This window comes from Phocoena sinus, chromosome 5 (genome assembly GCF_008692025.1).
Source record: "Phocoena sinus isolate mPhoSin1 chromosome 5, mPhoSin1.pri, whole genome shotgun sequence".
NCBI lineage: Eukaryota > Metazoa > Chordata > Mammalia > Artiodactyla > Phocoenidae > Phocoena > Phocoena sinus.
In genome coordinates, this window is record NC_045767.1 from 96,520,311 (window position 1) to 97,673,743 (window position 1,153,433).

Sequence of the window (1,153,433 nt, forward strand, 5' to 3'; positions counted from 1 at the left end):
TTGCGTATTTAACTTTTCATTTACATAATCTTTGACATACAACCAGATTTGCAAGCTCTCTGAGGATAGAAACCTGCCACTTTAACAAAGATTTATTAAGTACCTACTATGTGCTAGGCACTGTTCTAGGACCTAGAGTTAAGGCTCCGAACAAGATGACAAGCCCCAGTTTCCATGAAGCTTGCAGTCTGGTTGAGGAGGAAAAACAGACAAAAATACGTAAGTAAATGTCTGTATTAGAAGGTAGTTTGCAGAGATTTAATATATGGTAATATGATAGAGAATGACCAGCTAGATGACTAACACAAAGAAGGTAGCCATTCCAAGAACTAGAGGGGGAAACATTCCCAGCTGCTCCAACTTTCCATAAGTATTAGCTTAGAACATTCAAGAAACAGAAAGAAAAACAGTGTGGCTAGAGTTCTGTGTGAAAGAGGAAGTAAGAGAACTAGGCAGGGACTAGTCTATGTGCTTTGTAAACTGTGGTAAAGAATTCAGATATTTTATATTGTGCTACTGGAGCCCATTAAAGGCGTTCCAGGGGTGGAGAATAGGATAAAGTGATATGATCTATGTTTTTCAAAGATCATTCTAGCTGATATGACACACTGAATTTGGAGACAGCAAGAATGAAAGCGGGAAAACCGGTCAGGAGGCTACTGCGGGATCAGGACACAATAAAATGGTACCTTGGACCATCACCCCTATAGTGGCTGAACTGAGAGATATGAATGGATGAGAGCTTCAATAAATAGAGGTAGATCCCCAGTTTGGAAATGTCTGCCACTTAGGGATGGAAATTCCACTATCACCCATTGGATCCACCACTTTTTACCTGATAGGGGGTAGGGAGGGTTCTGATGGGGCAAGTGGCTGATTGAGTGGAAGATAACTTACACTTTTGTTAAAAAGAAATGCAAATCCTCCATTGTTCTCAAGTAACTGAGCTCCAGAAATAAAGTCCAGTGAGAGGGATGGCTCCATTATAAGGATCCTAATTCTGTGCTCCTTGGTCTCATATCTTCTTAAGGTTCTGAAACTCTGATTCTTCTGCAGCCATCAGGCCTCCAGGGATATGGTGCCACCTCTCATTTCAAATTTAGGGCCAACTGTAGATACATTAATTTCTTTGACTTCCCACAGCAAAACTGAAACAGGCTGACATTTTCAGGAAACTTGTGTTAACGGCTGTTAAAGTTTTTTTTTTTTTTTCAAGGTTTTTATTATTTATTGTTGGTTAAAACTGGTCTTCATTTTCAGCTTTAGTTTTAATGAAGACAGAATCCAAGATAGCATATACTTTTACCAATTAATATCATATCAGTACCTGACCGAATAAAATCTAGGGGGAAAAAATCTGCCAAAAAGTAATGACAAATGGTTTCAAGTTAAGAGGGGATAGAAGGTAAAGAAATATGAGACACAATGCTAACCATGTACTCTATCCTCAGGAGGAAGTATTGTAAACTCACGTTGGCTTCCTTTTCCCCCAGCTTCCTGACTCCTTTTCTGCTCAGCTTCTGGGACTCCACACACTAGTCTAAGGATCTGTCTTGTGCTAGGCCCAAACTAAAGCAAAATACTTTGGACTTAAAACTTGTTCTTCCTCATAATCCCTAGGCCCTCCTAGACTCCTCTCATTCAGTTTTTCTTTCCTGACCCAGGCCAGCAGAGGTGATTGGCATACCAAAGTGTATTACCTTTGTTTTGTTTGTTTGTTTGGGTAATTAATTCTGCCCAGTTCTGGAACTTCTATCATTTCACTCATTTGCTCATATAAGATCTACAGCAAAGCAGGGATGTGGCCTCACCTAGCACGGACCAATAATTAATCAAATCACTTTCATCTAATATAAATTAGTGGGAAGGTCATTAATTACTTGGGCAACAAAACTGTCCCAATTTGTTCCAGACTGAGGGGTGTCCAGTGACATGGGACTTTCAGCGCTAAAACTGGGGCAGTCCCTGGGATGGTCCCTAAAGCAGCAGTCCTCAACCTTCTTTGGCACCAGGGATCAGTTTCCTGGAAGACGATTTTTCCACGGGTGGCGGGACGGGGTTGGGGGGACAGGGGGAGAGGTTCAGGCGGTAATGAAAGTGATGGAGAGCGACAGGGAGCGGCAGATGAAGCTTCCCTCATATGTCCGCCGCTCACCTCCTGCTGTCCGGCCCGGTTCCTAACAGGCCACAGACCGGTACCAGTCCACGGCCCCAGAGTTGGGGACCCCTGTCCTGAAGGACGCTTTTGGCCACACTATTTCTAAGCAATAATGAGGGAAGGTGAAAGCAAGGGCAGACTTAGGAATCTCCACAAGCCATAAAGAAGGAACAGTCACAACAACAACATTTTCTCTTCCCCTGTCTCAGGTGAGAGGACTCAGGGCATTGTGTCAGCTGGACACCGGCCAGGTAAGCCTTCCAACTGACTTTTGTACCATTACAGACATGCTGGAACACTGTTTAACTTTCTATTTTAAATCAAGATAGGATGGGATAGGGAATGCCGCTTTTGAAGCAGAGGGGGATGGTTACACTGAATTATTTAGATAAATAAACCTAAAATATTTGTATTTTATCAAATGATTTGCATTTCTGCTGAAGTATTTTGCTTCATAATCCGTGCAAGCCCCTACTCTTTGAAAGTTATTCTTTGTATCAAACCAAACTTCTAGTTCAACAGTAGAATTTATCACCTTACTACATAAAATATGCTAATAAATCCAAAAACACTTTAAACTTGGTTTAATGCAGTTAGAATAGCTTGACATTGATTAATCATTAATCATCATTAACCTGATGATTAAAAGTGTCCACTAGGCCCTCTATCATTGCCCACCTCTTGTACCCACAAAGCTCCTATGGATTTCATGTTAAATTTTATTTAATTATTTATTTACTGATTTTTATTTAACAAGTATTTATTGATATCTACTATGTATCTGGTAATATTCTAAGAATAAAATTTATACCCCTGTTCTCAGGAGTTCATCTTTCCAATAACCTGTCATTAATTTATTTCTATCTCCCCTGACCCCAACAATGAACAAACAGAAGAGACAAATAAGCAACAATAATAGACACAGGAAAATAAAAATAAACGTATACTTTATGTGTAAAAAATCATATAATCTATATTATTTACAAGTAGATAACTTCGTATGACATCCACAGTGACAAACGTGGCTCTCCTGGAAGTACAGTACCACACTGGAAGTGATTCATAGCCACGTTATCATTATGTGATAACTACCGTGATTCACAGGAAGATAATAAATCTACCTATAGATGACAAAGCTTATTTAAACTCTGTCAGTATAGTCATTAAAGAATTAGATTTCCCCAATGTCTGAACTAGTTCCTGAGAGTCAACAAAATGCTCTAGGAAGGCGCAATTACTTCTAAGTTAATATCTCTATGTATGACCAACAGGGAATGTAGCCAACGACAGAGAATGGTTACTAACATCTGCATTTGGGATTGGGTGTATTTTTTTTTTTTTCAGTATGTGGGCCTCTCACTGTTGTGGCCTCTCCCTTTGCGGAGCACAGGCTCCAGACGCGCAGGCTCAGCGGCCATGGCTCATGGGCCCAGCCGCTCCGCGGCATGCGGGATCCTCCCGGACCGGGGCACGAACCCGTGTCCCCTGCATCGGCAGGCGGACTCTCAACCACTGCTCCAACAGGGAAGCCCAGATTGGGTGTATTTTAAATCCAGTTTCCCAGAAACAGACCTGAGACTCTGGGATTTGCCTGCAGGAGGTATATTGGGTCATGCTCTCAGGAGAAAACCCATGAGGGGTGAGGGAAGCAGAAATCGTCAGAGAGAAAGTTGAAACATGAAACAGTTGCAAAGGAAGCCTCAGCCAACCCTCGTAATGGCCTTTCACAGTTGTCCTGAATCGAATGAGGCAATGGGGCCAGAGTTTTGTATCTCCTCGTGGACCAGTCATTAAATGGGGCTGCCCTTTAGAGAGTATAACGTTGGGCAAGGCAGCTTCCTCTGGCTTAGGACAATTATAAGGAGGGACTCAGCAGTGAGCTGCCAGCAGTCAAATTCCAGCAACCAGAACATCCACAAAAAGCCAAACACCTGGCAGCTTGTTTGCTGAACGTCTTATCTCATGTGCAACCTCAGACCTTCACAAACCAGTGCAGGCTCAGACTGGCATCCTGGAATGATAAAGTCCTGTGAGGGCATCTCTTCCTCTCATGCCCTCTAGAGTAGACCTGGTCCAGGTCAGTTTCTCAATTCTTAGTGAAATTATTCTAATAATATTCTGTCGTCCCACGCCTCCTACACACTTTGCTGTGATTTATTTTTCTGAAGTGCAAAACCAATCATACTCATCGCCTAACTAATAGTCACCAATGAGATACCATCTCCTAACCATTTAAGGCCCTCCGCGACAGCATTACAAATTAGCTCTGTATCTTCACCTATAACAAGTTAAGCCCCCTAATGTACTCTATGCTCCAGAGAAACCATGATAGTCACCGGGGCCCCCATATACACAATTATACCTTTCGGACTTGCCTCATTTTGTACCACATTTCCCTGACACCATGTTCCAGGTGCCAGATTCTATCTCCTCTTTCTCTTCCCTTGCATTCTGTTACTGAACAGTTCAGGTCAAAAGCCATTATGTGGTGCCAAGCAAATGGCCGCCTAGCGGAGAGAAGCTATAGTAGTTGAGGTCAGGGTGTCAGAGGCCAACCGGAGTGAGGAGTGTTCCCCTGTTGCAGGGAAGGGCAGCCTGGCATGGAATATTGTGCCAAAAAAGGGTGAGGGGGATATCCACGTGGGAGAGCAGTGGCCCAGTATGAGGAGTCAAAGAACCAGCCAGGTGAGGAGGTTACCTGTGCGTGCGTGTGTGTGTGTGTGTGTGTGTGTGTGTGTGTGTGTGTGTAGAGCAAGTGTTGCTCAGTGTGAGGTTTCTGAGCCTAAATGAGGGGAGGAAGACTTCTGTACAGGGGAGGAAGTCCACTGTGGAGTAGTTGGAGCCTGAGCACAGACTTCCACGTAGGGAGGTCACCCCAGTGCAGGGTGTCAGAGCATGAACAGAGCAAGAAGAGAGTCTACACTGGAAGACAAGCTGTCCAGAATATTGGAGCAAGGGTGGGACAGCACAGTGCCGGGTATAAGAGCCTGAGCAGTGTGAAAAGACATTTTGCACGAGGGAACAAGCCTGGGATCGGACTGGACCCAAGCAGGGCAAGGAAAGTTTCAGAATGGGGAACACGTGGCAGGGGATATTGAAACCCATGTAACACATGGAGGGCTTTTTATCAGGGGTCAGCTGCATAGGGTATCAGAGACCAGATGGGTTATAGAAAGTGCCACCCCAGGGCAAGGTGGCAACCAGTACAGAGTGTCAGTGTCTGAGTGGGGGTGGCAGGTGGTGACAGTGTCAGAACTCCTAAAGCATGAGGGTATCAGGATTGGGGGAGGGTAACAGTGGTGATGAGAAGGTGATTACATACAGAGGGATAGATAAATTAAGTAAACATAAATAACACACTCTTCACCACTAGAAAAGGAAGTTACAAATAAGGAAATGAGAAAATAGTTATTCTTCTCGTAGGTCTATGATGCATCTTGACACAACTTGAGTCATAAGCCAGTTTTCAAATTCTAGTCATTTTGCTGTTTATCAGCATCCCAGCTGGGGAAGTGGTGGGAATCAAAGAAAAGAGAAAAGTTCCCTGAAACGGTGGACACTGAATAAACTCACTCAACACTGATCCAGCTCCCCTCTAGCACGTCTTTCTGCCTGTTAGAAAGAGTTTAAAAAATGGGCATTTCCTAAACTCCCTTACAGGTTTTCCTCACGGTTTAGAATCCACCCATATATGCTCATGCCAGACTTTGGGTCAGAACCAAGTTCCCTGAGGAGACGGGCAGCAGCGCATGCAGGTCATGACAGAGGCTGTGTGCAGAAGGGAGCATGTGAGGCTCATTCAGTGGCTTCGGGGTTCACCTCCCTAATCTCAGCAGGGTGAGCAGCTCCTTTGCAGCCCAGTGCTGGCGTGTATTTGGGGAATTGTTCATGAATGCCCAGGCTTCCCTCTCCTTCTTCAGCTAGATATCATTTCATTTAGATTAGCTAGACCAAATTCTGTTTTCAAGTACTTTAAGTCCTAATATTCTACAATCCCTGTGAACTTTACATTAGTCATTTTGCTGACATTTATAATTATGATAAAAGGTTATAAATGGAAAAAAAGAGAAGAAATTGTGAATCTTTAAATTATCCATTGCACCCATTTGATATTATTCTTCTCCTTGGTAAACTCAGATATTCTGAAGGAAAAAGGGAAATTAGACTTGAAAAAAAAAGTTTTCAAAAGTGCTTTACAGTTTTCAAAAGTTTCACACACATGATTTCATATAATCCCACAATAATCCTTTTTTTAAAATCCCCTACCCCTATATTGCCCCTCCCACCTTCCTTCTCCCCAATGGTAGCCACTAGTTTGTTCTCTATATCTGTGAGTCTGCTTCTTTTCTGTTTTATTCACTAGCTTGTTGTATTTTTTAGATTCCACATATAAACGATATCATACAGTGTTTGTCTTTCTCTGTCTGACTTATTTCACTTAGCATAAAATTGAAAATTGTAAAGCACAACAGAATTTAAAGAATCATTCAACTAAAATGTGACCTTCACAGTAAGCAAATCAATAGATTTTTACATTATGGATTTTTTTTTTAAATAAGATCCTATTGACTTCTTGGAGGATATCGTAAGACAAATACAAATCTTTTTAGTTTTCCTAAGAACACAGAAGTAAGAATTTTAAATAACAAAGTTCAAAGAATGGAAGTGGCTATAGATAGAAACAGACAACTCGGAAGGGAGACAAAACAAGTTATAGCTAAGAATGACACCTTCCTCAAAAGAAACAAACGAATAAAAAAGACAATTATCCTGGGGATGATACCTAAATGAAGATGTTCTTAGCCCATCCATTCAGCTGAGGCAATTCAATTTTGGCTATCCTTGTTCCCTTGCCTGCAATTCGTTGTGTGAGAAGGGCTCCCCATACCTATGTCTCCACCATTTTCAAAAAGTGAAAAAAAAAATCTCTCTTTTAAGTTAAGCACTATATTTAAAGACTTTGTAGGCAACATGAAAAAGAAACTTTTTTTTTTTTTGCTTCTTCCAAACTTGTTTATATAACATTTTAAACAGCCACATTGTTTCTGCTCCAAGATATTTAAGCTGTGGTATAAACTATTTTTTAAGATAAAAAAAGTTTGAAATGTAATTTTTCTATTTGGAGTGCCTACCATAAGTACTACAATTTAAAAGATTTTTCATATTTTGGAGTCCTTGCGTTTCTCATGGAAACCGCTTGATTAGTGCATATCCAACTTTATTTTAACAGCACATATGGCACCTAGATTATCTATCCCAGTTTTCTTGGGAGGTTCTTTGAAAGGAGCAGTAGGAAAGTTGTCAATCCCCAAATGGCCAATGGGTTTCATATGTAGCAAATCTGGCTAGCAAAAATACCAGCTTAAGTTCACCAACACTGGACCACAAGTGCCTGAGGATATTTTTTAAAGTTTAGTGAACCAGAGGTTTGCTTTTGACCCTGATCTTTTTACAGAGTTAACACTTGTTCATCAGATAAAGGGAGTCTCAATTTGAAGAAATTCATTTTTACAAATTTTTAAAATTTATTAATCAAACAAATATGTAATGCCCACTCTTTGCAAAACACTGATCTGTGCTCTTTGGAAGACAGAGTCTATTAAGAGATACTCTAGTGAGATATTCTAGTTATTGAACTAAGATAATTCAATAACTATAATACCAAGATTAAAATGATGTGATGGAGTATAACAGGAATTCCGAAGAGTGAGAAATTACTCACAGCTGGAAAGATCTGGATCAATGGAGGGCAGAGCGTTTAGTCTGCATTTTGAAAGATGGGTAGTGCTTTTAAGATTAGCCCAGATGAAGGGAAGAAAAGTCTGCAGAAAGAAAAGGCATAAACAGCTTCTGTCTGAAGATGGGGGATGGTGAAAAGATGGCATCATCGATTAAGATGTGTAGAAGAGCAAGCATATGTTTTTTAAGGCACAACCCTGTGATTACATTCTTTACCTGTTTCATAGGACTAGTATTGTGTTTTAATCATGTATTTTATTATGCTTTCTCTAGAGTATTGTCATCATACTCTTAACAAGTAGTATGACTACATGATACCTTAAAGTTAATGTTAAGTCACCTCTTACGGAAAATGTGCTTGGAGAAACAACAGTCTCCCTGAGGCCCACTCCAGCCTCCATCCAAGGGAACCGAAGCACAGAGCAGTGAATGTACAGAGTACCTAATAGGTACAGTAAAAACTTAATGTCACTGGAGCCCTGAGTGTGTGAAGGGAGAGAGTAGAAAGTAAAACTAATCCAGCTGGATAAGGTCCAATATGTAGAAGGCTTTAGGTCAATACTGCCCACCACCTGTTTTGGTAAATAAAGTTTTACTGGACACAGTCATGCCCATTGGCTTACACATTATCTGTGGCTACTTTTGTGCTACAACAGCAGCAGAGCTGAGTAGCTGAGACAGAAACCATATGTCCCACAAGCCTAAAATATTTACTATCTGAACTTTAATGAAAAAGTTTGCCAAACTAGGCCTTCAATAAAAACCTTTTCGTGTTATGGACATTTTTGTGGAGACAATAATAAATTTTAAACACCAGAGGAGTTCAAACAGAGCTTTGCTTTAAGAAGGATAACCAGGTTGCTTTAGTGAGACAAATTAGAGAAGAAAGACACTGGGGAGATGAGAACACTTAAAACTATTTTCACAATAGATAAAATTTGGTATTCTTTTCTTGCTTTTTATCTTGTGTTTAATGAAATACTAAAGCCTAGGTTGATTCAAAACTGCAAAGTTAACAGTAATATTAGAAGAATGACACTTTTAGGAATGGGAAGGGAAAGGAATTTCTTTGCCTCAGAGAAATAGTCAACACATGTAGTCGGGAACTAAGTTCTGCCTGGGAAAAAAGCTGGAGACTGGCAGCTGTGCAGAAGACTGGATGAGAAGGCTTGCAGGAAACAGCACATGGGAAATCTCATTGTTGGAATAGGGTCCCAGAAGGTCTCGAAAGTAGGTAATAAGCCTGCCATTTCTTTCTCCTTTTTTTTAAGATTTATTTTTTTTAATTTATTTATTTAATTTATTTTTGGCTGCGTTGGGTCTTCGTTGCAGCATGCGGGATCTTTCATTGAGGCACGCAGTCTTCTCCCTAGTTGTGGCGTGCGGGTTTTCTCTCTCTAGTTGTAGCACAGGCTCCAGAGCATGTGGGCTCTGTAGTTCGGCACGTGGGCTCTAGTTGTGGTGCGCAAGCTCAGCAGTTGTGGTGTGCGGGCTTAGTGGCCCCGCTGCATGTGGGATCTTACTTCCCTGATCAGGGATTGAACCTGCGTTCCCTGCATTGTAAGGTGGATTCTTTACCACTGGCACACCAGGGTACACCAAGCCTGACATTTCTAAACCAAAGTCTTCAATTCCATTCATAGGGTTCACCCCAAGGAAGGAGTAAATTTGGTTATAGTAACAGATTCCAAGGTGAACTAAAGAAAGACAAAAGGAAATAGCATTAAGCTACAAAGTGTCCCATAGAAACTCCAGAGCAGAGTGTAATGGCACTTATAGATGGGATTAGAGTCTAATCTGGAAGATGCAGGCTCCAATTTCTAACTTCCAAAAAAGAAGGTTTTGTTGTATTGGTCTAGTTTGGATCAGATGTCCATCCTTGACTGAAACTCAAGTTCAGAGGCAGGAACATGTAACCGACACACGACAGACAGGGCCTCACCCTGGTGGTGAGAGGACATTTCCTAGAGATGGCATACCAGGAAGATACCTTAGAAGGTGTCCCCCACAAGAAGAGTAGTCCCTCTTTTATAAGGAGAGTCATGGAGGGAGCAAGATTCACTTTACAAAAATTTTGCTCACAGCAAAATTCTTTGGGAGACGTCAGTTCCACAGAGTACAATATGTGTATTGTTTATACCGATCATCTCTTTTCTGTCTAAAAGATTTTTCTCTCACATGAAGCTCAATTAGACAAAGAAAAGGCTGAAAATGACTTTTATAAATTAATTTTTAAACAATTACAGTCAACATTTTGATTGATATTCTAACCAACTACTAAAAAGAAATAAAATTCAGTGTATGGTTCAACCAACAAGCTTCTGTTTTTGAAACTCTGACCTTGACAAATTTGCATTTTAAAGACACTCATTAATGATTTCCCTTCTGTGGCACAAATACTGAATATAAACCAAGGGAGCCCGAGTAGGCACAAACATCAATATGTAAAGGATATCGCAGATAAATTCATTGCACCTTGAGGTGATTAGTTTAAAACTCATTGAATTTCTAGTCTTTGCATTAATGCTCTTTTGTTCATACATGATATAGTACAAGAAGGATCACGTGGCAGTCCAAAAAATATGCTAACAAAGTTGATATCTTCACCATTCATCATATCCTTGACACTTCTAACAAAATGGTTTTCCACCCTGAATTGACAGTCAAAACGGAGAGAGACAGTCAAAGCTTCACATAGAATTTTAAACTGCGCTCGTGTTATATGGTAACACAACACAATACCAAACTCATGAGATCAAACAAAAAATTTCTCTTTTCCCTGATGCTGACTTAAGAAGTGTATCATCCCTTTTAACTAGTCATTTTTCTTACAAGAGTATCTTGTAAGAGGTACAGTGCATTGACATTCTTCGTATATTACTTTATGCCGGGATTTAAAACTGAAAGCTAGTTCCACAGGGAAACAAGAAAAAAAAAACATTTCTAAGTCTCCTTGCTGTGGCTTACTAAGAGAGTTAACAGGGCAGGCTAAAAGTGTGTATCTGAGTGTAAAATAAATTTCTGAAGAAGTATGACAAAATGTTTGCAATCACCCTTTTGCTAAAAGCTATGGGTTATTCCGTTTCCAGTGCACGTGGGGATGAACCTTGTGATTGTGTCTGCATTATTGGCTCTCTCTTTAGTAAGACCTCTACTAGCAAAATACGTATTTAATATTCTTGATCCTAATGATTCAGGAAAATGTTCTGGACTTCTTTTGATATTTTCCCTTTCCCTATTTGTCCACCCACCTCTTTCTAATTTATTTCTAACTACTTCTAACTTGCTGACTTATTGATCCATATTTATACAAAGAAATCTCTGAAACATTTGTCTGTGAGCACATATATATAAATTAATCACCTTCCATATATTAACCTTAAAACCTGCCTCAGTTAAAGAAGGTCTTCCTTTCCTTTTACCTGTGCCTTTTATGTCTACATCTTTGAGATTAAACATTCATTTCTTCCAACCTTCCTTCTCTGTAGGGCTCTGTATTTGGAGCTTTTATATAAATGATACCATCTGACAATGAATTTCTGGAAAAGGTACTATATCTTCTGGATGAGAATACCGATGCATAGAGAGTCAAGACTTAGCTGGTACACTGAAGAACAGAGACTTAAGGGCAAGTCTTTTGATGGATGCCCTGTGTAGTTTTCTTTCCATGATGCTTTGCCCTTGTTCTGCAGGGTCTCCGCATCAAAGGGCACAGCTTCTGTGAGGCAAATTTCTCTGCACAGCTCAAGATTTTACTCCTTCCTGACTTATTCCTACCTCATCCTTTATAAATCACCTCTCCATTGGATTACCCAGTTTGAATGTTTTTCATCTGTTTCTTGCTGGGAACGTGATTAGTATGGCTCACCCCTAAGCAGCACTCTCCAACCCTCTCCTAACTTCCATCCCCCCTCCCATTTCTACCAGGTCCATCTCAACTACTCTCTCACTTGCTCCCATTAAACTACCCATTCCTGCAATTCTTGTTCAAAACAAACAAGTTCTTCAAGCGTTCCTCATAAAGACAAAACAATCTGATAAAAAAATTCACACTAATATATGCAACACTAATAAATATTTAATGCGTTAACTTTCCTTCTACCCATCTCCAAGCTGACCAACGATATTTGCATATTTACATTAGTCTCAAAGAATAAATATCTAATGGCAGAATGCCAGCCATCTGTTGCAGGTGGCTTAGGGTCAGATCTTTTTAACTATGTAGGCTCAAAGGTCTATGGTTAAGGGAAGGGATTACTGGCTAGGGCTGAGTTTCAAAGCTACTTTTGTAGCATCTAACTCACTCTCTCCCTATGTTGAATCTGGTTGGTGATAAAAGCATCTAATAGATAAAAATTAATTAGTAATACATTAATATTAAACAAGAGTAAAAGACTGTGCTTTAGATGGAAAGTTCCAGGAGGGCTTTCTGTATAGGACGATTATGTATGGTCTCCAATTCTAATCATATGGGCAGTTTGCTTAATCAAAAAAATTTTTTCAATGAGATAGTGCTGTCAAATAGTTTTCAGTGAACGTATTCTTTGTTATTTTGTGTAATTACTTATTCTTTTCCTATTTAATATTTAAATAGGAAATATTTAAAGTGTTAAAAGACTTTAAGAAGTCTTGTGCATTTCAACTAAATAAAATATAAATTAAAAATATATAACAAAATTTCCTATGGACTTGGAAAAAATAGACACATCAGAGAGGATTGAAGACTGGGTTGTCTGTACCTTATCAAATAATAACCCAAATAAAAATATGCTTCCAGACATGTACAGATGGCTGTTTTATAATCACTGAAACTTTAAAAATGATGAAATATGGCTGGCCTTTAGGTTTCCTGGATAAAGTCTATTATAGGATGATTTAGCATCTGAGGATCCAGAGGATGTATAACAAGTGTTATCACCAAAATAATGTTGGATAAAGTCGTCAGTGGAGCAGAAGTAAGAAAGCAGCCTGGGGCCTTGGGAACCTTCTGTCTGGCCTGTAGCACCGTTATCTGCCAGAGTATCTAGCCTGTACAGAAACCTTATTTTAATTTCACTTGGGATCCATATGTTTCTGCCGACCTTTCCTTACAAAGATGACTTTTTTCCCACATTTTGCTATTTTCTGCTTTCCAAGCATGTGGGTATTTTTTTTAATTCTTTTGGTTTTGTTGAAGTGACATTTCACTAGCTAAGACAAACAAAGCTTCTAACATTGGATAGTGATTAAAAGAGTTTGATAGCATCTTAAATGTACACATAATATAAAGAACAGCACAGATTGTGCATTCTATATTCTGACACTAGCACCTATGATTCTAACACTATATTTGTTTAATCCAGTAATCATCTTTAGCTTCATCTTATCAAAATGAACTCAAGTTCATTCTCATTAATTGTTGGGTTTTCTTGTAATGCACTTATAAGTATCTCAGAAAACCTTCTGGATACATTACTCATTCTAAATCTCTGCACAAGCTGAGTTTTCCAATTATTTAAAATATGTGATACTCATTAAAGGGCATGACTGGAATGTGGCTTGATATAAGGGAAGGCTTTAACCTAAACAACTGTACTGAAAGATCACTGAAGAATAAGTGTCACCAGATGGTCTGCATGAAGTCAAATATCACAGTTCTGTCAGTGTAGTTTCAGCACCACCCAGAGATGAAGGTGACTTGGCCATCTGACATGGACTTTCCAGTTGCTTGGCAAATATCGCCTGACCATGTGTTGAGGGACATCACATGTCAAAATTTGATGATATCAGCCATGAAAATCATCCCATAGCTATGCTCTGATTGCATTTCTACCAACCAATTTGAATTTCCATGGAAACATTTTTTTACAGGGGAGAGGATGTGCATACCAGGTGATATCAGTATTTTAAAACTCATTTGGTAGTTGTACTTTTCACTGAAAATTAATAAATGGTCACACTGAGGTACCTATAACAAAATTATTGTCCCTTTTTTTTTTTTTCTGTGGTAAGTGGGCCTCTCACTGTTGTGGCCTCTCCCATTGCGGAGCACAGGCTCCAGACGCGCAGGCTCAGCGGCCATGGCTCACGGGCCCAGTCGCTCCACGGCATGTGGGATCTTCCCAGACCGGGGCACGAACCCGTGTCTCCTGCCTCGGCAGGCAGACTCTCAACCACTGTGCTACCAGGGAAGCCCTATCATCTCTATCTTGCTTCCATAGCTATGCTAGTGTTTAAGCAACTCCCTTAGTTTCCTTTTTTTTTTTTACCACCCTCCCTATTTCTTACCTCCTAACAAAACCAGCTGTAAAGTGTTGTCCTACCTATTCTACAGGGTAATTGTGAAAATAAAGTGAAAGAATATAAGTTAAAGTACTTTTATTAAATATAACAACTATGTAATTTTATAATTGAAATTAGTATCTTGCACCTTGTAGGTACTTAGCGAATACTTTGGAATTATTTATATGCCACCTTGTTCCACAAAGGAGTTAAGTCAACAAAAGATTAGTTAGGAAAGATATCTCTCTTCTTCCTAACTAGAATTAGCACTGTTTCTTTCTCATTTTCTTACCCCACTCCTAATCCTTGATAAGAAGAGGAAAATAGTTAAATCCACTTTCAAATACTTTAGCAGCACCTTCTGGTGTTATCTTTATATTTCCAATACTATGTAATAACAAATAACATGCTTATTGTGATATACCCTGATTTTTCACTAATGAAAACATGCTAATAAGAGAGAGATTTAACTCCCTTATATCACTGCCTTGCATGTAGATATTTCTCTCCCCTTATTTTTCCAGAAGAGCTGTAATATCTATAGGGTTTTTTTTTTTTTCTTTTTTCCCCATGGGCTGTGTTTTCCCAGAGAAGAATCCTACAGTCTCCTGCCTAAAGAATATAAATTTGGCCTCCAGTATTCCGTATGTTAAGAACCCCATAGAAAAGGGTTCTGAGAGTCTCATTTTTCATAATGCAGACTTTCACATTTTCCCGATCTTTATTACAGTATCTCCTCTCCACTCTTAACTGTATCTGGAATCTCTATGAGCAAAACATCTTTGGTTCAACCAGTTAACCTGCAGGCTTCTGCCTGGGGAGGAGATAGAATAGGGGAAATGGAAGCTCCTCCTTATAACACAACACTGTCAACCTATTCCCTTGCTTTCAGCCCCACCCTGCATTCTCACCTTCAGAAGCACCTGTGGTTTCAATTCAGGAGCAATTCCAGGGTTCAGCAGTTTTAATTAGCCTATTGGTAAGCTTAGGTTTCAGCTTTCCTAGATCTGCTAAGTCAGTTACCATTTGTCCATCTGCTTGGCAGCCTCCAAAATTATCCGTTGTTCCAAAAATGTACTGGAATGTTAAGTGAGTAATTGAGAGGTGAGGTCTTATACTTTGAATTAGCAAGCCAGATGAACCAATGAGAACACACTTGCCCACAGTGTTCTCAGTATCCTGGCTTTCTCCAAATCTATTTAGGGAATGAGAATGTTGATTAAGAGAGGAAATTATAGATTACCCAATTTCCACTTAAGTCTATGATTAAATAACCTTATGTGAAAATTACTTGTAAGAACATACTCCCGTCACGATTTCACGTAGACTCTTAGCTTCTCTGTAAATCTGTGCTTGTCAGTAAATCCCCAGTGCCAAGCATGTGCCTGATCGAAAACTGGTGCTCAGTAAATGTTTGTTGAAAGAATGAACACAAAGACCTATCCCTCAGACAGAGGTTTAGTTCAGTTCAGCAAGAAAGTTTCAGGTCTTATTGTCGTTGTTATTTTTAAATGGAATTATATTGCATCAATATTGGCTTCGTGATTATACAGAACAGCAGCGAGGGCTTCCCTGGTGGCGCAGTGGTTGAGAATCTGCCTGCTAATGCAGGGGACACGGGATCGAGCCCGGGTCTGGGAGGATCCCACATGCCGCGGAGCAACTAGGCCCGTGAGCCACAACTACTGAGCCTGCGCGTCTGGAGCCTGTGCTCCGCAACAAGAGAGGCCGCGATAGTGAGAGGCCCGCGCACTGCGATGAAGAGTGGCCCCCACTTGCCACAACTACAGAAAGCCCTCGCACAGAAACGAAGACCCAACACAGTAAAAATAAATAAATAAATTACTAAAAACTCCTACCCCCAACATCTTCTTAAAAAAAAAAAGAACAGCAGTGAAATCCTCGTGAGAAACTTCCTTGTACTTCCTTATTCACAAGTATCGCAAAAATTTCAGTCAATCCTTGTGACTACCCACTCCCTTTTTCAAGATGCATCTACAATCAGAGGGATTTCTTCAGTACCAAGGTATTCATATATGCAGAAAGAGTGGAGGATGGGCAGATAGAATCTGGTCCTCAGTGTCATGTCAACAGGGCATGTGCCAGCCAGCTTCAGTCTTCAAAGAGGAAGAGGGTGGAAGATGAGCTTAAGAGGAAGGACAGTGGGAATGGGAAATGCCAACAAAAACTTGATTAATATCTCAAAAATATTATTCTACCTTTCCCACTTGGAATCCCATGGGGTTGATCTACTTTAGTTTTTACTTTATCACAACCTTGCCCAAACCTCTTCCTTGTTCTTGTCCTTCCACAAGCTCTCTGCATCCCCTTCCCACATTCCCCAGTGGCTTATTTCGCCTGGCCCGGGCTGTTTGTGTCTCACAGTTGTCCTGCTGTCAATAGGGTGGGATGACCAGGTCGAGCCAAGCTATCTGGATAATGTCACTCCTGGCAGCTGTAACACACTATGCCTTCTTCACGTTAGGGACACTCCCAGGAGTCATGTGGGGCCCACTTATACAAAATTGGCTCTCTGCTTCATTCATCTGGCAGCCAAGACCCATAAACTAAATCTGGTTTCCAGCAACAGCAGTGGTAACATCAATATCAAAATTAGTTTGATCCATTCCACAAATGTAAAACTTTGTTTTTTATATGCTTTGTCAAGTACTTCTGTAAGCAGTGTTTCTGGAGACCACCTCCAACCGTGATTTATACTGAGACCTTGACTTTTATGAAACACAGCAATAATAGCAACCGACATAACAGTTCTAAGCTTAGGCTAAATGTTTTACAAAAACTATCTCACTAAATCCTCATCACAATCTCATCTCCATTTTACAGATAAAGAAATAGAATCATAGAGAATAGTTACACTACTTGCCTAAAGTCATCTAATATAAATACTCAGTCCAGAATTAATCAATAATTTTATCAGAACCCAAACTCTTAACCACTGTCGTATTTGACCAACCAAATTGATGTAAGAATGTATAAGTAATCTGTAACTACAGATACAGATAGTACCAGAAAATCAGGCATCATTATGAAAAGAGAAATTTAGACTTATATTAACTGTTCTAGGTTAAAATATTTATTACTCAGTTAAAATACTAGCACAGATATATAGATATATAATTAACAATAAAATGTGTCCTGAAGAAAACAAGAGTGGATAGGTCCATTTTTTAAACTTTAGAGACACATTTGTAACTATCACAATGGTGAAACCACTAACCAGAGAACCAAAACAAAACCAAACAAACAGAAAATGTATCATTCCATTTCCACCTCTTTTCCTTTTTATAATTTTCTTCTACTGTTACCTGAATATAAAATACTATGGAAATGTCCATTTATTTATCATCATGTTATGAAAAGACAGCCTGAGATAGGAGAACCACCACTAAACCAGGAAAGAGACTACATTTAATCCAAACTCAACCACTAATCAGCTATGAAAATTTAGTAGATGTGTTGCTTAATCTCTCTGCCTTAAAGACACATTCTGCAGAGTAAGGGAGCTGGACTGATTAAACTTGCAGATTATTTCCAGATTGAACATTCTATTATATCAGTTATGTAGCTCATGTTACAAATATTCCTCTTCTGAACTAGCAGGCCCAGAGGGAGCTCTTGAAGAAGAAAAATATAACAGGAAATTAAAAATAATTAAGAATCTCTCATTACAGATCAAGCCCGAAGTTCCATATTTCTAAAAGGTAAGTAATTCTGTCCTCTCAACTATTATATGAATGCAGTTGAAATTACCCCAAAATAGCATTTTTACCACTGGGGACTTCTATCTTAAATACTTCTCTTTGTCTTACTGCTACTTATTATTCTCTGTTCTCATCTTTTTTATTTTTTAAAAATTTTTATTGGAGTATAGTTGATTTACAATGTTGTGTTAGTTTCAGGTGTACAGCCAAGTGAATCAGTTATACATAAATATATCTCCACTCTTTTTTAGATTCTTTTCCCATATAGGCCTTTACAGAGTATTAAGTAGAGTTCCTTGTGTACACAGTAGTTCCTTATTAGTTATCTATTTCATACATAGTAGTGTGTATATGTCAGTCCCAATCTCCCAATTTATCCCTCCCCTCTGTTCTCATCTTAAACAGAATTTACACCAAGAAGTTCTCCCTGACTCCCTCTGGAGGAAGATAAATGCACCCTCTGTGTTCCTTAGTACTCTATGCATTTCCTAATAGACACTTTTTATGATATTTTGAATTGATTCTTCTCCAAACAGTATCATAAGCTTGAACTGATAATCTCTTTTTCTCACCAGCACCTACAACAGTTGCTGGCACATGATAGGTGCTCAATAAATGCCGACTAAAATTTTCTCTAGTCCAATTTCCTCACTTTACAGATAAGAAACTGGAGCTCCTGGACATGAACACTAGACTCCCAGGAAAGAGCTCTTTTTACCACACAACACTTGCTCAGACTTTGAAGTATGTATTATATATTTTCAGAGTAACTTTAAGTAGAGATAGGAATGATAATAATTATATTATAAAACACAAATATTATAAGACATACGTGGAGTTTAAAAAAGTCTTGCCATAGGTAAATGCAATCAGAAATAAATTTTAAATTGCTAGCTGATAGTGAGATTAGATATGATCAAAGAAGTTGTTGACAATTCCTCAGCTGTTAAAGCAGATCACAACCATGACTAACTAAATATATAACATAGGTTTTTAATCCCAGGACTAAACAAGGAAAAATCCAGAGTTATCAGATTTAGAAGGAAAGAGAAAGTTTAAAACTCTTAACATCTTGTTAATAGATGGACAAGAATGATTTGTCCACACACACCACCGCCACCACCATTCATATGTCAGGTTTTTTATGGTTTTAAAATATCCAGAGGTGTATATGTGCATCACAGAAAAACATTCTACTTAAATTATAAAGTAATAAAAAAGTTAATGAGTTATTAGCACAAGACAACTATGAATCAAATGGTAGACACTTGATTTTATTCCTAAATCTGACTTTGACTCATTGGCTCATTTCGAGTACTTAAATTTCTAGAATCCTCCACAGGCAAAATGAAAGCAACCAGTGGTCCCATTTATTGACATGGATTTGTCAGCTCATCTGGAAAACTGAAGGGAGACAAAGTATGGGGTGAGGAGTGACAAGATAAGGGTAAGACGATACTAGGAGAAAAGAGAGTAAAAGAGCAGAAATGGGTTCTCAGGGGCAGAGGAGGGAGGATATCCAACAGCCCAGGTCTCACCCTTTGTCTTCCTTGTGGTTTTAGATGCTGCAGCAGTTACCTAGGGTCCATGGGGAAACAAGCATGGGAATAAAAAACAATGCTCTAAGAATGACAGAGGGAAAAGAGGAAAATACCTTTTTTTTTTTTTTTTTTTGCGGTACGCAGGCCTCTCACTGTTGTGGCCTCTCCCGTTGCGGAGCACAGGCTCCGGACGCGCAGGCTCAGCGGCCATGGCTCACGGGCCCAGCCGCTCCGTGGCATGTGGGATCTTCCCGGACCGGGGCACGAACCTGTGTCCCCTGCGTCGGCAGGCGGACTCTCAACCACTGCGCCACCAGGGAAGCCCTAAAATGCTTTTTAATATTACTTGTAAAGGTTTTTATGATTCAATATGGTTTAATGTAACAGAATGATTCATTGAAAATAAGTGATTTATACTCTGTAATTAAGCTATGTAAAGCTCAGTAAAAAGTTTAAAATAAGCACCTAACACAAGCACCCCATTCACAATCTAGCATTCATATATACACATAACTAACCACACAACTGATAATTACCAATATCTCATAATTTATATATCAATGTAAGTTGTAGTTGGGGATATGATTGAGGGAATTTTCTTACCTATTCCTACTTAGGATTTTTTTTCTTTTCCTATTTGCAAATTGTTGAAAAGTAGCCTCTGTCTAATGATTTCATAAGGAAAAGTGAACATATCTTTCCCTGTGTAAACCTCCCAATTATTTTGTTATATATCCTACACCACCCTCCAATGTACAAATCCCACACTCACTGGGATATGTCAGCAAAAGTCTGCATCAAAAGAAAAGGGTTCATATTAAAATAGAAAAAACAGGCCTTACACATTGGAGGAATATTTTTTTTTTTTTTGCGGTTCACGGGCCTCTCACTGCTATGGCCTCTCCCGCTGCGGAGCACAGGCTCCGGACGCACAGGCTCAGCGGCCATGGCTCACGGGCCCAACCACTCTGCGGCATGTGGGATCTTCCCGGACTGGGGCATGAACCCATGTCCCCTGCATCTGCAGGCGGGCTCTCAACCACTGCGCCACCAGGGAAGCCCTGGAGGAATATTTTTATAAATATTTAGAACATTTAAAGTATTTTAATTGCTGCAATTTAGATGTTATTAATAAAAATAGGACACTTGTTCATATCAGTAAGCAAAACAATGCTTGGAAAATAAAGAAGATGGTAGATTTTTTTAAACTGGATTTTTTAAAAGGATTAAAGATGTTTTGTTTTAAAATACATTGTAGTTTCAAAAATGCGGAATAGAAAATCAAAACTGGAGGAGACGAGAGATCTTTTAGCTCTTTTGAAGGAAAAGGAAACTATCAAAATTATTAACTAAAAGTTAAAGAGCTCAACCAATGCTTCTGTAGGAGACGTTTTTAACCTTTAATAACTGAAGGAAATAGAGGGTGGGGTGGAGACATGACTTCTTTAAGGCCATGCTATTCCACTTCACCTCATCTGACTTTCTGTTTTTGATCAATCTCAAACCCTGAGCGGATTCTTTCCCCAACTTCTCTCTCTGCCTCTCTGCTTTGTGCTCCCACAGCTGGGTGAAGTGTAGTTTTTCTTTTTGTGTTCTTATAAAAATATACCAAGTAAAAGGTACTGCTCCATCTCACGGTTATTTTATAAAATTCTCAGGTTTCAAGGTTTTTCTCTAAAATTCCCCTGAAGAAAGAGAAATCTTCAGAATAACAAGTGATCACTCTTTCATCAGGAGTAGGGATGGGAAGAAATAATAACCCAAGGGAGAAAAAGTGATAAAAAAACAACTGCTTATAGTGGTGTTTGGAGAAAATTATGTAAATATTTATGCAAAGACAGCTTTGCAGAACACATCGAGCTGCATCAGAACCACTTGTGCCAGTGCGCACAGGCAGCCTCACAGTTGGATCAACAGCCTGAAAAGCAGATGTGCCAATTTCCTATATTTGATTATGATGATTCCTAATTATGCCAAAGCTGTGGCAGTGTCCTTCCCTAGAATGACTGTTAATTTTGTTTTGCTAAACCACACACACAACCTGCTTTGGACGTGTAATTCATTGTCACGTTAAGTCTATGAAATACTCATTCGTTTGCCTAATAGTTCTGAGGACAATGGCTCACAAGGATGTGGTTTTCTTTTTTAACTTGGCATTCTCAAGCACGCAGGGGAGAAAAGAAAGAAAATGATAGAGCCATGCTGTTTGACATCAATGAGACTTTTCCGCCACAGTCTACAAATGAAAAGAATACCCTTATATCGTTTTTTCTTGTAAGGGCAATTTTCTTGCTTTGTGTTTACATTTCCAGTCAACAAAAACCTCAGCACCACTTATGATTAGGCTTGGATTATAAGTCATAGCAAGCTGATAACACCTGATAGTACCAAATGTCAAAATTAACAAAGAGCTTGACCCATTGAGGTGCTTAGTTGCATTGATAGTTGCAGGGGAAAAAGCAAGATATGACCAATTCCATAGTCACAGAGCCTTCCATATGAGGCCTTGAACTTCTCCAGCACACCTAAAGGAGTATTTGCTAGCCTGGACTTTAGTAGGTACACTCTTTTACACTTTGACCCCACAACTGATTTTCATATTCGCTTTACAGTTTAAAATGTGCTTTTCACTTATAATCCTTTATTTACACTGCACAACAATCCTATGAGGTCAATGTTATTATCCTTATTTATAGATGTAGAAATAAGTACAGAGATGTTAAATTATATGTTCAAAGTCAGTTGTAGAACAAGGACTTAAATGCCAACTTGTATGTAAATCAAAAATTATTTATTAAGTACCTATTTACTAACTAGACTTAATCCTTATGAAAAATAGTGACAGAGGCAAAGCTTGAGTTTGGCCCCTGCCCACCTCAAAGTTTTAACAAATTGTAACTGTCTCTCTCTCCCTCCAGGAATCTAGTGGCTTCCTGTCTCTCTCTGTATGAAGAACAGACTTAGGCTCCACTACCCTAGATTCTGGATCTTTCTGTCCAATCTTTTCTCAAATCCCACCCAATCTGCCTCTTTACAATCCTAATTTAAATTCACTCACTATGGAAAAACTTTGAGCCTTAACTGATTTGCCCTACAGTGTAATCTTCCAAAAAATGGAGGATTCTTAGTCTGTTTTCTTCATTCTGCGTTTCCAGCAGAATATTGAGTGGTGCCTGAAACACTGTAGGCCTCAGTAAGTATCTGTTAAATGAATATAGTTGTAGTCCATCCTTAAACTCATAAAGGAACAATCTGTCTTAATTTGGGTTCCCCAAAAGCAGACATCAGACAAGGACTTAATTTGAGGTCATTTATATGGAAGATGATCTCTGGAACAGGCATGAAGGAGTAGGAGGAATAAATTAGGGGAGGAGAAGAACCAATATAAGGTTTAATAATCAAGTTTGCTTTCTAGGTGATAGGAGCTCAACTTCCCTAGAACATTCACAGAACTGTCCACCTGAGAAACAGGATAAGTACTGGAGCATTTATCTGTGGGCTCTGTTGATAGAGGGCCACCCTGGGAGTGTTAATATCCCTACACTTCCAAAAAGCACAAGTAGGTTCACACAGCTTTGGAGTAGGCATTGAGCAAGAAAGTAGAAAGATACAAGATAGTGGATGCTATCAGCATGAGGTGAGTCTGAGTTTACAGGAAACTGAACATGATAGCAGCAGCTAAAATTAGACGTGGGCAGAGAGGATGTGAAACAGCCAAAGCATCTGCTCCACCAACACAAAAGAAAGAAAAGAGACGCTCGTGATATTTGTTCTTCTAATTTCTAAAACTAGAAGAAATTTTGGAATTTTGGAAATTTAGGAAGGAGATCATCTTCTGTTGACTGAAAGAATCAAACGTCTCAAGCACTGCAACTTCTTTCAGTTATGCAACAAAGTCTAAAGACACCTGAACATGAGTTCAAATACAGAGATGCCACAAGCTGAATGATAAGATTCTTGAACCATATGCTCAAATAGAAAAGAGAAACCCACAATATATTGTTAAATTAACTTCCACCTGAAGGCTTGAAATAGAAATTTAGGAATAATTAAGTTTTTGAATCTAAAATAGTAATTTGTGGGAATGCAATCAGGTATAGCTTTTTATAAAGGATTGAGAATATTTGACATTTTGATACAAAAGGAACAAGCAAGTGTTTCTTGAGCTGAATCTGTAGACTTAGATTAAGTAAGTTTTAGTTGAATCAGACAAAGTCTGATGACATGATTTGGGGTGATTCACGGGTTGAAGAGTATATATACACACATGTATATATATGTGTGTGTATATATATATATATACACACACATATATATATATATGTACATGTACTATATATATAATACACACATATATGATTTGGGGGATTCACAGGTTGAAGAATATATATATATTATATACATACATATATAATATACATATATATGTTATATATATAGTAAATGCATTCTGGATCATCTTGATGACCACCTTATGATAGAGATGCCCAAAACATAGAATTGTCTTTCATATTTAAAATTTAAAATTTAAAAATTCAAATTCTATTTGAATGACAAGTATTAAGCTAACGAGTAAAAAGAATTGAGAGCCTTAATATTTCTGACAAATGAAAGTCATGTTATGGCATACTCTAAAAAGTGTTTGTGGCATTTGAGCAGAAAAAAGTGATAGAAAATTGAGTCATCACAAATATAGTGTAGTATAAGCATTCTCAACTACAAAAAACCTGCTCCACAGAAATCTGTACCAAAGAGTGATTCAGTCTTAGCAAAACAATGTCACTTGTTATATTAAATTAATGTTATTCGGGCTTCCCTGGTGGCGCAGTGGTTGAGAGTCCGCCTGCCGATGCAGGGGACACGGGTTCGTGCCCCGGCCGGGAAGATCCCACGTGCCGCGGAGCGGCTGGGCCCGTGAGCCATGGCCGCTGAGCCTGCGCGTCCGAAGCACAGGCTCCGTAACGGGAGAGGCCACAACAGTGAGAGGCCCGTGTACCATAAAAAAAAAAAAAAAAAAAAAAAATTAATGTTATTGGCTTTCTAATTTTGTTATTTGATTGGTACATTTGCTTTTATTAATATAAGGACAATAAGCATAGAGAATTTATTCCCCAAACTTTTGTTTTAATTAGTTAAGAACCACTATAAGAAATTTTTTTTTTTTACTGAAAACATGATGTTTAATATATCTTTTCTCCACCCTTTCCTCTTTAATTCATCTCTCAGAGCCCATCAGGGCCCTTTTAGAAGGAAGCCCCACATTACTTAAATCTGAGAAAGGTTGACTCGGGCTGTAATGTGTACCCAGGACCAATGGCTTGATAAGATTTTATAAAAATCTCAGTGGGTTAAAATAGATTTGTATTGTTCAAGCAACTACTGTATACTAAACTATTATATATAAAATTTTGCGTGCTGCAGAAATAATGAAGAGAGGGAGTCAAAGCACTGCTATAAAGAAACTAGTGCCTAGCTGGAAAAATAAATCATTGTTGTCTTAATTAGCATGGCAGTAAGTACATTATACTTGCTAAATAAAAGGTGAGGACAAAACCTATAAAAGGCAGACAGTGACATAAGCTTGGGTGTGAAAAGGGGCTTCATAAACAAGATGAAATTTGGAGAAGGCCTAGAAGGTGAAAAGGATGAGGATTTGGAAAACAGAGAAAAGCTTTCCAGACAGAATGCTGGCACAAAAATGAGAAAGTAGAAGAGTATATCGCTGGAGTGCTAGATAAATTATTCCACAAAATGGAACTACATTTTGAAGAATAATGGAAGGTAAGATTGGAAAGGAAAATAGGGGTCATAGTTAAGAGAACTGCGAATACCAACACTGCAGTTTGAAATTTTAAGCTCTAGACAATAGATAGCCAGAAAATTTGGGGCAGGGGATGGGACAAGGATTGAAGTATTATTTTCAGAATACTAGAACAATGTCAGTGATGGCTGAAGAAGAAACAGGTCTTTTTGTAGTTCAGCTTCAAATTATCCTAACCCCTGAATGAACTAAAGCTATAGAAGAGTGGCCTTAAATCAAAGAAGCCAATATAAAATCTCTTGGAGAAAGGTACCATCTCTTAGGCCTCAAATTATCTCAATGATGTTTCATATACAAGGTCAGACATGCAATCCAAATTAAAGAAGAATAAGAGAAGAAGAAATAAGAACCTGATTAAAAAAAAAAAAGAAAAACATGAGAAAATAAAAAGAGAGCCACAGAGATATCAGCAATAACTTTAAAATAACTATGCTTGATATGTTAAAGGAAATAAAAGAATTTTGACAGAGAACTAAAATTTACTTTTAAACAAAACACATTTTAGAAAAGAAAAATGCAATAACCAAAATTAGGAACTTAATATCGGGGTTTATGAGCATCTTAGATAAGGTAAAGAGAGGATTAATGAACTTGAAGATAAGTCAAAGTAAGATATTCTGGATGAATATTACCTATTACCTGTTTATTTCTTAGAGTTTCTTTTTGTATCTTAAAATAGGGAAGATAATTACTTATAAAAAAACACTTCAGACATGAACAAGAGAGCAATTATTCAAACCTCCCAGGTATTCTGTCTGTTAAAGATCTTATTTAACAACTTTCCCAAAGGACACCTAGCTTTCAAGTAATTTTTTGCTTTCTCTCATGGGAGATTTTCCCTGGGTTGCTTCTCACTGAGTCATTTACCACTCCCAGTCTTGTTCATATGTTAAACCACCCTACGGTTAATGAATCACCTCTATATCCTGCCTTATTGTTTGCTTTTTTTCCCCCTCATAATTCTCCAGAGGAAAAAAAAACAGGGAAGAAAAAAGCCATTTGGGACCATAAAATTGGACAGCCATGGAAATTCAATGCCTTAAATGAATGGAGTCTCAACCCAAATGGTAAAATAGCTCCTTCCCTACTTCTCCCAATGTTAGATCTCACAGTTCTAACCTATTCTCTTCTTTAAAGTCTCTAATTAAAACCTGTACAAACACTTATGTTTGTTTAGTGATACACTGCCTACATTGAGAATAGTTTGGAAGAGTAACCTTAAACAGAAGAAGTGGGGTGAAGAAAATAAAGGAAGGGAAACAAGGGGAGGATGAGAAGAAAGGGAAGCCAGTAAAAAGGAGGAAACGGGATGATGAGGATATAGTAAAAGAGAGAAGTAGAATAAGAAAGAAAATTAGGGAAGATTAGTGGAAAATGGAAAACAAAAAATGAAGACTAGACTTCTGGTGTCTGTTTCCATGTATAAGGAGCTTGGAAGTCACCACTCTGTTCTAACAACAAGTAAAATGTTAAAGACTGAAAAATCAACAACTCTTCTTGGATCCCTAAGAGAGGGGAGGATACAGGGAAAACCACTTCCCCCAAGACTGGAGAGACAGATGAACACAAGGACTCATGGCTTAACCGGAGCAGAGACTCACAAGTAGAAACCACCATGGGAACCAGTGCTGGAGTAGGAAAGCTTGAGCTGTAATTGATGAGTTGCTGGAGTCTCAGTGAGGGCAGCTAAAACTCCAGAGGGACCCAGTCACAGGGAGAGGCCCCAAAATATTGTGAGAGTTATCTACAGAAGGTGACCAGGTTCCCATAGTAAATATCAGAGAAAAATTTTCTTGTGCTTCTGACAAAGGGAGGGAAAAAGGAACCATTTTGAAATATGCCAGAGCACTCTGTTCCTTCAGGAGAAACTAGTTAACTAGAGCGTAACCTGCTGGGGTATAATCAGAGCCTAATTGGCCTGGTGGAAGGGAAATACCCAAATCCACCCCACTCTGGCCACCTTGTCCCAACTAAGGAGGGGAGAAAAACTGAGAAACACTTGTGAAGTTCACGGTCCAGAGGTGTAGGCTCACTAAAAGACTGAGACCTAATCATAAAACTATAGAACACTTCCCCTCACCCAACTCCTCACTCATTACTCAAGTCTTACTTACAGCAGTTATTTTACCCAGTACAAAACGTCTAGTTATCAAGAAAAAATGACAAGGCATATAAAAAGGAAAGAAACACAATCTGAGAAGACAGACCAACCATCAGAACCAGACATGACAAGGATATTGGAATTATCAGATCAAGAGTTTAAAACAACTATGATTATCATGCTAAGGACTCTAATATATAAAGTAGACAGCATGCAAGAACAGATGAGCAATGTAAACAGAGAGATGAAATCCTAAAAAAAAATTCTAGAGATAAAAAACACTGTAGCCTTTGAAGAAGGCTTTGATGAAGAATGCCTTTGATTAGCTTATTAGTAGATTTGACATGGCTGAGTAAAGAATCTCTGGTCTAGAGGATATATCACTAGAATCACCAGAAATAAAAAGCAAAGGGGGAGGCACCAAGATAGCTGAATAGGAAGACTTTGAGCTAACCTCATCCCACAGGGACACCATAATTAAAACTATTTACTATTTATCAATGAGAACAACTGAAGACTAGCAGAGAAGGTTTTCCACAACTAAAGATATAAAGAAGGAACCACAACAAGATAGGTAGGAGGGAGGATATGGGATATATTCAAGACCTACAGCCCCAGAAGGTGAACCACAAATGAGAGGACAATCAAGTGCAGAGGTTCTCCCCAAGGAGTTAGGGGTCAAAGCCCCATGTCAGATTCCCCAGCCCAGGGGTCCTACACCAGGAAGATGAGGCCCCAGAATGAATGCCATTGAAAGTCAGCAGGGCTTGCTTATGGGAGAGCTGGAGAGCCACAGGAAAAGGGCACACACAAAATCTTACATGCTCTGAGACCCAACACAGAGGTGGTAATTTGAAAGGGCCCTGGATCAAACCCACTTGTTGATCTTAGAGAGCCTTCCAGAGAGGTAGGAAGCAATGGGAACTCCTCCTAGGGGCACAGAAGCTGGCAGCAGCTATTCTGGGGAGTCAGTGCTACCATGAGGACACTGGTGCCAGCAAAACACAATTTTGGAGTCCTCCCTTTAGCCTATTAGCACCATGGTCTTGCACACCCACCAACTGGTTGGTACCACTTCCAGAGCCCCCAAAGCCAAGCAGCCAGGCATGTGGGGATTCAGCCCCACCCATCAGTGGGCTGGAAACCTCTGCATGAGGCAAGACCTGGTGACAAACAGGCCATAGGCAAGCCACACCTACCAGGGTACCCACAATACTCAGCCTTGCCACAACAGAAGGGGTCAAACAGCCCACATAAGAGGCACCCCCAAGAGCATACAGTTCTGGTGGCCAGAGTGGGATGTGCTGCTGGGCCCCACTGAAAATCACATACATAAGGCTCCTTCTCCGAGATTAGGAAATGTAAGAGACCTAACTAATAGATAGAAATAAAAGCAGAGAATTAAGCAAAATTAGGTGAAGGAGAAATATGCTAAAACCCCAGAAGAAGAACTAAGTGAAAAGGTGATAGGCAACCTACCTGATAAAGAGTTCAAGGTGGGCTTCCCTGGTGGCGCAGTGGTTGGGAATCTGCCTGCCGATGCAGGGGACGCGGGTTTGTGCCCCAGTCCGGGAGGATCCCACATGCCACGGAGTGGCTGGGCCCGTGGGCTGTGGCCGCTGGACCTGCATGTCTGGAGCCTGTGCTCCACAGCTGGAGGGACCGTGGCAGTGAGAGGCCCGCGTACCACAGAAAAAAAAAAAAAAAAAAAAACAGTTAAAGGTAAAGATAATAAAGATGCTCAATAACCTTGGGAGAAGAATTTTAACAAAGAGTTAGAAAATATAAAGAAAAAACAAAGAGAGTTAAAGAATACAATAATTGAAATTTAAAAACTATACACCAGAGTGAATCAAAAGTGGATTAGACGATACAGAGGAACAGATCAGTAAACTGGAAGACAGAGTAGTAGAAATCACCCCAGCTAACAGAAAAAAGAAAAAAGAATTTTAAAAACTGAGGAAAATTTAACAGACCTCTGGAATAACATCAAGCATACTAGCATTCCCATTATAGGAGACCCAGAAGGAAAAGAAAGAGAGAAAGGAACAAAGAACTTATTTGAATAAATAATAACTGAAAACTTCCTAATGTGGGAAAGGAACAGGTATCCAGGTCCAGGAGCACACAGAGTCCCAAACAAGATGAACCCAAAAAGATCCACACTAGGATACATGATAATTAAAATGGCAAAAATTAAAGATAAAAAGAACATCTTAAAAACAGCAAGGGAAAAGAAACTAGTTATGTACAAGAGAGCTATTTTAGATGACCAGGTGACTTTTCATCAGAAACACTGCAGGCCAGGAGGGAGTGGCATGTTATATTTAAAGTGATGAAAGGAAAAAGCCTACAACCAAGAATATTCTACCTGGTAAGGTTATCATTCAGATTTGAAGGACACAGAGTTTTACAGACAAGCAAAAGCTAAAAAGATTTCAGCACTACTAAGCCAGCTTCATAAGAAATATTAAAGAGACTTTTCTAAGTGGTAAAGAAAACAACACAACAAAAATTTGAAATTTACAAAAGGAAAAATCTCATTGGTAAAAATAAACAGTAAAGGTAGTAGATGAACCACTTACTTATAAAGTAGGAAGGTTAAAATATAAAAGTAGTAAAATCAGGGCTTCCCTGGTGGCGCAGTGGTTGAGAGTTCGCCTGCCGATGCAGGGGACATGGGTTTGTGCCCCGGTCTGGGAAGATCCCACATGCCATGGAGTGGCTGGGCCCGTGAGCCATGGTTGCTGAGCCTGTGCGTCCGGAGCCTGTGCTCCACAACGGGAGGGGAGAGTCCACAACAGTGAGAGGCCTGTGTACCGAAAAAAAAAAAAAAAAAAGTAGTAAAATCATCAATATCCACAATAAGCAGCTAAGGAATACACAAAACAGAAAGATGTAAAATATGATTTTAAAAACAATAAACTTTGGGTGGGGGAGTTAAAACAAACAGTTGTTAAATTGCGTTTGAATTCAAGAAATCATCAACTTAAAAAGACCTTGTATATATATAGATTGCTGTATATAAATATCATGGTAACCACAAACCAAAAATCTATAATAGGTACACAAAGAATAAAGAAAAAGAAATCCAAATATAACACTAAAGATAGTCATCAAATCACCAGAAGCAAAAGAAGAAAAAAGGGGAAAAAAGAAGTATAAAAACAAGAACCAATTAACAAAATGGCAATAAGTACACACCTATCAATAATTACTTTAAATGTAAATGGACTAAATGCTCCAGTCAAAAGACACAGAGTAGCTGATTGGATACAAAACACAGATTCATATATATGTGGCCTACAAGAAACTCACTTCAGTGATAAGACATACATAGACTGAAAGAGAGGAGATGGAAAAAGGTGTTCCATGTAAATGGAAATGAAAAGAAATCTGGGGTAGCAGTACTTATATCAGACAAACTAGATTTAAAACAAAGAGTGGGACAAGAGACAAAGAAAGACAATACATAATGATAAAGGGATCAGGCCAATAAGAACATACAACAATTGTAAATATATATGCACCCAACATAGGAACACCTAGATACACAAAGCAAATATTAAAAGACATAAAAGGAGAAATTCACAGTATCACAGTAATACAAGGGCGCTTTAACACCTCACTTAGATCAATGGACAGATCATCCAGACAGAAAATCTATAAGGAAAGATTGGCCTTAAGTGACACATGAGATCAGAGGGACTATATATTTATATAACATTCCATCCAAAAGCAGCAGAATACATTTTCTTTTCAAGTGCACATGGAACATTCTACAGGATTGATCACATGCCACAAAACAGGTTTCAATAAATTTAGGAAGACTGAAATCATATCAAATGTCTTTTCAAATCACAATGCCATGAGCCTAGAAATCAACTACAAGAAAAAAAAAACAACAGGCTTCCCTGGTGGTGCAGTGGTTGAGAGTCTGCCTGCCGATGCAGGGGACACAGGTTCGTGTCCCAGTCTGGGAGGATCCCACATGCCGTGGAGCAGCTGGGTCCGTAAGCCATGGCCACTGAGCCTGCGCGTCTGGAGCCTGTGCTCCACAGTGGGAGAGGCCCACGTACCACAAAAAACAACAACAACAACAACAACTACTAAAAATGTAAACACGTAGAAGCTAAACAGTATGTTACTAAACAACCAATGAGTCCATGAAGAAATTAAAGAGAAAATCAAAAAATACCTAGAGATAAATGAAGATGGAAACACAACAATCCAAAACCTGTGGGAGGCAACAAAGCAGTTCTAACAGGGAAGTATATAGCTATACAAGATTACCTCAGGAAACAAGAAAAATCCCAGATAAACAACCTAACCTTACACCTAAAGTAAGTAGAAAAAGAAGAACAAACAAAACCCAGAGTTAGTAGAAGGAAAGTAAAAACAAAGATCAGAGCAGAAATAAATGAATAGAGACTAAAAATAAACAGAAAAGTTCAATGAAACAAAGAGCTGGTTCTTTGAAAAGATGAACTAAATTGATAAGCATTTTGCCAGACTCAGCAAGAAAAAGTGAGAGAGATCCCAAATAAATAAAATGAGAAATGAAAAAGGGGAAGTTACAATGGACTCCACAAAAATACAAAAGATCATAAGAGATTACTACAAACAATTATATGCCAGTAAAATGGACAATCTAGAAAAAAAATGGATACATTCCCAGAAACATGAAATCTCCCAAGACTGAAACAAGAGGAACTAGGAAATATGAACAGACTGATTACCAGGAATAAACTTGAATAAGTAATAATAATAATAAACTTCCAATAAGCAAAAGCCCAGGACCAGAGAGCTTCACAGGTAAATTCTACCAAACATTTAAGTAAGAGTTAATACCTGTCCTTCTCAAACTACTCCAAAAATTTGAAGAGGAAGGAGCACTTCTGAATTCATTCTAGAAGGCATCATGTTGAAACCAAATCCATACAAGCACATCAGAAAAAAAGAAAATTACAAGTTAATGTCATTGATGACCATAGATGCAAAAATCCTCAGTGAAAAATTAGCAACCCAAATTCAATGATACATTAAAAGGATAATACACCATGAACAAGTAGGATTATCCAGGGATGAAAGGGTGATTCAATATTCACAAATCGGTCAATGTGATAAACCACATTAACAAATTTATGAATAAAAATTATATCATTATCTCAATAGATGTAGAAAACCTTTTTCCAAAATTCAAAATGCATTTATGATAGTAAGAAAAAACTCTCAACAAAGTGGGTATAGAGGTAAACTTACATCAACATAACAAAGGTCATATATGACAAACTTGCTAATATCACACTCAGTGGTGAAAAGCTGAAAGCATTTCTTCTAAAATCAGGAATAAGACAAGCAAGCCCACTCTCACTACTTTTATTCAACATAGTATTGGAAGACTTAGCCTATCAATCAGACAAGAAAAAGAAAAAAAAGAAACCCAAATTGAAAAGGAAGAAATAAAACTGTCACTGTTTGCAGATGACATGACACTATATACAGAAAATCCTAAAGACACTACCAAAAAACTATTAGAAGTAATAACCGAATTCAGTAAAGTTACAAGACATAAAATTAATGTATACAAATCTGTTGAATTTCTATACACTAATAATGTATTATCAGAAGGAGAAATTTAGAAACCAATCCAATTTACAGTTGCATCAAAGAGAATAAAATACCTAGGAATAAATCTAACTAAGGAGGTTAAAGAACTGCACTCAGAAAACTCTAAGACACTGATGAAAGAAATTGAAAATGACACAAACAATGGAAAGATATACCATGCTCATGGATTTGAAACAGTAAAATATCCATACCACCCAAGGGAATCTATAGTTTCAATGCAATCCCTATCAAAATACCCATGGCATTTTTCACAGAACTAGAACAAATAATCCCAAAATTTGTATGGAACCACAAAAGACCCCAAATGGCCAAAACAATCTTGAGAAAAAAGGACAAAGCTGGAGGTATCACAATCCTTGATTTCAAACTATACTACAATATACACACAATGGAATATTACTCAGACATAAAAAGAATGAAATATTGCCATTTGCAGCAATATTGATGGACCTGGAGAGTACCATACTAAGTGAAGTTAAGTCAAAGACAAATATTATATGATATCACTTATATGTGATATCTAAAAAGATAATACAAATGAATCTATATACAAAACAGAAATAGACTCATAGACATAGAAAACAAATTTATGGTTACCAAAGGGGAAAGGCAGGGGAGGGGGACAAATTAAGAGTATGAGATTAACAGATACAAACAACTATACATAAAATAGATAGGCAAAAAGGATTTACTGTATAGCACAGGGAATGATATTCAATGTCTTATAATAACCTATAATGGAAAAGAATCTGAAATTATATATATATAAATATATATGTGAATCATTTTGCTGTACACCTGAAACTAACACAATATTGTAAATCAACTATACCTCATTTTTTTAAAAATGTCCATGCTACCCAAAGCAATCTATAAATTCAATGCAATCCCTATCAAAATACCCATGAAATTTTTCACAAAAGTAGAGTAATCCTAAAATTTGTATGGAACCACAAAATACCCTGAATAGGCAAAGCAATTTTGATTAAAAAAGTACAAATCTAGAGGTATCATTCTCTCTGACTTAAGACTATATTGTGAAACTACAGTATCAACACAGTATGGTACTGGCACAAAAACAGACTCATAGATCAATGGAAAAGAATTACTAACCCACAAATAAAACCATGCACTCATGGTCAATTAATCTACTACAAAGTAGGCAAAAATATACAATGGGGAAAAGACAGTCTCTTCAATAAGTGGTGCTTGGAAAACTGGACAGCTACATGTAAGAGAATGAAATTATAACATTTTCTCACACCATATACAAAATAAAGTAAAGATGGATTAAGTACCTAAATATTTTGAGTTAAAGGACAATAAAAATAGAACTTATAAAAATTTGTGGGATGCAAAAAACGCATTGCTTAGATGGAAATTTATAGCATTGAATTGATATATTAGAACAGAAGTGAAATATAAAATCAATATTCTAAGTTTCCACCAAGGAAACTAGAAAAAGAAGAACAAATTAAATCTAAAGTAAGCAGAAGAAAAGAAAGAAGAAGTAGAAGATAAATCAATGAAATTTTTAATGGGAAATCAATAGAGAGAATCAACAAAACCAAAAGCTGGTTCTGTTTAAATAAAAATAAAATTGATAAGCCTCTAGCTGGGCTAAGGAAAAAAGAGAGTGGACATAAATTACTAATATCAGGAATAAAAGAAGGGAAATCACTACAGACCCTATAGACATTAGAAAGATAATAAATGAATAATATAAACAACTCTGTGCACACAAATTTGACAACCTAGGTGAAACAGACTAATTCTTTGAAAGACACAATTTGCTAAAACTCACAGAAGAAGAAATAGACAATATGAATAATCCTATATCAATTAAAGAAATTGAATCAATAATTAATAATCTTCCAAAACATAAATCACCAGGCCCAGGGGGGCTCATGTGTAAATTCTATCAAACATTTAAATTATACCACTTCTCTATAATCACTTCCAAACAATAGAAACAGAGGGAATACTTCTTAATTCATTCTATGAGGCCGGCATTACTCTAATACCAAAACTAGACAAAAACATAACAAGGAAAGAAAACTACAGACCATATCTCTCATGAACACATATACAAAAGTTCTCAATAAAATATTAGCCAATTGAATACAACAATGTATAAAAAGAATTATACACCACAACCAAGTATGATTTACCCCAGGTAGGCAAGGCTGGTTCAATATTCTAAAATCAATTAATGTACATAATATCAACAGTATAAAAAATAAAAATCACATGATCATATCAATAGATGCAGAAAATGTATTTGACAAAACTCAGCATCAATTCATGATAGAACTTCTCAGTAAAATAGGAATAGAGGGAAACTTCCTCAAATTAATTTAAAACATCTATGAAAACCTATAACTAACATCATACTTACTGGTGAGGAACTTTAAGATTTCTCACTAAGAACATATACAAGACAGGGATGTTCCTTCTCACCGTTTTTTCTCAACATCATACTGGAAGTTTTAGTTAATGCGACAAGACAAGAAATGAAAATTAAAGGAATACAGATTGGAAAGGAAGACAAAAAACTGTCTTCATCCACAAATGACATAATCGTCTATGTAGAAAATCTGAAAGGATCAACAAAAAATACCTCTATTGGAACTAATACGTGATTATAGCAAGGTTTCAGGATACAAGGTGAAAGTCAATTGCTTTCTTATATACCAGCAAGGTACAAGTGGAATTTGAAGTTAAAAACATAATACCATTCACATTAGCACCCCAAAACATGAAATACTTAGGTACAATCTTATAAAATATAAGATTTTTTATGAAGAAACCTACAAAACTCTGATGAATGAAATCAAAGAACTAAAGAAATGGAGAGATAGTCCATGTTCATCGATAGGAAGACTCAACACAGTCAATATTCAGCTCTTCCCAGTCTAGATTCAATACAGTCTTAAAATCTCCACAAGTTATTTTGGGGATATCAGGAAACAATTTCTAAAATTTATTTGGAGAAGATAAAGATCCAGAACAGCCAATGCAATACTGAAAGAGGAGAATAAAGCTGGAGGACTAACACTACCTGACTTCAATTGGGCCCAATCAGAACTAAAAAACTGCATTTGCTGTATCAAGGGCCTCCATCGAAAGAAGTCCTGTCTAAGCATGAAGCCAAATACAGCAGAGAGGAAAGTAAAAAATGGAAAAAAACAAGTTCCTGATAACATTACTTGAGGCTTGGACTTTGCAGTTACATGAACTAATAATGTGATGAGTTTTTTGGGTTTGTTTTTTCTTAAACTTGTTTGAGTTGGGTTTTCAACTGAAGGAATCTTACTTGATATAAGCCTTCATTTTAGGCAATGCATACCACTAGGTACTAGATATACAATAGTAAAGAAGACACTATTTCTAACCACAAAGAGTTTATAATCTAGATGAAGAGATAAGCAAGAAAACAGTACGTTAAGTGCTGAGACAGGAAAAATTCAGGAATTTTTTTCTATTTGAGTACATGTAAGTTCTAGATAGCATCAGTTCTCAGCATCAGGTGAAGACTAGATTATCACCAAGATGTTCATTTGATATGAGGTGGTGAAAACCAGATGGAGTTTAACCCCATGTTTAACCCTGTTAAAACTTCGCAGAAAGGGCTTTTGTAACTCTGGGAGCATCAATGGCCCAGCCACTGACTGGGATTCAGAACCTAAGTACCCCACTGATTGGAAGATATTGGTGAAAAAGCTACTTTCAAAGGGCTGGGAACAATTTGGCAGGGTAGTTTGTAAAAACTGTAAGTTTTAGGTAGGAAAACCTCAGGACAGTTTTCTCATTAGACATCCACAGTGTTCTAAAGTCCATTCAAGCAGAAGACTTAGAAATATTGCAGGAATAAAAGGGAGGGTCATATTAGCTTCACATTCTAACCTTTATCAGGTTCAAATTTCCCCCTTTCACATAGCACTGAGAAAAAAAGACTTAGCACAAGGCTACACTAATCAAGACAGTGGTATTTGTGAAACAACAAACAGATCAATGGAACAGATTAGAGAGCCCAGAAATAGACCCATATTAATAGAGTCAACTGATCTTTGACACAAGAGAAAGGGCAGTATAATGGAGCAAAGATAGTCTCTTCAACAAATGGTGCTGAAATAATTGGCCATCCACATGGAAAAAAAAAGGAATCTAGACACAGCTTACACCCTTCACAAAGTCAAAGGGGATCACAGACCTAAATGTAAAAAGCAAAACTATAAAAATCCTAGAAGATAACATAGGAGAAAACCTAGATGACCCTAGGTAGGGTTATGACTTTTTAAATTCAACACCAAAGGCATGATACATAAAAGAAATAATTGATAAGCTGGACTACATTATAATTAAAAACTTCTGCTCTGCAAAAGACAGTGTCAAGGGAAAGAGAAGACAAGCCACACAGTGAGACTGTCATCCAAAAATATACAAAGAACTCTTAAAATTCAACAATAAGAAAACAAACAACCCAATTTTTAAAAATGGGCCAAAGATCTTAACAGACACCTCACCAAAGAAGATATACAAATGGCAAATAAGCATATAAAAACATGCTCCACATATATGTTATCAAGGAAATACAAATGAAAATGAGATAACAGTATGCACTTATTAGAATGGCCAAAATCTGGAAAACAGACAACACCAAATGCTGACAACGATGTGGAGCAAAAGGAACTCATCACTGATGGAAATGCAAAATGGTAGAGACACTTTAGAAGACAGTTTTGTGATTTCTCACAAAGCTAATAGTGCCTCTTGGTATTTACCCAAGAGATGAAACTGTGTTCACACAAAACCTGAACATGTATGTTTACAGAAACTCTATTCATAACTGCTAAAACTTGGAAGCAACTAAGTTGTCTTTCAGTAGATAAATGGGTAAATAAACTGTCGTACATCCAGACAATGGACTGTTATTCAGTGCTGAAAAGGAAATGAGCCATCAAGCCATGAAAAGACACGGGGAAACTTTAAATGCATATTACCAAGTGAAAGAAGACAATCTGGAAAGGCTACATACTGTATAATTCCAACTATATGACAACTATATGACATTCTGGAAAAGGCAACACTATGAAGACAATAAAAGTAATCAGTGGCTAGGAGTTGGGGGTAAAGGGATGAATAGGTGGAGTACAGAGGATTTTTAGCACAGTGAAGATAACTCTGAATGATACGATTATGATGGATGCATGTTATTATACATTTATCCAAACCCATAAAATGTAAAACAGCAAGAGTGAACCCTAATGTAAACTATGGACTTTGGGTGATTATGATGTATCAAATAGGCTCATCAATTATAACAAATGTACCATCTGGTGAAGAATATTGATAAAGGGGAAGGCTGTGCACATGTGGGGGCAGAGGTATATGGAAAATCTCTGCACTTGCCTGTCAGTTTTGCTGTGAACCTAAAACTGCTCTAAAAAATAAAGTCTTAATAAAAAATAAAATTAAGAAATAAAGACTAAAGAAAGTGGGATACAATTAACATGGAGATTAAGAATATTAGCTATAGGGCTTCCCTGGTGGCGCAGTGGTTGCGAGTCCGCCTGCCGATGCAGGGGACACGGGTTCGTGCCCCGGTCCGGGAAGATCCCACATGCCACGGAGCGGCTGGGCCCGTGAGCCATGGCCGCTAAGCCTGCGCGTCCAGAGCCTGTGCTCCGTAATGGGAGAGGCCACAGCAGTGAGAGGCCCTTGTACCGCAAAAAAAAAAAAAAAAAAAAAAGAATATTAGCTATAGAGCTTGACTGACTCCATTCACATTCCTGCTTTACCACTCACCAGCTATGTAACATAGAGAAAAGTAGTTAACCTCTCAGTTTCCTCATCTTTTAAATGGGGATAATAGTAGTACCTATCTCATAGGGTTGTTGTGATTAATAAGGTAACATATGGAAAGCACTGTGGACAATTCCTGGAACATAAGAAGTGCTAAAAAAGTGTAGCTTTAGTTATTATTAGTTGGAATATTAGGGTCACCACAGTAATAGAGTCTTTAAATTTTCAGTATTTAGAACGTCTGCCAACATCTGAATATCTACAAATCCGATAATTAGAAAAACTCTTACTAGAGATGCCCAATACATTTGTCAGTGATATTGAATGTTACTATCTCACCAAGAATGTGCTAATGAAAATTCAGCAAAACAAGTCTTTTCACAACTTGTACAAATGTGCTGCAAACACCCAGAAAAAAAAAAAAAACTAACCACATTTTGTACTGGATTTAGTGTATCTATTTTAGAAAATCTAGGCGCCATCCTAAAGGCAGGACCTCCCATTTAAAAATACTAGGAGGGGTGGGGGAGACTCAAAAGCCCATGCGTTAAATGTGTTTCCATTCATTTCACAGAGAGCTGACCCCAAATCCCAGCATGTGTGTATAACTGTCTCAGATACCTGAAAGTAAACAAATCAGATAACTAGTCCTGCCTATTGAACCAACATAAAAGTTCCGATCAAAAAGTTCTCCTCATCAGATGTTCACATATTCAAAAGTTTACCATATCCCATAATGTGTTGACATGTTTACCATGATTTGCTAAGAGGCAGGGAAGACTTTTCTCCACTAACAGGAGGCTTCTACAATCAGGCTCCTGAAGGGTTTTAGCAGTTCAAGCAGGTGAGTGACAATCATGTTTACAACCAGCAGGAAACACAGTTAGATCAGCTTTTTCTCCTACTCAACCCTCTCCTATAAAATATCTCACATTAAGTTGCCAAAATGATGAACTTTAGAAAATATTCACAGCCCAGTGACACATTTTCAAGCTTTAATTAGCAACAGACAGCTAATATTGCCTCGCTTTGTGTGACTTGAAGATTGACTAACCTGAGTGCCTGCCTTTTCACCATCATCTGATACCGTCATCTTAGAGTAGTTGGGGCAGGAAAGAATTCATGAAATGGAAGACGATGTATATGATATTATAGAAAAGGAAATGAACTGCAGTTAAGAGACCTCGGTTTTGCCACAGACCATGGTTCTGTCGTTTAAAAAATGAAAACTATGTTCTTTCACATGTTAGTAGGACTTTCCCTTAACTTTTCACACACCTCTTATAATCTTCTCAATGATTGTAAGCAAAGTTAACCTCTAAGATTAATCTGTAAGAAAATTTCTAGGGCTGATACTCCTGATAAGCCTAAGAACAAAAATTCTGAAATCTTGAGGAACAAATATTTATGGCCAAGTAGTCTTCAGCAAGCCTACTTGCATGACCTTTGTTATAGCATTTTTATATACCTTCTTCTATATAGGGAGCGTGAAGCTCTCAGGTGACAACAGTCAGGTTTGCTGAAGTATACTTTTTAATTTTTCTATAGATGATTTTTACTTAGCTCTCAAGTTCACTCTAATGTAAAACTAATTTTCCTAATTCAAGTTGGCTCAGTCACTTCCAGATATGTCTCAATCTCTTTGGGTTTAAAATCTATTATTTCATGCTTTTTCTTTTTCCCTCTCCCCCCAGATAATCTAAGTTCTATGAAGCTCATATTATGTTTCCAGTATCAGGCCAGGAATGCCTACAAAGTATGCTATCCTCCATCCTCACTAGCCAATGCTGAGTGTTTTGTTCATTCTGTCTTTGAGTACTGCTTTGTCACTTGATGCCTGTCTTAACTTGGAAGCCAAGTCATCAGTGAATAAACCCCTATTTCCTTTAGGGATTCCTGGTCTACACATAGCTCTTGCCTCTCCCACTAGGGTGCATGGGTCTCTGAGAGGCTGTCCTTGGACTCACCAATCAGACGTCTTCAGCCATGGTGAATCTACCACTCAGGCACGATGTTGGACTGTGGGCTTCTCCATACTTTGCAGTTTGGTGGCTATACCCTGTGGAGCAACACAATGGTCCCATCTGCTCTGAGATCCCCACACACTTGACTGAACTTTCTTTTGCCTTTTTTTGTCCTTTAAGTGACAAAAAAAGACCATAATCCTACATCATGCTACATATTTGCCAACTCAATGCTGCAGTATTTGGCAAATGGTAACCACCAATTACTAGTGGTTACTGAGTCTGGGGAAGGTATGCAAAAAAATGTGCGTGCACCTTAAAGTTTTGGGTAACTGAGTAATTTTATTTGAAATTACTTGATTAGAAGGTTAGAGGATGTGGTAGACTGAATAACGGCCCACCAAGATGTCTAGGTCCTAATTCCCAGAGTCTGTACCTTACATGTCGAAAGCGACTTTACACAGGTTGATTAAATTAAGAATCTGGAGATGAGACAGTATCATGGATTATCTAGGTAAATCTGGTATAATCATAGGAGTCCTTATAAGAAGGAGGCAGGAGATCAAAGAGACAGTAGGAGGTGTAAAGGCAGAAGCAAGACAATGATCGTGAGTCAAGGCATGCAGGCAACCATGTGAAGCTGAAAAAGGCAAGGAAATGGATTCTCCTCTCAGAGCCTCCATAAGAAATCAGCCCCACCAACACTTTCACTTTACCCTGAAGACTCATTTTTGTACTTCTGACCTCCAAGACTGTAAGATCATAAATATGTGTTGTTTTAAATCACTAAATTTATGGTAATTTGTTACAGCAGGGACAAGAAAATTAACACAAAGGCTATGAAACAAAAATCAAGGTATTACCACTTTGAAAAACAACTTGGCAATTTCTTATAAAATTAAACATATATTTACTCTATGGCCCAGCAATTCCATTCTTAGGTACTTGTCCAAAAGAAATGAAAATGTAGAGTCTTATACACTAGTATGCATCTTTATTCATAGTAGCCAAAAACTGATAATGGCCATATGTCCATCAACAGGTGAATGGATAGGCAAAATTACGATATAGTCATATAATAGAATTCCACAACCCAGCAATAAATGGAAATGAATACCAATACTCACAGCAACATGCATGAATCTCTAAAACATTATGCAGGCTGAAGCCAGGAACAAAATGTACATACTATACAGTTCTTCTTTTATAAGTTCTATAAAAGGAAAATTAATCTATAGTGATAGAAATCAGATCATTGGTCATTTAGGGATATGGGGGCATTGCCTGTATAGGAGCATAATGTGAGGTGAAGAAAATGTTTTACATTTTGATTGTTGTGGTGGATACACGGGTGTGGAAATGTACCATAATTCATCAAATTGGTGCTGACAAACCAATGGCTATTACTCAAGACTTTAAAAATGTGAGGAACATTAGTCTACAGTAAAGCCCCAAATTAATGTGGCTTCTAAATGTTTCCACCTGATTTCCAGAAAATAACACTGGGAAACTGTATGAACAAATATTTACCTGATAAATTACAAGTAGTATAATTACAAAACTTAGGATGTTATTCAAAGTATAACAAAGAGTTGCTGTTTTAAAAAGTATCCCTCTTTTGGAAAAGATATTTTCTTTGAGGAGGCTCTATATTTTATTTTAGCCCTATATTTTAGGTTGAACCATGTGAAATTACCCTCTGCGTCGGTTAAAAATTTTTGAATATCAGCAATTTCATATGATTCAACCTAATGAAAAGCTAATTTTTCAACCCATTCCATTTCATAGCCAAGTATTAAAAAATAACTAAGATATTGTCTGTTTTCTTCCAAAGTAAAAATTATACCCTGAGTGAATATCCTCTTCCAATGCACACTTTAAAAATTAGAATACAATGATTGTTTTATTCTCTGACAATTGTTTCAAATATAGTATATATTTTTTAAAGTATTTTTACATACGAAATGCTGTTGGTTTAAAACACCCTGCGTATATTTACATTCCAAATCAGTGTCACTTTCATCATGTTACCATAGTGGAGCGTTTCTTCTGTAATGCATTAAAAAAAAAGAGCAAAAACAGGATATTCTTAAGCAAACAGACTTTGACAAGCTGCTCTGCAGCTTACTTAAGTGCATGCTTTTGATTACTTCAGGTATCTATAACTACCTAAAAGCAATCTAGAAATAAGTTTCAACCCAATTCAGGTCCTTCCTTCAAGTCTTCATGGCTTTAGTTACTGACTAAAATAATGGTTTTGTTATGTTTGGAAACTACTGTCCTAGGAGTGAGTTGGGGTGATAGAGATAAGATGAGAACATATTTAAAAAATAGAATTTAAAACTCAGAGCATATACATGTGCTATCTACTTCTACTTGGTGGTAGCAGCCATAACTGACCTGGAGTGAGGAGAGTTCTGGGGGAAACCTGTAATGCTTATGTCTCCTGGCTTTCTCTGTCAACTGGGTTAAAAATAAAAGAATTTAGATGGACTATTTCAATCCTTTTGGAAGAACATATACTGAAAGCATAGTCCTAGGAATCCTTTTCCTTTGGCTGAAAGGGGACTAAGGAAGTTTGCAATCAGGAAAAGAAAGAAGGTCTGTAAACGAAGAATATAGAATGATTTATCTTATTAAGATGGGGGGTTTGGGGCCTGGAGGAAAGCCCTATTAAATTCTGCTTTTCATTATAGAATGCTACCTACATCGCGGAAAAGGAAACAGAGAGAGATGGTCCTACTGCCAGAACTTGTATTTTCCCCCTGGATATTTAGAAAGTATCCAAAATACATTCTTCTTCGCTCTTAAACTCAGAAAAAAATATGAAAATATCATTAATATTTTGACCTTACATTTTTTTTCTAAGAGGATTTTCATCTTTGGGAACCCTCGATAATGTTTCACAGAATTTTCAAAGTGTTTCTCCTCAAAGCAATGAATTCCTTTCTCCTGCATATCAAACCACTCCCATTCTCCTTGTTCCCAACATTTAATTGTTCCCCCTTTGCCATTAAGCCCCAAATTCCAAATCTTCACAACTCCAAGATAACAAAAGATACAATGCTTCAGAGTTTTTACATCTTTTTGCTGGTATAGCCAAGACTACATATAATCCAATGACTGAAATAACTATGTTTGGGAATGAGGAGACATATTTCAAATACTTCTTTACTGAGATGAAAATAAAACCCTCTTGAATTGTGTGTTTCTCTTTAAACAGTCTTACTTTTAACCTTCTGTTTGCCAGATGGTGGAACTGAATATCCACTTAATATGAACGCAGTACCTAGATAGGTTGGATTAAGCCATAACATGAAGAAAAACAGGAATGTCATTTCCCTATGCTTTCAAAAAGAAGTATGCTTTTTATTTTCTCCTCATTTGTCTGACTCTGACACAGTGAATACTGATTATAAAAGACACATTGGTGCACCCAACTTCAGTCCATTTTATCCATCTGGGTAGAGAAAGTATGACAGGCGTGCGTGGGTGTGGATGTGTGTTGTGAGAATGTATAAGCAGGAGTACAGGCTTGAGAGCGCGAGAAAGTGAAAGCGAGAAAATGGACTGTGAAAATTTAAGTCTACCCCAAATTCTGATTAACAAGTCTGTTATTTAATCTTCATTTATCTTAACTCATTTTGTAGTCAGGGCACATGGGCGTCATTTTTCTCAAGGAAGCTTTCTCTGATTAGAAATGCAGAACCAATAGAACTGTGGTCTATTATTTGAAATGCTTCCCTGGTCTTTGTTTTTGGATGCCTGCAGGAAACACAGATACACATGGGAAGGTCTCAAGTGTAGAAACTAAAACAAAGTAAAGAAGGCAAAATGGTAACACTGGTCATAGGGACAGAACCCAGAGCTGCAAACTCCCTATTCAGTGCTTTGCCAGCACACTCTGATACTTACCTTGAACTAGACCTACTTTTATTAACTTTGCCTTTTTAATGCTTTTCCCCCCCAAACTACCATTGTTGGTCCTATTTTGGTTTGCCCCTTGGTTTATGTTCCATCTCCTACTTATTTTATTTTCTCTAATTTCTTGCCCCCTTACATTTTTTCTTCTTAAATTCGTATTATCATTTATATCAGCTACTACAACTTTTATTAATTTTTCTTTTTACAAGCTCTAAGGTTTCTTTTTCTCTATAAATGTACATTTCTTAAAATCTAACGATTAATGGGTAATTTAATTATTTTAGTGAAGTAAATTATATTGCCAGATTCTCCTTGGATTAACCTCCTTCTCATTTAGGGGAAGTAAATGAAGCTAATTAGCCTGTAAAACTACTCACAGAGAGGAAAATGGCTCTTGTTAACCAACAGCCCAGGGTAAGTGATGCTTATAAATTTAAGTATTGGTAGGTGATATTTTACAAAATTCTTCTCATTATCTCATTTAATTCTCACAACTAAATATTGTTATAGGGCTTCCCTGGTTGGCGCAGTGGTTGAGAGTCCGCCTGCCAATGCAGGGTGTCCCGGTCTGGGAAGATCCCACACGCCGCAGAGCGGCCAGGCCCGTGAGCCATGACCGCTGAGCCTGCGCGTCTGGAGCCTGTGCTCTGCAATGGGAGAGGCCACATCAGTGAGAGGCCCGCGTACCACAAAAAAAAAAGAGAGCCAGAATAAATATTGTTATAAAGAAATTTTCATTTTATAAAGAAAGAACCACGACTTAAAGCCCCTTGCTCAAGGTCACACAGGTAGAAAGTGGAAGAGCAGGACCTGAGCCCAGGCCCTCTGTCTGCAAATCCCATACTCTTTTTCAACAGAAAACCTTGGGAAGAGCAGCACAGATCTTAAAAGTAAAGGCCTACTCTATACACAAGTTAAACTTTATAGAGGATTTCTATAAAATATATGCTTTAATTTAATGCCTCTACTTGCATGAATTATGTTTCATTAACTTCAGCTCACCTTTATTTTAGACGTTAGCTGACCTACAAGTCAAATCAGGCCTGGTTTCTGTCTTTGGAAACGAAGTTTTATTGGAAGAAATAGCCTCACCTATTTGTATATTGTCTAGGGCTGTCTTTGTGCTACAATGGCAGAGTTGAATAATTGCAGCAGGGACCATGTGGTCCAGAAAGCCTAAAATGTTTATTATCTGGACCTTTTCAAAAAATGTTTGTTGACCTCTGTCTTAGCTTTCTTACTACTGTTCAATCCTTTAAAATCTTTAGATAAATGAGAATAGATTGTAGCCAACAAAGTATAATTTCCTTAGAAGTAGACTGTGTCTATGCACAGCTATCAAATTAACCATTCTAAAGTCGTTTTTGAATAACATCAAGGGCGAGTCACACTACAGTTGACTGATTCTACCCCAGGCTACTCTTAGTTATTGAAAATCAACAGTACTGAAATAATTAAGGTTGTGGTCCAGTTATTTTAGACACGTAAACTCAAATCATAAAATATTCTTGTGTTTCCAGGTTGTTTCAGCAGGGATTTTTCTAATATTGGCTAATCTTCCCCAGATGAGAATTCATTGATTTGTTTAAGAAAGAAAAATGTTGAGAAATGTTTCTGTTTTACAAAGATGAAATCTGTTAGATGCTCACTGCCTTGTCCCAATAGTAACTAAACAATATGATGTGACAGATGTTTGCGAAACTTATGTATTATACATCTCCATTTTTAACTTCTGAACTCATGAAACTATTGGTCCTGAGAAGCTGCTTTTTTTGGTCTCTGATGGACACCAAAGGATAAGTAATAAGAATATTCAGTTTAAAAAGCTAGAAATAAATCCACAATCATTATTTCTCCCTTAAATAATAACTTAAATGTATACCACAAGAGTTTATTAAATTCTTTTTGGAAATTCTACTTTCATCAAGAACTTCTCTCCAGGAAATGAGTTTCATAAATACACTTTCTTTTGAATCTATCAATTTAAAATTCCTTTTCTTTTTAAAATTTTTATTGGCGTATAGTTGATTTACAATGTTGTGTTAGTTTCAGGTATACAGCAAAGTGAATCAGCTGTACATACACATATAACCACTCTTTTTTTAGATTCTTTTCTGATACAGGCCATTACAGAGTATTGAGTAGAGTTCCCTGTGCTATACAGTAGGTCCTTATTAGTTATCTATTTTATATACAGTAGTGTGTATATGTCCTTTGGTTTTTGTCTTTGTTTTGCCTCCTTTAAGAGAGTTACCTAGTTTTCATATACAAAATAGAATCCTTCAGGATTTTGAAAATTTTGGCTCCACTTTCTATCAAACTTTGCCATTCTATGTTGGAGTTTATATCTTTTTTAGTCTGCATTTATGTGGCAGCATTGCCATTCTTCTTCGTTGTTTCAGAAGTCTTACCCTTTAGTGCTTCCTTTTTCATTATATTCTTGAATATAGTGATCAGACCTTTAAGTGACAGGCACATCTGCAACATGATTTTCTGTAAGAGGAGGATACTATGTTTTATTTTGTTTCGCTTCTCTTCCTGGTGATTGTCAGAACTTTATCTGCCTCTAATGGACTTGTCACTGTCCTCCGAGAAGAGTCTACTATGATCCCTGAGTTGTAGTGGATAGATACAAGCCCATCACTCTGCAGGCATAGTTTGGATTATTTTCTTCCTAAACGCATTGGCTCATTATCTCATCCTCGTCCTCTCTAAGATTCATATGTCAATTTTCTGTCCACTAAGACAGCTTCATGAGGTCCTCCTGCAGTTTATCCCCATCAGCTTGGAATTTTATTAATGAGAAGAGCTTAGGGTTATTGGCAAGCTTGGTAATTTCATTGTGAACACTTCCTTTTCCACATCGTTTATAAAGATGTTACTAAGACTGGCCTCTGAGCTAATCCCTAACTTTAAGTGGTTGAATAGATCACAAAACTAAAACTAAATGTATGGAGAAGAATTAAACCCTATGATTGTTATTTCAGTGCAAGAGATGGTTTTGAATCTATGTGATTCAGAAGACAAATGAATAAAATCAACTCTATAGAAGGTGAAGCAATTGTTAAGGACACCCTTAACTATTCATAGTCAGACCCTGTGGGAAACCACTACCTTCTTTAACAAAAGACAAAGAAGAGAAAGTCTGCCCAGTGTGAACTGGATAATTCCTTACTCCTAAACCATCACCAGGACATAAGATATGGATGCTATTATCCCTTAACATTAAGAGCCAGTTGTGAACACCAAATCTTTTACTTAGTATCCATGAGAATGACAGAAAATGGACTAAAACATTTCTACAAGATTTTATTTAACGCTGGAGGGCAAGAGCAACAACAAAAATACACAGAAAGAAATTGAATCTAGAGAACCTGGACTATGAATTTTGAATTTTTCTTCTGGCGCTTAAGTTGCTCATCCTATCCATATTCTGGCTGGCTTCCTGAGAGATGTTCTCTTCAGCACCCACCACTCAATAACCTAAGCTTTCAAATTCAATTCCCTTTCAAATTCAGTTCACTTAGCACCGTTCAAGAGGGAATATACTTTGCGACCTATGAAGCCCTGACTTCACTCTTGTAAAGTAAATCAACAGGATAATCATCATCTTGAAATCACAAGACAATCCCAACTTTTGTACCAGAGATACACACATACAGGAGTAAAGAGAAGCAGTTTCCTTACAAGGACCAATTTGATGAACTGTCAATTATGTTATTTAAGAATTAATATCAATACACAATTATTACTTCAGTAACACATGTCATTAACTCAAAATCAGTGCAATATAAAGAAAATCTTGACTCGATCACTGGAGAGATAGATATAGATAAAGATATAGATATATCTGACTGGAATTTGGAAGGACTGGAGTTTGGAAGGACTCAAAGCAACTTAATTCCAACTGCTCTGGAATTTGGAAGGACTCAAAGCAAACAGTTATTTAGCCATACCAGGTGAACAGTTAAGGTACTGATTGATGGGATGAATTTAGCAAATGGCTGCTCTCTTTTGGATATTTTCTGGGTAATACTTGAAGCAGAACCCTGTGTTACATCCCTTCAGTTCATCCTGGGTGTCAGATGACACTGTGCTGGACAGATCCTGTGCAGGCTGCAAGTTTCCCCAGCCCCCTCAAGTCCCTGCTGTATCACTCCACCTTTCTTCATTCTGCCTGCACAAGGGGCAGCCCAGAAGTTGGGGGGAGTTAATTCTCCCAAGGACAACCCTCAATCAGCTGAGAAGGAGAGTTACTAGACAGATGACCTGGCCTCTTGATCTCCCATTCTCTGGAGAAACAATTCTGAGTGCATTCTACTTGGTTCCTCAGAGGATCCCCAATAAAACTGAGTTCTAGTTACACAAAGCAGAAAGCAACTTGGGAATACTGACACCCTTTGTAGACTCTCCCCACTTCCCTGCTTCATTCTCCTAACTTCTAACCAGATCCCCTCCTTACCCGCAGTCAAATAAAGTAGCGGCACCCTTGTCTCGGTCTCTGCTTTAAGGGAACCCAAATTAGCGTAGTATCTGTATATCAGATTTATCAAACACTTGTCATTGAGCAGTCCAGTTTAATACCTGGAAAAAAAAGGCAATTTATTATGGTGACAATTAGCAATGTTAACCACGGGCAGCATGAATGTTACTAACAAAAGAAAAATAACTTTTGTCCATTAAGAATGTCCAAAAGAATGGATTTTGTAAGGAAATGAAATCATAGAATGACTAAAAGTATACCACAGTTCTAACAAAGTTGTGAAATATATGCCTTATTTCGTAAAAAAAAAAATGCAAATCTAACTGTAGACGTAGGATTTGTGGAAGAGGAGCTACATTCACCACAAGCAGTTACGGAACATTACATCTGTTGTCGTAGGTAAGCTGCTCCGTACAAAAAGGAAAGTCTGTCAGGAAATTTCAAACTGTCTCTGATTTGAAGGTAGGACAATATTGGGGTGGGAATAATAGATAATACCCTTGTTTCCATAACCATATTTTGGGCTAGTTAAGAGGAAAGCCAATAGGAATCAAGCAGCCAGAAGTCAAAATAGCACCGTTTACAGGCCAGGGGCTTTCCTTATGTTCACCCATTCAACCACAGGGGAAATTACCAGCACAGGTATCCCTGAGTGGAGAGGCCTGCCCTGTACAACTTACCCCAGGAGGAGTCAAACTGCTTGTGTGTGTGTGTGTGTGTGTGTGTGTTGTGTGTGTGTGTGTGTGTGTTTCTGTACAGCAGGATCCCAAGAGAAAAGAGGGTTGAGAGGTAAACTATGCTTGCCTAGCTTCTCCTCCCAAACTCAACTATCAGATAAGTCACTCTTTCCTCTCTAAGAGAAGAGTAAGGGCACGGGCAGAAAGCATGAATGCCACACTAATTAAATACCTTCCACGTAGAATGAGACTTCAAGAATGGGGAGAAGGCAAAATATCCACGCCCAACAGATTGGGAAGCTGTTTCTCTGGATTTGTCACTATCTGAAATATCATACAATCTCCTACAGCCCTTGCCATTGTCTACTTCTTGTTTCTGTCAGAAAAAGAAACTATTTGATAAAGTGAATTTGAGTATAACATGGGGGATTACAATGTAATTACAGGCCACTATTAGCTCAAGAATGAGTTATTCTGAGTTCTTTCATTTGAATTAGACCTCCTGGGCAGCCAGAAGTGCAAGGATCCCCAAGAATTAACCCTCAACCAAATGCAGACAGTCATTGGATAAAAGTCTTGGCTTCCTGTATTTTGGAGAGAAAAGTTTATGTATATTTTACATGATTCTGCAGAGGATCTCCAGTAGGATTGGGCCTTAGGCACCCAGCAATAACCAGTTCAATAATATACTCAATATCCAAGAAACTCATATTTGATTTTTGACCAACAGTTAATATTATCTAGTTTCAATAATGACCATTAAAAGATAATTCAGAAATTACCTTAGATATGAATCTGGGTTACAAAGAAATGAAAGTGTAACATTAAAAGTCATTAGAGGGCTTCCCTGGTGGCACAGTGGTTGAGAGTCTGCCTGCCGATGCAAGGGACACGGGTTCGTGCCCCGGTCCGGGAAGGTCCCACATGCCGTGGAGCGGCTGGGCCCGTGAGCCATGGCCACTGAGACTGCGCGTCCGGAGCCTGTGCTCCGCAACGGGAGAAGACACAGCAGCAAGAGGCCCGCGTACCACAAAAAAAAAAAAAAAAAAGTCATTAGAGGGCTTCCCTGGTGGCACTGTGGTTGAGAGTCCGCCTGCCGATGCAGGGGACACGGGTTCATGCCCTGGTCCAGGAGGATCCCACATGCCGCGGAGCGGCTGGGCCCGTGAGCCATGGCCGCTGAGCCTGCGCGTCCAGAGCCTGTGCTCTGCAACGGGAGAAGTCATTCTCATTTATAGTGGGGGAAGAAAGCTAGATTAGTCATAAACAGTTCGTAGGTATTTAAAATTTTATAAGTCCCTCAAAATTAATAGCCAATATTTATAGATCCTTTAATGTCCAAGAAGCTTTATTGTATCAAGAAGAGTATTCCTAATGTCCAATTTATTTACCCAGTAAAATCATTAAACATGTAATAATCTTTCAGAAATAAAAATTAACATTTTTGTAAATTTCTATACTACTTACATAACTAATAAATCAACATTTTCCCAAACATCTGAACACTGACTATATTTATTCAAACTATTCTAAAACTCGATTTAAATCTACTATTATTAGAATTTCTTAATATTGCTATATTGCAATCTACTATATTAGAATCTCTTAATGCCTTATAAGCTATGTTAGAATCTATTAATGTCTTAGACAAAACACATGTACAAAGTAACAGTGATTTGAATTTATTGTACTTACACTAAAACCAGCTAAATTTTTCTGGTATTTAAAATTCTTCCATTTTTTATTATTCTATTCTTATCCTAATGCATATTCTTCTTCCTCTTGTATATGGTTTACAGTGAGTTTAGCAAACATATCTCAGAAATCTCAAGAGAAGGAAAGAGTTGTCTCTAGTCCAGGTAGTAAACTCTGGGTTATCCACCAATAGATTCCTGATTGAGACATGGGACAAGGATGCACCTAAACTTCATTTCTCTGACATTATCATTTTTGGTGTATTAATTATCTGTTGCCACATAACAAATTATTCTAAAACTTAGTGGCTTCCAACACCAGCATTTATTATCACCGTTCCTGAGGGTCAGGAATCTGGGCATGGCTTGGTTGGTTCTGTGGCTCAGAGTTTCTCCTAAGGCTGCAATCAAGGCATCATCCAGGGATACTGTTATCACAGAGCTCAACTGAATGAGGTCCCATGCCCATTCATTTGGCTGTTGGTAGAATTCAGTTTCTCCTGGCTGTAAGACTGAGGATCTCACAGTTCTTCACTGACTGTTAGCTAGAAGTTACCCTCAGTCTCCTGCTACATGGGCTTCTCCATAGGGAAACTCACAACTGAGGCAGCTGGCCTCATCAGAGACAGCAAGCCAATAAAGCCAGAAAGAGACAGTGATGATGTAGGTCAGTCTTTTCAAAACCTAATCCAGGAAGTGATATCCCGTCGCGTTTGCTTTTTCTCTTCATCAGATGTGAGTGACTCGGCAAGGCCCTCACTCAAAGGAAGGGGATCACACAAGGATATAAATACTAGGAGGCAAGGATCATACTAGAAGGCTACCTACAACAACTGGAAAGGTATTTATATCTTAGCTGTATCACTGTAATTAGTAGAGCCATCTAAAAGTCTCATCACCCAGCTAAAGAGTAAATTATGTGAAGGTAAATCTCCTTTGTAGAACATTTGGCTTATCTGTCATCTCAGTATATACAGGTGAAGCCTCTTTCTACTTGGTTATTTTATATGACTTCTGGTTATACATCAGTATTACGGTTAAACACCAGGACCGATCATTTGTTTTACTTACTGTTCTCTGTATTCACTCTATTTACTCAGAGAGAAAGAAACAACTATAATTTGTAACATTCATATGCATAATAAAAGGAACAAAGGTTTTCTCTACTTATTAAAATAATTTTTTAAAAACCCTATTCTGCTATATTCTCATCCTTTTTATGTTTTCAAGATTTTCACAGTTATAACTTTTTGGCATGTCATTATGAATTCATAGGCTTTCACACATTCAATTTATGTCAATTAATGATAATTATTACTGTGTTTGAAGCTCAAATTTTCATAACTTGAACTTCATTAGTTTCTTTATCCTTTTACTCTTCATCCCATGACATTGTTAAAAATACTTTTACTCTCTAACAAAAACTATGCTTTAGACCTGCTGTTTCTAATCCTTTTTTCTGCTTTAAGACATTGAAACGGCCACTGTCAAAGGAGTTATGATTCTGTCAGTGGCAAAGAGTGTCAGAAACAAAATTCTAAGCATGAGAAGTACATACATTTGTGCTGTTGTAGGAAAGAGTGCTAATACTGTTATTAAATTTTAAAGAAAGATATGGAAAGAAGTTTTCCTTTTCAGAGTCAAGTTTCAAATTGATTTTTCTAACTTAACATCATTTTTACCATTACTTTGTGTTATTTCACTTTTTTTAAATGAGGTTTTGCAAACCACTAAGAACTCTCACTACATGAAAGGCAACCAGGTAGGTAAACCTCACCTGTTTCCTAAAAAAGGACATGAATACGTTCCTGATTTAGCCTAAGCAACCAAGTCTGCAGAATTGTAGAAATTCAAACTCATTTCTGGTCATTAAACACTGCTGAGCAATCTTTATGTGTACCTTCTCTGTTTCTCATAGTTCTGAGCATTCCATTTTTTTCTCTGTGATTTAGCAGCTTCTCGGTGATCTATTGTGCAAAGACTTTGCACTCTAAACCTTTTCCTGTTTAAAAATTCTTTTAAGTGAAGAAAGAAGTCTATATGGAACTTCTCCAACCCTACAAATCATTGTTGGTATCGCAGAGCACATCCACCGTCTCCAGCCCTTCTCCTAAATATAGATGGATATACCACTTTCTGTAATTTCTACCATCTCCTTTACCATCATCCTGCTCCTCATTCTACGCTTTAAAAGATGTACATTGTTGGGCTTCCCTGGTGGCGCAGTGGTTGAGAGTCCACCTGCCGATACAGGGGACACGGGTTCGTACCCCAGTCCGGGAAGATCCCACATGCCGCGGAGCAGCTGGGCCCGTGAGCCATGGCCGCTGAGCCTGCGCGTCCAGAGCCTGTGCTCCGCAACGGGAGAGGCCGCAACAGTGAGAGGTCCGTGTTAAAAAAAAAAAAGAAAAGATGTACATTGTTATATGAACAGAAGCTAGAACAAAATACATATGCATTTTCAGACATGTATGAGTGTGCATGTTTGTATGTAATGTTTTTTATATACTTTCTGGAGCAAACATTGCTGTTTGGCTGAGTCAATATCCACTTCTATTCCCTTTCTCTCTTACTGTTTCCCATTATAGTGGGTAGGAAAACAAACACTCAATGAATAGTCATCAGTACAATTAGGCCATGTGCCACAATTCTGGGCAGTGAGATGGGAGTTGTTAAAACTGCATGAAATTGAATCTTTGTCTTAGAATTCTCTTCTGGAGGAACTCAAACTAAGACTAAGCAATGAGATGGCGGTAACTCCAAGAGTACTGTAACAACACAATTAGAGTCATAGCGATGGTGAACTGGGATGGGATTCATGTGGAAGAGGAGCACTGGCTTATGCAACATCTCTGGGTTTTGAGAGGTAAAGGGACAGGGGTAATGATAGTACCTGTGGACTTGTGTGTTGCTGTGTCATCCAAGTGATGGAGGAAGAAAATCACAGTCATACCAGGGTGCTCTCAACTCAAAACAGTATGAAAGCCACTGGTCTGTTATGGCAGTATTTAAAGAGACTCTCCTCAGACTTCCCTGGTGGTCCAGTAGCTAAGACTCCGTGCTCCCAATGCAGGCAGCCCGGATTCGATCCCTGGTCAGGGAACTAGGTCCCGCATGCCGCAACTAAAAGTCAACATGCTTCAACTAAAGATCCCCCATGCTACAACTAAAAGATCCCGTGGGCCACAACTAAGACCCAATGCAGCCAAATAAATAAATAAATATTAAAAAACGAGAGAGAGAGAGAGAGAGAGAGAGAGAGAGAGAGAGAGACTCCTCTTAAGCAGCCAGAAGGCAGACTGTGCTGAAAATCAGGCTATGGATCTTATTAGGACAGTAGCCATTACAAATAAAAGCTGAATTGACAATCCGCTGGCAAGTCCCTGTGCTAAATGTATTGCTCTGATGGGGGAGAAGGGGACTTAAAATCTGGAAAAAGAACACCTGGGTTTATACACATAAGAATTTTGAATCACTAAATTCTCTAAAACTTGGTAGCAAAAGCAACTCTCTCCTCCTTGTTAGAGGATCACTGTCTCTCCTTGCCTGGAGACTATGAAGAGTCCTTACCTAAGGCAGATGACTCACAAGATGATGTCTACATTCCTCAAGATCTGCCCCCACTACTGCTCACTGCTTTTAGATGAGTGGTTCTCAAATTTCAACATGCATCAGTATCACCTGGAGTACATGTTAAATCACAGATTATTGAGTTACCACCCCCCAGAGTTTCTGATTTAGTAGGTGTGGAATGGGACTTGGGAGTTTGTATTGCTATCAAATTCCTAGGTGATGCTAATGCTGCTGGTCTGGACACCACACTCTCAGAACCACTATTTTAGAACAATAATCAGGAACAACTTTCAGTCCAGCTTAAATTAGGGAAGTACTGTCTCTGCTGGAAAGAAAGAGGTTATTTACCAAAAAAGCCACAGAACCTGAATAATTCATTACCATAGGAACCAAGAAAACATGCCCAAGAATGGATCTGAGAGTATAGGATATAAAGCAGATATAAAGCAGCTTTGAGTCTTGAGTTTTGATCTACAGTCACTCTCTCATGACTCAGGACACTGGGAACAAAGATGCTTTGAGCCAATCCTAGCATGTTGCTGGGATAGCTCTTTGAAATGCGGAGATGATGGTGGCTTGTAGTAAATGAAACAGAATTGCCTTGGCAAAGTATTTATGATGGAGGCAAAAGGCTCAGAGAAATTAACATGTTACAATGGATTTTTTAGGTATGACCAGAGATCATCAGCTCTGTTCCTCAGGAGGACCCAAAGGATACTTCCGTTGTTAATGCAGTGAGGAAGTCACCAGCGTCATAGAGTAGAACGGCTATCCTCTTTTAGTCACTGGGTTCTCTACTTTCAATGGGGAAGACAGAATTCCAAAATAGGAGAGGCTGGGTGGTAGCACTTAGCTTCCTGAAGTAAGATGGACATAGGCAGCAAAGATGGGATGACAGTGAGGGGACCTTTCCCACGGAGACCATATGGCAACAGCTAGTAGACCTTGGAATTCCAAGAGACAAACTTGACAGGGTATTGTTTCACCTGTAAAACCGAAAAAGGTCAAGAGCAAGAAAGCAGAAGATTGGTGTCAGTTACTACAATTAAATGTCAAGATTCTTCATCCAGTTCCAAGATCTCGGTCAGTTCTCAGACCCAGAGGCCATTGATCAAAAGGGAATTCAATCTCCTTGAGGAAGGACGTTCACACTACAAGTATGTACAATAGTGATCCCCTTTACACTTCCCCAGAGTGACCTATAACAACTTATGAGAAATTTTATACATAAAAAGTAGAATACCCAAATATTTGCGTGGCTGTTGGATACAAAGACTGAGATAATACTAGTACAATGTAAACATTTTATAATGAAAGAAGTAAATACGTGATCACTGGATCCCCTATCCTACCCTATACAGCATCAGCCAGAAAGCTGCAAGCCTGACAGACCGTCGGAATGACCTCTTAAAGGTAAAGCCAATTTCTAACTAGGGTTGACACCCTGAAACATTAGGTGCTGTCCTTCAGGATGGGCTATATACTTTGAAACAATGGCCATTATATGGTGCTGAATTCACTACCAAAAAGTGAAGTAGGAATGGCCTCTCACACCATTCTTCCTAGTGACTCATTTGAGGGAAGTTGTGCTGCCCAATCCACACTTTTAAACTCTATAGAACTAGACGTCTTATATCCTGGGTGGGGGAGTGGAGGGCGAATCCTTCTACAGGAGACATGGTTAAGTTTTCCTATAAACTTAAAGCTGCAGCTGCCACCTATGTTGTTTCGGACAGAGAAAAGTTACTATACTACCTGATTATCATTATCAATCACTATACTGGTTGATATCAACTAGAGAGAAGAATACCTGGAATTCAGGGAATTCTCTGAAGCACCTCTTCATGCCTGACGGCAACCACAAATGGAAACAGTAGAAAATTACAGCAACTACAGCAGACAAAGGCATAGGAACTAGGGGCTCAGGCTGCTTGGGGTTGAAGGTTTGGGATACCTGAGTGAGCAACGAGCAGAAGAGCTGTCCGTGGGTGAGGGGAATCTACAGTGTATAACAGAGGAAGAAAACATAACAGGATTAGTGGGACAAATTACAGACCCCGCTCTGTAGTGAACACTGTGATTGTAACTGGAATTCATTTATTTTCTTCCTCTATTAAGAAGAGGTGCTTCAGAGAATTCCCTGAATTCCAGGTGTTCTTCTCTCTATTTGATATCAACCAGTATAGTGATTGATAATGATAACCAGGTAGTATAGCAACTTTTACTATTGGGGGTTTTAGTATTGTTTTGTGGGTTTTTTTTAAGCTGTGACCAGCCACAAATTTGAAGAATCAGTGAGAGAAGCAAGTAAACTCATCATGGGTCATGAGTGTATCTAAGTGGTGTCAGGAGTAGACTGAAGCAGATGCTGTTGATGCCCCAGCCATATCCCCTCAGCCCTTACCATCTGTGCACGCCAGCCTGACTTCCAACTACAGCACCTTTATCTCTTTGTCTGATGGCTTTCTCTGGCCATCAAAGCCTGCTCTGCCTCCACACACAGCAGACAGAGATCTTGAAAACGAATACCCCATAAGATCAACCCTCAATTAATGACTGGTGGACGTGGTATATAAGTATTCCAACTCCCTGCTACCTTGGAACAGATAACTCTGAGGCTTATGTTCTACTCTGTCTCAAATCACATCTTAAGTTGCTTAATAATGCACTCTTTATTGGTTTTGTTCCCTTCCTGGTCTCACTTCCTTAATCCCCTACCAGCGTCTCCATAGATCCTCTCCCAAATATGTGCACTCAAATATTTGTTTCTAGTGCTGCTTCTGGGGAGGAATGCATATTAAGATATACTAGTAAACGGAGCGGGAAGTAAAAAGTTTCTTCCCTGGTGGTCCAGCGGGTAAGACTCTGCACTCCCAATGCAGGGGGCCCGAGTTCGATCCTTGGTCGGGAAACTAGATCCCGCATGCATGCCGCAAATAAGAGTTCACATGTTGCAACTAAGAAGCCCCCATGCCTCCTCGAAGATACTGCATGACGCAACTAAGACCTGGCACAGCCTAAATAAATAAATAAAATTTAAAAAAAATTATTAAAAAAAAGTTTCTTCCCTTTTTCATTTGGAATTCTGGTGCATCATCACCTAAGTTGCCCATCATCAACACAGGATGTCTGGTAGAGATTAGAAACTGATGTGACACTTAGGAACAAAAAAGGGGCAAGAAATAGTACCTTTGGAGTCTTCCTCTGTGAAGCTTGTCAGACATTTAGAAATTCTGATGTGATATAAGTGAGTTGAGACCCAGAAGACCTACTAGGGTGAGATGAGAAATGAGGTGACATCATTGTTGAGGCTGCTGAGGACCAGCAACGCCACCAAGAGTTCAGGTGGAGGCATTTCTATAAGTGGAAGATCACAGTGCCTTGGCCACACCAAGAGTCTAGACAACAAGTTTCACTAGCCTCAGACTTCTGCAAGTGTTTCCATAAGAGTCCCTACGATGAAGAGGGACAAGGGGTGTTGCCCAGAACCCAGGGAGAACACAACCATAAGGACACATAAGTCCTCTTGAATCCAGATATCTTTCAAGTAGGATAGGAGAGGGGGAGTCATAGAAAGCTGAACTTTGGACTGTCTGGAGAGTTATATAACATGGGGCTGTTTAAAACCAAGAGACTGAGATCGTTTTAACTGACAAGTTTAAATGCTGCCATGGCACAATCCACACTATCCAGCTAAGGTGGGCTCAAGAGGACGATGTTTACGCTAATGGCACCCCCGGTATATAGATTTAATGTCTTCAAAGAATAACTGAATTCACACTTTCCTTCGTTTATTAAGGAGAAAATGCTTTTGATATATATGTTTTAAATATATTATAATAATATAATACCCTGGAGCACATCAAGAAGTATATGAATACACTTAACACTTTCCAGAGATGTAAAAAGACAGAAAGGCAAGTGCATCAGCACAGCAGGCTGCACAAAGAGGAGAGTCCTTGTATGCAGCCAGTCACATCCACCTGAGACCAAGAAAGAGGTGAGGCTGTGTATTAAAGGATGCTGGGCCTTGGGGCATCTGAAAGAGCCAACGGGCCAAAAGGCAATTAACAACTGTTCCCATCCGTTCTTCCCTCTGGAAATTTCTCCCCTCACTTCTCATGTCCCTGTCCTATGTCTTCTGTTAACAATTTGCAATTCAACCACTCTGAACCAAAATGCCATTAAGAAAGATAACCTCACACAAAGGGAAGCTTTAGACACCTTAGACCTGAAGAAGTTCATTCAGATGAAGAAATATTGTGCTGGTTTTTTAAACTCTGTGAAATGGATCCTAACACAGAAATTGAAAAAAAGAGAACTGTAGGGATTTCCGAGGTTAACCTGTCCACACAAGTGATAGCCTGAGCTTCAAATCCACATCAGGATTAATCAAGATGCCTTAAATCATGACTTTATAGTGCACTTTGTAAATTGCCATATAAACAAGAGTACTATCATTGGAAATCTAAAACAGAAAAGGCAATACAACATATAAAATTTCTTTTACAGACTCGGTCTAATAATTAATATGGGAAAAAGAAAAAGTGAGGATTAGGCCTTCCATATGGCTGGGAAGTAGGAGAGATGTTGATGATGAGGGAATCAGGGGCATCACTAACGCCTCTAATCAAGGAAAGCAGCAAAATGAAGTAATTAAAGCCCAGTTTTGATAGCAGATGGGCTTGGATTTTAATCCCAGATCTGCCACCTGCTACCTGTGCAATCTTGAGCAATTTATTTAACCTTTCTGAGAATTAACTGAATGTTGTACAGATTAACTGAGATCATATAAAGTTTCAAGAACATCATAGATGCCCAATAACTATTACTCTTCCCACCCATTTACACCCACTCCCCACATCTAGGACAGGGAAGGAGTGGAGTCTTGGGTAAATGAGACTGAATATACAGAGGAAGAAAGCAAAGTTCCAGAGAAAACTGCAGAAATAAGAGGGAAAAACATAATACTTTATGGAAGGCTCTTTGATTTTCTAGCACAGGCGTTATAATAAATTAAAATTTTTATGTCTAGTGTGAGCAGCCAAGTTTTCACGTCATTATGACACCTACTAGATCATCTCCAGTCTCCTCGAAATGCTCTGGAATCCATCTGAGTTCAGTGTCCTAACTGGGGAACCTGTTAAAATGATGATTCCAAGGCCCCAGGCCCAGAGGTTTTGATTCAAAATATTCTTCTGCATTTTCACAAAAGAGGCTAATATTTTGAGAGAACAGCTGAGGTTTCTCTCCCCATTTTTCACCCCATTACTAAATTTTCTTGTTGCTCTTCTCCTATTCAGTCAGAAGCAGCATTACCTCAGGACAAAAAAATAATAAAAACAAGAATCTAACTACTATTTTTCAAAAGAAATTTTAATTCCACAGAGCCTAAGACTTTGAAAGGGGGAAAAAAGGCTTATGGTGAACGGCAAAATTCAAGGATCATACCATAGACAATGGATATGGGGAAGAGTCAGATAATACCCCATTTTCCCACCCACCCTGAGCCCAAGAAAAGATGGAGCTTACCCAACTAGAGGAAAAGGAACCCTGAAGACAGAGAATAGCATTAGGTGTGAACATGAAATTCCTGGTCAGCAGAGATCAGGGAGCTTGAAGGACAATTTAGACCAAACCTCTGATGCCACGAAACCATTAAAAACTAACTATGGAACTTAGATACAATCTCAGGAAAAGGGGGTAGAGCCGAACTCTGAATTTGAATAAATTTAAACTTACAGTGACAGAATAATCAATGAATTCCTGGGTTTAACTGAAGGTCAGCAGATTAATGTTTCTGTCATCATTGGAAACATTGGCTCTAGGCAGAAATTAGATTCAGTTATATGAAAATCTTATAAAAGTTAAACTTTCCCACATATTTTGAAAATTGTACTCCTGCAGTTTAAAAAGCTACCTAAGTGCTTCTGATTCAGGTGGCCTGCAAATCACAGAAATACTGTGAACTCTACTGAGTAAGTCTAGGTCCTCCTCCATACAGATCTTCAGCCTCTCTTGTAAGATGGTACCTACTTTGTAGGGTTAAGGTAAGGATTTAATGAGACAATACATGTTACTTGGTGTATAGTAAGTTACTGATAACTACTAACTTATTAGCAGAGAAACATGCCTTACTACCTCCTGATATTTTCTTCTATACTGAGAGACCTTAATTAGTGTAACTGCTGGTGTTTTTTACACAACTTTAATTGCCCCAGGAAGTGGAATGACTTATCGGTTTGATAGATTTGGGAAGAATGAACTGGAACATCATTAGTTCAGCTTCTTCCTGGGAACCTGTTGCCAATGGTCCTCTACTGGGAACATGCCACCTATTACTCATTCAGAGACAGACTCTGTCCTATAGTGAAGCCTCCCCACCCCCGCCCCCAGGTCCAGCATTATCTGTACCTGTGCAATTCTACTAACCCTGGGCTCAGTTAGCAGGCTCATTTAGCTTTCACATGATTTAATTTACTTTCTCTGGGCAACAAGGATCTATTGTGGCCTACTGCCTTCTTTATATTATATATCAGTTTATTTGAAAATGGAATATTGAAGAAGACTGCTATTTAGTAAGTTCCTAAAGAATCCCAGCACTTATTTTAAATGGGATAAGTGAGAGCCATACAATTTATCCCAAAAGTCTTGGTTTTTATATTCTTTGACCCAGAAATTTCATCTAAACTAAATTAAACAAATGTAGAAATATATATGCATAATAATTTTCATAATATTTATGCATAAGATTTTTATGATTGGAAAAATGTAAATAGCCAACAACAGGCAACTAGTTAAATTATGGTATCCATAAAATGGAATACTAGGCATACATTAAATATAATATTGTAGACTTCAAATTCTTACAAGATGAAATAACAGAGACCAGATCTACTTTCCCAATTTTAACAACTAAAAACATGGATAAATATATGAAGAAACAATTTTCAGACATGGGACAACAAGAAGCATAGGACTGTGCTCCCTGAGAGATCAGAAACAAACAAGTTGAGCCCTACAGTTTCACCAGCTTACTGCTTGGAGACAGTTTCCAGTCCACGGAACAGGAAGGAAGGACTCAAACAAAGATCATCAGTATTGCCTAGTTGAGAAGACAGAGATAGCATTCAAAGTAGTGAAAAAGAGGGAGCTCTATATAGAAAGAGCTCTGTAGCTCTGCAGAGGGATCCCACTGAGCCTTTAGCTGAGTATTGGTCTGCACATAGTCAAGAAAAAAATATGCAAGGTCGGGGGAAAATACCAAAGAGGAATAGACAACAATTCTGGAGCTCACACAAGGCTTGAAATAGTTTCTCTTCCCATCAGATTGGGAAGATATCATAATACATGGTCATCAGATGGAATTCTTAGAAGGGCATTGTCTTAGTAATGGAGCTAAATTAGTCTCAGACTAAAGTGTTCTCTATACTGATAAACAAAGATTAACCCTTGAAAAAGTACAATTGATTAACTATAGACCTGAACAAAATCTAGCATTACTTAAAAGAATAATCAAAATCTATCAACCAACAACATAAATTCACAATGCCAGGTACCTGATGACAAATTGCAAGACATGCACATAAACAAGAAAATATGACTCATAACGAGAATAAAATTCAAAGTATAGAGAAACAGAAACATCATTACATAAATGATGAAACTAGCAGACAGGAATATTAAAACAATTAATATAAATAAGCTCTCTATATTTAAGAAGGTAACAGAAAACATGATTATGATGAGGAAATAAATGGGAGTTATATAAAAAATTGTACATATACTATATCTGAAAAGAAAAAAAAGACATGGAATGGGGTCAACAGCAAATTAGACATTAGAGAAGAAAATATCAGTGAATTTGAAGACATAAAAATATTAACTTTCCAAAGTGAAAGACAAAAGGGAAAAAATATGGAAAAATAAGTGGGCAGAGCATCAGTAATCTAGTCAAACTTACATGATTAGAACCCCAAAAGGCGAGAATGAAGTAGTGACAGAACACAATATTTGAAAAAATAATGGATGAAAATTTTCCAAATGTGATTAAAGTACTAAACTCGCAAATCTAACTCAATGAATCCCAAGCAGGAGAAACTTGAAGAAAAACATGCAAAAGCACATAATAATCAAACTGCTGAAATGATCAATTCAATAAATGCCAAAAAAGAATGGTTTATTAAATTCAACATTCACTTGTGATAGAACTCTCCATAAACTGTAGATAGAAATGAATTTCTTCAACCTAAAAGATAATCTATAAAAAAATCTATCACCAGGCTTCCCTGGTGGTGCAGTGGTTGAGAGTCTGCCTGCCGATGCAGGGGACACAGGGTCGTGCCCCGGTCTGGGAAGATCCCATATGCCACGGAGCGGCTGGGCCCGTGAGCCATGGCCACTGAGCCTGCGTGTCCGCAGTCTGTGCTCTGCAACGGGAGAGGCCACAACAGTGAGAGGCCCGCGTAACGACCCCCCCCCCAAAAAAAAAATTCTATCACCAGTAGAATACTCAGTGATGAATGACTGGCTACTTTACCTGTAATTCTGGAATAAGGCAAGGATGATCACTCTCAGCACTTTTATTTAACATTTCCCTGAAAATCCTAGCCAGTGAAACACGGCAAAATAATAATAATAATAATTTTAAAAGTCACTCATGTTGGGAAAAAAAGAAATTAAAAAAAATTCTTTTTTTCATAAAGTGTACATGGTCTATGTAGAAAATCCTAAGGAATCTACAAAATCTACTAGATTCTACTAGTTCTAGTAGAAGGAATCTACTAGTTCTAGTAGAAGGAATCTACTAGTTCTAGTAAGTGAGCTAAGCAAAATCACAAGATAAAGGGTTAATCTACAAATATCAATTTTATTTCTATATTTTAGCAATACCCATTTGGAAATTAGGCATTTGTCCATTTTTAAAAGTTGTGCAACTTCTTTTTTCCTTCTAAATAAATATTCACTACTGCACTTAATTTTCTATTCATCATTTTGTATTCTTGTTCCTTTTTTAAAATAAATTTTCTTTCTTTTTTTTTTTTTTTTTTAATTTATGGCTGCGTTGGGTCTTTGTTGCTGCGTGGGGACTTTAGTTACGTCGAGCAGTGGCTACTCTTCCTTGCGGTGCGTGGGCTTCTCACTGAGGTGGCTTCTCTTGTTGCAGAGCACGGGCTGTAGGTGCACAGGCTTCAGTAGTTGTGGCACGCAGGCTCAGTAGTTGTGGCTCGTGGGCTCTAGCGTGCAGACTCAGTAATTGTGGTGCACGGGTTTAGCTGCTCCAAGGCAGGTGGGATCTTCCCGGACCAGGGCTCGAACCCGCATCCCCTGCATTGGCAGGTGGATTATTAACCACTGTGCCACCAGGGAAGTCCCTGTATTCTCGTTCTTAATGAAATTCTCCCTAATTCTACATACTTCAGGCCCCATAAAACCTGGGTCCTTCCCTAACACAAATATTAGGGTCTACTTAAATAATGTCTTTATTGTGTACCTCTGTAATGTGGAACAAGCTTAAGAAATAATTAAACTAACTAATGCAACATTCTGTTTGCTTCGTTCCAAAAGAATAGTTCTGAATTATCAATGAGATCATTGATGGAAAGCATTCTGAAAGGTAGTAAGTACCATATCCATGCAAATTATTATCTTTATTATCCTTCTAAATACAAGCATCTCACATTTGTTTGATAACTATTTTGTGATCTTCCAGTAAGTGTATGACACTGCTGGGGCTTTGGAGGGTATAAGATAAAATACATCCAATACTTGCTTTCAGGGAGTTCACAGTCTCCAGTATAAGAATACTGTAAACTGAAGACAAAATTAAGATATAAACCGTATGTTAATGCTATGAACTGAATTATGTCCCTCCAAAATTTGTTTGTTGAAGCCCTAATTCCCTAATATGATGGTTTTGGAGAAGCGGCCTTTGGGAGGTAATAAGGTTTAGATGAGGTCATGAGGATAGAACCTTCATGGTAGGATTAGTGCTCTTATAAAAAGAGACACCAGAGAGCTTGCTCTCTCTCCCCACTGTGTGAAGAAGGCAGCTGTCTGTAAGCCAAGGAGAGAGTTCTCACCAGAATCTAACCATGCTGGCAACCTGATCTCTGACTTCCAGCCTCCAGAACTGCAAGAAAATTCATGTTGTTTAAACCACCCAGTTGATGGTATTTAGTTATGTCAACCAAGGCCAACTAATACAGTCAGCAAATTTCAACATTTTAAAAATTATAGAACCATTTTAAAGTGGAAATTATGATCCAATACACACATATACACACACTCAGACAAAGGTTTTACAAAATAATACTTACTATATGCTATATACACTTTCCCATAGTTTTCTATTCTAGTCTACTTCATTTTGTAAAATGCTGGTTACAACTCTCAATTTATTTCATAATCTCCTAATAAATCACATCCTATCATTTGAAAAATGTGACTATTTTATCCTATGGGGTGTACTAAAAGTCTATTAATATAACCTATACAGAAATCTTTATTTGCTCTAATAAAAATTGTTTAGAGCTCTATTGAGTGAAAAACAAGACACTGAAATCCTAACTGAACCTTTCTCCCAATTATTCATATATATTTTATTAGAGCAAAGACCTTAACTCTTCCTCTATATACATACATATTCAAGAGAGCACACACATATGCACACACGTATACTCACATGCCTTCACCTCCTGTATCTATATATTAAAATTGATTGCTTTTTCACAGTGACAACTGCATTGAAAGCTCCCTGCAGGGAATCACAGGAGTCTGAGTGAAGGGGTTATTTTAGTGGTTCTTCACCATCCGACAATTGTATTGAGCTACAAGAGCTTTCTGACAAGACTTGGCAAGCTTTGCATCATACTCAAGATTGTTTATTCTGTTGGAAAATTTGTCATAAAGGGGTTTGGCTCTTTTCTAAAGTATGTTCTGTGTGTGTGTGCGTGTGCATGTGGGCATGTGTGCATGTGCACATATGTGCATATATATGTATATATAGATATTCTATAAAATATTCAATATATAGATATAGATGGATATAGCGAGATGTTTTCTTAATTCTTTAATGGCAACATTTGTACCTGAGTTATTATAATAATAATTATTGTTATAATGATAAATATTTACTTAGAAAATACAAGTGTATGGAATAAAGCTGAGATCCTACCCCCTCACTATAGCACTTAGCTCTATTTAGAATGCATTTTTCAGCATCAACTCTGTATGTCTTAGATCGTCCACAAGAATAGGTACAGTCATTGTGTAAACAGAAGATGTTTTAAAATACAAGAATATTAATAAGCTTCTATTGTTCCAGTAGACGAGCAAACGTTTCACTCAATTCGTTTCTCTCTCTGCATCTGCAGAAGGTCACTTCAAGAATGGGCAAAATCAGGCTGGAGTAGGGGCATGACCAGCAGCTTTGAAGCATCCAAGAAATGTCTTTGGCGTAACTCCTGAAGTCATGTACAACAGTCTGTGATAAAATCAGTTGCTCTCAAACCCCCAGCTGTTTAACCATGACACAGTGCCATGCAGATTAGCTACAGAGATATCTAGTGAAGTGAGGGTTGGGTGATGAAGGGAATAAAGGGATGGGAAGATGTGAAAATCCAGAAATACAGATATATTAACTACCTCTTGTCATTTGGAAGTGTGCTCAACTTATACCAATTTTAAGCCACCTACTAGCTGACTGATCACAAAAACTGAACCCAATAATTTCCTTATTTTTCAAATTACTAATAAAATCTAGTTACTGCATTTCCAAGTTTCCAATCTCTATTTTTTCTTCATCTCCCTAGTTTATCTTCTCTGCAACCCATATTTCCCATAAATCCCAATCTTTATTTCCTGCTTTCTCCAATATGATTGGGCCTTCTAAATTCCACTATATGCTGTTCACTCTGACTATGATGTCTTCCCTCCCTTTATAGTAGGCCCCTATTCATCTCTCAATATCAATCTCAGATAATCCTCCTTCTGTGAAGCCTTCTCTGACCAACCCAAACAGAATGTATCATGCTACCTCATACCATGGCTGCAAGGCCTTCATGGTCTTTTGGCTTTTCTCTTCTTTCTCTCCTATTAGTGTATAACCTCCTTGATGGTTGAGACTGTGTCATATTTATGTTCTATCCCCAGAGTCTCTTACAGAATCTGTTTCTAGGGTATTGAGTTAATTGATTGATTGATTAATGTCTGTCCTGGGTTAATATGTCTACTGTTCTTGGGAGTCCTACTTTGTTATGAAGTACTTTTCTCTGTCCTTCCTGAATTGTTCAAAATGTATTTATTAGAAGTTCATGAGGGTAGTTCGAACTTCTTTATCCAAAAATCTAAGCAAGCATCGTGACCCAGTCTCACTTGAGAATTTTGACTGATGGTGGTTGATACTATCCTCTGGAGTAGGTCTGCATTACATTGGTTCCTTCGAATGATCAGAGGGAAGTTATTTTGAGCTTTCATTGCCACTATTACTTTTTTCTTATTGAAGGACTTCTCTAGTAGAGCAGATATATCTAATAAGTCCTAGGTCCATAATAAAACTAGGGTAACAATATGTCACAGTTTCTGATGAATTTGAGGATGCTTTCCTCTCTAAATTAGACATCTTTGTCTGAAGATAAAAACATTTTACTTGTGAATGGTCCCAGAATTGGCATTATTTCCTCAGTAATTGGAGCCCAGTGATAGAGGGATTACTTGCTCTTAATTGCTGATTCTCTGCATGTTTGTCCAATATGCCATAGCTGGAAGGAGAAATAGTGTTCTTACACTTAGTATTTTTTATGATTTTTTTCCATTATTATTTTTTTCCAGGTAGAAATTTGGAACTATTTCACCTGTGGTGAAACTCAATTGTAATACCCTTTTATCTTCCTTGGATTTCAGAGACAAGGTTTTCCCTATTTTATATATGGATATATGTATATCAAAATACTAATCAAGTATAATTCCTAAACAAAAGGAGCTTTTAAAAAGAGATTAATTTTTCTTTCAATTCAGTGATGGGACTGTTCAAAAAGGAGCCCAGCAACCTTGAGCCACCTTGTTTAAGAAAAGTAGTTGGACTATACCAGTCTTATCTGTACCCACAGGAAGGAAAAGTTATTATTACATGGTAGCATACCAGGGACCTCAGGCCCACTTGGGGGATTTTTCTATAGGGTCCCTATAACATAACTCCATTGACTTTTCCTATAGAAAGTCTAAGTTCTCAAGTTTCCCAGAGAAACAATCCTTCCAGACTATTTTCACCCTTAGGTAAGAAGAGGTTTATCTCCCAGTCCCAATGTCTGACAGTGAGACTACAAGATGGGCAATTCCAGTAACTGCTCTAATGGGAGTTCTGTTACCTTATCCTAGAGCTCCCTGATTCTTGATTTTATCTTCCTCTTTGGAATGGCTCTTAGCACCCATTTCCTAGGCATTCAGTTTCTCCTTCCAACCTTCTGTTAATGTCCTTAACATCTCTTCATGATTGTACATTGGGTCTCAGACTAAACCTGGAGGCAGTTTCCTGACCGCCCCCACCCCGCCCCGCCGCAGACTCTGTTGTCACTGCCCTTCCCAATGCCTTCAAACTACTATTGCTGCCACCACAGAATTATTAGGTTGACTACTAGGTAGAAGAATAATTCAATAATCTAAACAAGACATGAAGACCTGAACTGAGGCATAGCAGTGAACATGAGAGGTCCACATTTGAGAGGCACTTAACTTACAAACAAAATAATCTGGTGATTTATTGCTGGTGATAGAAAGGGAAGAAGCTGTTAAACAGAAATGAAAATCAGACTGCTCTTCTGGTTACTAGTTACTGCTTGAAAGGAAAGGGTATGAGTGTGTGTGTGTGTGTGTGTGTGTGTGTGTGTGTGTGTGATCATGGGGAATCACGGGGAAGAGCTAAGGAGAAACAAGTGAAATTTCTTATATTAGACCACTTTTGACCTATAAAATGTCAATTTCACTTGATTTCAACTTAAAAGGATTAAACCCAGAAGGAGCCATTTCCATTGCTGACAATCTTATTGGCATGTTTCACAACTTTCCATTTCCAATATTCTTTCTAGGTTTTTGTGTGTACAGAAAAATACTCACTGGTAAGTAGTACAAGCCTCCTTAGGTCTCTAAACTACCAGCAAATCTACAGATGCTTTCTTTTTAATAATAATAATGCTAGATAAGTGCACTTCCACAAAGATTATATCATATTATCCTCACAGTAATATCCCCAGGGAAGATATTATCCTCATTGTACATATGGAAACAGGCTCAAAGAGGTTAAACGGCTTGTCTGATGACAAGTGGAAAGTAATGACCTCTAAGTATTCTAGCTGCTGGTCTGCTGTTCTTTCCACTTTGTGTGGATTTCCTATCTATGAAACAGAAAAGAACCAGCAGGAAAAAAACCCAGCAAAACAAACAAGGTCAACTTTTATTCTCTAAACTGTAATATTTTATATGGGCTTAAAAGTTATTAAAACTATCATTATTTCCCTTTTTCAAAGTAATTATATCTGCAGACCTCCTCTCACATTACATCCTATGGAACTTTACTGTTGGGAAGACCACTGAATAGCCTTCCAATAAAGTAACTTTTCCTGTTCTCCTGCCCAAATTTGCCTTTCCTGGTGTTAGCTGCTTTCCCCTAATGACTGCTGTCTAGAGAACATGACCAGTGTGTTTTCTTTGTTTCATAGAATAGGCCTGCAGAAGATTTTGGATTTTAATTTGAAAAATAAATAAATGCCCTTGAAAAAGGATAAATGTATTCCCCTAGGCCTCTTTCATTAATATGAGCTTCATGAAATGCAGAGTTCAGTAGTGAGATTCAAGGTTAGAGGCAGAAGACCACACAAACTTGGAGATGCCTTAAAAAATGAGAGGAAAACGTGGTTTATTAGTTATACTAGTTACAGAATGAACAGCATATTGTATGTGCTGTGTTAGAGGTATGTTATGAATAACAAAAGCCCTGGAGCATTTACATATTTGTTTTCAGCAATCCTGGCAGTTGGATTTCACCATTCTATGCCTCTTTGCCAGAATCACTAAACACTGGTACATATGGCATCTGAAGTACCATATGCCATAGAAAATGTTAGCTGATGCCTATACTTCTATATTATATTTTTATTTCAGATTTTTGCAGTTTGAACAAAGAATAGTAGAAAAAACAAAATATTGGACAAGCAGTAAACAGTAAAGTGAAAAAAAATGCCTTCAGAGAAAGCAAATAAAGGAAACGAATCTACCATGAGTTAACACGGCTATACGGTAATGAATTAGATATGGGAAGTAACTGTTTGGCATGAATAAATTTAGAGAGCCTTTCAACTATTATTTTGGAGTTAAAGGCTGCAACATGAATAGTGAGAGTTGACATATTTTTCTTATCTTATTCTTTCTGATATTTCTTGCTAAAATCAGTCTCCATTTGATTTAAATTAATTAACATGAAGGCTACAGTCAGTGACATCTAAAATCCAGGTTAAACAGAAAAATTCAAATACCAGGAATTATTTTGCAATATTTATTTAGATTTTTGACTGAGATTTTCAGCTAATATCTAGGCAGTTTTTTTATTTTGTTCTTAGACACAAGAAGACTCTGAAGTTAAAATCAGTATAATTGAATACTTGGCTCTCTCAAAACAGAGAAATAAACAAAAATCCCATGGCCAACTGTAATGTTGAGATTTATAAGAAATACATATAATTGGTCATTCATATGACCAAAATATATTTCTCATACATATTTGGTCTTCATTCACATTTCCTGGCTCACAGCTCCCAAATCCCTTGAAATTTCCTGAACGATAACAGTAATAGGAGCATCTTTTGTTATAATATTTGGTCTCTTGTCCTTAGTTCCTGAAAACACTTCAGAGCCATAAAAGTCAAACAGGTGTCTTGTTATTCATAACAAACCCCTTTGCACCACAACTGGGGTTATGTTAATCAAGCTGACTTTTGGCCAGGGTAACCAACCATAAATAGAGGGCTGGAACTTTCAGTGCCACCCCCTGATTTCCAAGGAGAGGAAAGGGGGTAGAGATTGAATCAATCACCAATGGCCAATGAGTTAATCAATCATGCTTATGTAATGAAGCTTCTCTAAAAACCTGAAGGAGGCTTGGAGAGCTTCCAGGTTGGGGAACCAGAACGCTTCCACATGTCACCTGTCCAAGCCCCAGGCTCCAGGAGGACAGAAGCTCCTTTCTTTGGGACCCTGCCCTATGTATCTCTTCATCTGGTTGTTGATTTGTATTCTCTAATATCCTTTGTAATAAAATGGTAATCTAGCAAGTAAAATGTTTCTCTGATTTTTGTAAGCTGTTCTAGCAAATTAACTGAACCCAAAAAAGGGGTTGTGGGAACCTCTGATTTATAGCCAGTTGGTAAGAACTACAGGTAAAAACCTGGACTTGCCATTGGCATCCGGAGTTGGAAGGAGTCATTGGAATCTCCAATTTGTTGCCAGTTAGTCAGAATCACAGGGACTTGTGATTGCCATCTGAAGTGTAGGGTGGTCTTGTTGCACTGAGTCCTTTATCTGCTGAATCTGATGCTATCTCCTGCTGGTACCTGAGAATTGGATCCAGGAAGTCAAAAGACCAACCTTTACCACTAAGAAAAACAGCAAAATAGCTGAATAGCTGTAGTATGTAATAGGTAAGTGATAGCCCAATGGGAATGACTTGGTGAATATATTAATCCTAGGAGAGAACTGCTTATTCACAATTTTCCAAAGGCAGTTTACTCTTTTTAATAGTCTCAAAAATTGGAAGTAAAATTCTTAGTCTGAAAATGGTCTGGAATAGGGAAGTCATCCAAAATTGTGCAAACTGATAAAATATTAGGATACCTCACCCTGCTTGAATGAGTGAACTTAAGGGAGTAAGAAGTGAGAGAAAAAAGAAAAAAAAAAAAAAAAAATCAATGTAAAGCATAAAAGTTGTAATAGTTTGGCTTAAAATCATCCAATAATATTAATAGTTTTAAAGTAGATCTGTGTAGTATTTTGTCAGTGTCCTCCAGAGAAACAGAACTAGAACGTAGAAAGACAGATAGACAGACAGATAGACAGATAGATTATGAGAAATTGGCTCACACAATTAATTATAAGGCTGAGAAGTCCCCCAATCTGTCATCTGCAAACTGAAGACCCAGGAAAGCCAGTGGTAATTCCAATCCTAGTCTGGAGGCCTAAGAACCAGAGGAGCCAATGATATAAAGCCTAGTCCAAGAGCAGGAAAAAACCAATGTCCCAGCTGAAGCAGGCAGGCAACAAGGGAATGAATCCTCCCTTCCTGTTTTTTGTTCTGTTCAGGACCTCAGCAGATCAGACGTTACCCACCCCCATCCGGAAAGACAATCTACTTTACTGAGTCCACCAATTCAAATGCTAATCTCATCCAGAAACACCTTCAGATACACTCAGAAATAGTATTTAGCCTAAGCACCCCATGGCCCAGTCAAATTGACACACAAAATTAACCATCACAAGTAGTACTTTACACTTTTAAAGGCACATTCATGTTCTTTCCCATTAAAAAAACAAACAATTCTGCACATTGGATATTAGTGCTTTCTCATTTCAGAGATGAGAAACCCAGCTCAGAAAGGTTGTCCTCGTGTCCTTATGTTTTAACTGTATGTTGGAATTACATGCTATTTTAGAAGTAATACCACCACAAATTAAAAACAAGGTATTTTTTCCAGAGGAACTGTATATTTCCCAATTAGATGCAAAAATACAGGTGATATGAATCTTAAGCTTTTCCTAAAAGTTTGCTCTGTATAGGGCCTATGCTTAGGCCATATTTCCCATGTCCCAATCGTTCCAGAACCAAAAATCTCAGGCTCCCAAACTTATACAAAGAAACCAAAACTATTTGAGGGCTCTTTATAATGCTAATGTGATCCATTCGAACACAGCTCTAAATCTAAAAACATAACAATGTAGGTATATTTGTTTCCTTAGAGCTTTCATAACAAATTAATGACAAACTCTGTGGCTTAAAACAACAGAAAAGAGTTCTCTCATAGTTCAGGAGGCCAGTAGTCCAAAATCAAGGTGTTACTCTATCTGAAGACAATAAGAAAGAAAAATGTCTTGCCTCTTCCAGCTTCCAGTGGTTCCAGCCATTCCTTAGCTTATGGCTGTATAACTCCAGCCTCTGCCTCCATCTTCCCATGGCTTTCTCATCTTCCTATGTGTCATTCTTCTGTCTTCCTTATAAGGACACTTGTCATTGGGTTTAGAGCCCCTTCAGGTAATCTCATCTTAAAATCCTAACAATTATATCTGCAAAGACCATTTTTCCAAATAAGATCAGATTCTAGGGATTAGAATGTGGCCATATCTTATACCATTCAACCTACTAAAGTCCACTCTCTAGTTCCCCAAAATTCATATCTGTCTCCTGTGTAAAGTATATTCACACTATCCCAACATCCTCCAAAATCTCAACACATTACAGCATCAGTTCTTAAGTCCAAAATTTCATTGAAATATCATCAGCTCAAAAGTCCTGAATTTCATCATCTATATCAGGTAATAAGTTAGCCTCTGAGTATGATCCATCCTGGGACAAAAGTTTTCTTTTTGTGGATATCTAAACCAAGAAAACAAGTTACTTGCTTCCAGAATACAATGGTGGGCTAGACACAGATATAGACAGGACAGATATTCCCATTCCAAAAGGGAGAAATTGGAAGGAATGTAGGGGTCACCAGTTCCAGGTAAGTTAGAAATACATAAGGGAAAATTTCATTAGGCTTCAAACCCTATGAATAATACTCTGTGTTTTAATGCTCTGCCCTCTGAAACTCCATAGGTCTCTGTACAACTTGCAGTGGCTGCACCTTTGGAATCATCATTAGTTTTTTTTGAAGGGTAGCATATGTTTGCAGTTGCAGTTTACTGCTTGAGTAATTTTGGAAGCCTAACAGTTTTTTCATTTTGTTCTGTTTCTGTCCCTTTCAGTCCAAACTAGCAGTGCTCCTACTGATGTAACATTCTCAAAAACCTTGTGGGTCTCCCTTATACGTCACAAGGGTCCATAGCATTAGACAAGAGAGTCCTCCAGAGATATTTCCAGAATAACCCTATCTCTATTCCTGCTTCTCCTAAGATAATTGAGTGGATCCATGAGTCACATGACTAATTGCTTCAGCAAAAGTTTATCCAGCCATAACCTTGGCCTTCTCTGCAGAACACACTTCCTTAGTCAGTCTCCTAATATTAGCATCCTTTGAAATCTGGATAGGCCAAGAACCTCCCAAATCATCAAATGCTGGTTCCTTTTTGCTTAACAGTTCCTTCCTCAATTTACCTCTTTCCTCCTGTATTTTGCTAAGCAGAATAAAAAACAAACAAACAAACAGAAAACAGACTGCATCTTAAATACTTTGCTTGCAAATCTCTTCAGCAACATATCCAATTTCATCACTTACGTCTGCTCTCTCCACAACTGTAGAACACGATGAAGCCAAGTTTTCTGCCACTATAACAATTCTTCCAGTTATATTTAAAATTCCTTCAGTTTCCAATAATGTGTTCCTCTTTTTCTTCTGCATCCTTACCAGAATTGCCTGTAACATTCATGTTTCTCCCAACAGTCTTCTCAAGGCAATCTAGATTTTTTCTATTATGTGCTGAAATTTCTTCCAGCCTCTACCCATTACCCAATTGTTATATAAATGAGCCAGAGATAGCCTCTGTATATTGGCCTCTAGGCTGTTTACTTCTTCACAGAAGGCTCCACCATCAACTCCACCAGTGTCAAATTCAAATTCAATTTATGCCTGCTTTGCATAGCCCATAAAATTGCACATAATATCTGCTAGCCATAGATAAGACAAACTCTAGAACAGTAAAGATCCTAAACTGCTGCTGCCCTTTGAAACTCAGAGATTCCCTGTTGGGCTGCTGGGCAACATCACCTCTCCTGACACCTTTCTCTCAGGAATTCCCTTGCCCTGCTCCATTTCAGCATGGTAGCCCCTCTGGACAGTCTCATGCATCTCAAACCTGTCAAAGTGCCCAAATAAAGCCTGTTTGTGCAACTACCACCTCATGGTCATAATTTTCCTGAGATCAGCCTCTAAATAACTCAAGATCCCTAAAGTAGTGATAAGGATGAAATACCCACTTTCACATTTCTCAGCTATATGTCCCCAGCACTCCACTTCCCAGTACTATAGTTCTGTCTTCTTGAGAATGTCCAATAAATAAAAACAACAGTATATAACCTTCTCAGATTAGCTTCTTTCACCCAGTCTAATGCCTTTGAGAAGCATCCAAGTTCTTTTTTATGGCTGAGTAATATTCCATTATATATACACACATCTTCTTAAACCAATCGTCTGTTAATGGGCACTTAGGTTGTTTCCATGTCTTAGCTATTGTAAACAGTGCTTTTATGAACATTGGGGTGCATGTACCTTTTCAAATTAGAGTTTTCATCTTTTCTGGGTATTTGCCCAGGAGTGGCATTGCTGGATCATATAGTAGCTCTATTTTTATTTTTTTAAGGAACTCCATACTGTTTTCCATAGTGGCTGAACCAATTTACATTCCCACCAACAGTGTAAGCAGGTTCCCTTTTCTCCACACCTTCTCCAGCATTTATTATTTGTAGACTCTGATGATAGCCATTCTCACCAGTGTGAGGTGATATCTCATTGTGGTTTTGACTTGCACTTCTCTAATAACTAGTGATGTTGAGCATTTTTTCATGTGCCTGTTGGCCATCTGTATGTCTTCTTTGGGGAAGTGTCTATTTAGGACTTCTGTCCATTTTTTGATTTGGTTGTTTGATTTTTGATATTGAATTGTATGAGCTGTTTGTATATTTTGGATGTGAACCCCTTATTGGTCGCATAATTTGCAAGTATTTCCTCCACTCCATAGGTTGTCTTTTCGTTTTGTTGATGGCTTCCTTTGCTGTGCAAAAGATTTTAAGTCTCATTAAGTGCCATTGGCTTACTTTTGCTTTTATTTCTTTTGCCTTGGTAGACTGATCTGAGGAAATACTGCTACGATTATGTCAGAGAATGTTTTGCACATGTTCTCTTCTAGGAATTTTATGGTGTCATCTCTTACATTTAGGTCTTTAAACCATTTTGAGTTTATTTTTGTATATGGTGTGAAGGAGTGTTCTAATTTCATTGATTTACATATAGCTGTCTGATTTTCCCAACACCTCTTGCTAAAGAGAATGTTTTTTCTCCATTGTATATTCTCCTTTGTCTTAGATTAATTGACCATAGGTGTGTAGGTTTATCTCTGGGCTCTCTATTCTGTTCCATTGATCTATATGTCTGTATTTAAACATTTTTGAGTACTCTTTCAGTTTATTCATTGGTTTTTTTTTACTATATATTTTTATATAGTTTTTTAGCAACAGCTCTAAGGATTGTAAGATAGCTAGTTATCTTTTCACAGTCTACTTTAGAACGAGTATTTCACCAGTTTAAGTAGAAGATAGATATATTACCACCATATGTGTCTCTTTACTCTCCCCCACAAAGAAAACCCCATCACTAAATGTTCCCTCACTTGCAATGTGTTCAGTTGTGGTAAAATATATGTAACATAAAATTTACCATTCAAACCCTTTTTAAGTGTACAGTTCAGTGGCATTAAGTTCATTCACCCCATTGTGCAATCTTTATCCATCATCAGAACTTTTCCATCATTCCAAACCATATACCCATTAAACCATAACTGCCCTACCCCTACCCCCACTATTCTACCTTCTGTCTCTATGAATCTGCTGCTCTAGTTACCTCATACAAGTGGAATGGTATAATATTTGTTTTTTTATAATATGTCTTGCTTATTTCCCATAACATCAGTTTTCAAGATTCATTCATATTGCAGCTTGCATCAGTACATCAATAGTTTTTATAGCTAAATATTACTTAATTGTGTGAATATAGGATAATTTGCCTACCCATTCATCAGCTGATGGACATTTGTGTTGTTTCCACTTTTTAGCAATGATGAATAATGCTGCTTTGAACATGTGTGCACAGGTTTTTGTGTGGACATATGTTTTCAATTTTCTTGACTGTATATCTAAGAGTAGAACTGCTGGATCATATGTTAACTCCATGTTTAACCTTTTGAGGAACTGTCACATACTTGCTAACACTTGTTATTGTCTGTCTTTCTTACTATGGCCATACTAGTATGTGTGAAGTGGTATCTCATTGTGGTTTTGATTTGCATTTCCCTAATGACTAATAATGCTAAGCATCATTTTATGTGCCCACTGGCCATTTTTCCACCTTTTTTAGAGAAATGTCTAGTCAATTCCTTTGCTCATTCTTTAACTGGGTTATTTATCTTTCTACTCTGGGATGACTGGCACCAGCAGGATTCTCTTCACTCTTTCCTTGACCACACCTAGCTATTAAACTCTACTAACTCCTGGCCTATTACTCTAATGTTCTCAACATTGCCTTTGCATTTTTCAGAGAAATATAAAAAACAATCCTAAACTTTGTATGGAACCACAAAAGACCCTGAATAGCCAAAGCAATCTTTAGAAAAACTAATAAAGCTGGAGGCATCACACTTCCTGATTTCAGACAATATTACAAAGCTATAATAATCAAAACGTCATGGTAATGGCATAAAAAGAGGCACATAGACCAATGGAACAGAATAGAGAGTGCAGAGATAAACCTATGCATACACTCTCGACTAACCTTTGACAAGAGTGCAAAGAACACACAATGGAGGAAGGATAGACTCTTCAATAAATGATGTTAGGAACACTGGATATCCACATGCAAAAGAATGAAATTGGAACCCTATCTTACACCACTCACAAAAATTAACTTGAAACGAATTAAGCTTTAATTAAAAATTAACTTGAAATGAATTAAGACCTGAAACCCTAAAACTCCTGGAAGAAAACATAGGGGAAAAGCCTCTTGACAATGGTCTTGGCAATGATTTTTTGGATATGACACCAAAAGTACAGGCAAGAAAAGCAAGAGTAGACAAGTGGGACTACATTAAACCAAAAATCTTCTGCACAGCAAAGGAAACCATCAACCGAGTGAAAAGGTAACTTATGGAATGAGAGAAAATATTTGCAAACCATCTATCTGATAAGTGGTTAGTACCCAAAATGTATAAGAAACTCTTACAACTCAATAGCAAAAGAACAAATAATCTGATTTTAAAATGAAGAAAGGATCTGAATAGACAGGTACACAAAAAGATGCTCAATAGACAGACACATGAAAAGATGGTTAACATCACTAATCATCAGGAAAATACAAATCTAAACCACAGTGAGATATTTTCTCATACCTGTTAGGATGGTTATTATTCAAAAGACAATAGATAACAAGTGTTGGTGAGGATGTGGAGAAAAGGGAACCCTTGTACACTGTTGGTGATAATGTAAATTTAGGTAAAGCTATTATAGAAAACAGCATGCTGGTTCCTCAAAAAATTAAAATACAACTACTATATGATGCAGCAATCCCACTTCTGGGTAAATATCCAAAGGAAACAAAGCCAGCATCTCAGAGAGATATCTGTATTCCCAATGTGCATTGCAGTATTACAATAACCAAGGTGTGAAATCAACTTAAGTGTCTGTTGACGGATGATGAATGGATCAAGAAAATGGGGTATATATTATATAGGCAATGGAATATTATTCAGCCATAAAAATGAAGGAAATCCTGCCGTTTTTGCAATGGATAACATTATGCTAAGTGAAATAAACCAGACAGAGAAAGATAAATACCGTACAATCTCACTCATATGTGGAATCTAAAAATGAAGTTGTACATTCATATGAGACAGAAAATAGAACAGTGGTCTCCAGGGGCTGTGGGGTCGGGGGTGGGGGGAATGGGGAGATATTGGTCAAAGGATACAAACTTTCAGTTATAAAATGAGTAAGTTTTGAGGATCTAATGTATAGCACGGTGACTATGGTTAATAATACTGTACTGTGTACTTGAAACTTGCAAAGAGAGTAGAATTTAAGCATTCTCAGCAAATAAAGGTAACTATGAGGTGATGAATACTTTAATTAACTTGACTGTGGTTATCATTTCACAAAGTATACGTATATTAAATCACCACCTTGTACACTTTATATACAATTTTATTTGTCAATGATGCCTCGATAAAGCTGGGGGAAATTTTTTTAAAAAACAAACAAACTAACAGTTCCCAGGAGCAGAGTTCCTCTTAAAACTAACCCCATCACACTGTGGCTCTTTAGATGGAACAGTTTCTGAGGTCAGTGTTCGATATTTGTACTAACCCCAGAAGGATTACTTATAGCTCTTATTTCCAAGTTCGCTCACACAAACGAGTTGGCTTACAATCCAGGCTTCATCTTCAGTAGATTCACAAATCTCCCAACTGCCTTTTACCACAACCTCTACTGTTCCTGAAAGTTGGCCTTAGGTTTAAACTTCACCACTCTGCTGCAAATGAAGTCAATTCTTTCAGGAAAGGATTAGGAGCTATCTGCTTCAGGACCTAATTCCCTTCCCCCACCCCCACCCCAAGGCAAAATTTCTGAGCCAGGGCTCTGGAGCTGGGGGTGGGAACAGTGACAAGCTTCTCTCTGAGTGACACCCCTGTTCTAGGAGCTGAGCACTTAGTGGAGGAGTGGGGGTGTGGTGGGGATGGCAGCAGCCGGCAGTCCTCTCAGCTCACTTCTCCTGGCATGGAATCTCTGCCTCAAAGACTGGGGAAGGGGATGGCTGTGCCCCAGGATTCTCAAGGCACCACACACCCAAAGGAGAACCTTCATTCCACAAGTAAGGGTTGGGCAGAAGAAGGAAGCGCCATCTCCTGACCACACTCACCTGAGATTTAGCCTCAGCAACGGGCAGCTAGAGGCAGAAGCAGGGATCCTACCCCTACTGCAAAGAAAATCCTCCAGTTGGGACCTGGGGGAAAGAGGGAGTCCTGTGTTCTTGGCTGCAGCAGTCCAGAGTTGAGTCTATGCCTCAGTGAGTCGGGAGGGGGGTTTGGAAGGGAGTGGTCTTAGTTCAAATACGGCAGACTCTCATCTTTCTTACCAAATTGTCATAGATCTTCTTGAATAGGTATTTCTTCATTTGCTGTTTGCCTTTAGGACCATTTTCAGAGGTTTTAAATGAATCAGTCAACAGAGTTCCCCATGCTGTCATGCCAGAAGTTGGTCTGTTTCAGTTATATTCATTGTTTAGTTGTATATGGTACTTCCAAAATTATTCATCTTTGCTGCTCACTCTTAATTTTCAATTTTTCTATAGTTAATTTGTTTCTCTCCATTAAAACAGTGATTGCTGGGCTTCCCTGGTGACGCAGTGGTTGAGAGTCCGCCTGCCGATGCAGGGGACACGGGTTTGTGCCCCAGTCCGGGAAGATCCCACGTGCCGCAGAACAGCTGGGGCCGTGAGCCATGGCTGCTGAGCCTGCGCGTCCAGAGCCTGTGCTCCACAATGGGAGAGGCCACAACAGTGAAAGGCCCACGTACCAGAATAAAAAAAAAAAATAGTGATTGCTAATTTTATATCAGGCCTCTCAATTTTTTAAACTCTTAGTGTCTAGGAAATTCATAAGTGAGGTTTCTGATTGTGCTAATTAATATTTAGAGTGAACACTCAAGACTGTTATTAGTTATAATTTTTATCTAAAATTAGAAAAGAGAATCTGTTTTTTTACCACTGTTTTTCATCATTTTGACTATGGGTTAGTTCAAGTATAGGAGGAAAGGATAGGGATGGCAAAACTGGAAAGAGGAAAAATTACTTCAGTCTGAAGTCCACATAGACTTTGAACTCAAGAAAAGGCATTAATAGAATTTCCTATTGCTGTGGGGTTGATTTGTTATGAAGTAGTCGCTCTTTGCTGAATCTTGGCTGACTTCCTTGAAAGCAACAGTCAGCAAGTGACTAACCAGGCCCAGCAAGATTGATCCCAACACAGGAAGCCACAAAATGATGAGAGACCTGGGGATGCCCAAAGGAAGTGAATAGGGTGTACTTTGAAATTCTTCCAGGTCCTGGCTTGCAAAGACTGCCAAGAGCTCTGGAAATCTTTCATGAGTGCTAGTAGGAACTTTCAGCCAAACTGCTCTGAGAGATGATTCTTAAAAACTTGGATGGTTAGGTTTACAAAGCCTAAGTTTTTACCTCCAGTTGGAATTGTGCTTCGAAAAGATGTTTGCAGGGAGGGTTCTCAGACAATCTTTTTGATGAATAATAATAGTTTTGTTTTGACTATTCTCCATTTGTCTCCCGAAGATCCATTCTCCAGCCTTCTATGCCTGACTCGGGGTCCTTGAAAGCTGACCCATGTAGATTCATGATCATGCTCCAGTACATTACTAGCTAGTTTCCAGTTGAGTTTGGCCGATGAAAGACATCAACATGAAATTGGAAGATGTGAAAAGAGAAAGATAGGGTGTTCCATCCCTGCTCCCTCCTTGCTATGACACTGCCTCTCTGGCAGAAGCTATATCCCTATGACTCTCACTGAGCCCTTCCTCCAAGGTTCCAGTCCTTACCAGGCTCTAGAAACACTAATTCCTCTCCTAAGAGCTTCTTGTGGTGCTGTTTCTGTGTGCTTCATCAGGTCATTTGTTCCCATAACTGTGCCCACATCTTTTTAATTAGTCTCTTCATACGATCCATTTGGACGAAATTCTGATTCCTGCTGGGTCCCTAACAATTACCACATTTAAAAACCTTTCATTATTTCTAAGTCTCACTGTAACCCTGCAAGGCATTATTAACATTATTAACCCATTTACAGATAAGGACATAGACTTAAACAGGTAAAATACCCAAAGTCACACATCTAGTGACGCAGTGTTGGGAACAAAACTCTAGTCCTTCTAACAAGAGCCATTTTCCTTGTTTCATTTAGATTTGTAAAAAAGTTCTATTTATACTTTTCTTCCAAAAAACTAATTTTATTTAGATATGTCAGATTTTATGTCTGCTGTCTCATATTGATTAAGCTTGAGCCCTTATTTTGAAATAGAATTTGATGAAATTTACAAAGAAATTGCAAAATTCAAGTACAGTATCCCTGACTGATAAGTTTTAATGACTATAGTGAAAAAGACTTTTATTTAAAACAATATGATAAAACTTGATAATCTACTCTTGTCTGCTGCTAGCATTGTCTTCTTTGCCTTGAGTTTTTTTTGCCAGACACCCTTGGTTGCAACTCGACAACTATTTCCAACAACCGTATCCCTATCTTTTTACATTTTAAAGGTCAGTTCTCCCAGACTTCTCTGCAGTTATCTGTGGCCAGGTGACCCAAATCTGGCTAATAAAAAGTGAACGTATTTCCTTCACATAAATGGAAAGAACTACTCTTCTTTGCCCTGTTCCTTTCTTCATGCTTAAAACAATGGTGTGATGCCTGGAATTATAGCAGTCATCTTGTGACCATGAGCCAGTATAAGAATACCCAAATTTTTTCATAGTTTATTTATACTAAAAAGAATATTATAATTTTATACATTATATATATACATGTATGTATTCAATAAAGAATATACTCAAGTTAAACACTGAGTTCCACAGGCCCTCAAACCTCTGAGTTTTGTTGTTGTTTTATTAAATATTGCATGGACAAAAAAGAATATTTATAAAATATGTCCATGACATAAAGAAAAACAATACACTGACTACCTAGGTAACCACAACCCAGCCTAAGGAAAAGAACAACCTCAGAGGAAACTTCTATCCTAGATTTTATCTTTATCCATCCTTCGCTGTTTTAAAAATTCCCTTGCTTTCCCTTGGTCGTCTCTAACTCCTTTGAAAGGCTAGGAATTGAAATAAGACTTTTACTTTTTCTTTCATTCATGTTGTTAACATATGCAACACTTTAGTCCCCCAAACACACTTTACCGTTTCAAATACAGTAAAGATAGCCTGACAGCCTCCCACCCTCCTCAAATTACAAGGCAAAGAGGACTGTGCAACATTAAAAACGGAAAGGTGCTCTTTATATCAGTTATCAGAAAGCCTTGAGGAGAACAGAGAAGTTCATATTTTCAGAGCTGGCTAGATAAACAGAGGTACACATGGGGTGGGGCAGGGGTGGAGAGAGAGAGAGAGGGTGGAAGGGAGAAAGAGGTCTTACAGTTAAGGTGGTAGGCAGTTGATCTTTGTGTGTTTTTAGAGGAGCAACTTCAACTTTGAGGTTTTGAAGAGGTTCCCCTGCCCCTGCCTGAGCTCATCCCTGGGCAGGCAGACCCCTGCCCATGCCTCCCTCCTGAGATCCTGCATATGCTTTCTTGCTAAATGACTCTTCGCACCGTTATCTCCTCACGGGATACATCTGTTGGGTGCCGCGCATCCTCAGCTCCGCTTTCATCTCTTCGTATCTCAACACATTGTTTGCTCCAGTCCTGGTGCCAGGGTGGAAGGGAGCCATCCCGCCCGTCCCCGCTCTGGGATTGGCAGCGAATGAATGATTGGCAGCGGGCATCTCTGTCAGGGCTTTGGCATGCTGCAGAGTAGAAGCCCTGTGCTAATGAATGTCATCTACACCTACCAGATGTGCCACTGGGTGACATGCCAGATCTTTTACATAATGCCATTCTGCCGGACACGAGACAGCTGGGGCGGGGGGGGGGGTCTTTTAATGCCTTGAGGTGGGAGTGGGAATGCCTTGAGGTGGGAGTGGGTATACCTTTTTTTTTTTTTTTAATCCAGACTTCCCGCCACCACCCATACACCCAATCAGTCCCCCCTACATTGAGCTAAAGCCTATGGCTGAGGGCATCTCCCTCAGCGATAGCCCCGAAGCTGGAGAGCTTGAGTCCGTTTGACCGGCTCCCCTTGGCTCTCTCCCACACTCATCACCTTTCCCCTTCCATGAGTTTGCTCCCCGCCACCATCTAAATTTAGGAAAGGGGAATTTTTTTTTAAGTTAAAGATATAAAAACAGTGGAGGGTCTGAAATGAAAAAAAGAGAGGGGAGAAAGGACACACCCTATCCTCTCCTTCCCTACGCTAAAAGTACAAGGATGAGCTCCCCTCCCCCCTCCCCCTTCCTTTTCTACCGTCCACCGGAAAATAGATGGTATTTATCCCCAGCGGTGATATCCTGTCAGTGTCTGTCCCACTTTCTGGCTTAAGTAGTTGTCTGAAGTAACGTGGAGGTGTCCAAAAATCCATGCCGTGTGGAGAGGACTGTTTCCTGGAGTGGGATGGACAAGGTGGGAGGAAAGGGAAATGAGAAAAGCACTTCTGACGGGCAGCGGGTATGTGCGCGTCTAGGAGTGTTTTCGTTCCCCCCCCCCGCCCACACACACACACACACAGCTCTCCACCCGCCAAGGCGAAATAGCTGGTAGGAGGATGGACTGCCACGCGGGACCCGCCGCTCTTTCTGTTAGACCTGCCGGTCAGTACTGCCCCGGAATTCCGGGCGCTTAAAGGGGGCAGACGCCTGTTCCTCCTCCCCGGGGGCCATAGCTCCTCACACACACCTTCCCCCCACACCCCCAGGCATCCGCTCCCACGCTCGGACCCGGGACCCTTGCGCGCCTCTGGCCGAGCCGCTAGGCCCCTTCCCTTGTACCCGCACCTCCGCCCGCTGCCGAGGCTCCAGATGGCGGCTCCTCGCGCTCGGCTCGCGGCCCCTAGACGCCGCCCGGCAGCAGCCGGCGGTCGCTCCCTCCCTCCCAGCTGCTGCGGCTGAGACCTCGACCGCTCGGCGAGGAGGGCGGGATGCTCCGCCGGCTCGGAATGGTGCGGGAACCGGGCCGCTGAGGGGCGCGCAGAAGCCGCGTCCGCAGGGAAAGAGTCCTGCAGGCCCCAGGTGAGGAGACCGCGGGGGAGGGTGCGGGGAGGGGAGCCTGCCCGCCGCCTCAGCACCCTCCCACCCCCCACCGTCTCCCGACCTTCCTCCCGGCACCACCTCCACGTCCCCGGCGCCGGGGGCCGAGCAGGCGCGGGACCCGAGCACCCGCTGGACCGCCGGGAGCGCCGCCCAGCCGCCAGGAGGGGGCGCCCAGCACCCCGGAGATCGGGCCCGAGGGCGGGCTCCGCCTGGGCATCCCGCCCCAGCCCAGTGGAAGGCTGTTCGGGCCGGAAAGGTGCCCCCTTCTGCCGGAGAGCGGTAATGCCCACCAGCTGCGACCACCCCCTTCCCCATTTTCTCCGCTCTCCTCCCTCTGCTCTTCTCTCTCGCTTCCTATTTGCCTCTCTTTTTCTCTTTCTTGCCAGGTTCCCTTCTTTCTCCCCGCCTGCCCCCTTGCATCCTGGACCTTTCCTCTCCTTCCCTGGTCCCTCCAACCGCGCGGTCAGGGTTTGTGCACCCCCTGGGGCGGTGGGAAGGGGGATGTATTTCGTGCCTAGGCTCTGGCTCGTCTCCACGGGTGCCTCCCGGCTTTCCCCGAAAGCAGTTCTGAGAGTGGTGGCTCGTGGGGTTGAGGTTACTCTCTTCCTGGCCTGGGCCTGGCGACTCTTTGACTGGGGGAGGTGGGGGCTGCGTCTGGGAGCAGCGCTTCACCTGAACGCGGAGCTCGTAATTCCCTTTACTGGAGGGATGTATGAAGTTCAGCGGCCTGGTACTGAGCACCCTTCTCCCACGCCAGAGTCAGGACACTTCGAGGGCATTTTCCCTTACACAGACCCCTATAAGACCTAAAGTCCGTCTTCCCGGACAGTCCTCACTGCGGTCCTCCGTAGCAGTTGTGCTGGGATGGGGTGGAGGAAGGAAGGCGCTAAAAGGCCGCGGCGCCTGGCGTCGCGCGCCCATCTGACGTCCCCTCTAATCCCCCAGTGATCTGGCGCGTGCCCACAGACCCTCCGCTCGTCCCTGCTCTCGGTCGTCGGGCATTAGACCCCCGAGAGCACGTTCCGTAAGCTCCCAGTACAAATCCCCTCGGAAACATTAATCACAACCACCAGAGAATGCAAAATGTGTGCCGTGCCGTGTCTGCCTTTTAATCCCGAATGTAATTCTGGAAAGCAGCATCAGACAGGGGCTCTATTAATCCCTTACACGAGCAAATGCAACCTCTGACCTACTAGACTTGTTTTCCTGCAATTTCACGAAGAGTTAGCCTCGCTAGAGGAATATTCAAAGAGAAGGAAAACCGTGAGAGACTTGAGACGCGGCGCAGTGTCGCAATAATGGGGTGCATTTCCGTCAAAAGGCGCTGCTGCTGTGGAATGGGATCGCCGGCCAGGAGTCCTGAAATTCCTCAGGGGTGGCTGCGGAGTGTGTGTGTGTGTATGTGTGTGTGTGTGTGTGTGTGTGTGTGTTGGATGGTGGGAGGGGTGGGGTAGAGTTAGCTAGGCGTTAGGCGCCTAGTGAGGTTGGACCCCCGAGACGAAACCCAGTTCTCTTTCCTCCGAAGGCTTCGGACACAAGTGACCTCATTTGGGGCTGTCCTGTTGCGACGGTGTTAGGGCAGGCGGAGGGGTCAGCTAGCAAGACGGAGGGGTCAGAGTTTCACCCTCTGAGGCCTGTTCCTCGCACTTGAGATTTCACTATCCACTCTCCTGCCGTTCAATCAATCATGTTCCCCTTCTCCATTTTATTCAAAACGGTCTTCCAGTTCCCTCATAATCGTAATTTGCACCATTGCCTTTTATCTTTGATTAATTAGGAAATCGAAAAAGATAATGGAGGGTCGGGCCAATAAATTAGCCTTAGGAGCCGACTGACGGACGTCTGGGGCTGCTGTGTGGGTGGGCGCTGTCCGCAGAGGCTGATGGGGGCTGCCGCCGGCCGGGCAGAAAGGGGTTAAGTAAAAGTGCGCGGTGCCTGCAGAGTGGAGAGATCCGCTCTGAGACAAACCCAGTGGCCTCAAGCAAAGACTTCTCCCTTATTAAGTGGAGAGTCTCCAGTGATTTTTAGCTTTGCCTGTTTGGGTCTAGAAAAGGAGGAGAGGGCTGGGGTAGGGTGAGGGCGGGACTCCTGTTTCTTCCAAAGAGGCCTCCCTACTAGCGCATGAACAGGTTTAAAGTTTGGTGTCTTTACGCTGGGGTCTATTTCTTCCAGGAATATAAAGTTATATTTACTTTTGCACCCTTTCCTTCCCTCTCCACTTGCCTACTAGTCTGAAGGAGGGTGGGAGGAAGGGAAAAAGAGAGGGAGACAGAGAGAAAGAGAGAGCGATTGAGAGATTCTGCTATTATGATCAAATCAGTAACTCCCTGGCCCAAGAGCAAAGCTCATGGAGTTGTTCCCTGCCCTCGCCGAGGCACCGGGCGGGTTCCAGATTCTTCTTTTCGCCCTCCGCGAAATCGATCACGCCTCCCAGACGGCTGAAGGAGAGCACTCTGCCACTCTTCACGGCTTCGCCCCAGCCTCTTTAGCTTCCAATTGAAAACCAATTAAAGGTTTCTATAAATCTGTTAGTTCCCCTTTTATCTGGAGACCCCTGATGCATGCGATATTGCCCTTTAGATGCCTCTTCCGTGTTTTGTTTTACAATTGTTGTATCAATATAATGCGGCCTTTCTTCTCCTGTCTCTATAGATACAGATACACAAGGAAAACCAAAGCTATTCAGTCTCCTCATTTGTCCAGCAGCCTAACAGTGGTGCCCTTTCTCTGCTCTGCTTTCCCTGCTTCAGGAGCAGCAGTTATGGTAGAAGCAGATGGCTACTGATTGGGGGAGCTTTGTGGCTCTAATACTGAATACTTTATGGAAAAGGACTTTATCATGCTTCGTTGGGCAGAGGAACAAGGGGATGAGATTTATGGCCAGGAAAAATAAATCTTTTCCAAGTTGCAGCTCCTTCTCACCAGTTGTTGCCTTTGCCCTGGGTGGGGGGCGGGGGGGCAGGTGTTGAAACACTGAGGAACTGGTTTTATTTCATTTCATTCTCCTTTCTGCTAACACGGCTTTAGTCAGGGTCTGAGAGGAGAGCAGAAGAAGAGCCAGAAGTTTATAAAATACCTTAGGTTGCTGTTGCTGCATCAGTATTCCCTGCCCTCAGGAATAAAGCAGAACGGTATGGTCTTGAATGCTGTTTGGGGCCATGTTTCCCCCAATGTCCTGTTAGTTCCTGGTAAAACATCATCCTCCATTATCCTATTATCTATAGAAAACAAAAAAGCATGTAAGTGCTTCCATCTGAAAAATCAGAAGACACTGGTATTGAAGGAGTGGGGCAGTGATGAGGCATATGGTGATGTACGTATGCTCCCCTTCTTTGCAAGGGTCTGAGCTCTAAGGATGATTAAGGGATGTCTGTGAATGTGAGCTCCTGGACTCTTAATTGAATTTTCAAGCTTTGGGGAATATACAGATCCCAACCCTCCACTAAAGGCCTAATTCACCCCAAGATAAGTCACCCCTGTGTCTTCCCCTCCCAGAAGCCAAGACATAATGTCACACAGAAATGCTCGTAACATGGCTACGGGCAGCCAGGGGCAGAGAGATGGAAGACAACCCCAATTCTGGGTCCTCCATTCCATTTCAGACAGACTCCTTGCCTCATTAATATCTGAAATGCCATTTTTTTACTCAAGAAACATTTGTTGAGCATCTTCCGTGTTCTAAGTTCCTCTTCCCTGCCTTTCCTATTCTATTACCTTGACCCTAGAAACTGAAGAGGAAAGGCCAAGAAGGAAAGGCATGCAGCTTCCAGAAGTGTCACCTACCTTACTGCCACAAGCTGCTTCTTCCCAATTCTGTGTGCACCACAACCCACACAGCAACATGCACCTTTGCATTCTGCTTCTCTCTGAAGAGGATACAAAGATTAGGAGAGCTAAGATTTAAAAATTATGTTTACTCAGCATTTCAAAGTAGCAGACACTGAGGTGCTTTAATTAACTGTTTAGGCTCTTACTATGTGCTAGACTGAATGCTCCCATAGGCTTATTGCATTTAATTCTTATGACCCTTTGAGTTAAGTATTATTAACGCTAGTTCACACGTCCCCTTCCTTCACAGGAAATAGAAGAACAGAGAAGTTAACCCAAGCTAGTGGTCCAGCTGGGTTCTGAACCCAGGCTTGCTTTTACAATATTCATAGCCACCCTATGAGACAAATGGTGTTTATGCTATTCTCCAAATAAGGAAACTAAAGCTCAGAGAGATTAGGTGATTTGCTCAAAGACACACAGCTAGTAGACTGCAGACCTGGGGTTCAAACAGAAGTGTTCAGGATCCCAAATTTTGACCTCTTAACCACTGGTTCCAGGACCCTTCAGAAGAAAGAGCCCACACTGACCTCTGTTACCTGTCCCTGCCCGGGCAAGAGGTTTCGCAGAGTGTGAGACTGTAGGCCTGCGGCAAACGAACCGCGCCTGCCCAGGGCTGCGGCTGCGCGAAGCCGGCGGGGCCCAGGGAGAAGGCTCTTCCCGGCAGCGCCGCCCCAGAGACTGGGCTCCGTCGGCCGTGCGGCCCACAAGGCCCCGCGCAGAACGCGTGCGGGCGTCTGGGGCGAGGCGGGGCCGGGGCGGGACCGCGAGGCTGAGGCTCCGGCGGCAACGCCCCGTCCCGCAGAGCTACCCAGGCTACGGTGTGGAGGGGAGGTCCAGGGATGCCCACCCTGCCTCCGGGCCCGCCTGCTCCCGAGGGCCGCAGCTGATCCCCGGCCTTTGGAGGGAGAAGAAGGGCCGCGCCGCTCCGAGGCCCTGAGCCCTGGTGGGAGCGGGCGACCCAGGCTTCAGGTTTCTCTGGCCGGCCAGGCTTTAGGTTTCTCTGGCCGGCCAGGCTTTGGCTTTGTGGCCGCGGCACTTGAGCCAATCAGCGATGCGTTCACAGGCTTCTTACCCTATCAGGTGGTAGTGCCCGGACTTCCCTGCGTTTCTAACTTGCGCCGCTGCCAGGTCAAAAGAAAGGACTCACGGCCGGGATGAGGGATAGAAGAAGTCCAATCTCCCAGCCTACCAGCCAAAAAACAGCTCGCTCTTCCGTAAAGTCTGTTTGGGCCCTTCCTTTGGCCGTAGAAGGGATTCCTGAACACCTGGACGCATTCCTCCCGCCTGCTTATTTTATCCTCCAGTACCTCCTTCCGGTGTTCCTAGAAACATCGAGAAATCCTCAGCCTTCACTGAGTGGCTTTGAAGGCGGGCGCACAATACAATTCTTAAATTTTCTGAAAAGGAAGAAGCTAAGGCAGTGTTACTAACGGTAACAGTAGCCAGCACTGAAATAGGTATTTACTGTGCGTCAGGCAGTGTTCTCTGCGCTTTCTAAATACCAACTCGGCCCTCAGGGTAACTTCATGAAAGGAGTTGCCTTTATTACCCTCGGTTCACAGAGGAAGGCCTGAAGCACGGACAGGTTAAGTTATCCGCCAAGCGTCACGGGCCGGGATTCGAACACAGGTAGTTGCCCTGATGGAGTTGCGGCCCAAACCTGAGTTATTGGTCATGCTTGGGTCAGTTCCCTAGACGTCTGAGAATGTTCCTTAATGAAGGCATTGAGACCTCTCTGGGATGGCCAAGGCTGAAATGAAACTAACCCCGGCTCTTGGAAGTAATCCCTTACCATCTGCTCAGCAACTGGCTTTCAAAAGCGCGCTCGCCCTTGTTCCCTCACCGAGTCCTTACCGCGACCCGGGAGGCAGCTCTTGCCAGCCTTAGCCTGCCTGAGGAGGAAATCCAAGGCTGGGAGAGGTCACTGGCAGCCCAGCTAGTGAGACATCAGAACACAGACCCCGTGCCCTGGGAAAGGGGGGCGGGGGAGGGGGGCGGCGGCCGAGGACCGCGCAGGGGGCTGGGGGATGGGAGGGAGGGAGCTGGTGTATGCGAAAGCCCAGCGCTCGGGAAGCCTTTCCACACGGAAAGCAGTCGCTTGCAGGAGGCCAGAGTTGGCACTAATTCCGTGGAGGCGGTAGGAGGTTGGAGACTACGGAAAACTTGGAGGAGAGGAAGCTTAACTCCACTTGCTCCCAGCTTAGTCCAGGGGGTGTCTGCCGCGCGCTGAGAGCGCTGCATGGCTTCTTCTTGCCCCACGTTCCTGGTTTGCTAGCGCTGTTTCTAAAAGAGTAACCCTCCGCTGAAGGCTTGTTTGGTTCCTCCCAGGTCCTGTCCAGTGTCACTCCTTGATGACTCATCTCAAATGTAGTGGGAGTGTTGTCTGCCCTTTGTGATACTGTCCGGGTAATGCCCTCCCTGGATCTCTCGCAGGGAGACCTCCTTAGCCCACATCTAAGCCCGTCTCTGTCATTTGGCCTTCTCTGTACCCTTAGCTCTACTGAGACATAGACACAGGAGATCCAGACATCAGGAATGGTCTGCGGCTAGCAAGCACTTCCCTGCCTTGCTTTGAGGCCCAAACGTTGGGCCCAAACTCAGCTGTCAGTGACTTTAGGGATAGAAGAACTAATTCAGTCCCCCAGGTAAGAAATGGAACCGACCCCACTCTCAGAGCATTGACTTTCCCCAGGACATTTTCCCAAGTTCAGAGGATCCCTGGAAACGTTGACTTCCTAGTGCCTCAGGTAAACTGACTCTAGCGTGTAGATAATGCTATGAGGCATCTGATCACATACACAAGGTACTTGTTACTAAAATCATATGTATAAAATATATTCTTTAGAACTCTATTGTTTTGCTTCTCCAAGACCAATTGCTCTCCTATATGACTTCACACATTTTCTCAAAACCATCTTACATGAAAACATGCAACAAGGAGAAGTGACTGCTTTGTAGATATGCAGCCAAGAAAAATCTCTCTCTGTAATACACACACACACACACACACACACACACACACACACACACACACACGTCTGATCAGGTATAAAATTGTTCAGACCTAAATTGAATTCTAGGTCTTCAGGAAAGTGAACATTCAGGTCTTTAAAGTCAATATGTTTATTCTTCTTAGGATTTTGTGAATGATTTGTTTGACAATTCTGGATATTATTTATTTTAAAAATATGGATTTTCCTTAAAACTTTAGAGGACATTATTAATTATATCTTGCTTACCTTTATATTACATCACCAGAAGACTAGCAAGTCAATGTGGGAATTGGCTTTTCAATAACTAGGTACAAGAGAACAAATATAAGTTTCAATCCCCCTGCCTATTATTTTTGCCACTTTGTAATGTGTATACAATATTGTTTATAGTAGTGTTGTTATTACGGTTGTTTGTGACAAGCTGATCTTTGAATTCCTTAAGAGACCACTTCTCCAAGTATTAGAATTGAAGAAAGCCTACTCTGGTAGTTTTTTAGAGCTTATGCAAATCTGTTAAAAGCTATAGGCCTTCCATATAATATTTGGGGAGACATTCCCCCATTGATGCTAGATTAATACCCCTGGATTAAATCATGGAATACCTGCAATTAATTTGAACTGAAATCATAAAAGATAATTTTCACTCAATCCAATTTGCAAGATGACCAGGTAGCAGTTTGGGTATGAGAACATAGTTTGTGGAAAAAACGAAACTATTTCCAAGGCTCTAACAAAGAAATGTGAATCATCAGTGTTGTGGTCACTGATTGATATCTACTCCTCCAAGCCTTTTCATTCCTTTTCTTTTTTGCCTCTCTTTTCCTTAGAGAAAATCAGATGTCTCTCTCCTCAGGCTTCAGGAAAGTATGCCATGGACAGATTCTGAGCTCGAAAGTCCCGGGCATGTGTGCATTCTGACTAGGCCCCCTTCCCAGGAGAGAATGTTGCTCATCCCCCAGCAGCCCAATTTACAATCTAAGTCCATATTTTAGAGGGCTAGCTTCGACCAGGTTCCAGGGAGTCGAATCTGCCTAGTATGAACCCACTCTTTCAATAAGCACCTCTCCTTTAACTCAGGAATTGCACTCACCCTAAAATAAAGAGGAAAAGAGGTGGAACTCAGGTTCTACTGGGTATTGTGATCATGCCCCTTCTCCTGGCTGTGGAAAGAAAATTTGATGTAGAGCCTCTCAACTTGGTGACATTACTAAAGCCTAGAGTCAGTCTTCTCAAAATCTGATGTTCCCTCCAATTTGAGACTGCTAGACACCCCTTGGTCCCCTGTCTGCCTGGAAAGCCTGGCCCAGAGAGAGAGAGGCTCAGAGGGGCTGACTATGCTCTGTCTACATTTCCTTCCTCCTACCCTACTCCTCCTACTAAGATACATTCAAGGGCTGTGTGTATGATTCTGGGAAGGACTTTGTAACCTGAGGATTTGACAGAAAATTCCTTGCTAGATCTCTAGATATTCATCTGGGGAGGGGTATAAAATCTGGGAGAATCCAGGGGGTCAGGATGCTGCATATTAGATCTGGTTCACAGGTTACATTCACATAGGTGAACATGAGGCATTGGTCTCAGATCTGTAGTAGTTGCCTTCAATATTACCACAGTTTGCTTGCCCTGCTGGAAGTCATTCACAGAAGCCATTAAGCCAGCTGACTACAACTTAGATCCAGGAGAGAAAATGAATTACACAAAGCTTTCAAAGGCTATTCAGCTTGAAGCTGAACTCCAACAAAAGGAAGGGCAAGTGGAATTTGAGATCCCTCAGAGAGAAGGTTTTAAACTTGAGAAATGTAGGTTATAACTATAATGATGATAGCTTTAGTAGCAGCAGGATTAAGAACAGTTACCATTTATTGAGAAAGAGGAAAAGCTGAAAAGAGAAAAATGTGAGTCAGGAATAATGATCCCTGCAGTTGGAAACCTGGAGTCCCTCCTCACAGGCTACAAAATTATCCATCCTTTGAGTTTCTGGCTGTCCAAGAATGAGCCTGGGAAACCATTTATGACCTATTGAACCAACTGTAACTCTTGGTGAGGAACAGACCCATACTGAAATTGCCATGAATACTTATAAAAAACAAAGTGCCCCCTCCCCATCCCTGTAAACCATTATCCAGCTCAGCAAGTCTGCCTCTTCTTGCCTCTAAGTCATCCTTTAGGAAGTTCCTTACCCTCCTTGGTGAGGCTAGGGCAATGCAACACCCCTCCATGAAGCTCCTTTCTCTGCCTTCCCCAATCTCCTCATAGCCCCTTCCAGAGACCTCCCTGTAGGAAATTCATAAGTTTAGGAAAATGTCTCCACCATCTCTCTGCTTCTTTGGCATCCTCTTGTCTTCCAGTGTGTAAATATATATAATATTATATATATGTGTGTGTGTGTGTGTGTGTGTGTATATATATATATATATAAACTGAGCCTTTGCTGCTGTAGTGCTTTGGTGATACGGTTAGAGGGGGATGAGCCAGGACCTAGAAAGTGATAGAGAAAGAAAAATAACGTGTTTTCATTCTTATAAAGTAATAATCCTTCTGAGTGAGTTATTCGTAGAGACTTTACCTGCTTCCTATTACAGAAGTTGAGATATTTGGGGCCCTTTTCTCTCCCCTGGGAGGAGAAATGACATTTCCATTCTAATGCTCTCAAGAATCAGATTTCCTTTCTTACCCTTTCTCCATCCTCTCACTTAGGTCGTAAAAGGCACCACCTCGGGAATCATTCATCAACCTCTCTCCAGCCTTCTCTTCTAAAACAATACTGCAGTTGTCTACACATGTATTTTTTGCCATAACTGCAAGAGTGGGGCAAGGCAAAAATACCTTCACTCTTCATAGTCATCTCTCTAATCATTTAATTGGAAATAAAATCCCAGGGAAAAGAGCGCCAAATATATGCATAAACCCATTGTTCCATGTGAATTATATAAAACTATTGACCGAGATGCATCTTTATAGTATTGTTTTAGGCTGAATAAATGCCTCAACTCTTCATTTAGTACCAGTGAATTCCAGTAAGAAATAATGCAGAATGATTTCAAAGTGGCTTATGCACCATTTTAGCCCGTAAATTTCTAAAAAAAATAAAAGTAATCTGTAGATTTTATTTACCTCCAATTAGCAATTTTCATTTAGACCATTTATATTACCTAACGAAATGTGTATCCCTTAAAGTACTGGGATACCCTCAAAGTAGGAATTTCAAACTTGCTCTTACCTATATTTGTGGGTTTGTGGTTGTTGTGTGAATCATTTAATACATAAGACAAAGAGTTGGTTGGATTCATAAAATGTAGGAAATTTTTTATCTGGGGATTTATATCTAAAATCAGCAGCGGAAGGAAGTCTAATTAGGGGGCAGGTAAGTGAAACTGAGAGGAAATATCATCTGATGGCCAGATTCTCAATACATCTCTCCCCTCTTTGATATATAGAATCTTAGTTATTTTCTAGCTTGAGATTTGAAAAGTCAAGCTCCCTCACCCCCAATTTCAGTACCAGAAACATCTGTTATTTTATACAAATTGGAGTCTAGGTTTCAGTACCTCAAAGGAGACATAGTCTAAGTGCCCTTTATATTTAAGAAAGGAAAGGCCAGGGAAAAGAAAAATGCCTGCCATTTAGATTTTAAGGTTTTCCAGAACGCTTATATTCTGGGGGTGGATGCTTTTAAATTTACAATATGTAAGAGGATTTTTTAAAAGTGTCTATGCATGGACTGATGACTTTTCCTGGGAAAGGCAAACTTCCTGTTCTCTTTTAAAAACAAAAACAATCAAACAAACAAAAAGCAAAAGAAGGCCCTAAGGAGTGTTTCGTTCTAAGTTTAGGAATTAGGTTCGAAGACACAGCACTCCTCCCCCCTGTCCACACACACACCTTTGCTGTAGTTTCTAAGGGACCACAACCCTCTTATGGCTACTTCTGTATCTTAATTTGCTGTTGTTTATACCTGTGTGTCACCTGCCCTTACTTTTTCCTTCTCTGAACTCACTTAATTGAATTCTTCAACACTGCAAGTTATTTTTCAGATGTTTGAGGCAATTCTTATGACATTTCTAACCCCATCACCCTTTCTTTAAACAAGTGATGGGGGAATGCATGTGTGTGAGTGAGATGGGGGGAGTAATGAATGGAGCATCCAGGTATAAGCCAACTGGTGGCTAAATACCTTGCAGATTCTTATATAGAGACATGTGAGAGCCCTCAGCATTAAGCTTTGGTCCTTACATGAGTTGACCTTGAGCAAACTATTTTAAAGTGTGCACGTGTGCATAAGAGAAATGATATGTTAAGATAAAAGACAACTGTAGTTTGAGAAGGTTTCTTTGAAAACTCAATAGCTATCCTGAACATTTAAGGGAGAATTCTTCCTTTACTTCCTAGTATATGGGGATTTTGCAACCCTTCTTTCTCCAAGTCCCAGCTTAATCCTAGACAACAGCTCTGTCTGGTCAGAAGGACTCAGAACTTATGGGGGGGCCAGATGAAAAGAGAAGGGGAGGGAGAGAGAGAGACAGAAGGTGGGAGGGAGGCAGATAGGAGAATTTGGTGGGAAATTCCTCGCACTTTTTTTTTTTTTTTCTCCTCTGCAAAATCCTTTCCAGGCTTCCTTGTATGGTAGGCGCCAGCGAAGAAAGGCGCTCCGTGCCTGGTTGCCTCACTGGGTTCCGGAGGGAGGTCTCTGAGCTACAGGAGCATCAGAGTAACATTGCACACACCTTTTCCTTTTAGGCTGCTCTTTGCCAACCCCCAATCCACTTACCTTATTTAAACACTGGCTAAAAACTAGGCTGTCTTCTCAAGTCGTGGTTCTGCTTTGTCCACTGTAGCGGCTACACGTCCGATTTATCCTAAAGCTAACTGATTGCCCTCTTCAACGTAGTGGTGTTGTGGATGAGGCTGAAGGAGTGGGACTCTCTATACCACTCAAAGGTCTTTCTTCCCTTAGGAGCAGAGAGTTAAATGTCGAAAATGAACCCCGAGATCCCCCAGCGAAAATGTGTTGCGGGCCCCTGTTGAAGGAGTCAACTTTCAGGCTGTTAAAGACCTCAAGTCATTAGCATCAACTGCTGCGCTAAAGGGGCCAGCCAGCGCCTCTAAGTGGCTTAGCGCACAAACGAGGCTCCCGAGACGGCGTCGGCCACTCCATTCACTCTTCCACCACCTGCTGGACGTGAAAAGCTCTCCGGAGCCCATCTCGGTAATAATTTTTACTTTAACTCACACTTCCCACCCCTGGGGGGTCTTAGACTACCTGCCTCCCCGGCAAGGGACCCCCTTGGGGATTATGCAGAACGCGCCAGGCTGAAGGCGGAAGAGCCTGAAAAGCTTGAGTCCCGTAACCTGGGTTTTTCCCACCAGTCCCCTTCTCACCCCTTCCCCCGCCCAGGTAAGTGTGTGCTGGGACCAAAAGACCCTTGTAAATCCCTTTCGGAGGTCTGGCGGCGTCCCTACCCCATCCCTCTTACCCATCTCCGTGTTCAAGGAAAGACTGAGCCAAGTTCTCACCAAAGCGCACCCTTTCTGAATCTTGCTCGTGAGGGCTTGGTAGTGTGAGCGCTCCTGGAGAGAGCTGACGCCGGTTTATCACCCCCAGGCAACTAACTGCTCGTGTCAGCCGCGGCTGGAGGGCCAGAGAATCCCTCGGGGCTAAACCGCAGCCCCCTTTCCCTTCACAGAACTCAGACTCAGGCAATGCGCGCGGGATCCGTGCGCGCGCTGAGTGGCCAGCTGTCTGCCAGAGGTTCTCAAGGTGCCAAGCGAAACGGGAAAAGGCCCTCTCCAGGTCTTTTGGTACTTCCCTTTCCGACCCCAAAACTGATTCCCACCACCACCACCACCACTCTCAAAGGGCCGAGGCTTTAGGAGGAGGCGGGCCGGGCCGCACTAGGAGAGGCGTTGCCACTTGGCGAAAGCGCTCGGGGCTGCGGGGCGAGGGCAGGCCGGAGAGGTTTCCAGGCAGGCGGCGCCGCCGTAGGGAGCGCCCAGACCAGCAAAGAGTTAAAGGGAGGGGACGTGGGCTGTCACGCGTCATTGGGCAGATTATGTGCAGCAAACAAAAAGTGTGTGTCTGCGTGCCAGTCAGTCACTGCATCGGGTCCATCTGTACAACTCTCTCTCTCTCTCTCTCTCTCTCTCTCTCTCTCTCTCACTCTCCCCTCATTTCTCTCTCCACGTCTCTCCATCTCTCTCTCCTCTCTTTAGGCAGAGCCTACAAGACAGCAACACCAACACCTCTTGACATGGAAATACATTGATACAGTAGGCAAAAGAAACACTCGATTGCATCTCCCGGTTCCAGGTGGCCTTATTTGGGCGATTTGATCCTGACCTTATTCCTGGTAAGTCTATTTGCATTGATGGGAGAGGAGGATGGGAGGAAGGCAGGTTTGGTGGGGAGAGTGGAACATTTTGTCCTCCGTCTTCTCATTATCCAGAAAGGGGGGGGGGGGTAATTATTGACGGGATCTCTACTGCCAATAGGGTTATACAAAGGGAGGAGGGGTGGAGAGCCCTTTGGCGAAGAAGCCAGCGACTGGGGAGCGCGCGGCCGCCAGACAATGCCTGCCTACGGGGGAGGGCGAGCGGCCGGCGGCAGCGACGGCTTTCGGCGAGCCCAGCGGGCTCTGGGAGGATCCCCCGGGCGTCTGAGAACCCGGGCTTAGAGGAGGATGCAGAACTGTGAAAGGTTAGGTGGCAAAGGCGACCGCGCGCGGGCGGCAGAGCCCAGGCTCTCGCCCAGCTGTATTGTGACCGACTCGAGGCTCGTGGCGGCCGCCGTGGCGACGCGAACCCCTATTAGCGCGGCGTAGCGAGGATCTTTTCACCGTATTGTTAGGTAGAACTGCATTTTAATGATTGGTCCCTGCTGTTGCCCGAAGTGACGGGGCGACCTCTCGGCACAATGAAACGCTTGTGTGAAAGAGACTTAAAAGGAAGAGAAAAATTGGAGCATAAAACGCTGAATTGAGGAAATTGAAAAGGAGAGAATAGGATTCCGTTGAAAAGGAGGTTCTGAGAGATTCTGAGGGATTTTTTTAAAATGTATTTAAATTTGCAGTTGGAATCAGAAGGGCTACCTTGTGTTGGGTAAAATGCCCAGGGATAGATGCTGTAGCATAATAAAGTAAGTTTCTACTGTATGGATAATTTCTCTTATTCCTGCCTGGCATATACAGCCCATACTTGACATTTGGGGGATGCAGCAGAGTGAATGGAAAAGAGGCTGACCAAAGTTTCATGCTCTGTTAGCTGGAAAGAAAAATAAATAAATAAAAGCACTACCTTGTAATCACATTTGCAAGATTAATTGGTTAATAGCCATTAAGATAAAAATGAACATGACTAATATTATTCCATGAAGAACAGCTTCTGAGGAAAAAAATTAGGTTTCCCTTTCCTGCTACTTAAATTGTACAAAACATACTTAAATAACTGCCTATGGAGACGTTATTAGGGAAAAAAACAACTTGGAGGAATCTCTTAATCAGTCAGAAAGAGTAAACAATGCAGTTAGTTTAAAGCCACTTTAAAATTTAAATATGTTTTGTTTGTTTGTTTGTTTAATGATAAGTCTTGTGTGTGTGTGGGGGGGTGTCCAGTGGCAAAGAAAGGAAAATGTCTCCTTATGACAGCTTAATAATAGAGAGCTCTCCATCGGGGCATCACTTTCTGAATTACTGCGGATTAAACAGCTGGAGAGCCCACCGAGGTCTACTCAAGCGGGGCTGCCCCCTCTTGCCCAGACAAGGTCCTATCTGGGGGAGTGAGCATTTACCAATCATGACACACGCGGTATTTCAGACTGGGGACCCTTCAGTCCTGCCTTATACCTGCACACTTCATGAGGCACATGCGACTCTATCCACCCCCTTGTCTAACAAGGTAACTGGGATTCACCCTCATCCATAAATAAGCGTGTCGAGAAAAAAATAATTACCTCTGCTTGCTGCTTTTAATGAAAGCCCTCGGAGGGACAGTGTTGGATTATGGAAATGAGCAGACACACGTCCCCTCTTGTAGGCTGCAGAGAAAGGTTAGCTGACATGGAATCAGTGGCCCTGACACTCTACTTGAAATCCATTCGCCATGCTCTGCTGTCTCCGCCTGCTCGCAAATGCTGCTCCCCTCTTTGGAAGAAAAAATAGAATAAAATCAGCTCCCCGGCGCCCAGTTCAATACATAAGAGTAGAAGAGAGGAGCTTTCTCCCAAGGGTTAGAAGTTTCTCTCAGTCTGGAAAGTCTATAGGCTAGTAAAAAATCCTATTGTTCTTCCCTTCTTTCTCCCTCCCCCCATCCTCCCCCAAGGTAATGAAAAAAGCGATCTTCTCTTTCCTAGCCCAGTTTTTCTTTCTCTCTAGCAGTCAGTCCGCTCTGAGCTCCCCCATCACAATTTTTTTTAATAATTTTTAAAGGAAAAGAAAGTACTCTTCATTGGCATCTTTGTAATATGCCAGATTTAATCTGCCATTGGCTTTATTTTTGAAATAAGAGCGATGCAAAAACCAGGCGAATTCAAGAAAAATCTGTCTAGTAGTCAAAACGTTCTGCCTGGATTCAGAGAGGCAAAAGGAGTAATGTAACTCGTTTCAATTGTCCTGTGTATCTGTCTTCAGTGATGGAGGATTCGGGCATCCAGAGAGGCATCTGGGATGGAGATGCCAAAGCTGTCCAACAATGTCTGACAGATATTTTTACCAGCGTTTACACCACCTGCGACATCCCTGAGAATGCTATATTCGGTCCCTGCGTCCTGAGCCATACTTCCCTGTACGACAGCATAGCTTTCATAGCTCTCAAGTCCACCGACAAGAGAACGGTCCCTTATATCTTCCGGGTAAGTCTTGGCCGATGCTGTGTAGGGTTATGAAGGTAATATCCTTTTGAAAATGGACTAAGAATCATTCTAATGGCAAGCTGAGACAGGTTCTGAATGTAGAAAATGCAATGATACGTGCCATTCTATTTTACACACCAAAAATTAGAAAAGGAAAATTAAACTCAGAAGTATTGTCAACTGGTTTTCCAAAATAAGTGACAAAAATTGATTTTGAATGCCAGATATGTCTAAATCAGTGCCTCAATTCTGGGCTTTCCTGGAGATGAACACCACTTCCTTAACATTTTGGGAGGTTTCACTAGGGTTGAGGCTATTTGCATACTAAGTACTTGCTATAAGTACTTTTATTATAAATATTGGGTGCATTTGCCTTCCAATCCCAGAGGCCTCTTGTTCCCTGGAATATTACTCTTTCTGGTTAAGCTAGCTAGTGCCTAGAGTTTGTATTTAAATAAAAATGTTAATGTTTTGACAATGAAACATCATTAAAGTCATATGTTTGAGTGTGAAAAGTCCTCTCACTTCCTATTCTTTCTTTACAAAGAACTATTAATTGTTTAAGCCAAAATTAGGAAGATGAGTGAATGCCACAGAATAATTTTTAAAACCTAAGCCTGCTTTTTACTTCTAAAACAAAGAAAATTCCCCATACTTTTGCAACGTGATATAATTTAGCAATCAATTCTCAAGAGGTTAACACTAATTTGAATTGTAAGAAGAAATTTGCTAATTTGGTGTTCAACCAATATACGATGACTTAAATAATCTACATAATTGATGCAGCTTTCTAGGAACATTATCTTGCCTGCCGGCCACAAACATGAGGATGGCTGTTAACTCGGGTCAAGTTTTTGGAAGCTTGACCTCAGATAATTCTTTGGGAAAGAATAACAGAGGAAACGGCCCTGGCTCCTGTGGCTTCATTCTCTCACAAGAGTTTCCCTCCCTCATCCCCTTCCTTCTTGTATTCTTTCTTTTTTCTAAACTGTAGGTAGACACCTCAGCGGCGAATGGTTCCTCAGAAGGTCTGATGTGGCTGCGTTTGGTCCAATCAGCCAGAGATAAAGAAGAGCAGAACCTTGAAGCCTACATAAAAAACGGACAGCTGTTTTACCGCTCTCTCCGCAGGATTGCCAAAGATGAGGAGTTATTAGTTTGGTACGGGAAAGAACTGACTGAGTTACTCTTGCTCTGCCCCTCTAGATCCCACAGCAAAATGAATGGTAGGTTGGCTCTCGACCTGCGTCTGGGCCCTTAGCTAGCGGGGGAACGACGCAGGGAGCGGCGGGGCTCACTCTGGCGCCTCGGCGCGCCTTTCCTCCCTTGGAGTGCCTCATAGGGAGCTTCTGAGATATAGTCCGGAATGAAGCTGGGACAGCTAGGTGAGGATAACTCGGGGCACGCTTGGCTTAATGACTGCACTCCCCTCAAATCATGAGGGAAAGTTAGATCGGGTCTTTCACGATGTTCTGTACTCAGGCACTCAGGCCCTGAGAAGCGAAGGTGGCTTTGTGAAGGGGGTGATGGCAAACTGGCCTAGAAACGATGCTGAGTAATCATGTGGTGTGTGTGTGTGTGTGTGTGTGTGTGTGTGCGCGCGCGCGCGCAATTGTGTGTATGTGGTGTTTGCTCACTAAGCAGGGTCGTCCCCTTACACATGCCTGGAATGCAGCCAACGTTTCCAGTTTGAGTTTCCCTATGTGGCGCATCTGCGCTTCCGCTGCCCCAAGAGACTTCACAGCGTTGATGTGAGCCCCCGAGAGGAGCAAGGCAGCGGCGTGGGCACCAAGGATCACGGGGGCGGCGGCGGCGGCAAGGACCAGCAGCCGCCGCAGCCGCAGGAGGCACCCTTGGGTCCCAGCCCCAAGTTCTGCAAAGCCGGCCCGGTCCACCACTACCCGGCCCCCTCCCCCGAGGGCGGTAACCCGCCTGCGGCGGGCGGCGGCGGCAGCAGCGCGAAGCCGTCCACGGACTTTCACAACTTGGCGCGGGAGCTGGAGAACTCCGGGGGAGCCAGCAGCTGCTCCCCAGTGAGGAGCCTCAGCGGCTGCAGCGACCACCAGGGGGCGGAGCTGAGTCCCGACGGCAACGCCGCGGGCGTGGGCAAAGGGAAGAGGAAATTCCCGGAGGAGGCGGCGGAGGGCAGCGGCGGCGGCGCGGGGCTGGTGGCGGGCAGGGGCCGCTTCGCCGAGCGGCCCCCGCCCGCCTCCAAGGAGGACCTGGTGTGCACGCCCCAACAGTACCGCGCCTCGGGCAGCTACTTCGGCCTGGAAGAGAACAGCCGCCTGTTCGCGCCGCCCAGCCCGGAGACAGGCGAGGCGAAGCGCAGCGCCTTCGTGGAGGTGAAGAAGGCGGCCCGAGCGGCCGGTGTGCAGGAGGAGGCGGGCGCCGACGGCGGGAGCATGGCCGCCGAGGAGCAGGACGCGGGCGGCGGCGGCTCCTCCACGCCCGTGGCCGCGTCGCCGGCTGGCTCCGAGAAGCTGCTGGCCCCGCGGCCCGGGGGAGCGCTGCCCGGCCGGCTGGAGGGCGGCAGCCCGGCGCGGGGCAGCGCCTTCACCTCAGTGCAGCAGCTGGGCGGTGCGGGCGGCAACGGCGCAGGGGGCGGTGCAGGCGCTGGGGCCGCGGGCGGGGCGGGCGGCGGCCAGGGCGCAGCGTCGGACGAGCGCAAAAGCGCCTTCTCGCAGCCGGCGCGCTCCTTCTCGCAGCTGTCCCCGCTGGTGCTGGGCCAGAAGCTGAGCGCGCTCGAGCCCTGCCACCCCGGAGACGGTGTGGGCCCCACCAGACTGTACCCCGCCGCCTCCGATCCTCTGGCCGTGAAGCTCCAAGGAGCTGCGGACCTGAACGGAGGTTGCGGGTCTCTGCCGAGCGGCGGTGGTGGTGGCGGCGGCGGGCTGCCCAAACAGAGCCCCTTCCTCTACGCCACCGCCTTCTGGCCCAAGAGCTCCGCCGCCGCGGCGGCCGCGGCGGCTGCGGCCGCGGGGCCCCTGCAGTTGCAGCTGCCCTCGGCGCTCACGCTGCTGCCGCCCTCCTTCACCTCTCTGTGTCTGCCCGCGCAGAACTGGTGCGCCAAGTGCAATGCCTCCTTCCGCATGACCTCCGACCTGGTGTACCACATGAGGTCGCATCACAAAAAGGAGTACGCCATGGAGCCCTTGGTGAAACGAAGACGGGAGGAGAAACTCAAGTGCCCCATTTGCAATGAGTCCTTCAGGGAGCGCCACCACCTCTCCAGGCACATGACTTCGCATAATTGACACGGAAAGGACTCCAGCTTTCCACGCGCGCACACGCACAGTCGAGCCTTGCAGGAGCAAACACACGAGGACATCCACCACCTCCTTGTGACCTGAAACATCGCACCCAGACACACACACTCACACACGTGCTCTGCCCCCCCAACCTTTACATCCAAGTGTTTACCCGTGACCTACACTACACACACACACACACACACACACACACACACACACACACACGAGACAAGATGGTGGATTTTTGGGTGGGGTGTTTAAGAGGTTTTCTTTTGAATGCACGTATTTTCACTTTCCCCAAAACAAAGTACATTTTTAAAAATGTCATATATTGCAACATATTGATGCATTTGTCATACGTTTCTACTTAAATTATTAAGCACTTACGATTTAGATGGAATAATATGTAAGGGCAAAATTTATTTTAGATATAAAGTAAAGGAGGAGGGTGAGATGCTTTCTGCATCTCTTGATTACAGTTTGTGTTCCTACAAAAATAAGCAAAACAAATAAAAAGAGGGTCACCATTCAATTTAAGTTTCCAGGGGGAAGTGCATGTGTCATGAAATGATTATGGACTTCAATGAAGAATGTCATCATTATGTAAATATGTATTTCCTTTTAATACAAAGTGTAATTTTGTGCCAGTGAAATGGAGTCTGAATAGTTATGTGTTTCTTTTATCCCTGGAAAGATTTATTAAACTTTATATAGATTATCTGGATATGTTGGATGCTTTGACAATAAATGACTATTTTCTTCAAAGCAATTATTGGGAAGGTGTTTTAAAATGTTTTTTGTAGCTAAGGGCTACGCTCTGAGTATATACCATATATATTTCATTGAGTGCCCGAAAAGGAGGGGAAGAAACTGCAGAACAGAGGAACGATAAACCCTACCCTACTTGTATTATTTACTCTAAGCCAGTTTTGAGCCTAAAAGTGAGAAGACAAAGTCTGATTATTATTTGGAAAATCTTTATCTGGAGAGTGTTGAGCTTCTTGATCAAAGGACAAATCATCTAAACAAAGATGCCTGCCATGAAGCTAACCTGTCCCTGGGATGTCATCATTCTTTTCAGCAGCAGGATAACTAGCATTTTCACAAGTGGCCAAAGACAAATAATTTTCAGACCTGGATCAGGGAGACCAGGTGAAAAGCCCACTTTAGGTTCTACTAGTGATGCCTACATGGAAGAGTATCTTGTGCTCTAGAACCCTTCAGCTTTCTGTCATTACCCATTAAGAGACTCTATGGAGAGCTTCTTTAGAAACCAAGGTGAAATGACCATGGTAGTGTATGTATTGGCCCAGTTTTCCCTGCACAGACTTGAACAGCTGCACAGCCTCTGGAAAAAAACTAGCCCTGGAGCATTACAATACAGAAGACCTTGAGAACTTTCCTCCTCTCCCTGCCCTTTGTCTTATGAAATGTCCCTCTGTACTCTTCATATAGTGACAACAGTTCTGAAACAGAGTGTATGTATGTAGGTGTATGTGGTATGTCCAGAAACCATTAGATGCAAAACCAAATGAATGATGATCCTTTAGGTCTTAGGGTAGCTTGTACTTAATCCATGGACATCTTCAGAGTCACTCCATAGGTGCTCTAGAAACCAATATTACACTGTTTTATCTATCACAAGAGGTGTTCTTTCCCATTTGTAGTTCCTTCCTTCACATCTTGCCAACCCTCCCCTATGTCAGAAGATGGATATTTGTGAAAAGTTCTGCGATGTGAAACTTGCACAAGGTCTCATTGCAGGCCTTCGATGGTTTTCCCTAAAAGGATTTTGAAACCTTCATTATCTTAAGAGGACTACATAACAAGTTACCATTAGGCAGGTAGAGACCAGGGGTAAGGCAAAGAGATGTATCCATAGTGTGATTGGTGGAAAAAGCAGGTTGACTTTCTTAAGATTATCCAAGTACTTTTTGTGCTACATTTCTTTGAGGCCTGATCTCACTTTTCCTAGGCAACAGTTAGGTGATCTGAAACACTAATCCCCAGCAAAGTGTGATGAGAAGAAAGAACAGTCCAAAATTCCCGTTCTAACTCTTCTCTGCATGACGAGTATGACCTTGCATCATTATTGGTATCATTAATTTACCTGCATTTTTGTTTTCTTATCTGTACAATGAGTGAGACAGGTTCTGCTATCTTTAAAGCACTTCTGGCACTGGAGAATTGTTTTTTCTAATGGTCTAATAGGCTCCAATTAAATCTAAAGGAGGCTTTCTAGAGAAAAGGCCAAGATTGCTTTGGAGTAAATTTGATGGCAAGAAGTGAGAAAGATATTTGGAGGTAAATGGAAGGTGGGCCGCAAGAGATCCTTAAACCACTATGCCTGAGAGGCTGACTAAATTGTCCATGCCTGGAACACTAGTGGATCTCTAGAGCAAAAGTTTCTTAAAAACCAACCAACCAACCCAGGTTGCCTAGGGCCTAACTTAAAAACAAAAACCAAATAACAAACAAAAACCCTGGAATGCCTCTCTGTTTCTGTCCCATCCTTCCAGAATCTTTCTTTCACTAGTTTTATTACATGTTGGGGATTCAAAGATGAACTTAGGTCTACAGAAACAGTAAGTAAATACTGCTTTTTGAAAAAGACTTCCCCATAGTGTAGAATCTTATTTTTTGAAGAATGCATGTAGACAATTTTGAGCTCCCCGTGTTTTCCTTTATATGGTCATTAATTTAATCACACAATCAGGAAGAAAGCCGAGCCTTGGCTGAGCTAATGCCCAGGCAATCCAGGTAGGTGTGTTAATGGCAGACACTTTAGGGCTGGGCAGTTTTGCTGACCTGTCTGCTTACAAGACTTTCTTTGGCTGGAAGCAGTAGGGGAAGGGTGCCCAAAGCTAGTTTTGCCTTCAGCCAAGACAAACTGAGAAATGTTTTATTTTAATGTTGCATTTTCAAGCTTTTGGATGTATCTTAACTTTGTCAAATGAGAGTTTCTAAAATCCCATAACCCCACTCATCTGCCAAGCTAGCTGAGGTTGCTGGCTGAAGCCGTAGGCGTAAATGTCTGCACCCAGCTGCGGAGCAAACAAGGTCACAGGGTCATGCAGGCTTGGAGCAGGCTGGTGCCGTGAAGTCCAGGCTGGGGGCCTGAGCTCCGAGTGCCTGCCGAAATCGCACGTCCCTAAGACTGGGGAAAAGGCCGCTCAAGCGGCTGCCGCACCAGCATTTGCTGTGTCCCAGTCAGGGGCAGAATGCTTGAGATTGACCCGGCGCCTAGCGTCTGCGATCTCCAAGCGTGCTCTCTGCGCGGATTGCGAACCCCTCTCCTCTTTGGGCGTTTGCGAGTGGGAGGGGGGACGCCTTTATTTTCCCAAGATGAGCTTACAGAGTGTAGCTGACGCGTACAGGTGTGCGGAAACCGGAGGGTTGGGGAAAGAATGCACGCACATCTCTGCACCTGTTCGCAGGCGCTGGAGAGCCGAGACCGAAACCGGACCCCCCTGGGAAAGTTCCCAAGGTCCTGGGCCCACTCCTAGGCTCTGTGGCTCTCCGAGGCCCAGAGGACCTTGTGTAGCCTTAGCGCCCGCGGGCCAGCCCGTTTCGAGCACGTGCTGCCGCAGCCGCCGCAGTCGGGCGCCTCGGTGGAGGTGAAGGGACAGGGGTCCAGCGGCATGGCGCATTTCTCCCTCCCACTCCCGTCTCTGAACCGCTGTGCACCGCCCGCTTTCCGTCCTCTATTAAGTTTGCCCTCCCCGCAGCTTATCTCTTTAGGCGCCCTGTCCAGTGAGCGTGACCCCCAGCGCGGAAACCTGGGTCACCCGGGACAAGTCATACCCAGAAAACGACCAGGAAGTGCACGCCCTACTCCCCCGACTCCGAGGGCCCCAAAGCGGCCTCGCCTCGTGAGTCAGGGGCTTCTCCTCTCTTTCTCCATCCTTGTCCATGATCGGCCCAGACTCCCTTCCGCCCGCTAGGACCGTGCAGCCGGCTCGGGTGGAGGAGTCCACGACTGGTCTGCAGGGCCCCGGGCAGATGCCCTTAGGGAGGCGCACAAGCCCAGGTCTGTGGCAGCCCTCAGCCCTCGGCGGCGCGGAGACTCGGCGCGTAAGCGAATCATCGCCGACCGACCGACCTAGCGCGGGCAAGCGCGGCGACCGAGGATCCATGAGCAAATCTAAAAAAGGCTTTAGATTTCTTTTTTCTCCCCTTGCCCAATCCCATATTCTGCAATCGGTTAGCTTATTCTGTGGTATCTCCCGTTTCCCCTTCCCTCGATCCCTCCTGACTTCCACGCTCTTTTCCGTCTCTTAAGTACTTCTGGAGATTTGAGATCTTTCCTGGAGTTTTATTAGGAAACCCCTCTTTGCTGATTCTCAATCATTCAGGCAACTAACTCCTATGGTAGTCTCACCAGACCGACGGGAGACTGCACTGTCAATTTACTGGGCATTGAGGACTACTGCACACCCTACCCGGGTTTTCAAAGAGACGGGCAAATGCCAGTACCCACCCAGACAGCCCCCCCTAACACCCACCCCCCCACCCACACACGTGTGTGTCCCTTCTTGAACAGTTCCTCCAAGGAGAGGAAGCAGCCGTCCTTACCTTTGAACTGATGTGCTTTTGGCCTTGCTTGGAAATATTGTCGTCCCTTGAAGGTGCAAAAATACCTCCAGGGGGTGTAGAAATACCTCACACCATTCCCAGTTCAGCCCAGAAACTGAACTGGGGATGGGTGAGAAGCTGGGCCACCTCCTTTTCCTCTTCCAAATGCGTTTTGGTTGACAGGTGGGCCATGAAGCCTAGAATGATGAGACAGAAACATAAGTGTTAGGCCGGTGGACCTGAGTGCCTGCTGGCTCCGTAATCTGGCTGGGCGGGCAGAAGGGGCACTCTCTGGCTCTCTGCTTCACAGATCCTATTCCTAAGACAAATTTTGCTTTTCTTATTTTAAATTGGACTTAAAACTTTTTAGAAACATGTCTATTCTCCAGGACTAGAGGATGAAGAACCTGAAGTAAAAGTTCTTATAAAAAGTTCTTTTTAAAAACTCTCTAGGTTTAGGGCTTCCCTGGTGGCGCAGTGGTTGAGAGTCCGCCTGCCGATGCAGGGGACACGGGTTCGTGCCCCGGTCCGGGAGGATCCCACATGCCGCGGAGCGGCTGGGTCCGTGAGCCATGGCCGCTGGGCCTGCGCGTCCGGAGCCTGTGCTCCGCAACGGGAGGGGCCGCAGCAGTGAGAGGCCCGCGTACCAGAAAAAAAAAAAAAAAAAAACTCTCTAGGTTTAGAGGTCTGGTAAGGTGTTCTACTTGAATAGCTAACCTGGTTATGATAACTGTTATTTACTTATCCCTTTTCAAGTTATGTGTGTGTGTACTGGAATATATATGTATGCATGTTTGCACACATAGTATATATTTACACATATATGTATATATTATGTGCACATATATGTATTCACATATACAAATGTACATATCCATTTTAGTACACACATAGACACAGAACTGGTAGACACTATTCTAAGTACTTTTCGTATGTTGACCTGGTTTAATTCTCACAACCTACCCAGGAGGAAACCTCCTAAGGGTCCCACTCCGTCAAGTTTTAGGATTGTGTTGTTGGTATGGCTGTCATCTTGGAACAGAAAGCTGAGATGCAATACCAGAATGTAATGGAAAGAATAGTGGCTCCTAAGTCAGAAAGCCTGTCCGAATTTTGTGACCCTTCCATCTATGTGTCTCAGTTTACTTTACTTGAACTTGTGAATAATACTACCTGTGGGTTTATCACACAGATGTGTCTTGAAAAGCAAATAAAATCATTCATGTAGAAGCTTTGATGCTATTATACACGATTGACTTCGCAGTTGGTGAAAGAGATATACTTTTAGCCTCAACTTATCTTCCTCAGGTGGTCAGAAACCTCTATAAGAAATCCTCAGGAACCACTATAAGAAATCTTCTGTGGTCTTGACTTTCTTTAATGACCTTTGCTCATTTTTAAGCACAGGTGGGAGTAACAACTGGTTTGATTTTGTGGATGCGTATTTAACTACTCAATGCTTCTTCCTTATGTCCCAAACTTACAGAAGCGTCACTGAAAAAAATATTTGAGAAATAAAATCAAGCAAGCCATCCAGGGATATGTAGTTTTAATTGCCTTAGTTAGAATAATCTTAAACTATGAGTACCATGTGTTCCCGGCACTTAAAACTTATATGCAATCAAAACACTAAGAATGAAATGGGCTATAAGAGGAGTCCTAGCTATAATTTGCCTTGCTGTAGAAAAGATGATCAAAATGTAGAAGAGTAGCCCATTTCTCTTCCTGAGTACCATGTAACAAAGGACATCTTGCTTAGAAAGATGTCTCAGTGCTTAATGAAGACAACTCTGGGTCTGCAGATCATGGGGATCCATGAATGATACTAAAAAATGAGTCAATGTCATTAGAAGGGGGCCCTGACTCCAGCTCACGTTTTTTTTTTTTTTTTTTTTTTGCAGTATGCGGGCCAGACGTGCAGGCTCAGCGGCCAAGGCTCACGGGCCCAGCCGCTCCGTGGCATGTGGGATCTTCCCGGACCGGGGCACGAACCTGTGTCCCCTGCATCGGCAGGCGGACTCTCAACCACTGCGCCACCAGGGAAGCCCCAGCTCACGTTTTTTAGTGTCTTTAAGTGGACCTTGAGCTAGAATGCATTATTTTATTGTACATTTCCCCTCCTTTATAATGGAGATTTGAAGAGTACCTACACTATCTTCTTCTCTTTCCCAAATCTTCCAGGGAGTAAATTCTTCAGGGAAATATTAAGAGCCTTTGTAAACCAAGAACAGGAATGAGATTTGGAAGAAAAAATCATAGGAGAAAAGTAACTAACTCTATCAGTTCTTTGTCCCTTCACTTCTTTTCAGATGTCTAGCCACCAATTCCAAATTTCTTTCATCCCAGCCCCCCCCCCCTTTTTTTTTTCTGGAGAAAAGCTGGACTGTGGGTATCAGAGGAGAAATCCAGAAAACAGGCACACCCTTGACCAGCAACCCAGAGCACATCTTCTTTGGGGGAATCTTCTTTGGAATCTGGGAAAATGTAGCATGATTACACTTTTCTCTGGGGATTCATCTCAGCTGGGTGTGCTGGTGTTACACTATTGCTTGTAGAACTCAAAGTAGACTTTTCAGTATTTAGTAACTTTTTTGGTGAAGCATGCAACTTAAAAAAAAAAAAAACGCATTTGATGACTTTTTTCCTCCCAGACAAACAAACGAAGTAAGATCTGTTTTCCCCTCTGGCAAGATTTCACTGGGTCTTTGAAAAAGAAAAACAGCCAAACAGCGACACCCAGCCCCCAAAATGATGCAAATCATGCAGTTAGAAAAATCTTAGTATCCATAGGATTCTCTAGGTTCAGGGGGTCCAAAATGGAGGCGCAGGAAAAAAAAAAAGGAGGAAATATTACTGCAGGATCCCTCCTAGAAAGAGGGGTAAATCAGACTTCTCCATTAAAATCCTTTTGGAGAGAGTGTAAGTTAAACTATTGCTTTAGCAGGGCTGGATAGAGGTAAATAGTGAATGCCATGAAGTTTATCTTCATGGACATTTAATGTGCTCTCTGAATTCCATCTCAGAACCTCTCATCCTCAGTTGCTTCTGCCTTATGGCTTTATTAGATCTCCCTTAGTCCTTTCCCCTCCAGCAAAGAGATGGTAGAGAAAATTCCCACCAGTGTGAATAAATAGGAAGAAAAAAATTTGAATTGACTTGAAGGTGTTTTTTTCCTCCGTTTGCCTTTTGGGGCTTAATTTCTAATTTTGGAACAATCTAAGGAAAGATGAGACATTGGTATGCAGAGGTACTTCTCTTTGGGGGTGATAATGCCTAAAACTGCTTTCAAATCAGAGATCTTTGATTTTGAGACTGCACTTGAAAGTGTTTATTAAGCTTGCAAACATGTCTAAACTTAAAACCAGGGAGATATTTAGAAAACCTACCTTTCAAAAATCTAATTCCACGCATAGTAAAGATAATAGCATGGTAAGACAAGTTTCATCAAGTTACAAGATTGCCAGCAGCTCACATCTGAATTTCTTAAATCCTTTAAATATTCAAAATACATCTATTTTGGTATTAAGGCAATTTTATAGCAGCTCAAAAACAGGAACCTGGGATTTCAGATAACACAAATTTCTCTTTTCTGGGATGGTGGCTTTCCTTTGAACACATTTCAGGGGAAGAAACTTAAAGTTTAATATGTACAGTTTCTGAGTCCGTGTCATATCAGTTCTTTACAACGGCCTTTTCAGGGACCCAGGAGCATAGTCAACTGGAAAATCAGGTAAAGATACTGAAAAAAAGAGGACTTCTGTAACAAGTTCACAATTTCATTGACTCAGTGAGAGAACAGCTCCAAAAGAAAGTAATTCCCAGAAACTCACATTCTCAGAAATTTTCATCAGAAATGATAGAAAGAGCTATCATTTCTATCATTACTGTTCTATTAAAGAGTTATTAAGGGCTCCCAGAGCAGAGCACAAGTAATATCTTTGGAATTAAAGAGGCCCTAGAGAGAGAGAGGGAAATCTCTTCATCACCTATGTAGCTGTTAAAAATGCAGATTCTCAAACTCACCTCCAAAAATTGAGTAGATCTCATGAGGGGCCCAGAATCTTGCATTTTAAATAGTCATTAGGTGATTCTAGAGCAGGTGGTTCTCGATGCACACTTTGAGAAATACAGTGCAGGGGTTAGAACGGCAACCAGCCCTATAGAAACAAGGTAAAATGTGTGTGTCCTCAGTCTAGAAAATTGCTCTGTTTCTGAAATACTGAGGCTAAATTGAATTATAGTGCTATAAATATACATTAAATTAAAAAAAAACTCTTCAGTGATGCTCTATCTTTGTTTCAGATCGATTTTTTTCCATTTCCGGTGTTTCATAACATGTCTACATTTTGCTCTTCTTTTCTCACTCAAGTCTTGGTCACTTTGAACAACAAAACAATATAAATGCATAAGAAAGCCTCTGTTAAAGAAAACCTTTAAGCTAAATCTTTATGGAAAATTTTTTAACTGTTCTTGGATCATCACCCGCTGAGGGGTTTAATTTTTATTTTTTGGATTTCGATACATTAGGTTTTCTAAAATCATGTCACAACTTACTTGTATATGTGTGTTCACAGCCTGCACCAACTCATACTCTGACCCCAAGCTTCTAAAAGCCCTCTTTACCCATGGATTTTGGATAGGTAATAGCAGCAGAATTGAAAATCTCTTGAGCTACCTGTTTGCTCCCTGTTCCAGATGACCGATCAACCACTGCTGCTTCTCTGCTGACGCCTGCACAGAGGCTGCCGTTTCTAATGGTGAGTGATTCTAAGCCAACGACTCCTGCTGCAGAAGCTACTGGTGCCAGGGAAACAGTCTCCACCATTGGCTTCATCTCCCTGAATTTGCTAACTCGTTACTACAGCTTCTACCTAGGACTCAGGCCTAAATCTGAGGAGGTGGCCAGCAAAGCCTGGCAGCACGGTGGAGGAGGAATGCAGTATTCACAATAACCCATCAGTTCTGATGTTGCCCATTGTCACTGAACACAATACAGGCTCTTTTTTTTTTTTTTTTGCGGTACGCGGGCCTCTCACTGCCGCGGCCTCTCCCATTTCTCCCATTTCGGAGCACAGGCTCTGGACGCGCAGGCTCAGCGGCCATGGCTCATGGGCCCAGCCGCTCCGCGGCATGTGGGATCTTCCCGGCCCGGGGCACGAACCCATGTCCCCTGCATCGGCAGGCGGACTCTCAACCACTGTGCCCTCAGGGAAGCCCTGGAATGCATTTTTAATGGAAATATAACTGTAATAAGCCTGCCCTATTGGGCTTCTAAGTTTGTCAGGACACGCCTGAATTCAAGGGTAGATGCAGTCTAATACTGGGACCAGAGCTACAAGATCGTTTTAATGTCCACACAGTGCTATATTAGAACAGAGAATCCTGCTAAAAATTAGATTAGATTTCAGATCTAACATCTAATCTCCTTCTTGTTCTGCCGTTCTCTAGCTGTGTGACCTTGGATGAACTAACTTTACCAAGCCTCAAGCTTTTCACCTGTAAAATGAGAGGGTTAGACTAGATCAGAGCTTCTCAGACTTTTGGGTTCATAATAATTACTAGGACACCTGATAAAAAAGACATGGCTCCATTTCTGGAGATTCAGAATGAAGACAGCAATGGCCCATGTGTAGGAATTTGCATTTTAATAAACCCTCTGGGTGATTCTCTAACCGCCTTTGGGAAATATTTGTCTAAAATCAGTGATTCTCTACTCAGGTCTCAGAAATGATTGGGAAGTTTTTTCAAAATACTCATGACTGGTCCCACTGCAAATTAATTCATCAGAATATCTGGGTCTGGGAACAGGCATTGGTGTGCTTTAAAAGTTCTTCTGTGTGGCAAGGGTCAATAATCAGTGGATTAGGTAATCTCTAAGGTCTTTCCTTAGCTCTAGAACTTGGACTTTCAATCTAGGATTTTTGGTTCTACCACAATACCTCAGTTTAGAAAATGGGGCATTCTGTGTATACAGACTTACTCGTTGTTATGGTCTGAATTGTGTTCCCCCCCTTAAATTCATATGTTGAAGTCCTAACCCTTAGTACTTCAGAATGTGACTATATTTGCAGATAGAGCCTTTAAAGAGGTAATTAAAGTAAAATAGGGTCATATGGGTGGATTCTAATCCCATATGACCGGTGGCCTTGTAAGAAGAGGAGATTAGAACACACACAACACAGACGTTCAACCATGAGAGGACACAGGAGAAGGCTGCCATCTGCGAGTCGTGGAAAGAAGCCTCTGAAGAAACCAACCCTGCCAACACCTTGATCTTAGACTTCTAGCCTCCAGAATTGAGAGAAAAGAAATTTCTGCTGTATAAGCCCCCCAGTTTGCGCTGTTTTGTTATGGTAGCCCTTGAAAGCTAATATATTAGTCAAAGTTTTCTGAAACTTATCTGACTTTAAAGAAAATAGGATTTGTCTTATTATTCATTCAGAACCAACTTATATCTAGTATGGACACAAACTAAACACACACACACACACACACACACACAAGTGATTTAATGAGTTTTTTTTTCAAAATCTTGATGGAAGATAGGCTATGGAAATAAGTGAAAGCTATGACCTAATCTTGAGGATGATGTTTTAAACAGGACTAAGAAAATTTTCAATGCTTTTTGCTACTAACAATAAATAACAAACCTGATTTCAATTAAAAAATAAATCACTACCAAATTTTTAATGTGATCATGTAAATTTAATGTAAATTTTAATTATGAGCATATGTGAAGTGAAATTTATTAATTTTAATTCTGGGTTTTATAAGACAACCCTGTTCCCTATCTTAATACATCTTTAATTCCTTATGCCTCTTTCTTAAGGTTTCTTTAGTCTTAATTTCAGTTGGGTCAACTAAAAAGGAAAACTACTCAAAAGAAGTAATTTTCATCATACCCTGGAAGAACAAATTTAGACTGTAAAGAAAAAGATATATTGCCACCTAGTGGAAAATAGGCAGAATCACCTGGTTGTAATTTAGGTTTAAACTACAAAATGGTTAGTACAAGAAATGTTTTAAAATGTTTTTTGATCATGAATAATTACGCTTTGTTAATGAAAGGATGTCTTCCATGTTTAGCTGCAATACCACCTTTGACTTTTATATATTCTTTACTTTTATTTAGCAACTGCTCATACACATGTAGTATATGCTGCTTGACAAAGTTGAACTTAATCTTTATCAAAGATATTTAGCTAAAGTGACAAAAGAATTTACAACTAAATATTAAATATTTACCACCCACAAAAGGTCAGTAATATAGTAAACAACCAATGTAAATATAGCTGACTGAGCTTGGGCAAGTCACAGCTCTGGACTGTTTCCTCATCTAAAAAAATGGGGTTGAACTACATGACTTATTAGACATTTTCAATTCTAATATGTTCAGATTATATATCTATAATACATGCTTATAGTTATTAAGTTCACGGTCTTTTTAATAATTAGGAGAGTACCCAAACTTGGTTTAGGAACCAGTGTTGGTGAGTTAATAGGTGTATGTCTTTGGAGTAATGTTTCAGCACAAAACTGAAAGAAGCTTATTAATGGGAATGAAGTTCCTATCTATTTATTTGGTTGCCAGGTTCCCAGGGTTTTTTTTTTTTCCATAAGAGTAAGATGACCTGGCTAATTTTAACTTCAGCAATTACATTCTATGCAGCTAAGTTATCCTTGCAGCTTCTGTTTTGATATAGCATCCTTTATTGGTTCCTGTCCTAAACTTTTAGGAAGTTGCTAGTAACTGATTTACTGTTGCTGACCTTTAATAAGCATGAAGGATAATATTAATTACTTGGTAATTCTGTAGGTCTTTCTTACCATAGGCCAGGGAAGGAAAGGAGAGTTTAAAGATGCTTCCCTTTTAATAGCCCTTGGTATGTAACAAGAGTGTCACAATCCTTAATTAGTTAACCGTACCATGTGTATGCCCTCGGAAAAGGTCCTATTTCAGGTGATGTAATTCAGGGAGCTTAAGTTATCAAATTGTTTTGGCTCAAATTGTTGGATACAATTTCTTGCTGTACAGCATTAAGGTAGAAGTCTTTCCCTTTCAAATAGGATGGATTTAATGTGCAAATGTCATTATGTCTATAGGAAATAAGAAAGCATGCTAAGTTAGTAGGTGTCGTGAAATACTACAGATAGGTAGTTTGCTATAATCACTCAACCTTTAAATAATTAATTGTGAGAAACTGCATTTATATGAGCATTAAGAAAATAGTTAGAAGACATAGGAAAGATTGATATCAAACTTCTGTTCGATGCTTTATCCAGAGATAAGGCCCTAGGGAATGCTAATTGTATTCTTTCTAGTAACTTCCCTTACTTGTCCCTCTTTCTGTCCCACCCTCACCCCCAACAGAGGCAAGAAAGGAAAAGGAACAAAAGAGAGAGAAATGGCTAATTTTCCAGAATACATTTATTCTAATAAAGTCACAGAAAGTTGCTTCTGACAGCTGAGAACAGAGAAGACATCTAGGGTCTCAGTTTTTCTTCCTAGAAACTCTTTTTGTGTGTTCTCTTTAGTAATAATTGATTCTTAGGTGCATATCGTGATCCTTTTTGCCCATTTTACCTATTCTATTTTCAAACAAGCAAAACTGAAGAAAAATAATGTTCTAAGTCTCAAATATGTAGCTAGAAACTACCTGTCTTCTTAGAATGCATAACTGTTTCTCCTCTATTGCTTTTTCTATATGAATAACAAGATCCACCTAGTTTCAGAGGTAAAAATTTCAGTTAATAGTGTGAAATACTCTTCATTCTATCAGATTACATGGCTGCTTCACATCACTGTCATTATCAATGTCACCAGCCTGTTATATATCGTCAAATTTCTCAGTTACGTAGGTAGTTTCAGCAATAAAATATGAGAGAGGGGTATACTGCATGCTTGAAACAATGGTTGGATGTGACAAGGACAAATTAAAGATCATGACACATGTCATTAGGGAAGCAGTCTCTATAGGTTTGAAAAAAACTAGCAGATTGATCTATGACTTAAATTTCAACATAATTTAATATATCTGTTCTTTGAACAGATACATCTGTCAACTGATTACCATTATTATTCTCTTTAAGATAGCATTTTCCCCTGCATTGTAGTGGAAGAGTACTAAAGAACATATGAAATAATGAGATGATTCCCGCTCTAGGAATCTATTATTAAAATATTCCATTTCAACTAAAGAAGGCATCCTAAGTACAGACTCATGGAATGGGTACTTTGTAAGGTAACTTTGCTTTGACTGCATTGATTTTTTCCTTTTTATTATCCAAATGTACTTTCATTTGATACACATTCCAGGGAAGGGGAGTTTAAAAAGTCAAAGGTTTTTTTTCATAATAAACGAAAAGAAATTTTTGAAGTCGTACATGTTAAATTCCAGGCATTTTCTATGGCTCCTGATAGAAAGAAGTTGTAGTATAATGAAATAGTTTGGAAATACTGCTCGTACTTAGAATTCAGAGAGTTAAGATGGAAAAATGTCCCAGAAATACAGGCAAAACTGACAATAGTTCTTTCTGATAAAATATTGGTCTGCTTAACAGAAAAATGTTTTATTAACCCTCAGTTCTATTGAGCACATTTATACATATGCATGATAATAAGCTTATTTATATTCAACCAAACATTCATTTGGCAAGCAGCCTAGAATATTCCACTATTCTAAGAGTCAAACAAATGCCTGAGAGATTCAAAGTCTTTGTTTCTTTTTCAGTATCTCAAATCATAACAATTCTTTGCCTTCTTGTTGCTGCACTCTGTAAAGCATATTAATTGACAGACTACACAAGCTGCCTAAACGGCTTTCTCTATCTACCTTAGAGGTAGAGCCTTCATTTGGGGCTTATATATGATATTTTTAACACCTCTGGTATTTGAGTGGATGAATTTGGCTTCTAGGCGGACTGAAAAAAGTCACAAGTTTTTATTTTATTTCATCTTCTTAGAGATTTTTTTCTTTTGGTTCATTGGTGGGAAAAAACTTAAGTCAGGGTTCAGAATTTTTGGCTAGGCAGCTAGTAAGAATGATTATTCAGATATTGAGACTACTGATTACCTAAGGAATGACCACTGCCCTTTCTTGCTTTTCTAGGTTTTCTGACTCCAAAAACAGGTATCAGAGTCAGAGAGACCATAGCATTTCTTCTCGGTAGTTGTCTGTGCAGTATGTACTGTTGGCAAGTCACCTTACTTTTCCGAACCTCAGCTTTCTCCCCTGTAAAATGGAATACTGAAGACCACATAAGGTTGTTGTAAAGACTGGAGATAAAGTTTGGAAGTCCAAGTCACCTAGTAGGCACTAGATGCATAAAAATTATTTTCATAACCCCACTTTCTAGGTCTTTGTGAATTTTCCATTTCCTTGGGGTTACTCAACTTTATAAATTGTTTTCTCCCTTTTGTGAATGAAGGGAGGCATCTTCGGTACTCTATGTGTACAAAGAAGAGGATGTTGTTGGGAAACTATGAAAGGAGATTTCCTAGGATGCAGGCTGTTTCTTTTCCTGAGAATTGCAGTTGGGAAGCTAAGACACATACAGCTGGAGCCTGAATCACGGACTCCTCCACTTGACAGAATAGATTCCTTACCTCCCCACAACATCTTGCGTAAAAATCCACTCCCCCAGACTCTTCTGGAAGTTGACTACTCCAGAGAGCTCCCTTCCCTGGTGGTCTGGTGGAGCCCAGGAATGCTGGCCTTTAGGGCACACAGACCAGACCTGTTTGCTCACTCAGACTCAGAGTGAGCAGCATGGGAGGTCTTGATAAGCTGGCTTCTTAAGCACGTAAGGCACGTTCCAAGCACTTGTATAGGCTGGTGAGACAAATTGTCAAGTGGTCGCAAAGAAGTCTGTATTCAAAGAAAAAAAAAAGAATAAAAGCAAGGTTTTTATTAGCATATTATCCTATTAGAGCCCTAAAAGATGATTCTATATAGAATATTTTCAGATCTCTATGTTTAACTTTGGAAAAGAATTATCCTATCTCTTTAAATAGCCTTCCAGTTCTCCTTTTTTCCTAAATTACCTGGATGCTAGAAGAATTTAAACCAGGAAGGATGAAAAATTCGTGGCTCTGTAGTTTTCATTCTAAAGGAATTGAGTAAAAAGGAAAAACAAAACATGAAAAATAGATGAAAGTAATACTAAGCTTACACACCCCATTCCATTTTAATATTTCTCTGAATGGGTGTGGGGTTGAGCTACAAGAGGTTTTCAACGGTTACTGAAATCTTATTAGTCCCATAAAACTATATTATATTAGTTAAAGAAGCCCTATAAAGTTCTCCTTCTAAAAATCTCACCTCAAGATGATTACGAATTTACAAATTTTCAGAAATTAATTTTTAATTAATTTTTAACTCTAATCAAAAGTTACAGTTTCTCTGGGTTAGAAAGAGTAAAATGATCATTCCAGGAATTTTCTATGCTCCTTGGAACTTGCACAGAATTTCTATGTTTACTTGAAAATACAGTTTCTGAATATATTTGCTTTTATATTCAAGAAATTTCATCTTAACTTTTTTTCGCTCTTTGGGAAAAAACCGTTCTTCTTTTTTTTTATTAGAATATATCGTGATTTTTTGGGGGGGCCTCTCACTGCCGTGGCCTCTCCCGTCGTGGAGCACAGGCTCTGGACGCGCAGGCTCAGCGGCCACGGCTCACGGGCCAAGCCGCTCCGCGGCACGTGGGATCCTCCCGGACCGGGCACGAACCCGCACTCCCTGCATCAGCAGGCGGACTCCCAACCACTGCGCCACCAGGGAAGCCCCCTATATCGTGATTTTTGAAGAGAAATATCATCTTTAACTTGGTAAGAACCTCTTCTACTTTTACTATTTTATCACCCTACTGTAAATCAACATCTTGTCTCCAACGTGTACTTTTTAATGAACTTCCTTCAAGATCCTGAAGTCAGGAAACAACTGGTGCTGGTTTGTGGCACTTATTCATCAGAGGATTTGAGCCCCTGCAGAGGATCGGCCTCACTTTTTTAACTGGAGTATAGTTGATTTACAATGTTGTGTTAATTTCTGCTGTATGGCAAAGTGATTCAATTGTAAATATATAATTTTTTTTCATATTCTTTTCCATTATAGTTTATCACAGGATACTGAATATAGTTCCCTGTGCTATACAGTAGGTAGGTCCTGGCTGTTTATCAATTCTATATATACTAGTTTGCGTCTACTAGTCCCAAACTCCCACTCCATCCCTCCCCCATCCCCCATCCCCCTTGGCAACCACAGGTCTGTTCTCTACGTCTGTGAGTCTGTTTCTGTTTAATAGATAAGTTCATTTGTGTCATATTTTGGATTCCACATGTAAGTGATGTCATATGGTATTTGTCTTTTTCTGACTTACGTCACAGTATGATAATCTCTAGGTCCATCCATGTTGCTGCAAATGACATTATTTCATTCTTTTGTGTGGATCAGCCTTATTTTATTTATTTATTTTTTAAATAAATTTATTTATTTTTGGCTGCGTTGGGTCTTTGTTGCTGCGTACAGGCTTTCTCTAGCTGACATGAGCGGGGGCTAATTTCTGTTGCACTGCACGGGCTTCTCATTGCGGTGGCTTCTCTTGCTGCGGAGCACAGGCTCTAGGCGCGCGGACTTCAGTAGTTGTGGCGTGCGCGCTCAATAGTTGTGGCTCACAGGCTCTAGAGCGCAGGCTCAGTAGTTGTGGTGCACGGGCTTAGTTGCTCTGCAGCATGTGGGATCTTACCGGACCAGGGCTTGAACCCGTGTCCCCTGCATTGGCAGGTGGATTCTTAACCACTGCACAAACAGGGAAGCCCCAGCCTTATTTTAGAATGTGAGGAACCAGCACGTGGTGTGGGTCAGTCTTGCAGGTGCGCTGTTGACTGGCAAAGTGGGAGGTGAAAGAAATGAAGCACTGGGCCCACAGAGGCAAGTGCTGGTGAGATCCTATCACTCATTCCTTATAGATCTAAACAGTGTCTGTCCTGGTCCGACTGGAAATGCATTTTTGGCCGAAAAACGCTATTCCATGTGTGAAAAGTACTTTTTAAACTTTATTTATTTATATTTTTAAATAAATTTATTTATTTATTTTATATTTATTTTTGGCTGCATTGGGTCATCGTTGCTGTGGGCGGGCTTTCTCTAGTTGCCTCGAGCGGGGGCTACTCTTTGTTGCAGTGCACGGGCTTCTCATTGCAGTGGCTCCTCTTGTCGTGGAGCACGGGCTTCAGTAGTTGCAGCACACGGGCTCAGTAGCTGTGGCTCATGGGCTCTAGAGCGCAGGCTCAATAGTTGTGGCGCACAAGCTTAGTTGCTCTGCAGCATGTGGGATCTTCCCAGACCAGGGCTTGAACCCGTGTCTCCTGCATTGGCAGGCAGATTCTTTTTTTTTTTTTTTTAATGTAGAGCTTTATTAAGTATAATTTACATATGATAAAGTACAATTGGATTAGTTTTGAGAGATTTATATAGTCTTGGAGCCATCATCACAATGTAGATAAAATATTTTCATCACTCCAGAAATTTCCATCAGGCCCCTTTGCAGCCAATATCCTTCTCCAACCCCAGGCGCACAGAAAGGTAATGAATAGTTACCTACTGGATACAGTGAGTTCTACCGTCACTGCAAGTATGACAGAAATCTGTCACTTAATCCACCAAACACAAAATACACTGGAAAAAAGGACTACAATAAAGGAATTCTCAATATGCAGCATGCCAATTTGTGACCTTGTAGCACAATTACTGCTTGGCCTCTTTCACTTTCTTGGTTGAATCCAACATCCATGGAACTAAGCCACCTTCATCCTTTAAGGGAATAAGTCCCCACAAAAGGCTACTTATGCTAGAGAAATTATTTTTGCACAAACATACTCCTTGGGACCTATCAGATCTACTAAAACTTCCAAGACTCCTGTACAAGACTCCCTAGGCTAATGAAACACTGCCCTGTAACAATGCTAGTCTTATAAAGCTGACAGAACTTTGGGTACATTAAGCTTCTGTAAAGTGTTAGTTTCTGCTAGCAAAACTGACAAAATATTATGTATTTGTTCTACTCTCCCCTTTTCATTTCTTGAGCTTAAGTCAGAATACCAAAATAAGTTTGGCAAATGAATCCCTCAAAATACTTTGTCACCTGCTGTATCTGGAATACTTTTTATCACTGTCTCTAATGTCATATCAACCTGCTCTAGACTGAAAAAATAAGCTCATTTACATGAGCTGCTTGAATTGTGAATTCTCTAGGATACTTGGACCATCGTGGTCCAAATGAAGGCACTGTCCTGTGATGCTTGAAATTCAAATGACTTTTATTTAAATTGAAAACAATACTTAAAACTGCATTTAGAGTCAAAACCCTTTTGTTTATAAAAATTATAAGGAGTATTCCTAGGTAAGACAAAGTTATTACTCGGTTAAGACCAGATTTGACTTTGGACTTTACTCTTTGAACAAACTGTAGAGAATGGAGAAAAAAAAAGTTATTTACAGAAAACAATATCTACATACCTACTCAGAGGTACAAAGACAAAACAGACTTAAGTATGTGCTAGCATCTCAGAAAGAGTTCTCAAAGAGCTTAGTTTTATTTCCTTGAATTTTAAGAATGTCTAAGATCCTTCTTCATCCTCGATCTTGGGAGCCAAATATACTTTAAATGTCTCATATCAGCAATTTTATACTCTACAACAAGGGGTACATCTGCAGACATACTGAGTGTTACTGTAGGAGAGAGTGGAGTGGCTTTTGTAAAGAAGTTCAGGTACCTCAGTGCAAAAGTTAGCTGAACTGGTTCATTCGTGTCTATGGTAACAGCCTCCTCTTCTTTATCAACATTACTCGTTTGTGACAACTTAATATTTCCATTTCCAAGTTCTCCACTTGCAGAAAATTTCACTCCATCTTTTGCACAGGAAATTACAAGAGCATCTCCAATATGACTGAGATCTCGGCATATACGTGCAAATTCACCAGAAGGCATCTTTACTACACGGCTGTACTCTTGTTCTGGAATTCCAAGTTGTTCAACATCTAAATCCATTAACTTCATTTCATAGTCTGAAACCTTTTCTTGATTTGGAGCTTCAAATACAAGTGCCATGGTGTCCGCGTTATCTTCAGCCCTTAGTGTAATGATGTCTTCATTGCCAGCACATTTCAGTATTTTGGACATGCTGGTAAGGTTCACGCCCATGGCCAAGTTGCTGTCGCAGCGGTACGTGTCGAAGCCCTCGGAGCGCAGGGTGAGCTGCGCCAAAGAGTCATGGGACGAGTCCATGCTCTGCAGGTTCACGCCGCTCGAGCTGATGTCCCAGCAGGCCTCGTTGATGAGGTCCTTAAGCGCCTCAAGCACCTTCTTCAAGATGGAGCCCTGGACCAGGCGCGCCTCGAACATGGTGGGGGAGTCGCAATGACACGGCTGCTGGCGGAAGGAAGGAGGAAGGTGTAGCCGGCTTAGGCTTCAGAAGATGAGAATGAGCGGCGGAACTAACTCACGAACGCTTGAGACGGAGAAAGCCCACAACCAGCCCGCAGCGCCTGCAGCAATTTAATCGGCAGGCAGATTCTTAACCACTGCGCCACCAGGGAAGTCCTCTAAAGTTTATTTTACATATATTAGATATCAGGAGAATTTATGAACTCTTTTTGAAATTATGATTTTTAAATTTTGGAAACAATCAAAATAAATACATTATGTTACTAAATCTGTTTTTAAGATACATTATCAAGATTCTGTGTCTTCAGCAACTTATATTCATAATAAAAACTTTAATTTTTTTCAAAATTCAAAACTTGTTTTTAAACATCTTTATTGGAGTATAATTGCTTTACAATGGTGTGTTAGTTTCTGCTTTATAACAAAGTGAATCAGTTATACATATACATATATCCCTGTATCTCTTCCCTCTTGCATCTCCCTCCCTCCCACCCTCCCTATCCCACCCCTCTAGGTGGTCACAAAGCACCGAGTTGATCTCCCTGTGCTATGCGGCTGCTTCCCACTAGCTATCTATTTTACGTTTGGTAGTGTATATACGTCCATGCCACTCTCTCACTTTGTCACAGCTTACCCTTCCCCCTCCCCGTATCTTCAAGTCCATTCTCTGGTAGGTCTGTGTCTTTATTCCTGTCTCGCCCCTAGGTTCTTCATGACCATATTTTTGTCGTTTTTTTTAGATTCCATATATATGTGTTAGCATATGGTATTTGTTTTTCTCTTTCTGACGTACTTCACTCTGTATGAGAGACTCTAGATCCATCCACCTCACTACAAATAACTCAATTTCGTTTCTTTTTATAACTGAGTAGTATTCCATTGTATATATGTGCCACATCTTCTTTATCCATTCATCTGTTGATGGACACTTAGGTTGCTTCCGTGTCCTGTCTATTGTAAATAGAGCTGCAATGAACATTGTGGTACATGAATCTTTTTGAATTATGGTTTTTTCAGGGTATATGCCCAGTAGTGGGATTGCTGGGTCAAAATGCAAAACTTTATACATGAATCTAAGAGTCCACTAGAGGTCACTTTTTCAACTTATTTCCCGTAAAAACAGAAAAATTTTGCTTTGATTCCTGTCATTGAATCTTTTATACATGACTTTGTTTTCCACGTTGGAACTTTTGATTCCTCCCAGAAAATTTTCTTCTATTTCTCAATCTCTTTTTCCTGAAATCTTTCTAATACTGGGGTCATACATCCTTATGTTTCAAGTACATTTTCTATTGTGACATTTTTAATGACCTTCTTAGATATCTAATTAAGTCTATATTATTTTTGATTATTTAAATATCTCTATTTGAACACTAGCATCTAGAACACGTGTCTATTTCCTGAAGTTTTCATGGACTTTTAAAATGCTGTATTAGTGTGAAAGAACCAGAGTACAGTCTTCCTAAGACTTAGAAACAGCTGCTCAATTTCTGCTTTTTGTCACAAACACTAATGCTGATGAAAAACATCCAGTATCAACACCTGTTGAATCGAATCTCTGAATTTCATCCATCATTCTTGATTTAATTTCCCTAGTGATCCATTAGATTCATGTTCTGAATCACTTTTTTAAAAGCAATGACTCTAAAATGTGAATGCCTAATGTATTTTTGTTTATCTAACACATTTTTTTGCTTGAGGCTTGACTAGCATGAAAATGTTCACAAGCTGCTATTACATTGTTAGTACCACTACTTGTACATAAAAAGTCACTTTGCAAGCATATCTTTGTGTATATATAGTCTTGTGTACTTTTCACTAAGCTGTCTGACATAAAGTTACAATTTTCTGGCTTCCCAGTTGAATAAATGCCCTCTTCATAACTATATTGATTTTCAGTTATTCTTAAAAAAAAATTATCCCAAGTCAGCAGTTTTTAAACTCAGAAATACTGCAATATCTCATTTCTCTATGAAATGGAGGCATTCGTAGGGAAATAACATAGATTTATTCTTACCTTCCAAAAGACTATCTCTTTATATCATTCACTCAACACTCATCTAAGTACACTATAACAGAGGCCCTTTTAACATTTCTACCGGTTTTGAAAAGATCTTACTGAAGAAAACATTTGATATCTGAAAACAAAAGTTAAAACAGCAGGCATGATTTAAATCATTTTACATATAATACCTAATTTGAACAGTATTACTTGTTGAATTTATTTTCATGCACGAATATAATACAAGAATAACTTCTTCATGTAAAATACTGAAATATTACAGAGACGAGGCCACTTCCATTGTTTACAAGGTCTAACCTCCAAAGTGGCCCAAAGATAGCTTCTTTTGTGTATTCTTCCAGATCCTGTGACACATATTTACATTCAAATGTTTCAAACAGCTAGAATATACACCATACTATTATTATACATATGTACTACATGTTTTATGTACCATACTACTATTATATACATGTACTACATGTTTTGTTTTATGTACATGTGTTTTTAAAGTAAATGTTATATAACATCGAACAAATTGTTCTGTCATTTATGTGCTTGATTTTTATTCAATAATAGATGTTGGGGGCTTCCCTGGTGGCGCAGTGGTTGAGAGTCTGCCTGCCGATGCAGGGGACACGGGTTCATGCCCCTGTCCGGGAAGATCCCACATGCCGTGGAGCGGCTGGGCCCGTGAGCCATGGCCGCTGAGCCTGCGCGTCCGGAGCCTGTGCTCTGTAACGGGAGGGGCCACAGCAGTGAGAGGCCCGCGTACCGCAAAAAAAAAAAAATAATAATAATAGATGTTGGAGTTATGTACATGTTGGTTCCTATAAATCCCTCTCATTCTTTTGATCTACAGCATAAAGTCTTTGAGAATGAACATGTCTATAGCTGAATTACCCATTTTCCTAGATAAGCACAGTCGTTTCTTTTTCCTCTTAGAAACAATGTGTATATGTGTGTATATTCTCCTATACATGGTCAAACCTTCCTCTACACTGAATATTGTGAAGAGAATTGCTAGATCATAGGGAAGAGGCACTGAACATGTAAACATATACTGCCAAATGGCTCTCCCAATGTCTCTCAGTGTTTCACCAGTGTCCTCTCAACTAGCAGCAATTGCAGAAGAGCGGACTCCTCACACCCAGGTCCACAGTCACTACCTACCTTTACATTTTCGATCATTTCTATGGTATCTCATGTTTGAAATTGTACTTGCCTAGTTATTAATACTAATTATGTTCACCATATTTCTATACATTTATTGGGTATTTGTATTTCCTCCTCTGTGAATTTCTTATTCATATTTTTTGCCCCTTTTCTACTGCATCATGTGCTTTCTCTTACTAATCTCTAGGAGATTTTACATATTTTGACTGTCAAGTCATTTTTGGTTATATTTATGCAAATATTCTTCAGGTCTCTCTCTTGACTTTTAACTTTATGATTTCACTGTCATAATTTTTTAAATATTTTTATGTGGTCAATTTTTCAATTCTTTCTCTTATTACTTTAATTTTGGTATCTTGCTTAAAAAGACCACTCCCACTCTCACAACAAATATATGTTTTATATATTTATCTTATATACGATTTTTTCATTTAATTCTTATATCATTTTATTGTTATAATTATTATTTAAGTCTTCAGCTTTTCTAATTTTTTTTTTAATATCCTTATTGGAGTATAATTGCTTTACAATGGTGTGTTAGTTTCTGTTCTATAACAAAGTGAATCAGCTATACATATACATATATTCCCATATCTCTTCCCTCTTTCATCTCTCTCCCACCCTCCCAATCCCACCCCTGTAGGTGGTCACAAAGCCCTGAGCTGATCTCCCTGTGCTATGTGGCTGCTTCCCACTAGCTATCTATTTTACGTTTGGAAGTGTATATATGTCCATGCCACTCTCTCACTTTGTCACAGCTTACCCTTTCCCCTCCCCGTATCCTCAAGTCCATTCTCTGGTAGGTCTGTGTCTTTATTCCCGCCTTGCCCCTAGGTTCTTCATGCCCATTTTTTTTGTTTGTTTTTTAGATTCCATATATATGTGTTAGCATACGGTATTTGTTTTTCTCTTTCTGATTTACTTCACTCTGTATGACAGACTCTAGGTCCATCCAACTCATTACAAATAACTCAATTTTGTTTCCTTTTATGGCTGAGTAATATTCCATTGCATATATGTGCCACATATTCTTTATCCATTCATCTGTCAATGGACAATTATGTTGCTTCCATGCCCTGGCTATTGTAAATAGAGCTGCAATGAACATTGTGGTGCATGACTGTTTTTGAATTATGGTTTCCTCAGGGTATATGCCCAGTAGTGGGATTGCTGGGTCATATGGAAGTTCTATTTTTAGTTTTTTTAAGGAAACTCCATACTATTCTCCATAGTGGCTATATCAATTTACATTCCCACCAACAGTGAAAGAGGGTTCCCTTCTCTCCACACCCTCTCCAGCATTTATTGTTTCTAGATTTTTTGATGATGACCATTCTGACTGGTGTGAGGTCATACCTCATTGTAGTTTTGATTTGCATTTCTCTAATGATTAGTGATGTTGAGCATCCTTTCATGTGTTTGCTGGCAATCTGAATATCTTCTTTGGAGAAATGTCTGTTTAGGTCTTCTGCCCATTTTTGGATTGGGTTGTTTGTTTTTTTTAATGTTGAGCTGTATGAGCTACTTGTAAATTTTGGAGATTAATCCTTTGTCAGTTGCTTCATTAGCAAATATTTTCTCCCATTCTGAGGGTTATCTTTTGGTCTTGTTTATGGTTTTGCTTGCTGTGGAAAAGCTTTTATGTTTCATTAGGTCCCATTTGTTTATTTTTGTTTTTATTTCCATTTCTCTAAGAGGTGGGTCAAAAAGGATCTTGCTGTGATTTATATCATAAGGGTGTTCTGCCTATGTTTTTCTCTAAGAGTTTTATAGTGTCTGGCCTTACATTTAGGTTTCTGATCCATTTTGAGTTTATTTTTGTGTATGGTGTTAGGGAGTGTTCTAATTTCATTCTTTTGCGTGTAGCTGTCCAGTTTTCCCAGCACCACTTATTGAAGAGGCTGTCTTTTCTCCATTGCATATTCTTGGCTCCTTTATCAAAAATAAGTTGAGGGCTTCCGTGGTGGCGCAGTGGTTGGGAGTCTGCCTGCTGGTGCAGGGGACGTGGGTTCGTGCCCCAGTCCGGGAGGATCTCACATGCCATGGAGCGGCTGGGCCTGTGAGCCGTGGCTGCTGGGCCGGCGTGTCTGGAGCCTGTGCTCCGCAACAGGAGAGGCCACAGTGCTGGGAGGCCTGCATACCGCAAAAAAAAAATAAAATTAAATTTAAAAATAAGGTGACCGTATGTGTGTGGGTTTATCTCTGGGCTTTCTATCCTTTTCCATTGATCTATATTTCTGTTGTTGTGCCAGTACCATACCATCTTGTTTACTGTAGCTTTGTAGTATAGTCAGAAGTCCAGGAGCCTGATTCCTCCAGCTCCGTTTTTCTTTTTCAAGATTGCTTTGGCTACTTGGGATCTTTTGTGTTTCCATACAAATTTTGAAATATTTTGTTCTAGTTCTGTGGCAAATGCCATTGGTAGCTGGGTAAAGATTGCAAGTGTACAACCTTGTCTTGTTCCTGATCTTGGAGGAAATAGTTTCAGTTTTTCACCATTGAGAGCAATGTTGGCTGTGGGTTTGTCATATATGGCGTTTATTATGTTGAGGTGAGTTCCCTCTATGCCTACTTTCTGGAGAGTTTTTATCATAAATGGGTTTTGAATTTTGTCAAAAGCTTTTTCTGCATCTATTGAGATAATCATATGGTTTTTATCCTTCAGTTTGTTAACATGGTGCATCACATGGATTGATTTGTGTATATTGAAGTATCCTTGCATTCCTGGGATAAACCCCACTTGATCACGGTGTATGATCCTTTTAATATGCTGTTGGATTCTGTTTGCTAGTATTTTGTTGAGGATTTTTGCATCTATGTTCATCAGTGATATTGGCCTGTAGTTTTCTTTCTTTGTGACATCTTTGTCTGGTTTTGGTATCAGTGTGATGGTGGCCTTGTAGAATGAGTTTGGGAGTGTTCCTTCCTCTGCTCTAGTTTGGAAGAGTTTGAGGTTAGGTGTTAGCTCTTCTCTAAATGTTTTATAGAATTCTCCTGTGAAGCCACCTGGTCCTGGTCGTTTGTTTTTTGGAAGATTTTTAATCACAGTCTCAATTTCAGTGCTTGTGATTGGTCTGTTTTTATTTTCTATTTTTTCCTGGTTCAGTCTTGGAAGGTTGTGCCTTTCTAAGAATTTGTCCATTTCTTCCAGGTTGTCCATTTTATTAGCATATGGTTGCTTGTAGTAATCTCTCGTGATCCTTTATTTCTGCAGTGTCAGTTTTTACTCTCCTTTTTCATTTCTAATCCTATTGATTTGAGTCTTCTCCCTTTTTTTCTTGATGAGTCTGGCTAATGGTTTATCAATTTTGTTTATCTCTCAAAGGACCAGCTTTTAGTTTTATTGATCTTTGCTATTGTTTCCTTCATTTCTTTTTCATTTATTTCTGATTTGATCTTTATGATTTTTTTCCTTTTGCTAACTTTGGGGTTTATTGTTCTTCTTTCTCTAATTGCTTTAAGTGTAAGGTTAGCTTGTTTATTTGAGATTTTTCTTGTTTCTTGAGGTAGGATTGTATTGCTATAAACTTCCCTCTTAGAATTGCTTTTGCTGTATCCCATAAGTTTTAGGTCCTTGTGTTTTCATTGTCATTTGTTTCTAGGTATTTTTTGATTTCCTCTGATTTCTTCAGTGATCTCTTGGTTATTTAGTAACATATTGTTTAGCCTCCATGTGTTTGTATTTTTTACAGATTTTTTTCTGTAATTGATATATAGTCTCATAGCCTTGTATTCAGAAAACATGTTTGATATGATTTCAATTTTCTTAAATTTACCAAGGCTTGATTTGTGACCCAAGTATGATCTATCCTGGAGGATGTTCCATGAACAGTTGAGAAGAAAATGTATTCTGTTGTTTTTGGATGGAATGTCAAATAAATATCAATTAAGTCCACCTTGTTTAATGTATCATTTAAAGCTTGTGTTTCCTTATTTATTTTCATTTTGGATGATCTGTCCATTGGTGAAAGTGAGTTGTTAAAGTCCCCTACTATGATTGTGTTACTGTCAATTTCCCCTTTTATGGTTGCTAGTGTTCGCCTTATGTATTGAGATGCTACTATGTTGGGTGCATAAATATTTACCATTGTTATATCTACTTCTTGGGTTGATACTTTGATCATTATGAAGTGTCCTTCTTTGTCTCTTGTAATAATCTATATTTTAAAATCTATTTTGTCTGATAGGAGAATTGCTACTACTTTTGATTTGGAATATCTTTTTCCATCCCCTCACTTTCAGTATGTATGTGTCCCTAGTTCTGAAGGGGGTCTCTTGTAGACAGCATATATATGGGTCTTGTTTCTGTACCCATTCAGCCAGTCTATGTCTTTTGGTTGGAGCATTTAATCCATTTACATTTAAGGTAGCTATCAATATGTATGTTCCTATTACCATTTTCTTAATTGTTTTGGCTTTGTTATTGTAGGTCTTTTCCTTCTTTGTGTTTCCTGCCTAGAGAAGTTCCCTTAGCATTTGTTGTAAAGCTGGCTTGGTGGTGCTGAATTCTCTTAGCTTTTGCTTGTCTGTAAAGGTTTTAATTTCTCCATCAAATCTGAATGAGATCCTTGCTGGGTAGAGTAATCTTGGTTGTAGGTTTTTCCCTTTCATCACTTTAAATATGTCCTGCTACTCCCTTCTGTCTTGCAGTTTTGGCTGAAAGATCAGCTGCTAACCTTATGGGGATTCCCTTGTATTTTATTTGTTGTTTTATCTTGCTGCTTTTTATATTTTTCTTTGTATTTAATTTTTGGTAGTTTGCTTAATATGTGTCTTGGCATGTTTCTCCTTGGATTTATCCTGTATGGGACTCTCTGCACTTCCTTGAGTTGACTGAATATTTCCTTTCCAATATTAGGGAAGTTTTCAACTATAATCTCTTCAAATATTTTCTAAGTCCCTTTCTCTTTCACTTTTTCTTCTGTGACCCCTATAATTCAAATGTTCGTGCATTTAATGTTGTCCCAGAGGTCTCTTAACCTGTCCTCTATTCTTTCCAATCTTTTTTCTTTATTCTGTTCTGCAGTAGTTATTTCCACCATTTTATCTCCCAGTTACTTCCACTATTTTATCTCCCAGGTCACTTATCCAATATCCTCAGTAATTCTGCTATTGAATCCTTCCAGAGAAATCTAAATTTCATCTATTGCTGTGTTCATCATTGTTTGTTTGCTGTTTAGTTCTTCTGAGTCGTTGTTTAATGTTTCTTGTATTTTCTCCATTCTATTTCTAAGATTTTGGATCATCTTTACTATTATTACTCTGAATTCTTTTTCAGGTAGACTGCCTATTTCCTCTTCATTTGCTTTGTCTGGTGGGTTTTTGCCTTGATCCTTCATCTGCTGTATGTTTCTCTGTCTTCTCATTGTGCTTAACTTACTGTGTTTGGGGTCTCCTATTCGCAGGCTGCAGGTTCATTGTTCCCATTGTTTTTGGTGTCTGCCTGCAGTGGCTAAGGTTGGTTCAGTAAGTTGTGTAGGCTTCCTGGTGGAGGAGACTTGCGCCTGTGTTCTGGTGGATGAGGATGGATCTTTTCTTTCTGGTGGGAAGGACTGCATCCGGTGGTGTGTTTCAGGGTGTCTGTGACCTTATTATGATTTTAGGCAGCCTCTCTGCTAATGGGTGGGGCTGTGTTCCTGTCTTGCTAGTTGTTTGGCATAAGGTGTCCAGAACTGTATCTTGCTGGTCATTGAGTGGAGCTGGGACTTAACGTTGAGATGGAGGTCTCTGGGAGAGCTTTTGTAATTTGATATTATGTGGAGCCAGGAAGTCTCTGGTGGACCAATATCCTGAATTTGGGTCTCCCACCTCAGAGGCACAGGCCTGACACCTGACTGGAGCACCAAGACCCTGTCAGCCACAGGGCTCAGAAGAAAAGGGAGAAAAAAGGAAAGAATGAATGGAAAAAAAGTTAAGTTATTATAGTAAAAAATAAACATTTATTAAAAATTAAACAGTAATAAAAAAAGAAAAAAAAAGAAAGAAAGAAGAGAGCAACCAAATACACCAGTGATAAGAAGCACTGAAGAAGCACTGAAAACTATACTAAAAAAAAAAAAGCAACTAAGGACAGAAAGAACCCTAGGACAAATGGTAAAAGCAAAGCTATACAGACAAATTCACACAAAGAAGCATACACATACATACTCACAAAAAGAGAAAAAGGAAAAATAGATATATATCTATATATATAAAAAAAAAGTAAGAGAGCAACCAAATCAATAAACAAATCTGCCAATGATCATAAACTCTAAATACTAAGCTGAGATAAACATAAAACCAGAAACAAATTAGATGCAAAAGGCAAACCCCAAGTCTACAGTTGCTCCCAAAGTCCACCGCCTCAATTTTGGGATGATTTGTTGTCTACTCAGGTATTCTTCAGATGCAGGGTATCTCAAGTTGATTGTGTAGATTTAATCTACTGCTCCTGAGGCTGCTGGGAGAGATTTCCCTTTCTCTTCTTTGTTCACACAGCTCCTGAGGTTCAGCTTTGGATTTGGTCCCGCCTCTGCATGTAGGTCACCTAAGGGCGTCTGTTCTTTGCTCAGACAGGACGGGGTTAAAGGAGCAGCTGATTAGGGAGCTCTGGCTCACTCAGGCCAGGGGGAGGGTGGGGTACGGAATGCGGGGAGAACCTGCGACGGCAGAGGTCGAGGTGATGTTGCACTAGCCTGAGGCTCACCATGTGTTCTCCCGGGGAAATTGTCCCTGGATCACAGGACCTTGGCAGTAGCGGGCTGCCCAGGCTTCTGGAGGGGCTGTGTGGATAGTGACCTGTGCTTGCACCCAGGCTTCTTGGTGGCTGCAGCAGCAGCCTTAGCATTTCATGTCCGTCTCGGGTCCACGCTGATAGCCGTGGCTCGCGCCCGTCTCTGGAGCTCGTTCAGGTGGTGCTGTGAATCCCCTCTCCTCACGCAGCCCGAAACAATGGTCTCTTGCCTCTTAGGCAGGTCCAGACTTTTTCCCAGACTCCCTCCTGGCTAGCTGTGGTGCACTAGCCCCCTGCAGGCTGTGTTCACGCCACCAACCCCAGTCCTCTCACTGGGATCTGACCTCCGAAGCCCGAGCCTCAGCTCCGAGCCCCTGCCCGCCCCGGCGGGTGAGCAGACACGCCTCTCAGGCTGGTGAGTGCCGGTCGGCACCGATCCTCTGTGCGGGAATCTCTCCACTTTGCCCTCCGCACCCCTGTTGCTGTGCTCTCCTCCGTGTGGCTCTGAAGCTTGCCCCTTGCCACCCCCAGTCTCCACCAGTGAAGGATCTTCCTAGTGTGTGGAAGCTTTTCCTCCTTCACTGGTGCAGGTCCCATCCCTATTCTTTTGTCTCTGTTTTTTCTTTTTTCTTTTGTTCTACCCAGGTACGTGGGGAGTTTCTTGCCTTTTGGAAAGTCTAAGGTCTTCTGCCAGCATTCAGTAGGTGTTCTGTAGGAGTTGTTCCACATGTAGGTGTATTTCTAATGTATTTGTGGGGAGGAAGGTGATCTCCATGTCTTCTTACTCCTCCACCATCTTGAAGGTCTCTCCCCAAGTCTTCAGATTTTCTGAGGATTATTTTTTGTGTGTGAGGTAAAAATCTCATTTCATTCTTTTCCCCAAATGGATGATAAATATTCCTTATACCCTTTGATGAATAGTTGATATCTTCTTACTTTTATGATAATGTAAGTTTCCTTAATTTCACAGAATCACTCCTGGGCACTTTATTATTAATTTATTATTATTTATTATTCATGCATACCTGTGTAACACACATTTTAAAAAGTAGCCCATGTTTCGCTAACAGGCATATCAAAACCTTTTTTTCTTTCTTCAAATAGCAAGCTTAATAGCAAAATTATCTTTGCTATTTTTGCTCATTTACTCTTTCATATTAATTTTAGAATTAGCTTATGAAGGTTACTGAAAAATTCTACTGAAAGTCAATAATTGCATTGAATTCACATATCAGTATGGGGTGAAATGGCATGTTGAGTCCTCTCATCAATGAATATGCATCTCTGAAATTTTTATGTCACTTTATGTCCTTCAGTTAATGTATTTTTCTAATACACTGGTCTTGCCAGCTTTATTCACAGTCATGCTATAGTTATTGATATTGTGAATGAAACCTTTTATTCTTTTGCCATTTCTCATGATTGCTTGTGTAAAAGAAAGCTACTGACTTTTAAAGATTGATCTTGTGTCTGTCTACCTAAATGGATTAATTCTAAATATTAATTTTAAATCTTAATTCTAATAGTTTGTCAGGTGACCCTCTTAGATGATTTTTACATCAGTGATCATATCATCATCAGACAATGACAGTTTTATTTCTCCCTTCTGAAGATATATACCTCTTATTATTTTTCTGGTTTATTGCATTTAACTAGGATCTTTAAAATGCTGAATTGAAGGAATATTGGGCATCTATGTCTTCTATTGACTTTAATGGGAAAATTTTTATTATGTTATTATGACTCTGCTGGGTTTTTGACAGTCACTTTTTATTAAGTTAGGGAACATGATATTAGTTTTTAATCTGCATATAATGTAATAAAATATTATTCTTATTAAACAGGGTAATCACTATTTTGAAAGTGTTGAGTTGTAATGGATTATTGTGTTGCTCAGTACTCCAAATAAATTGCATACAACATGAATTAGTCTATTCAATGTGAGTGAAGCTGAGGGTAATCCTAGAAAAATAATCAGAGGCAGCTAAAACCTCTGACCTAATCTTTAGGTTTCCTCTTAATTGAAATTCTTTTTTCTAAGGCTGTTTGTCAGAGAAATCTGAAGCCAAAGGTATAAAGAATATACCATTGGTGTGTACTAAAATATCAGATACAACACAATTTTAAGCTACATATTAAACACTTGGTCCAGTTTTTCCTAAGAACACTGCTGCTTAAAATTTACTGACTAATAGGTAGTCCATTATTGGTCTTGGCACTGTTATAATGAATACTTCTAACCAATGACAGTATAAGGAGTCTGTGATTTATTCAACCAACATTAAAAGAATGCTTATTTTGTGCCAGACATAGAAGGTGAATATTGAAAACTGGAGAAAAGTTGTGCCTCTGAAAATCTGAGTTGATTTAATTGTTATTGCCATATTCTAGAAGTAAAAACAGACATTCAAACTTATATATTTACCAGTGGTATATTACAACAGTTCTGAAAGTTCAGAGCTCCCTGAGATACTTTTGGGGAGTCCATAATGTCAATACTAACTCATATAATCTCAGTCTCTCACACTGGATTGGGGTGTTTCAGAGGCAATAGGAGGTGTGCTATCACAACAGACTGAAGGCAGATAGGAGAATCCAGCTCTCTTTTAATCCAGATAGTAAAGAGATTTACAGAAATGTAAAACAAAGCTTCCCTTCCTACTAAATTATTTTTGGTTTTGGAAAATATGATTATTCTTCATAAAAGATATACAATTCCATGCTCACAATATCTCATGTTAAAAACCTTGGAGTTATCCTTGATTCCTCTATTTTTCTCCTATTCCTCATGCAAACGATCAATAAATCCTGTTGGCTCTATATCAAAATGTATCAGAATATGACACACATTTCATTATTTTTGCCACTACCAACTGCCTGATCCAAGTAAAGATGATCTCAAGCCTGGATTATTATCAAAAGCTTCTAATGCTTTTCCTTATTGAAGCCCTTTTCCACCTTCAGTGACTTGATTTGACTTAAATTTTATTTTATCCACCTTCTTTTCTTTGCTTTTCTTTTAAAAAAATTTATTGAAGTATAGTTGATTTACAGTTGTGTCCGTTTCAGGTGTACAGCACAGTGATTCATATATATATATATATATATATATAAAGAATCGTTTTCAGATTCTTTTCCCTTACAGGCTATTACAAACTATTGAATATAGTTCCCTGTGCTATACAGTAGGTCCGTGTTGGTTGGTTATCTATTTTATATACAGTAGTGTGTATGTATTAATCCCAACCTCCTAACTTACCCTTCCCCCTTCCTTTCCCCCTTGATAAGCATAAGTTTGTTTTCTATGTCTATGGGTCTATTTCTGTTTTGTAAGTAAGTTCATTTGTTTTTTGTTGTTTGTTTGTTTTGGTTTTAAAAGTCCTGGCTATAACAATCAGAGAAGAAAAAGAAATAAAAGAATCCAAATTGGAAAAGAAGTAAAACTGTCACTGTTTGCAGATGACATGATACTATACATAGAAAATCCTAAAGATGTTTCAAGGAAACTACTAGAGTTCATTAATGAATTCGTTAAAGTTGCAGGATACAAAATTAATACATAGAAATATGCTGCATTTCTGCGTTAAATTTTAAACTAATTACTCCAGGAGCTGTGCTGAGGATAGAGTGTAGAGGGAGACAAGCGTGGGATCAATGTGTTTAATTAGGAGACATTGCAATAATTCAAGTGAGAGTGATTGCAGCTCTACCTAGGCTAGTGGTGATAGAGATAGTGGCAGTAAATGATTAAATTCTGGATGGTTTTCATTATGGGAAATTTCAAACAGATACAAATGTAGAAATAATAGAATAATGAACCCATATGTAACTATCTCCCAAACTCAACAACAATTGAGTCATGACCAATTCGTGTTCATCTCTAATTTCCCACTCTCTGCTTTAATAGATTATTTTGAAGCATGTTCCAGACAGCAAATCATATGTAATCCTAAAAGATAAATTTTCAAAAAAAACCATGATCACATTTTAAAACTTAAGACTAATTTCTTAACATCATAAAGTATCAAATCAAATCAGTGTTTAAATTTCCTTGGTTGTCCCATACTAATGTTACAAACTGTTTGAACTAAGATCTAAATTGCAACTGATCTATGTGTTTCCTAAACCTTTTAAAATCTACAATTCTTTTCTTTACTTTTTTCTTGTAATTTATTTCATGAAAAAATTGGCCATTTGTCTTATAAAATTTCCTACATTCTAGGTTTTTTGGATTGCATGGTAGTGTCATTAAATCATGTTTCTCTGTCACCTTTATTTCATGTAAACTGGCAGTTAGATCTCTAGAGACTTGATCAGAATTCTTCATAGGTGGTACTGTGAACATGCATCAGGAGCCATCTGTCTGTTGTTTCACTTAGGAATGATAATGACCATTGATGGTCATTGCCTTGATTCATTATTTCATCAAATGTTGAAAAATGGTGACATTCTAACATTTCTTCTTTATTATTAGCTGGAATTTTTCTGTCTGTAATTTCTTATAATTACAGATTCCTTGGAGCTTGAAGTGGCCTCACAGATAGGAGATTTAGCCCATTTTACAATTGAGGAAATTAGGGGCAAAAATATGTAAGTAACTTCCCCAAATACACATGGTAACAGTTTTGGGACTCGATTCCTCTCTTTTAGTCAAATCTCTGCTCTCTGTATTACACCTCTTTGAACATTGTAAGCTTCTTTGCAATTGTTGAATGACAACTTTGTGTTATTTTAACAGAATTTGAGGCCCCAGTAAGTAGGTGGAGAGGGATTTTGGGTGATGGTTGGGAGGTGGTGGAGATGTCCCAGACTAGTCTGGTTACAGGATTTGCAGGGCCCAGTGCACAACGAGTGCAGCAGGAGAAGAGCGCCGTTAGAGGTATTAAAATAAAAAAGATTTTCCTTTTCTTCTGCTTCTCTCTCTCAACTTGTTTTTTTTTTCATTAGCTATTTAATATGGTTCTAAGTAAAGAAAAATTTAAAATGCAAATTATTGCATAAAGTTTACTGTTTATCTTCATATTGTGTGATGCTAGTTTTAAATGTAAATATAAGAATATTGAACAAGTTTGCAGAATCAATCACTGAAATTACGCAATTCTATTTTGTACCTCATACATGTGGCTTTGTAGTTTGTTCTTACCAGAACACTGACAATCTGCACAAAACTAACTCAACTGTTTTTATTTCTTTTCTTAATAGACACACGTTCTACCAATAGTCTTTGCCTTTGGCTTCCTGATAAGTAAGGAAGGCCTGAAAGGAAAGGAAATTGTGCATTGTCCTATCTTTCCCTTTTCTTCTATGTCTTTATTTTCAGCATAAGTTGTTGGCTAGTACAAGAAAGCAGCACACCACCATTGCCTTCTTTCTGCTCTCAAAGCAAGTTCTGGTTCAGACTGAAAGTGTGGCACTTGGGCACCGTAAGCCGTGCTCCCTCACCCCCCTTTCTTGGTCTTAGATGTATCAAACTTACCTGGTACTGGCTTTGTGCCTCAATGAACTCCCACACATCATGGGTCCACTGGTATTCTATGCTCATGGGGATCACAAGCACGAAATGTGAGTGGGGCAGCGAGGAGCAGAGGTGGACACTCATGTTGGGCATATCTTCTCTGCTCTCCCACATGCTTCCTTGTCCCACTAGACTTCATATCTGAAACATAATTTCAAGGATAAAATTCTTAAGAATTTCAAGGTAGCAAGAGCAGAGTGTTAAACCAAGCAGGGTCTTTCTGAGCCTAGGACCCTGAGCACCTGCACAGGTCACGTGACCATGAAGCTGACCCTACTTCACATTTTCCTGAAATCAGTCAGGAGATCCCTTGCTTGCCTGTGCATTGGCACCAAGCTGGTCTGCTTTGCATCACCTCTTCCCTTCCTCCCTCACTCTTTCAAGCAGCTTTTATCCAGAAACTCTCCCTTCATTCCTGACACTCATCTTCTACAGGGTTTCCATCGCTTACTGACATTTGATTTTATTTTATATCACTTTAATTTAATTTAATTTATCTTTGTGCCAGTTATCTAAATGATCTGAGGCACTATTTCTCTTTACTAAACTTCCCCATCTTTACAAAATCATTTATTATTAACATTGTACATTATAACAAAACTATTGCTTGTCTATTTTCTTATTCCTTCTGAAATGTGTCCTAAAAATACAAGGTATTTCTACCAGAAATTTTCCCCTTGAGTAAATTTCATAAGTTTCCATGTTGCAAGGGTGGTCGTCTCTTTATAAGACTAACAGTAGTAAATATTTTGCCTCTTTAAACTTTAGTCCACATTACTTGGTTTTCTCTTTTAAATATTTGTATCTTCCAAACTTTATTTTCCTCTAAATGTGTAGGAATTGAATTATCTTTCTTCACATGTATTTTATCATTTAATGTTTTCATTTAGTTGAGCCATCAGAAATGCACATTTTCAATGAGTTTTATTTCAGAAGAAATATGAATAATAGAGCTTGAATTTCTTTAGCATTTTATACTTACCAAAGCATTTCATTTACACATTCTCATCTGATCTTCATGGCAACCCTGGAAATGATTCACAAATGTATTTTTAGTTTTAAAATTAATAAATAACATTTTGTGTTATATCATTTTAAGCATTTTTATTTTTATTTATTTATTTATTTTTTTGGCGGTACGTGGGCCTCTCACTGTTGTGGCCTCTCCCATTGCGGAGCACAGGCTCTGGACATGCAGGCTCAGCAGCCATGGCTCACGGGCCCAGCCGCTCCGCGGCATGTGGGATCTTCCCAGACCGGGGCACGAACCCGTGTCCCCTGCATCGGCAGGTGGACTCTCAACCACTGCGCCACCAGGGAAGCCCAAGCATTATTATTTTTTCTTCCAATTTTATTAAGATATAATTCACATACAGCACTGTATAAATTTAAGGTGTACAGCATGATTTGACTTACATATATTGTGCAAAGATGACCACAATAGGCTTAGTTAACATCCATCATCTCATATAGATTTAAAAAAAATTTTTTTTTTTCCTTGTGATGAGAACTCTTAACAACTTTCAAATATACCATGCAGCAGTTTTAACTATATTCATCATGTTGTACCTTACATCCCCAATACTTCTTTATCTTATAACTGAAAGTTTGTACCTTTTGACCACCGTCATCCAATTCCCCCACCCAGAAATAATGTTTTAAATAGCATATTAACATACTTATTCCTCTCATTCTGAGGTTTACATTTTTACAAGCACTTCTTTGGAAATGATACATTAGCCTCCTCCCCGACTTCATGGCAAACAAATAAACGTAGCCATTTTGAGGTCAAGTCAGTTGGGTTGGTTGCTTACTACAGTTAGTCAGTCTAAAAGCACAATAGAATAACTTTAAAATAAATATTTCTTTATTCTAATACTTTTTAAATTTGCCCTGTGCTTATTTTCTAAGTCAAATGTACAGTATGGTAAAAGAGGAGGTCAAGTAATCAGGCCTGGTTTTTTTGCAGTGACCTCTTGTGTTAAGCAGAACTTAGTATTTCATTGTTACAAAACATGGGTACAAACATATCATAAAACTAGACCCAAGCCCCCAGTTTCCTTGAAAATGTTTCATACATTTTCTCCTTCCAAAATTTAAATTACATAGGTTCATTCTTTTTTTTTTTTTTTTTTTTTTTTGCGGTACGCAGGCCTCTCACTGTTCTGGCCTCTCCCGTTGCGGAGCACAGGCTCCGGATGCACAGGCTCAGCGGCCATGGCTCACGGGCCCAGCCGCTCCGCAGCATGTGGGATCCTCCCGGACCGGGGCACGAACCCGTGTCCCCTGCATCGGCAGGTGGACTCTCAACAACTGCGCCACCAGTGAAGCCCACATAGGTTCATTCTTGAAATCACAATTGCTGTAAAATATTCTTTCTTACCACGGCAGCATATAAGGAGAATTTGGAAAACCATTCAACTTTCCCTGCTGGTCAAATGAACCAACATTCCCTGTTACACAGCATCATAGTTAGCAGACTCCTAAATGCCTTCTCATTTTGACTATATCACCTAGTTAACTCTCTTGGAAATTATGTATATATATAATATAATATATAATATAATATATAAATATAATATTTATAATTGTATGATATAGAACATATAATGTATAAATATGTCTCTATAATTTATAATATATCTGAGAGAAGCTCTAAGCTATCTATTCTTAGGCGAGTTTTAACAAAGGTCTCATTGCTTGTTGCCTTCTTTACATTTTATTCTGATTACCTATTTCTATTTTAAATTCAGATTTCTCTTCCTTCTGCTCACTTTCCATTCCTTCATCTGGGATACACCAATTCTTGGAATACCTTTGAATATTCACACTTCCTCTCTCTGTAGTTTCACTTTCCTTCCTTTTCCTTTCTCAGGTGTTCAGTCTATCCTCAGGTCCTTCCATACCTTCCCCTCACTTCTCCCTCCTTCCAGTTGCTATAGCTGACTAGGAGTTGTCAGTTCCTAAAAAGGAGAAGGAGAAAGCATGTATTCGCACCCTATACTTTTTGGCTATTTTCCTACTATTGTTCTTCCTCTACCCCTCCCCCTCCCCCCACACCTTCCTTTCTGTGGCTATTAACTTCTTTTCTAGCATATTCTCCCCATTCTTTCTTCCTTTGGTAATTTCTTGTAACTGCTACTGGATTCTTTCAATCATTACTTCTTACCCTTTTAGGCAGTAGTTATCATGTTACAGCTTCAGGATACAGGTAAAAAGATACAATTATTGTTAAAAAGAAGAAATATCAGTTATTTAAGTCACCGAGTAAGGGTCACACTGACCATTAATCTTGGAGCTTAGACGAGAGGCTGGTGTCTCCAGTCCTAGGAGTTCCAGGGTTCTCCCATACTTCTTGAGTATTATGAGTCATTATAGTAGACCCCGGCTTGCCACTAGCAAAACAGAAGTGAGTACCCTCACTTTTGTAAGATGCCAATAAGGGATATTATAATTATGCATTCATGAAAGAAACAGAATTGTGGATATTGTCAGTGACTTAAGAGGAATATCTGTTGAGTGTGTAAAGAAGCCCTGAGGATGTATCCTCTTGCTTAAGTTCACACAGAGACAAAGACACCTTATGCTTTATCCTCCAGGGCCCCCATGAAAATGATTCACAGCAAAAATTTACCAACATGCAAAATTGGTTGATGGAATTGGGAAAGATTAACTCAAAAAGAGGAAGAACTAGATTGGACATGACAACTGTCCTCAAATAGCTGAAATGCTATTAAATAGAAGAGCAATTAAATAAATAATCAAATTGATTTCTAGAGGATGATAATTGGACCGAAAGTGGAAGCATATTTTTACTGCTTTAAAGAAAGTGAGGGGGTCTTTTGCCTAATTGTACATTTTCCCCTCTTTTCAGATTATATCTTTTTTCTATGGCTTAGCTACTCTAGGTGAAAGGGATATTTTCTCCATCCTTTGGAAGATTCTATCATGTAAATCCTTCAGGACTGGCTTGATATATTAAATGGAACTGAAAGGAATTCATTAAATCTTCTACCACAGCGGTTCTCAACTAAGGATGTTTTTTTTTTTTCCTCCAGGAGATATTTTGCAGCATCTGTAGATATTTTTGGTTGCCACACTTGGGGTGCTGCTAGGTAGAAGCAAGGGATGCTGCTAAACAGCCTGCAATGCACAGGACAGTCCCCCCAAAACAGAGGAACTTTTCTGAGGTTGATAAACCCTGGTCTATCAAGACAGTAGTCCATTTGACAAAGCTATTCCTAACTAGCCCTGCTGCCTAATCCTGTTTTCCATGTCAGAAGTAAAATATTACTTTATCCTTTCTCTTCGTGTTTTCTAGCAAATTCTTACCATTATTTTCCCTTTCCAGGCAGTTGTATATTTTGGGTGAGCTTGGTAAAGATCTTACACTCAGAAAGATTAAGGAGAGAAGCACATTTACAATTTTCAAAATATGACCCTTGTTAGAGGTGTCTATTAGGAGTAGCCACGAATAGCTTCTTAATGTGATTAGGTAATACCTTGATTTGCTAATTTAAATTCCTTTTTCTCTGTATTTCCCATTCCCCTGATCTCCATCAGAGCAAGTGGCTGACTATACACTTTATTGTGCTAGAGGAACTACATGGCTGGGTAGAAGCCGAAGCACCATGTAAGTATTTCAGGGTACTGAAAATCCAAACAACACTTAGGAGAACTGAGAGGGTTTGTGGATGAAGACACAGGGACAAGGGAATTCTCAGGTATCAACAGAGTGCCTCAGAACTCAAGGGCATAGGTAGTGCTCTCCTACCCACAGAATAAAAGCACAACCTCCAATATTGTGGGTAAGGGTAGCCTGGAGGCAGACATATGAGGAGAGAGATATTTGGGGGCTTTGAGGCTCAGGTAGCATTGTCAGAGAGGAAGAAAACCTTTGAGAAAAGTGTCTGGTGAATTCATACCACAAATACAGCATACACCAGCACAAGTTTAATAATTCTGAAGGGATAGTTCAAGGTGGATGAATGGTCATTTCAGTGGCAACCTATATTCACAAACAGTTAATAGCCAAGACTCCCTACTTCTCCCCCACCTTGACCCCAACATGGAGAGAGGGATGAAGATCCCAGGAATCACTAGTATTTTGCCAATCTGACGTAATAAGCACCCAGAGAAATAAACTCATTTGTTACATAAGATTAATTATATTCCTCGCACCTAAGAATTTGGAAATTCATATCCATTATAGGCGAGTTGTGCTTAGTTCCCCATGACTGAAAAGTATTTAAGTATTTAATGGCTTCTTTCTTCAGCCATTCACAATCTTCCCTCCACACAACCTGATTAAGATAGTGTTTTTCAACCTGCTAAGCATAGTCTATTAGTGGGTTATAAATCTTATTGGTGGGCTACAACATTGTAGAGAGAATAGCATAGATAGGAAAAGAAAAGAGAGTCCATAAAAAGTCTCACCCACGGCTAACTTAAGTGTTAGTTTGTGAAAGTGTATATTGGAAGCCACATAAAATGCACTTCTTCAAACAAAATGTTTTAAGAGCTTGGCCCAGGAGACTACTAGGACTAATGCCACCATGTCCTACATTCTGGCTGACTGCATCCAGAAGGCTTTCATCTCCATACAATTTTGCACGTTTCATCTAACCCTTTTCCACCTTCTTCCCTAACCCCCATCCTTTTTCCACTGTGACATCTGAAGCTCCTGTTTTGTCATGAGAAAAATCCACGATGTCTTCAACTGCATTTCTAAATGCTCCTTCATCTTTTTGCTCTAATTTAATCTCTGTTCCCCTCTAAACAAGGGGCTGTGCTTCCCTGACAGCTTTCTCAAGTCACAGCTATGTCTTTCAGTCCCTTCGTGCCATTGAGCCAGAATTGAGGTATGTGTTCTTGCCCCTCACTTCTCTGAATCCCAGCTTTCGAGTCATATCATTGGATTATACCACTTGCTACCCTCCTTGTTGCTCCTTGCTGGAGATGTCTACAGATGCCCAGATCTTATTTCCTGAAGATGTTATCTCCTCTCCCCTCTCATGTATATAATTTATTATATCTGAACTATCTCTTAATGGTTTCCATACCCATATTATACATCCTTCAATACCCTTGCAGTTCTTTGATCTGCCTTCCTCTAAGGATATTGTCCTTCACCCACAACCATAGTCACAATGCCTTAACCATGCTGATTGGCTTTACTTTAAATTCATTACCATTAGCTTTAGGGCTCTCTGGTAATCCAACTACATTTCCCTACTCCATTCACTCTCCCACTCTCTGAGATACTGCTCTTCTCTTCTCCAGTTTCCAGTACATTCTTTCTCCTTTACATTCTCAGATGAAACAGAATCAATCCTTGTATTCCCGTTATCACATCTTCAAGATTATCTGAATCCATGACTCTGCCTTTCCCCTTGCTACTGTGGGTGAACTATCTGTACTCTTGCCTAAGACCAAGTCCTACACCACTGGTTCTCAGTGATTTTATCCCTCAGGGGGCACTTGGCAAAGTCTAGACATGTTTGATTATCACAACTTGACTATAGGGGAGGGGGTGCTTCAGGCATCTAATGCATAGTAGGGTCATGGTTTCTGCTAAGCAGTCCTGCAATTTACAAGAGAATCCCCACAATAAATAATTGTCTGGTCCAATGTGTCAGTAGTGCTGAGGTAGAGAGATCCTGACCTACTCTAGAGCCCTGAATCCCATCCCAGCATTTCTCTCCTCCCTTCTTTGTATCATCAAGTTTTTCCTCTTACCTTGTCATTTTGTCTTGATACCAATATATGATTAATACCCTCTATCTTAAAAAACTTTTTTTTCTCATTCTTGCATTCCTTTCTAGCCACCTTTCCATTTCTTAGATCCCCTGAACAACAAAATTCATGAATGAATGAATAAATTTTCCAAATCCTCTTTTCTTGTTCTCTCTTGAATCCACTGCAATTAGGCTTTCTTTCTCACCATTTAGAAAAATAGCGTTTGTCAAGGTCACTGATGAGGATCTTGTTGCCAAATTTAATGGTCAAATTCTTCGTTCTCATCTAGCCTAACTGTCAACATTTAATGTGAATGCTCATTTCCTCCTCCTTGAAATAATTTCTCCTCTTGGTTTCTGGCCACTTTTCTCTCAGTTTTTCTCTTACCTCACTGGCCAGGGGTTTTCAGTCTGTTTTGTTTTCATTTTATTTGTAGCTTAACTTTAAAGTCTTTAGACCTCATTTGGATTGCTTGAAAATATAATTAAAGAATAATTTTACTTTGTGTTTAAAAAAAAAGCCTTTAGACCTCATTTGTATCTACACAAGTTTCCCAGGTGACCTCGTCTGGCCTCAGGGCTTTTGCTTCATGTATACACCCATGGCTTTGGAATTTGTATCTCTAGAGCCAATTTCTCCCAAACTGCAGACTTTTACAATCAATACCCTGTCAATGTCTTCATGTGGTTACCCAATAGATAGCCAAAATAGAACTCCCAATTGATTTTCTTCTCCAGATCGACCCTTCCAGGAGTCTTCCCTATCTCACTCAATGGCATATCCCTTCTACCAAGTTGCTTAGTTCAAGAATCTTTGTGTCCTTTCTGGTTTCTCTGTTTCTCTTGTACTCCATACATTCTATCCATGAGTAGCTCCTGCTGGTCTCTCTTCAAAATGTATCCAGCATCCAACCACTTCAGTTTCTTTCAGTGCAAATGCCTTAGTCCAACCATATCATCTCAGCACTAGATTATTTCAATAGTCTTATAACAGAACTTCTAGCTTTGACTTTTGTGCCCCTTACAGTATATTGTCTACCCAACGGCCAGAGTGACCCTTTGGAAAATTAAGTCAGATCATATAATTTTGCTCAGAAACCTTCAACAGTTTCCCTTACCTCTCAGAATAAAATTCACAATCCTTGCCATCATTTGTAAAGTCGCACATGATAAGCATCCACCTGTCCTCCTATAACTCTCATTCTCTCTCATTATGTTTCAATCACATTGGCCTCCTTGCTCTTCCTGAATTGCACCAGACATGTCTTTTTCAGAATATGTTTTTGTCCATATCTGCACAGCTTGCTTCCTCACATTTTAATCTCTTTGCAATGGCAATTTGTTAAAAAAAATAAAAATAAAAAGCTGTCCTTGATCACTCTATATAAAATAGCAGCATTCTATCCTCCAACCAAATATCTCCATCCTGCTTACTATGATTAATTTTTTAGTGGTTTATTTATCATTTGCCGCCCTTCACTGCAATGAAAGTTCAACAAAATTCTTGCTTGTTTTTTGTTGCTGTTGTTTATTATGACATCTCTAGTACCTAGGACAGCACCTGGTACAAAGTAAGAACTAAGAAAAAATTTTTGAATGTATAAACCAATCTAGTCATACCTATAGGTTGACATTTTAAGAACCTCCATTTAAAGAATTATTAATGGGCTTCCCTGGTGGCGCAGTGGTTAAGAATCTGCCTGCCAATGCAGGAGACATGGGTTCGAGCCCTGGTCTGGGAGGATCTCACATGCCGCGGAGCAGCTAATCCCGTGCGCCACAACTACTGAGCCTGAGCTCTAGAGCCTGCAAGCCACAACTACTGAGCCCACGTGCCACAACTACTGAAGCCCGCGCGCCTAGAGCCCGTGCTCTGCAACAAGAGAAGCCACTGCTATGAGAAGCCCGCGCACCACAACGAAGAGTAACCCCCGCTCAGCACAACTAGAGAAAGCCTGCGTGCAGCAACAAAGACCCAACGCAGCCAAAAATAAAAATAAATATATTTATTTTAAAAAATTATTAAGTGTATTAGAAAACATAATATACAGTAAGGTACTGAAATTAAACTCTGCTTTGCAACTCAACTCTCCCCTCAGCAAGACTGACACTTTGGAATCCTGGAGGAATATCTTCTAATGTGAGACAACTTGTTAAAACAAACATAATAAAATATTGATGCAATTCTATCACAGTGAATTATGTATGTAATCATATAGTTACATAGTGACAAGGCAGTATCAAAATGCAGCACAGTAGCAATCCTCAGTGACTCCTTATTTTATAGGACTTTTAATGCAGTAGTCTGGCATCAGTAAATATTTACTCAATTGAATTGTATGAGAGAAGTGTTTTACAATCATCGGTAATTAGCCATCTTGATATGTGGTCTCAACACAGCTATCAAGCAGATAGAATTGGGGCTATAACAAGATATTTAATCTCAGTCTAAGAACTCTGGGTTCTTAGAGTATTTGGGGACACCCAGATGTTCCTCTCAGATCATGGTTCTTTGAGTAGAAAAAAAGCAAATCATCAACAATAGATGAAAAAAAAGAAATAACACTAAGGCTCTTTTCTCTTTGTTTTCCTCTCTCCATGTGGCTGCAGTGTGTGGACTGCCTTCTGGCATGGGAGCTCTGGGTGACTCGCATGTCTGCTGGGGTACTGCAGGCTTCACTGTCATCATGGTGTGATCCTCCCAAGCCAATTTGGGGCTGCAGGCCACCACTTCCACTCTTATCACATTTCCTGTTTGTTCAGGGGGTACCTGTCACCCTGCTATGACAGTCTGTTCTGCCCTGCTCCTCTATCCCCGTGCCATCATCTCTGCTTTTTCTCTGCTATCAGTAGTTCCTGAACTCTGGTTACCGACAGCTTGCCAACAGCACACTCTGTGCCCTTGTCATCTCTCGCCTACCACACCTGCTGCTGCCACCTGTTCCGGTACCTTGCCAACATCTCCCCTGCTGCCTTCAGTGCTGGTTATGCTCCTTCAGGGGAAAAGGTTTTTTTTTTTTTTTTTAATTGGTGGCTGCTGCTGGACAGTGACACAACTAAACAGTGACATCTGGGAAATATCATGTCATCTGTCCTTGAGCTGGTGTACTCACTCTCTTTGTTACCTAGATATTTAACCACCAAGTTCTGAGGTCTGTCATCTGTCCTTGAGCTGGTGTACTCACTCTCTTTGTTGCCTAGATATTTAACCACCAAGTTCTGAGGTCTGTGGTGTTTACTGTTCTAAGAACACTCCCCACTCCTCCACTCCCCAGCTTTCTAAGAACTGCAACTTCTACCAAAATAAAATCTAACTGTTAATTAAAACTACTCTATTAAGCTTGTTTTTAAAGTCTTCTCCTTTGATTGTCATATCAAAATTTACTTAGGGGGAGACGAAGGAAGGGATATTTTGCAAAAGTTTGGTTTCAGCAACACTCATGTTAGCTAAGGTGATAGAGATAAGTCGAAATCAAAGAGCCCTATTACATTTACAGGTAAGTCTGAATTAAACTTAGATTTTAAGGTGAATATTAACTTGGTATACGATCTGTAAAAGATACATAATTAGGGGCTTCCCTGGTGGCGCAGTGGTTGAGAGTCCGCCTGCCGATGCAGGGGACGTGAGTTCGTGACCCGGTCCGGGAAGATCCCACATGCTGCGGAGCAGCTGGGTCCGTGAGCCATGGCCGCTGCGCCTCCGAGTCCGGAGCCTGTGCTCCGCAACGGGAGAGGCCACAACAGTGAGAGGCCAGCGTACCGCAAAAAAAAAAAAAAAAAAAAAAACAAGAAAGATACATAATTAGGATATTGATGACTATGCCACATACATCTGGGTGAATGATGTGCCCCATAATATTCTGGGTTTTTTTCCAAAATGCCAAAGAGAAAACTCGGTGGTGGGAGAGGGAGAGCGAGGGAAAATGAGAGAGTATGTTAGAGGTTAATATACATTTTCAGAAAACAAGATTTCTTAAAAACTTACATTTCTATAGAATAATAGATTAATGCAGATCCAAAGATCAATAGAAATCAAATGATATGAATGTGCTATGTAAGCAATTAACTATTATGCAAATATAAGGATTATTATTATTACATTATTATTATTATTTTCTTTTTTTTTTTGAGGTACGCGGGCCTCTCACTGTTGTGGCCTCTCCCGTTGCGGAGCACAGGCTCCAGACGCGCAGGCTCAGCGGCCATGGCTCACGGGCCCAGCCGCTCCGCGGCACGTGAGATCTTCCCAGATCGGGTCACGAACCCGCGTCCCCTGCATCGGCAGGCGGACTCTCAACCACTGCGCCACCAGGGAAGCCCCTAAGGATTATTTTTAAGGAGGTTATTTCTGAAGCACAGCTAGAAACAGTAAAGTGATCTCTTAAAAAGGCAGTCTATTTCATTTATGAACAGCTCTCACTCCTAGAAAAATTACACCAAGCCAAAAGCTAATTTCACTTATGCTAGTTCTATGTTCTAGAATGATACAAAATAGCCCAATCTCATTAGCAAATCTTCTAAAACAATTGAAGATGTAAGTGTAAATTCCAGAATATCTATGTTTCTGTAAAAGTGAAAAATCAAGAGTTTTATGCATTGTGGAGGGGGTCTGTGGAGAGATATATAGCTTTTTGACAAGTAATCTGGCAATATTTACTCAAATAAAGATTGCTCATAACCTTTGACCCAGCTATCCCAGTTTTGGCAATCTATCCCACAGAAATAAAATCAAAGGTACATTTGAAAGTTTTGCATTCCAAGTAACTATGGTTAAAAAATACTGGAAACAAGTAACAGTGAAAGAATATATATTTATTGTATATGATTCTATGGAACATAGAGCAATTATTTAAGAGAATGAACTAGATTCATATGTACTGATCTAGTCTAAGAGGGCCACATTTGACATATTTTTATATGAGGGAAGCACAATCATGTGTATTATATGGTCTCATTTCTTAAAACAAACAAAAAAAACAACCCAAATATATATATTTGGGGATATGTGTTTGAAATAGCACAGAAAAAGGCATGGAGGAACATACTACTAACCAACATTGATTATATTTTTAAAAAACACTCTTTGATATAAATCAAATGGCAAGATCTTTTTTGATCCACTTCCTAGAGTAATGAAAATAAAAATAAACAAATGGGACCTAATGAAACTTAAAATCTTTTGCACAGCAAAGAAAACCATAAATGAGATGAAAAGACAACCCTCAGAACGGGAGAAAATATTTGCAAACGAACCAACTGACAAGGAATTAATCTCCAAAATATACAAACAGCTCATGCAACTCAACATCAGAAAAACAGAAAATCCAATCAAAAAATGGGCAGAAGACCTAAATAGACATTTCTCCAAAGAAGACATACAGATGGCCAAGGAGCACATGAAAAGATGCTCAACATCACTATTAGAGAAATACAAATCAAAACTACAATGAGGTATCACCTCACACCGTTCAGAAAGGCCATCATCAAGAAAATCTAGAAACAATAAATGATGGAGAGGGTGTGGAGAAAAGGGAACCCTCTTGCACTGTTGGTGGGAATGTAACTTGATATAGCCAGTATAAAAAAACAGTATGGTGGTTCCTTAAAAGACTAAAAATAGAGCTACCACATGGCCCAGCAATTCCACTATTGGGCGTATACCTTGAGAAAATATAATTCAAAAAGATACATGCACCCCAGTGTTCATCGCAGCACTATTTACAATAGCCAGGACATGGAAGCAACCTAAATGTCCATGGACAGATGAATGGATAAAGAAGATGTGGTACATATATACAATGGAATATTACTCAGCCATAAACAGAATGAAATTGGGTCATTTATAGAGATGTGGATGTACCTAGAGTCTGTCATACAGAGTGTAGTAAATCAGAAAAAGAAAAACAAATATTGTATATTATTAACACATATTTGTGAAATCTAGAAAAGTGGTACAGATGAACCTATTGGCGGGCAGGAATTGAGATGCAATGTAGAGAGAGGATGTGTGGACATGGGTTGGGGGAAGGGGGAGTGGGATAGAATTGGGAGATTGGGATTGAGATATATACACTACCATATGTAAAATAGATAGCTAGTGGGAACATGCTGTATAGCACAGGGAGCTCAGCTCCATGTTCTGTGGTGACCTAGATGGGTGGGATGGAGGGATGGGAGGAAGATCCAAGAGGATCTGTATATATGTATACATATAGCTGATTCGCTTCATTGTACAGCAGAAACTAGCACAACACTGTAAAGTAACTATACCCTAATTTAAAAAAATATGTAGGTCCCTTTTATTTGAATGTTTGCATTCTTTTTAAAATTTAAACTAATATCTAAATATACAAAACATATTTTTAAAAGTAAATCTCAATCTATGCTATAGCTATACATGAAATATACATGAAATTGAAGTTGCTTTTAGAATTTCTTCTGGTGTGGAAATTATACAGTGACAAATTTATCCCTAAGAGATGCTTGGTTTTCATGCATGAATCATTAAGATCCTGTTAATCATTGTTCAACTCTAATAGTTATGGCAATAAGGCCTCTGTTTTGTTCAAGTCCTCACTTTTATATTTCGATTGAAATTGGGAACACAACCAAGTAAATGCAGAAAAGTTATAACTCCAAAAAGAGGTATAGTCCTTCCAATTCTATTTTCTATGATAAACATTCTCTGATCATTCAATCAAATACTCATATTATCACATCTTTTATACTGTATTTTCTGTAACTTTCTGGTCCCGTTGTAAAATATGTCACACTGTTTTGGAAACAGTTTTCCATCTTTTTTTTTTTTTTTTTGTCCCTGACGCACGGCATGTGCAGATCTTAGTTCCCTGACCAGTGATGGAACATGTGCTCCCTGCAGTGGAAGCATGGAGTCTTCACCACTGGACCACCAGGGAAGTCCCATCCATATCTTTTCTAAAGTATCCCAATACTGCAATTGATTTTGAGAAGCCTTGTCTCAATAGAGATTTACATTGAGATTGCGGCAAACTAACAGTCCCAAGGTCTTTTACCTGTGTTGTACTTGTGAATGTTTTAACACAAACAATGTTAGATTCTCTGCCCCATCTATCTTGTACCTGAGATATTGATTTTTTTTAAGCCTACATGTAGGGCTTTATCATTATCCATTTTCACATTGACTGTGTTCACCATGTTAAAATTTTAAAAGGAACTAAATCGTACATACAGTGTGACTAAAACTATGTGAAAAATACACTACTTGTTAAAAGAAGTGAAAAAGAAAATAAACAGATCAGAATTATTGACTGCGAGTATGGTTAGGGGTTAGAATCATAAGTGATTTGTCCTCCCACCCCCTTCTGATAGCTTTCTAATTCTCTTTAATGATATTTCAATGAAAAGTTTTATTCTTTTAAATACTAAAATTAAAATAACCTTCATCTTGTTTGTTTGAACAAACTGCTATATATCTGACGATGACATAAGAAAAAGACCTTGGTAACATTTAATAGTGGAGAAGAAAGAGTGCCCAGTTGATAAGATCTTGGGTGCTGACGTGGTCTGTTTCCTGACTTAAAAGGACAAAAGGGAAAAGGGGAACTGTTGTTTAATGGGTATAAATTTTTAGTTTTGCAGGATGAAAAAGTTCTGGAAGTCTGTTTCACAACGATGTGACGGTACTTAACACTGCTGAACTAACACTACTTAAAAATGGTTAAGATGGTAAGTTTTATGTTATGTGTGTGTTTACAACAATTATAAAAAAGGGTGAAAAGAGCAAACTTCAATATTAGATATGATGGATGGGGAAGAATATGATCACTCAAAGCATTCTGGCTTGGAGAAACTTGGTAGAGGGTTATTGCATTAATGGAAGAAGTGAATATGTATGAAGAGGAGCAGTTTGGAGTGAAGATAATAATAGATGTGGTACTTTGCACCATCTCTCTTTTGCCCAAATATTTCATCCTTGCTGTAGTAAGCAGCTCCTTGTGTATCGCCAGGGTCCCATCTCAAACAGGAAATGTACCTCTCTACTTTTCTACCACAGGGCTTTATTCTAAGGTGACAGTACCCTCATCTAGCATGTAGATGCAGCCTGGAAGTGGGAGGAAGAGGAATCAATGGATAATTGCTCCAACTTCCCCATCCTTCTATGAGACAATTTTGAGCCAGTTTCTACAAGGTGCCCAGCATGTCCCCTGTGGGTCTGTGCCCCAGTTACTGATGCTGGAAACCAGTTCAATAATCTATCCTTTTTTTTGGCTCTCTCCTCATTTCTGCTTTCATTCTCTCATTTCTCTTGTCTGCTTCCTAGGATTATCTTCCAAATAAACTATCTACACCCAATCCTTGTCTCAGGCTCTGATCAAATCTAAGTTAAAGATAATGAATGATATTTAGGACATGATAAAGTTTTAGGAGTCTTTGGGAGACACATTGAAGATGTCCATTAGAAAGTTAAAAATTAATTACTGGCATCGCAAAAATAGTCTTTCCATTGTCTTGATCCATTTTGCTCTTCACCCTTTCAAAATTTTTCTTTCTGCCCCTTATGTGCATTTATCATTGTTCTGTGCCCCTTCTCCTATTTTACTGTTGTTATTTATAAAGTCTGAGATCTTAAGAAAGTTTACTAAACAGAAAATTTGTTTAAAATGCCTCAACTTTTTCTTCCTCAAATGGATCATATGTGACTATATACAGGTCTAGCTTCTTTTCAGAGAATCTTTGGTCTCTCTTGAGTTTCTGGCCCTGGGACCACACTTAATTTATTCCTAAATCTAATTGCTCTAAATAAGGGCATGTTCCCTACCGTGTGCCTTTATTTCATCAAATGCAAAGCAGTGTCATTAAAAACAATGGGAAAGAACATAATAAAATATATTTTGATCATGCTTGGTCTTGTCAGTCTAAGAGAGGCTTAGTATTATAATAAAGTGAGTTTTATTTTCTTAAAAAAATATTTCTAGGAACTTGTTATGTCCATGTGTCATATCTTATTGGATGCACAGTGTCAGAAATGTGGTTAAAATCTGGAGAAATCCTGGATCTTTGGCACTTTTCCAAACGCTAAAAGAAATCCTTGCAATAATGAAAGCTGTTTGTGTCTGGGAAAAATAAAAGTGTTCTGCTTGAATCAAAACTGTTGTTTCAAAGAGAACAAAAAGTGAAGAGTTTGGAAGATGAAATTATGTTAATCCACTCTTGTAAGTACTCCTCGTGGCAAGGATGCTGTGATCATGTTTCCTTACCTTAATCCTTCTGCAAGCACAGTGATCCCCATCTCCTGGGATATCAACTTTCCCTCTATGCTTTGTTTCTCCTAGTTTTGTATATACTCTCTATTGTCTTTTTCAGAAGTAACTGTTTTCTACAATATTTATTGTCTTTATAAGGTTTAGAGAACTTGTTAGTTTGACAAGCTTAAAGAAAATTATTGGAAATTAGTATTTAAAAGACACTAATTCAAGAATTTTCATAAGAAAGAGTAACTTTAAACAAAAAAATATTTAAAAATCTAGAATAATCAAATATTGGTGATAAAAATGGTCAGAAATATCCTGATTCTTCTCCTAAGTTTGTATATAAGAAAATGAAGGTCCATGCAGTTTATATAATATGCAAAACCACACACCAATAATCAACCTTGCCAGGACTAAGCTATACTCTTTCCAACATTTAATGTAATTTAATTGGAATAAGCTGTAATGTGGTCTATAAAACCTGAAACAAGGTAGAGATAAGTGACTTTTTCTGTTGATCCTGTGTTTATAACATCTGTCTTTTTTTTTTTAAGACTCTTAGTGATTATCTAATCGAATTGCTTTTCAGATTTTACATGTTACTGTTGAGGAAAACCTGATGTATGGAGAAAATAAAGAAGTTGACAACCATATCATTAATCGATGGCAGAGACAGAACCAGAACCCATTGATGCATTCACTCATTCATTTTTCCACTCAGGCAACAAATATTTCCTGAGTGCATTCTCAGTTGCTGGCATCATGTGGATTCAACTGGTGACCAAAATAAACACAGTTCCCGCTGTAATAGAGTTCATGACCATGGAGACCATGGCTGGGCTGCTATAGATCCAATGATCACATGAGAAAGAGAACATGGGAATATTTAATTGTGGAGTAGCAAGAATTCCTCATTGATAGGATCTTGGCTGCTGGTGTGGCCTATTCCCCCCAGCCTAAAAGTATAAAAGGTGACAGAAAGATCGACAAGATGAAAAGACAGAGGGCTATGTACCAGATGAAGGGACAAGATAAAACCCCAGAAAAACAACTAAACGAAGTAGAGATAGGCAACTTTCCAGAAAAAGAATTCAGAATAATGATAGTGAAGATGATCCAGGACCTCGGAAAAAGAATGGAAACAAAGATCGAGAAGATGCAAGAAATGTGTAACAAAGACCTTGAAAAATTAAAGAACAAACACCTAGAAGAATTAAGGAACAAACAAACAGAGATGACAAAACAATAACTGAAATGAAAAATACACTAGAAGGAATCAATAGCAGAATAACTGAGGCAGAAGAACGGATAAGTGACCTGGAAGACAGAAGGGTGGAATTCACTGCCATGGAACAGAATAAAGGGAAAAGAATGAAAATAAGTGAAGACTGTCTAAGAGACCTGTGGGACAACATTAAACACAACAATATTCACATTATAGGGGTCCCAGAAGGAGAAGAGAGAGAGAAAGGAGCCGAGAAAATATTTGAAGAGGTTATAGACGAAAACTTCCCTAACATGGGAAGGGAAATAGCCACCCAAGTCTAGGAAGTGCAGAGTCCCAGGAGAATAAACCCAAGGAGAAACACACTGAGACACATAGTAATCAAATTGACAAAAATTAAAGACAAAGAAAAATTATTGAAGGCAACAAGGGAAAAATGACAAATAACATACAAGGGAACTTCCATAAGGTTAACAGCTGATTTTTCAGCAGAAACTCTACAAGCCAGAAGGGAGTGGCATGATATACTTAAGGAGAAGAAAGGGGAGAACCTACAACCAAGATTACTCTACCTGGCAGGGATCTCATTCAGATTAGATGGATAAATCAAAAGCTTTACAGAGAAGCAAAAGCTAAGAGAACTCAGCACCACCAAACCAGCTCTACAACTAATGCTAAAGGAACTTCTCTAAGTGGGAAACACAAGAGAAGAAAAGGACCTACAAAAACAAACCCAAAACAATTAAGAAAATGGTCATAGGAACATACATATCAATAATTACCTTAAACGTGAATTGATTAAATGCTCCAAGCAAAAGACACAGGCTTACTGAATGGATACAAAACCAGGACCCATATATATGCTGCCTACAAGAGACCCACTTCAGACCTAGGGATACATACAGACTGAAATTGAGGGGATAGAAAAAGATATTCTATGCAAATGGAAATCAAAAGGAAGGGGGAGTAGCAATTCTCATATCAGATAAAATAGACTTTAAAATAAAGAATGTTACAAGTAACAAGGAAGGACACTACATAATGATCAATGGATCAATCCAAGAAGAAGATATAGCAATTGTAAATCTATATGCACCCAACATAGGAGCACCTCAATACATAAGGCAACTGCTAACAGCTATAAAAGAGGAAATCAACAGTAACACAATAATAGTGGGGGACATTAACACCTCACTTACACCAATGGACAGATCATCTAAACAGAAAATTAATAAGGAAACACAAGCTTTAAATAACACAATAGACCAGATAGATTTAATTGATATTTATAGGATATTCCATCCAAAAACAAAAGATTACACTTTCTTCTCAAGTGTGCACAGAACATTCTCCAGGATAGATCACATCTTGGGTCACAAATCAAGCCTCAGTAAATTTAAGAAAACTGAGATCATATCAAGCACCTTTTCTGACCACAACAGTATTAGATTAGAAATCAATTACAGGGAAAAAAACGTAAAAAACACAAACACATGGAGGCTAAACAATATGTTACTAAATAACCAAGAGACCACTGAAGAAATCAAAAAATACCTAGAAACAAATTACAATGAAAACACGACGATCCAAAACCTATGGGACACAGCAAAAGCAGTTCTAAGAGGGAAGTTTATAGCAATACAAGCCTACCTCAAGAAACAAGAAAAATCTCAAATAGACAATCTAACCTTACACCTAAATGAACTAGAGAAAGAAGAACAAACAAAATCGAAAGTTAGTAGAAGGAAAGAAATCATAAAGATCAGAGAAGAAATCAATGAAGTAGAAACAAAGAAAACAATAGCAAAGATCAATAAAACTAAAATCTGGTTCTTCGAGAAGATATACAAAATTGATAAACCATTAGCCAGACTCATCAAGAAAAAGAGGGAGAGGACTCAAACCAATAAAATTAGAAATGAAAAAAGAGAAGTTACAACAGACACCGCAGAAATACAAAGCATCCTAAGAGACTACTACAAGCAACTCTATGCCAATAAAATGTACAACCTGGAAGAAATGGACAAATTCTTAGAAAGATATAACCTTCAAGACTGAACCAGGAAGAAACAGAAAATATGAACAGACTAATCACAAGTAATGAAATTTAAACTGTGATTTAAAATCTTCCAACAAACAAAAGTCCAGGACCAGATGGCTTCACAGGTGAATTCTATCAAATATTTAGAGACGAGAGAATACCCATCCTTCTCAAACTTTTCCAAAAAATTGCAGAGGAAGGAACACTCCCAAACTCATTTTATGAGGCCACCATCCCCCTGATACCAAAACCAGACAAACATACTACAAAAAAAGAAAATTACAGACCAATATCACTGATGAATATAGATGCAAAAATCCTCAACACAATACTAGCAAACAGAATCCAACAACACATTAAAAAGATCATACACCACGATCAAGTGGGATTTATCTCAGGGATGCAAAGATTCTTCAATACATGCAAATCAATCAGTGTGATACAGCATATTAACAAATTGAAGAGTAAAAACTATATGATCATCTCAATAGATGCAGAAAAACCTTTTGACAAAATTCAACACCTGTTTATGATAAAAACTCTCCAGAAAGTGGGCACAGAGTGAACATACCTCAACATAATAAAGGCCATATATGACAAACCCACAGCAAACATCATTCTCAATGGTGAAAAACTGAGAGCATTTCCTCTAAGATCAGGAACAAAACAAAGATGTCCACTCTCGCCACTATTATTCAACATAGTTTTGGAAGTCCTAGCCATGGCAATCAGAGAAGAAAAATAAATAAAAGGAATACAAATTGGAAAAGAAGAAGTAAAATTCTCACTGTTTGAAGATCACATGGTATTATATGTAGAGAGTCCTAAAGATGCCACCAGAAAACTACTAGAGCTAATCAATGAATTTGGTAAAGTTCCAGGATACAAAATTAAGGCACAGACATCTCTTGCATTCCAGTACACTGATGATAAAAAATCTGAAAGAGAAATTAAGGAAACACTCCCATTTACCACTGCAACAAAAATAATAAAATACCTAGGAATAAACCTACCTAGGGAGACAAAATACCTGTATGCAGAAAACTATAAGACACTGATGAAATAAATTAAAGATGATACCAACAGATGGAGAGATATACCATGTTCTTGGATTGGAAGAATCAATATTGTGAAAATGACTATACTACCCAAAGCAATCTACAGATTCAATGCAATCCCTATCAAATTACTAATGGCATTTTTTATAGAACTAGAACAAACAATCTTAAAATTTGTATGGAGACACAGAAGACCCTGAAATGCCAAAGTAGTCTTGAGTGAAAAATAAACAGAGCTGGAGGAATCAGACTCCCTAACTTCAGACTATACTACAAAGCTACAGTAATCAAGACAATATGGTACTGGCACAAAAACAGAAAGATAGATCAATGGAACAGGATAGAAAGCCCAGAGATAAACCCACGCACCTATGGTCAACTAATCTATGACAAAGGAAGCAAGGATATACAATGGAGAAAAGACAGTCTCTTCAAGAAGCGGTGCTGGGAAAACTGGACAGCTACATGTAAAAGAATGAAATTAGAACATTCCCTAATACCATACACAAAAATAAACACAAAATGGATTAGAGACCTAAATGTAAGACTGGACACTATAAAACTCTTAGCAGAAAACATAGGAAGAACGCTCTTTGACATAAATCACAGCAAGATCTTTTTTGACCCACCTCCTAGAATAATGGAAAAAAAAATAGTATAAAAGGCAGTAGGCTTATGGTTTTTTGTCTCCTTATACCTGGTCAGTTATTTAAAGGACTGAATAAACCAATGTGACACTTTGCACTGTAGCGTGAAGAACTAAGGAGAGATGATCAGTCACAAGCACTCCCTTCTAAGATCTTTCTGTGTGTAAGCCATACTCTATATGGCTGCTTGTTCTGTAGTAAGACGAAGTGAAAGAAACCTTTGTTAGCATTTTGGTTGCCTTTCTTGCCAGTATTTGAACCTAGATCAACCTTTGTGGGCCAGCTTGGCTTAGAGCTGATTGTCCATTGAAAGTTACTGAAAAGTGTAGCTGACTATAGAGTCTAACCCTAGGAGGAGAGAGACTGGTGGTAGGTCTCATGCAATTTGTTGGTTGGAAACAAGTTCATACAAGGAAGCCCCCACATTTAACTTCATTTATGTACTTTATAAACCCTAATGCTGATTTTCAGCTGTACACATTGATCTTTACTTTCATACAGTTTTTACCCAACCATTAGAGAAAGGTTGGTATGGTATGGTCCCACTCCTGAGCATATATCTGGAGAAAACTATAATTCAAAAAGATGCATGCTCATTGCAGCACTGTTTACAATAACCAAGACATAGAAGCAACCTAAATGTCCATCGACAAATGAATGGATAAAGAAGATGTGGTATATATATAAATAAATAAATATCTATATCTATATCTATCTATATATATATACACACACACACAAACACACACACAATGGAATATTACTCAGCCATTAAAAAGAATGAAATATTGCTATTTGCAGCAAAATGGATGGACCTAGACATTATCACACTAAGTAAAGTAAGCTAGACAGAGAAAGACAAATATCATATAATGTCACTTACATGCAGAATCTAAAAACATGATACAAATGAATTTATTTACAAAACAGAAATAGACTCACAGATATAGAGAACACACTTATGGTTACCAAAGTGGAAGAGGGGGAAGGGATAAATTAGGAGTTTGGGATTAACATGTACATACTACTATATATAAAATAGATAACTAATAAGAACCTGTTGTATAGCACAGGGAACTCTACTCAATGCTCTGTAATGGCCTATATGGGAAAATAATCTAAAAATTTAAAAAAAGAGTGGATATATGTATACATATAACTGATTCACTTCACTGTACACCTGAAATGAACACAACATTGTAAATCAACTATGCTCCAAGAAAAATTTAAAAATAAAAAAAATAAAATAGATAACCAACAAGGACCTACTATATAGCATAGGGAACTATACTCAATATCTTGCAATTACCTATGATGGAAAAGAATCTGAAAAATAATATATGCATACATATACATATGTATATATAATTGAATCATTTTGCTATACACCTGAAGCTAACACAACATTGTAAACTATACTTCAATTTTAAAAAATAAATGAAACAGATAAAAAAAGAATTTGATAGTATTAGGCTTGTTTTACCCTTGAGCCTGAAAAAATCGTTGAAGAAAATACCATTTTTGGAGAGACTAGCAGGACCAATTGTATTCTCAACTCCTTTTTCAGCTTACTTACGTGATGTGGGAGATGGACTTTGGTTAGTTATCCCATAAAAAGCTATGTAGAATAAAGCTGCATAGATACAACTGTGGCAAGTAAGAATACTTTATAAAGAATGGGATGCATTGAAAAGACATCAAGGGAGGACCTAATCTAGATTTGGGGTGGGAGATGAGTCAGGGAAGGCACTTGAGAGGAAATAGCTTTTAAGCTGAGATCGTTTTTTTTCTTTAAAAAAGGAACAAAAGAGAAGAAATTAGTTAAGAAAAATTGTGGGAAGTGGAGGGCTTATTTCAGAAGACAGAAGCCCATGTATCTTTCTTCTAACATTTTCCCCCATTCTTTGTGTTTTCCATTTAAAGGACTGAATCTCTTACACTTTGTATTTATATTTTGTTACGTATATCTTAGGGCAAATTACAACCAAATGAAGGTCTTGATTGTGACGATGGTTACATGTCTATGCATTTGTAAAACTGAGATCAGTACGCCAAAAAAGAATGAATTTTACTATATGTAAATTTTTAAAAGAAAGAAAAACAAAATAAACAAAATGGAAATAAAGTAGAGCATTGACTACTGTTGTCCAGTTGCTCCTTGGGCTTCATGTAAAGAAGCAGCAAGTAACACAGAAATATATGTGTGCTTCCTGGAAATTCTAATCTTACCCTGGACTGTTTGCACTTGTTTTTATTTGAGTGTTTTATTTTTCTAATACAGGAAGGACTCTTTAATATGCCTCTAATATGTGGACTGGCTAGGAAAATCCCTGCAAGAAGAATACTTTTTGTGACATATGGATGTGACAAATGGAGTGTCATTTGAAGGCTTTATTCTGGCATTACGTGGCAGGTGTCTTTGGTATCTAGAAAAGATATGCTACCTGCACTGGGAGAACACATGATATAGGTGCCTGAATATCATCACTCCAGAAATGGGAAGACATGAGTGATTATTATTCTATAGCCTGCAAAACTTTACTATTGTTGATAAATTGGAGGCCTATCACTTCGCTACATGTCACCTGATGACATTGTTTCTGATATTTATGACAAAGGAAATCCCTTGTGATTTTTACCCATCAGGATAAAGAGCATTTACTTTTCCTTTCATAGAACTGAAGAAATCTGACTTAGAAAAGGAAGGCTCATTTAGATGCATTTGTTAACTTGCATCAAAATGTGAAGCCCTCTCTCTTCCAACATTATTTCCCCCAAAATAAGTGAGTGGAAAAGAGGGATTGCATTTTGATGGTTAACAGTACTGAGGCACCCAACATGCCAGGAAAGGATAGTACTGCTTCTTTTATGTGCATTAGTTCCTTAGCTTTTACAACAATACTCAAAACAACACTTGGAGACAGAGGTTATCACCAGTTCCATTTTACCAGTGAGGAGAGTGAGGTTCAGAGAGGTTAAGAAAGTTGGTCCAGGTTGCAGAGCTAGGAGTATTATGTCTGTGCAGATGATTGAGTGTGTGTTTCATGTGCCAAGGTCAGGTGTGTTTGTGGAGAGGAGTAACGCTGCATAATTCATCCAATCAGCCTCTAATGCTCATGTTTAGGTGCTGATTTCCTCTTGTTGGGCCTGCATCTTGTTTCAATTCATATTAAGATCTCAGTACCGTACTTCCTGGTTCCCAGAATTTACATAGAAGTTAGTTTCCTGTGATTCCCTTTAAGAAGCTGTAACCAAAGTGTTCCCCAGATTTTGCTTTGTTAACAGTCCTGCTTTCAATGTCAATAGATTAGGCGTGAAACAACTGCAATGGAGAGTGCAAGAGTTTCCTACCTCTTTATTAATCAATGCAAAGGTAATTTTGTGTGTGTGTGTGTGTGTGTGTGTGTGTGTGTGGTACACGGGCCTCTCACTGTTGTGGCCTCTCCTGTTGCAGAGCACAGGCTCCGGACTCGCAGGCTGATCGGCCATGGCTCACGGGCCCAGCCGCTCCACGGCATGTGGGATCTTCCCGGACCGGGGCACGAATCCGTGTCCCCTGCATCGACAGGTGGACTCTCAACCACTGCGCCACCAGGGAAGCCCACAAACGTAATATTTTTCATAACAATTTCAAATGTTTCAAAACGCTTTACCTTGGTAACAAACCAACAGTGGTCTTTGCCGCTCAAATAGTTTATTTTTTATTCTTTTGTTTTCTTAAAACACATTGACCTTTAAAATTTTTAATCTTAGACATGCCCCCCTATTTTCCCTATGAGGCCTTGTTATAGTAAACCTACAGCCCTGTTGATCATCTTTCTCCGAACAAATCAAAACACATTACAGATAAAGCTTAATGAAGTAAGAAGTCCTAAAATGCTTTTTAAAAAAAACTTTGAAAATTAATCATGTATAAAGAAAACTCTTAAAACTGACACGTTTGTGTCTCAGTTTTACTCATGGAGAAAATGCGGTGAAAACAGGTTAAAGTTTGTTCAAAGTGCTCTCCTCGGGCACCTCAGACACTGTGAGGTTATTCAAGGCAGTCTGTGGAAATTTTTTGTTTGATTTTAAGACAAGTAGCTTTCACTACCATGGCGTCAATGTGTCTGCTACCAAGGTATTCCCATATGGAAATCTGACCAGAACTCCTTTTCTTTCAAAGGACAAGTTATATGGATAAATTCTCCTACTCTGCAAACTGCTGTACCTGCTAAAGGCCTTAGAGTCAGAAAAGACGACACACCAGTGACTCTTGCTGCTTTTAGAAGTACTAGCGGTATTAGGATCACTATTTGAAAAAGACAGTTGCAAATGCAGATTGGGCTTCTTTACTTTGATTATTTTCCTTTCCTTTAATTTTCCTCAAAATAAGGCCGATAAATCTCATTCATCTTATAATTCACAAATGTTCATTGTGATTGTCTTTCAGCTGCTGAAGTACCTATAGGGAATCACAATCTAACCTTGTAAGAAGTTGCTGGACCGAGCTCTTCTGTCACAAATTATGACACACCAGCGCATTAAATTTATCTATTTTACCGTCTACATTTCTCCAAAGGCAAGGTGAACCGATTAAAATATTTTTATACTCATACATTGTTAGATTTTTTGTATATTAAGGAAGTGCATTATTCTGACAAATTTAACATGAACAACTATAATTTTTATAATTATATAATTTTAATTATAAATTAAATTTGTGTGATAATTTCACATTTATAGTCACACCTGTGCTCCTATTTACTTCTCTAAACAAAGAACACCAAAACAGAAATTATTACCCCTATTTTTACAGAGAATGAAAATGAGACTCTAAGGTGTGAGTCACCACACAGTGACTGTGTGTGTGTTTATGTGTGGAGGTGAGCTGTGGAATTAGAATTCAGGTACATTGGTCCTCGTTAGGGATCTTTTCCACCATTGCCCCTGTTGTCTTTACAAAATGAACTGAGTTGTGAAGCACTCACTGCAGGCTTCCACTCTGGAATTTTAAAAAATCTGGATGCAGGAGGTTTGCTTTGTTTTGTTTGTCAAGTGTGGGTACCACAAAGAACCAGCTCCATTGCTATCACATAGTCCATCTCCATTTTCTGGCTCCAGATCTGTCTCTCTTCGTGTTGTCGTCATTACAGAATTCTTAGAGGAAGTAAGGTTTAAAGGATAACTGGTGTTTAGTATGTGTGTGTGACCCTCACTCCTTTCCTTACTTCTCTCTTCTCATATCTACCCACTCCAAATATAGGGTGGAGAGGAGTGGGTGGAGTTGTAAAGGAAACTTACAGTGAAAAAAAATTAGAAATAACAGCAGCATCTCTGAGGCAGTTTCTCTCATTCAAAAATTATAGGGTGGGTTTCCCTGGTGGTGCAGTGGTTGAGCGTCCGCCTGCCGATGCAGGGGGCGCGGGTTCGTGCCCCGGTCCGGGAGGATCTCGCGTGCCGCGGAGCAGCTGGGCCTGTGGGCCGTGGCCGCTGAGCCTGCGCGTCCGGGGCCTGTGCTCCGCGGCGGGAGGGGCCGCAACGGTGAGGGGCCCACGTGCCGCAAAATAAATAAATAAATAAATAAAAATTGTAGGGTGAAATAAAATATCTGAACTAGAATGCTGTTTCTCCTTGTTCTTATTCTACCTGAAGTCCCTGGAGGATAAACTGAGAAGTGGATGTTTTGGTAATGAACCCAAAATAATGTATCTCAAGCTGGGGAGCCGACTCTCAGTCATCCAGTTTATTTATTCATTCAACAAATAATTATTGGCACCCACAATATATGTCAAGCATCATTCTAGGTGAATGATAAATATTTGCGAACAGAAGAAAGATCCTTACCATCGTGGAGCTTACATGCTAGCAGGGTGAAACAGACAATAAACAATAAATATAATAAGAAGTATATCCGGGGCTTCCCTGGTGGCGCAGTGGTTGAGAGTCCACCTGCCGATGCAGGGGACACGGGTTCGTTCCCCGGTCAGGGAAGATCCCACATGCCGCGGAGCAGCTGGGCCCGTGAGCCATGGCTGCTGAGCCTAAGCGTCCGGAGGCTATGCTCTCCAACGGGAGAGGCCCGCATACCGCAAAAAAAAAAAAAAAAAAAAAGAAGTATATCCTATAGTATACTAGAAAGTGATAAGTACTTTGAGCACATTTGTAAGGGTATGGCTCCTAGAATCAGACTGAGTCTGAACCTTAGCTCTACCACTCCCTAGCTGTGTGACTTGGGTAAGTTACTTACCCTCTCTGTGCCCCAGTTTTCTTATGACTATAAAATAGACAAGACAATAGGGTCTACTCCATAGGTTGCTATGTGCATTTGATGAAATAATACCTGGCAAGCATGCCTGATTGATAGTAAGAGCCACATAACTGTTTATTAAACAAATAGCTGCTGTGGGAAAAAAATTAAAAAGAAGAGCAGCATGAAAGTTAGGGAGTGTGGAGCCTGTAGTTTTTTATAGGGTGGGCAGGTAATGTTTGGGAAGAAAACATACGAGCAGAACTTGAAAGAGGTGAAAGAGACAAACATATTGAGAAGAGTAGTCCGAACAGAGGAAGTGACCTTGGTGAATGTCGTAAGATGAACGTGGGGCTGCTAAGTTTTGAGAACTGCCAGGGAACCAGTCTGGCTTGAACAGAGTGAGTCTGGGGTTCAGTTAGGGGCTGGAAGGCCGCAGGGAGGAGTTTAGCTTTTATTTTAGGTGTGAAATGAGAAGTGATTGGTAGTTTTAAGGAGAGGAGCGGCATACACTGACTTTTCTTTTGAAAACGATTACTATGTTGCATTGAAAATAAACTGAAAGGGTGGAAAGGCCAAAAGCAAGGTCTTTTGGGAGGTGATGATGGCTTATACCTGGGTGGTTACAATGGAGATGGTATGAAGTGTGTGGATTCTGCATATATTTGGAAGATAAAGCCAAAAGGAGCTCCTGATAGATTGCATATATAGTGGGTGCAGGAAAGAAAAATCAAGAGTGAATCCAAGATTAAAAGTTCTCGTAATGATTTCTCCTCTCTGCTCTCCTTACCTACAATTTTATTCATACACCCCCGTTTCCTCTTTTTATCTAATGCCAAGAGAGCTCTGAGCCTAGGAAAAGTCATAACGTAGGGAAAGGAGACAGTGGGACAGAAGAGAGAAGCAAAATCCATCTGGAGGAGGAATTTCAAGCTGACAGTTCCTCCCACACAATATAGTGGAAAACAGTTCCAAATGGAAAGAGATACAAATGGAAAGCCTCGATGGTCCTGTTCTTACACTCCCTAGTTTTGTGGGTTATCTTTCACCAGATGAGGCAGGATCAAGACGTTTCTCTGAGCTGGCGTGGATTTCTATATATCTTGATTATGGGAAACAAAAGGTTAGGAAATCTAAAAATAAATATTGGTGCTAAAATCTATCTTTGAAAAATGTAGGCTTTTAATCTCCTCTCTCTCCTTCCCAAAACTTTGTATCATTTCATTTCCTTCCTTCTCCATGTGTGGACATAAACTGTATCTAAATAGCTAAACTGTCAAAGAATAATCGATAAGTTCAGGAACTGACACTGACTTTTTCCAGATAAGTCCATTAAGCTGGTTATACCTGTCTCTACATAGGACCAGCCCAGTACCACGAATGCACTCCAAACGGTGATTTTCTGAAGGAGGTTGTCATATGGAAAAAATCTTCTTTGTCCCATTTTTCTTGCTCCCCCAACATTTCTTCCCATCCTCTCTCTTTTCTTCTTGCTTCCCTTCATCCACTCTTAGTAACTGGGTATTCATACATAAAAGCCATTTATAGTTTGATGCCTCAAAGCCCTCATATCTATTAAACTACAGTCTCCTTTAGAAAGGAATTTCCTCAAACCTGACCACATTCATTCACTCATTAACAGATGTTGTGGCCCCAGGCTGCATTTCTGGGGAGTAGGTAGAGGGAAGGGATTCATCGACATCTTCTGTCAGAAGTCAGTAAGCTATTATTCAGCCCTCCCGGGCCCTAAGCAGGTGTTCTTTCCTTTCTTCTGACAATAGCAAAGGTTCCCAAGACCCCAGATGACAGTCTCTACATTAGTACTTACTGGCTCCACTGACAGGTGTTTCTCTGTATAACCAGACAACAGGTGTTTGCCTGGTGCAGCCTGCCAAAAGCCAAGGAGCCAGAGTAGAAAACAAAGCCCACTTGTGAAAATGATTACTGTAATTAAGAGCTATGGTAATGCAAACGTTGAAAACTCATACACATTCGCAGTTACACTCTCCCAAATTCTCTTTTCCCCTGGATAGAGGAAATGACAGACTACAGATCACCCAGCATTACGATATACTTTTAAATGCTAAAGTTCTCACTTCTTTGGGGGAGAGATTGAAATGATTATTAAGGCATCTTTTGAAACCATTCCTCTTAAGGATCCTCATTTAGAATTTATGTCATTGTGCATTTGGGGGATTACAAGGCAGTGTATGCTGAAGGAGACTGCCTTTGAGGGGCTTATGATTTACTTGAGCGCCCCATATATATCCATGAGAAAAGTGAAACAGCTAATCAATACTCAAATCACAATACGTTTGGTGGTGACCCTCATTACGGCAACTACCACTGTGTGCCCCACGGCCTCCCGGCAGGAAATTGCCTCATTTACAACCAGGAAAAGTCTTGATAGTAATATGCTGTGTGCTTCTCAACTCCTCCCCTAGGAAGCATACATGAGCTTCAGAGCTAGGGCAGATAGCAGAATGGTGTGCATAAGGTAAATATTTCTTTTTTAAAAATCTGAGAACATACATCAGTCACTCATTTGTGTTTCAGGAGCTAAGGATCCTCTCACTGCTCCGATCTGAGTGGAATGAAAAACAAAGGGTGGAATGCACCAAGGGTTAGGACAGAGGTCAGAAGACGTCATGGACTTTATCAATATGATTTTCATATTATGCATATATGATCACAATATGCAAAATAAATTATAACTGTTAAGTCCCTCTGCTCCATTTTCAATCCCATGTTTACATGGGAGCTGAAGGGAGGCATGTGGGTAGTTCAATTCTAGCTGTTGCATACTGTGATTACTATTACTATTAATTTTGCCATCAGGAGCTTCTTTATTTTAACAAATTTACAGAAGTGGAAAACTTACAGATATTCTTTTTGTCCAGTAAACAATATAATTATTATTCATCATATATGGTTTAAAAATGCTTATACAATTTTCAATTTTGTAGGCCTTTATATTCTCCTCTCCCAACTCTCTAGCCAAGTTTAAAATTTTTATGCCTTTTATTTTGATTTCCTTAGTGTATTATATACTAAGATCCTATTTTATTTCAGTTTTCTATAGTTATTATTATTATTTTTTTTTTTTTGCGGTACACAGACCTCTCACTGTTGTGACCTCTCCCGTTGCGGAGCACAGGCTCCGGATGCGCAGGCTCAGCGGCCATGGCTCACGGGCCCAGCAGCTCCGCGGCACGTGGGATCCTCCCGGACCAGGGCACGAACCCGTGTCCCCTGCATCGGCAGGCGGACTCTCAACCACTGAGCCACCAGGGAAGCCCTCTATAATTATTAAAGGGATAAGTAATGTATTATGATTCACTAAAATAAAGTAATAAATAATTTACATACTGTGATTATTAAATACTTTTATACTGTGATTGCCAAAAGAACGGTCCTGGATTTTTCAGCTAGGTATTTTTCAATGTAAAAAAAAAAAAACATTGAAAGAAATAAAAAAGGCAGTTCACAAATAATTCTTCTAGAGGACACAGGAATGGGACGCTTTTTTTTTTTTTTTAACAGCTTTTGGTTAAGCTGAAAAAGATTTTTGGGCTTCTCAGAAAGTTCTTGATTATAAAAAAAGTATTTCTCTAGAATGTGATGTCTAAAGTTTTATTGGGAAAAAAACTAAACCGAAGCAAAACATCCACTTGATATTGTTGGAGATATCTTTCAAATTCTGTGTACTTCCCTGCCAACAGTTGCATCTTCAATTTTGGTCCCCATACTGCTTTAACAACTGAAGAAAAATAAGCATCTTATTATGGGAAAAAAAAACTGTCTGTGTGGACTGGTTCTCAGACTTAGTCTGAGAAATCAGCTTTGATCAAATTACTTTCTGAACAAATGACCTTTGACTGGGTCGGTGAAAAGATAGCCCATGTGTCCCAGGTTTCAGCAGCTTCCTATCTGTTTATCACTGGTACCAGGCTTGGTGTCACTTCTGTTCTCTTCCTCCTGTCTCATTTGGCACAGAAGGGATGTCCTAGAAGAGGACACTGTGCTTCCTTTCTCTTCATCCCCCCACCCTCATTTTTCCTGAATGAGTGCCCATTTGCTTATGGCCTGTCTCTCTGGATGCAAACCAACAATAGCAGCAACTCTAATTCACCCTCTTTATCTCTCATGATAAAGATGAGAGATGAGAAAAGTCTCTGATTCCTCACTCTTTTTGCTACCTAACCCACTTCTTACTGAGAATTGAGACTGGAAGTACCACACATCTCCTCTTATGCTCAGAACGACCTCTCTAGACATTATTAGATACAGATTGTGCCAGGAACAAAACCCATCATAAAGGCAAAGTGGGCTCTGTTTGGGTCAGGGGATGGTGGCATGATCTCAGATCACGACTTTTGTACTCATATGTAGCCAGCACAAGGAAATACATCCTCCATCTTCAATGGCTGGCCCTGGACAGGATAAGGGGCTTCTAGTACTTTAAGAGCAGTTATTTCCTGCAATTGGATATTGTGTGCTGAGATAACTGGGGGCCTGTAGTGCTTTGGGACTCAGTGCATGGATGTACCAGAAACTAAAGCAAAACTAGTCACCAGGTTAGTTGGAAAGCACTAGAAATGAGCTTTATGAGAAAAAGTAACGGATTTCATTGAGTCAATTCACAAAAGATCTCTTTCTACTAGCAAGGGCTGCTTTGCTTTCTGACTCCACAGATATGGAGGAGACCAGCTGCCTGTGGCCATTTCAAAACAGTTGCCTCTTCAGCAAGAAGTAATAGACCCTGGAGAAAGATGAAGAGATCTAACCTCCGGACCTGCAGAGTGCCTAATGACTCTGTCAGCATCCTGCCTGTGCACCCTCACTCTCTTGTTTCTTTCCCGCACAGCCAGCCCTTCCCACCCTGCTCAGCCTGCTCAGGGCTCCTTTAGCCACAGACTGTTTGTTCCTGTAATTGCTGCCAACTTGGCTGGTGAGAAGCCAGGCCTGGAGGAAATAGAGGGTCCTGGCAAGAACACGGACTGACGGCCCCAACAGGGTCAGCGCCTGAGTCCTCCCACAATGCAATTGTGCCTCCGACAAAAATCCTATGGAACTAGAAGTGATTGTGGGGTCACCAGGGACCTGGTTAGCAAAAAGCAGTGCTGCTGTCTGGATTCAGCCTCTGAGTGTGTGGAAGGGTGGCAGGGATGGAGAGGGAGGGCGGGATTCAAGCCCTTCACTTAGGAAAAATTTCCGAAATCCTCTAGGCTTTTGTCTGCTTGAATCAAGCAAAGAAAACCAGTCCTTGCCTTGAATTGCAACAAACCAGACTAGGCAAACCTCATAGATTGTGGGCACCTCCAGCAGAAGAAATGAGGAGAGACTGACTTGCTCTGAACAGAAGCCTGTGCGAGGTCCACGGGGACCCTGGCAGCCTCGTTCGTGGGTTGGAGAGCCTTCCGGGCACTGTGGTTTGCACTGCCCAGGGTTGCTCATCCTATCCCACCATCTATCTCTGGTCCTTCCCTCCATCACAGTGTGATGCACTGTAGGACGGACCAGGCTTTGGCCTCTCCGCTGGAGCTCTGGTCTCAGAGACCTCCAACATCTGTTTACAACCAGAGGAGGGTTATACTTAGTAAGCTTGTCCCTCGGGTGAAGGGAAGCTTGTCTTTGCCCTGATCTCTTTCTTCCTAGACTGTTAAGTGGCAGCCTGAGGATACAAGTCATTGTATCTTGCTTTGAATTGACTCCTGTTGCTAGTAACTGGATCACAGCTATAGCTACAAAAGACCTACAAGAAATTCATCCTTTGGTTCCCACACAGAACTAGGGGAGGCCTGGAAAGAAAGTTCAGGTGCTGGGGCTAGGAAAGGTGAACCTGAGGTGGTGAGGCTACAGAACGTGAGGCCGAGGGATTGAAGAGATGAGGAAGGTAAACCCGAAGAGATGGGGACCAGAGCTATGTCTAGATGACTGGTGGGACCCGTTCACCTGTTAGTTTTTCGGTGCCCCGTCCAGTGGAGATGAGTGGAAACTAGGCTTTATCTCTGCAGGTAGCCAGGAGCCTGCACCTTCTCCCCGACCTTGCTTCCGCGGCAGGGGGAGCGCATGAATCAAGAACAGCACGGCACAGCGGCCGCGGGCGCGTCTCCGCCTATGCCCTGGCGACCTTCACCAGGCTCACTGGCCTGTGAATGGACTGAGGGATCGTCTCCAGCCAGGGGGCTTTTGATGATCCAGAAAATAACCAGAAAAAAGAAAAAAAAAAAAACAAGTGGCACAGGCTTGCACTCTCTTTTGAGTGGAATTTATGGGAGTAGAGCCCGGGTAGCCAAGACCGTGAAATGAGAATTTTTCCGACCGCAGATTTGCGGTGGACCCAGGCTCCGCGGATCTGCTGCGCCAAGCGTGAGGCAGCGCGCTGGCCAGGGAGGGCGCAGCCGGGAGCGCAGGGCGACTGGCTCCTCTCTCGGCGGAGCTGCGGAGAGAGGGAGTTTGGCTGTTCAGTGCATGGGACAGGCGCAGTGCTGTCTTCTTTCACTGCTCAGTTTTTGCAGGTCTTTACATTAAAAAAAAAAAAAAAGACCCAAATATATGTTCAACCCTCTTGTAGATTTTTAAAAGGTTACTGGCACCCACCCTACTTGCTCACGCACACCATACCGATACAGTTTTAAGGGCGCACTTAAAAAAATAAAAAGCCTCCTAGCATCCAGGAGAGTTGAGAAGGAACCTGAGGTCTAGTTTGCCAAACTCAGTCACAAGAGCTGGTCAGTGCTCTCCACTTAGTGAATGCTCTGCTTTTCTGAAAGTTTCAACCTCAGACCCCAGAGGAGGTCGGAGTGCACCTTGCCACCCTCCAGGCTGAGCTGGGCTAAAACCTGAGCAGGTGTCTTGACCTTCCTGGGCCATCCCTAGACAAGAGTTTGATCCCCAGCTGGAATCTTGCAGGACGTGAGAGGGATACGGGAATGGTTGTTTCACTGGGGGTGGGGCTTGAGGAGCTGAAAGAAAGAAGAAAAGAAAAGGCGTAATCTCAGTTCCAGAGGCTCAGCCCCAGAGTGGTTTTGACCTCCTGGGTTTGGGAAGGAGGCTGATAATGCCTGATAGTGTTTCCAGTGAGACACAAGCAACTGGATTCACTTTGGAAAATCTTTGTCACTTGAGGAATGGGTGACACACAGGGAAACTTAGTGATGGCATCCAGCACCACCAATGGGTCTTAAACCCCGACAGCTTTTTTAGAGACCCAAGGACATCACTTGCAGAAAGCACAGTGCCCAGGCCCAGCATTCCACAATCATTCACCCTGGAAAGAGGAAATGCCAGTCAAGTGGATAGTCCTGAGGGACCACCCATCCTCAATGTCCACTTTCAGGATTGCCTTGCAAGGGTCTGCTTACCTGTGGTGGTTAAACCAGAAGCAAAAAGCTTGAGCCTAGCACAGCGGAAAAAGAAGGGGTGTTCAGCCCAGGACAGCATCTTATATAGTGCCAAGGCCATGCACATCTATGTGTGATGTGCCCTTTCTTCCCCACCCCCCCACCCCGTGGCTTCACTAAGTTGTCCAGTTGATTTTCTGTTTACAGCTGCCTTGATGTTAAGTATTCTAACCATGGGAGATTTCCAATCCTGAAAAATAAACATATGTTTTATATGCTTTTCATTATTGAGATAGGAATCCTTAAGTGGGTACTCAAAAATGGAGAAAGCCACCTCTTAGCATCAACCTTGGCTTATATGAATTGACGTTATCGGTCCAAATCACAGCCTTTTCATTAAAATGAGCAATGAATAATGTGCCAGAGTGTAGTTTAAAGCTTCAAATATGTTTTCAGATGGAAATATTTCAAGAATGCAAGCCAGGTATATTTCTCAGATAAATGACAGTAGGGGCATTGCATACACGGGAATTCTCCGTTCTCAGGTTTCCTGAAATCCAGCGCGCGCATCATTAATCATTCATTGGAGTCGGCCTTCAGTCAATGGCAGCTCTGAGTAAGCTGAAGCGAGCCGTTAGCTAATCCTTCCTGCCACGGGGATCCTGGGGCGAGAGAGGACAACTGGACAGTTAGTCACATGTGCTAGTGCCCAGACCCTACCCCTCTTGCCCGGCTCCGAGCACGGTGTGCGTGTGCGCTCACTCTCCCGGGCGCAGACCTAGAGCTTCCCAGAAGGAAAAACAAATTCGGTGGCATTATGCTTAGCGCGCGACCAAGAGTTTCCCAACAGGAAAGCAGCTCGAGCCCTGGCGTAAAGGCTTAGGGCTGCTCTCTAAATGCTGAGTAAATCCATTCATTAGCTCTTTAGTAAATCAGTAGCACCAACAAAAGCCTTCTCCCCACCGCGCCACACCAAAGCCTTCCAAGTTGCGCTGCGAACAGTTGCAGCGGTGGGATCCTGGCCGCAAACACTAGCAGCGGTGGGATCCCTCGGCGGGACGCAGTTCCCGAGAGATCCCTGGGGCAGGGGTTGTAACAGTCGGGTCTGCTGGGCAAAGGGAAGGGAACCTGGAAACTGTGTCCTGGGTAGGCGAGAGCGCATTGCTGGGACGCAAGCCTGCGGCAGAGGTGCGAGAGACGAGAACTCACTCCCACGTTTCACCCTCCCATTCCCGTGACTGCCCCAGGAGGACTCCAGGGCTCGCGGGGAGCTGAGTTCCGCGCAGCGTTGGCTCGAGTGGAGGGTGGCCGTGTGGCGCGTGAGAAGTGCTGGGGTGCGTGGCCTCGGTGTGCGCGCGCCCAGCGTCGGGGCGCAGCTTCTCTCCGCCTGGCTTCTCCTCCCACTCACCCTCTCCCGTCTCCTCCCTCCTCCACACCCCCGCCCCCGGGACGGCGAGGCTCCCTCCCCGCACCGGCCGGAGAGTACACAAAGCGGCGGGTGAGGGGAAGCCTCGCAGGCGTGCACCGAGCAGTGAGATCACTGGCGTTATAAATATCCCAGTGCCAGCGCCGAGATCCGTTCGGGTGGCCTCTCTCTCTCTCCCCCTCTCCCTCTCTCTTCCCCGAGGCTATGTCCACCCGGTGCGGCGAGGGGGGCAGCGCCAGAGGCACACAGCCGCGCGCGGGCTACAGAGCCCAGAACCAGCCCTGCAAAATGCACTTAGGACCCCCGCGGCTGGAAGAATGAGCTTGTCCTTCCTCCTCCTGCTCTTCCTCAGTCACCTGATCCTCAGCGCCTGGGCTCAAGGGGAGGAGCGCCTCGCACCCAAAGGGCAACCCGGACAGGCTGCCACCGGTAGGAACCCCGGAGGAGCCAGCAGCAGCCGGAGCAGCAGTAGCACGAAGTCTTCCTCTTCTTCCTCTGTCTCCTCCTCCCCCGGGGCTCCTCTGGGCAGTCAAGGAAATGGCTTGGAGCAGAGCAGTTTCCAGTGGACCCCCTCGGGGCGCCGGACCGGCAGCCTCTACTGCAGAGTGGGCATCGGTTTCCATCTGCAGATCTACCCGGATGGCAAAGTCAATGGCTCCCACGAAGCCAATATGTTAAGTAAGTTGCCTGCTCTCCTACAAACCCTGTCCTAAGCGGGCGGCGGGAGTCTCGGGAGGGGACAGCTGGTGATTCCCTGGTCTGCAAGCCCACCTTCCGGAGCCCCGGCCACTGGGATCCAGCCGGCCCTCGAAACAGCCGGGCGGGTTGGGTGGAGATGCGTCTACGTGGCGGGCACACACTTTCCCCTCTCGTGGGTACGAGGAATGGCGATTACTGAGGTATAGGCTACCCGGAGGCTGGCGCAGACAGGCACCTTGTTTCCAGTTTGCCCTGGTCCCAAAGAGGAGCTCCAGCCAGTGCCTGGAGAAAAAACAAAAATCTCCTTTCTCCTCGTTTAGCTTCTGTTTACCAGACTCGCATTTTTCACTGGGCATCAAAGCGCACCCCTTTTCCCTGCCCATAACTGAACAGTTTTATTTAGAATAATCAAATCTCACATACTGCCCCTCACAACGGCTACCACAACGCCAAATTAATATTATATATAATGTATATATACATATGTGTATACGGATATGTCTATTGTAGATACGTACATATTTACACATTATATACATATAGAATATATATGTATATTATACGGGAGACCAGACATTCCCTGTTTGGAAGAAGACAGTGATCTAGAAAACTGGACACGTTTAGAGAGGGAGACGTGATGGACATTAGAATTAATAATTGCGGAGTTGGGTTTAGCACCTTTTAGTATCTTGAAACCATGACCAGACCTTGTGAGGAAGAGTGGCCTGCCTTTGGTCCCTCCCCAAGGACAATTAGGGGAAAGTTCTTTATTTTAGAAGAAATTCAGAGGCGATTCAATTTGGTACAGGTGAAAATTTTGTAGGTTTTTTTTTTTTAAGCCAAGTTTTAAATTTTCTTTCGGAGTTTAGCTCTCTCTCTTTCCCTCCTTTCTCATCTTCTCCTTCCTTCCACCCCGTCTGAGTTTTCAGACCATCACTGCCATTCCTCTGATTCCTCTCACTGCCCCTCTAGGCAGCAGAGGGGAGAGATGATTTGCGGTTGTATGCGGGACTGGGGAGATCTCTGCGGGCCTTTTTCTCCGTAGGGCCAGATGGTCTTCCAGCCGGGGTTAGTCCAACAGATAGAAGCACAGCCCGGGCCTTAGAGGGACCCAGGGAGAGCGGAAACATGGCCAGGAGATACCGATGCGCACACGGTCACCGGCTCCGGAGTGTCAGCCTGGTGGCTCCCAGGTGTACTTAACTTTCTCCGTCTCAAACCAACTACCCGATGGGTTTCTTCTTACCCAAGCTCCGGAGGAGCGCGGGCTCCACAGAGGGGCTGGCATCTGGCAAGTGTTGGAGTTGTGCACGTCTGTGGGATGACTGGCCGGCAAGCTTCCTCCGGGGGTTTCAGGAGGCTGGAAGTGGAAGAGCTGGCGGTTCGCGCCGGAAGGGGAGCGGGTCCACGCCAGCCTCCTGCCCCTGACTGGTCTTTCGGGCTCTGCCGCTCCAGCTGTCTGTGTTGCACGTGGCGAGGTGGCCTGGAGCAGCAAACACGAGAGGGACCTTACCTGTCTGCCCCAGCGAGTCTCAGGCCCTCCCACACACTCCTTAGAGGTGTCTGCTTTTATGTTTTAAGGTTCATTACACTCACTAAGCAACTGACCATCTTCGGTGATAAAAGGCAAGGTCAGTTAGGGCGAAGGGGAATTTCCTGAGATTTAAGGGTAAGCAAGAGTTGTGTCTAGTTCAGTATTTCCATTTGTCCTCATTTTGTCCCACCAAACTCTTTTCCTCCACCAGCCATCAGAGCTCTATTCCCCACTTCTAGTAGTATTTTCCCCTTTCACTTACATGAACACTGTTTCTATTCTGTTCTTCTTGCAGTTTATCCAAAAAATCAGCCTCAACAGAGGATAACTTCTGTGTTCCCAAGGGAACATCCAAAGTTAGCCTGCAAGGAGGGCAGATTGGACCCCATGGGGTAAAAGGATGTGTGGGAGGTGGGTTTCGGTGTGCTAGGGATCTCTGAAAACCAGACTTATTCCCAAGATATTCACCCTCTTCTCTTGGAAGAAACCATAAGAGACAAAGATTTTTGCAGCTTAGGCCTTGTGGAGGGGAAATTGTAGAAAAGGATAGAAAGGAAAATGAGAACAGATCAACAAAGAACACATTCAGCTAAAGAAGACATTGGCCAGTATTTATTTCCAAGGTACATTTTATTTTAACATCCACTTTGAAAGATATCTAACAAAGAACAGACACAAAACACTGCTTTGTTTCTTAAACAAAACTGAAGTGCCTAAATAAAACTTTCTTAATTTAACGAACACTTTCCTAATTCATTTCAGTTTATAACAGCCTTTCAGAGTTTAGTCTGTGTCTTTCACTTGGCTTGCAATCATTCACTTATTCATTCATCCATTTATTCATGTACCCAACATAGGATACCTAGCTCACCAAGCTTGTTATTTCGATTACTTTTGGGTTAGTTGGGATTTTTTTTTTTCCTTTGCCTTCCATAGGTTTTTCTCACAGAGGAAAGTATAATTTAAGTGTTTAAATCATGGTGATTTTCAGCTTTGTGATGTCTGGAATGTTCAACAATATATCATAAGATTCCGCTACCATAGATCCATGAAGAATTTATGAAATACGTCATGTTTAGAAGGATAGCAAGTAATTTGGAAGTTTAAAATGAATCTCTGTCTTTAAGTAGCTGTGAAAGAGAAACAGGACCTGCTAATTGCAGTTGGTCATATACCTCTTTGTAGATAGCACTTGATGGTTTCCTGATTCATAATGTAAACTCAGGAGTTGTTTATGGAATGTTGGTTAGAGTAGATGAGGAACCATTTGTCCAAGTCTCTCAAGAGAAACTGAGCGAGCTCGGACCATGAGGATCATGGAGAATACATCAGTTTTACCTCATCATCTAATTCTACGGTCTGTGAGTTAGCAGTGATAGAAAACTTACATTATTTTGTCACAGCTTGCTACTTCTGTAAAGAGTCAAAACTTTGCCGTGCCAAACATTCTAACAGGTTCTTTTAAACTCAATAATTTTCTGTAATATTTGTCAGAAGAAATAAATATATGTTGGAATATATGTTTCACAACTATCTTTTGACATTAAAATTTTTGCAAACTGTGAATATTTTCTAGTTTGGCTATCAGAAGTACACTGACCATAGATTTGAAACATGATTTGTTTAGTTAAGGAATACCACTTAATATATTCCTAGCTTCTCTTATACAGTAGTTATCTCAGGTTTTGAAGACAGGTAAAAGAATCAAGCTCATTGCACATAAACTCTTATTATAAGGAAATACTAGGGAAGGGTGAAGAAAGATGGGCAAGACAAGATAGGTGATAAAATCCCACTACTGAATAGAAACAAAGACTTTGTGTTAATTTCTATGCTTTCAAATTTAGTTCTAAAACAATGCTTCTATTGGCTTATCTTGGGCCATTGAAGAATAGGCAATCAAGTAATTGTCAATTTAGGGAGTGAAAGCTTAAGGCTATAGCTACACAAAGCCAAACTGTTCACATAAAATATAGAAATTCCAATTATGTATTTTGGCTAAACCAAACCCTCAGTTTTACTAACTTAAAAAAATCTGAATTCACTATCAATTTTGATGTTAATGTACAGTCAACCTTTGTATAGTCCCCAAAGCCTAAATAAACCAGAACCTCTATCTTCTGTATGGAAAAACTCAAGTAGGAAATTTCTATGTTGCTAACTTAATCAATGAAGACTACTAAACTGGATATTTCAAGACTCAGATTTGATAAAGGCATGGCATATTTGTTGCTGTGTGAGCACAAGTAGAGAAACTTCAGTTTTAAATGGTTTTTCTTGGGGCTTCCCTGGTGGCGCAGTGGTTGAGAATCTGCCTGCTAATGCAGAGGACACGGGTTCGAGCCCTGGTCTGGGAGGATCCCACATGCCGCGGAGCAACTAGGCCTGTGAGCCACAACTACTGAGCCTGCGCGTCTGGAGTTTGTGCTCCGCAACAAGAGAGGCCGCGATAGTGAGAGGTCCGCGCACCGTGATGAAGAGTGGCCCCCGCTTGCTACAACTAGAGAAAGCCCTCGCATAGAAACGAAGACCTGACACAGCAAAAATAAATTAATTAATTAATAAATTCCTACCCCCAACATCTAAAAAAAAAAAAGATTTTTCTTTGAGGATTTTTCAGATGGGCTGTTGATAGCTTCTGAATACATGGAATATCTGTATTTCTTTCTCATTCACTGAGAAAAGAGAGAAAAAGGAGAATTCTACATAATTGTATCAACCATCATTGATAGAGTCCTAATGTATTAAAAACTCTAGAGGGGACTAAGTAAGAAAATCTATATCCAGAATAATTTTACTTTGTAACGCATACTTATGCTTGTAAGTAAGTGGATTAAACAGTGTATAATCTGAGAGACACTGAGTTCTTGCATCCTTCAACCTAGATGTCAATCACAAAATTCCGCCAAGAGAGAATAACTCCTTCAGTTAAGCACTGTTTTTTTCTTTTGATCCTCTTAAATGTGAACACCCTAGGAAAGATAACACATTGTCACTTGCACTTTAACTCTCTCCCTGCCCCACTCCCCCAGCAGTAGAGGGCCAAAATAGCAGGAGAGTACTAAGACATGTGTCCATACATGTGTACACATGGGGTGTCCTGAAAAGGAAGAGAGGTAGTGAGAAGGTCAAAGAAACAATCCAATTTAGCAAACATTCATTGACTATCTATGATCTGTGAGACATAGTTGGCCTTCCACAGTTTTGCTTAGGGATACCATCTGGGCTTCCACGTGAATTGTAAATTCCCATCAAATTTATTATTACTGAGGAAATTACTGAAATTGAAAAAATAAATCAGTTTTAGAGAAATATTTTCTGGAATTTATATACGTGTGATTTAATGCACATGGGTTTAAAATACTTAGAATTCTTTAATGAGTTACTGAGATTTGGCATGAAAAATCAATAAGCCTGTGATCTTTTTGGGGAGTGGGGGCAGGAGGTTAAATTGTGGAGCTTGTAGAATCTGCTCCTGTATTCTAGGAAAAAAGACATCATGAAATTGCTGTTGAAATTACTTTGGAAACTATGATCTTAACAAGGTTCCTAATATTACACCATAATTACATTATTTAGAACATCATACCAAAGTTGCCTATTTGAAAAAAACAATTATTTTATCTAATCTCATCTTTTTTCTTTCCTGCATTCTTCATAATTTTAAATAGAATGATGTATGTAAAAGTATGTTTTTAAGCTTTCAATTAAATATAATTTTCTTAATATTATAAAATCTTTTCATTCTCAGGCATTATATCATTTTTATACTGGAACTTACAAGAAAAGAAACCATGTAGTATGTAATAAAATAACACTTTCACATATATTATTTCATCTTCCCCATATTTAAAATTTATTGCAATGCAAATTTATATAACACATACATGCAGAATGTACAGTGTATTGGGAAACAAGTTGAGTCAAAATGGGTCTTTCTTAAAAATAGAATATGTTGTCAGAAACCAATAGTTTACATAAGCAAAGCAGTGCTCCCATTAAAGAAGTATGTACAGAGTCCTTTTGTCTTGACCTCTTAAATAATAGCCTGCAAACATATATGCTTAATAAGAATTTTATCTTTTATGCTACCATGTATTTTTTTCCCACTAATACACAATAGATTTGCATTTACAAAACCAGGTAATTTTCCAGACAATGGTATAAAAAACCTTTAACAAAGCAGTACCAGGAGTAAATTGGGGGAAACATATGGTCAAGTCTCCTTTTCTACCAACTCCACATTGTCTCTTTTGTGGCTGTCATTCTACACATAGATGATTTCTCATGTTCTCCCTGTCTCATTTTTTAACAGACATTTACACAGTATTCACAATCACATCCCCCATCTCTGAAATATCCAAAATCATTAATGCTGTTTTTCAATATCATTCTGTAATTTTGATAGAAATATAACTTTGTATCAGATGTTCTATTCATGTTTTATTAATAATATTATTACAGCACTACATTGTGTAGTAAATTTGTCTTTACAAAGGATTCTGTGTGCTTTGTTACTATTTCATAAAATGATAATGCTTTTAAATCTTTTTCGGGTATGCATCACAATCAAATAATTTGCATAGCAAAATCTATTGTAAATAGCATTTTGAAAACATTTTGAAGGAAAGAAATTTTTGAGACAGTTTTTTTTTAGGAGTTTCTTCCTAGAAGCAGAAGTAGTTCCTTTCCAAGTTTTTAGATTTTTTTTGGTTTGTTTTAAAGAAATATCCACTAATAAAGTGGCTGCAGTTTTCTTGAGATGTGTTTTATTTACTCTAGGCTAAGAATGCTTATCACAAGATCAATAGTTCCTTCACGAACTTTCTGATCAAATATTTTTAAGAAATCAGGTTAAATAAATAAGCGACAGTGTTTGCTACAATTATAGGTACTAGGTTGCATTATTCAACGTAAGTGCTCTATAATGATATTCATATATGTGTTTACATGTATTATATATATGTGTATCCACAATACACTGCATTTGGTAAGTTGAACAATTTTATATGTACTTCATATACTGCAGGGGGAGACTGCTATTTTATGAAAATCTGGTGATTTTCTCTATTTGTCATTCATAGTCCTACTGACATATTCTAATTAGAATATGTACTCAAAATATTACAGATTGAAATGTTGAGATGTTTTTTCCCTCCTCCCTCCCATCTTGCTTGCTTCCTTCCTTTCTTCCAGGACAAGTCCTTTTTTAGCTTTAGTGAACCATATTATTTTGTCCTTTTTTTTTTTTTTTTTTTTTGCATTTTGTTGTAGGCAATTAACAAAAAGCTCTATGCTTTTCTTCTGTTCATATAACATTACATACAAGTTTATGGTAAACAGGCAGGAATCCCAATTATATACAAACTATGAGTTTCATCTTCTTAAAATACTCTAAACTGTGGTATGTGACTCTCTTGACCCAGTGGATGTGGACTTTCAAATTATTAAAGGAGACAGAGGGACATCGACTTGATAATTCTGACTACTAAATGCCAAATAGAAGCAATAACGTAATAAATACCTCATTAAATTTTTTCCAGAAAAGTCACTCAAAATGCAAGATGTCTCAAACCATAATCCATCAAACACTTCACTGAGCCAATAGTCTCAGATTACTTATATTGCTTTCAGTATCTTATATATACTCTTTAAATGAGCAACTCACTAAATGATAGAGTGTGATATATATTGATTTATCGATTTGTATTATGATCATTTGAGAAGAGGGATTTCTTTTATGTAAATAAGTATTATTTTCAAGGCTTCCAATGATTTATACTAATCTTGAGTACCATCTTCTGTGCTTTAATATTAAAAGTACTGTATTATCTCTGACAGAAAAACAATGCATGAGAACTGTTTTGTAAAACATTTTAAAAAGTCTTTGCCATTCCTTTAGAACTTGAAAAGATTCTACTGTCAAACATTGATTACTAAAAGTGACTTATCATTTGTAAGGAGAAAAAGAATTACTAATGAAGCACAAATTTTTGAACCTTGAAATTTATCATTTTAAATGAATACTTGAGTGCTAGACCTTTTTATTCCTTTTACATAATAAATGTCGCAAAAAATAAAGATGTTAAATACTTTTTAAAAAATCACAGTGATAAAGAATGGAGACAATCTACGTAGAAATTGAATTCTTCACAATGGTATATAGAAGAGTCTGTGTTTTATTTTGGGATTTCTGTCATCCTAGGTATTTTGGAAATATTTGCTGTGTCTCAGGGGATTGTAGGAATACGAGGAGTTTTCAGCAACAAATTTTTAGCGATGTCAAAAAAAGGAAAACTCCATGCAAGTGTAAGTAGAACCACTTCATATTTGTTAAAGGTGTTATAGAGATTTTACATTTGTAAAGTGGAATGAAGTGATTTTCCAAATTGATAGGACAATTTGTCCAGAGAACTTAATGTTTTTTTGTTTTTGTAAAATTATATGTACATTAAAACAAGAGAAATGTATGTGTTTTTGTAAGTAATCGTTTAAATATTTTATTTACTTGAGAAGATAATATAGAATCCACAAAAAGTTTTAAGGGTAAGTGTATTTGAAAAGAGCATTTTCTAAGTGATTGCCATTATTTATTTCTTAAAAGTGGTCCAAGTGAGGAGAAATATTATGGAAATACTATGTTTTTAATTTACATGTTTATGGTGATTGTGTGTGTGTGTTCAGTAGATCATGTTCTTAATTTTAAAAGCTACTCATGATGTCAAAAATGGAGTCTAAGTAATGTAACATATATTCATATTAATAAGTATGGAGGGAAGAAACCAATAGTGAGAAGACTTTGACCTTTAATAGAGAAATTTAATTTGACTCATTTGAGAAATTTTCATCTTGTTTTTTTATTGCATCAAAAACACTTCTTAAAACTATGAAGACTACTTTTGCACTCTTAAACATTTCTTCAGCCCACTTAACACAGTTTGTAATCAATTCACAAATTATAGATTTCTATGCTTTGTTCTGAAAATGTTCATTACTTGGGAAGCATTAAAATGTTTTAAAGATAATAAAATATATGTAGCTTAGTTTTCCCGCTCACAGGTTCTGTTTATTAATATTAGTAGTATGCACAGCCCTTAAAAGTGATTTATGCTTTTTTTATAGTGTACTGAGTTTTGTCATATTAAGTTATTTTAAAAAGCAATGCTTCTTTAAAGCTACTCCTTTAATCCTTATTCACTTTAATTCTTATTAAACAAATTGGAGAAATATCACTTTTCCAGTTTTCAAAGTACATAGGAAGTTTTAACTGAGTGCAATCAATTGGAACTTGCTAATTATGATTTCTTCTTTACAGACCTTTAAAAAATTGAATGAGAATTTCACTTGGTTTAATGTTTAAGACTTTCAATTTTCCTTTCTCTAGCATCTAAATGTGGTTTGTTAATATCTCTTGGAGGAGACAGTAGAATTCAAGCTATTTCTACAGCTATTTGAGGATTAAATGAGATAATGTATATAAAGCTTGTTAGAACAATGTTACTACTTAATAAATATTACCTATTATTGAATGATAATTTAAATATAGTCTAAATATAATAAACTACTAAAATCTCAGTTTATTAAGATAGATGGGAAATCTTTGGTAACCTCTCTGAGCATGCATTACAAGCATTATAACCAGATTTACTTATTTCATCTTCTGAGCTGGTTACTATATTCTAGTAAACCACAATACAGTGTTCATAAAATAATTGCTCTTTGATTTATTACATATCTTAAGGGAAAACGTTCTTCATTGCTGTGGAAAAGTAGGACATACCATTTTATTTTTTAAAAAATATTTGATTTTTAAAAATCCACATACAAAATATAAAACAATGATCAAATGCATCTACACTGAATAACTTTTCCTCGATCTACTTTAAGGTGGTAAAAGATTGAAACACCTTCAAAATCTAAGCATCATAATAATATGTAATGCCTAAAAAGAAATTCTCTTTTATTGGTTTGCTTGTTTTGGGTGAAAATCTTAATTTTTTAAATATTCTGATCCATGCTTTAGTACATGCAAAAAAATAGACTACTTTGGGGCAGCTTAAGGATAATTGCAACAGAAAGTGAAGTACTACAAATGGATGCCAATTAGAAAGGTCAAACTGAAAGGTTAGGTTACATGATTCCTCTGTCAAATGCAAGTAACAAATTTCCAGAAACTTGACCCAAATGTCTAAGGATGGCTGGCCGAAATAATGCAGATAATGCAAAAACAGCATCTGTTATTCTTTCTCATCTTGGCAGGCTAAAGTTATTTCATGGAATAATGACTTTTAAACAGTACAAAGCAAGCCTTGCTCTTGTCACTCACTGAAGCCCTTTGATATAAAAGTCATTCTGATGACTTTGAGCTGAATTGTAGACAAAAAATTAAGCCCTACGATTATGTGGATTCTTTCTAAACCATTTGTCCAAGCCCACTTTCTCTTAGCATTTATTAGCACTTTTTCTCTAGATGGAAACCTAATTAAATTATAAAGTGATTTATTTTTAAGGAAGTTGAATTTTGAAACAGTATTAATTCTAACCATTATTAGTTTTATGCCAGATGGTTTCTTTCCCCTTTTCAGTTTCTAGTTTAACATGTTGAAAGATTGTTCTTATAGCTAGCTTTAAATATAATTATTTGATTTAGTTTTGGTTTTTACAAAATTTCATCACCACTAAAAATGCTAAAACCCCTTATACTTTTAGGATTAAATGTTGCTTAGGATTAGTGAGTTGCTTTAAATTAATAATTGTGCAGAGGCATTTAAAGAATACCTTTATAATCATTTCAAAAATATACGTATATAAAACCACGTTGTGCATCTTAAACTTAAACAATGTCGTATGTCAATTATATCTCAATAAAACTGGAAAAAAATTTAAATAAATAAAGAGTAACTTTAGGGTTTTATTTACAAAGTAAATGTGAACTATGAATCTAAAGTATTCATATAATTCTGGGGAAAGTAAACCTATAGCGTATTGAGAAATACTCATGGAGAATAGGAGATTTTCAACTTCGTTTTTATAGTAACAATCAGACTATTAAAAATTAGCTACTTGGCAGAGGTAAAAGATTTGCGTATTTCTTTAAAATCTCTTTCATTCACATTATCTCATTACATAGTTAGGTGAGGAAATAGTCTCAGAGATGTTAAATATTTTCCTAAGTTACCACAGGTAACAATTGATTGAACCAGAATTACATAATTCAAAAATTCTCTCTCCTTTTAAATGCTATAATACTTGGTAGGGAAAAGTTAGCTTGAAAGAAGGTATTTTGTTTCATTTGGAACTATTTACACTGTTTTCAGCTATTATTTTATAGGAATTATTAATTGCCTGTTTTAATAATATTTTTGTATTACGTTTTAAAGAATGAATACTGTGGTTCATCCTTAGAATATTTTTGGTTGCTTCTCTCTCTCTCTCTCACTCTCTCTCATTCCAAACCCTTTTGGAGGATCTTTTTTCCCCATCTACTTCTGTGTCTCCTACTTGATTTTAAAGTCTAGAAAGGAGGGGATGTGTGCACCACAAAACTTGTCACAACATTTCATAAATGTTGGTTATTCAGTGTGAAGATGAGTTGCATAGGGAACCCCTTTTAGGATGTACTTTCAGAACAGAAAAGAGATCTGTTTTGTTCACAGAAACTCTTCATTTAGAAAATGCTTCATTGTCAGTGGACAGGAAGATGGTAAACACTATTATCAGGCCAGAAAGTTTAAACTTAGGCAACATATATGCTGATTTCCTTTGTGTGCTAAGTTTGTTAATTTGGTAAGAGAAGTTTTCATTGAACTTCAGCCATCTCGGTGTGCTCTGCTCACGCACTAAGTCAACCTGTATACCCATAGTAATCTCCATGCAGCTCTCCTTAAGACCTTGACTGATAGACCCTAAGTAGACAATGCATTTAAATTCCTAGTGTGCAGGGTTTTTTCAGCATTCTTTACAAGGATGAAGGTGTCTGGTCTTCTTCTCAAGATGCCTTGGGAATCACTGAGACTAAGAGCAGGTAATTGCTTCCCCAAGAGCCATGAGGGTTAGTCAGAGCCTTCACTGTGGCCTGTATCCTCTTTCTCAACTTATTCCCAGACTGAGGTGCTTTGTGGGGCTGAGCACCCTTCTCTTTTGGTCTCTACCTCTGCCTGCCTGTCTGTTCGTGCTCTCTCCTCAGGTTTATTGTCTTTATCCAAAGTTGCATAGGCAGCCTTTCTGGATTTATCTGAGGTGGGTCCAGATGTAAGTGTAGAAGGTCTTGAGTGTGGTGGTGAAGAGCACAGTTCAAGTGTGTCATTCTACTTGAGATACACTGTGTCATTTTACTTAATCTTTCTATTCCTTGGTTTTATCAGCTATAAGTGGAAGAAAATTAAAGTAAAAATACATGGTGATAGTTGAGCATTTTAAATGAGATAATATGTATAAAACACTTAGAATAGTTCCTGGAAAGTATTCAGCATTTAGTGTTAGAACAGATCTTCCTGAATTTGCTCTCAGGCAGCTGTTTGATGATCCTCTATCTCCTCTCAGAATACTTTCTGATTTTGGGGTCAGGCAGCTGTGACCCCCTCAGATATTTAGACCAGCCACAAATCCCATTTATTATTGGCCCCTTTTTTCTTTAGGTCCAAACTCGTCTTGCATACAGTAGCCCCTTTTCTCCTGGGTTTTCCTTTTTTCCAAGGAACCTAATTTGAAAGCAAAATTCCCAGGTTCAAGATCTTAAAGAGGCAAGGATTTCCAATGGTCATAATCTCATAATTTTTTAAGATCCTTCTTGTACATTGTGGTTTTCCCCTTAAAAAATCTCAATCTTGAAAAAGGTGGTTATCATGAATTCTTCAGTCTTTTCATTAAGTATGCATGTTCACTTATTGCCTGTTGGGGAAAAACATTTTAGCTCATTTTAAAGATACAGAAAGAAGCACGTAGTGGAATTATTTTTGTTTCTCAGGGTTTTAGGGAATCATGTTTGGAAGGAAAGCTAATTGCAGAGTTTACGAAATAGGCATGGAATGTGTGCTTGATCAGCCCTAAGCAAGGACTAGAACAGCCTCCTTTCCTGGTTTCAGAGGGCACCAGCTGGCTTGCCCGGGATGAGAGTCTGGACTAGACTTCCTGAGCTGGGGGCAGAGTGAGGATGAGTCCGCAGCCCGTAAAGCTGGGCATGTTTATTGAAAGGGGAAACAGAATCTTGAGTAATGGTTATCATCATCATTAAAAAAATAAGTTATTAAGCACTCCACTCTTGCAGTCAAGACCCTGAGCTATATAATGGCATTGAATAGAAACTCGCCTTGCCCTCTAAGAGCTTTCAATTTACACAGTAAAACTGAATAGCTGGTAATTCAGGTTAAAAAATGGGTTCAGTTTTCTACCTTTGCAGTAAATGTCAGTTTTCTCTTAATTTCACACTACGTAAATCTGGTTAGAGGGCTCATTTTATTGAGGAAATCTGCCTGTGATGAATCGACTTGTAATTTCAGAGATCCATTTCAGCCTAAAGTGAGAGATGGTGTTCTACGTCTTAGATGGTTGGGGAAATGGCACTTGTTTTTCATCAGTATTTTAATATGGAGCAACTTCAGGGCAGGTAGGACGATATAGAAACCTAGGAGATGCCTTGGGTTTGTACAGTGTTACTGAAAGAGTTTGAATCTAGGAATCAGTAGATGAGATTTAAGTCACAGGCCTACCCTGGCACGTGATAAATGTGGGGCTTTAGACGAATTCTTTTCTTTACTCTTCTGTCTGGAAAATCAGGTAATAGCATCCTAATAGTCATGGAATTATATCAAGAATGAAATAATATATGTAAAACACCTGGCACATGGTAGCCCTCAATAGCCCAGCTTTTTTTGAGCTATTAAGAGCATCAGACGGTAAACTATCTTATACCATGTTTCTACAACTGTGGTTCTCACCTCACCTGCATCAAGATCACACAGAATGCTGGTTAATGATGTGATTCCAGGGTCTCAGCTCCGACTTACTAAAACAATCTCTGGAGATAGGGCCTTGGGAATCTGCATTTTGACCTGGCTCCCTGAGTAATTTGAAGTCAAATTCAAGAGGTTCAGAGGAGGAGAAATCGTGTGGCTAGCATTCTTCACTACCTTACCTCAGGTTGATTTAAATCCAACTTGTGTATTCCCTTGGTTGCATGAAGAACTGAGACACAGAATGGCCAGATACCTAGTGCCAAGCAGGAAGTATGACCATGCTGTGGAGATGGTCATGCATCAACTGACCCATATGAGGCTTGTGAAGTAAAGAGAAAGAGGCAGCTCCTGTACATGCATGCTGCCCTGTTCTGGGGTTCTCTGCTTGGGAGCAGTTGGAGCAGGGTCTAGCTTTCAGCCTTCACTCACCACCAAAGGTGGGTGCTTTTGTGCTGGGCACGTCCTACACAGCCATACAAAACAGCCTGGGCTTAGGGGACCTGACCTGGGCAGTCCCATTGGTGGGACTAGGGGTGGGAACCAAAATGCATTGAAAGGAGGCAGGGGAACAAGAAGTGTAGGGATGCAGGCAGCAAGAAAACTTTGCTTAGAGCACAATCTGGTCTTTAATTGTTTTCATTACAGTCTATAATAATAGTTTAATTATTTAATAATATTATATAGTCTATAATAGCATTTTAGTTACTTATATTTAATTATTTCTTAACTTCATAAAGTTTTTCAAGAGAAAGAGGCAAATCAAAGAAAACAAAGTGAAATAAAGAAGTAAAATTGATTAAATGATTAAATAGCCTGCAGACTCCAGGGTTTGTACTGCTGTTAGTCCAAATTCAATCCTCTTTATATACCTCTTTCATACAATGCATATTTACTTCTTCAGTCACACGTAATGAGAATCGGGACTTGTAGGCATAGCCTCAACTCATTTGCTACAATATTCTCAATCATCATAGAGCATGTTTATGAAGGAACAAATCTATGTTAAGAGGTTTTAGAAAGTTTTTAAAAATATTGTTTCAGAAAGAATTCTCTGTTTGGTTTAATTGACCTTCAGATTTTAATTAAGCAGAATTAGTCTTTTCTGGAATATCACAGTCAAAGTTTTACTTTCTTTGAACTGAATTTGACCTTTCTTTTAAATATTCACTGTGTGCCCTCATCACGTGAGGAGATGAGTAGAATCAAGGTAAAGTATCCTCCTAAGCCAAAAATTCTTGTTTTATTTAATAGCACTATATTGCCCCACCTCTGAATAATTTGCATATTCAAGCAAAAGTAGTTTAATTTAATTTTCATCTGTTTTTTTTCAGTTAAGACTCTTAAATTACATAGAAATCAGCCAATTTAAACTTGTTAGTTTTGCAATTATGGCTTGTTGACTATAACTTGTTTTTACACTTGCAAGATCAAGGAGAAATTTTAGAGAAAAACATAGATAATTTAAGTCAACAAAGAACATGGGCAGGACCATGGCTATATTGTTTTTCATTGTAAAAGTGACAACCAGCACAGTGTCTGGCATGTGATATACAGTCGATAAATATCTGTGGAATGAATCCACAAAAAAACTGAGTTTGAGACAAAGATAGGGGCTCTTTACGAACATTTTAATGAATGCGTTTGTTGTAGTGGCTGATGGTGGTAGAGTGGAGGTTATGGGGGTCCTGATTTCAATAGCTTATTTGAAATTAGATTTACCTCTCTACTTCACAGCTGAACTGTAGATAAAGTCTTTACGTCCACTTCCCATTTTCTAGGGAAATAATCCAGTTCTATTGTTTTAAAAGTACATATCTTGCTAAAGCACTTTTTATAATTCAAAAGAGATTTCAAAAATTAAAAGTAACCTGGAAAGTTTATTATCTAAAATTGTGTAATGGTAAATGGTAAATATATTTAAATGGCTCTCCTGCTTGGTGACTGTTGTGAAGATGCCTCACGCGTAACATTAGGGACAGAGATGAGCTGCTTAATGTCGCCGTGTTGTCTGAACAGGGCCGGGAATACTGACGGGAACAGTCCATCCCTCCAGAAGAAACCAGATCTCCTGATGAAAAACTCACTATTTTTGTTTCAAATGGCTTTGTTCCATCATAGCTGGAAGAATTTTTCAGACAAAATATTAAATTAGAAGTCAATTAAGAAATCCAAAACAGTCTGACTGCCTTCACTCCTGTTTTAATGTGGGGTTTGGAATGGCTGAGGGCCAGCAAGTAGTGTGGGTCCTCAGAATTCTGAACATCTCTACCCCATGTGACAGTTAGGTGACCCTCGAAAAATCTAGAGCCTGAACAGCCATCCTCTTTAAGTCTTCTCTTAAGAAAGAACTTAGAACATGAACCTTGAGGGGGAAAAGAGAAAGCTTTCAGATGGAATAACTTTCGGGGGTGGCATCAGTAGGTTTTCACCCCATGAAAGACAGTAAGATGGAATTGCTATAGGTTAATATACCGTGTGTGTGTGTGTGTGTGTGTGTGTATGTGTTCATGCACACGCATGTGTGTCTGTTGGCCACATCAATAAAAAAAGACATGTTCCTTCTTTATTTTTTTTTGACACCATTAAGGAAAAAATAAGGTTAAATTATGCAGTACACTTAAAAAAATCTAACTGTCAAAATTGAATAAAGCAATCACTGCTATCTTTATTTCAGGAAAATGATTTTTGTGTGTGTGAAACAAGGGTAGAAGTCAGGTCTATAATGTATTATACATTAAAAATGTTATTCAAATAAATTTTAAGAAAAAAATCTGAGGCAGGGTAAATATACCTGCTACCCTTTTTAGTGAAATCTCCCACACCTTTCTAAAATGCTTGGTCTTTTCTGTAGCAGAAAATATTCCAGATGGTTATAGCTTTTATTTTAAAATAAAACTTTGGGATTATCTAATTGAATGGGAGAGCATTGAAGTCCTTTCAAGAGCTAAGCAGACAAATCTATGTTTGACTTGTAAGAAAGACTTTTTAATTTAAAAAAAAAGGAACAGTAAATGTGTGCTCTTCTAAAGGAATGGCAACGTAGTACCCTTGTTCTGGTCATGGGCTTGTAGGTTATGATGGGATGAGAGAAAGCCATTGGCAGTGGTTCTTTAAAAGAGCGGTTTACAGCCTGCAAGAGACCCAGTAGATAAGTGCTTATATATAGCTTCATAGCCTCCAAATAAAGAGCTTTATTGATTGAACTACACTCGAATGTAAATAACGTGGATAGACTGTCATACATAAGATAAATGTGCTGCTGGAAATACTCTGAAACTGGTTGTCTTCTGATATTGTCAGTACCTTGCACAAGTCAAAAATTCCATGTGGCCATCAACAGTAGTTCCGTGTAAACTGCCTTGCAATGTTCAGACTTCTAGATTACAGTGTTGGGATCTGTATTGCAGAAGAAAATTTGGCATTATTAGAAAAGCAAGGGAATTAAAGGACTTTTAATTCCATGTTAGAACCTCTCGGTTTGATATAGAAAGAATCATATCTGTGTGTGTGTGTGTGTGTGTGTGTGTGTGTGTGTGTGTGTGTGTGTGTGTGTGTAGTGTATACGGGTCAAGATATTTGGTATTTCTAAGCCCAGGACGTTTATACAAATGGTGCTCCCTGAAATTGTGAAACATGTTGGTCTAGTCCAGGTTAGGGATTTGAATTCTTTGGGGGCTATGGACTCTTGTATTTGATAAAAGCTCCAGATCCTTTCCTTAGAAAAATATTTTGATTCTCACAATAGCCCTACAGTTGCAAGGATTGTGGATAAAGAGCCTAAAGCTAAGAACTCAATTGGCAGGATTGGCGTTTGATTGCATGTCTGTCTGACACATTCTCACTTGCTTCCCCTATACTGCGGTCATTCAATTTCCTCAATACGGCAAACTCAGCCTTTTCAGAGCTTGTTGTGGCCTGCTTTGTCGTCCTCATCTCTTCTTCCTTTCTCCATGCATCCTAAGCGGAAATCACGCTGAACTACTTACAGTGCTGTCCTGCTGACCTGTGAACACACCAGTTCTGCTCCCTGAAATCCTTTCTCATGTCACCTGCCTTGCTCACACCTTGTTGGACTTGAAGACTCAGCTCAAAAGTCAGCTTTTCTAGGAAGACTTCCTGCCCTCTTCCCTGCTACCTCCATCCTCTCAGATGCCCTTCCTCTATGCTATCATTGTATCCTCTGCATACCGCTGTCATAATTCCATTTATCAAGCTGCATCATGATGGATGTCTACTTCTTTGCTTGATCCACTGTTCTGTGAGCATTTCAAGGGCAGAGTTTTGTGTGTGTGTGTGTGTGTGTGTGTGTGGAGAGAGAGAGAGAGATCTGGCTGAAGTATCGCTAGTGACTCCAAAGGTAATTTTTTTCTTCCTGCCATCAAATATACTCTCCTGTATCACTGTGTGAAGATACATTCTTTCCTAAAGAACTCTAACATATGCAATATTAATAGGGCCATATGCTACCCCTTTCTCAGCACCATGAAGCATGCTGATAAGATTGAAAAATGTATTCTTGTTTCAAAGGATAATATGACCCCATTCCTCTGAATAATATAGTACTATTTATTTTCTTGATGGCTTAAGAGGGGGAAAAATCTTATAAGTTAACTTTTTAACTAAAAATTTCAAAGTAATTAGAAAGAGTAATAGAATTTAAAGATACGAGTTCCCGTTATCACTTTTATATACATTGATATTATTTCACGATTGTACATAATAAACAGAAATCAGCATTACAAAGATGAATAAAGTAGGAAAATAGAAACGAAAATAGTAATTTTTTTTTTTTTTTTTTTTTTTTTTTTTTTTAAACATCTTTATTGGGGTATAATTGCTTTACAATGGTGTGTTAGTTTCTGCTTTACAACAAAGTGAATCAGCTATACATATACATATGTTCCCATATGTCTTCCCTCTTGCGTCTCCCTCCCTCCCACTCTCCCCATCCCACCCTTCCAGGCTGTGAAAATAGTAATTTTAAAGCAACTCTAAAAGAAGCAAATGTGTCTTTATAAAAGAGAATGGAGTAGGAGGACAGAGGTCAACGGAATTCTTGTTTTTTCTTTACAGTAAAAGACCTCATTTTATTACATGCTGAAAATGTTATCACTACTTGAATTTCCTCTTCTTCTTTTATTCCCTAGGCCAAATTTACAGATGACTGCAAGTTCAGGGAGCGATTTCAAGAAAACAGCTATAATACCTATGCCTCAGCAATACACCGAACTGAAAAAACGGGACGGGAGTGGTACGTGGCTCTGAACAAGAGAGGGAAAGCTAAACGGGGCTGCAGTCCCCGTGTTAAACCTCAGCACATCTCTACCCACTTTCTGCCAAGATTCAAGCAATCAGAGCAGCCAGAACTTTCTTTCACAGTTACTGTTCCTGAAAAGAAAAAGCCACCTAATCCCATCAAGCCAAAGGTTCCCCTCTCCGCACCTCGAAGAAGTCCCAACACAGTGAAATACAGACTCAAGTTTCGCTTTGGATAATATTCATCTTGGCCTTGTGAGAAACCATGCCTTCCCTTCAGGAGTTTCTGTAGGTGTCTTTGTGCTCCGAAGACAACTTTTTGGACACAGCTTCAGTTACACTACACTGTACTGAAGTCAGGACATTTGTTTCAGTTTGGCTGAAACAAAAATGTCTCCTGATAGGAACTAAACTGGAATTCTTTGTACCAATACAGGGAGCTCACTGCTTTAGTTCAGTATGACATGAAGCCTTTTGCTTTATGCTTGGTGCATACTGGGACTCTGTTTCCAGAAAGTTAAATGGTGGGGATTATGTATTTTTCTGACTTTTACAGATCAACCTGAAAAAGCATACGATACATTTTTATTTTTGGTTTCCAAAGACTATTTTGATGCAGATAAAAATATTTTATTAATGTTTGTTTTTTGGGTTTTGGTTTTTTTTAAAGTACCTTGCATCGAGCATATTTTCTTACTTTTGTTATTTTTAATTAATAAGACATAAAACAGCCATTTTAATGCAATTTATCAATTATAAATGTGTTTATAGCCTGTTTATAACATGTGGATTTATTTTTCATTTTTCTTATTCATTGCACTTTTAATTTTTATTGTGATTATTTTTTTTTACCATACCTCAGATAATGTAAGTTAGTCTTGCATCTTAAAATGCTTAAATTCTCTTCAACAGCACCAAATGTTGAGCTTGGGTTTGTATGTGTATGTGTGTGTGTATTTGTGTGTGTGTGTGTGTGTGTGTGTGTGTGTGTGTGTGTGTGTGTGTGTAAATTCATGCTATTATATGGAATCCTGTCTTTTTGGTGGCTGGGCTACAATGAATTGGAAGTAAGGAGAAAATATAAGGACTTTTTTGGTGGAATTAAAAGTTGGAGATAAGGAAGAGGATTAGAGGTACAAGTACACTGAGTTTGCAGCATTTACTGATATCTAATTCTGCCTTGCCTTCACCTCTCCTTTTATCTACCCTGCCCTCATTCTTTAACAGCTGGAGGAATACATTTTATTCTGTCCATCAAGCATACACTATGAAACCAGAGTGCTTAAAATACCTCTTTTATGACCCTCTGCTATCTCCACTGTATAGATCCACAGGGAGCAGCCCACTTAGTTGAAAAACACAGAGAACCGAAGGAGATGAATCATGTAACAGTTACCCATGTCAAATCCCATTGTCAAAAATATTCTTATTACTCAGTTAAACACACTTTGAGTTTCCTATCCTAAAGGTAACCATCCCAGTGAATAGAGCTGCCCTTTTACAAGGAAAATTTCTGATTGTATGTTTTTAAAAAGTTGGCTGTGCGATATGGGAAACTTAATTTGGGAATTTGATGAGTTGAAAATGGCACTTAATTGTCAACCCAAATACTGGATGTTGGGCATAAATCACAGAAAATTTAACTTAAAAGAATTTATATAATTTATTTTCTTGGGTAATCATTTTTATGGAGTTCTATGAAACATAAGTGTTTATCTTCAGAAATGTGGCAATAAAAATGGTAAAGCTAATGTTTAAAAGTATGTCTCGGGCTTCCCTGGTGGCGCAGTGGTTGAGAGTCCGCCTGCCGATGCAGGGGACGCGGGTTCGTGCCCCGGTCCGGGAAGATCCCACATGCCGCAGAGTGGCTCAGCCTGTGAGCCATGGCCGCTGAGCCTGTGCGTCTGGAGCCTGTGCTCCGCAACGGGAGAGGCCACAGCAGTGAGAGGCCCGCGTACCGCAAAAAAAAAAAAAAAAAAAAAAAAAAAAAAAAAAAAAAAAAGTATGTCTCATAGGAAGAACAAAAGCATTCACAGAAAGTTTATGGTTTGTATTTAAGCATGTTTCTTTTCTTTTAGAGAATATTGCTAAACTTCTTTTAAAAACAAAGTATGTTTTATTTTGATGCACAAATGCAAAATAGAAACTCAGCAAAATTGAACTTACTACCATTTAAGCAGACTGCTTTGTTTTAATGGAAACTATACACATATATATTATATACAATATATATAAAATCCACCCATCAACTAAAACATCACACGTATACCCTAGTATGGTGTTTTATTATAAAACTAATAATATGATTAAACATTGTTTGCATTTAATGCGTAATTTTTTATTTTTAAAATCTATTATTATTTTTATTATTATTTTTGTCACACCACGAGGCATACGGGATCCTAGTTCCCCGACCAGGGATGGAACCCATGCCCCCTGCAGTGGAAGCATGGAGTCTTAACCACTGGGCCACCAGGGACATCCCTTAATACATGATTTTTTAAAAACAAAATACAATGCTACAATAGTTTTAACTAATTTATACATTAAAAATCTCCTGGATTAAATGAAATGAAATTTTGCCAACACAGATATGTCTTACTCTTATCTAATTGGCATATCACATATATACATGGTATAAAGCTAAAAATAATCCTCTAGTTTATTTTAATATATCGTTAAAAATTGTACACTGTATATCAAGTTCTTACTACACATGAGAAATAAAATTGCAGAACAGGAGAACAGTAGACATATGTCCCTAAATGGGCAAGGAAAAGATGACTTTAATGATGATTAACAACAAACTATAAGTTAATGTATATATTGTATTGGACAAATGTTGCTGGTAATTTATGTTAAACTAAAAAAATTACCTTATCTTGTACTCCTAGTTTGATTTGATTAGCATTTGGAAGTTCAAGTAGAATAGATACCAAATATATATTATGCAAGTCAGGACTCATTAATTTCAAAATTTAAAGCCAAGCTAAAATTAAAAAGAAATAACTTTAAATTACACTTCTTTTTAGTTTACTGGCCATACACAATTATATTTAATTAAAGCTCACTGAAGCAAAAAGTTACCTAAATTAATTAATTGAAAGAACTCATGTAGAGAAAATATGTATAAATATAATTCCTTACCAATACCTAGCACTTTTTTTTTTTTTTTTTGCGGTACGCAGACCTCCCACTGTTGTGGCCTCTCCCGCTGCGGAGCACAGGCTCCGGATGCGCAGGCTCAGCAGCCATGGCTCACGGGCCCAGCCGCTCCGCGGGCATGTGGGATCTTCCCGGACCGGGGCATGAACCCGTGTCCCCTGCATCGGCAGGCGGACTCTCAACCACTGCGCCACCAGGGAAGCCCCCTAGCCCTTTTAAAAGGGGTCTTTGCTTATGTAGTTTTGGTAATTTTGAAGTAACTAGACCTATCTAATATTAAATAAAATTGTTTAATTGAGATTGTGTTCACCTAAAAATGTCAATGAATTTTACATTACAATTTTGGAACCTCATTTGTCTAGAAAAGAGATGACAAACACCTTCAGAATGACATTTCAGCTTTATTAATTACATTATTTTAATTTAAGATAATCTTTATTTGGAGCATCAGTAGAGGTAAATAGAGGTTTTCAATAAGATGTAATAATATCATGGTTTTTATTTCGCAAAATATACTGTCACTTCTTTCTCAAGAAACTAATTTGAGAGTGTGGGTATATATAAATTATCTTAGTTCTTTTAGCTGAGTTATAGTGACTCAGCTGTATAAAACTGTGTGATGGTGATAAAGGACGCTGACAAAAGTTATTTCTAAATTTAACAGTTATGTCATCTTAGATGCTTTTATTTCTTGTACCTGAAAATAAAATACCATAAATCTAGTAGGTAAATTTTCTATAAAGTTGATCTTGAAATAGAAAACTGAACAATTGTCTTACATTAACATTTTTACCCTTCCAAAGGACAGCGGAATTAAGCTATAACTTCCCACATTTTCAATCACGAAATGAAAATACTGCACTAACCAAAAACTTGAATTCTGGCACGATTTTTACAGCTGCAGAAAATTTCTTGTACAGTTAATTTTAAAAATAAAAACAGTATTGTAGACAATGCTGCAATGGGAAGAAAACAAAAATATCTTGTCCAAGGAATTCTACACCTTCTTCAAGATTTATTTCATTGCTACAACTAAATTTTGATAACTTAAAATCATTTTTTAAGCCAATCATCTTTTTGCACATTTTGAAAGAAACTTTTCTTTATTTATTTAAAATTTATTTATTTTTGGCTGTGTTGGGTCTTCGTTGCTGCACACGGGCTTTCTCTAGTTGCAGGAGCGGGGGCCACTCTTCGTTGCGGTGCATGGGCTTCTCATTTCAGTGGCTTCTCTTGTTGTGAAGCATGGGCTCTAGGCACGCGGTCTTCAGTAGTTGTGGCACATGGGCTCAGTAGTGGTTTGTGGGCTCTAGAGCACAGGCTCAGTAGTTGTGGCACACGGGCTTAGCTGCTCCGCGTCATGTGGGATCTTCCCGGACCAGGGCTCGAACCCATGTTCCCTGCATTGGCAGGTGGATTCTTAACCACTGTGCCACCAGGGAAGCCCAAAAGAGACTTTTAGGTAAGTGAACATGACTCCTCTATTTTTCTTTTGTAAGTCATCTAATTGTACTAGTTGGTTTTTGAAATAAGATTATCATATAGATTAGGCATTAGTCCAAGAAAAGCGTTACCTCTTCTATGTCATTCCACAGGAGAGAAGGGAGGAGAACCCAGCCTGAGTCAGTGGAGGCATTTTCTACATCCAAGAATCACATACAAAGCAGAAACTAACACACCATTGTAAAGCAATTATACTCCAATAAAGATGTAAAGAAAAAAAAAAAAAGAATCACATACAACATTCAGAGATACCATCAGACAACTGAGCTACAAATCATCCATCAGTATTTAAACAATTTTATGTAATAAAAATACTAGATTAGGAAGCAATAGCTCTTACATACCTTTAATTTTATTAAGTTGTCTTTTTCCTGACTCTGCTGTGTGATTATCAGAGGTCAATCTCTAGGCCTTGTTTCAACCATGCTATCTCAAGCGCCATTTTCAGCTTCGTCATCAGTGATTGTTTGAGTCTTAAAATGTTGATGTACCAAAAAGAGGACATGGTTCCTCTTCAGGCAAAACTAAAAGTCTATGTCCAGTTGAAATTGCACAACCACATGAAAAGAATTGTGAAAGAAATAATAAACAGATATTTTAAAAAGGCCTTGTCTTAGATTAAGAAGAAAAATAAACTGAGTGTGAGATTGGATCAAGACATTTAAAAAATGGGAATCAATTCTGGGCTTACTTTTCTTTTCTTTTTTTTTTTTTTCTTTTGCACTGCCAAGAAACTTGTGGGATCTTAGTTCCCCGACCAGGGATTGAACCCGGGCCCTTGACAGTGAGTCCTAACCAACCGACCACCAGGGAATTCCCCCGGGGTTACCTTTTCATAAGGCACTTTGCAAATTTGCAGTAATTTCCTATTAATTAAATCAAATTTCCTATTAATCCAGATAGGAACGGTCAGAGTAGCATCACTGTTGATGATACATAGTTCATGACCTTAACTAAACATGTAATTATTGAACATCTCTGTTTTGACCAAAATCACACTTTCTCCATGAAGCCTTCTAGAAATTCATGAAGAAATATGAATAATCTCATCTTGACACCACTCCTTCAAATATGTATAACTCATGACATTCCACCACCATTGCCTTACTATCCCAATAATTCAGTATTTTCTGAGATCCTGCTTCGCCAAGACACTCAGCTACTGAAACAGTTCTTCATTTGCTCAATACTTGTTCAGTATGTTCCTTGTAGAGGCTGACATCAACACAGTCTTAGATTTTTAACTCCTGCAGGGAATATAGCTGCTCTCTCCTTGCACGTTGCCCAACCCAAATTCAGGCTAATAAAAGGAACTTAAGAAATGTTCTTAGCTGATATAGCAATTTTGAATGATGTGTTCCTCTGACTTAAACACTTCGTGGAGGCTATTGGACATTCTATTTATTCAAAGTACTGGCTATATAATTATATCTATAGGTCCCTATATGGAATATGTTAGGTGTTCAAAAAAAAAGCTTGTAGGGTGGATATTAGCACTGAATAAGATTTACTTGATGAAGAGGTTGATGATGGTTAAGAGAATTCCTGTGAGATACAAAATGGCTCCAACATCAAGAGTAAGAACACCGGCTGCTTCCCTCACTCTACTTGGATTTCCCACACACAAATCCCAGACTAGAAATATCAGGCACTTGCAAGCTGCATTTAAATATCAATAAATCAGTCATCGTATGAAACTTCAGTTTCATTGACAATCAGAAAAACAGGTGACTGTGCAAATCCCGATGATTTTGCTGTTTGCAGGCCAAATAAGCAGTCCAGTGGGGTGTCAGTAGGTATCAGTGGGAGGGTGAAGACATTACTTTTTGGTAATTTGTTTCTAGACATGTTTTTTTCCCTTTTGTCAGATAAACCCTCTCAGAGAAGACTGCCTTCTTCTGTACCCTACAGAGAGATTAGTGAATGCATAATCACACAGTGACAGGTCCCGTTCCAATGTGTTTCTCATTAAATTCTCTGTCATTCCCTCTGTGGGAAACTGGAAAATTTAACAGATTTTCATACAGGGAGGTGAATTTCTGCTGAGGAGGCAGGACAATGTCTTTTAGTCTCCGGAGTGCAATTATCTTTCTGCTGCCACAGCCCTGCTTCGTCTTCCATAGGGCTCTCTTTGTGGGATGCGTGCATTCCGTAACCTGTTTCCATACTTTGACACAGGTTATATATTTACATTTTTAAAAGTTTGCTAGCTGTTCTACATTCTTCTCTGTAAAAGGCTCCTGAGAGCAAGTGGAAATATACTAGAATATTAAATGCACCAGAAGAAGATACAAAGACCTTCCTAATAGTCAACATCCTAATGGAGAATGGGACAGGACGAGTTTAAAGTCTAGAAGCGAAAAGCAGTCAAAAGTTGTATGTTCTCTGTCTATTGTCTCTCTCTCTCTCTCTTCGCATATAAGATGCATTACAAAGGGGTGAAAACATGTTTTCTGTTTAGGTAATGAAAAAATAACAGTCATGGCAATGACTACTATAAATATCCTCTGAGACCTGCAATTCCTGTAAATGTTATGTTGCCACATTTATATATCACTGGGTTATAAAACTGAGTCAGCTCTGAGTGAGAGTTTGCTTTCACCTTGGAAATCATGCTACCTGAGATTCTCAGCCTTTACTGTCTGGAGAGCAAGAGAGCAAATGAGAAAAAGACAGAGCCCGATGTACTGGTACAGAGCACAAACCACAAGATCTCTCTACTAGTTAAGAGAGTTTAACATTTAATGATGAGAAATCAACTCTGCCCAGCAAACCCCAAGGTCCAAAGGAACCCACTCAAACTAAAAGGGGTAATGATTTCTTGGTTGCTAATAATTTATGGCAGAAATCTCTAATAAATTTCTAATAAAAATATTCAATGTTCATTTAACCCCTTACAAGACACTGGCATAGCGCTGGGGTTCTAGGGATAGAACTAAACATAGCACCTGTTTGGGAGGAAACTTACATTCTTGCTTCTATTGTCAGGGTAGTGGATTATTTCTTTAGAGTGTTTTATCCAGTTCTCAGTTAGTTAAAAATGACACTTATTCTTGCCAAAAGAATGTAATATGTTAGGATACTATTTACCACAATAGACCCCAAAGCTTAAGCTGTAGGTTACATTATAACTTTGGAAGTACTTCACAAAATTCTTTGGTGCTCCCTTTGGAAAGCATGATTTCTAATGGTTATTGAAAAAGATGGAAGATTATTCTACACTCATTGAAAGACAATTAGGAAGACAATAGAACATAGGAAAATGGGACGTACATTTTTCTATGGAGACCTCTAATTCTGTCTGTTGTAACACTGACCTGATCGCTGGGATTGGAAGATCAATGGCCAACTGATTTTAGTATTGCTTAGAAATGGGAAAAAACTGACTTGTGCTTCCCAGAGTCTAATATTTTTCCCATGACAAAGATGTCCATGGGATAGGAACAAGTGTGTGGGTAAAAAATCAAAATGTGAACGTGGCCCTGAGTCTTGCCTAACTTTTCAGCTCTATTCTACCTGTTTGCAGGAAGCTGGAAAAATTGTTAACAATTTAGAACTTAAAAACAAAACAGAACAAAACTACCTCCCACTGTTGGTCTTAAACAAAGGATTATATCAGACTCCCTTTGAGAACAGCTGTTGCTTCGGGGGCTACTAAGATTACTGCAAACCAACCTCCCCCAGGACACGTGAGGGGGTTGGCAAATGTTGCGGTGTCTACCTTGAGTGTTACAGAGGCACCCTTGCAGTGCTTTCAGGCAGCGTTCCTGTAACGTTGGCCCGCAGTCTATAAGTATTCCGTGTCTCTGTGGTCATGGTCATGCTGTGGGAGGAAAGGTGGGTGTCGAGCCAGAGGCAGGATGTGCAGGCAGGATCCAATGTGGTTAAAATTTGGGATCACTGGTCTGGCTGTAGGGAATCTGGAGACTTCTTCATGTCAACACTCATTCTGGGAGGAGAAGTATGTCCACCAGAGGATTATCATCAAGCATCAGTGTGACTCACTCAAGGGGTAATGGAAGGAAGCATTCATAAGAGGTGAGGTTGCAGGTTAAAAGAGAAATAGAGGCCTCTCGGACTTCTCACCAGGGCTTTCGCTGTTGAGGTAATGTACAATGTCACCTTCCATTTAGGAAGGAAACTCTCAAAATTTCCCAAAGACAGACACACAAATGGGAAAGGGTTCTTGTCTCCTTAACTCTTTAAGACCTGTCATGAATGGTGCATTGAAACAGTAATGCACTAAGTGAATATCTAATAAACCAAATGGTTTAAGATATGGTCAAGGTTCTGATTGCCTAATAAAGAAACTCACAGGCCAGAGAGGGTATTACCAGTTTTGTATCGCTGAAGAAAATATAAGGAAAAATGAAAATGAAGTCTCACATTGATTTGGGGTCCTAATATTACCTTCCTTGCACCCTAATGCAGGGTGGGTCTAGTTGTTGTAAACCATCATTTGGATGGCTTACTTATTCATCTTCTGCCTCTTTATTTTCCATTGACACTGGTTGAGTACCTACTGTATACCTAATACAGTACCAAGTGTTGGGTACAAAGAGATAAATAAGACTTGGCTTCTTCTGTCAAGAAGCTTCTAGTCTAGATGGGAAGGTGGACAATTCAGCAAATAAGCCCTATACATGCTATAGTGGAGGGGCTGGGACAGGTAGGCAATAACATTAGTATCAGAACTTGACTACTGTAATTACTACTACTACCTTATACTGTAACAGTGCTTTTTGGTTTTAACTTAGCACTTTTGGTTTTCAGAATATATTTAGCTACCTTACGTAATTAGATGTATAGTTAAAACGCCTCGAAGGAAATGAATAGTTTCTAAAGTGTTGGCATTTGAACCTTGAACCCTGTGGTGCTCCGTGCAGATTCCCTCTTCAGTGCTGTGACACTCATTCCCCAGCTGCCAGAAATGTACCTACTCAAGGCTGTGGCCCTTGGCCCTTAGAGAACAGTCCTGTCCAAGATTATACCCACTCCCAGGGGCACCATGAGGCCAGTGATTGGCTGATTCAGAGATTCAATGGCCTAGCCCACTTGCCACAATTTGCAATAAATAAGGAGGACCATGCTAGCTTCAAAGAGCCCCCAGGATCATCTGAGTCCTTCGTTGTAATCATATACAAAGGATCACCTCCTTCTAACCTGCCTTCTTCACCTCCTTACAGGTAAGGATGCAGATAAAATACAACATTTTCAGTTTAATTAAAATTCCAGGTATAAACCAGATAATGTTTTAGTATTGGTGTATTCAGATGTTGCATAGGCTCCCTGTATTTTTATTTGCTAAGTTTGGCAACCATACTTAGGGAAGTTGCTCTCGAGCGTACTCCCCAATAAACCTTCTGTGTGCTACTGTCAGCCACAGATTGTTTCCAGGGAATCCATTCTCCAGGAAAATGTACTGTGGGCACTAAACACCAAGGGTTACCTTGGATTGCCAATGAAAACTCAGAGAGGTACAAGAATAGGCTCTAGAAGTTTCACCTTCCACATTTGGGGGGACGTATTTCAACATTTTCATGGGCATAAAGACCATTATACTCATAAGCAATGCCAAATTCAGAAGTTTCAGTGGCTATACAACCCCTAAATTATTTTTTTATCCAAAGTGTGATCTTAAGGCATCAACCCTTCACTCCACCAAGATATTGGCCGTCAGTCTATGTGTTTGTATGTGTTATACCAAAGCATTCGGACTGTATTTTCCTAAAATTATGCAAGGAATGTAATCATTTTGTGACTTACCACCACCATTTCTGAAAGTCTCTTAAAAAGTTGGTCACTCCCGCCTTTGTGAACCGCATGTTTTAGTTATTCTCCAAAGTGCCACATGCCCTTAGTCTCCCTGCCAGTTCAGTGGCTAGCTCCATGCAGATTCCCTCTTCACTGCTGTGACACTCATGAGCCGTTCCTTCCTCGTCTCTTGGGCTACCCCTCTTGCAGCTGACCTCTAAATCTTGCAGGACCCCAGGGCTCAGTTTTCTGCGCTTTTCAACTCTCTCTCTCAAAACTCACTCTCTGTGTGACTTGTATGCTGATGACTCTCCAATTTAAATATCCAGCCTCAACCTCTCTCAGAGCTCCAGGCTCACATAATCAGCTGCCTACTCGACATTGTTCCTTGGATTTCTAACAGGAATTTGAGCTCTAGACTGTCCAAAACTCAACCCTTGTTCCCAAACAGCTGAAGCGTCCAGACTGCCACAGTTTAATAAACAGCATGATGATATATTTAGTGACATGAGCCAAAAATCTAATAGGAATCATTCTTGTGCCTCCTCTTTCTTTCATAACCCTCATCCAACCTACCAGAAACTCCTTTTGCCCAAACCTTTGAAATAAATCCTGAATCCTCTCTCTCTACTCCATACCTCAGTCCAAGCCACCCTCACTTCTCGCTCCATTTATTGCTACAGCCTCCCAACTGGTCTCTCTTCTCGCAAGAGTGGATTTTACAAGAGAAATCAGAGTAAAATTTTCAAAACTTAAATCGTGTCAAAGTCCTGCTCAGAACACTTTATTTCCTTCTCTGCCCACTAGAATGGACCTGGTCCCTTCTTCACTCTCCCATCACATCTCCCACTCTCCAGCAGCCTCACTCCCTCTGCTCCAAACACAATGGCCTGGAATGCCTTCCCTCCAGTTCTCCACCAACTGCACTCTCTCTTTCCTCAGAGATGCCTTCTCTGATAGCTCTGTTTAAAGCCTCTTCCCCAAGTTCATATCATCCTCTCTTTATTTTCTTTAGCGCATCTTACACACTCTTTAATTATCTTACATCCTTCTGTGTTTATTTGTTTCCCCAGGGGAATGTAAGTAGTCTGTCTCTTCCCAGTAGAATGTAAGCTCCTTGAGGGAAGCCACCTTGTTTGGTTTATTCATTGCAGTATCTCAGGCACCAAGCAATGTGCCTGGCATGTAGGAGGCACCCAATATTTATTGATTGAATGAATGAATATGGTCAGTTTCGTTGCGATGCTTCTTTTGAGAACACTAATTTGTTCCAACTTGATTGATATGTAAAGGAACAACTTGAACAAAATGAGAATTTGTGTTTGCTTATATGAAATTTCATCCATGAGAAATATTATGCATTTCAGATAACCAAACTGCATAGACATACACAACATATACTGCACACTTCTCATGAAGTCAGTGAGTCACACCTGTCCACATCTGGTTTTACAACTTTCCACTTGATTTAGACAACCCTCCTTCAACCATTTTATGGACTGAATTGTGTCTCCCACAAATTCATATGATCAAGTTCTATCCCCCATGTATTTGAGGATAGGACCTTTAAGGAGATAATTAAGGTTAGCCAAGTGTATAAGAGTGGGGCCCTAATTTGATGGATTGGTTGGGATTGGTGTCCTTATAAGAAGAGTAAGAGGCAGCAGAGAGCTCCCTCTACCCTCTCTGTTGTTCAAGCCATCCGTTCTGTAGGTTTTGGTGACGGTAGCTGCAGCAGACTGGTACAAACCACTTGGCAATAACTCACAAGCCATACCCCTCCCTACAGCCACCCTGGTCATACAGTCTGGCACCCTCCCTCCTTTTAATTTCCCCCTTTCTCCTCTTAGCCTTTTTGGTATTTTTTTCAGCTCTGTTCTTTTCCTCTCTTTAGTGCTCTTTTATTATAAAAGTATTGTCTCACTTTTTTTCTATCGCTTTCTTTCTCTGTTACTTATACTGGAAACTTAAGTATAAGCAAACTTAAGACTTTTGAAAAGGCAAAATGGCATATTTATATTTATATCTATACATATGTATATATTTCTTAACCATTTAACATGTATAATCTGTGCTGTCATTTTTATTAAGTTTCTATCCCTTTTTTAATGGGTCACCTGAGGAAGTTTTGAGTGTTGTATTCCTAACACCACCCCCAATTTTCTCCTGTGGTTTTTATTGCATAATTTTGTGTATTGCAGTGATTTTTTAGAAATGCATATGTTGGGTTATAGAAACAAATATATCCATATATTTGTGTAAATATAAATATATACAACTATACAGATATGTTATATATATAACAAATATATAGCAAAAAATGTATCCTTACCTTATAGATGAAGCAAAGAACTGAAGCTTTAGGCATAAGTCATAACGTATTCTTTAGTGTGCCAGGCGAGCTTCTGTCTTGTATTTTCTGACATTAACCTTCATTTTTAAACATTAGCAACCATCTTTAATCTGATCATCTTTGAAATGCGTTGTCTTTTTATGATGATACTTGACTTGGCAAAAGACATGAGGATACGGCTTAGATAACTTAAGTCCAAAGTGTTTCGTTGACAATGCTGGACAGGTTGAAATTTTACATGGTATACCCTTATTATTGGATTCAATCGAGTTGACAATTGTTTGATTCATGTTTTATTTCATTTTGTAGGTTAAATATACATTTATTATTAAATAATATCAGTTTCAGAGCTTCCCTGTGGCACAGTGGTTGAGAGCCCACCTGCTGATGCACGGGACATGGGTTCGTGCCCCGGTCCGGGAAGATCCCACATGCCGCAGAGTGGCTGGGCCCGTGAGCCATGGCCGCTGAGCCTGTGCGTCCGGAGCCTGTGCTCCGCAATGGGAGAGGCCACAACAGTGACAGGCCCGTGCACCGCAATAAATAAATAAATAAAATAATAATAATAATAATATCAGTTTCAAATCACACAGGTCAGCAGCAAATAAAAATATAAAGCAGATTAATATATAAACAATCATTTTATTACAGTTTTAAGAAGATATGCATTTTATTATCAGATAATATTTATCAAACACAAACTATGTACAAATCTGTAAAAATGACTAAAGAAGACTTCTTCTGTTAGTTGTTCCATTTACTGGGTGCATTCTCCAAGGTGGGGAGCCATTGGGTGAACTGCTTGTAATAGAAAGAGCTGCAATTGGCAGATGTGAGTCAGTGTCCTGACCTTGGCCCTGCCATGAATTAACTGGAAGGGGTTGGACATCTTAATGGGGATAAAGTTGATGATTTGTAAAGTTCCCCAGCAGCATGAGCTCGTGAATTAGTCAGGGTTCTCTAGAGAAAAAGAACCAATAGGATCAATCTATCTATCTGTCTATGTAACTATCATCTATCTATCTATCTAAAGAGGCAATTTATATAGGAATTGATTTGTATGATTATGGAGTCTGAGAGTCCCCCCATCTGTCATCTACAAGCTGGAGAACGAGGAAAGCCAATGGTATAATTCAGTCTGAGTCCAAAGGCCTAGAAGCAGGAACACTGATGTCTGAGGGCAGGAAAAGATGGATGCCCCAGCTCAAACAGAGAAAATAAATTTACCCTCCCTCCATCTTTTATTCTATATAAGCCCTCAGTGGATTGAAGGATGCCCAAGCACATTGGGGAGGGTGATCTTCTTTACTCAGTCTACCCATTCAAATGGTAATCTCGCCTGGAAACACTCTCCCAAACACATTTAGAAATAATGTTTTGCCAGTTATCTGGGCATCCCTTAGTCCAGTCAAGTTGACACATAAAATTCACCATCACAGCTGGGTTTTCTGCTGTTTTCCCTCCAGTACAGCTTCCAAATTGGCTACATTTAGGATTGAACCTCTGTTTAGGCTGTAAATGGTATTGTGGAGAACTCTTTGTTCTTCCATCAAAACTCCACAGACCTCTGTAAGCTTCCTTTAGGAAGACCTTAGTGGATGAATAGGAATAAGACAAAGTCTTCTGTAAGAACACAGAGTCCTTCTAACTTTGGAACATGGTGCACTCAGAAATGATCTACTTAATAATTACAGACTACAGGGTGAGAACGGGGAGAGGATATCAATAAGACATGGTTAGTTTAATCAGTACAGTTAATTGAATGAATGAAAGAATTAACAAAGATTACTTTCTTTTCTGATGTAGGTCAACTCTCGAAAGTCTTTTAATAACATTGCACTCTGGGGTAGAAGGAGTTGATGAGATTATTTCAATTTAGAGGTAACCAAAACTTTTAAACTCTCCTACTAGATTTAAATCTTGTTTTCAACTTGACTTTCCCCAAATAAATCACACTTCCTAATGTAGCTCCCGTTAACCTATTGATATAGAAACTCAATTCTCTTTTAAGACTTGTTTTCCTTTTTTACAGTGAATATTTTCCAAATTAAAGAGAGAGAGAGAGAAAATCTTACAGTTATAAACACAAATGTGACAAAAAACAAGACAAAGATAGAAATGTTTATAGTAAGGTGTAGGAAGTTGCATCTTAAATTGCTTCTAAGGCACTTTCCAAATTTAAGCTTTTAAAATTACGTAAAACTCACTAGTTTTAGATATGTTGATTGACCAGCTGCTACATTAATTACAATTTAAGCCATTTTTTGAAAATCTCACTGAAGTAGAAAACCATGGTAATAGCCCTCATAGGAACTGACCTTAAGATGTGCTTGAATATTTCAGTGATAAGCCACACATTCCGGTAGTGAGGTACTCATTTTACAAGAAAGGAACAATACCATGTAAATAATATAAAAACAATAAATCATTTAGAGTGGCTTTAAACCAAGCTTCTGATCTTGTCTCTGAGAGAGTTAAGATTCATTTTCCACATATCTTGAGTGGGAGAAATGAGAACACTCTTGCTCTCAACAACAAGAAAATGAACGGACGGCTGAGTTCTACAAAAGATAGTCTGTTTTGTCTTCAGAATACAGTAGGGGGCAAAGGAAAGGGCACTTTAAGGAAAATGACACACATATTTTTAGCAGAAGTTATGACCACGCATATGATCCAATAAAAAATATGTCCCATCTACATAATAGCATCATGCTTACTATTGTGTTAATTGAACTCTGTACTTTTGATGCATTCTCTATTCATGTAAAAGTGTGGGTAGCAAGTGATAGAAGTCAAGAGTCATAGCAATTGGACACTCCGAAAATCTTTCTTCTGTGACTGAGTCAGTCTCCTCAGTGGATTACTAAACACATTCCAGAAATCTCATAAGTTACTACTGGTCTAAAAATGGATATAATTAAAGATGAGTAAACCTACCTCAGAGCTTGATGTAATCTTTAACGGTAATTAACACAAACTATTTACAATGGGCTTTTATTCCACTTTTCTAAAGATTGCATGTATGTTACTACAAGTTCATATACCTTACCATTACAAAAGCAACCCCTCCCCCAACATATTCACACAAAGCAAAGAGATATCTGCATTGTAACAGACCTAGAGTCTGTCATACAGAGTGAAGTAAGTCAGAAAGAGAAAGACAAATACCGTATGCTAACACATATATATGGAATTTAAGGGAAAAAAATGTCATGAAGAACCTAGGGGTAAGACAGGAATAAAGACACAGACCTACTAGAGAATGGACTTGAGGCTATGGGGAGGGGGAAGGGTAAGCTGTGACAAAGTGAGAGAGAGGCATGAACATATACATACTACCAAACGTAAAATAGATAGCTAGTGGGAAGCAGCCGCATAGCACAGGGAGATCAGCTCGGTGCTTTGTGACCACCTGGAGGGGTGGGATAGGGAGGGTGGGAGGGAGGGAGACGCAAGAGGGAAGAGATATGGGAACATATGTATATGTATAACTGATTCACTTTGTTATAAAGCAGAAACTAACACACCATTGTAAAGCAATTATACTCCAATAAAGATGTAAAAAAAATAAAATAAAAAAACAGTTCTAGAGGAGGTAAATCCAGTAACTATGGTTGTCACTTTGACCAGAGCCCGGCTAAGATCTGGGGATTCTTCATGAATTTCACTACTTCAGAGATTTACCAGTACATACCTCTGTGTTTGGGAGTACTGTGATTTGGGGTGATAACTTCCTAAGATATGATTGTCTCAACGTTAAATTGCTTTTATTGCTATGCCACAAGCTGCTTTCCATGGTGGGGGGAGAGAGGACTCATTTATAAAATTCTCCGTTTTTGTTCAGGTCTGGTGGAGTGTTATTGAATTCTAGAAAGTAAGGCTCCTTTTCTTGCTGTCTCATAGTTTTCTCTTAAGTCAGACACTAACTTTCCATAGTAAAGCTTTCCATTCTATGTGGACTTGCTAAAAGACTTATGAAATAAGGCCGTTTCCAGATAATTAGCTCTATTTTTTCATTCATAATCGACCATTACTTCTAATAGGCCAGGTACAGTGCTCAGTGCTTTCATCCTATATCTTTAGCCCTCACAGCCACTGTAGATGAATGAGTAATTTCTCCCTTCTCAGGCTGATGAAACTGAGGTTGAGGGATTAAGTCTTCTAGGATCACAGGGCAAAACTGAGAATCAAATCAGGTTTGTTTTTTGCCCCTGTGTTCCCCAAGATTTAGCTTAAAAGCAGTGTGTTCATCCTTGAAACTCTGTTATATATTACACCGTTCAAAACCTAAATGTTACCTTCTCTATTGAGACAGCTATGGGGGGTAGGGTGCAGGGGGCATATAGGGTTTAGAAAAGAAGAGCAAATGGTCAGATGTAAATTCGGTTTTCTGAGCCTGCACATGGAGAGTTTATGAATCTGTGTGTTGGTGTACAGGAGAGCTGCACCAAGCTCTGAGAAATAACAAAATGACTGGTTGGATAAGGATTATGGGTATTGAATGACATGTATGTCACCCTCTACATCTGGAGATGCCCACTGATCTTTTAAGGTATTGAATCCTTTTTACTTGTCCATTCTGATTTTTGATGAATAACATACAATTTTTCTTTCCGTTGTTACACCTACATATCAGGGATTAATATCACCTTCAATTTAAAATATTTTTACATCAAAGAACCAGAAAACAAATGGTAGGAATCAATCATCACAAAACTCAGGACCCAAATCCTGTCTTTGTGATACGTTTGTCTTGTTAAAATTTGACCTGATTGTAGCTGAGGAGTAGTTGAGAAAATTTCCCTTTTTCTTAGCTGTCAAAATTCAGTTGATATATCACAGATCCCTAAAACTATGTAGGGAACTCTTCCCTTAATTCCACCTGCTTCATTTCTAAGCATCTGTAATAGTCACGGCTGGGTTCAGTGAAAGTTCTCCTTGCCATGAGCATGAGATCATGACCTAAGTAATTACAATGAGCATGCAATGAAAATATGTGGTGAGTATAATGTCAGGAAATCATGCAAATTTTATTATTGTCAGTGAAGTGGTGGCTGGCTGGTGGAGAACTTGTATGTATTTGCAACTGGTAGCTTCTAATTACCTTGATTTACTTGTAGTTCCATTCATAACCTTGCCGCTGTGCTGTTCCTGACAGCACTATTGCATTTTACAAGAAAGGAACAATACCATGTAAATAATTTAAAAACAATAAATCATTTAGAGTGGCTTTAAACCAAAACCTAATGCAGTAGCTGGCTGAGGACTTGCTACACTTGACAGGTAGCTGGCATGCAGAATTCATCTATGAATCATAAGTATTTACTTAAAAAATTCCCCAATCCAAACCAGGCACATTGAAGAAAAAATAAGACCTAAGTCTCCTCCATTCTGCCTCTCCTTCTCCATTCTCCTCCTCCTTTTTGAGGCAAACTGGGAAATAGACAAATTAAGTTTTATATAGGATAGTTCTACTGAGAACACAGATTTGCTGAGTTATGCTAGGTAAATGACTAATTAAGGCTGAGTCTCTGAGCAGAGCTGGCTGTGTTGGAAGAGTACATAGACACGCCTGTGGTGGCATCCCCACCCACCCCAACCCCGGAGGGAATGACTTGGAAAACGTTTGAGAGCCGGATGAGAGAACAAGCTGCTACTAACCAGTTCCCACCTACTCGCAGGGGAAGACGGAGCTCTTTCTCTTTGGTCATTTCTATTCATACAAGACAAAGCAGATAATGAAAAACAAAAACCCACCTAGAAAAGCTTCAGCTTAAGAAAAAAGGTAGGACTACTTCAATTATGCTGGAGGGAGAGTGGGTCTGCCAGCTGCCTTTGGACAATTGAGTTCCTACTGGGTACCAAGCATGTCATTATCTCTTGTAATCCTCTCAACAATTCTCTGAGGTAGGTATGATTATCCCCTTTTACAGATAAGGACAAAACCTGAGTTAGATTAAGTAATTTGCCTGAGATCACCAGCTAGGAAGTGACTTTTGGAATTAAGTCTGAATCTGTCTGATTCTGGCAGCATTTTCCCTCCTTCCCTGCTTTGTATCACCCATCCCTCCCCACAAGTCCGATTTCTTTCCGAACTCCATCTCTATTTTTGACATACTTGTGAGGCTGTCCTATGAATATTCAGAATGGTGGAATCCCTGAAAGTCACTGAGTCAGGTTATGTCTAAAACATCACTCTTGGAACAGACTTGTGGTTGCCAAGGGGGAGAGAAGGATTGGGAGTTTGGGGTTAGCAGATGTAGACTATTATATATAGAATGGATAAACAACAAGAACCTACTGTATAGCACAGGAACTATACGCACTACCTTGTAATAACCTATGATGGAAAAGAATCTGAAAAAAACATATATATGTGTGTATATATATATCTTGGAATCACTTTGCTGTACAGCAGTAATTAACACAACATTGTAAATCAACTATAGTTTAAAATAAAATAAAATAAAAGCTCCTTCTTTCACCTCTCCAAAAGGGGTCGCCTAGCATATTCTGCGAGTACCTCATAGTAAGGCAGTAGGGCACACACATGGATTGCTTGAAACAGATGACAGCTCTGTTTCTTCTCTATACATTGTTCCTGTCTGCCCCCAGTAATCTCCCCAAGTTCCCAGCTATCTTGTTTTCTCATTAAATATTTCTCTTTCAGGGGAGACCTTACCAGACCCGTTAAAAATGCCAAAGTGTTTTTTTTTTTTTCTAAAATACCAACATTCAAATATTTATTTCTTTAGATTAATGGTTCTCCAACGTTAGTCTGCATAAGAATTACCTGGAGCACTTGCTAAAACACAGATGGCCATCTTGTGAATTAAAAATGTGTAATGCTCTGGCTCCTGGTAGGCACTCAATAAATGTTAGTTCCTTTTTTAGTCTACATTTTAAATGATCCTCATATCTTCCTGATTTATGTTTACCTTGGTGTCCCCCAGACTTTGAATATCAGTTTCCTATTAACCAACAGCAGGTTTTTTGAATTAATGCATTTAGAAGGAAAATCAGGGGCATTTTTATCCACTTATTTGTACTGCACAAAGAAGCGAAATCTACCTGGCACGGACAAGAGACAGTGTAGTGTAATCACAGTTGTGCTGCATTTGTGGAAAAAGATCATGTCTTTAGAAGGTTACTCTTCAAATGTATTAGAAATATTTTGAGGGAAAGAGAGTTGTTCTTTAAGAACTAAAAGTAAATGGCAGAGTCTAGCTGATAAAATCTGCTAGACGCTTACTAAAGCTACTCAGTGGGAAGTACATTTGCGAGAGGTTAGGTACTGATCAGAAGGGGACTTGGCAGTTAGTTGTCAAAGAATCTTGCCTTCTGTGGGGAAAGATCATTAAGGAAGAAGAAACCTGGTGGGCTTTTATCAACTGCTCAGAGTAGTGGTTCTTAAACTGTGGTCCGTAGACCAGCAGCAACAGCATCCCCTGTGAAATACAAATTCTCTGGTCTCATCCTAGACCTACTGAAGTAGAAACCTTGGGCGAGGGCATGGAAATCTGTGTTCTAGCAAGCTCTCCAGAGGATCCTCATGAATAGGAAAGTTTGAGAACACAGTCTTAGAACAATTTTCCTAAAGAAAGGCTCAAAGACCTAGGATATTAGCTATGACTTTGGTCTATCACTCGCAGTAGAGTCTTTCATAAGGACAGCTTAACAGTGGAGCAGTATAAAGGTGATTCTCAACTCGTGGCTCCATATTAGCATCACTTGGGGGTACTTTAAAAAAATACTACCAACCACCAAAAACAACCAACCAAATGAAAAAACTCCACTCTGGGCTACATCCTAGCAATTGCATTTTCCTTGAGGTGGGGTCCCAGGCTTCCGTAAGTTTCAAGGCTCACTCAGATGACTAATGTGGTGGCCTGGGTTGAGAATCACTGTTGTAGAAGACCTGAAGTTTGGAACTTAAGATACCATAAGAAAAAGTTAGTGATATTTCCTTAAAGACACAATTTAAGTACTGGATGATAACAGCCATCAGTTAGCTGAGTTATCAGAGCTCCTGTCACAATTAGGAGACTGTCTAGATTGCAAGGCCACTGCCATTGTTCCTAGTCTGACCTGTCAGCAGCCTTTGCAGTCTGCTGGACACATGCACAAGTAGAGTTGTATACCCTTGAACAGAGCCCACTGCCCCTTTTGCAACTGTGCTCTGTGTGAGGGGAAAGTAGGGAGGCTCATGGAAAGACTTGGTCTCAGAGGGAGAAAATCTACACTGGAGCACCTGCCTCACCACTAACAAGCTCTACAATGAGGTCAAATAACTTAAGTACTCTGCACCTGTTTCCTTGTCTGTGCTATTCAATACCCTTCCTCCACCTTCTTTAGTTTCATGCGAAGCAGATATTTGTACATTTACTTATTAAGAGACAACATGGTCTGCTGCATCACAGATCTCAATCCTTGAATCTTATTCCTTTGGCTCTTTCATTTGTTAGGAGTTAACCTTTCCCCTTTTGATAAATAAGATTGATGCTCTAAGGGAAACACAGAAATTGCTGAATTAAGTTCACACTATGAACTGAGAGTGTCCACTTTACCTCTTTCAACTGTAAAATCAGTTGAAAGCAATCCATTCAGGTACCTGTAAAATCAAGTTTTCATGAGAGGAATGGAATTGGCTTATAGAAAATAAGAAGTTTCTCTGGCTGCCTTTTTAGCAAGCTGTGATTAGATGTGCTTAATTTGATTTCATGATTCTTTTTTATTATCAAGTCAACTTATAAGCTGAGAAGCACATTCCTGTCCTCTCATAAATGATGCTCCATATAGTATGTGATTCTGACAGGTACCATATGAAGCGTATCATATAATTATTACGGTCCATTCATCATGGTTGGTTTCAACCACTGGATTTGGAAACCGTGCAAAGATCAGATTCTAAATGGAGTACTTAGGAAGGAGACAGATATGGCCTCTGGCTTTATTGCTCCTGTACTCTATCCTTCTTACATATTAATATTGTAAATATTCATTCTGCTGTAGCATAAAAGGACTCTTTTCCCATCTCTCTCTCTCTCCCTACCTTCCCTTTCGCCCTCTTACTCTAACATATCTCCAAGTATTATTAAGTCAGAAAAGTTCACTTAAGAGGTTCATACAAACTTTCATTTTTGTTGAAGCATAGGTCAATTGATAATGCCAGTTTTCATTTACATGCTTTTAACAAATCTCAAATACATATGTGCCTATGGATACACGTGTGTACATGTGTGAGTGCGTGCACATCAGCACGCGTGCACGTGCGCACGCACACACACACACACACACACACACATGTTTGCAGCCTTAATAGCAAACTATTCCCTTCTCTTTAACCAAAACATGGTCTTGGAGGCAGTCACATGGGCCAGGACTAGAGGTTGAACCAGGAAGTACTGAACTGGAGGAAATGAGACCTCTTCTAGTTAAAGATGCACAGTACTTTCTAACTAGCATGAAAGATTGTTATCAGGGAAGGACAGAGATATATTTGCTGGATTTCAACAAAACTCTTTACCTAATTGGCAGATGAGATTGAAAAATGCTATTGTGATTCAACAAGCAGCGCCTATGTTGCACCTCTCCCATATGGGTCTATGAAGCTTAGGAAGAATATTTTTTCAGTACAACAGCTATTTAAAATCGTGTATCGAAACATGCTGAATTTAGACCCATAGCTTTGAATTGCTGTACCACAAAGGGTTAAATCAAGTTAAAAACATTACAAGACACTCAATCATTTTGCTCTTAATTAAAATATTAATATTAGTGAGACAAAAATTATTTGAACTATTGTAAATAACAAAATTATTTAAAACTTTATGAATTACATTTTATCTCATCCTTTTCAATTTCATATATATTTATAACACAAACATGATATAAAATATGTATTACATATTCATTTTTTATGTTTATAAGGGAAGGTCACCTATATAGGGGACAATCTATAACAGAAAATTGTAACAAAAAAAGACCACTAAGTGGGTGAATTAGAGTAATTGGGTTCATCCACAAACAAAGGCAATTATAGTCCTTTTATGAAAACAAACAGACAAAACCAAAAATAACAATCCAAAACTCCTACAAATCTTATTGAGGACTTATAAGAAGGTGATTGTTTTAATTCAGCAAGAGAGATGCAAGCTGTATATCAAGACAAGTTCTCCAACTATGAGTTGTGAAATATTTCTAATACATATTAGAGTTTGACAAGTACAGTTTCTTGATGCTATGATGTGTGTGGTACCTATGAGGCTGGGGGATTAGATGTTAAGAGACTTTTCACAACCCATTTTATAACCACTGGTGATCAATTGTACCTCCTGTTTTCTCTTCCATCATATCTGGATTTAAACAACAATTCAGGTGAGAGAAATTTCAAGCTGAAAAAAAAAAGATGGATGGATCAATAGGTAGATAGATGTATAGGTAGATGAGTGAAAGCTATTTCAGCACCCCCCGCCAAAGTCTCCATACCTTTTAAAATTAACCCTATTAATAAAAGATTATTTGAACCCAAACCCCAAATTTTATATCTTTATTTATAAATTGCATAAAGTTCTATTGTACCAATATATAATTATCAGTAATATGTATCAAAACAGAGTAAATATTTTTATATTGCTTTATAGCTTATCCAAGGGGACTTTTTTTGTATTATTGAGTTTTTAATCTACCTTATCATCTCCCCCCATCTTTCATCAGGTACAGGATGTAGTTTTTGTTCATCGAACGCTTTTTGAACTCCTACTATTTCCTAGGTACAATACTAAGACCTCTAGGTGATACACAGAGGAAATAGGGTTGTCGTATCTCATCTATTGTGTGCCTAGTGCCTCTGAAAAATATACACCCTAGACATCATAGCAGCTGTTGAATTAATGAGGGCATATGGTTCAATGCAGGCTGTGGTTTGTTATCTGCTAGTCCTCCATCCAGGTAGTACTGCCTTCCTGGAAGTAAAGGAGATAATAAAGTGAATGCTAAGGTACAAAAGTTGGAAAATTATATATATAGCATATATATACTTTATACATAAATATATATGCTTTATATACAGCAATATATGGTATATATATGATATGTTATATATTTATCTTTTAAATTTAAAGTGTTTTCAGTAATACTAATAGTAGGACAGTATCAATATATATGTTATAAGAGGAAATTATAATGTATTCTTATTAGCTCTCAATTATAATTAAAATAAACGTGAGTGTAAGACAAATTATTAGTTAAGATTTTCAGATTAGTAGGCAAAGAAAGGAATAGAATTCAAAGTCTATATGAGAACTTACCATGTGCCAAGCATTGTGCTAAATTTTTCAATGTACATATTCCCATTTCATCTTTTTTTTTTTTTTTTTTTTTCTTTGCAGTACGCGGGCCTCTCACTGTTGTGGCCTCTCGCATTGCGGAGCACAGCTCCGGACGCGCAGGCTCAGCGGCCATGGCTCACAGGCCTAGCCGCTCCGCGGCATGTGGGATCCTCCCCGACCGGGGCACGAACCCACGTCCCCTGCATCAGCAGGCAGACTCTCAACCACTGCGCCACCCGGGAAGCCCCCATTTCATCTTTTAAGATAACTCTTAAGCTAAGTAGTTCCATTACTTTCAGTTTACAAAGAAGAGAGCAGGCTTAGGAGAGATTTTGTGATTTACCCAATATGACACAGCCACAAAAGGGTAGATCCAAGACTCCAATTCAGATTATTCTGGTTAATAGCTAAGGCTCTGGAGTCAATTCTAGACTGACTTTCCTACCTCTTTACTAATAGGGATGCTCCAGTGTTTTCACTGAGATTGAAATCAACAGCATTTAAGAACAGTTTGTGGAGGCATGTTCGGATAAGTCACTTGTAAGCTAAGCATTCTCGCGGTTTGTTTTGTTATGAATTAATGATAATTCTGCCAAATTTTAATATATGTTCAATAACTGTTTTTATAACAGTTTAAGCTTGGTCTTAAAAAATGTATGAGTGGGCACATGGTTAAAATATGAAATAAAACCAGCCAGACTAGAAGACTAATTACTTAAAACCTTTCCTGTGATTATATATATTTCACTTCTAGAAGCATGTAATACAAAATATCCCAGAACAGAGCTGAAGTTCTATCACAGATTAATCTATTTCCTTCTGATTAAGGATTTTAACCTCATTCTAAATGCAGCATCTTTTTCTGTGTGTCACTCTCCTAGTTAAAACTCCTTAAAAGAGATATTTTCTCAGAAATTTCATGGACATATTCCTTATAATATACATTGGTTCTGGGATCACCCCACATCCTGGGGTCAGGAGGTTGCTCCTGAACTCAGTACCCTCTTTGGTAACACAGTAACCCATCAGCTGAGCTTCTTAATGAGTGCCTCAGAAACATAATTCTAATGAAGACAGCCATATACGGCTGATAGATGGAGTTTGGACAGAGACAGAGAGACATGTTGAAAGCTTCACAGTGTTCCCAGAATCAATTATATAATTCTTGACTAATTCTTATTGCTTTGCTATTAGTCTTGTGCCAAATGCTGGTAGATTTGTTTTTTAATTCAATATGTTACAAAGTGACTACAGGGGCGTTTTTCTTCTGTAGAGGAGAAATTAGCCATAAGTGGCAGGTATTTATGTTTTGTGATGTGGGGGACACATACATCAAAATTTTTGTGGGCAGATGTTCTACTGTCTTATTTATATTACTACAAATTTACTGCCATAGTGATGTGACATTGCTCTTCTGTACTTTTGATTGCTCTGTAAAACTCTATTCTAAAGAAATTTGTCTTATTTTGTTGAATCAGATACTACTGACCCTGCAATTGGTTAGATAACATAATCCTTTCAAAATAAATGGTAATAACATCTTTATTTTTTGGCAGAAAGGTAACAGTTTTACTCTGGGGAAGTAAAGTGGTCAGAGGAAACAACGGTCCAAGCATATATTTAAGAAAAGAAAAAAAAGGGAAGAAAAGGAATATTTATCAGAGAATCATATATTAGTGAAAAGTAGATTTGACAAAAATGAAAAATCCATGTATAAATTCTTACATTTGGACTTAATATACTCAGTGATTTCATTTAAGGCTAAAATGTGGTAAATTATTATTTTAAAGGCATTACTAAGAAGTAAAACTATCTCTATTTGAGATGACATGAACTTGTATATAGAAAAAACTAAGGAATCAACTAAAAAACCATTAGAAGTAATGGACAAATTCAGCCAGGTTGCAGCATGTAAGATAAATATATAAAATCTATATTGTAGGGGCTTCCCTGGTGGCACAGTGGTTGAGAGTCCGCCTGCCAATGCAGGGGACACGGGTTCACGCCCTGGTCCAGGAAGATCCCACATGCCACGGAGTGGCTGGGCCCATGAGCCATGGCCGCTGAGCCTGCATATCTGGAGCCTGTGCTCCTCAACGGGAGAGGCCACAACAGTGAGAGGCCTGCGTACCGCAAAAAACAAATAAATAAATAAAATTAAATTTAAAAAAATTTTAAAAATCTATATTGTGTATATATATATATATATATATAATATAAGAGTATATATTGTGTACTCTTGCAGTGAACAATCCAAAAATGAAACCTAAAACAATTTAATTCATATAATAGCTTCAAAAAGAATAAAACGATTAGGAGTAAATTTAACAAAAGAGTGTGAAATGAATACTCTGAAAACTACAAAATATTGTTGAAAGAAACCAATCATCTAAGTAAATAGAAAGACATCCTGTGCTCATGGATTAGAAATCCCTATCAGAATCTCAACTGGCTTCTTTGTAGAAACTGACATGCTGATTCTAAAATGTGTATAGAAATTCAGAACACCCAAAATAACCAAAGCAATTCTGAAAAAGAACAAAGTTGGAGAAATCGAATTTCCCAATTTCAAAGCTCACTCCTACAAAGCAACAGTAATTAAGACAGCATAGTATTGGCATAAGGATAGACATATAGATCTATAGAAGAGAATCAACATCTCTATCATCAGTTGATTTTCAATAAGGGTGCCAAGACCATTCAATGAGGAAAGTAGAGTCTTTTCAACAAATGTCAATAGGACAACTGAATATCCACCTTGAAAAAAAAAAAGTTGGACTACTACTGCATACTCCATGTGAAAACTAACTTGAAATTTGTTAAATGGAAACTCTAAAACCATAAAATTCTTAAAAGAAAACATAGGGATAAATCCTCATGACCTTGGATTTAGCAATGATTTCTTAGACACAATACCAAAGACATGAGCAACAAAAGAAAAATATTAAATGGACTTTATAAAAATTTACAACTTTTGCGCTTCCAAGGACACTACCAAAAAAGTGAAAAGACAACTGTTATCTCGAATAGCCAAAGCAATCTTGAGAATAAAAAATGGAGCTGGAGGAATCAGGCTTTGTGACTTTAGACTATACTACAAAGCTACAGTAATCAAGACAGTATGGTACTGGCACAAAAACAGAAATATAGATCAATGGAAAAGGATACAAAGCCCAGAGATAAACCCACTCACATATGGTCACCTTATCTTTGATAAAGGAAGCAAGAATATACAGTGGAGAAGAGACAGCCTCTTCAATAAGTGGTGCTGGGAAAACTGGACAGGTACACGTAAAAGAATGAAATTAGAACACTCCCTAACACCATACACAAAAATAAACTAAAAATGGATCAGATACCTAAATGTAAGGCCAGACACTATCAAACTCTTAGAGGAAAACATAGCAGAACACTCTATGACATAAATCACAGCAAGATCCTTTTTGACCCACCTCCTAGAGAAATGGAAATAAGAACAAAAATAAACAAATGGGACCTAATGAAACTTAAAATCTTTTGCACAGCAAAGGAAACCATAAAAAAAGATGAAAAGACAACCCTCAGAATGGGAGAAAATATTTGCAAATGAAGCAACTGACAAAGGATTAATCTCCAAAATGTACAAGCAGCTCATGCAGCTCAATAACAAAAATACAAACAACCCAATCCAAAAATGGGCAGAAGACCTAAATAAACATTTCTCCAAAGAAGTTATAGATTGCCTACAAACACATGAAAGGATGCTCAACATCACTAATCATTAGAGAAATGCAAATCAAAACTACAATGAGATATCATCTCACATCAGTCAGAATGGCCATCATGAAAAATTCTAGAAACAATAAGTGCTGGAGAGGGTGTGGAGAAAAGGGAACACTCTTGCACTGTTGGTGGGAATGTAAATCTATACAGCCACTATGGAGAACAGTATGGATGTTCCTTAAAAAACTAAAACTAGAACTACCATATGACCCAGCAATCCCACTACTGGGCATATACCCTGAGAAAACCATAATTCAAAAAGAGTTATGTACCAAAATGTTCATTGCAGCTCAATTTACAATAGCCAGGACACAGAAGCAACCTAAGTGTCCATCAACAGATGAATGGATAAAGAAGATGTGGCACATATATACAATGGAATATTACTCAGCCATAAAAAGAAATGAAATTGAGTTATTTGTAGTGAGGTGGATAGAACTAGGGTCTGTCATACAGAGTGAAGTAAGTCAGAAAGAGAAAAACAAATACCGTATGCTAACACATATATATGGAATTTAAGAAAGAATAAAAAAAAAAGGTCATGAAGAACCTAGGGGCAAGACGGGAATAAAGACACAGCCCTACTAGAGAATGGACTTGAGGATATGGGGAGGGGGAAGGGTAAGCTATGACAAAGTGAGAGAGTGGCGTGGACATATATACACTACCAAATGTAAAATAGATACCTAGTGGGAAGCAGCCGCATAGCACAGGGAGATCAGCTAGGTGCTTTGTGACCACCTAGAGGGGTGGGATAGGGAGGGTGGGAGGGAGGGAGACACAAGAGGGAAGAGATATGGGAACATATGTATATGTATAACTGATTCATTTTGTTATAAAGCAGAAACTAACACACCATTGTAAAGTAATTATACTCGAATAAAGATGTTAAAAAAAAAAGACAACTGTCAGAATGAGAGAAATTACTTGCAAATCATATATCTGATAAGGGGCTTGTATCTAGAATATAGAAAGGATTCCTATGATTCAAATACTGAAAGGACAAGTAACCCAGTTAAAAAATGGGCAAAGGGTATGAACAGACATTTCTCTCAAGAAGATATACAAATGGTCAATAGGTTCATGAAAAGATGTTCAATATCATTTTTAATCAGAGAAGTGCAAATCAAAGCCACAATGAGATACCATATTTCCATCCACTAGGGTGGCTATGATCAAAAAGTCAGATAACAAGGGTTGATGAGAATGTGAAGAAATTGGAATCCTTATACACTGCTGGTGGGAATGTAAAACGGTACAGCCACTTTGCAAAGCAGTGTGGCAGTTCCTCAAAAAGTCACACATGGAGTTACTACATGGTCCAAGAATTCAAATTCCAGGTATATAGTCAAAAGATATGAAAACATATACATACAAAGACATGTACATTAATTTTCATAGCAGCATTATTCATAATAGCCAAAGGGTAGAAACAACCCAAATGTCCATTAACTAATGAATGGATAAACAAAATGTGGTATATCCATGAAATGGAATATTATTTGGCTAAAAATAGGTATGAAGTGTGTATACATGCTATAACATAGATGAACCAGATGCTAAGAGAAAGAAGTCAAACACAGAATACCATGTATTTTGAGATTCCATTTACATAAATTATTCAGGATAGGCAAATCTACAGAGACAGAAAGTAAACTAGTGGTTGCCTAGGACTGGGGGTGGGAGTCTGGCTGGCTGGGAATAACTAAAGGGTACAGGGTTTCTTTGGGGAGTGATAGAATGTTGTAAAACTAATTGTGCACAACTAATGGTTGCACAACTCTTGAATAGACTAAAAACCATTGAGTTATACACTCTAAATTTGTGAATTATATGGTATGTGAATTATATTTAAATACAGCTGTGGTCAAGGAAAGCATTATTTCTGAGGCAACAATCACACACTTTTAAGTATCCAGCCCTTTCAACATGGGTTTTCCAGTTATACCTGTGCAAAATAAGGAAACATTTCTGAAGAGAACTTTATTTGTTCTGGATGAAGAAACATCCAATATACTTCGAAAATACAGATTCATTTAAGCTTTGGTATGTCACAATGCTTACTAGCATTGTGAAGTTATAGTTGAAAAGGTCAAGGGATGTGAAATAGGAGAACAAATTCTTTAGACTTTTTTCTTTTTTAACAGGTGCACCATATCCAGAGAAACAGTTGGTGTAACCCCTATATCCATCTTTTTTGTTGATATCTCAGTAGAAAAGACTATTTTCAGAAAGTATTGTCTTGCCAACGAGTTATACGTTTACAACCTGTCATTCTTGCCCAGCTACAAAAATAATCTTAGGGCATCGCACCAGAATCCTGAAGAGCTGGCGCAAGAGCCAATTCTGTTTGCTTCTTGTCTCTCTTTTGCCTCTGAGCCTTTCTACTTAATAAATCTGAAAAATGTATTAGTCACAGTGGTTTTGGATTCTGCTTTCCTAAAGCTCTCTTCTAACTGAGTTGTTGTGCTTCTGAATTAAAATTTCCCCGCTCTTTGCCATCTTTCACCCTGTGCTTTTCCTTTCCTAAAATGTCAAAGTATCAAGCAGATGGAATTACATTTGGAACATGGGTTTAGTAGGGAATGACTCCATGCTTTCAGCAGATCTGTAATTGTAGTATTTTTACTTATTTATTTTTTAGCCTCGCTGTGGCATGTGGGGATTTTAGTTCCCTGACCAGGGATCGAACCCATGCCCCCTGCAGTGGAAGCATGGAGTCTTAACCACTGGATCGCCAGGAAAGTCCCCTGTAGTAGTAGTATTTTAAAAAACAATAGACTATTAATAAAGGACTCACTGAATCCGGTTCTCTGTCTCAAGTAACTACTGTGTTCAAATATTCAATACTGTAAAATAAAATCAGCACTGGCCCTTTGCTAAGGTACCTAGGAAGTTATCGTAGGCCAGATTTTTGTCTAGTAATTCTTCAGAAGAAAGAGTTTTAGGTACATTTGGATATACTTCAAAACTTTTTTTTTTTTTTTTTTTTGGTGCATCTGGGCTAAAGAAGTTAAAACACTTCTTCAAACCTCATTTGAGCAGAAGGTTAGAATAGCTTCCTTTTTGCCAGGGTCTTGTGCCCATGGAGCATCAGGCAAAGACATTTTGTTCTGCCCTTTAAAAGGATAGGCATTATGTTTCATTTAACTAGAAGTGTACAAAGATGCATTTCTGTGATTGGGAGTACATTCTTTGCCTTACTGGATTTCAGACCTACATGACTACAATTATGTCTTACTGCATTGCTGACTATGGCTAGGGAAAATGTGAGGATGAATAGTGCCAGAACAACTGACCAGGAACTAGGAATCCTTCTGGCTTCTAACACTGGCTCTGTCACTAACTCTGCCTTTGGGTAATATTTCCATCATCCAACAAATATTTATAAGCACATAGTGTGAATGCGCAAAGTACGGTCTAGATGTCTAAACTCATAGGATTTCAGTGTCCTCATCTGTAAAATGAAACATGATTTTTAAGCTGTAAAGTAGATTATTCTCCTATGACCCAGAGAGCAGAGGTTAACACATTTGACCTTTGTTCTAGAGAAATCTGAAATTTTACCCATATTTGTACACCATGATTCCTCACTCATAGGGAAGCACCCTCTATTCTAAGTGATGTTAATAAAGTCTTGTACATGCCTTAAACTAAATTTTGAAAGTCACTTTAAATAAAAATTGTGTGTGTGCATACAACCTGACAGGAAAGTCAGCAGTGGAAATGTGACATTGGGCAACTTACGGTATGGTGTCACAATTTTAAATGACTTGAGATTCCCTCCAGTCTGAACAGGGAGGAATGACAAGATATTTTGTTAGTCTTAAAAAACTGCTGGATTCTAGTCCACTTGCTCCTTTATTTTTCTCCCCCTTTTCAAGAAAAAAAAAATGACCAAATGCAATGAGGACCAGTGTAGCTGTAGCCCAGTAGGGGCTAGCAAGTGTTCTTAGTCGCAGTCACATTATGGGATACGGGCCACTTTATAAACTGCCCTTTGGTCCTTCAGCCCTGCTCACAATCAATCTGCTTCCTCATGATGGGGGTTGGGGAGGAGGACACTGAAGCCTGGGCTCTGTATTTGTTTTTTATTTTTTTATTTTTTATTTGCGGTACACAGGCCTCTTACTATTGTGGCCTCTCCCGCTGCGGAACACAGGCTCCAGACGCGCAGGCTCAGCGACCATGGCTCACGGGACCAGCCGCTCTGCGGCATGTGGGATCTTCCCGGACCGGGGCACGAACCCGCGTCCCCTGCATCGGCAGGCGGACTCTCAACCACTGAGCCACCAGGGAAGACCTGGGCTCTGTATTTTTAAGTGTACCCTCATTTTCCTGCCATGCCCCTCCCAATTTGAAGAGTTAAGTGGTGAAAAGAACAACTCCACTCAGATCTGGATCCTTTCCTTTTAGACTGGGCTTTTGGTACTGGGATTCCAGAATTCTCTGTTAACAGGGCCTCCACACTGCAGGTGTACGGACCCTGCCTGAAGGGTGGTCAGGCTAGGCATGGACCCAGAATAAACCTTTGCATGTGCATCAGGGATGAGAGGAGAGGGGAGAATTGGGCTCCAGGCCATGTAAATATTGGGGCTGGGCCTGAGAGTAGATATTAACTACTCTTTCTAAGACATCCTCCTATGTGTACGTTTCCATGGTCACTCCCTCTTTTCTGCAAGGAGCACACATTTTCAGAACAATTTAACTCTAAACCCTGGGCAGAATGGTAAACTTGGTTAAGATCTCCCATTGAGGGAGGAGAGATTGGTGCAAAAATCAGTATAACTGTAACATTTTGGTAGGGGAGAGAGAAAATAGCAAGTAGAAGGAGAAAAAAGGATTTGGGAGGGTACTGGAAATACTTCTTGTCCTTGGGGGAATTAATATGGGTATTCACTTTGATATAAATCATTCTGGGTATTTTTCTCTTGGTGTGTTACAATTTTCAATAAAGAAATATTTTTTAAAGCTTTAGATTAAAAAGATCCTTCGGTTTCCTCTGCCCCTCCTTTATGCATCTCTCAGTCATGTTGGTGATTCCTTCCCAACACCCCATCACCCTGTATTCCCACACGTTTATCACTGGCTTCTCTTAAATCTCTACCAAACAGGTTACCTCACCTGGACCAAGCTCACTCCTTTGATTCCTCATCCCTCCCTACCCCAAATCAACATGGCTAGGTCTCCATTTGTTCCAGGAAGTACTGTGCTGTTGTAAGCAGCTTAATTTAATGTATCTTTAATGATCCATTTAATAATTAACGTGTTCTTTTTTTTTTTTGTGGTACGCAGGCCTCTCACTGTTGTGGCCTCTCCCGTTGCGGAGCACAGGCTCCGGACGTGCAGGCTCAGCGGCCATAGCTCAAGGGCCCAGCCCCTCTGTGGCATGTGGGATCTTCCCGGACCGGGCACGAACCCACGTCCCCTGCATCGGCAGGCGGACTCTCAACCACTGCGCCACCAGGGAAGCCCTCAGAAGGCATTTATAAGGAAAATAACCTCCACAGGGAAAGGAAAACTCAGAACTTCTTGTGTTTTAGGAAGTAGAATCATCTGGTGAGGAATGTTCCCTGAGTTACCTGTGTTTGCTTGGATTTTTCTCATTCTGGTTACAGTTTCCATTACTTCTGTTAGCATCACCCCTGGGCCACTCTCTTCTTATGTGCATACAATCTCTTGTCTTTAGGCAAACTTATTTTTAACACTTTTTTTTTCCTTTCTAAATACTAAAGTAGCATAAAAGGATTACAAGAAACGTAAAAATCTCGCTTACCAAGCACCATCCGTTCTGCTAAAGCACAATTGTTGAAATCTTAGGAAACCTTGAGTTCTCAATAATCATGTAGGGAAACAATTATTTCAAAGAGGAAAAGGTAGGAGGGGTGCAAGAAGGATTCAGAGTCAAAACAACAAAGTTATTTTAAGGAGCAACACTAATGATCCTCGGCTGGAATTTCACATAGGCCTTTCGCGGAGTTTTTGGCTGACAGGCCCGATGCCCTTCAAACCACCCCGTATTACAGCTTTCACCTGTAGGTAAAGCTGTTCCTGAAGGGCACCATTGGCAGACACAGAAGTAACCATTGGATCATGCTTTCAGATTGGGGAGACTCAGGTAGGAGCGCCACCCACTGGAAGTTGGAATAAATGCATTACTCAGGGAAAGAGGAAGCAACGTGGAAGAAAAATCCATCTCCAGGCCAGAAGCAATGGCCAAGGTCATAACTGGGGAAGTAGGGTAAAATATGGGGTGGAAAGGCAAAGTCAGATTGTAAATGGAAGAGTAACAAACTTAATCAGTAATAGAGAGGTCAGAAACTAGTTGGAACACAGTGTATAAATTAGGGCAATTTGTTCTGGACCAAAAACCTTGAATAGTGATTAGAAGCCAGCTGTCATCTAATGTCTTGAGTGCAGAGTTTATGGATTGAAGAGCTCATGACTTCAAAAAAAAATGAAGAAAACATGGTCTCTGTTTTATGTAGCTCATTTCTCTTAATTAACTTCACTCTTTAACTATGACTTGAAGCTGTAATTATCACTGTCTCTCAATAAAGTAAGATATAAAGGATTCATAGGATTTGACTATGGTTCCCAGCTAAATAAACATAATTGGGCCTTGATTTTTTCGAACCTAAACCAACACGATATGTTAAATGCTGACTTCTCAGGAAAACTGTCTTAAATAGTTTTTTCTTGACCCAACAAAAGGTTTAATTACTTTTTTTCTGTTAGTATCCAAAGACCTACATAAAAATTACATTAGCCTAAGAAAGCTATTGATTAAGATTGATTAGCATGTGGAGGAACAAATTCGTTATGTAATCATGTATATTGGTCAATAAATTATATAGGCCTATAATAGAAAGTGTGTAAGTATTTCATAAAAATAATATCATTCTTTACTCTTGAATAGTTATGCAGGCCAAACTTTCAGAAATCAGTAGAAGCGTTAATTCTATTTTAAAATTACTTAGCATATTTTTAGTTTGTTTTAACTTAAAAATTAGATTTCCTCCTTTGTATTAATAATTATTTGGAAACATTGAGTGACTTAGTTTAATCAGAATGATTGGCAAAAGACATCTTTTTTCTTTTTTAAAATTAATTTTTATTGGAGTATAGTTGCTTTACAATGTTGTGTTAGTTTCTACTGTACAGCAAAATGAATCAGCTATATGTATACATATATCCCCCCCTTTTTGGATTTCCTTCCCATTTAGGTCACCACAGTGCATTAAACAGAGTTCCCTGTGCTATACAGTATGCTCTCATTTGTTGTCTGTTTTATACATAGCATCAATAGTGTATATGTGTCAATCCCAATCTCCCAGTTCCTCCTGCCCACTTCCCCCCTTGGTATCCATACCTTTGTTCTCTACGTCTGTGTCTCTATTTCTGCTTTGCAAATAAGATCATCGATACCATTTTTCTAGATTCCACATATATGCATTAATATATGATATTTTGTTTTTCTCTTTCTTACTTCACTCTGTATGACACTCTCTATGTCTATCCATGTCTCTACAAGTAACCCAACTTTGGTAGTTTTTATGGCTGAGTAATATTCCATTGTATATATGTGCCACATCTTCTTTATCCATTCCTCTGTTGACGGACATTTAGGTTGCTTCCATGTCCTGGCTATTGAAAATTGTGTGGCAATGAACATTGGGGTACATGTGTCTTTTTGAATTATGGTTTTCTCTGGGTACATGCCCAGTAGTGGGATTGCTGGGTCATATGGTGGTTCTATTTTTAGCTTTCTAAGGAACCTCCATACTGTTCTCCATAGTGGCTGTATAGATTTACATTCTCACCAACAGTGCATGAGGGTTCCCTTTTCTCCACACCCTCTCCAGCATTTATTGTTTCTAGGTTTTTTGAAGATGGCCATTCTGACTGGCGTGAGGTGATACCTCATTGTAGTTTTGATTTGCATTTCTCTAATGATTAGTGATGTTGAGCATCTTTTCCTGTGTTTGCTGGCAATCTGTATGTCTTCTTTGGAGAAATGTCTGTTTAGGTCTTTTGACCATTTTTGGATTGGGTTGTTTGCTTTTTTGCTATTGAGCTGCATGAGCTGCTTGTATATTTTGGAGATTAATCCTTTGTCAGTTGCTTTGTTTGCAAATACTTTCTCCCATTCTGAGGGTTGTCTTTTCATCTTTTTTTTATGGTTTCCTTTGTTGTGCAAAAGTTTTTAAGTTTCATTAGGTCCCATTTGTTTGTTTTTGTTTTTACTTTCATTACTCTAGGAGGTGGGTCAAAAAAGATCTTGCTGTGGTTTATGTCATAGAGTGTTCTTCCTATGTTTTCCTCTAAGAGTTTTATAGTGTCTGGCCTTACATTTAGGTCTTTAATCCATTTTGAATCTATTTTTGTGTATGGTGTTAGGGAGGGTTCTAATTTTATTCTTTTACATGTAGCTGTCCAGTTTTCCCAGCACAACTTATTCAAGAGGCTGTCTTTTCTTCATTTTGTATTTTTTTAGCCTCCTTTGTCAGAGATTAGGTGACCATAGGTGCGTGGGTTTATCTCTGGGCTTTCTATCCTGTTCCACTGGTCTATATTTCTGTTTTTCTGCCAGTACCATACTATCTTGATTACTATAGCTTTGTAGAGTCACATGTTCTTGACAGCTGCCATTGCAGTAATACTTTAAGGCAAATAACTAGACTTTTAATTAAAGTAAGGGACAATATTCTCAAACTACATTTTTTAAAAATTCAGGAATTTATACTACATGTACACTCTTTCTGGAATATGTAATCTACTGGGAAACATTATGAAAGAACACAAAGTTAAAACAGTGTTCTGCTCCCTGGAGTGGTTACCATGAAAGGCTCTCAGAGTACTTTGCAATCAATTTTTATTATCAGCCCCTTTACAAAATCCCTCAAAATCCAGTAACTGACTCATAAACTAAATAGTAAATGGAAAGGGAAAAAATTAGAAGCATAGTACATTACACATGGTATCGTAAACAGATGTCTAAGTTATCATTATTAATGCATTTGGTTATTGATAGGTATGCATATAGAGCCACACTTTATGTGATAAAACTTTTATCACAGACTCACTAACAGCCATTTCAGTTGTGTTGTGGCCATCACCTCATCTGTCTCAATGTTCTATAATGCAAATCAGAGATACTAACACTAACGTGTCCTGGAAGAAAACAAGTTTTAAAGAAATTTGAAATTCTGAGAATGGCAACAATTTTGAAAAAGAAAATGTGGGCATTATATATGACAGTAAATATTCTGAATGGACATGGAAAAGGAGAAGTCTGAGGAGAAAGGTAAAAGGACTGAGAAATAAAAGTGTTAATGAGGTCCAGATAGAAAAGGTGGCAGCTGGGGATCTTTTAACATGGTCACACAATAACACATTCGTGTTATGTTCATTAAAATAACTTCACATTTAATGTGCGTATTGCTGAAACACCGTAGTTGCTAGAAATATTCACTCTTGGTTATTGAAATTAATATTTTTGTGTGCCTTTAGCTAAAGTTAACCACATCATTTTGGCAAGTGGTAACAGTGTCTATATAAGCTTTTCATTTTTTTCATAAATACATTCTAAGATATTAATATATTTTGTGTTCAGATTATTTGGCTAGGGTTAGCTTTATCTGTCTGAATTTTCCTAAAAATAATATTCATCTGATCTGTTTTCACATTCAAAAATTAAATTGCTGTGTAGATGTCAGTATTGGGTGGGTAGTAGTGGTGGAGGGAGGGAGAAGGAAAGAGACAATTTTGAATAAGAGAGAAGATTGTAAATTCACATTTTTTGGACACACTAAGACAATATGACAGTCTTGCCAAGCGTGCTGAGATTTTTGGTCATAAAATAATTTAATACAATATATGTTTTTCTTAAGGCAAAACCCATTATAGGGGAGAAATTCTATTTCCCCCTCTTTTCAGAGACTTTCTTTAGGTTAAATCCAAACACTTAATAAACATGTTATGTTAGAGTATCACAGAATTTTGAAGCTAGATGTGATCTCACAGATCATCTAGTTCTCTTAGAGAAGACAAAATTATTTTGACTTCTTAAAATACAACATTATTGCATTCTTTCTATTAAGTATGTCCTTCACACATAGAACCAATTTTTCTCACCTATATCCCACTCTGTACACTGTAAATATTTTTATCATAACTCCTATAAATTTATCGTTTCCTCATTTATTTAAAAATGTGTTTCCCAATTCTGCTTAGTTCATCTCCTTCTTTTCCTTTACTCAACCAACTACCAGTTCAGGCTATCTCTCATGCCTAAATTATAACATCCTTGAAGCTATAAAGGACCAGGTTTTATTTTTTGTTGTACTTTCAGGGCCTAGCACAGTGCCTGATCTGGTTATGTTAAATTATTGCTGAGTGATTAAGTTTATTGCTTTGATAAGTAAGCATCAGTGGGAAAGATGGGACAAAACATCTTTTATTATAATTACTGTGATTAATTTATTTGTAGTCAGAGAATGTTTGATATCCTGGAGAATTAGAGCCAAGTTCAATGAGTGAATTTCCTCTTAATGGAATTGGCGTCCCTTCCTTTAATGCTTCTTCTAGAGTGATTAAAGAAGTCTAGTGATCTTTCTCCCTGTTTTGTATTGGCTTAGTTGTGACTGGAGTTGTATTATTACCATGGCTGCAAAAACACTTTAGTACCTGATGAGCCCTGACACTACTCAGAGGCTAGAAAGAAGATGTTGGTTTAAAATAGATTAAGCTTCTCCTCTGATGAATTCTATAGAGGTCAGTGCGTATTTTAGAGGTGCTAAATATACTCCTCAGGGAAGCAGGTTGTTACCACCTTGTCTCTGGAGTTTTAAAAGTGTCACTTTCTTTTTCCTCCAGAAATTTCATCAGAATTTTTTTTTACCTTCACATCAGTGCCTCATGATTTGAGTTTATTAAGTAGTTGCAAGCTTTCATTAAAAACCAACCACATCACTGTATTTCTTATTTTGAGCAGGCAAAAGTTTGAGCTGAAATGAAAATTTTCTGAATATTATTTGAGGGTAAAAGTATGTGTTGAACTTGAAATCAGTTGTTCCTCTATACAGTTTCTTCCGCAAAGGTTTCTAGAATCCATCTCTCCTAGGTGTAATGTGTGAGACGGAGGATAGAGATTGTCAGATGAAAGAATGTGGATGGCCTTGTCAGCCATGTTAAAAAAAAAAAAAAAGAAAGAAAATTTACTCTTGAGGACAATGGGAAACCCGTGGAGGTTTTCAGGGAGTGTGCTGAAATCAGATCAGTGTTTTTAAATAAACACTTTGACTCCGTTGTGAAGAGTGGAATGGAAAGGGTGCCTATGGGATCTAAGGAAACCAGAAAAGGGGCTATCTTTGGAGTCTAGATGTCAGTCTCTGGCTTAGGCAAGAAAGCAAAGGCAATGAGATTGGACAGAAATTGAAGCCTTCAAGTGATGTATTTGGGAGACTGAAATAACAGGTCATATATTTCAAGGGTAGAGGAGAGGCAAGGATCACAACTGTCTTCCAGGTTTCTTCCATGAACCACAGAGAGAAGAAAGAAAGATGTATACTGAAGGAGGGAACACATGGGGAGCAGCAAGTTTAGGAAGCATGGGAAGAGAAAAAAATTCAATTTTATACACTTTATCATCTGGTGATGTATTGTAGGCAGTTGGTTATTTGGGCTGGAGCTCAGGAGAGTGACCGGGCTAGTTGTATAAACCTCGGAACTGTACGCATGTAGGATATAAGTTATGGATGTGGATTTAGTCTCAAAGTCAGAGAGTGTAGAAGCAGAAACAGGCCTATGAGAGAACCCTGAGACTCTCCAGTTTTTAAAAGCTAGTTAAGGGGAAGAGGAGCCAACAAAGGAGACAGAAAAAAACCCAGCTAATGAAAAACCAACCAACCAGTCAACCAACCAACTAGGCTTAGGGCAAAGTAATGTGATGGAATCTATGGGAGAGTTTTGAAGAGAAGGGAGTGGTCACAGACGCAAATGCCCCTGAGAGTCAAGTACTATGAGGACAGAAAAAATGCGTAGGAGATCATATTGATGAAGATAGTTTCATGGAACAGTGTGTAACACTAGATTGGAATGTGCTGGGCCGAAAGTGGAAGGTAAGAAAATGGGGATAGGGATTGTTGCTAACTCTTTCAAGAAGCCTTGTTGTGAAAGATGAGAGAGCCTATAGCTGAAGCAGGCTGTGGGGTTGATGGGGGGTTGTTTTGGGGTTCATTTGCTTGTTTTAAAAATGGGAAAGGAAGTACGAGAGAGAGAGAGAGAGAGAGAGAGAGAGAGAGAGAGAGAGAGGAAGGGAAAGAGAGAGGAAGAGAGATAGTGATACAGTAGTGAGAAGGGATAATGAAAGTAAGAAATCCCGAGAAGGCAGAAGGAGAGAACCAGTGTAGAATGAAGGTCTAAGAGCACATGAATATCTTCCTTTGAAACAAAAGGGAAGAAGTAAAGGATTGATATGTGAGTTAGCTTGTATATTTGACTACAGGATATCTAATCTGAAGACCTTTACTTCCCTTGTGATGTAGGAGTTAAGATTGTCTGCTTTGAGACCGGAGGATATAGGAGTAAAGAGAGAAGAGAGAGTAGGGAAAGTCATTGTAGGAAATAAGAGAGAACTGAAGGGAAAAAACATAGTAAAGATTGGGGGCAGTGCCGAGCAGCCATTTGAAACTGGCAGCTCTGCATTCATCGTGGTGACCGTTTATTCACGGGTGATGTCTTTTGAGAGTGTTTGGCCACTCAAGGGAAGTGATGTTTCAGGGTAGAGCCTGATTTCCATGTAGGCAAGGAGGGTGAGGGAATTTTCAGTGAAATTGTTAGGAAAATCTTATAGAGTCACTGAGAGCCCAAGTTTTTTTCTGTTCCAAGGAGATGGTTGAGGCTACCATATCCATCATCTATCCCACAGCACCGTAACTTTCAAAACTTTATTAGCTTCTGACACCTGTCATCTCCACTCCTGGGAGCAGTTTCCTCTTATACTTGTCTTTCTCTCTTCTGGATCCTTCCTTTTACACTGTCAGATATAGGCAAGGAGAAAACTCTGGAGTTATGACACACGAACCCATCGTGTCTCCATGACCGAGAAGCTGTGGAACCAGAACTCCAGCACCTTTAATAAATAAGACGGTGTGGAAGTCCAGTGATCTCATCACAACAAATATCTTAAATTCAGTATCTTCATTATTATAAAGCACAAAAGAGCTCTCTTCAGCTGATGATTAAGCAATAGTCCTCATCTGTAATCCACAGAAACTTTACAAGCAATTGGGTAACATCAGACACAAATCTCTTATCTTTTTAGTGTGAGCATGTTTTTCTTTCTTACAATATGGTAATGTATTAAGTCCATTTTAATAGGGCTTCAAGTTCGTAGAGTGTTTACCATCTTATCAACATAATAAGCAGGGCATTCCCCTTCTTAGCACGTCAAAATATCAAAAGTATGTTTTCTATTCACTTTCCCAGATTTCATGGTATATTGCTAGATATTTGGACATAGAAAAGCATAGACTTTAATTTGAAATTCTTTCATATACTTTCACCAGGTAAGTATAATACCAAAGCCTTTTTATTTCAAAGAGATAATGATGCTTAGGTTTTGCTTACAGTCCTATGATTTTTATTTTGATATTGTGTCAGTTTTTTAAACTCAGTAAACTAAGCTAAATATGGTATATATTTTGTTACTCTTACATAGCACGTGTTTCTTTTCTCTTATCTTTTGGAGTTTTGTTGTGAATATACATAATCCTTGCTGGTCCTCTTGCAAAAAAATGGAATATCTGGGATTGGGTGCTAAATTCAGATTTCAATCTTTAAAAATCCTCAACTTTATGTAAGAATTCATGTTATCTAAAATAAAGTATTTCCCAATCATAACAAAGAATTTGCAATAGGAAATAGAGACCTGCTGAAGCTTGTTAATTTCTTTCACGCAATTTTTTTAAAAACATGTTTATTAGAGTATAATTGCTTTACAATGGTGTGTCAGTTTCTGCTTTATAACAAAGTGAATCAGTTATATATATACATATGTCTTCATATCTCTTCCTCTTGCATCTCCCTCCCTCCCACCCTCCCTATCCTACCCCTCTAGGTGGTCACAAAGCACCGATTTGATCTCTCTGTGCTATGTCATGCAATTTCTTTCATGCGATTTCTCAGGCACAGGTTTGAAACTGCTTTTGAACTTAAATTGAAAGTTAAGCAAAATACAAGTGAATTAGGCCTACTATCATGCAAGCCTTTCTGTGGGAACCAAGCCTATGTTTACACATTTTCATTTTTTCTTTCAGTATTCATAGAAAAACTAATTTGTTGAAAATCATCCTCAGTGTTTTGATTTGGAACACATTACTAGATTCATTGACTGAAAATACTTTCATGATTGTTTAAATTTAGATGCTTCAGAGATTACTTCATCAAAGAGCTGTTGATTTAATGAGGTTTCCATTGAAAATGCATAGTCACAATGGATAATAGATAATAGAATGATATACAGGCAAACAATAACCTCACATTTTACTAACACATAGGTCCTTGTAATCAAACTGCCATAGTTTAATGAACCCAAAGATTCCCTAGATGCTTTACAGTTTCTCGAAAGCGATGAGATTGTGATGGAGGAGGACTTCAAAGCTAATATAATAAATATAAGCACTCTGGAGGCTTTAAGATTAAGACACGTTTTGTTCAGTAGTACGTGATCATCACTCACAGTCATTTTCATTTTACCCTCTCTTCTTCCACGATTACTATCTCTGCAAGCGATTCATCCAAGCACTCAAAACCTTCCTACCAGTTTTCCTCCTTAGTCAGCTTCCTTTCCTCTGCTCTCCATACTGGATCCCTCACAGCTGTCGGATCAATGTGCAGCTCTTCCCTACATAATCTTCCTTGCCTCCATGTCTCGGAATATGCCATCACCTTTTGCTCCTTTATTTGCACTGACCTGTATTCCCTCTCACAATTGGACTTATTTTTCTAATAAACACACAAAAAAACAACTTTTATAGTTAATTCCATGTGGCCCTTCAAACCTCTATTCACCTCTGCTTTCTCTTTCTGGGAAATCAGGAGTAATTTGTTGTGTGGCTATTTTTATCTTTAGGACTTTGGCCAATCCACTAAAATTCATTCTGTCTCTATATTATGGATAACGCTAGTGCTACTTTCCTGGTGGATTTGAGGTCATGATTAAACAAGATAATGAATGTAAAGTATGTATTTAGAACAGGGCTGGCACATGGTAACGTTTTAATAAATATTATCATACTGAAACAAATATATATTTTCCGTACATAGTAAGTGGCTAGAACTTTTCTAAGCCTTTCCTTATGCTCAGTTCATCCAGAATAATGCCTCTTTCAGGAGGCATTTATAGAACTCTCTGGATAATTGAGAATACTGAGACCTGTGTCCCTTATCAATTAGAATGTCTTAAGTCACATGGATTTCTTCTCATCCTTGGGCTGTTTGAATTTTCAAGTCTTTTTAGACATGAAAATCTTTTTAGATTAGATGATATCAAAGTGTTGGTGGTTGTTAATTTTAGCATAAATACTAGTTAAAGATGTAATTCATTGTTGACACTTAGGACAGTGCCTGGTATGCAGGGTGCACTCAATAAATGGTATTATTATTATTAATGTTGTTGTTATTATGTGTCCAGGGTTTCTCTCTCCTTTCTTTCTGTTCTCCTAAATTAAATGATTACATTGCATTTAAAAATAATGTCCAAAGTGCCTTTTAAAACATTTCAGAATATATTAATTAAAAGACAAGTCAGTAATATCCTAGAGATTATTGTTTACATCACTTAAACTTTGTACATTCATGACATCCTAATTTTGAGATGACTTTTTAAACTAAGAAAGCTAACTCAAGGTGAAGTATCTTACCAGATGTTTTCATTAAAAAATGTTTTTGCACTTCTGTGAAAATCTTCAAAATCAATTCAATAAGTACTTAGAGAGCAACTACCTCAGGCTCAAGTGTTGTATTATGTGTTAATTCCTAAGGAGCACTTGTAGAACGTTAAAATCCAAAAATGGATTCTGAAAAGTTTTGCCAGCTGCCAGGTTGGATTACTTTAAATCCATGTTTTAAAAATGCAAAACTGTTCTAAAGGAAAAGTCTTTAGTAAAAACCTTTACTGTCTAAGTTTCCACAGATATTGTACCCTTTGAAAAAGACAGCTTCAACAAGCCAAGGTCTTTCATTGTGTGCTTACTGAAACTTAAAAAGTAAAAAGAAAAAAAAAATTAAAAACAAGCACTTGGGGCCAAAAAAGGTCTTCAAAGACATTTCGTTGAGTTTCTTTCCTTTAGGAAATTCACAATTTCTTCCTTGTATCCAAAATTTTTGAAATAACACAATCATTAATGTATTTTGTTATCGGATTTGTTCACAAGACCATTTCCAGAAACTTGTTTTGAGATACTCTCCCTGCAAAAGTGGATCTTCAGTTACTTGAGAACTAACCCTGAAATTTTTGTCCTTCACAGCACTGTTTTAGAACAAGATTAGGAGCGTTGATCTATAGTATTTTGTCTACATATTCTTTTAAATTTTGGATAGCAATTTGCATCTCTCCCGTGGCTGCATGTTTCGCCGAAGTCCGGTCCGTTGACGGTGTCAGACCTGAACTTGGAGTGGGTAATTTGAGACGGCGTTCCTAGGAGTTAGAAGGAAGCCTGAAAAGCTAGCAAGACACGGGGGTGGGATTAACGTCCACAGCTCCGCACCGGTTCCCAACTGATTGGAAGGGACGAAGTGGGTGGAACCTTCTGACCCTGCCGCCCCCCCCCCCCCCCCCCCCCCCCCGCCTCCGTTGCTGCAGACGCTCCGACCAAGGCAACCGCAATGGATCAGGAAGAGGGGTCGACCACCTTGGACAATATAGTCACTCAGTTCAACACCTATGAAGATTTCCTGGACTCGCAGATTACTACACTGGACTTGTACTACCTGGAGGTAAGGGCGGCAGCCCCTTAGGGTGGCCACAGCTTCGCGTTCCTCGGTGCCTCCCGAAACCCCGCGTCGTGGGGTGTTCGCCCCCTGGCGGTGGACCGCGGGAACGGCCGACTCCGCAGTTTCCCGACTGCTGTACGGCGGGGCCTGGGTCCGTACAGAATTCGGGGCCCTGGCATCCGTGACCCGGCCCAGAACCGCGCACGCGCGCGCACGTACACTCGCTGCGGGGCCTGGAGTGTCTGTACGGCGGCCTCCGTCGCCCGGCTCCTGGCCCGTGCCCTTTCCAAAGTCCTGCTCCTTTGAGGACCGGGGCTGGATTCCGAGGCCCACTGAGACCCTTCCGGGGGCTGCAATTCAGGTCTGACACTGTTTCTCTCTCCTTTGCCAGTTTATACTAAAGAACAGAAGACAGTATCCTTCCAGGTGTACCTAGTATATAGTAGGCATTTGGTTCCATGAACTTCCACCCCAAGCTAGTTGACTCAGAAAGCCCTTTAATTATGGGTACACGTTACAGCTCCCTGGCATTGCAGGCATGAGCTGATTCATTTTTATCGAGTTGATTGTTCACAACTATAGTTGATAGTTAAAAAAAAAAATCCTGCAACACAGCAAAATCGGACGTAATTGGGATTGGCTACTGTCTTCCTCTCAGCAGCCATTCTCCAACCTGCCTCTTAAAGGTGTGGGGATGGGCAGGAAGCTGATAGGGGGCGGGGCGGGGGGGATGCTGCGCGGAGGGATGGAGTTCTTGTGCTCTTTGGGGAGAACCAAGTTGAGCGGGGGGAAATAATAGACTACGAGTCCTGGGAAGCAGGAGGTGGACGGTGGTCCCTAGAGCCCTGGCGTATTCCCAGACTAGGCCGACTAAATGGGCACTGACTTGGATTCTCCTGCCCTGGAGCCATGCCACAGAGCCGCCAATTGCCCCTCTCTATTTAGGCCAGAAAGAGCAAGGGTCTCTGTTTGGGTTCACACCATACCTGAGTCTGAGAAGGATTTGTATCCTGCAGCCAATCCCCAAACTCCTTATGCGCAACAACGTGATTCAGCCGTTTAGGGGACTGAAATTTTTGGACTTCAGTGATCGTGTTCAAAGTGAGATTTTACTTCAGTGTAGATTCCAAGGTCTGAAAAGTGCTTATCCTCCAAAACACATTCATGTTCTAGATAGGAACATAATTTTAAGGAGCTAGAATCATCTAATTTTAGTCCTATCTCTGCTAAGAACAAGTTGTGTGACCTTGGACAGATAATTTGATCTTTCTGGAATTAACTGTTAAAAAAAGCCAGGTGGTATTTCCAACATATCTTCTGATTTCAAAAACAAGCTTTTGAATATTTTATACAGATAACATGTTTAAAATCATGAAGGTTCCGTTTTATGCCTTGCATGGAAGTCACTGCAATGAAGGGGAAATAGTAGTGGTGCCAAACAATGTTTGCATCTGAGGTTTTGAATATCTAAATAAACAAGAATGAAATATAGACAATAAATATCCCAATAGGCTATAATCATCTTTGTAGCACTTGTGGAAAATTGCCAAGCTTAAGCTTGATATCCTTAAGAAGGGTTTCAACTTTTTTAAAGGCAGAGTTTTTTTTTTTTCACGTGAATTAGAAACTAAGAGCATTAACGTTGATTAGGAGTGAGAAATTAATACTTTGTTTCATCAATCAGAATTTTAAAGTTCTGCAAAATGGGAAATGGTGACCATGTTTAGGCGAAAGGTAAAGAAATTTACTTTTAAATTTGGCATTGGTTAAGACAGTTGCTGTCAACCAGCCTCTTTCATTGGCCACCTTAGCGCTGGCATGATGGGCACAGGGAGGAAGATGGAGGCTACACATGGGCCCAGTAGGGTGGGCTTCCACTTGCCAAGGCTGATGTAGCTACCGGCTACCTCAGAATGTCCAACTTGGATGACAGGCATTCGACTGTCAGCAAGCAAGTCGAATGCCTCCGATATAGCACCATTTTTCAAGGGAACCAACTAGCCACTTGGTGGCAATTAAAAGCATTGGGCCCCTTCAATTTTGGAAGGGTCAGCAATTCAGTGTGATAGGAGCAGCCACATTTGGTAGTAATGGGTTTGCTCTTCTGGCTGTGGTCATAACACTGCTCTGCTACCTAATGGAATATTTTTTTCTCTTGGCTTTATTGAGATCTCATTGACATATAGCACTGCCTAAGTTTAAGGTATAGAGCATAATGACTTAACTTACATATTTTGCAAAATGATTACCACAATAAGTTTAGTTAACATCTGTCATCTCATGTAGATGAAAGAGAAAAAAAGAAAAAATGGTGTTTTCCTTGTGATGAGAACTTTTAGGATTTACTACTCTCTTGGCAACGTTCAGCTCTACCACCCAGCAATGGTAGCCATAGTCATCAGGTTGTGCATTACATCTCCAGTCCTAATTTATACCTGGAAGTTTGTACCTTTTGACCACGGGCATCCAATCCCTTCATCTGGTAACCACATATCTGATCTCTTTGAGTTTGTTTTTTGTGTGTTTGTTTGTTTGTTTTTAGATTCCACATATAAGTGAGATACAGTATTTGTCTTTCTTAGTCTGACTTATTTCACTTAGCATAATGTCCTCAAGGTCCATCCGTGTCGTTGATGATGGCAGAATTTCCTTCTTTTTCATGGCTGAATAGTATTCAGTATGGCTGAATGGTACCCCACTTTTCTTTATCCATTGATCTGTTGATGGACTCTTATGTTGTTGTTTCCATGTCTTGGCAGTTGTAAATAATGCTATAATGAGCATGCAGGTGCAGATATCTCTTCAACATAGTGTTTCTGTTTCCTATGGATGTATTCCCGGGAGTGGAATTGCTGGCTTGTGTGGTAGTTCTCTTTGTAATTTTTTGAGGAACTTCATATTGTTTTCCATAGTGGCTGCAAGCATTTCCTTTTCTCCATATCCTCACTAGCATTTGTTATCACTTGTCTTTTTGATGATAGCCATTCTAACAGGCTGTGGTAGTATCTCATTGTGATTTTGATTTTCACCCTACTGATTAGTGATGTTGAGCACCTTGTCATGTACCTGTTGGCCATTTGAATATCTTCTTGGGACAATATGTCTATTCAGGTTCTTTGTCCATTTTTAAATTAGATTGTTTATTTTTCTGCTATTGAGTTATATGAGTTTTTCTTTTTTTTATATTTTGGATTTTAACTCCTTATCAGATATATGATTTCCATTCCATAGGTGGCCTTTTCATTTTGTTGATCATTTTGCTGTGCAGAAACTTTTTAGTTTGATGTAGTCCCACTTATTTACTTTTGATTTTGTTGCTTATGCTTTTGGCGTCAAATCCAAAAAATCATTGCTAGGCCCTTCAATGAGCTTTTTTCCTGTTTTCTTCTATGAGTTTTACGGTTTCAGGTTTTACATTTAAGTCTTTAATCCATTTCAAGTTAATTTTTGTGAATCATGTAAGATTTGGGTCTAGTTTCATTATTTTACATGTGACTATCAAATTTTCCTGGCACCACTTATGGAGAAGACTGTCTTTTCTCTATTGAATATTCTTGGTTCACTTGTCAAATGTTAGTTGACCATATGCGTGGGTTTAGGGCTCTCAGTTATGTTCCATTGGTCTATGTGTCTGTTTTATGCCATTGCCATACTATTTTGATTACTATAATTTCCTAATATAGCTTGAAATCAGGAATTGTGATGCCTCCCAGTTTGTTGTTCTTTTCCAAGATTACTTTGACTGTTTGGGGTCTTTTGTAGTTCCATATAAATTTTAGGATTTTTTTTCTACTTCTGTAAAAAGCTGTCATTAAAATCTTGATGGGAATTGCATAGCATCTATAGATGGGGTCTTACGGGATGACTATTTCATCCACAGGCACAGGGTCCCATTTACCACTGTGTCAGGCTAGGGACCTAGGCTACAACAGAGGAGCTGTGGGAGTAAGGACCTAAGAATGTGGTTCACTTTTAATAATATATTCAGAAACATTCAGAGCTACCAGCAGATAGATCATTGGAATGGGTTGCTAAAAGCATAAATGAAGTGCCAATCTGGAGATGACAGTTTCAGAGAATGGGTGCCATCCACCATGATACAGCATATACTTAGCATCCAAGATCTTTGCACTGAGCTTTGTTCCCTTTTTCTGGGAACTAAGAGGTTAAAGCACCTAACCTAAAGAATTTGGACTTTCTTTCCTCACTGGGGGCTCTGCGGGTTAATTGTCCTGGTACTAAATGGGGGAACATGCCATCAGGTGACTTGGTGAGAGTCGGTTGAATTAGAAGTTAGAACTCTTGCCTGGAATCTTCAGGCTCCTTGTCTAGGAATCAGGAGGCAAGAAGAGGGTCACCATCTCGGCAAGCATAATTGAGCTTTACTGTCAGGAAAAGTCAGGACTTATAAAATCGGTCATGAAGGAATGTGTTTGGAATTCTGGTGACTCACTTGAATGCCTCTTGGTAATCTCTTTCTCAGTTGTGGTGGTAAATGTACAAGGGCAGCAACCCAGACTTGAAAAGGGCATGGTGACCAGGGGTTCAGAGCCCTCAGGAATGAGGGTCTGGCTCACACCACTTGATATGCTACCAAGACCAGTAGAGGTGTTAGTTGTGGGTGAGGGGAATCTAGACTAGGTGGCAGAGGTAGGAGATGGTATTTGTGTGGTTCTGAGTCAAGCTGCAGCAACAAGGGCTGAAGTTTACCCCAGTATCTTTCTTCTTCTTGCATACATCTGAGTAGTCTTCAAAAATATATATAATTTTTCATAAATTTTATTTATTTATGGCTGCGTTGGGTCTTCGTTGCTGCACACGGGCTTCCTCTAGTTGCGGAGGGCGGGGGCTTCTCATTGCCGTGGCTTCTCCTGTTGCAGAGCACGGGCTCCAGGGCACATGGGCTTCAGTATTATACTACATAAATATTTTCATCATATGTAAATATAAATATTATTCTTCATTTATATTTTCTACACGAAAGGTAATATTTATATCTTTCTGTAACAAAAAAAATCGACATTAAATCTTGGAGGCCATTTAATGTCACTCTATATAGATCTTCCTATTCTTTATAAGTTGCTACATTGAATCCATTGTTTACTTAGGTTGGTCCTTTGGAAGTTCATTTTCCTTATTGCAATATCTCAAACAACAGTGAAATGAGCGTCTTTTTTACATCCTCTTTGTGTGCAGTTGTAAATGAATCAAAAAGTAGAATTGATGGGTTATAATAAACATGGTCAAAGTGCCCTCCAGAGTAGTCATTTACTCTCCCACCAGCATGTATGAGACACCTTTTCTCTTAGACAGTCACCAGCACTTGATATTGTCGACCCTTTTATTTTTTGTCAAATCATATGTGAAAAAAACCTCATTGTTTTAATTTTAATTTCTCTGATTATTAGTGAGGTTGACCATCTTTTAAATTTTTCCTGGCCATTTGCATTTCTTTTGCGAATTGCCTATTGCTCTTCCTTGATTCCCCCCCACCCCCCAGCTTGTTTTTCAAACTTTCTTTCCTCTCTTCAGGCTCTTAGTGGATGACTTCATCTTCCAAATCAACAAAAAGAATCAATCAGGCTGGAACCCTCTTGAGTTTTCTACCATGAAACTTATAAAACCACCTTAATTTCTGCCCATCTCCTCTTCCTTCCCACCTGTGTTAATGGTGTCTACCATGCATGGTGCCTATCTGAATATACTGAATCTGGCATTTGAACACCCATTATCATTATAATGTTTTGGGAATTTTCCCAACTCTGAGTCCCACCTCCCTAAGGTAGAGGCAGAAATTCATCTTCTCAGTTTTCCTTGCTGCTAGTGTATCCTTGTGTGACTTAGGCACTGCTAATCATATACACCTACATGAGACTGCTGGATAGGAAAAGAGTGACACGAGGAAGAAAGCACCATGTAGAATCCATTTTGTATTGAATGAGGTGGTTGAGGCTCTTGACTTTCAGTGGATGCAGTGGCAGAAATTGAGGCGTGTAATGTCCCAGGTCAACATGGTGAGTTGCAGTATATGTTTTCAGTGGTGGCAGTGAGGGATATTTGCTGAAATAGTTTGTATGGCTTAGAGTATTGTTTCTGGCTGTGTAGGCTTCAAATTTCACTTTCCCAGGGATCTTTTGAGCTATTGTGTTTTAATAATTCCTTTTTATGCTTGGACTGGTTACAGTAAACCCTGCTGTTTACAACTAATAGGCTTGATCGATGATGGTCACTTGCATTCTCTACCCTTTTCCTTCATGTATTTAGGGAACTACCTCTATTGATTAGCTCCTCTCACCTTTAATTCCAACAGTCCCTTCTGTGCTCAATGAGGTATCTCCCATTCTCCCCTCCATATCTGTCTTTTCTTCCTTTTTTACAGTTATCCTTTTTGAATGAATTGTAAAATCCTTAATCTTCATTTCCTCCATCTTCCGTTTTTCAACCCACTGCTAGCTGGCTCCCATCTTCACATTCAATAGAAATTGTTCTTGCCATGGTGACAAGTGAGGGATGTGTCACTAAATCCAATGGACACTTTCTGGTTTAATCATTCAGTCTTCCATTGGAAGGATGAATTGGATTGTTTTACAACAAGAGGCAAGAGATTTTTTCTGAAGCTTTTTAGGTATATTAAAAAAAGAAGAAGTTGTGGCTGAAGTAGACACTGTGGATTGTAGAGCCCTGGATATAATCAAGTTTGCTTCCTCGCTTGCTTGCTTGCTTGCTTCCTTCCTTCCTTCCCTCCCTCTCACCCTCCCCCCTTCCTCCCTCCTTCCTTTCCTTCCTACCCGTCATCTGTCTATCTATTTTCCTTGTAAATATGAAATAGAATACATCTATAATAGCACTAGGAGGCATGAAAGGATGCTACTCTACAGGATCAGAAATTGTGCTTATTTCTGATAAGTTAGAGATTGACAAGATAGAGAAAACCATAGCCCCAAATGAATAAATAAGAACAGTGTTGGGAAGGTAAAGCAGATTTAGAGAAAAGTCAGAGGTAACAATAATACAAAGGGCAAGAGATAACCTATAAGTGATTAAAGAAGTTAATTCTGCATTAGCTAAGCCAGAGGTGTATCCTATCTCCAGCATAAGCATGTACCTACAATGTTTAACCCAAGGATAAATGAGAGAACTGCTCTCTAAAAAAAGTGCCTAGCAAGGAGTCCTGGAGCAGGTAAAGGGGCCTGAGAGATAATCAAAACTAAGTGTGAAGTAGCTAGATAGTGCTAGAAGTCCAGAATAGATGTTGGAGAGGAGAAGAAAATCTGGAGAGAATTACACTTATTACCAAGTCCTTCTTATTTTGGTAATTAGGTTGGAGAGGGTGGGATTTACCCCAGACCGCCTTCCTTCTTCATGTCCGCATCCTCAAGTGGAGTCTATACATTGCTATACTCTGCTCTTTTACACATAACTTCCTCAGTTCATCTATTCAGAGGAGAAACCAGTTAGGGAATGAGATCTGTACGACTATAGAGGGAATCCATGCTAATGACTTTGCTAATTACCCAGTTCTCTATTCATAACTATGTATTCCGAGATGTTTGAGGGAACACAGGAGCATGAAAGAGAGGGCCTAAGATGAATAGAGGAGAACAAGTAATGTCAGACAAAACAAAACACTCAAAACCCTGAGGCAACTTTAAATAAATTCCAATTTTCTACCTTACAGGCATTTTAATATGTATAATATGAAGTCTGTAAGCAAAATAATAGACTGGTATGAAAAGGGAGCAATCAGAGAGCAAGGAAGAATTCATAGAAATTAAAAACTTGATGACATTTTTAAAAGAGGTAACTAATGGAAGGACAATGTCACTTTTAAAGGGCAATTTAATGATCTGGAAGTTAAAGTTGATGTAATTACCCAGAATGCAGTAAGAAAAAAATAAGGAAAATAAGAATTATATGAAGGAAAGTATGAACAAATAATTCCAGGAGGCTCAATATTTATCTAATAGACATTCCAGAAAGAAATTTTATAGAAAATGAGGGGGATAAAATAATCAATGAAATAACAACAACAACAAAAATTCTCTGTGTTGGAGATAAGTGCAAGATTGTAAGTGCCCATCTTACAATCACTTGCTTAGTAGGATGAATGAAAAAGATCCACACCTTGGCAGATAGTGGTAGAATTACAGAACTCTGAGAATAAAATGATAGTTCAAAAATAATTCAAATTACATGACATCCAAATTAAAAACTTATGTGTATTGAAAGACACCATCAATAGAGTGAAAAGGCAACCCATAGAATGGGAGGAAATATTTGCAAATTATATATCTGATAGGGGTTAATTTCCAGAATATGGATAAAACTACAGTTGAACAACACAAAAGCAAATAATCCAATTAAAAATTGGGCAAAGAACTTGAAAAGATGTTTCTCCAAAGAACGTACGCAAATGACCAATAAGCACATAAAAAGGTGTCAACATCATTAATCATTAGGGAAATGCAAGTCAAAACCACAATGGCATATCACTTCACACCCATTAGGATAGCTATTATCAAAAAAAAGTAGAAAATGACAAGTGTTGGTGAGGATGTGGAGAGACTGGAACACTGTACACTGCTGGTGGGAATGTAAAAAGGTACAGCCATTGCGGAAATAGTATGGCAGCTCCTCAAAAAATTAGAAAGAAAATTACCATATGATCTAGAGATTCCATTTCTGGATACTATGTAGCCAAAAGAATTGAAAGCAGGAACTTGAACAGATATTTGTATACTCACGTTGATAGTAGCATTATTTATAATTGCCAAAGGTAGAAGCAACTCAAGTGTCTACTGATGGATGAATGCATAAACAGAATGTGGTATATATCTACAATGGAATATTTGTTAAGCCTTTAAAATGAAGGAAATTCTGAAACATGCTACAACATGGAAGTCTTGAGGACATTATTCTAAGCAAAATAAGTAGCCACAAAAAGACAAACACTGTGTAATTCCACTTATATGAGGTGCCTAGTGTAGTCACATTCATGGAGACAGAGAGTAGAATGGTCATTGCCAGGGTCTTGGGGGAAGGGAAGATGGGGAGCTATTGTTTAACTGGCACATAGTTTCAGTTTTGTAAGATAAAAAGAGTTGTGGTGACAGATGGTAGTGATGATAATGTCACGATAACATGAATGTACTTAATACCACTGTACCGTACACTTAAAATGGTTAGTTTTATGTCATGTATATTTTACCACAATTTTAAAAATAATTCAGAGTGTCAACAAATAACCTGTAAATGGGAATCAGCTTGATCCTACACTTTGCATTCCTAATAGTGATTCCTAGAAGAAAATGGAGTAATATCTTTAAACTTCTTAGGAAACTTTACTTTGAGCCTAGAATTCTGTCCCTGGCTATATTCTGTCCCTGTTTGGCCCCTGAGATTCTGTCTTACCTTGAGTTCTATCCTACCCCAACATGCTCTGTGCTGTGTGCCCCAAGAGGTTGATTTCTGTTGACTACTTCAACTGGACTCCCTTTACATTTGGCCAGTTGGGTTCAGCTAATAAGAGGCACCAGTAAGAAATTAGAAGCCAGGAGGCTGGGCATTGTTTTTCAGACTCTTTCCATACTATGCTGCAGGTTAGCAGTTGATATTTTCTTCCACCAAGCCAAAACTCAGGGTCTGATAACACTGTCCTACAGCCATCTCCCTGTGTCCTATTAGTTGCTCCCTCCCCTTACCTCATTTGCATAGGTTAATGGCTACTAATACAGTAGCTTACTGCTGTTGCTAGCTGCAGGGTATTTCATTGTCCCACTTGGATTTCTCTTAACCTGGTGAATACCTTTGTAAATTAACTCAGCCATTCAGTTTCCTTCAGTTACTCCATTTAAATACATCATCTATTTCCTGCCTGGACTCTGACTAAATAAACTAATATTCAAATGGGAATGCAAAATGAAGACTTTTTTTTTTTTTTTTTTTGCGATACGCGGGCCTCTCACTGCTGTGGCCTCTCCCGCTGCGGAGCACAGGCCCCGGACGCGCAGGCTCAGCGGCCATGGTTCACGGGCCCAGCCGCTGCCGCGGCATGTGGGATCCTCCCGGACCGGGGCACGAACCCATGTCCCCTGCATCGGCAGGCGGACTCTCAACCACCGCGCCACCAGGGAAGCCCTAAAATGAAGACATTTTTTTGGGAAAAATCAAGGACTCATAAAACCACCTACAGATCTCTTCTGAATTCATAACTTGAGCAAATGCTTCATATATTTTTACACAGATTTTCAAATTATTACTATAAACTTGTATGTAGTTTTCTTTTATCTGTTGTTATGGCTCTTTTCTGATTTCTAAAATTGTTTGTGTATTCCTTCTTTTCCACCATAAATCTTGCCAAATGTTATCTATTTTATTGGTCTTTTAAAAGAATAAGCTCTTGAGGGACTTCCCTGGTGGTCCAGTGGCTAAGACTTTGCGCTCCCAGTGCGGGGGGCCCGGGTTTGATCCCTGGTCAAGGAACTAGATCGACATGCCACAACTAAAGATCCCACATGCCACACCTAAAGGTCCCACATGCCGCAACTAAAGATCCCATGTACTGCACTGAAGATCCTGTGTGCCGCAGCTAAGGCCCAGTGCAGCCAAATAAATAAATAAGTAAATATTAAAAAAAACAAAAACAAAGAGGAAGCTCTTGAAATCAACTATACTTCAATTAAAAAAAACAGAATAAACTCTTGGCTTTCATTAGACAAAGCTGACTGGATTTGTATATTTTAATTTCTATTTTATTCAGTTTCATAATGAAATGAACAGTTCATTCAGTTGTTTTTATTCTTTCCTTCTATATCATTTTGGTGTATTTTGTTATTCTTTCTCTAGTTAAATGGTTAACTGTTTATTTTCAAGCTTTCTTTTCTCTATTAAATGCACTATGCAGTTTTTCTGTGTATTTTATTAAGGTTTCATATACAATTTCCTTGCCAAAATTTTTAAACTCTGTATGACAAAATATAAATCAAAAGATAAGCAACTAGCTGAGAATAAGTATTTGTAAAATGTATACTCAACAAGGACTTGCTGTATAGAATATAGCTTTATAAATCAATAGTAAATAAAATCCTATAGAAAAATGAGCAAATTTAACAAACAGGTAATTCTTATATGGATACTAAAAAATAATAATTATTTGAAAAGTTGTGTATATATGGCATAATATCTTTATGGAAAAAAGCTTTTAAAAATCATGAAACTATGTCAAATATTTTCCCCTTTCATAATGTGGGTAATCCTGTGTAACTAACCTGCCACCAAATGGCTGGCTAATCCCCAAACCGTGAGCTTCTCATTTTCTTTTCCCAAGGCCTTCAACACACTTGGAAGCAACCAATACCATTATGTTTCTTTTTGGCACTAAATTGTCCTCTGGCAGCAAACGCTTGGTTACCTAAAGCTCTGTTTTCATTGCGTGTCTTTAAAGGTGAGAAGTAACTTGGCCTCTGCATTTCACTGACTACAGTATAATCTTTTCTACTGTAAACAGGGCTTGTAATACTTTTAATAAGATCAGAGAACCAATTCTAGGTAACCCAGAACCAACTCAGAGAACCCACCCTTAAATTTCTATTCCTCTAGAACCATTGCCAATAGCTAATTGTGACTCATTCAGGGCTCAGTCAGAGAAGCAGAACACACACACATACATATATATGTAGATGTAGATATATGTGTGTCACATGTATTTACTTTTTTATAGAGATTTGCCCCTACACAATTATGAGAACTGTTTAAATGGTCAATGAAAGGCTGTTTCTTTGGTGTCTGGTGCTGGAACCTGAAGTCATTAGGACAGACAGCCAAGAAGGAAACGTACATGAGAATTATGGGAAACAAGGGCAAACAGACCTGCAAGGATGAGCTAGAATTCATAAGGACAAACTGGAACTTGGATCAGGCCCTCACCTCTTTCACACCTCCAACTTTGATGGTAGAAGAGATCTGCAGAAGAAGCTGGCACCTTTAGTCACAGAGCTTAACATACTCATGCACTTGGCCCAGGAGATGGAGGAGGTACAGGAGAAGCTTCTATAAGAGCTAGAACAATATGGCTTCTCCTTTTCTGTCTTCCAAATCTATTGCAAATGTCTCTTGTGGCCCAATCTAACCTGTAACTATCTAAGGAAGAAAAATTATGGAAACAAAGCTCCAGCTTAGCTAAGTTGACAGAGTACAAATTCACTACATCTGCCACATGTTAATTTTTTCACAAGGAGAATGTATTTATGTCTGACTTATATAATTAAAAATTAATGAAAAGAAAAGCATGTAATTTTCTTAAACCATTTTATAGGACTTGTGTAACCCTGACATCAATCTAGAGAAGAATAGCACAAAATGGAAAGCTAAAGACTAATTTTACTTATGAACTGGAGGAAAAGAAGTGAAAAATGAATCTAGGACTATATTAAGAAATAATAGATCAGAGACTACTAAATACTACTCCTAAGTAGTGTGATTTATCATAGGAATGCAACGATGAGTCCAGACATGAAAGATTGAACTTCTCATCAGAAATAATACAAGTCATGGGACAATAGGATGACATCTCTAAAGTGCTGAAAGGTAAAAAGTCAGCCTGGAACACTAATCCAGCAAAAATGTCTTTCAAAAATTAAGGTGAAATCACTGAAGAAATCAAAGAGAAAATTTAAAAAAATTCCTGGAGGAAAATGAAAAAGAAAACCCAACAATCCAAAATCTAGGGGATGAAGCAAAATCAGGTCTAAGAGGGAAGTGTATAATGAAAGAAGGTTTTCAAGAGACAAGAAAAATCTCAAATAAACAACCTAACCTTACACCTAAAGGAACTAGAAAAAGAAGAACAAACATAACCCAAAGTGAGTAAATAGAAAGAAATCATAAAGATCAGAGCAGAAATAAATGATGTAGAGACTAGAAAAACAATAGAAAAGATCATTGAAGCTAGGAGCTGTTTCTTTGAAAAGATAAACATAGTTGATAAACCTTTAGCCAGCCTCATCAAAGAAAAAAGAGAGAGGGCCCAAACAAATAAAATCAGAAATGAAAAAGGAGAAGTTACAACTGACAGCACAAAAATACAAAGGATCATAAGAGACTACTATGAACACCTATATGCCAATAAAATGGACAACCTAAAAGAAGTGGACAAATTCCTAGAAATGTACAATGTCCTAAAACTGAACCAGGAAGAAATAGAAAATATGAACAGACCAATTACCAGTAGTGAAATTGAATCAGTAATAAACAAACTCCCAACAAACAAAAGCCCAGGACCAGAAGGCTTCTCAGGTGAATTCTACTAAATATTTAGAGAAGAGTTAGCACCTATACCTTTCAAACACTTCAAAAAATTAAGGCAGAAGTAATGCTTCCAAACCCATTCTACAAAGCCAGCATCATCCAGATACCAAAACCAGACAAAATCAGACCAAAAAAGAAAATTACAGCCCAATAGCCTCAAAAATTCTCAACAAAATATTAGCAAACTGAATTCAACACTACATGGAAAGGATCATACAGCATGATCACGTGAGATTTATCCCAGAGATGCAAGGATGGCTCAATATCCACAAATCAATCAAAGTGATACACCATATTAACAAACTGATGAAGGAAAATCATATGATCATTTCAATAGATGCAGTAAAAGCTTTTGACAAAATTCAATATCCATTTATGATAAAAACTCTCAACAAAGTGGGTATAAAGGAAACATACCTCAATATAATAAAGGCCATATATGACAAGCCCACAGCTAACATCATACTCAACAGTGGAAGGCCGAAAGTGTTTCCTCTAAGATCAGGAGTAAGACAAGGATGCCCACACATGGCACTTTTGTTCAACATAGTATTGTAAATCCTAACCACAGCAGTCAGAGAAAAAGAAGAAATAAAAGGAATCCAAACTGGAAAGGAAAAAGTAAAAGTGTCCCTGTTTGTAGATGACATGATACTATACATAATAAAGTCTAAAGATGTCATCAAAAAACTACTAGGACCCATCAAGGGATTTGGTAAAGTTGCAGCATACAAAATTAATATACAGAAACCTGTTGCTTTTCTATATGCTAACAATGAACTATCAGAAAGGGAAACTAAAAAAACAATCCTGTTTGCAATTGCATCAAAAAGAATAAAATAGGAATAAATCTAACTAAGGAGGTAGAAGACCTGTACTTGGAAAAACTTAAGACACTGATGAAGAAAAGTGAAGGTGATGAAGGTGACACAAACAGATGGAAAGATACACAGTACTCATGGATTGGAGGAATTAATATTGTTAAAATGACCATACTACCCAAGGCAATCTACAGATTCAATGCAATCCCTATAAAAATACCAATGGGATTTTTTTGTAGAACTAGAACAAATTCTAAGATTTGTATGGAAACACAGAAGACTTCAAATCTCCAAAACAATCTTGATAAAGAAACAAAGCTGGATTTCAAACTATAATACAAAGCTATGGTAATCAAAAAAACATGGTACTGGCACAAAAACAGACACATAGATCAATGGAACAGAATAGAGAGCCCAGAAATGAACCCACACTTTAATGGGAAATTAATCTTTGATAAAGCAGACAAGAATATATAAGGGGAAAAAGACAACCTCTTTAATAAATGCTGTTGGGAAAACTGGATAGGTGTATGCAAAAGGGTCAAACTGGACTACCTTCTCACACCATGCACCAAAAGACTTCAATGTAAGACCTGTAACCATGAAACTTCTAGAAGAAAGCATAGGCAGTGTGCTCTTTGACATTGGTCTGGATAATATATTTTTGAATATTTCTCCGCAGGCAAGGAAAACAAAAGGAAAAATAAACAAATGGGATTACATCAAGCTAAAAAGCTTTTGCACAACAAAGGAAACTATCAACAAAACAAAAAGGCCACGTACTGAATGGGAGAATATATTTACAAATGATATATCTGAGAAGGGGTTAATATCCAAAATATACAAAGAACTCATACAGCTCAACATCAAAAAACCCCCAAGCAACCTGATATCTTCCACAGAAGATATACCGATGGCCAAGAGGTATATGAAAAGATGCTCAATATCACTAGTCATCAGGAAAATGCAAATCAAACCCACAAAGAGATATCACCTCACAACTTTCAGAATGACTATTAACAAATAACAAATAACAAGTATTGGTGAGGGTGTGGAGAAAAGGGAACCTTCATGTACTGTTGTTGGGAATGTAAATTGCTGCAGCCACTGTGGAAAAGAGTATGGAGATTCCTCAAAAATTAAAACCAGAACTACCATACAATCCAGCAGTTCTACTCTTGGGTATTTATCCAAAGAAAATGAAAAACACTAATTTGAAAAGACATGCACCCCTGTTTTCATCATAGCATTATTTACAGTAGGCAAGATATAGAAGGAACCTAAGCACCCATCCACAGATGAATGGATAAAGAAGTTGTGGTTGCAATAGCATATTACTCAGCCATAAAAAAGAATGAAATCGTACCATTTCTGAAAACATGGATGGACCTAAAGGGCATTATGCTTAGTAAAATAAGTCAGACAGAGAAAGACAGATACTGTATGATCTCACTTAAATGTAGAATCAAAAAAATCAAAACAAATGAACAAATATAACAAAGCAGAAATAGAGTCAGAGATACAGAGAACAAACCGGTGGTTGCCAAAGGGGAGGGAATTGGAGAGAGGAGAGAAATAGGTGAGGGAGATTAAGAAGTACAATCTTCCAGTTGCACAGAAGTAAATGAGTCACAGGTATGAAATGTACAGTGTGGGGAATATAGTCAATAACTATGTAATACCTTTGTATGGTGACATATTTGTTAACTAGATACCACAGTGATCATCTTGCAATGTATAGAGATATCGAATCACTATGTTGTGTGATAGGACCTAACTTAGTGTTGTAGGTCAATTATACTTCAAAAACAAACAAACAAACATAGAAAAACGTCAGATTTGTGGTTACCAGAGGTTGGGGTGTGGAGGGAGGGGGAATTGAATGAAGGCAGTGAAAAGGTATTGAACTGCCAATTATAAGAGAAATAAGTACTAGGGATCTAATATACAGCATGATAAATATAATTAACACTGCTTTATGTTATATATGAAAGTAAATCCTAAGAGTTCTCATCCCAAGGGAAAAAAATATATTTTTCTATTTCTTTAATTTTGTATCTATATGAGATGATAGACGTTCACTAAACTTACTAAGGTAATCATTTCGTGATGTCTATAAGTCAATTATATCTCAATAAAACTGGAAGAAAAAAATTAAGGTAAAATCAATATTTTTTTCAGTAAAACAAAAGCCACGATACTTTTGTTGTTAGCAGACCTTTACTATAAGAATTGTTAAAGTTTTTTAGGTAGAAGGAAAATCATATATTAGTAGGAAACTTAGGTCTACACAAAGGAATGAAAATCACCAGAAATGCTAAATACGTGAATAAATAAAAGCATTTTATTTCTCAGTTTCTTTAAAGATAATTCTTTAAAGATTATTGACCATTTACAGTAGAGAGATGGCTTGTAATTCCACCAGTTAAAACATGGTAATGGGGCTTCCCTGGTGGCGCTAGTGGTTGAGAGTCCGCCTGCCGATGCAGGGGACATGGGTTCGTGCCCCGGTCCGGGAGGATCCCACATGCCGCGGCAGCGGCTGGGCCCGTGAACCATGGCCGCTGAGCCTGCGCGTCCGGAGCCTGTGCTCCACAATGGAGAGGCCACAACAGTGAGGCCCGTGTACCGCAAGAAAAAAAAAAAAAACAAAAAAAAACATGGTAATGGTTAAGTGGCGCAACAGCTTCAACTTTGTACTTGATCTTGTCATTTGTTGCAATATACATGAGTGTCAGTGAGTGCAGAACTACCCAAATGATTCTGTGTGGCTCAGGTAAGGCACACAGGAATGCATAATTCATTCCATATACAAAGTTAGTACAGGAAATTTTTAATGTCCTTTATTATGTAAAATACTCTGTTGACCACAAGCAACTTATATTCCACTAGAAGAACCCCACAGTCTCAGCAGAGCTCACTGCCAGTTCTTCCCGTAAGCTCACTTTAAGTAATGTATTTAAGAAAATCATTCCACTTTTGTAAATCAAACCCGAAATCTGCATCGCTTTTTCATTTAAATATTAACTCCACTAGGTGGAGGCATTTGCTCAGTTTTGTTGTTCGCACTAAAGCAACCTGGAATAGCAAGTATAGTGAGCAGGGGAACAAGTCAGAAAGAAGGCAAAGTGCCTTTGTGCAAAGCCTGGTGCTTTGCCTTAACTTGGCAAATGTATCCATGTTGCTACACAGAGTTCAGCAATTTGCTTTTAGTGTTTAGCAAAGCAAAGTAGCAAAGTTTTCTAGGTTGATGGTGTCTATTTTTTTTTTTTTGTTAGAATAATTGGAACTTTAAAATAGCCACCATGGGTTGTATAGATTATTAACCACGAATCTTAAGTTATCTTATTTAATTCTGTTAGACAGTTCTTGCATTCAGCAGTGGTGTAGTAAGTAAGGGTCTGTAACAATAAAATATATGCTGTTTTCTCTATATTTCAGACATTTCATGTTTAATGTAAGGATAATGTAATATGTTAATATACATATTTTTATGTAATACATAAGCCTTTATATTAGTAACTTCAAGTAAAATGTCACCTATTCAAGTTTTGGGGAAATGCTGTTCTTTTTTGAATATGCTATGCAAGTGACAAAAATGTGTGTGACAGTTCTTAAAGTAACTGAAATATAAAAGGTCTAAAGGACTGTGGGGAAATTTTTTTTTTTTTCAGTTTGAAGCTTCTTGTCATCTTCTTGAGTTTCTACTTCTCTGCTTTTATTGGTACCAACATTATATGGAAACAATATCTTTCTACTCAAATAGGAAATTCATCTGCCCTTTGTTTTGTATTTGAAGTTATAATGCTCTGTGTCATCAGTTAATTGACTTCAAGGAAGTAAGTCTCTGAAATGTTGAACTTGCTGAAAGCAACCCAATTTTCTTTTTGTGCAGTTGGTTTTTAAAAAGTCTTTCTTGTATAAATACTATTGTCTGTAGTTTTATTGTTTTAAAGATACTTTATTACCTACAGCTGTTCTCATAAATTGATTAAAAACATTACAGACTTTTGTCCTGCAATCCCTTAGAGAAAATTTAGTGCTTGATGTTATTATTATTATTTTTTCATCTTACATCTTTGGGAAAGGGATGACAAATCAGATGTTTATAAAACTATTGTTAGAAAGAATTCTAACTTTTCAATCTAATAGATCTTGTCTCATATTTAAATATTCCATTTGATTTTTCATTTAAAACAATTATTCAATATACATTGGATAAAATAAGATGTCTCATTAATCCACAAATGTAACAATTGATTTTCTTTTTAGGATGAAGGCCTGGCCCGCCAGTTGGTGGAGCTAGGCTACCGCGGGACTGGAGAGGTGGTGAAAAGGGAAGATTTTGAAGCAAGGAAGGCAGCTATAGAGATTGCAAGGTTGGCTGAAAGAAATCAGAAAAAGTAAGTGTCCATGTTCCAAATGGATTTTATATTATATCGTAGAGTCTCTGGAAAAATCCAATTTTGTTGGCATTGTTGTAATTTAGAAACATTGGTTGGAGCAGGTAGAACTTGGAATATTCCAAGCATTTGTTCTGCAGATCAGGAACTGGAGGAACTGTGATATTGCGATAAAGCCACATGAAACTGTGAGCTACAAATTTAAAAATATAAATACCAAAATATGGCCATCATACCAATAAAGTCCTGTTTACACATAGCTCAGTATTATTGGCTTTACACATTTATATACTAAAAGTATGAGTGACCTTTGCCTTCGAGTTCTTTGTACTTTTGAGGCCTGTAAATCTTTGGCTTCATTTATGTTCTCACATTTTTGTAGACATTGATTCATTGAACTCTATTTAAACGATCACTGGCTTTTGTTACTATGACTCATATGTGGTTATATAAAATATGAATCTAATAAAGTATGTTAGGAAAGAGATGTACACGTAAAGTGAACCGTATCAAACTAAGACAATCTGAAAAAGACTTGACAAAGTAATTATCTATTTACTTTTTAAAAACGAATGCTAAAGTTTTAAATGTTGGTGAGAAAAACTACTTAGAAATTGGTATATTATTCTTAGATAACATTTTAAAAAATACCCAGTAATTATGAGTAGGAGTCTCCCATGTATTTATTATAAAAATAACATTTGGTAGTGGAATGTGAATTGGTTCTGGGAATGTGCGATTTTAATTGATTGTTCTAGTGGTTCTTGTATTTCAGAACCCTAGAATATTGTCATTTAATACAGTAACATTCAGTAATGTACTAGTTTTCTCTTGCTGTCATAACACCTTACCACAAATGTAGTCGCTGAACACGACACAAACGTATTTGTTCGTAGTTCTGTAGGTCAGAAATCAGAGCACAGTGGCTCAGCTGGATTCTCTGCTACATATATCACAAAGTTAAAGTCCTGGTGCTGGCTGGACTGAGTTCTTGACGCTCTGTGGATGAGTCTGCTTCCACCCTCATTCAGGCCAAATTCATTTCCTTGTGATTATAGGACAGAGGTCTCATTTCCCTGTCACCCGTCAATCTGGGGACTCCTCTTTGCTCCTGTAGGCTGCCCACATTCCTTCTCATGCTTTCCATGTGGCTGCCCGCCAGCAAGAATGGGTCAAGATCCTGCCAACCTTTAAATCTCTCTGACTTCTCCTTATGCAAGTCTTCCCCGACTCCAGCCACAGAAAAATCTCTCCTTCTGAGGACTCATGTGATCACACTGGGTCCATCTAGATAATCTAGGATAATCTCCCTATTTTAAGGTCTATAACCTTCATTACATCTGCAAAGTCCCTTCTGTCATGTACTGTAACGTACTAATAGGATTAGGCATGGGGATCTTTGAAGGGGCCATTCTTCTTACCAAAGGTAAATTTATATAAAACTTCACTCGTTTACGCAACACAAGTATACTTGGCTTCTATTTGTAGAAAATTGAAATGATGCAAAATATATGTGTACATGTGATGTGTCATATAAAACATCAGGGGAGTCTTCTCTTTCTGTTTTTAATCAATAAATGTTTATCAGTCAGGAGCAGAAGTATAGAGATTTTTGTGAGATTTTGTAAGGAATTAATGTATATTCATATTTTATTAGAGATACATCCTATTTTACATCAAGAGGACTTGGTCATGTTTACAGTATAAATTCTATCCATGTACATGTTCATTTTGTGTTTGGCTCAAAATGAGTATTTATTCTATCGATAGTCTCTTTAACTGGCCAGAGCTGGAAGTCATCAGACTACTTAAGTGCCAGTCTTGGGAGACTAATCCCCACACAGAGCTGCTAGAATCGGAAAGCCTTTTCATCTGCGCATCTTCTCATCTGCCTTTGTAGTGGGATGGGCCCCATATGTTTCCTCTTTCCTTCCCTGCCAGGTCCATTGTAGTGTTATTGGCAGTAAGGCTAGCAGAGTGTGGACACCAAATATGTCCTGTGCCTATATTTGCTTGAGGATCACTTTGAAAATATGCATGAACATGTGACTGCCCGCCAACTGGTACCAACTTGGAAACACGTGATTCTACTATCAGATTATCTTAAATTCTCTAATGTGTGGGTGAGCAGCCCAAGTAGATCACAATCCTCTTCACTAGCAATCATAGAGCACCCATTTCAAGAAGTGCTGGCACCTAAGAGTATGTCACTTACTTAGAATAGCTTCATAGATAAAAAGGGTCTGGTTAAAGATATTGGGAGGGGGTATTTTGATAAGTATTTTGCCAGAAGAAGGCATAAAGTTAAAAAAAATATTTTGACCCTTTATTTAGTCATTCACTTCACAAATACTCATAGACAACCATACTCCATTAGGCACTATGCTAGGTGCTGGGGATACAATAGAACATAAGACTTAGTCCCTGACCTCAAGAAATTTGAGGGTTAGATAAATGAAAGACAGTTACATTGCTGGTGGGAGTATACAATGGAAAGTAGTTTGGCAATTCTTCAAATAGTTAAACATAGAGTTACCATATGACCCAATAATTCCACTCTTAGATGTATATCCAAGGGAATTGAAAACAGAAGTCCACTTAAAAACCAGTGTTCCTAGCAACGTTATTCATAGTAGCCATAAAGAAGCAACAACCCAAATGTCCACCAACTGATGAATGGATTAAAAAATGTGGTACATAGATAAAATGGAATATTATTTAGTCATAAAAAGGAGTGAAGTACTCTTACCTGCTACAACATGGGTAAACCTTGAAAACATTAGGCTTAGCAAAAGAAGGCAGACAAAAATATTGTAAATTGTATAGTCCCATTTATCTAAAATGTTCGGAATAGGTAAATCCATAGGGACAGAAAGTAGATTTGTGGTGGCCAAGGGCTGGAAGGAAGAGTGAAAGAAGAATGATTGCTGATGGGTGTGGAGTTTCTTTCTGAGGTGATAGAATGTTCTGGAATTAGATATTGGTGATGACTACCCAACTTTGTGACTATACTAAGAGCCATTGAATTGTATACCTTAAAATTTGAATTTTATGGTATGTGAATTATATCTCAATTAAAAAAGGCAGTTACAACGGAAGATAACATATGCTATCATAGGTGTTGTGGCAACACCCTAAAGTAATACTAAGTCAAGATTTGAAGGATGTGGAGAACAGGGAAGGCTCTTCTTAAGGCATGACTGCTAAATTTACCTTTAAAGGGTAAGTAGGAGCCAAGCAGGCAAACAAGGGTATGAAGATGGACACATTTACTTTGCCTCAATTCTATGATAAATTTTTCTTCTTCACAAATCATTCTCTCTACCTCTTTGTTTTAACTTGTGCCTATTCCCTTGCTAAGACTTTTTTCCCCCCTAGAGTTGTGCCAGCTAGAGGCCGCTCATTTCCACATGTACTGGATTGGTGGTGGTGGCAATGGTGGTGGTAGGTGGGCTCTGCATTCTCCTAGCTTCTTCAAGCTTTGCTTCAAAGCCGTCTCTGCTTCACTATCATGTAAACAGCATCTCTCATCTCTCTTACCCTGAGATTCATGCCAGCTGGGTTTAGTAGCCACAAGGCAGAGACTATAAAGTTTGGAAAGAAGGGATGGGATAAGTTTAGCTGGTGGTTACTGAGGTAGCTCCTATCATAAGTCCTGGAGAATTTCTATTTGTAGTGAGAAGTTCATTTGATTTCTATGGGTGATGGAGAGATAGACTTTGACTGCACAGAAGTTGAATATTGGGTTCTTGGGATCTAGTTAGTAGTTATAACTGAGTCATCTCTCAGGTGGAACACTTTCCTGGATGAGCTTGTAAGACCATTGGCCTCTTCACTTTGGGTCAGCTTATCTTTGTAGGAGATGAATTAGCATGTATTAAAACTGCTTCTGAGATAATGACCTTATTTTACTGAAACACAGAATCTGAAACATAGATGGAATAAATGGCAGCCCTGGTGGAACTGATAATTATACTGCTTGGTTGTTGCTATCTTCTCAAGAGACTTTGTGATGAGCCTTTGGGAATTCTTGTAAAGTGAGCTTGACAGGAGTCTCAGATGCTGAATATATAGGGATCCCTGTGATCCTTTTTGCTGAAATGAAGAGGGTATCTGTGGTGATTAAGGAGAAGGCTCTTGTGTCCTTTTATCCTCTGGTACATCTGGGACTAAATTTTAAAAGTTGGACAAGTCCCCAGCCTTTTTTATTCTAGCCAATCTAGTCAGTTTATCAACTGTCAACTATTTCTGGTGTGATTGGAGTATTCTTCTTCAATTTGTTTTTAAAAATAGGAGTTGGAAGTATCTATTAATTGATAACATGCTCTTTTAATTTTATGAAGATGAAGTTGGATAAAAGGCCAAAATTTGTTTCATGTAAAATGACTTTACTCCATTCACTTTATGATCAAAAGTGAATACCATATGCTAGTGAATTAAATGAATTTCTGTAAGTTTTAAATGTTCTGCTAGATAAAATCTGGCTTCTGTGAAATGGTTTCAACTTTTTGCTTTGTTTCAAATATTTTATGTTTTAAAAGTTATTCTGATACATTTTATAGCTCTTAAACAAAAAATATGGAGTTGTGTCTTGTCACACACTAGCTGCTCCAGGAAACAGACAGTGAGGGTTAAGAGTGCAGAAGGTTTGATGGGGACGTAACACCTGTGAAAGGAAAAGTGAGGAAACAGGACTAAGCAGGGTCAGAATCTTGATGCCAAAGTTACAGAGACTCTCCCAGCACAGTGGAAAGCTCCAGGGTAAAGGTTATCCATTAAAGAAGTCCCACACTGGATGAAATGTTCAGGCCCTGGTACCTCTTCTGTGCCCAGTCATTGCCTGAGGGCTGCCCCCAAAAGTGTGATCTCAGCTTGAAACTGAGGCAGACCCTGGAAATGTTCACAGCTGGAGGCTGTCAGCTCAGCAACTCCTCACAGCCAGGCAGAGAGGCCTTTCTCCAAGGGGTATCTGTGTGATGTGTCCATATGCCTGCCACAGTTCGCCCCTTGTGACATACAGATCCATTTTGTGCATGCAGGGAGCAGTTCTTCCAGAGCACCAAGGGCCTTTCTCCTGGGCAGGATACTCAGAAGAGGAAAGTTAGTCCTCAACACTGCTGTTGGTCTGGAGGCCAGAGGTGGTTCTCATCATCTCCTTCTTCCATTATCCATCCTAAATCCTCTGCCTTCAGCTGTCATCTCTCTGAGTCTCAATCATAAGATGGTGGAGGCGCTGGTAATCCTACTGTCCTTAGGCTGGGGTTGTTGCATTTCTCATTCTCATTTAAAACTCTATAAGGGAGACCAAGGGGTAGCCAGGTGGGCCGCTTGAGTTTGTCACTTGTCACTCTCTACCCCCATTCTGTAACAACAGTCCTATCTCTCTTGCTGATCAGCAGCAATTACTCTTCACAAGATAGTGTCTCTCTGTCTTGCCTGCTGTTCCCTGGGCACAAGACACTCAAAGTGCTCACGTGGCAGCCATAGTTTGTAGTTCAGTGAGACACTTGCTGTTTTCCCTGGTGAGAGTGTTCTAAAAGATGGCGCCCTATCCTTGAACAATATTGCCTCTAAGCTGGTGATTCAGCTGTGCCTTAAGTGGACCATTCCAACACTTTCAGGCTGACAGCTTCTGATGGGGCACTGTGTGATATGGCCAGAAGATCCCATGGTCATGAGCTCTCTCCCACACCTTTTTTGTTGTATAGCGGGTTCCCTGGTTGGGGTGCTATGCTCTGTTGGATTCCATGCCTGTGGATCAGGCATTTTGTAAGCACCCAGACAGTGGGGCCAACTAAGACCAAGGAGGCAGAAAAGGCACACTCATATCTTGAATAGGTAGGTATTCCTGTGGGAATGAACTGTTGTCCCTTCTTGGTTTATAAAAGGGACCCAGTGTAGTCAAATTGAGTCCATTGTTCTCCTTGAGGAATAATGACTTACCAGGTCTCTGTTGCTGGAAAATTGGACGTGGAGAAGTAGAAGTAGCTAGATTGGCCTTGGTAAGTGGGAGTCTATCCCGTTGGGTCCTTGGATAACCTTCATCTGTTCTACTTTATTCATGTGTCCATCATGCCAGTATTGAGAAGACTGCTGACAAGGCTGGCTGACATCGACTGGCTGAGCCCTTTTGTCTGTTTGGGTTGTTTAGTGCATCATTATTGGTGGGTGTTATAAAAATCTTCACACTTGTACTCATTCCCCTATGTCCATCCACATGACTCAGACATTCCTAGTCTCCACCTTTTTTCTTCACAGTTTCCTGCCCAGCCAGCCAGTCCATTCACCATTGCTTATGAGTCTTTTCTAATCTTTGGGACATTTCTTTTTCCTTATCCTTCTACACAAAGTGGATGATCAGATGTGTCACCTGAAGTTCTGCCCATTTGGGAAAGTTTTTCTTCCCTACTGTAATTTAAGGCCATCTTGAATTTTATGGGTTGAAATGTGTTCTCCAGCAAAGGTATGTTGAAATCCTAATCGCCAGAACCCTAGCATGTGACCTGATTTGGGAATAAGATCATTGCAGATATTCGGATCAATGATCCCTGGGTGGATCCATGGACACAGTGGACCTATTATAAACCAACCCTTGGCCAGGATTCCATGTGTTATCTTACCCTCCTATGCCTTCACTCTAATAGTGGGACCGTGGTGTTGTTTTGGATCTCCAGATACCAATCTCAGCTATGACCCTGCACCCAATACTCTATCAACTATCTGGCTGTTCTCCTTTCCTTAGTGTCTACTCATTTAAGTAAATGGCTAAAGATCCCTTGGGGGAAGAACAGAGGGAATCATTGCAGTGGATAATTGATATAGTGTTACAGGTCTATTCCTCTAGCACAGGGTAACTTCTTTAGTCAGCAGGTTCCTAGTCTGAGAACTGGATCAGGTAGAGATACTGGGCAACACATCCTGACTTTCTATTGTGATGGCTGCCTTCAACCTCAGATAATTAACTTTGATTTCTTGTTGTGATACAGATTGAGTAGTACCTTTGTTGACCGCCTAGTTATTTTGCCTCAAGGGATATGGTGTTCAATAAACCAGCTTCATGACTTTCAAGGTTAGGGTCCTTGACTCTGAGCTTGTTGGTCTTTATAATAATTACAAGTCCCTGGATTCTTGAGGTTTAGCTCCACTTCTGAGTCTGCAATATATGGTACTGGTAAATGCTCACTCTCAACTAGTTGGATATTGTGACATTACTGAGATTACACACTGAATTTTTCCTCCTTTCCTCCCTCCTTCCCTCTGCCTCTCTTTCACCCTTTTTTTCCTTCTCTTTCTCTCTCCCTCCCTCCCTTTCTCTCCAAAAAGCAAGCAATTACAGATGGTGTTGATATTTCCAAGGAACATCATATTATCTGTATCTATCTATCTATCTGTCTGTCTGTCTGTCTGTCTGTCTACAGGTGTATCCATATTATTCTTTAGTTGAGTACTTATATGAATGTGCTCATAAGTGCAATTAATTCTGCCTCAGAGAGTGAATGGACGCATTGCTTAGATGAATTGATTATTTTTGTATTTGGCAAGTTGTTAACATTGCCACATTTATAGATCTTAGCCTATTTGAGCTTAAAACAAATCTAAAAATAGTCACAGAGAAAACTATGTAGACAAAATCCAATATTGATAACAGTTCAGCTAATGATTAATCAAAAGCAAATAAAATTCACATGTTTAAAAACGTTATGGTCCTTTTCTTCAGAATATTATTTAGATTTGTTTCTTTTGCGCTCTTAATTTAGCTCTTGGTTTAAATTGTGTTGATTCATTCAATACTCATTCATAGTCCCTTTGTAGGCAAATTCAAGGATTTCTTCTCAGATTCACTTTGCTTGGTTGATGTCTACTGATCCCTTTAACAGCAATTTGGAATTATCTATTTCTTGAAATGTTCCCTTTGAATTTTATTACCTTTAACCTCCCATTTTCTTCTGTTTGCTGTTGTCCACTATCTTTGCTGTATCTTCTTCCTTCTCACTAATTTGGATCTCTCCCAAAGGACAGTTCTTTGTTTTTTTTTCACCCTTTTTAATACTCCACTATTTTCATATATCAACCACTTTTATGTTTCCAGTTTTCCTGTGTCAGATCTCCAATCCTGGCTTCTTTCTTGGGTTTTTAACTCCATGTTTGTTTTAATACTGTGTTGTCAAACCAATAACAAAATAGTAAAAAATTCTCATTATTGTTCCCTTACAGATCCACTCCCCATAAAAAAATTCCATTTTTTAATGCCGGTAATACCATTTTTTAAAAAAACTCTACAGGCGTTATATTTTACAATATCTTCAAAGTCTACTTGTGAGCAATTCTAAAAGGCAATTAACAATGGATTTCTGTTGACTCCTTTGTTCAGATTTGCTCCTACGTTCATACATTTTTCACTCTACTTACACGTTGCTAATCCAATTTTTTTTCAGATTGGCTTTTATTGCGATGTCTTACCTGATTGCTCAGTCTCAACTTTATTCATTCTCTAATACCATGCTGCCTGATCATACATCTGTGAAACAGCTTTCAAAACATCTCTTTCCTCCTGTCGCTTCCTCATTCCATTCCCTCCTCTTTCTATCAGCATCTAAATATGCATCTCTATAAAAGAATATGAGGTATGAATATGAGTTTACAAGGGAAATAGGAATATCTCATAGCAACAAGACTTTAAAAGGTAGAGAAGAAAAAGTAAAGGTGGAAGAAATGCAGTGAAGCTGAGGTTGAGCTTAGTGCCCAAAATGTATGCCAGATTTGGGAAGATAATGCAAAGAGGTAAATATTTACATTACGTAATTCATTATGTCGACCTGGAGCAACAAAACCATTGACAAAAAGTGTAGATATTCCTGGTTCTGAGAGCTGCAGGGAAGGGAAAAATTTCTTCGACCCACTTAGGGTCCCTGGATGCATCTGAAAATTGAATTCACAAACACATTAGCAGGAGAAAAGGATAAGAATTTATTTAATATAAGTTTTACATGATACAGGATCCTTCAAGAGGAAATAAAGACCTAAAGAAACAGACCTGAGTATTTTATACTAGGTTTGATGAAAAGTGGGCAGTTATCAAGGAATATGACAGGTTAAGGAGTATGAGGTAATTATAGTAAACTGGGGGAAACTTAGCAAGGCCTGTTTTTTAGGATTCTTCTTGGCATTTCTTCGTTCTCAGAGAAGTCATGATTGTTCAATATCTGCAAATCAATCAGTGTGATACACCACATTAACAAACTGAAGAATGAAAGCCATATGATCATCTCAATAGATGCAGAAAAAGCTTCTGATAAAATTCAACATCCATTTATGATAAAAACTCTCCAGAAAGTGGGCATAGAGGGAACCTACCTCAACATGGTAAAGGCCATATATGACAAGCTCACAGCTAACTTCATACTTAATAGTGAAAAGCTGAAAGCATTTCCTCTAAGATTATGAACAAGACATGGATGTCTACTCTCTCTCCACTTTTATTCAGCATAGTTTTGGGAGTCTTAGCCACAGCAATCAGAGAAGAAAAAGAAATAAAAGGAGTCCAAATTGGAAAAGAAGAGGAAGTAAAACTGTCACTGTTTGCGGATGACGTGATACTATACATAGAAAATCCTAAAGACTACCAGAAAACTACTAGAGCTCATCAATGAATTCAGTAAAATTGCAGGATGCAAAATTAATATACAGAAATCTGTTGTATTTCTATACACTAACAATAAAAGTAAGTTCAGAAAGAGAAATTAAGGAAACAATCCTATTTACCATTGCATCAAAAAGAATAAAATACCTAGGAATAAACCTACCTCAGGAGGCAAAAGACCTGTCCTCTGAAACTATAAGATGCTAATGAAAGACATCAAAGATGACACAAAAAAATAGAAAGATACATGATGTTCTTGGATTGGAAGAATCAGTATTGTCAAAGTGATTATACTACCCAAGGCAATCTAGAGATTCAGCACAATCCCTATCAAACAGTCAATAGCATTTTTCACAAAACTATAACCAAAAATTTTAAAATTTGTGTAGAAACACAAAAGACCCCCAATAGCCAAAGCAATCTTGAGAAAAAAAAAACAAAAAAAACAGAGCTGGAGGAATCAGGCTCCCTGACTTCAGACAATACTACATTGCTACAGTAATAAAAATAGTATGGTACTGGCACAAAAACAGAAATATACATCAATGGAACAGGGTCGAAAGCCCAGAGATAAACCCACGCACCTATGGTCAATTAATCTATGACAAAGGAGGCAATGAAGAAAAAACAGTGTCTTCAATAAGTATGCTGGGAAAACTGGACAGCTACATGTAAAATAATGAAATTAGAACATTTTCTAATACCATACACACAAAAAAACTCAAAATGGATTAAAGACCTAACTGTAAGACTGAATACTATAAAATTCTTAGAGGAAAACATAGGCAGAACACCCTTTGACATAAATCACAGCAATATCTTTTTGGATTTGTCTCCTAGAGTAATGGAAAGAAAAACAAAAATAAACAAACTGGCCCTAACTAAACTTAAAAGCTTTTGCACAGCAAAGGAAATCATAAACAAACAAAAAAAGCCAGCCTACAGAGTGGGAGAAAATATTTGCAAACACTGTGACTGACAAGGGATTAATCTCCAAAATATACAAACAGCTCATACAGCTCAATATCAAAACCAAACAACCCAATCAAAACATGGGAAGAAGATCTAAAAAGACATTTATCCAAAGAAGACATACAGATGACCAGGAGGCACATGAAAAGATCACTAATTATTAGAGAAATGCAAATCAGAACTACAATGAGGTATCACCTCACACTGGTCAGAATGGCCAACATCAAAAAGTCTACAAATAATAAATGCTGAAGAGGGTGTGGGGAAAAAGAAACCCTCCTACATTGTTGGTGGGAATGTAAATTGGTACAGCCACTATGGAGAAAAGTATGGAGGTTCCTTAAAAAACTGAAAATAGAGCTACCGTATAATCTTGCAGTTCCACTCCTGGGCATATATCCAGAGAAAAACATCATTCGAAAAGATACATATACCCCAATGTTTGTAGCAGCACTATTTACAACAGCCAAGACATTGAAGCAACCTAAATATCTGTTGACAGATGAATGGATAAAGAAGATGTGGTATATATATATATATATATATATATATATATATATATATATATATATATATACACATACACACACACACACACACACAGTGGAATATTACTCAGCCATAAAAAAAACAATGGAATAAAGCCATTTGTAGCAACATGGATGGACCTAGAGACTGTCATACTGAGTGACGTAAGTCAGACAGAGAAAGAGAAATATCATATGATATCACTTATATTTTTGTGAAATCTAAAAAAAAGATGCAAATGAACTTATTTACAAAACAGAAATAGACTCACAGACATAGATAACAAACTGATGGTTGCCAAAGGTGGGGGAGAGATAAATTAGGAGTTTGGGATTAACATATACACACTACTATATATAAAATAGATAACCAACAAGGACCTACGATATAGCACAGGAAACTATACTCAATATCTTGTAATGACCTATAATGGAAGAGAATGTAAAAAAAAATTATATATTCATATATATATATATATATATATATGAATCACTTTGCTGTACACCTGAAACTTACACAACATTGTAAATCAACTATATTTCAATAAAAATTTAAAAAAATACCAAGAACATTGAAGGTATTTGTCTCAGAAAGCAAAGCTGATGTCGTGCTTCCCAGTCCCTTTTTAATTTAAGGACCTCAGAACACAGAGTTTATCTGATTGTGCTCTTCTTTCCATTGCATGCTATTTCCATGAGTCCTTACTAGGCTCCTTTTTAATGAAAAAATTTTAATGTTTTCCTTCTTTATCCCCCATTTTTCATTGCACTTCTCTTCCTCCTAATATACCTACCCTAGAATATTTAATTTATTTCCCTCGCTTTCCTCCTTTTATACATTTAAATGTATGCTTTCTAGAAAAATCATGTTTAAATTTTTGCAGAAATATGGATTGTACTATATATACTATATTTCTTATAATTTGTTAGTAGTTTATTTGGGGCAGTGGGATTTCAATGTAGGTAATCCTATCATTTGCAAATAATGATATCATATTGTTTCTTCCAATTATTTTGCTTAATTTGTTTTTCTTTTTTTAATTGTCCTTGTGAGGCACTCAGATACATGGGTCAATGGGAATGTTGATAGTGGGCTTTCTTATATTGCTCCTGATTTTAAAGGGATGGTGTCTACTATTTCCCTGTTTATAGTGGTGTATGTGTGTGTGTGTGTGTGTGTGTGTGTGTGTGTCCGTGCACATGTGTGTGTGTGCACATGCGTGTGTTTGACCTGGAAATTTCCCTTCTATATTCAGTTTACTGAGATAGACGATCATATGTTTTTTTTTTCCCCTTTATTAAAGTGGAGAAAGATACTTAAGGTTTTTCTAATACTGAACTATCCTTGCATTCCTGGTATAAACTTAAGTTGGTCAGGTTTATTATTCATTTTTGGACTCAGATAATAGCAACTTATCTGGATTGTCTCTTGGATTTTTCTACCAATATTACCTGTTAATCACTTTATTTGGTATCACCATAACAAACTAACGCTTCTCTTCAGGGCTTTACCTTCTAACCATCTCCCTGTTTCATTCCCCTACCTCTCCCCTCTGGGGTTAAATCAATCTTTTATAAGCCCCATTTTAAGAGTCTAAGGATTTTTTAAAAACACACTTAATTAACATAGGTCTGGTCCTCATGGAACTAAGAAACAAGGCAGTCCCCAGCTGTTTCTAAATCCGTAGTCCAGGCAAGGGACCTGTCCTTGGAATGGACAAAAAACCAGAGCAGAAAATCAATGGTATCTGAGGGATGAAGGATAAATAGAATACTTTTTAACTGTACCAGGGGAAGAGGGATGAGTAGAATGATAAGACTTTGGCAGAAAATGTTTATTTGAAGACAGGGGCTTGATTCTGTCATTAAGAAATCAAGATCTACTACCTGGGTAACTCATTGGCTAACTGAGCTAGTTAGAGGCATTTTTACTTTTTGCCTCCATTGTTTAATTGATAATGAAAATAGCTAACATTATTGAACACATAATAACATTCAGATATTTAGTACTAAAATGCTTTTTTTAGTATTTACTTATTAAAACCATTTCATGGATGATGAAATTGGGCACAGAGAAATCAAGAAACATGGCCAAAGTCCTTCAGTTGGTATGTAGCTGAAGATTTAAATCTAGGCCAGAACCCACAGTGGTTTTCTAGTTTAAGAATTGATTACTAGAGATTTTTAAACATTTTCTAAATATCACGCCTTAAGTGAGAAGTTTAATGAGTCTTAACCTGATTATGACAAGTTATTAGGTAAAAAATTTGAAAAAAGAAATGGAATGATTTAACTATGGCATGTAGCTTTTTGCTATCTTTATTAATTTGAATGAAGTTTTAAAACTAAATTCAAGCCCATGAAAGTATTCATTTTTTATCAAGTCATTGAATAATTTACTATGTTAACGATCTATTAATTCCTTTAACCCCTGGTTACTGTATTTATTATAATAGGTTAACATTGAAATGGTATTAAGATTGAGCCTGGAGAACCTAAAAAATGCTTATGTTCTACACACACACACAGAACACACACACACATATTCTCTCTTTCCCTTTTCTTCCTCTCCCTTTCTCTTTTAATGTTTAGAGTCACTACTGAGTGAAAATCAGTAAATGGAACAATAGATATTTTCCACATTGCTATATGTTGCTCTCAAGTTTTTTAGCATATTCGATTAACTAGTTTGCTTAGTTGACAAATTATTTTTCTTGTTTGTTTTAGTTTTTATTTGATGAGAAAATTCTTTATAACCATCAAACCATATATTTGATCTGAGAGAAGGATAGCAAAACCTCACTACAATGGTCCTTTCATCTACTTAGAGTTAGAGATGTTCATTTCCAGTAATCAATGTATAATAAGGAGAGGTGTCAGGAGCAGGATAAACAGAGTTTCTTCCAGTTTCTCATGAGTCAGTTCAGTACATCGTAAACACCCTTGTTTTCCTCAAACATATTTTCAAGAAATATGTTTGAGAAAATATGTTTATTTGAGAAAATAAAATATATATTATATCTATATATATATAACATTTCATATATATGAATTCAGATAATGATTTCTAAAACTTTATACTATGAATTTTATTAGCATCAGTATTAATTTTAGAGACAGGTAGTAAGCATTAAGTTCTTTCCAGTGTACAGAATCCTACTAGTAGAATTATCCCAATCAAGATGATTGTAAATGATCTTTTTCAATTAAAATGTTGAAATAATTTCCAGATGTGAGTTAATTTCTTTACTTGACACAACGTATACATTTTAGAAAACATAGATTTTCTTTTAAACCAGAGGGGTTTTTTGTTTGTTTGTTTTTGCCATAACATTAAATGATTGTATGGCACATCTTTGAAACAAATTATCATCATAAAGCTACTAGATTTTTAACATTAAAATTTAATTTCCCTATTTGTTGGGCTAATGTTATGACTTTTTTTTTTTTTTTTTTTGCGGTACACGGGTGTCTCACTGTTGAGGCCTCTCCCGTTGGGGAGCACAGGCTCCGGACGCGCAGGCTCAGCGGCCATGGCTTACGGGCCCAGCCGCTCTGCAGCATGTGGGATCTTCCCGGACAGGGGCACGAACCCATGTCCCCTGCATCGGCAGGCGGACTCTCAACCACTGCGCCACAAGGGAAGCCCTGTTATGACTTTTTAATTTTGGACTTTAGTTTATATATTATCTTTTTCTTTGTATCTGTATGTTGAATGATATATCCATATATCATAGAACAAGAATATATACATATATATGTATTTAGAAACAAACTTTCATGGCAGTGAATAGTTTGACAGTATAGTGATCTGAGTGTATTTTGTGTATAATATAGTAATAATAGTTAGTAGTATTGTAGCTATCATTTGCTGATATGTGCCAGGCACCATAGATCATTTTATGTGTTTTAACTTATTTAATGTTCACAACCACCTTCGTGGATATAAGTATAATTATCTCCATTTTACAGTGGAAAAACTCAGTACATAGAGTTTATATACAAGTTTAAACAACCATTAAGAGGCAGATGTAGGATGAAGCGCAAGCAGTCTGGTGTTAGAGCCTGGATTCTTAACTACTACACTCCTTGCCTCATGTAATGAAATATGTCATTAAATGCCATATCCTCAGTACATAGCCTCTTCCTTATATTCAGTACATTACTCTGTGTATTCTTAATCATGTATGTCTTATGACCAAAGTGAAATTATAAGCACCAAGTACCACCTGATAATATTGGATTTGAAACAGAATTCACGAAATGCGAAGTTTTATCTGTCTCAGAATCCAAGTAGCTTGTTTAATTCACTTTAAGTAGCAGATTGGGCAGTAGAGCTTTTTGATGACTAAACTTCATGTCCTTAATATGTTTACTTTAACACAATATTAAATCAGTTCTGAAAAGGTGCAGGTGTGTTTGGGTAGCTTTTCTCTCTTAGTAGTGAATTTGTGACATTAGCAAAAATGTTTTTGCACCTGGATTTGGACAGTGATAACAGACTTTCTCAGCCTAAGAATAAATTTGGACTCCTTAAAATTTTTTTTCTATGATTGAAAAATAGTCTAAATCTAAATAATTTTGGAAAACCCTGCAGCAATAAATAAATAAAATTTGTTTACATAGGTGCAACAAACCATTTCCTTTTAATAGGGATTGTTTCTACTTGTAATAAGTTAATAATCTTCAAGCAAAAGGGACTAGAGGCAGTAACTTGTTTGTGGAGTCAAAGGCTGTTACGCATAGGTTTAAAAGGATCCTGCTCTTTTGAATCCTTTTCCTCTTTTATTTCAATATTAACTGACAGTTTTGATTTGTTTCTTTTGTGAACATGAAGCTTGTTCCTGATATAGACTCTGCACTAGCTGTTCTTTTTGTTTGGAAAACTCTTCTGCCTGATTGATCATTATGTGGCCGGCTTCTTTATGTTATTCAGATCACAGTCCGTATCTCAATATCTCAATAGAGGTATCCCCAGACTGTCAATCTAATCTGGCCACAGTCATTTGCTTCAACATTGCTCTATTTTATTCTTCTCTGAGGTCAAAAACTTCATAGGTTGGACTTCTCTTGTGGCCCAGTGGGTAAGAATCCGCCTGCCAATGCAGGGGACATGGGTTCGAACGCTAGTCCAGGAAGATCCCACATGCCACGGAGCAACTCAGCCTGTGCGCCAAAACTACTGAGCCTGCGCTCTAGAGCCCACGAGCCACAACTACTGAGCCCGTGTGCCACAACTACTGAAGCCTGCGTGCCTAGAGCCTATGCCCTGCAGCAAGGCAAGCCACCGCAATGAGAAGCCTGCGCACTGCAATGAAGAGTAGCCCCCTCTCGCTGCAACTAGGGAAAGCCTGAGTACAGCAACGAAGACCCAATGCAGTCAAAAATAAATAAATAAAAATAAATTAAAAAAAACAAACTTCATAGGTTTTTGTTTGTATTGATTGATTGATATATGCAGTCTTTCTCCTCAGCTACATGTAAGCTCTGTATGAACAGGTGTTTTTCTTTTGCTCACCACTGGCTCACCAAAGTCAGCCTTAGTGCCTGATAGATAGTAGGTTCTCAACTACTTGAATAAATGACTTTTTGATTCAGGACTTGAGAGTGCCAGGTGCTGGATGTATTATGGACAAGGTAGCAGTAAAATGGTTTGTCATTCAATTTGCAACACTAATGTTTATCCAGCATTGACAATGGAGTCCCAGAAATGGCACCCAAGAGCTTCACCCGAGTTCAGAAACTTAACACACGCACTTTGAACCTACATTATCAAAATAAATCACACTGCAAAAACCTATACCTCCATATATCTTTTAAAAACTTACATCTGGGCTTCCCTGGTGGTGTGGTGGTTGGGAGTCCACCTACCGATGCAGGGGACACGGATTTGTGCCACGGTCTGGAAAGATTCTGCATGCCGCGGAGCGGCTGGGCCCGTGAGCCATGGCCGCTGAGCCTGCCTGTCCGGAGCCTGTACTCCGCAACAGGAGAGGCCACAACAGTGAGAGGCCCGCGTACCGCAAAAAAAAAAAAAAAAAAAAAAAACCCAAACTTACGTCTATGTGCAATTAGGTACTTAGGCAAATTGCTCCCAATTTAGATTGTGAATCAATGGCAATGATTAACAAGTCAATGGTTAAGTAACAGTTATATGTAATATATAATACATATAATATATATAATATAAATTCTATATTTGTGGTATAAATACACATTACATAAGATTTACCATCCTAACCATTTTAAAGTGTACAATTCAGAAATGTATATTGACATTATTGTGCAGCCAGTCTCCAGAACTTTTTGGTCTTGCAAAACTGAAACTCTATACCTGTTAAACAAAACTCCCTATGTTTCCCCTTCCCCCCAGCTCCTGGCAACCTATTTTCCGTCTCTAAATTTGACTACTCTAAGATACCTCATGTAAGTGGAATCATGCTGTAGTCTCTGTTTTATGACTTGTTTATTTCACTTAACATGATGTCCTGCAAGGTTCATCCATGTTGTAGCATGTGTCAGAATTTCCTCTGTCATTTTCTGAAGAGCATATTATTTTTTTTTCATTTTTGTCTTTTTTCAGCTTCTGAAAAAGTATTAACTATATCCTGGATATAGTTATTATATTTAGCCTTGACAATAATTATTATCAGCCTACATGCTTTTTTTTAAATTGGCTGATCAAAAACTGCAGAATTATTTCTGGTATTTTTTATTATACCTACCCATCAGGATATGCCATGTCTTAACTGAAAAATAAAAAAGGTAAATCACACACAGGAAAAACCCAAGAGGAATAATTTTAAAGAGGCATAGGGATGTCGATATATTCAGCACACATTATTTAATGATCTTGTATATTTGCTTCCAGAATGTTAGTAGCACGGGTCCTGGACATGTTCTCCTGGCAGAGGCAGGGATCTAAGGGAGAGAGACCCAGACTTGGAACCAGCACACTATCATTTCTGTACCATCTTATTCACCAAAGCGAGTCCCAGGGCCAGTCCAGACTCACGGGATGGAAAAACAGACTCTGCCTCTTGATGGAAGAAGGTGCAAAATGATATTGCAAAGGGGGTAGTTGTAGGGAGAGGTATGAAAGATTGAGCCCATTTTTTAAAATAATTTGATTCATTTCTATTATCACAAATTAACCAACATTCTGAATTCTGCATTCACTATCTTCTTGCTTTCCTTTTAATATAATTTTATATCTATATGTGTTCCTAAAAAGTAAATTTTTAATTTTAATTGTTTTGACTTTACAAAGGATGGTATTGCTAAATATCCTCTTTTGGGATTTACTTTTTCACATAATATTTTATTACTAAGAATAATTCATGTTGTTGTGTGTTGCTATATTTTATTTATTTTTTGCCTTCTGTATAACATTCTGTTGATGGTATCAGCACTGAGTCTTAAACATCCTTGTTGATAGGAATTTGGGTTGCTTATAGGTCTTGCTATTGTGAACATATCTCCTAATGCATGTTTCTCCTGGGCATATCCCACACACTGGGATATATCAGTTGTAGAGTATGTGAATGTTTAATTTTACTTCCAAAGTAGTTGAGCCAATTTGCCTTCCTACTACCAATTAATAAAATATCTTTTGGCTCTCCATCCCACCCAATACTTGTATGGTCAGAATTTTGTTTTATTTTTGTCACTAGAATTTTTTTTTTTTTGCGGTATGCGGGCCTCTCACTGCTGTGGCCTCTCCCGTTGCGGAGCACAGGCTCCGGACGCGCAGGCTCGGCGGCCATGGCTCACAGGCCCAGCCGCTCCGCGGCATGTGGGATCTTCCCGGACCGGGGCACGAACCCGTGTCCCCTGCATCGGCAGGCGGACTCCCAACCACTGCGCCACCAGGGAAGCCCACTAGAATGTTTTTAAAGTGACTTCTCAATGTAGTTTTGTGTTCCCTAATCACGAAAGAAATTGAATTGAAAATACCAATATGTTTATCGGCCATATAGGTTTCTCTTTTGAGCTTTTCTTATTTTCTTGCAGGAATATTTTATTTATACTTGTTTCAGGATTGTATACTTCAAGTAGTTCCTTCTAGTCTGTAATTTGTCTTCTCCCTTAGTTTAAGGTGTCTTTTGATAGAATGTGAAATTAGTTTGGGTGTGAGGTTATGAAGAGTCATGGAGTGAGTTATACATTTGCATTGTCACACACAAAACAGAGATGCATATTGTCCTCTCTTCCATACATTACTTAGATTGTGTGCTGCTGTTTAAGAGAATAGTTAAGAATGGCAGGCACCCAGAAGAGGCTCTGAAAATATGGAACAAGTTGGGAAGAAAATTCCCTATTAAAAAATTAATTTCTAAAATGAAAACATTGCCTTTACTGTTTTTCTTCAAATCATTGTAATGCTTTTCTTTTTACGTCTTTAAGTTTTAGCATTCCTAAACAATAAAGTGGTCAAGTGATATCTTAAAAATATAAACAACTGATAAATATATGTGTTAGGGAACTGTATAATTCTGGCTTAACATGTTTGTGAAGTGAGAATTTGTACATAGTTCGGTAGCTTCATGAAGGTAAACAGAAAAAACATGAGAACTATTAGCTGGTTTCAAATATAGTTATTTATAATAGTTCAAGATAAAAAATTAGAGTTACTGGCAATTCTTAACACCCTCTGAAATGTATCCCTTGATAAATACATTCAAACATTTAAAGCAATATGTGTCTGAAAATGCTTAATGTATATCATTAAAAGATAGAGTCTAGATTAAAATTATGAAACTCAAATCAGATTTAAAATGTGCTGGCCTCACCATTTTTACAAATTTATTGACAAATTCATTTGTAAATTTTAACCTTTTAGTTTCTGGTGTTGTTATTACTTGTTTACATGTTACTCCTATAAAATCTGTCAGAATATGTCATCTTAACTTAGAAGAAAATGGATTTCTACATACATGTGAAGAAAACATATTTCTTAATTGTCATCAAGATGTAAATGTTGATGGTTATTTCATGGATTGTGTGAATTTTGATTTTGTTTTCACAGCTTTTCTATTTTAGCTTTGATAGAAGGTAGAAAAATGTTCTGAAGCTGTGCGCTTCTAAATTTGGTCCTTACTGACAGGGAGGAATTATTTGAAGCACCCGAAATCTGATCTGAGCCTTGGAGGAAGGTACCACAAGATGATAGCATACATGATTACAAAGCAAGGAGGATTAGAAAGAGCAATATGTTTTTGGAAAAAAGAGCAAGCACACCACTTGGAATGTTTTATCAAGAGAGGGATACAGAAGTGAAAAGTAATCCTTTTGCTTTATTTGGCATTATTGCTGTGTTCGATTTTGGTCTTTGCATTTGGCAAAGTACATGGAGACTCTGGAGAAGGTCCAGCGAAGATCAGCAAAAGTGATGTAAGGAACGGGGACTAGCTCCTAAGAGAGGGCTCAGTGAGATCAGGACTGTTTAACTTGGAGAAGGGAAGACTAAGGGGTGATTTAACTGTCTTCAAGTATTTGAAAGGTTATTATATGGAAGATGCAGAACAGATGTTCTTTACTTCCACAGGAGACCAAATAAAAGGAAATAGTTTTAAATTGTAGCCAGAGAAAAAGTTCAGTTGGTCATAAGGATGGACATAACTATGAAGAAGGGATTAAACATTGAAACAGGTAACCAAGGAATATAGGGAAATTCAATCCTTAGAGATCTTTAAAACTAGGAATAGACAGCCATCTGCCTAGGACGGTTTAAGTGTCTTCCACCTCAGTGCAGAGAGCTACCCAGTTTCTCTGTTTGAAACTCTTCCCACTTTGAGATTCTATGCATGTTGTTTCTACTCTTTCAGAGTTACCTGGAAGATAGTCAGTTAGTAGTATCTATCCCAGGATAGAAGCTAGAATTCAGCAAAGGCAGAGATCAAAGGGCTACCCGGTGTTCCCCTGAGTATCTCTGATCTCCTTCTAACTACATAGGTATTAGTGACTGGACCAGAGAGGAGAAAGTATTTCTTACCTGTTCATTTGTAGAACTATAGTATATATGTTCTTTCTTCCTGGAGCTTTCTGATAATGCAATGGTAATTCAGGGATTATGCTAGCTACTGTGATATGGAAGGGCAGGCATTGCACTAAATTATCTCAATCACAGGCAGGTGGTGTGTTTCTCCTTTCACAGGTAAGGAAACCAAGACTTCGAGAATTTAGTCATTAGCTTAAGGTCCTTCAATGAGTTAGTGACAAAGGCAGAATTCTTGTTCGGACTTCTTGTTTGTCTCTGTTCTAATAAGAGGTTATACACATTTAGATGTGTTCTTCATTAATAATGGCAGCTTCTCTTATTATTAAGAATAGAATGTGGGTACAAAAGTAATAATCATCATTAGAATATAAGGAAATATGTGTTGAAAGAATGATGACCCAGACTTTGATTTGAAGCAAAATTTGTGATGTTTTGTGATATACGTCATAAATAAATTGCTCCCCTTCACTAAAGCAGCACTTTATGTAACCAAAGATGATTATTTACTTTGGCTATTTGATCTATAGTTAGGACAATTGAATAGTGGCCTCATGAATCATAAAAACTTTACAATTCAAATAAGCTTTGAAGTTTGAGCATCTGTACTTCCTAAAGGCATGAGTGACATGGGATGTTGCAAACTTCCACAATTAAGTTAAACACAAAATGATAATATAACTATTTTAGAGGAAATTTAAATGGATCAAATGGTATATGTTTAATTTGATGTTTGATTCACTGATTCTTCTTTTTTTTTTAACATCTTTATTGGGGTATAATTGCTTTACAATGGTGTGTTAGTTTCTGCTTTATAACAAAGTGAATCAGCTATACATATACATATGTTCCCATATGTCTTCCCTCTTGCGTCTCCCTCCCTCCCACTCTCCCCATCCCACCCCTCCAGGCTGTCCAAAAGCCCCGAGCTAATATCCCTGTGTCTTGCGGCTGCTTCCCCCTAGCTATCTACCTTACTACGTTTGTTAGTGTGTATATGTCCATGACTCTCTCTCGCCCTGTCAAAACTCAACCTTCCCCCTCCCCATATCCTCAAGTCCGTTCTCCAGTAGGTCTGCGTCTTTATTCCTGTCTTACCCCTAGGTTCTTCATGACATATTTTTCCCTTAAATTCCATATATATGTGTTAGCATACGGTATTTGTCTTTTTCTTTCTGACTTACTTCACTCTGTATGACAGACTCTAGGTCTATCCATCTCATTACAAATAACTCAATTTCATTTCTTTTTAAGGCTGAGTAATATTCCACTGTGTATATGTGCCACATCTTCTTTATCCATTCGTCCGATGATGGGCGCTTAGGTTCTTTCCATCTCCGGGCTATTGTAAATAGAACTGCAATGAACATTTTGGTACATGACTCTTTTTGAATTTTGGTTTTCTCAGGGTATATGCCCAGTAGTGGGATTGCTGGGTCATATGGTAATTCTATTTGTAGTTTTTTAAGGAACCTCCATACTGTTCTCCATAGTGGCTGAACCAATTCACATTCCCACCAGCAGTGCAAGAGTGTCCCCTTTTCTCCACACCCTCTCCAGCATTTATTTATTTATTTATTTATTTATTTATTTTTTTTTTGCGGTACGCGGGCTTCTCACTGCAGTGGCCTCTCCTGTTGCGGAGCACAGGCTCCGGACGCGCAGGCTCAGCGGCCATGGCTCACGGGCCCAGCCGCTCCGCGGCATGTGGGATCTTCCCGGACCGGGGCACGAACCCACGTCCCCTGCATCGGCAGGCGGACTCTCAACCACTGCGCCACCAGGGAAGCCCTCCAGCATTTATTGTTTCTAGATTTTTTGATGATGGCCATTCTGACTGATGTGAGATGATATCTCATTGTAGTTTTGATTTGCATTTCTCTAATGATTAATGATGTTGAGCATTCTTTCATGTGTTTGTTGGCATTCTGTATATCTTCTTTGGAGAAATGTCTGTTTAGGTCTTCTGCCCATTTTTGGATGGGGTTGTTTGTTTTTTTGTTATTGAGCTGCATGAGCTGCTTGTAAATTTTGGAGATTAATCCTTTGTCAGTTGCTTCATTTGCAAATGTTTTCTCCCATTCTGAGGGTTGTCTTTTGGTCTTGATTATGGTTTCCTTTGCTGTGCAAAAGCTTTGAAGTTTCATTAGGTCCCATTTGTTTATTTTTGTTTTTATTTCCATTACTCTAGGAGGTGGGTCAGAAAGGATCTTGCTGTGATTTATGTCATAGAGTGTTCTGCTATGTTTTCCTCTAAGAGTTTGATAGTTTCTGGCCTTGCATTTAGGTTTTTAATCCATTTTGAGCTTATTTTTGTGTATGGTGTTAGGGAGTGATCTAATCTCATACTTTTACATGTACCTGTCCAGTTTTCCCAGCACCATTTACTGAAGAGGCTGTCCTTTCTCCACTGTACATTCCTGCCTCCTTTATCAAAGATAAGGTGTCCATATGTGCGTGGGTTTATCTCTGGGCTTTCTATCCTGTTCCACTGATCTATCTTTCTGTTTTTGTGCCAGTACCATACTGTCTTGATTACTGTTGCTTTGTAGTATAGTCTGAAGTCAGGGAGCTTGATTCCTCCAGCTCCTTTTTTCGTTCTCAAGATTGCTTTGGCTATTCGGGGTCTTTTGTGTTTCCATACAAATTGCGAAATTTTTTGTTCTAGTTCTGTGAAAAATGCCAGCGGTAGTTTGATAGGGATTGCATTGAATCTGTAGATTGCTTTGGGTAGTAGAGTCATTTTCACAATGTTGATTCTTCCCATCCAAGAACATGGTATATCTCTCCATCTATTTGTATCATCTTTAATTTCTTTCATCAGTGTCTTATAATTTTCTGCATACAGGTCTTTCGTATCCTTAGGTAGGTTTATTCCTAGATATTTTATTCTTTTTGTTGCAATGGTAAATGGGAGTGCTTTCTTGATTTCACTTTCAGATTTTTCATCATTAGTATATAGGAATGCCAGAGATTTCTGTGCTTTAATTTTGTATCCTGCTACTTTACCAAATTCATTGATTAGCTCTAGTAGTTTTCTGGTAGCATCTTTAGGATTCTCTATGTATAGTATCATGTCATCTGCAAACAGTGACAGCTTTACTTCTTCTTTTCTGATTTGGATTCCTTTTATTTCCTTTTCTTCTCTGATTGCTGTGGCTAAAACTTCCAAAACTATGTTGAATAAGAGTGGTGAGAGTGGGCAACCTTGTCTTGTTCCTGATCTTAGTGGAAATGCTTTCAGTTTTTCACCATTGAGGATGATGATTGCTGTGGGCTTCTCATATATGGCCCTTATTATGTTGAGGAAAGTTCCCTCTATGCCTACTTTCTGGAGGGTTTTTATCATAAATGGGTGTTGAATTTTGTCGAAAGCTTTGTCTGCATCTATTGAGATGATCATATGGTTTTTCTCCTTCAATTTGTTAATATGGTTTATCACATTGATAGATTTGCGTATATTGAAGAATCCTTGCATTCCTGGAATAAACCCCACTTGATCATGGTGTATGATCCTTTTAATGTGCTGTTGGATTCTGTTTGCCAGTATTTTGTTGAGGATTTTTGCATCTATGTTCATCAGTGATATTGGCCTGTAGTTTTCTTTCTTTGTGACATCCTTGTCTGGTTTTGGTATCAAGGTGATGGTGGCCTCGTAGAAGGGATTTGGGAGTGTTCCTCCCTCTGCTATATTTTGGAAGAGTTTGAGAAGGATAGGTGTTAGCGCTTCTCTAAACGTTTGATAGAATTCACCTGTGAAGCCATCTGGTCCTGGGCTTTTGTTTGTTGGAAGATTTTTATTCACAGTTTCAATTTCAGTGCTTGTGATTGGTCTGTTCATATTTTCTATTTCTTCCTGATTCAGTCTTGGCAGGTTGTGCATTTCTAAGAATTTGTCCATTTCCTCCAGATTGTCCATTTTATTGGCATAGAGTTGCTTGTAGTAATCTCTCATGATTTTTTTTATTTCTGCAGTGTCAGTTGTTACTTCTTCTTTTTCATTTCTAATTCTATTGATTTGAGTCTTCTCCCTTTTTTTCTTGATGAGTGTGGCTAGTGGTTTATCTATTTTGTTTATCTTCTCAAAGAACCAGCTTTTAGTTTTATTGATCTTTGCTATCGTTTCCTTCATTTCTTTTTCATTTATTTCTGATCTGATTTTTATGATTTCTTTCCTTCTGCTAGCTTTGGGGTTTTTTTTGTTCTTCTTTCTCTAATCGCTTGAGGTGCAAGGTTAGTTTGTTTATTCGAGATGTTTCCGGCTTCTTAAGGTGGGCTTGTATTGCTATAAACTTCCCCCTTAGAACTGCTTTTGTTGCGTCCCATAGGTTTTCGGTCGTCGTGTCTCCACTGTCATTTGTTTCTAGGTATTTTTTTATTTCCTCTTTGATTTCTTCAGTGATCACTTCATTATTGAGTAGTGTATTGTTTAGCCTCCATTTGTTTGTATTTTTTACAGATCTTTTCCTGTAATTGATATCTAGTCTCATGGCGTTGTGGTCAGAAAAGATACTTGATACAATTTCAATTTTCTTAAATTTACCAAGGCTTGATTTGTGACCCAAGATATGATCTATCCTGGAGAATGTTCCATGAGCACTTGAGAAAAATGTGTATTCTGTTGTTTTGGATGGAGTGTCCTATAAATATCAATTAAGTCCATCTTGTTTAATGTATCATTTAAAGCTTGTGTTTCCTTATTTATTTTCATTTTGGATGATCTGTCCATGGGTGAAAGTGGGGTGTTAAAGTTCCCTACTATGAATGTGTTACTGTTGATCTCCCCTTTTATGGCTGTTAGTATTTGCCTTATGTATTGAGGTGCTCCTATGTTGGGTGTGTAAATATTTACAATTGTTATATCTTCTTCTTGGATCGATCCCTTGATCATTATGTAGTGTCCTTCTTTGTCTCTTAATAGTCCTTATTTTAAAGTCTATTTTGTCTGATATGAGAATTGCTACTCCAGCTTTCTTTTGGTTTCCATTTGCATGGAATATCTTTTTCCATCCCCTTACTTTCAGTCTGTATGTGTCTCTAGGTCTGAAGTGGGTCTCTTGTAAACAGAATATATAAGGGTCTTGTTTTTGTATCCATTCAGCCAATCTGTGTCTTTTGGTGGGAGCATTTAGTCCATTTACATTTAAGGTAATTATCGATATGTATGTTCCTATTCCCATTTTCTAAATTGTTTTGGGTTCATTATTATAGGTCTTTTCCTTCTCTTGTGTTTCTTGTCTAGAGAAGTTCCTTTAGCATTTGTTGTAAAGCTGGTTTGGTGGTGCTGAACTCTCTCAGCTTTTGCTTGTCTGTAAAGGTTTTAATTTCTCCATCAAATCTAAATGAGATCCTTGCTGGGTAGAGTAGTCTTGGTTGCAGGTTTTTCTCCTTCATCACTTTCAGTATGTCCTGCCACTTCCTTCTGGCTTGTAGGGTTTCTGCTGAGAGATCAGCTGTTAACCTTATGGGGATTTCCTTATGTGTTATTTGTTGTTTTTCCCTTGCTGCTTTTAATATGCTTTCTTTGTATTTAATTTTTGACAGTTTGATTAATATGTGTCTTGGCGTATTTCTCCTTGTATTTATCCTGTATGGGACTCTCTGTGCTTCCTGGACTTGATTAACTATTTCCTTTCCCATATTAGGGAAGTTTTCAACTATAATCTCTTCAAATATTTTCTCAGTCCCTTTCTTTTTCTCTTCTTCTTCTGGAACCCCTATAATTTGAATGTTGGTGCGTTTAATGTTGTCCCAGAGGTCTCTGAGATTGTCCTCAGTTCTTTTCATTCTTTTTTCTTTATTTTGCTCTACAGTAGTTATTTCCACTATTTTATCTTCCAGGTCACTTATCCATTCTTCTGCCTCAGTTATTCTGCTATTGATCCCATCTAGAGTACTTTTGATTTCATTTATTGCATTGTTCATCATTGCTTGTTTCTTCTTTATTTCTTCTAGGTCCTTGTTAACTGTTTCTTGCATTTTGTCCATTCTATTTCCAAGATTTTGGATCATCCTTACTATCATTATTCTGAATTCTTTTTCAGGTAGACTGCCTATTTCCTTTTCATTTGTTAGGTCTGGTGCATTTTTATCTTGTTCCTTCATCTGCTGTGTGTTTTTCTGTCTTCTCATTTTGCTTACCTTACTGTGTTTTGGGTCTCCTTTTTGCCGGCTGCAGGTTTGTAGTTCCTATTGTTTTTGATGTCTGTCTCCAGTGGCTAAGGTTGTTTCAGTGGGTTGTGTAGGCTTCCTGGTGGAGGGGACTAGTCCCTGTGTTGTGGTGGATGAGGCTGGATCTTGTCTCTCTAGTGGGCAGGTTCACGTCTGGTGGTGTGTTTTGGGGTGTCTGTGGCCTTATTATGATTTTAGGCAGCCTCTCTGCTAATGGGTGGGGTTGTTTTGCTAGTTGTTTGGCATAGGTTGTCCAGCACTGTGGCTTGCTGGTCGTTGAGTGAAGCTGGGTGCTTGTGTTAAGATGGAGGTCTGTGAGAGATTTCTACCGTTTAATATTATGTGGAGCTGGGAGGTCTCTTGTTGACCAGTGTCCTGAAGTTGGCTCTCCTACCTCAGAGGCAGAGCCCTGACTCCTGGCTGGAGCACCAAGAGCCTTTCATCCACACGGCTCAGAATAAAAGGGAGAAAAAGTAGAGATAATTAGTAGAAGTATGAGTAAAGAAAGAAGGAAAGGAGGAAAGGAGGAAAGGAAGGAAGGAAGAAAGAAGCAAAGAAGGAAAGGAAGGAGGGAGGGAGGAAGGAAGGAAGGAGGGAGGGAAAGAAGGAAAAAAGACAGAAAGAAAGAAGATACAGTAAAAATAAAATATAATATAGTTATTGAATTAAACAATATTTAGAAAAAAAAAAGGGACGGCTAGAACCTTAGGACATATGTTGGAAGCAAAGCTATACAGAGAAAATCTTACACAGAAGCATACACATACACCCTCACAAAAAGAGGTAAAGGGGCAAAAATCTTGCTCTCAGAGACCACCTCCTCAATTTGGGGTGATTCATTGTCTAAAGGAGGGAAGGAAGGAAGGAAAGAAAGAAAGAAAGAAGGTAAAGTATAATAAAGTTATTACAATTCAAATTAATTATTAAGAAAAAAATTAAAAAAAAAAAACATGGATGGATAGAGCCCTACGACAAATGGTGGAGGCAAGACTATACAGACAAGATCTTACACAGAAGCATACACGTACACATTCACAAAAAGAGGAAAAGGGAAAAAAATCATAGATCTCGCTCCTAAAGTCCACCTCTTCAATTTGGGATCATCCCTTGTCGATTCAGGTATTCCACAGATGCTGGGTATATCAAGTTGATTGTGGAGATTTAATCCGCTGCTTCTGAGGCTGCTGGGAGAGATTTCCCTTTCTCTTCTTTGTTCTCACAGCTCACAGGAGCTCAGCTTTGGATTTGGCCCTGCCTCTGCATGTAGGTCGCTGGAGGGCGTCTGTTTTTTGCTCAGACAGGACGGGGTTAAAGGAGCCGCTGATTCGGGGGCTCCGGCTCACTCAGGCCGTGGGTGGAGGGGGGGAGGGAGGAGCACTGCGTGCAGGGCGGGCCTGCGGCAGCAGAGGCCGGTGTGATGTTGCTCCAGCCTGAGGCCCGCCGTGCGTTCTCCCGGGGAAGTTGTCCCTGGATCCCAGGAACCTGGCAGTAGCGGGCTGCACAGGCTCCGCGGAAGGGGGTTGTGGAGAGTGACCTGTGCTCGCACACAGGCCCCTTGGTGGCGGCAGCAGCAGCTTTAGCGTCTCCCGCCCGTCTCTGGGGTCCGCGCTTTTAGCCGCGGCTCGCGCCCGTCTCTGGAGCTCCTTTAAGCAGCGCTCTTAATCCCCTCTCCTTGCGCAGCAGGAAACAAAGAGGGAAGAAAAAGTCTCTTGCCTCTTTGGCAGGTGCAGACTTTTCCCCGGACTCCCTCCTGGCTAGCTGTGGTGCACTAACCCCTTCAGGCTATGTTCAAGCCACCAACCCCAGTCCTCTCCCTGCGCTCCGTCCGAACCGGCGGGTGAGCAGACAAGCCTCTCGGGCTGGTGAGTGCTGGTCAGCACCGATCCTCTGTGTGGGAATCTCCCCGCTTTGCCCTCCGCACCCGTCGCTGTGCACTCCTCCGCGGTCCCAAAGCTCCCCCCTCCGCCTCCCGCAGTCTCCGCCCGCGAAGGGGCTTCCTAGTGTGTGGAAACTTTTCCTTCTTCACAGCTCCCTCCCACTGGTGCAGGTGCCGTCCTTATTCTTTTGTCTCTGTTTTTTCTTTTTTTCTTTTGCCCTACCCAGGTACATGGGGAGTTTCTTGCCTTTTGGGAAGTCTGAGGTCTTCTGCCAGCCTTCAGTAGGTGTTCTGTAGGAGTTGTTCCACGTGTAGATGTATTTCTGGTGTATCCGTGGGGAGGAAGGCGATCTCCGCGTCTTACTCTTCCGCCATCTTCAAGGTCCCCCCCGATTCACTGATTCTTAATGGTGCTCAATCAATACCTCATTTAATTTTATCACTGCCTAAAGTTTGTTTAGAGTTAATCTTTTTGTATTTCTAGTAAAAATACTTCTGGGAAAATCTAAATAGATAAAAGGGATATAAACAATCTTTTTTAAATTAAAAAGTTAGCAATTAACATACTACAGTATTTATCTTGTTTTTAGAAAAATAATACCTTTCTCATTAATCTATCCAATGATAAACTTTAAAGAACCTGTGGCTATGTATTATGAAGTCTTAATTTGTTAGGGTAGTAGAAATGTGAAGTCTTTCACCCTGTTTTGTTACTGTTTCATTGCTGTGATTTTTGGGAAGCTTATCGGGCAAATAGTGTTAAGAGCGCTTGAATATTATTTTCTAGGATAAGATTTCTCTTTGCCCAATTTCTCTTTTGTATTTTGTATAAAATTTAGATTTCTTTTACTTTGTAGTAAGGAGAAAGAAAGATAATAAATAACATTTATTGAACACTTCCTGTCAGTGCCACAGAGGGCACCATCTATGGTACAGTCTATGCAGTGGTTTCTTTTTTGTATGACAGGTAACCATCTAAATGCTCTGAAGATATTATCTCATCTAATCCTGATACTCATTCTATGAATGGGACTTTGATTAGGCTCCTCTTATGGAATAAGAAACAGAGTATGTGGTATGTAGACTACAGTCACAAAGAGGTTAGCTAATGAATCAGGTCACCCAGCTAGTAAGTGGAAGAGTAAGGATTCATACTCTGGCAATCTAGTGACCATGCTTTTGGCTTCATACCGTGCTGCCTGTCTTTTTGTGATCACTTGCCTATGGAAAATCTCATAACTGTCATTTCAATAATCCAAGCTTTCTGTACTTTATTTCTAATTAATAGTTTGAATCAACATAGTGTTTTTATTTTTTTGCTTATTAAACACTAACATAAAACCTTTACAATTCAAATAAATATTTGTTTCTTCTAAGCTATGACTAAAATGAATGCGTTTTGCATGACACATTTTAGGATAAAAGTTAAGCATGAAAAAGCTCTTTTTGTTTTGTTAAGGAACTTATAGTTCAGAGAGATTAACACATAAATTCAACTAAATATATTGCTTGAAGCAGAATGTGCTAACTGGTATAAGAGAAGTATAAACAACATATTCCAGAAGCACAGAGGAGGGAGAGATTCATTCTCACTTGGCGGGTGTAGTGCCATGGAGCTTGCTATAGGGAGAGAGAGCTAAAGGATATGTATTAAATAGGGTAACTACAAGACATGTGGGCACATACGATGTGCAGTACGGGAAAGAGAGACATTCTTTCCAGCAGCTTATGCCCATTGAGGACTGTAGGGAATGCAGCAATGTGTAGTTATATCTCTCAATTATTTGCTGGATTATGAACACCAGAAATGGCACTTTGACACACACACATATCCATCCATTTGGCTATTCACTCTTTTATCAAATCTCTGGTTAAAGTAATATCAGTTAATTGGGATGGTGATTGTCTTCCTTAATAAGCACGCAGTTTTTAAAAAATTATTTATTTATTTTTGACTGCATTGGGTCTTCGTTGCTGCACGTGGCTTTCTCTAGTTGCAGTGAGCAGGGGCTACTCTTCCTTGCAGTGCACGGGCTTCTCATTGCGGTGGTTTCTCTTGTTGCGGAGCATGGACTCTAGGCACATGGGCTTCAGTAGTTGTGGCTCGTGGGCTCAGTAATTGTGGCTCGCAGGCTCTAGAGTGCAGATGCAGCGACCATGGCTCACGGGCCCAGTTGCTGTGGGATGTGGGATCCCACAGCGGCATGTGGGATCTTCCCAGACCAGGGCTCGAACCCGTGTCCCCTGCATTGGCAGGCAGATTCTTAACCAGTGCGCCACCAGGGAAGTCCCAAGCATGCATTTTTTCAACCTCAAGAAGATTTGAAATGAGTGTAAAAGTTTTTAAGACTCAAAATTTTAGAGCGTTAATATCTCTGTGTTAAGGAAGAATCTTCATAATTAGCATTGTGTTTGCTTCAAATGAGCAGATCTCAAGCTTTTAAAATGATAACCTGGTAGCTTCAAATTAAAATGTATAATTGACTAAGTAGTTTCAACTTGTGGTTTTATGTATATAAATATTTCTAAATTTATATGTTGTATTAGAACATTTAAGAGAACTTAAGATTACCCTTTTTATATGTTTAATTACTAAATATATAAAAAATACTTAAATGCTTTGGAAAGCTTTTTTTCCAGTAAGACAATTGAAGTATTTAAAAAGGAAATTGAGTATATTGAATTTATGAATGCACTTTAATATGTTTGAATGTATTTAATTTTATAATGGAACAAAATGTCAATCAAAACACTGCTTAAACAGACCCTTAAAAATTTCTAGGCTTATAACGAAGATTTATCAGCAGAGTTTAAAAGGCTAGAAAAGATGTTACTTTGTATCCCAAAGCTGCCTGTGTGATGACATCAATTATAGGGGTAAAAGTCTAATTGGAATGGGTTTAAGAGAGAATGGGAGGAGTGGAATTGGACAGCAACCATAGACCCAAGTATAGACCCAGACATTAGTGTCATTACTTAGGTGTTGACTGTGGTGCTGGCCACAGCTTTGAAGTCTTACCCTTAAATGATTGTACAAGCAGCAGGCTTCCTGAGAGGGACCAGAGAGGGGAAAGATGACAAGACTGTGCATGAGCTCACCTGTGACACCTCCCAAGGTGAGATTCAGGAGCTGGGGTTGCTTGCAGCTGTGGCAGACAGGGGCTAACACCTGCAAATGTGGCTTATTACCTTTAGTAAAACCCTGTTTGTAATATACAGACTTCTGAGTCTGAAACTCACTCTACAAGAGTAAAAAAGAGGAAGAAAAGTCTGGGACAATTGAAGGCACCAAGAAACTGGAGGAACTGTGGAGAGTGGTGGATGCCTTAGATTTCGGATGAAAGGACAGAAGCCCATTTTATGGCTGGGTCTCATAAGGCAGCAGAACCCAGGAACTAAAAAGTCAGGAATGAAGTTTTCTTCTCTGCCTCTCCAGTGTCTCATGGTCATTCACTTCTGCTTTTGTCTGCCTATCTGTGTCATTCTTTTCTGTCTTTAGCTACAATCCTGCTTCTGTATTTCTGTGTTTATGCCATAAAATGACGGATGCAGCCTTATATATCTTTCTGTTCAAGCAATCAGAAACTCATAAAAGTCATGAGTCACAACTGCAAATTTCTAGGAGCAAAAAGTGTGATTGACCCAGGGTCCAGTCACTTCTGGCTAAGGGAGCAAAGTCTATGGGTCCGTTGTCCTCTTAACAAGCATGAATATCTTCTCTGAAAGCAGACCCAGTCATTGTCTTGGAGTGGGGTGTGAAGGCCATGAAGGAAATGGATGGGGCATTTCTGGTGTAGTGGGCTATGTCTGGAAAACGCAGCTAGAGAAAAATATTATTCCAAATCTAATTTTTAATAGAAACCAGTTCAAAAACTTTATACATGATAATCAAAGGACTTTTACATAGTTCTAAAGTGGTCTTGCATCAAGTTTAAGGAATAAAATGAAGCATAGTAAATAGGTCAGTGATTTTCAATTTTTTTTTTTTGTTTTTCCTTCAGCAGAATCTTTTTGCAAATGAAATCTCATGTGCAACCGCACAAGATAGAACAGATGTGGGTGGAGTGCTGTGGCAGCGGTATTGTCAATGGGGATGGAACCCTCGCTGCCCCATTCTCTGAAATATATGTTATATCCTAATAGGTTCCATCTTCTACTTCTATTTCTAGCCCTTTTTCCACATCCAGCATCCACGTGAAATTACCCTTGGTGTACTGTAGAGGAATTTCATCTTTCTTGACATAATTTATTTTAATTTTACTTTTCATTTTCACATGTGCCTTCTATGTGAATAGTTTCATATACATTTATGTTAGGGACCTTGAAGGGACTGTTGAACTTTTGATTCACCAGGGTGACGCTACCAACCCAGACCCTGACTGGAACACAGATGTGCTGAAGCCATAGTTGTATTGAATGAATATAGATAAATTAATAAAATTATAAAGATAGGGACCGATGTCACACTGCAAAAGCCATTCACCGAAAAAAAGTCTAGTAGTTGTGCAATAATATACGCTTATTAAGTCAACTTAAAATAACAATAGAACCTCTATCTAGTGCTGCTTGGTAGTATTACAATTGTGGCTGTGATAACATGTCTAGTGGAAATTTGCCAGTCTTTCTGGATTAACTAAGGTGCAGTTCAGGCCTAAAAAAATGACTTAGGAGGCTTAAAAAGTGTTACTAATTTTCCATTTCTGAGGTTTTTTTCCCCAAATAATTCTATACTGTAAAGGAGGTCAAATAAAAAAATACTCTTTCAAACATTTACCACTTGCATAAAAATTACTGCCACCTTGTATAGTGGATTATTAATTTGTGTATAATCCTACCTCAACACATTGAATCTGAGTGAAATAAATTTTTGAATTTTGTTTTATATATGTGTATATGTATTTAAATATTTTAATTAAGACTTTACTTTTTAAAGGAGTTCTGGGTTCACAGCAAAATTGAGAGGGAGGTATAGATATTTCCCATATGCCTCCTTCTGACACATGCATAGCCTTTCCCATTATCAACATCCCCTACCAGAGGGATACATTTTTTATAATTGATGACCTTACATTGACACATTGTAACCACCCCAAATTCATAGCTTAAATATGGTTCACTCTTGATATTGTCCATTCGGTGGATTTGGACAAATGTATAATGACACGTATCCATTATTATGGTATCGTATGGAGTATTTTCACTGCCCTAAACATCCTCTGTGTTCCATCTATTCATTCCTCCCCTATCAATCCCTGATCTTTTCACTGTCTCTCCAGTTTTACCTTTTCCTGAATATCGTATCTTTGTAATCATACAGTATGCAGCCGTTTCAGATCGTTTTTTACATTTAGTAAAATATGCACTTAAGTTTCCTCCATGTCTTCATGGCTTGATAGTTCATTTCTTTTGAGTGCTGATTATTTCATTGTCTGCATAGTCTACATAGGTATAAATGGCAGCACTACCTATTTGTCTGAACTTGTGAATCCACACATTTCTGCTCATCAGAAATAAAAGAAGTATAGCAAGTTTCTCTATGACATTTCCATAAACTTCATCCTACCATCCACTGATTTGAGTAAAATGAGGACAGTTCTCAAAAGATGCTGTTATAATGAGCAAACCAAATAAATGAAGTTACTTTATAAATTGCATCATTGTGTTATAATTACTGACTTAAAAATTAATTTAAAATGATCTCCCATGTATAGATGTTGAAACCTGGCGATTTGGTAAAGGCCCATAACATTGACATTCAGAAAAGGAAGGCACCGTGGCAGGAGTTCTATCACAACAGCTCACCAACAGTAAGATAGTCCCATTCTGCATGTGAGATCAAGAATAAATGCTCAGATGTTGTGCTGGTGGCTCTTTCCTTGAGGTGGTGCTCAGCCTGTTGTGTTTCTATTTTGGCAATACTAGGTCATTTTTACTATTACAGAAGGATTAGTTTCACTGTTGGGTGGCAATTTGAAATCCAATTATATTCTTTATTTCATTACACTGAAGAGTGTTTCCAGAGCTTTGCACCTAAGATGCCGGGTGATGCCTTGCCATGTTTTAGGGAGGTTTTGACAAGGGGGTAGTTATGATGTGCCCCATGATTCTGTGGCTCCCAGCCCTCATCTCTGCCCTTGGATCTTATATCCTACTCTCTTCTCACTAAAACGGAGCTCTGGTTTTGCTTCTCTCTAGGTCATAATCCAGCAAATAGTTGAGAGATATTTATTTATTTATTTATGGCTGCGTTGGGTCTTCGTTGCTGCGTGTGGGCTTTCTCTAGTTGTAGCGAGCAGGGGCTACTCTTCACTCATTGTTCACTCAGCTTCCCTTCACTCATTGTTCCAACTTACTTTTATTATCAAATTCTTCACCTCTCCTCTTGCTATTTACTTTGACCAAGATAAGATGCTTCTTATGGCTCACACAGGCCTTGGACTGCCCTGCTTCTTTGCCTTTTCATATTCCTTTGTTTGTTTGTTGAATAACCAAGTGTTGGGGCTGCTTCATGCCAGGCACCTGTCTTTCTTAACCTCCTCATATGCTGTAGAATCCTATCCATTATTCAAAGCCCAACTGAGACACTTCATGAAATCTTCCATGTTATACCTTGATAGCCCTATTCTTCTCTTCTTCTGGGAGCTTATGACATATTGTCACATTATCTGTATTTTGCTCATGACAAGTCACATTCAGTCTTGCATTATCATTACTTATGTAAGGCTTTTAGAGCTTCTATTAGATTATAGTCTCCTTGAGGACATAGATTATGTTTTAGTCCTTTGGCTTTCTCCATAATCCCTAGTGTGGTACTTTGTAGATTGTCATAGGCGTTTGCAGAATAAAAGAACAGAAATTAGATTTTAGACCAGTTTTAATTCAAACTGATTTCCATGTTGAGAAATTAGGAGACTGATATATCTACTTTATGACATTTTGTGGTCTTAGTACAGTAGCTTTCTAAATAATTAGCACTTACTGATTACTTATCTTATAGTCCCATGAATTTTTATTTCCCTCTGTCTTGTCTTTCTCTTATTTAAAATGTTTGGATAAGAAAGATAAGTAGGAAAAAAATAGAAAATAATTTAATGTAGACCAAATCAGGTTTTGAACGTGTGTTCCCCAAACTCCTTAAAGAGGTGATTCCATGAATGGCCTTTAGAGCGTCTGGGAACTCCATGATATTATATGCAGATCTTGTGGGTGAGTCAGTAGTTTTTATCCAATTCTCAAAGGAATCTTTTACACAAACGCAAAACAAAACAACAACAATAAGAACAAAGAACTCCACCATTCTAATTAGTCTTCTTCATCCTTCTACTTTATCCCGGCATTTCAGAAAAGGTCATTATACATGAAAGGGTTTTTGGAAGCTAAATTCTATGTATAAATCAATTTTAGGCATTATGGTTGTCAGCAAAAGTCCATGTGATAAGAACAGTTATTTAGTATAGTTCACTAAGAGACCATTCATTAGTAACACTTAGAGAAGTGAATGCCAAAGTCATTTTTTTTCCTGTCTTAATGAGATAAAATACAAAAATGTGAATATAGCAGTCCCAAGGGCTGGTATACTATTATGAAAGAGCATGTGATTTGTTCCCTAAATACTAAAAGAGTGAAAAAATGCTGCCTTGCTTAAAGCTGACCAAGGTTTAAGGAAACAGAGAATGCAATGATTCTGGAATGACACTCTCATTCCATTGAAGTTGTACTCATAACTATCCACCATAATTCAGTGTCCTATAAAGTCACTGGTATTACATACCTGATGGAAAACAGTCCTCTGTAGTTTAGGAAATAAATAGTTTTCCTTCTTACTAATCTAAAAGCATTGGTTTTTCCAGTGCTACCCAAATTAAGAAAAAATCTTCAACTTAGCCCTCCACAGCATGGTTAGTGAGCTGCATTTCTAACTGCATCTCCCAGGACCTTCATACATAGAACCTAAGTTTCTTACAAATGAGATTACTTGCAGGGCCTTGCACTTTTTCAGCTTTTTACTTTTCCTCATCCTGTTATTTTTACCTTAAAAGGAGGTAACTAACTCAATTATTTATTCCACCAGTTTTTATTGAGTAAGTACCCTGTACCAGGACTGAGCACCAGATATCTTACTTACTGATAAGTAAGATATAGTCTTCAGGCAACCAATACCCTGCCCTGGCCATTAGATACGGTAATTAGATAGGATAAGGTATTAGTAGATGATCAGTATACATTTTATATACATAAAAATGTATATAAAATAGCCTTCACAGTCATTTACACATTTTCATGTAGAGAACCTATTTTTTTCTGCCTGGATACTTGTACTGTATATGTATAACAGACAAACATACTGATCATCAACTAACACATCCTTACCTATGTGCCTTTCTTGAAAACATTATATTAAGAAATATTCTATATTGTAAATTAATTTTTGACAGGCATACTCAATGGAGAAAAGATACTCTCTTCAGAACTTCCCTGGCAGTCCAGTGGTTGAGACTTCACCTTCCAATGCAGGGGGTGCAGGTTCGATCCCTGGTCAGGGAGCTAAGATCCCACATGCCTTGCAGCCAAAAAACTAAAACATAGAACAGAAGGAATATTGTAACAAATTCAATACATTCTTTAAAAAAAAAAAAAAGACAATCTCTTCAATAGATGGTGCTGGGAAAACTGGATATTTACATGTAAAAGAATGCAACTGGATACTCCTGTATCATACCACTCACAAAAATGAATTGGAAATGTATTAAAGACTTAAATGTAAGGTCTGAAATCATAAAACTTCAAGTAAGAAAACATAGGAAAAAAGCTTAAGTCTTTGCAATGATTTTTTGGATATGACACCTAAAGCACAAGCAACAAAATAAAAAATAAACAAGTGAAACTACATCAAACTAAAAAGCTTCTGCACAGCAAAAGAAATTATCAACAAAATAAAATGACAACCTACAGAATGGGAAAAAGATTTGCAAATCATATATTTGATAAGGTGTTAATATCCAAAATATATAAAAAAACTCATGCAACTCAATAGCAAAAAATAAAAAGAAATGACAATATCTAATTAAAAATGGGCAAAGGATCTGAATAGACATTTTCCAAAGAAGCTATATGAATGGTCAACAGGTATATGAAAAGGTGCTCGGCATCACTAATTATTAGGGAAATGTAAATAAATACCACAATGAGATATCAGCTCATGCCACTTAGAATGGCTGTCACCAAAAAGAGATAACAAATGCTAGTGAGAATGTGGAGAAAAGGAGAACCTCCGTGAAGTATTGGTGGGATTGTAAACTGGTACAGCCACTACAGAAAACAGTATGAAGATTCCTCAAAAAATTAAAAATAGAACTATCATGATCCAGCAATTCCATATCTGGGAGTATGTTCAAAGTAAATGAAAAGTGGTATATATAATGGAATATTATTCAGCCATTAAGAAGAAGGAAATCCTGCCTTTTGTGACAGCATGGATGGACCTAGAGGACATTATGCTAAGTGAAATAAGCAGACAGAGAAAGACAAATACTGTATAATTTCACTTATATCTAAAACCAATAAAGAAAAAGGAAAAAGAAAAAGAAGAAATGCAAACTCATAGTATAAGAGATCAGATTTGTGGTTGCCAGGGCTGGGTAGAAGTGGGAGGGGGAATTGGAGGAAAGTGGTCAAAAGGTACAAACTTCCAGTTATAAATAAGTCCTGGGGATGTGATGTACAATATGATGACTACAGCTAACACTGCTGTGTTATATATTTGAAAGTTGTTAAGACAGTAAATCCTGAGAGTTCTTATCACAAGGAGACAAGTGGTTTTTTTTTCTTTTTTTTTTTGTATCTATATGAGATGATGGATGTTAAATTGCTGTGATAATCATTTCATGATATATGTGATTCAAGCTGTTACACTGTACACCTTAAACTTATGATATGTCAATAAAACTGGGGGTAAAAAATACAATAAGAAAACAGTGGAAAAAGAAGAGAGCACAGTGCCAGGCAAGAATAGTATCTCAATAAATGTTTCCCAAATAAATGAACAGAAAGGAGAAAAGGAACCCTGAAAATTTAATTGGATTCTGATGGGCTGGATTTCAGAGCTTCTGGGATCAAATGCAACGAAAAATATTCAGATCATCAAAAAACTATTCTAAATGACAAACATTAATCAAAATTAATAATGGAGAAATCATGACATAATAACTGGACTATTGGTAATCCCTAGAGTAGCCTGATATAGTTGGGATTGCCAGATTTAGCAAATAAAAATATAGGACACCCAGCTAAGCTTGGTTGCCAGAAGCCCTTTCCTCAAATGTTTGGAGTTCTCTTCTGGTTCCTGGCACCTGTTAAGACCAGTGGTGGGTTCTGGAGCAGCACCTGGCAAGTTCTGGACTGTGTGAGCTGCAGTTCCTGTGTTTCCTGCTGGGGGAGCTCTCCAACTCTCTACCTTGAGGATGAAGCCAATTAGATGTCACGGGAGCTCTGGGACTTGAGCTTTTGAGGTCACTTCAGTCCACCATGGTTTGGCTGGGGTTCTGGGGGGCAGTCTGCTGGGAAGATCCCTCTTCTCACTGGTGCAGTAATTCTTTCTCTGATTGGGCAAGATTGAGTCACAAGAATGGTACTGACATACAGATTATTGGTGACTCACTCGCGCAGGTCAGTGAACAAATTCAGGGCTCTGGGAGACTGGAAGAACCCTGTGCTTGAACCACTTGGGCAGGTGTAGGCATTGTCAGTGTATTCCAACTGTGGTGCTGCCTTGAGTCTACTCTACTCTCAGCACTCCCCACCCCTGCCCACCCCTCCCACTGCTGGCATCCAGGGCAGCCACCCACCTCTCTGCAGGTGTTCCTCCAAAGTGGGCATGCCCCTGCCTCTGAGATCTTTAGAAATCATTGCTCTCAACACCAGTGGGCCCTACTGATTGATATCCTCTATTGTCTCTGATCTATGTAGATGCATGTTCTCCTGGTCAATCTTAAGCCATGTTGGAAAAGAGGGACATTCCTTACTCTGGTGGGACTCTTCTCTTGCGGACCATGGCTCTTCCCCTAACCAGGACACTAGTGGCAGTGTGTGGGAGGCAGGGTTGTGGTTTCAAAAGAATCCACATTCTATGAATGCAGTGATTATAACCAGAAGACTTCAGGAAGAGGCACTATTGAAAGATGTTTGTTCTGTGTTATAAAAATCCAAAGGTAAATTTAACATGACCAGAAAATGAATTATCATTCACACTTCCCTGCGTGCTCTGGGTAAGACTTGCTTTTGTGGTTATCATCAGTAAAGCAAGTATCATCTTTTGAATGTCACTGGATGCCATGCCAGCATTCATGAGTGGCATGAGGGGTGAGGCATAAGGAATGATGTAATTAGCATGAAAGAACTGGTATTAGGGAAGTGCAGAGACAAGAAGGTATATATTGTTTCAATACAAACAAGTGCCAAAGTGTCATGGCATTATGAGTAATAATAGTGCTGCTAGCTTTTACTTGCTGAAGGGGATAGGAAATTAACCAAGAAAAGCACACTTGATAATAAAGAACACAAAGAGATAGTTCCTGGACTTGTTCAAGAGGGGATGCTACCTAGACATTAGGAGGAATTGTCACATGTGTTACTGGACTGAATTTGGGTCTGCTTGTCCACCACACAGCCAAGCCAATCTACTGACACCACTGGGTTGTGGTGAAGGAGAGTATAGCATTTATTGCAGGCACCAAGCAAGGAGAATGGGTGGCTTATGCTCAAATGACCTGAACTCCCTGATGGCTTTCAGGTAAGGGTGTTTTAAAGGCAACATTTGGGGTGAGAGGTGCAGCTCATGGACTTTCTTCTGATTCATTGGTGGTGAGGTAACAGGGTGATGTTTTAGGAATCTTAACCATCAACCTTCTGGTTCTAACCAGTTTAGGGTCTGGTGCTTGTGGTCAGTGTGTCCTGACTTCCACCTGGGTGGCAGGGGGATCTTAGTTTCTGTAGAGCAATTCAAAGATATGCATCAGATCGTTATGTATATCCCTTGAGGAGGAATAGGACTCTGTTTTATCACTGAATTATTGTTTAAGCTACTTTTCTTGCTTAATTGCTTTTTCTTTGTTTCTGCATTCCCTCACTTCCCTAATTAGTAACTGCTTGAGTCTGCTCTTTGGAATTCAGGGGAGGCTTAGGAGACTAAAGTTTTTTTCTACAAATAAGAAACTGGGGACAAAGAGGGGCTTTTATACCTGGGAAGGCCCTGCATGGTCCTGCTTGGTTTCAACCCTTCTTTTTCTTGATATTTCTCAATCCTGATGGGAACAAGGGCAGGGCAAGAAAGAGAATAAAGTTTTGGATAAAGAAGTTAATCTGACAGAGAAAACTTGGTTTTAGGGTACTTGGTTTTACACACACTGATTGGACAATACAAAAAATACTTAAATACCTGTTTTCTAACCCATTTTACTAAATTGTTATCATCACTAGACATCATATAGATACATGAATTTTTAAAATACATTATTTAATCAACTAGTTTATGTAGACAGGGACCCTACACACTCTAAAGGGCAGCCTAGCCAGAATCAGCACTTTGTCCATGGATTGTTTGGAAGGAATGGTACCATCTGTTCCTGGAGACTGTTTATTTATTAGTCATTTTTTACCTCTTGCAAGGCCTAGCCCATAGTTTCTCACATGATTTTTTTTTTCACATTGTACTCTGAGGACCTATGGTAAGGCTCTCAATAAATATTTGTTGAATGAATAATAGCTGCTTAATACATTACCTATTGAATTGAAAAGGATAACTGTATAACAAATGCACGAGAGAAAATGCTTAGCTGTTACTCCTGGTAATTATTTCTCCATTGGGGGATAATAAAAAATATTTTCCTGTTATTTACTACTATAGATAAATTTCTGGAGAACACACTTACATAGCTCTGGGGATACCTTTGCTAGACCAAGGATTATTCTCACCCTTTCTTGTCCTTGGAGAGAACTGATTCAGGCTTTGTGAAGAAAATGTTTAGTGTTGTTTTCTTGTTCCATTATCTGTTCCTAGGTCTTTTCATTTAGAATCCTTGTAAAACAGGTGTATAAATAGAATTGTTTTCAATGAAAGGGAACCTTGCCCTTAGCAGCCTCTGAACAGTTGTTTTCTGCACCTGCAGTAATAAAAATTCGAGAGAGATAATGTATTGAATTTTTAATCACATGCTGCCTTGTTACATATTCACTGTTTAAAAACATTTCCTTTATTGTGGAGCTGTTAGCAAAAAGACGGTATTGCCAGTTAAGCCACTGAATGGCCTGGGGAGTGATTTTACACTGGGGAATGATTATAGTCTTGTGTAAAAATATCAGACTCTTAGGTTAAAAGTGAAAAAGACTGGTAAAAATGCGTGATGAAAGCTGTGCTCACTAGAAATGCTTCAAGTGTGTGTGTGTATTTAAGGTTATAGATGAAGTAGAATTTTTATCTAAACACACAGAAAAGGATCATTTAGTCGACAGCTATGTATATTAAAATTTTGATAACATCAATATATTTAATAAAATTGACCTCTGAAGGGAAGGGGAGCAGATTTTGCCACCCCAAAATATGCCTTTTGGCATAAGGATTATCTTTACCCCGGTTATTTTTTAAGAAACAGCAGGAACAGAAAAGCTTCGAAAACTGAATAGAAGTAAAGAGACGTTGACAGTTATAAGGGAAATCTCCATTTGGAAGGATGTAACCCTGCTGTAACAGGAGGAGGATGATGACCAAATCTCTAGAAACTCTTATCATGGAGAAGGCTATGACTTAAATCTGTATAACAGTGTTAGCCTTGTTTATTGTGCTTTGCCTGATGATTTCCCATAACTGGTTCCCCTACCCCAACGTTTTTGTCTTTAGGTGGAGATGGTATTTAAGGCGTTGCTTGGGCCATTTCCTGGTACCCAGTTTTCCTGGGTATCTCCCATATTTATAAAATGTATACATAGTATTAAGCTTCTGTTTGTTTTCTCCTGTTAATCTGTGTTTTATTGTAGATGATCTCAACTGAGAACCTGGAAAGGTGGAGGGAAAATGATACTTCCTCCCCAACACAACCAAAGACAGTTTAACAGAGTTCCTAGGGCTGTCAGTTTTCTTCTTGTTATTTGACTTTTAACAAATATTAGACTTGTTTCATGTTGACTGTTTCCACATTTATTTACCTGAACATATTCAATGCTTATTTAATAAGAGATTATTTCAGTTATTTTTAAAAGGAATTATGAAAGGGAAAAAAGTTATTCTTATTAGCCTTTATTTTTTTACTGTATATTTTAATATGATGCAATGCATTATGTTTTGCTCTGTTTTCTGGAAGACTCTAGATATTTTCTTTATATTGGAATATGGAGTTCTCTAATACGGAGTTTTTCCTCAAAAGGTGGAGAATATATAAAGATAGAAAAGTATCTGCTGTTCTTCATCCTCAGGTAAAATACACAAAAAAAACTAAAATGTAAGAATTTAGTGGTACTAATGAATCTAGTGGCAGGGCAGGAATAGAGATGCAGAGGTAGAGAGGCGGACTTGTGGACACAGGTGGGGAAGGGGAGGGTGGGGCGAATTGAAAAGAGTAGCATTGACATATATATACTACCATGTATAAAATAGCTAGCTAGTGGGAAGCTTCCATATAGCACAGGGAGATCAGCTCCGTTCTTTGTGATGACCTAGAGGCATGGGATAGGGAGGGTGGGACGAGGCTCAAGAGGGAAGAGATATGGGAATATATGTATACATATAGCTGATTCACTTGGTTGTACAGTAGAAACTAACACAACATTGTAAAGCAATTATAATCCAATAAAGATGTAAAGAAAACAAATAAAATGTATGAATTTAGGTTAATATATGTTAGAAATTAGGTTACATATATGTTAGAATTTTCAGAGATTCAGCATAACGTAGTGTGGGATTTCCCAAACTTGCTTGTTCATAAGAATCTTCTGGGTGTGTCACCTTGGTGAGTGTCAAGACAAAAGGCACAACCAAGCGAAAGATCTGGAGGCGGAAGTATTTATTACTTGCAGCAGGGATATTTCCCAAAGTAATGTCTTCCTGAACAGCAAAATTGGGGAAGTTTTAAACTAAACATCATGCATATTCATGAAGGGGTTTCAGTAGAGGAGAATTCAGGCATAGAAGTGGGGGCAAAGGTCTTCAGAGGCCAAGCTCTAGCTTGACTGAAGTCTGGAAAGGTCAACATCATCATCCATTCTTCACTTGGGTGAGGGCCTTAGTTCCTGCAGAACTCAAGATATGTATCAGATTATCATGTTATATCTCTTGAGGAGGAACTAGGACTCTGTTTTATCACTGAACTATGTTTCTTGCCTGCTTTTCCTTTGTTCCTGAATTCCCTTACTTCTCTAAGGATCATTAATTACTGAGATCTGTTCAAGGACAAGCACTGTGGACCGGCTTAGATCACAAAATGGCTCAGGCCCAAAATAGCTTCTCTTATGTCAAGAAAAGCCATGCCTGGTTCTCTTTCTCCAGGGACCCCCTATCACATCTGCTTACAGGAGGACTTCTTGCTAATGTAGATTCTTGGGTCCCCCAGGCCTGCAGAATTAGAATCTCCAGGGAGACGGCCTGGAATGCTTGTTTAACATACAAAACATTGGGTAGTGGTTAAGAGCAGGTGTTTGGGACTAGAATATCTGAGTTAGAACCTTAATTTCATCATTTTTTAACAGGTTATTCATGAAGAAGATATTAAAAGTTCTAAGCCTCAGTTTTCTCGTACATAAAATGGGGGAAGTGGTAATGCCTACTAAGAGGGTTGCTGTATGGATTAAATGAGATGGTAAATTGTGTCAGGTATTTAGTGCAAGACCTGGTAAACGTTCAATAAATATTAGCTACTATCATTTGTAGTATAATATTTAGTACATATTCAAATAAATTTTCTCAAAGAAATTATGAAATACACTGATTATTTAAATAGGTTGGCTACTATTTAATGTGAGAATCAAATGAACCAAAATTCTATTTTCAGCTCTTTGAAGCTAATTCAGTCTTTTGAGCTTTTCCCTAACAAAAAGGCACATTTGGGCTTCTCTGGTGGCACAGTGGTTGAGAGTCTGCCTGCCAATGCAGAGGACACGGGTTCGTGCCCCGGTCCGGGAAGATCCCACATGCCGCGGAGCGGCTGGGCCCGTGAGCCACGGCCGCCGAGCCTGCGCGTCCGGAGCCTGTGCTCCGCAACGGGAGAGGCCACAGCAGTGAGAGGCCCGCATACCGCAAAAAAAAAAAAAAGGCACATTTATGCCACATATATTCTGGCATTTAAAAAAATACAGTATTTTCCTGAAGTAAAATGTTGCAACAGATCTAAAAGATGGTTTTTGTTGTATTGTCTGTAAGTTACTTTTAAATACTTAAGCATAGAAAGTGTGATATATATGTGTAAATTGTTTTGTTTTTTTAAAAATAAATTTATTTATTGGCTGCGTTGGGTCTTTTTTGCTGTGTTTTTTAAAACAAAAAAACCTGTGTTTTTTGCTGTGAGTGGGCTTTCTCTAGTTGCGGCGAGCGGGGGGCTACTCTTCGTTGTGGTGTGAGGGCTTCTCTTGTGGAGCACAGGCTCTAGGCATGCCGGCTCAGTAGTTGTGGCTCGAGGGCTCTAGAGCGCAGGCTCAGTAGTTGTGGTGCACGGGCTTAGCTGCTCTGCAGCATGTGGGATCTTCCTGGACCAGGGCTCGAACCCATGTTCCCTGCATTGTCAGGTGGATTCTTAACCACTGCACCACCAGAGAAGTCCTGTAAATTGTTTTTAAACCACAACTGTTAACATTTGAAATGACCTAATCAGGAATCCACGGGCTGAGGGAAGTTAGCATTCAAAGAGACAATTATGTGAATCTGCAAGAGAGGGTTTATTAACTATCATAAGTAATTTTAGAAAAACATTTTCATTGATTAAATTGGAGCTTTCAATTTACGTGGGTTGGGTAGATACTATAATGCACCACCACTTTTGCATGGTTGAGGTAGAAAAATTAGGAGGGTCCGTCAGCTTGATCCCTTCAGATTGATACAGATATGTTGACTTTCCTTCAGTCCTTTATCCCAACACTTAAAGGATGGGCCATTGTGTGATTCAGCTAGGCACTCAGATCAGCTCATCCTGTCCACAGAATGTTGTGTTTGTCTCTTAATCTTTAATGTGAGGCTCTTCCTGGAGAGCCCAAGGGCAAGTGAGGACTTCATCTCACTTACGGACCTGGGTTTGTGCCTCCTTTCTATAAATGTTTATACATGTGGGGGAATTCATTGTGAAGCTTTGTTTTTCACATATTCTGGTGGTGAGTTGTAGAAAAGGACACGTGCAGCACTCACCTGCCTTTGATCATTAAAGCTACTAAGCAAGAGATACTCAGAAAAAAAAAAAATGTGACCAATTTTGAGTGACCACTGTTAAAAGATGAACTGAAAAAAAAAAAAAAAAAAGATGAACTGAGACATATTAAAAATTTTAAAAGTGTTTTGGAGAGAAAATTGACTTGAATTGGGCAGTGCCAAACCAGAAGCGGTTAGGAGCACTCCTTGGACAGGAGCCAGGGGAAAGACTTACCTAGAGAGGATGAAGAAGCAAAGAAAGTAAATTATTGATTGGCTTAAAGCCCTGCTGGCTGTTTGTGATTGGTTGTGCTTAGCATTTTGATTTCAAAACCATGAGGCATTTACAGGCTGAGATTTTGGTTTGCTTACATAGGCCACCCAGACATTAGTACCACCGCAGTCTGATGGCTTCTTTGCGGCGAGCCGCTTCTGACCAGCAGAATGACGAATCACCACACGCTAGATTCTTCTCGCATCACACTTTATTGGAGTACAGCTTGGTTTCGGGCGGATGGAAGGAAGACCCAGTACGCTCGAGCCTGTCTGCTTATATAAGGGCTTAAGGACTCGTGTAAGTCCCTGATTCGTCCGTATGGTTATCGCATTTCGCAAGCCGGACTTTGGATAGGCCACTGCTTCAAAACCTGATTAGCATATTAGGTGCATACGCCCTAGCGGCATACTTAGTGCATGCGTAATGGCTATCCCGGCCGCGCCCTACATCTCCCCCTTTTTTCTTTTCGACCATTGCAGCGGACATTGACCTGTACCAGTGCTCATACCGGGGTATGTACACGGTGTACCGGTAGTTTCCGCTTGCATTCGCAGACACCCTCCTGCGTGCAATGCTCGCAATCGAACTGCAGGGTGCAAGGGCTGTCTTCACGTGGCATGGGCTCCTCATGGAGGTGCAATGGTAACGAGACCTCTCCGTGCAGAGGCAGCCCCTAGGGCCGATCCCCTATAGAGGTGCAATGGCGGCAAGGCCCCTCTGTGCAAGGGCGATCATATGTTTTTTAGGGTGGAGAGCCAGGCTGCGGGGGACTCGCCTTCACTGATGGCCACAAGCGCCTGAGTGAGCATTATCCTATCTCGCCGGGTTCGAATGCGAATACGACAGACCAACCAGAGACACAACACTATCCCAAACAAACAGCAGGCTGCGAACAGTCCCACACCCACCCATTCCTTAAAAAAGGAAAATGCTCTAGCTAGCCATGCGGTAAATTCTCCAAGAGTCACTGGATCCACTCCGGTTGCATTCAGCTGCAGGATATTCAACTTCTGCTTAAATATCATCTTCTCCGCCTCGCGGGACCAATTTCCCTTTAGGAATTCTCCAATCTGCTTGCTCTTATTCAGAGCATCCAATCTGTGCTTAGTGGCCTAGCACAAGCCGTATTCATCTCACAGCTAGTGGAATACAATACTGGGAGAATGGTACTTTGAGAATGAACGGGGATGGGGACTGGCCAGGTTCGGCTAATTCCCCAAAACGTCTTGATCTCCGCCTTGAGCAGGGGGAAGCTCATCAACAGTATCCAGCCCAGTGTCACTCCTTGAGCGCTCCACATCGTTCTTGGGATTATCTTCCACGACTCTTGTTAACCTTGTCGGGACCCAAATCGGATCTTGATCCTGAGACCAGACTTCTCTGGGTATGAATGTACACTTTGGCGGTTCCCGAACCGCAGCGCCAGGGGGGGCGCTAGCAATAAAAGCGGAAGTCTGAGTACATGTTAAAGCTTTTGATTTAGCAGAAGCACAAAATGGCGGACGAGCACCCGCAGAGGCACAAAATGGCGGACGAGCACATGGGGAACTGCCATATCGTCCTCTTTCATATTCGGCAGCTGCTTCTTCCAGATCCGCCTCCTCCTTGGGATTCAACTCATCTTGAGACAAATAAAGCGCTTTAAATTCATCTAAGAGTGGATACAATCCTGGCGTTGCATCCGATTTTTCTATTTGTTTTTCTCTCTTTTTCCTAGGATTCTTAGGCCTATCTACCGTAGTCCCTATATTTTCACTTTCTGACGCACTATCTTGATGTATGCTAAGAGCTTTACGGCCCATCTGTACAATATCTTCGCATTTCCCTTCTCTTAAGCACGAATGTATCATTCTCCATAACGGAAACGTGCCTCGAGAGAGCTCCCCCATTTTGTGACGATCAGCCAAGTCCTTCCCCAGTTTTTCCCAAGATGGAACAGTCAGGCTTCCAGACACCGCAAACCATGGGGCGGCACCATCAATATCCTGCAACAGTTTACTAATAGTTTTATGTGAAATCTTAAGTCCTCGATCGTTCAGAAGGGCTTGGATGGGCTCATGGAATCCAACGGTTGGTTCCGCGGATGAACTATTCCCCATAGTTCACTCTCATATATGAACAACTTGCTAAAGCGGGAAGATCTCTGACCTATCTAATGGCCAGGGGAGACACACTCGGTCGGGCTGATGGCACCGTAGCCACACGCAGACAAAAAGTGCGACAGCTACGAAGAGAACGAAAGCGAAAATAAAAATCTCGGGCTCTATTGCAGCAAAAAACATACCTAAACTGGACTACTTAACGGCGGTTCACTCCGTGTGTCGAGTTCTGAATCGGTCCTCCATGCGGGGCGCGCAGGTTCCCGGGTTTCGGCACCACTTGTGGCGAGCCGCTTCTGACCAGCAGAATGACGAATCACCACACGCTAGATTCTTCTCGCATCACACTTTATTGGAGTACAGCTTGGTTTCGGGCGGATGGAAGGAAGACCCAGTACGCTCGAGCCTGTCTGCTTATATAAGGGCTTAAGGACTCGTGTAAGTCCCTGATTCGTCCGTATGGTTATCGCATTTCGCAAGCCGGACTTTGGATAGGCCACTGCTTCAAAACCTGATTAGCATATTAGGTGCATACGCCCTAGCGGCATACTTAGTGCATGCGTAATGGCTATCCGGCCGCGCCCAACACTTCTTTGTTTACTTAATTTAACACCACGTAAGTTTACTTCAATTCATGCATACCTCCTAGTTTCATTGCAAGTTTTAAAGGTTGAAGGTCAAAATCTTAGGGATTTTAGTATTCGTTTTTCAGTCCTTGGTATCATATATTCACTCAAAAGTGGGAATTCTGCATATCTCTTCCAGGTTCATTGGCAGCTTGAAATAGAACGTGGCAGGAATGTTCACAAGTTGGCAAACTCCACAAACTTCCCCAACCATCCCCCCGCAGAGCTGTTTGCTAAATATTTACCTAGACTTTCATGGTCTGGTGTCCATTCTGACAGGTCTGTACTCGTGATTCACTGGATTTAAAAAAGATTCAGAATAGTACCTTTGCATAGAAGATAAAGGTCGGCAAATACTTAAAAAGCTCATAAATTTCTTGCTTTCTTTCTGGACCACATTGCATTGCTGGGAGACAATGTGGAATACAGCCAGCTAGAAGCACAGAATTGGCCTGGACCTTTGGCAGAAGAGGTTGGTTTTAGATGAAATTCAGAGATAAAACCCAGATTAAACCAAGACAGGTGATGGAGCTGAATAAAGAAACTAAGGTTCATGTATTAATTTCCACAAGCATCTCTTAATTTTCTGTTGGTAATAAAGATTGGTAGCATATTTATTGTTCTTTATGTAAATGTTCTTCAGTTAAATTTTTTTATTTTGAGATATTTGTAGATTTATTTGCAGTTGTATGAAATAATACAGAGATCCCATGTACCCTTTACCCATTCTCCCTCAGTGGCAACATTCTACAAAACTGTAACACACCATAGCCTTGACATTGACACTGATGTAGTCAAGATACAGAACATTTCCATCACTACAAGGATCCGTCCTAATGCCCTTTTATAGCCATGGCCACTCCCACTCACCACCACTCCTTCCTTATAACCCTTGACAACTATAAATGTGTTCTTCATTTCTATAATTTTGTCATTTCAAGAATGTTATGTAACTGGAGTAATACAATATGTAACCTTGGGATTGGCTTTTTTTCACTCAGCGTAATTATCTGAAGCTTCATTGAGGTCACTGTGTGTATCAAAAGTTCATTCCTTTTTATTGCTTGGTGGTTATTCATGGTGTGGATGTACCACAGTTTGTTTAATCATTTACCCATTGACAGATATCTGGGTTGTTTTGGCTGTTATGAATAAGGCTGTTATAAACATGGGTGTACAGGTTTTTTGGTGAATGTAATGTTTTATTTCTCTGGGATATATGCCCAGGAGTGCAATTGCTGGGTTATATGGTCGTCACATTTAAGTTTTTAAAGAATGTGCCACACTTTTTAGAGTTCTGTATCATTTTTACATTCCCAACAGCAAAGTATGAGAGATCCAGAGTTTCTGTATCCTTGCCAGCATGTGGGCATGTGACTAGTTTTTATTTCAGCCATTCTTTCAGGTGTATCTCATTGTGGTTTTTTTTTTTTTTTTAACATCTTTATTGGGGTATAATTGCTTTACAATGGTGTGTTAGTTTCTGCTTTATAACAAAGTGAATCAGCTATACATATACATATGTTCCCATATGTCTTCCCTCTTGCGTCTCCCTCCCTCCCACTATCCCCATCCCACCCTTCCAGGCTGTCACAAAGCACCGAGCTAATATCCCTGTGCCTTGCGGCTGCTTCCCCCCAGCTATCTACCTTACTACGTTTGTTAGTGTGTATATGTCCATGAGTCTCTCTCGCCCTGTCAAAACTCACCCCTCCCCCTCCCCATACCCTCAAGTCCGTTCTCCAGTAGGTCTGCGTCTTTATTCCTATCTTACCCCTAGGTTCTTCATGACATTTTTTTCCCTTAAATTCCATATATATGTGTTAGCATACGGTACTTGTCTTTTTCTTTCTGACTTACTTCACTCTGTATGACAGACTCTAGGTCTATCCATCTCATTACAAATAGCTCAATTTCATTTCTTTTTAAGGCTGAGTAATATTCCATTGTGTATATGTGCCACATCTTCTTTATCCATTCATCCGATGATGGGCGCTTAGGTTGTTTCCATGTCCTGGCTATTGTAAATAGAGCTGCAATGAACATTTTGGTACATGACTCTTTTTGAATTTTGGTTTTCTCAGGGTATATGCCAAGTAGTGGGATTGCTGGGTCATATGGTAATTCTATCTGTAGTTTTTTAAGGAACCTCCATACTGTTCTCCACAGTGGCTGAACCAATTCACATTCCCACCAGCAGTGCAAGAGTGTCCCCTTTTCTCCACACCCTCTCCAGCATTTATTGTTTCTAGATTTTTTGATGATGGCCATTCTGACTGGTGTGAGATGATATCTCATTGTAGTTTTGATTTGCATTTCTCTAATGATTAATGATGTTGAGCATTCTTTCATGTGTTTGTTGGCATTCTGTATATCTTCTTTGGAGAAATGTCTATTTAGGTCTTCTGCCCATTTTTGGATGGGGTTGTTTGTTTTTTTGTTATTGAGCTGCATGAGCTGCTTGTAAATTTTGGAGATTAATCCTTTGTCAGTTGCTTCATTTGCAAATGTTTTCTCCCATTCTGAGGGTTGTCTTTTGGTCTTGGTTATGGTTTCCTTTGCTGTGCAAAAGCTTTGAAGTTTCATTAGGTCCCATTTGTTTATTTTTGTTTTTATTTCCATTACTCTAGGAGGTGGGTCAGAAAGGATCTTGCTGTGATTTATGTCATAGAGTGTTCTTCCTATGTTTTCTTCTAAGAGTTTGATAGTTTCTGGCCTTACATTTAGGTCTTTAATCCATTTTGAGCTTATTTTTGTGTATGGTGTTAGGGAGTGATCTAATCTCATACTTTTACATGTACCTGTCCAGTTTTCCCAGCACCATTTATTGAAGAGGCTGTCCTTTCTCCACTGTACATTCCTGCCTCCTTTATCAAAGATAAGGTGTCCATATGTGCGTGGGTTTATCTCTGGGCTTTCTATCCTGTTCCACTGATCTATCTTTCTGTTTTTGTGCCAGTACCATACTGTCTTGATTACTGTTGCTTTGTAATATAGTCTGAAGTCAGGGAGCCTGATTCCTCCAGCTCCTTTTTTCGTTCTCAAGATTGCTTTGGCTATTCGGGGTCTTTTGTGTTTCCATACAAATTGCGAAATTTTTTGTTCTAGTTCTGTGAAAAATGCCAGTGGTAGTTTGATAGGGATTGCATTGAATCTGTAGATTGCTTTGGGTAGTAGAGTCATTTTCACAATGTTGATTCTTCCCATCCAAGAACATGGTATATCTCTCCATCTATTTGTATCATCTTTAATTTCTTTCATCAGTGTCTTATAATTTTCTGCATACAGGTCTTTTGTATCCGTAGGTAGGTTTATTCCTAGATATTTTATTCTTTTTGTTGCAATGGTAAATGGGAGTGTTTTCTTGATTTCACTTTCAGATTTTTCATCATTAGTATATAGGAATGCCAGAGATTTCTGTGCTTTAATTTTGTATCCTGCTACTTTACCAAATTCATTGATTAGCTCTAGTAGTTTTCTGGTAGCATCTTTAGGATTCTCTATGTATAGTATCATGTCATCTGCAAACAGTGACAGCTTTACTTCTTCTTTCCGATTTGGATTCCTTTTATTTCCTTTTCTTCTCTGATTGCTGTGGCTAAAACTTCCAAAACTATGTTGAGTAAGAGTGGTGAGAGTGGGCAACCTTGTCTTGTTCCTGATCTTAGTGGAAATGCTTTCAGTTTTTCACCATTGAGGATGATGTTTGCTGTGGGCTTGTCATATATGGCTTTTATTATGTTTAGGAAAGTTCCCTCTATGCCTACTTTCTGGAGGGTTTTTATCATAAATGGGTGTTGAATTTTGTCGAAAGCTTTGTCTGCATCTATTGAGATGATCATATGGTTTTTCTCCTTCAATTTGTTAATATGGTTTATCACATTGATAGATTTGCGTATATTGAAGAATCCTTGCATTCCTGGAATAAACCCCACTTGATCATGGTGTATGATCCTTTTAATGTGCTGTTGGATTCTGTTTGCTAGTATTTTGTTGAGGATTTTTGCATCTATGTTCATCAGTGATATTGGCCTGTAGTTTTCTTTCTTTGTGACATCCTTGTCTGGTTTTGGTATCAAGGTGATGGTGGCTTCGTAGAAGGAATTTGGGAGTGTTCCTCCCTCTGCTATATTTTGGAAGAGTTTGAGAAGGATAGGTGTTAGCTCTTCTCTAAACGTTTGATAGAATTCACCTGTGAAGCCATCTGGTCCTGGGCTTTTGTTTGTTGGAAGGTTTTTAATCACAGTTTCAATTTCAGTGCTTGTGATTGGTCTGTTCATATTTTCTATTTCTTCCTGATTCAGTCTTGGCAGGTTGTGCGTTTCTAAGAATTTGTCCATTTCTTCCAGATTGTCCATTTTATTGGCATAGAGTTGCTTGTAGTAATCTCTCATGATTTTTTTTATTTCTGCAGTGTCAGTTGTTACTTCTTCTTTTTCATTTCTAATTCTATTGATTTGAGTCTTCTCCCTTTTTTTCTTGATGAGTCTGGCTAGTGGTTTATCTATTTTGTTTATCTTCTCAAAGAACCAGCTTTTAGTTTTATTGATCTTTGCTATTGTTTCCTTCATTTCTTTTTCATTTATTTCTGATCTGATTTTTATGATTTCTTTCCTTCTGCTAGCTTTGGGGTTTTTTTGTTCTTCTTTCTCTAATTGCTTGAGGTGCAAGGTTAGGTTGTTTATTCGAGATGTTTCCTGCTTCTTAAGGTGGGCTTGTATTGCTATAAACTTCCCCCTTAGAACTGCTTTTGCTGCATCCCATAGGTTTTGGGTCGTTGTGTCTCCATTGTCATTTGTTTCTAGGTATTTTTTTATTTCCTCTTTGATTTCTTCAGTGATCACTTCATTATTAAGTAGTGTATTGTTTAGCCTCCATGTGTTTGTATTCTTTAAAGATCTTTTCCTGTAATTGATATCTAGTCTCATGGCGTTGTGGTCGGAAAAGATACTTGATACAATTTCAGTTTTCTTAAATTTACCAAGGCTTGATTTGTGACCCAAGATATGATCTATCCTGGAGAATGTTCCATGAGCACTTGAGAAAAATGTGTATTCTGTTGTTTTTGGATGGAGTGTCCTATAAATATCAATTAAGTCCATCTTGTTTAATGTATCATTTAAAGCTTGTGTTTCCTTATTTATTTTCATTTTGGATGATCTGTCCATGGGTGAAAGTGGGGTGTTAAAGTCCCCTACTATGAATGTGTTACTGTTGATCTCCCCTTTTATGGTTGTTAGTATTTGCCTTATGTATTGAGGTGCTCCTATGTTGGGTGCATAAATATTTACAATTGTTATATCTTCTTCTTGGATCGATCCCTTGATCATTATGTAGTGTCCTTCTTTGTCCCTTTTAATAGTCCTTATTTTAAAGTCTATTTTGTCTGATATGAGAATTGCTACTCCAGCTTTCTTTTGGTTTCCATTTGCATGGAATATCTTTTTCCATCCCCTTACTTTCAGTCTGTATGTGTCTCTAGTTCTGAAGTGGGTCTCTTGTAGACAGCATATATAAGGGTCTTGTTTTTGTATCCATTCAGCCAATCTGTGTCTTTTGGTGGGAGCATTTAGTCCATTTACATTTAAGGTAATTATCGATATGTATGTTCCTATTTCCATTTTATATATTGTTTTGGGTTCGCTACTATAGGTCATTTCCTTCTCTTGTGTTTCGTGTCTAGAGAAGTTCCTTTAGCATTTGTTGTAAAGCTGGTTTGGTGGTGCTGAACTCTCTCAGCTTTTGCTTGTCTGTAAAGGTTTTAATTTCTCCATCAAATGTGAATGAGATCCTTGCTGGGTAGAGTAGTCTTGGTTGCAGGCTATTCTCCTTCAGCACTTTCAGTATGTCCTGCCACTCCCTTCTGGCTTGTAGGGTTTCTGCTGAGAGATCAGCTGTTAACCTTATGGGGATTCCCTTGTGTGATATTTGTTGTTTTTCCCTTGCTGCTTTTAATATGCTTTCTTTGTATTTAATTTTTGACAGTTTGATTAATATGTGTCTTGGCGTGTTTCTCCTTGTATTTATCCTGTATGGGACCCTCTGTGCTTCCTGGACTTGATTAACTATTTCCTTTCCCATATTAGGGAAGTTTTCAACTATAATCTCTTCAAATATTTTCTCAGTCCCTTTCTTTCTTTCTTCTTCTTCTGGAACCCCTATAATTCGAATGTTGGTGCGTTTCATGTTGTCCCAGAGGTCTCTGAGACTGTCCTCAGTTCTTTTCATTCTTTTTTCTTTATTCTGCTCTGCAGTAGTTATTTCCACTATTTTATCTTCCAGGTCACTTATCCGTTCTTCTGCCTCAGTTATTCTGCTATTGATCCTATCTAGAGTGATTTTAATTTCATTTATTGCATTGTTCATCGTTGCTTGTTTCATCTTTAGTTCTTGTAGGTCCTTGTTAACTGTTTCTTGCATTTTGTCCATTCTACTTCCAAGATTTCGGATCATCCTTACTATCATTATTCTGAATTCTTTTTCAGGTAGATTGCCTATTTCCTCTTCATTTGTTAGGTCTGGTGGGTTTTTATCTTGCTCCTTCATCTGCTGTGTGTTTTTCTGTCTTCTCATTTTGCTTATCTTACTGTGTTTGGGGTCTCCTTTTTGCAGGCTGCAGGTTCGTAGTTCCCGTTGTTTTTGATGTCTGTCTCCAGTGGCTAAGGTTGTTTCAGTGGGTTGTGTAGGCTTCCTGGTGGATGGGACTAGTGCCTGTGTTGTGCTGGATGAGGCTGGATCTTGTCTCTCTAGTGGGCAGGTTCACGTCTGGTGGTGTGTTTTGGGGTGTCTGTGGCCTTATTATGATTTTAGGCAGCCTCTCTGCTAATGGGTGGGGTTGTGTTCCTGTTTTGCTAGTTGTTTGGCATAGGTTGTCCAGCACTGTGGCTTGCTGGTCGTTGAGTGAAGCTGGGTGCTGGTGTTAAGATGGAGGTCTCTGGGATATTTCCACCGTTTAATATTATGTGGAGCTGGGAGGTCTCTTGTTGACCAGTGTCCTGAAGTTGGCTCTCCTACCTCAGAGGCAGAGCCCTGACTCCTGGCTGGAGCACCAAGAGCCTTTCATCCACACAGCTCAGAATAAAAGGGAGAAAAAGTAGGGAGAATTAGTAGAAGTATGAGTAAAGAAAGAAGGAAAGGAGGAAAGGAAGGAAGGAAGAAAGAAGCAAAGAAGGAAAGAAAGGAGGGAGGGATGGAGGGAGGGAGGAAGGAAGGAAGGAGGGAAAGAAGGAAAAAAGACAGAAAGAAAGATGATACAGTAAAAATAAAATAAAGTATAATATAGTTATTGAATTAAAAAATATTTAGAAAAAAAAAGGGACGGATAGAACCTTAGGACAAATGTTGGAAGCAAAGCTATACAGAGAAAATCTTACACAGAAGCATACACATACACCTTCACAAAAAGAGGTAAAGGGGGAAAAATCATAAATCCTGCTCCCTGAGACCACCTCCTCAATTTGGGGTGATTCGTTGTCTAAAGGAGGGAGGGAAGGAAGGAAAGAAAGAAAGAACGAAGGTAAAGTATAATAAAGTTATTACAATTAAACTTAATTATTAAGAAAAAGAATTTTTTAAAAAAAGTCATGGACGGATAGAGCCCTAGGACAAATGGTGGAAGCAAGAGTATACAGACAGGATCTCACACAGAAGCATACACGTACACATTCACCAAAAGAGGAAAAGGGAAAAAAAATCATAGATCTCGCTCCTAAATTCCACCTCTTCAATTTGGGATCATTCCTTGTCTATTCAGGTATTCCACAGATGCAGGGTATATCAAGTTGATTGTGGAGCTTTAATCCGCTGCTTCTGTGGCTGCTGGGAGAGATTTCCCTTTCTCTTCTTTGTTCTCACAGCTCACAGGAGCTCAGCTTTGGATTTGGCCCTGCCTCTGCGTGTAGGTCGCTGGAGGGCGTCTGTTTTTTCGCTCAGACAGGACGGGGTTAAAGGAGCCGCTGATTCGGGGCCTCCGGCTCACTCAGGCCGGGGGTTGGGGGATGGGGGTAGGAGGGGCACTACGTGCGGGGCGGGCCTGCAGCTGCAGAGGCAGCGTGACGTTGCGGCAGAGGCCGGCGTGATGTTGCACCAGCCTGAGACCCGCCGTGCGTACTCCCGGGGAAGTTGTCCCTGGATCCCGGGAACCTGGCAGTGGCGGGCTGCACAGGCTCCGCGGAAGAGGGGTGTGGAGAGTGACCTGTGCTCGCACACAGGCCCCTTGGTGGCGGCAGCAGCAGCCTTAGCGTCTCCCGCCCGTCTCTGGGGTCCGCGGTTTTAGCCGCGGCTCGCGCCCGTCTCTGGGGTTCGCGCTTTCAGCCGCGGCTCGCGCCCGTCTCGGGGGCTCGCGCCCTCAGCCGCGGCTCGCGCCCGTCTCTGGGGTTCGCGCTTTTAGCCGCGGCTCGCGCCCGTCTCTGGAGTTCCTTTAAGCAGCGCTCTTAAACCCCTCTCCTCGCGCACCAGGAAACAAAGAGGGAAGAAAAAGTCTCTTGCCTCTTCGGCCGGTGCAGGCTTTTCCCCGAACTCCCTCCCGGCTAGTCGTGGTGCACTAACCCCTTCAGGCTATGTTCAAGCCGCCAACCCCAGTCCTCTCCCTGAGCTCCGTCCAAAACCAAAACCCGAGCCTCAGCTCGCAGCCCCGCCCGCCCCGGCGGGTGAGCAGACAAGCCACTCGGGCTGGTGAGTGCTGGTCGGCACCGATCGTCTGTGCAGGAATCTCCCCGCTTTGCCCTCCGCACCCGTCGCTGTGCACTACTCCGCGGTCCCGAAACTCCCCCCTCTGCCTCCCGCAGTCTCCGCCCGCGGAGGGGCTTCCTAGTGTGTGGAAACTTTTCCTCCTTCACAGCTCCCTCCCACTGGTGCAGGTGCCGTCCTTATTCTTTTGTCTCTGTTTTTTCTTTTGCCCTACCCAGTTACGTGGGGAGTTTCTTGCCTTTTGGGAGGTCTGAGGTCTTCTGCCAGCCTTCAGTAGGAGTTCTGTAGGAGTTGTTCCACGTGTGGATGTATTTCTGGTGTATCCGTGGGTAGGAAGGCGATCTCCGCGTCTTACTCTTCCGCCATCTTCAAGGTCCCCCTAATTTCATTCTTTTACATGTAGCTGTCCAGTTTTCCCAGCATCATTTATTGAAGAGGCTGTCTTTTCTTCATTGTATATTCTTGCCTCCTTTGTCAAAAATAAGGTGACCATATGTGTGTGGGTTTATCGCTGGGCTTTCTAGCCTGTTCCATTGATCTATATTTCTGTTTTTTTTCCCAGTACCATACTGTCTTGATTACTGTAGCTTTGTCAGAAGTCCAGGAGCCTGATTCCTCCAGCTCCGTTTTTCTTTTTCAAGATTGCTTTGGCTACTTGGGGTCTTTTGTGTTTCCATACAAATTGTGAATTTTTTTGTACTAGTTCTGTGAAAATTGCCAGTGGTAGTTTGATAGGGATTGCATTGAATCTGTAGATTGCTTTGGGTAGTAGAGTCATTTTCACAATGTTGATTCTTCCCATCCAAGAACATGGTATATCTCTCCATCTATTTGTATCATCTTTAATTTCTTTCATCATCTTATAATTTTCTGCATACAGGTCTTTTGTCCCTTAGGTAGGTTTATTCCTAGGTATTTTATTTTTTTTGTTGCAATGGTAAATGGGAGTGTTTTCGTAATTTCACTTTCAAATTTTTCATGATTAGTGTATAGGAATGCAAGAGATTTCTGTGCATTCATTTTGTATCCTGCTACTTTACCAAATTCATTGATTAGCTCTAATAGTTTTCTGGTGGCATCTTTAGGATTCTCTATGTATAGTATCATGTCATCTGCAAATAGTGACAGCTTTACTTCTTCTTTTCTGATTTGGATTCCTTTTATTTCTTTTTCTTCTGTGATTGCTCTGGCTAAAACTTCCAAAACTATGTTGAATAAGAGTGGTGAGAGTGGGCAACCTTGTCTTGTTCCTGATCTTAGTGGAAATGCTTTCAGTTTTTCACCATTGAGGATGATGTTGGCTGTGGGTTTGTCATATATGGCCTTTATTATGTTGAGGTAAGTTCCCTCTATGACTACTTTCTAGAGGGTTTTTATCATAAATGGATGTTGAATTTTGTCAAAAGTTTCTCTGCATCTATTGAGATGATCATATGGTTTTTCTCCTTCAGTTTGTTAATATGGTGTATCCCATTGATTGATTTACGTATATTGAAGAATCCTTGCATTCCTAGGGTAAACCCCACTTGATCATGGTATATGATCCTTTCTAATGTGCTGTTGGGTTCTGCTTGCTAGTATTCTGTTGAGGATTTTTGCATCTATGTTCATCAGTGATATTGGTCTGTAGTTTTCTTTTTTTGTGACATCTTTGTCTGGTTTTGGTATCAGAGTGATGGTGGCTCGTAGAATGAGTTTGGGAGTGTTCCCTTCTCTGCAATTTTTAGAGGAGTTTGAGAAGGATAGCTGTTAGCTTTTCTCTGAATGTTTGATAGAATTTGCCTGTGAAAACATCTGGTCCTTTTGTTTGTTGGAAGATTTTTAATCACAATTTTAATTTCAGTGCTTGTGATTGGTCTGTTCATATTTTCTGTTTCTTCCTGGTTGTCTCAGAAGGTTGTGCATTTCTAAGAATTTGTCCATTTCTTCCAGGTTGTCAATTTTTTTGGCATATAGTTGCTTGAAGTAATTTCTCATCACCCTTTGTATTTCTGCTGTGTCAGTTCTTACTTCCCCTTTTTCATTTCTAATTCTATTGATTTGAGTCTTCTCCCTTTTTTTCTTGATGAGTCTGGCTAATGGTTTATCAATTTTGTTTATCTTCTCGAAGAACCAGCTTTTAGTTTTATTGATCTTTGCTATCATTACCTTCATTTCTTTTTCATTTATTTCTGATCTGATCTTTATGATGTCTTTCCTTCTGCTAACTTTGGGGGGGGGGGTTGTTCTTCTTTCTCTAATTGCTTTAGGTGCAAGGTTAGGTTGTTTATTCAAGATGTTTCTTGTTTCTTAAGGTAGGATTGTATTGCTATAAAATTTCCTCTTAGAACTGCTTTTGCTGTTTCCCATAGGTTTTGGGTTGTTGTGTTTTCATTGTCACTTGTTTGTAGGTATTTTTTGATTTCCTCTTTGATTTCTTCAGTGATCTTTTGGTTATTAAGTAGTGTATTGTTTAGCCTCCATGTGTTTGTATTTTTTTACAGATTTTTTCCTGTAATTTATATCTAGTCTCATAGCATTGTGGTCAGAAAAGATACTTGATATGATTTCAATTTTCTTAAAATTACCGAAGCTTAACTTGTGACCCAAGATATGATCTATCCTGGAGAATGTTCCATGAGTACTTGAGAAGAAAGTGTATTCTGTTGTTTTTGGATAGAATGTCCTATAAATATCAATTAAGTCCATCTTGTTTAATGTATCATTTAAAGCTTGTATTTCCTCAGTTATTTTCATTTTGGATGATCTGTCCATTGGTGAAAGTGGGGTGTTAAGGTCCCCTACTATTGTGTTACTGTCAATTTCCCCTTTTATGGCTGCTAGCATTTGCCTTATGTATTGAGGTGCTCCTAAGTTGGGTGCATAAATATTTACAATTGTTATATCTTCTTCTTGGATTGATCCTTTGATCTTTATGTAGTGTCCTTCTCTGTCTCTTGTAATAGTCTTTGTTTTAAAGTCTATTTTGTCTGATATGAGAATTGCTACTCCAGCTTTCTTTTGATTTCCATTTTCATGGAATATCTTTTTCCATCCCCTCACTTTCAGTCTGTATGTGTCCCTAGGTGTGAAGTGTGTCTCTTGTAGACAGCACATATACAGGTCTTGTTTTTGTACCCATTCAGCCAGTCTATGTCTTTTGGTTGGAGCACTTAATCCAATTACATTTAAGGTAATTATTGATATGTATATTCCTATTACCATTTTCTTAATTGTTCTGGGTTTGTTATTGCAGGTCTTTTCCTTCTCTTATATTTCCTGTCTAAAGAAGTTCCTTTAGCATTTGTTGTAAAGCTGGTTTGATGGTGCTGAATTCTCTTAGCTTTTGCTTGTCTATAAAGGTTTTAATTTCTCTGTCAAATCTGAGTGAGATCATTGCTGGGTAGAATAATCTTGGTTTTAGGTTCTTCTCCTTCATCACTTTAAATATATCCTGCCACTCCCTTCTGGCTTGCAGTTTCTGCTGAAAGATCAGCTGTTAACCTTATGGGGATTCCCTTGTGTGTTATTTGTTGTTTTTCCCTTGATGCTTTTAATAATTTTTTCTTTTTATTTAATTTTTGATAGTTTGATTAATATGTGTCTTGGTGTGTTTCTCCTTGAATTTATCCTGTATGGGACTCTCTGTGCTTCCTGCACTTGATTGACTATTTCCTTTACCATATTAGGGTAGTTTTCAATATAATCTCTTCAAATTTTTTCTCAGTCCCTTTCTTTTTCTCTTCTACTTCTGGGATCCCTATAATTTGAATGTTGGTGCATTTAATATTGTTGCAGCGGTCTCTGAGACTGTCCTCAATTATTTTCATTCATTTTTGTTTATTCTGCTCTGCAGTAGTTATTTCCACTATTTTATCTTCCAGGTCGCTTATCTGTTCTTCTGTCTCAGTTGTTTTGCTATTCATCCCTTCTAGAGAATTTTTAATTTCATTTATTGTGTTGTTCATGATTGTTTGTTTGCTCTTTAATTCTTTTAAGTCATTGTTAAATGTTTCTTGTATTTTCTCCATTCTATTTCCAAGATTTTGGATCATATTTACTATCATTATTCTGAATTATTTTTCAGGTAGACTGCCTATTTCCTCTCCATTTGTTTGGTCTGGTGGGTTTTTACCTTGCTCCTTCATCTGCTGTGTGTTTCTTTGTCTTCTCATTTTGCTTAACTTACTGTGTTTGGGGTCTCCTTTTCGCAGGTTGCAGGTTCATAGTTCCCATTGTTTTTGGTATCTGCCCCTAGTGGCTAAGGTTGGTTCGGTGGGTTGTGTAGGCTTCCTGGTGGAGGGGACTAGTTCCTGTGTTCTGGTGGATGAGGCTGGATCTTGTCTTTCTGGTGGGCAGATCCACATCTGGTGGTGTGTTTTGGGTTGTCTGTTAGCTTATTATGATTTTAGGCAGCCTCTCTGCTAATGGGTGGGGTTGTATTCCTGTCTTCCCAGTTGTTTGGCATAGGGTCTCCAGTATCTGTTTTGTTTTTGGTGTGTCTTTTTGCATAGCTTTTTGGCGGTTGCACTTGATTAATTATATTTATATATACATAATTTATCACAATCTGCCTCTATTATCATTTTTCTCGTTTGAGTTAAATATAGAAGGCTTACCTACCGTTTAATCATTTTATTTTCCTTTGTTTAGAACATAATTGTTTTAAACCTCTCCTCTCCATACATTTAATCAAACAGACAGTGTTACATTTTTTGCTTCAACCATCACTTACCTAATAGTTCATTTACCTCTTCCTTGTTTCACTGTAGCTTAACTACCACTCATCTGCCCCACTTATTACTTATAAAAGATAAACCAGAGATAAAGTGCTGTAGATGGAGTAATATCAGTGTCACTCTGCTGAGCACAGGAACTACAAAATAGTCTCCATAGTCAGTCAGGGGTAAGGTATGGGAGTAGGGTCAAGTTCATTGGCCAGTAGGGCAATATTTTAGTTCTTGTCATTTTTGTTTTCATTAAGTTTCTTTCTCATTTTCTTTGGGTTACGAATGGTAAGAAATTTGGAATGCTTATCGAAAGAAGTGCAAAATGTGTTAAAAACCAAATATAACATTTAAGAAATTAGTTTCTATTTCTCAATATCTGTATCCTTGCTTCAGGGTTCCTGCTAATATACACAGTGTCTGTGAAAAGTAGAGGAAAACACTCCCACTGGGGGAAGAATTGTAAAAAGGTGCCATTTTTAGGGCTGCTCTAGCCCCACAATATGTGGGCTGAATTTTCTACCCTCACCGTCTTAGCAGGGTCCCTCTCTGATGGGCTCAACCTGCCTCACTGTTACCTGTGAACCTGCCTTACCTCTCTGAATTTCTCTCATGTTTTGATCTAAAGAAATTTTCTAAGAAATCTGCTCAGATATATTATTTTTCTTTTATTCTGATATCTTGGTTTCTTTCAAGAGGAATAATATGTAAGTTAAATGTAGATTTATTTCTATTCAAAATTCAGTATTAATAAAAGCAATTGTAGCTCTTACCACACCCATCAAAAGTAATTTCCAACAACAGGTAACAGGTGTTTTGAGGGAAAGGGGACTTCATGGTCAAAAAAAGTTGAGAAAATGGTACATAATCTATCCCATTTTTGTATATTTATATAGTAACAACTCTCAAAAGTTATGTAGTAAAGAAATTCTTGCTTAACTTAGTTTAATCTAGCATTTAACTATATAATTCTACATAATTAAATAATCCAAATTTATTTAACTACATAATTCCTCTCCAATATATTTCATTATATTTTACTTTGCATATAACCAGTTAATAAGTTTTAGTCTATTAATGACTATTAAAACCAGTTTTAGCTTGGGAAATATAAGTTAAAAAGTATTTATTTGGTTTCTACAATATGTGGGATGTTATACTATGAACTGATATAATTAATCTTTTTGGCTTTTTAAAGTTAATAACAAATCTGTAACTTTACTGTCATCTCCTCTATAGGAAGTTCTCTTAATCTGCATCTTATGGACCTTTTCAGGTTCCAATGAATGGCATGAACAGTCCCCAAACTGGGTATGGTATTTTGTGTAAGATGTGCACATTTCTGTAGAAAGGGCTCATTGTTTTAAAATTCAGTCTTCAAAGAGTTTGTGACCCTTGTAAGATTAAGACCTACTCTTCTATAGGAGGTAGTTGCCACCGTTAGTGTAGTTTTTCCTTTCCTAAATCAAGGTACTGCATTAAACGGCAATTTATGTATCTAAACAAGATATAAAGATACATTATAATATATGGGTGAAGGCATTTAGGACATTTTGTTTTTATTTCAACTACCTATAATGATTATAACTTGTACAAAAGGGCAGGGGAAGTCACACTCTTCATGTTTTTATATTAAATAGCAGATTCAAATTTTTTTCATTGTTGCTTTAGTTTCCTGATGTGTTTTTTTTTGTCTGTTTATATTTATTCACAAATGGCTACTAAATAGTGACTAGTTGCCATATATTAGATATTATGAAGTAAAAAGAAGAATCATCAGGTGATTTTAAGGGATAAGTCTTCATTTGAACTTTACATTTCTTGGACAATAATTAGTAAGGTTAATATGCTAGAGAGCAGGCCATTGCAGAAGTTGTTCCCCCTCTCCCAAAAAAAAAAACAACAACAAATTGAAGGGATGCATTTTTAGCAGTTTGTTGAACAGCTAAACTTACTCCTGTTTTGTTACTTCAGACACCTGTTCTGATGCTATTCCTTGGCTCTATATCACAGAACTTCCCATTAATGACTGTCCTTTTATTTCCAGTTTGATTCTTAATTCCATAAAATTTCTATTTTCATTCTTCCACTATTCCTAATCCATCCAACATCTTTTTATAAAAAGTCTATTTTATATTGAAAACAGGCAGGGACTATTTTTTATCTGTATTCTATAAAGTGATGTGGGCAGGATTTAGGTCCCAGCGTGTAATTTTAATAATTTAAGTGATCCGCCCGGGAATGGGGAATGGCTGAGGGTGCAAAATCTGAAACCTTGACCTTAATAGCATCATGTTTGAAAAAGCTGAATTAATTACTCTAAGAAAATAACGTACAAGTGTAGTAACATATGAAGAAAATGTTTCCTTGGGAGAAAAATGAATTAATTATGGTAAAAAATTTTCAGCAGAAACAACACTGCATTCTTTTAAAGTGAAATCATGAATAGAGGTAAACTAATATTTCCGGAATTACTGACACTCCATATACAACGTGTGTATTTTTCTTGGCCTTAAAATTTTTTTCCCACTAAATCAGATTCATTGCATTTGGCAAGATTTTCAGAAAGAGCATGAGGTTATTTGGGGGATGAGTATTTGACATGTTCACACAATGTACAGTTCAGGGTTCAAAGTTGAAATCACAGCACTGTTTTCCTTGACAAGAATTCTCTCTGGCAAATTGCCTAGGAAAATTCTGGTAGGTTTCCTTGCATCCCACCCAATATTCAACTAATATTGTAAAATCAGTCATCAGCTGGGACTAACTAATTGCTCTAGAGTTATTTATCTGAATAAGATAACTCTCCATTAGACTTGTTGAAACAATAGGACACATTTAATTGAAAGACTCAAATACTCTTTTGCCTAAAAATTGGTGAGAAAATATATGTTGAATTTGTATCTTTGATAATATGACAATTATATTATTGGTAAGTTATAGAAATATCTATATATCTCAGGATAAAATCTAAGTAGGAACTTCTTAGAAATGTTTCTGCTCTAACTTCATTTAATGACATGTTACTGTTGTACTCTTATTATGCCATCAACATTCTCACTTGTTAATTTGTTTTGGTGGCTATAGTGCTGAAATTTTATGTCATTTTGAACTATGGACTCTGCCTCATGGAAAATATTATAGTGGTATTCAGAGAGTAGAGACTCAGATTGGCTATTATAGTGTGAGTCTAAAATTTGATTTTAAGAGTGTGAGCATGTTGCTGAATCCAAGTTTGTGTGACTGACGCACAGTAAGGCCAAAGAAACCAAAATGCCAGAATTTGGAGCTGAGAAAGGTTTATTGTGAGGGCCAAGGAAGGAGAACAGGCAACTCATGCTAAAAAAAACCCAAACTCCATGATGGTTTTCAGGAAAGAGGTTTTAAAGGCAGAATTTGGGTTGCGGGCTGCAGGTTGTGTGATTTTCTTCTGATTGGTTGGCAGTGAGGTAACAGGGTGGTGCTCCAGGGATCTTGTGCTCAGCCTGAAGTTACCGTCCTCCACCTGGGTGGAGTCCTTACTTCCTGCAGAAGAACTCAAAGATAGTTAGGTACATCCCTTGAGGAGGAGCTAGGACCTTATTGCTGCACTATTCTTTGACTGCTTTTCCTTTGTTTCTGCATTCCTTCACTTCTCTGCTTAATAACTGTTTGAATCTGACCTTTGAAACTCAGGAAAGGTTTAGGAGGCTGAAGTCTTTTCCCTACAAATGAAAGTGGGGACATGAAAAGGCTTGTGTACCTGGGAGGGCCCCACAGGGTCCTGCTTGGTTTCAAGCAGGCTGTGAAATGTTGAACAACTAATGTAATTCTAGTGGAGTTCTTCAGTGTCTTCCAATAGAATTAAATATTGCTTTTTGAAAGAAGTTAATTTGGGATTAAGAGCTGTAATTTGCAATGTGTCACTGCAAAACATTATGTAAAATGGCCATGTTTGTAAACATGCAAGGTTTAGGTAAAATAAGTAATTTGGATGCTAAAGCAAAAATTAGGGATGCAAATTATTTTTTTATTTCCAAGTTTTCTTTCCTGTATACTATCAACTCTCTGCATTTTGTAGTTAAATTGGTGCTATGTAGAACCTGAAGCTTTATAGTAAAGTTCTACTTTTTTCTATCTAACAATGTTTACAAGCATTTCACCATCATAAAATATTTTTCACTTTATATTTTATTTTTATGTTTATATTCACAACAGAGATTCATCCATTTATTAATATGCATTTATTGAACATGAATTATGTACCAGACACTGTTCTAGTCCCTCAGAATTTACTAATGACTAAGACAGGAAGAAACTTCCTACCGTAATGATGTTTACATTATAGCAGGAGAGAAGACAATAAACAAACAAATCCAATGACTAATTCTTAGTTCTCATCTTAGTTGACTTACAGAAGCATTCAACAGAGCTGATCTTTTTCAATACTTTGCAACACTTTCTTTACTTAGTTTTGGGATTTCCCCCAGGTTTTCTTCTCTGTCTGTTCATTCTCTATTTCCTTTGCTGGTTCCTCCTTATATTCTTGATTTCTTAATATTGACATGCTCCAGGGCTGTCCTTGAACTTCTTCTCCTTGTCTTCTTTGCATCCTTGATGATTGTATTTATTAGCATGGCTTTAAATACACTGTCTACTCTGACAACTGCCTACTCATTAGTCTCCAACTTAAACCTCTCCCTTGATCTCCAGGTTCACTATGGAATTGTTCACTCCATATATCTTCTTTAATATCTGATACACATAAAGTCCTGATTGTACCTTACAGATTGGCTTGTCCTGCAGGCTTTTCCATTTTAGTAAATGGTATCCCCAGCCAAAAATCTAAGAGCTGTCGTTCACTTCTCTTTCTCTTCTAGCACATCTCTAGTCCATTGTCTTTTTGATCTCATTACCCCTCATTTTCCCAACTCCAGCCATTCTAGCCTCCGTGCTGTTCCTCCAGTACACTGTATATGGTTCAGCCCGAGGGCCTTCTGTTGGAAATCTCATCTCCCAGATTTACTCATGGCACACTGCCTCACATCCTTCAGGTTTGTTCCCAAACTCACTTCTGTGAAACCTTCCCTGACCTATTGAAAAATTATACACCCCTTATTTATGTTCCTTCCTAAGTTTTTCTTTATTGCATTTATCCCTGTCTAACATACTGTGTATTTTACTTCCTTTGTACTTTTGCTAGCTCGTCTCCTGCTAGAATGTGAGCTCCATGGGCAGGAAATTTCATGTTTTGCTCTGTACCTGGAATGGTATATGGCATGCGGTAAGTCCTCAGTGGAATATGGGGCTCCAGAGCAGAGGAACCACATCTCTACAGGGTTTTCCTCCCTCCTTCTTCCCTCACCATTTCCCCTCCTTCCCTTCTTCCTTCCCTTTTTATCTCCCTTCCTTCCTCCCTTCCCCGGCCCCCTTCTTCTTCCTCCTCTTTCTTCATTGTTCTTAATAGGCTTGGAGAAGCTGCTGAGTTAAAGCCAGTTTTCTATTTCTGGCTCTCTGTTTGGATTGGCAGTCACTTGGTTATTGGGAAATCCGTGCCTAGTCTTCCTGAGGTGTGGGCTGCCTGGACATCATAGAAGCCTCTTCATCTTCAGGGTCATGGCCTATGTTTTTTGTTGTTTTGTTTTGCTAATTGCTTTATAACCACAACAAACTAGTACAGAGTATGCCCTGTACAAAGCAACACAATAAAGATCGAGGTGTTCCCTTGGGCAAGGCTGAAGTTTTCAGTCTGTGGTATTTGGAATTTAGGCTACAGTACTTGTTTTTGGATGGATCATGGGGTGTGTGGCACAGTCCATGCTTTTAATAATATTTGAACAGGAGAATGGCCACTCGGCCCAGGTAGAAGTAGATGAAGTGTTTGGTTTCATGTGTCACATAAGTACCGAATTTCCTCCCCACAATGCAGTGCCAGGTGGGGTTCTACTTCTTGTCAAACTCCTTCTTGATATGGGCAGCAATGTCCTTATCTACATTTCTCCAATGCCTGAGTAGCACACTCCACCAAGTCCCGTTGCATCTCCTCCAACATATCGGCATTTTTGATCACGGCCTTTCGATCACACATAGTTACCAAAGAGCAGCGGCTGGCCAATTGCAACGGTCTCCTGGGGGATAAGCTGGTGAGGCTCAGACCCTTAGAGAGGAGTGGTTCCTACTGAAGCCGTGGCGCATCTATCAGAGTCACAGCCTATTAACTCTATAATTTGAATTCTGCTCCTGGCAGCTCAGCAGTCATTGAATGCCATTGATATGTGTCTGCAAACGTTCTGTTTGGGGAGTGGCTTGTTCTTCTAGTGAGTGTCCAAGTTGCTGCCCACCATCGTGGCTCTGGATAACCCTCCTTTAGTACCTCTTATGATACTGTGCTACATTCACAAACTCATTTATTGTTCTCCATGGCAGTAAATTGTAAGCTTTATGAGAATAGGAACATTTTTTGAATAGCAAGACCTAGGACACTGCCTTGGTCACAAAAATAAATATTTGTTGAATAAATGAAGGAATGTCTAAATTACACTTATAGATAGAAAAATCTAAAAACAAATAAAGATGAAAACTATTTTATGATGATAAAATATTGGTAATAAGCACATAGTTTTTTTCTTTCATTTGTTTTATCTATGCTATTTCTAAAAAAAGTCTGTCATTTTTTGGCACAAAGTTTCCAGTTCTTATACAGTATACACCCTATTTTTTATATACTGTCATTCATGCTAATGGGAATCTGGAGCTGGATGGAGAGAAATGAGTGTGCCTAGCTTGCCATCTTTCCCAGAATATTTTCACCAATGTTTATATTTTTTTAAAAAATGTGTTGTAATGAAAAGTACTTCTCAGCTTTTTTGCTCACCTTATATGCTTGATAGAGCAATAAATGACTTTGTCCACTCTCAAAGAACAAAAATTTATTCTCATCAAGGAGACTTAAAAAAATATCTGTTCTTTGTGTGACAAGGCAGGTATTGAGCAGTTGTTTTCCTGCACCTATTGTCCTTAATTTTTTCTGTTCATCTCTTCATTCCCAAATATGCAAAACTACAGAGAAAAAAAGTTATAAAAGCCTAACGATATGTGATTTCTCCTAAGGTGTTATTCTGTAGAAACATCTGGGTGTGTCATGTACCTGAGTGATTATAAAACAAACATTTTATATATGTTTATAAACAGGTCATTTCCCTTAATGTGTGCACAGCCTTCTAAATAATATATCCCAATAGTCTATAGCAATGCATTCCTAAAAATAATCCATGGTGATAACTAAATACTGCTTCTAGGAATGGAAGAATAGAAAAGAGAAAGATTTGTGAAAAAATGAGAAGAATAGTTTACCTCATTGAAAGTACTGGTTCAAGTTCTTCTTTTCTCTGTTTCTCAAAACTACAAATGAATTATTTTATTCTTCGTATGTAAGCACAAATAGCTTTGATGGTTATAAAGAAATAGTTCATGTATGTGTCATTTATTTAAATTACTTGAAAACCATTCCAATTTTAAGCAAATAATTACATGTCATAATTTCATGCTAAATATGTTGTTACTTTTTACTAAAATCTTAAGTGTAAGATTCAGTATAATATAAAAATTACATAAATAAATACCAATTAATTCATTTGCTCTTAGAGTAGCCTTCTTACTAAGAGTGAGTTAAAAAAAGGATACCCAATTTTTTATCTTATTTGAAATTATAAAATTATTTTAAGAAAAAATTTAATTTAGGAAGTTTTATTTTTCTGTATAATCATTGGGAATTGTGTAGAAAATTTATTATATTTATTATTTATATATTATTATTATTTTATATGTTTATTAGATGTGTATAGCGCTTCACGTTGCCAGTATCATCAAGTAAAATGCTGCCAACCCCTTCCATATGTCATACCTTTTTTTAATATGTCTTTGGTGTCTACACAGTCATGGCCTCATTGCAGTGATTCAGTAAATATTTGTTGCTTAGTCAGTTCATTCATTCTTTCATTCAACAATTATTTATCAAATGCCTATTATGTATCAGATATTTAATGCAAAAGGTAAACTAAATTTACATTTATTTATATCAAAATTTATATTTTGGATGCTATACCTTGGAAAATATTCTATAAATATCATTAGGTGAGAAGTTATTCCTAAAATAATGTTCTATTCACCTTAGTTCTTATTGTTATAAATACTGGTTCACAAAACACCATGTTAGATCCCAATAATGTCACTTATTTTAAGGCTGTAGCAAGGACATTTTTTGCTCCCTGATATCCATGATCCTCTTCTTCTATAATGAAAGGACTCTTGTTTTGTAGCAGGACATGTGGCTACAGAGTAAGCACTACATTTTCTAAGCTCCCTTGGAGGTGATGTGTGCGGTTTCCAGATTTTCCTTAAAGGACGAAGAGCTGGCCCTCTGCCACCTTTTCCCCATCCTGCTGCTTTGAAAAGTGTTTATGGTGATGGATCATCTTGTACCATGTGGATAAGAGCAGTATCTGAGGGATGACAGAACTACGTGATAGAAAAAGCCTGGGTCCCCCATAAAATCCCTAGACTATCATTTCCATACTGTAATGTGAAAGGAATAAACCTCTATTTTCTTTCTTTTTTTTTTTTTTTTTTTTTTTTGCGGTACGCGGGCCACTCACTGTTGTGGCCTCTCCCGTTGCGGAGCACAGGCTCCGGACGTGCAGGCTCAGCAGCCATGGCTCACGGGCCCAGCCGCTCCACAGCATGTGGGATCTTCCCGGACCGGGGCACGAACCCGTGTCCCCTGCATTGGCAGGCAGACTCTCAACCACTGCGCCACCAGGGAAGCCCTATTTTCTTTATGGACTGTATTTGAATCTCTGTTATGCATTTCCTAAGACAGAATTTGGTACCAGAAATGGGGTGCATGAAGTGGCATAACCTAGGTCTGTGGCATAATATGTTTAGCACTTGGGAGGCAGGAAGCACAGACACAGATATTGGAAGTTGCAAAGCTGGTTGATCCCTGATATGCTGAGGCAAAACATTGATATAACTGTTGATTACAGTATTTTAGAAGGCAGATTAAATGGTGACAGAGGCCATATATAACATTAGGGGAAATCACTGGAAAGGTGCGGGATCTTCATGTGTGTTGGCAGCTTCTTGCTCTTCCAGCAAAATCCTATGACAGAGATGAACTCAGGCTGGCGTTAACCAGTCTGCAAGCAGACGTGGAAGGGCATATAGTTCTGTTAAGAAAGGCTTTTTGTGCCAGGTTAGCAAAATAATTTCACTGAGAGTCCTATAATTTCAGGCCTTTGAGGGTTGAAAAAGTCAACTCCTTCTGTATTCCAAACCAAAGCAATTATAGCTGGTAGCTTCAAAGCCACTGCCTTACTAGGAGATAAATTCAATGTCCTGCCAGATTTGGGAGCCAGATGAGAAGCAAAATCAAATTAAGAGTATTGCTTTTCCACCCAAACAAAATGGTTTAGATAGCCTGGATGTAGCTTCCATCCAGAGAGGGGGTAAGGAAAGCACAGAGGATAATAAGGAAAAGACAAGCATCTTCAGGCTTAAAGAGTACATCTAGATTAAATCTTTGGCTATAGTTACTTACATATGGAACTAATCCAAAACAAATTGCCTGGAATCTTGCTAAGGTTTTGAGGGAATTGTATGGCTACAGAACAACAACGTAGCCTGCAAAAGCCTGTAATTGTTCAACCCTTTAGAAAATTCCTGGGCCGCCAAATCTGGACCAGCAAGGAGAAGGCTACAAAAATATTGCAGTCTCCAAGAAGAGCAACCTTTGTACCACCTGCTTGATTCATGGCAAGGGAGGACAAAAGATAGGAAAGCACCGCCAGGGGGTAGAACCAAAGGCTTTGGAAGAAAGCACACATTTCTTCCAGGAAAGCAGAATCAGGGCCTTCCAGATGAGACTAATCCATTGTTGGTTCATGGAATATTTGTAACGCCTATCTAGTAGGATTTGATTATTGCCATGGCCCAGAGACTGCTGTAAGTTTCCCAATCCCTCTTTGCTCAATAGGGGCAGTTTAGTTTGCAATATCTACTTCTTCACAAGCCGTGAGTATTGAGTGTATGGGGACGGATAAACTTGTTTTAGTTTGTAGGTTGCCAAATCATGAGGCTCCACATCCATGATTAATGAAGGGAAAGGGCTATACATCATCCAGAGGGGAGACTTTTAGCTGGGTACAGTAACCAGAGGGACTTCAGAATGTTCTCCTTTGTGGAGGTGATCAATGTATTCTATGTGAAGGAGAGAGATTGTGATGGATATTTGGGTTGCCACATGAATAGACTGTGGCAAATAATGCTAGTTGCATTTAAATGTCCATTCTCTCATTTAACAGAGACACAGGCATACCTCTGAGATGTTGCAGGTTCAATTTTAAACCACCACAATAAAGTGAGTATCACAATTGAGATACACAATTTTTTTTTGTTTCCCAGTGTATATGAGTTATGTTTATACCATACCATAGTGTATTAAATGTGGAATAGCATTATGTCTAAGAAAACAACATTCATGCCTTAATTAAAAGTACTTTATTGCTAAAAAATGCTAATCATCATCTGAGCCTTCAGTTGAGTCATAGTAGTTACATTAAAGATCACAGACTTCAGATCATCACAACAAATATAATAATAATGAAAAAATTTGAAATATTGTGAGAGTTAACCAAACTGTGACACAGAGACATGAAGTGAGCAGATACTGTTGGAAAAGTGGCACCAATAGACTTGCTTCACGCAGGGTTGCCAATTTGTAGAAAACACAATCACTCTGAAGTGTAATAAAGAGAAGCACAACAAAACAAGGTATGCCTGTAAAGCCCCTGAGTGTTGGCTATGTGCAGGACTGCCAAAAATAAAGTTTTTTTTACCTTCCTTGTAGTTAGGTGTGGCCACATGACTAATATCTAATGGATGTAAGGAGACTTTGTAGGTGCAGAATCTGGGATGTTTTTAAAAGGTAAGTGTGTTGCATTTCTGTCACCCTTCCTCTATCCCATTTTTTCGAACACAAATGAGGTAGTGAGCTATCTTGGAACAAGAACTAAGGATGATTTTGATGGAAAAGTAGATCAATAAGATAGAAGGAGCTTTTGTCCTTGGGTAACTTTGTGTAGCAGAGCTCCCATACTAGTTCTGTATTGCTTCCCTTAAGAATATTTCACAAGGGAGAAGTAAACTTTTATTACATTAAGAGGGTTGATATTTGGGTCTTGTATCAGTAAGCTATTGCTGCATAACAAACAATATAAAAATTTCAGTGACATACAAAAATAATCATTTATTTCTTGCTCATGATTTTATGAATTGGTTGGAACAGTTCTATTTCATACTTCAGGTAGAATGGTAAATTCTGCTTCATATTCTCATACTTCTTCTAAGATATGATTGTGTATACTGTTTGTAGCTAAGAGTTATGAGAGCCAGATAAATGACTGTGGTGAACTGTCCTACATAATAGTGAACTATTATGCATTTATGAATATCATGTAGGTGAAAGAGAAGTTGAATGATGGTTTTGAGTTTTGAAGGTGTAATTTAGTACTGTATTGAGTGGAAATAAATTACTATATCAGTGCTAATGCTAGTGTAGCTATACAAAAATCCTGTTATTTTGCCATCTCTCTATCTAGAACTGTAAAAAGGCCTGGGATTTTACCCTACTTGCACACTAATAAGTTAGCCTGCTATAGGTTTATAGATGCTGACAGGAGACAAGGCTCTTGGGTCAGAGATGATGAAAAATTTATTATTCACAGCATTAGCAGCAACCAGAAAATCAGCATTTTTTATTAATGGGTAGTAAGCATCCTGCCTTTTGCTGCAGAGGGGAGACAATGTCTTTATCTTCCAAAGTTGTAAACAAATGTGTCTCTTACTGCAGAGTAAATACCACATCTTCCAAGGCTGTTCACAATACAAACATACTTGAAACGATCTTCTGGAATAAAGGACAGTCAGTATCCCTACTAGCAATGGGTGTAGAAATGAGAGATCCATGGAGAACTGTCTCCCAAACTGCTTTTGCCAAAGTCATTAGTGACATTCTAATTTTTGTTCTAACATGTACTTTTGCCTGCTTATCTAACTTGATCTCTTACAGCTTACGGCTCCATTGTCATTTTACCCATTCTGGTTTAATTACACCATTTTCTCTAGGCTTTCTTCTTACTCCTTTGACTTTTTATTCATTCTTTCTTCATTTATCAAATATGTTTTGAGCACTTCGTATGCTCCAGGTAGTCTTGTAGGCACTGAGAAGGGAACAATACAGAAAAAGCACCTTTGCTTTCATGAAACTTGCAGTCTAGTAGGGGAAGTCAGATAATAAGTGAGATAAATTAAATGACATATAATATTTTAGGTGGTGTCAAGTACTAAGGAGAAAATTAATGCAAGGTAAAGGAATAGAGGAATAGGAAGATTCCAGTGGGTTGCCATTTGAGAACAAAGGCTTTACTGAGCAAGTAACATTTGAATAAAAATCTGAAATAAGTGAGCAAACCTTGAGGCTGTTTGGGCCCTATTTGAGGGTGGATGGAAGAGATCTAGGAAAAGCCAACAGGAAATGCAAGGCCTTGAGCCCATAGTGGGCCTTGTGTGTCTGAGGAATAGCAGGAGGTGTCCTATTACTTATCCGTTTATTGTTCAGCTTCCAAAGGTCATCCTAACTCTGACAATATAAACTCAATTTTTTTTTTCTTCTACAAATTTATGGTTTTTTGTGTGTGTGTGTGTGTGTGTGTGTGTGTGTGTGTGTGTGTGTGAGAGAGAGAGAGAGAGAGAGAGAGAGAGAGAGAGAGAGAGGGAGAGAGAGAGAGAGAGAGACATGCTTCATCCATTTGTAAGAGTTAAGGTAGAGAATTTTCCAAAAGGTTATCTAGTTTTTCTAAGATAATTTATTGAGTAATCTTTTTCTTTCTCCATTGATTTGAAATGTTACCTTTGTCATTTAAGGAATTAAAATAAATTCTTATCTGAATTAAGCTTTTTTTTTTACCTCTGTTGCATTCATCTGTTTATCAATTTTTTAAATTCATTAAGAAGCTATTTTAATTATATGACTTCTTTTAGAAATTTCTAGACTTTCCTCCTTATTTTTCCAATTGAAATGTATAATCCCTCTGTCTGATTTCAACATTTTCTTGGTATTTTAATTTATATTGCACTTAATAGATGACAGATAGATAAATAGATAAATGAATATAGCAACTGAGTCATCCCATACAAGAATGTGATTTGTTTATTAATTTATTTAAATATTCTTTTATACTCCTCAGTAGATCTTTAAGGTACAGTAATGTGTCTTTTTGGTTATTGAGTTTATACTTAGGCCTTTTTTTTTCAATTGTGTTTAGGTGTTAGTAACATTGAACATAATAGAGAAAAACACATCTCCGGACCCAATTTTAACAGTTAATATGCTTTATTGTCAGCCTCAGATAATTCTTAGAATTCAAGTTGCAGTTATTTTGTTTATTATTCTAATGAAATTATGACATATCCAGTATAGAAAGCTATCAAACGTATTTCTAAGTGAGAGTTTTGGTGTTCTGGGCTTTGCGTATATAATGATGATGAGGCAGTTACTGATCCTGTGACAGAAGCATATCCCAAGTGATCATCTAATCTTCTGTCTCCCTCTGGATAGAGCTAAATTAAAAACATCAGGCAAAGCAGCTTAATGTACTTATTGGAGATTTAAGTCAAGACAAGAAGATCCACATATTCCTCTGGTACAGTCTGCAAAGTATAGAGTCATTTTGCAGATGGTCTTATATCCCAATGGGGCAAAGATATACCACCTGCATTTTTCTATTTTGTTTTGATTTTTAGTCAAAGTTTGCATGATGGCATGGAGACTATCCCACTCACTTTCCTACCATAGTCTGATTATTATTTAAGTCATGATGTTTATCAATAAAGTTCTTTTTTTTGTGGGTACAAGTAAAATATTCAGTTTTTCTTAAGATTGTTTCATGCTTAATTTTATTATTTTTATAATAAAAACAGAATTACTTTTTAAATTATCTCTAGCTTCATTCTTGTTTTCCTTATTTCCTTATTAGCTACTGATATTAACAATTAGCCAAGCCTGATTCTTGATGCAATTTCACAACTTTTTTCATGTAAAGGTAGAAAAGGTTTACTTCTAAAAGCAAATAAATGAAAATAATTTAATAATTTTGTTAAACATAATTGTGTGTCTTACTGGATTCAGAAATCTATTTTTTAAAAACATTTAAAATAATGATCATAATTGATAATTATATTTTTTGAATTTTCCAGGATTACAATGAAATGAAATAATTTATAATATTTTCTACTTTGCTAACCATGTGCTTAGCTATCAAGTTTTCAATCCATTTTGTTTTGTATAATTTCTAAGAATGCCAACATCTAAAAAACACTGACAAACTTATCTTCTGAAGCTAGAGAGTCCCACAGTCTCCGTCAGTACTTTATTTTTAATTAAATTCAATACTTATAGATATTAATTTTTCACCAAAATGTACAACTTCTTTCTCAAAGCTAGAAGGTTACTGATTCATAAGGTAGATTACCTTGTTACTAATTCAAATAGCTTTTTGGTCCCCCAATAATTTCTCTCTTCCTCCTCCCTTCTCTCTTCCTCTTCCCACATGTCTTACTTGCCTAGAAAAGATATGCAATAAAGCAGTGGAGCAAAGTACATTATGCTGGCACAAAATTTAAAAAAAAAACATTATTTTGAGATTGCTTATAACAGCAAATCAAGCCCAAGAAACTAGTTTTAGAATTAAGTCCTAGTGCTAGAAAAAAAGACACCTCACATAACTGCAAACCTTTAATTTTACCAGCCTGTATAAAAACTTATCAATACTGTACTTGATACCAAAGAGGGGAAGAGAATAAAAAAGTTGCCTTTTCAAACAATGCTATTAGTAAATATGTTGACATTCATATCAAATATGAGAGAGACAACATGAATCCAGAAGAATAGTACATCATAAAGTTTTCATTACACGTGGATGATTCCACAGAAGTAACATACTTACTAATATCATACAGCTTGGAATCCCTGAAGACAAATGCTTGGAAGAATATTATTTGTTCCAAAGAAGCTCTATATCAAACATCTGAGAATAAAATGTTCAAAGTGGTAAAGGGATACTTGAAATCAATAACATACTAAGGAAGCACTCACCAAAGTATCTTTGGGCATTGAAGGTTATGTTAGGTTGTAGAAAAACATGAGATTTACATCAAAAGTTCTTTTTAAACCCTAGAATTCAAAAATACATTATTTAATTCACATTAGATATATTTACATATGTCAGTGTTTGTCCATAGATTTACAGTCCATATTAAAATATGTTATTAAAATGGTGATTGGTAATAAAAAATGAGGGTAATATATATATATAATGGTAATTAAATCCAAGCTGTTAAAATATCTTTTTCATCTTTATTCAAAGAAATATGATCAGAACACAATTTCATACTGAAGTGCATTGGTTCTTCAAGGAGAGTTAGGCAAGAATTTATAAAATTATTGATGAATTGTGTGTGTGTGTGTGTGTGTGTGTGTGTGTGAGAGAGAGAGAGAGAGAGAGAGAGAGACAGAGAGAGAGAGATGAAGGAGTGTAAGGAAGAGGAGAGGCTGATTTCTTACTTTGCATATTTTTAAAAGGCATTGTTGTTGGCTTTCAAAATAGTGCATTTTGTATTTTTTCAGCTTCCAAGGAGCTTAATTAAAGTATTTTAACAGGTACTGATAGAGTTAATGGAAAAATCTGAATCCTAAACATTTAAGATGAGCAAAGCAACATCTGTATAGGATTAAGGAAAATCTTTATTTTTAAATACTTGAAGGTTTAAAGTCAGCATTACCACCAGACTGTTCACTGTTAAATTTGTCCCACACAAAAAAGAGGGAAGACATTTTAAAGGACTGATTGCTCCCATGAAATATTGATATAATTTAAACAGAATTATCTGAATTCTGGTAATTTTGTAAGAAAGCAATTGAAATACAAGCAACATATATTCATTTGATACCACCTACTTGTGTGAACAAAATTTGTCATTAATATCACTATGAAAAATTTAAGGAGATCATCATTAAAAAGTCTTGATAAGGATTTGTGTATAGCTATTTCGAACGTAAAACCGTATACTAAAGCATTATGTCCACAGAACAAATTTCATGTTTCTTATTAAAAGTTAGAAAACATTTTTTGGAAAGTGCATTTATAGTTGATATTTTAAATCTTCCCTAATACTTTGTATTTTATTTATATTATGATCATAAAATGCAAAGGAAATGTAACACTTTTTTTCCTCTAAGTCTTATATAGATGCTCCCAGAGTCAGTTTTGTGAAAATTTTATTTCTATGTGTGTCATGAAAAAAAGGCTGTGAGTCACTTCTTTATAATACAGCAAGGGAGAATAGTGTCAATAACTGGTGAAATTATCAGGGCTGAAAGAAGCAGCATCTTTGAAAACAGGCAGTGAAGGAGTTAGATAATTTTCATCAGAATAAAAAAACAAATGAGGTAAAGCTAAAGTAGATTAGGGAAGAGAACTGTTCTTGGGAAGTTGAAAACTCTTTGTCGATTTTTTTTTTTTTTTTTTTTTTTGCCGTACGCAGGCCTCTCACTGTTGTGGCCTCTCCCATTGAGGAGCACAGGCTCTGGATGCGCAGGCTCAGTGGCCATGGCTCATGGGCCCAGCCACTCCATGGCATGTGGGATCTTCCTAGACCGGGGCACGAACCCGCATCCCCTGCATCGGCAGGCGGACTCTCAACCACTGCGCCACCAGGGAAGCCCTCTTTGTCGATTTTTATACAGTGTTTTAGTAATTGTGCTTCTCAATTACGTGAAGTGTTTCTGTAATGCACTGAGCAGCTGGGATGGGACCAGTCTCCCAGTGCTGTACTCAGCCCAGTAGCTAGCACCCTCCCAGCCCATGATGGTGCTCAGGTAGTATTTGTTGAGTGAAAGGGGGTTGTATTAGTTTGCTCTGGCTGCTGTTACAAAGTATCACAGACTTGGTGGCTGGCTTAAACAATAGAAATTCATTTTCTCACAGTTCTAGAGGATGGAAGTCCAAGATCAAAATTTTGGCAGGGCTGGCTTCTTCTGAAGCTTCTGTCCTTGGCTTACTGGTGGCTGCTTTCTTGTAGTGCACAGACATCCTTGGTGTCTCTTTGTGTCTAAATTTCCTCTTGTTATAAGGACACCAGTCAGATTGGAATAGGGTCTGCCTATACAGTGTATCTCCAAGTATAATCATGCTCTGGGGTACTGGGGCTTGGCATTTTCCCATATGAATTTTAGGGGGATACAATTCAGCCCAAAATAGGGGTGCAGCAATGCAATTGAGACTCTGTAGTAGCTCATTTTTAAAAATTTGAGTTAATATCTTTCAGTGTAGGAATGATTTTCGTGATATTCAGTAATGATAAAGGAAACAGTTCTGTCAGTTACACAATTAATATAGTTAATTACCTACAGAAATACTGCTTTCATTTAAACTTTTTTTTTAATGCTTGATTTAGTGTTTGTTTTCAATCTTTTGACAATATAAGCCATTCATTTCCTTTCCTCTTTGACAACTGTTATACAAAACATTATACAAAGGCTAGAAATGTCAGTGATAGATGGCTTAGATTAATTTAGTCTCCTCCTCACTTTCGCCCATTACTCTAACAAACTAGGCTACTGAGAAGATGGGGCCTCATTTAAGACTGTCTATATTGATCTGATAATTACTCAGTGAAAGACTAGATCCCATCATACCTAAATCCTGAGCCTGTTAACTGGAAAATTGTTCCTAGAAAACTGATGGTGCACCAGTAAACACTTAGGTCCTGCAGTAAACGCTCAGAAAAATGCTAGGGATGTTACCTGTTAACTTGTGCCTCATGGGTACAAGAACAGTTGGTGAGGGTAAAAATATAAACCCACCAGAAGAAATATAAAAGTAACTTCCAGAAGGCCTTAGGATATCTTCACTCTGAAGAGACACGACTCTGCTGATAGATGTTTGCTGGGTACTTGAGGCAGGCAAGCCTGCCCTCTGCCTGGGAGTGCTGCCACGTCATGATTGGTGCATACATATGCACCATATGACATAAGCTGTATGTCATAACCTGAATCCTTTCCATACTTTAAAGGAGCAGTTTAGTCTTTGCATGGCTCTGTGGGTATATTTTAGTCGGTTATATCATCCTGTTGGGGCAAACAGGCCCTCAGCTATTCATTTCATTCCCCACTTGTTCCTCTTGATACAGAGGAACGCCCAGCAGAATAAGTTACAGGATATGTGAATCCAAATTAGTTTTCTTCTGGCTTCTGTCACTTCTGGGAAAGAGAAGTGGATAAAATTACTTTTATAATTTCTTCTGAGAATTGTTGGTCTCTCAGGTTTGTAAAGGCCTTGGGTATCCTGTATGGAACTAGCTGAGTTATGTTAACATGCTGCTGTTTGGGTAAAGACTATTGTAAAATACATCTCATGATTGATTTTAGATGACAGAAATTTAATGCCTTTTGGAGCTAAAGCTATTATTGTTAATACTGCTAACATTAAAAGGGCCGTCAAACCAAGCTGAATGAGAACAATGTGGTACAACAACAATAAGTCTGAAAAATAAGGTAATTAAATTATTGTATTCTACTTGATTTCTTGTTAAGCAGTAGGAGTTGTGGGGTTAGATTATGGGATTTGTTTGAAGGGATATAACACATTTTTCCAAATGAAAACATCTGTCCACACTGGTGTTTTCCATTAGTCATCTTCAGGGATGTTAATTTAACTTAAAACAATTCACACTACTCTGTTGATGATTAATTTGAAAATGATGTTTGCATTATTAGTTGAAGTCAGAGACACCGTGAGAAACGGTAGTAAAAGCACATGGCCATGATGATGCATTTGGTACTTAGAATGTTTACATTAAAGCAGCACCTGGTGTTTGCACAGGGATTGAGAGCAGAGGAGAAACTAACATTGGCACAGGTTATTAAGATGCCTGACTCAGGAGTCAACGTAAGCCCTGAGTAGAGTCTCATAGAAACTGCCGTCTTATCAAGTTTCATGTGATTGATATAGCATGCACTCCCCTATTATTCTACAAGGCTATAGAGTAAGCAGTGAGAACTCGATCCCTTTTATTTATTTATATTTAAGAAAAGGTTTTAAAATAATAAAATCTATTAGGAGAGATCATGCTTTTGTCTAATGAACCTTGCATATCACAAACACTCCAATTTTTAATAGACAACAGAGTTTTCTCTGAGCATTCAGGCAGAGGCATTTACACTCCTTTAAGAGTACTCATACTAAGAGGTGTGTTCTCATATATCATCCCTTTAATTCATTTGTTCCCAAATTTATTGTGCATGTATCCTGTCCTATACATCTTAATTTAATTAGTCAGTATTTTGGCCCAGTAATCTAAATTTTTAACAAGCTTTAGAAATGGTCTAAAGAAAAATTTTTAAAAAGTCACATATACCTAATCCTCAAATTATTCCTTAAAAATAATCCCCAAGCCTGATGTTCGTTTTTACCTAAGTAGCTATTTTCCTAGCATTTTAGCTTTACAGTAGCTTTAAAGGTCAGAGAAGATTTTTGGTTCATGATGGCACACTAATCACATGGTACGGTGTCCTTTACCATTTCAGACACCTCAAAGGGATTAAAACATATAAATACATCATTTTGAAGATAATAGGAGGTGACCATTAGTGGTTGACAATTTTCAACAATTTTCTGGCAGACAGAAAGCAGTTTGGGGAGAGCTACTGGAAGAAGCAGGATAGAGGGGGCCAGGACCTGGGAGGGAGTTGATCTACCCTGCTGAATCCTAGAGAGACTCAAGATTCTGGGATGCCAGTTCTGATGAACAACAGGAGTGAAGAGTCAGTTGAAAAACAAGACCATTAAGATCTATATATGGAAGGTCACCATAATCTTATACTTCACATGGTGGACAGGGTACCCAACAATGACTATCAACCCACTTAAGCAAAATGTTGGAAGGTTCCTTCTTTTAGAAATGTAACTGTCTGAATGCATGTGGACAGCTGGTGTGGGAGTTGGTGCCGAGATCAAAGACCTCAGCATTCTGGGAGGTAGGAGTTCTCAAGCATAAGGACCAGCTCATCACTGAAAAATTCCACCAGCATCCGTGCACACATTGCCACGTTATTTAGGTTTTTATTGCCTCATTCCTAAATGTGAAAAGATGACTACGGTTCAACAGATATTTGAGGAAAACTTGAAACATAAGAAAGAAAAACTAGGGTAAACATATTTAAAAATGCCTACAAATGCACACACAGTCACAAATGAAACAGATACTTATTCAAATTATATGGGGATTTTAGTGAATTCTCCCACCACACACTCATACACACTTTCACACTCTGTTCAGTTTTCTTAAAAACAAGGATACAATGCTGTGTGAAAACAACACTTGGAGAACAACTAAGATTTTTTTAAAAATATAGGCACAATAAAAGATTTCAAATGTAGGACCAGTAAAGTTGAGGAAAATTCCTAGAGAGCAGGAAAAAAATACACTGACTGACCTATTTCATTTGATAACATATAGCCCAAGGGAATAAGCACTTCCTTGAAGTGCCTTTAAAGTTTTTAAGTTACTATTTTCAGATACAAATTTTGACAGTCACCAGTATACAGTATTCAGTGATTCATACATCAGTGAATTATCCTTTATTCATTCATTATCTGGTATTCATTGAGCATCTACTATTTGCCTGTCATTACTCTAAGTACCAAGTAGTGATCGATACAGTGATCAAAACGTACAAAAATTTCTGTATCCACAGAGCTTATGTTTTTGTTGGGAAAGATAGACAATAAACAAAACACAAAAATATATAGTATGATAGATGGTCATAAGTACTTTGGAAAAAAATAAAGCAGGTAAAGGAGATAGGAAAGGTGCTTTTGGGTGTGGGGTCGTGAGGAGGATTTTATGGAGGGTTGGAATCTATAGAGTTTGTGTTTCAGACATATCAAGTTAGAGATGCCATGTAGAAATCCAAGTGGAGATGGAGAGGGCAGTTGGGTAAGCATTTTGGAGTTCAGTGGAGAGGTCTGGGCTGGAGATATTAATTTGTGAGTCATTCAAGTATAGTAGTATTTAAAGTCATGTGAATGGATAAGATAAAGAAGAGTTACAGGGAATGAGCCCTGCCACATGCCAGCACATAGAGGTCCGTGTGACGAGGAAGAACTTCCTAGCAGAGACAGAGAAGGGTTAGCCAGGAAGAGACCAAAGGGAGTATGGTGTTCTGGATACCGAGAGAGAAAAGTATTTTGAGGAGGAGGAGGCAGTAGTCAGTCATTCCAAATGCTTTTATAAAAATGTTTTCATCTGCAAATGGGTAGTGATAGTGTTCTTCTTGTTTATGAGACTGTGAGAATAAGTGAAAATAGGAGAGTTATACTGCACAAGTAGTTTACACTATACCAAAATGTAGCCACTTCAAATACAACTTTGAAGTAAGCAGAGTAGAAGTAAATTATTGAGTTAACCACTAAATTGAAAGGGAAGGGTTACACTATTTGATGATCCACAGGCAGCATTCCCCCCCAACCCCCCAATAAATCACATGGGACATTGAGTAACTGTCTTTGTTATTTGCCTATGCCCTAATAGCATCTCTGAAACCTGAAATCATTATTGGGACATGTTGGAAAGTTGTTTTCGGTAATTTCCCTAGTTTGGAGAAGAGATTCAAAGAGGCTACCCTGTTTGTGGTATTTTAAAACATATTATTTGAGTTTTCTCACTTATGCAAAATTAAATGGAGTGATAGATGTTTAACCACTTGGCTTGGATGCATTGGCAGGGTAGCAGGAAAAGTTCTTGCTTTTAATATATTCTTTGGGTGCCTAGAGTGCTCTTAATACTTCATTTATTATAAATATTGATACAACAATATATGTTAACTTGTTGAGATATTATTTGTTGGTCCTTTGCGTTTCCTTCCCTCATTTATTGATATTTTCCTAGAGCTTCTGCCTGGAGTCCTGAAGGGCAGAGAGAGCCCAATCTTTGAAAGTAAGGAGAGGTACAGAACAGATATTCTTCCTGACTCAGTAGGATAGAGGCTGTCAGATCTTTTGAGTAGGAGGGAATCCATTCCCACCTTAGAGCAGTACCTTGCACCATGGGCCTAGGGAGCCTGATCCCCAAGGATGGAGGGCCCTAGCCATACCAGGTGTGACACAGGGGAAACCTTCAGCTTCCAGGGCCTCTATGGCTAGAGGCAACAAACGTCATTCTTCTGTGATCTTCAGGTGGCACTGGAACAAATTTATGTGCAAGAGTTCCGTATAGTACCATCATACAGTACCATCTCATTTTTGCCCTTGATTCATAGGCTACTGCTCAAAAATTCAAGGTTTTTTAGTCATAGCTTTACTCCTGAGCCAGCCCTAATTTTGTTGGTTCTTCCCTGCCCCATGGGTCATTTTCAAATGCCTTCCAGGCCTTCTTTAACTACATTCTACTTTAACACTCATTTTTCATAGACTGCTTCATGCAACACTTCATTTTTGCCCTAACTGAAGCTAGGTCCCCCTGCTGAGGATATGATTTTTCTGGCAGCCATCTGCAAGAGAGACTATTTATCCGTCCTGTGTTTCACAGAGCTTGTAGTTCCCTGTTGATTTTCTACACCATTTCCTGCATCTTCCAGTAACAATCCTCCTTCTACTTTGAGACTTATTCCTGACATCCATCTCCATCCTTCTGTGACATATTAATCCACCTCTTGTGTTTGTCAAGGGCTTTGGCACCTAGGTCAAAATTTTACTTGTCATTCCAAGTGCCTTCATTTTTTACCATTACTTCCTGTGGTTCACACAGCTCTGAAAGTTCACAGTTCTTACGATAACCTGCCAGGTGGCTACATCCTGGAACCTCTCATTCCCAGTACTCCTCCTTCTTTGGACTCCAAAATTCTACTATCTTTACTTCTAGTCACAATCTGTAACATTTCTAGCTTTCTCTCCCCTCCTTGGTAATCTTAATCTCCAGTTCCTTAACTGCTTATACTCCATCTCTCCTTCCCCTTTTGGCTTAACTTCATTTTTCTCTTACTACTTAAATCTTCCTTTGCTTGTGTTCTCAACTTCTTAGCTTGTCTCTGTCTTTGCTTCTTTCCTTTTCCCTCCCTCCCTCCCTCCCTCCCTCCCTCCCTCCCTCCCTCCCTCCCTTCCTTCCTTTCTTCCTTCCTTCATCTATATCTTCCTCTTTATCTTTCTTTTTATCTATCTATCTATCTATCTATCTATCTATCCATCCATCCTAACTTACTGAAACCTACCCCTTATGTCAGCAACTTGGCTAGCTCTTCACTGAAAACCTTTTTTTAAATTTCTTTCTAGCACACAGGCATCCAGTTAGGTTTTAGCATGTGTCTGAGGTCTAGCCAATAGGTTGTGAGTGGAAATAATGTGTGCCACTTCTAGGCCTGGTCTATAAATAAACCTCTGGCATGACTCTTCATCTCTTCCCATCTGCTGGTTGGATGACAACACTCAAGGTGTTCTTGGAAGTCACATGTTGAAGATGGGTGAGCCTTCACTAGCTTGGCTCCCTAAATGACTTCATGCATAAATCCCTACTCCTAAATAATTTTAAATGAATGAGAAATAAGCTTCTATTTTGTTAAACAATTGAAATTTCTAAGTTAATCTGTTACAGCATTTGGTGTTATCATAACCAAAGATAGATCCACACCTCTGCCTTTTTTTTCTTCCCCATGTTTGGTCTGTCACTGAGTGGCACTGGAGAAATTCTCACCATCGTGTGGATTTGTACCAAAATCTACCACCTTCAACTTTAGCTGGATTGTCAGTTGTGCTCGATGATCACCCTGTGTATCATATTTCTTCTTTTTCTCATTTCATTCAATAATTATTTTATTTATTTTGCTATGAACATCCTAATTTGGGTGTATGATTTTCATCCTGTATTATAGAAATAAGAAAGACCTCGATGTATGAACTTTTTCAAACTCCTACCCAACTCCTATCCCGCTCTTCCCTCCATCTACAAACATGCCTGCACTCATCACTTTACCCTAGTTCTATGAAAGAATTGATTCTCTTTCTCCTTGAGGCTAATAGCTCCATTTGGATATTCATCTCATTTACCTTCTTAGAGCCTTTGGTCCATCTGGGAATCTCAACAGGGCAGCAGTCATGCTAATTTAACCCATCCTTGGATCCCCAACATGAAGCACGGTACATGATACATAGTGGGTGTTCAAAACAAATTTCTTGAGTGAGAAAAAAATTGCATTTTCTTTATTGTATTTTCAACATCATCCTCTCTACTGATACTTTTCCTCTTCAGTATATAGTCGATTCTGTCCCTATGAAAAACAAATACAAGTAAACAAAACTTCCTCAACCTTTAAACTCCTCGAACTCCTGCTCTATTTCTCTTTTATGAGCAACCTTTCTGGGAGAGCTATCTACATAACTCTTCTCCTCAGCCCACCATAGCTAGACTTCTGTCTCCATCGCTTCACTAAGCTGTTTCGCTTGTTTGTTAAGCAAGACTTTGTAGTTCTTAAATTAAAAGTACATCAGCACCCTTCTTGTCTTAGTTTCCTTGATTTCTCTGCTGGATCTCACGCTGTGGTCACTCCCCTACCCCCACCACAACATTTTCCCTTGACACATGGTTTTGGTTTTCTTCCTATCTCTCTGCTCTTGCCCTCCCACCATCAATTTATCTATTCATGCTGGTGGTACTGATTTGCTTTCTTCTCTCTTTATAGACTCTAAGTGATCTCTTCCCACCCGTGCTTTCCCAATTTACAACAGTCCCAACCTCTGCCCAGTTTCAGATCTGTTTATTCAACTATTCACTGGATAATCCATAGATACTTCAAACTCAACATGTCCCAAAGTGCACGCATCAGCCTATCACCCAGGGAAACTGCCTCCTTTTCCTAAATTTCCCTTTTCAATGGTAACAGAGTCCTAATAACAGCCTATACTGGAAGTTTTAGTTCTTTTCTTCTTCAACATACCACTTCAGTCTAGAGTATTGGAGGATGAGGTTGTGAGGGCAGAAGTTGACTCCTAAGGATGACAGAATAGGACCAGGTGAATATCTGAGCAAAACGGGAAGTAGAAGAGGAAGGTATGCATGTCAGGTTGTTTTGAAGTTGTGCATCTGAGAAAATAAATCACCTGCTCCCCTCAGATAGTGAGTGGGACAGGAAAAATCTTCAAAATCTATCTTTTGGCAACAGTAAGTCAGAATAAAATGACTAAATATTAAAAAAATCTTTTTAACACAAGACTTATTAGAATTTTTATATAACAGAGGAAAAGAAACAGGAAATTAAACACTCAGAAGAAAAGCAAAACTTGTGAAACTCATGTATAGCAAATGGCTATTTTAGAAACACTATCATAGGAATGAACCAATTAGGAATGAATGCTATAAATTATATGAAGAAAGAACATGAGGTATAATCAAGAAACTGCTCTGAAGAATTTCACGAACAAAAGGAAATGACCTTAAAGAGATTAAACATATCTTCTTATGAGTACACCAACCCTATCATGTTAGGGTCCCGCTCTTATGACCTCATTTAACGTTAATTATCTCTCTAAAGGCCCTATCTTTAAATACAGTCACATTGGGCACTAGGGGTTCAACATATGAATTTTAGGGGGACACAGTTCAGTTCATAACATTATACTAAACACAGCAGAGGTTCACTGAAGTGATGTTTTGCTTACTAGGTAATATTATTACTCCCATGGCATAGGCTCATATGCACAAACGTTAAAGCTCTGCCAGTCAGACCTGGTCTTCATTATCTACAAATGTCTGCAACATTTCATTTTTAAAGCTAAAACTGACTTTAAATGAGAGATGCATAAAAGTATCTAAATTCTAGCCAAGACCATGTTATTTTTGGCCACCTTTGACTAAATAACAAGAAAACTAATTTTGACTTTATTTTGTAAGGTAAAAGAAAAAAAATATTGCACACTCTAGTGAAGAACTTCCATGCCAAGTTTAAGCCCGGAGCCAATGTTAAAACCAAATTATAACTCCCTAAAATGTAGAAGTTTGCTAGAACCTTAACATTACTGTGCTGCCAATTGCTTACTGTAACATTTACTTAACATTACGAGTCCTTAAGCTAAAGGAAACTGAATGTGGCTGCTTAATTCAAGACACATGAAACTATGTGCTGTATTTTCTGTGCATTTTACTCTTTTCAGCATTCACTAAGAAAATGATGATTTTTACCTAAGCAGTGAAAAAGGTAACATTCATTGACCACTCAAAACGTTGCAGTGCTAAATGGTACACCCATAGTGTGTGATGCAGAACTTTAAAAACACTGAGTGTCTTTCAATTTTCCAATATTTAAAGCTTTGCTCCTAACATTTTAGAGCTTTACAGATGAGGTATATCGTCCAGGATTCCAAACTTCAAAGGCTTAAAAAATAAACTGCAAACAAGCAAACTTCTTGTTTTTGTTTTACTTCCATTATTTTTGTAACCTTTCCTGTTAAACACACTTTTTCTTGCATTTGCCATTTGCAGATAAAGTTGGTAGTACTGAAATAATTCATTTTTAATAAATTTTAAATGGGTTGAACTTTCTGTGAGTTGTACCAAATGACATAAAAATGTAAATTCCAGAGATTTTATAGTTTCTTCTACTTTCTCATAATAGTTTGACATCTTCTAGTGAGCTTCATATTAAAAAGGTACCTGGCATATTATTGATTAATAGAAAAACAATGATCCTGTGAACTGCAGAGAACACTTTTATGTCTTTTACTTTTTCAGTTATTTAATTTTCTACTCTGGCAAGATAAAACTAGCTAGTATTTTTTTCTCTTCTATGATGAGCCTAAACTTTTTTTATTAAGAATGGCATTAAAATTATAAATTGTTTCATAATTCCATGTAAAAATGATTTTCCCATGGCTAAGTTGCTTTCAGGTATTGATCAAAGTTGATTTACAATTAATAATGCAATAAAAATTATGATTCCTGGGTGTGTGTGTAACCTAAATGATCTGGATTATTTTATTAAATTACCGTGCATTGTATGTACTGGACCTTATTTTCCAGCAGACATAAGTCAAGAATAGACAAAAATAGAATTTGGCATTTCTGTTTTATATGATACCCAAATTTAGATATCAAAAATGCTAGAGATACAGACTAAGGTGACAGGGGAGGAGGGCAGTGATGTTGGGAGGTCATAATTCCCTGTGAAGGGAGAGACAGGAAAGTGGGCTGCATTAGAAAAGAGGTGGCAGAGGGTCGCAGAGGCAAAGATTCCAAAATGCCCCACAGATCCCGGGAGCAACCTGAGATTATGCATCGGGACTGGAGCAAGGGAACCAAATACTTCAGTTTTCTATATCTATCACTGCCCTTCCATCCCTTCCACACCCTAAAAACTGTTGCTATATTATGAGGAAATTAAAATAGATCCCTGTCCCTCCCTCTCTCCCCTTGGGAGAGTGAAAGAGAAAGAAACCATGGGAAGAAATGGAGTGAGTGACACAGAATGAAAAAAACAAACCAAGCCAACACACAAACTAACAAATCACAGCCTTTCGACACGTTTTGGAGCTTTTCCTTAATGTTTTAACCCTCTGAAGACTGTTCTTTCCTTGGACATACATGAGCAAGGCTCCTGAGACAGGCAGTCCCAAAGAAAACAAAAATGGAGTGCCTAATGAATAAACACTTTGTGTGATTAATGTTCACAACCCTGAGGATTGCAGCCGGGCAACTCAAGCTGTATTTCACACACAGACGAATGTAAACTCCTCTTTCATTCAGCGGCCATAATTTCTGGGAAGAAACAGATCCTCGCACAGGTTCAGAGGAGCACAGAATTTCCAGTTTTTGAGGTCCCCAGTTGCAATTTTCTTTTTTTTTTTTTTTTTTTTTTTTTTTAAATTGTTCTATGTAAGTTTATTTAACATACTTCTATATATTTTTTTTTTTAAACATCTTTATTGGGGTATAATTGCTTTACAATGGTGTGTTAGTTTCTGCTTTACAACAAAGTGAATCAGCTATACATATACATATGTTCCCATATGTCTTCACTCTTGCGTCTCCCTCCCTCCCACTCTCCCCATCCCACCCTTCCAGGCTGTCACAAAGCACCGAGCTAATATCCCTGTGCCTTGCGGCTGCTTCCCCCCAGCTATCTACCTTACTACGTTTGTTAGTGTGTATATGTCCATGACTCTCTCTCGCCCTGTCAAAACTCACCCTTCCCCCTCCCCATATCCTTAAGTCCGTTCTCCAGTAGGTCTGCGTCTCTATTCCTATCTTACCCCTAGGTTCTTCATGACATTTTTTTCCCTTAAATTCCATATATATGTGTTAGCATACGGTATTTGTCTTTTTCTTTCTGACTTACTTCACTCTGTATGACAGATTCTAGGTCTATCCATCTCATTACAAATAGCTCAATTTCATTTCTTTTTAAGGCTGAGTAATATTCCATTGTGTATATGTGCCACATCTTCTTTATCCATTCATCCGATGATGGGCGCTTAGGTTGTTTCCATGTCCTGGCTATTGTAAATAGAGCTGCAATGAACATTTTGGTACATGACTCTCTTTGAATTTTGGTTTTCTCAGGGTATATTCCAAGTAGTGGGATTGCTGGGTCATATGGTAATTCTATTTGTAGTTTTTTAAGGAACCTCCATACTGTTCTCCACAGTGGCTGAACCAATTCACATTCCCACCAGCAGTGCAAGAGTGTCCCCTTTTCTCCACACCCTCTCCAGCATTTATTGTTTCTAGATTTTTTGATGATGGCCATTCTGACTGGTGTGAGATGATATCTCATTGTAGTTTTGATTTGCATTTCTCTAATGATTAATGATGTTGAGCATTCTTTCATGTGTTTGTTGGCAGTCTGTATATCTTCTTTGGAGAAATGTCTATTTAGGTCTTCTGCCCATTTTTGGATGGGGTTGTTTGTTTTTTTGTTATTGAGCTGCATGAGCTGCTTGTAAATTTTGGAGATTAATCCTTTGTCAGTTGCTTCATTTGCAAATGTTTTCTCCCATTCTGAGGGTTGTCTTTTGGTCTTGGTTATGGTTTCCTTTGCTGTGCAAAAGCTTTGAAGTTTCATTAGGTCCCATTTGTTTATTTTTGTTTTTATTTCCATTACTCTAGGAGGTGGGTCAGAAAGGATCTTGCTGTGATTTATGTCATAGAGTGTTCTTCCTATGTTTTCTTCTAAGAGTTTGATAGTTTCTGGCCTTACATTTAGGTCTTTAATCCATTTTGAGCTTATTTTTGTGTATGGTGTTAGGGAGTGATCTAATCTCATACTTTTACATGTACCTGTCCAGTTTTCCCAGCACCATTTATTGAAGAGGCTGTCCTTTCTCCACTGTACATTCCTGCCTCCTTTATCAAAGATAAGGTGTCCATATGTGCGTGGGTTTATCTCTGGGCTTTCTATCCTGTTCCACTGATCTATCTTTCTGTTTTTGTGCCAGTACCATACTGTCTTGATTACTGTTGCTTTGTAATATAGTCTGAAGTCAGGGAGCCTGATTCCTCCAGCTCCTTTTTTCGTTCTAAAGATTGCTTTGGCTATTCGGGGTCTTTTGTGTTTCCATACAAATTGCGAAATTTTTTGTTCTAGTTCTGTGAAAAATGCCAGTGGTAGTTTGATAGGGATTGCATTGAATCTGTAGATTGCTTTGGGTAGTAGAGTCATTTTCACAATGTTGATTCTTCCCATCCAAGAACATGGTATATCTCTCCATCTATTTGTATCATCTTTAATTTCTTTCATCAGTGTCTTATAATTTTCTGCATACAGGTCTTTCGTATCCTTAGGTAGGTTTATTCCTAGATATTTTATTCTTTTTGTTGCAATGGTAAATGGGAGTGTTTTCTTGATTTCACTTTCAGATTTTTCATCATTAGTATATAGGAATGCCAGAGATTTCTGTGCATTAATTTTGTATCCTGCTACTTTACCAAATTCATTGATTAGCTCTAGTAGTTTTCTGGTAGCATCTTTAGGATTCTCTATGTATAGCATCATGTCATCTGCAAACAGTGACAGCTTTACTTCTTCTTTTCCGATTTGGATTCCTTTTATTTCCTTTTCTTCTCTGATTGCTGTGGCTAAAACTTCTAAAACTATGTTGAATAAGAGTGGTGAGAGTGGGCAACCTTGTCTTGTTCCTGATCTTAGAGGAAATGCTTTCAGTTTTTCACCATTGAGGATGATGTTTGCTGTGGGTTTGTCATATATGGCTTTTATTATGTTTAGGAAAGTTCCCTCTATGCCTACTTTCTGGAGGGTTTTTATCATAAATGGGTGTTGAATTTTGTCGAAAGCTTTCTCTGCATCTATTGAGATGATCATATGGTTTTTCTCCTTCAATTTGTTAATATGGTTTATCACATTGATAGATTTGCGTATATTGAAGAATCCTTGCATTCCTGGAATAAACCCCACTTGATCATGGTGTATGATCCTTTTAATGTGCTGTTGGATTCTGTTTGCTAGTATTTTGTTGAGGATTTTTGCATCTATGTTCATCAGTGATATTGGCCTGTAGTTTTCTTTCTTTGTGACATCCTTGTCTGGTTTTGGTATCAAGGTGATGGTGGCTTCGTAGAAGGAATTTGGGAGTGTTCCTCCCTCTGCTATATTTTGGAAGAGTTTGAGAAGGATAGGTGTTAGCTCTTCTCTAAACGTTTGATAGAATTCACCTGTGAAGCCATCTGGTCCTGGGCTTTTGTTTGTTGGAAGGTTTTTAATCACAGTTTCAATTTCAGTGCTTGTGATTGGTCTGTTCATATTTTCTATTTCTTCCTGATTCAGTCTTGGCAGGTTGTGCATTTCTAAGAATTTGTCCATTTCTTCCAGATTGTCCATTTTATTGGCATAGAGTTGCTTGTAGTAATCTCTCATGATTTTTTTTATTTCTGCAGTGTCAGTTGTTACTTCTCCTTTTTCATTTCTAATTCTATTGATTTGAGTCTTCTCCCTTTTTTTCTTGATGAGTCTGGCTAGTGGTTTATCTATTTTGTTTATCTTCTCAAAGAACCAGCTTTTAGTTTTATTGATCTTTGCTATTGTTTCCTTCATTTCTTTTTCATTTATTTCTGATCTGATTTTTATGATTTCTTTCCTTCTGCTAGCTTTGGGGTTTTTTTGTTCTTCTTTCTCTAATTGCTTGAGGTGCAAGGTTAGGTTGTTTATTCGAGATGTTTCCTGCTTCTTAAGGTGGGCTTGTATTGCTATAAACTTCCCCCTTAGAACTGCTTTTGCTGCATCCCATAGGTTTTGGGTCGTTGTGTCTCCATTGTCATTTGTTTCTAGGTATTTTTTTATTTCCTCTTTGATTTCTTCAGTGATCACTTCATTATTAAGTAGTGTATTGTTTAGCCTCCATGTGTTTGTATTTTTTACAGATCTTTTCCTGTAATTGATATCTAGTCTCATGGCGTTGTGGTCGGAAAAGATACTTGATACAATTTCAGTTTTCTTAAATTTACCAAGGCTTGATTTGTGACCCAAGATATGATCTATCCTGGAGAATGTTCCATGAGCACTTGAGAAAAATGTGTATTCTGTTGTTTTTGGATGGAGTGTCCTATAAATATCAATTAAGTCCATCTTGTTTAATGTATCATTTAAAGCTTGTGTTTCCTTATTTATTTTCATTTTGGATGATCTGTCCATGGGTGAAAGTGGGGTGTTAAAGTCCCCTACTATGAATGTGTTACTGTTGATCTCCCCTTTTATGGTTGTTAGTATTTGCCTTATGTATTGAGGTGCTCCTATGTTGGGTGCATAAATATTTACAATTGTTATATCTTCTTCTTGGATCGATCCCTTGATCATTATGTAGTGTCCTTCTTTGTCCCTTTTAATAGTCCTTATTTTAAAGTCTATTTTGTCTGATATGAGAATTGCTACTCCAGCTTTCTTTTGGTTTCCATTTGCATGGAATATCTTTTTCCATCCCCTTACTTTCAGTCTGTATGTGTCTCTAGGTCTGAAGTGGGTCTCTTGTAGACAGCATATATAAGGGTCTTGTTTTTGTATCCATTCAGCCAATCTGTGTCTTTTGGTGGGAGCATTTAGTCCATTTACATTTAAGGTAATTATCGATATGTATGTTCCTATTTCCATTTTATATATTGTTTTGGGTTCGCTACTATAGGTCATTTCCTTCTCTTGTGTTTCGTGTCTAGAGAAGTTCCTTTAGCATTTGTTGTAAAGCTGGTTTGGTGGTGCTGAACTCTCTCAGCTTTTGCTTGTCTGTAAAGGTTTTAATTTCTCCATCAAATGTGAATGAGATCCTTGCTGGGTAGAGTAGTCTTGGTTGCAGGCTATTCTCCTTCAGCACTTTCAGTATGTCCTGCCACTCCCTTCTGGCTTGTAGGGTTTCTGCTGAGAGATCAGCTGTTAACCTTATGGGGATTCCCTTGTGTGTTATTTGTTGTTTTTCCCTTGCTGCTTTTAATATGCTTTCTTTGTATTTAATTTTTGACAGTTTGATTAATATGTGTCTTGGCGTGTTTCTCCTTGTATTTATCCTGTATGGGACCCTCTGTGCTTCCTGGACTTGATTAACTATTTCCTTTCCCATATTAGGGAAGTTTTCAACTATAATCTCTTCAAATATTTTCTCAGTCCCTTTCTTTCTTTCTTCTTCTTCTGGAACCCCTATAATTCGAATGTTGGTGCGTTTCATGTTGTCCCAGAGGTCTCTGAGACTGTCCTCAGTTCTTTTCATTCTTTTTTCTTTATTCTGCTCTGCAGTAGTTATTTCCACTACTTTATCTTCCAGGTCACTTATCCGTTCTTCTGCCTCAGTTATTCTGCTATTGATCCTATCTAGAGTGATTTTAATTTCATTTATTGCATTGTTCATCGTTGCTTGTTTCATCTTTAGTTCTTGTAGGTCCTTGTTAAGTGTTTCTTGCATTTTGTCCATTCTACTTCCAAGATTTCGGATCATCCTTACTATCATTATTCTGAATTCTTTTTCAGGTAGATTGCCTATTTCCTCTTCATTTGTTAGGTCTGGTGGGTTTTTATCTTGCTCCTTCATCTGCTGTGTGTTTTTCTGTCTTCTCATTTTGCTTATCTTACTGTGTTTGGGGTCTCCTTTTTGCAGGCTGCACTTTCGTAGTTCCCGTTGTTTTTGATGTCTGTCTCCAGTGGCTAAGGTTGTTTCAGTGGGTTGTGTAGGCTTCCTGGTGGAGGGGACTAGTGCCTGTGTTGTGCTGGATGAGGCAGGATCTTGTCTCTCTAGTGGGCAGGTTCACGTCTGGTGGTGTGTTTTGGGGTGTCTGTGGCCTTATTATGATTTTAGGCAGCCTCTCTGCTAATGGGTGGGGTTGTGTTCCTGTTTTGCTAGTTGTTTGGCATAGGTTGTCCAGCACTATGGCTTGCTGGTCGTTGAGTGAAGCTGGGTGCTGGTGTTAAGATGGAGGTCTCTGGGATATTTCCACCGTTTAATATTATGTGGAGCTGGGAGGTCTCTTGTTGACCAGTGTCCTGAAGTTGGCTCTCCTACCTCAGAGGCAGAGCCCTGACTCCTGGCTGGAGCACCAAGAGCCTTTCATCCACACAGCTCAGAATAAAAGGGAGAAAAAGTAGGGAGAATTAGTAGAAGTATGAGTAAAGAAAGAGGGAAAGGAGGAAAGGAAGGAAGGAAGAAAGAAGCAAAGAAGGAAAGAAAGGAGGGAGGGAGGGAGGGAGGGAGGAAGGAAGGAAGGAGGGAAAGAAGGAAAAAAAGACAGAAAGAAAGATGATACAGTAAAAATAAAATAAAGTATAATATAGGTTATTGAATTAAAAAATATTTAGAAAAAAAAAAAAAGGGACGGATAGAACCTTAGGACAAATGTTGGAAGCAAAGCTATACAGAGAAAATCTTACACAGAAGCATACACATACACCTTCACAAAAAGAAGTAAAGGGGGAAAAATCATAAATCCTGCTCCCTGAGACCACCTCCTCAATTTGGGGTGATTCGTTGTCTAAAGGAGGGAGGGAAGGAAGGAAAGAAAGAAAGAACGAAGGTAAAGTATAATAAAGTTATTACAATTAAACTTAATTATTAAGAAAAAGAATTTTTAAAAAAAAGTCATGGACGGATATAGCCCTAGGACAAATGGTGGAAGCTAGAGTATACAGACTAGATGTCACACAGAAGCATACACGTACACATTCACAAAAAGAGGAAAAGGGGAAAAAATCATAGATCTCGCTCCTAAATTCCACCTCTTCAATTTGGGATCATTCCTTGTCTATTCAGGTATTCCACAGATGCAGGGTATATCAAGTTGATTGTGGAGCTTTAATCCGCTGCTTCTGTGGCTGCTGGGAGAGATTTCCCTTTCTCTTCTTTGTTCTCACAGCTCACAGGAGCTCAGCTTTGGATTTGGCCCTGCCTCTTGCGTGTAGGTCGCTGGAGGGCGTCTGTTTTTTCGCTCAGACAGGACGGGGTTAAAGGAGCCGCTGATTCGGGGCCTCCGGCTCACTCAGGCCGGGGGTTGGGGGATGGGGGAAGGAGGGGCACTGCGTGCGGGGCCGGCCTGCGGCGGCAGAGGCAGCGTGACGTTGCGGCAGAGGCCGGCGTGACGTTGCACCAGCCTGAGGCCCGCCGTGCGCTGTCCCGGGGAAGTTGTCCCTGGATCCCGGGAACCTGGCAGTGGCGGGCTGCACAGGCTCCGCGGAAGAGGGGTGTGGAGAGTGACCTGTGCTCGCACACAGGCCCCTTGGTGGCGGCAGCAGCAGCCTTAGCGTCTCCCGCCCGTCTCTGGGGTCCGCGGTTGTAGCCGCGGCTCGCGCCCGTCTCTGGGGTTTGCGCTTTCAGCCGCGGCTCGCGCCCGTCTCGGGGGCTCGCGCCCTCAGCCGCGGCTCGCGCCCGTCTCTGGGGTTCGCGCTTTTAGCCGCGGCTCGCGCCCGTCTCTGGAGTTCCTTTAAGCAGTGCTCTTAAACCCCTCTCCTCGCGCACCAGGAAACAAAGAGGGAAGAAAAAGTCTCTTGCCTCTTCGGCCGGTGCAGGCTTTTCCCCGAACTCCCTCCCGGCTAGTCGTGGTGCACTAACCCCTTCAGGCTATGTTCAAGCCGCCAACCCCAGTCCTCTCCCTGAGCTCCGTCCAAAACCAAAACCCGAGCCTCAGCTCGCAGCCCCGCCCGCCCCGGCGGGTGAGCAGACAAGCCACTCGGGCTGGTGAGTGCCAGTCAGCACCGATCGTCTGTGCAGGAATCTCCCCGCTTTGCCCTCCGCACCCGTCGCTGTGCACTACTCCGCGGTCCCGAAACTCCCCCCTCTGCCTCCCGCAGTCTCCGCCCGCGGAGGGGCTTCCTAGTGTGTGGAAACTTTTCCTCCTTCACAGCTCCCTCCCACTGGTGCAGGTGCCGTCCTTATTCTTTTGTCTCTGTTTTTTCTTTTGCCCTACCCAGTTACGTGGGGAGTTTCTTTTGGGAGGTCTGAGGTCTTCTGCCAGCCTTCAGTAGGAGTTCTGTAGGAGTTGTTCCACGTGTGGATGTATTTCTGGTGTATCCGTGGGGAGGAAGGCGATCTCCGCGTCTTACTCTTCCGCCATCTTCCGCAATTTTCTAATTTAAAGGAGGATGCCTGAAAATAATTCAGGGTACCTTAAAAAACTCAGATCATTTTCTAGTAATTTAAAATGTATATGAGCTAATAATCAAGGGAAAAATATCGTTTTTATGTAATGTCATCTCAGACCGGAATGGCATCGACTTGCGTACAAAAAAAATGGCACAAAGTACAAATTAGAAGCCCTTTTTGAGCCCAAATCTTTCTAGACCCTTTCTGAAAAAAGGAATAACAAGTATAAGTCATGGAAATACCACCAGGATAGTCATTGTTATGTTCTTTCAAACAAAAGGAACCAAGTATTTTAAGGTTTTAAAAATTCTCTGTGAATTGCTTATCAACATTGGAAGAAACAAAATATGCGATGGTTTCTCTCAAAGTATTTTTAAAATAAATATGCCTAAAATAGGTACAAAGCATTTAGAACCATATTTCAAAATGTTTAACCTGAAGGCTCAGTTTGGAGGTATGGTCCTGTTTTGGACTGTTGACCAGCACTAGAACTATGGTAGGTGGTCGTGGAGGCCTTCTGCTCCTGGGCAATTGCTTTCCTTCTAGTTACTTTGAAGCCAGCTGTGGTAGAGAGCCTTATTCCCCTTACCAGCCCACCCCATATCACAGAGAGTCAGCCGAAGGCAGCATTTTTCATCCCTCAGCGCTTGAATTCTGTTTTCGCTGATCTAGCCCCTGAAGCTGACCTCAAGTAATCTTTACCACCCCGTCAAATGCTCTGTCACCCAGGCTGCTGCAGTCTTGCATCACCTCAGACCCTTACACTGCAGGGTGTATGTACAATGAGAGCAGCTAGAGATGTATGTCAGTACCAAAAGATGAAATAGCTGCAGGCTAAGGCTTTGTTTAGAAACTTGGAAGAAGGTAATCCCATGCCTCTCTCTCAATTACAGAGAAGAGATAGTTCTCCATTCTACCGAGGACTTTAGGGTCAGCATTCTAGCAGAGAGCTGTGAAGAAGGCTGTAGAGCTATTGTCTTGAAGCTGTGTTGAATAGTGGGTCTACTGATTTTCTATTAGGTTGTGTTTTCCTGGGTGGGTTTGGGGCAGGGGTGTGCTGGAGCCAGCTTTCACAAACTAGCAAGACCATCGGGCACTTCTCTTCCCAGATAGGCCATCAGTTGGTAGCTTGAAATTTGCCAAGGTGGGAGTGTTTACACTTTTACACCATTCATACTGGCAAATGCTATCGATCAGGGCCTCTGTCCCTCCTTTACCCTACCCCAGCCAGGTTTGGGGATATTGATAGTGATTGGAGCAGAACAGCTAAAGCCATTCTAAGCCAATACCTTGGTGGTACCACTGTCTTAACCACTTCCTAAAATGCAAACCTTGCTTCATTTTTCTGCTTTTTTCTCATCTTCACTTTGCTCTAGATTTCCTCTCCAGACTAATCCACTTCCCCTCTCCAACTTTTCCCATTCTACCTTTCTTGTAAAATCATCTGCCTCCTGAATCTCTTCCCAGAAAGTTCCCCAATTCTTTGCCTTGTCTCAGTCTGGCAGGCTTCTAAGTCCACAACTTTGCCTGTACCTGTATCCCTCTTATTCAACATGTGGGAGAATATTTTCCTTTCATGTGCCCTCCAACGCTGGAATATGTAGTAGAGACTAAATAATGTAGATCTTAATGCTAAGTGATATGATACAAGTGTGCATGAGAGAAAGAAAAAGTTGATACTACATAGGCATTGTGTTACCTGTCTTTTACTTGTTTGTTTTTTTGCCCTTATATGTAATCCAGATTTTTCACTTATAAGATTGAACAGAAGAAATGTGACCATTGTAAATGTCTTTAATAAAAGAAGATAGTGAGAACCAAAGTGAACATTGGTTCCTTTGTTAGCTTTAGAAAACTCGTAGGTAAATGTGGTTTAGAAAGGGATGTTAATTACAATAGAATAATATCCAGCCATTACATGGAATGAAGTTCTGATGTATATTACAACATGGATGAACCTTGACGTAAGCCAGGCACAAAAGGACAAATATCGTAGGACATACAGAGAGACAGAAGGTAGATTAATGTTTATCAAGGGCTGGAGAGAGGGGTAATGGGAAGTTATTGCTTGATGGGTCCAGAGTTTCTATTTGGGATAATGGAAAGTTTTGTAAATGGTCGTAGTGGTGCTCAACACTGTGAATAACTAATACCACTAAATTGTGCACTTAAAAATGGTTAAAATAGCATATTTTATGTTATGTTTATTTTACCACAATAAAAAAATACCCTAATTGAAAAAGAAAAAAGAAAGGGATGTTATTTCTTGATACTCCTCTTTCATTATTCTTTATCTCAGTGAGGTATATATTTAGAAGCTTTAAAATTCTAGGCCAGTGGTTCCCAGTAAGTGGTCTCTGACCAAGCAACATCAGTATCATGTGGGAACTTGTTAGAAATGCAAATTCTCTTGGCCACACCTCAAGTCTACTGAATCAGAAACTCTGATGGTGGGGGAGAGGTGGAGGGGTGGGGGAGTGGGGGGATGGGGGGCTGCGATCTGTGTTTTTCACAAGCCCTCCAGGTGATTGATGCCTGCTGGTTTTGAGAACGACTCTTCTGGGCTGTGGCCACAGAGTTGACTGCCAATGCGGTGCTGTCTTTTTATCTGAAAGAGAACATGGGATTTGTAGTAACAGGATGTGCATAAGTGTTCATGAAGAAATGCATGAGTATTTACTGTTTATGTGACCTGGGGCAAGCTACTAAGTTTTCTCATGTGTACAAGGGTTTTCTCATCCATTAAGTGGGGATAATGACAGTACCTAATTCAAAAGATATTCTGTGTGAAAACACATAAAAAATTCGGCATTATTATACATTTAATATTCATAATAATAGTATTAACAATAGCTAACAATATATAGGAGGATGCTGGGTTAGGATGTTAGGAAAGGGCATCATTTAATATATTATCTGTGGATGTCCAATCAAAGTAAACAGGTGAGAAATTTCCTTTAAAGGTTTAATGGCAGGAAAAATATTTTATTTTTCCCCAAGAAATAAGTGTCCTTGTTCATTTCTGCTTATGAGAATTATATAATTTTTCATGTGTTCATTTTTACTTTGGTTGCTAAGATACTCAGGGCCCAATTTGATACTCAATCCCATCAATTACTTAAGACTTCTTGTATAATACATTTACTTCCCTTAGTTCCTTGGTTCTGTTTTTTTAAAATTCACCTTATTTTGTATAAGTCCCTAATTATAAGTTCCTTCACACTTACTTTTTTTTGTCTTAGTAAAAAATAGAAGAGAGAAAGAAGAGAAAACCTAAGAGTATCACTTGATTTAGTAAAATAACTTTACTTAAGAATGCTAGGAATACCAGGAAAAGTCTCCATACTGAAGGAATGCCTCTGTGTTCTTTCTGTGGTCATAAGCTTCCTCATGCTCAGTCTCTCCTCTGCATAATGAAAAATGATTTTCCGGGACCACATAGTGAGAAGAGCACTAGCCAGTATTCAGGAAAACCAACCACAAGCCTCTGCTACCTTGTACATTTCATATATTCAGTTCCCTCATCTCTTAAATGGATTATGAAGATCAAATAAGAAAAGCTGTGTAAAAATGCTTGGTAAAAAGCAAAGCTCTACACAAGTTGAAGCTGATGTATACAAAATTTAGGTCACATAGATACCATTTGTTAAATGAATGGAGAAACAATGAATGAATTGATTCTGCATCTGCCTTCTTCTCTTTCCCTCTCTTTCTATTGCTGTGCCTGAGTATACTGGCTTCCAGAACAAAGTTTAGGGCAATGTTTTAATAAACAAAATTCATTTTGTCATTAAAAACATGGTATTCAGTTCATGAAGATATCACCTCAAATGGAAATGTGATACTTTTAAGTACCTTATACAACTGTAATTGTTATTATATGTATTGTTACTGAGTCACTTGATGTCATTTAATGGCCCGTACTTGTTTTTATTTTCTTTAGATTCAGTTGTGGATATGACAGTTGTCTCAATTTCATGTTGACTTAAAATTTGTCAGTTATTCTGTGAATCAGGAATAATAGCATGACATGTTATTAATGAAATCCTGGGATGCATTTCCACAGTTTTTACCAAAGTACCATCTTTCATACAGCAGAAAATTGACTCAAGAGAAATGTTCAAAACTGAGAAAATAGAATAGAATAGGGGGAGAGATTATATTTTAGCAGAGAAGTTAATTACAAATTTATTTATTTGCATTTTATAGTCAATCATTTCATACAATCAAGCAGTTTGGGAACCATATCAAATGAAGTTAAATTCTAAATGAAATAAGTTGATATTATTAAAAAGTTGTAATAATGAGATTAATAGTAATTTTACACTATTACCAGGCACCGTATAACCAAAAAAATAACCCCCTACAGGGAGCTATCACACTTATCTCCATTTGGTAAAGGAAGACCTGAGGCTTGAGAATTTACATAATCTGCTCAAGCCTCATAGGTTGTTCAGCTAAAATATGAACTGAGACTGTCTGCCTTCACAACATATATATATAAATATATATATATATATATTTAACATCTTTATTGGAGTATAATTGCTTTACAAATGGTGTGTTACAACCTATATTCATAGCCATTAGCTACCCTAAAAGTTATTATACACTATTTTAACACTGTTTTTGATAACAGACAGATATATCAGAAAATTAAACCCACCCTTCCCCCCCCCCCCGCAAAAACCCCACATAAAACCAAAACAACTTCAAAAGAGCAAAACCCTAAAAACTGAAAGAAAAAAAAACCCAAACCCAAACCTATTAACAAACGTTATTTTTATTGATACATTTACTGGTAATGTATGGCATAGTCCTAATATATTTTTAAAAAGCACTGCTATGCCATTTAACAGACTTTGGCAAGAATAATACTCTTGTGGCATTAATTCCATGCAACCATAAAAAGAATCCTTGCTAAATGCCAGCAAATGAGGTGGTAATAACTTCAAACTACCTTACTCAGCAGGGAGATGCTCAGCAGGGGGAAAAAAAAAGATCTGCTTTCCATCTCTTAAAATTTTCAATGTAAAACAATGATATGAGGTTCAGGTGTGCTTCATGGACCCTTTAAGTTGAGGATGTATTAACCTGCGAATTAAGATGTAGCAATTTTACAAAAACGGTCTATTTTCAGAATTTCGCATTCAGACTCCACAGCGTGACCGCCAGTGTTTCTTTAGCTGCTGGATGGGAGAGCCCTGCGCGCCTTCCCACACACCTGTGTTTACATTGAGGCCTTGGCAGCACATGACCCGCAGCCATCCCTCACTCACAGCTTTCGGTTTGCTTTCAGCCATGGCAGGCCGCACTGTCCCTGCACTTTCACTAGGTAGCACTGTTAGAATGTTGACTCAGGAGTCCTAAGCTTGGAATTTCATATAAATCAGTTTGTTGAATCTCACTCATTTTAGAATGTTACACAGACATTTTCTAAAATCCTAAACTGGAATTGATTATGTCTTGAAAATACTGTTGAACTTTAAAAAGAGAGTGGGGCAGGGGAGTTGTTTTCATGTAACTTTTGCTTTTATATGGACTTAAGATATTTCTCTCCATTTGCAACTCTTGAAAAATAGGGATCATGGACTTAAAATGAGTTAGTTATTTAGCAAAATAGATAGCAAGACAGGAGGGGGATAATGTTTCTTTGAGGTTTCTTAGGTTTCAGGTACAAGATATTAAAGCAAAAGAAATCTATAACAATACAACTTTTCAGTGATGGTTAAAGTTTTTAGATGTTACTTTTCATGAAAAATTTGATGCATAATTAATCTTTTCATTAAAATATGTGCCACTGCTCTCAGAGCCTGATGAATGAATAGTGAGTGGAGTGCACTGACCTCGAGATTTCTTGGGAAATAGCAGGTACTGTGGCTATATTCAACTACAGTGAATGTGACTGATGTGATTAATTGATTCATGAAACAAATTATGCTTTCCAAAAGTTCATTGCTGAAGAAGATAATCAGCTCCTGCCCACAATGAGCTTAAACTCGTTTAGGGGTTAGAGACAAGCAAATAGACCATTACAATAAGAATAAATAAGAAGAGAAGTACAGGATGTCCTGGAAATCCACAGGAGGGACCCCTAACCCAGATGCTGTGGGACCGGGAAAGCCTGTACACAGAGGGGGATACAGCCAAGTTGAGACCTGACAGGTGAGTAGAGGCCAGCCAGGTAAGGATCTGGGTAAAGAATATTCTAGGCAGAAGGTAGAGATGTATGAATCCCCAAAACCAAAAACATATTTCTGCAAAACAAATTCAGTAAAATGAGTCTGAGGCCAGTATCATTAATCCTTCCCAAGTGGTTCTAAGGTTTAATTTTAAATTTGTAGTTTTCGATAGGCTTAAATCATCCCATGCTTTAAAAAAAAAAAAAATCCAAGGTACTACTTTTTTTAGGGAGGTGGACTGTCTCTCAGGGAATATCTCTTTTATTTATATATTTTGTGCCCTTTGGGAGTAAAATAGAAAGAGCACAGCCTGTTCAAAAAAATTAGAAATTTTGTTTTAGTCCATGAATTACCAAAAAGAGGTTGATTATAAACTACATTAAAACTAAAAATCTTTTTGCTATTAAAAAATTTCTACTATTAAAAAAGTTTATTATAAATCATTCTTTTTACTATTTAAAATATGTTTTGACTATTTAAAATTATGATTTTAAAATTGAAATTAAATTAATTTAATGAATAAAGTTAAATTATAAATTTAATTGAATTGAATAATTTAATGAATATGTTGAAATTAAAATGGAAATTTAATAAGTTCTGGGGCCCTCAGGTACAGAATAGTGATTACAGTTTGTAATACTGTATTATATACTTGCAAGTTGCTGTGAGAGTAGATCTTAAATGTTCTCACCACAAAAAAGAAATGGAAATATGTGACATAATGCAGCTAACACTATGGTGGTGATCATTTTGCAACATTAAGTATATTAAATCAACATGTTGTACACCTTAAACTTACATAACATTAATATTCAATTCTATATCTCAAGGGAGCTGGACAAAAATTTGTTTTCATCACATATGGCTGTGTCTCAGGTTTCTCCAATTTTGTATTATCAGCATTTTCATTAAGCAAAGGACATGCTGAATAATAGAATAAGAAAAATGTGTTTATTTGAACAATAATGTTTGGGTACATAATTTATCTGGTAAATATGATTTTATATATAGTTTTAACTTACTGAATTATGACTCTTTTCAAAAAGCTGAGCAGTGAGTTTACAGATCTGACAAATAATGCTCCTTATTTTTAAAATGGAAGTAAGAAAGTGATTGTAATTAGAAAATGTTTTTTCCACCTAGAAATTTGCTGGATGGGACAATAAAGTCAGTTTTGGATCACTTAAGGTTAGTGAGGTATTGAACAATTCCCTGTTCATCTATAAAAAGCAAGCAATCTAAAACAAATTCAGTTTTCTTCTTCGACATGGTAGGGTGGGATGAAGAGTATATATGTTCAAATATGACTTTAAAACAATTTTCTGAGGGGCAATTCAAGATGGCAGTGTAGGAAGATCCTAAAGACTCAGCCTCTCCCATGGACACACAAATTGTGTGTGTAGAACCAATTGTTCTACGTTTGGAACAAGTCCTTCTGTAAAAGACCTGAAAACTAGCTGAATGGTTCCTCCCCAATAAAGGATAAAAGGGCCACATTGAGATGGTAGGAGAGGCAGAGATGCGGTCTCACCAAACATTCGATCCTCCCACAGTCAGGAGGGATCTCACAAATACAGAGCTTCTTTCTGAGGAGTGAGGCATTCATGCCCAACGTCAAGCATCCCAACTCTTGGGACCTGCACTGGAAAGAGGAGCCCCCCAAAGTTCTGGCTTTGAAAACCAAAGGGACTTACATCCAAGAGACCCAACGGGCTATAGGGAACAGAGATTTCACTCCTGAAGGACTCATGCACAGAGTCACTCACCCTGGGACCCAGCACAAAAGCAGCAGTTTGAAAAGCACATAGATCATATGTGAAGGAGATTCATTTGCTAATCTTAAAACATTTGTTGGAGTGGCAGGAGCCTATTGGCACTCTCTCTGGGAAAAGAGGTGATGTTGGGTGCCATTTCTGTGTTCATCATCGACCTTGCTAGCAACAGTGGGCATGCCCTGGCCCCAGACTCTCCTACAGTCCCACAAAAGCTGTTAGGTGTGCCCCAGCCTCTTGCTCACCTATGTACCTGCTAAAGTCAACAGGAGCACACTGGCCTCACACTCTCCTGTCACTGTGCTAAAGCTCATGGGGGCACACAGTCCACGCAGCTGGTGATGCTTGTTGCCATCAGGTTGTGCATTTCTGTCCCCTGCAGAACTGAAAACAATCAGAGAGACTGTTCTTGGCAGGCTTTGCACAGACAGTAGACTGAAACACATCCCCAGTCATCCTGTGAAAAAGGCCTATTTACTTGTCCTGGAGCTTCAGTCTGAGCAACAGACTTCACACATCTAGGGGCTACTGAGGTGCTCTCAGAGTATGTGGGCCAGGGGAACCATCTTTGCACTCTCCCTTGGCCTTGCTACAGCTTGCCAGTACTTCCCAGAAAGGAGCTTATACACTTGTCTGGACCCCTGATTTTTGTAACTTTAATCAAGAGGACACCTCCAGATCACATGGCTTGGAAGCCAGTAGTGTTTATGATTGAGGTCCCACAGGACTGTATATGTGTGCATACTTTAAAAGCTGCTGCCTGAGGGTCTGGCTTCCATTCAGCCTGAAACTTGTGCTGACTGAGATCCCTCCCTCTGGAATGCTGACACGTCTTGGCACACCCTCAGTAACTGGGACCTATCAAGAATAAATCAGGCTGCTTAAACAATCACAAAGGTTTGAGAGACAACTAAGAACTAGGGCAACGTTGAATGATAAGGTTCATTTCTTATATAAGGCCACTCCTTTAAATCTGGAAGAGTGAGCTTTTTTGCCCAATACATAGAAACAAACATAGAGAGTCAGGCAAATGAGGAAACAGAGGAATATGTCCCAAATGAAAGAACAACATAAATCCCTGGGGTGGCGGGGGGGGATCTTAATGAAATGCAGATAAGTAACTTAGCTGATAAAGAGTTAAAAGTAATGGTCATAAAGATGAGAACTTCAACAAAGAGATAGAAAATACAAGAAAGTAGCAAACGGAGATTGTGGTTGAATAAGAATATAATAAATGAACTGAAAAATACACTGGAGGAGTTCAACAGCAGACTAGATGAAGAAGCAGAAAGGATCAGTGGTCTGGAAGGCTGGCCAGTGGAACTCACCCAAACAGAATAGCAAAAAGAAAAAAGAATTTTAAAAAGTGAAGGTAGCTTAAGGGACCTATGGGACAACATAAAGCAGAACAACGTTTGCATTATAGGGATCCCAGGAGGAGAAGAGAGAGAGAAGGGGGCAGAAAACTTATCTGAAGAAATAATGGCTGAAAATTTCCCTAACATGGGGAAGGAAATAGACATCCAGATCCAGGAAGCCCAGAGAGTTCCAAATAAGAGGAACCCAGAGAGATTCACACCAAGACACATTATAAGTAAAATATCAGAGTTAAAGAGAGAATCTTAAAAGAGCAAGAGAAAAAACACTTGTTATATACAAAGGAATCTCCATAAGACTATTAGCAGATTTTCAGCAGAAACTTTGCAGGCAAGAAAGGAGTGGCATGATATATTCAAAGTGCTGAAAGGGAAAACTTTCAAGCAAGAATACTCTACCTAGCAAGATTATCATTCAGAATTGAAGGAAAGATAGTTTTCCAGACAAGCAAAAAGTAAAGGAGTTCATGACCACTAAACTGACCTTACAAGGAATGTTAAAGGGACTTCTTTAAGGTGAAAAGTAAGGGCACTAATTAGTAACAAGAAAACATATGATTATAAATATCTCACTGGTAAAGGTAAATATATAGTAAAGGTAGGGGATTAATCACTTATAAAGCTAGTATGAAGATTAAAAGACAAAAGTAGTAAAAATAAGTATAACTACAATAATTAGTTACACAGAATAAAAAGATGCAAAATGTGATGTCAAAAACATAAAATGCGGGGAAGGGGGAATAAAAATGTAGTGTTTTAGAATATGTTCAAACTTAAATTGCTACAACTTAAAATAGAATGATATATATATAGTAAGTCCCCTACATATGAACCTTCAAGCTGCAAACTTTCAAAGATGTGAATGTGCATTCACATGTCCAATCACGTAAGTTAGTTCACATGTCTGATATACATTGTCACGTGCATGCATCCTCTACAAGTGGTTGCGCTTTTGTGTACTTTACAGTACTGTATAGAGTACAGTAGTACAGTATCTTTATTTCAAGCCCAGGCTGTTTGGAAGCAAACGTAAAAGCAGTGATAATGTAGCTGGTACAGTACTACCCAGACATCACTAGATCGTTTTTTCAAGACAGTAGATAGAATTGAATCCAGCAAGGAACCAGAACCTGTGCCATCAATATCAGGCAAGAGTGAAATTGCAGCTCGCCCTTCATCTCTTATTGCTGACAATCCTTCAGCTATATCCCTCCCCTCCCCTCCCTCTTCCAGTAAGTAACTCTTCTTGCCTGTTTACTCAATGCCAGCCCCTATATGCCAGTAGTTGTACTGTACTACTATACTTTTCAAGGTAGTGTACTGTAAAATTAAAAATGTTTCTTTTTTTGTGTGTTTGTTTTTTATGTATTATTTGTGTGAAAAGTGTTATAAACCTATTACAGTAGAGTACTATATAGCCGATTGTGTTAGTTGGGTACCTAAGCTAACTTTGTTGGACTTATGAACAAGTTGGACTTATGAATGTGCTCTTGGAACAGAACTCGTTCATATGTAAGGAACTTACTACACATACACAAATATACATACATAGGCTATTATATGTGAGCCTCATATAACCACACCTAAAAAATGAACAGTAGATAAAAGATAATGAGAATGGGATTTAAGCATAACAGTAAAGTAAGTCATCAAATCATAAGGGAAGAGAGCAAGAGAAGAAGAAACAGAGAGGAACTACAAAACAGCCAGAAAACAACTAACAAAAAGGCAATAAGTACATATCTATCAAACTTACTTTAAATGTAAATGGACTAAATTCTCCAATCAAAAGATGTGGAGTGATGGGTTCAAGATGGTGGAGTAGAAGGCGCTCACTCCCTCTTGCAAGAGTGCCAGAATCACAATTACCTGCTGGGCAGTCATTGACAGGAAGACACTGGAACTCACCAAGGAAGATACCCCACATCGAAGGACAGGAGAGAGGCTGCAGTGAGATGGTAGGAGGGGTACAATCACAGTGAAATCAAGTCCCATAGCCCCTGGGTGGGTGACTCACAAACTGGAGAACAGTTGTGCCACAGAGGTCCACCCACTGGAGTGAGGGTTCTGGGCCCCACGTTGGACTTACCAACCTGGGGGTCTGGCAATGGGGGGAGGAATTCCCAGAGAATCAGACTTTGGGGTATAGCAGGATTTGATTGCAGGACTTTGACAGGACTGGGGGAAGCGGTGACTCCACTCGGAGGGTGCACACAGAGTGGTGTGTGCATTGGGACCCAGCGGGAAGGAGCAGTGACCCTGTGGGATACTGAACCAGACCTGCTTGCTGAGACCCTGTTGGAGGGTCTCCTGCAGAGGTGGGGGGTAGCTGTGGCTCACCACAGGGACAAGGACACTGGCAGCAGAAGTTCTGGGAAGTACTCCTTGGCATGAGCCCTCCTGGAGTCTGCCATTAGCCCCACCAAAGAGCCTGTAGGCTCCAGTGTTGGGTCACCTCAGGCCAAACAACCAACACGGAGGGAACTCAGCCCCACCCATCAGCAGACAAGCAGATTAAAGTTTTACTGAGCTCTGGCCAACAGAGCAACACCCAGCTCTACCCACCACCAGTCTCTCCCATCAGGAAGCTTGAACAAGCCTCATAGATAGCGTCATCCACCAGAGGACAGACAGCAGAAGCAAGAAGAACTACAGTCCTGGAAAGAAAACCACATTCACAGAAAGATAGACAAAATGAAAAGGCAGAGGACTATGTACCAGATGAAGGAAAAAGATAAAACCCCAGAAAAACAGCTAAATGAAGTGGAGATAGGCAACTTTCCAGAAAAAGAATTCAGAATAATGATAGTGAAGTTGATCCAGGATCTTGGAAAAAGAATGGAGGCAAAGATCAAGAAGATGCAAGAAATGTTTAACAAAGACCTAGGAGAATTAAAGAACAAACACCTAGAAGAATTAAAGAACAAACAGAGATGAACAATACAATAACTGAAATGAAAAATACACTAGAAGGAATCAAAAGTAGAATAGTTGAGGCAGAAGAAAGGATAAGTGACCTGGAAGGCAGAATGATGAAATTCACTGCTGCAGAACAGAATAAAGAAAAAAGAATGAAAAGAAATGAAGACAGCCTAAGAGACCTCTGGGACAACATTAAACACACCAACATTTTCATTGTAGGGGTCCCAGAAGGAGAAGAGAGAGAGAAAGGTCCCAAGAAAATATTTGAAGAGGTTATAGTAAAAAACTTCCCTAACATGGGAAAGGAAAAAGCCACCCAAGTCCAAGAAGCTCAGAGAGTCCCAGGCAGGATAAACCCAAGGAGGAACACATCGAGACATGTAGTAATCAAGTTGACAAAAAATAAAGAAAAATTATTAAAAGTAACAAGGGAAAAAATGACAAATAACACGCAAGGGAACTCCCATAAGCTTAAGAGCAGATTTCTCAGCAGAAACTCTACAAGCCAAAAGGGAGTGGCATGATATATTTAAAGTGATGAAAGGGAAGAACCTACAACCAAGATTACTGTACCCGGCAAGGATCTCATTCAGATATGATGGGGAAATCAAAAGCTTTACAGACAAGCAAAAGTGAAGAGAATTCAGCACTACCAAACCAGCTGTACAAAAAAGGCTAAAGGAACTTCTTTAAGTGGGAAACACAAGAGAAGAAAAGGACCTACAAAAACAAATCCAAAACAATAAGAAAATGTTAATAGGAACATCCATATTGATAATTACCTTAAATGTGAACACATTAAATGCTCCAACCAAAAGACGCAGGCTTGCTGATTAGATACAAAAACAAGACCCGTATATATGCTGTCTACAAGAGACCCACTTCAGACCTAGGGACACATACACACTGAAAGTGATATTCCATGAAAATGTAAATCAAAAGAAAGCTGGAGTAGCAATATTCATATCAAATAAAATAGACTTTAAAATAAAGAATGTTATAAGAGACAAGGAAGGACACTACATAATGATCAAGAGATCAATCCAAGAAAAAGATATAACAATTATAAATATATATGCACCCAACATACGAGCACCTCAATACATAACAGCTGTAAAAGAGAAAATCAACAGTAACACAATAATAGTGGAGGACTTTAACACCTCACTTACACAATGGACAGATCATCCAGACAGAAAATTAATAAGGAAACACAAGCTTTAAATAACATAGCAGACCAGACAGATTTGATTGATATTTATAGGACATTCCATCCGAAAACAGCAGATTACATTTTCTTCTCAAGTGCACATGGAACATTCTCCAAGATAGATCACATCTTGGGTAACAAATCAAGCCTCGGTAAATTTAAGAAATTTGAAATCATTTCAAGCATTTTTTCTGACCACAACACTATGAATAAATTACACGGAAAAAAACCCCATAAAAAACACAAACACATGGAGGCTAAACAATAAGTTACTAAATAACCAAGAGATCACTGAAGAAATCCAAGGGGAAATCAAAAAACCTAGAGAGACAAATGATGATGAACACATGACAATCCAAAACCTATGGGATGCAGCAAAAGCAGTTCTAAAGGAGAAGTTTGTAGCAATATAATCCTACCTCAAGAAACAAGAAAAATCTCAAATAACAATCTAACCCTACACCCAAAGAGACTAGAGAAAGAAGAACAAACAAAACCCAGAGTTACTAGAAGGAAAAAAGTCATAACAGAGCAGAAATAAATGAAATAGAAAGAAAAAAAAGCAGTAGCAAATATCAGTAAAACTAAAAGTTGGTTCTTTGAGAAGATGAACATAATTGATAAACCTTTAGCCAGACTCATCAAGAAAAAGAGGGTGAGGACTCCAATCAATAAAATTAGAAATGAAAAAGGAGAACTAACAATGGACACCGCAGAAATACAAAGCATCCTAAGAGGCTACTACAGGCAACTCTGTGCTGATAAAGCCGATAAAATGGACAACCTGGAAGAAATGGACAAATTCTTAGAAAGGTATAACCTTCCAAGACTGAATCAGGAAGAAATAGAAAATATGAACAGACCAATCACAAGTAATGAAATTGAAACTGTGATTAAAAATCTTCCAACAAACAAAAGTCCAGGACCAGATGGCTTCACAGATGAATTCTATCAAACATTTAGAGAAGAGCTAACACCCATCCTTCTCAAACTCTTCCAAAAAATTGCAGAGAAAGTAACACTCCCAAACTCATTCTCTGAGGCCACCGTCACCCTGATACCAAAACCAGACAAAGATACTACCAAAAAAAGAGAAAATTACAGGCCAATATCATTGATGAATATAGATGCAAAAATCCTCAACAAAATACTAGCAAACAGAATCCAACAACACATTAAAAGGATCATACACCATGATCAAGTGGGATTTATCCCAGGGATGCAAGGATTCTTCAATATACACAAATCAATCAATGTGATACACCACATTAACAGATTGAAGACTAGAAACCATATGATCACCTCAATAGATGCAGAAAAAGCTTCTGACAAAATTCAACACCCATTTATGATAAAAAAAGAAAGTAGACATAGAGGGAACTTACATCAACATAATAAAGGCCGTATACAGCAAACCCACAGCAAACATCATTCTCCATGGTGAAAAACTAAAAATATTTCCTTTAAGATCAGGAAGAAGACAAGAGTGTCCCCTCTCGCCACTATTATTCAACATAGTTTTGGAAGTTTTAGCCACAGCAATCAGAGAAGAAAGGAAATAAAAGGAATACAAATTGGAAAAGAAGAAGTAAAATTGTCATTGTTTGCAGATGACATGATACTACACATAGAGAACCCTAAATATGCCACCAGAAAACTGCTAGAGCTAATCAATGAATTTGGTAAAGTAGCAGGACACAAAATTAATGCACAGAAATCTCTTGCATTCCTATACACTAACAATGAAAGATCAGAGAGAGAAATTAAGGAAAAAATCCCATTTACCATTGCAACATAAAGAATAAAATACCTAGGAATAAACCTACCTAAGGAGATAAAAGACCTGTACTCAAAAACTGTATGACACTCATGAAAGAAATCAAAGATGACACAAACAGATGGAGAGATATACCATGTTCTTGGATTGGAATAATCAATATCATGAAAATGACTCTACTACCCAAAACAATCTACAGATTCAATGCAATCCCTATCAAATTACCAATGGCATTTTTTACAGACCTGGAACAAAAAATCTTAAAATTTGTGTGGAGACTCAAAAGACCCTGAATAGCCAAAGCAATCTTGAGAAAGAAAAACGGAGCTGGAGGAATCAGACTCCCTGACTTCAGACTATACTACAAAGCTATGGTAATCAAGACAACATGGTACTGGCACCCAAACAGAAATATAGATCAACAGAACAGGATAGAAAGCCCAGAGATAAACTCATGCTCCTTGGTCAACTAATCCATGACAAAGGAGGCAAGGATATACATTGGAGAAAAGAGTCTCTTCAATAAGTGGTGCTGGGAAAACTGGACGGCTACATGTAAAAGAATGAAATTAGAGCACTCCCTAACATCATACACAAAAAAAAACTCAAAATGTAAAATAAACTCTAAATGTAAAACCAGACACTATAAAACTCTTAGCAGAAAACATAGGAAGAACACTTTGACATAAATCACAGCAGGATCTTTTTTGACTCACCTCCTAGAGTAATGGAAATAAAAACAAAAATAAACAAATGGGACCTAATGAATCTTAAATGCTTTTGCACAGCAAAGGAAACGATAAATAAGATGAAAAGACAACCCTCAGAATGGGAAAAAATATATTTGCAAATGAATCAATGGACAAAGGATTAATCTCCAAAATATATAAACAGCTCATGCAGCTCATATTAAAAAACAAACAAACAAATCAAAAAGTGGCCAGAAGACCTAAATAGACCTTTTTCCAAAGAAGATATGCAGATGGCCAAGAGGCACATGAAAAGCTGCTCAACATCACCAATTATTAGAGAAATGAAAATCAAAACTGCAATGAGGGGGCTTTCCTGGTGGCGCAGTGTTTGAGAATCTGCCTGCCAATGCAGGGGACATGGGTTCGAGCCCTGGTCTGGGTAGATCCCACATGCCACAGAGCAACTAGGCCCATGAGCCACAACTACTGAGCCTGTGCGTCTGGAGCCTGTGCTCCATAACAAGAGAGGCTGCAATAGTGAGAGGCCCACGCACCGTGATGAGCAGTGGCCCCCGCTTGCTGCAATTAGAGAAAGCCCTCACAGAGAAACGAAGACCCAACACAGCCAAAAATAAAAATTAAAAAAAAGAAAAACTACAATGAGATATCAGCTCACACCAGTTAGAACTGGCATCAACAGAAAATCTACCAACAACCAATGCTGGGGGTGGGGTGTGGAGAAAAGGGAACCCTCTTGCACTGTTAGTGAGAATGTAAATTGATACAGCCACTTTGGAGAACAGTATGGAGGTTCCTTAAAAAACTAAAAATATAATTACCTTATGACCCAGCAATCCCACTAATGGGCATATACCCAGAGAAAACCATAATTCAAAAAGACACATGGACCCCAATGTTCATTGCAGCCCTATTTACAATAGCCAGGTAATGGAAGCAACCTAAATGCCCATCGACAGATGAATGGATAAGGAAGATGTGGTACATATATACAGTGGAATATTACTCAGCCGTAAAAAGGAACGAAATTGGGTTTTTTGTAGAGATGTGGATGGACCTAGAGACTGTCATACAGAGTGAAGTAAGTCAGAAAGCGAAAAACGAATACGTGTATTAACACATATATGTGGAATCTAGAAAACTCGTGCAGATGAACCAGTTTGCAAGGCAGAAATAGAGACACAGATGTAGAGAACAAACGTATGGACACCAAGGGGGGAAAGTAAGGTGGGGGTGTTGGTTGTGGGATGAATTGAGAGATTGAGATTGACATATATACACTAATATGTATATTATAGATAACTAATAAGAACCTGCTGTATAAAAAGTAAATAAGTAAAATAATTTTTTTTTAAAAAAGGATGTGGAGCGGCCATATGGATAAAAAACAAGACCCCTCTATCTGCTGCCTATAAATAACTCACTGTAGATGTAAGCACACACAGACTGAAAGTGAAAGCATGGAAAAAGATTTTTCATGTAGATGGAGACCAAAAGGAAGCTGAGGTAGCTATACTTATATCAGGCAATATAGACCTTAAAACAGAGTGTAATAAAAGACAAAGATGGGCATTACATAATGAAAAGGGGTCAATCCAACAAGAAGATATAACATTTGTAAATATTTATTCACCCAGCATAGGAGCACCTAAATATATAAAGCAAATATTAATAGACCTAAGTGGAGAAACTGACAGCAATACCATAGTGGAGGATTTTAACACCCCAGTTACATCAATGTATAGGTCATCCAGACAGAAAATCAATAAGGAAGCATTGGCCTTAAATGAAATATTGGACAAGATAGACTTAATAGATATATACAGAATATTCCTTCCAAAATATGTAGACTACATTCTTCCCAAGTGCACATGGAACGTTATCCAGGAAGGATAATATGTTAGGCCACACAAGTCTCAATAAATTTAAGAAGATTGAAATCATATCAAGCATCTTTTGTAACCACAATGGTATGAAACTAGAAGTCCATAAGAACACTGGAACAATTACAAATATGTGGAGATTAAACAACATGGTACCGGACAACCAATGGGTCAGTGAAGAAATTAAAGGAGAAATAAAAAAAAAAATACCTTGAGACAAATGAAATTGGAAATACACATACCAAAACTTATGGAATGCAGCAAAAGCAGTTCTAAGAGGAAAGTTCATAATGATACAGACCTAACTCAAGAAACAAGAAATATTTCAAATAAACAATCTAACTTTACACTTAAAAGAACTACATAAAGAGGAACAAATGAAGCCCAAATTTAGCTGAGAGAATGGAATAAGAAAGATCAGAGTGGACATACATGAAAGAGACTAAAATGCAGTAGAAAAGATCAATGAAACTAATACCTGGTTCTTTGAAAAGATGAACAAAATTTACAAACCTTTAGCTAGACTCACTAAGAACAAAAGAGACAGGACCCAAATAAATAAAAATAGAAATGAAACAGAAGTTACAAGGTGTACCAAAGAAATACAAAGGATCATAATAGAAGAAATGGATAAATTCCTAGAAACATACACTCTTCCAAGACTTAGTCATGAAGAAACAGAAAATCTGAATAAACTAATTATTAGTAAGGAGATTAAACCACTGATCAAAAATCTCTCCCCAAATGAAAGTCCAGAACCAGATGGCTTCACTGGTGAATTCTAACAAACTTTCAAAGATTTATTACCTATTCTTAAACTCTTCCAGAAAGTTGAAGAGGAGGAAATGCTTCCAAACTCATTTTACAAGGCCAGCATTACTGATACTTAAATCAGAGAAGTACACCACACAAAAAGAAAATTATAGGCCAATATCCCAGGTGACCCTAGATGCAAATATCCACAGCAAAATATTAGCAAACCAAATTAAACAGTATATTAATAGGATCATATACTATGATCAAGTGGATTTATTCCAGGGATGCAGGGATTGTTTAACATCTACAAATCAATTACCATGATACACTACATTAATAAAATGAAGAATAAAAATCATATGATAATCTTCATTGATGCAGAAGAAACATTTGACAGAATTCAGCATCCAGTTATGATTAAAAAAAATAACTTTCAATAAAGTGAGTATAGAGGAAACATACCTCAACATAGTAAAGGCTATATATGACAGACCCACAGCTAACATCATACTCAATGGTGAAAAGCTGAAATCTTTCCTCTAAGATGAAGTATAAGACAGGGATGCCCACTATCACTACTTTAATTCCACATTATATTGGAAATCCTAGCCAGAGCAATTAGGCAAGAAAAATAAATGAAATACATTTAAATTGGAAAGGATGAAGTAAACCTGTCATTATTTGCAATTGAAATTATTTATATATAGAAAGCCTAACGAGTACATCAAAAAAAAAACCTGTTAGAATTAATTTTAAAAAAATCAATAAAGTTGCAGGTACAAAATCAATATACAGATATCTGTTGTGTTTTTATACAGTAACATTGAGCTATCAGAAAGAGTAATTAAGAAAGCAATGCCATTTACTATTGCATCAAAAAGAATAAAATACCTAGGGATAAATTTAAGCAAGAAGGTGAAAAACCTGTACACTGAAAAATATAACATGTTGATGAAAGTAATTGAGGGTGATGCAAATAAATGGAAGGATAGTCTGTGCTCATAGATTGGAAGAATAAATATTGTTAAAATATCCCTATTACCCAAAGTGATCTATAGACTCAGTGCAATCCCAATCAAATTCCAATGGCATTTTTCGAAGAAACAGAACAAATAAACCTAAAATGTGTATGGAGCCACAAATGACCCCAAGTAGCCAAAGCAATCTTAAGAAAGAAGAACAAAGCTGGAGGCATCACACTTCCTGATTTCAAACTATATTACAAAGCTATAGTAATCAAAGAAGTATGGTATTGGCATAAAAACAGACACATAGATTACTGTAAGAGAATGGAGAACCCAGAAATAAACTTACACATATATAGTCTAAATTAATTTCCAACAAAGGAGTCAAGAATACACCATGGGGAAAGGACAGTCTTTTTAATAAATAGTATTCGGAAAACTGGACAGCCACAAAAAGGTGAAATTAAGCTACTATCTTATACCATGCACAAAGATCAACTAAAAAATGGATCAAAGATTTGAATGTAAGAACCAAAACCATGAAACTCCTAGAAGAAAATACAGATGGCAAGCTCCTTGACACTGGTCTTCACAATGATTTTTCATATTTAACACCAAAAGCAACGGTAACAAAAGTAAAAATAAACAAGTGAGACAACATCAAACTAAAAAGGTCTGCACAGGGCTTCCCTGTTGGTGCAGTGGTTGAGAGTCTGCCTGCCAATGCAGGGGACGCGGGTTCGTGCCCCGGTCCAGGAAGATTCCACATGCCGTGGAGTGGCTGGGCCCGTGAGCCATGGCCGCTGAGCCTGCGCGTCCGCAGCCTGTGCTCCGCAACGGGAGAGGCCACAACAGTGAGAGGCCCGCGTACCGCAAAAAAAAAAAAAAAAGCTCTGCACAGCAAAGGCAGCTATCAACAAAATGAAAAAGCAAAGGTACAGAGTGGGAGAAGATATTTTCAAAGCATATATTCAATAAGGGATTAAGATCTAAACTATCTAAAAAACTCATAAAACTCAACAAGAAAAACAAACAAGCAACTTGAAAGTTGCTAAGAGAGTAAACCTTAAAAAGTTCTTATCACAAGAAGAAGAATTTTTGTTATTTTGTATCTTGACAGATGGTAACAAGACTTATTGTGATCATTTTGCAGTGTATACAAATATTGAATCATGTTGCCCACCTGACACTAATATAAAGTTATATGTCAATTATACTTCAGCTATAAAAACGAAAGAAAAATCCCTGCATCTCACTATCAATATACTATGACAACTATTTAAATATGGCTTTATATCATATAATGGGATTCAGGAAATGGGTCAGGTTAGAAATCTTTTCCGGAATACAAAGAAGAATTAAACTGAGTCGTATAAGTGAGTAGAATTTGAGATTTAGTATATAAAGCAAAAAAAAAATGAGCATATAAATAATATATTTATAAATTGACCATTCACTTATTCCTCAATTCTTTCAGCAATATTTTTTGGTCATGGAACTATCATTCAAGGTTTTGGGGATACAGAGATGAAAAAGACATACATGGTGCCTGTGTTCATGGGGTTTATATTCTAGTGAGGAAGTAAACAAATCAATTTGAAATCCAGGTTTAAGTGTTAATTGATAGTGTGAGGAAATGAAGCAGAACATGGTGCCTGGGCTGACTTGAGGTGGTGCAGTACAAATGAACGGACAAATGAATGTTCACGGGTATGGGGTATATGCGGGGTGTTCAGTGATGAGAACACAGGTGTTTAAAACTAACTTAGTGGGTCTAATTGAGAGCCTCCAGGGGAAGTGATAGAAGTAAAGAGGGCCAAGGACAGAGTCCTAGACCGCTTCAAAATTTAGGCATTAGGAGAGGAGGATGATCTAGCAAGGACACTGAGAAAGAGAGTCAGTGAGGCAGGGTGGAAGGCAGGAGAATGTGCTGTCCCAGAGGTCAGTAAAGAAAGAGGTGTTGACTGAAATAAAAATGCACAACGTGAGAGCTGTGAGGTTCTGTTTTACTGGGGACTTACTGAGCACTATAGCCCAGGATACAGCCTCTCAGACAGCTCTGAGGAACTGCTCCAAAGAGGTAAGGTCAGCATATATGTGAAGAGTACCTTTATAGAAAAGGGGTACATGCAATCAAGCACACATCTTGGTAGAAGGTTACTGCTAGTCACAAGGCACAGATATGTTACTTAATGATTTTAGTGCTTTTCTAAGTATGAGAAGATGCAAGAAATTGGGTTCACAAAATTTTCTCCTGAAAATATCTGTCTGAAAACATGTTCTGGTGGTTTTCCCAGAGCACAGAGTGACTCATTCCTGATTTCTGTCCTGAACTACTTTCAGGGTGTGTTGAAGGTCAGCGAATGCAGTGGCTAATGACTCAATCCTTGTGGAGCCAGATGGCGAGTGACATTCTTTAGTTGGCAGAGGCTGCTGAACTCTTACTGGTCCCTGGTGAGACCAAGTGGTCTGTTTTTATAATGGATGAAGTGCTGTAATAAGGCTGTCCCTCCTCCAACCACTAAAGCATCAATGGCAGGAGTAATGAAGGAGTTCTTGAATCTCCAAGCTCCTGGAAAGATCCCTTCTTTCTTAACACTCACAACTTCACCAACCACTTCTGTCTGCCTTGATAGTGTTGGGATGAAAACTTGTCCTCTTCCAGCTTGGGTCTAGTGTTTGGGGACCTGGAAGTAAATTGACAATAGAAAGATAAACAGGAGAAAAAACAAGGTTCATTTGTACGTTCACAGGTATGGGGGATATATGGGGTGTTCAGTGATGAGTAACTCACTCAGTAGCCAGAGATAAAAGGTTTATATACCAAACTTCACAAGGGTGGGGTGTTGGGCTAGGGTTTCACTGGGAAAGTATGGAAAGTTTTGTTGGGCTTTTTAATGCTAACGGGAATGAGTAGTCTGTCTTCATGGTAGCTGAATTCATAGGAAACTCCCTTGGAGGGGGTTTAAAAGTAGCTGTATTTTTGGGAGACTCTACTTCAGGTCAGATAAATGAAATTCAGATAATATTTCTTTCTGCATCTTCTATAGTTCAAATGTTTTCACTTAAATTCATCTTTATACCAACTCTTGGGGTCCAAGTGGTTTTCCCATAATGGCATCAGGATTAATCTCATGTTCTGTTTCACTGTCAGTTATACAGACACTCAAGATTTCCAGGAGTCCTTATCCCCTGGAATTTCATTCCACTTATGCATCTCCTTTTCTGACTCTATCTTCCATTTCTTTCCAAGTTTTGGATCCCTTTCATTGTGCTCTCTGGAGCTCTTGTCTGATCACTCTCTTCACTGCCTACTGGCTCTTCCTCAAGGACACTATCTCCCCTGCAGCCCTCTTGAATGATGATGAATTTTACGCTTTCATACCCCTGGGACTGCTGTTTCTGGACAATTTTCCTTTGTCTGCTCCAGTCTCCCAGCTTTGAAAATCATGTCTTCAGATTACATCATCTACCACCCCTGCTTCTTGATGTTCTCTACAAACTTCAGTTTAACCTCCTGGATCTGTCAGTCTTTTCAAACTGTTAAAAGATAAACTGAAGCCTATGAAAAACTTCAGGAGTTTATTTGAGCAAAAACGATTTTAATCAGGCAACACCAAACCAGAAGTGGTTAGGAGAGCTCCACCAACAGGAGCTCAGGGAGAGACTTTGATAGAGAAAAGGCAGAAGCAAAGCAGTGAAATTATTTATTGACTGCAGCTTAAAGCCTTGCTGGCTATTTCTGATAGGTTGTCCTTAGGTTTCGATTTTGTAACCTTGAGGAATTTATGGCTTAGATTTTGGTTTGCTTACTTCTATAGGCCTCTAAGACATTAGAGTCACCTCCGTCAAATGGCCTGTTGTTTAAATAACTTAATCCCCATGCCCATCATACTCTTGGGGATTCAATAAGCATGGAGGTAAACCTTTCAGTCTGGCTACTCAGATCCTGGCTCTCTTCTCCTCCAATGAGCTTGTCCACCAATTAACCTTATCCACTCATCACACCATCAGACCCTAGACCTTGTATTACACTTTCATACCCCTGGGACTGCAGGGATATCTGCAGTCCCTCCATAATCTCAATTTCAAATATCTCATTTTCTCAACACCACCACTGGCGTTTCCACAGGTCTCTCCTTAGTTCTCTAGATTTATTCTTTGACTCTCATGAGCCCTATAGCCCATTGTTCCTACACCTTTTAAAAACTATCCCTTAAGTCCCTATTCTCCCATTTCCCTCCCATTTCCCTCCCAAGTTAGTTTGAATTCCATAGTGCATCATTATAATCCCTCCCTTGCAGACATTGTCAACTCACTTGCTTCTATTTTTTGCTTTATTATTGTTGCTTGGCAAAACTCCAACTCTGGTTAAATCCAACTCTCCTCTCCCTCCACACTTGCACTTGCAGACCTGAACATAGCTGGAGAAAATCCTGCAAAAGTGACTGGTCTTTTTTTGAATTCTTAAGAACTAACCTACATGAACCCTTAGTGCTCCTGCAATCCTACAATATTTCCCTAGTGCATTTGTTTACTCCCCCACTTTCCTAAATCAGTGGTCTTCAAACATATTGTTCATTTACTCCTAGAAGAATTTTGAAAAACTCTACACTCCTCATGTATTTTTTAAGTTTATATCTAATATTTTCACCATAATTTAAATTATTACAAAGGATGTCACACCTGGTATATTGTATGCCACCTTTTAAAATGTATCCAATGGAAACTAAATGCCATAGCAGATATGTCCACTATTTCCCATTTAAAAACCCAGACAAGCTGTTCCATAACAATTCAAAATGTTTGTTACTAATGTTTGACTTTAATTCCATTCTACTTACCCTACAGAATTTTATTTTGTTCTAATGAATTTTTCTTTGTGCTTGATAGCCTTTCATTTATGTCCTTATCATACTTATCTGGAATAATAATGCCTATAAATAAAAATTTACAAATTCTTTGTATTCCATTAGCATAGTCCTCTAGCCTCTAAAGTAGCTAATGGATTATTGTCAGTACAAATATTTTTAGAAGTAGATGATCAAATAAATAATCTTTTGTGTATTTCATAAAACAATAATAAGCCTAAAAATAAAAACAAATTTACTGGAAGTTCAGGGTCAAATGAGACTGACAATTTTTAAGCACCAATAAATATATGCACCCAATGAAACCATTTTGTTTCTGAATGCAATAGTTGGGTGTGAGTTGATTCTATTTCCTTGCATATTCCTTAGATTGAAAGTTTAACTCCCTGTCTTAATATATTTATTATCATTTAATTTATTATCACTTATTTATGAAATTTAAAATCCTTGCTTAGAAAGACATGACTGTAGTGGAGTGCCCTGGCAAAAAAAAGCCATATTTGGGGGGATGAGGGTGGGAGTGGAGGGTGTTGATGTGTTGATTTCACATAAAATTTTCAAAGAAGCCTACTTTAAAAAGGGAATGTGCAGCAGTAATGTCAGACAGTTCTTGATGTGTAAAGTGGTTCCTGATTCTTGGAGTATGCTGTCTTCATTAGATTGATATGCCTAGTGTCGATTATCACAATTCAAAATGATTGTAGATATTTTTGAAAAGTTAGGGTTCCAGAAGAATGGTCAAATGGGTATAAATTGTGATTTATAAGGAAAAAAAATAGTAGGACTTTGGTCTATTTAGTCTATCAAAGTGAGAGCTAAGGAGTGATATAACAGTTTTACAATGCCAAGCACAGTACCTTGGTGAATATTTACTGCATTGAGTTGAATTATGTAAAAGTTGAGTTTAAGGTTGCCAGTTTATCAATAGTCTCTATTAAAACAAAAAAGAGAATGAGACATAGGGGGCTCAAAGTAAAAAGATATAGATTTGAAAGACTTGAAAGCAAATTATTTAAGAATTAGAAATGAAGTATACAATGAAAACTTGGAGGTATCTTTTCTATCCCGAGCCTTTTAAAGTACTCTCTGCATGAGGTTAATATCTTTTATCAGATATAAGGATTCCATAGTCAAATAAATTTGGGAAATGCCGAGTTAAAGAAAATCAAACTGATTTCTTTTTTGCCAGATTACTCAGATCATTTAATATGCTAACATGCATAAGAAAAGCAGATAAATACTTTAAAATTTTGTGGAACACACTCTGAGAAAACACCAAATTAGACATTAAATAAATGTTTCTATCATTAATTGGTTTTTACAACTGTGAGGTAAGACTAGGACATATTTCTGGTCAAAAGTGCAAATTTTTGCCCCAGACTGATAAAGTAGTGAATTATTTATTATGAAAACTGGTCTATTTGGAATAATGTAAACAAATGCATTAGTTAAAAAATTCAAATTAGGTATTTTAATGTTAAGTGGTCATGTAGAACTTACAGCAGCGTTAGAAAGTGCTACATCACTTTAGTCCAATGAAATTGGTTAGTTCAGTAAATTGAGACTACATCTTGAAAAATCTTTATATTGTACTTATTCAGTACTAACTGAATTAAGTGGACACCTGGAACATTAACACATTTTGGGAAGCCTTAAGAGAACCAAGTGACAGAAAGCTCACAGTCTATTGCCATAGAGCTAAAACATGTGCTCTGATTTATGCTGGCCAAATATCTGTTAATAGTTGTATCCAGACTCTTTTTTTAATGGTTATACCCATCTATAACAGCTTAATGTGAACCTGGGCAGTACCTATTTGATTTATTCTTTCCCTTAATGTACTAGGGCATTTTCCTTAAAAACAAATTAATACAAAACTTTTAACTGTGTTCTTTGTTCAAGTATTATCCCCATGCTTCCTTATCGATTGCACAGTACTCCAAGGATAAAAGTGTCTAAGTGGATATTGTAAAGATGCTTCTGGTTGTTTATTTGATGGATTGTTTCAAAGAATTACATTTTCAAGACAGTATTTCCAATCAAAATAAATTTCCAATTACAGTATGTGTAGAAAAATCTCTGAAGTTCTGGTATTGGATTTGTTCTCATTATTCATAGCTCTACTCAATTTACAGAGTACAATAAAATATGCATTTGTCCATGAAGTATTTTTTTTAAAAATCATTCTATATTAATTTAGCTAATAAATTATCTGAACAAGTATATGCTATTGTTACATATCAACTGATGGCCAGAAAGTCAATCATTATCCCTGGAAAAGTATCAAAATGCCCCAAAGACATATTTTTAGACTATTAGTCTCTTTAAGTCATTAAAGCAGAAATGGCATGTTCAAAGACAATGACATCGTCATGTATGGCAGATGGGAAAGCATAGTCATAGATACTTCTAAGAAGAGGCAGCACTTTGTTGGAAAGGCTTAGTATCAGTAGAGGCAGCCAATAGATGTTCTGAGGATTTGGGGCCTGACTTGTAAAGACAAATAGTCTAGACAAGGATGCCAGTACTTCACTGAAATGAAGATGCTCTTGTGAAGTTCATCGCTGGTTGTTTCTGAAAAATCTCTATGCCACAAAAACAGAATAATGTGCTAAAATGATTAATTACCACCACTTAAATCCCCCCAAAGGCATAGCAAATGACATATTTTAAGATCTACGTGTATTAGTGAGCTATTGATTTTTTTAAGTTAACAAAATTGAAACTCACTGTAGAGACTGCACTCAGCTTAAGGCATTTTAAAAAACTCTGTTGAAAGAGTAAATTCGCCTGTTTTACTGGCTTTGCAAAGTACACATGAAATAATTTTGCTAATATGAACTTTGGTTTTTTTAGAGAATTTTGATTACTGACTGTAGCCACTAAATGTGGATAAAGTTTTAAAAATAGAAGGAAACTTGGAGATCTAGTCTTTATTTCCTTATTTTACAGGTTGAGGATACCATGCCTGACCCTGAGGGCTTAAAAGTGATTTGTTTAAAAATTTCATGCTGATTGGTAGCAGAGCTGGGGCTAAAATACAGGTGTTCCTACTTCTAAGCTGAAAATAGAAAATATAATTGAACGAGTATGTCTTTATTGTTACCAGTTAACATATGGTGATAGCGGTGCTACCATGTATTTTTTTCCCCCATTTATATTCTGTTCCTCTAAGAATTTTTCAATATGAGCCTGGTTTATTTTAGGACCTGGTACATGGCTAATGTGCAAATCACACATTTAGTTAGAAATCCTATTCCAAGAAGTGGAAAGACAAAATATTTTGTGTTCTGGTATATATGGCATTATTTGAAAATATGGGAGCACACGTTTTGAGAAAGAAATATATGAGAAAGGCTTACTATCTAAAACTGGATAATAATAAAAGAAGTGGAAGTGTAAAATGGCTCTATAACTGCACAGGTGGCAACTCTATCTGGGAATATAGAATTTAAGGAAAGATTTTATGACGCTTGAAATTCTTTTACCAGAAGTGTGTACTAGATCAATAAGAAAGTACATATTACTGTTTGTAGTAATATTGGTACTGGCTCTAACTGCCCTTTCTCTTTTCTCTGACCATGAAGCAATATTAGAGCATGAGGAGAAATTCAGAGTGAAGTCTCATGGACTGTCACTTTTGTCTAGATGATATTTCTATCATTTGTTTAATAATAATATTACCCATAAAGTATTCCTTTTGGAAAGATTAAAATACCACTCAAGATTTTAACACTACTAAGAAATCTCTTATTAAGTCATTCAAGAAATAAGAAAGTTTTAGCACATGCACTTAATAAAATATCTTGGCATTCAGGCTGTCGTGACATATGCATTTTAGCAATTGTTGAAGTTAGTAAAACAATAAAGAACAAAGCAGTAGAGAATAAATTAAGGAAAAAAGTCTTAACTCTGGGCAGAAATTTGAGGAGGTAGCAAATAGTATATTGTTTTCACTAATCTAATAATATCAACTAGTGTTTTTGAAGGACTGATTATACTAAGTCAGGTATTGTGTCCAATTTTTTATGTAATTTACCCTTATTCTCACAATAATCCTATGAGATATTTTTTGTCTCAGTTTCTTAGGTAAGGAAAGCATTGCCCAGATGATTTCAAAAATATGTTAAATCAAATAGCCATTAAATGCTGAAGCTGAAATTTGAATCAGGTGTCTCTCTGAACACTAGCTCTCGGTGAAAATGTCACCTCAACTTTAGTCTTTTGAATGTACTTATTAGTGTATATGTAAATTCCAACGAAGGGACTTCAAAGAGAACTGAGGTAGACAGAATAATGAGCCTCCGAAGATGTCCATGTCCTAATCCCTGGAATTTGTGAATGTTACCTGTCTGACAAAGGGGAAATAAAGCTGTAGATGGAAGTAAGATTGCTAATCAGCTCACATTAAAGTAGGGAGATTATCCTAGATTACCCTGGTGGGCCCATTGTAATCCCAGGGGTGTTTGAAAGTGGCTGAGAGAGGCAGAAGAGGAAGTCATGTGATCACAGCATCCTATGTGAGAAGGATTCGACCTGCATTCTGGCTTTGAAGATTGAAGGAGGCCACAGTCTAGGAATGCAGGTGCATTCTAGAATGTGAAAAAGACAATGAAATGGGTTCTCCCCTAGAGCCCTAATTTACAGAACTATAATACATATATTTTGTTTTACATCACGAAGTTTGTGGTAATTTGTTATAGCATCAATAGAAAACTAATACACCAGGTGCAGTTTTATCATTCTCTTTCTTTCTAATTATGATGAGTTACATTGATGATTTCCTATTTTTTATTCTCTTCATTGCATTATGGATACGAATATTTTTAAAAATCTTTTTGTCATTCTCAATTTTATCTTCATTGTATGCTAAGTTTCTCCATAGTCTTTTAAAATGTGTTTAAGCAAGATTAAAGTATAGTTATAACTAGATGAAGTATGGGGTCAACTTTTTAAAATCTGAATGAAAATAAAAAATCTTCAGGAGTAGTTTGTAGTAGTCAGTTCAAAACTGTGTACATCAAATGTTGAAAATATCTTAAAAGTAGTGTTTTTAAAACTTTCCTCCTTCCTTCTTCCTTTTGTCCCAGACACCTTTGTGAATCAAAGACCTAGACTCTTGTTGTTGCTGTTAATTATTTAAGTAAACTTTGAATCTCTTGTTAAAACATTTTCTTTTACAATTAAATAATTAGGATACTTGAATGTTCAAATTGTTTTGTTCTACACCACTTGTAATACCTGATTTTTTGGCAATAGTATTGAAAGCATTAGTTTTTATAACAGTCTCAAAATTTTTCTTTAAAAGAGCAAATTCTTAATGCTAAACATGGTAGAGAAAAGATCATTTTATTCAAATATGGAAGAAGTATTGAAATAGTATAGTGATTTTTAAAATAATAAGTGACTTGCTTTCAATTTACATATGTTTACCTTTCTCTTTTCCTGGTTTTTTGGTCTTAGTGAAATGTAGCTTTTTAAACAAATTTTAATTGTCTGCTAAATATTATTAATTTCAGTTTCTCTGTAACTGTAATGCCTGAATAAAATGAATTGAAGAGATCAATTATAAAAAATTGATTTCTACTAAAAACATCTAAATCATATTCACTAAAGATACCTAACAAGATGCACTGTTGTGTTAAAATAAATGTATTTGATAACTGTAACTTAATAATATTTTTATCTGAATGAGTGTAAATGAAGTGAATACTGATGGCAGAAATTGTTTGAAGTACAGGACTACAAGCTAAAAATTTTTTTCTTATAAGATTTGCCTTCCTCCATCAGAAACATTTGTATAACAAATTTTAGTTTAGTTTTTTTTTTTTTTTTTTTTTTTTTTTGCGGTACGCGGCCCTCTCACTGTTGTGGCCTCTCCCATTGCGGAGCACAGGCTCCGAACGCGCAGGCTCAGCGGCCATGGCTCACGGGCCCAGCCGCTCTGCGGCACATGGGATCTTCCCAGATCGGGGCACAAACCCACGTCCCCTGCATTGGCAGGTGGACTCTCAACCACTGCGCCACCAGGGAAGCTCCCAAATTTTAGTTTTAATTTACCATTATGAATGCAATTTTATTATAAAAATTTTAAATATAAAGAAAAATTATTGCAAATTTCAGCACCTACTAACCCAGTCACTGTAAGTGTTCCTGCTCTTTTTTATTGCATATGTTTTTATATAGCTGGGATAAAGGGAAAAAAAATTTTTCCTATTTGTCCTATACAAATTATATTTCAGGGTAGAAATGGCCCTAGTTGATGAGAGAACATTTGTTATAGGAAAATTCCAGCTAAGAACCATAGAAGGAATGACAGCATTAGCAAATCACATTTTGCAATCCTATTGAAATAAATGAATTAGTAGCAGTAATGAATGCTTAGACCATTAGGAGAAAGAGTGACAAGGAAGTTTATAATGGAAGGACTGGGCTGTAATCACCTGGGCTTAGCATCACTAAATGGAGGCAATGAGGCATTATGTGTTTCCTCATACGATGCTGTATACATTTCACAGCACCATCTATGACGTAGTCTTGCTAAAGAAATTGAATTTGACTAATATAGCCTTTAGCTCTAAGTACAATTTCTATGAGATATGGAGGATAAAGGAACGAGCTGAATTATAAAAGAGGAAGCAATCAGAAAAATTCAGAAATTTATGGAGTATTCTCAGGACAACCAACCCAATTTCTCCAACAAGTCAATGGTATGGATAGGTGGGTGGAATGAGGTGGTTCTTATTTACAAGAGAATTAAAAAAACTAAATTAAGTGTGTGGATTTTGTTAGGATCCCAACTTTAATAAGCCAACTATTAAAAGATATTTTTGAAGATAATTGGGATAAATTTAGTAGGAATGATATTAATGGAATTTTGTTAAGTGTAGTAATTATAATTATGTAAGAAAATTTACTTTCCTGTAATACCTGTAGAAACATTTGGGGGAAAAATGACATTATTTGAGGACTGACATTGTCTTCTAATTATTCATCCATGGGAAAATGCAATAGATGGTAAAGTAGTAATGGTTCAGTATCTTGTCTGTTTTCTGTATCTCTGTTGGAAAATGATACAGCTTATAGCAACTTCAAACTCTTATGCCTGCTAATTTTTAAATATCATGACTTCAAATAAGCTTGACACTAAAAAGTTCATAGTAATAATTTTGGACAGAATACCAATATAATTACTAGTATACATAAAATATAAAATAATAATTTTAGACAAAATACTATTTCCAATTGGTATATAGAGGAATGTGTGAAGAGATCTCTAAGAATGTTAAAATACTTTGAGCCTTTGTATGTTTAAGTAGTAAAATGAAGACTTAACTGGAACAACTCTCTGTAGAAGTAACCCAAGAGAGTGGGTGTAAATGAATCCTGAGGAGTTTTGAAAACACATAAAAATCCCAATCAAGTGTACTGGAATGTTGTCTCAGAAAGGTAGAGCTGGATTGTGGTTGTAGCTGAGAAATTTAAAAACCATCCATTAATTTATTCATTAGTGGGTATTGACTGTACCTTACTACGCAGCAGGCTCTGTGCTAGGTAAAAGAGCAACAGACAAAATACCATGGTAACTGCTCTTAATCAACTGAATATATTATTATACCTTTTGCAAAGGAAAAACTCTGTTGAAAGAAAAGGAGATGCTCAGCATGGAACCTGGAATCAGATGGCAAGCTTATGTCGATGTGTTTCTTGGCACTGCCCAGATTCACCTTAATGGTTACCTGAAACAAAAGTAATTACTCCATTTTCCTTGTCTTCAAAGAACAACGATATTTATTTAGATTTAACAGAAAGGGTCAGCTGGAGCCAAAGGTGTTGTGGCCTCCCTGAATGTTTCTTCTCTACTTTTTCTGTTTCTTCTTGGAGATGGGTCCAGAGTTAGATTCCTGCTAGTTGGACAACATAGATTTCTCCAACAAGGTACATCTAAAGGTATTTTTACTATTATTTTTAAAGCGATTTCATGTATCCTTTTGTTGAATTGGGAGCTGCCATTCAGATGTCTGCTGCTCACTTATTGGCTCATCTTGGTAAGCCCTGAAGTTGGCAGTTCTCTTCAGTTGCTGACCAAGGAGAGAGGTAGGGTTGAATGTACCAGCAATTGGTCTTTGGGCAGCATGAAGATTAAGGGTCTGTTACTGGATGAAGTTTCAACTTCAGTCAGTGTCACAAGAAGACAAGAGGTAATATGGAAGCTAAGGAAGGCAAATGTAGAAAGCAAACATGACCCTTCATCTAGCTGGGCTATGTCATGTAAGGCATTGGGATATTCGTCTAGCTGGAGAGGTACAAGTAACCATGGTTACATATAAAAACCTACTTTATTTCAGACAGCTGACGTCCTCTTTATCTCTGGTGCTAGAAATCAGAGTTCATTTTCCCACCTTTTGACCTACCTAACTGTAATAAGGTACTGCTTTTGTATAAGAAGTTTTGAAACAAGTTCCTTTGGTGATTCTACCGTAGCATTCAAACTTGTCAGACCACTTGGCAAATATATCCTTAAGTTATGATCTATCAGGCTACTAATTATAACTATTTTTATTGACCATTAAGATTATTCAACTATCTGCTCTTGTTGGAATCCATGACCATTGAAGCCGCCTTCTGATTTTAAATATGCTTTCTTTGTTGAATTTCTTTTTGGCAGTTACAGTTCCCAATGCAGATGAGCTGTCTGGTTTTATAGCAATCTCTTGGGGATTTGGTTAGCAGAAATCAGTATCCCCCGAGCCTGTTTACATGAGGCAACCTGCCTGTGTGATCAGCCAACTGCTTCAGACATTGCAACTTGACTTTATATTTTTCTAGATCTATACTATCTCCTATAGACTATAACATTATAGTAAGCAGAACTTTCTTCTTGAATGTCAAGTCCCAAGTATATTTAGGCACTTTATAGGTTGGCTTTTTTTTCTCCCCATTTCTAGGTGCTGCTGTTGTGTAACATTATTTCAATTATGTCAATACTTTGGGAAAGGCATGCAAAAAATAAATTTAGTAATTTCAAGCTATATATCACCAAAGGCATGCAAAAAATAAATTTAGTAATTTCAAGCTATTATTTAGTACATTATTTTAGCAATAATGGAAGATGCATTTAATTTTTTAAAAAAATGTTTACTTTATCAGCAGCTGTTACAGTGGAGGATTACTGGACTGAATGTCAATATTATGACATAGTATGAGTGTGTTTCGTGTTTGGTAATTGCTATCATTGTTGCTTTTGTTGTGGTCATACATTTACAATGCTTGGTGTCAGTTTATCTCTTGTAAAAATAACAGTGTGTGTGTGTGAAAAAAACTTAAAAAATAAATAAAATAAAAATAGGGCAACATAACACGCAAAGATATAGAGAACAAACTAGTGGTTACCAGTGGGGAGAGGGAAGAGGAGAGGGGCAATATAGGAATAGGGGATTTTGAAAAAGGGTTATTATGGGATTATATGAAATCATGTGTGTGAAACGTTTGAAGATTGGAAAGCACTGTAGAATTTAAAGAATCTTTCATTCAATAAAATTAAAAAAAATGTTTACTTTATCAACAATGATCTTTGTCAACTATGATGACTTAGGTTTTTATAAATAGTAATATACATTCTTTTTTTCCCTGACATATCTCTTTCTGTTCTACTGAATATCGCTCTGTGACATTTAATATAATCTACCCAACTCAGGGGATCCTGGACAAGTCTATAAGGGTCTCTTCATCCTCTCACTACTGTTTTTCACGTGGTGAATATATGGGTCTTTTTGCCTTAGGTAAAGCCTCTCAAGGCTGTGTCATCTGAGGGTTTCAGAATACTTACCTATGCCTCCTGACTGTGACTCTTCTACACCTTAGCTTCTTTGGTATTTGGTCTTTCTTTGTTTCACTTCTCTGTTTCAGCCTGCCTATATTGCCTCTCTTACAAAGTCTCCTAACTTTGATTTAACAAGTCACCATCTACTTTTGTTCTACTTTATCAATGTCCACCCTATAGAGTATAAGACCTATGGGTGCAGAAACCTCTTCTGCCTCGTTCACTAATACCCTGAGTTGTTCCTGGATTAAACAGAGGTTAGATATTATATAAATGCTGAACCAAGTGCCTCTTTATATGATATTTCTTCTTCTAGAAGTAATATAATTTATATATTCTGGGAATTCCCAAATACGTTCTTCACATTTGACAAAACTTTCCTGGATTTTTTTTTTTTTTTTTGGTTTAAATTGGCACTTAAAAAAAATCAAACACGTTTGTTTTGAGATCTTATAGTTTTAAATCCAGTGCATTAAATATGTATAAAATTTAAACCCTTACAACTTTCCAATAATTCAGTAAAATATTCTACAGAAGGGCTTACTGCCTTTTTAAAGACAGTTCTACTCATAACTTTTTATTATACAAATTTCGTTTTCTTTAGTATTTCTATAAAGAGGATGTTTTTCTTAGTTAATTAATCTTGTTTGCATCTCCATTTTACGAAATGCAAATCTTTTGTTTTAACAGTGCCTGAGTAGCTTGTCATTCTCCCAACAAAAAGTTCAATTTAGCATTTAACAATGTTTGCCGAAAGTAAAAATATTCTGACATGAAATGCTTTTTTAATATGTTTAATTTTGTCTAATATGGATGTCATTAAGCTGTGGATCAAAATTATTTAACTCTAATGAAAATAATTGTAATTTGCTTTTCAGGAAGACCACACATTTTATGTAATGATTATTTTAATGAGCAAGATTTAAAAAGAATTCTAAGGATAATTTCATGGTTTAAAAATAGAATTTATGGGCTTCCCTGGTGGCGCAGTGGTTGGGAGTCCGCCTGCCGATGCAGGGGACACGGGTTCGTGCCCCGGTCCGGGAAGATCCCACATGCCGCGGAGCGGGCTTGCTGGGCCTGTGCGTCCGGAGCCTGTGCTCTGCAATGGGAGAGGCCACAGCAGTGAGAGGCCCGCGTACCGCAAAAAAAAAAAAAAAAAAAAAAAAAAAAAAAATAGAATTTATATAGGCTGGATACCAGATTTTTTGTAAGTTTCATATGTTCATAAAAATAGAGGTAGAAAATTAAACTTAGAATTCTGAATGCCATTTGATAAAAGCACTTAAACAATAATGAGTTTTGCTCAGGCTTTAAAAAAGAACTCATCTGGAAAATATGTTATGCAGGACAGCACATATGATATGCATACAGATACCATAGTTAACGTTCATAAATAGGACATAAGAGTAATATAGCCATTTTCTTTCTCTAGTTAAGGAAATGTTTTGTTGTAGTCAGGTAAACACAATATTATACAGCCCATATCTGTGTGTAATAACTTTGAAAAGCTTCTACTTTTCTGTTCATTCTCACCTGATTTCATGAGTTAATATTTTTGACTATCCAGTGTCAAAAAGGGTCAATGATAGAGATGTTTGTAAAAGTAAATAAGCGTGTAGTGGCTCATGATAAACTAGTTCTTTGGAGGATGCAGGGAAAATAGTTGTAACCAATAGGAGGTCAAAGGCAGAGAGCTTTTATGTAGGATAAAGTGGAGGGACTTGCAAGTATGTGTAAAGGAGTCAGGAAGAAATACACCTTGGTATAGTATATGCTAGTTGCTAGTTTAAATGGTTTCAACAGGCTCTGGAGTATATATAAGGCTGTGTCTAGTTGTATGGTACCTGGGATTGGTGATTAGGTCAGGATGATAGTAGCTCGTGGTGTGAGAGTCTGATAAAAGGTATGGTTGAGAGTATATATGGTTGGGGCTTTGAATCAATTGGTTTATACACGAAAGGTATAAGGAGAGGAGAGTCCTTTACTGTCTCTAGGAAATTGGCTAGCCCAAGGAGGGGCCAACTCTCCAGGGTCAGCAAGGCCCCAGTTGTCACAGCATCAGAATAAAAAGATGCTTAATACGTCTCTCACCAACCCTTTAGGTCGATATAGTATTTATAATTTATTTCATTTAACTGCATGCTTCATACATTCTCATGCCTTTAAAATTCCTTATATGCTAATGACTTTATATCTAGCTCTGGCCTCTCTTTGAACTTGAGCCTGAACTGTGTCATCAACATCTCATACCTGGTTGTATTATATACTTGAAGTTAACATTTTGCTTGATTTCCAAACCCATCCTTCATCCCAAACTGCTCCTCTTCCCATTATCCCCAACTCCACTATGTTAGACCAAGTCATTACTAAAGTACCCTAACTGTTCCCACGTTTTGCTCTCCTGTAGTACTTCACATAATAGGCAGTACGATTTTTTTTTTTTTTTTAAACATACATCTGATCAGGGAACTCCCTTGCTTAAAACCTCTGCTTGGCTTCCCTTTATATAGAGAGTAAAATCTAAACTTCTTACTGTGGCTTATCAGTCCCTACATGATTTGACAGTTTCCTGGCTTTCTATCTGTATTTCATACTCTACCTGTCCTCATGTGCTCATGACCCTCTGGCCATGATAGCCTCCTTTCCATTCATCACACCCCAAGTGCATTCTTGTTTCCCTTACTTGTATTTCCTCTGTCTGGATTGTTCTGCTACATGTTCTACATGTATGACTCTTCATCCGTCTGGTCTGGGCTCATACGGCAGTTATTTTAAGCAGTCTTCCTTGATCACTTGAATTAACTAACCCATCCTCTACTCCTTAACCCTATGTCAATTTTATTTCCTTCACAGCATTTTTTAAAAAATTACAATTTATAATTATGTTTAGTTATTCAGCTATTTATTGTCTTTTACTCCACTGAATTGAAACCCTCAAGACAGCTGAGAACCAGTCTCTTTCTCCTTCCCATTGCTCTAATATCACCCTTATGTTTTAGTGACTGGAATATACACATAGTCAATATTTGTGGAATAAAGCAATATATTAATATATATGGTAGACTCAGAAAAATCAGAATGATCATCTGTGGCAATTAAGAGTCTTAATTCCAGTATATTTGACTCCAGGTCCAGCAATTTCTCAATTATAATCTACAGAGAGATGTCTCTGTTTTACCTCATCTTTTAAAAGAAAATCATCACAATTTATATGCTAAATTTTATTTTGTTTTGTTAAGGCATATAAAGGTAGGCTAGATTTTATGGATTTGGTGTTCATCCACAATGTGAAAATTCAGTATTAGCTTACATTTTACAATGAAGGTAGTAAGAGGAAGGAGAAGGAAAAACTATTTAATTTGGCTGAAACTCTGATTTCCTTCTTGAAATGTATCCTTATATCGCTTACTTTACTAGCCGAAAAGCATCAGCAGCAAGAACAAATTTTACCTATATATTTAACATAACATTTTAAGAAATCATATAAATATCACAGACACATTTAGCTGTCAATTTTTGGTTATTGTGAAATTTTTAATGTGGGTAAAAAAATTATAGTTTTTCTTTATTTAGAAGAAAATTTTCTTTAATTTCTACCAAAGTAATTATACAATTCATATCAATTTTTTTGTTTAATTTTCTTAAAGCCGTAATACAAGTTTTGTTAGTTAATAAGTGACTTTGGCCATTTCTTTATTTTACTTTTTAAAAAATTTTATTTTTATACGATTTTTAAAGGTCGCTTTCCATTTACACTTTCCAGTTATTACAAAATATTGACTATATTCCTTGTGTTGTACAGCACATCCTTGAGCCTATCTTACACCCAGTAGTTTGTACCTCCCATTTCCCCATCCCTGTATCGCACCCCGCCCCGCACTGGGAACCAGTAGTTTGCTGTCATTTCTTTTGACATAGATTTCCTTAAGTGGCTTTGATAAATGAGACTCTTGAAGTAAAACAGAAATATGTTCATTTAAAAGGTAAGGAATAGAGTATCAAATAAGATAAAGTTAATACTTGTTACTCTAAAAGTAACCTTTTATAAAAATGATATTCAATATAGAAAATAAAAAAATAAGCAAAAATGATAAAGATTGCCTGTAATTCTGTCACCTTGTTTTGGTATATTGATATATTTCTTTCCCTTTATTTATATATATATATGTGAATCTCTATTTTATATATTATTTAAAATTTGGATCATGCTATACATTCCATTTTGAAACTTGCTTTTTAACCTAATAGTATACTATGGGCAATGTTCAAAATCATTGCATATTTTTTTGTAACTTATTATTTATTTATAAATATATTTTTAATAAAAATTTATATATTTAAGGCATACAACATGAAGATTTGATATACTTATGCATTGTGAAATGATTTCTGGATACCCACTGTTAATTAACACATCCATCACCTCACATATTTAACTTTTTTATTTTTTAGTTTTTGGTGAGAACACTTCAGTACTACTCTGTTAGCAAATTTCAATTATACAATGCAGTATTATCAACTGTAGTCACGATGTTACACATTTATCTTATAACAGAAAGTTTTTACCCTTTAACTAAGCTCTCCATACTTCCCCCACACCCCAGCCCCTGGTAACCACCATTTCTACTCTGTTTCTATGAGTTCTAGTTTTTTTGTTTTGTTTTTTTAAGATTTTGCATGTAAGTGAGACCATGTAGTACAGTCTGCTCTCCCTATTCGTTCTGCATCTGCAAATTCAACCAACCTCGGATGGTAAATATTTGAAAAAGAAAATTCCAGAAAGCTCCAAAAATCAGAACTTCAATTTGCCTCACACCAGAAACTATTTACATAGCATTTATATTTTATCTACAATTATTTACATAGCATTTACATTGTATGAGGTATTATAAGTAACCTAGAGATGAGTTATATTATACAGGAAGATGTGCATAGGCTATATGCAAATATGACACCATTTTATATAAGGACTTGAGCATCCATGGATTTTGTTTATCTGTGGGGGGTTTTGGAACCAATATCTCATGGATACTGAGGACAGTTGTATTTATCTTTCTTTGTCTGGTTTACTTCACTTAGCATAATTCCCTCCAGGTTCATCCATGTTGTTGCAAATGCCAGGATTTTTTTAAAAACACAATAGTATCCCATTGTATATTTAAACCACATTTTCTTTATCCATTCATTTGTTAAAGGACACTTAGGTTGTTTCTATACTTTGGATAATATAAATAATGCTTCATTGAACATGGGAGCACAAATAACTCTTCAAGATAGTGATTTCATGTAATATAATTTTTAATGGCAATATCATAATATGGATGTACCATGTTTAGGATTTTTATTGCACTTTATACTTCACATTATTCTCTTCTTGTAATAGAATAATGATAATATGCTTCAAACTTGAATTTGCTTACTAGAACACTAATAGATATTATTTTTTCCATGTAATGATTTAACCCTGAATCTAATGTTTCTGACATTAACATTTCTGCATTATTGTACATACCACTAGCATTTGCCCCGTGTACTTTTTTCATCCCTTTAATTTTTACCTTTTTTTTTTTTTTGTATTTTGATATAGGTATGTCTCTTGTTAATAGTGTGCACATATTTTTTTTAAAAATATATTCATCTAAGTGGAAAATCTCTGGTAGTTAAAAAGAGATTTTAGCCTACTTTCAATACTTTTGTTTAATTTGTGTTAATTTTAGTGGGTGGGTGCAGTATACGTCCATGAGCTACTTCAGCCATTTTAGTTCTATCTCCTCTCTTTTTAATTGAGGTATAATTGACATATAACATTATATGTGTTTCATGTGTACAACATAATGATATGATATTTGCATATATTGTGAAATGATCACTGCAATAATCTAGTTAACATCCATCACCATATGTATAATAGTTACAAAAATTTTTTTCTTGTGATAAGACCTTTTCAGATTTACTCTAACAGTAGCCTTCAAATATTTATTATAGTATTATTAATTATATTCACCACACTGTAAATTACCTCCCCATGACTTATTTATTTTATAACTGGAAGATTTTATCTTTTAACTCCCTTAACCTGTTTCATCCACTCCCCATCCCCTGCCTCTGGTAACCACCATTCTGGTCTCTATATCTATGAGGTTTGTTGTTGTTTTAATTCCACATATAAGTGAGATCATATGATATTTGTCTTTCTCTGTCTGACTTATTTCACTTAGCCTAATGCCCTCAATGTCTATCTGTGTTGTCAAAAATGGCAAGATTTCATTTTTTTTATGGCTGAATACACACACACACACACACACACACACACACACACACACCACATTTTCTTTATCCATTCATCCATAATGCATACTGAGGTTGTTTCCTCTATCTCCTCTTGATAGCTCTTTTTCTAAGTTTAATAATAAACATAAAGTCAATATTTCTCTGATTAAAGCCCACATTCTAGAGTATGATGGCAAAATGTCTCATAACTTCTAATTAAGCCTTGCCATTTTAAATCTCATATTGTATTTACATAAAATAGCCATTAATAGCCAGCTTAACTCTAAGGAATTTAGAAACCTACTTATTTTATTGAGTTCATTTTGTTGTTGTTGTTGCTCTTTTTTTATGACAGGCCTATTCATTTGCATTTTGAAATGTTAACACTTGATTTTTCTGGTTAGAGGGAATATTACCTCTGTCTTCCACTAAATGGAAGTCACTTCCATTTAGTCCTCAGACCACTGCAATCTGGGATGAACTCCCATCTCAACTAAAATTGCCCTTGTCAGCATCACCAGTGACTTCTAGTTAATCAATCCATTGGTCATTTAATACTACTCTCCTAATTAAACTCTCTGATGCTTTTGGCATTATTGAAAAGGGGTTCCCAGAAGAATATGGTGAGAAACTGTGAGAGAGTAGTGTCTTAATGGGCAGTCTCCTTTGGGTTGCCTTCTTCCATGTATGGAAGATAGTTTCATTCAGTGTTTAGTCTTTGAGTTTGTTCTCTTCTGATTATTAATTTCTCCTTGGAAGAGCTCATTTAAAAGTTGTCTCCTAATTTTTCACATACAAGAGCCTGATATATTTTATTATACTAAAATCCTTAAATTTAAATCTGTGTAGATTGTACAGTATTAGTAAAATTAGACTATACCAAGCTACCATATTTTAAATTGCAATAATTTTGCTATTTCAATATATCCAATTTCTCATTTGTTGGAATAACCAGCTATTTTGTTGAAACTGCTGTCAAAGCAATGGTAAATTTATTCTAAAATGTTTTAATATTTGTGGTATTTGGCACTATATTCAATAAGTCTTTAATTATATCTGTTAGAAATACAAGTTCCATCTGTCTTACACGTGCGTCTACTCAGAGTATGGCACCAGTGCAAGTCTATTTCCGATGCTCATAAATAAGATACCAACAAACCCACAATATTGGTACAGACTGTTCTGGACTAGGTTCTAAAACGTTAACCACAGGAAGTGATTTTAGTTCTTTTTTTAAAACCTTTTTTCCCTTCCAGCAGGCCGCCTGCGTGCTCATTGTGGCACTTTAGATTTCCTGGATCTTCTAAGTACTCAAAATTACTGGAATAACCAAGTGGAAGGCAATCTTATTTACTTAAATAAAATGTGGACATATAACTAAAATGATAGCTGTCTAAGTCTGATTTTTCTGAAACTGGGGGTTTTAATAAAGCCCATTGAAGCTTGTAAAATGTGTGGTCACAGCAAGTACAGACTGGTACATTAATGGTCAACCCTCCTGATAATTTGTAAGATAACATGGGCCTTCATAACTCTAGCTTACCTTATCACTGCTCTTGGACATTTGTATTTACAATATGAGTTATTGCTTATTGAAATTGAAATTGTTTTAAATGGGAACAAAAGTACTAAAAATGGAATTGGTGTATTGTGCTTAATAGTGGACTTAATTTTTCTCAGGAGACACTTCCTTTTGTAATTACAACAATGTATTCTTTATTAATTTCTATTTATATATAAATAGAAATAAGTGTATATTTATAGTATATAAATATATAAACATGTCACAATTAATTTATTAAAATTAATCTTAAAATTAAAAAATTCTATTCATGTAACTGAGTAGGTTTCTAAGAGTTGTCTTAACAGTTTGAACTTGTCTCCACATTTTTGAACACAGAAAAATATTTCTACAGTGTTCACAGATGACACTGTTTGATGTAATATTTATTCTCTTTATTTTTTCTTGTTTATAACATAATAGAGGAAATGAAACATAAAGTTTAGTAGATTGGAAGATATGGTTTTTCATTTTTTAGGATGAATTTTAATTATTCCGATCATTTTACTAAGGTTATAATTCATTGTCTTGGTTCTGCTCAGTTCTGCCCAACTGTCCAATATTTTACCCCATGGTAAATAATTTGAAATACTTTTATGTTTTGGGTGGTCCATTTTAATTATTCTTTTTTTTTTTTTTTGCGGTACGCGGGCCACTCACTGTTGTGGCCTCTCCCGTTGCGGAGCACAGGCTCCGGACGCGCAGGCTCAGCGGCCATGGCTCACGGGCCCAGCCGCTCCGCGGCATGTGGGATCTTCCCAGACCAGGGCATAAACCCGCATCCCCTGCATTGGCAGGCGGATTCCCAACCACTGCGCCACAAGGGATTTTTAATTATTCTTGATCAAGATGACTGATTTTATAAAAGGCCATGATATAATCCCTCTCCTACTCTTTTTATTTTATGAAATGCTTAGATGAATGAGTCAAATTTGATGCTTTCTTTAATTTTGCCCCACGTACCCACTTATCAAGTAAATTAAATTTGCAGATTTCCTTTACTCAGGTGGTTCCAGATAGAAACTGGCAAATAAGAGATCCTGACTAAACGCTTTTCATTTACTGAGAATTTAACCTGGTGCACAATTGATCAAACTCTAGAGGGGAGTAAAAGTTTAGGTAGGGAAGTGGACAAGGGTGGGGAAGGGTAGAAACGTGTTGTTAATTTCCTGAAGGGCATGTGAAAGTGTGAGATCCAAAGATCTCTAGGATTTCGAAAGACCATCTGCCCTCCGTGGTAGGAATTATTAAACTGAGTTATCACAGAAAACCCGAGGAATTACATGGAACTGGCAAACAGAGATTGTTGTCCTTTAATGTCTGAACAAGCTTACTCTCAACTCTTGATTTCTCCAAGACATCCTTATGGTTATCTTTACCACAGAATGTCTTGAAGATGTCAGTCTGTATTCACTGCTTTTACTTCTCAGTCCTTAAATATCAATCTGATTTCCTCCCACCATTTTGTGAGTTCTTCTGGAAAAATCTAAGTCCACTACTGTTTTTGATCTTCATCTTACCCAATCTCTTGATAGCATTTGTCACTGAGACCAACACCTCCTCAACAATATCTCAGCTTCTGCCTACCATGTCACACTTCTCTCTTAATTTATCTTCTGCCTTCTGGGATCCTTTTTTTGGCTATTTCCCCAGATCTACTTCTTCTACCTAACTTAGATTTCTCACATATGCTTTTTTGTCCTCCTTTTGGCATGTTTTTCTTTGTCCATCTCATTTATTCCTATGGCTTCAACTACTGATGACACCCAGTTTTATATGCATACAAACCCTTTCTTAGCTCATGAGCCTGGATCACCCATGAAACATATAGTTACAAGCTGTGGTAGGTGTTAGAATAAAGCTCCATTAGAGCTATGAGAATAAATAAATAATTTAGAAAAATAAAAGGAAGAATCTGACCCATTGGGGAAAGGGTAGTTAGGGAAGACTTCCTGGAGGAACTGATAATTGAAATGGAATTTGAAGGCCGTGTTGGAAATGATGTCATGAAGAGGTAGAAGAACAAGCAAGATTCTTGCATCCTGTCTAAAACTGAATTTGCCAAACATCATTCTCATGGTAACGATACCTGACTAAAATCCTTCAATGCTATCTTATCGTCTACAGAATAAGGTTAAAACCCTTCAGTCTAGGACTTGAAGTCTGTTGTATCTCAAGTTAATTTTCATCTAATTTCTAGAACTCCCTCTGATCTACTTGGTTGGTCCCTAAACATAAATGTACACCTAATACTTTGTCATTTGTTTTCCACTGTTTTCTTTACCTAGATTGTCGTTTTTCTTCCACATTTTGTTCCTGGTGAGCATCTCTTACCCATCATTCAAAGTCCAATGAAATATTGCGCCTCTGCAAGTTTCCTACACAACAGGTTTTCGTAGAACTTTTTATGTGACTTTATTATGTTCCCATTGTATCATGCTCACAAGAGGCAGTGTTGTATTGATGCTAAGAGCAATGACCCAGGTCACAGACTGCCTGGAATCAGTATCCTGATTCCTCTGATTGTTACCTGTGTGATCTTATACAAGTTTATGATAGTACTTCATAGGGTTGTTGTAAGGGCCATAGGTATCTCTTTTTTTTTAAGGTTTTTAAAATGACATTTGTTCTTAAAAGTTAACATGTGCATAATAAGAAACCAAAAAACACAAGAAGCAAAAAACAAAGTCATCCATGATCACAAGCAGTTACTGTTTGATGTGTCCTTCCAGGTCTCATTTGTGTATCTATACAACTAAGCATCCATTTGTATATAATTAAGATCATACAGTTATGTATCATGTTTTTTCATACATCATGAATGTTTACCGTTTCAAAGTCCCAAAGCTATGAGTATTCTGATAAACAAGAATACACTGCACCAACTCAATCTAGAAGGAAAAAATGTAATCCTGCCTTTCTTGGCAACAAAAATTTCATAAAAGTCAAAAATGACAATGGGCCTCTAGATAGATATTGGCAGAGCTATGATTAAAATACTACATTCCCTTAATTTTCAATTAAAAATGAGACATAAAGCAACAGAGTACACAAAGTATGTTTCTAAGATGATTCATTATCTGATCTAAAGTATTAAAGTATTAGCAAGGATGTATGTTTCCATTGAATTACTTAATAATGTATTCCTACAGTACAGCCGAGAGATGCACACACATCGATGGTTATCATCAAAATATAAATATGAGCACATCCACATACATCCCTCCGTTTATACTGCCCTCTGCTGTCAACCTAATGAGCAAGTCCTGATGTACATTTCTCAGAGATGGTTTAACAATTCCGTGTCCAAGATACTGCTTTTTTATCAATTTTAACAAAGATATTTACAAATAAGTTATTTCACTAGCTCTACTTTTTATCATACATAGTCACCTCAGAACATCTAAATAGCCTAGATGTTGCAAAATAAAGAATGAACCTTGGCTATAATAAAGATAGATACTTTACAAAAATACACATATAGACCTACGTTTATAACCTAAAACTGTCTTCTAGATACGGAGATACTAGCCAAGAGCCCTTCCCTTCACTCTTCCTCTTACCCCTCCTCCAGCACATCAGCCAGCGACTAAGTACAGGACTATATCTAGCTCTAAGAGGTGGATTAACATAGACAGTCCCAGAAGACACAGCCCTTCCTAAAAACCAACAAAAGGACATTTATTAAGGGGTTATTTTACTACCTCTACTTTTAATATACTTTGGGCATTAGGACTTGCTTATTCTTTACTACATAGCAATATTAACTAAAATGCACAAATAGAACAGTGGTTAGACAATCTGAACTTGTCTAAAGACTCATGGGCACAGAACCCTTCTCTCTGTACTTCCTCCCCTGTCCCCTCTCCTCTTCCCCACTACCCAGTGAACAGTTTACTCTCCAAGACTCAAGTTTAATAATTCCACTCCCCAAATACAACCATTCCTATGAATTAACAGAAAAAAATACTTAAAAGGTGTTACTTTAACTCACTACTTTCAACTGAATGTTATGCACTTTTACGCATCTAGAAAGACTAGATATGTGAAATAAGGATTTTAGTTTATCCACTATACATACATGTAGTAGCATTGAATGAGCTACACACGAAGGCTATAATCTCAAAGTGTTTTCTAAACAGGAACACTCTGGCCTAGAACCCTTCCCCTTCTCATCTCTGTCAACCCCGTGGACAAGTGTAATAAGCATCTGTAATGCTTAGAGAGGATTTTAACAATTTCACTTCTTCCAGTTGTTTTCAGAAGTCTTTCCTATGAATCTTAACACAAAGTGTGCACTGTGTATTTATTTGCTATTTTTGTCATACACTGGCCAGCTCTTTAACATCTAGGAAGACTAGATGTTGTAAATTTGGACGTTTGTCCTTTATGTACACTGTATACACAGCTAAGTAAAACAAAATGCAGAGACATATAGGACAATGGTTAATCTTGCCTAACTAAAAACATACTGGTATAAAGCCCTTTGCACCTTTGTTTTTTCTCCCTGAACCAGCACAAATAAAATAATGTGTACTGCTCACAGAGGTGGTTTGATCATTTTGATCTTTCCATTTCTAGAAGACAATATTTCACATGAATTTTAACAAAAAGACTTATCTACGAAATGTGCGGTTTCACTACCTCTACTTTTAACATACTTTGTGCACTTCTAAACATCTAGAGAAACTAGATGTTTTAAATAAGGACTTAAGTGTATCCACTGTATACACGGTAGTGTTGAATAAACTACACATGTAACAATGGTTATATCTGAAAGTGTCTTCTACCTAGGAACATTCTAGTCTAGAACCCTTCATTTCTCCCAATTCCTCCTTTCTGCCATCCATCCAACAGTGGGCGAGTACAGGCACGTGTGTCACTTAGATGTGATTTACAATTTCACTTCCAAAGGTACTTTTCAGAAGACGGCCTCCCAATGAATTTTTTTTTTTTTGCGGTACGCGAGCCTCTCACTGCTGTGGCCTCTCCCGTTGCGGAGCACAGGCTCCGGACGCGCAGGTTCAGCGGCCATGGCTCACGGGCCTAGCCGCTCTGCAGCATGTGGGATCTTCCCGGACCAGGGCACGAACCCATGTCCCCTGCATCGGCAGGCAGACTCTCAGCCACTGCGCCACCAGGGAAGCCCCCTTCCGATGAAGTTTAACACAAAGTGTACAAAATGTGTTAGTTTACTGACTCTACTTTTGTCATACATTGGCAACTTTTTTAATATCTAGAGACTAGATATTATAAAATTGGGACCCATTTGTCCAGTATATATGTAATATATAAAGTTAAACAAAATGCATGTAACATATAGAGCAATGGATAAGTTGAAATGTTCTAGTACACACTAGCAAAACATCTTTTGCAGTCTTCCCTCCCACCTCCCTCAACCCAATGAACAAGCACAGAGTATATTGTTCAGAGAGGAGGTTTAACAATTTCATTTCCAAAGATAGTATTTCCCGTCAGTTTTTACAAGCTATTTACAAGAAGCATTATTCCACTACTTCTACCTTTAAATACATCAAGTATTTCTAAATTTCTAGAAAGACTAGATATTTCATATAAAGAACTTACTTGTCCACTAGGTAGGTATTTATTTCTTAGAACAGTGGCTGACTTGTATTAAGCAGTCACTTTCTGAGTTGTCACTTTTTTATTATATATCAACCTGTATGTTCAAACTACAAGCCTTTTGGGGGCAGAAGCTGTCTTATTCACCTTTGTGCTGGCCACAAAGTAAATGAAAAAATAGATATTTGTAAGACTGAGTTGAAAGGGATGCCACGGCATTAAAGTTCAGGCTTTAGTTAGTTGATCGGGTGGTATTTCCTATTATGCATCAGAACCGTTCATTCATTCAACAAATACTTATGGATAGCCTACTCTGTGCCAGGCACACTGCTAGGAGCTAGAGATGAGATGGTGAGCAAAGAACCAAGGTTCATGCATTTGTGAATTTTATAGATGGTGGTTAAGAAAGATACTAAACAAATAATCATGCAGATAGATATATAATTCAAACTGTCTAGTGCTATGAAGGGGTGGTATGTGGCGTTTCTTGTGCTTATCATCGGGGGGAGGTTGACTTGATTTAGGAGGTTATGAATGGCTTCCCTGAGGAATTGATACATGTTCTGAGATGGGATGGATGATCAAGTTGGTGGTAGAGAGAACCTGGTAAGCATGGGGGAAAGATGCCAGTGTGTCTGGGACAGAGAGAGCAAGGGAGAACATGGTAGGAGATGGCACAGTAGAGGTAGGTCTTTGTAGAGTAGGAGTATGTTTTGTATTGTGAGAATAATGGGAAACCATTTTAAGTACTGGGTGTTATCGGTTTTGCACTTAAAAAAAAAACTAATTCTCTGCCTGCAATGTGAAGAGCAGATGGATAGGCCTAGAAAGGATCTAAATTGATATCTTAGGTTGATGATGAGATGTTTCCATTAGTTTGATGATGATTAAGTAACGTTAGGAAGATGGAGAGACTTGGATGGATTTGAAAAAACAAAGAGATGGTATCACATACATGATAGTCCTTCCTGGAGCTCATGTCCAAGGAAAGCCTTAAAAAACATACAAAGTAGCAAAGTAGCCAGCTGCCCAGCATTTTTACTCAAATTTTGTACTTTATGATTTTTTTAACTTACCTTTTTATTTTTACTTAAATATGTACTTAAATTGTACTTAAGATCCCAGCATTATAGATTTTTTTCCTTTGGAATACATCGTCTCTAAAATTCTATTCAGAGAATAAAATGAAGCTTCCCTTTTAAAAACATATGCACTACTGGGAAGGAAATACATTAAATTATTTTAATTTTTGTTTATTAAGACCTCAATTTCTAAGATTTTGGGGAGTTTGTGGAAAATAGATGTAAGAAAGCACTTTAGAAATGAGAGATTACATGGCACTTTTTGGCAAGGTCAAGGCAAGTGGGCTGAGAAAAGGATAGCATGTGGTTACTAAGGCTAAAAGGAACAGGAATGAAGAGGAAGATGAAGACGGGCATATATGAAAGGACTTCTCTTTCTTTCTCTCTCTGTGTGTGTATGTATGTGTATATGTATATATATCTGTATATATACACACATATATATGAAAGGATATATATGTATATAGGATACATATATGATGAAGAAGGCATATGTATGTGTGTATATATATATATATATATATACACACATATATATATAAAAGAGATGGAAATAATCTTACCTTTTCACAATTTTTTTCTAGAGTAGTAATATATTTAGTACTTATGATTTGCAACTTTTATTTCTTTTATATTCTTTGAAATATTGAACTGTACTGCTAAGTTATACATGTAGTGACCAAAATTTAATCCAGTTATTTTCTGAATGGAGGAACAAGCTTGTTACATTTTAAAGTAATGCTCTTTTCTGCATTAATTCGCTTGTGTAGGTGCTAATTGACCTATGAAATGATATCCTTTTACTACAGGGGAGAGACATAAGCTTTCATCATTTTCCTGTGCTGTTGTATTTGTTTGGACAGAGGCTAGGAATGATATAATAAAACTGTTAAAAATAACAATACGAAAGTGACTATTACTGTACAAAATTTAAAAGTGGAAGTCGTATAAAATGTGAATATCATTACGAAAAATAAGTTCAACTACCTCTTATTTTCCTAGTCTATTTCCCAAGACACTTAGATATTAAGCGATATAAGAAGGGTGCTTATTAAGATATAAGTATGTATAGTAATATATGTGAAGATACTTTTTCTGAAGGGTTAAAGTCTATCATATATGAAGAAAAGATATTTTTTATTACCTCAAAAGGAAATCCTATGGGTCATACCTTTGTGGGGATTTTTTTGTTTTGTTTTTGTTTAATGTCTGCTTGGCATTTTCTGCTTGTGGATAAGTTTGAATGTACTTATTTTATGCTTTTTTCTTGACTCAGTGTGGGAGATGACATTTAGATGTAAGTGATAAAAATGACATTGAATTGCTTGTGATTTTAAATGTAAAATTCCACTATTCATAAATCTCTAGACTGAGTTATGGTAGATAGATACATTTTAACATCAGTCCTCATTTTAAGAATTTTTGGTTGTAGTAAATCCAGGTGAGACTGTTTGAGACACATATATACATAAAGAGATTTTTAGATGTGGGAAATATTCTTTTTTATAGTAATGTGACTATTGAAATCGTGGGGGTTGTGTAGATGCAGAGATAATAATAGTATAGTGAGAAAGTGTACTTGTCAGAGGGGAAATCTCACTGAGGCTAGACTAGCTAAATGAAAGTGTGGTTTGCTATTTCTATGAAATTCTTAGAATGAAATTTTTACTACCACCTTTGTTTTTATATCTGTTCATGGTTTTGTAGGGAAACAGAATTAGGGTAACAAACTAATTTCTCTGTCACTTGAATGAGTGTCAATATATTGACTGATGTCTTGATATAAAGTACTCAGTGTATGTATAACTGAATCACTATGCTGTACGCATGAAACTAACACAACATTGTTAATCAACTATGCTACAATATAAAATTAAAAAAATTAATCAAAAAAATACTCAGGAAGCCCTTGACTGAATTGTGAACTGGACAAAGTTTGTCCTTTTTTCCTGAATTAGTTCCCCAAAGCTCTTCTCCTATTCCTAACATCCTAGCTATTCCTAGCTATTCTTTATCTGCCTCATAAACTTCAACTCTCAATTACCTGATAAGCATCTCAAAAGCAGTGGGATATAAGAAAATAACACATAGATTGGTGTGAATTATTGTCAGTGTTCTAGTTCCAGAGTTGGTTGTTCAGTTCATGGAAGTTCAGTATAAAATACAGAAAAAAAGAAAAGTTGATCATGCATGGCCCATGGTGATTAATCCAATTCTATGAACTAAAGTCTATCTAACAATATTTTTCATTTTTAGATGATAAGGCTACAGTACTTTCCAGAGTTATTTGCATTTTAATGGAGAACTGAATTTACTTCAAAGAATCCATCTCTTAGTCATTTAAAACTCAGTATCAGATTGTCCTGTTATTTCCAGTTCTAGAGATTTTGATTCTCCCGTATCTCATATCTGCTCACATTCTTTTTACGGAGGATTACTTCTTCATATTCACAAGAAAAATATATGTGTTTGTATGTCGGTAGTTGGGGAAAGGAGCTGTCCTTATCATCTTAGGTCATCATGTTGCCACAGATTCCTGAAGGCATTGCTAATAGTTAAACTTCAGAGTAACAAGCCTTGGGCAATGTGATGGGAGGGGCATTCTTTGGAGCATCACATGGTCTTCCCACTCCATCTGCTTCTAAGGTAGATCCTGATTATACTTATTTGAAAATATTGTTAGTGTGTTTGGGAGCCTTCGGAACTATATCCTGTAACAAGAGTTGAGGCAATTTTCTAAGTAGTACATTCAGAGTGTTGCATTAATTTAATAATACTAGCTTTAGAAGCATTACTTTCTTGGATCTTTCACAAGTATTCTTTTGGAAGATTGACTTTTAATTAAAATCTAATTGATCACCAAATTATGTTGATCCCAGTTCAAAAAGAGATCTTAAATTTATTGACATCTGCCAGTTTTCACTGCCACTGTCCTGATCCAATCACATCATTTCCGCCGGAGAAAACCACCACATTGGCCTCCTACCTGGTCTGGGTGCTTGCAGTTTGGCTCTTCTTCTCGACAAGCCCCCTATCTGATGCTTTTACAGCAGAAACACATTACAAGTGCCAAACTCTAAGCCTTAGGAACTTTTGTAATGGACTCAGGTTCCAGAAGCTTCACTTATTGGGGACTTATGTTATCTTTTCTTGATTCAAAAACAATAAATTACAACTGATTTCCATATAAAGACAGATGACACTTTTGTGTCAGTTTTGTCTTTATACTGTACACTATAATTAGTCAGACCAAAATAACTTTAATTATACTAGCTAGATACAATTTTAAAATTGGTCTCAGCTGGTATACAAGAATAATACATAATTGAGACCTTAAAATTATGTCATGTCTACTGCACCCTAGGAAAAAAAAATTTTAAAAACCTATATTTAGATTATACTGAGAAAGGTGTTATTTCTTTAGGGGAAGCAGTTAGTATGAATTTGATTTTTTTTCTACTCGTTTACCTATATTCTGAAATTTCCACACTTCTTCCTTTTTAATATTAATATCCAAATAAATTGACCATCCATGTAATAACTTTCTTCACAGAGAAGGACTGTGTAAAGATATTATTCTGTGATATAGTTCAGTATAACAATTATTTTTTTATCGTGTGGTAGAAAGGTATAATTTTTATTCTGATTCAACCAATTCTATGGAATAGATGGTCCCGTAAATGCAATTTTTTGTTTTGATTTGTTTTCTGTCTAATGTAATAAACAAAATAAGGAAGAAACTTTTGCAGTAAGAACTTAGTTGTATAAACCTTGTAATGACTCTATCCTGTATCAAGTAGATGTTGTCTTCAGATTCCCTTTATCTCTTCAATTCTAATAAGCTCTATTGACTATCTAAAGTAAATTTACTGGAAAAACAATATGGTGACACACACACACACTGATATACTAGAACCAGTCCCCTCTTGCCAACTTAAGGACATCTCTCCAGGCACCTTGTCTTCTTTCAACATAAACTTTTCTCTCACTATTAGGTCATTCATGTCAGTGGAAAATTTTACTGTAATTTTTCTCATCTCATAAATCCCAATCTTAAGTCCATATTTCACTCCACATATCATACCATCTCTCTGTTTCTCTTTACAACAAAACTACTTGAGATAGTTATTTATACTTTCTGCATCCAAGTCTTCTCCTCTTATTATTTCTCACCTTACAAAAAATTGTATTCAGATTTATTGATTAGCACCATGTAGTGTACAAAATCTGTTTTATTCTTTTATGATTTCTTGAACCAGTGAGTTTTATATAATTTTTCCATTTAATATTATTAAAACCTTCTTGCTTTCTATCATCTTAAAAACATGGCTATTAAATAGTCTCCCTTTTTAAAATTCCCAATGAAAAGATACTTAAATGTAACATTTCACTTTTTAAAAAAATCATGGGGTATTTTGTACCTACCTTTGTGACATGATAATTACCATTTTATCTTGGAGGGACTGTATTCACTAGCAAGAAAGATAGTTTATTAGCAATGCTCTCTGGTACGGTCTTACTGCAGGGTGCTATGACTTGAAACACATACCAGTGTTTTCGCTATCATAAAGTTGCAATGCTTCTCTTCTTGAACCTACTCTACCAGGCTTCCTTCCATCCTCACCTCTCTCCACTTAATCTACTCTTGCTCAGGTCACCACTGATCTCCATGTTGTTTTTTCCAGTGGCTGATCCTCAGTCCTGATCCGACAGAGACAATCACTTTATTCTTCTTGAAACAACATCTCCGCTTGGTTTCTAAGACTCTTTCAGGACACCATATTCCTCTAGTTTCCTTCCTACCTCATTGGTCATTCCTGCTCAGTCTCACTGACTGGTTACTTTTAATATTCCATAATTATAAATGCTTGAGTATTCTAGAGCTAAGATCTTGACCTCTTCATATCCATTTACATGTTGTTACTTCCAGACTTCTCCCATAAACTCCAGACTTTTATATTCAGATGCCTATTGGACATCTCTACTTAGATGTCTAACAGGCAACTTAAATTTACTGTGTCCAAAGCTGAACTTCTGACCTCTCACTCCATCTCCAAACCTTCTTTTTCCCACAGGCTTTCTCATATCAGGAAGTGGAAGATCTATCCATCCAGTTGCTCAGACCAAAAAATATTTGAGTTACCTTGATCCTTCTCTTCCTACCTCACCCCAAATCAAATCTGTCAGCAAAGCACGTAAGATCTACCTCTACAATATATCCAGAATTGAATCATTGCTCACTAACTCCACTACTACCTTTCTGGTCTACACACCACCATTTCTAGCCTGGAATATATATACCATACAATAGCCTCTTAACTGGTCTGCTTGATTCTGTGCCCTTCCTGCTTCCCCACCACTTTCTTTTCTCAACTCAATAGTCAGAATGATCATATTAATTTAGATCAGTTTAGTTCTCTACCCCAAACTTTCAGTACATATTCTTTTCCTTCACTGTACAAGCCAAAGTCCACATGATGGCTTACGAAGCCCTACCCAAACTGGCTTCTTTTCACCTTTCTGACCTTACCTCTTACCAATCTCCCCATTACTTACTTCACAGAAGCCGCACTGACCTTAACATGTCACGCAAACTCCTAACTCAAGGACCCTGTCTTGCTATTCCTGTTGCCTAGAACACTCTTCTTCCAGATCATACCCTTCCTCGTGAGTCACACCCTTACCTCCTTTGCACCTTTGCTTATGCATCACCTTCTCAGTGAGGCCAACCCTACCACCTACCATATGACTGAATATGTATTTACTTGCTTATGTGGTCATGGTGTATCTCCACATTGGAATATAAGCTCCAGGAGGAGAGGGACTTTAGACTAGTTTTCTCCCTGCTGATTTTCAAATGCCTAGAACAGTGCCTGGCTGGGTTATAACAATGCTTATTAAATGAATGAATGAATGAAACACAATGCAAATGTTCTCCATCTTCACCCTGTAATTTTATTCATTCTTCAAATCTTATTTTATACTTTACATCATTTGGGAAGGCTTTATTTCCCCGCCTGCCCCCATGTCAAGAGTGAATTAGCTGCGCCTCTTAGCTGCAGTCATTGCATCCTATACTAAGCCATATTTTTGCACCTTATCACCCTGCCTATTTTCATATGTGCCGTCATGGAGGGCAAGTACCAAGTGTTTACCACTACACATTCAGTAACTGTATCCTAATACGTGTTCAATAATTATTTGTTGAATAAATGAATCACATATATATTCTCTATTGGGATTCTACCAGTGTCACAGAAATAGTATTTGTTGTATATCTAATAATTATCTTTATTGTATGCTAAGATTTGTTTGATGCTTTCAAACTTCTTCTTAAATGAATAGTACATGGGTACCTTTTGAATTAAATTTTAAAACATACTGTTGGCAACCTTGACAACTTGACTATTCATTAGTAAATGTTTTAAATAATACCCTTATTACTCTTTGATTAATTTTTAGACCATATTTTCTCTCTTGGGGAATTGTGTTGATTTATTGCCCATTATCAGATTGAAATCCTAGATAAAATCCAAGTTCAGTGTCTTCAATAATCTTTATTAGTGTTAGGATCTGTTTTAATTTTATTTTATTTTTAAAATTTTATTGGAGTGTAGTTGATTTACAATGTGGTGTTAGTTTCAGGTGTACAGCAAAGTGATTCAGTTATACATATACATATGTTCATTCTTCTTCAGATTCTTTCCTCATATAGGTTATCACAGAATATAAAGTTCCCTGTGCTATACAGCAGGTCCTTTTTGGTTATCTATCTTATATATAGCAGTGTGTGTATATTAATCCCAAGATCCTGATTTATCCCCCCGCCACGTTTCCCTTTTGTAAGGGTAAAAACCATAAGTTTGTTTTTGATATCTGTAAGTCTGTTTCTGTTTTGTAAATAAGTTCGTTTGTATCATTTTTAAAATTAGATTCCACATATGAGTGACATCATATGATATTTATCTTTCTCTGTCTGACTAACTCCACTGAGTATGATAACTTCTAGGTCCATCCGTGTTGCTGCAGATGGCATTATTTCATTCATTTTTATGGCTGAGTAGTATTCCATTATATATATATACCACATCTTCTTTATCCATTCCTCTGTTAATGGACATTTAGGTTGCTTCCATGTCTTGGCTATTGTAAATAGTGCTGCAGTGAACACTAGGGTGCATGTCCCTTTTCGAATTACAGTTTTCTCTGGATATATGCCTAGGAGTGGGATTGCTGGATCACATGGTAGTTCTATTTTTAGTTTTTTAAGGAACTTCCATACTGTTCTTCTTAGTGGCTGTACCAATTTACATTCCCACCAACAGTGTAGGAGGGTTCCCTTTTCTCCACATCCTTTCCAGCATTTATTGTTTGTAGACTTTTTGATGATGGTCATTTTGACTGGTGTGAGGTGATAACTCAATGTAGTTTTGATTTGCATTCCTGTGATGCTGAGAATCTTTTCATGTGCTTTTTGGCCATCTGTATGTCTTTTTTGGAGAAATGTCTATTTAGATCTTCTGCTCATTTTTTTAAATTGGGTTATTTGTTTTTTTGATAGAGCTTCACAAGCTGTTTGTATATTTTGGAGATTAATCCCTTGTTGGTGCCTTCATTTGCAAACATTTTCTCCCATTCTGTGGATTGTCTTTTCGTTTTGTTTAGGGTTTCCTTTGCTGTATATGATCTGTATTTTAACATCTTGCTTCTCTTTGAAGGAAGGAAAGAGGTCAAGTAAGTTGCTTTAGATGAATCTAACTTCTTATAACAGTTCCTTAAAAGCTAACTGGCTTCATTTAGAACTTAGGTGTAATAATGAAAACCAAATGTTGACTATACTTTTGGTAAAGTTTAAAACAAAGTAAGAATTAATTTTTATTTTATTCCTGACACCATATACAACAGAATATCATTTTAACAAAGTCCAGTTGTTTCACATTTTCAGATATTTTAAAAGTCTCATAAAGTCTCCAAATAGACCACCACACATTGCATAAATTTGTTGGAACGTTGATGGCCTGGAATAGCAATGTCAGTCCTGCAGTCAGCACCATATGTATTGTTCAGAGATTAAACTTTATAATACATTATCAAGATATTAAACATTTTGAAGCAACATGGGTATTTGGGAAAAAATTTTAGAAGGCGTCTTCATGTCTAGTCTTATTCCTTATTTAAGGAGGAGTAAAAATATATATGTTAGAAGACCATCATAAAATTGTTAAAATAAACTTGATTTGTAAATGCTTATAGTCACTTGGCTGTCTGAAAAATGTGTATAAATAAAGCTATCAGTTCTAGATTATGTTGGGTACAGGAAATGTCATTTTACAATTTTATTCTAATTAATTATGTGATACACATGAAAAAATTAACCTAAGTGTAATCATTTTAAGAAGGTATTATATGCAAGTTATATCCGTTTTAAGAGTTAAGCTCAACAGTCCTTTATTAAAAATAAATAACTGTGAATCAACCTATAAACATTAAATGAAATCATTTGTAGCTGATAGTATTTTAAGTATATTCCACTTTTCTTAACCAGAATTTTTGTGGATCTTGGTCCATCTGCTATTCAGTATGCTGGGGAAGTCTTTATTCATTTCTCCAGAGAAGGGAATACTCAGAAAAAAGTTGAGAATAAAGGGAAAAGCAAGAGAATGTCTTCCTTCAGGAGGATATAGGAATGGGGCTGGGGAGAAATTCAAAGGAGAATTGATCAAGGCTTATCTCAGTCTGGGGGATCCTTGAGAAAAGAGTCATGTACCCTGATTGCCTCCCTCTAATAGTCGAGCCCCAGGTGAAGATCAATAGAGGTCTCAACTGAGATCCCAGAGCAGAGGAGACCTAGACCTTACCCTTATGGAAGGGGCTGGGACCTGGAGACCTGGCAAGTAGAGATGGCTACATAACACGTCTAGGCAGACTGCCCTGAGGTTAACCCATAGTTTTCCCATGGACCACCATGCTCTGCAGTGACTAAAAATCCTCAGGCACCCAAAAGGGTTATGAAAATAAAGGAGAGAGTTTCTGGATAAGATCCTATGAATGAGAATTAGGTTTGACAGAACTGTAACCTCAATAGACTGACTTCCAAGGACCAGACCACAGATTAGGTAAGATTCAGAACGTGTGAGCCTGGGCAGGTGTCACCAAGGAACACTCCCAGCCCTATGTTTTAATACTACATTAGACCCTTGGCATGTAGACTCAATCCTAAGCAAAAATAGCTGGAGTTTGGGTGAGTTCAGAAATTAAATTTTTATAGAAAAATAAAGGTTTTGTTTTCCCTTACAACTGAATATGTGGGTAGAGCTTCATACCTACTTCAAACATCTCTTTTTTCAAATATATTGAAAGTTTTAACTAATACGTGTCCTTAACTCAGTAGACAACCACAGTTCATATGATGACAGTGGAGAATTGCTTCCTTAGCTACATTTCAGGGGCCATTTGGCTGGTATATGGAGCTCTTTATACAGCTCTGATTGGCAAAAATATCTTCTACAGGAACTGTAGAATAGGGGTTGCCCTGACCTTGGGAATATTTGAGATCTATACAAGAGGAGAATCCAGATACTCTCCATCATATATACAAAAGCACCGTGGGTAAATAAGTTCCTATCTGTTGTGCTTAAGAATAAGTAAATAAAAACCACCCTCAGAGATTTTCAGGTTTTCAGATCCAACACTGAGAAATTTCCAAGTTCATGGTGAATTGCCTCCTCTCCTCGGTGTTCATAGATTTTCTCTGGAACACAGCTCTCCAGACACCAGAACAGGCCAAATGACAAGTTGCCAACAGAGCAATATGGGAAACGGTTGAGATTACATTTTAGACAGAGAACCACAAACTTCTAGAACTGGAGGTCAGCTCTAGAAGTTTAGCCTTTCTTGACTGTAATCTGGAAGATAACTTCCTGCCCCCAGGTGTTTCCATGATGATCTTGGTGACTAATGAAGGGAATGAGGGAAGATGTTTAAACCACAGGATATGGTATGGTTGGAATTATCGCTTATATAAATTAAATAATAAACACGTTTGCTCATGTACTCTAAATATGTGAAATTATGTAATTTTTGTTTTAAATAACTTATAAAAAGTAAAAGCATGGCACCCTTTATTTTTATTAGTCTATAGCATGCTAAAATATATTGTTAAATCTTGAATTTATGTGAAAGCATTTTAGAACAAGCTTGAGTAGAGGAGGCGGAATTAAATGTGAGTATTTATAGACAGTAGTACTCTGCACACAGAGGAAACAAAAAAGTTTTTTTTAATTTATTTGTTTGATTTATTTATTTTTGGCTGCATTGGATCTTCGTTGCTGTGCACGGACTTTCTCTAGTTGCAGCGACCGGGGGCTACTCTTCGTTGTGGTGCACGGGCTTCTCATTGCGGTGGCTTGTCTTGTTGCAGAACATGGGCTCTAGGTGCGCAGGCTTCAATAGTTGCAGCACATGGGCTTCAGTAGTTGCAGCATGTGGGCTCAGTAGTTGTGGCACATGGGCTCAGTAATTGTGGCTCACATGCTATAGAGTGAGTGTAGGCTCGGTAGTTGTGGTGCATGGGCTTAGTTGCTCCGCAGCATGTGGGATCTTCCCGGACCAGGGGTCGAACCCGTTTCCCCTGCATTGGCAGATAGACTTTTTTTTTTTTAATAAATTTATTTATTTTTGGCTCTGTTGTAGTTTCTGTGCAAGGGCTTTCTCTAGTTGTGGTGAGCGGGAGCCACTCTTCATCGTGGTGCACGGGCCTCTCACTGTCACGGCCTCTTTTGTTGCCGAGCACAGGCTCCAGACACGCAGGCTCAGTAGCTGTGGCTCATGGGCCCAGTTGCTCCGCGGCATGTGAGATCTTCCCAGACCACGGCTCGAACCCGTGTCCCCTGCATTGGCAGGCGGATTCTCAACCACTGCTGCCACCAGCAAAGCCTGGCAGTTGGACTCTTAACCACTGTGCCACCAGGGAAGCCCGGAAACAAATTTTAAGATGTATTTGCTTTCACATGAAGTAGGCTTTTACTTAAAATGAAATGAAAGCTGAGTAAACACCAAATCTTTTGTTATGTGTGAATAAACACGTGTGAATGTGGCTTGTAGTCAAAAATATATTGTTATATACACTCATAGCAGTTTTCCTTAGTCAAACCTTCAATCTTGACCTTTAAGTGTGAACATTGGAACTCTATATTGTGATCTTATAAAGTTGCCTATTTCTGAAAAAAATAGTAACTAGCAACAGAATTTATTAGGCCATATACATTAGGGATACATAATTATTCTTTCTTCACATAGAATTGACTATTACCGATGTTAGAATTAACTAATCAGCAACAGAAAATCACCATACATTTTGAAGATTGAACATTTTGTTTCATTGAGGTGAGTAATGATAAAGTTACCTAGAAAAATCATGGATTTATCACAAAACTGATTCCCTGATCATCCTCTGTCCTCTGACTTATCCTGCTTCCCTCACTGCTTTTCTCCTCTGAGCAGTCCCTTAACAGTACAAAAGTACCCGAATACCTGACTCAGGCTTTGCTGCTAGGTACCTCTGTCTGAGTCAATCACTAATTAGGAGAGGGACCATTTATTACTCATCTCTGCATCTCCACCACCTTGCACCGTTCTTGACACATTATAGGTGTTCTATAATGTTTGAATGAAAGGCCTTTCTAGGATGGTTTATTTTAGTGGTAAATTTCTTTCAATTTAGTATTGTCCGAGACATAATTGTAGAGGATATAAATTAATCTTCCTTCATAGATATATACTTCCCTCTAACTTCCTGGTGTGGTCTTTCCAGTCTTTCCAGAAGATTAATATAAATTAATCTTCCTTCATAGATATATACTTCCCTCTAACTTCCTGGTGTGGTCTTTCCAGTAAGGCCCCCCGCTCTAGACCATCTCTGACTCCAATCTCAGACTTCTAAAATGTTTATTTCTTTGATGGCCTATTTTAAACTCAGTTTCTTTGGAAAGGTTTTGAATTCATAGCATATTAGAATGAGAGAAGCCTTACAGAATATCCAGAAAGGAAATTGTAAAAGAAAAAATCTCGGATGTTCAGGAAGCAAGAAGAAAAGAAACAATGAAAAAATCAGAAGTGTGGTTACATATAATGGGCTATCCTTTTTCTCCTGTGCTTTATAAATCCTATTCTGATGATCATAACAAAGTTATGAATTATCAGATGTAACCATCTGGTACACAAGACAATGATATTTAAAGATGAGGAAAGTAAAGTGACTTAAATGGAAGTGAAGTGTCCACACTTAAATAGTAGTGGTAAAAATGATGATACCAGTAAAGTATTATAAGTCACATGTGTATACTGTAATTCTCTGAGCAACACTATGAAAACTACGCAAAGAGATACAGTCAAAAACACTATAAATCAATCAAGCTGGAATCCTAAAAAATATTCAGTTACCCCAGAGAAAGGCAAGAAAAGAGAAACAGAAGAATGAGTTCCAGGAGAAAGAAACAGAAAAAAAATTTAATAAAAAGGGAAGACTTAAGTTCTAGAGCATTGACACCTCAATGATACCAATCAAAATATACCAATCAAATTGGCAGAGTGGCTTAAAAAAATAACACAACCATGTGCTGTTTCAAATTCAATGACATAGTTAGGTTGAAAGTAAAAGAGAGAAAAATGTATACATGAAAATATTAACTTAAAAAATTCAGGATTGCAGTGGTTGAGAGCCCGCCTGCCAATGCAGGGTACATGGGTTCAAGCCCTGGTCCGGGAAGATCCCGCATGCCGCAGAGCAGCTGGGCCTGTGCACCACAGCTGCTGAGCCTGCGCTCTGGAGTATGAGACACAACTACTGAGGCTGCCTGCTACAATTACTGAAGCCCACGTGCCTACAGCCTGTGCTCCGCAACAAGAAAAGCCACCTTAATGAGAAGCCCGTGCACCGCAACAAAGAGTAGCCCCCACTTGCTGTAACTAGAGAAAGCCTGTGAGCAGCAACGAAGACCCATAGAAGGTAACTGGGTAAATTTGATTTCATCCAAATTTAAGACTTTTGCTATGTGAAAGTCTATGTCAAAAGGATGAAAAAAGCTACAGATTGGGAGGAAATATTTGCAGGCTATTTATCAACAGAAGACTAAAATGTAGAGTATATAAGGAGCTCTCAAAACTCAACAGTAAAATATAGTCTAAACAGAAAATGGAAAATCAACATGAAGAGGCATTTCAATGAAAAGGATATACAGATGGCTAATAAGCACATGGAAATATGTTCAGCATCAAAGAAACACAAATTAAAACCTCCGTGAGTTGTTACTGCACAGCTATCAGAAGGGCAAAAGTGAAAAAAAAAATAGTGATGATACCAAGTGCTCGAGAGGATGTGGAGAAACTAGGTCTGTCACTGGTGGGAATGTAAAATGGTACAGCCTCTTTGGAAAACAAATTGGCAGTTTCTTATAAAGATAGACATGCAATTGCCGTATGATCCAGTAATTATACTCCTAGGCATTTATCCCAGAGAAATGAAAACGTATGGTCACTTAAACTTCTGTACAATGTTCATAGCAGCTTTCTTTGGAACAGCCGAAAGCTGAAATGACCCCCAATGCCCTTCAACAGATAAATGGTTAAACAAACTGTGGTACATATATATTGTGGACTACTACTCAGCAATAAAAAGAAAGGACCTGATTCGTACAACAAATTGGGTGAATCTCCAGGGAATTATGCTGAGTGAAAAACAGCCAAGCAGAGCTTCCCTGGTGGTGCAGTGGTTGAGAATCTGCCTGCCGATGCAGGGGACATGGGTTCGTGCCCCAGTCCGAGAAAATCCCACACGCCACAGAGCGGCTAGGCCCGTGAGCCATGGCTGCGGAGCCTGTGCTCCACAACAGGAGAGGCCACAACAGTGAGAGGCCCGCGTACTGCAAAAAAAAAAAAAAAAAAAAAACAAAAAACAACCAATCACCAAAAGTTACATACCTTGATTCCATTTATAGAGCATTTAAAAAAATTTAAGTGTAGTTGATGTGCAATGTTGTGTTACAGATGTATGATATAGTGATTCAAAATTTTAAAGGTTATATTCCATTTATAGTTTTTATAAACTATTGGCTATATTCTCTGTGTTATACAATATATCCTTGTAGTTTATTATATACATAATAGTTTGTACTTCTTAATCCCCTACCCCTATATTGCCCCTCTCCCCTGCGCTCTTGCCACTGGTAACCAATAGCTTGTTCTTTGTATCTGTAAGTCTGCTTCTTTTTTGTTATAGTTACTAGTTTGTTGTATTTTTTAGATTTCACATATAAGTGATATCATAGAGTTTTTGTTTTTCTCTGTCTGACTTATTTCACTTAGCATAATACCCTCCAAGTTATAGCATTTTTTAAATGACAAAATTTTAGAAATGTAGGACAGATTAGTGGATATCAGAGGTTAGGAAAAGGAAGGTTGGAGGTGGGAGGGAGATGAATGTGGTTACAAAAGGGCAACAGGAGGGATTCTTATGGTGATGGAACTCAGTATCTTGGCTAGGTGGTACATACAGGAAGCTACACATATTATAAAATTGTATACTACCAAATCCATGCACACATACCTGAGTATAAATAAAATGGGGAAATTGAATAATATTAGTGGATTGTATCAATGTTGATATTCTGATTAGGATATTATACTATAATGGTATTATACTACCATGCTACCATTGGGGGAAACTAGAAAACGTATACAAGGGATCTTTCTGTATTATATCTCTTAACTGCATGTGAATCTACAATTTTCTCAAGTGAAAAATCAATAATTAATAAAAAGTTATCTCAATAATAAGTCAGAAGAAATTCAAAGAATGGTAACTTTAATTATAAATTTAAATATTTTTGTTTAAAGTCTTATTCAGTATAAGGGCAGTATTAATGTCTAATTTATGGCCTGTAGAGTTCATTTTTTATTTAGGAACTTTATGTTCACACTTTGTTATAAGATAGTTATTCATGTACAGCCAGTTCTAAGATATAAAATATATTCAAGATGGCAGAGGAGTAAGACGTGGTGATCAGCTTCCTCCTCACAAATACATCAAAAATACATCTACATGTGGGACAACTCCTACAGAACACCTACTGAACGCTGGCAGAAGACCTCAGACTTCCCAAAAGGCAAGAAACTCCCCACATACCTGGGTAGGGCAAAAGAAAAAGAAAAAAAACAGAGACCAAAGAATAGGGACGGGACCTGTACCTCTGGGAGGGAGCTCTGAAGGAGGAAAAGTTTCCACACACTAGGAAGCCCCTTCACTGGCGGAGACGGGGTGGTGGTGGGGAGGGACGCTTCAGAGCCATGGAGGAGAGTGCAGCAACAGGGGTGCGGAGGGCAAAGTGGAGAGATTCCCGCACAGAGGATTGGTGCCAACCAGCACTCACCAGCCCGAGAGTCTTGTCTGCTCACCTGCCAGGGCGGGCTGGGGCTGGGAGCTGAGGCTCGGGCTTCGGTTGGATCACAGGGAGAGGACAGGCGGCATGAACACAGCATGAAGGGGCTAGTGCACCACGGCTAGCCAGGAGGTAGTCCGGGAAAAATTCTGGAGCTGCCGAAGAGGCAAGAGACCATTGTTTCAGGGTGCACGAGGAGAGGGGATTCCTTTCCTGTGTGCCCACAGAAGGCAGAGCACTGCCTACGCAAGTTCCAGAGATGGGTGCGAGCCATGGCTATCAGCTCAGACCCCAGATATGGACATGAAACGCTAACGCTGCTGCAGCAGCCACCAAGAATCCTCTGTGCGATCACAGGTCACTGTCCACACCCCCACTCCCACTCTCTGGGAACTTCTGCAGCCGGCCACTTCGAGGATCCTGTGATCCAGGGACAGCTTCCCCAGGAGAACACATGGTGCACCTCAGGCTGTTGCAATGTCACGCTGGCCTCGGCCGCTGCAGGCTCACCCCGCATTCCAATTATGACTACTGTACCCCTCCCCACCCCAGCCTGAAAGAGCAAGAGTGCCCTAATCAGCTGCTGCTTTAACCCCCTCCTGTCTGAGTGTGGAACAGATGCCTGAGGGCGACCTACACTCACAGGTGGGTCCAAATCCAAAGCTGACCCCAGGAACTGTGCGAACAAAGAAGAGAAAGAGAAATCTCTCCATGCAGCCTCAGGAGCAGTGGATTAAACCCCCACAGTCAACTTGATGTACCCTGCATCTGTGGAACACCTGAATAGACAATGAATCAACCTTGGACTTTGGGAGCAAATATAGACTTGGGGTTTGCTGTCTGTGACTAATTTGTTTTTGATTTTTATGTTTATCTTAGTTTAGTTTTTAGCGCTTGTTATCATTTGTGGATTTGTTTATTGGTTTGGTTGGTCTCTTTGTTTTTTATTATTATTTGTTTAATTTTAGTTATTTATTAAAATTTTTTTCCTGTTTTTTTTTTTTCTTTCTTTCTTTTTTTCTCCCTTTTCTTCTGAGCCATGTGGCTGACAGGATCTTGGTGCTCTGGGCTGGTGTCAGGCCTGAGCCTCCGAGGTGGGAAAGCTGAGTTCAGGACATTGGTCCATCAGAGACCTCCCAGCCCACGTAATATCAGTCAAAGAGAGCTCTCCCAGAGATCTCCAACTCAATGCTAAGACCCAGCTCCACCTAAAGGCCAGCAAGCTCCAGTACTGCATGCCGCATACCAAACAACTAGCAAGACAGGAAAACAAGCCTACCCATTAGTAGAGAGACTGCCTAAAATCATATTAAGTTCACAGACACCCCAAAACACCACCTGACACGGCCCTGCCTACCAGAAAGACAAGGCACAGCCCCACCCACCAGAACACAGGCATCATTTCCCTCTACTAGGAAGCCTACACAAGACACTGAACCATCCTCACCCACTGGGGGCAGACACAAAAAACAGTGGGAACTGTGAATCTGCAGCCTCCAGAAGAGACCCCAAGCACAGTAAGTTAAACAAAATGAGAAGACAGAGAAATATACAGCAGATGAAAGAGCAAGGTAAAAACACACCAGACCAAACAAATGAAGAGGAAATAGGCAATCTACCTGAAAAAGAATTCAGAGTAATGACAGTAAAGATGTTCCAAAATCTTGGAAACGGGATGGAGAAAATACAAGAAATGTTTAACAAGGACCTAGAAGAACCAAAGAGCAAACAAATGATGATGAGCAACACAATAAATGAAATTAAAAATTGTCTACAAGGAATCAATAGCAGAATAACTGAGGCCGAAGAATGGATAAGTGACCTGGAAGATAAAATAGTGGAAATAAGTACTGCAGAGCAGAATAAAGAATAAAGAATGAAAAGAATTGAGGACAGTTTCAGAGACCTCTGGGACAAAATTAAATGCACCAACATTTGAATTATAGGGGTCACAGAAGAAGATGAAAAAATAGAAGGGGTCTGAGAAAATATTTGAAGAGATTATAGTTGAAAACTTCTCTAACATGGGAAAGGAAATAGTCAGTCAACTCCAGGAAGTGCAGAGAGTCTCATACAGGATAAATCCAAGGAGAAACATGCCAAGACACATATTAACCAAACTATCAAAAATTAAATACTAAGAGAAAATATTAAAAGCAGCAAGGGAAAAGTAACAAATAACATACGAGGGAACCCCCAAAGGTTAACAGCTGATCTTTCAGCAGAGACTCTGCAAGCCTAAAGGGAGTGGCAGGATATATTTAAAGTGACGAAAGGGAAAAATCTACAACCAATATTACTCTACCCAGGAAGGATCTCCTTCAGATTTGATGGAGAAATTAAAACCTTTACAGACAAGCAAAAGTTAAGAGAATTCAGCACCACCAAACCAGCTTCACAACAAATTCTAAAGGAATTTCTCTAGGCAGGAAACACAAGGGAAGGAAAAGACCTACAATAACAAACCCAAAACAATTAAGAAAATGGTAATAGGAACATACATATCAATAATTACCTTAAATGTAAACGGATTAAATGCTCCAACCAAAAGCTATAGACTGGCTGAATGGATACAAAAACAAGACCTTTATATGTGCTGTCTACAAGAGACCCACTTCAGACATAGAGACACATACAGACTGAAAGTGACAGGGTGGAAAAAGATATTCCATGCAAATAGAAATCAAAAGAAAGCTGGAGTAGCAATTCTCATATCAAACAAAATAGACTTTATTTTATTTATTTATTTTATTTTTTAAATTTTTTTTTAAAACATCTTTACAAAATAGACTTTAAAATGAAGACTATTACAAGAGACAAAGAAGGACACTTACATAATGATCAAGGAATCAGTCCAAGAAGAAGATATAACAATTGTACATATTTACACACCCAACATAGGAGCACCTCAATACATAAGGCAAATGCTAACAGCCATAAAAGGGAAGCTTGACAGTAACATAATAATAGTAGGGGACTTTAACACCCCACTTTCACCAATGGAGAGATCATCCAAAATGAAAATAAATAAGGAAACACAGGCTTTAAATGACACATTAGACAAGATGAAAAAGAAATGAAGAAAACAGTAGCAAAGATCAATAAAACTAAAACCTGTTTTTTGGAGGTGATAAACAAAATTGATATAACATTAGCCAAACTCATCAATAAAAATAGGGAGAAGACTCAAATCAATAGAATTAGAAATGAAAAAGGAGAAGTAACAACTGACACTGCAGAAATACAAAGGATCATGAGAGATTGCTAAAGGCAACAATATGCCAATAAAATGGACAACCTGGAAGGAATGGGCAAATTCTTAGAAAAGCACAACCTTCTGAGACTGAACCAGGAAGAAATAGAAAATATAAACAGACCAATCACAAGCACTGAAATTCAGACTGTGATTAAAAATCTTCCAACAAACAAAAACCCAGGACCAGATGGCTTCACAGGCGAATTCTATCAAACATTTAGAGAAGAGCTAACACCTATCCTTCTCAAATTCTTCCAAAATATAGCAGAGGGAGGAACACTCCCAAACTCATTCTATGAGGCCACCAGCACCCTTATATCAAAACCAGACAAAGATGTCACCAAAAAAGAAACTACAGGCGAATATCACTGATGAACATAGATGCAAAAATCCTCAACAAAATACTAGGAAACAGAATCCAACAGCACATTAAAAGGATCATACACCATGGTCAAGTGGGGTTTATCTCAGGAAGGTAAGGATTCTTCAACATATGCAAATCAATCAATGTAATACACCATATTAACAAATTGAAGGATAAAAACCATATGATAATCTCAGTAGATGCAGAAAAAGCTTTCGACAGAATTCAACAAACATTTATGATAAAAACTCTCCAGAATGTATGCATAGACGGAACCTACCTCAACATAATAAAAGCCATATATGACAAACCCACAGCCAACATCATTCTCAATGGTGAAAAACTGAAACCATTTCCTCTAAGATCAGGAACAAGAAAAGGTTGCCCCTCTCACCACTCTTATTCAACATAGTTTTGGAAGTCCTAGCCACAGCAATCAGAGAAGAAAAAGAAATAAAGGAAACCCAAATCAGAAAAGAGGAAGTAAAACTGTCACTGTTTGTGGATACATAGAGAATCCTAAAGATGCTACCAGAAAACTACAAGAGTTAATCAATGAATTTGGTAAAGTAACAGGATACAAAATTAATGCACAGATATCTCTTGCATTCCTATACACTAATGATGAAAAATATGAAAGTGAAATTAAGAAAACACTCCCATTTACCATTGCAACATAAAGAATAAAATACCTAGGAATAAACCTACCTAAGGGACAAAAGACCTGTATGCAGAAAATTATAAGACACTGATGAAAGAAATTAAAGATGATACAAATAGTTGGAGAGATATACCATGTTCTTGGATTGGAAGAATCAACATTGTGAAAATGACTCTACTACCCAAAGCAATCTACAGATTTAATGCAATCCCTATCAAACTATCAACTGGCATTTTTCACAGAACTAGAACAAAAAATTTCACAATTTGTATGGAAACACCAAAGACCCCAAGTAGCCAAAGCAATCTTGAGAAAGAAAAATGGAGCTGGAAGAATCAGACACCCAGACTTCAGACTATACTACAAAGCTACAGTAATCAAGATGGTATGGTACTGGCACAAAAACAGAAATATAGATCAATGGAACAGAATAGAAAGCCCCGAGATAAATCCACACACACGGTCACCTTATCTTTGATAACGAAGGCAAGAATGAACAATGGAGGAAAGACAGCCTCTTCAATAAGTGGTGCTGGGAAAACTGGACTGCTACATGTAAAAGAATGAAATTAGAATACTTCCTAACACCATACATAAAAATAAACACAAAATGGATGAAAGACCTAAATGTAAGAACAGACACTATCAAATTCTAAGAGGAAAACATAGGCAGAGCACTCTTTGACATAAATCACAGTAAGATCTTTTTTGACCCACCTCCTAGAGAAATGGAAATAAAAAGAAAAATAAACAAATGGGACCTAATGAAACTTAAAATCTTTTGCACAGCAAAGGAAACCATAAACAAGACAAAAAGACAACCCTCAGAATGGGAGAAAATATTTGCAAATGAAGCAACTGACAAAGGATTAATCTCCAAAATATGCAAGCAGCTCATGCAGCTCCATATCAAAAAAATAAACAACCCACTCGAAAAATGGGCAGAAGATCTAAACAATCATTTCTCCAAAGAACATATACAGATTGCCAACAAACACAGGAAAGGAGCTCAACGTCACTAATCATTAGAGAAATGCAAATAAAAACTACAATGAGGTATCGCCTCACACTGGTTAGAATGGCCATCATCAAAAAATCTACAAACATTAAATGCTGGAGAGAGTGTGGAGAAAAGGGAACCCTCTTGCATTTTTGGTGGGTATGTAAATTGATAAGCCACTATGGAGAACAGTATGGAGGTTCCTTAAAAAACTACAAATAGAACTACCATATGACCCAGCAATCCCGCTACTGTGCACATGCCCTGAAAAAACCACAATTCTAAAGGACACATGTACCACAATGTTCATTGCAGCACTATTTACAATAGCCAGGAGATGGAAGCAACCTAAGTGTCCATTGATAGATGAATGGATAAAGAAGATGTGGCATATATATGCAATAGAATATTACTCAGCTATAAAAAGAAATTGAGCTATTTGTAATGAGGAGGATGGACCTAGAGTCTGTCATACAGAGTGAAGTCAGTCAGAAAGAGAAAAACAAATACCATATGCTAACACATATATATGGAATCTGAAAAATAAATGTTTCTGATGAACCTAGGGACAGGACAGGAATAAAGAGGTAGACGTAGATAATGGACTTGAGGACACAGGGAGGGGGAAATTAAGCTGGGATGAAGTGAGAAAGTAGCATTGACATATATACACTATTAAATGTAAAATAGATAGCTAGTGGGAAACAGCTGCATAGCACAGAGAGATCAGCTTGGTGCTTTGTGACCACCTAGAGGGGTGGGATAGGGAGGTTAGGAGGGAGAGGCAAGAAGGAGGGGATATGGGGATATATGTATACATATAGCTGATTCAGTTTGTTATACAGCAGAAAGTAACACACCATTGTAAAGCAATTATATTCCAATAGAGATGTTAAAAAAAAAGACACATGCACCCTAATATTCATTGCAGCACTGTTTATAATAGCCAAATCATGGAAGCGACCTAAATGCCCATTGACAGGCGAATGGATAAAAAAGATGTGGTACATATACACAATGGAATATTACTCAGCCATAAAAAAAAGAACGATGTTGGATCATTTGTAGTGTCATGGAAGGACCTAGAGACTGTCATACAGAGTGAAGTAAGCCAGAAAGAGAAAAATAAATATCACATATTAATGCATATGTGAGGAATCTAAAAAAATGGTACAGATGAACTGGTTTGCAAGGCAGAAATAGAGAAACAGATGTAGAGAACACACGTATGGACACCAAGGGGGGAAAGCAGAGGTGGGTGGTGGTGGTGGTGGGATGAATTGTGAGATTGGGATTGACATATATACACTAATACATATAAAATACATAACCAATAAGAGCCTGCTGTATAAAAAATAACTAAAATTCAAAAAAATAATAAAATATATTGGATATTTTTATAATTATAAAATTCCTTGATGAAATGGACCTGCTGATACTTTTTAAATGTGTGTCCTATTCTATTTTTTTTTTCCTTCCTGACACCGACCAAATGTCCTAGAACTTAATTCTGATATTAACTATATGTAATTAGTGTCCGTCTCCTCGGGTTTATGGACTCAGTCCCAAGATTTTCTCCACTTCAGACACCAGTTGCAAGTGAGGTGCGCAGGAGACCCACATTTCTGCATGGTTGAGTACAAATTCAGGGGTTCCTATGACCTCCCCTCAGATTTGATAATTCACTAGGACAATTCACAGAACTCAGGAAAATTATAGCCAGATGGAAGAGATGCACAGGGCAAGGTATGGGGGGAGGGGTGTGTGCGTGCAGAGCTTCCATGCCCTCTCAGACCACACCATCCTCCCAGCACCTCAATGTGTTCACCAACCCAGAATCTCTCTGAACTACGTCATTTAGGGATTTTTATGGCAGTTCCTTCCATCATGCAGGCATGATTGATTAAATCGGCTATTGGTGACTCAACCTCTAGCCTCTTTTCCCTCCCTCGAGTTCTGGGGGTGGGGCTGAAAGTTCCAGCTGTCTAATCACGTAGTTGGTTCTTCTGGCAGCCAGCCCCCATCCTGAAGCTAAGATCATGGTTGCTCAAGTTGGACTGAGTTCAAGTCCCACTTCACTTATCTATATATTATCTTGGGCAATCTACTTAACCTCTTTGTGCCTCTCCATAACTATAGTAAAAGTACCTACTTCATGAATAAACTAAGTACATATAAAATGATTAGAACTGAGACACATGGGAAGCATTCTATTGATGTTGGTGATTGTTACTTTTGACATGAAATACAGGAGATGCCCATAGCATTTGATAATTTATGTTTGAGTGTATTACAGCTATAGTCAATACTGATTTGTAAATGATTTTTCCTGAATTGATAAAATGATTAATATCTTAATTTGGCTAATATTTTCTATGAAGAAATAAAATAATGGTTTAATATAACTAATATATTGAAGTATTCAAAACTACCAGTTCATATTTTTATACTAAATGAATAGACTGATATTTTAATATCTGGTTTTTGGTAAGTCAGTAGTTACTATCAATGAAGTTAGTGGCTATGGATGTGATAATGAAATTAGTCATTGTGCAGCACTTAGGGTGTATTTCTTTTTCTTGAATTTATTAAAGACCAGAATCTTCAGACAAACCATATTGCAACATTTATAAAGCTACCTGACCCCAGACCCATCATTTGACCTAAAGATTGACTGAAGAGAATCTTTATATATCTTAATGGCATGTCCAATAACTGTAGTCAAACCAAGCATAAAATAACAGGTCCTCTTCTCTTTAAAGTTATATTAACTCAGGAATTGCCTTAATGCTAATTTCTCTTAGGATCACTGCAAGGATTACTACATTGAGGCTAAGATTTCATATGAAATCCTGAGAGATTCATAAGGCCTAGAAGTTGATTTTTTAAAAATTCTTAAGTTTTAATTATTGATCAACATATGTAAGTTTTTTTTTTTTTTTTTTTTTTTGAGAGTGTCCCCTCAGCCCCCTTCAGTTTTTTTGGGACCTGGGACAAACCAAATTGCTCAGCTTTAACTCCCAACACTTTTATATATGTGTGAAATCAGATTAAAATGAAGATGAAATACAACCATAGAAGAGGAAAATAATAGAAAGGTCAATTCTGTTTGGTAGAGATGACAGGCACACATTTTACACACTATATACTAGTACCTTGGGAGTTTTTTATGTATGTATAAAATGAAACACATCTTTTCCCATCAGCCATCTCCCTGATTGATTACCTCAATATCTACTAATTTGAAGAAAATGGGAGAAAGTGATGCAACTTGCTATGCTAGGAAGAGCTGTGTCTTGCAAGAGAAAATTGTACTCAACTTCTAACGAACAACTTATAGAGCAGCAGTATGCTTATGGAGCACACATGGAGAATAGCTCTAAATGGCAGTACTCAGTGTAGTGACACATATTTTGGACCCAGATGATGATGCAGTCCTCAAGGCTTTTATTGAGTAAGTTATATATTATATGTGTGAGCTGCCCAACAAGCCAACTAGAGCCATTTAGTAGTGGGGTACTATAGGACAGAAGCTACCAGTTAAGCTCAAGAGATCAGACTGCCTCAGTTCAAATTCCCAGCTCTACTGTTTAGCAGCTGAGGCCTTGTGTAAGTGGCTTAACTTCTTACTGTCTCTGTATTCTCATCTGAAACATGGGAATAATAATAACTACCTGATGGAGTTATTATAAGAAGTATTATTCTTAGAACAATGCCTAGTACTTAATAATCACTCAATAAATGCTATTTTTAATTTTATTATTTGGCAATTTAGTAATAAATTTTGTACAGAATTCAAGAAAAAAACTTTCCTATTTGATTTCTACTTTGTAGTGATTAGTACTGTTAACGTATTTCAGGATTCCTTGCCCTTTGGTACCTGTTTTCTATGTTTATCATTATATTATTTAAAAGTATGGAATTTGAAATATTTTGTAATCCATATAATTTTTAGGTATGGCCATGTCTGACTGCATCAGGGAGAATGTTTATCAATAAGCATAACTCTGTAAAAATCCAAATTACCTCATTGTGTTCCCATTAATGTATCCTGGAGGACTGAAAGATTGTAAATAGGAACCAGATGCCATGAATCTTTAACATATAGCTTCAAAGTCATTGCAAATTTTTTAACCTACATACAATCACAAATATTTAGCTCACCAGAGCCACTGTAATGGAAGGGTACATAAGTTAGAAAGCACAGAAGTAAGGCCATATTTACATTCTAACAAAATTCTAGTGTTGAAATCCATGCTGAAAGCCAGCTTGTGAAAATACAGTGCAAAACTGGTTGATTTGTACTTCATATTTTTATTTAAAAACTTGCATGCTTAGATAAAGAACATTCAGTGTAATTAAAATTTTTATTAAATTCAATCAGGGAACATTTGAAGTTATAGTTTACAAAGTGCAAATTTGAAAATTAAATTTTAGACTTTACTGCTAACATATTGTAAACAACTGTACCTTTCCCACAGCCCCTGACACCAGTCCCAATATTGGATATCATAGTGGTCAAGAGTCCAAACACAAAGGACAGGCTGCATGAGTTCAAATCCCAGCTCATATCCCTGCTGGTGGTGTGACTTTGACTTTGGGGAAATTATTTAGCCTCTCTGTGCCTCAGTTTCCTCATCTGTGAAACAAATTATGCTAGTACAGTACCCACTTCATAGGGTTTCTGTGAGGATTACAGAATGTATATATTCTGTATATATTGTATGTATATATATAAGGTGTCTCTCTATATAATAGATACACACATATATACACAAGTGTGTATATATATGAGTGTATGTGTCTATATATATTATATGTATATAGAAAATATATAGCTGAAGAATTTCCATGTCCCTATATTTGGCTTTCTCCTAAACCATTGTTATTCTTGCTGCCTTTCTCTAGGTATAAGGGGAGAGAAACCAGACTTTTCAATAACACCTTTACTCTCCTGGCCTGGGAAAAATAATGAAGCTGTTGAAATTTGTTTTTTTATAGCATTCCATCTCCCCTTCTGCACTCTTGTCTCTTTTCCAGTATTCAATATTCCCTTTTTAGCCACTCTTAAAAAATAATGCCTTTAAGCTGCCCACACTGGTTTTCTAAAGTCCATTTCTCTAGTGCTTTTCTTGTGTCTGCCTTATCACAAAGTGTTAAAATAATAACTTCTTACCCTCTTGCCCCTTCCCATCAATTCAAAACTCTTTTTTCTTACGTGATCAGCACTTGGGACCATACCCACTGGCAAATACACACTAAGGTGTGACCTACTAATAGCCTTACCTGTGGCTCCCTTCCTCTGACGGAGAAAAATCTGCCTGCACTGGAGTAGTGAAATTGGAATTTTGCAATTCCAATTGATTTGTATTAGTGGATATGAGTGATTGGAGAGGTGGCTGACACCCTTGGGGTAAAGCTAACTGTAAAGAGAAGTAGATAGCCTCGGTTCTAATATTTAGTGAAAGTAAGTGTCGTGGAAAGGTAAAGAGAAGAATCTAGAAACTAAGGTAGTTTAACATAAGCAGTTTTTATTTAGAGTCACTGTCTTTCATTCACTTACTTAGAGTACTGTTTATTTCCTTTACAGCTCCTAAGCCACTATCTAAAATTGTCTTGTGTGTTTGAATAACTTTGAGAAGGGAGACATGAGAACACAGATATTGTGGGTCTTGTTTACCCACTGTATCTCTTAGGGTAGATGCTCAATAAATGCATGCTGAATACAAGAAATAGAAATGGGCCTATTTCCTTTTGACATCTTTTTGGCTTACTTGTCTCAACAGACATTTTTTTAAAAAATAAAAATTGAATTTTTGTGAATTTTAAATGAAAATTGATAATGAATAGAGAAGTTTTTAAAACCTATTCAAACACACCTTTGCATTTTCAACCCTATTAAAATACACATATGCACCAATTGCAGCGACATTATTCCTGGGGCCTAGAGAGAGCCTGAAGGGAATGCACAAAAGATGCTAACACAGCTTTAAGTGGTAGCAAAGCCAGAGCAATACAAATGGGTTTTAATCAGTTTTCCTCTCTCAGAGATGTTTCACTGACCTTCTCTAGGATAGCCAGACCTAGGAAATACCCACAGCTCCTTTGAAGAGTACTCAAAATATAACCTCACAACAAGAGCCATTTTAGGGGGAAGTAGTTGGGCAATAATATTTAAATAAATCCATAAATAAATGATTTCAAGCAGTTGTAATATAACCTGATAAGCACCTTTAATCAGTTCTCAACCAATGTGTCAAGTAACTTCTCATCATCCAGCTGCAGAGAAATTACATTAGAGTCTTTGTGCAAAAATAATCTCTGGATGTGAAGACCAAGAAAGTTTAGTAAAATATATTTGATGGCTAAGTAATAATAATATTGAGGAAAACAATACTTTGTACTTGTCTCTAGAGGATTAACTTCAATTACATCTAGTACCATATTTGACATTTTTAGAATTTTTCTCTTTCTGTCTCCACATAAATGATTACTGATAATGATTAAAATAAATTAATGACATGTTTTAAATTTTGTTGAAGGCATAAAATAAATAGTAGATCAAGAATATTTCCAATTATACTCCAAGCTGAGTTCAAAATTTTTAAACTTTGCTGAATTTCCATTTAAATAAAAATGTATGGAAGAATTATACATTCATTCTTTGGTCCCCTGATATTAAGGAGACCATTTTTGCTTATGACTTTGTCTGGATAGTGTCAGATTGTGTCAGTTATCCCAGCATAATAATTCATAACACTGTCTTTGACTCTCAACAATATTGTGCTTTGATTGATACAGCATATGTACATCCTACCTAGTACAGAGAATTTGTTTGTGATGTGCTTTTATAATCTAAAAAATTCTGGAACTTTTCAGGCTGTGATTCACACGTAGTGGTGCAAATTGTGTCCAGTCATAATAAACATCAGTTCTTCTGCCTGGTCATTCTTACCAATGCTGCTTTATGAGGCATTCCTCCAAATATTTTGCCACATTCTTTAAAGTAAAAAAGTATTACTCCTTTCTAACATGTTTTATTCAAAACATTCAAAAATGCAAGTCCACTTTTTCCCCTAACATATTAACATATCTAACATGTTAAGATTTTTATTTGTGCAGTACTTAGGAGTCTGTGTTATTATTCAGTAGAGGAAAGATCTTTTGGAAGCTATAGCTTCATTAGTCAACTTCATCTTCAGGTAAACTCTTGGCTTCTGGAAGCATCATCCTGGATGTAGCATAATGTCTGCTATGTAGTAGGCACCTAATAGATATCTGTTAAATGAATGAATGAGTAGCAATAATAGTTTTCTAAACTTTAAAAATATATTAATTTATTTTAAGTTAATGGCATTATTTTTCAAGTCATCCAAGCTACAATGCGGATAATAAAATTCTTACTTGAAAAATAGCCAGTCATTAGTATCCACATTTATTAGGATACACTAAAGGAGAATTAACTAAATTACCCCAAGTGAGATATTAACTGAGAAATTTTAACCCATATACATTTAAATATGAAGGAAGAAAAAAGCAATCTGGAGGGGAGAGTACCCATGAAATAACTGAATTTCTTGTCATGGTGAATGGTGGTCCCATCAATTTCTTCAGACTTGCTGTTGAAAGCTTATCAATATTTATTCTGGAGCCCCTTAAAAATATACTTTCCATGTTATGTTACAAATTTCTTTCATGTTCAGAGAGATGGCTTGTGATTTCAGCCTAACATCAATTTAAAAAATGCACCATATTACAGAGGAGGAAAGCTTGGGACATCAGTAGGCCGTGAACTTTTCGGCCGGTAATTTGAAAGCAGAGTTTGAGAACTGCACTTTAAGAAATGGGCTTTGCTCCTTTGATCATGTTATTAATCTTTCAGGAATTTAATAACACTTAAGCCAATTTTACAATTAAACTAAGAGGTAGTCAATAATTACAATAAACTATAAGTGTCTGTAATAGCATGTGATGGGAAAAGAAAGGATCAGAGTGGATCAGAGTTTTAAAAGTTTTTCTTCAAGTCAATTGGAAGAGAATTATTGGCATAAAAATGGGCTAATTCAGGTGAATTACCAAAAGGTGACGGGCAAGCCACTATCAAATTAAAATGATTGTTTAAAGCCCACTAGTCCCTTGATGTTGCGATTGAATCCCATCAAAGCACTGAGCTCTACATCCTCTTTTCATTCCTAACCACATTTTTGTATACCTGGTAATTTTTTCCCTACCTTTCTCATTCCTTTCTCTTAGTTTCATCTACCTCTTTTAGTTGTTAAAAAAGAGTATCATTTTGTGTCCTTTTTTAAGTAAAAAAAAAAATGTAATGGAGATAAAAGCATAGTTGCTTCAAAGTTCAATAACTACCTATTGAAATTGCTGGAATACGTAAAAAATTGCCCTTACTGGGGGGCCAAACCCCTCTCCCACTGTAACAGGAGAGAAGACAGAAAACATGCATATTGATGCAGCTAAGTTTGTAGGTCTGATGGCAGAAAATTGAGGGGATGCTGTTGGCTTTAATTTTTGTTGTGTAATGCTAAGGTTATTATTTTATATTGAGCAAGGGTATAGCCAGAGTTTTGAGATGGGTGGAGATTTTTTTGAAAAGGCTGCATGAGGACTGGAAAGAGAGCATTTGCTAGTGATACCTAAAAGTGTCATAGACAGTAAAGTGAGCTGTTGATATTGGAGGCCACAGATATCTAGTGACACTGACATGCATTACTTATTTTCTCTAGCATGGTACAGCTTTGCAGGTTTAGAAGGAAGACATTCAGTTTAAATCAGTGAGGGTGTATTGTAGGGATAAGCGAGGGAGTTGGGGACATAGTAAGAGCAATTGATACAGTGCACTGTGGAGTTGAATATGAGAGGAGATAAAGCAGAGATATGATTCGTGTATTTGATAGGGAGAAAGTAGAAGCATTAGAAATTGGGTACCTTACTAAAATCTAATACCTGGTGCAAGGGGGGCGGGAAAGTTGAGTTATAGAGCTAGGATAATGGACAGGTGTGGTTGTTTGAGTTTCAGAGTTTGGCAGTGGACCAGTTGCAGGTTATGAAAAGAACCAGGATACAGAAAAGAGAGTTGGGTGGTAAAGTGAAGTAGAAGTGAGGTTCACTGAAGATGAGGAAGCATGAGAGATTAAGCTTGTGCTTTTGGACTTTGAAGATACTCAAGGTGATATTAGCAATTGGTGTACAGGAAATAATGCTAAGAGAAGCGTGAAGCCTTCAGTGAATGTGGGGCAATGGCTAAGAGATTGATAGATAAATAGGAACAAGGAGATTTAGAGGGTAGAAAGCTGGAATGCAGCATAAGCCTTTAAAGATCAGAGGTTCTCATGGAATTCTGTAGGCATAAAGATCTAGAGGCATCATTGAGGATCTGGGATTATGATAACTAGTCATTTTGACTCTAACGTAAAACAGAATATGAGGAAATGAGCGGATTTTACCCATGAGTTCTATATGGGAAAACCAGGTTTGAATCAAGGCAAGGACATAGAGAAGGTATTCAGTGAAAATGTTCAGAATGCATGTCTCTTTGTTCTTCATGAAATACGTTTTTGGGACCACTCTGTTTTTAGAGGGAGGAAAACCAATGTTTGGTCAGATGAGAGGAATTACAGAAATGTATGGAGATATGAATTTAAGAGAGAGAAAATGACCAACGAAGGTTACACCTTGGGTGGAAAGGTAACAGGACTGAGAGAGGAATGCTGACTTAACATGCATCAGATTTCCTGCCCTGGTGAATGGGAGTGTGAGACCCTCAGCTTGCTCAGAACAGTCACCGATGGCCTAGTTTGGCATTTAAGCTAGGTTTTGACAAAGTGAGTAGGACTTTGCTTAGAAAAAAAGCATGGGAAGCTGTAACAGGCAGAAGGAATAGCACACACTAAGAAATACAACTATGCAAGTACTTTTCAAGTAAAGTGAATGCTGTAAAGTTGAGTATGGATAGAGCCACAGTGTATGTGGGCAGGAGTAGTAGACCATAAGGCTCGGTTGTAAAGGAGTAAAAAAGTTTCATCAATGCTGGTGATTAAATAAAAACTATTTTTGTCTTTCTCATCTCTGTAACCTCACTTCCTAGCATAGTTACTAACACATAGAAAGCACTCTGTTACTATTTGTTGAACAAATACATTTGCAGTTACGTAAAGCTTTGAGGAATCAACACATTTGAGTTAGATTTCAAAAAAAAAATTGAGAACAGACTGGAATGGGCCAAAAACATTGAGGTGTAATCTAATGTTGGGACCAATATACAATTTTAGCCTCATGTTCAAGAAGTCAACAAGCTAAGTGCAGAATGGTGTGGTGGTGTGGTGGTAAGCTGAGCTGAAGAGCAGTTTAGGACTGGAAAATGTAGGGCCTTTAACTGACCATAGCCAAATATGTGTCAACACTGCCATACAAAGGACCCAAATCATGGATCCCCAAATATATGTCGCTCGCTAGAAGTTACAAAAGCAAAGTGGGTAAGAGCCCAGAAACCTACAAGTTAGTCCATACCTGGAGCATCGTTTTGAGTTCTGAGCACATAATTTTATGATTCATATAGTGTAAGAACTATAGTTAGTGAGCGTTGGGATGGGCCAGGACAGAAAGAGATACAGGCTTTCTACTCCTTGCCTGCCTCCCCATCTCCATTCTAGGCAACCACGAGTTTGGGGGTCTCACTGGAGAACTGCCAACAGATCTTTGAAGACAGTATAAAAGAAGCACATGTTGACTTTTAAAGCTCTTTAAAAGTTCTCTATTTAATTTTCTATGTGTTCACTCTGTTTTGAGTACTTAATGTTTTATTGTATCATATGGCACAAGCAGAGAGAAACAAGCCTATCTAAAACATTGTTCTGGGAGGGGCATTCCTTAACTCATTTTATCTCCTCTGAGCACCAAAATGTTGACTTTTACCAGCTAGCTGGGGTATATTTAGCAGCATACCTTAGAGTTAGTTCACTTGGTCCTGTTCTCTGTCAGCATTTTTTCTGTGATTACCTTCTCTGACACGTTAGGGAGGGCTATACTTTGATCTGCCAAAAGAATCTACTGATTGTTTAAGAATTTTTTCCTTAAAATTTCCTCCTTTACCTTTACCTTTAATATGGAATTGTCAAAACATTTCCCAAGATGGTAGTGACATCACCATCACAGTAGCATAAGACATTCCTCGTTTTTGTCGCCCCCATAACAACAAAAATTTGGCATTTATTCACCTGCAAATAAAACTGCCTCTGTGGGAGTTGTGGGATCCAGTACCATATGCCAAGGGACCTGGAAAGAGTCTCGCCTGCCTGTGCATCAGGTAATAGACTGACAGACCTCAGTACCAGCTGTGGACCCTGCAGTAGCCTGTGAAGCAGTTCCAGCCCTCTCGGCAGTGGTCCAGAGCACCTGGAGAGCACTGACCTGGGCAGTTACCCATGGAGGGACAAGAGAGCCTTTGTGGAGATCTAGGTTTCCAGTGAAGAAGTTGTAGCACTCTGCTGGAGAGAAAAAAATATGAGTTTGGATGAATTGGAGTGGATAAGGAGAATAACTTGACTTCGCCCACATCACCCATCTCCCAGGTGGCACAGCTTAGGCCTAAATGAGACCCATTTGGCTTGAGATGTCTCCCATGGGAGAAGGGAGACATGGTGAATGAATGTGAGGCTTCTCCAGCTGTGTGGGATGCTTCCAGAGACTCATTTCTCTCTTCCAGCATCCAGAGTCCTAAACTGAGGGCTTCATGACTGGGAGGAAGAAGGAGATTGGGAAAGAGGCAGATATGATTCTGGGAAGGTATTAAAGGGATGTAGTTTCTGATGGCTGCATAGTGGACTCCATTAGGAAGCTTGCCCATGAGCCACCGGGGAAACCTCATGTGTGAATTTCCCCAACTGGCCTTTGGGTACCTGCAGTACCTGCATGCCTTCGCCCACTTACCCCTACTCTGCTGCTGACTCCCTATGGTCACTCCAGGAAGCCGGGAGAGTGAGCTTTGGTAGGAGGCTAGTAAGCAAGCACAGAAAGCAGGCCAGGTTCTGTGGGCCAGAGGGAAACCACTAAAAAGACCCATGGTAGGGCTACATTCAGGAAAACAAAGAGAGGCTATCAGCAGCCAACCTGTTGCACTGTAGGACTGAGAGAAGACATACAAGCTTAAGAATTATTGGGGCTTCCCTGGTAGCGCAATGGTTGGGAGTCTGCCTGCCGATGCAGGGGACTCGGGTTTGTGCCCCGGTCCGGAAAGATCCCACATGCCGTGGAGCAGCTGGGCCTGTGAGCCATGGCTGCTGAGCCTGCGCGTCTGGAGCCTGTGCTCCGCAACGAGAGAGGCCACAACAGTGAGAGGCCTGAGTACCACAAAAAAAAAAAAAAAAAAGAATTATGCCACAGTGGGAGCAAGAAGTATGGAGTAGGCATATTCATACAAGGTCTGAGAAAGCCTCAAAATGTCTACCAGGACTGATGGAAGGTATTGTTACACTGAAGTCAGTTAATAAAGATTGGAGGAGGTGACTGCTAACTCAAATGTGAAGACAGCAATACAAAACTCCAGGGAACAGGAAAAATCAAGGAAACATTATGAAAGATCACAATAATCTTCCAGTAACTGAATCCAAAGACATGGAGAGCTATGATTTACCCAATAAAGAATTTTAAAAAGCTGTTTTAAGGAAACTCAATGGACTACAATAAAACATGGAAAGACAATTCAATGAAATCATTAACACAATGAGAAATTTAACAAAGAGATAGAAGTCCTAAAAGGACCCAAACAAATTCTGGAGCTGAAGAATTTGGTGAATGAAATAAAAAATGCAACAGAAAGCATCAACCACAGAATAGACCAAATAGAAAAAGAATCTGTGCATTAGAAGATAGGAATTTTGAAAATACCCAGTCAGAGGAAAACAAAGGAAATGGTTACCAAGGGGAAAGGGGGGGAGGGATAAACTGGGAGACAGGGATTAACTTATACACATTACTATATATAAAATAGATAACTAATAAGAACCTACTGTATAGCACAGGGAACTCTACTCAGTACTCTGTAACAACCTATATGGGAAAAGAATCCAAAAAAGAGTGGATATGATTCACTTTGCTGTACAGCAGAAACTAACACAACATTGTAAATCAACTATACACCAATAAAAATTAATTTAAAAATAGTGCTGCATTATTTTAGGGGTATGTGTTTTCTCACTACAGGCAGATATTATCACATAGTAAATGCTTATCTTCAGATGCCCAGCTTTAATATTTATCAGTTGTGTAACTGGGGCAATTACATAACCTCATCTTCTTAAACTATAAAATGAGGATAAGTAGTAATGACCTATTTCAAGCATTATTATTCAATAATTTAGAACATTATCTAGCACACATGAAGTATCAGTAAATTTATTAGGAGTGTATTCTGAAATATATCTTCATTTTCATATGACAGCCCCATTGTTCAAGAGCAATAAGATACCTCCCTACGCAAATCAAAGTTTTTAACAGAAGAAAAAAAAAAACGAAATGAAAAAGTAACCTATGGAATGGAAGAAATTATTTCCAAACCATATATATAATAAAAGGGTAACTCATACAACTCAGTAACAAAAACAATCTGAATAAAAATTGGGGGCTTCCCTGGTGGCGCAGTTGTTGAGAGTCCGCCTGCCAATGCAGGGCACACAGGTTTGTGTCCCGGTCCGGGAAGATCCCACATGCTGCAGAGGGGCTAAGCCTGTGAGCCATGGCCACTGAGCCTGCGCGTCCGGAGCCTGTGCTCCACAACAGGAGAGGCCACAACAGTGAGAGGCCCACGTACCGCAAAAAAAAAAAAAAAAAAAAAAAAAAATTGGGCAGAGGATCTGAATAGACATTTTTCTAAAAACAACATACAGATGGCTAAAAGGTGCATGAAAAGGTGCTCAACATCACTAACATCAGGGAAATGCAAATTAAAACCACAGTGAGGTAGCACCTCAAACCTGTCTTATCCAAAAGACAAGAAATAACAAGTGTTGGCAAGGATACGGAACAAAGGGAACCTTTGATGGGGAACAAGGATACGGAACAAAGGGAACACTGTTGATGAGAATGTAAATTGATGCATTTATGGAAAATAGTATAAATGTTCTACAAAAAATTAAAAATAGAAGTATCATATGATTCAGAAATCCCACATCTGGGTATATAGCCAAAGGAAATGAAAACAGAATCCCAATGAAGTATCTACACTCCCATGTTTATTGCAGCATTATTCACAATAGCCAGAATATGGAAACAACCTAAGTGTCCATCAAGAACAAATGGATAAAGAAGTTGTGGTATATACGTATATAAAATGGAATATTATTCAGCTATGCGAAAGAAGGAAATTCTGCCATTTGGGACAACATGGATATGCACCTGAGGGCATTATGCTAAGTGAAATGTCAGACATGAAAGATAAATAGGTGTATGATATCACTTATATGTGGAATTTTAAAAAGCCAAACTTGTGGAAACAGAGAGTAGAATGGTGGTTACCAGGGCCTGAGAGCTGGGGGAAATGGAGAGTTGTTGGCCAAAGGGTAGAAATTTCCAGTTAGAAGTTGCATAAATTTGAGGGATCTGGTGTACAGCATGGTGTCTATAGTTAACAGTACTGCATTATATACTTGAAAAATAAGAGAGTATATCTGAAATGTATTCCTCACAAAAAGGAAATGGTAATTATGTGATGTGATGGTAGTGTTAGTTTATGCTACAGTGGTAATCATTTTGCAATATGTAAGTATATCAAATGAACACCTGGTACATTTTAAACGTACACAATGTTATATGTCAATTACATCCCAATAAATGTGGGAAAAATTTCCCATGGATCATCATTAAACATCCCCTACAAGCAGTAGCTCAGCTATAATACACCCTCACCAAATTGTGCCCCACTCGTTTACAAGTTCAAGGTACTGAGGTCAGCCTTGTATGCGAGAAGATGAGACCTTGATGATTCATATCTACTCACGCATAAGTGGTTGTGCTAGCAGAAAACACCTAAGTCATATATACTTTCGGAAAAGTGACTTTAAAGATAGTAGACACATTTTTAAAAATTAAAACTGTCGTTAAGAAGACTTTATGGTGGTTTTAAAAAAACTATAAATTATGTTCTAACTTATCCTACAAATAATTTAAGGTACCTTATAGCAAGCAAATATAATTTAGAAACAAAAAAGAAAATGAAGAAAAAACAAAGATATATGGAGCTAGGGTTATGATGTCTATGAAAACACATACCACAGTGTGCCATGCTTGTGAATAGTAGGCCATCAATTTAAGTTTTTTATCAGTCAATAAAAAAAGGAGAAGCAGACTCACAGACATAGAGAACAAACTAGTGGTTGCCAGTGTGGAAGGGGGAGGGGAAATATAGGCATGGGGGAGTGCAAGGTACAAAGTATTGGGCATAATATAGGCTCAAGGATGTATTGTACACCATGGGGAATATAGCCCATATTTTGTAATAAAGGGTAAATAAAAAGTAAACTTTAAAAATTGTATAAAAAATTAAAATGAAAAAAAAAAAAGATGAGCTCACAGGACAAAGGAATTATGTACATAAAGAAATAGAGAAAACTTTTGCCATAAGAGCAATGACACCAAATATGTAGACAAGAGAAAGTCTTAGGATCACTTGAGAACTTAAAAATAGTACAAAAACTTAGATATTAATAACTGAAATGGTGGAGATTTTGGGTTCATTCCTGAAGGATTAAACTGACAAAAACCAGTTCTTGTATGTATTGTTCTAAGTAAAACTTTCACCAAATGATATCACATTTGATACAGATTTTCCCTAGGCAAAATAAGAGATAAATTTTATTCTAATTATTATATGACTATCACAAGATTGATGTTCACTTGAATATTTTACTCCTTGATTTAAATTGAAGTGGTTTCTATTTCTGTTATATGAAACTAATGTTTTTATACTTGAATGTTATGACAAGTAGTCTTTGGCTATGACAAAAGTAAGAGAATGGTTTTATTTTAACATGCATAAAATGTCTTGTTCTGTGCCAAATGTTTTATACACTTTTCTGAAAATGGTAAATTACTTAACTAAAATATTAAAGAGTTATTTTACCACTTTCAGAAATTTCCCTGAAATAAAGGGTAAATACAAGTAAATGATACAATAAATTAAGGGGAAATTTTTCATTAATAGTCTAGTGGTTGCAGAACAGGAACCTATAATTTTGAATCTCATACCCAGTTCTGATTTTTATCACAGTATGCTCTTGAACAAATCTGTACTATCTGTACTGTAATTTATGCTCATACAATAGAAATCCATCTTGTCTTACATGAGATGATATTTTCAAAAGACAGAATGATAAAAATACCCATTATGGTATTTAAACCAGAGATTTTTTATCATTTTAAGTAAACTTCAAGGAATGCCTTACGTCACTATAGAAGCAGCTGAAATTCATCCAAAATGAATAAGACATCAGATAATTTGCTGAAACAGTCTTTTATTTATTAGACAGTGTTACCTTGAAAACCAGTCCATTCATTCAACAAATATTTAATAAATGTCTGCGTCAAAACACTGTGCTATTTTTTTTTTACATCTTTATTGGAGTATAATTGCTTTACAATGGTGAGCTAGTTTCTGCTTTATAACAAAGTGAATCAGTTATACATATACATATATTCCCAACTCTCTTCCCTCTTGTGTCTCCCTCCCTCCCACACTCCCTAGCCCACCCCTCTATGTGGACACAAAACACCGAGCTGATCTCCCTGTACTATGCGGCTGCTTCCCACTAGCTATCTACCTTACATTTGGTAGTGTATATATGTCCATGCCACCTCTCGCTCTGTCACAGCTTACTCTTCCACCTCCCCATATCCTCAAGTCCATTCTCTAGTATGTCTGTGTCTTTATTCCTGTCTTACCCCTAAGTTCTTCATGACATTTTTTTTTCTTAAATTCCATGTATATGTGTTAGCATACGGTATTTGTCTTTCTCTTTCTGACTTACTTCACTCTGTATGACAGACTCTAGGTCCATCCACCTCATTACAAATAGCTCAATTTCGTTTCTTTTTATGGCTGAGTAATATTCCATTGTATATATGTGCCACCTCTTCTTTATCCATTCATCTGATGATGGACACTTGGGTTATTTCCATCTCCTGGCTGTTGTAAATAGAGCTGCAGTGAACATTTTGGTACATGACTCTTTTTGAATTATGGTTTTCTCAGGGTATATGCCCAGTAGTGGGATTGCTGGGTCATATGGTAGTTCTATTTGTAGTTTTTAAAGGAACCTCCATACTGTTCTCCATAGTGCTAAATCAATTTACATTCCCACCAACACTGCAGAGGGTTCCCTTTTCTCCACACCCTCTCCAGCATTTATTGTTTCTAGATTTTTTGATGATGGCCATTCTGACTGGTGTGAGATGATATCTCATTGTAGTTTTGATTTGCATTTCTCTAATGATTAATGATGTTGAGCATTCTTTCATGTGTTTGTTGGCAGTTTGTACATCTTCTTTGGAGAAATGTCTATTTAGGTCTTCTGCCCATTTTTGGATTGGGTTGTTTGTTTTTTTGTTATTGAGCTGCATGAGCTGCTTGTAAATTTTGGAGATTAATCCTTTGTCAGTTGCTTCATTTGCAAATGTTTTCTCCCATTCTGAGGGTTGTCTTTTGGTCTTGTTTATGGTTTCCTTTGCTGTGCAAAAGCTTTTAAGTTTCATTAGGTCCCATTTGTTTATTTTTGTTTTTACTTCCATTTCTATGGGAGGTGGGTCAAAAAGAATCTTGCCGTGAGTTATGTCATAGTGTGTTCCGCCTATGTTTTCCTCTAAGAGTTTGATAGTTTCTGGCCTTAAATTTAGGTCTTTACTCCATTTTGGGCTTATTTTTGTGTATGGTGTTAGGGAATGACCTAATCTCATACTTTTATATGTACCTGTCCAGTTTTCCCAGAAACACTTATTAAAGAGGCTGTCCTTTCTCCAGTGTATATTCCTGCCTCCTTTATCAAAGATAAGGTGACCATATGTGCGTGGGTTTATCTCTGGGCTTTCTATCCTGTTCCATTGATCTATCTTTCTGTTTTTTGTGCCAGTGCCATACTGTCTTGATTACTGTAGCTTTGTAGTATAGTCTGAAGTCTGGGAGCCTGATTCCTCCAGCTCCGTTTTTCATTCTCAAGATTTCTTTGGCTATTCGGGGTCTTTTGTGTTTACATACAAATTGTGAAATTTTTTGTTCTAGTTGTGTGAAAAATGCCATTGGTAGTTTGATAGGGATTGCATTGAATCTGTAGATTGCTTTGGGTAGTAGAGTCATTTTCACAATGTTGATTCTTCCCATCCAAGAACATGGTATATCTCTGCATCTATTTGTATCATCTTTAATTTCTTTCATCAGTGTCTTATAATTTTCTGGATACAGGTCTTTTGTCTCCTTAGGTAGGTTTATTCCTAGATATTTTATTCTTTTTGTTGCAATGGTAAATGGGAGTGTTTTCTTGATTTCACTTTCATATTTTTCATCATTAGTGTATAGGAATGCCAGAGATTTCTGTGCATTAATTTTGTATCCTGCTACTTTACCAAATTCATTGATTAGTTCTAGTAGTTTTCTGGTAGCATCTTTAGGATTCTTTAATGTGTAGTATTATGTAATCTGCAAACAGTGACAGCTTTACTTCTTCTTTTCCAATTTGGATTCCTTTCTTCTCTGATTTCTCTGGCTAAAACTTCCAAAACTATGTTGCATAAGAGTGGTGAGAGTGGGCAGCCTTGTCTTTTTCTTGACCTTAATGGAAATGCTTTCAGTTTTTCACCATTCAGGACGATGTTGGCTGTGGGTTTGTCATATATGGCCTCTATTATGTTGAGGAAAGCTCCCTCTATGCCTACTTTCTGCAGGGATTTTATCATAAATGGGTGTTGAATTTTGTTGAAAGCTTTCTCTGCATCTATTGAGATGATCATATGGTTTTTCTCCTTCAGTTTGTTAATATGGTGTATAACGTTGATTGATTTGCATATATTGAAGAATCCTTGCATTCCTGGGATAAACCCCACTTGATCATGGTGTATGATCCTTTTAATGTGCTGTTGGATTCTATTTCCTAGTATTTTGTTGAGAATTTTTGCATCTATGCTCATCAGTGATATTGGCCTGTAGTTTTCTTTCTTTGTGACATCCTTGTCTGCTTTTGGTATCAGGGTGATGGTGGCCTCATAGAATGAGTTTGGGTGTGTTCCTCCCTCTGCTATATTTTGGAAGAGTTTGAGAAGGATAGGTGTTAGCTCTTCTCTAAACGTTTGATAAAATTCGCCTGTGAAGCCATCTGGTCCTGGGCTTTTGTTTGTTGGAAGATTTCTAATCACAGTTTCAAAATCAGTGCTTGTGACTGGTCTGTTCATATTTTCTGTTTCATCCTGATTCAGTCTTGGCAGGTTGCTTTACTAAGAATTTGTCCATTTTTTCCAGGTTGTCCATTTTATTGGCATAGAGTTGCTTGCCAGAAATACAAAAGATCTCTCATGATCTTTTGTATTTCTGCAGTGTCAGTTGTTACTTCTCCTGTTTCATTTCTAATTCTATTGATTTGAGTCTTCTCTCTTTTTTTCTTGATGTATCTGGGTAATGGTTTATCAATTTTGTTTATCTTCTCAAAGAACCAGCTTTTAGTTTTATTTATCTTTCTTATCATTTCCTTCATTTCTTTTTCATTTATTTCTGATCTGATCTTTATGATTTCTTTCCTTCTGCTAACTTTAGGGTTTTTTGTTCTTCTTTCTCTAATTGCTTTAGGTGCAAGGTTAGTTTGTTTATTCGAGATGTTTCCTGTTTCTTAAGGTAGGATTGTATTGCTATAAACTTCCCTCTTAGAACTGCTTTTGCTGCATCCCATAGGTTTTAGTTCATTGTGTCTCCGTTGTCATTTCTTTCTAGGTATTTTTTGATTTCCTCTTTGATTTCTTCAGTGATCAGTTCATTATTAAGTAGTGTATTGTTTAGCCTCCATGTGTTTGTATTTTTTACAGATCTTTTCCTGTAATTGATATCTAGTCTCATCGTGTTGTGGTTGGAAAAGATACTTGATACAATTTCAATTTTCTTAAATTTACCAAGGCTTGATTTGTGACCCAAGATATGATCTATCCTGGATAAATTTCCATGAGCACTTGTGAAAAATGTGTATTCTGTTGTGTTTGGATGGAATGTCCTATATATATCAATTAAGTCCATCTTGTTTAATGTATCATTTAAAGCTTGTGTTTCCTTATTTAATTTCATTTTGGGTGATCTGTCCATTGGTGAAAGTGGGGTGTTAAAGTCTCCTACTATGAATGTGTTACTGTCGATTTCCCCTTTTATGACACTTAGTATTTCCCTTATGTATTGAGGTGCTCCTATGTTGGGTGCATAAATATTTACAATTGTTATATCTTCTTCTTGGATCGATCACTTGATCATTAAATAGTTCCTTGTTTGTCTCTTCTAATAGTCTTTATTTTAATGTCTATTTTGTCTGATATGAGAATTGCTACTCCAGCTTTCTTTTGGTTTCCATTTGCATGGAATATCTTTTTCCATCCCCTCACTTTCAGTCTGTATGTATCTCTAGGTCTGAAGTGGGTCTCTTGTAGACAGCATATATATGGGTCTTGTTTATGTATCCATTCAGCCAGTCTGTGTCTTTTGGTGGGAGCATTTAGTCCATGTACATTTAAGGTAATTATCGATATGTATGTTCCTATTCCCATTTTCTTAATTGTTTTGGGTTTGTTATTGTAGGTCTTTTCCTTCTCTTGTGTTTTTTGCCTAGAGAAGGTCCTTTAGCATTTGTTGTAAAGCTGGTTTACTGGGGCTGAACTCTCTCAGGTTTTGATTGTCTGTAAAGGTTTTAATTTCTCCATCAAGTCTGAATGAGATCCTTGCTGGGTAGAGTAATATTGGTTGTAGGTTTTACTCCTTAATCACTTTTAATATGTCCTGCCAGTCCCTTCTGGCTTACAGAATTTCTGCTGAAGGATCAGCTCTTAACCTTATGGGGATTCCCTTGTGAGTTATTTGTTGTTTTTCCCTTGCTGCTTTTAATATGTTTTCTTTGTATTTAATTTTTGATAGTTTGATTAGTATATGTCTTGGCATGTTTCTCCTTGGATTTACCCTGTATGGGACTCTCTGTGCTTCCAGGAGTTGATTAACTATTTCCTTTCCCATATTAGGGAAGTTTTCAACTATAATCTCTTCATATATTTTCTCAGTCCCTTTCTTCTTTTTCTCTTCTTCTTCTGGAACCCCTATAATTTGAATGTTGGTGCGTTTAATGTTGTCCCAGAGGTCTCTGAGACTGTCCTGTTCTTTTCATTCTTTTTTCTTTATTCTGCTCTGCAGTAGTTATTTCCACTATTTTATCTTCCAGGTCACTTATCCATTCTTCTGTCTCAGTTATTCTGCTATTGATCCCAGTTAGAGTATTTTTAATTTCATTTATTGGGTTGTTCATCATTGCTTGTTTCATCTTTAGTTCTTCTAGGTCCTTGTTAAATGTTTCCTTCATTTTCTCTATTCTATTTCCAAGATTTTGGATCATCTTTACTATCATTATTATGAATTCTTTTTCAGGTAGACTGCCTATTTCCTCTTCATTTGTCAGGTCTGGTGGGTTTTTATCTTGCTCCTTCATCTGCTGTGTGTTTTTCTGTCTTCTCAGTTTGCTTATCTTACTGTGTTTGGGGTCTCCTTTTTGTGGTTGCATGTTCATAGTTCCTGTTGTTTTTGGTGTCTGTCCCCAGTGGCTAAGGTTGTTTCAGTGGGTTGTGTAGGCTTCCTGGTGGAGGGGACTAGTGCCTGTGTTCTGGTGGGTGAGGCTGCATCTTGTCTTTCTGGTGGGCAGGTCCATATCTGGTGGTGTGTTTTGGGGTGTCTGTGGACTTATTATGATTTTAGACAGCCTCTCTGCTAATGGGTGGGGTTGTGTTCCTGTCTTGCTAGTTGTTTGGCATAGGGTGTCCATCAGTGTAGCTTGCTGGTTGTTGAGTGAAGCTGGGTGCTGGTGTTGAGATGGAGATCTCTGGGAGATGTCCGCCATTTGATATTATGTGGAGCTGGGAGGTCTCTTGTGGACCAGTGTCCTTAAGTTGGCTCTCCCACCTCAGAGGCACAGCACTGACTCCTGGCTGCAGCACCAAGAGCCTTTCATCCACATGGCTCAGATTAAAAGGGAGAAAAAGTAGAAAGAAAGAAAGAGAGAGAGAAGGAGAGGGAGGGCGGAAGGAAGGAAGAAAGAAAGAAAGAAAAAGGAACGAAGGAAGGAAGTGAAGGAAGGAAGGAGGGAGGGAGGGAAGAAAGGAAGGAAGGAGGGAAGGAAGGAAGAAAAATGAAAAGAAAGAAAGAAAGAGGAAAAAATAAAATAAGATAAAATTAAAGTTATTAAAATAAAATATAATTATTAAGAAAAGAAATTTTTAAGAGAAAAGAAAAAAAAAAAGGATGGATAGCCCCTATGACAAATGGTGACAGCAAAGCTATGCAGACAAAATCTCACACAGAAGCATACACACTCACAAAATGAGGAAAAGGGAAAAAATAGTAAATCTTGCTCTCAAAGTCCACCACAATTTGGGATGATTTGTTGTCTATTCATGTATTCCACAGATGCAGGGTACATCAAGTTGATTGCGGAGCTTTAATCCGCTGCTTCTGAGGCTGCTGTGAGAGATTTCCCTTTCTCTTCTTTGTTCGCACAGCTCCCGGGGCTCAGCTTTGGATTTGGCCCTGCCTCTGCATGTAGGTTGCTGGAGGGCGTCTGTTCTTCGCTCAGACAGGACGAGGTTAAAGAAGCAGCTCCTTCGGGGACTCTGGCTCACCCAGGCCGGTGGGGGGGGGGGGGGTAGGGAGGGGTGCGGATGCGGGGCGAGCCTGCGGCGGCAGAGGCCAGCAGAACGTTGCACCAGCCTGAGGCACGCCATGCATTCTCCCAGGGAAGTTGTCCCTGGATCCCGGGACCCTGGCAGTGGCAGGATGCACAGGCTCCCCAGAAGGGAGGTGTGGATAGTGACCTGTGCTCACACACAGGCTTCTTGGTGGAGGCAGCAGCAGCCTTAGCATCTCATGCCCATCTCTGGGGTCCGTGCTTTTAGCCATGGCTTGCATCCATCTCTGGAGCTCCTTTAAGCAGCGCTCTTAATCCCCTCTCCTCATGCACCAGGAAACAAAGAGGGAAGAAAAAGTCTCTTGCCTCTTCGGCAGGTCCAGACTTTTCCCCGGACTCCCTCCCGGCTAGCCGTGGTGCACTAAACCCTGCAGGCTGTGTTCACGCCGCCAACCCCAGTCCTCTCCCTGCACTCCAACCGAAGCCCAAGCCTCAGCTTGCAGCCCCGCCCACCCCGGAGGGTGAGTAGACAAGCCTCTCGGGCTGGTGAGTGCTGGTCGGCACCAATCCTCTGTGCGGGAATCTCTCCGCTTTGCCCTCCACACCCCTGTTGCTGTGCTCTCCTTCGCGGCTCCGAAGCTTTCCCCCCTCCGCCACCTGCAGTCTCCACCCGCGAAGGGGCTTCCTAGTGTGTGGAAACCTTTCCTCCTTCACAGCTCCCTCCCACTGGTGCAGGTCCCGTCTATTCTTTTGTCTCTGTTTATTCCTTTTTCTTTTGCCCTACCCAGGCACGTGGGGAGTTTCTTGCCTTTTGGGAGGTTTGAGGTCTTCTGCCAGCGTTCAGTAGGTGTTCTGTAGGAGCTATTCCACATGTAGATGTATTTCTGGTGTATCTGTGGGGAGGAAGGTGATCTCCACCTCTTACTCTTCTGCCATCTTCCCGATTCCCCCACACTGTGCTATTTTCAGTGCCAAAAATAAAATTATAGGTGACGTATTCTCAGCCTTCAAGGAGCTCACAGTCTAATAGCAGAAATTAGACTAATACAAATGTATTAAAGTGAGATTTAAAGCAAGCTCAGGAAGAAGGAGGAGTTGTAGAAAGGGGAATTTAAGTATGAAGAGTTTTTTTTTTTTTTTTGCGTTATGTGGGCCTCTCACTGTTGTGGCCTCTCCTGTTGTGGGGCACAGGCTCTGGACGTGCAGGCTCAGCAGCCATGCCTCACAGGCCCAGCCGCTCTGTGGCATGTGGGATCTTCCTGGACCAGGTCATGAACCCGTGTCCCCTGCATCTGCAGGCGGACTCTCAACCACTGCACCACCAGGGAAGCCCCCTGAAGAGTTTTTTTAAGTAGACAAAGTAAGATTTTACTGCTAGTATACGAGCTGAAGACTGCCAAGAGATACCTTTTACTCAAAGATATCTCCCTTACTGTCACTTTAAGTCTCAAAGGCTTTTATGTTATTAAGAGTTAAATGGCAGTTTAATCATTAAACACAAATGTCTTGGAAATTTAACATTTTCAGATCTAATGATTTCCTAGTATTCATTTTTGGTGTCCTAGCAAGTGAAGAATCTTAGGGTAATGGGAGGAAGAATATGACCTTGAAGAACAGAAGAGCACATAAAACAGATTCTGAAAGCTAGAATGCTATGTGACATCCTTCTCAGTACTCATTTCTCTCAACCTAAGGTCCTGCTTTGTGGCCAAAGATAGGATGCCAGCCCTGGAACCCTGAATCTTAAAGCTTGTTGCTTACTAGAACTTACTAAGCTTTCCCACCAGCAATTGCTGCCTGACTGTTTGCCAGAACTTTGGTAATATTATTAAGACTCTCATTGATGATCACTTACCCCAGGATGATCACCTACCACCTGCCCAGTGTTCCCAGAATTTGTTTACTGAATCCCCCAAATTTTCCTTTACCTTAATATTTAAATCCATTTTAAAAATGACTGTATGTCCTGCTTGAAATAGATTCTTCAATATTCATTGCATTATTTGGGTTCACTCTCATCTCCCATGAAACTGGGAGTCATCTTGGACTCCTCCCATAGTCTTGCTCCCAATTTCTGGTCAACTGCTAACATCTACCTATTTTATCTCATAAATATATCCAGAATACATTTTTTTCCTATCCATCTTCAATGCCATTTCCCTATTTGCACTCTTCTTTACCACTGTTCTGACCTCCTTTATTTTTCCACATTCTGTCTACATAATTCAGGCCCTTAGGATCCTCCTCCCCAAACTACCCCATAAGCATCCCTTTATTTAAAAAAAAATCATATTGCATTCTTATAAATCTCTTTTCTTTATCCTGACTTTTATCCAGTTTGTCCTTCAACCATATTCAAGTCCTTTTAAGGGAAATATTTTAAAAATATATTAAATTTTCTGTATTATTTTCTATATGTCATTCATACTGGAAAGTTTATTTTATGTAATTAAATCTATTTTTGAGGAGAATTTTAGATATACACATATATGTAGAGAGAATATAATTAATCTTTTTTTGAAACTAGCACTATTTACTAGAATTTTTCAGGTTGAAGTTATTGCTATTTTTTATTAAAGGTTTTTGTATTATAGTTTTTCTAAAATATTTTTATTACAAAACAATATATATTTATTTAAAAAGTTAAAAAATAAAATTGTGTGAAATAAAAAGCAAAAGTCTCTCTGTCTATATCCTTAATATACTCCTTGGAGTAAGCTACTGAAAATATTATGGTAGTCATTCTTTCAGACATTTTTTAATAGAAAATGTATATAATTTTTATATATGTACACATACATGTACTTTCTACATATAAATGGAATAATATATTGTGACCTTCTTTTTAATCAGTTATAAATATATTTTAAATATCACTTCACTTGGTGGATATAGATTTACCTCATTACTTTAATATATGGATGTCCTATAATTTATTTAACCAAGTTCCTATTCATGGACATTTAGATTTTTCCCAATTATTTACCTTTATCAAAATGCTACAGTGTTTGCACAGCAAAGGAAACCATAAACAAAACGAAAAGACAACCTATGGACTGGGAGAAAATATTTGCAAATAATATGAATGACGAGGGCTTAATTTCCAAAATATATGATCAGTTCATACAACTCAATATCAAAAAACAAACAACCCAATCAAAAAATGGGCAGAAGACCTAAATATATATTTCTCCAAAGAAGACATACAGATGGCCAAAAACACATGAAAGGGTGCTCAGCATTGATAATTATTAGAGAAATGCAAGTCAAAACTACAATGAAGTATCATCTCACCCCTGTCAGAATGGCCATCATTAAAAAGTCTACAAATAAATGCTACAGATGGTGTGGAGGAAAAGGAACCCTTCTGCACTGTTGGTGGGAATGTAAATTGGTGCAGTCACTATGAAAAATAGTATGGAGGTTCCTTAAAAACTAAACATAGAGCTACCATATGATCCAGCAGTCCCAGTCATGTGCATATGTCTGGACAAAATTATAATTTGAAATGATACATGGACCCCTATTTTCGTAATAGCACTATTTACAATAGCCAAGACATGGAAGCAACCTAAATGTCCACTAACAGGTGAATGGATAAAGAAGATGTGGTATATATATATACAGTGAAATATTACTCAGCCATAAAAAAAGAATGAAATAATGCCATTTTCAGCAACATGGGTAGACCTAGAGATTATCATACTAAGTGAAGTAAGTCAGAAAGAGAAAGACAAATATATGTGTAATCTTATATGTGTAATCTTAAATGTGATACAAATGAACTTATTTTTGAAACAGAAACAGACTCACAGACATAGAGAACAAACTTGTGGCTGCCAAGGGAGGTGGGGAGGTGGAGGAGGGATGGATTGGGATTTGGGGATTAGCAGATGCAGACTATTATATATAGGATGGATAAACAACAAGGTCTTACTGTATCACACAGGGAACTATATTCAATATCTTGTGATAAACCATTTAGATATATATATCTAAATTACTTTGCTGTATGCTAGAAACTAACAAACACATTATAAATCAACTATACTTCAATAAAAAATAAATTTTAAAAATGTTACAGTGACTATATTAATATATTTGCTTTCTTTTATTAGTGTATTAGTATAGTAAATTCTGAGAAGTGGATCCTTGGGCTAAACTCTGTATATTTTAAATTTTAATAGATATTTCCAAATAGTCCTCCTCAAATTTTACCAACTTACATTGCTAAAATTGGGCTATGAGATTTACTGTACTCAGCTACCACAGGCTATTATCAAACTTCTTTTTTATCTTTTCAAATTTCCAAATGAAAAATGATACCCCACTATATTTTTACCTGTACAGTTGACCTTTGAAATACACAGGTTTGAACTGTGTGGGTCCAGTTATGAGTGGATTTTTTTTTTCAATAAATATGTACTGCAGTGTTACAAGACTTCCGGTTGGTTGAATCTGTGGATGGAGAACTACCAATAAGGAGGGCTGGAGGGCTGACTATGAATTTAAACCCTGATTTTTCAACTACGCTGGGGGAAGTTGGCATCCTTAACCCCCACGTTGTTTAAGGGTCAACTGTACTTATTAATGAGTGTTGTTGAGCAACTTTTCACATATTTATTCATGACAAGAAAATTGATCAACGGTTTTCAAATTACTGTAGTCATTAAGACCACTAAAATTCAAGGATGTATTTTGACCTCCAGGAGACTTTCTTTTTACCCATGCTTAGAAGATCATGTTCAAACACCCTCTAAGGCATGAAAGAAGAGTGATGTGTAGATATTTATTTGAGAACAGATGAAATATTTTGGATTCATTTTGGACAAGGAAAGACTGAGAGAAGAACTGACTTAAATTTCTAAGACCATGGACACTATGATAAATTGAACATAAACTTGCTCACTCTGATGAAATGTTATAATGTGTTCATTATTGGGTGAATGCTTTAATTGGCCAGGCATGTTAGCTAAGAATAGAAATTGACTTGGGTGATTTTTTTTTTATACTAATCCACAGATATCTGAGAACATAGGAATCAAGTCATATACCACTGAGTTTTACAACACCCAAACCTTAGAATTAACCCTGGAACACTCACTTCTCTTGAAACGCAATAGTGGATGAGATCATTGAAGGAGAATACAGCCTAGAAGGGGAAATACCTAGGACAAACTCTGGAAGAACTCAAACTTCTATTTAATATAGTACTCTCTTCTACTTTTCTTGCAACTCCATCTTTGTTTCCTTTGCAGGTTAATCTTTCTCTTTCCAGCCATAAAGTGTTGACCTTACTGAAGGCTCAGTTCTAAATTGTCTCAACTTTTCACTTTATGCATTTTTTCTGGATAATCTAATACCATGCCTATTGATTCACACGTTATTCACACACCTATGTATACATTTATATATCTAGCCCAGAGTTTCTCAACCTTAGCATTATCGATAATTTGGGTGGGATTTTTTTGGCATGGAGATCTATCCTGTGCATTTTAGGATGTTTGGCAGAATTCTTGGCTTCTCCCACTAGATGCCAGTAGTAACCCCCATTTGTAGCTATCAAAAACATTTCTAGACATCGTCAAATGTTCCTGAGGGGCAAAATCACCATTGATCTAGCCTAAGGCTTCTTTTAGCTCCATATATACAAATATCTAATTACCATGCCTCTTGAGTGTTTCAAGGAGCCTCAAATTCAACATGCCCCAAACAAAACTAATTGTGGAACTCCTGTCTCTAAATCTGAGTGTTTACCAATCCTTGCTCACTCAATGAAAAGCACCACACCCTCTGGCTATGCAAGCCAGAACCTAGATATCTCTCTTTTTCTAGATGTATTCGTTATCTACTGATGTGTAACAAATTACCACAAATTTAGTGACTTAAAACAGCACACATTTATTATGTCACAGTTTCTGTGAGTCAGGAGGAGTCGCACACAGCTTAGCTGACTCCTCTGCTGAGGATCTTACAAGGCTGTGATCAAAGTGTCACATTATTTCTTTTTTTAAAATAAATTTATTTATTTTATTTATTTTTGGCTGCATTGGGTCTTCATTGTTGCATGTGGGCTTTCTCTAGCTGTGGTGAACGGGGCCTACTCTTTGTTATGGTGCATGGGATCCTCACTGTGGTAGCTTCTCTTGTTGTGGAGCACAGGCTCTAGGTGTGTGGGCTTCAGTAGTTGTGGCACGCAGGCTCAGTAGTTGTGGCCCACGGGCTAAGTTGCTCCACACATGTGGGATCTTCCTGGACCAGGGATAGAACTGTATCCCCTGCATTGGCAGACTGATTCTTAACCACTGTGCCACCGGGGAAGTCCACAGCAGGGCTTTATTCTCGTTTGAGGGCTTGACTAGGTTAAAATTTACTTCAAGTTCCTTTTGGTTGTTGTTGAAGTTCATTTCCTTGTGGCTGTGTGACTGAGGGCCCTGACTGTTTGCTGGCTGTTGTTTGGAGGCTGTCCTCATGTCCTAGAGGTTACCCACAGTTCCCTGCTCTATGATCATCTCGATAAGCAGCTCACGGTATCTGGTATTTGCTTCTTCAAGGCCAGAAAAAGAATCTCTCTCCAGTCTGTTAAGACAGCCTTCTATGACATAATGTAATCAAGAGTAAAATCCCACTACCTTTGCCATATTCTATTAGTTAGAATCAAGTCACAGGTCCCACCTTTATTCAAGGAGAGGGGATTATATAAGAGCATGATTCATTGGGGGTCATCTTAGGGTGTTATTTCCTCCCTAGAAAATCAATCCATTACCAACACGTGAATTTTATCTTAACATGTTTATCTATATCTACCAGCTTCCATCTGTCTCCACCTCAGCCTTTCTTATGAACCTGTTCCAGTCTATCGTCATCATTTATCTGGAATTTTGCAGTGTCTTCTTTAATGTGTTTGTCTATATCCACTCAGGTCTTCTCCAATCATTCTCTACCATATAGCCAATGTGATCTCTTTGAAATGCAAATATATTCATGTCCCCCTTTTGCTTAAATCTTTCCAAAGGCTTTCAAGAGTTCTTGATGGATAAAACTCCTTATCAAAACTTCCAGGGCTCCTGCTAACTGGTCATTCCTATCAAGATCCCTGGTCTCCTCCCTCACTGCTCCCCTTCACTGTGTCTGCTCCAGTCATTTTAGCTTTTTTCAGATCCTTTTCTCCCTTCTGCCACAGGGTCTCTGTATACATTTTCTTCCTTCACCTAGAAAGATTTTACCTCATCATCACCCAGCTCACTTCCTCAGAGAAACTTTCTGACCTCTATGTATATAGACTCTTCTTATGACAAATTCCTCCTCTTGGAATTTATAGTGGTCTCAATGTTATAAATGAGTTTATGGTTAATTGAATAATGTCTCTCTCTTCCACTAGACAATAAGCTTTATGAAGGCAGGGGCTATGTCTGATTTTGCTTACTTTTTAGCCTCTGCATGAAGTACTAGGTCTGACATATAATAGGCATTTATTGTTTTGTTTATAATTAATTTTTATTGGAGTATAGCTGCTTTACAATGTTGTGTTAGTTTCTACTGTACAGCAAAGTGAATCAGCTATACATAGACAAATATCCCCTCTATTTTGGATTTCCTTCCCATTTAGGTCACCACAGTGCATTAAGTAGAGTTCCCTGTGCTATACAGTATGTTCTCATTAGTTGTCTATTTTATACATAGTGTCAATAGTGTATATGTGTCAATCACAGTCTCCCAATTCCTCCCACCCCACCTCTTTCCTCCTTGGTGTCCATATGTTTATCTTCTATGTCTTTGTCTCTATTTCTGCTTTGCAAATAAGATAATCTATACCATTCTTCTAAATTCCACGTATATGTGTTAATATATGATATTTGTTTTTCTCTTTCTGACTTACTTCACTCTGTATGACAGTCTCTAGGTCCATCCACGTCTCTACAAATGACCCAGTTTCATTTCTTTTTATGGCTGAGTAATATTCTATTGTATATACATACCACATCTTCTTTATCCATTCCTCTGTTGATGGACACATAATAGGCATTTAAAATTTTTTTTGCTTTAGTAGATGAATAATTGATCAGAGAGATAAGTCAGGAAACTACAATCATATAGGAGATATGGATACTTTGTTTGGTTTTTAATATCAGCTGATTCTAGAATGAGAACAGTACATACATGTACTACTTAGCAGTCATATATCTAACAGTTTTTAAGGGTCAGGAGTCTGGGCATAGCTCAGCTGGGCCCTCTACTTGGGATGTGCTATGATTTGATTGTTTTATACCCTACCCCGCATTCATATGTTGAAGTCCTAACCTCCAAAGATGATGGTGTTAGGAAGTGGGGCCTTTGGGAGGTGCTTAGGTCATAAGGATGGAGCCCTCCTGTATGGGATTAGTGCCTTATAAAAAGAGGCTCCAGAGAGATCTCTGGTCCTTTCCACCATGTGAGGACACAGAGAGAAAATGCTGACTATGAACCAGGAAGACAGCCCTCTCCAGAGAATGCAGCCATGCTTGTGTCTTCATCTTGAACTTTCAGCCTCCAGAACTGTGAGAAATACATTTCTGTTGTTTATAAACTACCCAGTCTGTGGTATTTTGTTACAGCAGCCTGAATGGACTAAGATAGGCTGCAATTAAATACTCAGAAAACTTCAACTGAGATGAATTGCTCAGGAATTTTAATCAAGAAATTAAGAAATTGTATTCATTTGGAAAGTAGCTTGAAAGACTACATGTTGGCATAGAAAATAGAAAATTCATTATATAATATTGAACAGAAGTTCAAAGTGAAAAATAACTCTCTATTCCTTTAGGGCCCCAAATCTTTCTACTGCCCAGTTAAAAAAGTCTTTCATGCAAATATGACTAATACATAGTAAATTAAAATAATAAATCTCTAGAGACTAGTGACATAGTTTCTACTATTTATGCTAATGTATATTTATTAAAAAGCAAATTTAAATTAAAAACCTGTGTGTCATCTCTTCAATATCATTCTGTCTTAGCAATTTAAAGGGAAGTGAGGGCTTCCCCAGTGGCGCAGTGGTTGAGAATCCGCCTGCCAATTCAGGGGACACAGGTTCGATCCCTGGCCCGGGAAGATCCCACATGCCGTGGAGCAACTAAGCTCGTGTGCCACAACTACTGAGCCTGTGCTCTAGAGCCTGTGAGCCACAACTACTGAGCCCATGTACTGCAACTACTGAAGCCCACGCACCTAGAGCCCATGCTCCACAATGAGAGAAGCCACTGCAATGAGGAGCCCGCGTACCACAACGAAGAGTAGACCCTGCTCACTGCAACTAGAGAAAGCCCACATGCAGCAACGAAGACCCAACACAGCCAAAAATAAATAAATAAATAGATAGATAGATAAATAAATAAATAAAATTTAAAAAAAGGAAAGTGAAACCTTCTAAATATTCTAATGATTTTTAATAATGAGTATAGATTTTTTTGCATTAGTACAATCCTACAATTGCAATTTATAACTTTAAAATCAAATGAGGTATTGCCATTTTTTTAATGAGCTCTCTTGGTAATTTGTTGTTTTAGTAAATAAGGTTATTCTACAGTTTGTAAGCTATGTACTGTGATTCCCATTAAAACTGACCAACAAACAGAAACAAATAGACAAGCAGAATGGATTTACTTAGCTGTTCTATTGCATCATGTCTTATACCCCTTTTAGTTCCCAGTCCTGCCAGCACTGTGTGCATCCTAAGAGCCTAATATCTAGTTTTTGAATAAACACGTATATAAGGCCTTTATTTTGAAGATGTTACAATTAAGTAGACAAAAAGTGCACTTTGAACTTTTTCCATCTCTTTCCAAAGTACAGTGTACAAAAGCAAGATATCAGCTGTGTGGCCTTGGGGCAGTTACTTAAATTTTTCAAGCTACATTTTCCTCATCCAGTACCTACCTCATTTATTATTGCGAGGATCAAATGAGATAAAGCACACAAGTGCTTAATAGAACGCCTAGCTCATACTAAACATATTCAGGTAATATTAGCAGTTGTTATTTGCTCTTTATATAAATTCATCATCATCTTTCAGAAATGTGCTCCTTAGTGCTACATCATGCTTGCTTGTCATGGAATCATTGGGGACTTGCTAGAAAAAATTTTTAATCTTAACAGTAACATTTGTTTCTGTAAAAAATATTATCCTACTCAGATTAGAAGCAGTTTTCATGACAGATTAGCATAGGAAGAGACTTGGAGGGTTTTATAAGAATTTGCCTGTGACCTTTTTCTGTTTATTGCATCTTTTCTCACAATGTTTGCCTATGTAGGTGTTGGCAATGAAGAAGCAAAAAAAGGGCATAGGACCTTATTCGTATTCCTAAAATACCACTTTTTTCATTTATCCACCTTTTACAAAAGCCCTTAACAACTTTCTGTTGTTTAGAAGACAGTGTGCAAAGCCAAAATCAGAGAGTGAAGGTCCCTCTATAATCAGGCCTTCCCCATCTTTCACCAGTGATTTCTCTTTCTCTTGTACATGCTGCCTAGCAGGATTGGTCTGCTCTCCATTTCACTGGAACTGCATAACCATTCTCACATCTGCACTTCCATTCATGCCCTTTCCTTTCATGGTGTGCCCCCTCTGTTTCAGAGTTTATTAAGTCTTTATGGCTTCTTATGATTGCTTTTGCCAACATTGTCTGTATGCTTGAAAATGATATGATATTGTTATACAAAGAAAAGAATTGTTGGAGAAGGGTGGTTAAAGAACTTAGCCATCTCAGACCTTGAAGAAGAGAATGATTTCTGTCTTCTTGGTTGACAAATTTTGTGATCTCTGTTAGGCTTGCAAGCAGCTGAGGGTGGCTCTCACCCTTAACTTCCTTCTCCTATTTCCTGATTCAGAGCCCCTTCTACATTTTGGTTAATGGACAATTCTTGCAGTCTGGTAGATTATTTATTAAGATTTCTGGTTTCTCGTGTGGCTGCATTTTTCACTTTGTTGTGTGTTATTCTCATAAATAAATGGAAGGAGATGTATCGGAAGCTCCTTGATAGTTTTCATCTTACTGGAAGCCCTTCCATATTTGAATTTCATGCCAATCATAGCATTCCTCTAGCCCTCTTTTGAGCCCATGAGACCCTCTCGCCTATATTTGCAGCCTCATTCTGCTCCTGGATCTTTCCCTACAACATGCTTACACCACTTTGTTTGAAAAGAAAAAGGCAAGTACTTTCCTGTGTCTCCTTCCAGCCGTTTTTCTTTAGAGTCATGGTTCATGGAACCTTCCGAGTCTAATGTCTAAGTGTCTCCATTTGTAGTGGACATCATGGAGAGATGGTTAGATCCCTGTCTTATTCTGTTCACTCTGCTATAACAAAAATGCCGTAGACTGGGTGACTTGCAAACAACAGAAATTTATTTCTCACAGTTCTGGAGGCTGGCAAGTCCAAAATCAAGGCTGTGCAGATTCAATGTCTGATAAGAACCCGCTTCCTGGTTCATAGAAGGCTGTTGTCTCTCACTTTGTCCTCACATGGCAGAAGGAGCGAGGGAGCTCTCTGGGGTCTCTTTCATAAGGGCACTAATACCATTCCTGAGGGCTTCATTCTTATGACCTAGTCACTTCCTCAAAACCGTACCTCCTAATACCATCGTACTGAGGATTAGATGTCAACATATAAATCTGGGAGGAACATAAACATTTGTCTATAGCAACCCCCTTTCAGATCAAGGCCCTTCTTCTCCAGCCACGGGGAGATTATTGGCTGCTATAGCCAAACAGTTGAGCTCCCCTCCAGGAATTGCCCTTACAGAAGGACGCTGCCTGGCTCACCTCCCAGGCCTACTACCCAGACCTCACACGCAGCCCACATCCAATAACCAGTTGATGTCAGGATATAAATGTCTGGTCTTCTTGCCTTGAATTGGAATAACTCTGAAGAGCTATAACGTCTCTGTGAGACCCCTTTTGCAACTGCAGTATAGTTAAACTTTTCCCCTTGCACATTCCTTTACAGCAATGATGAGAACACTCACCAATAAACCTCATACACATAATCCTAGAAGCTCAAAGTCTGATTCTCAGAGAATTCAACCTACTACTCTTGGCAATATTCCTTTCTTCTAGAAAAAAATATTTCCTGTTTTCTGCTGATAGTTATTAAGTTCTACTGTTCCTGTCACTTTACTGCCTTATACCCTAAACTAGAGCCTTACACAGTTAAGAGCATCACATGTTCCAGAAACATCTCATGCTGTTTCACACCTCCCGCTCCCTAGCTTTGAACTTGCCCTTTGTTTTCCCTTCAGAAATGCCACATCTCTCCCACATTGCATTGCAGTCCTCATTATCTTCCAGACACAGGTCACAATCACTGCCAACCCACTTCCAAAAATGTGAATTTGCATTCTCGTGCAACATTGTGTTTTTAATCACAATGTCCCACATTGTATTATAATTATTTACATTCCTGTCATCTTCACTAAACTGTGTGTTTCTTGATTTATTTTTCTTGGCATTCCCAGCTCTTAGTATGGTATCTAGAGTATAATAGATAGCTAATAAATGTTTTTTGAATGAGTGGATGAATGAATGTAATGGCAGAGGAGAGAAGGACAGAGAAGGATAGAGAATCAAGAGATAATTTAGGTACTAGGTTTGATAAAGCTTCATAACTATGGGCCTGTGGGAAAGAAAGGTGCTATCTATCGGTACACTTGTGTGATAGTCAGGTAGAGATATCTAGAAGAATCAAAGAAATAGGAGAATAAAACCTGTAAAAGAAAGTTGGAACCCCCGCATCCAGATTTGGGAGACATGTATTAGCACTTTTGTTCTGTAATTGTTTGTCAATTAAATGCTAGAGTTTCTTCTCCTTGGGAAACATTTACTCTCATGTCCTTAATTACTGTAACTAAGGACCACCAAAGCTTTATTTCAAGTTGACTAGGGTCTTTTCATACCCATATATCCAACTGCCTATTAGATATCTCCTCTTGAATCCATTAAAAATTTACTTATTGAGCACCTAATATGACCAGGAACTTTTCTAAGTGATAAGAATAGTGATCAAAACAGACCAATTTTTTTCATGTATTTTCCATTCCATACAAGGATATAGATGATCGACACATAAATAAATGCATAGTATAATTTCAGGTAGTGATGAGTACTATATTATGAAGAAAAATAAAAACGGTTAAACAGTTAGAAAGGGGCAGGGTGGTATTTTAGATAGGCTCAGGATGGGTTCATCAGGGAAAACCTTCCTAATAAAGTGAATGAGTATAGCAGTGAGCTATGCAGATATCTGATGACAGAGTGTTCCAGGCACAAAGAGGAACATGTACAGAGCCTTGAGATGAGAGTGTGCTTGGCTTGTTTGAGAAACGGCAAGGAGAACGGTGACAGCATAGTTAGAGATGTGATCAGAGAGGCTAGTTGGAGGGGCATGACCTTGGAGGCTATGCCCAAGGTCATATCTAAAGATTTTGGATTTCATTCTGTGTGAGATGGGAGGTCTTTGGAGGATTTTGAGCCAAGCAATGACACAATCTGACTTAAATTTAAAGGGTTCACTCTGACTGCTATATTGAAAATCAATTATAAAGAGACAAGGAGGCCAATTAAGAGACTGTTGCAATAATCCTAAGAGAGTCCATATCTTGGACTAGGATAAGAGCAGAGCAAATAGTGAGCAATGGTCAGATCAGACTCTGGATATATTTTGAAGTTAGAGCCTGTAGGCTTTGCTCATGGACTAGATGAGAAGAGACAAGGGTTCTTCCTGGATATTGGCATTGAATATTCTACAGTAACCTTAAAGACAGTGTATTCAAAACTAAACTCATCTTATTCACTCCAGCTCTCATTCTGGTATTTAAATTTCAGTGTCCCAGTATCTCTTGCTTATTCTCACCACTTTTTTCTCCTTTCTTGGTCTACCCAAACAATTCCTAAATCCTGCCACTTTTACTACCTTACTGATATCAAATACATTCACTTCTATTCACTCACTATCTTATTTCAGGCCATGGAACTACCTTGTTTAGATTACTCCCACAAACTTTCTCTATCTGCCTTCAGAATATCTCCATTTCAATCTGGTCTCTGCCTGTAGCCAAAACAATCTTTCTCAAACTCAATGAAACATTTCAGTGACTTCTGTGATCTGGCAACAGTCTTCTTCTCTCTTGCTGGATTCTTCAAGCCCCAGTCTCTTGCACCTTTGCCTGCACCATATTCTCTTACATCCAGCCCTTTGCATGTGCTGTGTTCTCTGCTCATAGGCTCTCTTCCAATTCCTTCTTGAGAATAGGTATGACTCATGTCTCAGTTTAGTCATGTGAACAGTTTGAGAAACATTTCCTGGTTCATTTTTATAGTATACTGCATTGTATAAGACAAATAATGTTCTTATTTTCTAAACATGAACTAACATAGTTGAATTTTCAAAACAGTACTCAATGCTTTTGTATCTCTGTGTTGGATTGTTTATTTTCTCTCAATCTGTGCTGATAGTTTCACTCATTTACAGTAAAATTAGTTGGCCATTTGGGTCACCCTAATGTGGTTTAACCATTGCTGGATCACAGTCATGTATTTCACATGAACACATTTTTATCCTAAATTTTAGCAGAGAAACATTTTAAAGAGCTATTTTGGAACTGCTGTGTTTAGTTGTAGCTTTTGTTTTTCTTTTCTCTGTGCATGGAGAGAGTCTAAGGACTCCTTGCTCACCTGTACTTGCTAACTCCCTGTTTAGACACAGGGCCTTCCTTTCGTTGGCAAACAAGGTAGGTTGTAAGAAAAACCCAGGGAGGTGAGAGGACCTGTGGACCCAAAGGAAGGACAGTGAATTACATACAAATTAACCGAATTAAAAGACAGCAGATTTTCCTTTTACTGATATGGTGCAAAATTTTTAAACACCTAATCTCTTGTTTTGAAAGCAGTATTTGAACACAGTGAGGGAAAAAGAATGTGACCTGAGGGAAGAAATTGTATAAATCACCAAGTTGAAATATTTTCCTTACAGACTATAAATACTAATTTTTAAAATGCATGTGAGTTAGCAAAGCAGGTCACACGTTCACTAGTATGGTGAGAATATTTATGTGAAATACACAAGGGGTTTCAACATCTATAGATGTTTGCCTTGGAATGTAATTGCAATGACATCACAAATATATTTGAAAATATGTCTGAAATTATGATCATAGTGTTTCAAAATTTGAAATGCCAAGAGTAGCAAAATATATCATGTTAATATTAGTGATTTCTTTCAGAAATAGTATAGATTTTATATGTAACATATAAATACTTCCTGAAACAGTCAAGTGAAATGTTTTTAAGATAATATGGGTACCCTGCTACGAAGTTGATATTTTTTAGAGAATATCATTTGTAGAAATCTTATGCAAAAAAGAAAGTCATTTAATTAAGCTGTAATCTAGTTTTCTTTTTCTATTTCTGAACTATAAGGCATTTCTTCTTTTTTTATTAAATAATGATGTCTATCAAGCCATTCAACAAGTATTTATGGAGTATCTCCTATGTGTCAACCATGTTCAGGCACAAGGGTTCATCAGTTAACAAAAAGTAAAGTCCCTACTTTGATAGAGGCTACACTGTGGAGGGAAGAGAGACAATAAATAAGTAACAAGACAATGTATTGTATGTTACAAGGATGATAAATGCAGAGAAGAAAAAGAAAGCAGAAGAGGTAGGATACAGAATGCTGGAGGAGAGGGGCTGGGCTGCCGTTTTCCATAGTGTCCCCCAGCAATGCCTAATCAATATGATGAGAGTGAAGAAGAGATGAAAGGAAATTTAGGAAGAAAGCCAAGCAAATTTGGGGGAGAAAGTGCTCCAGGCAGAGTGAAAGCATGTACAAAGAGCTTGAGGTGGACGTGTGCTTCCAGGAGTGGCTAGAGTGGATAAGTAGTAGAGCCGATAGGAAATGAGATCAAGATCTGTGATGTGGGAGTGGGTGATGGCACAGATCACATAGGGCCTTGTGATCAAGTTTGTATGTCAACATACAAACTTGAAGTTTTGTTTTGGAAAAAGATTGGAATCTTTTAGATGGTTAAAAGCAGAGGCAAAAATGGTTTACATTTTAGAATATGACTGTGGCTGCTGTGTTGAGAGGCAAAGGAGGAAGTGGGAAGACCAGTTAAACGTCTAGTTTTATAATCTAGGCAAGAGTTGAGGATAGCTTGACTGGGATGGTAAGAGGGTGGAAATAGAAAACCATGGCCAGGTTCCAGATATATTTTGAAGGTAGCTTTCAAAAGACTTCCTGATGTCTTAGATGTGAAATGTGAGTGAAAGAAAGAAATCGTGAATTATTTAAAATTTTTTACCTTTATATTTCTTTTTTATCATTTTTAAAAATTTTATTGAAGTGTAGTTTTTTTACAATGTTGTGTTAATTTCTTCTATACAGCAGTGACTCTCATATATATATATGTATATATCTATATTATTTTTCATATTCTTTTCCATTATGGTTTGTCACAAGATATTGAATATAGTTCCTTGTGCTACACAGTAGGACCTTGTTGTTTATCCATCCTATATATAATAGCTTGCCTCTGCCCATCCCAAATTCCCATTCATTCCCTTTCCTACCCCCGTACCCCTTGGCAACCACAAGTCTATTCCCTATATCTGTGAGTCTGTTTTTGTTTCATAGATATGTTGATTTGTATCGTATTTTAGATTACACATATAAGTGATATCATATGGTATTTGTCTTTCTCTTTCTGACTTAATTTGCTTAGTATGATAATCTCTAGGTCCATCCATGTTGCTGCAAATGGCATTATTTCATTCTTTTTTTATGGCTGAGTAATATTCCATTGTGTATTTATATATATACTGCATCTTACTTATCCATTCATCTGTCAATGGATATTTAAGTTGCTTCCATGTCTTGGCTATTGTAAATAGTGCTGCTATGTACATAGGGGTACATGTATCTTTTCAAATTATAGTTTTGTTACCTACCTTTATATTTCAATTTAAGCATTGCTTTTTAATGTTTAGAACATAATTTTAAATAATTCTTAAAGTGCAAAATGAAGTACTTGATAATTTTACTAGTTTTTATTATTTGAGCTTGTGGCTCAAAGATTTGTTTTCAAATGTTACTCCACCTGCAGCTGATACAATTTTCCAATTTAGAATTAATATTTTAATTATAATACTAAATTATAGTCTTTTATCATCTTTGAAAATCTACAGAAAAAAAAAAACAGAAAGACTATTTTAGTCTGTGAGAAGCAACTGATAGTGACCTATTGAATATCCATTCTTTTCTTCATTAAAGAGAGATCTCTGATTTGGTTCAAGGTGGAAATGTGCCCAGCTAAATATACTTGCTTTCTCAGCCTCCCTGGCAACTAGACATGGCCATGTGACCCAATTTTGACCATTAAAATATAAGAGGCAAGCACAGGTGATGAGACTCTGGGAAAGATTTTTTAATGTACAAAGGCGAAGATGACAGAGTGCTTCTCCCTACTGCCTTTTCTTCTTCTTCCTACTTTGAGCTGTCTTAAAATCTCAATTGAGTATTTAATGTCTTGGAGATCTGGCTATTTTGGGAATATCTTATCACAGTTTAATACTTCTATTTTTTTAAATAAGAGAAATAAGCATAAGGAAGAATGTGACACTTTTCTAGATATTTACTGCTAAGTGTTGGGAAAAGGTTTGTTAGAAGGGAACAAGATATTAAAAAGTAGTTATTAGTCCATTATAAACTCCTTGACTTTTTTGGTCATTTCTCTGCAACATTCTGGAATGTAAGATTGGAAAGCCATATTTATCTTGCCCATTCTCTGTAGTGTCAGGTAGATTTAGAATTGTCTTCTGCTCTGTCCCTTAATCATATGGGTGGGCTAAGGTTCAGTTTCCTGGTTTGTAAAATAAGATCAATAGTTATTTTCTGATTAGTTTGTTGTGAGGATTAAATGACATAATATTGGTAAATTGTGTAAATCCTATGAAATTCCACAGCCTATGTCTGGCACATGGTAAGAGCTAATTACATGTTAGCTGCTACTATTATTGTTGTTATTTCATTGATATTTGGAAATCTATATGTTATTTGAGTAACACAGTAAAAAATTTGGCAAATAAACTTTAAGTTGAACACATTGTTTATAAAGCAGAAAGAAAACTCCACAAAGCTAGAGAGACCACAGATCTGATATAGTTACATCAAAGTTGTCTGCCAAGCGAGTATAAAGGACCTCCTACAAGGAGAAACCTAATGGATAGCTAAGTACTGTTCTTTACCTTTTTCTTCCCATTACTTTAATGTCACTGGGCCAAGCATCTCAATACTAAAAAACTTCTTAATAATTTATTATATTCTTGTTGTGTCTGTTTTCCATCTGACAATGTCTAAACCTTATATGTACTATGCCTTATTGAATTCCTTGAAAGTATTGTCTTCCTTTAAAAAGCTTTTTACCTGCTTTACTGTAATCTGAGTTGAGCAATCTCACATGCTTGTCTGTGGAACAGGATTTAAGAACTCATTAGAAATATTAAATCCAGAGGCAAGCACAGGTGCACTACTTCTGGCTTCAATTTCATTTGCATAATAGTAGCTGGGTAATTGAAGCTGTCAGTGGTTACCTGGCCAAACACAAAAGATAAAAACACGGTATTCAAGCATGGTTCCCTAAAGCTGTCTACCTTTTAGTCTTTACAAACTTGAGTGAATGTTGTTAACATTTATTAGTATGCACAGGTGTGGAATTCTAGGATTCCTATTTATAAATTCTTTTACTGGAATGTCGCAGTCTCTTCGTTAAACCTTATTTTTGACTCTAGGCTAGAAAGGAAGTTTTTGCCACTAAATACTTTTTTCCTTTCAGGGTGTGTACCTTTTGCAATTTTAATTATAGAAGAGCCTTAACAGTTGGCAAAACAAAGCTACTGGGTTTCCGGCCTCAGGGAAACTTTAAAAAAGGATTGTGGCTGATTGTATGGACTAAATATGTAAGGTCCAGCCGTTTCTCACAGTCTTTCAATATTTGAAACAAAACAAAACAAAACAATCAAAAAACCTTCTAACAACAATTTAGCAATACATTTCAGAAGCATTTTAATGTCAATGAATTCACATCATATGCACACATGGTCCAAGGATGTTCATCATAGAGAGATTTATAAGACAAAACCTGGGAAGCTTTCTACAGTAAAATATGGAACCCACATACAATTGAATACTAAGTTGTCCTTTAAAGTAATATTGTAAAAAAAAAAAAAACTGTTTTATAACCTAGGAATATGTTCTTGACTTCTTAAGTAAGAAATAAAACCCCAGATACGTTGCATCGTATTATGTAAAAATAATGGGAATATACATAACTGTTGATTAGATCCAGCACTGGACTCAGAATAATTGTGAGGCAAACATTATCATCACTGGGAGAGAATACTAAGATTAATTATTGATAACTGCCATAAGTACAGAAAAGGATACTAATGTCCTGAATGCTACATATTTAAAATTCTCGCCCCAAACAGTAAAAGTTATCATTTCTGGGAGGTGGATTAAAGGTTATTTTATTTTTCTATTTTTGTTTATCTCTGATTTTTGAACCTTTGAGAAATGACTTTGTTATTTTATAACATTAAAAAAAAAGCCCCAAAAAATTTTTTTTATGAATCTTTCCTTAAAAGCAAATTATCTGCAAATTAAACACAAAACTCATAAAGAAATCAACCAAAATTTTTCTGATATATTTTTGTTAAGGTTTAGAAAGTTCAGATAACTTTTGTAACATTTCTATGTGAGGTGATTCCATTGGCAATGTATGCTGGCCTGGTCTTAGTAGTTAAATGTACTTTAAGTACAACACACAATTAATCTTGATAATTAGAAATAGAAAATTATCTCTTAAGATTTTGATGATTTTCTTAGGGTTTAACAAATTTAACTTTTGTTCTATTTATCCACAGAAACAAAATGATTTACTGTGGTGTTAAAAGAAAATTTTCCACAGACAATTTACTGATCTGGTTGGCTTTTATTTAGTGAATCAAGAAGCATCTAGTCTAGAAAATACAATCATGTTTCAAAGAGCTGTATAAGGCAAGAGGGTTTTATAGAGCAAAGTGAGAAGAAGAAGGAATTTACACTGGGCATTTGCTGATTAGTTAAAGCAGGGTTACTTTCTTTGGGTGGAGCAAAGGGAAGTATTAGAGCCAGGTCAGGTCACTTGTGCTGAGCTGGCAAGTGTTGAGTGGTTGACTCAGTCTTTCCCTTTCTGAGAGAGTCAAGCATAGGAACATAGATAAGTTTTTGTTTGCTGATATGGGGCTTAGCGTGCGCTAGTCCATCTTGTGCCTTATCTGGTTACTTCCACAGTTGGTAATCAGTTGAATATAAAAAATAAGGTTTTTAATTTATAGTTTTATGTCGGGAATATAAAGACATTTTCTTCTTGTTTCAGAAAATAAGCCATGGGCAAATGAGAAAGAAGTCTGAAAAAGAGTGGGTATATGTATATGTATAGTTTATGTATAGTTAGTTTCTGTACAGCAGAAACTAACACAACATTGTAGAGCGACTATACTCCAATAAAAATTAGAACAAAACAAAACAAAAACAAAACAAACAAACCAAAAAACCAGAAAGAAAGTAAGCCATGGGCTCCTGTTATTAAAGACATTTTCTTTTACTAACACATTTATAGGACAAAGATATTTTAAGAATCACGCTGGGAAATTTATGAATGACAATCTCCAATTTAAAGAAAATAAATGGATTTCATTATTCGTCAGTATTTTTAATTGGACATGGATTTTTTTCCCTTCTTTTTTTAAATGTAGGAATGATTAAAACCTTTGGATAATAGGAATAACCAGAGAGAAATTTGTAAGACTATCAAGAAGTCTTTTAAGAATTCTAGATTCTGCAGGGTTTTTTTTACCTGATTTCTGAACAATAAAAATAGTAAGGATTAAAAGAGAATTTTCATCCCACTCATGCCAGTCCTGGATGAGATGATGGGCTGGATGAGATGATGGGCTATAACTACATGACAAAGATGAGATGAGATGATGGGCTATAACTACATGACAAAGGTAGGAGACTCATAGTTTAGCTAATTTGTGTGTGTGCCTGTTTCGTTGAGGAGAATCATTTTCAACCTGGGTAGGGCAAAGCACATACCATAAACATATAAAAAGTTAAGCATGAAGCATATTTTCTAAGTCCCATTTTTTAGCCCCCAGGACTCACATGTTAGGAGTAGAATAGAGTGGCCATTTTGTTTTCAGAGTCATTTCTAAGAATGAGAGACCTGATAGGGGATCCTACTTTAGTTTTCCAAACGGGAAAAGAATTCAGTTTCAGAGACTCTAGACTGAGGAACCTCATGTCAATCCCTAGCCCTGTTTTGGAACATATAAATAGACAACTGATTGGTGAACACTTAGTGAAGGGGCGATATTAACACTAGAAGAGAACCTTGATTCTTAAGAATAGGAATTTTAACAAACTCTTTTCCTGTTTTGATAAATTTACTAGCTTGATAGTCATTCTTTTAGCCTTGAGCTTTAACGGTGTATGACTGAACCTTGCAAATACCTTGGGCAATTAGATAAAAGTGACTTTAAGATTTGTTAAAATCAATCTGTGTCAACAGCATGATGTAAGTGCTTACAAGTGTAGAGCAGAAATGCTTTCCCATTGTACTCTCAGTTAACCATCTGCAGAGTATAGTTCTGAATTGTGGGAACTTTATTTTATAGGAAATACTTTAAAATTGGAGGTTATTCAGAGAAGGGTCATCAACTAATGAGAGCTCTAGAACCATGTGCGTTGAAGTTATTAAGGAACTGGTGATATTTAGCATAAAGAGGTGAGGTATAAGGTGGTCACAGAAAAGCTATCCTCAAATATTTAAAGGTATGCCCGATAGATGGCATAATTGTGAGGCTTAGGAAAACAAAACTAGAAGCAGTAGGTAGTAATTTCAGGGAGGAAAATTTCAACTCAGTGTAAGGAACCATGTTCTAATCATTAGAACTGCTCAACAATGGGATAACTGGCCTTCAGAAATTTCCTGCCGTGGAAAATATTGCTGCAGAACCCAAATTACTGCCTTTCAAGGATGTCACTAAGTGGACTCCTACACTGGGTAGGAATCCTTAGATTCTCTGATTTTATGACTCTAGTTTTGTTCTACATAAACAAATCTACATAATTATTCCACTAGGTAACTCTAAGTCATGAAATACATGTATCATTTAAAGATCTTTTAATTATCCTACTCTGAGATTCATTAGATGAATATTATTTCATTAACAAAAACTCATAGAAGAGTGCTACATCATCCACAACTCTTAGATTAAGGTACTTTAAAATGTGTTGTATAAACAATAGGGTTCACATTTCTACACTGTGACTTCCTTAGTAGGCTTTTACTTGTCTCACAGCACTAAAGACATCTTCAGGTTAAGGACAAGTTTAAAGGACATATTGGTGGTTTTCCAGGGAAGTATCCTAAATTGAAATTTGTCTACAATTTCTCTCACTAAATTTAATTAACTGGAAAACTTTCTATTATTAAAATGATCTCATTTACTTATTAGATGTACTGGTCGTTTATCATATTTGTGGCTTTGCACCATCTTTGAAACACCTGTTCTGTATTTGAATGGTTCTTCAGATTATATGCCTTGGACTCATGGTTTAAGATTTGTACCCTGGATTTTGTTTTAATTAGATATGGTAAGGTGACAGGCAAGGAGATATCTGTCTTTGAAAGAAGAATTTATTACTTACATTTTCTAAGAGAAGGGACATGCCATGCTCCAGAGGGCTACATGGAGAAGCACCAGGTTTTGTCAGGAGGCTGAAGCAGGAGTGAGCGGGAGAGCGTGGCTGAGAGCCTTTATCATGTTTTCTGTGGGAAAGGCAAGGCAGGGCAAGGGAAACAACTTAGGGTTGGCTAGTTTGAATAATGTCAGCTGGCTCTGGGCAATAGGGGTAGTCTCTAGTTGTTTGGTACCTGGCTCTGGGTGATTTAGGACAAGAAGAATATTGGCTTGGTGTGTGAGAGTTAGGTAAAGGAGTTGGTTGGGTGTATGGAGTCTTGATTGGCTGGAGGGTTTATAATATCATCTTCATATACCTGCAAAAGCTGGATTGCAAGGGAGATGTAAACAATTTTAGCTGTTAATTTAGCTCTGTGATTATTCAGTGCCAAATAGACAAATACAGAATTAAAACAAAACAAAACAAAACACAGAATGCTTCCTCAAAGTAGAAGTCAGGATCATTATCCTAGCCTCTCTTGCTTCTAGGGCATGAACATGTGACTTCAACTTACAAATCTCTTGATTTGCAAGAGATCTGTATTGGAGGTGTCCAAGGTGAGGGAATCAAGACATTGGGAATACATTTTTTTGGCAAGTAAAGCATCTAGTTCTTGGGGCCTGCAGTGGGGAATCTTCTGGAATCTAGTCTTAGTATTTTTGATAAGAGCTATGGAGTCTATAAAAGCACAATGTCTTGGCTAAGTGCAGAGGCTAAGTGTTTTTGCTAAAGCTATCAATTCAAAGTAATTGAGTAGCTTCTGTTTCTGGATTTCTGCCCTTTTTCAAAGTTATGTGATCTCTTTAAGATCCTTTGATTAAATTTGATTTATACTTAACCTAGCCAGAGTGGATTCTGTTGTTTGCACCTAAGAACATTGAGATATACAGTGACTTTCTAGGAGTCTATGTTTTCCTGAATTTTCTTTTTTTTTTTTTTTTTTTTTTTTTTTTGCGGTACGCGGGCCTCTCACTGTTGTGGCCTCTCCCATTGCGGAGCACAGGCTCCGGACGCACAGGCTCAGTTGCCATGGCTCACGGGCCCAGCCGCTCTGCGGCATGTGGGATCCTCCCGGACCAGGGCACGAACCCGCGTCCCCTGCATCACAGGCGGACTCTCAACCACTGCGCCACCAGGGAAGCCCTGAATTTTCTTTTAATAAATAGAGAATCCAGACATAAATTGTTGAAAATATGTTTAACTATTTTAATTAAGCATGAATATCAATAAAATAATTATGGCTTGAAACTTAAGTATCTACTGACCATATGATGAAAGGCAGAAATTGTAAGTGGGTTAAACAAATAATATGCTGCAAGATTGTGTAATTCCAATACCGCAAACAATGACAGGAAATAAAAAGTAGGCAAATTAACTTGTAAACTTCAGTTGTAAATATAGACTTTTATGACTATTTTAATGACACAAAGAGATTTAGAGGAAAACAACTCTTTACAATGAACAACTTTAGTTAGAAACCAAAACAAAGTCTGTTTATGTGGGACAGAGAGAGGAAAGACAGAGTTGGTGATCATATGTCAGGATGTTCAGCACACCCCTACCCATGGGATAGCAAGCTAAAAACCTCTGGTTCAAATAAGAAGGATGAAGTGTGTATTTTCTCTATATGTAGGTTTTATTTCCATGATGTAAAGTAAATAATGTTTACTTGAAACTTACAAAAAATGAAGAGTTCTTAATGTGCCACAAATGGCCCCAAGTAATTTTTTTCCTATGTCATATAAGAAACCTTTGTAGTGATTAGCAGGGGGCTATCTAACAAATTTTTTCAACCCTTGCAAAACTCTCATAGGTTTCTTTGATGGGGATTTTTATTCTTGATAATTATCAGAGCTGCTAACCACAGAGAAGGATCAGAGAAGCAGATGATTCACTTCTTGCTCTGATCTTTGTGTCCTAGTCAAATTAAAACCTTGTTACAAAAAAGAAATTTTCTTCCTCTAAGACATTTAGTAATGTATGTTGCCTTTTCCAAGAAACATGATGGAGATATTATTTTATGTGACTTAGACATAATATGAACAGAAAATAAATGTTTCATTTGACAGGAAAGATTATTGTGAGAAATAATATATATGTCATTTTTTCTAACTTTCCTTAGACAGTGCAGAAATATAATTTCTCTGTTTATGTGTATTCCACATAAACATGGTTACATTTATTTGAACACTTTGTTTTCATATTGCTTCACTGTGGTTGGTAGTTTTGACCACTATAAGGATTAAACATTTCTTCCAAGAGACAGTTGGGTTAGTTCAATTAAAGTTATAAATGCATTAAATATATACATATATATATATTACATATGCATATTATGAATATTTTTCTTCTTAACATTTTACATTAGTTAAGAGAACGTTAGGATATTTTTGATGTAGTGTTATATGCCATTTCTACAGGTTTAATTGGCACTCGTACCTCACAGGTTTTATCGAACTTCTAATTCTCTGTTTAATATTCTGTCTTCTTCTATTTCATTTATAACCTTTTTTTTTTTTTTTTGCGGTACACGGGCCTCTCACTGCTGTGGCCTCTCCCGTTGCGGAGCACAGGCTCCGGACACGCAGGCTCAGCGGCCATGGCTCATGGGCCCAGCCGCTCCGTGGCATGTGGGATCTTCCCGGACCGGGGCACGAACCCGTGTCCCCTGCATCGGCAGGCAGACTCTCAACCACTGCACCACCTGGGAAGCCCCATTTATTATCACATATATATTATCACATTTATTATATATTATCACATTATCACATTTCTTCTTCTAGTTTTTATCAAAGTAACTGATACAGTAGGTAATTCATACAATAATTCACTCAATTCACAGACATTTATTGAAGCACTCTGCTGCTCATTGCGTATGCAGAGTTAAGCAAGGTAGATAAGGTTCTTGATCTCACCAGCTTCAGCCCAGTGAGGATAATAGATATTTCCCAGTACAACACAAAAATAAATGTTATAAGCGCTATAAAGAAAAAGAAAAGGATTCCGTGTGAACTCTAAAATAATGTGGTAGGAATTCCAAGTAGTTTATTTATTATCATGGTACTAGGCCACTACTGAGCCATCGGCCAAGGATTGGCAAGGGAATCAAGTTTGAAGGCATATTCACAAGAAAAATAAGAAAAAGCCATTGTAAAACATGAGAGCTAAGCTAGAAATATCCATCTACATAATTAATTATGAAAACTCTAAGACATGAGAAATTCGGTTTGTATGACTGCAGTGTGTTTTGTCTTTTCCCTGTGAGGGAAACTGTGGCCCTACCAATCTCCTCACTCTGTGTGAGTTTGTGTGAATTAAAGCTCTGATCAGGATATGATGGTTTGCTTAACTCATTTTCCCCTTAGTATTACTTTCTTTTGTAATAAAACCTTAGTTTTAATCTGCTGTGTTTTCAAGTGCTGTAATTATCTTTCATTGAAATTGTGTAATTGCCGAAATTAGAAAGGAGGTCAGGGAGGGCTCTCTGCGGATGTGACATTTAAGCTGATATATTATAGATAAGCAGGAATTAGAGAGACAAAAGAATATTCCAAATAGTATTTTCAGCAAAGGAAACATCTTGTAGGGAGACCTGAGGCAGAAACAGCATTACATGTTTCAAGAACTGTACATGACCAGTACGGTCAAAGTAATTAGAGGGAGAGAGTGGCAAGAAAAATCTTGCAACGCTTTTCAGGACAGGTTTGTGATTTTTATATTTCATTCCAAGTTCTGCAGGAAACAATTAATTAGAAGGGTTTAATCAAGCAAGCAACACACACACATGCACACACATACAGGCACACATATTTTTAGGGTACTCTGGCTTCAATGAGGAAAACTGACTGGAGGGTAAACTTAGAGGTGCCAGCTAAGAGGCTATTGTAATTTTGAACATAAGTGATGACTATGGGTTGGATTTAGGATAGTGGCAAAGAAGACAGAGGAAGTTGAATGGATTCTAGATATATTATAGAGGGAGACTTAGCAAGACTTGGTGAAAAGTGAGAGGGAAGGACATAACATGATTAAACTATTGAAATGTTTACAATGTTTCCAAAAACATATTTTATATGTTTATGTATATACTTGTTACACATATATTAATAGATGTTCTGTGAAATGACAGAAACTCATTCTGTGGTCAAATGAATTTTGGGAACACTGAGTTTAGGCAAAGTTAAAAAGATTACTATAAGAGTTTTCCATGTTTTTAATACACTAATGTGCACTGTGGATTTTCAGCAGGGTGACAATAAAAACTCTTGTATTTGATGAAATTCTTGTAGACTTAGTCTTTTCCTGAACATACTTTGTGATCTGCTGCTTAAAGGAGTAAATGAGCTCTCATAGAAACATATTAAATACTGAATTTTAATAAATTTTTCTTTTAGCTGATTGAGAATATTTATGTGTTTTAGGAATTGAGATAAAAAGGAATTTTAGAAAAACCATTGAAAGCAGAATATAATGTTTGATAAGTTTATTAGACAGAAAAAAGTTTGTATGTTATTAATGCACTTTATCATTGCTGCAAGGTAAGAGGAAAAAATGAAAATTGATCTATGGAAATTATCCTTTGTCAAAATTTTCCTCTGTTCATTCTAACTCCTTAAACTTTACCAGTTCATTAAATAACATTTTTATATTATGCAAAATTTAACTATCTACAAAATGTCATTCTAATTAATATTTTATAATTATTATATGTGATTGTAGAAATAAAAAAAATGCAGCTACTTAAAATTTTACACAATATAGCATTAACCTATCACAGGAGATTTTATTTGTCTATTCAACAATATTTATTGAGCTAAATATTATATTAGGCATGTATTGCATGTAAAATTATAAATAACATATGAAAATTATGTCTCATAAAAAATTAGCCAATGTTAATATTTATTGATTGATATTAAGTGCAAGTATCCCTTTATATTTTAATTGAATCATCTGAATCCTGAGTCACCATATCCAACCCTTTCTTTCCTACATTTAAGTACACATGTATCTACATAAGTTGGGCTGATCTGATATAGGCAAATTTTACTTTTTCGTAGCCGTGTCTCAATTTAAGGCTCAAATGTCTTTAGATTTTTTAAATAGCTAGTGGGAAGCAGCTCATAGCACAGGGAGATCAGCTCAGTGCTTTGTGATCACCTAGAGGGGTGGGATAGGAAGGGTGGGAGGGAGACGCAAGATGGAGGGGATAGGGGGATATATGTATACATATAGCTGATTCACTTTGTTATACAGCAGAAACCAACACACCATTGTAAAGCAATCATACTCCAATAAAGATGTTAAGAAAAAAAGTCTTTAGATTTTTGACTGGGTAATATCATCTTCTTAAGTGGATTCAAAACAGGTTCTGTTTTATTTTACTACTCTTAATTATTCATATGGAAAATGAAGTTAGAGTTTGACCCTGCTCCTTCTTCTTTTGATCCCTACCATTCTTATCCTAAAATTAACATTGTTCCTAACTTAACGTCTCATATGATTCAGGCTATAGCAACGTATATAACTTAGAATATTTTCTAAATATTTAAAGTATCACTCAACACACACACACACACGCACAAATGCACACAGATACTCACATAGACACACACTTCTAAATATGAAATATGAAGGAAAAAAATTACCTCTTCACATATACTGGGCTATGCTATAACCATATAAGAAGAGCTTCTCAGTTATAATTTTTTCCCCTTTCTGGAAGTGGTGGGTTTTACAAACTTAGCAGAAAGCTGATAAAGAAATTTTATATATATGTTATTAATGCTGGGTAAGTGACATGGGACATGCTGCTGGTAGCTCTGTTAACTGAAACATTTGTGCCAATATTTGGTCAGGTGTGGACTTCCAGTGTAAGCCAAAACTCCCATAGCTGTGGAAACTGTTCAACTGAAGTTGTGAGCAATAATAATATTTTTTAAATCGTTTACTCTGTGGAGTTTCAAATATCATATACTAAGTGTAGTTTTTACAATTACTTGTTCATTTTATTAAACAATAAAAATGCGGTATTAAGATCCTTACCAAGGCATTTCCTGTACATTAGATTATGTAAGTAGCAATCAAATTTTTATGGTCGAATTTTCAGCTGACAACAATGTCAAAATGACTAACAATCTAAGCTTTAAAAAATGACTTCCTAATCCAATTATTTCTTATAAAGGATAACACATTTTAAAAGTATCTTTAACTTAGAAATAAAATACATGATAGAAAGATAGGGTATACATAAATAAAATATGTTTATTCTGACAACATATACATTGTTATTTCTAATTCATATACATTGTTATTTCTAATTCATATTCTAAGTCCAGATATCAACTAACTGTACTATAAATAATATCATGTGTTAAAACTTTTTTCCCTTGGAGTGGGTTTTAGTTTTATACATGGAAATTTATGTGTACAATTCTTTCAATATTAAATCTAAGATTTCTTCAGATGACTAATACTTGAATTTTGGTGTATAAAAGATTTTCATGTAAGTTATGTATCTACTAATGTTTTTAAAGAAGCTGAAACCATTATATTTACTTAAGATAAGAATGTAATAAAATTCTTTGCCTTTCAAGGTAGTATTTAGATACAAATAGCCACTTAAATAATAGAATCTTGTTTGTTTTCCTTATTGTGGCAACCTAACTAGTACATGCTGCTTGGAACATCAGTTAATAAAAGGTATTAAAATATTGCTGGTTTAAATTGGAATATGGTGCTGGTAACACAGGTGACCAACTTGATTGCTTTTGTATTTGGGGAAATAGAAATAGATTCTGCTTTTGATGAAGTAGAAAGTGCCATCAAAAGGAAATGAAAAAGAAAAATATCTGTTCCTTGGCCCTGACCTGTAAAATGCTTTCGTAGCATATATATAATTGTGCCACCAACTCTGAGCCAGCCAGGTGAAATTCCCAACCAGAACAGCATGGGCCATAGTGCTTTTTATTAGAAATGAGTGGTATATTTAATTACCTAGACTTTAAAGTCTTCTAATATGTCTCCTATGTATTTGTATGGTCTAGAATATTACAAAGGAAGCCGTAGAGAGGAAAAGAAAAAGGGAAATATTTTGCTAACATGAAAGCTGACTTTACAAAGATTTAAAAAAAAAAAAAAATATATATATATATATATATATATTTTTTTTTTTTTCGGTACGTGGGCCTCTCACTGTTGTGGCCTCTCCTGTTACGGAGCACAGGCTCCAGACGCGCAGGCTCAGCGGCCATGGCTCACGGACCCAGCCGCTCCAGGGCATGTGGGATCTTCTCGGACCGGGGCACGAACCCCTGTCCCCTGCATCAGCAGGCGGACTCTCAACCACTGCACCACCAGGGAAGCCCTAAATATATTTTGAACAAGAGTTTATTACTACATCTAGAAGCTTTATTCTTAGAACATATGTGAATGAATAGCCAGTTATGAATGGTAGACAAATTTATGAAATGAAAGATAAATTAAAATGTGGTTTTCCATTCATTGAATGTGAGAATCATTTATTTTGAACATAAACATGAAAGTTTATAATACTTTTCCCATAGGAAATAAACTTCAGTCTACATCTTCTAAATAAATATTTGTTCTGGTTATCCCTTCCTTTGCAAAACACACCACAGCTTTAGATATCTGTTTTGTTTTGCTTATACTTCTGTGAGTCAGGCCTTCAGGAAGGGTTTGTCTGGAAAGCTGTTCTTTGCTCAGTAGACTCTGAGGGGGCTGGAGTTGGAGGGTCCACTTCCAACATGGCCTCTTCACTGATATGTCTGTGGCCTCAGTACTCTGTCTACCAGTGTCTTGTCTGTCTGTCTCTCCCTTTCCTTCTCTCCAAGTGACAGCTCCCTCTCCAGGGTTTTTTTCTTGTGGCCTGGGCTTTTCACAGCATGGATGTTGTCTCAGTATAGCTGGCTTACATGGCAGTTGGCTTCTGAGACAGTATGTTCCAAGAGAGAAGGAGGAAAGATGCCAATTCAAGTACAAGCTGGGTTAAGAACTGGCACAGTGTTATTTCCCTATATTCTGTTGTTCAAAATAATCAGATTCAAGGAGGTGGAGAAAAAAAGACTACTCCTTCTGCTAGGAGGGATGGCATGAGTGCAATGCATACGAGTATGTAGGATGGGAGATACTATTGCTGCCATTTTGAAAAATGCAGTCTAACACAATGTCCAATAAATCTTTTAAAAAGCAATGGTCTAGATGGATACTTTATGATTTACCTATTTGGGAAGCCCACATATCTCCTTGATTGGAGCATAGAGAGAGGCAGGTGAAGATAAAAGAGACTCAAAATTTAAATGTTAAAGTATAACTTTACTACACCAGCTATCTCTTTCTCTGTTTTGATCCTCCATCAAATGATGGCAATAATAATCATAATGATAACAAAAATAGTTTTATTTACTGAGCACTTACTATGTGCCATGCAGTGTACTAAGGGCCTTACATAAATTATCTTAAAGCCCACAGCAATACTACTGCATTATATACTGTTATTATCAACGATCTTTTTTCTTTCTAGTTTCATTCTGGGCTGCCAAGAATTGCTAACAGGCAGCAGACGTTTTTATCAATGTTGCGTTTGTCTGATGTCTTTTACTTTTTTTTTTTTCAACTTGGGTATGTCAGTCAGAGTGAGTTCACCAAGCAGAGTAAGATATATACTTCTATCTTATAGATAATGTTAATAAGAAAAACAGGCATGTTGGTTTCCCATTATAATAAAATTAAAGAGCTAACACAACAAGGATAAAGAACATGAATAACAAATATACATATACACATACATTGTAGGAGTGCCTGGAGAAGAAATAAAAACAAAACAACAACATAAAATTAGAACTAAGCATTATACTTTAAGGAAATTTTCAGAAATAAAAGACTGGAAGGGCACACTACTTTACCAGAAAAAAGCAGAATAGCCTACAAGACACGTAAAATAGAATTTAAGGAAAAAGAAAAAAAAATGCCTCTGGGTATACAGGCAAAAATGACTTCTTAGGGAAAGCAGCTCAGATTGTTATCAGACTTTTCAGTGTTTTATGCAGCAAATAATGGAGAACGTTTAAGAGACTCAAAGAAAGAAATTATGAGCCAAGGATTTTTTTTCTGGCCAACCTAAACTTCATGTACAAAAGCTGCAAACACACTTTCCTGGGCATGCAGAAACTCAGGAATATTTTTCCCATGAGCCTTCCCGAGGAATTAACTAAAGAAGACACTTCAGACCACCAAGATGACCAGAAAGACGTAAACCAAAGGACTTGTGGTCAACAATAAATATATATTTATCTGTAAAACTAAGACTAAATGGAATATAAGTGAGGGAATATAGTATAACATTGTTGTATACACTGGCAATACAGATAGAATTAGCTATCAAAAATAAGGGAAAGTATACGAAGAATAAAGTAAATTCACTAACTGCCTTATAGGTACTAACTGAGAGGAAAAGGCATATGATTCCAGATTAGATGTTTAGAGATAGGAAAGAGTGGTAGAAAAAAATGCTGCTAGCTAATTTCAATACTTTTCATAGTAGGAACAATGAACATTAGCTAAAAAGAAAAGGAGATGGGCAAGAGTTTTATATAAAGGTGTTCATATAAAGGTAATCATTTGAACAAAATACAGGCCCTTCATAATGCCAGGGAATACATAGAAAAAAAGATGTATCTTCATAGTGGAAAAACTGTGTGTGTGTGTGTGTGTGTTTGTGTGTGTGTGCATGCTATATGCAATACGAATCAGTATGACATATTATAATATAAAGCGTTATGACACAAACTAAGGCCAAATTTATCAATTACATCAGTATATGTAAATGAACTTAATTCAACTATAAAAACAAAATGGTCCATATTTTATATAAAATATATAAATTAGAGAAATACAGAAATGTAAAAATAAAAATTGCAAATACTCCAGACACAAATAAAAGAGTTATAATTTTGACATATAACAAATTAGTATTAAAATAAAAAAAGCATTAACAGACAATGAAGGACAAAGCATAGTGCTTAAAGCTATAATTCACAATTGTAGATATGAGTTAATATTACCCAATTAATTACCCAAGAACACAAATTGATAGAGCAGAAACACAGTAGAGGAAGTGATAAATGGCAGAAACACACTAATAATAGAAGTCTTTAGCATGTTTATCTCAATCCAAATGAGAACAAGCAGGCAAATATTTACTAGAGGGATGAAAGACAATGTAATTAATAAGTCTGTTTTTATTAGTATATAGTAAACTCTGAACTCTGATAACAAAGACTTCACCTCTTCAAGTCTACATGGAACATTCTCCAAATTGAACTATATCTTGCCACACATGTGCACCAAAAATATATATATATATATCCCCTTAATAAATTTCACTCCCTTGATTACTACCAAGAGCATTATCAGACCACAATCCAATTAAATGACATTAATAACAACAACAATAAAAATGACTTGAAAATGAGGCTTTTAAAATCATATTATTAAATAACTCTTGGATCAAAGGGGAAACAGAAAATGAAATAGCAGAATTTCTTTAAAATAAAAATAGTGAAAATACAACTATCAGAATCTACAGATACGGTTAAAGCAGTTTTCAGAGAAAAATGTATAGCATTAAATATCTCTATCAATAAAAACAAATGAACTAGGTACCCAATTCAAAAGGTAGAAAAGGACTACAGAGTACCCCCAAAAGTAAAAGGAAGACATTAATTAAAAAATCCAAATAAGGGCTTCCCTGGTGGCGCAGTGGTTGAGAGTCTGCCTGCCGAGGCAGGGGACACGGGTTCGTGCCCCGGTCCGGGAAGATCCCACATGCCGCGGAGCGGCTGGGCCCGTGAGCCATGGCTGCTGAGCCTGCGCGTCCGGAGCCTGTGCTCCGCAACAGGAGAGGCCACAACAGTGAGAGGCCCGCATACTGCATAAACAAAAACAAAAAAATCCAAATAAGTGAGAAAAATGTAGAATTAATAATAAATCCAAATGCCAGTTCTTTGAAAAATAATTAACGGAATAGTCAAACAGCTAGCTAACCCAGCTAAGACAAAAGGGAGAATCTACAAGTACATAAAATGAGAAATGGTAGGGTGTTTTAACTGTTAAAACAGAAGACTTTAAAAAAATCAATAGAGACTACTTTATATTTGTAAACAATAGATGAAATAGAAAAATTTTTCCAGAAAAATACAACTATCCAAAATTGGTTATGGAAGAGATTGTGTAAATAGATCAATTACTATAGACAGAAATGAAGTAGATGGTGCACAGTATGATAGTATTTATGAGTTCAGTTTGGTGATCAGACTCATGAAAACACATGGTTTTAATCAAATATTACATTTATTAGATTAATGGAAAATATAGAACTGGAGATAAAACAGTGAAGCATTTTACTCTCTTTGAAAGGCATAGCAATAATTCAGGTACACAGCGTCTACAGGAGCCAGGATACATGTGGATAACCATGACACAGAGAAGCTGTGATTCCAGTTTCATGCCAATCTTTTACACTGTTCTAGTCAAGGCCTACATTTCAATTTAAAGCTCCCTCAATCCAGTGCAGTCCCATACAGCAGATGAGCAGACAGAAATTCCATATCTATCTCCATTCTGTAGTTCTAAAGAAAACAGTTCTGTGCAAATGGATTAGAGATTGTTCTCTTAGGCAGGCCTGGATTGACACAGGCCTGACATTAACTTTTTTTTTAAATTGAAGCATAATTCTGTACAATATTATGTTACAAGTATATAATATAGTGATTCACAATTTCTAAAGGTATACTCCATTTATAGTTATTATAAAATATTGGCTATACTCCCCGTGTTGTACAATACATCCTTGTAGTTTATTTTAGACGTAATAGTTTGTACCTCTTATTCCCCTCCCCCTATATTGCCCCTCCCCCTTCCCTCTCTCCACTGGTAACCACTAGTTTGTTCTCTATATCTGTGAGTCTGCTTATTTTTTGTTGTATTCACTAGTTTGTTGTATTTTTTAGATTCCACATATAAGTGATATCATACAGTGTTTATCTTTCTCTCTGACTTATTTCACTTAGCATAATGCCCTCCAAGTCCATCCATGTTGCTACAAATAGCAAAATTTTGTTCTTTTTTATGGCTAACTAGTATGATTCAAACTACTTAAAGAGCTGCACCAAAAAAGAGTTCCAGTCACAGTGGTGTCACAGGAATTCCACCAATCTTTTAAATATCAAATACTCCCAGGTATTAGACTACTTCAGAACATTGAAAAAGAAAGAAAACTTCTAAATTCATTTTATGAAGTGTGTTTAACATTGATTCACAAAACTTACAAAGCTTATATGTAAAGAGATGTCTACTAACTAACTTTGCTTATGAATATGATACAAAAATCTTAAATAAATTACAACTGTGCATCAAAAAATAATACATCATGATTAAGTGCAGTTTATCCTAAGAATACAGGGGTGATGCAATAGAAGTAGATAGAAAACAATAAAATCCATCATATAAACAATGCTAAGGAGAAAAATCTTGATCATTTCTATTTTGGTTATTTATTACTACAAATCAAATCACCTAAAACTCAGTGGTTAATAATAATCATTTATTTATTTGCTCATGATTCTGCAATTTGGGCATATTTTGGTGAGGATAGCTTATCTTTACTCTGTGTGGCATCTGTTGGAACTAGAATATCCAAGATGGCTTCTTCAGTTACATGTCTTCTCATCTGGGATGGCTGGGGGCTGGCCAAACATCTCCCTCTCTTCATGTGGACTCTCCAAGTAGCTAGCTTGGGATTTCATATAATAGGACAGATTCAGAGTAGCAGGACTTCTTACACATGGTGGCTGGCTTCCCCAAAGTGCAGAAGTGGAAGCTTTCTGGCCTTTTTAATGTCATTTCTTAATGTCACTTCTGCTATATTGTATAGGTCAAAGAAAGGAGTAGATTCTACCTCTTAGTGAGAGAGAGCAAAACTCATGTTATAAAACAAAAAAAGAATGCATGAGATGGGGGATATTGTTGCAACCATCTTTAGAAACATAAGTTATGACATTTAGAAATTTAAAGTAATCCTGGTAAATGATCATCAGTTTTTGAGGGATTTTGGGAACTAGACAATTTAATTATAAAATTAAAAAGTAATTTGCTTTGGAAAAAGCAAATAAGTGGGAATATCCACAAAAACCCTGAAAAAGAATAGCAGTGAGAGGGGGTAACTTTACCAGATATTAAAAGACATAGTTTCTATAATCAATATACTGTGGTACTAATGTATGAACAGACGAAGCAACTGAGCAAAATAGAAAACATAGGAATAGACTCAGGCATATATGGAAATTCATTATTTGATAAAGACATCATCTCAAATCAGTGTAAAAAACAAAGGTGGACTTTTAAATAAATGGTGTTGGGAATAGGCAAATGGAAAAAGTTAGAAGTGGATCAATTTATCACACAGACAATTATGGTACATTCCAAGGAATTAGATATATAAATGTTAAAACAAATAAAAAAAGAAACCATTCAAGTTCTAGAAGAAAACAACATGAATTCCTCCATAATTTGTAAGTGATTCAAAGTCCATAGTCAGGAAGGGAAAGATTGATAATTTGATAACACAAATAAAACATTTTCTTGGTAAAATGCACTCTAAGCAGAGTAGGATGACAAATGAAAAACTGGGAAAATATTTACAATTCATATCACAGAGAATAGCTAAAATTCTTCACGTTTAAAGAAGAAAAGAGGCCAAGAATATTATAGAAAAATGAGATATCAACATATAGTTCACAGAAAAAGAAATTCAAATAGTCTAAACATATGAAAATATGTTAACGTTTTTAAAAAATAAGATAAACACAAAAAATGTACTGAGATGGTTTCTCATCTATCAAATCAGCAAAAATCTAAAAGCTTTGGAACATACTTTTTTGGTGAGTTTGTGCAGAAACTTATAAATGGTACTCTTATAAATGACAGGGAGGACTGCAAAATAGCCCAACCCCTTGAAGAAGAATTTGATAATATTTAACAAAATAAAATACTCATGCACTCTTTGACCAGGAATTCTGCACCGAGGTATTTATTCCAAAAATATACTGGCAAACAATATGAAATGACCTATGCCCAAAGCTATAAGCAATATTTGTCATAACAAATAACAGAGAACAACCCAAATGACCATAAGTAGCTAAGTGACTATATTATAATAGAGTACTATGCAACTAAAAGAGGAGTGAAAATGTCTCTTACTGCTATAGCATAATTCCCTGAATATAATGCTAAGTGAAAAAGCAAGGTTGAGATAAATGGCATAGGATGCTACTATTTACAAAATAAATATAGAGCTAGCTAGCTAGATGATAGATAGATATGCTTATATTTAAAAAAAAACAGTTAAAAAGGCAATATAAAGTTAATCCTTTTATTTAAAATGATGATCTATATAGAAGGGAGGGAATAGAACAGGATAGAGGGAACTGGGAGAGATACAAGCTAGACTTCTTTAAATCTCTAAATTGTAGATTTGACTTTAGAATTCTAAGAATATTTTCTATAATTATAAGGCAAATTTTAAAATAGCTTAAAAACTGAAATAAAATTAAATAAATGAACCTAATTGTGTATCTAGCTGGGATCATAGCTATAAAGAAGGGATGTTTTTCAAGTGTGGTGACTTTACAACACAATAATGTGGTCATGCATCTCTACTGGGATATACCCTAAGGAAAAAAAGATCTGCAAAAAGTCTTAAAGTTTTTTCAAAGCACATTGTTGATGATAATATTGGCAATTTTATTTTGAGACTCTATTCATGATAAAGCAAGTGAATTATTGCGTTGGTGATTTTGAACCTCAGGACTTTTGTTTTGGATGAAAGGAGATTGTGGTTGTTAGGAGAATGTACCTCACATAAGGAGTGTAATTAACTGAGGGCCCCTTCAGATGGTTTTGAAACCTATTATGCATTTGCACCAAGGCCACACCTCCCATAGGCTGCTTTCCCTCAGCGGGTGAGTGTGGCAGGGATATTAAGGGCAGATCCATTTCTGGGGGCTGTAACTCTTTATTTGCTGACTTTGGTTCAAGGACATACGTAGAGCTTTGCTGAACCTTCCTTAGCATAGCAGTTTAGGTCTCTCTTTCTGTCTCCTCATTCTAATGTTGTCCCATCTTTTCTAAATTCTCTTTATCACTAAGGGTCAGACTTGCATCACAGTACTGCAACTTTTATTAAAGGGCTAACACAGGGGTTCATACAGAGGACATCAGGCAGCGAGCCTTCCTAACAGCCTTCTTTAGGTATCTTTCTCCTCAAGGTCCCACATGGATACCCCTCTCCTCCCATACAGCACCCCCCTCATCTGTATACTCTTCTGCTCTGAGTACCCATATGTCCACTATTCCCGATACATGACAGACCTTACTGCCTCATACAGTTATTGAGAAATGCAGTGTGGGCTTCTGCTTAGACTGCTTTTCTCTGGTGAGGAATTGCCCCCTGGAATTCCATTGTATCAAATTGTCTTCCTCTTTATATAGAATCTTTCAAAAATTATTAACAAGAGACACACACATAAAGACTAGCTATTTAGCATAAAGATGTTGAGCCTCAAGACCTTCAGCTTTCTAAAGCCTCATGTGCATGACAACCTCAGCGTTCTATGGAGCAATAAGGCTGATTCCCACAGATAGGAGTTTGGAGGCAAGCATATCAAACCAGGGGTTACTTTCCTTGCTTTCTATTTTCTCACTGGCTTTACTGTATAAATATAACCAGAAGATGAGGGAATATACTTCAAAACAGATAAAAGATTTAGCTCCCTCCCAGAGGAGAGTAAAAGCAAAGTTATATATTAATGTGTTTACAGAATAAAAGCAAACACGTTCAGAAACTACGAGCATTTATTTTCTCTCTAAGCAACTTCTTTTCTCCTCAAAGTGTGAGAACATCTTAACCTACCATATTTAAGAATTAATTAGAGAAACTTGCCAAATGTACCAAAAAATGAGGAGTTCATTGACACTTTCTCACACAGAAGCCAAACCATTTCGTTCCCTCAAAGAAAAGCACAAATTTTCATCCAGGCGAAGTGGAGTTTGACTGATGTAAGATACCACAGATTTTTCAGGACTCCCACTTGGGTTTTTCTCAAAATAGAAAATGAAAAGAAACAGCTGTCCAGTGTGCATGTTAGCACTTCTTGTCTTTCGTCCTTGTGCTTCTGACAGTTGAAGTTTTTTCCCAGAGCTGTTGATAGTTTTACTGTACATTTGATAATTTAAAAACTCTTTCACACAGAAAAGGGTGGGGAAGGTGGTGCCATTCATCTTCTTAATGGAAATTTGATTCTCATTCCTTCTCACCAATAAATGAATCTCATTTCTCAAGTAGTCTCCTTTTCTGAAATTTATTAGAATATAAATTGATGACCTCCTGGAAATTCTGTGGGAATCACAGTATATGGTATAAAAGTTCCTAAACCTTAAATGTCTCCAAATGTATTCCTGACTGATTTGACTGCTAAGGAACACTGTTTAAATTACATTTTAAGAAAAGAAAAAAGAATAGCTTACACGAAAAGACAGGAGACTCAAAAACCACACATTGGATTTAGCTCCACTATATTTTTCCTCTTGGATCTTCAAAAAATCTCCCCTCCAGTATTAAAGGTGGATTTATGCTCAAAGGAAAGGACTTGAAATTGTTCACTGGTTGCTTTTTTCCTTCTACACAATTTCCGGTATTCATTCTGGTATTCAGAGGACATACAAATCAGACATAAAAGTATGTACATACAAAACATAAAAGTAATCAGGGAAATGCAAATTAAAGACATGATGAGATACTAGTACAAATACACTGAGTTGCTTAATATTAAAAAGTCCTAAAATGCAACATTTTGGGAATGATATGGAGCAAAAAGAACTCTCATGTTCTGGTAGTAGGAGTGTAAATTGGTTCAACCATTTTGGAAAGAAGCTGGCATTATTTTGTAAAGTTAAAGTTACAAATATACTACAACACAGCTGTCCATTGCTAGCTACATATCTTAGAGAAATTTATGCTCAGGACACATGAACAGGAAATTCTAGCAGCATGTTTATAATACACCCAAACGAGAAACAACTTTGAGGTCTATGTTAATAAAAAGGATAAATAAATAATTGTATATTCATGTAAAAGAATTCAGTGAAAGTGAGGTACAGCCCCATGCATCAGCATGTATGCAAAAATGTACATCAAAAATATTAATGAAAGAAACAGTATGTTAAAAATGCACACTTCATGATCCCATTTGTAGAAAGTTCAAAAGCAGGCAAATTAAACTATATTGTTTGGGGATACATACTTAGGTGGGCTTTGTCATAACAGATTAACGAAGTTTTATGCTGCTTTTATGTATGTTAGTTATATTCCACACATATAAAAGTTAAAATAGTCCTATAATGCATGTATTATTTTCATCTAAATTCACATTCAAGATAAGGAAAAGGAAGTTTTTCTCTATGCTATTTGAGGCAAATTCCTATGGTCTGGCATTTGGAATTTTTCTGTGGTTATCTGGCTTGAAATTGTTTGCACCTTGCTAAGGATAGCTGGAGAGGAACAAATAGCTGACTGCAGTAACTTAATCTAGCATATCTCAAGAGGTAAAAACTTGCTAAGTTATCCCACATGATAAAAGAAAATTTGAAATATCAAAGTTGTACCAAAGAAGTGATAAGGCAAGCAAGACAGAATATTGCAAGAAAAAATAAAATGTGGGAAACGAGTTCTGAAGGGAGAAAGAATATGCTGTGAATAGAATTGTGTGCACCTCTCATCCCACTCCCACCCTGCCAAATTCATATGCTGAAACTCTAACCCCCAGTGGGATGGTATTTGGAGACTGGCCTTTGGCAGGTAGTTGGGTTTAGATGAGATTATGATGGTGAGGCCTTCGTGATGGGTTTAGTGCTCATATAAGAAGAGATACCAGAGAGTTTGCTCTTGTTCTCTCTCTGCTGTGTGAGGACACAGTGAGAAGGCAGCCAGCTGCAAGCTAAAGAGAAACAGAACATGCTGGTACCCTGACCTCAGACTTCCAATGTCCAGAACTGTGATAAATAAATTTCTGTTATTGAAGCCATCCAGTCTGTGGGCATAATAAAATACTATGGTATTTTACTATGGCAGCCTGAGCTGATTAATACAGAGCAAATATACAATGACAAATTAAGAAAAGGAATGTGAAGATTTACCAATTTAAAAATATTCATAAAACATTTTATTGGGGGAAAAATAAGATTTTTTTCCTCCTAATTTATGTAAAGGACAAAACAAAAGGTATCATGTTGTCCTGGAAAAAATGTGCAAGATCATCACTCCCTGACAAAGCAACAGATGCCCTATGATAAAGGACTATAAAAACATATCTCCCTATTTCATACTCAGACACTCAAATGACTTATCTAAAAATTCACACATTGTTTTAACTAAAATTATATATATTTTTTATCAACTTTGCAAACAATTTTTTCCATTTTGGCCTCTAAAAAATCAAAATTATATTATTTGAGACCATACAAATACACATACATACAAATAGTTTTGTCAGTAAACTCATCATGGGAAATAAAGCTGTTTATGAAAACTACTTTTTCATAAAAAGTGTGCTTGTTTCTTTAGAAGATAATATTATAGAGTTTTTATAATAATTTTTTTACTCATTTACTATTTTTTACTTTATTTTTTTCTATACTCTCCATTTAACTTTTCCAAACTGAGTTACTAAAAGTCCTTTTAAAGAATCTGAGGCACAGAGAGGTTGAATTACATATTGAAACACGTGCTAATGAGTTGAATGTAAATTCTAGAAACATGAAATGTGAATGTGGGATATATAAGCAACGTAATTAAATCATAAAGCCAGTAGCCTAATTTTTGAGGATTAAGAATATATTTAGTCATTCATGTAGAATTATATAAATATGTTTAGCTAATGATTAAACAAGGTTGGTAAAATTTAACTCATCCATATGATTTTTACACCATTTCGAAAGTGTGGTGGAGTGTAAACAAAGATGGAGTATTTGCCTTTATAAAACTTATAACCCTCAGATTTTGTAACAGAACTACTTCACTTCTTGAGGAAGTAACTCCTTTTGTAATATTTACTTAAGCAAGGTTTCTCAGGTCACTGACTGTTAAATAAATCTAGTTAAGTAAGAGTAATGCATGTTAAAGATTTAAGAATTCCTTACCACACACTCGGTATTACCTTTCTTTTCCAATATTTCTCCTTGCTGAGAAGTTTCAGGTTCTCAGATGTAGCATGCTATAATAATTGATTATTTATATAATTTTTTTTACTCTGCTGCAAATAGCTTAGGGGTTATAGACCATATCCTCTCTGTTCCCAATTTATAGAACAAAAATACTTTTATCTTCCTCATAGAGGTTATAAGAAATGATGTAAGTCAGTGTATGTAAGACTTGAACAATATGCTCTTAATGTATTGTCAGTGTGACAGTCACATTTCTTAAGCTGATTATAAATTAATGATGTTTGGTGATTGATGATAGAGTATGATCATTTTACATTACAAGTTGTACAACTGCTAGGGGGCTTAGAGATTATTTAGCCCATTGTGAAATCAGGTTCAGAAAAACATGATGACTTGGATTAATCAGTTGGTAAATGGATAAGTATTAAAGACTGATGTCCCATCTTATATTTCAGCTTAATTTCCATTATCTCATGCTTCCATTTAAAATACTTAACATTTTGACTATTTAAAAAACAATTCATTTTAATTAGATAAGTAATACAGTCTCCTGTGATATCCTCAGAATATTACGGATAAGATTAGAGTCTAGTTTGATCACCAAGCCAATCCCACAACAGCATCTTTGTCGGAAGGGTGAGCAATTTCATATGGTGAATGTATGTGTTTAGATTAAGTTTAGTTAAAAATAAGAGAAAAACCTAAAATGACAGTGGCTGAAACCAAATATAAACCCTTTTTAGTCTCATATTCCAGATGTCCAGATGCTGTCAATCAAGGCTGGGTTGGTCCTCCAGGGTGTCAGGAACTCTCCTTCTTTCTCTTGTTTCTCCATAACAGTGGCCTCCCACTTAAGTCAAGATGGCAGCTGGAGCAACAGTCATTATATGGCATTCCAACTACAGGCAAAATGGCACCCACCCCCTTTAAGTACAGAAGTTGTATGTAATTTTCACTTGGATACCATTGTGCAAAAATTAGTCATATGGGCATAAGTACCTGCAAAAAAGCCTAGAAAATGTAATCTGTATTCCAGGAAGCTACATGCTCAGGTGAAAACCGGGGTTTTATTTTTATGGAAAAAGGGAAAACAGTGTGGGTCAAAGTAAGTGTCCAGGGACAGCAAAAATTCTACTGCAATTATTTCCTTTTCCTGTCCTGCCCAGATACCTGCTAAAAACCTCAGCTGTTTGCAAGTGAGCTAGGCCTGGCAGAATATTAGGAGTTCCTTCCCTGCTAGTGAATGGTACCTAGAAATCTATTCTTCTGACTTTTCATGTCTGATAAACTTGGGAATAATTTTGATCTTCCTTGGTACTCTCATAAACATCTACTCCCAGGAACAATAACAACAATGCAACCAAACAGTAAGTTGAAAAATATGTGATAAAATGAACAACTCACCAAATGATACTATATATGCTTTTATGGGTACACAAGTATATACATAAACAATAGACAATAACCTTGAAGGATGCATGCAGAAATGATAATGATGGTTACCTTTGGTGTTTTGGGGCAGGGGTTGGTGATCAAATTGGACTTTAACTTATCTGTAATGTACTAAAGATTTACAGCAAAGTAAGGTGTATTTGGGGAGGTGGGAGGAGTGGGGAGTAGACTTACTATATGGAAACCTTTAGGAGCTCTGCAGTATCTTAGCTAGATAACCATCATGTCAATTATAGGTTTTGATTGTGAGCAATAGAAACCAATTCTAATGAACTAAATAAAAAAATGAGATTTATTGGAGGAGCACTGGTTATCATAGATTTGAAGAAAAAGTTGAATGAGGAGATTATGTAGTAGGAATTAAGGACAATCACTACAATTCCAGTTGCTTTTCATCCTTGTGTCTCTCTGTTTATGATGTACGTTCTCTTGAGGTTAAGTGATATTGGTTAAGCTTGAGGCATATTCATTCGCTGGGGTTTGGGAGGTAAGAGTTGTGAGTGAGTGGGTACGTTAAATGACTGTGTTAACAAAGCATAGCAAGTGGGAGGGACCATTTTCCAAATAAAAATTAGGTTCTGTTATCAAAAGTGGGAAGGGATGTCAGGGAGGCAAAAGCAACAGGTGTTTATGACTATCACAGAAGACCACATACTAGTCTATTTCATTCCTTCAACCATAATTTTTAGAAGTTTTGTGGGTCTGTGGGAAAATATTCTGCTTTGGAGCTAAGATTAGTGATCTTAATTTCCAAAAGCATCTTTATTTGGTTAAATTGCAATGAACCACATTATTTAACACATTTTGTATACCTTTAAATTTTACTCAGAAATTGTTTTCTTTATTGCTCTTGTTTACTGAGCTATCTACTCTCAGCCTTTGTTTGGTTATGCAATAGAAGCAAGGGGTACATAGGATACTGTTTACAGATATTTGCTACTCTTCCCTGGGCAGTATTATACTTTTCCATCCCATTGATTTCAGGCATGGCACTTGCCTTGGCCAATCAAATGTGAGTGGACATGACATGAGTCTCTTACAAGCAGATGCTCTAAGAGCCAGCATGTGACCATGTTCCCTCTGCACAATAACCAAAGATGTTTCAGATAGAGGCTATTTCATGAGCCTCCCAGTTCATCCCTTCAAGATGAAGAGCCACAATCAACCTGCTATTGATGCATAGCATTATTGAGAAATAATCCTTTGTAATTGTAAACCACAGACATTTGGGCCACTTGTTACTATAGCATAACCTAACCAGTCCTGATTGATACACTTGTAAAACTAATTCTCTGTTCAAACTTCACAAAGAATTTCTAACTCGTTCTGGTTTTAAATATAGACCATAAGCAGGAAATTAGGTAGAAACTGACCAGTGATGAAAAGATTAACCTGTGAGCAATGGAGAAAAAATACATGTTTTCTGGGCAAGCTTCTGACAAAATAAATTTGACATTTTAGAGATTTAATGTCAGAGCAGTGCATAGGTGTATTATAATATGGAAGACTCACTTTTGAATAGCACAATAAATTGAGAAATTTCTCAAATATCTGATTCTCTGCATTGGTACCAATGAGTAGTTTATGTATATTTAGATATTTTGATTATTAGTTGATATTGATACTATAAGCCAAGGCACATAAAACTAGAAAAGAAAAGCTGACAAACTGTGATCAACTTAACGAGTTGAATTTATAGTTCAACAAAATTATCAGTAGGTTACATATTGTACATGCCTATATTGATTTAAAGAAACCTGGTAGTAATCTCTCTTTAACTCTTCACAAAAAGAAATCACCAGGTCTATTTCCCTTTTAAATATTTCCTTAATCTATCCCCTCTTATTCTTACCACCACTGCTTTAACTCAGGTCTTCATCATCTCTTACTAAAGCTCCCTAATTAATCTTTCCATTGTGGCTCTCCTCCATGCTATGTTTATCACAATGCCTGGATACTATTACTGAAACACAACATTGACCATCTTATTTCCTCGCATACAACCCTTGTGATTCAACATCTCCTAGAAGATAAGCCTCAAGCTCCTTAATGTAGCATACAAGGCCTTCCTGGAAAGGCAGCATGGCCTAATGGTTATGAGAATCAGTTTTAGAACCAGACTGCCTGAGTTTGAAAACAGGTCTGCTCCGATTAGCTGAGTGGCCTTAACTAAATATTTACAACAGTATGTCTGTAAAAATATTAGCTTTTATTAATATTGTATGGTTTCTCCTTCACTTCCTGTGCTTACTTTCTGACTGTTTTGCAGTTACCCAAGGGCACCTGGCAGTTTTTCATCTCTGTTCTTTAATTCCTTTGAAGTTACTCATAACTCTTTCCCTCTCCCACCACCCTCACCCCCAAACTGGCTAATGCCATCTCATCTTTTAACATTTAGTTCAACGATGGCTTTAAAACTTAAGATTAAGTGACTTATTTATCTCTTGTAAAAATAAAAGACAGTGTGTGTGTGAGAAAAAAAAAGATTAAGTGACTTTTCCTTGAATAGGTAAGATATTTCTCTTATGATTCAATATCCATCCATATCTCTATTATTACATTTATTACATGGTATGATATTATAATGTTCCTGTATCTGTTCACCTCCATGAGACCACAGGCAACTTGAAAGCAGGAATTATGTCTCATTTATCTTTGTCCCTAGTACTGTTCCTGGTACATAATAGACATGCAATAGAAATGTTTGTTGAATATATAGAAAATTGCTAAATAAAGAAATGCTTATTATTTCGCAAATCACTCTTGAACACACTCTTTATTTTGTGGTTCAGTGTTGCTTGATCAAGATCGCTGTGATAAATTTTCTTTAAAATTTATTTCCAAAGAAAGTCATTTCTCTCTTGAATTGTTAATGCTTTCTTTTCTTTTTTTTATTACATATTTATATTGGAGTATAATTGCTTTACAATGGTGTGTTAGTTTCTGCTTTATAACAAAGTGAATCAGTTACACATACACATATGTTCCCATATCTCTTCCCTCTTGCATCTCCCTCCCTCCCAACCTCCCTATCCCACCCCTCCAGGCGGTCACAAAGTACCAAGTTGATCTCCCTGTGCTATGCGGCTGCTTCCCACTAGCTATTTATTTTACGCTTGGTAGTGTATATATGTCCATGCCTCTCTCTCGCTTTGTCACAGCTTACCCTTCCACCTCCCCATATCCTCAAGTCCATTCTCTAGTAGGTCTGTGTCTTTATTCCTGTCTTACCCCTAAGTTCTTCATGACATTTTTTTCCCTTAAATTCCATATATATGTGTTAGCATACAGTATTTGTCTTTCTCTTTCTGACTTACTTAACTCTGTATGATACACTCTAGGTCTATCCATCTCATTAAAAATAGCTCAATTTCGTTTCTTTTTATGGCTGAGTAATATTCCATTGTATATATGTGCCACATCTTCTTTATCCATTCATCTGATGATGGACACTTAGGTTGCTTCCATCTCTGGGCTATTGTAAATAGAGCTGCAATGAACATTTTGGTACATGACTCTTTTTGAATTATGGTTTTCTCAGGGTATATGCCCAGTAGTGGGATTGCTGGGTCATATGGTAGTTCTATTTGTAGTTTTTTAAGGAACCTCCATACTATTCTCCATAGTGGCTGTACCAATTCACATTCCCACCAGCAGTGCAAGAGTGTTTGTTCCCTTTTCTCCAAACCCTCTCCAGCATTTATTGTTTCAAGATTTTTTGATGATGGCCATTCTGACTGGTGTGAGATGATATCTCATTGTAGTTTTGATTTGCATTTCTCTAATGATTAATGATGTTGAGCATTCTTTCATGTGTTTGTTGGCAGTTTGTACATCTTCTTTGGAGAAATGTCTATTTAGGTCTTCTGCCCATTTTTGGATTGGGTTGTTTGTTTTTTTGTTATTGAGCTGCATAAGCTGCTTGTAAATTTTGGAGATTAATCCTTTGTCTGTTGCTTCATTTGCAAATATTTTCTCCCATTCTGAGGGTTGTCTTTTGGTCTTGTGTATGATTTCCTTTGCCTTACAAAAGCTTTGAAATTACATTAGGTCCCATTTGTTTATTTTTGTTTTTATTTCCAATTCTCTAGGAGGTGGGTTAAAAAGGATCTTGCTGTGATTTATGTCATAGAGTGTTCTGCCTATGATTTCCTCTAAGGGTTTGATAGTTTCTGGCCTTACATTTAGGTTTTTAATCCATTTTGGGCTTATTTTTGTGTATGGTGTTAGGGAGTGATCTAATCTCATACTTTTACATGTACCTGTCCAGTTTTCCCAGCACCAGTTATTGAAGAGGCTGTCCTTTCTCCACTGTACATTCCTGCCTACTTTATCAATGATAAGTTGACCATATGTGCGTGGGTTTATCTCTGGGCTTTCTATCCTGTTCCATTGATCTATCTTTCTGTTTTTCTGCCAGTACCATACTGTATTGATTACTGTAGCTTTGTAGTATAGTCTGGTCAGGAAGCCTGATTCCTCCAGCTCCGTTTTTCGTTCTCAAGATTGCTTTGACTATTCGGGGTCTTTTGTGTTTCCATACAAATTGCAAAATATTTTGTTCTAGTTCTGTGAAAAATGCCAGTTGGTAGTTTGATAGGGATTGCATTGAATCTGTAGATTGCATTGGGTAGTATAGTCACTTTCACAATGTTGATTCTTCCAGTCAAAGAACATGGTGTATCTCTCCATCTATTTGTATCATTTTTAATTTCTTTCATCAGTGTCTTATAATTTTCTGGATACAGGTCTTTTGTCTCCTTAGGTAGGTTTATTCCTAGATATTTTATTCTTTTTGTTGCAATGGTAAATGGGAGTGTTTTCTTGTTTTCACTTTCAGATTTTTCATCATTAGTGTATAGGAATGCAAGAGATTTCTGTGCCTTAATTTTGTATCCTGCTACTTTACCAAATTCATTGATTAGCTCTAGTAGTTTTCTGGTAGCATCTTTAGGATTCTCTATGTATAGTAACATGTCATCTGCAAACAGTGACAGCTTTACTTCTTCTTTTCCGATTTGGATTCCTTTTATTTCCTTTTCTTCTCTGATTTCTCTGGCTAAAACTTCCAAAACTATGTTGAATAAAAGTGGTGAGAGTGGGCAACCTTGTCTTGTTCCTGATCTTAGTGGAAATGCTTTCAGTTTTTCACCATTGAGGATGATGTTTGCTGTGGGCTTGTCATATATGGCCTTTATTATGTTGAGGAAAGTTCCCTCTATGCCTACTTTCTACAGGGTTTTTATCATAAATGGGTGTTGAATTTTGTCAAAAGCTTTCTCTGCATCTATTGAGATGATCATATGGTTTTTCTCCTTCAATTTGTTAATATGGTATATCATCTTGATTGATTTGCATATATTGAAGAATCCTTGCATTCCTGGGATAAACCCCACTTGATCACAGTGTATGATCCTTTTAATGTGCTGTTGGATTCTCTTTGCTAGTATTTTGTTGAGGATTTTTGCATCTATGTTCATCAGTGATATTGGCCTGTAGTTTTCTTTCTTTTTGACATCCTTGTCTGGTTTTAGTATCAGGGTGATGGTGGCCTCGTAGAATGAGTTTGGGAGTGTTCCTCCCTCTGCTATATGTTGGAAGAGTTTGAGAAGGATAGGTGTTAGCTCTTCTCTAAATGTTTGATAGAATTAGCCTGTGAAGCCATCTGGTCCTGGGCTTGTTTTTGTTGGAAGATTTTTTTTTTTTTTTTTTTTTGTGGTACGCGGGCCTCTCACTGCCGTGGCCTCTCCCGTTGCGGAGCACAGGCTCCGGAGGCGCAGGCTCAGCGGCCATGGCTCACGGGTCCAGCCGCTCCACAGCATGTGGGATCCTCCCAGACCGGGGCATGAACCCGCGTCCCCTGCATCAGCAGGCAGACTCCCAACCACTGCGCCACCAGGGAAGCCCTGTTGGAAGATTTTTAATCACAGTTTCAATTTCAGTGCTCGTGATTGGTCTGTTCATATTTTCTGTTTCTTCCTGATTCAGCCTTGGCAGATTTTGCTTTTCTAAGAATTTGTCCATTTCTTCCAGGTTGTCCATTTTTTTTGGCATAGAGTTGCTTGTAGTAATCTCTCATGATCTTTTGTATTTCTGCAGTGTCAGTTGTTACTTCTCCCTTTTCATTTCTAATTCTATTGATTTGAGTCTTCTCCCTATCCTGGAGAATGTATCATGAGCACTTGAGAAAAATGTGTATTCTGTTGTTTTTGGATGGAATGTCCTATAAATATCAATTAAGTCCATCTTGTTTAATGTATCATCTAAAGCTGTGTTTCCTTATTTATTTTCATGTTGGATGATCTGTCCATTGGTGAAAGTGGGGTGTTAAAGTCCACTACTATGAATGTGTTACTGTTGATTTCCCCTTTTATGACTGTTAGTATTTGCCTTATGTATTGAGGTGCTCCTATGTTGGGTGCATAAATATTTACAATTGTTATATCTTCTTCTTGGATTGATCACTTGATCATTAAGTAGTTCCTTCTTTGTCTCTTCTAATCGTCTTTATTTTAATGTCTATTTTGTCTGATATGAGAATTGCTACTCCAGCTTTCTTTTGGTTTCCATCTGCATGGAATATCTTTTTCCATCCCTTTACTTTCAGTCTGTATGTGTCTCTAAGTCTGAAGTGGGTCTCTTGTAGACAACATATATATGGGTCTTGTTTTTGTATCCATTCAGCTAATCTGTGTGTTTTGGTGGGAGCATTTAGTCCATGTACATTTAAGGTAATTATCGATATGTATGTTCCCATTCCCATTTTCTTAATTGTTTTGGGTCCTTTATTGTAGATCTTTTCCTTGTCTTGTTTTTGTTGCCTAGAGGAGTTCCTTTAGCATTTGTTGTAAAGCTGGTTTGCTGGGGCTGAACTCTCTCAGCTTTTGCTTGTCTGTAAAGGTTTTAATTTCTCCATCAAATCTGAATGAGATCCTTGCTGGGTAGAGTAATCTTGGTTGCAGGTTTTTCTCCTTCATCACTTTAAATATGTCCTGTCACTCCCTTCTGGCTTGCAGAGTTTCTGCTGAAAGATCAGCTGTTAACCTTACGGGGATTCCCTTGTGTGTTATTTGTTGTTTTTCCCTTGCTGCTTTTAATATGTTATTTTTTTGTATTTAATTTTTGATAGTTTGATTAATATGTGTCTTGTCGTATTTCTCCTTGGATTTATCCTGTATGGGACTCTCTGTGCTTCCAGGAGTTGATTACCTATTTCCTTTCGCATATTAGGGAAATTTTCAACTATAATCTCTTCAAATATTTTCTCAGTCCCTTTCTTTTTCTCTTTTTCTTCTGGAACCCCTATAATTCAAATGTTGGTGCGTTTAATGTTGTCCCAGAGTTCTCTGAGACTGTCTTCAGTTCTTTTCATTCTTTTTTCTTTATTCTGCTCTGCAGTAGTAGTTTCCACTATTTTATCTTCCAGGTCACTTATCCGTTCTTCTGCCTCAGTTATTCTGCTACTGATCCTATCTAGAGTATTTTTAATTTCATTTATTGTGTTGTTCATCATTGTTTGTTTCATCTTTAGTTCTTCTAGGTCCTTGTTAAATGTTTCTTGCATTTTGTCTATTCTATTTCCAGGATTTTGGATCATCTTTACTATCATTATTCTGAATTCTTTTTCAGGTAGACTGCCTATTTCCTCTTCAATTGTTAGGTCTGGTGGGTTTTTATCTTGCTCCTTCATCTGCTGTGTGTTTTTCTGTCTTCTCAGTTTGCTTATCTTACTGTGTTTGGGGTCTCCTTTTTGCAGGCTGCAGGTTCATAGTTCCTGTTGTTTTTGGTGTCTGTCCCCAGTGGCTAAGGTTGTTTCAGTGGGTTGTGTAGGCTTCCTGGTGGAGGGGACTAGTGCCTGTGTTCTGGTGGGTGAGGCTGCATCTTGTCTTTCTGGTGGGCAGGTCCATATCTGGTGGTGTGTTTTGGGGTGTCTGTTACCTTATTATTATTTTAGACAGCCTCTCTGCTAATGGGTGGGGTTGTGTTCCTGTCTTACTAGTTGTTTGGCATAGGGTGTCCATCAGTGTAGCTTGCTGGTTGTTGAGTGAAGCTGGGTGCTGGTGTTGAGATGAGATCTCTAGGAGATTTTCCCCATTTGATATTATGTGGAGCTGGGAGGTCTCTTGTGGACCAGTGTCCTGAAGTTGGCTCTCCCACCTCAGAGGCACAGCACTGACTCCTGTCTGCAGCACCAAGAGCCTTTCATCCACACGGCTCAGAATAAAAGGGAGAAAAAGTAGAAAGAAAGGATTAGTAGAAGTAGAAAGAAAGGAAGAAAGATAGAAGGAAAGAAAGAAAGGAGGGAGGGAGGGGGAAAGAAGGAAGGAAGTAGAGAAGGAAGGAAAAAAGAAAGAAAGAAAGAAGATAAAGTAAAAAAATAAAGGTAAAATATAATAAAGTTATTAAAATAAAAAATAATTGTTAAGAAAAAAATTTTTTTTAAAAAAATGACGGATAGAACCCTAGGACAAATGGTGGAAGCAAAGCTATACAGACAAAATCTCACACGGAAGCATACACATACACACTCACAAAAAGAAGAAAAGGGGAAAAAATCATAAATCATGCTCTCAAAGTCCACCTCCTCAATTTGGGATGATTCGTTGTCTATTCAGTTATTCTACACATGCAGGTACATCAAGTTGATTGTGGAGCTTTAATCCGCTGCTTCTGAGGCTGCTGGGAGAGATTTCCCTTTCTCTTCTTTGGTCTCACAGCTCCCAGGGCCTCAGCTTTGGATTTGGCCCCGCCTCTGTGTGTAGGTCACCGGAGGGCGTCTGTTCTTCGCTCAGACAGGACGAAGTTAAAGGAGCAGCTGCTTTGGGGGCTCTGGCTCACTCAGGCTGGGGGGGGCGGGTCACGGAGTGCGGGGTGGGCCTGCGGCGGCAGAGGCCGTCATGACGTTGCACCAGCCTGAGGTGCGCCGTGCATTCTCCTGGGGAAGTTGTCCCTGGATCTCAGAACCCTGGCAGTGGTGGGATGCACAGGCTCCCAGGAAGGGAGATGTGGATAGTGACCTGTGCTCGCACACAGGCCCCTTGGTGGCGGCAGCAGCAGCCTTAGCGTCTCATGCCCGTCTCTGGGGTCCGCGCTTTTAGCTGCGGCTCACGCCCGTCTCTGGAGCTCCTTTAAGCAGCGCTCTTAATCCCCTCTCCTCCCGCACCAGGAAACAAAGAGGGAAGAAAAAGTCTCTTGCCTCTTCTGCAGCTCCAGACGTTTTCCCGGACTCCCTCCTGGCTAGCCACGGTGCACTAACCCCCTGCAGGGTGTGTTCACGCCACCAACCCCAGTCGTCTCCCTGGGTTCCGACCTCCGAAGCCTGAGCCTCAGCTCCCAGCCCCGCCCGCCCCGGCGGGTGGGCAGACAAGCCTCTCAGACTGGTGAGTGCCGGTCGGCCCTGATCCTCTGTGCGGGAATCTCTCCGCTTTGCCCTCCGCACCTGTTTCTGTGCTCTCCTCCGCCACCCGCAGTCTCCGCCCGTGAAGGGGCTTCCTAGTGTGTGGAAACCTTTCCTCCTTCACAGCTCCCTCCCACTGGTGCAGGTCCCGTCCCTATCCTTTTGTCTGTGTTTATTCTTTTTTCTTTTGCCCTACCCAGATACGTGGAGAGTTTCTTGCCTTTTGGGAGGTCTGAGGTCTTCTGTCAGCGTTCAGTAGGTTTTCTGTAGGAGTTGTTCCTCGTGTAGATGTATTTCCGGTGTATCTGTGGGGAGGAAGGTGATCTCCGTGTCTTACTCTTCTGCCATCTTCCCCTCGTCTGTCTAATGCTTTCTTTTATCTGGCAAAGATAACCTAGTTTCCTGTCTTGCCTTGATTATCTCCACTCATAAAACTAAAACAGTGCTCTGTTCCAGTAACTGAATTGGCTTAAGTGGCTAATATTTTAGTTTTCTTATATTAAATTAATAAATTGTACTTAAATTACAGGCAATTTAAAATTATTTTTTGTAGTGAGGGGAATAAATATATTGAATTTTCATGGCATGATAAAAAGAATAATATGGGCACATAAATGTAATTAACTGTATCTGGTGTCAGTATTGATATTATTTATAAACTTGATTCCAATTATTTGTAAATAAAGACTGTATAACTGTTTGAAATTAAATTGAAGTATCTAATAGATTATAATGTGTATGGTTTATAATGATTTTGTATAATGTGTATATATAGTTTTAGTGTTAAAGGGATTGTCACTTGGAATAAACAAGCATTGTTTTTTGTACCCAGAGTATTTTCAACATATTTGTTTATCTAATATATTATAACTGAAGACCTGCTTTTTATAGGACATTAACAAGTGCTGGTAAAGACCTGCATGATAATTTTCTGAAGGCTCTGGCAGTGAGAGAAGAAGACAATCGCAGTGGAATAGTGAGCGTGAGTACATTTCATTCAAAGGCTAAAAGTGTATACCTTAAAGGCACAGTTAGTATATAATATATAGTTAGTTAATAACATAACTTTTACTACTGTCTCTGAAAGGCAATTCATGAGGGTTGTAATATAGCTCTTTATTATTTATATATTATAAGAATATACGTAGAAAAAAATTTATTCCAATTTACATCTGTAGAAGTAGCCAAATGGTGAAAAATATTAGTAGTGTTCTGTGTATCTGTTGTGGGGAAAATGTCTGTATTTGGCAGACTGGTTATCATCTCCAACTCTGTGCTACTCCTATGTTGAAACTTCATACTTCTTTTCAACCCAAGCTCCTACTACACTTCTCCAAATCATGTCATCCACTCATCCCCAATGTTTTCCCCCACCTACCCGATTTGTGCTACCCCTATAGTCGTCCTATCGTCCTATCTGAGGAGGTGTGATAGAAACCACATAATGGAGAGATATGATTTTGAATCATACAAGGAGAGCATGCTCTTGCTTTATTAAAATATGTGCTAGATCAAATATTTAAAATTGCTAATATTATTTGGAATATTTGCTTTCATGCTCGCTAATATAATATTGGTGATAACAGTCTTCTCTAAGTCTCAAAATGTTCCAAGTTAAGGGTAAAAATAGACAAATATTCATGCTGAAACTGTAATAGTGAATTACAGAAAAATAATCAGAAGGAGTACAATGAAAAATTTAGAGCAACAGAAAAATATGTTATAAGGATGTCTATTTCTACCAAAGTTTTCTCAATAAAACAATTGGCATTTTTCTCACTATCATGTCCCTTGAAAATTTCACATGCAGATAAAATCCTCAGTGTTCTCCAGAAAGAAAAAAAAAATCATGCCTTCATTAGAGAATTGTATAGAATGATTCTGGACTTGAAAGCAGGGAAAGTTTCTTGGTGGAAGTGGGCTGAGTGAGGTTGGAAATATGGGTGGGGACTAGACTTAGTCAGTCACGACAGAAAAGTTTGGAATTTATCTGATCATTAATAGAAGGAGAAGATAGAAAGGTAGGAAGAAAGGCAGAAAAATGTGGTGACATAGGAATCCATGGTAAGGACTTTCAAGAAGGAACAAACGATCATCAGTGATCAAGCAGGATAAGAACTGAAAAAGGATCTGTTGTATTTGGGAACATGCACATTTTAAAAAAAAATTGACAAGAACAAATTTCATTCATAGGAAGGATAGAAATAAGGTTTCTTAGGGTTGAAAAACAAAATGGCCCATGGTTAAACAGTAGCATCAACAAACACAAACAGCTTTAGAGATGCTAGGCCCATGTTTTTTTTTTTTTTTTTTTTTTGCTGTGCGCGGGCCTCTCACTGTTGCGGCCTCTCCCGTTGTGGAGCACAGGCTCCGGACACACAAGCCCAGCGGCCATGGCTCACGGGCCCAGCCGCTCCGCGGCACGTGGGATCCTCCCGGACCGGGGCACAAACCTGTGTCCCCTGCATCGGCAGGCGGACTCTCAACCACTGCGCCACCAGGGAAGCCCTAGGCCCATGTTTTTTTTACTGCAATGGTGTACTTCCTCTCAAAAATGTCTTTTAACCTTTCTATCCTATTGGTATTTCCTTTAACAATGAATGATGGCATCATCCACTCATTTACCCAGATCAGATGTCAGTTATAATAAACTTTCTTTTTTTAAAGTCTTTATTGAATTTGTTACAATATTGCTTCTGTTTTTTATGTTTTGGTTTTTTGGCCACGAGGCATGTGGGATCTAGCTCCCTGACTAGGGATCGAACCTGCACCCCCTGCATTGGAGGTGAAGTGTTAACCACTGGCCTGCCGGGGAAGTCCCATAATAAACTCTTTATTCTCTTTCACCCATGTTGAATGAGCCACTAAGTTCTTCTAAATGTGTCAAACCGCTTCACTTTTCACCATCTCAAATACCATTTATCTAGATTCAAACACCCATCATATCTTAAGTATATTACTGTAACAGCCTCCTAAATGACACACCTGTGTATTTTCTTGGCCAACTCCCATCCATTTTCCAATCACTCAACATATATTTCATGTGTACCTGCTCAAGTCTGGAACTGTTTTAGTCGCTGGGACACTGGGGCACTGAAGAATCTATGACCTTAAACTGTTTATATTTTAGAGAGGGAGATAAAAAATTAGTAAACAAAATAAAAATGGAACAATTAATTTCAGCTCTGGATAGGTGCTATGAAGAACATGGAATTAGAATATGGAATATAGAGAGATTGAATAGATAGTGGTTGGTTGCTTTATTTACTGTATACAGGAAAAATTACTTTAAGGAGGTGACATCCGTTGAGACTTGAATGAAATGAGGAAGATAGCCATGGAATTTGAAGGGTGAGATACCCCCAAAGAGATAAATATTTGAGAGGGAGAAATACCCCAAGAAGAAGGAACATGTATTAAAATCTCCTGCAATAACAGCAATCATGGCATATTCAAGAGATGGTAAGAAGACCAGAATCGCTGGAAGGCAGCTATTGAAGGGAATTAGAAAATCAGATGAGATCAGAGAGGAGGTCAGTAGCCAGATCATGTAGGTTTTAAGGAATTTTGGTTTTATCCTTTTTTAATTTTTATATTTATTCTTTTATTATTGTGATAGAAAGTTGATGGACAGATGATCTTTAGCAGAGAAGTGACCCGATCTGGTTTACACTTTAGAAAGATTGATCTCATTGTTGCTGTGTGGGGTAGAAGAATGTGGTAAAGAAGTGTAGAGCCAGAAGCAAGGAGATAAGTTAGGGAGCTCTTGTAATCAACCAGCAAGAGATGAAACTCTCAAAACATCATGGTTGTAGTTGAGATGGAGGGAAGTTACTGAATTGTGTCTGTTTTGGAGGCAAAGCAGACAGGACTCACTGATGGATTGGATGTGGAATATTAAAAAGAGGAAATTAGGATGACTTCTAGGTTTTTAGTTTGAACAGGTGAGGATGATGGTGGCACTTACTGTGACAGGGAAACTTATTTCAGGAATCAATAATGAAATAGCTTTGTTTGGGCTATATTAATTTTGTGATGCCTATTAAATACCCAAGTGGAGAAGTTGATTGGTTACTTACATATATTGGTTTGGAACTTGGGAGAAGTTTTGACTAGGATATAAATTGAAAGCTATCAACATCTAAGTGGTATGTAAAGTCATGGGCTTGCAAAAGTTTACCAGGCAGAGAGTGCGGGTAGAAAGAGTGAGGTTCTATGACAGATTTTTAGGACACTCCAACATTTAGAGGTCTGAAATGTGTGAAAGAACTAGCTAAGGAACCTGAGAAGTAACAGGTAGGAGAAAAATCAGGTGAGAGCCATGCTATAGACATGGGAAAAGAAAAAATTTCAAAGGCAGGAATGCTCACCATATCAAATGCTGCTGAGAGGTTAAATAAGATGATCTATTAGTTTCTCATGGCTGCCATAACAAGTTATCACAACCTGAGTGGCTTGAAACAACAGAAATTTGTTCTCTCACTGTTCTTCTGGAGGCCAGAAATCTGAAGTCAAGGTGTCAGCAGAACCGTTCTGAAGCGTCTAGGGGAAACTCTATTCCATGCCTTTCCCTTGGCTTCTGGTGTGTCTGAGTCATTGGTGTTCTTTGGTTTGTAGAGACATCACTCTAACCTCTGCCTCCATCATCACATGGCATTCTCCTTATGTATCTGTATCTCTGTCTTCTTTTCTTATAAAGGCACCAGTCATTGGATTAGCACCCACTCCCCTGGTTGAATACGACTTAATATTAATTCCATTACACCTACAAAGAGCCTATTTCCAAATAAGGTTATTTTCACAGGTACCAAGTGTTAAGAGCTCAACATATCTTTTGGAGTGGGGGTGGGGGGGACATACAAATGATGAAAAGTTTACTATTGTTTTTGGCTAAGTAAGTATCATTGAGTATGTTGATGAGGGCTGCTTCAGTGGAGGGCTGTGGTTAAATGTCTCGTTGGAGTATGTATAGAAAAGAATAAAGTGTGTAAGTGAAGATAAGGAGGTCAACTGTTTTTGAGGATCTTTGCAGTGAAGTCTAACATAGATCTTGAATGACAGCTGGTACAGAGCTGGGGGTCTAGGAAGTTTGTTTTAAGATGGATAATATTAACCAAGTTTATGTTAACAGGAATGACCCAGTAGAGAGAGGGATATTGATGGCACAGTGAACAAAGGGGATCTTTGCTGGGATTCAGAGCACCAGGAAAGGGTTTGTCTTTGAGAGGGGCAGAAGCCACTAGCAGGAGGGAAGAAAGAGTATATAGGCACATCTGCCAAATAGGTTGATGGATTTAGATTTGGGAAGATGAGATAGCTCTGCTGTGAGTTTATCTATTTTTTTTTTTTTTACATTGCTGCTCCAAATGACCTTTAATTACATCGTTATGGTTTTTTTCCCCTTAGAAAATATCATAAATTTAACTTTTTTTAAGTCATTTAATGTTGGGTAGGTTGTCATTGATTTGGAAACAAGCGTCTTTTTTAGATTTATAGCTTGCTTGCTGACTTTGAAAATAACATATGGTCATTTATTTGGGCCTTTGAATTTGTGATACTATTATAATCAGCAGACTACATATCATTGTGTCAAGGGTGGCATTTAAGGCTTAGTTTTGTATGTCCTAGTCTTGTCTTAATGAACACTCCAAATAGTTTTAGAGCAAACAATTTACAACAGAATACAATATATTTTAGAAAGATCTAATTATTAGGATCATGGGCTTACTTTAAAATCCATTTACTAACTGGATATGCTTTTTTAAAAGTAGTCCTATAAAATATACAATATTCATAAGATTTGAATCTATATTAATTTACTGTCAGCAGAAATTACATGTGAATTTTATGAGGTCTGAACTCTCTGAGGGAAATGACTATTTCCTGAGCATTGAGATTTCTCTACATAATGTGTAGGGTCAAAATAAATGGAGAACTTCAACCCAGAGGCACATTTGCTACTCTTTTTGTTTCATCTTATTGAAAGTACATACGAGAAAAAATTATGTTAGAGTTTTAGAACTGACGTAGTTGACTTGACCAGCATGGCCTAATAAGGTTTGAAGGCTAATTTCATAGCAATTTTCCTAGGTAATTTTGTTTAAGTGTAGCTAGGAAGTTAGAAGAAGATTAGATTTACTTTCCCACACTCATAACTTTTTATTTTATTTTTAAGTTTGGTGATCCCAGGTTTCAAATGCTATTTAGTGTAATTGGATCTTGTTCTGAGTGTCCTCTTTCTCCCTCTGGTCAACTAATTGCAAATGTGATTTATTAGTTTTCTCCACTTAGGCTTTGAATTTACTCTGCTATAGAGCCTGGAGCTTAGGAAAACAGCACTCCTCTCTGCCCCCTCATCTCCAGGGGCCTCCACCCTAATATTTTCAATGTGCAAGTTATAGGATTATTTGCTTATTATATACATTTATACCATTCCCACAAAACTGCTGCTTGGGTGTGTAGTCTTGGGCTATGCCCTGGGAGAGAATAGGGTTTTATGAAAATTAGAAATTTATATAGCTGCTATTTAAAGAATAAAAATTCTTGCAAATGTACTTCCTTTAAAGCTTTCAGTGGCTCAGTGGGTCAGATGTTCTAGATATAGATATTGTTTAGATAAGTCCATTTTTAAGAAGCTTGTAGTAAGCCAGAGGTAACTCAATTTAATTCAAGAATTAGTATTATTTCATGATTGCCTCTGAATTTTGTATATAATATATACAAAATAATGTGTATGTATAATATATGAATATGTATATATACACATATACAAGCACTATATATAAGCATATATATATATATATGTATGTATAAGCACACATTTCTTTTTTTACATCTTTTCCAAAATACTCTGTTTTAAATTACTATGATGCTCCATGCATTTTGTTTAGACAAAACATTGAGCCTTATGTGTAATTCATGCACAAAAATGTTTGAAAGGATTAATTGTGTAGTACTTCAAATGACAGCTACAATAAGTATTTTTTCCTAGTAATATAACTATTTAATTTTATTTTAAATGTGAGCTATTCATGTAGGAAAACATTTCTACCTCATGACTCATGTATTTCAGATTTAAAACTTTTTAAAAGACTAAAATGACTAACCATTTTCTTCTCATTGGGAAGCAGATTTATTGTTTCCTGGGAAAGTGTAGTTTTCTTATTGCTTATGCTATGAAGTGTTTAACACTGCCACCACAATGACCCATTTATTAAGTGTATGTTTATAACAAGTGCTTGGTAAAGCACGTTAAACAGGTCTGGTTCTAGATATCCAGAAACTCAGATCAGAGGCAAATCATAGTGATGCTAGTGGACTTTAAAAAATTCACAGAGAACTGAACACATTGTGTGAACATATGAGGTAGTGAAAAATGAATTTTCTCAGAAAAATCAGTGGAAATGTTAAATAATTAAACATTTAAATGAGAGTGGGATTAAAGGGAAATTTTTTTTTTACAATTTCCAGAAATGTCTTAATAGAAATGGTTGAATTACAGAGGATGCTTGAATGAAGATGTTACATCCTGAGGGCATTTCATGTTCATGATAGAGACTAAGGAAAATATTTGAGGCCAAGATGTGATGATTGTATAAAGAAAAGACTAGATAGACAACAGAGTGAAGAGGTAAAATGAGTTCTTCTGAGACGGTAGTATCCAATTTCTTTCTAAACTGCTCTGAGTTTTTTATATAGTTGATTAATCTTTTTTTCTCTCCTATCTTGGTGTCTGTGACATGATTATCTTATAGTTTTCCAACTTTCTTCTGATTTTGATCTCAGTCTCTTTCTTGGGCTGACCACCATATACCTCCATTTGACCTGCATCTCTTCCACTATACACATTTTCCCTTGGTGAATCACCCAGACCCATGAACTCACTAACTGTATGCTTCTTGCTACAGAGGCTTAGCTCTCTGTTGTCCATCTATTTATTAATTTATTCACTTATTTAGTAAATGGTGATAACTGGTCCTGTGCAAGGCATTGTATGAGCTTCTGGGGATACAGTGGATAGAAAGTGCCTTACAGAGCTTAGAGTTGCTTGGAAAAGAAAGTGTATGATCAAGTAAACATACAGATAAAGCAAAATTGCAACTGTGATAAGTGCTATGAATGAAAAACACAAAAAGTTCTGATTGCGTTTAAGTAGGTTGAGAGATGATATGATCAGAGTTTTAGACAAAAAAGATCAGTGTGCTATCAATATAGAGAATAATTTATAGAAAGCATAAAGCAGATGCTTTATTTTTTGCAATGCCATAAATGCATTGTAAGATCTGATAAGAGAAGATGAGATGGTAGCCTGGACCAGGAAGATGATAGGGAAGATAAAGAAGATTTGAGAGTTATTTAGAAGGTAAAGTGGTTAGGAATTGGTGACAGTTAGGATATGGCTAAGGAGGGAGCTGAGGCAAAGGAAGTGGCCATGGGTAATTGGCCTTCACAGCTGGATGGTAGGTGCTGCTACTCTTTGAGACATGGGGCAGTGAAAGATGGGGAATGGGGTACAGAGATCATGGGTCTGATTTTGGACATACTGAGTTTGAGTTGTCTTTGACGAAAGAAGTTGTTGAGTTGTTAAGTAGAGAGCTGGAGAAGAAGATCTAAACTCTATTCCAATGTTTATCTCCACATTGCTATACCTCAGATACTTACATTTAATCTATAGCTAAATCAAATTTCTGTTCCTCTTCTATTCCTCAGTTATCACACCCAGTTGGTGACAAAACCTGGTCAACTCTACCTTGTAAATATGTCTCAAATAAATGTGGGAGATGTGTCAAGAAAGCCAAAGTGGTGGGTGACAGCCAGCTCGGAGGGCTCTGTTGTGCTGTGCTCAGTAGCGTGGGTAATGCCCTGAAGATGATCGCTGTCCATGAAAGGATTTAGACAAATGGTCCATGTGATCCAATGTGTATTTTAAGAGTACATTGGGGACAGGATGTAAGGAAAAGCACGTGTCTGTAGAGATAGGAGTTGAGATATGAGACAGGGAGATCAACTGAGAGGCCACTGTAACATTTCAGATAGATAATAAAAGGCTGGGATAAAGAAATGACAGAATGAGTGGTGGGAAAGGATGGATTTGTGTAATTCAGGAGATAACTTTGTTTTTTTGATAAGGAAATGGTGAGAGGAAGTTTTGAATACTGTTTATGCATTTCTGTTTGGGGGATTCAATGGAGCATATAAACAGCTGATGATAATTTTATTTATGGGAAGAGAAGTGTGATCCTGGCTTTAGAGGATTTAGTGTAGTTCAGTGGCTAAGAGCATAGAACTTGCAGTAGACAGTAACTAGTCTAAAGTTCCAGATTTACTATTTACCCAGTATTACAAATTTCTAAAGGACTATGCTACTTTTCCCTAAACCACAATGTCCTGCTCTGTAATGTAGAGATTAAAAGGGTACCCTCATCTTAATAATGATTGAGTATTGAAAAGAAAATAAAGGTTAAACATTTGGCACACTGCATGATACGTGACAAGTATTTAATAATGTGGACCAGTCCCTCCCATGAGGAAACTTGCTCAAGCCTCTTAGATAGCCTCATCCACCAGAGGGCAGACAGCAGAAGCAAGAAGAACTACAATCCTGCAGCCTGTGGAAAAAAAACCCACATTCACAGAAAGATAGACAAGATGAAAAGGCAGAAGGCTATGTCCCAGATAAAGGAACAAGATGAAAACCCAGAAAAACAACTAAATGAAGTGGAGATAGACAACCTTCCAGACAAAGTATTCAGAATACTGATAGTGAAGATGATCCAGGACCTCAGAAAAAGAATGGAAGCAAAGATTGAAAAGATGCAAGAAATGTTTAACAAACACCTAGAAGAATTAAAGAACAAACAAACAGGGATGACAAAACAGTAACTGAAGTGAAAAATACACTAGAAGAAATCAATAGCAGAACTGAGGCAGAAGAACGGATAAGTGACCTGGAAGACAGAATGGTGGAATTCACGGCTGCAGAACACAATAAAGAAAAAAGAATGAAAAGAAATGAAGACAGCCTAAGAGATCTCTGGGACAACATTAAACACAACAACATTCACATTAAAGGAATCCCAGAAGGAGAAGAGAGAGAGAAAGGACCCAAGAGAATATTTGAAGAGATTATAGTAGAAAATTTCCCTAACATGGGAAAGGAAATAGCTACACAAGTCTAGGAAGGGCAGAGAGTTCCAGGCAGGGTAGATCAAGGAGAAACACACTGAGACACATAGTAATCAAATTGACAAAAATTAAAGACAAAGAAAAATTATTGAAAACAACAAGGGAAAGATGACAAATAATATACAAGGGAATTCCCTTAAGGTTAACAGCTGATTTCTCAGCGGAAACTCTAAAAGCCAGAAGGAAGCGGCATGACATATTTAAAGTGATGAAAGGGAAGAACCTACAACCAAGATTACTTTACCTGGCAAGGATCTCATTCAGATTCGATGGAGAAATCAAAAGCTGTACAGACAAGCAAAAGCTAAGAGAATTCAGCACCACAAAACCAGCTCTACAACAAATGCTAAAGGAACTTCTCTAAGTGGGAAACACAAGAGACGAAAAAGATCTACAAAAACAAACCCAAAACAATTTAAAAAAATAGTAATAGGAACATACATATCAACAATTACCTTAAACATGAATGGAATAAATGCTCTAACCAAAAGACACAAACTCGCTGAATGAATACAAAAACAAGACCCATATATATGCTGTCTATAAGAGACCCACTTCAGACCTAGGGAAACACAGAGACTGAAAGTGAGGTGATGGAAAAAGATATTCCATGCAAATGGAAATCAAAAGAAAGATAGAGTAGCAATACTCATATCAGATAAAATAGACTCTAAAATAAAGAATGTTACAAGAGACAAGGAAGGACACTACATAATGATCAAGGGATCAATCCAAGAAGAAGATATGACAATTATAAATGTATATCCACCCAACATAGGAGCACCCCATACATAAGGCAACTGCTAACAGTTATAAAAGAGGAAATCAACAGTAGCACAATAATAGTGGGGGACTTTAACACCTCACTTACACCAATGGACAGATCATCCAAGCAAAAAATTAATAAGGAAACCCAAGCTTTAAATGACACAATAGACCAGATAGATTTAATCGATATTTATAGGACTTTCCATCCCAAAACAGCAGATTACACTTTCTTCTCAAGTGTGCATGGAGCATTCTCCAGGATAGATCACATTTCGGGTCACAAATCAAGCCTCAGTAAATTTAAGAAAATTGAAATCATATCAAGCATCTTTTCTGACCACAACACTATGAGATTAGAAATGAATTACAGGGGAAAAAACATAAAAAACACAAACACATGGAGGCTAAACAATATGTTACTAAATAACCAAGAGATCACTGAAGAAATCGGAGAGGAAATCAAAGAATACCTAGAGAAAAATGACATTGAAAACACAATGATCCAAAATCTATGGGATGCAGCAAAAGCAGTTCTAAGAGGGAAGTTTATAGCAATACAAGCCCACCTCAAGAAACAAGAGAAATCTCAAATAAACAATCTAACCTTACACCTAAAGGAACTAGAGAAAGAAGAACAAACAAAACCAAAAGGTAGTAGAAGGAAAGAAATAATAAAGATCAGAACAGAAATAAATGAAATAGAAACAAAGAAAACAATAGCAAAGATCAATAAATCTAAAAGCTTGTTCTTTGGGCAGATAAACAAAATTGATAAACCATTAGCCAGACTCATCAAGAAAAAGAGGGAGAAGACTCAAAGCAATCAAATTAGAAATGAAAAAGGAGAAGTTACAAAAGACGCCACAGAAATACAATACATCCAAAGAGACTACTACAAGCAACTCTATGCCAATAAAAAGGACAACCTGGAAGAAATGGACAAATTCTTAGAAAGGTATAACCTTCCAAGACTGAACCAGGAAGAAATAGAAAATATGCAAAGGCCAATAACAAGTAATGAAATTGAAACTATGATTAAAAATCTTCCAACAAACAAAAGTCCAGGACCAGATGGCTTCACAGGCAAATTCTGTCAAACATTTAGAGAAGAGCTAACACCTATCCTTCTCAAACTCTTCCAAAAAATTGCAGAGGAAAGAACACTCCCAAACTCATTCTCTGAGGCCACCATCACCCTGATACTAAAACCAGACAAAGATACTACAAAAAAAAAGAGAAAATTACAGACCAATATCACTGATGAATATAGATGCAAAAATCCTCAACAAAATACTAGCAAACAGAATCCAACAACACATTAAAAGGATCATACACCATGATCAAGTGGGATTTATTCCAGGGATGCAAGGATTCTTCAATATACGCAAATCAATCAATGTGATACACCATATTAACAAATTGAAGAAGAAAAACCCTATGAATATCTCAATAGATGCAGAAAAAACTTTTGACAAAATTCAGTACCCATTTATGATAAAAACCCTCCAGAAAGTGGGCATAGAAGGAACCTACCTCAACATAATAAAGGCCATATACAACAAACCTACAGCAAACATCATTCTCAATGGTGAAAAGCTGAAAGCATTTCTGCTAAGATCAGGAACAACACAAGGATGTCCACTCTCACCACTATTATTCAACATAGTTTTGGATGTCTTAGCCATGGCAATCAGAGAAGAAAAATAAAGGAATACAAATTGGAAAAGAAGAAGTAAAGCTTTCACTGTTTGCAGATGACATGATACTATAATAGAGAATCCTAAAGTTGCCACCAGAAAACTACTAGAGCTAATCAATGAATCTGGTAAAGTAGCAGTATACAAAATTAATGCACAGAAATCTCTTGCATTCCTATACACTAATGATGAAAAATCTGAAAGAGAAATTAAGGAAACAGTTCCTTTTACCATTGCAACAAAAAGAATAAAATACCTAGGAATAAAGCTACCTAGGGAGACAAAAGACCTGTATGCAGAAAACTATAAGACACTGATGAAAGAAATTAAAGATGATAGCAACAGATGGAGAGATATACTATGTTCTTGGATTGGAAGAATCAATATTGTGAAAATGATTATACTACCCAAACCAATCTACAGATTCAATGCAATCCCTATCAAATTACCAATGGCATTTTTTATGGAACTAGAACATAAAATCTTAAAATTTTTATGGAGACACAAAAACCCCAAATAGCCAAAGCGGTCTTGAGAGAAAAAAACAGAGCTGGAGGAATCAGACTCCCTAACTTCAGAGTATACTACAAAGTTACAGTAATCAAGACAATATAGTACTGGCACAAAGACAGAGATATAGATCAATGGAACAGGATAGAAAGCCTAGAGATAAACCCACGCACCTATGGTCAACTAATCTATGACAAAGGAGGCAGGGATATACGATGGAAAAAAGAGAGTCTCTTCAATAAGTGGTGATGGGAAAACTGAACAACTCCATGTAAAAGAATGAAATTAGAACACTCCCTAACACCATACACAAAAATAAACTCAAAATGGATTAGAGACCTCAATGTAAGACTGGACACTATAAAACTCTTAGAGGAATACATAGGAAGAACACTCTTTGACATAAATCATAGCAAGATCTTTTTTGATCCACCTCCTAGAGTAATGGAAATAAAAGCAAAAATAAACAAATGGGACCTACTGAAACTTAAAAACTTTGCAAAGCAAAGGAAACTACAAGCAAGACGAAAAGACATCCCTCAGACTGGGAAAAAATATTTGCAAACGAATCAATGGAGAAAGGATTAATCTCCAAAATATATAAACATCTCATGTAGCTCAATATTAAAAAAACAAACAACCCAATCAAAAAATGGGCAGAATACCTAAATAGATATTTCTCAAACGAAGACATACAGATGGCCAAGAAGCATGTGAAAAGCTGCTCAACATCACTAATTATTAGAGAAATGCAAATCAAAACTACAATGAGATATCACCTCACACCAGTTAGAATGGGCATCATCAGAAAATCTACAAACAACAAATGCTGGAGAGGGTGTGGAGAAAAGGGAACCCTCTTGCACTGTTGGTGGGAATGTAAATTGATACAGCCACTATGGAGAACAGTATGGAGGTTCCTTAAAAAACTAAAAATAGAATTACCCTATGACCCAGCAACCCCACTACTGGGCATATACTCAGATAAAACCATAATCCAAAAAGACACACGCACCCCAATGTTCATTGCAGCACTATTTACAATAGCCAGGTCATGGAAGCAACCTAAATGCCCATTGACAGACAAATGAATAAAGAAGATGTGGTACATATATACAATGGAATATTATTCAGCCATAAAAAGCACGAAATTGTGTCATTTGTAGAGATGTGGATGAATCTGGAGACTGTCATACAGAGTGAAGTAAGTCAGAAAGAGAAAAACAAATAGTGTATATTAACACATATATGGGGAACCTAGAAAAATGGTACTGATGAACCGGTTTACACGGCACAAATTGAGACACAGATGTAGAGAACAAACGTAGGGACACCAAGCGGGGGGGAAAGTGGCAGGGGTGGAGGTGGTGTGATGAACTGGAAGATTGAGATTGACATGTATACACTGATATGTGTAAAATGGATGACAAATAAGAACCTGCTGTAAAAAAAAATAAATTAAATAAAAATCAATAAATAATGTGATTTCTGCAGTAAAAGAAAATGTAACATTGCTAGAGCTAAAATTGTAAATAAAATAAAAATTGTAGAAAGTATGCAATACTTTTGTTTATAGTTTTTAAGGTAAGCATTGAATAGTTTTTAATCCTTTTTTAGAAAAAATCGTGGAAAGGGTTCCTTGAGACCATAGATACTAATAGATTTTATTAGAGATCTGAAGATTGTTAGTCATTGGCAAGATATTATAGCAATCAGAGTATTTTTAAAAAGACTTTATGTTATGGATTTTTTTTAATGTTATAGGAAACCATATAGGAAACCACAGTTCACTTCATTAGTTTTCTGCTCTGTGCAAACCACATTGCTCTTTGCCATAATATTTGCTGTTTTCCAAAGACTAAAAAGACACAGGCCTTCCCTACAGGGTTTCTAGTGTGATAGGGTTACATAACTCTTTTAAGTAGCTAAGTGGCAGGGTGGGGGCGGGTGAGGGGAGTTGTTATTTTTCAGGTGGTAGTAAACAAAGAATCCTGCATTTATTGATTCCACAGAAACAAAAATAAAAAGTCCCTTCCTAATCAGAGACTGATGAAGATTGAAATGAAGGGTCACAGCTGTTATGGGTTGGGAAAATAGAACCTGTTGACACTTATTTTCCCACTGAATGTTGACTGTGTAAACAGTTACATGGCTGACTAGTTTGGGCTTTGAAGTATGCATTATTGAAGCTGGTATAAAAGTGCTGCTTACAGGTTTTCCTACAGAGTCATTCAAAGAAACTACTGTATGTGGGGCAGGAAAACCTATGAATTAGGCAGTTCCTAATATACCCATTTCCTGTGTTGAAATCTCTATGAAACATAAGATTGCGTTGTATATGACCAGTAACATTGTGCTGACATGGTCTTTTCCCTCCTTGCTGTTTTCCAACTTATATGAAATGTTCCCTTTCAAGAAAATGAAGGTATTATACAGATGTTTATTTCCTTTTTAATTGAATCCATGCTTGTCCACTAATAAACCCTATGGAAATTATATGACTCATACAATCTTACCTTCATTTTAAACAAATTACATCAATGTTTGGAAAATAGAATGCACATCAACTTCCATTTCACTAAAAAAAAGTATAGTCAAGTAGATCTTTAATTTTTTATTTTCTGGATAAAAGTATGATACAGAGGCAGCAAGGAATTCTAAAGAGTAGAGATTATGGAGCCATATTCAGCTGAGTTTGATTCTTGGATTTCCCACTTATTATACACTAAGTTCTTCAATTCTACAATCTGAGTTTCCCCACCAACCATATGGGGATCATAATTTTCATATAGTTCAGATACTTCTAGAATAAAATTATACCATGTTTAAAGCACAAATAAACCTAATCCTTAGTAGGTGTTTAATAAATTATAAGTAGTATGTGTTGTGTTAGTTCAGGTCCTCTAGAAGCGGAGTCTAAGATGCAGATTTTGGTGCAAGTGATTACATGAGAAAGTTTTCGCATATGAAACCTGTTAAGGGAATGAGGGATGCATGATTGTATAGAAGAAAAAGGTAGGCAGAGATGTGGTTTCAGTGGAAATCTAGCCTCAGTCTGATCACACAGGGGGGCTGTGGAGCATGAATCGTATCAGATTCGTTCTGCCTTGAGGTAAGGGGGATGTGCTTATGTACACTCTCTGTCCCCTTTCCTGTCTCCATCAATTAATTCTCAGCTGCCACAGGGGTTGGGGGAGGAGGGAAAGTGGCTCAAGTCACCAAAGGACAGTCCTTTCTGAGGGGGGTGCAAGTGTGAACCATTAGCCATTAACACCTGCAGCATCTGGAACTGAGTGTACCAGCCTGGGAAAAGGGGATCTAGGAGGGACCCCACCAACATACTCTTCAGATGTAAAAGCTCAGTTTCAGCCATTTTTGAAAGAAAAGAATGCTCCTCTTTCAATAATGTAATCTTATAGACAAAAAATATTTTTAAAATATTTAAATTTATCAATCACTTTTATACAAAAATTTATTTCTTTAGTGTTACCTTTCCATAATCATTTGAATTAAAATAAAATGTATTATACTGCAAAGGCCTCTTCATTTACAAATAATCAGAAGTTCAAACATGGTCTTCAGGTCCATAAGTTTTGCATATATTAATAAGCTTTCCCATTTAAGTCTTATTTCCACTAGTACATGTCCCCATATAGATAGAATGTTTTGTTAGGATTGACAGAATCAATGACTAGTGACTCTACTCATGAGTGAGCAACCAACCTCACGTTGGAGTGCATTCACCAAAGATATGTTTGTGAATATAGTAAGAAATAAAGTCATTATAAGGAATGGAGATACAGTTTATTACCTGCTAAACACAATGCATTTTCACATCTAGTACAATATTTTTGGATGCTTTTGGTTGTTTGTGGGATATGATAAAGAGTGAAGTTGATATATGGTTACCAAAATTTGAAAATGAATCTCTTTGCCACATTATGGAGTTATTATATCCCCAATGTTCTGTGCAAACTAGTTACCTTGGTTCTTTGTCTAATGGTGAAATGTAGTAGAATTGTTTAGATATTAACGAAGGTCTGAATATCCTAAGAATGCATCACTTTTCTCCATAAATGAAAATAGAGCTAAAAATGCTTTTTAAAAAAGCACCAGTTTACTGACAGCAAGTGCCCTGATATGAAAGATTTTGTGAATTTCCAAGTCCACAGTCCCTTAACCACCAATCTAAAATCCACAAAATTCTGAAAACCAAAGGACTTTTTAAGTTTGGAATAAAGTAAATCGGCATTGAAACCTGACCTGACATGAGGCTATTTATGGAGTTTATCTCATTTAGTGTGACTATCCTTTTAGTTCATCACAGAAAAATTAATGCATTAGGTTAATGGGTGCTGTCCTAGGCTTCTGTGGGAATGTGGATTGATATTTGAATATCCACCATGCTTACCAAAACCCATATATTCTGAATTCTAAAACAATTCTAGCTCCAGAGATTTCAGATAAAAGTTATGAACCTGTATACATATAATACAAAGTATTAATTATGGTGCAGTGAACTGTATAAGAAAACAAAACACATCTTAGTGGTTTAATACAATAAAATTTTATTGCTCTCTCATTTTACGCTCAGTCTCTTGTCCAAGTTAAACTCACAGTAGGGCTTTTTCTGTTTCTTGCATTCATTCAGGAACCTATATTGATAGATGTGCTCTATTATCTTCATTATATAGCTTCTGAAAATGCTCTTGTTATTGAGAATCCACTCAGGGAAAAGAGAGAGGAGAATCATGCAGATGTTTCTTTATGGGTCAAGCCTGGACGTGTTGTTTACAGTACTCTGTCCCACTTCTTGTGCTTAGGACTCAGTCCCATGGCCTCACCTAATTGGGATGACTGGGAAATGCAGTCTAGCTGAGTGACAGGAGGAAAAGGAAATGTGATTGATGAGCTCCTAGATGTTCCTGGGGTCTGCCACATATGCATATGTATACATTATATTATATATATATATATTGCTGTGTCATATTCCCAAAATGTTTATTCACAGAAAAATTATTTTTTAATTAAGGCCATCAGTGATCTTTAGTAAATGAATGATGTTTACATTTCTAAAAATAATGGGCAAACTCTGAAAAAGAAGAATAATGGTGTGGGTAGCCAGTTTTACCAGATAATAATATACATTAAAAATCTGTCATTACTAAGTCAATATGGTACTGGAGTGTGAAAAGACAGAATGCTCAGCTATGCTAGTAATCAGAGAAATGAAAATTAAAATGAGTTACAGTTCATGCCCATAAAATCGGCAAAAATTAAAAAGACTGATCTTTCCAAATGCAGGTGAGGATGTGAAGAAGTAGGAAACCATGTTCAGAGATGGCAGGAGAGTGCATTGTTAAGTGCACTTCAGAGAGCAATATCTGGTTGAAAGAAAGATGTACACAATCTTTAAACTGGTAGATATATATCTAAGAGAAACTGTCGATCATATATATAAGAAGATAATTGCAAGTAAGTGCATTATAGCATTGCTTAGAATAGCAAAATAACCTAAATGTTCACAGACATGAGAACAAGTTGTGGTCTATCTATGGAGTGGGATGTACAGCAGTCAATGTGAAAAGCTAGGTGTATTCTGTATATCAACGTGGAGTCATCTTAAAAACATCATTTTATGTTAAAAGAAAAAAAAGTGTGTTTCAGAATGACATGTGCAGGATGGCCCTCCCTCAGTCACTGACAAGCTCTGTTCCTTTCTATGTCTCAGTTTCCTTATCTGCCTATTGAACTAATCACAGTATTAAGTTAGTAGAATTGGTGTGAAGTTGAAAGCAACTAACACAAGCAAAGTGCTTGGAACTCTATCTGGAGCACAGTAAATTCTCAACAAATAACATTATTAAAAACATTTATGTAAACTTTAAAAACGTACAAAGTCACTGATCATTTTTTACGGATATACTCATGTTCTAATTGTATAAAAACTTCATGGGGTCAATATACACCAGATTTTGGAAAGTGGTCATATTGTGCAAGGTAAGAAGAGGTTGGAAAGGAAAGAGAGGAGAAGAATAGAATTGAAGAACAGGCTTTTATGTAATGTTTTATTTCTTTAAAATTTATGATGCCAGTATGGGAGAATGTAAAGATTTAAGCAAGTTACTTAGCTGGATGTTGGCTAAGATGTATTAGTTATGGTAGTTATGTTAATAAATATTATTCATGTTAATATTTTTTGTAATTTTCTTTATGCTTGAAATATTTCATAGTCATAAATGGAAGGAAAAAAGATTATAATATTTTGGGGAAAATTTTAAATGAGTGAGTTTAAATTTATTTATTTATTTATTTATTTATTTAGTGGTACGTGGGCCTCTCACTGTTGTGGCCTGTCCTGTTGCGGAGCACAGGCTCTGGACGCGCAGGCTCAGTGGCCATGGCTCATGGGCCCAGCCGCTCCGCGGCATGTGGGATCTTCCCAGACCCGGGCACGAACCCGTGTCCCCTGCATCGGCAGGCGGACTCTCAACCACTGAGCCACCAGGGAAGCCCTTTAATTTTTATAAGGAAATAAACAAAAAAAAATGCAGCCAAGAGGTCAAATGCACAGGGCAAATTTTGGGGTGGCAGTTCACAATTCTTTTGCCTCTGAGAATGGAACCCAGATCCAGAAGAGGGCCTCCAGAGGCCACAGGTATCCTGCTTTCCCCTATGCTCTGGATGACTGATTCATGTTGGGCCAATAGGATGTTCTCTGGTGGGAAGTGACATTAGAAATGCTGAGATACACAACCAAGAAGGCATTGATGCTAAGAGAAATGGTCCATGAACTCCAACTGCTGAGTTATCTGAGCTGCCTATGTATCTACTCTTATGTTTTGAACATTCAATCCTGCCTTTGAATCTGGGAGATATTGCAGGACTGTTCCAATAAAACCTCCATTTTGCTTAAATTAGAGTCCAATTCCTGGTTTACAGCAAGGGAACCTACAATCTTACAATTAGTAAAGTTTATCTCTGATAGAGAGGGGATAATCATTTAGCAAAATCCTTTTGTGGGAATATGATATTTCCAATTTCATCTGGAATAATCCTCCAAAAGCATTGGTAGAGTTGGAATCTATGGATTCATGCTCCATGTGAATCTAAGAAACCTATTACTTCCTCTAAACCCAGATCTGTGTACTTACTTCTCACACAGCAATTCAAAGGTTAATTGAAACAAAATTTCGAGAGATGCAATGCAAAATGCTCTGAGTCCAGTGAAATGTAAAATTAATGGATGTGCCAATTGTGGTGATATACACAAGGGCTTTTATTTTTTAAATGTTATACGTTAATTAAATTATACATCTGTTACTCTATATAAGTGAGGAAACATTTACAGATTGCTTTGTATTTGGACATGTGTAGTGGAGTATATTCATGAGGCTATTTGACCATTGATGCAACATATAGTAATATTTCTTTCTTCAAATCCATAAATTTTAAGAAAAAACTTCTGGCTACTTAATGTTAACAAACACGATGATTTTCATAAAGTGAGTGATACAAAAACAACAGGAAAAGAAAATTTCTTGATACATAAAATATGTTCTTAGAAATGAATGAATTAACTAGCTCTTCTGTCAACAGATAGTTTCACTTCCTGAAATTAACAAAGGATCTCATAAGGAAGTTTCTACTGAAAATTAGCTGTTTACTATAATAAATAATAGAGCTGACCTTCAGCACAATAAGAGGGATATAACAAAGATTGCTCTTTAAAATTTATTAACATTTTTGCTCAACCTAATTTGCAAAACATGATGGTGAATTTGACAGAAAGTTGTAATACCTAATAGTTCTAATTTAATGTTTGTGGTGTTAGGAAAAAATTATGTTATATCATATTCAAAAGATTTTTTCTTTTGATTTTTCAATTGAATATAATTTAGAACTTTAAGAGATTAGTAGATATGTTCTTAGCAAGGCCTGGATCACAAACAGAAACTTAGCAGCCGTGTTGACTTCTCTTTTCCTCTTTAACTCCAGTATGTGGTGAATTAATTAAGTGCTCTTCTTTTTTCCCACATTCTCCAGTCCAAGCAAAGGTATGTATTATAGCTCTAAGCACATGACAAGATTGTGTTCCTTTGGATGAGAAAAACAGTGTAGTGTTGCCAGGTGCCTTTCTTTGGACCAGTTCTACATGTCTGACCATTGCTGGTCTCTATATTTACTAATCTTGGGTAGAGAGGTTCCAGGGGAGGGACCAGATCTATACCAATGTCTTCATTAAACTCAAGATAGCAAGAATACCTGCTTCCTTTGGCATGGTAGGGGGCCAAATACATTTATACTCAGCTTTAGTTCTTGGGAGATGGAAGAAAAATCTCAGAAGGATCATTTTATCTGTCACTCTTTTTTTTAGAAATCTCTATTCCTCTTCATATTTGATCAACATAGAGCCTTTGCAGTGTTTACAAATTACAATTAAGATAATTGTCTTTTATTGAATGTTCACTTTTTGTTGGCACTTGTAATTTGTCAAATTTATTAGCGTAAAGTTATTCATAATATTCCTTGATCATTTTATTATCTGTTAGATCTATAGTGATATCCACTTTCATTCCTGATATTGGTAATTTGTGTCTTCTCTTTTTTCCTGAGCTGTCTGGCCCTGAAGTTTATCAATATTATTGGTCTCCTTATAGAACCAGTTATTTGCTTCATTGATTTTCTTTATTAATTTCGTATTGTTTATGCCATTGATATTTGCCCCTTATTATTTTGTTTCTCCTGCTTACTTTGGGTTTAATTTGTTCTTTTTCTAGTTTCTTAAGATGAAAGTTTAAGTCATTGATTTGAGATTTTTTTTTTCTTTTCTAATACAGGTGTTTTAGTGCTATATATTACACTCTAAGCACTGCTTTAGCTCCAGCAGATATTTTGATAGGTCATGTTTTCATTTTCATGCAATTCATTTGATATGCAGTACAAATTACTTTCTGATTTCTCCTTGGATTTCTTTTTGACCCATGAGTTATCTAAAAGTTATTATTTAGTTTCCAAATATTTGGGTATTTTCCAGCTTCTAAGATTGCCCCAAGGTCTAAGATTAATTTATTAACTTTGATTACCTGTGCTTCTTCTTCCTTTACTGCCATGGTCTTATCATTTGAGATCAACAGACTAATATATCACTGTTCTAGCTGATGTTCTTTCATCCTAGTATTGTGTTCTTATGTGACCCCTGAGGAGACTAGAGTTTTTGGTTTTTTGTTTGTTAATTTTCTCTGTTGCCAAAATTACTTCTTTGTCTTCTGGGGGAAATCATTTTGTATGTATTTTTGTCTATCATGTTGCAAGATTCTTCATTCATGTTTAAGAAAAAGGCAGCATAAAAGCTGACTATGAGCTCTGATGGGTTTTGCATTAACCTGTGGTTGGTCAAGGAGCTTACCATAATGCAGCAGCCCTCTTAAACATGGAAGACTTTGTTCCGTGGCTGTTCTGATTCTCCCCAGGGACTTTGTACAGTTTCTTTAGATATTAATCTTCAATTCTTTGGGTGTTTGAGGATCATGACTGTCTAGCTACTGATAATTGTGTTCATGCAGGTGGAGTATATTTTGATTGGCTTTCTTGTTTCTAGCTCGCTTCTTAGCCTTTGACACTTATGTAAGTGGAATCTCTGGGTTCTGAGCTTCTCCAAGGCTTGGCTGATAAAACTGGTTCCCTACTTGGGTGCAGTTCTCTCCCCACTCCCTCCTGCCATCCATTCTTCCTTTCCTCCTTTGTGAATAGGCCCAGTTATACCTGATTCTCTTTTATTAATAATGACAGGCATATTTTAATCCTTGATAGTTACAGAGCTTTATTTTTTAAAACAGAATTATGCCACTGTATCCTCACCACCAAGAATCTAACTTTTGATATGAGCATAGTGTGCTCATATAGATGTATAATTTATAAATTATACAAGAAAATGTTCTGTTCATTTATTAATGTAATTTTTGGTAAAGCACATTTTCCCATATTTTAAAGATTTCTAGGAATACTAAGAAATGTAATATATGCACCAAATTATATAGGAACTCTTTGGGTGTTATGTTGAGGGGGCTTGTTCAACACTTTGTGTGTATGTGTGGCTTTGCAATAGGTGTTATTTGATAGGCCAGAACTAAGATCACTTCTTAATTAAATGCTTTCTACCTTATTGGATTGGGGTTAAAAATAAAATGACATCTCAATTATTTGAGAACTAATATGCTGAAATGAATATAAAATTCAACCAAATGCTATTGTTCTGAAGACCTAAGGGATAAGGTATTGTTGAAAGAATTCTGTATACCACTTTGGCATCTGTAGTCAGGTTTGAAATATTTATTATGTATGTGTTTACTTGTGTGTTTTCCAAGGTAGTGGAGTTCTTAATGATTCTTGGTATAATATTTGGGGAGAAGAAACATCCAGTTCCAAAATATTTTCTCTTTTGGGAGAAGCGAAGTTGGCAGGGCATGGACTATGTAGCACTCTACATCTGGCCCATGGTGAGGGCTCCCATGGCACTTACCAGTCTTTGTGTGATTCACCTGAAGGAAATAGAATTAGGAAAACAAAAGATCTCATTTTCTATTGTTATCTTTTTAGAGTCTGGGGGACAGAGAGGGATTGTGGAATGAGGGCAAAGAGAAGGGAGGGAGGGAGGAGAGAAAGACAAGATATATTTGATACCAATTTCATCATGAACCATAGCATCTTAGAAATGAAGGGAGCAGAGTGCATCTTGTTCAACCCTTTTCCAATATGGAAATCCCTTTTTCAGCTTCTCTGACAGAACAGTTTAAATACTTTAATTGGCAGGGAGCTCATTTCTCTGTAGGTTGTCATTTACATTTCAGAGTCTAACAGTTAGAGCTGGGAAAAATCTGCCTCCTCTTAGTTACTTGTCTTCTGGAATAATATAAAATAATGCTGCTGCCACACTGATTTTGGAGGATAGCTTTCATTTTTTTCTTTTACATTTTCTGGCCTTTTTAAGTTAAATTTTTTATTTCCTTCAATCACTCTTTATTTAAACATTCAGTATTCTGATTTTTTTCTTGAAACTCCCCAATTTTCAGTGTCCCTTAACAAACTTCTTAAAATTAAATTATAACATACATATAAAAGTACACAACTTGTAAATGTGCAGCTTCATAAGTTGTCATAGATGAACAAACCCTTTGATCAATACCCCAAATAAGAAAAAGAACATTATAGATATCAAAAAAGCCCCCTCTGTGCCCATTTATTCACTACTCTCCTACCCCCAAATAAAATCATATTCTGATTTCTAACACCATTGAACAGTTTTGTCATTTTTGAAATTTTATGTAAATAAAACTGGATTGTCTGAGTTCTTTCACTCAATATGTTGTTTGTGAGACTCATCCATGTTGTTGTGTGTAGTATATAGTATTTCATTTCTGTGGTTTTTCACTGTATAATTACACAATTTATTTTTCTATTTTACTGTTATGGACTGTGGATTGTTTACAGTTTAGGACTGCTAAGAATTATGGTGCTATGAACATTCTTGCACATGCCTTTGTGTGCATATGTGCATTAATATTTCTATTTCTATTGGATATATACTTATAAATGAAGTTGTCAGGTAATAAGTTATATATATGTTTAGCTTTAGTAGATAATGCCAAACACTTTCCAAAGTGATTGAGCCAATTTACATTCCCAGCAATCATGTATGAGAGTCCCTATTGCCTCGGTCTCATTAACATTCATTTATTTTAATTTTTGATTTTAGAAATTCTAATAAGTGTGTGATGTTATCTCATTGTGGTTTAAATTTGCATTTCTCTGATTATTGATGAGGTCTTCCATATGTTCATTGGTCATTTGGATATCTTCCGAGAAGTGTCTGTTCAAGACTCTTCCATTTTTCTGCTGTATTTTTTTGCCTTTTTCTAATTGATTTAAGGCATTTTCCATATATTCAGGAGAAAAAGTCTTTGTTGATTGTGTGTGCTGGAAATACCTCCTCCCACTCAGTACCTTGACTTTTTGCTCTCTTAATGAAAGTTCCTAGTTTTAATGTAGTCTAATTTATTAATCATTTCCTTTATGGCTAGAGCTTTTTTTTATCCTGTTTAAGATATCTATGCTATTCCAAGATCATAAATATATATTCCTATGTTATCTTCTAGTAGTTTTATTGTTTAATGTTTACGTTAGATGTATATTTTACCTGCAATTACTTTTTCAAATATGGTGTGAAGTAGAGGTCAAGTTCCACTGAGATACCTATTGTACATCCTAACAAAGACGCCAAGCAGGCATAGATATAAAAATTTGGATTTCCAAGTGGAGGTCTGCATTGAAGTTAAAGTTTTAGGAGTGTTCAGTGTGCAAGATGCTGCTTAAAGTTATGTGGTTGATTGCTATTGCTAGAGAAATGAGCATAGATTGAGAAGCCTGAAGACAGAGCCCAGGGGCATGCCAACACGTCACCTAAAATTACATTCAGTACTCTGCTACACGTTAGTGTGGAGTACAGCATACTAACATAGGGCAGAATGTACTATAGATTCTAGCCATCTGGATACCACCTTCAGTAGTGCATCCCATGATTGTGTTGGCTTCTGCCACAGTCAAGGCAGAACATAAACTTAGTTCAATGTTATGGCAAGCCAGAATGTCATATTTTTTAATATGAATTGTTAAGCCAAATGCTTCATTCTGCACTAATGGAGTTAATTAGTTGGCATATAAAAGCAACAATTTATATTTTTTTCTTGAGCATTTTATGAGGTTTTCATGTTATTTGGGTTATTTGTCTCAACCTACCAGGATATTTTGGAATTCTAAATAATCCAACATGTTAGCTATCTGTCATACATACAGATATTCAAAATTTATAGATTTGATAAGCAAGGGACTAATAGGGAATATTGGATACTATAGGATCATATCTTGAAATCTTTGGTACCCTAGAAACCTTCCTCCTCTAGCTGACATTGCTCCCAAGCTCAAACCTTGTTTGAGCAAACCTGTTCAACTATGTCTAACTTACTGTCATCCAGATCATATTTCCTCAGCTTTTCTAGGAAGGAAATCTTGAGAGAAGCCATCTTTGTTTGACTTCTCACTTTAGGTAGTCTTGAGTGGGGCACCTAATGCTGAAATATTGCCTATATTCTTGTCAGAGTAAATTACTTCCAGTGTCAATTTATTTCACCTCTGCAAGAAGGAATATCCACAAGATGGTATGATGCATGCCCAAATGTCACATTTGGCCTCCAGCCACCTCCAACAGTGTGAAAGTAAAAACTGTGCAGAGTAGGTTTTATTCAGCCAAATTCAAGAAGAAAAAGCCCCTGAGCATGCATTCATTTCAGTTGCAACATTTACGAAGTGCCTGTTTTATGCAATGCACTGTTTCAGATGTTATGAAGAGTGTAACATGAATTATGGATCCCTGCCATCACACCATATACCTAATTTAAAGGTCTGTCACTTATATTGCTAGTGAGTCCACAACTCTGTAATTTTCTTCATTTTCCACGTAATTTGTTCCCAGATTGTTTCCTGTGATAACATTGCTTCTTTGAGGCACCTCTTTGTTACAAGGTGCTTTTCTAAGTTCTTTCCAACAGTGACAGTATTTGACTCTTTACAGCCACATGCCTACTATTCCTATCCTGTGAACCACCTTTGATTCTCTACTGTCATACAGAGGGTTGGTAATGAGAAACAAGGACACTGAGTCTTTTAGAGATTAAGTCATGTAGTTTGTGGCCAGCGGGGTCTAGAAAATAAATGCCCTCATGTCCAGTTCTATTCTTTTTTCACTAGTCCACAAAGTGGGACTTCAGAATTGCAGAGGCATTGAATTTAAGGACCCTTATTAACAATGAATACAGACTCAAAACTCTCTTGGGTGTACCTCATGACCATGTTGTTGTGAATTTCATGTAAAATGAGGTACTGCCGCTCCTGATCTTGCAAGCTACTACTGTTATACTCCTAGGAAATCTTTGAGGTCTGAAAACTTGTGTTTAGATTACAAGGGATCATTTATTCCTGAAACATTTACAGTAGTGTTTTTATAAGGCATGTGACCAAATCATAATATGTGCCTTTAGTGATGAAGGAATAAATGTTGTTGATTATCAGTTGGAAACTTGGATGTTATACACTTGAAATTGGGGTACAAAACAAAACAAAAAGCTAAAGATGACCAGATCTCAAAGAGAAAAATTAGTAATCCATGAATAATAAACAGAGAAAATATTTTTAAAAGGTAGGGTGTCAGAATACCTCTGAGATCTGTTTAACATATATGATCCGCACTTATATATAGCAGATTACCTAAATTCAAACTGACCTTGGCCACTGTATGGGAGCAGTATTTTTGAAAGAATGAGCTGTACTAAAACAGTTTCTGCAGTATATTAGGCACAAATATGCTTTCCTTCCATGTTAGGCATGCAGAACTTTTTCCCACCTGTTTATTTTTCCTTAAACAAACATATTATCTGATATAACTAGTCCAAAGAAAATTTTCTCTTCCTCTATGTGAATGAACTCCCCTCTTACCCATTTGCTAATTCCTGGAGTTCTGATGTAGTTCAGGATCTTATATTACATCCATGTCACTTTTTGGAATCACTTCAGTGGTATAGTGACTTGAATTATTTTCAAGTATTTAATCAGCTTCTGTTCGTCAGCTTTCTCCTTTGACAGTGTAAATTTATTTTCCAAATGCAAATGTATGATAATACAGACTGGCCTCCCTGTGCTGTTATGAGGTTTGAAACAAAAAATAAGTTTTTGTCTTAAAGTCTTTTATAGCTGCAAAAAGTGGCAAAATTAAGAGTGCTTCATCAAGTCTGTACTGTAGCTCTCGTGACAGTTATTAAATACTGTGGCTGTTTATTTTCTTTTCATCATTGAAAAATTAAGATGTTTTTCCATGGAAATGGACAGCCTCTAAAGGAATGGTTCTGGGTTTCCAAAATATAAGGAAGAACTTTTCTAATAAATGGATTTAGACTTATTCTGTGATTAAAAAAAATAGTAGGTGCTGGATTCAGGATTTTAGATTTATAGCTGAGCTCTGATATTTACTAGTTTGAGCACTTTGGGAAAAATGATATGCCCTTTCTGTACCTCAGTTTCCTCAGTTATGGAATAAGGATGATAGTGGCTCTCAGTCATTGGATTATGGAATGCTTTAAATGAGACAGAGTGTGTGATGTGCTTAGTGAGTGCTCAATAAATATTAATTATTAAGATTTACACACAAGATTATTATATAAAGTAGTGACCTTCCCAGAGGGTTGAAGAATGGCATCACTAGGAAAGATTAATAACGTTCAGTTACCTTTTGTATACAGGTGATGAAATTGAGACTCAGAGGTGACAGGTTATTATAGCTATCTTAATTACCTAACAAGGTAAATTGAAGAGGTTAAGCTTTAAATATCACTGTTTTATCATACAGCATTATTTAAAGTGGAAATTTGTGCTAGTATAACTTAACTTTTGCCTAAATTTTGAGTTTATCTGATTTGGATACTTAAAATTTTTCATTTGATGAAATTTCCTTAATGGAAAATATACCATAGTTTGTGCATTTTGAGATGTAAGTTGTATGAATAAATAAACAATAAATACTGTTGGAGTTTGAGGACATTATATATGATTTCTCTGTTCCTCACCTAAATTTGGATTTGATTTAGAGAAGATCCTAAAATCAGACAGAATGGGAAAATGATATTGATCTTCAAACAGATAAATAAATGTATATTGAATGGGTGGCTTAGGATGAAAGCAAATGGGCTTGCCATTGCTATTCTTTTTCCCAGGATAGATTTTGGAGCAACTAGTCTAAAGGGAAAGTTCGCTCTACAGAGTGGAGTTTTCATTTACCTAGGATCACTACACCACTTCACAGTTACAGCTTTTTTAGCTCTACCTAGTTGAGAGAAGCAAGGATTACTAACTTGTCCATTTCTGTAGGGAGGAGTAAGAGGTAGAACAGGCAGTTTTCTTAAAAGTCAAGAGGTTCCAAGTAAGTGTAGATGAGGAGAATGCAGGGATGAAACACTAGATGCAGACCTGTTAAAGTTGGACTACCTGGCAAGAATGTTGGCAATCACTGCAGTTACGTACGATTATCATTATCCTAAAGGCTCTAGCTTAAGAAATAACCTAATGAAATAAAAAACATATATGTAAACATGGAAAGGAAGAATCAATAGTGGACGATGATGTCATTTTTTTCAAAGTTCAATAGAACTAAATGAAAAATTATTGAAACTACTAGGTGAGAAGACCAAATATCAGATCTTTGCCTTCTGCCAGAGAATTCCAGGATAAAAATTTAAATATAAAAAATAATTAATCATTAGATTTAGGTTGATGAGAGACAAGTCCAGCAGCCCTGGTGACTAACCTCTTTTCCTTTCTTGGTTGCTTAGCAGAGAACTGGCTCAGAAGGTGTAAGTTAGTTCAACAGAAGAACAGTCACTGGGGTCCAGAGGCAGCCCCTTTCTAACAGGGCCATCCCCTGATGAGGAGGTTTCTACCGATACAGATCTCATAGATTTCCCTGACCCTTAGCCTTACAAATATGTGGGGTGTTACTGACGCGAACTTCCTCTCTGCTGGAACATTGGCCATGTGCACATGGATATGAGCAGTGGATGATGAGAGTTGAGGGCTGGGAATGCTGTGTGTTCTACTGCTTCTCTGCTTGTCAGTTTTCTCTTGATAACCCCCATGTTCTATCTGGACTGTAAAGTGTTGGTGGTGTTTGCCCATGACTGGCAACTAGGAAGCAAAGAGGGACACCCATGTTTCAAGATGAACACAGGAAAACAATCAATAATCAAAGTGTGAGTCGTACAAAAGTATGAATTGCACGTCACATCAGAAAGGTAGAATGGGTAGATGTCAGTGACCTTGGATTGGACACGTGTCCCCCGAGGCCAGTGTGATACCAGGAGGAAAAATTTAACCCTGGGAGGATCAAAAAGAGAACAGGGAGGAGGAGAATTCTGAACCATCAGAATATTTTTCTCAGAGAAAGTGTGTTTAAAGTAACTGAGTTTATTTTACACTGGCACGATTACATATTTTGCGACCAGTTGAAATGGGGACTCACGAGGTAAGTTCAGTTATACAGAAAAAAACTTAAAGCTCCATTTTTCATGGCTGAGTTATATAAAATTCATACCTCAATTAAAAGAGAAATTGTTATTTGTATCCTACTTGAGGTCATGTTAAGATAATTTATTCATATTTTAAAAAGTGGGAGTTAGATGATTTTCATTGAAGAGATACTTCTGTACAAATACATTTTCTTTTGAACAACATTTACTTTTCAACCAAATGCTTAATAAGTATGTCTGTGACTTTATTTTCCAAGGGTAAAAAGTGGCCTAATGGGAGAAGAAAAATACCAAAATGATTTTCCTAATGTGTTTCCATAATAATAATTTTTCCTTAAACATAAAAGAAGTTACACTAATACATCTAACTCTAGATACAGACTGGAAAACTGAAAAACTAGATTATATAGCCAAGAGGAAATAACATTATGAAATACTCCTACTGATTTGCTACATTACCTTTTAAATAAAAGAAATAGAAACAAATGTTAGCAATGTTCTTTCAAGAATAGCTTTTTGCTTGTGGTATTTCATTCTGGCTCTAAACATAACCTACAAATGAAATGAAAAGAGGACATTTATTTGTTTTTATAGAAAACCAAAAAAAGTTTGTTTTGTCACCTACTTGATAACACTTCATTATACCAGCTTTCTTTTTTTGTTTTTGAATCTTTTTCTTGAGAAATAATTTTAAACTATAGAAAAGACACAAGAATAATATAGCCAGCATCTGTATACCTTTTACCCAGATTCACCTATTGTTACCTATCATTTTTAAGGACACTTTTCAAAATTTTAATATATTGAGTACTTAAACAAAAGTTAGTCATGCTGCATTGTTTTGTGTGTTTCATGGGCAACATCCCTGCTTCCAGGGAAGGACAGCTGTAGCCAGTCCACACAGGTCCTCTTAGGGCAACAGGAGCCAAATTGCCTTTCTTTTGTAATTCTAAGAGGGGCCACTCCACTTGTTGAAAAGAGAGTCAGTGAAGCTCCCAACTATTCTACCTAATGAATAAATTAAAAAACAATAAATAAATAAATGTGTTAGCAAGTAAATAAGTCTTAACAATAGGTATACATTTTAAAAGTGAAAGTCCCATTTTCCAATCTCACTACTCTGTCTGCAACTAACAGTATCTCATAAAACTTTCCAGAAAAATTCTACGGATGTACAAAGATGTATGGCCATCACTATAGAAACAGGTATATATTGGGTTGGCCAAAAAGTTAGTTTGGGTTTTTCCGTAAGATGTTATGGAAAAACCCAAACTAACTTTTTGGCAAACCCAATAGTTATAGACATATATAGAATTATAAATACACTTGTAAGTGGAATTACAGATTTAGAAATCCTTTTCCATATATAGTCTAATGAGATTATACTGTATATAGTCTTCTGCAGCTTGCTCTTTCCACGTAGCAATATATGTGAATTAGCTTGTGATATTAGGTCATATAGATCTACCTCAATCTTTTTTAAAAGTTGCGTAATATTTCATTGTGTGTATATGCCATAATTTTTTAATCCATACTACAAATGATAAGTATTTAATTTTTTTTCTTTTTACCTTTTGCTGTTACAGAACTAACAAATATCCTTATCTTAACTGAGTTTCTGTAAAATAAACTTCTAGCAGGGTATTTGTGCATTTAAATTGTGATAATAATTGTTAAATAATTTTGATAATGGTCATTTGATATTTCTTGTGTTTGGAACACAGTATACATTCAGAAAATATTTGTAGAAGGAAGGGAGGAAAGGAGGTAGAAAGGGAGGGAAAGAAGTAAAGAAGGCTAGTCTCTTGGGGACAGTTTCCTTTACCTAAGTGGAGAAGAAGAGGGACCTTTCAGACAAGATTATGATTGCCTCTACTTACAAGTTTTCTACTATGCTTTATATCTTTGTATTTGCATACTTTTAAAATATTATGTAATTTTTATATCTTTCAGAGGTCAGCTTGACTCTAACTTCCTCAGAAAGAATATAAGAAATAGAATGTTAAATATTTTTATTGTATGGTCCTGTCATACCCTAAACTTCTTCATCACACTTGCATTTTCCTTCAATGTCTGTTTCCTTAGATCAGAAGCAAGAAGCGCCCTAAGGATCATGTCTGTCTTGTTTGTCAGTATACTCTCTACATGAGGATGTCTAGGTGTTCAGCATTTGTTAAAAGCAAAAAGGTGGTGGAGAGGAGAGAATTAGAGAGAGGGAGACAGAGAGATAGGGAGATATAGACACAGAGAGAGAGAAATAGAGAGAGAGAAAAGAAGGAAGGGAAGGAGTGATTGAGGGAGGGAGGAGGGGAGGGAGATGAGAAGGCTTGATGATGCCAGGAGTTAGAGCTGTAAATATGGGAGAAATAGGTAAAAATGAATGGTAAGAAAGAAAAAACTCACAGATATAAGAATCTCAGTATTTTCTGACTAGAATCGGGAAACACTGGGTCATTTTTCAGCAAACCAAAGGAGTTGACCATAGCTTAGTTTCTGACTGCAGAGTGAAAGCTATGAGTGTTGGAAGGTCCAGAATGAGGATTGTTTGGAGGACTTGTTTTTCCATGAAGTGGTGCAAAGAGAATTGGGAAAGGTAACACTGTAAAGGTGAAATATCTGCTTTGTATTCCTAACACTGTGGGAATAGGAATATAATTACGATCATGAATCCATCATAGAGGGGCCACTTGGAAATTGCACTGGACTCAAAGCTCATGTAACATAAGAGTGTGAAGGTTATATGAGGTAGTTTTGCTTATTTTTATTTTACATTAGAATGTAATGTAGTGGAGACATTTATAAAACATTTCCTAGCTAAAATCTCTTTTTGAATCTACTACATTATAATTATATAACTCTTTATCTATATTTCTATATGTCTCTATATACATACAAAATATAATTATAATGCAGACATTCACATTCACAAATGAACCATCTTAAATTTAATACCATTCATAAGTGTTGTTAAACCTAAAAAATTAGGAAGTAGATTATTCAATTTATAAGCTTCTTGCTTTTTCTGTTTCACTCTCCTTTTTTGGGCCATATGTCTGTTTTCACCAACATTGGAAAGTGGGTTCTTGAAAGGAAAGTAAATGAAATATTTAAATGATTAATAGCAGGTTGCACATTTTTTGTTCATTTTACTTATCAATATTCTCATATTATCAATATGCCTGATTGATGATTGATGTCAACAATAACAGAAGGTGGGATTCAAATTATACTCTAATAGGACCATTTGTTAACCTGTGGAATATGCCTCATTTGGATTTCCTCTCAATTTATTGGAGTTAAATCAACAGGAGGCTGGTGCTGCTCATACCTTGAAGAAGCAACTGGCAGAAAGTAGTGCTCGTGGAAAAGTTTCCTTTACAAGTTAGAAAAACATTTTGGCTTCATCCTACATATACTACACTCCAAGGTCTACTGCTACCGTTTTCCAAATTACTCACTGGCTTGATGAATGGCAGTTACAAGTAGTGCTTTTATTGCAATACACAGATGTTGTTGTTTTCCAATTTTTATGAAGTAAATGGAGGGCTTTCATATAGAAAAACTCATTTTGGATGTAATAAAAGAACCTAGATTTCTACTTTTTAAAGATCCATACAACTCCTACATTTTATTCTTATTTTGTAAAGAAAGTTTATGTAAAGAACCTGTCTTTCTTGGCATTGATAGAAAGCAGGTGTTACCTAATGGGATGAAGCCAGGAGGTTTAATGAGGAATAATAGAGAGTTAGAATAATCATGTTGAGGGTCAGAAAAGGGTTAGAATTCTTTTATACAACTGAGTAAAGCTAACAGTGTGTGTGTGTGTGTGTGTGTGTGTGTGTGTGTGTGTGTATCTGTGGGCATGTATGCAGAAAGAGAGAGAGGTTGAGAGGGAGTGGATGATGAAAAGGAGGTGAAAATAAGGAAACGTGAAAATATTTCATGATAAAATTTAATTCTACAAATGATTTGGGATTACCTACATTTAAATTTATTTCAATTGTTTGAGGTTCGCAAAGTGTGTGAGACTTTTAAATTAGGGCTTATAACTCAATATAAAGAAATGTAGGGATGAATTTCTTGGAAAAGTTTCTGAGGGCTTTTTGTATAACTATACTATTTGCTATTTGAGCACCTTACTATATCCAGAAACTTAAGGTTGTTTGGGGGGGAAAAAGTTTACATTTTGTTAAATAACATGACTTTGTAAATCAGTAGGACTCTTTCCTTGTCTATAATTATTTATACTAGCAAAATTTTACAGTGCTTTGTGACCGCCTGGAGGGGTGGGATAGGGAGGGTGGGAGGGAGGGAGACGCAAGAGGGAAGAGATATGGGAACATATGTATATATATAACTGATTCATTTTGTTGTAAAGCAGAAACTAACACACCATTGTAAAGCAATTATACTCCAATAAAGATGTTTTTTTTAAAAAAAGAAAAAAAGAAGCCCTGGTTTGGGGACTGGCTTTACTTTTATCTAAAAGCATTTTACCTACTTGGGTAGCATATAGTTAAAAATGTATACTAGAAACACAAATCTCTGTTGAGATAATAAAAGATTTGCCTTCACCCAAAAAAAAAAAGAAATCTGAATAATATTCATAGTTATTACTTTCTCCCCATATGTCCCCTTCCTCCACACATGCATGGCCTTCCCCATTATCAATATCCCTCAACAGAGTGGTTCATTTGTTACAATTGATGAACCTCATTGACACACTGTGATTACCCAAAGTCTATACTTTGCATTATAGTTAACTCTTGGTGGTGTGCATTCTATGGGTTTCTAAAAATCCTCTGTTCTCTGCCTTTCCATCACTCTCCACTGTCCCCCAGCCTCTGGCAACTACTGATCTTTATACTGTTTCCATAGTTTTGCCTCCTCTTCCAGAATGTCATATAGTTGGTATTATATAGTATGTAGACTTTTCAGATTGGCTTTTTTCACTTAGCAATATGCAGTTAAGTTTCTTCCACATCTTTTCATGGCTTGATAGCTCATTTCTTTTTAGTACTGACTAATATCCCACAGTTCATTTATCCATTTACCTACCGGAGGATATCTTGGTTGCTTCCTAGTAGTTGTGAATAAAGCTGCTGCAAGCATCTGTGTGAAGGTTTTTCGGTGGATGTAAGCATTCAGTTTTTTGGGTAAATATCAAGGAGTGGTCTGATGATTTTTTAATGGTGCTTTGAATGTTTACAACTTTCCCTGCCACTAATACGGCATTAGTGAAATTTTTTATAATTTCTATTTTATGTATAACAGTATGTTTTGGTAACTTTTCAGTGGTACCTAGCCGGCCTATATATTTGCCTGTTTGTATGCTACATTCTGTGACTTTTTGTGACCATATCCCTGTGCCCAATAGTGGATTTTTGTCTGGTAAAATAATGATTTTGTTTTAATAGTTCATAAATGACCCTCAAAATGATAAAGTGAAAAGAAGCCAAAAATTCTAAACTGTCTTTGAACAAACCAAATACATTTTAGTAGTTATTTCCTTCTTTGAATCATATCCAGCCAACATTTTACCCATGGGAAGTTTCTTGAAACTTTACAAAAGGCAGAATAATACTCATTAATATCTGTGGATTTTCAGGTAATTTGCATATTTATTTAATCTTTATATTTTATGAGGTAGTTCTAATTTATTAATTGAAGAGATTTCAGTTCCCCTTTGTAGTGCCTCTTTCTGATCACATTAACTTCTTTAATTTAATAGAAGTTCTAATAAAAATAAATAACATCAGCAAGATGCAGAGGGAAATGAGAGTCTGCTCTCTGTTCACAGAAGACATTACACTGGTTTCACGGGAATGAATACCCCTGAATTCATCTGAACCCCCAATCCACCCCAACTGGACATAGTGCTGAAGTAGTAAAAAGATGCACATTTAAGGAAAAGAGAGCAATTTTTTCCAGCTTTATTGAGATATAGTTGACAAATAAAAATCATATCTATTTAAATGTAAAATATGATGATTTGAGCTACATATATATTATGAAATCATTAACACAATCACGCTAGTTACCGTGTCCATCACCTCACATACAGTTTTTGATGAGAACACAAAATCTATTCTCATAGCAAATTTCAAGTATACTATACAGTATTGTTAACTATAGTCATCATGCTGTACATTAGATCCCCAGAATCTATACATCTTATAACTATTTATCTTATATTCTATGGCTAATATCTCCCCATTCCTCCCTCACCCCACCACTCTGAAGCCCCTAGCAACCACGATTCTACTCTTTGCTTCTGTGAGTTTGGCTATTTTAATTAAGATTTCACATATAACTGAGATCATACAGCACTTGTTTTTCTGTGTCTGGCTCATTTCTTTTAGTGTAATGTTCCCAGGGTTCATCCATATTGTTGCACATGGCAGAATTTCCTTCTATTTTATGGCTTAATAATATTTCATAATTATAATTTTATGGCTGAAAACTGCATTCCCATCAGCAGTGTAGAAGGTTCCCTTTTCTCCATATCCTCTCCAACACTTATCTCTTAACTTTTTGATAATAGCCATTTGAACAGGTGTGAGGTGATATCTTATTGTGGTTTTGATTTGCATTTCCTGATGGTTAGTGATGTTCAGCAGCTTTTCATGTACCTGTTGGCCATTTTATGTTTGCTTTAAAAAATGTCTGTTCAGATTGTTTGCACATTATTTTTTAGCAGGATTATTTGTTTCTTCGCTATTGAGTTGCATGAGCTCCTCATATAATTTGGGCATGAACTTCTTATCAGATATATGGTTTGCAATTATTTTTCTCCCCAAAGAGTAAATTCTAACAAAATGGTATGCTAATTTGATATCTAAAGAGAAATAGCCACTTCTTGTTTTTGTCTCCCATTCTATCCCATGTCTTTCCTGTGACACTCATTACATCCTTCTTTATATTATAGTAATTTGCACTTACATCTTCTCTCCTTCACATTTAAAATTTTTCTTAAACTCACTGTTGCTAAGCCCAGTGCCTTAATGATAATAGTATGTTGGTTTAATTAATCAATACAATTTAAAGACCTTTTATCAGAATGGACTTAAAGCTAAAAAGTCCTTTGGGACCTTATTCTCAATACTATACAATCTAAAAAAGTGACATAAGATCCTTTCTAAATGTAAACCCGTGGTTTGTGTTCAGTGATAATTATAAAGACTTTTTATACCCAGGTCCCTGTCTTAAATCTTGTGATTAGCCCAGAAACTTGCTGGCAGGAGGGTTTCATCAGTCATGGTTCAATTGCTCTGGGTGGCCTATAAGCATTATGTCATTATCAGCTGCAGGATGAGCTGGTCACACTGTTTGTAGGTTCACCAAGTTGTTCTATCAGCTCTCCAGAAGTAAATGCAAATAAACGGGTTCCAAACCCCTTCAGAGCACACTGTAAATCTTTGTAACTTCATGGCCAAATGGTAAACCGCAGGACCACATGACTCAATTCCCTTGAGACAGTCGTGTTTTTCCTGTCAGACTTTTCTTCCCCCATTCATCAGCTGGAGGCTTTCATCTCCTTTTAAAGTCATGGCCTTTCAAGTAGGGGTGAAATTACACCTGTCAGTAATAAATGTGCCCAGTACTCTCTATCATTCTGTCATTTCACAAAAGATATTAAAAGGAAGCATAGCTTATTCCAAATTCAGTTAGCAACACTTTTTTCTTTTCTCCACAGTACTTTTCAGTACCTTCCAGTTATGTAATTGTTGAGAGAATTTAAAACATTCTCACGTAAGATGGTTTTAAAAATACTCCGCTAAATCAGGGAACCTTGAGGAAATTAGCTTCCATGTGAGCTATACATTATATTCAGTAACTGCATTAAACTTATTTGACAGAAAGATTTAACTGTATACATAATCTACAACGGCAATCTAAATATGTCCCTTAGCACACTTGTTCTGTTTATTTTTTCTACCTTACCCTCTGATAACTTTGTGTTTGCCTGTAATACCATACAGCAGGTGCACCTGGACAGCCACCATTTTATTTACATAGAGAACAAAGTTAATGTTTTATCAAATGCAGGTCACACCTGGGTTGAGACATTAGTAGGAAGCAGGGTTCAAGTCAAAATTGCAACTTGCTTTCAGCCTGATATTTGAACTCCATTGAGCAAACTCTCTTGAGTTCTCTTGAAAGTTCTGAGGACTTGGTCTCTTAACTCCCCATTTACTGAAGGATGAAAGGGAAGCCAGGAGACTGAATACATTACTGGTAGTGCTACCACTCTCTATGGTAGGTCTGGATCTAAGCAATGAGAAAAAACGAATTGTGTCATTATTGCCCATACCATGAACTCCATACACTGTCCCAGGTAGAGAATTCTTGAAATACAAATCTATTTGGTCTGATGTACATGAGGGTGAGGGAAAAAGTTTGGGTCAATATCCTAAAAGTCAACTAGGTAAATGAATGAATACTGTGTGAACTTCACAAATCACTGATAACGGTCGCAGTGTAAAGAGTTTTTGTTGTAGTTGTTGTTATTCCTCAAGGAGAAAGTATGTGCCAGTTGTTCTTAGGTTAGTGATACTGTGAAGAAGACACGAATACAGTTATCCACCACAATTATTAGCAAAACAATTGTATTTTACTTTTTTCAGAACACAAAGGAAATATATAATTCTTCTGTCTCTGTACCTTGTTTCTTACCCTGTGTTGTCCATTTTCTTATTTCCTCTAAGGAGAAAAAAGAAAAAAACCAGTAAACTAAAAAAACAGAGCCTAAAACTTAGTGAAAAGGGTGGATTGACTCAGCGTGTTACTAAACTAAAAAATTTATGTCAAAAGCACAATGCAAATTTAATTTGTCTGGAAATGATTACATTAGAGTCTGATGAGAAGACATCTGAAGTATCTATTTGAAGCTTTATCAACTAATATCCTATTTATAGAAACAACCTCAACCACATATAAGGCTAAAAATGAATTACTATTTTTTAATGTGATGTTTTTTGATTCTTCTTTATATTTTTAATCTCTATTGGAGTATAGCTGACTTACAATATTGTGTTAGTTTTAGGTGTACAGCAAAGTGATTCAGTTATACATATACATGTATCTATTCTCTTTCAGATTCTTTTCCCATATAGGTTATTACAGAATATTGAGTAGAGTTCCTTGTGCTATTCAGTAGGCCCTTGTTGATTATCTATTTTATATAAGTAGCATATACATGTTAATCCCAAACTCCTAATTTATCCCTCTCCCTGATGTTTCCCCTTCAGTAACCATAAGTTTGTTTTCTAAGTCTGTGAGTCTATTTCTGTTTTGTAAATAAGTTCATTTGTATCATTTTTCTATATTCCACATATAAATGATAGCATATGATATTTGTCTTTTTCTCTCTGACTTACTTCAGTTAGTATGGTAATCTCTGGGTCAATGCATGTTGCTGCAAATGGCATTATTTCATTCTTTTTTTATGGCTGAGTAATATTCCATGGTATATATGTACTGCATCATTTTTATCCACTCATCTGTCAATTGCTTCTGTTTATCTGTAGGCTATTGTAAATAGTGCAGCAATGAACACTGTGGTGCATGTATCTTTTTGAATTATGGTTTTCTCTGTATATATGCCCAGGAGTGGGATTTCTGGATTGTATGGTAGCTGTATTTTTATTTTTTTAAGGAACCTACATACTGTTCTCAATAGTGGCTGTACCAATTTACATTCCCACCAATAGTGTAGGAGGGATCCCTTTTCTCCACACACTCTCCAGCATTTGTTGTTTGTAGACTTTTTGATGATGGCCATTCTGACCCATGTGAGGTGATACCTCATAGTAGTTTTGATTTGCATTTCTCTAATAATTTGCGATGTTGAACATCTTTTCATGTGTTTTTTGGCCATCTGTAAGTCTTCTTTGGAGAAATGTCTATTTAGATTTCTGCTCACTTTTTTAAATTGGGTTGTTTCTTGTTTTGATATAGAGCTGCATGAGCTGTTTGTATATTTTGGAGGCTAATCCCTTGTTGGGTGCTTCATTTGCAAATATTTTCTCCCATTCTGTAGGTTGTCTTTTCATTTTGTTTATGGTTTCCTTTGCTGTGCAAAAGCTTTCAAGTTTAATTAGTCCCATTTGTTTATTTTATTTTCACTACTCTAGGAGGTGGATCCAAAAAGACATTGCTGCGATTTATGTCAAAGAGTGTTCTGCCTATGTTTTCCTCTAAGAGTTTTATAGTATCCAGTCTTACATTTAGATCTTTAATCCATTTTGAGTTTATTTTTGTGTATGGTATTAAAGAATGTTCTAATTTCATTCTTTTACATGTAGCAGTCCAGTTTTTCCAGCACCACTTAATGAAGAGACGGTCTTTTCTCCATTGTATATTCTTTTCTCCTTTGTAGATTAGTTGACCATAAGTATGTAGGTTTACTTCTGGGCTTTCTATCTTGTTCCATTGATCTGTAAATCTGTCTTTGTGCCAGTACCATACTGTTTTGATTAGTGTAGTTTTATAGTATAGTCTGAAGTCAGGGAGCCTGATTTCTCCAGCTTTGTTTTTCTTTGTCATGGTTGCTTTGGCTCTTCGGGTTCTTTTGTCTTTCCACACAAATTTTAAGATTTTTTGTTCTAGATCTGCAAAAAAATACCATTGGTAATTTGATAGTGATTGCATTGAATCTGTAGTTTGCTTTGGGTAGTATAGTCATTTTCACAATATTGATTCTTCAAATCCAAGAACATGGTATATCTCTCCATCTGTTTGTGTCATCTCTGATTTCTTTCATCAGTAGCTTATAGTTTTCTGAGTACAGGGCTTTTGCCTTCTAAGGTAGGTTTATTCCTAGGTATCTTATTCTTTTTGATGCTATGGTAAATGGGATTGTTTCCTTAATTTATTTTTATTGTCTTTCATTGTTAATGTATAGAAATGCAACAGATTTCCATGTATTAATTTTGTATCCTGCAATATTACTGAATTCATTGATGAGCTCTAGTAGTTTTCTGGTAGCATATGTAGGATTTTCTGTATACAGTATCATGTCATCTGCCAACAGTGACAGTTTTACTTCTTCTTTTCCAATTGGATTCCTTTTATTTCTTTTTCTTTTCTGATTGCTGTGGCTAGGACTTCCAAAAAAATGTATTGTGTTTTGTGGAATCTCTTTATCTATATAAATGATTTGTGAAAATTGAGTTATTCCTATTTCTTTACCTAGATAATCCTTATACTAAATAATTTTCTGTGGTTTAAAGTGTTCTAATACTATTTCCACTTAAATAGCTTTTGAACAATCCTCTCAATTAGGTGCAAAATGCCTCTGAACACCCCAAACCCTAACATTGTGGCCTTGGGCTATCACTCCAAGTCTTCTTCCATTTAATGCATGGTTCTTAAGAAGTTTGTTTTTGTTTTATTCACCTTTAGAAGATAAGAAGCAGAACACAAAACAATTAAGTACCATAGCGAGAAGGTAAAAACTAACAGGGAAGGAGAGAAAGGAAAATAACAATGACGTGCTAGACATTTTATTAGGCTCTTTCACATTTAGTGCTCACAACCTTACATGAGGTACATTACTTATTTCACAAATAAGTACATGAGGTACATTACTATTTCACGAATAAGTAGGCTACGGCATAAGGCATGCAATTTTCCTCAAGGATAGTAAGCAACAGAATTGGGATATTAACTCAGGATATTTTACCTTAATCCAGTGGGGAAAAGTCAGAAGGATGACATAAGTCACCTATACAGTGAGTGTAAATGTTGTCTAATGTGTTTGTCAGAGCAAGAAGTAGAGAATTCATTTTAGGGAGATCCATAGAAAAGTTTAAAATATACAGAGCTTTGAAGTCATTGGTATCATGTCTTTTGTGGAACCTCTCATTTTCTAAAGATAATTAATACATTATTTTACATATTTTTGTTGTCACTGCCTGAATCATTTAACTCTAAAACTGATGTGGCCCCTCGGCTGTCTCAAATAAATTTAAATAACTCAGTTCCTTAAACTCAATTCATTATAATCCCAAATTACATTATTTCCTTCACTCTCTCCCCAAAACTCAGTCACATACATAATGCCAATCAGGATAAACAGAAGCACTTGTCTCCTGCCCCATTTCAGCTGGCTTTTATGTTTTACTGATATGCACCCCTACCATGTAGCAGTATTTTACAAAATGCAATCCACAGGTCACCTCCATGAGAATCACCTATGTTGCTCTTTGTAGAAAGCTGAATTAGGTCATCAGGGACTGGGGCTTAGGCACTTAAATCTGAGAACCACTGTCTTTCAGTTCAACATCATTTCCCTTTGTACATATGATGGTGGTGTTTTGCACTGACTGCGTTTTACAATCCATCTACACTACAAAGACTAATGCTTGCCCAAAACGCTGTTAACTGAGACAGAAGTGATGGGGAAAACAAATGTCTGTCTTTGGTTTATAACTCTAAACACTGTTGGCCATGCTCTTCCTGTTCCTTTGCCAAAAAAAGCAGGCCGGAACATATTTGATTCATTCTCTCCAATTATTTTAAGTTATTACTGTTGTTTCCCAATTAGTATGGAATTGGGTTTTGTTAATTGATGCTATTATTCATGGGCCCCTGTCTTATTCGTTAAGTACATTTGTAATCTGTATTCCATTTTTTCTCTCTGTATATATAACAAATCATCCATTTACAAGTTAGGTTTACCCCAACAGATTGTTAATGTCAGTTTACACTGAAATTATGATATTCTTCCTATCTTAGTGAGAAGAGTTTTGATTAAAATTAACTGCTATCTTGGAATATTTTGTCTCAAGGGGTGATTCAAAACACATAGAGTGTTCCTGACAGAAAGTGTCCTAGGAAGTGCATTTGTATGACTAATAGTGACCAGGTCCCTGTAGCTCTATATCTAATACAGATGACAGAGGTACATGGCAGTGGGGAGGCATTGTCTCTAAATTAAAGGCACTTCTACTGAAAAAGGAGATCTTGATGTAGCAGATATCACAGATACTCTAGTTAGAGAAGATGGCTCTGATTTGATGTGGGTGATGGGGAAGAACTAGGGCCAGGTCTTCTGCTGGAAAAGCATGTGTCACTGTGTCCTTGGAAGCCTAGCTGCACTCCTGAAAGGTTAGGAGTCAAAGTTCATGTAGGTTGTTTGACTGAGAAGTTAGGTAATATGGGACAATGCTTTTTTTTTTTTTTTTTAACTTGTAAGAATAAATGCTGTCAATTTCTGGCAATGTGGCTCTTTTTAAATGTGGTTACAAGTCAAATTTAAATGAGTTAGGGGAAAATTAGGGGTTTGGGATTAAGAGATACAAACTACTATCTATAAAATAGGTAAGCAACAAGGATATATTGCATAGCACAGGGAATTATGGCCATTATCTTGTAATAAGTTTTAATGGAGCATAGTCTGTAAAAATACTGAATCACTATGCTGTACACTAAAGCTAATGTAATATTGTAACTCAACTATACTTCAGTAATGTGTTATCTTATTGCATTGAATGTCAGTTACCTGGATTTCAGCGTTAATAGATCTTTACTTCAAAACTAAATAATAAAATGTCTGGTTATCCCTGCCTATAAAAAAGTAGATGAGTTAGTCCCATTTACCAAAAGTTTTGAAAAAGCATTGCATACACATGCTATTAAAATGTTGTTTGACGTTGACATGTTTTGAAAGGTTTTCTGATCAGAAGAGAAAAACATGATTTTAATGTCAACAGGAAGAAGACACCTTTGCTTGCACTTGTACCAAAATTTTATGAACTATTTTTAACTATAGGCTCGTTTCCCGTATCTTTATGGATATACTTAAATGTTTATCAACTAATTATATTTTAAATACCATATTCTATTATGGATTTCCTCAATGGTAAAGAGTATTAAAAGTTCATTTGTATTTTAATAGTATACTTTACTTGAAAATCTCTGTATTTTTATTTCATTAACTCTTTCCTTCTCTCTGTGTAGTCACATTTTGGCTAATACTGAGAACTGAAATTGCTAATATTTACTAATATGAACAAATTAGTGTAGTAGGCTTTAGAAATCCTGATTTGAGCTTAGGGAACTGTAAACAGTGCAGAATTTAGAAATCATTGGCTATTTACTGGTCAAACATTGTTCATTGGCTAGGTAAATAATGATATGGAAGCAAACTTCTACAAGTGCAAAGTAAATAACAATGTGTTTACTTTTTTCTAATATTTCAATCTATTTATAACAAAGTATTATGGGTTATTGGAAGTCAAACTTCTTTACAAAGTAAATCTTTAGGAATACTTTAATGCTTAACTGCAATGTGTCTACTTTAGAGTAGAAAACTGACACCACTGATTCACCCTAGGTGGGCATGCATCTTGGTATTTTCAACAATGTTAGCTTAGAATTAATTTCTGTCTCCCCTGTTTCACTGAGCAACCTTTACAAGACCTGAAGGGCATTATTGAAAAAAACACATTATTGCTTGTGGGCATGGAGTAGAGTAGGTATAGTTGGGTGGGTATCTGGGCCCTCACTATCTCCTTCAAAGTAGAGCAGTCTGGGGGTTACTCTCAACGCCATCCCTTCAGCTGCTTGGGAGCTCGTAATTAACCTTAATTATCCACAGCTTAGTTACTAACCCTCTCCAGGAAAGGGGAGCTATTTCCTCTGATTGGTTAATACAACCTCAGATGTCTAAGAGTTATCCTCAAGTAAAATTATAACAAGTATCACAGTATTGTATTGTATTATGTTGTATCATATTCTATTTTCATGTAAATTTTGTTTGTGTGTCTTCCCAGGTAAACTGTTAACTTCATTTTGGGTGTCAAGACTGGAACCAGGCCAAAGTAGCTCTTTTTTGTGAGCCCTAGCCTTCTGGCTGCCCCCAAACATATAAAATTACAATGAAGGGTTAAGAATCCGTTATAACCTATAAGCATCTTATGGTTATATTAATGAAGGTCAAGCCTGGAAAGAATAAGCTTTTACTCTTTAGGTTTTTGAAGAAAAAATAAGAGGTCGAGCAAGGTTTACTCTTGGAATTAAGAGGTAGGAGGTATTGTATGAAGTCAAGTTATATTTAAAGAAAAAGGTATTATCTGCAACATGTAAGATTTTTATCTCATGAGCATGTAAGTAAAGAGAGTAAACAGCTTTTCTTAAACAGACACAGGACTGAAGGACAACCAAGCAAATACGTAATTTGATAATAATTAAATATTAAATCTTTCAAGTTTGTGATCAAGTACTCTTATATTCAAAATTGTACCATGGATACAAAAAAGTTAAGGACCTCTACTGTGTTAGAAAAGAATTAGAGGGCTTCCCTGGTGGCGCAGTGGTTGAGAGTCTGCCTGCTAATGCAGGGGACGCGGGTTCGAGCCATGGTCTGGGAGGATCCCACATGCCGCGGAGCAACTGGGCCCATGAGCCACAACTACTGAGCCTGCGCATCTGGAGCCTGTGCTCCGCAACGAGAGAGGCCACAACAGTGAGAGGCCCGTGCACCGCGATGAGGAGTGGCCCCCCACTTGCCACAACTGGAGAGGGCCCTCACACAGAAACGAAGACCCAACACAGCAAAAATAAATTAATTAATTAATAAACTCCTACCCCCAACATCTTCTTTAAAAAAAAAAAAAAGAAAAGAATTAGAGATATATAAAAGTAATTTAGAGGTGAAATCATATTAGGTAAATATCGATGAAGTCTTAGAAGATAAAATGGAAGCACAAACTAGAATCATATAAAAATAGTTGAGGTAGCAGGAAGGGATTTCTTTCTGAAGGGTCTTGCAGCCAGATCAGTCACATGAACTCTGATTATTAACACGATTTTTATTACTAATAAACTAAAATATATATATCAATTTTTCCCAATTCAATTGAAGAGGAGATAGCTAATAACAAGTGGATTTTTACTTATTGTAGTTAGAGTAGGGTTTACTATATTATAAATAGAACAAACTACTAGTTAAGGGCTTAAAATAAGTACCTTCTAATAGCAGGAATGAAATAAAAATTTTATTTAAAGCACAGGTGAAACCATAATAAAAATTATTTTTTAAAAATAGAGGAAGTGTGACATCTATATATGTAATACTTATTACTCTTCTGGGGGACCCAATTTATTATTCCAGGAGGACCCAATTCCAGCATGTGTGTGTGTGTGTGTGTGTGTCTGTGTGTGTGTGTAGGCTTCCTCACACCAATGAGCAATTCTTGGACGCCAGTACAGGTCCAAGAATTTGACTTAATTCTGACCTATCTACTTGGAGATAGCATCAGATTACACAGGTAAAGGGCTCGGTCACACAAGACCACTCCTTACTTCAGATGCCGATTACAAGTCCAGTTTGTTACCTGTACTTCTGACCCACTGACTATATAAATCAGTGGTTCACATGACCCCTTCCTTGGGTTTGGTTAATTTACTGGAACAGCTCACAGAATTCAGGAAAACCCGTTTACTCACTAGAGTCCTGATTTATTACAAAGGATATTACAGGATACGGATCAACAGTCAGATGAAGAGATATATAGGGTGAGGTCTCAAGCAAAAGAGTTTCCATACTCGTGGAGCTTGGGGCCTGGCATAGTGGCACCTGGAAGTGATCTGGTTCCCCAGCCTGAAGGCTCTCTGAACCCCCTCCTTTTGGGTTTTTATGAAAGCTTCATTACATAGGCATGATTGATTAACTCATTGGCCATTGGTGATTGATTCAACCTCCAGCTCCTCTCTCCTCCCTGGAAATCATGGAGGGGGAAACTGAAATTTTCAGCCCTCTAATCACATGGCTGGTTCTCCTGGCTACCAGCCCTCATCCTTAGTACTTTCCAAAAGTCACCTTCCATAATATGAATGTAGACTCAATAGTGATGGAAAGGGGTTTGTCAAGAATAACAAAACACCCATTTCATCTTTTTGGCTCTGAGGCACTTTCAGGGACTGAGGATAGGAGACCAAATATTGTCATAAAAGCTGTTCTTATTCTTCTTATTGCTTAGGAAATTCCAGGTGTTCTGGGAGCTGTGAGCCAGGAAACGTGGATGAAGATCAAATATATACGAGAAATATATTTTGGTCATCTGAATGACCAAGTCTATATTTATTTCTTATAAATCATGATATCACAATTACTAAAGTGATCTTTGGTTACCTTTCAGTTTTGCAAAGACATTCAGAGCTCAGGGACGATTTTAAGTTGTTGAATATTTTATTAGAAGGTAATTGACTGACTTGTCTGAACCTGTGAAAATACAAACTAGATATGAAAAGAATTACCTGTACAGCATTAAAATCCAGTGAGAATCAGTTTACCACCAAAGGAAATAATTGGGAAAGATCCCTACTCCAGTTTACACTTCATTGTGATATGTTACGGATACATTGCTTATCAAAACTTGTTGAATCAAAATGCCACGAGGTCGCAGTGGCCTGCTCAAGGCAGTGGCCTTTCAGAGGGCACTGAAGGCCCTTTAGAGTTGACATTCTATTTCTATCTTGTATTTTTCGATAATTGAACTTCCTGTTTAGACACATGGCGTTTTCTGAATACATTTAATGTTGGAAAACATTTAATTACTCATTTCCTTAACCTTTATTATCTTCTTCAATCCTAAAAGAAGGAAAGAAGAAAATATTATATTTAATGTGCCAGCCACCCAGCTAGATGCCTTACACATATTATGTATCTAGAATGTAGTTAAATATTCAGTAGATATTTAGTACTCTTGAAGTACTGAAATAAAGTATATTTTCCTTCATCTCAAAACACAGTGCAAACAGATCTTCACTAAGCACCTGTTAAACCTCTCACTCTCTAAGCTCCTATCACTCTCTGTGACAGTTGATTTGATTTGCCTACGTAAAATATCTGTCCACATATGCATTTTATGTTTAGGGATATATTCCAGGGTGATTGCATCTAATACAATGATTTTGTAATATTTTTTCTCTATTGCAATGGGCTAAGCTGAGGTTGAGAGAATTTGTCATGATGCTGTTAGCAGTCCATTTTCTACTATAAAAATGACTAAATGATCTGTAAACTTATTGTTTTCCAATTTCCTTATAAACATTTTGATATATTAATGAAAAATGCCATTAGTAGTCAAAAGCATTGAGAGAATGAGATAATACAGAGTTGTGGAAACAATTTTAAAATATGTGATATAAAATGCAAAGCATTTTGTTACTGTTATTGTTCTTCGGTTGAATGCATATATTTTCACAAGTTACATCTATGAAAAAAGATACAAAAAAAATCCATGCAACAGTACACACTTGTCTCAACACCTGTAGGCAGATTACAGTGGTCAAGGCTGTGCAGTGAATTTATAGATAAGAATCTTTGGAGTTGAATGTTTGCCATTACCCTTGCTTATTGATAAGGGCAGTAATACAATGTATAACTTTATTTATGGGTGGCTTATCAGTGGATGACTCCAGAGAAGAATGAAAAGAGCAATTTGTTGAAAAGGAGGTGACTACAGAGGTGCCAGGGATGTCTTGGTAATGAAGGAGGTGTAGTTCTACTCTCAGAGATAGCACAGGAAGATTTCTGAAAGGGCTTTGTGATTGAGAGCTATTGTGACTTTATTCAAAGATGTTCATAAAACAGTTTTGAAATGAATTTAATAAATCTTTCATTTGTATTTTCTGTTTGATCTACGATTGAGTGAACTTAGACTACGTTACTATTGCTTCAGGGGGATGGCTTTATTCCTGATGATAAATTCAGGTTGGACTCCTTATTCCTGTCATCATTCTCATCCCCTGATTTAATTAGTTCTTTGAGGTCATGTTTAATCAACTTTACACTGACTGACTGATAGTCTCTCCTGTCTCTTTTGTATCCTTAAATCTGTGCCCTGTAGAAAGTCAGAGCCCTGGCTTTACAGCAAAGTAGATCTGGGTTCAAATTTTGGCCTAGCTACTTTCTAGCTATGAGATTTTTGGCTATTTATCCTCTATAAACCTTACTTTCCTAGTATATAAAATAAGAAAAATGATGTCTGCCTTTGGGGGTTGGTTTGTGATGAAGACTAAATGGCACAAGTATTTAGAGCACTTGGCCTACATTATTTAGGTAAATTGGAGCTATTTCTGTGACTGCTACTTCCAGGCTCTGGAACTGTCTCAACAGCTCTATCTACTTCATCAAGTGAGTGACCTTTAGTAAAGTCACTGACACCCTTTTCTAGTGGTCCCTGTGAGTATTTCCAGTGGAGAGCTTCCCTCCTTGAATTATTGCCTTAAATATTTGGTATATTATGAAAAATATTTTTTTTTCCGGGATCCAGTTATGGGTGTGAAGCCACATCAGTTTTATCCAAGATGCTTTGAAATGTGTGCTGTGAATGTTGCCACTTGAAGAGGACTTCTTCCCTTTTCCCAAGGAGTAAGCTTGGAACCTATGTAAGAGAGTAGTTAACATTATGAAGACTTATGAAAGATTAAATGCCAGATTCTAAAAATATTGCTTTTGGACTCACTGAGTAAAAAGCTCAACTAATAGTTAGACAAACATTGGAGATCCTGGGGTGAAGGAGATAAGAACTCTTTCTAGAAGATCTTAGTTGTAATTATTTGCTTATAAATAATTAATACAGTATGATAAGTGCTTCAAATGAGGTGTCAACCCAGTGCTGGGGCATGCAGAAAAGGCAGATATTTGGCCTGGATCTTTAAGGAAGTGAGAATTTTCTAGGACATTGGGGGAAGTGTGGGCTGCTGAGGGGAATGTATTAAGGAAAAAAACTTTTATAGTCTTAGAGTGAAGCATTGTGTTAGGAATGTTTTTGTGGACAAAGAAGGCACTTTAAAGTTCAATACAACAAGCTGAGCATGAAGAAGCAAGTTGGGGCCAGATGCTAAAGGCCTTGAGTGTCATGCTTAGAAAGTCAGTCTCTTTTCTGTAAGGTTGGGGAACAATTGGATTCTTTAATACAAAGATCTGCCATGATCATTTTTATTAGAATAGTAATTCTTCTGGTCATGGAAGAGGAGAAACTGATAGTGGGGGACTAATTGGGAGACTGTGGCAATAGTCAGGTGAGAGGGGATGTAAGATGAAGAAGGGCATTGAATAGGAATACAACAGTCCAGGTGTACTGTGACCTATACGGGGGAGCTTCTGTTTTCTTCTTCACATCAACATGGAATGATTTTGCCTGCACCATGGCCCTACTGTCTGGATCAGGCCATCCTCAGATGAGTTAGATCAGAGAATGTTGATCAGCTCTCTGTTTCAAATCTCAGTATGCCAAAATGTTCTTTCTTAGATAAAGACTTTTACATAGGCATCTTTTCTAAAACCATCTTTTCTCGTAATATGTTAACTTTACCAGTCTTTATAATTTTTCTTATACATATGTTTTTAGCAATAACTTGCATTACAGGTTGGGATGACACAGTGGATTCATATTTAAAGCACCACCTCTGCTTCAAAAAATAGCAGTGAAAGATGAAAATAAAGAATATCGAAAAGATATAGCTGGGCTCAAAAGCAAGATTAGGATCTCTATAGACCCAAAACATGGTTTGAGTCACATGGTCTAAAAGTCTCTATGTAATACTTGAAACTAGAGAGAGTGGGCTTACTGCTTCATGTCTGGGATGGGAATGACTCTTGCTTATTCTGGTGCCACTCAGGAAAGGAGGTTAGAATTATGGTTGTGATTGTGAGCTTGGGACTATGGCATTATAAGACACTGTAGGTCAAAGTATTCAAGACTACCAATACATCACTTTTTTTTTTTTATTGAAAATGAGTCAAGTTGCTCATTGGCTTAGTGGTTAAAGCCTGTGTTATCACTGATATACCACAAAGAAGGACCTATTTTATTGTCTGATTCTGGACTTAATTCATTAGGAGCCTAAGTGGATACAACTAAAATACAGAAGAATAAGGAGGGCTTATAATAGTTGAGAGAGGGAGAAGCGAGAAGGAAAAGGTGGAGGAGAGAGGGGATTCCTTTCATTCAAATGAACTTGCAAACCAAGATTCCAAAGTATATGAGCAAACTTAATGTTAAGAAACACAGCCAACAAACTAGGTAAATGTTCACAAGAATGCACCCAAGATGAAATTAATTTTAGGGAATAGTCTGATAATAATATTCCTGACAAAAATTAAGAAACAAAAAAGGCAGAAAAGAAATAAAAATAATTAGATCTGAATAGAGCCAAGTTACACTTTTGGAAATACAACTAATTTTTATTGAAGTTAATAAAAGTATTAGATGGAATAAATTCTAGATTGAACATCATCTAAGAGTAAATTAGTGAACTGGATGATTGGACTCAGGATCTCACCCAGAATGTAGCACAGAGAGGCAGAGAGATGGGAAATATAAAACAACCAAGAGATACAGAGGGTAGATTGAGAGGCTCAACCTATTTCAATAGGACTTCCAGCAGTTAATGGAAGTAATGGAATAAAAGCAATATTTGTTATTTGTCTGTTTATTTATATTTTTTTTCTGACAGAGAAAAGGAAAACACTGACTAATGGTAGAGTAAAATTATTTCAAATTCAACCTCATCACTCTGCGTCTGTGAAAGTTGCATATGCCAGACATTATAGCAGTTATCAGAAAAGTCCTGTCTTTAAAGATATCTTAAAAGGAAAATTTGCTGTCTGCTCTAAATTTGTCTTCTACTTTGTAAATTGGTGAATACCATTGTTTTAAAAACTGTAGCTTGAGTGCTAACTAAATTTAGAAGAGTGCAATTTTTAAATAAATTATGAGATAATAAACTTAAGAAGCATTATGTTTTGGAATGCTTTAGAAAAGACCTTATTGGCAACTATAACGTTGATATTATTCTAGGCATATTTTGTTCAAGGCAAATGAAAGACGTAAGCTTATTTTTTAATAGCAAAACTTTGATTACCGCCACTTCAGTAGAGCTACAGTTCAGTGATAGTTGGTGATCATAATCCTGACTCTAAACACATTCCAAATTACACAATTTCTTAGAAAATTAAAAAAAAAAACCACCAAATTAGGTGATGCAATATGTTGAAATTTTGAGACCATATTAATAATTCAATTGTAAAAGTTCCAGTTTTGCTAAGATATATGATCTACACACACACACTACACCACAACTATAAATCAATATCTCAGGATTCTTATTTTCTTTTAAGGGCTTGCTTATAAATGTATCTTCAATAGTTTCCTAAAACTTTACAACTTATAAAGTAGTTTCCTTGGTATAGTATTTGAAAATATCAATTGTCTTTATATTTTGGAAACAGAAATAGTTCTGTATTTTGATTTTCTTCCTTGAAAATCTTTCATTTTTCTTCTACTTGGATAAACTTGTCAAAAGTTTGAAATAGCCCAGGGACCTGGAAAATGCATTGCTTTAGGGCCATGGGACTCACTCAAAGAAGAACAGTTATGATGATAAAGTTTTCAGCATATACACTTAATTACTTAGTACATGGCATTTAAATTATTTATTCATTACATGTTAGTACTATGGATGGAAATTAATGATCCATTTATTATTAAGTAATATATTGACCATAACTGCATGATATTTTTTATAAGAACTTAAATGATATTACTTGATTCATGGTAGATTTTCCATGAAATCAATGCCAAGTATAGGCAGACTTGTAAATTATTTTTTTCACTCAAGCATACGTAAGAGTTATGTTAACATATTACTTTAGCACAACATATTTTGGAGATTAATTAGGTCTAATATGAGAATAGACCCTCACCAAATCCCCTTAATGACAGGAAGATGCCATTTAGACTGTTAAAATATTAAAATTAGAAAGTATAAGAGAAGTATGATCAGTTGTAGGGATATTCATAAAATACAGTTACTTCCTGTATTAGAGAATAGTGTTGTTTAAATTAATTATAAACTAACATTGTGTTCACATCAATTGGCCCAGTCTTTGATATGTTAAACTGGTATAGTCACTAGGATTATCTTTTTAACTTTAATAAAAGATACAACGGTACTTTAATAAAAAACACAATAAAAGTGTTGATTTTGTGATTATTGAATGTTACCAGATTAGTAGATATGAATAGTAAACTGCATTATTATTTTATAATTGATTTTATATGAAATATCTGTTGATATTATATTATATAATATATGCTTTGTTAATTATATTTAAATATACATTATTAAGTGATAAATTATATAAACATCATAAGATTTAACACAAATACTTAAAATAGATGCTTATATAAGTATGAAGCACAAATTATGAATTAAACACTAGGGCTGGAAATTAGTAGTTGATAAGATTAAACATTAAAAAAGAAAAATATATATGGTGGGATTCCTGGCCATATGCATTTCTTCCCTTTTAATAATTTGCCATTAAGTTAGCATCCTTTCCTTTATGCTTTTTGGTATATTATAATCCTAGTAGCTCAGATGTTCAAGTATTTATCTGTTTCATTTTGAAAATGAGAAGGCACTTCACTTTGCCTCTTGTAATGTTCAAATACTAGCATAATTCTGACTGTATGAACATATTGTTTTCAAATCAATTTGCATAAATTTCTTTCAATTTTTTTTCTTTTTAATCCATATCATCATGAACTATGATTGCTTTTGTCATGTTAACAATAGTAAAAGCATTTTGGAAAATTAGAGTTATTCAGAACATTCTATCTGAGGTTTCATTTTGTAGTTCACTTTATTTATTTCATTATGATATGAACACTTTGTAATAAAAAAACATTTTCTTGTATCAAAATTGTTTTTATGGGGCTTCCCTGGTGGTGCAGTGGTTGAGAATCTGCCTACCAATGCAGGGGACACGGGTTTGAGCCCTGGTCTGGAAAGATCCCACATGCCGCGGAGCAACTAAGCCCGTGAGCCACAATTACTGAGCCTGCGCGTCTGGAGCCTGTGCTCCGCAACAAGAGAGGCCGCGACAGTGAGAGGCCCACGCACCACGATGAGGAGTAGCCCCCGCTTGCCGCAACTGGAGAAGGCCCTCGCACAGAGACGAGGACCCAACACAGCCATAAATAAATAAATAAAATTAAAAAAAAAAAGAAAAGAATGATTCCCCCCTTTAAAAAAAAATTGTTTTTATAACAATATGACTTTCTTTACACAAAGGCCAAATACTCCTGGTTATTAACACTGAGTTATTTATTTATTCTTTTCTCCATATTAGTTAATCCATTTATTCATTCATTCAATGAATCTACGTTTATTCAGCATCTTTTATGTGCTTAGGAAACGCTAGCTGCTGGTGATAAAACTTGACAAGTCCCTGGATATCGTGGAAATTAATGCTCCCTAAGAGAGATAGACAATAAGCAATAAGTAAATGTAGAGTGGTAACTACAATACTATGAAGAAAACAAAGAACAAGAATAATGACTTATGTGGGGCAGACTAATTTACATATACATGCTTATGAGAATACATACACTTACCACTTTTCATGTGTATAATGAGAAGTAAAATCATTTTTTGGTGAGGAGGTGCCTTTTTGCAAGTTTCTTTGTATACATTCAACACAATGATAATTGAACTAGAGAAAAAATATTATCAAGTAAATAGAAATTTAAATATCTCCTAAGATCTCACTAGTGGAAAAAAAAATTTTTTTAAACATCTTTATTGGGGTATAATTGCTTTATAGTGGAAATTTTTTAAACCCATTTACCTGATTTGTAAAAGAAGAGAGAAAAGAGAGTAAAAATAATCTATGTGAACAATGTAATTTTAATAAGCACAATCCATATTGTGTTGAAAACTCACAATATGATGAATAAAAAATTTTATATGAGTGACTTTTATTTGATACAACAATTAAGACATAAAAATTTGCTGAAAGGACATATATTAAACATGATTGTCTTTCATCTCTTTAAAATGCCATTTTTGAAAAAAATTAAATGTTTATCTTAACACTTCTTAAAATTGGGAAACTTGTAAATCATATACATTATGGTAATAGAATCTTCTTTTTTTAAAATGTGAACATTACTACTTAACTTTTTAAATTAGAGCTTAAAAATTACCTTGGTAATTTTATTAGACCTTATTACTTGGTTTAATTTTTTGTTCTTAGGACACATTTTATTAGATTATGCCATGGCTTTAGGGTTTTATATATGGCAGGATACTATCAGGAATGTAGATACTTTCTTTCTTGAATTTTCTTTGAGTCTAATTAAGATTATAACTACCATTAAAAAATTAAATCTTGCTCCTTTGTTTCTGAATTTCATGGGAGAATAATTTATTTTGAACTGTACTGATTATTTACATTGCTCAAATTTGTACACTAATACCAACTGCATTAATGTATGAGAAGCAATGTTTCCTGAAAATAATTAGTCTTAATTACAGATTTTTTTTTCTTCATGGTTTAATATTTTTTCCCTCCTTAAACATTTTTAATATGCAGAGAATGAGAACCATGAAACTATTAAAACAAAAATCTGAGTGTAAATTCTTGCTCACTGAGAGGAAAACTCATGAGATAGCACAGAATAACGGTGAAGAATAGAGGTGAAGGGGCTAGAGCCAGATTAAGCTCACTTCAAATGAGCTCTGCTGTCAACTTCTTGGGCAAGATCATCTCTGGTTCTCAGTTCCCTCATGTGTAAAATAGAGAAGATACTATCTTCCTCAGACTGTCATTTTCATTATATATATAGGTATATATACATAGGCACATTTAAAAGAGTATGCCTGCTATTTTATAAACACTCTATTAACGTTTGCTATTATTTTTTAACATTTTCACTTAGCTGTTTAAACATTCTACCTTGATTGCAATGATTGTAAAGTAGTGTGATCTTAGAGCATAGAGGTTGAACATGGGTGACAAAACACACTTTTTTGGTAGGCTACTATAATTGAATTATTAAATTGTACTCAAAAGCACAACCACACTGGATCTACTAATTTGAATTTTGTAAGCTTCTAAAAGCACTTAGGGTTTTGTTTTTTTTTAAGTTCTTTGGAGACATCATTATGAACATCTACTATCATTTAATTGTAGTTGTATTAAAGTTATGTTGACAAAGAGTTCCATTTAGTGAATGCCTGTTAAACTTGAATTGCTAAAATATAAAAGCTGTAGGCTATGTATTCTCTAACTTGAAATCATCAAAATGTGAATAGTGAAATACAATTAACATTATGTATTCCACTGAGGTCATTGTAGATCATTTCGTATTATGCTGTCTCCCAAAGGAATTTAATATATGAAATACTTAATTGTACAAAAATTGTACTTTCTTAATATAGGCACCCTTAGAGTAATCTAGCTTTATAAAATTCTGTAATTCTTATAAAGTAGGGAATGAATTTCATGCATGTTTATGGAAACTTTTCATTTATAACATTTTAGCTCATGTTGATGTTTAACATACATGGAACTAAGCTGGAAATAGCTGAAATAGTGATTGTCATATATGCAGCTTTCCCCACAGGAAGTGTGTTTCATGAGAGAGAACTACCCCCCTAGAATACTGAATCTGGAATACAATCTCTCTACCATGAAGTACAGATCTAGAATCTGCTTTTCCTTCTCCTTTTTTCTTCCTGCTGCAAACAGCTATCCTATAACTAACAGCCACTTTCACTTTCCTACTTTACTTCCATTACGTTTAGACAAAATAAATAATACTCAAAGAAAATAGATTTACATTTTTAAATTTTGTTAAAATACAGCATTTTATTAAAAGCTAAGATAAATTCTCTGAAACGAAATTGCTCATAAATTTAATGTATGTTAGTGACTGCTATTTACTCTTTATCTGTAACTTAGAATTGAAATTAATAAAAGAGAAATGTAAAGGTAAAATAAGCAGGTCATTTCATTATTTTACATGCTCACTTACGTTTTCACAGCTGCCCTCAGATTCCCCTCAGGTAATACAGCAGTAATTTGCTAGGAAGTGGATTTTTATGACCCATGTTAGTATTGAAAGTAGCAGCAGGCATTCATCTATCAATTTGTAGTGTTCTAACAATCATGGGCCCTCACTTATTCAACTTTACTACCTTAGGTAACTGCAGAAAATTTGAAGATCTTAGATCTTTGGTTAAATATGGCCCACTGATAATTGGATAGTTTTACATTCTGATAGGATTATAAATTATATGTTTCTTGGAAGAAACTTCACACAAATTCACTAATACCCAAACTAAATGTACCATGAATAGCAAATCTTATCAGCATTTCAGTTAGTTAACAGAAATACTATATTATTACCAAAATGACAAACCTTTTGGATACTATCGCAGTTGTCATGTATCATGGTCACTAATATTCCTCAGAAGGTTCAGAAAATAAAGGCCCCTCCTTCTCCTGAAAGCTCACTCTCTTCTTCAGGGGTACAGACAGCAATTTGAGAGGGAGAAAGAGGACAGAACAGCAGCCTTAACCTTGGCCATTAAAGCAGTATCAGACGTCACAGCCAGTTCCTTCTCAGACCCTTCCTTTTCAATATTAAAAGTTCAGTTATGGATGAATGGAGTGTTTCATTTATAACCACTCAGAAATTTTATTGAGGGGTTCTAAAAGTTTACTTTTCAAAGGAAAGCAATAAAAAATAAAATATTTTGCAAAAAGAAATTTTTTTAAGATTTAAAAAAACCTGTTCACAAGTTGTAGCATTTAGCTTCTTTAGCATTTGTCCACCAGTAGTGAAGGGGATGCTCAAGTGACTATTGAAATGTTAGGATTTGTTAACATTCACCTAGACCAGACACCTTCACGTTACAAATTAGGGAGCTCAGAGAGGCTAAGAGATGTGCCCAAAGTGACATAGTTGATGAAAAAGCTTGTTCTAAATGAACATATTTTGGCATCCTATATTTATGATTTGCACAACACCATATATAGAATAGGATAGAGCAGGAGTCAGCAACTATGGCCTGTGGGCCAAATGCAGCCTGTTTTATTTTTGTAAATAAAATTTTATTGAAGCACATCTATGCTCGTTCAATAACATATTGTTTATGGCTGCTTTTGTGCTAGATGACAAAGTTAACTAATTATAACACAGACTGTATGATTCCCAAAATATAGAGTACATACTATTTGTCTCATTACAGAAAAAGTTCACCAACCCCTCGTGTAGAGAACTAAGGTATGAGTGTGTGCTAGAAAAGAGAACAATTGCAGTGTTTTAAAAAGTGTTGTTCAATGTGCCTATCAAAAAATAGTTTGAAACTTTACTCTGAATCTCCGTTCAAAAATAAAGATTATAGCCATCCATGGATGTTATAAAGCCTGGGTCTTTCATAAATTACTTTTGTTCCTTTTTTAGAGATCAAGAATCTAAAACCCATTGTATTATGTTTAATGAACATAAAATCTTAGTATGGAAAGGCTATATAAAAGATATGGATAATATTCTCTAAATTGTATTCCAACAAAATAGAGGGTAAATGAGAAAAAAAGTCATTGTCAGCAAGGTATAATAGATATAATATAATGTACAGTAAAAAGGAGAAGCGATAGACATGCATTTTCATTCTTGTAAAACTCCCTTACTTTGGAAAGAAATGGTTGTCAATGCTTGTGCATTTCCTTGACAGATTATACCGTGGTGCACAATGGCAGCATTTGTCTTTGGTCTGTGGACCTAAGACATTCAGTATTGATGGGACCTTTTTCAGTACAGGTAATAATAAGGTGGTCAGTCATGCAACCGAAAGATCGAGTTTAAAGTTAAAATTAAAGAAGAATTCCCAGCACTATAGCATTTCGTTTTATGTAAAGCTCTTCACCACCCAGGCTCGTTTACTTGTCATAGGTCCCCAAATGAGAATATAAGGTTGACATGAAAGATACAAGCAAGTAAGCTAGTCTCATTCCATAGAAAAGGAGCTAACAGAAACACTAGAACGACCCGATTAGATGACTTAAAAGAATGGCAAAAAGAGTAATTAACAAAAGTCTGTAATCTCTATCATGTCCTTTAAAAAAACAACATGTCCAAGCAGCAGTTCAACCAAAGGTCATGGTACCTGACTTCCCAGTCTTCACTGGAGAAGCCACTGGTAAAGAGTCAGTACAATGTGTTTCTTTTGTCACACACAGTTGACTCTCTTAAAATAATATTTAATTTATAGTATCATGGTTGATTTCTAGCAATAAAGACAATGCTTCTTTAACTTTCTACTTGCACTTATAGAGATGGGAGGGAAACTGGCGACTTTTGTAGTGTTTAGAGTTCAGGGAGATTCACCTCACCAAACCCTCTTGTGTTGACAGATAAGGAAACTGAGGCTCAGAGAGCCTTATTTCCAGAGCTACACAATGGGTAAGGGTGTGGCTGATAGACTAGAAACAAATAGCAACAACCTTCTGTCGTAGACTCTGCACAGTACTACTTTAATTCCCTACTTGGAGAACTTTTATTCAGTTTATTTGTTGAGGTGTGGCAAGGAGTTAAGTTATGCCAAAGGGATCCAATTTGAGGACATTTCCTTCAACATTTAAATATTATCATGCACTATACTGATACGTATGCTTGCGGTACTATAAGCTTTGAAACCTATTTAGCCATCCTTCTTAGGTCTAGTCATAGGTCCCCAGATGAGAATACAAGGTGGACATGAAAGGTACAAACAAGTAAGGTAGCCTTATTCTTATTTTTTATTCCAAAAAAAGGGATCTAGAGACTTCCAGAATCAGAAACACTAGGGCATGTCTATTGGATGACTAACACATGGAGTCTAAGACTTGGGTCACGCTTTCCTGAGAATATAAGTGCTAGGTTACAGCTCACAGTTTCAGTGACTAGACCAAGTCCCTGACTAGAGTTTCTGGACACCAAAGCTATCACATTTCCCAGTGTTCTATCGTTTCTCCATCAGTTCTTACTAAATTTAAAGTCCTATAACAATGCCAATTGTGATCCACTATGGGAGCATGCAGCCATTCTTATATTCGGTGAACATATTAGAGCACTCAGTTTGTATCAGATTGTCTTAGTCTGCTTGAGCTTCCATAAGAAAATATCATGGAGTAGTTGACCTAAACAACAGAAATTTATTTTCTCACATTTTCTGGAGACTGCAAGTCTGAGATTAGGGTGGTGGCATGGTCGATTTCTGATAAGGACTCTCTTCCTGACTTGCATATGTCCACTTTCTGAATGTGTCTGAATGTGTCTTCACACAACAGAAGGAACAAGGACAAGCTCTCTGGTTTCTTTTCTCATAAGGATAGTATTTCCATCATGAGTGCAGTAACGCCCTACCATGATTTCATCTAAACCTGATTACCTCCCAAGGGCCCCATCTCCATATATTATCATACTGGGGATTAGGGCTTCAACATATGCATTTTTTTTGGGGGGGGGAAACAATTCAGGAACTACACCAGGCATGAAGGATACAAGGATAAGTAAGACATTTCCTCTAGCAGGGAAGACAGATTTAAGAAGAAAGGATCACAATACAATGTGAAGAGTGCCATCAGTGAGTAAATACAAACACTCTAAGGAGTGTAGTGGGCTGTATCATCTGTTATTCATCTCATAGAAGAGATGAAATTTAAGTCAAGCTTAGAAGGACATGGAGATGATTTTGGTGTGGAGGAGACGGAGATAATTACAATTATTCACAGAAGGACTAGCTACATAACTTGTGAGAGGACCAGTGCAAAATGAAACTGGAGAGGCTCTTGTTCTAAAATTATTAAGAATTTCAAGGCAGTGACAGTGGAGTATTCAAGTATGGGTAAAAGGACAAGTACTGTATGATTCCATTTATACGGGAGTACCTAGAGTAGACAAATTCAAAGAGACAAAGTAGACAAGTGGCTATAGGGGTTGGAGAAGGGGAGAATGGGAAGCTACTTTTTAAGGGATACGGAGTTTCTGTTTGGAATGATGAAAAAGTTTTGGCAGTGGATGGCAGTGACAGTTGCACAACAATGTAAATGTACTTAATGCCACTGGACTGTACACTTAAAAATGATTAAAATGGTAAATTTTATGTTATGTCTATTTTATCACAATAAAAAATAAATAAACCAAGTGTGGGGCTCTTCTGAGTCCAGGGCACTCTGTGACAGCTGGGAGGTATGCCCATGAATCCAGCTCTGATATGCAGCAGCTAGGAAAATGCTGAGTCCTTAGATCTGCTCGAATGCCAGAGGCATATGTGTGGGTGTGTCAGGGCTGAGAGGAGATGAGAGCTGGAACAGTAGACCGAGACCAGGTCATTTTGGCCCGTAGCATTGCTTGCCTACCCAATGAGGTTTACCCTTCTTTCCTTTTAATTAGCCACCTGTTTTGTTCAGGTCTTGTGCCCTTGGGCACAGTAACCCTATCTCAAGTTCAGAGCTTAATACTGATTAGCCTGTGAAAACAGAGCAGTACTCAGAGTATTCCCATTGCCAGTGGTTAGTTAAGCAGCAGCCCCAAATTCATCTTCACATATTTTCCTCCATGGAGTGCTAAGAAACACATGTAATCGTGTTTCAGGATTAGTCCTGGGAATTTTATAATTCCCCCAAAGTGAACTCCAGTAGTGACACTAGATACCACCTGTAATACTCATTGTATTTGTTTAAAAGTAGTCTGTTTTTAATCTGTGTCTATTTTCTGGTGAATTATTGTTCTTCTCCTGTGTGCACATTGCTTACATTCTGTGTCTCAGAGGGTTACTCAAGATTAATTAGTGGCCCCCTGTATATAGAAAGTGACAACCTCTGCAGTTAATCATTAGGGAATATCATCCATACTTTGCTCAACAAAATCTAGATAAAAATATTTTACGTTTCCATGCAGGTATTAATGGGATATGTAAATAAATATGCTGTGTCCATTAGCTAAATTTTCTGGGTAAGTCTGTCACTATAGATAGAAAAATTTAATAACTGCTAAATATGGTATCAGATGAATTACATGAATTTGAAAAATTTTATTATACAGAGTATTATTTTGAAAGACTTGATTTTTTGATCATCAAAGCATTTTAAAAACTAAATCAGTATAGTTATGCAGATATAACATCATCATATCTATAAAAGTCATTTCTGCAAATTTAATATATTCATCATAGCATATTTGGCTACATAAAGTTTCTCTTTTAAATCCAATATCACAGTGATATTTATCCAGAGATTGCACAACATTTTGCCCTATTTATCACCTTAGTTTAATTATTTTTAAAATTAACTGTATACTTCGTACCAGGTATTGTGCTAGGTGCTCTACAGAATTTAATCATGAATAAGAATCTACCCACAGCTTACATTTCATATGAAAGTACAAATGATTGTAACAAGAAAGAGTAGAAAGGGCATCACATGGATATGGCCACACAGTGGGGGACATTCGCATATCATTGAGCTGAACAGGAAAAGGTATCATATGAGTTAAGCAAATGGGATAGGGAGAATCTGTGTAAGCTGAAATCAAGCAAAGTACAATTCGGCAAATACTTAATGAAGGGGTCATTTGGGGTAGCGAGGAACTTGTAAAATCAATGACAGGTACCTACTTCAGGAAAAAGGGATGGTTCTGTTTCATGGATATTTAAGGGTAACTAAATGGAGCTAATTGAGGGGGGGATGGGTTTGCATTAATAGGGCCTTTAAAGGCCAGTCTAAGGAGTTTGTGCTTAATCTGTTGTTTTTAGGGAGTTAGAAAATTTATAAATTGCAAATTATCATTCTAAATCTTCTGTCTAGGAGAATTAATCTGTTAACAGTGTGAAGAGTAATTTAAACTATGGAAGGATAGAGGCCAAGGGATGCAGTTGGAAGGGATACAGTAAACATAAAACCTCACAGGAGTTGGCAACTGATTAAATTTGGATTTAAGTACTGTTCTGAATAATCTAGCCAGGCAGGGAAATGAATGTTGGCATTATTAACTGAACTAGGAAAGTCAGGAGAAAAGTTGATTTATGAGAGAATATAATCAATTGTTTAGACATTATACAAATTAGTAGGATCTCTTGAGGTTCACTGTGCCAAAATTACCAGTATCTACCTTGGTAATTTGGTGAAAAGTCAATAGTTGTGCAAGCGTACCATAGACCTACTACATGGGCTACAACATGCCAGACCCTACTTTAAGTGCTGGGATATTAAGCAGTTAATAAAAGGGACAGAAACTAAGACCCTCCTGTCATGGAGCTTACATTTTAGTGGTAGAAAAACAGCTAAGGACACTTGAATGAAATAGGAGGAAAATCCAGAGAGATGCTAAACTGGAGCAGAAGTAAAGGAATTGTTTAAAGAAGGAGAGAGTGACCTACTGGGTCAAATGCTGCTGGTAGAGGAAGGAGAAGACAAACAAGTGGTCATTATATTTGGCAAGATGAAAGTTGTTGGTGACTTCATGAAGAACTGCTTTGAAGAGAAGGGTGAGGATAGACACCTGAGTGGAGTGGGACCAATTAAAAAAAAGAAGAGGGAATAAGTGTGAAAGACCCTACCATTTATCAGAAGACTTTGCCATAATGAAGAGTATAGAAAGAGGCCAGTGGCTAGAGAGGAAAGTGGGGTCATGGAGTCATTGGCTTGTCTGTTTTGAAGTGGATGAAATTGTAGGATATTTGTTTATTGATGGAAAAATCCACTAGAGAAGGAAACATGATGATAAAGTAAGTAAAGGGAAGAATTCTAGAGCAATGCCTTTGAATAGGTGAGAAGCAATGGCATCCAGCATGCAAGTTGGAGAGTTGGCTCTTGGATAGGAAGATGGATGATTCATCCTGTATGATAAGGGAATACAGAGTTTTGGGGTCCAGATGAAGGGATTGGTAGGTATGATTGAGGGAACATATGGAAGTTCTGTTCTTACTGCTTCAGTTCTCTTTGCTTCAGAAAAATAAGAATCAAGGAAATTAGCTGAGAATGAGTTTTTTGTGTAACTCTCATCAATAATCAGAAACATATTATTTTATAATAGATTTAAAGGAAAAAAGAAAATTTTCATGTTACAATGTAATATGTCTTTTTGAAAGATATTTGTAACATTAGGCAGTACAGGCTGCTTTAGTATCTGTATGAGATATTGATTTTTTGCATCATGCAAATTCTAAGATATAGTGTCAATGGCTCTAATGTCCATCAATAGGGAAGTAGTTGAATTCATTATGGTACATCCACACTGGAGAATACTATGTAGTTATTTGAAAATAAATTTGTTAGCTCTATAGCTACTGGACTAGAGGTATTTCCAATATGTCTTTGTCAGGTGAGAAAAACCAGTTATAGGGTAATGTAGTTATTATGATCCCAGATTTTATAAAAACAAAGCATGTGTCCTGTGTATATTTTTGTATATCATGTTATTAATATGAAAAATCAATGCAAAAGGATACATAGTAAGCTATTAGCATTAACATAGTAAGCTATTAGCATTAACTGACTTTTGAGGAATGAGAATGAAAGAGTGATGGAGGGATTAATAGCTTTATTTTTACATATCTTTTCACTGTTTCACTGATGATAATGAATATACTTTTATTTAATTAAAAATTAAAGAGAAACAGGTATAGAGGACTGGAATTATTCAATATCATCCTTCAGTAACACACCCAACACCAGAAACCAGACTTAACAATTCAATTTTATGGTTCTTTTTTATAAAAAAACTATATTGACTTTTTCATATTTTGGACTTTTCGTACTACTATCCTATTTTCTTCTTCCTGTATCCCCATGGAATTACAGATCAGTTGGTAATTGGGTTGAAGGAAACAATAGTAAGTATTTTGTCTAAGTGTTCTATGAAGCCTCATTCAGAAGTTTAGAGAATGCCCAACTTCTGTTCCTTAAGTGGATTTTGCAACCTATTTTGGAAGAATTTTATGCCTGAGGCAGCTGCTGCCCCTGTAATGGGCTTATGTATGACTCTGGGCCTGTTGCCTAACTTCATAGGGCAATATTTTCTCATGCTTCATTATGAAATGAAATAATTTTTAAAATGCCTAATTCATAGCAAAACTGTGAGCAAAAAAAAGAAAAAAGGATATTAGATGCAGAAGTATTTTTTCACCTCCACTCTCACTGATGTTTCATCAGTGTTTGCTGCTTTCCTTCTTGAAAGACTTTATTAATCTAGCTTCTGTGACACAACATTCTCCCACAGAAATCTTACCCCATTTATGTCTTCCAGCTCAGACTTCCTCCCTGAGTTCCAGAGTACCTACTTTACATACAGATGCTCTTCATTAGATCAAAACTGGAAACCTGAACATTGCTCAAGCTGAATTGCACATCTTTCCTATCACTGTTCTCCAATGTTTGCCATCTCAACAAATGTTGAGGGTCTTTAAAATACTTATAGTTCTTATAACTGTAACACACAGAGGCAGAAGAGGGGGAACCAGAGAGATGTCTATCATTTATCCAGATGTAGAGTTGTACTTCCACGGCAAGCAAAGAGGTGAGACCCACAGTCCAATAGCTCATGAATTACTTCATCTCATCCTGCCAGAAGCTGTGAGAATGAGCTTGGAAGTGGATTCTCCCCAGTATGAGCCTTCAGAAAGTCCGATATTTAGCATCTTTTATCCACTTTGGTCTTTTCTATTTCCCTGTATTAGTTTCCTTTTGCTGCTGTAACAAATTACCACAAACTTAGTGAGTTAAAACCAACACAAATTCATGATTCTAAAACACTGGAGGTCAGAAGCTTGAAACAGGTATCACTGGGGTAAAATGAAGGTGTTGGCTGGGCTACATTCCTTCTAGAGTTTCAAGGGTAGAATCTGTTTCCTTGCCATCTCCAGCTTAGGGTGGCCACCTGCATTCCTTGGTTTATGATACCTCTCCGAATGTTGGGCTGCATGTTTCCCATGCTGCATCTCTTGTGTTTACTTTCTTCTGTCTCTCTCTTCCACTTATAAAGACCCTTATGATTACATTGGACTCATCCAGATAACCCAGGCTAATCTTCCCATCTCAAAGTCAGTGATTAGCAAACTTAATTCCATCTCTAACCTTAATTCCCCCTTGCCAAGTAACCAACATATTCTTGAGTTCTATAGATCAGGATGTGTGTCTCTTGGGGCCACTTTTCTACCTAACACATGGGTTCACCCTAGAAAATGTATGCAAATTAGACGCACACACAACAAAAGGAGAGTAGGGTGGGGTGTCAAATATTTATAAAGTAACTGGAGTGAGAGAATGTCAAAGCAAACACGATATGAGTAGCATGAGACTACGGGGTCAGGAATATCCTTTCTTCTGATGTGTTCTTAGGTGTTCCAATAAAATCACACTTGTACAGTAAGAGTTTAGTGTATGAGTTTGGAAACACAGGAGAATTAAAAGAATAAAATAAATTGGTTATTGGACATAATTAGGGCTTATTTTTTCCCCTATGTCTAGCCCACGTGTGACAGTGAATCTCCTGATGTCACACTTGTTCAGTGTGACTGGAGCTATGCAGTTGGGAAGCATCCCAGAGCAGAGTGGTGCTGCTGGGTCCCCGCCTTTAATTAGCTCCCTTTCTTGGGCGAAGTATGACCTGTGTCCCCAACTAGAAAATGAAAAAGTATCTTCCACTTCCCAAACCCTGTGATTTTTATGGTCCATACTAGTCAAAAATCATATTGCCGGGGAAAACCCCCCTCTATATTGTAGAGGTAGTCTGACTTTTATTTTGCCTTGAAAGATTAGAATGCCATTATCCAAGTAGACGACATTGAGAGCAAGAGGTTTGACTTTATATAATGCAAGTAACTGCCTAGAATTATAGCTGATTTAAATTAATGTTATATTCAGAAGCTGAATTAATTACTTCTTTAGGTCACCCGGCAACAGTCAGCTGCAAGTCATCTAACTTATGAAATGTAAAATAACTAGGAAAAATGGGAGAACTAATAGCTCTTTGGGTGCTTGAAATGTCTTCCCATCACTTGGATTATTTTTGAGGTGGGGAAGAGACATTTGGCTTCTATTGTGTGGGGTTCTTTCCATTACTTGGCATATTTTCCAAGGCCTTCATGACTCGGAAGGTTAAGTGCTGGCTGTGCCTTTTCTCACAAACAATATCAAGTAAAAATGAGGAAAGTACTTGGTAGACATTATCTGCAAAGAATGTTTGTTTAGAGCCTGTGTTTTTACTGTGGTTGAATTGCTTTCAGTCCGTAATATTTGAAATTTAGCATGATCTCCAAACATGTGGTTGTTTCACTCTTTAGCTTTTAGGACTGAGCTTTTAACACACAGTCACCAAAAAGGCAGCATCCTTTCCTAAACGCGGTTGTATCTTTGAACCACAAGTTAATGAAAATGGATGATTTCAACTGCCAAACCACAACAGTGCCTCCAGTGTCTGTAATCTTGCTTTGAGCTGGCACAAATGCATGTGTTCTGCATCTGTATTAGAAAGTTTCTCCTTGAAATTCCTTCATCCCATGCAATATTTGTTAAAAAAAAAAAAAAGAAAAAGAAAGGAGTGGACATGCTTCACCCAGATGTGATATTTAGTCAGCCTGGAAATTCTCCCATGATGTCTTTTCTGTCACCAAACAGCACCATGCCAATGCTGGCTTCCTGCATCCAATTTAAATTGTTGATTGCTGGTGACTTATTATCCTAATTTCTCATCAGCTGATTACAATAGATCTACTGCCCAGAATATGAGTGCTGCAGTTTATTCCAAAAAACGTCTTATTCTCAGTTTTATGTTTACAAATTCTACATTTAATTAATTATCTCCTGTGTGAGCCACTTTAATTTCTGAGTGTTTTGAAAGGTTAGAAAAAAAGCAATCCAAATCATTGTGAAAGTTTTCTCAGAAAACAAGGTCATGTGTCACAGTTTTATCATATTCATTGCTGGAAAACAATGCATTTTGACTGGTGATATTCACTGTCTTCTCTAAATCCTAGACTCCAGATAACGTGGAAATTCTTGATATTGTTTTGTTCTTCTTTCCACCTTCTCTTTTCTCCCTGCCCCTGTCTCTTCCCTCTCCCTCTTTTTTCTCCTTCCAACCTATAAGCCATATTTTGTGTGCTAATAAAGTAACATAAATGCAGAATGGGTTAATAATATTTAAAAATATATTAATAATATTAAATATTCAATAATATTTAATAATGTTTTGGTTTTATATTATATTCTCCAATCTGACACTGTGATTTTGAATATAGAGTGAAAAAAAAAGACTTGAAATTGGATTTCAATTAGGTTTTTCAGTTTTTTGAATATATAAATATTTCCAAGCACTGGAAAATGAAGTGTAGGAGTAGTTTATTGTTAAAGTATATGAACAATTCTCCTTAAAATAACGTGTCAAATAATAAATATTATGGAGAGAGCATCTGTGCCAGACAGTGGACCTACATGCCCCAGACCAGAGAGCAGTGTCCTTCAAACCATGTGCTAGTGAATGCTAGGGTTTCACAGAAACTCTATGAACATTCCCTAAAATATAATTTAAAAAACTCTCACGTGCATTGTAAAATTTTTTAGGTCCACCAGTTTGTTTACTTACGAAGACAGGTGTATTTATTTCTGGTGTAGATCAGCGATCCCCCACCTTTTTTGGCACCAGGGACCAGTTTCGTGGAAGATAATTTTTCCACGGACGGGGCCGGGAGGGGGGATGGTTCAGGCAGTAATGCGAGTGATGGGGGGCGGCAGGTGGGCAGATGAACCTTTGCTCGCTCGCCCGCCGCTCACCTCCTGCTGTGTGCTAGGTTCCTAATAGGCTGTGGACCAGTACCACTCCATGGCCCTGGGGTTGGGGACCCCTGGTGTAGACCATGGAATAAACTCTCAATCATGGTGCAGTTGACGCATCTGATAAATTTTTTATCAAATGGGTGACTGTATCTTTGCACTGGTCATGTTAAAAAGAAAAACTCACTTCTGTGCATGTCCCCTTATGTAAAATGGTGGAAGTAACAAATAATTTTCCTACATTCAGAACCATGGAATCCAAAGTTGACTGTGAATATTTCATAAAGCATAATATGTACAGATGTACATCATATAATTTATAAATATACATATATAAATATGCATATATGTGTATATATGCTTATATGTACGTAGATAATTATATAGATAAGCATATATTTATAAATAAAGAGATATATATAATCCTCAAATATTTTTACTGGTAGAGATGTGTGAAAAATAAGTTTAGAGACTACAACTCAAGAATATAGGTTCTATAAAGGAATGGATCTTTTTATCAGTATATTTCTTGAACTGAGCACAGTTTATTGCATGTTTTGGGAGTCAATGAACATTAATTAATCAATTCAACTTACTTGCATAGAATTCAATTAAAAATCAGTCAAGTCTCAGATACATTTGTTTGGTGGATGCTCTTATCTTTGTTGTCAGTTGAATAACATGAAATAATGTTTTAACGGCAAGTACTAAAATGGCATTACAGATAGATTTCACATGTATTTTATGTTTCCTCTCTAGTTTATATTTCTAACAGGGATTCCAAATATTGTTAAGTAATTAGTACAGTAGAAAGCCTCTAAATCTACATTTCATGACTCACTGGACTATGAAATGATCCATTTCCTCTGACAGCCCATGGTAGGATGGTTGTTCAAAGTTAGTGAAATACTCCGCTGCAGCCCTGTGCACTCCTGCTCCCTCTAGCTGTGCTGTATCCTAATCATGAGCCATTTATTTTATTACTTTTTCATTATTTTTTTTTACATCTTTATTGGAGTATAATTGCTTTACAATGGTGTGTTAGTTTCTGCTGTATAACAAAGTGAATCAGTTATACATATACATATGTTCCCATATCTCTGCCCTCTTGCATCTCCCTCCCTCCCACCCTCCCTATCCCACCCCTCTAGGTGGTCACAAAGCACCGAGTTGATCTCCCTCTGCTATGTGGCTGCTTCCCACTAGCTATCTATTTTACGTTTGTTACTGTATATATGTCCATGCCACTCAAGAGCCATTTATTTTTGTTTCCCTACCTGTGTATGCTAGTTGTTCTCTTATTTACCATTACATTAAATTTAATATTTAATTGTTCACGTAATTGAGTGTTATGTAAGGAGATGAAATACGGGAGCAAAAGAAATGTTGTTTCTAAGAAAAGTAAGGTAAATGCTTTGGAAAGTTTTGGTTAAAATCACAGTTAAGTTAGGTGTAGAAAAAATGATTATAAATTATTGGAAAAAGAATCATAAAAATCTAGATGATTTTCATGTGCCAGTTGCTTCTAAATATCTTTGAGTTCCTGTCATGTTTTAAAGAAACAGATACTAGACTTTATAGATGATGCATAAGGAGCTCTGAGGAGCAGCTGCTTACTTAGAAAAGGCTTATCCATAGTTTTAAAATGGGATAAATTGGAAGATTGGGATTGACACATACACAGTACTATATATAAAATAAATAACTGATAAGGACCTACTGTATAGCACAGGGGACTCTACTCAATACTCTGTAATGGGAAAAGGATCTAAAAGAATCTACAAAAGAGTGGATATATGTATATGTATAACAGATTCACTTTGCTGTACACCTGAAACTAATACGACATTGTAAATCAACTATACCGCAATAAAAAATTTTTTAAACGGCCACAATATGGATCTTTGTATGTTTTACATGAAAAATTAAATTGTTTGTATCCTTTCATAATCGTCTCCTTAACTGTTTTTTTGACACACAGACTACTTACCAGTCTGTCAGTGAAGAGGCCTTCTACCATAATTCAACTTTGACATTTCCTTTTATTCCTCTTTCATGCTTCTGGGGCAATGTTATTGAAAGATCTTGAGACTGGAAAATAAGGAGTTAAAAATCTATTACCATTTGCAACATAATTATGTGAGTCATGATTTTTTGATATTGTACAACCTAGAGAAAGTTCAGAAATAATTGAAAAAGTACAGCTGTTAGGCATGAAAATAAATGTTACTCAGATTCTCTTTTCAAAGGTCTCTCAAAACAACCTCATTGTTTTCACTGATTAACTACAAAATAAGTAAAGATCATAAATGCAAACATAAACAAGAAATTCTAAGGCACATTTTAATATATTGGGAGATTTATATAAGTTTTCATCAAAAAAGTATTTCTTTATCAAAATATGCTTCAAATACTCTATTTTAGAATGTTCAAAAGTGATTCAGATCCTGCCTGGGCTCTCTAGAAAGAAGAGTAGGAACAAGACAATATCAGATTGATACAAAGGAAATCAGTGGATGGTGGGCTTCCTTCCCAGTAAGGGAATAGGGGAGACTTCACATAGGAAGTAAGTTTAAACTCAGCCTTAAAATTTTCTGGCAGATAGAGGGAAAGGTAATTGCAGAGAGGAAACTCAGCAAAGGATGGTACAAGAGAAGCGGAAAGTACTTATAAAGAAGGGTAGAAGCGATTGGTCCTGGAATCAGGGGAAGGAGGGAGCTGCCTGAAGGCCAAGGCATTGGACCTTTTAAGTAAGTGTATTTTTTGAGCCACTGACATTGCCTGAGTCTGCAAATGACACTGATTGTTAATTTATGGAACATCTGTTAAGAAGGGTATGAAGTATTATGGGAGAACCTATGAAACGGTGACTAATTCTGCCTGTAGGGAAGCTCCTTCATAGGGGAGACGACACTTAAATTTAACTTTAATTTAATTCATTTTGATGGATCCATATTTCGGATCTACTTACTGGGCATAATTTGAAGGAGGTAGAGACCAGAGGCAGAGACAGTGATACTGATATGGTGCAATGGAAAATAATTTATGACTTTAGTCAAACAATTTCCCTTCATTTTAAGGTAATTACTGTTGAAGTTTAAAGATAAATTCCAAATTAGTGGAATTTAAATTAAGAAATTATCATTTCCTCCTGCTTTATTTGTCCTTTTCTCTTAGATTCAGAAAGTCCACCACTAACTATCTTGGAGGCATTTGACTGAAGTGAAAAATTAATTTAGATCAAAACTGATCATTATTTCTAAATAAAATGAAACTACAAGTTTATTTTGTAGAAAAATAAAATGTTTGCTCAAATTGTATTATTATTAAAAGACCACTAAAATTGGATTTTAAATGTTTTTGAAAGATTCCTAATTATTGTCATATGGTTCAGTTTCATGTATGTTTAGGCATTAAGGAGTTTCCTTTCATAAATCACTGAAAAATATGTTCCTTGTGAAATGGACTTTCAGTTTTATTCATGATTAATAAGGGAAAGAAGTACAATTGTGTCTTTTTTTTCTCAGTGCTGTACGGGCTTTCATTTGAGAGATTAGCTTATAAATAAGCAAAATAGTGACAAAATAGCTTCATAATACAGAAATGCCTTATATAATACATGTGGTATGAGAAATATGAATACAGTTCATATATAGAATCATTTAAAAATATGTTGGGAAGGTTAATATTTGCAAGCGTTTGCAGAATTCATAGTATTCACATATTGAGAGCTGTAATTTTTGTGTATTAGGTATTTATTTTTTAAATAACAATTTTAAATTAATACTTAACGAAAAACTTTTTAGAAACATCAGTAAGACAAAAAAATTACTTTTTATCCTACCATCCTCCCAAAATTATTTGTAGGATATATCTTTTATGGATACATAAAACTATGTAACCTATTTTTTTTTACTGTTTTCTTACAAAAATTATATTGATATATCATTTTTTAAACTTAATTCTTTACTTAGCATATCCCATTAACATCTTTTTAATATTCTAAATCTTTTTTTTTTTTTTTTTTTTTTTTTTTGTGGTACGCGGGCCTCTCACTGTTGTGGCCTCTCCCGTTGCTGAGCACAGGCTCCGGACGCCTAGGCTCAGTGGCCATGGCTCATGGGCCCAGCCGCTCTGCGGCATGTGGGATCTTCCCAGACCAGGGCATGAACCCGTGTCCCCTGTATCAGCAGGCAGATTCTCAACCACTGCACCACCAGGGAAGTCCTCTAAATCAGTTTTTAAGAACAGGATCTTAAGGCTTACACAAATGTTATCATATTGATATATCATATTTCATTTAGTCATCTGTGGTGGGCATTTACACTGTTCATGTTGCCTCTAATGTAACCATGAAGGTGAACTACCTGAGACCTAAATATTTGTGCCCATCTCTTAGAGGACAGTACAAGGATGTAGGCAGTAAGTGTCTTAAGGCTTTTGATTCATAGTGTGAAAGGGCTATCCAATTTAAATGCCTACTTTCTCTAAACTCTCCCATCCTAGGTAGCATCATTATTTCATCATTGTTGTTGTTATTTTTATTCTTTGTAGTTTTCTGCTTAAAAATCATTTCTTTGGTGTTGAACATATTTTACATTTATTGGCTATTTATATTTTTGTGAATTGCACATTAATGTGCTTTTCTGTGAATTTATACAGTACCTTTTGTCATTTAGGTTGTCAATGTTTTCCTCATCCTGTCCCTTGCTTTGATATTTTGTTTATGGCATTTTTGAAATGTAGATATTTATAATTTGATTTGTCTAGTCTAAATATCTTGCTTCTTTGTCTAGGCTGTTAGGTGCATGCACATGTGTGTGTGTGTGTGGGTGGGTGGGTCTGTGTGTGGTATGGGGCTGTAAATGGGCACATAAAAGGAAAAAGCACTCAGATAAATTTTGAAATATTAATCCACTGCATATTATTGAATTTCATTCAGGACAAAGTCAAAGCCTATTTAAACAGTCCATATATTTATGAATTTGAGGATTCACTTAAGTTGCAAGGTTAAGGCCTTAAAAATGTTCTGGGGCTAATGAATTCTCTCTAAAAGAAAGATAATGCTCTTAAAATCTAGGACATACTCTACTCAAAATTAGTGTATTTGGGTGGTTTTGAGAATAGAACAGAAGAGAGAATTCCTACGAAGATGAAAATCTACACTTATGCTAGGAGATAAAAAGTCAGTGGTATGATTAAGTCTCTCAAAACACTCAAGACAAATTAGGCTGTGATTGTCACAATGAAATTTTCATCTGATGAGAACTTGAAACTCAGTGCATGGTTGCCAATAAATGTTTCCCATTAGAAGGGACACTGTACATTTTAGATGATGAAATACTGTTGTTAATGGATATAGAACTTCAACAGTGCCAAAAATACTTCATCAAGTGAATTCTCTGCATGCGGTGAAATTTCACCAAGTACAAAAATTTTATGAACAATATTTTAGAAGATATGTATTTATATATTTGGCAAAACTATAGAGAAAAGTAAAAAATGAAAAACATAAATTTTAGGTTAGTAGTTACCTTTGGGAGAGATGAAAGGGAGTGTGAATAGGGTAAATAGGGGCAACAAGTTACTGAGAATGTTCAAAGTGGTGGTGGTTACACAAGTTGTTATTATCATTATTATCCCTTATGTATACATTATGCCTAGGCTTTGTTTGAAGAAGCTATTAAAATATTTTAATAATTTTTGAAATCACAAAAGTATCTAAAATAAATACAGTGATAGTCAATACTTCTGAATGTGTCCTGTGTGCCAGGTACTTCCTTCATGTCTGGTTCCCCTTCCCCCATCACGTTTCCACACTGTATTGACCTCCTTCCTACCTGTCTTGTGTTTCTGTTCTGCCTCTGGTGCTCTCTCACTGCTCTCTGGTGGATGCCTTCCTGATATGGCTGTTCAGTTTTCTCTGCCAAAATACCTTGGGTAAGTTCTCCCCAAGAAGCATATTAATGAGCTTGAGCTTCTAAACCTGACTCACTCCCAATTTACTTATCTTACATGTGCCCTATTGCCATAGAGTCTCAGATTCAGGCCCCCATGTTTTCCAAATGGTGAATAGACAAGTCTAAAACATTAATACTATATGAAAATTGTTAATAAAAGACATAGAGCCTCTTCTCTCCTTTGTCTCTTGTTATCGATGGCCTTCAGAGACAATGGCCCATGCTTCTGCTGTCCAGTTAAAACTGTGAAATGATGTTTAATTTTTATCCCAAACCTCTTTTCTCAGCTCTACGTTTCTATATTCAGCTGCATGCCCTACTTGTATAGCAAACATATACTAAAGTGGATGCATAATTCCTCACACTTACCCTAAACCTCCTCTTCCTGTGCTATGTGTTGATGAATTGCAGGGCTACTGCCAAATGGTGCAGATAAGAGTCATAGGAGGCACCCTGAGCTTGTCCCCCCCATTCATTTCCAGTGACTCCACCCTGGCCATCTGTTTCCTTTCCTCCTTCCCTCTCACTGCTATAGTTTTAGGGCTTCATTTTTACTCAGCTAGATTATATATGTAGTAACAAATTAAAAATTACAAATGACCTTATTGACCTATCATATTGCTTACTCAAATTTATTCTCTACACAGAGTGAACATCCTAGAACATCGATCTATCAATATCATCCTCCTGTTCAAAAAGCATTTCTCCTCAATGTCTATATCAGTGGTCTCCAAAGTGCAAACCTTAAGGGTGGGCAAGACAAACCAGTGTAGTGCAGGAAGAAAACATTAACACTTATATTTATATTTGGTTTTTTAATTTATTTTTTATTGAGCTATAATTGACAATATAACATTGTGTAAGTTTAAGGTGTACCACAAGTCGATTTGATACATTTATATATTTCAATATGATTAAGACTGTAGCTTAGGCTACTGCTTCTATCACATCACATAATTATAATTTCTTTTTTGTGCTGAGAACATTTTGTGTTTGTTGTGAATATATAAAATTAGGAAGAACTTAACCTTTATTAGTATTAAAATATGTATTGGCTGGATTGGCACTGTTTTTTTTTTTCATTCAATCTATATAGTCTATGGCCATTGGTTATGAACAGTAACAAGATATATTGAGGAGCAAGTTGGAATTTAAAAACTCTAGCAATTGGCTAGTGGTACCTTTACTTATTTTCTTCCTTTCAGCATATATTAATGTATTGCAGTTCATGTGTGACAAGTTAATTGGATTTACTGATTATAATATCTAGTTTTAATTAAACTAACCTTCAGAAAATGGACAAGAAACTAACAAATATTTCTGCAAAATGAAAGAAAAGGAGAGAGGGAGAAAGGGAGAGGGGAGAGGAAGGCAGGAAGGAAGGGAGGGAGGGAGGATGGAAGAAAGGAGAAAGTGAGGGTGGGAAAGAAAGAAAGCCTGCTGATTAGGAATGATACTAATGATGAATAAATTGAATAAATTTTCTAAGTGAGGAAAATCTTCCTTTAGGGAGACTAGATTAAATAAAAGACATTTAAAAAGTAGATAAAAGCTCTAATATCTTTCAATTAATTTGTCTGGAAAAAAATTAACATTAGAGAAGATGAAAATTTGCTAGCTGAATTTTAACCAAGAAAATTGTGTAATTTGTGGATGTAATTGAAAAATGAGTGTCATGATTTAGTGAGTGCATCTTGGTTTGTAACTTTTCTACTTGCATCTAAGTAAGTTTGTGGGTTATCTTTTTTCAGTTCTGACAGACATCAAGAGGAAGTGGGCAGCTAATCCAAATTTAGAACCAGATTTTTAAAGCACTATTTTACAAAGTGTTAGATGTAAATTTGCGGGGGGAGGGGAAATGAAGCATGTTTATTTAAAAAATATTCTAAACTAAAAATAGAACTACCATATGACCCAGCAATCCCACTACTGGGCATATACCCTGAGAACACCATAATTCAAAAAGAGTCATGTACCACAATGTTCATTGCAGCCCTATTTACAATAGCCAGGACATGGAAGCAACCTAAGTGTCCATCAACAGATGAATGGATAAAGAAGATGTGACACATATATATATATTACTCAGCCATAAAAAGAAATGAAATTGAGTTTTATGTAGTGATGTGGATGGACCTAGAGTCGGTCATACAGAGTGAAGTAAGTCAGAAAGAGAAAGACAAATACCATATGCAAACACATATATATGGAATCTAAAAAAAAAAAAAAAAAGGTTATGAAGAACCTAGGGGCAGGACGGGAGTAAAGACGCAGACCTACTAGAGAATGGACTTGAGGACATGGAGAGTAAGAAGGGTGAGCTGGGACGAAGTGAGAGAGTGGCATGGACATATATACACTACGAAATTATACTCCAATAAAGATGTTAAAAATAATTCTAGGGGCTTCCCTGGTGGTGCAGTGGTTGAGAGTCCGCCTGCTGATGCAGGGGACGCGGGTTCGTGCCCCGGTCCGGGAGGATCCCACATGCCGCGGAGCGGCTGGGCCTGTGAGCCATGGCCGCTGAGCCTGCACGTCCGGAGCCTGTGCTCCACAACGGGAGAGGTCACAGCGGTGAGAGGCCCACGTAACGCAAAAAAAAAAAAAAAAAAAAAATTCTATATTTCATCTCTATTGCATCCTTTAAAAAATATATTTGATGTGTGTTTAAACATACATCCATGTTAGTAAAATAATAAATATATATGTATATATTTATCTATTTATAATAAACAAAAATGGCACAAACTTAAAATACTTCTGTGTTTTAATTTTACTTATAGTGCATATTCTTTAAAAGGTTAATAAAATAGCATAAATTTAGGATAGTTATGGAATATATGCTATTTAGGAAAGGCAGGATAAAATTAAAAGTTTTGACAATATGAAAAGGGCTATTCATAATCCTGACCATCTAATTTAAATATAGTGTATAATAAATTTCACTATCTGGTTTCCCAGTTCTCCTAGAGGAAAGTACTTGTGAGGTAGGCACAGACAAAAAAAATGTGAGGAGACAGCTGACATCCTGAAAGCAAAGGGAAAATTAAGAACTATCTCAAAAGTGGTTACTCAGTTGTATAATACTTTACATAATACAAGACGGATATTCATGATGGCATCAAGAAACACTTCGTTTTTATATTAAACTGGTTTTGATTTTCACTATAATTATTTGAAGTTTATCACTTGAATTATTACACTCCAATATTGAAATTTTTTCATAGTCTAAGATATTTTTTCTCAATAAATTGGACAGCCATGTAGTGTTCTTTTCTTGCTGAACATTTCATGTGAGTGTTTTATGAAATTATTCACTGCCATGAAGTCTGTGTCCAAATTGCTCACATACTAGTAATGTCTGTTATGTAGATGTGGGTATGCATAGTGTGCTAATTAGGGAGAATTCATTTTTATATATGAACGCAATAGGCAAGCATTAAGCTGATTTTTTTTTTTTCCAGATACTCACTCGTTGCAGTTACTCCATTTCAGGTATAAGATTTGCTTCAAATTGTGGCTAACCTGATTATAAAGCTCCATAATGTTGGAGTACTGGGGAATGATAGGCATCTTCTGAAAGCTGATTAAGAAGATCAACAATACTAATACATTATTGGGTTCATGTATGTCTGTCTAATTGCTGATGTTCAAGGAAGATGAAGCATATTTAGTGATTCATTATGTTCTTAGGATAAAGAGAGGCACAAAAAGAAAGGCATAAAGTTAGATGGCAGGTATTTAGGTGGTATTTACTGGTCAGTGTAGATGGCTCATGGAATTTTCTTAAATTCTGTGGTGCTCCAAAGACCTGATAGTTCTTATTAGGTCTTGTCAGACCTTATACTAAATAATGTGTTTATGGTTCTTGGTTTCTTTCCTTTTTTCAGCTTTTTGGTCACGCTGTGTTTCAGGGCTGGTTAATCTTATTGTAAAGTTTTCTGACGTAAATGAATGATTATCTGGGGATAAAATGTCAATAGAAATTTAAAGTGAGCACACAAATGTAAGAGTGTCCACAGATACACCACCTATATTGCACTAATTTATTAATTTGTGCAATTTAATATTCATTATTCTAAACATTGGTTTTAAAAAATAATAGATATTTCCACTTATATAAGTAAGAAATATTCCAAGACTTCTGTTTCCTAGTCCCTTTAGTCAGAGCCCCCCCGACCAAGGGAATATTTTCATAAAAGACATTAAGGGTGAATTCTAGGCAATGCCACCTAATCATCAATATTAATTTATTACTTTTATTTATAAAAATAATGTCCTGGGAGTTTGTATTCTGCACAGAATTAATGAAAGACAGTGAAGGTTTTCAGTGAAACTGATTAACTTGAATAGGTTTTTTTCCATTAAATTATTGATAACATATCAGTTGTCCATTTATCATTTCCAGTAATTATTTTCTAAACAGTCTCTCTAGCATAGTGGATAGAAAGAAAGGATTTACTATGAAGTAAAGGTGACACTGAAAAGTACTAAGATAAGCTATCTTTCATTGGTGCCTGATACAATGTCACTGAAATACTTATTTTAAAAACCAATATATTCTGGAATCATGGCAGGAAATACATTTCATGTGTCTTAAATCTGAATCTATATAAAAGCTAGAAAGGATACTGTGTAGACAGACTTGATATGGTAAGTGGGTCCTGCAGCTGTGTCGGCTTCACAAATGCTTTGCATGTATCATTCCTGAAGAGCGAATAATAAAGCAGTCCCCTTGTCTTCCAAGGGCATGAGAATATTTTTTTCCTTTTAATAATAGTCCCAAATATTATCTTCATTTTATTTCCTTAAAATGTTTGAAACAGTGAGTAGACACTTCAACTTGAAGACACAGCTGTTCAGATGATCAGGCACAAAAGAAGACCAAACGATATCCTCAAAGTGAAACTGAAATTGTGGATTTTAGCTACTGAAATTATAAACGTGGGGACCCTTCAAGGAAAGCTGGAAAGCTGCCAGCTGTGTTTTATGAAAACATTCGCAGATATCACAAAGAAATTTACATTTTGTCACCCTCTTCCCTTTGTCGACATGTAAACCATCTCCCTGCTCTCTACCACGTACTTCTTCTATTTGAAGGTGGAAGTCAGGTGGTTTGAAGTTGCTTTAATGATTTCCTCTCATCTGCTCAAAATGAGCAGCTGCAATAAATTGTGCAGCATCATTTTGAATATGCATAGACCAATGCTCAGCTCTGATTAAAAAGAAAGTGTGACTTTATCTTCTTGGCTATTTCAGCTTGCATTGAACATTTTTAAGGCAGAACTATTATTGTTGCATTTTGATACTGTACAAAATGGACTATTATTGTTATGGGGCCTTTGAGATATATTTTAAGTTACTTAATGTACACTTTGAAAATTTTTAGAAAATTCTTTGACAAAAGCTAGAGAAATTTTTCCTTTTCAAAGTTTCCAAAAAATTCTATTTAGTTTTTTTATGATTACCCCTCAAAATTATTAATACAATTTTGGGTTATTGAAGATAGTCATTTGCTTTTATCAAAGCCATGTGAAATAATTAATGTGCTCCCTGCCATATATTTCTTGTTATTAGGACAAAGCTAGAACTTTGTGACTTTTCATTAGCTTTCATGTTTTTATTCAATTCTTGTGTCTGTCCAGCCATACATTTCTTCTATTTTTAAATTATTTCTTTTTAAATTTTTTGAAATTTTTAACGTTTTGAAAATATTACCTCTCTGAGCATACCTTATTATTAACTTAAATTTTAATTTATTATTTAAAAAAAGCTTTGGATTTTTTCATAAAAAATCTCCAAACAAAAAGAAAAATGTTGATTATCATTTGTATTTGGGGTCAGCATCTACTATTTAAACTACTGCTGAAAACATGTAACTTTCATCTATAGTAATCTTGTTTATTCCATGAAGATTCTAAATGCTAAAGGATTCCTTGGAAGGAAAGTTAACACTTAAAGTATAAAAATAGTTTTGATACCCATTATTATGAATTTTGAAGTGAAAAATGTTTTTAAATTATTATCAATATTTTAAAAATATTTTCTAAATATTGATAATGCAAAAGTATCATTAAAATTTTTTTTAATATACTACTTTTATGTCTCAAAATTATGAGACATCTGGCGTTAGAATTGTTTACCGTGGCTAAATCTATTGCTCACTTCTAAGACTTGATTGAATTCTCTTTGTAGCATTTGATAGTATTAGCCATTTAAGCTTTTTGCCTTTTTCTAACTCTCCCTCCTACTCCAGACCTGGTACTTTTTCATAGCAGCATCTCATGTCACTGCTAGCCTCTTAAATATATCTGAATTTTATTCGTGTTTGTATGTTCCTTTCTTATTAAACTTACTCTACCCTGGGTACTTCTTTTTTTCCCCAAGTTTTCACCTCATGCTCAAGGCTAACAGATCTTTCTTCATCTCAGCTCTCTCCTATGAACTCCAGAACCATATCATCAAGTGCTGCTGGAAATCTCCACTGAGTTGTTCTACAGACACTTTAAACTCAGCTTCTCCAAAACAGAACTTATTATTTTTCATTTACCCCTATACCAAGCCCCGTGTTTCCCCACTACTACTTGAAAAGGCCAGGAACATGGACATCATCCTATAGATAATATCTTCCTTCTAACCTAATCTCCCACAATACTCATCAATGCTTATCACTTCTAGCTTTTCAATACTGATAGCAGAGTATCTCATTCAACAGCCATTCCAGCCCCTTCCTATTTTGACTTCTTAAATTCTAGATGCCGGAAAATAATAAAATTACATATTTCTAGACTGTCTTGCAACTAGATTTCTACATGTGACGTAGATACCTCCAAATAGGGAGGAGCTAAGCAAGAAGTTGCAGTAGTCACACTCACCAAGCACCATATCTTCTGTCAAACCTTGATGGTACCATCTGATATTTTGGACAGCTGAAGCAGAAACCCTAATATCAAAGTTTCCAAGGGATGAAGAGTGACTGAACATTTCTTATGACTGGCTTGCCTTCCATTTCCATAGTCTGGCATTCAAGGCTCTCCAAGATCAGCTCATCTACTTTTATTTTCTTTTTGTCCTTCCATTACTCTGTACTACAGACAAACAGGACTGCTTTTGTTATTCATACCAAAACCAGAATTTCCTGTGCTCAAGCCTTTATTCTGCATTTTCTTCCCATAATCAGCCCTAACCTCACCCTTACAAATGTAATCTTCCAGTTCCTAGATCACTCAAATTCTATTACTTCTCTTATCGTTTTATACATTGGAATTCATTTATTTACATGATGATTTTTTTCTGTTCTACTCTTTTGTAATTTTCTTTAAGAAATAGTTTATGTTTTTTTCTTTGTATCCCCACAGATTTTAGCTTTCAGTTTTTGGACCTTGAATATTTAAATATTTTGAATGTATGCATGGTTTTGATTAAGGATTACTGAGATATGAATGGAATTATTGACCAACATTTTATATTGTGGTAAAATACACATAGCATAAATTTTGCTATTTTACTTTTTTTAAACAGTACAGTCAAATGGCATTAAGTATATTCAGATGGTTGTGCAACTATTAGCACCATCCATCTCCGGACTTTTTCATCTTCCCAAACAGTAACTTTGTACCCATTAAACCAAAACTTCCCATCCTAAAATAGCTAGCCCCTGCCCCACGGAACCACCCTTCTGCTTTCTGCCTCTATGAATTTGACTACTCTAGGTACCTCATGCAAGTAAAATCACACGATGTTTTTCCTTTTGTGACTGTTTATTTCACTTAGCATACTGTCCTTAAGGTCAATCCAGGTTGTCACATGGTCAGAATTTCATCCCTTTTTAAAACTGAGTAGTGTTCCATTGTATGTATATACCACATTTTGTTTATCCATTCATCTGTCAATGTACATTTGGGTTGCTTCCACCTTTTGGCTGTTGTGAATATGCTGCTGTGAACATGGGTGTAAACATATCTGTTCAAGTCCTTGCTTTCAATTATCTTGAGCATATATCCAGAAGTGGAATTGCTGGATCATATGGCAATTCTATATATAACATTTTTCGCACTGCTCTACTGTTTTTCATTGTGGCTATACCATTTTAAATTCCCACAAGCAATGCTCTAATTTCTCCATATCTTTGCCAATGCTTATTATTTTCTGTTTGTTTGTTTCTTTTTGATAGTAGCCATCCTAGTGGGTGTGAAGTGGTGTCTCTTTGTGGTTTTGATTTAATTGCCCTAATGATTAGGGATGTTGAGCATCTTTTCATGTGCTTATTGGCCATTTGTATGTCTTCCTTGGAATAATGTTTATTCAAGTCCTTTGCCTTATTTGTTAATAGGGTTGTTTGTTTTTTTGCTGTTGAGTTATAGAAGTTCTTTTATATATTCTGGATATTAAACCCCTATCAGATATATGGTTTGAAAATATTTTCCATTTTGTGGACTGTCTTTTCACTCTGTTGATAATATCCTTTGATGCATAAAAATTTGTAATTCTGATAAAGTCCAATTTATCTACATTTCTTTTGTGTCTGTGCTTTTAGTGTCATAGTTAAGAAATAATTGCCAAAAACAGTGTCATGAAGATTTTCCCCTTTTGTTTCTTCTAAGAGCTCTATAGTTTTAGATCTTATGTTTAGGTCTTTGATCCATTTTGAGTTGATTTTTTGATTATGCTCTAAGGTAAGAGTCTAACTTTTTTCTTCTACATGTGGATATCCAGTTTTCTCAACACCATTTGAAAAGACTATTCTTTCTCTGTTGAAAGGTCTTGGCACCCTTGTTGAAAATCATTTGAGAATACATGTGAGGGTTTATTTTTGGGTTCTATATTCCATTCTCTTGGTCTATACTTCTCTTTATGCTGGTACCACACTGATTACTTTGTAGTAAGTTTTGAAATCAGGAAATGTGAGACCTCCAACTTTGTTCTTTTTCAAGGTTGTTTTGACTATTTGGGGTGCCTTGAAATTTCATATGAATTTTAGTTATCAACCACATTTTTTTGTCCTCTTTTTACTCAGCCACACAAATGGGCATAGAATCAAAGCAATTAGTATTCCATCTGTTTTTTTAGTGCAGGAGAATATTGCATATTTTTGGATATTAATAATACCTGAACCATTAGAATACAAAGAAGACATTATTGTGCAATGGAAACAACCTTGAATAACAGTTGAGAAGTCGAGAGATTCTGGTTCTAGCCTCTAACTAGCTATGTGGTCATCAGCAAGCTATTTAATCCATCTGGGCCTCAGTTTCTTTATCCTTATACTGAGGGTATTGAAATGGATTATGTCTAGATGTGTTCTAACTCTGGAACTTTTATGAAAAATATAATCTTTGGAAATTCTGCATGATAGCATTTTAGTTCCTTTCCCTACCTACTCCTAGCTAATATTATGATTATGAAAAGTAGTCCTTCTCTCTATCGAATATATGTGTAGTCCTTCCTGTGGCAAAGGGAAATCTCTTGTGAATTCTGTACATGCATGTGTTTGTTAATGCCCCATAAATCAGGAGGTTGATGAGGTGGAAGTTTAACAAAGGATGAAAGACAGCTTGTACCCAGGTGTGCAGAAAGAAGTAAGTTGGGTAAACAAGAAAAATCACAAGGGGTTAGCACCAGAAGCAAACAATTAGGAGAGGCCAGTGGAGGAAAGGTGGTGGGAAGCTTGTAGAACTGGAAAGTTTGGGGCTGGAATGCTGGAAACTGGGGCAGTAGAGGACATTTCCACTTATGCATCTGAACTAGAATTAGGACTACCCACATCTTTAGTTGCCCAGGGACCTAGAGATATAGAAGCAGAGAAAAGGAGAGAACTCTTCCTGACGTGTTGAAAAGGAAGGGTGAAGCATAAAAACTGGATGAAATTAGAAAGAGAATGTAATGTAGCATAGCATTAGCCAAAGGTAATTTAACAGATGGCAAGATGTATAAGATGCATAATTGTGATCCTGACCAGTAACTACGAAATATTCAATAAAGTCCCCTAAGCTCATGAATGCTTTGTGTGAGAAACATTTTGGTGTGTTTAAACTGCCAAAGGGCTAATTCTCATGCCTGCATCCATGTAGCCCAATGCAAAGGCAGCCCTTGAATTCAAGAACTTGGAGAATATTAGACCACCAAAAGTTCCCAGAACTTTGGGGAAGGCCTTGGAAACTTACAACTTTAGAAAGTGGTGGAGAAAAGAGATACAAGGTGATATTGGAATATAAGTGAAAGAGAAAAGGGAGAAATTAGCTGTTGAACGGGCTGATTTCAGTGGGATATACAAAAAAGGTCAATTTTATTCTTCTCCAACCGCTGCTTTTAGATTTGTCCTGTGGAATCTGCCTTCCTTTTCCCTGGACAATATCACAGGCTTAGTTTTCTATTTTTTTCCCCACTAAAGATAGTCTTACGGTTAATTCAAATTCACTTTCAGTTTTTAAAAGTCCAGTCCAGTCTAAATCAAACTTTTAGTCTAATGAACAATTATTATTATCAGATAAGTTCTCACCTTACATTTGGGGTAGGAAACTGTGATCTGTTTCATTGTTTATTTCATATTCTTTTGAATAAGAAGAACAACAGCTAAAATTTGAGTGCTAAGCTGTGCATTCTATGTGCATAGCACGTTTATTCTTTGTGACAACCATATTATTGCCTCCATCACATAAATGAGGGAACTGAGCCTGAGAAGGTGAAGTCCCTTTCTCAAAGGTCATATTTTCACTGCTTTTAGGCTATATCTTCCCCACTAAGGCAGCATTTTATGCATATCACTTAGATTTCATTTTTCAAGTTTCACTCTATCAAATCTGGCCCATTGAGATCCTTCCAATGTTTCTGACATCCTACCCCTTTCTCCTAGCTCTTGAAGGCTGCCAATGGATAAAACCTTCCTTGTCATCATCCCAATTGTTGATAAGACGGTTGAACAGATTGGTACCAAGAGCAGAGCCCTGAGGTCATCTGCCAGAGAGCAGTTCTTATGTTGTATCAATTCATCCTTCAATGTTCTATGCAGGCTGCTGATTTACAGGTTGTGAATTAACTCTCATTCAGCCCATTTTTAAAAACCTGGTCCACAGATTTTTGTCAAATTCTTTTTCCTTCTCTAGTATAATACCTTTATCTTAAAGATAATATGAGAATGAATTTGCTGTTCTATGGGCTGATGGTGGTGGGCAGAATACAGTGTAAATATGAAGACTCTATAAAGTATTATTTTTAAGTTCACAAAGTGAAAATATCTCAACGGGTCTCCCAATACATTCTGCTCCATGCCAATACATTAATAATTATATTATTTATTTCTTAAATATCTATAAGTCCTCATGCTTCTTAGTAACAAAACCTAGTGCCTGATGTCTAAATTTTCATAAACTCAAAAAGTCTTACAGAAGTTCCCCTTGAACATTCTATCTCATATTTTCTTGTTTTATCATTACCAAAAGATGTTTAATAGAGGAGACTGGTATTTATTTTATAACATAAAACCTACAGAATTACCTGGAAAATCTCCATTTTCTTTTAGCTAACCTAATGTGGATCTACCCACATTGAATTTAATGAAATATCTCTTGAACATATTTGTATTTTTAGCTTTGCTTTTAAGGTTAATGAATTCCATATGTTTACTACTGAACTGCCTAAAATAAATATTTTAGAACGTTTTTATAATTTTAGTTTTGAAAAATAGGAATAGCACAAAATTTATGAGATATTTATTGAGTACATACTATTTACACAGTGCCTTATCCATAACAGATGCTCAATAAGTATTTATTTAAAGAGCTTTTGTGTTATGGAAATCTTGTGTATTTTCTTTTCTCTATTATAAAATGTCTTTCTTTGAGTGTCAAGGAGTGCACATTAGTTCTAGTCTTAACATTTGGGGGAGTAGTCCATTTTTATAAGTTTTAGGATTTTATAGACTTTAATCATATCTATTTTTAAATTTCACTTTCCAAACTGGAGTCCCAGTTGTTTCTAATATAATCTTGTAGGAGAGTTACATACCATCCTTGCTAATTGCAGTTGTCCATTTCTGAATCTTTGCCAGAGTAGTTGTATCTTTTCTGTTCCATAACTGATTAATCAGAATGTAAGCTTCTAGGTATGAGTGACCATTATTTGTTGTTCCAGGGCATCTTAAGATGTTTTTCTTTGTTTTATTTCTGCCATTTATCCTGAGATATCTATTTTTTAATCTTTCTAACTATTATATGCTGGTTTAATTTTTTAGAATCAAGAAGTCATTAATATTATCTAAACTAGACCCCTTCTCTATGAAATGAATTCCATTTTTCTTGTTCTTCACCCAATGGATAAGGTTTAGCCACTCTTACCCAGGACTACTAGGCTTTACATCATTAAAAACTCTTATTACAATTACCTTCACACTTTTCTTTTTCTGAGTAAAAGTACATCTTTCTGTAGGCTCTATTATGTCTGTTTACACAGTCTCAAAACTGTTTCTCAGGGCTTCCCTGGTGGCGCAGTGGTTGAGAGTCCGCCTGCCGATGCAGGGGACACGGGTTCGTGCCCCAGTCCGGGAAGATCCCACATGCAGCAGAGCGGCTGGGCCCGTGAGCCATGGCCGCTGAGCCTGCGCGTCCGGAGCCTGTGCTCTGCAATGGGAGAGGCCACAACAGTGAGAGGCCCGCATACTGCAAAAAAAAAGACAAAAAAAACAAAAACAAAACTGTTTCTCTTCCATTGAAGCCTAGACACTTCAGACATACATGTATATTATGTCTGTTCCAGTAACGTCTCAGAAAAAATTTTAAAGATAGAAATGGTAATACCATTGCAACAAAAAGAATAAAATATCTAGGAATAAACCTACCTAAGGATACGAAAGACCTGTATGCAGAAAATTATAAGACACTGATGAAAGAAATTAAAGATGATACAAATAGTTGGAGAGATATACCATGTTCTTGGATGGGAAGAATCAACATTGTGAAAATGACTCTACTACCCAAAGCAATCTACAGATTCAATGCAATCCCTATCAAACTACCACTGGCATTTTTCACAGAACTAGAACAAAAAATTTCGCAATTTGTATGGAAACACAAAAGACCCCGAATAGCCAAAGCAATCTTGAGAACGAAAAAAGGAGCTGGAGGAATAAGGCTCCCTGACTTCAGACTATATTACAAAGCAACAGTAATCAAGACAGTATGGTACTGGCACAAAAACAGAAAGATAGATCAGTGGAACAGGATAGAAAGCCCAGAGATAAACCCACGCACATATGGACACCTTATCTTTGATAAAGGAGGCAGGAATGTACAGTGGAGAAAGGACAGCCTCTTCAATAAATGGTGCTGGGAAAACTGGACAGGTACATGTAAAAGTATGAGATTAGATCACTCCCTAACACCATACACAAAAATAAGCTCAAAATGGATTAAAGACCTAAATGTAAGGCCAGAAACTATCAAACTCTTAGAAGAAAACATAGGAAGAACACTCTATGACATAAATCACAGCAAGATCCTTTCTGACCCACCTCCTAGAGTAATGGAAATAAAAACAAAAATAAACAAATGGGACCTAATGAAACTTCAAAGCTTTTGCACAGCAAAGGAAACCATAACCAAGACCAAAAGACAACCCTCAGAATGGGAGAAAACATTTGCAAATGAAGCAACTGACAAAGGATTAATCTCCAAAATTTACAAGCAGCTCATGCAGCTCAATAACAAAAAAACAAACAACCCCATCCAAAAATGGGCAGAAGACCTAAATAGACATTTCTCCAAAGAAGATATACAGAATGCCAACAAACACATGAAAGAAAGCTCAACATCATTAATCATTAGAGAAATGCAAATCAAAACTACAATGAGATATCATCTCACACCAGTCAGAATGGCCATCATCAAAAAATCTAGAAACAATAAATGCTGGAGAGGGTGTGGAGAAAAGGGGACACTCTTGCACTGCTGGTGGGAATGTGAATTGGTTCAGCCACTGTGGAGAACAGTATGGAGGTTCCTTAAAAAACTACAAATAGAATTACCATATGACCCAGCAATCCCACTACTTGGCATATACCCTGAGAAAACCAAAATTCAAAAAGAGTCATGTACCAAAATGTTCATTGCAGCTCTATTTACAATAGCCAGGACATGGAAACAACCTAAGCGCCCATCATCGGATGAATGGATAAAGAAGATGTGGCACATATACACAATGGAATATTACTCAGCCTTAAAAAGAAATGAAATTGAGCTATTTGTAATGAGATGGATAGACCTAGAGTCTGTCATACAGAGTGAAGTAAGTCAGAAAGAAAAAGACAAATACCGTATGCTAACACATATATATGGAATTTAAGGGAAAAAAATGTCATGAAGAACCTAGGGGTAAGATAGGAATAAAGACGCAGACCTACTGGAGAACGGACTTGAGGGTATGGGGAGGGGGAGGGGTGAGTTTTGACAGGGCGAGAGAGAGTCATGGACATATACACACTAACAAACGTAGTAAGGTAGATAGCTGGGGGGAAGCAGCCGCAAGGCACAGGGATATTAGCTCCGTGCTTTGTGACAGCCTGGAAGGGTGGGATGGGGAGAGTGGGAGGGAGGGAGACGCAAGAGGGAAGACATATGGTAACATATGTATATGTATAGCTGATTCACTTTGTTATAAAGCAGAGTGAATCACACCATTGTAAAGCAATTATATAACACACCATTGTAAAGCAATTATACCCCAATAAAGATGTTTAATAAAAAAAAAAAAAAAAAAAAAAAAAAGATAGAAATGGTAAAATACTTAAGTTCATGTAAACAGTACAATGATATCGATATGTATTATTTGTGTAATTATACACAATTTAAATGATATTAGAAAATTATTTAAAATTTGTATCTGGATGTTGTTTTATCAAGACGACACAAATAGGAAACTTATCCACAAAGCCAGAATTGAATACTCTATACAATGCTATTGTCCTTTAAAATTTTCAGATAAAAGAGACTTTGGGGCTGGCCTCACACATTCAGCTAACATTTCTCTGTAGTTTTCATCACTTATTCTAAGAAGCTCTTGCTCAGCGAATGAATTTTCAGAATGTTATTAAATTTAGGTTACTAGTTTCTTAGATTTGGTTTGAGATCTCTGAGGGGAAAACTGCAGAGCGTCACCATTAGCTACCCAACACATAATGTCTGCTTTCAAAACAATGAGCAGGGAAATGTGACCCCGTGCTTGGGAATTGAAATCTTGCCAATTGCACTGAAGTGTTACATTCATTATGTCATACCACACACATCTGATAAGGGAAGACATAATGCTGTTGGATAGGTTCTTGTATACAAGAACTCTCTAGGTCAAGTAAAGGGCTGTTTTTCATTTAATAACTGAACTATGCAGGTGCTAATTTGGACCATATGTAGGACAATGAAGAAATATGTTACTCTACAGTGGAATGGTAGCATGTGTGTGAATTGATATTAAGGGGGATTTTTTGATTAATTAAGGTGCCTATGATCTGGTTAATTTAAACCATGGAAATCAATTAGCATAACTTTGTAAAAAATAAAGCTTGCAGAAAACTGTCATAATGCTGAAATTTTTCCTGTTCCTTCTCTTCATACACCCTGACTTTTTGAAGCTCCCAGTGGACCAGTTCATCTGAGAGAAACATATTGGACACTGGGAAAGGCCAAATTAGAACTGAGGCAGCAACTGACTCCCTCATTAAGTATGCCTGCCATGGGATCTACATAGTATATCTGGCACAAGTATTACTGAGTGATTCAGGTTCTTAATATTTTTCATCTTCTTGTGGGAACTAAGTTAGAAAAAAGGACCCCAGAGGTAACATGCTAAGAACCATTTTCACAATTTAATTGCAAATTTGCCCTAACCAACCAAATATAGACTACATATCGAGGATTAAATAAATCCATGAGAACTTGGGTGAACATTTCATTTGGATGCTATTAGGATCAACTCCTAAGAGACCTTTTTAGATTGTTGACGTATCTAGTGAAATCCACATTTTGCAACCTTCTGCCCTCCAGTTGCTCATATGCCTCTCTAGCTTTTTTGTACTTTCTTCTTGCTTCTTTTTGAGATTATGTTATAAAAATCCTTTTATTTGCATTACAAATATTATTCTCTTCCTAAAAGAATCATTAGAGCTGAGTAATTTTTTAGTTCATTATGATCATACAAATGCGTGTGAAGAAAAATTTTGTCACCCTACTGGATACAGAAATGCTGCCCCAGGTCTCCCTATTTCATGGGTCTTATTGCTATTGCACAATGGCAGGGTTTATGGTGCAGTGGCAGCACATAGATGCCATTCTTAATTCTGAGGAGCAAGAAGATTTCCAGAGAATATAATTTTTGATCATATCTTTGGCACTTAACCAGGATATGGCCTGTCCTGAGCCTAGATTTCTACCGCGATGTGAAGCATCTGCCCTATCAAATGAAAATATGGACTAATTTCCTCCTAAGTTGCATGTAAAACTCATCTCCACTCTACAGTGCAGTGATTTGGAGACCATGTGCATGGTATAACATTTCTGTTTTTCCCTTTACACTTCCAGCTGAAACCCCCTGAGTTATGCTCCTTATATACTTGTTCCTATATCCCTATAGCTTGCTAATTGGACTTATCACCTCTAAAATACCCACACATATCAGTTTCATAAATCTCTATAAAGCGTACTTTGCAAAAGTTACCCCTTCTCCTTAGAAAACACTCTTGCTTCTAAAATAAATCCTGAACCCTGAGCTGGGTAATCAAGTCACTACGCCATCTGGCCAACTTACCAGTCCACTTTCTCTCCTGCCACCCTCCAATGTGTCTTCACTTGAACAAATCTGACCCATCACTGGACTTTTGAAACTATTATGTCAACTCTCCTCTAATCTGTGCTCTCCCAATTCCGTTTCCCTGGAATGTGCTCCTCCCTCCTCTCTATTTATTAAACCTCCATATTTCACATTCTTATCTCAAACTCCAGCTCTACCAACCTGGATCTCCTCAGCCTCAAAACTCTTGAAATTAGTTATTGTAGGATCTCAGAATTTTCATACCTAAAGGGAGCTTTATAAGTGACCTATTTTAATAAACTCATTTTATAAGTAAGAAAACTGAGAGCCATGGAAGATAAAATTAATAGCTTGCTATTGAAGAAAGCTTTAAAGATACACAGAGGAAGGATTTATCCCTGGGGAAGCGGGTGGGTGGTGGGTGGGCATCACAATTGTAAATTCTTTGAGATCAGAGTTTGGGTCTCATACTCATCACCTAGCAAGTATGTAATGGGTGCTTCGTAAATAATTTGATGATGACATCCTGATCAGATTTACATGATAGAAAATGGTGACCATTTTTCGTCATCTAAAGGCTATCCAAAATGTAGAGTACTGGCTTCCATCATTAGAAACTTTGCAACAAAAATATTAGGTTGGCCAAAAAGTTCGTTCAGGTTTTTCTGTAACATCTTATGGAAAAATCCAAATGACCTTTTTGGCCAACACAATAATTTGTAAAAATCATTCTTTCATCTCAGCAGATTAATGCCCTTGTAGCTGTCATAAACAGCTAAATTTACTCATAGAGGGAGTCATTCCTAGTATTTACTATTTATACACAAAAATTATTTTAAAACTTCCATTTTAAAGTTTACTATGAATAAAATTGTCACTGCCCTAAGAACTGGTGTTTCTGCCTCACCACTTAATATTGGAAATACAACAGTTGAGTTCTGAAAGTCACACGTGGAGTACATTCTTTGGAATCTTCTTTGTTTGATCACTGCTGAACAACACGCAAAGCTTTGTATATTTTTCACCTGAATAAATAGTGCCCTGCATTTCACCCTTTGAGGTCAATACATATGTCTCACAAGACAGGCGTTCTTCAGCTCTTTCCTGCAGGTTCTAATGAAAAGCAAAAAGCTCAGCACTCATGCCACCTGACTGAGAGTGGAGGAGTCTGTGTTTTTTTATTCTTATTTTGCAAGACCAGATGCTGGTCACCAGTAGTTGTAGATATGGTAATGTTTTCTCAGTAGGAACAGGTACATCTATATACTGCTCTCAACTTTATCTACCAACATAGCTTCAAAGTAGATTGACTTGCCAAATACACTGAATATTTAATATTTCATTGTAATTTGTAATAACAGGTGTGCAAAAGAGTTGCCAGTATCTGTGTAGTGTTGTGAATTTAATTATTACTTGCCAGAATAATTAATATTTATTGATATTTTGAATTCTAACTTAGGCAATAGCTCTTTAAAAGTTTCACTTTCATTAGAAATTGTTGTTTATTATTCATAAATGTCAATTGTGGGTGGAAAACATGTTTACTATTTTTAAGAAATCTCAGATTATTTACAACATGTTTTTAGTTGAAATTTTTTTCATTGTGTCTTGAATCTGACACTTTTTAAAGTAACGTAAAGAAAAACTACTGTGATTTAATTGTGCAGAACAAATGCATTATAAGGTTTAGAGTCCAAAGCAGAAACCAAGACTTCATTTGTGTAGCTTCCATGAGTCTCCATAACTTGACCTATTTTTAGATGCAGGGACCAAATTTGGGGGTGCTAAAATTGTTCTAGTGGTTATCAGACCATTTATGTTTGCTAACCAAACCCTATACACTCTATAGTGTTTGGAAATGTCTCAAATAGCATCATTAAACAAACTAAGTATACACATATATGTGATGAGAGCCACATTAATATGAATGTGCACATGGTTTTCTTATTTAAGCACAGGATAATATTTCGATAGCACATCCGTACCTCATCATTCATTTGGGGAAATATTTGCTGTGTTTTTAACTAATAGGCAGTGTGGACTATTCTGGATAATCCTAGGTATATTGTAAAATTGATTTCATTAGCATATCTTACCAGTTAAGTCTAGTGAAAATATATGGACTGCTAGAACCTTCTTGGGTTTTTTTGGTTGTTGTTTTTTGCTTTTTACCACCTAGCTTCTTCCCACTTACCTTATTCCAGGGACAGCTTCCTCACATGCATTGAGGTCCAGTTGCCGTCCTTGGCAGGTACCTTCACTACCCAGATGGGGCAAGCTGTATTTTATCCATCCACATGTTTTGTTCTGTTTTTTCAGAATGAAAATATGGCCCAAATGGATGTGATCACCGGTATAAATTTTGTTTGTGTTACTCCCCACCACCACATCCTCAAATGTTCCTCTCTTTTCATAAAGCTAGAGTTGACTGTATCAGAAATCCACCAATGCAAACCACATTTTTATCATCTTAAATGGTACAAAAACTTGGGCATAAATAGACAAAAGCCTCATGTATATAGTATTTTAAAACTATAGAAGAGGGCTTCCCTGGTGGCACAGTGGTTGAGAGTCCGCCTGCCAATGCAGGGGACACGGGTTTGTGCCCCGGTCCGGGAAGATCCCACATGCCCCAGAGCGGCTGGGCCTGTGAGCCATGGCAGCTGAGCCTGCGCGTCCGGAGCCTGTGCTCCGCAACGGGAGAGGCCACAACAGTGAGAGGCCCGCGTACCGCAAAAAAAAAAATTATAGAAGAAAAATTTGAGTCACTATGACTTAAATTTACTAATTTAAAATGAGTCATTTGTTCAGTGGACATATAGGAAAGAGGAGAAGCTGGATTATGCAGAATAGTGTGGTTTCCCTGCACCATGGTGAGAGGAGAACCTCCTGACAGCAGTTAAAAGTGACAAATGACAATCAAATACCAAGATAAGAGACAGAAAAATAAAGAAAGCAGCACATGATCTGTGAAAGTACAGTGAATCTACAAACTTCATCACCTGGTCTCTAAAATGCTTCTTTCTTTAATAATTACTGTCTTCTGTGTTCTATATAGTAAGGATACAGAATGGCGAATAAGGATATAGAACAGCGAGTAAGGATATGGACACTGAAAATGCAGAACAGAGGATAAAACAGGCAAAGCTCCTCTTTCTATGTAATTTACGTTCTATGTGGGGACACACATAAATAAAAATAAACTTGATCATTTCATGGGAAAAATACAAAAGGGAATAAAAACAAGGCATGATAAAGACCTTCAAAGGTGGTTATGAAAGGCTTATCTGAGAAAGTGACATTTGAGAGGAGGGCTGAATGGCTGGAAGAGCAAAGGGAAGAACTGATGAAAGCGTTCCAGGCAGAAGGAATAGTAAATGTGAAGACCTTGAGGCATAAATGAATTTAAGGTGCATGAAGAACAGTAAGAAGGCCAATATACTTGGACTATGTAAGCACTGGGAAGAGTGGTATGAGACGAGAGTGGGAGGAGGTAGCCAGACACAAATCACATGTGACCTTTTGTGAAGAGAAGCAATTTGGATTATATTCTGTTGTGTCAGTGGATAAAAATGAAGTTCAGTATATTTGAGACCATATAAAGACTGATGCTTTTAAAAAGATTTTAATCAAAGTACTTAAATCTTTACAAATTAAACATTCCTTAAAGCATTTATTTCTAGTTACCAAGAAAATGATCTATCTCAGAAATGGAGATCCTGGTTAAAGGGGACCTTGAGGAGGATGAATTTCTTTATAGGATAGCCTAAGGTTTAGGGGTAATTTTAGAAGCAAATTGTGTTTGTGCAATCACTGTTTTTGTTGTCTTTTTAATTGCTGTCACTCTCATAATAGAACCCTATTGCCTCAGCTTTCCAAGTCTATTCAAGCAAGTACAGGAGCCACGACTAGCCTCATCTCCAAACAAATGAATACATAAACAGAATAAACCACAACTGCAAAAGACAGACTGAAACAAGAATCCAGTGGCTCCTGGCCTTTTGGACTTGGTGTTATGAACCTACACAATTTAGGCTAAACCTCAGCAGTGACATTGGGTGACAGTAGTAGGGGCCACTCCCTGGGAAGGGTCATGAAAACCTCTTAGATTTGTAGAATTGTGGCTTTAGACCAGGGTGAAAGGTAAGCGTGATCATAGCATTTAGATTTCTCACAATGGAAGTGGACAAGAGCAAGATTTATGGATGCTACTATTCAGCTTCACTTTAGCCCTCCAATTTACCATGCATGACATGGGGCGGTATGTCTCAAGATCTGTCCATACAAAGTGGCAGTCAAGATAACTTGTGGTTGCATGAGGACAAACTTTTAATTTTGTTAGAAATATATTTATTTTAATGAATATTATGAAGAAAAGAACTATAACAAATCAAACTAAGGGTTTTGTAGACAGTATTGCTTTAGACAGGTAATATTTAAATGGAAATAGTACCTTATATGACAAAAATTGTCAACTTCATAGCTGAACGATGGAAGATTGAGGAATGGGAGCCTTGACCTAACATAGATGCCAAAATTGAACTTCTGGTGCTTTGACTTCCTAAATGTATGACTTTGGCAAATCACTTTAATCTTTGAGGGACCACTTCTTATAAAATGGGGGGAATATTCCAAATTTCATCATTATTTTTGTGAGAATTAAATGAAATAATTCATTTGCAGACACTAACAAGGTGTCTGTCCTATAGTAAATACCCCAAATTAGCAGTTGCCATTACTGTTTTCTATCACCACAGGCTCCTTGGGGACAGATATTTTCTTTAGTACATTTACATCTCTAGAATCTAGCCCAGTGACCTGGTAGTTAATGAATGTTTTTGAATAAATAAAAGAATGACTGACTCTACTGCAATTGAATTTCTTGATAAGTTAAATTAATTGGATTTCTTTCTTAACTTTCAATCCAGTAAATATTTTTTAGGTGCCTACTACATATTAAGCACTCTCTTAGTTAGATGATCGTTGCCTTCAAAGACTTCACAACATATGCCGCAAAATAACTCCAACACAGATAAGAATTAGAATCCTAAGCATGTTAAGCTTATTTGGAAAATTACTAATGTTTAATATTTCTGGCACAATTTGAATTTCCTCAGTCCTCATAAGCTTACTGGTACCAAAGAAATCACTTAACAGTGATAATTAAATTTTGCAACTTCTTTCTCCTCTGCAGTAAGTGCCTTAAGCTCGCAGACCCCAAAGGGGTATAATTGATACATCCCTTCACCCCAGCAACTTAGTTTTGTCTGAGACTAGTCAGTATTATCTCAGACATGTTTATAAAAAAAAACTTTGTTCCAAACAGGTTCTGCATTTGCTCTGTTGAGCAGGACAGGCTGTCTGCTGGGCTATGGGTTGCCTGTCAACATTTCACTCTACAACTTCATTGCTGCTCCAACAGACACCATGTTATCTATGGCTGCTTTTCCAGACCCCATAATTCCCAACCACCTGCCACATTTTCCCCAGATGCAGAAAGCATACTTATTATTCCACCAGGCAGTACCAGAAACACTCTGAATCCCCATAGTGCCCAAGATGGGAAGCAATCTGTGGCAAAATGGGCAATGGGAAGGTGACTTTCCTCTGACTTATACCTTATTAGAGTTGCCCGAGAAATGCTGTTAGCTAATATTTTACGGCTTCTTCAATTGTTACAGGTAGTCAAGTTCCATAGAACAGTTGAAGAGATGGTCAATGGCTATATATGAAATAACTCCTTACCTCTGATAACCAGGGCTTTGTTACTAGTGCAAGTTTACGCTAGTTTATTGTACATTGCCATATGTATATGCCACTGGCTCTTCAAACTCAATATTTCAAAAATTTAACTCATTATGTTACCTTTCAAACTTACCTTGAATCCTAATCTCATGTCCCATTTTTTTCAGCTAGTTCTTGGTTTACTGGGTTTGTTTTTTTGTCCCTGGGTTTAAATTCTCCCAGAAAGTTCCTAAGTCCCTGCCTCAATAGACTGCTAGGTTATCACACATGCCTGAACTTCAGCTCTGGACACAGTCTATACTCAATTTGGGATCCCTAGTTATATGTGTGGATAAAAATGACAAGAGTTGGCATTGAAGAGGTAGGCAGTATCTGTATAGTGAAACTTAGTTTTTCTCCTCAAAGTTATTGGGAACCATTGAAGCAGGGAAATAACTCATCAGGATTTAATATTAGACAGATCCTTTCGGCAGGATTAGGGTAGATGGATTGGAAAGAACTAGAAGCAAAGAATGTAGTAACCATATAGGTGAGATAACATGAGAATATGAAGCAATCTATTTGTTAGGTATATAGGAGATAAAATGTGTAGAATTTGGTATACTAGCCCAATAAAGGAGGTGAAGGAAATTGAGAAGTTAAAGGTGACTTTCATCTTTCTGTCTTCTAAGCTGAGGTCAGTATAGCAAAAGTGGTTAAGTATGCAGTCTCCAAAGGCAGAATACTTGGTTTTACTACTTACTAGCTGTGTAACCTTGGGCAAGTTACTTAAGCCTGCTTTTCATCAGCTATGGTAGTAATTGCTTCCTAGGATTTTTTGGACCACTAGTGAGTTAATATTTGTAAATACTTAGAACAGTGCTTGGCACACAGTAAACATTCAGATAGCTTTAGTCATTGCTGTTATAGTTTGTAGTTAATATAATACTTATTATTTTATCAAATGGATGGTAATGGTGCCACTAATTGGAATGGGCAATAGAAGAGGCAAAGTATACTTGAAAACTAAGGTAATGTTTTAATTTAGACTTACTGAGTCTGAGGTGCCAGTCATATGTTCAGGTAGCAACGTACCACCAGAAGATGAGCCTGCAGTTCTAGCAAGGGGTCTGGCTAGAAGAATGTGAGTAGGTAAGATTGCCTTCTAAAAAAACGTGCTAGAGTTTGGGAACTAAACAGAAACCAATTTGTTCAGGAATAAATAAAATGAGAATGTGATGATAGGATGTCTAGCATATTCGTTCAAGAAGTTGTAGATGAGAGAAAAATATGTATGGCAGTAGTCAGAGAGAGGAAGAATTTTTTAATAAAGTTTTTTAAAAATAAAATCTTAAAATATTTTAAATAAAAAAATAGATTTAATATAATTATAGACTGAGTTTATACAAAGCCAGAGGATGGCAAGGAAAGGAAAATACTCAATAAAAATCAAAATAAAAACTAATATTAATTATTTACTAATGAAAAGGCTTACTTATTTTGTGTCAGCCACCATTCTAAGTACTTACATGCATTATCCCACTGGACCCTCAGAGCCAAGCAAGATGGGTACTGGATGAGAAAGCTTGGAGTTTGAGAGGCTAAGCTGGACTGTGTGGCCTTGAACCCAGGACTACCTGTTACCAAAGTTATTGTCTCTAAGCGCTGTACTATTTTGCTTCCCATACTTGGAATAAAAGGGATAATGGACAGTGATCCTAAAAACAAGAGTTCGGGTTAGAACTGAGAACAAAAATGGAAAAGCCGATGTAATAACCTATAATAGAAGAGAATGTAAAAATATATATATATATTTATATATATGTGTGTCACTGAATCACTTTACTGTACACCTGAGACTAACACAACACTGTAAATCAACTATATTTCAATATTTTTTAAAAGAATGGATAAATCAAGAGCATCAAATAGTTGAGGATATGATTGAAGAATCTTTGGGTTGGGTTGGAAAGGAAGATATTAAACGAGTGAGAGGATATAGAGAACAGGTTTCTCATACCTTGGATACTGTGAAAACAGAAATATTATTTATATTAAAAATGTCTAAATCCTAATATTCAGTTGTCAAACACCAGTCATCAAACAATTTTAATGAACTTACTGCTTTTTCAAGAATACCTAAATCTGTTGGTTCTCTTGAGGAAGTGCTAAGACTCCTTTGGCAAGAAGGATTTGAAAGTGATATTTAAAAGTAATAATCCTAGATGTGAGTCCATTTATCTAAACTGATTTCAGGCAGGAAATGCAGTGATATTTACTGGTGTGTCTATTTGTCTGTTTTTTTTCCACAATAGTTTGAATGTTGTTAATGGGGTACTTGTTAGCAGAAACCTTTTCCTTATAGCAATGTTGGTGGGCTTTAAAATCCCTTGTACTTAAATTATCTTTTTCCCCCTTATATTATCTATGCAGTATTTACTTGAGAGGAAAAAAATCCGTACTGATTCATACCAAGCTTATAAAACAGAATGTGTGCTTCTACTTTTAATAGGCAAATGAAATAGAATGATTATAAACAATGAACTTGCCAACGTGATACTGCTAATCAGCTTGTTTAAACAAAACCCAAATCATGTGCCAAATACCTGCCATCTTGTTAAGGAACAGTTTGTGTTCTTTGTATGTGGCCAGATTTTATTCCCCAGAGATTTGATGCTATGAGGCTGGAATTCAATTTGTATGTGGTTAGGAATGATATTAGGTTCTAGACACACTGCCAGGACATATCTTTCCAAACAGGTGGGAGAATGAGGTGGAGTGGAAAAACTCTACAGTGATGCTTGAGGAGATGCATAAATAGATTTATTTTTATAATGGCCTTTCAAAAATCTTCTCAGCCCTTTTCAGTTACTCAAGTTAATCACAAGGTTAGGATGTTCTCATTCTCATTCTCCATACTCATTACCCTGTATTTTCTTTTGCTTAATACAATGTAGAGGATGTATTTCAATGTTTGTAAATATTCATTTTCCAGAAACTCTTTATCCGTACATCTCATGAATCCATACTTGGTTTATTGCATTTTTCCCATCTGTTTAAAAGACATTTATCAATTAAAAAAACTTATGGCACAGAAAATTTCTCTTGGAAATGCTGCAGAAATAATTTATTTTTCTGCTTTAATATACAGCACTAAGCTGTTCCTTAGTGGAATGGAGATAAATATCTTACCAAATGTCTGAAATGTTGGCATCGGTACAAGCTAATCTGCATGTCTGTGATGGATATTAGGTCATTCTAGAAAACTGTACTCAGATAAGACCATGCAACTACTTTTATTTGTCCCTTTTTAAAGTTTTTGCTATTTGGGTAAGTTCTGGAATTTCATTGAATATTTTTTTCCTGCCCATTTTGCCTCACAACATCTGCTAAGTAAGAAAGAAATGAATCTGCAAATATTTTACATTTTATATTTTTAAAAATAAACATATGAAGTCTCAATTAAGTTTGCCTATATTAAGTATCTCATGCTAGTTAACTGCTAATGGGGTTTAAAATCTTGTATCATATAACAAATAAGCCTCATCAGATAAACTGGAAACTATTCCAATTGAGTCTGTATTCTGATTCATGGAGCATTTCAGAACTAGCCTTGGAAAAATTGACATAATGGAAGAAAAAATGCTTAACTTTCTGGAAAGGTATTATGGAAATAAACTGTGCTAATGCCATCCTTCATAGTTAGATCAACCTCCAGCTCGACATAGACTCAGCTGTCTTCTTCCTACTTACGTCTGTTTCACCTTCCATGACCTGTTTTGTCTTAGTGGGACTGGAGGGGAATCTACTCCTGCCCCTTAACACAAACACAGCATATGTCTTCCTAATAAAGAAGTTAATAGGTCTTGGTTGCTTCAGGTTAACCCCAATTAATATCTGTAGTTTTCTTATTCATTAAATTGAAATCTTTGTGATCAAAGACTGTCTTTGATTGGACCTGGATCTACTGACCTACTGCTGTCTGTAACTAACACCCTACGACCTTAGAGGAAATGTCAATTTTTGAAGACCTAAGGAAGGATCAATCTAGCTTGCCCTATATATATGTCTCCTTAAAGACAATGAAGTGTTAATATAGTCAGTTATTGAAATGATGTTGATCATCGGCATATCTTTTGTCCTTCTGTACAGAATAACAGGAACTTTCTTGTGACCAAGGATGAAAATTTTAAACAGTAAGACTTGCACCCTGGAAAATTAAGACCTATAAACAAAATTGAAATATCTATAGAAATTTTTAGAAATATCTATAGAATTCTTTCTGGTCTTCATCCCTGTCTTCTCTGTTACTGCCCATTTGTCCTTCTGTAATCAACAGTGCATAAATAATCTTGGCCCTTCACTTCCACACAGAAAAATAATCAAATTTCTATTTAATTATTACAGAGCAATATCTAATCTGAAAACCAGGTAAACTGATGCACACAAGTTTGCTTGTAATTGGGAGAAAATAGAACATCTCTTTCTCAGGTCACTTTCCCTTAAATTGTGATATTTTTGTAAAAACACTCCTTGCCTTTGTTGTCTGCATGAACTGTTTTTACTGGGACTTGGGAAAGGTTGTACATAGCAGTAGCAGCTTTTGATGCCTTAGGAAAAGGCCCAGTTATGTGATGAAAAGAGCCTGGGCCACCTACTCATCTACCTAGGCAGATCCTGTCTCTTCTACTTTAGCTCAAACGCTTGGCTTCTCCAAGCCACCTTTCTTTTTAAAAAAAATAAATAAATAAGTTAATAAATGTAAAGCATATGGAACAGCGTATGGAACACATAAAAAATCAACAAGTCAACAATGAATAAATCAATTCCTGTAGATAGTTATGCACGTATCAGGTTAGCCCATGGACTTTGCTTCAGCAGGCACCCAAAACCCATTGCACACCATAACTCTATGAGAAAGCTTAGAAGGAACAGTGACAATTGTATATATTCCTGAAAGAGCAAATCTATTTGTAAGGCTAAATTAGTTCTTCAGTAAGTTCCCCATTATAGTCAAAGCAATCTTGTGAAAGAATCATATCTCAAAAAGCCCATAAGAAATACTGGAAGTGATGGTAAACGGTTAGTTATTCCTCATTTTTTAACCAGAATATCCTGTATTAATGGCTTATTTACACACTCAGATTTCTCTTCACTGTACTTCATTTATTATGGGAAATATAAAATACGAAAATGTCAGTTCTGATAGTGGCAAAGAAAGCTGTGAATTGTTGTAATGTGATAAGGACGTAGATAGTTAGATTTGGTCTAAAGGCAGAAGAATATAATAGCAAGGAATAAGTGATAGGATGTAGCAAAATACAAGGATTTGGGACCAAGAAGAGTAGCTAAATTTCCTTACTTACCCATTTTCCTGAATTTAAAGTGTATTTTCATATTTTGGTGCTTTTAGAGGTTATGAAATATTTATTTGCTTAAAAATAACTGTAATGAAACTTCTGAAAATGCTACATAGATGTTGATATTCAGGACCTTCTACACTCTATCATAGTCTACTTTCTCCACCCTTTCTCTCTTTCTTTCTCTACAACCACCCAACAAGATAAATATATTTCCTTCCAAAAACGTTGTCTTTTTGTCTCAACTTTGCTCTTCTATTTCTGTGCCTATCTTAGTCCATCTTCAGTGGACAATATCCAGCCCCCTTCCTCATACATCTAGATTAAAACTGATTAAGAAACCAGTGGCTGGGAAAGGAAAAGAAGCAGAAAATGTAGGTTATCCTTTTAAAAGTTTGTTAGTAAAAAGGAGAAAGGTGAAATAATGTTGCAAGTTCCTGAGGAAGATTTCCTTTCTCTTTTCTTTTTGTCCTTAGAATTTTGCTTTAGATTGAGAAAATTAATAGAGAAGAAGAGAAAATTGTATGTACTGGGAAAATGAGGAAGCTTGATAGAGAAAACCTGGAGGAGGTGAAAATAAACTGAGTCAAGAGTAAAGATGGGGCTGTATCTAGAGTCTACGAGGTAGTGCATGATAAGGCTTCAAAGAGATGCTGGAGAGTTATTTTATAGATAGGCGAAAGTTGAAGAATTTGAGTGAACTCATTATGATGGCCTGCATCTTCTCAGTAACATAACTGCTGAAAATGAGAATACAGGGTTGGAGACGATGGACACTTAAGAAGAGTAGAAAAGTTCTGGAAGGGCTATCATAGGAAATAAGATAGGTTGTCAGCTGAATTTAAGGAATGCAAAGTTAAATTGAAGACCTAGTTGAGATTAGATACATATAGAGATGATGCGAGTTGCAATTAAGGAATCTCATATTTTGTTCATTTCTAAGAATAAGGCATGATGCTGTACAGTTACATTTTATGATTAGGTTCCTGATAGACATAGCAGATAAAAGGCATAATTACATGTCAGTGTTATTGTTGGCAAAAGATCAGACATTCCTGAAATTGCAGAAGCAGCATGCCTTTCTTCAAGCCTTTAATATTAACAAAATGGATAACTATTGGTTGCTAAAACATAATCTAATGTAATACCAGCCTGTCCTAGATAGAACTATATCTGCAGATGTACCAAGCACTTATGGAGGTTTCAGTCAATTCTAATAAATATAAAATTCTGTTTTATAGAATGTTGATATACATGGTTTTACATTACTGGAGCTGTCAACTAAGAAGAACTAAGACTACAGGATTAAATGGTTGTTTTCCCATTTTAGATACAATGATAGTAATTGGATAATGCTCACCCAGTTTTTGTATAAACAGGAGATCATAGAACAATTGGCTTTAGACTCTAATACAGGTTCAAGTAGAAACTAGAGACAGTAATGACAATAAAGTCAGGAGTGCTTGACAGGCATTGGAGGGACAAGAGTGCTAGCAGTTTTCTTCTTTTTTAAATTTTTTTTGAAAGGAGTGCTAGCAGTTTTGTCTTGGAAAGAAGAAAGAGAGAAAATGTAACCTCCTCTTCGCCTGTATCCCCAATTACATAATAATAGGGTAATAGTAACTGCTATAAAAAATGTGCCACAACAGTTATAATTGCTTGAACATCTAGTTTATTTCTTGCTCACAAAACAGTCCTCAGCTATTCCAGTTTAGTGGAAAGTAAGGAATGTTTCATTCCGCTTAGTCATTCAGGAACCCAGGTTAATGGAGTCTCTGCCATACTCAAGACATGGCTTCCAAGGTTGTATAGTTGTCTCTTCCCAATGAAAGAATGAGAAGGTTCCTGGAAATTGGCTTCTGGGAAGTTTGATGGGCCAATATAGAAGTGTAGCATGTTGATTGTGCTAAATTTTGTTCTATTATCCAGAAATTTGTCATGTGGCCAAACCTAATTGTAAGGGAAGCTAAGAATGTAATCTAGTTGTGTGCCTAGGAAAAGAGGAAAAGGGGTGTAGAACAACTCACAGTTGGTGCCGTGCTAACTGCTTAGTAGGCATTGTGACAACAGTAACTGCTATATTAATCTAATATGGAAGGTTATCTCTTACCTAACCCTAAGCGCCACTTAATATTTGGGAACATGTGGCTGGTTTCCTTCTAGTTAGACCTTGTTTGAATACATTTTTAAAATTAAGAAATCAGCAATTAAACTCATTATCCAACATTTGAAAACTGTTGAATTGTTTTAGAATTCACCTGTTCAGTGCCATAACTATACATGACCCTTGATGATGAGGCAATGTGGAAAATTCTTATCCCCACTGTGATTGGCAACTGTAAAAATAATGAGTGCGTTGGAGAAAAGACAGCCTCTTCAGTAAGTGGTGCTGGGAAAACTGGACAGGTACATGTAAAAGTATGAAATTAGAACACTCCCTAACACCATACACAAAAATAAACTCAAAATGGATTAAAGACCTAAATGTAAGGCCAGACACTATCAAACTCTTAGAGGGAAACATAGGCAGAACACTCTATGGTATAAATCACAGCAAGATCCTTTTTGACCCACCTCCTAGAGAAATGGAAATAAAAACAAAAATAAACAAATGGGACCTAATGAAACTTCAAAGCTTTTGCACAGCAAAGGAAAACATAAACAAGACGAAAAGGGAACCCTCAGAATGGAGAACATATTTGCAAATGAAGCAACTGACAAAGGATTAATCTCCAAAATTTACAAGCACCTCATGCAGCTCAATAACAACAACAAAAAAAAAACCCAATCCAAAAATGGGCAGAAGACCTAAATAGACATTTCTCCAAAGAAGATATACATATTGCCAATAAAGACATGAAAGAATGCTCAACATTAATCATTAGAGAAATGCAAAACTACAATGAGATATCATCTCACACCGGTCAGAATGGCCATAAACAAAAATTCTAGAAAAAATAAATACTGGAGAGGGTGTGGAGAAAAGGGAACACTCTTGCACTGTTGGTGGGAATGTAAACTGATACAGCCACTATGGAGAACAGTATGGAGGTTCCTTAAAAAACTACAAATAGAACTACCATATGACCCAGCAATCCCACTACTGGGCATATACCCTGAGAAAACCATAATTCAAAAAGAGTCATGTACCACAATGTTCATTGCAGGTCCTTTTACAATAGCCAGGACATGGAAGCAACCTAAGTGTCCATCAACAGATGAATGGATAAAGAAGAAGTGACACATATATACAATGGAATATTACTCAGCCATAAAAAGAAACAAAATTGAGTTTTTGGTAGTGAGGTGGATGGACCTAGAGTCTGTCATACAGAGTGAAGTAAGTCAGAAAGAGAAAAACAAATACTGTATGCTAACACATATATATATGGAATCTAAGAAAAAAAAAAGGTCATGAAGAACCTAGGGGTAAGACAGGAATAAAAACACAGACCTACTAGAGCATGGACTTGAGGATATGGGGAGGGGGAAGGGTAAGCTGTGACAAAGTGAGAGAGTGGCATGGACATATATACACTACCAAATGTAAAATAGACAACTAGTGGGAAGTAGCCACAGAGCACACGGAGATCAGCTAGGTGGTTTGTGACCACCTAGAGGGGTGGGATAGGGAGGGTAGGAGGGAGGGAGATGCAAGAGGGAAGAGATATGGGAACATATGTATATGTATAACTGATTCACTTTGTTATAAAGCAGAAACTAACACACCATTGTAAAGCAATTACACTCCAATAAAGATGTTAAAAAATATTCTAAAATTTAGTTATTGGCCAGTTCTGTAAAAAAAGTAAAAATGATTGAATTATATATTTTAAATGGGTGAATGTTACTGTATATAAATTGTAGTGAGATAAAGCTATTACAAAAGTACTTTTAGCTGATATGTCCTTTATGAATTTCCAGACTATTTCTTAATTAAAATTTTCACCTAACAAAAAAAAAATTTAAAAATAGTGAGTGCGTTTTGACTAAAGAGGATGATAATATTCATTTGTTAAAGTAGTGGGATTTTACATATTTTTTTTTCATTTATTTAAAAAATGTCTGCTATTGCCTCAATACTCTTTATGCAATAAATAAAAACTCTTGCTTTTTAAATGGTGAGTACAAGTTTCTCAAATGTGTTTAAGTGCCTATGTTATGTTAATGTATGTTATGTTTAAAAGCCTACTATGGATTTTTCAAAATTCAGATTGATTCTCTTATAATCTTAACTTAACTTTGAATGTAGGCTCTCATTAGCAAGTATGCCCAGATGCATTCCTTAAAAAATTGTCATCATTATTGACCTTTATTACTTTGTGGTCTGTGCTATGTCTTAAGAAAATATTGTTTATTTTTTCTCATATTTGGGAGTTGGGTTTGTGTGAACATATCTTAAAATGTTAAAAATTTTAATTAACAAATGAGAATATTCCGGAATCCCTATATTGTCTAAGGATTAAAGGAAAAATTACTTATATTAAGTCTTGGCCTCACTAGTTAGCACAAGCTTCAAAGTTTCAAAGAATAAAGGTTTTCCCAAAAAAGAAAGGTTTCTGGGAAAAACATGAATTCAAATCATATTTGAAATTATTATTCTCTTCTCTCCTAATACCCTCCCAACATGCAAATATACAAATTCCTAATAATCATTAATGAAATCATATATGGAATTATAGCCTGAATAATTGTAGGGAGAAATTGATAAAAATTTCGTAGATACATTGAATTTCTTCCTGCTATGGGACAGAGGGTTGTGTGGCAATGTGTATGTCTCTGTGTGTGTACCACGTGTGTATGTTTAGCATGCATGTAAGACTGAGTTTTGCAGTTTCCCTTTGCTCTCATACCAATTCGTTAGAGTGAGATTTACTGAATAGTTTTATGCTACAGTCAGTTTTGACATTTCTATGGATAATTAGATATACATATGGGCTTCTCTGGTTTCAGTAATAAGCATGAAACATTGATTTCATCACTTAAATAATACTTACCAAAGTATCTCCATATCAAGAAAGTTGTTCTTGAACTTAAGTACACACAAAAATTAACTGGATAGCTTAATAGAAGTGTAGATTTCCAATGAAATAAAATTAGAAGGGCATGAATATGCATTTATTATCAGCACCCCCTCCAAGGTGCTTGCTCCATGGATCACATGTCAAGAAACACTGCCTTGGGTAGTGTATATATGTCAACGCATATGTAAAATAGATAGCTAGTGGGAAGCAACCGCATAGCACAGGGAGTTCAGCTTGGTGCTCTGTGACGACCTAGAGCGGTGAGATAGGGAGGGTGGGAGGGAGACGCAAGAGGGAGGGGATATGGGGATATAAGTATACGTATAGCTGATTCACTTTGTTATACAGCAGAAACTAACACAACAATGTAAAGCAATTATACTCCAAACAAGATGTTTAAAAAAAAAAAAACACTGCCTTAAGGAGTGACTCAAGGAATATTTCAATGTTCAAGTCCTTTATCATGCATCTTACATCAAGCCTTATGCAAAATGACGTTTCTGAAATGAATATTTTGTGCCACCCATATTTAACCTGAATTCTGTAGTGACACATGAAGTTCCTGATTAATAACCCACCCAGTTTCCCTTTGAACATGAAATATCTAAGCTGTAGAACAGGGGCTAGGAAACTATGGCCTGTGAGCCAAATCTGGCCTGTCTGTTTTTGTTGGACCTATAAGCTGAGTGGTTTTTACAGTTTGAAACGGTTTAAAAAAATTGAAAGAATATTTCATGATGCGTGAAAATTATATTCAAATTTCAGTGCCCATAAAATAAAGCTTTTTTAGTTTTATTTATGCTCATCTGTTTACATATCACCTATGGCAGTTCATATGCTATAATGACAAAATTAAGTAGCAACCACTGTATGGTATGCTATCATCACTTTGCATTGCTGTTCAGTGCACTTCAAATCACAGTGACACAGTTATAATTCTATGTAGTCTTTCAAGTGCTACACGTATGGTCATATCACATCATTGGTAAAGCAGTGACACTGTGGTTGTGCTAAAATAATAAAATATGTCAACATCACCAAATTAAGCATGCACTAGTAATATTCCAAATTGATAAGAAAACAATAGTCAAAAAATTAGAAAATTAAAATGGAATTTCTCACCATAGCAGAATTCCTTCACAAAAATAAAAATGACAATGAAGATGCAACCATAGTAAGTTTCTGAATCATTCATTTGTTAAACAAGGAAAGTCATTTGCTGATGTTGAGTTAAATCATGTTTGATTGCAATAGTTGAAGAAATTTATTGGAGGAAAATAAACTTGTTTAAGAGTATTAGCTTTTTGGTAAGAACAGTTGCTGAAAGAATTGAGGATGTTGGGAGGAACATCAATAGTCAGTTGAAAAACAAAACAAGTGATTTCCTTGGCTGTTGATCAGCCCACGAATGTTGCTGATACTGCTGTTAATTTGAACAGTCAATGCCAAGTGTAAAGTAACAGAAGAACTAGCCCCTATGAATAGACCATAGGCAAGAAATTTGTAAAGAACTTGTAAAAAACACTAATTCAGTACAATCTGAAGTGGAATCAGCTAAGATGTTATAATAGTGTTGAAGATATGTATCAAGCAGAGAAGGATTAGTTATACAAATTTACAAAGTTTGTGAAAATGAAAAGGTGTTTAAACTATTATTCATCACCAGGGACTTTGTGGGAAATATTTGAATCTATAGTGTATTATTGAGCTAATTGTGTTAGTGGTGAACTTCATTCACTCTTGTGACATTAACGACTGTCATTTCTAGGCATTTTTTTGGTCAGAAATAGAGACTGAATATGTTGAGTTGCCCCACCATGTGGCAGTTCAATGGTGTAACAGTGGTCAAGTTTTATTATAGTTTTCTTTTTTAACTCAAGGTTGAAATTGAAGTTTTTCTGAATAGGAAGAACAACCTTCAATGACTATTTTTGAATATTAAATGATTTTGGAAATTAGCTTTGCTTCAGACTTGATAACGTTTCTTAATGGATTCAACCTAAACTTATAAGCAAAACAGTGCATATATGTGCAATTTTTCTGGCAGTAAAGTCATTTCAACAATGACTTATGTTGTTTGAATTAAATATATTACTTTTCTATTGATGTGTAACAAATTATTACAAAGTAGGCAGCTTAAAGCAAAACATATTTATTAACTCACAGTTCTATATGCTGAAATCAAGATGTCAGCCAGGCTGAGTTCTCCTAAGGGCGCTCTAGGGAAAAATCCACTTCCAAGCTCATTCATTTTGTTGGCAGAATTCAATTCCGTTTAGTCTTAGGACAAAAAAATCGTTTCCTTGACAGCTTCATCAAAGAAACACTCTCAACATCTAGAGACTGCCCACATTTCTTTCCACATGGTACTCTCAATTTTCAAGCCAGCAAGGTGCATCAAATCCTTTTCAGTCTTAGAATCTCAGACTTCCTCTATCTCTGACCTCTAGAACAGGTTTGAAGGGCTCCTGTGGTCAGGCCTAATCATGGGAGTAAATTCCATCCCCTCACAGTCTCAGAGATTTTACAGGGTGTGTACACAGAGGGTGGGAATATTGGGAGTCATCTTAGAATTCTGCCTACCACACATTAGTGATGTCAAGGTGCTTTATACACTTCCATTGCTCTTGAATGGTAAAATGAAAAGCAAGATCTCCATTTCCAAACAAATTTGCAATGGGTATATTTTCTGAACTCAAACTATAGATCCAGTAGTGTTTTTCAGACCTCTATGTAAGTACAAAGAAAATTTCAATAATTAAAAATCCACTTAACTGTGCCATTGAGAAGCTTTGACATAACTCTCAATTAGAAGTGATACATCTGCAGTGTAATAACATGCTTAAGGGAAAATATAAAAAGATTAATGTAGTAGAACTAAACAGATTCTTTCCAAGGAATGAATATATTCAATTAAAATCATATTTTTATAGATTGATATCAGTAGTTGACAATACCTGTCTTGTGAAAATACATTCTCAAATATGAAATACATAAAATCTCATCGAAGATCAGCATTAACAGATGAGCATTTGCAATTGATTTGAACAATATATTTGAAATTTAATTAAGTAAATTTTTATTTAAAAAAACAAGGAATTCAATTTTTGGTAATAGGCTTATAAAAAGTTGAATTCCATCATTACTATTATTGTTTGAATTTCATCAATAAAATGTTTATTGTTATAATTACATAAGTACATAATTTCCTCAATTTTGTGTCTTGACCAACAAAAATCTAAAATATTTACTATCTGTCCTTTTAAAGGAAAAGTTTTCTTGCTTTTGAATCGTGCAGCTATCTGTGGGTCAATGGTGATAGTGATGTCTGTTTTGATGTGTGCTTCTAAGTGATGTCATATATAGTATTGGCTATACAGCACCTTCATCAAGAATGTCTCTATGATTTACATCTTTGCAGTTACTAAACTCCTCAACCTCCTCAACTCCTTCATTTCTTTCCATTTATTAATCTAATAAATATTTAGTACCTATTAGGTGCCAGGTACTGTGTTAGTCTTGGTGAGAAGGTACAGGGTGAATGACAGGCTTAATTCCTGCTTTCATGGGTTTTCACTCAAGTTTGGATAGCAGAACAAAAATAAAATAAAATTAAGTAAAATAAAGTAAAAAAGAAATGTGTGAAATATTTATAAAGTGTAGCTAATGCTATTCATTCAGAATGCTTACTGAGTTCCTTTCTCTGAGCCAGACACTATTCTAGGCACTGTAGACTTACTGGAGAAAAAAAAAGTCAAAAATCCTTTTACTAACGGAGTTTACATTCTAGTGGAAGAAACAAGCAAAACTGAAAAAGAATAAATGATCAGTCGCCATTATATCGAAGAATCGGGAATCCTTTTCTATGGTGAACACCGAAGTTGAACCTAAATGATAAGAAGAGCTGTTCTTACAAAGAATGGACGGAAGAGTGTCCTAATTAAGGGAACAATGTGTGCAAAGATCCTGAGACAGAGCCTGTTTTGGTCATCAGCACCCCCAGCACCCAGTAGGTCTCAGTAAATATGTTTCTAAATTTGTTTTTGTGGGATGTAGCATAGCATGTGAGGAAAAGAGTGGCATAGATGGAGGGAAAGACATTATTCAAGGTATTTCACACTTTAAAAGGAAGTTAGATTTATTCAAAGTGAAGGATAAGCCATTAAAGAGTTCTACATGAAGGATAAAATCATACATGCATGTTTTGAGAAAATAATTTACTACGTAATTCCCACTCACCACCACTGCATGTGATCCTCTCCTTCACTCAGTGGTCTAACCAAACTACGTTTAACGTCATTCCCTAAACATTTTGTGGCCTATTAGCATTGCATGACACAGCTTCATTACTAACTATTCTTTGAAGCCTTTCCTGATTCTCCTAGCAGATTTAGTTGTTCCCACCCCAGCAGGTTCTTTATAGCTTTGATATTATTGTATTCTATATTTCATGTTAGCATTTGTCTCCAATGACTTGAACATGAATTTTCCAAATACAGCCTTCAAATCTTACTTATGTTTCTAACTTCTTCTTTCACTGTGCTTGCAACATAGTAGGTATTCAGAAAATGTTGACTGAATAAAGAAAACCATGAAACATTTTATCTCCTAATATAAGGTTTAGTTAATATTACTTTTTAATAGTGACTGTAATTTCCAGGAGGCTCTCTGGTGGATTTATAAAAATTAATCGCTTTCACTGTTGTGGTCATCATAATTTGGATAAGTGTATTTGGATAGAAAAAGAGGAAAATATTGAGTTTAGATTCCAATTACTGATTCCAATTCAGATTGTGTTTTTAAAAATACTGAATTGGTCCAGCAATTCTGCTGTAAATAAGGTGATATTTCATAAAGGTCAAGGACTGGGGATGGTAAATATCTGATGTATTTATTTTAAAATAAAAACATAAGAAAAATATGTGATGTTATAAAATAAAATTCTGTATCAAATTAAGAGTTATAAGAATTAAGATTTTTATTGAAGTACATTGATTTACAATATTATGTTAGTTTCTGGTGTACAGCATAGTGATTCAGCATTTTTACAGCTTACATGCCATTAAAAGTTATTACAAGATAATGGCTACAATTCCCTGTATTATACAATACATCTTTGTTACTTTTCTATTTTATTCATAGTAGTTTGTGTCCATTAATCCCATACCTCTGTCCTGCCCCTTGCCCCTTCCCTCTCCCCACTGGTAACCACTAGTTTGTTTTCTGTATTTGTGTGTCTGTTTCTATTTTGCTATATACATTCATTTGTTTCATTTTTAGATTCCACATAATATAAGTGATATCATATGGTGTTTGTCTTTCTCTGTCTGACTTATTTCACTAAGCATAAGATTTTTTAGACCCATCCACGATGCTGCAAATGGCAGACTTTTCATTCTTTTTTATGGCTGAGTAATATTCCATTATATATATATATATATATTATATACATTATATGTATATTATATATATATTATATACATTATGTGTATATCCCATTATACATATATAATAATATTCCACTTTATATATATATATATATATATATATATATATATATATATATATATACCACCTTTTCTTTATCCATTCATCTATTGATGGACACTTGGGTTGCTTCCATATCTTGGCTATTGTAAATAGTGCTGCTGTGAACATTGGGGCGTGTGTATCTTTTTGGATTAGTGTTTTCATGTTTTCCAGACATATACCCAGAAATGGAACTGCTGGATCACATGTTGTTCTGTTTTTAGTTTTTTGAGGAATCTCCATGCTGTTTTCCATAGTGGCTGCACCAATTTACATACCCACCAACAGTGTACAAGCGTTTCCTTTTCTCCACATCCTCACCAACATTTGTTATTTGTAGACTTTTGGATGATAACCATTCTGACAGGTGTGAGGTGATACCTCATTGTGGTTTTTGATTTGCATTTCTCTAATAATTAGTGATGTTGAATATCTTTTCATGTGCCTTTTAGCTGTCTGTATGTCTTCTTTGGAAAAATGTCTATTCAGGTCTTCTGCCCACGTTTTGATTGGGTTGTTTGCTTTTTTGATATTGAGTTGTATGAACTGTTTAACTATTTTGGATATTAACCCCATGTCAGTTACATCATTTGCAAATATTTTCTCCCATTTCATAGATTGTCTTTTGTTCTGTCAATGTTTTCCTTTGCTGTGCAAAAGCTTTTAAATTTGATTAGGCCCCATTGGCTTACTTTTGCTTTTACTTCTTTGGCCTTGAAAGATAGATTGAAAAATATATTGCTGTGATTTATGTCAAAGAGTGTTTGGCCTATGTTCTTTTCTAAGGGTTTTATGGTTTCAGGTCTTACATTTGGGTATTTAATCCATTTGAGTGTATTTTTGTATATGGTGTGAGGAAATGTTCTAATCTTGCTGTTTTACATGTAGCTGTCCAGTTTTCCCAGCCCCGCTTATTGAAGAGGGTGTCTTTTCCCCATTGTATATTCTAGCCACTTTTTTCATAGACTAATTGACCATAGGTGTGTATGTTTATTTCTGGGCTCTCTATTCTGTTACATTGATCTATGTGTCTGCTTTTGTGCCCATACCATGCTGTTTGGATTTCTGTAGCTTTGTAGTATAATCTGAAGTCTGGGATGATGATAGCTCCAGCTTTGTTCTTTTTTTCAATGTTGCTTTGGCAATTTGGGACCTTTTGTGGTTCCATATGACTTTTGGGATTGTTTGTTCTAGTTCTGTGGAAAATGTCATGGGTATTTTGATAAGGATTGAATTAAATCTGTAGATTGCTTTGGGTAGTATGGACATTTAAACAATATTAATTCTTCCAGTTCAAGAACACAGGATAACTTTCCATTCTTTTGTATCAACTTCAATTTCCTTCATCAGTGTTCTGTAGTTTCCAGAATATAGGTCTTTCACTTCGTTGATTAAGTTAATTCCTAGGTATTTTACTCTTTTTTGATGCAATTTTAAACAAGATTTTTTTTTTTTACTTTCTCTTTCTGATAGTTAATTATTGGTGTGTAGAGAAGCAGCATATTTCTGTATGTCAGTCTTGTGTCCTGCAACTTTGATAAATTCACTAGTTCTAATAGTTTTTCGGTGGAGACTTTAGGGTTTTCTATATAAAGTATCATGTCATCTGTAACTAGTGACAGTTTTATTCTTACCTTCCAATTTGGATGTCTTTTATTTCTTTTTCTTGTCTGATTGCTGTGGCTGGGCTTCCAATTCGCTGTTAAATAGAAATGGAGAGAGTGGGCATCCTTCTCTTGTTCCTGATTTTAAAGGAGAGGCTTTCAGCTTTTCACCATTGAGTATGATGCTGGCTGTGGCTTTGTCATAAATGGCCTTTATTATGTTGAGATATGTTCCCTCTATACCCACTTTGGTGAGAATTTTTATCATCAATGGATGCTGAATTTTGTCAGGTACTTTCTCTCTGTCTATTGAGATGGTAATGTAATTGTTATTCTTTCTTTGTTAATGTGATATATCACATTGATTGATTTGTGAATATTGAATCATCCTTGCCTCCTTGGAATAAATTCCAAGGATCATCATGGTGTATGATCCTTTTATATATTGCTGGATTCAGTTTTTTAATATGTTGTTGAGGATTTTTGCTTGTATATTCATCAAAGACACTGGCCTGTAATTTTCTTTTTTTGTAGTGTTTGTCTAGTTTGATTTCAGGGTAATGGTGGCCCAGTAGAATGAATTTGGGAGTTTTCTGTCCTCTTCAATTTTTTGGAATAGTTTGAGAAGGATAGGTATTAGCTCCTCTTTATATGTTTGACAGAATTATCGCATGCAGCCCTCCAGTCCTGGACTTTTCTTTGCTGGGAGTGCTTTTATTACAAAGTTAACTTTACTGTTAGTGATTGGTCTGTTTAAATTGTCTGTTTCTTCTTAATTCAGTCTTGTCAGGTTGAATCTTTCTAGAAATTTCCTCATTTCTTCTAGGTTGTCCAATTCGTATCAGCTGTTATTACTCCTCTTTTATTTCTTTTTTTAAAAATTTGGGTCCTCTCTACTTTCTTCCTGGTGAGCTGGGCTAAAGATTTTTCAATTTTGTTTATCTTTTCCTAAAACCACCTCTTGGTTTTATTGATCTTTTCTTTTCTTTTCTTTTCTTTTTGATGTCTATTTTATTTATTCCCTCTCTGATCTTTATTATTTCTTTCCTTCTGCTGACTTTGGGCTTTGTTCTTTTTCTAATTCCTTTAGGTGGTAGTTTAAGTTGTTTATTTGAGATTTTTCTTGTTTCTTGAGGTAGGCTTGTATTGCTATAAACTTCATTCTTTGAACTGTTTTTGCTGCATCCCATAGATTTTGGAGTGTTGTATTTCCATTTTCATTTGTCTCAAGGTATTTTCTGATTTCCTCTTTGATTTCTTTATTCACCCATTAGTTTTATAGTAGCATGTTGTTTAGTATCACCCATTGTTTTTTTTGTAGCATGTTTTTTAGTCTCCATGTGTTTGTTATTTTCCCCTTTTTCTTTCTGTAATTGATTTCTAGTTTCATATCATCATGGTTGGAAAAAATGCTTGATATAATTTCTATCCTTTTAAATTTGTTGAGGTTTATTTTGTGGCCTATTATGTAACCTATCTTGGAGAATGTTCCATGTGCACTTGAAAAGAATGTGTGTTCTGCTGTTTTGGATATAATGTCCTACAGATATCTATTAAGTACAACTGGCCTATTGCATCATTTAAGACCACTGTTGCCTTATTGATTTTCTGTCTGAATGATCTGTCCATTGATGTCAGTATGGTGTTAAAATCCCCTACAATTGTATTATTGTCAGTTTCTCCCTTCATGTCTGTTGGTATTTGCTTTGTATATTTAGACGCTCCTGTATTGGATGCATATATGTTAATGAGCTTAATGTCTCTTGTATTGATCCCTCTATCATTCTGTAATGCCCTTCTTTGTCTTTTGTTATACCGTTTGTTTTAAAGATTATTTTGTCTGATATGTGTATTGCTACCCCAACTATCTTGTTGTTTCCATTTGCATGAAACATCTCTTTCCATCCCCTTACTTTCAGTCAGTGTGTGTCTTTAGCCCTGAAGTGAGTCTCTTGCAGGCAGCATATTGAATGGTCCTGGTTTTGTTTGTTTGCTTAATTGTTTGTTTCATCCAATCAGCCACCCTATGTCTTTTGATTGGAGTGTTTAGTCCATTGACATTTAAAGTAATTTTTGATAAGTATTTACCTACTGCAAATAACAATATTATTACTTGTTTTCTGGTTGTTTTATAGTTCTTCATTGTTCATTTCTTTGTGTTTCTTTCCTTGTGGTTTGATGATTTTTGTTAGCATGCTTGTGTTCCTTTCTTTTTAGTATTGTACCCATTGTGGGTTTTGATTTGTGGTTAGCATGGGGTTCATAAACCTTGACCTGTAACTATATCTATTTGTTTTAAACTGGTAGTCATTTAAGTTCAAACACATTCTAAAAGATCTACAATTTTTTACTCCCTCCCCCTACATTTTGTGTTTTTGGTGTTATATTTTACATCTTCATGGTTATACCTTAACTGTTTATTGTAGTTATAGTTGCTTTTACAATTTTTGTCTTTTACAATCTTTATACTGTCTTAAGTGTTTGATCCTCAGTCCTTACTATATACTTGCTTTTCCTGTGGGATTTTCTCTTTCCTATAGATTTTTACTTCTTTTCCACTTAGAGAAGGCTCTTTAACATTTCTTTTAGGGTTGGTTTAGTATTGATGAAAGAATTAAGTTCTTTTGAGTTTCTTTTGCTATTCATGTTACTCCCATATAAATTTGGTTCCCACCTTTATCTCTAAGATAAAAAAATATGTAATTTCTTACACTTGATTCAGTGTCATTGAAAAGCAGAAGGAACTCAATAAATGTTAGATGGTTATATGAAAGAGTGAATGAATTTATCCTCCTCAAGTATATTAATAGCAAACACACTTTTTTCTTTTACGCATTAGTTATATTTATTTTTAGTAACTTCAACATTTACATAATGACAGTCTTAATGTTCTGATCTTACAGTTTCTCATCTTTCCTGGCTCTTTTAGGTTTCATTGGTACATCATGGCAGTTACCCACTTGCAAGACTGCTTCATGTGTCATTCAAAACTGTTCATGTCCAGCATTATCAAATTTATAAAACAAGAAACTCCAATATTTTCAATCTCCCCTCATTCTCATTCATTATTTATGGTTACCTTGCCATAGCAGCCTCCAATTTTTCCTCACCAGTGTATTGTGTCTTCAGTTTCATTCTTCTGCAACTTGTTTCCTTCTTTTAGCTACATTGGTTAATCTGCCATTTTATCAGTCTCTCAACTAACACAAACTTATTGTATCTTTCTCTCCTGGTAATCTTTATAATCACCAATAATGTACTTCTTCACTTTGATGTTTAGATTGCTTTTACTTTAGTCCATGCCATAATTATCATTTATTTTGTGTATTAGAATTGTGTAACTTCTAGGGCATATACAACCTCACCATTACTACAGATCAATAGCTCAACCTGCCAAGTATTTATTTATTTCACAACACTTCTTAATTCCCACTCTTCCTGTTCTAGGCATTGCAAATAAATTCTAAAGTTTCAAATGTTTCATTCAAGTTTATTTCTGTCTCTTTTCTGGACAGTAATCCCATTATTTCTAATTTTGAATATTTAAAACTTCATTGAGTGAGTCACACATGTTACTAAATTTTAACTATCTGTGCAGCAAACACAAAATTGTAGTAAATGAGCATTTTCTTCTAGTTCAAGAAAGTATCATTGTACATGTGGCTATTTGCCACCACCACTTTAGCTGTGATGAATTAGAAAAAGTGGTCTTAGGAGGAAGGAAAAATTCAGGAATCCGAAGAGGGACTATCTGCAGGTCTAGGCAACACAAATCAGGAGCTTTCGATTATGTTCATCCATGAGGGACAGGTAGTTTAATCTTGACAATATTGGTTTCAAATCAGGAAATCTGGACCCAGTATCAATAGCAGTCAGGAATAAATGTTAACTTCACTAGTATACCTGAGTGATAGCTGCTTACCAGCAAACCCAACTGTGGGCAAGTTTTTCACTTAAATTGTTTCACTTGATATAATTTTCACAGTTTGATCATTTGATGCTTACACCATGCTTTCTACTTAGATTTCAACCAGTTCTCCTTTTGAGCTGGCTTGGAAAAAAAGGACTGATCAAATTTATGCTTTTACACTTTTTAATTGAGTTATAATTAGTATATAATATTATATTAGTTTCAGTGGTACACCATAGTGAATCAAGATTTTCATATGTTATGAAATGATTGCTGCAATAAGACCAGTTATCATCCATCACTAGTTGTTACAATATTATTCACTATATTTCCTTTGTTTTTATAACATCCTGTGACTTATTTATGTGCTTTTACATTCTTGTTGTGTTTGCAGACCACCTAGGAAAGAGTCCAATCCTTGTAGGAGATAGATTATTTTAAATCTTTTTGCTCTTTATGTGAATGTATTCCAGATTCTTTTTACTTTACTGATTATAAGTGAAAGTGAGTCCAACATTCCACATGATGTCTGGCATTTTCTTTATTAGGTTCAATGTACTATTTACAGTTCAAATTATTCTCTTTATAGAGATATTCAATTGGGAAAGACTGTCAGTTGGTAGTTTTCTTACAAGGTTTGCTAGGATTCTATTTTAAATTAGTATAAAATATTTATGAAAAAATGCCTTTGATGTTAGTATTTTTAACATACTGAAAGAAGTACATATGGACATGTTCAAATAGCTTTTTCAGTGGAGAGAGTCACTTAGGCAATAATAATGTGGTTAAAAAGCAAATAACATGTAAGGATGATAAATCATAAGAAAATGCCCTTGAATTTGAACTTTTAGTTACTAATAACCAAAAGCACAACTTAAAATATTAAAATAGATGACTATATGCATTGTTTTAAATGTAAAGAAAAACTATATTTAAAGAGGGAATCGGGGTATGGTTAATTTGACATCTGATCTGTAGAGTATCAATCTTAAACCTGTAACAGTCACACAAAATAAATGTCAGCTCTGTTTTTACTATTATAAATACTATAGCTATTAACACTTTTGCTTTTTTTCCAATAGCTGGAAAAAGTGTACCAAACCAAAGTGAGCCCAGTAAATGTTATAACAAAGGCAAATATATTCTTATAGCCAAGTGCTTTTGCATTTAGATATCGGTCAGTAGCTAGAAAAATCCATTTTTCTTTTTGGACTTTAGCTGTTTGATTCTTCCACGTGTTTTACATTTGTTAAAGGAAGTGGCTTCTTTGAAAGACGTTTTAACTTACAGCCTCTCTGTTGTATTGGTAAATGAAAGTAATTGATGCTGTTGTAAAGTATAAAGACAAAAGAAAATTTTGCCAAGGTTGCAAACAAGTATAAGCCTGTAAAACATATATGTAATCTGGGTTAAATATCACGGTTGTCAGAAGCACTGTTATATATTGCTGCTATCCTCATTCATATTTTGATATAAATCGCTACCCCTATGAATAAGAACAGTTATTGAGCAAGTTTCTTCCCAAGTTTAAATTTCTTCTTCAATTTGAGTGTATTAGTGCTTCACCTATCCCCTAGTAGTTCAGATGCTGGACAATCTGATTCAGTAGAGGCCCATGGTGTTCCGTCATCTGTAAGCTAGATAAAATGCAACACAAACACAGCCTGGTTCCTTTGGGTCATCAGGCACAGGGTTGATCAGACTGGTTGAACAAGAAGTGTGTTTTGCTAAGTCAACACTTATACAGTGATCTAGATTTCACTCATGTTGGTGGCAGTGTGCAAAAATCTTGGGTTTTGCTTAAACACATTGCTTCAACATTGTCGGAGCTCAAGACATATCTGGGGAAGAAAGGCAGGAAGATAAGGAGGGAGCTTGGGCCAGTAGATAACAGGGACTCTCATTTTCTTTAAAATTATTTTAACTTTAAAGTCCCTATGACAATTATTAAGCACATAATGAATGTTAACAACTATCACAGTTATTCAGCCACAGCACACTATGACACGTATACTTAATACTTACAGCTATGCATATACAGTAAGTAGTGCACAATTGATTGACTTCTCATATCTCTCATAACCAATAAAAATCAATAGCTATTAGGAAACTGTCAAATTTATCTGAATGCCAGCTGGAGAAATTGATCTCAGAATGATGAGAATGATAAATCAAGACTGAATTATATAAGGTCGTGGTGATAATCGAGTAGCTGAACAAATTTTTATGGGACTAAAAATTGGGGCTCAAAGAGGGAAGGAAGCTCTGTAGCCAGCTATCTTCAAGGTCAAAAAATCAGAAGAATGTGAACTGGGAGAGCATTTTATCTGAGCTTCATTATTTGAGACCCATTGTGGAGGTAGGTGAAGTCTTCTCATTGGCAAGGATGATTGAGAAAAAAAGGTTTCCTTTGTTTAAGGAAAACAACATACAGAAAACAGAAAAGGAAATTTAATTTTTTTAGGGATGCCAAAAAGGGACAAACTTGTGGTTGAGAGAAAGAGGCTCAAGTAAACCTACCAGGGAAGCAAGTTCTAATTCCAACTCTTCTGCCAAGCTGCTGGGTGATTAAGACAAGTAACAGTCTCTCTGAGCAATGACTTTCTTACTTTTAAAATAATTATGTTGGAATATCATGCATTACAGATTGATGGCCTGGTCTCTAATTTGAAGAACTGAAGTGAGACTTTTTGTCCATGATGTTTAAAAGGTTTGAATCTAAAGCCTTAAAGAGGCTTTTATACATTTCCTGATTCTACCAGGACTCCCCTCCTCTACCCTTTGTCCTCCTTGCTCAAGGAGGACAATGTTTGCCCCTGACAGTGTTTGATTTTGCAGTCTCTCTACTTCTCTTTCTATTGTCTTTTGCTGTTGTTTTGTTTTGTTTTGTTTTTTGCTCTAAAATTTCATCAGTCTCTGCAGATAATGATAGAATGAACAATAATACTGGCTAGTTTTTGGCCTCCTTTTATGTGCTTGACAGTAACCCTCAGAACCACCTTACAGGGTCAGTAACATTATGTTAATTTACAGATGATGAAATTGAGCCTAAGGGATGCTAATGACTTGTCTGAGGCCACATACCTTGTGAGTAGCAGGGCCACGTCCTAATTCTCACCTAACTGGAACCAAGATTGAAGGTCTTCCCATTGTACCATACTTCCTTAAACTAGTGTTCACTATTGCTATTTTTTAAATTATGAACCTAAAAAGTGGAAGTATTTAGTCATGTTGGAGATGTTCTCATCCAGAGTGACATATTTCCTAATTATGCTGTAAAAATGAGTTGCTATCTTTCATCAAATAAGGTTACTTCAAGATAGACCCTCCCAGTAGGCTTAAGAGATACTTCTTTGACCAGGCATTGTAGAACACAAATTCTAAGAATTGATTCTGTTCTCTTAAAGCAGATCAAAATGTAAAGTTGTAGTTATCATCCCAATATTTAAAGTTATATTTTGCTTGCATTTCTAAACCACAGGATCCTCTGTAATTAAATTTTATAAAATTAATTTAATGTACTAACATTAAATATTCATGTTAGTATTGAAGAGGCAATAGTTATCTAGTTTAAAATGTTGTTCAAAAAGTCCTCAAAAGTTTAATGCAGCCAAACTTCTTGTAAGTTCACACATGCTGAGGCTGTGGTAATGAGGTAACCATACTTCTTGAAAGCTAAAGGTACAGGTGTCTGACAACATGCACCCTTTATGTATTTAACACATGTGGTTACTTCTCAACAGCCATACTGCCCTGAGAACCATTATCTCCTAACATCTGCTCCTTAAGTACTATCTGAGTTATGACTGTTTAGCATACTGAGAAGAAAACCCTGCATCTGTACCACTGTTAATATTGCAAAGCCAGTACAGCCAGGATAGAGTAGATTGGCTTCATTTAACCTCATGTATCAACAAAAACTTCAGATAAGTACTAAGTCCAGAATCTAGGTTATATGTGATAACATAAAGTATGACGAAGACCAGCTAACAATGGCAATCTTCGTTTCTTAGCTACTAGCTTGAGCTTGCAGTGCTGGCTGTACAAAAAAATTGTCATTTTGACTTGAACAAATTAAATGTGTAAGTCAGTAATGATGACTAATTTTATGATCCATACTTAACAATTTTTCATTATTTTCTTCACTAAAATGAGTAAAGTGTAAACTTTCAAATCAACAACCAAATGTTGTTGTACAGCCAAAGACTTTTTAAAAATCAGATATAGAAATGATTTGGAATCATTTGTCTTTCCATAATAACTTGATTAATTCAATAAGTCAGTGAATAGTTTGTCCAACAATGATCTGTTGGCCTTTAGATTTAACAAAATGGTACTAAAGGTTCTTCTATGTTCACATGTTTTGTACACTCTGACCAGTATTGTACTTTGAACCTGTAAACAGAAACTTTCGTATGCCTCCATTTTGTCATCTCTCTGTAGCGGGGAGAGGTACCCTATCAGGGGGGTATCCTTTCATCCATTCATTCTTTGAGAGCCAACAGTGTGCCAAGCACTATTCTGGGTGCTAGGAAATAGTGGTGAGCCAACCATTGAGTTGGGAGCCTAGGAGAGGGTGTAAGAACTGATTATTTGAGAATATGCCAGAGTTAACCTGATGGATGGGGCATGAGAGTGCATTCCAAGAGAGCAGAGAAACTGGAGCAGAGGCGTGGAGGTGAGAGACAGCACGAAGTATAAAGGACTAAAGGTTAATGGTGTTTATGGAGCATAAAGTAAAAAGAAGAGGCTGGAGTGTTGGGCAAAAGCTTGGCTACAAGGATTCTGTTAACGGGTTTGAGCCCCTGAAGGGAGGCCACTGAAGAGCTGAAGCCAGAAGAATTGCATATCCAGCTGTGCAACAGGCAGCTGTGTGCAATTTTGAAAAGACAATTATCAGACTTCAAGGCAAGAGGCCAAGCAAGAGATGATGATGGTCTGAAGTAGGCTGTTCTTGTTCCATAGAAAATAAATCGTTCTCTAGAATGTAGGAAGAATTCGAGGATATCAGAAGAATCCCACAAAGACATCACCAATAGCAGCAATGGTAACATCAGTGGCAACAACAGTAGCAACCAGAATTTATGGAGAGCTTACTTGGTGCCAGGCACTCTGCCAAGACTTTATATGCTCCAGTGCAGTCCTTACTGTGACTTTTTGAGTTAGGTACTCATTATCTCCATGTTGAGAGAAGGTCACACAGCTAGGAATTAGGTGAACTGAGACTCAAAGCCAGATCTTTTTTAGAGCTATGGTCTTAACTACTATGCTATGCAACCAAGCTTATTTTATTTATAACTTTAAGTTTGCATAAAATACTAATGACTTTCAGAATAAAAACTAAATAAACTTGTCTACTAAAGTAGTCAAGTGAGTGGACTTTGTGACTGCTTTTGCCCACGCTTCAAAGAGGCATTTAACTTCCAAGTTTGCAGTCATTAGACAGGTGCTTAAACTCTGGAGGAGTCTGCTCATACCCAAACAAAAGTAAGCTACAAAGCAGGCCCTATTAAATTTATGAAGTAGTAGAATATATTTTCAGCCCTTCTTGTCTCTTCACCCTTATTTCTTGTAGACTTTTTTTTTATAAAACATCTTTATTGGAGTATAATTGCTTTACAATGGTGTGTTAGTTTCTGCTTTATAACAAAGTGAATCAGTTGTACATATAGATATGTCCCCATGTTTCTTCCCTCTTGCATGTCCCTCCCCTGCACCCTCCCTATCCCACCCCTCTAGGTGGTCACAAAGCACAGAGCTGATCTCCCTGTGCTATGCAGCTGCTTCCCACTAGCTATCTATTCTATGTTTGGTAGTGTATATATGTCCATGCCACTCTCTCACTTTGTCCCAGCTTACCCTTCCCCCTCCCCATATCCTCAAGTCCATTCTCTAGTAGGTCTGTGTCTTTCTTCCTGTCTTGCCCCTAGGTTCTCCATTTTTTTTTTTTTTTAGATTCCATGTATATGTGTTAGCATACAGTATTTGTTTTTCTCTTTCTGACTTACTTCACTCTGTATGACAGACTCTAGGTCCATCCACCTCACTACCAAAAACTCAATTTCATTTCTTTTTATGGCTGAGTAATATTCCACTGTATACATGTGCCACTTCTTCTTTATCCATTCATCTGTTGATGGACACTTAGGTTGCTTCCATGTCCTGGCTATTGTAAAATGACCTGCAATGAACATTGTGGTACATGACTCTTTTTGAATTATGGTTTTCTCAGGGATATGCCCAGTAGTGGGATTGCTGGGTCATATGGTAGTTCTATTTGTAGTTTTTTAAGGAACCTCCATACTGTTCTCCATAGTGGCTTTATCAATTTACATTCCCACCAAAAGTGCAAGAGTGTTCCCTTTTCTCCACACCCTCTCCAGCATTTATTGTTTCTAGATTTTTTGATGATGGCCATTCTGACCGGTGTGAGATGATATCATATTGTAGTTTTGATTTGCATTTCTCTAATGATTAATAATGTTGAGCATTCTTTCATGTGTTTGTTGGCAATCTGTATATCTTCCTTGGAGAAATGTCTATTTAGGTCTTCTGCCCATTTTTGGATTGGGTTATTTGACAAAGGATTAATCTCCAAAATTTACAAGCAGCTCTTGTTGACTTTTATCCTCTTCACTAGGTTATCTGTGATTTAATGCTGTCTTTCCCACCTCTTGGGATAAAAGTTATCTGAGAAACTGATTTTAACATCTATGATTATTAGTGACTCAGTGGGATATTTCTCCTAGAGGATGTTTTTATATGAAGAGTGGGCTATACAAGGATAGAAAGTAAAGAGAGAGGCTTCAGAAGTACTTGGAATGGGTTGCTTCCTAGAAGGACTAACTCTAATTTTAAAATAGTGATCCTGTATCATGAATATAAGCATGCAAATTACATAGTAAAATAATCCGTATTCAGATTCTGTCCTTCAAAGCAAATGTCTGATTATAATATAACTTTCACTGTGGTTGGACTACCTGGAGAGGGTGCTCTGAGTAAAGGTGAAGTACCTGGATACACTGTCCATTATAGTTCTCAATTTTAATCCCTAAAATAGCATCTGTTTTTATCTGTTATATGTCTGTCACCTTTGGTTAATGTGAGTCAGTTTCTGAGATGCAAATCCATTCCCAGAATGCTCCCAGATCAAATTCTAAGTCTGACACCCTGAGGATAGGCTTGGAGTAATGGTGAATCCATCAAGGAAAATGCTCTCTTTTAATGCTCTTTGGCAATAATCCAGATTGTCTTCCTATGTTACACCCTTACTTGGCTATATGTCCCTTCCCTTTGGAAAGTTTTACAAGACCTGTTTAGAAACTCAAATTGTAAGCATCTCCATCTTAGGACTTGGAAGGGAGGTAGAGTTCTGAGAAAGCTGGCTTTTCCATTACCTCCAGACCATATCATGTAGAAAATTGAGCCCATTTTGGAAATCTACTAATCATACTTCCGACATTGATGACTTCTTACATTATTCCAAGGAAAAATATCAATTCTGACAGCTGACAATTTTTTATAATTGCATTTAATCAAAGAGTTTGTTTTAAGACTGCCTAGAGTTCTTACTGCATTCCACATGGCTGACTCTTGGCAAACTTAGGAGTACTGATAGTCTTACTAAAACCTCATAATTTTCCAGGTAGTTCCCTGTCTTAGCCAATAAATCTCATTTTCTCTTCTCAAAAGTCATTAGACTTCCTGGGCAATGTACCAAGTTGGGCAGATGTTTTGAAGATGTTCTGATCAATCCAAATTAGGAAATAGGTATTTGAAGTTCACTATATAAACATAATAGTACGGAAACTTGGATGTATGATTTGGGTGGAACACAGGAAAAGAAACACAAAACATTTTGCTGCCTCTGTATGACCCAAACTTTAAGAGATGAGAAAAAAAAAAAAAAAAGGCAAGTTGGCTTACCACAGATATATTTTGATATCCCTGCGAATCCTGGCAATACTTAGGTCTCTTTGCTGTTGATAATAACAGATTAAGAAATATTTTCCACAAAAAGCATTGTTTTGTGATGGCATAAATTATTTTTCTTGTTTCTCATCTAGAAATAGCATATATTTTAATTTCCTGAGGGTTGTCATAAATATTGCACTTCTGAAACACCTAAATGAGCCTACAGAGTGATGTCAAAGAAATATATTCCATTGTTCATCAATTTATTTAACATTATGGGAAAGTGCTTTTCAGAAATAAAATAGTTGTCTTTTAAAAAAGAAAAGTTGCTTTTAAATATAGAAAATACACATTTTTCCCTTGAATGGATGTCTTCCTTGCATACATTTTTTAAATAACATTGCTGTTTAAAATTTGATTGTGAGAGGGAAGACAGCAGAAGCAAGAACTACAATCCTGCAGCTTGTGGAACAAAAACCACATTCACAGAAAGACAGACAAGATTAAAAGGCAGAGGGTTATGTACCAGGTGAAGGAACAAGATAAATCCCCAGAAAAACAACTAAATCAAGTGGAGATAGGCAACCTTCCAGCAAAAGAATTCAGAATAATGATAGTGAAGATGATCCAGGACCTCGGAAAAAGAGTGGAGAAAAAGATCAAGAAGATGCAAGAAATATTTAACAAAGACCTAGAAGAATTAAAGAACAAACAAACAGAGATGAACAATACAATAACTGAAATGAAAAATGCACTAGAAGGAATCAATAGCAGAATAACTGAGGCAGATGAATGGATAAGTGACCTGGAAGACAGAATGTTGGAATTCACTGCTGCAGAACAAAAAAAAAAGAAAAAAGAATGGAAAGAAATGAAGACAGCCTAACAGACCTCTGGGACAACATTAAATGCAGCAACATTCGCATTATAGGGGTCCCAGAAGGAAAAGAGTGAGAGAAAGGACCCAAGAAAATATTTGAAGAGATTATTGTCGAAAAATTCCTAAACATGTGAAAGGAAATAGCCACCCAAGTCTAGGAAATGCAGTGAGTCCAACACAAGATAAACCCAAGGAGAAACACGTTGAGGCACATAGTAATCAAATTGGCAAAAATTAAAGACAAGGAAAAATTATTAAAAGCAGCAAGGGAAAAAATGACAAATAACATACAAGGAAACTCCCATAAGGTTAACAGCTGATTTTTCAGCAGAAACCCTACAAGCCAGAAGGGAGTGGCAGGACATATTTAAAGTGATGAAAGGGAAGACCCTACAACCAAGATTACTCTACCCTGCAAGTATCTCATTCAGATTTGACAGAAAAATCAAAAGCTTTACAGACAAGCAAAAGCTGAGATAATTCAGCACCACCAAACCAGCTCTACAACAAATGCTAAAGGAACTTCTCTAAGTGGGAGACACAAGAGAAGAAAAGGACCTACAAAAACAAACATAAAATAATTAAGAAAATGGTAATAGGAACATACATATCGATAATTACCTTAAACGTGAATGGATTAAATGCTCCAACCAAAAGACACAGGCTCGATGAATGGATGCAAAAACAAGACCCACATATATGTTGTCCACAAGAGATCCACTTCAGTCCTAGGGACACATACAGACTGAAAGTGAGGGGATGGAATAAGGTATTCCATGCAAATGGAAATGAAAAGAAAGCTGGAGTAGCAATACTCATATCAGATAAAATAGACTTTAGAATAAAAAATGTTACAAAAGACAAGGAAGGACACTACATAATGATCAAGGGATCAATCCAAGAAGATATAACAATTATAAATATATATGCACTCAACAGAGGAGCACCTCAATACATAAGTCAAGTGCTAACAGCTATAAAAGAGCAAGTCAACAGTAACACAATAATAGTGGGGAACTTTAACACGTCACTTACACCAATGGACATATCATCCAAGCAAAAAATTAATAAGGAAAGACAAGCTTTAAATGACACAATAGACCAGATAGATTTAATTGATATTTAAAGGACATTCCATCCAAAAACAGCAGATTACACTTTCTTCTCAAGTGCACACAGAACATTCTCCAGGATAGTTCACATCTTGGGTCACAAATCAAGCCTCACTAAATTTAGGAGAACTGAAATCATATCAACCATCTTTTCTCACCACAACACTATGAGATTAGATATCAATTACAGGGAAAAAAATGTAAAAAACGCAAACGCATGGAGGCTAAACAATATGTTACCAAATAACCAGAGATCACTGAAGAAATCAAAGAGGAAATCAAAAAATACCTAGAGACAAATGACAATGAAAACACGATGATCCAAAACCTATGGGATGCAGCAAAAGCAGTTCTAAGAGGGAAGTTTATAGCAATACAATCTTACCTCAAGGAATAACAAACATCTCAAATTAACAATCTAGCCTTACAGCATAAGGAACTAGAGAAAGAAGAACAAACAAAACCAAAAGTTAGCAGAAGGAAAGAAATCATAAGGATCGGAGCAGAAATAAATGAAATAGAAACAAAGAAAACAATTGCAAAGATCAATAAAACTAAAAGCTGGTTCTTTGAGAAGATAAACAAAATTGATATACCATTAGCCAGACTCATCAAGAAAAACAGGGAGAGGACTTAAATCAATAAAATTAGAAATGATAGAGGAGAAGTTACAACAGACCCCACAGGAATACGAAACCTCCTAAGAGACTACTAAAGCAACTCTTTGCCAATAAAATGGATAACCTGGAAGAAATGGGCAAATTCTTAGAAAGGTATAACCTTCCAAAACTGAACCAGGATGAAATAGAAAATATGAAGAGGCCAGTCACAAGTAATGACATTGAAACTGTGATTAACAATCTTCCAACCAGCAAAAGTCCAGGACCAGATGGCTTCACAGGAGAATTCTATCAAACCTTTAGAGAAGAGCTAACACCCATCCTTCTCAAACTTCCAAAAAATTGGAGGAGAAGGAACACTCCCAAACTCATTCTATGAGGCCACCGTCACCCTGACACCAAAATCAGACAAAGATATTACCAAAAAAAGAAAATTACAGACCAATATCACTGATGAATATAGATGCAAAAATCCTCAACAAAATACTAGCAAACAGAATCCAGCAACACATTGAAAGGATCATACATCATAATCAAGTGGAATTTATCCCAGGGATGCAAGGATTCTTCAATATGCACAAATCAATCAATGTGATACACCATATTAACAGTTTGAAGAATAGAAACTATATAATCATCTCAATAGATGCAGAAAAAGCTTTTGACAAAATTCAACACCTATTTATGATAAAAAAAAAAAGCAAGTAGACCTAGAGGAAACCTACCTCAACATAATAAAGGCCATATACAACAAACCCACAGCAAACACCATTCTCAATGGTGAAAAACTGAAAATATTTCCTATAAGATCAGGAACAAGACAAGGATGTCCATTCTCACCACTATTATTCAACATAGTTTTGGAAGTTTTAGCCACAGAAATCAGAGAAGAAAAAGAAATAAAAGGAATACAAATTGGAAAAGATGAAGTAAAACTGTCACTGTTTGCAGATGACATGATACTATACATAGAGAAGCCTAAAGATGCCACCAGAAAACTACTAGAGCTAATCAATGAATTTGGTAAAGTTGCAGGATACAAAATTAAGGCACAGACATCTCTTGCATTCCTATACACTAATGATGAAAAATCTGAAAGAGAAATTAAGGCAACACTCCCATTTACCATTGCAACAAAAATAATAAAATACCTAGGAATAAGCCTACCAATGGAGATAAACGACCTGTATGCAGAAAACTATAAGACACTGATGAAAGAAATTAAAGATGATACAAACAGATGAAGAGATATACCATGTTTTTGGATTGGAATAGTCAATATTGTGAAAATGACTATACTACCCAAAGCAATCTACAGATTCAATGCAATCCCTATCAAACTACCAATGGCATTTTTTACAAAACTAGAACAAAAAAGCTTAAAATTTGTATGGAGACACAAAAGACCCCGAATAGCCACATCTGTCTTGAGGGAAAAAAAAAAGAGCTGGAAGAATCAGACTCCCTGACTTCAGACTACACTACAAAGCTACAGTAATCAAGACAATATGGTACTGGCACAAAAACAGAAATATGGATCAATGGAACAGGATAGAAAGCCCAGATATTTACCCACACACCTATGGTCAACTAATCTATGACAAATGAGGCAAGAATACATAATGGAGAAAAGACAGTCTCTTCAATAAGTGGTGCTGGGAAAACTGGACAGCTACATGTAAAAGAATGAAATTAGAACACTCCCTAAACACCATACACAAAAATAAACTCAAAATGGATTAGAAACCTAAATGTAAGACCGGACACTATGAAACTCTTAGAGCCAAACATAGGAAGGACACTCTTTGACATAAATCACAGCAAGATGTTTTTTGATCCACCTCTAGAGTAATGGAAATAAAAACAAAAATAAACAAATGGGAGCTAATGAAACTTAACAATTTTTGCACAGCAAAGGAAACTACAAACAAGACAAAAAGACAACCCTCAGAATGGTAGAAAATATTTGCAAACAAATCAACAGACAAAGGATTAATCTCCAAATATATAAACAGCTCATGCAGCTCAATTTTAAAAAAAACAAACAACCCAATCCAAAAATGGGCAGAAGACCTAAATAGACATTTCTCTAAAGAAGACATACAGATGGCCAAGAAACACATGAAAAGCTGTTCAACATCACTAATTATTTGAGAAATGAAAATCAAAACTACAATGAGATATCACCTCACACCAGTTAGAATGGGCATCATCAGAAAATCTACAAACAACAAATGCTGGAGAGGGTGTGGAGAAAAGGGAGCCCTCTTGCACTGTTGGTGAGAATGTAAATTGATACAGGCACTATGGAGAACAGTATGGACGTTCCCTATAAAACTAATAGAATTACCATATGACCCAGCAATCCCACTAGTGGGCATATACCCAGAGAAAACCATAATTCAAAAAGACACATGCACCCCAATGTTCTTTGCAGCACTATTTACAATAGCCAGGACATGGAAGCAACCTAAATTCCCATCGATAGAGGAATGGATAAAGAAGATGTGGTACATATATACAATGGAATATTACTCAACCATAAAAAGGAATGAAATTGAGTCATTTGTTGCAACATGGATGGATCTAGAGACTGTCATACAGAGTGAAGTAAGTCAGAAAGAGAAAAACAAATATCATATATTAACACATGTATGTGGAACCTAGAAAAATGGTACAGATGAACCGGTTTCCAGGGCAGAAATTGAGACACAGACATAGAGAACAAATGTATGGACAGCAAGGGGAGAAAGTGGTGGTGGGGTTGGGGGGTGGTGTCATGAATTGGGAGATTGGGACTGACATGTATACACTAATATGTATAAAATGGATAACTAATAAGAACCTGCTGTATAAAAAAATAAAATAAAATTCAAATATCAAAAAAATTTGATGGCATTTGATGATTTTAAGAAGTTTAGAGTTTAGTATCCCCCTTTTATTGGCAAGGATTTCAAACTAATGGTTGCAATGATAATGAATGCAGAGCTACGTTTAAAAGTCATGTCCAGTGTTTCCATCAAACCTTGAATTTGTACCCATTTTGGTGTACCTAAGAGATAACAAACCTGTACTGTAAGCAATTGCTATTTTTCTGGGACCCTGGTTTGATTTTCATTATGTCAGAAACTGAAAATAATTCTTCTATTTGTAAACTTACTAGGATAATGTTCATGGGACTGAAAGAATGCAGTAGTTGTAACCTATAATGCTATAAAACTCCAAATGGAAAGAAGGAAGAAAGCAGACCTTGTTCAGTAAAATAGAGTAAGAAAATCAATATGATAGGTGTGTTAACAATCCCTTTAAAACTTTGAAGCGATATGTTAACACAGTGTGGCTTCTATATGGGTGTCTTATTTGTTCCTCCCAATGATCCTGTGAGAGAAACAAGGCACATAGTTTCACTTTGCAGATAAGGAAAAGGAAGCTTAGAAAGCTAAAATATCCAATGTCTGGCAACAAGTGAATGTCAGTAAGGATAACTCTGGCTCCTAATATATGATATAAGTATGTTAATTTGAGCTTCAGTTGAGTCCATTGGTGACATGTGCACCTGCTTGCACCCATGCAAAAACAACTTGAATGTAATCACTTCACTGTGTCTTACCTTAAAACACTCACTCCCAACATGTAAACTTACATCTTGTATATGCATCCTGGTTCTTCTACTACCAAGCTACATGACTTTGATCAGTTATGACATATTTTATGGCCACTTTACTTATTTATAGTAGAAATGATCATCCTACGCCCTTATAGTTTGTGCCACTGAGTAAAATGACATGATAAAGCACATAGCTCTTAGCCTAGTACATAGCTAGCTCTCTACAATCTAGTTTAGTTGAATCTGAATATGTAAGTATTCAACACATAGCTGTGGATTAAGGAACCTTTGCTGGTTCCAAAGCAATGCCAACCCTGAAGGTCTCTGAAGGTCTGTCATCATTATCAATGAGGGAGTAGTTGCTCTGGGGATGCAGATAAAATTTTCTCATTCTATCAAGACGTTTGGAGGAGTGTGCTTGCATGTTCTCTGGTGTTTACTTCAGACCCAGATTCTAGAACTATCTCTGGCTGTACATTGAAATTTCCATGTCTGTTAGGGAATTTATTCATTTACTCAATAAATAATGAGTTGACAACATTGTGCCAAACAGCCTGTGTAGTGCTGGGGCAACAACAATGAATAAGACAGACAGGCCTCTTATTTTTATGGAGTTTGCAATATATTGAGAAGATATACAGCTAAAAAATAACTATGAAAAAATGCGATGAATATTATGATAGGGGAATTTGAGGTTAGGACACTTAGAGGAGTCTAGCCTAAAGGGAATGGCTTCACTAAGGAAGTGAGCATGTTTAAGCAAAAAACCGAAGGATGAGTTGAGTTAGCTGTTTTTAAATGAGAGAAGAGAACCAGAAAGTCTGGCAATGATTTTGTTCTGTGTAGTTCCAGCTTCTCCCATGACATTTGAGATATACAAAGTCATATTTGAATGCTTTGTTGTGACCACTGTGTGTTACTGGAAATAAACTCAGGTCAGCAAAAATCACATATGACTACTACTCTTTCTTTCCAACTACTGGTAGACAAAATATCTAAATTTCCCCCAAAATTGTATCCTGTAAAGGCCTTTAAGTTATTTATGTTTCAGGATCACTGTTTAAAAAAAAATTTTTTTAAATGTCTATCTTTATATAAGAATGCACTAATAATGAAAACGAGAACTACCATATATCTAGCACCTGCTATGTGTCAAGCATAGCATTCATTAGTCTGATCTTATCAACAACCCCATAAGTTGATATTTTTATCACCATACTGTGCAAATAAAATTGAGGTGCAGTTTGTCTAATTCTTATTCTATTAATCATGGTCCTTACTTTTATAAAATATTACATGTGCAACTGTGTGCTAGCTAAAGCATTTGACTTTCCCCATTTCACAAATACCTTCTTATTATTAATCACTATAATTTTTTGACCATTTTTAGTTTTATAATTATAACTGTGTATTAATTCTCCAGTATGTATTATTTTTCTATGACCTCTCCTTTTAACCTCTCCAGAGACTTTATAACTCAGGGAAGGGTAAGCGAGAACATGAAGAGGTGAAGATGGTACACAATATTGTTATAGTGATCATTAATATAGTTTTTCTAGATAGACTCTACAATAATTTGAGTAACATTGCGTGGCAGTACTAACTCTTTGGAACGTTGTACCTAAAAATATGGAACAAAACCATGAGTGATTCTAGCAAAACTCAAGGAGAAAAAAAGACATGGCAGATTACCATGCTTCCTCTGGGACAAGGACCAAGTCTTCAACTTGGTATCTGTGGTACCCACATTATGCTTAATTTTTTTGTGAACTGAAGAATATACCGGTGGTCTGAAACTAACACAACACTGTAAATCAACTATACTCCAATATAAGATAAAATTAAATTAAAAAAATTAAAAAAATAAAAGTAATAATATACAGATGGAGAGGAAAGAATCTTGTCAATAAGGAATGTGTTTAAAATGGTTATTTTCATCAGCACAAACATATAGGAGCCATGTCTCTGTTTAATATTTTGGAACAGTTGTCACTGTTTCTGTGAATTGAATATACAGGTGGAGGGGGAAAGGATCTCTTCAATAAGGAATGTGCTTAAAACAGTTATTTTCATTCATGCAAACATACAGTAGCAGTGTCTCTGTATAGTATTTTGGAACAGTTGTCAAGAGTAAACAATTGGGAACTTCCCCAGTGGTCCAAATGTTAAGACTCTGTGCTCCCAGTGCAGGGGGCACAGGTTCGATCCCTGGTCAGGGAACTAAGATCCTGCAAGCCACACAGCACAGCCAAAAAAAAAAAAAAAAGAGTAAACAATTGATGGTAGGGAGACTTTAGGAATTTAATGGAAGAGAAGGTTTTAAAAGTACTGAAAATAAGAACAAAAAATAAAATAATTCTTAAAAACATATTTGTATTTTAAAAGTCAATTATATATTAGGTCACAAATAAAACATCAGTAAGTATCCTGATGTAAAAATATTACAAAAAATATTCTTCAATCACAAGGCAATAAAATTAGAAATTATTCATAAAATAAAGACCAAAAAGGTCCTTACATCTGTAAATTAAAAATAAAATCTTCTATTAAACAATTTTCAGATAAGAAGGGAAAAATAAACTGATCTAACAGAATTTGCAAATAGTAATAATAATTAAAAATACTACATATCAGGACCAATGGCATATATTTAAACAGTAATCAGAAGAAAATCCAAAAACTTATTGAATTAAGACCTTTGCTGCTACCATCTTAGTGCATAGGTGGAGAAGTGGGGGAGAAGCAGGTGAATGAGATACCAGCCCTGGATAGTTTACAAATAGTTAAGATATTTTCATATCTGACTATTGTGAGGTAATGGGGACCAGATTTACCTTCTTCATGAAACAACTAAAGAAATAGATTAAAATGTATGAAACAACAGTTGTCCTGCCATTGGATATCAAGAAAACAAAGGGCAGTTACCCCTGAAAATGGAAAATAAATGAAATGAGCCCTGCAGTTTTCCCAGGTTACTGCCTGGAGAAAGTGTATAGGTTGCAATGCAGGGAGGGGGAAACCAGGCAGAGTCCAGAAGTCTCCATGAGATGAAGAGATGAAATTGGTAACCTGGGGAGGCCAAGGCAGCTATGGTTCACTGAGCAGTTGACTGGAGAAGAGCAAGCTACACAGAGAGACAACATCTGAGATCTGTAGAGGGTCTCTCTCAAGCAATCAGCTGAGTATTAGTAATGCATGTGAGCAACTTGTCTGGAGTTGGGGGGAATTAATTTCCTGAAAGGGTTAGAAAGAACAATCTTTAAAGCCAACACAGGACCAGTAACTTGAGTGGAAAACCTCACAATTCACAGAGCATTAGGTAAAGTACTCAGAAGGGGTTTGCCTCAGTAATAGGAAAAATTAACCCTAGACTAAATGTTGCTCTGGCTCCACTTAACAAACCTTAAAAACAAAACTGAATGGATGAAACTAATTCCAAGTAATTAGACAACTTTCCAGAATAAAGCTCAAGAATATTTATAGGTATACAGAAATATCCAGCACTCCAAAAAGTAAAATTCACAATGTCAGGCATCTAATAGAAATTACCAAAAATACAAAGAAACAGAAAAATACTACACATAATAGATTCTATTGAATGAGGAGAAAACTCAACCAACAAAACAGACTCAGAATTGATACAGATGATAGAGTTAATGGTCAAAGATATTAAAATAGTTATTATAACTGTATTCCATATGTTCAAGAAATTAGAGAAAAGACTGAACATGTTAAGTAAAGAGTGAGAGAGTGGCATGGACATATATACACTACCAAATGTAACATAGATATCTAGTGGGAATCAGCCACATAGCACAAGGATTTCAGCTCGGTGCTTTGTGATCACCTAGAGGGGTGGGATAGGGAGGGTGGGAGGAAAGGAGATGCAAGAGGGAAGAAATATGGGGACATATGTATATGTATAACTGATTCACTTTGTTATAAAGCAGAAACTGACACAACAACATAAAGCAATTATACTCCAATAAAGATGTTAAAAAAAAAAGAAAAGAAAAGAAAAGAATACTGAGTACAATGCAAAAAATAGAGTTGGAAGGTATTTTTTAAATGACCCAAATTGAACTTCTAGTGATAAAAGCTATAGCAGTTGAAATGAAAAATATACTGGATAAGGTTAATAGTAAATTAGACATTGAGGAAAAAAATATTAACAAAAAAGATGCAGTTGTTGAATTAATGACAGACTCTATCCAAAATTAAATGCAGAAAGAAAAATGAAAAAAATATAGCAATTTTGAAAGCTGAGGGATAACTTCAAACAACCTAATACATGTACAATTGTAGTTCACAAAGAAAAGACAGGCATAGCAAAAAATAAAAATGAGAAGAAATAATGTCTGAAAAATTCCAAATTTGATGGAATCTATAAACCCACAGATCCAAAAAGATCAATGAACCCCAAGTCTAAGAAGTATGAAGAAAATTACACTAAGGCACAACACAATCAACTTCCTTAAAGCAAGTGATAGAGATAAAAATCAGAGATAAAAATCTTAAAAACAGCAGGAAGAAGGGGAGGAGAGAGAAGATACATTATATCCAAAGACACAAAGATAAAGAAGACAGCATATTTCTGGTAGGAAACAATGCAAGTGGGAAGACAGTAGAGAAACATCCTTAAACAACTGAAAGAAAAAACTGTCAAACTAGAACTTTTTACCCAACAAAATAATTATTCAAGAAGCTAGCAAAATAAAGACATTTTGAAACATAGAAGAGCTGAAATAATTCGTCGCCATCAGACCAGTACTACAAGAAATGTTAAAGGAAGTCATTTAAGCAGAAGGAGAATTACACCAGATAGAATCCTGGATCTACACAAAGGAATGAAGGACACCAGAAATGATAAGTACATTGGTAAATATATTTTTAAATTTATTTAAATATATTTAAAATATAATAAACTGTTTAAAGCAAAAATAATGACAAGTTGTGAGTTTTCTAACATATATAAAAGCATAATCCATAAAAGGAAAATTGATGAAGTGTATTTTATTAAACTTTAGAATGTTATTCTTCAAATGATGCACTTAGTAGAATGAAAAGACAAGCCACAGACTGGTAAAAATACTTTTAAAGCATATATCTGATAAAAGACTTGTATCCAGAATATATAAAGAACTCTCAAAACTCAATTATTAGAGTACAAACAATGCAATAATAAAAGCAGGCAAATGACTTGAACAAATACCTTACCAAAAACAATACATGGGTGGCAAATAAACACTTGAAAAAGTGTTCAACGTTACTAATCTCACTAGGGAAATGCAAATTAAAACTGTAACGGGATACCACTTTACACCTATTAATATGTCTAAAAATAAACAAGACTGATTATACCATCTGTTGGCAAGGATGTGGAATTCTCATACTCTATAGTGGGAATGTAAAATGGTACAATCACTTTGGAGAACTTTTTTGGCAGTTTCTTAACTGTTAAACATACACCTACTATATGACTTATTTTCCTAGTCAGTTATCAAAAAGATATCCTCATACAAAGACTTGTACATGAATGGTTGGAGCATGATTCATAACAGTCACAAGCTGGGAACAACCCATATATCCATTAACAGGCTAAAGGATAAAAAAGCAGTAGTATAGACATACAAAGGAATACTACTTAGCAAAAAAGGAATGAATTGCTGATACATGTTACAACGTGGATGAATCCCAAAATGATTATGCTGAGTGAAAGAAGCCAGATAAAAGGGTCCATAGATGATTCCATTTATACAAAATTCTAAAAATGCAAACTAATCTACAGTGTAAGAAAGCAGATCTGTGATTGTCTTGGAATGAGAGGTTGGGGAGAAGTAGGAGGAAGGGTATGGAAGGCAACAAGACAACTTTTGTGGGTAATGGGTATGTTCATTATCCATATTGTCAGGATGGTTTTACGTAGGTAAAACGTAAATAGTACACTTTATATGTGTGCATATTTTAATGTATGTCAATGGTACCTATTAAAATATAAAAATAAAATGAATAAATGGGTTGAATACCTACAGCCCCCCACAAAAAAAAACTAGATAAAAAACAACAAATCAAAGGAAGCTCAAAGGAATTATTAAATATAAAAGTAGAGATAATGAGGTAGACAATGGATAAATAGCCTACCTAACTAATAATTCAAAACCTTGCTGTTACAAAAAAAAACCCTAAGATAATAGACAAACCACCAGCTAATTTCATAAGGAAAAAGGGAAGGGAAGCAAAATTATACAAGGTAAGAAATGATAATACATAGATCTCTGTTAAAACATAAATATCTCATTTCATTTCACAATAAATTCCAGAAATTTTAGTACCGTCCATATCTTTGTTTCCTTGAGTTCATTTCTTCATAGACTCAACAGCAACTGCAACAACTGTTTAGAAGTTAGATGCACACAAACTTGTTATGGATGAGACTGTTTTATCACTGACACAGTTTAGAATTGTTGGCTCATGATACTAATAAAAAGCAGATTATTTTTAGTCGGTTTTATTCTTTTAAAATTTTCTACACACAGTGCACCCCTTTCTTGCCTGTACCCAGGTAAGACCATTTCCATCATCCCACCCTTAATACGCAACTACATCCAACTACTTTCTTAATATTTCCTATTGAATAGTTTATTTTCATTATTTTTCTAATTCCCAAAAGATTTGCCTTATTCTATGAATGTTTCTTTTTTATATCATGGATGAACTTCTTTCTTTTAACTCTTTGAGGATATTAATTTTATATATTTTGAGGTTTTTATTTTTGCCTTCTTCATTAGCATGAAGAGACTATATTTCCGAGTCTCATTTTCAGTTTGTCTTTTTTATCACCTTTGTTTTATGTTAGAAACTTCCCTCCAATGTCTGGAGATCCTTGGTTTACTTATATTTAAGAAAATGCACTGAAAAGGCCATTTGGAAGGTCTCTATCCCTGTGGCTGAGTTTTTCCAAAGGTACAAAAGTATATCTCACCATGGAGGTACTGAGTGGAGAAGAACCTAATTAGTTATGGGAGCCCTACTCCAAGTCAGATTCTTTCTCTCCAGAGGTCAGCACCAGTGAGGACTTCTCTAATCTTCTGCCCACAATGGAGATTAAAAAGGGGCAACTATAGACTTCACTGCCAACCTGAGAGTTAAAAACAAGGGGCTGGAGTCTTCTTTTTTTTTTTTTTTTGCGGTACGCAGGCCTCTCACTGCTGTGGCCTCTCCCGTTGCGGAGCACAGACTCCAGACACGCAGGCTCAGCGGCCATGGTGGCTCACGGGCCCAGCCGCTCTGCGGCATATGGGATCCTCCCGGATCGGGGCACGAACCCACATCCCCTGCATCGGCAGGCGGACTCTCAACCCCTGCGCCACCAGGGAAGCCCTGGAGTCTTCTTATTCAGACTTTCTGGTTTGTTGTCTTTCACTTCATGATCCTATTTTCACTGTGGCTTCTGATCCTCCTGCTTGACTGATCTCTGAGTTCCAGAGACCCTGTGTTTTTCAACTTCTATGAACTCTTGCATTGGTAAGGGAAGGAGAGACACTTTCCTGGCTGCCAAACCTAGGGAGGGGATGGAAGATAGTTCTAAGTGGTATCCATTTAGGCTTTCACATAATTTTGATTTCTGCCCCGTTCCCAGAGGAACCTTCTTACACCGAGTGCCTCTCATTTTCTTTCCCCTATGCAGAGAACACTTGGGCATCAACCTCTTCTGCTGTTAACTGGTGCTCAACAATCTGCTTGATATCTTCTGTGGTTTTGTGGATTTCTCTCTTTGTCACTCATTTCCTCCCTAATTCTCTTTGCTCTTGTGAGTTCATGCAATCTGTATCCTTTTACTGTTGTTTCATTAGGTTTTCCAGAGGGAGCAGAGGTAAATGAGTGTGTTCAATCTGTCAAATTTAACCAGAAGCTTGTATGTATAAGACTCTTCCTGTATGACATAATTAGAATTATAACATTAAAATTTATATACTGAAGCTGTCTGTAATTTTCAAGTGTTTGGGTGGGTTTTCTTTTGCATTTTTAAAAAACTGTCCCATTAGGTGATCACTAATACTTGGTAAGCTTAACTTAGAAGAGAGAAGAAAATGACTCTTAAAAAGCCTCCAAATAAATTTTTTATACTTACTTTAGGTATATTTAAAGTATACTTACTTTAAATATACTTAAAAATAAAACAAATATATTTATACAACCTGTGTTCAAAGTTGAATAAGTAATTATCAAATAATGAGAATTAAAAGGAAAGAAAAGACAAAATGTATCAAGAAGATTAACTTTTTTTCCCCACACTTCACTGGTGTTGAAATGTGTTATGAGCTATCTTTCTCTGTAATGATTTTGGCACTTCACATTCATAGCAGATCAAAACTAGCATATGTTCTTTTCCTGATTTTCCATTTCTTCACTAACTTAAACATTGTGGGGACTGGCTGTATTACTCACCAATGGTGGAATAAAGTAGTTGGCTTGAAATTGATTTAAATTAAATCTGATATTTCAAAGATACAATCCATGTTTTGACAGTATTACCACAACACCCATGAGATATTATATAATCAGTTGGATGCAGATATGTGTTTATCAGTTGGTCTTTTCTCATCTAGGAATACTTTTCATGATTGTATTGTTTTTCTTTCAGTTCAGTAATTTCCCTCAGAGAAAATCTAAAGGTTTCTTCTTTCCACACCCCACCCCCAGCCTTCCAGGAAAAATAAAGTAAAAAATAAATAAAAGAAAATAGATCGCCATGAGTTAGGGCAATGTCCTATATGTTCCAAGATAACATTTAGATATTTTAAGGAAAATATTTACTTTCAATGTGAAAGAACGTCTATGTATCCTTTCTAGAAAAAATATTTTTATTTCAGCTCACTAGTAAAATATGACATAGTCAGCATTCCAGGTCATTTAACGAAGGTATCTACATGTTCTTATTTTCCTTCTGGAACATTTTATTTACTACTTTACTGCTATAATATTTTAAAATAGCTAGAATATCTTCTGAAAATTATTTAACTAGGCTGTACTTCACTTTACTTCTCCAAGAGGATAAAGAATGTAGAATATGAATTGTATTAACTTACATGCACTATCATGTGTTATTGCTTTAAGGACAGCAAATGCCTGGAAAAATATGTAGAAGTGGTTAAGAGTAATGGACTCTTAAGCCAGACTACATGAGTTCAGATCTTATTTCCACCACTTATTGTCTTGTGGAAGCATGGCCCTTGGTGTCCTCATTTTAAAAATAAGGCTAATAATAGTACCACATAAAAATGTTAAGAAATTTAAAGAAAGGTAAGACGTAAAAAGCATTACATAGGGCCAGTTACTTAGTAAAAACTCAATAAATGTTATGTATTAATTGTCATTATTATCATAAACTGGTAACAATATTTTATTATTATCATTATTACCAAATCAAGGAAGATCATTTTAAGATGTTGCCCAAGAATATTCTGTTGTTAGATTTGGGACAGATCTTTAGGTCTTGAGTCCTGATTTCCTAGGCTTCCATTGACAAGCAAAATATATTTCAGAAAATGGTCTAGAAAACAAATGTGAACTTACTGGTAAAATATGTTTGGAAATTCCTCATTCTATTTTGAAGTGACAGCAATATTAATAAATTTATAAATAGAATTTCTTTTTGCAACTGTTAATTGGAAGTCTAAGAAAAGCTCAAGTCAATTACGCATTTAATGAATAACAAAAGAACAATTGCTATGTCTAAAACCATGGATGTCAGGGATTTTCCTTCAGAACATATTACAATTTAAAAATTAATAGCAATAACAAAGTTCCAGTTGGTTTTGGAAAGGAAACTATCCTTAATATCTCCATATTCAATCCTCAGTAAGTCGTCTTAAAACTGATATGACTTATTGCACAATAGTGATATTCTTTTTTTATCCCCTTATTTTTCCAAACCTGTAGAATATTATTTCCTCTAATCTTAGTGCTTTTCTCTTTAATTCTGAGTCTAAAAAACTTTGGCTTAGCACTTTCCACATATTACAATGATAGCAGAGTAATAGGCTAAAAATATTGTGGAAAAACAAAAAACAGTAGACTGAAGAATGTTACTATAGATTCTGTTTTCTTTAAAAAGATACTCTTTTTCTAGGAGCAACACTTATTTTAGTTCTTTCTTCATTTGCTTTTTTTTTTTTTTTTTTAATTAATTTATTTATTTTTGCTGTGTTGGGTCTTCTTTTATGTGCGTGGGCTTTCTCCTAATTGCGGCAAGTGGGGGCCACTCCTCATCGCGGTGCGCGGGCCTCTCACTATCGCGGCCTCTCTTGTTGCAGAGCACAGGCTCCAGATGCGCAGGCTCAGTAATTGTGGCTCACGGGGCTAGTTGCTCCGCGGCATATGGGATCCTCCCAGACCAGGGCTCGAACCTGTGTCCCCTGCATTGGCAGGCAGATTCTCAACCACTGCGCCACCAGGGAAGCCCTCTTCATTTGCTTTTGACCTCAGATTTATGAAACTATTCAGAGCCATATTCTATATTTATCTTTTCCTGTTATAATTTCTTTCAAACTTACATTTCCTTCGGTCTTCCCAATTGATCTCATCAAGTAAACTAGGAGACTGGGAACTAACCTAAATCCTTCCTTCTTCCATATACTCTGCATTCAATCAATCATCATCTCATGCATTTTGCTTTTTAAAAAATCTCTCAATTCCATTCTCTCTGTGTCTTTTCTGTCCCTACCTTAGTTCCTGTACCAGTCCCAGATATGAGGACTTGAAGAAATAATCATCCTTGAAACAGAGCCTTCAAACCCACTCTTTCCACATTGCTGTCAATGTGATCTCTATAAAACGTAGTACCTTCAGAAGTCACACATTGCCCATAGGGCAAATCTAGGCGTTTTAGGGTGAGAGATAAAGCCTACTTTTGCTGGTTCCTGCCTACCTATTCAGTATCTTGCTTTGACCTTTGCACCAATGTACACTCAGTTTTTAAAGGTTGCTTTTGCTCCCCCCAACCCACATACAACCAAAAGAGATCTACTCCTTTTTCCTGTGATGAGGAAAAGTGAATTCGATTAACCAAGACAAAGTTTCTTAGATAGATGGAAAAAAAAAGATTGCAGATTGCTGTTGTAGGCTGTCCCCCTTCAATGATGAGATTGAGATTACACAAAAGAATGGAAGGTAGATGCATCTTTATCCTAATAAGTGTCTACTCTGGGTGCTGCCACAAAGCTTTCACAGATTTCCTAGTCATCTGGAACTGAGGCCACCAGTTTGGTCTCATAGGCAGAACAGTATGTAAGGTTCTGTGTGAAAGCTTTGGCTTACACCAGTGCCACCTCAGAGCTTTTATAGGTTACTGACCCCTCAGCCTCAGCAGTGCCACCTTAAGCATGCCTGGAAGGAAATTTACATATGTTTGTGATCGGCAGCCTCTTAGGCAGGTAGCGTTCAATGGTCCTCCCCTCCTGATATTCACGCACTTACGCTACCTCCTTCCCTCGAATAAGTTGGACTTTATGACTCACTTTTAACAAATAGAATACAGCAGAGATTATGGTATGTCACTCTTGAAATTGGGTTATAAAAAGACTGTGGTTTCCTTCTTGAGCACTCTCTCTTAGATGGCTCATTCTGGGGGAAGCAAGCTGACATGTTATGAGCAGTCCTGGGAAGAAACCCACTTGAGTGAGCTTGGGAATTAATCCTTTATTTCAATCAAGCCTTGAGATGACTGTAGCCCTGGTCAACAGCTTGACTACAGTCTCCTGAGAGACCCTGAGACAGAGGCACACAGTTCGGCTGGGACCAGATTCTTAGCTCACAAAAACTGTAAAATAATAAATGTTCGTTATTTTAAGCTGCTAAATTTTAGGGGTCATTTGAGCAGTAAATAACTGTTCCTTACAACTATCACACCTCCATGCAATGCATTGGCTGCCATTAGCTTAATTACACTGCTAAAGTACTGAACGACTTTAGAAATGCCCATACATACCGAGCTGATTCATTTCTTCCCTCCTTTTCGCATGCCTTTCTTCTTCCTATCTGCCCTTCATCTTCACTTGTTTTCTAGTCTTACTATGAGATTGCTGAGATGGTAAAATTACATAGCACTTCCTCTCTATTATTTCTATGCTTTGTACTTACTGTTGACTTTCTGTTGTAATGATTTGAGAGATTTTCTGACTCATAAACATATAACCTAATTCTATGTGCCTCTTTTCTCTGTGTGTGTGTTTAAAGATGACACCTACTTTTCATATAAAGTAAAACCTTTGTGAGAGTAGTAGGTCCCTGGTTTATTTATTTATTTTTTAACTTTTGAAAGCTTCAAAGTGCCAATCAAATCACATACTGAAGCAGGTACAAGGTAGTTCCACATTGTTGGAATAAATGTTAAGTTAGACTATATGGGTAAAAAAACAGACACAGTAAAATCACCAGATCCTCTGCATTTTAAAAATGCCCTGTGGCGGGCTTCCCTGGTGGCGCAGTGGTTGAGAGTTCGCCTGCCAATGCAGGGAACGCGGGTTCGTGCCCCCGTCCAGGAAGATCCCACATGCCACGGAGCGGCTGGGCCCGTGAGCCATGGCCGCTGAGCCTCCGCGTCCGGAGCCTGTGGTCCGCAATGGGAGAGGCCACAACAGTGAGAGGCCCATGTACCGCAAAAAAAAAAAAAAAAAAAAAAAAAAAGCCCTGTGGCAATTTTCCTAGATACCTCCACTGACAATAAAAAGGAAGGCATGCATGGGGAAATGCACAATAATGGCTTGTAAAGTAACTTTCAAATTACAAGAGGTCAAACGTTCTGGTTTCTGTCAGGGCCCAGTGGCCATTACTAAGCTTTAATGGGTGCAGGTGTGGTTGGTTCTTAACATGTTTTTGTTTTTACTTAATCCCGTTATCACTGTTACCCCAGTGCCCACTCCATCTCTTCACCCTCATCGTTCACTCATTTAGCACTGTCTTGGCAAGCTCAGTTTACCAATGGAAAGGAAAAGAATTCCTTGATTTCACCATAATCTAGTAGTGAGTGACCTTGTATTCTTAAATTCATTGGCCTAAAACTATAGAAGCCTTTGGCCAAGTTGATTTTCATCAGCTTTTCATAAGTTTTCTCATAATGAATGTCACGATTATGACCACTTCATTTCCTAGGTACAGAATTCTAAAAAATCCCTGACTTTTTAAATTCTCATCAACCCTCAGTGTGGTTCTTTACTGATTTATTTCTATAATTCATAAGTTTTATTATCAGCTTCTCATGTGTTTGCTATGCTATAACCCCAAATTGCCTCATTTCTGAAAGCTTTCATAAACTTTTCTTTTTGTTATGTGATTTCTCCTTTAAAATGCTGTACAAATATTTCCCTGCATTAAAAAAATATATATTGTATGTCTTGAGTGTAGACACTGAAAGCAGGAAAAAGACCAATCTGATTGGAAGTGTTCCAGGAAGGTTGGAATATTTGAAAGAAAGTGTTCAGTTTAATGGTTTTCCTTCATAAATCTTGCTGTTTACTTGGAGGAAAGCCATAGATACTCTGGGAATTTGCTTTAAGAATCACACACCTTGACCTATTAGATCTCCTTGCTGTTTCCAGATGCATAGAATGACCTGCTGCTTATTTTTCGATTACACATTAACCTTGCTTCCTCAGCTTTTCAATAATTAAGAAAGTATCTTCCCTTTTGACTGGAAATACAGAACACAGTGAGACCACATATAAGGGTTAGTTAAGACATGCATACGAGTTTTCATCTATAAATTAGAAAAGAAACAGCAACTGGAGAATTATTTTGCAACACTGTAATATTTAATTATTACTGTTCCAATTCAACTTTTAGATGCAGAGTAGCAATTGTCCCTAAGGGTCATTATTCTTCTCCTTTTTCCCCACAAATTCCTCTTCTAACTTCAAGATTAACTTGAGAAAGGTATTCTCTGATACCCTTTCCTGAGTCCCCACACTGAGTAATTGTCACATTACTGTATTCTCTTCTGTTTACTCTAGACTTTGAGCTCATTCTTCTCTGTATTCCTCATGTTAGAAAAGAGTCTGTTACATAATAGACTCTCAACAAATGTTTTGAGGAAAGGCAGCAAGAACGAACTTCAGGATAAATTTTTCATTATTTGCCAAGAGCTATGACAATAAATTTAGCATTGTTTTCTAACTCTTGATGAATTATAAGGCTTATTGAAGCATTTGGCATGGGTTACTTTCAAAACTCCCTGGAATATACACGTATACTACTGAATCAGTGTTAATTGGGCCCACATCAGTAATGTGATTATGGTTGCTTATCATCTGCATGTGTCTATAATTTTGAGACAATAATATATTAAGTTCTGCATATAATAATTTTGAAGTTTACATAAATCTACTAGCCTGAACTATAACTGAAAATCTGTGAATGGGTATTAAATATAAATTAACACTTGTAAAGGCATGCAAATAAATTTTTAATGAACTACCAAGTTACTCTTTGAACTTATGCCAATTTTAATGAACAATTAATTTTGTCTCAGCTTAAAATAGGGCATTAGAAAGGGAATAAAATAAGAAGTGTATAGATAGAGCTCTTATAGGAAAAATAAGGCAGTTTCTAATAAAAGTCATTAAATTTATTTATTCATTTCCTTAGTCATTCATGAAATAATTATTGAGTTTCTAAAAAGCGCCAGGCACCATTCTAGTTCTAGACTGTAGCAGGAGAGAAAACAAATTCCCTGCCCTCAGGGAGGTGAAATTATAGTGGTAGAGATAGACCATAAACAAATCTATCATATACTTAGGATAAAGAGACACAGACAGACAGATAGAAAGAATAATGTCAGCCTCTGGTAAGTGCTATGAAGAAAACTGACAGGTCAGAGAATGAGTGGGCTATTTTGATAGGTGGTAAGGGAAGAGCTCTTTATCAGAATGTTGAGATCAGGATCTGAAAAGGTTTTCTACAAGTGAGATAATTTTGAAGAATATTTGCATCTAACAACTTCTGTATTTGACTCAACCTGATTGTGTAGCTTGTTGTCAAATTTGATATTTATTTTATAGGTCATTGAAACATTGTGTGAGTATATATATAGTGTATGTTTATACACACAATATGTCTGTTATATAATACTGTGTTTCATTCATAACAAGGTTCAAGCAACTTTTCAAACTTATTTTGTAAATGATCATTAAAGTATTAGGGTTTCTTTGAGGCATGTTGGCAGGTAATTAGTTAATAGAAAACAGTCGGGTATGACTTTTATCTCTAGGAAGAAGTTGGGTTGAAGTCATTGGTTTCTTTTTCAAGTTCAGGTAGCTGGTAACATTTTCAGACAAGATAGAATTTTGTTCTCTTCATCAGCAGTTAGGAGTTAGATCTGAGAGAACATATTGCCTCTAAAATTAAATCAAACTGTTTTACTCCCATTTAGTGAGATATTGATTACACAAGGAAATATTAGGTTTTGAAAGACTATGCCTAGATAGATAAAACAATTCTTATTTCTTCCTTATAGAGGAGATCTAAATCCTTGCCTCCAAAATCATAAAAATAACTGATAAATATGCATTTAAATTCATAAAATACACTTGATTTTAAAAAGTTAATATACTGTCATGTGTGGTCAGAAGCCAAGCTTCATTCCACATTGAGCAGTGCTCACTTTTGGTCCATAATTCCTTGAATTTCCTATGCTAATCCTGTAACTTGGAATGTAAATGGTAAAGGAGCAATCTCAAACCAGCACAGAAATATTCAGCGAAAAGTATTTGTAGAACTATGACTTATACACATATAACATGTTGCTAGAAATGACAAAAAAGGAAGGAAAATTTTGAACATCATAACCCAACCTAATTCTTTAGATAATTTATATTTATTTATACTATTTTCTATATATACACACACATACATACACACAGACACACACATGCACACACACAGGTTTATCTGATCCCATGGTTAGCTTTTGACCTCTGATAAAATAGGAAATGCATTTTATGATAGCCATTAATACATGCATATAAATGATTATAAATATAAAATAATGTTAAATTGAATTTTGAGTCTACAATATATAATGATTTGGTTTTCATGAACTATTTTCTGGCTTAGCCTAAGTAGGGATCTTTAAAAGAGACTATTCAGCTGCTCAGTGGTATTTGAGAATGAGTAGAATTGAAATCTATAAAATATGACTTAATTTGCCACATGTCAGAAGCCATAAAAGCAAATGTATCTAAAGGTCTTTCATGCCTACATGTATAACACAAGTGGTCTTTTTCATCATTTATAGTAAATATGATTACTGCCAGATTGTAAATATGGACCCAGGCTGTTTGGGAAATTTAGTTCAATCTGTTTTCAACTCTTTACAGATGTGAGTTTTCCATAAAGATAATATCTTTGTATTTTGCTACAAACTGTAAGTTAGATTATTTCATTTATCTCTTAAAAGAATGCGATAACATTACTTAAGTAATTCAGGTTAAGACTGAATGTTCATGATTTTTTGTGAAAGAAGATAATAGAAGAAAAGGGTAGGAAAATAAGATGGCAGTTTCTTCACAGCAGAGACATCTCATTTTAAAGACAGCAATATAATGACCTTATAAGAAGTGCTATTGCTGTCTTTCCATTGTTCAGATGTCCTAGAAAGAATCCAAGGACACTGTGCCTCATTTAGGTCGTAGTTGTAATCCCTGCTATGTCTGTGTCTCTGTTTGTAACCCTGACCAGCCAACTCAGAGATGTTTACTATAGTTCATAAGAACAGGAGGAAAGGGCTTCCCTGGTGGCGCAGTGGTTGAGAGTCCGCCTGCCGATGCAGGGGACACGGGTTCGTGCCCCGGTCTGGGAAGATCCCACATGCTGCGGAGCAGCTGGGCCCGTGAGCCATGGCCGCTGAGCGTGCGCGTCCGGAGCCTGTGCTCTGCAACGGGAGAGGCCACAACAGTGAGAGGCCCGCGTACCGTAAAAAAAAAAAGAACAGGAGGAAAATAGTAGAAAATAGATGAATAGACACTTATTTTCACTTTTGAAAAACTTGATATACATATATTACTAATGCAGGTCAGCCTTGACATTTTGAATGTTAGGGCACCATTTTGGGCAGATAGTCCTGCTTCCTGCCTATGAGCACCTCCTTTCTCTTACCTTTTATGGTTCTTTTGTTTTCCTTTTTAAAGGCTGTTCACTTTATTAATTCCTATTAACACACAAGATCTACCCAGCATATAAATTATTCATTTTAGTCATTTATATAGTTTACAGGAAGTACATTGATTTTTTAAGAATTTGACCACCTTTTATAATAATAAGCCTCAAATTTCTCCTCAACTTGAGAAAGTGAGCTCCATGATTGAAAAAAATCCAAATCACCTCAGATACAGATCACTTCAAAAATTATGCAAAATACTACTCCACTGGTTGGGAAGTTGGGTTGGTCACCTTATATGTGGCAGTGAGGGATAAGAAAACATTTCTGGTAGATGAATAAAAGCATTCTGAACTAAGGCTTGCCCTACCAAAGAGGAATTTCTAATGTATTATTTGTTTCAACCAAGACAAAGCCAAATGACTCATCTGGCCAAAAAAAATTGAAAAGGACAGATAAACACCGACTTTAAAATGAAGATCATAAACATACAAAGTGTCTAAGCCAACTCCACAGTGTAGGCAGGCATTAAGTCACAGAGAAGGACATGACCTTGAGGCAGTGACACAGCAAATCTTCAGAAATGGTGGCTGCACATCACAGTGTTGTAACACCTCGATATTCACGTTTGGTGATTCATCCAGAGGCCATGTGCCTTAGCCCATCTTGTAGTGAAATCTCAAAGAGATATTTCTAATCTGCTCCACATTGCCCCTGAAAGTGTTCAGATGGTTACAAGCAGGGAAGCAAAATATGATGTCCTATACTCAACAAAAATAATGTTTGAATAGGATGCAATATATCTTAAGAGCTAACATATAAAGAACTTCCACTAGTCTTTTTTGGGGAGTATTGCTCTACAATGTTGTGTTACTTTCTGCTGTACAACAAAATGAATCAGCTATATGTATACATATATCCCCTCGCTCTTGGACCTCCCTCCTATTCCCCCCACCCCCATCCTGCCCCTGTAGGTCATCACAGATCAGCGAGCTGAGCTCCCTGTGCTATACCACAGGTTCCCACTAGCTATTTTACACATGGTAGTGTATTTATGTCTAATCTAATCTCCCAGTTCATCCCACCCTCCCCTCCCCCCACTGTGTCCACATGTCCATTCTCTACATCTGTGTCTCTATTCCTGCTCTGGAAATAGGTTCATCTGTACTACTAGTATTGATATCATTATCTCATTTCATCCCAACTGCAATCCTGTGGGTTATCAATTTTTATCCCCACTTTAAACACAAAGAAACAGAATGAGAGACCGCCATCTTGAATTGAGTGTTGTCTGCAACTTCTGCCCATGGTCCTGAAGCTGAAGTGATGGGCGCAGCCACATCGCACCAGGAACTCTGGTCTGAGGTGCTGGGGGCAAGGCCTCTGCACACAGCATCCTGTGAGCAAGTGAAACCAGACTAAGCACAAAAGAAGGGAAAAAAAAAAGCTTGCAAGATCTTGGTTTCAGGCCAGAGGTCAGACCCAAGCTCCTGTGGAGGGAGCTCTGAGTCCAAACCACTGGACTAACAGGGAACCTCAGACCCCAGGGAATATTAATCTGAGTGAGACCTCCAGAGGTCCTCATCTCAGCACCAAGACTGAACTCTATCCAACTGCCTGCAAACTCCAGTGCTGGATGTCTCAGGACAAACAACCAGTAAGAAAGGAGTACAGCACCACCCATCAAAAACAAAAACAAAAAATGAAATGACAAAAATATATGTTACAGACGAATGAGCAAGGTAAAAACCTACAAAACCAAATAAATGAAGATGAAATAGGCAGTCTACCTGAAAAAGAATTCAGAGTAATGATAGTAAAGATGATCCAAAATCTCAGAAACAGAATGGAGAAAATAAAAGAAACATTTAACAAGGATCTAGAAGAACTAAAGAGCAAACAGTGATGAACAGCACAATAACTGAAATTAAAAATACTCTAGAAGGAATCAATAGCAAAATAACTGAGGCAGAATAACGGTAAGTGAGCAGGAAGATAAAATGGTGGAAATAACGGCCAGTGAGCAGAATAAAGAAAAAAGAATGAAAAAAATTGATGACAGTCTCAGAGACCTCTGAGGCAACACTGAACGCACAAACATTTGAATTATATGGGTCCCAGAAGACGAAGAGGAAAGGAAAGCATCTGAAAAAATATTTGAAGAGATTATAGTTGAAAACTTCCCTAACACAGGATAGGAAATAGTCAAGACCAGGAAGCACAGAAAGTACAATACAGGATAAACCCAAGGAGAAACACACTGAGACACATATTAATCAAACTATCAAGAATTAGATACAAAGAAAAAATATTAAAAGCAGCAAGGGAAAAGCAACAAATAACATACATGGGAATCCCCATAAGGTTAACAGCTGATCTTTCACTAGCCAGAAGGGAATGGCAAAACATATTTAAAGTGATGAAAGGGAAAAACCTACAACCATGATTACTCTAACCAGCAAGGATCTCATTCAGATTCGATGCACAAATTAAAACCTTTACAGATAAGCAAAAGTTAAGAGAATTCAGCACCACCAAACGTGCTTTACAACAAATGCTAAAGGAACTTCTCTAGGCAGGAAACACAAGAGAAGGAAAAGGCCTACAAAACAAACCCAAAACAATTAAGAAAATGGTAATAGGAACAAATTGATAACTACCTTAAATGTAAATGGATTAAATGCTCCAACCAAAAGACATAGACTGGCTGAATGGATATAAAAACAAGACCCATACATATGCGGTCTACAAGAGATCCACTTCAGACCTAGGGGCACATAGGGACTGAAAGTGAGGGGATGAAAAAAGATATTCCATGCAAATGGAAAACAAAAGGAAGCTTGAGTAGCAATTCTCACATCAGACAAAATACACTTTAAAATAAAGACTATTACAAGAGACAAAGAAGGACACTACATAATGATCAAGGTATCAATCCAAGAAGAAGATATAACTATTGTAAATATTTATGCAACCAAAAGAGGAGCACCTCAATACATAAGGCAAATGCTAACAGCCATAAAAGGGGAAATCAATAGTAACACAATAATAGTAAGGGACTTTAACACCCCATTTTCACCAATGGACAGATCATCCAAAATGAAAATAAATAAGGAAACATAAGCTTTAAATGACACATGGACTTAATTGATTTTTATGGGACATTCCATCCAAAACCAACAGAATACACTTTCTTCTCAAGTGTTCATGGAACATTATCCAGGATAGATCATATCTTGGGTCACAAATCAAGCCTTGGTAAATTTAAGAAAATTGAAATAATATCAAGTGTCTTTTCCAACCACAACGCTATGAGAGTAGAAATCAATTACAGGAAAAAAATCTGTAAAGAATACAAACACATGGAGACTAAACAACATGCTATTAAGTAACCAAGAGATCACTGAAGAAATCAAAGAGGAAATCAAAAAATTCCGAGAAACAAATGACAATGAAAACATGACAACCCAAAATCTATGGGGCGCAGCACAAGCAGATCTAAGAGGGAAGTTTATAGCAATACAATCCTACCTCAAGAAACAACAAACATCTCAAATAAACAACCTAAACTTACACCTAAAGCAATTAGAGAAAGAAGAACAAAAACCTCCAAAATTAACAGAAGGAAAGAAATCATAAAGATAAGATCAGAAATAAATGAAAAAGAAATGAAGGAAACAGTAGCAAATATTAATAAAACTAAAAGGTTGTTTTTTGAGAAGATAAACAAAATTGATAAACCATTAGCTGGACTCATCAGGAAAAACAGGGAGAAGACTTAAATCAATAGAATTAGAAATGAAAAAGGAGAAGTAACAACTGATACTGCGGAAATACAAAGGACCATGAGAGATTACTACAAGCAACTATATGCCAGTAAAATGAACAACCTGGAAGAAATGACCAAATTCTTAAAAAAGCACAACTTTCTGAGACTGAACCAGGAATAAATAGAAAATATAAACACACCAATCACAAGCCCTAAAATTGAAACTGTGATTAAAATCTTCCAGCAAACAAAAGCCCAGGACCAGATGGCTTCACAGGCGAATTCAATCAAACATTTAGCGAAGAGCTAAAACCTATCCTTCTCAAACTCTTCCAAAATATAGCAGAAGGAGGAATGCTCCCAAACTCATTCTACCAGGCGACCATCACCCTGATACCAAAACCAGGCAAAGATGTCACACAAAAAAGAAAACTACAGGCCAATATCAGTGATGAACATAGATGCAAAAATCCTCAACAAAATACTAGCAAGCAGAATCCAACAGCACATTAAAAGGATCGTACACCATGATCAAGTGGGGTTTATCCCAAGAATGCAAGAATTCTTCAATATACGCAAATCAATCAATGTGATACACCATATTAAAAAATTGAAGGATAAAAACCATATGATAGGGGCTTCCCTGGTGGCGCAGTGGTTGAGAGTCCGCCTGCCGATGCAGGGGACACGGGTTCGTGCCCCGGTCTGGGAAGATCCCACATGCCGCGGAGCGGCTGGGCCCGTGAGCCATGGCCGCTGAGCCTGCGCGTCCGGAGCCTGTCCTCCGCAACGGGAGAGGCCACAACAGTGAGAGGCCCGCGTAACGCATAAAAAAAAAAAAAAAAAAAAAAAAAAACATATGATAATCTCAATAGTTGCAGAAAAAGCTATTGACAAAATTCAACAACACCCATTTATGGTAAAACAGTCCAGAAAGTAGGCATAGAGGGAACCTACCTCAATATAATAAAGGCCATATATCACAAACCCACAGCCAACATCATTCTCAATGGTGAAAAACTGAAAGCATTTCCGCTAAGATCAGGAGCAAGACAAGGCTGCCCACTCTTACCACTATTACTCAATGTAGTTTTGGAAGTTTTAGCCACAGCAATCAGAAAAGAAAAAGAAATAAAATGAATCCAAGTCAGAAAAGAAGAAGTAAAACTGTCACTGTTTGCAGATGACATGATTCTATACTTAGAGAATCCTAAAGATGCTACCAGAAATCTACTACAGCTAATCAATGAATTTAGTAGAGTAGCAGGATACAAAATTAATGCAGAGAATTGTCTTATATTCCTATACACTAATGATGAAAAATCTTAAAGAGAAAGTGAGGAAACACTCCCATTTACCACTGCAACAAAAAGAATAAGATACCTAGGAATAAACCTACCTAAGGAGACAAAAGACCTGTATGCAGAAAACTATAAGACATTGATGAAAGAAATTAAAGGTGATACAAACAGATGGAGAGATGTACCATGTTCTTGGATTGAAGAATCAATATTGTGGAAATGACTGTACTACCCAAAGCAATCTACAGATTCAATGCAATCCGTATCAAACTACCAATGGTATTTTTCACAGAACGAGAACTAAAAATTTCACAATGTGTATGGAAACACAAAAGACTCCGAACAGCCAAAGCAATCTTAAAGAAGAATGGAGCTGGAGGAATCAGGCTCCCAGAATTCAGACTATACTACAAAGCTACAGTAATCAAGACAGTATGGTACTGGCACAAAAACAGAAATATAGATCAATGGAACAGGATAGAAAGCTCAGAGATAAACCCACGCACATATGGTCACCTTATTTTGATAAAGGAGGCAAGAACATACAATGGATATAAGAAATCCTCTTCAATAAGTTGTGCTGGGAAAATGACAGCCACATGTAAAAGAATAAAATTAGAACACTTCCTAACTCCATACACAAAAATAAAATCAAAATTGATTAAAGACCTAAATGTAAGGCCAGACACTATCAAACTCTTAGAGGAAAACATAGGCAGAACACCCTATCACATAAATCACAGCAAGATCCTTTTTGACCCACCTCCTAGAGAAATGGAAATAAAAACAAAAATAAACAAATGGGACCTAATGAAACTTCAAAGCTTTTGCACAGCAAAGGAAACCATAAACAAGCCGAAAAGACAACCCTCGGAATGGGAGAAAATATTTGCAAACAAAGCACTGACAAAGGATTAATCTCCAAAATATGTAAGCAGCTCATGCAGCTCAATATCAAAAAAACAAAGAACCCAATACAAAAATGGGCAGAAGACCTAAATAGACATTTCTCCAAAGAAAATATACAGATTCCCAATAAGCACATGAAAAGATGCTCAACATCACTAATCATTAGTGAAATGCAAATCAAAACTACAGTGAGGTATCACCTCACACTAGTCAGAATGGCCATCATCAAAAAATGTACAAACAATAAATGCTGGAGAGGATGTGGAGAAAAGGGAACCCTCTGCACTGTTGATGGGAATGTAAATTGATATAGCCACTATGGAGAACAGTATGGAGGTTCCTTTAAAAACTAAAAATAGAACTTCCATATGACCCAGCAATCCCACTACTGGGCATATTCCCTGAGTAAATCGTAATTCAAAAAGAGTCATGTGCCACAATGTTCATTGCAGCACTATTTACAATAGCCAGGACTTGGAAGCAACCTAAGTGTCCATCGACAGATGAATGGATAAAGAAGATGTGGCACATATATACAATGGAATATTACTCAACCATAAAAAGAAACAAAATTGAGTTATTTGTAGTGAGATGGATGGACCTAGAGTCGGTCATACAGAGTGAAGTAAGTCAGAAAGAGAAACACAAGTACCATATGCCAGCATATATGTATGGAATCTAAAAAAAAAAAAAAATGGTTCTGATGAACCTAGGGGCAAGACAGATATAAAGACACAGACATAGAGAATGGACTGGAGGACATGGGGAGGGGGAATGGTAAGCTGGGACGAAGTGAGAGAGTAACCCTGACATACATACACTACCAAATATAAAATAGATAGCTAGTGGGAAGCAGCTGCATAGCACAGGGAGATCAGCTTGGTGCTTTGCAACCACCTAGAGGGATAGGATAAGGAGGGTGGGAGGGAGATGCAAAAGGGAGGGGATATGGGGATATACATATGCATATAGCTGATTCACTGTGTTATATAGCAGAAACTAACACAACATTGTAAAGCAATTATACTCCAATAAAGATGTTAAAAAAAAAAAGACACAGAATGAGATGAGTTAAGGAGTTTGTGAAAAGTTTTGCCTTGACAGTATGTATGAAACTAATGACATAGTTTGTATAAAAATATTATTAAAATGACCAGCAGATCCAACATAATATGAACCAAACCTTAATTAATTAAGTTGCAGGTTGGAATATTGCACGTGGGTATGCTGCACCAAATAAAATTTCCTTTATATGTTTCTAGGAAGTCTTCAAAAAGTTTGCATTCAGTTTGAGAATTGTGTTTATAGGTCTCATTTAGTAAAAATGAAGTATAGAGTAGCATTTTTTAAACTTCTTTAGTAAACTTTTTATTTTAGAATAGATTTAGATTTACAGAAAATTTGTGATGGTTATATAGAGTTCCCATATACCACATACTCAGTTTACACTACTATTAATGTCTTACATCAGTTTGAAACATTTATCAGAATTAATGAACCAATATTGATTCATTATTATTGACTAAAGTCCCTACTTTATTCAGATTTCCTTAGTTTTTACCGAAGGTCCTTTTTCTCCTCCAGGGTCCCATCCAGGATATTGCATTAGATTTAGTCACCATGTTTCCTTACCTCTTCTTGGCTTCTCTGTTTTTGAAGACTTGACAATTTGGAGGAGTACTGGTCAGAACATCCCTCAGTAGGGATTTGTGTGATTGTGTTTTCATTTGCCTGATATGTGTCTTGAGCTAAGAAATTTCCCAAGGAATTCAAATTCTACCTCAATTTCTTAGAATCTTCTGGCTCTCAGTCCTATCTGAGTTGAGGTAGTCATGTTGTAAAAATCCAAGGTACAAGCAATTTAGGACCTGGAGCTTTTCTGCAAGTAAAAAATTGGAAATATCACAGAAAACAAAAAGGACCTATGCCTGAGTCTTGGTTCAACCACTCATTAGATTTTTGTACTGAGGCAAATAATCTCCTAGAGCCAGTTTACTCATCAGTAAAGGGCCACCTTCCACTTTAGAGTATGTTCTAAGGACTAAAATAAATGAAGTATGCTATGTTTCTGATATAGTTCCTTGACATAATGTTATTAATAAGTAGTAGCTTTAAAAATATTATTAGATACCACATGTAAAGAGTTGGGCACAGCATAGTGCTTTATAAGAATCTATTAAAAATGAGTGACTTGAGAAGTAAGCCTACTTAATTTGTGAAAATATTTAATTTGGAAATATATACTATTATACTAAGGAAAGTAACATTTTTTGCACTTGGTTTCACTAGAATCTATTCAGCTTTTAGGGTGCTAAAATTTCGCTGTTCATCAAATTTAGAGGTTGATATGAATCAGGTTGTTGTGACTTCCTTCAGGAGCAGAGATGGGTCAGCTCCTTAGTGTCTAATCACCCTTGAGTAACTAATGATTAAAATTACATTCATAGTCAAACAAGAGTTAATTCTATAGTGAAAATAACCTAGTATTGGGACAGACGGCTGTTTTTATAGACTTCTATTCAAGTGGATAGGGAAAATAGAAAAAAGATAGTATATAGTCTAACTGAAATGCATTTTTCATTTAGCCTGTAAAAAGTAACCTAATCAAGCCCATTCAAAGCTTGTGTGCACAAATAAGGGCATTAGAAAAACAAACTAGGAACTAGGAAATGGTCCTCAGAATATGACAAGTTGGGTAAGACTGAGTGATCATGATAATAAGTACTGGCCTTTGTATCCATGGCTTTAAAGAAACCAGAATGGGCTCAATGGAAATTGGGCTCTGAGCCCAAGAAGAATTAGGCAGGGAGCCTAAAGGAAATTTAATGTTCTCTGCTTCTTCTTTCTGCTTTCTATTTAATTTGGTTTTGGAAGAAATCTCTATTTACAGGCCAATTTTAAGTTTATCTGAAGCAGGTGGAAGATGGTTTTAAACCTACTGAGATGGAGAAGCAGAGGAAGATACAGGGAAAAAAAGGAGAGGGCGCCACTGGTGTATGTCAGAGAGACCGTCGAAATCTTTGCAGATAGGATTTGATGCTCTGTAATATAAAGGAGATTTATAGGTTTTGCCTGGGTGAGTTGGATATTTGATTGTTTGTCTTTGTTTCATAGTTTAGCTAATCTGTCCTCCATTATTGTAATAGAATTGTATTAATCTCAAAAAAGCACTGGAAGAGTTTGATTTACTAGACAACATTTCCATGAAATAGGTTCCATATATTTGTTAAGTATATCTAAATGTAAAGAGGACTTAGAAATAATACATCCAGTAGGAATATAAATTTATTTGCTCCAAGCAGTATACAGAAGTTCTTTATACATGTGTACTATGGTTAAACGCTCTTTAAGTTTTTACTAAGTAAAGTTTCAGAATATATCAGGTATGGAAGAAACTTTATAGTTTAATATATACACAGTACATGACTGAGAAATTTACAAATGAACTGACTCCACGGCTCTTTAAGTTTTCAATAAATGTAGATGCTAGCTTGATACTGATCTTAATTTTACTAATGTAGTCAAATTCTGTTTTAAGCAAAGGGCATAATATTTATCACATCAATTCCAGACACCAAAGTCTGAGGTAGACTCAGAAGTAAATTGGTTGAAACAATTGGCAGAATATCTCAAATCAACAATTAATTAAATTTATGAAATTTTAGAACATAAGTAGATGATGCACAAAATAATTCCTTTCCAGCTCTAGGGACTGGGGTTGCCATTTTTGAGTGGAAGAGCTTTCACAAATAGAATAAGAGGAACCAAAAATAACAAAGAAGATATACAATTAATAAACTGAATAATCAAGTGATGCTAAGGTGATGCTTATTATATCCTAATGAGTTGATTATATAATTAAGGTCTAGAGAATGCAGTTTGTCACATTAAAAGTATCACTATTAAATATAAAAAAAAATTGAAACTGGAGAAAAAGGTATTTTGACCAGAATCCTGAGTTCCAGCTAGGTTTGTTGCTTAAAATCTCTACTTTTTAACAAACATTTTCATGTTGGGACCATCTATAAGTTGGAATTGTTTTATCTGTAAGTAATATTGTTGTGCAGATTAATTGAATCTGGTATAGGCTCCAAATGGAAACACTTAGAAAATTGTAAAATGCCATCAAAAGCAAATATTATGGTCTCTGTTAAAGGCATGTGCTCTTCCCAAGTTAGCACATTCAACAGCCTGCACACTGAACGTATTTCTAGATAATAATTATAATCATAGGAAATACAGACTCATTTGGTAGTCTAATTGTTTACTGCTTCGAGAGAACAAAACAACATTAAAATTAATGAACTTTGAGGCTCCCAATATAGCCAATGTTTCTGAACACATTTTGCAAAGTTGGGAAAAAAAAGAATGGCTACATGCACAAAAAAGAAATATCCTTGGGTCCAAGCTTTCTTTATTTTATTTTAATTTTTTTAAGGAGGAGCATGGTGGAGCTAGAAAGCCTCAATGAAATTAATCAGTGAGCAAACAAATGGCAACCTTGTGTTTGGAGCTCAGCTGGCTTACAGATGAGTCTGTTTTCTTCTTCCAGTACAGATACCATTAGCGTATCTATGGACAATAGCCCAAGCATCCAGCTCTGTTTCCCTAAAGCAAGGCAATAGTTCTAAACAGTCTGTGATTTCACGACTAATCAAATTACTTTGACGAGGAGAAGTCACTTTAAAAAAAAAAAAAAAAGGAGGGTGCCAGGACTGTTGGTACTTAACCTTAAGCACAGTGGTATGCCTTCATAGCTGTGCAATTGTTAGCTGAGGGCTTTCTAATCTGCTCATTGGGATTATCAGTGGTTTAAGGGGAGCTATTCTTTAGCACCCAGCAGTTAGTAGGTACACATCATATTACTGGAGTGATAAAGATTTATCACATTGAATAGAGTTGCTGGGATTTAACTGCCCTTGTCTGGATTTCTTAAAAATCAATATTCCAAGCAAAGATTGATGTCTATCATGTTTTTTCTCTTTCCCTTTTTCCATGTCTCTTTGCTTCATTCTTATAATGACACTTCCCAGATTTCCACAGGTTTTAGCCCTGTAGTTTGCTTGGAATAGCAAGAGGCAGCTATTAGCCAGCCAGTGATGATTTTGTTTCTATGTGTATGTGTCTGTTCCACAAATTTTACCTAATTAAAATTATTTCTGATATGGATAGGGAGATTCCTTAATTTCAGTGAGTTTGATGTGATATATATGAGAGCTGACACAGTTCTTAGGAAATATGATTTAAAACTGGGCAGAGGGCTTCCCTGGTGGCGCAGTGGTTGAGAATCTGCCTGCTAATGCAGGGGACACGGGTTCGTGCCCCGGTCCGGGAAGATCCCACATGCCGTGGAGCCTGCGCGTCCGGAGTCTGTGCTCCGCAACGGGAGAGGCCACAGCAGTGAGAGACCCGCGTACCGGAAAAAAAAAAAAAAAAAAAGAGGCAACGATAGTAGAGGCCCGCGCATCGCGATGAAGAGTGGCCCCCGCTTGCCACAACTAGAGAAAGCCCTAGCACAGAAACGAAGACCCAACACAGCCATAAATAAATAAATAAATTTAAAAATAAATTAAAAAAAAAAAAAAAAAAACTGGGCAGAACTTTGTAAGAGAAAGATTAGGGTCAATAACAGATAGAGGAAACAAACACCAGACGTTTGAGTTGTTTCTGGTTTGGACTATCACAAATAATGCTGATGTGAACATTCTTTTATGGTGGACTTGTGCAAACATTATTATAGGAAATATACATATATATATACGTGTGTGTGTGTGTGTGTGTGTGTGTGTGTGTGTGTGTGTGAATGAAATAGCAGAATTGCTGGACCATAGGTTTTTAGGCCCACATTTAGTAGAAAATATTAACAGGTGTCCATAGTAGTTCTAACAGTTTATATGCCTACTGGTGTGTGAGACTTGCAGTTTGTCTGCAACCTCACCAAAACATGGGATTGTTGACCTTTTATAGCCATTCTGGTGAGTTTATAGAGGTGCCACATTGTGGTATAAGTGGGCATTTTCTTGATTTCTAATGGAGTTGACAAGTTTTTCATATGTTTACTGGCCACTTAGAGATCTCTTTGGTGAGGTTGTGGAAGCAATTGTGAATTTTTTATTGGTTTGTCTTTTGCTTGTTGATTTATAAGTATTGAGGCTTCTGTCCATTATATGGATTGTAAACATGATTTCTCACTCTATGCCTTGCCTTTACATTTATTTCCTTAATGGGGTGTCAGTGAACAGACACTCCCAATATGAATGTAGTCCAGTTTGTTAATCTTCTTCTTCATGAGACTATAGCTATATATAAGATAGTTATATAATAGAGTTCTGAAGCAAATTTTCACTTCCTTTTTTTACTATCTTGTTGGCAGCCATGGACAATAAGAATAATCCTGGCTATGATTTTTTTTCTTTTCTTTTTTTCTTTTTTAGCATTTTTAAGCAATAATTTTATTTTTTTAAATAGATCTTTATTGGAGTATAATTGCTTCACAAGACCATGTTAGTTTCTGTTGTACAGATTCCATATATATGTGTTAGCATATGGTCTTTGTTTTTCTCTTTCTGACTTACTTCACTCTGTATGACAGACTATAGGTCCATCCACCTCACTACAAATAACTCCATTTCGTTTCCTTTTATGGCTGAGTAATATTCCATTGTATATATGTGCCACATCTTCTTTATCCATTCATCTTTCAATGGACAATAGGTTACTTCCATGTCCTGGCTATTTTTTTTTAACATATTTATTGGAGTATAATTGTTTTATGATGTTGTGTTAGTTTCCACTTTATAACAAAGTGAATCAGTCATACATATACACATATCCCAATATCTCCTCCCTCTTGCTTCTCCCTCTCACCCTCCCTATCCCAACCCTCTAGGTGGTCACAAAGCACCGAGCTGATCTCCCTGTGCTATGTGTCTGCTTCTCACCAGGTATCTATTTTACATTTGGTAGTATATATAAGTCCATGCCACTCTCTCACTTCATCCCAGCTTACCCTTCCCCCTCCCCACGTCCTCAAGTCCATTCTCTACGTTTGCATATTTATTCCTATCTTGCCACTAGGTTCTTCAGAACCTTTTTTTTTTTTTTTAGTTTCCATATATATGTGATAACATACAGTATTTTTCTCTTTCTGACTTACTTCACTCTGTATGACTGACTCTAGGTCCATCCACCTAACTACAAATAACTCAGTTTCGTTTCTTTTTAAGGCTGAGTAATATTCCGTTGTATATATGTGCCACATCTTCTTTATCCATTCATCTGTTGATGGACACTTTGGTTGCTTCCATATCCTGGCTATTGTAAATAGAGCTGTAGTGAATATTGTGGTACATGACTCTTTTTGAATTATGGTTTTCTCAGGGTATATGCCCAGTAGTGGGATTGCTGTGTCATATGGTAGTTCTATTTGTAGTTTTTTAAGGAACCTCCATACTGTTCTCCATAGTGGCTGTATCAATATACATTCCCACCAACAGTGCAAGAGGGTTCCCTTGTCTCCAAACCCTCTCCAGCATTTATTGTTTGTAGATTTTTTGATGATGGCCATTCTGACTGGTGTGAGGCGTTACGTCATTGTAGTTTTGATTTGCATTTCTCTAATGATTAGTGATGTTGAGCATTCTTTCATATGTTTGTTTGCAATCTGTATATCTTCTTTGGAGAAATGTAAATTTAGGTCTTCTGCCATTTTTGGATTGCGTTGTTTGTGCTTTTGATATTGAGCTGCATGAGCTGCTTGTAAATTTTGGAGATTAATCCTTTGTCAGTTGCTTCATTTGCAAATATTTTCTCCATTCTGAGGGTACCCTTTTTGTCTTGTTTTTGTTTCCTTTGCTGTGCAAAAGCTTTTAAGTTTCATTAGGTCCTATTTGCTTATTTTTGTTTATATTTCCATTTCTCTAGGAGGTGGATCAAAAAGGATTTTGCTGTGATTTATGTCATAGAGTGTTCTGCCTATGTTTTCCTCTAAGAGTTTGATAGTGTCTGGCCTTACACTATAAAATTTAGGTCTTTATCCATTTTGAGTTTATTTTTGTGTATGCTGTTTTGGAGTGTTCTAATTTCATTCTTTTACATGTAGCTGTCCAGTTTTCACAGCACCACTTATTGAAGAGGCTGTCTTTTCTCCATTGTATATTCTTGCCTCCTTTATCAAAAATAAGGTGACCATATGTGCATGGGTTTATGTCTGGGCTTTCTATCCTGTTCCATTGATCTATATTTCTGTTCTTGTGCCAGTACCATACTGTCTTGATGACTGTAGCTTTGTAGTATAGTCTGAATTCAGGGAGCCTGATTCCTCCAGCTCTGGTTTTCTTTCTCAAGATTGCTTTGGCTTTGGGGGTCTTTTGTGTTTCCATAGAAATTGTTTGTTCTAGTTTTGTGAAAAATGCCATTGGTAGTTTAATAGGGATTGTGTGGAATCTGTAGATTGCTTTGGGTAGTATAGTCATTTTCACAATGTTGATTCTTTCTATCCAAGAACATGGTATATCTCTCCATCTGTTGGTATCATCTTCAATTTCTTTATCAGTGTCTTATAGTTTTCTGCATACAGGTCTTTTGTCTCCTTAGGTAGGTTTATTCTTAGGTATTTTATTCTTTTTGTTACAAAGCTAAATGGGAGTGTTTCCTTAATTTCTCTTTCAAATTTTTCATCATTAGTGTATAGGAATGCAAGAGAGATCTGTGCATTAATTTTGTATCCTGCTACTTTACCAAATTCATTGATTAAACCTAGTAGTTTTCTGGTAGCATCTTTAGCATTCTTTATGTATAGTATCATGTCATCTGCAAACAGTGACAGCTTTACTTCTTCTTTTCCAGTTTGGATTCCTCTTATATCTTTTTCTTCTCTGATTTCTCTGGCTAAAACTTCCAAAACTATGTTGAATAAGAGTGGTGATAGTGGGCAACCTTGTCTTCTTCCTGATCTTAGTGGAAATGGTTTCAGTTTTTCACCATTGAGAACGATGTTGGCTGTGAGTTTGTCATATATAGCCTTTGATATGTTGAGGTAAGTTCCCTCTATGCCTACATTTTGGAGGGTTTTTATCATAAGTTGTGTTGAATTTTGTCAAAAGCTTTTTCTGCATCTGTTGAGATGATCATATTGCTTTTCTCCTTCAATTTGTTAATATGGTGTATCACATTGATTGATTTGTGTATATTGGAGAATCCTTGTATTCCTGTGATGAACCCCACTTGATCATGGTGTATGATCCTTTTAATGTGCTGCTGGGTTGTGTTTGCTAGTATTTTGTTAAGGATTTTTGCACCTATGTTCATCACTGATATTGGCCTGTAGTTTTCTTTCTTTGTGACATCTTTGTGTGGTTTTGGTATCAGGGTGATGGTGGTCTCGTAGAATGAGTCTGGCAGTGTTCCTCCCTCCTGCTATATTTTGGAAGAGTTTGAGAAGGATAGGCGTAGCTCTTCTCTAAATGTTTTATAGAATTCGCCTGTTAAGCCATCTTGTCCTGGGCCTTGTTTGTGGGAAGATTTTTAATCACAGTTTCAATTTCAGTGCTTGTGATTAGTCTGTTCACATTTTCTGTTTCTTCCTGGTTCAGTCTCAGAAACTTTTGCTTTTCTCAGAATTTGTCCATGGTTTTCCATTTTATTGGCATATAGTTGCTTGTGGTAATCTCTCATGATCCTTTGTATTTCTGCAGTGTCAGTTGTTACTTCTCCTTTTTCCTTTCTAATTCTATTGATTTGAGTCTTCTTCCTTTTTTTCTTGATGAGTCTGGCTAATGTTTTATCATTTTTTAATCTTCTCAAACCCAGCTTTTAGTTTTATTGATCTTTGTTATTGTTTCCTTCATTTCTTTTTCATTTATTTCTGATCTTATCTTTATGATTTCTTTCCTTCTGCTAACTTTGGGGTTTTTTTGTTCTTCTTTTGATAATTGCTTTAGGTGTAAGTTTAGGTTGTTTATTTGAGGTGTTTGTTGTTTCTTGAGGTAGGATTGTATTGCTATAAACTTCCCTCGTAGAACTGCTTTTGCTGCATCCCATAGGTTTTGGGTCATTGTGTTTTCATTGTCATTTGTTTGTAGGTGTATTTGATTTCCTCTTTGATTTCTTCAGTGCTCTCTTGGTTATTAAGTAGTGTATTGTTTAGCCTCCATGTGTTTGTATTTTTTACACATATTATCCTGTAATTGATATCTAGTCTTATAGCTTTTTGGTCGGAAAAGATACTTGATAAAATATCAATTTTCTTAAATTTACCAAGGCTTGATTTGTGACCCAAGATATGATCTATCCTGGAGAATGTTCCATGAGCACTTGAGAGCAATGTGTATTCTGTTGTTTTTGAATGGAATGTCCCATAAAAATCAATTAAGTCCATCTTGTTTAATGTATCATTTAAAGCTTGTGTTTCCTTATTTATTTTCATTTTGGATGATCTGTCCATTGGTGAAAGTGGGGTGTTAAAGTCCCCTATCATGATTGTGTTACTCTCAATTTCCCCTTTTATGGCTGTTAACATTTGCCTTATGTATTGAGGTGCTCCTATGTTGGGTGCATAAATATTTACAACTGTTATATCTTCTTCTTGTATTGATCCCTTGATCATTACGTAGTGTCCTTCTTTGTCTCTTGTAATAATTTTTATTTTAAAGTCTGTTTTGTCTGATATGAGAATTGCTACTCCAGCTTTATTTTGATTTCCATTTGCATGGAATATCTTTCTCCATCCCCTCACTTTCCGTCTGTATGTGTCCCTAGGTCTGAAGTGGGTCTCTTATAGACAGCATTTATATGGGTCTTGTTTTTGTAACCATTCAACCAGTCTATATCTTTTGGTTGGAACATTTACTCCATTTACATATAACGTAATTATTGATATGTAAGTTCCTATTACCATTTTCTTAATTGTTTTTGGTTTGCTATTGTTGGACTTTTCTTGTATCTCCTGCCCAGAGAAGTTCCTTTAGCATTTGTGGTAAAGCTGGTTTGGTATTGCTGAATTCTCTTAGCTTTTGCTTGTCTGTAAAGTTTTTAATTTCTCTGTCAAATCTGGACGAGATCATTGCTGGGTAGAGTAATCATGGTTGTTGCCTTTTCCCTTTCATCACTTTATATATAGCTTGCCACTCCCTTGCGGCCTGTAGAGTTTCTGTTGAACGACCAGCTTATCACCTTATGGGGATTCCCCTGTATGTAATTTGTTGTTTTTCCCTTGCTGTTTTTAATATTTTTTCTTGGTATTTAAGTTTTGATAGTTTGATTAATATGTGTCTTGGCATGATTCTCCTTGGATTTATCCTGTATGGGACTTTCTGTGCTTCCTGGACTTGATTATTTCCTTTCCCATATTTGGGAAGTTTTCAACTGTAATATCTTCAAATATTTTATCAGTCCTTTTCTTTTTCTTTTTCTTCTGGGACCCCTATAATTCAAATGTTGGTGCTTTTAACATTGTCCCAGAGTTTTCTGAGACTGTCCTCGATTCTTTTCATTCTTCTTTCTTTATTCTACTCTGCAGTAGTTATTTCCATTATTTTATCTTCCAGATCACTTATCCATTCTTCTGCCTTTGTTATTCTGCTATTGATTCTTTCTAGAGAATTTTTAATTTCATTTATTGTGTTGTTCATGATTGTTTGTTTGCTCCTTAGTTCTTCTAGGTCCTTGTTAAACATTTCTTGTATTTTCTCCAACCAACCTATTTCCAAGATTTTGGATCATTTTTACTATCATTACTCTGAATTCTTTTTCAGGTAGACTGCCTCTTTCCTCTTCATTTGTTTGGTCTGGTGGTTTTTACCTTGCTCCTTCATCTGCTGTGTGTTTCTCTGTCTTCTCTTTTTGCTTAACTTACTGTGTTTGGGGTCTCCTTTTTGCAGGCTGCAGGTTCATAGTTCCCGTTTTTTTTTGGTGTCTGCCCCTAGTGGCTCAGGTTGATTTAGTGGATTGTGATGCTTCCTGGTGGAGGGGACTGGTGCCTGTGTTCTGGTGGATGAGGCTGGATCTTGTCTTTCTGGTGGGCAGGTGTCTGGTGGTGTGTTTTGGGGTGTCTGTTACCTTATTATGATTTTAGGCAGCCTCTGTGCTAATGGGTGAGGTTGTGTTCCTGTCTTTCTAGTTTGGCACAGGGTGTCCAGCACTGTAGCTTGCTGGTCATTGAGTGGAGCTGGGTCTTAGCTTTGAGTTGGAGATCTCTAGGAGAGCTTTCACCATTTGATATTATATGGAGCCAGGAGGTCTCTGGTGGACCAATATCCTGCACTCGGCTCTCCCACTTCAGAGGCAGAGGCCTGACACCCGGCTGGAGCACCAAGACCCTGTCAGCCACGTGGGTCAGAAGAAAAGGGAGAAAAAAAAGAAAGAAAAAAATAAAGTTATTAAAATAAAAAAAAGTATTAAAAATAAAAAAATTAAAAAGTAATAAAAAAGAACAAAGAGGGCAACCAAACCAGAAAACAATTCCACGAATGATAACAAGCACTAAAAACTACACTAAACAAAACAAAACAAAACAAAACAAAAAATGGACAGAGAGAACCCTAGGAAATGGTAAAAATAAAGCTATGCAGACAAAATCACACAAAGAAGCATAGACGTACACACTCACAAAAAGAGAAAAAGGAAAAGAATATATATATCATTGCTCCCAAAGTCCACTGCCTCAATTTTGGGATGAATTCGTTGTCTATTCAGGTATTCCACAGATGCAGGGTACATCAAGTTGATTGTGGAGATTTACTCTGCTGCTTCTTAAGCTGCTGGGGGAGATTTCCCTTTCTCTTCTTTGTTTGCCCAGATCCTCGGGTTCAGCTTTGGATTTGGCCCTGCCTCTGCATGTAGGTCACCTGAGGGCATCTGTTCTTTGCTCAGACAGGACGGGGTTAATGTAGTAGCTGATTGGGGGCTCTGGCTCACTCAGGCCGGGGAGAGGGAGGGGTATGGAATGTGGGGCAAGCCTGCGGTGGCACAGGCCAACATGACCTTGCAACAGCCTGAGGCACACTGTGTGTTCTCCCGGGGAAGTTGTCCCTGGATCATGGGACCCTGGCAGTGGTGGGCTGCATAGGCTCCTGGGAGGGAAGGTGTGGATAGTGACCTCTCCTTGCACACAGGCTTCTTGGTGGCTGCAGCAATAGCCTTAGCATTTCATGCTCATCTCTTGTTTCCATGCTGATAGCTGCGGCTCGCATGCATCTCTGGAGCTCGTTTAGGCAGTGCTCTGAATCCCGTCTCCTCATGCACCCCAAAACAATGGCCTCTTGCCTCTTCTGCAGTTCCAGACTTTTTCCTGGACTCCCTCCCAGCTAGCTGCAGTGCACTAGCCCGCTTCAGGTTGTGTTGACGCAGCCAACCCCAGTCCTCTACCTGGGGTCTGAACTCAGAAGCCAGAACCTCAGTTCCCAGCCCCCACTCATCCTAGCAGGTGAGCAGACAAGCCTCTCGGGCTGGTGAGTGCTGGTCAGCATCGATCCTCTGTGTGGGAATCTCTCTGCTTTGCCCTCTGCACCCCTATTGCTGTGCTCTTCTCTGTGGTTTGAAGCTTCTCCCCCACCACCCCTCGTCTCCACCAATGAAGGGGCTTCTAGTGTGTGGAAACTTTTCCTCCTTCACAGCTCCCTCCCTCACAGCCCCCTCCCTGAGGTGCAGGTCCCATCCCTATTCTTTTGTCTCTGTTTTTTTCTTTTGCCCTACCCAGGTATGTGGGGAGTTTTTTGCCTTTTGGGAAGTCTGAGGTCTTCTTTCAGTGTTCAGTAGGTGTTCTGTAGGAGTTGTTCCACATGTAGATGTATTTCTGATGTATTTGTGGGGAGGAAGGTGATCTCCACATCTTACTCTTCTGCCATCTTGAAGGTCTAGCCCCTGGCTATTGTTAGTAGTGCTGCAATGAACATTGTGGTGCATGTCTCTTTTTGAATTATGGTTTTGTCAGGGTATATGCCTGGTAGTGGGATTGCTGGGTCATATGGTAGTTCTATTTTTAGTTTTTTAAGGAACCTCCATACTGTTCTCCATAGTGGTTGTATCAATTTACATTCCCAGCAACAGTGCAGGAGGGTTCTCTTTTCACCACACCCTTTCTAGCATTTATTGTTTCTGGATTTTTTGAGAATGGCCATTCTGACCAGTGTGAGGTGACACCTCATTGTGGTTTTGATTTGCATTTCTCTAATAATTAGTGATGTTGAGCATCTTTTCAAGTGCCTCTTGGCCATCTGTATGTCTTCTTTGGTTAAATGTCTATTTAGGTCTTCCACCCATTTTTTTAATTGAGTTGTTTGTTTTTTTGAAATTGAGTTCCATGAGCTGTTTGTATATTTTGGAGATTAATCATTGTCCATTGTTTCATTTGCAAATATTTTCTCCCATTCTGAGGGTTGTCTTTTTGTCTTTTTTATGGTTTCCTTTGCTATCCAAAAGCTTTGAAGTTTCATTAGGTCCCGTTTGTTTATTTTTGGTTTTATTTCCATTACTCTAGGAGGTGCGTCAAAAAAGATCTTGCTGTGGTTTATGTCAGAGAGTGTTTTTCCTATATTTTCCTCTAAGAGTTTTACAATGTCTGGTCTTAAATTCAAGTCTTTAATACATTTTGACTTTATTTTTTGTATGGAGTTAGGTAGTGTTCTAATTTCATTCTTTTACATGTAGCTATGCAGTTTTCCCAGCACCACTTATTGAAGAGGCTGTCTTTTCTCCATTGTATGTTTTTGCCTTTGTCATAAATTAGTGACCATATGTGCGTGGGTTTATCTCTGGGCTTTCTATCCTGTACCATTGATCTGTATTTCTGTTTTTGTGCCAGTACCATACTGTCTTGATTACTGTAGCTTTGTAGTATAGTTTGAAGTCAGGGAGCCTGACTTCTCCAGCTCCGTTTTTCTTTCTCAAGATTGCTTTGGCTTTTCAGGGTCTTTTGTGTTTCCATACAAATTGTAAAATTTTTTGTTCTAATTCTCTGAAGAATACCACTTGTAGTTTCATAGAGGTTGCATTGAGTCTGTAGATTGTGCTGGGTAGTATAGTCATTTTCACAATTTTGATTCTTCCAATCCAAGAACATGGTATATTTCTCCATCTCTTTATGGCATCTTTTATTTCTTTCATCAGTGTTTTATCATGTTCTGAGTACAAGTCTTTCACCTCCTTAGGTAGGTTTATTCCTAGGTATTTTATTCTTTTTGTTGTGATGGTAAAAGGGATTATTTCCTTAATTTCTCTTTCTGATTTTTCATTGTTATTATATAGGAGTGCCAGAGATTTCTGTGCATTAATTTTGTGTCTGGCAACCTTACCAAATTCATTGATTAGTTCTAGTATTTTTCTGGTGACATCTTTAGGATTTCCTATGGTTTCTTTTTGTGTTATTTACATTCTCACCTTCTATAATATCTTGGTAACATTCCGCATAGTTGACTGCATGCTAGTTTTACTCAATTAGCATTTTCCTTTGTCTGCCCTGACACAGCTAGTACTTAGCTGATTTTTTGTTACTCTCAGTATTTTTTGTCAAATTCTATGATATCCAACTTGAAATGGTAAAATTCATAGTGATCTCACTCAAACTTTCTTCTTTTCTCACTGTTTATTCCATGTCAGGTGTTCTTATCTGTATTATCATGGCTATATGCTGAAAAATTACACATTTATATCTACAGATCAAACATTTTTTCTGAATTCCTGATTTATCAGCTTACAGGCACTTGAAATCAAATATGTCCAAAAATGAACTCTTGAACTTTCTACAACTCTCCAATGTTCTCTTGTTAGGTAAATCACACCTATTGTCCAAGTTCTAGGGAATCATCCTTTATACCCACCTTTTCTTTTTCAACTGTTATATACTGTCGCCTGCATAATCCTGCCTTCTATTTATTAAATATTTCTCTTTTCAGCCATCAAGTCGTAGATTACACCAACAGCTCTCTAATTATTACCCTTACATTTACCCTGTAGCCCCAGTGCCTTTTTCACATTGAAGAGTAATCTATTTAGGATGCAGGGGAATTCCCTGGTGGTCCAGTGGTTAGGACTCCACCCTTCTACTGCAGGGGCACGGTCTGTTTGATCCCTGATCAGGGAACTAAGATCCCACATGCCTCGAGGCTCACTCCCCCCAAAAAAAGGATAGAATTCAAATATTAAGTTGTCATTCCCTTGTTTAACCCCTTTCAGTGATTTCCCATGCTTTTGGGGTAATAAAAATCCCTTTATCCCTTAAAGTAGCTTAAACAATTGAGCATAATTTCATCTTGTTGACTTATTCAACCTTATCTCTTTTCACTCTCCTAGATGAGTGTCTGTTTTCCCTACTAGATTGTAAACTCCAGGAAAACATAACTGTTTTTTCTTTTTTGACACTTAGTAACTATTTAGTGGGTTTTTGGGGTTTTTTTTTTTTTGTGGTACATGGGCCTCTCGCTGTTGTGGCCTCTCCCGTTGCGGAGCACAGGCTCCGGATGCACAGGCTCAGTGGCCATGGCTCATGGGCCCAGCCGCTCTGTGGCATGTGGGATCTTCCCGGACCGGGCCTCAAACCTGTGTCCCCTGCATCGGCAGGCGGACTCTCAACCACTGAGCCACCAGGGAAGCCCTATTTAGTATATTTTTGTTGAATGGATAAAATGTATCATGGTGTTTTCCACATTCTCATTTATGCTGGAATATCCCTTTTTTGGTTTTAGATGTTATCACTGTTTGTGAATTTGCTCAAATTGATTTTAATACAGTGTCTTTATTTATCATATCCCTAAGGTGATCTCTTCTCATCCATATGCTCTGCCACCATTTGCTTATAGACCTGGAACTGGCTTTGCCCTCTTGGAAGGATTGTACATTCTGATTACTTGCCCATGTGTTCAGCCTGTGTATTTTTTGCCACCCTGCAATAATGGGTGGGGTTCATTCTTTCTTTTTGGTAAACATTTGGGGTCCAATATTAAAAGTAAACTTCTGCCCATATATACAATACAGCAGCATGAATACCATACTACTTCCTAATTAACAACTCTCTTAATTTTCTCTTTCTCTATAGAATGATATGATTTTTTTCTCTTTAACCATTTCACATTCACTAGTTAATAGGAAACATTTGTGCAGACATATATGGTAGGGCTCTATTTACATGCCATTAAATAGAAAAAGAACATTCATCCACTTATTTTAAAACATTTATTGAATAGTTAGGGAATCATGAATAATAATACTACATGGTGTTCAATGCATGGAGGTAATACTGAGTATGAGGTACAAGGCTTTGGAATGTACAACCTGGTTTTGAATCTTCATTGCACCACATAAGAGCTGTTCAAGCTACTTGTTTTGGTTTCCTTATGTATAACGTGGAAATAAAATCTCATCTTATAGGGCTGTTGTGAGGATTAAAAAAGAAGCATTTATCACAGTACCTAGCACTATGTAAGCAATTAATAAATCTTAGCAATTACTAAAGTAAAACTTAGGAAGATAAATCTTTTGTATAAAATTATTGCTTATACTATAAAATATATTTTAAAATATGACACATGCCAATACCTATTTTTTCTAAAGTAAAATTTCTAATATTGTATGAATAAGTTATACAAATCCATGACAAATCATTTAAACTGTTTAAAATGGTATTATAATGAAAAGTCTCTCTGCTACCCTTGTCGAATTACATTCAAAAGTAGTAATATTTTTAAAAATTAAAGGATATCACTTTAAAGTATTCACAATATGCTTGACACATCTAGATCATTGTTAAGTGCTTTGCGTACTTAAATGGGAAGAGGATTCTTTGTGTTTAAGTCATATTGAAAGCCGCAGCCCCTGTGTGAGTTACTTTTGCAATACCATGGTTTGATCATGTTGTGACAACATCAGAAACAAAACATGCTTTGGATTATGTCAGGCTCTGCTTAACCTATTCTTCAAGAAAGACAAAATCATAAAGAATGCTGCAAGTTAATACCATGTTCAGAGTTTCAGAAGTTTGGTTCACCTTTTACTTGTCAACTTATAATATAGGCCTGAGAAAGGAGGGAGGAAGAGGAAAGCATGAATTCCAGGCAGCATGATAAATTTCCAAACACAAAGTCTTATCAAGTACATGCCTTCAGAGTAGTAAAAGTTGAAGGAAGTGAGGAGCTTTGTTCAAAAGAGAGAATTGTCTTTCCAATTTTCTTATCTTTTAAAGTTTATTCTTTGAAAATTTCAGGTTAGTATTATTACTTTCATTTTTCCAAAAGTGTTTCCATGATTTTCTCTACTCTGCCTTCTCTGAATATCAGAGTTGCTGCTCACAAATTTTTATTTATTAAAAATTTAACTGACAAACAGGTGCTGTGATAAATACCATGAAGAAGGAGTAGAAGAAGAAGATGGGAAGGAATGGCAAGAAGAAAAAGAAAAGACAGGAAGAGGGAGCAGAACTAGAGGAAAGGGATGAGATCCCTGCTCTTCAGTGTCTAAAATATTCACCTGTACAATTATCTCTAACTAAAGAGTAAAATTATGTACTCTATTAGTTTGCTAGGGCTGCCTTAACAAAATACCATACACTGGGTGGCTTCAAACAACAGAAATTTTTTTTTCACAGTCTGGAGGCTAGAAGTCCAAGATCAAGGTGTCAGCAGGTTTGATTTCTTCTAAGGTGCCTCTTGAGCTTGGTTTGTAGATGACCTTCTTCTTCTGGTGTTTTCACATGGTCTTCCCTCTGTATTTCTGTGTCATAATTGCCTCTCCTCATAAAGACACTAGTCATATTGGATTAGGGTCAGCCCACATGACCTCATTTTACCTTAGTTACTTCTTTAAAGCTCATTTTCCAAATCCATTCGTTCTGAGGGTTAGGACTTCAACGTATGAATTTTGGGGAGCACAGTATAAGTTTCTATAGTATGTTTTTGAGCAAATTAGAATACAAAAAGAGTAGAACAATTAATTCCAGCCAAAGAAATTTGGGAAAGTTTCATGGTAGAGGAAATATATATTCCTAAATTCACATACATATCCCATGATGACAGGTTTGAATTTTAGGTATATAGTCATTTTCAATAAATACTTAATATATTGAATATAATAATATTGTATGCATGAGTAGGATTAATTTTTCAGGGAGCAACGTAAGTATAATGTCCTTAGCTGTTATTTATGCAAGAGAAATGTTGAAACATTCCAAGCCCTCTGCATTAATATTCAGTTCAAAGAAATATTCTATATTAAAGATTGTTTTAGTTATAAGTGTATACATGGTCTGTTTTCCAAAATTATTTCCAAGTGTATGTGCCTTAATACATTTCCCTATAGTTTTACCTCTTTGCTATCACTCTGGAATAAAAATCTGAAGTGAAAAAGAGTTAGGTACATTTAGTTTAAAAGGGGGAAAGAGACCATTTTTTTATTACATTTAAGTTTTAAAAAATTAACAAGTTGTAAACCAGGAAGTGAAAAATTATAAAGGTATGCAGACATCCTAATTTGAGTTGTCTTCCTTTTGTTAAATATTGAATCTTCTTTTGAAAGAAATGGTGTTATATTTTTGTAAACATAATCAGACTGGTTTAAGTTCAGCTTACATTTCTATTGTTTGCAACTATTCCTATACTGAAAAGATGAAGCATTCTATTTGCAATATAATTACTATTACTTTATCCACATACTAATTTAATATGTCTTCTATAGACCAAATGCTTGAGCCCCCGCCCCAATTCATATGTTGAAACCTGATCCTCAGTGTGATGGTATTTGGAAGTAGGGTATGGCCTTTGGGAGGTGGTTATGTCCTGAGGACAGAGACCTCATCAAAGTGATCAGTGCCCTTATAAAAGAGACCCAGAGAGCTCCTTTCTCCCTTCCACCATGTGAGGACACAGTAAGAAGCTAGCCATCTGTGAACCAGAAAGCAGGTTCTCACCAGACGCTGAATCTTTCGGCACTTTGATATTAGTCATCCCAGCCTCCAAAACTGTGAGAAATAAATTTATGTTGTTTATATGCCATCCAGTCTGTGGTATTACAGACAACGTCTCTGTAAAGTTGGATACCAAGAACAACTTCAAGAAATGCATCTGTCATTAGGGGGGAAAAAGCCATTTCAGCATTTTTAAATAAGAAAAATCTCAATAGATGAAATCTAATACGTTCTTAAAATAATGCAGACTGTGATTTATGGAGCCTTTACTTAAGGATATGAAGTAGAAGTACTTACTTATGACAAAGCTGAAAATTAGGACAAGGATGATGATGATAATGGTAATGGTGATGAATAACCAAAATTCTTAAGTAGCTGTAAATTGTCTTTTTTTTTTTTTTTTTTTTTTTTGCGGTACGCGGGCCTCTCACTGCCGTGGCCTCTCCCATTGCGGAGCACAGGCTCCGGACGCACAGGTTCAGCGGCCATGGCTCACGGGCCCAGCCGCTTCGCGGCATGTGGGATCCTCCCGGGCCAGGGCACGAACCCGTATCCCCTGCATCGGCAGGCGGACTCTCAACCACTGCGCCACCAGGGAAGCCCATCAGGGAAGCCCCTCAGGGAAGCTCCTCTGGAAATTGTCTTTGATTACCCTTTATCACTTTTGGTCCAGAGGAAGCAGGCAACTCTAAATATTTTTGAAAGCCCATTATCTAGCACCTGGTTCTCAAAATCTATAATTTCTCTACATCTAAATGTATTATCTACCTCTCATTTCTGTTACACTACCAAGATAATTCTCAGTGCAACTGAAATTGGTATTAAGAAGAACTTTCTAAGAGTATTATTAAGGTTAATTTTAGGCAAAATGGTAGGCTAGCAAAATAAATGTATTTAAATTACACCATTACCTAAAATTGGTCTTTTATATCACAGAGTTTATATGCACATCCAGCTTATTATTTTGATTTGAATAATTACTTATGATTGAGCATGATCCAATTTCTTGGTCATATATTAAATAATTCATTCTATATATTTTTTAATTTGAAATTTATTTCTGCTGTAACATAAATTAGAAATAGAGGATTCATGGATAACTTAGACCATGCTATAGCTATTATGATAGTTACGTATACGGTTGTTAATTTTTTAAACCTTTATTTAAATATTCTATTCAATGTAAAAAAAGTCATAAATCACAAGCTGTGGTTCAAGGTATTATCACAAAGTGAACACACCTGCATAAATACCACTAAGGTCAGGAAATAAAACACTGCCAGCATCCCAGAAGCCCTCCTTTAACCTCTTTCATCACCGATACATTATTCCTCCTTTTTATTCTCCTCCGTAAAGCAAACCAATATCCTGACTTATAGCTATATAGATTAGTTTTTCCTGGTATTGAATTTTATGTAAATAAACCATGCAGTATGTATTCTTCTGTGTTTGGCTTATTTTGCTCAGTATTATTATTGTGGGATTTATGTTGCTGTGTGTAGCAATAGTTTATTCATTTTCATGTTTGAAAGTGTCTTAGATTATGTTCCCCAGAAGCAAAACCTGGGATAACAGATTATGTTAAACTGATTTTATCATTCCTAATAAAATCCCAAGGAAAATAATGGTAGGGGACAGTGGGAGGGGGATAGAGAAGGTTAGAGGCCAAGCAAGGTAAGTACAATATAAAGCAAAGTTGCCAGGAGGAATTGTGCCCAGTCTCACAGGGGACCCCTGTGCAGAGTAACTTGAAGACAGAGCTATCTGGATCAGGGCTAGAGGAGCTGGGAAACTTAGACTCTTGCACCTGTCACTCATTGGTTAAGGGTTGCCCATAAGGTACATAAATTTTCAGGAACTTCTGGCTTTCTGGGTGCACAATAAATTAGGTTCCTGTAGTCTAAAGACAGCCTTCTGATCTAGGTGCAGGTGTTGGCTGCTGAAAATGAAAGTACACCAAGGAAGATGGCAAAGGAGTACAAGGACATATGGATGGAGCGCTGAAGATATGTTACAAATAATATACCATTGTATAAATACACCAGGATTTATGTATCCATTATATGGTTGACAGACATTTGGGTTGGTTTCCAACCCTTGGCTATTATGAATAATGCTGCTTTGAACATTCTTAGACTTGTCCTTTGGTGGACTTCTCTATACATCTATACTTCTATACTTCTCTATACATTCTATACATCAATATAGGAAATAGACCTAGCAGTGGAATTCCTTTGTCGTTAGCTCCTCGTGTAGTACAAAATATTAGCAGTTCATCATAGTAGTTTTAACACATCCCCATCAGGAATGTGTGAGACTTCCAGTTGCTCAAGAGCCTCAGCAGAATTTGAGATCTGTCAGTCTCTTTCTTAGCCATTCTAGTGAGTTGCATTTCCCTGCAAACTCTAATATACAGTTGACTTTTTTTTGGTTATCTTTATTGGCCATTTAGATATCTTCTTTTGTGAAGTTGTGTGCTTCATATTTTATTGTCTTGGCCTTTCTCTTGTTGATTTGTAAGCATTCTTTATATTGTTTAGATTTGAGCCCTCTGTTGGTACATGGTGCAGTAGGCTGAATAACAGCCCTCTAGATATATCAGGTCCAAATCTCTGAAACCTATAAATGTTAGTTTATGTGATAGAAATTTCACAGAAGTGATTAATTAAGGATATTGAGATGGAGAGATGACACTTTATTATCTGGATAGACTGTAAATGCAATCATAAACATCATTTTAAGAGGGAGGCAGAGAGGGCTTCCCTGGTGGCGCAGTGGTTGAGAGTCTGCCTGCCGATGCAGGGGACACGGGTTCGTACCCCGGTCCAGGAAGATCCCACATGCCGCGGAGTGGCTTGGCCTGTGAGCCATGGCCATTAAGCCTGCGCGTCCGCGTCCGGAGCCTGTGCTCCGCAGCGGGAGGGGCCGTAGCAGTGAGAGGCCCGCGTACCGCCAAAAAAAAAAAAGAAAAGAAAAGAGGGAGGCAGAGGGAGATTTGGCGAAGACATAGAAGATAAGGCGACAAGGACTTAAGAGCTTTGTCGTCGCAGCCTCAGAAGCCTGAAGAGGCAAGGAAGAAATTCTCCCTCTAGGGCCTGCTGACAATTTGATTTTGACCCAGTGATGTTGATTTCAGACCTCAGTCACCCAGAAGTGTGAGAGAGTACCTTTCTGTTGTATTGGTTTTTGGTAATCAGTTAGAGAAGCTTTAGAAACTAATACACATGGGTTGCACATATCATCTCTGCCGTATAGCTTGCATTTTCATTCTTCGAATGGTGTCTTTGATGAAGAGAAGCTCCCAAAATGAATGTACTCCAATTTATCAATCTCTTTCTTATGGTTAGTGCCTTTTTCTTGCCATGTTTAAGAAATATTTCCCTGTCCTAATGACATGAAGATACTCTCCCATGTTATCCCATTTTATCTTGCGTATTTATGTTTACCAAACACTTAGAATGGGTTTTTGTACATAAAATGAGGTAGGGAAGTCAGGTTTTATTTTTTTCCCCTGTATGGATATCCCTTGGATTTGGGACCATTTATTGAAACAACTTTCCTTTCCCCTCTACCCTTCAGAGGCACCTTTCTTGTAAATGAGATGATTGATTCCATAAAACTGTCTCTACTTTTGTCTCTGTTCCATTGATCTATTTGTCTGTACTTGCACAAACACACCTTGATGTTAAGCAGAATAAGTTCTCCCATCTTCTTATTCTTCAAGGTTGTCTTGGCTATTTGACCTTTGCACGTCCATAACTGTTTTACAGTCATTTTGTCAATTTTCACAAAAATATTGGATGGAATTTTGAATTTTATTGACTCATAAACCATTTTGAGAAAATCGGGAGTCTGTAAAAAATGGCCTTTTCAATTCATGAATATGATATTTCCTTCTATTCATTATTCAAGATAATGTTTTAAAATTTTTACTAGATTTATAAGTGTTTGATGTTATTATCATAAATAACTTGAAAATATCATGTTCTTAACTCTTTGTGGCTCTTAAATACAAATATGATTGATTTTTTAAAATATTAACTTTCTATCAAGCCAAATGGTTAAATTCATTTACTCTAAAAAAATCTTTTGCATTTTCTATATACACAATCATATTATACACAAATAAACTATTATTTTTTTCTTTTAAAACTCATAGATGTTGCTTTTTTTACTTTTCTCCTTTTTTAAAATTTCATTGATGAGGCTTTCCACTACAATTTGAATAGAATTGCTAATAGCAGGCAACCATTTTTTTCCCCTGGTGTCAGAGGGAAAGATTTACCACTAATTATGAGATTTGCTTAAATTTTTTGTTGATTTTTTTATAAAATTAAGAATATTCCCTTCTAATGTTAATTTTGCTGAGATATTTTAAATCACAAATTTACACATGCTTCGTTCTGGATGTTATTTGAGGGAATAATTTTATTCCCCCCCCCCCCTTTATTCTGCTTAATGTGTTGAATAACCTCAACTGATTTTCTAATATTAATAAACCTAACCTGGCAATGATGGATTTTTTTTTTATATATGACTAAAATTCGTTTGTCAATTTTTTTTTAATATAGAATTTTATTTAGTTATTTATTTTTGGCCACGTTGGGTCTTTGTTGCTGCATGCGGGCTTTCTCTAGTTGCCGCGAGCGGGGGCTACTCTTCGTTGCAGTGCACGGGCCTCTCATTGCAGTGGCTTCTCTTGTTGTGGAGCACGGGCTCTAGGCGTGCGGGCTTCAGTAGTTGTGGTTCGTGGGCTCTAGAGTGCAGCCTCAGTAGTTGTGGTGCATGGGCTTAGTTGCCTTGCGGCATGTGGGATCTTCCCGGACCAGGGCTGGAACTCGTGTCCCCTGCACTGGAAGGCGGATTCCCTCGTTTGTTAATATTTTGAACATAAATATTCGTAGCTATATTCATCAATTAGATCGTCCTGTAATTTTCTCTTCCTGTAATGTTTTCAGATTTTGGCATCAAGATTATCTTAGCCCCATAAAACAAATTTGGATGTATTTTCTCTTTTTCAGTATTCTGGAAGAGTTTTTACAAGATTAACATTGTTTCTTCCTTAAGTGATTAGTAAAACTTACTGATGAAACTATCTGAGATAGAGTGAGATAGAGTTTTTTTTGTTTGTTTTTTTGTTTTTGTTTTTGTTTTGCGGTACGCGGGCGTCTCACTGTTGTGGCCTCTCCCGTTGTGGAGCCCAGGCTCCGGATGCGCAGGTTCAGCGGCCATGGCTCACGGGCCCAGCCGCTCCGTGGCATGTGGGATCTTCCCAGACCGGGACACGAACCCATGTCCCCTGCATCGGAAGGCGGACTCTCAACCACTGTGCCACCAGGGAAGCCCTGAGATAGAGTTTTGTTGTAAGAAAGATTTTTATTTATGTATTCAATGAAATTATTTCTTCTTATGTCGATGTAGTGGGATGTGCTTTTCTAGGAATTCTATATCTTCACAGACTTTCCAATTTGTTTGCATAAACTTTGTAAAACTCTTTTCTGACCTTTTTAAAGTCTGTATGACCTGAAATAATGTTCCTTTTTTCATTCTTGGAATTGATTATGCTTTCTCGCTCTCTCTCTCTCTTTCTTTGAACAGTCAGTATCACCAGGTGACATATTTATTATTATTATCAAAGATCTAAATTTGTCTATGAGATTCCACTCTATTGCTTTTATCTTTTATATTCCCCTCATTGTATTTTTCTTCATTTATTTTTTATTGTTTTTCTGTCTCTCTGAGATGAATACCTAGGGACTATTGATTTTCTTCTTCTTTATTTTTTCTGTTCTAATATACTTATTTTAGGCTGCTCCACCCTGAACTTTAGGTCTTCCTTTTGCATAGTGCCTTAGACTGTCTTCCTACCACCTCTTGTCCCTCTCTCAAGAGTAAGAAGACTGCTGTTACTCAGTGCTTGCCATCCTGCTGGGATGGGGGACAGGAGCATTTTTTTCTTGATTAAGAACTAGGTGTAGGTAAGCACCTTGTCAATGGGTATTGAAATAGGGCATTCTCAGTGACTCTGTCCCAATCCCGGATTCAGGTCTGGGTCATACATGTATCCCCCTCCCCTCTCCTCCTCCAGGGGCAAAGTGGACTTTTTCTTAGTTCCATTCTTCTAGTTGCAGTGAGTTTTCAGGAGGTCCCTAAGGGTGACAGTTTTTTTGGCATTCCCCCACCATTTTAAGGCCTTTATTCCCCCTAGGGAAATAAGAGGAAGATCTGGTCAGGTGTTGAGCCTTTTCTAAAAGTGGTCACTCTTCAACTCCCCTAGGCATGTGCCTTACATATACTTTCTCATGACTCTCATTGGTCTTTTTTTTGCAGGAAGAACCTGAGTGCTTGTGTGAATTTCCCTTGTGTTTGTGGTTCTCACATGTTCTATATTCTCTTGCTGTCCACAGTCAGCCTTCAGCAGTTTGTTAAAATTTTTAGCTGAATTCTTCCAGTTTTTCACTGGAATCCACTCTAGGTAAGCAAGAAAACTTGTATTCTGTCTGTGGAGATGCCTGCCTTTCTGTAGACTTCATGTTAGTTAGTTTGTGACTTCAACTCTGATGAGTTCAAGAAAAGTTGTGTTTGCAGGTTGTTGAAGGTATTGTAGGTATTGTCTACCTCCTGTGTGGAAACAGGTGTTCATTTCTAAGTCATTAATTGTCAATCGGCAGCAAGGATCTTAGTCTTAGAGGTCCAGGCAGTCTGAGGTTTTCTAGGTTGATAGTAACCAAATGAGATAGAGCCGATCTATGGATGGGGTGAAGAGGGAAGAGGTAGATACATGGGCAGTGGTTTTATTTCTCTACTATTGTTGCCTGATAGTTTTATAAAAAGAGTCACAATGTACCATCGTTTGGTCTGCTCTTTGAGAGAGGTGAGTAGAACCAATAGGCATTAGGCTAAATACAAAATTGCCTGCTCTGGAGTCAGATCTAACAAAAGAAAAAGAACCAAACACAAATCATGGGTGAAAAATGCTAAACTCTTTGTAAGACATTAAAATCTAATACTTCTTTCCATTTCATTTGATTGATTTTGAAACCATTCTTCAATGTTTTATCAATTATATATTATGACAAAATACTTTGAGAATGAAATTAAAGGACCATAAATCATGAACAAATACTTAAAAGATTGTGTAGAAAATGATTTCATTCAATTATTAAGTTCACCCTTTACTCTTCAGGGTGATAATGAAAGTAGAAGTTGAGCTAAATGGGAAGTGGAAATCCAACATAATCCAAGATAGGTCCTAGATAGGTCTTTGTGAATCCTTGAGAAACTCAAGGACTCCCTTTCTAATTCTTGGGCAGTGAGCAGTAAAGTTTTCATTAGAACTCTGTGGCCAGCAGAAACATCCGCTTAGTTCATTTTACTAGCAAGTATTTTTGTACTTCTACATAAATAAATAAAAAAGACTGGTTCAAGCAGGCCTGTTTCTTTCCTTTGGTGCTTTTGGTAACAAAGGGTTAGTGTCAGTTTTAGGGCAACCCTCCCATCCTGCCCATGGTCTCTCTCACTAGAGTTATCTGAGAGCTATATTGTGTGGGCTCTGCTCTCTCACCTTCAAGAAAACGTGTTACCCAAGGTCATGAAATGAAGGGAAAAACACATGTCCTCCGTTAGACCCCTTGTTGTCCCTCAAAATTTCATCTTCTTGTCACTGACCAGGGTTCTTAGATTCCTTAATCAATAGAAATTGATAAGAAGCCAGACAAGAAATTCAGGCAAGGCTTTCTTGGGACTCATGCTGCAACACGAGGGAGTGAAAACAGGTAACAGGTTACCTTGCTCACTCCCTGAGTGGGGGGCGAGCTGGTTCCTTAAGTAGGGTGAGGGTAAGGGTAGATCTTGGGGTCAGGCAGGAAGGGTGGCCTGGGTGTTCTGCTCACCCACTTGGTGGTGCTTTGTGCAGGGATCCTATGCAGGACCCTGCTTTTGCCCCCAACACCTCAGAAGTGGCACTTGGTCTTTTTGTATCATGTTGTTCATAATTTGCTCCGAGTATGTTATTTTTAGTCCCTTATCTTTTCTTTGTATTCTGTTGCTTGAAGAGACGTTTGTCTAGATGCAAGCACTGCAGCAAAGGGTCCCAGGTCCCAGGTCCCAGCCTGTCTCATTTTCAGAGGAAGCCCATGTACCTCTGCTTTGCAATTTAGGTAGTTTTAATGTAGAAAATACTATGCCTACTTTGAATCAATTGTAATAGTTCTCCAGCTAGACAATCAAATAGCATGTTAGATTAATGTGTGGCTTCATTAGTTTTGTTTTCTGTGCCCCAAGTTTTTCATTTGTTTCTTTCTTTGAAGAAAGTATGGTTTAGATATTTGGCTGGTTGCCTTTGCACAGTGTCACTGCATCTATTTGTCTTTATACAAACATATTACAGTTTACTTTTTAAGTATGAAAACCTGTGATTAGTTTCCTGTTTGACCACCATCAGTGGGCTTAAGATTATTATCCCACAACTGAATTCAGTTGACAGGCTCCTCAGTACTCTGTGTCAGGAGTTGGCAAACTATGGCCCACAGGCCAAATCCGGCCCATCACTTGTTTTGTACACTCAGGAGCTAAGGATGGTTTTCATATTTTTTAAATTATTTTTAAAATAACATCATAAGAAGGGTAATATTTTACGACACATGAAAATTATGCCACTCGAATTTCAATGTCCATAAATCAAGTTTTATTAGAACTTTATTTGCCTAGTATTTTTCAATAATTTATTGGAACGGCCACACCCATGTATCTTTGAAATATTTATGGCTGCTTTCTGCTATGAGAGCAGAGTTGAGTAGTTGCCACAGAACTACATGGCCCACAAAGCCTAAAATACTGATCTGCCAATTAACAGGAAATGTTTGTTGGCCTCTCCTGTCTATAAAGTATCTAGACTGATCACGATCAAGAATATTTCAAGGAGAAAGAAGTGTGCCAAACAGTAGATGATGCAAAGGAGTTATCATTGTTATCATTACCTAGAATTCATGATATCCTAAAATGTACTGGATTTTTACAAAATAATGTAGTTGATATTTGTGGTTACATGCAGCTAATACTGATTCCTCCCCAAGAATGTCCACACCATGGTTAGGGTTTTAATACATTTTAAAATAATGAAAATAATCACTCAAACCACACCTAGAAATCAGTACTATTTTTCTATTCCCATAACACATCAATGTTTGGTTTTTCTAATGTTCTGGTAAGTCAGTTTTTATAATCTCTCTTCATTAGTTTATATGAGACATTGGACAGAATTTTTTAAAAAGAGAAAGAAAAATTATAATTAGAAGTAAAATATCAGATATTTGATAACTACTGAAAGTTCAATTTTAAAAATATATTAATAATCAAAAGATTGGGGCTTCCCTAGTGGCGCAGTGGTTGAGAGTCCACCTGCAGGGGACACGGGTTCGTGCCCCGGTCTGGGAAGATCCCACATGCCATGGAGCAGCTGGGCCCGTGAGCCATGGCCGCTGAGCCTGCGCGTCCGGAGCCTGTGCTCCCCAATGGGAGAGGCCACAACAGTGAGAGGCCCACGTACCACAAAATAAAAGAAAAAAAGATTGTTTAAGATTCAAAATTCAGTAAAAAATAATTTTAAAATTGTATTTCTCATGACTACAAACAATTGAGTTTGTTACCTTTATTCTGAAAGCTTCTATAGTTTCTTACCAGAGGTAAGATTCCATTATTCATATTGCTACCTTAGTATTAGACATTAGCAAGTTAATGTAGACATTTTTTCATTGTTAAACATTAGTTCTAACTTTTCCACAAATCACTTTTTTAATTTTCCCAATCTAAATTGAATCAAACTGGTATTTCCTCCTGGACCTATGTTTTATAACATATGCATTATATAAACAATAAAGGGTAATAAAGAATTTCTAAAGGGCATAACTTTGTGGACCTAAATGATATTAATACAGATATAACAATATTACCCTTTTCAAAGTTTTTATTAAATTGATTGCAAAAAAATGTATGTCAGGCATGTAAAGATGGTATATTTTCTAAGGCTAGCAAAACAGAGAGAATTATATGTCAAAGATGTCCAGAAAGCAGAAGTAAACTTCCTCAAATATGGATAAAATCAGGGTAAATTGTATTGGCCAAAAAGAATTCCTACCATCTTCTAAATATTAAAATAGCAGGAAAGCATTATTAATGTTTTTTGTACTGTCCTGGATTCTTATTCTTAAAATTAACTCTGGAAAAGAAGTGGTGAAGCTCACTCAAATTACTTTGAAAAATATATTTATATTTTTATAAAAAATAAGTCATGACCACAAAAAGACATAAAACTTGATTTGTGTAATATTCGTGCTTAAAACTTCCTATTTCTTTTTTTAGTGTGGTTTTAGTGAATCACTTTATTTCAATAAATCTTTTTGAATTCCTCTATTTGCCAGGCACTGTGTTAGGCTCTGAAGGGGGATATAAACTTGGTCAGTATGTAGACTGATTCTCCAGGTACTCACAGTCCAACAGTTGATGTAGAATTTGTACAATTCTTACATGGCCAAATGTGTATCAGATAAGGTTATGAGAAAAAAGATTTAAAGTGGTAGTCTGAGATCCTATTAAAGCGAAAAACTTGAATGCCATGGTTATACTTTGAACTTCATTTGTACTCATTAAAAACTTTTGAGTGGAGGGTAGTTATGATTATAGCTGTGCTTAAAAACCATAGAAGAAAAATGTGAGCAAAGTTGTCTTTTGTTTTATATGTTTGGTTTTGTTGTTTTATGTTGCTCCTTTCAACAACTATTCTGACCTATGTTAAGAAATGGGAAAAAATATAAAATTAATAATATTGACCATTGTATATCCATGGCAATTCTGATACCACCGTTATTTCACTTGCTTGTGGAATTATTATAGTTTTTTTTTTTGGAATTATGTTATTGTTGTTCTTGTTGTTAGAGTATAGGACAGACTTGCCATAAACATAGAAAACTGGAAGTATTTGATATCAGTGTTACAGGGATTTAACAAAAATAGAAATAATGATGATTTGCATAACTTTTACACTGAATTTATTTACTAACTTAATTAATTCCATAACTTTATCCCATATTTTATTCCTGATTTTCCATAGCTTTATTTACCTCAATATGGACTTAATCTCCTTAAGATTTTTTTTCTTATATATTAAAGAACCCTCTAGATCTTATCACAGCAGTTTTTTATTTGGGATTGTGTTATGGGTAAGTTTGCCCATAGCTGCAGACAAACTTTTTACAAGTCTAAGAAATATGTCCAAGGATGGAGAAAAATCTTTATTTAGCTTACCCTGATTTAGTCAACTTTATGGCTTTCATAAACTCTTCACAAAGATAGACTGTCTTTTTAAATTTTCATATTGGCTCAATTTATTTCTGCAATGAACATCTACTAAGAAATCATTAACCTGAATTTTGATCTTTAGCATGTTTAACAAAGTATGAAATAGCCTGAAAGAGAGAGAAATAGTGGTTATTATTTTTTGTATCAATCAGGGTTTTATCACAAAGCAGAACTACTACTATGAGCATTATGGAATAATGGACCCATTGTAGGAATTGCATCTTACATATCTGTGGAAGAAGTTGGGGAATAATTTAGGTGTCTGGAAGGAAGAAGAGCTGGACATAGAGCAAGGGAGAGATAGAACAAACTAAGACCCACTACCCCCTCTGCATCTATTTCCACCATATCTAACCACAATGACATTCAAAGCGCAATGGCCACTGGGTAATTTCCAATTTCCAAACCCTGTGCAAATTTCTCTTTTGCCTAACTTTAGCCAGGAATTATCCAGGGAAGCGGATTCTGAGAAACAGTTTCAGCTTAGCTAAGTTGACACTGTACAAAACTACCACACTGCTCTTTTTAAAAAATCATTTATATATACTTTCACTTATTTTACAGTTATTTAATAAGCACTTACAAGTTTCCAAGCCCCTTGTTAGTTGTTGAAGATACAGTTCTAAACAAGAATGCCACTTCTCCTCAAAATCCAACTTTTTTCAGGGACAAAAATGTAAGAAACAAAATAAAAGTGTAACAAGAAGTACCCGTAAAAATGGGAACAGCAGAGGCCTTTCCAAAAGAGTTCACCAGAGAAGACTTCCTGGGCAATGAGACGTCTAAACTAACACCTGATGGGTGAACAGATGTGATGGATGATGGGGGAGAGAAGTAGAGGAAGGAACGTAACATGTGAAATGCCCCAGAACCAATAGATATCATGGTGTCTTGGGAGAACTGAAAAAAGTTCAAGATAACTATCAATAGAATGCTGAGTCCCCAGGAGGACTGCGTAACCTGTAGTGAACAAATTACTGTTTCTTTGGTAAACTGTTATAAATATATTTAATTTCTTCCTGTCCCCATACTCATTTTGATAGTAATTCAGTTATCTGAGGATTGTCATTTAAAAGTTCTTCTGGTCCTAGATAAAAGTATGCTTTAATTGGTATTATTGTCTCACAGCAGATGTTTTAGAAATAATTATATCAGATAGAAACTGCATTTAAAAAAAAAATCTCAATTTAAATTTGTCTAAAAGTATAATATAAACAAGAACATGTGTTTAAGAAAATGTTTTTTTCTCTCTCCATATCCTCTTAGCAACAAGTCCTTTACTTCTGGGTGGTCACTATGGTGGTCTTTGTTTTTCCAAAGGAAAATATAAGAGGACTCTCTTGTAAACTAAACCACAGTGGAACTTTGCTTAGAATTAGACTACTAAAGAAACCACAATCATGGGTGCATTACTTCCTGTTGTTATCAGCATGGTCAATCTCTAGTTACAATGATGTGCGGCACTATTCAAAACTGAAAAATTTATATATTTGTATCAATATAGGAGGAAAAGAGAGAATGCTTCACCTTAGATTCAAATACCCAGGCTATAAAAACTAAAGTATAGGGACTTCCCTGGTGGCACAGTGATTAAGAATCCGCCTGCCAATGCAGGGGACACAGGTTCGAGCCCTGGTCCAGGAAGATCCCACATGCCGTGAAACAACTAAGCCCGTGTGCCACAACTACTGAGCCTATGCTAGAGCCCACAAGACACAACTACAGAAGCCCACGTGCCTAGAGCCCATGCTCCGCAACAACAGAAGCCACCACAATGAGAAGCACGCGCACCGCAATAAAGAGTTCCGCAACTGGAGAAAGCCTGCGTGCAGCAATGAAGTTCACCGCAACTGGAGAAAGTTCACCGCAACTGGAGAAAGTTCACCACAACTGGAGAAGTTCACCGCAACTGGAGAAAGCCTGCGTGCAGCAATGAAGACCCAACACAGCCAAAAATAAATAAATTTATTTTTAAAAAGCCTAAAATATATATTCAATAAAGTAGATGCCTACACAATGTATACAGGAAAAAAAGCAAAAGATTTCCTCTATATCTACAATAGCCAACTCTGTAAAGGACAAAAATTAATAATAAATATATAATAATTAGACAATAATTAGAGAAATAGCTTAACAAAAAAATTCAGGCTTTAAATAATGTTAATAAGCTCTGATCAAATTTCCAATGCAAGTTTATGCAGTTTTAAAGGCAATTTTAATATTTCTTTTAAGTAATAGTCAACCTACGTTAGGAGAGCATAAGAGAATCCTGTATAGTAAAAAAAAAATATGAATCTACAAATATCTAATAATGTGATATTGGTACAGAAGTAGATAAACAGATTAATGGAGAGGAATAGAAAACACAGGAACAGAAATGTGGTTGAATATCTTTGTGCATGTTTATGTGTGTTTGGGGTTCAAATATAATAAAGTATCATTTTAAATCAATAGATAAATGATTAATTATTCCATAAATGGTGCTGGATTTTAACTTGGTAAAAAGTATAACAGTATATGCATATATTAATTTGATGCAATTCTGATAAATTTAGGTTAAGGTTTAAAAATTGAAAACCTACGTTTCTTTTCTTGCAAGTTGATGGACTAAGATAACATTAAAATCTTCCCACACATACATAGAAATGCTGGGGATGAAATATAAGAATGTTGATCTCGTGGATAAAAATCACAAGAAAGAAAGATACATGAAATAAATGATATGCTTTTCCTTTTGCCTGGGACAGTCCTGCCGTCCAAGTGTAAGTGGACTTCCAAAAATATATTGGTTTGGATGACTCCACTAATTATAAACAGGAACTAGAAGCTCATGAGCTATTAATGCACCTGGTCCTGGTGTGGGGGATGGAATATGGTGAGAATTGAGTTTGTAGTTTTGATGTCAGTAAGTTAGAGCGTAAGTTTAATGCTCGTGTAGGAATAGGAGATGTGGTCTTGAGCCCACCAGAGGAGGGGAGTTGGGGTCCTTAAAGTCTGTACTGTAGTGAATGACATACTTGTAGATCCCCTTTCAATAAAATACTTATTATTCCAGCTGTTAGGAGTGCCTGGCAGACAGTCCTTTGCTACCAGCCCCCTTTGGAAATTGCCTCAGCTAAAGAGAGCTATTTCACCAGAGCCATGTCCCTTTCCCAGGGCGGCCAGCGTCCAACAACTGATCAACAAGGGTATAAAGACCTGGCCCTGTTTCCTCAGTGAGAAAAACTATAAAGGGCCATCCCAACTCCAAAGCCACACATAAGGTCAGCAGAGGCATTTAATGTAATTGCATACAGCTTAACTTCTTCCATTGTCCAATCTTATTTCCTTTCTTTTCCTTCTAGAGGTGTTAATCCCAAAAGCATTCCTAACGGCTTGAGCACTAAACTATTTTTCAGTCTGTATTTCAGAGAACCCAATCCGTGACACGTACACTTGGTGAAAGAGTGGACTACAGGTAACCTGCCTAATGGCACAAGAGGGCTATCTGTTTTTCCAAGATACTGCATAGGAAGGAAAAAAAAAAAGAGAAGTCTAACTGCTGGATGTGGGCCTAGCCCATGCTGAGGTCCAAATTTACTCTACCCACGTGGTTCAGGAAGCCTTATGCTTTATAAAACATATCAAGAAAATTCACTTTATATTAATTGGTAGACATAAATATACTAAAGAACTAGAGTTTCAAGAATTTAAGATAATTAGATTGAAAATTTTAAATTAGTGTTTTTAAATGAATAGATTTAAAAAATAAAATAAATAGGTCATCAGAAAGAACAAGACACTATGAAAGTGTTAAATTTTCAAAGAACTAATGTGAACTTCTAAAATGTAATAAAAACATTGTACTATAATTAAAGGAGGGGAAAACCTCAATGGACAGATTAAATAACATTAAAAAAATGGAAGAGAAAATTAGTAATTCAGAATATAGAATTAAATAAATTACCCAGAATGCAGTATAGAGATATAATATTTTGTAATTAATAAAGAGGTTATGACACACAAATGATAAAATCAGATGTTGGACCACACATCTACTATAAGTTTCAGAAGGACAGAACAGAGAAAATGGCAGTGAAGCAGTACTTGAAAAAACAGTAGCCAGGAAGGACAAGAGAGCAGTAAGGGATTAAGAGGTACAAACTACTATGTATAAGATAAATAAGCTACAAGAATATATTGTACAGCACAGGGGATATAGCCAATATTTTATAATAACTATAAAAGGAGTATAATCTATAAAAATTTTGAATCACTATGTTGTACACCTGAAACTAATATATTGTAAATCAAAGTATACTTCAATTTTTTAAAAGTAAAAAAAATTTTAAATAAATTTAAACAAACAATAGTCCCCAGTTTTTTTGAGTAGATGAAAGTCATGAATCTTAAGACTTGAGAAGCATAATGAATTAACGTCAGGATAAATAAAAATAAACCATCACCTAGACAGAACATAGTGAAATGTGTAACAACAAGAACGAAGAGAAAATACTCAAAATAACTATAGAAAAAATCCAGGTCATCTACCAAAGAAAAACAGATTGACAAGTTAAAATGTACACAATAGTATGAAGTGTCAACGACAATAGAGATCAAAAGACAATGAGAAAATAGCTTCAACTTTCACAAGGACAATAAATGTTACACTAGAATTCTAAACTGTTGTTAAGGTAAAAGATTTTACTTATACATATGTGTAATATGTACAGGAAATAATTTGTTCATTTTTAAGCGCTTAAGATAATTGAATTTTATCCTCTCTACACAGTTGCAATATGAAATCATTAGCCATGGCCAAAGACTAGTTTTATATCATTTATGGGGTCTTTTCAGCTAATACAACACTTTGACAACATTTCTACATAGCCCTCAGACATACATACACACACACACACACACACACACACACACACACACACACAGAGTTAAATCAGACAGGAGTACCATTTCTCTTTTACAGAGAGTGAGATTGAGGTTCTAAAATACTTTGAGACTTCTTCAGACGTTTTTGACTCGTTCCTTCACTCGCTTTATTATGCCACACAAATTAAAACCAAGCAAGCAACCAAAAAACAACAAAAAAAGAACTATCATGAATGTTGGGATTTTGTGAGTGCCAGATAACATTCTAGAAATGACATTTTGTATTTGAGGTCTAAGTAACTGAAATTTTGCTGGATCTCATCAAATTTTGCTTTGCAAATTGCTATAAAGCCATTTCCTCATTCCTATTTAACTCCTTGATTTAAGAATCTTAAGTGGAGAGTCAACTTGTTAAAAAGTGTGTGTGATTGTGTGTATGTTTTAAAGGAGCAGATTTTAGTTTTAAGTAGATATGAGTCTTGTTGCATTTCTGTTAAGCCCTGAATGATGCAATAAGGACAATAACAGACTTAGTATTATTTTCAGTATTCAATTGTCTCCTTCTTATGACTTTTATCACCTGACTTATTGCTCTATTATTGGATGACTTTCATTCTTTTGAAGAACAAGTTGATTTTTCCATTTATTATTTATCAAATACAACTCTCTTTCATCAAAGTAGAATCTCTATTTTTTGTTCCACTAGTTAATTATCATTTCCTTTTAATTACCTATGTACATCTTTGTCAAATAAATTAATATTAGCATTGATGTTTTAAAACTAGTGCTGTAATTTCTAGTAAAATGTATTATTTCTAGTTATACACAATATGTTTGCTTTGGACTTGAAAATATATTTAGTGTTTCAGTTTTGCAAGTGAGAGCATTTTAATAAGCGAGGTCCAGAGTGCCATCAATATTATTAGCACCCATTTATTCCCTTTCAGGAAGGCTGAATCATCAGTAACCAAACTTTAAAAATGCTACCTAAGATTCTAAAACACAGCTTTTAAAAAGTGTAGAGGTTTCCACAGATGTTATCAAGAAGTCATATGATGCATACACCTGAGAAGTAAAAAGGCATCACCTAATAGTAACTTGTATCTGTTTACTATTTTAAGTATAATGGCTTACCCTAAAGTCAAGGAGACAGAGATTGTTCAACAATCTCTAATGAGAAAAAAATTCAGTGGAAATATAAAAAATCCAATCTATCCAGATGATATTTTATTCATATCTACTGAACAAAACATTTGATTTTAACTGAACTTTATAAATTTTCTGGCTGTTCCATACTATATAAAGACTAGCATGTAATTACTAGCAATGTTAAAGATAGATTCATATTTGCAACATGAAAATAAATTTATTATTTAGCAGGCCTATTCTATTGCTTTGCCTAAGTAGGTCCAATATTTAACCATCACAAGTATACAGAAAATCACCAGTTCTTTTTTGTTATGGGAAATTCAAAGTGTTTTATTAACTGAATACATCATGTAGAATTTCCTTCTGATGATTCATTTTAATTCAGTACATATTGATTACGCTTCTACTGTGTACCAGATGCTTTGTTAGATTCTGGGGTCAAGGGTCGAAGACAGAGATACCAGGAAGAATAAAACATTTCAAACAGTCTGCCATTTAAGGGGAATATAGACATGCAAACATCCAGATAGAGGGTAGGATAAAGTATGCCTTAAATAGAACTACAAATAACAAATACTGTGGTTGCTCCAAGGATGGACTGATTAATGCTGTCTGAGAGGATTCAAGTAAAGCTTTAGGCAGCAAGAGATATCAATTTGATCTGTGATGTATAGCAATACTTTCTAAAGATGGAGATTAAGTAGGTAAGCAGAGCAGATTAGATAACCTTAGGTTAAGCCTTTGATAGAAGTCAATATAGTCAGTTGAAAGAAAAATTTAAGGTTTTTATAATTGTCTTGGAAATAATGATATATATATATATATATATATATATATATATATATATATATATATATATATATATTAATTGCTTGCTAGGTGCCTGACATTTTGCTTTGGCTTAATGAGAATTATTTCATTCAATACATGGTAGTATGACAGAGGTATTACTATCCTATTTTACTGATTCTCTAACTCAGGAATAGTGAGTCTGTTATAGAATTTTACTGAGTGACATAGCTTATTCATAGCTATATTAGATTTATATTGCTGTGCAACAAATTACCGTAAACTTAGTGGCTACATTTATTATCTCATAGTCCTATAGGTCAGAAGTACAGGTCCAGGTTAGCTCAGTCCCCTGTTCAGGGTCTCAGCAAGCCTGTGATTCTTATCTGAAGCTCAAGAACCTCCTCCAAGCTTATCTGTTGTTGGCATGATTCATTTCCTTGTGGCTGTGACTAAGGTCCTTGTCTTCTTGCTGGCTGTTGACAGGGGACTGCTCTTAGCAGCTAGAAGCTGCCCACAGTTCCTTACCAGCTGACACCCATAAGAAGCTCACAATGTGAGTGTTTGCTTTCTTCCAGGCCAGGAGAAGCTGATCCCTCTGACTTCTAGATACCTTTATAGATTGTTATGATGGAGTTTTATATAATGTAAAGTAATCAATGAGTGACAATCCTATCACCATTTGGCGTAAAACTTAACCTGAAAATGAGTGGCTATTCCATCATATTCACAGGTTCCACCCACATTTGAAAGGAGGTGACTATACAAGGTGTATACACCAGGGGACCAAAACCTTGGAGGCCCTCTCAGAACTGTCTGTCCTTACAAATGCAAAATACATTTACTCCCCTTCTGAAGTCCCCCAAAGACTTATCCTATCACACCATCAGCTGTAGTCCAAAATCTCATCATCTAAACAAAAATTTCATAATCCATTCAGGTCAAGTCCAAAATTGAATCTAAATCTCCTTAGCTTAAAGTAAAAACATTTCATCATCAAATCATCTTAATGGGGTATAGATGAGGCTCCTACCATAATCCATAAATACAACTCTTGGGGCACACTTCCCCTCCATCTGTAGATCTATAAAATTAAACAGAAAAGTAGTCTGTTCACAGCATTACCAACATACAAGGTGAGACAGGCATATCAGATTATAAACATTCTGGTTCAAAAGCAGAGAAATGGAAGGTCAAAAGGAGTCACTGGTCCAAAACAGTTCTGTAATCCAGAGTTTCTTGATTACTTTGTAAAGGCTGTGAATAATTCTCTGTGGCTCTTCATTCCACCCTCTGGGCTCTAGGTTTAACCCTCTGAGTCATCCTTTCTCTTTATGAAAAGTAGTTTGCAGTTGAGTAGTTTATCTGCCTGCTTCTTGGCAGCAGAATTTCGGGGTGGGGGTGGGGGAGGAGCAGTCTAACAGCCTCCTTTCATTTTGTACTTCCTCTGTCCTTTTCAGTCAAGTTTGAGAAGTTTGTACTAATAGAATTTTTTCAAGGACTTTTTGGGCCTTCCATGAATTTCCATGACATTCACTCCATTAGGCAAAGCCATACTCACAAATCTTTGTGAGATAACTGCTTTCTCCTTGGCTCCTCTTCTTAGAGGTCCTCTAGTTTGGTTGAAGTGTGTGAGACAACTCTTAATCTCTTGAAATAGGCATAATCTAAATCCAGACCTCTTTTACTCTAAAGCTCCTTCTTTTAATGTTAGGTTATACTGCCATCTTCTAGAGTTATTCTGAAGCATATTTCATAATTTAATATGTTAAAGCCAGGATAGATGTACATGCTTTTTCAAAGTATCAGGCACAGACCAAATTTATTTACCTCCCACCCATAAAGAGATAAATCCATATTTGCCAGAAATATAGGTGTTTGATACAGAAACATCTTACATATATAAACATTAATTACAATACTGGTTAGTACAGTTAATATAACTAAATTTGTTCTTGTACCCAGTCAATTCAATTGAATAAAATCTATTACATGATCTCAACCAAAAAAAACTACTCTGGCACTTTTGTGTGCAACTTTTCAGCTTATATTATTAGTTAGAAGTCTATTCAAGTACTAATAAACAGTAAAGTATAAGATAGGTTTTTTTAATCTCACGTAAGTATTAGGCTAACTATAAGCAATTAGGTCTGATATGGTAGAGACCCATGCCCCTTCCATGTTGTTGCTCAGCCATCCTAAAAACATGTCTTCCATTATGTCCATTATGTACTGTAAGGTGGCTCCTCTGACCCCTGCTGTAACTCTAGCTAACAAGGACAAGGGGAGGAACAGAGAGGGCATGTCCATGGACATTTCTATTTAAGAGAATGACTAACAGTTGCTTTCTCTCACATCCCATTTTTTATAGAGACTAGTCAAATGGCCATTCCTAGCTGCAAAGGTCTCTAAGAAATTTAGTCTTTGATGAACAATGGCAGATTCAGCCAAAATTTTTTATTATCATAGAAAAAAGAAAAATGAAGATCAGAGGACCATTAGCAGTGACTGACATATTTTGTAATTGCTGCCCTGAGTGTTGTTGGCCAGTACTTCAGGTTGTTATGACTGATTTTGACCTATCATTTCTGGCTAACCAACGGTAGGCAAATCACATAGGGTATGAAAATCTAAGGTTTTACTGACTCTGGGCAGAGAAGCACATTTAAGATAGCAACCAAATAAATGGTAAAGATCAGTGGTCAATAAGAAATTAGTAGAAATTTTTTCCTTTACAAAGGACATTATAAACATCAATGGAGCCTGAAGAGATGTGACAAAAATGTCAAGAGTTGCCAGAAAAAAGTGTGGTGCAGGCGTCTGATTGCTTCAGAGGTTGTGAGGAAAAGAGGATATGACTGACGTATAAAGACATGGAACACAATAGTGTGGGGGAATAAGTGCTATTAATTTCATTCAGCTCTATTCAGATGATGCTCCCATTTCAGGGAACTCATCTCTAGGCTGGATAAAATAGTGACTCTATATAAATCATTAAACTAAAATCTCACATATAATTAGGTTAATATTTGTCTATAACCACTTGAGAAAGCACATTTTCCTATTATGCACTCAGAACCAGCATAGCTCAGATATAAGGAATATAATCAGATATCATTTAAATATCCTTTAAGAATTGTGGCCTGGCATACTGTAAGAATATGAAACAAATTCAGAATAGCATGAAGCAGGGGATAGATTCATGGAATCCTAGTAAGTATTAAAGTGAGTAGGGTATGACTCAAACCAGACAGAAGATATTCTTTAGTAGTTTCCTGAGTTGAGAGCCCTGAGTTGATGTTAGCCAGCACCATGTGAAAGGTATGGACTTGAATCCATGGTTGTTATAGTGACTAGTGGCCCAATGTGTCCCTTATTGGCAAGGGAAAAATCCATCTGGATGTCTGCAGGCCATTTTTTCTTTCATTCTGCACAAAAATGGTTATCCCAATTTTCTTTTTTCCTTGGTGGATAATTTTCTTTAAAACTCCAGAAGTATTAGAATTGCAAATATAAGTGATAGAGTAAATTGTAAGCATGGCCTTATTATGTTTTTGTTAAATCTAGAAATGCAGATTTTTGTAATAATTTTATCAGTCATTTATTTGATATTTTAAATATTTTAATAAGGAAATTGGAAGTGATATTTAGCAGGTGAGGCTTAGATTTCAATTAAATGTGTACCTGAGTAATTTTTTGAGACTTGCAATTTGTAGGTCTAAAGTTATAAAAGAATTTTTCATGTTATTAGTGAGTCTTAGGTGTCATACTTCAGAGTTTAATATATTTGGGTTACTAAAGTTATTTAAGTACTCCAGCAAACTTCTAACTTGGAATAACTGAATTACTTGAAAAGAAAGTTAAAAACAAATTTATACATGAGCTGTAGTTGAAAGTGTTTCAAGAAATTTAATTAACTAAGTTTGTAAATGGTAGAGATTGTTAAGAAATTTCAGTTTGTTTATATTAGACTGGTTAAACATTAATCAAAGGCTCTCTTGAAAGATATTGTTAAAATTTACTCAATTTATGAAAATAATAATGAAGAAAAATATAAGATAATTTAAAATTTGAAGTTAAAGTCTTAGGTAAAATAGATCTGTGATTTTGTGAATTTATTAAATTTAGTATTTAAAGAATCCAAATAGCTATAATTAATTTTTCCAGGCACAAGAGTTAACCTCACAGTCACCAAAATTTGACACAAATACTTTCTTAGGGGGAAGGATAGTAATACTTATATTTTGAAAAATAAGAGTAATACCAATTTAAACAAAAGTGCATATAAAAGCTAAGTATCTTTTACATGTACCACAATGTTCATTGCAGCACTATTTACAATAGCCAGGACATGGAAGCAACCTAAATGTCCATCAACAGATGATTGGATAAAGAAGATGTGGCACATATATACAATGGAATATTACCCATAAAAAGGAATGAAATTGAGTTACTTGTAGTGAGGTAGATGGACCTAGAATCTGTCATACAGAGTGAAGTAAGTCAGAAAGAGAAAAACAAATACCATATGCTAACACATATATATGGAATTTTAAAAAGCCATACTGATGAACCTAGTGGCAGGGCAGGAATACAGATGCAGACATAGAGAATGGACAATTGGGTTGCCTGCATGTCTTGGCTATTGTAAATAATGCTACATTGAGGTTCATGTATCTTTTCAAATTAGTGTTTTCATTTTCCTCATATATATGACCAGAAGTGGAATTGCTGGATCATATGGTAGGTCTATTTTTAGTGTTTTGAGGAACGTCCATACTGTTTCCATAGTGGCTGCACCAATGTCATTCCCAGCAACAGTGTACTAGGGTCTCTGTTCTCCGTATCCTTGCCAACATTTGTTATTTGTGGTCTTTTTTATGATAGCTATTCTGATAGGTATGACATAATATCTCATTGTAGTTTTGATTTGCATTTTTCTGATGATTAGTGATTTTGAACATCTTTTCATGTGCCTGTTGGCCATCTGTATGTCTTCTTTGGAAAAATGTTTATTCATATCATCTTTAATTAGATTTCTTTTTGGCATTGATTTGTGTTAGCTGTTTATATATTTTGGATATTAACCCCTCATTGGTCATATCATTTGCAAATATTTTCTCCCATACAGTAGATTGTTTTTTTTTTTTTCGATTGGGCAATGGTTTCCTTTGCTGTGCAGAAGCTTTTAAGTTTAATTAGGTCCCATTTGTCTATTTTTACTTTTGTTTTCTTTGCCTTAGGAGACAGATCCAAAAAAATATTGCTACGATTTATGTCAAAGAGTATTCTGCCTATGTTTTCTCCTAAGAGTTTTATGGTTTCCAGACTTACATTTAGGTATTTAATCAATTTTGAGTTTACTTTTATATTTGGTGTGAGAAAAGATTAATGACTATAAGTGTGTGAGTTTGTGTGGGTTTATTTCTGGGCTGTCTGTTCTCTTCAGTTGATCAATGTTTTGTGCCAGTACCATGTTATTGTGCCAGTACTATGCTGTTTTGATTACTGTAGCTTTGTAGTATAGTCTGCAGTCATGGAACGTGATACCTCCAGCTTTGTTCTTTTTTACTCAAGATTGTTTTGGCTACTTGAGGTCTTTTGTGTTCCATATAAATTTTAGGATATTTGTTCTAGTTCTGTGAAAAATGTCATGGATATTTTGATAAGATTGTATTAAATCTGTAGATTGCTTTAGGTAATATGTATATTTTAACAACGTTAATTCTTCAATCTGTGAACGTGAGATATCTTTCCATTTCTTTGTATCATCTTCAATTTCCTTCATGAGTGTTCTATAGTTTTCAGAATATAGGTCTTCCACCTCCTTAGTTAAGTTTATTCCTAGACATTTTTTATGTTTTTTTTTTTTTTTTTTTTTTTTTTTTTTTTTTTTGATACACAGGCTTCTCACTGTTGTGGCCTCTCCCATTGCGGAGCACAGGCTCCGGACGTGCAGGCTCAGCAACCATGGCTCACGGGCCTAGCCGCTTCATGGCATGTGGGATCCTTCTGGACCAGGGCACGAACCCATGTCCCCTGCATCGGCAGGTGGACTCTCAACCACTGTGTCATCAGGGAAGCCCTTTGATGTGATTTTTAAACAGATTATTTTCTTGCTTTCTCTTTCTGATAGTTCATTATTAGTATATATTTAGAAAAGTAACAGATTTCTGTATATTAAGCTTGTATTTTGCTATGTTATTAAATTCATTATTAGTTCTAATAGTTTTTTGGTGGAAACTTTAGGGTTTCTATATATAGCATCATGTCATCTGTAAATAGTAACAGTTTTACTTCTTCCCTTCCAATTCTGATGCCTTTTATTTCTTTTTCTTGTCTGATTGCTGTGATTAGGACTTCCAATAATACTATGTTAGATAAAAGTGGCAAGAGTGGGCATCCTTGTCTTGTTCCTTATTTAAAGGAAAAGCTTTCAGCTTTTCACTATTGAATATAATGTTAGCTGTGGGTTTGTCATAAATGACCTTTATTATGTTGAGATATGTTCCCTCTATACCAGCTTTGAAGAGTTTTTATCACGAATGGATGTTGAATTTTATCAAGTGCTTTTTCTGTGTCTGTTGAGGTGATCATGTGATTTTTATTCTTTCTTTTCTTAATGTAGCATGTCACATTGATTGATTGATTGCAGATACTGAACCATCCTTGCATTTCTAGAATAAATCTCACTTGATCATGTTATATGATACTTTTTATATATTGCTGGATTTAATTTACTAATACGTTGTTGAGGATTTTTACATCTCTATTCATCAAAGATATTGGCCTGTAATTTTCTTTTTTTGTAGTGTCTTTGTCTGATTTTGGTATCAGGGTAATGATGTCCTGGTAAAATGAATCTAGAAAACAGGCAGACTCTCTGGCAGATACCTTGGTGAAATATGTCAAAAAGCTTAGAACATCCACATTCTTTGATCTATTGGTTCTGTTTCAAAATATTTACAGGCAAGGATATTCATCACAGTCATACTTTTTAAAAAATTGGATAAAGCTAAACATCCAAAGAAAAGACTCATTAAAAAGTTGTCTTCATTTGGTGAACTATGATGTAGCTATTAAAAACTTAGTTTCAGAACAATTTCATGAGGATATTGCGTAGTGGAGAACTAAGCTATAAACCTATGTATAAATATGCTTCTAATCAAAATGAATATGTAGTATAGAGAGATATTTGTAAGGTATAAAAGAAGACAAGAAAGTATTACAACATAATTTCAATATCTCAGGTTGCTAGGGTTACAGATTTTAAAATATATTTTCCTTATGCATCTCTGTATATCCAGGTTTTCTTCAATGGCTATGCATTACTTTAATAATTATACATAATACATTATTTATTTAAAGTGTAATAACAAAAATAAGGGATATTCAATTTTATATATTCATTCATTCATTCTATTCACTAATTCATGACTAGGCCTCTTCCATCTGTAACACACCATATTTATTTTCTTGCTATTTGGCTCTATTTAGTTGGTGTAATTTTAGATCATCTAGTTCATCAGTTTAGGGAATGAAATTAGAGCACAGTTTTCCAAATTCCAACCAAGCATTCTTTGACTGAGACTACACTGCAAAACAAGAAATAATTTGAAAATTAACTAAAAGAAGCACCAGAACACTAAAAGTGAAAAAAAATTCAGTGCAAATATGTTTGTACAAAAGTTTAAAATCTTGGGCTTGGGAGCATTTTGGAGAATATTTCTGAAACACTGGCCATCCAAATAAAACAAGTTTGTCTGGGATGTAAATTCATAAACAAAATGGTTGTATGAAGTGAGAAACGCATGAGTCTTTGTTTGCTTCGATATTATTTTTAACACATTGGAATATTCCAGTAAGTGATTTGAATTGCAATTTAGGAACCAACTGAGTCAACAAAATAAATATGACAATTTGATGCCATTTGAGGATATTGGCATTTTATAAAAGAAATTGTCTTGTAGAGTAGATGGTGGTTCTGGCTCAGGTTGCATCTCTTACTTTTTTTGTCCCCCTGGATTGAGATCGTTGCCACCAGGTTCAAAGTATTCTCTTGCCAATTCTAACACCACGGAAATAATTTAAAAGGTGCAATGGATGAAATGCTTCAAGGTAATGAGGCTTTTATGAGTGTTTAGGATACAAGGATACCCTTGTACAGGTGATCAAGAGAGGGAACATACAGATATATCATGCTAATTTGGCAATTTTCACACTTATTTTAGGACCGTAGCCAGAAGTTCAACAAAGCATGCTTCTCTACAATGTCAGGCCACAGTGGTTGCTCAGCCTCTACTTAAATGTTTCTAGAACAGAGAACTCTCAATCTCTCCCAGGTTCTTAACTTGGGGTCATAAATGCCATAGGAGTACCTAAACAAGTTTTAGGGATCATATAACACCTTGAAGTTACATGCAAATTTTTGGATTCATGTGTTAGTTTTCATATCTTAAGTTCCCAAAAATGTGAGCATCCTCAAAAGAATTAAGAACCATTGCAGAGGTAGCTGATTACATTTTCAAATAGATCAAGTACTTAAAAAATACACACACACACACACCACACACACACACATTCATTCTGGGACAAAACAGAATAAGTCTAGTCATTTGAGCTGATTATAACATTTTAATAGAACAAATAATTCACCATTTACTCCTAAAATCTCCTCCACTCTAAACACTATTTCTTAAACATTTCCTTTCTGGAGACTGGTTGCCCCATCACCACGTCCACTCTCTTTTATACATATTCCACTTTGATCATTTATTGCTTCTTCAAGTGTGGTTCCCAGCTTGCAAATTTCAGGTGTGATCTAAACCACACACACCAAAGAGGATTAATCCTCCTCCTATTCTGTACCCTCATCTTATATTAATAGAGAAATGCTTACCTTTGGGAGGGAGCCATAACAAATGTTTCTCATCTTTGGAAATCAAATAATTTTTCATGTATTCAGCTGTAATATTTGCTACAATTCCATAAAGTATAATGAAATTGCATATCTCCCATTTCTACTCCAGCCCCCACACCTACTTGATCTACTCTTTTCTATCACTAGGACATTTGATTGTTTGGCCTCACCTACTGTTAAGTCACTCATGTGCTTGCTTGGACTTTTCATTCAGACTAGGCAAGGTTCTCTTTAATTACATCAGTGCTGATCTTAACTAACGCTTCTACATTTTCCAGCATGGCATATGGAGAAATACAAGTCATACAGATGTAAAACACTGAAGTTTGATTCTTAGTTCTATCTCTTATTAGTTGTGTGATCTTGGACCTTTTATATAACATTTCAAAACATCAAGTTCTTCATCTGTAAAATGGAAATATTAATATACAATTCATAGTGTTATAAGAATTAGAAAAGATTATCTCTACATATTTTTCTAGAACAGCTTTCTTCTTTCCATCTTTTCTACATTCAATTTTTAACAGCATTTATATTTTTATTATATTATATACATGTAGAAAACTGAAGAATGCTCAGTAAATGCTTAGCAAATTTTAGGCCTTATACCATATGGATCCCTCTACCCTTTAACGTATTCTACTATTGTCCACACCCCCGCCACTTATTCTTCAGTTTTATCCATGCTGACTTTCTTACTGTTCCTAAAACATTCCACACAAACTTCCATTTCAGGGCTTTTGATTTGCTGTTCACTTAAGCTGGATTGCTCCCTGCTTCCCTCCCCCATCCCCCCAGTTAAAAACGTATTTCTTATTCCTACTTCATGTCTTTATTTTTCAAGTGAAGCCAGCCTGTCAAGATTGCAATGCTTGCCCTCCTCCAAACATAGGACATAAACCTAGAATATCCTGACATGCTAGAAATCAAGGAAGCTCTCAAAGAATACTGGGGTTGTATGGAAGACAGTTTCATAATCAAAAAAGAAGAATGATAGGTAAATGAAACTTCTATTTCTGGCTACTATGGAGTAATCTCTATCATCAGACCATCTCTTCTACTTAGTATAATTATAAAGGCAGGATAAAAAATTAATAGATAAATAAATACAATGTTTTAAAGTTAATCAGTGGACAACAACCAAAGTAGCCAGCATTTGAGGGCTCCACATTCCAGAAAGAAATTTAGGTGACTCAACTTCCTTTGCCATTTTCCCCATGGAATATTAGGCAAATTTTAGTCACAGCACTGAGGTGCAACAGAAAACAATAACCTAAAGCAGGGGTCAGCAAACTGCTACCCGAGGGCCAGATCTGGCCTGTTGTATACGCCATGCTCATTGGATTACATAATGTCTGTGGCTGCTCTGCAGGACAAGGGCAGAGTTGAGTGGTTTTCTCAGAGACTGTCTAGCCTGTAAAGCAGACATGACTTTATGTCTCTCTCACAGAAATGGAGGGAGAAATATTGGATTTTAGGGCTGCCAGTGCCATAATAGAAAGAAAACCTAAAAGTATCAAAGAGCCTTGGAAAATACATGTTTTTCAGTTGAGACCTCAGAAAGGCTATGGTCTATGACTAAGAGCAAACTCAAAACTAGAAAGACTTCACAAAACCTAACTCCCATCTTTGATCCCTCTCAGCCCTTGATTGGATCAAAGTCCTTGATTTTTACTAACCCTTCTTGACAACTTGAAGAGTAGTAAATCCTCTCTGGAAGAACATAACTTTATCCAGAACTTCTATAATTTTTCATACTCAATGCCTGATATTTAATCAGTAACTACCAGAAATGTCAGGAGACAAGGACAAGTGAAAAGCAAGAGGGGAAAACAAATTATAAAAAGGGAGCCTGGAAGTGTCAAGATAATGAAGTTACCAGGTATAGACTTTAAAACAACTGATTAATATATTTAAGAAAATAAATGACAGTATTGATAACTCACCATAGAGTCATAATGTATGCAAAAATTGAAAATTCTAAAAGTGAAAAATACAATTAATGAAATTAAGAGCACAACAGATATGTTTAGTAGCAGATAAAAACTATACTAAAGCAGTGAAAGAAAGAAGGATGGAAGATACATTAAAAAAATGTAAGACACATGGGACCCAGTGAAAAAGCCTAATATACCTGTCACAGGGGTTCTAATGTACAGGAGAGAGATAATGATGTGGAAGCACAATTTGAAGAGATACTAGTTTTAAAAAAATAATAAACTAAAGATATCATAAATTAATAAAACCTTATTAATCCTAAAGAGTATGAATGAAAAGAATCCACACCTATGTATCCCATAAAAAAAATCTTCTGAAAATTTAAAACAGGAAAAAATTGTAAAAACAGCCAGAGAGAGAAAGAAAAAAAAAAAAACACACATTTCCCTCAGTGAAGCTGTAGCAAGACTGACACCTAACTATGAACCAGAAACTATGGAAACCAGATGAATCTGATCAAAGCTATAAATATGACTATAAAAGCCATAAGGATATAGAAGATCATGTTAAATGTCATCAGGTATAAAGTCAGCCAAATCCAGAATGTCAAAAATTCTAATGGCATATGGTTTCTGCATCAGATAGAAGAACAAAGAGGAGAATGAGAAGAGGAGAAGTGGAGAGGAGAAAAGTAGGAGGAGGAGAAGGAAGAAGAAGAAGAGAAGAGGAAGAGGAAGGGGAAGGGGAGGGGGAGGGAGAGGAGAAATTATCTTGAATGCATATTAATCTAATGCAGTGCTGGAATTTTGCATGTGTCCCGATTTTAATAAACTGAAAAAAGACATTTGCAAAACAATTGGGGAATTGTAGGTATGATAATCCTATTTTGGATATGTTTTTTTAAAGCCCTTAACTCTTAGAGGCATGTACCAAACTACAAACACAATAATATGATATTCATGACTTACTTTAATAGAATTCAGTGGAGATTTAAGATTTACCAGGTTAATGATTTTTTAAAATTAATTAATTTTATTGGGTTTTGGCTGTGTTGGGTCTTCATTGCTGCACACAGGCTTTCTCTAGTTGTGGCAAGCGGGGGCTACTCTTCGTTGCAGTGCATGGGCTTCTCATTGCGGTGTCTTCTCTTGTTGTGGAACACGGGCTCTAGACGCGTGGCCTTCAGTAGGTGTGGCACGTGGGCTCTAGAGCGCAGGCTCAGTAGTTGTGGCACATGGAATTAGTTGTTCCGCGGCATGTGGGATCTTCCTGGACCAGGGCTGGAACCTGTGTCCCCTGCTTTGGCAGGAGGATTCTTAACCACTGCACCACCAGGGAAGTCCCACCATGTTGATAATTTTTGAAGCTTGTTGATGAATATAGGAAATCTACCATATTACTATACCTATATTTGTGTTTTAGAACATTTCTATAATAAAAAAGCCAAAACTTTAAAAAGAGAAAGAAATTACTTCTAGCTATTTGAGTTGAACAAAATGAGATTACAATTGATATTTTAGAAAGGCATATCTGTGGAATTATTTTATTATACCGAAATCCCACGTATTTCTTCAGAAACACAAAAAGTCAAAGCAACAATTCTAGATTCCAAAGTTTCAGTCCTTTTATAGAGGCTTAGAATCATTTTTAAATTTTTTTCTTCTTTCTTTCAAATTTGTGATGTAGACACTACTTCAAGACTTCCTAGCTAAACTGCAACAGATATTTACAAACCACCTGTACAGAATGTGCTTTATACTCCAATTTGGAGAGGAGCAAGTCTTACTGTGTACCTGTACTGGTTCTTAGAGCTCCTTTGTGTGAATTAGAAAAAAGGTCCTAGCGGAGGCCACTTGTTTGGAATCTGGGTTTCATCAGCCTTTGCTGATCCCTCAGCTGGGCATTATTGTTTAATGAACAAATTGAACAAGTTCTTGAGAAAGTCTTGGGATTATGGAATATTTTCTCCATCATCCAGGCTCTGCTATTCAAACTGATTTTTATTTTTCGTAGAAAATTACTGATTAACTACCCCCTCCTCCTCTCACTGGTTTTCTACCACCTTCTTTCACACTGCTGGTGCAAACTGCTTTTAAGCCCTTAAAAGATGACTGTTCTCTCTGTATTACATGAAATCCTCCCCTTCACATAAACCAGTGCACTGCAACACAGCCATTTCTTCCACAGATTTATAAAGGGATAGAGAACAACCCACACCTTCTTTACGTTATACTCTGAGTAATTGTAGATTCACATGCAGTTGTAGGAAATAATATCTTCTTGCATAGTTTTCCCCTTTGCTGACATCCTACAAACTATAGTACACTATCACAACCAGTATATTGATATTGATACAACCCATCAATCTTATCCGGACTTCCTCAATTTTATTTGTACTTATTTGTGTATATGTACTTGGTTTTTGCAGTTTTGCTGAATGTATAGGTTAACCCACACATTTTCACTTGTACGCTTTTGTACAGTTACCATGTGTTAACTGAACCATCATAAAAACAACTAACACATATAGTATTTAATATATGCCCAACAGTGTTCTCAGCATCCTACATATATTAATTCACTTAGTACTCAGAACAGACTTAGAAAGTAGGCACTATTTATTCTCTCCATTTTAAAAATGAAAAAACTGAGGCACAGAGTGTTTAAGTACTTCACTCCTGTGTCACATAGCAAACCAGGGGGAAAGTGCAAACTTGAGCTAGGCATTCTGATCCAGTGTCTGTGCTCTTAATCTTTACACTGTATGCCCTGACAAATTAGTTCATTTTCCAGCTCTTCCATACTTTCTAAATGAGCTTAATAATTGAGAATTTTTTGAGCCAACATCTCTATTTCAATATGTCATCTAGTTCTGCGACAGAAAAGTTATTTTTTGTGACTCTAAGTTCAGGTCACAGCCGGCCCAGCACCTAGCTATCTATCTATCCTACTTTACTGGAGTGGCCTGAGGATTAAGTGAGACTCAGCAAGTCAACTGTCTAGCACAGTGTTGCAGAGATAATAACAAGAATTTTTGCCTTCTTTCCCTTTGAATCTGTTATTCCTTCTTCATTTCACCACAGCTGGGTCCAGACCCTGTCACTACACACCTCAGTTCCTCAAGATAATAAATTAAGATATTCAGACACTGTTCATATATATACTGTAACAGACTGTAGCCCTTTTATTTCCTCCGGCCTCTTTCAGCCCTGCCTCCACTCTTCACCCACCACAATGACACTTATTCTTCTTCTCATCCAGCTGGCACATCATTTCCTAAATCTTCACCTTGTCACTCCCCTACTCAGCATTGTAGTGTCTTCTTCTCAATCTTTGGCTGTCAGTTTCTATTTATTTATTTATGTGTGGGAAGAGTAGTACTCTTCTTTGAAGAAAGCATATGTGAAATTCCAGTATGTAATAGGTATTGGAAAAAAAAAAAAAGGTCTCCAGAATCAGAATCCCATTGAATAAAAGCTCCCGGCTCCGTGGAACACAGCTTAAAAACACCTCTGCTTTTATTTATTCCACTTTTACATTATTTCATACAACTCATTCCACCCCTCTGGACCTTCCTCTCCTCTTCTCCACATTTCCATTTTTGTTGCCATGATTATTCATTGTTTGCTTTGATTCATACTTTTTTGTCCTTACCTGAACTGTTCTCCTTCCTCCCCTCCACATTTGCAATTCTTATTCATTCTCCAAACAAACTCTATCTAAGACACTGCCTTCTTTTCTCACTCCACTCCCATTCCTTGTTTTGCTCCCCAGCATCTCTTTGGCTGCTATTGCCTGTACCAATGCATCCTTTTGGCATTTAATAATATGTTGGCTTATGTTGGGATTTATGACTTCTGATGGTCTCTTTGTGCCATTACAAGCTCTTGAATGGCAGTGCAACTTTCTCAGGATCCCATCTTTGCCACTACATAATCAGGCAAAGTACTTCTTGACATTCCCATAGCAATTAGCAGAGCATACTACATATAAGGCCTACACAGACATTTTATGTTAAATGAATAACTGAAATGTTTACAACATCATAGCTTGGGGTATAGAAATTATATGAGGTACACAGTGTTCAAGGAAAATATTTAAATTCTGGGTAACCTTAGAAACAAGCAAATGATTCTTATTGGCCTCATAGTTCACTTAAAACCAATAATTCCATTCAAATCTGTTGCTACAGACTTTTAGTTAGAAAAATGTTTGTCTCTGATCATATGCATAGAGTTATTCCTAATGACTTATACAAATGAAAATTCAAATAGTTTTGCTTATATGCCTATACAACTGAATCTGGGAAAGAAACATATGTAAAAATAATATCTAAGCCTGTCAGTGATTGCACAGTGACTAAATACACACAGTCTACGTTTACAGTAGAAATACAGTTGGTATGTATAAATAAAAATCTATGTTTATGGTAGAAATGCAGTTGGTATAAATAAAAAAGGGTTAAGTTGATTTTTTTTCCCTAAGTATGTTATGCCTATGAATTGGACCCCAAACCCATGTATTTTCATGCTTATGCTGATCTTTGTGACAAACTTCAGCCATAAGAAATTTATATAAAATGTGTATTACATAATTATCACATTCATAATTGTATACTTTTCATATTTAGACATTATCATACCATATTGTTTTCTTTAAAGGAGATTTATAATTAGTCAAGTTAAAGAAGTCATAGTATGAGATATTAAGAAGATATTAAGATATTAATATCTCATAGTATGAGATATTAAGGAAGGGAAGAAGAAAATTCTAATGCCTTCAAGTATCTGATATTGTTGAGTAATTTAAAGAATCCCATTTTGGGGGAAAAGTAATACTACTTTCTTTGTTTCAGGGAAAGTGACAAAGAGGGCAATTATTTTATCATCATCAGAACTGTTTGATTAATATCATTGATCTTGAAAAACTTAAGAATGGTTTTAATAATCAGTAGCAATATTAAAGTGGTACTTCAAAAGAGTCTGGGGGATTCCCTGGTGGCGCAGTGGTTGAGAGTCCGCCTGCCGATGCAGCGGACACGGGCTCGTGCCCCGGTCCAGGAAGATCCCACATGCCGCAGAGCGGCTGGGCCCATGAGCCATGGCCGCTGAGCCTACGCGTCCGGAGCCTGTGCTCCGCAGCAGAAGAGGCCACAATAGTGAGAGGCCCGCGTACCGCAAAAAAAAAAAAAAAAAAAAAAAGAGCCTGGGATAAGAGTGGATGTCAAATAAAACCGATATATGCAATACTGATATGTTAAATGAAGAGGAATAGGTAAGCACCTATATCTTTGTATAGTATTCTAGAACGGTAGATTGTTTTTGAGATTTAATCTTCAAGGGTTAGACTACATAAAGAGCAGAAAGGATAGCCAATAAAAACTTGACTGTCACAGTCCTTGATCTTGGTTTGCTGGAAACTAGAGTAAGACCATTTGCAAGGCCTGAGGGGAAATTATTAAGACTTGTTCATCCAGTAACCACGAGGGAGGGCTTAATTAACAAGATTGTACACTGATTTTCTATAGCCCAGACCATGACTCAAAAATTTAGGTTTCATAGCTGAGTATATAGGATAATTGAAGAAACTGACCAGATTATACAGGGTAGGAGTATAATTTAGAAGAGAGGGAGTGGAACAGGTGTAGTGTCTGAATAACTCAAATCACCAAGCCACAGTAAAATAATAATTCATAGGATCACTTAGAGAGGTAATAAAATAATGTGGTGTAGCACATGGAATCAGGAATCTGACTGGCCTTTCCAGGTGTGGCTGTGCAAGTCCAGGCAAGCCACTCAAGCTCTGTACTTCAATGTCCCCTGTGGAATGTAATAATCATATCAACTACTTCATATAATTGTTGTGAGGTATGAGAGATATTTATTATTTTTGCCCAGTATCCATTTACCCTTCTAATCATGAGACCCTAGTACCCTAGTTTTCCTCTGGCAGCCACCCCTCCCCTACTTTTAACCTATGTTCATCAGAGGAAGCATGTGATTTAACCTGACCAATTATGGTGCCCTTCCCCTGGCTCTGTGATTGGGTCAGAGACATTTACGTTGTCCAGTCAGAGCAACAGTGATACAATGAGAATTTTTCTGGGATTGTTGGGAGAGAGAGGCATTTTTTTTCCCACTGGACTGGAACTGAGAAGAATCTAGGGCCGAAGCTGCCGGGAGCCTTTGCTGGGGAGAACTTGAGAACTAAAATAACATGGGAAGAAGGCAAAGCGCAAGGATGGAGAGAGACAAGGTGGTATTGTGTAAGCCCCTGAATCTAGCAGTTTGTGAAAGAAGCTCTTGCCTTGTCTTTTTAGTTACTTCAACCAAAAAATTCTTTATTTTATGAGGGGACGGGTGTTCAGTTAAGCCAGTTTGAGTTGAGTCTTCGGACACCTGAAACATAAAGAATGCTAACCATATGAGGTTTAAGTGAGACAATACATATGTATACGTATATGAACTAGAATAGAGGATAGGAGATATATATATATACATATATGTATATATATATATATATATATATATATATATATATATATATATATATATATCCCAGTTTCTAAAACACACTGGTACTCAGGAATATTACAAACACTTCTGTGTATTCATTATATTCTAGATACTATTCTGTTGGCTTCACATACTTATCTCATTTAATCTTACAACCTATCAGGCAGGGTATATTAGTTACCTATTGCAGCATAATAAATTACACCAAAGTTTAACATTCATTGTTTCATAGTTTCTGTAAGTCAGGAGTTTGGACTCAGCTTATTTGATGCTGGTCTGACTCATAGTCTCTCGTGAGGTTTGAGTTAAAATGCCATTTGGGATTACAGACACCTGAAGACTTGACTGGGGCTGGAGGATCCACTTTCAAGAGAGAAAGTAAATGATCCAGTAGAGACAGAAGCTTCACTGTCTTTCATGATTGAGTATTGGAAGTGATACTCTGCCACTTGCATATCATCCTATTGCTTACACAAGTTATCCCTATTCAGTGTAGGAGTCAACTACACAAGGACGTGAATACCAGGAGGCAGGGACCATCAGGGGCCACCTTGGAGACTGGCTAACCATACAAGAGTATGTTATTATCTCCATTTTAAATATGAAGAAATTAAGACAGAGTATTTAAGTAATTTTTCCAAGGTCACATAGCTATTACGTGATAAAACATGATTTGGGGACTTCACTGTTTGCACAGTGGTTAAGAATCCACCTGCCAACGCGGGGGACACAGGTTCGAGCCCTGGTCCGGGAAGATCCCACATGCCGCGGAGCAACTTACGCCCATGCACCACAACTACTGAGCCTGCGCTCTAGAGCCCGCAAGCCACAACTACTGAGCCCGTGTGTCACAACTACTGAAGCCCGCACACCTAGAGCCCGTGCTCTGCAACAAGGGAAGCCACCGCAATGAGAAGCCTGCACACCACAAGGAAGAGTAGTCGCCACTCGCTGCAACTAGAGGAAGCCCTCACGCAGCAACGAAGACCCAACACAGCCAAAAATTAATTAATTATAAAAAAACTTTTAAAAACACCCCAAGATTTAGGACTTATACAGTCTTTTTCCAGAATCTGCTCTCTTAATCACAATGCAATGCTTTTTAGTTAACTGTCTCAGTAAAAGTTGTTTATTACTTAATTATAATGTGTTCAGCAACTCATTTTCCTTCATATATGGATGTAAAACTATAGAATGTAAAACAATGGCTCTCTCACTTTAATGTTGAAACATGTCTTTGTTTTAAAACTGTAGTAAATATTAGTGAGGCTTAAAATAATATATCTTTGCAAAAGGCTGTTTCAAAGAGATTTCATGTATATTAAGGCATTTGGAGCAACTTTCCTGGCATCTCCATTGGCCAAACCCAAACAGAAGCCAGCCAGTTTGGGAGCCTTGAGTGCACTTCTCAGGATCAGTCTTCAGGGAATGGAGCCAGGCAGAAACGGGCAAAGAAGTTCCATGGAGGCAAACAGAGAATTACAAGCCCAACATCCCTACACCTTTAATTAGTAAATAACTTACTTGGAAAGAAGCAAATTGTAAGTAAAGTGAAAAATTAACCCTATGTAGAGCACAGTTTTAGGGGATTTTCCTAAGAATTTTAGCTCACCAAAATTTTCTGAATGGTTAATATTTCATCCATATTCCTTCTTTCTTCTTGCTTTAAATAGCCTGTTTTTCTTCATCCTTTCATATTGAATTTTTTTTGGGCAAACTGTATATTTAGAAGGCTTTACCCAGTTGATAAAGTCAAGAGTTTAATGACTGTACAAATACCCTTTTGCTCTGCTGTTCATATGGCATGTTCCCTATTACAGAACAGGTAAATGCTTTCTGATTGATAAAGAAGACAAGTTATATCCAATAATTTTATTTAAAACATTATTTTAACAGAATCAAGTTGGCTGATACATTTTGCCAAATTTTAGTATCATTTTTATTTGAGAAAATATTTGTGAATACCCTAACGACAAAAAGAAACCTCTTTTTCCATGTCACTGTGGCTTTAGCACTTCATCTTTAGCTTGTCATCATTTATTTATTTAAAGCTAAGATTCTTATTTATATGTGTTAAAAGTTCCCTGATGAAAACAAAAGGTTATACTTTCAGGGATATCTATATATGGCGCCCTACTTTCCCACCTCTACCAATGGTATCCCACGTACTTCTATCCTGTTTTCTTCTCCATCATGTTTAGAATTTTTCTTGCAGAGCATCCCTAGGATCACCATTTCCTTTTCATTTCCATGGTCAAAATTTCAATCCATATTCTAATCACCCCAGTAACACTCTGCTGGGCTCATGCGTTAAATGCACCAAACATTCATTTACTAAAGTGAAAATATGAAATTATGGAGTCTTATGTAAACACACTTGTTTTGGATAATGATGACACAACAACGTCTGTAGATAGTAAGAGTCATTAGACCACATGTAGCATAAAAAGTCAGGATAGAAGTTTTGATCGTGAGGCATATAGAGCTGCCTGTTGAAGCCATATGAATAGATATTTTTCGCAGTGATTGCTAGAGTTAATATTCTTCACAGTGTAACTTTTTTTTTTAACTGAAAGAGTCTGCAATTGGTTTCATCAATATAGGAAAGTGCCTTGCTTCAAAACACAGTTAAAGTAACTCAGAGCACTAAAATAATATTTTTGAGTTACACTTCTTGAGTCTGGCAATAAAGCTCAATGCTCAGGGCCAAGCAGAATGGAATAATGAAAAAAAAAAACCTCATAAGTTTTAATTTTTTTTCCTTTCAATGTCAGAAAGGACCTCCACATATTTTCTAGAAATCTTGCAATTTGGAATTGCTATTGTCTTTGGCTCTGATTTAACCAGTAAACTAGTTACCCTAAACTCTAAGACCTCGTGATAGACATGTGGCTGGTGAAATAGACCCTCTGTTTAGTGGACTATGGTTTCTGCAGAAAGAACTATAGTACTCCAGGCTATTTTAATGTCAGGGCTTTAAAAGGATAACCCTAGTGCAATTAAGTCATAGTTTGGAGTGGAAAGGGGGTGGGGAAGGAGATATTAAAACCAATGAAAACACTGCTGACCAAATTACTTTGGCTCTTTGATGGAGCAGATACATCAGATTAAAAAGTGGTGATTTGCAATACTATGTACATACTACAGTCCAAGAGGGTTTGACTTCCAGATTAATGAAGCTGTAAAGAAAAATTGCCACCTCTATGCTTGCTTACTTTTCAAATATAAAATACTTAAAAACTGAAGTCTAATTATGGACTATAGTCCTCCAGTGAACATTAATAAAAGTTTGACCAAACCTAAATTACGCTTTGACCAACCTTTTTAAAGTCAAAAAAAAAGCCAAACCCTCAACCAATTATAGTAACAGTGCTGTGTAGGAAGTTTGCAAATATATGATACATTTTGACAGCTGTTTTTTACTGGAATCCTATCAAGACAATCACTAAAATATTTTGGAATGTTTAAAATGAGGGAATGCTAAATTTGTAGCTGTGCCTCAGCCACTGGAGGCTCCAGAGTTCGAAAGTGCTTTTGGGTTGCTGCAGTGCTACCAATTCTCAAGTCAGCCACATTCTGTAACTCAGATTCCCCAGTGATTGATACAAAATATTCACTTTACATGTAATCCCTCACTGCTCAAAATGTTTATACCATTTGTGCTAAGAAGTTTTTCCCTCTGACACACTGGATCAATAAAATGGACAGGTAAGATATTCAGAGATTGTCCCTATAAAATGGGCTTGATGATTATAAAATAACACTCCCAAACTTGTAAATAACAGATTGCTGGGAAACTAACAGAAGGAATAAATGAAAGTGTGCAGAACTGATGCTTGACCCTGTCATTGTCAATAGTATCTTAGATGACGATGAAGTACAGATAATGTTCTATCTCCTGGTCTGTGAACTATCTATAGTAACTATATAATAGCCGTACATATCTATGTGATTAATTTAATTCCCCCTATGTTGTTTTTGTTGTGTGTGTCTGTTTTATTTAGAATAAAGGGAACTTTAGTTAAAAGCACTTTTTGCTATCCTTCCACCCCTTTTCTTCCCTCTCTTTACTCCAGCTCAGTCACCTTTGCTTACATCTGTCACAGCCCAGCTGCGTCCCTGAGCTTCTGCACCTATATAGAAGCACCTGAGTCTGACGCTCCCTCCCTTCTTCTGATTCTTTCCTTCTCTCCCAGCACTAGACAGCAAAGTGTCTCCCTCACACTACCTAAGAGCATCCTGAGGAAGCTCTGGAAAGCCATGGTCTGTAGCAGATGGCAAACAGGAAACCCAAATCTTACATCAATTCCAGGTCCTTTTCACAGTGGGTCCCTGAAGTTATTTGCTCCAGCCCTTATACCAATCACTGTATGAGACAAGACCTGCAATATTTAAGGCATACACATACACTCCAATTCCAGTGTATCTATTACCATCCCTTGCCTCTTACTTTCAGTTTCTAGGAACGTCAAACAAATGGCATTCTTTCCTCTCTGCTTTTGTTAATGTCCATTCTGCCTGGAAAAAATTTATAAATCCTCCCCACAGCTCAAGTATCAGTTAACCTCCATGTTTCCTTTTTTTAAAATTTATTTTATTGAACTATAGTTGATTTACAATATTAATTTCTGCTGTACAGAAAAGTGATCCAGTTATACATATATATACATTCTTTTTCATATTCTTTTCCATTATGGTTTATCTCAGGATATTGAATATAGTTCCCTGTGCTATAGAGTAGGACCTTGTTTATCCATTCTATATATAATAGTTTGCATCTGCTGATCCCAAACTCCCAGTCCATCCCTCTGCCACCTGCCCTCCCCCTTGGCAACCACAAGTCTGTTCTTTACGTCTGTGAGTCTGTTTCTGTTTGGTAGGTAAGTTCATTTGTGTCATATTTTCAATTCCACATATAAGTGATATCATATGGTATTTGTCTTTCTCTTTCTGACTTAACTTCACTTAGTATGATAATTTCTAGGTCCATCCATGTTACTGCAAATGGCATTATTTCATTCTTTTTTATGGCTGAGTAGTATTCCATTGTATATACGTACCACATCTTCTTTATCCATTCATTTCAATGGACATTTAGGTTGTTTCCGTGTCTTAGCTATTGTAAATAGTGCTTCTATGAACATTGGAGTGCATGTATCTTTTTGAACTATAATTTTGTCCAGATATATGCCCAGGAATGGGACTGCTGGATCATATGGATACTCTATTTTTAGTTTTTTTTTTTTTTTGCGGTACGCGGGCTTCTCACTGTTGTGGCCTCTCCCGTTGTGGAGCACAGGCTCTGGATGCGCAGGCTCAGCAGCCATGGCTCACGGGCCCAGCCGCTCTGCGGCATGTGGGATCTTCCCGGACCGGGGAATGAACCCGTGTCCCCTGCATCGTCAGGTGGACTCTCAACCACTGTGCCACCAGGGAAGCCCTATTTTTAGTTTTTGAGGAACTCCATACTGTTTTTCATAGTGGCTGCACCAATTTACATTACCACCACATTACATTACCAACAGTGTAGGAGGGTTCCCTTTTCTCCCATGTGTTTCTTTCTAATCCCTGTGTATTTAGGCCCTCAAACTTCAGTGTGCAGCAAAACCTGCAGGGCTTGTTGCAGTTCAGATTCCTGAGTTTCTGTTTCAGTAGATCTGAAGTGGCCTGAAATTTTGAATTTCTAACAAGTCTCTAGGAGAAGTTGATACTGGTAATGTAGGGATACACTTTGAGACTCACTGTTCCAGGTTCTAATCAAACATAGAAAATGACAAGACAATGTAGGGTTTCCCCAACTCAACTGTGAACTCTTTGAAGGCAAAGGACTTGGTTTAGAACCCGTGGATGCAGAACTCATGGATAAGGAGAACCTAATGTACTAAGCCATTTTATATAAGGGACTTGAGCATCCAGGAATTTTTGTATCCAAGGGGACCCCAGAACCAATCCCCCTGCAGATACCAAGGGGCAACTCTATGTACTTTCAGTACCTGAGCACAGTGCCTGACACTCAGTAAGCAATCAGTACTGAGAAATAAAATCTTATAGACTTGGGGCAGAGGCAGAAATGCATCTTATTGTACCAACAACTAGCTGAACTAGCTGTTTGGTAACTTGGGTATCTAATTTTAGCTGTCAAGCATTCGGTTTCCTCATCTATATTTATGGATTAAAAACTAGGATAACCCATATCTGGTTATTTTATTAAATGAAATGTATTGACATATGTTACATATATAAATATATGTTTGATATAATCCTCTCTATTGGTTTTGAAGTGTGTGTGTGTGTGTGTGTGTGTTGTGTGTGTGTGTATAGTGATGAGCTCATTGCTAGTGCATCTTAAGTACTTAGTAAGTAGTATCTTATTAGAATTATGAATAAATTTGTTTGAAAATCTCTCTCTTCTGGCTACGAACCATATTAACTGCACAGTTTGTACTGGTCAGCTTCTATGGAGGGGTGGGGGTGAGCAGTGGAAGCAAGAGGACGAAGAAAGCTATTACATAGAGGACAAGAGGACACATGATAGGTCTCTGAAACATGATTTTCTGTGGTAACTGGAAAGTCCTTGTTTATTAAAAAGTGGTTTAGGGTTAGACAATATGTTCTTGAATTTTCAAAGCTCTGGTTTTCATTGGAATGGATAAGCCTTTAAATTAAATGTGGTTAACTTAACATAAACATCTAATACTTTCTTCATCTCCTATATCTGCTCTCTTTGGCACATTGCCAAGTCACTTGAGGGTTGCTGAAATACAGTTCTTGAATAATGATTAACATATAGTGTGAGGTTAGTTTTCCATCTGGAGATTTTGCATGTGCGTACACTAAAACACAGAGGGATTTTGACTAAGAGAAAGTCTCAAATTCTAGGAAGTATAGGTGAACAGCTAACATCTGATTGAAATATACAACTGGCCTGTTCTGACCAGGGTTGGGCAGGAAGGTAGGTGCTTCAGTCTGTCAGGTCTTTAGAATGTCATTGAAGCTATTCTTACCACCAAAATCCTGAAAACTATCTTACTCCTATGTTGGAGTGACTTAAGTGCCAAACTGATTTCTTCATATACTTAGGCGGGGGTTTACGAGGAAAGCAGAATGAACTTTTGGAATTGATTTCAGTTAGAACCTAATCTCCTCTACTTACTTTAAATAACTTCATTAACTTGGATAAAAGTTAATACTAACAGAAAATTACCTGATATAGGATTATTATGAGTTTGTTAAAACGCTGATAAATCATTCTATCCTAAACATCCTTACAAATCACTGCTCAGTTACTTTCACCATCTGTGAATGAAAAACCAAACATTATTAAGCATATACTATGTTTAGGCTCTTTGACATGCGTTTATTCTTCACATGGCTGATGTTTATCAGTGCCCTGGAGATGAACAAACAGAACCTCTGAATAAGAGAGATTTGCCCGAGAAAATAACTCTTAGTAAGCAGATGTGGGACCAGTTCCTGACTGCAAATCTAGAATTTACTACATTTCAGCTAAATTCTCCTCAAGGATGAAAATCTATTCACCTGTTCACACATTTTAAAACTGCTTTAACTTTCTCTCTATGTTAGCCATCCAATTATTTTGCTGATATAGACCCCTCACCTAAGAGTTAATTTGCTTTCGAAAAAAATGAAAATGTGCTTTCTACCCTCACATATTCTACTCATAATGGCTAGGTAAGGTAGGTACTAATATACCAGTATTTTATTTCCTTAGTAGGAATCAGTAGGAGACTTGCTCAAGATCATCCATCAAATAAGTCAGAGTCTACATCACTATATTCTCTCCCCACAAATCCATTTTTTTTTGCATTTCCATGCAAAGTCCTGTTATAGTTCTTTTGTGCGTAAAGTAGGATCAAGTGTTATCATTTTTATTGAAGCATTATTCTCATTTACTATTTACGAGTTTGAAAACCACCAGGTTCCATTTTAAATGCGTAGGTTTCCTTGAAATATGAATTTACCTATGGCCAAAGGATGTTCTCCATTGTTTTCTAGTTCACACTACCACTTTGCAGTACAACACAGACAGATTTCACAAACTCCAAAAGGTTTGGAAGTCCCTGTCTTAATTGTCACAGTATGATTTTCTTTTTCATAGACACTGGGATTCATCTTGAACCACAATCAGCATACAGATGATAAACTAGGAGATTTACCTGCTAAAGACATGTGAGCAAAGAACATTTAATTAAGGATGAGATTAGTAATATTCCATCCAAAATCCTAAATAGCAGAAACGGTTCCCATGTTAAAATTCTAATGGGACACTTATTTTTGAATATATCTCAAACCATGAACTATATAAGTGAGGTTTTGCAATTTCAAATGATATAAGGCCAAACATGCATGCCTTCTCCCTCAGGGGAAAAACAAAAAATCTCTTAAATTTTCAATGACTAGACCTTAACTAGATCTTAACATTAACAAAGTTTGAAGTTGAATTTTCTGACTGGTTGTAATTTTCATTATTATTCTAGAGAAAGGAAATACATTACTTAGCAAGTCTCTTTTTGTTTCATGAACATAAAAGGTAAAATTTCCCTGTTATGGATGAGAGTTTCAGGGGAAAAAACTATTTAAGTCTCTGGGCTTTAAAGTCAGACAGACTGGATTTGATTCCTAGCTCTGTTGTCTTCTAACTGTGTGAACTTGGACAAATATTTAACCTCATTGACTCTTAGATGAGGGGATAACCATGGGAATAATGATACCTACTTTCAAGAACAGTAGAGAGGATTAAGTGAGATAATCCACAGAAAGTATTTAGTACCACTCTTGCACATGGGAGGTCTTCAATATATATTAGCAGTTACAGCAATTACTGAGACGTGGTACATAGTTTGATAAGTTAGGAGTAAACCCTTCATGCACATTAGAATCTAATACTGAAATCACCAATAATCACATTATTGGTGAAGGAGAAGTAAAATAACACGTGCTTTACTGCATTTTTTTATCACATCTTTTTTTTTTTTTTTTTTTTTTTTTTTTTGTGGGCTTAGTTGCTCCGTGGCATGTGGGATCTTCCCGGATCAGGGCTTGAACCTGTGTCCCCTGCCTTGACAGGCGGATTCTTAACCACTGGGCCACCAGGGCAGTCCCCAGAAAATGTGCTTTCAAGAAAGAAAGTCTCAGAGCTTTGTGGAAAAGTACTCCATCAGACACTTCAAACTATTGACACTAAAGCATAGACTCGCAGGTAGAGCCTCTGAGCAGACATCACTCAGATAACTTTCAGACCATACAAGTGAACTGACTCGGAATTTCCAAGGCTCATTTTAATCCACAAAACGTCAGCCACCTGCAAGCGTATGGGTAACCTAGGCTCCAGTAGAAAAACAAACAACAAATTTTTAAAAACCCAACTAATTACATAGGATTGAGTGAACCAAAGAGAGAAATTACATTGTGTCTATTTATTTTCAATATTGTTGGTGTTGTTTGAATGTGCCATTTTCCAGATATGTATGGAAGTCCGTTTTCTTCTTTCTTAAGCTATTTGCAACTCGAAACAGTAACTTTGCATTTATAATTGAAATAATACATTTAAAATGATATCTGATTCTCACTGACCTTGCAGAATTCTTAAAATCTGAGTCTCTTTACTTTTTTTTTTTCTTAAAACATCTTTATTGGAGTATAATTGCTTTACAATGGTGTGTTAGTTTCTGGTTCACAACAAAATGAATCAGTTATATATATACATATGTTCCCATATCTCTTCCCGCTTGCGTCTCCCTGCCTCCCACCCTCCTTATCCCACACCTCCAGGCGGTCACAAAGCACCGAGCTGATCTCCCTGTGCTATGCGGCTGCTTCCCACTAGCTATCTACCTTACGTTTGATAGTGTATATATGTCCATGCCTCTCTCTCGCTTTGTCACAGTTTACCCTTCCCCCTCCCCATATCCTCAAGTCCATTCTCTAGTAAGTGTGTGTCTTTATTCCTGTTTTACCCCTAGGTTCTTCATGACATTTTTTTTCCCTTAAATTCCATATATATGTGTTAGCATACGGTATTCGTCTCTCTCTTTCTGACTTACTTCACTCTGTATGACAGACTCTAGGTCTATCCACCTCATTACAAATAGCTTAATTTCGTTTCTTTTTATGGCTGAGTAATATTCCATTGTATATATGTGCCACATCTTCTTTATCCATTCATCTGATGATGGACACTTAGGCTGTTTCCATCTCCAGACTATTGTAAATAGAGCTGCAATGAAGAGTTTGGTACATGACTATTTTTGAATTATGATTTTCCCAGTAGTGGGATTGCTGGGTCATATGGTAGTTCTATTTGTAGTTTTTAAAGGAACCTCCATACTGTTCTCCACAGTGGCTGTATCAATTTACATACCCACCAATAGTGTAAGAGGGTTCCCTTTTCTCCACACCCTCTCCAGCGTTTATTATTTCTAGATTTTTTGATGATGGCCATTCTGATTGGTGTGAGATGATATCTCATTGTAGTTTTAATTTACGTTTCTCTAATGATTAGTGATGTTGAGCATTCTTTCATGTGTTTGTTGGCAGTCTGTATGTCATCTTTGGAGAAATGTCTATTTAGGTCTCCTGCCCATTTTTGGATTGGGTTGTTTGTTTTTTTGTTATTAAGCTGCATGAGCTGCTTATAAATTTTGCAGATTAATCCTTTGTCAGTTGCTTCATTTGCAAATATTTTCTCCCATTCTGAGGGTTGTCTTTTTGTCTTGTTTATGGTTTCCTTTGCCTTGCAAAAGCTTTGAAGTTTCATTAGGTCCCATTTGTTTATTTTTGTTTTTATTTCCACTTCTCTAGGAGGTGGGTCAAAAAGGACCTTGCTGTGATTTATGTAATGGAGTGTCCTGCCCATGTTTTCCTCTAAGAGTTTGATAGTTTCTGGCCTTACATTTAGGACTTTAATCCATTTTGAGCTTATTTTTGTGTATGGTGTTAGGGAGTGATCTAATCTCATACTTTTAAATGTAGCTGTCCAGTTTCCCCAGCACCACTTATTGAAGAGGCTGTCCTTTCTCCACTGTACATTCCTGCCTCCTTTATCAAAGATAAGGTGACCATATGTGCATGGGTATATCTCTGGGTTTTATATCCTGTTCCACTGATCTATATTTCTGTTTTTGTGCCAGTACCATACTGTCTTGATTACTGTAGCTTTGTAGTATAGTCTGAAGTCAGGAAGCCTGATTCCTCAAGCTCCGTTTTTTGTTCTCAAGATTGCTTTGGCTATTCGGGGTCTTTTGTGTTTCCATACAAATTGTGAAATTTTTTGTTCTAGTTCTGTGAAAAATGCCAGTGGTAGTTTGATAGGGATTGCATTGAATCTGTAGATTGCTTTGGCTAGTAGATTCATTTTCACAATGTTGATTATTCCAATCCAAGAACATGGTATATCTCTCCATCTATTTGTATCCTCTTTAATTTCTTTCATCAGTGTCTTATAATTTTCTGCACACAGGTATTTTGCCTCCTTAGGTCGGTTTATTCCTAGATATTTTATTCTTTTTGTTGCAATGGTAAATGGGAGTGTTTTCTTGATTTCACTTTCAGATTTTTCATCATTATTGTATAGGAATGCCAGAGATTTCTGTGCATTAATTTTGTATCCTGCTACTTTACCAAATTCATTGATTAGCTCTTGTAGTTTTCTGATAACATCTTTAGGATTCTCTATGTATAGTATCATGTCATCTGCAAAGAGTGACAGCTTTACTTCTTCTTTTCCAATTTGGATTCCTTTTATTTCCATTTCTTCTCTGATTGCTGTGGCTAAAACTTCCAAAACTGTGTTGAATAAGAGTGGTGAGAGTGGGCAACCTTGTCTTGTTCCTGACCTTAGTGGAAATGCTTTCAGTTTTTCACCATTCAGGACAATGTTGGCTGTGGGTTTGTCATATATGGCCTTTATTATGTTGAGGAATGTTCCCTCTGTGCCTACTCTCTTCAGGGTTTTTATCATAAATTGGTGTTGAATTTTGTCAAAAGCTTCCTCTGCATCTATTGAGATGATCATATGGTTTTTCTCCTTCAATTTGTTAATATGGTGTATCACGTTGATTGATTTGCGTATATTGAAGAATCCTTGCATTCCTGGAATAAACCCCACTTGATCATGGTGTATGATCCGTTTAAAGTGCTGTTGGATTCTGTTTGCTAGTATTTTGTTGCTAGTATTTTGTTGAGGATTTTTGCATCTATGTTCATCAGTGATATTGGCCTGTAGTTTTCTTTCTTTGTGACATCCTTGTCCGGTTTTGGTATCAGGGTGATGGTGGCCTCATAGAATGAGTTGGGGAGTGTTCCTCCCTCTGCTATATTTTGGAAAAGTTTGAGAAGGATAGGTGTTGGCTCTTCTCTAAATGTTTGATAGAATTCGCCTGTGAAGTCATCTGGTCCTGGGCTTTTGTTTGTTGGAAGATTTTTAATCACAGTTTCAATTTCAGTGCTTGTTATTGGTCTGTTCATATTTTCTATTTCTTCCTGATTCAGTCTTGGCAGGTTGTGCCTTTCTAAGAATTTGTCCATTTCTTCCAGGTTGTCCATTTTATTGGCATAGAGTTGCTTGTAGTAATCTCTCATGACCTTTTGTATTTCTGCAGGATCAGTTGTTACTTCTCCTTTTTCATTTCTAATTCTATTGACTTCAGTCTTCTTCCTTCTTTTCTTGATGAGACTGGCTAATGGTTTATCAATTTTGTTTATCTTCTCAAAGAACCAGCGTTTAGTTTTATTGATCTTTGCTATTGTTTCCTTCATTTCTTTTTATTTCTGATCTGATTTTTATGATTTCTTTCCTTCTGCTAACTTTGGGGTTTTTTTTGTTCTTCTTTCTCTAATTCCTTTAGGTGCAAGCTTAGGTTGTTTATTCGAGATGTCTCCTGTTTCGTAAGGTAGGATTGTATTGCTATAAACTTCCCTCGTAGAACTGCTTTTGCTGCATCCCATAGATTTTGGGTTGTCGTGTCTCCATTGTCATTTGTTTCTAGGTATTTTTAAATGTCCTCTTTGATTTCTTCAGTGATCACTTCGTTATTAAGTAGTGTATTGTTTAGCCTCCATGTGTTTGTATTTTTTACAGATCTTTTCCTGTAATTGATATATAGTCTCATAGCATTGTGGTCGGAAAAGATACTTGATATGATTTCAGTTTTCTTAAATTTACCAAGGCTTGATTTGTGACCCAAGATATGATGTATCCTGGAGAATGTTCCATGAGCACTTGCGAAAAGTGTGTATTCTGTTGTTTTTGGATGGAATGTCCTATAAATATCAATTAAGTCCATCTTGTTTAATGTATCATTTAAAGCTTGGGTTTCCTTATTTATTTTCATTTTGGATGATCTGTCCATTGGTGCAAGTGGGGTGTTAAAGTCCCCTACTATGAATGTGTTACTGTCAATTTCCCCTTTTATGGCTGTTAGTATTTGCCTTATGTATTGAGGTGCTCCTATGTTGGGTGCATAAATATTTACAATTGTTATATCTTCTTCTTGGATCGATCCCTTGATCATTATGTAGTGTCCTTCTTTGTCTCTTCTAATAGTCTTTATTTTAAAGTCTATTTTGTCTGATATGAGAATTGCTACTCCAGCTTTCTTTCGGTTTCCATTTGCATGAAATATCTTTTTCCATCCCCTTACTTTCAGTCTGTATGTGTCTCTAGGTCTGAACTGGATCTCTTGTAGACAGCAAATATATGTGTCTTGTTTTTGTATCCATTCAGCCAATCTGTGACTTTTGGTGGGAGCATTTAGTCCACTTACATTTAAAGTAATTATTGATATGTATGTTCCTATTCCCATTTTCTTAATTGTTTTGGGTTCATTATTGTAGGTCTTTTCCTTCTCTTGTGTTTCTTGCCTAGAGAAGTTCCTTTAGCAGTTGTTGTAGAGCTGGTTTGGTGGTGTTGAACTCTCTCAGCTTTTGCTTGTCTTTAAAGGTTTTAATTTCTCCATCAAATCTGAATGAGATCCTTGCTGGGTAGAGTAGTCTTGGTTGCAGGTTTTTCTCCTTCATCACTTTCAATATGTCCTGCCACTCCCTTCTGGCTTGCAGAGTTTCTGCTGAAAGATAAGCTGTTAACCTTATGGGGATTCCCTTGTTTGTTATTTGTTGTTTTTCCCTTGCTGTTTTTAATATGTTTTCTTTGTATTTAATTTTTGACAGTTTGATTAATATGTGTCTTGGCATATTTCTCCTTGGATTTATCCTGTATGGGACTCTCTGTGCTTCCTGGACTTGATTAACTATTTCCTTTCCCATATTAGGGAAGTTTTCAACTATAATCTCTTCAAATATTTTCTCAGTCCCTTTCTTTTTCTCTTCTTCTTCTGGAACCCCTGTAATTCGAATGTTGGTGCGTTTAATGTTGTCCCAGTGGTCTCTGAGACAGTCCTCAGTTCTTTTCATTCTTTTTTCTTTATTCTGCTCTGCATTAGTTATTTCCACTATTTTATCTTCCAGGTCACTTATCCGTTCTTCTGCCTCAGTTATTCTGCTATTGATCCCATCTAGAGTATTTTTCATTTCATTTATTGTGTCGTTCATCATTGTTTGTTTCATCTTTAGTTCTTCTAGGTCCTTGTTAAATATTTCTTGCATTTTGTCTGTTCTATTTCCAGGATTTTGGCTCATCTTTACTATCATTATTCTGAATTCTTTTTCAGGTAGACTGCCTATTTCCTCTTCAATTGTTAGGTCTGGTGGGTTTTTATCTTGCTCCTTCATCTGCTGTGTGTTTTTCTGTCTTCTCATTTTGCTTATCTTACTGTGTTTGGGGTCTTCTTTTTGCAGGCTGCAGGTTCGTAGTTCCTGTTGGTTTTGGTGTCTGTCCCCAGTGGCTAAGGTTGCTTCAGTGGGTTGTGTAGGCTTCCTGGTGGAGGGGACTAGTGTCTGTGTTCTGGTGGATGAGGCTGGATCTTTTCTTTCTGGTGGGCAGGTCCATGTCTGGTGGTGTGTTTTGGGGTGTCTGTCGACTTATTATGATTTTGGGCAGCCTCTCTGCTAATGGGTGGGGTTGTGTTCCTGTCTTGCTAGTTGTTTGGCATAGGATGTCCAGCACTGTAGCTTGCTGGTCGTTGAGTGAAGCTGGGTGCTGGTGTTGAGATGGAGATCTCTGGGAGATTTTCGCTGTTTGATATTATGTGCAGCTTGGAGGTCTCTTGTGAACCAGTGTCCTTAAGTTGGCTCTCCCACCTCAGAGGCACAGCACTAACTCCTGGCTGCAGCACCAAGAGCCTTTCATCCACACAGCTCAGAAGAAAAGGGAGAAAAAGTAGAAAGAAATAATTAGTAGAAGTAGTAAGAAAGAAAGAAAGGAGGGAGGGTGGGAATGAGGGAGGGAGGAAGGAAGGAAGTAGGGAAGGAAGGAAAAAAGAAAGAAAGCTGATAAAATAAAATAAAATAAAGTAAGATAAAATATAATAAAGTTATTAAAATAAAAAAATTATTAAGAGATTAAAAAAAAAACGGATGGATAGAACCCTGGAACAAATGGTGGAAGCAAAGCTATAGAGACAAAATCTCACACAGAAGCATACACATACACACTCACAAAAAGAGGAAAAGGGGAAAAAATCATAAATCTTGCTCTAAAAGTCCATTTCCTCAATTTGGGATGATTTGTTGTGTAAAGGAGGGAAGGAAGGAAAGAAAGAATGAAGGTAAAGTAAAATAAAATACAATAAAAATAAAAATAATTATTAAGAGAAAAATTTTTTTAAAAATGGATGGATAGAACCCTCCGATAAATGGTGGAAGAAAAGCTCTACAGACAAAATCTCACACAGTAGCATACACATACACACTCACAAAAAGAGGAAAAGGGGAAAAAATCATAAATCTTGCTCTCAGAGTCCACCTCTTTAATTTGCTGGGGTCCTTGCTTTTAGCCGCGGCTTGCGCCCGTCTCTGGAGCTCTTTTAAGCATAGTTCTTAATCCCCTGTCCTCGCGCACCAGGAAATAAAGAGGGAAGAAAAAGTCTCTTGCCTCTTTGGCAGGTCCAGACTTTTACCTGGACTCCCTCCTGGCCAGCCGTGGTGCACTAACCCCCTTCAGGCTGTGTTCACGCTGCCAACCCCAGTCCTCTCCCGGTGCTCCGACCGAAGCCCGAGCCTCAGCTCCCAGCCCTGGCCACTGCAGTGGGTGAGCAGACAAGCCTCTCAGGCTGGTGAGTGCCAATTGGCACTGATCCTCTGTGCGGGAATCTCTCCACTTTGCCCTCCGCACCCCTGTTGCTGTGCTCTCCTTCGCGGCTCCGAAGCTTTCCCCCTCCGCCACCTGCAGTCTCTGCCCACGTAGGGGCTTCCTAGTGTGTGGAAACCTTTCCTCCTTCACAGCTCCCTCCCATTGGTGCAGGTCCCATCCCTATCCTTTTGTCTCTGTTTATTCTTTTTTCTTTTGCCCTACTCAGGTACGTGGGGGGTTTCTTGCCTTTTGGGAGGTCTGAGGTCTTTTGCCAGTGTTCAGTAGGTGTTCTATAGGAATTGTTCCACGTATAGATGTATTTCTGGTGTATCTGTGGGGAGGAAGGTGATCTCCGTGTCTTACTCTTCCACCATCTTCCCCTTTTCACATCTTTATTGGAGTACAAATGCTTTTCAATGTTGTGTTAGTTTCTGCTGTACAAGAAAGTTAATCAGCTATATATATACATATATGCCCATATCCTCTCCCTCTTGAGCTACCCTCCTACCCTCCCTATGCCAACCCTCTATGTCGTCACGAAGCATCAGGTTGATCTCCTTGAGCTATGAGGCAGCTTCCCACTAGCTATCCATTTTACATTTGGTAGTGTATATATGTCAATGATTCTCTCTCACTTCATCCCAGCTTCCCCTTCCCCCTCCATATGTCCTGAAGTCTGTTCTCTACACGTGCATCTTTATTCCTGCCCTGCCACTACGTTCATCAGTACCGCTTTTTAAAATTCCATATATATGCATTAGCATACAGTATTTGTTTTTCTCTTTCTGACTCACTTCACTCTGTATGACAGTCTCTAGCTCCATCCACCTCACTACAATAACTTCATTTCATTGCTCTAAAGGCTGATTAATATTCCATTGTATATATGTGCCACATCTTCTTTATCCATTCATCTGTTGATGTACACTTAGGTTGCTTCCATGTCCTGGCTATTGTAAATAGTGCTTCAATGAACATTGTAGTACATGTATCTTTTTGAATTATGGTTTTCTCAGGGTATATGCCCAGTAGTGGGATTGCTGGGTCACATGGTAGTTCTGTTTTTGCTTTCTAAGAAAGCTCCATTCTGTTCTCATAGTGGCTATATCGATTTACATTCCCACCAACAGTGCAGGAGGGTTCCCTTTTCTCCATGCTCTCTCCAGCATTTATTGTTTCTAGATTTTTTGATGATGGCCATTCTGACTGGTGTGAGATGATATCTCATTGTAGTTTTGATTTGCATTTCTCTAATGATTAGCAATCTTGAGCATCTTTTCATGTATTTGTTGGCAATCTGTATGTCTTCTTTGGAGAAATGTCTATTTAAGTCTTCCACCCATTTTTGGATTGGGCTGTTTGTTTTTGTGATATTGAGGTGCATGAGCTGCTTGTATATTTTGGAGATTAATCCTCTGTCAGTTGCGTTGTTTGGAAATATTTTCTCCCATTCTGAGGGTTGTCTTTTCATCTTGCTTATGGTTTCCTTTGCTGTGCAGAAGCTTTTAAGTTTCAGTAGGTCCTATTTGTTTATTTTTGTTTTTATTTCCATTACTCTAGGATGTGGGTCAACAGGATCTTGCTGTGATTTTATGTCATAGACTGTTCTGCCAATGTTTTCTTCTAAGAGTTTTATAGTGTCTGGTCTTACATTTAGGTCTTTAACACATTTTGAGTTTATTTTTGTTAGGTGTTAGGGTGTGTTCTAATTTCATTCTTTTACATGTATTGTATATTTTTGCCTCATTTGTCAAAGATAAGGTGACCGTATGTGAGGGGGTTTATCTCTGGGCTTTCTATCCTGTTCCATTGATCTATATTTCTGTTTTTGTGTCAGTACATACTGTTTTGATTACTGTAATTTTGTAATATAGTCTGAAGTCAGGAGCCTGATACCTCCAGCTCCGTTTTCCTTTCTTAAGATTGTTTTGGCTATTTGGGGTCTTTTGTGTTTCCATACAAATTGTAAAATTTCTTCTTCTACTTCTGTGAAAAAATGCCATTGGTGGGCTTCCTGGGTGGTGCAGTGATTGAGAGTCCACCTGCCGATGCAGAGGACGTGAGTTCATGCTCTGGTCCAGGAAGATCCCACATGCTGCGGAGTGGCTGGGCCCGTGAGCCATGGCTGTTGAGCTTGCCCATGCGGAGCCTGTGCTCTCCAATGGGAGAGGCCACAACAGTGAAAGGCCCACGTACCGAAAAAAAAAAAAAATGCCATTGGTAATTTGATAGGGATTGCATTGAACCTGTAGATTGCTTTGGGTGGTAGAGTCATTTTCACAATATTGTTCCAATCCAAGAACATGGTATATCTCTCCATCTGTTTGTGTCATCTTTGATTTCTTTCATAAGTGTTTTATAGTTTTTTCAGTACAGGTCTTTTGCCTCCTTAGGTAGGTTTATTCCTAGGTATTTTATTCTTTTTGTTGCGATGGTAAATGGGATTGTTTCCTTAATTTCTCTTTCTGATCTTTCTTTGTTAGTGTATAGGAATGCCAGAGATATCTGTGCATTAATTTTGTATCCTGTAACCTTACCAAAGTAATTGATTAGTTCTAGTAATTTTCTGGTGGCATCTTTAGGATTTTCTATGTATAGTATCATGTCTTGGCAAACAGTGAAAGTTTTACTTCCTCTCTTTCAATGTGTATTCCTTTTCTTTTTCTTCTCTGATTGCTGTGGCTAGGACTTCCAGTACTATGTTTAATAATAGTGGCTAGAGTGGACATCCTTGTCTTGCTCCTGATCTTAGAGGAAATGGTTTCAGTTTTTAACCATTGAGAGTGATGTTTGCTGTGCGTTTGTCATATATGGCTTTTATTATGTTGAGGTAGCTTCCCTCTATGCCCACCTTCTGGATACTCTTTATCATACACAGTGTTGAATTTTGTCAAAAGCTTTTTCTGCATCTATTGAGATGATCATATGGTTTTTATCCTTCAATTTATTAACATGGTGTATCACACTGATTGATTTGCATATATTGAAGAATCGTTTCATCCCTGGGAAAAATTCCACTTGATTATGGTGTGTGATCCTTTCAATGTGTTGTTGGATTCTGTTTGCTAGTATTCTCTTGAGGATTTTTGCATCTATGTTCACCCGTGATATTGGTCTATAATTTTCTTTTTTTGTGATATCTTTGTCTGGTTTTGGTGTCAGAGTGATGGTGGCCTCATAGAACGAGTTTGGGAGTGTTCCTCCCTCTACAATTTTTTGGAAGAGTTTGAGAAGGATAGGTGTTAATGCTTCTCTAAATGTTTGCCAGAATTTTCTTGTGAAGCCATCTGGTCCTGGACTTCTGTTTGTTGGAAGATTTTTAATGACAGTTTCAGTTTCATTACCTGTGATTGGTCTGTTCATATTTTCTAATTCTTCCTGGTTCAGTCTTGGAAGGTTGTACTTTTCCAATAATTTGTCTGTTTCTTCATGGTTGTCCATTTTATTGGCATATAGTTGCTTGTAGTAGTCTCTTATGGTCTTTTGTATTTCTGCGGTGTCATCTGTAATCTCTCCTTTTTCATTTCTAATTTTATGGATTTGAGTCCTCTCTTTTTTTCTTGATGAGTCTGGCTAAAGGCTTATCAATTTTGTTTATCTTCTCAAATAACCAATTTTTAGTTTTATTGATCTTTGCTATGGTTTTCTTCATTTCTATTTCATCCATCTCGCTCTGATCTTAATGATTTCTTTCCTTCTACTAACTTTGGGGGTTTTTTGTTCTTTTTCTAGTTGCTTTAGATGTAAGGTTAGATTGTTTATTTGAGATTTTTCTTGTTTCTTGCGGTGAGCTTGAATTGCTATGAACTTCCCTTTTAGAACTGCTTTGCTGCATCCCATAGGTTTTGGATTGTCATGTTTTCATTGTCATTTGTTTATAGGTATTTTTAAATTTCTTCTTTGATTACTTCAGTGATCTCTTGGTTATTTAGCAGTGCACTGTTTGCCTCCATTGTTTGTATTGTTTACAGTTTTTTCTGTAATTTATATCTAGTCTCATAGCGTTGTGGTTGGAAAAGATGCTTGATATGATTTCAGTTTTCTTAAGTTTACCGAGGCTTGATTTGTGACCCAAGATGTGATCTATTCTGGAGAACATTCTGTGTGCACTTGAAAAGAAAGTGTATTCTGCCACTTTCAGGTGGAATGTCCTAAAAATATCAGTTATGTCTATCTGGTCTATTGTGTCATTTAATGCTTGTGTTTCCTTATTTATTTTCTTTCTGAGTGATCTGTTTCCTTATTTATTTTCTTTCTGAGTGATCTGCACTGTTAAAGTCCCCCACTATTATTGTGTTACTGTCGATTTCTCCTTTTATGGGTGTTTATATTTGCCTTATGTATTGCTCCTATGTTGTGTGCATAAATATTTATAATTGTTATGTTTTCTTCTTGGAATGATCCCTTGATCATTATGCAGTGTCCTTCCTTATCTCTTGTAACTCTTTCTTTTAAAGTCATCTGATATGAGTATTGCTACTCCAGCTTTCTTGTGATTTCTATTTGCATGGAATATCTTTTTTCCATCCCCTCACTTTCAGTCTGTACGTGTCCCTAGGTCTGAAGAGGGTTTCTTGTAGACAGCGTATATAAGGGTCTTTTTTTTTATCCATTCAGCCAGTCTGTGTCTTTTGGTGGGAACATTTAATCCATTTACATTCAAGGTGATTATTGATATGTATGTTCCTATTACCATTTTCTTAATGATTTGGGCTGGTTTTTGTTGGTCTTTTTCTTCTCTTGTGTTTCCCGTTAGCATTCGTTGTAAATCTGGTTTGGTGGTGCTGAATTCTCGTAGCTTTTGCTTGTCTGTAAAGCTTTTGATTTCTCTGTCAAATTTGAATGAGATCCTTGCCAGGCAGAGTAATCTGGGTTGTAGGATTTTCCCTTTCATCTCTTTAAATATGTCTTGCCACTCCCTTCTGGCTTACATAGTTTCTGTGGAAAGATCAGCTGTTAAGCTTATGGGGATTCCCTTAACATTCCATCAAGTATGTTATTTGATGTTTTTCCCTTGCTGCTTTTAACATTTTTTATTTGTATTTAATTTTTGATAATTTGATTAATATGTGTCTCAGCATGCTTCTCTTTGGGTTTATCCTGTATGAGATTCTTTGTGCTTCCTAGATTTGATTGACTATTTCCTTTCCCATGTTAGGGAATTTTTTGACCATAATCTCTTCAAATATTTTCTCAGACCCTTTCTTTTTCTCTTCTTCTTCTGGGACCCCTATAATTCGAATGTTGGTACATTTAATGGTGTACCAGAGGTCTCTGAGACTGTCCTCAATTCTTTTCATTCTTTTTTCTTTATTCTGCTCCCCAGCAGTTATTTCCTCCATTTTATCTTCCAGCTCACTTATCCATGCTTCTGCCTCAGTTATTCTGCTATTGATTCCTTCTAGAATATTTTTAATTTCAGTTACTGTGTTGTTCATCACTGTCTGTTTGCTCTTTCTTTCTTCTAGATCCTTGTTAAACATTTCTTGTATTTTCTCCATTCTGTTTCTGAGATTTTAGATCATCTTTACTATCATTACTCTGAATTCTTTTTCAGGTAGGTTGCCTATCCCATCTTCATTCATTTGATCTTATGGGGTTCTACCTTGCTCCTTCATCTGTAACATATTTTTTTGTCGTTTCATTTTATTTTTTGATGGATGGGGCTGTGTTCCTGTCTTACTGGTTGTTTGGCCTGAGGTGTGCCGCACTGGTGTTTGCAGGAAGTTGGGTAAAGCCAGGTCTTGGTGCTGAGATGAGGACCTCTGGGAGGCCTCACTCTGATTAATATTCCCTGGGGTCTGAGGTTCCCTGTTAGTCAAGTGGTTTGGACTCTGTGCTCTCACCACAGGAGCTCTGGCCGACCTCTGGCCTGGGAACCAAGACCCCACAAGCTGCGTGGCATGGCAAAAAAAAAAAAAGAATAAAAGGAGCAGTACAATAACAAAGAATAAAAATAAAACAAAATTAGAAAGATAAAAAATATATTAGGAAAAATAAAAAATATATTTTTTTATTTTAAAAATAAAAATATAATTGCGACAAGGTAAAACAAAACCACAACAGATAAAAGAAAAAAAAGTGGGGGTGGGCAGAAGGCAAAAGAAGCGGAACAATAACAAAGTATAAAGAATAAAATAAAATTAGAATAATAAAAGATTTATTAGAAAAAATAAAAATATAAATGAATCAGTGACAACAAGGAGAAAGAACCCCAACCTAAAAGAAGAAAAGAAAAGAAAAAAAGCCTTGGGTATGGGGGCAGAGTTTAGGCGGGAGTGGAACTTAGGCAGGGGAGGGGTTTAGGGTAGGGCAGGACCTAGGTGGCTGTGGGGGGCCTTGGCTCAGGACCCATGAAGCTGGAAAAACCCTTGGGGGCAGGGCCTAGGCGGAGCTACATTCAAGCACAGAGCGGGGCCTCTGCTTAGGATGTGCATGGAAGGGGAGAGGCAGCATGTCTAAAGGGGGGCCTCTGGAATTTGGAATTCTGGAGTTTATAGGTAAGTCCCTGGGTGAGGGTGTGTGGGTGGGGGTTAGGCCCAGCACGGTTGGAGGGGGTCTCAGAGGGGGTCTCCAAGTGTAGAGATAGGGCCCTGGGTGGGGGTGTAGGGGTGGGGCTTGGACTCTGAATGGTAGGAGGGTGGCTCCAAGGGCAGAGGATTAGGCCTGGGAGCCCAACAGGCTCCCCAGTGAGTAAGTGGACAGGGAAATCACTGGTCACATTCCGTTCCTCTGTGCTCCCCCCCGCAGGGTCTCCCCCAACCCTGCTGGACCCCTAACCATGGGTGGGTCCCACTGGGTGTAGGAACTCCTCCCCTCCCCCAGCCACCCCTCACAGGTGCTGGTCCCATAGGTCTGGCCTTTACTTTTGCTCTGCCTTCCCTCCCTCCCACTCCCTCAGGTTGCTGGCATCTGGAGGGGGTTTCTGTGTACAGAGGATCAGGCCTGGGATCTCAGCAGGTTACTGGGGGGCCCAAGTGGGCAGGGGAAACCTGGCCACACTCCCTTTTTGATCCTCTGCCCTCGCAATGGTCCCCCAATTTCCCCTTTCAGGCATGGGATCCCTTCCCCTCCCCAAGCCACCCCTCAGGGGCGCCAGTCCCCTCCTGCCTCCACTTCTCCTCCCCCCTCACTCCCCCCAAGCCCCACATCCTACACGGTCACTGCGGGCACCTTCCATCCCCTTAGCTGTCCGTGTTCCCCCACCAGTACCTGGTAGGTGCCCTAGTTGTGCAGAGATGTGAATTCCACGTCCTTCTAGTCCACCATCTTGACTCTGCCTCTCCCCCCAGTCTTCACTTTACTGCACTTTTGCAAACCCTTAAATAGGTGCGAGCTGACTTTAGAAAGAAAATGAGCCTGGGAATAATGACCAATGAGTAAAGATTTCAAGGAGTTAAGGTGTATTGTTGCCTACATAAATGATCAATATAAACTATAGAAGCTCACTGAAAAAGGAAATTGAAACCATATTCCCTCTCAAGGAAATACCGACAAATATATATTTAAAATGCATAAAATCTTAATTATCCACATGTTCTTAGAATCTTGGCAGACAACATCGAGGAGCAGGGTTATCAAATATTAACAGATTTGACCAAGAGCTACTAAACAGAAAACACACCAAATCAGTTGAAATTAACAACTGGATGTTACAATAAATTTGATCAGAAAATTTATATAGTGTTATCAGATTATTACCGATAATTTTATGTATGTAGCTTGAAATTTTTATCAGGTAATAATTTTCCAATATGGTCATCTACTACATGTGAATATTAAAATTAATATTTATTTAAAGTTAAATGAAAATCTAATCTCAGTGGCACCGAGTTGGATCTTCAATAACAAAAAAACAGAATATAATCTCTGTTTCACACTATTGACTTAGTAAAGCTTTTGTAGCCATCTGGTAGGACTGTACAGCAAAGTTGTATCTGGGTTGATTTGGTCTCGTAAGAAAGTTGAATTTTCTGACTGAGTTGCAGTAGGATTTAGTATTCTTTTGGATTAAATTCATAAACCATGAGTGATAGACCAGACAAGTAAGTAGGAAAATGCCTCCTAGCGATAGTGAAAGAATTAAACAACCTTTATAAAAGGTAGAAATGCACTGCAACTCTAGAAATTCTGGGTGAATCACAGTGTTAATATATGATGCTGTCATCATAGTGATTATGAATTTTAAGTATAATGTTATTTAATCATGAAAATGTTACTTTTTCAGTGGCTGTGGGTTTGAGACAGTATTGTTAGGCAAATAGTTGAAGGTTGTTAAGTAAACCACACTTGGAATTTCTTTTCTTTATATCCCTACATAAACATAATCTGTATTTTGAAATGTTTGTTCAGATAGATTTTCTGCATTTATCCCTTCCACAACCCAATTTGTGTAAGCAGTTTGAATTTTGCAAGATCAACATATATCCATGTACAACTCTTAGGTCTAACTAAAAACTTGGTCATCTTATGTTTGGGCATATTTAGCTATGGATCAAAGGGAGATTCTGGGCTTGGTCCTCCCATAATATTTATCTGAAAGTAGGGATCTAATGATATCCAATTTTCTTATTTCCTGAAGACGTAATTGAGGGACACCTACTTCTTGTTCAACAACAAAAACAATGAATTTTGAGCTTCAAAAATTATTTTCTGATGCTAAATGATTAATTTTTGAAACAATGCTTTTGAGAATTTTCTACCTGCAATAGTTATTCCTCCCCCCAAAAAAGCATTATGGAATAAAATTCATGAATAACAAATGTAAGTAATGTATTGATTTTTATCCCTTTACTCTAAAATTTTTAGTGAAATTTTCTGTGAAGTGAAATCCAAATAAAGAGAAAAATGTATTTTTAGTCATTACTTAAAAAAATGGTTGACAAGAAGTTGATAGGCTGTTCATTAAATTTACATATATAAGAGAGAATAAAGGCTGCATTTTAAAGCATTTGTTCCAAATCAGTTTTATGAATTAAGTCAGAATCTTGCTTTTTATTACTCATGGTTAGCAGAAGAAATCATGAAAGGGTGTCAGTCATGTTCCACTCATCACTGGTGGATTGTTTTCAGATTCTTCTCAAGCTCTGTAGAGTTATAGCATCAACTGGGAAGGACAAAAGAGAGCAAAGTAGATTGTCCATCAAATTGGAAGAGGCAAACCTTTGTGCAGAAAAAGATGTCTCTGACTTTCACAAGAATGGATTAAGTAAAGTCTCAAAGCCATTCTGCCCAAAGCAGTCTTTGCTTTCTCACATTCAAGCTCCTGTGACGTTCAGTAGAAATGCAATCCTTATGTTTCTGATTCATTTTCAACTAATTCAGCACAACAATGTTTTGCAAGCACTTTTTGATGTCAGAGAAACATACTGTGTGTTTCTATAAAGCCATTTTTGCTGAAGCAGGAAGTTACAAATTAGCACAAAGAGCAGAGCACTGTACTTTTCAAAACATGATTTAAATGTTCAAAATGAATTAGCCTAAAACTTTCAAAATAGGATTGTTTCATTAATCATTTTAATTAAAGGATTTGGAAACATTCTTATCTCCAACACCTGTCTTCTTTTACAACAGAAAGACTAGATGCAGGGAATGTAGGAATGGAAATAGGGATTAAATAACTAATTTTAAACGTATTTTGACTGCAATGGGACAGAGGTTTTAGAACACTTAAGCATATCCGTTTTGAGGCCTGGATTTACTCAAGATATATGTTTTTAGAAGTGGTTGAGTTCTTTGAGTTGTGGTATATATGATTGTGGTATTGTTTATTTTTCATTTCTTATTCTCATTCTATCATATTTCATTTTAAAAGAATAATAGAATTATGGGTTCCCTAATACATGCCTTCAACTCGGTTTTATTATTAGCTGCTATGATGTCGGTTCATTAGTGGTCATCTATGAGCACTTCAGATTTTCCCTCCACCATCTTAGAAGCTCTCAGATGCACTCCACTTTTTCTGCCATCAAAAACAGTCTTTGATATTTGAAACCTCCAGTGTTTAGAAAAAATTCTGGGAAAAAGGTCAATATTTGAAATGAGCCCCACCATGCCTTCTTTCATTTCTTTCCATCTCCCTCACTTGGTATAATTTGAAAAGATTATACTGTCTTTCACTTGGCCTTTCTTCTATACAAGCAATTTTTGTTCATTTAACTATAGTGAATTTCCTAAGGTTAAAAAAATACAATATGTAACAAACTGCCATTCTAAATTATGCATTATTGCATTATTAATCTGTATGATTTCAGTAACTCTTTTATACTGAAATCTCTCATTAACCTTAAACCAAAACCTGGAAACATCTTTATTTATAAAACCTGGAAATATCCTTTATTGACAAAAAGTTAATGGCAAGGAAGTTGATATAAAGGATATATTTTTTAAAGGAGTGTCAAATGGCATACAATAGAATAATTAACAGATTCAGCTCAATCTCTTACATTATCTGCATATTAGAATTTAAATAAAAGTTTAAAATTCCCCTATGTAATCAGTGTTGAGGACATAATTCAAAATAATTTTTTAGGGCTTCCCTGGTGGCGTAGTGGTTGAGAGTCCGCCTGCCGATGCAGGGGACACGGGTTCGTGCCCCAGTCCAGGAAGATCCCACATGCCACGGAGCGGCTAGGCACGTGAGCCGTGGCCACTGAGCCTGCACGTCCGGAGCCTGTGCTCTGCAATGGGAAAGGCCACAACAGTGAGAGGCCCGTGTACTGCAAAATAATAATAATAATTTTTTACTCCAAATTTCATTTATGTTCTTTTATCCTATGAACACTTATTAAGTGCATCTAGAGTTTGTGGGAGAACTCTCAGCCTGTTACAGGAGATAGGTGTATACCAATGATCACAATATAGTGCAATAAGGGAAATTATTAACATACACATAGATATGGGAGCATCATCAATGAAGAAGTGGTCAATGTTAGCTGGGTAGATCAGATAAGATCTCGTAAAGAAAAGCATTGAAATAAGTTTTGCAATGTTACTAGGATTTCACCAAGGGAATAAAAAATTTGAAAGGCTTTCCATCAAAAAGATTAGGATATTTAGAAGTCTGAATGAATGTAAAAGTATCACAGGCTGGGTCACAGAGTGTATACCAAACTGGATCACAGCCTGGACCATGGGCTGATTCATTGATCAGCTAAGGATTGGAGAGGAAGGTGGAAACTGGAGCAAGGGGAGGCTTACATTTATCCTATCCTATGGGTCAGTTCTGTCCAGTAGAAAACACCACCAGTTACATATGTAATTTTAAATTTTCTAGTAGCCATATTAAGAAAGAAAAAAGCTGGTAAATTAATTTTAGTGATACTTAACATACAGAATATAATACATTGTATTTTATACATAATATATAAAATATATTTTAGTTAACTCAATATGGCTAATTATTACCATTTCGATATCATCAAAATAAAAACTACTAATGAGATATTTTACATTTTTTTATACTAAGTTGTCAAATTCCCATGTGTATTTTACTCTCATGGTGCATCTTAATTAGGACTAACCACATTTCAAATGCTTTAATAGCCACACAGCCACCACAGTGACTGATCCAGCCATAGACAATAAGAAATATTTTAAGCAGGGGATTAATATGACCAACTTGTGTCACTCTGTTGGCAATTTGAAAGATGGATTAAGGTGGACAGATTGGAAGCAAACAGACTAACTGAGAAGTTATTGCAGTAGTCCCTATAAGGACGAGGAGGTTTTGAACTAAAGTGGTGATCATGGGGGTGCCATGGGAAGGGGGATTGATAGTAGAGCTGAATGGACATTATCAACTTGATAGTGGGTATGAGGGAGCAGGGTTCCAAGAATGACGCATAGTTTCTGATCTAGAAAAGTCTTAGTTGATTGTCTTCTTAACCTAAGTGTTTTATACCTGACTCTGTGCAACATAATGTAAGGGTTATGAGCCACGACTCTGTAGTCAGTCTTCTCGGGTGTGAATCCTGTCTCTAACACTTACTAGTAGTGAGTCTTTGGACAAGTTACTTAAACTGTAATTGAGGGTTGTTGTGAGGATTAGCTGAGTTAATAAATGTAAAACATTTAGAGCAGTGGTTAATGAACTATTAAATTGTGTCAGCTATAACTTTAATCTCTTGAAAATTGATCATTTATGTGTAAATTATGAGGTAACAACACTCTTATAACCAAAATATTCAATTAACTGGAGCACCCACAACCCATCTAGATAAATGAGAATTTGCTGATTTGTTTTTTACCTTTACATCTAACAGTGGAATTATTAGAAATATTAGGAAAAATACCTCTAAAATGGTTTTGTAAATCAACTTGTGAGTATAATGGAGGCATACATATTGTCAGTATATTAGCAAACGTGACTGAACTTAAGAAAATTTACTTTATTCTTATCCATATAGTTACACAGACTTCTGTCGTGTTTTGTGAAATTTTCATGCAGATAATACATAAATTTAAGCATTTAACCATTGCCTCTTTCATTCTTCTCTACTCTCTAGATACTATTTCTACTGATTTGCTATTATTATACATGCTCCTTGTCGTCTTTATTCATATACTTGATCTCTAAATAATTTCAAGGAACAATACTATGTCAGAGTACTATTAAATTCCAGATGACCTTGACAAATTGAAAATAGTCAAACTTACAGAAAATATGATGTAAAGAAATGAGTGTTGCCATGTTTGAGAATTTACTATATTATCACTTAATTTTTGCAGTCATCCCATTATTATCATTTCCATTTTATAGATAAAAGAAACTAAGGTACAGAGAAGCAAAACTTTACATTTTCATTATTAAAATTTTCATTTTGGGAGCACAAACAGAAACTTCAGGGTGCAGTGTTTAAGTTAAAGAAATTTTGAGAATGTCATATGTTATAGATGATATTAAAAAATATAAAAATAACACTTGCAAGTTTTCACTATACTCTGTATCTCTAATGCTTATCAGAGTGCAGTTTTTGTCACCACACATTTAAAAATAAAAAAAGAACCACAAACCTTCAGAGGAAATTGATGTAAGTAAGGTCTTCCCACTGAATTATAATGCTTCACAAAATCAGGGACTATATCTCTTTAATTCATAAAATAAGTGATTTTAAATTAAAGCAAAAATACTTCTAGCAAATAATCTTTGAATACCTATTCAGAGCATGGTAATGTGCTAAAAGCTCTGAGAATACAAACAAATGTAATAATCTCTGCACTCAAGAATCCTATAACATACTTGGGGAGAACTATAATAATTAATAACATGTAAAATAATAATAAATCAGATATAAGAAGGAGGTCTTAAATGCCAGAACAGTAAACTACTAAATAGCAACTAAGGGAGGTTGTGGACTCACTTCTCTTTGCACATTCTTAAAAATGAGGTAAGTCAAATCATGCTGATTGATCTAATGATTGAAAATGCCCAATTTCTTGAATATATTCTATGTGCCAGTCATTGATGAGCACACTGCCAATGTTATCATTTAACATCAAGTCTTGTTAAAGAGGTTAATTCATAATTCCGCATCTTCTACCTCTGTTTATGTTTTCAGAAAAAGACCCTTTGCTTGCTTTCTAAAACCGTGTTACTAAACTTTAGTCCATTAGGTATTTATTGAACATCTACTATGTAGCAGGCCCTGTGCTAGGGTCTGGAGTTGTAAAGATGTCCTTGAAAAACTTTCCTATGGCAGTCAGATACAGAACCAAAATATAATGTGAAAATACTAAGGAATTTACAAAGAGAGGTTCATTCAACAAATTTTATTGAACTCCTATCATGAACCTGGCAGTGTTCTAGAGGTGTACCACTGGAAATACATTACAAGCAAAACCAGCAAAAATCCCTGCCCTGTGGAGTTCATTTTCCAGTGCAATTGGACCTGCAATGAAGAGATAATTAATTCCAGTGATCGAGAAGAGTCAGTAGAAACTACAGAAGGCCTGGACATTTAGGGTAGGCTTTGAAGGATGAACTGGAATTTGCTGGGTTAACAAGGAGGTGTCAGACATCATTAAGGAAGTTGAAGGCTTTCAAAGGTCCTGAGGGAGACAGGGCTTCCAAGGTATCTGTTCACACACAACACTCATTTCCTCTTAGATGATAATATATTAAGAAAATCTAAAACCTATTAGATGGTAGAAAATGCCAGAATATCTCTAGGGTGTATCTTGTTGATTTTTAATCATCTGAAGACATCATTTTCTCTGTTAATAATTGTAAAAGTATAGGCTGAATCATATTAAGTATGCTTTGAAGATAAGAAAGAATTACCCTGGGACTTACTCATGAGGTGTCAAACTTGTCAACTGAAGGAAGGCTGGCGGTTTATAGAAGTAAAGTTGTGCTTCTTCTCTTAGAAGTAAATTATCCCCCTTAAACAGTGTTCTCTATTTTAAAGACTGAATTTTTTGTTTAAATATATAAACTGGGACTTCCCTGGTGGTGCAGTGGTTAAGAATCCACCTGCCAACGCAGGGGACACGGATTTGATCCCCGGTTCAGGAAGATCCCACATGCCGCGGAGCAACTAAGCCCCCGGGCCACAACTACTGAGCCTGCGCTCTAGAGCCCGCAAGCCACAACCACTGAGCCCACGTGCTACAACTACTGAAGTCCGCGCACTGCGACTGCAACTACTGAAGCCCACACTCCTAAAGCCCATGCTCCGCAAAAAGAGAAGCCACCGCAATGAGAAGCCCACACACCGCAGCGAAGAGTAGCCCCCACTCGCTGCAACTAGAGAAAGCCCGCGTGCAACAAAGACCCATCGCAGCCAAAAAAAAAAAAATTAAAATTAAAATATATATATAAACTTTTTTATAATGCGGGTGATGAATAAATATAAAACACTTTGGTCCTCCATTTTGCCTACAGATAAAGCCAAATATTTTAAAGAAAAGTTATCTTTACAGTGAAATGTATGTATGCTGTAAATGCATAACCATCTCACGAATCAAAACATAGAATTACATTGCAGTTTTTGGAGTTAATTTGGTTTAAATTCAAAATTAATAAATATGTCTGCCAGTTGTGAAGTAACTAATAGATATTGAACTACGCAATAACATGCACATTTTAGGTTGTGCTCGTCACAAAGAAGCACCAGAGAAAAATCAGAAAGCATTTGAGATATTTATTTCATCCTTCAAAAAATTCAGTGACTCAGGCACAATACATAAAATGATTTAATTTTTAATGAAAAGACTTTAGTAGGAAAATACACTCTTAAAATCTGATCTTTCATAAAGGTCCCTGGGTATCAATCCTAGGTTATGGCACAATGAACTGAAAAGATGCTGTTCTTTTGCTCTAAGTGGTTTAAAGAAGGGCTTTCACATTGAATAAACATGACAAAGATCATGCATTAAAAAAAAAAATTCTGATAGTAATTTATTATATTCTCCTGACAAATAACAGTTTTCAGACATTTCAAAGCTTACGTGCTAGGGAGCCTCAGTTCAGTAATGGTGGATCTTGGAGTTAAAATGAAAACATAACCCATTTCATTGTGTCATAATTAAAAGTCACGGTTGAGGGGAGGAGGTGGGTGGGGCGACCTCATTGGTTGAATCGCCCTATTTCAAAAATTTGCGTGCAGACGTCACAAACAGGAAAAAACCAGGAAGAGAACCTGCCTATGGACTGTGAGCAATTTAAACCCTGTTAGTCAAGAGCAAAGAAAACGAAGGGGGACATAAGCATTTAATTTTTTAATATGGGACTTTTAAAAATATTATGCATAAATTAAAGGATTCCGTATATAAATATTCAAAAGTTCACAAGATTATATTTCAGTATTTCCATTTTGATACTGAAATTCTGAGTCAAACCAATTAATTTGGCTGTTAAAATTTTCTAAGATCCATATGTTTATCATTATGACAAAACCAGATTCGCCGGTTACTAATCACAATTCTGTTTGAAGAAGGAATTTGGCATTCATAGATCATAATATGCTGCTACCTTGGATGACCTTTGTGAAGGCATTTGATGCACAACGGTGGAAGCATTAGTTTAACGTGAAATACCAAACATAGTGATGTGTTGTCAGTCTGTATCTTAAGTTATTTTCCTGCAGAACAGCACTGTGATTTCATGAAAAAAAATTGTTAAACTTAATTCTGAATTCAAAGGTATACTCCACATTACTCTAAAATACATTGTTAATTCTGACTTGCAGGGAAGTTATTGAGTTTTGTGAAGTAACGATCTTTGATTTCAGTATATGTTATGTGGTCAACCCTACTGCCTTTGCACTGAGTATGTAGTGATCCTTTTCTCTCTTTCCATAAAATAAGCATTACAAAAGCTGCTAACCTGTCACTTCATGTGCTGCACATGTTAGACATTAACTAATATGATTTTTCAAGCATCTTTTACATGTGACACATTTAGAACTAAACGCTTGCAAGAGTCTTGATTCTAAGAGCCACAATTATAGGTTAGAGCCCACTCTCCCTTTTTATTTGTGGTTAAGTTTTAATGTGGTCACGGTACATAGTCACAGGATTTACAATCAGATGGATTAGCCACTAACTTATGCCTCACATAAGCATTATAAATCCATATGCATACCTTCCAGATGCAGGGAAAATGCAAAGACATTTTCATAATGGATTATTCAGACCATTTTGAGTGGGGGGAGAAAAACAATTCAAAGCAAAAACAGCTTTTACATATGGCATCCATAGCTGTAACACTCACTATTTTGCAGAAAATGCTCAGATGAAGCAAAAATGTCCTGACAAAGACCAAAAAAAAAAAAAAAAAATTTAACCCAACAAACTATTTATAGCTATAGCTCAAGCTGTCAAATTTAGAGTAAACCTTTTGCCTCTAACCACATTTGCTGCAGAATTCTGACTAATTGCAGGCTACTCCAGCTTTGCATGGATACATCTGTACCGTGGCACACCCTGTAATTATATGGGAAGGGATCACTCATGATTTTGTTGATAGTGTATTATAGCTAAATCCTTTGGGTGGAAACAGGAGGATTGCATTGTTTCGATCTAGGTGCAACTTTTAAGGAAGTAAAATTGTCCACAGAATAAACCATGCAAGTGTTCTACGATCATGTTTCATACTTTTTCTTAACTGCATAGAGAGAATCTTTAAATTCTATGAAAGAGAAAGAGAGAAGGGGAATGAGAGATCTCTACACAGCCAGGATTATTCCCTCCAAGTGTGTATTTGAAATGAGTCAATTACCACCGCCCTAGTTCAGACCCTTATTTGTTCTTGACTGTTGATTGCAAGGATTCTTAGTGCAAATGTCTCCTAACGATTGCATCAAGATCCTCATTCTTCAGTCTCTCCCGGACACTAACCATTGGCACAATCTTCCCATTTCCTTGTTTCTATCATGTTATGCATCCTGCCAAAAACTTCAGTGACTCTGTTCCTTGCAGAACTTCCCATACCTGGCTTTCACAAACTTCCAAAGCTGTTCCCAAACTCCTCTTCTTGGTGTATCCCTTCCTATAGGGCTACATCAATATTGTGTTTGGAAATGTCCATGGCCTACTGAATTCAGATTGTCCAGATCTGAGGTCTAGTCACATTACTGACCAGCTGCATGACTGGGGGCCAGTGATATAACAACTCGGGGGCTCAATATCTTCATCTAAGTGGCTCTAATAATCTCATCCGCATTTTAGGGTCTTGGTGAAAATTCCAAATACTAATCAACATGTCAAACACTTATAACAGTGCTTGGCATATAGTAAGCACTCTCAAATTGAGAGCTATTTTTATTGCTGTTGTTGTTTATTGGAGAATACACACCAGGTATCCTCTGGCTAAATCTTTCCTCCAGAAGTATATTATCTGGCAAGCCATGTTTTAATTATTTTTTGAATTTGCAATTTTTTAGACTGATCTCGATGTCTAGTAACTTACTTGTTACTTCCGAGTCCTTGAAGAAATATAATCAGAGTCCTCTACCTCTGTGAGCACTACCTAGCCATCTGCAGTGGGTTGAATAGTGTCCCTCCAAAATTCATGTTCATCCAGAACCTCAGAATATGACCTTATTTGGAAATAGCAGCTTTGAAGATGTAATTATTTAAGAATCTTGAGGCTAAATCATCCTGGATTTAGAGTGAGCCCTAAATCTCTTGTCTGGTGTCCTTCTAAGAAGAGAGGACACAGAAAGACACTGAAAAGAAAATCATGTGAAGGCAGAGGTAATGATTAGAGGGATGCATCTGCAAGCCAAGGAACACCAAGGATTGTTGCAACACCAGAGCCTAGGGGGAAGCGTGGGATGGAACTTAGAGCTGCCAGAAGGAACTAACCCTGCCTACACCTTGATTTTAGACTTCTGGGCTCCAGAACTGTGATCAATTTCTGTTATTTTAAGCCATCAGTTTGTGGTAATTTGTTATGATAGCCTCAGGAAGCCAATATGTAGGCATCATTTTATCTATCTTTCAAGTCTCTGTTCAATTCCTCCCTATGTGGTAAAACCTTCTCTAATTAAATCACTCCAGCCTGACACAAACGCTTTCTGTTCTGAACCTTCACTGAAAGGCCATCAGCCCTACTCATTTGGTTCCTATCTTGTCTTCTCTTTTTGCCTTTGCACATGAAGGACTATAAACCTTATAAGGTTGAAATCTTATCCCCACACATTTTTATACTCCTTAGAGCAATTTTAATGCCATAGGCTGTGATAAATGTTAATTGATTGATCCAAATCACCTCTGAACGTTATGAATAATATGATTCTGTAAATTTATTGAAAAATCTGCCATTCAAAACAATTCCTTTAAATTGCAATCATCTTTTATCAAGATATTGTTAGTATACAAATTATATATTTAAAATATGCAAAATGTATATTTAAATACCTTTTCAGTGATACATGTCACATTGATAGCCAGAAGCATATGTATCCATCATCAATTGCAAAAAATATGATATATTCCCAAAACTAATACAAATATTATATATAATATATGGCCATCGCGGTGTAGCTATTCTTTAACATATGACTTAATTGTATACATTGTGATCAGCTATGATAATAATTTGTTTTTCATGTAAATTCTTTAGATGAAAATGTTTGCATGCTTGAAAACATGTAATCCAAATTTGCCATCTAAGTTAATATGACAGATGTATTAGTGACTGTTTCATTGAGTTGTACATAGTTAGTGCTTCAAAGACCGTAACTAAGGCCATGGGTTTTATCTCCTTATGGCCTACTTAGTTTTGCAGCTACAGACTATCCCCTTTACCACAGCTGGCTGACTCAAAAATTTGTGACACTGGGTCAGGTGTGTCCACTTTGTGTTCAAAGGGCAGTGAGTTGAGAAGCTGCACTACTGGAAAGCTGGTTGTAAAGGGCATCAAAGACTGAAGATAAGGCATCTGGCACTTCAGACTTGAGAGGTTAATCTTGGTGTAAACTGAAGGCCCAGAGCCAAAACTGGATGAAAAGGAGAGCAGGTGTAAAAGCAGAACAAAACACAAAGGCAGAAATTTGGAAAGAATCAGGGAATCAGAAAAAGCTAGAATAAGGCAGGATTATGGGAGGTCATAAATACATAAAAATGCAATGTATGAAGTAGCTGAAGAACAACTAAGTTATGTGAAAGGGGATTGCAATAGCAGCCACATCGTTTCAACAGTGGGAGATAAGGGGTGGGAGGGGGAGAGTGGGAGGGAGGGAGACGCAAGAGGGAAGACACATGGGAGCATATGTATATGTATAGCTGATTCACTTTGTTATAAAGCAGAAACTAACACACCATTGTAAAGCAATTATACCCCAATAAAGATGTTAAAAAAAAAAAAACAGTGGGAGATAAAGTCTCTTTTTAATGAGTCAGTAATGTATTTATACATTCCAAAATTCCAAAAGTTAAGCTTGTAAAAATGGTGACTAGGTTGTGTCTATCATCTATACCCAGTAAGCTGAGTTGACCAATGAGTCATAGCTGGAAGGAACGGTTTTCTGATTGCCTTGATTTTTTTTTTTTTTTTTTGCTTCAGCATTTATTGATCACCTGTTAGGTGCCATAAGCTTCTCTGCACACATAGTTCCTACCTCCCACGAGATTGCAGAGGTGGTTGGATGTACTGACACTATTAAAGTACAGGTGAAAAATGTTTTGGTAGAAATTTGTATGTAGTGGGATTACATATTACATAAAAGAGTCCCCTCCTTTGTTTTGGAATTCAGCAAGGAAAGCTTCCAAGATGAAATGGCACTTAAACTGAAGAAAGAGGCTCTAAAAAGTGGTGGAAGCACTAAAATTTATCATGAAAAGTAGCTTGCATTTATTCCATTTACTTAGTTAGTAAGTACTTATTGAACCACCTACTGTTTTCAAGGCACTGCAGAGGGCTTGATAAATCTTTAGAGCTTTACAATCTAATCTGGACCTTGCAGTCCAGTGCAGATAACCAATATGGTCAAATTAGCAGGAATAGTTTCTACATTGCTTTCAAACCAATAAAACATTCACCTAGGAAAAATAGAGCATTTGTGTTAAAAATGGAATGGCTACAGAGGAAACACTTTAGTTAATCATAATTTGCATGAACAATTTTCAGATCACTTTATACTAAAGACTGGCTACAATATGGTTGAGACTTCTATATTAATCATTACAATGTATGTTGGTTCCATATTTCACATTGAGTCTAACAATATCACTAATATATTTATTTACAAGTATACCCATTAAAGTCTGCAGACATTTCTTTAAGAGATTATTGACTTTTCACATGAAGTGTTATTTTCTATTTTAGTGTTCTATTAACTTTCACAAAATGTTAAATTAGAGGAGAAAACTGTGTTGCTTTAAAACTTTAAAATATTTTAACTTAACACTTCATAATATATAAGATTAATATGAAAACCTCTCATCACATATTAAATTATAGGATCCATATAAATGCTTATTCTACCTGTATTCACAGATGTTGATATGCAAGTAAAAATCCACATTCTTAAAGTACACTTATTAACACAGAAGAAAACGTTTGTCATTAAATAGATGAGGAAAATTATTATACTGGACCTTTGACATAAACTGAGAAGCAGTTTTCTATCATTCAGCAACTAGATTTATGAAAGGCAGGTTTCCATGAACAAAGGAATATTTCTGGAGTTTAAAGGTTTATTCTTAAAACTATATTAAATTCTTCAAATGATTTTTTTGTGAAAATCAAGGAGCATTGCATATAGGATAGCAGGCAATGAGGCAAAGTGGCTCTCTATATGTATTTACAGGAAGGACATCTTCTTCTTTTTATCCTAGTATATTTATTGGCAGTAGGTATCTGTTCCAAATAATAAGTCTTCTGGGCTTGTCAATAAAACCTATGGCTCATCAACCAAATCTGTACCAAATGAGGCAGAACTTACATGAATCAAGACTTTGATTTAATTCACACAGAATTAAGAAGTTTAGGAAACCGGAGTTTATTTAAACATCTATTGGGTGGGGAGGGAATATGTGGAGTAGCCATAATGGGTTTATGAAACTAACAAATAAATGAAAATAACATCATCACTCTGACAAAAATCATTGTCAGAAATATAAGTATAGATATGAAGCCAAATCCAATGCAGCCAAAAATTTGGTATAATTTCTTACCCAGAAAAAAAAAAAATCAAATTTGAAGGAGTATTGGAAAAGTCCTTAGCTTATTGTAAAATCGGTTTGGTCACTTTGTCTGAATTTATTTTCATTGCTAAGTAAAGATAGGTTGCATTTGATCATGTTTATTTTCTCTTTTCTAATTATGTTTTTAAAAGTTGGTGTACATTATTCTACATATTACAATCTGATGTGACTGCTTATATGTTAGCTATCTCTCAAAAGTACTGGCAAGTTTTATTTAGCACAACTATTTTTCTTTCTCTGTCTTTCATCATTGCACTATCCCAGAACTTTAAGAAGCAGAATTCTACTGCTCAAAGATTTGTAAAGTGTGTTTGAATAAGTTGATTTCAATTACACTTCATCACTTCCCTTAAACAAGTGAGCTAATGATGTTCTTTCCTTTTAAAATGTTGTTGAGACATCCACACGTGTTCCTCAGGAACCCCCAAACTTGTTAAAAGCATGTCCCTGTTTCATGCTCTGGAAGTGTACTTGATGTTGGCATTTGGTATCAAACCCAGATGGACATGAGTGTCATCATGTCATTAGTAAACCCATAGAGAGGCATTTTTTTCATGTTTATAGTGGAGTTTGAAGGCCTTTAGATAGTTTCAACGAAAGGGGAATACTTGAGCCAGAACACACATTCCACAGAAAAATATGCAAGAAATCAACTCCCCAGTGAGTTTTGTGTTCATATGATTTTTTCCTAAGATTCTTTGTAATTTGGGAGTCATTTTAACGTCTCCAACTAGTTTAAGCTCTACATACGTGAGTTAAAATACTTCCTTGGAGTATTTAGCAAATAGAATTCTTTTTACTTGCTTTCAGCTATTAATTTAAAATGAAGGTTAAAAAAAATCTTCATTTTCTTTCTTAACAAATTAAACAGCTTGGCTGAGAGGAAGTCCCTAGTGAATATTGACGCTAGAAAAATAAGCCGGGCAAAGTCTGAGGTAACCTCTTATCTGCATAAGGACAGTAAAGGAGAAAAAAATAAAATAAAGGATAAAATTTGCTCCTAGGTTAAAGTTTGCATTGAAAATTCTGACCCAGGTATCAGGATAGTGCCCTGAGATACATAAAATCTAGAAGACATGCCACCCAAGACATATAAAATCTAGAAGACATGCCACCCATACATCTCAGATGGATACATGTTCTGGGCACACATGTATACATACACACATACAAACGTACACACACACACACCAGTCAGAAGAAGTTGGCCAACACAGTCAGCACCTACATTGCCCAAAGGCAAACTGGAATTATTGAGTACAAATATGAACAAATAAACAAACTTGCCAAATATTTGATGAAAACCAATAGCCAAAGAGAAGTGCCAAACTCAACAGAAGAATTAGCAACCAAACAGAGAAAAACTTTAAAATTGGCATTTAATGTACTTAGAGTTGAGAAGATATTGCATCTATAAAATAAAGTTAAGCTACTAAGAAAGAGAAATAAACCTTTGTAAAATTAAAACTATGATGTGGCAAATGCAGCAGATTTCCTTTCTCAACTCTGTTCCAACTCCTTTGTAACATACCCTATTGCGTGCTAGAGACTGGGAAGTCTGTATTTCTCAAACTCCTTTCCCTCTAGGTATCTGCGTGGGACCTAGATGGATTCTTAAAAGGAGAATGCAATGTGTGAAGTTTGGAAGGCAGACGTGAACATGCTGAGGTGGAGGCCACACTTGAGCTGCTTTTGTTGTGTCTGCTGGCAAGTACAGTCAGGAAGGCATTTGGCTTTTCTGAGGCAGCTCTAGCAGAGTTCCAAATGTCTGTCCTCTGGCTTCAGGGGCATTCAGAAGCAGCATGTGACATCTGTTTACTGGTACATGTCATGGCTGAGGCTGCAGGTTCTGTAGCCAGCAGAGATGTAACGTAATGACACCTTATCCCTGAGCTGGGACTGAGGCACTTAGACATGGAGCCAGCAGTTGTGGTGGCAGATTCTTCGCAGCAGCACAAGTAGCAGCCCTCAGCCTGGCCAGTTCTGTCATGCTCTGTGAGTTGTTTCAGGACTTCCCAATTACGGACTGCTCCTCCTGACCTTCAGATGATTTTGTAAACATCTAATTTAATCTATTAAATTTTTTCTACCTAATCTAGCCAGAGGGCAGCTGGAACCCTGATTGATATATGTGATAATCTAAATAATACAGCTTCATATATATATATATATATATATATATATATATATATATATATATGGGTTGAAGCACAAAATAGATGCATTTTGAAGATTGAATTGATGAGCTGGAAGATCAAAATAATCTCTAAAATGTAACACAAAAGGAACTGGAGATGGAAAATGTGAAAGAAAAGCCAAAGCACAAAAGATAAATTTACGATTTCCACTATTTGTCTAATAGGAGTTCTAGAAGGATAGGACTGAGAAAATGCAAGGAAAGAAATAAACAAAGAAATAAAAGAAACTCCCAATATTGAAAATAATTTTCAGAGTCAGGTCTCAGAAAGTCACTAACTACAGACCCTTTCTTTTCTTGTTATATTTAATATATAAGAAGGTTGAAATAATAAACATGAAAAAACTCAAGAAAGAGGAAGACATCAAACTAAATATATAATGGTATTAAGTGATGAGACATTTGTTTAAAAATTAATAAGATGGCAGGAAAAATAAGATAGCAAACATTGCTTATCACAATAAACATTAATAACATTTATCTATTAAAATAGGTACTATAGCCATCAATTTGTTGTAAGCATACTGTGGAGCCCTAAAACATTCTCCAAGTCAATCATAAAAATAAAATATAGCAAGTAGCAGAACAATGTGTAAACTGTGACCACAATTATGTTTGAATGTTGTGTATAGTACATATGATTAAATGTGAGTGCATAGGTAAAGGGTTGGAAAGGTATATGTCAAATTTTTAACATTGTTTCCCTCTGAGTAGGAACTGAGCTAGGGTTGGGAGTGGTGATGGAAAACTGCAGTGAATATTTTTTACCAATAAAATATTTTTACAATACTTGTAACATTAAAAATAAGAAATATTTTGCTACTTTCCAAAGATAATTGTATCAACAAAAACATTTTGAAATCAGAAAAAAATTATTACAACATAATCATAAAACTCCTATCTGACAAACCATTTCTACAAAGACACTCGTAAAGTCAATGAATTAGTAGAGTACATCAGAATTAGAGAATAAGGTTTTTAAAAAAGATACCCTCTTTAGGATAATAATTCATATAAAATATATGCAGAATTTCCCCAGGAGCAACTCACCCTGCAAATGATTTGTGAATGGTTGTGGATAAGATTCTTCCAAATTTAGAACCAATAATTAAACTATAAGAAAGATAAAATAAAATGTAGAATCTACATTAAGTCTGGAAAAAAAATTATCAGTGTACCTTCAGCAGTAAAGGAAAATGCATCCTTCTAATATAGAAAATGGTATAATGGGACTATTTCGATTTGAAAGCAGGTATCTTTTAGTACCATCTTTTTTTTTTCCCTGATACAATACAAATCAAGAAACCTTCTGGTATCAGTTTGTTTTCACAAGGAGATTTTTTTCAACTGTCAGCCAAGACAAATATTTTGGTCCTCATGTCAATTATATACTCTGTGAAAATTAATAGATTGGAGTTTTGATATGCATTTCATTCTTATGAATTGTGCTAATGTGAATCCATTCCCTTCCTTCTCATCAAGTGATGAGAATACATGGGATATAATATATAGTATATTAATATACAGACTGATATATAAATGATAATATAATTTACATGTATATATTCACAGTTTATATATTTTGTAAGTATTGATATATGAATAAATTAAAATTAATTGGCTTTAAAGTATTAATATGAATATACTAAAATTACATTACAAATCCAGCTACCTTAATGTGGTCTTCTTGACCCCAAAATACAAATTAGATTGCCTTGGTATTATTTTTTTATACCATCATGCAATTTTTCCTCACAGATCTTATCATAGATTCTAACTCTATATTCACCCATGTGGATATTTGTTTAATATAATAAAATATGTTTAATTCCACTAGACTAGAAACTTTATCAGTGATTCACATATAGGACAAATCTGACACGTAGTATGTAATTAGAATTACTTCTTGTTCAAAAACATTTTTATAGGTAGGTTCAAATATTTTTTCCCAAACATTTTTTGCCTCTTAATTTTATCTGTGTCTTAAAATCAAGGTTTTAAAAACACTTTTTATTATGGAATTTTTTTTTTTAATCTATGGCTTTGGTGGCATGTTCATCATCATCCCAACTTTCTTCTAGTGCTATTATTTTTCTTCTAGTGCTTACATAATTTTCCTTTTATGTTTTAATCAGCTTTAATCAATATGTAATCTATTTTGATTTTAGAAAATAATTTTTAAAAATTTTCTTTTGCTTGGGTCCAAATAGTTTGCCAGTTTTTTTTCCAATAGCTTTTTATTGAATAAACTGTTCTTTTACCACTGTTTCAAAGCACTACTTTTTCATATACTAAATTATTTTATATGTAACTTATGTCTACTATATTATGTTTGGTTCCATTGCTCTATCTGACATCTTAGCTGGTAATAGAATATTAAAGTTCAACTGTAAATGCATCATTACTCTTCTCTTTAACATATCATTAGATTCTTTTACATTCTCTCAAGGAAATATAAGGAACTTGTATCAAGTCAACTTCACCCACCAAAAAAATAATCTAGATGTACAATAATTTGCTGAAATTGGAAAAAGCAGATCAAAGAGAACTATTAGAATAGAGATTTGGAGAGCCTTGGTAACACTTTGACATAAGGAACTAAAAACAACGAGTTTCACATTAAAATGTGATGTAGATGTCATCATTTCACTGTGTATATCAAATCATGTTGTATACCTTAAGTACATATGATTTTTATTGAAACAAAAACAACAATAATGGGCTTCCCTGGTGGCACAGTGGTAGAGAGTCCGCCTGCTGATGCAGAGGACACGGGTTCGTGCCCTGGTCCGGGAAGATCCCACATGCCGCGGAGCGGCTAGGCCTGTGAGCCATGGCTGCTGAGCCTGCGCGTCCGGAGCCTGTGCTCTGCAACGAGAGAGGCCACAACAGTGAGAGGCCCGTGTCCCGAAAAAAAAAAAAAAAAAACACAATAACAACAACCTAGTAGTCCCTGATTTTGGACTGGGAAATATTACCTGTAAAAACCTGTTCCATCAAACCAAACAGGATAATATACTGTCCTGGCAAAATGGTGGTTGGTGAACCATCCCTTTTCTCTGCTTCTCCCCCTCCCTCAGGCTTCATATTGCCTATTTAAAATGCTGTCCTTTTACCCACTCTTTAAGATTTTTGCTTCTTAAGTCATTATGGTATGATTCAATTGAATTAAATAAAACTCACTAAAAGTCTTAGAAAAAAAAAAAAGAAAGGAAAGTAACACCTAAATTACTGGAGCACATTGAAGGGGAGGTAAGCTGAGAGGTTCTCTCTCAACAGAAAATAACCCAGGAGGGGAACGAAAATACTTTCACTTCATACTGTTATAAACCAGGTTTGGAAAGTGTATACATGTAACTCAGAGTGAGAAAAATGACTGCTTATATGAATTGGAGGACACGTGCAATACAAGGAGAACTGGAGGAATGTGATTTTTGTTGACTTAGGTATATTAGGAAGTCATTGTATATGAAACTGATTTCATGTGTGGCAAGAGAAAGCTGAAAATAATAACATTTGAGCAGTCAGTCCTCAGCTAGGAGAAGAAGCTGTGTAGGATTTATGAGGGCTTCAAGTATGTGAGAAAAATTTCAGAGAGTAAAAACTGTCTGCGGGCTTCAGAAAAGTCACAGGAGGTCTTTAGAAGAGCCTTGGTGTAAAAATACTGACGAAAGGTAAGCCACATCAGGGAGTGCAGGCAGCCTAAGACTTACAGTTAGGAGTGTTAAGAGTGTGTTAGTTGAAAAAAGAGATCAAACCACCTGGTAGATTTTGGAGACTGTTGAGAATGGCTTCACACAAAAGTTGTACTAATGAACCAACCAAGTCCACAAGAAATAAGTTTCCAGGTCAAGTAATCCAGGGAAGTGGTCAGAATTAACTTGATGTCTGAAAGAAAGCAGCTAACTGGTATAGAGGAGGAAATTGCTGTAACTTACAATCTCAATAAGGATAAGTAAGAGAACAATAGAATTATTCATTTCCAGGATACAGGAACTATGTCTGTGAACACTGACCTTAATCATTTCTTTTCTATTTACCTAAGCTAAAAAAAGTCTATTGGGAAACATCCCAACTCATAAAATCTAAAAAAGCTTTTAGCTTGAGTAAGTACTGTGAGAGTCTTAATATAAAATTGACAAAAACAAATACAAGTGTTGTCAACACCAGGCTCCTACTATTTTAGAGTCCTTTTAAAAGGCTTCATTCTCATGGACAAAGTGTGATGAGTTTTCCTAAGACTAACTCGAAAGTCTAACTAGCCAAAGTTCTTGAGAACCAGCTGAAAATTTTCAGAAAGTAGCTTTTCTTTCTTCCTTCCTTCCTCTCTCCCTTCCTCCCTCTCTCCTTTTTTTCTTTCCTTCCTTCTTTCTTTTCTTTTTTTGGCCTCCAGACAATTTGAGAAGTGATAAGAGAATTACAGATAAAAGTGTCTGTATCACAGTAGCCGAAAGAAATGTTAGTAATATAATAAAGTTTGAAACAAATGATGCTTTCCCTGACTTCTAAACACTTCTTTAGTAGCATGTGGATTTACACTTTAGTAAATTTCCATTTTAAGAAATATAGACAGGTATATGATCACTATAACATCTTATACGATAACACTAAAGATTTATGGTGATATATTAGGGTTCTTTTTTCACATATCTCTGAGTAGCCTAAAGACCACATATGAATGCATTCATTCAGTTATTGAACAAATATTTATTGAAATTGTACTGTATGAAGGACTGTTCCAGACCCAGGGGAAACAAGAGGGAAACAACAAAAAACTCTAACCTCGTGAAACTTGAATAAGAGATCAGACCAAAGCTAGACATTAATGAGAACGGGATCAGATCAGGAGATAAATACCATAGCGTTAATAAAGAAATATGCAGCTACAATTTTTAGAACAAGCAGTTGGGGGCAGTGTGTTTGAGGAACAGCAAGAAGGCCATTGCTGCTGGAGCAGACTAAGGGCAAGAGTCGGGCAGGACATGAGGTGGGAGGGAGTGAGGTGCCAGCCTTAGAGGTGTAGCTCAGTTTTAGGCAGAGGGGCGATGTGATCTAACTCATGTTTTTAAAGGGTACCTGTGGACACAATGGATCAGTGTGGTGGGAGGGCAGAGAAGGGGCTGGAAAGACACCGTCATTCTCTTTGTTTCACTTTGCCTTGCCGGGCACATTGCCTGGCACACATTGATGGTTCAGTCAGTGTTCACTGAGTGAGTGAATGAATGAAGATATTTATGACTGATGATAGATTTTATGAATATAATAAATAGCAACTTCTCAAGCAATATAAGCTGCCATTTGGAATACTAGAGGTCATTAGACAGAGAGGAATATTTTAAGCACTGAGAACCAGTTAAAAGATTCCCAGCCTAATAATCCTGAGCCACTTTTAACTTTACCACATCCCTTTAAATGTAGTGAATAGGGTCCACAATATTAGAGTAGTTATGGGGAAAGATGGCAAAGAGGATCACAGAACTGAATTATCATAAAACAATTATGCTAAGTAATTTCTACAAATTAGCAATTCCTTCAGCAGAAATTATTTTTGAATATTGTAATTAAGATTGTAAATCTCATACACTTTACTTTGAGTGAGCCTAGTAAATAAACCAGTAACCTTCCCATGTATGAAGGGGCCTTTGGAAATTCATCACAGAACAATCATGGTAAGAAGCTCCATTCTTAGTTTTGGGTCTCTGAAAATGTAACTTGAGGAGGAAAACGTTTCCCATTTGAAAAGATGTTTATTTCTTTTTATTCAACTGTGCATAATAGATTTGAAAAATAAAATAGTTCAAAATCATATGAATGATTCTTAGCTCCTTTAATAGTAAACCCCCTCCCTCACTTTTGGAAAACAAATTATACAAACAAACTTCTGAAGAAGAGAACTGCCTCAGGACCAAGCAGAGGATGTGTTCTGGTGAAAGCTAAAATGGAAAAGTAGCACACCTGCTCGCAGCTGGTCCCCCCTCTTCACATATCTCACACGGCCTCGCCATGTGAAGTCTCGTCCAAGTCAAACAAGTAGCAATTTTAAAGTAGCACCTAAAGAGGAACTCAGGCAGAGCTTGCCAGCAAAACCCCAGACGTTAGAAGTTCCTGCTGCACAGGCTTTATTTTCATTTCCTTGACCCATTTGCCAAGAGTTGTTACTGATGGCCCACTAGGCCTCCCTGTACACAGCACACCAATAATAAACAGAGGCCGGCTGACACCAGAGACACCTGCAGAACACTCACAGTGCAGGATTGTTCATCCAAGGGGGAACGTTTGGACTGAGGGTGGATGGGTAACCATCCTCTGGCTCAGTGTACACACACACACACGCACGCACACACACACACACACACCTGAAAGAAGTTTACCAAGGACCCTCCCGAGGGCTTGCTGGACTGCCAAGAGGGCTAATAGAAAAGAACCGCTGACTGTGAAAAGGCCTCTGTATGCAGTCATCCCCTTGTATCCCAAGCACTTGGACTTGCTGAAATTAATTTTGCAGAAGTTGGGTAGAAACTTCATGCAAGAGTTTACACAAAGACTTGAAGGCATGGAGCTTATTATTCCACTTTCTCAGGATCCAACTTCTTATTTATTCATAAATTACACATTTGCCAATGAAAATACTTAGTTGAAGGTCTGATCAAGCAGGTGCATTCACGTAACCTGAAAAGCCTTCACTAACATTTGAAAACTTTTCAGAACAGGATTTCTTGGAATTGACAACAAAGGTCTTTTTTTCTTCTATGAATTCGAGTTTGAAATATTTTTCTAAATAATTCAGAAAATATGATTTAAGTTGGTAATGAATAAATAAGAATATATGTAGTAACATTCATCATGTTATGAAATAAATATTTCAAATATATTCAAATACAATAATTAATATCTTTAAGGAGCCTGCTTGGTATTTTAAATATTCAGTACACTCAATGCTTTTGATTAATGCTTATTCATGACAGGAGAAATAAAGGAAAGCTAACTTTTATTATTTTGTAGCTTCAAAAACCTAAGATTCAATTCACTTATAATTTTTAAACTAGATAAGATTTATGAGAGGGCATAAAAATAGAAAATTATTGCACCCAAAGATGTATCATAACATAACCAAGGGCCACATAAGAAGGGGCACAGAGTTAGCACGGAAACTACATTTCAAGCTTCTAATACAATATACTCTTTCTAGAATATTGTACAGTCTATCTTGTGCATGGCTTCCTTTGGTATTTGTCAATGGTACAGTAATTTTCTGTAAGAAAAATGAGTAAAAAATTGGGTACTATCTCAAATTGTTTAGGGATTCTAGCAAATTTAAATCTTTTGGTTTTGTCTCATTTTTTTCTCATTAACAACCTCTCTGATGGTCTTTAAAATAACTTACATCAATATTAGGAATAGTCAAAACCATTCTTGGACCAGAGAGAACGCACCAGCTGTGGTTTAAGAGCAATGCAGCTGTAGAAAGTATGTGAGCAAAACCTGAAGCTGGAGAAAAGCCAGTTTGCCTTAAAAAATTCCACCTGGACCTACCTAGCACCTCTTCCCTTGCCCTAACCCTAAACACATGCCCTTGGACTCCTCAGGGACAGGAATGAAACCTGGAGAGAGCAAGAGGCTTGGTTTGTGTTGCCAAGATTGCTCCCAGGACCCTTCCATTTCCTGTTTCCCATACCTCTCCTCTTTGCTCCAGCAGATAATTGAAACTCAGGATAGCCAGTAGTCAATCACTGCTACATATTAATAAATCAGAAACTGTAGCAATTCCCTCATATTGTCTTTTTATTGTTTTTATGAAAGAAATCCAAGGGATATACTGGGGACTTTCTTTCACTGCATGTAACCAGAATTTAAATAATAAATAATTTGGCTGGTACAATGCTTATTTAGGTACATTGTTTCAGCTATTAAGAAACAATTTCCAAAAAACAAAAAAAGAAAAAATTTCCATATTCATATTCTTCAGAATGCTTATTCTTAAATAGATACACCACTTTTGTACATCCAGCAGCTTAAATATAGATATTAAAGTTCCTTTAGAAGATTCAGGAAATTTATTATGCCTTTGTTTATTCATTCATTCATTTATTCAACAAATACGACTATAGCTTTCACTGACTGCATATATCTATTTGTGCCTGATAGTGTGTTAAATATTCTGCACAGATCCTAACATTTAAACTTTGCAGCAATGCATAAAGGTAGTACTGTCATTATCCCCCTTTTCTAGATAAGGAAACTGAAGTTCAAAGAGGTTAACTTGCCCAAGGTTACCCAGCTAAGAAGTTATAGAATTAATATTTGAATAGAGTTGCTTTCAAAAATGTTAATTATAGGATCTAGGCACCAAGTATATGAGGATTCACTGTATAATTCTTTCACCTTTTCCACATGTTTGTAAATTTTCATAATAAAATGTCAAGAGTAAAATCACTTCTATTTTCATTTCTATGAAGCTTTCCTTGATATATCATATTGTGACTCATTTGATATTCGATATGTGGAGCTACATTATGAACACTAATGCAAAATTAAGACACTCGCAGATAAACAAAGCTGAGGAAGTTCATGACCACTGGACCTGCCCTGTAAGGAATGCTCAGGCATCCTGCAAGTTAAAATGAAAAGATACTAGACAGTAATTTGAAGCCATATGAGGAAATAAAGATCTCAGTAAGTGTAAACATACACACTGATGCTAAAATCTTCACAAAATACTATCAAACTGAATTCAACAGCATGCTAAAAGAATTATACACCATGACTAAGTGGGATTTATTACAGAATGCAAGGATGGTTCAACATATGAAAATAGATTAACAGAGTGAAGGAGAAAAAAAAAGTTACATGATTATTTCAATTGATGCAGAAAATGCATTTGGCAAAATTCAACATTCTTTCATTATAAAAAGACTCAACAAGCTGAGAATATATGGAAACAACCTCAACATAATAAAAGCCATATATGAAAAACCCACAGTGGACATCACACTCAATGGTGAAAAACTGAAAGCTTTACCTCTAATAGCAGGAAGAAAGTAAAAATGACCACTCTCACCACTCCTATTCTGCATAGTACTGGAAATCCTGCTGAGAACAATTAGGCAAGAAAAAGAAATAAAAGGCACCCATATTGGAAAAGAAGAAGTAAAATTATGTCTGTTCATGATACAATCCTATATGTAGAGAACCTTAAAAATTCCACAAAAAAACTCTTAGAGCTAATAAATTAATTTAGCAAAAAATCAGGATACAAAGTCAACACACAAAACTCAATCACATTTCTATATGCTAACAATGAACAATCTGAAAAGGAATTTAAGAAAATAGTTCCATTTACAGTAGCATCACAAAGAATAAAATACTCAGAAATTAACTTAATCAAGGAGGTAAAAAGTTTGTATGCTGAAAATTGTAAAACATTGCTGAAAGAAATTATAGAAGACATAAGTAAGTAGAAACACTTTCCATGTTCATGGATTAGAAAATTTAATATTGCTAAAGTGTGCTTACTACCAAGAGTGATCTACAGATTTTATGCAATCTCCATAAAAATCCCAATGAAGTTTTTAAAGAAATAGAGAAATCCATCCTAAAATTCATATGGAATATCAAAGGACTTCAAACAGCCAGAACAATCTTGAAAAATAGTGGAGTTGGAAAACTCTCCGATTTGAAAACCTATTACTACAAAGCTTTAGTAATCAAAACAGTGTGGTACAAAGACAGACATATAGATCAATGGAATAGAACAGAGAGCCCAGGAATAAACCCTCATATATAAGGAAAAATGATTTTCAACAAGGGTACCAAGGCCATTCAATGGGGGAAAGGACAGTCTTGTCAATAAATGGTACTGGTGAAACTATATATCCACATGCAAAAGAATGAAATTAGACCCTTACCTACCACCATATACAACAATTAACTCAAAATGGCTTAAAGTCATAAATGTAAGAGCTGAAACTATAAAACTCTCAGGAGAAAACAGGACAAAAGCTTCATGACATGACATTAGGTTTGGCAGTGATTTTTTGGATATGACACTAAAGTCAGAGGCAACAAAAGAAAAAATAGACAAATTGGATTTCATGAAAATTAAACCATATTTTTCATTAAAAGATTCTATGAACAGAATTAAAAAGGCAACCTACAGAATGAGAGAAAGTATTTGCAATTCACATATTTGATAAGGGATTAATATCCAGAATACATAGAGAACTCCTAAAACTCAACAACAAAAACCAAACAACCAGATTCAAAAACCAACAGAAGACCTGAATAGACATTTCTCCAAAGAAGATATACAAATGGCCAACAAGCACATGAAAACAAAAACAAAAACAAAACCTCAACATTACTAATCATTAGGGAGACACAAATCAAAACTGCAGTGAGATACCATCTCACACCATTAGATGGCTACTATCAAAAAAAAAAAAAAAACCCAGAAAATAAGAGATGCTGAGAAGGATGTAGAGAAATTGGACCCATGTGCACTGCTGATGGAAATTAAATGGTATAGGTTCTATAGAAAGCAATATGGCAGTTCCAAATTTTTTTTAAATAGCATTACCATACAATCTACCGATGCCACTTCTGAATATATACCCAAAAGAATTGAAAGTACAGTCTCAAAGAAATGTACTTGTACACCTATGATCATAGTAGCATTTTTCACAACAGTTAAAATGTTGAAGCAACCCAAGTGTCTATCAATGGATGAATGGATAAGCAAAATGTTGCATGTATATACAATGCAATATTATTATCCTTAAAAAGGAAGGAAATTCTGACATATGCTACAACGTGGATGAACCTTTAAGATGTGCTAAATGAAATGTCAATCACAAAAGGACAAATATTGGGCTTCCCTGGTGGCGCAGTGGTTGAGAGTCCGCCTGCCGATGCAGGGGACACGAGTTCTTGCCCCAGTCTGGGAAGATCCCACGTGCCACGGAGTGGCTGGACCCGTGAGCCATGGCCGCTGAGCCTGCGCGTCCGCAGCCTGTGCTCTGCAATGGAAGAGGCCACAACAAGTGAGAGGCCCGTGTGGCACACACAAAAAAAAGGACAAATATTATATGATTCCTCTTATATGAGGTACCTAGAGTATTGAAAAATCAGAGAGACAAAGTAGAATGGTGGTTACCACAGGCTGGAGGGAAGAGGGAATAATATAGAGTTTCTGTTTTGCAAGATGAAAAGAGTTCTGGAGATGGATGATGGTGACGGTTACATACCAGTATGAATATATGTAACACCACTGAACTGTACACTTAAAAGTGGCTAACATAACAAACTGTATGTTATATGTATTTTACAATTTAAAAAAATTGAAAATAAATATGGACACTAAAATGCATAGTCATCCAGCTATTCCAGAACATACTTACTTTTTTATAGATTGCCATCAAATTTTTTAGTTTGTTATAGGATTCACAGTTGTCAAATAATGCATGTGAAGACCACGCAGATTCCCATATCCCAGCATGAAAAGCACTCAAATGAACAAATAATCACAATAAAATACCATGTGTATTATGAAGGGGGCAAATCCATAGAAAAGTGATCAAGCCTAGTTGAAGGGAAAGATAACCTTCCAGAGGAATGAGGAGAAGATGAGGAGAGATGGATATGTGCTTTGGGCAGAGGAAATATATGTACATAGACCCAGAAGCAAAAGGGAATCTAGCACATACCAGGAATGAAAATGTTCATTATGGCCCCAAATTATGGTAGCAATCCAGGTAAAAGGTCATATAGGCTGGACTAGGGTAATTGCAACAAGAGTGGATACAAGTGGACGATATTCAACCTGATTAACAAGTGAAAGAGTCAGAAAATGGCGACTACCTATGAGAAGAACAGGAATTAAGAATGATAATAACAGCTGACTTTTTTTTTTTTTTTTTTTGGCTGCACCGCACGGCTTGTGGGATAATTTTAATTCCTCAACCAGGGATCGAACCCTGGCCCACGGCAGTGAAAGCGCAGACTCAATCACTGGACCGCCAGGGAATTCCCAACAACTGAGTTTTAAAAAAGCTCATCATGGCCCAGGCATTGTATTAAGCACTTTACATAAATCATCTCACTTAATTCTCACAATACTCTATGAGGTATTTACTAATTTAGAAATGCTGGGTAACGTGTGCAGTGTAGCACAGATTGGAAATAGCAGAATTAGGGCTGCAGTCAAGGACGGTTCACTCCCAAACCCATGCTCATAACCACTATCTAGACAGTCTCTCATCAACTGGGTAGAAGGTATGGCCATTTACTGAAGAATAATGGGAGAGGGTGTATTGGGGAAGGGGGTCAAGATAATGAAAATATTTTTTAAACACTTTAATGGAAATGGATGTTATATATAATTTATTAGTTTCATGATCTAAATATCAAAAGAAGTTTTACTATTTCTAAGTTAAATAGGTCAAATATTAAAAGCATTTAATAATGAACAGCCAATAGAAGTTAATTCTATTTACCCCATTGTTTCTCAGCCTAGCTGCGAGTCAGTATCACATTTAGCATTTTTATTTTTTTTATTCTTTTTTAACATCTTTAATGGAGTATAATTGCTTTACAATGGTGTGTTAGTTTCTGCTTTATAACAAAGTGAATCAGCTATACATATACATATATCCCCATATCTCTTCCCTCTTTCATCTCCCTCCCTCCCACCCTCCCACCTTTAGCATTTTTAAAATCAAGGCATGTCTGGAGTTCACCCCATGGAATAAATATATGGAGAGGTATCTGTATCTTTCTAAAACTTCTCAGAGATGCTAGGGCTGAGAGCTGCCATTATATACAATTTATGGCAGTGTTTTTCAAAATGGGAGAGCAAGACTGATGGCATTAGGAATTCAGGAGTACTTATTAAAAATGCAAATCCTAGGTCCCCTCCCATGCTTCTATATAGGATCTCTGGGAGTGTGGCTCAGAAACTACATTTTAACTGGCTTCTCAAGAGACAGTTATGTACAATAAATTTTGACAACTAATAGTATGTGGTATTTATCTGCATTCATATTATAGAGGTATTTTAATAATAAAAGCTATACCATTAATCTTCCAAATGTGTAACAGTGATAATATATATTGAGGACACACCATTTTAGCATCTAATAATTCTCTGTTCCTTTTTGTTTACTTTTTAAAAGTATAATACTCCATTTCCAGTCATTCCCAAATCAGTCACTATTGTGTGAAAGAGAGAACACAAATCCTTGAATCAGTAGGAACTGCTACTCTGTAATGGTGTTCCAAATAATTTTGCATGTCAGAACTATGCCCGTTCATAATAAATCTAGGCCACGGCAAGGTTACAGGAGCTGTTTCCAAATAACACTTCCACAGAAAACATGTGTCAGATTTGTTTTTCTGTGTCAGAACAAAGAGCACAATAGGAATGGATTTTTACTCCTCTGATGATTCAAAATATTTGTTGTTTAATGCTAATGGGCTTTGAGTCTCCCCAGAAATTGGTTTCCCATGTGTCTATTAGTTAGGGCTGTCATGTACAGTGATGCAGGATGTGCACTGCACAACTCCAGGGGACACCATGCATACTATGGGCTATGATGTGCAACATGGTGACAACTCTCAGAGGCAGTAATTAAATCCCAAAGAAATTTTTAAATTCTAAATTAAGTCTTATTTTACTATTTTCTATGGCATCACATTGGGAAATATGTCCTTTACTTGAAATGGTACATGTACATTGTTGACTAAATAGCTCGAAAGTACATTGGTAAATAAAAGTAAGACATGTGCTCACCAAAGACAAGATCATTGATAATTTGGTTCAAAAAATTATAAAAAACTGTTGCAGCTAGTCAAAAAAAGTTCATACAACTTTTTAAAAATATTAAATTTCATAGTAAAGTTTTAATTTTTCCTTAATTTGGCTTTAATTTAAAATGTAAAGATTTAAGATTGTTTATTTTAATCTTGACTGCCTATGTAAACAATAAACTGCCTTTTTAATTCGTTTGCAAAGCAATAGTGTTTGTTATCACAAAACCTGAGGTGCCACTTAGAGAATGTGTTTTTCTATTATAGACATATAATGATTAAGTAAATGTTTTTATCAGAGATTTGAATATAAACATTTTCACTTTACATGTACATTAGAAGCAAGAAGATAGTATATCTCAAGATTTCAAGAAATTTGACATAATTATTACCATTTAGAGATACCTAGTTTTAAAAAATTCTTATTCTTAAAAAAAAATTAGGCATATCTCTTTCACTCTTGACGTTTGCTTTCTTAATCTTCTAAATCCAAGTATTATAAGAGTCTAAACCTGATATATTCATACCTGGAAGAGAGTATTATACTTGAACTTTTGTGAGTTTATAGTAATTATGTTTTCTTAACCATATATATATATATATATATATATGGTTAAGAAAGCATATTTTTTTTTTTTTTTTTTCGGTACGTGGGCCACTCACTGTTGTGGCCTCTCCTGTTGCAGAGCACAAGCTCCAGACGCGCAGGCTCAGCAGCCATGGCTCACGGGCCCAGCCTCTCCACGGCGTGTGGGATCTTCCCAGACCGGGGCACGAACCCATGTCCCCTGCATCAGCAGGTGGACTCTCAACCACTGCGCCACCAGGGAAGCCCTTAACCATACATTTTAATGATATTTTACTTTACTCAATTAGCATGTGATTATGCAAAACAGACTTTGCAGTATTTACTGAACATAGTAACCAAAAGTAGGTCAAATATTTCAGATAATAAAAGGCATAATTTACAAGCCCATAAACCTATTTTATGAAGTACTGTCAGTTTAATTTCAGAGTGCTGTAGTGAAGACAAATATATTCATGTTCTTAAACCTGAAAATATATTGAATATTGATAGTTAAAATTAACATTTGCTTATTTGGGAACTGAGAACCCATGAGACCTCCCTAACACTAATCTTGCCCTCCCCAGCTACCTGCTTCATCGTTAATTTATAGCATTATCAACAGTTCTGCAAGGAGGGAGAGAAACACCATGTAGTGGACCTACTGTGTGCCACACAGTGTGTGCAGCAAGTACTTTTAGGAAATCAGGAGGGAAGGAAAAGAGGCAAAACATAAATGAGACAATTTTATTACCACTTGGCAGTTCTAATAAACTTAATAAGAAAATACATGATATTATTGATTAAAAGTGTGTTTAAGGATTTTTCTCTATATTTCATACATCCATTCATTCTCCCTCAATAGTATGACTGCTTGATTATTGGAGATATTTTAATGAATAAATAATTTCAAATGCAAGCAAACAGTGGAACCTACCCTGCATGGAAAACTGTCTACCAGACTGTGCCTATTCTAATGAAGGGAAAAGCTTCCTTGGTAGATGTGAAATAACATATGGTCTCTCTAGCGTTAACATTACTGATACAGTGATACACAGACAACCCCATATCAACCTTCTCAGTGAATTCCAGGGATTAATTTTTGGCCCAGAGTAGAGTAAGAAATGGAGGCCAGCTGAGAACATCCCAAATCAGTGGTATATTGGATGAAATATACCAATATATATTGGATGAAATTGCAAGTGATAAGTTTGCAATTTCAGAGAGGAGTAAAAAGGTAAAGCTCTTTCAGTTATCTCGTACAGAAAATAGTCGCTGTTCCCTAACTGTATGTGCATCTAAAGAAGCTCAGTTTTTTGGTTTTCTGGTTTTTGTTTTGTTTTGTTTTGCCCTCAGAGTGCACATATACCCCAGCTCCTTCACATTACCTCGCGCTCAATAAATATTTTCTGAATGAATGAACTAGTGAGTATTTCTAATACTCACTTGTGATTGAAGACACTATGCCAGTGAGATAGAGGCATCCTGAAGCAACCGGGGGCCAGATGTGCAAGAAAGGCCATAGTCTCCTCATCTGTGAAGTGCCTCCCTTACTTCATGGGTTGCTGTAAACATTATCTGAGACCATAAAGCTCTTTCAGAGAGAGTGCCAGGCATCAAATAAGCCCTTGATGGTTGCAAGTATCAATTATGTTGTTACCAGTACTAGAATGGCTGATGCTTCATGTGAGGCCAAAGTGTTTTGGAAGCTCTGAATTTTACGACTAAAAGAATTTTCACTAGTTCTGTGAAAAATGCCATTGGTATTTTGATAGGAAGTTCATTGAATCTGTAGGTAGCCTTGGGAAGTATGGTCATTTTAACAATATTAATTCTTCCAATCCAAGAACGCGGTATATCATTCCTTCTGTTTGTGTCATCTTCAACTTCTTTCATCAGTGTCTTGTAGTTTTCTGAGTACAGGTCTTTTACCTCCTTAGGTAGGTTTATTCTTAGGTGTTTTATTCTTTTTGATGCGATCGTAAATGAGATTGTTTCCTTAATTTCTCTGTCTGATATTTTGTAGTTAGCATATAGAAATGCAACAGATTTCTGTATATTAATTTTGTATCCTGCAACTTTACTGAATTCATTGATGCGCTCTAGTAGTTTTCTGATGGCCTCTTACAGTTTTACTTCTTCCTTTCCAATTAGGATTCCTTTTATTTCTTTTTCTCCTCTGATTGCTATGGCTGTAACTTCCAAAACTATGTTGAATAAAAGTGGTGAGAGTGGGCATCCTTGTCTTATTCCTGATCTCAGAGGAAATGCTTTCAGCTTTTTGTCACTGAGTATGATGTTAGCTGTGGAACATTTTGGATGAGCCTGGAGGCTGTCATCAGTACTTACAGGAGAGACTTGCACCTCTGGACAATGGGCATCCACCTACAGAGAATAATTTCAGAGACTTCAGTGACAGACTGACTCAAATATCTCTGCCATTCTTCTCTCATTTTGGAAATGTGTTCATTAGACCCAAAAATCATTGTTCCTTTAGCCTAAAACTTTATTCCTTTAAAATATAAAAGTTTGGCTAAAGTCTTACATACTGCCTTCTTACTTACTCCTTACCTCTCTTCACTGTCAGGCAGTCACTTTTCAAGTTCTGACAATGTCACCTTCAACTATTTATTGAATAGTGCTTCTCAAATTTTAATGTGCATAGAAATCAACTGAGGATTTTGTTAAAATGCAGGTTTTGGTAAGACTTAGGGTCAGACATATTTCTTAAACTAAATGCAGCTTAGCATAGCGTCAGGATTAAAAAACAAAAAACAAAAAAACATTATTACCAGCACTCCAGAAATCAGCTATAGTGGGCTGAATGGTGATCCCAAAGCTATCAAGTCCTAGTCCTGGAAACCTGTGAATGTTAACATATACCGTAAAGTTTCTGTAGATATAATTATAGTAGATCCTTGAAATAAAAAAAAAATTGTCCTGAATTAAGCAAGCAGCCTCTAAATGCCATCACGAGTGTTATAAGAGAGAGACGGAGGGATTAGACACACACAAAGAAGGCCATGTGAAGACAGAGGCAGAGATTGGAGTGATGTAGCCACAAGCCAAGGAATTTAGTCACAAGAAGTTTAAAGAGGCAAGGAACAGATTCTCCCCCTAGAGCCTCCAGAGGAAGTGAAGACCTGCCGACACCTTTATTTGGGACTTAACAGCCTCCAGAACTGAGATTGAATTAAATATCTGTTGCTTTCAGCCACCAAGTCTATGGTAATTTTCATAGCAGCAAGAGGGAAATAAATATACTATCTTTAATTTTTTTTTTTTTAATGAAATATCTCTCATCCTTTGGTGCCATTAAGACTCATATACTTTTCTGAGAACACTTTTTAGGGAACCTGAACGAAATGAGTGAAAAGTCCCTGTCTGATATCTTCATATTACTGAATGACATAACTTGCTCAATTTTTTTCCATTTTACTTTTCAATTTTAGATACAGTTACATATTTAGCATTGAGAAATTTCTGTATCTCAATTACTGGCCCTATTTACTTAATTCTTAGTTACTGTAATTCTTAAATTGATTTAGCACTTTTATCGTCAGCCTGTGTATAATTAATGATATGATTTGATTTTTCTAAATAATTTGTGGTTGTAACTAATAATTGAATAACCCCTTCTAATGTAGAAGCCAAGTAAGTAGTCTAAATTTCTTGCTGCATTGTTTTCTATGCAACTTATAACAAATTACCACGAAGTTAGAAGCTTAAAACAACACAATTTAGTATCTTACAGTTTATAGTTCGAAAGTCTGACATGAGTTTTATCAGGCTAAAATTAAAGTGGCAGCAGGGCTGAGTTCCTTTCTGCAGATTTATAGAGAGAATTAGTTTTCTTATCTAGCTTCTAGAGGTTGCCCACATTCCTTGGCCCATGGCCCCCTTCCTTTATACTCAATGTAGCAGTGTTGCATCTATCTGATGACCCTTCTTCAAGAGTCACAGCTCCTCCCTGATCACAGTGGGAAACGTTTTCCTCTTTTCAGAACCCTTGCGAATACATTGGGTTGACCCAGATGATCCAGGCTAACCTCTCTATTTCTAGGTTCTCAACCTTAATTACATATTCAAAGGCCCTTTGCCATGTAAAGCAACATATTTACAGGTTCCAGAGATTAAGACATGGATATCCTTGGGGTCCATGATCTAGCCTTTCTAGTTCCACCACCTAATTTTGATGATGTAGGAGATTTTAATATTTCGAGTTACTTTTAGAAAATAAAAGAGCCTTTTTGATTTTTTAATCTTAATTATTTTCTAAAGTCACTCACTTTAAGTAAAATACTTATTTAAAACATCACTCATCCAAATAGTTTATCTTTGTATAGTGCTGCTAAATAGAATTCCAGGCTTTCAGCCATTTTCAGAATCATTATTGTTAGAGTAATTTTTATACTGGAATTATTATTTTTCCTACATTAAAGTTATATAATAATTTTAGTAATACTATTTAAAATATATTGTTTAATTACTTGTTAGGTGATCTTTCTTGAAGTGAAAGACAAGAATTATCCTATTTTTATAAATTAACAAGCTGAGATGGAGATATTGATTTTACCAGTGCCTATCAAAAGGGAAAAAAAGAGCTAAAGTAAGAGGCCACAAATATTTGACCTATAATCCTTTTTGTGGTTCTTTAAATTCCATTGTAACCAAGTTATTGATTCATTGTGTTTTTCTAACACGTTAACTGAATGTGTTGCCTAAACATTAGAGAAAACTAGTAGACTCTCATCTGCCGATTTTTTTTAGGTATGTGGACATTTCTGCCTGTCTCAAATCCACAAATTCATCAAAATGTATTCATATCCCTCTCTTCCAATGCACCTATCCTGATTATGCCAGTCCACAGTGATATGGTTCTTCCAAAGATTTAAACTGTTTCTTTGGTAGATTGTTCATTTGGTAGGTACATGTGAGCTGCCTTGAATTATGCATTACTTTTTCTATGGATTAACATTTTCTTCCAAATGAATTGTGAACTACGTGGTGGCAAATGATATTCATTATGTCTCTTCATATTCCTCTTGTGCTTATCATACTGTTCTGCCCATTGTGGGTAATTATAGCACATTTGTTGGTTGCTCAGCAGTATCACACCCCCATCCTCCTCATCATTATCAGCATCATCCGTAAGCATTTACTGAGAAAATGACAAGTCATTGTCTAGAACAGCAAAGAATGTCCTCAGAAATGCTTAACACATGTTTTTCTTGCATCATACACAGGAAAGGAAATACTGTCTTGTACTGGTGAATTCATGGGCCAGTTATGAGCACAAAAAGGCAGTGTGATCTAATGAACATTTTAAGGGATTAAAAAAAAAATCAGGAGATCTGCCTCCTACTCCTTCAGGCCTTCACTAGCAGACTTAACTCTAGGCAAGCTAAGTTATCTTGGCCATTGTGCTGTTTCCTCACCCTGAAAAATTGCCCCTGTAGCAATTTCTTTCCTACATATGCCACTAGGCTATACTGTGTGTATATTTAAAAAATAGAAGATAATTTATTTTTAAAAAGGTATATTTCTCATAAAAACCAAATTCTCTTTCATTGTCATCTTAAAATCACATTCTCACATGAGAATTCCCAAGGGGATAAGTGGTTTTTAAAAGACATTCTCTGTGGAATCCCCATTTTAAAAATCCCCTGAATGTGTTTCAAGGTAGTAAAAGCCCCTCCTCTGCTCTGTGGCTCCACACTAGAGCAATTTACTTGCCTTCCTTGCTTCTGAGACCTTGAAGTTTCTGGAAACATCCAAGAAACGATCAAGGTCCCAGCAAGGAAAACCCCAGCCCATGCTGAAGCCTAATTTATCTGAAGTGTTATTGTTGTACCCACTCTACAGATTGTACTCATTCTACAGATGACGAAACTGCCTTACAGGATTGTTGTGAGTTGCAAATGAGTAAATTTTTGTGCAAACCCTTATGCAAAGACATTGTTTTTAGGTGCTTAACTCAGGAAAATTGAAAAAGTTCATCTATTAATCTATCTGCTTTGCTGATGTTAATAGCTTCATGTTTATTAAAAATTCACAAATCTGACATTTCAGATTTGAGTGATCCACATTCAAATTCATGTTTTTCATAATCAAAATATGTGATCTGAACTAGATGCTGTATGTTATGCTTTAATCTTCATTAATTAATCTTCATTAATAAATAGCATCAACTATTTCTATGGCTATGACTATCAAAAATGTTTACATGTTTGATAGCCTTAAAGTGCCTAAACAAATCATACAGACAGAAAGGACTTGGATGACTTGATATTTTAAAATGACGTAAATATAAGTAGACAAGTTGGTATTTTGTTTTAAAAGTAGATGCTATTGGGTTGTTTGGCATAATTATCATGGTTAAAAATAAAAGTATTTTAAATGGGCAGATAAAGATAAACACACATTTATTATTTTTTTAATCTTGAGATCGCAATGTTGTATTTGCACATTACCCTTAAACCACATCCGCATGTTTTGAATTTCAGAGAGTTTAGGATTAAGTCTTTTTATCTTATGCTTATTCTCAGAGTTTGTTTTGATTTTTTTTCCCTAGCACGATACATAAGAGTTTTAAGTTCTTTAAAGATCCTCTGGACTTATGAGCAAAGGAAGAAGAGGATCAAGATGATCTTATTTTTATTTAATATTTATTAAGCACACAAGTTATTCCAGAATTTTTGGAAAACACCAAACTAAAATAGCCTCAGAAAAAATGTTTACCTCTTAGATTTTTAGATTGAGATGTCTAAACATTCCTGCCACTTTCCTTTTACATATGAGGAAAATAAGTCACAAAATGTTTAAGTTGCTTATCTCTGGTCATATAGCTGGTTAAAGGCAGAGATTAGAAGAGCCCCTGATGCTTTCCCTCCTACCCAGTCTAGACTCATTCCACTATCCCAAACTGCCACTCATGACAACTAAATGTTTCCAAGAAGGATAAATATGTCATTATACATTAGAATGGAGGAAGATTGACAGCAAAGATGGTGTCCTGTTCATCCATGTGCCTAGCACGCAATAACAATAAACACTTTATAAACATACACTGAATAGTGGAGCTGCTGACCAGTGCTCATTTTGCTCTATCACATAGCAGTGGAATCAGTGCATCATCTTTGGCTGAGGTAGGCATCTTAATTGAAGCCTAGCTGTTCAATTAGCCTCGATTTTGTGGTCTCATGGGCAATAAAGGTCACAAACTCTTCCTATCTAGAAGGAAGTAACCTCTAGAGCACTGGTCTTGAAGATCTTAACGCTCAAAGTGACCATACAAACGTCCCTGTGCAAATAACATTTTACAACGCCCTCAAGTTGATGTTCCAACACAGTCCCTGACTGTATTATTCTGCTGCCCAGATGAGCAGACAAATCCACACAGGCCCATAAATTCCTATTATAACGTACTCCTTAAGCAAGATTTTTAGAAACCAAGAAAGTAATTAAAATATTACAAAATTATGCTTGGTAATGTAAGGTACATCTAAGGTAGTATTACAGTTATATTTCAATCTAAATCCAAAAAATTATATTTGATCCCCAGACAGCTAAAACTTGTGTGACAACAAACTTTCCCAATAGAATGCTAAGGTAATAATCCAGGCAAATGGGTACCCTCATTTAAAATGAGATTTTTGTCCGAAATCCCATGATGAGCGAAACTAAACCACACAAAGGATGCCTTTTTGTCTGTACTAGATTTGGTCTGAAGTGACCCAAGACACTTGAAATGACTAAGAGGAACTTCTTGTCTCCTTTTCACCCAAGCCGTCTTATATAATTCTTTGTTTACCAGGCTAATGAGAAAATCTTGGCAAGAAAACGAGCCAGAGGCTTGTTTCTAATTCTAATTCTAGCTCTGTCCCATGTAGCTATAACTTGGGGAAATTACTTCTCTCAAGCCACAGTTTTCTACTCAGTAAAGTGGAGGTGATAAGTGTGCTTGTTTGTTAGTTCATTGTGAGTACTAGATGAAATAATGCATGTGAAGTGTTTAGCACAGTGCATGACCCAGTTTGATCGTTTAATAAATATTAGATTTTAATAACAATAGCCGAAGCTTGGATGTGAGCTTAAATGGGATGTGGGAAGAGGATGCCTTTCAGCCACCTATAATCTTAGATGCAGGGTCACCTCGGGCACCTTAATAACAGTTGCCCTTTCACGTGATTCAGCCTAAGTCCTTAGGCCATGACACCACGTGTTGCCAACAGAACCTCCGAGTAATCAGGAATGTTCACTAGCGTTAAGTTTTCATTTCCTTCAGACACTTTGCAGGAGTGGGTAGTGGATAGGATTTGAGGATCTGGGGTATTCGTGCTAAATCCAATCTTACTATCATTTCTTCAACAATAATGTAAGTTAAATGCCAATTTACTGTCTAAAACATGACTAAATAGAATTTATGGCTCATATTGGTTCATATTGGTTGCAGCAGCCTTCTAGTCCTGAAGGTTGGGACAAAGTTTTATACATCTCAGTTGTCTTTTCTGTTCCATCCTCCATTCTTATCACAGCACCATCTGCTCCAGCCCCATACTTTCTTCTCCAGAAGACCTTTTAAATTCTCCAGCGATGTCTTTAAATTAAAACTCATGGTACTCTGTTACATGAAACTACTCAGTGACTTCCTATTGCAATTTTTTCCCATCTTTATTGGAGTATAATTGCTTTACAGTGTTGTGTTAGTTTCTGCTGTATAACAAAGTGAATCAGCTATATGTATGCATATATCCCCATATCCCCTCCCTCTTGCGTCTCCCTCCCACCCTCCCTATCCCACCACTCTAGGTGGTCACAAAGTACCGAGCTCATCTCCCTGTGCTATACAGCATCTTGCCACTAGCTATCTATTTTACATTTAGTATTGTCTATATGTCAGTGCTACTCTCTCACTTCGTCCCAGCCTCCCCAGTGAGGTGGATGGACCTAGAGTCTGTCATACAGAGTGAAGTAAGTCAGAATGAGAAAAAGAAATACTGTATGCTAACACACATATGTGGAATCTAGAAAAATGGTACTGATGAACCTAGTGGCAGGGCAGGAATAAAGACGCAGACCTATCTCATTTAAATCAAATTGAAAGCCATTCTTAGAGCCCACTTAGCCTACAAAATTTAGGTCCTACTTAATCCTAAAATTTGTCTCATGTCATCCCTTCCCCATCCACTTCTCTGTTCTCACAGTAATCCAGACACAATGACCTTCTTTCTATATTTTTGAACAAGCCAGGCGATTTCCTGTAAGAGGACCATTGCATTTGCTATTCCTTCTGCCTGGTATGTTATTACCTAGCATCTTCCCATGGCTTTTGTATTATTCAAGTTTCACTTAAAACATTTCCTTCTCAGAGAGGCCTGATTCAACCTCACTATCTAAAGTAGCTAGGTCCTTTCCAATTAATATCAACTTCATTGTTCTCAGAGCACAGTATCTATACCTACAATTATTTGTTTACATATTTATGATTCTTCTTTCTCTACTGAAAAGCATTGTAGTGAGAGCAGGGACCTTATCTTATTCACCATTTATTATCAGTGTTTAGAACAGCGATCTGCTTATGGATTCTCAATAAATATTCATTAAACATGAGAATGAATGAATGACCTGAAATCTTTCTTTAGTAGTAGCCTCGTCTCCACTGACTCCCCATCCCATACCTCTGAAATGTATTCAGCATTGAATATTGTTTAGGACTTTGCTACTTTTATATCAGTTAGCTTTTACCTAATCCCTTTAACTCTCCACATCAGGGGTCCCCAAACCCTGGCCTGTTAGGAACCGGGCCACACAGCAGGAGGTGAGCAGTGGGCAAGTGAGCAAAACTTCATCTGCCACTCCCCGTCGCTCACTTGCATGACCGCCTGGACCATCCCCACCATCGCTCACATTACTGCCTGAACCATCTCTCGTGTTACCGCCTGAACCACCCTGCCCCCCACCATGCGTGGAAAAATTTTCTTCCACAAAACCGGTCCCTGGTGCCAAAAAGGTTGGGGACCACTTGTCCACATGGTCACCCTACATTTCACATTCCAGGTAAGGCTGCACAGGCTTCCTTTGTTCATTTGCTTATGATTGCTGGGTGGGACAGCATCACCTCTCTTTGGGGGCTGAGGACAGAGAGGTGGACACTTACTAAACCCTTGGATAAGTTCTTGTTTCCTCCAGAAGGTACTCACTTCCAGGCAATGTTGATTGGCAATATCCTTTAGACCATGCGCAATCTTGTATAGAAGGCAAAGTACGGCAGTGTGAGTTTTTACAATCCCACCATGTTCCTAATTTATACATAGGGTCGAGGACATCTTACTAGAGAATGTGCTCATTGTCATAGCAACAATTTACAACTAATTTTGAGACATTCTTCCATGCTTGCTGGGAGGTGGTCTGGTGTTGGAGAGAGCAAAGACTTGAGTTTGGAAACTTTCATTCGGAGTTCCAACTCGGCCATTTACTAGCTGTGAGTCTTTGGGCAAAATATAATATTTTTCTTATGTGATTAAAAAAATGAAAATAGAAATGCCTAACTTAATTAGTAGAAATGCAAGCAAAGCCCCTGTCACATAGAGGATTATCAATAAATTGTGACTCTTATACTTCTCGCCATCAAGTGTGCATATGACTCATGCCCATTTTGAGGTTAACGTTTGGAAAGTGGGTAGAAGAAAGATATTTTTCTTCTCTCTTTTGTTCAGTTATGCATTTAATCAATAAACATTATCGTATGTCTTCTCTGTGCTGGACATGAGGCTTGAGTGTGGAGGAACAAAGGTACATGATGGTAACATCCCTGATCACAAGCAGCTTACAGTCTAACAGGGGGACAGTCAAGAGACCAATAAGATACAGTATGATAGTTGAGAGGAGAGTTAAGAAATGGGTTCTGTGGAGATACTGCATAGGGGCAGGGGGGTGGTTCCACAAAATCCTCCAAGAAAATGAGTTCTAAGAATAAGAGAAAATGCCCAGATGGTAAAGGAGAAGAAGTTCCTTCCAGGTTTCCATATGGAGAAGTTGCCTGTCTTCTTCATTAGACTGTGAACTCCATGAGGTCAGGTTCTTATTTCGTTCAGTATTGTATCTCCAGCACCTAGGACAGCGCCCGGTGCACACTGGTCTTTCAATAAGTATATTTGAATGAGCCCCTCCAAAGCAAAGTATGATTAACTCTGTTCAGAAGCCTATATTAAAAGATATAGATGAGGTTTTTTGTTTTGTTTTTTTTTTTTTTTTTTTTTTTGCGGTACGTGGGCCTCTCACTGTTGTGGCCTCTCCCGTTGCAGAGCACAGGCTCCGGACGCGCAGGCTCAGCGGGCACATGGGCCAGCCGCTCCGCGGCATGTGGGATCCTCCCGGACCAGGGCACGAACCCGCCTCCCCTGCATCGGCAGGCGGACTCCCAACCACTGCGCCACCAGGGAAGCCCTAGATGAGTTTTTTAACTTCGAATTGTATGGAGACAATGAAAAAATTTTTTGAGGTTGACAGAATCCAGTCTATAATGAGAATGATAAATAATTTACTACACATTCATAGTCAATGAATTATAGAACCTCACTATATAATGAGTTCAGGTATCAATTTATAGTTTCTCCTCACTAAGGAAGTGGTTTTAACCCACAATTAGTCTTGTTAATTGAAGAGACTATGTTCTGGCTTTGTCATATCTTCATTGTCAAGATGCAGTTATCCCACTGGGATGGGATGACCACGTTCTGTCAGCCTCTCTTATTTCTGATTTCTTAGTCTTCGATCATGTCTGAAGCCCTTTGATCCAAACCAATAACACCATGCAAAATTCGAAGTGCCTATCAGCTTGCTAAAAGGAATCTATATGTGATGTCATAGTCATTTTTCTCTTACTCCCAGATTGTCTCTTATTCTCCTAAGCAATTGTATTGTCCTTGCAAAATGAATGTTCCATCAATGTTAATGGTGGAAAGGAAGTAAAAGTCCCTTTGTTCATAAGAATCACTTTGTTTTTGGAATCTGAATTGTAAAGGAAACCTCCCTTCCTGCCTGCCACCCCACGAGCATAGCAGAGGCTTCGTAGTCAAATGCTTGGGTACAAATCCCAGCATTATCACTAACTATTCCACTTACATTGGTTTTGTTTCTTCATAGCCTCTTCCATTCTTCTCTCCACCCTACTCTCTACCTAGGGAGGCTGCTTCTATGGGGTACATGCATGGTATCAGGGATCTGGACCCAGTTAGATTTGGCCAATATGAGGCTCCAGCAGGAAGGTATTTATTCCCTTGATCCTCCTTCTGTGAGATTACCTATAGCTATCTATGTCCTTTGACATCAGTTATCTGCTCTGCTCCAGCACGCTCTCACCCTGTGCATCTCTCCTTCCCTCTTGGGTTCTGATAAACTCTCCCACTTGGGGGTGAGAGAGAGGCCTGTGGTAGGGATAGTGTCAGTTTCAGTACTAGTAGCCCTGGCTTCATGCAGGATCCCTTGTGATGACCCTATATGCCATCCATTAATACCTGTGTACATACACAAATGTTGCCGTTGTTTTCTGTTGTACTTCTGACTGATACACTAACCATATAAGCCTGGGCCCTAGCTCCTCCTCTTGCTTTAGTTTTCTTATCTGTAAAACAGGATTAATAATGTTACCCGCATTGTGGGACTTGTGTTAGGATTAAATGAGAGAAATTTTGGCACTTAGTAAACACTCTTTAAAAGTTAGCTCTTAGCACTAGTATTATTTTGTTACGTGGTGACACTTTCTGTGAAGCATGATTAAATAAATAGCACGCTCGCAGTTTATCTTGTTGGACTTTGTTTAATCACCTCAGATCCAAAACCATGTTGGTTATACACGTTCTTTGAACCAAGGCCCAGGGGAGATATTAAGCATACAAAGTTAAATAAAGATATAGTCTCCAGTCTCCAAGGACCTTGAACACTACAATATAAAATAGTAAGTGCAAAAAGAAAAATATTTTTAAAACTGTTATGGGAGCTCAGGTAACGAGCAGAGGAAATTCTCAAGATGCTTCTATTTTCAGAGGGAAACATCATTGAATGTGAGGGAAAAAAAAGATATTGTTGAAAGTTTGAGGAGAGAAGATATAAAAAAATGGGAGTGTGGGAGAGGGGAAGAGCTTATCATAGACAATTATTATGCAAGCGCTATAGGTCCAAAGGAGTTTATGGTCATTAATATTTGTGAGAAGAGTCATTATAGTTTTCTTTTTTTCTTGCCAAACTCAGTCATAGCTATGCAAAAACAGTAAAAGGAAAGTTGGGTCGAAACAGTGCTGGAATTTTTTCAATGAGTGTAACAGGATATGTGCAAGGAATTTGAAGAGGTATGCAAGTGAACAATTGTGATGCTCCACCATGGACTCTTAGCTGTATAAAGTGGAAAACAAGTATATAAAGAGGGTAGTAAACATTGAAACATGGTAGTTTAATGGATCAGCAGTTCCAAAGATCTGAAAGGGCTTCCAGATTATGTGAGCTAGAAAAATAGGAGGTGGAGGTTCAGAGAGTGGTATGCTCGGAGAAAAGATTTTGGAGTCGTGTAGTTAAAGAAGCGTATACATTCATTATAGAAAATTTAGAAAATATCATGCTACAGAAAAACATATACACTATACGCATACACATTTGTGTGTAAGGGTGTGTTTCTGAAGTATTACTTTCCATTATCCATCTTTCACTGTACCAATGATATAAGATTTAATTTTTGTAACTTCATATCTAATAATGCAAGTTCTGCTGTTTATTCTTCCTTTTCAAAATTATCTTAGATAATGTTAGCCACGATCTTCAAGGTAAAATTCTAAGGAATCAAAAGTACCCCATTGGTATTTTGCTTAAAATTTTAATACATTTATTTTATAATAATATATTTCCTTCAGCAATGTAGCCTCTTTGTTTAGTTTTTATGTTATTTTAGAAAAGTTTTTCATAAAAGATGTTTGGAAGAATGTTATAAATTTTAAAAAGCATACTGCAAATAAAGATTGTATGCACAATAGCTAATAGGTTATTTCTAGTGTGAAACCAAGCTATTATTTTTGTGTGTAGATATTTTGTACTGGTTTCAGTTAGCTGTCTCTGATTTTCTAAGTAAATTATCATTCTATATACAAATATAATTTTTCTCCTTTCCAGTATTTAGAGCTTATATATACTTTTAATATTATTTTCATTCATTAAAATTTCCAGAACATTTTGTATACTAACAGTGAGATCAGACGTTCCTAAGTTCTTAACCTCACTGGTAATGCAAAGAAGAACCTTTTTAAATATGGACATTTTTGTAAGCTGGGAGAGAAAAAAAGTTAATAAAGTCAATGATCTCCTTCAGAAATCAAATCTCCACCTGTCGAAATATGAGCAAAACTCTTGGGTTCTTTATGGTAAATACTTATAGATTGCAAAAAATAGCCACCATTCTTCACTTTGTCTTTTATCTGTGCCCCTTTGCATTGACACTTGGCAAGTGCTCCCATCAAGAAGAGAAGTCACTCTGCCTGCCTCTTGAATCTCAGCTGGCCTGTGACCTGCTTTGTGCAACAGGATGTGGAAGGACAAGTCTGCTGGTTCTGAGAATAAGCCTCCAACAGGGAGGACAAAAGCTGTCTTTCACATAACCCTGAGAAGTGTGTGAATAGTGAAAAGATATGTCTAATTGCAAATGAATAAGAAGATACAGAATTTTGAAATAATTATCAGCATAAAAAATTCGGAAAATAACTTGTATCAGAGAAATTTATAATGACAGACCTTTTGAAATGTTAGAAAACAATTGTTTGTCCAAACTTAGACTCCATTTGCAAAATCATTTCTCTTCCAAAACAAAACAATTCCCTAAAACTAATGATTCATAAAGGCATTCCAGAGCCTTAAAATGCTAGGAGATAAAATTCTTTCTTCATTTGTCTTTATCAGGGGCCATGCTGACAGTCTCAGTGGGGGAGTCACCAGTACTTAGCTTGTCTGACAACTTTCATACTCTGAAATGGATGTTTCAGTTTTTGTGCAGCAACATACTGCTTAGTGCGCTTTTTGTTTAACTGACTTTGGCTTCACTCTTGAAAAAGTCCCGTTTCGATGTATCAGGTTTATGCCTCCTCATTAGTGTTTGGCAAGAAAAATCAGGCAACACATGTACTCAACTCATAACAAGTTTATGAATTTGTATTTTAATCCACTTCTGGGAAAACACAAGCAGCCAGAGATCCAAATGATATATTAATGGTCTAAATTGTACATTAATTCATCTTTTCCCAACACATGAGAAGTAATGAGGACCTAACTAAGCATTCCATAAGTCTTTTGATTCACATGTGAGGTCACAGATCATCTCAGTAAAATCTCAGGTTCCACATGCTCCTTGGTGTCTGACCCCCCACTTCAATTTCAGGAATGCTTGTATCTTGATATTGATCAATAGCTTGTTCTTGTGCTTTTCGTTGTTGTTTTTGTTACTTAAAAAAAAAATCTGTGTCTTTTGCTTAGGTTGCACATAAATGTAGACCATTATTCATGGTTTTAAATGAGTATCATTTGATTTACTGAAATACTTGTGTTGGTTGTAACTTGAATTATTCTAGAAAAGATTAAAGGGTCTTATCTAAGGACTATGAGCATTTTGGAAGTTTTCCTCTTATAAACATAGCATCATCATTTAAAAGAGCCCTTCGATATATAAAGTATAGAGTTTTCATGTGTCTTTTAGGAAATTAACTCTGATTAAAAAGTTATTAGAATGAATAAGACCATATATTGTATGATTCCATTTATATGAAAAAAAAATTCAGAAAAGGAAAGTCTATAGAGATACAAAGTAGATAAGTGATTGCCTGGGACTGGGGGTGGAAACAGGGTTAACTGCAAATGGGAACAAGGGATCTCTTTGGGGTGATGAAAATATTCTAAAGCTACATTGTGTTTCACAGCTCTAGAAATTTACTAGAAGTCATTGAATTATACACTTAAAACTTTAGAATGAATTTTATGTTATGTAAACTATACCTCAATAAAGCTATTATATTTTTTTAAAGAAAAAGAAAGGTTAGTAGAGAAGTTTAAAACAATTATTTATAACATTTTCTAATTCCTATTGAAACAACAGAGGTATCCAAATAAGAAAGCTTTCAATCACTAAAATATGTCACACTCAAGCTGAAATAAACCTGGTTCTTCAAAGGGGCTCTGTTAACCTATTATATCCATTCTGGATGCCAGAATCATGATTTTACTGTCAATTAGGCCCATTCTGTATAATACCTGGAAAGATTGTTTAAATTTTAACTTCAAAATACATCCAAAGTTTTAACTGAGGATGACTAAATTTAACGAATGAATTGAACCATGTACTGCAACCTAAACATAATTATACAAACTTAGGTAATGGAATTCTGATATGATCATTCCATTTCCTTATCCCAAAGGAATTGACAAAACTCTTAACACAGTATAACTACAATAGTGACAATATAGTAAATTTTTTTTAAACAATAGGTAATATTTACTGAGGTTTTATCATGTACTAGGCATTGTTATATGCTTAGCAAAAATAGTCTTATTTAATTCACACAGCAACCCTAAGAGGCAGGTGTTATGACTATTTTGTAATAGAGGAAACTGAATCTTAAAAAGGATAACTAACTTACCAATGTCACAAAGTAAGTAGGTGGCAGGGTCAGCATTTGGATCCAGGTCTGTGTGTCCACTGCATGGTGGTTAGGAGCATGGGCTTCATGGGAAGTAGGTGTGTGAGTGTATGTGCCCTACTCTCTAGCCGCATGTCCTTTGGGAGGTTCCTCAAACTCTCAATGCTTTGAGGTCCTACATTCATAAAATGAGGATAATAATGCTATCTAGCCATTATATATATATTTTAGATAATTAAATAAGATGATAAATATAAAGCTAATATTTTGCTCAAAACATAGTAGGTTCTTAATAGATGATAGATAGTAGTATTAATGGTAGGAGTAATTAGTATTCACGTTGGAGGAAAATACACATTTTATAAATGAACACATTAAATTAATTAATCAAGAGCATTAGTTAACTTCATTCTAATTCTCTAACTTCCTCTCACCTCTTCTGTCTCATTGTTTTTCTACTACCCTACACTGTGCCTTTTTTTTTAATTAATTAATTTATTTATTTTTGGCTGTGTTGGGTCTTCGTTGCTGTGTGCGGTCTTTCTCTAGTTGAAGTGAGCAGGGAGCTACTCTTCGCTGTGGTGCGCGGGCTTCTCATTGCGGTGGCTCAACTTTGCTGCAGAGCACGGGCTCTAGGCACACAGGCTTCAGTAGTCGTAGCACGTGAGCTCAGTAGTTATGACTCGCAGGCTCTAGAGTGCAGGCTCAGAAGTTGTGGCATACGGGCTTAGTTGCTCTGCAGCATGTGGGATCTTCCCGGACCAGGGCTTGAGCCCATATCCCCTGCACTGGCAGGTAGATTCTTAACCACTGTGCCACCAGGGAAGTCCCTACACTGTGCTTTTTTAATGATGCATTTCTAAAGTTAAATTTGTAATTTCCTGACTATCACCAATTACTATACATCAACAGTTCTAATCAGATTTTTAAAATAATTTCATAAAGCGTGTTGTTCATTAGGAAGATTTTTCATTTTAGCAATTTTTTTAAAATTTTACTAAAAAGATTTTTTAAAAATATACTTTTACACATATGTAACCACACTTGGAAAGATATGAATAAAGTAATTTTCATTTGGTCTGTACAGATTTTTGTGAAAACAGCTCCTTCTGAATATTTTCCTAGGTCTAAAATTATAGAAATTTTAGTTGAACATTTTTTTTCATTGAAAATAAAAGGAATCATAGATACAATGATCACCAGAATTCCTGTTGGGAAAGAAACAGTATTTGCATGTTGTTTACAAATTGGGTGAATAGGGCAGAAGGTAAGGCTTTGGCAGCACCTAAATGTGAATTCAGCATTTTCATGCAAGACAAAAGAAAGAGATTATTCTGTTACTCGGTAGAGTGGAAAGACAAACAGGTAGAAGGGAGAGGTTGCAAGAAGGCTTAACCACAATGTTATAACAGCTTCAGGTGTACCACATAGTAATTCCATATTTTTATAGATTATACTCCATACAAAGTCATAATAAAACATTGACTATGTTCCCTGTGTTGTATATTACATCCTTGTAATTTATTTATTTTATACCTAGTGGTTTATACCTCTTAATCCCCTTCATCTATTTTGCCCCTCGCCCCCCACTCCCCTCTGGTAACCACTAGTTTATTCTCTGTATCTGTGAGTCTGTTTCTGGTTTTTGTTATATTTGTTTTATTTTTTAGATTTCACATGTAAGTGAAAATATACAGAATCAGTCAGCTATACTTCAATAAAAAAGAAAAAGGAAAAAGAAAGAGGAGGCTTAACTAACTAAATGCTTAGGTCCAAGCAGGATTTTGGCCTCTTGTTTATTTTGGTGTGTTTTGTTTTGCTTTGTTTTGGGGGGTGTTCAGTTTGGTTTGGTGTAGAGACTTGCTGGATTTTGCAGGAACCTACTTAAGGGCATAGGACTTATGAATATAGAGAGGTATTAAGAGTTTGAACAACCCACCCAGAGACACACAGTGAACATGGAGGGAATCACACTTATACCCAGTTTGGCCTTACTTGAAGTTATCTAGCTTCAGAAAACCCCAAAATCTCAGGGTTCACAAAAATCACAGAGCAGGCACTTAACTCTCACAAGACTAGAGAAGTGAGATTTGAAATTTATTCAGATTTCCATGGACAGAGGGCTTTAACACACATGGCAAGGATATATATAATAATGTAAAATAGTGAAACTATGGTCAAATATATATCATTTTAGACAATCAGTCATTTTATCCACAAGAACATTAAAGACTAAAGATGTTTAGGTACTTGACTAAGTTAAAAACTGAACAGTCAAGCTTGTATATTTTAATTCTTTACAATCTATATTTATTCTATAATATTTAAATATTTATTCTCTTGGATCTAGAACTTAATGAGAGAGATAAATTTACCACAGTGATGATGACTTATTCTACAGTTCTATCAATTTTTGCTTTAGCTATTTTAAGGCTATGTTTTCAAAGGTTCATTCAAGTTTAGAATTATTATATCTTTCTGTAAATGGAATCTTTCATCATTATCTAGTGACTCTCCATCTCCAGTAATGCGTTTTGCCTTAAAGTCCATTTTGCCTAATATTAATATGCCAATACCAGCTCTCTTTTGGATAGGAACTTCCTTTTGTGTATTCTTTGATTATTTAATTTTCAACCTTATATTTTACTTCATATTTTTGTATTCACTCTAATAATCATCGTCTTTTAACTTAAACATTTGGCCATTTACATTTATTGTAATTACTTAATTATTTAAATTTATTATTATTGTATTAATTTGCTAGAGCTGCCATAACAAAATACCATAGACTGGGTAGCTTAAATAACATAAATTTATTTTCTCATAGTTCTCAAGGCTAGAAGTCCAAACCAGATCAAGGTGTTGGCAGATTTGGTTTCTTCTGAGGCCTTTCTCCTTGCTTGCAGATGGTTCCTCTCACTGTGTCTTCACATGGTCTTTTCTCCATGCACACAACCCCGCAATGTCTCTCTGTGTGTCCAAATTTCCTCTTCTTATAAAGTCAGATTGCATTAGGGCCTACCCTAATGGGCTCATTTTTACTTAATTAACTCTTTAAAGGTCCTTTGTCTAAAACATTCTCTGAGGTACTCAGGGTTAGGTTTCAACATATGGATTCTGAGGGAACACAATACAGCCCATAATACTATCATTACATTTGTGTATTTTACTTGTCCTGTCTCTTCCAAATTTTTCCTCTCCCTTCTTGCCTTCTGTTTCACTGATTGATTGCTTTTTCCTCACTTTGTTTTATCCTCTAATAATTTAAAGATGATATACACTATCTCCTGTTGTGACCCAAATTTATACATACATATTTAGCAAATTCTAAAGTTAATCTGTATAGCTGCCCTCATTCTAAAAAATTTAGACACTCCAACTTTAACTCTGACAACTTTCTCCAAGCATACATTTATATAAAAAATTTTAGGCATACTGTTATTTTTATTACAGAAGATACTGTTAACATTTGTTTATATTGACCTATATATTTATAATATTTGATTCTATTCCTTATCTATTCTATTTTTTCTTATTATTCTACTCTTTGTCTCTAACTTGCCAGCTGGAGTCATGTTCTTTTGCCTGAAGTACATGCTGCAGAATTTCTTTGAGCAAGAGGCTGTTGTTAGCCAAGTCTCTTATTTATTTATTTATTTGGTCTAAAAAATCTATATGTTGTTCACCATAAAAGTGTTTTTTCTGGATGTAACTCTGGAATGATTCTTCTTTTCTCTGAACACAGTGGAGATATTTTTTCATCCTTTATTTGTTTCTCAGCTTTATGTTGCTGCAATAGGTCCTGTTAGTCTCTCTATCTGAAAGACTGGATTTTGTTTCCTGTCACCCCCACCTGACATAATCATGAAATCTTTGCTGATATTCTCTAAGGTTGGGCAAGTTCCTGCAAGACAAGGATGACTTTAGGGTTCTGCTTTCCTCTCTGGGCTCCTGCTTTCATTTATTTTTTGGACTCTGGGTATTCATCATTTTCTTGCCAGTGTATCAATGCATGTTACAAGTTATTTTTTAGATTTTATCCAGATTTCTTATTTGTTTTCAGCAGGAAGGTCAGTTACAATATCTGGTATGCTATTCTGCTAGAAGAATAAGGCTGGTCCATCTCTCATTTAAAGAGAGAAAGACAGAGAAACAGAGACAAAAACAGAGACAGAGAGAGACAGAGGAGCTTTCTTTTCTGTTAATAGAGTTCCATTTTGAAAGGAAAGGACTTATTTTGGATCTTTTTCCCCCTCTCAGTCCCTGCATGATTTGCCTTACATCAGGAGCAGCCTTGATTGAATAAAGATTACAAGCACCTTTTGTATTACATATGAAATATGTATAGCTCATGGCCTTGTTTAAGTAGGGACAGCAAAGTTAGTTATTGGTTTAGCTGTGTGAGAATCTCAAGAAGTCTAAGTTACTATCCATTTAAATTTTGTGCTGTATAAACTAAAAACTAGGTGACGAAAAGCATGGAGAAATCCATATAAATTTAACTGGGAGTTACATGGGGGAAATGAGGACTATGGATTGAGTTTATACACAATTGGGCACAGAAATAACAATGAATATTAGTTCATCCAGGCATATCTATGGGAAACATCACTAATCCAGTAAAACCCTCCCTCCCCTTGGGCTAAGAAAGTGCCTCAGGATTCTTCTCAGCACCCAATGCTATTCCATAGTAAACTGGAAGATGAAGCATCAGCAGAATAACAAATAATTCTAAGCTGTGTCTCTGTTCCTCCATTTTTCTGTTGGCATATTATTAGCAACCTGTTTTCATAGGTGTTGCAGGGGAAAGAATTATTTCAATTTTCTAACTTCACCCTTTTGGAAACTCTGCTATCTGAGGTGACCTGTGTTAGTGCTCCCTATAATTGACTACACAAAGACCCAACAAGTAACAATCCAGTAATTGCTCAAGAGGAACAGGAAGGCTTGTTTACAGGTCCTTCCAAATATAGAACTTCTCCATGAAATTCTACATTTTGATCTAGATTTGGAAATGAATACATTATGAACTTTTCCAATTACACTTAGTGTTTTTTTCTTTTTCTTTTTTTCCTCCTAGAACTTGAGATCAATGTCTATTGGCTTGAGCAGGAAAAGACTACAATTCTTCTATTTGCATTACCTTGTTTCCACTTTAGGGCCTTTCTACCAGCTGTTCCCTTTTCCTGATAGGCTCCTATTCTAGATCTTTACAAGGCTTACCTCTTCTTAGCCTTCAAGTCTTGGCTTAAATACCTCCTCAAGGTCTTTTCTGATTACTCTACCTAAAGTAGCCTTCACCACTACCAAATCCTCTAGCCAACCATCTTCTTTATTTGCTTTATAACACTTATCCCTCACTGTAAGTATTGTTTCCTTTTCATGTCTATTGTCTCTCTCTGCTTACCTACACATAAGTTCCAAGAGATCAGGACCTTTACTGTCTTGCTTATCACTGTATCCTTGGCACATTCAACAGTGTCTCACATGTAGTAGCTGCTCAAAGATATTTGTGAAGGAATTGATACAAAGGAGAAATATGTACTTTCTGTATAGGTTTGATCTATAGAATTAATTTTCTAAAGAGATTTTAATTTGTAAAGAGGTTTTTTTTAAGTGGTTCATTTTTTTTTAACTATTTATTTATTGGTCATGCTGTACAGCATGCGGATCTTAGTTCCCTGAACAGGGATCAAACCTGCACCCACTGCAACAGAAGCACAGAGTCTTAACCACTGGACCACCAGGGAAGTCCCAAAAGATTTTAATTTACAAAGAGATTTTAATTTTGTAGAGATTTTTTCTGACTCTTATGATAATAAAAAGAAGGGACCCCATTTCTCTATATATAACATAAAATATATAGCTGTTTAAGTGGAAAAAGAATGTAATGATTAGAAGGACAAACACATGAGCCTGGGTTTTAATCTGAGCTTCTCAATTTACTAGCTGTGTGAGGTACTCAACCTCTCTGTTTTTCAGTTTTTTAACTTGCAAAATGATGACAAAGAGAAGACAATGGGACTGGGAAAAAAGTAAATAATGTTTTATTTTCAAATACTGAAAATAATGTCTGTCCTTAGGAAGACTTCTATGAATTATTTATTGATATTGTTATATACAATTGCTATATATAAACATTATATGCATGTTCAGTTAACTTTTCATAAATTTCTTCACTGCCAGGAGAAAATAATAATACCTACTCCATAGGATCATGGTAAGTATGAAGCATAAAGCACTTAGAATAGGATATAACACAGGTATCACTCAATAACTGTAGATTTTATTATCATGTAAAATTTACTGAAATGAATTTTGTTCATTTACTCTCTCCATTCTCTATTTTTCTATGTACTAGTCCGTGATCTTTATTCGTGACAGAAATTCTCATGGGCAGGAGGTGTCAGGATACATTGACTATGCCCACAGGCTAAAGACTGAAGATTTTGAAGTCTACTTTAGTGGAAAAAAAAGACTTCTTCCAAGACCCACAGATATGAGGTAAATTGTGCACATTTTTCACAACTTCAATAAGAGAACAAGCTTCTCAGAGGTAAAGATAAGGATTTTTATTTTATTTTCTGGAATACTAATGTATATATAGCAGGAATGTGGTAAGAGTGGTTTGAATAAAAAGTAAATACCTTTTAAAACAGGGAATGAACATAGATGCATATTTTCCATTAACAGCCTGAGGAAGGGAACTCTTCAGAGATGAGATAAGTAAATTCTCAGTGACATTCCTTTTAAATGATAAGTAGAGACTAAAATTTGCTACTCTCACATGGCTCTTGCACTACTTGGGACTTCATCTGTCGAAAAGCCTCAAGAGCAGTCCATGGAACACATTCTCCTCCCACTTTTTTTTTTTTTTTTTTTTTTTTTTTTTTTTTTTTTTTTGGTCACCAACCAAAATCCAGACCTCTGAGTAGCTCACCCTCATTTACTCTCACTACTGGCCTATTTGGGGATTTCTTCTACTCATGATTCTTTTTACTATTGACCCCTATCCTTTCCTCTGTAACCCTTATCCCACCACATAGGATCTACTCTACAAAGTCAACCTATTTATAGATCCCGCTCCTTCTACCACCTCCTGAATAGCTCTCAAGCCAAACTTTTTATTCTATACCTCTCACTTATCACAGAACACAAAAATAGTAGCAGCATTCTGCTTTAACTCTCCACTGCCGTATCCAGATTATTTAATACTTTTTTAAATTGGGGTATTAATGAGAACCTGCTGTATAGCACAGGGAACTCCACTTCACTGTACAGCAAATTATTTGACACTTTTAACACTATTCCTCTGACATTCCTGCCCTCTTGTGTCCATCCTTCTTGCTATTATCTAAAGACTTCATAACCCATCACCATTTCATGGACATACCCCTTTTCCTATCCAACCTAGATGCATAGCAAAATCATTTAACTTGCCTCTTGCAATAATCCCAGCTGCCCATGTCTTTTTGTGCTTTGGTTGTATCTGTCCTGATAACCCTCAAAAGCAGATTGACCTAATTATCCTCTTGCTTGCACCGTTAGCTTGACCCCTGGGTAACGCAGAAGGAAATTTTAAGAAATTTCACAAAGGTGTGGATGGCTGCTACCAATAATTTATGGTCTCCAAACTCAGCCAGCCCCTTTTTGGCCCTCAGCCACCCATTTATTTGCTGTTTCTCAATTCGTAGTTTTACCACTCTCCCCCCCAAAATATTCTGAAGCTGCACCACTCTCTCAAAATCATTGTTCTCAACTGCTGACCCTGACTCCTGTCCATATTTGCCTAACATTTCACAGAGAACGGTAAGTCTAAACATAGAAACCAACACCTGATCTGTCTCTCTGTCAACCAAAATCAGCTTCCTCACTAGCTGGTGCCCCCCTCAGAGTGCCCTTCTGATTATTCCCAATCACAATTCCATTCTGGCTGCTACTGGCCCCTGGGCCCACCATCTATGTTCAGAACACATCTGCCCCTAACTCTTAGAACACCACATGCCCTCCTTCCCTCAGCCTACCTCTCAGAGGCCCAATTTGCTACACACTTGTCCACATTCTCCCAACACAGCAAGGCTTAGGCTTCCCCAAAGACCACGAGGGAGTATATGCCCTCAGAGTGACTCAGGCTTTTCTGGTGACATTTCTGAAATAAAATAAGTGGCTGCGCTCTCTACTTTTTGAAACAGTTTTTTTTCTGGAAAAAAAATTAGTAGTTCATTTTTATTAAGTGAAATATTCCTTTATACATGCATCTACTCTCACCACACTTTTCCAGATTCAGAGAGAAAAGGACTCCTTGACTTGGTTAGAGCTAATTTATTCAACTTGTTTTTTATCCTTTTCACCCTTCTTTTCACTGAAGCCATACTTTATCTATCGTTCTCTTTTTTTATATATATACATTCTCAAACTGACTCTCCCAACTGGCTCTTTTATCTTGCCTCTAAACATGCTGGAACCATTTCTATATTAAAGAAAAGAAATCCTCTACCTCTCTTACAATTTCCTGCTAAGTTCCTCAAAAGAACAAGTGTCTCCAACTCTCACTTCTCATGCAGGTGCTAACCCATTGTAATTAGCCCTCTGCCACCGTTATTTTTTTTATTATTATTATTATTATTTTTGCGGTACGTGGGCCTCTCACTGCTGTGGCCTCTCCCGTTGCGGAGCACAGGCTCCGGACGCGCAGGCTCAGCGGCCATGGCTCACGGGCCTAGCCGCTCCGTGGCATGTGGGATCTTCCCGGACCGGGACACGAACCCGTGTCCCCTGCATCGGCAGGCGAACTCTCAACCACTGTGCCACCAGGGAAGCCCCTGTCACCGTTATTCAAATGAAACAACTCCTGCTAAAGTCACCAGTGACTGCCAATTTCAAAATCTTATGCACTATTTTTATTTCTCATCTTATTTAACTTCTCGTCATTATTTAATTACTGTTGATTAATCCTTATGTTGATTAATTCTTTCTTCTCAAAACTATTCAAATATTCTAACATTTTATGTCAGAATTTCTCATTGAACTCTCCCCTCGTTTATTTCATGCATGTTGGTAATCACCAGGGTTCATCCTTGGACTTCTTTTCTTACCATATGCATTCTCTTGAGTGATTTGATCACTTTTCTGGTAAACTATAACCCTAGCACAGATCTCTTCTTTATTTAAGACTCAATTATCCTATTGCTCACTTGAGAACCTTCTGGGTATCCCATTAGCATCTAAAACTTATTTTCAAAATTAAAATCATTTTTATCTGTGAAACCTACTGTTGCTTCTGTGTCCCCTTTCTTGGCAAATAGTACCACCCTGGTAACCCAAGGCAAAATTCAAATGTTATCCTAGACCTCTTCCTTGCCATCACCACCACCTCTATAACTAATGATTTACTAAAAATACTAGATTCTGTTATACTAAAAGCTTTGTTTATATTAAAGCAAATATAAAATGTCATTTCACTTGTAAACACTTCAGTATGAATCTTCATGTGATAACATTTTAAATAAAACCATCATGACATTATACCTAACAAAATAATTCCTTAATATCATCTAACACCTAGTTAGTCCTTATTCATACTTCATTGACTATCTTAAAGTTATCTTTCCATAGCTGGTTTGACCAAATCAAAATCCAAATAATATTGTGTTATTCTTTTACTTTATAACAGCCCCCTTCCTTCTTTTTATCTTTTATGCTGTGATTTGTTGGAGAAACTAGGTCACTTGTCCTAAGAAATGTCATATGCTAAATGTGACTGATCGTGCTCTCATGCTGTTGTTTGTTACACACTCCCTCTATCCTCCTATTTCCTGTCAACTGGTTTGATGAAATTCAGTTTCAATTTTTTTTAGGTAAGTTTTTTTTTTTTTTTAATGTGAAACTCTGTGAGTTTGATCAGTGGGTTCAGGTGGTGTCAGTCTGATGACTCTATTATAAAGTTCCCATCAAATTTCACCCAGTGGTTTTAGCATACAATAATGAAGTCTACCTAAATGTTTTTACTAAGGTTTGTGTAATGGTGATTTTCTAATTCTATCATTCATCCTGCATTTTTTAACTAGAATTCTTCCACAGAGAATAACTTTTCCTCATTGTTTATTTGATTGCCCTGAAATGGAATTCAATTCATGCAGAAAGACAAAATAAATGTTTTATTATTTTCCTTAGTTTATGAAAAAAATGCAAAGCCGAAAGCACAAGAGTATACAGATAGTGCCAAATTGTTTTCAAAGTGGTTATGCTATTTTATATCCACCAAAAATACTATATAAGTGTTCTCATTAGCCCTCATCCTTACCAACACATGACATCTACAAACTTTTTTTCCACTGTGCTAAGTTATAAATGATCTCTCATGGTGGTCTTAATTTTTATTTTTGTGATTACTAGTCAGATTGGGGATCTTTTATTGGTTGTTCAGATTTCCTTTCTTTGAAGTATCTATTAAGACTTTTCCTCATTTTTTCTATTGGTTATTTATTCTTCCTTTTCTTATAAGTTGTAGGAGTTCCTTTTGTTTTTTTGAATATTGATTAATCCTTTGCCTCTTATATATATTGAAAAATATAATCTTCCAGTATGTAATTCTCCTTTCACTTCCTTTACATGGACTTTTGATGGTCAGAAGTCAGAAGTTTTGATAGATTAGTTCATTTTATTAATCTTTTCCTCAGAGGTTTGCATTTTTTGTGTTTTGTTTAACAAATTCCTACCTTTCTGGAAGTCATAAAGATATTGTCCTATAAAGTACTGTAGTTTTGCTTTTTATTTTATATCTTTAAACTACCTGAATTTAAAACTGTATATGGTGGTTAGATAAGGGTGCACTTTTTGTTTTTGTCTTCCATATGACTAATAATGTGTCCTAGCAACATTTATTGAAAAGTCCACTATCCCTTCTCCCACCTCTGCAACACCATTTGTGTCAAAAGTTGAGTTCTGTATGTGCTGGGTTTTTTCTGGGCTCACTCTTTTGTTTTACTGGTCTCTCCTTAAAATCTTACTCATTTGTTATATGTTCATAATAATTCTTGATATAAAGAAAGGCAATTTCTCCATCTGGTTTTTCTTTTTCAAGCGTATCTAGTCTATGCTTGTCCTTTACTCTCTCATATAAATTTTAGTCAACTTCAAATATTCACACACACAAAATGGTGTAATTTTGATTGGAATTGTTTTCAAGTTATGACCAATGTAGCACTGATTGACATCTTTATGGTATTAAGTCTTCCATTTATTTATTTACATTTATTTATGCCCCTTTAGTGTCTTTTAATAATATTTTATAATTTTCTCAATTAGAGAGTTTTGTCATTTTGGGTTTTTTTTCCTCCTCGTTGCCAGATTTCTGAGCTTTCAAACAAAATGAGCTCTATTACGAAGATCCCACTGTAAAACTTTACCATGTTGAGTTTAATTTACGCCATCCATCAGAATCATACTTCAGATTTTTCACTCAAGAGATTTCATGCCATTAAATGACTTAAACAGTTGTTACTAGAGGAAAAAAATATCTTTGGTATCCATAATTCCACACTTAGTTTGATTCAGAACTAAAACAAAGACTTTATAAAGCTTTCAAAAGGTCCCTTTCTATTTACTTATCTTTTGACATGCTGTTTTATTCTGTGTAGGAAGAGACAGTAGTTCTGTGATTAGAATCCTGCCTTACATTTTTACTGTGGAAAACATAAATATGAGCAGACAGCTGCAACTGTTATGAAACGCAGCAGTAGAAAGGGCCGAGAACTTGATCACCTTGTCAATTCAGACTTCATCTTGACCATGTGTTTACAATTCAGTACCTTCCTTTGGGCATGATTGTGAATAAACTATAAGCAAATAGCATGTTATCATTTACCAAGTTCCTTTACACTTCCCTGGAACAACTTTGTGAAATACGTTCAACAAGCATTATTCTTAACATCTGAGGGAGGATAAAAGAGGATAAATCACTTGCTAAAATTCACAAGTGAAACAGTGATAAGTGAGAACAAGTTCTTAGGAATTCACTGCTTACTTCCAAAACACTCTTCTAGGTTTAAAAGCGTTTGTATCCTGAGGACATTTGCACTATGTAGAATCCTTGAGTTACATTCTGCCCCACATTTAGCTGCTTAAATTTCTGTATTTATGTATTGTTGAACAAAGATCTAAGGTCTGCCTGTCGAGCTCTACTGATCCCTCAAATAGAATGGTCAGGAGGAAATGAAAAAGTTCTCTTTGTGCTTCTCTTTGGAGAGTCCATGAAATATTCATACCCTTGACCGAGGAATGCCCCTAAATACTAAAGCTTAGAGAGGTATTATTGTCAAATTTCCCTTGCCGTCCCATTGTCTGTTTTATTAAAACGTTGAACGTGCCAAATCTCTGAAGTTAGAACTATAAAGTTGCACTTATCCTGTGCTTAAACACATTCTCATGAAAGCATCTGGTAACATACTGGCAGGTTCTGAAGTTTAAAAAAAAAAGGAGTAAATGACTCAGTGCTTCTACAAGGGGTATATAAAATATTGCCTATTTTAAAGTTATTAGTATTATTCCACATCTAAATATGGTGACCAAACGTTAGAATATCAATTTAGTCTCTTCAACAGATATTTGCTAAATTTGAAAGAGAAGGGAGTGCTTTGGGGAGCGAAAGTGCTGATTGAAGAAGACTTGCCATAACCATCTAGCTCCTAGATATTCAAAGCATGGTCCATGGACCAGGACCACTGACACCACCTGAGAGCCTGTAAGAAGTGAAGGATCTCAGGCTCTATCCCAACCAGTGAAGCAGAAATGACATTTTAACATGATCCCCCAAATTTCAATATGCATATTAAAGTTTGAGAAGCATACTGTAGACCTATGCTGTCCAGTAGGGTCGCCACTAGCCATATATGGCTATTGAGTATTTTCAGTGTAACTAACCCTGAATTAAGATGTGCTATAAGTGTAAAATACACACCTGATTTTGAAGACATCATAAAAATATAAAATATGTTATTAATAAATTTACATTCACTATGTGTTAAAATAATAATATGCTAGATATATTGAGTTAAATTAGATATATTATTAAAATTATTTTCACCTATTTCTTCTTACTTGTTTTTAGTGTGGCTACTAGGAAATTCAAAATGACATATATGGCTCATGTTTATGGCTCACCTTATACACACACACACACACACACACACACACACACACACACACACACAGCACTGTTCTGGTCTGCTGGTCCCCAACCCAGAGGTTCACTCCCATCCTGATCTTTAGGACCAATACTGATCTTAGGTAGGTGTGATACAAGAAGTCATAAACTAGAGATCACCATTTAATAGGGTCTGGCTGCAGATATGTTTTATTTGGCCTGCACAATATATTTAAAAGTTGTGTCAATGTCAATGTTCTAGAAACAGGAAATGTCACATAAAGTATCTTTGAGTTGCAGATTCTCCTAAAAACTGATAAGGTCTTTCCACACTGAGCCTACATTCTCTCATTCCAGCCATGATCTTGAATTAAATAGAAGCTGCTCCATGAGATGGGGTATGTTCTCACCAGATTAACAGAGACTTGCCCACTCATACTAACTGCACTGTCATCCTTGAGTCACTCATTCAGATAACACCTATCAGATTCTTCTAGGCATTTGAGTTTGTGACTTCCCATCTAAATTCCCACCTTAGGTTTTTAAAGTCATATTTGCCATTAGCCCAGTCATGATCTCCTTTGCTAGACCCCTCTGGGTGGGTTTACCTTCAGCCCTTGGGCTCTCTCAGGTTGTTCCATACCACTGTGACTGGTCTGAGTCAAAGCCTGAGATGCTTATGATGCTGATAAAAATTAACTGAGAGCTTACCGTGCACAAGGCACTGTGCTAAATAATTTATATACATCATTTCACTTACTCTTTACAACAACCTTATGGGTTAGGAATATTTTTCACATTTTAACATCAAAGAACGTGCATCATAGTGGTATTAATTGGCTTAACCAAAGTTACACATAGACAGTTGCACTCACAATCCAGGACCAAATAGAGATCTGTGGAACCCCAGATGCCATGATTTTTTTTTTTTTTTTTTTTTTTTGCGGTACGCGGGCCTCTCACTGTTGTGGCCTCTCCTGTTGTGAAGCACAGGCTCCGGACGCGCAGGCCATGGCTCACGGGCCCAGCCGCTCCGTAGCACGTGGGACCTTCCTGGACCGGGGCACGAACCCATGTCCCCTGCATCGGCAGGCAGACTCTCAACCACTGCGCCACCAGGGGAGCCCCATGATGTTTTTTTAATCGATGTTACATGATTCTACTTTAGGACTTTGTCATGAAAAGATATTTTCCCCTTTGGTCTCATATCCATATCCTAGTCATTGTCATATATTTCTTTTGCAGATGTGTATTTGACTTGACAAGATCTAATTTGGGGTTGTTTTTCAGAACTTTAAGCAATCCTGCTATCCATGGTTAAGACAGGAGAATTTCAGCCATCCTGTACCCACCCTTGCCACTTCCTCCTTTCATTGAGCTTGGCAGAGAACAACTCTTTGTACTTAACCAGGCTTTTATTTTCAGTCACTATGAGTAAGAATTATAGTGTCCCACAGCTTTGTGTGTGGAAGAGCTCAGGACAGAATTAAAAGTGGCCTTTAATTGTGGCTTCAACCTAAAAATCTTTAGGGAAAAAATTGGCTCTGACTTGTTGAACCTCAGTTACGTTCCAGGATACATTTAGAATCTATTCATATCCTCTGAACTGTGGTTCACATAATTTTTGTAATATCTACATGGAATTCTTTTACAAATAAATTTAATTTTCCAATACTTAACTCATTTTAGTTTTTCCTTATCCAAAGGTAAACACTAACTACTATCTCTCATGGAAGACTCAAGGATGGAGAAGAGAGATTTGAAAGATGGACTTCCTTCTGTTGGTCTATAAAACCCAAATATACTAGAATAGTTCCTACCAAATTCCTACTGAAATATCTGTCTACATTATTCTATGGTAGAATTCTATCTAGGCTGTTTGGCTCATTGCCTTAAAAAAAGTCAGAATCCCAGAGCAATTATCTGGTAGTATCTTTAATTGTCTAGAATGTGTTTCCCTGAAGATTGTGTCTCTGGGTAAACCTTAAGTGAATAATTAGAGATCTGAGACAACCTCTAGTTCACTGACAACATTTACTGTGGTTGTGACAGTATTATTCTTTACACAAGATCTTTTCCAGCATTTAAAAAAATTTGGTAAAATATACTTAACATAAAATTTACCATTTTAACCATTTTTAAGTGTACTGTCCAGTGGCATTAAGTACATTCAAACTGTGCAACTCTTCCAACTTTTATTACAAAATTTTAAAAATTTTTGAAAAGTTTGAATAACAGTACAATAAATGCCAATATACTCACAACCTACACTGAACAACTGTTAACAATTTTCCAAATGTGCTTTATCTCTCTTTAGTATGTTGGTGTGTGTGTGTATGTGTGTGTGTACCATTTTATTTTATTATTTTTTTTTAAACATCTTTATTGGGATATAATTGCTTTACAATGGTGTGTTAGTTTCTGCTTTATAACAAAGTGAATCAGCTATACATATACATATGTTCCCATATGTCTTCCCTCTTGCGTCTCCCTCCCTCCCACTCTCCCCATCCCACCCTTCCAGGCTGTCACAAAGCACCGAGCTAATATCCCTGTGCCTTGCGGCTGCTTCCCCCCAGCTATCTACCTTACTACGTTTGTTAGTGTGTATATGTCCATGACTCTCTCTCGCCCTGTCAAAACTCACCCTTCCCTCTCCCCATATCCTCAAGTACGTTCTCCAGTAGGTCTGCGTCTTTATACTTGTCTTACCCCTAGGTTCTTCATGACATTTTTTTCCCTTAAATTCCATATATATGTGTTAGCATACGGTATTTGTCTTTTTCTTTCTGACTTACTTCACTCTGTATGACAGACTCTAGGTCTATCCATCTCATTACAAATAGCTCAATTTCATTTCTTTTTAAGGCTGAGTAATATTCCATTGTGTATATGTGCCACATCTTCTTTATCCATTCATCCGATGATGGGCACTTAGGTTGTTTCCATCTCCGGGCTATTGTAAATAGAGCTGCAATGAACATTTTGGTACATGACTCTTTTTGAATTTTGGTTTTCTCAGGGTATATGCCCAGTAGTGGGATTGCTGGGTCATATGGTAATTCTATTTGTAGTTTTTTAAGGAACCTCCATACTGTTCTCCATAGTGGCTGAACCATTTCACATTCCCACCAGCAGTGCAAGAGTGTCCCCTTTTCTCCACACCCTCTCCAGCATTTATTGTTTCTAGATTTTTTGATGATGGCCATTCTGACTGGTGTGAGATGATATCTCATTGTAGTTTTGATTTGCATTTCTCTAATGATTAATGATGTTGAGCATTCTTTCATGTGTTTGTTGGCATTCTGTATATCTTCTTTGGAGAAATGTCTATTTAGGTCTTCTGCCCATTTTTGGATGGGGTTGTTTGTTTTTTTGTTATTGAGCTGCATGAGCTGCTTGTAAATTTTGGAGATTAATCCTTTGTCAGTTGCTTCATTTGCAAAAGTTTTCTCCCATTCTGAGGGTTGTCTTTTGGTCTTGGTTATGGTTTCCTTTGCTGTGCAAAAGCTTTGAAGTTTCATTAGGTCCCATTTGTTTATTTTTGTTTTTATTTCCATTACTCTAGGAGGTGGGTCAGAAAGGATCTTGCTGTGATTTATGTCATAGAGTGTTCTTCCTATGTTTTCTTCTAAGAGTTTGATAGTTTCTAGCCTTACATTTAGGTCTTTAATCCATTTTGAGCTTATTTTTGTGTATGGTGTTAGGGAGTGATCTAATCTCATACTTTTACATGTACCTGTCCAGTTTTCCCAGCACCATTTATTGAAGTGGCTGTCCTTTCTCCACTGTACATTCCTGCCTCCTTTATCAAAGATAAGGTGTCCATATGTGCATGGGTTTATCTCTGGGCTTTCTATCCTGTTCCACTGCTCTATCTTTCTGTTTTTGTGCCAGTACCATACTGTCTTGATTACTGTTGCTTTGTAATATAGTCTGAAGTCAGGGAGCCTGATTCCTCCAGCTCCTTTTTTCGTTCTCAAGATTGCTTTGGCTATTCGGGGTCTTTTGTGTTTCCATACAAATTGTGAAATTTTTTGTTCTAGTTCTGTGAAAAATGCCAGTGGTAGTTTGATAGGGATTGCATTGAATCTGTAGATTGCTTTGGGTAGTAGAGTCATTTTCACAATGTTGATTATTCCCATCCAAGAACATGGTATATCTCTCCATCTATTTGTATCATCTTTAATTTCTTTCATCAGTGTCTTATAATTTTCTGCATACAGGTCTTTCGTCTCCTTAGGTAGGTTTATTCCTAGATATTTTATTCTTTTTGTTGCAATGGTAAATGGGAGTGTTTTCTTGATTTCACTTTCAGATTTTTCATCATTAGTATATAGGAATGCCAGAGATTTCTGTGCATTAATTTTGTATCCTGCTACTTTACCAAATTCATTGATTAGCTCTAGTAGTTTTCTGGTAGCGTCTTTAGGATTCTCTATGTATAGTATCATGTCATCTGCAAACAGTGACAGCTTTACTTCTTCTTTTCCGATTTGGATTCCTTTTATTTCCTTTTCTTCTCTGATTGCTGTGGCTAAAACTTCCAAAACTATGTTGAATAAGAGTGGTGAGAGTGGGCAACCTTGTCTTGTTCCTGATCTTAGTGGAAATGCTTTCAGTTTTTCACCATTGAGGATGATGTTTGCTGTGGGCTTGTCATATATGGCCTTTATTATGTTGAGGAAAGTTCCCTCTATGCCCACTTTCTGGAGGGTTTTTATCATAAATGGGTGTTGAATTTTGTCGAAAGCTTTCTCTGCATCTATTGAGATGATCATATGGTTTTTCTCCTTCAATTTGTTAATATGGTTTATCACATTGATAGATTTGCGTATATTGAAGAATCCTTGCATTCCTGGAATAAACCCCACTTAATCATGGTGTATGATCCTTTTAATGTGCTGTTGGATTCTGTTTGCTAGTATTTTGTTGAGGATTTTTGCATCTATGTTCATCAGTGATATTGGCCTGTAGTTTTCTTTCTTTGTGACATCCTTGTCTGGTTTTGGTATCAAGGTGATGGTGGCCTCGTAGAAGGAATTTGGGAGTGTTCCTCCCTCTGCTATATGTTGGAAGAGTTCGAGAAGGATAGGTGTTAGCTCTTCTCTAAACGTTTGATAGAATTCACCTGTGAAGCCATCTGGTCCTGGGCTTTTGTTTGTTGGAAGGTTTTTAATCACAGTTTCAATTTCAGTGCTTGTGATTGGTCTGTTCATATTTTCTATTTCTTCCTGATTCAGTCTTGGCAGGTTGTGCCTTTCTAAGAATTTGTCCATTTCTTCCAGATTGTCCATTTTATTGGCATAGAGTTGCTTGTAGTAATCTCTCATGATTTTTTTTATTTCTGCAGTGTCAGTTGTTACTTCTCCTTTTTCATTTCTAATTCTATTGATTTGAGTCTTCTCCCTTTTTTTCTTGATGAGTCTGGCTAGCGGTTTATCTATTTTGTTTATCTTCTCAAAGAACCAGCTTTTAGTTTTATTGATCTTTGCTATCATCTCCTTCATTTCTTTTTCATTTATTTCTGATCTGATTTTTATGATTTCTTTCCTTCTGCTAGCTTTGGGGTTTTTTTGTTCTTCTTTCTCTAATTGCTTGAGGTGCAAGGTTAGGTTGTTTATTCGAGATGTTTCCGGCTTCTTAAGGTGGGCTTGTATTGCTATAAACTTCCCCCTTAGAACTGCTTTTGCTGCATCCCATAGGTTTTGGGTCGTTGTGTCTCCATTGTCATTTGTTTCTAGGTATTTTTTTATTTCCTCTTTGATTTCTTCAGTGATCACTTCATTATTAAGTAGTGTATTGTTTAGCCTCCATGTGTTTGTATTTTTTACAGATCTTTTCCTGTAACTGATATCTAGTCTCATGGCGTTGTGGTCAGAAAAGATACTTGATACAATTTCAGTTTTCTTAAATTTACCAAGGCTTGATTTGTGACCCAAGATATGATCTATCCTGGAGAATGTTCCATGAGCACTTGAGAAAAATGTGTATTCTGTTGTTTTTGGAGGGAGTGTCCTATAAATATCAATTAAGTCCATCTTGTTTAATGTATCATTTAAAGCTCATGTTTCCTTATTTATTTTCATTTTGGATGATCTGTCCATGGGTGAAAGTGGGGTGTTAAAGTCCCCTACTATGAATGTGTTACTGTTGATCTCCCCTTTTATGGTTGTTAGTATTTGCCTTATGTATTGAGGTGCTCCTATGTTGGGTGCATAAATATTTACAATTGTTATATCTTCTTCTTGGAGCGATCCCTTGATCATTATGTAGTGTCCTTCTTTGTCCCTTTTAATAGTCCTTATTTTAAAGTCTATTTTGTCTGATATGAGAATTGCTACTCCAGCTTTCTTTTGGTTTCCATTTGCATGGAATATCTTTTTCCATCCCCTTACTTTCAGTCTGTATGTGTCTCTAGGTCTGAAGTGGGTCTCTTGTAGACAGCATATATAAGGGTCTTGTTTTTGTATCTATTCAGCCAATCTGTGTCTTTTGGTGGGAGTATTTAGTCCATTTACATTTAAGGTAATTATCGATATGTATGTTCCTATTCCCATTTTCTATATTGTTTTGGGTTCGCTACTATAGGTCGTTTCCTTATCTTGTGTTTCGTGTCTAGAGAAGTTCCTTTAGCATTTGTTGTAAAGCTGGTTTGGTGGTGCTGAACTCTCTCAGCTTTTGCTTGTCTGTAAAGGTTTTAATTTCTCCATCAAATGTGAATGAGATCCTTGCTGGGTAGAGTAGTCTTGGTTGCAGGCTTTTCTCCTTCATCACTTTCAGTATGTCCTGCCACTCCCTTCTGGCTTGTAGGGTTTCTGCTGAGAGATCAGCTGTTAACCTTATGGGGATTCCCTTGTGTGTTATTTGTTGTTTTTCCCTTGCTGCTTTTAATATGCTTTCTTTGTATTTAATTTTTGACAGTTTGATTAATATGTGTCTTGGCGTGTTTCTCCTTGTATTTATCCTGTATGGGACTCTCTGTGCTTCCTGGACTTGATTAACTATTTCCTTTCCCATATTAGGGAAGTTTTCAACTATAATCTCTTCAAATATTTTCTCAGTCCCTTTCTTTCTTTCTTCTTCTTCTGGAACCCCTATAATTCGAATGTTGGTGCGTTTCATGTTGTCCCAGAGGTCTCTGAGACTGTCCTCAGTTCTTTTCATTCTTTTTTCTTTATTCTGCTCTGCAGTAGTTATTTCCACTACTTTATCTTCCAGGTCACTTATCCGTTCTTCTGCCTCAGTTATTCTGCTATTGATCCTATCTAGAGTGGTTTTAATTTCATTTATTGCATTGTTCATCGTTGCTTGTTTCATCTTTAGTTCTTGTAGGTCCTTGTTAACTGTTTCTTGCATTTTGTCCATTCTACTTCCAAGATTTCGGATCATCCTTACTATCATTATTCTGAATTCTTTTTCAGGTAGATTGCCTATTTCCTCTTCATTTGTTAGGTCTGGTGGGTTTTTATCTTGCTCCTTCATCTGCTGTGTGTTTTTCTATCTTCTCATTTTGCTTATCTTACTGTGTTTGGGGTCTCCTTTTTGCAGGCTGCACTTTCGTAGTTCCCGTTGTTTTTGATGTCTGTCTCCAGTGGCTAAGGTTGTTTCAGTGGGTTGTGTAGGCTTCCTGGTGGAGGGGACTAGTGCCTGTGTTGTGCTGGATGAGGCTGGATCTTGTCTCTCTAGTGGGCAGGTTCACGTCTGGTGGTGTGTTTTGGGGTGTCTGTGGCCTTATTATGATTTTAGGCAGCCTCTCTGCTAATGGGTGGGGTTGTGTTCCTGTTTTGCTAGTTGTTTGGCATAGGTTGTCCAGCACTGTGGCTTGCTGGTCGTTGAGTGAAGCTGGGTGCTGGTGGTAAGATGGAGGTCTCTGGGAGATTTCCACCATTTAATATTATGTGGAGCTGGGAGGTCTCTTGTTGACCAGTGTCCTGAAGTTGGCTCTCCTACCTCAGAGGCAGAGCCCTGACTCCTGGCTGGAGCACCAAGAGCCTTTCATCCACACAACTCAGAATAAAAGGGAGAAAAAGTAGAGAGAATTAGTAGAAGTATGAGTAAAGAAAGAAGGAAAGGAGGAAAGGAAGGAAGGAAGAAAGAAGCAAAGAAGGAAAGAAAGGAGGGAGGGAGGGAGGGAGGGAGGAAGGAAGGAAGGAGGGAAAGAAGGAAAAAAGACAGAAAGAAAGATGATACAGTAAAAATAAAATAAAGTATAATATAGTTATTGAATTAAAAAATATTTAGAAAAAAAAAAAAAGGGACGGATAGAACCTTAGGACAAATGTTGGAAGCAAAGCTATACAGAGAAAATCTTACACAGAAGCATACACATACACCTTCACAAAAAGAGGTAAAGGGGGAAAAATCATAAATCCTGCTCCCAGAGACCACCTCCTCAATTTGGGGTGATTCGTTGTCTAAAGGAGGGAAGGAAGGAAAGAAAGAAAGAAAGAATGAAGGTAAAGTATAATAAAGTTATTACAATTAAACTTAATTATTAAGAAAAAGAATTTTTAAAAAAAAGTCATGGACGGATAGAGCCCTAGGACAAATGGTGGAAGCAAGAGTATACAGACAAGATCTCACACAGAAGCATACACGTACACATTCACAAAAAGAGGAAAAGGGAAAAAAAATCATAGATCTCGCTCCTAAATTCCACCTCTTCAATTTGGGATCATTCCTTGTCTATTCAGGTATTCCACAGATGCAGGGTATATCAAGTTGATTGTGGAGCTTTAATCCGCTACTTCTGTGGCTGCTGGGAGAGATTTCCCTTTCTCTTCTTTGTTCTCACAGCTCACAGGAGCTCAGCTTTGGATATGGCCCTGCCTCTGTGTGTAGGTCGCTGGAGGGCGTCTGTTTTTTCGCTCAGACAGGACGGGGTTAAAGGAGCCGCTGATTCGGGGCCTCTGGCTCACTCAGGCCGGGGGTTGGGGGATGGGGGAAGGAGGGGCACTGCGTGCAGGGCGGGCCTGCGGCGGCAGAGGCAGCATGACGTTGCGGCAGAGGCCGGCGTGACGTTGCACCAGCCTGAGGCCCGCCGTGCGTTGTCCCGGGGAAGTTGTCCCTGGATCCCAGGAACCTGGCAGTGGCGGGCTGCACAGGCTCCGCGGAAGAGGGGTGTGGAGAGTGACTTGTGCTCGCACACAGGCCCCTTGGTGGCGGCAGCAGCAGCCTTAGCGTCTCCCGCCCGTCTCTGGGGTCCGCGGTTTTAGCCGCGGCTCGCGCCGGTCTCTGGGGTTCGCGCTTTTAGCCGCGACTCGCGCCCGTCTCTGGGGTTCGCGCTTTTAGCCGCAGCTCGCGCCCGTCTCTGGAGATCCTTTAAGCAGCGCTCTTAAACCCCTCTCCTCCCGCACCAGGAAACAAAGAGGGAAGAAAAAGTCTCTTGCCTCTTCGGCAGGTGCAGGCTTTTCCCCGAACTCCCTCCCGGCTAGTCGTGGTGCACTAACCCCTTCAGGCTATGTTCAAGCTGCCAACCCCAGTCCTCTCCCTGAGCTCCGTCCAAAACCAAAACCCGAGCCTCAGCTCGCAGCCCCGCCCGCCCCGGCGGGTGAGCAGACAAGCCTCTCGGGTTGGTGAGTGCCGGTCGGCACCGATCGTCTGTGCAGGAATCTCCCCGCTTTGCCCTCCGCACCCGTCGCTGTGCACTACTCCGCGGTCCCAAAACTCCCCCTCCGCCTCCCGCAGTCTCCGCCCGCGGAGGGACTTCCTAGTGTGTGGAACCTTTTCCTCCTTCACAGCTCCCTCCCACTGGTGCAGGTGCCGTCCTTATTCTTTTGTCTCTGTTTTTTCTTTTTTTCTTTTGCCCTACCCAGGTACGTGGGGAGTTTCTTGCCTTTTGGGAGGTCTGAGGTCTTCTGCCAGCCTTCAGTAGGAGTTCTGTAGGAGTTGTTCCACGTGTGGATGTATTTCTGGTGTATCCGTGGGGAGGAAGGCGATCTCCGCGTCTTACTCTTCCGCCATCTTCAAGGTCCCCCCGTGTGTACCATTTTAAAGTAGCTTGCAGACTTACCCCTAAATGTTTCACCATTCATGTCCTAAGAATAACAACATTCTCCTATATAACATTACCATTATCATGTACAAGAAAATTAATAATTATTTCCTATTATTATCTACTATCCAGCTCATATTCAAATTTTCCTAATTGTTTCAAAAAGTGTTTTGTAGCTGGTTTTGTGAACCATCATCCAAACAATGTATAAAAATTGCATTACTTATGTATTTTGACTCTTTTATTCTAAGATAGCACCTTCTCCCTTACTTTCCAAAAAGGTATTTTTTTCTTGGTCGTGATATTGTTTTTTTAAAGAGATAAGGCCAGTTGCCTTTTACATTGTCCTGTATTCTGGATTTGTCTGATTGTTTCTTTGGGGTATTATTTGATTTGCTTCTCTCATATCTGTATTTTCTTTAAACTGGGAGATAAGTCTAAAAGCTTGGTTGTATTAAGTGTAAATATTTTTTCAGTAAGAATTCTCTATTGGTGACAACTATGTATTGCATCATATCAGAAGGTGCTTAATGTCAAATTGTCTTATAGTTAGTGATGCTCAATTTGACCCCTTAGTTAAAGAAGAATTGTTAAATATTTCTTCTGAAAAGCTATATTTTATTTTCCTTGGGAAAATTTTATAGTAGCTAAACTAGTATGAACTAACATTTATGTATTTGTTTATTTCCTATTTAAAATCTATGTTTTTTAAAAGAAAGACTATTAGTAGCAAATTAACCTTGATATCCAGAGTTTTTTCATTTAATTTTCTAAATCAGAATAAAAGACAGTATTTGTTATATCAGAATTCAAATAAAGTTATACTGTAGAGCTGTCAGAAATCATAAACAATTTCTAATATGTGGATAAACTGTGCACCAAAACTGCACTTGTTTATGGAACTCAGAACCATTTTCCTAGAGAAACTATCAGTCCATTTCCTAGGTCAACTCACAAAATGCCAAACCCATTATTTCTTTTGAAAAATTAATTTTGTTTTATGTAGCAAGAAGAAACTCTGTGACAGCAAATAATGTCTCCACCCTCTTGCAAGTTCCCTGCCTCACGTATATGGTGGCCATCCCATTTGGGTTAATTAAATAAGTAGGGACACACCATGATAATTTTCCTTCAGATAACATATCTGTGACCATCATGGAATCAAAAACGGAAGGTAACATGCTTCAGGGAACACATCTTGCTCTCTGGAGTAGTAGGCAAGATCAGTTCCTATTCTTTGAATACATGCAAATCAATACATTCCGGGTAGATTCTGTTCAAAAGTCCAACATTCATAACTTGGGGAACACTATCAATCTGGTGATGATTGAAAATCTAAATATCTAAGGATGCTTACGTGTAAATCTCACAAGTGAGAAGAGGATTAATGGCTTGCTTAAGCACAAAAGGGTAAATGTAATAGAAGTGATGTGAATTAAATTTTTACATGATCATGCTGTCTCTAGAATTAAGAGGAAACTATGGAGAGAGTAAAGATAGAAGCAGAGAAAAACAGAGGCTACTGGATCTAAAATGTCAACTTTCTCAATGGTAGTCCAGTAATTCCATACACTGGGTTTTCTGTTAAAGTTGGTCTAATCATGGGTCCTTAAACTTCAGCATACACATGAATCACATAGAAGACTTGTTAAAACCAGATTTCTGGACCCTACTCCCAGAGCTTTTAACTTAGTAAAATTAAAGTAGGACCTGAGAAATTGTATTACTAATAAATACTCAAGTGATACTGATGCTGCTAGTCCAGGCACCACACTTTAAGAACCACTGGTCTAGAGGATGCCTCTACTTCCCCCTGTCAATGCCAGGCATCAGGGCTGCCTGAGGAAAAGCTGGATCTGCATAGCAAACAGTGACAGTTTTATTTCTTCTTTTCCAATTTGGATTCCTTTTATTTCTTTTTCTGTGTTGAATAAAAGTGGCAAGAATGGTTGCATAGAGTGAGAAATTAGAAGTTTTTAACAAGGAATTAGAAAATATAAAGAACAACCAAACAGAATTAAAGAATACAGTAACTGAAATGAAAAATACACTAGAAGGAAGCAATAGTAGACTAAATGAGGCAGAAGAATGGATAAGTGAGGTGGAAGACAGAATAATGGAAATCACTGCTGTCAAACAGAAAAAAATCAAAAAGAATGAAAAGAAATTAGGACAGTTTAAGAAACCTGTAGGACAATATCAAGCATGCTAATATTCACATTACAGGAGTCCCAGAAGGAGAAGAGAGAAATAGCTTGAGAAAATATTTGAAGAGACAATAGCTGAAAACTTCCCTAATCTGGGGAAGGAAACAGTCACCCAAGTTCAAGAAGCACAAAGATTCTCCTACAGGATTAACCCACAGAGGGATACACCATGACACATTGTAATCAAAATGACAAAACTTAAAGAGAGAATCCTAAAAACAACAAGTGAGAAGCAACAAATAACATATAAGGGAACTCCCATAAGGCTATCAGCTGATTTTCAGTAGAAATTCTGCAGGCCAGAAGGGAGTTGCATGATATACTTATTATATATACTTAGAGTGATGAAAAAGAAAAATCTACAACCAAGAATACTCTACCCAGCAAGGCTCTCATTCAGATTTGATGGAGAAATCAAAAGCTTTACAAGCAAGCAAAAGCTAAAAAAATTCAGCACCACCAAACTAGCTTTCCAACAAATGCTAAAGGATCTTCTCTAGGCAGAAAAGAAAAAGCCACAACTAGACACAAGAAAGTTACAAAATGGAAAAGCTTGCTGGTAAATGCAAACGTACAATAAATGTAGGAAATCATCCACACACAAAGCTAATAGGGAGGTTAAAAGACAAGAGTGGTAAAAATCATTTCTATCCACAATAAACAGTTAAGGAATACTCAAAACAATTAGATGTATAATATAAAGTCAAAAATGGTAATCATGGAGGGAGGAGAGTACAAATGCAGGTTATCTAAAATGCATTTGAAATTAAGAGATCAGCAACTTAAAACAAGCATTTATAAATACAGACTCCTATACAAAATTCTCATGGTAACCACAAAACAAAAATCTGTAATAGATATACAACAAAAAAGAAAAAGGAACCCAAACATAACACTAAAGATAGTCATCATATCACAAGAGAAGAGAACAAAAGAAGAAAGTGGAAAAAAGAGCTACAGAAGCAAATCCAAAACAGTTAACAAAAAGGCCATAGAATGTACATATCGGTAATTACCTTAAATGTAAATGGACTAAATTTCCAACCAAAAGACAGAGACTGGCTGAATGGATACAAAAACAAGACCTGTATATTTGCTGCCTACAAGAAACTCACTTCAGGGCTTCCCTGGTGGCACAGTGATTGAGAGTCTGCCTGCCAATGCAGGGGACATGGGTTTGTGCCCTGGTTCTGGAAGATCCCACATGCCGTGGAGTGGCTAGGTCCGTGAACCATGGCCACTGAGCCTGCGCGTCCAGAGCCTGTTCTCCACAAAGGGAGAGGCCACAACAGTGAGAGGCCCATGTACCGCAAAAAAAAGAAAAAAAGAAAAAAGAAACTCACTTCAGATCTAGAGACATATACAGACTGAAAGTGAGGGGTTGGAAAAAGGTATTCCATGCAAATGAAAATCAAAAGAAAGCTGGAGTGGCAATTCTCATATCAGACAAAATAGACTTTAAAATAAAGACTGTTACAAGAGACAAAGAAGGACACTACATACTGATCAAAAGATCAATCTAAGAAGAAGATATAACAATTATAAATATATATGCAGCCAATATAGGAGCACCTCAATATATAAGGCAAATGTTAACAGATATAAAAGGAGAACTTGACAGTAAAACATTAATAGTGGGGGACTTCAACACCCCACTTACATCAATGCACAGATCATCCAGACAGAAAATTGATAAGGAAACACATGCTTTAAAATGACACATTAGACCAGATGGACTTAATATTTATAGAGCATTCCATCCAAAAGCAGCAGAATGCACATTCTTTTCATGTGCACATGGAACATCCTCCAGGATAGATCACATGCTGGACCACAAAGCAGCCCTCAGTAAATTTAAGAAAACTTAAATCATATCAATCATCTTTTCCAAGCACAAGACTGTGATGCTAGAAATCAACTACAAGAGTAAAAAACACTGCAAAAAACACAAACATGTGGAGGCTAAACAATATGCTATTAAACAACCAATGGATCACTGAAGAAATCAAAGAGGAAATAAAATATTACCTAGAGCCAAATGAAAATGAAAACACAATGATCCAAAACCTATGGGATGTAGCAGAAGCAGTTCTAAGAGGGAAGTTTATAGTGATACAATCTTACCTCAGGAAACAAGAAAAATCTCAAATAAACAACCTAATGTTATGCCTAAAGCAGCTAGAGAAAGAAGAACAAAAAAACCCCAAAGTTTTGTTTATTAGTAGAAGTTAGTAGAAGAAAGTTAGTAGAAGAAAAGAAATCATAAAGATCAGAGCAGAAATCAATGAAGTAGAAACTAAAAAACAGTAGAAAAGATCAATGAAACTAAAAGCTAGTTCTTTGAAAAGATAAACAAAATTGATAAAACTTTAGCCAGACTCATCAAGAAAATAAGGAAGAGGGCTCAAATCAATACAATCAGAAATGAAAAAGGAGAAGTTACAACCAACACTATAGAAATAAAAAGGATCATAAGAATCTACTACAAGCAACTATACACCAATAAAAGGGACAACTTAGAAAGGTACAATCTCCCAAGACTGAACCAGGAAGAAATAGAAAATATGAACAGACCAATTACCAGTACTGAAATTAATTCAGTAATTTAAAAACTCCCAACAAGCAAAATTCAAGGGCCAGATGGCTTCAGAGGTGAATTCTACCATTTAGAGAAGAGTTGACTCCTATCCTTCTGAAACTATTCCAAAAATGAAAGAGGAAGGAACACTTCAGAACCATTCTATGAGGACACTGTCACCCTGATACCAAAACCAGACAAAGATAACACACAAAAAAAGAAAATTACAGGCCAATATCACTGATGAACGTAGATACAAAACTCCTCAACAAAGACCAGAAAACCGACTCCAATAATACATTAAAAGTATCATATACCATGAGCAAGTGGGATGTACCCCAGTGATGCAAGGACTTTTCAATATCCACAAATCAATCAATGTGATACACCACATTAACAAATTGAAGAATAAACACCATATGAACATCTCAATAGATGCAGAAAAATCTTTTGACAAAATTCAACATTGATTTATGATAAAAACTCTTCAGAAAGCGAGCATAGATGGAACATAATAAAGACCATATATGACAAATCCGCAGCTAGCATCATTCTCAATGGTGAAAAACTGAAAGCATTTCCTCTAAGATCAGGAACAAGGCAAGGATGCCCACTCTTGCCTCTTTTATTCAAAAACTAATTAAAATTTTAGTATAATCTTTCACTGTTTTCATAAATGTCCAAGAATATAGAGTGTGATATGTACAAAGTGTCTGAATTTCCTTCTGGTTTTTGTATAGAAATGATTTCCTTTATATTATCAAATTTCCATTTGGTTCTACTTTGTTACATAAAAGGAGTATGTAGGGCAGTAAGTTGGGATAAAAGAGCTTATAAAATTTAGAACTTGAACTGCCAAATTACTTGTAAAATTAAATTCATTCCAGTTCTACTAATTTATGAAATTGAATGAAGCAACGTGAGACCAGTTTCTTTAAACAATATATGATTTCATTTTCAAATGTTACAAAATTTTTCACATAAATTTCAAAACCAGAACAACAATTTGAAAAATCAAGCTGATCTTAAAGATTTTGTTGTAAAGAGAACACTCTGTGTGTTATTTTTTATTTTCCCTACCCCTACTTTTAGGAGTAAGGCTGCTCATTTTAAAAGAATTAAATAATTCAGTTCAATTTGATGATTTCTCAATTTTGTTTTCATGAGCAAATGAGAATAATGAAATCAAAATCCTGATTCAATTATGTCTTACCTTTGTCTATTTCGGAGGATCCAGGAAGATACAAAGATTTCACACCTAGCCCTAGGCACACTCAGCTGAAGAAGGCAAACCTAACTGCATTTTGCCTGAGCATTTGAATTCAGAAACAATATAATTCTTTGATTTCCTGACTTTCCCACATTAGCACAATTAGATGTTATTTAGCTATGGAAACAGCAATACAGTGTATATATTCAAACTCTCACACACACAAATATTGTAAAGTCTTGTTAACACATTCATATTCTGAGTCATTTATGTTCCATCACACATAAATTTGTAAAGGCACAACAGAAGGGAAGTTAACTTGATGACATGCATCTAAAAATTCCATACCAACATTTTTATTCTTTAACTCTCAGGATCTTTACTTTATATCAACATTTATATTTGATTTTTACTTATTTTTACATAATCATTTTTCGAGAAAGAATGTGAACCAGATAAGCCCTCAAGCTGTGTAATTCTGATTCATGAACACACCTTACAATCTGGTAACATGTGCATGCACTTCTGTGCCAAAATTTAATGAAATGGAATAATGGCACTTTAAATGGTTTAGCATCTTTAGCCATAACCCAGAATTCAACCTCTCATTTCCCTCCCTTACCTTCAAATAAGGAAAGCAATAAACAAGTCCAACATGAAAAGGCAAGTCATTGGGAATGCCAACAATCCTTCTTATTAGTTCCCATAAGCTCTGTCCATTATCATCCATCTGAATGGAAGCCTGCATGTCCGATCCTTGGGATTTTACTGTTTAAGTTGGAGAGTATGCTGGTGCTTAAGTACTTTGTCTGTAATGAACTGTCAAGAAAGTGCAGTAAAAAAAGGAAAGGAAATTATTGCTTTAGTTCATCAGCTCACGTTGATTGAAGCCACTTTAAAGGCATTTGGGTGAAATACTCTGTAGAAATTAATCAACTTTTAGTAGAAAAGAACAAAATTAGAAACTCTCTCAATTTGCTGGAAAGGTCCATTTTCTTTATTTCCAAATGCATACTTTATGTTCTTCGCAATTTGAGACCTTGTCTCCACTAGTTTTCAAAGAATACGTAAGATTTGAAGGATGCAGAACCAGATAATGATGTTTGGTGCTTTTCTATAGTCAAGTTTACTTGAATACCTGCAGAAAATAAAAACATACATGTATATATGAGAACTGTCACAAGGAGATTTCAGTCACTGTGTCTGTGAAAACCATGTAGTATTAAATCATAGTTTAGACTTGTGTAAAGATGAAAATGAGCTATTTAGCTCATCTGGGAAGCAGCTGTACAGAACTGTGGAAGGCAGTGGTAAGGAAAAATCACTATTATGTAAACAAAACAACAGAAAGATGGTGAAAAGGGTAAAGGAATAAGAAATTAGAATCCATTCAAACAAAACTTAACTTGGATGAATGAGGAAGAAAGTCTTTTTCTGCCAACTCAGTAAATGTTTAATCTGGAAAAGCATGCTTCCACATCTGGCTTATGTTTAATATTGTAAATATTATCTCTTTGATTATTTACTCTATTTTTGATGTAAATATTTGTTTATTAACAAAAATAAAATAAAAATCAGTGGAGATATGTATTAATATTACAAATGCTAGATATTTCAAATAAAATATTCAAAATACAAAATAATACCTGTTTTCAAACATGTGCTAACAAAAGCCACTAAAGAAGAAAATTGAAAATATTGGAAATAATAAACCTTTTTATTGTTTGAATATGAGTCACCTAATATATTAAATGCTATGAAAGAAAATTCTCTAAATGACCAGAGAAGTAGTCATTTTGGTATACTTGCAATACAGCATGATTTTGAAAATGAGTATAAATCATTTAAAAGGAACAAAGAAAGTAAAAATCATTCACTTGTGTTTATCTGTTTGAGGACAGTATTATAATGTTTTGTATGCAGGAATGAACTAGCTCCAAACTGAATTGTTTCTTAATTTTCTGAGTAATTACTCTGAGGGAGACTTCAAGTCAGCCATACAGATTAGCATGTGTATGCCAAAGGCTTCCTGGCCCTTCTTTCTTGGGCTTCCAAAAGTCAGGTCATGTGTAAGTCAGTCCACAAAAAGAAGATAAATGGAATAAATTGGAGGTCTACCTACCTGGAAAGAGAAATAAGTGAAATTGAGCAATAACTTTCCTCTGCTTCTGCATGTAAAAATAAAGATAATAACTTACATTGTGAAAGAGACATGTACCACAATGTTCATTGCAGCACTATTTACAATAGCCAGGACATGGAAGCAACCTAAGGGTCTATCAACAGATGAATGGATAAAGAAGTTGTGGCACATATATACAATGGAATATTACTCAGCCATAAAAAGAAATGAAATTGAGTTATTTGTAGTGAGGTGGATGGACCTAGAGTCTGTCATACAGAGTGAAGTAAGTCAGAAAGAGAAAAACAAATACCATATGCTAACACATATATATGGAATCTAAAAAAAAATTGGTTCTGATGAACCTAGGGGCAGGACAGGAATAAAGATGCAGATGTAGGGAATAGACTTGAGGACAAGGGGAGGGGGAAAGGTAAGCTGGGACGAAGTGAGAGAGTAGCATTAACATAGATACACTACCAAATGTAAAATAGATAGCTAGTGGGAAGCAGCTGCATAGCACAGGGAGATTAGCTCAGCGCTTTGTGACCACCTAGAGGGGTGGGATAGGGAGGGTGGGAGGGAAGCACCAGAGGGATGGGATATGGGGATATATGTATACATATAGCTGATTCATTTTGTTACACAGCAGAAACTAACACAACATTGTAAAGCAATTATACTCCAATAAAAATGTTAAAAAAGAAAAAGAAACTAGGGAGTGAAAGTTGGACAGGGGACAGGATATTTACTAGTGTCAAAGTATCTTCCCACAAAAATACTTATTAATTATAAAGGGAAAAAGGGAAACTTTATAGTGGAGACATCTGGGCAATGCCACCTTACTCTAGTGAGCAAACTACCAGGCATGGGGCAAATCAACTTCAATGCAGCATCACACATCGTTCTATCAATATGTAGTTCCTGCCCAATACACATAATCTTCATGTTATTGTGAAGACACATCAGACAAACACAAACTTGTGGAGTCTACAAAATAACTGATCTGTAACCTTTTGAAATATTAAGGTCATGAGAGTCAAGGGAGGGCTGGGGACCTGTTCCCAGAGACTAGACAAAGTTAGTTGCAACACATGATCCAAAAATAAAAAGAAAAATAAACAGATGGGACCTAATGAAACTTAGAAGCTTTCGCACAGCAAAGGAAACCATAAACATGATGAAAAGACAACCCTCAGAATGGGAGTAAATATTTGCAAATGAATCAATGGACAAAGGATTAATCTCCAAAATATATAAACAGCACATGCAGCTCAATATTAGAAAAAAAAAAAAAAAGCCAATCAAAAATGGGCAGCAGACCTAAATAGACATTTCTCCAAAGAAGACATACAGATGGCCAACAGGCTCATGAAAAGATGCTCAACATCACTAATTATTAGAGAAATGCAAATCAAAACTACAATGAGGTATCACCTCACACCAGTTAGAATGGGCATCATCAGAAAATCTACAAACAACAAATGCTGGAGAGGATGTGGAGAAAAGGGAACCCTCTTGCACTGTTGGTGGGAATGTAAACTGATACAGCCACTATGGAGAACAGTATGGAGGTTCCTTAAAAGAGTAAAAATAGTATTACCATATGATCTAGCAATCCCACTACTGAGCATATACCCAGAGTAAACCACAATTTAAAAAGACACATGCACTCCAAAGTTAATTGCAGCACTATTTACAATAGCCAGGTCATGGAAGCAAACTAAATGCCCATAAACAGATGAATGGATAAAGAAGAATTTGGAACATATATACAATGGAATTTACTCAGCCATAAAAAGGAATGAAATTGGGTTATTTGTTGAGACGTGGATCTAGAGACTGTCATACAGAGTGAAGTAAGTCAGAAAGAGAAAAACAAATATCGTATATTAACCCATATATGTGGAACCTAGAAAAATGGTACAGATGAACTGGTTTGCAGGGAAGAAATAGAGACACAGATGTAGAGAACAAACGTATGGACACCAAGGTGGGAAAGCTGCGGGGGGGTTGGGAGTGGTGGTGTGATGAATTGGGTGATTGGGATTGACATGTATACACTGTTGTGTATAAAATTGATGACTAATAAGAACCTGCTGTATAAAAAAAATAGGAAAAACCTATTTATTAAAAAATAATAAGAAATAAGCAAACAAAAAAAACTTTTAAAAGTTTTAAATTTTTTTTCTAAAAAGCACCAGCTTTTAGTTTTATTTATCTTTGCTACTGTTTTCTTTGTTTCTATTTCATTTATTTCTGCTCTGATCTTTATGATTTCTTTCCTTCTACTAACTTTTGGTTTTGTTTGTTCTTCTTTCTTTAGTTCCTTTAGGTGTAAGGTTAGATTATTTATTTGAGATATTTCTTGTTTCTTGAGGTAGGATTTTATTGCTATAAACTTCCCTCTTAGAACCACTTTTGCTGCATCCCATAGGTTTTTGGTTGTCATGTTTTCATTTGTTTCTAGGTATTTTTTTGGTTTCCTCTTTGATTTCTTCAGTGATCTCTTGGTTATTTAGTAATGTATTGTTTCGCCTCCATGTGTTTGTGTTTTTCACGTTTTTTTCCCTGTAATTGATTTCTAATCTCATAGTGTTGTGGTTGGAAAAGATGCTTGATATGATTTCAGTTTTCTTAAATTTACTGAGGCTTGATTTTTGACCCAAGATGTGATCTATTGTGGAGACAGTTCTGTGTGAACTTAAGAAGTAAGTGTAATCTGCTGTTTTCAGATGGATGTTTTATAGATGTTAGCATTTCCCTTATGTACTGAGGTGCTCTCATGTTGGGTGCATATATATTTATAATTGTTATATCATCTTCTTGGGCTGATTCCTTGATCATTATGTACTCTCCTTCCTTATTTCTTGTAACATTCTTTATATTAAAAGTATTAAAGTCTAATTTATCTGATAGGAGTATTCTACTCCAGCTTTCTTTTGATTTCCATTTGCATGGAATATCTTTTTCCATCCCCTCACTTTCAGTCTGTATGTGTCCCTAGGTCTGAAGTAGGTCTCTTGTGGACAGCATATGTATGGGTCTTGTTTTTGTATCCATTCAGTGAGCCTGTGTCTTTTGGTTGGAGTGTTTAATCCATTCACATTTAAGGTAATAATCAATATGTGTGTTCTATTACCATTTTCTTAGTTGTTTTGGATTTGTTTTTGTAGGTCCTTTTCTTCTCTTGCTTTTCCCACTTAGAGAAGTTCCTTTAGCATTTGTTATAGAGCTGGTTTGGTGATGCTGAATTATCTCAGCTTTTGCTTGTCTGTCAAGCTTTTGATTTCTCCATCGAATCTGAATGAGGTCCTTGCTGGGTAGAGCAATCTTGGTTGTAAGTTCTTCCCTTTCATCACTTTAAATATATCATGCCACTCCCTTCTGGCTTGTAGAGTTTCTGCTGAGAAATCAGCTGTTAACCTTATGGGAGTTCCCTTGTATGTTATTTGTCATTTTTCCCTCGTTGCTTTTAATAATTTTTCTTTGTCTTTAATTTTTGTCAACCTGATTCCTATGTGTCTCAGTGTGTTTATCCTTGGGTTTACCCTGCCTGGGACTCTCTGCCCTTCCTGGACGTCAGTGGCTACTTCCTTTCCCATGTTAGGGAAGTTTTTGACTGTAATCTCTTCAAATATTTTCTTGGGTCCTTTCTCTTTCCCTTCCCCTTCTGGGACCCCTATAATGTGAACATTCACGCATTTAATGTTGTCTCAGAGGTCTCTTAGACTGTCTTCATTTCTCTTCATTCTTTTTCTTTATTCTTTTCCACAGCAGTGAATTCCACCATTCTGTCTTCCAGGTCACTTATCCGTTCTTCTGCCTCAGCTATTCTGCTGCTGATTCCTTCTAGTGTATTTTTAATTTCAGTTATTGTATTATTCATGTCTGTTTGTTTGTTCTTGAACTCTTCTAGGTGTTTGTTCTTTAGTTCTTCCAGGTCTTTGTTAAATATTTCTTGCATCTTCTCCATCTTTGCTTCCATTCTTTTTCCAAGGTCCTGAATCATATTCACTATAATTATTCTGAATTCTTTTTCTGGAAGATTGCTTATCTCCACTTCATTTAGTTGTTTTTCTGGGGTTTTATCTTGTTCCTTCATCTGATACATAGCCCTCTGCCTTTTCATCTTGTCTATCTTTCTGTGAATGTGGTTTTCATTCCACAGGCTGCAGGATTGTAGTTCTTCTTGTTTCTGCGTCTGCCCTCTTGTGGATGAGGCTATCTAAGGGGTCTGTGCAAGCTCACTGATGGGAGGGACTAGTGTTGGGTAGAGCTGGGTGTTGCTCTCATGGGCAGAGCTCAGTAAAATTTTAATCCCCTTTTCTGCTGATAGGTGGGGCTGAGTTCCCTCCCTCTTTGGCCTGAGGTGATCTAGCCTTGGAGAATAGAGGTTCCTCAGTGGGGCCAATGGCAGACTCCAAGAAGGCTTATGCCATGGAGCACCTCCCAGAATCTCCACTGCCAGTGTCCCTGTCCTTGCGGTGAGCCACTGCCACCCCTGGCCTCTGCAAGAGACCCTCCAACACTAGCAGGTAGGTCTTGTTCAGTCTCCCCTGTGGTCACTGCTCCTTCCCCTGGGTCCCGATGTACACACTACTTTGTGTGTGCCTCCAAGAGTGTAGTCTCTGTTTCCCCCAGTCCTATTGAAGTCCTGCAATCAAATTTTGCTAGACTTCAAAGTCTGATTCTCTTGGAATTCCTCCTCCCATTGCCAGACCCCCAGTTTGGGAAGCCTGAGGTGGGGCTCAGAACCTTCACTCCAGTGAGTGGATTTCTGTCGTGTAATTATTCTCCAGTTTGTTAGTCACCCACCCAGTGGTTATGGGATTTGATTTTACTGTGATTGCACCCCTCCTACTGTCTCTTTGCAGCTTCTCCTTTGTCTTTTGATTTGGAGTATCTGTTTTGGTGAGTTCCTGTGTCTTCCTGTCAATGATTTTTCAGCAGTTAGTTGTGATTCTAGTGCTCTCGCAAGAGGAAGTGAGCACACGTCCTTCTACTCTGCCATCTTGAACCAATCTCCATACCTCATTTTGTTGTGCTTTGCAGCTATTGTATTTTTTACAAATATAAGTTTTATGGCAACACTGCACCCACCATGTCAATTAACACCATTTTCCCAACAGCATATGCTCACTTCATGTCTCTGTGTCACAGTTTCTTAATTCTCCCAATATATCAAACTTTTTCATTATTTTTATATTTGTTATGGTGATCTGTGATCAGTGGTCTTTGATGTTACTGTTGCAAAAAGATTATGACTTGTCGAAGGCTTAGATGCATGATAGCATTTTTTTCTTTTTTTTTGGCGGTATGCGGGCCTCTCACTGTTGTGGCCTCTCCATTGTGGAGCACAGGCTCCAGATGCGCAGGCTCAGTGGCCATGGCTCACAGGCCCAGCCACTCTGTGACATGTGGGATCTTCCCGGACCGGAGCACCAACCCGTGTCCCCTGCATCGGCAGGCGGACTCTCAACAACTGTGCCACCAGGGAATTCCCATGATAGCATTTTTAGGCAAAAAAACATTTTTTAAAAATCCTACTACTTTATTTATTTATCTTTTATTGAAGTATAGTTGATTTACAATGTTGTGTTAGTTTCAGGTATACAACAAACTGTTTCAAGTTGTTTTTTCTGATTATATTCCATTATAGTTCATTACAAGATATTGAATATAGTTTGCTGTACTATACAATAAATCCTTGTTCCTCATCTATTTTATGTATAGTAGTTGTATGTGTTAGTGCCATACTCCTAATTTGCCCCTCTCCTTTCCCTCTCCCCTTTGGTAACCATAAGTTTGTTTTCTATGTCTCTGAGTCTGTTTGTTTTGTATGTCGATTCATTTTTATTCTTTTTCTAGATTCCACATATAAATGATTTCATATAGTATTTGTATTCTCTGATTTATTTCACTAAGTATAATATTCTCTGAGACCATCCATGTTGCTGCAAATGGCAATATTTCATTCTCTTTTATGGCTGAGTAATATTCCATTGTATATATATATATGTACCACATCTTAAACCAGTCATCTGTTGATGCACACTTGGGTTGTTTCCCTGTCTTGGCTATTGTAAATAGTGCTGCTATGAACATTAGCAAAAAGTATTTTTAAATTAAGGTATGTACATTATTTTATGCACACTTTGAAGACACACTTTTTGAAGACATGCTATTGCACAGTTAATAGAATACAGTATAGTATAAACATAACTTTTATATGCATTGGGAAATCAGAAAATTTATATAACTTGCTTTATTGTGATATTTGCTTTATTTTGATGGTCTGGAACCAAACTTGAAATATCTCTGAGCTATACCTGTATATAGGACATTATGGTAGTGGATTATTGAATTATATTTACACATAAATATGCCATTTATGTATACATATTATAAATAATCAGTGAATATCATTATGCTTCAAATAAATTGAGATTATTTCAATATTTTGGTATAATTTCATATAAAGCATTACACTATAACCAGGTCATCATGATTTACTAGACTCTTAGGAATCCTCAGTCAAAGATAAGTCTTTTAAATGAATTTATTGGCAAAGACAAAGTGAGAAAATCTAAATCTTTGGTGAGATGATATTGAAAGTTCCTACCTTTTTGGATAGAGGAGACTATGGAATGTTACAAAGCATCTTTCATTTTGACAGCTGTTGCCTCACTGGGACACCCTGACCTCAGAATTCAAATCACATGTCTGTCTGCAGATGTGTCAGGGATAAGAAATCTTCAGTGTTGGTGTTGTCCATGACAGTATATCATTGGTCTGCATAGCCGAAGGAGAGATTTTTCCTAGTGGTCCAACAAAGAACCTAAAATTCCAGAGAAATTGGAGAATGGAAAAGGGAGAAGTTTACCTCTGTTTATTATCCAGAAGGCAGATTTCTAGTTCTATCACAGTTACATAGAAAAAAAATTAAAATCAAATACAAAGAACTTTTCCTAGGTGTTCTTATCATAACACTTATTTTCATAAGTGTTCTTATCATCACCCTTATTTTGGTTGTAATTATAAAGCTAATTTACCTTTAGTGAAGACAAATAGTATACAAAAGCATAAAGAAAATTAAAATCATCCATAATTTTATCACTCCAAGATATTACTGTTATTATTTTGATATTTCCTTCTGGTATCCCTTTAGTTGTGAAGATATATAATTAGCAATAGCAAAATTGATATCAATATAGGTACACATAAATATGTAGATCCTAATACAGGTTTTCTCAAAATTTGAATCATGCTGTCATACAAGATTATTTCAACTGCTCTAGTAAATTCTTTTTTAGAGCACAGATCTTCCTCAACTTATAATGTGGCTATATCCCCATAAACCAATTGTAAATTAAAAATATTGTAATTGAAAATGCATCAATACACCTAACCTACCAAACATTATGGCTTAGCCTAGCCTACCTTAAACTGCTCAAACATTTAACACAGGGGCCCCCAACCCCTGAGCCACACAGCAGGAGGTGAGCGGCAGGCAAGGAAGCAAAGCTTCACCAGTATTTACAGCCACTCCCCATTGTTTGCATTACTGCCTGAGCTCCACCTCCTGTCAGATCAGTGGCAGCATTAGATTCTCATAGGAGTGCAAACCCTACTGTGAACTTCACCTATGAGGGATCTAGGTGGTGTGCTCCTTATGAGAATCTAATGCCTGATGTTAGCTGGAACTGAACTGAGGCAGTGATGCTAGCACTGGGGAGCGGCTGCAAATACAGATTAACATTAGCAGAGAGGTTTGACTGCACAGAGACCATAATAAATCAATTGCTTGCAGACTCATATCAAAACCCTATCAGTGAGTGGCAAGTGAAAACAAGCTCAGGGCTCCCACTGATTCTGCATTATGCTGAGTTGTATAATTATTTCATTATATGTTACAATGTAATAATAATAATAGAAATAAAGTGCACAATACATGTAATGCACTTGAATCATCCTGAAACCATCACCCCACCCTGGTCTGTGGAAAGATTGTCTTCCACAAAACCGGCCCCTGGTGCCAAAAAGGTTGGGGACTGCTGATTTAACAGTAGCCTACAGTTGGGCAAAATCGTCTATCAGAGAGCCTATTTTATGATAAAGTGTCAAGTATCTCACATAATTTATTGAATACTATACTGAAAATGAAAAATAATGGTTGTATGGGTACAGAATGATTGTAAGCATATGGGTGGTTTATCCATATGTACTTGTGACCACATGGCTGACTGGGAGCTGTGGCTGCTGCTACTGCCAATGCCCAGCATTATGAGACAGTATCATACTGCATATCACCAGCCCAAGAAAAGATCCAAATTCAGAATTCAAAGTACAGTTTCTGCAGAACGCGTATCACTTTCACACCATTATAAAGTCAAAAAATTGTAAGTTAAAGCATCGTTAAGCTGGGGACTGTTTGTAATTATTTTATTTGTTGTAAGAAAGTTCCTCAAACATATATCTGAGAGGCATCTATCAGTCAATTCAGTGAAACCCATTAAATAATTTTGATTATCTATAACATACACAGCAGTGTAACACATAGTCATTAGTCTCAAGAAATTTTTATTACTCCCTGCACTTATACAGGGAGTCATAGAAAAATAAAGTTAAACAATTTATACTTAATCAGGAGCATAGAGAAACATTTCTGAATTGCCCAAAAACACATACACTTAGTAGAAACTATCACTTTTTATTTGGCAATACACTTCATAGAGGTAATATTATTTCAAAATGATTCGTATGATATACTTGTGTGCTTTAGATTCTACTTTAAGCAATACATGTGCAGTGCAATTAGCTAATTATCTATGGATTTAAAGTAAAATTGGAGGTTTCCCAGTTTCAAGTGTATAGTTTTTGGAAATGTTGCCTTCATTGCTCTCTACCAAGCATGATGCTAAGTGTTATCTGGCTTAATCCTGAAATTCAATTGGAGGAATGACATGTTTGGTGTTGAGGAACCCTGAATCCAAGCAATGCATCTCAGAACATGGTTCAAAGTCAGGTGGGAACAGCTTCAACTATTTTTAGAGTCGTGGAGTGCATATTGGCAAGTCAATGAGTGAGGCCTGCTGCAGTAATGACATAAAGACACCTGCCTCTCTCCACCCCATCCCAGCCCAAGGTCCTGGTCAGATTGGCAGGTAGGGTCCTTTTGCTTGGATGCTATGGGGAACGGTTTAAGAAGCTCTACATTGGATAATTTCATCTTTTTGTTTCATACCCTAGTTAAGGGGATGCTCTTTTCCCCTCATTTTCCTTGAAGGACTTTTCCTTGGGCTTTGCCTTTCCTCACAATTGGTGTGGTAATATCTGGAGAAACCTATATTGGTGACCAGGCCAAGATAAAAGGAACAAGGAGGCTGTTCAGCATGTTTTTATAGGCCTTAAGTCAACCTGGTCTAGGAAAGCCATCCATGGTTCAGCCTAGCTCTCAAGGTAATGCACTGGAATTTGGGACAAAAGCCTAATAATAAAAATCATCCACGTATACATCTTAGCGAGAAGAAGTGAATCTTTTGATATGCAGTAAAACCGATATTGATCCTCAGGGAAGCCGGTGAGGTGATATGTGTCATAAGAAGCAAGCATGAGTATCTTAAGCTTTTGTCACAGGCGATAAAAACCATCTACTGAATATGAGGAAGAAAGCATTGTATGGTGGGAGATGAATACAAAATGGTTTTGCAATGTGATAGGCTGTTGTTAGAATATCCAGCTTTACGATATTTTAAAAGTATGTGTGAGATAATGAAATTCTACATGAGTTTGTAATAAAGACATGATCAAAATTTTATAAGTTAAAACAATTTTTAAAAGACACAGTACTCCCACTCCCTATACTTTATAAATTAAAGTTCCCCATTTCTTGAAATTAGGAAAAACTGGAAATGCTTAATTACACTAAAAGAGCGCTCCTTGGTTACAATGCAAACCTATGTACTACTTGCCAACCAACTTTCATCATTTCAATTATTTGATCATTTCAGTCCATCAACTTAATGGTAACTATATTTGAACCTAGTCCATTCAGTGAAAAAAGCCAGGAATAAAGGAAAACAGCTATTAAACCAAACTTACTGATGAGTTTGCCCATAGATAAGGACTGCTATCTAATTCCTGCTCTTCAACAGAGACTGCTGGGCTGCTTTCCATTGTTTCTTCTAATCACTAAAATAGTTTTTAACCAGAAAATATATCTTTTTTAAAAGACTAGAATTCTAAAGACTTGGATGTACACGGCAGTAATGTTCTTAGTACTCAAAGAAAATCTCCTGACAGTGTTTTTACTCTGAATCTCTCTCACTCAGAAAGGTTCCCAAAAATACATCAAGTTCACCAGGAGAAACCTGCCAGGAAGCTTAAGGGAGCTCATGCCCCATCACCCTGTTGCTGCAGTGGGGAAACGGTTCTTTTAGTTACTGTTAGCTTTCAATGCAGTTTCCCTGTGGCAAAGGGCTCGTCCTTGCAACTTTTCATCATGCTTTTTCATCTTGAGATTAACAGGCAAATGCAAAATGGTTTCAAACTTTGCTTCAGGGAGCCTGAAGTGTCTTGTTCATTGGTGTTGGAACTTCTCAGTTCTCACAAACGCTTCTACTACTTTTTCAGTGGTCCCCAATAATCACTGTTAGCGAGTGCGTAATGAACTCTGGTGTTTCAGTTGAGACACTTTACATCTGTATATGACGACGACTTGACTGCAGATAGTGGACAAATCCTGCGGGTTACATTTATCAACGCTGTGAAAACAGCCGCAAAACACAGTCAAGTACGCTTAATTTATTTTGCTGATAGGATGTCCCATAGAGTTTAAACTTTAAGAATATTTTTTTGAGTTCAAGTTTTGTTCTCCACCGCTTCTTTGTTTAATATTCTGAGAATATGGGTTTAGCGTGACATTCCTACCTGCTTAAGTAACAAGGTTTCGGAAAAATTAGTGAAGAAGTGACCCAAGATAGAGTTGCTCCCATGCCAGGATTTTATTTTTCCATACTTTGCTTTGGTGATGCACCTGCCCCTACACATTAGAGTCAGGAGAGGGAAAGCATTTCTTTAAGAGCTGATTCTCATTACATCTCCAGATTAAAATGACCTTTGGAAGTAAGTGTGCAAGCCAAATTGCCTTGTTGGTCTTGGTGTACTATACCTTGTATAATATCGCTAAGGTTGTTCAAATTGTCAATTGACATATTTGCTGAAGCAGTTTGCAAGTTTATTGAAGTTATCTTTAGGTGTTAATGCTCACCTCTTTCATCACCACTTTACTCTTGTGCATGATCTATACCAAAAATATAACTCTGGATCTAATGCAAATGTTTGAAAATGCATTTTAAACTTACACACATTAACATGCATGTGTGCACACAAACACACATCTGAACTCACATTCTGCCCTAGTCCCACCTGATTTGAGCCCTCAGGTAATGAGAGTCATGCCCTGATGCTGACATTATGACCCAAACTTCTGGAAAGTCTCATAGCATGGTAAAGGCTTTTTACTCTACCAAATATATACACAACTTCATTAATTCTCACAATTCTCCCCAATTTTCCAAATGCAAAACCTGTAAACACATACTTAAAACATACGTCTAGAGTGGTGGCTGTGAATTTAAATCCAAATCTATTTTACCAATTGACATTATATTTTTTCCTACTTGAATACTAACAATTAACTATATTTTGTTCAATAGTCACCAAACTTTAGCAAGTGCTTGGGCTAGTTCATGGTTGCAGTAAAAAAGGGTTCAGTATTTTCTAGAATTTATCTCGATATTTGTTACAAGATTTAGTTTCCTTCCAGCTATGGCACCAGATTAAAATTTGTAATTTAATTGTGACAATCTTAATGATAAATTCATAATTAGTTGTTCTAAACAGATATGAAAAATGAATCTATTATGTAATGGTCTAATGATTCCAAAGGAATACATACCAGTAATATGTATTTTAGAGTCCCAGGAAACATTTAAATTTGATGTACAATGTATGCCTTGCTGTTGTAAATTTTTCATTCTGAGAAAGTTTTTATTATGCCTTGCCTTTCTTAAACTTCAAGTGGAAAGAGAAATTACTGTAATTTTTAAATTCTTATTCATTTTTACAAGTTATTTTGTTTCAAAATTCCAAAACGATAAATAAAATCTCTGTGATTTTAAAAGGAAAAAATGGCCTATGTAAAATTTAGAAAACAGCGTGCTTTAAACTCTCTATTCAATTTCTGAAGCAGGCTTGCAACGAAAACAGGTTTTTTAAATGGTTCAATTTAGTCAAATAATTGAATTTTTGAAAACCATAAATGGAATTCAAACAACCTGCTATTAATTATGTTTTTAATAACAATTGCTTGAATTAATTCATACTTTAAAAAGTCCACAAATTGATATTTTATCTAAATTCAATATGCAAGGAAAAGGTTCAGAATAACTAAATGTATGTTTGATCATAAAAAGTCCTCTCAGCCCAGCAGATTAGCACACCAAAGTTTACATCTGAACTTTATCTCCAAATAGACAGTTTATTTTACATAAGTTATTGACTTCATTAAAATGGTCAGTGTTATCATTTTCTACTCTAAAAGTAAAATAGTCTGGGAAATAGAAAGTCAAAGTTCTCTGCAAGATTTGTACCACCTTCTCTAGTTCTCAAGATAGATTACTAGAAGTGCTTCCAAATTAAAAAAAAAAAAAAAGCAATTTGGATAATGTAATAAATGTTCAGTAACACTTTATCTTACAAACTTTTCCTAATCTTTGGCTTTCAGTTTCTTGACTCATCCCAAACTTAACATTTTATTCTTAAAATAAGTACTTATATTTAAAGTATTTATACATTTACAATTGAGCACTTCAAGAGTATCTAAATAAAATGAAACATAAGTGGTTTGTTCCTTTTTTGTTTCTCTGCCTCTGGTCAGATGCATTATTTAAAGTTTTTGCTTGATTTTGGTTTTTTTTAAGCCATCTTATGTATAAAATATCTCCTTTTCTATTGCAATCACTCTTTTTTCTAACCTTTCCCATCTTTTTCACTCATACACTCCTCCCATTCTATTCTGCCAAAGTCACTTCTGAAGACATTATTCTGACATAAATACAAATTGGTTTTACAAGAATTTTCATATCAAATATACTAGTGAATGTGTTGATTAAAGAAGAAAGAGAATCAAAACATTTTTTGGTTTAATTTTATGACCAACACAGGTGTTGGATAGATTAGGAACCAGGTATCTATTCCAAATGGCAGATTTTTTTCTTTTTTTTTTTTTACCATTTATTTGTCTGTATGCTAAAAAGAAATTTAAGTTGAGTACATTCATCATCCAAATTGATGTCAGGCTTAGGTTGTTAGGAAAAAATTTGGCTGCAATAAGATGCTGGTCAATTCCATAAATCTCATGATGACTTTCATGTCATACCAAAGCACATCACACCAACCTTTAAAACCATACCACATACCAGAGGAAGGAAATCAGAATTGCTTCTGTCAGGATCAACATAATGCCATAAGAAGTACTTCTTGAAAGGGAAAATGGTTTACAAAAAAGGAAGAGGCACTTGTTTTACATTCAAGAAACCTGTGTCTATTTACTTGGACTTTTTGTATACCACGCAAAATGGTTTAGTCTGTGACATAACTGACAAAGAACTCTCTTTCACAAGCAGAATTTGGCTGGAATTATCTAAAGAAAAAAATGTGTATTTTCCTTTTTTTAATTTAAGGAATGCTGACCTCAAGGCAATAGGCCAACATTATTTAATAGCTTCTTTTTTCAGAAAAAATATTAAGCATTTGATCCCCTGAATGAAATGTTTGATTTATTGAGAAGATTAAGTATTCTGTGGGCCTTCCAATCTGTCAGAGAAAAAACAAACAAACATACAACAGTAATGGCATGCTAGTGCCTAATAGAGCTAGATGCACTGGAAATGCAAAAGAAATGTAAGATACAGTGCTCCTTCTCCAAGAACTTATTCTACCTCCACCAGCATAATTAACATTTAGGCTGCAGTTAGAGAGTACCTGGGCATCAGATTATCACCACACACCTGTCTTTACCAGGAGACAGGCAAGGGACTCATCGTCAATGGGAATGAAGAAGGTACAACCCTAGATCCATATGACCTAAGACAGACCTAGGCAAACAATATGTCATCTTATTAGTCAGAGTCAAGAGAGAACATTAATCGGAAGAGCTAATTGGCACAGTTGAGCAATAGTGCTGAAAGCCCTTGGAGAGGATAGACATGACCAGTCCTGGAACACTGCCTTCTTCATTGTGTGGGACCTGTGGAGGCCATAGAGTGCTGTAGACCTGAGCAGGGCTGCAATCCTAACAGACAAAGTTGACACATCCATCAGGGGTAACCTGGTGTCCTGAATACTTCCTGTGTCAGACATAAGTGAGGCTCACTCAAAATCAACTTCATCCCCATTCTTAGCAGCACAATCTCTTGTGATCTCATGCTAGAGGATCCAGCTACTGGGTGTAGGAAGACTCTGAAAGTATGAAGCCTAGAGCTCCTCGAGTCTTCTGGTGGATCCCACAAGCATGAGTTAGGGATAAAGGAGGGTCAGAGAGGACCTTCAAGGGGAAAAACGGGGACCAGGGAAAACACAGGTCTTGGTGGTCTGATTCTCCACCCATACAGCACTGCCTACCACAGTTGATCTCCACCACTAAGTACCACTGTAAGGGTATTTTGACATTTTTTAGAAGGGCACTCTAAAGAATAGGGGCCCCTGATATGTAAGCCCTGCTTCCCTGGGTCTAGGAGCAGTGTTGCCAGAAAGAAAGGCTGGATGGAGCTAGGCTTGGAAAGATAGTAAGGATCCAGATAAGAATAAAGAAGGACTTGACAGTAAGTGAGAGAGAAAGGTTGGAAGGTAACAAGAGAGAGATCCCAAATGAGAAAGAAGAAAATAAATTACATGAAGAGAAGCAGGGAAGAGACTAGCCAGTCACTACTTTAAGGTGAGCTGAAGAATTGTGGTGAACACTTTGGACTGGCTCATTTGTTTTTGGTTCCAACTTCCATTTAATATGCCTTAATGTGCTATGGAATCTGGAGCTAAAAATCATATTGCTCAGACTCCAGTACAGCTAGACTCTGAAAAATAGGTTTCCCTACTTCAGTTTGGATGTGTGTTTATGGAGAGGGAGGCGGGTGGTGAGCATCCAGTTTGAGAGTGTGAACTATGGCTCTGAAGGGGGTAGAGGGAACTGGAATTGTGGAGGCAGCTTCCTATTTGGGCAGGGGGCTTCCCAATTTTGACAGAGGCTGAGTGGTTCTGAAACCCAGAGTTATAGAAGGAGTTTCCCTCATTTGGAATGCAGTTTCTTTCTTTATTTCTGCCTTTAATCGGTTTATTCTGTAATCTACATACAATAAAACTTCCTGATTTTAAAATGTACAATTTGTGAGTTTCGGCAAATGTATGCAGACATGCAAATACCACCAAATACCACCACAGTCAAGAATCAATGTAGAACATTTTCATCACCCCCTAAAATACAACTTTCACCCCTTTGTAGTCAATCCCCAACCCCAATCTGGCCCTAGTGGTCTGCTTTTTGGTACCATAATATGTCTTTTTCCTGAATTTCATAAAAATGGAATTAAACAGCATGTAGTCTTTGAAGTATGGCTTCTTTCACTTAGATTAATGCTTTCAGGATTCATCCATGCTGTTGCATGCATCAATGGTGTATTTCTTTCTATTGCTGAGTAGTGTTTCATTATATAGATATGCCACAATCTGTTTATTCATTAACAAGTTGATGGATATTTGAGTTCTTCCCAGTTTGTTGCTAAAATGAATAAAATGGCTATGACAATAAACAAGTCTTTCTGTGGCCATACTTTTTTGTTTTTCTTAGGTAAATACCTAGCAGGAGTATTGTTGGATACAATAAGCTCATGTTTAACATTTTAAGAAACTGCCAAACTTTTTCCCAAAGATGCTGTAACATTTTTTGCTTCCACCGGCATTTTATGAGATCCTCTTGCTCCATAACTTTACCAACATTGGTATTGTGAGACTTTTTAATTTTGGCTACTCTACTGTGTATATAGTGTCAGTTTCTTAAGCTCAGCACCATTGGCATTTGACGTCAGATAATTTTTTCTTCTGTTTATTGTAGGAGGTTTAGAAACATGCCTGTCCAATAACAATCCTCTAGTTATAACAACAAAAGCTGTCTCCAAACATTGTCAAATGTCCCCTGGGGGCAAATGACCACCTCCTTATTGAGAACCTCTAATGTAGTGGTGTATCATTGTGGATTTAATTTCCATTTCTCTAATAATGAAAACAGTGAGCATCTCTGAATGAGCATATATATAGGATTCTTCAGGTTACCTGTCTCCTTAATTGAGCTTTGATAGTTTGTGTCTTTTAAGGAACTTGTCAGTCTCATCTAATTTGTTAACTTTATTTAACAGAAAGTTATTCATAATAGTCCTTCATTATCCTCTTTACCATCTGTAGGATATGTCTACTTTCTTTTTTCTTGATCAAGCCGACTGGAGTCTTATCAATTTTATTGATCTTTTCATGGAGCAAGGTTTTAATTTCATAGATTTTTCTCTCTGTCATTCTTCTGTCCTCAATCTTACTGATAAAAGTACACTTTTATCTTTATTATTTCCTTTTTTACTTAGATCATTGATTTGAGATCTTTTTTCTTTTCCAGTATAAGTACTTATTGCTGTTTCTCTAAGCACTGCTTTAGCTTCATCCTACAAATTTTTATATATTTTTTTCACTTTTATTCATTTAGAGTATTTTTTAAGTGCTCTTGTGATTTTGTTCTTTGATCCGTGGGTTGTTTTAAAATGTTTGGAAATTTCTCTCAATTATCTTTGTAAGCATCTTTATTTCATCTTCATTTTTGAAAGATATTTTTACTGTGTATAGAATTCTAGGTTGACAGATTTTTTTTTCCTTAGGTACTTTAAAGATGTCACTTCATTTTCTTTAGCAGACAGTTTCTGATGAGATATTGTCTATCATTTTGATCCCTTTTTTTAATCTGCACATAATGTATCTTTTTCTCTGGTTTTTAAAATTTTTCTTTTCATCACTGATTTTCTACAATTTGGTATATTTTCCACAATTTTTGGTGTATTGCTGCCTTGGTGTATTTTTTTTAATGTGTCTTCTACTTGAAGTTCATTGAGCCTCTTACAGCTGCAGGCTTGTAGTGTTCACTAAGTTTAGAAAATTTTAGGCCTCTATTTTTTCAAGTATTTTTTTCTGAATTCCCTCTTTACTATCCCCTCTGGATCCTCCCTCTCTTTCCTAACCTCCTTTGAGGACTCCAATTACACCTTTGTTAGCTCACTGAGCTGTTAAGTTTTTGGATAGCTTCTATTGCCGTGTCTCCAAGTTCACTGGTATTGTTTTTCCTTCTGCAGTGTCTAATCTGCTATTAATTCCATCAAATTTATTTTTTATTTCCAATACTATATTTTTTCTCTTTACAATTTCATTTGGGTTATTTTCATATTTTCCATGTTCTCTCTTTACCAGGTACATTGTTAAGCATATTTAAAACATATATACTGGCTCTTTTATAAATTAGACCCATCATCTTTGTCACTTTTGAGTATATTACCATTAATTGATATTTTCTTCTGGCTGTGGATCACATGTTCCTACTTCTTTGTATATCTAGTATATTGATTAGAACTGGGTATTGTGGATTTTACATTTTTGGGTGCTGGATATTTTTGTATTCCTTTAAAGAGTGTAGCACTTTGTCCTGAAATGTAATTAAGTTATATGGAATCAGTAAGATCCTTCTGACATTTGTTTTCAAGCTGTGTTTGGGCAGATTCAGAGCAATGACTCTGCCCAGTAACCCAGATATTATGATACCTACAGCTCAGCTGAAGGGAACCTGAACTACTTTAATCCCTTGGGTGAGTTCTGGGAACTCTTCCTCCGATACTTTAATAAATTCCTTATTTTTCAATTCAGCCAGGGCAGGTTCCAGAAAATTCTAACAGAAAGGGAATAATGGTTGCTGGGATTATATAATTAGGAGAAAATAAGTTATAAAAGACTTTGAAAGTCTAGCTGAGCAGCCAAGTTACAACTCAATTCAAGTGTAAGGATGGAACTATAATTGGTTTTTGAAAAGGTAACTGATAAAATACAAGGGAATAAAATCTGGGGTGAAGTAATTTGTGTTGTGTATTCAAGGAAAGAAAGTGTGGAAATAGGGAGACCAGTTAGGAAGTTAAGTAATCCAGCATTTCCCAACAGTGATAAGTGTGGAGCAGTAGAGAGAAGGTGGTTACTATGAGCAACATTTGGAAGGAAGAAATTATTGAAAGGAAAGGCCTGGTGACACACTGGGTATAAGATATTAGGAATGGAAAAGTCAAAGCTGACTCCAAGATTTCTAGCCAGAGTGATACTAAAAGAAATGGGCAAGGAAAAATAGCTTTCAAGAGGAGAAGACGAGCAAGTTTTGGACTTGCGTTTCCTGATGAAGGTGGCACGTCCAAGTAACCATGTCCTGGAGGTTGTCGAAAGACAACTGTGTTACAGATAATTGATCTGGGCAGGAGACCTAAGTCTAGACAAAAAATGACATGGTCAGTATGGATGAATTTAGTCACTTCTCAAATGTATTACCCTTCAAAATTCTATCCTCATATCAGTCTTAATTTGGTAAAAGAAAAACTAATAATAATATTTTCTCTGTTTTAGATTTTGAATGTCTTTTGGTTTCTAGATTTGAAAAGGAATTAGAAATATCATAATAATTCAAGGGAAGCTATTCTTCTGTGTAATTACTTACATAAGTATTGGAAGCCTCACATAAAATGTTGTGTTTGAGGGAACTCCAGCTCATATTCTTTACCAGAATTTTGGCTAACCTTCAGATAAACAAGCCTCCAAATTGTTCAATAGTCACTGCCAGCAGTTGCCAGGCTAATGCTTTCATTTCCTTTCCATGGCACATTTCCCAAAGAATCTGAGCCTTTTGTGCTTTGAGGAAGGATTTCATACAGCATAAATAGGCTCTAAAAACACAATAGATGATTCTTTTGCTCATTTCATAACACAGACAACTTCCAGAATACATCACACAATTTTCTGTTCTGTATAATTTCCTAGGGTAGCAATCCATTCACCACTGTTACTCTAAATTAATCATTAGACAAAAACATAAATTATAGCATTCCAGGGGACTTTAGAAATCACCAACTCCAGATGCTTTCCTATATAGATATAGAAATTGTCGGTAGGAAATGGTATACTTTCCTGTCCAGATTAATGACACAGTTAGAACTAGAATTAAATGTGATGTCTGTTCAGTGCTACATGCTGTACCATTAGCTCTGCTCCTTGTAAATATTTTTAAAGCCTCTCTTAAGATAGGAAGATGCCAATCAAGCATAAGTTTTTGATTTCTTCACCTTAAATGTTGGTATCTTACATTGCCCTGGTTTTCTATTGCACTCATAAAGCAGCTGGGTAACACTGGGTAATCTCCAATTGACCTACGATGATTCAGTTGAATTCACAACACATCTGAAACAAGCATTTTGCCTATATCTCTTTTGTTACTGCATGCCTTGACTCTAATTACAAGATGAATTTCTAGTTTCCATGGCTATGAATAACAAAGTAAAATTTCCCCCCACTTTAAAATGGTGGGGAAAACTAACAAATGATATAATCTAATTTATGACTAATCATATCTAGCTTATCTTTGTAGACCCCAATTTACAAATGATTTATATTCCAGAAGTTTGCAAACTGGCTATTAGAAACATTTACTGTATTTTTCCAACAATATTACATATCAAAGTCAGATCTGTTCCATGATACTATTACTTCTGTAGTGTGTTGTGTGTGGGGGGGGTGTCTGTAAACTTTAATGGCAAACTGATAACTGTCTTTTATCTATAGTAGTGGTTTTATGTAAAAAACATTTTATAAGTTCTAATGTTTATGCCTAATATCTAATATAATAATATATCTAATATAATTTAATAATATATAATATCCAATAACATAATTTTCCCACCCTAAAGGTAAAAAATTTCCTACCCTACTCAGGCACAAGTGTCACAATCCAGCTCCAGTAGACGAAGAGAGGGGGATAGGTAAGGAAGAGAAGCTGAATGGAATCTTACAGGCAGTGTCTGGGCTGCCTCAATAGCAGCTTCCCCTAAATCAAGGGAAACTCTGGGTTCAGGGAGGTGGTTTCTGAGGATGTAAGTTCTACTTACAGTGTCCATCTGTAAGGAAGCTAAGTAGAAGTAAAAGATCTGTAGACTGTGATATGGCTGAGGTCTCCAGCAGCAGCACAGGCCCTTCTGTCAATCAGGAGGGTAAAGGAAGAGCCCACACACAATAGCACGTGTAACTGTTGGTTGTAAATTGTATGAGCAAAAGCCAGAGACTGTCTGTAGTTTCCACAATCTGGCACTGAACCCAAAACCCTGAGGACTTAGATTTATTTTCTTCTTATTATTTCAGTAAACGCACGTTTAGTTCTAAATGTTAATTCCTAAAGCATACTACAAGCAGCAAATTACAAAACAGAATATTCCTAGTTAGAATGGTTTCCAGATTCCACAATTCAGGTTATAATCCAATGTATTATATCAGTATTTAGCCTCCATATGTTTTAATAACCATGTTGAATTACCATGCAACCCTCTAATTCAACTTACTGGACAAACGTGGTATATGAAGTTCAAGAATTTAGCCTCGGGTCACAATCATGTCTAAGACAGAAATGCAGTCATCTGCGGTTTTCAGCACATTATAATTCAAATGGGTAGAATTTTCTGTTATAATTTCAGGCTATTGCAGTGTTTTCCATCTTCAGCTCTTACTATGAGATCCTCAGGTGAAACTGAATTATCCGTTACTTCAAGTTAAGCAGTCCTCTCATTTTACAAGCTACATGAGAAGCTATTTTCTCTCTGAGTCAAATCCATGACTCACAAGTTCGATATCTGGATCATTTCATTTCTAGGTGGGCATCATTTTCTATTGTTTTGGTCCAGGTTTATCTGGTTCACATAGAATCAGGACATCAGGTTCATTAAAGGAAAATTTATTGGGTCTATAATTCCAGGCCAATGTTAGATACTACTATTGGGTCTATAATTCCAGGCCAATGTTAGATACTACTATTGCAAAGATCACCATCCAGATAATATCAAAGGGAGCTGTAATTTTCTTACATGAACCTAACTCCCTCAGGTGTCAAAAGTAGGATGCCTACCCCAGATCATTTGCATAGGCAGGGTTTGACGTGCCCCAGTGTACATGGGCCTTCTAGGATACCCCATCCAGCTCCACAATATAGGCCACAGACATAACTTCTCTCTTAAAGAATTATCTAACCTGTTTTTTTTTTTTAATTCTTAGTAAAAATTTGGACTTGTAAAACCTCCTCTATGCAAAATACTACTCTTGTGTGATGCACTTCTCCATCTCCAACTCCACCCCAGGATCTTGCACTGAAGTTACTTCTACAATTATACATACCTTTTCAAACTTATAGAGCAAGACCAATAATCCTGGTCAAAATTCCTTCCTGACAAGTAAGGTTATAAGCAGATTTGTCAATATCCATCAAATGAATATGGAGCTGGACTCCTAGCTTCTCACTCTGAATGTGACTCATCTATCCTTTCTCCATTGAATACACACTAGATCTCACTGGAGATGAAAGCATTTCCTAACTAAACCAAATTGAATCAATGCTAAGCAAATCAAACGGGGGTGGGTCATATAGAATATGAGCCAGATTGTAGTGTCGGTGTACCTAACCTGCTTCCTGGACTGCAGAAGAGGCCAAGATTCGTGACCTAGGTCTTCACATGATGTCTTTAGGCCTTGAGAGGGTATGCCACTTGGATGTCCTCTTACCCTCTAGTTCTAGCCCCTTCTCCTACCTTCTCTTCCCATAATGCATCTTCCTTTTAGCTCCTTTCTGTGTGATGTCTCTGAGCCAGCCTGCCCTAAGATATGTGACTTTTACTACAAAATAGTGACGCCTCAGCCTTCAGTCTCTTTACATTACTTTTTAGTAATGTCCAGAAGTCCCCTAAATATCCATGACTTCTTTCTGCCACAGGAAGCGAGAAGCTCTGGCCTCAGTTTCTAATACTTTTAGGAGTATACATGGGGATTTGGGAAAGGAAAGGTTGAGATGTGGTTAAGGTAGGGATGAGGACTTCTATTCTTGGCTGTGGCTAACTTTCTAAAAGTAACTGAAAGTAAACCCAACTTACCAATAGAATATTATTTCCTTATCAAGTGTTACTCAACCTAATCCTTCTAAAACCCACAGAGTACTTCTATTAACCTGACTTTTATTCTATTTCTCATGAATTAAATAACCATTTTCTTATTTATTAATACGCACATTTGTCTCCTTCCAGTCTACATTTTCATGACACCGTTTTCCCCATATTAATTGACAAATGCAAGCACCAAGCCCAGTTCTCATATCCTTAATCTTTAAATAGTTCAGTTTATCCTCCCACATGTCTTTATTTTATTTTCTAAATTTCTATTTATGAACCTACTATGCATTGGGCATAGCATTAAGTGACTTTATAAAAGATAAGATACAGTTCCTTCCCTCAAGGCACACATTGTCCAATAAAAAGTTAGAGACATAGAGAAACAATTATAAAACAGTTTAGAAATAGAAAGAGATAGATATGCCCAGGGCATATCCAATTATAGAGGAAAATATAGAAAGAATTCATGTGGGTAAAAGACAGGGTATTCTAGAGGAGGTGCTGACAGAACTCATTCTTAAGGAATGCATAGGCGTTTCCAGGCATGGAAGATGGGGAAATGGCATTTCAGCAGAGAGAACAGCATGAACAAGGGCATAAAACTAAAAAACAACAAATGCCATAGGAAAGGAACTATTCACAGTTCAAGGTTGCTACAGCATAAACCTCAAACTGGGAGCTATAAGACATGAAGGCCCATGCAAACCAAATTAAGAAGCTTGGAATTTATGCTACAGGTGATGGTGAGTCATTGAAAGGGATTTGCATCGGGAAGCAACGTGGTTAAATCTGAGTATGAGAAACACCCTGGAGGCTGTGTTGAAGATGGACTGAATAGATATAAGACAGGAAGAAAGGAGACAGACAAGCTAAGGGACTGGATTAGGGCAGTAGCGAGGGAGGCAGGATGACCAGGGACCTGATATGAGAAATATTAATGAAGGGAAACTGGCAGAACTGAGTGGAAGCGGGCTATGTGGAGAGGAGAGAGGAGAGTCAAGCCCAATTCCTGATCTAAAACATGAATATCTCTATAAACAGAGGTACCAACAAATATAAGAAAGAAAATTCAGGGCAACAGTAGTTCAGGGGGAAGATCAAGGACTCAGTTCTGGATATGTTGCATTTAAAGTGCCAGTGGAATATCTAAAATACAGTAGATAGATATATAATTCTGAATCTCTGAGATGTCCAGGCAGAGAAATGGATGTGGAATTTTAAAAATATAAGTAGTAACTAACACAATGAGAGAAAATGAAGTGATCCAAGGAGGTCGTTCTTTATACCATTAGCAGTGCTAATGCTCCTTTTATAGGAGTACCAGTTTTGTTTACTGTTTTTGAAGAATGACTATTATTATTTTGTGTATATGTGAATAGCACATATGTTTTGAGATAGACAGTTGACAAATATCATTAACTTTTACTTTCAAATTAAAATATATAAAGGTGAGGAAACAGGTACAACTCTTTTTCATGATTTTTTTTTTTTATAATTTTACCCCTTTGATCATTTTTTATTATTATTTATTTATTTTTGGCTGAGTTGGGTCTTCGTTGCTGTGCGCGGGCTTTCTCTAGTTGCAGAGAGCAGGGGCTACTCTTCGTTGCGGTGGGCGGGCCTCTCATTGCAGTGGCTTCTCCTGTTGTGGAGCACGGGCTCTAGGCACACGGGCTCTAAGCACACGGGCTCTAGGCACACGGGCTCAGTAGTTGTGGCACACAGGCTTAGGTGCTCCATGGCATGTGGGATCTTCCAGGACCAGGGCTCGAACCCGTGTCCCCTGCATTGACAGGCGGATTCTTAACCACTGCGCCACCAGGGAAGTCCCCTTTTTCATGATTTTATGACGAAAAGCTTGAGAGGTAATTTTAAATATATTTCTCAAAAATAAAACAATAACTTACTGTTTATAGATGGATTTCATGTCAATTTTTAGTGTCCCAGATAAAAACTCAAGAGTACTCTTTTTTCTCAAAATCAGCCCCCCAGTTTATACTTCAAGATTTTTCATATAATCTTGCAAAGCATATCACGTCCAGACATACTTGGAAACAAAAGAAAACCATGTATTTTATTTATTTAATATATGTATTATAATAAAGAGTTTTCTTTTTACTCTATTTAAAAAGAAACATTTTGCTCTTTTTGGACTTAAAACTATTGTATGCTCATTGTGGAAAACATGTAAACTATAAAGGCATATGAAGTATAAAAGAGAAAATCAAAACCTCTCCTAACTCAAAATCCTGAAGGGTTATAAATGTTAAAATGTCATAAACAGAAAATTTTACAATTATTTTAAATGTTATAAATATAAACAGTATACAAAGATATATAACATATAAAATATATGTATGTATAACATACATAGACACACACATATATATTAGGAAGAGATAGAAGATTGGCTATTGGGCAAAATTCTGTTCAGTTCAGTGACTGTAGGTCAAATGTGTGCCATATAATCAGTTACATGCCTGCTACTTGCTAAACAAAGGCAAGAGCAGCAAAACATTTACATTTTTCTTAAATAACCTATTCCAAAGGGGAAAACATCACTAGCTCAAGGAGGGTTTCCTTCCTGGTTGTTACGGGCTTTGCCTTCAAAGGATTGCTGCTAATACAAGTTTGCCCCTAGCCAATCAGGGAGGGGGTTACAGACATTCTCAGGCACACCTGTTTGTGGAGTTGGAATTGAATCTAACTGGGTCCCAAACTGTGTGCCTCTCACCACATCTACCACTATCTCTTCCACTACAACCTTTCACTTTTGCCTTTCATTATAGTCTCTCAGGATATATATAAAACAGCATGTATAGTATATGTGTCACTCTAAGGGCCAGTAAGAATTCAAGAACATATTTGCCCTTTTTTACTGTGATGTTACTATAAAGAGGGAAAAGTTCTATCAAAGGTGGCGGCAACTGTCAAGTAGTCAATCGTATGTGTAGGTGTGTTCATGGATGTGTTTTTTTGCTGTCTTAGTGTATATATGCAACTCTGAATCTTATATAGTAAGCACTTTATCTTCTCTCTGAAAATTCTTCATGGATATCAGTTACAACAGCTGCCAGTACCTCACTTTATGGTGCTGTCTTTAGTTAACCAATTTTCAATTATTAAGCATTATTTCAAAATAATTTCAGTGCCCTCTAAGGCTCTTTGTCCTCCATTGGTTGAAGTCTCAGGACTCCTACAAAATATGGACCTTGTTTGGATTCTGACTTGAGCAAACTCTATGTAAAAAAGAAACTAATAAGACAATTGGTGAAATTTGAATGGTAACTGGGTGCTTGGTGGTATTGAATAATTATTGTCATATTAAGGTATGATAAAAACTGGTAGTTATATTTTTAAAAAGGGTTATCTTTTAGAGATTAAAGGAAAGCTGTTTCTCTACTTATAACACTTCTGACACCTGATATGGGGTGCGGGGTTTCCCCTCACGAATTTTCCAACTCTCAGGACACCAACTGGGTCTCCTCCAATTTAATACAAGTCTGACACTAACTACCCAGAGTTAGAGTCAGACTATACAGGTTTAAGGTCTCAGTCCCACAAGACTGCCCTCATTTCAGATGCTAGTTGAAAGCAGTGGGTCCCCAAGTACCCACGGTTCTGTCCAAGATGGCTGCAAAGTCAGGGGTTCCCACCACCCACTTCCCCCACCTGGTTTGATAAGTTGCTAGAACAGCTCATGAAAGTCAGGGAAATATTTACTTATGTTTACCAGTTTATCATAAATGATATTATAAAAGACCCTGACAAGGAGGCTCATAGGGTGAGGTCTGGAAGGGTCCAAGAGTGCAGGAGTTTCTGTCCCGTAGAGTTTGGGGTGCACCATCTTCCTGGCACAGGGATGCGTTCCCCCAACCCAAAAGCTCTCCAAAATCATTGGCCACTGGTGAATCTCTAGCTCCTCCAGCCAGCCCCTCTCCCCTTCCTAGAAGTTCAAGGGTGGGACTGAAATTTCTAACCCTCTAATCACAAGGTCAATTCCTCTGGCAACCAACCCCCATCCTGAAGCTCTCTAGGACCCCACCTAGAGTCTGCTCATTAGCATACTCTCAGGGATGGTTGAAAAGGGCTTATTTTGAATAACAAAACATTCTCCTCGCACTCCTACTGCTCAAGAAATTACAAGGGTTTATGGGAAGAAGACCAAGTATATATTTCCTATTATATCACAATATCACAGAAATCCATACTGAAGTTTTTTCAGATGAAATGATATAAAGTCCAGAGCTTGCTAATTTGGTTGGTGGGAGTGAGTTTGCGGGAGGGGAGAGATGAAACTGAGGGACGCTTTGTGGATAATTATTGATGCTAGATAATGGGTACATGGGGATTTGTTACTCCAGTCTCTACTTTTAAGTGTGTTTGAAATGTTTCAAAAAACATTTTTTTAAAGGGGAAGAGGAGATGCCCTGAGTCTCTAAATAAATACTCTAGATAAACATTTTATAAAAATTACCCAGTAAAGTGCCCTCCAATATTTTCTACTCCATTCTACACCATTCTGGATTTTCATTCTGACTGTGGCCCAGCAAATTGATTTTGCAATTCAAAAAAGACTCACAATAGCTGCTGTTTAAAAACCACTGTTCTCTACATGTTCTACCTCCCAGTTTGCATTTTTCCCACTACTAACTCCTCATCGCTACTACTAGTTGCAGACCCAGTTTAAGTAAGAATTTGGCCTCCTGACTGCCTAGAATAAGAGTTTGGACCACATAAGTTGATTTCATACCATCACTTTTATAAATAATACTGTGAAGAGTCTTTATGTGCATACATCTTTGTCTATAGTACCTAGAAGTGGAATTGCTGGGTCAAGTGATATACTTACAAGACTTATTATGCACATTGCCAAGTTGCTTTCCAAAAATGTAGTAACTTGCACTCTCACAAGCTATCAATGCATGGTCTCATGGCACCCTTGCTAGTAGGAAGTATTGCACGCTTCTTAATTATTCCCCATTTTAAAAGTCAAAAACATTCTTTTTATTATTAGCAAAGTTTATGCTCATTTCAATTATTTCTTGGTTATTATTTTATTTTCATGATCTATCTATCCTTGGTCTCTCCCAACGTTAAAAGTTAGGATCATTGAAATTTTAAAAATTACTCTATAAGAGAGTTTTATAATTTATACCACATATTTTCCTTATTTTTTGTTTGCCTTTATTTTTATTTATGATTTCTCATGACATAAAAATATTTTAAATTGTTATGAAGTTAAACTGATCTATCTTTTCCTTTAGGATTTCTTCCATTACTTTTAAGCTTGAGAAATCCCTTGGTATGTGTCAATCAAATAAACAGTAACCTACATGTCTTCCCTTTCATTTCCTCTTGCAGGCTTTGTAACATTCAATGTGTAGTCTCTTTTGGTCTTCTTACTCTATCTTTACTGAACAAAATATTGCTAATTTACCTTTTTACATTTTGTCATTATTATCAAGTTCAAATACTTGTCAAAGGCATATCTTACCAGCTTTCTTAAGGGTGAAACAATGGATTTTTAAATGCAGTGTGTTTTACCCAACTCTAATGATCTCTGCCACTCAGTTTCCAATGGGGTGCCTGATGCTCCGATCATACTGACAAGAGAGTTATGCTTTGTATAAACAAAGGAGGTTGCTGAGTATGTGATGTGGTTGAAGGACAGTCAGGAAACTGCCTCACCTCCCACACAAAACTGTGTCCTCTTAAAAGTGACAGAGCATACAGCCCGACAATTAGAGATCCATGACATTGGCAAATGAAAGAAGTCACATATTTTGTGCTAATATATTAGTAGTTCATAATGTCCTGAATCAAAGCTCTTAGCAGAGCAGTGAAGACAAAAGGACAAAGAAGGTGACAGTAGACCCAAGAGCAAAAGAGAAGCTAATGCTGAAGATGAAAGTCAAGTCATATCCCTCATGGCAGTCTCATGGTAGTGGAGGGAAAGGTTAAACATTTGTTGGAAATAACCAAGTGCCAGGTACCACAAGAAGCTCTAGGAGTAGTCAGATAAAGCTGATTCCTACCCTAATGAGGCTCACAGGCTAATTGAGAAGACAGAATAGTAAATCAATTGTTACAGGACAGAACTTTTGTTTCTGTTAGTAGGTAACTATTCATCCCAGAGACTGGAATATAAATTAGACTAGGTGAGGGTTGCAGGTTCCCTTGGGAGGTATTGCATGATATCGGATTTGGAGAATGAGTAGTACTTAACTAGGTGAGAAAAAGAAATGTGTAGAGGACAGTCCAGGCAAAGAAAACAGCCTGTCCAACGGTAGAGAGGCACTGGCAGGGCCTGGAATGACATGTTTAAAGAAATGCAGATAGTGGGAAAAGCTTAAGAGAAATCTGGGGTTGGGAGTGTGTGGGGCGGCCAGAGAGGCAGCTTCCAGGTTTTGGAGAGTTAGTGTGCTAAGCTACAGAGTGTGTTTAGAAAGCCATAGGTGTCAGGAAAATATTTTAAGCAGGGATGTAATAGCTGATGCAATAGTTTTAAAGATATCTGTGATTGCAAGAACGATAGATGATAGAGGATGCAGACAAAAGGGGGAGGGGGACTGATTGTGAAGGTATTGTATTAATTCAGGTAAGAATTGGCGTAAGATGCAGCATTTGGAGAGGAGTATGTGGACATGAGAGGTTATGGAGATAGCATCTATGAGACTTGATGGGAGACAGGATGCAGGGTGAGGAAGTGGGAAAAGCCTGAGGTGACCCACATTTCTAGACTAGGTGAGAGGGTGGATAGTGGTATCACTTACTGGTGACTCACATTCATCAGATCATGGCTCATAAATGTGATAAGACATTGTTTCTTCTGTTTCACTATTAAAAAATATCAAAGGAAGAAGGAAAATCATTTGCAGGAAAAAGACTGAGTAGCATTGTAGTGTAGTAGAAAGAGCTCTGGTATAAAAGAACAAGTATAAGGTAATGGTCTCACTTGTAAATATAAATCATTAAACACTTTATTATTTAAATAAAGAAGGCCTTCAAGGGAGATATGTCAGTTGAGGAAGGAGAGCTAAATGAGCAGCTCTGATTCTTTCCACTTAATGTTTTGCCCCCTCAATTCTTACTACCTTCACCACGATGGGCCCCAATGAATAGCTGCTCCCCTTTTCATTCTGTCCCAGAAGAGCCAGCACATCTTTTCTCTTTTTTTTTTTTTTTTTTTTTGTCTGCTTTGGGTCTTCATTCCTGCATGTGGTCTTTCTCTAGTTGCGGCAAGTGGGGGCTACTCTTCGTTGTGGGGCACGGGCCTCTCATTGCGGTGGCTTCTCTTGTTGCAGAGCATGGGCTATAGAGTGCAGGCTCAGTAACTGTGGTGCATGGGCTTAGTTGCTCTGCAGCATGTGCGATCTTCCCAGACCAAGGATCAAACCCATGTCCCCTGTATTGACAGGCGGATTCTTAACCATTGCACCACCAGGGAAGCCCCAGACATAAACATTTTTGAAGATAGTTTTCCATAGCATGTACAGAAATACAAAATTGTCCAATGAAAAGTCAAAGGCTATGAAGTGTTTGGCTTCTCTTTCTGCCTAAGGTTGTTTTTCTACTACATGGATTCTCATTGCTTCCATCTGTCTTGTTTCAGTGTTATTTTTGTTATTTCTCCCTGATCACATTCTATTTATAACTGATATTCTGCTTCACCAATCTCGAGTACAAAATGTACAAAAAGTACATTCCTTTTAATATTCAAAATAAATTTTGAGCTTCCGATCCATCCAGCCTCCCAACTGTGATAAAATGTTTATTTCATCCTCAACAGACTCCCTTAAGCTAACTCCAAAGCACTTACAATGTCTACTATCTTAGCGTTCTAATGCTAGGTAACAAATTACCACAAATTTAGCAGCTTAAAATAACACTCATGTCACCGTCCACAGGTCGGCACAGTGTGGCTGGATTCTCAGTTCAGGGTCTCACAAGACTGAGATTAAGGTGTGAGCAGAACTGCATGCCTTTCTGCATGCTCTGGGGAAGAATACACTCCAAGCCCATTTAGACTGTTGGCAGAATTCAGTTCTATCTAGTTATAGAACTGAGGTCCCCGTGGTCCCTCCATCTTAAAGCCAGCAACAGTGCATCCAATCCTTCTCATGCTTTGAATTTCTCTGACTTCTGGCTTCCTTTTCTGTTTTGAAGGGCTCTTATGGTTACATTGTGCCTATCTGGATAATCTAGGATTTTCTCCCAATTTTAAGGCCAAACAATTAGTGAAGTCCTTTTTCCCAAGTGACATACATATTGCGGATCCAACCCGAAAGAGCAGAGATCACAGAAGATATTTTGAATTCTACCTACCAAGCCTACCTGTTCCAAAGTGAGTAAGTCTTGGTTACTATCTTTGAAGGACACAAAGTCACAAAACCATCTTCAGTAGCCAAGGAGCCGCCTTTTAACACGTTGTCCCTGTTGAAACCCAGCCACCTAGAAGCTCAGATGCCTTTCCTTTCTAGAGAATTGTGATTTAAGCACAGAAAGTCTAATGTTCTCAAAATCATCTTACTTGTGCTGCCAAATGATCCCATTTCCTAGACAAACATACCATACCGGCCAGATAATGCCTAGCAAAACTCCTATCCACTTACGAAAAGTACTTTAATGACTTGGGGTTCTACTGCTAATCTGGGTGATGTCTCCAAGTATAACAGGAGAGAAGGAAGTCTCTCTCCTCCAGCATTAAGTTCCTCCATCATAGCTTCACTCTAAACCTTGTTTCATTAAACGCACTTATAATATAGTTCTAAATTGTACATCTCTTTTAGTTTACACAAATTCAAAGCCATTTTACCTGTAAGCACAATTACAGTGCCTGAGCCTGGGGGAGTGGCCAGTCTCCCTCACAACATACCTACACTCCAGTTTTCCCTTCTGGTTTCTTTCCCTGGTCCCTAGGACCCAAGACCCACCATGATTTCCTCTCCCTAATATACTGACATTTCTTTAATGAAAAGCCTTGCCTTGTCACATAGTCATGACTAGAAAATTCTAATTCTAGAAATATATCCACAGATATGAAGGAAAACTATGGTGATTACAGGGCAGAACTGGCATACTACTCATAGAAAGATCAGTAAACCTAAAGAACATTGCAGTATTCATAATGTAAAAGGTTGCTGAGTGGAGCAATAGTTCAAAATATTTTCATATTCGCAAAATTTGAGTTTGTCGAGACCTTCCAGATAGAAAGAGTATGTTAAGTCAAAGAATGTTTGTTATTTTTAAGTAACAGAACTCTAATCTTGTAATTCCAGTAGAAGCAGCAGAGATTACTTATCTATACAATCTCCTTAGCCTAAGATAAATGCTCGCTAACCCCAAAGAGAACAGTTACCAATGATAGCCATCACATTTTGGTTATTTTCTCATTCCTTCCTTGCATTTGACAAAGGGGATCTCCTCATTGTTTTTTCATGCCTTCTATTCCTTTTGGTTCTCACGGCACTGTCTTACTCCTCGTACATTCGTATGCAATTCTCTGTCTCCTTCTCGGGCTCGTCTCTTATGTATGCTCAGTGTAAACTGTGACATCAAAAACATAAAATGTGCCTACAAATAACAAACGTTGGTGAGAATGTGGAGAAAAGGGAACACTTGTACACTGTTGGTGGGAATATAAATCGATATAGCCACTGTGAAAAACAGTATGGACGTTCCACAAAAAAATGCCATAAGATCCAGCAATTCCACTCTTGGGTGTGTATATGGGAAAAAAAATGAAAACACTAATTCTAAAAGATACATACACCCCAGTGTTCATAGCAGCACTATTTACAGTAGCCAAGGTTTGGAAACAACCCAAGTGTCCATCAACAGATGAATGGATAAAGAGGAGTTGGTGTATACACACACACACACACACACACACACACACACACACACACTCTGAAATATTACTCATACATAAAAAAGAATGAAATTATGCCATTTTCAACAATGTGGTTGGACCTAGAGTGTATTATGCTTAGTGAAATAAGTTAGACCAAGAAAACCAAATACTCTATGTTATCACTTATGTGTGGAATCAAAAAAATAAAACAAACAAATGCATATAACAAAACAGAAACAGACTCACAGACATAGCAAACAAACTTATGGTTACCAAAGGGGAGAGGGAGGGGAGAAGGGACAAAATAGGAGTATGGGATTAACAGATACAAACTACTATACATAAAATAGATAAGCAACAAGGATTTACTGTATAGCACAGGAAATTATATTCAATATTTTGTAATAAACTATAAATAAATACCCTACCTAATACATCATTATTCTGGACATTAAACAAGAGAATAAACGTGACAGCTCTTTTTAGGTGACAAAGCACTACATCAATGTAAAATAACAAGTGTCAGTTGTTTCAATAATAATATCAGAAAGAGAATGAAATTAAGTAGGGCTCTCTGGGACACCCACCCCATCCCTGTACCATTCCTTCAGGTTTCTGCCTTGGGAAAGTGCTTTCTTTGCAATCTCTCCACCGGGAATGGCCACTATGGGACTAGCTACTGGCATTCTTGCTTGACCTTGAGGTTCTCACTCTATGATTTGCAACTGAGAAGTTGCAAATACTTCTCAGGATGTTTCTAATACTTGCTCTGATTGCAAAATCAGAAAGAGCTTTGTGTAACTCATAAATCTATCTCCATAGCCTTACTATGGGAAGATATGGTTATAAGTACATCTGTGATTATCACCTGCTTCTTTCCCATTGCATGGAGCTAGCAATGAAGCATTCCAGACATCCCACCAGAGGGCTAGGGTCTTCAGTGAGGAGGCCAGCATAGGAGTGTAGAAGCAGTTATGGAATACTTCCTCAGAATCTTTCCCTGATAAGTCCCCGTTGGGGGCTTATCACAAATAGTCAAGTATCCCAGGTATTATATTACATTCATCTCTCCCTTAGCACCTTCCATAACCAGTCCATATACTTGACATTGCACTTTGGGTTCAGAGCATATAATATGATGAACATGATAGACAGGTGCCCATCTGTTTTCTGACTCAAATGAAAATTAAGAGCAATAGCCTACTGGCAATGAACACTCCCTTCTATCCACTGCCTTAAAGGGATAGGAAATCCAGACTTACCAGCTCGCCTTGCTTCCTTTGCTCTGAGCCACTCTGTCCCCAAAGGGAATGCACACCCAAACTTTCTGCACTTTGGTAGAAGACAGTTAATAATCACATTTCACATTCAGTTCTCAATTCACAGCAATTTGCTTTCTGCCTCATTAGTAATAAACTACTGAATATCTCTCATAAATGTTAACACTGATCATGAACATTTTTCAGTTCTTATCTAATCTAACTTTTACTATCCTTTCTACCTGGAATGCTTGGCCCTGCTTCTTTCCATCAGGAAAATCTCATTAGAAATATATTTCAGCAAGATATGTATTGTTTTTGACCTCTACAGTCCAAAAATACCTCACACAAATTTCTATTGTATCATTTTTCATGCTGTATTATAATCCTTTGTTTGCATTTTTGACATGTTGAATTGAATTGAATGACCCTTCTGACTACCTGTCACTAGGGCTTTTAATGTTCTCAATTATTTTAATAATTACAGTAGGTTGTTCAACAGTTATTTATATTTTCCCAACTGGCATATGCATTTATTAAATAGCTGATTGAAGTTAGAGATACATTATATAGTCATGAATAGGAGCCAAGTTAACTAACTTATGGAAACACTAAACTTTAGATTTCATATTCTTACCAACCAAAATAACTGATCAAACCTATATTTTTACATGGAATATGATATTTCAGGAAATTAGTTTGTTATAGAATGTTTTACTGCTTTGATATTATTTGAAAAATAGAAAAAGAACAGGAGTGTTTATTATTCTAGATTAAATTTCATGTCTCTATACCACAATTGCAATTTTATATAATATAATTTTTCCACAGCAATAAAATAAAATAAAAAGTATCAACCATAAGAAAACATGTTTTAGCATTTTTTAAACAACTTTATCATATTTTTGGCAAATCCATGGCAAAACTTTGGAAACATTTTGCACAAACATTGGATAAATCAGCTCTAAAACAGCAGTGTTTAAATGGTTTGTAGGTGTATAGACCACACATCTCAGTTTTCCTGGCATCGTCTGGGCTTACTCTTATTGTGTTGGCACAATTAGTAGCAGCTTGCTTCTTTCACAGAAGGAGCCTAGTTTAGAAAGTAAAATTGTAAAGCCATCCTACTTACAGACTGTCTACACAGAGATTAAAAAGGAGACAATAATGTTTAATGCTTAAATGTCCCCATGACTCTCATAAAATCCCCTGAATTTTCATTTTTCAATAGAAATCTTTTTTTTTAAAGAAGTGAACTATTGGTGTAAACCACTGTCAGTTGTTTTTTTGTTTTTCTGTGTTTCTTTTTATTTATTTATTTGGCTGCATCAGGTCTTAGTTGCAGCATGTGGGATCTTCGTTGTGGTATGTGGGATATTTCGCTGCTGTGAGCAGGCTCTTTGTTGCAGCATGGGGGCTCCGGAGTGTGCGAGCTCAGTAGCTGCAGCACGCAGGCTCTCTAGTTGTGGCGCATGGGTCTAGTTGCCCTACGGCATATGGGATCTTAGTTCCCCAACCAGGTGTCGAACACACATCCCCTTCGATGGAAGGTGGATTCTTAACCACTGGACCACCAGGGAAGTCCCTCAATAAAAATCTTTTGATTTCACAAAAACCGTTTTTGTAGGTTTTTAATTTTATTTCTGTTTTTTACAAATTTCCTTTAAATATGAATATCTCTCTGTCCTAAAAATTATATCTTATAAATATTCTTTATTTTTCTCTCAAATGAAATTTTTTTTTAACTGTATAAGCATATTCAAGTATTAGGTACTGTAAATGCCTACTTGTCCAACAGTTTAAAACCCAAAAAAATCCATAATTAATAGAGATTGAAACATCTCCCTCCTAATCATTATGAACTATTGGTTATATTCATGGGGAAAATCTCTTAGATGGTAATAGCTTCTATTTCAGTGATGTGTTCTCTGTGATTTCAAATTCCCTGTTCTTGTGGTAGTGATCTTATTTTTTCCCTGTGCTTTATGTACTGGAGACTACAATTGTTATAGTCATTATTTTTGTTCTGTATTCACCCCTAAGGCCTTGGATTGCCTTTAAATGTATTTTTAAGTGCAAATTTTTCTAATCTTTGATAGCATTGTCCATTTTGTGCTCTCATGATCTCCCTAAATATGCCATTTCCACTCCATTTGAAGGAAGATATTGAGCAAAACTAGGGCAAACAAAGTATTCTGGAGACACGGCTTTGAAATTTACTCCCCCTGGTGGTCCAATGCTCTGTTGTCGTGTAATGTCATAAAAATATTTTCTCTGGTATCAGGAGTTATCATGTAAAATACATGACAAACAGGTAATTGTTTCCAAAAACATACATGAGGACTCCCTTATCACTGAGTGAACAGATTTTACACATATTTATCTCAATTCATTATCCCAACTTATTTGTGTAAGTTGTGTACAAGTACACTCTCATACAGCAAAATGCCCAAACCTTGGATGCTTTTCATGGGGAGCAAATGGAAAATTGTTCTTTTATTCCTAAACCTTAAATAATTTCACATAAGTTACCCCTTAAGTTCTTCTATCTATTTTAGATACAGTATGTTTGAACTTTTCTACAAGTATTTTCTAGATGTGACCACTTAGACATAAATTAAAATAACGTGTAAGAACCCATTGAATCAAAGGAGGCTTTCATAATAACAGTCTATTACCATTGTAAAGAGCCTTTGCAATATATAGTTCAACCTCTAAACTTTAGATAAGAGAAAATTGAAACCACTGCATGAGGGTTTAGATTTCCTAAGTCCCAGATCAATGTTCTAGATCAATTCTCTTAATTACATTTTAAAATAAATTTTCTTGCTACTTCTTTATTTTAATTCTGTAATAATTAAAAATACTGTAATCAGCTGTATCACAAATAATAATAAAGATGGACATATATCATTAATTTAGTTAATGAACATTTATTGAGTGCTACTTTTTTTTTTTTTTTTTGCTGTACGCGGGCCTCTCACTGTTGTGGCCTCTCCCATTGTGGAGCACAGGCTCTGGACGTGCAGGCTCAGCGGCCATGGTTCACGGGCCTAGCTGCTCCGCGGCATGTGGGATCTTCCCGGACCAGGGCACGAACCAGTGTCCCCTGCATCGTCAGGTGGACTCTTAACCACTGTGCCACCAGGGAAGCTCAAGCGCCACTTATTGATAGAGAGAGTACAGCAAGTTTAAACAGGTTTGGAAGATGGGAAAATTTTATTTTCTAATATGTTGAGATTGAGGAGTCTATGATTTATCCCAGTGAGTATTTACTTGAGCACGTCATGTGGATAAGCAGCTCAGGTGAGAGAACTGAGATGGAACAGCGGTCGAGGTAAGTTGGCATAGAGAAGATAGATTTAATTATAATATATTAGGAGAAAAGTGTGATGACCTGGAGAGAATCTAAGTTTGGGGAAGTTTTTAAATCTCTTTTTTCTTCTTTCCTTTCCCCTTTTTATTCCTTTCTTTCCTTTTTTACTTCTTTCTCTCTCCCTCTCTTTCTTTCTTTCTGTCTTTTCCTTGTTTAGCTGAAATTTATATGTTTGTTAGTTCTAGGCAAAGTTTTATAGTGAACAAATGGATACCAAGGGGGATAGGTGGGGTGGGATGAATTGTGAGATTGGGATTGACATAAATACACTATTGATACTATGTATAAAATAGATAAATAGTGATAACCTACTGTGTAGCTCAGGAAACTCTACTCAATGCTCTGTGGTGACCTAAATGGGAAGGAAATCCAAAAAGGAGGCGATATATGTATACGTATAGCTGATTCACTTTGCTGTACAGTAGAAACTAACACAACATTGTAAAGCAACTGTATTCCAATAAAAATTAACTAAAAATAAAAGAAATCAAGAAATAGCAGATTAAAAAGAGCATTTGGATTGGTGATATCAGCAAGATAGCAGAGTAGGAAGCCCTGGACTCTCCTCCCACAAATACACAGATTCAGCAAGAATTCCTAGACAAATTCCCTTTGTGATAAATCCAGAAACTAATTGAAAGGTCCCTGTATCCCCAGGAAAATGCAAAGCAAGCATCACCAAAGCCAGTAGAGAGGTTTGGGACACCCTCTTACTGGAATCCCTACTGCCAGCATAGCACCATACTATGAAAAAGAAACACCCTAACTCTCAGCTTCTCCCAAGGGAGGCAGGGGTTGGTCTGTGTATCCAGACTCCCAGCTCTTCTAAGGGGGGGGGGGGTCCCCAGAGGACTAACTTCAATTTTGCCAGTCTTGGAGTTCTGGTGGGCCAGGCACATTCCATGCACCTGGAGGAAAATGGCGACAGCAGCTTGGGCTGGTAGACATCATACATAGATCTTACTCCCTACTCATCACATAGCAAGTGACAAAACCCAAAGCTGCCTGCTTCTTCCTGGGGAGGGAAAAAGTTAGAAGAGGCCAGTGAATCTCTGTCCAGGTTGCTTGGTGGAGGTCTTCTCCTGTATAAGGCCAGTCCATGAAGACTGGGAGAGATGCCTACTTTGTCTAATATGCAGGCAGCAACACAGAAAGTCAAGGAAAATCAAGAATCAGGCAAGAATGTTCTCCCCAAAAGGAATAAGATAAATCTCCAGATACTGACACTACAGAAAGGTACTGATAGTATACCTAAAAGAGAATTCAAAATAACTGTCATAAAGGTGCTCACTGAGGTCAAGAAAACAATTCATGAACAAAGGGAGAAATTCAACAAGGAAAAAATATTAAAAAGTACAAAACAGAAATCATAGAGCTAAAGACAATAATTAAACTTAAAAAAAAAACCCACTAAAGTGTTTCAACATCAGACTAGATTAAGCAGAATAAAACATCAATGAACTCAAAGACCAGTCATTGGAAATAATTAAGTCAGAGAAGCAAAAAGAAAACAATGAAAAAGAGTGAAAAAACCTTAAGAGAGTTATGGGACACCATCAAGGAACCAATACACATATTATGGGATTCCAAGAATGAGGAGAGATAAAGGATGAGAAAAATTATTCCAAGAAATAATGACTGAAAACTTCCAAAATCTGGGGAAGGAAATGGACATCCAAATCCAAAAAGCTTAAGGGACACCAATCAGATAAATCAAAGAAATCTACTTCAAGACACACATTATAATTAAATTGTCAAAAATCAAAGACAAAGAGAATTTTGAAAGAAGCAAGAGAAAAGCAACTTGTCACATCCAATGGACCCTCCTCGCCTTCTTATAAGACAATTAACAGATTTTCAATAGAAACCTTGCCGGCCAGAAGGGAGTGGGATGATAGACTCACACTGCTGACAGAAAAGAGCTACTACCAAAGAGTAATATGCCCAGAATAACTGTCCTTCAAAAACGAAGAAGAGATAAAGACTTTCCCACACAGAAAAAATGCTCAGAAAGTTCACCACCACTAGATTTGCCCTACAAAAAATGCTAAAGGGAGTTCTTCAAATTAAAATGAAAGGATGCTAAAAAGAAACATGATAGCATAAGAAAGTATGAGACTCATTGATAAAGGTAAATATATTTTAAAAATTCAGAGTAGTGTATTACTGTAATGGCAGTGGGTAAATCTCTTTTAATTCTACTATAAAAATTATAAGACAAAAGTATTAAAAAATAATTATAACAAAAAAGTTAAAGATACACAGTATGAATAGATATAAATTTTGAAAATAGCATGAAGTACATGAATGGGAGAAGTTAAAATATAAAGTTTGTGTATGTGATTAAACTTGTTATTATCATCTTAAAATTAACATTTACAACTATAAGATATTTTATGTTTACCCCAAGGTAACTACAAAAAAATGCTTATAGAAGATACACAAAAGAAAAAGATCAAGTATTCAAAATATATCAATAAAAAAAATTAACAAAACAAAAAGGAAGACAGCAAGAGAGGAAAAGACAGACAAAAGAACTCCAAGACTAACAGACAACAATTAATAAAATGGCAAAAGTAAATCCTTCCCTATCAATAACTGCTTTAAGTATAAATGGATTAAACTCCCCAATCAAAAAACAGAGTGGCTAAATGGATTTTAAAAAACAACACTCAACTATATGTGGACTAAAAGAAACTATTCACAACAGTCAAGATGTGGAAACTACCTAAATGTCCATTGACAAATGAATGGAAAAAGAAAATGTGGTATATACATACAATGGGATATTATTTAACCTTAAAAAAGAAGGAAATTCTGCAATATGTGACAACACGAATGAAACTTGAGGGCATTATGAAAAGTGAAATAAGCCAGTCACAGGAAGACAAATACTGTATGATTTCGCTTATATGAGGTATCTAAAATAGTCAGATTCGTAGACTCAAAGAATGGAATGGTGGTTACCTGGGGTTGGGGAGGAGGGGGAATTGAGGAGTTAATAATCAACAGGCATAAAGTTTCACTTAAACAAGATGAATAAGCTATAAAGCTCTGCGGTACAGCATCGTACTTACGGTCAACATAATGTATTGTACACTTAAAAATTTGTTAAGAGGGCAAGTCTCCTGTTAAGTGTTCTTACCACAATAAGATAAAAATTTTTAGAAAAAGTACTTGTTTTAGATTCTATAGACTAGGTCTGAGACTGTATTCTAGTACTTACTAGTAATGTAAACTTCAAATTTTTTATTATCTTCTCTTAGCTCCAGTTCACTCATCTATATAATAGGAATAGTAATAAATAATATGCAGGGTTCTTACTAAAATCAAATTAACCTACATATATATAGGAATATCATAGTTCTGTTGTATATTAGATACATCTTCTCATATAGAATTTTTTATGGCAAAGCCTTTTTATAGCTCCTGCCTCTTTAGGATCCTGCTTTCTCTACTTTTCCCTCTTCACACCATGGAAACATGTTCAAAAATATTTCATCTTTTTAAAAAAAAAAAGCTGACCTTTAATTTTTTATATCCCCAGTGCTGCCCTAGTTTTCTTGTTTACTTTATAACTAAATTAATAAAGGAATTTTTTATTCAGTAATCTGTTCCCATCTTCCCCTTAAATTCTCTATAACTGAATTTTGCTCCCACCATTTTACTGCAACTGCTTTTCCTGTAATATCCTTCCAAGTGCAAATTTTGATGAACTCTCTTCATGCCTTATCTAATATATGAGGCATTTGACACTATTGTCTTTCAAGTACTATTTCTTGATATATTCTCCTCTCTTCAGTTTTTGCAACAAAGTAACTCTTTCCTGGTTCTTTCTGACGCTTCAGATCACTGTTTTTTACTCTCCTTTGCTGATTCCTCTTCCTACTCGATAAAATTGATGTTCCAGATTTCATTCTTATCTCCATCTTCTCCTTTGCCCATCTCAGTCACCTCTTTGAATTTAAACACTGCTGATATTTCTAGATACATTACTCCATCTAAGAAAAGTCTCTAAGTTCAGAAATTCATCCATTATCTATTTCTTCCATTAATATGCATTTAGCATCTACCATTGTGAGGCATGGTCTGAAAAAAGGAATTGGAAATAGGGCAGTAAACAACACAAACCAAGATCCTTGCTTTCATTTTCTTAGATATGTCATAAGGATTTCAAGTTCAAGACGTCTAAAATGAACTACACGTCCCCCACCCCACCTCCTACAATCTGTTCCTTATCTTGTATTTTAGTTCCTAGTAGATAATTCCATCCACTTATGTATTCAAACCAGAAATCTGAGAGTAATCCTAGACTCTTATCTCATTGATGTCTTTCTCATAACCATTAAATCCACTTTTCAATGTCTTCTCAAATCCAGTCCCTCATCTTCATCCACAAGTACACTTCAAGATCACCTGGGCTCTGCATGTATAAAAGGGGATAATGGTGTTGACAATAAGGTTGATGAGATAATAGATTCACAGTACCCAACACATGGTGTGGTGCTTATTAAATAAGTGTTAGTTATCTTTATTAAATACTAATAATTATTAGCTATTAGAATTGGCATGTGAGATGAAACCTGTTTCCCTTCCCTGCCTAGTAAAACAAAAGTATTGATTAACAATCCAAATCACTTCATCAAAAGTACCACATGCTACACAAATTAACTTTTTTTGATAAAGTGTATATATATAAAATCTGCCTGTATGACTCAAGCATTTTATTGGGATTATGTATATCCATATATCTCAGAAATATATGTATGTATGTATATATATATATATATATATATATATATATATATATATATATATATAGTTGAGGATCATACCCATGTCCCCTATTCCAATTTGTGAATCTCCTAACTGAACAGCCAGGAGAATAGAGGTCAATTTATCTTCTTTATTATGAATTAAACTGAATTGGGGGACCCAGTTTGGGTGCATAGTCAAATTGGCTTGTAATACTTTTACCATTGGATTGAATTTATCACCAGTACTATAGGCTGCTCTCCTATCATCACCCTATTGGGCATTGAGCCTGCCATGATAAACTTCGCTCATGAAAGCTGGCTAAAGTGAGGACCTAGAAAGCCATGAATGTTTAGCTCCTTTTCTCAGTTCACTAATCAGATAGTCATTCCTGCTCTCTTGCAGAGGCTTGATTAAACAGACAGAGATGGTTGGAAAACCACTTTTCCTAACTCTGTGCCTCAGAAAAGGCAGACACTCCAATGTCTTGGCCATAGAAGGAGTAAGAGGGGAAGAGACAGAATAGTCCTCACTAATATGCACCCCCAAAGATATAAATATATGATCTATATAATCAGTTTTTTCTGAGTATTAAAAAATTTGAGGGTAAACATATTACATTTTCAGGTAGTAGCAAAAAGGTGATGCCTCAGAAAACAATGTAATTCAGAGTGAGTTTAATCAATGAAATCTACTCTTTCAAAATGAAGAAGAGGAGTAATAGAGGGGAAAACAACCCAGAAATAGGATAAGGGGGAAATGATTAAAAATAAATATTACAAATATTTGAGAGGCATACTGGGCTGGGAGCTCTACATGACTTATCTCTGTGGCTGTCATTTTAAAAGCAAACATAATATTAGAAATGTGTTAATGGGAATAAGATATGTAAAAATAAGTGTACTGAGGATACTTCCAATGAACATGACAGCATTATATTTGTTTTTGACAAGTATAAAATGAGAGATGGAAAAAAATAGAAAGTTTCCATAGACGAACCTCCAAAGAAGGGATTGAACAGGCAATGTTGAACAGTAGAAAGAACATGCATATGCTTTGAAACACACAGATCTGGGTTGAAATATTAACCCTATGATGTATTAGTTGCAGGGTGTTAACTATGCTAGTTGAACTCCCGTAGTATCCTTGCCTTGTCTGTGAAATAAGAGCAAATTCATATGGGTGTTGTTTTAGAATACATCACATCATGCCTGGCCTCTGGTAACCTCTCAAACACAAGTAGTTTTCTTACTGCCTGGGAAAACATATTATTGAAAAATAGAACCTTAAAGAAATGAATTAATTTGTTTTGAATGAAAAGAGGTGACTTAGCCTGCCTTTCCTTCCAGTAAACAGTCTCTTAATACCCTGAATACTCAATATCCTGAAGAGTCTGAACTAGAAGAAATAGCCTTAAATTGCATCAATTTTCTTCTTGACTTCCTGGGAATATGATACTGGAATAGGTCCTAGGTCCTAGAGTGTCCAAACCAGGAAATCATGCAAAACAGTCATAAATATGTATCGAAATGATTTGAAAATAACCCAGTCTAATCTTTTCTGCAAGAATTTTAATCACACTTGTGGTCTACATGGTTGTATAGACTGTGATCCTATCAATTTATTTTGAAGCTGAACTGCCCCAAATATTTTCTGAAATATATTTGTCAATTTAATTCATTATGCATATTAATTCCTAATAAATATTTATTTCTATAGTTTTTACAACTGGGACAGTCATGTTGCTGTTTGGAATTCAACTCCCAACTACCAAGTGATTGCTGATAATCCAGAAGGCTTACTTTTCAAATACAAAAGAGACAGAAAAATTCTCAACGTGGACCCTAAGGTAAGTCTGCTTTTACACTTAGGTATCTCCTCAAATTTTATTGTATCTCTACCATCATTCAAAAATTATTAAATATTTGACCTTAAGCTTTTAAATTTAGAAGTGAAAAGATAGGTGGAAACTTAGAGCATCTACTCTCCTTAAAGAAAAAAACTTCAAAACAATAAATTATCAGAAATCAACAAAGAAGAATTTGGGAGGAATTTAAATGGAACTCACATGTGCGAACACTTCTCCATGCCTGACAGCAGAATTAGGTAAGGGAGCCAGTGACAGCAAATCTGTTTGCTCTGATTCTGGGGAGGCCAGTAACTTTCTGCTCTGAAAGGGGAGATGAGTCATTTAGGGAAGAGAGACTCTCACCTCACATACGTACCTTTTTTTATGTGACTAACACTGAAAACAGTGTTGTGTTTAGTGCATTTCTGAGCATTAACTTAGAAAATACATTTGATTTAAATATTTTAAAAACATGTGCCATGATATTTTGAATTTGTTCAAAGACAAATGTTTACATCTTACATATTTTCAAAGACTACATTTACATCATGACTTTTAATCATGATTTGTCATATAGCTGGGGGCGAAGGTTGAAACGTAAAAGTCGTATGTGCTTGGGTTGCTTTGGTGGTTTTTTTTTCTAACTTTTGGAAAACATGTTACTCACATGACAGTATCAGTCTAAAATCCAAAGTCAAGAGAAATAGTTCTTCATAGTGAAGGAATAAAATTGTGTGATATGCCTGGGGTAGGTAAAAGATGGACCGAAGGTAAAGGGGAGTCTTAATCTAAAACCTTTTCAAAAAATTTTTCAAAATAAAAAATATTTAGTTTCATATCCACTTAATGTAGTTCTTTGCTCATAAAAAGTACTTAGTAACTATGTGCTCAAAAAATGAATAAAGGAAATTTTGTAGCATGAAATAGATTTTTGTCTGAATCAGATACAGCTTCAAACACAAGAAACCCCAAGCTGGTGACTTAAAGAGAAAAGAGACTTCTTTCTCTCCCACTTGTAAGTCTATATAGAGGCTTTCCAAAGTTGGAGTGGCAGCTACACTGTCATCTGGGCCAAGGTGGCCCTCGTCCTCTTAGGCCAACATAGATCTCCAGCCAAAACAACCACCTTTTAAACAGAATGTATGGAAGAAGGTGAGTAGGTACAAAGAACATGCCCCCACTACCTTGTAAGGAAGTTTCCCCAAAGCTACCACACCCATGGTCACTTATGTTCCATGGCAAGAACTTAGTCACACGGCCATATCTTGCTACATGGAAGGCTGGGAAATGTAATCTTTATTTAGGTAGCCATATGTCCTGCTAGAAACAAGAGTTCTACAAAAGGGAGAAGAGAGGTTTGGGTAGACAACTAGCAGTTCTGTTACTAGATTGGCCTTATGGAACCCCCCACCCTTGTGCCCTAGCCTGGCTGAAGACCCCTGCCTTGACAGGGGAGCTTCTTTTCCTGTTCAGATTTGCACAGGCAATAACAAAACTGATGCTGGGATTGAAATAACACAAGCTTTATTCAATGACCAGAGAAAGGAGAAGCCGGAACTTAGTTCACAAATCAACTTCTAGTCAGGGGGTGATCAAGGCAAGATTTTTAAAGGTAGGGTTAATGACAGGGAGGCATATGCATTGGCTTTCTGGGAATAGGTGGGGTTCTTCCTGGAACTGGTTGCCACCTTCTTTTTTTCCTTCTATGGTGCGGTACTTCCTGTTATGGCCACCGGCAGGCGTGTCACTTAGCATGCTCGTGTATTACAATGAGTGTATGATGGGGCTCAAGGTCTACTGAAGACCAGGTCATCAGCCATTTTAGACTTGGCTGGTTCTAACCAGTTCTGGTGGTCTCTTGTTTTTCTCTTCTGGTGGTTTCCTGTGAGACAAAGATAACACTTCCCCACAGCTTACATTCCCTCCGGGGAGGGGGAGAGTTAGAGTTAACAACCATGGTGACAGTTTCTGACACAACGCTATCTCCTTCAAAAGAACACTACTCTTTTTTTTGTTGTTCTCAGGTTTCTCATTAGTAAGATGAGGGACTGGACCTGAACATCAGTAGGGCCATATTTATTATGAATCTATGAATAGCAGAGAAGTTTATGAGTGCATCTTCTCTCTGGTGATGCCTCTATACTCATCATAGATGGGTGTCAACATGTTATCATTTGAGGCAAATTACAGAAAACTTAATAAATAGCATTCACAGAGTCTTTTCCTTTTTGAAGGCTAAACTATGTACATAAGAAAAGATATAAATTGATTTATAGCATCATTAAGATGTATGAAACAAATTTTTGAATCAGTTTTGAATGATATCACACAGACTTTTAGGGCTCTATTTTAACTGATACCATATACATATATCAAGAATGTATGTCATGAATTAGAGTTTTTGTCTATGTCTTTGAAGAATCATTATTAAATCCAAACTGCTGCTTGACTGGTTCAAATAACTTTAACTAAAACACGCATTTACAAAGTAATCAATCATGATCTTTCAAAGACTTAGTCTACAATCCATGAAATATAACGTCTTCCTCTTTTTTCCTGGAAGATTTTACTTATAACTCAAAAGATTCCTGATGAGTCTGAAGGAAAGTTACTTCCAAAGTCTTGGAGAATGAACAAGGATTTGGTTAATTAATGATAAAAGTAAAGAACTATTGGGTGAGACATCCAATGATATTTGGGTACTTCTATTTCTTTAAATTTTATTTTAAGCTTATCTTTTTAAAGATAAAAACTTACTGGAAAAGAATGTCGGTCTCAGCATTAATAAACAAAATTCTAGGCCTTACTTTACTATTAACTGGCTGCATGGCCTTGAGAAATTCACTTTACCTCCCTAGGCTTTACTGTTCACAACTGGAAGATGAGAGTCTATTGTTGTTGTTGTTATCATTGTTTTCTGATCTCTGGAGTCCTTCTACAGGCTCAGACCTGATTCACAGAGATTCTGACTCAACTGGGCCCAGAAGTACATATTTTCATAAGTGGCCAGTGTGATTCTGCTGTAGATTGCCATGAACCATAATTTGAAAAAGTCTTATCTATAAAAACACAATAATCTCAAGAGATCTGGTACTCTGTTCCCAAACACAAGTGTTCTCAAACAAAATATAACACATATATTTTCATTTTTATGGACTAGATATAAAAGTAGCATGTACATCACCTACCTGATTTCTTAGCTTTTTCACTCTCGTCAAAGAGCCATGATCCTTTTATATTTCATGCATCCACATAGCAGCTCTTACAGGCCTGCAGGAGAGTCAAGAAATAAGCTAATATGTCAAGTTTTTTGAACTACAAACAACGATACGAGTTACATTTTTATAATCAGTATTCTTCTTAATAATTTTGCTGACAATTCTTCCTAAGATGAACACCTTCTAATAACTCCATAGTTAAAGTGCTATAAAATGTTGTAAGAACAGCACAACTCAACTCTCCTTCAAGTACTCTGAAAATTTTATGCTTAAAATTAAAGGGGTCAAGATAAATGAAAAATGGAAACACTGGTAAACAGGATATGTTTCCTTTGTACAACACAGATGTAGACTCATTAATTCTGAAGTATGGTTCCTATGAAACATTGTTGTTTGTGAATGGTAAGAGTGGAAAAAAGAAAACTGTGCAGGTCTTAGAACAAGTAATATGAGTTCATTGGTTAATAAATTCCCAATGCAATAAGAGTTTGGTTGCACTGAAAACAGGACCACTGGCTTTAACTTCCCTGCAGCTGTATAACATCTGGAACAAATAAGGTCAGTTTCTACTTTTGAGTGAAGAATGCTTGTCTAAGTGATTCACACCCACCAAAATGTTTCCACTGTATTACCTTTAGAAGGACTGAGGGGACGCAGTTTGTACTCACTCCTCTGCACTATCTGGACAAATGAGAAAAACTAGGCATTTTTCGTTTGCTTTTAGGAAACATTAACCTGGAAGAGTTTGCTTTGAGTCTTAGCCTAACATAGGTGGTCTAAAACCTTCATGATCTACTAATAAGATGAGAGATTGTATAAAATGGTTAAAATAGGAAACATCTTCCACAGTTACACCAGCGTTTTTCTTTTCCCCTCGCCTATTTTGTTAACTAATGTGAGAACCTATCACCTGGAAAAATGTCTGGTTAATAGGTACTTAATAAATATTCATGGAACAAATGATTAAATGAATGATTCCCTCCAAACACACAAATATAATGCTATAGTAATTCAAAGTTGAGGAGTGGATTATGTCACTGATGCTTGAGGTAACAGAGATAGCTAGAAAGGGTACAGTCACACCACTCTGTATTGATCCAAGTAAGTCAGAAAATAAATTACAGGAACTTATCGGTGGAAACAGCTAGTGTTGCCATAATTGTAGGCTTTGTTGAGGTTATGCAGAAACCTTTATTTGGTATGTGCTTTCAAGTGTTCTTGTGCAGTCCCAGGAATATGTAATTTAATCTGTCTCAAATTAAGACTGTTAAATTAGAATATGTTTTTGATTTATGAACAAATTGACACAAACAGGTTAAATGACTTGCTCAAGGTCACAGAGTTCATCATTAGTAGACTCTAGCGATGGAGCTTAAACATAAATTTGAGACACCATAGGGAATGTAAAGATGAGCAAGAGTTCAACCCTTGCCCTTTAAGTGCTTGAAAGATTTTTAAGGAAACAGGCATGTAAAAAATATAACTGCAACATAAGGAAGAAAGTGATATGTTGCAAAAAAGAGAAATGCTTTGGGGATTCAGTGGAAGAAGAGATGACTTTTGATCTTAGTCAGGAGCCAGTGGAAAGGAGACTGTGAGGGGACAGCATTGGGGATTATTAGGTGATTATTAATAGAGGAGGTAATCTTTTAACTGAAATTGAAGAATGATTAAGAATTGAACTCATAGAGATGGAGAAGAAGATAATGCCAGGAATGAAACCTATTAACAAAGATAAGGTTGATGAGTGTAAAACAAAGGCAAAGAAAACCTAAATAGTTCAATTTGGCTGCTGAATTCTTTTGGAGAAGGAGCAGAATGGGAATTGAGCATGGAAAGGTCATGAAAAGCCTTGAATGCAAGACTGATGAAGACCTTGGAGTAGACTTGACAGGAAATAGGGAAATATGCCCAGGCTCTTGTGCAGGGAAATAACAGGAAGAAAGTTGTGTTTTAAGGAGATTAGAGGGTGTTGATTACGACAGACTAGGGAGAAAGACTGGAGAAAATGAGAGTATAACAGTAATCCAGGTGAAGAGCAAAGAGAACCAGAATTAGGGGCCCTACCCCAGTTAGGATGTTTCTGAGTTACGTTTTTAGTATCACAACTACCTGGCCATCCAGGTAAAGACAAAACTTAGAGAATATATCAATGAAGAAAAAGTGGTTGAGGGATCTCACTTTACTCCAACACTTAGGAAAGAGAAAGAGAGTTAGTTCTAGTGCTGGATGAGTATAGAGAAAAAGGTGGATGGATGTTAGTCACCTCTTCATTCTTCCTTCCATCCTCCTGTTCCTCGTCTGATGTTTACTGAGTAACTACTGGGCGCTGTGAGGTATAAAAAGTGGACCCAAAAGGTGGGTTTCTTGCCCTAAAAAGCTTATAGGTTAATTGGTGGGCGGGTGAGAACATAAAATACGCACAGAAATGGCAAGCTGGAAAGTGACCTGAGAGGAAAGAAAATGCTCCAGGAATTCAAAGGAGACAGAAGTTACTTTGGACCTAAGGCATTCAAAAAAAAGTTAGTGAAAGAGATGGCATCTGAACTGGATCTTGAAGGATGAGTATGGTGAAAACATGAGGACTGGAGCAGAGGAGTATTCTGATAGGAAGGAACATCACATAAAAGGTGTGGAAGCACAGAGCATGCAGCTACATGGGAAGGGAGAGGAGCTCCTTTTGGCTCAAGAGTCATTCTCAGCATGGGCCAGACATCAGAATCACCCAGAAAGTTTTAGAAGATTTGATCTCCAAAGATTCATCCCCAAAGATTCTAGTTTAATTGGTCTGGGTGGAAGGCCTGGGCATCCATACTTTTTAAAAGCTCTCAGGTGATTCTTAACTGCAAGCAGGGTTGAGACCAAGGTACAGGAAGGGGAGAAATAGCAGAGAAGTTTTGAGAGAAAATTGAACTCCAAGAGTGGAAGCCAAATCTAATGAGTTTTTGCCATTCTGCACAGTTCAATGAAAATCTGTACCATTTGTGTTATGACTTAGAATCAAAATTTCTGAGTACAAAAATGATTAAGACATTTTGAAAGGAGGTTATTTTTCCGTTGGCTAAACTCCAATTGGTGTTCAAAAGAAAATCAATTGTATGAAAAATGTGAAATTCAGTAAGACAGAGGCTCCTTTTTGTTACTTTGTTTAGTGTCTAATAGAGTGCATTTGAATATAGTTCCCTGATAAATAGCTGATAACAAAACAAGCAAACAAACAAACAAAAATGTTAAAAGATCTTAGAGATGTGTGGTTTCTATTAGATGTAAGAAATTGAAACAAAAGACATTATTATAGCATAAACCTTTCTGGTTCACCCTGAGTGTCACAGAACTTGGACAATATGCAATGCAGACCGTGCATTGATTTAGCAGGATGTATTTCTTTTCTCTTTACATATCAATACTCCTGACTATACAGCAGGCACTCCCCAACCCAGTCTCCCCTTTTTGAAAATCACAACTGTTCAAACATAAAAATGTGCTACTTTGGAATGCAAACTGTTATCACAAGAGCTCTTCATCAACATCCAGCCCACCATGGCTTGATTAGTAGCAATTTCCTTCACTTCTATATAGCATTTCCCCTTCCTCTCTCCTCATGCCAGCCAATCAGGAGAACACTAAGCTCCACCCCCTAGAGGTTCAAACTGCATAGGTCTGTGGCAAGGCCCAGGAATTTGTATTTTTTTAATATTTTATTTTATTAGAGTATAGTTGATTTACAATGTTGTGTTAGTTTCAGGTGTATAGCAAAGTGATTCAGTTCTACATTTTTTTTTTTCTTTTTCAGATTCTTTTCCCATATAGGTCATTACAAAACATTGAGTATAGTTCCCTTTGTTAATACAGTAGGTCCTTGTTGTTTCTCTGTTTTGTTTGTAGTAGTGTGTATATGTTACTCCCAAACTCCTTATTTATGCCCCACCTTACCTGTCCCCTTTGGTAACCATAAGTTTGTTTTCTATGCCTGTGAGTCTATTTCTGTTTTTTAAATAAGTACATTTGTATCATTTTTTTAGATTCCAGATATAAATGATATCATATGATATTTGTCTTCTGTCTGACTTATTTCACTTAGTATGATAATCTCTAAGTTCATCTGTGTTGCAGCAAATGGCAATATTTCATTCTTTTTTATGGCTGAATAGTATTCCATTGTATATATATACCACATCTTCTTTATCCATTCATCAGCCAGTGAATATTTAGGTTGCTTCCATGTCTTGACTATTGTAAACGGTGCTGCGGTGAACATTGGGGTGCATATGTCTTTTTGAATTATGGTTTTCTCCAGATATATGCCCAAGAGTATTTTTAAATGTCTCCTCAGGTGAGCTTAAAGATTAGCTGGATTTGATATATACTGCTTTTCATAGTGATATATCATTAGCTATTGTTTCACCTTACCATATGTCCATAAGGTAATCAAATTTCATTCCTCTAAAACACCTTTTAAGTCAACAGTATTAATTTTAAGTAGTCTAAATTACACATTCCTGAGACTGCACACACTGACTACAAAGTACAAACCGTACAGCAAAGGCTTCTGGATAACCTCCACAGTAATATGAATGACCGCAGTAGATGCTTCCACTGATAAATCGCCGCTATTTTTCCTTACTTACTTGGATCATTATAGAATAAGGGTGATGGTACTCATTCTTGCTGTCATGGCCTCATCAAGAATCATTTTGTCAGGTAGGTTTGCCCAGAGGCTTATATGAAACATACATGACAGAGACTTATAAAGCATAAACTGAAACGTAGGGCAGAAACCCTTTCTGGTCTCTAGTGCTAGCATATGGCAGGTGCTTAGTAAACATCTGTGGAATGAATAAACTGAATATTAAATATTTGCTAAAGAAATGAATAGGAGGGCCAAAAATATCCTGGAAACATTTGAGGTTAACTTTAAACTATTTTAGGATCTTAGACATTTGAAACATATGTAGAGTTAATGCTATTTTTAAAGAGTTGAAAATTGCCAGAGTAATCGACTCTGGTGCTTTTCTGTCCTTGGTAGGTGAGTTAACCCTGGGGGTCCTTTGCTGAACTTTGGAGTGCTGATTCTAGGTGTCCAGGGCAATGGCGCTGTGTTAGGTTCTTGGTATTTTATTATTTTTTAAAATGAATGTATAGTCATTATTGCATATGATACAGATGCAAAAAGACACAAAAAATCAAAAAGCCACATTTTACTTTCTTTTTCTATGAGCAAAACAATATCTAGGTGAACAACGTTTAAAATTAAAAATAACTTCTACTAATGAAAACATATGTTTTTGTTTTGGGCGGTTTTGCTTGTTTGCTGAATTTAGAGGACGATTCCAGCAATACCTCCTCACAGCTCCTCTCTCGTCTGTTCTGCAACCCCCCACCCAAACACTTGCTACTATTAGTAGGAAAGGTGTTAATTGCCTCCTAATTCTGCCTCCCAGTTCATTGACTATGTTAAAATCATCTGGAGCCTGTCACAGGCTGAAATTTCTCTTCTCAAAATGGTGGCCCTGGGCTTCCCTGGTGGCGCAGTGGTTGAGAGTCCGCCTGCCGATGCAGGGGACATGGGTTCGTGCCCCGTTCCAGGAAGATCCCACATGCCGCGGAGCGGCTAGGACCGTGAGCCATGGCCGCTGGGCCTGCGCGCGTCCGGAGCCTGTGCTCCGCAACGGGAGAGGCCACAACAGTGAGAGGCCCGCATACTGCAAAAAAAAAAAAAAAAAAAAAAAAAAATGGTGGCCCATAACATTCCTACATCCTTTCCACAGATGGTTCGAATTTATTCTCTTGAAGCTCCACCCTCACTGAAGGTCCTCAGTTTTACAGTCTGTCTTTTTACAGGGCCAAGGTATATTTCCTATTGGATAGTTTTAAAAAGAACCCATATTGACTACAATAGGTTTAAGAGAAGCTATGATTTCTTCAAAGTCTCCAAAAGCGTTCCCTCAACTCCACGCAAACTTGAATTAATGGGGCAAGGGATACTTACTGAATCACCAGCACCACTTTTTTGGCTCCTGGATTTTCCTCAGAGAGCTCTTGTAAAAGTTGCTTTTTAACAGTGGCACAGTCACAGTTATTAAGTAAAGCGGAGGCCTTGCCAACTTTCTGGTTTTGCTGCCCAAATTATTGAATGTTTGGTTGATTATAGCCCTAAAACACCCACATACTAAGAAGCTTTTAAACATTTTCTCCCCTGGGCAATCACCTGGTATACCTGAACTGAAAGTCCACCACATATAAATTAAGTATTTACTCAACTAACTGCTAAAATCAATGGCCTTGAGGAATACATTAAAAATTACACAACAGAGCTTGGCTTTTATGAATTAAAACTCCTAAAGCTTAAATGTGATGACCTCTTCTCAACCTGGAAAACTGATTTTAATTTTTATGCAACAACCCCTAGAGATGAGCACATTGTTGTTAAGTGTCCAATATATGAACTCATATATAAGGTGTAGCACAGAAAAGGTGAGCTGGAGGAAAGAAAAAAATTAAATATATAATTTTAAATTTTATATATATATATATATATATATCAATGCTTAGTAATGAAAGTATGAATGATAACCCTTCACTGTCCAAGTTGAATATCTGCTGTGAAAAGAAAAGTACATATTTCAATAAAACATACATGACAAAGGAAAATTGTTGTTTTAAGCCTCCGACTAGGAAAGCCTAATCAAACATTATGCCAATGGTAAAACAGGCCAAAACAGAAATGAGAATGGAGAAATTTGAGGAAGAGAGCTTTAGCCCCAATTCATGCTCACTTTTTTGCAAAATTTGTCACAAATCAGGACAAGGAAGGAAAGAGTGGAAGGTTAGTTTCTTGGCTAAATGAAAGGTTTAAATAAGAACAAAATAATTGTTTCCTTCATGATTTCAAAGACTGATAACTAATGATAGAGAAGCAGGCACCAGAAACACAGAGTCAGGCGTGGAGTCATTGTTGGTGCAAGACCACAGTTAATGGATCATTTCTAATTCAAAGAGAGCATGATTTCTTCTGGGTCTCAACAGCTGAACACATAGTCAGCTCCCTAACGATTCACCACCCCAGCAAATGCTTACAGTTTCTGAGTCACTAAAATCCTAAAGCAGGTTGAGGGATATTGAAATATATTGGAACATGGAACACACTAGCATGAATAGTGATCAAGTCCATTGGCAAGAGAGAAAAATCTCATGTTGATAACTTCTAAATGGTTAATGCTGCTTGGGATGTCTTCAGCATAAATATTGGTGGCCTCAGTGATACACATAGCCTCAAATAACTGAAGCAAGAGTAAAAAACACAATGAAACAAACAAACAAATGGCAGCCCCAACTTGGTAACCCAGAACACTGCCTTAACAAGCACGTGAAGCTGCTCTCCAGAGAATAGGTTCTTAACCTTTTGGGAAACACAACTTATTTTAACAATCCGATACATTTTATGGATTTGCTCAGAAAAGAAAATGCACACATGGGGCCACACACAGAGTAATATAATAATATTTTAGGATATTCACAAGACCTGTCTAAGTCTCTTAATGAATTTCACTTGAGAACTGAAGACCTAAGGGCTCCCCAAAATGCCTGGGATCAATTGAAAGGGGCTAGAAGAATAACAGGACAAGTGGGAAAGTGTGGGGTATAACCACCAGGACTCAGGCAGGGAAAAGCTGTTTAAGAGGGGCAATAGGTAAAATGAGTTGGAGTTAAATAGAACTTATCCGCTTCGTGATTAAGGCAAATTACTTAACCCCTTCGGAGCACTTCTCTACCTCGGTTTTCTCATCTGTTAAATCTGTAAAAAACAACCATTTTACACAAGGCTCTTGTGCTGATTAAATGAGAGAACGTGTTTAATGTGCTATTGAATAGGTGCTCTGTGAATAGATATTGTTTCCTGGTGGTGTATCAACTTAGAAAAAAATGAAAGTTCTAAAAGAATTTCATTTTTTTATTGGAATAGTTAAAAACTGGATATAATCCATATGTCCATGACTGGGCAATGATTAAATAAATTATGATACATCATCACAGTGAAATAGTATGAAGCAGCTTTAAAAATGAGTTAAAGCTATACTTATTGAAGTTGATGTGCTAGTATGGATAGATGTTTATTTACACTATTAAATGGAAAAAGCAAGCTGTAAAACAATATTCTACCCTGTAAAGTACTCATCATTTATATAAGAATTTCCCACTGATGGACATTTAGGTTGGTTTCTGTTTTTCTCCCTAAGTTTAAATAACAACTCTCTATAACCAAGCTTCTGATTTTTTTCTTTAAGATGGACTCCTAAAAAGGAAATTGCTTAGTCAAAAGATACATACGGGGCTTCCCTGGTGGCGCAGTGGTTGAGTGTCTGCCTGCCGATGCAGGGAACACGGGTTCATGCCCCAGTCCCGGAAGATCCCACATGCCATGGAGCGGCTGGGCCTGCGAGCCATGGCCGCTGGCCTTGCACGTCCGGAGCCTGTGCTCCGCAACAGGAGAGGCCACAACGGTGAGAGGCCCGCATACCGCAAAAAAAAAAACAAACAAAAGATACATACGTTGTAAAGCTTTAGAGAGATATTGTCAAATCACTTGGCAGTTAACCCATATCAATTTACAATTACACCTGAACTGTTTAAGACTGCCCCCAAACCATGCTCTATTTGTTTTGCATACTTTTGAAGCTTTGTTAATTTTATAGTTCAGATTAATTGAGGGTCACTTTGATTTTCATTTTCAATTATTATCAGGGATGAACATTTCTTTCACGTGCATGTTAGTATATTGCCCTCTACACACTTTTCTATGGAGTTTTAGTAGGGTTTTTTTTTTTTTTCATTAAATTTAAAGTATGAAAGGTAGAAAATCTTTGGCTTTCGTATTTCTTCGTTACACATTCCAATTTAGATATCTATCTTTTCACATTTATAATATTTTTGGCATACAAATTTTAAATTTTATATAGTCCAAACTATTGATTCCCCTTTCTGATTTCTTCCCATGTTTCTATGTTTAAAAAGATTCCCATACTAAGAATGGGCAAGTACTTAATGATATTTTCTTGTAGATTGGTTTATGGTTTCCTTTATACATTTAAATCTATAACTTTTCTCAGATTTTGTAGAGTAAGGTTAGGGTCTTTTTACTTTGTTTGGTCAATTATTCTTTTTCAGCAATTTATAACCAATGATCTTATCCCAGTGTCTTGTTTTACCCATATTTTATATTTGGCTTGGAGTCCCCATCTCTCCTGGGACCTAGTAGTGACTTGAGGCAGAAGTCTTTTAGCAAGTCCTTACAGTGCTGTGAACTTGGAGTGAGAGCTTTCTAAGTGCAGAATTTTCTCAACCAACTGCATTGTTCATTGTTGTTGTTGTTGTATATGTGAGATTATTTCTAGCATTCTTGTTATCTATCATTAAGGATATAGATATAAAATGAGCATGTATCAAAGATTTTTAACTCATTAAGTAATGAGGAACTGGTAGATGTTACTATTGATTCCAAGAAGAATTCAGAGCAGAGACATATAAAGGGAAAAAGAAATTTTGAAATGAATTTACAACTAGATGCAAAACTGGTCTATCAAAATCAGTGCAAAACTTAGTTGCAGTCCATCAAACACAACTGCTTTGCATTTATACAGACAAGAAGTATTTGCATTATTATCAGATTTCTACAACTTACAGAGTTGTAATATCAATCAAAGATGAGAAAACCTAAATTAGTGAGTAGTCAAGATAGTCACCATTTGTTTTTTGCCCTTCCACAGTCTCTCACAATTTTTCCTGACAGTCTCCTCCCCTCTTTTTATCATAATAATTTCAAAGAAAGATTATTCTTATAAAATAAAGCTGGTCTCATTAGAGTTGGCTGATTTTTTACATAGGTGAAGTAAAACTTTTATTTACCATATTGGACACCTTAAGTTGCCCATGTAAACCCTAAATCCATACAATTTTGAACAAATACTAAATGAAACTGTGCTAGGAAATTTTCATAAGAACTCTCAAATTGAATTTTTAAAAACCTCTATTATTTGTTGACCTGAGGCTAGGAAACCAAGCCCAAGGAATGCTCAAGTTAGTTACACAGAATATATAATATTCTTGGACTTTTAAAGTCAAGAAATAGGCCAGAGCTTCGTAGACATTGCTTCCATAAGTAAAGTCAAACTTAATCCCTGAAAAGAGTGGCTGTTTCTACCTGATTAAATAAGCATTATTTTCAAGTATGACATTCTAGTCAAGGCCCTGATTTTATAATTTGTACAATTATATTATGTACAATTATAGATGACAGAGCATTGTTGAACCTATGCAAATAACTAAATGGCCGTGGAAAGTAAGGAGACTTAATATAAATTTCTGAATCTTGGAAGAGAAGTGGGAATCAGGTATCATTTAAAAATGTTTCACTTCAGTTTACAAAAGCAGACTTTACTAAATTGCAATGGGTTACATATTGCTTAACAAGAGAGAGATAGGGTAGTTCTTATATATCTGAAAATAGAAGCTTAAAAGAATATCAAGTATATTCCAGACAAATAGCCACAATATAATTTCTCTTATTAGTTCGTTCAGTCTTATTATAATTGATTCCTGCTCCACTGGATATTTGGTTAGCTGTTCTATGCAGTCCTCTCGTTTGGCCAAAACAGGACCTGGAAATCGGCGGTGCAGTTTGGAAGTTGTCTAATCTATGTCAGCTCAGCTTTGAAGTGTCAATAATTGAAGTACCTGGTATAGTTCTTTTTTACAATATTCTGACACTTTTCTTCTTAGTTGAAGACACAGATTCTCACCTGTAACTATAAGAGAGACTTCAAGGAAGCATCAGAGTAAAACAATACCATCTGTAGGTGATAGGGACTTAAAATGGCTGAGTGATTTATTACTAATAATTTTCAAATGTGAACAGTCTGATGAGGGTTCATAATAAGAATAATGCAGAAAACAAAATGGTTAGTGCTTTCTGTGGTGTGCAAAACAAAGATGATAAAGCCATTCCCTGCCCCCCACAAAAAAAATATGACAAACCATCTAAGGATAATGATTAACTTTATTTTAAAAGAAGTTTGTGAGTGCTGTACTTGATTCGGAAAAATAGATGAAAATAATTTTATAGAGGAAGAACTATTGAGATATGATGTAAAATAATCCTGAGATATAATTGTTTATAACAGGAACATCAAGTAAGAGGTTCAGTAAGTCTGCAGTAAGACCTAAACATTTGTATCTTTAAAAACAAGAGCTGAAATTATGACAGATAACATTATACTACTGTTGTCTAATATCATCAGGCTCAGTGCCACAAGAACTCTGCTAAATACAACAAAACCTGATGGAAATATTCCTAAGAGTTGCAATCAGTGTTTTCCCTGAGGGTAAAGCCATATTATAAGACAAGAAGGGCAATGACATAACTCCAGGGACTTCCCAAAAAGCACACAAAATATCTGAAATATTTATGTTAATAACATTATACCTATACAAATCTAACCTCTGCAAGGCTGAGCACCTCTTCTGATTTAACAACTCTTCCCACAGAAAAATCTAATTCTTTCTGGCACCTCTTTTCAAAGGTGAAAAAATAAATCTTTGTGATTTTTCCAGGGGCCCTCTGGGAAATCGCAAATATAGCTTCTGGTGTAAAATATATCTGGAAGGTTTTATTTAATTTTTCTATACTTAGGATCCAATTATGGAAAGTCAAAAATCAGGAAAAAAATTATCAGAAGATATTTGGACACTTGATTAAGATAGGATCAGGGTGCTACAAAAAATAATACTGAGTTAACTAATTAAACATTTAAGACAATAAAACATTTAAAAATAAACATTACATTAAGATGATTGTAAAGAACCTTTGCTCTTTATAAGTGAGAAATTTTTGTTCTTTGTTTTCTTTTATTTGTTTCTTAATTTTTTCTTTCTTAAACAATCAAGGATGTAATAAATTCATCATAAAGCACAGAAAATTATTCTTGTAAGACACAATTTGCTACCTAGACAGATTACACAGAAGGTATAAAAAAAAAAAAAGAAAAGAAAAGACTTTCATATAGTAGGCAAAGGAATTAGCCAGTAATCAAGTCCATCAAGACAGGGCAAACTTAACTAAAATTTTAGCACATTTCATCACTTCTATTCAGACTCAAGTACTATAAACCAAGGAAAGGAAAATTTACTTCCAAATTTTGTCCTTCATTTTGCTTTTTCATATCACAGCAATTCTCAGGAGATCCATGAACTCAAAATAATTTTTATATTAATAGTAAGATGTTATTTCTGTTAACATTTCAATTATATTCATCATAGCTATAATCAAATGAATCAGTATTTTAAATTTGCTCAATTTCCACTTCCAGTATGGTAAATATTGACAGTTATAATCCACATAAAATTTCTTTGTGGTCTTCAGTAAGTCTCAAGATTTTACAGAGGTTCTGAGATAGAACAAAAGAGAAAAAAAGAAAAGCCTGAAAAGCACTACTATATATACATTATATAGTTATATTTAATATATACTGTGTATAATTATAACGGTGATTTTTTTTTAAGATTTAATTTTATTTATTTTTGGCTACAGTGATTTTTTTTTAAGATTTAATTTTATTTATTTTTGGCTACGTTGGGTCTTCGTTGCTGCGTGCGGCCTTTCTCTAGTTGCGTCAAGCAGGGGATACTCTTCGTTGCCGTGCGCAGGCTTCTCCTTGTGGTGGCTTCTCTTGTTGCAGAGCACAGTTTTCAGTAGTTGTGGTACGTACGTGGGCTCAGTAGTTGTGGCTTGCGGGCTCTAGAGCACAGGCTCAGTAGTTGTAGTGTACGGGCTTAGCTGTTCTGCGGCATGTGGGATCTTCCCGGACCAAGGATCAAACCCGTGTCCCCTGCATTGGCAGGCAGATTCTTACCCACTGCGCCACCAGGGAAGTTCCTATAATAGTGACTTTATATATATAAACATATATAAATTATAAATATATAAAAATTATATAAATTATATTTATAAATATATAAATTATAAATATATAAATGTATGTTATATATAAATGTGTTATATGTGTATATAGATATGTATAATTACTACTATATACTGTTATAAAGCCTCCACTATAGGATATAACTACTTTCTCTTTGAAACACAAAAGCAAAGAGACAGTGGTATTAGTCTGTCCCTATTGCTTATGATGTAGTCTCAACCATTCATATTAATTGTGATTTTTAACCAAAGTAACTTCTATTTTATAAAGAAAACTAGAGATGGATAACTAAGTACTGTCTCTTTCCCAAAAGCATTTTAATAGACAAGCAAAGTTTATATTACATCTTTGTACAGCCGCACACAGATCTTTTTAAAGAGACAAAATGAACAGTTCATTAACATGACCCAAGATAGGAACTTTCCATTGGATATAAGCAAAGTATATAAACTTAAAATTATTCCTAATAATTAGGCATCAAATTTTCAGTATTCCATCATAATTAGAAACTATCTGGATATCATATGAATATTCATTATGTAATTCAACCTAACAGACGTCTAAGTTTTTATATTACTTAAAGATCTGGGGAATTATGTTCAAGCTGACATAGTAAAAAACAAAATTACTGTTGACATGAAGTTGTCAGAAAAATGATTTGATTTTGTTGAATACAGACTTACATTTCTCATTATCTTAAAGATTGTGTCGGAGTAACGTTAGCTTATTTGACCAGTATATCTCAATAAGTTAAAAAAAGGTAAACCCAAGTACAGTAGAATAAAATGTATATGCTTATGTTATACCTAACATTGATAAATCAGAGGACAAGCTGTTTGCATTAAACCAAAATTATTACAGTAGTCTGATTTACCAAATATTTATCTCAATTTTATGACCTTAAGTTGTTTAAACATTTCTGTGAGAATAACTTTTTAAGGATAGCACATTTAAAGTATCCAAACTTTAATATCCATATTTTCCTGGAAGTTTATAAATATTTGACTTACATAAGAACTTAGTTGTATAAGAACTCTATAGGCCAATCAGAATAGAGTTTCTTTAATTTAGGAGACTTTTAAATCTAATTTATGAATTCCTCCAGAGATAGGAAAATATTATATACTCACACATAAAGATGTAAAGGCCTTTCTGAATTCTAAGCATATATACACACAGACATGTAGGGAACGTACAGCTTCAAATCTAAACATTAGCCACAGTTCAAAAGTAAATGCAAAGATGTTACCAGTCCATATATCAAAGAGTTGTCCTCTTTTCTGATGCACATGGGATTCTTAATTTCTTCAAAGTAGACAAGTAAACAAATAAAGAAAAACTGCTAACAAATCAGATTCTCTGTTATCTCTCCCTCAAGAAAGAATAAATCTCGGTGGTCTATTAATCTATTTACAGAGATCACTAAGGTTAAGACGTAAAATCAAATTTCGAATCATTGTTGTCACCAATGGGGAATAATTTATTCATTGTAAAAGTTCCGAAAACACAAACAAAACGCAAAAATAGCAAAAAGGAAAATATGTAAAATTAATTTCCAAATTGGTACAAAGCAGGTCCCAATACAGGGCAATAATCAATTGCATGCCACTGGGCACAGTTAATTTGCATCTTTGTAGAATATATTGCATTATTATCAGTTTTCTCCAACTTAAAGATTTGTAAAATGGCACAAAAACGTGGACGGGTAAGCCACTTGAGACACCCACTCTTTTTGTTTTACCCATTTCAAAATCTTTACAATTTTACAAACTCTATTTAACCAAAAATGGGTCAAATATATTCTTTCTCACTAGTGTAAGAAAATGAATACTATGGGGAAAAGACAATATCAAAGCTTCTCTCTAGTCCCAGATCTAAATTTCTTATCATCTCTTCCTACAAGAGAAAGAGAGAGAGCGAGTAACATCATTCTTTTGTACTTCAAATATAGAAAAGGCCCAATGACTAATATTTTGCAATTGTAGATATTGTCTGACTCGTTTAGCATCTGTTTTCTCTTACCAGTACCACATTAGTGAACACTTGCCCCCATAGGCATTCCCTAGGAGCCTGTAAGCATGACAGACTATCGTGAATAAAGGCAAAAGGACCAAACCTTTTTTCACAGATTACAATACAAAGGGGAAAAAAAGTAGATCAAATAGTTTTTAAACTGATAAGAAATTTTTTATGAAAACCACCAGGGACAGGTAGTTAGTTCCACTAGTCTGAACCAGTTCCAAACTTGAGACATTTTTATTTGACAAACTTGAAATCAAGATAGCATTCTTTTTGACTTATTACCCTGCAATCACATGTGTTTACAAAACCCTCCCCTGGGAACTTTGCAGAGTTAGTGACCCATGGGGTTCAGCAGAGTCTAGACAAGCATGAACCTGGGGAACACTGCTTTGATCCTAGATATTTTCAGTAATGTCACAACCCAGGGCCTCAAAGCTCCTGATTGGAATTATTACCGCTCCTGAGAAAAAGAATCTGGGGGGAAACACAAACATATCTCCATGGCCACAGCCTTCTTAGTCCTGTTTGCTACAACATTGAAGCACGAAGAAAATTCATTTAATGCTAATTATTTACATGGACTGGACTGATTAACGATATGATTTATGTATTTTAGGCTCAACCAGGTGACAACTCTACTAGAACCCCTATCCAGACAGAGCTCTACATACAAGCTGTCATTTTTGACCACGTTTCCAGAAGAAAGACTTAACTACCAACATGTTAGATGGTTTCCTAATGGTTTGCTAAATTTAAATGACTCCTATAACCAGAAGCAAATTAGAATAATAAATGAGTCCTGTAGCTATAAGGCAAATCAGAATAATAAAAGTTGATAAAGAAATTAGGAAGAAAATCATGATCTTGACTATCTGTTTTGTGGTACAAATAACTTCTTAATCTGATTTGAGGTTTTTCTAAATTTTTTTCCCCCTAAACACTGAAGCTGATTGCAATAGTTCATGGGAGAAAATCTTGTTGCTATTTCAAAGATATAGTAATTAGTGACTTCTTTTATACCTCAGATTTTCCACATGTTTCCAAATGTTCCAAAAATGTTCTGGGTCCTACTATCGCCAAATACAGCAGGCCAAGCCTTATACCACATGGCAGTGCTAGCTCCCGAAATCACTGGAAGACAGGCATAAGGAAATATAAATACAAGGTTTTTAGTAGCACTACATGAGTAAATATAATCTGAAATATCCCATGAGATGATGTATAAAATGATTGAAGTGTTTGATATGTTTATGTGCCTGGACAATATGAACCCCATGACAATAAAGCTGAGAAAATGAAATCTAAAGGAAACCAGAAGATTTTAGGGGAATAAGGACCTCAGAAGAGTGAAGAACATGTTTTCCTAATATACCGCTGCAGGTGACTTTTGTGCAGAAAAGATGTTCAGAGGCCATTTGTGATTTAAGATTCATATTTGGCTCTTCCTCTTCTCCTTCCCATTGTCTTTCTTCCCTTTCTAAACAATCCAGTTCTAAAGCAATTAGGTGGAGCCAAGCAAGGTAGAAGTCTGCTCAGTGGGTATGGGGGTGGGAGATCCTGGAGCAGGAATTCCCCAGTTGCAATGGGGTGACAAGGCTGTATTCATGGTGGAGGTGATGGTCTGGCACGAGGTGTCAGATCTCAGTCTAGGTGAGTAGAGTGGTGCTAAATTAGAATTGGATATATTGGTGTGATCTCATCATTTTCAATATATACAACAGGTACAGAATATATGTTAATGTGTGTATGTCTGCATATTCCAATGCTCCATCCACTGAGAGGGCCTTGGAGCAGCAGCACCCAATATCAGTGAGCACAGCACACCTAGCACCCAGATCTTAGTTTCTTAACACCACTTTCTGCCAAAGGGAAGAAGGGATCCTTAGAAAAATGACTGATTCCGGGGCTGAGGCAGGGAAAATAAAAGAGTCTGGAATCTCTGTGCCAGAAAGCAAAGCAGTTCTGGAAAAATGAAGGGGACTTATCAAAAGGACGCAGAATCCACCTTGAAAGTGTTCCCACTGGCCAAATCTGGGACAGTTTGAGCATCAAAATAAATAGTGATAACAACAGGCATAAAATAGGAAACCATGAGTCTATACTGATCCATGTAAATGAGTAATTGATGAGGAATGGGATATTTACATAGTATCTCACATAAAATACTTATTAATTACAGAGGGAAAAATGGAAAAGCCTGAAAGACACCACTTTCATAAGTGATCAAAGAGAATATGATTAGTAATGAGGTGAACTGAATTTGTTCCCCACCGAAGAAGATGCAACAGAGGAACTCAGCATCCCTTTTGTAATAATCCTGCCAAAGTTGCATAATCTGAATCTAATCAAGAGAAAACACAAACCCAAATCCAAGGACATTAAACAAAATAACTGGCTTGACGTCTTCAAAAGTGTCAAGATCATCAAAGTAGAAGACTGAGAAATTGTCCCAGATTGAGTGAGACTAGAGAGACATGATAATCAAATGCAACACAAGACTCTGAGTTCCATTCGTACCGTATAAAGGGAATTTGGGGACAACTGGTGAAAATTGAATGATTTCTGAAGATTAGATGGTAGTAATATAAAAATGTTTATGTCCTGATTTTGATGATTATGTTGTGGTTATATTAGAAAATGTCCTTGATCGTAAGAAATTACACTAAAGCATTTGGAAGTCAAAGGGCATCATGTCAGCAAATATTTATAAAATTTTATGGGGAAAAATTATTTGTGCTGTACTTGCAGCTTTTCTGTAAATCTGAGATTGTTTTTGAAATAAAATAATTTGATTTATTATATTTATCAGTTCAAAACTCTACTTATACTTTAAGTATGTATACAAATTAGTTTGTTCTATCTATAGATTTGATGAAATTTTAGCAATCATTTTTATTTCTTCCGTAGTTCAGTTAACTAAATTCCTTTAAACATTTTAAATTTTATTTATGAACTTCATTACATTCAATTTTCTAATGAATTCAAATTTCCAAGTAACAAATAAGCTTTCATACACATTTAAATAGCTGTCATAAATTTAATAAATTAAAATTGTAATAATTCATGTTCTCTTAAAGTTTAAATATAGTTCACAAATTTATAAAATTTCAATTTAAAATAGTCTGAATTAACAATTCAAATATCACATTTTATTTTATTTTTAAATAAAAGTAACTTCTATCAAGATTTAAATTTCTCTTAATCCCTTTTTTCTAGGAGCTACCTCTCAGCTGATCTAATTTAGATATTTTCTCTTTTTTTTTTATTGAAGTATAGTTGATTTGCAATGTTACATTAGTTTCAGGTGTACAGCAAAGTGATTCAGTTATATATACTTTTCATATTATTTTCCATTATAGGTTATTACAATATATTGAATATAATTCCCTGTGCTATACAGTAAATCCTATTGCTGATCTATTTCATGTATAGTAGTTTGCATCTGTTAATCCCATACTCCTAATTTATCCCTCCCCTCCCCATTTCTTTCCCCTTTGTAACCATAAACAGTAAGTCCCCTACATACAAACCTTCAAGTTGCAAACTTTCAAAGATGTGGAAGTACGTTCACATCTCCAATCACGTAAGTTAGTTCACGTGTCTGGTGTACATTGTCATATGTGTGCATCCTCTACAAGTGGTTGCGCTTTTGTGTACTTTACTGTACAGTACTGTATAGAGTACAGTGGTACAGTATCTTTATTTCAAGCCCAGGATGTCCAGAAGCAAGCGTAAAAGCAGCGATGATGTAGCTGGTACTGCTAAGAAACGCCAAACGATAACAATGGAACTTGCTGTGCATAGCAAGGAAGAAGAGAGACAAGAGGAAGAAGTAACTGAAGAACTGAAGAGATTCACAACACAACAAATGGCTAGGGGATTTTCTTCATTTGAGGAGGCACTGTTAGTTTTTCAGGCACAGGACCTGAAAGTAGAATGGTACACAAAGGTTGAAGCAATGCAACCTTCTGCAAAGTTCAGAATGCAATCCAGTGCTACCATGTCATCTATGATGAGAAAAAAAGAGCCACTATCCAGACATCACTGGGTCGTTTTTTCAAGAGAGTAGCAAGAATAGAATCCAGCAAGGAACCAGAACCTGTGCCATCAACATCAGGCATGAGTGAAATTGCAGCTTGCCCTCCGTCTCCTGTTGCTGAAGATCCTTCAGCTCTACCATCTCCCACCTCCTCCCCCTCGTCCAGTCAGTAACTCTTCTTGCCTGTTCACTCTATGCCAGCCCCTGGATGCCAGCTGTTATACCGTACTACTGTACTTTTCAAGGTACTGTGCTGTGAGATTTAAAATGTTTTCTTTATTTTTTGTGTTTGTTTGCTTTTTATGTAATATTTGTATGAAAAGTATTGTAAACCTATTACAGTACAGTACTATATAGCCAGTTGTGTCGGTTGGGTACCTAGACTAACTTTGTTGGACTTAAAAACGCACTCTCGGAACAGAACTTGTTCTTGTGTAGGGGACTTAACTGAATTTGTTTTCTATGTCTGTGAGTCTGTTTCTGTTTTGTAAACATTATAAACTGGAAAAATAATGCTTACCTATTAAATACTCTATCCTCTAATATGCCAGTGTTTCTTAAATGTTTTAACTATTTTAAATATTTTTAAGTGTAGGTATTTCAAATATTTAAAATACTTTGTATATTTACAGATTATTCTTAAAGTTTAGTCCCATGGTTTAAGACACAAAAATTAATTATGTCATCACAAGTAATTTTTACTTTACCTTCTGAACTGAATTTAATGATAGTAAATACTGAACAGAGATTTGAGTTAGGTTATGGGATGTTTTTGTTTGCTAGGGCTGCCATAACAAAATACCACAGACTGGGTGGCTTAAACAACAGAAATTTATGTTCTGACACTTCTGGAGACTATAAGTCCAAGATCAAGTTATCAACAAGTTTGGTTTCTTCTGAGGCCTCTCTCCTTGGCTTGCAGACAGCATGCTTCTTGCTGTTCTTTGCATGGTCTTTCCTCTGTGCAGGTGTCCCTGGTGTCTCTCCATGTGTCAAAGTTTCTTATTCTTGTGAGAACAACAGTCAGATTGGATTAGAATCCACCATAATGACGTCATTTTAACTCAGTTACCTCTTTACACACCCTTTCTCAAAGTACAATCACATTCTGAGGTACCAGGGGTGGGGTGGGGGGGGCGGGGTGGAGCTTTAGCTATGAATTTGGGCACAATTTGGCCCATAACACAGGTTGTGGACTACAAATACCCAGGACATTCTCATGATTAGAATGTCTCGTTCAATGCTAAGCCAAGTCTAGACTTCTGAGGGTTCCTTCTGAGGTTCATGTCTTTTAAATGTGGATGGCCTTGGATTCAGACGTCATATTGCCTAGTTTTGTAGCCTGATTTAAGTTTGCAGCACCCACCCAGGTTGACTGATATTCAAGGTTTCATTCTATTTCTGATTTTTTTTCATATTCTTTCTGTCAACAGAGCCACAATTCCTATAAATGTTTAAATAACATCCCATTTTGTTGAGCTTATCTCTCACATCTTACCTTGCTCTGTGGTCGCAGTACTGAGGTCAAACTAATGCAACTATTAGTAAGTGGAAATTCCTTTTATGGAAGCTCATTAGGTTGACTTTTACCCAGTAAAGAAGAGAGAGCAATTAGAAAGCTGTTGTGCCTGAGTCCAGGGTACACGAAGAAAGTAATTTTAACTTGAATTTAATGGTTGAATGCAGGGCCAAGGAAATGGAATATGTGAAATGAATGTGAGAATCAGCAGAACAGCAGGCCAAAGACACAGGACCAAAGAATGAGCTAGCCAACAGAAAGGAAATGAAACCAGAAATCGAGAAATGCAATACAAAGTAAAGAGCATTAAGAACCAGACTGTTTGGCAAGCTGATGTTGGTAATTGGCCAAATCACTTTATCTCTCCAGACTTTGGCTCTTGAAGGTCCCTTCAAAATCCAAAGCATCTATGATTTCTCCTTGCTGTTTTTCTAATCTATTTATAGACTCCCTCAGATGAACAGAATAACCTTGCTAGGTAAGTGTAATTTTCTCCAAGTGATAGTTTAAGTGCATTGTCCAAGACTCTAGTTGCAAGTGATGGCTAACCAATTTGAAGCTTTATTATAAAAACACTGAGGGGTCTCCCAGAACTAAAGAAAGGAATATGTCTGCATCCCAGGAATAATCATAATCAAACACTTGAACACTATCAGACGTCCTGCTCTATCTCATTACTGTATTTTTCTCTGTGCATCCTTATTCTCTTCCAACAAAACAGCCTCTCTGTTTCTCCAGACACACTTTTCTCTCTCTTCCTCTCCCCCTTTCCCTCCCTCTCCCTCTTCCTCTTTCTCTTCCTCCCTCTTTCCTTCCCTCCCTTCCCCCTTCTCTTTTTTCCCCAAGTCCTTCCCTTTTTTGCCCAGAGAAGGGAAACTTGATTCAGCATCAGTCAGGAGCCAAGCCCCACTAAAATCTAGAACGGTCAGGCTGGGAAGATTTATGTTCTCCTTAATACAACTATAACAATTTTGTGAATGAATGAGAATCTTCAGAAAAGCAGGTAATTCTGTGACAAAACAATGAATGCATCCAGTTCAATGGAGTAGAGAGAGAGTGTAGGAGAGAGAAAAGGGAGAAGTCTGGGATGCTAAGGTACTCAGTCATTGGAGTAGCAATTCATTCTTCCTCTTTTCACTGGTGGTGACAAACGCAAGAAAAGCAGCAGTGGCAATGTGACTGGATGATTATTCTTTTTGTATGATTCCTGCTTTATAACACAGCTTTCTAAGATAAGAAAGTATACAATTAAACCTGCCTGATCTATGACCAACCTCCTCAAATGTTATTGTATTTTCCAAAATAATATAATTTAAACAATCGACAATAACCAGAAACTATATTAATCTCAAGGAAATTAAAAAGAAATATCTACTTATTTAATTATAGAGGACACACTACTTACTCATTTGTTTGTTTCTTGTGAGCCATATACTCTTCCAGGGGCACAATAGTGAATAAGTGCTTCCCTCAAGAAATTCACCAACTTGTATTAAAAAGAAATCTGAGGGATCTTATGCTTTTATTTTTGTTGCTGATGCTGCTGCTATTATGGATGGATTTCCTCCTCATTACGGCTACCAATAGATTGTTACAGGTGTTCCATGGATTGGCCAAGACTTTCCAGAACCATATGAAGTCATGAGGATGACCATGCTGGTTTATTGGGAATACCACTAGGGAAGTATTTCCCAAAGTATGTTCTGTAGTACACTAGTCTTTTTAAAGTATCTTCCAAAAAATAAAATTTTCTGTGGTCAAATAAGGCTGAGAAATTGCATACCACAGATTTCTCCTAGAGACTTACAATGTGACATTTTATTGACTCTGAGAAGTTCCAAAATAGACAGCTCTGTAAGTTTGTTTAAGTTCCCACACAAATTGTCCACTGATCAACACCTCTTCATTTTCACCATCAAACACCTATTAGTGTCTGAGTTACCAGAGGCTTTCTGTTGTTGTTTGCAAGCCACAAAAACAAATCTCACACATTTAAGCAGATATAGGAGTATACTAGAATCCAAGGAATGGTTGAAAGCTAAGACTCAGGAAAGAAAGAATAAAGAATTCTGGAAGCCTCTCTGTCAAACACTGTCAGTAAATAAAGCAGAGCTCCATCCACTTCCCAGTCTCTGTCAATCCCAAATTTCAGATTCTCAGGAGATGGAACCTGATCAGCCACAGGAGGGTCAGGTGTCCCCACTGCATCAGTCATCAATGGTCAAGGTCGGATGGTAGACATAACACTTGGAAGTTCATCCCTATGTCTCAAGGGCTGTTTCTAGAGAGGGGGAGATTATCAGAAGTTGGGAAGACACCCAAGAAATATCTACTATGAAATCTCTTGAAACTAACAACACACTTAGTTAAAAATCATTAGTGTGATGTTGACTCTTGATTTAATATTAATATTTTAATCTGGGGGGAAATATACTCCTATTCCTAATGCTGCTTTGAGACTTAACCAGTAATGGATGTCAGTATTTCCTTCCAAATGCAGTTTTGCCATCAGTTGAAATTATTATGAATAAAATTAAGTTATACAGTGTGCTATGTGTATAAATTTTGAGATGTCTTCCAGGTAAAAATGCTTCTTGAATTATTTCTTCAATAGACCATCCAAATTGTTTTGCTCATATATTATTTGAGATTTCTGCAATTCTATTTATGAGAGTGCTTTCTATGTATGTAGTTTTCCTCTTTGCCAATAACAGTTTATTTATGGACACTGGATATTGAATTTTATGTAACTTTTTTAATTAATAGAATTTAGTTTCTTGGATAAGTTTTAGGTTTACAGAAAAATTGAGCAGAAAATATAGTTTCCATATACCTCTTCTCCTCATACTTACATGGCTTCCCTTGTTATTAACATCTTGCATTAATGTGCTATGTTTGTTACAATTAATAAACCAAATTGAAAAATTATTAACTAAGTCCATAGTTTACATTAGGGATCATTCTTTGTGCTGTCATTCAGTTCTATGGATTTTGACAAATAAGTACTCTTTTGTATCCACCATAACAGTTATCAAAGCAGATATCCAAATATCGAGCCCTAAATATTCCCTGTGCCCAGGTACTCATCCCTCTCCCTCTATCTCCTTTAACCTCTGGGAACCACTTATCTTTTTACTGTCTCTATAGTTTTGCCTTTTCCAGAATGTCATATAGTTGGAATCATTTAGTACATAGCCATTTCAGAGTGGCTTCTTTCACTTAGTAATATGCATTTAAAGTTCCTCCATGTCTTTTCATGGCTTGAGAGCTCATTTCTTTTTAGTGCTGAATGATAGTCCATTGTCTGGATGTACCACAGTTTATTTATCCACTTACCTATTGAAGCATCTTGGTTGCTTCCAAGTATTGGCAGTTATGGTATAAATCTGCTATAAATAGCCATGTGCAGGTTTTTGTGTGGACAGGTTTTCAACTCATTTGGGTATATATCTAGGACTGTGATTGCTGGATCATACGGTAAGACTATGTTTAGCTTTGCAAGAAACTGTCAAACTGTTTACCAAAGTGGCTGTACCACCAACAGTGAATGACAGTGCCCATTGTTCTATATCCTTGTCAGCATTTCGTGTTGTCAGTGTTTTGGATTTTGGCCTTTCTAGTACGTATGTAATAGTATTTCAGTTGTTTTAATTTGTAATTTCTTAATAACATATGATATTGAGCATCTTTTCATATGCTTATTTTCCATCTGTATATCTTCTTTGGTCAGGTATCTGTTCAAATATTTTGTCCACTTTTTAATTGGACTGTTTCCTTATTGTTTTAAGTGTTCTTTGTATATTTTGGACACAAGTCCTTTACCAGATACACTTTGCAAATATTTTTTTCCCAATCTGTGGCTTTTCTTTTCATTCTCTTAAAGTATACAGTATAGTTTTTTCATACTATCTTTAAAAGACTCTTTAAAAATCAAGTTGGCTTTTTCCATATTTGAGAAAAGTTTTTATGTAGAATTTGGACTATCTTTTTTAAAAAGTTTGACATAATTCTCAACAGTAAAACCACATGGCTCATAGCTTTTCACAAAAAATTTTTGATTATTTCTGATAAGAGAAAATAATGCTTTTTATTTCTTGAGACAATTTGAATGTTAAATTTTTCTCAGATATCTACTGCATTGAAATTTTCTAATATATTTTCATAGATAGTATATAATATCTTCATAGTATATTTCCTCTATATTTTTCTGTGATATCTAATTCCTATTTTTAAAATTTGTGTTGACCTTTTCCCTTAATTATATTCATAAGATATTTGGTTTTAAAGAGCTTACCATTTTATTTTTTAATTGATTCTGATTAATTTTATTTTAATTTTTATTCTTCACCACATCCTTCTTTATGCCTTTTTAGGTATGTTTTGTTGTTTTTCCCAAACTCCTTGAGTTGTGATTAGTCATTTATTTTTTATTTCTGTTTTTTTAAAATAATGAAAGCTTTTAACACAAAATCTTTCCTTCTGAGAACAGCTTTGGCCACAATCAACAAATTTTGAGAATTAGTGTTCTCATTTTTCTTATTTATTAAGTACTCCACACTTGTAGATTTGCACTTGCCTTTAGCACAAAATATTTGTTGAATCTTTTTTTAATTTCAAAGTAACCCTAATTACTTTTATCTAAGGTTGTGAACATGATTTCTAATTTTACTGCATTGTTGTCAAAGAACCTTGCCTTTATAGTTCCTACTTTGGGGATTTTATTGCTTTCTTTTGTTACTTAGCTTAGAGTTAGTTTTATTTTTTTAGTTTAGTGTTCCACAGATGGTTGAAAAAGCTGAGTATTGTTTTAATATGCATTTAAACTTTATTAACATATTATCCAAGTACCTATATCTCTTGTTTTATGTGTATATCTGTGTATGTATGTACATATGTATGAATGTATATATTTTGGCCCATCTGAGGCTAACAGAGATATAGTCAAGTTTTCTACTAAAAAGTGTTTATTATTCCTTGTAAATCTAAAAATTTTTGTTTAATTAATTTTGAAACTCTTCTTTTGCTGTTCTTCATGGGCATTGTCAGCATTGGTTTTACCTTTACTAAAAGAAAAGAACCTTCAATTTCCTTTTTTTTTTTTAACCTGCATCCTATTTTTTTCTGAAATTTAAAATACCAACCCTACTTTATATCTGTTTTTATTTGTCTGATAAATAAGTGCCCTATTTATTACCACTCTCAACATTTTTCAGTACTTATTAATGTAATCTTAAGGTATAAGGCTATATTATTTTCATTTTTAATATATTCTCTCTTTCAATAATATTTACTGAAATTTAAAATCAGTTTTGTAGCAATATTTATGATAGTTGTTCTCAATTCTGTTTTTAAAGTGCTTGAATGTCACCTTCAGTACCTTTATAAGGGACTGAAGTTTTTATAGAATGAAATCTCTATTCTTAAATTCTAATTTTATCAAGTAATTTCCTTTTTTTTTAATTCCAAAATTACATTTACCTTCTCATGGCAAATAACTCAAACAGGATTGAAAAATAGAAAACTGGAAGTCAAGTCCCCTCCCTCATAGGTCGGGGGTGGGGAGTGAAGTGAGTTAGATGCCTGGGCACAAAATTTAAGGAGGTATTTAATCTCAGGGTGCTTCCTCTAACCTGTAGCCTAGGTGCCTAATTCACCTCACTGTAGGTCTGGCTCTGCTTTCTTGTACTCAGTCCACTCTAGAAAAGACTACTGCTAATGGTTTCTTCTCTCTCTTTCCAGGAAATTGTCTGTGGTTGCATGTATATGTATGTGTGGCTTTTTTTCCCCTAAATACTTGGGATCATTGCTACATGCCACTTCTTGTTGCTCCATACTTAGAATGAAGGTCACCCACTCACTTCAATAAATATTAAGATGCCTGCTGTTGTAGTCATTTACACAAGACAAAGACCAAGAGAACATGAACATATTTTAGTCTTCCTAAGTACTACATGCTGTTCCATTGTAGAAATGCGCCATAATGTTTTTAACCAGTCTGGTCTTTATGGTATTTAACTGTTTGTTGTCACAAACTATACTTTTGTTAACATCCTTTTTTCATGTATTTTTCTGCCATGGAGTGAATTTACATGTAAGAGAAATTCCTGAACATAGAACTGCTGGGTCAAAAGGTATGTCTAAATGTTTATGGGTATTATCAAATTGCCATCACAAAATGTTACACCAGTTCATAACCCTAAAGTGCATATGAAGGTGCATCTTTCTCCTCATTGATACTGCATCTTAGCGATCTTTTCATTACCTGCCTCACTAATAGGTAAATATTTGCTTTCCATTGTAGTTTCATTGTATTTATTTAATTATAAATGAGTTTAAACATATTTTTATGTATTTATTGAATACCTTTATGTATTTTTGCATTTTTGCCTACTTCTTATTTTGACGTTCTTTATTTTCTAATTGATTTGGGAAAGTTTGGGATATATAAACAATTCTTTTGTTCTGAAATATGTGATGCAAATATTTTTCTCAGTTTATTGTTATTTGATTTTCTATGGTAACATTTGTTTTGCAAAAGGATTTAATTTTTAAGTTCAATTGTGCTTAGATTTTGCATTTAATGGCAGAAAGATTTCCCCAGTCCAAGATGGTAATAACATTAAAATTTTTCTTCTGATACTTTTATCGTTGTTTAGATGTACATTTTTGTACATTTGTGATTTATTTTGATATAAGGGATGATGCAGGAAATTTAACATAATGTTTTTCTGAAATAGCTATTAATTTGTCCCAGTATTTTTCAAAATAATTCACTTTTTCTTCACTAATTTAAAATCCCAAATTTATCATAATAAATTCACCTGTTTTTTAGTTCATTTCTAGTATCTCTATCTCATGTATTGCTCCGTCATTGCATGCTTTAATTTCTTTTTTCTTATAATAGCTTTTAATGTCCTTTAGAGCACATTCATCTCATTACGTTTTTTATAGTTCACACAATAATTTTTTTACATTATCTTTAATATTTTCAAATTCCAAAAGGTCATATAAGGAATGTACGTATTTAGAATAATATCTGTCACATAGTAAATACTCAATAAATTTTAGCCACTTAAATTAATTGTCCAATGAAGTAAAATCTATCTAGACCTTGGAAGATGGTGACATTTCCACTGTCTCCACTCACTCTGCACTTGGATGTTGCTTGAGTTATCTACTCACATATGTTCCTCAACCACAGCAGAACGCATGCAGCTGTCCTTAGCAGTCATTTATATTGTGTATCTGTCCTAGGCTGAGTTAGGACTTTCTCCTATGCTCATCATGCCAAGCACCAAAAGATATTGTGAAAATTGTTATTCCCAGCATGCTTTTACCAAGATTCTTCTTATCTGCTCAAGGGTCTTGTACCTGGGGCATACATACACACTACTGCAAGGATTCCTTCTTCTTCTTGTGCAGTTATTTTAAGAGTGGTAAAATAATGGTACACATGTGAGAGAGCAGTGCTTTTTTTTTTTAATTTTTATTGAAGTATAGTTGATTTACAATGTTCTGTTAGTTTCCGGTGTACAGCAAAGTAGTTATACATATACATATATACACTCTTTTTTTTTTTTTTAAGATTCTTTTCCCATATAGGCCAGAGTACTGAGTAGAGTTCCCTGGGCTATACAGCAGGTTCTTATTACTTAACTATTTTATATATAGTAGTGTGTATATGTCAGTCCCAATCTCCCAGTTTATCCCCAGTAACCATAAGTTTGTTTTCTACATCTGTGACTCTACTTCTGTTTTGTAAATAAGCTCATTTGTACCCTTTTTAAAATTAGATTCCACATATAAGCAATATCATATGACATTTGTCTTTCTGTGTCTGACACTTCACTCAGTATGACAGTCTCTAGGTACATCCATGTTGCTGCAAATGGCATTATTTTGTTCTTCTTTATGGCTAATATTCCATTGTATATATGTACCACATCTTCTTTGTCCATTCCTCTGCTGATGGACATTTAGGTTGCTTCCATGACCTGGCTATTGTAAATAGTGCTGCAGTGAACATTGGGGTGCATGTATCTTTTCGAGTTATGGTTTTCTTAGGGTATATGTCAAGGAGTGGGATTGCTGGGTCATATGGTAGTTCTATTTTTAGTCTTTTAAGGAACCTCCATACTGTTCTCCATAGTGGCTGTTTTTAAATTGTATTCTTCAGAGCCCTGAAGTTACGGTTAAAAGCCTTAAGGACCATCTCAAAGTGCAATAGAAAGCAGAGCTAATGGATCTCCAAGACTCCTATGCATTTTCAGCTACAACAGCTTTTTATGTTTCAAGAAATACTTCATTGGGACAAATGATGAAATTATTTTTAAAATAAAGGTTGGGGAGGGGAGGACAAGACAGCAGAGGACTCCTATCCAACCCTCTAGGTAATATAGACCAGGGTTTCTCAGCATCAGCACTATTGATGTTTTGGGCTAATAGCTTCTTTATTGTAGAGGGGGATATTCTGTGAGCTGTAGGATGTACAGCAACAGCTTTGGCCTCTAGCTAGTAGCAGTCCTTACACACTTGTAACAGAAAAAATGTCTGCAGAGATTGCCAAAACTCGCATGGTTGGCAAAATCGTCAGCAGTTGAGAACCACAGGTATAGATCTTGCCTTTGCATCTTGAGGCCATAATAGTGGGTGTGTGAAGCACCACATATCTTTCTTCAGTTTGACAAGTTTGCTTTCGATAACATGTTTTTCAATCCATTTTATCAGACTTTAATTAATAGGGGTTCCCTCCAGGCTCTGTTAGATTTAATAATTTAGTGTTTATAAGGTTAGGAAAACTGCATCAAGTCCTCCTAGTGTGATAGCACTTAATACCAGCCTCCTTGAAGACTTTAAATTGTATGGTACTGTCATAGTAAACAGAAAATTATTAGTTAATGATGAACAGCAAATTAACATAAATCAAGAAATGTTTTCTAATTTGTGGGTTTCAGCCTCCAATAGCCCATGAAAACGTGCATAAGAATTGGATGCCTGGTAACTGATACCTTGAATCAGTCTTTATTTTACTTTCACTTCTTTCTCACCGGACCAGGTTGGATCTCAATTTCTCCAATATTTCATTTGCTCTGTTCTTACACTTTGGACAATACTTGAGTGAATACTACCAGCTTTCGAATCTTCCTTTTGGTTCTCCCAATCCTTGCCACTGATGATTCTTATTTTTAAAATATCTATTTTTAAAGATCAAAACTGTCAATTTGAAGAAAAGATATTTTATTTCATTTTCAAATGGCTCATAATGGAAAAAAAGAACATTATTTGAAAGATTTCCCCTTCTCAGGCATAATTTTCTTCCAAAAAATATGAACATTCAGCCAGTAATGTGTTGTGGTTATTTCTTTCAGGAATCAAATAAGTAGGTGTTTGCTAATCTCATTATGTAATAAGTAATATTTAAAATTGAAAAATAATTTCTGCTTTTTCTTGGCAGTTTATTAATTCCATAGCTGGCATGTGATAACGGGGAAAAATGTGCTTACTATGCAAGTCATAACCACATGTCAAAGTCAAAAGGTCAGTAAGCTTATAAACAAAATTTTTAGTTTTTAATTTGCCAATTTTGGTTTATTTTACATCTTTATTGGAGTATAATTGCTTCACAATGGTGTGTTAGTTCTGCTTTATAACAAAGTCAGTCAGCTATACATATACATACATCCCCATATCTCCTCCCTCTTGCGCCTCCCTCCCTCCCACCCTCCCTATCCCACCCTTCTAGGTGGTCACAAAGCACCGAGCTGATCTCCCTGTGCTATGTGGCTGCTTCCCACTAGCTATCTATTTTACATTTGGTAGTGTATATATGTCCATGCCACTCTCTCACATCATCCCAGCTTACCCTTCCCCCTCCCCGTGTCCTCAAGTCCATTCTCTATGTCTGCGTCTTTATTCCTGTCCTGCCCCTAGGTTCTTCAGAAACTTTTTTTTTTTTTTTAGATTCCATATATATGTGTTAGCATACAGTATTTGTTTTACTCTTTCTGACTTACTTCACTCTGTATGACAGATTCTAGGTCCATCCACCTCACTACAAATAACTCAGTTTCGTTTCTTTTTATGGCAGAGTAATATTCCATTGTATATATGTGCCACATCTTCGTTATACATTTATCTGTCAATGGACACTTAGGTTGCTTCCATGTCCTGGCTATTGTAAATAGTGCTGCAATGAGCATTGTGGTACATGACTCTTTTAGAATTATGGTTTTCTCAGGGTATATACTCAGTAGTGGGATTGCTGGGTCATATGGTAGTTCTATTTTTAGTTTTTAGGGACCCTCCACACTGTTCTCCATAGTGGCTGTATCAATTTACATTCCCACCAAAAGTGCAAGAGGGTTCCCTTTTCTCCACACTCTCTCCAGCATTTATTGTTTCTAGATTTTTTGATGATGGCCATTCTGACCGATGTGAGGTGATACCTCACTGTAGTTTTGATTTGCATTTCTCTAATCATTAGTGATGTCGGGCACCCTTTCATGTGTTTGTTGGCAATCTGTTTATCTTCTTTGGAGAAATGTCTATTTAGGTCTTCTGCCCATTCTTGGATTGGGTTGTTCATTTTTTTGATACTGAGCTGCATGAGCTCCTTGTAAATTCTGGAGATTAATCCCTTGTCAGTTGCTTCATTTGCAAATATTTTCTCCCATTCTGAGGGTTGCCTCTTGGTCTTGTTTATGGTTTCCTTTGCTGTGCAAAAGCTTTTAAGTTTCATTAGGTCCCATTTGTTTATTTTTATTTCCATTTCTCTAGGAGGTGGGTCAAAAAGGATCTTGCTGTGATTTGTGTCATAGTATGGTCTGCCTATGTTTTCCTCTAAGAGTTTTATAGTGTCTGGCATTACATTTAGGTCTATTAACCCGTTTGGAGCTTCTTTTTGTATATGGTGTTAGGGAGTGTTCTAATTTCATTCTTTTCCATGTAGCTGTCCAATTTTCCCAGCACCACTTATTGAAGAGGCTTTCTTTTCTCCATTGTATATTCTTGCCTCCTGTATCAAAAATAAGGTGACAATATTTGCGTGGGTTTATGTCTGGGCCTTCTACCCTGTTCCATTGATCTATATTTCTGTTTTTGTGCCAGTACCATACTGTCTTGATGACTGTAGCTTTGTAGTATAGTCTGAAGTTCGGGAGCCTGATTCTTTGGGCTCCATTTTTCTTTCTCAAAATTGCTTTGGCTATTCGAGACCTTTTGTGTTTCCATACAAATTGTGATATTTTTCATTCTAGTTCTGTGAAAAATGCCACTGGTAGTTTGATAGGGATTGCATTGAATCTGTAGATAGCTTTGGGCAGTATAGTCATTTTAACAATATTGATTCTTCCAATCCAAAAACATGGTATATTTCTCCATCCCTTTGTATCATCTTTAATTTCTTTCATCAGTGTCTTATAGTTTTCTGCATACAGGTCTTTTGTCTCCTTAGGTAGGCTTATTCCTAGGTATTTTATTCTTTTTGTTGCAATGGTAAAGGGGAGTATTTCTTTAATTTCTCTTTCAGATTTTTCACCATTAGGGTATAGGAATGCTAGAGGTTTCTGTGCATTAATTTTGTATCCTGCTACTTTACCAAATTCATTGATTAGCTCTAGTGGTTTTCTGTAAGTATCTTTAGGTTCTCTATGTATAGTATCATGTCTTCTGCAAACAGTGACAGATTTACTTCTTCTTTTCTGATTTGGATTCCTTTTATTTCTTTTTCTCCTCTGATTGCTGTGGCTAAAACTTCCAAAACTATGTTGAATAATAGTGGTGAGAGGGGACAACCTTATCTTGTTCCTGATCTTAGAGGAAATGGTTTCAGTTTTTCACCATTGAGAATGATGTTGGCTGTGAGTTTGTCATATATGGCCTTTATTATGTTGAGGTAAGTTTCCTCTAGGCCTACTTTCTGGAGGGTTTTTATCATACATCGGTGTTGAATTTTGTTGAAAGCTTTCTCTGCATCTATTGAGATGATCATATGGTTTTTCTGCTTCAATTTGTTAATATGGTTTATCACATTGATTGATTTGCGTATATTGAAGAATCCTTGCATCCCTGAGATAAAACCCACTTGATCATGGTGTATGATCCTTTTAATGTGCTGCTGGATTCTGTTTGCTAGTATTTTGTTGAGGATCTTTTCATCTATGTTCATCATACTGTGTTTGGGGTCTCCTTTTTGCAGACTGCAGGCTCGTAGTTCCCTTTGTTTGTGGTGTCTGCTCCCAGTGGCTAAGGTTGGTTCAGTGGGTTGTGTAGGCTTCCTGGTGGAGGGGACGGTGCCTGTGTTCTGGTGGGTGGGGCTGGATCTTGTCTTTCTGGTGGGCAGGACTTCATCCAGTGGTGTGTTTTGGGGTATCTGTGACCTTATTATGATTTTAGGCAGCCTCTCTGCTAATGAGTAGGGTTATGTTCCTGTCTTGCTAGTTGTTTGGCATGGCGTGTCCAGCACTGTAGCTTGCTGGTCATTCAGTGGAGCTGGGTCTTAGCATTGAGATGGTGATCTCTGGGAGAGCTTTCACCGTTTGATATTTCGTAGGGCCAGGAGGTCTCTGGTGGACCAATGTCCTGAACTCAACTCTCCCATCTCAGAGGCACAGGCCTGACACCCGGCCAGAGCACCAAGACCCTGTCAGCCACATGGCTTCAGTGTCTTTTTCATTCCCCCTCCTTTCTGCAAGATGAGATTTGAAGAGACAAATAAACAATGCGCTCACTCTCCAGTTGCCTCAGGACCAGGACTACAACTCCGAGGAGGCTGCATTGCATACAGAGCAGTTCCTTCCCAGAATTCCTGCCAATTAATTTTAAATTGGTCAGTGTTTCTTTCAATTTATCACTGTACAAAGGATTAACTATTATAATGATGAAAAATTCCAGTCTAAGTCCAAAAGTGTACTAAGGAAACTGAAAACTTAGAAAATCAGATATAAATGGCGGGGTTGGGTGGGGGTGTGGAATCAAATAAATAAAAACCTTCAAGAGACTCCTGGAAATGTAAGTGATGAAAACCTATGTTTTTGCATTGCTGTACCTAAAGACACATTTGCCAAATTCTACAACTGTTATTGTTGACTGTAACTCTGCCCAGCCATATCTGTAATGCAAAGTAAGAAGGTACCCTTACTTACTTCTTCCACGCCATACACACCAAAACATCCCAAAAACCTTCACCAGCCTTAGTCTTAGAAGATACAGGTTCATTTTCTGATGTTCTACCCCCTGCAGTTTACTTGAGTAAGTTCTTTAACTGCTCTGGGCCCATCTTCAGCCATGCAGCTCTCATGTGTCATAATTCCTTGACTGCAGTCAAACACAGTTTAGAATATTGTACAGGGCCTCTCTCCCCTTCATATGGGTTTAGGAAGAGCCTGTGGGCACTCATCCAATTGTCTCCTGATGAGAGTCTGCATGCACCACATAGCATCAACCTGAAGGCCTGCATCTGACACTGTCACATACTGTCAAGTGCCTAGAAATATGAATATTCACTACCTAAGCAATGACGTTGTTACAGTGTGTATTATTTATTTATTCATTCATACAGCAAATACTAAGCACCTACTATGTGCCAGGCAAGCTTCTAAGCCCCGGCACTGAAGCAGTAAACAATATAGTCAAAGCCCCTGATCCCAGGGATCTTACCTTCCAGTGAGGAACACAGACAATAGACAAAGAAAACAGCCAAGGATAGCATTATTCTATAACTTTCAACTGTGCTTCTAAGATTGAGGAACAATTGTAGCATAATATAAAGAGCTATGATTTTGGACTCAAGAGACCTTCGTTTGTGTGCCAGTTTATTCACATTTTAGCTGAATTATTTTAAGAAAATCACAATTTAATTTTCCAATCTTCAGATTCCTCACATGAAAAAATGCGATAATCATATACATTTTGTTAGAATTAACTGATATAAGACCTGAAACAACCCCTTGCAATAAAATATTGAAAAAGAGAAACATATTTATAAAGTTAAAGTCATCTTCAAAAAGTACATTCTTTTTCAATGCTATGTCTTCTTTTAATTGTCCTTTTTAAGGCTAGTGAACAATTCAAAAATACCCAAAAGTGCAGAATTCTTCCTGTTGCCCATTGTAAAACATATCCTGATGTTCTGCTAGCTTCAGCAGAGCATCAGTAGGCAATGGCAGAACAACACGGGCGCAGGGCCAGGAAAGAGGTGGCTAAACCCCAAATTAAATACAGATGATCCTATCTCAACTGTTAGCATTTTTGAGATGCAAACCAATACCCTGATATTAGACTGAGATTCCAATGCTTGATATTTTGATATGTTTCTTTGAAATAGACGCAACCCACTTAAAAAATGCCAAAGAAATTTACTAAACATAATGAAATTTAGGGTGGAAATATTAAATGCCAAGTCAAATGCTTGCATTTCATTCTGAAAGCTGACAACATAAAATGAGAAAATATTATAGATTAGAATTCAATTTGGGGACTACCAATTTTCCTCCATTAATTGTATTCATTTGACAAGATGCAGTCTGTTTTTTATTTTTACAATGAACATTATATAAGGATGTTTCATCTAAGTTGTTGTATCACATAGTCAGTAGGGGTATGCATAGCCCCCTGATACAGGAACATATATTTTTACTATAATATTTCTGTGCCTCAGCCAGTCTCCCAAAACTCAGATGCATTTTACCAACTGCCTGTTGAATTTTTCTGCCTGAATAAGTCATGGCACATTAAGCTCAACAAATTCAAAATGAAATTCGTAATATTTCTTTCTAAACTTTGTACTTCTCCTGATATTTCCATTCCCATTGATATCCTACAATATTCAAGAACTTCTACTTAGTTCAAAGTCTGTCTGGTAGATCTCCAATCCTGTGTCAATTCTTCTTTACATTCTCAGTGCTGCTGCCCTGGCCCAAGTCCATCCTGTTCCTTACCTAGGGAGGATCAAAAGCCACCTAATTAATTCCTAAGACAAGCCTCCTCCCAGTTTCAATCCACCTACATTGTGAAAGACAGAATAATGGCCCCAAAGATGGCCACATCCTAATTCCCAGAACCTGTGACTTTGTCACCTTACACAGCAAAAGGAGACTTTGCAGATGTGATTAAGTTTAAGGACCTAGACATGGGGAGGTTACTGCGGATTATTCAGGTGGGCCCAACCTAATCACAAATTCTTAAAATCAGAGAAGCTTTCCTCCTGTGATCCGAGGACAATGTGACTAAATGGAAAAGTTCAGAGGATGTAAGGTTGCTGACTTTGAAGATGAAGGGAGGGGGCCAGAGACAAGGAACACAAGCAGCCTCCGAAGCTGGAAAGAGCAAAAAAAAAAAAAAAAAAAAAGGGCAGGGAATCATTCTCCCCTACTGTCTCCATAAAGGAACACAGTCCTGCAGACACTTGGATTTTAGTCCAGCAAGACCTACATCATACTTCTGACCTTTATACAGGGCTAGAAGATAATAATTTTGTGTTGAGACACTAAATTCGTGTTAATTTGGTACAGCAGCAATTGAAAATGAATACTCACGTGCTGCTAGTTTAGTCAATTTAAGAACATCCCTATGCTCTTATACCAGCTCGAGACTGTAGCAACCATTCATCTGTCAAGTGTAACTCCAGTGAGTCAACATTATATATAAAAGAATTTATAATTTTATTGTAGACATCTTCCACTATTTCCCTTCACCGTTACATACCTAAGAAATGTCTATAAGCTACTCTCCAAATCGGTCCTTCACTTTCCCACCACTGTGCCTTTGCACATCTTTTGGCTGGAATTGCTTCCTCTTCATCGCCACTTGCTGAAATTCTAGTTGTCTTTCAAATTCAAAATCCATTGCCATCTCCTCCAAGTGGCCTTTTCTGATTTCTCTAGCAGGAGATGAATCATTTTCTCTTCTGTGCTTTCTTTACCCTGTTTATGTCTCTTAATTTTGTTTTAGTTCCTTCTAACTTCTTAATACAGAAATGTTGTTTTGTCCTTATTAAATCTATGAGCTTTTCAAGAACAAGAATCTTGACTTTTATCTTTGAACCCCCAATGCTCTAAGTTCAGGTCATTGTAAATAAATACTCAAGAATTTTTTTGTTGAACAAAAAGAATAAAAGAATGAATAAATAAATGTGTAGAAAATGCACACATTTATGTCATTTCCTCATGACTAGTTTAAAGAACTGGTATAACATATCTGATCTGCTTTAAAAGGAACACTTTAGATTTTTAAAACTAATTTTATTGAATTATCTTTATGGTACTAAAGAGTAAATATCATATTACAGTTTTAGAAGGCAGTCATAATAAAAATCTTCTGATACAACAGTATCATCTGGGTCTCTCTGTAACATACAATGCAATAAACATTGTAGATAATCTTCAGACCATGACCATTCTTGTAGTCTGAACAATTTCCCTATGGTTGATATGGTTCTTTAATGATGCTCCAATGTTTGTTTCTCCATTCTCTGATTTCCTTATTTTTCCATATTTTGAAAATGACAATGTTGTTGTCTCTAAGCAACATCAGCCCAGAACCCTAGGCAGACAGAGTGAGACAAATGTGCCAAACATATGGATGACAGGGCAATGATTTTCCCAGAAATGATAACCACATAAATGTTTTAAGAATGTCCTCCTTGGCTTTGGGACTTTTTCGCCAAAGAAAGTGCAAATTATATGGGCTGAAGTAGGAGTCATACAGAGGGATAAGGAAACTGGTTCAATATTTTCAGAAAAGAGAATCACCTTCTTGACATAGAAAATAACTTCATTATTCCTACATAATATTGACTCTACTTCTAAAAGGGCACTGTTGGAAAATGGTATTTCTATGAAACAAGCAAGTCAGTGTTGTTGGAACTAACAACATTTACGAGACATAAAGGGAGAAGTAATTCAATTATATTGGGGACATTGTGTATTGAATGCCTGCTCTGCTGGGCACTAGAGGAGGAACTGGGGACACCAAAGCTAATAATATAGGGCTTTGCCCACAGGAAGCTTAAATTCTCAGCCACTTCGTACTTGTTTAATTCACCTAAGGGTCTGATGGGCTTTCCATGATTTATTTTCAATGATTCAACTTTTGGTGAATTAACCTGCTTCTGAGAAATTCTAAGAATTTCTGAGAACATAGTAGTAGGAATAGATAAATAAATAATTTTAATTAAATGGGGTAAAGAGTATGACAGAAGTTTTCACAAGACTATTTGATAGTCTAAAGAAGATGCACCAAGACAGCTTTCTGGATGAGGCGATACCTAAGATAAGTCCTAAAGAAGGAGAGGAAAGACCCAGGCAAAGGTGAGACATCTACAGGAAAAGACTCAGAGAGAGAACAGGATGTGTTTGAGGAACTCTGCATAAACGAGGCTTGTTGGAACAAAGTGTCTGCTGCAGGATGTGCCTGGTGAGATGAGAAGAAGAGGTGAACAACAGCCAGATCATGAAAGGTCTCCTGCATGCTACCCATGCATTTGTATTTTGTATTGACAAACCTGGGAAAACTAGACAGAAAAAGCTGGAATATCAATAGGATTGAGGTAAGACAGAATGGAAGAAGGGGCATTTTAATTAGTAGATTAGATGACATGGGATCGAAGAGAGAAAAGGAGAGGCTTGGTTAGTTCTTGAGCTTCTTCAGAGATATGACTGGATCACTCAGTGTAATGGAAACATTGGAGCTGGAGAGATGAGAGACAAGAAGGTCACTTAGGAGGCACTTGCCATAATTCATGAACGAATCATCAGGGGGTGACAGAGGTCTAGAAAGAAGCAAACAGATGTGAGAAATATTGGGGAAGTAGTATTAACATGATTTAGTGACCTATTGGCTATGAGGGAGGAAGACATTGCAGATGACCTAGTGATCTCCAGCCTGGGAAACTGGGAAAGTGATGATGGCATTAAGCGATAGTAAACCTAGTGAAAGTGGCACAGAGTTCATGGCGGAGGTGGGAGAAAAGCTTGCTTCATTTATTACGTTGACTCGCACACATTAGCCCAGCATCTTCATGGAGCAGCTGAAAATTATCCAAGAGCTAAAAGTTTATAATTTAGTATGATTTTTCATTTAAAATGTTTTCTAAAATGTTGGCCAAGCATGTCATTAATACATAAAGAAGATGCACAGAAGTGGCTTTTGTACCACTCTTAGAGTCATTTCTATGTAATTTTACTTGGCCAAAGGAAAAGGCATTAATATTTGCCAAATACCTGTTTTATGCAGGCACTGTTTTAGAGTATTTTTGCATACTATGTCCTCTAATACTCACAAAACTTGAAGAAAATGATGTCCAGGAAAGTTCAGGAAACTTAGAGGTAGTCATCTCCGACTACAGCCTAAACCTTAACTTTGTAAGTTATGGGCTCTCTGTGCCCAGGGCCACAGACTAGCAAATGCTTTTCTTTTCTGAACACAAAGGTAGGCCATAGACAGAATAATACTTTATCTTTGAGGGCACTTAGCTTTGTACATCTTTGGTAAAGTGGTAATCCATTTGGTCTTGTGTGTGAAAGGTTAAAATTGTAATATATCATTTGGACATTGGATGGCAATATTCTAAACAGGCTAGTCTACTTCCCTATGTTGGGGACAGTCTTACACCAGGTTTGCATAATAAATCTTCATTTCTGAAATCCTATTCAGTCTCTGGCTTTCCGAGCCTTGTATGGTATTTTTGCCAATAGAAAAGCCAATTTGGCTAAACCTGCCAGTCAGTCCATCCAAATACTTGCAACAGGTCAATCATATTATCCTTAATGAAGGAAATGATATACACAGGATATTAACTCCAGGAGGCTAAGAGCTAAGTTTTCTCGTAGTGAAGTTAAGAAGCTGAACCCACTCAAATAATTTCTGCCCCAGTGCAAAATGTGAGCATCAATAATTCTGCAGCGTTCACATCCGATGAACATATTCTGAAATGGATGTGGTCTGGGTGTGAATATGTTTCACTGTCCCCAAAATTGGGGAATCCGTGATCATATGGATCTGTTTGGGGCAGCATAACACCAGATTAGAAACTTGAGGCGGGAGAAATGAGGAGAACAGTGTCAGTTGGCTGGAGTTTGGTATTAAGACAAAAGGAGAAGGATTGTGCGTGGAAATGAGGCAGAAGGGGCTCATTATCTGATTTATCTGTGCATGTATAAGACTTTCCCTGTCTAAAAGAAGGAATATAGAGCTGGGTGTTTTTTTTATGTTTTTTGTTTGTTTTGAGAGATTCAAGGATGTGACTTGCAGCTAGACTTGTACAATTTCAGAAAGTCATACGCCAGGTCCCTTGGTGGTTCATACTCCAGGAAAATTACCCAGTTTCTCCAAATTTTCAGAGCTAGATCTTAACAATAGATTAGAAATCAAAGCTAATGAATACATTCCTGAAGCCAGCCATGTGTCATAAAAGCACAGATCTTGGCCATTTCCCTGGCCAGTGTCTCAAAATGGTAATAACCAAAAGCACCTGGTGAAGCTCAGCTCTTGGGAACGGCTGTCAAAGCTGAACCTGCTTCAGGAGCAGGTGTGTACTCATCTATAACAGCTTGCTCTCCTAAACTCTCCTAAACTGCCATTCTCTTTATAGTGCAAGTGATATTATGAAACATGGGGGAAAATACTATACCTTAAAATAAACAAAAAGCACTAGCCGCAAAAAGTGTTCCCATGTGAAAAGCATATAATATGTGTACATCATTCAAGTGTTATCTTCTGCTGTAGAGTATGATTTCTATGTGAGTTTAACTGAGATAGATGCTGAAATATGAGATCAAAATCATCTTAAGGTTAAAAAGAAAATATCAGAAAGCTAATCTATTTTATTGGATTTTAATCCCGCCAATTTCTAAAATAGGGTGGAACTGAGGATAGTTATATCTTCTCTGAGTAGCGATTAGCAGTTTCTGGGTATACAGCCACATAACAGCAATATGCTAAAGAAAAAGATTCTGTTTAGAAGTAAAGAGTATGCGTTTGAGCAGTAAGGGAAGTAAAACATCATTTTTTAATTACACGTATGTTCGCATTTACATGTTATACATGCAGTTTTTTAAAAGTTTGAATGTATACTATTTCTAGATTGTTTATTATACTTGTGAGGAGGCAGTAATGAAGATAGTTAGACAGGTGGTTGTGGAGGGATGTTCACAGAGGTTATCATCTAAAAATCCAGTGGATCTTAAACTCGACTCAGTAATTGGGAAAGTCTTTTAAAAATAAAGCTACATCCTAGCTCTAAGGAATCAACATCTTCAGGCAGTGGCACATTCATATACTGTCATTAGAAGTCATGAGATATCCCCTTTCAGTTAGGTGCCATGGCCCAGCCCAGCAGGCAGCACCTTTCAAGACAGCTCAGACCTAGCCACCATCCGAAATGTCCCTGATCTTCAGGAAATAGCATGCTCTATTTCTCCACTAATGGGCAGCTTAACCAGCTGTGGCCTGCTTTCCTCACCCTGCTAGCTTCCCACTTTCATAATTCTCCAGGTGGGAAGCAACCACTAATCCCTATAACTACATATACTCCTGACCACTAGAGAACATGCACTGAGATCATACCTGATGCTTTGGTCCATGCCCATAGCTGTGCTTCAGCCTAGTCAATATCTGGTGCATGCCTGCCCAGTCTTCTTAAGTGTTCCTTGACTTAGAGACTCTCCTTTGGCTGAGAAAAGAAGTACCCTCTTCTCTTCTCTGGGAAGAGAAAAGTCAAAATATTTCCTACTGCGCTTTAACACCCTGTTCCACAGATATTTAAACTCAAGTCTGCTGAGTTCAATAATAAAAATATTGTGATGGTTAATTTTATGTATCAATTTGACTAGCCATGGAGTGCCCAGATATTTGGTTAAACGTTATTTCTGGTGTGACCCTGAGAGTGATTTTGGATGAGATTGACATTAGAATCAATAGACTCACCAAAGCAGATTACCTTCCCCAATGTGGGTGGGCATCGTCCAATCCATTGAAGGACTGAATAGAACAAAAAGGCTGAGTAAGAAAGAATTCTCTCTCTCTCTGCCTGACTGATTTTGAGCTGGGACATGGGTCTTCTCTTGTCTTCTGACTTGGACTTGCATTGAAACTTTTATCTTTGACTCTCCAGGTTTTCACCTGGACTCAGACTGGAAGTAAACCATCAGTTCTGCTGGGTCTCCATCTTGCAGACTGCAGATCTTGGGACTTCTCAGCCTCCGTAATTGTTTGAGACAATTCCTTTTAACAGATAGATAGATAGATTGATCGATCGATAGATAGATAGATAAAAAGATATCCTGCTGGTTCTGTTTCTCTGGAGAACCCTCATACAGATATGTTATTCTTTCTCAACACTCCCTGTTAAACTGATTCTGTTGGCCTGTTCTCTTACCCACACCAAGTCCCCACCCTAGACTCCATGAGGAAGAACTTATCCTATAACTTTTCCCTTCTCTGTTTACTGCAGAACAATCTCAACTAGTTTGCACCGACTCAGTTGAGGTTAAAATGTATGTTGGCAATCGTTTAGCATTCACAAAATTGGTGAATGCTAAAAATCAGGATTGGGGGTAGGGGATATAGTTTTACTAACACCAGTCAAAGAGAATAATATAAAATTTGTCTTAAAACTACCCCCTCCCTAAGGCTGTGCATTATACTCTAAGCATAAATGTTACATTAAACGGATGTTAATAAAAAGTTTTTTAAAAAGTAAAGTAGTAAAAAAGTTAAAATATAATAATACCCCATTCCACTAACCCCAAGACTATTGCTAGCTTTAGGCTTGGAAACCTATCTTGGAAACCATGACAAGCATCTTGTCTATTCTCCTTTCTTACTTTCGTAATTCTCCTCTGCCACTCAGTACCTGCTGTTTCTGATCTTTCTAAGGTGGGGCTTCAAATGAAAGGAGCTTGGGGAGAAAGAACACAGCTTTAGGTAGCTGGTGCAGTTGTAACCTGGCATTGGTTCCCCATGACTGCGGTGGCTGCACAGTCATTATAACTCTTCTCCTACGGGTTTCTTTTGAGGTCAGAGTTTTCAGGCTGGAGACCTCCAAATGGTCTCTGGCTACTTCTCTGGCTGATTGTTTAGGTCATTCTTTCAGCCTTTGAACTCAGACAGTCCAGCCTTTTATTGAGGTTACATGGCCCTTCCAGGCAGTCCTCTTAGATGAGATCCCTTTTAAGATGACTCCCAGTAGAATCCCTTCCGCTCACCTACATTTGCCTCTCCCTGCATCTTCTCCTTCAGAAAATAGGTACTTGCAGTCCTCAATCTGCTCTGTCCCTCAAGAGTCTCTTGTCCTTGACGTTGCAAACATGAGTCAAGGTCACTGTGTCCTCCAAACCCCACATAGCACAAGGCAAGATCTCTAAGCAATTCTCTTGAAGTGTCCTTTCCCAAGCGGGCTAATGTGAAGAGGAAGGATCACCCAAGTGCCCCTCATTGGGGAAAGGAACCCATACAGCAGAAAAATGACTTTCTAAAAATGTTGTTCTCCCAATTTTTTTTATTGCCTTGTGATGAGCCAATAGCAGCCACCCAGGCTTTATGGCGTCTCAATACATCCTGTATAGACAGTCTGGCATCTTGCTTTACTATGTAAGGAGAACTTGGTACCTCTATTATTGCTCTAGGAGCAATAGCTCTATTGCTTTGGAGCCTCAGCAGAAATTCTGAGATAAAAAAGTGATATTTAACATCTTATTATATATGTACCTATAAATATGTTTGAATTAATATATAAAATAACTTGAGCAATGCATATAATTATTACAACTTAACCTCTGAGGAAAAGCATTTGGGGGGTATATATGCTTTTTACTATATAGTTTTCTGTTGTATGTAGTTTATTTCTACAAGGTGGATGTATTAACATATTCTGTTTTAAAAGAACAAGATGGCTCTGGTGCCCATTCAGTTTTAAGAACCACTGACATCTCAGTATCTATTATTTTGTTTAAGTAACTTACTGCAATCTGTAATACTTCCACTATTTGTGTATATTTTTACTGTCTGCCTCTCTCTCTAGACTGTAATGTCCAAGGGCTGTTTGTATTTTTTACTAGCGTATCACTGGCACTAAGCAGTTAGTAGATGTTCTTTGCTGAAGCAAAAATGAGAGACAGAAAAACGGGAGCTAGTAGAAGTGGTTACCCATAGTTGGTGGGTATGAGATAGATGGGAATTGCAACAGTGCTCTTCAACGTATTTTTTTTTAATTGTTTGGTTTTTTAATGTATTACATTGTTCAAAATGAGAGGTTTTGAAAAAGAGAAAGCTGAAACAGATAAAGGGGAAAAATGAATATCTTCTTTGACTTAGTAGTAGTATATATGTGTGTGTTATTATTTCCTGAAGTTTTGGTATTGGTATGTATAAATATTTCATAATTTGTAATTTTTAAGGAAAAGATAAAAATTAAAACACCAGATGATGTAATAGTTTTAAAAACATGTGGCTTTGAAGTCAGAACAACAGCAAATCTGTTTTGTGCCACCCTCTGTCACCCAGGCTGAGCTACCAGAGACTTTAGGCAAGTGACCACTCCATTTGTAAAATGAAGAAGATGGCAAAATTACAATATATGGGTGTTGAAGTGCCTTATAAAATCTAATGTAGGATGCAAATATTAATATTTTTTCTTATTATTTCAAATTCTTTAAATTTGGGACTACACTTTCTTCTTCTTTATATACTCCCCAACCATTATCTCAGTACCCAATTACAGGACTGTTATCTTTATTTACTGAATATAAACTAAGATTTTTCAAGGTTGGCAATACAAAATAATCTCCACATGGGAAAAAGTCAGTAGGCATTGTAACCTTAGCTTTTGTCTCTTCGGAAATGCATCCTCCATATGAGAGAAAGGCCGTTAATTATGGCTGCCAAGAGCGCAGCATCATCCAGGGCCACTTCTCTCTTATCAGTGTGGCCTCAGTGTTCATCCATGACTTCCCTTGCCTGCTCTTGGCATGACTGGCAATAAGCCAACACATTAAATAGACTTTACTAAGAACTTGGAGATAGTGAAGGAGGAGAAGAAAGAAGAAAAAAGAAAGAGGAGGAGGAGGAAGGAACCAACACTAGACCAAATAAAGATTGTAAACTCTCGATAAAAGATATACTAGGGCTTCCCTGGTGGCACAGTGGTTGAGAGTCCGCCTGCCAATGCAGGGAACACGGGTTCGTACCCCGGTCGGGGAGGATCCCACATGCTGCAGAGCGGCTGGGCCCGTGAGCCATGGCCGCTGAGCCTGTGCGTCCGGAGCCTGTGCTCTGCAACGGGGGAGGCCACAACAGTGAGAGGCCCGAGTACCGCAAAAAAAAAAAAAAAAGATACACTAAACCAAGTAATCTTATTTATAAAATTTGCTTCCCTTTCAGAAATTCCAGACCCTATCCCCAGCCTAAGCAATTGTCTTGCCTCCATGTAGAAGATTCTGTATTAGCACCCATAGTCAGAATATGCCCATTGAAAGACATTTTTACAACTGAAAATGCATAGTCAAAGAACAGGACACATAAACACACTCACACATACACACAGCTGTCTTTGATCTTAAACTTAATAGAATTTCAAGACTTCTTAACCAATACATTTCTGAACTATTCACCAGATATATTAGGATTAGTGTCTCAGAAACTCAGAATTTTAAAGGGGTTCTAAGCTTCAAAGAACAAAATCTTTACTTGTTTAAGTTTGATGTTAATAACATGATCCATATTATACAATTTAATCAAAGTAATTAAAACATAGAGTAAGCTGAAGAGTTGCATTTTATGATTTTCTGTGGTCTAAAAACACATGCCTATTTTCCAGTTTAAGTAGGATTTAAATAGCAGGGAGAGAGAATTTTTCTAGGGTTCTATAAAGCTCAAATATTTGAGCTTTACCTAATATTTTAATAGAGATAGTCTTAAACTCAGGAAGTGAAACAACATAGAAAAGACGCATAAATCTCTTGAGGTATAAATTACCTCGGGCACAGATCAAAAACATTACAGCCATTATTATTATAAGAGAATGAAACAGGGGCTTCCTAATCAAATTAGTGAAGAAAAAGAAATAAACTTTCCACCGCCAAATTATGGTATTCGGTAGTATTGAATAAATTCACTTTCTAATATGAGTATAACATGAATCGTGTCCAATTATGTAATTTGAAAACTCTACCCAAAAGAAACAGAGTGTAATCAGCACTCATTCAGAAAATAATCCAAAATTCAAAAGAGGAGAACTTGTTCTCTCAATGTATTTAAAGTGTTGAATATCCATTACATTTTTTGAATAATACCAAATTAGTCCAAACGGCAACTCCTTAAGGATCCAACCATTTGCGATCCACTTTCAAACAAACATTGCAGCTTCTAGATCCCTTCCCTGTAGAATATATGTGGGCAAAATTTAGTGGCATCCAAGCAGCCCAAGGTATTAGACTATCCCCTACCTATTTATTAATGCATTCAAAGTACATCTAGTAAGTGCATATCACATACCAATTTCAAAGGTGTGAAAGATATCACCTGCCTCTATGGGGCTTACTAAATAACAAGGAAATGATTAAACAAGCAATATAATATAATGTGGTAATAATTGAGAGATACAGTATTCTGTAGAAGTAACTAAATGTGTCACGGGATCTGTGGGTGTGGAAGGGAGCAAACTCCAAAGAAGTGATCTGAAAACTCATGTGTGGCTTTCTTCCCCATGTCTCCATTCATTTTCTCCTCTATTTTTCTTTTTTTTTTCTTTTATCTTATTATAAATATTTTTCTTTTTCTTTTTTTTTTTTTCTTGTCCCAACCTGCCTAGTATTAGTTCTTTTACTCTTGCTACAGTTGGAGATGACCTAGGACTTGACCAGCAGTCCTCTTTGCAACTAAAACTCACTTAATTCAGATCCAAATTCAGTTTCCTAAAACCACACAGAAACCTATGGCCTTGCTAAGTGAGTGAGCACTGCACTTGTAGTCAGAAGATCTGGATTTGAATCCTGTTTTTACTGAGTAGTAATAGCTGTGTGGCTGAGGAGAAATAGCCTCTCAGAGTCTCAGAGTCTTCATCTTCATAATGAACGTAACTTACAGGGATGTTGAAAAGAGAAATGTAGTGAAAATAATGTATGAAATAAAGAGTCAAATGAAAGGGAATCTTATCATCCAAGAAACAAGTAAACCAAAAAATGTGTATAATTTTGACTCACTCGTGAGATGTTTTAGGAGACTTTATTTTGAAATACATGAAAACTTATACTGCAGTTATGCCATCTACAAAATGAATCACATGGCAGAATTGAGATAGCTGGGGCTGTACTGTGTGTGTTTATTTTGTTTTTAGTGGATTTTGTTAGTGTCTAAGTGTCTGAACATGTCTAAGTATCTTAACATGACAGAGTTTGGAGAATTATTTTTTTAAGACTGTACGTTCATCATATATCCTACTCTTTCCATTTGTATAGCTTTTTAAATGACAGAATGAAAGCTTCTTACAATGTAAATCCCAGAAGCTGTCTTAAGCTTAGAATGGACTTACTTAATTATTCAAAATACATAGACATGGATTTATATTATTGTCGACAATTTTTTTAAACATCTAAAAAATACTGAGTAGTTTACACTTTATTTTCCATCATCTGCAACTACAGAGTCCTCAAAGAAATAGCAGCTCAAAGGAAAAAGGATACACTATTAGTGAATTACCACAGTCCTTGCATTTGCAATAGACATTCATCCAGGGCCTAGAGTGATAACCCACTCTTCTCTCATAGTATTACCAGACAGTAGGTCACCTTTTAGCAGAAATTTTTGGAAGAGTGTATTTTAAACTATATATATATATATATATATTTGTATTTTATATTTATATGTATATATATTTGTATTTTATAAAAAGATTTTGTCTACTTTATTTTCTTGTAAGATAATTTTTAAGTTTCCTTTTCTTTGGACAAGGCCACGTTCAATTCAGGGCATTTCAGGAAAACTATCTACCTCTATTTTCTTGTTGACTAATTCAGTCACTCTTTGAACAGATATTTATGGAGGAACTAGTATGTGCCAGGTAACCTTTCAAGGGTTATTCCATCTCACTCTTGAGACAACACTGCAGGTTACACATTATCCCCCATTTTAAGGGTAAAGATCCTTGGACAGAGACAAACCAAATAAAATTCTGTCAAAAGCACATATAAGTGTTCTGTTATCCATATCTTTGTGGAATTAGTTTGCTCATCTAGGCACACTGGGCAGTAAATGCCAAAACCTGTTCTGAACTGTTTTTCAGTGGCACCCCATCACTGTAAAAAAGGCACTTTGGAATCACTGTGTCTTGGCTGAGGGCACTCCACCAGATTTCCACTTCACACAGCGAACGCAATTCGATAGAACCCGGGAAGAGGGAATAGGAATCCTACTCCTAATCTAGAGGATCTGCCACCTAGTGGTGAAGTCCTCTGAATTAGAAGTTGAGTGCTTCTGGATTTCTAAATTATCTGCCCTTTTGTTTCTCCGGCTTTCAAAAATGGTATTGGCAAGTATTTTTCTCCTTCGTTTCCTGCTTTTTTTAACTTATAACATACAAATTTCAGTATTCCTCACCAAATGACAAAAGTAAAGTGTTTGGGAATTTTCAGAGGAACAGTATTTTTGCAGACACTGCAGTTTGCCAAAAATTCTGAAGTCGAAGTCTGAAGAAGAATGAGACTTACATTAAATGGCAGGCAAGAAGTCTATCATTTCTAAGTCTTATGTAGGTATATAATTCTGTATTTTATGTTACATTCCTATTCTTCCACTGAAACATTCATAATATTGAGATTTGGAACCAGGATGAGATTTTGATTTGGAGTGAGAATGAACTGAGTCACTCATTCTCAGATAAAATGCACACAGTCAAGAGTTCCATGACTATCTGTGAGACAGATGGGAACTCCTGATGCATACCAGGCAACTGTTCTTCAGCAAAGAAAACAAAAACCCAGGTGCAGAATGTATTGGAAAAGTGCAGATGGGCCTTCAAGGGTGTTCACTGTTTACAAGAAAAAGGAACAGAGCTCTCATCACTGAGTGACCACTCTTCCTGGGGATCTATTTCCCCCAGCTGGTCTCAAGCAGCATATCCCCCCAAAGGCCCAAGCAGCATCTGTCAATGACCTCTGGCCCTTCAAAGGGAGAGGCTGGGTGGCCACTCTCCCCCTGTCAAGACGTGCTAATTACGTGAATGCTGAGAGTCAGAGACTACACACTAGAACGGTTTTTCCATAGCCTGTCTGCCTCTCACATATCTTTCTCTTGTCTTCAGTCTTTTTAAGGAAAACAATTTCCATCTGTTTCTATACAGATTCCTGGCATCTTTTCCATCCAGTTGTATGTTATCAGCTCCCAGTTCTGTCTGAAACATGCTGTTATTTCCCCAAATTGAAATTGGGGAATTGAAAGTCAACTATAAGGAGAAGAATTTGGAAAGAGAGAAGGGCCCTCTTGATACCTACCCTGTGCCAGGTGCATGTCCATCATTTACAGATGAAGCTTCATTTGATCATCATCATAACCCCTACAAGAGAATATTGCTGTTCACACTTGATGGGCAAAGAAACTGAAGCTAGGGGAGAGTGATACTCTCCACAACTCCCTAATCTCTCCTCTCCTCATTTCATCTTTCACACTACTTCATTTATCTTTATAAAATTCTGATTATTTCATACTCCACAGCCCTCCCCTTATCTAGTCAAGGAAGTACAAACTGCTCTGTCTGCCTTTTAAGATGTAGTCTCAGCCTGACCTGTATCAGCTGTATCCTGGGTTTCTGCCCTTCCTCACACAGCTAAGGCTTCTCTCACTTACCTATCTTACCCTTTATTCTCGCCCTTCTCCCAGGGACATTTTACCATATTTTGCAAATCAGCACAAATACCATCTCCCTAGTGAAATCTTTACTCCACCTTTAGTATGTGTTAAATCCATTATAACTCTTAGCATGTTAAACTTATGCCTCTTAGTCCATTAAAGGTGATGTTGAACTATCTATGCACACACTGAAAACCGTCACCAAAGTGCAATATTATAATGATCTCCATGGGACACTGTATTAGGCATAGGTAAGGAGAATTAGAGAAAAGAGGATGAATTTCTGATCTTGTCTAGCTGGGTTGAAAGAGAGAGAGAAACAGAGAGTAGAGAACTGAGTCACATAATATAATATGAAATTAAGCTTCCAAGTAAAAATCTATTATCATTCTGTTTTGTCTAGAGGTGTTGAAATCAAAGATTTTCAGACACATGTGCTCTATAGGGATGGCTCTGGTGACGGAAAATTCATATTGCCTCCCTACAATTGATGAGAACCTATTCATTATCTCATTTTATACATAAGCAGAGATGTACTGATAAATGTTTAACATAGGCTCTCTGAAATAAAAAGGGGGCCTTGATCTGTAGTCTTTGCCAATTTATTTAGTGTAAATATTTCTACTACTACGATTTCAATTTCAAACTACTGATGTGACATCTCTGATCACGGAGTTAGAAGAGTTATGCACACCGGGCTCTCAGGAGCTGGTACAAGCCCCTCCAGCACACCTCTCTAAAAGCCTATTATCCCCATTAAGCCGATGAGGAAACTGAGAGTCAGAGAGGTTTTATAACTTGTGCAAGACCACCTTGTAGATATATTGAAGACATGTGCTTGTAGTCTGACATGTAAGATTACAAATTCCGTTCTTTCCTGCTAGAGCAGACTGTCTGGACAGAGTCAATAAGTGATGGCATTAAGGACATTGAACACAGACACTTCTCAGTCCCTTGATGCTTCTACCAGAAGTAGGGAAGCAGAACACAAGGGAATAGTCACACAGTAGACAAGTGTTCGATAAAATATTTCAACAGGAGAGAAATATCTGGTAGCATATAGTGATGATTCTCAGAAAGAGAGAGGGATGAACAGGAATAGAGGTTTTGCCTTTGCACATAATCTTCCCTCTACTTTTAAAAGCCCTTCATTTTCATAGAAACATACTACTTTCCTTTAGGCCTTAACTTAGTCACACAGTGAATTTCTCCCTGTAGTTTGTATTTTTATCCCTCCCTCATTTCTTCCCTCCATCCCTCCCATCACTCCTTCCTTCCTTCTTTACTCCTTTCTTTCCTTCTTTCTTACTTCCTTCCCCTCTTCCTCATTTCTTTCTTTCCCTAACACTATTTTATTGTTGCTCTTTGGTTATCAAGTCTGAAATTACATATGACACTGTTTACCAATGATGTATACCACATATAATTCATCCTGCAAAAGTCATTTGGCCAAATAGGATACAAAAAGTAGTCACAGAGTCAGGATCTGTTAATGGGGGAACAAAAATGTATTGTGAGGGTCAAATAAATTTACCCAGAGGCATATAAAACACTCCCATTGAAAGTTTGGAGTGAAAAATTAATTTCTGGGATAAGCAGCTGAATTTTGACCCTTCTCAGTATGTACAAACCAAGGTTAAGGTCTAAATGTTCATGCATATAACTTTCAGATCTTAATATCTTACAGAGAAAAAAGATTATAGTACTATAAAGAACGCACAAAGTACACTTCCTTTTATTCCCATAATGAACCTGCCTGATATACTGTTTAACACCAAAATGAATTTCTAACTTAGCCTTCATAAGAAAGAGGACCAATTCTCTGATAGTTGACGTTGCATATCAAGTGAAATACAAAACTACTCATGACAAAAAGCCGTCCAGTTAAATCCAATGAGGCCACACACTCAGAAATCAGTTTGTAGCCCTTGGCTTTTGGTCTAAAGTATTCCCAAGGGAAGAATCAGCCCCTCTCCCACCCACCAGCACCCTCTTCACGTCTCCCATTTGTCAAGCCATTTGTCAGCACACGGCAGTCTCCAAAGTGCCTGGACTTTGTCAGATTCTCATCTGGGAAGCAAAGCAAAGCTGTTAAAGTCACTCACACAGCCACCTTCTTACAATGACCAGAGCCTATTCTCCAAGAAACCTGCCCCTCCTGAGCCACACTCATGGAACAGAGCTCTCTGAGTAGCTGTGACACATCTACCTAGAGAACCATTAAAAACTGGAGGAACCGAAGGTACAAGAAACAAGAATCGAGACCTGGCTCCCAGTGTCTCCAGACCTCAGTTTCTTCATCTTTACATTAGACAGGATCTGGACCAGATGATTTTAAGGTCGTTTTCAGCTTCAAATCTCTATAACACAAATAAGGGCATCACTAGGGTGTAGTTTACTTTTTTAACTTCATAGATAAGATTCAGGGATTCTACAAGTAAAATAAAGTATTTTAACTTTGGGGATATTTGTCCCAAACAGACTAAATGTGATGTACCAGTGTGTGCTTTGGAACTTTGCTTGGTCATCTTGGAAATTCTGAAACAAAGGATATATAAGTAAAAGATCTCAAGAAGGGATGCCTCCTGTCTATGCAGGAGGGAAGGAGTTTGATTTCCACTTAGCACCCACAGTGGGTTAGATGCTTGAAGTAAGTACACTAAGTTGGTAGCATCTTGGTGGGGTGACATTTTCTATGGTCTAGTCTCGAGCGTTCATGGTTTAGAGCATCTTAATAGGTGCTTCACTTCTCTTTGAGATGAATAGGCTCCTAGAGCCTGCCTCACACTGATGAAATAATAATAACTGCCACACAATGACCCTGTCAGGCACTTTCCCCACAATACGTATTTTAGTACTCACTAGAGCCTCATCAGTCCCATCTTATACAAGATGAGGAAGCTGAAGTTCAGAAATGTGGAGAAATGCCCCAAATCATACAAATTGTAGGAGGCAGAGCTTGGTTTCAAACCCTGGTCTCCCTAATTATGAAGCTAATTTTCCCTGGTATGCCAATACAAAGTGTAGTCCAAAGACTACCTGCATCAGAAGCACTTGGGGTGTCTGTTTAGGTTCCTGGACCCCAGGCTGGAGTGTGTGTGCGTGCATGCGTGTGTGTGTGTGTGTGTGTGTGTGTGTGTGTGTGTGTGTGTTGCTGGGGAAGGGGGGCAGACGTTTAATTTTTTTTAACAAATTTTAAGTGATTGTTTTACCCATTCAAATTTGAGAACTTCTGCACAATACTATATTACCTTTCGAAGTAAAACTTACAGAACCTGATATGATCCAAAATGTAATTACAGAAAGAATTATAAAAAGAAATATAGATGCCAAGAAAATGGTAATACTCAGGTTGATTGGGTCTATTCTGTCCCCAGCGCATGAGAAACTAAACTCCTCTCAGAAGGGCTCTGGTGAGCGAGCGTGGGGTAGGTGCAAAGGGGTTTGGATTAACTCAAGAATAACCTCATTATGTCTGGGTCTACGATGGGCCTAACCTGATAGGGGAACCTCTATTTTTGCCAGATCTAGTCTGCACTGATAAATTCTTGCTCCCTGTCTCCCCTGACCAATTCCAATCTTCCACTGATACACACCATCAGTTGGTGTGCAGTAACATTAACGAGGCTATGGTTCTTGTTTTTATCTCCTGAAGAAGCAGCTCAGGTACCTCAGTTAGAATGGGACGCTTTCCTGATTGCACTTTTGCAAACTATTTCTTCAGCAGGGAATGGATTTGCCGTTAATTTAAGTAGCTAGCACATATATACAGTGTTCTAAGGACTTGACTGTGTGATCTTAATTAATCTTAATTAAACAAGCAACCCTCTGAAGGAAGTACCGTTAATTGTCCTCATTTTACAGATGCAGAAACAGAGACACAAAGAGGTCACGTAAATTTCTGAGGGTCACACAGCTCTAAGCAGCAGAACTGGGGTTTGAACACATGGAGCTGAGCCCCCGTTCATTCTCTTATCCACCCTGACATATTGCTTCTAAGAATACTTCATATGCTTATTTTTACTATTTTTTATTCTTTGGTGATGGTAAAACCTCTACATTCAGGTGACATTTTAAAGAAAAGATTGTGAATGTAACAATTAAAGGTACAAGTGACTCAGCATTATATATATCACATACACGGGAGAATACCTGAAAAAAACTCAGTTGTCTTTATAATATCCATTTGTCATCTTTCCCATAAGCATAGCACCCATTCCCATTCAGGGATTATTTTGACTGAACAAATCAATTTAAAAAAACATAAAATTACATAATGTAAAGTCTACACACAAATTATCACTGGGAATATAGAACCAACTGGATGAAACAGTGTAATGTAAATAATACATCACTTCTCTCCTATGGTTATATCAGCTCTCCTATGTGTGTCTGGATGTTTTCACCAATACACTATTTCAGGATCACAAGAACTCGTTAATTACACCTTCTATTTCATAATACTACCATTACCACATCATTGCTGATGCTAAAGATGTCTTCCAAGTCAGTTGAACTAAGTCCTACCTTTTATATTTATTTTTGAAAGATTCTTTTGAAGCTCCATGGCATCAGGAGGTGAGGGTCTGCAGGAATGATAACAGGCCAGCTGTTTCTACTGTTTCTTCTCTTTCATGTAAAGACCTGACTTAACACAGTATCCTGAAATTTCCACTCTGTACTCATCAATATCGCTGCTGGGTCTCTGTCTCACAGAGAGACAGAGTTGTTGGAATTTTCCAAAGTGATTTAGGAAGCTGTAACCTCCTAAAGTTTGGAACTGGACAATGCTTCTTCTTGAAATGTTCGTTTTATTTTTATAAACAAGTTAAAGGAGAAAGAACTTCTCCTCTTTCTTTTTCCCTTCCCTTGCTTTGATTTTATGTTTGGTTGCTAAGCAGTAACCTGTGTACACTATTTCATTTTTAAGAAAAACCCCAGCATAGTTACCCCAGTTGAACAGGAAAAAATTCTATAATGCTGCATCAAACCTAGATTAAAGTTAATTATAAATAATACAAAGAAGATTTTAGACTTCGTGCTTTACCAGGTAAGTCAAGTATTCAATCAATACATGAATTACCATGGATTAAATATTACCAGTCAAAAAAAGATTAAATGATTCAATTCTAGGTGAATGAATAGATGGATACCAACAGACCTTGGAAAAGAATATCAACTAGTCTTTCATTCTAGAGGAGGAATATCACATATTCACCTTATGCATAAAGTCTACGGTTGGCCCCTTGAAGAGCATGTATACAACACCAAATCTCCCAAGGGTTTCCAAGACAACCTTGATTTCAAACATCTTGCCGTGTTCACCCCAGGCAATTACTGAGTGGCCCCTCTGTGCCATACAGAGTATATTACTGTTTGTCAAACTGTGTGTACTAATTTTTTGTTTGGAAAATATGGTCAGAATAGAATTTTACTTTCTCTATCATCAATGGGCTTTATGAGGGTGACCTTTCAAAATGTATCTGATAGAACTTGGACTTGAATGAGCTAATTTCAAGAGTTCATGTTTCTGAGACCAGATTGCCTGGGTTCATAGCACAGTCCCTATTTGTTACTGACTTGTTGTGTGAACTAGGGAATGTAACTTAACCCCATGAAGCTTTAGGTCCCTCATCTGCAAAGTGAATAATAATAGTATGCATTTCATTGGGTTAAGATAATTTAGTAAGGTAATCAACATAAAGTTCTTAGAGTAGTCCTTACCACATACTAAGTTCTCAATAAAAGTTAACTCAGTATTTTATCTAGGCTGATTATGAATCAATTTAATTGACCATTGGATGATGCCAACACAAGTATATTGCCATCTTACCTCAAAAATGGCTCTGTACAATAAGAAGGGTGTACAATTTGTACTATGGATTTGTTGATATAATTTAACCCATTCCTAGAAAATTGTCTCACTTTCTACCTTGCCCTTAATTTACAGTGTATGGCTACTGTATTGTTGTATAAGTAACTTTACAATGTGAGAAAATATTTTTGTCAACTTTTTAGTGCCAATAAGTTATTACTTTAATTGCTCACTAAAGGAAAAACACTTTAGGATGACAATAGCACATCTTCCTCATTACCTGCCTCCATACATTTTCAAATGAATGGAACTGCCTGTTACACCAGGACCAAGTTATTTCAAGTATTGCAACAAAGATATACCCATTTGCTATTTTCTTTTCTGATTAGTCTATTATTAAGCATTGATACATATGTTAAAAATCATATATCTTATTTTCAATGTCTAATAGAAGGTTGGCAAATGAAATATCTATATGGCACCTTTGTTAACTTGGGATAAGAAATATTTATACATGATATTTTTTTCCCCAAAAAAAACAATGTAAATTGAAGTAATAATCTGGAAAAGCACATGAGCAGGAGAATCTGAGTCCAACAAATAAGAATCCATTAATTCTTGAGAAGTGAATGTTACAATAAACAATTACAAAAGTTCTAACTGAAGCTTGCAGAAAACCAGTTCCCATGGGTCCACTGTGGGAAGGATAGATGGCGTAATATGTGAGAATCAACTGTGTAGTGCTAAAACAGTGTCAAAGCACCAAGCGGCGGAGGGGGGCGGGAGGGGGAAGAGGTTTATTAAGACATCTGTAGAACAACTTTAAGCCACATCATCTAACATAAGCACCTCCCAGTCTTGCAGTCGACACAGCCTCACTCATAGTAGGAATTCAAGAAATGTTAGCTGGATAAATGAATAAATGAATGGGTTTGGTCTTGGACTGTAAGAGGATAGGAAATGCAGACTAATATATGTTGTGGGTTTTGTTTTTGTTTTTTTATTTTCATTTGTTTGGTTTTTGACAGAATGGTGATCAAGTAACCTACTTCTCTAAACCTCAGTTTCTTCTTTAGGAAAATGTATATAGTAATAATGTTATAATTGAATAATCCTTCCTACCCCAAAGAGTCATTGTAATTTTCAAATGAGTGCACTCTGGAATTTACAAATGCTCTACACAGCTAAGTAATTTTTATTTCACTTCTTTGAAAAAAGTGAAAAGTCCCTGGTATGTTTCCACAGATTTTTGTTCCTTTCAATCTACCTTTACATTATCTGGGGTGTGGGGGTGGGATGAGGTTAAGGGTAGAGTGGGAAAGAGAGAAGTGAGCATTCGTACAAAAGAAGTTGAAGAGTCTTCAGTCATCTTTCTCCGTGATGGAGAAGGATTGTCTGCGGAAGGTGTGAATGAGAGAAGGGAGTCTCCATTTTTTCCCTCAGCAAGTTAAACAATGGATGGTTTATAGGAAACAAGGTGTGGTGAGTCCCCAAGGAAAAAGGTGAGAGCAGTTACAACCATACATGGACGAACAGTCATCACAAGTTCAAAGTGTGAAAAGCACGATTAGTCAAGCACGACTATTTTAAGCTTCGCTTGCGCTCAAAGCAAGCAGTGTGTGAGAAGCTTAGGCCAACCCCCTCTCCCTTCTGAAAGCAGAGAGGAGACAGACCAGAAAGGGGAATCAGGGTTTCTTGTGTTAAAATATTAATTATTTGTGGGTGGTACTTTTTAAACATAGCCAGGAGTTGCTATTGAAATGCAAATGTATGTTTATTGCCCTGAAGGAGATGTTGTAAAAAAGAAAAAAAGTAGACAATACCCAGAGCTGGAAATTGCCCTCTGGGCCAAGGGCTGATGTTGGGCAAGAGCAGTAACAGGCAGAGAGGACAGGAAGAAGGGAGGAGGGGCAGGGGAAAAAGTGCCAGGAAGGAGTAGAAAAGGCCAGTCTGGACATCCCATGAAAGCTGATAAAACAGTCACAGCCGAGCCCAGACTTTGTCACAATCCAAGAAAGGAGTCACAAGGTTTAGTGGGTAGAGTGGTCAACTACTAAGGATTGAAACACTGTCCCCCTGTATTTAGAAGTAAATGTGGTCAAGCTGATCTATACTGCCTTAATAATGTGAAATGATACACATCTGCTCCTGGTGAGTTGAGGACCAGATTTCCCCTCTCCTTAGTGTAAAAGTTGGCTTAGAAATAAAGCAGCCTTAGAGAACCCAAGTCTGGAGCAGAATAGCAATATCACTAGAGATGAAATAGAGAAGAGGCAGAAAAGGCTGAACTTCCGTAATATTTATTGGAGAGATTTCCCACTAATCTTTTTTACCCAGAAATGGTGATAGGAGAGAAAAATTGAAGACTATTAGGAATGGGCCTGGAAGAAATAGGGAAAAACTGAATAATCAAACTTCCATTGTTTCATCACTTTCCCACATTACTGGAATATGAATAAAAACAACAGCTAAATACAACAAAAACAATAACAAATAGTCTTAGACACAATCACTCATCCAAGAACTATTGCTATTTCTGGATAATTTAATACATAAAGGCAAAATGCTAAGGAAACTTGAATACATACAGGTGGGCTGGGAAGCAAGAACTAGAACTAAATTCATATCTTTATGTCTCCTGTAGACTCAAAGTGCCTTTGTATGTGAGTCCATGTACATTAATATGAAATGTCACAGAACTACCTATTTCATTTAGAGGTTAAACCCGAGTCAAATGGAATTTAAACACCGTTTTTTAAAATTGATTTGTTCACTCAAAAATTAGGCATGAGTGCTTCCTCTATGCCACATGCCCTGCTGAGTCCTGGGACAGAGCAATGAGCAAGGATGGACATAGCGCATAAACTTTATGTCCAGGTCACAGAAACGTAAGAGTGACGATGAAGCTCCCCTAAGTTACCCAGGCCTTTTATCCTTAGTCAGATGGACAAAAGGGACCATAGATGTGTTTTTATCAGAAAAAAAAAAAAGGCAGAATCAATTTGTACTGCAGAAAGATGATGCGTTACTTGTATGCAAAAATGGATGGATGGGAAGGAGAATCAAGAATTTGAAAGGTCAGAAAACTGTTTAATGAGGTTGCTGCATAAACAGTCCTCAGGACACAGAAATGTAAACTAGAGTGGTGTCAATGAGAATATTTTTTAAAGGATCAGATCTTTACCAGAAGAACTGGCAAAACTCGAGAACAATTAGAAACAGAGGGTAAAAGAGGAAGGAAAGAATGCAAAATTATGAGAAGCTTTTGGTTGAGAAATTCCACATGAAAAGGAATAATTTCCTAATATAAATGAGCTAAGTCATTCTAAAAACCATAGAAAACCAAGAAATCAGTAAGTTTTCCTCAAACTGGTGGTAAGTGATAAGATGTGTCAAAATGCTCACAGCTCTCCAGGCACCGGGGTCAAGAGTGGTTCTTAGATTTCTAGGTTTCTTATCTTAACTTCATCAGTAAGATCCTTAATGTTAACATATGCTGCATTAGAGCTAAGTTTGTTTTACAGTTGGTGGAGATATCATTCATTACACCAAAAAAGGTAAGTGCTAGAGGAAGAAAAACACATTTGAGAATGACCTCTTATTTATTCTTAAGGACATGGTTTTATCAACTCACCTCATTTCACAGACCAGAAGATCTCCTTGTCAGAATACACTAGGTCTCAAGGATCCCAAATTTAAAATTAGAGTGTAAAGATTAAGGATAAAGTGTAAAGAACACTGGATCAGGAAGAACTTTTTTTTCCCTAACCCTGCCCTGCTACTTACTAGCTATGTGCCTTGGATAAGAAAAGCAACAAACACGCTGTAGCTAAATACACACACATACACGGGCACATACACACACGTACACACAACACTGGGAAGTTAGTGGCATTGATTCATTCGTTTATTCATTCAACAAGCTTTTACTGAACATCCTCTTTGTACTAGGCACTGTTCACCACCCTGGGGGACGGCAGAGGGGGAATTATAAGGTACTAATAGTGAAACAAAAGACAACACAGTATGCTGGGAATGCTTCCAGAGAAGACTGGAAAGCTCCCCTTGGCTATGGAGAGACTTCACAAAGGAAGTAAAATCTGAACTCTCTCAAATGTCAAGCAAGCCTTTGCCACGTGTTTCCACTGTGGATGACTCTCCCATTAGAAAGAACTGACTAGTAATCAGAAAACTAAAACCCATTGTGTTGACATTTAAATGATTTTGAAACCAATCTTGTAAATTTTAAACTTAAAAGGTTTGCTTTCCAGAGAATAATACATATTCTTTTGAGACGAGGTTAATAGGATATAAAGAAATTATCCTGTTTGAGAGAAATTAAGAAATTTTATGAAAGTCTCAAAAACAGCTGAACAAGATTAACATTTCCGTATAATCTAACAGAGATAGATAAAAATGTTTTAAAATAGTGACCTATTCATTCAATATTTTTACAAAGTACATGAGTTCTTACAGGTTTTTTGATGTGTTTCATTCTTCGTTCTACTGAAAAGACCTTAGTAAAGAAAAAAAATCCCGCCAACTAAAGGATTCTGTTCAATTGTATGAGCATTTATAGAAGCTTCCTGATTTTTTTTAATCCATGTTTTATTCTTATGATTGGGAGAATCAAGGCAATAAGAGTTTGTCTTTTTTTTTTTTTTTTTAAACATCTTTATTGGGGTATAATTGCTTTACAATGGTGTGTTAGTTTCTGCTTTATAACAAAGTGAATCAGCTATACATATACATATGTTCCCATATGTCTTCCCTCTTGCGTCTCCCTCCCTCCCACTCTCCCCATCCCACACTTCCAGGCTGTCACAAAGCACCGAGCTAATATCCCTGTGCCTTGCGGCTGCTTCCCCCCAGCTATCTAACTTACTACATTTGTTAGTGTGTATATGTCCATGACTCTCTCTCGCCCTGTCAAAACTCACCCTTCCCCCTCCCCATATCCTCAAGTCCGTTCTCCAGTAGGTCTGTGTCTTTATTCCTATCTTACCCCTAGGTTCTTCATGACATTTTTTCCCCTTAAATTCCATATATATGTGTTAGCATACGGTATTTGTCTTTTTCTTTCTGACTTACTTCACTCTGTATGACAGACTCTAGGTCTATCCATCTCATTACAAATAGCTCAATTTCATTTCTTTTTAAGGCTGAGTAATATTCCATTGTGTATATGTGCCACATCTTCTTTATCCATTCATCCGATGATGGGCGCTTAGGTTGTTTCCATGTCCTGGCTATTGTAAATAGAGCTGCAATGAACATTTTGGTACATGACTCTTTTTGAATTTTGGTTTTCTCAGGGTATATGCCAAGTAGTGGGATTGCTGGGTCATATGGTAATTCTATTTGTAGTTTTTTAAGGAACCTCCATACTGTTCTCCACAGTGGCTGAACCAATTCACATTCCCACCAGCAGTGCAAGAGTGTCCCCTTTTCTCCACACCCTCTCCAGCATTTATTGTTTCTAGATTTTTTGATGATGGCCATTCTGACTGGTGTGAGATGATATCTCATTGTAGTTTTGATTTGCATTTCTCTAATGATTAATGATGCTGAGCATTCTTTCATGTGTTTGTTGGCATTCTGTATATCTTCTTTGGAGAAATGTCTATTTAGGTCTTCTGCCCATTTTTGGATGGGGTTGTTTGTTTTTTTGTTATTGAGCTGCATGAGCTGCTTGTAAATTTTGGAGATTAATCCTTTGTCAGTTGCTTCATTTGCAAATGTTTTCTCCCATTCTGAGGGTTGTCTTTTGGTCTTGGTTATGGTTTCCTTTGCTGTGCAAAAGCTTTGAAGTTTCATTAGGTCCCATTTGTTTATTTTTGTTTTTATTTCCATTACTCTAGGAGGTGGGTCAGAAAGGATCTTGCTGTGATTTATGTCATAGAGTGTTCTTCCTATGTTTTCTTCTAAGAGTTTGATAGTTTCTGGCCTTACATTTAGGTCTTTAATCCATTTTGAGCTTATTTTTGTGTATGGTGTTAGGGAGTGATCTAATCTCATACTTTTACATGTACCTGTCCAGTTTTCCCAGCACCATTTATTGAAGAGGCTGTCCTTTCTCCACTGTACATTCCTGCCTCCTTTATCAAAGATAAGGTGTCCATATGTGCGTGGGTTTATCTCTGGGCTTTCTATCCTGTTCCACTGATCTATCTTTCTGTTTTTGTGCCAGTACCATACTGTCTTGATTACTGTTGCTTTGTAATATAGTCTGAAGTCAGGGAGCCTGATTCCTCCAGCTCCTTTTTTCGTTCTCAAGATTGCTTTGGCTATTCGGGGTCTTTTGTGTTTCCATACAAATTGCGAAATTTTTTGTTCTAGTTCTGTGAAAAATGCCAGTGGTAGTTTGATAGGGATTGCATTGAATCTGTAGATTGCTTTGGGTAGTAGAGTCATTTTCACAATGTTGATTCTTCCCATCCAAGAACATGGTATATCTCTCCATCTATTTGTATCATCTTTAATTTCTTTCATCAGTGTCTTATAATTTTCTGCATACAGGTCTTTCGTCTCCTTAGGTAGGTTTATTCCTAGATATTTTATTCTTTTTGTTGCAATGGTAAATGGGAGTGTTTTCTTGATTTCACTTTCAGATTTTTCATCATTAGTATATAGGAATGCCAGAGATTTCTGTGCATTAATTTTGTATCCTGCTACTTTACCAAATTCATTGATTAGCTCTAGTAATTTTCTGGTAGCATCTTTAGGATTCTCTATGTATAGTATCATGTCATCTGCAAACAGTGACAGCTTTACTTCTTCTTTTCCGATTTGGATTCCTTTTATTTCCTTTTCTTCTCTGATTGCTGTGGCTAAAACTTCCAAAACTATGTTGAATAAGAGTGGTGAGAGTGGGCAACCTTGTCTTATTCCTGATCTTAGTGGAAATGCTTTCAGTTTTTCACCATTGAGGATGATGTTTGCTGTGGGCTTGTCATATATGGCTTTTATTATGTTTAGGAAAGTTCCCTCTATGCCTACTTTCTGGAGGGTTTTTATCATAAATGGGTGTTGAATTTTGTCAAAAGCTTTCTCTGCATCTATTGAGATGATCATATGGTTTTTCTCCTTCAGTTTGTTAATATGGTTTATCACATTGATAGATTTGCGTATATTGAAGAATCCTTGCATTCCTGGAATAAACCCCATTTGATCATGGTGTATGATCCTTTTAATGTGCTTTTGGATTCTGTTTGCTAGTATTTTGTTGAGGATTTTTGCATCTATGTTCATCAGTGATATTGGCCTGTAGTTTTCTTTCTTTGTGACATCCTTGTCTGATTTTGGTATCAAGGTGATGGTGGCTTCGTAGAAGGAATTTGGGAGTGTTCCTCCCTCTGCTATATTTTGGAAGAGTTCGAGAAGGATAGGTGTTAGCTCTTCTCTAAACGTTTGATAGAATTCACCTGTGAAGCCATCTGGTCCTAGGCTTTTGTTTGTTGGAAGGTTTTTAATCACAGTTTCAATTTCAGTGCTTGTGATTGGTCTGTTCATATTTTCTATTTCTTCCTGATTCAGTCTTGGCAGGTTGTGCATTTCTAAGAATTTGTCCATTTCTTCCAGATTGTCCATTTTATTGGCATAGAGTTGCTTGTAGTAATCTCTCATGATTTTTTTTATTTCTGCAGTGTCAGTTGTTACTTCTCCTTTTTCATTTCTAATTCTATTGATTTGAGTCTTCTCCCTTTTTTTCTTGATGAGTCTGGCTAGTGGTTTATCTATTTTGTTTATCTTCTCAAAGAACCAGCTTTTAGTTTTATTGATCTTTGCTATTGTTTCCTTCATTTCTTTTTCATTTATTTCTGATCTGATTTTTATGATTTCTTTCCTTCTGCTAGCTTTGGGGTTTTTTTGTTCTTCTTTCTCTAATTGCTTGAGGTGCAAGGTTAGGTTGTTTATTCGAGATGTTTCCTGCTTCTTAAGGTGGGCTTGTATTGCTATAAACTTCCCCCTTAGAACTGCTTTTGCTGCATCCCATAGGTTTTGGGTCGTCGTGTCTCCATTGTCATTTGTTTCTAGGTATTTTTTTATTTCCTCTTTGATTTCTTCAGTGATCACTTCATTATTAAGTAGTGTATTGTTTAGCCTCCATGTGTTTGTATTTTTTACAGATCTTTTCCTGTAATTGATATCTAGTCTCATGGCATTGTGGTTGGAAAAGATACTTGATACAATTTCAGTTTTCTTAAATTTACCAAGGCTTGATTTGTGACCCAAGATATGATCTATCCTGGAGAATGTTCCATGAGCACTTGAGAAAAATGTGTATTCTGTTGTTTTTGGATGGAGTGTCCTATAAATATCAATTAAGTCCATCTTGTTTAATGTATCATTTAAAGCTTGTGTTTCCTTATTTATTTTTATTTTGGATGATCTGTCCATGGGTGAAAGTGGGGTGTTAAAGTCCCCTACTATGAATGTGTTACTGTTGATCTCCCCTTTTATGGTTGTTAGTATTTGCCTTATGTATTGAGGTGCTCCTATGTTGGGTGCATAAATATTTACAATTGTTATATCTTCTTCTTGGATCGATCCCTTGATCATTATGTAGTGTCCTTCTTTGTCCCTTTTAATAGTCCTTATTTTAAAGTCTATTTTGTCTGATATGAGAATTGCTACTCCAGCTTTCTTTTGGTTTCCATTTGCATGGAATATCTTTTTCCATCCCCTTACTTTCAGTCTGTATGTGTCTCTAGTTCTGAAGTGGGTCTCTTGTAGACAGCATATATAAGGGTCTTGTTTTTGTATCCATTCAGCCAATCTGTGTCTTTTGGTGGGAGCATTTAGTCCATTTACATTTAAGGTAATTATTGATATGTATGTTCCTATTTCCATTTTATATATTGTTTTGGGTTCGCTACTATAGGTCATTTCCTTCTCTTGTGTTTCGTGTCTAGAGAAGTTCCTTTAGCATTTGTTGTAAAGCTGGTTTGGTGGTGCTGAACTCTCTCAGCTTTTGCTTGTCTGTAAAGGTTTTAATTTCTCCATCAAATGTGAATGAGATCCTTGCTGGGTAGAGTAGTCTTGGTTTCAGGCTATTCTCCTTCATCACTTTCAGTATGTCCTGCCACTCCCTTCTGGCTTGTAGGGTTTCTGCTGAGAGGTCCGCTGTTAACCTTATGGGGATTCCCTTGTGTGTTATTTGTTGTTTTTCCCTTGCTGCTTTTAATATGCTTTCTTTGTATTTAATTTTTGACAGTTTGATTAATATGTGTCTTGGCGTGTTTCTCCTTGTATTTATCCTGTATGGGACCCTCTGTGCTTCCTGGACTTGATTAACTATTTCCTTTCCCATATTAGGGAAGTTTTCAACTATAATCTCTTCAAATATTTTCTCAGTCCCTTTCTTTCTTTCTTCTTCTTCTGGAACCCCTATAATTCGAATGTTGGTGCGTTTCATGTTGTCCCAGAGGTCTCTGAGACTGTCCTCAGTTCTTTTCATTCTTTTTTCTTTATTCTGCTCTGCAGTAGTTATTTCCACTACTTTATCTTCCAGGTCACTTATCCGTTCTTCTGCCTCAGTTATTCTGCTATTGATCCTATCTAGAGTGGTTTTAATTTCATTTATTGCATTGTTCATCGTTGCTTGTTTCATCTTTAGTTCTTGTAGGTCCTTGTTAACTGTTTCTTGCATTTTGTCCATTCTACTTCCAAGATTTCGGATCATCCTTACTATCATTATTCTGAATTCTTTTTCAGGTAGATTGCCTATTTCCTCTTCATTTGTTAGGTCTGGTGGGTTTTTATCTTGCTCCTTCATCTGCTGTGTGTTTTTCTGTCTTCTCATTTTGCTTATCTTACTGTGTTTGGGGTCTCCTTTTTGCAGGCTGCACTTTCGTAGTTCCCGTTGTTTTTGATGTCTGTCTCCAGTGGCTAAGGTTGTTTCAGTGGGTTGTGTAGGCTTCCTGGTGGAGGGGACTAGTGCCTGTGTTGTGCTGGATGAGGCTGGATCTTGTCTCTCTAGTGGGCAGGTTCACGTCTGGTGGTGTGTTTTGGGGTGTCTGTGGCCTTATTATGATTTTAGGCAGCCTCTCTGCTAATGGGTGGGGTTGTGTTCCTGTTTTGCTAGTTGTTTGGCATAGGTTGTCCAGCACTGTGGCTTGCTGGTCGTTGAGTGAAGCTGGGTGCTGGTGTTAAGATGGAGGTCTCTGGGATATTTCCACCGTTTAATATTATGTGGAGCTGGGAGGTCTCTTGTTGACCAGTGTCCTGAAGTTGGCTCTCCTACCTCAGAGGCAGAGCCCTGACTCCTGGCTGGAGCACCAAGAGCCTTTCATCCACACAGCTCAGAATAAAAGGGAGAAAAAGTAGGGAGAATTAGTAGAAGTATGAGTAAAGAAAGAAGGAAAGGAGGAAAGGAAGGAAGGAAGAAAGAAGCAAAGAAGGAAAGAAAGGAGGGAGGGAGGGAGGGAGGGAGGAAGGAAGGAAGGAGGGAAAGAAGGAAAAAAGACAGAAAGAAAGATGATACAGTAAAAATAAAATAAAGTATAATATAGTTATTGAATTAAAAAATATTTAGAAAAAAAAAAAGGGACGGATAGAACCTTAGGACAAATGTCGGAAGCAAAGCTATACAGAGAAAATCTTACACAGAAGCATACACATACACCTTCACAAAAAGAGGTAAAGGGGGAAAAATCATAAATCCTGCTCCCTGAGACCACCTCCTCAATTTGGGGTGATTCGTTGTCTAAAGGAGGGAAGGAAGGAAGGAAAGAAAGAAAGAACGAAGGTAAAGTATAATAAAGTTATTACAATTAAACTTATTAAGAAAAAGAATTTTTAAAAAAAAGTCATGGACGGATAGAGCCCTAGGACAAATGGTGGAAGCAAGAGTATACAGACAAGATCTCACACAGAAGCATACACGTACACATTCACAAAAAGAGGAAAAGGGAAAAAAATCATAGATCTCGCTCCTAAATTCCACCTCTTCAATTTGGGATCATTCCTTGTCTATTCAGGTATTCCACAATGCAGGGCACATCAAGTTGATTGTGGAGCTTCAATCCGCCGCCTCCGCGGCTGCCGGGAGAGACCTCCCCCTCTCCTCCCTGCTCTCACAGCTCACAGGAGCTCAGCTTTGTACCCGGCCCTGCCCCTGCGCACAGGTCGCTGGAGGGCGTCTGTTTTTTGCTCAGACAGGACGGGGTTAAAGGAGCCGCTGATTCGGGGCCTCCGGCTCACTCAGGCCGGGGGTTGGGGGATGGGGGAAGGAGGGGCACTGCGTGCGGGGCGGGCCTGCGGCGGCAGAGGCAGCGTGACGTTGCGGCAGAGGCCGGCGTGATGTTGCACCAGCCTGAGGCCCGCCGTGCGTTGTCCCGGGGAAGTTGTCCCTGGATCCCGGGAACCTGGCAGTGGCGGGCTGCACAGGCTCCGCGGAAGAGGGGCGCGGAGAGTGACCTGTGCTCGCACACAGCCCCCCTGGTGGCGGCAGCAGCAGCCCCAGCGTCTCCCGCCCGTCTCTGGGGTTCGCGCTTTTAGCCGCGGCTCGCGCCCGTCTCTGGAGTTCCTTTAAGCAGCGCTCTTAAACCCCTCTCCTCGCGCACCAGGAAACAAAGAGGGAAGAAAAAGTCTCTTGCCTCTTCGGCCGGTGCAGGCTTTTCCCCGAACTCCCTCCCGGCTAGTCGTGGTGCACTAACCCCTTCAGGCTATGTTCAAGCCGCCAACCCCAGTCCTCTCCCTGAGCTCCGTCCAAAACCAAAACCCGAGCCTCAGCTCGCAGCCCCGCCCGCCCCGGCGGGTGAGCAGACAAGCCTCTCGGGTTGGTGAGTGCTGGTCGGCACCGATCGCCTGTGCAGGAATCTCCCCGCTTTGCCCTCCGCACCCGTCGCTGTGCACTACTCCGTGGTCCCGAAACTCCCCCCTCTGCCTCCCGCAGTCTCCGCCCGCGGAGGGGCTTCCTAGTGTGTGGAAACTTTTCCTCCTTCACAGCTCCCTCCCACTGGTGCAGGTGCCGTCCTTATTCTTTTGTCTCTGTTTTTTCTTTTGCCCTACCCAGTTACGTGGGGAGTTTCTTGCCTTTTGGGAGGTCTGAGGTCTTCTGCCAGCCTTCAGTAGGAGTTCTGTAGGAGTTGTTCCACGTGTGGATGTATTTCTGGTGTATCCGTGGGGAGGAAGGCGATCTCCGCGTCTTACTCTTCCGCCATCTTCAAGGTCAGAGTTTGTCTTTTGAAACATTAATTACTTGAATCTATTCCATAGTTCTGTGCATCCACGCATGAGGATTCACAGTAGGTCTAATAGGCAACAGTTTTTGCCTCCTACTGTAATATTCAAAAAATGTTTTCTGTTGTTTCTTTGAGATATAGGTTATAACGTGTATTTTTAAACGTAACTTCTAGAAATGGCATATTAGAACAGCATAGTAAAATTTGTACTAAATATTCTCTAAATTAGAATGAAGTGATACAGTATCTTGAAAGAGAAAAAAAAATCTAGTTATAATTTGCTGAGTTTCTACTTTGTACCAAGCACATTACATTATCTTATTAAATCCATTATATTATCTTATTTCCCATAAAGCACATCACAGCCTTGTGCTTAAGAACACTAGACACACTAGAGCACTTTGCTTGGGGCCATATTGGAGGCAAAATCACCAACAAAAAGCACAAAAATGTGAAAAACATGGCATCAGCTAGACTGTGAAAAGGACACCTGTTTATAGTATGAGAGCCGAAGTAAGACAGCAGAGGGTTGCCTTGTTCAACTTCAGCTGGAGATGTGCACGGTGGACAGCTCACATTTTTCACCACACTGCACACGTTCATGAATGACTGCAAAAGTGCCAAATATTGATTTTGAGGATACAAATAAATTTTAGCAAGTGGGTGAATTTGCAAATACAGAATCTGCACATAATAAGGATTGACCATAATTATTATCACTCCTATTTAATAGAGAAATAGAGAAAGCTTAAATAACTTGCCCAAGGACATCCATCTAGGAAATAACTGGCTCAACAATTATTCAAACTTAGCCTCATCTAGGGACTTTAACCTTAACTAATTTTTTCAAACAGTCAACGTGCAAGAAAGATTAGGCTAGGGCTTCCCTGGTGGTGCAGTGGTTGAGAATCTGCCTGCTAATGCAGGGCACACGGGTTCGAGCCCTGGTCTGGGAGGATCCCACATGCCACGGAGCAACTAGGCCCGTGAGCCACAACTACTGAGCCTGCGCATCTGGAGCCTGTGCTCTGCAACAAGAGAGGCCGTGATAGTGAGAGGCCCGCGCACCGCGATGAAGAGTGGCCCCCGCTTGCCACAGCTAGAGAAAGCCCTCGCACAGAAACGAAGACCAAACACAGCAAAAGTTAATTAATTAATTAATAAACTCCTACCCCCAACATCTTCTTTAAAAAAAAAAAAACCTTTCATTATTTCTAAGTCTCACTGTAACGCTGCAAGGCATTATTAACATTATAAAAAAAAAAAAGGATTAGGCTAGAAGGTTCTAGAATCTCAGCGGCTGGGTTCAAATCCTAGTTCTACCATTTACTATGTGTTTGACCTTGGAATATTGGTTAAGCCCTCCAAGCCTGATTATGTCACTGGTAAAATGAGGACCGATAACAATCACTACATAATTGGTGATTGTGAGGATTAAACAAATAATGCCTGTAAAATGACTAGTACAGCTCATAGCGTATGAAATGACTGTTAACCACTCAAACGCTCTCTTACCCTCTCTGTAGCTGCCATATAGTGAGTGTCAATGGAGTCAAACACTGCAGCGGGAAAAGGGTATTTGTGTACTCCTTCCAACAACCTTACAACAAATTTTGTAAATGAGTAAATTGAGGCTCATGGAGGTTTAATAACCTGTTCAGGTCCCCTAAGCCATTAGTCGAGAAACCAAGATTTATTTTGTTTTGTTTTGTTTTTAATTGAAGTATAGTTGATTACATTGTTGTGTTAGTTTCAGGTGTACAGCAAAATGATCCCGATATGTATGTGTATACATATATACATATATATACATATATATATATATATATATCCTTTTTCAGATTCTTTTCCCTCATAGGTTATTACAAAATACTGAGTATATTTCCCTGTGCTCTACAGTAGGTCCTTGTGCGTTATCTATTTTTTATATATAGTACTGTGTATAAACCAAGATTTGAATTCAACTCTTTGACTCCAGCCAGTGTGTTTTCAATGTGTCCTCCCACTGTCTCTGTGGTCCATCACTGCAGTATCTCTATTTGAAGAACAATAATCTCACTGGGTTGACGTGCACCATAGCATAACATGCTACCCTCTTCCACCTGCTCTGTGCTTCTAGATTCAATTTCAGATAAATTGGAAATTCTCTAACTGAAAATGCAACTATTTCATCACTCTGAAGTATTATTCACAATTCTATGTCAGTTTTATAAAAAAAAAATAATAGCTCACTTCACGTTTAGTGCCCTGCAAAGTATACTGTCAATATCCATATTTTTTTGAGATTTCTTTTTGAAATGTCTTATTTCCATTGTTTCCTCAAGATTGTATTACTGTAGACATCAAATTTTTCAAGAGGCATTTAAAGTGACATGACTGTGATGATTAATTTAATGTGTCCACTTGGCTAGGCTATGGTGCCTATTTCATCAAACACTAGTCTAGATGTGGCTGTGAAGATATTTGTGGATGTGACTAACTTTCACAATCAGTTGAACTTAAATAGAGCAGATTATTTTCCATAGTGGGGTGGGCTCCGTCCAATTAGTTGAAGGTCTTGAGAGCAGGAGAACCTTGACTAATCCAGTGACCAACCATCGTGGTTTGTCCAGGATGGAGAGATTAAGTGGGACATGGAGCTTTAAGTCCTAAAGCCAGGGTAGACTTGGGCAAACCAAGACAAGTTGATCATCCTACATTAAAGTGTCTCTTCCTGCAGTAAATTGCATGGCAAAAAGAAATATTAGTGTTACACAGATTTGCAGGATCTTTCCAATTATTGTTGGCACAAAGTTATCTAGCCAATCACAAGTCAGACTACGTTAATTTAGCACTGCACTAGCTTGCATGTGTGTATGGTAAAGTACACGTAACACAAAATTTACCGTTTAAACCATTATAAAGGTACACATACCAATGTGCAATCATCACCACTAGCTACTTGCAGAATCTTTGCATTACCCCAAAGAGAATCCCATATCCATTAAGTAGTCACTCTCCCCAGCTCCTGGCAACCATTAATCTGTTTTCTGCCTCTGTGAGTTTGCCTATTCTGGCAAATATACTACACTGAATTACAAGGCTGCCTGAAGGAATTGAGTTTTGAGACTGATGACTCAACAACACAGATTATGAGGAAAAGTGTTTCGGGGTTTAACTCATTTATCCCTGCATTCAGCAACTCTTTATTGAACAGCTACTGTGAACCAGATGCTTTGCACAGTACTGAGGCTCTAACTGTCCTCAGAGTCATGGAGTTGTGACAGAGGGTCAGCCATTAGTGGCAAAATGATTGGATGTACTGAGTTCATGGAAAAATGGAAATGGAAATGAAGCTGATGGAAGTTAGAAGCCCTTGAATTCTGGACCGAGGAGTTCAAGTGTTAACTCTGTTAGGCCCTGGACAGTCACTGGAGATTCCCGAAACATGAAGCAGCCAGGCAGTCGTCGGCTGTTCTTGTCCTGTTTCTGTGTGGACAGAGATAGGGGACATCAGCAAGCGATTCTTCTAAGCTGGCATGAAGACGAGTGTGGCTGCCATGGAAGAGGGGGAGAATAGAAACGACTGTGGACATGGAAAAGAAGGCCTTCCACTTTTTCACGGGATTAAAAAAAAAAATATCCAAACTGCTTTGAACGGGGCTTAGCTATGCATTCAGATATCACTCTCTGATAAGAAATACTATAAAACACCTGTGTTAGGTAATAAAAGTCAACAACATCTCCTTTCTATCAGGACTTCTATATTCATCAGTGGTTAGTAGGACTTCTACCATGGCCCGGCAAGGGGATACAAACAGGTCCACCTCTCTGCAGAACTAGAGATAAGTACTTCCACAAAATATTACCATTATGATACTACATAGATCAAGTTTACAGTCCTGTAATAAAACCACTAATAACACTTTGTACTTATGAATTGCCTCACACTGAAAAATCTCAAATGTTTTATAGACCATAAATTCTCCCAACACCCTTCATGAGATAAAGAATGATTACTCTCCCCTACTAACAGATAAAGCAGAAACTAGCTTAGCTGAATGACTTGCCCAAGGCCACTGAGGTAAGACAGAAGTCCACTTGTTCTGGAGATTAAAGCAGGGCCCATCCTGGAGGGATGGTAGATAATACTTTATCCCAGGGACTGTTTCTATTTTCCCTTTCTTTTTCTACCAATTTCTGGCAACTCTCCCAAGTTTCCCTCAAGGTGTTAACTGATACCTGTTGATAATGCTCAAAGTGTTAGCCCTCCCGGGGAAACCTACCTTTTATTAGGAAGCTCTTGAAGCCTGGATGAATTTCAGGAACCAAGGAAAAGAGCTCTTTGAACCGCTGATGGACAGTTTGTTCCCTTCTCATTGCTCACAATGTCTACTGCCCAGGGGACCATTCACCCCCTGCGCTGCCACCCCAGAGAACATCTCCAGAGAGAAACCTCTTCTCCTACTAAATCAACCAGTATACTTTGAGGTTTTGCTTTGTCTTAAGGACAGAAGTGGGAACAAAAGAATCATCTTTGTGCCCAGAAGTTTCTAACATCAGGACCCATCTGGTTCTGTCTGAGCCACCTCCTCATTAAGCAGCAAGATCCCTGAAAATATTTTGTCACTCCATTCTTTGTGCCCAAATATTGTTAGTAAGTGAATTGTGCCTTGACATTTGCTGGGAGTACAACCCAAACACTGCCACCAGCTGGGATTTCTTTCACCTAGCAGGACAGACATTTCCCACAGCACTTCCAAGATCAGCAACATTCAAGACCTTTTCCTACCTAAATGGGGAAAAATCAGAACAATTTGAAACCACTAGAAAAATACCTGGTTGTCTATTGCCCTTTGTTGGAACTTATATCTGATTTCCTAAATTAGTTTCAAATAGTCAGTCTATTACACATGATTCAAAAGGAAAGTGGGAAATAGGCACTCAGGGGCTGAGGTTTGCTGTATGATCACTTGCATATCTTTTATGACATGCATCATTTACAAATATTGGAGAAGGCAGTTACACTCACATTATGTACAACTGCTGAATGAACAGAGAAAAGTATGGAAAAAAATTTTTTCTCCCAATCTTTTTCATCACTGGAAGAGTAGTACTGCTTTTCTCTAAAAAGGAAACACATTTCTGCTATCCACATGAATTTCCTCTGTATAACAGCCCTGTTGGGATTTGGAGATATAATAGACTATCCCAAGTTTAAAGCTTCTCTTTTTCATCTTTATGTCATCTTAGGTGACAGAACTAGGATATCACTATTTGTGCCTCAGTGCTCTTATTTCAGTTACTTTTCTAAAGGGTAGCTACTGAATATCTACTGTAGGCAAAAAGCTCTCCCAGGCACTACACGTGATTCTTGTTCTTCGGAGGCTGCATTCTAAATAGAGACGCAAATGTATACAAATGCTCATTTTATATGGTCAGTTAACTTCTCATATGTTTATGTATCAGATAATAATGGCCTGAAGTCATCCAGGAAAGCTTTATGAAAAAAAATAAAATCTGAAGTGTGCTGATCTGGGGAAGATTCACATTTTGGTTTGGCTTGGGTGTCACATTAGGAGGAAATTTGCACCAGAGTGTTTTAAAGCAAGAACAGCTGCCCTAGGACAGCAGCATATTCCTTGAGGGTATTCCTTGTCAATTCCTTAGAATTCAAAAATATATGCTGAACTAGCTACAAAGATCATCACGAATCTCTTTTTAATTATTTACACTTCCTTCAAAATATGGATTTCAATAAAAATGTATACTTAGCATAGATGTAGGATGACAAAGATGGAAAAGAAGCAGCCTTTGGTCCTGCTGAGCTCAGGATCTGTCAGCTTCCATTCAATGCTAATTCCAGTCCAGCCAAATCCTACTTAGCTCGCCCAGCACTACCCAGACACTCCTGCTCTGTTTACAGCTCAGCAATGGTTACCAGGATTGATGACATGGAGACCTGAAGCATTTATATAGCATTTATGCAATCACTCTTCATTGCCTAGTAAAGATGGGTTTGCAGGGGCTGGCTCCTTGCCAGAGTTATTTAGATCTTAATTTTATAAGTCAAGAATTTACCCCAGAGTTCAAAAATTGAAAAACAGGGTGGAGGAGTTGTTGGTGCTGATCATTTGTGGTCAAAGATAGCTGTTTGCTTTTCTGTGGGCAGATATCCAGGAGCAGTTTGAAATGACTTCCCTCAAGGAAGAAATGACAGAAAAACACCTGGAAATCCTAAAGCGAAAGTAGAGAATAAAATTAGTTCCCAGTGGTGATATTTATCATTTCTACACCCCCCATCTGTCCATATTTTTAAAGGATTCATCACCATACCTAAGCAACTTTAATTGATCCTGTTAAGGTTTTTACATGGGTCATCTGAGCAGCTACGCCTGGAAATTTATTTGCAGGGTGAAAAGGCAGATGCTTGCAGCCATGCCAATGATTGGATCCCTGGGCTGCCAAGGTTACAACTGAGATCACCTCCCTCCAGATACTGGAGGGTCAGTAAACTTTTCAATCCATAGTCCTACTGCCAACCATCATATGGACTGCATTTAGAGGTAGGGCCAGTTGGGAGGGAAGAGGGACAAAAGGAGGTGGAATTAAGAGAGTGGGAAAAGGTAGAGAGAGAGGTGTGAGCCTGAGAGGGGAAGAGGAATGGGACAGCCACATGTATTTCTGCATTGCCAGGTAATCCTCACCTCTGGGGGCTTAGAGGCATGACTACCTGGGAGAGTATTATGGACATATGAATGGACATGTTCACTGAATTGTGCTAGGTCACAAAATAATTTAAGTGTTACACTTTTAGAAATCAGTTTAGGAAACAATCACCAAAAGGGTGAGGGAGAACAGAGAGATGAATTCTAAGAAGAGGAGATTTTTTTTTTTTTTTAAAGTAACGGCTTTTCCCAAAAGAATCAAACGCAGTAAACTGCCATGTATAGAAACAGCCAAGCCCAAGAGAGAGAAATCTTCTGGTAAAAAGATCTTTAGGAGGCCGTAAGAATTAAAACATGAATTCCAGAAGAAGGATGCCACCTGAACTGCCTGCAGGAAGAAGCTGATTAATATGGCAGGTAGAGTTCTACACGCAAATCCTATTGACAACACTCGGAAAACAATAGGACCAGCACTTGAGGAGACACTCCAGCTATCAAATCACAAGGACTAAATGAACAACCAGTGGAAGGAAAGCTTCAAGACAGGCTTGCAAAATTTCTCATGCTGTGATTCAAGCATGACACAAAACATTCTACCAAGGGGAAAAACATCGGTTGTTATAAGTAAGGTTCTTTCCTTTTTCTTGGGGGAGGGGGGAGGTGTAATGGCATATTCTCATAGCATCATTATCAGTTGAAATTTTCAGTATAGGTGGAATTGAATAATAAAAGGGAGAATATGACTGGGCATGTCAGTTATAAAACCTTAGTGTACATGTGGTTCTGATATGTTGATTATGAAGCAGAATCAACATCGTCAAGCATAAAAAAGGATCCAGTCCCCTCACAATATAATTTCTTTATTTTTTATTAAACAGTAAAAAGTCAAAATATTGTGTGATTCTAAAGATATAATTAACACGTGGAAATATTCTATGCCCTAGGCACAGAAGGGAGACTGAGAAGTTATATCCCAAGATGCTAATTTTGGTTTGGTTTCGGTCCTATGACGACAGGTAATGTGAAAGTGTATAAAATACTGTTTCTGCCCTTAAGGATCTAATTCTTTTTTCTTATCATATTTGTTTAGTTATCTTTAATTTTCACATCGTTCAAATTTTAAGGAATGTCTTAGTTGAAAAGCAGTTGAAATGAACTCAGAATAAAAGGGAATAAGCAACAGCTAAAATCAAGTTATTTTGTGTTATAGGAAGATAAACACGCTTTATTCTATGTATTTACACAGGAAAACAAATGTGTTTGGTGGGAGATGTCTGGTGCAACACCCTTTCATCTTGTCACTATTCAGTTGGATTCTGTTCCACAAATATTATGTTAAGCATGTAATGAAGTGTAAGGAAATTAGAGGAAGGTGGTAGGCGTAAAAGATGAATAACTCTCCCTGCCTTTGCATCTAATAAGAAGTCGGATCAATGTAAGGACACTTCCAGGTCTCAGTTCAAATGCTGGGTCTTCAGAGGATGTCTCTTGACCACCTCATCATCCTGGAATACCCTAGCATCCCCTTTCAGACACACATACCATTCTAGATCCTGTTACTTTGCTGTATTATCTTCATGATACTTTTGTGAAATTCTTAAATTTTCGGCTTGGTTTTATTGTCCATTTCTCTTGGAATATAAACTCCATGAGGGTAGGATTTCAATGGTCTTTTGTGTGGCTATATCCCCAACTTCTAGAATAGCGTATGGCTTATAACGTATGCTCAATGAATATTAATGAATAGATGAGGAAGCACTTGCCTCTGCCTCTCTGGGTCTTACTATCTTGACCCCAGATTAAAAAAAAAAAAAAAAAAGTCATGTTGTTCCCATTGTCTCTCCAGCACCGTAGAGGGATTTCTGATACAGATGGATGTTCAGTTAAATAATTGTTAGCAAAAATTATGGTAGGACAGGAGCCAGGAAGAAAAAGACCCAAAAAGCAGAAAATCAAAATGTGGTATAAATCAGATGATGGAGCTGTATGTTGATATCTGTGTGTTTATTTCCATGAACCTTTAGTCAATTATTGTTTGCAAGTTCCAGGCTTGCTTCAACTATGTGACAAAAATCCAAAATTAAATTAGTTGTGTGTTCAAGCTTAGCTAGAATGAGAGAGAAAGGTGTAGCAGAATCCTTTTGTGCAGTGCAGTAGTAAAAATAGGAAGCAGCCAGAGAAAGATGGGGCAGATGGAAAATCTCTGGGGACGGAGGGTCAGACAAGAGTTCCAACCACTTCTTCCGCAGGTGGATGTTCTCCCATTGCTGCCAACACTGAGGGAGCTGGGTTTTATTGGAGAAGCAGCTATTTCTTTATAAAAGGAAACAAAAGCAGTATATGACAGAATCTCTTAAGTGCTATAAGAGGTACTAAATGCTATGAAGATTTAAAGGATTAAGAGCTCACAAGCCATTGGACTGATTAGGAATCACTGCACAGAAAAGTAAGCATTTTCAGAGGGATCTTGAAGTTTACAAACCAGGCAAAGGAAGACTGCAAGTGACAAAAAGTGGAAAAGAACCATCTACTCTGGCTAGAGCATAGAGAATATGTGGGAAAGAATAGAGATATACCAGAAAACTGGGCTGAGGACATACTGTGGAAGGCTATGAGTATCGAACTGAGGATTTATTTTGTTTTGCTTAAGTTTAGTTGGTAATGAGCAACTACTTATTTGTTTTTGAGAAAGCTTATAATATTACTGAAGTTAAGTTTTAGGAGGATATATCTAGTAGCAGTATTTAGATGATTACCACGGTAGGCAGAATTCTAAACTGACTCCAGTCATTTGTACAATCTTCAGTGTAAGAGAAAGCTATAGATATGATGGGATATCCTTTTGGTGATTATACTCTATGGCAAAATTGAGTTTAAGAAAGGGAGCTTATCCTTGGTGGGTGGGCCTGACCTCAGGCAAGTCCTTTAAAAGGATGGGGATTCTTTCTGGAGAAAGAGATTAGAAACACTGTATAAAACATGCAAGAACTTCTCCATTGCTGGTTCGAAGATGGAGAGAACCACATGATAGAAATGGCAAGTGGCGTCTGGGAGCTGATAACAAGACCAACAAAAAGATGAGAACCCAGTCTTATAACAAGGCCAACAAAAAAGATGAGAACCCAGTCTTATAACTATAAGCAACTGGATTCTGTCAACACATGAATGAGCTTGGAAGAAGATTCTTACTCAGAGCTATCAGATAAGAACACCACCTACCCAACACCTTCAATCTGAGACCCTGAGCAGGAACCCAGATGAACCCACCTGGATCTGACCTACAGAACTGTGACATAATAAATGGGTGTTGTTTTATGTCTTTAAGTTTGTGGTGAGTTGTTATGCAGCAATAGAAATCAAAAACAGTTGGAGTGATGAGGAACCGGAAGCCATTTGGGAGACAGCTCATCCAGATTAGAATATAATAGCAACTAAATGAAATAAATTGCAATAAAAATAAAGGGGACAGATGGCAGAGATATCACAGAGATAACTTGCATGGGACTTAGCAATGATTAGATATGGTGGTCAGAGAGAGAGAAGGCAAATGTGACTCTAAGACTTGGAACCTAGATGGCTATAAGGATAATGGTGCCATTCACAGAAGAATGGAAACCAAGTATAAGATGATGGGGAGAGTGATGATCAGTTTCATTACAGATGCACAGAATTTATGATGACGACAGAACATCCACAAGTTTATAAAAAATGGAGTCTGAAATTTTGTAGGTTAGGAAAATCATTTGGGGAGTTTCTGAAAAGTAAATAAAAGTACATAGCTAAAGTGACTTAACTACCAAGGAAATAATTAGAGAGAGAGATTGGTATGAAGTTGGAAGAAGATCCCAGAAGAAAGGCCTCTCCTACTTCTGTGTTCTGGATACTTCCTCTGCCTGGAATATCGTATCTGAAACGGTCCTGGAAAACCACTTATTTAACTTTCAGATCTCAATTCAAGTATCATCTCCTCCATGTAGCACTTCCAGCTTTATTCAGCCGTTCAAAATTATCTTAAGGTTTCTTAAGTGATAATATCCCTATCTCCCCAGTAGACTAAGTTTCCAGAGGACAGGGACCATTTCATTCCACCTCTGTATTCTCAGTACCAAACTAAGCATCAAGAACACAGTAGAGGACTTCCCTGGTGGCACAGTGGTTAAGAATCCGCCTGCCAGTGCAGGGGACATAGGTTCGAGCCCTGGTCCGGGAAGATCCCAGATGCCACAGAGCAACTAAGCCCACAACTACTGAGCCTGTGCTCTGGAGCCCGCGAGCCACAACTACTGAGCCCACGTGCCTAGAGCCCATTCTCCGCAACAAGAGAATCCACCATAATGAGAAGTTTGTGCACCACAACAAAGAGGAACCCCCTGCTCGCTGCAACTAGAGAAAGCCCGTGTGCAGCAACGAAGATCCAACGCAGCCCAAAATAAATACAAAAATAAATAAAACACAGTAGACACTAAATATTTGTTGAATGAATTAAACAACAGTATGTGTAATCAAAAAGATAGGAAGAAACCAGAATAGGTAAGATAAAAAAGGAAGAGAGTTTCAAGGAGAGCGTGGTAGATAGTGTCAAACACTCAGATAAGGATGAAGCCTGGGGATGGGGGTGGGAGGAGGGTGGCAGTTGGATTGGTGATTAGAAGGTTAGTGCCTAATACAAGGACAGTTTCATTAGAGTACAAAGAACTTGTTACAGATGGTAAGAAATAAAATGAAGTGACGTGATTATAGGTAGTGGGAAAGTGAAATATTAGGTGTAGACTACTTTTGAAACAAGTTCAGAGATCAAAGAAAAGAAAGTGAGAGGATGACAGTTTGTGAAATAGATATGGAAAAGAGTTTTGATGTTTGTTTTTGTTTTTAGAATGGAGAAAAACTAAACAAGTTTACTGGCAGAACAGAAAATAACTAATAAATGGATTGAAGATTCATAGACTCTCAACATTGGGAGGGTCCTTATATCAAACCCTGTTAGTTACTTTACATTTTCCATTGTCCCTTCTTCTTTGACAACTGAACTCAGATTCTATTTGCAATGGCAATGTGCCCAGGTTGAGACAAGATACTCCAGTCCCCCTCATTCAGATAATTTTGAATGGCTGCAGGTAAAGATGGCCATGAGATAAGATTTAGACCAGTGAGATATAAGCAATAACAGTTCTGAGAGAGCGTTTGCTTTGCTTGGTGAAAAGGAAGAGATATAGCTGGTGCCTCCCCTTTCCTCCTCCTTTCTTCCTTGAGCAAGGGCTGGATGGCTGGAGCTGCAGGAGCCATCTGGTGACCCTGAGGCAGTAAGAGAGAAAAGATGAGTCACCTAAACATTACTAATGACACTGTCAAGCCACTGAATGAATATCAACAGCTCTTTATCTGCAGATTTCTTACAACAGGATGAAGAATAAATCCCTATATGTTTAAGCCGCTGTGAATCATATATATATATATCCTTGCAGTCAAGTAAATTTGCAACTAATAAGGCTTTTTTTTTTTTTTTTTTTTTTTTTTTTTTGTGGTACGCGGGCCTCTCACTGCTGTGGCCTCTCCCGTTGCGGAGCACAGGCTCCGGATGCGCAGGCTCAGCGGCCATGGCTCACGGGCCTAGCCGCTCTGCGGCATGTGGGATCTTCCCGGACCGGGGCACGAACCCGTGTCCCCTGCAGCGGCAGGCGGACTCTCAACCACTGCGCCACCAGGGAAGCCCACTAATAAGGCTTTAAATATCTTTAATTAACCTTCTGATATTTAAATCAGTTCTAAAATTTCTCCAAGTTGTCATCTACCTTATGTTTACATACTTCCAGAGGCAGGAAATTTATTAGTTATTAAAACTTTCCAGACCATTTTGGAGAGTTTGGACCATTAGAAATGCTTCTCTTCTCAAAAACATTCTATGGTTCCCTACTTTCCCCTTGAGCTAGCATTCAAGGTCCTCCATAAACTCATTCTAGCCGACAATCCATCTCTATTTCCTGTACTCTCCAGCATACATGCTCTATTCAAATCAGATCAACCTTAGTCCCAACAGGCACAGCCTTATTAACACGGCAAGCTCATTCTTACTCCTGTCACTCATCTCTTACTGCTATTCTCTCCTAAATTACAAGTCCTTTATGTTTGACTTGTCTAAAGTCCTACTCATTTTCCAAGGCTAAAAAGAGACTCACCTTTTCCAGGAAATCTTCTCTGGCTACTCCATCTCCCACTGATTTCCTCCTTTTGACTGACACAGCAAATTGTGATACAGTCTACAAAACATGGTTGAACGCTACTTCTCCCATTATTTGTTAGTTGGCCCATGTGGCTTTCTTTGATTCACCTACTAGAAGGTTAAACTCCTCCAAGCCTAAGACACAGTCTTCTTATATATTTTCCCCACAATTGCTACTGCAGCCTTATGTAAGTATTCAATAAAAATTGTCCATGGGATGTTTTTAGAAAATAAATGTATATAGTGCTCAAGAAGGCTAATAAGAGGACATGTATTTTATATATATATATATATATACACACACACACACATCTACATATATACATATACACATGTATACACATATACATATATACATGTATGCGCACATACGTATAGACATGTACATGCATGTCTATACACGTATACACATACATACATGTATATACATATACACACAGAGAGAGACATGATTTTGTGGTCAAAAGTAGAGCTCAACTCAATGGAATCCACTAAAATCTCTAATTTGCATCTGCTGTTAAATTACAGAAATGTCTTTCTTTAACTCTCCTTGTGTTTAGGAAAAGAGACTGGTATGTGTCCTCTGATTCAGTGGTTGGCAGTAACAGTAACAGCTACTCACTAAGATAAAAATAGGAAACTCCTATTACTAAAATATAAGACAGATTTTGATTAACCAGACTCAACAAGAAATCAGACCATGTACCACCATTGGATTCAATTCAGAAGTTCCTTGCTTTGCACAGCTACAAATCCTCCAAGTATCAGGTAAGCCAGATGCTGAGCCAGAATTATGAATCCCATCTTTTATCCCTTTTGGGGGAAGGCATCTAAAGATGCCAGCATTCTGAGACAACTTAAACCATCCAGATCTGTGATTCTGTGAACTTTGATAAAAGAAACATTGTGCTACGGTTGTGAAGTATCATAGATGGCATCTCTAGGTACTCTGATGAGGGAACTATTACTCCCAATTCAATTTGCTTTCAATTCAGTTTCTCAGAAGGTCACTCAGAGGATCTGACATGAGTGTCATTTCTTTGTCATTGAAGAACGTTATGCTTCTGGCTTGATCTGTTCATCCCTTGCTCCATCTACTTGGGTGTAGGTTAGCTGTAAATGAGGCACTTTTGGTCCAGGATCTGGCTGCTACAAGTGTTCTTCAGTTTGCCACAGCTTTTACCCACACTTTTTTTTATCTGGTTTTGCAATTACAGGTGAGAGTCCCAGGTAGGGGTTAGTCTACCCACTTAGTATCTCCTTGTCACTTTGTTTACTCTGAGTGTAATGGCTGGTCACTAAAATATAAAGCTGAGTATGGCTTGACCTCTGCTTTTTTTTTTTTTTTTTTGACCTCTGCTTTAGACAAAACCATACAAGCAATCTCTCTTAGCTCAGAGTTGATTCTTCTTAAGCATTTGCTATGTGCTAGACACTGTACTAATCTCTTGACATGGGCTGCCCCATGATTTTTTACAATGACCCTGTCAACAGGAACTATTACTTTATACTTATGACTCAAATAAGGAAATGACAGCACAAGGAAGGGAGAGTATATACATCTAGGAAGAAGTAAGGGTAGACGTTGAAGACATGTCGTCAACTCCAGCAGTCACAGCACAGCTTCTAAAAAGGAGAAATTACATCGAGTACAAAGTAGCAGAGGTAGCAATGGAGCTATGCACTGGAGCTAAAGGAAGGGAAGTCTTGGGGATGGTTTCAAAATGGAGGAAGGTGAAATTTAAGCAATGCAGACTGGGACTGAGAGAGTGCCAGGACTATATATTTGAAGGTCAGAGGTGACCACCAAAGCAGGAGATTTTTTTTCTCAATTTGGTATCCTCTCAGGGCAGGTTATAAACATGTGAGAAACACTGAAGGCAGGCCAAGAAAAAGGAGGCATCTCACAGAGCTGAGAGAGAGCAAGAAGCAGAGAGAATGAACCAAAGATTCCACAGAGAAAAATCAAAGGGGGAGAGAATTTCCAGGGCCTATTGAATTTTGCAATTGGGTCTTCATTATTAATCACAAAAGCTATTATGTTCTTTATGCCAGGCAAAGATCACACACACACACGATCTCACATAAGTCTCACAACCAGCCTTGAAGTTTGTGCTATTATCTGCAGAACAGTTCCAGGGGTGGCCAAGGGCAAAATCCAAACCACAGAGGGTTGAGAAGTGACTTAGTGGGGAGGATGTAGTCTGCATTTGGGATAAATTTGGGATACAAAGAGATTGAGCCCCTAGTGGAGGCTAGCCAGTGTGCCAGTCACCTTAGCACTGTCTTCTATTGTCATCCAAACAAAACTCTAAAAGGAATGTGTCCTTATTCACCTTCAAAGAAGAAAGGGAGATTTGGAAGCCCAATGTGATCCCACAGCCTATATTCTTTTCCATAAACCCCACTCTGCTCCCACCGAGGGAACAGGTAGATACGCTGCAACAGACATTTATTGGGGTCTTTACTGCAGGAGGCCAGGAACTGTGCTAAGAACATGTACCTGAATTGTCACTCTGAAACTTCAGTTTAAATGCTAGTTTCTTAGAGAATGGACTTGAGGATACGGGGAGGGGGAAGGGTAAGCTGGGACACAGTGATAGAGTGACATGGACATATATACACTACCAAACGTAAAATAGATAGCTGGTGGGAAGCAGCTGCATGGCACAGGGAGATCAGCTCGGTGGTTTGTGACCACCTAGAGGGGTGGCATAGGGAGGGTGGGAGGGAGGGAGACGCAAGAGGGAAGAGATATGGGGACATATGTATATGTATACCTGACTCACTTTGTTATACAGCAGAAATTGACACACCATTGTAAAGCAATTATACTCCAATAAAGATGTTTTAAAAATAAATTAAATAAATGCTAGTTTCATTATTAATAGTGTGATGATTAACTGCTTGAGCCCAGGAATCAGACTCCCTGAGTTTGGAGCTCAGGTCTGCCATCTAGGAGTGTCCTTTTGCCTCAGTTTCCTAATCGGTAAACTGGGCTTTCTCGTTAAAATCCTTTAAAGACAATACACTTGAAATCAAAAGAACAGCGAGTACCTAGGGCGTGATAAGTGTGGGGTAAAATGTTAGTTAGCTAGTAGTTTAATCGCCATTTTACAGCCAGGAAAGACAGGGTGAAGAAGGATCTAACTAAGAGGTGCTAACTCTGAGAGCCCACTCTGGATTCTGGCGTGTCCCAGAAGTCTTTCCGTTTCACCACCACTCACAATCCTGCAAAGAATCCTCTTGAGGGGGAATGTGTGTGGGAGGTGGGGTGGGGGGGTGGGGTGGGGTTGTAGTATGTTTGCTTGTTTATTGTTTTAAGACGGAATTGACTCCACTCGCACGTACTTTTCTCCTGGGGGCAGGGGAGAGGGCGTGGATTCAAAGTGAAGATGCAGAAGAGAAGGAGCGATGATGGGTAAGCTCTCAGAGAGACAGGGAGAGATGGCAACCCGGCACAGGTGCAGGGTCCGCAACCTGGGTCTCGAGAGGCCCACCAAAGGAAGCGAGAATGGTGTTCACATCTTGATGTTGTTTGGAATCAGAGGCGAAAGTGTCCAGGAAGAAGTTTATTTTTCCTCTGTTCTCTTGTTGGCCGGGACATAGCCAATGTTCTTGAAGGGATTTAAAAAGTAATACCCTGTCCCTCCTACCCTTTCCTTCTTCCTCGATCTTCTCCTTTCCCCCCTCCTCTCCCCTACCACCCCCAACTTTGCTTCCTCTTCTCTCCCTCCCCCTGCTGGTTTGCTGGTTACTTCCCCCTTCCCTTCTCTCCCGGCTATAGCGGGGTCCCAGCTGTCTGCGAGGGCGAGGTATACAGCAAGATTGGCTGCCGACTGTACAGATCAGCCAGAGAACGAAGGCAGTCTCTCCCTCTTTCTCTCTCTCTCTCTCTCTCTCTCGCACACAACACACACACACACACACACACACACACACACACGCATACACTCAAAACTCGGACTGGCCGCACCGCGGCTGCTCCAATCCTTGCAAAAGGCGAGCGAGCGCCCTCAGGACCGCGGCGCTCAACCCCGCTCAGTCTCTGCGCCCGACACGGCGCTAGTCCCCGTGCCCAGAGCGGCAACTTCGCCCGGGTGTTCCCGAAAATAAAGCGGGGAGGGAGGGTACAGACAGATCCGAAAACACCCCGGCCACACACGCCACGACTTCAGCTCTTTCTTGGGGTCTGAGTGGAGACTGCGCCGGCAGCGCCCTGAGCTGGTGAGGTCCGCGCCGCTGCCGGGGAAGAGCCCACCTGTCGGTCCGCGATCGACCGGCGCAAAAAGTGGGGCTGGTCGCTGTCCTGCTCAGGCAGCGTCCGGGCTCCGGGCGCCCTCGCCCAGCTCGTTGGGAGTTCAACCCTCCTCTCTGCCGCCGGCCCTGCGCGCCGCAGAGGGACCCCCCAGGACGCAGCAGCGGACGCGGACCTCGCTATGGCTGGGGTTCGCAGACTGATCCATCTATGGCTGGGCTGCTTGTGCGTGAGCCTGGCGCACGGACAGAGACTCAAGCAGCATTTGCCGGAGCTCCGCGAGCCCGTGCCGGGCGACCGCACGGCAGGTGGTGGCCCAGACCCCCTCCCGCAGCCGCTCGACAAGGTGTCAGAGCACATGCTGCGGCTGTACGACAGGTACAGAGGCGGCGGCAGAGCCGAGGCGGCGCGGACACCGGGGTCCTCGGAGCGGGGTTCGCCCCCTCTGCTCCCCCAGCCCCTGCGCGAGGGCAACACGGTTCGCAGCTTTCGAGCCGCAGGAGCAGGTGAGTGCCCGAGGCGCCCCCTTTCCGCGGTCCCGCCCCAGGTGTCTCCCGGGACCCCCACGGCTTCCTCGTCTGCCCTGTGTTACCTAGAGACCTTCCCTCGCCCTCCAGCTCCCCTCCGAGCCCCTCGGTCCTGTCACACCCCGCATCTCGCCTGTGAGTCAGCCCAATGGTAGAGTCCGAATTGAGAGGGAGAAGTGGAGAGAAGGGCGCTGAGCCCTGGAGGGAGTCGGCTGGAGGAAAGAAGGGAAGGGCCCCCCCCCCCCCCCCCCGCCCACAGGGTCCTCCTGCCCTGGGTGTCTGGAGCTTCTCTGGGGTACCTTGTGCTGATGTTTCTTAAGTCGGTCAGCGGAAATTCCCTTGGACTGGGCTTTAGCCATGTTTACCTAGAGGCAGATGTCATTTTATGCCAACCCCGGGGGCACCAGAGAGAAAAGTCACACCTGAACTAGATGCCTTCCCTTGGGCTTTTAGACAGTCGCTTCTCCAGACCTTGCACCTCCTCTTAACTCGCGTCCTCTGTGTTACTATATTTGACACTTTCTACTTGATAGTCCCTTGGTGGCAAACACACAAACTAAACCAGGTGCTTGGGTGTTTCGATTATTTAAAACCCATCTGGGCAAATAGGGGCTGTACCACCCACCCTGGGAGGAGCTGGAAGGGAGGGGAGCAGCTGTGGATGTAAACACCTCTTGGAATCCGCCGATGAAAATCTGCTCATCCCGTTTTTCAACACACAGATCACTGCGGACTGAAATTCATGGCTTAACAAGGTTTCTCCTGGCCCCTGCGGTGAAGTGAATAACTTATGCTAACAGCCTGCTTCCCTTGTGCTAACAGCTTGAGGGAAAGTTTCCTGGACACTAACTCGGTTTATGTGCTTTGAGGATGCACCAGGCTTTTTTGTTCACTACATTCATGATAAAGGGACCTGTCTTCAGTGAACCGTTGAAAAATAGCCAAGAACTTCAAGTAAGGAGGCCGTGCCTCATGCTCTATCAATTCTGTCAGAATCACTAGAAAGAAATCTCCCAAAGCTTTGATATGTAGGACTCCTGGAAAAGAGGAACACAAAAGCATCCATCAAGGAAAGCCCTAGGTTGACACTGTAAATATACTCTAGAGCTCATAGGCATGATGACATTTACAATAAACGTGAATTATGCTTTCTAATGCAGAAGTCTTCAGCTATAGTCTGAGCTGAACCAGATTTCACTTTCTTCTTAAAACCACGAGCACGATCTATAAGGAGTTGGCCTTTGCTACGGAAACAGAAACCTGCTCTGGTTCATCCACACTGTGTCAGCCACTTGAGAAGGCTGTCCTGACAGCTGACCACACCAGTGAATGCCCTGTTTACTTTAGTGCAACTCCAAGGGCAGAGCTCAATGAAGAAGTAGTGTTGGGTGGGCAAGGCAGTTGGCAATAATGAAGATACTGGAATCCTTCTTATCTCGATATTCATTTTCTTGGTACTATTCCTAGGGAGTAGCTGAGGTACCCAAAAGGTGAATAGCATTTTTGGTATCGGCAAATTTCATTTTAGTATGAATCACGAGGTTTGGAGGTAGCATGTGAGTTTGTTTCATTCACAACTATTGTATAGTGTTTTTGTATGTTTGTTTTAGACTGAGGGAACCATGAGTGGGAGATGGATAAGGATTTGAATAACTCAGCCCCCTTTACTTTTTGGGTCCCACTCACTCCATGCATTATAATTTCAGAGTGTCCCTTATCAGCCTCTCTGTAGTCTTATACCATCAAATGATAAACTCTGATACAGAGGCCAGAAGTTCCCTTGAAATGATGAATTGCAGCTTGAAGCATATATACAAGGCTGCGTGCCCTGATAAGAAAAGTAATTCCTTTAACATCCTAGAGACTGTCTTAATGACTTATTCATCAAATGTAGACACTGGTTTTTGTGGAAGCTGAAGTGTCCTGTTACTACATTGGAGACTTCTGGAGAGACTGTTCGCCTTGGACCCCTTCCAAGAGTGTTTAGTTACTAACACACTAGAAGGACCTTATTATGAGGCAGTTCTGGCTTTAATAAGGCAGGGCTCCAGGAAGGTGCTAAGGCTTTCGTGTGTGTCTCTCTCCTCTATCCATAACAGCATTTCTGTAACATCCTTCAGCTTGTGACATACATTCTGATGCAGGCGAAAGATGCTGTCTGCATTAATAAATTAGATATGTTTTCTAGTCCGTAGTGTTTAAGTTTCACAATGTATGGGCTTCTCCGTACCAAGGATGTTACAGATTTTAATGGAAGGTCAGGTGTGTGCTGTATCTATGGAGTGGCTGCTGTTCTGGCAGACTTTCCCAGTGCTTATTCAGGCTGAGTTATAGCCTTAGAGCCCTATTTGCTCCTTGGAACATACCTGATTAAAATTATTTATTGTTCTAAACCTAGAATATCTTTGGTTGAAATTTAGCTTCTGTGGTCTCCCTCTGATTACTTTCTACTTAAACCATTACTTGATGGTGGGTGGCATTCATCCTAAATACACTTTCTGCTAACCCTTTTCTCCTCCCTCAATGGTGTGCAGTTGGTGTGCCAAAACCGTAAGTTTGGAGAACTCATAAGTCTTTTTGTGATGTGCAAGGGTTTACATAAAGATACGTTTTATCTTTCCCTTTGTAAAAGGTAATTTACAAAATTATTGATGACAGAGAAGTTCGGCTTTAGAAAAACACACCATCTTAAAGGAAGACAAGAGGGATATGAAATCAGCTTTTATTTTAATCTTAGTTTAAATTGTCCTTGGCTTCTATGTAATAAAAAAAGAGTATTTTACATGAGGTTTTCTCCTGGCTTGGTCCTTTAAGATACATACTTTGTGTTCATTAGTTTCTCATCATTTCCATAGTCACTTAATCTTATTTTTCTTAATCATAAATTTAACCTCTTTAGAGAAAGCAATTAAAGCACAGATGTTCTTATTAGGAAACTATCATTATTTTAATTTATGACATGTAACTACAAAAATGGTTGCATTTCAGTGGATTTATGTCACCTTAAAAAAAAAAAATCACGCAGACTTCAGAGACAAAAAGAAAAGAAAATTGAGGAAAGTCAGACCCAAAAGCGAATATTTTCCTTCAGTGAGAAAGGGGAGAGTCTTTCCTACTGTAACCAAAGTCTTTAAAAATGAAGAATTATAAAGTGACCTGTTTCTGAAGTGCAAGTCTAAAATATAAGGCTTTAGGAAAGATATAATTAAGGGCTAAACAATCATTCCAATAGGAGCCAGTCCTGTAAAATGCATGGGCCAGTGGGAAAGCATCGTTTTTGATGGATTTGATGGCAAGGGGATGTAATAACTTTATTAAAACACAGTTACCTTGAAATTCCTGGCACCTAGAAACTAGGCTTGAAATTAAAGAGTACTTAAATTATCTGATGTTTTTATTCCAAGAACAATAGTACATCTGGAGAGGGGGAGCTGGCTGTGCAGCTGCTTTGAATTACACACTACTTTGAATACATGATAGCCCTTAATGAAGTTTTTACTGTAATAGGCAAGACAGCTTTACAATCTCTGACATTTAAAAATCCATAAAACCATGAATTCTTGATTATCTATGCTAATGGAAAAGAGAAAGAGAATGTATTATTACATAGAAAATAATTTAAATTTAGCTTTTTAGTATAGTTAGACATACTCAGAGAGAGAGACCAAGAGACCACGAGGGTCAATGAAAAACATCGCCTAAGCAGATAATTCACTAGGGGAATATTTGTACATTAAAAATACATACATAATTAAGAGTATATTAAAAGGGTTACAGACATTTTATCTAAGCAGTGGAAATTTATAAGCACTTGATTGACCCAGTTCAGATTTTTCTAAAAATTAAATAGAGATGTGGATGTCGAACCTGCTCTTAAGCATTTTGGGATTATGCAATTTTGTATTTGGAAGAGGCTTTAAAGAAAGCAAGTCCAACCCCTTACTTAAATGGAAGAAGAAATGGGCATCATGATGTATTTGCCAGACAGTTTTTCAAACATACTGAGCTCATCTCAAAACCTATGATTTTTAATCATCTTATTTTCTAGGAGAAAAATTTTTAAAAGAGGGTCTTTAAAAGATGTTAACAGGTGTTACATAAAATTGCATTCCCTGGTCAAATAAGTTTGGGGAAAATGATCAGTTTGCTTTGGGACCTTTCAGGTCCTTTAAATGCTAGTGGACCCTCTTAAGAGTGGATCACTTTCTCCCCAAGAGAGCATTTTAGAGAATTATGGTTCTAAGATATCTATTTGGGTAAACATTGGTTCAGAGCCTTCCTAATTTCTCAAGAAAGAAGATATGCAAAATTCAAAGTGAATATTATGACTGAAAACTGTCTCGTTTCTCATTTGTTTATTCAGGATGTTTACTTACATTGTTAGTTTTTGGACTTGAGTCCAGTTGGCATTGTACAGTTGGCCCTCCACATCCCTGGTTACCAAGGATCCAACTACAGATTGAAAATATTTGAGGGGAAAAATTTCAGAAATTTCCCAAAGGCAAAACTTGATTTTGTTGAATTATAAATACTCTAGAGATGGTTTAAAGTGTACAGGAGGATGTGGTAGGTTATATGCAGATAATATGTATGCCATCTTATATAAGGGACTTAAACATCTGCGGATTTTGGTATCTGCAGGGGTCCTGCAACCAGTTCCCTGCGAATACCAAGGGTCGACTCTACCATCTTCCTGATTAAATATCTTAAACTTCTATGAATGTAATTTTAGAGTTTCTGTCATTAAATTTGATTTTGCCTGTTTCCCTATGAATTCTCCTTCATTGTTTTCTTCTATAGGATTAATATTTATTATTTTACATCTAATCTGGTATTATTCTTTTAAAAGAAAAGCTACTTTATTTGTGGAAAAATTCACTAGAGGTCATGCACATCACTTCTTTAATGTTTTACCACAATTAATCCTTGGTTATAGACACCTATCAAATCTCTTATATAATCCCAATTTGTTTGCTGTATTTATTAGATATAATAAAGCTCATACCTATCAAAAAGTCTAGCGAAAATTATTGAGCAACTTTGCATATACTTTGTATTTGCTATTCAGGATTTTTGTGCTCCTACGTCAGAACTTTTCTCCTAAAATTTTAATGGTTTTCTCATATATCCAATGTGTATACCTTAGTAATCAGTATCTTAATAACTTTATTTCAGTGGTATGGTGGAAAGAAGTTTGGCATCACAAAGAGTCTCTATTTGAACTTTCCTACGCCAAGTTTCAATTCAGAGTGAATTTTTAGGATTATGTTACGAACACATGAAAATAGAATTTTGTAATGGAAACACTGGCATAGTATTAATCAAGTGACACAAGTATACCAGGATAATATCTACTTTGGACCATAGTAAACCAAGACAGGATGACCAAAGAGCCCTCATCTATGGAATATATTTAAAAATCCATAACATTGCTAGTCTATTCATATGTTAGTAGTGGCTGTGTCCTAGAATATTTTCAGGGATGATATTATTAAAGGCACGCATGTCTCTTTTTTCATCTGAAACATCGGCATGTAAGTCATAAAGCCAATTGACCATGGGGTTTTATTGACTCCTTCAATGATCTACCTTCCTTTACGACCCATCGTTTCTTGGCAATAGAACCACAGTAAATGCAGTGCCTTGATTTTATTTGAGCACACTGTAAATAAAAGTGTTTGGACAAACTGATCCTACTGTATTACCAACTTCAGTATGTTCTTCCTTTATTGAGTGAGTAAATATTAAATATTCCTATTAAATATTATAGTGTTAAATATTCCTTTTATAAAATAATTGCATCCAATAGCTTTAGAAATGAAAGCTTCTTTGCCCAGTCCTCTGATTTTACAATTAAAACTATTGAGTCCCAACATAATCTTCTTTGCTTTTCCTTCAAAGAAAATTTTAATTTAATTGCATGGTATTAATCTAAAGACTGTTTGAGTTGAGTATAGCTGCTGCACTTAGGCATGGGTTAAGATAAATGGTTTTCGAGAAGAGAATAAATTCCTAGAGTTTCAGTTTTTCTATTTCCTGAGGCTAAGCATTAAGAGATCTAAATGCTACTCTTGGCTGAATTGCTAATTAATAAAGTTATCTAATATTGCTAGGCCTAGTTTTGACATCTATCAAATGGCTTAAGTCACACCTACTGTGCTAGTCTCACAGAAAGATGGTGCAACTTAATTGAAAAAAATTGAGTGTGAAAATGCATTAAAAGTTTGGAAGCCCTATATAAATGAGGTATTCTTAATATTTGGAGATACTGTTTCTCTCTAGCTTCCCACAAAACCTTAAACCTACGTAAAACATTAATAATTGCAATTGTTTGTAGCACAAAGGATATATCTGGGTAGCAACGTAAATATGAAGCGGTAGTAGTCCTCTTGTAATACAATCTATGCTATGCCAAACCTACATTCGAGAAATTACCGTTTCTGTCCTAACCTTGGTGGCTGCATGCAGCAGAGTTGCACCTTTTTATAGTGATTTCTTGAAGTTAGTTTTTCTCAAAGTATGGTCCCTGCATTGGCAGCAGCAACATCACCCGGGAATTGTTAGAAATTCTCCAGCCCACCCAAACCATCTGAATCGTACTCTGAGCTCGGGGCACAGAAATCTCTGTTTTCACAGGCCATCAAGGTGATTCTGATGCATGTTTGAGACACTCTGTTCTAAGCTCACGTCTCTGGAGTTTTGAGTATCTTATAACCAGCGTCTGAAATCTAGGATTGATTGACGTTCTAGTTCTGGTCTCATCTGGCCCTTTTAGTGGGCCTTTCCCCCAGACAAATGGTTTATTAACTTATGTAAGGGTAACTTTCTTTCACTTTGGAAGGTATATTAATGTCTTTATGACAGTTTTACCCTGGGGAGGAGTTCAAAAGTAAGTTGATAAAGACATCTTACCCTTCTTTCACAGGTGCAGAGAGTTTGGGGCCTGATAGGATTGCTAGAAAGAGGATGATGGGGCAGGGGCCAAGTCTCTGGAGGGCAAAGGGCATATCTCATTTCATGCTTGTATTCTGAAGGCCTGGCATAGTTTGCCACACAGTAGGCACTCAGTAAATATTTCAGTTGACCTGAATTAGATGTTCAGAGGACTAGATAAGAAAAAATAGTAGAAAAACTATTTGCCAGGCAAAGGGTCCTTTAAAAATAAGATTGCCATGAAAGAATTTTCCATGAGGCACTTTACAAAATATACGTTGAATGGCAAAACTATTCTATTTTATATACCACTGTTCTTGTAATGCTTCTTTTCTGATGAACTGAAACTCCAACAGTACTTATCCCCAAGAAGGCCTTTTGTTGACTTGAAAGTTTTTTCACTTGAAAGCCTTTTCACTTTAGTGTGAAGTGGGAAACACTTTAGAATCTGGTAAGTTTATACCATTGCTCATTCAACAAATTTGACAGGTATTTTTCAGGATATCAATGCTCCAGACTGTGCAAAGAACTAGGAGTTCAAAACTCTATCCGGACATGGGTCTACCCTCCGAGAGCTCACAGTCTAGGAATGCCCTTGGGTGGAGGCTAAGAGCAGATAAACGGATTAGTGAATATTTTGCTGTTCTAGAAAAACATACATTATACCATCTTTGGCCATGTTTTACTTTGGACATAGAGAACGGCTGTTTTGAGATCCCATAAAAGTCAGTTATTTGACTGGAACACTGCAAGAAAAAACACATTCTGACTTGTGTTCTATTTAGAATCTCTCCATCTCACCTTTGCCCAGAAACCGAAGGTGGCATAGAGGAACTGCAGCCTTGACTCCATAATCTACAGCAAATATTCAGCCAGTGACCATGGGCGTATATGGCCCTGTCCTAGGCACCCCTGCATTTCTAGCAGCTGTGCTTTGTTTGGAGAAAGAGGTGGAAAAAAAAGAGTTGTTCTTAGTTACATATTTTCTGTATGACTAAAATGTTTTCCCTGCTTCCTGGGGATTTAACAAATCATCAAGATTTCATTTAGTCTATTTGTTTTAAAATCAGACTTTACATAGAAAGCTTTCCATTGTATATTCTATTTCCCTTTGAAAACGTTCTGTGTGGGCCAGCACGAAGGTGACCTTCCACTCACCACTCCCTGGGCACTGCCTCAGCTGCTCCCTGAGAGGAACTGAACTGTCGCAATAGTACAGCTGGTCCCAAGTCACAGTTTCCTTACTGAGCTCTTGGTTTCATGAGGTGCAGGTGCTTTCTTTTCAGATGAAAACAGAAATAGATCTTCTACCTTTATCTAATAACCAAGCTCCTAAAAAAGTCCATATAGGTAGTACAAGACCTGGGTTCCTCTCCAAGATCAATGCTCACCAGCTGGCTGCATTTATGGTCCTTCATTTTTACATTTCTACAATGAATAGGTTGGACTAAATCTGTTTATTCACAAAAGAAGCATTTATTGAGCACCGCTTAAGAGTTAAGCCCCACGCTTGGGACTGAAGAGTCTGATGTAATTACTACAGAGCCTTGTCTTTACAGAATTTATGGTCTTAGGAAGGAATAACAATATAATGAAAATAGTAATAGAGGAGGGGTCTGAACCGAAGGAGTGGGTTGTCGTGACAAGCTTGCCTCTGCTTTGCCTTAAAAATCGAATCTGGATAATAATCAAGGAGAACTACGTTGGGTAAAAGCATTTCAGGGAGAAGTGGCCGCAGCCGCAAAGTCCTAACAGATGTGCAAAGGAAAGTATGGCTTGTTCTGAAACTCACCTGACTTCTAAACCCCTTTCCAATTCACAGGTATTATGACTCTAGAAAATTCAGAATAAGATTATCATGCCAATGGCACATCCTAACGACCACAGTAGACGTATTCTCAGCAAGGAAAAATCCAAGCTTGTGCTAGTGCCAGCAAACAGTAAGAAAACAGCACCACCTATTGGTAGTTACATTTTGGCATCAAAAACATTTCCTTAGGAAGAGCTGGAAATATAGCCTATCGTAGTTCCTTGCAAGGGATCTGAGAGGTTATCTAGTTCACTTTTCACACCTTCCCTACCGTAAAGAGATCCTCCTGTAGTAGTCTTGAATTATGACCACCTCTCTTCTGTCTGCCTGGTCCCACAGGGGTCTCACCCTCAGGCTAGACACTTAGAAAGTCTTTACGTTGACCTTGATTCTGGTTCCATTCAGCTATCACCTTTAGACTTAATTCTCATCTTTGACACTGACAAGAGAAACCCTGATCTCTCTGCAGGCCCTCAAATATTTGCAAACAATTCTCACGTCACCGATTAACCTTTTGTTTTTTTCTTCTTCCAGAGCAGGTATTCTGTATTTAACTCAAATTTGTAAGAAATAACTTTAAGACAAACATCTTGGTTACTTTCCTAGTTGCTCTCTTTTATATCAATAAACTAGTTAAAATAAGAGCACCCAGAATTAAGCATGCAACTCTAGATAGAATCGGATTGGCATGGCACAGTTACGTTCTCTAATACCTGAAGACTACCAACAGCCTAAAAACACATAAACTATTGTTTTGTAACCTGATAACATCTGCCATTGCTTTTTAATATTATTATTATATGTTTGTTCTTATTAACCAGAAAGTATACCTCCGTTTCCGGATTCATCGATTCCAAATAGGTAAGTATCGGAATATTTCAGAAGAATAGAAAAAGTGAACACGAAAGTATTTTCCATTCACTGATATTTCAACATAGATATCTTCTTCACAGATAAGTCTGCTACTCATGGGGAAGAGAGAGAAGGCTACTGCAAAACTCCTGTTGTTAAGTATATGAGAAGATACTTTTTTGAAAAGATAAATTAATATAAAATCTAAAAAAGCATGAGAGTAATTGAATAGATATTATTACCACATATTTCAACTTGCAGGGAGGTATTTATCTTATATACTCTACTGCACTCATCTACTCGACTCCATGCAGCTCTCTCACTACTTTTTTTGTCCATTTATAAAGACTAAGTACTTGTTGACTTGTTTTAGGGAAAAGAGCATTGACTTGCATGGAAATGAAATGAAAAGTCAGGGAAGGCAAAAATAAAGTATGGGTTCAAGGAATGTTTTGTGGAACTGTTGAGACTTCTAGCTCATTGTTTTAAAAGACATAGGGAGGAGGGAGATCTAGGACAGGCAGAGGTAATGCATCTCCTCATCTGGGTGGAAGTAGCAAAGGCATCGAGTGCTACTTATCATACAACACCTTTAGTTAGGAGCTAAATGTGAATTGGCCATTTCTTTTCTGAATTTCGGCAGTTTAGGTGTCTGTAAGGACTTCGAATAACTACGTTAATATGGGATATTTTTATAAGTTCCCATTAAATATTGGAAATATTGCTTATGCAAAATCTTGCATATGTCCAACACTGCTTGTGACTAGAATGTGCTGCTTTTATCTCCTCCCCAACACTCGCTTTTCCTCTCATTTTTTTTTTTAACTGAAGTATAGTTGATTTATGCCATGTTAGTCTCAGGTATACAGCAAAGTGATTCAGTTGTACACATATATATATTCTTTTCCAGATACTTTTACCTTATAGGTTATTGCAAAATATTGAGTGTAGTTCCCTGTGCAGTAGGTCCTTGTTGGTTATCTATTTTATATATAGTAGTGTGTATCTGTTAATCCCAACCTCCTAATTTATCCCTCCCCACCTTTCCCTTTGGTAACCATAAGTTTGTTTTCTATGTCTGTGGGTCCATTGCTATTTTGTATATAAGCCCATTTATATCGGTTTATTTTTTTTTTTTAGATTCCAAATGTAAGCGATATCATATGATATTTGCCTTTCTCTCCTCATTCTTAAAAGTCTGGTTAAAGGTTGCATCTTCCCCATATGTCCCTCTTCCCCATACATGGGGAAAGTTCACTGCTCCCTCCTTTGTGCTCCAAAAGCATAGTTAACACCTTTGGCGGAAAGTAGCATCATCACGGCATAGCTACCTGCATATTGATCTTTTCCCCTTGTCCTGGTGTGGACAGCGGTGGCCATTGGGCAGCGGACCCAGCCAAGGGTCCAGCACCTAATAGGTGTTCAATTCATATTTGTTAAAGTAAAACATTTGTTTTGCTTTAGCTCCTGTTCTTTGTTGGTTGTACTGGTTGTATATGTGTAATACACAAATAACACAATTGAAGCTATGTGTATAATTGCCTTGCCATAAAGCACTGTTGCTCAACTGCCCATTTAACTCTATTTTAGAGCAGTTTGTTTGTCTTTGACTTTTGATTGCAGATTGAACTGATTAGCTACAGCTGGAGGGAAAATTTAAACGTATTCACCAAAATTATCTTAATATAATGTCCTTAATAAAGGAAGGTGTGTTGCATTCCAAGAAAATAATCTTTTGCTCAACTTACGTTTTGGTCTGCATGTTCATGTTTAGCAAATTCCTAATTCTTCACCGTCTTTGAAAAACAATGCCTTTTTTCTTTCCTTTTGGACTATATGACCACAAAAATGGTGGTCATTCCACTGTCCAAGAGAAATTTACTTTGAACCACAGATGTGAGCCACATATGTAATTTAAAACTTTTAGTAGCCGCATTAAAAAATATGAGAAGCGAAAGGAGAAATTAATTTCAATAATATATTACATTTTAAATGTTCTGCACCCACACCAACAAGCAATTCTTGAAAACCAGCAAGGGGTCTGATAATTCAACTGAATTCTGCCACCATCTACCTGAAGACAGCATCAAATTCCCTTGGTAAAGGGCTCAGTCCCGCAAGACTGTCCTCCACTTCAGATGCCAGTCCCAAACCCAGGTTGTTTCCTGTGCTTCTGACCAAACTAGCTACAGATTGGAGTTTCCCACAACCTCCTCCTTGGGTTTGGTTAATTTGCTAGAGTGGCTCACAGAACTCAGGAAACCCATTTACTCACTAGATTACCAGTTTAGTATAAAAAGATATAACTCAGGAACAGCCAGATAAAAGAGATGCAGAGGGCAAGGTAGGGGAAAGGGCTTGGTGATTCCATGCCCTCTCTAGGCACTCCACTCTCCCCAATCTCCATTTTGTTCACCAACCCAGAAGCTCTCCAAACCTTGTTTTTTAAAATTTTTTTTTTTTTTTTTTTTTTTTTTTTTTGTGTGTGTGGTTCGCGGGCCTCTCACTGTCGTGGCCTCTCCCATTGCGGAGCACAGGCTCCGGACGCGCAGGCTCAGCGGCCATGGCTCACGGGCCCAGCCGCTCCGCAGCATGTGGGATCCTCCCGAACCGGGGCGCGAACCCGTGTCCCCTGCATCGGCAGGCGGACTCCCAACCACTGCGCCACCAGGGAAGCCCTAAAATTTTTATGGAGGCTTTGTTACCAAGTCCAAGTTCGCTCTGCTCACCACAGGACAGGACAAAATAATTGGATTGGAAAGCCAAGAAAATGGCAGACTAGTGTCTCTGAAAAACTATCTTATCAGGGTTTGGATGCCCGTTTCTTTTATAGCACAGAGAGGGGGAGGAGATAAGGAAGTGAAGTAAAAAGGCCATAAGTTTTGGAAATATTCCCTGGAATGGCCAGCCTCGGGGAGGGGGTGTGTTAATTTCTTCTTTCTTGCAGCCATCCTCAGGTGGACAGGGTCCGGATGCTTCCCTGAACAAAGGCACTTTGGTTTAACATTCAGGCAGAGGGGCAGGGTTCCCCGAGGCAGGCCATTATGTATAGACAGTATCCTTTTGGTGAACAAAAGCAGCAGAAAGCAAAGGTTAAAGTAAAAGAAACAGATCCAGGATGTAGTCACTGTTGGCTCTTCCCTGTTACAGCTTCCTTATGTAGGCATGGCTGATTAAATCATTGGCCATTGGTGATTAATTCAACCCTCAGCCCCCCTCCCCACCCCAGAGGTGGGGATTAGAGCTGAAAATGCAAACCCCCAATCACAGGGTTGGTTCCCAGGCAGCCAGACCCCATTCTTAGGTGACTTCCAAAAGTCACCTCATTAACATAACAAAGGACACCTCACGGCTCTCATCACTTAGGAAATTCCTAGAGTTTTTGGAGTTCTAGACCAGAAACGGAGACTAAGACCAAATATGTATTTCCTATTATAAATCACAGTATCACAACATTTAACCCAGTGTATCCAAATATTATGATTTCAACACGTAATCAATATAAAATATATTAATGTGATATTTTATACTGAGGCTTCGAAATACAGTGTGTATTTTACACTTACGGCACATCTCAGTTCAAACTTAAGTGACTAGTTGCTATCATAGTGGACATTGCAGGTCTAGTTAACTAACACTCATTGAGTTTTTTTCCTAAGGGCTAAGTGCATTACCTGCATTCTTTCAATTAATTCTCACAACAACTCTGCCGTTGATGCTATTGGGTTCATTTTACAGGTGAGCAAACTGAGACTTGAAGAGTTTAGGTAATTTGCCTGAGTACAGCTATTGGGTGTGGTGGAGCTGAGGCAGGGCCATAAGGGCTTTGACTTCAAACGAAGGCACTGAATTAAAATTAAAGCCATCAGAAGAGGCCGTATGGCGAGTTCTGTGACATTTATGAGACGATACTGAAGATTAGACACAAGGTGAAGGCTGGTTAACAGCAGGGCACAAGGTGTCTGGAAACGTGTGAAAGAAGGAAATATTTTGAAGCAAAATGTAGGCAAAAGGAGTAGGATTGGTTTCCCCAATAAGACACCATCACCCACATCCCTCGGAGTTCATTTCTTCCCTGCCAGTGTGTTCCTTTGGCAACCATCTGATTGCCACATACCTAGAACAGAGTGACTTCTCTTTCCTTCCATTTAAAACTTCCATCTGGGTAAAAGTACATGCTCTTTGAATGTATGAATTAAAAGTATGAATTAAAGCTAGTGTCTGAACAAGTTTGATGCCATGGCTTTGTTATAAAGGTCTGTAAAATATTATCCTGGTGTCATGGATTATACAAACATTCACAAATGGCAGTTTACTCCTTTTCCCTCACACAATGTTACAAATGAGTAGAATATGTTTCCCACTGCACTTCCCTTATAAATGGGGACTCAATGAACTCATTTTAAGTTTCCAGATCTTTATAAAAATGTTTTGTTTTTACTAAAATATGTTTTTGATCAAGAGCATAATTTCACGATTGCGTGTATGTTTCTGAAACAAATATGTATATGAAACAAGTGTATGGAGGAGGGCCCAGGCTCTGGTGACCGATCCCAGGACAGAGGATTCTTGAGCCTAAGCTCAGCCTTACCATTAGCTCATTAGATGATCTCAAGGACAGGAACCAATTTCTGCCCTTACTAATCAATCGCCCATTCTGTTACTCTCTCTCATTTCTGCATCTGAAGACTTGGAAATACAAATTGCCCAGTTTCGATAATTCTGTCGCACTCTACAGAAGCAATTCAACTCTTATATTCATGTAATTACATAAACTTTAGACAAGCTCCACAACAGCACTAATTCTTCATGACACTTTTGACTGTGTGACTCATTTTTCAGATGTTATCTGAAGATGGAGCTATATGGTCTTGCATACCCACCCTCATCCTGCACCCTTAACTTTGTGAGGAAGATAGAAGAAGGGGTAATCCCTGTATTATGGTTAACACCAGTACGAACGACAATAATAATTTATACTTAAGAAACACTTACTGGACCCTTTATGAACTGACTTACACACATCTCATTTAATTCTGATGACAGGAGTATTATTCCATTTAATGAATGAGAACACTAGTTACGTAGTTAATAAGTGGCTGAGTTACATAGTTACACAGTTAATAAGTGGCTGAGCCAGGATTTGAATCAAAGTGAATTTACTTCCACCAATGCTTGTAACCAGTAAGCTAGACGCTGCTTCAGATAAGATGCTATCATGACACTGTGCCAAAATTATAGGAATAGTTCTTGGCAGTCTCATAATTAAAAGCCAGAACGCTCAGCTCTCATACCACTATGTTTACAAGTGTGTTTCAGTAAAGGAAAGAGAAAATTATTAAAAATGGCTGACCCTTGCCTTAATCTTCAACCAGTTTATAAAATTACTCCTTTTGTTTAATTGTGGTGAAAATTACATAATTTAAGTATAGCTATTTTTAAGTGAACAACTCAGGGGCATTTGGTACCTTCACAGTGTTATGCAACCACCAGGTTTATCTAGTTCCAAAATATTTCTATAATCCCAGAGTAAAACCCCCTACCCATTAAGCAGTTTCTCCACATTCAGCCCCTGGCAAACACTGGTCTGCATTCTGTCTCTATGGATTTACCTGTTCTGGATATTTCACGTAAATGGAATCATACAACATGGGACATTTTGTGACTGACTTCTTTCATTTAGCACAATGTTCTCAAGGTTCATCCACATTGTAGTATTATCAGTCCCTCGTTCCTTTTTATGGCTGAATAATGTTCCATTATATGACTATACAACATTTATTTATCCATTTACCCATTGATGGACATTGAATTGTTTCTACCTTTTGGCTATTGTGAAGAGTAGTGCTGCTATAAACGTGCATGTACGTGTACTTGTTTGAACACCTGTTTTCAATTCTTCTGGGTTTATACCTGGGGTAGAGTTGCAGGGTCATGTGACATTTCTATGTTTAACTTTGAGGAATTGTCAAACTGTTTTCCACAGCAGCTGAACTATTTTACATTATAGCCAGCAATGTAAAAGTGTTCCAATTTCTCCACATGCTCACTAACACTTGTTATCTTGTTTTTCTTATTATAGCCAGTCTAGTATATGTCAAATGGTACCTCATTTTGGTTTTGATTTACATTTTTCTGATGACTAATGATGTTGAGTATCTCTTCATGTGCTTGCTGGCTATTTGTATATCTTCTTTGGAGAAATGTCTATTTGGTTCCTTTGCTCATTTTTTATTGGTTTGTTTGTCTTTTTGTTTTGAGTTGTAAGGGCTATTTTTATATTCTGGGTCCTAGATTTTATCATATATATGATTTGAAAATATTTTCTCCATTCTGTAGGTTGTATAGACTTTCTTGATAATGTCTTTATTTTTTTCTTTTTTTTTGTGGTACGCGGGCCTCTCACTGCTGTGGCCTCTCCCGTTGTGGAGCACAGGCTCCAGACGCGCAGGCTCAGCGGCCATGGCTCACGGGCCCAGCCGCTCCGCGGCATGTGGGATCTTTCTGGACCAGGGCACGAACCCATGTCCCCTGCATTGGCAGGCGGACTCTCAACTGTGCCACCAGGGAAGCCCGATAATGTCTTTTGATGCACATAATTTTAAGTTTTGATGAAGTCCAGTTTATCTATTTTATGGATTTATCTACTTTTTTGATTTATATGTTATTTTCTTTTCTTACTTGCACTTTGGGTGTCATATATAAAGATCCACTGTCAAATCCAAAGCCATGAAAATTTTACCCTTATGTTTTCTTCTAAGAATTTTATGATTTTAGTGCTTATATTTAGGTCATTCGTTCATTTTGAGTTAATTTTTGTATATGATGTGAGGTAGGGGTCACGTTTGCTCCTGTTTACTTTCTTCTTTTTTTTTTTTCTTCCTAGGAACGCTTGAAAATGAGAAACTGCATATTTTTAACCTGACTTCTCTAACCAAGTCTGAAAACATTTTATCTGCCACACTGTATTTCTATACTGGAGAGCTAATAAATATCAGCCTGAGTTGTCCTGTGTCCCAAGGATGCTCACATCATTCCCAAAGGAAACACATTCACATTGAGCTCTCTACGTGGATCCTCAAATCCACCGGAAACCAAAGTCAACTCCTGGGTCATCTTTCAGTAGATGGAGCGAAACTTCATCGAGATTTTGTTTCCTGGCTGTCTAAAGACATCACTCAACTTTTGAGGAAAGCCAAGGAAAATGAGGAGCTCCTCATAGGATTTAACATTACTTCCAAAGGCCACCAGCTGCCAAAGAAGATAACGCCCTTTCCTGAGCCTTATATCTTGGTGTATGCCAATGATATTGCGATTTCTGAGCCCGAGAGTGTGATATCAAGCTTGCAAGGGCACCGGAATTTCCCCACTGGAGCTGTGCCCAAACTGGATAGCCACATCAGGACTGCCCTTTCTACTGAACGGAGGAGGAAGCGCTCTGCTGGGGTCCTGCTGCCTCTGCAGAACAATGAGCTTCCTGGGGCAGAATATCAGTATAAGGAGGATGGGGTATGGGAGGAGAGAAAACCTTACAAGACTCTTCAGACTCAGCCCCCTGAAAAGAGTAAGAACAAAAAGAAACAGAGAAAGGGACCTCACCAGAAGAGCCAGATGCTCCAGTTTGATGAACAGACCCTGAAGAAGGCAAGAAGAAAGCAATGGATTGAACCTCGCAATTGTGCCAGGCGGTACCTTAAAGTGGACTTTGCAGATATTGGCTGGAGTGAATGGATTATCTCCCCCAAGTCCTTCGATGCCTATTATTGCTCCGGAGCATGCCAGTTCCCCATGCCAAAGGTAGCCATTGTTCTTTGTCCTGTCCTTCCTATTTCCACAGAGTAGAAAGGCACAAGTTGAGTGTGTGTTTCCATTTACAAAATCCATCTGGACCTTTATTCTTGCATTCTAAAGTGTAATAGGTAACATGGTTATGCTTGGTTTTTCTTTAATGGCTGTTAAAGTAATATGAAGTCAATATTGGTATGAAGAAAGATATGAGAAAAAAATGTATGTGTAAAACATGTTTTTTGCATTGTTCCCAAACGCAGTGCATATTCAGCTACCTGGTCGCATGTGAATCTGTGCCGGTCCACAACAAGCAAGCCCCAAATGGTAGAAGGCTGAGCTTTGAGGGGGTATTCAGGGAATGAGTGAATGTCATGAAAGCAAAAGGAAGGACTAATTGGACTGATGCCCTGATTCAGAACATTTTTTGATAGTCTCTTGTGCGATGAATTGTCATCATGGGGCTTAGGACCAGGGTTGGGCTAGGAAAACTTACCTCATGAAATCCACCAGATGCTTATATCATTTGCTTCTCTGATAAATATCAGAACAGGAGTCAGAATAGGGAACAATGACTTTGTAGACTTCTAAGACCCATTTCAACCAGTCAGAGCTTACCTGTGCCTCTTCCAAAATCAGTGGACTGAACTTCATCTTATCAGTACTCAGAATCCTGACAGATGTATTCTCAGAAGCCTTCCCAACCCCACCTCCATCTTGCACAGCAAGTCCAAGCGACTGTTCTCTGAATTTAGAGTTAATAAAACATATTTGTACCCCTTTGCCTTCCATTAAGCTTATTGCTGCACTTTCATTCTTAGCTTGTAACAATTTGGATTATACAATGAAAAGTGTTCCTAGAAATAGAATTCAGAAGAAGAATAAGAGTGGTTTCTTTGTTTTGTTTTGTTTTTGTTTGTTTGTTTGTTTGTTGCAAAACTTGAAGTGAATCAACTTCTGCTATTGTATGTTGATGGAGGAAAAAAACCCTTTGCCTCAAAAAGTGACCAACTTCTGCTTACAGATCTTTAAAGCAGCTTGTTCATGTTACAGGCCTCTGATCATTGATGCTAAGGGCAACACACCCATAAAGCAAAGGGCCGACTGAACAAGACCAGGTCAGCCTCAGGGCCAGGACCTTGACTGAAATCCCATTTTCCTGTTACAATGTCTCAGGAGGATGCGTTTTCTACATTTTCTAGACCTTGTGAATTCCGTGTTTTGTCAACACAAACACAAAGTAAGCATTTTATACGTTTATAATGACATAAACTGCCTTATCTTGTCTAAATATTTATAAAGGACATTCTACTGATCAAACGAAACTTGGTCAAACTGGGATAGCGTTTAAAACACACAACAAAGATGCCGAATATAATAGACAGTGATGAATCTTTATTTTACAGTGTGGCTTGCTTTGTGGCATTGAGAGGCAGAAATGGATTCAAACTGTCTCTAAACCTGGGATGACTGATTTTAAGTGGGTCTCTGAGTCTTCCAAATAATCCCTCTCACTCTCATAAACTGTGGTTTTTCTAGGTAGCCTGGGGAAGGAGTTTCCCTCTTTCTTCTTGACTCCAGATTTTAAGACCCAGGGAGCCATGATAATGTGGAGATACTTAGTCAGTTGGCTTACCTGGCCTGGTCTCCACATTACCCCAGTTTGCCTCTCCCATTTCCTGTCGGCTCCTCTTGCTTTTCCTGTTCAAAAACCTTGCTTCTATAGATCTTCATCGCGGCTCTCAGTGATCTAAAGAATAATAATTTAAAAACTTATGAGGGTTAAGTTAAGAATAGAAGAGATAAGTTTAAGGAAAGAAGTGTGGTAGTGCAACAGAATGATTAAATGTGCATGCTCAACCATAGCTGGGTTTCTTAACCTTAAGATGCCTGCAATTTGCCTCAGGATCTTGTTAATCTGTAGGTTCTGATCCAGTGGTTCTGAGGGTCGAGCCTAACATTCTGCATATCTCACAAGCCCCTAGATGTTGCTGATACTACTGGTCCACACATCGTACTTTGAGTCGTCAAATCCTTTTGCCTTAAAACTTGGTTCCACCTCTTACCAGCTTTGTGTTTTTTTGTGGTTTTTTTTTTGGCTGGGGAGGAGTTACTCAAACTTTCTGTATGTTAAGTTTCTCATCTTTGAAAGAGGTACCACAGTAAATAAAAATATCGTAGTATCTACATAATGAAAACAGTGGGAAAATGAGATCATAGAGCACCTGGTGCTTAGTAGGCACTCAACAAATTTTTGCCATTGACATGATTATTCGCGGCCATTGTCTATTATTATTGTTGTATTAATGGCCAATGGACTGAGGAGAATAGAAAATCAAATGTAGGGGACTGAAGAAAAACCACTTAGGAAAAGGGATCAAAAGAATAAAAGATGTAAGACAAGAAAAAGTTTTGTACATGTTTCTTAGCCCTTTTTAAACATCACAAAGCTTCAAACTGGATTCTCCCTTCAGTCCAACAGTCCATAACCTCTTTGGAGGGTAATCGAATCAGGAGGGCATTGGTTGCAGCACTGAACTCATGATAACAGTTGTCAAAACGTGAGATGGCATCAGAACTGCAGGGAGAGTTGACAGGGGTAAGGGTGTTTTCTCTCTGAGTTGGAGATGTCCTTCTGCCAAGTTGAGAGTAGAAGTTTGGCTGTGATGTGGAGTTCTCAGTCTCTCATCACCTTGTGTGGATCTGCTTTTCAAGCTTTTTAGTGATTCCCTTTAAGTGTTCCAGGCTTTGTGTCTTTCAAATGGTACAGTCACCTAAAGGATGGGAAGCGTGAAGCAGTGTGAAGCTGTGACATCAGGGGTACCTAATCAGTGTTGCTGTTATCAGCAGTGTCCAGCATGGTAAGCAGAGTAAACTATTTAAATCAAAATATAGTCTGAGCAACAGAGGAAAACAAGGTCTCTGACCAGATCAGTACAAACACATGTGGAATAAGTGAGGTGCCAAGAACTTTCAGACTGTAGATATACATTTTGCCCCAGAGAAAATTTCTCCCAGGCCAGACTCCTCTGCTGGCCCTCCTTCCTTCTGGCCTCCTGAGTGAGAACCTGCTCTCTAGAGCGGGTTCTTTGTCTGCAAAAGTTGACAACCTGTCTGTAATTCAGAACAGCTGTGTTCTGCCTTTCCCAAATTCCAGGCTTTGCCCTTTCACTGATTCCAATTAGATAGTTTCTGGGCTATCACACCCATGTGGGCTGGAAGAGTGTGGAGCAAAACCCCATGGCCTGAGTCAGGAATGAAGGCTTGGAGCTGATGACATACTCTCCCCTGCTAACGCATTTGTAATCAAATTCAACTCGAGGACATCATCCACAGCTTGGCAGGTGCGGGCCTGACCACTGCAGATTTCATTCACAGACACGGCAGCTTGAATTTTTCTGATTTCTAGCCCCTACAGCCAATCTGTCCTCCCAGGGAGAGAGACCCCTGGCGTTCTGCCATGAGATGAGAAATACCCATGTAGCTTTAGCCAAGCCGTATGCTTTTGCCTCCCCTCACCACCATAAAAGAGATGGAAAACAGAGATTTCAGAGGGAAAATGATTGAGCCATTGTTGCTGACAGAGGTCCAAGGGAACCAGCAAGGATTGGAGGAGTGAAGGACTTTTTTCACGGAATGGTGCTAAGGCTGGGAATAGCAAAGACACAGAATTAGGGAGCAAGGAAGCTAAACACTTTGAACCAAGCATCCTATATAAAGAAGAAATTCACATGGCTGAGGTCAAAATGATGTGCCCTCAATTAATTTCCTGAGGTTTCTAGTTCCAATCTTTGATCATGAAGATGAACTCTAAAAATCCTAAATCTTGATGTACCGAGTTACCTAAGCAAAAAAAAAAAAAAAAAAAAAAAAAAAATGAACTAAAAAGAGGTCAATGTCATGTTTCACCTTCAATAAAAAGGGAGACTGGGGAGAAAAACAACACAGGTTTGCATTTGTCATCACTAGGCTTCTTAAGCTACGTAAAGAGGGTCCTGAGAAATGTAATCGGAGCTCAAAAACAAGCAAAAATGATAAACTGGCAAATGCTCCACACTAGCAAATGACCGCATGGATCTTTTGTGCATGATATAATTATTCCTGGTCATGGCAGCTTGATCAGAGAACTTCACAGTGAGAAAAAAGGGGACAACCCCCTCGAAAACTGAGAGGTTGCTGATAAGACACACCAGCAGGGAATCAAGGGCTTGCACCTGGATTCCAGTGAGCCCACCAGAGACAGCTCATAGTTCCTGAATCTATCATTTGTGAGTTAGAGCTTAAAAAAAAAAAAAAAAAATGACAGGAATTTTCCTGGGGAACACCCATGAATATTTTCCATATCTGCGCCAGGTCATTTGCTCAGAACCTTTCATTTTTGTTGATGGGAATTATTTCCACAGAAATAGGTACAGTGGAGGGTATGTTATTATTTATAAGTATTTCATCCATTTGGCAAGTATTAATTCAGTGCCTAGAGAGCCTGCTCTGCTTCAGGCACTGAGGACCAGCCATGCACAGCAGGATTTATGGATCAAGTCCTCGTCTACTTAAATAGATCTACTTTATATGAAAAATAAATAGTATAGGAGTCAGTAAAACATTAACAATAACAGAATATTGTCATAAAATCTATGGTTTTTAAAAAATCCTTTGGGGCATTATCATATGCTGTTTGGATGATTGAATCTTAAAAATAAATTAATAGAGAAAAGTGTAGCTGCAAAAATTTTCTTTAGAAATCACCAATACTAATGAAATAGCAAACAGTGGCCATTGAGCCCTGTTGTACAATATGGATTGCAGTTTGTCAGTTACACAGATAGTATTGTTGCCACAGGGCACATGATATGCAAAATAGAGCAACATAGACTTCTTATCCTTAAGGAGAGAGAATACCTTTCTTTGCAAGGCTACTTAATTGTAAGTTAACTACTCTTCTTAACATACACTTAAAATCTCTAGGAAGAAAGTAAATAAGGCAGCTGGCCATCATCAGACTAATTTTAAAATAATTTATGCCTGTTAGCAATAATGTTGAAGTCTAATGTATGGATAATTTTTTTCACTAAGATTGAAAGATGAGATGAGACAAATCAGATTTGCCCTTTTTCTGCCCCCCTCCCCCCAATCCTATTTTTTTTTACACTGTGCCAGCTTTCTATATTATTTGCTTCTTCCTTGGCTTGTATACACTCTTAACCTTTTAACTTGTTGCAGTTTCCCATACTGGGAGTTTTAGGTGTGTAAAATTAGAATACCAATTAATTCACTGGGGGCAGAGGTGCCTCTGAAACATGGCTCAAAATCTTGACATTAGAAAACCAGAGTTTTGGCCTAAATCCCACACCTGAATTGACACATGATCCCTGGCAAGTTACCAAATTCCTGTTTTTAAATTTGTTTGAAACAGAACTGGTTTCATCTGCTTAAAAGAGACATTGGGGAGAACTAATGTTGAAAACTGTGGCACCGCTCATGAAGAAGTTCTTACCACTCTGGCAATACCTAAGCATTCTGGGCTTGGAAGAGTGACCCGTCTTCATTGCTTAGCAGAGCTGGATGATACTCTCTAGATAAAACCACACGTCTCCCGTGGATGTTAATGATCCCATTTGGCATTTCTGGGGAACAGCTTTTACCCAGGTTTCTTTGGTCAAACTTCTGACAGCCATGGGATAACCTCAGACCCTCTAGATTATTCCCTGAGGATATGCCCCAGACTTAGAAGACGCTACAACCTTTAAGTCTGAACCCATTGAGCAACAGTGACCCCCAGTGGCCAATTGTGTAATCACCATCAATTCATCCTGGTGGTAATCATTAAATAAATCAATGCCTCTCGGCACGCTGGTGTTATTTTTAAAACAAAGTATAAATTTCACTATAGCAGTGGCAAAAATATCTATGTTAAATAGGTTCTTGCTAAGGGTTCTTTATGATTAGCATAGGATCAAGATCAAATTGTTTCCGTTGCAAACCTGTTATACAGAACAACCTAGGGTGTATTAATTCTCTGGGGAGTAAGTCATTTTTAATTAAACAATTCTTGCTTTAAAAACTGGATTAAAATCCTCACTCTACATGTCTACATGACTTTAGACATGTCGTTTAAGCTTTCTGAGTCTATGTCTCTACCTGTAAAATGTACGAGATGGCTGTTTTGTTGTAAGGATTAGAAATATTACACAGAACATGCCTGGCACTGAGCCAGCACTTAGTAAATGACAAATCACCGTTTTGGTGATGGTGATACTGGAGGTTGGGTTGAATGTGTAACGCTGCCAGGGCTTTAGTAAGCTGTTGAAACAGATTCATAATATATACATTTTAGCGATGAGGGCTGGAGAGCGGAAAAGCAGTTCCACCTAATTGGTGTTCTCCCTTTTCTTTTCCAGTCTTTGAAGCCATCAAATCATGCTACCATCCAGAGTATAGTGAGAGCTGTGGGCGTCGTTCCTGGGATTCCTGAGCCTTGCTGTGTGCCAGAAAAGATGTCCTCGCTCAGCATCTTATTCTTTGATGAAAATAAGAATGTGGTACTTAAGGTATATCCAAACATGACGGTAGAGTCTTGTGCTTGCAGATAACCCAGCAAAGAACTCATCTGAATGCTTAATTCAATCATTAGTTTATTTTTATGGACTTTTTTTTTTTTCTCTGCCAATGCCTTTCATTTCAAAAGATTTTTTAACGGTCAAAAGAGAGTGAGTAAATAGACTGATGATTTCCACCAGGGAGAACTGGACTGTATCTGTTTCTGAATGTAATTCAAAGCAAGATTTTAGAATATAGGGACATCTCTTTCTTTAAAAAAAGAAAAAAATCACGCAAGACAAGTGATCAAACTGTTTTGAGAACTATTAGAGAACAAACTGATTTATTTTTGTAATGGGTTTTGAAAATAGATTGGAAAAACGCAATAGCTTATCATTGATCTCTGCTCATAGAGAATAGAATCACTTCATATCTTAAAGTAGGCTTATTGCCTTAGATTCCTGAGCAATGAATCAAGTGCTAAATAATCCTATCCGCTCTGATGTTTGTCTTAAAATTTATGGAGACTAGTTTACCTGTGTTTGTCTCTACAGGTCATTGTGTGACTCGCTGAGTGCAGAGTGTGTGCTCTTTGTAGATGGATGTGAGCACATTGCCAGGGGCCTGTGCCCTCTTTAGGAAGGTTTGCTTAACATGGCTTTATAATTCAGTCTGCACAGGATTCTTGTTTTGTTTCATTTCATGTTCTGGCAAGTTCCATTCAGTTACGAGAACTTTACCAAAAAGAGTAGACTGATCCAAAAGCATATGCAGAGAGTTACCACTTGGCTCAGCCATTTATTTGGAAATACTGATGTTTTCATTTCATGGCCTCCAAGGAAAGGGAACCAGCAACCCAATTTTCAAAAACCCAGACGTAATTCTTCTTCCATATCTATTTTCCATGAGTGCTTTCATTTGTTCTTTTAAATGGAACTTAAAAATTCAGTTAAATGTTTAATTCTCTTGATATGCCTTTACTTCCTATGAAGTAATCAATAGATACCGAGACTCAGAAGTGAAGGGAATATTGGAGATTTCTTTAAGTGACCAATCTAATCACAATCACACGTTCAATATCGTTGTTCAGCCACATCCAGGTCCAGGCACTTTTTCACGTGGATCAAGGCCTTTGGCTCAGACGGGGAATCTACATTTTAGCAAAACTCACTGAAAATTATCCAAAAAGAATGGGAGTCAAATATAGACACTTCTTGGTGTTTTCCCATTTCTATTTGTCATAAATATCTCCTCTTACACTTTTGCCTTCAAGAAATTGTTTCAAAAATCTTTTCCTCGCTATATTTATGTGTGTGACAGAAATGTTGTCAGACCATGGATTGTTGCTGATATTCTATCTGTGGTTAATCCTTATTTCAGTTCAGTCTGACCTGAATAGAGTCAACTAAGCCATTTCAGAGGCTGTGAAGTATCAGAAGACACAGGGTTTTGTTCTGTCCCTGCCTATAGCTATCTATGGTGGTTCATAATTTAATTATACTAATTGAGCATCTACTTTCTGAAAGACATGTGTTAACTTCAGTGTCTTCACTGGTAAAATAAAAAGGCTGACTAGTTGAGCTGGAAGTTCCTTCTGCTACCGAAAGCTTGGGTTTACAATACAGTACTTGCTAGGTCACACACATCTTCCTTGAATGGATGGTAGCAATAGAGCTTAAAAACACTGCAAATATAGCTATTCATAAACCAAAGGAAAAAACATCCTACTCTTCGGTGTTTATGAGTGAGTATGGCATCCTCCATGGTTTAAGTAGTATTTCTATCTTACTGGAAACCCATTAAAAAAGTGCCATGAAAAGAAGTTTTTGACACTTCTGCAGTGTGTGTTGACGCCATGAATGAGACACACCTGTTCTAAATAATGAATTAAGTCTTGGTGCCTGAGTTACTATGGTTTCTTCCAGTCGTTTTTTGTTCTGGGAGCATAAAGTTAAAGATTCAAAATGAGACAAGGGATGAAATTATTTTTTACTAAATTTTGTCCAAAATTTGAAAGCAAAATTATGTAGTAGAAGTGAGGCACGGTGTGGCTGCCCTATCCTGGTCATAGTGTCTTTCAATAAAGAAAACTTTTCTTTCATTGGTAGATTGAAAGGAAATTCTTAATTTAGTTTTTTCTAGAAATGTATCAACCGAAACCTCTAGCAATGTCCAGTTGTACTTCTCAGCCTTTTTCTATCGTGATGTCTGTCTGTTACCTTTCTTCATTTAAATTGATGCCCACTTGTTACAGATTAAATCCTACAATGGCAAAAAAAAATTATCTAAATAATATTTTATCTTTAAGAACAACTGATATGACAAAATTACAACATAGTGAAAGAGTTTGAGCAGTAGTTATTTCTCGGTGACCTTGTAACCATCATTTTCTACCGTATTGAGCAAATATTACAGTTTAAATGGGAAAATGTTTAGTCCCCCAAAGTAAAGGAAGATTACTTTTCAAGGGGTTGAAGGGGTTGAAATAAATGAGTTAATATTTTAATTAATAAAAATTTACATGAAATAGTTGGAAAATTGATTATTTCACAATTTGTTAGGTACTAGTAACTATATAGTTACTATATAAACTTTTTATAAATGTCTTGATATTAAAGTGGCATTAATGAGAAGGGAAATTATATTTATAATGCCATTTCCTAAATCATGCCTCTTTCTCTTCCAACCACCCTCCACCCCCATTCCTACATATGAGACACACACACACAGTTAGTTAAAAATGATTTTTTTTTCAGTAACTGTCCTCTTGAATTCAAATTCAGGGACTGCTGATGTCAATATAGTATTTTCAAAGGTTTTTGTTGTAACTTGTGTAAATAACATGCAATTTACAGGATTTGGGGTTGTAGAATTTAAACTGGAAGATTGGACTCCCCAGATCTCAGGACTACAATATTCCAGATCAATTTTGACACTCACCTAGCTATATATTAACTGATGATCATTTATTCATTAAGCTAAGATTTTTTACTTTAACATTTCTGAAAAAAAACCCCTTTTAGCCCATTTATTATTTTCATAGGCAATCATATGTGTATAATACTATTATCAGTCTGGCTTATAAAATTTTTTTATATAATTACATTATTCAGTTTTAGTCTTTCACTTTTCTCTGTGCTAGCAAGTAAGAAATGCCTGAATATTGATTTGGTTGAATCAAGGCTGGGTTAAAAAATAGTTTTGCACACCTGATGTGTAAGATTAAATGTGAGATTAAATACGATACCTTGGTTAAGTCTGACTTCTCTGTATATCTTTTTTCCCTTGAGAACTGTATTTTAATGTAGTTTATAGGTGCTTAAATGATCCCCTTTTCCTAAAAACCAAGCTTTCCCTTCGGCTTTCTACAGTAGTTTCTGTAAATGTTTTAGTTGAGAACTGAATGCTTGTACAGTCGATGGCAATTTTGAAAATATATATTATATATGTATATGGAAAAACTTTAAAGATGCTTTTAATTTATTTAATGACTGTTGCCTTCCTATCTACAATGGTAATAATTTTCATACTTAGATGGTGAGAAAAAGTTCTTTTTACTACAATTATTATGTGCAAAATGACATTTGTTTCTTCAGTACATTTGCTAAAGGGGCGTATTGCAGTGAAACTGTGAAGGACGCTTCACTACTGATGTGTAACCTTTGCTGGTTTTGTATCACTTTCCTCCAGTGATGGAGAGCTTTTCACTATACAGTTTGGAAATAAAATTGCTTAACTGAACTCCTCCCCATTCTCTTCTACTTATCATTGGGAAAGACTACATTTTCAAAACTTGAAAAAGTTGAAAAACTGTGCTGCATTTGAAAAGAGATAATAAAGTTTGGGCACAGAGTTGAACATTTTCAAATGGTATCATGAATGGAGCATCGTAACCTACAAACAACATAACATGAAACATAATTAACACTGTGAGACAATATTGAAATATACCCATAAGGGGAAAACTCTTATGTCTTCCGAACTTGAGAAACTCAATTTGAATTGTTTCGTATTTTCCTTCTCTTTCTCTTTCTCTCTCTCCCTTTCTCTTTCTCTCTCTCTCTCTCTCTCGGCATTTCTTGTTTAACCACAAACTCCACTTAGAAAATTTTTTTCTGGATGCCTGCTATTTGACAATAACTTTATTTCATCTGTCATTGTTACCATGTCCTGTCCATTTTAGGATGATAAGCATCTAATTTAATTAATCTGATCATTGTGATGTATTTCACCATTTTTGTTTAGGCTATACCTTTCTCTTTAAGAAGAAAAATGACCTGAGGTTAAGAAACAAAATATACTTTCATATTATCTTCACTCATTTAATCTATCTCTGTTACATTTATTCAGACTGTGTTGTTTAATTAAAAACCATAGCATTTTGTAACTACCAGGCACTCTGAAGATCACGTTGAACAAGTTCCTTAACCTCTCCATGCCTCACTTATCTAAAATAAACTTCTTGCCTTATAGGGTTGTTACAAGGTTTAAAGAGATTATACACATAAATTATGTTAGGGTTGTTACAAGGTTTAAAGAGATTATACACATAAATTATGTTGCCAGGCGCCTGAAGCAGAATAAAGATTTAGTTACTATCAATTATTATTATTATCTAATCCAGTCTTCTCATTTTCCAAATAAGGAAATGTAGACATGCTGTGGTTTACACCTATTTGGTTGTCTACTCATCATGCCCTCTTCTGAAAACTGGCTTCCACCAACAGACATGGGTTCCTTGACACTAACGAAGATGGGCATCCGACAATTCAGAGAGAGAAGAATGAATCTGGTGCAGGTAGAACACTGAGCCTTACAGAGTAAGGAGAATAGCTGCCTTGTTCCTGATGATATTCCTGTTTCTGATCCTGTCTCTCAGAAACTGCCGTTTCTGTCCTTGGATGACATGAGCTATCCCTGCAAACTCAGTAACGGGCTAACTCTTACATAAGCAGGTTTGAGCCCATGTCTAAGTTGCAGACAAAAGAATCTTGACTGCACTGTATCGAGTTGTTGAGTATGCTCAGTGTCATCTGACAAACTACTAGGAAAACTGGTATTAGGACCCTTCGTAACATCATGAATGAGAGAGCATCATTAGAGAGCAATGTCTTTGAGGTCAAAAAAACTTTACGTTAGAATCCTGGCACTGCCAGTTACTATCGGGGTGACATGTGCCCTTGAGGAATAATAACCAGGTCATCATGCCATCAGGGTGGTCAGTTCTGTGACTCATGAAGACTTCCAAAAGAGTCACTGCTGTAATTCATTGACTCAGTTCTCATGCCAGAGGAATTGCCTTGAAATACCTCTTAGGATAAGACTTTGTAGCTATCAGCAGAAGATATGGTGGAGGTAAGGGTTGAGAATAAGAACTCTGAGTACAAATCCATATCATCCTATAAATCACTTAGTACAGGCACACCTCAGAGATGGGGTCAGTTCCAGAGCACCACGATAAAGCAAATACTGCAATAAAGTGAGTCATACAAATTTTTTGGCGTTCCAGTACATATAAAAGTTATGTTTACAGTCTACTGTAGTCTATTAAGTGGGCACTGGTATTATTTCTAAAAAAATGTACAGACCTTAATTAAAAAATACTTTATTGCTAAAAAATTCTAACTGTCATCTGAGCCTTCATCGAGTCGTGATCTTTTTGCAGTAGTAACATCAAAGTTGACTGAACACGGATCACCATAACAAACATAATAAGAATGAAAAACTGAAATATTGTTAGAATCACCAAAATGTGACACAGAGACACAGAGTAAACAGAAGCTTTTGGGAAAATGGTGCCGACAGACTTTCTTGATACGGTTGCCCAAAATTTCAATTTGTAAAAAACACAGTATCTTCGAAGCGTAAAGATATGGGATGTTTGTATTCCTAAAGACTGTTCAGCTTGTACAAAACCCTATCTTAAGCCGCATGAGCTGTTTTTAAATTTTGGAGACTAATCCCTTGGGTGGCAGCCTGGATGGGAAGGGAGTTTGAGGGAGAATGGATACGTGTACATGTAGGGCTGAGTTACTTTGTTGTGCAGCTGAAGCTATCACAACATTGGTAATCGGCTCTACCCCAATATAAAATAAAAAGTTTTTAAAAAGGGGGTCACGGAAGAGAAAGAATCAAGTCCACGTGTGGACAATTGCCACACCCAGGGAGGGGCCGTAACACCAGATTACACCTGTGCCTAACAAGAGAGACCTTTCCTTGGCCTTCTTATCTCTTTTTCCTTCCGTTTACCTGACTTTGGAGAGGCCAGAAACGGTCAGTGCCGAAGAAGGCAAAGCGAAACCAGAGCTGAATTGTCCATGCTCCTACAACTCCCCGATGTAGGTTTTTGAGCCTGGCACGAACGTCAATGTCTAAGTTGTCCACAGTCTCAGAACTGGAAATTAGGTATATGTAACTATTATCAAATGAATATCAACAAGTAATGCTAAAACATTATCACAGTGGGCAAAACCACAATGCCACAGGGTTATACATTTAGATCCATAGCACAAAATTTAAGGATCCACAGGTCTTCTCTTCACGCACTTATGTTCACAAAAAAAGGATCTTCTCATGGTATGAGTTTTCACACTTAAATTGGGTTATAATATTCATTTTTTTAAGCTGTATTTGGTGTAACCCTGGATTCTGGCCCTGGCATTGCTAAGCTCTGGGCTTGTGTGCTTTGTTATGTTCCTTCACCACCTGGTGGCCTTAATTTTCTTCTCTTCAGTGGTCTTTAAAATCCCCTCTTTCTCAAGTGTACCAGATTCTATGATCCAGACATTCTTACTAAATCACAACTTCCAAGAATTTTTGTCCTGATCATGTCTTAGGAAGAAACAGCCAAAGTACTGATGAAAGGGAGAGTGGAAAGCAGGTGAGAAAGGACTAGGAAAGGGGGTAAACCTGCCCTCAACTTAGGTGATCAGAGATTCTATTGCACTTCTATCGTATGATGGTGCTTTTGAGACGCCTCTACCTTTCATGCCTGTATTTAACTTACAGCACTCATTGTCTCATTTTAATAGGAAAATAATTTTTTTAAACTAGATTCATCTGTTATTAATTAGAGAGGATAGCATGGGAGTTAGGGGCTCAGGCTTGGAGCCAGACTATTCGCATTAGAATCCCAACTCTGTCTCTTATTAGCTGTGTGACCTGGGACAAGTTATTAACCCTCTCTGTGCTTCATGTCCTCATGTGTAAAACAAGAACAAAACACAGAACCTACCTCACAGACTTGTGAGGATTACTTGAGTTATTACACATGCAACACTTAGAAATGTTGACAGCACAAAGTAAATGTCCTAGAATATTAGCTTTCTGATTTATTACATGCATTTTATACATTTCCATGAATGAGTCTTCATTTGACTCTGAGATGTAGGATCGCAGGGATTATCCTCATTTTACTGATCAAGGGGAATCAGTGGTTTAACTGAAGTCAGAACCATGGTAGCTTCAGAGCTGAGATTCAAGCAGTGGTTGACTCACCCTGTCCTTTTCTTTTCCACTTTGCTTCAGATGCCTCTACTTTAAAAAAGCCATCAGAATATGTATTCCCTTGGAGTTCTGAAAAATCGGGGGGAAGAAAGGGGATTGGATAGGGAGCAAAAAATAAGTTTTGCTTGACTAGTGTTTGGATTTGAGGCCTTTCCCCTGGAACTGAACTTCTCTGCCCAGCTCCAAGTGGTGTAGAGACTGTCCCATGAGCTGAGATCCTGGAACATGGAAAAATGTGTATTTCAAACAGATAATTCTGAAAACGGGAAAGTCAGAGAGGGGCTGAACTTTGTACTTTCAGTCTCCATTTCTTCACAACATCAATCAGGTCAGTTGCTCCCTTTACAAAGAAAAGATGGAGATAGGAACTAAAAAGGGTGCTCCCACACTGTTCCCTCACAGAGAGGACAAAGGACCCGTCACTCCCTGTGTGGGACACAAGAGGGAGGTGGGGTGTTACTCAGAGCGTCCTTCTCCAATCCCCATAACACGGTCACGTGGGAAGTGAGGCACTTCCTTACATCCCATTCAGCTCAGAAAGCCCAAGAGAACAAGAGCACAAGTGACTGGAATCTTTAATCTTAACATGTCCCCACTGAAAAATAGGGACCAATTGGCGAATGGCCGGTTCTGACTCTGTCACCACTAGGATCGTTACTCCTCTTCCCCTGGGGAAGCCACTCCTCCCCAGGATGTGTCTTCTGCTATGTTCCCTCTTGCCAAGTGGGGTAGAAGTAAAGCCCCATTTATGGAAAGGTGAGGAATGGCGGGGTAAAGTGCCTCTTCTAACATACCTTGTGATCCAAACTGTCTTCTATCACTTTTTCAATTATAATGAACGTTTGTCATCAACCTAAAAGGAGCAAACACAATATACAGCAATCATTTCAGGTAGCTGTTAGGATTTGTTTTTTAAGAATCCCCCTGGGGACTTCCCTGGTGGTGCAGTAGTTAAGAATCCGCCTGCCAATGCAGGGGACACGGGTTCGAGCCCTGGTCCAGGAAGATCGCACATTCCGCGGAACAACTAAGTCCATGCACCACAACTACTGAGCCCGCGTGCTGCAACTACTGAAGCCCGCACACCTAGAGCCCATGATCTGCAGCAAGAGAAGCCACCGCGATGAAAAGCCCGCGCACCGCAATGAAGAGTAGACGCCGCAACTAGAGAAAGCCATGTGCAGCAACAAAGACCCAAGGCAGCCAAAAAATAAATAAAGAAAAAGAATTCCCCTACCCTGTTTATTATGCCGATTTTGCGGTACGCGGGCCTCTCACGGTTGTGGCTTCTCCCGTTGCGGAGCACAGGCTCCAGACGCGCAGGCTCAGCAGCCGTGGCTCACGGGCCCAGCTGCTCCGCGGCATGTGGGATCTTCCCGGACTGGGGCACGAACCCGTGTCCCCTGCATCGGCAGGCGGACTCTCAACCACTGCGCCACCAGGGAAGCCCCTATGCCGATTTTTTCCAGGCCCATCAGAGGATGTGAAAAGAAAACCCATCTTTGATTTGCCTCAAGGCCAAGGTTGTCTGGGTATTTGAGCTCTAGCCTTGTAGGGAGAGAGACGTCTATCCTGTGAGACAATTGGAGGCTGCTGATAATTCACAAGGTGAGAATATGAAGCATACTCCTCCCCTCACCCTTAAGGGTGTCGATTTTAGTTTGTGACAACTTGGTTTTCATTTTGTCCTCATTTCCATCTGGGGCATTGAAACACTGCTGTGAGGGCAATAAGAAATCCAGTCCCACAGAAAGTTGAATTGGAGAATAGCAGGTGTTTTTCCTCCCCCCTCATTCCCTTCATCCCAGCACTTGCCCAGTATCTTTTGCTCTCTCTCTCTTTCTCTCTCTCTCTCTCTCTCTCTCTCTCTCTCTCTCTCTCTCTCACACACACACACACACACACACACACACACACAGATGCTAGCTCCACTGCAGTCTCGCTGAAGCAGGGAGGGAGGTATGGTTATATTCCAACCCCTTTACTCAAAATGGTAGCCAACTGCATTTTCAGGCTCAAAACACAGGCAAACTGCCATCAGGTTCCAGTCAAAACCAAGCCCCACCTCATGGGGGCTCAGGCCAGATGTGAATGCAGCAGTTCAGAGGTGAGGCAGTTATGTGCAAGAACCATGTGACAGAGCTTTTTCCAAAATGGACTTACTTAAGAGAAACATTTTGGTGTTTATAGGACTTCAGCTCTGCTTTCTGGAGATTTTCCATCACTATAAACACTGACATACATACATATGAACGTGCATGGACTTTTAAAATTGGGTCCAGCCTATGTAATTTCATTAAGTCATCTTATTTGTTAGAAATGGGAGAAATTAATGACACAATATCAAAATTTTGGCAGTCGAAACAGTCACATAGACAAACGCTATATGGAAACTGGAGCCCACACTCTGGTGTCAGTAACATGAGTTGGGAAACTTGGAGCTGTTGGTAGTGTTTGGAGGAGTTTACAATGCAGAGGTGGCTAGCCTGCCTGGCAAGTGAACATGCATCAGGAGATAACTGAGCCCTTTGGAGCTGTGCTTTCTACTTCCTTTGATCTGAAGCTCACTTTGTAACACTTCCAAGGGACAACAACAAATATTACGAAGTTTAAGATTGGATAGATTGGGCTGAGAGCACTTTGAAGTTGCTAAGGTCATCAGTAGTTCCCATTCTGCTAGCAGAGTGGTATAGGAGTTGCTTTTTGTTTGTCGGTTTGGTTTTTTGTTTTTGTTTTTATTATAGTTGATTTACAATGTTGTGTCAATTTCTGCTGTACAGCAAAGTGATTCAGTTATACATACATATACATTCTTTTTTATATTCTTTTCCATTATGGCTTACCCCAGGATATTGAGTATAGTTCCTTGGGCTACGCAGTAGGACTTTGTTGTTTATCCATTCTATATTAGAAGTTTGGGATTAGCAGATGCAAACTATTATGTATAGGAGTTGTTTTAAATTCTATCCCACTCCAACTAGTTACAGAATTAAGGTCTAGAACTCATCATTGAGATGAGATATTTCCGTCTTGCAGAAGGCAGACTCCTCTACTACATTCTGCTTTGAGCTACCTATTAGACATGGAAGAAAATGACCCCATGGTTTGAGAAAAAGGGAGAAATCACCCAAACATGAGTATATTGATTTAAATTAAAATGCTGTATTTTATTTATATTTTTAAAAAGCTTAAAGAATATTGGACTGTGTTATCATTCTTTCTTAGGCCACTTGCAGCTTTCTGGAATAAAATCTGAATTTGTGAGAAGGCTCAGTAGCCCCAAGAATTGTTACCAGGCACATATAGATGATGGTCTACAAACCTGAATTAGGATACACAGAAACAAATAAGTGCAAAATGGAATGATTGAATCTACACATTCAACATTTACTGATTGAAAGGATTTTGTTTTACAGTTATTGTATTTCTGGGAAAATGACAGCATCAAGTCCTAGACATTTATGACTGATGAAAAATAATTATTTTGCTTATAAAGCCTCTTACTCAAAAAAAGAAAATAAAAATGTCTGTTTTGAACCACTGGGAATTTGAAGAGTGTTACATGACCAATGACAAACAGTCTTAAGTAGTAATGTATTCATTAAACCATATAAATAGTAGTGGCCGAAAGTGGAGGGACCCTAAATAAGAGGCTCTTCAGTAGTTTGAATGATAGGAAACTTAAATTTTAGTTTTGGCCCAGGTTTTACAGGTCTAGCATCTGATACTAAACCGTTCAGAAAAATTCCCTCAGTGGACCAAAGAGTTAGGAGAGCTTGAATCTAAGGCTGCACAAATACGGTGGTCACTAGCCATACCGGGCTGTTTAACTTCAAGTTAATTAAAACTGAATAAAATTAAAAATTCAGTTCCTCAATCCAACAAACCACATTTCAAGTGCCCAATAGTCACATGTGACTAGTGGCTACTTTATTGAACAGCACAGATATAGAACATTTTCATCATCACAGAAAGTTCTCTTGGATAGCACTAATCTAAGGGATAAACAGGAAATAGTTTCACTTTGACTCTTCAGAAAAATGTTATCTGTTTTATGTCTCTCTGGTAAAAGATGCAGGGCCCTCCTGGCTAACTAACATTAAAAAAAAAACAAAACTATTACAATGTGTAGTTTATAACCCGTACTTATTTAAGATTCTATGTTAATCACCCTCTAACCTAAAATCTGCCTCAGGTCATTTCTCCTGGCACTGGATCCAGTTTTCACTCACCTGCTATTTATGATACAGATGTTAATTACCAAACCCAGCTGTGCTACTCTTTCCGGCCTTACACTACTGCCCACAAAAAAATCACAGTATTGTTAAAATTATATATTTACATCTTATAAAAAGGTGAAATCGTTCTCCAAATTTCTTGTCTGTCCTCCTTCCTTTGAGACAGATTGATTGCTATTAAAATAAGTAATAAATATTTAAAAATAATTATGTCCTAAAGGTAGTCATTTTCCAGGCTAAAATAGAAAGTTGTGGGTATAAACCAGACAAAAGCAGTCAGTTTCAGACTTGCCAGTTTCTTTTCCGTGTGATGTTGGGTCTTTGCCCAGAGGGGAAATCTTCAGTCTCTATAACCCAGAGAGAATATACTTGCTTTCTGTTTTCTGAAGGACTTATGTCCCTCTAAAACCCTTTTTAAAAATTGTTTTTAACTTTCCAGGGTACACAAGGCTGTGTCAACTGACTGCAAGTGTTAATGTTTCTGGACTAAGAATGGGATCATGTGTGTAAAATATATCTTAGTTATGTTTTCAAAATGTGTGGGTAGCTCTAGGATTTTTTCCTCAGCATCCCATCTACAGAGATGAATGGATAAATGAAGATGAGCACTGAAGTTTTTCATTCTTGCTTACAAGTCAGTTTAGAGAAAAAGTTCATAACTGAAGTAAGATTTTTGAAGTGGAAGCTGAGCAATGATAGGTAATCAAGATGATAATATAATAACGTGGATAGATAAAGTGTTATGGTTGAGAAGTGTTCATAAATTCTGATTGAGAAATCCATAAATTAGTATACTTATTTACTTACAAAGCTGAGTAGATTTAAATGAGAGTTTTAGAAAGACTGGAGAGGCAAGAACTTGCTATGAAATTCTTCCATGGCTCAGAACAAATCTGTTATGCTTCTCTTTATCATAGTCTCTCTCATTTCATGCAGGAAGAGCTCTTCCCCTGCCATTATTCTTTCTCTTTTGTGGTGTGTAGACAGAGTGTGTTTATGCACACATACATACCCACACACATACAGTTACAAAAAGTGTTTTTCCAACTACTCTCCCCCACTCAACAAATCTACATTAAACTCTCTCCCGTCTCTCTGATGCACCTGCATTCTGATTTTCTGGCTAGGAAAGAGAGAGTGGAAACTTTCGGAAACTATCAGACGCCTCTTAAATCAGCCAGGTAAATGAGTTACACATGGCTTTTAGTGTTCATGGGAATTCCCAAATAATATGGAGAAGAATAAATGCAATCCACAGTAATTCATGGAAACCTATCAACAGCCCATAGTTTATTCCAGCGTTGTGAATCTTTTTATTGTGGAATACTTTGTGCATCATAAAATACAATATAACTTTTAGTTATTATTGGTTTCTATGCATTGTATCTATCAATTCATTCTCAATTCCCAATAACCTAAACCCAATAAATCTTCCTGACTTTCTAAGTGTGAATAAGAATGCTAAGAATACTCTTTTATTTTACAGGTGTTACGTAGATGATAGAAACAAAAGTCATAAAATTCTAAGATCCTCAGTATGAATAATAATATTCATAGTATCTTTCATTTTTTAAGCAATGGACAATACTAATTTCTTTTCGTAACATCTAGTTTAATCTTTACAACAGCAAAACCCAAGACTTGGAAAAGGTAAGTAAATGTTAAAGATCTTACAGTTAAGAAAAGGTAGATAGATTCCATTTGAACTCTGATTGAATCTGAATGCAAAGCTAACAGCATAGCCATTACGACTGACAGCCTTGCTCTATTAATAGTGTTTCCAACTTATGACAACTGACAAAGAGGATGCCATTCTATGAGATACGATTACTCCAATTCTATAAATAGTAAAAGTGAGACTCAAAGATAATATTTTCTAAATGTATATGGCAAGTTACGGTACTCTTTCCACCTTTTAGTTTTTGATTCTCTTACTTTGTAATTATTTCATTATTACCATATTTATTTATCTATTCCCCAGTTATTTAGTGAGCATTGTGCCAGGCACTCTGTCAAAGTTGGGAATACAAGCTTAGACAAGATTATCTTGGTGCTTGCTCTCAAAGTGCCCACAGTCCAGGGGGCAGGTGATTCAGCCGGCAAAGCAGAAGGACATGCCAGGATGCCAAGAAGACCAGGTGGTGTCCTACCCCCTCAAAAATTCCTAGCACATCATATGGAGAGCAGCAGTCAGCAACCTCTATTCTTGACCTGACAGGCAGTAGAGATGATTGTTGCTGCCTCAGGCTGGCCATCACAGTACAATTATCCAACTGCTAGAAAGCTGGGCTTACAGCCAAGAACCACCCAGAAAATGCAGAAGCCATTTCCTGGCATCTGAGACTAATTGTTCCAGGGCATCTGGTCATAAATTCAATAAACATTTATTGAGCATGTACAATATGCTAGGCACCAGGGATGAACAGTCACATAACACATCACGGGAACACTGACGTGCAAGCAAATGATAAAAATGCGGCATCCGTGCACCATAGACGTGGACTCAGGGCACCATCGGATCCTCCCAACCCACGTCCCATAAGGAAACCACGCAGTTTCGGTGCTGATAATAAAACACCAGCCATTGTGAATGCTGTACAGTTCGAGGGAATCAAATTAAGAACCTTATAACCAGAATGATCATCCACCATAATTTGCCCAGGTCAGTTCCCAAATTACATCTTGCGTTGGCTTAATTAAGCACCTCCTTTTACTCTCATAAATTATATGGTTGCCCACCTTATGTCTAATGGAGGTTAATATTTGTTTCGTTTTAATACACAGTGAATGGCTTAATTTTCATTTCTGGAACACTGACTATGTGCAATCATAGTTCTTGCAGCCATCGCCACCTAACCCATCACAAGAATTAGATGCAGTGGTATTACCCCTGCTCTCCAGATGAGAAAACTAAAATTTTGGAGAGTTCAGTTACTTGTCCAAGCATCACAGAGATATTAAATGGTAATGCCAGGATTTAAACACAAGTGCTGTTGGGCTCATTGTAGCAGCCGATGGAGTAAGTTTGACAGCAATATTAAGGACTAAAGAGGAAGACTGTCCTCAGAGAAGCTTAGGTGGGAGACAATCCGGACCTGGCCCATAAATATAGAGACAGGATGGTCACCACTGTGGTCACCAGTGAGCCCAGGAAAGGCCTGTATCCTCAGTCATCCCCACCAACCCCTTGTCTACGCTCATCTCTCACTGGCCATTTCTTCAGCTCTGACACCTGATTCTGACCACAGCACACACACCACCGCGTGGGGTGATGACTGCGGGCGGAAGAGATGTGTCCTGACCATGCAAGCTCTTTGTTACCCTGCCTCCTGCAGAGACCGTCTTTCTGTCTTTGCAAGTTTCCTTTTTACCTCCTTCCATATGGAGCCTTAATATCGTGCCTAAGGGATATGAGAAGAGAGAATTTTTTTACCAGTGAAATGGAACTTTTATGGTCTGTGAAAGATACATCTCTCTTGTTAGTTCCTTTATTTAGCTCTGTAGTGCAATAAACTGAAACAGGAAATTATACATTGAGATTAGGAAACACTGTGGAAGGCGTAGTTAGAGATTTTTGTGGAAATCTGCCCCAGTTGCTCAGGCTTTATTCCCATCTTCAATAAAAGTTGCTTAATCTATCTGATAATAGAAGTAATTTATCATACTTGTGAGAAATACAAACAACAGAGAAAGGTATAAAAAGCAAGTGAAAATTGTCTGTAATTTCACCACCAAACGACAACTACTAGTAGTGTTTTAATTTATATCTTGCTGGATATTTTTCCATGGTAATTCGTGTGCATAGACAATTCACTATTTTAATAAAATTGTGACATACATATATTCTTTTGTAAGCTAGATGTCCTTAATGTATTATAAATATTTTATGCTATAAATGTAGATCTATAAAAATTTTCATTATAGTATAACAGTTTAATATGTGGCTCTAACCCAATTATTTAACCATTCCTAAATAGCGAAATATTTAGGGTTGGTTGCTTGTTGCTGGTTCTTTTCTATTTCCTTTGCTATTATACAAAATGCTACAATGAAGGTTATTAGAAATACATTTCTGTGTAGCTGTCCATCCAGTTGTTTCTTTTAGATATACTAAAAGTGGAATCTTTTCCATCTTGATTGAAAGCACAAAGTCTTATAATAAAAGATAATAAAAGATTGTTATTAACAGTTAACTTTAGTTAACTGCATAATTAAATAGTAATTAAAACTAATTTCACTACTTAAAAGTTGATTTAATTTATCCATTTGCTTGGTAAGCTTAAATGCATTTTTAATGGATTTTTGACCGTAGTTCTCTTCTGAGAATGACCTGTTTATGTACTTTGCTCCTCTTTTCTCTAAGGAGGTTTTTTTTTTATTGCTATTCATTGGTAAAAATTCTTCACACATGAATGATATAAAATTTTTATGTTGTTCTTGTTCCAAATGTTTTCCCTGAGTGGTCATCTGTCTTTGGCTGATTGTGAATTTTTAAAATCGACTGTGAGGGCTTCCCTGGTGGCGCAGTGGTTGAGAGTCCGCCTGCCGATGCAGGGGACGCGGGTTCGTGCCCCGGTCCGGGAAGATCCCACACGCCGCGGAGCGGCTGGGCCCGTGAGGCATGGCCGCTGAGCCTGCGCGTCCGGAGCCTGTGCTCCGCAACGGGAGAGGCCACAACAGTGAGAGGCCCGTGTACCGCAAAAAAAAAAAAAAAAAAAAATCGACTGTGAGGTATGTGTGTATATATTTATATGTGTATATATTTACATATGTATACACACACAGAGAACAGGTATGGACAAGGATATAGCCAAGGACAGTCACAGACACAGATACAGTTTAATATTCTATGGCACCTCCTCATTCCTACACCTTCGAGTAATTATCTAACCCTCAGACATCTCCATGGAACTCTCTTGTGGCCTTCTGCTATGGAATTTAGTACCTTCTAGAATGTCTTTCAATATTTACTTTAAACACTTATTTCTTTCTTGAACTTTAAAATTTTTGAGTCCCACAGAGTACTCAGCAGAGGATCTGGCTGGTACTAAACAGACGAGTGGAGAAAAGCTGTACATCTCACGCTGTCACCCTAGACTTGCAGAATCTGTCCCACAGAGGTTTAGCCCCAGGATCTGCCTGAAGTCACATAGCAGAAATGATGCTCCTGATGCTTCACCCAGTACTGTGCCCACCAACCTCCCATGTTTCACATAATAATAAAATACGTCACACAAACCATCAGAGGGAGGAAAAGCGCTGCACGGCCAACAGGGCCTCAGTCACACGGTCTCCTACCTGCGAAAGGAGGGTAGCAGAATGTCTGACACAGAGGCCTAAGGCTTTGTGCTTCATGTGTTGCCGTTGTTTTATTCGGTCATGACAGCCCCCTCGGACAACAGCAGCAAGTCAAATCTCAAGATGAGGACTGATTTGCTTTGGTGTAAAGTCTCTTTCTGGAAGCAGCTAGATCCCGGTTTGTTATTATGACCACTAGATGGAGTCCAGTTATTAGTCTGAACGAGACAACACTGCATGTTGAAGGGCATCCCAGCTTCCATGGTCACCCAGAAGGTGACCTGCCACCGTGCAGAAGGCTCTGTGACAGCCCTTGCTTCCGAAGGGGACAATTCTAGATAAGTCCGGAGATCAAAGTGTTTTGTCTTTCTCTTTGTTGTGAATTAATTATCCTTTTGTGAGGCTCTTCAGCAGAATTTCGAGTTTGCATTTAAATGTTCCTAGACTCCCACTTCCTCTCCGTCTCCTCCTCCTTCTCTCTCCTTTCTTTTTTATTGTTTTTAAAGAGAAAGAGTATTTTGTGCATCCCTCAGGCAGATATCTGTCCTCGGTCAAATATTTCTGCTCCCAAAGCATTCTGAGTTATTAGATTTGCCTTGTGAGATAATATTGCTGCACTGAAATAAGAAAAAGAAAAATCAAGAAATAGTTTCACCTCCTCATTGAATCTAAAGGATTAAATGCCACATGATCTGCAATGGAATTCCTCTTGAGCACATGTTCAATTACAACTTTTTCAGAAAATGATACTTAGGAGTGCCTTTTGTCACATTATTGTTTGATCAGTTTTCAGAGAGGACATGGCAAATTTTGCAATTGCCATCCTTTTCTAAGCTTTGAATACTGCTTAAATTTGCAGAGTTTTTAAAAGCCACCTGCATTTCCCTGACCTATCAAATATAAACACAAATCAGACATGGCTGAAAGTAGGGCAAACAAAACCCCAAGTGGCAGTTCTAACCCTGAGCACTCGCGCTTTTTAAAATTCAAAATCATTCCACTTCATTTGTATGAAAACGAATTGCCCCAGCTTCACTAGGAGGCTTACCATCGGTTAACTTAATCCTCATTTAGAAATAGAGAAAATAACTCCTTACAGGTTTATACTAGTATGTCTAATATTGTTCCCCTCTAAACAGCTCAAGCTGGGTAACAAATGTGACAGAGCCGCCCCTTCATCAACATTCACATTACTTACCTTGAGAATGATTGAGACATTTAAAAGAGGCTTGGGAAAATAATCAACCTTTTAACCAGACAGTAATAGAGCACCATAAATATGACTTACAAGACAGAGGAAGATTTCGGGTTAAAACAAAACTCCCTGGTATATTTTTGATACTTTAAAATATATATATTATTTAAAATATATATATATATATAATATATTATTTCCTATCTCTGTAGGTTTTCTCTTTATGTACAATATACCGTTCAGGCAGAAAAGTAATCTCATGTCTATTTTCTCTCTTCCTAGTTCTCTGACAAACACTAACATTCTGAAGCAAAAATGTATGAGGATGGATTAGGTCTTGCAGCTTGATGTGAAGGTCAGAATGTTGGATAATGTCCACAAAAATTTAAAGATGACATCCCCTGAATTTACTATAAATGTTGGCATTTCTGGATAATGTATCAACATCTCATTGCATTCATAAAAATAGAATTTGGCATATTTGTACAACTCTGTCTAATATGCTCTTTTCTTTAACATACTAATCTGAACATTTTAGGATCTGTGTTAGGTTATAGCTTTGGGTTTTTTTTTAAAAAGCAGTTAAATTCTAAAAAGAAAATATTTGTGAAATCAACAGATTCAAGCCATGCTTTAAATTCTGAGATTTTTGTGAATGAAAACAAACCCTATTCATTGGGAAGTATTTAAAGGTAACAGACAACCAAACAAATTCAAATTTAATTCAGTATATGAATATCATAGTGGTAAAAGAGTATACTGGAAAAATATATTGGATTAGGGGATCAGAAGACTGAGGCACTAATAGTTTCGCTGACACCAGTGAAGTTACATAAATCTTCTGGGCTCAGTTACCTCACCCACAATTCATTCATTCATTCATTCATTCATCCAAGAAATGCCTACATATGCCAAGCACTATTCTAGACACCAGGTAGAGCACTCTGTCTTCATCAAGTTTATATTCTACTGGAGGAAAACAGAAAATCAGCAAAATACATAGGTAAATATATTAAATGTAGATTAGAGAATGGTAAGTGCTGTGGAATAAAGTAACAAGAGGAATAGGGATAAACAATAGCAAGACATTTGCAATGCTAAGTAGGGTCATCAAGAAAAAGCACACTGGAAGGTGAGATTTGAGTCAAAATCAAAGAAGGCAAATGTGGGGGGGAAAGACATTGCCGGCAGAGGGAGGAGCCAGTGCAAAGAGCGCGAGGTGGGAGTGGAACTGCCACGTTTGAGGAGGAGCAAGAAGGCTGGTGTGACTGGAGTGGAGTGAGTGGGAGAAAGAAGTGGGGCTGGAAGTCAGGGAGATGGCAGAGATGGAGGTGGAGTGAGTTAGACTATAGGAAATGAGTGATTTGGGTTCTTCCTCTGAATGTGATGAGAAGTCATCATGGGGTTTTGCAGAGAGAAGTGATATTGTCTGACTTATATTTGACTGCATCGCTTGGGCTGCCATATTGGGAATTAATAAAATGGGGGCAGAAGTAGAAGCTGTGAGACCAGCAATGTGACTATTTCAATAATCTATGTAAAAGATAATGGTGGCTTGACCAGGGAGGGCAGCAGTACCTGTGCTATCGGCATCTCAAATCAATCAAATTTAATAATTCAGATGACAATGATTGGGAAGTTGTAAATTTCTTCACAAATATATGATAGGTATCATGTTCTTGTTTTTAAAGTTTTTGACTATTCTTTTTCATATACTATTCCAGATCAACTTCAGAAACATTTTGTCAAGTTCATTAGAAATATATATAGCTTCTCTTACAAAGAGATTTTTCCAAATTGGATCTTAAATTTTATCTTTATAAAATGATTTATCAGTATGATTAAATATATTTTCCTTAATCTATTTATCTTATAAATTCCATTAATGCATTTCCAAATAGTTAAGAGTTAAACTTTACCTGGTTACAGTGAATGAATCTTGTGATATAGTTTTGGATTTGATTTGCTGATGTTTTTAAGACTTTGCAACTATTTTTATAAATAGGATTGGTGCACTTTTTTTGTTGTTGTTATATAGTATTGATAGAATTGGATATCATGGTTTTACTAGCTAAGAGAATGAATTTGGAAGTACTTTTTTTTCTTTGTGCAGAAAGAGTTTAAGTATCAAAAGAATGGTCTGAACGCTAGTAAAGGATCTGGGCTGATTTCTTTGTGGGTGTAGGGAGTTATTTCATTTCGTTCTATTCAGATGTTACAACTCTACATGAGTTGATTTTTAGTGATTTACATGCTCTTGGAAATTATCCTTTTATCTACATGTAATTTATTTATTTTTTTCTTTTCTTTTTTTTTTTGCGGTACACGGGCCTCTCGCTGTTGTGGCCTCTCCCGTTGCGGCCTCTCCCGTTGCAGAGCACAGGCTCCGGACGCGCAGGCCCAGCGGCCACGGCTCATGGGCCCAGCTGCTCCGTGGCATGTGGGATCCTCCCGGACCGGGGCACGAACCCGTGTCCCCTGCATTGGCAGGCGGACCCTCAACCACTGCGCCACCAGGGAAGCCCTGTAATTTATTTTATCATTTAAATTAATCCACATCTGTAGTTTTTCCTTTTCTTATTCCTACCATCATTTATTTATGTTTTCTCTCTTTCCCCCATGTTGATCTTACATATTTTTCCTATTATAATGATCTTTTAAAAAAAAAATCAGCCTTTTCCCCCTTTCATTAGGTAGTGCTTTAATCAACAAAATATTTTCTTCTAATTTCCTTGGATTTATTTATTTATTTTTCTACCCTCTTATGGGGAATATGGAGTTTGCTTATTTTCAGTTCTTACAGTGGTTTAGTAAGCTCACGTAAGAATAAATATTTTCCTCTGAGTACTATTTAACTATATCTCACAAGTTTTTGAAATGTATTGCTCATGTTCTTCTTAATTTCTACCTTGAAATTTTATATTTTAAAGTCACCTTTAAAACGTAGAGTCATTTGGAAAAAAAGTAATTTCCTACTCGATAGTTGTTTGGGAGCTATCCTATTATTGGTTCTAGTTTTATTGCCTTGCATGCTTGGTTGTTTTCTCTGATCTACTTTTTTTTTTTTTTTTTCCGGTACGCGGGCCTCTCACTGTTGTGGCCTCTCCCGTTGTGCGGCACAGGCTCCGGACGCACAGGCTCAGCGGCCATGGCTCACAGGTCCAGCCGCTCCGCGGCATGTGGGATCTTCCCAGACTGGGGCACGAACCCGTGTACCCTGCATCGGCAGGCGGACTCTCAACCACTGTGCCACCAGGGAAGCCCCCCGATCTACTTTTGAACACAATAAGTACATCTTTGATAAATCTAAAAATCCTTTATCTCAAATTTAATTTAATATATAACAATTTTAATTTGGATGTAGTGTTTTTAAGAACAATGAATTTAGACAAAATAATTTTCTGTCATTAAATTTGTGCCTTGGAAAAAAATACTCTAACAGAAGTACAAATGGTTACTGATACAGATGTAGAGTGGAAGAAAGGAGAACAATCCTAAAGAGTTCAAATAATCTCAGCAAGAGATGAGATTTAACAAGGCTGAACAGAGATGAGAGATGTAGAATGAGGAGTTATGTTTTGAACTGAGTTTGTGATAGCTAGAAAATTTAGGGGATATGATCAGAGTCCTGTTGGCCTGAAGCTCAGCTGTAAGGTCTGGTCTAGAGGTAGGAAATTGGAGTTACAGTTACACAGATAATAGTAAAAAATAAAGTAGGAAGTGGAGCCATTTGTAAGGAGTGAGGGGCCAAAGGAATTGAGAAAAGTGGTGAAGATTTGATTTGATAGAGAGCAGTTGTGAGGAATGAAGAGAAAGTGAATACCAGAGTCCTGAATAGAGGATTAAGTCCAAAGCGTTGAATTGATAGTTGTATCTTTACATAGGCTAGTTGGCCTGTATAGGCCACGAAGGCCACGTCTGACAGCTCTTTGACCCTCTCTTGAGAGATGTGGGAAGAAGAGCAGGATTTGGGGGATGAAAGAAGAGGAATTGTGTTTTAGATATGTTCAGCAACCAGTACAAAAACTAATACAATAAATAAATGTCCGGAGTCTGACTAAAGAGTAGAAGTAGGGGACCTTGAAGATGGCGGAAGAGTAAGACGCGGAGATCGCCTTCCTCCCCACGGATACACCAGAAATACATCCACACGTGGAACAACTCCTACAGAACTCCTACTGAAGGCTGGCAGAAGACCTCAGACCTCCCAAAAGGCAAGAAACTCCCCACGTAACTGGGTAGGGCAAAAGAAAAAACAGAGACAAAAGAATAAGGACGGCACCTGCACCAGTGGGAGGGAGCTGTGAAGGAGGAAAAGTTTCCACACACTAGGAAGCCCCTCCGCGGGCGGAGACTGCGGGAGGCAGAGGGGGGAGTTTCGGGACCGCGGAGTAGTGCATAGCGACGGGTGCGGAGGGCAAAGCGGGGAGATTCCTGCACAGACGATCGGTGCCGACCAGCACTCACCAACCCGAGAGGCTTGCTGCTCACCCACCGGGGCGGGCGGGGCTGCGAGCTGAGGCTCGGGTTTTGGTTTTGGACGGAGCTCAGGGAGAAGACTGGGGTTGGCGGCTTGAACATAGCCTGAAGGGGTTGGTGCGCCACGACTGGCCGGGAGGGAGTTCGGGGAAAAGCCTGCACCGGCCGAAGAGGCAAGAGACTTTTTCTTCCCTCTGTGTTTCCTGGTGCGCGAGGAGAGGGGTTTAAGAGCGCTGCTTAAAGGAACTCCAGAGACGGGCGCGAGCCGCGGCTAAAAGCGCGAACCCCAGAGACGGGCGCGAGCCGCGGCTAAAACCGCGGACCCCAGAGACGGGCGGGAGACGCTAAGGCTGCTGCTGCCGCCACCAAGGGGCCTGTGTGCGAGCACAGGTCACTCTCCACACCCCTCTTCCGCGGAGCCTGTGCAGCCCGCCACTGCCAGGTTCCCGGGATCCAGGGACAACTTCCCCGGGAGTACGCACGGCGGGTCTCAGGCTGGTGCAACATCACGCCGGCCTCTGCCGCAACGTCACGCTGCCTCTGCAGCCGCAGGCCCGCCCCGCACGTAGTGCCCCTCCTACCCCCATCCCCCAACCCCCGGCCTGAGTGAGCCGGAGGCCCCGAATCAGCGGCTCCTTTAACCCCGTCCTGTCTGAGCGAAAAAACAGACGCCCTCCAGCGACCTACACGCAGAGACAGGGCCAAATCCAAAGCTGAGCTCCTGTGAGCTGTGAGAACAAAGAAGAGAAAGGGAAATCTCTCCCAGCAGCCACAGAAGCAGCGGATTAAAGCTCCACAATCAACTTGATATACCCTGCATCTGTGGAATACCTGAATAGACAAGGAATGATCCCAAATTGAAGAGGTGGAATTTAGGAGCGAGATCTATGATTTTTTTCCCTTTTCCTCTTTTTGTGAATGTGTACGTGTATGCTTCTGTGTGAGATCCTGTCTGTATACTCTTGCTTCCACCATTTGTCCTAGGGCTCTATCCGTCCATGACTTTTTTTTAAAAATTCTTTTTCGGGCTTCCCTGGTGGCGCAGTGGTTGAGAGTCCGCCTGCCGATGCAGGGGACACAGGTTCGTGCCCCGGTCCGGGAAGATCCCGCATGCCGCAGAGCGGCTGAGCCCGTGAGCCATGGCCGCTGAGCCTGCGTGTCCGGAGCCTGTGCTCCGCAACGGGAGAGGCCACAGCAGTGAGAGGCCCGCATACCGCAAAAAAAAAAAAAAAAAAAAAAAATTCTTTTTCTTAATAATTAAGTTTAATTGTAATAACTTTATTATACTTTACCTTCGTTCTTTCTTTCCTTCCTTCCTTCACTCCTTTAGACAACGAATCACCCCAAATTGAGGAGGTGGTCTCAGGGAGCAGGATTTATGATTCTTCCCCCTTTACCTCTTTTTGTGAAGGTGTATGTGTATGCTTCTGTGTAAGATTTTTTCTGTATAGCTTTGCTTCCAACATTTGTCCTAAGGTTCTATCCGTCCCTTTTTTTTTTTTTTTTTTTCTAAATATTTTTTAATTCAATAACTATATTATACTTTATTTTATTTTTACTGTATCATCTTTCTTTCTGTCTTTTTTCCTTCTTTCCCTCCTTCCTTCCTTCCTCCCTCCCTCCCTCCCTCCCTCCTTTCTTTCCTTCTTTGCTTCTTTCTTCCTTCCTTCCTTTCCTCCTTTTCTTCTTTCTTTACTCATACTTCTACTAATTCTCCCTACTTTTTCTCCCTTTTATTCTGAGCTGTGTGGATGAAAGGCTCTTGGTGCTCCAGCCAGGAGTCAGGGCTCTGCCTCTGAGGTAGGAGAGCCAACTTCAGGACACTGGTCAACAAGAGACCTCCCAGCTCCACATAATATTAAACGGTGGAAATATCCCAGAGACCTCCATCTTAACACCAGCACCCAGCTTCACTCAACGACCAGCAAGCCACAGTGCTGGACAACCTATGCCAAACAACTAGCAAAACAGGAACACAACCCCACCCATTAGCAGAGAGGCTGCCTAAAATCATAATAAGGCCACAGACACCCCAAAACACACCACCAGACGTGAACCTGCCCACTAGAGAGACAAGATCCAGCCTCATCCAGCACAACACAGGCACTAGTCCCCTCCACCAGGAAGCCTACACAACCCACTGAAACAACCTTAGCCACTGGAGACAGACATCAAAAACAACGGGAACTACGAAAGTGCAGCCTGCAAAAAGGAGACCCCAAACACAGTAAGATAAGCAAAATGAGAAGACAGAAAAACACACAGCAGATGAAGGAGCAAGATAAAAACCCACCAGACCTAACAAATGAAGAGGAAATAGGCAATCTACCTGAAAAAGAATTCAGAATAATGATAGTAAGGATGATCCGAAATCTTGGAAGTAGAATGGACAAAATGCAAGAAACAGTTAACAAGGACCTACAAGAACTAAAGATGAAACAAGCAACGATGAACAATGCAATAAATGAAATTAAAATCACTCTAGATAGGATCAATAGCAGAATAACTGAGGCAGAAGAACGGATAAGTGACCTGGAAGATAAAGTAGTGGAAATAACTACTGCAGAGCAGAATAAAGAAAAAAGAATGAAAAGAACTGAGGACAGTCTCAGAGACCTCTGGGACAACATGAAACGCACCAACATTCGAATTATAGGGGTTCCAGAAGAAGAAGAAAGAAAGAAAGGGACTGAGAAAATATTTGAAGAGATTATAGTTGAAAACTTCCCTAATATGGGAAAGGAAATAGTTAATCAAGTCCAGGAAGCACAGAGGGTCCCATACAGGATAAATACAAGGAGAAACACGCCAAGACACATATTAATCAAACTGTCAAAAATTAAATACAAAGAAAGCATATTAAAAGCAGCAAGGGAAAAACAACAAATAACACACAAGGGAATCCCCATAAGGTTAACAGCTGATCTCTCAGCAGAAACCCTACAAGCCAGAAGGGAGTGGCAGGACATACTGAAAGTGATGAAGGAGAATAGCCTGCAACCAAGACTACTCTACCCAGCAAGGATCTCATTCACATTTGATGGAGAAATTAAAACCTTTACAGACAAGCAAAAGCTGAGAGAGTTCAGCACCACCAAACCAGCTTTACAACAAATGCTAAAGGAACTTCTCTAGACACGAAACACAAGAGAAGGAAATGACCTATAGTAGCGAACCCAAAACAATATGTAAAATGGAAATAGGAACATACATATCGATAATTACCTTAAATGTAAATGGACTAAATGCTCCCACCAAAAGACACAGATTGGCTGAATGGATACAAAAACAAGACCCTTATATATGCTGTCTACAAGAGACCCACTTCAGAACTAGAGACACATACAGACTGAAAGTAAGGGGATGGAAAAAGATATTCCATGCAAATGGAAACCAAAAGAAAGCTGGAGTAGCAATTCTCATATCAGACAAAATAGACTTTAAAATAAGGACTATTAAAAGGGACAAAGAAGGACACTACATAATGATCAAGGGATCGATCCAAGAAGAAGATATAACAATTGTAAATATTTATGCACCCAACATAGGAGCACCTCAATACATAAGGCAAATACTAACAACCATAAAAGGGGAGATCAACAGTAACACATTCATAGTAGGGGACTTTAACACCCCACTTTCACCCATGGACAGATCATCCAAAATGAAAATAAATAAGGAAACACAAGCTTTAAATGATACATTAAACAAGATGGACTTAATTGATATTTATAGGACACTCCATCCAAAAACAACAGAATACACATTTTTCTCAAGTGCTCATGGAACATTCTCCAGGATAGATCATATCTTGGGTCACAAATCAAGCCTTGGTAAATTTAAGAAAACTGAAATTGTATCAAGTATCTTTTCCGACCACAACGCCATGAGACTAGATATCAATTACAGGAAAAGATCTTTAAAAAATACAAACACATGGAGGCTAAACAATACACTACTTAATAATGAAGTGATCACTGAAGAAATCAAAGAGGAAATCAAAAAATACCTAGAAACAAATGACAATGGAGACACAACGACCCAAAACCTATGGGATGCAGCAAAAGCAGTTCTAAGGGGGAAGTTTATAGCAATACAAGCCCACCTTAAGAAGCAGGAAACATCTCGAATAAACAACCTAACCTTGCACCTCAAGCAATTAGAGAAAGAAGAACAAAAAAACCCCAAAGCTAGCAGAAGGAAAGAAATCATAAAAATCAGATCAGAAATAAATGAAAAAGAAATGAAGGAAACAATAGCAAAGATCAATAAAACTAAAAGCTGGTTCTTTGAGAAGATAAACAAAATAGATAAACCACTAGCCAGACTCATCAAGAAAAAAAGGGAGAAGACTCAAATCAATAGAATTAGAAATGAAAAAGGAGAAGTAACAACTGACACTGCAGAAATAAAAAAAATCATGAGAGATTACTACAAGCAACTCTATGCCAATAAAATGGACAATCTGGAAGAAATGGACAAATTCTTAGAAATGCACAACCTGCCAAGACTGAATCAGGAAGAAATAGAAAATATGAACAGACCAATCACAAGCACTGAAATTGAAACTGTGATTAAAAACCTTCCAACAAACAAAAGCCCAGGACCAGATGGCTTCACAGGTGAATTCTATCAAACGTTTAGAGAAGAGCTAACACCTATCCTTCTCAAACTCTTCCAAAATATAGCAGAGGGAGGAACACTCCCAAATTCCTTCTACGAAGCCACCATCACCTTGATACCAAAACCAGACAAGGATGTCACAAAGAAAGAAAACTACAGGCCAATATCACTGATGAACATAGATGCAAAAATCCTCAACAAAATACTAGCAAACAGAATCCAACAGCACATTAAAAGGATCATACACCATGATCAAGTGGGGTTTATTCCAGGAATGCAAGGATTCTTCAATATACGCAAATCTATCAATGTGATAAACCATATTAACAAATTGAAGGAGAAAAACCATATGATCATCTCAATAGATGCAGAGAAAGCTTTCGACAAAATTCAACACCCATTTATGATAAAAACCCTCCAGAAAGTAGGCATAGAGGGAACTTTCCTAAACATAATAAAAGCCATATATGACAAGCCCACAGCAAACATCATCCTCAATGGTGAAAAACTGAAAGCATTTCCACTAAGATCAGGAACAAGACAAGGTTGCCCACTCTCACCACTCTTATTCAACATAGTTTTGGAAGTTTTAGCCACAGCAATCAGAGAAGAAAAGGAAATAAAAGGAATCCAAATCGGAAAAGAAGAAGTAAAGTTGTCACTGTTTGCAGATGACATGATACTATACATAGAGAATCCTAAAGATGCTACCAGAAAACTACTAGAGCTAATCAATGAATTTGGTAAAGTAGCAGGATACAAAATTAATGCACAGAAATCTCTGGCATTCCTATATACTAATGATGAAAAATCTGAAAGTGAAATCAAGAAAACACTCCCATTTACCATTGCAACAAAAAGAATAAAATATCTAGGAATAAACCTACCTAAGGATACGAAAGACCTGTGTGCAGAAAATTATAAGACACTGATGAAAGAAATTAAAGATGATACAAATAGATGGAGAGATATACCATGTTCTTGGATGGGAAGAATCAACATTGTGAAAATGACTCTACTACCCAAAGCAATCTACAGATTCAATGCAATCCCTATCAAACTACCACTGGCATTTTTCACAGAACTAGAACAAAAAATTTCGCAATTTGTATGGAAACACAAAAGACCCCGAATAGCCAAAGCAATCTTGAGAACGAAAAAAGGAGCTGGAGGAATCAGGCTCCCTGACTTCAGACTATATTACAAAGCAACAGTAATCAAGACAGTATGGTACTGGCACAAAAACAGAAAGATAGATCAGTGGAACAGGATAGAAAGCCCAGAGATAAACCCACGCACATATGGAAACCTTATCTTTGATAAAGGAGGCAGGAATGTACAGTGGAGAAAGGACAGCCTCTTCAATAAATGGTGCTGGGAAAACTGGACAGGTACATGTAAAAGTATGAGATTAGATCACTCCCTAACACCATACACAAAAATAAGCTCAAAATGGATTAAAGACCTAAATGTAAGGCCAGAAACTATCAAACTCTTAGAAGAAAACATAGGAAGAACACTCTATGACATAAATCACAGCAAGATCCTTTCTGACCCACCTCCTAGAGTAATGGAAATAAAAACAAAAATAAACAAATGGGACCTAATGAAACTTCAAAGCTTTTGCACAGCAAAGGAAACCATAACCAAGACCAAAAGACAACCCTCAGAATGGGAGAAAACATTTGCAAATGAAGCAACTGACAAAGGATTAATCTCCAAAATTTACAAGCAGCTCATGCAGCTCAATAACAAAAAAACAAACAACCCCATCCAAAAATGGGCAGAAGACCTAAATAGACATTTCTCCAAAGAAGATATACAGAATGCCAACAAACACATGAAAGAATGCTCAGCATCATTAATCATTAGAGAAATGCAAATCAAAACTACAATGAGATATCATCTCACACCAGTCAGAATGGCCATCATCAAAAAATCTAGAAACAATAAATGCTGGAGAGGGTGTGGAGAAAAGGGGACACTCTTGCACTGCTGGTGGGAATGTGAATTGGTTCAGCCACTGTGAAGAACAGTATGGAGGTTCCTTAAAAAACTACAAATAGAATTACCATATGACCCAGCAATCCCACTACTTGGCATATACCCTGAGAAAACCAAAATTCAAAAAGAGTCATGTACCAAAATGTTCATTGCAGCTCTATTTACAATAGCCAGGACATGGAAACAACCTAAGCGCCCATCATCGGATGAATGGATAAAGAAGATGTGGCACATATACACAATGGAATATTACTCAGCCTTAAAAAGAAATGAAATTGAGCTATTTGTAATGAGATGGATAGACCTAGAGTCTGTCATACAGAGTGAAGTAAGTCAGAAAGAAAAAGACAAATACCGTATGCTAACACATATATATGGAATTTAAGGGAAAAAAATGTCATGAAGAACCTAGGGGTAAGATAGGAATAAAGACGCAGACCTACTGGAGAACGGACTTGAGGGTATGGGGAGGGGGAGGGGTGAGTTTTGACAGGGCGAGAGAGAGTCATGGACATATACACACTAACAAACGTAGTAAGGTAGATAGCTGGGGGGAAGCAGCCGCAAGGCACAGGGATATTAGCTCGGTGCTTTGTGACAGCCTGGAAGGGTGGGATGGGGAGAGTGGGAGGGAGGGAGACGCAAGAGGGAAGACATATGGGAACATGTGTGTATGTATAGCTGATTCACTTTGTTATAAAGCAGAAACTAACACACCATTGTAAAGCAATTATACCCCAATAAAGATGTTTAAAAAAAAAAAAAAAAAAAAAAAGGGTAGAAGTAGCAGTGAGCTTTAATTCAGGTAGTAAGAAAAATTAAAAGATGTATAAAACCTGGCAAGTGGAAGAGGAAGGTGTGAATAAGGTGGTATGACCTAATATTTAGCAAGCATATTAGAACTTTACTCCATGCCTAAAGACATTTCCTTGGGAGGCTACACACTCCAAAAATTTTGGCAGTCTCCTGGGTTACAAGAAAGTACATTTCTTCTCTTGATAGCAACACATTATTCTGAACCAAAATGGCATTGCTTATCATTCCTATTAGTCTATATTTTTACACTTGGCTGCCATGGATTTCTGATGTGTTTCCGTATATCTTTAGGTTGCCTTTTCCATTTAGAGAGAAGTTGGAGTAAAGGATAAATTGATTCATAGCATGATTCTATAGGTGACTTCCCTGAGTAGCCAAGAATCGTTTGAATATATACTTCTTCCCACTAAAAATAATCTTGTTCCTTATTTTCATACTTGCGTATCATGAATGCAAGTCATAGAAGCAAAAAAAAATAAATAAATAAAGTCTTATGTGAAAGCTAGAAGATAAATTTGATGGGACAACCCTGCTAGGAATAACCAGAATTGAGCTTGAGTTGGAAAAAAATTAGAAAACTAACCAAGGAGAACTAAGAAAGCTGCATTGGAGTCTGTGGATTGGATCTATTCCATAGAAGAGAGGAATGTATACTCCTACAAAAGAAAGAAGTGATGAATCCGAGAAGTGAAGAGGATTGTTAGAGCAGCTGGAAGCCCAACTCTGCTTCGTTCCAAGAAAAACTAAAAAGATAGTAGAAATTGAAGTTAGCATGAAGAGGGATAAAAAGCTGAAACACTCCCCCATCTAAAACCACTACAACATTACTTGTATATAATATACATATTTTGACTGACACCCTGGAACAGCATATGCTTGATAGTATTTTTGAGCACTACTGTTATGTCTGGTTTAAATTAGTACATGAAAGGCAAGCTCTTTCATTTTAACTAGTTTTGCACCCAGAAAATATACCACACAATGAGTAGGATTTAAGACCTTTTTTTTCCCCTAGTAAATGGTCATAGTAATGGGAATACTGTTATTTATCCATACTGACCTTCAACTATGAATAAAATGCACACAGAAGTTTCTTTAAAAATGTTGGTTGAATACATGTTTGAAGTGTGTAAGTTTCTTTTCCCTCCAGAGTAAAATATCCTTGTCTATTAAGTAGTAGAAACTATTACTTCATAAAGTTGAGGCATAAAGTTCAACTGAGATAAAATTTGTAATGGACTTAGCACACTGCCTGTCACATAAGTGCTTAAGATGTTAATCTCTTTCCTTATTTTTTATTTTTAACTTGAACAATGTAATCACCAATATCTGGCAACACTACTTGAAAAATAATGGAGACCACAAGCGGTTCTTAGAAGAAGAAAGAATATTTTTTTAAAAATTACATATACATATACTTACATATACGTATATACACACATATAGATATACTGGTATACATCTATTTACTCACCTAGAATGTTGAAAATCCCAAGAATCATTCTTGTTGCTTCTTCTTGTTATCTCATTCTTTGCATCCAGTCCTTTCACCTGTCACCTCTTTCCAAAACACAACCTCAGTATCACTCCTTGTATGTGACCCATTTGACGTTCTAGTCTGAACCAGTTCCCATTAGTTTTCCTCTGAATTAAACACTTCAACTGCCTGCTAACTGATCTGCCTGCTTCCTTTACTCCCCCATCTATGTTATGTGCTATGAAGATAGCACAGTCACCAGAGTGATCTTTTGAAAACATAGATCAGCGCAAGTCATTCTCCTGCTCTACAGGAAAAAAAACAAAAAAACAAAACCGCTTCATATTTTTCTTGGGATAAAAAACAAACACTTGCCTGTGGTCCATGAGGTTCTCCTACTCTGGCCCTGCCTACCTTTCTGAGCTGTCACTATTCTGGAAACTTACAAGACTTCTGTTTCTCCAACATGCCAAATTCATTAATACCCCCAACAGCTTTTGCATTTAATTTCTTTGCCTGGAACACTTTTTCCTAGACAGTCTCAAGGTTGTTTCCTTTGTACCATTCAAATCTCATCTCAAATGTCACTTACTCAGGAAAGCATTTCCTTACCACTTATTCAAAGCCATTCTCACCTCTCTTCAGCCTCACTCTGTCATATTAACCTACTTAATTGTATTAATAGAGTTTATTGCTGTGATGAAAATTTCTAATTTATTTTTGCAAAGAGGGAATAATTCTACTTTTGAATTATTAATGTGATCTTGTTTTTGGCTTCCTGAGAATACATCTTGGTTCTTTTCTAGAATCATCCACCTGCTGATTAGGATTAGTTCCAGTAGGGTAGAACTGAGAAAGTCTTAGGTGACTTTATGCTTTTGGAATTCAAAAGCCAAGCTTTGGTTCTGAGAAAGGATTATCTAAATTCCTCTATGTCCTTTAGCTTATAAAGGATCAGGCTTTGTGGAAGAGACCAGAGAATTTTATGTACGTAAGGAAAGTCCAGACAGAAGAGAAAGAGGAGGAAGCCTGCCCTTTTCTAGCCTCAGGGAAGGAAAGAGGGAGGAGAGGAAGGCACTCCTTCCCATGTTTGGGACTCATGACAGGCTGCTCTAGAATAAACACCAGCATAGTAACTTTGGGGACACAGCGTAGCCTGCAGTACGAGACTCTGAGCTATTTCATCCTAAGTCCCTTTGGCTTCTGCATTGTAAAAACAGGACGTATAATTCTGAAGGTCTGCTAGGTCGCTCATCAGAGGGCATCACCTTAGTAGGGAGTAGGTGGCTTTGCAGTGAGCAGGTCTCAGCTAGAGCTGGAAGGGACCACAGTCAATCCCCAAAGGTCTTTAGTGCCAGTAGTAACCACGGGGAAGGTGAGTCATCGAGGGAGGGCTTGGGCCCTGTCTCAGTCCAGAGAGGACAAGTGATGAGCTTCTCCAGCCATAAACTTCTGCCATGAACATCAGTCAAACACACAGCAAACCAAGTAGATATCTGGCCTTAGAGCTTTGACTCATCCTCCATCTTGCTCAGGGACGTAATTAGATTCTCTCTAAAGGAGAATCTGAGAAATTTTGTCTAAGAGAGACTGAACGTTTTGTAGAGCAATGGTTCTCAAACTCTGTGGTTTATCAGAACCTCCTGGGGAGCTTAAAAAGCCCACAGTGACCCAGGCTCCTTGAAGTGGAGTGGGGCCCAGGCCTTTATACTTGTATTAGTTCCCATCAAAAGTTGATATCCACCAAAACTTGAGAACCACTGCCCTAAAAGGACGGTTTAAATTACTTCATTGGATTAACTTTAAACTAGATGAGACTTTTCATGTCTCTCCCTCTAACCAGTAGGTGGAAGCCCAAAGGAGATGAGATAAACATCGTCATTTTTTAAGTTATATTTTATCTATGCACATCCAGATTTTATGTTAAATTTTTTAATGCCCTCCATTTGTTTAACAATTTCCTGTCAACCTCTTGGAATTAGAACATATGTTTCATGATGGAAGGGGTCTTTATGTTGTTCACTGCTAAATGCCAGGTCTGGTACAGAGTAGTCACACAAATATTTGTGGAGGGAATCAATCAATCAGTTGGTTAATTAGCTAGTTAATGAATTTATGCATATGTATGTAGTGGAGAGAATTTGGTGTCAGAAGACACTCTGCCTGGGGATGATAGAGAAGATGGGGGAACAAGGCATAGGAGATCTGACAGAAGCAGAACTAGATATTTTTCAAAAACAGCTAAAAACACCCAGTGAAGTAAATCACCTGTTGCTAACAAGTGAAAGCCTTAATTTGGATCTGTAGAAATAGGTCAGAATTTAGAGGTAAGGAACAAAGAGTCTGTAAAAGTTTGATGCAAAGATTTATGTAAATAAGAGCTTAATGCTGGTGAGGCCTGAGAGGGTGTATCTGTCACCTGCCTTTAAAGCGATTTGATACTGTGAAATCTGTACTTGATGTTCCCCAGTCCCTCTTTTTTTTCCAATAATTTTTCTGGTATCTATCCTATCTCTCTGATGCAAGTATATGTTTTAAAGTGAATGTTCTTTATTATAAGATATAAGTTCAATGTATAAAACTTAGAGATAGAAGAAAATATCCATGATCACACCACCTGAAGGTCATCACCTAGTCATCCAATAAGTATGAATATATATTAGGACTGTGATTTTTGTCCTCCTGCTGTATCCTCAGCACTTAGAAGAGGGCCTGGAACAGTGTTCAATTAATAATTGTTGAATGAATCTACTAAGACATGCATTAAATATTTTTCTTCACATTCACTATTCCTTAGAATGATTCCACTTACTCCCTTTGATAAAGAAAAATGTATATATATATTAATATTTTTACTAGCGTTTCTTTTCTTTCTTTGGCCTTGACTAATGGATCGAATATTTAAGTATTTCTAGGCATACCTTAATATTTTAACTCTCCTTGCCCCATTTGCTCTACTTGGTTTCAAGGATTGATGCATTGCTGGTATTCTTCCTTGATCTCATCATATTTTCTTCTGCTTTTTATTTTCCCAATGCATGCCCACTTGGTTTTTCCTCACTGAGGAAGTTTGTATTTGTCAAAACAAATTTCATGTTACTTTCTATTACACCATTTTAAATTTATAACAAACAATTAAATAAACAAAAATATCTTGGTTTTGTACTTTCCAAAACTGAAAATGCTCGAGCTCTAACTCAATTTAGAGCTTGCCTGTAAATCACCTGAGATAAATTGATATTGCTGGTTTCAGTTGAGTAATGTGGCCTGTGCTCTAGGTGCACTTTGATAAGTGAAAGTGGGTAGAAAGACAGGAAGCAAATTTCATTAGTTAAAGTTTCTAAGTAAACTACATAAAAATAATGACATATATAGGTTTGAAATTGAGTGACTTGGTACTGTGTCAATTCAGCTAAGCCAGAAATATGTTCCCAGATTTTCCTTCTCTGTGTGGTTCTGAGTTTGGCCTTGCCACAAGAGAAATCTGCATAAGACCTGAAATGCCAAAGTGAATAGCAGCCATATTTATACTCCAGACGTCGGCACAAGACCAAGCACAGTTGGAGCTCATGCACATTTTTGTTGATCTGCTGCCTCACCTTGGTGGTGAAGGACAGCATTCAGGCTTGTGGTTCCTTTAGCTCCAGCCAGATTGCTCCTTTGGCATCTGCACATTCCGAGCCAGGTACACGTAAAAGGTGTCAGCTTATCCTGCAAGCCACCCATATGGCCAAGGTTGGCAACCATGAAAGACACAGATTCAAAAGTTTGTCTTCTTGGGTTCTGGCTTGCCAGTTTGTTCTCTTGTGTCCATTCTGTTCTTGTTTCCCTTACTTCATGTCCGTCTTTCCTTCCCAACCTAGTACTTTAATTCAACACGCATTTCTTATCTTACAGTCTCTGCAGGTCAGGAATCTGGGAGTTGTTTATCTGGCTCCTCTGGCTCATGGATTCTCGCTGGGCTTTGACCAAGTATTGGCTAAGGTTACAGTCTCATCTGGAGGCTCAAGTGAAGGAGGATCTACTTCCAAGCTCACTCCTGTGGTTGTTGGCAGGATTCAGTTCATCACAGGTTGAGGGACTGGGGGCCTCATTTCCTCATTGGCTGTTGGCTAGAAGGCATCTTTGAAACTGACTACCAGAGCCTTTCAAAAGGCAAAAGACCTTCCAAGCATCTTAAGCATGTGCTGTACACACCCTCACTTTTAAGAAAATAGAACTTCTAAGAATCATTATTTCCACAGCATCTTCACAGAAAAGATTTGTGAGTGTAGCTTTTGCCTAATGGAGTGGATCATGAATTTATACATTGGAAATTCACAACGTTTTTAAAAGAAATGTATCAGCTTGCAATGGAGAGAGAGACAAATTTTAAAAAGGCATCTCTACCACCTAACATTTACAGGCAGGAAACAGGCTAAGAAGTCTACTCAGTTGCAAATACCAGCCATATCTTATAGAAAAAACGAACAAACAAAAAGGCTAACTCAGAGGCAGAACCCAGATTCTCCATGGTGGGGCCAAGAGCTGCAGAGAACAACTCACAGGGAGTAGGACTGAGCCGTGAGCAGTGAAATGGTAACACGAGTCACACCAAATTTCAGAATTCTATGGACCGGTGCTGCTTTGTGCCTCTCATCTTCTCCCTCTCAGAATGCAAGAATCCGTTGTGGTTATCCACTGGTCGTCTCGCCATTCAGTGTTGTGAGTGTGGTGACAGATGACTTGTTAACTAAGTTTACAGGCTTTCTGACCTAAAAGAATGTATCCAAGGAATTACACCCGAGGAGTCTTTATCCACACCTGAATTGAACTTAGATGACAAGATCCCGGACCTTGACCCTGAGTCTGATGTAATGAGATGATATTTTTAGGGAGACGCCTGAGAGGGAATGAATTTATTTTGCATATGGCAATAATGTAAGTATTCTGTGGACAGAAAGTGGGTTGTGGCAGTTTTAAAACTTGCTTGCAAATTCTTTGAAACTCTCTTCATTAAGAAATGGAGCCTATGTTCCCTCCCCACAAATCTGGGTGGGCTTGTGCTTCTACCCACAGAGTATGGCAGAAGCGAAGTGATGTGATTCCAAGGCTGGTTCATAAAGTTTAGTTCAGCTTCTCCATGTTGGCTGAAATACTTGCTCTTGAAGTCCCAAGCCACCATGAAAGGAGTCTGACTACTTTAACAATGCCATAATGTGAGGAATTCAAACCATGTTGAGAACACGTGTGGGCACACTGAACAGCAGTCCTAGTCCTTGAGTTGTCCCAGCCCAGGCTCCAGATACATGAGTGAACAAGGCTTCAGGTGATTCTAGCTCCCAGCCGCTGAGTCACCCCAGTCTTTGAATCTTTCCACCTGATGCCCCAGATTCTGTGGTGCAGAGACAAGCCATCTTTGCCATGTGCTGTCTGAATTCCTGACCCACAGAATCCCGAAGAATAAAATGGTGCTCCAAGCAACTAAGTTGTGGGTTAATTTGTTATATTGTTATAGCAACTGGATCTAAGCTATATAAAACCAGCACAGCTAAATTGAGAATGAAAGGCATATTTGAGGCCAATATTTAGCTTTGAAGGCAGTCAATAGTCAGTGTGTTTATAATTATTTTAGAATCTTGTGTGTATGAGATAATGGATGCAAATGCTCCTAGTACAATACCTGGCAATAAAAAAAAAAACAAGGATTTATTATTATACCAAAAAGAAACAGATGTATTTCCAAATGATTATTATCAATGACCTACAAGTAATAATATTCTGGCCCAGTGTTCCAAAGCTTTATCTGTACCATCTCTAAGTTATAGGTGAATAAAGATGTGGTTTGTTATTCAATGTCACACAAACCTGGACAGAGCAAGAATTCAAACCCATAATTTTTGACTCCAAGTCTTACTTTTCACCACTACATTCTCCTCCCTCCAGACATTTTAATAGCGAACATATTAGGAAACTACCATCATGAAAAGTTGGCCCTGCAGAGAAGAGGCTCAAGAATGAAAAATTAACTTTGCACCCAGAAAAGACAGATTAGGAATGATTAGGCATATGATGGGTCTGTATATAGGGGGATAATTTTCTGTATTTTCTAAGAATATATATATATGTACATATACATATATATCCTTAATTTATAAAAAGTTAAAACTTAGAAACTTAGGTGAGCAGTGAACTCTTAATAAAGCACTTCATTTTGGTGAGGGTTAACTCTTCATCACATGCATTAAAATTTGATTAACCATCTTTACTTCATGATTTAAAAGGAAAAGAAAAGATTGATACTGGATTTAATTGGTACAATTGTGCATACAGATACCAATGATACATAAGGTCCAGGACTAAACGGTTATTAAGGCTCCTTTAATTCTAATAGAGATAGTAACAGTAGCTCCCATCTATGCAGCATTGATTATTTCATTGAAATTGGCAAAGGACTGTCTAGGTATCAATTTACTCTCCAAAACAGGCGCCTAAAGTAGGTATTATCTTACTGTGCTTTTTCTACAGGTGAGAAAGCTAGTACTCAAAAAAGTGAAGTCATTTTTCCAAAGTCACCCAGCTACAAAATAGAAATGGTATTGTATTAATGGTTCAGTCTCTCATTTCTCCATCTTTATAAAGTACTCCAAAGTAAACACAATAAAATCACATGTGGAGATTATATATTGACATGGCCAGTCATAGCCAAAATAAACTTGTAGAACCCTAAGTTGGTTTTTATTTGTATATATGTAAGTCTTTTTTGAATTACAACTATTGATCACCTTTGAGAATATCATTGCTAGTATAACTGTACAGTTCTAATATCCACCCAATACATAAATTCCCTACATTCATAGGTGGGTAATTTAAAAATATATACATGGAAAAACATACAGTGCTTACAAACCAAATTCAAATAAAAATCTTTAAAAAATCTTAGAAATTCATTAAGCGGGTTATGTTGATCCTATTAAAAATGGTTCTTCTATGTACAATACATAAACTTTAAAAATACTACTACAGGAAACAAAAATTCTTTGGTTCAGCAAAAGGATTCTAAATGTGGAAATCTAATTTGTTAAGGATGCACCTTCCTGGGTTGGGCCTCACTTATCTGGTTTAACACTTCAGAAGCAGACAGATGACTCTCTGAATGCTGAAAATATGGGTGGATGTGGATAGTGATGCTTTTCCTATAGAACATTAGCATATGAAAGTATAACCAGAAGCTTGAATAATGCAGGAACTTTGACGTTATTTTTACTCTGCCAGATCAAAAAGATAAAAAGAAAATCTGTTTCCCATCCATTTGGGAAGGAGGGTGGGAGAATGATGATGATCGGTACATAAAACATTCTACTAGTAAAGTTCTTAGGTTACTGGTGTCCAATGCTATTGAAACAAATCTATTTGTTATTTGGAAGACTGCAGGGAGGAGCCAGGAGGGGGACAGATGCTGAATGTCCCTTTTACCGTCCCATCACTTCTCTAGTGGCTTCCCTGCCTTAACAATCTAAAATTATAAACACTCCCATGACTCAAATGTCTCCTTAAAGTTATTAATGCAGCAGTGATTAGACGTGCATCAATATTTGCCAATGGGATTTCCATTAAAAATTAACTGTGGTTATTTCTATACTCTTGGTTTATTAATAGCAACAATCACAGAACTGGCCAAAATATCTCAGAGTTTCAAAGAGTCAGCATTTATACCTTTTAGAATTTTTTCTCCTCCATATGTAATGGGAAGGAAAAGCCTTCACAATGTAGTTCCTGCGTGTTTTCTAATTTGATTGTGAAAATATTTAATATATAAGATAAAACCTTTCCAAAGGCCCATCAATTAACCACACATTATAACCATTTTTAACAAGACTTTTGAAAAGTCTCTGAGGTATCACAGCTGGTCACAGGAGAATAAAAATATTTTTTGCTTTGTTTATTGTTTCTAAGTTCCCCAATAGAATATAATTACCTGGCTGGATTCATTAACTCATCTGTGTTAGAAAGTGGTACCAATGACTAACACTCAAATTTGCCTTTCCCCAGACTAGGTTCAGAAGCCTATCAATATATTTCTAGGTTGAACACAGGTGAAAATCAAGAACTTCTGTTGACGACCAAGTTTACCACAAGCCATGACTTCAAGATGCCATAATGCTTACGTGGGATTGTTGAGAACGGGAGAAATCTTCCAAAATTCACCCTTGTTCTTCCTTCTATTTGAATGACTTAGTTGCTCAAGGGCAAGACACTTTTTAAACCTTACTAGGACTCAAAGGAGACAAATATGATTGGGATGGAGCAACAGATTGCAGAGAAAATGATGTCCCTTTGACAAAAATGGTTCTGACTTTGAAGAGGGGAATAGGATAGCCTTCAACATTTGAGAAAAGCAAAGAACAGAACACACGAATAATTCACAACATCTAAATGAGACATTATCATTCAGAACCACCTCCGCACCTACTATTTCCCACCCCCAGCTCATGGGCAGGGATTTCTTTTCTCTAATGGTCTTCTAAAAGATAGTATAATACTCTGAAGAAAAATAATCAGTGTTGGATTGTTGGTCCTTATAGTCCTTTTGTGTATGTAGGGCAGTAATCATCTTTTCTTCTGTCAGAAGTCTTTATCCCAGCCTGACAGCTCATCAGGAGGCACCCCCTTCTCGGGAGGATACTTGTCAAAGTAGCTGTGATCTGTGGGTCCACTTAGCTAGTAGAGAAAGGATGAAACCAAAGGTGAGGATAACGTTGACGAAGCATGCTAGAACATATGGGGAATGCTTTCTGTATCTGAACACTGATTTTCTACTGCAACCACTTGTAATGTACATATAAGGAAAAGATAACCAGTTATCATTTTTGAGTCACACTCTCAGCCCCATGAGATCTCCCCTTTAGAACAAATGGATCGGGTCCCAGAATTACATGCAGTAGGAGCTACCTGGCTTAAGGAGTTATTTCTGAAAGAAAAGGTGACAGAAATGATGTCTCTTTTTTTTTTTTCAAATTGGAAAATATTTTAAAAGGAAATATTAAAAATATCAAAATTTGCCAGAATCCTTCTTCCACTTTATAATAAAGTTTCTCACTGATCTTGAATTTTTATAGGGTTAATTGACCCATATAAATTCTCCAGAATGTCAAACAAAGGGACAATTCAAAATACTAGTGACCTTGTTGAAAGAGTGAAATGACTCTGGTATTAAATTACTTTGCAAATCAAGTGGTTTCCAATTCTTTGCTTTCAAACAATCTTCATTAGTACCTAATTGAATTATCAACTGATAGATCACTAAAAATACTATTTATGATCCATCATAATGAGTTTTTTGGGGGCATAAGGAGACTACTCAGAAGGTGCTCAAAGTGACATCGCTATTATAAAATCCTCCACTCTCATTTACTTATTTATGTGAACACAATTCTTAGCACTTTCATCTACAGAAAAATAATTTTAAAAAGAAATAGAATTGATGTGGAATCTGATCCCATTTTTTAGTAAATAATATTCATCCACAAGTACATTAATAATTTCTTTTCAAAACATTTTCGTTTAATAATTATTTAAAAATTTATAATATATGTATGTTGTTTGATACTGCATGCTACAAAAATGTAATTATAACTGAATCCAGAAGAAATATTTGTGTTGCCAGAGAAATTTTTATCCTCAGAAAAATTTTTAATTTTATAAAAACTAAAATTGAAAGGCACTTAAAGAATGATTAATAGAAGACCATCCAGTATAAAAATCTTTTACATTAGGGTGAAATTTTATAGAGAAAATCTAATGGAAACATGAAAATAGGAGTTTAGAGAGAAAAAGTAGTCATGTAATATTTCTATTTTTTAAATGGCTGATGGGTTTCATACCTCAATGGCATTTAGATTACACTAGATATATTTAAAGGGGCAAAGTAAGAGTAATGTTTTACTGTAAAATGTCAATATTTACAACTCGAAATTACATTTTCCACAATGACTTAGACGAGTAATGAAAAAATTCAGATGTCAATCTAAAAAGGTACAAAGAAAGACAAAGATCCTCAAAATTCCTTTACAGAGAACACAACATAACATTTGTAGGGTGTTGACTAGATTATTCCTGAGCCATCCCCCTCCCTCCCCGACTTAGCAGATGTTCTGCTTTCTCTGGAGCTGTGCTGTCCAACCAGCAATGGGGACTGAGCACTGGAAATATAGCTAGTCAGAACTGAGACGGCTGAAAGTGGAAAAACCACTTGGGATTTTTGAAAATTTAGTATGAAAAAAATAAATGTAACATCTTTATTAATATATTAATATTCTGTGTTTGTTACATGTTGAAATAATATTTTAATGTATTATGATAATTAAAATTAATTTCACCCATTTCTTTTTACCTTTCTTAATACGGCTACTGGAAAATTTTAAATTACATATAGGTTCATATTATATTTTTAGAACCATCTGTCAGCCTGACCAACACTGGCTACCTTGGGATTTAGATTTACATGTAATCCATTATTAAGAGCTGAGCTAAGGTCCACTGAATACGTAATACTATTTAGACCATATAGTCACAATTGCAAAGACATTTTCACTTAAATTTAAAAACTGTTAGAATTTTTTTAATCTATTCTACACACACACACACACACACAAACACACACACACACACACTAAAACCTGTTTACAAAAACAAATACTTGGAAAAAAATCAAGAGAGTAATATAGTAGATGCCATACCTCTCTTTGTAAAGGTGATGGAAGGTTCCGTGCTTTCAGTCCTTCCCAATTAAAACCATTTAACCACCTGAGAAATCAGAAAAGTACAGAGAAATATTACTTATCTGATAAACTATTAGCATGTCAAGTCATCTGTCCACCCATTTTGTTGCCTGCTCCCTGCCTGCAACAGTATAGCTGCAAGTGATCAGAGGAAAATACCAACCATGCCCACACGCATGTGTGTCTCTCACATTAAATCCATGCCCACTACCCTCAGGGGGGCCTTTAATGCTGCCCAGCAGTCAGTCTAGGTTTCCCTGTTGTTCCCCTCATCACACTCCCTTAGACTCATAATCCATACTTCGTCCTCTCTCCTCAAACTTTCAGACCTCCTATCCATCTTCCCTCCCAAATGATGGCCTGACTTCCTATTTCACTAAGAAACCAGGAGCAGAAAAGAGAACTTCTACAATTTTCCACCAGCAAACCTTCCTGTGTAGGCACATCTGTGTGTTCCCTTTCTCTACTGCACCATGAATGAACTGCCCTTGCTTCTCACTAAGGTCAGCTCCTCTGCTGTGTATTTGATCTTGTAGACATTCTCTATTCAGACATGCTCCTTAAATTCTCCTCTCTCCTGAATCTTTAACATCGTCTCTCCTCGGGCATTCGAATCAGTATGGAAACATTTAAATTCTTCCAACCACAAAGCAATCTCCCTTGACCCAAACTCCCCTCCAACTCTCATTCCATTTCTCTCTTCCCATTGGGGGAAAACTTGAAAGAGTAAACTAATCACTGTATCAACTGCGGACAAAAAAAAATGTTGCCTGCCGCTCCAGTAAACACTAAATGTTGCCTGCCCTGAAGCCGTCAGCCATTGCAGCCACCTGATGGGGGATTCAGGATGGAGGAAAACTGAATACTGGCCCTAGATAGTTAAGATGCATATCTAAGGGGTAATTTCAAGGATCCCAAACTCTTACATCTTCCCATATATAGAAAAGCAGTAAAATCGTTGACTTGAGATGTCTTCTATTTGTGATTAGCGGTAAATTTTTTTCTTTTTAAAATTGAAGTATAGTTGCTGTACAGCAGTATGTAAGTTACAGGTGTACAATATAGTGATGCACAATTTTTAAAACTTATACTCCATTTATAGTTATTACAAAATATTGGCTATATTTCCTGTGTTGTACAATATATCCTCGTAGCTCATTCTATACCTAATAGTTTTACCTCTTACTCCCCAACCCCTATATGGCCCTTCCCCACTTCAGCAGTAATCTTCCAATGTTGTACTACATGGTTTTGTTTTTAAAGCAAAAACTCTTATATATCCTGATTCCTCCTTTACCTCTTTGCAGCAGTTCCTCAGAGCTGAGAGGTTGTCTCCTGGGCTATAGTCCTCAGTAAGGTCTCCAAATAAAACATAACTTGCAACTTTTAGGTTGTGTGTTTTTCTTCAGTCGACACTACCCATTTTCTCCTGGGCACACCACAATCAGGCTTCACCCTCTCCACTCCAGCGAATTCCCTCAATTCTCAGTTTTCATCTTACTCTTAGCACAGCTCATCACTCACACTTCCCAAAACACTTTCTTCACTTGGCGCCAGAGACATGCCCTTGTCCTGGCTTTCTTCCTACCATCTTGGGTGCCTTCTCTCATTTTCCATTGCTATTTCCATAGGAAGTTGGCATGCTCTGGGGCTCAGTCCTTGGACCTCTTCTTCTTCCAACTACTCCCACTTTCTAGGAAATCTCATTCAGTCTTGTGGCTTTAAATAGCATGTATAAACTGATTACTCCCAAACTGCTATTTCCACCACCACCCTGCCCCCCTCCACACACACCACACACACACACACACACACACACACACACACACACACACACACACACACACTGCTTAACAGGCTGCTAGCTACAAGTGCTATTCACCATCTCCCCACTGGATGTCTAACGGGCATCTAGCTGTATCAGGTCCACATTGAAGCTCCAAATTTTCCGCAACGAACTTCTCTCAACTCTTCCAGTTGCTCAAACCAAAGACTTTGGAGTTATCCTTTCTCTCACATCCTATCTCACTCCATATGTAAATCTAGTCTGTTACGTTCAAAATACGTTGGTACTCAGAACCTGGCCAATACTCAACACCTCTACTCTACCAGCATGGGCCAAGCCACAGTTATTTCTTGCCTGTATTAGTATAATAACATCCTAACGGGTCCTCCTGCTTTTGTCCATGGGAAACAGCCCAGCAAGGGTGATCATTTAAAATGCAAGTCATTTGGAGGAAATGTTTCCTCCAACATTTTAAGTTTGGAGGAAAACTTGAAAGAGTAATCTAATCACTGTATCAACTGCAGACAAAAAAACCTGTTGCCTGCCACTCCAGTAAACACTAAATGTTGCCTACCTGAAGCCATCAGCCATTGCAGCCTTTGTTCACATCATGCCTTTGTTCAAAACTGTCCAATGCTTCCAATTTCACTCAGTGTAAAAGGCAAAGTCTTTACCATGTCTTTATTAAAACCCACAGGCCTTATCACACTTTCCACCACCACCCTTCCCCCACCCTGCCACTGCCCTACCTTTCTCTTTCTCTCTCTCTTTGCTCCTTTGTCTCCTCAACATTCTTCCAACAAGCATGGGATGTTCCCACTTCAAGACCTTTGCACTTGAGCCCCTGTAGCTGAATTGTCCTTTCTCCAGATTTCCACATGGTCTGTCTCCTCAACACCATCAGGTGTTTTCTCGAAGGTCATCTTCTTAGAGAGGCCTTCGTTGGCCATCCAGTCTAACATGGCAACCCCTCCCCAACCCCACCTCCATGTACTTCCCATCCTCCTTCCATACTTTATTTTGTCTCCTTATAAGTTACTGCCTTCTAATATACCTACTATACACTTAATTATTTTCTTTATTTTCTTTCTCTCCAACTAGAATGCAAGCTCCATGAGAGTAGGGGTTTTTGTCTGTTTCCTTTCCTTCTGTGTCCCTAACACTTGCAACAGTACTTGACACAAAACAGGGGCTCCAATAAATGTCTGCTGAATAACTGAATGACTCTACAAGAGAACACCCTCACATAGGACCTCTAACTATCATGTCTTACAGTAACACACTGCCATGGTGGTGATGCTACTGGTGAAATGTATAGAAGAGGCTCCAAGATAAAAAGTATTTTACAGTTATCTGTAATGAGAGGAGGCTGATGGCCAGATGAAGTTCTTTCATTTATTGCTTCCAAACTATTAATCTAAAAGGAAGGACTGATCTGGTCTTTAGGATATGTATCAGGCTTAGTGAGCTGGAAATGCAACACCAGAAATGAGGAGAACTTGCTCCTATCAGACAGAAACAATGTACTCTGTCTCTCAGAATCTTATAAAGAACCTGGAATAATACTGCTTAAATCCACTGATCTTTTCTATTGGGACACTGAGGTCAGGTCTGCCAGCCAACAAAAATTTATGGAAAGTCAACTTGGTCCCAGGCATCAAAAACAACAAAGACCCTGCTTTCAAGATATTTTTATTTTGGCAGGAGGTGACAAGTAATCAAACAAAAAAGTAAACAATATGAACATTTACATTAATTTCATATACTAATACGTACTAGGAAGATAAAAGAGAATAAAATGGTGGATGATGACTGGGATACGGATGGCTTGGGAGGTGCTGCTTTTAGCTAGGGTGCTATCTGAAGAAGTGATATTTGAATTGAGGCCAGAATGAAGAGAAGGGAGAAGCCATGGGAAGATTTGTGGCAATGACCTTCTGAATGGAAGAAAGTGATAGGAATGAGCTGAAGTGTGGTGGGTGGAGGGGAAACGAGAGAAAAATATAATATCTGAGAACCAGCCAGAGGCCAGATCTTATAGGGTCTTGTAGAACACAACAAGGAGTCAAGATTTTATGCTTATCGGGAAGCCAGTAGAAAGTTGTAAGGAAGTGATGCAATCTAAATATGTTTTCAGAAGACGATTCTGGCTGCTATGTGAAGAATGACCGCAGGGGGGCGCGATAGGTCCAGGTGGTGGTGGGAGGTATCAGAATGAAGGCTGGGAGATTTTGGGAGGCCCTCGGATTCATCGGTCTGTCAACCGTATCCGAAGTTACCCTTTTCTACCTTTTTCAATCTCCTCCCTCTCATGGAGTTGGTTTTGGGTCACTCCTTGACTGGATTTCTCATTCCAAGTCTAAGCTTAGCAAGAGAAAAAGTACTAAAAACAGAGAGGGCGGGCTCTTAGTACATTCCATTTCAGATGCCATTCTTAACCCAAAGTGCCATTTTGGTCTACACTGTTGAGTCTCTAAGCAAAGAGTGAGAGTCAGACAGCAATCCTAGATGTATGACTTCCCTTGTCCTTGCTGCAAAACCACAGAAGTCCTCTCCATGATCCACCCATCACCTTCTTTGCACAGACCGAGGCTCCATTTTTAGGGATTTCTAGACACACAGTTCTGTGGATTCTTTTCTTTTGCCACCGATGACTGACACAATTCCTTTTCACATATTTTACAATGCTCTCTACCCAGATGCTACTCCATAAATATTAATAAAAATCATTACTGTTACTCTACTGAATCAAAGAGCCTATGCATTTCTTGCTGAGTACTTGTTACAATTTGACTTATGGCAATATTTACTTAACGTGAGTGGTTATTCACTTAACACCTGGCCTTTTTGACACTAACCACATTTTAAGTAATCCAAGTGCCAGCATGCAGTCGTGTGTGAAAAATATTCACTAAAGAAATATTAGCAGCAACTGTACATAAATTGCTTCTTCATTTTTAGAAGAGTAGTAGCTATTCTTGAGAGTAAAATTCTAGAGACTGGAAATATTAAAGGTAACATTAAGAGACCTGAAACAAATTACTCCTCTACCTAGCAGGAAAGACTTAATTGTACCCTACAACTATATTATCCCTCTTTTCAGAGAGGTGTTGGGAGACATGATTGGTACCTAGTTTATAAGTTAACTTACAAATAGGAGAGGGAGGAACTCTATTTTTAAGAAAGATGATTTAACACAGACTGGACAAACATAAAAATATGCCACGTTTAACCGTATTGTTGTTAAATACAAAATTGAAGTAAATGGCTCTCCAAGGAAAAAAGATGTTTTACTTTAGAGAGGAGTGGGAAAATCTGATGGCAAATTTTAGAAAGAATGTTTTTTTTAAAAAACATTACAAGAATATACTGGGTAGTGAAGCTATATGTGCCTTGGAGACTTACGGAAGGTTATAGAGCACTCCTATTGGAAAGCAAAGAGAGTTCTATTTTTCAGACCCCCGTGCCCCATCTTTGTATGCTAAGAAGCACTATGAAAATCAGATGAAATAATGTTTTTGATCTCCCTGAGCTCACCGGAAGGCACTGTGTAAATTTGGTACATCTTATTAGTGAACTCTGCCCTACACACAGCAGCTTCAGCTGTATGCTTCAGCTACTTGGCAAAGAACACCCTGTCTGTTAAGAAGAGTGGGCAAATTAATCCCTATGGGGAAGGAAATTCAAAATTCTTCATTACCATGCTGAAGTGAGAAAATCCTTTAGCATGAATCTACATGTACATCTAATCACAATTTGACAGCTATATTTAAATGAGCCTCAGGTAAATAAGAAGTAAGAGATAAAACGGGAACCTGTTAACAATTATATCACTTCTATTTCCCAACTACCCCAGAGCAAACATGAAGATGCTTCTTTAATGAGATAAAAGAGGAAATACATTGGAAGGGGGGACTTTAACTGACTGGACACTTGTTTGTTCAATATGAATGGTGTGTTTATGTGTCATTTTATCATGAGAAAAGAAACTGTGATAACAGCACATAGGAAGAGAGATAAATTGGAATCTAAGGCAAATAATGAGCTTTACACTAAAGACAATCCAAAAGATGACAAAGAACAATAAAATACGTATTTTGATGTCTATAAAATCCACAGATATGTCTGTCTCCATTTCCTCCTCCCTCCCTGCTTCCCCATCCCCATCCTGATATATCCTTATGGCAGAGCCCGATATGAATTTACAATGTTGAATACATGGCTTTATTTCAAGAAAGTTCATGAATAGATAGAGCAGGGCTGGCAGCTTGGGGATTTTTTTTTTTTTTTGAGCTGCACCACTTCTGTTCAGAAAAATGAATAGTGTTTCTATTCAGCAGCATCTCTCCCTTTATTTTCACACTGTGTTGATGTGCCCCTAATTCTTCAGTACAAATATCCAGAGAGGAATAAAATGTTGAGAGGTGTTTTTCTTTCTGAAAGTGAACACAGCAGTGTGCTCAAAGGTTTTCAGTAATGAAATTCTCAAATTTATTTTTTGTACTATCAATAGGTGATGTTTCACTTCTGTAAATCATAAGCAAAATCAAAACATCTCAAGGATTGCAGGATTTAGCTAGGCATAGATTTAAAAAAAAAAAAACAAAAAACTCCCAAGGCCTGAACTTCCACATATGGAACGAAATCAGAGAGTTTATATTATGGAAGTTATTGATGGTATTAAAGACCAGCTTTAGAAATTCACAGACCTGAAAAAGGTGCTTTTTAGATTATTACATAAGGATAAAACACTGTTTGAGGTTTTGTGGAAATCAATGTACTTTACTCCAAAAGTAATATATGATAGGAAGCTTCAAAATGTGGAGAGCTGGTCAAAGGAAAGTTATATTTTAAATAAATATATAATATTAATTAAAACTGAAGTAGAATACTATTTAACAGTTGGTTTAGCTGACCCATTCTCTAGAATATTGAGAACAATAACTATCCTACTTTAACTGTAAATGAAACGTCAAAATTAGAACTTGATTCCTTTATAGAATCCAAGTTAATATTAAAAAATAATAATGGAGATTGCAGCAGATAAAAAGCTAAGCTGCTATAACTTGAATATGTGATTTTGTAATTTGTTTTATAACTTCATCGCAGCTAGTAAAACACAAATTAAAAATAAAGCACCAAAAAGGAAAACTTGATCATCTGTGTAGGGATCTTTACAGACTGAGAGAAGCTTCAAGATTATCACACTTTAAAAATAAATTTCTAGATTTTTCTGGGCAAAGAAGTAACTATGTACCTGTGTTTCTTAAGGTCATTGATTCCATTCTTCAGATTTCCTAGTCTTTCTGTTGGATTTTGCCTAAAATAAAAATTTTAAGTCAATTTATAATAATTATGTTTGAGTGAATTTTACATTGAAATTTAACAATTTTTCTTTATTCATTCATTCATTTTGTCAACAGTATTCATAGACCAGGCACATCTGCGTATAAAGGAGATGGAAAACACATGCCCGCTCTGGGGGAGCCACAGTCAAATTACAGTCAGGAATATGAATATATGTATTCAATATCTATATATCCCAATATATAGATATAGGTATATACATATGGATATATAGATATAGGTATCTCCCAGTGCTTTAAATGAGCTATGAATAAATGCTTAAAAGAACAGGATGATGCCACCTTACCAAGTCTGCTAAGGGAACCAGGGAAAGCTTTAGAGAATCATTTACAACAGAGCTGAAATTTTAGAAGCATGCAGAAATTTCTGTGGGCAACTCACAGCTAGGTTTCATGTTCTAAATTTACTAAATTTTAAAGCTTTTTAAAAAGTTCAAGTGTGCAAGAAAACTGCAACAAAATGAAGCTTAAACAAAATTCTAGAAGTCTTCTTTTCTCCAATAAATTATTTTTAGTGGTTAGTAGAAATGTGGAGTAATTTAAAATAGGAGTACTTTTTTTAAAATGAAGATTGAAAGAGGACATATAGTAACACTTTATCATCGCCACTAATTTTCTCTCAAAATAACAAGGCTGTAAACTACTCCTTTATTAAGCTAAGTTTTGTGGTTCTATTTTTCTCTAACAGACAAAGATGATTCTCAAAGATAACCTGAACAATCTGCATCTCTTTTAAACTATAAGTAGGTACTGTGTATTACATGAAGGAAACTCAAACTTCTAGCACAGACGGCAAAATAGAACATGATTTTCATTAAATATAGTTTAACTACATAGAAAAGTACAAAAAGTAAATATACACCTAACTTTAAAATGTGTGGCAGCAGAAATGAGAAGCCTTCACACCTTCCTCCAAGAACAAGGGGTTTTTAATAGTCATTCTCACCTGCAAAGCCTCCGAATCAAATCCTCAGGTCGTCTGGTTATCTTTCTGGGAAAATCCATTTTTTCAATTCCTTTGAGAATCAAATTGTAGGTCATCATTTGGTCAATCCCAGAAAAGGGCGGGCTAGAGAAAAGCCAAAATAGGACACTAGGACCAGCATCTGAGACACATTTACAACTAAATTTCTTTTCTTTTTTTCCCTCCCTCCCTCCCTCTCATGAGTTGTTTTATAGCATATCTGGATATATGCTAGAAAATAATTACATATCACTTAACAAAATACACACACACACATACACACAGAGGTAATCTGTCAAGTGGTGATAATCACTAAAAACAAAAATAAAGGGGAGGACAGAGAGTGAGAGAGAGGAGGTGTGTTTTTTTTTAGACACAGTGGATAGGAAAAGCATCTCTCATATGCTGGCAGTAGAGCAGAGGTGGGAGTGAATGAGCCACACAGGCAAGGGATTCCAAGACAGCAAGTACAAAGGCCAGGAGTCAGGAGTGGACATGGGTCGTTCTTGGAACAGAAAGGAGGGCAGTGTTGCTGGTGGAGTGAGGAAGCAGGAGAGAGTATAAGAGGTGAGGGCAGCATGGTCATCTCGATCTAGCGGGCTACAGGAAGGACCTGGGGATACACTCAGGTCAGGTGATCTAATTTACAGAAGTCAGAGTAAGCTTTTTAAAAATGTGTTGAAAATAAACTGTGATGGTACTAGCGGTGGGGGAAGGCAGGCCTGGTAGCCTGGACTCGAACGGTAGTGGTGAAGGTGGTGAGAAATGGTGGGATTCTGGATTATTTCGATGGCATAAAGTCAACAGGATTTGCTACTGGGGTGAATGTGGTACGCAGGAGAAAGAAAGGATTCAAGAAGGATACTGAAGTGTTTTGACCTATGGAACGGAGCTACTGTTTACTAAGACTGGTGTGGAGGTTAGGCTGTGGGTGCGCAGGTTCAGAGCAGGTTCTGAGGAAGAGAATCGAGTTGCATCTTGAACATCCAAGTAGAGATGCTAAGCAGACAGTTACATTTATGAGTCTGACATTCAGGGAAGAGTTTAGGGCTGGAGGTATGATTCCGGGGAGTCATCAGACAGTATCTATGGGCCATGGGGCTTGATGTTATCACCCAAGGAGTGAGTGGGTAGGAAAGAGGTCAAGGACTGAAGTGGCCCGATGACCACTGAAGAAGGTCAGGATGACAAGAAGAATCCAGCAACAGACACTGAGCTGGAGCCTCTAGCATGGGAAGAGAAATGAGAGAAAGGGAGGTCCTAGAAACCACGAAGAGAGGATTTCAAGGCAACTGTTGCTAAGACGAGTAAGAAAGCACTGGAAATTAACCACTGGATTTGGATAACATGTTCATGCATGGACTCTGCTTTTAAAAGCACTTTCATACCTATTCTATTGTGTCATTTAATTTTTGAAAATTAAAGATGATTTTCATGAATGACTCTGTTGTACCTTGGTCACGCTTGAGACCTTTGGATACCGAGAGTTCCCACTCCCAAACAAGTTTGGTGCACCAACTTTTCAATAATCTATGTTTCACTTGAAAAGAAAATGAGGTAGAAAACAAAAACCATTGCTACAATTGCTTCAACTTATTTATATATTTACAAGTAGGTTGTGTTTTGTTTTGTTTTGGTTTTTTAGTTCTTTTGTTTTACCTCCTGACTTTAGGGCATTTAAAATGAACTTTTCTCACGCCCTACCCCGAAAGCCTTTATAACAGCAATTTTGCACCTTCTTCATGACAGCTCAAGGTCACTTCAGCAACTCCAAGTTACTGAGGATTTTTTTTCCCCTTCCTTATTCTCTCACTTTATTTCCTTACTTCTTGTGACAGTTTATTCCAGCTGATGGAGACTGAAATGCATATTCTCCAGTTACCTATAAGAGCCATCATGAATGTCTTAGAAATGCAGCTGACAAATTTTCCAGGGATGAGGAAACAAACTCTTGAAACAGAAATCCTTGTGTCCCGAGACCTTAATCAACTTTATCTCTGAATGACTACCTGGAAATTTTTCTCTTTTTTACTTCAAAATCTTAAGAATGAATATTTGAAAATGATTACAGATATCAAATAATCTTTTTTTTTTTTTTTTTTTTTTGCGGTACACGGGCCTCTCATTGTTGTGGCCTCTCTCCCGTTGAGGAGCACAGGCTCTGGATGCGCAGGCTCAGCGGCCATGGCTCACAGGCCCAGCCGCTCCGCGGCATGTGGGATCTTCCTGGACCGGGGCACGAACCCGTGTCCCCTGCATCAGCAGGCGGACTCCCAACCACTGAGCCACCAGGGAAGCCCTCAAATAATCTTTCATGTGGACAAGGAAAAAGAATGGAGCCATGGGTAACCCAACATTGAAATCTGCAGTGTAAAAAGTTCAAGAAGATTCTACAAAACTCTCCTTTTGTAACGCAGGTGTTGAGACTGGAATCCCCGTCACTGGGCTCATTCCAGCATTTCTTATGCCATTTCAAATGCAAATCCTCCCTGACAACAAGACTGAGAATATTTGGTTGTAAAGGCTTAAAAGAATGACCAAATCAGTTAATGAGAAATGGAGGTAGAAAACCAGAAAGAAAACTACCTGATCTGAATCCTGTCTATACAGCCATGCATTATATTAAAAAACTCTTATGTATAAGGCACACGTGTTTAATGAAAAGTGTGTCATATTTAGAGTCAGAAGACCTGAGATTAAATCCTTGATCTTAGGCAAGTAGCTCTCTGACCCAGTTTTCTAATCTATAAGATTTAAATCATAAAATAATCATAATACAAATTTAAATCATAAGATAATAAACAATTCCTGCTTTAACTTCCATACAAGCTTGTGAAAACAAAATTAGATAATACACATGTAAGTGCTTTGTAAGCTGTCAAGGGCTTTACAGATGTGAGGTAATATGTGTGTGTACATGTGTGTGTATAAGTCTGTATGTGTGTGCAGGCAGGTTGAATATTTGGGATCCTGGATTCATTAATACAGCACTTTAATCGCTTCAGGAATGGCAATCCAATTTTAACTTGTAAAACTCCTGCTGTGTCTTGTCCCTGTTCATTAGCACCTCCAGAAAGCAGTTGACAAGGGGATTAAAATTTAAATCCAGCAATGTTGCCTTCTTTCAGCATTTCTGGTTAATGATTTATTGGGAAAATGGAAGAACACGGCTAAATTTAATTGATCAATGGATTTAATGGAATTATGATTGCTATTTTCTCAACTACAAAAAAAAAATGAGGAAATAATAACAGCCCACAACTTCAATTTCCTTTCTTATTTTTATGATGGATTCCCCAAACCTTCACACACTTGATATATTATCTATAATAACAGGCCTTGCCATTCTAGGTAAACCATAGCAATTTTGTACTCCTTTCCTGCAACTTCCTGAATCTTTTCACCATGTTACAAGCTAGAAAGCATGTTATATATGACATAATGTGAAGAGGAAAAGGCATCATGCTTAATCAAAAACAGTTCCAAAATGTTAAATTCTTAAATCATATATTTTTTATCATTAGTAAGTTATTTTTGCACTTCTATAAAGAAGAGACAAAACACAAGGTACTTACTTGCCCGTGAGGAGCTCATACACTAGAATTCCCAGGGACCAAAAATCCACACTGAAGTCATGTCCTTTGTTGAGAATGACTTCAGGAGCTACGTACTCGGGAGTTCCACAGAACGTCCATGTTTTCTGTCCAGATCCTATTTTCTTAGCAAATCCAAAGTCAACCTGGAAAAGATCAAAGAAATTTTCAGAGACCGTAAAACTCACATTCTTCTTTCTCTTCCTCTAACTTCTTCAATCTTCTTTCAACACCTCCACCCTCCCCTTCACACCACACACAAACACACACACACACACACACACACACACACACACACACACTCCACTGACCCTCTCATTTATTCTTTTGCAGGGCCAGGTGTAAATCTCATTACATTGGAGAAAATTCCATGCACACACCTCTAAGCCCATGAGGACGAGAGGGATGGTTTAGCAAGGAGAGACCCTTACAACCAAGGTCAAGTTCAGGGCAAGCAGACAAGTAACTTGCAAATCAATAGTGGTATTCATTGGCAAGAAGAGAGAAGGGGGAAGTGATAGACACTTGCGCCCTTTGAGCTTCATCATAAAAGGAAAAATGATAGCAGAATTGAGAGTTTGGGAAAGGGACCGTTGTTGAGAAGAAGAGGGGCTTAAAATTCTGGACAGTCTTTAAAAACCTTTATGCACAATGTCTGCACACTCTAAATGTTGGCAGTCCAAAGTAAAAGCAAGGATCATCCCATCTCAACTTTGGCTGAACTCTGTACACCCTCAGTCTCTCTCAGGGTGGCAGCACTTGCATTAACTTATTTATTCTGCAAAAATACTGTCAGCACTCACAATAGGCCAGGCTCTGTGCTACAGATACAGTGTTGACTAGGAGAAGCTCAGAGTACTGCAAATACTTAAACAGATGTGATTAAAAAACTGCCATGTGAGACAGGATATAGTAGAAGATTATGCAAAGTATAAACTCAAAGAGCCAAAAGACATAGAATTCTGGAACATTAGGGAGAAGATGGTGGGGAAAGACGTCGTTAAGAAGTGACATCTGGGGCTTCCCTGGTGGTGCAGTGGTTGGGAGTCCGCCTGCCGATTCAGGGGACACGGGTTCGTGCCCGGTCTGGGAAGACCCCACATGCCGCGGAGCGGCTGGGCCCGTGAGCCACGGCCGCTGGGCCTGCGCGTCCAGAGCCTGTGCTCCGCAACGGGAGAGGCCACAGCGGTGAGAGGCCCGCGTACCCCAAAAAAAAAAAAAAAAAAAAGAAGTGACATCTGAGCTCAGCACTGACTGAGGATTAGGAACGCTCCCAGCGTGATGAATGGGTGCTACCCTCTTCTGTCTTTTCAGGATAGGCCCTTCCACTTCTCTGAGACTCTATTCAATGAACTCCGTGAACTGAATAAAGACAGGAAAGAAAGCTGGAGCAACAGAAGACCCGCTCATTAAATCGAGGCAGTGTATATGACTGAAGTCCTGCCCTGCAAAACAAAGTTGGTTTCCTTCCACAGGGGCGATTTAGCATGTACTTTTCATCTCCAATACATAAAGATATTATTTTAGTAAAACCACCCTCCACCTGCAAGTAAACAGACACATAAATTATAGCTGGGCTTCAACATGCACATTTTAATAGATTCATTATACATGGACTATCTCAATAATATGGCAATAATCTTGGCTAAAAAAATTAAATAAATCAGGTTAACACATCAAAATAGGTCCTCACCTAAAAAACTACGAATCAGTGAACTATAAAATCTAGCCCTCATTTATTTATTCAAATATTAATATTTAAAACATTTGTCATATGTTTAAAAATCTCTTAGAAATTTACCTTTTTACTAAGGCTTTTTGGTATTTATCACATAATAGCAAGGATATCCTTATTAGAAAAAAGGGAATTTAAACAACCTAATTTGAAGTGGGCTTTTGCTCTTTTCTTTTCTCTACACAGAATGACTCGCAAAGATTGTACCTAAGAGATGGCTGGGAATATTATGAAAGTAAAATTTGTAACTAGCTGAAATTAGCATATCTACTTATTCCTCAGATAAAGAACCAATATGAAAACCTTAGCTAATTTTATAATGACTGAAATTTAAGAAACAAGAAAGCAATGCTTATAATTTCATTTGCATCCATGCATGCACGGAAATATTATATTTTGTAGTTCTGTAACAGCCCTTCAACTCATCTTTCAAACTGCAATTAAGTTTCCCATGTAAGGATGACTGGAAGTTCATTAGATGTTTAGGAGAGCTTTTCCAGTTCTGAAAGTAAGAAATTTTAATTTGAGTACCTGATTTTGCTTTTGTATTTACATATTGACCCAAAGATATGGCAATAATTATATTAAGATTTTAAGATTTATGAAAACTTACCACTTCCTTTATCTCCTTTGATCTTATCAACTTTAGTCTAATCCATTTGGTTGGAGGAAATTGATGCTCAGACCTATTCAAAGTCATGTGCCAAATATAGAAGGTCCCAGATCTTCTGATGTGAAGTTCTGTGTATTTTCTATAAAAATTCACACTTCCTCTGTCTTGTACCAGCATGGATACCACCACGAAGCCTCAATCTTTTCTTTAACCCTTTATCTTCTAGTCAATAGAAATGTAAGTTCTTTCCTTTGTTCATTCAATGAATATTTATTGAAAACCATTATGTACCAAGCACCAGGGTACAGACAAAGCCCCCAGTCTTCTTAGAGCTTACATTTAAGAGAAAGAGGAGGACATGCATAAAAAATATAATATCATATAACCAACAAGGACCTACTGTGTAGCACAGGGAACTATACTCGATATTTTGTAATAACCCATGGGGAAAAGAATCTGAAAAAGAATGTATATATATATATATATATATATATATGTGTGTGTGTGTGTGTGTGTGTGTGTGTGTATATATATACATGTATACCTATGTATATATATAACTGAATGACTTTGTTGTACACCTGAAAGTAACACATCGTAAATCAACTATACTTCAATAAAAAAATATATCATAGCATAAGTAATATTGCCAAATAGTGATATATGCAATGGAGAAACATACAGCAGTTAGGTACTGAGATCAACAGGAATTATACTTTAAATGGGGTGATCAGAAAAGTCTCTCTGAGGAGGTAGCATTTGAGCAGATTGGAGCAGAAATCTGCATGAAATAAGAATGAAAGCTCTGTAAAAATCTGAGCAAGGATGATTCTGACAGATAAAGAGCTAGCACAAAGGCCCTAACCTTTGGGAACATGCGAGGTGAAGATCAAGGATTGGCAAGAAGGCCACTGTGTCTGGGCCCTAGTGTGTGACGGGAAGTGGCAGGAAGTGAGGGCAGATTGTGGAGTGGTCTAGTAAACCACAGAAAGAGTTTCAGATTTGTTTTCTAGGAGGCCATTGGAGGGGTAGCCTCCAGCGGTAGAGAAGGGGTATGCATGGCTTGGCTAATGTTTCAAAGGGCTCATTCTAGAAGATAAGAAAATAGACATCTTCCCTTTAAAAAATTTTTTTCCTAGAAGAACTGAGCTCTCAAGAAGAATCTCTGGAGAAGCTGCACACAGGTTTTCCCTTGTCTCTATTAAATTCCCATTATGAAAGACAGCTTACATTATGCTGAAAGCTTAAAAACATTGTCTCCAAAGATTTTAACACACCAGAAGGTTATAAGATGCTTCTATATCTGAAGCAATGATTGGTTCATTCAGAAAGAAAAATTAGCACTGTGGCTTGCTGGAGCTGGTATCCAGTAAGTATTAGCTTCTTCCCAGAAGTTTCTCTCTGGGTCAGTAAATTTGTCAGCTACTGGTTCTCTTGGTCACATAAAAAAGGATACAAAAGGACCAGTCTAATTAAGCCAGATGATTCATGGAGACATAACATTCCCCCCCAAAATATTTATGTGGCATTTTTAGGGCCCTTACTTTGCCCGAGTCTAGACAAAGGTAAAGTGAATCTATTTAACCTATCCACCAACAACTAAGGAGGATTTCATGTCCCTGTGATACTAAGGTCCATCTACTAAAACGGACAACTGTGGATAGCTTCCACTGGAGGCAAGAGCAAGTGAGAGAGGCAAAGGTATGGTACGGACGAGGCCTTCACAGACACACCCCATTCTTTAGGTGACTGTGGTGACTCACCTGAAATACTTAGAGTGTTTAGTGGAAAGTGGGAACGATGATGGGGAGCTTTGCATACATGAGAGCAAACAAAAAAAATCAGATCATCGGGGACTCAACTCACAGGCCGCCGCCTCCTTGAAGCCTCCCTTGAATTTACAGGATCAATTCCTTTCTCTTACGAGGTTCTTTAACAGTTTCTATTCCACAATGACCTCCCCTACGGCAGCACTGTCTAGTTGTGTGTGAATAAATCTAGCTCCTGGAGGAGAGACATTACATCCTATCCATTTTGTACCCCCTACAGCATCTGTAGCACAGCAGATGGTCAACATGTGTGACCATGTGAAAGAATTCATGTGAAAGAATCTGAATGAAGACATAACTGTTAACATCCGTTTCAATAAGATGTGCATGTATAATCTTCACAACAACTTTATGAGTTAGGGACTATATCTCAATGTTGAAGATGACAAAATTAAAGTCTAGCAAGGTCATGGAGACTTAAGATGAGACTGAAACCAGGTTCCAAAGGAACCTTCACATTACAGGTAAATTCATTAGTAAGTAGATCTTTAAGGGAAAAAGCAACATAAAAAGCACGTTAGTGGGAAAAGTTTAATTGTCACTTAATAAGTACAGCTAATAACGGTCTGTCAAAAAGAATATAGTTAGAGTCAATGATTATTTTTATTTTTCAAGTTAAGAAATACTTGACACATGTAAGATAATGTGACATACATGCAAGTTATAAAGTATGAGAATAAAAACACCCCAGTATCCACCACCAGTTTAATAATTAGAACAGAACCAATGTAGAAGCCCTCTGTGCTCCTTCCACACTGTCTTTCTACCCCTTGCCAAGAGGTCACCATTACCCTGACTTTTTGTGTTTATCATTTGCTTGCCTTCATTTCTAATTTTCCCACATATCTAATATCCTTATATGATATATAGTTCTCATTTTTAAAATTTTTAGATAAATCTTATCTATTCTTGGGCAAACTGTCTTTTTTCACTTAAAATCGTATTTTCGAATTTAATCCATTTTTCAGTACACTTACATTGCTGTATCATACACCAGTGAAAGAACATGCTGTAAATGGTGTAAAGTTTTTGTCCTTTACGCCGTTGATGGAAATTTGTCTTATATCCAACAGCGTGTTATCACACAAAAAGCTTCTATTAACATCATGTCCCATCTTGCCTACTGGACATGTGTAAGAAGGTAGAATTTCTGGGTCAAAGACATGGTATGTTCAACTTCATTGCTTATTGTCAAATTATTTTCCTTAGGTCCTGTATTACTAACCCCTTCACCAACAGCAGTGGTAAAGAGTTCCTATTGTTCTACATCCTCACCATCCTTTAGTGACATCAACTTTTATTTTTTGCCACCTGTAAGTATTAAATCACTGTGGTTTTAACTTGCAACCTCCCATTAGCAATTATTTTGAGCTACAGCATTATAATTAGTTCTGATATCTGAGAGAGTTCCCTCCCATGTTCTTGTTTGCCCTCAGAAATGTCTTGGCTATTCTTGGCCTTTGATCAGTCTGTATAAACTTTAGAATCAGCTTGCCAAGCTTCATGGAAAGCTCTGCTGGAATTCCACTGGAAATGGATCAAATCTGCAGATCATTTTGCAAAGTATCGATACCTTTAGGATGTTGAGTCTTTCTATTTTTAAACCTAATACATTTTTCTGAGTTAATTAGAGTAATGCCAGCTACTGCAACAAAGATATCCAAGAAAGTACAGAAGCTTACACTCTCCATTAATTTACTTCTTCCTCACATAATGGGTTTTCCTGAGGAGCAGGGAAATCTCCAAGTAGTGGTTCAGGGACGCGGGATCCTTCCATCTTAGGGTTCTGCCAACCTCAAATTGGCTGTGTTCATCGGCCACAAGCCAGAAAGATGGCATAGAAATTAGCTGCACAAATCACCATCAGACCAGGTCTGACAGCGGTGCAAAGCATGTCACCTCACATTTCACGAGCTAGAACTGTGTCACATGGTCACAACTAGCCACAAAGAAGGCTGGGCTAAGCTTTCTGGCTCTGTGCCCAAAAGAAATGAGAATGAACCTACTAATTTAGGTCTTTCTAATATCTTTCTATAAATTTGTATGTTTCTCAGTAAAGCTTTCACATATTTTTGTCAGATTTATTCCTAGATAGATTATATTTGTATTATATAAATATATAGATTATATATTTATGCTTTTTGTAAATGGCAGTTGTATTCCTATTTATCAATTATGTTTCTGGTATTTAACCTTATCATCCAGCAACCATACTGAACTCTCTAGTAAATTCTAATAATTTGCTGTTACATTCTGGATTTCTATAGAGTTAATCGTATCACATGGGAAAATAGGTTTTGTTGTTTATGTTCCAATCTTTCTTTTAATTTTACCTGTATCTTTCTGCATTGGGTAGAGCCTCCTATAAAATACTGAACCTCCTGAAAACCAGGAAGAGAGCTCTCATCCAAGCCCAACCATTTATATATATAATATACTATATACTATATTATATGTAGTAGTAGAGTTGCCCAAATACTTTCTAATCATGTAACTCTCTACTATAACTGTAGTTGTGTTCACTCATTATAGCATTTATCTGTACCGCATCTCTTTTTCCTTTGATCAGTATTTTCAGTTTGTTAGTTTCATTAGTTTTTCAAAACATCCTGACTTCATATCCTTTTATATTTTATAAATTCATGTTCTTAACTTTGTTTTTTCCTTCTCTTTTCTTTGTTTTTTCCCCCTTTTCCATATTCTTAAGTTGAATACTTATTAATTTTTAGCCTTCTTTATTTCCTAGTTGAAACATTAAAAGCTATAACATTATTCTCACTGTCATTTTAGTTGCAACCCACATGTGTTGATATGTAGTGTTTTCTACTATGCAACTCTGTTTTATGATATTCATTAAAATTTCTTCTTCATTGATCCTTTGAGTGATTTTGAAATATCCTTTAAATTCCAATGAGATGAATTCAAACATTTTTAGTGATTTCTTTCTTCGTTTTTTATTTATTTTTTTTTTACTTTAAATTTTTATTATGGTAAGAACACTTAACATGAGATCTAGCCTTTTAAATTTTGAAGCAATTTTTAAGTCAGCCGTACAGTTCTTTTTTTTTTTTTAACATCTTTATTGGAGTCCTGTTTTTTAAATTTTGTTATTGATTTCTACCTTACATACTTTGATGTCATTGAACAAAATCTTTATGTTCCTAAATATTTTGGGAGTGAAGAGGAAGTGACCTCAATGACTTTTTTCTTTTTTAACAAATTGTTTACTCATTTTATATTTTTTATTTATTTATTTTTTGGCTGTGCTGTGCAGCATATGGGATCTTAGTTCCCCGACCAAGGATTGAACCCGCACCCCCTGCATTGGGGGCACAAAGTTTTATCCACTGGACCACCAGGGAAGTCCCCTCATCGACCTTTCATTCATTCTTCTGTGCTAAGCAGTGTGTTAACGTCCAGCAGTAAATACCATAGAACAGTTGCTGCCATTATGGGGCTATCAGCACAGACGGGCACAGAGATCATAAAGCAGCAGGCAATAATATCAACATTTAATGTATTTTCTTAAACAATACTCAATGTAAGATTGAGGTGTTCTGTTATCACATGAGGTGTATTGCTCACATGAATTAATAGCACAGTCATATAGAACATTTATTGATGAGTGACAGCTGAGATTTACTGGATTACAACCAAGTTTTCTCCTGTGCAACCCCAAGAAGGCTAGCTACTATATAAATTCTGCTTGGGTTGAGAACAAGGTCAGTTTTTAACTCTTTAAGTACTGTCCTACATCTTAATATCACCCCAGATTCATTCATTATAACCAGAAGGAGGACTCATAACCATGACTGCCTTCATCAGCTCCCCCTGGCCTTGAAAGTGAAGAAAAAATTAGGAAATTATTGGATGGGCAGAAGAGAGATGGTAATGTGAGAATATCCATTGTCCTTTAGTAGTATCTGCTAATGCTTCGTCTCCACCTAATATGTTTCCTGATGGAGACGGCTTAGACCAGGTGGGCTCCATGTGGGACTGAACCAATCTGCACTCTCGATCATGAATTGGGGAAGAAGAGTAGAATCAAGTCGTCATCCCTCACTACAAACACATCTTCTGTAATGATCACTAAAGAGCAAACCTCTATAGCTTCTAGAGAGACACTTTCAAAATGCAGACCTTTCTCCTACTTAGGTCTTTTTTCCAGGCTTTTGCTGGTTATTCTTTGCTGAGGGGAAAAAAGCCTTTCCTTATTGTTGTCCTTAGATGTCTGACCTCTCACTGATATTGCCAAGAAATGATAAAGGAAGATGAAAACACCACTTATGAAAATTTGAAGAATGAGACCAAGGTCATCCTTTCAAGGAGTCTTTCATCCTCAAGGACATTCATGTCCAAGTCTGGACTGCCCAGTGTCCATCACCCAGACGTGCATTCCTGATGTGCTGGACCAGGCATCCTCACTGCCCTCACTTCTACTGGGACCCCCTCAGGAACCTTCAAAGGCAGCAGCACTGTTAGGCTGCCAGCTGCCAGCCCAATTCCTATTTTTTTAATATTTGCTGAAACTTGCTTAATGACCTAGTATATGATCAAATTTTGTTCATGTGCATTCTCTAAATATTGGGAATATCCTACATGCCAATTATATCAAGTTTATAAATTGTGTTGTACACATCTTCTAAAGTTTTAGTGAATTTTTGGTCGGAATGTTCTATCAATTTCTGCAAGAGGAGTATTAAAATTTCCAACAGTTGTCCATTTCTCCTTACTAGTTCTGTCAAACTCTGCTTCTTATTTTTGAAGCATTTTGGTCGGTAAATAAAAGATCAGGATTGTTACATTATCTTGGTAAAATGAACCTTCCATCGTCATATGGTTACCTCTCTACCTTTAGTAATACTTCTTCCCTGATACCAACATAATGAAACCTGCATTTCAATTTGCTGAATATTTCCCAGACACATTCTTTTCTGTCCTTTTAATTTCAACCTTTCTGCATCCTCATGTTTTAGGTCTGTCTCTTGTAAACATCATTTTTATTTTTGAAATCTATGTAACAGTGTTTGGCTTTTATCTGAAGAGTTAAGTCTGTTTACATATGTTAAATTTCTTTCTACTTTCAATTTGTGTTTTCTCTTTGATTTTTTTTCTAGGTTTCCTGTTCTCCTTTGCTGCCTTCTTTTAAAATGATTGACATCTTCTCCCACTTTTATTCCAATTACACCTACTCTCAGTCTACCTGCTGCTGTTGTTCAGTTATTTAGCATTTTCTCACTTTTAATACTACATAGTAGAGTGAGAATTATTACTTTATACCATAATTTTGAAAGATTTAACCACATGTTTACCATTTTTCTATAGTCACCACTCCCTGTTGCATCTCAAACCCTTCATCAGGGATTTTTCATCTCTCTTAAGCACATCCTTTTGTAGGTGGTTAACACTCTTTATCTTTGTTTAAAAATGCCTTTATTTCACCCTTCTTGAAAGATAATTTCTCTGGATTTATAATTCAAGTTTGTTGTTATTTTCTCTCGGAATTTTAAAGCTATTATTCCACTGCATTCTGGTTTCTATGGTTGCTGTTGAGATGTCAACTGAAAGCCTAATTTTTACTCCTTTATATGTAAACTGTCCTTTCTCTTTGGTAGCTTTTAAGACTTTGCTTTTGTTCTGCACTTCTACCACTACAATAGCCAACATCCAAGAGAGCCTAAATGATTCCCTTGTCCTGGTATTCAGAGGTGTCCTCTCTCAAATCAGGGCTGGTCCCGTGTAGCCGACAGGGTACAGAGTACAGTGTGGGACTGAGAGTAAGTCTTAGAAGGCAGTGTAGCTATTCCTCGGTCTCTTGAATGACTCATTCTGAGGGAAGCCAAGCCGCCACGCCATGAGGACGTTCAACCCGGAAAGAGACTCATATGGAAAAGAATTAAGACCACCAACTAACAGCCAGCACCAGTTTGCCAGCCAGAGGGGTAAGTCACCTTGAATGCGGATCTGCAGCCCTAGCCGACACTTGACAGAACTTCCTGAGAGACCCTGAGTCAGAACCAACCAATCGAACTACTCCCAAACCTCTGACCCACAGAAACTGTGAGAGATCGTCCACGATCCTTGTTATTTTAAGCCATTAGATTTTGGAGTGATTTGTTACACAAAGACAGAAGCTACAATAAATACAATTTGTCTCAGTTGGGATTTGTTGGGGTTCCTTTACCTGATGATTGGTATTTTCTATAACTTCTGGAAAATTCTCAGCCATTATTTCTTTAAATACTTTTCTCTCATTCTCTATATTTTTATCTCGGACTCCAATCGAACATTTTAAGAACTTCTCACTCTATTCCCCAAGTTTCCTAATTTCTTTTATTTTCCATCTTTTTGTGTCTCTATGCTTCATTCTGTGTAAATTAGTTTATCTTTCAATTCACTGATTTTTCTGTTCACTTGTAAATCATCCACTATTTAACCTTTCCATTACATTTTTCAAACTGATGTATAATTTATAAGCCATACAATGCACAGATTTTTGGTGTACCGTTCATTGAATTTTGATGCAGATTATACTCACGTAACCACAACCACCATATATAGTCAAGAGACAGACACTTGCATTATCTCAGAAAGTTCCCTCATGCCCCTTTCCAGTCAAATGCTCCTCCCAGAGGCAACCGTTGCATTAATTTCTACCATCTATTCTACAATAGATGCAATCATAAAGAGGGATAGTCTTCTGTGTCTGTCTTCCTTTTGCTCCACATAGTTTTTAAACTTCATTCATGTTGTTGCCTGTAGTAATTCATTGCTTTTATACTGTTGAGGAGAGTTCCATTGATGAATATACTACTATATGTTTATACATTGAATTGATGATGGGTATTCGGGCTCCTTCTGATTTGGGGGCTTTCAGGAAAAAGTTGTTATGAAGATTCTTGTCCAAGAATTTTGAAAACACGATTTCAATTTTCCTGGATAAATAACAAGGAGTGGAATTTCTACTAAGGAGTGGAATTTCTTGTAGAATAGGGGTATGTTTGACTCTATGAGAAACTGACAAATTATTCTTCAAACAGTTTATAATTTTGCTTTCCCACTCGAAATTTAGGAAAGTTTCCTCACCTACACTTGGTATTGTCAATCTTTTAAATTATAGTCACTCTAGTGGATGTGAAATGTCACATCTTTGTGGTTTTTAATTGTGTTTCCTAATAACTATTGATATTGTCTATTGATCACGCCTATGTCTTCTCTTGTAAAGTGATTTTTCAAGATCTTTGATCATTTTTAAAAACTGGGTTGTTTGTCTTTTCTTACTGAGTTCTTTATATATTTCTGGAAACAAGTCCTTTGTCATGTAATGATATATTGCAAATATTTTCTACTAGTTTATGGCATGGCTATTCATTTTCTTAACAGTATATTCTGATGATGAGAATGTTTTAATTTTGATGAAGTCCAGTTGTGGACTGCATGTTTGTATCTCCCCTCCCCAAATTTATATGTTGAAACCCTAATCCCCAGTGTGATGGAATTTGGAGGTAAAGCCTTTGGGAGATAATTAGGTCATGAGGGTGAAACCCCCATGATAGAATTAGTACCCTTATAAGAAGAGATAGTAGAGAGCCCTCTCTCTGTGTGTCTCTCTCTCTGTGTCTCTCTCCCATGTGAAGAAAAGAGGAGACAGCTCTCTATAAGCCAGGAAGTTGGCCCTGACCAGACACCAGATCAGCCAGCACCTTGACCTTGAACTTTCCAGCTTCTAGAACTAAATAAATTGTTGTTTAAGCCACCTAGTCTATAGTATTTTTGTTATAGTAGCCTGAACTTCTCAAGCTTACTACTACTTGTGTTCTAAGAAATCTCTGCCTAGCCCATGCTGTGAAGATATCACTCTATGCTTACTTCTGGGTGCTTTATAGGTCCATGATCCATCTCAAATTAATTTTTTTATATGGTGTGGGGTGGGAGTCATGTTCCTTTTTTTGACCATATATATCCAATTGTTTCAGCAATATCTGTTGAGAAGACTAGCCCTTCCATTTTTTCTAAAAATCAGTTGACTGTGTATGTCTATTTCTGGACTTTATTCTATTAGATTAAGTAATTTGCCCTTATACCATTATCACACTGCCTTGATTACTATAGCTTTATAGTGAGTCTGACATCAGATATTATAAATTCCTCAATTTTGTTCTTCTTTTTTCAAAGTGGTTATTGACTCTTCTAAACTGCGTTTCTGTGTAAATTTTAGAATAAACATCTCAGTTTCTAAAAATGGCTGCTCCAATTTTTATTGCATTGGCCTTAAATCTGTAGATCAACTGGACAAGACTGAACATCTTATGAAATACTGAGTTATATGATTTATGAACATAGTGTATTTTACCATTTAGTCATTTTTCTGTCGATAAAACTTTGTAGTTTTCAATGTAGAGGTCTTACACATTTTTACACATTTAATTTATTTTATGTTTTGATATTACAAATGGTATTTTAATTTCATTTATAAATATTTACTGCTAGCATATAAAAATTAAATTTTTATTTGTATATTGACTTTGTACCTGTAATTGTGCTTAATTTACTTATTCTTTCCAGAACTTGTTGGTAGATTCTTCATTCTTTTCTACATAAACAATCATGTTGTCTGCAAATAAAGACAGGTAACTACTTCCTTTCTAATCTTTGGCCTTTCATTGCTTTTTTGTCTTCTATTTCTTTTGCTAAGAACTCTGTTACGATTTTGAAAAAACGTAGTGAAAGAAGATAATCTTGTTCATAATCTAAATGGAAAATATTCAATATTTCACTTTCAGGTATGATGTTAACTAAAGTTTATTCTTCATACCTTATACAATAAAGAGTGCTTTGAAATGAACAGCTGTATTAATATGGATTTCACCCAGTGTGGTTCCCTATTTTCAAGGTTTGAATGTCTATTTCTTGTTGCTCTCCAATGCTTTCACACATTTTTATACATATATTATAATTAACCTCAGCAAGGAGATTAGTCCAATGCAAGCTACTCCACCATTAATGAAAACTTCCATTGAATATTTAATTTCAATTATTATATTCTTAATTTCTTAATAGAAGTTTTATTTGTTATTTTTTTTCCTAAACATGTTAGATCCTTTTTGAGAGTCTCTGTTCCTTACTCATTTGTTAGTCCCTCTCTTACTTTTAAAAGACTTAGATGTATTTATTTTATATTTTGTATCTGATTACTGCAATATATGAGACTTTTATGTGCCTGCCAAATAATGCTCCTGGCACCTTTTTTCCTCATGCATATAAACATTATTTTTTAATGTGAGCTTATAGTCCCTGGAAGTTTATCTCTGGGAGTTCTCTGTATCCTAAGTTGAGAGAACATTCTTCCAGAGAGAATATACATTGATTCGTGGAAACTTGGGCATGCTACCAACATGGATCCATTTTCATTTAAATTTTTTCTTGGGGTTCTCCATCCTTGAAGACTGGGCATCCAAAACCCCATGAAGACCAGCCTGTGGCCAAGTATTCTTAGACTCTTTTGTTCCTCTACCAAGAGCTCAATAATGAGAAAAGCATGTTTTCTTGCATGTACTCTGCCTTTAGACATTAGATCTTTCCCCTGTTTTCTTTTTCTCTGAAAGTACAATCTGTATGATTCCTGGCTCTTGACAATGTTCTCTGATTCAACTTTCCACACTGCCCAGTTCCAAAACTTGGTCTCCTGTTCCCAGAAGGTACAGCAATTAAAATAAAACCTCTAGGCCACCTAGGATTGCTGGGTGCCCACAAGACAGCAGCTTCAATGTTTGAGTTCCACCCTTCACTACTGCCCAAGTTTGGTTCTCGGCCTCAGGGGGCTCCCAGTGCTGTCTTATAAAGTCAGCCAGGCATATAATACTGCTTTTCATGTTTCCTCCAGTACTTGAGACATTTTGTAGCAAGAGAATTTCAATATGTCTGGTTTGAAATATAGCTAGAAATGGAAATACTCGACATTTACTTTTTAATTTCTAAAGGCTTTAGTTATTACTCTTCATTTAGCTGGTTGTCAAATGAGTTAGCTGATGGATAACAATGGCTAACAAAAGAGATGGTTATGGACGTCTATGCCTATAAATACTGAATATACTACCTGATTTCTTAAAAATAGGTATGAAAAGAAGAAAACAAATATCATAGTTTAATGCATATATGTGGAATCTAGACAAATGGTACAGATGAACTTATTTGCAGGACAGGAACACAGATGCAGAAGTAGAGAAAAGACATGTGGACACAGTGGGGAAGGGGAGGGTGGGACGAATTGGGAGATCAGCATTGACATGTATACACTACCATATGTAAAACAGATAGCTAGTGGGAACCTGCTGTATAGCACAGGGAGCTCAGCCCAGTGCTCTGTGATGACCTAGATGGGTGGGATGGGTGTGGGGTGGGAGGGAGGTCCAAGAGGGAGGGGATATATGTATACGTATAGCTGAGTCACTTCATTGTACAGCAGAAACTAACACATCATTGTAAAGTAACTATACTCCAATAAAAAAAAAAATTGAATAGAAAAAAAAGAATGAATTTAATGGATAATCTACATCCTTCATGATGGCTTTACTTCTAGAATATTCCAAAAGGTTTTTCTAAAGAGCTGTAAGAGGCATAGCCAATGAAGGAATTGTGAAGGAGACAAGTGATTAAGGCCTTGTGTTAGTACCTCACCAGTTCCCAAAGCTATCTTTCATGGATAAAATAAAGCTTGAATGCATCAAAATGTTTCTTGGAAGTCAGCCAGATTTCACATGAAAGGATTTACTTTACTCCTTCACTATGGAGAGAAATCACCTAGCAATTACACATTGTGAATTTAATTCCTAAGGTTAAATTGAACACTATAACATGTGGATGATAAAACCCATCTCATCAATTGTTAAATATATTAACTGCAAAATGTTTATTTAGTACAGCTTTACACTTTAAATGGTAGCTATTATTATTTCCGTATAAAAAAAGTTCTGTTATTAGAAACTTCTAATACCTTTGTAAATGTTAAGTTCAGAGATGGTTTAATGTCCTTGAGCTCCTGACAAAAGGGACTCAGGGAAAATTCAGCCTGGGTTCCCCATCCTGATGAGGTTCCCTCCTGAGATCCAAAATGCCTGCTCTCTACTATTATGACTGCCCATTTCTCTTACAGTTTTGCACCAGAAGCAGTTTACATGACTGGTAGCATTTTTTTCTGTTGTGCGACATGCAAGGGGATTCATGTTAGGCATGCTATCCACTACAAAGATGCATGGCAAAGAAAGTCTCTGTCCTCAAGGAAACTACAGTCTTGTGTTCTGATTCTCAACCCTGGTTGTACCTTAGAATCATCACAAATATTTTTTTAAACTACCAACATTCATATGTGTATCTTTTCCCCCTCTACAGACAGTGGCTGTCTTGGGACAGAAACCATACTATCTTCTTTCCTTATTCCTCATAGCTAATCCCTATATGTAGCAGGAATTTATTAAAACCTACCTGAAATTATATAAAAATGCTAACAAAATCCAATTTTAAAGGCTTTCTATTATTTGAATCCTTAGTAGGAGTCACAAATATGGTTGAAACCTTCAATGCCTAGGCCAAAAAGAATGTACTTGTAGCACAGCTCCCTGTGTTAAGTGTGCTGATTTCAAAGGCCATATCCCCCAGAGTGGCAATAACAAATGTACCAAAATTAAAAGAGAATTGCAACTGTAACACAGCTTTGTGTTTAGAAATATCTCATACGATACTGAAAGTTGCAGAATTTGTCTTACCAGTTTAAGATAGCCCTCAGCATCTAGAATTAAGTTTTCTGGTTTCAGGTCTCTGTAGATAATACCTAGTCGATGCAGGTAATCGAATGCTTCTGTCACACAAGCAACGCAGAACTTGGAGGTGGGTTCATCAAAGCTGCCTCTGCAATGAGATCATTTTCCCTCTTAATACTCTAGACACACATCCTTGTTCTAGATTCTAGGTGTCAATTATTATACAGTAAATTTATGCAATATAAACGTTCTGTATGGCATTAGCACTAAAAAATACTTCATGCTGCCAATGAATTAGACCACTGATTATAAAGAAATTTAGGGGGATACTTGATGCAAACAAGAACCACTTCACTAAAATTAAAGTGTCTACATCCAAACAATTGTTTCTGGCAATCATATATGAACATATAAAATGGAAAGACAAGAAAATAAAACTTTTCAAAGACATCTCTGCCAAACTCTGGGGAAAATGCAACTATTTCAATGGAGCACTTGAACCAGACTTCTCCATTTGATTGCTTGACTAAAAACGACTCAAGTGATCATTTTCATTTCCTGTTTGTATAGCTTGTAACAATAACCCATGTAGAAACGGGGCCATAACTCTTTCCTATTTAGTGCACCTTGATGATACTAGAGTTGCCCTGGGTCAGCACTGTGTGTAGGTTTACATACTGAATTATTAAAACGTGGTGGTGATTTGCTGCATGGTATAATAGAAGGCTGTGGCTTTGGAACGAGAGAAACTGGTTTTGACTCCTTCTTCTTCCACTAACTGCGTCCTTAGGCAAGTTGTTCTGCTGTTCTGAGCCTCAGATTCGTATCTGTAAAATGGGTTTACTACTGACTTAACAAGGCTGTTTTATGGATCAGGTAAAGTGCCTAACACTAGAGTAGGAACTCCCACCTCTAAATAGATTTATATTTTCTGAAAAGATTTGCCTATGGAAGCAAAGATGGAAGACACAAATGCTTCTGCAGGTATCATGCAAGTTTCCTCAACCCTTCCAGGTTTCCCCCATTCAGATCCATCCAACAATATGTTCCTAGTACAACACATGAATCTCTACTCAGATGCTCAAAAGTCTCTTATTACCTAGGTCAGTGATTCTTGACCATGAATGCACATTAGAATTGCCTGAAAGGCAGTTAAAAGTCATTTTCTGGACCCATTGCAACGGAACCAAATCAAAGCCTTTGGCATCAGGGCCCAGCACTTTTACTTTGTAAAAGCTACCCATGAGACTGTGACGTGAAGCCAGGGCTGAGAACCACTAAGCCAGGGAATGCTGTCTAAATGTTTGGCCTGGCATTGACCTCCACAGCCTAATGCAAAGCCACCTTCCCATCTCCTTTTCTGCTGCCCTTGTCCTCTATTCAAATTCTGCTCTTACTCAGCAAGTTAAGACACTTAATCCTATCCTAATATTCCTGCGGTTTATCTTCCTCTCTGCCTTTCCAAATTTTGTCTTTAGAGTTTAGCTCAAGTCCTTCCTTAACCATCACATTTTTCTATCTTTCCTCTTCTCCAAGCTCACTATCCACAACACTCATTGGACATTTAGTTACAAACTGCCAACTTCTTTGTCATATTTAGTTTTCACGTTAAATAATGAAATGTTTTAGAATTGCACATTACATTATCTCCCAAAATAAAATCTAAACTCATTGGAGGAAAACGTTATACTTTGAGGGGTTAGAACAGTTTACTTTGTTTAGAAAACTCCCACACTGTCTACTATGGAGCCTTATACATAGGTGGAGCTTAGTAAATACCTGTGGTTTTGATTGTGTGGAAATCACCCCTTTTGTAAAACTGAATCTTTGCAGACATTTCACTCTGCCTTTCAGTCCAGGCTTCCCCACTCTCTACCCCTTTCATCATCTCTCTTCTCAAGATTCGGAATCAGTAACATCTGGGTTTATACTTACTCTGCCTCACACTAACCATGTGACATGGATGGTTCACACTCTAAGCCTGGGCTTCTTTAATCCCTAATATGAGAATGACAATAACTGCTTTACAGGGTGCCTATTACACGATTATAATGTTAGCTAAGAAAATATCACTATTACTACTTTTTCATCAAGTGATAATACGTTCTTAGACTCATTTCTTAATAACTTTCTTCATGCCTCTTTAAATGATCATGAACATAGCATCTTTTAGATGACACAGGAGGAGACAAAAGTTATTGTTTATTATTCTTTTTCATTACCTGTCTCTTAATATACTCCATAGCTCCCCACCTAAGCAGGCCTCCAGAAGCATGTATACATACTTATTGTCCTTGAAAGTGCGATATAATCTGTGAAGATAAAGAAAAGCACAGTTATTATTAGAAACCCAGTTTTAAAACGTCTTCCAAGTTGCTTAAGAGCATCATCAATAACACTTTGGGGGCTTCCCTGGTGGTGCAGTGGTTGAGAGTCCGCCTGCCGATGCAGGGGACACGGGTTCGTGCCCCAGTCTGGGAAGATCTCACATGCCGCGGAGCGGCTGGGCCCGTGAGCCATGGCCGCTGAGCCTGCGCGTCCGGAGCCTGTGCTCCGCAATGGGAGAGTCCACAACAGTGAGAGGCCTACGTACCGCAAAGAAAAAAAAAAAAAAGCATAGATGCTACTCATTATAGAGGCACTTTACATCACCCAGGAGCTGCACTCCAGGAGCTACACTCCAGGAGCATTAAGACAGGTAGGAAAAAATATGCCTTAACTGGCCTACACCACTAACCCATGAATTCACAAGAGAGTCATGGCCTAGAATAATACATTTCTCTTGCAAACTCTGGTGATAGCTAAAGAAAGCAGTAACTGTAAAGGTGGTGGATCTTCTGGCACCTAGGCACTGCTAGGACCAGCTCCTCAACAACCTAAATACATCCAGATGTCACTTCTTGTCGAAATTCAACAGCAGCACGTCCCCTGAAGGGTTCTGAATGAATTCTTGCTTCCCAAATTCTGCATTGGGTCTGAGTTAAATAAGCAGTTCAAATTATTGCCACAATAATTTTATATTCACACACACACATACAAACACACACATACACCCCACACGCTTTCCTGAGATTTATCCAAGAATAAAAAAATCTGGACTCTTGACTTCAGATCTCAAACTTCTAACATTTTATGTATCATCGCTGTGACTGAGCTGGAGAATTCAGAGCGGGGCCTTCTCTTCCTCCTCTGTCCTCTTGGTGGAAACATTCAAAAGGAGAGCCTAAGATGCTAAGTTCTGGGAGCGAGATGCTCACTTACTTCACGATGAAGGGGGAGCACAGCTCTTCCAGGATCCTCTTTTCTGCGTAGACATGCTCCTGCTGTTTTGTGTCAACTATGTGCTTTTTCTTTATACACTTCATTGCAAAAGCAACATTCTCATTTTTTACCTTAACCTAGGGAAGAAGAGAACAAGCCCTCAAAATGAACTTACTAGGAAAGATTTGCAATATCTAGGTAAAATATGTTAACTAATGAGAGTTCGAATTCTTTCACATTTAAAAGGCATGTAAGCTTTTAACCACTTATCCCTCCGGGAACTGAATTTTATCCAGGTGTACACACTTCCTTTTCACTGTAATTTCCAAAAAAGTTCACGTATCTGGAACATGGCTCTAGAATGCTTGTATTGAAACAAGAAAAATACTCTAGTTAGAAGACTGAACGTTTAGAAATCTCTTCAGTTTTGAGCATGTGACATGAAAAACTTTGGCCAGAATTGCCAAAAACTGTTTTTTCTTAATAGTCACTTCTTTGAGTTTCAAAACAAAACATATTAAATCAAGATTCATATCTGCACGATCCAATATAATAGCCACTAGTCGCATAAGGTTAATTTTAAATTGATTCAAATTAAAAATTCAGTTCCTCAGTTGCGTGATCCAAAAGCTCTCCAGCCACATATAGCCAGTGGCTACCCTACTGGACACACAGATACTGAACATTTCCATCAGCACAGAAAGCTCTGTTGGAGACCATGCTCTAGATGGACAAACAGGATTTTCCCTTAAAAGGAAATTTTTAAAATTTAATAAGCATTCAGATAGACTTTTAAAACTCCATTAGCAGACTATATTTGACAAGTAATGAAACTGTGCAGAAATGGTTGCACCCCACATTTTGCTCACAGCTGCCATTAGTGCTGCCTATGACTTTTAAATCAATGGTGGAATTATTGTTTCAATTATTATTATCTAACTATATAAAAAGGAAACCTCAGCATTGTTAATTCAATCCTTTTGCCAAGATTTTGATGAAAAATACAGCAGATGGATCTCTCCCTTATCTCTCCATATGGCAGAAGAAACACTACAAATACTCTTTGGCCTATTAAGAAATCGTTTCTTCCCCCCTTACCCAAGAATTGACTGGGTGTAAAGTTTACTATCCAGAGTCTCCTGGCAGCATTTCAGATCTGCTCACACCCAGGCCACCCATCAGATGGAAGTGTCAGCATAGTTCCCAAGGTTAATGTATAGTGAATTGTTACAAATCTGCTGGGCAAAGAAGGGCTTGGTAATTGCCCAGGGTTCAGAGCCATCTCTACCCAGTAAGGTCACAGATCTCCATTCTATCGTTTCCTCAGAGCACTTGATCTGACAGCACCGCTCTGCTACTCTTTGGAAGCTGATTATAAAGCTCAGAGAGGTGGTGATATGGAAGATGCAGCCGAAATCAGGCCATAAGTTCCCAGCTGTCCTGACCAGTACTACAGAAGGCTGCTCTTCAAACATCTCCTTGCATTCAGCTTTTTTTTTTTTGATAGAAAATTTGGCAACCCAAAAATAGAATAATGAAAGCCAAATACAGACATGGCAGGGGAGTTGTTTAAGAAATGGAGCTATGATATTAAAGATTTCATTTCTATGACACTTTCACTGGACACATTCTTCTTTGCTTTAGCATACAGTTAATGCATCGTGAACGTATGTATACATACATTTTGCTGTTAGGAAACACATTTTATGTTTTGTAGCCTTTGGGTATGGTTACTGGTACATTCTCCAATAACTAACTGCCCTCAAGAAAAAAAAAATCACAAAAGGATGTGATGTAAGAGGCTTGAAATTGCAGCTATATTATTATAAGTTACTAGCACAGACCTGCTATTACACAACATAAAGAGTGAAAAGTGTACTTTCTCAATTTCTGTTCAAAGCAATGTTTAGATAGCAATAACAATGCATATATTCCTCTGACATACACTGGAATACAAAACAAAAAATAGTCAAAAGGCTTCTCTCAGATGCTTGAAACGTAAACCCCTTACAAGCTCAACTCTTCCGAACCCACCAACGCCCAGTGTTGTGATAATCTCAAGGTTCTGGAATGGGGATGATGAGGAAAATCTGGCCACTTTCTCCTTCAGCTGAATCATCTCCAAAGAGAGTGCTTTGGACAGCTTCCAGCTAGACATGGATCTCCTGTAGGAGATAAGAGAAACTTTACATACGCTCCCTTGGGCAAGCAGGGGTCACGGCACACATAAATTCCACCCTCACAACAGTCTTATTTCTGCCAGTAATTACTGCCCATAGTTACCATAGAGCTTATCTCAACTTTTATAGGGTCAGATTCAGTTACATCTGGGGAGAAAAACAATAGACTATACAAATAAAAAACAGATATACTCACACACAATAAAAAATAGACAAAAGTCAAACTGAATCAATGAGAGGTAAAAACAGGTGAATTGTGTGGTATTTGAAATACATCTCAATAAAGCTGTTTAAAAAACAAAGAATCAGTGAGAGGAAATAAAACCAGAAAAGAGAGTCACTCCCTTTGATTCCACACTGAGAATCTTTGCCATATTTTGCTATTTTTGTCAGATCTTGAAGATTTCTCTGGCTGAACCAGAATAACTGCTTTGTGAAACATGAAAAATACAGTTCATATTTTATGTCTAAGTATTGTTACTTGGAAATACTCAATTCTCTTTTAATTAGAGTTTACTGTTCTGGGTTACGTATTTATAAATTGTTCTCACTACAAAAGGCCTTTGGCATAAAAACTGCAAGTATTCTCCCTGCAAGAAAAAAAAACATAAACAAACTTATGCAGTCCTGACTGAATGCTCTAATTTAACTCAAAGGTCAGTCTTCTAGAACTTTTGACTCTTCAATTGTAATGGTACTATCTGGTGAATATATGCTTAAGTATTCATTCTACAAAATGTTTTAGCAAAGGATTTTCAAATAATTTTAATTTCTCAAAGTATTGTTTCTATTAAACAAAAAACCATTTTCATCAGTATTACTACATTTAGAACCCAAAACACAACACCATGGCAATAGCTCCCTTATATTTTGAAATAACCCAGACTCTCTAGCTCTTTACCTGGAATCAGAATGAATGGACTACGCTATGCCTTGGTATTCCTGTTTGATTTCCATGGGCAAGAGAGCCTTCCTTTCTGAATTAATGTCCTTTTGAACTAAGTCACCAGTCAATGTAAAGAATCCCTTTCCCAAGGTTTTCTATCAGGAAATTTCTTCCTAACATTACTACCCATCACTGAAAATAAGAAACTATTTATTGACTGAAATAATAGCCATACTATTATTATCCTGGTAGAGGATACCAGGCAAATGGTATCCTCTTTGTGGAAGAACAATTTAAAAGAACTCCCCCAAATTTTCTAATGGCAACACACTAAAAGTTACGCCACAGCAAACCACACCCTTCAGTCCCCTTCTTTATCAACTGCCACATCCGGCATAGGAAAATATTCCTCCACTTACTTCGCATGTCTTTTTTCATCATCACGATTCAGGTTTGCCACATACCCTTCAAGGTATTTTTGGAGTTCTTCAAAAGTCCCGACTGTTTGGTTGAATGTTCTAAATGAATAAAATAAGATAAAATAAAAAGCTCAGCGCTGAGAGTTACCATTGCAACTTGCCATTCTTCTTAAGCTCATAAAAGACTATTTGTATGGTTATTCACAGCTTTGCAAATTGTTTTTCAATAATTTATGTTACATTAAAATTGCTGTCACATGTAGAATAGTTATTGGAAGCTATATAATTGATCCTTTGAGTTTCTGAAATCAAAGAGGCTATCAATGAGAAGAGACACCATTTCTGTAATCTTCCCCCTTGTGGTTCAGGTTTACCAATATTGTTCTTTTTTTTTTTTTTTTTTAAAGAAGACAGTGAAAAGGAAATAGGCTACATGATCTGTTTACTGAATCAACAGGTTACATGGGTTCCAGATTTTTCTAACTTTGCTTAACCAAATTAATTAAGCTATTTATTTTTAAAGTCAAGGATACAATTTATCTCTTCTTTGTCCGTAGATAATACTACTCATTTCACATTCCTTCATAATTAAATCCAAATCGTTTACCTTAACTTAGTAGTTCCCTGTCTGAGGCTCAGCCAGCATCTTCCCGTTACCTCCCTCACCCTCACGGATCACAGGTTTGTTACGTGTCCCAACTAATCTGCCTGTCCCCGGTCCCTTATCTCTTGGAATTCTTACATACGGCACTGCCCATGAGAAAAAAAGAATCCCCTTCCTCACCAAACAAACCTATTTTCTGGATTATCCTTCCAATGCTTCCCGCACCCCACACTTGACAGTCTACCTGGATTCGTGATTTTCAGGGTAGTTCTCTTCCCTACTACAAAACAGTATCCTTCTAGAAACCATGCTTTAATCACCTCAGTAAATCTTAAGCTCCTGGACATAAAGAAATGAAAGGAATGAAAATTTACCTCAAAACACCTAAAACTGAAACCAATAAGCTAGAATTCACCTCATTAGTGTACTGTTGCCACTTACTGCCTGCCTAGCCCTGAAGACCTCTACCCACATTTAACTGACCACCAACATACACTTACATTATTAAGTATACCTTATGCACTGTGCTGGGTATTTTCCATTTCCCCCTTCAGATCTACTCTGCACTCTTTTCTGCCCTGCTCTGTGGACCGTCCTTTGCTGACTGTACAGTAGTGAGAAACAAAAGAGTATTGCCATGCAATTTCAAATTCCCAATGGTTGAAATTTTCAAGTAAAAGGAAATACTTCTTGTACTTTGCTTTTTTTTTTGCGGGGGGGTCTCTTTTATTTTTCTGTTTTTATTTATTTTTTTAACATCTTTATTGGAGTATAATTGCTTTACAATGTTGTGTTAGTTTCTGCTGTATAACAAAGTGAATCAGCTATAGGTATACATATATTCCCATATCCCCTCCCTCTTGCGTCTCCCTCTCACCCTCCCTATCCCATTGATTTTATTTATTCTACATGTCACCATTATCTTGCTTGCTATGAAACTAATTGAAGTATTGTTGTAAAGAAATTTGATTTTTTAAATGTGACACTGGTGTCACAGGTCTATAGAAATTCTCCACAAACTAAAGTTTAAACGGCTACAACATTCTAGCTGTAACATTCAAGTATGCATTTTTAAAATGATGAATTAGGAAAGAAGAAATAAAGAGCCATAGGCTTTCAGCCACTATATTTCATTGCAAGGATGGTGTCCTTTATTCAGCCAACATCTGGATCGCTTCCTGTTATGCCAAGGACTATGTCAAATGCTGGTACAGCAACAGCAACGAACAAAGTAAATGTTTCTGTCCTCATGAAGAAATAGAAGAGTGGGAAGACAGATGTTAAATAAAGCAATCAAATAAAGTGTGAACAATGACGTAAGGGTACTATGGGAGAATTATTACGGGATCTTAATCTAGCTTTATAAGTGATAGCTACGATGATCATATAATTTATCATTCAAACTGAATGCTTTCCAGAGTGAAGGGGAGTGCCAATCATAAACATGTTGGAATAACCAGAACTGTCCCAGGAAATCCAGGTGGTAGGTCAACCCAGTCATACCTGATATTCAGTTTCTCTTATGCACAGAATAAATTCATGTAACTTTTAATGTCTCATTGTGTCTAACAGGACAGTACTCTCTATGTTATAAGAATCTCAACTATGCACATGTAAATTAAGCGTTTTAAAATTATAAACTTCCAAATAATTTATAAACTCTATAAAAACCATTGCATGCTTTACATGGATTATGAATCCATGAGATATTGTATAAATATTTGGTTATGTGATTATAATAAAGAAAAGGGGGAGGAGTTCTTCCTTTCTATCCTGTTTTTAGTCCTTGCATTTTGGAGCAATTTATAAGATTTTACCACACCACTAATGCTATTTAGTGCATGCATATATTTTTAAGGAACTCATATACAAAACAATGCATTGTCAGGGCAATACCATATCAATATATTTTCCATTTGAGAGCTGCCACCAAAGATTACCTTCATCTGAACATGATTTGCACTTCCTAGCCCTATGCCTTTGTTTTTAAGGTTTACTTCACCTGGAGAGATTTCCACATTTCCTCTTTGCCTAGAAAACTCCTGTGAATTTTAAGCCCCATTTCCACACTTAAACAATAAAGTAAAACTTTTCCCACTTCACAGTATTGGGATTGCTTCCCTTCTGAACACATGCTATGGGAATCAAATGGCATGGTGGAAAGACTGCTGAAAGGCACTGGAAGACCTGGGCAGAAGCCCCTGTTCCATCACAGATGACACTGTTGGGGCAATTTTTTTTTTTTTTTTTTTTTTTTTTGCGGGTACGCGGGCCTCTCGCGCTGTCATGGCCTCTCGGCTCCGGACGCGCAGGCTCAGCGGCCATGGCTCACGGGCCCAGCCGCTCCGCGGCATGTGGGATCTTCCTGGACCGGGGCACGAACCCGTGTCCCCTGCATCGGCAGGCGGACTCTCAACCACTGCACCACCAGGGAAGCCCGGGGGCAATTCTTTAACTGACCTGGACTTACTTTTTTTTTAATCTGTAAGGGAAAGAGTAAAGTAACTCAAAGTGATACTAAGAATTATTGTCCTATGTGTGGTGATGGATGCTAACTAGACTTATTGTAGTGACCATTTTGCAATGTATCCATATATTGGATCATTATGTTGTACACCTGACACTAATATAATGTTATGTGTCAATTATACCTCAATTAAAAAATTATAAAGAAAGAATTGGTAACTTTTTAGGCATGTTATGTTATTGTGGTCATGTATTATAAATAATACTTAGCTTTTAGAGATGCTACTAAAATTCATAGATGAAATAATTTTATGTTTGGAATTTGCTTGAAAATAGTGTGTAGAAGGCAGGGAGAGGATGGCAAAGTGGTATAGAAAAGGCTTTAATTGATAATTCTTGAGCTTGCATGATGGGGTCCATAATATCATCCTATTTTTTAATATGTTTGAAATTTTCCATAATAAAAAGATTTTGTAAAATATTCCAAAGTTCTTTCCAGCTCTAAATCTCTATGATTCTATGTTCAATAAATGTTGTATTCAATTAGCAATCATCTACATACTCTTGTGATACCTATTGTCATTTTACTATTTTATGTTAATATTTCATGAGTATGCCCTATTTCTTTTTTTTTTTTTTTTTTTTTTTTGCGGTACGCAGGCCTCTCACTGCTGTGGCCTCTCATATCGCGGAGTACAGGGTCGCAGGCTCAGCGGCCATGGCTCACGAGCCGCTCCGCGGCATGTGGGATCTTCCCGGACCGGAGCACGAACCCGCGTCCCCTGCATCGGCAGGCAGACTCTCAAGCACTGCGCCACCAGGGAAGCCCCTGCCCTATTTCTTTTGACTATACATGGCTTTTGTCAGACAATGGCCTAGTTTTGGTATATTTGAATTTCCTTTTTTATATCTAGATAGTCAATAAATATTCAACTGATTAATGAGAGATCCAAGGAGTCAGATTCAAATTTGATTTGAAGTGAGTTAAGGACACAAAATGAAATATTCTGAGAAATAACCTCAGACATTTAGAGATTAATATTGACATACATCTTCTGCAAATTACTACAGGCATTAAACTAAAACTTCTCTGGGAATACATCTAGCTAATGAACATTTTCTATTTTGAGAGAGAGAGGTTTTTGACGGCTTAGAGCATTTTAGCAATAAATTATGAAATTGTTCACTACACTGTATGGGGAAAAATCCATGAGAGTACTAATAAGCTTATTTCTCTGTAAGATGCAGAATTTAAACCAGTCTATTGCTGATATTTATGTACAAACTCTGCACACAAAATATTTAGCCTGCCAGCATCTGCCACTGCCACAGACAGATTCAGATCAGAAGGCCCAGTTCCTTCCCATGAATTTTAATCGAATGTACTCGCAGCTGAGGATTGGCCAGCGTTTCCAAGTGCTGATGAAAGGCAAGACAGATGGGCCCTTGTAGTAACAGAAGGCCAAGTCTTCAAAGGTGGCAGTAGCCTGCATTCCCCGACAATATCAGTATACTCACTCACGATCCATAACCAGGCATGCAACATCATTTTCTTCAGCAATAATGTTAGCTGATCTGACATCTTCACTGCAGATAAAAACAGGAAAGTCAATTTTCTAGTGAGAAATTAAACATCCATTTTTATTAGGGAAATCTGCTACTGGTATGAAACACCATCACTTAAACCTTCCCAAGATTATGCTTTGTTTAAAAATCATAATTTGTACTCTACTCCTTCCCCCATAAAAGGATTTGAAATGTGTCCTAATAAAGGGCATGCACACAAGGAATACAGAGGAGAAGAAGCTAAATGCACTAAGAATGTAAAGGAATCAGTGAGTGCAGCTGTGCATGGAATTTCATTCTGCGCTCTGTGTCAGCCCAGATAAGATAGCCCTACTCTGATCAAACAGGAATTGCTAATTAATAAGCAGCCAAAATTGAAATGAACCGATCAAAGAAATTTATAAGAAAAACATTGAAGTAAGTAACTTCTAACAAACCAGTCAGGAATAAAACCTAAAGAAAGTGTTTTTAGTGTCCTATCACCCAGTGAATTAAAGAAATACTAAAATCTTTCATTTCATAGTCTAAGATGTACATTTTCCATTAAAATCTCTGAAATCAGAGCATGCCTTACAATTGACGATGAGTCACAGTGTAATTAATAGCACTGTCTTTCTTTCTCAGGGGTACATAATATAATAGTGCCTCTCACAATAATCCCCTTAGATACAATGAATTATAGCATATGATCTAATGACGGTAAATTTAATTACCTAATGAATACCAATGGATCAAGCACCAGGTAAAGTATTTCTTTAGAGACCTTTGTTTATGTTAGTTGTCTCCCTCTATTAGTTACAAACTAAAGACCCTGAAAGGAAGGTACATCCATATGGTACTCAGTGCTCTGAGATTTATTTAAGGTAACTTGGAACAGCAATCATATTAAGACTGCTCTAAGCAACTTCATCAAAAACAGCATCACAAAAAGTATAGTTCTTTCATCTTCCTTTAGCGATGGGACAGGGAAAACCCTGGCAGCCCATCTCTCATTCTAGAGAGGTCCCCCATCCACATAGCTGGCATCCAAAAACCTTCTGACATAACCCCCAGTCCCTCCCAAGTTTACAGGATCCTTGCTAGAAGACACTGGTGAAACCTTTCAGCTTGATATGCTTTTGAGTTGGGAGCTGGGTAGTTTACACTCAACTTGCATGTGTGTAGATATCTATATGATATGATCTTGGATATGGGTAAACTATTTGCTTTGTTAGTTCAAAAAAAAAGAGGTATGGTATCCTTTCACTTGACAGGGTCATGATTTTGACTAGGAATATTCTCTGCAAACAGTGCACAGGTATTAGATGTTTACAAATACACACTGTTTCTTTCATAATAACTGTGTAAGTGCCACGGATTTATTTTTGCACATAAAATGCTGAAAGAACTCCTGGGACTATTTAATGGAAATGCATGGAAAATACACAGAATATAAGGAACATTGAGCCACAGTCAGTGGCCCTAAAAAGTGATAGCATAAAAATGCACAAAAATGTAAAAATATTTGTATCCAACTCTCCTCCTCATTGATTTTAGCTTTACATTTTAAATGCTTTGGGGAGTTGTGTCTTTATTAAATATAAATCCCCATGTTTCTCATGGGAAAACACTGTAATTGGCTGGTTGCAACATAGAGCACAAATTATTTCAGATCCAGCATAACCAGACAGCATATTTCCTTTCCAGAGCTATCTTGAGTCTATAGTGCATTTATAAATAATTTCTCTGCCCTTTCAAACTTTAATAGTTTTGCTTGAAGGTATGAGAAAAATAATGTGTTAATGTTAAGAACAAATACATTGAAGTCTTGAATAATGGTATTACATGATTGCATTACATGAACAAATTCATATTGTCACAAATAAGCAAACAAATGAGGACAATTTCCCTGTTATTGAAACAAGTTCATTACCAGCTAGAAAATGGGAAATAAAAATTCAACTTGTCTTTAAATTCAATTTTTAAATTGTTTACAAAATAGCCATAACTTACTAGGATTAAGTAGTTTAGTTTTCTTTAAAAAATAAGAGCTTTATGATTTTTAAAGAATCAAATTTGTCTTCAGGTAATATATGAACACTTTTTCTTTGCTCTGTACTTAATGTAATCCTGACATGTAAATCAGCAGAACTAGGGCTTCACAGACAAAAATTAAAAAGGAAGAAAAATGAGCAGACACACTACTCATTTTTATAAGCATAAATATGAAATAAAAAGCATTTAGTAATAACATAAATTTTAAATTCTTTCTTAATTAATTTCAAGTATTCATTTAAAAACATATGTAACTCCAAAAAAGAGTGTGTTGCTCAAAATTCTAGCTTGAATTTTTATAAAGTTATTTATATTTAAGAAAAGTTTTCTTTAGACTTGAAGTTGTTTTCTGAGTTCCAGGAAGCACATAGTGTCTCCTGAGCAATTTGATTAATCTTTACAAATGTTTCTTCCATAACTTAGATCAACAGTAAATAAACTCATATCTCAAAAGGCCTAAGGTTCAAGTAGAAATGTCAAACACACTATTTTGAGTTGTTTCTAAAGCTTGCAAAATGTGCCAATAAAAATTCTTAAGAAAATATTACCTTTGACATAATGATTTAAAAACACAAAAAATATGTGCAGTTATTATTTGATCATTTCTTAAAGGGTAAAACAGGACAATATTTCAAACCTTGAAAATATAAAAACTCATTCTTATGGGAAAATTTAAAATTTCATGCCTTTAATTTCTTTCTCTTTTAAACTAAAAATTCTAAGAGAAGACCAATTTTATTTTCACTAGTAGACAAGACTTTCTAAATTATTTCCCGTGCAAAATTAGTATACTTATTTCCTGCTTAACAATGAATTTTTTAGAATTCGTTTAAAAATTTGTTTATTTCCTGGATAATGGCTGCCATTAATTTGGTAGCTCAGTTTGACAACTCTCAGTGGGTAGGTGCACATGCAAAACAATCAAAGAATTATTTAAGTATGGAATATAAATTCATGGATTCACCTGATAAGAGCTTTTTCTCCAAAATATTCTCCTTTCTGCAGAGTTTTTATCAGTTGTGGTTGATCATGGCCCTCAGTACTCTGGGTGACTTTTACCTAAATGATGTCAAATAATTTAAGAAGAGAGAGAGAGAGAAGAAAATAAGGAAAATCTGAACACATATCCATTCAACCAGACCCTCCTGTTCTGTATAAACTTGACTCAATAAGGAAAAATCAAAGCCTTTGCTTTAATTTTGCAGTAGTTATGACAATCTAACTATAGTCACCTCATTTGGATGGACTAGAAAATCCTGTGATTGAACACAATCCACCTTTTATAAGAGGAAGCTTCTCCATCCAAACCTCACGACTCAAAGTTATAATTTTTTACATGAATCCAGTTATTCCTTCCTAAGGATGCTCAAAGCAAATAATAATAGTCCTGTGGGAACTTTATTTTTTCAAAAAGCCAAATGGAGTTGACAAATCAATCACGAATTGATCCCTTGATACTCTGAGTATCAAGAGTTCTAAATCTCATGTCCATGACTGACTTGTTGATTCCTGTGTACCCTCTAAAACTGAATGCAAAATGTGGATATAGAGGAGGGTCCACAACTTTCATGACAGTCCCAATGCGATCCACAGCCCAGGAAGGTTCAAGAACCCCCATAGCAGAGCCAAACAAAAACTTCAATATTCCTTTTTGTGGCTAGAATTATTCCAGTTCAACATGGTAAGAAGGACTGCATCATTCTGATTAGAAATTCTGGTTAGCACTTATGGAAATCACAATAAATTTAAAAATTTTTTAATGATAAATGCAATTTGTTTATTAACCAGGATTCTTTCAAAGTATGAGGTCCAGGTTGAGGAGAAATGATAAAAAGTGGTTCTGAGTGTTGAAGCGTTTCTGAAACTATTATGTTAAAAATTTTTTTTCCATCACTGGGGGCCCAGTTCAAAGTTCAACCACAAAACCAGTTTACAAAGGGCAGTGTCTGATTCTCTGATGATAAACTCTTCCATGGAAGAAAGAGCATATGTGAAGATCTGACAGCTTATAGACACAGGTGCTCAAGATTTTATCCTTTCCATCAATATTCCGCAAATGCTTTTTGTCTCTGAGGAACATTGTAAAGAGTCAAGCTGGGAATAACCGGCAACATGTTATCCACTCAACATCTAGTTTAAAAAAAGATTTGTGGTCTATATTAGCGTAAAATTTTCATCAGCATCTAAATCAACTTGAGCAACTGTGTACGAACTGAAGTTCTGAGCCATATTGTTCTACAGCTTGATGCCTGATCGTTCTGTCCTCAATTGTCTAGTTCATTCTCTTCCACCTGTTGTTTGTCTTATCAGTGGGTTGGGGAAATGTTCCAGCCCTTGATCTTAGACCCCTGGGCTGAGAATCACACACTCATTGGATTATTAGAAATAATCCAGTCATTTTATACACAATGAAAGGACATCCAAAGAAAGCCAAGTGACCTGGCTAAGGTCACTGAGAAATTACTAAATCAGCTGGAACCCAAGACAAGTCTCCTGTGGGCCCAAAGCCAGTGCTCAGACTGCCCCCCGTCGCTTCCCCAGGACTCTTCTGAGCAGAAGGTCCTTTAACTGCTCACTGCAGACAGAGGACTTAGGCTGCAATGCAGAACACTGCTGCATTTATGGCCAACAGATTTGATACGATTCTTTGATTTACTTTAAATAAAGTTTAACTAATAGTTACCTTTCCTTTTGCTAAAATGAAAAAGGTACTTCCTTCCTCGCCCTCTCTGATAATGTAATCTCCTTTGTCATAGTATTCCTATGGGGATGAGAGAAAAAGAAAAAGTTAGATGCAGTGGAGACATTCAGATGACACAAGTGAAATAGAACTCCTGGTGTCTTAGAAATGAGCATTCCACACCTGTTTCTGTTATTTTTTTGCTTATTGTAATTGTAATCTTCTTAAGTATTGTAGTCTTAAACCATGAAAAAGTAAGGAGACTTTGCTTGTTTATCTGCATTTATGTTTATATTTCATGGAAAAAAAAATCACCTGGAATACTGAATTTCAAGCATGAACACTGAAGACACAAAGAAATGAGAGCAAGGCAATTATCACCGATCCGCAGGTGGGCTTCACCCAAATAATCTAAATACAAACGGTTCAGTGATCTGCAACAGTCTGAAACTGGCGCTAGAGTTTAGAAAGAGGACAAATATTATCTAATAAATTGAAAATATTATCCTCAATGGATATGAGGAATATCAGCCTCAATTCCTAATTTCTTTCGGAGCAAAGGTTGGGAAAATTCTACATACACAGTAAGGAGCTCTTTCATATGGATTCTTTCCAAAGATTTATCATCATGAAAGGTTGACATTAGAATTTTTACATGTAAATTCTGTTTTTCAACAAAGTTTAAACTCATGAAATCCTAAACTGTCACTTATTTCTTTGTTTCCCTCATATAGGTGAGTGTAATCAGAGAATTCTTGTCAGGGAAAAGTAATTCTTCCACCTGCCAGACCAAAAAAGTAATTCAGTGTCTTAGAAAATAAAAGATGGATTAAACTTTCCATCCCTACTTTGCTTTAATTTGATATTGCCACAAAGTCATAGAACTAAAATGGATCTCTTAATTATTTATACAAACAAAAATGGGCTTGTTTAATTTTCGTAAAAGGCAAAAAGAACAACACAATAGCTCTCTCTTATTTTTATTTTAGACTTGAAAATAAAATCCAAACAAACTACTTTTGTGTCTGCTATAGTTCAGTATCTTTTTTGGTCATTTACTCTTAAAACATATTTACATTAATGGAATAAACATTACTCCTAATACTAATAAACTTACCTTTTATTTACATAGCACTATGTACATTTTACAAGGCATTCAACATCTCATGGAAGGAAGCAGAGTATCTCAGGGGAAAAGGCACTTTGAAGCCACAGAAATCTAGATTCAAATCTCAGTTCTGCTTTGAATTTCACTTTCATCAATCCAGAAAATTCAAATAAGAACATTTATACTCAAAGATTGAGAGAAGATAAGCACATTAGTTTTCTATTGCTGCTGTAACAAATAACCACACACACTTAGTGGCTTGAAACTACCCCCATTTATTATCTGAGTTTCTGTGGGACAGAGAGTCCAGGCACGGTGTGGTTCACCTGAATTTCTCTGTTCAGGGTCTCTTGAGGCTGAAGTCAAGGTGTCAGTAGGGCTGTGTTCCTTTCTGGAGGCTCCGGGGGAAAAACTGCTTTCAAGTGTAATCAGGTTGTTTGGCAGAATTCAGTTCCTTGCGGTTGTAGGATAAAGTCCCATTTCCCTGATGGCTGTGAGCTGGGGGCTGCCCCCTTAGCTCCCAGAGACTTCTCTCCTGTCCTTGCACAGAGCCCCCAATATTTCAGAACCAGTAAGTGCACATGAAATTCTTCATACACTTGGAATCTCTCTGACTTCCACTTCTGCTGCATCTCTCTGATTCCAGCCAGAGAAAATTCTCTGCTTTTAAGGGCCCGTGTAATAATACTTGACCCACCTAGATAGTCCAAGATAATCTCCCTTATTTTAAGGTCCCAAACCTTAATTACATCTGCAAAGTTCCTTTTGCCATGTAACATAATGTATTTATGCATTCCAGGGTTTAGGATGTGGATACTTTGGAGGGGGTCCATTTTTGCCTACCACCATAAGTCAATTAAAGACAATTTTTCATGCATTAAAAGCACCTGAAATGTAGTAAATACTCAATTAATGATTACCATGTTAAGGGGGAGGCTGAGAACAGTTTGCTTAGATGTTACTTAAATCTTCTGGACCTCAGTTTCCTATTCTGTAAAATTAAGATGGTATGACCTACCACACTTAAGGATGTGTGAGGACTAAGTGAGATAGTCACCTGGTGACTGTTAATTCCTGCGAAAGAGTCTGTGAGCTGGTCATCAATGTCTTCCACAGGTAAACTGCATTCCCCAGCCTCCCTGCTGTTAGCTGTGGCCATGTGGTTAACGTCCAGCTAAAAGGGTCTGAGTAGAAGCAACGTATGCCACTTCCATGCCAGGCCCATGAACCATTCCAGACACGTGCCTTCATACTTGTGCCCCATTTGTAACAGCATGTCCCAGAGAAATCCTGGGAGAGGGACCATGTGGAAGATGGCAGAGTAGCCATCAGCTTGGGTTCCTGAAGGATTCTGCATAGCCACCTAGGACCATCCTCCCTGGACTGTTATGTGAGCAAGAAACATGCTTCTGTTCTACCCGGAAAATAGTATTTTGAGTTTTTACATCACAAGCTACTTACTCCAACTCTCTATTTTTTCTCATTATGGCTCTATCACAAACCTTCACTCGATTCAAGTGTGATCTTACCATTCAGATGACTGTGACCCGCAAAGGTTAAGTGACTGACCATGACACTGCAGTGCAGGGGTCTTCATGATATAGTTAATGTTCAATTCTCTTTACTAGAACTGCTAGTGTCACGGTGGACGTTCCTGTTTCAGGCGGTCTCAGGCTCTCCTGTTCCTATGTCAATCTCAGTCCCCATTACCCAGACAGAGCAGAAGGAATCTGGAGAATTTTTGAACTGCTTATAGGCTGTTCTTCAGTTATTATACAGCCTCTGGTCTGTGCAAATGTGCAGCTTTAATTTCTGTCAGTCGGATAAGCCAAAAGGCAGAAGCTGGAAATGGAACACTGAGAAAGCGCTTTGTTGTTTCTTAAGGGGCAAGCTTCCTAGTGGTATTTTTCCCAGGGATGAGTCTTTGTCACCCAAAACCATGGGAGGAAGATAAATAATACCTCCCAGTGTGTTGACAGTAACTTCATAGATCAGAAAAAGCTGTGGATGTAGATCAGACCAAAAATATATAGTGGTAAGTACTGGCTACGATGCCACATTAACCAGTGTTTGTCAACTGGGGAGTGCAGCCAGTCTAGCCAGGGTGATCACCAAGACCAAAAAGAGAACTTCAAACAGTGTGGTTTATTGTCCTGTGGTTACATTGCAAAGGGGTCCCTTAGAGGACCAAGAAGCCATAGACCCTACCCTGTGAGGCGATGGTTTTCAAGCAGTTTTTACCCTGACCTACAGTAAGAAACATATTTTACATGTACACCCACAAACACACATGTGACCATGCACACACACATTTGTATAAATCTGAAACATATGTGAACAACACTTATGCTTACTACCCTGATATATTTTTAAAGTGTTCCTCTAAATTGATTTTATGACCTACTAATGAGTCTGAAAAAGATGATTTAAAAGAAGATATCTAGAAACACTGAGAGTAGGTACTTAGTATATGGCCAAAAGGAAACTTAGGAAATCAATTCCAGGGCAGACTGAGAGATAGAGGTTAAAAGTAAACCATACACTGGAAAAAAAAGAAGAAGAAAACCATACATCAGAAACTGCTAAAGATGGAAAGAGTTTTTCATGTAAAGAAAATGCTCATTCTGTGATAGCTAGCAAAATGATAGATAGAGCCTGAGTGCCTGTAAATAGAATATATGAAACCAGAATTAAAATCTAAGGTGATGGAGGACAAAGACAAAGAAGCAAGCTTATGATTTCCTTAGTTTCCTTAGTGTGCGCCTAGAAATCTTCATCACAAAGAAGAACTGATGATACACAGTCAGATGTATGATCACACACACACACAAACCCTGCATCATGTGACCATGTCCCTAAGTTGATTGTTTAAAAAACTGTATACATTTATTGGGGTTTGCTACCAGCTATTTTTGTTTGTCCAAGTACAGTAGTTAAAATACTTTAGAAATTTTAAAGCAAACACACCTGGATTAGGTGGACCCTATCAACCATTCCAGCATAATTTAGCATCTGACTGTTTATTTCCAAGGAACCGGAGCCTACAAAATGAAAAGCAACAGAAATTCCTGCATTTGGGTGAGCCAACTGTACAGAATTTTGTAATTGAAACACTGAGACAGCCCGTACAGATGTGACCCAGCACCCCCTTATTTTATAGATGAGGTGACCCTGATGCCCACCACAATTAACTGACAGCTGCGAGGGACAGAGGCTTGACCATAAACCTTAATCTCCAGACTTTGGACTAGCTAACTTTCTAGGACACCTAGCTGCAAAATCCACAATTATCTCAACTTTCTTATGGTTCTAGATGTAACCATTAAAATGGGAAAAACCCTCTGGCTTATGCAAGTGTGGAACTATAAGAAAGGAAGACTAGACTTTAAAAAAAATGATGAAAAATGGAAAACTTGTGACTAAAGAGGCAGACTATGGCAAACCCTAAATATATGTATTCAATTCATAACTTTAAACTTTAAGAATCGTGTTGTTGGGCTTCCCGGGTGGCGCAGTGGTTGAGAGTCTGCCTGCCAATGCAGGGGACACGGGTTCGTGCCCCAGTCCGGGAAGATCCCGCATGCCGTGGAGCGGCTGGGCCCGTGAGCCATGGCTGCTGGGCATGCGCACCTGCGCATCCGGTGCCTGTGCTCCGCAACGGGAGAGGCCACAGCAGTGAGAGGCCCACGTACCACAAAAAAAAAAAAAAAAAAAAAAGAATCGTGTTGTTAAAATGTGGATTTCTGGGTCCCTACCCCAGAGTTCCTGATTCCGTAAGTGTGAGGTAGTACCTGGAAATCTGCCTTTTAAGCAGCATCACTGGTGATCTGATCAAGGACAAGGACATTTCACATTCCCCACCCCAGTCCCACTCCCACTAGAGCTCCAGTTTCATGAAAGATGCCACGTCAGAGTGGCAGTGCAGAGGGTCACTGGGTCAAATACCAAATCTCTGTAACAAAGAGTTCCGTAACTTTTCGATCCACCACACGGTCAAATCCCAGGCTTCCCGGATCTCTCACCGAGAGTAGGAACAGAAACTCTTCCCACTCTTGTCTTCCGTACTACCCAACTGCCAGGTACAGAAGTCACATTGTCATTTTCATTATCATTAATAGTCACACTGCATTTGGAATCTGTGTCATGCTTTAGGGTGTGCATTAGTTAACTCTTAAAGCACACCAGTGAATGTGTTGCTACTTTTCCCACCCTCTTTTTCCCATTAGACCACGAGAAGAGGTTTAAAGGCAATGTCTGCCTCCAGAACTGAATACTTTGGGTGATTTATGCTAAAGCAAGAAATGCTGTTGGAACACTGCACATTCAGGCCATGTGGTCTAGGACTTCAACAAACTAAAGTCTTAACAAACACATCAGAACAACTGCTTGGTGATGGGAAATTCTGATACTCCCTCCCCACCCCCTGCACAAAAACTTAAAACCACCCAAAATCAACTCCTAAATAGCATGCCAGATTCAGCCTGTTTTTCTCAAAGATTATGGAGCCAGTTTGTGGGACAGCTGGCCCTGGAACTCAGCAGGTGCTCTGTCATAACTCCAATGCATTAGTGATTGGCTGTGGTCAGGACCCAGTTGATGGGTCATTAGTCCAAGCTATGCTGGTAAATTATGTGCTTTTCTTAGTGCTAAATAGATCCCATTACTCCCTTGTTAATCACTTTCGAATTTGTGAATTTTCACACATTACAGAGACACATTTGTTTGCCAGGTATGAATAAAGAGCCCTTTATAAACCACGCTGCTGTCTGCAAATGCTAATATATAATAAAGCCTTCTAGGGTGTTTTAAAAGATGAGACTTTCAAATTCGAATTGTGTGTTAATTAATACTAGGTTGGAGCCTCCATCTATATATTCTGTAGCTATTGCCTGTGGCTACTATAAATATGTGTAATTTACCATTTATTTTTAATGATACTAAATTTTAATATTTTCTGTCAGCATGGAATTCCCCTCTGGTGAATCTACTCTATTAGTGTTATATTAAAAACAGATTTCCTCGGTTAACAAAAAAATATAGGGCCTCTCCAGCTTTAAAAAAAAAACACTCAGAAATTAGGATGAATTATTAATTTGTAACATCTGTGATTGGGTTATGTTACACTGAGAAAATCCCAAGAGATGCAGGGCAAGCAGTCCTCTTGAAAATGACTTCATATCTGAATGCTCTGGGGACACAAGGCCAGGCACTGTGTCATCATGGCCTGTCCTTGATAAACTGCTGGATGGGTTCCATGAATTGTAAATGGAAACATTACTGGTGTCACTTACACTTAAGGATAAAATGGTTGGTGCTCCCTTCTCAACAGGTATTAGTTTACATTGTATATTGAGATTGACAGAGGCATGAATCTGTCAACAATCAGTCTTGCAGGGTATTTTTTGTCTCCCACTGAGAATAGCTTTATAAAATCTTAAAGTCTACATCTGATTCCTTTACTATTCCTTACCTCCTTTAAATTCCCGAAAAGCAATTTGGTTTCAATGAAATTGACTGACACACACAAAAAAAAAGTTAGACAGAGGTTATTGACTTTGAATATTAATCTCTGAAGAGGTTTTTATATAATGAAAATTATTAGAATCCAAGGTACATATCATAAAAGCATTATTCACAAAAAGACTTGACTAGTCTGGGACAAGAACCAACCATCGGCGTGATGCCTAATACGAATTTTTGAATACGTTCCAATACGCCATTTTTCCCTAGATGTTAAAATAGGTAAAGTGCTTCTTAAGTACAGGGGTTTTTTTTTTGTTTTTTTTTTCTTTAAAGTCTTCATAGCCTAGAGTTTTCAAGTATGGAATGTTTCATAGCTTGATTCAGAAGCCTGTTCACAAAAGTCCCAATATACCCTTTCTCTACTCCATTACCTAATTATGCATCACTGACTCATTCATACTACGAAAACTCTGTAAGGGATTGTGATGTTAATTGCAGAAAATCAAATGCCTCTTGAGTGAGGCAGATTCGTTTTATAAAATATACTAAAAAGATTAAAATATGTAAATCAAATGTCACTTTACACATGCAAATCTAATTTTCTTTTATATGTTTCAGAAGAGTCCCCGAACCCCACCCCAGCCCCTTAATTCAGTGTGAGTTTTCACAATAGAAAAAGGCTCCTGGTCTCTGTGGACTGGTGATCACCATCTTTTCCTGTTTAATCATTTACAGTGCTAATAATGACTAGATCATATAATCTTTTAATGAAATATAGTTTTTACTTTAAAATTTCTTACCACTTCCAAGCAGTCTATGATCTTGGTTAATTTATCTTCAGGTAAATTCTTCAGCAAGGATACGCTGCAAAATTAAAAAGAAACCTTTATTTAATTATCATCATGAATTAAACTATACACCTCTACACAGATTCATGCATGCATTTAAAAAATATAATGCACTTTAATTTTTCCAAAGTAAACCTCCAAATATATCACACATAAATAACTGAATTTCAGATACACTGAAATTATATAATCACATATAACAGCAGATATTTATCACAGGTAAATAAATAAAAATAGTAAGACCCCATGAAAGGAAAAAAATCAAATTTTGTTTCTTTGGAGAAAAAAAAATTACATTTGTTGTTGGCTTACGAAGTGAATCACATCCAGAAATGTGTTCCACATCTCAATATCTCTTTTATTAGCATGGATGAGGACCTCTGCTTCCAGAGGAGAATCAGATTTTCATCTAAATCCTTGTAATTAAGTAAAGACTGAATCCAGGGGGGAATGTAGGAATTAGCATGGAAATGATCTTGATTATTAGTCATATTGTACTGTCTTTTAAAATTAATGGTAGCCAGAGGCATGTAATAGGAACATTTTTACAGATAATAATAATATACAGAGAATGACAGAATACTGAAATTGTTTGAAAAAAATTTTTTAAATTCCACTCAGGGGCTTCCCTGATGGCACAGTGGTTGAGAGTCCACCTGACGATGCAGGGGACAGGGGTTCGTGCCCCGGTTCGGGAGGATCCCACATGCCGTGGAGCGGCTGGGCCCGTGAGCCATGGCCACTGAGCCTGCGCATCCGGAGCCTGTGCTCCGCAACGGGAGAGGCCACAGCAGTGAGAGGCCCGCGGACCGCAAAAAAAAAATTCCACTCAGTATGATTAACCCATCAGTATGATTAAATTGTTCTTTTAAAGAAATTCCTACTTTACCCATTTTCACTCAGGACTGTTGATATAACTTCTATAAGATAGATACTTCTTTCTTACCATCTAAAATTTGACACTCCTAAGGAAAAAATGATGCTCCTCCATAAATACATGATTGGATCTGAGTTTTGAAAAGAGAGCTCTAGACTCATTCTTGAACACAAGGACCAGGAAGCATGTAGTCAGGAGCTGGGTCTAAGAATGTCTGCATCTGAATCATTTGTAATTGCAAAACACTGGAGCATGCCCAATGGGAGAGCAGATATATGAACTGTGGTCGAGTCAGATAACAGAACTCTACAACAGGAGAAATGACTGCACTAACCAAGTAGATGAACCTTAAAAAATGTATTGAGTGAAAAAACTGACTTGCAAAAATAACACCAATTTTGTAAAGTTCAAAAATAGGCTAAACCGGGGCTTCCCTGGTGGCGCAGTGGTTGAGAGTCTGCCTGCCGATGCAGGGGACACGGGTTCGTGCCCCGGTCCGGGAGAATCCCACGTGCCGCGGAGCGGCTGGGCCCGTGAGCCATGGCCGCTGAGCCTGCGCGTCCGGAGCCTGTGCTCCGCAACGGGAGAGGCCACAGCAGTGAGAGGCCCGCGAACCGCAAAAAAAAGGTTAAACTAAGCTACAGGCAGAATAATAAAGAATAGCAAGGTTACGATTACCAAACTTCAGAATACAGACTACTCCCAGGAGAGGAGGTGCCCCAAGGAAGGCTAGAAAATGACATAGGGGAGCAAATGAGAATGCCAACAACATTGCTAACCTTCTACTTAGGCTGGGCCCGTAGCTTGATGGGGCTCACTTTGTTATTATGTTATTAAAACTTACATATGTACTATGTATCATTTGATACATGTCAGATACTTCATAATAAAAAGATGTAAATGGAAAAGAGCTTACTGTATATTATGAAACAAAGAGAAATGTATTTCTCTAATGTGTCTCCTTATGGATGAAAAGGTAAAAGGGTTAACCAGAACTTTTTTCTATATAGTGGCATATAGAAAAAAAGGGAATACTTTTTGTTCCTTTGGTTTAATTGAGTAACACATGCCCGTCATGAAAGTTCTACTTTGGGTCCAAACTGGGCGCTGTAGCGTTAGTGAAAATTCTCTCCTGTAAGCCTATCACCTTTGGGGATTGTTGAGGAAATTGATATGAGAAAAAATCTTTTGTCTGTCTCCCCTCTATGAAGGCAGAGATCAGGTTTATCTTGTTCACCACTGAATCCACAATGTTTACCCCTGGCAATAATGCATGAATGAATGCATGAATGAGATACCAAAAAGAAGAAAAGGAGGGAAGGAACCTGTACTAGTAAATTCTCTGAGCTCCCTCCACTAAGGCAGAACGCACTAGACTCCAAGGGAAAACCTAGTGGCTCAGGTTTTATCTCAGACATGATGCAACCCATGGGCACCGGTTTATTTATGTATCCTTTTTTGGCCCTTGCGTAAGTGCAGTTTATTAGCTTTAAATACTGACCTGCATTGCTCAGTTGCTGGATTTTGAGATTACCTACACTCAGGTAGACCCCACAATATGACGGCTAAGGCACTGATTGTCGTATAGGTAAGGCACCTTCTTGTCATTACTGCAGCTCTCTTCCAGGAGTCATTATTGTTTCCGGGAAAGTAAATCAGCAAGCGTCCCTAAGAAAAACCTCAATGCCTGCAATGTTCTACTGATTAACAATGCCTTCATTCAATATTCACTGAGTCCTCACTATATGCTAGGCACAGCAGGGCCCTAAAATCATTGACTTTGCAGGCTAGTTATGCAAGATAAAGTCACTATACTTAAAAAGAACTTGGAATTTATTTTTGGAAACCACAGGATATTTTATTGTTATTACCACTTATCAAAGGTTACATTTCATTACAGTATGTATTGCAGTTTCAGAGACTGTCAAATCTCCCACAAAAGACACAGAAATAGTTTAAATAAGGAACTTATACTTTCCAAAAAAAATGTTTTTAATGTGTAGCTGACCTTTTCAGTTACATAGGTACTTGTTTCTCTGTAATTTGATGTGTCCAAGTTGTTGGGGGTTCAGAACAGTTGACAAAATGTGTATGTTCCAAGGATCCATATCGTGATAGCAAGCATAATAACATTTTTGGCAAGTTAATTTGCTGCAAATAATAGTAATTTGGAAGATGGCGTGGCTATGCCAATGAGAAAAAATGTCTCAGGTAAAGCAAGTAAGGATAGTAAAATCATTTATTTTAATATTATTCTAAGCAAAGCATTATTATCTTTTGTTATCTACTTCCAAATTATAGGACATCTTTCAAAGTCAACTGAGCAACCCAAGTGAATATTTTAGGATTTTATGCACATTATTCTATACTATGTGCAATGACTCCATCAACACAAGGGCAAAATTAGCAAGAGAAATAAATCAGTGAACAAGGCTAATGGGAATGAAACATAATTCTTCATCTATATAGTGTCATTTACTGCAAGAGAATTCTTTTGCTCCTTTGGCTTAATCATATGGAAAATGTTTAAATAAGGAAGATTGTAGTAAAATAATTACTCTGATAAAACCAACACATCCACAATATGGCTACACCACCTTCTGCTCTTTCTGCCACCAACATGTTATTCTTACCTTCTGAGGAAGTTTCTGTACTGTTCATCTCTGGCTTGAGCTGTCCTTCTCATTATATTCTGGAATACCTCTCGATCTAGTGCCCATGTTTTAACATTGGTAATAGCTTTAGAAAAATCAAGAAAATAATAAAATATTGTTTAGCTCTTAGATTAAGAAAACATTCCAACATGTTAATCAATAAATTTTTCATGTACTCTCATAAAATGATATTTCTTGGACAATGCATTATTTAAGCATGCAAATGGAAGGAAGTAGTGATGTAAAGAGTGTAATTTTATAAAATCATTTTTGGCTTTGAAATAAATGATGATTTGAAAGTGAGCAGCAAAAGATTTCCATTCTAATTATGTTTTGCTTAGGATGATATTAAAATTAGTTTGCAATCCCTAATTACACACTACATCATCAGGAGGTATTTTAGCTTTGTGCTGTGATACAAAAGAAAGCCAGCCAGCCTGTAGCTAATCCAGAGAGTGAAGAATTCACAAGCAGAGAGCTGAGAGTTAAAGATCTCTGCGTGTGAGTCTGTTTTTATGTCTTTTTATGTTGTTTAGACACTGTTGCTAACGGGAGCCAATATATTTTAAGAATCTCTATGGTTACTTTTACATAAAATATATAAAATCATTTTCAAAGAAATTATGCAAGACAGTTTTTGGGACAACGTTTTCATAGGAAAGACATTAAAATCAAGAATAAAATCTAAAAAGGAAGAAGAACAGAAGTAGCAGCTCTAAAAAATCTGTATGAAATTATGGTAGTAAGATATTTTTTAAAGGAGTGATGAGAGCCTACAGAAGAGATCAAAATCAAAATCTCTGGTTTACTAAACTTTAGAGTGAATTAGAATTATTGTGACATTCTTGTTAAAAATAGAGATCCCTGGGCCCCATTGTCAGAGATTATTTGGAGTGGAGCCTCGGAATTTGCATTTTTATCAAATACTGCAACAATGCTGACACACATAACCTCGTCCCAAACTCTGAGAAACACCACATCTAAGTAATTCAGAAGAAAACCTGATATTACCATGAATAAAGTCGATAAAAACAAGAACCCTAAGGAGAAGCAACTGAACTAATCCCAAAAGTCACTCATGAAAACTCTCATTAATTAATTCATATCCTTTTTGATATTTATACACATTTATTGGTTTAATTAAATTTTCTGGTTTGTAATATGGTCAGAACCTTATGGAGAATAGAAAGCAAACATGCTGGATGAGCCAAAGGCAAATGTCTACATAATACAAAATTGAAGTGGCAACGATAGCAAATACTGGAATCAATTCTGTTTAAATCCATACTCATATTTTATATACAGGTATCTGACGGAAAGATCTTTTTAAGCTTGAATCATTTAGACAAGGGCTTCAATATAAATCCTTTTATAAGCATAGCCTTTCTATTAATAAGAGCATATGGGGCACGATGGGAGACAAAAAGACTCAGGATGCAACAGTGTCTTAGGTTATCTTTAACGTCGTGTAACAATTTTAAAAATACAGCAGTTCATCTCCTGTTACCTTTCACAGAGGCAGTTCTTGTACAGTTGTATAAAATGGCTAGTTCCCCAAACGTTGTCCATATAGGAATGGATGATAGCCATTTCTCCCCTTGGAACACCTCTAGTTGACCCTCTATCAAGTAGAATGTAAGAAAACACAACTAATCAAAATCCACCTGGATTCCATAAGTTAAAAAAAAACAATCAGAAGGTATACAAAGCATACAGGTAAGATATATTATGAGTCTCATTATAATAAAGTGGTTAAGAATGCAGACTGAAGCCCACTCTCTATTAGCTGATTAGCCTGAAGACTTACCCACTCTGCCTGGCTTCCTCATCAATAATGGGGATAATATTAATAATATTTACTTCATATAGTTGTGAGAAGTAAATAAATTACTACAGGTAAGATCACAGATCATGGCTAGCACATAGTAGATGCCATGTAAGTGTTAGCTATTGGGAATTCCCTAGCGGTCCAGTGATTAAGATTCTGCGCTTCCACTGCAGGCGGGCACAGGTTCTATCCCTGGTCGGGGAACTAACATCCCGCATGCTGTGCAGTGCAGCCAAAAAAAACCCACAAAAAACAAAAACAAACAAACGAAATCCCGTATTATTATTATTATTGTGATTGTTACAAAGCTCTTTCCTGAAGCAGTGGATGGCAAGTGGTTCATTTAAAATTCATTCTACCCCATGAAAAATGTAGCACATGAAATTACTTCTCTTGCACAAGGAACACAACAATCACAGTACGTCTTGAAAACACAGCACAGGTGTTCACACTGGCGGAAGGACTAACTTGTCATAACTGAGAAGTATGCTGGCCCTGGAGTCAGGCCGCCTGGCTCTGACTAGTCTTTGGCCATGTGACCTTGGGTACGTTACTTCCCATGCCTTGCTTGTTGCCTAACCCCTCATTCATTGAAATGCATTAATAAATGAAGTCACTAAGAAGAGAATTAAAAGACAAGCCACAGGGCTCCCCTGGCGGCGCAGTGGTTGAGAGTCCGCCTGCCGATGCAGGGGACACGGGTTCGTGCCCCAGTACGGGAAGATCCCACATGCCGCAGAGAGGCTGCGCCCGTGAGCCATGGCCGCTGAACCTGCGCGTCCGGAGCCTGTGCTTCGCAACGGGAGAGACCACAGCAGTGAGAGGCCCACGTACCGCAAAAAACAAAAACAAAAACAAAAAAACTGTAGCTTGCTGGTGAGTAATGCTGATAACAGGAGAGGCTGTGGATGTGGGGAGGCAGGGGTATATGGGAAATCTCTGTTCCACCCTATCAATTTTGCTGTAAACCTAAAACTGCTCTAAAAATTAAATTCATAAAAAAGAAAGAGTGCTTGACACCAATCTTTGGCTAAGCAGAGTTTGGGGGAAGGGAGAAGCAACTTCCTCACCATGCTTCTGCCCTGGCAATTCTCTTCTCTTTTCCCTTCAAACAAATGCAAATAAAAGCTTAGCTAATCAAAAGCTTTGCAAAAAAGACCTATATTCTTAGAGGAAGAAAATGGTGGGGTTATTTCTCTTTCCCTTGAAGAACTGGTCTTTCCTTCTCCTAATTCACCACTAAGTAGCTCTGGGTCATCTCCGTCCAACCACTCATTCAGTGCATCTGATATGAATACCTATGCTGTGCCAGGAACTAGCCCAGGTGAAAGAAAGACAGGGTAGACAAAACAGAAAAGATATTTATCCTGTTAGAACTTATATTCTAGTAAGAAATAAATTCTGTTTTGGCTCCGAATCTTATATATTAGCTATGCAATTTAATAATTTCTCATTATAACTAAATTCTATTCCATCAAAACTACTTAGCTTCACTGTTGAGTTAGTCTCATGGAACTTTATGCATTTCAAGTTTTTTTCTAATTCGTTATGGCACATGGGACTTGAGCAACACTGAACAATTGTATGGAATACCAAAAGTTTAAGCTAAATATGCTTTTACTATTTGCTATTCTTGCTCTATTTTATAAAGGAGAGATTTTGAATTAACAAACTAATTTGCTCGATCAATTAAATCACACAATTCAATTCTTAGATAACATCATAATTGATTCAAATAAGAAAGCATCCAATTTTCATTTCCATGTGTGCTATAGCCCTGACTTCCATAACTATATTGATACTGAGTTCTGTTCAAACCCTTCTCTCCCCAAGCCTTTCATCAGAGTTGCTGGCAAAGAACAAGATGAGCTGACATGAGTTTCTCATCCTTCCTTGCAGGTTTCCTAAATATTGGTTGACTTAATGCCCTATCTTCTCTCGCCAGAATGTTCTAGTGTTGCTAAAGTAGAAGTGAAAGAGCCAAGAGAAAAGTTGAAAGAGGGGGAAATTGCTCTGGGTCACCTGTCCCTAAAACTTGAAGGCTGGCTAAATTAAGACTGTAATTCACTTCTTGGGGAGAATAATTACTTGAGGATGACTATAGTTTTAAGGCCGTTGTAGACGTATGTGGCAAATAATACACTAATAATTATGCAACTGGCACGTTTAATGAATCAAAATAGAGAAAACAATCTTTTATACGCTGTCAATAGATGTGTATTAATTTGTTTGGATAGGCAACTTCTGCTCCACACCTAAGGCCTCAACGAAACAAAGTTAAGCATTGCTTAAATTTGTTTCTTAGTTTCTGTGATTCTTTTTACCCCTCCTTGCTATACAAGGATTTGTCTTATTCACCTGTGTCTCTCTCAGAACTCAGCACTGGGCTTTGACCATAGCTGGCCATCAATAAAAAATTATAAAGTTTATGGGCTTCCCTGGTGGCACAGTGGTTGAGAGTCCGCCTGCCGATGCAGGGGACGTGGGTTCGTGCCCTGGTCTGGGAGGATCCCACATGCCGCGGAGCCGCTAGGCCCGTGAGCCATGGCCGCTGAGCCTGTGCGTCCGGAGCCTGTGATCCGCAATGGGAGAGGCCACAACAGTGAGAGGCCCGTGTACCGCAAAAAAAAAAAAAAAAAATTATAACGTTTAGAAAGCATTGCTTAGATCGTCAGGACCTACAGTGCAAAATAAAAGGCCACAGCACATCCCAGGTTACCACTACCTCTGAGCAAGCCGTTTAACTTTTTTCCCTAAAAATCAAAAATTGGGGGCAATTCAGAATTTGACAGGGTATTCAATAACCGTAAGCTTTGTTCAGATGATTTCTTGTTTCTATATCTAAAAAAAAATTGTTGAATTCCAGTATAAGATTTATGTGTTTGATAAGCATTTGAGAAATAAATCCTTTTCCTATCTAACCATTATAATCTACCCAGCATGGAAGCATGTTCAAGGGATCATGTATGGAGGAAGCCATTTAAATGGTTCTAAAAACACCAGCTTTAACTCTAAGGCATTCCATTTGACTTATCTGTTGGTTAAATGTACCTGAATTGTCTTTTGAAATCATTGGTATATAACGAAAATATTTTACAAAGTCACAAAAATAATTATTTTCTCTTCCATGGTACAACAAGGGAAAAAGGTCAACACAAGCAGCAGTGTTTTGAATACTCTGAAACACCTTCTTGTATATGTTGAGTGAGTGGCACTGTGATTAAAAGTATGGACTCTCTAATCAGATTGTTTAAATTTGCATTCTACCTCCACCACTAATGGGCTGTGTGGCCTTGGGTAAGTTACTTAACCTCTCTGTGACACAGTCCACATAGTAACATGAAGATAGTAGCATTTGCCTAACAGAGTCGGTGAGTTGAAATGAGATCTTTCTATTAAGTTCTCAGTAGGATGCTGGACATAGAGAAAGCATTCTGTAAATATTGAGTATTAGCAACATGATCAACAAGGTTACTGTTCCATGAGCTCAATCTGTTATGTTTTCTACAAATAGAGCAACCAATTTTGCATTTTTGTAAATGTTTGCAAAAAATCATTAAACTATAGGCAAATATTTATTACATGGTGACTGGAAAAATCTGTGAAGCCCACCTGCCAGTACAAAGATATGGTTTCCTGGTTCTCCTTGCTTAATAATGTAACTCCCTTGCTGGTAGTTTCTCCCATACATGCATTCCACCATGTCTTTGATCTGCTGAGGATCCAGTCTCTTCAGAAATTGATTTTTATTAAGGGCATCTGTAATGAGCTTCTTCTCACTGGTATAATGGAAAGAAGATGTTAGTTACAATTAGTGAAAACCATGATTTGCTGTTTAGAGTCACTTCATTTTTATTCTTGATATTACTACCTATGTATTTACAACTTTCCCAGCAAGGAAAAAATTTTTTTCTAGCCCCACCAACATCTGACCCTTAGAACTACCATACTTTACTTGGAAATCCTTTGAAAACAGTTTTGAATATATTTTTCTAGTAAAATCATTATTAAACCAATTTTATCATCACTCCTAATTGTCATCATCACAAAGGTAGCATCCTTCAAAGTCCCTAGATGCAATACTAATGGACATATGGTTTTTAGATGGGAAGCAGGTCTGGTTGGTAGGTAGAAGGTGTATCTAAGGGACTATAACACAGTATTCATTCACTGATGTATACACGCGTGCCTAATTCCTACGGTGCTAGTCCTTTTATATCTTATTTAATCCTCACTACTATCCTGTGAGATGACTATTCCGACTTTATAGATAAGTAGACTAAAAGCTAAGAAGCAACTTATCCTCCCCTAGGATTTACATCTAAGTCTGTGAGTCTGAAGTCTGTGCTGCTTCCATTCCATCTGCTGCTCCTTCTGAGGTGGAGAAGTCAGCTCCCTTGGGACTCATAAGGTTTGATCAGACATAGCGGGTGATGGTGATAGTTCAGGTTTGCCTATGTTTTGACTCTTAGTACGTCTAGACTAGACAGAACCTACATTTCCAACCTCCCAGCCTATTCACTCCCCAAATCAGAAGCCCACTTGTTGGTAATCCTAGAACACTCCAGTTTCTTTTGGAAAAGAAGTAGCTCAAAATAATTGCCTAATCTGCATCACCGTAAATTTCTAACGTTCTAATTAGCATACTTTATATGTAGATATCATAGAATTACGAGCTGGAAGAAAAGTTGCCTAAGTCAGAATCTTTGCACAATATATTTGCTTTCACTCAAATTCAGTGTGATTCTTTTAAAATATGGGTATTTTCCTGTAATTTTCATTCAAACTCTCCCATACATAGCTTTGCTGTTTAAAAACTTGTGATCTTTTCTACACAGAAAGTGTTCAAGGGAATTCCCTGGTGGTCCAGTGGTTAGGACTCAGAACTCAGCGCTTTCACTGCTGGGGTCTGGGTTCGACCTCTGGTTGGGGAACTAAGTCAGGTGGCGTGGCTAAATTAAAAAAAAAAAAAAAGAAAGTTCTCAAACACAAGGTAAAAGTTCATGGAATTAGATACTTTATGATCCTATCTATCAAATCATTAGGCTTCATGAAGGAAACAGAGCAAAGTCTTGTACAGAAATTCCTTCTTCCCTACTCCATCAACCTCAGAGCCATCTGAACTCTCTGGGTTCCTTGAGAACTTCCTTCCTCCTTCATCTAATCTATCACTATGTGTTGTCAATTCTCTTTGCAAAATATCACTGTTATCCATTTTAGTTTCTATTTTCAAGGGTCACCACATCCAAGAAAAAAATCTTAGGTCTGGATAATTTTAACAGCTTCCTTTTTGGTTTTTCAGCTTCTAGTCTCTTCCCCCTGCAGTCCATCCTATACCACACTATCAGATTCACATTGGTAAATTCATCTTGACTTCACCCTGATCTCATTCTTCCTTCATCCACTAAAACCAACAATTCATTCAATTAAGATATACCGAAAAAATACTTTTGCAAGATATTCTTCTCAAGGGTAGAACTGTGAACAATATCATAAAAGTTCCAGATTTCACGAGTCTTTCATGCGAGTGTAACATTCCAGCAAGAGTTTCCTCAATGCCCACATATCCCAATTTCCCAAAATATGTTCCAAGAATCACTGTTCCTTTATAATCAAAAGTTTGCTGAGTTTAAACAATTTTGGAAATTCAGCATGCACAGTTTAACGGTTCAAAGAAATCTTGCAGTAAACAAATCTGTTTAAACCAATGTTTCCCAAACCTCAGTGTCTTTTTTATTTATTTCTTTTTTTTGGCTTAACTTCTATTAACATTCCATGGAAGTATTATGAAAACCCTTTTGCCATGGAAGACAATCAACTTCCCACAATCTGGATTCCCCATTTCCCACCATATGCCTCCACTCTATCCATCTAGCACTTACTCCCTAACACAAATCCTTTGTTACAGATAGACTGGTCTCCGCATTGTCTCCTATGCTTGCCAGCTTTACCTTCAGGCTTGGCACATTTTTTCTCCTTGAATTTAGCTTCTTTTCCCCTCAACCTACCCAAACATTAGACATCTACCAAGAAACCCCTTATGACCTACTCAACCCTACCTTGGTACTGTAGCTCACACAATCCTTCTGTTCTACCCTAAACTCCTAGAGTACTCGTTTTCATGTCCATCCAACTCACCAAATTTATCAAGCAAATACTTAAGACTTAAAAATTAGTAAAGCATGGCCCATAGCCTCAAAGAGTTCCCAGATCCTCTTAATTTAGTTTAGTCCATAAACACATTGTAATATTCTATTAGAAAAGAGTGCTTGGTACTTCCCTGGTGGCATGGTGGTTAAGAATCCACCTGCCAGTGCAGGGGACATGGGTTTGAGCCATGGTCTGGGAAGATCCCACATGCCGTGGAACAACTAAGCTCATGCACCACAACTACTGAGTCTGCACTCTAGAGCCCATGAGCCACAACTACTGAGCCCATGAGCCACAACTACTGAGCCCACGTGCCACAACTACTGAAGCCCGCATGCCTAGAGTCTCTCTGCAACAAGAGAAGCCACGACAATGAGAAGCCCACACACCACAACAACACTCGCCACAACTAGAGAAAAGCCCGTGAGCAGCAATGAAGACCCAACTCAGCCAAATAAATAAATAAATAAATATATTTTAAAAAATAAAGAAAGAAAAGAGTTCTCTCTATGAGGTTTTCTCCAAACTAAATCATAAATACTTAGAGGAGTGGGTGTTGTCTGGAATTTTCTGTTTACAAAGCTGCATACAGCAGTGATTAAGAGTATGAAGTTTGCAACTTCTTCTATAACTATGATATAGGTCAGCTATTATAAGCACAACTCTCCCTGCTCACACAAAACAAGTATAAAAGTTGATTAAAATATATATTTACAAATCTGTTTGATGGCATTGGAGACCTATCAACTTAGCAACAGCTTGATGAATGATGATCAACAAGAGAACATGATTTGACATTCACCTCTGCTTTTTCCTTCAAGGCATTTATTGATTTGTAGACAGCATGAAGCAGAGTTTTGGCAGTCTCAAAGGATTGGGAAGACACAGGTCAGTGTTCAAGACACACCATGAAAGAGGATCCTGGTAAACACTCAGAATTTCAGATGGGACATCTAAAGGGCTATAAACTAGAAGTAAAGACTAACAAAAAACAGGCAAAAAGAGTCCCAAACCAACTTTGAAACTATTCCTATTTTGGCTAAAATTATTTGCCCCTGCTTAACTGCCTGTGAGAAGCAAAGGTGAATATTTTCTGTAGGATGTTCACAAAATCTAGGACTCAAATTTTCTCTATAATTTTTCCATAAGGAGTATCTGGCATGATATCAAAAACTACCAGGCATACCAGGAGAAAAGATCAAATGACTGAAGACCAAGAGGAAAAAAAACAATAGAAACAGACCCACAGTAGACTAAAAAAATTGTACGTATCAAGCACAAACTTTAGTACAACTATAATAGGTTTAAGAAAATCAAGGATAAAATAGAAAATGTCAATAGAGAACATGAACCTTTTTAAAAATCAAGTAGATATTCTAGAATTGAAACATACAATATCTGAAGCTTGGACCTCAATAGATGGGTTTAAAATCTGATAAGACACAGCTGAAAATGATTACAAACTGAATATGGGCAGGTAGAATATATCCAGATAGAAGACTGGAGAAAAATCTAGGACAGAAAATAGAACAATAAAAACAAAAACAAAACAAAACACAGGAGACACATATGGCATGATAGAGAAGTTGAGCATATATGTAATCTGGACCACCAAAGAAAGGGAAAGAATTAGCCTGAAACAATACATGAAGGTAACATATTCAAGAATTTTCTTAAATCAATGAAAATGTATCAAGCCATAGACAATAAACATCAAACAAAATATATACATTAAAAATTATTTAGTCCCGTCATAGTCAAATTATTGAAACACAAAAAGAAAAATCTATGAAGCAGCTGGAGAAAACAGACATATTACCTTCAAACAACCAACAACAGGACTGACTTACTCTTCAACAGAAATAATGGAAACCAGAAGACAGTGGAATATCTTCAAAGTGCTTCAGAGTGCCTATTCCAATATCTTTACCCAGTGAAAACAGCCTTCAAAAATGAGAGCAAAATGAATATATTTTCAAAATGTTATTCCGTTGGCAACAGACTTAACAGAGAAGGAAAATGATCCTGGATGGAAACTAGTAGATGTTAGAAGAAAGAAAGAATGGGAAAAGTAAATATCTGGGTGACTAAAGGAAGCTCATCTTTATAAAAGAGTAATAATAATACCTTGTACAGTTTGAAATATGTGATAAACAAAATGTATGAAAACAAACAGCCAAAACTGCATGGTCAGTAAATGGAGTTAGTTAACATAATTTAAAAGCACTAATCTATATTGGAAATTGAACAAGTTAAGGATGCATGTTACAATTTAGGGTAACCCCTACAAGATTAGACATAAAATGTTTAACTAGAAGAGAAAATGGAATAATAGTATGTACTTAATTAATTCAAGAAAATGGAAAGAAAATAGAGAAAAAGAAACCAAAGAAATGAAACAAATAAGAAACAAATAGTAAGATGTTAATGTTAAACCCAAATATTTTGTATTTACATTAAATATAAATGTAATAAATATCCCAATTAAAAGACCAGATTGTCAGACTGATAAAATAAATAAATAAAAAAGAAAATACCAAGTATATGTTGCTTATAGGAGGTATGCCTTAAAGATAATGATATAGAAAAGTTCAAAGTAAAAAAGGCAGAAAAAGATATACTATGTAAACACCAATTACAGGCATACCTCAGAGATATTTTGGGTTCAGTTCCAGATCCCAACAATACAGCAAATATTATAAGAAAGTGAGTCACACAAATTTTTTGGTTTCTCAGATGCATATAAAAGTTATGTTTACATTATACTGTAGACTATTAAGTGTGAAATAGCATTATGTCTAAAAAGCAATGTACACTCCTTAATTAAAAAATACTTTTTTGCTAAAAAATCCTAACCATCGTCTGAGTCTTCAGCAAGTCATAGTAGTAACATCAAAGATCACTGATCACAGATCACCATAACAAATACAGTAAAAATGGAAAATGTTTAAAATATTGTGAGAATTACAAAAACATGACACAAAGACATGAAGTGAGCAAATGCTGTCAGAAAAATGGGGTGCCTATAGATCTGCTGGACATAGGGTTGCCACAAACCTTCAATTTGTAAAAAATGCAATATCTTAAAGTGCAGTAGGGCTTCCCTGGTGGCGCAGCGGTTGAGAGTCCGCCTGCCGATGCAGGGGACACGGGTTCGTGCCCCAGTCCGGGAAGATCCCACATGCCGCGGAGCGGCTGGGCCCGTGAGCCATGGCCGCTGAGCCTACGCGTCTGGAGCCTGTGCTCCGCAATGGGAGAGGCCACAACAGTGAGAGGCCCGCGTACCACACACACAAAAAAAAGTGCAGTAAAGTGAAGCACAGCAAAACAAGGTATGCCTGTATAAAGAAAATTTTCCTTGATACAGGAAAGTAGGCTTTGAAGAAAGACATTATTTCTAGAAATGAAGAGGAATATTTTATATTGATATGTTCAGGAAAATACATATATTCTAAATGTGTATCCATCTAGTTAGATACCATCAACTTGACAAAAAAACAACTGACAAAATTAAAAGAAGAAATAGACAAATCCACAATCACTTTGAGAGATTTAAAATATCTCTCTAAGAAATAATAGAATAAGCAGACAAAAATTAGTTAGAAGATAGAAGATCTAAACCCTTGATTATCAAACTTTACTTAATCTCTTGACCTAATAGCTATTTTAAAGGTTGTATTCAACCAATTCGGAATACACATTCTTTTCAAGTACACGTGGAACCTTCACGAAAACTGACCTTATGGGGACTGTAAATCAAACCTAACAATTTCACAGGATTGCATAATACAGAGTATATTCTTTGCAAACAATAGAAGCTAAAAATTTAAGCTAGAAATGAATAACAAAATCAGTAACAAAAATAATCAGAAAATCCTCAAATGTTTGAGAACTGAGTAATATATTTCTGAACAGCTCATTGATCAAAGGAAGATTAAATCATAGGGAAGTCAGATAATATTTTGAAATAAATGATAAAAATGTGATTATCAAAACTTGTGGGATGCAGTTAAATCAATACTAAGAGGAAAACTTACAGTATTAAATAGATACATCACAAAAGAAAACAGATTAAAAATGAATGACTAAGTGTCTATCTCAAAGAGCTAGAAAAAGAAAAGCAATTGAGCTCAAAAAAGGGAAAAGGAAATAACAAAATAGAAACAGATAACACAGAAAGAAAAAAGTGCAATGAAGAAGATCAAGAGAGCCCTAAATAGGTTATTTCAAGAGTCAAATAGAACCGAAAAATTCATGGCGAATGGGGGGTTGGGGAGAAAGGATAATTAACAGTGTTGGAAATGAGAAAAGGGACATCACTATAGATATTACAGATAGGAAAAATGAGTGGACAGTATGAATAACTATTTTAAAAATTTAGATTAAATGAAAATTTCCTAGAAAAATATGCATATCAAATCTTATATAAGAAAAAAATAGAAAATTGGATTAGCAATAAAGACATCAAAACTATCCCACAAAGAAAATTCTAGACCCAGGTGACATTACCATTAAGTTTTCCAGACATTTAAGGATAAAAATTATTATTATTTTTTCTTTTCTCCTTGAGGTACGTGGGCCTTTCACTGCTGTGGCCTCTCCCGTTGCAGAGCACAGGCTCCGGACACGCAGGCTCAGCGGCCATGGCTCACGGGCCCAGCCGCTCTGCGGCATGTGGGATCCTCCCGGACTGGGGCATGAACCCGTGTCCCCTGCATCAGCAGGCGGACTCTCAACCACTGTGCCACCAGGGAAGCCCAAGGATAAAAATTATTAATTTTACATAATCTTTTCCAGAAAATAGAAAAAAGAAATTTTTCCCAACTTATTTTAGAGTGTCAGAATAGCCTAATAACAAAAACCCATATTACAACAAAGACAAACTAAAGGTTAATATTCCTAATGAAGATAGGTACAAAAGTCAAAAACAAACAAGTCTAGACCAGATTGAAAATTAATGTAATTAACCACATGAAAAGAATAAGGGAGAAAAATACATAGCAAAATCTTATTGTATGAGGAAAAAGTATTTGATAAAATTAAACACCTGTATATGAGTTTTAAATTTTAAAAAAAACACTTAGTAAATTAGAAATAGAAGGGAATTTCCTTAATCTGATAAAAAAAATCTATAAAACAAAACAAAAACAGAAAGTATCATATCACATGTGAAATATTGAAAGCTTTCCTCCAGATATCAGAAATGGGACACTTCAATTCCACCCTGAATAAAAAGTCTGAGCAAACTTAATAAATTGAGAAAAAAAGAAACAAAAGGGAAAAAATATATCAAAGATATAAACACAGTAAAAGAAGAAATAAAATTGTCATTCTTTCCAAAAGACATGGTTATGTAAATTGAAAACTCAAAAGAATGGACAGGGTAAAACCATCAAAATTAATAGGTGATTTCAATAATCTCACTGGATTCAAGGTCAGTAAACAAACTCAATTGTATTTCTATATCTCAGTATCAAAGTGAAAATGCTAATTTTTAAATGACATCATTTTAAAAAGATCAAAAATATCAACTATATAAAATTATATATAACAAAAATGTGTAAAACCTCTACAAACAGTATTACAAAATATTAAGAGAAATGAAAGAATAGCTAAATAAATGGAGGCATATAGCAGAGTCATGAATGAGAAGACAGTTTTTTAATGATGTCAATTCTATTCAAATCGATCAGGTTCAATGAAATCTCAATCGACATTCTAAAAAATTTTTTATGAAAATTGACAAGCTAATTCTAAAATTCTTACAATCATAAGAAGGCCCAAGAATAGCCATCACAACATTGAAGAACAATAACAAAACTAGAAGACTTAAGGTAATGGATATCAAGATTATTATTGGGAGTTCCCCGGTGGTCCAGTGGTTAGGACTCTGCGCTTTCACTGCCGAGAGCCTGGGTTCAATCCCTGGTTGGGGAACTAAGATCCCACAAGCTGCACCGCATGGCCAAAAAAAAAATTATTATTAATCAAAATAATTGAGAGACTATACTCTTGGCACAAGGAGGCACAAAAAAGACCTTTGGACCTGAATAGAAAGAACTAAAACCCACCTAAACATATATAGATACTTGATTTATGACAACGGTTGTACTGCAGAGCTACAGAGGGAAAGCAGACATCAATGGAAAACACATAAATTAAAAAGTGTTCACCCTGTTAATTATCAAGGAAAAGAAAGTCAAAACCACAATGAGATACCACAACATAAACATACCCACCAGAATGGCTAAAATGAAAAAGACTGACAGCGCTAAATGCTGGTGAGGACGGAGAGTAGCAATACTCATACGCTGTTGGTGGGGGGTATATATTTGTCCAGCCATTTTGGAAAACTATTTGGCAATCTATATTAAATGTGAACTTAGGGACTTCCCTGGTGGCACAGTGGTTGGGAATCCGCCTGCCAATGCAGGGGACATGGGTTCAATTCCTGGTCTGGGAAGATCCTACATGCCGTGGAGCAACTAAGCCCATGTGCCCCAACTATTGAGCCTGTGCTCTAGAGCCCACGAGCCACAACTACTGAGGTCACGTGCCGCAACTACTGAGGCCCACGTGCATAGAGGCCGTGCTCCACAACAAGAGAAGCCACCGCAATGAGAAGCCCGCTCACTGCAACAAAGAGTAGCCCCCACTCGCCTCAACTAGAGAAAGCCCGTGCGCAGCAACGAAGACCCCATGCAGCCAAAAATAAATAAGTAAAAAACAAATAAATTTATAAAACAAAAACGTGAACTTAGATAAAATTTACCACCCAGCAATTCCATTGCTAGTTATATACCTATCATAAATCATATATAAATCAAAAGTGCAAAAATATTCATGGCAGCGTTATTCAAAATTGCTAAACACCAGAATCAACCAAATGTCCATCAACAGTAGAACTGATAAGTTGTAGCATAGTCACAGCAAACACTATAGAGCAACGATAATTAATGAACCATCACTACACACAATATCATAAATGACTCTCACTATATAAACTAAAGGAGCCAGAGTCTGTAGAGTCCATACTCTATAATTCCACTAACATAAAGTTCAAAAATAGGCATAGTAATCTATGATAATACTAGTGCAGATAGTGGCTACCTTAGAAGTAGATAATGGATAGGGATTGGAAGGGAGCAGAAGGGGCTTCTGATTTCCTGGTCTGTTTGGTGGTTACATGGGCGTGTTCACTTTATGATTTGTTCACGTCAATAAAAAATTCATGTAATAAATAAAATGTGTACATAGCTTTGGAGGCAGAAGATCATAGGTTCAAATCCTAGCTCTGCCACTTCCTAGCTGTGTGATCTTAACCTCAGATTTCTTCTTTGTGAATAGAGCTGAGTAATCATACCTGCATCATAAAGATACTATGCACATTAACTCAGATAAGGTGCTAATATATGCCTAATAAATGGCAGTGATAGCAGTAGTTGGCAATAGTAGTGGTTATGGTATGCTTTTTGTGGGGAAGGGTATGAAAAGTTCTAGAAACCACGAAGAAAGAAAGAGGCACTGCCAAGACTCTCTGCTTAGTTCAAAGTTCCTCCAATAGGGTTGGATCTCGAATGTATGTACATCAGTGGCAGTGTGCCATAATCCTTTTACACCCCCTACTTACATAATCAATATTCTTTGAAGCAATAAATTCCTGTCCTCTAAGTTGCTTCAGGAAGTTTAATTTGTCAAAGTCCACTGACAGTTCTTGTTAAGCTGGGCCCTCAATCTTCCTTCTCTGGAACTGTTTACTAGAAGCCTGTGTTCTCACTGTTTGTTTTTGTCAGGTCAGACAAAGCATGTGTCTTGCAAACTTCTTTGCACAAGGTTCAGTGCCAAGCAGGGACCAGGGGGCCTCCACCTACTTTCTTATCTGTCAAGAATTTCTTGTGAGCACAAAGGCCGAGGCAACTTTACTTGTGTGGCATATCATAACTGAATTATATATACAAATAGGAAGTATATTAGAAGGCATATTTGTTGAGGGCCCAAGATCTAAAGCTGGAATGCCAGGGTCTGATTCCTAATTCTGCCACTAACGAACGGTGGAACTCTGGGCAAGTCACTTAATCTCAAGTTTTCTCAGCTATAAAATGACAATAAACACAGTCCACAGGTCATAGGATTTCTATGAGAATTAAGTTAGTTAACAATACTGAGCACTAAGAACATGGCCTGGCACATAAAATATATTACAGAAGGAATAGCTGTACTATTATATGTCAGCAAATTACCAGCAACTTTAAAATCTTCGAGTTAAAATAGCTCTAAAAACTCTATACTTGTGAACCGCCACTATTTATTAAGGGAGACTCCTTCACAATGTGAGTAAAACTCCTGACAATCCAGGCCCCCCGCCTGGCCAGCCTCCCTGTGCTCGGGGTACCCCAGGCCCACTGAACTGCTTGCAGGTCCCCAAATGTGTCAGGCCGCTTGGTCTCCCAGCCATCCATATCTCCTCAAAACCCAGCTCAACGTCGGCTCATCTATGGAGGTGTCCCTGATCCCACCAAGCACAGGATGCTCCCTCCGTCCTTTGTACACCCATCTCTTAGAATGTCAATCACACAAGACTGCAATACATTTTAATTTCCCCAAAGAGACCGAGATCTTCAAGGGTGACAACACTTTCTTCATCCTCTTACCTAAAATCAGAATTGCACCTGGCACAAAAGAGGGACTCAACAAAATTAATACTAAAGGACATTCAAGTTCTTTCTCCTAGTTGAAAAATCCTGGGTACAGAGACAAGAGTGGAGGTGGGAAATGTCCATCATCCACTAAACAGGCACAGAAAAGAAGCAAGATAAACATCTATTTACTTTTCCCCCAAATTTCTTGAGTAATAAACCAGCAAGAAAAAAAATAGCTAATAAATGCACACGTTTATAATTTGAGAAACCAGCATGAAAAGATGAGGTCATTCCATGAATAATCAGAAAATGAGCATGACTTTGTCCTGTCAACTCTCTTACCCTATTGCCCACATAATTAAGTACAGTTGTAATTGAATCATGTTTACTGTTACTTCATGCTTACAGCAAACATTTCTCTCTCCCTTTCTTAAATGTGTGCAGATGATCCAATTTCCGGGAGCATCAAAGAACAGAGCTTAATAATGAAATGTTGAAAACCAAAACATATGAGGGAGTTAATCTGACACACTCAGTGATATGCATAATCATCATTGCGCTGCATGGTAATTAGGTAGAAATGGTAAATAGTTCTCTTAGATGCCTGTAATGAGCATTACTCTTAGAGTGTCAAACTGAATATTTCTAGAGTCAGCTGCAGGGAAGCCTGTTCCTATAAAAAAAATGGTTCTCAATCGTCACTGCACATTAGAATCATCAAGGGACCTTCTGTAAATCCTGATACCCAGGGCCTTTACCTCAAACCAATTTAATCAGACTCCCTCGGGGTCGTACCAGGACATCAGTATTTTTTAATACTTCCCTGGTGATTACAATGTGCACTTAAGCTTAAGAATTACAGCCGTAAACAAGAAAACACAAGGGAGTTTGAAGTTGTTCATTCCCTCTATTTTCCCACAGCACTGGGAACAAGCCTCCATTGAAGGCTCAACAAGCAATCAATTAATTACTATTAAGTAATTAATGGTTGATGAATTAACAATAATCAACTGATGTTCGTTTGTCACATGACTTTGCTGTATCTTATTCTCCTTTACAAGATAACCAATAAGAGAAAAAAAAAAAAATAAGAAAAGAGAAAATCATCACTGTACCTCCTTCCAGCATCCTATATGGAAATTGAAACAGCCTGGCACTTAGAGGTATGCTGTCAACACAGCCCCAGGACTTTTTTTTTCAATTGTGGTAAAATGCACAACACAAACTGTACCATCTTAACTACTGTTAAGTGCACAGCTCAGTGGCATTAAGTATATTCCCATTATTTTGCACCTATCGCCACCACCCATCTCCAGAACTTTTCTAATCTTCCCAAACTAAAACTCTGTACCCATGAAACAATAATTCCCCATTCCCTGCTCCTCCCAGCCCCTGGAAACTTCCATTCTACTTGATGTGTCTAGAAATTTGATTGCTCTAGGTACCTAATATAAAGTGGAATAATTTGAGTCTGATTTATTTCACTTAGCATAAAGTCATCAAGATTCATTCATATTGTAGCATGAAAAAGGAAGGGCTTTCCCTCCTTTTTACGTCTGAATAGTATCTCATTGTATGTATATACTGCATTTTATTTACCCTTTCATCCATCAGTGAGTGTTTGCATCTTATGAATATGCTATGAATATGCATGTACAAGACTCTGGGCTTTTTATATATGGCTTTACATATCTAGCATGGCCAGATTCTTAGTCAGAGAATCTCATACCAGAGATGCAAAGGGGCTGGTATGGTGTGCAGAAGTCTAAGATGGCCCCACTGTCTCTACCCACCTGGTGTCAGGCTCTTATATAATCCCCTCCCCCTGAGTGGAGATGGAACCTGGGACTTGCTCCTTGACAACACAATATAGCAACTGTGATGGGAGGGTTACCAAGCGTATGTTATATAAAACTTCATCTTAGTCAACACTAAAGAGATTCTCCAGCTGGCCCTGAAGCAGTAAGCAGCCATGTTGTGAGAGGTCCCCTGTCATATGAGGGGGACATATGACAGGGAACTCTGGGCAGACCTCTAGGAGCTGACAGCAGCCCCTGGCTGACAGCCAGCAAGAAAATGGGGACCTCAGTCCTACCTCCACAAGGAACTGAATTCTGCCAACAATCACTTGAGATTAGAGGAGGACCTCTTCCACTAGAAAGCTCTAGAAAGGAACACAGCCGGTTGACACCTTGACTGCAGCCTGCTGAAACCCTGAGCAGATGACCTAAATAGCCTCACCCACACTCCTGACCCACAGGAATGCCGAGATAACAAATATGCATTGTTTCAAGCTGCTAAGTTTGTGGTAACTTGTTATCCAACAATAGAAAACAAACACACCTGGGCTTCCCTGAGTTTCTGGTTCCAAGGGCTATCCCTTTTTACCTCCCTTTTTCTCACCTTACCTGGAGAGAAGAGACTGGAAGCTACAGATCTTTCTTTCCTTCATATTTCTCAGAGCTTGATTTGTAAACCCCAAAAAGACTACGAAAGTTGATGCTTAGAATTTACTAATTCAAATTAATTTGTCATGACAAACAAACACTCCTGGAACGATTCAAAGGAAATTGGGGATTCTTGGCCATAGGTCTCAAAAACAAAACCAAAAACCTGTCAAACAAGACTGCACTGAAAAATCTACAACTCACCAATGTGTCTAAGGAAAGTCTGCATGGAGGAGAGCAAATTATTTTAAAATGAGATTTTAAAGAACGAAATCAGGTTTAGTTAAAGGATCATTACAACAAATATATCTTTCACACAGAAGGTACTTCCAGAGTCTAAAAACTGAAAAGCTTTTCCTTGGCTTTAGATTTTTTTCCCCCTTCTTGAGAAGCATTTTAAACCCCAGAAAAAGTCAGGTGATGAGCTGAGCTGCTCAGGCTTTGCAAAGAAAGGGGAGGCTCCCTAGAAACTGACTGCACTGGCAGAGGTCAGTGATGATGCTTTCCTCTGAATGGACAAGCAAGGAGAAAAGGTCACTGTCTTCTCAGCCATACTATTTCTACTACACTGTTTCCTGGGAATCTAGCAAGGAAATGGGCAGTGTCCAGAATGGCATGAAATGTGTGTGAGGGAAAAAATGGGTCAGGAAAGAGTAACCCATTTCAGGGGACACTTAAAAGCCATAAGTAAGAAGAGCTGGAGGCTCTGCCCAAGTTCTCAGGACAGCTGTTCAAAGCCAGCCCTGCTATATTCACCTGGAGTAACTTACTTAGAGGCAAGCAGATCCACAAACTGCTATAAATATCCCATAAAGTAGTAAGAGAGCAGGCAAAATATAATAAGTGTAGGTTTCAGAGTTGTTCCAATTAAGTGGTAGCTGTCTCGGGATCTAGGTGAGGTTGCCCAGCTTTAGGCACTACTGAGGACCACCATGGGCTAGTTACTTACTCTTGGTAAGCCTCATACAATAATATTCACCCGGTAGGTTTGTTATGAAAATAAATGAGATAACTCAGTGTCTGGCCTATACCAGGTACTAGAAATTGGTACTGATGGCCCTTGACTAGTCTGATGCTGAGAGAGGAGGAAAATTAGGAGCAAACAAAATAAACATATAAGTGAAAGAAATGGGGGACAGGAGAGAGAAAGAACTACACAAAAGAAAGGAAAGAAAACAAAACTAAAGAATTCAATATTCGATAAACATTTGTTGAACTGAATGTGTTCATCTGAAAGCATAAAGGGAATGTTTCTAGTCAAGCCTATGGGGTCAAAAATGGCTGTGGTTATTGTCCAGTAGTATAAGCACATCACAGAACGTGCTGTAACTCAGGAACACCGACCACCAGGCAAGGGAAAGGTGGTTCCGAGTCAGCACTTCGAGTTTTGATTTTCACAACGATTAGTCCTTGAGTCCTGAGTGTTTCCTGAGGCTTAATTACACATTTTCCCTAACACCTAGCAACTGACAGACTGGAAGATGTGAGGATAAAGTGAGAAGGAACAGAGGGCGGCTATAAACCAAGCAGAGGGTAATTTGAGAGGTTGAGAGAGGGCTTAGGTGGGGTGCAGGGTGAGGAGAGTCCAGGCCCTTTGGCTTCTAGAGAGAAAGAAGAAAAGGCAGGGGCAGGAAGTCCCGGGCGCTGGGTGCCAAGACTCTGGAAAATCTGCCAAAATCTATCTCACTTCTCTGAAGCGTCAAGACAGCTGCCAATGAATTCTAGGCAGGTTCTTCAATTCCTCCGTGCTCCTAACCTCTCCTTTTTCTGAAGTTGAACAGCACTGCCTATCCCCTCTACACCCCTCACCAACCCCAAGGGGGAGCCATTCACTTTGCAGGCTGCTCTGGCTCTAAGAGTCGTGCACACAACGGTAGAGAACACACTTCTCACACCAGGCAGACTCACACTGGAAACCTGGTTCAGCAGAGGACCTTGAGCAAGCTGTTGAACGCCTCTGAGCTTTCGTTTCACCTTTGGTCCAAGGTTAAAGTAACACCTACCTCACCAGGCAAGTCTCCATGAGATAATACACAGCAAACCACAGACGTCTAGCAGTTGCCCAAACGCTTGGTTTTCTCACCCCATCCCTGAGTAGCCAGCTCTGATCTGGATGTCTAAATGCACGTTATTACTATAAAACATGCTGATTTCAAACATCCTAACAACAATAGCAGGGAGCTGTTTGTAACCATATGAAAAAAAAAATTAGAAACGTATCTATTTCTAATTATTTATTTAATTTTTTATAAGGCTTCCCAACTAAAATATGAAGAATCCTCCTCTAATTTTCACTTTGGTACAGTGGGACATTGCAGTTGTTACAACGGACTTTTTATTGACGTATACTTAGTTTAAACATTGTGTTAGTTTCAGGTATACAGCAAAGTGATTCAGTTATATATATGTATTCTTTTTCAGATTATTTTCCATTATAGGTTATTACAAGATAATGAATACAGTTCCCTGTGCTAGACAGTCAGTCCTTATTTAGAACAGACTTTAGATAGCAGATTTCTTGGTTTTGAATCCCAGTTCCAATATTAAAAGCTGCGTAACCTTAGGCAAGTTATTTAATTCTGTAAGCCTCAGTTTCTTCATATATAAAATGATACATAATCACATCTATTATGATGGTGATAATAATATCTATTTCATGCGTTTGTTGTGAGGATTAAATAATCCAATATTTGTGAAGCACTCAGAGTGGTGCCTGGCACATCATTAGCGATGTATAAATGTTGTTATTACTATTATCATTATCATTCCATGAAAACACTTCTGCTCAGTAAAAGAGTTGTATTTCTGTAACGCACATTCAAATGCTCGGCACTGCTTTCGAAAGGAAGAACAAATAATAACAAACATACTCTTTCTTTCTTCCTGGCTGCTTTTCCACATCTTGTTTAAATGCGTTACTCACTAGCATTTTCCACTTTTACCTATTCTGCTCCTATTCTGGGTGGGAGTGACAAATGAGACTCATTGTCCTTCCTAAAACTAGAGTCAACATCTGAAGTCTGATGGCAAGTCTTTGTTTTACCTCTCCTTTTCAAAGAAGAACAATAGTTTCAGATGATAGTTAAAGCGTTCTCAGTGAAAGGAAGTCATACCAGCGACTTGCCAGATGTCTCTGATTCATTTGCCTGTGTTCCACCAGACATTCTGCACGAGCTCATAATTTTGTTCTGCTGGTGCTGAAGTTTGTTAAACAATGTCTACATCAACAGAAAATTTAATTTCAGTAAAAGGTCTGACCTCTGCAGGCATGGTTGTCTTGGTGCTCAAGGCAGGTCAGACATGGACAGAAATGCGATCTGAGCTCTTTCTCACCCACCTTTGCCACTGATATTCAGTTCTCAGCCCTGAGAAGCTCTGTACTTGTTTCAGAACCCATTCGTGCCCCTCCATATATATCAGTCTGTACCATCAGATGGATCAAATCCATTCTCTGTGTCCTTTTCACACAGGCCTGAGCTCTGAGGACGTAGCACTTGGTGAATATTAATGAAATGGGTAAGCTCTGCTCAACTCTGCTTGGAAGAAGTGGGGAAGCAGCATTGTTCTTCCTACCAACCAATACAGTGTATCAAAAGAAAGCAGACTGGTGCCCAAACTAACCTGACTTTGAGCCCTTTGATCTTTGTGGGTTAAGAACACTGGTATAGGTAGATAGGGTGGGGGACCCCCAGAGGAAGAGAACCAGGCATATCTTTCTTGACATAAGAGAAGCCATTTTAGGCCTAAGCCATTTTGTGATCTAAGTCTGGCCACAATGCTTGCTCTTGATCAGGCCAGAAAACAACCATATTGGAGACAATAAGTCAGTTGTAAAGACTTCCAGTTCTATTTCAAAGATAAAGATCAGTCTGAAGCATATTCTTGAGCTATTCTGCAGGATCCAAAACTCCCTCAAGCACTCAACCACCCGACTAACTGGAACCTAAGGAATGATCATGCTGACCTTTATTGATTTCAGTCAACTAGAGCCAGGACTCTGTCAGTCTTTGCCCTACTTCTACACTGAATTCTCCTCCATGAATATGCATACAGTGCCCAAGCCCCTTCATAAATATGCATGTACCCTTAGCTTAAAACTTTCCCAATTTTGCTATTCAGGGACATACTACTTTGGGAAATATCTTCGGTGTTCTCTTTACTTGCTGCAGGTAATAAATCCTTCCTTCTCCTGCTCTTTGGTTTGGTAGTGTCTTTTGGCTTAACACCTACCCAGAGGCAAATCCAGTCTTTGCGCAACTTTTTTGGGATTGTAGAGGGAAAGAACTGGTTTCAAAGTCAATCTTGGGTTCTAATCTTAGCTCTGCCACTTACCATGGCCTATTCTGCAACTCCCCTGCCCCTGTTTCCTCACTTCTCCAATAGGGGAGAAGCGTGAAACAATCTCTAAGATTCTTCCAGCCCTAAAGTCTTCTGATAGTTACTATAATAGATTAAATCAGGGATCAGAGTATTTGATATACTGGAATGCTCTGACTCATCATGATTTATGATACTTCAGAAAGGCTGAGTACCTATAATAAAACGGGCTACATGCCCACATGGTTGTATGCTTCTGAAGATCTAAAATGGTCAGTGGGCACAAAGCCAAGTCCCTACAAAAGGCTATGATAGACCGCAGGTTCCATTCAGCTGAAGAGGGATTCCACATTGTGCCCACCTCAATCTGAAAGGCTCATTTTCACTTTCTGTGACATTGTCCTAATACCGAACACAGGTCTTATTTTTCTGTAAGTTCTCTCAAACTTCACTACGGTCACAATTCCCACCTCAAAAGATAGCAGTTACAGTCAAAACCACATAATCTAGAACTGCAGTATCCAATACAATGGCCATTAGACACATGTGGCTATTTAATTTTAAAATAACTTGAAATTAAAAATTCAATTCCTCAGTGGCACTAGTCACACTTCCAGTGCTCAACAGCTACATTCTGCTGTTGGCTACCATATCAGACAACACAGATTATAGAACATTTCCATCATTGCAGAAAATTCTCTTGAACAGCACTGAGTTATTCTAGAACCTGATCTTAAAAAGTAGCCCCTTGAATTTTGCAAGAGACAAATTAAAAGAGTTCTCCAATGCCATTAGAGCATATAAGTTCCTCCAAATAAAGCAGGGAGGTGCAACTATACTATTTAAGCTCCCCCTTCCTACCTTACAAGTACACTTGCTGGGTACAAGACAACAAAGATGGCATGAGTGGACTTCCTGGCAGTTGCTGAGGTTCACTTGCTATTTACAATACATTTGAGCACAGGGGCCTCAGCAAACTCACAGACTGCGGTGGCATGGGCTTGAGAGTCTCTCATGAATTACCGAATCTGAATCCTCAAATTCGAAATCTATCATCCCCCCAAATGTTATTCTCTGGTTTATCTCAGTACTTCATATCTCCCCCACGCTGTTGATTGCAGGAGGGCTGGAATCTCCCCCCACTTTCTTTCTCATTGGTAAGTACTCATCAGAGACATACTGTTTGACAAAAAGACTAAAAAACCATTCAATGACTTTCTGATCCAGTGTGGAGGGGAAACCTGATCCAAAATGTAGTTGACACGTATTAGTAAAAACAAATTTATTCATAAAGTCAGCCAGGAAACTTTATAAAGTTCAACAAATAAATCATGAGAACCTAAAACTAAATGAAGGCTCCATTTTGACTGTTACCTTAAATTCTCTGATATCTATCTAACAGGAACTGCTTGGAAAAGTAGCCAAACCAATGGACACTGTCCATTATCCTTCTATCAGTGGATGGTGCTCTCATCTTTTCTAATGTTCTAACTTCCAGAAAGTTTTTTCTTCCAAAATTTTTGATAGACTGTATAAAGACTGTATATAAAGACTGTATAAAATTTATATTTGGATAAATTATCCAAACTTTACTTACAGACTTTCTCTAAAACTGGAACTATTTGAAAATGGAAAATGAATTGTAATATTGAGCACTTTCAAAGAATTGGACATTTTTAAATCTCTGAATTGACGTTAGCTATCTGCGTTTAGCCACTTATTCCAGACTTAAGGGGAAAGACATTTTGTAAGGGAAATTGCAGGGAAAATTCAGGTACAAACGTCTGCAAGGGGAAATAAGATATAAACCAGTCAATGACAAAAGAGTGGTTCCCATATTCTAATTAATTTTTCAATTTAGAACTAAAAGGCTCTATGAAAGGATAAAGGGATTGTGAAGGCATAAATAATCTAATTTGGTCTCTTTAGGATTTAATCATTAAGGAATCAGTTATCCCATTTCTTCATCGTATCCCCAACACAAACTTGTACCCACTGGGCCTGCCTTTATGATGGATGAGGGGAATCATTGCTCATCCTTATTCATCCATCCTTCTAAGGGCTGTAATGTTTTTCCTCTCCTGTGTCCCACTCACTACAGACAGATGGTTTGGCCCAAAAACTAACTGTGCTTAGCTGTTGATTTCCTTTACCTCGTTATAATAGAGCTAATAAAAAATACAGTAGAATGTACTTATCTTGGATTGTTCTGTTACCTAACACCAGGAGAATAGTGTTTTGCCTCAAGACGGGCATAAGTCTTTGGAAAAAATAATTGAAAATAATCTTCATTCAAGAGGAGAAATCTGGTGGAATATGTATGAAGAGGGTCAAAGAAGATGAATTACTATTAAATTCTCTCGCACTTCTCCTAGATATATAAGCACATTGTTATTGAAAGAATTTTTGTGGGTAAATAATATATGGTCTTATGTATACACATATAGTATGTATAACATATGTATGTGTCTAGTACGTATATAGAGAGAATGCATAATGCAATTATTATATGTGCATATATCTCTTATACATCAAAAGAGAACACGATGATGTTCAATTTTTGAAAAACAAGCGTAAGTTTGTCAGCAACATTTGTAATTTCTGAATTCACACCATTAAAAAGAAATAATTATTATTTTTGCAACGGGAATACAGAAGACCTTTCTAAGCCAACTAATAAATAAACTCCTGGCTTAAAAAAAGTCTTCTGAACTCTAACGTCAATCAGATTCTTTCAACCACAGAGTATTATACGTTTATAATCCGGCATGACTTGTTTCCTTAACAAACATTTATTGCTCATTCATTATGTGCCAAGCACTATCGACAAATTGATGAATTAAACTTCCCTTTACAATCCTGCTACCAAAAGTAATCATTTATTTGTTTAAGTCAGATGTTTTATCTTGATTTATATTATTTATGTGTGTGAATAAATTAAAGTTGTTTTAGTTTCACAAATCTTGGATTTTGCAAGAAGGACCCAGGCTCAGCCAAGACATTATTAAGGCAAAAGATCTAATTTCAACTAATAAATATTTACTCATTTAAAAATAGTGCAGAAAGGAGACCCTAACTTATAATGTTTCTAATCAATCTTTCCTGGTTAGGAAATTCAAACTTGAGCCAGAAAAGAAACGTACCCATACACACACACAAGAATACTGTGGGAAATATTTACATGTTCTTTTAAAAATCCTTAATTTTAAAATTAATTCTAGCTTTTAATTGTTCCCTCTGCCTGAAGTAAGTGCCCTTTCTACCTGGTCTATCCTCCTTTTTCTCCTTTGGGTCTCAGTTAAAGGTCACCTCCTCAACCAGGTCTCCATGACAATCCCAATTCTGTCCCCTCCTTGACCTTCTCTCCCCCTTAATCCCAGACACCACCCACTCTACTGTCAGTTTCATCATATCATTCATCTTAATTAATAATTACACAATGTTTACTTGTTTCCGCGTATACTATCTTCCCACAGGAAACGCTCTGTGTCTATTTATTCACTGATATATACTTAGCATCTAACACAGTGGCTGGGAGAAGGCAGTGCTTAACTAAAACTGTGGGATGAATGAATGAATGCACCCCCCTCAGAGGCATCAGCTTATCCCTTTTTCATGACACTTGCAGACTAAGTGCTAAGAAGTGGCTTTTGCTATACATATTCATAATTCAGCGTGATTTGTGTACACCCGTTAAGTCTACTTCTTTGGAAGAGAGATGGGCAGACTCCCTACAACCACCTCTGCACTCCCCTAGGGTTTTCAAGATAGCAGAAATGACTTTTGTAAACTCGGTTCCTCAGTTATGCAAATCACAAATCAAAGTCCAGGTAAAGCAGGAGTCCTGCTTTAAAGAGAAGTTCTACTTAAAGGGAGACTCTGTTGCAAAACAAAACCCTTTCAGAAGCCCCTCTATCCCAAAATCTGAAAGGGTTAATATGCGCTTCTCCGTTGAGGAGACTCAATAAATAGCGTTCTAATGTTTCATAATATTTAAGGCCACCTGAGTCCAAAAGCGGGTGGGAACTTACCTAGAGTCCTTTCTGACTCTCGCTTTCTCAAAGGAAAATTCAGGGGGTTTGTTGAGGTCATAGGTTCGGGTGGTGGGCTCAGCAGACACACCAGCCTTCGCTCCCCTCCTGCTATGGAGGGAGACCAATCCCGAGGTCTTGCGGTGGACCTCAAGAGGCACTTTATCCGGAGACGCCTGACGCGGGCTTCCTCCCTGCATGTGTACCACATCCTGAAGCTTGTTCAGCTGGATGCACTTGTTCTGGAGCTCCTCCGTGAGCTCCGCAATGGCCACAGTCTGCTTGGACAGCTGCTCCCGTAGCTCCTTCAAATGGTACTCCCGCTCCTGGATCTCGGCATCCTTCCTCCTCAGCTCTCTCTCCAGCTCTGACACCTTGCTCCGGAGGGCACTGGTAGTGAGGTTCCCGGAGTGGCCATCTGGATTCTTGGAATGTTTGGGTTTCACGGAACCATTTCCCATTTTGCTCAAGGACCTGAGAGAGGGCAGAGAATTGGGGATTCCCTAGTGGAGTTTCACTTCCCAACCGCCACCGCCACCCCTCTCGATCCGCTCTGTTTCATAAAGAGAAACACAGCGCTCATCGCTGTTGGGTAAGCAATAAATTCCCCCACGCTTCCAGAATAAAAGCAACGGATTGATTCCCTTTGTCCCTCAATGAGGAGGAGCTGGCCCTTGGTTTCGTTCTTCCCCATCCCTTTGCTGGCCCAAGCATCCCACCTAAAAAGCATTTTGCACAAACGGCCTGCGTTACCTGCTCTTCTCTTTGGTCGTTCTCTCCGGACAGCTGTCAAAAGCATCACAACACAACTGCGATTCGGATGTCAGCATGGCAAAGATAAAACACCAACGAGCAGCTGCAGCTACCGCAGCAGAGATTGTTAATGTCACAACTCTCACAGCTCCCTGAGTGGCTACACTAAGAAACCTCCCCCTGGTTTAGAAAATAACACATCTGCACCTCGGGCGGAGGAGGCACAGTTGGTGTTGCTGTATTAGCACTTTTCTCCAGCCGTGTGTGCCTATTAAGTTTGGCTTTTCTGACAATGCTCGCTGTTGCAAACTTCTGGATGGCAGTTACCGGAAGGTAAAACAGAGGCATGGGGGTTCTTCTACATCCTTTACTTTACATCCTAAAGCCAAGATTGTCCAAAAAATGACAACCTATGGTACAATACTCTATTATTTTCCTGTAAAGAATATCCTCAGTGTAGGCCCCAAACTAGTTACTAATACAGTGAGTCTCAGGATGTAACAGGCAGACTGGGGAATATGAGGCATGATTTTAGTTGATTCAAGCATGTTTTTTAGGGATTTCCCTGGTGCAGTGGTTAAGAATCTGCCTGCCAGGGCTTCCCTGGTGGCGCAGTGGTTGAGAGTCCGCCTGACGATGCAGAGGACACGGGTTCGTTCCCAGGTCCAGGAGGATCCCATGTGCCGCAGAGCGGCTGGGCCCGTGAGCCATGGCCGCTGAGCCTGTGCATCCGGAGCCTGTGCTCCGCAATGGGAGAGGCCACAACAGTGAGAGGCCCGCGTACCGCAAGAAAAAAAAAAAAAAGAATCTGCCTGCCAATGCAGGGGACACGGGTTCGAGCCCTGGTCCGGGAAGATCCCACATGCTGCGGAACAACTAAGCCTATGCGCCACAGCTACTGAGCCTGTGCTCTAGAGCCCGCGAGCCACAACTACTGAAGCCCACGCGCCTAGAGCCCGTGCTCCGCAACAAGAGAAGCCACCGCAATGAGAAGCCCGCGCACCGCAATGAAGAGTGGCCCCTGCTCGCTGCAACTAGAGAAAGCCCGCACGCAGCAACAAAGACCCCACGCAGCCAAAAATAAATAAATAAAATTTATTTTTTTAAAAAATGTTTTTTAGTTCAATAGCTATGTATTTATTTTAACATTCATTAGAAATATAAATAATTGGCACCACAAAATTTTGAGGTTCAGTAAGATAGCTAGATTTACTGAGTCAATTCAGTGAAAATAGAGAAGAAATCTTCTGCAGTTCATAAGCACATACGAGCAAAATCCAAAAGAACTTGAAAGGCTGAAGTTTGGAAAATACTGCTTTGATTAATTATCATAAGGTTTAAGTCTTTTTAAGCTAGCTACTTAAATTTCATACCTTTGCACGTGTAATTTTTGACAGCCATAACCCAAGAAACTTGTAAACTAAGTTTGAATGACCACTTATTATCTAATAAGAGATAGATGGAAGTTTGAAGTTATAAATCTCACACATTCTTGGCCCTCTCTCTTCCCAAATTTCAAACTCTGAGACAAATAAAAGCTTAGACTGATTTCACTAGCTCTACCGGAATCATCATGAACCTTTACAACCAAGACAGAGACATAAACAGCCTCTAAGTTTCAAACTGATGTAACCAAACAGTCAATGCAGGTCACCTAAGATGGATGGTAGAAACAGAAAATAAATGCACTTATAAAAGTAATCTTGCAATACACAGACGTTCTTCATAGAATTCAGGTTCAAAGTAGTCGTTAATAAACATTAGCCTCCAGGGAACTGCCGTAATATGTTGCAGAGATGTGGCAGGTTTAACCTTCAAGTTTCTGTTGACTCGGCAGCATTTACTATTCTTATATATTAGGAATATATAAAAAGGTTAAGGAGACTAGAATTCAAAGAAGTGGCCCAGGACACTGTGGTAACCTGAATAAGCAATACAGAAGATGTTAGATTGGGACCTGAGAATAAACTTGAATGAGATTCTGAATGACAGGCATGAGAAGGGTACCCCCAATGCGATCTTAAATTCATGTGCGCACAAGTTTTAACATGCAGCAATGAGACATCTCCTAGATGTGCTTTTTTGGTTCATGGACAAGCATTCCTAATCCAAGGCAGGATAGAGGGAGGGGAATGGGTGGAAGAAAAGAAATTGCCTCATAAAGAACAAAAGTAAGCACAAACATTTTAAAATCTAATATTAAACTAACAACTCATTCTTTACTCATAGAACAATTGTTTACTAAGACTAAACTAAGTGTCATGTACTATACCAGGGGCATAGCTCCATGAATTTGCAGTCAAATTCGACACAGAGAAGAGTTCTAGCATTCTAAATATGAAAAGGCTTAGAATCATTTTTGCTCTATGTACGGTAGTCAAAACATTCTGTACCAATCCAATAATTTTACAAACCTGAAACACAATTAGGCAGAGGTGGTTAAATTCTCCCAAAACAACAGCTATTCTCTGGCTTTAATGAAGTCAGTTTGGAAGCTGAATAAATCTTTCGAGCTATTTAGAATTCTAAAGAGGGAATGAAATGAGACTGACCAACCCATCTTTCAAGTCACTAATTTAAGATATGTAAGGACTACTGAATGACTCAATACTAAGTCTGATTTCTTACTTAGTTCACCCCTTTCAATTCGGGTGTCCCTCAAGCCAAGGCTTCGAGTGTCTGGCTTCATAAAACCTAATTAGACTCCCTCTGTTTCCTGTCTGCATCAGTCACTAAGAGAGACAAGCTATTTCTCAAATATGTATTGCCAGTCACAACTGAACCACAGGATTTTGTTCCATCAATCTAGCAACTATAGGTTCTTAGGATCATTCTTGTAATCAGAGAACAGCATGCAAAGTAATAAGAAATGAGCTTGGAGATAAAGATCAGGATATTTTTCCTTCCAGTTTTATTGAAATATAATTGACATATAGCACTGTATAAGTTTAAGGTGTACAGCAAAATAATTTGATGTATACACATCATGAAACGATTACCATAAGTTTAGTGAACGTTCATCATCTCATATAGATACAAAATTTAAGAAATAGAAAAAAAATTGTTCCTTGTGATGAGAGCTCAGGATTTACTCTCTTAACAGCTTTCGTATATAACACACAGCAGTGTTAATTATATGTATCATACTATACTTGACCTCCCTAATATTTATCTTATAACTGGACATCTGTACCTTTTGGCTGCCTGTATCCAATCCCCCCTACCACCACCACCTCTGGTAACCACAAATCTGACCTCTTTTTCTATGAGTTTGTTTGTTTGTTTTCAAAGTATAGTGAAGTAATAAGAAATGAGCATGGAGACGAAGATCAGGATTTGACATAAGCAATGGAGTCAAGCCAGCCAGGGTAGAAAAACAATCTGCCTTTTCCCAGCTTTGTTACCTTCTATAAATTACTTAGAATCCTCGGTTTTCTAATCTAGAAAGTGGATATAATTATGCCCATCTCATAGATTTATTATGAAGATTATGTTTGTAAGGTATCCTGTGCATTGTCAGGCATGTAGTACACACCAAGTAGCGTTTATAGTGTGTGACTAACAAGGCACTAAGTGACTTGGTATGAGGAAATGCCCAGAGGGCATCATTACTGGGTGAGGAAGAAGTCTAGTAGACTGGATGTCTTCCGGACAAGAGGTCTTTAAAGATGAAAATTACTGGGGGCAGGGAAGAGGGGTATCCTTACTCTGTCTTCATTAAGACAAAAAGTCATTCTGGGACTAACAACCTGGGAAACCCTCCCAGCTAAGCGAAGCCCCACCAATAGATAAAGACCAGAAAGTTTCATAAGCAACGCAGCCCAGGTTCCAGTAAAGTAGTTTGAAACCAAAATCTTGGCTCTGATCTGGATAGTATCTATTTTTCCTCTCTACCCGTCTGGATTCTGATATATATATATCTATAAATACAGGAGATGGTATAGTGCTGACTAATGTTATAGAGCCAGAGTCCCAATCCAAGCACTTTCACTTAGTATTTATAAGCCCTAGGCCTTGACCTTGGGCGTGAATGTGAATAATAGAAGAGGTGGATAGACACATAGATAGATTGACAGATAGATAAGATAATGTTGCATATAATTTAGAATTGTTAAAGGGTGAAATGAGATAAACCATGATAAGCATTTAGCACAGGGTTTGACGTATAGTATGTGTTCAATATATATTAAATATTATTGTTATTACTGTTAACATTATTTAGCCAATAAAACAACTCATTTTAGTGGAAAAACTTATTGATCAAAAAATATGTACTAAAGTAACAGGACATTATAGGAGAACAAAGTTAGAGTGCTGATACTACCAGACTTCAAGACTTACCATAAAGCTTCAACAATCAAGAAAACGTGGTACTGGTGAAAGAATAGACAAATAGATCAATGGTACAGAATAGAGAGACCAAAAACAGACCCACAAAAATTTAGTCAACTGTTCTTTTACAAAGGAGCAAATACAATTCAATGGGGAAAAGATAGCCTTTTGAACAAATTGTATTGGAACAACTGGGAATCCATATGCAAAAAAAAGAATCTAGAAACAGACTTTACATCTTTCACAAAAATTAGTTCAAAATGAATCAAGGTCCTAAATGTAAAACACAAACTATAAAACTGCTAGTAGACAATACAGGAAAAAATGGAAGTGATCTTGAGTTTGGTGATGACTTTTGAGATAAAACACTGAAAGCACAATCCATGAAGGGAAAAATCGATAAGTCGGACTTCAATAAAACTAAAAACTTCTGCTCTGTAAAAGGCACTGTTAAGAAAATGAAACAAGAAAACACAGACTGGAAGAAAGAATTTGCAAAACACATATCTAATAAAGGACTACTATCCAAAATATACAAGGAACTCTTTAATATTCAACAACAAGAAAAAGAGCAATCCAGCTGCAAAATGGGCAAAAGATCTAAACAAGCACCTCACCGAAAAGATACACACATGACATACAAGGATATGAAATGATGCTTAATATCCTATGTCATTAGAGAATCTCAAATTAAAACAATGAGATACCATGCTCCTTGGTATTTATCCAACTGATATGAAAACACAGGCCCACACAGAGGTTTACGGCAGTTTTACTCATAATTGCCAAAACTTGGAAGCAACTAAGACATCCTTCAGTGGACGGCTGGATAAACAAACTGACACATCCAGACAATGGAATATTATTTGGTGATGAGAAGCAATAACTATCAAGCCCTGAAAAGACATGGAGGGACTTTAAATGCATATTGCAAAGTGAAAGAAGCCAATCTGTAAAACCTACATCCTTTGTGATTCCAACTATATGACATTCTGGAAAAGACAAAACTTGGAGACAGTAAAAAGGTTAGTGGTTTCCAGGAGATTGGGGAGAGGGAGAAAGGAATGAATAGGTGGAGTACAGGGGAATTTGGGGGCAGTGAAGCTATGTTGTATGATACTGTTATGGTGGATACATGTCATTATATATTTGTCCAAGCCCATAGAACTGAACAACAAAAAAAGTGATCTCTAATGTAAGCTATGGACTTCAGTTAATAATTTTTCCATATTGGCCCATCAATGTATCACACTGATGCAAGATGTTAAGAATAGGGAAGGGAAGGGGAGACTATGGAACCTCTCCATAGTTTTCACCTTATTTTTCTGTAAACCTAAAACTGCTCGAAAAAAGAAATTCTATTAATTAAAAACAAAACATGTACTAGGAGTGAACACAAGAAAGCTGATGGCATATTTAAGGAACAGGCTGAAATGTATGATGGGTGAAGGAGAGTGATGAGAAGTGAAGCTAAAAAAGTAAGATAATAGAATGAGATACTGAAAAATTTCATTTGCCATTTACGGTATCTGGATTTTAGTGTAGGTCAAGTTGTTTTCAAGTTATATGGTCAGATCTGTCCTTTAGAAAAATAAACAACTTTTTTTGGCAATAAATATGGAATGGAGTGAAAAGAGCTTAGAGGAAGAAAGACAAAATAAGAGGCTATAAGAGGCTACTGCACCAATCCAAGTAAGAGAGGATGAGAACAGGGTTAACATCAGAAAGCGTCCCAACCCTATTCTAATATCTTGAACTCAAGAAAAAATGAACCATTTCCACGGTAGCCAAAAGAGAAAAACAATATCATAGGGCATCTGGCAAAAGCTATGGCTATAGGCAACTCTGCAATTTCCTTCCCTTCAATAAATCATGAAAAGTAGAATAGATTCTTTTTCATGATATGGGCAGGTTAGCTTGAAGTCAAATGAATGACACAGCCTTCTCAAGATAGTTTTCTAAGTACATATGAAACCGATGCATCTGGTGTTACTCTTAACTTTGTCTCACCAAATGTCTTTTAGAAAATAATTAACCATCATTGAGTATATAAACCCCTGCTGCTCCTCCCTGAAGCAACCACAAAGAGTTGTCCTTGTTCTCGAGAAACAGCTCAATTTCATATTGATTCTACAATTAAAAGCGTCTGTCCATCTGACCTTGTGACTGTTGACCTCGGGCTCAGTTTTGAATCTACTGCTTGTTTTCTCTGTCTATGGCATTTTAATTTGTGGAGTAATCCTCTCTTGTCAGGCTGTCATATGAGCTTTTATTGTACCAAAGTTTCAGCTACTCCCGAGGCTATCTCCTTGTAATGGCGCCCTAACACACACACCCCGCAGAACATTTACAGTGAGTCTTATAAGTGCCACATATCCCATATGTTCACTGCCAAATGTAGTGGCATTCCATTCAGCTATTTTGGGGTGCCATAGTAGCAGATAAGGAGGCAAACACACAGAAATGTAATTATATAGGTGTAGGTCCAGAGATGGTAGCTGATGGAATTTGAGTGATGTTAAGAAGAAAGATAAAGATCTGGAAGTTTCCACTGTGGCAACTGTGGAAGATGAGCAGTGGCACCTAGCAAAAGAGAGGAAAATTGTATAAAGTTATAAATTATTATTACATTAATTTAATCACGATTTAGGAAATGTCATATACAAGAGGTAACTAGAAAAGACACAGGAAAAGCAAAACTGACTGTGGACGCTCTTGCAGGCAGACTAACGCCTGACAGCCAATGTGGGAGGAATTAGCCTTTGTTGTCTATTTTTCCTCCAGCTCTAAAGTAGTTTGAAACCAAAATCTTGGCTCTGATCTAGAAGATGTCATTAACCAAACTGAGGAGCAGATTTGAGGGATATGACAGTGAGTTTAATTTTGGACAGTTTGAGGAAACTGTGGAAAGTTTAAGGTCAACAAGTTCAGTAGGCAGTAAGAAACAAGGGACTAGAAAATCAAAAAGGGGGAGCTGAAAATAGCTAGCAATCATAAGTAAAGGTTGAAGCTGAAGAAGTAGATAAAAGTGCCCATTAGATTGGCAATGAAGAGAAGAAACATGTTTAGGTCTATATGAAGTTTGAGAGAAAAACTAGAGATGCTAAGAAGAAGCTATCGTGTTAGAGAAAGGATGTGGAGGGATTAACTGTATAAGACAAGATGGTGGGAGTAATACTGCAGAGGCAGAATCTCTAAATGTGGTAATTAAGTGGGTGCACACAAAAGGGGAGTCAAAAAAGCTTCCAATGTTTTGATCTTGGCAGGCGGGGAGGAAGGAAGGCAGTACTATGAACTCATTCATTCATTAAAAATGAATAGAGCACCATCGTTGGGTTAGGCACTGTGACACTGACCACAGTCAAGAGAATAAGCAAGCTTTATGGAAAAAGTGATGAATCTGGATTTATATTTGTTGAGTTTGAGGTGCCTATGAGTCATCAAGGTGGAAATGTCTAACACATGGCAGCAAAGAAGAAAGATCAAGGCAAGTGAACACTTCATAGGTGAGAACTGAAGTCCCACTAGTAGATGAGATCACTGAGGGAAAAAAAGAAAGGAATGCCTCTATGGTTACGTATGTACATTTAGATGGTACCTGTGGATATTATTTATAGGAGAAGAGGGGGAGGAGATGCAAATAAAAGCAGTGAAGGAACAGTTGTACAATAAGAGATCTAGAAGTACATTGGAAACCATAAAGATAAGATTTTCAAGAGGTGAGCAAGCTGCAGTTCACATCCCAGAGACATATCAAAGCACATGAGGGAAATATACTGAATTTAGCCTTTCACAGAAGAGTTGGGATAGAAACCGGATTACAAAGGACGGTGAGAAGAGCTGACACTGAGAGCAGAGACTTCAACATGGTACCATGGTTCATGCAGTGGATTTTTAGAATAGTGAAAACTTGAGAGTATTTGTAAGCCCCAAATAATGAATCAGTGAATATAGAGAAAATGAAAACATAGGAGAAGAGGGGATAATTGATAGGAAAATAGCCTAGAGGAAGCAAGACAATATGGGCTCAAAAGACTTGGGCAGCATCCAGGCAACATACGCCTTCACTGTGAGGTGAATTAGCCCTCACTTGTAAGGATTTCAGAGAACTGAAATGGAACATTTCAGGTAAAAGAGAAAGATCTCTGTGTACCATCTTTTTATGTCATTTATTCTTAGTTACACAACGTTCCAATGGAGACGATGGCCTCTAATTCTCCAAAGATAATTCTCCACCATATTAGCGCCTATCCTCCTGCGTAAAACTGAACAGTAGTACTGGCAACACCTACTGTGTGTTATGTAGGTAATCGTCTTCTCCAAGAGTTAAATGGAAACTTGCAAAGAAAAGAGACAACAATTTCTAAGGCACTGTTCGGGGTGGGGAGCGCAGGCAGGTGTCTGTTGCTCTCTTCCTTCATAGAGAAGCCCCTGGGAACTGCAGCGACGAGATGAAGACCAGCGCTTCATCCTTTCTACCTGTTCATTCTGCCCGCGTTGTGCCTTTGCAGGGTCTCAACTGCTATGCATCCGTACCCTAGTTCTTCTCAAACTTGAACCCCTTGCTTTTTCTCTCATCCCCAAAGTGACGGATTGGTTTTTGTTTGTTTGTTTACTCTTGCTTCTTCACCAGGAAAAACAGAGCGAGAAATGTGAAAGCGCCTCACGGTGCCGAGAGTGACACAGGACACCCACACAAGTTTACAAGTCCTCGCCCAAGTCCTCGTCTCCTAGCAGCTCCCCGTAGCTCGGCGAAGCGAAGCCGGGAGCGCACGCCCTGAGAGCACTGCCAAGCCCCTAGCCCGGAACAGCAGTCTCCCCGGCCGCCCGGGCTAAAGGAATGAGAACCTGACGTCTCCCCACCCGGGCTGAGCTCGCCCCTCCCGCCCCGAGCCGAGCTTCTGGAAATCCAGTAGCCTCCCCCTGCCTCCCGGAGCTCCCTGCTGGCTGCCACCCCGAGCGAACGCTCCGCGTGCACACGTCCACACGCCAGCAGCACAGGCACGAGAGCGGCTGGGTGTGGAACGGAGGCGCACCGCACGCACTGCACGCCCAGCCGACACCCGCGCGGACCCCGGCCGCGGCCCCCCGGCGCCCCTCGGTGCCCGAGCCCCCAGCCCGCGGGCCTCACCAGACAGCCGGTAACTTTCCAGGTGCGCAGCTCGTCCCCTCGGCACCGCCGCCCCTGCGTCTCCGTGTCCGCTTTCTCGCCTCCCTCCCTCCCCAGCCTCCCACGGCGCCCCAGCCGGGCGCAGGTCAGTTTAGCCAGGCCGGGCGCGGGGCGCTTAGCGCAGGCCCGGGGCTGCCGGCGCCGCTGCTCGGGCTACGTGGGACCGGGGGGCACGGGCGAGGGCGTTGCGCGCAGAGGCTGCGGCGACTCCGGTGCTGCCGCCTGGCTTCTCCGCGGGGGCCGGTGCAGAGGAGAAGCGCTGGGAGAGAGGGAGAGAGGCAGGGAGGGAGGGGGGAAGGAGGGAGGAGAGGCGAGGACGAAAGGGAGGGGGCGGGGGTCAGTCGGGGCGATGGCGTGGAAGAACAGGGAGCCGGCTTCCCTAAAGGTGGGGTCACCCGCCCGCGCACCCACACCGGCCCCAGCCTTTACTCCCGAGACACGCTAGCGGCAACAGCATCGCCCAGAGTGAGACAACTTAAGTAGGGAGATAGCGTCCTGGTTGTAAGCATTTTTTTTTTTCATGTTATTGTTTCTATTTCAAGTGTGTGGGACGAGGCTAGAGGAAAGTTCAGGGAGGTGTTCGTCTTTTCCTTCCCCTCCTTCTCTCCCCCCGCCCCCGCCCCCAGGTCCGTTTTCACTGCAGGCTCTCTCCCACCTCGCCTTCACTCCCAGAGCGCAAACAGGCGCAAGTACCCCGGACGTGCTCTCCTCTGTCACACCGGTCCCCTTCTAGAAGACATGTGACCCTGGAGCAGCTTGGCGACGCGCTCTTCCCGGACTCTGGAGCCATAACTTGCATCGAGTTTGCCAGTTCACATGATGCTGGGGGCAGAGGTTTGAACCGAGTTTCAAGGGACCTTCGGAATCTGTAGGTCCTCTGGCAGGGAGCTTTCTTGATCACCCAAGCTGGTAATCCTCTCCCCGTCGCCTTGTGATTACATGTTTTTTCCTGAGGCTCGCATTATGGTTTTCTAAATATATATATACCCCACCGCATTATTTGCTGTGCCCTGGAGTTGTGAGATCTCCGTGTGGCTTGTCCCCTTTTCTCCTGCCTCCAGAGGAATTTCACTGGTAAATCCTCGGAAGACAAGGGCAGTTTCTGTGTGGAGGAATGGGAACTACAGTGAGGGTCTATTCACTGTGCCTGTAGAGAATGTTTGAACCCAGCTCCCTTGGGTTCTAAACCACAGGGTGGCAGTGGGACTCATGTAACGCCGGTCTGCACTAGTACATATATAAACTTACATAGAAGTTAGGCCCACGTAAAATATGTTGAATAGGGCCATTAAATTTCAAAGAAGGGAAAATGTAGTCCTGGTTTTTGTGTGTGTGTGCTAACTGGAAAAAAATCGGCAAAAGTACAAAGTACTTTTTCATGAACACATGAGAGAGTCTTTCCATTTTACGCAGGCCTTCGAAATAGCCCAACTAGAGGAGATGGGGATGGAGAAGAATTCCACAGGAAAAGGGAAAATAATTAAGTCATTGTTAAGTCACTGTAATAATGGACATTTAAGTCAATGGCCTTATGGACAGTTAAGCAACAAAAAAAAGAGAAAATCGGAGATTTTCAAAGTCCTTACATTTAATTTAGTACATGGGGGTGGTGCTGTGGGTAACTAGTTAATGGGTCCAAAAATTGATGTATTGGGCCAGAACTTGCATTTTTTTAATGAAATAGAATAGGATAAAAATGTCAGAGACATTTACACATAGTACAAGTAAATATGCTCTATAAACCTTTCTCTTCGGTTAAATAGGTAAATGTGTGTGTACTGGGTCAACCGTGTAATATGTATTTTCTTACTGTTCCTTGAGGTAAAACTCGAAAGGCACTGATGTAGTGCAGGCTGCTGCCCAGAGTCAGAGTTTGAGGGAGAACTTAGGTTCCTTCCTAGGGATCCTGTGCTCTGTCAACAGGGCAGAGTTATAGAGAACAAGGAGGAGGGTGAGAAAGAGGAGAAGAAAAGGGACCATGTTTGACCTCTTTATTCATTCTTCCCACAAATGTGCTTGAGCAGCTTCTATGCCTCAGGCCCGGTGCTAAAATCTGGGAATTTAATGGTGAGCAAAGTCAAAATGTGATCTCGGCACTTTAGAATCCGTTGGGGGAAACAGACATCAATCAACTAAACACAAAAGTAACTATATATGTGATAAATGCTATGAAGGGAAATATGATATGAGAGCAAAAATGATGATGTCATAATTTAGATGAGGGAGGCTACAATTAATAAGTAACCCAATTTAAAATGTCTTCAATGATAAGGAAATTTATTGTTTCATATGGTAAGAAGTCCCAAGGTCAAGAGGCTCTATCTAGTGAATTCAGCAGCTCAGTGCTGTCAGGGAAGGCCCAGGGCCGGTTCCGTTATTCCCCCTGCCATCTCCAGCATGCCAGCATGGTACTGGGTCTGCCCCACCCACGGTCCCAGGAAGGCAGAGCAGCTCCCTATAGGACAGACAATCCTGACAATGCCCCATGGTAGCAGAGTATGTCCTTTTTTCCAGAGTGGGGAAATCTTTCTCAGAAGCTTCTAGCAGACTTCTCACCCGTCATCAGTCCAAACTAAGTCACATACCCACGCATGTCTAAATGCTGGGAAGGAGGGCCGCGGAGGCGGGGAGTTGAGGATTACCGTAATTGGTCAAGGCTCTTCAGGATTTGCCCTTGAATTTTTCAGGATTGCATTCTTTGAGGAGTCTATACTTAAACAAAAAAGGAGAAGATGGCAGTGGATGCTGGGTAGCCAATCCAGAGTCTGCTACAGGAGCTCAGGGATGACGCCTCTGAAATAAATGACATTTAAACTTAAGATGAGTAACAGCAAGAAGTAAGGAGGACGCACCTTCAGGCAGAGGGAGTCGCGTGTGTGGTCTGACCGCGCCACCTGTTAAAGGTGTACTTGAAATTCCTCATTTACTACGTCGACCCATAAAGGTAAGTGTACCTGAGGAAGCAAGCTCAAAGGGTTAAATAACGTGATCCAGTTTACAGAGCTTATAAGTTACAGAGCCAATCAATCTAATTCCAGAGCCTAAAATCTTGGCTTCTGCCTCTACGGAGATGGTGAGAAGCCAGAATTCACTGGCCTTTCCCGGCCACTGACTGAGGAACAGAGCGCCACCTCCAGGCCCCCTCTGCAAGGTTTCTCTGGGCCCACTGGTAGTGCAGGACCCGTGTTCATGAATAAATCCTCTAGTACTGGGTGTACCTCTGCTCCACGGGGTGTCATGGTCCCCACCAAGCACTGTCACCAGAGCTCTCATGGTGTCAAAGCTCAGAGATGGCTTGTGGAGATGTGGAGAGTAAAATGCCCATCTTTGTGTTAAGAAACCCTTAAGCAGCCTTGGTGTTTTAGAGAAATCTGTTTCTCGTACTTTCTTTCTCACATGGACATGCATCTAAGGGACTAAGCTGGGAACAGGTTGCTTCCCCTGAGCTCAGACTCCCAAGGCCCTGCCTAACTGAGTTCTGGTTCACGTTCATCTAGATGGAATACTATTCTTTGGGGATAAATGCCCTCACAGGAGACTCTGTAGTTGCCCTTGCACTTGGCTGCCCCATTAGATCAGCCTTTGTGCTCACAACGTTTGAGCCAGCTCAGAGCACCCCGGGGTGCAAGCTGAGCTCTCTCCGTTGTGTCACCAGAAGAAGCTCTTCTAAGGACACGAGAGGGGCACATCCACCATCCTGGTTCCCAGTTTTTTCTCCCTGTCTCTCTGGTTCTGCTCCCTTCTCTCTTGTCTTCTTTCATTTGTCTGCATGCTTATTTATCTCACCAGACTGACCTCGTGAGAAGCCATTTCAATTTCTAAAGCCAGAACCTTAGGTCACTGTGCCCTTCTTTCACTTCAGCTTTGCCAAACCTTATCCCAGGAGAAATACTACCATTTGCTGTTGGCATTCCTGCTGTCCAGGGGCCGGCATCCTCAATATGCTTATGAAACAGGACCAATTGATTCCACCACTGTGTTCCTGCTGTCTAACCTCCCTGCAGCCCACCATCCCTTTCTTCACTTCAAAGCCATTTATTCTTTCCATGAAGTCTCCCTGATTCTGCAGAGTGGTGGTTCTGTGACCCCACAGGAACGTGCTGCCCCAAGTCTCAAAGGCTCGTCAGCTTGTCTCCATCCTTTACTGGACATCAGATCAGGGACGTTGTTGTTTTAACTCTTATATCTTCAGAACATACATAGCTGAAGTCTTTTCATAATGCGAAAAACAACCCCCCCCCCCAATTCCACTGTTTAATCTACTGTCTCTGTTTTCTTAAAAAACAAACAAAAAGCACAAAAACTACTTGCCAGGATACTAGAGACTTGAGAAAGAAACCTATGGGAGCCCATTACACACATCACACAATCTTCTGGGCCTAGTGCTGAGTTCTCCATCCTACTTTTGTGTCTCCAAGGGGACAATGGCTTCTCATTTGCCAAATCCCTCCCTGCTGATCCCTGATGGGGAGAAGGGTGAGCCCTGTGCGCATTAACTCACAGCACATTAGGGTAGTCTCCTGGCCCTTGCAGGCAGCAGCCGGAGCCTACAAGTGCCTCCCATTTTAAATTGACCAGTCTCTTGCCCACGTTCTCCTTGAAAGACCTTCCTCCTCTATCCCACTCCTACTCCTTGAAAGACCTTCCTCCTCTACCCCACTCCTACTCGTTCTAAATTTTCCCAGGATTCTGTCCTTAGCCCCTTCCTTCCTCCTTTCCTCCCTCCCTTCCTTTCCTCCCTCTCTCTCTCTTTCTCTCTCCCCCCACCCACCACCCCCCTCTCCTCATAGCTTCAATTATCACTTCTCAGTGTACTTCCTTTTTTCAGAGCTGCACTTTATCTCAGCCCTTCTGGTGGTATTTATCACATTCTACTTTGTATTATTGTTATCTATCTACATTGCTTATCTCCTCTACTTGACCGTAAATACCTGGAGGGCATGGTTCACAACTGATTCATCTCCCCTGTGTCTCTCACAGCACCCACTGAAGGTCCAAATCCTAGGGATAGAGAGAGTTATGACTTACTACCTAGAAGAATTGTATTTAAGTTTCTGAAATTCTGTAGAAAGAATTTGAAATGTGTTCTTGATTTTCCTTCTGGAATAAAGACAATTGTTTGGAATAATGACACAATTTAGAAATTAATAATCTGCCCAATTAGCAAGCAGGTAATAGTAAATTTTACTACAAAAGACCAATATACAAATACATTTTATGTTCTGTTTCTACCTGCACATACTGAGTTTTAGTCCCTAGTGCACTGACGTTCCTAAATAGTGATTTTTTTTTCTAGTTATGGGTGTAGCCAATGTGCACTAACTATGCACTAGGCTCACAGTGTTTGGCATCCCACATCCTGTACTATTTCAAAATCCATGTGGACCATCCATCCAGCACTTTGGCCTCTCAGCTCCTTAGACCTCGTATCCGATAATCTTCGTGTCCACTCAGCTTCAGGCATTCACTGCCACAGTTAGACCTGGAATCTTCTCTAAAATCATGGAGGCTTGTGCACCCCAGAACATCTTGGCCCTGCCTGCCCCCAAGGCTTTATCCCTTTGCTTTTCTTCTTAGACACAGTGGTCTCAGCAGGGGCTCATGCCTTTCCCAGGGTAAAGCCCCGGTGAATCCTGTCACCGACCTCAGCCTCCTCTGGAGTCAGGACCAGACCAGCATGGCCTCCATAACACCCACTGGAGAGGGAGCCTCAGTGGTTCCAGCTCCCAGGTCTGACCTGGCTGGACCCACAGACGTTCTGGCTTCCCTAGCTGCTGCCTGGAGGGGCCCAAAACTCACCCTAGAGATATAGTGGAATTAATGTGCTGTGGAGCTGACTCTGACCATTGAGAGACAACAGCAAGGAAGAAGCCAGCAGGTAATTGCTCACCCTTCCTGCCCATCCAGGAGCTGTTCAGAGATGCAATGGTTCTGTACTTCTGGCTAATCAGGCATGCCTCAGCAACCAGCTTTATTTTCTAGAGAAGCTGTGACAGATTGGTAATGCATCACCTTGAATCTGCTTTCTCTCCTCTCCATCATTTTCTCTTTCTCCCTCACTCCTGTTTCCTTAGGATAACACCCCCCCCATTAAGAATTAGCATGTGAGGGCTTCCCTGGTGGCGCAGTGGTTGAGAGTCCGCCTGCCGATGCCGGGGACACGGGTTCGTGCCCTGGTCCAGGAAGATCCCACATGGCACGGAGCGTCTGGGCCCGTGAGCCATGGCCACGGAGCCTGCGCGTCTGGAGCCTGTGCTCCGCAACGGGAGAGGCCACAACAGTGAGAGGCCCGCGTACCGCAAAAAAAAAAAAAAAAAAAAAAAAAAAAAAAAAGAATTAGCATGTGAGCTTTGCCTCAGGCTCTGTTTCCTAGAGAACCCAGGCTAAGATAAGCCCTTATACTCTGTGACCACAACTTTCCATCCTTCAAGCTTATTTGCTCAGTTATTTTCTCTTCGTGTGTGTTTGACCTTAAAGTGACCTCTAGTTCTTTGACCCTCTGTTTTCTTCCTCCCTGTCTTTCCGCTGCTTCTTACTCAGTTTAGTGTGCAGTCCATTATGTCACACTCTTGGTATTTCTCCCCAACGATGTATTCTGCAACAGCCAGATGAAGCCCCCATCCTGGAGGAATCCCACTTCTCACCTTCTTTTTCTTTTTTTTTCTTTTTTAATCTTCGTTTTCTTATACTTGGACAGTGAGTGCTAGTGGAACAAGGTAAATATAAGCCCTGTTCTCATGGAACTCAAGTTCTGGGTCAATGGTAGTATATTAGACTGGTCAAGCCATTCTGGAGAGCCATCTTTACTCAAATTAAGATTAAGTACAGCTCACTTGCAATTCTGCTTCTGAGTATACTATATAGCCCAGAAAAATTCTCACACAGGTCCCTATGGGGACACGTAGAAGGACATTTATTGAAGCTTCTTTTGTGTTATTGTGGTTAGGGAAGGTACTTAGGTATCCATCTCCAAGAGAATGGATATGTAAATTGTTCATGGAGATATGCCGTAGAATATTATACAGTACTTAAAACAACAGATTTGATATTCACAAGGAAAAATGATATACCTTAAATATATAGTATCTAATAGAAAAATGAAAGAAATTGAGATATGTATATATATAACACGATACTCTTTGCATAGATCAAAAATATGCACAAAATAATTTGCAAAAACACATACAAATAAAAAGTTATAAAATTAGCACATTGGAACGTTTGCCTCTGTGGGAGAAGGGGAATGGGAGTAGAATATTTGAACAAAGGAAAGAATAAGGCAAAAAGAAAAAAACTCTGGAGAAGGAGAGATAGAATAGAAAAAAAGAATTAAGAGACATATTTTCCAATATTGACAAGTGTTATAAAGACCATAAAACAGAACATAGGTTGGATTTGGAAGACGACTTCCAAGAGGTGGTCAGAGGAGACCTCCCTGAAGAGGGAGCATTTGAGTGAAGCCTAAGTGATGAGATAAAACCTACCATAGGATGCTCCAGGGGAAGTGCATGCAGGGCAGAGGGAAGAGCAAGGGCCAGGAGGCCACAAGGAGCTTGGTGAGGTGCAGGGGCAGGAAGAAGGCCATGGTGGCTGGAACATGTGAGCTTGGAGGAGTGTGATGCAGGATAAGTCAGTGGGGCAAAGCTTGGAGTCAGATTGCACAGGGCCCTGGAGGCACTAATAAAATGTTAGGGTTTTTGGCCACTGTAAATTCTTGATACCAACCACTTCTGGTTGACTCCCTAGCAATCCTGCTAAATTTACTTGGTCAGCTCTTTCTCTCTATTATAATAAAAATGGCCAACTTTTTCCTCTTTCTTTAAACCTTCTTCTCACCACTCTTACTCATGGCAGGTAGCCTCACTGACTCTTCGCAGAGAAAAGAGTAATAATAATTGTCATGAAGTGAATCGTGCGCCCCGCACCCCCGCTCCAAATTTGTATGTTGAAGTCCTAACTCCCAGTACCTCAGAACATGACCTTATTTGGAAATAGGGTCATTGTAGATGTGGTTAATTAATATGAGGTCTACAGTGTGGGCCCTAATGTAATACGACTGATGTCTTTATAAAAAGGGGAAATTTGGACACAGAGACAGACACACATACAGGGAAGATGATGTAAAGTGACCCAGGGAGATGGCCATCTACAAACCAAAGACAGAAGCCTGGAACAGACCCTTCCCTCACAGTCCTCAGGAGGAACGAACCCTGCCAACACCTTGGTTTCAAATTTCCAGCCTCCAGAACTGGGAGACAGTAAAGCTCCCGGGTGGTTGTTAAGCTACCTGGTTTGTGGTGCTTTGTTACATCAGCCCTAGAAAAACAAATATAATAATAATAACTAACAGGTGTAGAACCCATACAATGCATATGAGCACTGCACTTGACATGTGCTAAGGCAGTTAATCCTCATGAAGACCCTATGAGATACTATTATTATCATTATTACTTATTATTCGAAATAAGGAAACTGAGGCACGGAGAGAATAAGTATAACTCATTAGTAAGGCACTACCTCAGTATTCCCACATCAGATTTAGAAACCCATCTGCACCAGGATGTGTCCTTTCCTCCCTCACTTCCTCTTAGGATGATGTGTCCTTCATCCCGTCTGTGCTCCCACCTGTGCTCTTTATCCCTCCCTGCCCCTCTTTGTTCCTCAACCTCGTGATTCTACTTCTGAATCTTTCATCTTCCTGTTCTTACTGATATCTTTCCATTAGTGTATATATATATGCTAATTTATATACATTAGGAATTTAAGTCTCTCAGCTTATGGCTTATAAGTTTCTCCCACCTTAAGCAAAGGCTCCTTCTGTTGTTATATCTTATACAGCTCCTCCTCAAGTTTCCCAGCAACCACACTCACTGTCTTCATTTCCTCTGTTTTTCCTTTGACCTTCAGTGTATCAGTTTCTTAATGCTGCTGTAACAAATTACCACAAACTTAGTGGCTTAAACCAAGCAACAACACACACTTATTTCCTTACAGTTCTTGAGGTCAGAACTCTGAAATGGGTCTCACTGGGCTAAAATCAAGGTGTCGTCAGGGCCGTGTTCCTTCTGGAGGCCGTGGAAGAGAATCTGTTGCCTGTGGCCTCTTGTGGCTTCTGGAAGTTTATGTTCCTTGGCTCGTGGTCCCCTCCATCATCAAGGCTGGCATCTTAGCATCTTCAAAGCTCTCTCTGACTCTGACCTTCCTGGCTCCCTCTTTCACTTATAAGGACCCTTGTCATTACATTCGGCCCACCCAGATAATCCAGGATAATCTCAAGATCCCTACCTTAATCACATCTGCAGAGTCCTTTTTTGCAAGTGTAATATCTTCACAGGTTCTAGAGATTAGGGCATGTACTTTGGGGGAGGTGTCCTTTTGCCTACTGCACTCAGTAATCTGGCTTCCCACCACCCTACCGAAGATACTTTCCCAGAGGTCACCAATTTCTAGTTTTCTTAGAAATACGTGTGTCTTAGTTGACCTCTCAGCAGCATTGAATGCAGGTACTTCTCACAGGAGTGGCCTCAGTGACCATGTATTCTCCCAAGTTTCTTTCCTTCTTCACAACAGTAGGCTTGCCTTCCCAGTCTCCCTTGCCAATGACTCTGTCTCTAACCGTAAATGTTGAAAGTCCTTGCTCCCCTAAGCAAGGTTGTCTTTCCTCTTTGTCAGTGACCGACCTCTTAAAAGTAGCGCCCCCTTCAGTTCTGCAGTTAAGACAGAGAAGCATAGAGAACCCCTCGTTTCCATCCCTATTTGCGTGCTGGTGACTCCCGAATCTCCATTTCCACGTGGCACTTCTCTTCCATGATCCAGAGCAGATTGTTCGGCTACCTTTGTGATATTTCCACTCAGGGACCAAGATACAAGTCACTCGATATCAACATGTCCAAAAGTAAAGGAACAACTTGTCCCCAAGAACTAATGACTCCTTCAGTGTCTCTTATACGAATAAGCTGTTTTCCAGTTAGATTTCTTAGTTTGGAATTTAGGGAGTCATCCCTGTCTCCTTCTTTCCCTCACTCCCCATAAGAAATGTGTCCCAAGGTCCTGAAAATTCTGCCACACGCATCTCTCTAATATTCAGGAAATTCCCTCTGTCACCACCATCAACATCTTCTCTTGTCTGAGCTGCCGAGAGAGTCACCTCATCATTCCTCAGCGGCTACTCCTGTTCCCACACCAAGCCCTAGCCCATTCCCTCTCTGTTGTCCAAGTGATCTTTTTAGACCATAAAGCAGACTTTGCCACTTCTCTGCTCAAAGCCCATTAATCTAATAGGCATATAGCCACAGTGCTTAGAGCCATATGTTAGCAAGGACCTGTGGAATTATATGGGACCTGGAAAGAAATCATTGCCCCCCGTGCTACAAAAGAGAAAAATACAAAGTGTTGAGTTAAATATCTACAAAGGATGACATTATGCTAACTAGCAATTCAAGTGTACGTGTGAGTATATGCATATATATTATCAATTTTAAAGCAGAAAACAAAAGGAATAATTTAGCCATATAAAAACACAACTTTAAAAATTATTAAATTTTTTTCAAAAAAATATGTCTGCATTTTCGTGATGCCAATATATTTGCTTAATATGCTGTGGAAGTGGAGCCTCCAAAAGTCAGAGTGCATAGGGCCTATAAAAATCCCCAAACATTTCTTCCTCCAAGGCCTTCCCACTGCGCTTACTATAAAGTCTCAAATCTTTAATGTGGCTTTCCAGCACGTCAGGCTGAATTATGTAGCTTGCCTTGGGAGGTGTCCATATTGAAGGAATACACTGGCCTCCTAGGCATCCCTAGACCAGTGCATCTGATCACCCGAGGAGCTTGTTCAAATGCAGGTTCTGACTCGGTAGGTCTGGGAGGAGGCTGAGATGCTGCATCGCATTTTTCATAAGCTCCCAGGTGACACCGCTGCTGCTGGTCCGCGAATCACACTTAGAGTGGAAAGACCCCCGAGGGCAGCCTTGCCTCCTTCTGCTGGCCACTCCAGTAATGCTAAGAGCTCCATAGCGTCTCAACTGGTTTGGAGGTTCAAGGGCTGGGACATGCTTGTAACCTGATGGAAAATTTTTGTGGAAGAAGAAGGTGATTTTAAGGATTAGAAGCTGAGAGACCACGACACTTTCCTGTATGCAGTACTGGAGCTGAATGTGAGGGGAGAGATAGCAGGAGAAGCAAATACACTTACCTTTGTGTGTGCTTGTGCTGTGGACATTCACACAGCCCTGGGTCTGCCCCTAAGCCTGTTTCCCTAATGCTAGGATCCAACTGAGGCTTTGCCTGTGTCACAGCTTTTATCAAACAGTTTTATAATCCTATGTTTATGTACCTGTTTTAGGATTAAACTGTAAACTCCTATGCAGCCCAGATGAGTTCTTCTTCGAGGTAATCATTCAGTAGAAGTCCATGAATAAAAGAAGGATGTTAAATCCCCACTCAAGTATAACTTCCAGCCAGAAGGCAACATTGTTCTGGAATGCTGGGAAATAATTCCATCTCACAGGACAACCTTGGGTACAGTAACTAGAGATGTGTTGGCTGTTTTGACATTCAGTTGCCGAATGCCCAACAAATGGAAATAGCAACAGCTCTATAAATGGCAGCCCTAGCTATAAATTTAAAAAGAACACCCATGCCTACCTAGTAATATCTAGTGAAATGGAGCAGGACCCTGTGGTCTATGCACCCCATGTCCTCAGCCTGCCTTTTGTCTGTGGAAAAACTTTAGCCAAAGAATAAGTTTAATCAGAGAAGTGAAATAGTAGAGAAGCAAAGGAAAACAGTCAAAGGAGACCAAATAATAATAGTTTAGTCATTAAACATAGTCAAGGACCTTTAGTTCCTCTTTAAGGGATACAAGTAATATTCTGAGCCATGTCCTGTGAGCTGTCTTAAAGATACTGAAGCCCGCACCAGGTGGAAGAAGTTAACTACATGAGCAGGCTGTAGCCATGACATAAGCTGCCACAATTCCGAGAACTGGCCTCAAAGAAATGGAAACAGACCGACCTGAAGATTAACCGTACCAGAAGCAATCAAGATGATGCTGGTCAGACCACCAGTGACCAATTTCAAGATGACTGTCAGAGCCAACTGTACTGTTTCTGCATGTAGCCCCCTCCCTCCGTCTATAAAAGCTCTTGCCCACTGGTTGTAGGAAGTGGGGAGTCGGCCTTTGGACAGGCGTCCACCCTCCCGCCTCCCTGGCTGCCAGCATCCAAAATAAAGCAAACTTTCCTTTCCACCAACCTTGCCTCTCTATTGGCTTTTGAGTAACAAGCAGCCAGACTGCACTTTCAGTTACACTGGGATATCATAAACTGTTTCTTAATAGTAGCTGAGTTTTGTTATTGGTTTGTTCCATTTGTTGTTTATGTCGTTGTCATTAATACGTTAATTGGGACTTCCCTGGTGGCGCAGTGGTTGAGAGTCCGCCTGCCGGTGCAGGTGACACGGGTTCGTGCCCCGGTCCGGGAATACCCCATATGCCGCGGAGGGGCTGGGCCCGTGAGCCATGGCCGCTGAGCCTGCGCGTCCTGAGCCTGTGCTCCGCAACGGGAGAGGCCACAACAGTGAGAGGCCCGCGTACCGCAAAACAAAAAAGATATAATACGTTAATTGTATTAGACATAGTGACAACTTCCAAAGTAATGAAAGATAGATAAAGACAACTTGAGTGTTATTGTTTTTCATTTGGCTCTTTTGGAGTATTGTGCCATGTGGATATGGGCTATTATTTGCTCACCCTGTCATTTAAACAGCAAAAACCTGGCTTGAACTATATTTATCTTTCCATGTAACCATTCAAGAGGAACTAAAGCCATTAGGACCTCAGTGGAGATATAAAGTTGTCCTATTTCCCAAACCCAGACTGCTGTAACTGCTGCTTCCTCTCAGAAAGTCCTCCAGACACAGAAGGTTTCATTTAATCAGCCAGCAATAACACTTCCCTGAAAGAAGGGTAACTGAGATCCCTGTTTAGTTTCAGTACTTCAGAGGGTCAAGTTGTTTTTCAGATTTTGCTCAGTGTGTGTATAAACAGTGTGCCGCTAAGTGAGCTTATTGGATGCCATAATGCCAGGCAGAATCATCTGCTCAAGGAAAGCAAATAAAAATCATCTCCAGGCCTGTATCAAGCCGGCATGTTGCATGAAGAAGCCGGTAAAACAAGACTACGTAGTCTTCTGTCTTAGCATACTGTCAGCTGTTACTGTTTATTTCATGATCTGGCCAATCAGGATCACCACAGATTAACCTAAGCTATGTGACCCTCTCCTTTTCTCTGACCATGCTATTCTTTGTTACCGACTTGGCAATTTACATGTCCAGCTTCCCTTTGGAGACCCGAATTGGGAGTAAACCACCAATTTAATTGTCGGTGTGGTCCATTTAAAACAGGTTCCTACGTTTGTTCTGATCTCTATTTCATTTTATAAAGGCCAAGTTTCCGTAACTATTTATCAGGGGCTGGCCATAGGATACACAGTATCTTCTCAGCCAGGTATTTGCAAACATTCCCAGTATCCCTAACACAGAATGGGTGGTCCATCATTATTTCTTGAGTGGATGTACACATTGTTGCTGGGCTCCTTCCTGTAAGACCAGAGGTGAACACGACTTTGTTTTCTGGCAATTTAATAAAAGTAAAAATGCTTGAGGATCAATTTCTTTTTTAATTATAGATTTTTATTAGAAATTCTGCAACTGTGATTAAGAGTTATTTTATTTTCCCCCATCACTGAATGGCTCCTTTATTGAGAGAACATTTCAGAAAGTACATAATTAGCCCACTCTCCAGGAGCTGATTGTAATGACTCGCCCTTGAACAGATTTTCTGTAGGAGTTGAGGCTCCCTGGTGCTGGAAGAAGATGGCTTTGAGGGACTTGCAGTAGGGAGAATGGACGTCAGAGTTTGGCCTCAGACCAGAGAGTAAATATCTGGTTCCAGTTGCAGATCCCTGATGAAGCAGAAATAACATTGCCCTTGTGGAGAGAGTAGGTTCAGAGGAATGAAGTTGTGAAGGGGGTGGGTGTCCAGATCCTTGTAAATGATTCACCTTCTGCCTTCACACCCCACCTACACACCAGCTAGAAGGAAGCACACTCTAGGCAATGCTTCCTGAGAGGGCAGTGGGTCTGAAACTTCTTATGAGCCCGCGTTTGTCTAAGTGGTTCTCACATTTTTGGTCTCAGATGAGTTTTACAGTCTTAAAGGACCCCAACATACTTTTGTTTATGTGGGTTATATCTATCAACCTTCATCATGTTCAAAAGTAAAACTGAGAAAATGTTTGTAAGTATTTATCTTAAAATAACTGGTATACATCATTAAATATTAACATAAATGACATCATTTTATGAGAAACAGCTGTTTCCAAAACATAGTGAAGAGAAGCATTGTCTTATGGTTTTGCAAATCTTTTTAATGTTTGACTTAGTAGAAGATAGCTAGATTTGCATACTGACCTCTACATTCAGTCTGGTGTTATACCACATACCATGTAGTGCCTGGGAAAGTCCACTGAATGGGAATTAAAAAGGCAGATAAGAGCTCAGTATTGTCCTAATGATTCTGATCTGTAACTCCCTGAAAAGCTCCTGGGGACTCCCATGGGTTGCCAGGCCACACTTTGAGAACCACTGTTCTAATTTATAAGCCCCATACTCCTTTATATGTCACGGATGGTCCCAAAGGCATCTTACCACAGTGGCTGTCTTTGGGATTCAGCTCAATTGGCTTCCCAAGCTCAGGTTTCCAACAATTGGACAAAAAAAAAAAAAGAAGGATGTGAATTACTCAGCTCTCGGGTGCTTTTTCAATTCCCAAGTGTAAGTGAGTAAGTGAATGAATGAATAAATGAATGAAATAATGAAACTGTTCCTCATTTTTAGTACTTTCATTTTCTTGATCTTAAAATCAGATTATAGTCCCCATCATGAAGCTGGATTAGCTGCATTCAATCTGAGATTAACAGAGATTAGACAAATTTTTGCCTTTTTGTATGATCTTATATCACTTGCTCCTAAATCTTTAATTTTTATTTATTTATTTATTTTTGGCTGTTTTGGGTCTTCATTGCTGTGCGTGGGCTTTCTCTAGTTGTGGCAAGCAAGGGCTACTCTTGGTTGTGGTGGCTTCTCTTGTTGTGGAGCACGGGCTTCTAGGCATGCGGGCTTCAGTAGTTGTGGCGCACGGGCTCAGTAGTTGTGCTCGCAGGCTCTAGAGCGCAGGCTCAGTAGTTGTGGCACAGGGGCTTAGTTGCTCCGTGGCATGTGGGATCTTCCCGGACCAGGGCTTGAACCCGTGTCCCCTGAATTGACAGGCGGATTCTTAACCACTGCACCACCAGAGAAGTCCTGCTCCTAAATCTTATGAAGCACGGAGGGAAAACTGCCACATGCTGGGCTTCTAGTCACCTATAATCACTCATTCAGCCAAATCATTCATTGACTAAATCATTCATTCTGCCAACAGATTTTTATTCAACTTTGGGGATTCAAAATTTACAAAGGCAAGGTCTCTGTCTTCTAGAAATTCACAGTCAAATAGAAGATGCTGTGGCCTTATAATCCATGCGTGCATTTATTCAGCATGCTCTAATCCATTCGGCAAATATTTGGAGGGCATCTGTTATGAGCCATGATTAAAGCAGGTGGGCAAAAAGCCATTTCTTGTCTTGTGGAATTCAACCAACTGGGGCTACAAACCCAAATAAGTAATTAAAATGTAAATTATTGTGACTTATCACAATGAAAGTATGTACAAAACTCTCCAGGAACTTGGAGGAGAAAGTGAATATTTGGCTAGGAAAGTTAAGGAAGATTTCTGGCTTGGCAAGAGGTTAAGAAACAGGAACATTGATTCTGTGATCTGAAAGAGACAGATTCCAATGCCACCTCCTTGTCACTCTAACCTCTCTCAGTCTAAATCACAAGGTTGTGAATACGAATGGGATCATGTCTGTGTAGTACCCAGGACAGTGTTGATTATCATAATTAGCGAAGTGATGGCATTCTTTAGTTGGAAATGAATCAGGCATATGTTCTAGGTGAGGAAAATGACACATGTAAAAGCCAGGAGATGTAAAAAAAAAGCATAGCGTATCCTGGAAGCGAATGAAATAGAACAAAATTGGTAAAGTTGGTCAAGTAAAATGCCACAAGGTCCTTATTGAGGTAAGGTCAGGATTTCATTGCTTTTGCTCAAAAATCACTCCCTACACCACCTACAAAGAAAAATAAGGTATAAAAGCCTTTGATACAGTAAATCACAATGCTGAAAAAAGACAAATAGGAGTAGCTTTCTGAGTATAAGCCTAGGTAACATTTTACAGTTTTTATCAAAAAGTGAGTCTGCATGGAAATGGGCTTTCCAGGGAGCTAGAGGCAAAGATATGATTAAGAGATTCCTGACACTCACTGTCATTTCTCCCCTTGGATGAAGTTGTGGCTTTGTCAACGTTGAATCTGGATCAAGAACCAGTAGAATGCCACGTTTGTAAACATCCTCTTGAACAGAAGGCCAGAGTTTGTAGATTCTTCAGGGATGGTGCTGTAAGTTTACACATAAAAGTGCAGTGGTGGCACTTTTTCCAGATCCAAGGCACCTCTGCCATGCAGGGACAGTGCCGCCAGAGCAGCTGTGCCCACCAGAAATGCTAGAGGCTGGGAGAAGCTAGGCTTTGTGACCACTCTGCATCCTGTGAAATCTCGAATCTGTATTAGCTCCCCAGGGCTGCCTTCAAAAACTACCACAAACCAGGTCCCACAAACAACAGAAATATATCGTCCCACAGTTCTGGAGACTAGAAGTCTAACACCAAGATGTTGGCAGTCCCATGCTCGCTCTGAAACTGGAAGGGGAGAATCCTTCTTTGGTGGTCATCAATCCTTGGCATTCCTCGTCTTGTAGCTACAGGACCTCCACCATCATGTAGCACTCTCCCTTTGCGACTGTTGTCCAAATGTCCCCTTTTCATCAGGACATCGGTTATATTGGATTAGAGCCCACCCTAATGGCCTCATCTTAACTTGATCCCGTCTGCAAAGACCAGTTTCCACATAGGGTCACGTTCCTAGGTACCAGGGATTAGGATTTCAAACATCCATTTTCAGTGTAATATAATTCAACCCATAACAGCATCCTTGGTGAATTAATTTTGGAACTGAATCTAACAGTGTGTGTGCACGTGCGCGTGTGTGTGTATGTGTGTGTCTGTGTCAGTGGTGGTGGAGTGAGACAGAGTCCCTCTTTCACCTGTCCAACACCTACCTGAAATAATACAGAGTCATAAAACTAATATATCAGAGTGCCTTTGACTCACAATGTTTAAAGTCAATTTAGGTATCATTTGTGAAGTGAGGAATAATTTGCTATGTCTAGAAAATAAGTTTGGGCCAATTATGAGATAACAAGGTATTTGTACATAACCATTTAGGGATTGAGGAGCCATTGATGTTTCTAAGTAACAAAGTGATATGAGTAGACTTGGTTACAGAAAGGGTGCTCTGGCAATAGTGTGTAATGAGTAATTTTCCAGGGCAAATCTTAGAGGCAGAAATAGCAATTAGAAAATCACTGCAAGAGTCTGGAGAAAGAAACTGACTGGGGAGGGCTGGGGATATAGGTGTATATGGCAGTGGACAGGTATGCTGGACCAAACAGTGACCAGAAAGAGGAGAGGAGGGGAGTGATTAGGAACATTCTGAGTGGCATGTTGGATGTGACTAGTAAGAAAGACAGAAGAATTGAGATCGACTCTGAGGTGATGAGCTTGGCTAAGTGGGGAGAATATGTCACCATTAATGGGGATGGAAAGCACAGGAGAAAATGCAGATTTTCTAAAAAGTGAAGTGAATAACAATGCAATATAGAGGGTGCTATACAGGGATAACAAAGGCATGAATGTTATTAAAAATATTTGTGAAAAACTGCCTTAGCCTGGGCAGTTATGCAAGGACACTGAGGTGCAGTGTCCTCTACTCTAAAGGTCCGCAGTTACCCCACACTCAAAATGACCCAAAGGATTGATTTGTCCCCTTTACTATCAACTTGCCCCATTCCCCCACAAACAGTCCTGTATTCCCTACCTTGGTAGGTAGCACCATCATTTACCTGTCTCTTAAGCCATGAATCTGTTACCTCCCTCTCCCCAGATCCTCCTATCTAGTCATCAAGTCTTGCATCATCTTATACATCTCTTGAATTGACCTGGCCTCCTCATTTCCATGGCGTCTGCTTTACTGAAGGTTCTGGTTCACTCCCATCTGCGTCATTGTCACCGCACCTTACCAAGTCAATCCCCCGGTGCACTTGAACTCACTCCAATGACACAGCCGGAGTGCTCTTTGCAGAACGCAAGTCTGATCCTATTGCTGTGAGACTTAGCAATCTCATATTACTGAGACTCAGCTTATCCACACTAAAACCTTTCCCTGCCCCCTGCCTCACAGCCTGCCAAACAAGGTCCCAACTCCATAACATGACCTACAAAGCCTTGGACGTTTTTACTCCTGCTTATCTCTAGACTTTGTCTCCTTCTATATGTGTTACCTTCAGCACATTTTAGCCCATTTAAGAATTGTGGAACTTTATAATCTCTGAATATTTCTTGCTTCTGCTTTGCATGGTGTTTCCTCCACCTGGGTGTCCTTCCCCTGCTGCTCCCCTAGAATCCCCTCCCCTTTCATGCTCTCCCTGACACTTTCATGCATAACTCATCTTACTCTCTTTCCCTCTTCTACTTCTGTATCATGACATGCTTCCCCTGTTCCACTTACAACAGCACTGTGTCATTTTTGATGCAGCTGACTCCGCAGGTCACCCACAATCTCCCTGAGGGCAGGGCTGTCCAGATTCCATTCCACAAGCAGACTGGGCAACTGTTTTGTTTCATGCACCGTCTTTCTGCTCAAGATACAAAGATGAATGGCTTCATCACTTCAAGTTTCTGAAACCTGTGGACCAAAGAATTAGATAATTCAAACATTGAAAAGGAGCTTATCGCCTAATAGGAGAGTAAAGGAAAATGAAAATGTAGAAAGAAAAAATAAGTTGGTACAGTCAAAAGTGAATTATTACAGGTCAGAATTTTAATGGGTTTGGTTAAAAGCCACTGCAAGACATACAGGCCAGGGTAGCTACAGTATTATCTTTAAGGCAAACCATATAGATCAAAACAGAACAAAATGAGAGTGAATTTCCAAATATAAAAATGATGACATTTTTCAATTCTTTTGAAGAAGTCACTAGACCGATACATTGCCTCTGACATTTTATTCACACCAGCTAAAGTAACTCTCAACTCTGCTTTGCTCCACTCAAAATAGAGAAATGGTATACAAATAAGTGTATTTTAAAAAATAGTAGAGTAGCTAAGGTATTCATTTTCTGATCAGAACTGGCCTCCGGAATCATCTGACCTGACTTTTGACTGACAGAAAACTTTCCCGCCACTGCCACCAGCACCTGTAATCTAGCCACACCCATTTTTCCCTAGAGTCAGTGCAGTCAGGTCCAGTCGGAACTTCCCTGCTCCTCTTTTGCTCTCTAATAGCCTTCTTTGATCTTTTTCCCGCCTTCTAACCAGATTTATTAAACATAACAAAAGTCTCTCTACAAAGCGACCAATACCTTCAAAACATGCTAATACCATACGCTAACACATATATATGGAACCAAAAAAAAAAAAAAGGTCCTGAAGAACCTAGGGGCAGGACGGAATAAAGACACAGACCTACTAGAGAATGGACTTGAGGACACAGGGAGGGGGAAGGGTAAGCTGTGACAAAGTAGTGAGAGAGTGGCATGGACATATATACACTACCAAACGTATATACACTACCAAACGTATATACCAAATCGATAGCTAGTGGGAAGCAGCCACGTAGCACAGGGAGATCAGCTCGGTGCTTTGTGACCACCTGGAGGGGTGGGATAGGGAGGGTGGGAGGGAGGGAGACTCAAGAGGGAAGAGATATGGGGATATATGTATATGTATAGCTGATTCACTTTGTTATAAAGCAGAAACTAATACACCATTGTAAAGCAATTATACTCCAATAAAGATGTTAAAAAGAAAAGAACAAAGTGAGGGTTTTCGATTTAGAAAGAAATTTCCAAACTCTCATGCATTGGCTGGAGAAATGAAGAGACATAACCAAGTCATACATGGCTTATTGGTAGTCGTGTGGGACAAGAGCCAAGAATCTGTGATCTCCAGCTCATTGGACCAAAAAAAAAAAAATAAGAAAGCTATTTTCTTAACTAGTATTTTGATAAGTCAATCCATAGAATGTCCAAAAGCAGCTTACTCTAAAATTAATGGAAAAGTGTCCAATGCACATTCCATGACTGGCCTAACTACTGGAACTCTCACAGTTCTACAAGATAATTAACACAAGGTATGATTGAGTCCCTGCGACAGGCTGCTGGGGAACGGATACGAAATGTCAAGAGGCCGTTTTGTGCACCGCCGTTGTAATGCCATCGCGTTTCTAGATCATGATAATGTTCCCTGACTCTAGACACACCATAGGAATATCAGTGGGGGCCAAGGTCAGCTTAGCTGCTTGCTGGGCTAGAACAAATATCGCCCCAGCATGCTCAGCTGACAGGGTTCTGCAGCAGCCCAGATGGAGTCCTTGTGAACCTGTGCACAGGACTCCAACAATGGATGGATTCTTCACTGTGTCCTTCAAGTGCTGCTCCAAGGTCACCTCCATCCCGCTGTCCGCCCCCCGGGTAGGACCCCGAGGTGTGTCACCTTCTCCTTCTCTGTTTTGAAGTTCCAGTCCCCAGTTTAGCTTGCAGGTCACTGCATGGTCTGCAGATCCATCAATAGGAGGCAGTCTACTTTCAGTCAAAAACACTCCAAACACTTTCCCTTCTCAGGGCCTTTGTTAAAGGCTAGATTAAACAAAAAGGCCCAGCAGATCTAGATCAGCAAAACTATCTTGAAATTATTCAATATTCGAAATTTCAAAAGTGAAAACACTAACCTAGTCGTGATGGAAAAACTGTGAATCTGGTGGAACTTGCTTCCACCTATTTTGTGGTTTAGTCCTGTTTCACTTTTGAATTACATCGCTATTACATGTGTCTTGGGGAAGAGGAAAACAATAGTCTTTTCAGAATTTAAGTCTTCTTTGGGTCTTAATTTAATCCTGCTTTCACTGTGTGAATGAAGGCGTCTCCTTACCTTCCAGCCGTGGGTCTCACCTTCCATTAACCTTACTTAGGGAAACCTTCTTGACCCTCCTGCTCTACCTCACTCCTGTTAAAATGCCACTTGCTCCTCTGTTCCTCCCTTCCATGGCCCCGGTCTGGGCTGCCATCATCCTTGACCTAGACTACTGTAGCAGCTGAGTCACTGGTCTCACTACTCTTAATTCTAATCCTTTCAATCCATTCTCCACACAGCAGCAGACTGTTAGAATAGGTCAGATCACTCTCTGCTTAAAATCCTTCAGGGGCTTCCCACTTCATTAGAATAAAATCCCCACTTCTCTCGCTGTCCCACGAAAGCCCTATGACCTGGCTGCTGCCACCCACCCACCCCCAGCCCCCGACAGCTCTGGTCATTGGATTTCCATTAAGGTTCCTTCTCCATCCGGTCGTGATCATTCACCCTCAAGACTTTGCACTTCCTGTTTCCTCTGACTGGAAATTTTCTACCTCTCCCTAAAATGACAACTTCTTTCATCTTCAGATCTCAGCTGAAATATCACCTTCTCTATGGAAATCTTATCAGCTCACAGCCTCTAAAGATGGCCTCACTTTTGTCCCTTTCTTTGTTCGTTTGTTTTCCCGTAACGTTTATCACGAGTTATTGTTACGTCTTTGTTTATTTGTAATTAATTAACTTATTGGTCTTTGGGGCTGAAAGTGAGCTCCATTAAAAAAAAGAGGTGTCTCTGACTCGTTCACATTGGTATTTCCGTTGTCTAGCACATTAACCGGCTCATAATAAGCCACTCAATACATATTTATTGAATGAGTAATCCTTTATTACACACTTTATGTATAGTTATATAAAACTTTACAATTTTAATTATGTTTGTATGTGTTCTTTTATTGACTTAATGTCTTCTTCTACTTTACTAAAGTTCTACAAGAGCAAAGATCAAGTCTACTTTGTTCACTGATGTGTTACTGGGACCTTGCAAGTAATAAGGCCCTTGCCGTTATTTATTTCATAAGTAAATGCATTAAATAATTATCAATCAATGGAAGACACTTAAAAAGGTAATACTAAAGAGTCCAGATAGGCCATTGAGTTATAAAACAAAGCAGATGAACTCTGCTTTCAAAAACCTAAACTGGGGAAAGGCAGGTTTCAGCAGGTAATGACTTCCTATAATCCCTTTAATTGCTTAATTCTATCTATAAAAATTAAGATCTAATAACCAGCCTGTTGGATAGAGAATTAATTTTCTTTTTTTTTTTTTAAATCAGGGATCCAGTCTTGTATGTTAGCACTTACTTGAAACGAACTTGGTTTATGGGGATAGAATGTACTTAAAAACATCTATGATGTTTAACAACCTAGTCCTTATTTTTTGGATATTGGCCTCAATATAATCTTGATGGAAAGTTCTGTTCAAGAAGTTTCCAGAATTGATATTGGAGCATAATGTTGGCCTACACTTCTGATCTGTGGGAAAGCTTTTGTGCCAGAATGTCAAATGGCTATTGTGGTAAATGGCAAAAATGACCACGAGACCCTGTACCTCCTTCCACCAAGAAGTGGAGTCCATTTCCTAACTGTTGAATCTGTGCTGGCCCTGGAACTTATTTTGCTCAGTAGAATACGGCAAGAGTGATAGTGTGCCAGTGCCAGTTCTAAGTCTCCATTTCAAAAGACCTTATAGCTACATTCTTACTCTCTGAGAAACTTGCAAATGCCATGTGAACAAACTTGGCTAGCCTGCTGGAGGGTGAGAACACAGTGAGAGAGACCCCAGTTCTTTCAGACACCTCAGCAGAAGCCATCATAATCAGCTGGCCTGGCCAATCCACCAGCTGCCTGCAGATGCATGGGAAAGCCCAGCTGTATTAGTCTGCTAAGGCTTACACACACACACACACACACACACACACACACACACACACACACACACACACACCGGAATATAACTCAGCCATAAAGAAAGAATGAAATCTTGCCATTTGCAACAACAGGAATGGACCTGGAGGGTTTATGTTAAGTAAGTCAAACAGAGAAACACAAATACTGTGTAATTTCACTTATATGTGGAATCTAAAAAAATGAAACAAACAAAACAGAAACAGATTCATAGATGCAGAGAACAAATTAGTAGTTGCCAGAGGGGACGGAGGTAGGGGGGATAGGTAAAAATAGGTGAAGGGGATTGAGAGGTACAAATTTCCATTTATAACATAAGTGAATCATGGGGATATAATATGCAGCAAAAGGAAAATAGTCAATAATATTGTAATAACTCCGTATGGGATGAGACTTGACTCGTGTTGATCACTTTGCAATGTATTTAAGTGTCAAATCACTACGCTGTACACATGAAACTACCATAATATTGTACATCAACTCTGCTTCAATTTTTTTTTTTAATGCAAAGTACCACAGACTGGGTGGCTTAAACAACAGAAATTTATTTCCTCAAAGTCCTGGAGGCTAAAGGTCTGAGGTCAAAGTTAGCAGCGTTGGTTCCTTTCGAGGGCTCTGAGGGAAGAATCTGTCCCAGGCCTCTCCCCCTGGCTTGTAGACAGCTGTCTTCATGTTGACATAGTTTTCTCCCTGTATCTTCACATCATCTTCCTTCTGTATGCATCCCTGTCCAAATTTTCTCTTCTTACAAGGACACCAGTCATATGCAAATATGCATTTGAGTGGCCGTATGGGGGGAATCATGCAATTCAGCTTGTAACACTAGCCAAGATTGGTAAAGCAAGGAGAACTGCCCAGCTCAGCCTAGCCCAAACGGCTAACATACAAAATAGAGAGCCAAATAAATAGCTGTTATTTTAAGTTACTAAATTTTAGAGTAGTTTGTTACCCAGCACAGGTTAACTGACACAGCCATATTTAATTGAATTTCAGTGCATTTACTACTTGGTTTTAAGACTGTAGACTATAGCAGTCTGTTCGAGCTGCTATAACAAAAGATGGGTGGCGTAAATAACAAACATTTGTTTCTCATATTTCTGGAGCCTAGGAAGTCCAAGATCAAGGCACTGGCAGGTTTGGTGTCTGATAAGAGCTGTCTTCCTGGTTCGTAAGATGGCCATCTTCTCCCTGTGTCTTCACATGGAAAAGGATGAGGGAGCTCTCTAGGGTCTCTTTTATAAGAGAAGTAATCCTATTCCTGAGAGCTCCACTCTCTGACCTAATCACCTTCCAAAGGTCCCTCCTCCTGATAACCATCACTTGGGGATTAGGTTTCAACATGTGGATTTGGAGGGAAAACAAACATTCAGTCTATGGCAGTCGACTTTCCAGCTATCGCTAAGTGAGTTACAACAGCTGTGTTGGTTACATGGAAAACTTACTGTGATAAACATTCACTGAAAACATACTTAATCCCTCTAGTACTCCAAGGATGAGCTAGTTGTAATTTACCACAACTAGTTAATTTTTTCTTTCAGGTTATCCTTTGTGAGCTCCAACAGCAGTGATCACTTCAAACTCAGATTTAGTACTTTCCTATCGATATCTCTGCCAAAAGTATGTTCTTCAGGGTATGTTCTTAACCAAGTTTAACAAGGCCTATTTTCTAAAACAATCAAATCATCACAGCTCATAGCACCCTCACATAGATAGAAAGCATGGTTTATTTATTTTTATGTGTAATGTTCATCTCTAAATACCAATATTTTCACCAAACTTAGTCTTGAGAAGTTAAATTTCATGCATGTAAGAAATGTTTCCCCAACTGAGTAAATATTAAAATGAACAATTCTACTTTTTGACAGACAGTGTTAAATGTGTTTGGTCATCAAATTTGACTTAGTATTCCACAGGGTATCCTAATGTTTCGGGCAGTATCTCAGAGCTCTTATGAATCTCCCAACCAACTGTTGCTTTGAAGGGCAGTTTCTTCACCTAGCAGGAAGTTCTTCTAGTTTATTCACCTTTACTTAGAGTTCCATATCTTCCTCTTTTAATATTTCCTGCATATTTAAGCACCGCTAAAAATGTGACCAAAACATGTTCTAAAAGTTTTACTTGGTTACGAAGCTTTACTATACTCATGCTGGCAAACTGATAATTTGTGATTCTAATTTTAACTGGATTAATCTCACTCAAAAGCCCTTCCATGCCTATTGCACATGTTATGTCCAACTTCATGAAGAATTTAGCAACTACTCTATGTGGAAAATGCTGAGAATTGAGATGTTTTTGCTGTTGAAGGAACATTACTCATGCTCTAAAATGCAATTTAAACCTAAGTCAATGTTATATGCAAGTTAATTTTTATTTTGAAAATACTTTTGTAAAAGTTTAGTTTCTTTAGGATTCTTGACCAAAAATCATAGACACTCCTACTCTCAAAAGTACCACTATGTTCCCACCACCGCAGTTTCTCACTCTATTGAGGGCTAGTTACTGTTCAGCTTCAAAGCGTCAACATTTTCCCCTTGTGGCTATCTGGGGACATGGCTAGGTTTTGCCATTCCTTGAGGGTTACACTGCTTTCCTTTATGCATTGGCTTTAACTGGGTATCTGCCCTTTCCTATGTTCCAGGAAGTCTGCTACTTTCTACCTGGCTCTAATTCAGTTTGTTAATATACAGCATTTATGTGGCTTATGGACATAGAGTAAATCCTAGATAATTTCATCTATGCCTGCCAATTGACTATACCAGATAAGAGCCTTACCATCAACATTAGGCTGCCCAGAAATTCTTTTGTGCTTTGACCTTTCATTTTAATAGTCTGTAGCTGGACAATGTTGGTTTGGCATATAATCATCATTTCTTTGGCTGGGGCCCTCTTTCTGTCTTTCATCTCTAGTAGTGTAATAACCGCTCTACCATCTTTTTTCTTTTTTAAATTTTCTTTTTATCTTTGCATATTGGAGGACATGAGAGTTCTCCAATTTTGCTTTGCTTTCTTCCTTACTCTGGAAATGCTCTAGCTCCTTCAGTGGTCTCTTTCTCATCTAATTTCCTTGATTTTGCCAGAATCAACAAGGAAGCATTTCTTGGTGTCGTCCTTCCTGAGCAGAAAGTTTATGTGCCAGACCATATTAGACAATTTTTTTCTCCAGAATTTTCTAAGTTGAAGTGACATTGGTGTCTGTGTTCTTGCAAAAATCGCCATTGGAATCCCCCTCTTCAAGACTTCCAGCAGCTTCCCCTGTTCAGAAAATACTTCTTTCCCACTCAACAAATTCTCCAGAGATCTGGAAAGAATGTTTCTCTGTCCAGGAATATCAGTTCGTCTAAAAACAGACCAACAAGTAAAATGTGTATCCAGTAACAGCAGCCAGAACTGTACCTTTACCTTCCCCTCTTCTACCATTTGAAATAAATGATTCTGATAGTTTTAATGATAAATGTAACTCATGTCAGCTAAACTAATCAGTCATTGTGAGGGTCAGAATAATCTTAAGGCAGGTTTTGTCCTGGGGTCACCCTTTGGTGCATCAGATACCACCTGGGACTGCCTGTATCGCTAGATACACGAAGATCACTAAATATTTGAAAACGGCTTGAAAACCTTTTTAGGCATCAGATATCCTCAGAAATTCAGATAAATTGGTGGGCTTTGGTTCGTTTGTTTGTTTGTTTTTGCGGTACGCGGGCCTCTCACTATTGTGGCCTCTCCCGTTGCAGAGCACAGGCTCCGGACGCGTAGGCTCAGCGGTCATGGCTCACGGGCCCAGCCACTCCGTGGCATGTGGGATCTTCCCGGACCAGGGCACGAACCCGTGTCCCCCTGCATCGGCAGGCGGACCCTCAATCACTGCGCCACCAGGGATGCCCTGGGTTTTTTTTTTTTAAGAAAATAGAAGGTAAAAATGCTTAGATAACTGGAATGCATACCAAAAGAAGCAAAAGTGGAAGGAATCAATATTTATTATGCATTTACCCTAGGTAAAATGACACGTTGCAAAATGATCTCTGTATTCCTCATAATAAACCTGTAAGTAAATTTTACATCTCTATTTTATAAATGAGAAAACTAAGACTTGAGATCTCTAAGACTAGAGATGTTAAGCTACCTGCCTGAGGTCACAGTGCACCCTGGCTAGTATGCTGATATGCTGAAGCCAGGACTGTAACCCCCTTCCAAAAGCCATGCTTATTCCGCTGTACTTGTCTGGATTCCTGAGAAGCAGAAGCAAAAAAGAAAAAGCAAGGAGATAGGATTGATTTATTCTGATCATATTTCATACATGATTTATTTTCCATGTATGCTAGAACTTAGGAAAATGATAAGTATTTTGTGTAAGATAGCATCTCGTGATTGAACATGGAGACCCTGAATGTATATGTTTTCTGCAGAGTAAATGATGACTGAAAAGAATGACAACAAAATTGAAGTTATATTGCTTCGGATCAAGTAATGTGAATCAAGTACTCTATGTCCATGCTTTCACTTCCACAGACCATCAGAGGCACAGTGTAGTGGTTAAGAACTTGGGCCTCTGGAGCCAAGACTGCACGTTCAAGGACCTCTTCTTCCTCTCACCAGCTGTGCAGCTCTGGGCAAGTTACTTAGCCTCTGTTTGCTGCCGTTTCCTCCTTTGTAAAATGGGGATGGCCTTAAAGAACAGCTTACGTTGTTGGGTTAAAAGGATTAAATGAGCAATACATAAACATTATTTAGAGCCGTGTCTGGCTTACAGTAAGTACTTAAAGCATGCTGCCTCATTATCTTCTGCTCTGAATCTCAAAAATCCTGTGAATATCTATCTGTTAGAACATGAGCCATAAGGACCTATAGTAGTATCATTAGACGGTTCCTGGAGTTCTTAAAATAGTTCACAGAGTTCTTGGGAGCACAATCTGTGTCATAAGTAGCTGGTAGAGAGGCCTAGACAGCAGACCATCAAGACCAGTGGTTGAATCCTGATTCTGCCACCTATTAGAAATACAACCAGGGTATCCCAGCTAAGCATTTTTCCATATCTGTAAAATGGGAGAATAGTACCTCAGAGGATTATAGAGGAGATTAATAAAATCATGTTTTGAACAGTATCTAGAGGCTCTCAAGGAATTATTCGTGTGTGTGTGTGTGTGTGTATGTATTATATATATATATATATATATATATATATATATATATATATATATCATATAATATCATATCAGTTCAGTGCTCTCAAGGCCAGAATATGAATTTCTTTGTTTGGTGTCTTTTGAGCTTACCTACCTAAACCTTATAATGATAATGTCTTAAATTTGTGTGGTGTGTTTCAGCTTACTCAGTGCTTTACATCCATCATCTCATTTAATCCAGAAAAATAACTTTGTGAGACAGGTATCATTATTCTTAGAATGTAGACTCAGGATCACAAAGTTGCTAAGCAATTGAGCTGGAACTTGAACCCAGATCTTCTGAGTAAAGGTGTCTAATGACAGTTTTTCATGTTTCTCTACTTTCTTCTGAATGTTCTCAGGAAAAAATTTTTAAGAATATGTAGACCAGGAGTTATACATGTCTCCACCATACATGTTACATTGGCCAAAGTGAAACAAAGAAAGAAAGTCTTTCCTAAAAGCGAGTAGATAGTTTCAGAGTAGAGAAAAGGAGAAAGAAACACAATGATATGCTTCATGTTTTGCAAATATCTTTCCTTTGCAGTTCTCAAGTCAGTAAGAATCATGTGACAAATTAGTTTACAGAGTTCCCATTGAAATTTGTGAACCCAGAAAAGGTAGGCAGGAAAATAAACTGGACAATCAAACTTTTTATATTTTATGTTTTCACTTATTTTTTTAAATATATTCTGTTTTCATACACACACAAATATGAACATTGAGAAACCATTTTAAAACCCAGTAGAAGTATTATTAAATTACAAAAAAGACATAGTTGATAGGGATGTGTAGATAATTACTATGATTTTTTTCCCCATAATCCACTGTCAATAACTTATTCCAGTGGTATAAGCTGACATTTACTTTCTTACCTTTTTTAAACTCCTGGGTTTCGGCTAAAGTTCAGTTTCCAGGAAATCCCTCCCCATTTGGGGTGACTGTGTACCACAGCCTCAAATTCCTCCCGAGGCCCTTGCCCATGTACACAGTCATACAACTCACTGTCTGTTCGGGCTGGTTTGGTCGACAGCGCCCATGTGACAAAATTATATCCCTCGGGAAGGAACAGGAATGAAAGAGAACAGATATTACCCATTCAAGGACAGGTTTAGTAGGAAACCATGGACTCTAGCTGGCCATGATCACAAGCTTTGCCAGCAGGCTCTGACTTTTGAATTTTGGTCCCTTGTATCTGTCATGCTTCTTTTTAAACAGTGCTTAGATGTAGAAAATATAAAACCAAGTCTTTTTTATCCAGGAAGCCAGCCCTGCTGATTTTCACACTGAGAAGTTTAAACAGAGAGGTAGAAGATCAGGATATTATAATAACTACTTTCTCCTTGATGGAGAAAAAATTACGGGGGTGTTACAAGTCGAATATAAATATCGACACCTTGACAAGCCAAAAAGGACTAAAGAAACAAGATTGTGAATCAAGCTGTACTGTGATTCACTTTTGGTTAATGAAACTAACGGATTGACTAAATTTTTTTTGGCCCAAGTGATGCATTTAAATGCCTGGTTATTTGCTATTTCATTCAATATCACACATTCCTTCTCCCACACTGAAGAGAACACTGTCACTTAGAAAATCAGGGCTTTCTGTTGTTCCCTGTGACTGTTCTGTGAGCTTGTTTATCAACTACACAGATGTGCTACAAGGTCTTTAGTTGGCTTGGGACCACAAGTGAGTGTGTGGTGCAAAAAAGACCTCACCATGCAATTTAACAGATTCCAAAAAAAGGAACAAAAATCCTGAGAGAAGGCATTCATAACAGTAAAAATTACGGTTGGTGAAACTTGGCTGAATTGGCTGAGGAATTCTTCATCCTACTAAAAAGATTTGCCTCATGTATTGGGGTTAAGTTCAGTCCTGAAACGACCTATTTGAAATGCTGTTCTTGCATGTGGCTGAGGACATACTACCTCAAATTAACCACACACAAATGCCATTTTTAGTCTTTCAACATTTGATTAAAACAAGGGTTCACATCCTTTGAAGCACAATTCTTCATGGTTGCGGTATAGTCAGTAAGCATCGACATACTTATTATGTTCTGATTAAGTGAATATTCTGGTAAGATAAGATGCTACCCATAATCAATTTTTATTTCAATGTTTATTTTTTGAGAATCATGCTAACGTGTTAGACTAGTGTTCTCTGCTTTGAAACTCAGTATACGGAATATAATTGAATTATTTCTTTAAAAACGGTAACCTAAAAACAGAGTAAGATATTAAATATCTTAAAAAGTACCCTTTTGAATTTGTAATCACTATGAATGTAGGGCCTTGGAAATAGAACATAAAAAAGGAAATACCTGAATAAGGAATCTGGCCTCCAGAACAATGCTTCTGATAGCTTTAAGTATCTTGGCATGCTTTTAGTTTCCCATTTTGATTATTAATATATGTTTTTTAAATGATATTGAAGAAGATGATGACTGGTACCAAGCTAAGGCTATATTCTAAAAGAGCTAGTTGTAAAAACTCCATGATTTATGAACACAGCAGTATGTTCATAATAGCTGGAATATGGGAGCAAACCAAGTATCTACTGACAGATAATTGGATAAACAAAACGTGATATATACATACAATGGAATATTACTCACCTTATTCATACAATGGAATATTATCTAGCCTTAAAAAGGAAGGAAATTCTGTCACATGCTGCAATATGGATGAACCATGAGGACATTAAGTGAAATAAGCCAGTCACAAAAAGACAAATACTGTGTGATTCTACTTACATGAGATAACGAGAGTACGTAGTCAATTTTATAGAAAGAGAAAGTAGAATGATGATTGCCAAGAGTAGGGGCAGGGGGTGATGGGGAATCACTGTTTGATTGGTACAGAGTTTCAGTTTTTTTGTTTTTCCCACATAAAAACACTTTATTACCATATTAAGTAACAAGTTTTTTTGGTTTTTTTTTATTCCAACACCCCCTCCCACATCCCCCCTTGGTGTCCATACGTTTGTTCTCTACATCTCTGTCTCTAGTTCTGCCTTGAAAACCAATTCATCTGTACCATTTTTCTAGATTCCACATATATGCGTTAATATACGATATTTGTTTTTCTCTGTCTGACTTACTTCACTCTGTATAACAGTCTCTAGGTCCATTTACTTCTCTACAAATGACCCAGTTTCGTTCCTTTTTATGGCTGAGTAGTATTCTGTTGTATATATGTACCACATCTTTATCCATTCCTCTGTCTATGGGCATTTAGGTTGCTTCCATGACCTGGCTATTGTAAATAGTGCTGCAATGAACATTGGCGGGGGGCGCGGTGCATGTGTCTTTTTTTTTTTTTTTTAATTTTATTTATTTATTTATTTATTTATGGCTGTGTTGGGTCTTCATTTCTGTGCGAGGGCTTTCTCTAGTTGTGGCAAGCGGGGGCCACTCTTCATCGCGGTGCGTGGGCCTCTTACTATCGCGGGCTCTCTTGTTGCAGAGCACAGGCTCCAGACGCGCAAGCTCAGTAATTATGGCTCACGGGGCTTAGTTGCTCCGCGGCATGTGGGATCCTCCCAGACCAGGGCTTGAACCCGTGTCCCCTGCATTGGCAGGCAGACTCTCAACCACTGCGCCACCAGGGAAGCCCGCATGTGTCTTTTTGAATTATGATTTTCTCTGGGTATAGGCCCAGTAGTGGGATTGCTGGGTCATATGGTAGTTCTATTTTTAGTTTTTTAAGGAATCTCCATACTGGTCTCCATAGTGGCTGTATCAATTTACATTCCCACCAACAATGCAAGAGGGTTCCCTGTTCTCCACACCCTCTCCAGCATTTGTTGTTTGTAGATTTTCTGATGCTGCCCATTCTAATCAGTGTGGGGTAATACCTCGTTGTAGTTTTGATTTGCATTTCTCTAATAATTAGTGATGTTGAGCAGCTTTTCATGTGCCTCTTGGCCATCTGTATGTCTTCTTTGGAGAAATGTCTATTTAGGTCTTCTGCCCATTTTTTGATTGGGTTGTTTGTTTTTATAATATTGAGCTGCATGTGCTGTTTATGTATTTTGGAGATTAATCATTTGTCTGTTAATTTGTTTGCAAATGTGTTCTCCCATTCTGAGGGTTGTCTTTTCATCTTGTTTATAGTTTCCTTTGCTGTGCAAAAGCTTTTAAGTTTCCTTAGGTCCCATTTGTTTATTTTTGTTTTTATTTCCATTACCCTACAAGGTGGGTCAAAAAAGATCTTGCTTTGATTTATGTCAAAGAGTGTTCTTCTTATGCTTTCCTCTAAGAGTTTTATAGTGTCCAGTCTTATTTAGGTCTGTAATCCATTTTGAGTTTATTTTTGTGTATGGTGTTTAGGGAGTGTTCTAATTTCATTCTTTTACATGTAGCTGTCCAGTTTTCTCAGCACCACTTACTGAAGAGACTGTCTTTTCTCCATTGTATATCCTTGCTTACTTTGTCATAGATTAGTTGACCATAGGTACGTGGGTTTACCTCTGGGCTTTCTATCCTGTCCCATCGACCTATATTTCTGTTTTTGTGCCAGTACCGCATTGTCTTGATTACTGTAGCTTTGTAGTATAGTCTGAGGTCAGGGAGTCTGATTCCTCCAGCTCCATTTTTTTCTCTCAAGTTTGCTTTGGCTCTTCGGGGTCTTTTGTGTCTCCAAACAAATTTTAAGATTTTTTGTTCTAGTTCTGTAAAAATGCCGTTGATAATTTGACAGGGATTACATTGAATCTGTACATTGCTTTGGGTAGTATTGTCATTTTCACAATATTGATTCTTCCAATCCAAGAACATGGTATTTCTCTCCATCTGTTTGTGTCATCTTTGATTTCTTTCATCAGTGTCTTATAGTTTTCTGAGTACAGGTCTTTTACCTCCTTAGGTAGGTTTACTCCTAGGTATTTTATACTTTTTGTTGCAATGGTGAATGGGATTGTTTCCTTAATTTCTCTTTCTGATCTTTCATTGTTAGCGTATAGGAATGCAAGAGATTTCTATGCATTAATTTTGTATCCTGCAACTTTACCAAATTCATTGATTAGCTCTAATAGTTTTCTGGTGGCATCTTTAGGGTTCTCTATGTATAGTATCATGTCATCTGCAAACAGGGGCAGTTTTACTTCATCTTTTCCAGTTTATATTCCTTTTATTTCTTTTTCTTCTCTGATTGCCATGGCTAGGACTTCCAAAACTATGTTGAATAATAATGGCGAGAGTGGACATCCTTGTCTTGTTCCTGATCTTAGAGGAAAGGCTTTCAGTTTTTCACCACTGAGAATGATGTTTGCTGTGGGTTTGTCATATATGGCCTTTATTATGCTGAGGTAGGTTCCCTCTGTGCCCACTTTCTGGAGAGTTTTTATCATAAATGGGTTTTGAACTTTGTCAAAAGCTTTTTCTGCATCTATTGAGATGATCATGTGGTTTTTATTCTTCAGTTTGTCAATATGGTGTTATCACATTGATTGATTTGCATATATTGAAGAATCCTTGCATCCCTCGGATAAATCCCACTTGATCATGGTGTATGATCCTTTTAATGTGCTGTTGGATTCTGTTTGCTAGTATTTTGTTGAGGATTTTTGAGTCTATATTCATCAGTGATATTGGTCAGTAATTTTCTTTTTTTGTAGTATCTTTTCCTGGTTTTGGTATCAGGGTGATGGTGGCTTCGTAGAATGGATTTGGGAGTGTTCCTTCCTCTACAATTTTTCAGAAGAGTATGAGAAGGATGGGTGTTAGCTCTTCTCTAAATGATAGAATTCACCTGTGAAGCCATCTGGTCCAGGACTTTTGTTTGTTGGAAGATTTTTAATCACAGTTTCAATTTCATTCCTTGTGATTGGTCTGTTCATATTTTCTATCTCTTCCTTGTTCAGTCTTGGAAGCTTATACCTTTCTAAGAATTTGTCCATTTCTTCCAGGTTGTCCATTTTATTGGCATTGAGTTGCTCATAGTAGTCTCTTAGGATGCTTTGTATTTCTGCAGTGTCTGTTGTAATTTCTCCTTTATCATTTCTAATTTTATTGATTTGAGGCCTCTCCCTCTTTTTCTTGATGAGTCTGGCTAATGGTCTATCAATTTTGTTTAGCTTCTCAAAGAACCAGCTTTTAGTTTTATTGAGCTTTGCTATTATTTTCCTTTTCTATTTCATTTATTTCTGCTCTGATCTTTATGATTTCTTTCCTTCTACTAACTTTGGGTTTTATTTGTTCTTCTTTCTCTAGTTCCTTTAGGTGTAAGGTTAGATTGTTTATTTGAGACTTTTCTTTTTTCTTGAGGTAGGCATGTATTGCTATAAACTTCCCTCTTAGAATTGCTTTTGCTGCATCCCATAGGTTTTGGATCATCGTGTTTTCATTGTCATCTGTCTCTAGGTATGTTTTGATTTCCTCTTTGACTTCTCCAGTGATCTCTTGGTTATTTAAAACATATTGTTTAGCCTCCATGTGTTTGTGTTTTTTACGTTTTTTTCCCCTGTAATTTATTTCTGATCTCAGAGCATTGTGATTGGAAAAGATGCTTGATATGATTTCAATTTTCTTAAATTTACTGAGGTTTGATTTGTGACCCAAGATGTGACCTATCCTGGAGAATGTTCCATGTGCACTTGAGAAGAAAATGTAATCTGCTGTTTTTGGATGGAATGTCCTATAAATATCAATTAAATCTATCTGGTCTATTGTGTCATTTAAAGCTTGTGTTTCCTTATTAATTTTCTGTCTGGATGATTTGTTCATTGGTGTAAGTGAGATGTTAAAGTCCCCCAATATCATAGTGTTACCATTGATTTCCTCCTTTATACATACCTCAATACATAAGCATTTGCCTTATGTATTGAGGTGCTCGTATGTTGGGTGCATATATATTTATAATTGTTATATCTTCCTCTTGGGTTGATCCCTTGATCATTATGTAGTGTCCTTCCTTGTGTCTTGTAACATTCTTTATTTTAACGTCTATCTTATCTGATATGAGTATTGCTACTCCAGCTTTCTTTTGATTTACATTTGCATGGAATACCTTTTTCCATCCCCTCACTTTCAGTCTGTATGTGTCCCTAGGTATGAAGTGGGTCTCTTGTAGACAGCATATATATGGGTCTTGCTTTTGTATCTATTCTGCAAGCCTGTGTCTTTTGGTTGGAGCATTTAATCCATTCACGTTTAAGGTAATTATTGATATGTATGTTCCTATGACCATTTTCTTAATTGTTTTGGGTTTGTTATTGTAGGTCTTTTCCTTCTCTTGTGTTTCCCATGTAGAGAAGTTCCTTTACCATTTGTTGTAGAGCTGGTTTGGTGGTGCTAATTCTCTTAGCTTTTGTTTGTCTGTAAAGGTTTTAATTTCTCTGTCAAATCTGAATGAGATTCTTGCTGTGTAGAGTAATATTGGTTGTAGGTTGCTCTCTTTCATCACTTTAAATATATCATGCGAGTCCCTTCTGGCTTGTAGAGTTTCTGCTGAGAAATCAGCTGTTAACCTTATGGGAGTTCCCTTGTATGTTATTTGTCATTTTTCCCTTGTTGCTTTTAATAATTTTTCTTTGTCTTTAATTTTTGTCAACTTGATTACTATGTGTCTCAATGTGTTTCTCCTTGGGTTTATCCTGCCTGGGACTCTCTGTGATTCCTGGACTTGGGTAGCTCTTTCCTTTCCCATGTTAGGGAAGTTTTCGACTATAATCTCTTCAAATATTTTCTCGGGTCCTTTCTCTCTTCTCCTTTTCGGACCCCTGTATGTGAATGTTGGAGCATTTAATGTTGTACCCGAGGTCTCTTAGGTTGTCTTCATTTCTTTTCATTCTTTTTTCTTTATTCTGTTCCATGGCAGTGAAATCCACCATTCTGTCTTCCAGGTCACTTATCCGTTCTTCTGCCTCAGTTATTCTGCTATTGATTCCTTCTAGTGTATTTCCATTTCAGTTATTGTATTGTTCATCTGTTTGTTTGTTCTTTAATTCTTCTAGATGTTTGTTCTTTAACTCTTCTAGGTCTTTGTTAAACATTTCTTGCATCTTCTCCATCTTTGCCTCCATTCTTTTTCCAAGGTCCTGGATCATCTTCACTGTCATTGTTCTGAATTCTTGTTCTGGAAGGTTGCCTATCTATCTCCACTTAATTTAGTTGTTTTCTGCAGTTTTATATTGTTCCTTCATTTGGTACATAGTCCTCTGCCTTTTCATTTTGTTTATCTTTTTGTGAATGTGGTTTTCATTCCACAAGCTGCAGAATTGTAGTTCTTGCTTCTGCTGTCTGCCCTCTGGTGGATGAGGCTATCCAAGAGGCTTGTGCAAGCTTCCTGATGGGAGGGACTGGTGGTGGGTAGAGCTGGGTGTTGCTCTGGTGGGCAGAGCTCAGTAAAACTTTAATCTGCTTGTCTGCTGATTGGTGGGGCTGGGTTCCCTCCTGTTGGTTGTTTGGCCTGAGGTGACCCAGCACTGGAGCTCTTTGGTGGGGCTAATGGTGGACTCTGGGAGGGCTCACCCCAAGGGCTACTTCCCAGAACTTCTGCTCCCATTGTACTTTTCCCCACAGTGAGCCACAGCTACCCGCGCCCCGCCCCCCGCCCTTGCTACACCAGCAGGTAGGTCTGGTACAGTCTTCCATGAGGTCTACTTCTTCCCCTGGGTCCTGATGTGCACACTACTTGGTGTGTGCCCTCCAAGAGTGGAGTCTCTGTTTCCCCCAGTCTTGTTGAAGTCCTGCAATCAAATCCCGCTAGCCTTCAAAGTCTGATTCTCTTGGAATTCCTCCTCCCATTGCTGGACCCTTAGGTTGCGAAGCCTGAGGTGGGGCTCATAACCCTCACTCCAGTGGGTGGACTTCTGTGGTATAATTGTTCTACAGTTTGTGAGTCACCCACCCAGCGGCTATGGGATTTGATTTTATTGTGATTGCACCCCTCCTTCTGTCTCACTGTGGCTTCTCCTTTGTCTCTGGATGTGGGATATCTGTTTTGGTGAGTTCCAGTGTCTTCTTGTTGATGATTGTTCAGCAGTCATTTGTGATTCCGGTGCTCTCACAAGAAGGAGTGAGCACACGTCCTTCTACTCCGCCATCTTGAACCAATCCCCCAGAGTTTCAGTTTTGCGACATGAAAAATTATGGAGATTGATTGCACAACAATGTAAATGTACTTAACACTGTTGAACCATATGTACACCAAAAATGATCAAGACTAAATTTTGCTGTGTATTTTACCACAATTAATTTTTTTAAAGATAAAATGTTCCATGATTTAAGCTTGTAGTCTTGTCATTTTCTCCTCTTTTAAATTCATATGTAGAAAAAAATGTAGGTTGAGGAAAGGATGGAATTAAGATTTTTCTATACAGAAAGCTTGAGGAACCACAAGGACTTAGTACAATAGCCTTGTTCTCCATTTTATAGCAGATAGTGATGACAGGAAATACGTTCTTTCCAGGAAATTAAGGAAGACTGTTTTCCTAAAACTTTCTTGTTCTCTAACATTTTCTTATTCCATTAATTATCTCCCCTGTCATTTGTTTCTTTCATTTCTCCATCCCCACTGGCTCTTTTCGTGCAGTCTACCCAACATCTTGGGACTCCTAAATCCATTAACCCAATTTTCCTCACTCTACCTCTTATCTTTCCTAGTTCTTAATATGTATAGTGTGGGCTTTATATACAAATTGGAGTTGACTGGGAAGTAGTTGATAAGAGAGGGAGGATATTTAAAATGCTAGGTAGGTACTCTAAACCAGTGAATCAGGATTTATGATTCAAGCCAGAGCTGAGAAAGCAGGCAGTGGCACAGGTGACAAGAGAAATGGCTGGAGAAGGAGCCAAAGGAAAAGAGAGACCAAAGTAGAGACCAGGTCTTCAGCTAGGGGCACAAAGAGACCCAGCATAAGACCAGGTATGGAGGCTATATAGGATATAGGATCAGTGCTTCCAAAGCTTGTTAAAATTTGAACACAGCCTGTATTCCAGCCATCTATCTTCATTATGGCCCTATTAAACTATTTGCTCCTCCAAGTTTCCATGATTTTATTCATCCTATTCTCAGTCTAGTTACAGTACCGTCCAATAGAACTTTTTCTGTTGGCAAAGTGTTCTCTATATCTGCATGGACCAGTACAGTAGCTACTACCCACATGTGACTAAAGGCTGATATATTGAATAGCACAGTTCTAGAATGTTCTTCCCTATTTCCAAATCTGTTGAAACTCTACATTTTTCCTTTGAATGTCTAACACTGTTGTGAATACTGCCAGCGTTCCACCCAGAGCCTCTCAGACCCCTTTTACTGCTCTGTGTGCCTCTCAGCTTTTGCTTCTAATAGCCTGTACTTATGACTCTTCAGAGGACTGTCCTGAAATTACCGGAGAGATTGTGCACAAAGGGGAAGAGGTCGGAGAGCTTGGGAGTTTATGCCCTGCCTCACCTCCTATCCCCCACTCTCAGGGCATCACTCTGGCTCTGACTGACCAGTCCAGGAGCATGAAAACCCAGCTGTCTGACTCAGGCCAACTCTGAGATAAAACACACTCCTGAGCACCCTGCAGTGCCAAGTTGAAGGTACATTCTGCCAGACTTTGCCTGAAATCTTGCCCTTGTGCTTGGCTTCTTTCTCTCCTTGTCCTGCTTCCCTAGATTCCTTACTAGTTTCTCCTGGGAGCACCTCCTTAATAAACCACTTGCACATAAATCCTCATGCTAAGATATCAGGGTCTTGTCTAGGGAATTCTAAGGCAAACTAAAATGCTAATTGCTCTGTGAAACTTCCCCCAGTCCCCAATCAGTATTAATCTCGAATTCCTCTAAGCAGCCATAGCACTTTATTTATTTATATCTATAGTACAGCACCAAGTAAGTGTTAGATAATTACATTCATGACTGGGTCCCCAACTGGAATGTGAGCTGTCTGTGAGTAGGGATCATGTTATATTTATCCTTGTATCCTCTTGCTCCATGTCTCTGTATTATAGATTCTATAAAATATTTGTTGAATTTATTCCAATATAAGGGAAAAGGTGGATACAATGTTTATCATTTTTAATAAAAATATTTAATGATTTAAGCTTATTTAAATTGTACAGAGAGAGTTTTTGCCATAAGGTATTTATTTATCGAACTATAGGTTCTTTCCATAGTCAGTGATGTTGGCTAGCAGTTCTATAAATTGAAAAAGATTAACGTAAAAAAATGGTTCATAACTCACAGACAGAGACAATGACAATAATTCCTGATTTTAAGGAGTTCTTCAAACTTTAGAGTCTTTAGAAATTCAACTGGGAATGATTCAGATACATCAATTAGGTGAATCAGGGCAACACACACAGTAGAAAGAAAAAAAGCCATACCTTTCCCATCTTTTGTTGATCATAGTAAAACATGGACAATGTTGAATTTCTTGTAGCGCTTTAAAAACATATAATTGAAACAGTAAATACTATCAGATGAACAAGTAAATAATGTTTAATGTCAAGGAAAAAATAGATCACAAAGTAGTACATATTTTAGAAAACAAAATATACATAGGAAATAAAAAGAAGAAAAAATTATACCAGAATGATAGAAATGGCTTGCTCTGAATAGTGCCATTTTGGGTGATTTCTACTTCCTTGCTCATGCTTTGTTGAATTTTCCACATTTTCTACAGTGAATATGTACACTTTTTGAAACTAGAAAACAAACATATTTTTAAAAATTTCTAGCCTCATCCACATCTTTGCAGGACTGCTTACTCCAAAAATCAACAATAATCAAATGAAAACTCAAGTCAGCTTTACAAAGAGAAAAATAAAAATAAGAGTTGTTTTACTCATTGAGAAATCATTCACAATTCAATCAACTGTAGAGTAAAGCTTGGTGCTATGAGTCAGGCAGACCCAAGCAATGACTTGTTATGATAGAGACATAACCCAACACAAACCACAGGGAGCCAATTCAGTTGCAGGATTCGATTCTTTCCTTACATGCTCTCATGTATGTATGTATTTTACACACAAAGCCCGTGTCATTGTACCAAAATGCATTAATTCAACTATTTGAACATTTAGTTAGCAATTCAAGTTCATCATTCTTACTTTGAATGATTATGTTAGAAGCTAACAAATTAATTTGGCTAAAAGGACTGAACTATGCCTTATACTGTCATGTAAAGACTTTTTTAATGGACTAAAATTATTAAATTGGAAATAAATCACTCAGAGAATTCCTATTGAGCAAACTGTTCAGATTCTTCAAGGAAATATCCTGGGAATCGCCTGGCAGTCCAGTGGTTAGGACTGTGCTCTTCCATAGCAGGGGGCCCGGGTTCAATCCCTGGTCGGGAAACTAAGACCCGCAAGCCACCCGGCAAGGCCAAAAAAAAAAAAAAAATCCAAACATCCTAACTTCTTTCCCTTTGAAATTCACCTTTGGCAATAAAATTGTAAAAAGAGAAACCTGATCTCAACCTCATTGTATGGAGTGGGAAATGATCTGTAAGGCACAAAGTTTTTAGGTAAGCTTAATATTAGATTCCTATCTAAGGAAAACTTTTGTTAATACATAGAAGTATTTCTTTTAAAAATGTGTTCATCTTTATTTCCACATTTTAGGCATATAATAGCACTGAAAACTTCCAAGAACTTCTCCAGAGTGCTTAGCAGAAGTGTTCCACCCCTCTGTGCCGGATGGGGCAATTCAGCACCACTCACACCCCAGCCCTGCACTGTCCACCATCTGGGTGGTCTTTAGCGGAAGCCCTCAGAGGAGTACTGATTAGGACCAGAATTGCCTTGCCACGCCCACAGTTTCTAGTGTCAGAACCCAGCCAGCTAAAGTGTAGTAGCTATCCTAAAATAATAAAAACAAATTAATAGAATTGCCTCAAGGGGAAATCAATTTCTACTTATAGACCTAGTGGCAGAACAGCTGTTAAAATTCATTAAATTGGAAGTTCCTGTAGTAGCTTCTTGAGGATGTTTTTCAAAGTCTTTGGGCCACTACTATAAAAAGACCTGGTTAGGGCTTCCCTGGTGGCGCAGTGGTTGAGAGTCCGCCTGCGGATGCAGGGGACGTGGGTTCGTGCCCCGGTCCGGGAAGATCCCACATGCTGCAGAGCGGCTGGGCTCGTGAGCCATGGCCGCTGAGTCTGTGCGTCCGGAGCCTGTGCTCCACAACGGGAGGGGCCACAGCGGTGGGAGGCCTGCGTACCGCCAAAACAAACAAACAAAAAGCCGGGTTTGACATTTTTCATCAGAAAATATTTTTGCAGGGAGGACATGGAGCATATTTTGAAATCTTCATAGGATGTAAGACTGTGGCTGGACCATATGCAAAGTTTACATTACAGTAGATTTTGACAGATGGGCTCATTGTAGTTTTAAAATTTAAGGGGAGATCAATGGCTGCATTAAAAACCCCAAAAACCTTTCCACTGAGCATGATTTTCTTCATCAAAGAAACTTCTATAAGATGTTTATAGTTTTCACAAGTCTGGCTACAAATTCTATAATAAAATTCTTAGCTAATGACAAGAGCAACCTAAAGCCTATGTTACTTTAATTTTTTTTAAAGTGCGTTTATCTACCTTTTTCTTCCAAGGATATTTCCATGCTGTTACAATTAGGACTGTGCTCTTATATAGATGAAATATTTCAGGAAGAATCCTTATAATGCTAACAATAAGGGAATGTGTCTGATGAGAAAAGAAATGAGTTTAGCTGTTCTCTGTCCTTCAGATTCTTCATCTCTTAAAAAAAAAAAAGGGAGTTTGAATAAGCTGATCTCTGAGGACTTCTTTGGCTTTTGAGTTCTAGGAAACTAGAATTCCAAGAGTCATCTCTAAATACAGAGTTTAATGCGTGCATTCAGCAAGAATTTGGGTATTGTTGACACTGCAAAACAGTGTTCATATATGTATCATTTACAGTCTTTGATTATAAATACCAGAACTCAACTCTGGCTAATTGCGGATGAAAGGGAAATCATGACGAGGTCAGGGTGGGGCTCACAGGGGAAACCTGAAGAAGCAGAAGGCTGAAAGGACAAGAACTAGGGCTTTGGGGAGATCTAAGTGGCAGATCTCCAGGACCCTGCACTGGCTCCAACCGTTTTTCTTCTGTCCTTCAGTCGCTAGGCTCAAGAGTCCACGTGTGGAGAAGAGTCCATTGCTCACATGATGGATTGATGCTCTCTATTCATTTTGCCCTATTCCAGGATCCCTTCACTTATGGTAACGGCTAGAAAGCTAAAAACTATATTCCCCAGTCTCCCTTGCAGCCAGTGTTCTGGAAGAGAATTATTATTCAGCTAGTCACATGCATTTCTGTGAGATTGGAAAGGCAGAAGTGAGGTAGAGACCACACTCTTGCTGCTTCTGCAATTTCTACTCCAGAGCGTGGATATCAAGATATTAGATTTTTCTGCAACATCTCTAGCCAAGGTTCCAATACCCAACCACTAGCTTAATAAGTGTTGAGAGGCATGGCACAGCTCATGCATATTATTGGTACAGTCCCAGCAGACGTCATGGCTCTGGAACCACCAATTTTGGCAGTGAATTCTAACCCCAGGTCACAGCTAAGGTGGCATATTCCTGGAGCCCACAGTTGCAGAGGGCACCAGAAGCTGGCATGGTGGCTTCCTAATTCCTCAGCTTCCTGATAGGAGTCATTCTCTTTGCACACCAATCTTGTACTGCCAGTAATTCCTGGAAGCCTTGTTCTCTGTACTAAATCCCCTTCCGCTTAAATAGCTAGAGAGAGTTCCATTAGAGTCTACTTGGCCATCGTGGTTCATATACCCACCTTGCAACTAGAAGAAGGCAGGACATATTCTTTTGGGGAAAAGATCACAAACACGAGGGAAGAGAGATAATTCTCCCCCAAAATAAATAAGGCACCATTAGCAAAAAAAGAGGAGGTGATGGATTGTGAGTGGCAGAAAACAATAAACAACTATCCTGCAAATGAATACAAAGATAATTAAATCAGCGTTGTTTCAAAAGTGTGTGGCAGGTCCGTTATACAAGCCAAAGTTTTCTGAAGTTTTACAGTGTTACAGTGCTTTGTGAAAGCTTAACTACCCTAATGGAAGGAGTTAGAGAAGGCTTCATAATGTGATATCTGATCAAGTAGATATGAAGGGCTTTCAGAGTTGTGGAAAATTAATAACTTAATTTGTAGTGTGTGTGTGAAGTATCTAAATATAGATTGAAGGGTTGATTAAATAGTAAAAAGAAAAGTTTCATTTTGATTTTTTTTCTCAAATAGGTGTAAATTTCATAATTGGAAGGAACCCTAAGAAGGCAACTCAAACAATTGAGACACTATAGACCCCTGTTAGCTAGCAGAAGATTCCAAGGGCCCAACCTCAGTACTTTCAAGCCCTACCCAGAGGGCACATAGAAGCAGGCAGCTTCCTATCTCTGCCCCTTTAATTGCCCTGTGCATCCTAGCTTCCTTAGATAGAAAATGGATTTAATTCCTGAATGAGTCCAAATGCTAAGATTCATTATCTATGGACTCCCATATCACCTGATTTTTTATGACTTCCCAACATTTTTCCCTAGGTTTAGTTTGCCTCTCAGAGTCATGGTCACTAGCTCATGGATGGGCCCCTAGGGATATAAGATAGTCCTGCTTCCCCCAAGGGAAACTAGACCCCTATTCTTTCTTTCTCGACTCAAGCTAAGGCTGCAGTTTTATTTCTATCCTGATCCGTGACTGCTGTTTTTCTCACTCAGCCATTTCACACATTGTGTTCAACTTTTACCTGCATTGGAAATGTTGCTGAGACAATATTGTCACAATGATGCTTTGACCCAAACTCACACAATATGTTTTATCTGCCACCTGGTAGCATCATCACCAGCAGGAAGGGAAGGAAAACTAATACTAATTGAATTTCCATTATGCATCAGGTACACATCTAAGACTTCTCCCATGTGTTATTCATTGAATATAATTTATACTGTGGTTTGCATCCCCAAACACATCCTTCAGCCTGTGTCAGCACTTCCCAGGGCTGGCTACGATAGAATTCGATTTCATTAAATATCTCCCTCCCAGCAGCACCCTTTCTTCCACTCATCCTGCCTGTTAATCCAGGTGAACCTCAAGCCCATCTCACCTACCCTTGCCTTCGCCACTGCCATCCTCCAGAGGTTCCCTCTTCTCTCTTCTCTCTTATTCTTTCCTGACTCTAAGCTTTCTACATGCAGCTCTGATCTCATCCCCAAATTCAAGTCAATTCTAAGTCAAATGCATCCAGTACCTCAGATGCTGATACTGACCACACAGAGAGGGAGAAATTGTGATAAGAACCAAATTTCTAACATTCCTACCAGTTTTCTTCAACTGTGTCCATCTGTTTCAAATCAGCGGCATACATTAAGTGAATGTGATTCTCCCAACAGGATAAAAATGAGTAGATGTTACTTATCACACAGTTTCTCAAAGCTTTTCTTCTTTACTTGACCTTCTACATTTTCTTTCCAAGTGGCAAGAGGACTACTAAAAGAGAAGTTTCTGAAATATGATAGTGTTCCCCAAAAGATTAGAAAGTAAAGATAAAAATCATAGATCAAAAAAATGAATGAACAGTAATATAAGCAGCCCTGAGGAGACTTCTGTGAGCTGCTAAAAAGAGGAAAGTCCTGATTCCTCTATGTACAAGCTTGCACACACACACACACACACACACACACACACACACACACAACTCACCATTTACTATTCTATCGTAGTGTTTAACAATCAGTGTTGCATTGCCTCCATTTATTCACGCATTGAGTTTCTAAGCATAAAAGCTGTAAAAAAAAAACCCCACTATTTTTACAACCAGATCCCTGGTATTAGGTGCTGGATGAGACTTTGGTTTTTTACACAATTATGGCCCTGGCTGAGAGAAAAGGTGCTAAGTTTCTAAGAGAACTGTGAGAAGCTGCGTCCAACCACTTCTCCAAGGCTTGAGGTGTCAGGACAAGGCATTTCTATTCCCCCTCTTCTCGCCCCTCAGCAATATAAGAGGAGAAATGGGAGCTAGAAAAACTTCATCTTTTAGGGGAGTACCGTGTGTTATGCAATGTAACTATTTCCTCCTTTCAGCTCCCCCTACTGGGATGAGGACTTTGCCTCCCTGAATCCAAAGGAGGGCAGCCCCACAAGAAGTCTGATGAGGTTTGCGGTGACTGGGAAGTAGAGATTGATGATTCATTTTTTGGTTACATATCTGATTAGGAACTGAGCTGGCTCATCTTTGAAATGCCATTCAAGCAAGGAAAATGGAAGACTGGAAATCTTGCTGGGAACCCCTGCAGCATAGGGGCAGAGAACTTAGTGGAGGAATGCCAGCTGATGTTACCAGCTGCATGTCAGAGTGTGGTAAGGACTGAGATATTTCAGCATTTTTTGCATCTTACATCTCAGACTATGAAGTAATAAAACGTGTACATGCTTCATATACATTTGTCTGGAACTGGTTTCAAGAAGAGGCTTCAAAACTAATTTGAGCAATGACAGCTAAACAGAACAAAATGCATCATTTTTCCTAGTAGGACTTTTGAAAGGAAACACATTTAGATCTCCCTATTTTGTTGTGCTTGTTCAAAAGAACTGCTCAGCCCTTATAGTCTCAGTTTACATGGGTTGTTGTATAACTGGAGTAGCTGTAATATTCCCACCAGCATGAAGACTTCCAGTGGTGGATTTTTATGATTCACATTTGTCCTCCTGCTTTCATTAGTGGACCATTAGTCCAGATGTATTGAGAAATGTTTAACAATTGGGCTTCCTGTGGTGAGGGTAGAGGGGAGATACGACTGATTTTTAAAGGTATAAAAATCACGGCTGACTCACCACCGTGGTTAATTTCAGGCTACCAACATGACACCACTAAACGTGGGGCTGGGAAGAGAGGAGCAAAGTAGCTCTCAGAAGCCAGTATAAGCATCTCCAGGACACCACTGAAGTGGTAAGTGTGACAGTAAGAGCCATACACATTCTGCACCATGGGTCCAATTAAAATGCTATTGTACTGTTACTTTCTATTTTATATTAAATGTCCTTCCTCCAACAGTTCCAAATTGCATAGAAAGAATATAGTACTCAAGTACAAGCAAGAATGGGAATGAAAAGGAAATATAGGACATAAAAATTATCAGCTATTCAGTGAAGCCTTCCTACATGAAGGAGCTAATCGTTCGTAGCATGGTATGTACCAATCCTGTTTTGTTTTTTTTGTTTTTTTTTGTTTTGTTTGCAGTACACGGGCCTCTCACTGTTGCGGTCTCTCCCGTTGTGGAGCACAGGCTCCGGGCGCGCAGGCTCAGCGGCCATGGCTCACGGGCCCAGCTGCTCCGCGGCATGTGGGATCTTCCCGGACCGGGGCACGAACCCGTGTCCCCTGCATCGGCAGGCAGACTCTTAACCACTGCGCCACCAGGGAAGCCCCCAATCCTGTTTTGAAGAAGACAAAACAATAGTCCCACTGGTTTTAGATTCTTGCCATAATGGCCCCTACTGCAGCACATCTTACAGCACGGGTCTTTTGGTGGATTTGCTGCTGTGGTATGTAAAGTACCTCAACACTGTGGGGTACTAGCTCGTCAGCCACACTTGGAGGCACAGCTCCTCGTCCTCTGCAAAGGAGAAAAGACCAGAGTCGAAAAGTTAGTAGAGTTCATTTTCTAAAAAAGGAGTTGTTTCCTCCAAGCTGATGGAGGGGTGTACTAGCAACAAGCCACAGAAGCCCAGGGATTCTTTAGAGCCAGTAATTTCAAAAACAAGATTTCTACCAGGACCTCTGAAGTTGTAGTCTGCATCCATTCAGATTCTCAGCTGTAGCCCAAGTAGAGATGAAGATGACCATGGCCCAATTAAGGTGCTCTCTCAGAAAATGAAATCAAAAGATTATGGCTCGCACCGTTCTTTCTTAGAAGAAAACACCAAAAAGTCATACGGTTTTCAATCAAAAACA

At 37.8% G+C, this 1,153,433-nt stretch overlaps 6 protein-coding genes and 1 pseudogene across 9 annotated transcripts; 4 read left to right on the top strand and 3 right to left on the bottom strand.

The window, feature by feature from the left end:
* Positions 1 to 96,926: 96,926 nt before the first annotated feature.
* Positions 96,927 to 104,612, top strand: PRDM8 (PR/SET domain 8). Its single transcript, XM_032632845.1, has 5 exons — positions 96,927 to 96,995; positions 98,000 to 98,136; positions 100,411 to 100,631; positions 101,626 to 101,857; positions 102,276 to 104,612. The coding sequence occupies exons 3-5, from the start codon at positions 100,413 to 100,415 to the stop codon at positions 103,886 to 103,888; spliced, it is 2,064 nt and encodes a 687-aa protein (XP_032488736.1). The 5' UTR covers positions 96,927 to 96,995; positions 98,000 to 98,136; positions 100,411 to 100,412; the 3' UTR covers positions 103,889 to 104,612.
* An 18,468-nt stretch (positions 104,613 to 123,080) lies between these two features.
* Positions 123,081 to 123,865, bottom strand: LOC116754381 (proliferating cell nuclear antigen-like). Its single transcript, XM_032632961.1, is given in 2 exon segments — positions 123,081 to 123,121; positions 123,124 to 123,865. Coding segments are annotated over 2 exon segments (783 nt in total).
* A 51,450-nt stretch (positions 123,866 to 175,315) lies between these two features.
* Positions 175,316 to 195,607, top strand: FGF5 (fibroblast growth factor 5). Its single transcript, XM_032632811.1, has 3 exons — positions 175,316 to 175,929; positions 183,690 to 183,793; positions 194,586 to 195,607. Exons 1-3 carry the CDS (start codon positions 175,569 to 175,571, stop codon positions 194,931 to 194,933), a joined length of 813 nt encoding a protein of 270 aa, XP_032488702.1. The 5' UTR covers positions 175,316 to 175,568; the 3' UTR covers positions 194,934 to 195,607.
* A 43,804-nt stretch (positions 195,608 to 239,411) lies between these two features.
* On the top strand, positions 239,412 to 878,401 carry CFAP299 (cilia and flagella associated protein 299). 3 transcript variants are annotated; one of them, XM_032632703.1, is made up of 7 exons: positions 239,452 to 239,562; positions 257,958 to 258,088; positions 502,963 to 503,053; positions 535,654 to 535,725; positions 791,021 to 791,163; positions 859,202 to 859,331; positions 878,162 to 878,257. In XM_032632703.1, the coding sequence occupies exons 1-7, from the start codon at positions 239,452 to 239,454 to the stop codon at positions 878,255 to 878,257; spliced, it is 774 nt and encodes a 257-aa protein (XP_032488594.1). The 3 variants fall into 3 exon arrangements, with proteins under 3 accessions (XP_032488596.1, XP_032488595.1, XP_032488594.1); XM_032632705.1 differs by lacking the exon at positions 535,654 to 535,725 and having other exon boundaries at positions 239,412 to 239,562; positions 502,963 to 503,047; positions 878,162 to 878,393; XM_032632704.1 differs by lacking the exon at positions 535,654 to 535,725 and having other exon boundaries at positions 239,419 to 239,562; positions 878,162 to 878,401.
* LOC116754494 lies at positions 326,847 to 327,111 on the bottom strand (annotated as a pseudogene).
* A 68,323-nt stretch (positions 878,402 to 946,724) lies between the features above and the next one.
* On the top strand, positions 946,725 to 971,634 carry BMP3 (bone morphogenetic protein 3). The gene is made up of 3 exons (XM_032631746.1): positions 946,725 to 947,570; positions 964,073 to 964,983; positions 971,370 to 971,634. The coding sequence occupies exons 1-3, from the start codon at positions 947,246 to 947,248 to the stop codon at positions 971,559 to 971,561; spliced, it is 1,428 nt and encodes a 475-aa protein (XP_032487637.1). The 5' UTR covers positions 946,725 to 947,245; the 3' UTR covers positions 971,562 to 971,634.
* Positions 971,635 to 1,011,748: 40,114 nt separating this feature from the next.
* Positions 1,011,749 to 1,096,465, bottom strand: PRKG2 (protein kinase cGMP-dependent 2). 2 transcript variants are annotated; one of them, XM_032632837.1, is made up of 18 exons: positions 1,096,005 to 1,096,465; positions 1,074,033 to 1,074,199; positions 1,070,100 to 1,070,213; positions 1,068,572 to 1,068,677; positions 1,065,014 to 1,065,077; positions 1,057,646 to 1,057,723; positions 1,055,927 to 1,056,021; positions 1,052,881 to 1,052,949; positions 1,048,293 to 1,048,391; positions 1,046,906 to 1,046,972; positions 1,044,808 to 1,044,944; positions 1,043,769 to 1,043,858; positions 1,041,553 to 1,041,694; positions 1,025,596 to 1,025,759; positions 1,022,003 to 1,022,125; positions 1,020,948 to 1,021,010; positions 1,013,863 to 1,013,929; positions 1,011,749 to 1,011,844 (listed from the first exon to the last, which is right to left on the bottom strand). In XM_032632837.1, exons 1-18 carry the CDS (start codon positions 1,096,463 to 1,096,465, stop codon positions 1,011,749 to 1,011,751), a joined length of 2,202 nt encoding a protein of 733 aa, XP_032488728.1. The 2 variants fall into 2 exon arrangements, with proteins under 2 accessions (XP_032488728.1, XP_032488727.1); XM_032632836.1 differs by having other exon boundaries at positions 1,046,819 to 1,046,972.
* Positions 1,096,466 to 1,153,433: the final 56,968 nt, after the last annotated feature.

What these genes read in the sequence shown, in the direction of transcription:
- BMP3 (XM_032631746.1), top strand. Translation starts at nt 947,246, where the DNA reads ATGGCTGGGGTTCGCAGACTGATCCATCTATGGCTGGGCTGCTTGTGC. An exon ending in CTTTCGAGCCGCAGGAGCAG is followed by an intron (nt 947,571 to 964,072) that starts GTGAGTGCCCGA and finishes TTTTCTTCCTAG; the next exon opens with GAACGCTTGAAAATGAGAAA. An exon ending in GCCAGTTCCCCATGCCAAAG is followed by an intron (nt 964,984 to 971,369) that starts GTAGCCATTGTT and finishes TTTCTTTTCCAG; the next exon opens with TCTTTGAAGCCATCAAATCA.
- CFAP299 (XM_032632703.1), top strand. Translation starts at nt 239,452, where the DNA reads ATGGATCAGGAAGAGGGGTCGACCACCTTGGACAATATAGTCACTCAG. An exon ending in TGGACTTGTACTACCTGGAG is followed by an intron (nt 239,563 to 257,957) that starts GTAAGGGCGGCA and finishes TTTTCTTTTTAG; the next exon opens with GATGAAGGCCTGGCCCGCCA. An exon ending in TTCTCAACGTGGACCCTAAG is followed by an intron (nt 859,332 to 878,161) that starts GTAAGTCTGCTT and finishes TATGTATTTTAG; the next exon opens with GCTCAACCAGGTGACAACTC.
- PRDM8 (XM_032632845.1), top strand. Translation starts at nt 100,413, where the DNA reads ATGGAGGATTCGGGCATCCAGAGAGGCATCTGGGATGGAGATGCCAAA. An exon ending in CGGTCCCTTATATCTTCCGG is followed by an intron (nt 100,632 to 101,625) that starts GTAAGTCTTGGC and finishes TCTAAACTGTAG; the next exon opens with GTAGACACCTCAGCGGCGAA. An exon ending in ATCCCACAGCAAAATGAATG is followed by an intron (nt 101,858 to 102,275) that starts GTAGGTTGGCTC and finishes CTCACTAAGCAG; the next exon opens with GGTCGTCCCCTTACACATGC.
- FGF5 (XM_032632811.1), top strand. Translation starts at nt 175,569, where the DNA reads ATGAGCTTGTCCTTCCTCCTCCTGCTCTTCCTCAGTCACCTGATCCTC. An exon ending in CCACGAAGCCAATATGTTAA is followed by an intron (nt 175,930 to 183,689) that starts GTAAGTTGCCTG and finishes CTGTCATCCTAG; the next exon opens with GTATTTTGGAAATATTTGCT. An exon ending in AAGGAAAACTCCATGCAAGT is followed by an intron (nt 183,794 to 194,585) that starts GTAAGTAGAACC and finishes TTTATTCCCTAG; the next exon opens with GCCAAATTTACAGATGACTG.
- PRKG2 (XM_032632836.1), bottom strand. Translation starts at nt 1,096,465, where the DNA reads ATGGGAAATGGTTCCGTGAAACCCAAACATTCCAAGAATCCAGATGGC. An exon ending in CCATATCTTTGTACTGGCAG is followed by an intron (nt 1,070,214 to 1,074,032) that starts GTGGGCTTCACA and finishes TCTACTTGATAG; the next exon opens with AGGGTCAACTAGAGGTGTTC. An exon ending in CTGAGGGCTATCTTAAACTG is followed by an intron (nt 1,025,760 to 1,041,552) that starts GTAAGACAAATT and finishes GATCTTTTCCAG; the next exon opens with GTTGACTTTGGATTTGCTAA.